General features: G+C 37.3%; 2 protein-coding genes, 1 long non-coding RNA gene and 1 pseudogene across 5 annotated transcripts in view; 2 read left to right on the top strand and 2 right to left on the bottom strand.

Annotated features, from left to right (window-relative positions):
• LOC128659361 (uncharacterized) overlaps window positions 1-105868 on the top strand; it is a 165011-nt gene extending 59143 nt beyond the window's left edge. For both annotated transcript variants that reach the window (XR_008402344.1, XR_008402346.1), the window contains exon 3: window positions 105206-105868. This is a non-coding gene — a long non-coding RNA (uncharacterized LOC128659361). The remainder of the gene's footprint in view (window positions 1-105205) is intronic.
• A 251419-nt stretch (window positions 105869-357287) lies between these two features.
• LOC128661811 (uncharacterized) lies at window positions 357288-357406 on the bottom strand (annotated as a pseudogene).
• A 45424-nt stretch (window positions 357407-402830) lies between these two features.
• GADL1 (glutamate decarboxylase like 1) lies at window positions 402831-982657 on the top strand. Its single transcript, XM_053714251.1, has 15 exons — window positions 402831-403026; window positions 519711-519883; window positions 545051-545177; window positions 621249-621339; window positions 621729-621835; window positions 633680-633795; window positions 685038-685117; window positions 698646-698700; window positions 707445-707561; window positions 716437-716501; window positions 716589-716670; window positions 800763-800962; window positions 842058-842109; window positions 854461-854550; window positions 982412-982657. The coding sequence occupies exons 1-15, from the start codon at window positions 403020-403022 to the stop codon at window positions 982583-982585; spliced, it is 1536 nt and encodes a 511-aa protein (XP_053570226.1). The 5' UTR covers window positions 402831-403019; the 3' UTR covers window positions 982586-982657.
• Window positions 982658-1029636: 46979 nt separating this feature from the next.
• The window catches only part of TGFBR2 (transforming growth factor beta receptor 2), a 179429-nt gene continuing 66565 nt past the window's right edge, over window positions 1029637-1142500 (bottom strand). For both annotated transcript variants that reach the window (XM_053714250.1, XM_053714249.1), the window contains exons 2-12: window positions 1075519-1075687; window positions 1072550-1072734; window positions 1070655-1070820; window positions 1058189-1058373; window positions 1054899-1054943; window positions 1052938-1053106; window positions 1050995-1051185; window positions 1045925-1046724; window positions 1044108-1044249; window positions 1034392-1034519; window positions 1029637-1030940 (exon numbers count right to left, since the gene is read on the bottom strand). In XM_053714250.1, coding sequence (XP_053570225.1) covers window positions 1030761-1030940; window positions 1034392-1034519; window positions 1044108-1044249; window positions 1045925-1046724; window positions 1050995-1051185; window positions 1052938-1053106; window positions 1054899-1054943; window positions 1058189-1058373; window positions 1070655-1070820; window positions 1072550-1072734; window positions 1075519-1075613 — 2286 coding nt within the window. In that variant the 5' untranslated portion in view covers window positions 1075614-1075687 and the 3' untranslated portion in view covers window positions 1029637-1030760. The remainder of the gene's footprint in view (window positions 1030941-1034391; window positions 1034520-1044107; window positions 1044250-1045924; window positions 1046725-1050994; window positions 1051186-1052937; window positions 1053107-1054898; window positions 1054944-1058188; window positions 1058374-1070654; window positions 1070821-1072549; window positions 1072735-1075518; window positions 1075688-1142500) is intronic.

The following is a 1142500-nucleotide window of genomic DNA, read 5'->3' as shown; positions in this document are numbered from 1 at the left end:
ACACTTGCACATGGGTATAGCCAGAGGAGGGCTGGTTATAGGGTCAGTGGTATCTGCATCAGAATAATAACACCAAGCTCGATACAAAGACAAATTAGTGACACTGGCACATGGGTATAGCCAGAGGAGGGCTGGTTATAGAATCAGTGGTATCTGCATCAGTATAATAACACCAAGCACTATATAATGACACAGTAGTGACACTGGCACATGGGTATAGCCAGAGGAGAGCTGGTTATAGAATCAGTGGTATCTGCATCAGTATAATAACATCAAGAACTATATAATGACACAGTAGTGACACTGGCACATGGGTATAGCCAGAGGAGGGCTGGTTATAGAATCAGTGGTATCTGCATCAGTATAATAACACCAAGTACTATACAAAGACACAGTAGTGACACTGGCACATGGGTATAGCCAGAGGAGGGCTGGTTATAGAATCAGTGGTATCTGCTTCAGTATAATAACATCCTGCACTATATAATGACACAGTAGTGACACTGGCACATGGGTATAGCCAGAGGAGGGCTGGTTATAGAATCAGTGGTATCTGCATCAGAAAAATAACACCAAGCACTATACAAAGACACAGTAGTGACACTGGCACATGGATATAGCCAGAGGAGGGCTGGTTATAGAATCAGTGGTATCTGCAATAGTATAATAACACCCTGCGCTATATAATGACACAGTAGTGACACTGGCACATGGGTATGGCCAGAGGAGGGCTGATTATAGAATCAGTGGTATCTGCTTCAGTATAATAACATCCTGCACTATATAATGACACTGTAGTGACACTGGCACGTGGGTATAGCCAGAGGAGGGCTTGTTATAGAATCAGTGGTATCTGCATCAGAATAATAACACCAAGCACTATACAAAGACACAGTAGTGACACTAAAACATGGGTATAGCCAGAGGAGGGCTGGCTATAGAATCAGTGGTATCTGCAATAGTATAATAACACCCAGCTCTATATAATGACACAGTAGTGACACTGGCACATGGGTATAGCCAGAGGAGGTCTGGTTATAGAATCAGTGGCATCTGCATCAGTATAATAACACCCAGCACTATATAATGACACAGTAGTGACACTGGCACATGGGTATAGCCAGAGGAGGGCTGGTTATAGGATCAGTGGTATCTGCATCAGTATAATAACAACCAGCGCCATATAATGACATATTAGTGACACTGGCACATGGGTATAGCCAGAGAAGGGCTGGTTATAGAATCAGTGGTATCTGCATCCGTATAATAACACCAAGCACTATACAAAGACACAGTAGTGACACTGGCACATGGATATAGCCAGAGGAGGGCTGGTTATAGAATCAGCGGTACCTGCATCAGTATAATAACATCCTGCACTATATAATGACACAGTAGTGACACTGGCACATGGGTATAGCCAGAGGAGGGCTGGTTATAGAATCAGTGGTATCTGCATCAGTATAATAACACCAAGCACTATACAAAGACACAGTAGTGACACTGGCACATGGGTATAGCCAGAGGAGGGCTGGTTATAGAATCAGTGGTATCTGCTTCAGTATAATAACATCCTGCACTATATAATGACACAGTAGTGACACTGGCACATGGGTATAGCCAGAGGAGGGCTGGTTATAGAATCAGTGGTATCTGCATCAGAAAAATAACACCAAGCACTATACAAAGACACAGTAGTGACTCTGGCACATGGATATAGCCAGAGGAGGGCTGGTTATAGAATCAGTGGTATCTGCAATAGTATAATAACACCCTGCGCTATATAATGACACAGTAGTGACACTGGAACATGGGTATAGCCAGAGGAGGGCTGGTTATAGAATCAGTGGTATCTGCTTCAGTATAATAACATCCTGCACTATATAATGACACTGTAGTGACACTGGCATGTGGGTATAGCCAGAGGAGGGCTTGTTATAGAATCAGTGGTATCTGCATCAGAATAATAACACCAAGCACTATACAAAGACACAGTAGTGACACTGGCACATGGGTATAGCCAGAGGAGGGCTGGTTATAGAATCAGTGGTATCTGCAATAGTATAATAACAGCCAGCGCTATATAATGACACAGTAGTGACACTGGCACATGGGTATAGCCAGAGGAGGGCTGGTTATAGAATCAGTGGTATCTGCATCAGTATAATAACAGCCAGCACTATATAATGACACAGTAGTGACACTGGCACATGGGTATAGCCAGAGGAGGGCTGGTTATAGGATCAGTGGTATCTGCAATAGTATAATAACACCCAGCGCTATATAATGACACAGTAGTGACACTGGCACATGGGTATAGCCAGAGGAGGGCTGGTTATAGAATCAGTGGTATCTGCATCAGTATAATAACATCCTGCACTATATAATGACACAGTAGTGACACTGGCACATGGGTATAGCCAGAGGAGGGCTGGTTATAGAATCAGTGGTATCTGCATCCGTATAATAACACCAAGCACTATACAAAGACACAGTAGTGACACTGGCACATGGATATAGCCAGAGGAGGGCTGGTTATAGAATCAGTGGTACCTGCATCAGTATAATAACATCCTGCACTATATAATGACACAGTAGTGACACTGGCACATGGGTATAGCCAGAGGAGGGCTGGTTATAGAATCAGTGGTATCTGCATCAGTATAATAACACCAAGCACTATACAAAAACACAGTAGTGACACTGGCACATGGGTATAGCCAGAGAAGGGCTGGTTATAGGGTCAGTGGTACCTGCATCAGTATAATAACACCAAGCACTATACAAAGACACAGTAATGACACTGGCACATGGGTATAGCCAGAGGAGGGCTGATTATAGAATCAGTGGTATCTGCAATAGTATAATAACACCCAGCACTATATAATGACACAGTAGTGACACTGGCACATGGGTATAGCCAGAGTAGGGCTGGTTATAGAATCAGTGGTATCTGCATCAGTATAATAACACCAAGCACTATAAAATAATGTTTTTAATTTCAAATGTACCTTGGTGTCCTTCACTAAGGTCTGTACTAGCCTTTGTCTGTGCCTATCCCTGACTCAGAGTGACATGAGACCCCATTTTAAAAATATGGGAGCCAGAGCCTTTTTTCCAATGCGTGGTCTTGAACTCCTGTTATTAGTAAGTGATTGCCATAAAAATGGCAATTACCTTCCCAATATGTTTACTGCATGGGGCAATGGCTCGAAAGGAACCCCTTTCCTTTGAAGACAGTATATGCTTTGCACACACAATACCCCTCATATGAAATATGGTATTGCCCTCTTTCAAAAGAGGTGTCTCGTTCCCACTTAGCTAGTGGGTGATTGACTTAGAAATCCCAATCACCTGCCATCTGTTGTCAAGATTACAAGTCATGCGGCAAATCTGTTGTGAATACCCTGCACGCGTTATGGCTTTCTCGCATTTGGGGTTTCACAGGTAATACAAGTTTCAAAATAACTTATTTTTCATGTATTCCCCCATAGAAGTCAATGGAGAAGTCATGACGTGTACATGAAAATGCAAATATTTCATATTGCGAGAATATTTCTGTAACAGAATATGTTCCATTTATTTCTTATTAAATATTTCTCTATATATGTGATGATTTTTGGACAGATATATCTATTTATAGCGAGATATGTATATATATAAATATGTCTAGATATCTCTAGATCTATATTTGAATATCTCTTTGAAAATCCCTCTGAGATATTTTTTAATATGCATAAGATTGTAATGTGAAATATTTTCATTTTCTCCATAGTTAAACATATCTCTATACATATAAATCCATGTTTCTCCAATCTTTTAGCCCTTATAACTTTTGTGTTCAATATTTTAATAAAATATTTTTTATTAGACAGTGTTAATATGAGTGTAACTGTACTTTGTAATGTATTTTTGAAGTGTTTTGTGATACTTTTATGTTGCGGAAAACTGTTAACTACAGTTCTTTGAGCGCAGAAAGGACTGTTACGGAAAAAGCGATAGCGTGCGCAATCAAGATTTTTCAAGATTTGTCATAACCTTACAATGGAAAATGATTGAGAAAAGACCATATTGCCAAGGAAACCCATACCACACAACTTGTAATCTTGCCCTGTGAGCCATTTAGGCATATGGAAGAAAATCAGGAGTGGGGTATCCCCAATGTGGCCTCACACAATATGTACAGGGACATGAGTCCCTTTATTTGATAGCAGCACCTTTACCCTTAAAGGGCCACTAAACCCAAAATCTTTCTTTCATGATTCAGATAGAACATACACATTTAAACAACATTACAATTTACTTCTATTATTTATTTTGCTTCATTTCTGAGATATCCTTATTTGAAGAAAAAGCAATGCACATGGGTGAGCCAATCACATGAGACTTCTATGTGCAGCAACCAATCAGCAGCTACTGAGCATATCTAGATATGCTTTTCAGCAAAGAATATCAAGAGCATAAAACAAATTAGATAATAGAAGTAAATTAGAAAGATGTTTAAAAATGCATTCTCTTTCTAAATCATGAAAGAAAAAATGTGGGTATCATGGCCCTTTAAATGATTGGTCTTCTGTTCAACAGCTGCCAGGTAGTCATCATAACAATGACAATCCCTTCCCAGAATTCATACTATTTTGGTGGATTCTTAATGAAACAATAAACACTAAGGCCAGATTACAAGTGGAGCGCTAAATATCGCTTTCAAGCACGCTAATGTGTGCTGGTATTACAAGTTGTCAGCAATGCGAACTCAACCTCGCGTTCACATTGTTGGGAAGCATTGTGATCACAAGAGTGTGATTCCATAGGCTCCTATGGGAGCCTCGTTTTGATGCCGTCAGAGATGACATCTAAACCTAAGCACAGAGAAGGGGTAAGCAGCGCAGCGATAGGAAGCGATGTTAAATATATATGTACAGTATATGCTTATATGCATATATATATATTTATGTGTTATTATGTCTATTTACACATATTAACACATAAATATACACTACTCTTTTAAGCCCTAAACTGGCACACCTCCACATCGCACCAAGATAAGAAGAATGCCGTCAGGATGAATATATGAAGACCACCGCCAAGATAAAAAGACCACCGTCGGGATGGTGATAGAAGACTTCCGCTGGGATAAAGATGGTCCACCACTGGAATGAAGATGGAGCGCCGCCACCCAGATTCAACTTTGGGATGTAGTATTTGGATTTTTTTGGGTGGGTTTTGTTTTTTACATAGCCTTTTTTTTGCGAGGGGTTACTTGTAGAATGGTGTTGTTGTTTTTTTTTTATTGAAAAAGAGCTAGTTAATTTAGGGTAATGCCCTAAAAGTCCATTTTAAGGGCTGTTGCTGTAGTTTAGTGTTAGTATAGGTTTTTTATTTTGGGGTGTTTTTTTAAGTGGGGTTTTAGAATTAAAGGTAAGGTGTTTTTTAAGGTAAGGGTTTTTTGCTATTTTCAGGAAAGGTAAGGTTTTTTAGGGTAACTTAGGGGAGGGTTAACTGGTTAGGAGCTTTAGTTGTTGATCAGTATTTTGAGGTGGGGTTGTGCTGGTTTAGAGGTTAATATAGTAGTGTGGTATTTTGCAATGTTGGGTGGTGGCGGTTTAGGGGTTAATAGAATAGTGCAAAATTTTGCGATGTGGAGGTGTGGTGGCTTAGGGGTTAATAGCGTAAAGGGGAATTTGTGGTGGGCTATGCAGTCAGTGAGGCGGTTAAAAGACTATAGAGGACTTTGCAGTGTGTTATGCGGTGGGTTAGGGGTTATTAGAGTAGGAACCTTATGGCGATTCAGGATAGCACATGAGTATGGGTGCTAGGTTTTTTGCACTTTTCTCTCTTCATTGTAGCCTATGGGAGAGTACGTTAACACAGTCATGATATTCTATCTTCAGCTCATTTGGTTAAACTGCGGGTTGATTTTGGTTCTCAATGCTAAATAAATACAACTTTGGCGTACTGAAATAAAGGTTCTAGTGCTTTATAGTACTATTCACAGAAGGTAATCAACATAGTTTTAGGGTGTTATTATCTTCAAAGCATGGTAGAGTGTGATAACCTTTACAGTGATCTTCCTCTTAATCCTGATTATGAGGAAAAACCTTAAAGGGACAGTCTAGGCCAAAATAAACTTTCATGATTCAGATAGAGCATGTAATTTTAAACAATTTTCCAATTTACTTTTATCACCAATTTTGCTTTGTTCTCTTGGTATTCTTAGTTGAAAGCTTAACCTAGAAGGTTCCTATGCTAATTTCTTAGACCTTGAAGCCCACCTCTTTCAGATTGCATTTTAACAGTTTTTCACCACTAGAGGGTGTTAGCTCACGTATTTCATATAGATAACACTGTGCTCGTGCACAAGAAGTTATCTGGGAGCAGGCACTGATTGGCTAGACTGCAAGTCTGTCAAAAGGCAGTTTGCAGAGGCTTAGATACAAGATAATCACAGAGGTTAAAAGTATATTATTATAAATGTGTTAGTTATGCAAAACTGGGAAATGGGTAACAAAGGGATTATCTATCTTTTAAAACAATAAAAATTATGGTGTGGACTGTCCCTTTAACAACTAAATTAGAAGAGGGGTACTGCTGTACTTCTGTGTTTTTGCTAGTTCTATAAGGGTCATTACCCATCGCAACAATTGTAAAACAATGTTGTACAGCTGTTGCTACCAGTAGTGGTAAAAGCCATTATATTTGATTTGTTACAATTATATGAGGCAGGTTATGAAGCAGCCTTGTAATGAAAGCTTATGACAACTAGTGCCCTCTATCCTTTCTATGGGAGCTGTTACTTCATAGTAGTGAAAGTTTCCTATGACTGTCTTATTGTACATACTCTATATGGCAGTCTACATCACTGTTTAAACTACACTTTCTGCAAACACATAAAAAAAAAATCTGTATCTGTATAACTACATTAGCTGTCATACTGTAGAGGATAATAAAGGAATAATACTCCCACCGCACAATACAACTTTTACTACTGCTATCTCCTAGCACAAATAACGACACAGATCTTAATGAGGATTTTAAATTAATGGTTATTATATTTATCAGAAAACACAGTTATATCATGTTAAATAAACAATTTTTTTTTTTCCAAAATCCCTTTACCAATGGTTGTCCAATCCACCAGACAACACCTTTATTTTCATGATTTGTGAATTTGCCTAATTCAATAGAATGATTCCTTGAAATTATATTTTGTCCAGTTTTTTTTTCTTCCAAATGTTAGGTTTTTATTCATGCTCAGGTTAAATATCAATAAACACAATCATTTCATGGTTTGCTTAAAAATATAAAAATGTTAAATCCACTAGAAAACACCTTTGTTTTTATGATTTGGGAATTTAACTAATTTAATAGCCTTGATTACTTGAAATTATATTTCTTTCATGTAATTGGCAAGAGTCCATGAGCTAGTGACATATGGGATATACAATCGTACCAGGAGGGGCAAAGTTTCCCAAACCTTAAAATGCCTATAAATACACCCCTCACCACACCCACAAGTTTACAAACTTTGCCTCCTATGGAGGTGGCGAAATAAGTTTGTGCTAAGATTTCTACGTTGATATGCGCTTCTCAGCATTTTGAAGCCCAATTCCTCTCAGAGTACAGTGAATGCCAGAGGGATGTGAAGGGAGTATCACCTATTGAATGCAATGGTTTTCCTCATGGGGGATCTATTTCATAGGTTCTCTGTTATCGGTCGTAGATATTAATCTCCTACCTCCCTTTTCAGATCGACGATATACTCTCATATTCCATTACCTCTACTGATAACCGTTTCAGTACTGGTTTGGCTATCTGCTATATGTGGATGGGTGTCTTTTGGTAAGTATGTTTTCATTACTTAAGACACTCTCATATATGGTTTGGCACTTTATGTATTTATATAAAGTTCTAAATATATGTATTGTACTTATATTTGCCATGATTCAGGTTTTCAGTATATTTCCTTTTGCAGACTGTCAGTTTCATATCTGGGAAATGCTTTTTTATTAAAATGTATTTCTTACCTGGGGTATAGTCTCTTTTTCAAATTGACTGTATTTTAAATTTGCAGGCAGATTTAGGCTTGCGAGGGCGCAAAATGCCAAAGTTTATTACGTCATTCTTAGCGCAAGATTTTTTTGGCGCAAAGTTACATTCGTCGATGCAAATTCGTTATTTCCGGCATCTTAGTTGACACCAATTCCTTCACAAGGTTGCGTCATCTATGATGCGAGTGTGTAGTTTCCAGACATTTTTTGGCGACAAAAAATATTTATCTGTTTGTTTTGGCGCCAAATATTTTCATTATTTAAGACCCCATTCCTATTTGCCTCTTGCCTTTTTTCTATGTCAGAGGGCTATGCTGTTTGCATTTTTTCCCATTCCTGAAACTGCCATATAAGGAAATTGATAAATTTGCTTTATATGTTGTTTTTTTCTCTTACATTTGCAAGATGTCTCAATCTGATCCTGTCTCAGAAATCACTGTTGGAACCCTGCTGCCTGATACCAGTTCTACAAAAGCTAAATGTATTTGTTGTAAACCTGTGGAGGTTATACCTCCAGCTGTGGTTTGTAATAGTTGTCATGATAAACTTTTAAATGCAGAGAATGTATCCATCAGTAGTAGTTCATTACCTGTTGCTGTTCCTTCCACATCTAATGCAGAAGATATACTTGTAAATTTAAAAGAATTTATTTCTGATTCTATTCAGAAGGCTTTTTCTGCCATTCCGCCTTCTAATAAACGTAAAAGGTCTTTTAAAACTTCTCATAAAGTTGATGAAATTTCAAATGACAGGCAACATACTGATTTATCTTTCTCTGATGAGGATCTATCTGGTTCAGAAGATCCGGCCTCAGATATTGACACTGACAAATCCTCTTATTTATTTAAAATGGAGTATATTCGTTCTTTGTTAAAAGAAGTGTTGATTACTTTAGATATGGAGGAAACTAGTCCTCTTGATAGTAAAACTAGCAAACGTTTAAATTCTGTTTATAAACCTCCTGTGGTTATTCCAGAGGTTTTTCCAGTTCCTGATGCTATTTCTGATATGATTTCTAAAGAATGGAACAGGCCTGGTACTTCTTTTATTCCTTCTTTAAGGTTTAAAAAATTGTATCCTTTGCCAGCAGTTAGATTTGAGTTTTGGGAAAAGATCCCCAAAGTTGATGGGGCTATCTCTACTCTTGCTAAACGTACTACTATTCCTATGGAAGATAGTACTTCTTTTAAAGATCCTTTAGATAGGAAACTTGAATCTTATCTAAGGAAAGCTTATTTTTATTTAGGTCATCTTCTTAGGCCTGCCATTTCTTTGGCTGATGTTGCAGCTGCTTCAACTTTTTGGTTGGAAACTATAGCGCAATAAGTATCGGATCATGATTTGTCTAGCATTGTTAAGTTGATTCAACATGCTAATAATTTCATTTGTGATGCCATTTTTTATATCATCAAAATTGATGTTGAATCTATGTCTTTAGCTATTTTAGCTATAAGAGCTTTGTGGCTCAAATCTTGGAATGCTGATATGACTTCTAAGTCCAGATTGCTATCTCTTTCTTTCCAAGGTAATAAATTATTTGGTTCTCAGTTGGATTTAATAATTTCAACTGTCACTGGGGGAAGGGAGTTTTTTGCCTAAGGATAAAAGACCTAAGGGTAAATGTAAAGCTTCTAACCGTTTTTGTTCCTTTTGACAAAATAAGGAACATAAACCTAATCCTTCCCCCAAGGGATCTGTTTCCAATTGGAAGCCTTCTTAAAATTGGAATAAATCCAAGCCATTTAAGAGATCAAAGCCAGCCCCCAAGTCCACATGAAGGTGCGACCCTCATTCCAGCTCAGCTGGAAGGGGGCAGATTAAAATTTTTCAAAGATGTTTGGATCAATTCGTAGTATTGTCTCTCAGGGGTACAGAACAGGATTCAGAGTAAGACCGCCTGTGAGAAGATTTTTTCTCTCACGCATTCCAGCAAGCCCAGTAAAGGCTAAGGCTTTCCTGAAGTGTGTTTCAGACCTGGAGTTATCAGGGGTAATCATGCCAGTTCCATTTCAGGAACAGGGTCTGGGGTTTTATTCAAATCTATTTATTGTCCCAAAGAAAGAAAATTAATTCAGACCAGTTCTGGATCTAAAGATTTTGAATTGATATGTACAGTGGGGTAAAAAAGTATTTAGTCAGCCACCAATTGTGGAAGTTCTCCCACTTAAGAAGATGAGAGAGGCCTGTAATTGTCATCATAGGTATATCTCAAGTATGAGAGACAAAATGTGGAAACAAATCCAGACAATCACATTGTCTGATTTGGAAAGAATTTATTTGCATATTATGGTGGAAAATAAGAATTTGGTCACCTACAAACAAGAAAGATTTCTGGCTCTCACAGACCTGTATCTTCTTCTTTAAGAGGCTCCTCTGTCCTCCACTCATTTCCTGTATTAATGGCACCTGTTTGAACTTGTTATCAGTATAAAAGACACCTGTCCACAACCTCAAACAGTCACACTCCAAACTCCACTATGGTGAAGACCAAAGAGCTGTCAAAGGACACCAGAAACAAAATTGTAGACCTGCACCAGGCTGGGAAGACTGAATCTGCAATAGGCAAGCAGCTTGGTGTGAAGAAATCAACTGTGGGAGCAATAATTAGAAAATGGAAGACATACAAGACCACTGATAATCTCCCTCGATCTGGGGCTCCACGCAAGATCTCACCCCGTGGGGTCAAATGATCACAAGAACGGTGAGCAAACATCCCAGAACCACATGGGGGGACCTAGTGAATGACCTGCAGAGAGCTGGGACCAATGTAACAAAGGCTACCATCAGTAACACACTACACCGCCAGGGACTCAGATCCTGCAGTGCCAGACGAGTCCCCCTGCTTAAGTCAGTACATGTCCGGGCCCATCTGAAGTATGCTAGAGAGCATTTGGATTATCCAGAAGTGGATTGGGAGAATGTCATATGGTCAGATGAAACCAAAGTAGAACTGTTTGGTAGAAACACAACTTGTCGTGTTTGGAGGAGAGAGAATGCTGAGTTGCAACCAAAGAACACCATACCTACTGTGAAGCATGGGGGTGGCAACATCATGCTTTGGGGCTGTTTCTCTGCAAAGGGAACAGGACGATTGATCCATGTACATGAAAGAATGAATGGGGCCATGTATCGTGAGATTTTGAGTGCAAACCTCCTTCCATCAGCAAGTGCACTGAAGATGAAACGTGGCTGGGTCTTTCAGTATGACAATGATCCCAAACACACCACCCGGGCAATGAAGGAGTGGCTTTGTAAGAAGCATTTCAAGGTCCTGGAGTGGCCTAGCCAGTCTCCAGATCTCAACCCCATGGAAAACCTTTGGACAGCCACAAAACATCACTGCTCTAGAGGAGATCTGCATGCAGGAATGGGCCAACATACCAGAAACAGTGTGTGAAAACCTTGTGAAGACTTACAGAAAACGTTTGACCTCTGTCATTGCCAACAAAGGATATATAACAAAGTATTGATATATTTATATATATCTTTAAATCACTAATTTATAATTTTCATACAATTTAAACACTTAGAGTAGAGGGAATCCACAACACTTTTTTCTTTTTTTTTCTTTTTTCTTTTTTTTTTTTTTTTTTTTTCCTTTTCTCTCTCTTTTTTTTTTTCTTTTTTTTCCTTCTCTTTCCCTGGTGCCTGCCCTCCTCTCTTGACTTTAATGTTGATAGTCTTATGTAAAGTAAAAATTATAAATATATCATCATGGAATGTGGGTGGGATTAATTCCCCCATAAAAAGGAAAGCTATCCTTAATCATTTTAAAAAAAATAGGCAAAGTAGATCTAGCCCTTTTACAAGAAACCCACTTATTAGACAAGGAGCATGAGAAATTGAAAAGAGACTGGTTGAAAGAAGTGTTTTTTTATCTTACAAGAAAGCAAGTAGAGGTTTGGCAATTTTATTCAGTAAATCATTGGAATATGAGATTAAAAAGATAACTTATGATCCTCTGTGTAGATACATAATAGTATCATTGGTCATTAATAATGTACAAAAAACGATATGTAAAATTTACGGTCCAAATGAGACTAACCATTCATTTTGGGAAAAATTGTTGAAAACTTTGCTTAAATACGTGGACACTTAGGCCTAGATTTAGAGTTGGGCGGTAGCCGTCAAAACCAGCAGTAGAGGCTCCTAACGCTGGTTTTTACCGCCCGCTGGTATTTGGAGTCAGTCAGGAAAGGGTCTAACGCTCACTTTCCAGCCGCGACTTTTCCATACCGCAGATCCCCTTACGCCATTTGCGTATCCTATCTTTTCAATGGGATCTTTCTAACGCCGGTATTTAGAGTCTTGGCTGAAGTGAGCGTTAGAAATCTAACGACAAAACTCCAGCCGCAGAAAAAAAACAGTAGTTAAGAGCTTTCTGGGCTAACGCCGGTTTATAAAGCTCGTAACTACTGTGCTCTAAAGTACACTGACACCCATAAACTACCTATGTACCCCTAAACCGAGGTCCCCCCACATCGCCGCCATTCTATTAAATCTTTTTAACCCCTAATCTGCCGACCGCCACCTACGTTATACTTATGTACCCCTAATCTGCTGCCCCTAACACCGCCGACCCCTATATTATATTTATTAACCCCTAACCTGCCCCCCACAACGTCGCCGCCAGCTACCTACAATAATTAACCCCTAATCTGCCGACCGCAAAGCGCCGCTACCTATGTTATCCTTATGTACCCCTAATCTGCTGCCCCTAACACCACCGACCCCTATATTATATTTATTAACCCCTAATCTGCCCTCCTCAACGTCACCTCCACCTGCCTACATTTATTAACCCCTAATCTGCCGAGTGGACCGCACCGCTACTATAATAAAATTATTAACCCCTAATCCGCCTCACTCCCGCCTCAATAACCCTATAATAAATAGTATTAACCCCTAATCTGCCCTCCCTAACATCGCCGACACCTAACTTCAATTATTAACCCCTAATCTGCCGACCGAATCTCGCCGCTACTGTAATAAATGGATTAACCCCTAAAGCTAAGTCTAACCCTAACCCTAACACCCCCCTAAGTTAAATATAATTTAAATCTAACGAAATAAATTAACTCTTATTAAATAAATTATTCCTATTTAAAGCTAAATACTTACCTGTAAAATAAACCCTAATATAGCTACAATATAAATTATAATTATATTATAGCTATTTTAGGATTTATATTTATTTTACAGGTAACTTTGTATTTATTTTAACCAGGTACAATAGCAATTAAATAGTTAAGAACTATTTAATAGCTAAAATAGTTAAAATAATTACAAAATTACCTGTAAAATAAATCCTAACCTAAGTTACAATTAAACCTAACACTACACTATCAATAAATAAATTAAATTAAATACCTACAATTACCTACAATTAAATAAACTAACTAAAGTACAAAAAATAAAAAAGAACTAAGTTACAAAAAATAAAAAAATATTTACAAACATTAGAAAAATATTACAACAATTTTAAACTAATTACACCTACTCTAAGCCCCCTAATGAAATTACAAAGCCCCCCAAAATAAAAAAAATGCCCTACCCTATTTTAAATTAAAAAAGTTCAAAGCTCTTTTACCTTACCAGCCCTAAACCGATCGGTGATTCTATTGGCTGATCGGAACAGCCAATAGAATGCGAGCTCAATCTGATTGGCTGATCGGATCAGCCAATCGGATTGAACTTGATTCTGATTGGCTGATTCCATCAGCCAATCAGAATTTTCCTACCTTAATTCCGATTGGCTGATAGAATCCTATCAGCCAATCGGAATTCGAGGGACGCCATCTTGGATGACGTCCCTTAAAGGAACCGTCATTCTTCAGTTGGACGTCGTCGGAAGAAGATTGATCCGTGCTGGAGGTCTTCACGATGGAGCCGTTCCTCATCGGATGAAGATAGAAGATGCCGCTTGGATCAAGATGGTTGCCGGTCTGGATCGCCTCTTCTTCCCGGATAGGATGAAGACTTTGGAGCCTCTTCTGGACCTCTTCAGCCGCAGGATTATGGATCACCAGCCCCCGCTTGGGTTGGATGAAGATTTTGGAGCCAGGACCGATCGGTGATACCCGGTGAGGTGAAGATAAGGTAGGAAGATCTTCAGGGGCTTAGTGTTAGGTTTATTTAAGGGGGGTTTGGGTTAGATTAGGGGTATGTGGGTGGTGGGTTGTAATGTTGGGGGGGTATTGTATGTGTTTTTTTACAGGCAAAAGAGCTGAATTTCTTGGGGCATGCCCCGCAAAGGGCCCTGTTCAGGGCTGGTAAGGTAAAAGAGCTTTGAACTTTTTTAATTTAGAATAGGGTAGGGCATTTTTTTATTTTGGGGGGCTTTGTAATTTCATTAGGGGGCTTAGAGTAGGTGTAATTAGTTTAAAATTGTTGTAATATTTTTCTAATGTTTGTAAATATTTTTTTTATTTTTTGTAACTTAGTTCTTTTTTATTTTTTGTACTTTAGTTAGTTTATTTAATTGTAGTTATTTGTAGGTATTGTATTTAATTAATGTATTGATATTGTAGTGTTAGGTTTAATTGTAGGTAATTGTAGGTATTTTATTTAATTTATTTATTGATAGTGTAGTGTTAGGTTTAATTGTAACTTAGGTTAGGATTTATTTTACAGGTAATTTTGTAATTATTTTAACTATTTTAGCTATTAAATAGTTCTTAACTATTTAATAGCTATTGTACCTGGTTAAAATAAATACAAAGTTACCTGTAAAATAAATATAAATCCTAAAATAGCTATAATATAATTATAATTTATATTGTAGCTATATTAGGGTTTATTTTACAGGTAAGTATTTAGCTTTAAATAGGAATAATTTATTTAATAAGAGTTAATTTCTTTCGTTAGATTTAAATTATATTTAATTTAGGGAGGTGTTAGGGTTAAAGTTAGACTTAGCTTTAGGGGTTAATACATTTATTAGAGTAGCGGTGAGCTCCTGTCGGCAGATTAGGGGTTAATACTTAAAGTTAGGTGTCGGCAATGTTAGGGAGGGCAGAATAGGGGTTAATACTATTTATTATAGGGTTATTGAGGCAGGAGTGAGGCGGATTAGGGGTTAATACATTTATTATAGTAGTGCTCAGGTCCGGTCGGCAGATTAGGGGTTAATAAGTGTAGTTAGGTGGAGGCGACGTTGGGGGCGGCAGACTAGGGGTTAATAAATATAATATAGGGGTCGGCGATGTTAGGGCAGCAGATTAGGGTTACATAGGGATAATGTAGGTGGCGGGGGTGTATGGAGCGGCAGATTAGGGGTTAAAAATAATATGCAGGGGTCAACGATAGCGGGGGCGGCAGATTAGGGGTTAATAAGTGTAAGGTTAGGGGTGTTTAGACTCGGGTACATGTTAGAGTGTTAGGTGCAGACGTAGGAAGTGTTTCCACATAGAAAACAATGGGGCTGCGTTAGGAGCTGAACGCGGCTTTTTTGCAGGTGTTAGGTTTTTTTTCAGCTCAAACAACCCCATTTTTTTCTATGGGGGAATCGTGCACGAGCACGTTTTTTAAACTGGCCGCGTCCGTAAGCACCGCTGGTATCGAGAGTTGAAGTTGCGGTAAATATGCTATACGCTCCTTTTTTGGAGCCTAACGCAGCCATTCTGTAAACTCTAAATACCAGCGGTATTTAAAAGGTGCGGCCAGAAAAAAGAACGCGTAGCTAACGCCACCTACATTATCCCTATGTAACCCTAATCTGCTGCCCTAACATCACCGACCCCTATATTATATTTATATCCCCTCTTTTATTCAATTTAATATTGGAACCTTTGGCAATTAAATTAAGAAATGCGTATACAGGCATAGAAATAGAGGATTAAAAATACCATCTCTCACTATACGCAGATGATATGTTGCTATTTATTCAAAATCCTGAGATACATTTAAATAAGATTCTTGCTGTTATTTCTGACTTTGGTCAATTTTCGGGCTTTAAAGTAAACCACACAAAATCAGTAGTACTATGGTTGAACAAGAGATATAGAGGCTTTAGGAGAGCTGCCATTTATGGAGGCGCTAAAATTTATAACTTATCTAGGGATTAATATATCTTCAAATCAAATCTGGATAAATGGTACAATTTAAATTACGAGAAAATATTTGTATCTATAGAAAAATCACTTAAAAGATGGAATTCATTACCCATTTCGTTGATGGGAAGAGTACACATAATCAAAATGATGATCTTACCTAAGTTGTTATATCCCTTAAATATGTTACCAATTCTAATACTTAGAAAGGATATTGAAAGATTAAACAAGATTTGTATTAGGTTTATTTGGAAAGGGAAAAAAACCACGTATTAGCTTAGACAAATTAAAGCAACCTATGTTACAAGGTGGAATGGGGGTACCGGATGTCTATCTATATAATCTTTCATCACTGACTAGGATAGCTATGGATTGGTTGATGGGCACTGAGCACTTTTCTGAAAATTCTTTGGAAAAAATAGCAGCAAGAGGGATAAATAAGGCATATGTATTACATACGGCCTTGAAAGATATTGACGCTTCAATCAGAAATAACATCATGTACAAAGATATTTTGAGAACATGGTACAACATCAGTAAGATCATGCATTTTCCAATCAGAGAATCAATAAATTTACCCATAAACGGTAACCCAAGTTTTAGACCAGGTATGAACTCTGCCATATTTAGGGAATGGGAGAAGAAGGGTATATATAAGATAGGAGATTTATTAGTTCCATCGAATAGATCAATATATACATTTAAGGATCTCCAATGTAAATTTGGTCTATCTGACTTACATCACTTTGCATATAACCAAATAGTACACTATACAAAGATATTATAAGTAAATTCCCCGAGACCATATGGGACCAACACCCTTTATATTTTATGATGGAGAATTATAAAAAAGGAATTTATTCCTATTCAAGACTATATAAGATATTAATAGATTCAAATTTATTTAGTATAAGGGAGAGGATTATTGAGGGTTGGCAAAGAGAGGCCTCTGTAACTTTAGAAGTGTTGCAAATGGAAAAAAGTTTGAAAACAATTATGACAACTACATGTAACTCATATCTTAGGGAATCTCAAATTAAAGTCCTACATAGATTTTATATAACACCTAAAATGGCCTCAAGATGGTTTAACTGTAAAAGAAACTGTGTTAAATGTAATATGTATGATCCCAACTTAAAACATCTGATCTGGGATTGTCCGAAAATTGGTCAATTCTGGGCAAAGATCAGTTTTTGGGCCTCTAGGATCTTAAAATATAAGATTAACCTGAATTTTCTGAATATTTTACTTATATGTAATGAGCAAGTTAAAAAAGAAAACATTAAATTGTTGTCTATGATAATTCTGCTAGGGAGAAAATGCATAATGAAAAAGTGGTTATTAAATAGAGGTCCTAGTATGAAGGAATTTCTCTGGTGTATGTTTGAACAACTGAATATAGAACTATTTGATGTATTGTACAATAAGAATATAAGAATAACCGAGTTTAATAAAAAATGGGGGGTCTATATTGATAGTTTAGGACCTCAGGGAAAAGACAGAATCTTGGCTCCACTTAGAATATAAGAGGCTTACACTTCGAGTTTGTGGTGTAATTAGAAGTTTTAGGGCTATATTTGTTCGAATTAGGTTCTGAAAGGAAAAGCTACGTGAAGTTCAGTTATACCTTAAGGAAGGGATAGTAAGCATTGTTTAGTAAAGTTAAATTAAATTTATATGATGTTAAGAGAAAGTTGTATTTAGTTTGATACTTATAAGATAATGGTCTTATTTGGCAATACGAAATTAATCTGAAATGAATACTAATATACTTCTCTCTAATCACGGTTTAAAACATGTATATAATATGTGATGTCGTAAAGTATAAGAGTTATTATATGAAATTGTTGAAATTGTATGCAGTGAAATTTTCATGTGATTTATTGATTACTTCATGTTTTTGTATTTTCTATGAAAAGTTCCTAATAAAAAAAATAAAAAAAAAATTAAAAAAACAAAACAAAGTATTGAGATGAACTTTTGATATTGACCAAATACTTATTTTCCACCATAATTTGCAAATAAATTCTTTCCAAATCAGACAATGTGATTGTCTGGATTTGTTTCCACATTTTGTCTCTCATAGTTGAGGTATACCTATGATGAAAATTACAGGCCTCTTTCATCTTCTTAAGTGGGAGAACTTGCACAATTGGTGGCTGACTAAATACTTTTTTGCCCCACTATAAGAGTACCAACTTTCAAAATGATGACTATAAGGACTATTCTGCCTTTTGTTCAGCAAGGGCATTATATGTCCACAATAGACTGACAGGATGCATATCTTCATATTTCGATTAATCCGGATCACTATCAGTTCCTGAGATTCTCTTTTCTAGACAAGCATTACCAATTTGTAGCTTTTCCTTTTGGCCTAGTGACAGCTCCAAGAATCTTTTCAAAGGTTCTTGGTGCCCTACTCTCTGTAATCAGAGAGCGGTGTATTGCAGTGTTTCCTTATTTAGACAATATTTTGGTACTCGCTCAGTCTTTACATTCTGCAGAATCTCACACAAATCAACTAGTGTTGTTTCTTCGAAGACATGGTTGGAGGATCAATTTACCAAAAAGTTCTTTGATTCCTCAGACAAAGGGAACCTTTTTAGGTTTCCAGATAGATTCAGTGTCCATGACTTTGTCTCAAACAGACAAGAGAAGTTTGAAATTGGTTGCAGCCTGTCGGAACCTTCAGTCTCAGTCATTCCCTTCAGTAGCTATGTGCATGGAAGTTTTAGGTCTCATTACTGCAGCATCGGACGCGATCCCCTTTGCTCGTTTTCATATGAGACCTCTCCAGCTTTGTATGCTGAACCAATGGTGCAGGAATTATACAAGGATATCACAATTAATATCCTTAAATCCCAATGTTCAACTTTCTCTGACTTGGTGGTTAGATCACCATCGTATAATTCTAGGGGCCTCTTTCGTTCGTCCAACCTGGACTGTGATCACAACAGATGCGAGTCTTTCAGGTTGGGAAGATGTTTGGGGATATCTGACAGCACAAGGAGTTTGGAAATCTCAAGAGGTGAGATTACCAATCAATATTTTGGAACTCCGTGCAATTCTCAGAGCTCTTCAGTTTTGGCCTCTGTTGAAGAGAGAACCATTCATTTGTTTTCAGACAGAAAATATCACAACTGTGGCATATGTCAATCATCAGGGTGGGACTCACAGTCCTTAAGTTATTAAAGAAGTATCTCGGATACTTGTTTGGGCGGAATCCAGCTCCTGTCTAATTTCTGTGGTTCATATCCCAGGTATAGACAATTGTGAAGCGAATTACCTCAGTCGTCAGACTTTACATCCAGGAGAATGGTCTCTCCACCCAGATGTGCTTTATCAAGTTGTTCAGATGTTGGGGCTTCCAGAAAAAGATCTGATGGCATCTCATCTAAACAAAAACTTCTCAGGTACCTGTCCAGGTCCAGGGATCCTCAGGCGGAAGCAGTGGATGCGTTGACACTTCCTTGGTGTTATCAACCTGCTTATATTTTTTCCCACCTCTATTTCTTCTTCCAAGAGTGATCTTGTGCTTCTGGTGGCTCCAGCATGGTCTCACAGGTTTTGGTATGAGGATCTTGTTCGGATATCCAGTTGACAACCTTGGCCACTTCCATTAAGGCCAGACCTTCTATCTCAAGGTTCGTTTTTCCATCAGGATCTCAAATCATTAAATTTGAAGGTATGGAAATTGAATGCTTAGTGCTTAGTCATAGAGGTTTCTCTGACTGAGTGATTAATACTATGTTGCAGGCTTGTAAATCTGTTTCTAGAAAGATTTATTATCGAGTTTGGAAGACACATTTCATGGTGTTCTTCTCATAAATTCTCTTGGCATTCTTTTAGAATTCCTAGAATTCTACAGTTTCTTCAGGATGGTTTGGATAAAGGTTTGTCTGCAAGTTCCTTGAAAGGACAAATCTCTGCTCTTTTTGTTTTATTTCACAGAAGGATTGCTAAGCTTCCCGATATTCATTGTTTTGTGCAGGCTTTGGTTCGTATCAATGGTAGTTGGTTGGGTTTATAAACTATGCGCTGTGAGGGTAAAGACTCAAGAGTCTAAAGAAGTCATCTCCAAAACTTCAAAGGGGTGTACAAATTTTAGGGGTGGATAAGACTCTTTAAGCGCTTGTGCTTAATTACCTGATAAGGAAAGATATATAATGTGACCATGTTGGTCAAATCAATAAAAGATGAATCAATTGTGTAATTTTAAATCAATAAAATACATTTATTTAAGAACAGTAAATACAATAAAAAGATTTTAAGATTGTATCTTCATAAATTATTTTTAATAGCTGAGTTTAAAACAATATTTTGCTAGTTACACTGGTTGGCCAACCACAATAAACCTGTATTATAGAACAAACAGTTCAGGTTTAAAAAACTCCAAAAATATTTTTTGTGGACAAAGTTTTCAAGGTTTTCTGAATAAAATATGATGGAATTATGGATTTGTCTATGCTTGATTAGTAGTATCCACAAAGAGTATTTATTCTGCAGTATTCAATACATCACAATTTAAAATACATTAATATATATGTTGCTAGATATGATAGTTTCACAATAGTAGCTGTTTCACAATAGTAACTGTTTGGTGTTTAGATCATAACAAATAAAAACAAAATAGTTACAAATTAGTCAAGCCTATGATGTGATATTACACTGTGATCAAAGTCTTTGTATAAGATATGAAAGTGCCTTAAGAGGTATAATTCTGGTTCACAAATAACCAAATCTGTTTACGGGCGTGGTATAGAAAAGTTTCTGCCCTTGATTGGAAATCTTAATACATTTTTGTGCCAATATTATCTTATAGAGTGAGGCTTGTATATGGATTTTCTCCGCTTGTTAAGAGCGGATCTTACCGGTTACTTAAAAGGTTCATTTTGTTGGTGAATCAATTGGAGTGGTTTGTGCGGGAAGGAGCTGTATTCCTGTATATGTTAGCAGTGTAGTGTGCTCCTTCAGAAGGTCATCGCTGATTGGTTCTTAAAAGCCGGTTGATATTTCTAAAAGCCCCTCTGTGTATTGCGAGCAGTCTTTTTGTAATCCTGTTCTTTTGTTGGTGTCTGTGCTTTTTTAAGTTTTGGTAAAGAATAGTTGATCCGTGGGTGTTCACAAAGCTAATTCCACCCCATCTTGAATAGATACTTCTTTTAAAATGTAACGTTCAGTTTACTTTGCATTAGTTGTTAGCAGTGTAGTGTGCTCCTTCAAAAGGTCACCGCTGATTGGTTCCTGAAAGCCGGTTGATAATTTTAAAAGCTCTTCTGTATATTGCGAGCAGTCTTTTTGTAATCCTTTCCTTTCGTTAGTGTCTGTGCTTTTTTAAGTTTTGGTGAAGAGTAGTTAATCCGTGGGTGTTCACAAAGCTAATTACGTCCAATCTTGAATAGATACTTCTTTTTAAAGTGTAACGTTCGCTTTACTTTGCGGTCCACTAGATTGTGAACTCGTGACAAACAAATAAATATATATTCTCCAATAGTTAACAATCATATCAGCTAATAGGTAAAAGAATAAAAAAGCTATAAAAACTCGGGATATATATCCATCACATTCATACTCTGTTTAATAAAAAATCCTATAAATCTTCTAAAAAAAATTTAAAGGAATTCTCTGTAGTCTATGGGACATATTATTGCACCTAACGGTTGAAGAGAACAACAACTTAGGATCAGACTTCAAGAGAAACAAACCCAATATGAACCCAACTATCCCTCTTATTTCTATTCAACATATATAACCACATGTTTGAATAGTAGAACTAAAGATAACACGAACTATCATTCTTTCACCAAACGATCACCATTGAACAAGTCTAAACATCTGAATCATCCAAAACAATAAATAAATGAAATTTCTCTTTGTTAAAATACTATGGCCTAGATTTGGAGTTCGGCGATAGCCGTCAAAACCAGCGTTAGAGGCTCCTAACGCTGGTTTTGGCCGCCCGCTGGTATTTGGAGTCAGTGATTAAAGGTTCTAACACTCACTTTTCAGCCGCGACTTTTCCATACCGCAGATCCCCCTACGCCAATTGCGTATCCTATCTTTTCAATGGGATCTTCCTAACGCCGGTATTTAGAGTCGTTTCTGAAGTGAGCGTTAGAGCTCTAACGACAAAACTCCAGCCGCCTGAAAATAGCAGGAGTTAAGAGCTTTCTGGCTAACGCCGGTTCATAAAGCTCTTAGCTACTGTACCCTAAAGTACACTAACACCCATAAACTACCTATGTACCCCTAAACCGAGCTCCCCCCACATCGCTGCCACTCGATTAAAATATTTTAACCCCTAATCTGCCGACCGCCACCTACGTTATACTTATGTACCCCTAATCTGCTGCCCCTAACCCCGCCGACCCCTGTATTACATTTATTAACCCCTAACCAAATTCTATTGGCTGTTCCGATCAGCCAATAGAATGCGAGCTCAATCTGATTGGCTGATTGGATCAGCCAATCGGATTGAACTTGATTCTGATTGGCTGATTCCATCAGCCAATCAGAAAATTCCTACCTTAATTCCGATTGGCTGATAGAATCCTATCAGCCAATCGGAATTCGAGGGACGCCATCTTGGATGACGTCCCTTAAAGGAACGGTCATTCGTCGGGAGACAACGGAAGAAGAGGATGGATCCGCGTCGCCTGCTTCAAGATGGACCCGCTCCGCACCGGATGGAAGAAGATCGAAGATGCCGCTTGGAGAAGATGTTTGCCGGTCCGGATGTCCTCTTCTTGCCGGATAGGAGGAAGACTTTGGAGCCTCTTCTGGACCTCTTCAGCCACCGGATGATGGATCGCCAACCCCCGCTTGGGTTGGATGAAGATGTTGGAGCCAGGACGGATCGGTGATACCTGGATGGTGAAGACAAGGTAGGAAGATCTTCAGGGGCTTAGTGTTAGGTTTCTTTAAGGGGGGTTTGGGTTAGATTAGGGGTATGTGGGTGGTGGGTTGTAATGTTGGGGGGGGTATTGTATGTTTTTTTTTACAGGCAAAAGAGCTGAAATTCTTGGGGCATGCCCCGCAAAGGGCCCTGTTCAGGGCTGGTAAGGTAAAAGAGCTTGTAACTTTTTTAATTTAGAATAGGGTAGGGAATTTTTTATTTTGGGGGGCTTTGTTATTTTATTAGGGGGCTTAGAGTAGGTGTAATTAGTTTAAAATTGTTGTAATATTTTTCTTATGTTTGTAAATATTTTTTTATTTTTTGTAACTTAGTTCTTTTTTATTTTTTGTACTTTAGCTAGTTTATTTAATTGTATTTATTTGTAGGAATTGTGTTTAATTAATTTATTGATAGTGTAGTGTTAGGTTAATTGTAGGTAATTGTAGGTAGTTTATTTAATTAATGTATTGATAGGGTAGTGTTAGGTTTAATTATATCTTAGGTTAGGATTTATTTTACAGGTAAATTTGTTATTATTTTAACTAGGTAACTATTAAATAGTTCTTAACTATTTAATAGCTATTGTACCTGGTTAAAATAAATACAAAGTTACCTGTCAAATAAATATTAATCCTAAAATAGCTATAATATAATTATAATTTATATTGTAGCTATATTAGGGTTTATTTTACAGGTAAGTATTTAGCTTTAAATAGGAATAAGTTATTTAATAAGAGTTAATTTATTTTGTTAGATTAAAATTATATTTAAGTTAGGGGGGTGTTAGTGTTAGGGTTAGACTTAGCTTTAGGGGTTAATACATTTATTAGAATAGCGGTGAGGTCCGTTCGGCAGATTAGGGGTTAATAATTGAAGCTAGGTGTCGGCGATGTTAGGGAGGGCAGATTAGGGGTTAATACTATTTATGATAGGGTTAGTGAGGCGGATTAGGGGTTAATAACTTTATTATAGTAGCGCTCAGGTCCGCTCGGCAGATTAGGGGTTAATAAGTGTAGGCAGGTGTCGGCGACGTTGAGGGGGGCAGATTAGGGGTTAATAAATATAATATAGGGGTCGGCGATGTTAGGGCAGCAGATTAGGGGTACATAGGGATAACGTAGGTTGCGGCGGTTTACGGAGCGGCAGATTAGGGGTTAAAAAAAATATGCAGGGGTCAGCGATAGCGGGGGCGGCAGAATAGGGGTTAATAAGTGTAAGGTTAGGGGTGTTTAGACTCGGGGTACATGTTAGAGTGTTAGGTGCAGACGTAGGAAGTGTTTCCCCATAGGAAACAATGGGGCTGCGTTAGGAGCTGAACGCTGCTTTTTTGCAGGTGTTAGGTTTTTTTTCAGCTCAAACAGTCCCATTGTTTCCTATGGGAGAACCGTGCACGAGCACGTTTTTGAGGCTGGCCGCGTCCGTAAGCAACTCTGGTATCGAGAGTTGCATTTGCGGTAAAAATGCTCTACGCTCCTTTTTTGGAGCCTAACGCAGCATTTGTTTGAACTCTCGATACCAGAGTTAATTTTATGGTGCGGCCAGAAAAAAACCAGCGGAGCGTTAACAGCCCTTCTACCGCCAAACTCCAAATCTAGGCCTATATTTTTCTGACTCACCCACCTCATAAGGACAGATTGTGTAATGCTAGATTCATTTCAATATAAACACATTGATTGATATAGTAGAGTTCAAGTTTTTAAAATGATTGATATAGTATTTATCGATATTCTAAAATGTAAACATCACTTATGCATTACAACCATTATCTGATTAGACAACTCTAGGTCTTTGTGTAAATAAAATATTTTTCCCAACAAGCGAGTCAATATACACATTTTTCTTTTTATTTTAAAAATGTTCTATTGTGAAATGTCAAATTTAGAAGTTGTACCTTCGGAACTGCCCACAACAAATATAAACAATCACTGTGAAATAAGGATCAGATGTCTGAACTTCCAATTGGCTGCTGAAAACAGATTAGCAACCACAACTACCAATAGGATTCACCATATGTGTAGATACAACAACCAATGAGATTCAAGAAAAGAGAACCAATAATATCAAAGTTGAAGACATAAAAACCCACTGATCACAACTACAAGGATATGCTTTAAAAAGGCTGCATGAACCAGCCAAAACGCGTTGCTTATCCTTCATCATAAAAACTATCATCATAAGTCCTAATCTATAACGGACCACCAAGATTACCAGCAACAAAGCTCTACATACCGATACGCTTAGACTATTGTGTTAAGCGTTATCAGAAGAGATCAACAAACTCACGAGTTCACAATCTAGTGGACCGCAAAGTAAAACGAACGTTACACTTTAAAAAGAAGTATCTATTCAAGATTGGATTTAATTAGCTTTGTGAACACCCACGGATTAACTACTCTTCACCAAAACTCAAAAAAGCACAGACACTAACGAAAGAACAGGATTACAAAAAGACTGCTCGCAATAAACAGAGGGGCTTTTAAAAATATCAACCGGCTTTCAAGAACCAATCAGCGGTGACCTTTTGAAGGAGAACACTACACTGCTAACAACTAACGCAAAGTAAAGCGAACGTTACATTTTAAAAGAAGTATCTATTCAAGATGGGGCGGAATTAGCTTTGTGAACACCCACGGATCAACTATTCTTCAGCAAAACTTAAAAAAGCAAGACACCAACAAAAGAACAGGATTACAAAAAGACCGTTCGCAATACACAGAGGGGCTTTTAGAAATATCAACCGGCTTTTAAGAACCAATCAGCGGTTACCTTCTGAAGGAGCACACTACACTGCTAACATATACAGGAATACAGCTCCTTCCCGCACAAACCACTCCGATTGATTCACCAACAAAACAAACCTTTTAAGTAACCGGTAAGATCCGCTCTTAACAAGCGGAGAAAATCCATATACAAGTCTCACTCTATAAGATAATATTGGCACAAAAATGTACTAAGATTTCCAATCAAGGGCAGAAACTTTTCTATACCACGCTCGTAAACAGATTTGGTTATTTGTGAACCAGAATTATACCTCTCAAGGCACTTTCATATCGTATACAAAGACTTTGATCACCGTGTAATATCACATCATAGGCTTGACTAATTTGTATCTATTTTGTTTTTATTTGTTACGATCTAAACGCCAAACAGTTACTATTGTGAAACAGCTACTATTGTGGAACTATCATATCTAGCAACATATATATTAATGTATTTTAAATTGTGATGTATTGAATACTGCAGAATAAATACTCTTTGTGGATACTACTAATCAAGCATAGACAAATCCATAATTCCATCATATTTTATTCAGAAAACCTTAAAAACTGTGTCCACAAAAAATATTTTTGGAGTTTTTTAAACCTGAACTGTTTGTTCTATAATACAGGTTTATTGTGGTTGGCCAACCAGTGTAACTAGCAAAATATTGTTTTAAAACTCAGCTATTAAAAATAATTTATGAAGATACAATCTTAAAATCTTTTTATTGTATTTACTGTTCTTAAATAAATGTATTTTATTGATTTAAAATTACACAATTGATTAATCTTTTATTGATTTGACCAACATAGTCACATTATATATCTTTCCTTATCGGGTAATTAAGCAAAAGCGCTTAAAGAGTCTTATCCGCCCCTAAAATTTGGTTCATATCAAGCCTGTCATTAAATCAATCTCTCCTCCTTGGAGTCTTAATTTGGTTTTGAAGGCTTTACAGACTCCTCCGTTTGAGCCTATGCATTCTTTGGGCATTAAAGTGCTTTCTTGGAAAGTGTTGTTTCTTTTGGCTATGTCTTCTGCTAGAAGAGTTTCTGAATTATCTGCTCTCTGTTGTGAATCTCCTTTTCTGATTTTTCAACAGGATAAGGCAGTTTTGCGGACTTCATTTTTATTCTTACCTAAGGTTGTGAATTTTAACAACATAAATAGAGAAATTATTGTTCCTTCCTTGTGTCCTAATCCTAAGAATTCTTTGGAGAGATCTTTACATTCTTTAGATTTGGTGAGAGCTCTGAAATATTATGTTGAAGTTTCAGGAAGACTTCTAGTCTATTTGTTATCTTTTCTGGTTCCAGGAAAGGTCAGAATGCTTCTGCCATTTCCTTGGCCTAGTGGTTAAAACTTTTGATTCATCAAGCCAATTTGGAGTCAGGTCAAGCCCCGCCTCAGAGAATTACAGCTCATTCTACTAGATCAGTTTCCACTTACTGGACTTTTAAGAATGAAGCTTCAGTTGATCAGATTTGCAAAGCTGCTACTTGGTCTTCTTTGCATACATTTACTAAATTCTACCATTTTGATGTATTTGCTTCTTCGGAAGTAGTTTTTGATAGAAAAGTTCTTCAGGCAGCTGTTTCAGTTTCATTTTTCTGCTTTTGATTTAAGTTTTTTCCTCACATTTATGAGAATTAACTTATATTTTGTGTTGTGGATTAATCTTTTTCAGCGGAAAATGACTGTTTTTATTTTTATCCCTCCCTCTCTAGTGACTCTTGCGTGGAGTTCCACATCTTGGGTATTGCTATCCCATACGTCACTATAGCTCATGGACTCTTGCCAATTACATGAAAGAAAAGATAATTTATGTAAGAACGTACCTGATAAATTCATTTCTTTCATATTGGCAAGAGTCCATGAGGCCCACCCCCTTTTTATGGTGGTTATGATTTTTTTGCATAAAGCACAATTATTTCCAAATTCCTTTGTTGATGCTTTTTACTCCTTTCTTTATCACCCCCCTTCTTGGCTATTCATTAAACTGAATTGTGGGTGTCGTGAGGGGTGTATTTATAGGCATTTTGAGGTTTGGGAAACTTTGCCCCTCCTGGTAGGATTGTATATCCCATATGTCACTAGCTCATGGACTCTTGCCAATATGAAAGAAATTAATTTATCAGGTAAGTTCATACATAAATTATGTTTTTGTCCTGTTTGCATCACATTTTTTCCCTTCAAATTTTAAGTTTTTATGCATGCTCAATAAACACAATCATTTCCTGGTTTGAAAGAAAATTTAAAAATGTTGCTCAAATCACCCTTTCACTACTTAATATGATCATCAAATGGTCATTTAATATTTCAAGTAAGTGTACTGCTTGATTTCTTATTGCTAGTTTAGTGAAAATGTATTCAAGTGAATTAGAAAGTCATCTTCAGTATTGACTCAATATCCACCATGTTACACTTTGGCCTCCATTTACTATCAGGCAGGTGGATGAGGTTTAATGACATGAACCTTGTCCGCTCAGCTCTTTGTCGAGCGGGCAGCGGTACGCATCCCACATTCAACATTGCACAAAACGCTGCTTGTGCAATGCCACCCCCTGCTCTCTCATTGCTAATCACACACAAGAGGGGGCTGTCAGTCATCTCTATTGGATCTGATTGGGATGATTGAAATCAACCACACTTTAGGTGGCAGAGAGTATAAGAAGTAGAGGCCTTAAGACAGCTGCTACTTAATTATCTTTCAGGCTCGTTCACACAAACTTATAACACTGGGGCTCCGAAGCTGCCATCTCAGCTTGTTAAATGGAGCCCTTTTACGTTAGTCACACAAATTTTGTGTCCAGGTAGCCATAAGGAATACCTTGTTAAAACACTTTTAAAAAATTATTTTGGGGGGTTTTGCATCGTTATCCATACTGCTCCACTTCATTAACTATGCTTCTATGCCATAATTGAAAAGATGATCCAGTGTTTCAGCAAGACAGTATCAGTTCCTAACTTAAAGAAAAATGTATTCTTTAATATATCAATTCTGCAATACCTAGGAAAATAGTAAGGGCCAGATTATGAGTGGAGCGCTAAGAGTTACGCGCGATCAATAAGGGGGTTTATTGCGGGTGTTTGCACTTGTCTGGTTTACCACTGGTATTACAAGTTGAAAGTAAATGCGATCACTTGACCCCAATCACGATTTATGCTAGAATGAGTACACATCCTTAGAGCTCTGGTAAACTGTTTCGCAAAACAAAAAAGTTGCATAAAACACATCAAAAATACATTACAAAGCACAGTTACACGCATAATAACACCATCTAATAAAAATGATTAAAAGAAAACATAAAGCACACAAAAGTTATAAGGGCGCAAAGATATGAGGTCTCAGGCAAAGGGCTTTAACAAAGACATATATACATATACATGTCTAATATGTATATGTATACATATATACATATACATATGTGTATGGCTAAGCAAAGTATGGCCATATTGTGTGACTAAGTTCCCAATATTATTTAAAAATAATAGTTGTCTCTTGATGTATATGCAGGCAATTTTTTGCAGCAGTAAAAAAATGTTGTGCTTTTGAAAATGGATGTGCGCTGATACCTCTTTGTTTGTGTAATTACTGGGTCATATTGGCAGCACTCCCAGATGTTGATTTAAACTTTTTGTAAGGTGTGCTAAAAAAACTAATTTTGTATTTGTGTTTAAAATTACCAGGGAGACTGACCATCTCCCATTGGTTTAAGCACCCCACCCAAGTTCAGGTGTGCTCATTACAGTGTTAACGAGTTGTGAATAAAAAGCCAGGGAGTCTCATTCTATTATGAAGAGTAAAAGCAGGAATGTTTCAGCCCTCTGTGGCAAAAGGACTTAGAGTAGGACCAGTCGAATTGGGGCACCTTGTAAGTGGTGACTGGCTAAGCAAAGTATGGCCATATTGTGTGACTAAGTTCCCAATATTATTTAAAAAAGAATAGTTGTCTCTTGATGTATATGCAGGCAATTTTTTGCAGCAGTAAAAAATATGTTGTGCTTTTGAAAATGGATGTGCGCTGATACCTCTTTGTTTGTGTGTATATATATATATATATATATATATATATGTGTACATATACATTTATGTAATTATATATGTATATATATATATATTAACAAACATATTTACACATATAAACACAGAAATACATATGTACACAAACACACACACACACATATATATATATATATATATATATATATATATATATATATATACAGGGAGTGCAGAATTATTAGGCAAATTAGTATTTTGACCACAACATCCTCTTTATGCATGTTGTCTTACTCCAAGCTGTATAGGCTCGAAAGCCTACTACCAATTAAGCATATTAGGTGATGTGCATCTCTGTAATGAGAAGGGGTGTGGCCTAATGACATCAACACCCTATATCAGGTGTGCATAATTATTAGGCAACTTCCTTTCCTTTGGCAAAATGGGTCAAAAGAAGGACTTGACAGGCTCAGAAAAGTCAAAAATAGTGAGATATCTTGCAGAGGGATGCAGCACTCTTAAAATTGCAAAGCTTCTGAAGCGTGATCATCGAACAATCAAGCGTTTCATTCAAAATAATCAACAGTGTCGCAAGAAGCGTGTGGAAAACCCAAGGCGCAAAATAACTGCCCATGAACTGAGAAAAGTCAAGCGTGCAGCTGCCAAGATGCCACTTGCCACCAGTTTGGCCATATTTCAGAGCTGCAACATCACTGGAGTGCCCAAAAGCACAAGGTGTGCAATACTCAGAGACATGGCCAAGGTGAGAAAGGCTGAAAGATGACCACCACTGAACAAGACACACTGAAACGTCAAGACTGGGCCAAGAAATATCTCAAGACTGATTTTTCTAAGGTTTTATGGACTGATGAAATGAGAGTGAGTCTTGATGGGCCAGATGGATGGGCCCGTGGCTGGATTGGTAAAGGGCAGAGAGCTCCAGTCCGACTCAGACACCAGCAAGGTGGAGGTGGAGTATTGGTTTGGGCTGGTATCATCAAAGATGAGCTTGTGGGGCCTTTTCGGGTTGAGGATGGAGTCAAGCTCAACTCCCAGTCCTACTGCCAGTTTCTGGAAGACACCTTCTTCAAGCAGTGGTACAGGAAGAAGTCTGCATCCTTCAAGAAAAACATGATTTTCATGCAGGACAATGCTCCATCACACGCGTCCAAGTACTCCACAGCGTGGCTGGCAAGAAAGGGTATAAAAGAAGAAAATCTAATGACATGGCCTCCTTGTTCACCTGATCTGAACCCCATTGAGAACCTGTGGTCCATCATCAAATGTGAGATTTACAAGGAGGGAAAACAGTACACCTCTCTGAACAGTGTCTGGGAGGCTATGGTTGCTGCTGCACGCAATGTTGATGGTGAACAGATCAAAACACTGACAGAATCCATGGATGGCAGGCTTTTGAGTGTCCTTGCAAAGAAAGGTGGCTATATTGGTCACTGATTTGTTTTTTTTTTTGTTTTTGAATGTCAGAAATGTATATTTGTGAATGTTGAGATGTTATATTGGTTTCACTGGTAAAAATAAATAATTGAAATGGGTATATATTTGTTTTTTGTTAATTTGCCTAATAATTATGCACAGTAATAGTCACCTGCACACACAGATATCCCCCTAAAATAGCTAAAACTAAAAACAAACTAAAAACAAACTAAAAACTACTTCCAAAAATATTCAGCTTTGATATTAATGAGTTTTTTGGGTTCATTGAGAACATGGTTGTTGTTCAATAATAAAATTAATCCTCAAAAATACAACTTGCCTAATAATTCTGCACTCCCTGTATATATATATATATACACAGTATCTCACAAAAGTGAGTACACCCCTCACATTTTTGTGAATATTTTATTATATCTTCTCATGTGACAACACTGTAGAAATGACATTTGATACAATGTAAAGTAGTGAGTGTACAGCCTGTATAACAGTGTAAATTTGCTGTCCCCTCAAAATAACGTAACACACAACCATTAATGTTTTAACCATTAGCAACAAAAGTTAGTACACCCCCTAAGTGGAAATGTCCAAATTGGGCCCAAATAGCCATTTTTCCTCCTCGGTGTCATGTGACTCGTTAGTGTTACAAGGTCTCAGGTGTGAATGGGGACCAGGTGTGTTAAATTTGGTGTTATCGCTCTCATGGACACTGGAAGTTCAACATGGAACCTCATGGCAAAGAAATCTCTGAGGATCTGAAAAAAAGAATTGTTGCTCTACGTAAAGATGACCTAGGCTATAAGAAGATTGCCAAGACCCTGAAACTGAGCTGCTGCACGGTGGGCAAGACCATACAGCGGTTTCACAGGACAGGTTACACTCAGAACAGGCCTCGCCATCTTTTTTATATATATATATATATATATATATATATATATATATATATATATATATGTGTATGTGTGTGTGTTTGTGCGCATTGGAGCCCTTTGCAGTTAAGTAGATGAAAGCATATTTATGTAATGTTCATATTTAATATTAAGTTTTAGTTTTAGTATTAGAGTTTATATTGTAAATAGTTCACATTCCAATGTTCTGTATATAGCAGGATATGTTTTTAAAAAAAAAATAATAATATATATATATATATATGTATATTTCTATACCTATATATATTTATATATATATATATATATATATATATATATATATATATATATATATATATATATATATATATATATTTATTCATGTTTATATATAGGTATAACTATATATTGTTCCAAAATAACATCAAATATGTAGATGTAGAAATATGTATTTATGAATAAATAGAACACCTGTTATAGGAAGAACATTGAAATGTAAAATATTCATATTTTCATGTCAGGTTAGCGCATTTGAGAATATGCGTTTGGGTTTGCATGCTAGTTGGTTGTTTTTTTCCCACTTTTTCTGCTCCATTGACTTCTATGTCGGAAAACAGATTACTTTCAACTTATAATACCAGTGTAACCCGATGAACACATAAAACTTACTTCTACAGCAGTTAGCGCTCGAGCAGGAGCGTTAAATAGTGCTCCACTTCTAATGTGGCCCCAGATGATTTAAACTTTATACAGTATATTTTCAATAAAAAAATACAAAATATTTTTGGCCACACACAAACAGTCATAATGCAGTGAGCGTTGTATTGGAGAAACAAGATTAAGCTGTCCTAATGTGCCTGTTTTTTTAATACTGCTATAAAAGCTTACACATCTAAAGCCAGACTAGAGAGCTAAGTATTTTTTAATAGAATAGTTTAACAAAGTCCTTTGAATTCAATGTATCTTTAGAAATGTAAAATGTGTCATTTCAGGAATTGCCTTGTTTGGCTTTGTGCTCTAAAATCATTTCATTATTCACATAAATAGTTTGTCTGCCACAATCAATTTAAAGATTGTGTTCTTTCTTTTCTTCTATCCATAATTATATCATTGTTCACAAACCATCAAAGATAGAAGCAAAATATACTATGTTATTAGATATATTACAAAAATAGCTAATAATAAATCAGAGAGCAGAACAGAACTAAACTAATACAGCATTGGCAATTACCTACACCATATGTTTTTTGCAGAGGTAACTACAGTAATTACAGGCTTTCTGGTACGATGAGATAGCAAGTGATGTGAGCACTATGTGAAGCTGAAGAAAATACAGGGAATGTATTGGATTGCTTATTTAATGTGCAGAAGCATTGCAACTTATTTTGTTCTTTAACAACTGGCAACTAACTCTCTCTCTTCTGTTCTTTTTGTATAGCTTTTGAGCCTGTTTTTTACAGTTAGAACGGCTATAGACTAGATTAAAAACTCTGTATGCCGTTACAATTCAGGTGTCCAAAACAGTTCTATTATAACTTTTGGGCTGATAACGTGGTTTTAGAACATGCTGGGACTTGCTTTTGTGTTGTTTGCTTATATATTGCAATTTATACAGCAAGTACAAAGTAATCCAACAGTAAGAGAGGAGGCAATATAAACACTATAAATAATTCATGAAGTACTGGTATAGTACTTTTTTAATGCTATACAAAAGAGAAACAATATGACATGAGCATCAATTGAAAACAAATCTTTTGCCAAAGTAAACTATAAACTTTATATTTTTGCCAAAATACCAAGATTATGTTGGGATGGATATGCTCACTCTAAAGAACAAATTCCAAACATAAATATGCAGATGACATCATACATAATGAATTTCACTTACCTCATATGTGATTGAGGTTAAATCAAGTATGTGTACATTTGATAGGGGGAGAGAGATTATATCCCAATCTTTGGCACAAAATATCAAGATTAAAGGACGTTATTTGCACCATACTTTTTTCTGATAACATTTTGTAATATTTATGCATTTATACATTTTATATTTTTAAAGAGTGTATCATTCTTGTATATCCTATATACTGTGAGGATCAAATTGTATGTCCGTTAAATATAGACTCTCAGGTTTATATATATATCAATTGGGACCTGTAGAGATTTTGACCTGTACAGTGTTTTAATATGAATTCTGTTCTGTTTAGGATTAAGATATAATACATAGGGACATTATTTTTATGTATACAACTTTTATGTTCAACATCTATATCAGGTTGTATATGTGATCTCTTTGATTAAGCACCATCTCCAACTCTTGCATTTGTATTTGTCACTTTGATAAGACCTTGGGGACTTATCTATTATCTGGCAATTGGCTGCATAGTCTTTCAGGTCTTATTTACACCCTGTTATATAAGATACTTCTCACCAGTAGCGCTTTTGGAGCTTATGTGTGGACCTCCTGTACCCAGGTATTCTAATATTTGTACTAATATATATATATATATATATATATATATATATATATATATATATATATATATATATATATATATATATATATATATATATATATATATATATATATATATATATATATGTGTGTGTATGTGTATAGATGTTTTTATCTATTTATATGACTATATATATATATATATATATATATTTACAGATATACAGTATATACACATATAAACACAAATACATTTGTTCACATATATATACATACCTATATATATACATGTATTGCAGTCATTTGCAGTTAAGTAGAAAACAAGTAAACGTATATTTATGAAATATTCGTATTTAATAAAGTTTTATACTGTGTATTTAATGTTGATATTTCACATTCCATTGTTCTTCCCATAGGGAAATCTGTTCTAAGTATTTTTAAATAGATATTCCTTTATATATCTGTATATATCTATATTTATATCTAATCATCTACAGTATATCAGATATATATAGAAATATTTATTTATGAATAAATATAACGTTCTTCTATGTGAAGAACATTGGAATGTGAAATATTAATGTTTCATGATGGGATAGCGCACTTGGTTAATTGCAATTGGGTTTGTGCATGAGTGTATTAGGGAATGTGTTAACATTGTTGTGATATTTGGAGTTCGGCTTTTTTCGCATGTTGGCTTAGCGTTTGTGCGAAATTTTTTAATTTTCAACTTTTAATACACATGCTACTTGACACATGCAAAACTCTTACCTATAGATATAGATTTTACCAAAAAACTTTACATATATAAAGAAATATTTATTTATGAATAAATAAAACAGCTTCTTCTATGTGAAGAATATTGGAATGTGAAATAATATTTCATGTCGGGTCAGCGGATTTGGTTAAACGCGACTGTGTTTGTGCTTGAGTAAGGGTGTTAGTTTTTTTTCCCACTTTTTGCGCTCCATTGAAGTCTATGGGGGAATGCGTTACCAAGGTTGTGATATTCAAAAAAAAAATTTCCGCATGTCGGGTAAGCTCTTGTTCACGGTATGGGCATTACGATTATTTAGTAATGCCTTTTGGCTTATTTAATACCCCAGCAACTTTTCAAAGATTTGTAAACAATATCCTAAGGGACATATTTTTTATTGTTTATCTGGATAATATCCTGATATACTCTGCTGCTTGAACATATTACACATGTAAAAACTGTATTATCTCTTTTCAGATTTGTATGCAAAACTAGAAAAAATGACTTTCCATGTTCAAAATGTAGAGTTTCTTGGCTATGTAATCTCTCCAGACACTTTAGAGATGGACTATAGCAAGTTAAAAGCTATTCTGTCCTCACAAATACCTATTAATAAGAAAGGGGTACAATGGGTTTTTCAACTTCTATAGAAAATTAACTTGAGGTATTTCTAAATCATAAAACCTATCACAGACCTAAATAAGAAAGATATTAAATTTAAGTGGAATCCTTAACCCCAGAAGGGATTTGAAGAGTTAAACAACTATTTACTACAGCTCTCATACTAGTTCTACCAAATCCCAATAACCCCTATTTCTTATAAGTTTATGCTTCTGAGACGGCAGTTGTGGCTATTCTCTCGCAACCATACAGACACAAGGAGATTATGCATCCAGTAGCTTACCTCACTTGCTCTTTATCTTCAGCTGAGCAGAATTATTGATGTTGAAGATAGGGAATTGTTAGCCATAAAATTTGCTTTTGAAGAATAGTGACATCAAATAGAAGGAAAAAACAATCCTGTCACTTTGTATACAGACCATTGCAACTTGGAGTATTTACAATCTGCACATAGATTAAGAAGAATACAAGCCAGATGGGCTCTTTTCTTTAGCAGATTTATTTAATCATTGCATATAGGTAATCATTGCATATAGGCCTGGTTCTTGTAATGGCAAAGATGATGCTCTTTCTCACATCACAGAAGAATTACCCATACTTAAGCAAGTACCCAAACCAATATTATCTCAAGAGTGTTTTCTCGCTATTATAGCTTCCATTTGGGATACGATTAAACAGAGCAGTGGACATGGTGAAATAAAAATAACCAAAGACCTTATTACCTGTAGTTTTTGGTGGCCATCTCTGACTAAAGATGTAACAACATATGTATTTGATTGTCCAGTATGTTTCAGATCCAAAGTTTCCCATAAAAACCTCAAGGGTTGCTAAAACCAATACCCATACCTGAAAGACCATGGTCGGACATTTCAATGAAATTTATAGTTGAATTACTTAAATCCCAAGGGTATGATATGTTGTTAGTGATAGTAGAACATTTCACTTAAATGGAACATTTTGTATCTACCAAAGACATTCCTTCAGCTAAGCAGACTGCTACCCTTATTACCTCAAGGTATTGGACTTCTTGAATATCTAGTTTACTTGCAAGGTTATGGACCAGAAGAGATATCTTTCTGAGAATGTCTATGCCCCTTTATGAGTATGAAGTTTTCACAGAAGTCATTCAAAGAAGCATGGTTCTGATCACCCCAGAGGGCACACCTAAATGGGGGCACAGTAATGTACTTACCTATGATAATGCTGCTGACAGTGCTCCTACTTGTCCTCAATTGATGCCCAAACTCAGCATTACACAGTGAGCTTTCCTTCCAAGTTCGCTGACTTCAGTTGTAGTAATGTGTACCTAGACACCAGCAGAGGTTTCCTTCAACTTGTAATACCCGCGCTACCCGACTCACCCAAAATGCTTACTTTTAGCGAAGTTAACGCACGAGTGGGAGCGATATATCTAGCCCATAATAAGTTCTACTAGATTCACAAAAACAGCTTCAGAACCTTACAGGACAAAGTAATTTAAATAAAAAGAACTCAATCTATAAAACAGTCTACATTAATAAATGCGAGAGAGGAAATTTGAAAACAGAGAAAAAACATTTTTAAAAATAAAAGATTACTTACAAAGGGCCAGAATACAAGTTGAGCACAAAATAATGCTTCCATGAAAGCAATATTTGCACTCAACTTAGTAATACCAGTGCACGCAAAGGTTGCCTTCGCATTGCACAGAAGCATTGCACTCATAAAAGCATGCTTCCATAAGCTCCAATGGTAGTCTTTTTATCATGCCGTGAGATACGGCATGAGCACTAGCGCAGTGAACGGGTAAGTTGTGCAGTGATGGCCATCAAATATAAATATATGTGTATATAAATATATACATATATATGTGTTAATATTTGTATATGCACATATTAACACATAAATATATATGTATATAAGCATATATATTTACTGGGAACACACAGTTCCCATAGACTGCAATGTAAAGACTCTTTTTAGTGCTGTTTTTTTCTAACACCCTACACCTGCCACTTTTAACCCCTAAAAACTGCTTAGTGCCGTTTATTTTTTTTCAATTAAAAATGCTCCTTTATTTTTATTATTAACTACACTACACTTTTTTTTTTGGGGGGGGGGAGACAATGGTGGCACATTTAAAAATAAACAGAGGTCTGTTATCTGGTTAATTTTGTGCTCTAATTACTACAGCGAGCTCATAGTAGCAATAACCAGCCCCTTGTAATGTCTGATTATTTATTATACGCCTGTAAACAGGCAAATTTGGTTATTTGCGGACGTTCGATAAATTAGCGTTCCACTTGTAATCTAGCCCAAAGTATTCAAAGAGGCCTATTTATCATATGTCTGTCGGACCTGATCCGACAGTGTGGATCAGGTCTGACAGACATTGTTAAATGCGGAGAGCAATGCGCTCTCCGTATTCAGCATTGCACCAGCAGCTCTTGTGAGCTGCTGGTGCAATGCCACCTCCAGCAGACTCAGGGGGTGTCAATCAACCCAATCATACTCAATCGAGTTGAATTCCGGCGTTGTCTATCCGCCTGCTCAGAGCAGCCGGACAGGGTTATGGAGCATTGGTCTTTAGACCGCTGCTTCATAACTGCTGTTTCCGGTGAGCCTGCAGGCTCGCCAGAAATACGGGGCATCAAGCTCCATTAAGAGCTTGATAGATAGGCCCCTAAGACTGTGCTCAAGGTAAATCAACAGCACTTCCATGTTAGACTTCTATGGAACATGCTACAAAAAGTCTTCTCTTTTTTTGTTTTCGCTCAAGTGCAAGGCCAATTGCGCTAAAGCCAAAGGTGCGTTAGAAATACTTCAAATACCTATGCTCTTTACTTAGAGGAAAATGTTATTTTTCATTTTAATTATACAGCTCCAATTTTCGAAAAAGTTGGTACAGTATGGTATGATACAGTCATCTAAAAATTCAATTCACCCTGTACTATATTGAAAACACATTATTAACACATTATACACCAGAATTGTAATTGTTTTAAAAGATAGATAACCCCTTTATTACCCATTCCCTAGTTTTGCATAACCAACAGTTATAATAATACACTTTTTACCTCTGTGATTATATTGTATCTAAGCCTCTGCAAACTGCCCCCTTATTTCAGTTCTTTTGATAGACATCCATTTTAGCCTATCAGAGCTGGCTCACCTGAACCTGTTATCTATATGACACACATGAACTAACACACTCTAGTGGAGAAAAACTGTCAAAATGCCCTGAGTAAAGAGGTGGCCTTCAAGGGCTTAGAAATTAGCATATGAACCTCCTAGGTTTAGCTTTCAACTAAGAATACCAAGAGAACAATGCAAAAATGGTGATAAAAGTAAATAGTAAAATTGTTTAAAATTACATGCCCTATCTGATTCATGAAAGTTTTTTTTGGACTAGACTGTCCCTTTAAGTGTTTGGGCACAAGATACCAGTTGGTTAAGTTTAGCAAATGTAATTATGCATGTCTTCAACTGTGCAACTGTACAGGGCCTTCGTTGACTTATTTTGCACTTCATAATATGCCATGCATTCTCAAATGGAGACAGGTCAGGACTGCATGCAAGCGATGCTAGCACCCGCAATCTCTGCTTACACAACCATGCGCTTGTAATCTGGGCAGAATGTGATTTGGCATTGTCCTCCTGCAAAATGTAGGGAAAAGATGACGTCTGGATGGCAGAATATGTTGCTCCAAAATGTATACATATCTCTCTGCATTAATGGTGCCCTCAAAGTTGGGCAAGTTACCCATGCCATGGGCACTGACTCCCCCCATACCATGACAGATGCTGGCTTTTGGACCTCACACTGATAACAGCTTGAAAGGTCCTTTTCCTTTTGGGCTGGAAAACATGACGGCTGTATTTTCCAAAAACTATTTGAAATGTTGACTTGTTGGACCACAAAACATAGTTCCACTGTGCTACTGTCCATCTCAGATGAGACCGAGCCCAGAGAAGTCAGCAGCGTTTCTGGACAGTGTTGATGTATGGCTTCTGCTTTGCATAGTAAAGCCTTAACTTGCATCTGTGGATGCAGCAGCAAATGGCGTTGTCTGACAAAGGTTTACCAAAGTATTCCCAAGCCCATGTCAGGATATCCATTACAGACTCATGACAGTTTTTTGAGACAGTGATGTCTGAGGGATCGGAGATCACGTGCATTCAGAAGTGGTTTTCGGCCATGCCCTTTACGCACTGAAATTTGAGCGGATTCCTTGAATCTTTTAATTATATTGTGCACTGTAAAAGGTGAAATGCCCAAAATCCTACCGATTTGTCTTTGGGGAATGTTGTTCCCAAAGTGTTGGATTATTTGCAGAAACATCTGTTGGCAGATTGGCGAGCCTTGACACATCCTTGCTCTTGGAGGACTAGGCCTTTTTATATATGCTATCATTACATGTTTCACATCACCTTCTTATTTCAACCTTTCACATCACTATTAGTCCTAAATTGACCCTGTCCCAACTTTTTTGGAACGTCTTGCAGTCATCAGATTTGAAATGAGTGTATTTTTTCAAAAATACATTAAATTCACAAAGTAAAACATCAAATAATGTGCTAATAATGTGTGTGTGTGTGAGAGAGAGAGAGAGAGAGAGAGAGAGAGACTTTCTCATTCATTGTGTAACCCATTGACAAGTCAGAAGACTTGCTTTTCCCACAGAAACTCTCTGAATACATTGTTTCCAATGCAGCAAAGGATTCTGGGTAAAATATGAAAATGAGGTTCACAATTACTCACTTTTTAACTTTTTGCCTGCTTTTTAAGGCAGACTTCCCTTTACGCCATAGAATTGCCGTATTACACAGCTTTTAAGCTTAGCAAGGGTTAGTACAGTGATTCAGACCAATCCCAGGACAGCTGTTTAGTGGTTTTTGCCACTCATCAGCAGGGAGTAGGTTGAATCACTGCTGGGTAAAGTTGATTTCTGGGCAAAATACAACAACAATTAAAATTATGGGAAGGCGAAAAGTGAGTTTAAAATCCTCCACTAAATACAAAGGGATAGATTTATGAAGCAGCAGATGCTGCTTCCGACCCACTCCGCTTCAGGTCCGCCTGAAGCAGAAGTTAAGAAGCAGCGCTCCTAAGACAACTGCTCAATAACTCATCCGCCACCTCTGAGGTGGTGGACAGCAATCAGTCCAATCGGATACAATCGGGTTGATTGACCCCCTGCTAACGGCTGATTGGCCGCAAATCTGCAGGGGATGGCATTGCACCAGCAGTTCACCAGAACTGCTGGTACAATGATAAATGCCGACAACGTATTCTGTCTGCATTAATCGATGCGTGGCGGACATGATGCGATAAAACGTATCATGTCCGCACCTTAATAAATTGACCTCAAAATGTACAGAAAATAACTCATTGCGTAACACACTTACAAATCTAGACAAGTCAGAAGACTTGCTTTTCCCACAGAAACTCTCTGAATACATTGTTATTATTATTATTTTTATTCTTTATTTATATAGCGCCGACAGATTCCGCAACAAAGGATTCTGGTTAAGATATGCAAATGCAGTTCACAATGACTCACTTTTTTACTTTTAGCCTGGTTTTTAAGGCAGACTTCTCTTTACTTTAGTTTATTGGGGAGCTTGTTTAAATAACAAACTTTGGATTGTTGCCCTTATATATTAAGGCACTAAAAACGGTCTCCCCGATTATATCTATTTTCTATGATTTGTAGTTTACCTTGAGTGGATTATCTGCTTAAGAATTAGTCAAGTTAGTGCATATTATTTAGATATATGTAATTAAATTCATATATTCCATTATTTATGAGAATATACATGTTGGTCAGATATTTCATATATGTTCTTTTGTTATATAAAGAGTTTATTTATATAAGTTATTCTCACAAGTGTTTTTACATTGTTTGGAATTGCTATATTGTTGTCCTACCATGACTAAGTATCCGATTTTCATTTAATTTGGAATGCTTTAGAATGACGCTATATATGTATATAGTTTTCTAAGTTGCAGTTTAGTTTTCAATATCCATTATGTTTTTTCACCAATATTGTGAACCAGCCTGTTTATCAGAAATATATATTGACCTATTGTGCTGCTTAGAATTTATGGGCGTGCTATTTCCCTTTGGTTTTAGCCAATTATATGGCACTAACTACTTTAAATAGGTACTGTGTGCCAAACCTGTCAGGCTATGATTATGGCTTCTGCCAAAATGCATAAGCAGGTTTGACACACAGCAACCCATTGGTGCTCCATGTTTGCTGCTGATTCTGGTTTTTTAAGGATGTCGAATAAAGATTAAGTTTTATCTCAGAAGAAACCATGGAATATTGTTGTTTCTTGTTGTATCTTTGCCTGCACATGATCGCTTCAACTTTGGGACAGCTGGCTAGAATCTAATTGGCAATACAGCTCCCACGTGATTATGTGACGTCAGATGCCAGACTTCTCTCTCTCCCTCATTGGCAGTGTCAGATGTGGCTACAGCGGTGAAGGACATTGTACTCGATATGGACGCCTGGGTTACCTGGAGCGGATCCGTGAGTAGACTTAGCACGGGGCTGGGTTTTCCTCCTCTATCAGGAACCAACGCTGAGACATAGGCAGAAGGTCTGCACACTGAACTGTTGGGAGGTGAGCTTTAAAGTGTTATTATTATTAAGAGTCATTCAAGTGAGCTGAGGTTGTTTGCAAACTTATGCCAAGTACACATTACCAACTGATATTCATATATAGCCAGTTGAACCGGGCTGCTATACCACATTATATTGTGGCAATATATCTCTACAATAGATGCTGAGTATTAAGGGATTTCTTTATTTTTAGACTTCCTTTTACGCCATAGCATCGTCATAATATACATACAGTGATTCAGACCAATCCCAGGACAGCAGTTTTGTGGTTTTTGCCATCAGCTGGGAGTAGGTTGAATTACTGCTGCGTAAAGTTGATATCTGTGCAAAATACAACAACAATTAAAATTATGGGGAGGCAAAAAGTGAGTTTAAAATCCTCCACTACATACAAAATGTAGAGGAAATAACTCATTGTCTTCTGTCTTGTCTAGATTTGTAAATGGGTTACACAATGAGTTATTTTATCTACATTTTGTATTTAGTAGAGGATTTTAAACTCACTTTTCGCCTCCCCATAATTTTAATTGTTGTTGTATTTTGCCTAGAAATCAACTTTACCCAGCAGTGATTCAACCTACTCCCAGGTGATGAGTGGCAAAAAAAACACTAAACAGCTGTCCTGGGATTGGTCTGAATCACTGTACTAACCATAGATAAGCTTAAAAGCTGTGTAATATGGTGATGCTATGGCGTAAAGGGAAGTCTGCCTTAAAAAGCAGGCTAAAAGTAAAAAAGTGAGTCATAACCCTCATTTTCATATCTTACCCATAAATCTTTGCTGCATTGGAAACAATGTATTCAGAGAATTTCTGTGGGAAAAGCAAGTCTTCTGACTTGTCTAAATTTGTATATGGGTTACACAATGAGTTATTTTCTCTACATTTTTTATTTAGTGGAGGATTTTAAACTCACTTTTCGCCTCCCCATAATTTTATTTGTTGTTGTTGTGTATATATATATATATATATATATATATATATATATATATATATATATATATATATATATATATATATATATATATATATGTATATGTATATATATATATATATATATATATATATATATATATATATATTATTTCTTTTTTAAACATAAAGCGAACATTTTATTCTAAGTGAAGAACACAGTAATTTCAAGTATTTCTATTAAAAACACACACACACATATATATATTATATATATTATTTTTATTTTATTTTTTTAAATGATTTGTACCATTAAGCCCTTGACAGTCAAAAACCTTGTCATTTAACATATCCCATTTTAACTCTTTTGCAACAGTTTTAAATGTAATTGATATTTTTTATTAAATATGTTTATATATATTAGTGTAATAGTGTTTTACCTGTGTTTAATTTACTTCTAGCGCAATATTGGCTTGCGTTCAAGCACAATCCATAACTCTCAGCTAGTCATATTAGTGATATTTAATGCAGTTGCAATCTCCATTGAAAGCATATGGCGCACAAAAAGAATGTCATCCATGCTAAATCTTCTCTGGTAATCTGCAATATCAATCTGTTTGTTAATTTTAGTGTAGTTCATCAATATAGATATCACACCCAGTGCTATCATTAGCACTCCACTTTTAATCAAGGCCATAAATGACAAACAAATCTAAAGATGGAATATATAAGTTCATTAAAGTGTGGTAGCATGATTAAGAATGACTGGGGGAAGGCTTAGTTGCTAAACCATTTTTTCTACAGTATACACAAGAGAGTAATCAATGATAGAAACAGAAACAAACTTGAACATACAATTATGGTTTTATGAGTAATAGTTCATGTCAAATAAATATAATTAGATTATATGAGGAGGCAAACAAAATAGAGATAAAGGGGAATGAGTTGACATGATTTACTTGGATTTTGCAAAAGGCTTTTGATACAGTGCCACATAAGAGATTATTGTACGAAACTAAGGGATTAGATATAGCTGAAAATGTTTCCTCAAGGATAAATAATTGAATAAAAGACAGGTAGCAATGTGTTATAGTAAATGGATCATTCTCAAATTGGACAAAAGTAATGTGTGGGGTCCCCAAAGGATTGGTACTGGCCCCTGTTTGTTTGTTTTTAATAATTTGAAAAAAAATAACCTGGAAGAAGGATAAATTAGCAACATCTTAATTTTTGCAGACGATATAAAGTTGTGTAAGGTGATTAGGTCAGTGCAGGATGTAATTTATTTACACAAATTAGAGGAATGGGCTGGTAAATTACAAATGAGATTTAGGGGCTGATTCTAAAAATGGGCCGGTTTAGATGTGTTTTTCCACTCCAACACCCCCAGGGGTAGCTCTCATGGAATTCTATTAAAAAGGGGCTGTCCCTGCAACATTTTTATTACATGGTGTTATTATGAGTGTAAATATACTTTGTAATGTATTTTTGATGAGTTTTGTGCAACTTTTTAGTTCAGTGAAACAGTTAACCAGAGCACTGATGTTGCGGTAATCATTCTAGCGTAAATCGCAATTGCGCTCAAGCGATTGTGTTTACTTTCCACTTGTAATACCAGCGGTAAACCTGATAAATGCAAATACCCGCAATAAACCCCTTATCACTTCTTGCGCTCCATTTATAATCTGGCCCACAATTCTTTCCTGCATATTTTTTGTGAATGTTTTTATTATTTGTTTGTATCATTTTTAAATTACAATTTTCATTGCGCACTTTTGTAATGTATGCATCTCCTTCCCATACAAAAATGCAGAATATGCCCCTTAGCGTTATAAAATTCCACCAGGGAAAAATAAGTACTAGCAAGCATTTTAAAATATTCTTGCCAGCCCGAGACCTTTACAGAATCTGTTTCTTAGTTTTGGCATATGTAAGATTCTACATTTTGGAAGTAAAAATATGCTGGCTACCAATTATTTAAATGGGACTAGACTTAGAAAAACAGAGGTGGAAAATGATTTAGGTGTACTTATAGATAACAAGCTAAGAATCAGTACTCAATGAAAGGCAGTAACTTTTAATATTAGTAACATACCCAGCCTCTATGTAAATCGCTGGTAGCCAAATTGAGCCTATTTACTCTTGAAAAAAGACACTTGAGAAGTGATATGAGAAGTTGTACTTTATATAAATATATTCAAGGCCCATAGACACAGTTGGATGGAAGCAATCAGCTAGATTATGAGTTTTGTGTTAGGAGCTGTGCGGTGCTAACGAGCAGTTTTCTCTCACCGCTCACTTACCTACAGCACTGGTATTACGGGTTTTTACAAACCCCGCGTTAAAAGACAAAAAGTGAGCTTAGAGCAAAATTTTGCTCCAAACTTCACTCCAATACCAGTGCTGCTTAAGTCAGCGGTGAGCTGGTTGTGCGTGCTCGTGCACGATTTCCCCATAGACATCAATGGGGAGAGCTGTCTGAGAAAAAGTCTAACACCTGCCAAAAAGCAGCATAAAGCTCAGTAACGCAGCCCCATTGATTACTATGGGGAAAGAAAACTTATGTTTACACCTAACACCCTAACATGAACCCCGAGTCTAAACACCCCTAATCTTACACTTAATAACCCCTAATCTGCCGCCCCCAACATCGCCGACACCTGCATTATACTTATTAACCCCTAATCTGCCGCACCAGACACCGCCACCACCTACATTATATTTATTAACCCCTAATCTGCTGCCCCCAACATTTCCGCCACATACATTATATTTATTACCCCTAATCTTCGCTCCCAAAGTCGCCGCAACCTACCTACACTTATTAACCCCTAATCTGCCGCCCCCAACCTTGCCACACCTACATTATATTTATAAACCCTTGATCTGCCGCCCCCAATGTCGCCGCCACCTACATTATATTTATTAACCCCTAATCTGCCACCCTCAATGTCGCTGCAACTACCTATACTTATTAACCCCTAATCTGCCCAACGTCGCCGCCACAATTCTAAATTTATTAACCCCTAAACCTGTCTAACCCTAAAACCCCCTAACTTAAATATAATTTTAAAAAATCAAAATAAAATTACTATAATTAACTAAATTATTGCTATTTAAAACTAAATACTTACCTATAAAATAAACCCTGAGCTAGCTACAATATAACTAATAGTTACATTGTAGCTAGCTTAGGGTTTATTTTTATTTTACAGGCAAGTTTGTATTTATTTTAACTAGGTAGAATAGTTATTAAATTGTTATTAACTATTTACTAACTACCTAGCTAAAATAAATAAAAATTGACCTGTAAAATAAAACCTAACCTAAGTTACACTAACACCTAATACTACACTACAATTAAATAAATTCCCTACATTAAATACAATTACATACATTAAATTAAATTAGCTAAATCACAAAAAAAACCCCACTAAATTACAGAAAATAATTACACCTAATCTAAGAGCCCTATCAAAATAAAAAAAGCCCACCCAAAATAATAAAAACCCGTAGCCTACAATAAACTACAAATAGCCCTCAAAAGGTTCTTTTGCGGGGCATTGCCCCAAAGTAATCAGCTCTTTTACCTGTAAAAAAAGTAAAAAAATGCAAACAACACCCCTAACAGTAAAACCCACAACCCACACAACCAACCCCCCCCCCCCAAATAAAATACTAACTAAAAAAACCTAAGCTCCCCATTGCCCTGAAAATGGCATTTGGATGGGCATTGCCCTTAAAAGGGCATTTAGCTCTATTGCAGCCCAAAACCCTAACCTAAATAATAAACACACCCAATACACCCTTAAAAAAACCTAACACTAACTCCCTGAAGATCGACTTACTATTCTGAAGGAAGCGGCAGAAGTCTTAATCTAACAGGGCCAAAGTCCTCAAAGAAGCCGGGAGAAGTCTTCATCCAAGCCGAGCGAAGTGGTCCTCCAGACGGCAGAAGTCTTCATCCAGACGGCATCTTCTATCTTCATCTATCCGACGCGGAGCGGGTCCATCTTCAAGACATCTGACGCGGAGCATCCTCTTCATCTGGAGTCTTCTTACTGAATGAAGGTCATATACCCACCAGAATTACATATTCTGTTAACCCCTATACCACCACAAACCAACAGCATGTACCTATCATGTTAATCCCTATACTGCCACTAGCCTAACACAAGTACCCATCTAAACTATTAACCCCTTTACTGCCACTAGATCACTGCAAATACCCATCTAAACTATTAGCCTCTATACTGCCACTACCCCATCACAAACACTCATCTAATCTATTAACCCCTATGCCACCACTAGCCCATCGCAAGTACCCTACAATATTAACCCCTAAACCACTGTATGTACACTACACTATTATCCCCTAAACTGCCACAATCCCCAATGCAAACCCTTACCCTCTTAACACCTAACCCCCGCCTCTAAACTATACCCCCTAAGTTACTGAAAAATAAAAAAGCCTAGGTTGCAGGAAAAAAAGTCTGTTACATAAAATAAAAAAATTAAGTATCCAAAAAGAAAAGCACCATTATACCTCACACTAACCTACATACCCCATAACAAATAAAACCCACCCAACACAAAAAATAAATAAAACCTAACACTAAATTTAAATTACAATATCCCATAAAAGGGCCTTTTCTAGGGCATTGCCCTAAAGTGAATTAAGCTGTTATGAATTTAAATAATCTATAAAACACCCTCTACAATACAAGTAACTCCCCACCACAAAAATAATTAAGGCTAACTACCTATCCTAAAAATTTAAAATCCTATTTTAAAATTAAAAACAAAAACCCAAAAAAGCCCTAACTAAACTCAAAGTTAAAACTCATTATGCAAAAATCCAGCTTCTCTTGATCCAACGTTGGGTCCTCTTTATCCAGGTTTCAGGCGCATATAAATGAAAACATATTAATGTTAGCTTGTTGTGTTTATTTGTGATAACACAAACACACATACAGGTGAAACTCAAATCCACAATCTCAGAAAATTAGAATATTGTGAAAAGGTGCAATATTCTAGGCTCAAAGTGTCCCACTCTAATCAGCTAATTAAGCCATAACACCTGCAAAGGTTTCCTGAGCCTTTAAATGGTCTCTCAGTCTCGTTCAGTAGGAATCACAATCATGGGAAAGATTGCTGACCTGACAGTTGTGCAGAAAACCATAGTTGACACCCTCCATAAGGAGGGAAAGCCTCAAAAGGTAATTTCAAAAGAAGTTGGATGTTCCCAAAGTGCTGTATCAAAGCACATTAATAGAAAGTTATGTGGAAGGGAAAAGTGTGGAATAAAAAGGTACACAAGCAGCAGCGATGACCGCAGCCTGGAGAGGATTGTCAAGAAAAGGCCATTCAAAGTGTTGAGGACTTTCACAAGGAGTGGACTGAGGCTGGAGTCAGTGCATCAAGAGTTACCACACACAGATGAATTCTGGACATGGGCTTCAAATGTTGTATTCCTCTTATCAAGCCACTCCTGAACATCAAACAACGTCAAAAGCCTCTTACCTGGGCTAAAGAAAAACAGACCTGGTCTGTTGCTCAGTGGTCCAAAGTCCTCTTTTCTGATGAGTGCAAATTTTGCGTCTCATTTGGAAACCAAGGACCTAAAGTATGGAGGAAGAATGCAGAGGCACACACTGCAAAATGCTTGAAGTCCAGTGTGAAGTTTCCACAGTCTGTGTTGATTTGGGAGCCATGTCATCTGCTGGTGTTGGTCCACTGTGCTTCATTAAGTCCAGGGTCAATGCAGCCATCTACCAGGAGATTTTGGAGCACTTCATGCTTCCTTCCACAGACGAGCTCTATGGGGATGCTGACTTCATTTTCCAGCAGGATTTTTGCACCTGCCCACACTGCCAAAAGCACCAAAACCTGGTTCAATAACCATGGGATTACTGTACTTGATTGGTCAGCAAACTCGCCTGACCTGAACCCCATAGAAAATCTATGGGACATTGCCAAGAGAAAGATTAGAGACATCAGACTGAACAATGCAGAAGAGCTGAAGGCCGCTATTGAAGCATCCTGGTCTTCCATAACATCTCAGCAGTGCCACAGGCTGATAGCTTCCATGCCACGCCGCATTGAGGCAGTAATTGCTGCAAAAGGGGCCCAAACCAAGTACTGAGTACATACAGTATGCATGCTTATACTTTTCAGAGGTTCGATATTGTTCTACCGTATGTACAATCCTTGTTTTATTGATTGCATGTAATATTCTAATTTTCTGAGATTGTGAATTTGGGGTTTTCATGAGCTATAAGCCATAATCATCACAATTATGACAAATCACGGCTTGAACTATCTTGCTTTGCATGTAATGACTCTATCTAATATATTAGTTTCACCTTTTAGGTTGCATTAGTGAAATAAAGTTTTGCACGATATTTTAATTTTTCGAGTTTCACCTGTATATATATATATATATATATATATATATATATATACAACCATACAAACTCATGCACACTGTGTAGTTTTAACCGTGGAAAAATATATTCCAATACCATTTGCTAATTATGATAAATAATGATACACAACACTATCAATCTCGAACAGTGTATAATTTATGGCAGGTATATTGACAGGACTAGAAACCCCAACAACGGGTTCTCCACTCTGGTTATTCACATATATTTTGCAAGTGCATTACAGGTAAAGTTCAACAAAGTTTGTTTCCATAATGGTAGGCTCGGTACTTACTGGGTAGATATAGATATAGAATCGTAGCCAAAACTCACGCTTCCAATTACAGGTGTAAAAACTTGTATCACTCTTAATATAAAGAAGTTGTGAGAATATTTGAAGTCAGCCTCCACAGAATAAACAAATTGACAAACCAGGTTACTCACTGTTATCCGGCCTCACTCATGCAAGATGGCGGAAAGACTGCTATGTTCCGCTTCACCGGACAGCGTTACCTGTGAAGAACCTGTGACTAGAATTTCCTTCGCAGCAACCTCCAATGCTGCAATTCTTTGCAAATATCCACCGTTAGTAGAAATAAGAGTCTTTATAAGACAGAGCATTAAATCATTGCTGTAGATTTATTCAAATACACAAACAGGTGAACACCACTCCACACACACCTCAGCCACATCCGACGTGTTTCCTGCCGCTAAACGGCACTTCGTCAGGGATATTGTCAGCTGTTGTAATCCTCCCTTAAAAAGGCTGAACCCTAGCGTATAAATTTAAAGGTACAGTACTTACTCTAAAGCCTTACATTCAAGGGGGTCATACAGATACACTGTTGCAAAATAAAATAACATAAAATATTCAATACAATGTTTCAATCTGAGCACACTGAAATTAACACAAAAAAGGAACATTAAAGGTGCTGTTAGCAAACTTCATATGATATAAATATAAATATATAAATATCTGTATATATAAATTATTCGGACATCTTGCAACTCATTACACACCAACAAAAAGATATACTGATTTAAGAATTGATTGCAATTAATAAATAAAGCATTCCAACAATTCATGGAAAATGACAATATAACAAATACTTATATAGTAAATTACAGATCAAAATTCATCCTGTTCCGATTTCAAAATATTATATTTAGATAGATCACACAGTGTGTTATAATCCTAAATCAAAAGTAATCTTTCTAAATACCAATAGTTTCAATAGCTGATAGATTTTAATACTGGATTTTAATGGAAAGAACCTATCCAAATTGCCTATATACAATTTCACATCTGAGTTCATGTTTATACCCAAAGGGCTTCCGGTTTTCAATGTATATATCCAATAAACTTCGCTCCTATTGAGAACCTGAACTCTATTGCCCCCAACATTTTGTTTAGGTATCAAATCAATGCCTTGGAAGGAGAAAAGTGTATTGATATATTCCAATTCTTGTTTATTATAATTATCATTTTTTCTATGTAGTGCAAAGTGCTTAGATACAGGGGTTTTTGGTATATCATTTTCCAAGGACAACAAGTGCTCCCTCACTCTATCCTTGAGCATTCTTGTAGTTCTACCTGTATATTGACTTTGACACAATTTACATGTAATCAAATATATTACAAATCTTGAATTACAATCTATATGATGATTAACCCTATATGTATTTCCAGTAACCGTCGAAGTAAAGGTATCACTTCTTTTCATATAACTACATGATTTACAGGGTACACCTCCACATTTAAAGCTGCCATTACTTTTTCTTAACCACATTTTAGTATGTTTTAAATTTATCTGCAAAATTCCGTTTCAAACTATTCTCTATAGTTTCTGATCTCCTAGAGACACATCTGACTCCTTTTTCTATAGTCGCTTTCAATTTTGGATCATTTTTTAACAGTGGAGTAAATCTCTGTATAATTCTACATATATCCTGATACTGTCTACTATACTTAGTAGAAAAGGTCAACCTGTCAATGTCTCCATTTACCTTCCTAGGTTTATCCTTTAATAAAGTCTGTCTATCCATCTCATTAACTTCTTTCATGGCTTTAATTAAATCCTTCTTACTATACCCCCTATCACTCAGTCTGTCCACTAAGTTGTTAGCTTGATCTAAATCACTCTCCTTGTCACTACAGTTGCGCCTAAGGCGCATAAATTGGCCCTTAGGAATTCCTTTCTTTACACAATAGGGGTGACCTGAGTCAGCCCTTAGTATAGTATTACCAGAAGTTTTTTTTCCTAAAAGTCCTAGTATTTAATAAAAAATGATCCAAAATTGAAAATGACTATAGAAAAATGAGTCAGATGTGTCTCTAGGAGATCAGAAACTATTGAGAATAGTTTGAAACGGAATTTTGCAAATAAATTTACAACTCAGACAAAAATGTGGTTAAGAAAAAGTAATGGCAGCTTAAATGTGGAGGTGTACCCTGTAAATTATGTAGTTATATGAAAAGAAGTGATACCTTCACTTCGACGGTTACTGGAAATACATATAGGGTTAATCATTATATAGATTGTAACTCAAGATTTGTAATATATTTGATTACATGTAAATTGTGTCAAAGTCAATATACAGGTAGAACTACAAGAATGCTCAAGGATAGAGTGAGGGAGCACTTGTTGTCCTTGGAAAATGATATACCAAAAACCCCTGTATCTAAGCACTTTGCACTACATAGAAGAAATGATAATTATAATAAACAAGAATTGGAATATATCAATACACTTTTCTCCTTCCAAGGCATTGATTTGATACCTAAACAAAATGTTGGTGGCAATAGAGTTCAGACTCTCAATAGGAGCAAAGTTTATTGGATATATACATTAAAAATCGGAAGCCCTTTGGGTATAAACATGAACTCAGATGTGAAATTGTATATAGGCAATTAGGATAGGTTCTTTCCATTAAAATCCAGTATTAAAATCTATCAGCTATTGAAACTATTGGTATTTAGAAAGATTACTTTTGATTTAGGATTATAACACACTGTGTGATCTATCTAAATATAATATTTTGAAATCGGAACAGGATGAATTTTGATCTGTAATTTACTATATAAGTATTTGTTATATTGTCATTTTCCAATTGTTGGAATGATTTATATATTCAATTCTTAAATCAGTATATCTTTTTGTTGGTGTGTAATGAGTTGCAAGATGTCCGAATAATTTATATATACAGAGATTTATATATTTATATTTATATCATATGAAGTTTGCTAACAGCACCTTTAATGTTACTTTTTTGTGTTAATTTCAGTGTGCTCAGATTGAAACATTGTATTGAATATTTTATGTTATTTTATTTTGCAACAGTGTATCTGTATGACCCCCTTGAATGTAAGGCTTTAGAGTAAGTACTGTACCTTTAAATTTATACACTAGGGTTCAGCCTTTTTAAGGGAGGATTACAACAGCTGACAATATCCCTGACGAAGTGCCGTTTAGCGGCAGGAAACGCGTCGGATGTGGCTGAGGTGTGTGTGGGGTGGTGTTCACCTGTTTGGGTATTTGAATAAATCTACAACAATGATTTAATGCTCTGTCTTATAAAGACTCTTATTTCTACTAACGGTGGATATTTATATATATATATATATATATATATATATATATATATATATATATATATATATATATATATATATATATATACAGTATTTCACAAAAGTGAGTACACCCCTCACATTTTTGTAAATATTTTATTATATCTTTTTATGTGACAACACTGAAGAAATTTTTTTGACCCCCAGAAAACAATAAAATCCAAACAGTTTTTTCAATAATGTTAAAAAAAATTTTTAATTTTTTTATTATTACACAGTACTAACTCCTAACCGCACGTGCAGTAGCTAAGCTATGGCAGTGTGTCTATGTGCATATTAAATTTGCCTGCTGCGCAGCTCCCAGCCTCCCCATCCCCATAGTCTGTTGATCGCACACTTCTGCCTGTGCGAGCTGTGGGAGGTGTTACCGACAGAGACAGGCAGCAGCCAGTGACAGAGAAGAGCGTCATCACTCACAGTCACGAGATGACGCTTGACAAGCTCCTCCCAGCTCAATGGCGCAAAATCTCATTGCGGAGATAGTCGTTGAGCTTAGAGGAGCTCAAATTCAGACTGTTATTGTTTTGGCGATTTTAAGAGATATACTCTCTAGAAGTTCTAACACTTGATCCCATCTCATCTTGTGAACTGTGAAGTTTGAGGCAGCAGGCAGGCAGTTAGTTACATGCTCAGCCAGTTGACCCAGCTAGTAGCAGAGGCTGCAGAGCAGAGAAAGACAGAGTAGAGAGGACTCAGGGAGAGCCCGGAGAGCATATTTAATTTAGAGATAGAGTAGAGACTGAGAGTGAGACTACTACTAGTATACAGACACCACTTGGTTTCTATTACTTATTACTGGGCAGCAATCATTCAGAAATAGTATAGTACTTAGAGTTAGTAGTTTAAAGTTTTAGAGCATACTAATTTTAGAGAGACTGTGTCACTGACACTGAGAGGAGAGGCCTGACTCCTGTTTAATTTACTTGCTGTAGGCTAGCCTGTTATTACCTGCAGCATAATAATTTTAGAGACACTGAGAGGCCTGACCAGAGAGACAGAGTAGGGAGTGGAGTGGACAGTTTAGATTTTTTTTTTTTTTAAACTAATTTAAATTTACTAGTTTAAAATAACACAGCCAGCATACTAATTTTAGAGATATTGAGTAGGGAGTGGACTGAAGATATATTTTGCAATTTGTTTAAAACTTTAAGTTAAAGTTACTATTACTAGTACAGTACTGTAGTACTGCATATTATTTTACACAGTCTGTCACAGAGAGACTGAGAGGCCTGAGCAGCAGACTAGTTTTAATTACATTTACTAGTTGACCGTTGACGGCTGTCGCGGCTGCTGCTTGCTGTAATTATAATACTATAAAAGTATTTTAGTTTTTAATTTTTTTCATAGTTTTTTAAAAAGCAGTTAACTGCTGCAGCCTGCAGATAGGCAGTAAACCTGCATATAGTTATATATTTTATAACAACAAAAATACTTACCTACAAGTTATATATTTTAGAACAACAAAACTACTTACCCACAAGTTGTATATTTTATAACAGCTGCAAAGCTAATTACCTACAAGTCATATATTTTATAACAGCTGCAAAACTACTTACCTACAAGTTGTATATTTTATAACAGCTGCAAAGCTAATTACCTAGAAGTCATATATTTTATAACAGCTGCAAAACTACTTACCTACAAGTTGTATCATTTACAACAGCTGCAAAGCTACTTACCTACAAGTTGCATGTTTTATAACATCAAAACTACTTGTATAAAAGTTATATATATTATAAAAGCAAAACTACTTGTCTAAAAGTTATATATATATATTATAACAACAAAACTACTTACATACAAGTTATATATTTTATAAGAGCCGCAAATCAACTTAATTTAAAGTTATATATTTTATAACAGCAAAGGACTGTTCTTTGTGTGTAAACTAAGAGTTAAGATGGCACTTAGTAAAATTAGTGTGTCTGAGCTAAAGCAATTACATTTTTCAACGTTGCCCAATGCCCATGGAAAGAAAAATTGAAATTAAAATGCTCAGGCCAACACCTAGGCTTAACCTTACCAACAAAATGTAAAACTAGAGATTTCAAAAGAGATTTCAAACCCGAGGTATATGATAAATATCCATGGATTTGTGGCTGTGAATTATCTAACAGGCTCTTTTGTTTTTATTGTTTCCTGTTTGCAAAACAAAGTGGTGAATCAAGCTGGGTGAGTTCTGGTGTCGCCGATTTATCACATTTAAGTCAAAAAATAAATAAACATAGTTGCTCCCAATCACATTTAAACTCCACATTAGAGTTTAATTTGTTAGGAAGGGTTGATATTCGACAACAACTTCACAGTGCATAGCGTTTAAATATTAAAAAACATACGGCTAGATTTAGAGTTCTGCGGCCAAAGGGGTGCATTAACTACACATGCTTTTTTTTCCCCGCACCTTTTAAATACTGCTGGTATTTAGAGTTCACAGAAGGGCTGCGTTAGGCTCCAAAAAAGGGAGCGTAGAGCATATTTACCGCCACTTCAACTCTCGATACCAGCGGTGCTTACGGACGCGGCCAGCTTCAAAAGCGTGCTCGTGCACGATTCCCCCATAGGAAACAATGGGACAGTTTGAGCTGAAAAAAAACCTTACACCTGCAAAAAAGCAGCGTTCAGCTCTTAACGCAGCCCCATTGTTTCCTATGGGGAAACACTTTCTAAGTCTGCACCTTACACCCTAACATGTACCCCGAGTCTAAACACCCCTAACTTTACACTTATTAACCCCTAATCTGCCGCCCCCGCTATCGCTGACCCCTGCATATTATCATTAACCCCTAATCTGCCGCTCCGTACACCGCCGCAACCTAGGTTATCCCTATGAACCCCTAATCTGCTGCCCCTAACACCGCCGACCCCTATATTATATTTATTAACCCCTAATCTGCCGCCCCCGCTATCGCTGACCCTGCATATTATTATTAACTCCTAATCTGCCTCTCTGTACACCGCCGCAACCTACATTATACCTATGTACCCCTAATCTGCTGCCCCTAACATAGCCGACCCCTCTTTTGTCAGTATATTTATGAAAATCTTAGTAGTGCTATCCAAATAAAATATCAGCTTATGGCAGGCTTAAAACGCAATACAGATAATAATTTTCCTTAAACATAGAAACCCTAATCAACCATGCATCTACTAGACCATACAATTAATATAAATATCTGAATTCTTTTATTTAGTTAATATCCATGAACATATTGAAATATATTTGCAATAAAAAGGAATATGAAATAAATTATATGCGCTTGAAAACTATTTAATTATGCTATGCAATAATATATCAGCTTATCTTAAACACCAGCCTTATTTACAAATCTTTTAACATCCAAGCAATACAATTTTAAACTGTGCTCTTAAGCAATAGGATAATATATATATTCTGTTATTTAACTGCAATTTATCCTAATACAAAATTAACTGACAATATCAGAATTTGCATAGATGAGTTATTTAGCCAATCAGACACAGATTTAAACAATACCTAGGCTTATGACTACCAATTTAAAATACAATATACTTCACCAATTTTTAACCAATTCGTAGCAGTCTTTAGGTCATCTCATTCGAAGGAAGGTTTTTGCACAAATCAAGGTTAAGTTTTGAGCTCCTTGCTGAAGTGAAAAAATTTTTTCCAGGTATATCGCAGCCAAAATCAGATCACTAGTTTTCAGCAAGTTACAGACAACTGTCCCTTGTGCATTCAACACTCCCATTATATAATCATTGATAACCTGTTTCGTTCACGCCCTTTTTGCTTGTCCCTTGTCATTGGATAATTGGTTTAGTATACATTGTTGTTATGGAAACGCCCACGGAGCCTTGTCCCTTTTCATTGGATAACCTGAATATCTCATTCCCAACAGCCAAAAGGCTTTCTGGCTGTAGTTCTCTCATGGCAACACCGGGTGGCAGCATTATGAACAGACATATCAATACCATTTCTAAATATTTTTAACACAACTTAATTACTTTTATAAAATGATTATTTAATCAGACCATAACTTTTTATAGCAATTATTCACAACATTTGTTTTGAATAAGTTATATCTTAATGAATTTTCTGATCATTTTGATATGAAACATCAAATACATCTAACATTATATTAAAATAATTTATATTTCATTTAGCCTAACAGAAAATTTATATTTCATAGTCATATCACATCAAAGTAACTTCCATATCTTCATCTCACTATATTTTAAAAGATGTATTTAAAACTTTATAAACATTTATTGCACATTCATATGATATGACTTATTTCATCTCACGCAGGCATTCCATCTGAAATATAGTAATAAGTGTCATTAATTATTTCTTTCCAGGTCCACAAGTATTTATTTATATTCTTAAAAACACAGAGGCTAAGTAAGATCTTTTATGTTTTCAAAACATATATATATATATATATATATATATATATATATATATATATATATATATATATATATATATATACATATACATATTCATTTCTATGTAGATCTGAGATGATATATCTGAAAAATATAAACACTACCGAGGTTATTAAACATTTTTGACTGACTAAAACAGTTACCTCCCAAGCTTAGCAAATACCCATGTAATAATAATAGAGAATTAGACAATTTCCCAAATTTCTATATTTAATACATTCCGGGGCATGCATTCAAACAGAGAGAAAAAAAATGTTTATTTGCTGTCTGTTTTAGTGCCTCGGAGTCACACCTCAGCATCTGTCTTTTGTTTCCCAAAGCCTTCACTGCCCCACATGGGGTCAATCCACGAGTAGTTGTAAAAGTCTTAATACAGCATATTTCCTGTTTAGCCAGCAGTGCAGATGTGTATTTGATGTTTAGGGATAACTAACACCTATGTGCATAAAAGCTGTTTCTCTATGATTTTGATCAGTTCCAAAAGGGTATTTCAGACATTTCGTCTCCATATATTTTGTGTGGTGTCACCTATCTGACAATCTATCCTCTTAATTTGCCTTTTATGACTCATCCTGTCTCAAACTGTAAGTTGATTATAGCAAATTTGGTATGGGCCTCATGTTCCATTGTCCCCCCCTGTGTGTTCAGCATAATTTTACATAATGAGTGTGGGAGATCTCTTAGAAATAAATCTTTTGTTCTACAAACAGTGTGCACATCCACAGACTTACCAAATAAAGACAAATATACTTCTATATATTATTTAATAATATTTCAAATACCTTGACATAAATCCCCCTTTCAAATTCAAAAATATGTAGGACACATGTATTTGAATTGGATCAAATTCAGTGGTACTCGGTGAGGATATTGGCCGTATACATCATAGGCAGTCCTTTAAGTAGAAAGTCCGTTATTTTGAGCCTTCATGTTTATCAGTTGGTCATCTTTAAACTACAGTATGTCTTTAGTGCATTTGGGGATATGACACTTCATTCTCCCTCTATGATTTGTAGTTGGGATCTGGGATGACATGCTCGCAATTGATTGATATGGACCCATTTATCTATGAAACTTTCATTTTTGGGGATCCGTATTTTATAGGCCACTGGAGATATTTTGTCAGTAATGACAAAAGGACCTTTCCATGAGGGAAGAAATTTCTTCTCCCTAACCTGATCTCTTCCAAAGTTATAAAGATAAACTTTATCATTTATTTCATATTCCTTTTTGGATGTTTTGAGATCATAATAGGTTTTAGTGGCAGTTGTGGCTCTTTCTAAATTCCTTTGAGCAAATGCAAAGGCATGTTTTCTTAAGTTCTCCACATATTGATGTTTATTGGCAGCGTTTATCAAGTTTTGGTCTGATGTACGGTACAGCAGATGCTGAGGTAGAACCATTCTTCTACCAGTCATCAGCTCAAAAGGTGACATTTTGGTAGCATTACTTGGAGTTGCTCTTAATGCCATTAAGACTAGAGATAGTTTTACATCCCAGTCTTTACCTGTTTCACTCACAAACTTTTTGAGGATTTTAACAATGGACTGGTTGTAATGCTCTACACCACCACTTGAGGCAGCTCTATAAGCAATATGGAGCTTTCTTTTGACCCCTAGTATTTTCCACATTTTGGTCATCACTTCGCTAGTGAAGTGGGTCCCCCGATCTGACTCGATTCTTTGGGGCAAACCAAATCTGGAAAATACATGGTTGATGAGCAATGCTGCACATGTTTCAGCACTATTGTTAGGTGCACTAATGCACTCTACCCATTTAGTGAACAGGCATGTCACAGTTAACATGTATTTGTTACCTCTTGATGATCTTGTTACTGGGCCAATAAAATCAATTTGTATATCTGACCATGGCATTACCATCCCCCTTTTCTGCAATGGCGCTCTATGCGTTGGTGCAGTGGGTTGAAACTGTGGGCAGATTAAACACCCTTGACAGTAGGTTTGAAAATATTTCAACATGTGTGGCCAAAAAGCGTAATCACGTAATATTTCATATGTGAGTTTGGCACCACGATGACCAGATGTGGGAGCATCATGGGCATGTTGAAGCATTAGACCTCTGAACTTGGTGGGTACTACCCACTGCTGGATGTCAGTTTTGGAGGTTCTAATTAACAAACCATCCTGTAACTTGAATTGTGATCTAGATTTCATTAAGATTCTAAGATCTTCTTTGCCAATGCAATCATCTTTTGAAATGGGGTTGCTTTCAGGATCTTCTATGTGTTTATAGAAGATGCCTACAATGGGGTCTTCTTTTTGACTTGTGATCAGGTCCTCACTGGGAGAATCCTGACTCCATTGTACCAAGTTAGGCTCACTCTGTTGTTTTGCCTGGTTTCTGGTAATGGCTTCTACCTGAATTGAACCCATTAAGTTGTCAATATTAAAGAGTTCTCCAGTTATGGCTCCTTGTTTGGCTAATGAATCCGCAAGGTCATTGCCTTCCTTATCCGGACCTAGAACTCTGGAATGACCCTTGGTCTTTTTCCAGTGTATGGTTAAATCATTGGATACCACCAGATTATCAATCTTGCAGAACAACTTGCCATGCTTGACTGGTTTGTTATTGCTTTTCTGCATGCCATTTCTTTTCCAAGTTGGCAGGTATTCAACAAAACTGTCACGCACATAATTTGAGTCAGTTATGATCACAAATTCATGAATACCATGTTCAATAGCCATTTCAATGGTTTTGAAAACAGAAGTTAGTTCTGCAACTTGACTGGATCTTGGTCCAATGTTGAAACCTATAGATATATTCGGGAATCCATTTGCCCCAGTTATACCAATGCCAGCGACTAATCTGCACTCATTATCAATAGTGGCATGGTAAGAACAACAATCAACATACACCCAAGGTAATGTTTGACAATAGTCCTCATTGTACATTTTATAAGGGGAAAGCAAATGTTCCTCCAGAAAATCATCTTCGGATAATTCTTCCCCAGGATCTCTAGCAGTACAGTCGTGGAGCTCAGCAAGCCCTTGTGCGACTGGATTCTTTTTATTCTGCTTGTAGCGAATTTTTAAGGGCCAGCCTTGTAAGGAAAGAGTCCATGCTGTTATGCCGCTATTAGACAAATTCCCATCTCTTATTCTCTCACTTTGCAAATATAGCAAAGGCTGGTGGGCCGTTTCTACAATAATTTTCTGGCCCTGTATATAGCTGCGGAAATTTTGTAGAGCCCATACAGTAGATAAGAAGACTTTTTCGCAATCGTTAAACTTTATTTCTGCTGGGGATAGATTTTTGCTTGCATAAGCAATGGCTTTGTTCAAGTTATCATGCTTTTGGTATAAAACAGCACTCATGCTTATATCTGTGTAACCTGTCTCTAAGAAGAAAGGTTTACCACTTTCAGGGTATGCTAAGCAAGGTGCTTGAATGAGTTTTCTCTTCAGCTCTCTGATGGCTGTCTCTTGAGACTCACTCCAGTGCCATCTCACATCTTTCTTTAGAAGAAGTAGTAGTGGTTTCGCTAATTCTGCATAATTATCAATGAATTTGCGAGAATAATTTGTCATACCCAGGAATGATCTCAATTCCTTTAAGTTAGTTGGGTTTTTAGAATTCACTATAGCTTCCACCTTTTCCTTCTGGGGGTTTAATCCTTCAGAAGTAACATCATGTCCCAAGAAGTTTACACAAGTGCGGCACCATTGAGCTTTTTGTAGGGATAATTTGACACCTGCCCTTTTAAGTTGGCTGAGGACGTGTTTAAGCTCTGCGATGTGTTTTTCAAAGTCTGTGCTTTTGATTAAAACATCATCAACATAAGATAAGGTCCCCCTTTCCAGTGCGTCAGGCATAGCCTTATGCATGAATACAGCAAATTCATGTCCAGAATTTATGTATCCAAAAGGAAGTCTTTGAAATGCATATTGGACCTTTTGGAAGGAGAATGCTAGCTTATATCTGTCCTCTTCATGTACCTTGATGGTCCAATATCCCTGTGCACAATCAATGGCAGTGAATATTTTGGATGCCTGCATTTGTGCTAGGCATTGGTCAATATATGGCACAGGCCAGCCAGACATGTATACTCGTTTGTTTAGCTGTCTTAAGTCAGCACACAAACGCCATTGTCCATTGGGCTTAAGGACACCTAGAATAGGATTATTATAAGAGCTGTGCACCTGTCTGATAATACCTCTTTCTTCCAAATTCCTTATGATCTCTGCAAGAGAATCATATGAGGCTAAGGGAAGTCTGTATTGTTTGACAAATACAGGTGGCGCATCAGGATCTGTTTGTATCCTTGTAATGTGCAAGTCTGTAGTACCACAGTCATAAGAATCCTTAGCAAAAATATCCTTGTACTCCATCAGGAGTTCTCGCAGCTGTTGGCCTTCATCATTGCTGGAACAGCCATTAGCTAAGGATAGATTTCAGGCTGTCCTATTTCATAGGCTTCTTCCAATCTAGAGGTGAGATCCCCTTGATTATAATTTACATTGCTCCCATGACTCTGGGTATTAGGGTAATCTTGCTGTTTGATTGGCTGATCAAACACTAGAGAGGCTTCTTCAATTTTACAGATGCCTTCCTCTGAGCTGAAGGGATAAATTGACTGAATATTAAATAGACCCTCTGGCATTGTTCTATTAATTGTTCTTCAGTTAAGTATCCTTCAGGTATTAGCCCAATTACATTATTCTGGAATCCAAAAGTGTAATAACTTGATTCCAGTGCATATCCTACGGTAGTTCCCTTGGATAATGTTATATCCTGAGGGGTCATGTTGTGCACAATAATATTTATTGGAACAGTTCCAATATTCACCATAGGAGTGTAGGTTACTGTGACACCCAGATTTTGTATTCTATGGGAGAGGCAAATCAGTGTTTCAGAAGTCTTTAATTTCTGACCTCTCTTTACCTGTAAGGGTAAAAGAAATTTATCAGCCCCAGCAGGAATTATAACATCGCTAGATACATGCATATTCACAGCATATGGCAATTGCTGATTTGACTTCAGGGCTGCATTTTCATCCTGAAATACTTCAGGGTCCCCCTTTAACCTGCTCCAGAGGCAAAAGTTAATCAAATCTATTTGTATGGCATATCTATGTAAGATATCATTGCCAATGTATATTTGATTATGGGGAGTATTTAAAACTAAAAACAGGTGCTTCACTGATTTATTACCAATGGAGATAGATAATAAGCACTTAGCTGTGATGTTATAGCTTTCAGACCTGTCATCCAGGCCGTTGACACAGTGGTCTTGGGGAGAAAGAGATTTAATCACTTTAGGTTCAGCTATTTGCGCTAATAAACCTTCGCTTATATAGCTAGCTTCCTTTTTTTAATTTTATTTTAGCATACTTGGTTTTACCAAGGTCATGTACTTGTATAGGGATAAATAGATCCTCTTTAACTCTCTCAATGCCTGTGAGGTATTGAGCGTGGCCTCCCCCTTAGGGATTTTATGATCCCCCTTGTGGAGTGATATGGTTAATACATCGCCATCTAGGGAAATATTCACTATCTTTCCAGGCGAAATTTTAAAAGTATTACCATCAGAGCCACTAAAAGGAGTCTGATCATCTATTTGTAGAATAGAGATTTCAGGTACAGAGTTATTCCTGAAATGAATCTCCACAGCATCTGGTTTCTCTTCCACCACGTGACAGCTATGTCGGGCTCGAGATATACCAGATTTTTCATAATTGATAGGTCTGTTAACTTGTGACCAAATTACATTATTTATGCAATCAATTATGGTGCTTAATCGCTTCAGGAGATCACTACCAATAATTAAACGATCAGTTGGCAGATCCACTATAATGACAGGGTGTCTTATGACCCTGTTCCCCAATTTGAATTTTAACCAGGCAGTACCGTAAACTTTTAGGGAGTCACCCCCCACACCTATTAGAGAACCGTCAAATTCTCTTATTTTAGGTTTGTGGGGTGTTAGCTCATTTAGCTGTGTGTAGTACCTGTGGGATAAGATAGTTGCCTAAGACCCAGTGTCAATTAATCCCCTGATAGAGTTGGAGACTGAATCTTGCAGCTCAACTAATACATAATATCTTCCTGCATTTTCTACCATTTCACACATAAAGTTGGCGTTATCATACATTTGTGGGCTTCGCCACGTGTTACCTGAGTTTGCCATGCTTTCTGATGCAGAAGAAGCTTCATACCTACCGATCTTCTCTGACAGGTTCGGCTGGATTCTTGTGTACTGCATCTGTGGAAATAAGGTTAAAGGCGTGCTGCAAAGGAAGAGGTTGCAAAGGAAGAGGTTTGTTAGTTTTTCCCGGATGAGGTTGCCTGTCATCACAGCTAAATTGTCCGTTTCCGGTCTGTGGGGAGAGAACATGATTAGCATCATTGATATTTATTACTACATTTTGTATATCTCTCCCCTCCCCTTTAGGTGATACTGCAGTATTTATGATTGTGCCTGTGGTCCACTGCTGACCACTGGCTGTACCCCTAAAAAAGTATTGTTCGGTTGCTGAGCCGTAGATTTTTGACTCATATTAGCGATTTGTTCGCTCAACCGATTTAACTGGGTAAACAGCATATCTACCTGATTGTACAAGTTACCTCTACCCCTGGGCCTATCTCCTGGTGCCCCATAATAATGATTCCTGGACCATTGGGTTCCCTCAGAATCAGGGCCGCTATTTCTTTTCTAGCGTGGTTGCCCCTGGGGTTCAGCTTGCTCACTATTAGTACCTTGGGGAGCATTATATACCTGGGGTGTCTGGTTACCCTGAGAATATCTTCGCCGTCTATTGTATCTACCCTTGCACGGATACCAATTATTTGGTGAGTATTCTCTTTGTGAGTAATTATTCACCTGATTATGTCCCCCACTTTGGTTATAGTCTCCCTGACTGGCCACCTCTGCATAGGTCTTCTTTTTAGACTCCAAATTGAGGGGTTTAGGTGACACCCTAGTTTCTGCTACAATTTTGGGTTTTGACTCCTTTTTCACCCCTGTTCACTGGATTGCTGAATAGAGTATAATTTTGTACTCTCTTTGATCAGCCATTCCAATGAGCAGTCCTCATCAAAATCTCTAGCTAAGTTAATTTTGATGGGTGTAGGCAGTGCTTCAAAAAATAAATTTACAAATTCTGAGCCATCAAATCTGGGATTATCTTCAGCCATACTGTACGCATTTTTCAATACAGAAAAGAATTCGATTGGACTCTGATTCGCACGACACTTATAACGCTATTTTCGCTGCAGTTTTAGTGCGATATTGCCCGAATTCTTTTCTGCATTGTCGTTTTACCCCATTCCAGGAATGAATATTCATATCCTTTAGTGAAGCAAAGAATTTGTGGTGCTTACTGTCAAATACCCAAGGCAGAAATTCAATTTTCAATTTCTCACTTGTAACATTCATTATAGCTAACACATTTTCAAAAGCCTGTAAATTATCAATTACAGATGTTGTTCCCTTATTGGAGAATATAGGTACTGCCCGTTGTACGAAGGTGATTATTTTATGGGAATCATAGACTTTATCAGATTTATTTTGGGCATCTCTGTTAGAGTTTCCCTCCCCCGCGCCAGCTGCGCTACAGCAGTCCTCTGGATTTATATCATGAGGTGACTGCCTATTTGGGAAGTGTATTTCTGACCCGTTAGGGGTAATTTGTCTATACTGTTCCATATATTTCTGTACCTCGTCCCTGACGCGTTCGCTAAAGGAGTTAGCATTATCTGTATTATTCTCACTGTTAATATAAGGGTTTTCATTATGGCGATATGACCTTTTTAAATCGCTTAATTCTCTCTGGCTTTGCGCAAGCTGTTTATTTAAATCTTTTATCTGCACGATTAAGTCTATATTGTGCTTATCTAAGGTGGTTAGGTTTTGGGCAAATTCATCCATTTTATTTTTGGCAATTTTTCTTCTTCGTGTCTGATTGAGGAACGAATACTATTCTCTAGCTCCTGTATTTGCAATTGTTTGTCTGTGACACAAAACGACATTTCGTCAATCATGCATATTAGGAGGGGCCAAGATTTTAGTATTAGTTCCTCTCGCTTTTTGGGAGTTTTGCATTGATTAATCATTAATAATTCCTGGAAGAATTCATTCTCTTCATTCCACATAATATTATTAACGGTAATATTTTTAGCTCTAGTTTCAAGCATTTCCACGAAATCATTTAATTTACCAGCAATATTTAACTTCCCTTTAATGTAACTTAAGATATCTTTCTTAAGGACCTGACCTTTAGTAATGGGTATTGTAATGGGACCAATTTCATCGCTATGTATAGATTTAAATGAGTCACTTCTGGCTACAGACATTATTATATTGGTTTAGTATTCAGTTAAACTAAAACGCTAATACAATTTTTTCCAATAAAAAGAGAGAAAAATTTTATATTCCAAAAAAAAAATATTATTAATTTTGAAATATGAAAAATTAATATTCCGAAATATGAAAAATTAATAATTTTGATTAATTTTGAAATATGAAAAAATAATATTTTTATTAATTTTTAAAAATTAATCTTTAATAATATTTCAAGATATTAATATCAATCTCGAAATATGAAAATCAATATTTCAACTTTTCAAAAATTATAGCTTCAAAATATTAATATCGAAATATGAATTATTATTTTTTTCTCTTTTATAATAATTTCTATTTACTACAAATATACTATATCAAATATGATGGAATATTAATAAATCTGAGAACAGTGCCTCCAATTAATATGTCAGTATATTTATGAAAATCTTAATAGTGCTATCCATATAATATATCAGCTTATGGCAGGCTTAAAATGCAATACAAATAATAATTTTCCTTAAAAATAGAAACCCTAATCAACCATGCATCTACTAGACCATACAATTAATATAAATATCTGAATTCTTTTATTTAGTTAATATCCATGAACATATTGAAATATATTTGCAATAAAAAGGAATATGAAATAAATTATATGCGCTTGAAAACTATTTAAATATGCTATGCAATAATATATCAGCTTATCTTAAACACCAGCCTTATTTACAAATCTTTTAACATCCAAGCAATACAATTTTAAACTGTGCTCTTAAGCAATAGGATAATATATATATTCTGTTATTTAACTGCAATTTATCCTAATACAAAATTAACTGACAATATCAGAATTTGCATAGATGAGTTATTTAGCCAATCAGACACAGATTTAAACAATACCTAGGCTTATGACTACCAATTTAAAATACAATATACTTCACCAATTTTGAACCAATTCGTAGCGGTCTTTAGGTCATCTCATTCGAAGGAAGGTTTTTGCACAAATCAAGGTTAAGTTTTGAGCTCCTTGCTGAAGTGAAATTTTTTTTCCAGGTATATCGCAGCCAAAATCAGATCACTAGTTTTCAGCAAGTTACAGACAACTGTCCCTTGTGCATTCAACACTCCCATTATATAATCATTGATTACCTGTTTTGTTCACGCCCTTTTTGCTTGTCCCTTGTCATTGGATAATTGGTTTAGTATACATTGTTGTTATGGAAACGCCCACGGAGCCTTGTCCCTTTTCATTGGATAACCTGAATATCTCATTCCCAACAGCCAAAAGGCTTTCTGGCTGTAGTTCTCTCATGGCAACACCGGGTGGCAGCATTATGAACAGACATATCAATACCATTTCTGAACATTTTTAACACAACTTAATTACTTTTATAAAATGATTATTTAATCAGACCATAACTTTTTATAGCAATTATTCACAACATTTCTTTTGAAAAAGTTATATCTTAATGAATTTTCTGATCATTTTGATATGAAACATCAAATACATCTAACATTATATTAAAATAATTTATATTTCATTTAGCCTAACAGAAAATTTATATTTCATAGTCATATCACATCAAAGTAACTTCCATATCTTCATCTCACTATATTTTAAAAGATGTATTTAAAACTTTATAAACATTTATTGCACATTCATATGATATGACTTAATTCATCTCACACAGGCATTCCATCTGAAATAAAGTAATAAGTGTAATTAATTATTTCTTTCCAGGTCCACAAGTATTTATTTATATTCTTAAAAACACAGAGGCTAAGTAAGATCTTTTATGTTTTCAAAATATATATATATGTGTGAGTCGAAAGAGAAATTCTCAGTAGTGAGTAGGCGCACTGCTGTGCAATTATGAATATTATAATAATGGTATACTGTGAGGTGTATACATAAAACAGTTCAAAACCAATGAGGTGGTACAAGTTAGTTCTTTTCCAGCAAATTTCTGGTATAGGGTAAGTTATAGCGCTTACCAGAGCCAACCTCAATCCTATGAGGTAAGTGATCAGCAATGGGGTATAGATGATCCCTTGGAAACTGTATGCTCCCTTGGTGATCTCCTAGTGTCTGTTGATCCTTGGGAATAGAGATCCTGGACTCTCTTACAAAGGCAAGAATGATCCTTTGGTTCTCTCTATGGTGTTTGTTGAAGTACTACAGATTTTGGAGGAGCTTATTGATGAAATGGCAATCCTGGACTCTCTGTAAATTTCTTCTTCTTTCAGAAGCTTGGATGTCCGATATCCTCATAGGTGTATAGAAACAAAGAGAGAAAACAAGAACATAGTGTAGTACTGCAAGGTGATATAAGCAGAAACTGAATGTTTATCCAGATGTATAGTAAGTATATTGTGCTTACCAGAGGAAACCTCAATCCTATGAGGTAAGTGATCAGCAAGGGGTTAAAGATGGTTTCTTGGATGTTGAGAGTAATTCCTGGTCTTTTGCCTGTTCGTGGGAATGGGAATCCTGGACTCTCTTATTCAAGCAAGGATGATCCTTAGGCTCCCTCTTTGGTGTGTTTAAAAAGTGGCACTGGAGTAAGCAACACTAATATAGTCTGTGTATTCCCAGAGAGGCAACCGGCAATGTAATTCCGTTTGTGCCGTGGTGAGCGACAATGTATAATCCACAACAGTTAAAGTGCAGGGATACAATGCAATTCTCAATACAGTACCGGTTGTTGGATGGAAGAATGTAGATGCCGATTCTAGCAGGACCTGTCAGCCCACTTAGTGGTGAAAACCTTACGCGTTTCGAAGTAATAACGATACTTCTTCTTCAGAGGTAAAAAAGTGTACTGACAGGCTTCGGCATTTTCCCGGTTTAAAAAGGCTGCTAAGGGGGCGTGAGTTTCAGGCCTGCTAGGATGTGCGGCAACTGACGTATGACGTCTACGTGATTCCGTGTACGTGTATCATTAGTCAAAAAGCTGGTTGCTATGGGAACTTTGAGACGCTACAGGTAATGTGTGTGCTGATACCTGTGATGCGCTGAAGGGCAAAGTATTACACCAAAGGACTACAGCGGTGTTATTTGTATTAAAAACAAATACTGGGCTAGCTATAAATATGTTGGGGTAATTGGTTAAAATATTGGACTTAGATCCTAGAGGTTTCGATAATAAAATTAACGCTTTGTTCGATCCCATAGTTAATATGCATGGAAACAAAAGGATTCCTAAACTGTATATAAAAAGACAAAATACTGCAATTTAAGGTGTAAAGTAAAAAACAATAAATAGATAGATGGTAGACTATATTTTATTGTATGTCTACAAATCTATGAGTGATGAAATGTGGGTCCGTGTAAGAAGGGCCCTAGAAGGTAGCTCCAGAGTTTTACTACAAAAGGCTAGTATACTCACTAGCACAGACTCTGTGGATTTTTGTCATATTAGAGAAAGGGGTAGAAATTATTTGTGGTCCCAACCAGTTTTGAATTCGGAGGCATAAAGTTATGCCTCATAAGTGTAATACTACTTATTGATTGTTCTGATTGGGTGTCTAGGGAATAGGAAAAATATATATATATATGTATTTATGTATATATATATATATATATATTCCATGTAAGGATGGTGTATGTAATTCTATGAGGACCCACATTTCATCACTCATAGATTTGTAGACATACAATAAAATATAGTCTACCATCTATCTATTTATTGTTTTTTACTTTACACCTTAAATTGCAGTATTTTGTCTTTTTATATACAGTTTAGGAATCCTTTTGTTTCCATGCATATTAACCATGGGATCGTTTTAACAAAGCGTTAATTTTATTATTGAAACCTCTAGGGACTAAGTCCAATATTTTAACCAATTACCCCAACATATTTATAGCTAGCCCAGTATTTGTTTTTAATACAAATAACACCGCTGTAGTCCTTTGGTGTAATACTTTGCCCTTCAGCGCATCACAGGTATCAGCACACACATTACCTGTAGTGTCTCAAAGTTCCCATAGCAACCAGCTTTTTGACTAATGATACACGTACACGGAATCACATAGACGTCATACGTCAGTTGCCGCACATCCTAGCAGGCCTGAAACTCACGCCCCCTTAGCAGCCTTTTTAAACCGGGAAAATGCCGAAGCCTGTCAGTACACTTTTTTACCTCTGAAGAAGAAGTATCGTTATTACTTCGAAACGCATAAGGTTTTCACCACTAAGTGGGTTGACAGGTCCTGCTAGAATCGGCATCTACATTCTTCCATCCAACAACCGGTACTGTATTGAGAATTGCATTGTATCCCTGCACTTTAACTGTTGTGGATTATACATTGACGCTCACCAAGGCACAAACGGAATTACATTGCCGGTTGCCACTCTGGGAATACACAGACTATATTAGTGTTGCTTACTCCAGTGCCACTTTTTAAACACCCTGTTACTGCAGCTCAGCAACCAGTGTCTGCACTTCTATCTCATCCATTTTCAGCACATACCTGAATATTGAGTGAAACTTAGGTTATTCCTCTGCCTTTTTAACCTCATACCACATTTGAAGGTTTTTTATGTAAGCACAATTTTTTATTATTTGTCTATAATAAATAGCTCATCATTTTTACAGTATCACACTATGCCTTTGTCTCTGCTTTTTGTATTTTATCGCTAATCTCTTGTGAGGACACGTGACATCCCACTATCAAAAAGAGAGAACAAATACTCAGAGAGCCCAGGATTTCATTGCTACAAAGGTCATTCAAGACATTTTTTAAGATACAAACAAAGAGGGAGCCTAAGGATCATCCTTGCTTGAATAAGAGAGTCCAGGATTCCCATTCCCACGGACAGGCAAAAGACCAGGAATTACTCTCAACATCCAAGAAACCATCTTTAACCCCTTGCTGATCACTTACCTCATAGGATTGAGGTTTGCTCTGGTAAGCACAATATACTTACTATACACCTGGATAAACATTCAGTTTCTGCTTATATCACCTTGCAGTACTACACTATGTTCTTGTTTTCTCTCTTTGTTTCTATACACCTATGAGAATATCGGACATCCAAGCTTCTGAAAGAAGAAGAAATTTACAGAGAGTCCAGGATTGCCATTTCATCAACAAGCTCCTCCAAAAACTGTAGTACTTCAACAAACACCATAGAGAGAACCAAAGGATCATTCTTGCCTTCGTAAGAGAGTCCAGGATCTCCATTCCCAAGGATCAACAGACACTAGGAGATCACCAAGGGAGCATACAGTTTCCAAGGGATCATCTATACCCCATAGCTGATCACTTACCTCATAGGATTGAGGTTGGCTCTGGTAAGCGCTATAACTTACCCTATACCAGAAATTTGCTGGAAAAGAACTAACTTGTACCACCTCATTGGTTTTGAACTGTTTTATGTATACACCTCACAGTATACCATTATTATAATATTCATAATTGCACAGCAGTGCGCCTACTCACTACTGAGAATTTCTCTTTCGACTCACACTTTACTCAGTGACACGGGTACACTGACTCACATTTTAGGCAGCACGCTCAGTTCTTATACTTATTTATACATATAAGTTTTGTTACACTCCCTATCGACATAGCGAGTGCAGACTTTTATTATAGATAAAAAGACCATTACATCTTTAACCATTGGCATTGTTTCTCTATACCATCTATTACACACAAGTTAACACTCCTATTGTAGTTTTAGCGCTGGTGACCCCCCTTTCTTCCCCTCATTTACATCACCCAACCGGGTTATATTTATCCTAACTAGCAGCTCAACTAACACAATTACTAAAAATACTTCATCCATAAAAGATATGGAACCAACCAGTTTCGAGTTTGGAAATTATTTTGATCCTCAAACAAAAGTAAAAAAACTTTCCATTAACTTAGATGAAGATAGTAAGACAGTGATAGAACAACATATGAATCCTAGGGATATTTTTGAAAAATTAGAAAAATTAAGTAAAAAACAACTGATACATTGGCACAACAGCGTAAATTTAGAAAGATACATTAAATATAAAGTGGTACCTAAAGGGCTCAAATTATACAAATCTTCCATTTTCGAACCCGAAGATGTTGAATATCTTACTGAATGGGACACAGTATTAGAAGAAGCCTCATTCACACTAATCAATATAGCGATCAGATACAGAAATGATAAAGTTGGCAAATTAACATCTGAAATTAAAGATCTCAAAAAGAATTTAGAATCATACAAAGGGGACACTACCATTAAGGAATTAGACGAAAAGAATAAAGAAAGAATTCAAAAATTTGAACAAAATATAGAACACAAGAAAAAGAAAAAAAATCTTCGTGACTATTTAGAAATGCAAGAAATTACTAATGAGAATAAAAATGACATTGATACAGATAAAGATATGAAAGTGTGGGAGACCATCAATACACCTGAACCCTCTACTTCAAATAGTAATTTCCCCTTTCCTAAAAATACTAGAGAAAGAGTCAACAGCAAAAACATTTCCCATCCCAAATTATCCTCAAAATCATCCAATACCAAAAACAAACCAACTAATGTACAGCGCAAAAATTCTTTCAGTACTCGCCAACAACGTACATTTTCACACACCTCTATCCCTTCCCCAAGAAGATTATCCAATAGAAATCATGCATATAACTCCAACGCATATGAATTTAACAATACATATCCATATGACAACAGACAACATTTTCCTCATAAGAAAGTTTCTTGGGAAACCAATGGATATGGCAATAGTCAATATAATACAACCTATAACTACAGAAAACATAACCGCCCATTTCCAACAAGACATAATCATAATGAGAATAATCATTACGAATACCACTATAATAGAGAGAATCACTCCCATCCAGATTATAATTATAATCTCGGGCATAGACAAAGACAAAACTCACTACACCACAGAAATGGAAATTATGAGCGAGACCAACATTATGCTAACAGCAGACCCTTAACTCATAAAGACAAAACACAACAAAACAAACAACAACATTTTTTAGAAAAGGAATGGGTAGGAAATCACCTTCCAAAAAATTCTCAAAATACTATAGAGATAGATTCACATACAAATTCACAAAGAAAAATACCAGATGTAAACTTAAGACCACAGTGGGCAATGGAGAACCCAAAAAAAAGAAAAGGTGTAGAAGAGGCAGAAGGGGAGGAAGACTGGTGGGAGATAGAAGAAATAGAAGAAGCAAGAACCCCAAAGAGGGGCAAACAAGAGAACCATTACTAAAAATCTTCAATCTATCTACACACAAGTTTTCTGATATAGAATTAAATATACTTTCCAAAGGCCTCAATTTTGCACCCGTGAAGGGACCCAACCCGTTCAATTTATTTATTGATTTTAATAAATTTATCAGGAAATTGACCCTATGTAGGCATTTTGAGAAACTTAAATCCAAGGATAACAATGATTTTTTGAAAAATATCTCTAATACTGATCTAGATTTACTGAATACCTTGGAAGAATTATACAATGATAATGACAATGAGTCACAACCAAACATTAATAATTGTAAATATTCAAATTTGAAACCATCCTCCATTTTCTTTCCCACACAATCCAAAGGGAATGCTATTCCTACTTTCAGTGAGCTTGTACAAAAAGACCTACAAGATCTCTGTCAAAACTATTCCATTAAAAAAGATAACTTAACAAAACAGGAAAAAAACGCCTTACTTTCCATTAAAGAAATGGATGATATTATCCTCAGAGAAGCAGGCAAGGGAGGTGGACTGGTAATACAGGACAGGACAGAATATCTCAATGAGGCCCATAGACTATTAAATGACCCTGAAACCTACAAAACATTACAAAGAGATCCTACTAAAATTTTCCAAAAACAATATAACTCACTAATTGACACTGCACAACATCTAAACCTATTAAACCAAAACGAACTTAAATACCTCACACATGTACATCCCAGAACTGCAATTTTTTACCACCTCCCAAAAATCCACAAGAGTTTAGTAAATCCCCCGGTCGCCCAATAGTTTCTGGCATCGACTCACTCACAGCTAGAATTTCAGAATATGTGGATTTTTTCCTTAAACCTTTTGTTCCTAATTTAAAATCATATCTCAGGGACTCTGTTGACACCATAAGCAAAATCACAAATATAAAATGGAGAGAAAATTACAAATGGATGACACTTGATGTCTCCTCCTTATACACCAGCATTCCCCACGAAAGCGGGATTGCAGCAATGAAACAAATTCTTAAAAAAACAGAATTACAGATTAATCACCAAGAATTTATAACTGAATGCATCAGATTTGTGTTAGAAAAAAAACTATTTTGAATTTAATGGCTCACATTTTTTACAAATAAGCGGAACAGCCATGGGTACAACCATGGCACCCAGCTACGCCAATCTATATATGGGTCTCTGGGAAGATTCGTACATATACTGCAACAATCCCTTCCACAAAAATATCATCTGGTGGGGCAGGTATATAGACGATATTATACTAATCTGGGAAGGGGACGAAACAACCATTACAAAATTCATCCAACACATAAATACCAATACTTTTAACCTTCAATTCACATCAAAAATTGAACAGGAGTCCATAGAGTTTCTTGATTTGACTCTATTTCACGAAAATACTGATATATGCACTAAACTATACCGAAAAAGCACTGATTGCAATGGGTATCTTCGTGCAGATAGCGGCCACTACAAGCCCTGGATTCAAAATATCCCATACGGACAATTCCAGCGGCTAAAAAGAAATTGTACAAAAGATAATGACTTCATTAAAGAAGCCAAATTACTTAAAGATAAACTAGTAGAAAAATGCTATCCTAAAAAACTGATAGATAATTCATTCAAAAAGGTTCAAAAATTAGATAGAAAACAACTTCTCATTACAAATAAAGAAAAAGGTCCTGAAATTAAGAAAATACTCAAAAAATATTGGCCTATACTCAAACAGGATAAGTTTTTAAAAAATAGTATAGGCAAAGCACCTAAAATCACGTTCAGAAAAAATAAATGTTTGAAACAAATCCTAGCGCCTAGTCAACTGAAAGTAACACAGTCCAAAACTAACTGGCTAACTTCTAATACAAAGGGATTCTTCAAGTGCAATAGGGCTAACTGCAAAGGCTGTGAGCATGCCTATGAAGGAAAAAAACCCACTAAAATAATAAATTCAAAAACATATCCTAACAAAACCTGTGAAATTAACACTCTAACCAACTGCAAAAGTACCTTCGTGGTTTACCTCCTTGAATGCCCATGTAAACTACAATATATAGGCAGCACGAAACGCCCATATAAGGTACGGCTACTAGAACATTTGAAAAATATAGAGGCAGGCTATAAAGGACATAGTGTCTCTCGACATTTCAAAAAAATTCATAACCAAGACCAAACATTGTTAAAAGGAACGATATTAGAACAAGTATCAGTTCCCAAAAGAGGAGGAGACAGGTTCCTAAAATTATGCCAACAGGAAACATACTGGATACATAATATGGGCACCATGACCCCTATGGGGCTCAATGAGGATATAGATCTTGCAGCCTTCCTCTAAAAATCTGTCCCTCCACTGAAAATCCATTCCTCATAGAATTACATACACCATCCTTACATGGAATATATATATGTACATAAATACATATATATATTTTTCCTATTCCCTAGACACCCAATCAGAACAATCAATAAGTAGTATTACACTTATGAAGCATAACTTTATGCCTCCCAATTAAAAACTGGTTGGGACCACAAATAATTTCTACCCCTTTCTCTAATATGACAAAAATCCACAGAGTCTGTGCTAGTGAGTATACTAGCCTTTCGTAGTAAAACTCTGGAGCAACCTTCTAGGGCCCTTCTTACACGGACCCACATTTCATCACTCATAGATTTGTAGACATACAATAAAATATAGTCTACCATCTATCTATTTATTGTTTTTTACTTTACACCTTAAATTGCAGTATTTTGTCTTTTTATATACAGTTTAGGAATCCTTTTGTTTCCATGCATATTAACCATGGGATCGTTTTAACAAAGCGTTAATTTTATTATTGAAACCTCTAGGATCTAAGTCCAATATTTTAACCAATTACCCCAACATATTTATAGCTAGCCCAGTATTTGTTTTTAATACAAATAACACAGCTGTAGTCCTTTGGTGTAATACTTTGCCCTTCAGCGCATCACAGGTATCAGCACACACATTACCTGTAGCGTCTCAAAGTTCCCATAGCAACCAGCTTTTTGACTAATGATACACGTACACGGAATCACGTAGACGTCATACGTCAGTTGCCGCACATCCTAGCAGGCCTGAAACTCACGCCCCCTTAGCAGCCTTTTTAAACCGGGAAAATGCCGAAGCCTGTCAGTACACTTTTTTACCTCTGAAGAAGAAGTATCGTTATTACTTCGAAACGCGTAAGGTTTTCACCACTAAGTGGGCTGACAGGTCCTGCTAGAATCTGCATCTACATTCTTCCATCCAACAACCGGTACTGTATTGAGAATTGCATTGTATCCCTGCACTTTAACTGTTGTGGATTATACATTGACGCTCACCACGGCACAAATGGAATTACATTGCCGGTTGCCTCTCTGGGAATACACAGACTATATTAGTGTTGCTTACTCCAGTGCCACTTTTTTTTTTTTTTTTTTTTTTTGAGTTTTCAAAAGAGCTTTATTAAACTTATCGAGTTTACAAGTATAAATATATGAATAATGAAAACCAAGAGAACAATACAGATGCAAATATAACAATGCGAGGACACAGTCCGTCCTCTAAACTGTCTATAGACATACATTGCGAAATAATTGATATACTGTTCAAGGAAGTACTTATAACACCATCATGAACAAATATAATTAAAGGTACTTTATAACGCAGTTAGGGGAGACCCAAAGGTCTCTTGGCCAAATAGAGGGGGGAAGGGAGAAAGGTCTAAGGGTGGGATGGGGGGGTAGGGAAAAGGGTTGAGTAATATGTCATTGGTCGTAGGTGGGTATTTCAAAGGAAATCCAGCTGGGCCTAGTAAGAACTATCCCTAGGTCAGATCTCTCATTCCCTCCGGGAATAGCTAGGAGGGAGTGAGGACATTAGGTCTCCAGGTTGTATCATAAGTGTCTTTCCAGTCGGTCCATGTAAGCTCAAATAGGTCAGAATTACCTAGGTTGTAAAATATGCTTTTTTCCATATTATATAAGTAGGCCATATAGTAGCAAACTCTCGTCCAACTAGGTGAGGGCTCTGATTTCCAGTCACAGGCAATCAGGTGTTTGATGGACATGAAGAGTTATATACTAATGTAAGCATGGTGTTTGGGGAGAGAGTGGGTACCTATGTGTAATAGGGCAACTGCAGGAGAGCTACGTAAGGAGATTCCCATTTTGGAGAGGGCTCCAAAACATTTTGTCCATAAAGGGCGTATTTTAGGGCACTCCCACCAAATGTGCAGAGCGTCCCCTCTCTGACCACAATCTCTCCAACAGTACGGAGATGCGCTAGGGAATATTTTAGCTAGCCTGATGGGCACATAGTACCAATGGGCCACCAACTTGTAATAAGTTTCATATAGGGTGGTGCAATGTACAGCTTTTTTGGTTCGTTCGAGCGCTTGTTCCCAATCATTTACTGTGAGCGGTTTGTCTAGCAGGGAGCTCCACTTGGCCAGGTGAGGGGCCGGAACTGGGTTTGGATCCGAGTCCAACAGGGTGTAATGTCTAGAGAGGGGTCTATATAGCCTCTTTCCTAGGTTCCAAGTGGACTCCCACGGGGTCAGAGGGCGATTTGACTGAGGCTTGAAGCCCCAGGCGGTCATAAAGCTTTTGATTCTGTAATATTCAAATTTCAGGATATGGGGTAGGGCCACATCAGCCCCCAATTGGGACTCAGTTTTAAATCCACACTCCGGTGCCGGTAGCCAGAGGTCCGAGACCACCTTTATTCCAATTTGGGTCCATCTCAGAGGATGGGCAACCTGTAGGCCTACTAACAGGCCGGATAATGAGGTTATGGGAGAGGGGTGAGGGGCAATTTGTCTAGAGTGGCGGATTTTGTCCCAAAATTTCAGGCATTCCTGGATGATGGGGTTTATCAAGGATAGTTCCCTACGGCAATGGGACGGCGTCCATATCAGGTCACGTAAACTTAGGTTATAAGGGAGTGAAGCCTGTTCGATGGAGTGCCATTTGCAGGAAGATTGCGTGACTCCCCATTGGGAGACATGGGTGAGCATTGCTCCCTCGTAGTATCTTACCACGGAGGGAGAGCCCAGACCGCCCTTAGATCTAGGTAGCTGTAGCACTCTCTGCGTCACCCTTGGGGGCTTGCCCTGCCATATATGTTTAGTTATTTCGCTCTGAAACTGTAATAGAATGTGCCTGGGCACTCTGATTGGCAGACAGCGGAATAAGTATGTGAGACGAGGCAAAAAAGACATCTTTAATGCTGCTATCCGCCCTAACCACGAAACTTGCGAGAGGTTCCAGCTCTTGCCGAGGGAGCGAAGCTCCGATAGCAAAGGGAGGTAGTTGTCCCTGATAATCCGGGGGAAGTCATTGGATAATTTGACTCCTAAGTGGGTCACTGAATTGTCCGACCATCTAAAAGGATATTTGATTTTTAGAGGGGCCATAGACGAGCTCTGGAAGCCTTGGGTGTAAATCTCAGTTTTGGGAATGTTTAGTTTGTAGTGAGAATGGGCACTAAATTCCTTGACTATAAGTAAGAGTCTAGGGAGGGTGGACGCAGGATCTGAAGAGAAAAGGGTGATATCGTCCGCAAATAAAGCTATATTGTGCTTGGTGCCACAAAGGGTAATCCCACTCATGTGTGGGTCACGTCTAACTTGTTCTGCCAACGGCTCTATGGCCAGCGCGAAAAGTAGGGGTGACAGGGGGCAACCCTGCCTAGTCCCATTGGAGATTTGAAAAGGGGGGGTTTGGAAACCTAGTCCCTTAACCGAAGCGGAAGGAGTAGAGTATAGGGCTTTAATTGCTCCCATGAGGGAATTCGGGAATTGAAAGGCATCAAGTACTTCCCACAGAAACCGCCATCTCACCCGATCAAAGGCCTTTTCTGCGTCTAGCGATATAATCGCCATAGGTTTATTAAGGCTAGACGACAGGGACATCACATTCAAGAGTCTTCTAGTATTATCTGGACCCTCTCTTTTGGGAATAAATCCAACTTGGTCTGGATTGATTAAATAGGGGAGGAGGTTGGCAATACGGTTAGCTAGAATTTTGGAGAAGAACTTAATATCAGTGTTTATTAGTGAGATTGGCCTATAGCTGGCACAAAAAGAGGGGTCTTTATTAGGTTTCAGTATAGTCACAATAGTGGCTTCAAGGAATTCACTCCTAAATTTGCCTTCATCTCTAGCTAAATTGAAAAGTCTAAGAAGCAGGGGGGAGAGCTCCTGGATGTAAGTTTTATAAAAATGCACTGGGAAGCCATCTGGACCAGGTGATTTAAATGATTTAGAGTTCTTGATAACCAGTTGTACCTCCCTAAGGGTGAATGGCGAATTTAAGGTGTCTTTTTGATCGGGTGAGAGGGACGGTAGGTTCAGTGCTTTTAGATACTCACGAATGGAGTCTTCTGAGGTTACTGGGGGGTTCTCAGTTTTTTCTATGTTATAGAGGCTGGAGTAAAACTCAGCAAAAGCCTCCCCAATTTGTGAGGGGATTTTAAGGAGGGAACCTCCTTTAACAATGCCATGAATATGTGCGATACTAGTTCTGCTTCTAAGTTTATTGGCTAAGAGAGTATCCGCCTTATTGCCCTTATAAAAGTATAGTTGCTTCAGTTTAGTTAAGTTGTCCTGGGTTCTCCGAAGCTCTAGCTGAGATATGTGGTTTTTAATGTTGGTGATTTGGGTCGTTACGGAGTTAGTAGGCTTTACTCTATTTAGGGCCTCTAATTCTCTAAGTTTAATGTGAGACTGAGACAGCGAGAGTCCCGCTTGCTTTCGTAGTTTAGCCTGTTCAGAGATCATTAAGCCTCTTATGGTCGCTTTAGTAGCTCCCCAGAGGGTGTCATCACCCACTTGTGCCCGGTCATTAATTTCTAGAAAGTGTCTGATTTCTGTGCGTAATTTTTCTCTAAGGGGGATATCTTGCAAAAGGTTGTGGGGCATGCGCCAGGAGGGTCTGGAGCGAGTGGTATTTGAAGATATAAGGTCGATGGTAACACAGCCGTGGTCCGACCAAGGGCAAATATGGATGGCCGTGTTAGTTACTAGGTCAAGGGAGTCTGCCGTAGAGAATATGTAGTCAAGTCTGGCGTATTGTCGGTGTGGCAGTGAGTAGTGGGTGTAGTCTCTGTCCTGAGTGTGGACAGCCCTCCAAATGTCGAAGAACCCTGAGCCTGTCATAAGTGTGCGGAATTTCGCAGCAAGTCTTTCCGTAGGGGGAGGAGTCCTAGCTAAGTCAGAGGATTTTCTATCTAGTTTCGGTTCCCAGGTCATGTTGAAGTCGCCCGAGATAATGACCCTACCTTGTTTGTGCTGAGAGATGACATGGAGAATGTGTTTGAAGCACTTAGGTTGATGAATGTTGGGTAGGTAGACTGAGACAAGTGTGTAGAGCACGTGGTTAATATTACAGATTAGAATAATATATCTGGCCTGTGGGTCTCTGATGGTCATGACTGGTTCAATAGCCAGTCTCTTATGTAAGAGGATTGCAGTGCCCCTGGCTTTTTTGGTAAAGGGAGCATGTTCAATGTGCGTGTAATCCCTAGAGGAAAGTCTGATCGGTTCATCATTTAACCAATGCGTCTCTTGGAGGAATACTATGTCAGGGTTGTGGTGCCTCAACGAGCGCAAAAGGAGACTTCTCTTAAAGGGAGTATTAAGTCCTCTAACGTTGTGGGTTAGAAACCTCAAAGGAGAGGAAGTCATGTCTAGTAGTGATTGAGAGTTGGGACCGTGAAGTCGTAGTACCTAGGTCTGGAAGACAGAATGGGGAAAATAGAGAGGAGGGGGAAAGGTAGGTAGGAAAGGATGGCACTTAGCAGTGCCTCTGGTGTGGTGGAAGTAGTCCACCTCAAGAGAGCCCTAGTGTGGGCTTCAATTGGGGGGCTGAATGAACAGCTCCGGAGCTAGCTCAGTGTAGCAGAAGCGTCAGCCCCGCTCCAGGGACGTATTTATCAAAACATAAAGTGCTTAAGTCGAAATAATTACAAAACAGCAGGTAACATAACTTATCATAACTTATAAAATATAACTAATTCCAAAAGTGAGCATTGTGACGGCTTATAGAATCTCACAGGGGTCCTGCCTGCCTCAGAATGCAGGCTAGTCAGTAGAAACCATCAGGGGAGACCTAATAGCCGACTTATTTATAAACTAGGTCAAGTAACTTCGGAAGGAGCCTATTCAGCATGCTCAGAATGTCCTTGAGAAACTTGCAGATGTTGTGTCTTGGGCCTTTTTATTCTCTGTTCTTTTGTTGACCATTCAGGGGCTGAAGCTTTCAAGGTAGATTGAGGTTGAGCCCGTACATTTTGGGGGTCGACTAATAAACCCCATGAGGTCAGCAGAGTCGCACCCTGCGAGGGTGTGGTAATGGTTATGGACTGGTTGTCTTTGGTAACTATGAGTCTGATTGGGAACCCCCATCGATAACGGTAGTTAGCCCTGCGCAGAGCAGTGGTCACCGACTGGAAGTGTCGGCGCTGTTGGAGGGTGTGTGCTGAAAGGTCAGGTAATATTTGTACCCCCTCGAACCTTCCACTTAAGTTTGGTTTACGATAAGCAGCTTGAAGGAGGCGATCTTTATATAGGTAGCTATGGAAGCACACCACAATGTCCCTCGGCTTGTCAGAACTCACCGACCTGGGGCGCAGAGCCCTATGCGCTCTCTCCATTGTGCCAGACAGTCCTTCCGGGGTGCCTATTAGCTCTTTGAAGAGGTCTTGGAGGTAACCTTGGATATCTGCTGGAGCTATCGTTTCTGGGACTCCTCTGAATCTGATATTACTACGCCTCGATCTGTCCTCCATGTCAGCCAGTTTAGATTCTAATTGTGAGATCTGCTCAGCCAGGTTTTCAGCATAGGCCAGGATATTGGATTGGTCCACAGCTTGATCATCTTGCTTGCGCTCCAGCGCATCAACCCTGTCACCAATTTCTGAAATTTCCTTTTTGAGTTCAGCTGAGCTGCGTTGGATTTCTTGGGTGATGGACTTAGTCTGGATGGCCAGGAGTTTCTTGAGCGATGATTCTGTAATGTAATGTTGGGAGGAAGATGCTGAGTGTTGGCTAGATTGAGATTCTTCATCTTGGGACTCTGGTTCACTCATTTCACCTCCTGGGTGGGATGGGGGTTCCTTAGAAACGTGGGCAAAGTGGTCAAAGACTGTCTTCCTGGGTTTGGGGTTAGACTTTGAATGCTTCTTTATCATGTGAGGCATCTTATAGGTTAATGGTTAGATCTCTGGAAGGCAAAGTAGTGAATCTCTGGAGGCTCAAGAGCAATATCCTGCTGCTTTGAAAGAAATTCAAGGGTTATACATACTAAAATCAAGCACGTAGTTTACATAATGCCTATCACATTGTTGGAGCGGGGCTGATTTACATATCAAGAGGAGAAATTGCATGAGTGTACAGTTTTGTTACCACCACGCTAGTCCCTCACCTCGGGGAGCAGGGGGATACGACCCGAAGGAAGGGAAAAGGGAGTTGGAGGTGACCCACCCGGACAAGCCGGGCGGGAGCGGGGAGGTGAGGGGTTAGTCAGTAGGGTATAGAAATCAGTCAATATACCACAGGTGACTTGTTAGTTCAGTGAGGGCAAGCCTGACTGTGTCAAAATATGAGGTGAGAGAGTGAGAGTATTACACAGACGGGCTTATAAACCTAGATCACCCGGAGCAGTGGCCCCTGTCAGCTAGTGCTCAGAGCAAGAAGCTAAGTTTGCTTCCTAAGATAGTAACTAATTCAGGTAAGTGCAATAAGCAGACAGGAGCAACTGGGGTTCAGGCAGAATGGAATCACAGAGTAATTATGGGCGATATTATACAGCAATCCCTGCAAAGGAAATGAAGCATACAGTTGCTTAATATACAGGCAGGACTATTATCATGAACTGGACCTGCAGGAGAAAAAAGTTGTTAGACCAGCAATGAAATAACACAACACTCCACCTTGAGCCTAAGCCCAAAGACATATAAGCTGACGCAGCAGCAATAAGGTAACAGCATAGTAATAAGGCCCGTTAGTATGGAATGTCAGGCTGTGCAGTGCAGGGCCAGAGACATATGAAATAGCACAGCTGCAATATTTGTTAACAGTCTAAGGCATATACACAGGCTAATATGAGCTGCAGAAGTGTGTTACACAGATGATGTGCCAGACTGCTGTACGTAGCTGGGAAAGTACTTGGTTCCTTGATTATCTAAGGAGAGTCTTGGGGTGTTCTGCTTGAGGCTGGCCCAACTTTGAAAAAGCAGTTTAAGTCTAAGTTCAGACAAGCAGCTCAGAGCCCCAGTAAAAGTAGCGTGAGCAGGCAGGGAATGTCTTGTCAGGGCCTGTTGAATGGGTCTTAATAAACAATGGGGATGCGCTTCTAAGAGACTGCTGTTAACTTGGTAGGATTACTCCTATCAAGAGCGTATCTAGGGCCTGGCAGTGTGACCTCCTCTAGTACAGGATTAGGCTGCACATCCACAATGTTCAAGGGGGGGGGCAACAGCGGCTCGAGCCCCCTCTAGAAAAGTCTCTCCCCAAGCTGGGCAATATAACTCTATGTGAGGAGGCCCCCCAACACCTGGCCAACAATATAGGGAATATATAAAGGAATAGTCTCACCAATTCTCTGAGTGCGGCTGGGCGGCAAATCCTCTGCTGATGGTGGAGGATCGAGGAGTCAAACAGGCGCTGGTATCTGTTTCAAATCTAGGCCCAAGATGGCCGCCGTTCGCGCCCTCCTGTGCTGCACGAACAAGAAGGTCTAACAGCCACTGCCTTGAGGGGCGAAACTGATCCTCCGGCACCTCTAATGCTTCGTCTCCCCCGGGCACCGCACCGGGACAGCTCTCGCCACTTGCCTCTGTAACCTCCACAGTCTCCAGATCAGGTCACCCGGGCTCCCACGTGCGCTGGCCCCCGAGGCTCCTCAAACAAACAGGTACAGAGCGTCCGGTGACTAGGAGACCCCACGCAGCTGACCAGTGCTCCGGAGCGGATCCCCGGCCCTCCGGAGCAAATCAGTAGGCAGGGCTGAGGGTAAGACAAGGGTATCCGGAGCAGGTTGCTTCTTGTGTCCTAGGAATCAGGCGATCAGGGTCTGTAATCAAACAGGCTCGATGTAGGGCAGTTGACCTTGGCTAATCCTCTGTATAAGGTGGTAATTGGCCCTCCGGAGCGGAGCCCCAACCCTCCGGAGAGCAGGTCTCTTCGCTGTCCCCCTCAGGAGCACCGTTAGTTAGAGAGGCAATAGTATGCCCGGACTGTAAATGAGTAGAATGACCCACCGAAACTTTCAGTCCTGTCCGGAGTACTTAGGGTGAGCAGGATAAGTACCAGGGGCAAACAAAAAGCAAAAATTTCGTACTTTAACCCACTAAATGTCAGGGTTTTATAAGTCTGCAGGAGAGAACTTCAGGCAGACACGTCTTCACTCTCCAGCGGCTAGCTCCGCCCCCCCCAGTGCCACTTTTTAAACACCCTGTTACTGCAGCTCAGCAACCAGTGTCTGCACTTCTATCTCATCCATTTTCAGCACATACCTGAATATTGAGTGAAACTTAGGTTATTCCTCTGCCTTTTTAACCTCATACCACATTTGAAGGTTTTTTATGTAAGCACAATTTTTTATTATTTGTCTATAATAAATAGCTCATCATTTTTACAGTATCACACTATGCCTTTGTCTCTGCTTTTTGTATTTTATCACTAATCTCTTGTGAGGACACGTGACATCCCACTATCAAAAGAGAGAACAAATACTCAGAGAGCCCAGGATTTCATTGCTACAAAGGTCATTCAAGACATTTTTCAAGATACCAACAAAGAGGGAGCCTAAGGATCATCCTTGCTTGTATAAGAGAGTCCAGGATTCCCATTCCCACGGACAGGCAAAAGACCAGGAAATACTTTCAACATCCAAGAAACCATCTTTAACCCCTTGCTGATCACTTACCTCATAGGATTGAGGTTTGCTCTGGTAAGCACAATATACTTACTATACACCTGGATAAACATTCAGTTTCTGCTTATATCACCTTGCAGTACTACACTATGTTCTTGTTTTCTCTCTTTGTTTCTATACACCTATGAGAATATCGGACATCCAAGCTTCTGAAAGAAGAAGAAATTTACAGAGAGTCCAGGATTGCCATTTCATCAACAAGCTCCTCCAAAAACTGTAGTACTTCAACAAACACCATAGAGAGAACCAAAGGATCATTCTTGCCTTCGTAAGAGAGTCCAGGATCTCCATTCCCAAGGATCAACAGACACTAGGAGATCACCAAGGGAGCATACAGTTTCCAAGGGATCATCTATACCCCATTGCTGATCACTTACCTCATAGGATTGAGGTTGGCTCTGGTAAGCGCTATAACTTACCCTATACCAGAAATTTGCTGGAAAAGAACTAACTTGTACCACCTCATTGGTTTTGAACTGTTTTATGTATACACCTCACAGTATACCATTATTATAATATTCATAATTGCACAGCAGTGCGCCTACTCACTACTGAGAATTTCTCTTTCGACTCACACTTTACTCTGTGACACGGGTACACTGACTCACATTTTAGGCAGCACGCTCAGTTCTTATACTTATTTATATATATAAGTTTTGTTACACTCCCTATCGACATAGCGAGTGCAGACTTTTATTATAGATAAAAAGACCATTACATCTTTAACCATTGGCATAGTTTCTCTATACCATCTATTACACACAAGTTAACACTCCTATTGTAGTTTTAGCGCTGGTGACCCCCCTTTCTTCCCCCCATATATATATATATATATATATATTCACATTCATTTCTATGTAGATCTGAGATGATATATCTGAAAAATATAAACACTATCAAGGTTATTAAACATTTTTGACTGACTAAAACAGTTACCTCCCAAGCTTAGCAAATACCCATGTAATAATAATAGAGAATTAGACAATTTCCCAAATTTCTATATTTAATACATTCTGGGGCTTGTATTCAAACAGAGAGAAAAAAAAATGTTTATTTGCTGTCTGTTTTAGTGCCTCAGAGTCACACCTCAGCATCTGTCTTTTGTTTCCCAAGGCCTTCACTGCCCCACATGGGGTCAATCCACGAGTAGTTGTAAAAGTCTTAATACAGCATATTTCCTGTTTAGCCAGCAGTGCAGATGTGTATTTGATGTTTAGGGATAACTAACACCTATGTGCATAAAAGCTGTTTCTCTATGATTTTGATCAGTTCCAAAAGGGTATTTCAGACATTTCTTCTCCATTTATTTTGTGTGGTGTCACCTATCTGACAATCTATCCTCTTAATTTGCCTTTTATGACTCATCCTGTCTCAAACTGTAAGTTGATTATAGCAAATTTGGTATGGACTTCATATTCCATTGCCCCCCCCTGTGTGTTCAGCATAATTTTACATAATGAGTGTGGGAGATCTCTTAGAAATAAATCTTTTGTTCTACAAACAGTGTGCACATCCACAGACTTACCAAATAAAGACAAATATACTTCTATATATTATTTAATAATATTTCAAATACCTTGACAATATTATATTTATTAACGCCTAATCTGCCACCCCCAACGTCGCCTCCACCTACCTACAATTATTAACCCCTAATCTGCCGACCGGACCACACCGCTACTATAATAAATGTATTAACCCCTAAAGCTAAGTCTAACCCTAACACCCCCCTAACTTAAATATAATTTAAATCTAACGAAATAAATTAACTATTATTAAATAAATTATTCCTATTTAAAGCTAAATACTTACCTGTAAAATAAATCCTAATATAGCTACAATATAAATTATAATTATATTGCAGCTATTTTAGGATTAATATTTATTTTACAGGCAACTTTGTAATTATTTTAAGCAGGTACAATAGCTATTAAATAGTTAATAACTATTTAATAGTTACCTAGTTAAAATAATTACAAAATTACCTGTAAAATAAATCCTAACCTAAGTTACAATTAAACCTAACACTACACTATCAATAAATAAATTAAATAAAATACCTACAATTATCTACAATTAAACCTAACACTACACTATCAATAAATTAATTAAATACAATACCTACAAATAAATACAATGAAATAAACTAACTAAAGTACAAAAAATAAAAAAGAACTAAGTTACAAAAAATAAAAAAATATTTACAAACATTAGAAAAATATTACAACAATTTTAAACTAATTACACCTACTCTAAGCCCCCTAATAAAATAACAAAGACCCCCAAAATAAAAAAATGCCCTACCCTATTCTAAAATTAAAATAGAAAAGCTCTTTTACCTTACCAGCCCTGAAAATGGCCCTTTGCGGGGCATGCCCCAAAGAATTCAGCTCTTTTGCCTGTAAAAAAAAACATACAATACCCCCCCAACATTACAACCCACCACCCACATACCCCTAATCTAACCCAAACCCCCCTTAAATAAACCTAACACTAAGCCCCTGAAGATCTTCCTACCTTGTCTTCACCATGCCAGGTATCACCGATCGCTCCAGGCTCCGAAGTCTTCATCCAAGCCCAAGCGGGGGCTGGCGATCCATCATCCGGCTGAAGTCTTCTATCAAGCGACGGCTGAAGAGGTCCAGAAGAGGCTCCAAAGTCAACTTCAGTGCATATTGTTTGAATGCTAAAAAACACAATGATCAAGTAACCACAAATCATTATGTTATTTCCAAAATTATGAATTGTATTCTATTTTCCGGCGCATTTGAGCTTTCACTTCGAGGACATGATGAACGCGATGATTCATTAAATATTGGGAGACTTAAAAGGATTGTAATTTAATACTTAGTTAGTATGATAATTAATAATCAACTATACTATTAACTATTTGAAATCAATTGATTAATCATTTCATATTCTGATATTACATTGCATTTAATTATAATTCTGTAGTGATTAATGTATTTATATAACAATATTTATATTTCCTTATTATCCCACTTTAATATAAATATATTCCATATTTGAAGTCATTCCTTAATAAAGTATAGGAGTATATAAAACTATATGAAAATTAGGTACAAGTCATTTCATATGAAATTTTGTCTTCTATAAGCTTGCATCGATTCTGAGCAAGAAAACCTTTCCAGACGTATATGTGGATTCAGACCTTCAAAAGTATTGTTAGTCCCATCATTTGTATATCACACAAGGGATAATTACTTACTTTCCTGAAGATTCTGAGCATATCTGAACTAAAGTACAGAATTGTTTCTCTGTCACCCTAGAGAGGTAACATGGTTATCTTGTTTGTAGAGATCTAATCTCATTAAGCAATGAAGTAAATAATCTTTTGAAGCTTAAACGTTAACAAATGTTCCCTTTGTATATATTTTAGATATCCTGCCTGTGAGCTGTATTGGAGCATAGTATTTGTATATAATTGATGTTACATTTCATAAAAATATATTTCATATCTGAGTACATTACTTTAATACAGTTTGAGTGCATGAAATCATATACAGTTGTATGCAAAAGTTTAGGCACCCCTGACAATTTCCATGATTTTCAGCTATAAATAATTGGCTGTTTGGATCAGTAATTTCATTTTGATCTATCAAATAAATTAAGAACACAGTAAAAATTCAGTAGTGAAATGAGGTTTATTGGATTAACAGAAAATGTGCAATATGCATCAAAACAAAATTAGTTAGGTGCATACATTTAGGCACCCTTGTTATTTTGTTGATTTGAATACCTGTTACTACCTAGCACTGATTAATTGGAAGACAAAATTGGTTTGTTAAGCCCATTAAGCCTTAAACTTCATAGACAGGTGTATCCAATCATGAGAAAAGGTTTTAAGGTGGCCAATTGCAAGTTGTTCTCTATGACTCTCCTCTGAAGAGTGGCAACATGGGGGCCACAAAACAACTCTCAAATGACCTAAAAACAAAGATTGTTCAACATCATGGTTTAGAGGAAGGCTACAGAAAGCTATTGCATAGATTTAAGATGTCAGTGTCCACTGTGAGGAACATAGTGAGCATGGTGAGGATATGGAAGACCACAGGCACAGTTCTTGTTAAGGCCAGAAGTGGCAGGCCAAGTAAAATATCAGAGAGGCAAAGGAAAAGGATGGTGAGAACGGTCAAAAACAGCCCACAGACCACCTCCAAAGACCTGTACTGGGAATCTTGTTGAGGGTCTCATGGATTCCACTCAATATCAGCAGATACTTGAGAATAATGTTGAGGAATCAGTCACAAACTTTAGTTGAAGTTACCCCAGGGGTTGGATATTTCAACAAGACGATGACTAAAAACACTGCTGGTTCAAATGGGTGGGGCAATGTGAGGGGCGTGACTTTCTCAAAGGGGTGTGGCTTTTAAAAGGGGCGTGGTTTTTCCAAAGAGGTGCAGCTTTTTCAAAGGGGCATGACTTTCTCATAGGGGCATGGTCTTGTGCACCACCATCCTAAAAATTCACCAGCCGCCCCTGCACAGGACAGGATCCACTCAGAACAGGCCTCACCATGGTCAACCAAAGTTGAGTGCACATGCTCAGTGTCATATCCAGAGGTTGTCTTTGGGAAATATATGTATGAGTGCTGCCAGCATTGTTGCAGAGGTTTAAGGGGTGGGGGGGTCAGCCTGTCAGTGCTCAGACCATATGCAGCACACTGCATCAAATTGGTCTGCATGGCTTTTGTCACAGAAGGAAGCCTCTTCTAAAGATGATGCACAAGAAAGCCAGCAAACAGTTTTCTGAAGACAAGCAGACTAAGGACATGAATTACTGAAACCATGTCCTGTGGTTCCATGAGACTAAGATAAACTTATTTGGTTCAGATTGTCAAGCTTTTGTGGTGGCAACCAGGGGAGGACTACAAAGACAAGTGTGTCTTGCCTACAGTCAAGCATGGTGGTGGGAGTGTCATGGTCTGGGCCTGCATGAGTGCTGCCGGCACTGGGGACACTGGGGAGCTACAGTCCATTGAGGGAACCATGAATGCCAACATGTACTGTGATATACTGAAGCAGAGCATGATCCCCTCCCCTCAGAGACTGGGCTGCAGGGCAGTATTCCAACATGATAACGACCCCAAAAACACCTCCAGGATGACCACTGCCTTGCTAAATAAGCTGAGGGTAAAGGTGATAGACTGGCCAAGTATGTCTCCTAAACCCTATTGAGCATCTGTGGGGCATCCTCAAACGGAAGGTGAGGGAGCGCAAGATCTAACATCCACCAGCTCCATGAAGAGGACTCCAGTGGAAACCTGTAAAGCTCTGATGAACTCCATACCCAAGAGGGTTAAGGCAGTGCTGGGAAATAATGGTGGCCACACAAAATATTGACACTTTGGGCCCAATTTGGACATTTCAATTTAAGGGTGTACTCACTTTTTTTGCCAACGGTTTAGACATTAATGGCTGTGTGTTAAGTTATTTTGAGGGGACAGCAAAGTTACACTGTTATACAGGCTATACACTCACTACTTTGAAGGAAAACAGGTAAAGGGTTAACTGCGCAAGAAAATCTCTATTATGCCTGTGATAGACAAGATGAAACTCTCAACCTCTAACAAATGTGTGAAAAAAAGAGAATAATATGGAGTCCAAAGGGAGACCATAGAATTCAAAACAACACAGGTGCTATACAGCTTAAAATAGAAAAAATGAATAAAAATACATATAAATGCAAATAACAGCCAATCAGATTCAAGTTCAATCTGATTGGCTGATTCAATCAGCCAATCAGATTTTTCTACCTTAATTCCGATTGGCTGATAGAATCCTATCAGCCAATCGGAATTCGACGGACGCCATCTTGGATGACGTCATTTAAAGGTACCTCATTCGTCGTTCAGTCGTCGGCCGGGATGGATGCTCCGCGTCGGAGGATGCTGCCAGATGGAAGAAGACTTTGCTGCCGCTTGGATAAAGACATCGCCGGGATGAATACTTCTTCTTTGCCGCTTGGATAAAGACATCGCCCGGATTGGATGAGGAGTTTGGCCCAGTGTGGTGAAGACAAGGTAAGGAGATCTTCAGGGGGGTAGTGTTAGGTTTATTTAAGGGGGGTTTGGGTGGGTTTAGAATAGGGGTATGTGGGTGGTGGGTTGTAATGTTGGGGGGTGGTATTGTGTTTTTTTTCAGGCAAAAGAGCAGTTTTCTTTGGGGCATGCCCCCACAAAAGGCCCTTTTAAGGGCTGGTAAGGTAAAAGAGCTTTGAACTTTTTTTAATTTAGAATAGAGTAGGGAATTTTTTTTATTTTGGGGGGCTTTATTATTTTATTAGGGGGCTTAGAATAGGTGTAATTAGCTTAAAAATCTTGTAATCTTTTTTTTATTTTTTGTAATTTAGTGTTTTTTTTTTTTTGTAATTTAGTTTAGTTTATTTAATTGTATTTTTAGATAGATATTTGTAGTTTATATAATTTATTGATAGTGTAGGTGTATTTGCAACTTAGGTTAGGATTTATTTTACAGGTAATTGGGTAATTATTTTAACTAGGTAGCTATTAAATAGTTGATAACTATTTAATAGCTATTATACCTAGTTAAAATAATTAACAATTTACCTGTAAAATAAATATAAACCCTAACATAGCTACAATGTAATTATTAATTTATTTTATTTTATAGGTAAGTATTAAGATTTAAATTGGAATATTTTAGTTTATAATATGAATTAGATTTATTTAATAAGAATTTAGTTAGGGGTGTTAGATAGAGTTAATATAGTTAATATATATAATGTAATAACTATATTAACTATAATATAATTAGGGTTAATATAGATAATATAGCTGGCGGCGGGGTAGGTCGATTAAATTAGGGGTTAATAATTTTAATATAGCTGGCGGCGGTGTAAGGGGTTGGATTAGGTGATAGATCAGGTAGATGGCGGCGGATTTAGGGGCTCACATTAGGGGATAGATCAGTTAGATGGTGGCGGTTTAAGGGGCTCACAGTAGGGGGTTAGTTTATGTAGATGGCAGCGGTTTAGGGGTTAAATACTTTATTAGGGATTGCGGCGGGGGATCGCGGTTGACAGGTAGATAGACATTGCGCATGCGTAAGGTGTTAGGTTTTATTTAGCAGATCGCGGTTAACAGGTAGACATTGCGCATGCGTTAGGTGTTAGGTTTATTTTGTAGCTAGTTTAGGGAGTTACGGGGCTCCAATAGTCAGCGTAAGGCTTCTTACGGCTGCTTTTTGTGGCGTGGTGAAAATGGAGTAAGATTTCTCCATTTTCGCCACGTAAGTCCTTACGCTGTATATTGGATACCAAACTGCACTGGTTTGGTATACCTGCCTATGGCCCAAAAAACTACGGGCGACGGCAGAAATATATGCACGTAACTTCTAGGTTACGCCGTATATGTGATACCAAACCAGCGCAAATATTGGCGTCACCAGCTTTTGCGGGCGACGATTTTTATCAGATCGAGCCCCTCGTGTCATTTCTTCAGTGTTGTCACATGAAAAGATATAATAAAATATTTACAAAAATGTGAGGGGTGTACTCACTTTTGTGAGATACTGTATGTAATATTAGTCAGTATCATTAAATTATATTTTTATATAACAGGATTGCAGTTATGTAAAACTATAATTTTAATAATATGATCTTTAAAAACAAATAATAAAACACAACAAGCAATATTAACTACATTTTAGTTTATTTGCAAAAATGGAAGTAATATGTATTCTAAATAACAATGCATCATTTTAAACATTAAATATTTATGTGTAGAGCCTTAGGGGCCTATCTATCAAGCTCCAAATGGAGCTTGATGCCCCATGTTTCTAGCGAGCCTGCAGGCTTGCCAGAAACAGCAGTTATGAAGCATCGGTCACAAAGACCGCTGCTCCATAACCTGTCCGCCTGCTCTGAGCAGGCGGACAGACATTGCGGGAAATCAACCCGATCAAGTACGATCGGGTTGATTGAAACCCCCCTGCTGGCAGCCCATTGGCCACGAGTCTGCAGGGGGGGGGCATTGCACCAGCAACTCTTGTGAGCTGCTGGTGCAATGCTGAATACGGCGAGTGTATTGCTCACTGTATATAGCGAGGTCTGGCGGACGGGGCCTTAGCTTCAACAGTTAGGGTGCGATTTACCATCGGTCTGTCCGACTCAGCAGATCATGTCTGACAGACATCAATGAATGCCGACAGCATAGGCTGTTCTTGTGAACTGCTTGTGTAATGGGTTAATGTTTTTTTAAGGGCACTGTATTTAGGATTGTGACATGTACATTCAGTTGCTCTTGTCAATCAAAACACCTTTGCTGCTAGCTAGACACTTATTATTATTAACTCCCTATAGACTGACTGCACATGAACAAGTTAAAATATTATTTTCTATATGGCAGCCAAAATTATAAAGTCTTTTAAGGTAGTTAACATAAATAGAGTTAGCCTTTCACTTATGGCATGCTTTAAGTTGATTGGTTTAAATTGTGTATATAAGCTTTGAATTTGTATTAAGCTATTGTTATCGGTTACCTTCATATCTCAAGGTATGTATTAATCTTGTTGTGATTAATAAATGATTTATGTCAACTAATATTTGATAGATATGAGTATTAATTTAATCTGTTTGATAAGACAGATTGAATATTTGTCTATATTTAGGGTTTTTTGTCTAAACAAGGCATATAATAGTCATATTAAAGAATAATTCTTACAGCATCTCTTTTTCTATCCTCTTGAGAGAATCATACATTTGTTGCTAAACACTCATTTAGTGACATCCCTTAGATTGAGGAATAAGACACTTTGAGGGCTCTGCTTTCTGGAGTTCAACCCTTGGATCACAGTGCATTCTTAAGCTAGACTTTGAACGCTGTGTGTCTGCTGCTGCTAAGTAAGTAATTTTTTCTTTTTTATCAAATAGAGTTAAATTATGGCTGTGCACACCATACATTTTGACTTAATTGACATAGATCAGAGATCCACCCCTGTTTTGTATAATCTCCCTCATGTGCTTCAGGATTGTGTAATTGCTAGCATAAACAAAAAACGGTGGTCCCTTTAAAAGGCAAAATGCTTCAGAGCCTGCTTTGCATGAATGGTTGCATTCTTTAAATGATATTGTAGATATCAAAGACAAAATAATTAAAAAAGGTAAAATGTTGCAGGGTCTGTTAGATACCTTGTTGAAATCCTTGTGTTTAAATGAGCAAATTACATATTAATTATAATCTGCAGGCATCTCTTTTAGATTCATTGAATATACAGTTAGAAGACAGTAAGAAAAAAAGTATGTTATCAGCACATACAGAAAATACTAATATTTTGCTTGAGGAAGTGGTTGAATCTTTGCAACATGAGGAAAAACCTCTGCAAATGTTAAATTCTCTAAAAGGAAAATATGTCAGTGGTATTTTTATATATTGTACTAAACCAAATGGTTTTATTTAAATTGGCACTTTAAATACTGACCTCCCCCATAGTTTACTACAAAATGAGAATGTGTTTTAAGACCATTTTGATGCATGTGTTACACCATCTGATCCTCCCCTGTATAAAAACACTTATCCAGACTTTCCAAGCTCTGAGAATATTTCAGTATTTCCTTTGACACGCCTACCTCCTTTGAGGTAATCTCAGCTGAAAAGTTAAAATCTCTTATGGCTCATTATGATACAATAGCTAAAGGATTTGATGATATGGAGATTTCTTTGCATAATGCAAAAGGAACTTTGGGTCAGGAAATTAATGTTAAATCAGACTTAGGCCTCTATTTATCAAGCTGTCAATCACAAATACGCTGGAATTCCACAGCGTATTTGTGGCGAGTCTGAGTCGCCTTAGTTATCAAAGGCTACAGACTGGCAAAAGTAGAATTTTGTGACGTAACATACGATCCGCCGGACTCAGTCCAACACAGATCGATGGTTACGTCACTCCAGATGTTCCGAACGCAAGTTCGGCACAATCTGACTACTTTTGGAAGTTATCAAGATCCTACCAGGTACGCTCGCCACTTTTCCGGCCCAGCGTACCTGGTTTTCAATCTGCCGCCCTGGAGGCGGGGGATGCCATAGGAATCAATGGGAGTCTGACAGCAGCAAAAGCTTTTGTTTGCTGCTGCCCGATATCTCATTGATTCCTAAGGTAAATGTCTACACCTAACACCCTAACATGTAAATGTCTACACCTAACCTAAACACCCCTAAGGTAAATGTCTACACCTAAACACCCCTAATCTGCCCCCCCTACACTGCCGCCACCTACTTTAAACTTATTAACCCCTAAACCGCCACTCCCGGAGCCCACCGCCACTCTAATAAACTTATTAACCCATAAACCGCCGCTCCCAGACCCCGCCGCCACCTACATTATATTTATTAACCCCTTATCTGCCCCCCCTACACCGCCATCACTATTTTAATTTTATTAACCCCTAAACCTAAGTCTAACCCTAACCCTAACACCCCCCTAACTTAAATATTATTTAAATTAATCTAAATAAATTTACTATTATTAACTAGATTATTCCTATTTAAAAATACTTACCTATAAAATAAACCCTAAGATAGCTACAATATAATTAATAATTACATTGTAGCTATTTTAGTTTTTTTTTTTAATTTTACAGGCAACTTTTTATTTATTTTAACTAGGTACAATAGTTAATAACTATTTATTAACTATTTAATAACTACCTAGTTAAAATAAATTCAAAAGTACCTGTAAAATAAATCCTAACCTAAGTTACAATTACACCTAACACTACAATTAAATAAATTAAATTAATTAACTACAATTACATACAATTAAATACAATTAAATAAAATTAACTAAAGTACAAAAAAACCCCACTAAATTACAGAAAATAAAAAAAATAATTACAAGAATTTTAAACTAATTACACCTAATCTATGCCCCCTAATAAAATAAAAAAGCCCCCCAAAATAATAAAATTCCCTACCCTATACTAAATTACAAATAGCCCTTAAAAGGGCCTTTTGTTGGGCATTGCCCCAAAGTAATCAGCTCTTTTACCTGTAAAAAAATAAATACAACCCCCAACATTAAAACCCACCACCCACACACCCAACCCTACTCTAAAACCCACCAAAAAACCCCTTTAAAAAACTAACACTAACCCCCTGAAGATCACCCTACCTTAAGCCATCTTCACCCAGCCGGGCACAAGTGGACTTCCAGAGGGGCAGAAGTCTTCATCCGATCCGGGCAGAAGAGGACCTCCAGATGGGCAAAAGGCTTCATCCAGGCGGCATCTTCTATCTTCATCCATCTGGAGCAGAGCGGGTCCATATTCAATCCATCCGACGTGGAGCATCCTCTTCCATCGACGTCCTAACGAAGAATGAAGGTTCCTTTAAATGACGTCATCCAAGATGGAGTCCCTTGAATTCCGATTGGCTGATAGGATTCTATCAGCCAATCGGAATTAAGGTAGGAAAAATCCTATTGGCTGATGCAATCAGCCAATATGATTGAGCTCAAATTCTATTGGCTGTTCCAATGAAAGAAAAATAGTTTTTTTTCAGGTACAGTATATAATGCTTGTGAATCCTCAGTCTGTTCAAGATTCTGCCTTCAACTGTGACAGGATTTGAACAACTATACTGTGAATGACACTGCTATAAAAGGATCAAAATAACCAGTCTTGGGCACAGTTTGTTATGATACCTGTTATATTTATCCTTATAGCTTTCATATAAATTGTTAATTTGTCTAAGAAAATACATATATATTTAATGTTAGTTGTTAATATATTTTCTTGGACCATAAGGTTGCCTGAAATATTTAAGACATATTATATTTTTTATTATATTATCCACTCATAGTTTATTCCAACAATTTAATGTTTTCTTTAAAAGCATGTGCATGTTGTTTTTTGACTGTAATGCTTATCTGTTTTTGCTATTCTAATATATTTGTTTCCCAAATAATTCATAATAATGTAAGGAGTATACCACAGGATGATAATTCTACAAAAATTTTTGATTATCAGCCTATGGCCTAGATTTAGAGTTTTGTCGGTAACGACCCGCGTAGCTAACGCCGGCTTTTTTCTGGCCGCACCATAAAAATAACTCTGGTATTGAGAGTCCACAGAAAGGCTGCGTTAGGCTCCAAAAAAGGAGCGTAGAGCATATTTAACGCAGCTTCAACTCTCGATACCAGAGTTGCTTACGCAAGCGGCCAGCCTCAAAAACGTGCTCGTGCATGATTCCCCCATAGGAAACAATGGGGCTGTTTGAGCTGAAAAAAAACCTAACACCTGCAAAAAAGCCGCGTTCAGCTCCTAACACAGCCCCATTGTTTGCTATGGGGAAACACTTCCTACATCTGCACCTAACACTCTAACATGAACCCCGAGTCTAAACACCCCTAACCTTACACTTATTAACCCCTAATCTGCCGCCCCCGCTATCGCTGACACCTGCATATTATTTTTAACCCCTAATCTGCCGCTCCGTAAACCGCCGCTACTTACATTATCCTTATGTACCCCTAATCTGCTGCCCCTAACACCGCCGACCCCTATATTATATTTATTAACCCCTAATCTGCTCCCCACAACGTCGCCTCCACCTACCTACACTTATTAACCCCTAATCTGCCGAGCGGACCGCACCGATATTATAATAAAGTTATTAACCCCTAATCCGCCTCACTAATCCTATAATAAATAGTATTAACCCCTAATCTGCCCTCCCTAACATCGCCAACACCTAACTTCAATTATTAACCCCTAATCTGCCGACCGGAGCTCACCGCTATTCTAATAAATGTATTAACCCCTAAAGCTAAGTCTAACCCTAACACTAACACCCCCCTAAATTAAATATAATTTAAATCTAACGAAATTAATTAACTCTTATTAAATAAATTATTCCTATTTAAAGCTAAATACTTACCTATAAAATAAACCCTAATATAGCTACAATATAAATTATAATTACATTGTAGCTATTTTAGGATTAATATTTATTTTACAGGCAACTTTGTAATTATTTTAACCAGGTACAATAGCTATTAAATAGTTAAGAACTATTTAATAGTTACCTAGTTAAAATAATAACAAAATTACCTGTAAAATAAATCCTAACCTAAGTTACAATTAAACCTAACACTATACTATCATTAAATTAATTAAATAAACTACCTACAATTACCTACAATTAAACCTAACACTACACTATCAATACATTAATTAAATACAATACCTGATCGGAACAGCCAATAGAATTGGCTGATCGGAACAGCCAATAGAATGCAAGGTCAATCTGATTGGCTGATCGAATCAGCCAATCGGATTGAACTTGATTCTGATTGGCTGATTCCATCAGCCAATCAGAATATTCCTACCTTAATTCCGATTGGCTGAAATAATCCTATCAGCCAATCGGAATTCGAGGGACGCCATCTTGGATGACGTCCCTTAAAGGAACCGTCATTCGGCTAGTAGGCGTCGGGAGAAGAGGATGTTCCGCGTCGGAGGTCTGCAAGATGGATCCGGAAGAAAGAAGATTGAAGATGCCGTTGATAGAAGACTTCATCCGGATCATGGACCTCTTCAGCTCCCGCTTGGATGAAGACTTCATCCGGATCATGGACCTCTTCAGCTCCCGCTTGGATGAAGATTTCAGCCGGATCATGGACCTCTTCAGCCCCCCGCTTGGGCTTGGATCAGGACATCGGAGGAACTCTTCAGGACGGATCGGTGAACCTGGTAGGGTGAAGACAAGGTAAGAAGATCTTCAGGGGCTTAGTGTTAGGTTTATTTAAGGGGGTTTGGGTTAGATTAGGGGTATGTGGGTGGTGGGTTGTAATGTTTGGGGGGGTATTGTATGTTTTTTTTACAGGCAAAAGAGCTGAACTTCTTGGGGCATGCCCCGCAAAGGGCCCTGTTCAGGGCTGGTAAGGTAAAAGAGCTTTGAAATGTAGTAATTTAGAATATGGTAGGGCATTTTGTTATTTTGGGGGTCTTTGTTATTTTATTAGGGGGCTTAGAGTAGGTGTAATTAGTTTAAAATTGTTGTAATATTTTTCTTATGTTTGTAAATATTTTTTTATTTTTTGTAACTTAGTTCTTTTTTATTTTTTGTACTTTAGTTAGTTTATTTCATTGTAGTTATTTGTAGGTATTGTATTTAATTTATTTATTGATAGTGTAGTGGTAGGTTTAATTGTAGATAATTATAGGTATTTTATTTAATTAATTTATTGATAGTGTAGTGTTAGGTTTAATTGTAACTTAGGTTAGGATTTATTTTACAGGTAAATTTGTAATTATTTTAACTATTTTAGCTATTAAATAGTTCTTAACTATTTAATAACTATTGTACCTGGTTAAAATAATTACAAAGTTGCCTGTAAAATAAATATTAATCCTAAAATAGCTACAATGTAATTATAATTTATATTGTAGCTATATTAGGATTTATTTTACAGGTAAGTATTTAGCTTTAAATAGGAATAATTTATTTAATAAGAGTTAATTAATTTTGTTAGATTAAAATTATATTTAAATTAGGGGCGTGTTAGTGTTAGGGTTAGACTTAGCTTTAGGGGTTAATACATTTATTAGAATAGCGGTGAGCTCCGGTCGGCAGATTAGGGGTTAATAATTGAAGTTAGGTGTTGGCGATGTTAGGGAGGGCAGATAAGGGGTTAATACTATTTATTATAGGGTTAGTGAGGCGGATTAGGGGTTAATAACTTTATTATAGTAGCAGTGCGGTCCGCTCGGCAGATTAGGGGTTAATAAGTGTAGGCAGGTGGAGGCGACGTTGTGGGGGGCAGATTAGGGGTTAATAAATATAATATAGGGGTGGGCGGTGTTAGGGGCAGCAGATTAGGGGTACATAGCTATAATGTAGGTGGCGGCGCTTTGCGGTCGGCAGATTAGGGGTTAATTATTGTAGGTAGCTGGCGGCGACGTTGTGGGGGGCAGATTAGGGGTTAATAAATATAATATAGGGGTCGGCGGTGTTAGGCGCAGCAGATTAGGGGTACATAAGAATAACATAGGTGGCGGTCGGCAGATTAGGGGTTAAAAAAATTTAATTGAGTGGCGGCGATGTGGGGGGGCCTCAGTTTAGGGGTACATAGGTAGTTTATGGGTGTTAGTGTACTTTAGAGTACAGTAGTTAAGAGCTTTATGAACCGGCGTTAGCCCAGAAAGCTCTTAACTACTGACTTTTTTCCTGCGGCTGGAGTTTTGTCGTTAGAGTTCTAACGCTCACTTCAGCCACGACTCTAAATACCGGCGTTAGAAAGATCCCATTGAAAAGATAGGATACGCAATTGACGTAAGGGGATCTGCGGTATGGAAAAGTCGCGGCTGAAAAGTGAGCGTTAGACCCTATTTTGAGTGACTCCAAATACCGGAGTTAGCCTAAAACCAGCGTTAGGAGCCTCTTTTCTGATTATTCCTATCCCAGCAAAAATTAGCTCTGCTTCTTAGCAAAGGGATCAAACTAAAAAAGGATCAAATACATAAGGATATTTGAGTTATTTCAGGAGTTATTCAGGGTTATTCAGGCTTATTCAGTAGTAAATAATACTTATATTTTTCTTATTGTTAAAGTGTTGCATAGTTTAAAATGTCTCAGATACAGTGCAATGGGTGTTTTGCACTTTTTAATCGTTCTACTTTTTGGAGATTTAGGGGCTGTCCTGTTTGTAAGCTGTTTTCCCTGTTAAGGGAGGAAATAGCTAAACTTCAAGCTAAGGTAAGTAACATACCTGTTACCTCTACAAAGCTGCCTCAGAAAGAAGCCCCTCTACCCCAGAGATCAGCAAGGAGAGGCAGATGGATCACTGTAGGCTCTGGAAGAATTAGAACAGTAGACCAGAAGCATTGCCCACAACCTCTGCCATTGCAAAACTCCTATGCTGCTCTTGCCGAATACACTTGTGATGAGGAGATTGCTGTTTCTGAGCCCTCTGAAGCTGTAACAGGTAATTTAAATCTATTGGCACCTGATTCTCCAGGTAACATAACGCAGGAAATAACTGCAGATGTGTTTTTGAGAAAAAGACTGTTAGTGGATGACTCTATTTTGAGGAATGTGTATTTAGGTGAAAGTGAAGGAGAAACAAGGGAGGTTAGATGTCTTCCAGGAGCTACTGCTCACAGGGATAAGAATCGTATTTTGAGAATTGTTAAGGCAGCAGGAAAGGGAAGTGAGTTAGATGTGATTGTTCATTTAGGAACAAATGATCTGGCTAGTAATCATGTTGCTGCTGTTCAGAAAGAGTTTTGTGACCTAGGTAATCATTTAGAGACTGTGGCATCAACTCTATCATTTTCTGCTATTTTACCTGTGTATGACCAGGAAGCAGGAAAGATGGAGCGGATAACAACATTTAATTCTTGGTTAGATAAGTGGTGCAGGGAACGAGGATTTGGTTTTATTGGCCATTATAGCTCTGTTTGGAAAGATACTAGGTTATTTAGGAGAGATGGCTTGCATTTGGATGCTAAAGGAACAGAGTATCTGGGAGAGGAGTTCAAATACTTTATTAGAAATCATTTAAACTAATAAAGGGGGGTAGCATTAATATATCCACCTGCCCCCCACAGCATGCCAAAACTGTTAGTCCAAGTAACAATTCTAGAAATTCTAGTAGAAAAATTCTTCGTGCCATGAGCACAAATGCTTGCAGCTTAGGAAATAAATTACCTGAACTCATTTCAATAATGACTAGGGACAACTTGGATTTAGTAGCTATAACAGAAACATGGTACAATGATTTGCATGACTGGGACATAGTCATACCTGGATACAGGTTATTTAAAAAGAACAGAGTAGGAAAGAAAGGTGGAGGAGTTGCTTTGTATGTAAATGAAAATATAAAGGTTACTGAAATTGTAAGAACAAATGGTGAGGTGGAAAGTATTTGGGTGACTTTGGAAATTGGAGATAAAAATGTTTTTAGAATAGGGGTTGTATATAGGCCTCCATTGCAGGATGAAAAACTGGACAATCTGTTATTAGATGAAATAACCAAAATGACCATGAAGGGTAAGGTTATAGTACTGGGGGACTTTAATTTGCCAGATATAGACTGGAAGATTCCTTCTGCTAGATCGGCTAGAAGCAGGTATATTCTTGAATCTTTGCTAGCGGAATCACTTGAACAATTAGTCAAGGAACCAACTCGTAAGGAAGCTATATTAGATCTAATACTTACAAACAGTGATACAGTTTCAGATGTGTCTGTAGATGAGAACTTAGGATCCAGTGATCATCAATCTGTTTGGTTTAGTATTCATGTTCAGGAACTGTTCACCCAGACTAAAACAAAAGTTTTAGACTTTAGGACGGCAGATTTTTCATTAATGGGAGAATACCTAAAAAACTATTTAAAGGGGAAAACTCTTATTACAGGGGTTCAAGAACAGTGGGAATTTGTGAAAGGTGCCATTTTAGATGCAACCGCACACTGTATTAGACATGTCTGTAAAAGTAAAAGAAAGCGGAAACCAATTTGGTTTTCCAAAGAAGTAGCACATGCTGTAAAGACAAAAAAGATAGCTTATAAAAATTACAGACACACACAAGCAGATGATGATATGAAAATATGGAGACTCCAACAAAAAAAGACTAAGCAGTTAATTAGGAAGGTTAAAACTCATGCAGAAGAGAAGATAGCACAGTCAGTAAAACATGGGGACAACACATTCTTTAGATATATCAGTGAAAGAAGAAAAAATAAGGTAGGAATAGTAAAATTGAAATCAGTTGATGGTAGAATAATAGAAGGAGATAAGCAGATTGCAGACTGTCTCAATGATTACTTCTGTTCTGTTTTTACTAAAGATTGTGAAGATACAATGTCTACATTAAGGGATGCTACGCAAAATAGAAACAAGCTTAACAGTAATCTTTTTACAGAGGATGAGGTTTTGTTAGCATTATCAAAAATAAATGTTACAAAGGCAGTAGGTCCTGATAATATTCATCCAAGGGTTTTAAAAGAACTTCGATCAGTGCTAACTGTCCCATTAACTGATCTGTTTAATCAGTCACTATTAACAGGAGCTGTCCCAGATGATTGGAAAATAGCAAATGTAATACCTCTTCATAAAAAGGGCAGTAGAGAAGAATCTGGCAACTACAGGCCAGTTAGTTTAACTTCAGTAGTAGGGAAATTAATGGAAAGCCTCTTAAAAGAAAGAATTATGACTTACATAAAGACAAACAATTTAGAGGACCAAAATCAGCATGGTTTTACTTCAGGGAGATCATGTCAGACTAATCTAATTGACTTCTTTGATTATGTAACAAAAGTATTAGACAAGGGAGGAGCAGTTGATGTAGCATATCTAGATTTCAGCAAAGCATTTGACACCGTCCCACACAATAAACTTATTCACAAACTATATCTCCTTGGTCTAGATTCAAAAATTGTGAGCTGGGTGGAATGCTGGCTTAAGGACAGAAAACAAAGTGTCTTAGTAAATGGAGTTCATTCAGCAGAGGGGGCTGTTACTAGTGGTGTTCCTCAGGGGTCAGTTCTGGGGCCTGTTTTGTTTAACATATTTATCTGCGATATCAGCAAAGGGCTACAGGGGAAAGTATGTCTCTTTGCAGATAATACAAAAATTTGCAACAGAGTGGATGTTCCAGGGGGGGTAGACAAAATGAGAAGTGATATACAACAATTGGAGGATTGGACAAACGACTGGGATCTAAAGTTTAACACAGCAAAGTGTAAAATAATGCATTTAGGGAAGAAAAATCCAAATGTTAATTACAGACTCAATGACACTTTACTGACTGTTACAGACGAGGAACAGGACTTGGTAATTATTATTTCAGATGATTTAAAACTTAGTAAACAATGTAGTAATGCAGCGAGTAAGGCTAGCAGAATGCCTGGATGTATTCGTAGAGGTATTTGCAGCAGAAATAGTAAGGTTCTTATGCCACTTTATAGATCATTAGTTAGGCCTCATCTTGAGTATTGTGTGCAGTTCTGGAGGCCATATCTTCAGAAGGATATTAACAAACTTGAATCTGTGCAAAGGAGGGCTACCAAAATGGTACATGGTCTAAAAAATAAAACTTACCAGGAAAGGCTCAATGACCTAAATATGTATAGCTTAGAGGAGAGAAGGGAAAGAGGTGATATGATAGCAAATTTCAAGTACATTAAAGGGTTTAGTAAAACTGAGGCTGTGGGTATTTTACATAAAATGGAAAATTCAAGAACAAGGGGTCATGAGCTCAAGCTAAAGGGTAGTAGATTCAGGAGTAATTTGAGGAAGCACTTCTTTAAAGAAAGAGTGATTGATTTATGGAATAAACTTCCTCAAGAGGTAGTAGCAACAAACACTGTGGGGGACTTTAAAAATGCATGGGACAAGCATAGGGCTATCCTACGAACTATATAAGTTTATACTGTTAGGTAAGGTCGGGCAGACTTGCTGGGCCTATGGCTCTTATCTGCCGTCAATATCTATGTTTCTATGTTTCTATGTTACATCTAATGTTTAACAGGATGCAAATATATCTTGGTGGGAATTTGTATTTGGATATATTTTTTAATATTATGTTAAACCCTGTTATTGTTTTAGCTATTTTTCAAATTCTTATGTGCATTTTAATATGTGGTTCTGTTTGTTATCAAAAGCATTTAAACAAAAAAATAGTTAGAATACTTACATCTCTGGAACATAATTCACAACAAAAACGTTATGTACCTTTGTATTCTGCTTATTCAGTTTCGCTTGATACAACTAGGCTTCCTAATCCAATTTGACTGACATATAAAATAATTTGATTTCAATATTGTATACTTATGCTTTCTTTAAATTTTTTAGGATACTCCTATCCCTCTATTCTTGGTGTCTGGATGGAATTCTTTTGATTTGCACTTGGGATCTTCTGAATTGGCCTGCCTGACTACTACTGGACATGCTAAGGCCTTGTGACAAGTTTACCTATGGTTGCTGCAATCGTTACCTGCAACTAACTGTGTCATCTACTTGTTTCACCCTATAGTTATTCCTTGGCCTTTTCAGTGGTTATATACACTATTGTTACTGTTTGTAAACACTGTGAAGAATACACATGTTGTATTTCTTGATGGAACTGCTCCTACAGACTTTATTGCTTTCATTTCTGCAACACATTTCTCTTACTACTAATGTAGTTGTGAACTGGACGTTCTCTGCAATGACGCTGCTATTAATTTGATTCCTTCAATCAAGACTTGGACATCTTTGCTTATGAACTATGTAATTGTTGGAATATTCTTTATTGTAGTGTATGACGTCAAATCCACTGTCTTTTGTTTGAAATATGTCTGGTATATGTCTGGTAGTTTCTTCTGTGTTGGCCCTTAGTGTTTTATCATTGGGATTGTGTCTTTTACAAAAAGAAAAGAAAGTGGGGGAATGTGGAGTTATAAAATATAGAATATGGAATGAAGAGTTAGAAATATAATTAACATACGGCTAGATTACGAGTTTGGTGTTATGATTGAAAAAGCAGCGTTATGGCCCATAATGCTGCTTTTTCCCTAATGCTGCTATTACAAGTCTTGTAGTATAGGTGTACCGCACAGCTTTTAGCCTGTCACGCAACGTCAGTACCGCACTTTAAAAAAGTCCTTTTTCAAAGGGACTCCCATAGCGCCGATATAACTAGTTTGCCTGGGAGGCCAAAAAGTGAGTGGTACCCCCTATACTAACAAGATTCGTACCGCCATCTAAAGTCAGTAGTTATGAGTTTTACGTTACAAATCTGTAGCATAAAACTCATAACTAAAGTGTTAAAAAGTACACTAACACCCATAAACTACCTATTAACCCCTAAACCGAGGCCCTACCACATTGCAAACACTATAATAAATTTATTAACCCCTAATCTGCCACTCCGGACATTGCTGCCACTATTAAAATGTATTAACCCCTATTCTGTTGCTCCCCGACATCCTCGCCACTATAATAAACCTATTAACCCTTAAACCGCCACCCTCCCACATCGAAAACACTATTTAAATATTATTAACCCCTAATCTGCCGTCTGCCCACACCGCTGCTATAATAAACCTATTAACCCCTAAACCGCAAGCCCCCCACAACAAAATATACTTAAATAAACTATTAACCCCTAAACCTAACGACCCCCTAACTTTATATTAAAATTACAATTTCCCTATCTTAAATTAAATTAAAACTTACCTGTCAAATTAAATAAATTAATTTTAAACTAACAATTAAACTAAGATAATTATTAAACTACAATTAAACTAACTACCAATTAAATTAAACTAAACTACACATTAAAAAAATCCTAACACTACTCTAAAAATTATAAAAAAGGATCTAATTACAAAAAATAACTAAATTACAAAAAGCAAACAAACACTAAATTACAAAAAAAAAAGAAACAAATTATCAAAAATAAAAAAGAATTACATCTAAACTAATAGCCCTATCAAAATAAAAAAGCCTTCCCAAATTAAAAAAACCCTTGTCTACAATAAGCTACCAATGGCCCTTACAAGGGCCTTTTGTGGGGCATTGCCCCAAAGAATTCAGCTCTTTTACCTGTAAAAAAATACAAACACCCCCCAATTTTTTTTAAATATAAATTGAAAATATATTTAGAAAATTTAAATTGAAAAAGACAAGGTTTACTGAAATGTGAAATTTGGTAATTTTGCAATACCTGTTTTAACTGGTTCTGGTACTATAACTGACTCCTATATTTGGAGTCTATGGTATGAATCCATCTAACGGTTTTTAAATTTAAAAATTCAATACTATTTAGAAATATGAGTCAGTTCATGTCTCTTTTAAATCCCTACTATAATTTGTTCTTACTACCTCTACAAACACATACTGGTATGTGGCAGATGCCCTCTGCAGGGCTTAGAAGCAGGAAATGGAGACTGGCACTTGGTAGATACTCTCTGTAGAGCTAGGATACAGTAACTGGATACATAAACTTAACAGACACCCTCTGCAGAGCTTGGGTGCAGGAGCTGGAGACTGACATTTGGCACAGGATAAAAGGTAGCAGTGACAGGCTGATGATGAAAGAATAGACAGGAGAAAAGCCAAAAGTCAGATACATGAGAGCATGTTGATCAGCATTGCTTCAAACCTGAGGAAGAGAAGAATTTCAAAAGCTTGTCTTGTACTATGTAATGTGTGTCCAATAAAAAACTATGCATAACTATTGTTATTTTAATTGTTTAACTACTGGACTAATATATATAAGTTGTGTGCATGTGTGTGTATGTATATGTGTATATATATATATCTATATATCTATCTATCTATCTATCTATCTATCTATCTATATATATATATATATATATATATATATATTATACTTGTGCATCATTGGCTAAGCACAACATCAGCTAAGCACTCAAGAAATGTCCTACATGAAATCTTACTGTGTGTCCCCCTAGAAGTCTATTATGTGAGGGAATTAGTGCACCTGTGCTATTTGACATGCAGATGTCAATGCACCCTAGACTTGGACTTGTAATATGAATGCAAAAACACAAGCACTATAGATTGAGCTTGAGCGATGATGATGCACAATAGTGATATTATTTTTTAGCTCCAGTTGTATTCTTGACTGAAATGTTTTGTAAGAGAAAATGTATACTCCTAGGGGCTGATGTATTAAATGGCGGGCGGACATGTTTCGCTGTACTAATCATGTCCTCCCGACATCGCCAATTGACGACAGCATTTAACATTGCACAAGCAATGCCGCCCCCTGCATATGCCGGTAGCAGGGAGTGTCAATCATCACGATCGAATCATATTGGGATGATTGAAGTCTGCCACCTCAGAGGTGGCTGACAAGTTAAGGAGCAGCGGTCTTATGACCGCTGTCTCTTAACTTAAGTCTCTGATGAGCCAGAAACTACGGGGGTAGATTGCTGCATCCACTGCTTGGTAAATCTACCCCATAGTATACTCTCCCCAAAAGTACGGTTTCAATTTTATGAGACATATAAAAAGTCAAACTAACATTATTCTTCCACAGATAGTCACCCTATGGATTTCTGGTTAGTTGTCTAGCTGAAAACATTTTTAGAACATTCCATTAACATAAAAAAATGAGAAAAAGTTCTGTCAGAATATGAAAAAAAATCTTCTCTAATACATCTTATTATTTATTTAAAGGGACATTCAAGTCCAAAAAAACCTTTCATGATTCAAATAGGGCATGTAATTTTTTTTTTTTTTAAATCTTTATTTATACACCAACAGTGTAAATACAATATACAAACAATAATATTGGCTTTTCCATCACATCATTATACAATAAATGTTCATATTAATGCATAAAAATAAATATAAAACCCACAAGTCTCTATTTAACTCCAATAGGACAACAGCAAAAACCAAGGTAAAGAGGAAAAAAAAAAAAAAAAAAAAAAAAAAGGAAGGAAGCCCCTCTATTGGTGTTATACCTTTACTCTGTTGGTTTTTTTTATTTTTAGTTCTCTCCGACTCATTCCAAAAAACAAACAACAACGTACAAAAAAAAAAAAAAAGAAGAAAAAAAAAAAAAAAAAAAAAAGGAAAGTAAAGAATAAGGGGGGAGGAACCCCCTCTCATCCATCCCCCTTCCTCCACTCCCTCCAGGTACCTACCAGTTACCTAGTAAAACTATTTCTGAATTTTGAAATGGAAAAATTATTTTATTTCCGTGGTGGAAAATATCTTTAGAAAAGCTGCCCACTTATCAAAGAATTTCCTGATATCCTGTTCACTATCTATGTTTGTATCCCTTTGCTCAAGTATGCATTGTTTTTTCATACAGTTCTTAACTTCAGTGATACTTGGAAGAGCTCTGCTTTTCCATTTTTTCCATATTAAATATCTAGCAGCAAGAATAGAGGAAATTACTATTTTTTCATTGCTATACTTACCAAGGGTTGTATTTACACAGAATATTATCTGAAAAAATGATAGGGGCACAAAGGCTATTTTTAATACATTTTTTAACCAGTATTCTAGTTTGAACCAAAAGTTCCTTATTTTTGGGCATGCCCAAAACATGTGCATTAAATCTGCTGCATAGAAAGAACATTTAGGACATTCATTAAAACCCAGATTGCCACATCTGAGGCCTCTCCTAGGGGTAAAATAAGCTCTATGTAGAATCTTAACCTGTGACTCACGCCAAGTGGAAGAGAGTGTGGTTTGGGCAACCTTATTTATTGATATTTGAAGCGTCTTAGGCTCGACATTACTTTGAGGTATTAGTACATTCCAATCTGCTACCATTTTGGCTAAGATTGGAAGACCTTTGTTGGTGCCCAAAAGGTGATAACAGAAAGCAATTGACAGGCACCCATTTCTGGCTAAAACAAGCCAGTTCTCTAATTTACCCAATCCCCAGTTCCAGCCTCTTTCTTTGGTTAATTCCAGGACAAAGTGTCTTGCCTGTAAATAGGCAAAAAAATCTATATTAGATAAACTAAATTCTGTTTTTAGTTCCTGGAACGTTTTGATGCACCCCCTATCTCTATCCAGCAGCTGACAAGCTTTACTCAGACCGGCATTATGCCAACCCTTAAAAACAGGAGAATTTAGGCCTGCTACAAATTTAGGATTTCCCAAAAAGGGTAGATAATAAGAAGTTCTAACGTTAATTGAGAGTAGAGTGGCGATTTTATGCCATGCCTTAAGTGGATTGAAAATTGTTTTCATTTTCTTAATTTCTGACGGCATTTCCTTGGGTAACAGGTGTATTAATGCTGATGGGAGATATGGGGCGCAAACATTGGTTTCAAGCTCATTATTCAAGATGTAATTATTGACTAGGATCCAATCAATTACTATTCGAGCAAGAAAGCAAAGATTATAATGCCTTAAATCTGGCAAAGCCAGTCCCCCATACTCCTTTGGCACTGAAAGTTTAGCCAGGGAAATTTTAGACCTTTTCTCCTGCCAGAGAAACCGTGTAAGTGAGCTATTAACAAAGCGGATATCCTTTTCATACAGAATTAATGAAGTATTTTGGAGAACATATAGCAACTTAGGAAGGAGAACCATTTTAAATAATGCAATGCGTCCAGAGATAGAAATAGGCAGGTTTTGCCATATTTTAAGTTTTTCTTTAATATGGTTGAGTACCGGTGGGATATTAAGATTGTAAAGATCTGGAAATTTGGCCGGAATATGAATCCCCAGATATTTAAAAGAGTCCGTGACTTCTCGAAAAGGTATAATTGAAAGGGAGGTAGGGTTCTTCCTAAGCCAGAAAATTTCAGACTTTGACTTATTAACTTTATATCCAGAGAAGGATCCAAAATGGTCCATTATCTGGATCAGCTTAGGAATGTTAACTTTTGTATTAGCCAAATATATAAGTAGATCATCTGCATATAATCCAACTTTTATCTCATGTTTATGTATTCTTATGCCCTCAAGGGATTGCCTTATCAAAATAGCCAAAGGTTCTATGGAAATATCAAAGAGGAGTGGAGAGAGGGGGCACCCCTGACGTGTTCCCCTACCTAGGCATATAGTAGGAGAGAGATTGCCATTCACTATTAATCTTGTAGAAGATTGGCTATATAAATTCTCTACAAAATTGGAGAAGTTACCACCAATACCAAAATGTGTCAGTGAGGTTATTATATGCTCATGGAGGATGGAATCGAAGGCTTTTTCAGCGTCAATAGATAGAATAACGGAATCAGGAGTGTCCCCCTCTCCATCCTCTGAGTCTGTCATATTCCAAAAATGCTCCATTACAACCAAGAGTTCTCTTATTTTTGCAGAGGAATTGCGTTTGTTAAGAAATCCTGCCTGATCAGTATGAATAATTTTTCCAAGTACCCCCTGCAATCTAGATGCTAAAACTGTTGTTAGAATTTTGTAATCAGAGTTAAGAAGAGCTATTGGCCTATATGATTCTTTGCATATAGGATCTTTGCCACTTTTGAGTATTAGAGTCGTGAATGATGAAGAAAAAGAGGGCGGAACAGGTTTAGCATTTATGAAAAAATTGTTAAAAAGAGTACATAAGTAGGGGGCGCTTTCTGAGGATAGTATTTTGTAAAACTCGCTTGGTAGGCCGTCAGGACCCGCTGCTTTATTAGAAGATAGATTAGAGATCGCTTTCTCAATATCCTCTATAGTAATAGGGGAGTTTAAGACATCAGCACTATCTGATGACAGAGTGGGAGGAGTAATTTTGCTCCAGAAGTCAATAGAGTTTTTTGCGTCATATGCCCTACATGCATATACTTCTTGAAAATATTCAGATAATGCCTGTGCGATGTCTTCAGATCTTAGCAATTGTTTCCCTTTATATTGAAGATGCTCTATAACAGATTGCTTTTTCTCATTTTTCACAAGCTTCGCCAACATTCTACCAGTTTTGTTTCCATACCTATACATTTTGGCTTGAATTCTCAGTTCCTTATGCGACTCCTGCTGTAGTATAAATGTATCCCTTTCATTCTTAGCTCGGACATATTTAGCCCAGCTTTCGGGGGTTTTATCCAGTAAAAATTGGTTATATGAATTTATCAAAAATGTGCCTACTTCCTTTTCTCTTAGTCTTATTTTTTTCAGAATTGTACTCCTATATGCTATTATTTCACCCCGCATTACTGCCTTCGCAGCCTCCCAGAATATTTCAGGTCGATCTAAATAATTTGTGTTAAAATGAACATATTCTTGAAATTTGCTTTTGAGCCATCCTTTAAATTTGAAATCAGAGGCAAAAAAATATGGGAATGAGAATCGAGATGGGGTAGGTTGAAAATGCGTCTTTTGAAATTCGAGAGAAATAGAGGCATGATCTGACAGTGTAATCTGTGAAATTTCGGATTTGACCTGGGATGTTGCTATATGTTCATCTATTAAAAACAGATCAATCCGTGATAGAGTTTTATGAGCTTTCGAAAGGCATGTGTAATTCTGAACATCTGGGTTCTGGGATCTCCAGATATCGCGCAAACCTAAATTCTGCTTGAGTTTTTTAAACAACTTAGCTTCCAGATTATCTTTTTTTTGTTTCAGTCGCTTGATATTGCTTCTAAGCCTATCTATTGGGCATTTTGGTGCCATGTTGAAATCTCCACCAATAATTAGATGCCCTGTAAGAAGAAGTAATTTGGCCTGGAGTGTATCCCAGAACTCGGGATCGAAAGTATTGGGACCGTAAACATTGCAAAGTGTATACACCCTTTGGGCAATTTTAATCTTAAGTAACACATATCTCCCCCCAGGATCAGCCTCAGAGTGGAGACACTGGTAATTAATTTTTTTCCCGATCAGTATAGCCACCCCCCCCCTTCCTCCTCATACTTGGTGCAAAAAAGATTTCCTTTACCCAAGAGGTTTTTAATTTTAAAGATTCTTCTGTACTCAGATGTGTTTCCTGTAAGAAACCTATATCCGTTTGTGCTTTTTGTAACTGGGTAAGAATAGCCTTTCTTTTGATAGGTGTTGAAATACCGCCCACATTCCAAGAGGTTATTTTACATTTGTCTAACATTGTTTCTTTTTATATGACCAGAGGGAGAGGAAGAAGAGGAGGGAGGAGGAGGGAGAGAAAGAAAAAAAGAAAAAAAAAAAAAAAAAGGGGGGAAAATAATAATAATAGTTTAAAAGAGTTATTCTGCAGTCAGAGAGACCCATCCCATTCCCACCCCCCACTGCCCTGCGTCCCGATTTACCGAGACTCACAGGGTTTTCCCAAATGAAAACCTTCATTTTACCAATTCCTTTAGCGTCCTGTGTCAGCTACTAGTGTCTAAGGTGGTAGACCTAAGGTTATTACAGATTCTATCCCCTACCTTCCTGTTGTTCTATCTCTATTGTAAATTTTTCCGCTTCTTCGGCGGATTCAAAGAAATGTGTTTCACCATTAATTGTGATCTTAAGTTTAGCCGGATAGATTATTGTAGCGCGGTGTCCCCCTTTAATAAGTTTTGTGCAAATGTGTGATAGTTCTTTCCTTTTCCCTGCTGTTTCTGCGGAGAAGTCTTGAAATAAGTAAACATTAGAAGATTCTAATAGAATAGGCTGATTTTTCCGATAGTATTGAAAAAGAGTAGTTTTATCCTGGAAATTCAATAGTTTTGCTATTATTGGTCTTGGTCTTATTCTCCCCCTCCCCTCCTCTATCTGTCGTCCCAATCTATGCGCCCTTTCTACAATTATTGGGGGGTGCGAGGAGGGCAAGCCTAGTAATTGAACTAAGGTGACAGATATAAATTTTCCAAGGTCCTCAAATTGTTTCCCCTCGGGAACCCCAATTATTCTTATGTTGTTCCTCCTGGAACGGTTCTCTAGGTCCTCTATTTTGGCTTGCATTTTGAGTAAGGTTGTATCTATCGTTTTTAGATTAGAGCTGTGAATTATACTATTATCTTCCAGGTCTGAGACTCTTTGTTCGGCCTCCTGAAGTCTGTTCGAAAATTGTCTAATTTCATTAGTTAGGGAGATAATATCTTGTTTAATCTCAAATTTCATAGAGTCAAATCTCGGTGCGAGCGCTTCTGTTATGCGAGCTACAAGTGATTGAGTGTCTGGTGCTTCTTTATCGTGCAAAGGGTTGGTATGACTAAAGTGAGTGTCCTGGGTTTCTATTGTGCTTTTGTTTTTCCTATCTCTGTGCTTAGCCATCATAGTGGGTGAAGGAGTTTTAGTGTGTGTGTGAAGAAATTTATCCATAAATTAATGGTATAAAGTCGAACAAAATTAGGAGGGGGAGAAATTTTTTCCCCCCCTTAATGTGCAAAAATATGTGACAGGGAAAGTTGTGAGGATGGGGGTGAAGGTGAGATACCTGTGAAGGGAGGAGAAAAAAAAAAAAAAAAAAAAAGGGGAGGGAGTGAAAGGGGACAAAAGTGTTCTATGTGCTTGCGCCAAGATTCGATCCCCTACAAAGTTTTTCCTCAATTAGATACCTTTATAACTTCAGGGAGAGGGTTTATATTTTGCTTAATGTATCTTCAAGTCTAACTAAAGTGCTAAATTTGAGTTTTGATCGTAGCTATGTTTTTTTTATGTATGGGGCAACCCAGTAACTAGCTCCACGGTAGAGACCACACGAAAATTTATTTTCCAGACTCCGTTTCTCTGCCCTATTCTTTTTCTTTTTTCTTTATTGGATTGTTTCAGATAGATTTCCCAGGGAGGGAGGGGGGGGGGTCAATTTAACAATAAACAGCCTCCTTTTAATTGTCTTTTGACAGGGTGGGGGAGCTATAGCAAATGAATTATAAGTTCTCAACTACCCCACTATATGTTACCAGCTACACCTTAGATTAGGGGGATATCCTAAACGTTGGTTGCTAGTCAAAAAAGTTACCAAAGATACAGTATGTAGTTTTATCTTTACAGATTAACTGTAGCTATTATTATGGTAAATTAAACCTCTCTCCTGCAATAAGATATAGTTCCCTATATATACCAGCTGTAGATTATTTGCTAGTTATATCTACCTATAGATTTGTCAGATAGTAACACAAAAAGAGAAAAATCAAAACCCTTTCCAATATTGCAGTGATCCGTTAATGCAAATATTAGTATAGATATATAGAGCAATTATTTATCTTTTAGTAAGGTTAGTAACATGCATAAGTTATAGCACTTTTAAAGCCATTTCCATTACTAGGTACTAGACAAACATTCACTATTTCTTGTAGCCTTCTATATTAGAATAGTCTATTTCTATATGTACTCATGAGTGGCTATCTTCCTATAGCAAGTGTTTCTTATGCCTTACGTATAGTCTTTGCATTAGAGACCAAAATACTCTGTTTGCTGATATTCCCCTATTACTTTCAGCTTATAGTAATAGCCAACGGTCGCTAAAGCTTTATTTTATATATAAAGCAGCTAGAATATCTGATTCCTGGGTGGATTTACTTATCAGACCTTATAATAAAAGGGTACCCCCAGCTTTAGCCAGTACTCAAAATTATTAGTAGTGTTGGAATATATTCTTGTGCCCGCCTACATTACCTGTAAGCAGTGTTCAGCTGAATATATCTCTATTTTCAAATATTTTGGAATTTTCTGTGTAGCCCAGTTATATGCTATTTGCTAGTTATGTCTAGATATCAACTGAAAAGTAACACAGAGCAAGATTTTTTCCCATATTACAATGCTTAGTGTATACCTTAGTAAGTTCAGGCAGTAAGATAGAGAAAGCAGAACAATTATTTAACTTTTAGCAAGGGTGATAACATATAAACGTTTATATACTACATATAACCTTTTCCAGTGCCCAACGCTAAAAAGTAGTACATTGTTTCTTATTTCCTAATGCATTATAATATAGTGTATCTGTTGTAACCAGCAATTCTTATACTTTAAATGTATCTTTTACATAAAAGACAAAAAGTAATCAGCGTGCTGACATTTCCTGATACTCTCAGCTTAGAAGGATTCAAGAGTCAATGCTTTATATATTTGTTCCTTTAGGGTCAGTGCAGTTTATTCTTTTATAGAAAAAAGAAAGAGAAGCAACCCTATAGTTGTTGATAAGCTTTCAAGGTTTTTCCCTTATTTTCAAGTATGAGGCCTCCTTTTTCCCTCCTTTCCTTTTTACTCCCCTCTCCTTCCCTTCTCTCTTCCCTCTTCTGCCCTCTTTTCAGAGGTTGTTTAGCCCATAGAAATGTTTCCAGATAGGCCGAAGGGGTTTAAAAGATTTACTCAGCAGAGGCAGATGTTATCATGCAGGAGGAAAAAGGAGATATTTGCAAGGGTTAGTTAGCACATGCAAGTAATGCAAAGCAGAAAGGTTCCTCTTTATACCAGTCCCTTGATCCTAGGTTTGTTTCCCCTGACCAAGGCTTAGCTCAGCCAGCATTATATATATCAGGGCCCCCTTTCTTTCACCACATAGGTTGCACTGACCTAAGGGTACCCTGTCAACCTCTAAGCCATAGGCAATAAATTTTGGCTATCCCCCAAAAAGTTCAGTGTAGCAGATTAGGGACCAGAGTTGACCCCCCCTCCTCCAACAGACAGGCAATCCCAAACACAGTACCTGCAGGGCTCAACCCTCGCCGACCGCCTACAATTCACCCCTCAGGGCAGTGTTCCATATGAGGCAACCTTCTTCCAACCAAGCTCCACGCCACCATGCAAACTCAGCATGACCTCCCCGGCCCCTCCTCCTCTCTCGCAGCACCGGTGGGAGAGGAGAGAGAGGCGCCAGCACCAGGGCTAAGAAAGAGGCAGGACCGCAAACCAGGCTGCAGAGGATCTTGCCGTAGGATGCCAGACGGGCGCTCACCCCCTCTCTCGCAGCACCGGTGGGAGAGGGGGGAGTCTGTTGCAGAGAGGTGGTTTCGGATCCTCAGCAGGGGTGAGGCGGAGTCACCAACAGATCAACCAAGCGGCAGCTCGTCGTCGACAAGTGCGGTCCCCCAGCAGGAAATAGATAGGTACAGATGTGGCCAGAAAACGGGGAGCCCTGCAGTCAAAGAGTAGCAAGTCCGCGGGGAATAGGGAGGGAGAGAGGGGGGGGAATCAGGACTAGCGTTAAGATATATGCAGTCTTTTGTTCCTATAAGTGAGGATTTGCCGGCATTTCTAAGAGAATTGGAAGACAGTTATGGCAAGGTTTTTCTTTGCAAAAAACAGAAATAATAATTTTCCTTTCAGGTAGGTAGCGAGATAATATCAGTGCCTCAGTCAGGAACACCAGGGTTCATGAAGGTAACAGTGCAATAGAAGGGCACTGTTAGGGTTCCAGACCGGTGAAACAATGTATCCCTGTAGTATCCCCTGCTGGGGTAAGGCGCAAAGAATTTACCGCCAGTGATCCTAGGGACTGGAGTAGAGAGCACAGTCACAGAAACTTGCTCCTCCTCCACCGGAACCTCCCAGAACATGTGATTTTTCAGGGCATGTAATTTTAAACAACTTTCCAATTTACTTTTATCACCAGTTTTGCTTTGTTCTCTTTGAATTCTTAGTTGAAAGCTAAAACTAGGAGGTTCCTATGCTAATTTCTTATACATTGAAGGCTGACTCTGCATTTGACAGTTTTTCACCACTAGAGAGCATTAGTTCATGTGTCTAATATAGATAACATTGATCTCATGCAAGTAAATTTTCTTAGGAGTGAACACTGGTTGGCTAAAATGCAAATCTATCAAAAGTACTGAAATAAGGAGGCAGTCTGCAGTGGTTTAGATACAAGGTAATCACAGAGGTAAAACTTGTATTATTATAACTGTGCTGGTTATGCAAAACTGGGGAATGGGTCATTAAGGGATTATCTATCTTTTAAAACAACAACAATTCTGGTGTTGACTGTCCCTTTAAATTTATATTATAGCCACATCATTGTGAATCTAGAAATTTCCTTTCACATTGCGACTTTACTTTTTTCAGGGCCATGACTGATATATTTAACTGTGATAAAAGGTTAAAAAGCACCTGTACTTTCATTTAAAACATGTCTGCATAGTTAAAGTTAGCCAAGTTGTTTGGCACATACAATATGGAAGGTGTGAAAAGGATGAACACAGTTTGCAAAATTTGATATATCCTATTTTAATTCTCTAAAAGTAAGTGTAACCATTTGCATAACTCATTCTAGAAACACTCTTGATAAACTTCACTGACATGGGACAAACAAAAAAAATATAAATCTATTCATTTTAATGTTAATGAAATAGATCACTTAAAGGGATATTCCAGCCCAAATTGGAAAACAAGTGGGTGCATTTCGGTATTGAACAGAAGCAATTTTGTAATATACATGAATTAGCAAAAATGCTTCTAATAAAAGCTATAGCTGTTTCAAAAGTGTATTTAAATATGCACAGTGCACTAGCATTTTAAACAAAACACTTGCTTAGAGAGCCTAAGGTGCTGGTACCATCTGGTAATTACTCAATTTGTTCATTGCTGACATGATTAGGGATTGGCGAATGTTTCTAAAAATTCGAAATTTAAAACGAATTTTGATACATTCATTCGTTCGAATCGAATTTCGAATGTTTATATAACATTCTAATATTCTATTTTCAAATTTTTGTTTTCGAATTTTTCAATAAAATTAAAAAATATTCGTTCGAATAATAGAATGTTTAGCTATATATTAATTCAATTTCGAAATGTAATATTCAAATTCGAAAGTGACATTCGAATTCGAATGTGACATTCAAATTTGAAATAGTATTTCTAGTCTACAACTGGGTTTAATAAATGTAATATTCGAATTTGAATGCTATATTCGAATTCGAATGTCACATTCGAATTTGAAATAGTATTTCTAGTCTAATACTGTGTTTTAAACGTGATATTCGATTCGAATGTGATATTTGATTTGAATGTGACATTAGAATTCAAAATAGTATTTCTAGTCTAATACTGTGTTTTATAAATGTAATATTCAAATTTGAATGTGACATTCGATTCGAATGTGATAATCGATTCGAATGTGACATTCGAAATAGTGTTTTTAGTCTACAATTTTGTTTTATAAATGTAATATTCGAATTTGAATGTGATATTCGAATGTAACTGTAAATAACATTAGAAAATCGAATTTTTAAGAATATTCATTCTTATCAACATTCGAATTTCTACACTAACATTCGTTCTAACATTAGAATTCGGATATAAACACATTCACAGATCCCTAGACATGATACAAGCCCCAGTGATAATCTGAGCAGCTGCATTATTTAAAATGTGGTTACAGTGACAATATCTAGCTATGCTTCACATGCACGTGCAGAGAAAAATGTTAACACTAAAACAGTGCTAACTTTTACTAGAAGCATTTTTGCTAATCCATGTATATTGCAAATATGTTTCTTTTCAAAGATGTAATTAATCTATGTGCATTTAGATATTGAGGCCAATTTATCAAATGTCTGTCGGACCTGATCTGACAGTGCGGATCAGGTCTGACAGACATTGCTAAATGCGGAGAGCATTACGCTCTCCGTATTCAAAATTGCACCAGCAGCTCACAAGAGCTGCTGGTGCAACGCCGCCCACTGCAGACTTGTGGCCAATCAGCCACCAGCAGGGGGGTCAATCAACCCGATCGTACTTGATAGAGTTGAATTCCAGCGATATCTGTCCGCCTGCTCAGAGCAGGCGGACAGCGTTGTGGAGCAGCGGTCTTTAGACCACTGCTTCATAACTGCTGTTTCTGGCGAGCGTGCAGGCCATCTGTTATCATCAGGAGCCTGCAGGCTTGCCAGAAACACGAGGCCTCAAGCTCCATTCAGAGCTTGATAGATAGCCCCCTTTGACTGTAATGTCCCTTTAACACCCTACACATGCAGCAACATTAAAATGAGTAACTATCTTTATATATGAGGGTTGCAATTAAGTATTACAGTTTTGAAAATTTTAGTAAAATGTTTTATACGGATGAAAGGGATTAGAGAAAAATAGGTGAATGGAGCTACCTTTGCTTCAAAAAGTATAAAAAGTTTTTTTCTTATAATTGTATCCTCACCTCCTTTATTAGCTATTATTTTTCTTTTTCCAAGGATTAACCAAATATTACAAAGATTATAATAACAAAGTATATTTAAGCTAATTAGAAACAGCAATACCAGAGATTTTATTTTATTTCACCCCTATTTTCTTCTACAGGGATCAGGAAGTATTATAATATACAATAAACGCAAAATCTGACCCTGACATACAAGGCCCTCAACTGCACTGCTCTCCCTATATCTCAGCCCTTGCCTACAGATACTCTCCCTCCTTTCCTCTTCACTCTACTCATGACCTCCTCCTCTCTTGTTACCTCCTCAGATTCCCATCTACGGGACTTCTCCAGACTGGCCCCTACCTTGTGGAACTCTCAGCCTTTCTCCACAGGACTCTCCCTTAGATTTGAAAGTTTCAAGTGCTCCCTACAAACTCTACTGTTCAGGGATGTATAACACCTACACTAGCCTTTCCTAACCTCAATATACCTCTCCTTCTTTGTTATCCCCTTGAACCCCTTTAGCCCAGCTGTTTGCAGATCAACTTCATAATAGCTGACAACAACAGTGCAACTCTTGGCAGGGCCCTCTACCCACTTTAACCATATAATTGTTACCTTCCATACCATGCCTATGTTTATAGCACTGAAGAATCTGTTGCCCCTCTACAAATAACTAATAATAATAATAATAATAATAATAATAATAATAATAATAATAATAATAATAATAATGTTTTGAGAGAGAGAAACAGAAAAAGCCTGACTGGAGATTGTCAAATGTTGGTAAGCCACAGTCTTTCTGGGAGAGTGCCTTTTGGAAAGAGGAAACAAATGTAGAGCATTTTGGCAAATCAAAACTCTATGTTTACTGAAGAAAAAAAAGAAGCTTCTTAGAAAAGAATAACCATTCCTACTCTGAAACATGGAGAAGGCTCAGTAATTTTTTGGGGGTAGCTTTGCTGCCTCTGGCACTAGGTGCCTAGAATCTGGGAAGAGCACAATGAAATCAGAAGATTCTTAAGACATTGGGGCATATGTATCAAGCTCCGAATGGAGCTTGATGCCCCGTGTTTCTGGTGAGTCATCAGACTCGCCAGAAACAGCAGTTATGAAGCAGCGGTCACAAAGACTGCTGCTCCATAACCTGTCCGCCTGCTCTGAGCAGGCGGACAGACATCGCCGGAAATCAACCCGATCGAGTATGATCGGGTTGATTGACACCCCCCTGCTGGCGGCCCATTGGCCGCGAGTCTGCAGGGAGCGGCGTTGCTCGCAGTATTCAGTGAGGTCTGGCGGACCTGATCCGCAGTGTCGGATCAGGTCCGCCAGACCTTGATAACTATAGGCCATTGACTGAAACACACTTTCCAGTGTCAAAAGCTGTATCTCAGTCTCAGGTCTCATGGGTCCTCCAGCAGGGTAATGCCCCAAAATATACCTCAAAAAGCACCCAAGAAAGGATGAGAAGAAAACATTAAATCTTTCTGAAAAGGCCTTCTATGAGTACAGCTCTAAATCCCATCAAACAAATGCACCCATCAGTCCTGAGAGAACTGGAGCAGTTTGCTCAAGAAGAGTGAACGTATGGAGCATCTACTGTATATGACCACCAGATGCACCTTCATTTTTTATTTTTTAAGTAAATTAAAATGCTCAGTGTTTTTTTACCTGAGCTTTTGGCTCTTCTCTGTGGTCTTTCTCTGCTGAAATAAATGTGGGCATGGGTGTATTATTTATAGGTGATGGATTTCAGATTGTTAGAATATAACACATTTTGAGTATAGGGGGCTGGTGATTAGGTTTTTTAATGTTTATACTCCAGTGCGGAGTGAGGGGAGGTTGAAGAAGGTGGAGATTTTTTTTAAGTTGGGTTTGTTTTTGGGTAGTAGGGATTTTATTGTGGTTTGTGGGGATTTCAGTTGTATTTTGAATGCTGGAGACCAGGCGGGTCCAGTAGAAAATGCTGTTGATATTTCTGGGAAGATTTGAATAGAATTAATTTTGTATGATATAAATGATGCTTTCAGAGTTAGTGAGTTGTCTGGTAAAGGTTTCACTTTTTGTAATGAAAGCAGAACCATAAAGTTAAGTGAGTGTTGTGGTGCCTTTCACAAATCAACAAATCATGTATGTATTTTAACTGAAGTTAGTTTAGAACTGAGTTTGGTGTATGGGAAAAATGTGTGGAAGTTGAATGTGAGTCTATTGGAAGATGAAGGTATGAAAGGTTAGTTTGTCCAAAAGTATAAATGTTGTGTTGCAGTGTAGGGAGTGGATGACGTGTGAATATAAAAAAATAATATTAAAAAGGGATGTGAGAAGGCAAGGCATGAAAGGATGGAGTATGATAGGTGTCAGTTGATCTTGGAGTGCTTGAGAAATTTGAAAGATTCAGGTATAAATGTGGTGGATGAGTTGGAAGAAGCAAAAGAGGTTGTCCATAAATGTTTGGTGGAGAAAGGGAGAAAGATTGTGGCGGTAAGTGAGAAGGATTAGAAGTGTATGAGATATTTCTTTAAGAATGTTTTTGCGGGTAAGTAAGGCATGGTTTGTAGTAAGTGTTGTCAAGAAGTAAAGGTTTTGATTGGGATTTTTACATTTTTTTATTGTGACTTATATGGTGAAAAATCTTTGGATGAGTTTCTCTTGAAAGAAATTTTGGGAGAAATGGTTGTGAAATTGTAAGGTGTTGATGCATGTAAATTAGTGAGTGAGGCATCTGTAGAGGAGTTGCATAGGACCCTAAATACTATGAAAATATTAAAAACTCCAGAAAGCAATGGCATGCTTGTTGAGCTCTATGTTTATTTCTAGCATATGATCTCTGAAGTTTTTTGGAAGTATGCAAGTATGTGTTAGATAATAATGTATTGTGTAAGTTAATGAAGGAAAGTGAGAATACTTTGTTGTATTAAAAAAAATGAAAGGAAAGACTTGAGAAAGTGGAGACTTAGGCCTAGATTTGGAGTTTGGCGGTAGATGGGCTGTTAACGCTACGCGGGCTTTTTTCTGGCCGCACCATAAAATTAACTCTGGTATCGAGAGTCCAAAAAAATGCTGCGTTAGGCTCCAAAAAAGCAGCGTAGAGCATTTTTACCGCAAATGCAACTCTCGATACCAGAGTTGCTTACGGACGCGGCCAGCCTCAAAAACGTGCTCGTGCACGATTCTCCCATAGGAAACAATGGGGCTGTTTGAGCTGAAAAAAAACCTAACACCTGCAAAAAAGCAGCGTTCAGCTCCTAACGCAGCCCCATTGTTTCCTATGGGGAAACACTTCCTACGTCTGCACCTAACAACCTAACATGTACCCCGAGTCTAAACACCCCTACCCTTACACTTATTAACCCCTAATCTTCCGCCCCCGCTATCGCTGACCCCTGCATATTATTATTAACCCCTAATCTGCCGCTCCGTACACCGCCGCAACCTACGTTATCCCTATGTACCCCTAATCTGCTGCCCCTAACACCGCCGACCCCTATATTATATTTATTAACCCCTAACCTGCCCCCCACAACGTCGCCGCCAGCTACTTACAATAATTAACCCCTAATCTGCCGACCGCAAAGCGCCGCCACCTACGTTATCCTTATGTACCCCTAATCTGCTGCCCCTAACACCGCCGACCCCTATATTATATTTATTAACCCCTAATCTGCCCCCCTCAACGTCGCCGACACCTGCCTACACTTATTAACCCCTAATCTGCCGAGCGGACCTGAGCGCTACTATAATAAAGTTATTAACCCCTAATCCGCCTCACTAACCCTATCATAAATAGTATTAACCCCTAATCTGCCCTCCCTAACATTGCCGACACCTAACTTCAATTATTAACCCCTAATCTGACGACCGAATCTCGCCGCTATTCTAATAAATGTATTAACCCCTAAAGCTAAGTCTCACCCTAATACTAACACCCCCCTAAGTTAAATATAATTTAAATCTAACGAAATTAATTAACTCTTATTAAATAAATTATTCCTATTTAAAGCTAAATACTTACCTGTAAAATAAATCCTACTATAGCTACAATATAAATTATAATTACATTGTAGCTATTTTAGGATTAATATTTATTTTACAGGCAACTTTGTAATTATTTTAACCAGGTACAATAGCTATTAAATAGTTAAGAACTATTTAATAGTTACCTAGTTAAAATAATAACAAAATTACCTGTAAAATAAGTCCTAACCTAAGTTATAATTAAACCTAACACTACCCTATCAATAAATTAATTAAATAAAATACCTACAATTACCTACAATAAAACCTAACACTACACTATCAATAAATAAATTAAATACAATTTCTACAAATAACTACAATTACATAAACTAACTAAAGTACAAAAAATAAAAAAGAACTAAGTTACAAAAAATAAAAAAATATTTACAAACATAAGAAAAATATTACAACAATTTTAAACTAATTACACCTACTCTAAGCCCCCTAATAAAATAACAAAGACCCCCAAAATAAAAAATTCCCTACCCTATTCTAAATTAATAAATTTAAAAGCTCTTTTACCTTACCAGCCCTGAACAGGGCCCTTTGCGGGGCATGCCCCAAGAAAATCAGCTCTTTTGCCTGTAAAAAAAAACATACAATACCCCCCCCCAACATTACAACCCACCACCCACATACCCCTAATCTAACCCAAACCCCCCTTAAATAAACCTAACACTAAGCCCCTGAAGATCTTCCTACCTTGTCTTCACCTCAACAGGTATCGTCGATCCGTCCTGGCATCCGGTGCTGAAGAGGTCCAGAAGAGGCTGCAAAGTCTTCCTCCTATCCTGCAAGAAGAGGACATCCGGACCGGCAAACATCTTCATCCAAGCGGCATCTTCGATCTTCTTCCATCCGGTGCGGAGCGGGTCCATGTTGAAGCATCCGACGCGGATCCATCCTCTTCTTCCGGCGTCTCCCGACGAATGACGGTTCCTTTAAGGGACGTCATCCAAGATGGCGTCCCTCGAATTCCGATTGGCTGATAGGATTCTATCAGCCAATCGGAATTAAGGTAGGAATATTCTGATTGGCTGATGGAATCAGCCAATCAGAATCAAGTTCAATCCGATTGGCTGATCCAATCAGCCAATCAGATTGAGCTTGCATTCTATTGGCTGTTCCGATCAGCCAATAGAATGCGAGCTCAATCTGATTGGCGTGCGGACTTGATCCACATTGTCGGATCAGGTCTGCAAGACCTTTGATACATAGGCCTCTATAAGTTGATTGCAAAACTTAGACTGAAGAGTTTGGTTGAAAGATTGCATGTGAAGTGCAAGTGTGTGCTGTGCCTGGAGAGTTTGAGGTGTTTTAGATATGTGGATGTTGGGGTGGATAAACTGTTTCTGAGTCATGGTTTAGTGAAAGGGTGTTTTTGTGTGATTAAGCCTTTGTTGCTGAAAGGATAAAGTAATTAGAGGTATATAGGTGCCTGGCAGTAGTGGAAGATGTGTGAAAGTCTTGGGCTGTATGTATGATGTGACTGTTGTGTGTTCATCTCAGGCTGTTCTGAGGAAGGCAACAGTTCAGGTTAATTGTTTTTGTTCTGCAAATGGTTTTAGAGTGAATTTGGATAAATGTGCAGTGAAAGCCTTTGGTTTGTGGAGCAAATTAGATTTGTTGAGTGGATGGCTTGTGGAGAGAGAGGCATTTGAAGTGTTGGGTGTAAGGTTTGGTGAAGATTTGAAAGGGTATAATAGTTGGAATAACGTGTGTGAGATAATGAAGAAAGAGATAGATTTTTTGTTGATGAGAAGCCTGATTTTGCTGTATGTGATTTGTATTTTTCCTGCCCCGTATGATAGTTTGAGGAAGATTATAAGAATTATTGAGATTTAAAGTTTTTATTAATAAAGTATGTTAGCTTGGACATGCCTAGGCCAACAATGCTAAGGAAACAACACATCTTTGTATTAGCCAGAGAAGGGATTTACACATAGACACATATTTTATATAATTGAATGTAAAAATACAGAAAGGTAGGAGCCGTAAGAACCATGGCTCCTAGTATTTGTCAATCCCTGTCTTACAATGTTAGAAATTATAAAAATATTGCATGTATGTAATATTTTATTCATATTTGGTGGGAGGGGCAGCAGAACTTTCAGTGCCTAGGGTATCACAAAACCTAAATATGCCACTGGTACATGTGCACAAGTAGGATGGATAATGTTGCTGGATTTATAGTTACCTTTACGGCTTTAGTGTCTTGCATTAGGTTAATTTGATTGTGTGGTATAATAGGCGTCCAATGTTTGAAGCCTCCTTAGTTTTATGGTTTGGTGGACACGTGTATTCAGAAGTATGGTCTGAGAGGCTTGTCCAGAGAATTATGGTGGTGGCTTTGTTGCATGAAAAAGAGAAAGTGCAGTTGATTGGGTCTTTGTCTGAACAGCAGAGAGTGTGTGTGTCTAAAAGAGAGTAATTGATAATGTCATAGTGAATTGACAGAAGGATGTGGTGTGGATAGCATTGCAGGAATGTCTGCAAACATGCTGTGCATGTGTTCTGGAGTTGTGAGTATGCAAGAGAAGTATGGAGAACACTTGGGAAAATGATTATGAGCATGACTGGGGTGCAGTTGGTGACATTTGATATGATGATGTATGTTTTGTGTGGATTGGATAAAGTTAAAGCAAGAGTGTTATGATTGCTGTCATGCTGTGTTAAGGAAAGCTTGTGGGATGTTAGGAATAATTTTGTATTCAGAAAGGATGTAATAGATGTGGCAGGGTGTGTAAGGTTGATCTGTGAAAGGATCTTTTTTATTTTTATCTTGCCATGAAGGCTAGGAACTGAAGACTCTGAGGACATCTGGAAGTCTAAAAAATGGAAGGACTGGTGTAAATAGCTTTGTTTTATTTGGCGTGCTGTTAATACTTTGGTTTTGTTTTATTGTTACATTATTTTTCCCCTATAGGGTCTGTATAGAGGGACTTAGGGATAGCTGAAGGGTCAAGTCCGGGTCAGATATCATTTAGTGTTAGGGATTACTGGGTATGGTGAAGATTAGTGCTAGTTTAGCTTTAGGTGCTGTGTTTAGGAACTTTTGGCTAGATTATGAGTTTTGCGGTGTGAGTGAAAAAGCAGCGTTAAGGCTCTTTTTCACTACCGCTGGTATTACGAGTCTTGCAAATTTAGGGGCACTGCACACTTTTTTGGCCGTAATGCAACGTAATTACCGCAGCTTTAAAAAGTCCTTTATTTAATTCCATAGCGCTGGTAAAAAGTACACTAACACCCATAAACTACCTATTAACCCCTAAACCGAGGACATCCCGCATTGCAAATAATAAAATAAAATTATTAACCCCTAATCTGCTGCTCCGGACATCGCCGCCACTATAATAAACATATTAACCCCTAAACCGTCGTACTCCCGCATCACAAACACTAGTTAAATATTATTAACCCCTAATCTACCACCCCAACATCGCCGCCACCTACCTACATTTATTAACCCCTAATCTGCTGCCCCCAACGTCGCCGCCACTATACTAAAGTTATTAACCCCTAAACCTAAGTCTAACCCTAACCCTAACACCCCCCTAACTTAAATATAATTAAAATAAATCAAAATAAAACCTACTATCATTACCAACATAATTCTTATTTAAAACTAAATACTTGTAAAATAAACCCTAAACTAGCTTCCAATCAGAAAATAGAATGCAAGATCAATCCTATTGGCTGATTGGATCAGCTAATAGGATTGAAGCTCAATCCTATTTGCTGATTGCAACAGCCAATAGGATTTTTTCAACCTTAATTCCAATTGGCTGATAGAAATCTATCAGCCAATCGGAATCTAAGGGACGCCATCTTGGATGACTTCATTTAAAGGGAAACCTCATTTGGAAGAAGACGTCGATTGAAGAGGATTCTCCGCGCCGGATGTCTTGAAGATGGACACGCTCCGCGTCGGATAGATGAAGATAGAAGATGCCGTCTGGATGAAGACTTCTGCCTGGTTGGAAGAAAACTTCTGCCCAGTTGGATGAAAACTTCTTCCACTTTGTTGAGGACTTCTGCTGGCTTCGTTGAGGATGGATGTCCGGTCTTCAAAAACTGTAAGTGGATCTTCAGGGGTTAGTGTTAGGCTTTTTTAAGGGTTTATTGGTGGGTTTTATTTTTATATTAGCAGTTTGGGCACTTGAAAAAGAGCTTAATTACCTTTTAAGGGAAATGCCCATCCAAATGCCCTTTTCAGGGCAAAAGGGAGCTTAGGTTTTTTTTGTTAGGATTTTATTTGGGGGGTTGGTTGTGTGGGTGGTGGGTTTTACTGTTGGGGGTTGTTTGTATTTTTTTTCAGATAATACACAGATTAAACAGCGCTAACTACTACTGGAGGATGATCAATAACACAATAATGTAAAAACAGAAATCAGTGGTAGTATAAAACACTAAGGAAATAAATATACAAAACTAAACTAAACTAAATAAAAAATGAAAGATAATAAATGCTGCAAGTTATATACTGATGCCGCCCAAAATGGAAAACAATAACATAAGAACCACAATAAATGAAATAAATATAATTAAATACGAGACCTGCTGCTGCTGCTTTACCGGTGGTGTCCTGCGTGCCTCCCGGAGTACAATAGAATCCCAAAAATCTGTAAAAAAACAAAGCGCAAACAGACTCAAGTGTAGATTGGTAAGGCTCAAGATACCACGCTATTGAATTACACTTACAGTGTTGAAAGTTTAATCAGGCATTTAATTTAAAACATCAAGGTTTCCGGATGTATCATACAAAGACCATAAAAACGATATTAGTCCATAAAACAAACTGCGAGTCCCTCAGGATAGTCGTCACAGAACTGGATAGTTAAACCCTTGCTGGCTTCCGTAGCTGCGGCTCTGGTAGCAATGGCCGTGTCAGAGTGTCAGATGCCAGTAACTTCTTCCACAGAGCGCTACGGGTCCTCGGGTAGTCCAAACTGAGCCTCAACGCGTTTCAACCGCCAGCGTGCGGTCTTTATCAAGAGGTAGGATGAATGGTGTATCCTACGATACAAGTTTATTTATAGCACGCAGTCTTATTTCATTGGTTCCATGGTGACTCGGTATTTCCATAGTCTCTTAGTATATTGTACTTGTATCCGTGTAAGACTAAAAAACGTAACTTGGAAATATATAAAGAACAGAATTTCATGCTAAATATATAAAAACAAATTACATACTAAAAATATTAAAAAACCTAAGCTGAAGATAAACACAAAATTAATATTTAATATTTGATATATTTGCAATCAATAATTAATATAAAAACAAAATAAAGACATTGTAAATAGGACTGTATACCAATGCTATAAAAAATATAAATAAATATATAGAGATGAAAAACATAAAAATTGTTTTTAGAAAACTGCATATATATATAAAATTCACTATAAAACAACAATATAGAAATATAAAAAAATATATATAAATTTTTTTTTTTTACAAGGAAAATAATTGCAAAGCTAATTCACTAAGCTAATTCACTAGGCTAACACATATAGGGGGGAACAGCCATTTTCTTACTCATTATGTGAAACTGATGTGTTAGGGATATTAATTATAAAATTAAAATATTGAAGAATTATAAAAATGATGTATCACACAACTTGCCCTGTCACCACTATTCACTCTATGGAGCTAAACGATATTACACAATATTACATAAAGGCAGCCAGATCTAAATCAACGTTGAGACCACCTGGACACAAACAATTTGATTTTTGTATCCAGTAAGTCTCACGTTTACGTAGAGTTAACAATCTATTTTGTGTGGATGGAGGTATCCAATCAATAACCTGTACTTTCAGAGATCTAGAATCTCCACCATGTACATCTCTATATTGTCGGGGGACACTGTGGTTCTCCATTTCATTTTTGATATTATTAAGGTGTTCAGATACTCTCCACCTAATTTTCCTTTTGGTGCGACCTACATACATGAGGTCACACCCACATGTTAATAAGTATATCACATATGTGGAATCACAGGTACAACGGCACTTGATTAGAAAATCACGTGATTGGCCACTGTTTGTGAAGTTGGGTTCTTTCTTCACATGTTTGCACATTCCAAAGTTATATTTGCCACATTTATAAGTGCCCTCTTTTAGACTTAACCAATTACTTTTGTGAGATATTGCTTTGTTTGTTTTAACCGGCTTTAGTTTACTAGGGGCTAATAGATTCCTCAGATTTTTCCCTTTCCTAAAGGTGATTGAGGGATGTTCAGGTAGTGAGGGTGCTAACAGACTGTCTGATTTTAAAATACCCCAATGTTTGTTGAACACCTCTTTAATAATATTATGTCCTTCATTGAAAGTCGTGATAAACCTGATGTGATCCTTATTGTATTTAACATTATAGTTGCTTCGACCTCTCACATCATTTTCTTCTCTTTTGAGAAGTTCTTCATTCTTGAGTTATCTATAATGGCTGGATCATAGCCTTTAACTAAAGATTTCTGGGTCAAAATGTCGGCCTCTTTATTAAAATCACTAATGGAACTACAATTTCTTCTCAACCTGAGAAATTGGCTGTATGGGATATTATCTTTCCAAAAAGTTAATGAATGATGATACGATTGTTTTAAGGACAGCGGATAAGGGAGGGGGACTTGTGATTCAATTAAGATCTGAGTACCTTAAAGAAGCACATAATCTCCTAGGGGATAGAGACACCTATTGTATCCTCAAAAATGATCCGACCAGATCTTATATGTCTAAACTAAATTCTATTCTAGTTAATGCAAAAACTGAGGGAATATTGAATAATGACGAATTTAATTATTTACAAGAATTGGATCCTAAAATCCCGTATTTTTACCACCTTCCAAAGGTTCACAAGAGTGTGGAGTGTCCTCCAGGTAGGCCCATTATTTCTGGAATTTGTTCTATAACTGACAAAGTTTCTAAGTATATTGATTATTTTTTGCAAGATTTGGTGAAGAACACTAGGGCTTACCTGAAGGACACTTCACATGTCATTGGGATCTTTGAGGGAATTGACAGGAACAGCAATTTTTGCTGGATTACCTGTGACGTATCGGCGTTATATACGTCAATACCACATGATAAGGGGATTAAAGCTGTAGAATCGGAACTAGTTAAATGGGGATTTAATATGGCCCATCAACAATTCATCTTACAATGCATACAATTTATCCTGGAACACAATTATTTCGTCTTCGAGGGTGTGCATTACAGACAGATCAGAGGCACAGCGATGGGCACTACTTTTGCACCATCATATGCAAATCTGTATATGCACACCTTCGAAGACGAATATATCTGGAAACCACATAAATTCAGTAATAATATAGTCAAATATTATAGATATATTGACGATGTGATAATTTTGTGGCAGGGGGATTTTACTTTGGTTGATGAATTCGTCAAATACATTAATCACAATGATTATAATCTCAAATTCACTGAAAACCATTCAAAAACTGAAATTTAATTTCTCGATCTGCGTTTATTTGTTAATAATGAAAATAAAATTGCAGTGTCTAATTTCAGGAAGCCCACTGAAAGAAACAGTTTTATAGATTATAAGAGTGCACATCAACGCAATTGGAAAGATAATATCCCATACAGCCAATTTCTCAGGTTGAGAAGAAATTGTAGTTCCATTAGTGATTTTAATAAAGAGGCCGACATTTTGACCCACAAATTTTTAGTTAAAGACTATGATTCAGCCATTATAGATAACTAAAGAATGAAGGCCTTAGGGCGAACAAGAGACTCCCTTCTCAAAAGAGAAGAAAATGATGTGAGAGGTCGAAGCAACTATAATGTTAAATACAATAAGGATCACATCAGGTTTATCACGACTTTCAATGAAGGACATAATATTATTAAAAAGGTGTTCAACAAACATTGGGGTATTTTAAAATCAGACAGTCTGTTAGCACCCTCACTACCTGAACATCCCTCAATCACCTTTAGGAAAGGGAAAACTTTGAGGAATCTATTAGCCCCTAGTAAACTAAAACCGGTTAAAACAAACAAAGCGATATCTCACAAAGTAATTGGTTAAGTCTAAAAGAGGGCACTTATAAATGTGGCAAATATAACTGTGGAATGTGCAAACATGTGAAGAAAGAACCCAACTTCACAAACAGTGACCAATCACTTGATTTTCTAATCAAGTGCCGTTGTACCTGTGATTCCACATATGTGATATACTTATTAACATGTGGGTGTGACCTCATGTATGTAGGTCGCACCAAAAGGAAAATTAGGCGGAGAGTATCTGAACACCTTAATAATATCAAAAATGAAATGGAGAACCACAGTGTCCCCCAACACTATAGAGATGTACATGGTGGAGATTCTAGATCTCTGAAAGTACAGGTTATTGATTGGATACCTCCATCCACACAAAATAGATTGTTAACTCTACGTAAACGTGAGACTTACTGGATACAAAAATTAAATTGTTTGTGTCCAGGTGGTCTCAACGTTGATTTAGATCTGGCTGCCTTTATGTAATTTTGTGTAATATCTTTTAGCTCCATAGAGTGAATAGTGGTGACAGGGCAAGTTGTGTGATACATCATTTTTATAATTCTTCAATATTTTAATTTTATAATTAATATCCCTAACACATCAGTTTCACATAATGAGTAAGAAAATGGCTGTTCCCCCCTATATGTGTTAGCCTAGTGAATTAGCTTAGTGAATTAGCTTTGCAATTATTTTCCTTGTAAAACATTTTTTTTATATATATGTTTTTTATATTTCTATATTGTTGTTTTATAGTGCATTATATATATATATATATATATATATATATATATATATATATATATATATATATATATATATATATATATATATATATATATATATATATGCAGTTTTCTAAAAACAATTTTTATGTTTTTCATCTCTATATATTTATTTATATTTTTTATAGCATTGGTATACAGTCCTATTTACAATGTTTTTATTTTGTTTTTATATTAATTATTGATTGCAAATATATCAAATATTAAATATTAATTTTGTGTTTATCTTCAGCTTAGGTTTTTTAATATTTTTAGTGTGTAATTTGTTTTTATATATCTAGCATTAAATTCTGTTCTTTATATATTTCCAAGTTACGTTTTTTAGTCTTACACGGATACAAGTACAATATACTAAGAGACTATGGAAATACCGAGTCACTATGCAACCAATGAAATAAGACTGCGTGCTATAAATAAACTTGTATCGTAGGATACACCATTCATCCTACCTCTTGAGAAAGACCGCACGCTGGCGGTTGAAACGTGTTGAGGCTCAGTTTGGACTACCCGAGGACCCGTAGCGCTCTGTGGAAGAAGTTACTGGCATCTGACACTCTGACACGGCCATTGCTACCAGAGCCGCAACTACGGAAGCCAGCAAGGGTTTAACTATCCAGTTCTGTGACGACTATCCTGAAGGACTTGCACAGTTTGTTTTATGGACTAATATCGTTTTTATGGTCTTTGTATGATACATCCGGAACCTTGATGTTTTAAATTAAATGCCTGATTAAACTTTCAACACTGTAAGTGTAATTCAATAGCATGGTATCTTGCGCCTTACCAATCTACACTTGAGTCTGTTTGCGCTTTGTTTTTTTACAGATTTTTGGGATTTTTTTTCAGGTAAAAGAGCTGATTTCTTTGGGGCAATGCCTTGCAAAAGGCCCTTTTAAGGGCTATTGGTAGTTTAGTTTAGGCTAGGGTTTTTTTTTATTTTGGGGGGGCTTTTTTATTTTGATAGCGCTATTATATTAGGTGTAATTAGTTTTAATATCTGATGATTTCTTTTTTTATTTTGTGTAATTTAGTGGGGTTTTTTTTGTAATTTAGGTAATTGTATTTAATTAATGTAATTGATTTAATTGTAGTGTAAGGTTAGGTGTTAGTGTAACTCAGGTTAGGTTTATTTTACCGGTAAATTTGTATTTATTTTAGCTAGGTAGCTAGTAAATAGTTAATAACTATTTACTAACTATTCTACCTAGTTAAAATAAATACAAACTTGCCTGTGAAATAAAAATAAAACCTAAGCTAGATACAATGTAACTATTAGTTATATTGTAGCTAGCTTAGGGTTTATTTTACAGGAAAGTATTTAGTTTTAAATAGGTATTATTTAGTTATTAAAAGTAGGTTTTATTTAGATTTATTTTAATTACATTAAAGTTAGTTGGTGTTAGGGTTAGACTTAGGGTTAGGGGTTAAAAACTTTAGAATAGTGGCGGCGAAGTTGGGGGCGTCAGATTAGTGGTTAATAAATGTAGGTAGGTGGCGGCGATGTTGGGGGCAGCAGATTAGGGGTTAATAAGTATAATGTAGGTGTCAGCGATGTCGGGGGCGGCAGATTAGGGGTTAATAAGTATAATGTAGGTGACGGCGATGCCGAGGCAGCAGATTAGGGGTTAATAAGTATAATGTAGGTGTTGGCGATGTCGGGGGCAGCAGATTAGGGGTGTTCATGTTAGGGTGTTAGGTGTAAACATAAATTTTCTTTCCCCAATAGGAATCAATGGGGCTGTGTTACGGAGCTTTACGCTCTTTTATTGCAGGTGTTAGGCTTTCTTTCAGTTGGCTCTCCCCATTGATGTCTATGGGGAAATCGTACACGAGCATGTAAAACCAGCTTACCACCACTCACCGCAGTGCTGGTATTGGAGTGCGGTATGGAGCTCAATTTTGCTCTACGCTCACTTCTTGCCTGCTAACGCTGGGTTTTTGTAAACCTGTAATACCAGCGCTGTAGGTAAGTAAGCGTTGACAATAACTTGCAAGTTAGTACCGCACCGCTCATAACGCAAAACTCGTAATCTAGCCGTTTGATAGGGATAGTCATTTTTCTTTTTTGTATAAATTATGAAAATAATGTTAATGAGCTGTATCTTGTTATTTTACTATATGGAGAAGGTATCTAGTTTTGTTTTTGTTATTTAATTATTTTGTATTTTTCATTTTATTCTATTGTATATACTATTTTTCATATATTATAATTAAAAAAAAATATCTGGGGTTTCCATGTTCCTCATTCAAAGGAAGATTGCCCGGTATTTTGTGACTGAACTGACTTCTATAGGTGGGATTTCTCCTCTGTGAGCTATTGAGCTATTGTTCATTCTGAGTTGAGCCCTTCTACTTGTTGTTAATATATACAGCTCTGGTAAAAAATTAAGAGACCAATCCATGTTTTTCTTAAATCAGCATCACTACATGAATGGCAGCCATTCCATTCCAGTGCAATGATTACGTGATCACTTGAACCAAATATTATTTTATGAGGAATTGTATAAAAACCACTGATGTGGTCATCACTATCCTCTTGCAATAGGACTAGTATGATGGCAAAAACAGTGTTACTAGTACCTTAAAAGAAATTGGAATAAAAAAAATGTCAAAAGAATTGAAACAAAAAGTTTTTATTGAGGTAAAGAAGGGTTTAATTATGTCTTTACTGGCAGAGGGATATAGTGAGAGTCAGGTTGCTTCCATACTAAACATTTTAAATACTGCAGCTCATAAGAACATGGTCAAGCAGCAGACATTGGGGACAACAAAGCTACAGACTGGCAGAGGGCGAAAACTAATCTCCACTGCATGGGATGACCACCAACTCATTTGAATGTCACTCCACAACCGTAGGTTGACATCAAGTGACCTACAAAAAAGAATTGCAAATGGCAGCTGGGGTTAAGTACAGGCTCCTAGGGGCTGGGTGAAGTTGTGCAATGCTAGAAAAAAAGTTCTTCATCAATGAGAAGCAAGAAGAGCCAGGCCGAGGTTTGCAAAGACCATAAGGATAGGACCTTAGAGAACTGAAGTAAGGTTATTTTCTCTGATTGAGTCCAATGTTTAGCTTTGCTAAACACCAGGTGGCATAATGGTTAGACGGTGTTGATCTGGGGGTACTACAACAAGGCTTAAATTGGGCAGATTTATCTTTGTGAAGGATGCATGAATCAAGCCATGTACAAGATTATCCTGGAAGAAAACTTGCTTCATTCTGCTCTGACAATGTTCCCTAACTCTGAGGATTGTTTTTTTTTAGCAGGGCAATAATGACACACAGTCATGCCAATCAAGTTATGGACAGAGGACCACCAGATCAAGACATTGTCATGACCAGCCCAATATCTAGACCTGAACCCTATTAAAAACCTCTGGAATGTGATCAAGAGGAAGAAGGATGGTCACAAGCCACCAATGTGGCTGAGCTACTTGAATTTTTGCACCAGGATAGGATTGGCATAAAGTCACCAAACAGCAATGAGAAAGACTGGTGGAGCTGTTATTTATTTTTAGGGTTAATCCACCAAATATAGATTTCTGAGGTCTGAAAACACTGTGGCCTCAAGTTATCAACGTGTCTACTTTACCTGCCTTCGCCGGCTCAATACGCCCGCCTAAGCTCGCCTACCATCGATGCCACGGACCTGAAAAATCTCACCAAAGTTATCAATAAATCTGTCAAAAAGCCACGCACCAAGTACGGGGCGATGAGCAGCAGACTGTGATAGTTATCACTCATCCAATCTCGCTGCTCTTCGGCTTTTTGACAGCTTTATTGACAAGCTGTCACTAAGTACCCACACTAAGCTACACTGTTCTACCCCCTATACCGGCGCCCCCGGAGCCCCCGCAACTAAATAAAGTTATTAACCCCTAAACCGCCGCTCCTAGACCCCGCCGCAACTATAATAAATGTATTAACCCCTAAACCGCCGCTCCCGGACACCGCCGCCACCTACATTATACCTAGTAACCCCTATCCTGCCCCCCCTATACCGCTGCCACCTATAATAAATTTATTAGCCCCTATCCTGCAGATCCTGGACCTCGCCGCAACTAAATAAATAGTTTAATTCCTAAACCGCCGCTCCCGGACCCCGCCGCAAGCTATATTAAACTTATTATCCCCTAATCTGCCCCCCTATACCGCTGCCACCTATAATAAATTTATTAGCCCCTATCCTGCAGATCCTGGACCTCGCCGCAACTAAATTAATAGTTTAATTCCTAAACCGCCGCTCCCGGACCCCGCCGCAAGCTATATTAAACTTATTAACCCCTATCCTGCCCCCCTACACCACCGCCACTGTAATAAAATTATTAACCCCTAAACCTAAGTCTAACACTAACCCTAACACCCCCCTAACTTAAATATTAATTAAATAAATCTAAATAATATTTCTCTTATTAACTAAATTAATCCTATTTAAAACTAAATACTTACCTGTAAAATAAACCCTAATATAGCTACAATATAAATAATAATTTTATTGTAGCTATCTTAGGATTTATTTTTATTTTACAGGCAACTTTCAATTTATTTTAACTAGGTACAATAGCTAGTAAATAGTTAATAACTATTTAATAACTACCTAGTAAAAAATAAAAAGAAATTTACCTGTAAAATAAAAACTAACCTAAGTTACAATTAAACCTAACACTACACTATACTTAAATAAATTATTCCTATTTAAAACTAAATACTTACCTGTAAAATAAACCCTAAGATAGCTACAATGTAATTAATAATTACATTGTAGCTATTTTAGGATTTATATTTATTTTACAGGTAACTTTGTATTTATTTTAGCTAGTTAGAATAGTTATTAAATAGTTATTAACTATTTAATAACTACCTAGCTAAAAGAAATACAAAATTACCTGTAAAATAAATCCTAACCTAAGTTACAATTAAACCTAAAACTACACTATCATTAAATTAATTAAATTAATTAGCTACAAATAACTACAATTAAATTCAATTAAATAAACTAACTAAAGTACAAAAAAAAGCTAAGTTACAAAAAATAAAAAAAATAAGTTACAAATATTTCAAAAAGATTACAACAATTTTAAGCTACTTACACCTAATCTAAGCCCCCTTATAAAATAACAAAGCCCCCCAAAATAAATAAATTCCCTACCATATTCTACATTAAAAAGTTACCAACTCTATTACTTTACCAGCCCTTAAAAGGGCCTTTTGCGGGGCATGCCCCCCAAAAAACAGCTCTTTTGCCTGTAAAATAAAAATACAACCACCCCCAACATTAAAACCCACCACCCACATACCCCTACTCTAACCCAAACCCAGCTTAAATAAACCTAACACTACCCCCTGAAGATCATCCTACCTTTTGCCGTCTTCAGCCAGCCGACCCACCGATGGAACTGAAGAAGAGATCCGGAGCGGCAGAAGTCATCATCCAAGGGGTGCTGAAGAAGTCTACCATCTGATTGAAGTCATCATCCAAGGGGCGCTGAAGAGGTCTTCCATCCGATTGAAGTCTTCATCCAAGCGGCGTCTTCAATCTTCATCCATCCGGAGCGGAGCCATGTTCAGACGAGCCGACGCAGAGCCATCCTCTTCTTCCCGACGACTAACGACAAATGACGGTACCTTTATGTGACGTCATCTAAGATGGCGTCCCTTCAATTCCGATTGGCTGATAGGATTCTACCAGCCAATCGGAATTAAGGTAGGAAAAATCTGATTGGCTGATTGAATCAGCCAATAAGATTGAAGTTCAATCCGATTTGCTGATCCAATCAGCCAATCAGATTGACCTTGCATTCTATTGGCTGTTCCGATCAGCCAAACAGCTCTTTTGGTGTTCAATACAATTGGCTGATCCAATCAGCCAATCAGATTGACCTTGCATTCTATTGGCTGTTCCGATCAGCCAAACAGCTCTTTTGGTGTTCAATACAATTGGCTGATCCAATCAGCCAATCAGATTGAGCTTGCATTCTATTGGCTGTTCCAATCAGCCAATAGAATGCGAGCTCAATCTGATTGGCTGATTCAATCAGCCAATCAGATTTTTCCAACCTTAATTCCAATTGGCTGATAGAATCCTATCAGCCAATCAGAATTGAAGGGATGCCATCTTGGATGACATCACTTAATGGTACCGTCATTCATCGTTAGTCGTCGGGAAGAAGAGGATGGCTCCGCGTCGGCTCGTCTGAAGATGGCTCCGCTCCAGATGGATGAAGATTGAAGACGCCGCTTGGATGAAGACTTCAATCGGATGGAAGACCTCTTCAGCGCCCTTTTGGATGATGACTTCAATCGGATGGAAGACTTCTTCAGCGCCTCTTGGATGATGACTTCTGCCGCTCCGGATCTCTTCTTCAGTTCCATCGGTGGGTCGGCTGGCTGAAGACGGCTAAAGGTAGGATGATCTTCAGGGGGGTAGTGTTAGGTTTATTTAAGGGGGGTTGGTTTAGAGTAGGGGTATGTGGGTGGTGGGTTTTAATGTTGGGGGGATTGCATTTTTATTTTACAGGCAAAAGAGCTGTTTTCTTTGGGGCATGCCCCGCAAAAGGCCCTTTTAAGAGCTGGTAAGGTAATAGAGCTGGTAACTTTTTGATGTAGAATAGGGTAGGGAATTTTTTATTTTGGGGGGCTTTGTTATTTTATTAGGGGGCTGAGATTAGGTGCAAGTAGCTTAAAATTGTTGTAATATTTTTGAAATGTTTGTAACTTATTTTTTTATTTTTTGTAACTTAGCTTTTTTTATTTTTTGTACTTGTAGTTAGTTTATATAATTGAATTTAATTGTAGTTATTTGTAGGTAATTTATTTAATTAATTTAATGATAGTGTAGTGTTAGGTCTAATTATAACTTAGGTTAGGATTTATTTTACAGGTAATTTTGTATTTCTTTTAGCTAGGTAGTTATTAAATAGTTAATAACTATTTAATAACTATTCTAACTAGCTAAAATAAATAAAAAGTTACCTGTAAAATAAATATAAATCCTAAAATAGCTACAATGTAATTATTAATTACATTGTAGCTATCTTAGGGTTTATTTTACAGGAAAGTATTTAGTTTTAAATAGGAATAATTTATTTAAGTATAGTGTAGTGTTAGGTTTAATTGTAACTTAGGTTAGTTTTTATTTTACAGGTAAATTTCTCTTTATTTTAACTAAGTAGCTATTAAATAGTTAATAACTATTTACTAGCTATTGTACCTAGTTAAAATAAATTGAAAGTTGCCTGTAAAAAAAATAAATCCTAAGATAGCTACAATATAATTATTATTTATATTGTAGCTATCTTAGGGTTTATTTTAAAGGTAAGTATTTAGCTTTAAATACGATTAATTTAGTTAATAAGAGAAATATTATTTAGATTTATATAATTAATATTTAAATTAGGGGGGTGTTAGGGTTAGTGTTAGACTTTGGTTTAGGGGTTAATAATTTTATTACAGTGGCGGCGTTGTAGGGGGGCAGATTAGGGGTTAATAAGTTTAATATAGGTTGCGGCGGGGTCCGGGAGCGGCGGTTTAGGGGTTAAACTATTTATTTAGTTGCGGCGAGGTCCGGGATCCGCAGGATAGGGGTTAATAAATTTATTATAGGTGGCGGCGGTATAGGGGGGGCAGGATAGGGGTTACTAGGTATAATGTAGGTGGTGACGGTGTCCGGGAGCAGCGGTTTAGGGGTTAATACATTTATAAGAGTTACGGCGGGGTCTAGGAGCAGCGGTTTAGGGGTTAATAACTTTATTTAATAGCGGGGGGCTCCGGGGGCGCCGGTATAGAGGGTAGAACAGTATAGTTAGTGTGGGTGCTTTGTGACAGCTTGTCAATAAAGCTGTCATAAGCCGAAGAGCAGCGAGATCGGATGAGTGATAACTATCACAGTCCGCTGCTCATTGCCCTGTACTTGGTGCGTGGCTTTTTGACAGCTTTATTGACAACTTTGGCGAAATTTTTCAGGTCTGCGGCGGCGATGGTAGGCGAGCTTAGGCGGGCGTATTGGGCTGGCGAAGGCAGGTAAAGTAGACACGTTGATAACTAGAGGCCATAGTGCGATTTCACAAATATTGGGCAGTTGTGTAGTACCTAAACAATTTTTTAATAAGTCACAAGCAGGATGTTATTTAATACTGGTCTGATGGTCCTTTAGATAACACTGTCAAATAAGATATGAGACAGCTTTTCTATATTGAAGTTGAAATTATTTATTTTTTCAATAACATCTTGCAATCAATTTACTATGTTATAAAAATTACTTAAATGTGCTGTAAAATATTTTACTACAACTCATCAATGCATTTTAAAAATATATATTTGGCTATACATAATATATCTTTGGAATAAGGGCACATATTCATCAAGTATCAGTAATATGTCCACTGTGTTCCAGATTACAAGTGGAATGCTAGCGTTTATGTGCAAGCGATAAGGGCTTATCACGGGTATTTGCACATGTCAGTACTATGCATATTACAAGTTGAATGTAAAGCTGTTTGCTAGAGTACAATTGAATTTAACACTTGAATAAAAAGTGTCACCCAACAGTACAGTTACACTCATAATAACACTGACTTACAAAAATTATTCAATAAAATACAATTGCAGTAAAAATGTGTAAGGGCTCAAAGATGTGAGGTCTCGGGTGTTAGAAAAAAAGGTTTCAAAGGGTTTTAACATAGAGATACTAGATAATAGAACCAAGATCGAAACATTTGTTACGGAATACATATGAACTTTCTATTTACATTTTAAGGTGGAACTATATAATTAAGTTAATCACGCATCAGTAAAGTGGTATATATACACCTTTTATACCAGATATTTACACTCGATAAATGTGCTATTTGTGCTGCTAACTCTTAATTGCTTTTTATACAGGGTTTTTTATTAAGTGTATTTTTTTATATATTTGAGTCATCTATATTTTATAGGGAGACGTCCCTTATTTTATGAATTGTTGTGTTTTATGAATAAGGTTAGAATAAATATTCCTTTATGTATTAAATTGTATTAGTATCCTTTTATCAATTGCACTAATATCTACATGTTGTTTTTCATACAGATTAAACTAATACCTTGAGGTTAAAAAACATTCATATATTATAGCAAGTTGTACAAGTATACATTTGGTGTGTCCCTTTACTCCTGAGCTTATAGCACTCCCTTACTTACACTTTTTCATTTTAGTAACTATATTTTTGTTAATCCTAGGGAAAGATTGACTAGTAAGGGAGCTAGGAGTAGTAACTGTGCGCCACACTTAGGCCTAGATTTGGAGTTCGGCGGTAAAAGGGCTGCTAACGCTCCGCGGGCTTTATTCTGGCCGCACCATAAATTTAACTCTGGTATCGAGAGTTTAATCAAATGCTGCGTTAGGCTCCAAAAAAGGAGCGTAGAGCATTTTTACCGCAAATGCAACTCTCGATACCAGAGTTGCTTACGGACGCGGCCGGCCTCAAAAACGTGCTCGTGCACGATTCCCCCATAGGAAACAATGGGGCTGTTTGAGCTGAAAAAAAACCTAACACCTGCAAAAAAGCAGCGTTCAGCTCCTAACGCAGCCCCATTGTTTCCTATGGGGAAACACTTCCTACGTCTGCACCTAACACTCTAACATGTACCCCGAGTCTAAACACCCCTAACCTTACACTTATTAACCCCTAATCTGCCGCCCCCGCTATCGCTGACCCCTGCATATTTTTTTAAACCCCTAATCTGCCGCTCCGTAAACCGCCGCCACCTACGTTATCCCTATGTACCCCTAATCTGCTACCCCTAACACCGCCGACCCCTATATTATATTTATTAACCCCTAACCTGCCCCCCACAACGTCGCCGACACCTGCCTACACTTATTAACCCCTAATCTGCCGAGCGGACCTGAGCGCTACTATAATAAATGTATTAACCCCTAATCCGCCTCACTAACCCTATCATAAATAGTATTAACCCCTAATCTGCCCTCCCTAACATCGCCGACACCTAACTTCAATTATTAACCCCTAATCTGCCGACCGGAGCTCACCGCTATTCTAATAAATGTATTAACCCCTAAAGCTAAGTCTAACCCTAACACTAACACCCCCCTAAGTTAAATATAATTTAAATCTAACGAAATAAATTAACTCGTATTAAATAAATTATTCCTATTTAAAGCTAAATACTTACCTGTAAAATAAATCCTAATATAGCTACAATATAAATTATAATTATATTATAGCTATTTTAGGATTAATATTTATTTTACAGGCAACTTTGTAATTATTTTAACCAGGTACAATAGCTATTAAATAGTTAAGAACTATTTAATAGTTACCTAGTTAAAATAATAACAAATTTACCTGTAAAATAAATCCTAACCTAAGTTATAATTAAAACTAACACTACCCTATCAATAAAATAATTAAATAAACTACCTACAATTACCTACAATTAACCTAACACTACACTATCAATAAATTAATTAAACACAATTCCTACAAATAAATACAATTAAATAAACTAGCTAAAGTACAAAAAATAAAAAAGAACTAAGTTACAGAAAATAAAAAAATATTTACAAACATAAGAAAAATATTACAACAATTTTAAACTAATTACACCTACTCTAAGCCCCCTAATAAAATAACAAAGCCCCCCAAAATAAAAAATTCCCTACCCTATTCTAAATTAAAAAAGTTACAAGCTCTTTTACCTTATCAGCCCTGAACAGGGCCCTTTGCGGGGCATGCCCCAAGAATTTCAGCTCTTTTGCCTGTAAAAAAAAACATACAATACCCCCCCCCAACATTACAACCCACCACCCACATACCCCTAATCTAACCCAAACCCCTTAAAGAAACCTAACACTAAGCCCCTGAAGATCTTCCTACCTTGTCTTCACCATACCAGGTTCACCGATCCGTCCTGGCTCCAAGATCTTCATCCAACCCAAGCGGGGGTTGGCGATCCATAATCCGGTCCAGAAGAGGCTCCAAAGTCTTCCTCCTATCCGGCAAGAAGAGGACATCCGGACCGGCAAACATCTTCTCCAAGCGGCATCTTCGATCTTCTTCCATCCGGAGCGAAGCGGCAGGATCCTGAAGACATCCAGCGCGGAACATCCACCCGGACCGACGACTGAACGACGAATGACTGTTCCTTTAAGGGACGTCATCCAAGATGGCGTCCCTCGAATTCCGATTGGCTGATAGGATTCTATCAGCCAATCGGAATTAAGGTAGGAATTTTCTGATTGGCTGATGGAATCAGCCAATCAGAATCTAGTTCAATCCGATTGGCCGATCCAATCAGCCAATCAGATTGAGCTCGCATTCTATTGGCTGATCGGAACAGCCAATAGAATGCGAGCTCAATCTGATTGGCTGATTGGATCAGCCAATCGGATTGAACTTGATTCTGATTGGCTGATTCCATCAGCCAATCAGAAAATTCCTACCTTAATTCCGATTGGCTGATAGAATCCTATCAGCCAATCGGAATTCGAGGGACGCCATCTTGGATGACGTCCCTTAAAGGAACAGTCATTCGTCGTTCAGTCGTCGGTCCAGATGGATGTTCCGCGCTGGATGTCTTCAGGATCCTGCCGCTTCGCTCCGGATGGAAGAAGATCGAAGATGCCGCTTGGAGAAGATGTTTGCCGGTCCGGATGTCCTCTTCTTGCCGGATAGGAGGAAGACTTTGGAGCCTCTTCTGGACCGGATTATGGATCGCCAACCCCCGCTTGGGTTGGATGAAGATCTTGGAGCCAGGACGGATCGGTGAACCTGGTATGGTGAAGACAAGGTAGGAAGATCTTCAGGGGCTTAGTGTTAGGTTTCTTTAAGGGGGTTTGGGTTAGATTAGGGGTATGTGGGTGGTGGGTTGTAATGTTGGGGGGGGGGTATTGTATGTTTTTTTTTACAGGCAAAAGAGCTGAAATTCTTGGGGCATGCCCCGCAAAGGGCCCTGTTCAGGGCTGGTAAGGTAAAAGAGCTTGTAACTTTTTTAATTTAAAATAGGGTAGGGAATTTTTTATTTTGGGGGGCTTTGTTATTTTATTAGGGGGCTTAGAGTAGGTGTAATTAGTTTAAAATTGTTGTAATATTTTTCTTATGTTTGTAAATATTTTTTTATTTTCTGTAACTTAGTTCTTTTTTATTTTTTGTACTTTAGCTAGTTTATTTAATTGTATTTATTTGTAGGAATTGTGTTTAATTAATTTATTGATAGTGTAGTGTTAGGTTAATTGTAGGTAATTGTAGGTAGTTTATTTAATTATTTTATTGATAGGGTAGTGTTAGTTTTAATTATAACTTAGGTTAGGATTTATTTTACAGGTAAATTTGTTATTATTTTAACTAGGTAACTATTAAATAGTTCTTAACTATTTAATAGCTATTGTACCTGGTTAAAATAATTACAAAGTTGCCTGTAAAATAAATATTAATCCTAAAATAGCTATAATATAATTATAATTTATATTGTAGCTATATTAGGATTTATTTTACAGGTAAGTATTTAGCTTTAAATAGGAATAATTTATTTAATACGAGTTAATTTATTTCGTTAGATTTAAATTATATTTAACTTAGGGGGGTGTTAGTGTTAGGGTTAGACTTAGCTTTAGGGGTTAATACATTTATTAGAATAGCGGTGAGCTCCGGTCGGCAGATTAGGGGTTAATAATTGAAGTTAGGTGTCGGCGATGTTAGGGAGGGCAGATTAGGGGTTAATACTATTTATGATAGGGTTAGTGAGGCGGGTTAGGGGTTAATAACTTTATTATAGTAGCGCTCAGGTCCGCTCGGCAGATTAGGGGTTAATAAGTGTAGGCAGGTGTCGGCGACGTTGAGGGGGGCAGATTAGGGGTTAATAAATATAATATAGGGGTCGGCGATCTTAGGGGTAGCAGATTAGGGGTACATAGGGATAACGTAGGTGGCGGCGATTTGCGGTCGGAAGATTAGGGGTTAATTATTTTAAGTAGCTTGCGGCGATGTTGTGGGGGGCAAGTTAGGGGTTAAGAAATATAATATAGGGGTCGGCGGGGTTAGGGGCAGCAGATTAGGGGTACATAAGTATAACGTAGGTGGCGGTCGGCAGATTAGGGGTTAAAAATTTTAATCGAGTGGCGGCGATGTGGGGGGACCTCGGTTTAGGGGTACATAGGTAGTTTATGGGTGTTAGTGTACTTTAGGGTACAGTAGTTAAGAGCTTTATAAACCGGCGTTAGCCAGAAAGCTCTTAACTCCTGCTATTTTCAGGCGGCTGGAATTTTGTCGTTAGAGCTCTAACGCTCACTTCAGAAACTACTCTAAATACCGGCGTTAGGAAGATCCCATTGAAAAGATAGTCTACGCAAATGGCGTAGGGGGATCTGCGGTATGGAAAAGTCGCGGCTGAAAAGTGAGCGTTAGACCCTTTAATCACTGACTCCAAATACCAGCGGGCGGCCAAAACCAGCGTTAGGAGCCTCTAACGCTGGTTTTGACGGCTACCGCCGAACTCCAAATCTAGGCCTTAGTTTTTCCTTTTTAGCATAGAGATACATACATGTCTAAATACAGTATGTATATGTATATGTATGTATGTGTATATACTGTATATGTACAGCTGAGTGCACATATGTATTTATGTATCATGAGAGAGAGAGAGAGAGAGAGAGAGAGAGAGAGAGAGAGAGAGAGAGAGAGAGACTGTGCGGTGACAGTGATTAAAAGTGATTGCTGGTTTAAGAAATACGATAATGTTACTGACAATGCAAGAGTAAAACCACATTGCGCTAATTGAACCAATGACAAATATGTGTGGTAACGAGATTGTGTGGACACAGTAAAATGGTTGGCGCAATAACATAGTGTTACTGACATTGCATGAGTAACACCACATTGCGTTTGGTATGGAAAATGAGTGTGTGTATGTTTGTATGTGACTGTGTACTCTGTTGTATTTTGTCTTTGTTTTAATCATTTGTAAACTAAATAGAAAATACCACAGCAACAACTAGAGTTCTCGGGTTGAACATTGCTAATCCTTCAGCAAATGCTATCAAGAGAATAAAGATAATGTAATACTAGAAGGACATCAGAGAAGCTGTTTAAATTTGTATGTTGTATCTAAAAAATCATAAAAGAATTTTTTTTTTATTTCACTAAGAAACACAAATATTTTCTTTCATGATTCAGATAGAGCATACATTTGTAAGCAACTTTTAATTTTATTTCTATTATCAATTTTGCTTCATTATCTTGGTATTCTTTGCTGAAGGTGCAGCAATGCACTACTTGGAGGGAGCTAGCTGAACACATTATTAATAAGCCAATGAAAAGGAACCAATCATCCACTTGCTCCCTTCCTGCTTCTGAGCCTCAGCCTACTTGTAGGTTTGCTTTTCAACAAAGGATACCAAGAAAAAGAAGCAAATTAGATAAAATAAGCCAATTAGAAAGTTGTTTAAAAGTACATAGCAATAGAATGAAGAAAATGTGATAATAAAAGTAAATTTAAGTTGTTTAAAATGGTATGTTTTATCCGAATCATGAATGACATTTTTGTGGTTTCCTGTCCCTTTAATAATTACATAGCATGATAAAATTAAATATAGCTGATTACAACTTCAGATAAAGAAAATGGCAAGAATCTGCACCGTAGCTCAAAACAAATATTTTACTTGCAAACAAAAAGTTTAAACAAATTTAGTTTGAAACGAATGTAGCCATGAACTAAAACATAAATTTAAATTTAATGAAAAAAAAAAAGAAATTTTTCAGACAAAACATTTTTTTTTTTACCAAAGGGGGTGACATCCAAAATACTTTAGGCCGTATGGAGATGAAGTGGATCCACATTATGGATAGTTTCATACCCAACGATCTTAATAAGGACTTTAAATTCCATCACTTTGTTATAGATTTGTTAGAACTTTCCCCATCAGGTCATATAGCATATGAGATATTTATATTTTCATATATATATATACTTACTGGTAAAGGTTTTATATTTTGTTTCAATATATTGTGTCTTCATTATATTATTAATTTTATTATGAGATATTTAACTTGTGATATATTAACCATTTGGTATTTTGCACTACCTAAATTCAGATTTGTTCACAATGTATTCAATACCATTTTGTCCTTAAGAAATGTTTCCATGTATCTCTATTTCCGTTTTGTCCTTAACATATGTTTCCATATATCAGATATTATGTATCAAATCCCTAATGTGTGGTTTAGATTGCCATTCTGGATCTATATATACCTGAAACAATCATGGTCGAAAATTCTTCACAAACTTCCAGTTTGTTTGTAAAAGGCAGTATAAAGGACACATTTGACATGCATACTACATTCCTTGACAAAGCTGCAAGTTGGTCAGTGAAACGTACGTTGGAACTCTTCCTACCATTACTTAAAAATGTGCCAGTGACTCCTATGATGGAGCATAACCTAGCCAGTCGAGGATAGCGGTTGGTTAGCGGTTCAGTTTCTGCTCTCTATCCGCATCCATCTGGCAATCTGATTTACTCTGGACAGTATAATCTGACTGTTTTCCTTTTGGATTCCTTTGCACTTCTGTTAACTGAGCATTTGTGATGTATTGTAGTATTTTAAAATATATTTTTTGCCAGATTACATTGTGGTATACTGTTTGCCTACCAGTATAAAGTAGGTGTGCGCATCATATAGAGCTTGTATTAGCTCCAACAAATGTGAGTACTCATTCGTCCTTTCATCATATCTTGCCCAGTGGGTTTACAGTGTTGCACTATTTTGTGTTTCCTTTTTTTTTATGTGAGGACCCATTGAAGATTCAAGTCATCAGAAAGTTCTTTTAGGAATGGGCATATCCTTCCATTATTATTGAACTTTGATTTATCTTTATTTCACATTTATTTAATCTAATAATTACAGACTTAACAGTGAATACTGCTGCCAGACAACATAAGTGCTGAAGGAAGTCCAAGTTTATTCAACCACAGTCTAAAAGGTATCACAGACTGGAACACCTCCCCTTTCTCTAATAATTAGCTCTCCACTCGCTTAAGCCGTAACAATGAAAACAGGAAAGGTTTGACAAATAGAAGAAAACATTTATTCACAATCCGCATCATGATAATAAGTAAATCATAGCAAATGGATTCATTTAAAAAAAGATAAATACCCTTACAAAAATGAAGAAAAAATAACAAAAGATCATATTGTAAAAAATATATATTTGTCTGTAAATTGTCTAATTAAAGTGATATTGTCAAACAAAAATGTATATATTTTTTTGTTCAGATGTGATCTTGTGTGTTTTTACATTTTGTGGAGCCATGTTACTTTCTAACATAAAATATTTCATACAAGATAAGTTTTATTTTTAATTATGGTGTTTCAAGAGAATGAATTATATTTTTTATCTTTGCCTTTTTAAGGCTTAGTATATCTAAGCTTGTAATATCTTTGTACAGATCAATGTCATTCAGAATTAAATAAGATTCAAATGGATAAGATAAAATACTGACATTAGAGTTCAAAACATAATCTAAAAGTCTCACACTCTAAAGACTATATTTGTCCCTAAGTCAATTCTAATTGAAGTGACAAGTAATTTTTATAAAGCCACAAGCCTGAGGATCTTTAATGTTGACCTGTTGATGGTAACTGAAACAGTTTAGTAGACCAAGCGCAAAAAATAAAAATATTAGACTGCTTAAAGGGACATGAAACCCAACATTTTCCCCATAATTCAGATAAAGTAAAAAAAAAAACTTTCCAAATATTTTCTATTATTGAAATTTACTTCATTCTCTTGGTATAATTTCCTGAAAAGCAGGTAGAAAGGTCTAGGAGCATGCACGTGTCAAGAGCACTAAATGGTAGCAGTGGTAGCAGTGTTTGCTGCCAGAGAGTGTGCCTGCCTAGACTAGGTATCCTCTTCAGTAGAGAATATCATGACAACAAATTTGATAATAGATGTAAATTGGAAAGTTTTTTTTTTAATTTTATGGTCTTTCTGAATCCTGAAAGAAACATTTTGATTTCATGTCCCTTTAATTCTCTATTTTAATATGCTGTCACTTCATGTAAATAATATATTTTTATGTTGTAAAATTATCTATAAGTCCTATAAATTATTTTATTCCCCTACTTAATCCATTTATTTATTTATTATCTGTTTCTTTAAGAATATATAAAGATTTTTCACCTTTACATTTGTGTGTATATATATATATATATATATATATATATATATATATATATATATATATATATATATATATATATATATATATATATATCCTATACTATAAAAGGCCAAGTGTGTTTGTCCGAAGCTGTCATGCGCAGTAGAGACAGACGGGGACAAACACACCTGGCCTTACAGTCCCTACCTGATCTGCGGTGTGAGCAGAAGTGGGCGTGGCCAGGTGTGGATGGGGGCGTGACCGAGCATGAATGGGGCGTGGTCGAGCTTGAAGGTCCGTGGAGGGGGCGTGGTCGACTGTGAAGGTCCCTGATAGGGGGCAGGGCCAGATGGGCACATGAAGGGGGCGGGGCCTGGCAGGCCTGTGAAAGGCCGTGCAGACTGAGAGCTCAAAGCAGCTCAAAAGAGGGGAGAGAGGGGGTAGGGAAAACATAAGAAAGGTGAGAGAGAGATCAAGAGGGGAGAGATAGATCAAGAGGGGAGATAAAGAGAGCAAAAGAGAGGGAGAGAGACAGCAAAAGAGAGGGGGAGGGAGAGCAAAAGAAAGGGGAGAGAGAGATCAAAAGAGGGGAGAAAGAGAGAGGGGGAAGAGAGAGAGAGGGGGAGAAAGAGAGAGGGGGGAGAGAGGGGGAGGATAGAGAGGGGGAGGGAGAGGGGGGAGGGAGACAGAGGGGGGGAGAGAGAGAGGGGGAGAGAGAGAGAAGGGGGAGAGAGAGAGAGAAGGGGATAGAGAGAGGGGGAGAGAGAGAGAGAGGGAGAGATAGAGAGAGGGGGAGAGAGAGAGGGGGAGAGAGAGAGGGGAGAGAGAGAGAGAGATAGAGAGAGGGGGAGAGAGAGAGGGGGGAGAGAGAGAGGGGAGAGAGAGAGAGAGAGAGAGAGAGAGAGAGAGAGGGGGAGAAAGAGAGGGGAGAGAGAGGGGAGAGAGAGAGAGAGAGGGGGGAGAGAGAGAAAAAGAGAGAGAGCAAAATAGAGGTGGGAGAGAGAGAGAGCAAAAGAGAGGGGAGAGAGAGAGCAAAAGATAAGGGGAGAGAGAGAGAGCAAAAGAGAGGGGAGCGCAAAAGAGAAGGGAGAGAGAGAGCGCAAAAGAGAGTGGGAGAGATAGTGCAAAAGAGATGGGGGAGAGAGAGAGCGCAAAAGAGAGGGGGAGGGAGAGCAAAAGAAAGGGGAGAGAGAGATCAAAAGAGGGGAGAAAGAGAGAGGGGGAAGAGAGAGAGAGGGGGAGAGAGGGGGAGAAAGAGAGAGGGGGGAGAGAGCGGGAGGATAGAGAGGGGGATGGAGAGGAGGGGAGGGAGAGAGAGAGAGAGAGAGAGAGGGGGGAGATAGAGAGGGAGAGAGAGAGAAGGGGAGAGAGAGAAGGGGATGGAGAGAGGGGGGAGAGAGAGAGAGAGGGAGAGATAGAGAGAGGGGAGAAAGAGAGGGGGGAGAGAGAGAGGGGAGAGAGAGAGAGAGAGGGGGGGAGAGAGAGGGGAGAGAGAGAGGGGAGAGAGAGGGGAGAGAGAGAGGGGAGAGAGGGAGAGAGAGAGAGGGAGAGAGAGAGAGATAGAGAGAGGGGAGAGAGAGAAAGAGAGAGAGCAAAATAGAGGGGGGAGAGAGAGAGAGCAAAAGAGAAGGGAGAGAGAGAGCAAAAGATAAGGGGAGAGAGAGAGCAAAAGAGAGGGGAGCGCAAAAAGAGAGGGGAGAGAGAGAGCGCAAAAGAGAGGGGGGAGAGATAGTGCAAAAGAGAGGAGGGAGAGAGAGAGCGCAAAAGAGAGGGGTGAGAGAGAGAGCACAAAAGAGAGGGGGAGAGAGAGCACAAAAGAGGGAGGGAGAGAGAGAGCGCAAAAGAGGGGGGAGAGAGAGCGCAAAAGAGAGGGGGAGCGAGAGCAAAAGAAATGGGAGAGAGAGATCAAAAGAGGGGAGAAAGAGAGAGGGGGGAAGAGAGAGAGAGGGGGAGAGAGAGAGGGGGAGAAAAAGAGAGGGGGGAGAGAGGGGGAGGAGAGAGAGGGGGAGGGAGAGGGGGGAGGGAGAGAGAGGGGGGAGAGAGAGAGAGAGGGGGAGAGAGAGAGAAGGGGGAGAGAGAGAGAGAAGGGGATAGAGAGAGGGGGGAGAGAGAGAGAGAGAGGGAGAGATAGAGAGAGGGGGGGAGAGAGAGAGGGGAGAGAGAGAGGGGGGAGAGAGAGAGGGGAGAGAGAGAGAGAGAGAGAGAGGGGAGAGAGAGAAAGAGAGAGAGCAAAATAGAGGGGGGAGAGAGAGAGGGGAAAGAGAGAGCAAAAGATAAGGGGAGAGAGAGAGCAAAAGAGAGGGGAGCGCAAAAGAGAGGGGAGAGAGAGAGCGCAAAAGAGAGGGGGGAGAGATAGTGCTAAAGAGAGGGGGGAGAGAGAGAGCGCAAAAGAGAGGGGTGAGAGAGAGAGCACAAAAGAGAGGGGGGAGAGAGAGAGCGCAAAAGAGGGGGGGAGAGAGAGAGCGCAAAAGAGGGGGGAGAGAGAGCGCAAAAGAGAGGGGGGAGAGACAGAGCTCAAAAGAGAGGGGGAGAGAGAGAGCTCAAAAGAGAGGGGGAGAGAAAGTGCAAAAGAGAGGGGGGAGAGAGAGAGAGAGAGCAAAAGAGAGGGAGAGAGCGCAAGGAGTGGGACCGCTGTACCCTGCAAAAAATGGACTGTGTGAATGGGCTTTAGGACTAGTATATATATATTAAAACCCTCTGAAATCACTCTAATATTAATTGAACTCACTGTAAAATAACAAGTCAAGCAGTGATTTGGCATGTTAGAGTTAAAGGGACAGGAAAACATTTTCTTTCATGATTTGGATAGAACATAAAATTTTAAACAACTTTTCCAATTTACTTCTATTATGAAATTTACTTTATTATCTTGTTATCATTTGCTGAAAGAACAACTTTGCACTACTAGCAGCTAGCCGAACACATCTAATTAGCCAAAAGTGTGCAGGGACCAATCAGCAGCTAGCTCCCTCTAGTGTAAGATATATGCGTATTCTTTTTCAACAAGAGATACCAAGAGAATAAAGCACATTTGAAATAGAAGTGAATTTAAGTGTTTTAAAATTACATTCTCTATCTGTATCATGCAAGTTTTGTTTTGACTTTCCTATCCCTTTAAATAAGAATAAATAATAAATGTAATTATTTCAAAATGTTGTGAAAATGTTAGTTCTTTTGACAGACATGCATTTTAGCCAATCTCTGCTGACTCTTAAATAACTACACAGAAGTGAGCACAATGTTATCTATATGACACAAATGAACTAACAGTGTCTAACTGTGAAAGAATGTCAAAAGGCATTGAGATTATAGGCAGTTCAACGGCTTAGAAATTAGCTTATTAGTTTACCTAGGTTCAGCTTTCCACAAAGAATACCAAGAGAGGAAAGCAAATTTGATGATTAAAGTAAATTGGAAATGTGTTTAAAATTGCATGAATCATGATAGTTTAAATTTGACTAGACTGTCCCTTTAACCAGCTATCCATAAAGTTTCAAACCACATTCTGGGCTAATTATTGTGCTCCACTTGTAATATAGCCCTATATGGTGTGTAACATTGTTACAAACATTAAAGCAAGCAATTTTGACATATAGTGTTCATGAAAGGTGCATGCTCCTGAGCCTACCTAGAAATGCTTAATGGACAGGAGCTAAAGATCCACACAGGATACTTAGAGAAATAATTTTGGTGATAAATGTTTGTACTGCATAGACTTTGCGAATAATTACATTTAAATTTTGACTTTCACAAACATTTACACTTCAAAACCAAATAGCTTTTTTAAATAAACCATTAATGTCTAAGGGGAGCCTTCCTTTCTATTGTTTTCTGTAGTGACTGTCTCCGGAAGATGTGTGCTTCTTGCATATAGGCCACCGATGCTAGAGTGCATCATTCAGGCTTCAGCATTCTGACACAGAAATGTGCTACACAGTGATTGCTTATTCAGAGCTTATTTATATATGTTTGTAACTGGCTTATATCACTTGGCTAAATAAAAGGTTAAAATATCTATTTTGCAATGCAGCACTTAAAAGGACAGAAAACGGTCATTACATTTCATGATTCAGATAAAGCATTATATTTTAAACAACTTTCTAATTTTCTTTGTTCTCTTGCTATCTTTTGTTGAAAATCATACCTAGTTAGGCTCAGGAGCAGAAATGGATTGCTAAGAGCTAGCTACTGATTGGTGGCTGCACATATCTGTCATTTGTTAGCTGCTCACTCAATATGTTCAGTTTGCTCCCAGTAGTGCATGGCTGCTTCTTCAACAAAAGGATACCAAGAAAATAATTCAAAATTGATGATAGAAGTAAATTGGAAAGTTGTTTAAAACAAAACAAAACTACCTTAAAGGGACATGATACCCAAATGTTGAAGCACTTGAAAGTGATGCAGCATAGCTATAAAAATCTGACTAGAAAATATCACCTGAACATCTCTATGTAAAAAGGAAGAAATTTACCTCAAAATTTCCTAAGTATTCACACCCCACTGTAAAGAGACTTTCAGCTGCCAGTCAAGATGCTTGTCCCAGGACAAGCTAGGGAGTGTGCATTTGGCATGTGCAGGCACAGTTATGTTATTTTCATATCAAGTTTAGTGTGAAAACTCATGAGTTTTAAGTGAAATCTCATTAGATCACTGCAAAGCAATGCAAGACCTCAGATGATTGGCTATTTTTTTTTCAACCTGCTGCTTTACAGCACCTCTAACTGTTCACAGATCACTTACTCTGGTGAGCTGAAGAAATGTTGAGATAAAATATCTTCCTTTTTTACATAGAGATGTTCAAGTGATATTTTCATGTCAGCTTTTTATAGTTATGCTGCGTCATTTTCAAGTGATTTAGCATATGATTATTATGTCCCTTTAATACTGAAAGGAAATGTTTGGATTTCATGTTCCTTAAATTACTGGTATATTATATGGATCTATCTATTTCTCTCTCTATATCTATCTATCTATCTATCTATCTATCTATCTATCTATCATCTATCTATCTATCTATCTATCTATCTATCTATCTATCTATCTAGATATATTAGATGGTGATGTTTCAAAGCAATGAAGTACTGCTGTATTTCTTCTTTATGCAAGCCAGATATGTCTGTAGAAGTACTTACTAAACAAGGATTTCTAAAGAACCCTGGCAGTTCTATTTCTTTTTAGATGTGAGTGAGAGTGTCGGTCTAGTTGGACTTTATACATATTATGACACTGGATTCAATAATAGACACAAAAAATTCAACTGTGAAAAAAAGATAATTGACAGATAAAGTAATCAAGAGTATATTGCAAAAGTAGAGAGTAGTGAAAAACTGTGATCATTCATTCTTTTTCTTTATTCAAAGAATTTGGGTACAAGTATATTGCTTCTGCTCAGGGCCGCCATCAGGGGGTGACATGAGGCAAGAACTAAAAAATAAATAAAAAATTGGCAGCCACCACTGGGTACTACAGCAGAGTGCTAATTGAGCATGGGAAATGTTATTACAAGGAGTAAAGTATTAGGATTTGAGTGGATTTCTGAGTGTGCACTAAACCACTATGCACAGTGTGAGACAGACTTGGCACTTTGTTTGTACAGTGTGTGCCTGAGTCAGACGGCAGATCGCTTTCATTTGCAGAGGAGGTAGGACTTACTTACCAAATGTTTTTTATTTTCTTGTGCAATTTTGGATTGTAACTTCAGTGTGGTAGTAGTTGTATGGTGGGGCCAGGGGTCCATAAAAACACATTTTTTTAGCAGCAGTGTATTTATGATTATTTGACAATGCTGTAGAAATTATATATGTTTCCTCCTCAATACACAAATTCCAGTTTACTGCCCCTTTATGCAAGGACTTTCCAGGTGCAAAGAGGCATTTTATCTAAGATTTTTACATCTGCATAACATGTTATACTGTCAGACTAAGATTGCTCAGTGTTTGAAATGATACAGGTTAACTTAAAACTGTTCAATTTACACTACAACTGACTTAATTTTGAAATACATACCAACAAGCCTAAATCATGCATTTAACCAGATCTAATGGTATGAGTACCACAGCTTATGGTTCCACCAAGACCATATAGAGTACAGCATTTTCAAAATCCATAAGTACAGCTGACAGATGGGTACATTTTTACACTATAATTGAAGTGGTGCTCTTGGTTGGGGAAAATGGGGAAAAATCAAACAAACATATGTCAACCTTTTAAAGTACTTTTCTTCATCTAGCCATCTACCCAGATCATTAATGTAGAATTTTGAATTCACAGAATTATTTTTGTTTGCACATTTACAAATGTGATTCTTTAAAAAAATGATCTTTTAATTTCTGCATTTTTTTTTATCATGCATGTCACACACTGTTGATTTAGGGGATGCAAGGTGCATAAATATTTCCTCCTGTGAGTGTTTCTGTGGGAGTCTGTGTTTATGTCTTTGTGCTTTGGTTTGTGTCTCTATGTGTATGAGTGTGTATGTATTTTTTTTTTCTGTGGGTCTCTCTGTGAGGGTGGGTGTGTATGTCTTTGTGCATTTTCTGTGGATGTCTGGGTGGGTGTGTGCATATGTCTTTGAGCTTTTTCTATGGGTGTCTCTGTGAGGGTGTGTGTATGTTTGTCTTTGTGTATTTTCTCTGGATGCCTCTGTGAGGGTGGGTGTGTATGTCTGTGTTTTCTGTGGATGTCTCTGCGAGGGTGTGTGTGTGTATATGTATGTATGTCTGTGTTTTCTGTGGATGTCTCTGTGAGGGTGTGTGTATTTCTTTGTGTGTTTTCTGTGGATGTCTCAGTGAGGGTGTGTGTATGTATGTCTTTCTGTGTTTTATGTGGTTGTCTCTCTGTGTGTGTATGTCTGTGTGTTTTCTGTGGGTGTCTGTGTGTGTGTTTATGTCTTTGTGTGTTTTCTGAGGCTGTCTCTGTCAGTGTTTCCTTGGGTGTATGTGCAAGTTTGAGTTTGTGTGTGTGTGTGTCCATTGTCTGTTCCTTTTTAGGACATTTTGACCTTACTACTGATTATTCACATCTTTCTACAGACTTTTAGACTAATGAGACCTTTCCGGAAGTCACCAATCCACCATTTAACCTTTAAATTATTGTTTAGGCAGTTCAGGACCCTTCCTTTCAGCCACTGCATGCTGTTGTCATCATTTAGTTGGCATCTTCCTTTACAAAAAGATAATCAGAACTCCATATTTTGTTTTCTAAATCTCCTTGTTTTTACAAAACTGTAGTTTACCTCATTACTTGTCAGGTCAATGTAAACAAATACTGAGTGTCTGTTTGGGTGTCTGTGTCTGAGTGTGTTTCTTTGCGTGTCTGCTAGAGTGTCTATATGTGAATCCTTATGTGTGAGTATGTGTGTTTCAGTGTATGAGTGTGTCTGTGTGTTTATATGTTACTACTTTTACAACATTTCCAAGTTTAAATAGACACTTAAAGGGACATTCTAGCCAAAAACTTTCTTTCATGCTTTAGAAAGAGCATACTATTTTAAACAGTTTTCTAATTTACTTCTGTTATCTCATTTGCTTTATTCTTGTGATATACTTGGTTGAAAAGCATGTCTAGATATGCTCAGTATCTGCTGATTGGTGGCTGCACATAGATGCCTCTTGTTATTGGCTCACCCATGTGCATTGTTATTTCTGCAACAAGGGATATCTAAAGAATAAAGCAAATTAGATAATAGAAGTAAATTGTAATGTTGCTTAAAATTGTATTCTCTATCTGAATCATGAAAGAAATAGTTTGGGTTTCATGTCCCTTTAAGAATAAAGTGCATATACGTTTTAGTCACTCGGTCAAAAATTGCACATGTCAAAGAAGGGGGGGGGGGGTTGCTGATCAATTTTTAAGTCAGGGGCCCCAAAATTTCTAGTGCTTCTGCTATCTCTTGACTAAGCTGTCTACTTATTTTTAAGTTTGCACACACACATTCACACACACACATATGCACAAGTATGCACATTCACACACACACATATGCACAAGTGTGCACATTCACAAACACGCACACATATGCACAAGTGTGCATTCACACACACACACACAGATGCACAAGTGTACACATTCACACACACACACACATATACACAAGTGTACTCACACACAGATGCACAAGTGTACACATTCACACACACACATATACACAAGTGTACTCACACACACATACACACACAGATGCACAAGTGTACACATTCACACACACACATATGCACAAGTGTGCACATTCACACACACACATATGCACAAGTGTGCACATTCACAAACACGCACACATATGCACAAGTGTGCATTCACACACACAGATGCACAAGTGTACACATTCACACACACACATATACACAAGTGTACTCACACACAGATGCACAACTGTACACATTCACACACACACATATACACAAGTGTACTCACACACACATACACACACAGATGCACAAGTGTACACATTCACACACACACATATACACAAGTGTACTCACACACACACATATGCACAAGCGTGCACATTCACAAACACACACACATATGCACAGTGTGCACATTCACACACACACACAGATGCACAAGTGTACACATTCACACACACACATATACACAAGTGTACTCACACACACATACACACACAGATGCACAAGTGTACACATTCACACACACACATATACACAAGTGTACTCACACACACACACACACACATATGCACAAGTGTGCACATTCACAAACACACACACATATGCACAAGTGTGCATTCACACACACACACAGATGCACAAGTGTACACATTCACACACACACATATACACAAGTGTACTCACACACACACACACACACATATGCACAAGCGTGCACATTCACAAACACACACACATATGCACCAGTGTGCACAATCACACACACACACAGATGCACGCTCACACCACAGGCAGCCAGCTATTCAGAAATTTAAGGAACAACTTTTTCACTATACTCTTGTTAATCTTGTTAATTATTTATTAATGAAATTCATATTTTATAAATCATTTCCTCTCTTTCATCTCTATTAAGAATTTATTTCAAAGAGTCATATTTATAAACAAGGCAGAATTTCTGTGTTGATCTACTAAGCTTATTCATCAAAAGATCTAACACATCGCCCTACTTCGTGAATAAGATCCCATGAAATATCAGTTACCTTGATTGAATAAAGTGGAACTTTCATGTCTTCATTGACACATAAAGGATAAAAGCTTTAGGCAATAAAAAAATCAAATCAAGCTTCACAAATGTTTAGTGTCTATATTTTTAGTCTGTTTATTTGAAGCTTTCAGTGGCTTCCTTAAATAAATATATGTTTTGGAGCCAGAAGGCTGAGCGAACATAACATGACATATCTAATAATATTAAAAATGATGTTATATTTATTGATACTCTTTTTATTTAGACAGCAGTTAAACAAACAAACATTTGTCTTGTAGATTATTATTATTATTATTATTCTGTATCTTGTAAAAATAGATTGTTATTCCAGGTTATGCTAATTGCACATGTGTTTGACTGCATTTATGCTTCAGGATCCCAAACCCAAAATCTTTCTTTCATGATTCAGATAGAACATACACATTTAAACAACATTACAATTTACTTCTATTATTTATTTTGCTTCATTTTTTTGATATCCTTATTTAAATAAAAAGCAATGCATATGGGTGAGCCAATCACATGAGGCTTCTATGTGCAGCAGCCAATCAGCAGCTACTGAGCATATCTAGATATGCTTTTCAGCAAAGAATATCAAGAGAATAAAACAAATTAGATAATAGAAGTAAATTAGAAAGATGTTTAAAATTGCATTCTCTTTCTAAATCATGAAAGAAAAAAATGTGGGTTTCATGTCCCTTTAAATGGTTAGCAGTTCCCTAAAAACCTATTCTCTAAGGTGCCCAGGAAACCAGAAGAAACAAACATTAACAGTATTGACAACATAAATCATTTACTGCCAGATATATCTATATAGATTGTTCTATATTTCTGTAATGACAGCGCAGTATTTTCTAATATATTTTCAACAATAAAACCTTGTGTTTGAAATAATATTTCACAGATTGTTTTTTATAGCCTAAATCTGGGTCTACAAAAGGCAGCAGTCTAGGCCCCTGATACGTTGTCTGGTCCGAGCTTATTATTTCCCCAAATTTATAGAAATGTGTATACAAGATTTCTCTTGTTAAAGAAAAGTCAAAACATTCAGGGTTTGTAGCAATCTTTTTTCATTTGAGGGACATCTGGATAAGAGGAAAAAGCTATTGCAATGCAAGACATAAGGAAAATTATATTATGGTGAGTGATATTAAGAAAATGTACCATTGATTTAAAAAAAAATAAAGAAAAGTAAGGTTGATGAGAGCAGATTTCCATATGCTCTATCTAGCCAGTGAAGACGTAAAAATGTAAAAATAGTTTTTTAAAAGCAGATGAGAACCGTAGGCTCAACAGGTCATCCCACGCTTTCTATTAAGTGTAAGCTTCATTAATTCCTAAACACGTATGCTTAACTCATGCATTCTTAAAGTCCCCCACAGGGTTTGTTCTTACCACTTTTAATTGAAGTATCACCCTTTGTGTAAAGAAATGCTTATGCACATTAATCAGGGGCAAGTGGAGTCTCACCTTGCAAATGTCTCTTCAATAGCTGAAAACAAAACTACCACTCAGGCCTTTTTTAACAGTGGCCAATAATGTGCACTGGCTTTGATAGCAGTTAGCTTTTTATGTGTTCCTTAGAGAATACAGAAAGTATATTAAATCCTATATTGATATTTTTCAGAAATTCATATCAGCATGAAAAATGCAATTATACCTTAAAGTTCCTTTATTTTTTATTAAATTCAATGACAATTTTAATATGTCTTTTAATATTTATAAAGTGAAAACACCTTTTTATAAATGTGTGATAACTTTACTTGGCTTACTAATGTTTTAGATAAAGTCGCTGTGTCCGATTTATGCAGCTTCGGGCCCAAGCGTTTCAGGCTTTCATGAGCGGGCCTAAAATGCTAGTTAAGTAGCTGCGGTATTAAAACAGCAGTTACCTAGCCTCTCAGCCACCTCAAGGCTGGCAGAGTTTAATCATCCCTATGCAATCTGGTCTAGTGCAATTGGGGGTACAGCTAAAAATAAAATAAACACAAACAAAATTATTTTTACATTGAATAGATATTTTAAACATTTCATGGAACATTTAATTTTGAGTTTAATGCCTTTTAACATAATGTCTATGCAATATGCACATTGATGTTTTAATTGTCTTTCTTTTTCTTCCAATGTGACATAGGGTATTGAGCAGGAATTAGTTCTTCACACCTATTACTCATTATCCAGGTCAAAAACATAACATTAGGTTAATTTTGAGTACACATTTAGTATATTCTAATCCTAATTGTGATTATTCATTATTTTAGCATATTTATATCATTTCACCTGTATTAAGAAAAAAAAACAACAATACCAATCTTACATGCAAGGAGATCCTGTGGGCAACTAAGTTTAGGACCAAATGATTTTATGCCAACTTTCAAGGTAATCTACAAAAAGTATTGAAAATAATGATATGAGATTTAAATATAATTGCTTGTTAGTTTATTTTATATATTTTTTATTTATTTTTATTGAGGGTTAAAAGCATTTCAATATTGAAAAAACACAAAATATATTGGTGTAAGCATCAAATATGGCAACAGAAATCATTAAAAGAAAACTGAAAAAGTATGTCAGAGTGAGAATTTTGTGTTTGATCCTAGAGGCAAGAGGAAGCGAGTGAAGGGATTGGCAGAGAGGTGCAGCAGATGAAGAGCGACGTGTAAGGAAGATGAGTCTGGCAGAGGCATTCATTATGGATTGTAAAGGAGCTAGGCGGCAGGTGGGGAGACCAGAGAGGACAGAGTTGCAGTAATCAAGGAGGGAAAGAATGAGAGAGTGGGTTAAAATCTTAGTTGTGTCTTGTGTAAGGAAGTGTCTAATTTTAGAGATGTTTTTAAGATGGAAGTGGCAGGCTTTAGACAAGGACTGCATGTGAGGAGTGAAAGAAATATCTGATTCAAATGTGACCCCGAGATATCGGGCATGCAGGGTAGGGGTAATGATGGAGTTGTCGACAGTTATATAGCAATTGGGGGTGGAGATTTTGGAAGAAGGGGGAAAATAAGGAGCTCAGTTTTGGATAGATTTAGCTTGAGGTAGTGAGAGGACATCCAGGAAGAGATGTGAGAAAGACAGTTAGTGACACGGGTTAGCAAGGAAGGATATAGGTCTGGTGCAGAGAAGTAGATTTGGGTGTAATAAAAAGTACAATATTTTTTTGAAGAACATAGGAATGTAAAATATGTGTAAAATGCATCAGTCCATAATTTATTACTAAAGTGGTTGGGTTAGAATTGCTAAATTCAATGCACGTTATTGAAATATTAATTATAAAATATTAAAAAAAATATTAATTAAAATTATTTAAGATTATTATACATACTGTAAAAAATATAAATATATTTCTATGGATTTTTTAGAATATTTTACAGTATGTGTAATATTTTTTTTTATTAATATTCTTTAATATTTTAAATGTAATATTTCAAAAAGTACATTGTTCTTTGTTTGCTGATTATCTAATAATTAGGGAGAAATTACAATTAAAACAAAGAGATTATGGTGATAACAAACTCTTGCATGAACAATTGAGCATATGCAGATCCCCAGGAGATTGAGAAGGTCAGAAAACTCTAGGACTATACAAAAAACATAATTTATGTAAGAATTTACCTGATAAATTCATTTCTTTCATATTGGCAAGAGTCCATGAGCTAGTGACATATGGGATATACAATCCTACCAGGAGGGGCAAAGTTTCCCAAACCTCAAAATGCCTATAAATACACCCCTCACCACACCCACAATTCAGTTTAACGAATAGCCAAGCAGTGGGGTGATAAAGAAAGGAGTAGAAAGCATTAACAAAGGAAATTTGGAAATAATTGTGCTTTATACAAAAAAATCATAACCACCATAAAAAGGGTGGGCCTCATGGACTCTTGCCAATATGAAAGAAATGAATTTATCAGGTAAATGCTTACATAAATTATGTTTTCTTTCATGTAATTGGCAAGAGTCCATGAGCTAGTGACATATGGGACATCAATACCCAAGATGTGGAGTCTTCCACTCAAGAGTCACTAGAGAGGGAGGGAATAAAACAAAAACAGCCATATTCCGCTGAGAAAATAATCCACAACCCAAAAATAAGTTTATTTTCACTTTTGAAAGAAAAAAACTTAAATCAAAAAGCAGAAGAATCAAACTGAAACAGCTGCCTGAAGAACTTTTCTACCAAAAACTGCTTCCGAAGAAGCAAATACATCAAAATGGTTGAATTTAGTAAATGTATGCAAAGAGGACCAAGTGGCTGCTTTGCAAATCTGATCAACTGAAGCTTCATTCTTAGAAGCCCATGAAGTGGAGACTGATCTAGTAGAATGAGCTGTAATTCTCTGAGGCGGGGTTTGACCCGACTCCAAATAAGCTTGATGAATCAAAAGTTTCAATCAAGAAGCCAAGGAAATAGCAAAAGCTTTCTGACCTTTCCTAGGACCAGAAAATAAAACAAATAGACTAGAAGTCTTCCTGAAATTTTTAGTAGCTTCCACATAATATTTCAAAGCTCTTACCACATCCAAAGAATGTAAGGATCTCTCCAAAGAATTCTTAGGATTAGGACATAAAGAAGGGACAACCTTAGGTAAAAATTGAAAAGAAGTCCGCAAGACTGCCTTATCCTGATGAAAAATCAGAAAAGGAGACTCACAAGAAAGAGCAGATAGCTCAGAAACTCTTCTAGCAGAAGAGATAGCCAAAAGGAACAACACTTTCCAAGAAAGTAGTTTAATGTCCAAAGAATGCATAGGTTCAAATGGAGGAGCCTGTAAAGCCCTCAGAACCAAATTAAGACTCCAAGGAGGAGAAATTGACTTAATGACAGGCTTAATACGAACTAAAGTCTGTACAAAACAGTGTATATCAGGAAGTATAGCAATCTTTCTGTGAAATAAAACAGAAAGAGTGGAGATTTGTCCTTTCAAGGAACTTGCAGACAGACCATCCTGAAGAAACTGCAAAATTCTAGGAATTCTAAAAGAATGCCAGGAGAATTTATGAGAAGAACACCATGAAATGTAAGTCTTCCAAACTCTATAATAAATCTTTCTAGAAACAGATTTACGACCTTGTAACATAGTATTAATCACTGAATCAGAGAAACCTCTATGACTTAGAACTAAGCGTTCAATTTCCATACATTCAAATTTAATGATTTGAGATCCTGATGGAAAAACGGACCTTGAGATAGTAGGTCCGGCCTTAACGGAAGTGGCCAAGGCGGGCAACTGGACATCCAAACCAGATCTGCATACCAAAACCTGTGTGGCCATGCTGGAGCCACCAGCAACACAAAAGACTGTTCCATGATGATTTTGGAAATCACTCTTGGAAGGAGAACTAGAGGCGGGAAGATGTAAGCAGGTTGATAACACCAAGGAAGTGTCAGCGCATCCACTGCTTCCGCCTGAACATCCCTGGACCTGGACAGGTATCTGGGAAGTTTCTTGTTTAGATGAGAGGCCATGAGATCTATCTCTGGAAGCCCCCACATCTGAACAATCTGAAAAAACACATCTGGATGGAGGGACCACTCCCCTGGATGTAAAGTCTGGCGGCTGAGATAATCCGCCTCCCAATTGTCTACACCTGGGATATGCACCGCAGAGATTAGACAGGAGCTGGATTCCGCCCAAGCAAGTATCCGAGATACTTCTTTCATAGCTTGGGGACTGTGAGTACCACCCTGATGATTGACATAAGCCACAGTTGTGATATTGTCTGTCTGAAAACAAATGAACGGTTCTCTCTTTAGTAGAGGCCAGAACTGAAGAGCCCTGAGAATTGCACGGAGTTCTAAAATATTTATTGGTAATCTCGCCTCTTGAGATTTCCAAACCCCTTGTGCTGTCAGAGACCCCCAAACAGCTCCCCAACCTGAAAGACTCGCATCTGTTGTGATCACAGTCCAGGTTGGGCGAACAAAAGAAGCCCCTTGAACCAAACGATGGTGATCTATCCACCATGTCAGAGAGTGTTGTACATTGGGATTCAAGGATATTAATTGTGATATCTTTGTATAATCCCTGCACCAATTATTCAGCATACAAAGCTGTAGAGGTCTCATGTGAAAACGAGCAAAGGGGATTGCGTCCGATGCTGCAGTCATGAGACCTAAAACTTTCATGCACATAGCCACTGAAGGGAATGACTGAGACTGAAGAAGCCGACATGCTGCAACCAATTTTAAACGTCTCTTGTCTGTTAGAGACAGAGTCATGGACACTGAATCTATCTGGAAGCCTAAAAAGGTGACCCTTGTCTGAGGAATCAAGAAACTTTTTAGTAAATTGATCCTCCAACCATGTTTCTGAAGAAACAACACTAGTTGATTCGTGTGATATTCTGCAGTATGTAAAGACTGAGCTAGTACCAAGATATCGTCCAAATAAGGAAACACTGCAATACCCTGTTCTCTTATTACAGATAGTAGGGCACCCAGAACCTTTGAAAAGATTCTTGGAGCTGTTGCTAGGCCAAATGGAAGAGCAACAAATTGGTAATGCTTGTCTAGAAAAGAGAATCTCAGAAACTGATAGTGTTCTGGATGAATCAGAATATGAAGGTATGCATCCTGCAAGTCTATTGTGGACATATAATGTCCTTTATGAACAAAAGGCAGAATAGTCCTTATAGTCACCATCTTGAAAGTTGGTACTCTTACATAGCGATTCAAAATTTTCAGATCCAGAACTGGTCTGAACAAATTTTCTTTCTTTGGTACAATGAATAGGTTTGAATAAAACCCCAAACCTTGTTCCTGAGGAGGAACTGGCATGATTACCCCTGAAGACTCCAGGTTTGAAACACACTTCAGAAAAGCCTGAGCTTTTACTGGATTTACAGGAATGCGTGAGAGAAAAATTTTTCTCACAGGAGGTCTTACTCTGAATCCTATTCAATACCCTTGAGAGACAATGCTCTGAATCCAATGATTTTGGAAAGATTTTATCCAAAAATCCTTGAAAAACCTTAATCTGCCCCCTACCAGCTGAGCTGGAATGAGGGCCGCACCTTCATGCCGGACTTAGGGGCAGACTTTGGTTTCCTAAATGACTTGGATTTATTCCAATTTGAGGGAGGCTTCCAACTGGAAGCAGATTCCTTGGGAGGAGGATTGAGTTTTTGTTCCTTATTCTGACGAAAGGAACGAAAACGGTTAGAAGCCTTAGATTTACCCTTAGGTTTTTTATCCTGAGGCAAAAAAACTCCTTTTCCTCCAGTGATAGTTGAAATAATAGAATCCAACTGAGAACCAAATAAATTATTACCTTGGAAAGAAAGAGATAGTAATCTAGATTTAGATGTCATATCAGCATTCCAAGATTTAAGCCACAAAGCTCTTCTAGCTAATACAGCTAAAGACATGGATCTAACATCAATTTTGATAATATCAAAAATGGCATCATAAATAAAATGATTAGCATGTTGCAGTAAGCGAACAATGCTAGATATGTCAGAATCCAATTCATGTTGCGCTAAATTTTCCAACCAGAAAGTTGATGCAGCCGCAACATCACCCAAAGAAATAGCAGGTCTGAGAAGATGACCTGAATATAAATAGGCCTTCCTTAGATAAGATTCAAGTTTCCTATCTAAAGGATCCTTAAAGGAAGTGCTATCTTCCATAGGAATAGTGGTAATTTTAGCAAGAGTAGAAATAGCCCCATCAACTTTGGGGATCTTTTCCCAAAACTCTATAGATTTTGCTGGTAAAGGATACAATCTCTTAAACCTTGAAGAAGGAATAAAGGAAGTACCTGGCTTATTCCATTCCTTAGAAATCGTATCAGAAATAGCCTCAGGAATGGGAAAAACACCTGGGGAAACCACAGGAGGTTTAAAAACAGCATTTAAACGTTTATTAGACTGAACGTCAATAGGACTGGTTACATATAATAAAGAACGCATATACTCTATTTTAAATAAATAAGTAGATTTGTCAGTGTCAAAATCTGAGGAAGGATCTTCTGTTTCAGATAGATCCTCATCAGAAGAGGATGGATTATTATGTTGTTGGTCATTTGAAATTTCATCAGCTAAATGAGAAGTTTTAAAAGACCTTTTATGTTTATTAGAAGGTGGAAATGCAGACAAAGCCTTCATAATAGATTCAGAAACAAATTCTTTAAAATTTGCAGGTATATCATGCACATTAGAAGTTGAAGGAACTGCAACTGGCAATGTACTATTACTGATAGAAACACTATCTGCATGTAAAAGTTTATCATGACAACTATTACAAATGACATTCGGTGGAATAATTTCTACAATTTTACAACAAATGCACTTAGCTTTTGTAGAACCCATGTCAGGCAGCAATGTTCCAGCAGAAACTTCAGAGGCAGGATCAGATTGGGACATCTTGCTCAATGTAAGAGAAAAAACAACATATAAAGCAAAATTATCTATTTCCTTAAATGTCAGTTTCAGGAATGGGAAAAAATGCAAAAGCGTAGGCCTCTTGAAAGAAAAGAAAGCAGGAGGCAAACAACAATGGGGTATTGAAATAATGAAGAAAAATTGGCGCCAAGTATGACGCACAACGTAACGTAAACTTTTTTGGCGCCAAAAATGACCGGAAATGACACACTTGCGTCACTAAGGACGCTGTCGTGTGAAAGGTCTCGACGTCACGTATGACACCGGAAATGACGAAGTTCGCGACAAAAATGACGTAATAAAGTCTAACATTTGACGCACCCGCGGGCCTAATACCCGCAAATGCAAAAAGTAGTCAAATTGAAAAAGACTAAACCCCAGGTAAGAAATAAATTTCTTAAAGTGTTTATATTCCCAAATATGAAACTGACAGTCTGCAGAAGGAAATACATGAACCTGACTCATGGCAAATATAAGTACAATACATATATTTAGAACTTTATATAATTTGCATAAAGTGCCAAACCATAGCTGAGAGTGTCTTAAGTAAATGAAAACATACTTACCAAAAGACACCCATCCACATATAGCAGATAGCCAAACCAGTACTAAAACAGTTCTTAGTAGAGGTAATGGTAAATTTGAGAGTATATTGTCGATCTGAAAAGGGAGGTAGGAGATGAATCTCTATGACCGATGACAGAGAACCCATGAAAAAGACCCCCGTTAGAGAAATCATCGTATTCAATAGGTGATACTCCCTTCACGTCCCTCTGACATTCGCTGTACTCTGAGAGGAATCAGGCTTCAACAATGCTGAGAAGCGCATATCAACGTAGAAATCTTAGCACAAACTTACTTTACCACCTCCATAGGAGGCAAAGTTTTTAAAACTGAATTGTGGGTGTGGTGAGGGGTGTATTTATAGGCATTTTGAGGTTTGGGAAACTTTGCCCCTCCTGGTAGGATTGTATATCCCATATGTCACTAGCTCATGGACTCTTGCCAATTACATGAAAGAAAGGGAGGTTAAGCCCAATATCTCAATAATTATTATTATTTTGTTTGCCCTTTAATCAATCCTTACATGTTCATTTAAAATATTTTAAGGATGTTATATTTATATAGTTAAACAATCTGAGTGGTCATATCACTTTGTTTTAAAGTAATATATCCTCAAAGTACACATACAAGACTTCACATATCACAAATTATGTGACCAAGTATAATTAAATATATATAAAGAATAGATGTTTAATTTCACATGTTATAATACCAAGATAATCATGTAAAAATGCTATGTCACAGACTGCAATAACAGTTTTGGGATCAATTCCAATCTTTCAGATATTGGCTCCTGATAATGAGGTTTTAGTTTCGGTTTATATGAGAAACAGGTCTCAAAATTATCACAATGCAAAATGAAATGAGTCATTAAAAGCCCAAATCTGTGAATGAGTTTTTACTCGAAAAGTTCCTAAAAACATATCAGTTGTTAAGTACTTATCTGAAAATCTAACCAAAACTGGTGTACTCTATGGCTGTTTCATCCCTGTTTCGGTTAAATTACATTTGTTTAGAATTAACCCTTTTGTACACTGTGTAATGGAAATAATAATTTTCATATTTGACATTAACCTATTGTAAACGAATCCATTTTCATAATTGGTAAATAATATGAATGACATTTGTATATAGGCATGATGGGTATACTGAGCATATTTACTCAACGATAATATTTTTAAAGTTTTTTTTCCATTCTTTACAATTATTTATTGAAACTGTTTTCTGGATTGGTGAGATATGCATTTGGAATCAAGAAGAATACTATAGCCTTTTATTAAAACTAAGTGGGACGCAACTTCTCTCATCATATAAAATGGAATATTAATTGTTTTTACACTGTAAATTGTGAAACCACTACATGATGAGGTTTCCTCTATTAAAATAATGTAGCCACAAAAATTTCTTTGCACAATTTCTAATACTGTAAGTAGATTGTGACACGAGGTTTTGGATATTCTAAATTAAGTTTTGCTTGTTTTTTAAAAATGCCAACAAACAAGACAGAGCAGCAAAAGCTGAAATCCCAGCCATGAAGACTTGGTTCCATTTGGAATCACAGTCACAAAGACTAGGTTCTATTTGATATCCCACTGCCAGATGTGGCTCTGTTTGAAATCATAGTCACAAAAACGCAATACTATTTGAAACCCTGTTTATGAAGATGACTTTACAGAAACTGATAATCATGACAATACGAGTGTGATTTAGAAACAAAAATATAAAAAACAATCCTGGGCTACATAACGAGTGGAGCATAAATTTGCACCCCTGCAAGTGCTTGATCTGAGCTCAACTTTTTTTACCATTGCACTCCCAGTTACACATGTAGTACAAGTCGCAAGTAAAACTTTTGCGCTCTTGCGGTTGCATCCTCGCACAGAATAAAAGACTTTGTGAAGTTGCAAACTCAGGATTGTATTCCCCCATAGACTTTAATGAAGCCTCAATTTGAACAAAAAAATAACAGGTGCCAGCTTTCACAAACACGTGTACAGGATTTTAATGAGATATATGTATGTATTTCTATATGTATAATTGTATTTATATGTGTATATATGTCTATAAATATGGCAAACACTATCATTAACTTATACACAAAGAAAGTGAGAGTACTGATAGGGTTAACTTCGAGCTGCAGGTGTATAGGAATTGCTGACCATTAGAAGGAGGGACTAGCATATTTATTTTTAACCATTAGAATTGTTTAAAGTGTTCTTAATGCCAAGGAGGACAGACACACACCAGGCTATGATTGCGGCAATCGGCCGAAACGCGTAAGCCTGTGTGCTACGCTCTCTCTCCATACAAGTGGCAGGCTGTCACAACATTTTGAATATTTTGAAATTGAATTTTAAAGAATTTTTTTTCAATAAAGATATATTTACTTTTACGGAGTGTGGTGCTACAATTTTTTTCTTCCTGAATTATAAATACATATATACACATATAAATACATATATACATATATGCAGAATATGTATAGCGTTATGGAATCTGTTGGCGCTTTTACAAATAACCGATAATAATAATAATAATAATAATAATAATAATAATAATGAGAGGACGCAAAATGTGGGATCTCTAGCCTGAGACTCTAACTTACTTACATCCCATGAATATTGGTTGGCACTTGATATAAAATATTATTCAGCCACCTGCATGAATATTTGCGGACTACAAAAAGACCAAATTCAGGAATATTAATCCCATCTATACCAGGATCCAGACTATAGTGGCCTTGTGGCGCAGATCCCTTACCGCCATCTCCTGTTACGTTGTATACAACAATTCATTCTGGGAGATCTTAGAACCAGACTGCAACGATGTCTTTTATGGAGGAGACTCACAAGCTTTTATATCTATTGCTAAAAGACCTAGGTCGACATATGGATAATTGTTTCTCTGACCTAGCAGCTACGATGCAAGCAGCGATGCGGGGAGCAGTCAGCGATACAAACGATAACACAGTCTTAAGGGTCAATCCAGAAGAACAAGCTACGGAATCCTTACGAGTGTTGTCACACCAGCTTCCACTTAACAGTTGTGACATAGAATCTGAGGCCGCATGTCATAACCTGCTTAAGCCGCCTATTACCGCTCGCATGACAAGAGGAGGCCCAGACACAGAACCAGCCGTGAGCAGGATAGCAGTGCCTGGCAAGACTCCTTTGAATATGAACACAATACAGCTGCCCGGCACTAACATTCACTTACCGGCATCTGAGGCGCATCTCATATGTCTAGCTCAGGAGCTGGGAGAGGGCACTGATTGTTGCTCGGAGCCACACGTGAATGCGCAGTGGGGTTGGAGGTCGGAAAAGAGCTCCCTTGTGTTGCAGCTGATCGAGAAGAGGCCCGACACAGTAGGCGATCCGACAAGGCCTGCTATTCCTCCACCAATCACCTCAGACCCCTCTCGCACCTGTCTCTCCACGATGGACTCTAGCTCTACCAGGTCAGCCTCCACTTCTACAGTGAACCCGCTCATTGGACACGTTGGGTATGAGACTATTGGTGTTTGCAGCAGGAGAGGAATCGGGTAGAAACTTTAGAGAAACGCTGCAACCTGGAATGTTTATTAATAATTAGTTTAGACATCCTTCTTAAGCGCATCCCCTATGTTTAGCATTTATGAACCTCGCTCTCCACTTTTGTATTTAGAGACATTATCGTCAGAGGGACATCCCGGGTGCATGATAAATATTGAACAAGGACTGTAACTAGATGATCACCCGGCTTGTCCTTTATACTGAAAACCCTCCTGACCGTTTCTAACTGTGTTGCATGCCTTTTCTTGAGTACTCATATTCCTATTATTAGTTAATTACAGTTTGTTTGAGTGTGATATAGAAGTTATACATATACTACTCTGACCTCTAGCTCTCCTAATAACATATGTCTGCAACATGTTTCTCATAGCCTTTAGAGGGAACTTCTAATTAGCAGGCTGAGTTCTCGGGATTAAGGGATATAAATTGCAGTAGAATGTTTTTCTTTCCTAACTGACAGTCCAGGTTATGACTATGTAGACTAAAGAACCTATTTAGCCCACTCCTCATGTTGGGTTGTAAACATGGGAGTAATAAGCATGGCAAAATGTTGATTTTTAAGGTTTTATATTTTAATATGTCATATATTGTTCCCTTTCTGTGTATGCTGGTAACGGAGACTATAGATTATCTTAATGTGCTGAAGAACTCTAATTTTCTACCGTGCTCTAGACATGACACCTTACACTACCTTTAGAACATTGATATTTAGGAGTTGCAACTGTCTCACACAGTTATAAATGCAGTTTAAAAAGTCATTAGGTCTTCCAGACCTTTTATTTAATCCTAGCTCTTTTATATATAATCTCACATTCTTGCAGGATTTGGGCTATAGCTCCTTCTGCTTTCTGAATTTCCCAGGGGTGTAGAATATCTCATACCCCCTACACAGTTAGCACTCCTGATAGGCCCACGTTGCATATTCCCTCAGATTTTTAAACCTCTTATGTAACCACACCTTGGGACTACTCTTTTTATAAAACACAGGAAGGAGCTATTAAGACTTATGCAACCTATTCAGGTACTCTCTAATGGGATACAAGAGTCTACATTTCTGTCTTAGTATTTTAGCCCCTCTCGCGCACAAAATATTCTAGTTTTTAAAGAGAATTCTGCCCTATATTTCACTACATGTCTTTAGTTTTATGAGCAAGGTTATAGCACTAAAAAATAGAAAGTTGTGACTTACATAAATTGGGAACTACTAGGTAGGAACTTTCCTTACTTATCTATATCTCCCAAAATTTGTTGAGGATTACATTCATCTTCTCCCACAACTCTTCTCCTACATATCCATTTAGCATTAGCAACCTAGTGACACTCAGCTTACTACTTTTACCATAAGCATCCATGGCAGGCACATAATTCTGAACTAATCTCACCAGCTATCCCACGCTCTTTTCCATATTCAATCTCCCCAGTGCGTAGATATTTAATCTCAGATTTATAAGCATATGGTTAATTGTTGTCTACCTAGATACTAAAGACTTTATTCTCTTATTCATCTCAAAGATATATACAGCTATGGGACACCTTCCAATTCTGTCTACATGTGTGTCCTATAGATTGAAATGCTTTGAGATTATGCATACTAAGCTATAACTCTATGTTTTTGATTCCTGGGTATGCAAAATTATAAAGTAAGTCTGATGCAGGTAACATCATTTTATGCCGTCTCTCAACATTATGGAAGGTTAGGGGATTTGACCAATTTATGCTATGAGGCATGATCCTCTCTAATGCATACCAACATAGCTTACATGGAAGTGACATCTGTCAGTTAAACTTAGTTTGTATTTTAGGCCCAGTTTTCCTTTATATATCTATTGTTGCATGAGGCATTTGACCTTGAGATATACATACAATCCATACCACCTTGAATTTATTTGTGAGCAGTTTCCCTTCTTATCTGCTAGATACCCTCAGTTTTATAAGTGAGGCAGTGATCCTTAGGGACCTCAGTTTACACTGTATATTCTATAGCTACTTGTTTACCCCCTCACCTCCCCTCTTTAGGTAAACATATATATGACTTCTGTCCAATACCTAAGGTTCAGAGCAGTGCTTGAAGATCTCTATTTTGGAATTAGTAGGACACGCCCCCCCGTTCCCCTTTTATTATATAAGTGGCTTTTGTCCACTGCATCCCTTTCCCTAATATCTTACACAACAATAGCCCGAAGTTACTGCCATTTGATACAGCAATTACGATACATGTGGCCCAAGAGTGACCACCATAGCAGGTACTTTGCATTTATATACTAAAAGAAAAACGAGGTTCCATTTATGTTTGTCCAGTTCTTTTGTTATTCTCACTTCTATTTCAGATATCTATTGGTTTTAAAGAATATCTGGTTTTTCACTTTTCTTGCACAGGCAATTATTTTTGCTTTACCGCTCTTTTTGTATTTGAGACCTATGGAACTTGTGAACTATATATGTGCAATTATATAGTAGTTATTTATTACTCAGCTTAGACCTCTTTAGAGCTCCTATCCTATGGTCTGTTATACTGTTATTAGCAAAATATACATCGGCCTGTGAACATTAATAATACTATCTGAGAAGCCAATGTACATTTCGTTATAATATGTCTGACAAACTCTGTATTTCCTGTAATGTTGTATCACATAACAACCTCAATAAAAAACTGTTTAAAAAAAAAAATTATAATAATAATAATAATAATAATTATAATGTATAGGAATACATGCATATATATTTATATACATACATATTTATATGTATTTATACATGTGTTCCTACATATACCTATGTAAAAGCACTTTTCATCTGTGTTTTTCTAACACCTAACATCTTATATGTTTGAGTCCTTATAACTTTTCATTGCAATTTAAAAAAAAAGATAAAAAATATTAGATTTTATAGAAACAATAGCGCTCCACTCATAATCTAGCCCACTGTTGGCTGTATGGGGTATCAAATATTACCATTACAGGTGGACTACAATAGCAATGAATAGAGGTTTAATGAAAATATATTTCTTTCATGTAATTAGCAAGAGTCCATGAGCTAGTGACGTATGGGATATACATTCCTACCAGGAGGGGCAAAGTTTCCCAAACCTTAAAATGCCTATAAATACACCCCTCACCACACCCACAATTCAGTTTTACAAACTTTGCCTCCGATGGAGGTGGTGAAGTAAGTTTGTTCTAGATTCTACGTTGATATGCGCTCCGCAGCAAGTTGGAGCCCGGTTTTCCTCTCAGCGTGCAGTGAATGTCAGAGGGATGTGAGGAGAGTATTGCCTATTTGAATGCAGTGATCTCCTTCTACGGGGTCTATTTCATAGGTTCTCTGTTATCGGTCGTAGAGATTCATCTCTTACCTCCCTTTTCAGATCGACGATATACTCTTATATATACCATTACCTCTGCTGATTCTCGTTTCAGTACTGGTTTGGCTTTCTACAAACATGTAGATGAGTGTCCTGGGGTAAGTAAATCTTATTTTCTGTGACACTCTAAGCTATGGTTGGGCACTTTGTTTATAAAGTTCTAAATATATGTATTCAAACATTTATTTGCCTTGACTCAGAATGTTCAACATTCCTTATTTTTCAGACAGTCAGTTTCATATTTGGGATAAATGCATTTGTTTCAATCATTTTTTCTTACCTTAAAAAATTTGACTTTTTCCCTGTGGGCTGTTAGGCTCGCGGGGGCAGAAAATGCTTCATTTTATTGCGTCATTCTTGGCGCGGACTTTTTTGGCGCAAAAATTTTTTTCTGTTTCCGGCGTCATACGTGTCGCCGGAAGTTGCGTCATTTTTTGACGTTTTTTGCGTCAAAAATGTCGGCGTTCCGGATGTGGCGTCATTTTTGGCGCCAAAAGCATTTAGGCGCCAAATAATGTGGGCGTCTTTTTTGGCGCTAAAAAATATGGGCGTCACTTTTGTCTCCACATTATTTAAGTCACATTATTTATTGCTTCTGGTTGCTAGAAGCTTGTTCACTGGCATTTTTTTCCCATTCCTGAAACTGTCATTTAAGGAATTTGATCAATTTTGCTTTATATGTTGTTTTTTTCTTTTACATATTGCAAGATGTTCCACGTTGCAACTGAGTCAGAAGATACTTCAGGAAAATCACTGCCCAGTGCTGGAGCTACCAAGCTAAGTGTATCTGCTATAAACTTTTGGTATCTGTTTCTCCAGCTGTTGTTTGTATTGCATGTCATGTCAAACTTATTAATGCAGATAAAATTTCCTTTAGTACTGTTACATTACCTGTTGCTGTTCCGTCAACATCTAATTTTCAGAGTGTTCCTGATAACATAAGAGATTTTATTTTTTAAATCCATTAAGAAGGCTATGTCTGTTATTTCTCCTTCTAGTATACATAAAAGTCTTTTAAAACTTCTCTTTTTTCAGATGAATTTTTAAATGAACATCATCATTCTGATACTGATAATGGTTCTTCTGGTTCAGAGGTTTCTGTCTCAGAGGTTGATGCTGATAAATCTTTGTATTTGTTCAAGATGGAATTTATTCGTTCTTTACTTAAAGAAGTATTATTTGCATTAGAAATAGAGGATTCTGGTCCTCTTGATACTAAATGTAAACGTTTAAATAAGGTTTTTAAATCTCCTGTAGTTATTCCAGAAGTGTTATCTCCCTGATGCTATTTCTGAAGTAATTTCCAGGGAATGGAATAATTTGGGTAATTTATTTACTCCTTCTAGACGTTTAAGCAATTATATCCTGTGCCATCTGACAGATTAGAGTTTTTTGGGACAAAAATCCCTAAGGTTATGGGGCTGTCTCTACTCCTGCTAATGTACTACTATTCCTACGGCAGATAGTACTTCATTTAAGGATCCTTTAGATAGGAAAATTGAATCCTTTCTAAGAAAAGCTTACTTATGTTCAGGTAATCTTCTTAGACCTGCTATATTTTTAGCGGATGTTGCTGCAACTTCAACTTTTTGGTTAGAAGCTTTAGCGCAACAAGTAACAGATCATAATTTTATAGCATTATTATTATTCTATAACATGCTAATAATTTTATTGGTGATACCATCTTTTGATATCATTAGAGTTGATGTCAGGTATATGTCTCTAGCTATTTTAGCTAGAAAAGCTTTATGGATTAAACTTGGAATGCTGATATGTCTTCTAAGTCAACTTTGCTTTCCCTTTCTTTCCAGGGTAAATAATCATTTTCTTTCCTTTCCTCACAACAAGGAACAAAAGCCTGATCCTTCATCCTCAGGAGCGGTATCAGTTTGGAAACTATTTCCAGTTTGGAATATATCCAAGCCTTATAGAAACCTATAGCCAGCTCCTAAGTACCTATGAAGGTGCGGCCCTTATTCCAGCTCAGCTGGTATGGGGCAGATTACGTTTTCTTCAAAGAAATTTGGATCAATTCCGTTCTCAATCTCTGGTTTCAGAACATTGTTTCAGAAAGGTACAGAATTGGCTTCAAGTTAAGGCCTCCTGCTAAGAGATTTTTTTCTTTCCCGTGTCCCAGTTAACACAGCAAAGGCTCAGCATTTCTGAAATGTGTTTCAGATCTAGAGTTGGCTGGAGTATTTATGCCAGTTCCAGTTCTGGAACAGGGGCTGGGGTTTTATTTTATCTCTTCATTGTACCAAAGAAGGTCAATTCCTTCAGACCAGTTCCGGATCTATCATTATTGAATCGTTATGTTAGGATACCAACATTCAAGATGGTTACTGTAGGACTATCCTGCCTTTTGTTTAGCAAGGGCATTATATGTCTACAATAGATTTACAGGATGTGTATCTGCATATTCCGATTCATCCAGATCACTTTTAGTGTCTGAGATTCTCTTTTTAGACAAGCATTACCAGTTTTTTGGCTCTACCGTTTGGCCTAGCCTCAGTTCCAAGAATTTTTTTCAAAGGTTCTCGGTGCCCTTCTTTCTGTCATCAGAGAACAGGGTTTTGGTATTTCCTTATTTGGACGATATCTTGGTACTTGCTCAGTCTTCTCATTTTCGAAGAATCTCATACGAATCGACTTGTGTTGTTTCTTCAAGTTCATGGTTGGAGGATCAATTTACCAATCAATTCATTGATTCCTAAGACAAGGGTAACCTTTTTAGGTTTCTAGATAGATTCAGTGTCTATGACTCTTTCCTTGTCAGACAAGAGAAGTTTAACATTGATATCAGCTTGTCAAAACCTTCAGTCACAATCATTCCCTTTGGTAGCCTTATGCATGGAAATGTTGGGTCTTAGGACTGCCGCATCAGATGCGATCTCCTTTGCTCGTTTTCACATGCGACCTCTTCAGCTCTGTATGCTGAACCAATGGTGCAGGGATTACTCAAAGATATCTCAATTAATATCTTTAAAACGATTTTACGACACTCTCTGACATGGTGGACAGATCACCATCGTTTAGTTCAGGGGGCTTCTTGTTCTTCTGACCTGGACTATAATCTCAACAGATGCAAGTCTTACAGGTTGGGGAGCTGTGTGGGGGTATCTGACGGCACAAGGGGTTTGGGAATCTCAGGAGGTGAGATTTCCGATCAATATTTTGGAACCCCGTGCAATTTTCAGAGCTCTTCAGTCTTGGCCTCTTCTGAAGAGAGAGTTGTTCATTTGTTTTCAGATAGACAATGTCACAACTGTGGCATACATCAATCATCAAGGAGGGACTCACAGTCCTCTGGCTATGAAAGAAGTATCTCGAATTTTGGTTTGGGCGGAATCCAGCTCCTGTCTAATCTCTGCGGTTCATATCCCAGGTATGGACAATTGGAAAGCGGATTATCTCAGTCGCCAAACGTTGCATCCGGGCGAATGGTCTCTTCACCCAGAGGTATTTCTTCAGATTATTCAAATGTGGGAACTTCCAGAAATAGATCTGATGGCTTCTCATCTAAACAAGAAACTTCCCAGGTATCTGTCCAGATCCCGGGATCCTCAGGCGGAGGCAGTGGATGCATTATCACTTCCTTGGAAGTATCATGCTGCCTATATCTTTCCGCCTCTAGTTCTTCTTCCAAGAGTAATCTCCTAGATTCTGAAGGAATGCTCGTTTGTTCTGCTGGTAGCTCCGGCATGGCCTCACAGGTTTTGGTATGCGGATCTTGTCCAGATGGCCTCTTGCCAACCGTGGACTCTTCCGTTAAGACCAGACCTTCTGTCTCAAGGTCCTTTTTTCCATCAGGATCTGAAATCCTTAAATTTAAAGGTATGGAGATTGAACGCTTGATTCTTGGTCAAAGAGGTTTCTCTGACTCTGTGATTAATACTATGTTTCAGGCTCGTAAATCTGTATCCAGAGAGATATGTTATAGAGTCTGGAAGACTTATATTTCTTGGTGTCTTTCTCATCATTTTTCTTGGCATTCTTTTAGAATACCGAGAATATTACAGTTTCTTCAGGATGGTTTAGATAAGGGTTTGTCCGCAAGTTCCTTGAAAGGACAAATCTCTGCTCTTTCTGTTCTTTTTCACAGAAAGATTGCTATTCTTCCTGATATTCATTGTTTTGTACAAGCTTTGGTTCGTATAAAGCCTGTCATTAAGTCAATTTCTCCTCCTTGGAGTTTGAATTTGGTTCTGGGGGCTCTTCAAGCTCCTCCATTTGAACCTATGCATTCATTGGACATTAAATTACTTTCTTGGAAAGTTTTGTTCCTTTTTTGCCATCTCTTCTGCCAGAAGAGTTTCTGAATTATCTGCTCTTTCTTGTGAGTCTCCTTTTCTGATTTTTCATCAGGATAAGGCGGTGTTGCGAACTTCTTTTGAATTTTTACCTAAGTTGTGAATTCCAACAACATTAGTAGAGACATTGTGGTTCCTTCATTATGTCCTAATCCTAAGAATTCTAAGGAGAAATCGTTGCATTCTTTGGATATTGTTAGAGCTTTGAAATATTATGTTGAAGCTACTAAGTCTTTCCGAAAGACTTCTAGTTTATTTGTTATCTTTTCCGGTTCTAGAAAGGCCAGAAAACTTCTGCCATTTCTTTGGCATCTTGGTTGAAATCTTTAATTCATCTTGCCTATGTTGAGTCGGGTAAAACTCCACCTCAGAGGATTACAGCTCATTCTAGTAGGTCAGTTTCTACTTCCTGGGCGTTTAGGAATGAAGCTTCGGTTGATCAGATTTGCAAAGCGGCAACTTGGTCCTCTTTGCATACTTTTACCAAATTCTACCATTTTGATGTATTTTCTTCTTCTGAAGCAGTTTTTGGTAGAAAAGTACTTCAGGCAGCGGTTTCAGTTTGAATCTTCTGCTTATGTTTTTCATTAAATTTTATTTTGGGTGTGGATTATTTTCAGCAGGAATTGGCTGTCTTTATTTTATCCCTCCCTCTCTAGTGACTCTTGTGTGGAAAGATCCACATCTTGGGTAGTCATTATCCCATACGTCACTAGCTCATGGACTCTTGCTAATTACATGAAAGAAAACATAATTTATGTAAGAACTTACCTGATAAATTCATTTCTTTCATATTAGCAAGAGTCCATGAGGCCCGCCCTTTTTTGTGGTGGTTATGATTTTTTTGTATAAAGCACAATTATTCCAATTCCTTATTTTATATGCTTTCGCACTTTTTTCTTATCACCCCACTTCTTGGCTATTCGTTAAACTGAATTGTGGGTGTGGTGAGGGGTGTATTTATAGGCATTTTAAGGTTTGGGAAACTTTGCCCCTCCTGGTAGGAATGTATATCCCATACGTCACTAGCTCATGGACTCTTGCTAATATGAAAGAAATGACTTTATCAGGTAAGTTCTTACATAAATTATGTTATAAAAAATACACCACTAAAATATCAACTATATTAATTTCAGGGTCACTTGTTTAACTATTCCAAAGTATATTGGAATACTTGCAAATTCAGGACTTTTTAAAAGTGTTGTTACTTCGATAGGTGTAGAATGGTATTTGAAAACCTGTTGAAAAGTATTGAGAAAATGAATTGTAATTCTAAATAGGTTTTCAGCTCCATGTTAACAATAGGGCTTTTTATCAAGCCAAAATGCTCTAAGAAACACAAGGAATCTCATTGAAACAAAAAGTGCCCATTTGTAACATTAAACTCGCCAAAACAAACTGTCCGATATTTTGGAATTGGCCCCTAAATTTGAATAAAGTGTCAATGTAAGTTTGCAAGTTTGCTCTGTTATAGATAAGACAAATATATATATTACACTTGTAAAACACAGAAATGTTTGTTTCAGACAAAATTTTTGTAACAAATATTTGGGGAAATTTGATTCCAAAAAATATTCGTTGGCTGCACTATTCGGTATTCGTTTAGCTTAAAACTGTACAGAAACTGATAATCATGAGTACTGAACTTTATTTAAACATTTACATTTGTTTTTGTTAAAATTAATTTAAATGTTCAAATCCACAGGTGAAAAGTTCACCTGTAAAATTTTATGGTACTTATCTGTTGCATGCTGGAGAATGTGCTAACCTGATCTTCTTCTTGTGCTAACAGCAAGGCTTAACACGCCAGGTCCCAGTGCACAGGTGGGTTAAGAAATACTGTGTACTACTACCAGTACCCGCTTCCCCCAAACTAATAAGACACATGGTTAATTTCAGATGGAGTTCCCGTACATGTTTTAGTAGTTTAATTTAGTATCTCCTTTTCAGTTTTGTAAAATAAATAATTAATAAAAAAATTATTTTAATATAGTAGGATGTTGCAAAAATCTAAAGGCTAGATTACGAGTCTTGCGTTACGCTTAAAAAGCAGTGTTGGCCGGTCCCAACGCTGCTTTTAAACGCCCGCTGGTATTACGAGTCTTGAAGGTACAGGCTCACCGCTCACTTTTTGGGCCAGACTCGGAAATACCGCAAATCCACTTACGTCAATTACGAGTCTGCCAAAAAGTGAGCGGTATACCCTCTCCTGTCAAGCCTGGTACCGCATTTTAAAGTCAGTAGTTATGAGTTTTACACTAAAACGTTGTAGCATAAAAATCTTAACAAAAGTGCTAAAAAGTACACTAACACCCATAAACTACCTATTGACCCCTAAAGGCCCCCCACATCGCAAACACTGAAAACATTTTTAACCCCTAATCTGCTGAACCGGACATTGCTGCCACTATAATAAATATATTAACCCCTAAACCGCCACACTCCTGCCTCGCAAACACTAGTTAAATTTTATTAACCTCTAATCTGCCGTCCCTAACATCGCCGACACCTACCTACATTTATTAACCCCTAATCTGCCGACCCCAATGTCGCCGCCACTATATTAAAGTTATTAACCCCTAAATCTAAGTCTAACCCTAACCCCCCTAACTTAACCCTTTAATGACACAGCTTTCAGTATGCTCAATTGTTTTATGACGGAAAAATTCCGTCATATGTCCTTAAGAGGTTAAATATAATTTAAATAAATATAAATAAAATAACTATCATTAACTAAATTATTCCTATTTAAAACTAAATACTTACCTATAAAATAAACCCTAAGGTAGCTACAATATAACTAATAGTTACATTGTAGCTAGCTTAGGGTTTATTTTTATGTTACAGGCAAGTTTGCATTTATTTTAACTAGGTAGAATAGTTATTAAATAGTTATTAACTATTTAATAACTACCTAGCTAAAATAAAGACAAAAGTACCTGTAAAATAAAACCTAACCTAAGTTACAATTACACCTAACACTACCACTATAATTAAATTAATTCCCTAAATTAAATATAATTATCTAAAGTACAAAACCCCCCACTAAATTACAGAAATATTGAAAAAAATTACAAGATTTTTAAACTAATTACACCTAATCTAATCCCCCTAACAAAATAAAAAAGCCCCCCCAAAATAATGCAATCAGCCAATAGGATTGAGCTCGCATTCTATTGGCTGATTGGAAAAGCCAATAGAATGCCAGCTCAATCCTATTGGCTGATTGCATCAGCCAATAGGATTTTTCTACCTTAATTCCGATTGGCTGATAGAATTTTATCAGCCAATCGGAATTGAAGGGACGCCATCTTGGATGACGTCACTTAAAGGTACCTTCATTCAGTCATAGCCGTTGGAAGAAGAGGATGATCTGCGTCGGATGTCTTGAAGATGGACCCACTCTGCGCCAGATGGATGAAGATAGAAGATGCCATCTGGATGAAGACTTCTGCCAGTCTGGAGGACCACTTCTGCTCGGCTTGGATGAAGACTTCTGCCCATCTGGAGGACCACTTCTGCGCGGCTTGGATGAAGACTTCTGCCCATCTGATGGACCACTTCTGCCCGGTTGGATGAAGACGTCTCCCGGTAGGTCGATCTTCAGGGGGTTAGTGTTAGGTTTTTTTAAGGGGGGATTGGGTAGCTTTTAGAGTAGGAGTGGTGGGTTTTAATGTTGGGGGGGATTTGTAATTTTTTTACAGGTAAAAAAGCAGATTACTTTGGGGCAATGCCCAGCAAAAGGCCCTTTTAAGGGCTATTTGTAATTTAGGGTAGGGTAGGGCTTTTTTTATTTTGGGGGGGCTTTTTATTTTGTTAGGGGGATTAGATTAGGTGTAATTAGTTTAAAAATCTTTTTTTTAATATTTTCTGCAGTGGGTTTTTTTGTACATTAGATAATTTTATTTAATTTAGGAAATTGCTTACATTGTGGTGCCTTTAGTTTGATCATTACCCCCCTTATGACAGCTTTTTCCCATATTAGTGAGGGCTTAGCTTGGTCTTTTTTATTTAGTCTGAAATATTTCTCTAATTCTTTTGAGATCTCTAGTTTAGTCAGAGGATTGTTTAGCAAATTTTCATCTAAGAGCTAAACATATATGGGAGAATTGGTTTCTCTGGTCACTCAAAGTCACAGATCACCTGTGCGTGGTCCGACCAGGTGATTGATAAAATGGCTGTATGGTACACTTGTGAGAGCAACGCTGGGTCCGTCATAATGTAGTCTATGCTCGAGCACGAGTGGTGAGGGTATGAGTAAAAAAGTGTAATTTGGTTCTTTAGGGTGTGTTACCCTCCATGTGTCCTGTAATAGAAGCTGCTGCAACTGTGAATTTGTTGATTTTAGCACTCTTTTGGGAACGCTGGAGGAGCCGCCAGATGTGTCTACATTTGGGTCTAAGGGTGCATTAAAGTCCCCTCCAAATATTACCTCCCCTTTGCCAACTTCTAGTATCTTTTGTGTGACCACTTTCAGAGTGATATGCTGCTGTTGATAAGGCAGGTACACATTACCATGGTTACGCATCTATTGTATAACAAACCCACCACCAATATGTATCTCCCCTCCTTGTCCCTGTACACGTGTGTTGGGTGAAATGGTGTGGAGTTGTTAATAAGGATTTCCACTCCTCCCTCCTTTGCCGGGCCAGAGGCCAGGAATACATTTTGATATCTTGAATTGAGTATTCTTGGTTCCCTGCCTTTTTTTAAATGGGTCTCCTGTATGAAAAGAACATCTCCCCCCTGTCTGTACATTTCTCTAAAGGCTATGGACCTCTTTTCAGGACTGTTAAAGCCCTTGGCGTTTATAGTTATAAGCTCTCCCCTGTACCCCCCGCGTTGCCATTATAAAAAGACGATGCAAGGTTTGGGGTAGGGAAGGGGTCTTTGATGGGGAAGTGGTTAGTATTCGGGAGGATGGGAAGGGCGTGGGTCGTGCTAAACGGGGAAGGAGTGACAGCGACCTCGGCTCCAACTACCTTATTGGTCTGTGAAATCGGTAGAGATTCCAAGTGAGTCAACCGTCACTGGTAATGTCTGAAATTTAGTGCGGTGGTGTAGGGTGTTATCCCCTACCCCAGAACGACATTCTGATAGTGTTTGTCTGTATTTTACATGTTTTTGCTGAAGTCTGTATGAGTGAGTGTTCTGTTAATTCTTGGAGGTTCTGTTGGTGTGGATATGGTTCCTATAGCCATATCCCGCTGGGGACGTGTAAGTGTATGGATTATTTCTGTGTTCCCTGTGCCACTACGTGTGATGCCCTCTATGTGGAACCCCTGCCGTTCCCATGTGTTTTGGTGTTTCTAACCCGTGCACAATGTCTGCTCTGAACATTGTGTTCTTATCTCAAGGGCATGGGCAAGCTAGTTATATGAGTGCATCCACAGACTGGAATTACGTTTGTGGCTTCTCAAGGCTTAATATACAGATAAAAAGAAAACATCAAACAACGGAACATTGGAAAAAAATAGCATTTATCAACATTATTACTTGCCACTTATTAAACTTTTATGTACTCATGCATGTGTGTCCTCATCAAAGTCTATTCATGGTCAGAGCGCCATTCATGCATTATTTGGGATTAACAACTAGGACAAATTTTGGCCCTGTGGCCCGAATAACTTTACCCTGCCCCCCTGGGCGCCAAATGCGTACAGCATTTCTCACTACAGCATGCAAAGCTCACGTGGCCCCTGACAGCCCCTGTCTAAATCCACAAACTAAGGGATGAACTATGCAACTTTAGGCATATATTGTATTTAACAATGGGACAATACTAGCATTATCCATCTGTTCCTATTCTATTCACATTCTCATTCCTAACTGTTAGATACATGAAGCATTGGTAGAAAGAATATTTGAATAACATAGCAGTTATCAGTATTATCATTTGCTACTTGTTCGAAAACCACAAACTGAAAGTTAAACATTAGAACACTAGGTATATATTAAATATTAACAATGGAACTGTGTCAACATTACCCATTTGCTACTGAACTGTCCGCAAATTTAGTCTCTTGCCGCCAGTACGCAGGATATTTGAGGTCCATTTACTTTTAATCTTGTAGATCATCTCTTTCTGTATTTCTCCTAATCTTGTGGAATTTTCTGGCAAGACACTTCTGTCTGGTAGAGACTGTTCCTTAGGGGGTGTAATCCGTATCTGTAGCGCCTCGCAGAATTGTTCAAAGTTGCCTGGGCTTTTGTATGTAGCCGACGTGTCACCTTTTGTGGCGGTTATGCTGACCAGGAACCCCCATCTGTATGGTATGCCCCATGCGCAGCTCTCTTCGCTTCTGGAGGGTAGTTGGACTAAGGTCTGCAAATACTTGAATTGGCACTCTGGCATGTGTGAATTGGGGTTTCTGTCGTGCATGTCACAGAATGTCCTCTTTTCCTTGGTGGTTCAGAAATTTTATTATTACATCCCTCGGCAGGTCCTTTGGTGATGGCTTGGCCCTGAGGGCTCTTCCCCCCTTTCCATGATCACATCTGGTGACGTGTTGGTGCCTTTGATTGTTCTGAAGAGATCTTGTAGATACCCCAGTAGGGCCGTTGGTAGGATGCTCTCTGGTATACCCCTGATTTGCAGATTATTTCTACGCCCTCTGTTATCGAGGTCTTCCACTTTCTCCAAAAGGTTTTGGATGGTCTCCTCCTGGTTGTACAGGAGTTGTGACAGGTGTTGGGTTGTGATGCTATGGCTTTCTTCCAAAGTAACTACCCTGTTGTCTATCCGCTTTATGTCCCTCTTCATTTCTTGAAACATATTGCGCATATCCGCCATGGCTGACTTGATGTCTTCCTTCGAGGCCAATAGCTTTAAGTCTTCTTTTGTGATTTCTGTAGGCCTTTTGGGTAGTGACGGGGCCTCAGGACTCACCTCTTGCATTTCCAATAGTGGTTATGTGTCTTGCAGGTTGTCTGGTGCTGTATGTGACGCACCCTCCGCCAACTTCATATAATGGTTTATCATCTTTGTTGTAGGTTGGGTGTCTGTTTTTAATGATTTCTTGGATGGCATTACCTCTCTGTCTATCTGTGCAGTGTTCTCTTTATAGTGTCCAGCTTTTGGGTATGGCTAGTTTTTTTGCTGCTCCAGATTCACTGCTATATTTCCCTGCTGCGATGGGGCCTGTTTATAATCTAAGCCTTTAGCTAACCCTCTGCCAGTTTGGCTGATACGTTAGGATGGTGCTCTACGCTTTTTATACTTTTGTGCACCCTTTTGTATGTATGGGGTATGGTGATTATTCGCCCCTTATAACAGGGTTGCCATTTTATGAACTGCAGTTATCTCCTGAGTCCCATCAACCATGTGGTATAATGGTCACCTCCGGCCTAATTTTCAAGTGCCGGCGCTTTACTGCATGGTTCCCTCTATCATCCCACTCCAGGTGCCAGGTGCTGTCAGTTAGTGCACTGCTGTCTGCTGGATCGCTCAACCTGGCTCCAGTGTTTGTCAGCGTGTGGTCTGCTGAGGCCCCAGCGTCAGCTGCTGTATCCGCGTATCAACGCAGGGCTACTGTTGGTTTCTGACGACTGCAATGACAGGTTGCTTGGCTGCTGTACGTCCAGCTCCAGTCTGTGTGACACCTCTCCAGGTCAGACACTGTTGCTGTGTGTTTCGGCTGTGGACTTCTCCGCTGCTGCTGCAGAGCGATGTGCCCTAGTCTGAGTTGGGCCTTCTGGCTGCCGGTACTACCGTTAGTGAGGGCAGGACTATTAGTATGTCTTTCCAAGATTTCTACAGTGGTTAGTTAGACTTTAAGTGATTTTTGGGGCATGTTAAATTTATTGTTTCTCAAGAATTTGTTGAACTGGGGGATCAGGGCCTAGGAGCTATTTTACACGCAGCCATCTCACTGCGTGGCCAAGCTCCGTCCCTTTATTTATTTTTTAGTTAAAGTATGTTTTCAGAGTCCTACACACACCTACATGATTTAAATATACACAAGTGGGTGGTGGCCACTGAAAACAAACTAATTATTTGGTTATGTTTTATTAAACTATTTTGAATTTCTGTTTTAATTTTTTTGCTTTACTGCACTTAATTGATTTAGAAACTTAGACGCAGTGTTGCGGTGGCTATGTTTCATAACCAATTAGTAATATTGATTATAGACAAATGAAAATGATCATATGTAACACCTGTCCGGATTTGCCACAATGTTGCTGTTAAGTGCTGTCTGTTTGTAACCCAATAACTCTGAGGAAGCGCATGTGTGCATGTGTGATATCCGTCAGATCAGAGGGTGTGTCCTTGTGTACTGTATGATTGTAAGACAATAAACGTCTGTTGTTAATTTGCACCAAGTTGGGTTTTGGCTTCTTTTTGTAAAACTTTGATAATTTAATATTTCAAAGTGTCAGTATTTACATATTTTTAACCAAAAAGGTAAAAAATAAATAAATGCATAATCAACAAATAAACAATAAAAACACAATGCAAATACAATTACTTTATGTTTATATTCCAAATGATTAGTACATTATTTTTTTCTGCCAAATTTCAGTTTCCAATCATTTCTCTGTTCCATGGACCATATGATAGCCATTAACCAATCACAAAGTAAAATATGTAAATACTGTGAAATCTTGCACATGCTCAATAGGAACTGGTGTTTTCCTATTGAAAAGTGTGCACATTAAAAGACTGCATAGTTTGATAATTAAAATAAATAAGGATTTTTTTTTATTTGCATGATGATTCATGATAATATAATTTTGACTTGTATTCCCTTCAAATGCTTATATTTTAGTTAATAAAAGGTTGACGCAATTAACATATGACTGACAAATAATTAGCAAATTAAGGAGTGCAACATAACTAGGAGCAGCAATAGTATTATTATTGTTTTTATATCAACTAAAGCTTTGTCATTATCATTGCTATATTTTATCTTGGAATTCAAAAAGAAAAATACATACTTTTCTTTTTTTTTGGTTTCTTTAACAATACAAATGTAAGTACTTAGTGTTCTGCCTTGCAGTGATCTCCTTAGCAGACTGTCTATAGCAACCAATTTAAAAATAAAAAAATTAAATATGCATATTCATGACTCATCACCATGACTAAATCACAAAAGCTCCGAATAAGACATACAGCGAAGAAATCAACTCTAGCAATTCCGCTTCTGCATAACATAAAATTATATCATTTAGACATTTTCCAAAATCACATAATTTCCTTCTGAGTTTGTAAAAACAAATTTTATATATGAACTTTATTAACTAACCATAACTGAAATGTTTGCTAATGTAAAGCAAAACTGCTTAATAAATGTAAAGTTTACCAGTTCTTAGAATGTATAATAAAATGAGCATTTCGTCAACCAAAAGCAGCCATTGAAATATAACAATTAGCTGACTGGAAATGAATAGTTTTAAATGATTCATGCCGATATTGTTGTGTATATGTTGGAACCATAGAAGTCATTGAAAACCAAATGTCTAGAATTGCCTGGCAGGATATCAAACTAAAAAAAATATATAAGTATTGTAAATGTTTCTAAATAAAATAAATATTAAAAAATAGATTAAATGATCAGATTTTTTTAAACATCTATGATCTAATTTACTTTGTTCTATTGATATCCTTTGTTGAAAACAACATCATAAGACTTCCACAGTACCCAATATTAGACGTGTACAGCAGCAAAAAAATGTTTTGGACAAATCTTTTGAAACAAACATATAAAAATTTATTTTCCTAATATTTGTTCAGTATTAGTTTCATTTAAAAAAAAAAAGAAGTACTGAATATTTGAGGAACATTTACATAATTTTTTGTTAAAATGTTGTAGCCTTATACTTACCTAGAGTGCAGGCTCTGAAATATGCCACTCTAAACCTCCTATTAGCACGGCTCGGGTTCAGTGAAGAAGTGTTGGGATTAGAGTGGCTGTCCAGCATGATACAGGTAAGTATTTAAAGGGACACTGAACCCAAATTTTTTCTTTTGTGATTCGGATAGAGCATGCAATTTTTTTTTTTTTGTTTTGAAAAGCTTTATTGAAAGTAACGAGAAATGACAATGACAGAAAGGCAATAGTATCACATAAGAATCATCAAGCAATACAATCCATTAAATCAGAATATAGATGGCAAAACCGACATATAATTATTACACATAAGCTTACAGGAAGATGTCAACTGTCTAGTGTCCGTGATTTAGGAGGAGAATAGCTTGTGACTCTGCTAAATCTTATCCTCTGCAACATAAGGAGGTAGTATAGTGATATATACCAAAATCTGCAAAATGCATCTCAAAACCATAATAACATTAATCAACTCAGGTGCTTTTGTGCGCACCTGTACGCTAAGGTCTGACATGCGACATATCGTTCACTGCATGTCAGCAATAATTGAAGAGAGAAGAAGAAAGATGAAAAAGAAGGGGAAGAGAGGAAAGAGGAGAGAAAAAAAATTGGATAGAGTGTCCACGGCACACGGGAGGGTGTGTTCCCCATTATCCTGTGGCTTTATCTGGTCGAAGGCTTCCAGATTTCCTTCATATACTCATGCAGTTCTATTTTGTCATCCCTCATGTACCTGTATCTCTCCAGTGTCAGGTACCTGTCAACCCTACTTTCCCAGTCTGAGTGTTGAGGTGTTCGAGTCGTTTTCCAGTATTTGGGAATTAGAGTTTTAGCACTGTTGAGCATTATATACAAGAGGTGCTTTTTAGGTTTTTCTACTAGCTTAGGGAGACCGTGAAATAGCAAGAGGTTCGGGTTTCTGCTCATTGTGAGATTTAGTTTGGAGTCTATCGTATCCAAAATAGATCTCCAAAAGGGTTGGATCAGATCGCATGTCCACCAGATGTGGATTAGTGTGTCAGACTCACCGCACCCTCTCCAACATTTGCCATCCGATTTCTTATAGAATTTTCTAATTCTCTCCGGTGTTAGGTACCAACGAGACAGATACTTATAGTTAGATTCAAGGATTCCGGCGGAGACAGATGCTTTATTGTGGTTATAAAATATTTTATCAAGAAAGCAAAGAATTGCACAAGCACCAAGGGTATAAATCAGTTTGTTTGCAGGTGTGCCAACTATTGGACCTGCACCAAGGTCCCAAGAAGTCAGTCCAAAAATAATGATATAGCTGCACCACCATCTGTATTAAAACATCATTATTTTATTGTGCCACTTAAAACAGACAACGTTTCGGACCCATATCCTTATTCATGTCTAACATACAACTCTAAAAACAAACCTTATAAAGGCTGCGGCTCCACCCACCACACCTGTTCTCACCTGTGTTCAATTAATACAAACTTTTTTGTTTTGCTTAATGCCATCTAGTGGTCATTATTTACATCTCTAATTACATTTATCATAGTTTTTCAACAAAGGACATAAAGAGAACAAAAAACTTTTTCCCATCATTGTTAATCATACATCAAGTTAATCTACTCAGTACAAAAAATAATTGAATATACACTTATTGTCATTAGTTATTGTATTGCAATGTATTATTTTCAAAAAATAACATACAAAACATAAAAAAGGGGATTTTTTCTTTTCTTAATTCTTTTTCAACATTGCTAATTCAAATATCTTTTGAAGAAAAGCCAATTTTAATTGTTGCATTTCCAATTAGATCTTATTAAATGGTCATCTTGAAAAAAGAATACTTTTTGGAGCTCTTAAACAATTACCAAGAACGTCCTTCAACAAAGGATAAAAAACAAAAAGGTCAACCTAAAAAAATTATTTTTTTATAAAATTGATGCCAGTTCTTAAATCTTTTTACATGTTCAGCATTAAATTTAAAAAGGTATTAGCTAAGTGAATTTAAATTCCAATCTATCCAAAAAAAGACTTTCAACAAAAGATATCAAAAGAACTGAGTAAATGTAACTATCCGTATCCCTGAAGTTTTAAACCCAAATTTTTTTTTAGAAAAACCTGCCAGTTAAACTACTATCAAGTACCTAATCATCCATATTTACTGACATACACTCCAATCCATTTCCCTATTCATCCCATTGGGTATCATAGTCCCCAGTTCATGAATCCAGTATAATTCTCTATATTTTAACAACCTAACCCTATTACCACCCCTCCTAGGAAGACTAATTTGTTCTAACACCTGGAATCTAAGATGATTAATCTGGTGTCCAGCAGTTATAAAATGGTGGGATACAGGAGCATCCAATTTTCCTGTCCTGATATTACTTTTGTGTTGGTTAATACGCTCCCGTACCATCTTGGTGGTCTCGCCCACATACCCTAAACCACATGGGCACTTAATTAGATACACCACGAACTTAGAGTTACAAGTATAGTAATCCTTAAGTTTATATTTCTTACCCGACGAGGGATGGGTAAAAATGGGGCCTTTAATGATACTATTGCAGATTTGACAATTAAGGCATGGAAAACATCCCAAGTTTTTATGCCCAATGTGTCCCTGGGTAATTTTACCCCTTGGGCCCACATCAGCTTTAACCAATGTATCTTTAAGGTTCTTGCCCCTTTTAAAGGCAGCCATGGGGGACTAGAGAATTCTTCAACATTTGGATTAGAAATTTGTAAAATGTGCCAATGTTTTTTTAGTACTTTTTGTATTTGGTTACTCCAAGGAGAATATTCATTAACAAAGATCATTCTTTTATCCTTCTTATTTCTCATTTTGTCCTTAAGTAATTCTGTCCTAGGGATCTGCAGTACATCTTTAATCCCCTGTTCAATTAAGTTACTTGGGTATCCCCTCTGTTTAAAGTGTTCACCCATTTCCAATAATCTTTCTTTTACCAAATTTTAATCTGAGACAATTCGTCTTACTCGCATAAATTGGCTTTTGGGTAAACTTTTTAACAGAGCAGGAGAATGTGCACTCTTATAGTGCAGTAGATTATTATAATCTGTCTGTTTTTTAAAAAGATCTACAGCTAACAGCCCATCTTGTTTGTACACTGAGGTATCCAGGAAATCAATCCTTTCCTCACTTATGGTGAGTTTGAACTTTATATGCTGTGTAGCACTGTTGAGATCATTAACAAACTGTTCCAGGGTTCCAATGTCCCCCAACCAAATGCCAAAAATATCATCTATATATCGCCACCAGGTGGCGCCATATAGATGAAACAATTGATGGTTATAAACAAAATACTCATCAAATGTGTTCATATAAATATTTGCATAGGTTGGGGCAACATTGGAACCCATGGCCGTACCCTGTAATTGCAGATAAAAGTTTTCTTGAAAAAGAAAGAAATTACATCTCAATACAATATTCAAAAGATCAAGAACAAAGTTTCGCTGGTCTTTATTGATAGTTATATCCTGATCCAAACACCTATTCACTGCCCCTACACCCGCCTCATGAGTGATTGAGGTGTAAAGGCTAGTAACATCAAGACTATAAAGTATACCTTTATTGTTCTCAAGGACTATATTGTGTAGTTTATTGATGAAATCTCCTGTGTCCCTGATATAAGAGGTGGAATGTGTATAGGGTCTAAGGACTCTGTCTAAATATATAGAGGCTTTAGATAGTGTGGAGCCTACCCCTGCCACTATGGGGCGGCCAGGGTTTTTTTCCAAATTTTTATGGACCTTTGGGAGCGTATATAGGACAGGTATAATGTCCTCTGTATCCAGAATAAATTTTGTTGTCTTGTTGTCAATCACTCCAATCTTCTGAGCCCTTAAGACACATGCTTCCAACTCTTTTTTTACTTTAAAGATTGGATTCATTGACAACAATTGATACACTTCACCATCCGCCAACTGGCCCAAAATTTCCTGTATATAGTAATCTCTCTCAAGGACCACTAAAGCACCACCCTTATCAGCCTCCTTAAAAATATAGCCTGTATTCTCTTTAAGACTCCTAATATTATTCCAATCCTCTCTATTAAAGTTAAGATTTGAATGTGCATATTTAGGGTAACTCCTTTCTACATTTCTACAGAGTTTCCCTATGTCATTCTAAACCAATTGTATGTTTGTACTCACACCTGGGTTCACTGTTTGTGGCGTGAAGTTGCTTTTATTATATAAACCTAGTGAGTTAAGCCCAAGTTTGTTACATACATTATCCTTATTGACAGAGAAATTTACATTACCAACATTCCCCTCTGAAAAATGACACTTTAATTTCAGGGATCTAAAAAAACGATGTAAGTCTTTTTGCAATGTAAAGGTATCAAGTCTCTGCTGTGTTGGACAAAATGAAAGTCCTTTAGACAATGTCTCTTGTTCCCCTTGTCTCAGAGGGTGGGTAATCAAATTGAGCACTACTGACCGTGTTTGCTGCATGTCATCACCCGGTGTGTGCTCCTGCCTCCACCCCTCTGGCCCCTCTGACCTCTCCGGTGGTTCCTGATTCCTCCACCGCCTCTGATATCTCCTGCCGCCCCGTCTGCATTGCCGCCTCTTTCCGGATCGGAGTCCCCCGACCCTGAATCAGAGGTTTGGCTCCATGAGCCTGCATACTCATTCCTAGCATCACGGACTGGGGACTATGATACCCAATGGGATGAATAGGGAAATGGATTGGAGTGTATGTCAGTAAATATGGATGATTAGGTACTTGATAGTAGTTTAACTGGCAGGTTTTTCTAAAAAAAAATGGATTTAAAACTTCAGGGATACGGATAGTTACATTTACTCAGTTCTTTTGATATCTTTTGTTGAAAGTCTTTTTTTGGATAGATTGGAATTTAAATCTAGGCCTAGATTTGGAGTTTGGCGGTAGCCGTGAAAACCAGCGTTAGAGGCTCCTAACGCTGGTTTTACGCTACCTCCGGTATTTGGAGTCAGTCAAAAAAGGGTCTAACGCTCACTTTTCAGCCGCAACTTTTCCATACCGCAGATCCCCTTACGTCAATTGCGTATCCTATCTTTTCAATGGGATTTTTCTAACTCCGGTATTTAGAGTCGTGTCTGAAGTGAGCGTTAGAATTCTAATGACAAAACTCCAGCCGCAGAAAAAAGTCAGTAGTTAAGAGCTTTCTGGGCTAACGCCGGTTCATAAAGCTCTTAACTACTGTGCTCTAAAGTACACTAACACCCATAAACTACCTATGTGCCCCTAAACCGAGGTCCCCCCACATCGCCGCCACTCGATTCAATTTTTTTAACCCCTAATCTGCCGACCGCCACCTACGTTATCCTTATGTACCCCTAATCTGCTGCCCCTAACACTGCCGACCCCTATATTATATTTATTAACCCCTAACCTGCCCCCCACAACGTCGCCGCCACCTACCTACAATAATTAACCCCTAATCTGCCGACCGCAAAGAGCCGCCACCTACATTATAGCTACCTGAGCGCTACTATAATAAAGTTATTAACCCCTAATCCGCCTCACTAACCCTATAATAAATAGTATGCTGCTGCTCCGCTCCGGATGGATGACGATAGAAGATGCCTCTTGGATGAAGACTTCAATTGGATGGAAGACCTCTTCTGCCCCGCTTGGATGAAGACTTCTACCGGATGGAGGACCTCTTCTTGCTCCGCTTGGATGAAGAATTTGGCTCGGCTGGGTGAAGACGACTCAAGGTAGGGAGATCTTCAGGGGCTTAGTGTTAGGTTTATTTAAGGGGGGTTTGGGTTAGATTAGGGGTATGTGGGTGGTGGGTTGTAATGTTGGGTGGGGGGGTATTGTATGTTTTATTTTACAGGCAAAAGAGCTGAACTTCTTGGGGCATGCCCCGCAAAGGGCCCTGTTCAGGGCTGGTAAGGTAAAAGAGCTTTGAACTTTAGTAATTTAGAATAGGGTAGGGCATTTTTTTATTTTGGGGGGCTTTGTTATTTTATTAGGGGGCTTAGAGTAGGTGTAATTAGTTTAAAATTGTTGTAATATATTTCTAATGTTTGTAAATATTTTTTTATTTTTTGTAACTTAGTTCTTTTTTATTTTTTGTACTTTAGTTAGTTTATTTCATTGTATTTATTTGTAGGAATTGTATTTAATTTATTTATTGATAGTGTAGTGTTAGGTTTAATTGTAGATAATTATAGGTATTTTATTTAATCAATTTATTGATAGTGTAGTGTTAGGTTTAATTGTAACTTAGGTTAGGATTTATTTTACAGGTATATTTGTAATTATTTTAACTATTTTAGCTATTAAATAGTTCTTAACTATTTAATAGCTATTGTACCTGGTTAAAATAATTACAAAGTTACCTGTAAAATAAATATTAATCCTAAAATAGCTATAATATAATTATAATTTATATTGTAGCTATATTAGGGTTTATTTTACAGGTAAGTATTTAGCTTTAAATAGGAGTAATTTATTTAATAAGAGTTAATTAATTTCGTTAGATAAAAATTATATTTAACTTAGGGGGGTGTTAGTGTTAGGGTTAGACTTAGCTTTAGGGGTTAATACATTTATTAGAATAGCGGTGAGCTAGAGTTGGCAGATTAGGGGTTAATAATTGAAGTTAGGTGTCGGCGATGTTAGGGAGGGCAGATTAGGGGTTAATACTATTTATTATAGGGTTAGTGAGGCGGATTAGGGGTTAATAACTTTATTATAGTAGCGCTCAGGTCCGGTCGGCAGATTAGGGGTTAATAAGTGTAGGCAGGTGGAGGCGACGTTGTGGGGGGCAGATTAGGGGTTAATAAATATAATATAGGGGTCGGCGGTGTTAGGGGCAGCAGATTAGGGGTACATAGGGATAATGTAAGTAGCGGTGGTTTACGGAGCGGCAGATTAGGGGTTAAAATAATATACAGGGGTCAGCGATAGCGGGGGCGGCAGAATAGGGGTTAATAAGTGTAAGGTTAGGGGTGTTTAGACTCGGGTACATGTTAGAGTGTTAGGTGCAGACATAGGAAGTGTTTCCCCATAGCAAACAATGGGGCTGCGTTAGGAGCTGAACGCGGCTTTTTTGCAGGTGTTAGGTTTTTTTTCAGCTCAAACAGCCCCATTGTTTCCTATGGGGGAATCGTGCACGAGCACGTTTTTGAGGCTGGCCGCGTCCGTAAGCAACTCTGGTATCGAGAGTTGCAGTTGCGTTAAATATGCTCTACGCTCCTTTTTTGGAGCCTAATGCTGACATTATATGGACTCTCAATACCAGAGTTATTTTAAAGGTGCGGCCAGAAAAAAGCCAGCGTTAGCTACGCGGGTCCTTACCGACAAAACTCTAAATCTAGCCGTTAGCTAATACCTTTTTAAATTTAATGCTGAACATGTAAAAAGATTTAAGAACTGGCATAAATTTTATAAAAAAAGAATTTTTTTAGGTTGACCTTTTTTGTTTTTTATCCTTTGTTGAAGGACGTTCTTGGTAATTGTTTAAGAGCTCCAAAAAGTATTCTTTTTTCAAGATGACCATTTAATAAGATCTAATTGGAAGGGCAACAATTAAAATTGGCTTTTCTTCAAAAGATATTTGAATTAGCAATGTTGAAAAAGAATTAAGAAAAGAAAAAATCCCCTTTTTTATGTTTTGTATGTTATTTTTTTGAAAATAATACATTGCAATACAATAACTAATGACAATAAGTGTATATTCAATTATTTTTTGTACTGAGTAGATTAACTTGATGTATGATTAACAATGATGGAAAAAAGTTTTTTGTTCTCTTTATGTCCTTTGTTGAAAAACTATGATAAATGTAATTAGAGATGTAAATAATGACCACTAGATGGCATTAACAAAACAAAAAAGTTTGTATTAATTGAACACAGGTGAGAACAGGTGTGGTGGGTGGAGCCGTAGCCTTTATAAGGTTTGTTTTTAGAGTTGTATGTTAGACATGAATAAGGACATGGGTCCGAAACGTTGTCTGTTTTAAGTGGCACAATAAAATAATGATGTTTTAATACAGATGGTGGTGCAGCTATAAAATATTTTATCCCAATCTGTGTCCGTCAGCTCCTTGCCCATCTCATTGTTCCATTTTCTGACAAACGAAGGCATGCCATCCTCCTTATGAGAAGACAGCTGGTTGTACATAGCTGAGATTAAATGTCTTGGAGTAGATGGGAGTAAGCATAGAGTCTCCCACCGTGTGAGTTGTCTTGTTATGTAATCTGTTCTTTTATGAGAGCTTAAGTAGTGTTGAAGTTGTCTGTGGAGGTACCAAGTGATAGGTAATCCCGAATGCTGTAGTTCCTCTAGGGGTTTTAGTTTCCCATCTAAGAGTAGTCTATGAAACATCGTTTGATCTAATTGTGCCCTATTTATATTTATGTGGTATGCGTTTGAAAATGGGATGTCGGGGTTGTGTGTAAATGGGGTTAGTGGCGAAGGGAGGGAAGAGATATGCGGGTGTTCGACAAGTGTTTTATCCCATTGTGAAAAGAATTCACTAAGGAATGGGTAATGGGTGATTATGTTTGGCCTATTTTTACTAGAGATCCAGCTCAGTGTTCCCGTGTTTTGTGCACCTAAGATCGTGCGTCCAATCTGGACCCATGTCTTTTCTATTGAGTTAGTGCACCATTCCACTTGTGTTTGAAGGTTAATTGCCTTTTTATATAAAAGGAGGCATGGTATACCCAAGCCGACTTTTTCCTTGGCCAAGTACAAGGTGCTTCTAGGAATAGCTGTCCCTGTAACTTTCGTAGGAAGTGGGTTGGGAATGGGGTCGGCAAGGTCTGCAAATAATATAATATCCGGGGGAGGATATTCATTTTCACTACACCTATTCTACCCAGCCATGAAATCCTCTTATTTTTCCAAGCGGATAAGTCGTCCATTATTGATTTTGACAGTTGGGGATAATTAGCTCCAAATAGGCCATTCGGTTCAGGGGTCAGGTTGATTCCTAGATATTTAAGCGTTTGAGTTTTAATTTTAAGTTATCATATGTTCGGGATTTGACACAACTCAGTTTGAGATAAATTTATATTTAAAATTTCGGATTTCGTATGATTCAGGTGGAAATTAGATACTTTGCCATAATCATCAAACTCTTTCAGAATCTCCGGGAGGGAAGTTAGAGGGTTGGAAATGGATAACAGAACATCGTCCGCATATAGCGAAACATTGTGGTCCTGATCGCCTACTTGTATCCCAGAGATATTGTGATTGGCGCGTATCTTTTGTGCTAAGATTTCAATAGATAGGGCAAATAGCAGTGGTGAAAGTGGGCAGCCCTGTCTTGTACCATTTGAAATGTCGAAGGGGTCAGATAATATGTTGCTAACTTTAACTTGGGCAGTGGGCTTCGAGTAGAGGGCCAATATTTTTTGTATGAAAGAGTGGCTGAAGTTCATCTTTGACAGGACAGCTGTGAGAAAGTCCCAGCTGACCCTGTCGAAAGCTTTCTCAGCATCAGTTGATATGAGCATAGAAGGGATATTATTATGTTGGGCGTAATTTACTAGGAGGGTGGCTTTTATTGTGTTGTACCTGGCCTCACGGCCGGGGACAAAACCTACCTGGTCAGGTGAAACCAAATGGGGCAAATAGACGTTTAGTCTTGTGGCAAGTATTTTTGCGTAGATCTTTAGATCTACGTTGAGTAAGGATATTGGCCTGAAGTTCTCTGGGCGGTTAGGTGGTTTCCCGGGTTTCGGGATGGTGGTAACATGTGCTAGTAGCATGGTTGAGGGAAACTTTTGGTTGTGTCCAATGTCATTAAATAGGATTGCCAAGTGTGGTGATAGAATGTCTTTAAATAATTTATAGTATTTGGCACTAAAGCCGTCAGGGCCGGGGCATTTGCCAGAGCTTAACTCCTCAATGGTTTTGGCTACCTCTTTTACCGTGATGGGGGTGTCCAGTGCCTCCCTGTCTTTATCCGACAGTGTCGGCAGCGTGAGAGAATTTAAATATCTCTCGATATGGGGTAGGGGGGTCTATCTCTGTCTCTAGGGTTGACACCTTCTCATCTTTTAGATTATACAACTTCTGGTAGTAGGATCTAAGTGTTGCCGCTATTGACGGGCTATCTGCCCAGAATTGATTATTCTGATTAAAGATGGAATGAACATGGGATTTTGATTGTCTTCTTTTTAATGCGCGTGCTTATCCCCGAATTCAAAGTATGTTTGTTGCATTTTTAGTGCCTTTATTTGGTGGTCAATAGAATGGATATCTTGAATCTCCTTTCTAGCTTGTTGTAATGCTTTGGTAGTTACTATATCAGAGGGCATCTTTTTATGTTTGATCTCTAGATCACGGATTTTAAGAAGAAGGGTGGAGTACCTAAGTCTAAGCTGTTTGGGGTTTAGAGCTTTTTGTTTGATCAGTTCCCCCCTCAGCACGCTTTTGTGTGCTTCCCATACTATCGGACCTGGGACCTCCCCTGTATTGTTGTGTTGTTCTAACAGTCTTGTCTCTATCTGCAGTTTAATTGGTTGATTGTTCAGCAGGAAGTCATCAAACCTCCATATGTGAGGTCTGTCTGGGATAGAGGGCCAATTTATTTTACACAAGGCAGGTGAGTGGTCAGACCACATCATGGGGAGTATTTGGGAGTCTATAACCCCCGCCAGTGTGGACTGATCAGTAAAAAAGTAGTCCAGTCGCGTATACAGATTATGTGGGTGGGAGAAAAAGGTGAAGTCGCGTCTGGTAGGGTAAAGAGTGCGCCATGTATCATGAACTTCTAGCTCTTCTAATCTGGAGTTACATTGCCTAACAACTTTTTTAGAGATAGAAGCCGTAGCTCTGGACGTGTCTAAGACTGGGTCTAAAGGGAGATTGAAATCACCCCCAAGAATCAAAGCCCCTTTATGCAGATCCAAGGCCTTGCTGGTCAGTATAGTCATGAAGCTGTTTTGTCCCTGGTTAGGGAAGTAAGCATTCACTAGGGTGACAAGTCTGTTGAATAGTAGGCCAACAATAATCAGGAACCTGCCCTTAGGGTCTCGTTCTATGTGTATAGGTGAAAAAGGGGTGGAGTGTTTAATCATAATTCCTACTCCATTTTTTTTTGTCTAGCCCGAAGCAAAGTGCGAAGTTGGAAATTTAGGGTTTGTCCAGGTCGGTTCTCTGCCCTTATGGAAATGGGTCTCCTGCATGAAAATGATGTCACTATGTGTTCTGATAGCGTCTCTAATCAGATGTGAACATTTTTCAGGTATGTTCAGTCCTTTGGTGTTTATGGTCAGCAGCGTGAGGGTTTGTACCCCATGAGGTGGCATGGTAAGGGGGAAGAGAGGGGAGGAGGTGAGGGGGAAAAAAAAAAAAGAAGGGGGAGGGGGTAGAGAGGGATTAGTGTAATAAGAAGAAAGGTGTGGTGAGGGGGAGTGGGGTGAATTGGGTAAGAAAAAGGGAAGTGTAAAGAGAGGATCAGGGAGATTGAAAGTAAGTTAGACACAGGCCCTAATTATAGGGGGTGTCCAGTGGGGTCAGGGAATAGGGTAAGTACTTTAGGGAGCCAACAATGTTGCCTCTCCATACAGGAAAAGTATAAGAGAAAGTAAAAGAGTGTCAAAGAGTGTGGGATAAGTATCCCTGTGCCTGATATGGTTAGAGAAAAAGAAAATAGTAAAGAATGAGAAGGAATACAACGTAGTCAGGAGTGGAGAGAATAGCATTTGGTCTGCACAGGAGATAATATTAGGAGGACAGTGTCCAAACAACATATTTTCATAAACAAAACTATCATTCCCCACAGATACAGACTTAACAACAGTATACATGTATCATCAGTACCTTCTATGAAGTCCTGGTTCATATTGCATCAACGTGAAATCATGAAGACCAGTTAAAAACAGTAAAAATCAGAAGTTTAATATAGGGTAGAGTTAGCATAATCTAGATGGGTCCACTATCTGGTGGCGAGCTGCAGGTGGTCCCCAAGGGGTTTGTTAATCTCATATGGGGAACCAAGGATGGTAGGCCGTTACTAACACGCTGAGATAGGAGACATGGGGACATAATTTCCCAATGTACAGTAAAACCTTGGGATCCCAGATATTTTCCCATCCTAGTGTTTGTTCAACATTAGCCTCAGAGGGGTTTCTGAAAGGAGGTTCAGGTAAGTAAGCAGCTCCTCTCTAAATGGGCTAATGATTCTAAGATCTAAGGCCTGAGGGCCTCCAGTGATATCTGTGAACTGACCTGGTATATTTAGGAATAATGTGCCTAAGTGAGATTACCATTGCGCAAATAATTAGTTACTGATGACTCTACTAAGTTGGTCCATTAGGTCAGTATATCCTGGTGGGAGAGAAAGCATGCCAACCAAATACAAGGGCAATACATAACATAGCAATAACAGGACTTATCTGATTTCCATATGAGACATATTAGAAATGTTCAGTTGGTCCCTAGCCCGACATATTAAGTTAGGAGGGCAAAGCATAGTACAGTGTCCTAACAGAACATCATCACAAACAAAGCTATTAATTTCTCCCAATTCGAACTTAACAACAGTATACATGTATCATCAATACCTTCTATGAAGCCCTGTTTCAAATGACATCGGGACAAAATTATGTAGATCAGTTAAGAACAATAAAGATCAAGAGTTTTATAAAGGGTGGAGTTAGCATATTCTAGATGGGATCTCAATCTGGAAATTGGCTTCAGATGGTATCCATGGAGTTTGTTATTCTCAAAGGGGGGGGGCTAGGAATGCTAGGGCATGACATACATGCAGAGATAGGAGACGGGAGGACCCAAGATCCAATTGTACAGTATTACCCTGGAATTCTAGACATTTTCTCATCTTAGTGTCTGTTGAATATTAGCCCCAGAGGGGTTTCTGAAAGGAGGCTCAGGGAAGGAAGCAACTCCTCTCAGAATGAATTAAAGATACTAAGGTCTAGGGTCAGGGGGCCTCTAGTTACAGCTATGGACTGACATGGCATAGTTAGAGATATTGTACTTAAATGAGATTACTGTTGTGCAAATAGTTAGTTACTAAAGACTCTAATAAATTGGTCTATAAAGACAGTGTAACCTGGGGGGAGAAAAAGCATATTAACCAGATACAAGAAAAATAATACAACATAACCATAACAAGACTTAACTGATTTTTGAGTAAGACATATTAGAAATGTTCGGTTGGTACCAAGTGAGTGTCCTGTGCAGCACCTGTTATTTGTCCCTACTTGTGGTTGGTAGGTCAAGAGCACTTTGGCGGGGATCCTCTTCTTCGGGTATTGGAATGTCTACATCCAGTATTTTGCAGAAATCAGAGAGATCCGTCTGGGACTTAAAAATGGCCTGTTTCCCATTGCGGGTGGCTATAAGGCACACAGGAAACCCCCACTTATATTGAATTTTATGGCGCTGAAGAACACTGGTAATAAACCTAAGGTCCCTTCTCTTTTGCAGAGTGATCTGGCTCAGGTCTGAGAAAACCTGAATAGGTGTACCAGCGTGAGTGAGGTCCTTGATGGTGCGGGCCCTCTGAGCAATGATGTCTTTGTCTTTATAACTTAAAAACTTGACGATAATGTCCCTCGGGGGAGCTTTGGGGGAGGGTTTTGGTCAAAGAGCCTGATGTGCCCTTTCTAGCAGGATATCAGGGGAGCTCGGCGTCCCTTTAATGGTGCGGAAAAAAATCTTGTAGGAAGCCTTCAATGGCTGCACTATTCACTGATTCCGGCACCCCCCTGATGCGCAGATTGTTCCTTCTCCCCCTATTATCTAGATCTTCAACTATAGACAGGAGAAATTGGATGTCACCTTCCTGCTCAAAGGCCCTTTGTGTATTGGAGTTGGCTTGGGCCTGCAAAGTGTTCTGTTTAGTTTCTAGGGTGTTAACTTGCTGGCTGATTTGTTGGAAATCCCTTTTTAAGTCCCGAATAAAGATCTCATCTCCGTCAGAACCACATTAATATCTGCTTTAGAAGAGATTACATTTAAGTCACCTCTTGTTAGAGGTTCCTGTGGTTGCATGTCAGGAATAACATTTGGAGTGAATGTTGGTGGGGGGGTCTGCACTGTGTTTTCAGCAGAAGGTTGATCCGGACAGGTATTAGACATTTTCAAAAAGTTATTCAAACTGGTGCTTTTGAGGTTCTTATCACCTTTGTTATGTTTCCTGCTAGACATGATCACAGAGCTGACATAAGCTGAGAGGGAAAATGCTACAGTGTCTGTCCACGTATATACTTTGCCCAGTATTATATATGTCTCACAACAAAAGCTTTTTCTGTGCTCCAGCAGTTATAAGAGCCTATTTGTGCAAGCCTTAATCAATTGTTCTAGGGTCTCCTCAGTAATTACCATGTGAAACGCTGTATTATGAAAAATAGGGGGTTCTTTAAAGCGTGAGGGAATTCCCCTGCGACCCAGCGTAATGGAGTATAGCTAATTTTCCACGTGTGTAAGAGTCTTATTAATAAAGTATGCCCCTTCAAATGCTTAGACGGGTCTCCCCTCTTACCGGTTTCTTGCTATCTGGATCCGCTAATCTCCACTTTTGGATTTCGGCCGTTGCTGCAGGCGTCAGGGCACTGTGGGAGGAAGGATCCGTTGTGGTCTGATCCTATGCCCGCCGTTAATGGCGTCCGGCGGGGGGCCGCTCAATGTCTCTCCTTCCTTTGTTCGCCTCCAAGAGATGTTGACCCGGGAATCGGGTGTAGAGAGGAAGGTACCTCCGCAGCGTGGGTGGTATGTTGCCAGTCAGCCCGGGAAGTAGTGAAGCGCAGTATGTGGTCCCGGTAGGCCGCAGTCCTCCGCAATATAAAAATTCCGCCAGATGCTCCAAAAGTTGTAAGGATCACATGCAGGGATGAATCGTACTCCTGTATTGTAGTTATTAAAGAATTTTAGACAGGTTCCTTCTCGTTATTTAATTATAATCAGGCACAGGGCTTAGGAGCCAGAGATTAAGCGGCCATGTCCCTGCATGGCCAGGCTCCGCCCCCAGAGCATGCAATTTTAAGCAACTTTCTAATTTACTCCTATTATCAAATTTTCTTCGTTCTCTTGCTATCTTTATTTGAAAAAGAACGCATCTAAGCTTTTTTATTAGTTCAGAACTCTGGACAGTTTTTTTTTATTGGTGGATGAATTTATCCACCAATCAGCAAGAACAACCCAGGTTGTTCACCAAAAATGGGCCGGCATCTGAACTTACATTCTTGCATTTCAAATAAAGATACCAAGAGAATGAAGAAAATTTGATAATAGGAGTAAATTAAAAAGTTGCTTAAAATGTCATGTTCTATCTGAATCACAAAAGAAAAAAATTGGGTTCAGTTTCCCTTTAAGCATTTAAAGCTAATGTAATATGCAAATGCATACTACTGAATTTTGTTAGTATTTGTTATTTTTATTTTGTTTATGAATTAGTGTATTCATCTGTCTATTTTTTTGTAAAAAGGAAACAAATATCTGTGTTTTCATTATGAATTTGCATTCACAAAACAAATGCACAAACCTACCCTATATTGTTCTACATAATAACTACCACCCCCTTCCCTTCACTTACAATCTGCTATAGCCACATCATTATTCCTACCTTTCAGCCCCCACTTAATATACCACAATCTTGCATGAAACCTCTCATGCTCCAATTAATTAAAGGAATAGTAAAGTCCAAATTAAACTTTCATGATTGAGATAGGGCATGTACTTTTAAACAACTTTCTAATTTACTTTTATCATCAAATTTGCTTTGCTCTCGTGTTATTCTTAGTTGAAAGCTAAACCTAGGTAGGCTCATATGCTAATTTCTAAGCCCTTGAAGGCCGCCTCTGCGGTTGACAGTTTTTTTTACAGCTAGAGGGCATTAGTGCATGTGTTTCATATAGATAATACTGTGCTCAATCATGTGAAGTTATTTAAGAGTTAGCGCTAACTTCCTGAAATGCAAGTCTGTCAAAAGTTCTGAGATAAGTAGGCAGTCAGCAGAAGGTAATTACAGAGGTAAAAATTATATTTCTATGCAAAACTCAGGTATGTTAAATAAAAGGATTATCTATCTTTTAAACAATGATATTGTTGGTGTTTACTATCCCTTTAACTCAATTAACACCTACTATCATCCAAATTAAATCTTCACCAAATCACTAAACATCTTTCTTTTGTCACACACTCAAACTATTAACACACAATAGTACATCAAATACATCTATGTGTTCCATAATTGTTACATCAAGTAATAACCCTTAGTTATGGTTTAACTCACCTTCAATATCATGGTTCTTCAGACTTATTGAAGACACAATTCCTCAACATGAAGACTTATCTGGATCTGTAAAAAAAACAAAAAAAAATGTGTCATATGGTCAAATATGGTCAAACTTAGAAAATCGGTCTATCAGCTAGTTTAAACCTTTTAATTTAATTTACTGTATTGACATCTTTAAAATTTTGTGTGCTCCAAAAATTATAGGAGTGCATAGTACCTCACTTAGAACCTGATTATCTAAAGGTCTCTGGGCTGGCGTGATTATTTAAGAATGCTCACCAGTACTTCTATTCCCTTGGTGGAATTATTGAAAAACACATTTTACCCTGAAAATCAGGGTATTTCGCTAAGGGGCATATTCTGCATTTTCGTATAGAAAGAAGATGTAAACAAAAGCACACAATGAAATTTGAAAATTAAAAGTCATAAAAAACAAATAATTGAACCATTCACAGATAAAAAGACAGGACAAATTTGTATTGTTAAGGTGCATCAAAAATCTTAACATAATTGTTCAAGAAAAATCGTATTGTATCAAAAAACTTAAACATTTGCAATTGCACAGGAATAAATCGTATTAAATATGCACAGCATAAATTGTAATTTAAGTACACAAAAACACATAAAAATGTATAAGTACAAAATTCAAAGCGTAATTGATGGGTTGGGCTAAACATGTGCGTTCCATGGGTGTGCTTGAAATTGTCTCTCAAATCCCTGCTTAATTATCTAACAATTACACCTTACAGATCTCACAGTTTTTTCTCGCAAACTAAACGGTGGTGAGGCTGTGACAAAATATGCAAAATATTTAACACCCTAATAGAAAAACCCATGCATATGAAAATAGAGGCAATTGTAACATGCTATACACAGAAAGCAGCGTGAAGTGATTTGTTTTTGATACAGGATTTAATTTTTAAAGTGCATCCCCTGCTCACTGCTAACTTCACTCCCCCCAGCAAAGTTTATCTTTCCAGCAAGCTCCATTACTTTCTATATAAGACATTTGGCCACTAGCAAGAACTGCCCCTTTTTAAGAAAATTCCACTAGGGCAGACCCTGCAAGGGTCGGTGTGAAACACAATGTCAGAACCAGCAAAGTTTAGATAATCAAGCCCTAAGATAGCCACCGCATTTTAATGGTGAGTTTGGAGTATGTTGCTGTAATAAATATGAGACAAAATGAAAGAGTGAATTACAATTTTGCTCATGTATTTGGTAAGTATGGGGTGAATTATAGCAATATTGCATAGATGAGTACTATCTGTGGAGCCATGAAGATTTCAGAGACAAGAGTGACAGAGGATTGTTAAAAGTTATGGTTGTTTTAACTTTCTTAAAGGGACAGTATACTGTAAAATAGTTTTTCCCTTAATGTGTATTCAATTACTTTTTTTTACCAACTGCAGAGTATAAAATGTATGAGGAATTTTGCTTTTTAAGGTTTATTTGTGTATATAAAAAAGCCACAACCTAATAAAATGGTTTGAGCTTGTAGGTATAATCAGATCTCATTACTTTATCACATTTTGCACAGATACCTGCTTCTTAATTTTATATCTGTCCGTAAACCAAAGACCAATACTTGGAGAGTACAATGGAAAATTAACATTGTATTACCTTATCTCTTTTATACCCCACTGGGAGTGTAATTTCTTCTGCTGGCTGTGTTTACACAGCTTATCTATTGCTTGAACCTAAGGCCAGGAACAGGAACTTTCAGAATAGGTGGGGATACCACAGGCTAAATCAACTATTTCAAATGCCAATATAAGGGCAAAGGAAATACTTATATACAATTTTATACACTCCAGTAAGTAAATTGGATAATTAGGAACAAATTAAAGGGGAGAACATTTTTGAGTAAACTGTCCCTTTAAACTTTTCTTAACAACAGCTCTGATCTTAAATACAAAACAGAAATAAAGAAATTAATGAAGTAATCTGCTACCACATTTATATACACACTTACTTTTTCATTACATATGGAAATAGTCAAGCATATATTTCAAACCATTAAAATCTGTATACATTTGTCTACTGAGTTTAGTAACTGAATTCCTATTGAAATTACCCTTTATTAGGTAGCTTGCAGAAGCACGTTGCCTAAACATTACAAAATTATGTTAAATAAATCAAATTGGATATAATATTAATTGTTATCTATATATTTTATATATACAGTATATAAATATATATATATATATATATATATATATGCAGTATATACAAAGTAATTAATTGCCAATTGCATATTAACAGACAAATATTATATTGTGTGAATAGCCATACAATTGATATGGATCATTGTTACTCCCTAGAGCCAAAGCTGTATAGAGAAAATAAAATAATAATAAAACTAATAAACAATTTTTTTCAGTTGATAAAAGCAAAAGAAAGATAATGGAAATGGAAACAGATTGTGAAAGAATATTCACAAAGGTTTCTTTGTGCTCCGTACTTGATGAGTTTGTCATTACAGTGATAAGGAAAAATCTTTTATTTCTAATGAGTGCTATCAGCTATCATATTTATTATAATATGCACACTTTATGGTGTAATATGTCTTCTACATTGCAGTTGTGGTAAATAGAATATGCAGGTTAGATGACTACAGGCTAGATTACAAATGGTGCGCTAATGTAGCGCGCAAGCAATATTGGGTTTTTGCACAAACAACGAAAAAAAGTGATCATATTACGTGCAGGTGCAATTGAATTTAACGCTCGTCGGGTTTGTGTCTGAAAAGATTGCATAAAGGGTAGTGCGTTAAATAGAAATATATTTAATAATAAACATTACATTTGTTTCTATGTAAAGAACATAGGAATGTAAAATATGCATAACGTGCTTCATGTTTGCCCTTTAGGTCTAACACAGTGACTATTAGCGCACATGAAGAATTAGCAATCTTTAAGTGTGTTCTTGAAATACTAAATATAAAATATTAAAAAATATGAATAATACTTAAAAATGATTATAGATACTGTAACATATATATATATAAATATATATATATATATCCATACACACACACACACATATATATATATATATATATACACATATATATATATATATATATATATATATATATATATATATATATATATATATATATACATTCTAAGAATTATTTAAAATATTTTACAGTATCAATAATATTTTTTTAATTTTTATTAACTAGGCGATAAGCCTGCCCAGAGGGCAGTCTATTTAAAAAAAAAAAAAAAAAACTACAACCCCAAAGCTAAAATTACAAAAAATAAAAAGTGTAAAATTACAAAAAAAATAAATAAACAAAGCTATCCAAAATAAAAAAATTAAGCCTAAACTAATACCCCTATAAAAATAAAAAATCCCCCTCCCAAAAAAACACCCCCTAATCTAATACTAAACTATCAATAGCCCTTAAAATGGCTTTGGTCCGCGGTGGCATGGAGGCTCCTCTTCATCTGATGTCCGTTGTACACTAAATATTAAATGCAAGGTACCGCAATCAATTTGGGGTACCTTGCATTCCTAGTGGCTGAAATTTTGAAAACAGCCAATAGGATTAAAGTACTGAAATCCTATTGGCTGTTCAAATCAGCCAATAAGATTTCAGTAGTTCTCGTCCTATTGGCTGATTTAAAAATTTCAGCCAATAGGAATGAAAGGTACCCCAATAAATAGAGGGTACCTTGCATTCAATCTTCAGAGTGCGATGGACAATCGCATGAAGAGGAGCCTTTAAGCCACTGAGGACCACCACTGCCGAGTACCACCTCCATTGAGGACCGCCACTGAGGATCCACGCATCGGGGAAGCCAGCTCCACACCTCTGCTCCAAGCTGCCTTCGCTTAGGATGAAGATAGAAGATGATGGAGCCGCCTGGAAGAAGGCCTTCTTCTCTGGACTTCAGGAATGGTGAGAACCTATTTGGGGCTTAGTGTTAGGATTTTTTGGGAGGGGGTTATTTTTAAGATTAGGGATTTAATGGGCTGGAAAAGAGCTGATTGCCCCTTTAAGGGCAGTAAAAGAGCTGAATACCCTTTTAAGGGCAATGTCCATACAAATGCCCTTTTAGGGGCAATGGGTACTTTAGGTTTTTCTAGTGTTTGTATTTTTATTTTGAGGGGTTTGGTGGGTTGGGGGTTTTTACTGTTAGGGGGGGTCTTAGTATTTTTTAAATGAAAAAAAACCTGTTTAACTTAGGGCAATGCCCTACAAAGGACCCTTTTAAGGGCTATTGGTAGTTTAGTTTAGGGTTTTTTTTTATTTTGGGGGGGAGCTTTTTTATTTTCATAGTGATCAGATTTAATTTTTTTTATTTTTGATAATTTTGTTTATTTTTCTCTGTAATTTTAGAGTTTTCTATTTATTTGTAATTTAATGTTAGGTTTTATTTAAGTGTAACTTAGTATTGGAGTTAATTTAGGGGGTGTTAAGTTAGGGGGCTTAGTAATTAAATTAGTTATTTGTGTTGTGGGGGGATGGCAGTTTAGGAGTTAATAGGTTAATTAGGTTTATTGTGATGTGGGAGTTTAGCGGTTTAGGGGTTAATAGGTTAATTAGGTTTATTGCGATTTTGGAGGTTGGCGGTTTAGGGGTTAATGGGTTAATTAAGTTTATTGCGATATGGAGGTTTGTCGGTTTAGGGGTTAATAGGTTAATTAGGTTTATTGTTATGTGAGGGGTTGGCGGTTAAGGGGTTAATATTTTAATTATGTTATTTGCAGATTAGGGGTTAATTACTTTATTATTTTGCGATGTGGGGGGTTGCGGTTTAGGTGTTTGTTAATACTTTGTGCAGGAGATTAGGTTTTTATTGTTATACTTTGTGCAGGCGGTTACGTGTTTTTTATTTATTTCTTGCGTGCGGTTATGTGTTTTTTTATATTTCATGCACGCGGTTGCATGGTTTATTTTTTTAAGGCTTCGGGTTTCCCTACACTCCATCAAGTTGGATTCCGAAAATGGCAGGGTGGTGAAAGAATTCACCTTGCACAGCCAACATTCCTTTCAGGATGCGTGCGTAACTGGCGACGGATGCATTACAAATGCGATTATAGTATAGATATTTTTAAATATTTTATATTATTTCAAGAATGCGCGTTATGGTTACTAATTATTCATGCGCACTACCCAGACACTGAAGACCTAAAGTGCGAAACATGAAGAATATTACACATTTTTTACATTCCTTCATTCTGTAAGAAATTACTCTTAAATAACCAAAGGATCTTATGTTAAAAACCATTCACGTCTAAAAATTAATATATAAATATATTAATAATCAGCCCTGTACAAATGAATTTCATATTCCGTACTGTATATCTTTGAAACCCTCCAGAAACAGACAACCATACTACCTTCAACTATTTAAACCATCACGCATTTATTAAAGAACAGATAAATAACAAAATTACATGTTATTGTTTACAAGGTTAAACACATAAAAACAATTTAACAGAGAAATAATACATAAATAAATATTACCCCGTTTGTTTCTTGTGGGAGTCCTGGTTACAGCTTGTATCATTGGTGTTTCCCTTCCAAAGATGAACTCTGTCTCATTCTCCTTTCTCCTAACTTTTATACCCTTTAAGAATGCTGACCATATACTTTTGGCTCTATTCCAAATAAGGTACTCTACACTATTGTAAGCTCTTGCTACCCACAGCAATCTTCTCTACCCATATATGATCTTAACTCTTGGTATACGTAAACTGTCTACCTCAGCATTGCTCCATGCCTGATGTTTAAAATAGTAAGAAGAACATATTAACCTCTTTATAACTGTAATAATACCCTCTCTCTATAACTACAGTAATACTACATTTATACACATTAAAATCTTACAGTCCACCCCTTTGCTAGGCCTTATAGTGTAACGGTAAGGTTTAGCACATTACTCTATAAACTATTCTCTTTATACAAAATTAACATAAACAAAATAATTATACATTTAACAATAATTAACATTTTTAAAGTAAAATCGTACAATCGGATGTTGTAACGTTCTTTTGTTCCCAAAATAATGTCATTGTCCTTGATTTTTATATTTTGCAAAAATAAACCTAAAAATAGATATTTCTTTGCCACATCTAACTCATTCTGTATAACATTGTAACATTAGACTGGCACCTTTGTCTAATGCCATGTTAATACATGGAGGATCTTAATGTTTATTTCGATGTTGTTGATTATCCTCATTATCTTCCAAAATATAGTTCAGTTACATACATTGACTTTGATACCACAATCACGATTTACATTTTAAAGTTGAAAATGTAAAAAGAATTTCGTCCAGCAAAACCCTTCATAACCCTCCATAATCAGCCATAATAACATTAGGACATGGATTTTCCCAACTTGAAGATGGGTTGTCATCTTTTAGGTATTTCTTCAGATTCTTTCTAAGAAAAATCAAATGCAGTATCTGTTAATTCATATATTTTTAAAATTGTTTAATAATACCATTTAAAATAGTGTTTTGTTTTCTTATTCATTATTTCAAAGAAATAAAACAATAAGATTATCTTTATCCAAAACACAAAAAGAATTCATTTTAGCAACAAATGAGCGACTTTTTTAGACATAAAATCTCATTATCATTACTAAAACTATTACATTATATTTCAAAAGGTCTAACATTTTGTCAAAATATGTTTTTATTTGAGCTTTACTCCTTACAATATTTTTTTACATTGTCAATATGCTGTGATACTCATTTTCTTCATAAAAAGAAAGAAAATTATCAGGTAAGCATAATTTATGTTTTTATCCAAATTTATATTATTGCCCCTTGTAAATTTGATGTAGCAATTGAAAGTAAAGTCCTTCCAAATGCTTTATTCAATCTACAAGTTATTACTTGATATGGTGTGACACATGTAGTAGAATGTAGGATAGATCTTATGGTCATTGAACATAAAGGTAATGTTTTGCCCATGTTGAAAATATAATACTACAAATTTTAGTTTATAATTGTTTATATTATTTATTACCCCTTTCTACCGCTCCTGATGATTGTAGTCTATAAGCAATATATAATTGATGCTTAATTCCCAATGATTAATTAATTTTCTTGAAATATTTTCCTACTAAATGCAGGCTCATTATTACTTTCTACTACAAATGGCATTCCCATCTAGAGAAAAGTTCAAATAAATAACCTATGCAACTATAAAAACTACTTGATTTGTTTTTGGAAAAACCTCAATCCATTTTGTGAATACATCTATTACCTCTAAACTATACATGTATTCTTCTAGTATTCTAGGTAAAAATCAACAAAACAAAATAATATCTATTTATATTTGTAACCAAGGTTTGTCATGGGGAAAAGTAAAGACCTTAATAATTATTGATTCCTATTGACTGAAGAATTAAACTGCAGATAATGCAAATTTCTAGAACATATTGGAAAAAAACAAAAAATATTATCTTTCATTGGTGGCCACCATTACAAATCCTTCTGTATTTTTGTCACATGTTCTATCTGCAGAATAATGTCCGCCTATAGGATGCAAATTACATTTTTGAAAATTAATCTACACATTCTTAAAGGGAAAATAAACTTTTCATGTTTAAAACAGGGTATGTAATCCATACAATTCACTTGTATCACCAATTTTGCTTTGTTCTCTTGGTATTCTTAGTTGAAAGCTAAACCTAGGAGGTTTATATGCACCTTAGACCTTGAAGACCACCTGTAGTCTAAATGCATTTTTATATTTTTTTTCACCACTAGAGGGCATTAGTTCACGTGTTCCATATAGATAATATTGAACTCATGCACATGAATTTACAATGGAAACAGCTCTGATTGGCTAAACTGCAAGTCTATCAAAAGAACTGAAATAAGGGGCAGTCTTCTGAGGCGTAGATACAAATTAATTACAGAGGTAAACTTGTATAATTAAAACTATGTTGGTTATGCAAAACTGGAAAATTGGTAAATAAGAGATTATCTATCTTTTAAAACAACAAAATTCTGGTGTTCACTGTCCCTTTAAGGAATACAACAACTGGAAATACAAACAACATATTTTACTTATTTAAACACATTAATGTTCCATTTTCTTCAGATTTTATACATTTGTAATTTGCCCATGATACTGGCATTGATAAAGGTTTCCCTGCTAAATGCCTTTATTTTAACACTACATAAGAAACATAAGAATTTAGCAATAACACCAAATTTGCTTTATTTTCATTTTATCTTTTTAATTTTATTATTATTATTTTTTTTTTTAATGTAATTGCAGAAATCTCAGGTTCCTCATTAAACTCCCATAATTTTACTTGTTTTGCAGCCTTTTTAGCACAAGCATCAACTAAGTTATTTTGTTCATTATGTTCATCACTTTTAGTGTGAGCTTTTTACTTTAATTATTGCATATGGCAATTTACATTTATTTAGCAAATATGAAATATACTTCAACAGATTTATATGTACCAATGGTCTTTCATCATATTACTTAAAACCATTATATACATACAAAGGAAGCATTGTCAGTGTATTAACCACATATGCACTATTATAAATGTCAATAGCCATATCTGCTTAGTGTTCCAATGTACAACAAACATTAGCCAATTTAGCATATTGAGAATAATGTATCTCACATAAATGCATATCTATTTTATCAGGTAAAATTATTGAAAAACCTGTATATGCTTTACCATCCTTATGATAAAAGGAACCATCACAGTAAACATCTGTACTTTGCACCAAAATATATAAACTTGCATTGAGAGGAAAAAGAGAACACAAAAAAGTGTGTGGTTCACCTTCATATAGCAAACATGCTGGCAACAAAGTTGTTTCCTTTATTATAATGTCTATATTTCTTTTCATTAGCATCAGCACCCACTTTTAAAATCTTGCAGATGAAATTATACTGTTTCCTAGTTTCACAATTAAGTTCAAAGGAAAATGTGAACTTTGCAATAACACTTTTTGAAATCATGTTATTTAAAATGTTCTTATATCCAGAATACTGACAACAACTGTTCCTCACACAGGAATACTTTTCTTCAGTTATTTTCAAAAGGTCGTGATGCATAGGTCACTGGTTTCAGTTTTCCAAACTTCTCTTTACATAGCACTGCAGATAAAGTCTTTTTTTTTTTTTTCAACTTTTAATTGAAACATTTTTCTGGGGTCTGTGTAAGCAACACCATCGTATTGATTACATCCTTTTTTAAGTTCTCAAACGTTTTCTTTCTTTAGCAAGTCATACAAGGGTCCAGCCAAATCTTTAAACTTTGGAATAAAGTCTCTTTGGTATTGGAACAATCCCAAAATGATCTTAAAAAGTTTTTGACACAGGTATGTTTAGTCTTTTTATGACATCCACTTTTGTTGATCTGGAATCTTTCTTTCAGATGATATTGTCACTCCTGTAAAGTTCACTGTTGTCTGTAAAAATTGGCATTTCTTTATATTCACTTTTAGTCCAGCATTTGCCAATAATTTCAACAATTCTGTAAACAATTTAAAATGTTCTTTTTCTGTTTCTGTAGTACATACCAAATCATCAACATATTGCATAAGTGCTAATAGTCTTGACAATCTTGATAGAATAGTAGCAATCTTTTTATGGAAAATTGTTGCTGAATTGTTCAGGACCACAGGAATTAAAATAAACATAACGTGATCTTTCCACTTGAAAACAAACTTATATTGTGACTTTGGGTGCAGAGATACAAACCAATAACTGTTTGCTATATCAAGGCTTAAATAAAACTTTGTATTTGGAGGGATAAAGGAAAAAGTAGGAACCTCTCTGACATTTTGATGCCTAGGCAGATGTCACTGGATGTAATTTAAGCCAATTTCCATCAGGTTTCTGTACAAACTAAATAGTAAAATTAGTAACAGATTTACATTTTCTCAATACTCCTTGTTCAAGTAAAATAATATATAATTTGCTGTACATATGGCTCACTTTCCTTAATAATAATATAATAATAATAATAATAATAATAATAATAATAATAATAATAATAATAATATGGATATTGCTTTCATAGCTAAATGTACATTTCCTGTGATAAACTCCTCCTCTTGCAATTTCCCAAATCATATTTATGTTTAGCAAATGCATGTGCAAACTGCTGCAAAATATTTGTAACCTTAGCATTTGTATGTACAAGTAAACTTAATTTGTCATGTTTCTTTAGACTATAAACATAATGTGAAACAGAAATAAAACAATGTTTATCATCTGTATTAAACTACATTTTACCATTAGCATAATAAAGTAAAACATTATATTTTGTGAGAAATTTATAACCCAAAATTGACATTTCATCAGACAAATTCACTAAATATTCTTCTAATTCAAAATACCACTATCAATTAAATTCATATCATTTTTAGCTTTATAACATCTTTATATGAACCTTGAAAAACTTGCAACACAATTTGTTTTCCCCCCTACGAACAATGGATTAGATTGAGGTTTTGTGAGGTATAAATAATGAATATAGGTACACCAGTATTTATTAAAAATACATTCCATCATGAGCCCCCATTCATGACTCCTTTAAAAACTGGTCAACTATATACATTACGTCTGAACCTCACTCCAGACATGATTTGGAGGCAATTATCCCTTTTTACCCATTTTCAGAACTGGTAATTTTATTTGTAATTTGAATCAATTTAACTCTTTCCAGTTCCTATTTTAGATTTTCCAATTTGTAACTAGTTTCAAATTGTTCAGCAGATGTTGCTACAACAGTATTGTATCTTTGTACAAATTTAGCATTAATATCTCTCCCTTTTTTACAAAGATAATACTTCAGTTTTACCAATATTTTCTTGTTAGAAATGATTTTAGTACATTCTCTGTTATCTGGGAATGGCTTTCCAACTGCAGACATTCTCTGTTTTATTCCCTTGTTAGTTTCATTACACAACAACTCTGCTTTTTTTAGACATTCAATTATTTTGTTAAAAGTGTTACTTGAAAACACAGTCAAACCAACCAATTTTCTAATTTCTGGATTAACGCGGTTTAGTAACCCACGTTTATACATTTCATTGTTATGATCTGCCTCAGTATTTTCAGGCAAAGTTAGTTTATAAATTTCAAACAGTCTATCAGCAAATCCTTGCACTGATTCATTCTTTCTCTGCTTGCAATTTCCATATGATGAATGAGCATCCATTTCATCAATTCCTAATGTTTTTAGTAACTCATGCACTAATTGTTTAATTCTTCTGCTAAGAATTACATCTGAAGACATGCTTGCTTTTAATGCATCATCCATATTTGTTACAATTATATCAAATATATCAGTATTTGTTTGCAATTCTTTGTGTATTCTTTCAAACTGTGATAACCTAATCATAACATCTAAGGGATCATCGCCTAATTTAAACTGTCCTAGTTCCTTACTTAATGTAGCAATTTCTGTGCTAGACAAAGGCTGGTTAATTTTAGTACGTGAAATGATCTCTCTCTCTTCATCCAACTGTTCCTTAACTAGAATTGGTGCCATCTTTACATTCTCCACATTCTTTTTGTCACTCACATCTTCAACACACTTTGACTCTACAAAATTAACCTGGTATTTTGCATGCAGCGATTAATGCATTGCTTTGACCCAGTTTTGTTTGTAAATCATTAATAATTTCATGACATTTAGAATGATCCTCAGGTACACACACTTGCCCTGACTGTTTTAAACCTTGTATTGCTCCATGAGCATCAAGTAACATTTGTTGTAAAGACACAATCTCTGCACTCAATTCTCTATTTGTCAACAAAGCTTCTCTAGTTTCTTGACTAAAAGAAACAGCTGAAGTATTTGCTAGAGTTAAAGATTCATTCCAACATTTCACCTCAGTTAACTGTCTTTGTAAATCCTGCAATGCTCCAGTTACTTTATTATAATTTTCTGCTATTTTGGATGCACCAAACATTAATGCTTTCTTTCCTTAAGACTTGGAAAATATCTTATTGTCAATAGATTTATTAACATACTCTTGTACATTAGACCATGGATTAAAAACTCCTTCAATACAGTTTAAAATTTCATTCTGCTTTTTTAACTGAAGCGATTTTTCCCAAAAACAGCTCCATAACCTTTTAACCTTGTGAATGTTATAAACAACTACTCATCTAAAGAATGCTAGCTAATTCTTCAGCACAAGTAATCTATCTCTCTTTAACAAAACCTAAAAATAAAGCTATCTGTTGTGAACACGAATCTTAACAAATCTCCTACCTGCTACCGCCAAAATGTAAGAAATTACTCTTAAATAACCAAAGGATCTTATGTTAAAAACCATTCACTTCTAAAAATTAATATATAAATATATTAATAATCGGCCCTGTACAAACGAATTTCATATACCGTACTGTATATCTTTGAAACCCTCCAGAAACAGACAACCATACTACGACACCTTCAACTATTTAAACCATCACACATTTATTAAAGAACAGATAAATAACAAAATTACATGTTATTGTTTACAAGGTTAAACACATAAAAACAATTTAACAGAGAAATAATACATAAATAAATATTACCCCGTTTGTTTTTTGTGGGAGTCCTGGTTACAGCTTGTATCGTTGGTGTTTCCCTTCCAAAGATGAACTCTGTCTCATTCTCCTTTCTCCTAACTTTTATACTCTTTAAGAATGCTGACCATATACTCTTGGCTCTATTCCAAATAAGGTGCTCTACACTATTGTAAGCTCTTGCTACCCACAGCAATCTTCTCTACCCATATATGATCTTAACTCTTGGTATACGTAAACTGTCTACCTCAGCATTGCTCCATGCCTGATGTTTAAAATAGTAAGAAGAACATATTAACCTCTTTATAACTGTAATAATACCCTCTCTCTATAACTACAGTAATACTACATTTATACACATTAAAATCTTACAATTCTTCTTATAGAAATTGTTTTAATTTTTATTATTAAACATTAATTTCTGTATATCTGATAATGTTCTATATATATTATATAGGAATATATATATATATATATATATATATATATATATATATATATATATATATATATATATATATATATATATATATATATATATATTTTACAATACAAATAAAAAATTCATGTAAGTAAAAAACATCAGAATGTTAAATATTAATAACTCCTGTCATGTTAGCGTTCAAGAGGTAAGTGTTTCTTTTCTTCAATGCTCTCCATTTAAGTCTATGGGGTGAATGTGTTCAGTCGTGATATCCAAGGTCCGGAAGTAAGCACGCGTTGTTAGCACACTCCTTTCAACTTGTAATATGTGCGCTATCCGACGCGGGCAAAAAACTTACTTCTAGCGAAGTTTACGCTCGAGCAGGAGCACTAACTAGTGTCCCACTTGTAATCTAGCCCTACATTTGTAAAATACAAATTTATCAACCTTTCTTCCCCACAGAAAATACCAAAATTGATAATCCATTCAGTCCTGTAAACAACATTTATTCTTCATAATTTGGAAGATTTTTCTTTCAGACTTCTGATCACCAAACAGTAAGCTTGCCTTCATTTATGTCTACCACATCTTCAGAATTCAATACCTCAAGATCATATGTAACTTTATTTTATGTCACAAATGAATTATTTAAAGGGTCATTATAGTCAAAAGATTACATGCTTTAATCCGTTAGAGCATGTCATTTTAAGGCTATCGATACTTGACTATTGTGTATAAAATCCTCGCAAAGGGGTAAAACACACAGTAGAAATACTGCTCGGGGCTAGCATAGCACTGCTTGTCCCTAGAGGAAAATGCTGCTGATCCAATCAGCAAAGCTTGTCCCATGACTCCGATGTGGAACTAGAGCTGCTAATTGCATAAGCTGCATTTTCTACTTGGAACCAGAATGCTCTGTGATTCTTTTAATGTGTGTTTAACTCTTTTGTTTTTCTATGTATTTTTTTTTAATGGTTACACAGAGGGCATTACACATTTGTAATAATATAACTCAATTTACACTTTTGATTCAGACAGATCTTGTTTGTGGTTTTTTTTTTTTTTAAACCTTTCAAATCTGCTTCTATCAAAAATTAGGGGGTCTAAGTAAACATGCACTCTCACTCTCATGTCTAGATATTCTGATAGGTTTGGAAAATGTTCCTATGCCTATTAAAGGAAAATAAAAAAACTTTTTTTTTAATCTCACATTATCCTCAAGTGTTGTCACGTGTGTGTGACTATACTCAAAATTATTTGGACTGATTTACAGTTTTGAGATATCAGTCATTGATTTATATTTTTTTGTCAAATACATGTCCTATCAAATTCTACAATTAATCTATAATTCTAACTTACATTTAATGTACATTGTTATAACGCCAGCACATACAGTGCTTTTCAACTCTAATATTCATCTAGACAATTTTAAAATGTCAAGAAATTATAACTGACATAAGTGGTATGACGTTATATTATACATACCCATAATAGATTTTGGAGTGTGCCAAGGGTGCTACCAAAAAATCTACCAAGTTCTCTTGTAATAAGAAAAATATTATTACTGTTCTATGCTTTTTAAAAAGTATGAAATATTTGTGAAGACAGCTTCATTATTCTCATGCAAAAAAATGTAAATTAAAGGAGAAACTATATCAAGCTTGATCATTTAGAAAAGAATGTGTAATATGATATATTCAAGTCTTTTATTCAATATGCAATACAGACTACTATAAAGAATATTTTTTACCAGTGCCTTGACCTTGAGAGGTTTCTGAAGTGGTGAAGCAAATGTCTGGCAATGTGTTAACAGAAGATAAACTCTGTGAACTTGTTGTTGAACTTGACTGGATGAATGCTCCATTGCAGATACTGTTGTTCTTGCTGGTGCTTGATGGGTGGATGCTGTAAGTTCTGTATGGGCAGCCATAAAGATGAATTGTTTCTACATTATTAAAAATAGTAATATTTGAAGCCAAAATAAATAACTTTTGATAAAAATATTAATAAAGATGATTGTGATTAAATTAATTGTTTTATAGTTTAAATAAAACTATTTTTTATGTAATACTATAAAGATACTGAATCCAAAAATATTAATAAATAATCAATCATTATAAAAAAAAAACTTTATGCATTTGAAGTGATATTAAAAAATGTTTCTTTAAAAATAGATTTAAAAAGATAAAATTATAAAAATTAAAAGGAAGTTAAACAATTTAATATGCAGAATAGAATTAATTAATCATAATTAAAGTATATACATCCCAGATGGTTTATAAAAACAAAATAAGAGATGACTAAAAATCAATAGAAAAGATTAATTTTACATTTTTCTTTAGGGCCTAACACCCATGGATTACAAGACATGTTCATGTGTGGTATAAATCAGACATGGTCCTAAATTGTATCTGTCACCATTGATAGAAAATACTGCCTAGAACACAGAAAGATAAATAGTCAGAGTACTACTTTTATGAAAAACAAAATAAAGAGGCCATAGTTTGCAATTTCAGCTCATAAGAAATACATTATGAGGAATAATTAAATTCAAAGTAAAAGATTGTTTTCCAAGATTACACTTGGTCATAATTCCAAGAGACATACTTGTATGTGGTGTGTCTGCCATGCTAGTCTATGCTAGACAACTTTGATAAGAAATATAGCCAAATTTACAATATCATTGCTTGAAAATAGTTAATTTTATTTTTTCATTAAAGGGATACTGAACCCAAATTTTTTCTTTCATGATTCAGATAATTTACTCCTATTATCAAATTTTCTTCATTCTCTTGGTATCTTTATTTGAAATGCAAGAATGTAAGTTTAGATGCCGGCCCATTTTTGGTGAACACACTGTGTTGTTCTTGCTGATTGGTGGATAAATTCACCCACCAATAAACAAGTGCTTTCCATGGTTCGGAAACAAAAAAAATAGCTTAGATGCCTTCTTTTTCAAATAAAGAAAGCTAGAGAACGAAGAAAAATTGATAATAGGAGTAAATTAGAAAGTTGTTTAAAATTGCATGCTCTGTCTGAATCACAAAAGAAAAAAATTAGGTTCAGTGTCCCTTTAAAGTTTAGCTGGTATGTGCTAAAGATTATGATCATCATACTAATCTTGTCAACCTCATATCTGTATAGCTCTGCATGTCATAATAGAAAACAATGGCAACATATATGGCTTTTGCCAGTAAAGTTCACAAACACTGAAAGAAAAATATTTAGGAGCTAGACTTGTATTGGAAATAACTTTATTATTAAAGTGTGTTAAACCATTTGTGTGTACCATGTCGACTACATTTGTTGACAGGAAATGTTTTACAGCTTAGTTTTCCTTAGGAAAGATTGCCATTGCCATTGCCATATTGGATTTCATTATTATACTTTACATTATGATTAAACCAAGAAATGCATACAGTTATATACTGATATTAATGGTTAAAATGGTTCAACAGAACATAATCCAATGCTATAGATCAGTGTATTACACAATAGAGAGGAATGTATCTTATAATAATTCTACCTACTGGTTATTTATTGACCAAATATAGTCAGCATAAATACACTATGGCCTAGATTACAAGTGGAGTGATACATTTTTATCACTTATGAGTGCTAAATGTGCTCAAGGTAAAAACAATTAGCACTCTTAGGCTTTGTGCTGGTGTTACAAGTTAAAAGTAAAAAAATAGTGTGCAAGAGAAAGACTCCGGTATTTGATTGGAAAGGGCTCAAAAGAATGTATATATGTATGTGTGCACATACATATTTACACATATAAACCCATACCTACACATATATACACACTTTTTTCAGGTCTCAGGTCCTGCTAATTCTATTTGGACTTTCTCTCAATCGCAACCCATAACATTTCAACTTGTAATATGAGTGCTATTTTGCATGGTCGTAATATCTATTGAAAGTAATTGGTATGCTACAGTAATGTCAGCCTTGCTAAACTTTGTCTGGTAAATCTGATTTACCATGGACTTGTATTATTAAGTTATGTGCTAATGTTAGCATGGTCCAGTAATACTGCTTAACGCATACCGAGTTAGTATTAGCATGCCACTTGTAATCTTGCTCTATAAAATTATGTAGAAATCTGACTGTCAGATCTCTATGGGCTTGTTGAATTCCAAAAACCATGAGCATTAATATGGAGTGTTTGCAGTTGGAGGTTGTGGCAGTTTAGGGGTTAATAGGTTAGGGAGAATTTGCGATTAGGGGATGTGGTGCTTTAGCGGTTAATTGTTTATGGGTTGTTTGTTGTCGGGGTATTGGTGGAATAGGGGTTAAAGGGATAGGAAAGTCTAAATTAAACTTGCATGATTCCGATAGAGCATGTAATTTTAAGACACTTTTAAATTCACTTTTAAATTCACTTCTAATTTCAAATACTGTATGCTTTGTTCTCTTGGTATTGCTTGTTGAAAAGGAATATTCACATATCCTACACTAATCGGAGCTGCTGCTAATTGGTGCCTACAGACATTTGTCTCTTGTGATTGGCTAACTAGATGTGTTCATCTTGCTGCCAGTAGTGCAATATGGTTCCTTCAGCAAAGGATAACAAGAGAACAAAGCAAATTGATAATGGAATTCAATTGGAAAGTTGTTTATAATGGTATGTTCTATCCAAATCATGAAATACAATTGTGGGGTTTCCTATCCCTTTTAGTAGTGCAGGGGTAGTTTTCTATGGAGATTATGGCGGTATAGGAGTTAAGTAGTGTAGGGGTTATTGCGGCGGGTAGTTATGGCGGTTTGGGGGTTATTAGTGTAGCATGTGGTGATTTTATTTTTTTGTGAAATATTTTTAAAAGGGATACTTTACTTTACATCTCCAATGTAGATGTTGAAGTTGCTTGGAATATTTCACCAGAATTGCCACCAATTGCGATGTATAGTAAATCCCCTCTCTGTGATGCTGCCTTTAAACAGTAATGTCAACAATTTTGAATATTTTGCCAGCTTTCTCGATACTGCATCAATTCCCTTTTGAATATATTGCCATATTGAAGCACTTTCGATCATCAGTGCCCCTATGGTGTAAGAATCCGGCTCAGGATGTTTCAGATTTCTATTATTATTTCATAGGCAATATCAAGTAAAATTCAATCCATTTTGGGTATACAATCTAACTTTGCTACTACTATGGTCTAAATTACAAGTGTCACTCTATTCTTAGCACAAATCTTGATAAGTATTATCACAACTGTACTAACTTGTGCATGTATTACAATTTGAAAGAAAACACGTTTTTTTAAGCGCAAACTAAATTAGCACACATTGGGTTTGCATAAGTGATGAACTAGGTACACCTGTTCAATTGCTTGGTAACACAAATTGCTTATCAGCCAATCGCATGGCAGCAACTCAATGCATTTAGGCATCTAGACGTAGTAAAGACGACTTGCAAAAGTTTAAACTGAGCATCAGAATGGGGAAGAAATGGGATTTAAGTGACTTTGAACATGGCATGGTTGTTGGTGCCAAAACTGCTGGTCTAATGGAATTTTCACACACAACCATCTCTAGGGTTTACAGAGAATGGTCCAAAAAAGATAAATATCCAGTGAGCGGCAGTTGTGTGGATGACAATGCCTTGTTGATGTCAGAGGAGAATGGACAGACTAGTTTGAGATGATAGAAAGACAACAGTATCTCAAAAAAACACTTGTTACAACCAAGGTATGCCGAACACCATCTCCGAATGCATAACATGTTGAACCTTGATGCATATGGGCTACAACAACAGTAGACCACAATGGGTGCCACTCCTGTCAGCTAAGAACAGGAAACTGAGGCTACAATTCACACAGGTTTACCAAAATTGGACAATAGAAGATTGGAAAAACGTTGCCTGATCTGATGAGTCTCGATTTCAGCTGCAACATTCAGATGGTAGGGTCAGAATTTGGCATAAACAACATGAAAGCATGGATCCATATTGCCTTTTATCAACGGTTCAGGCTGGTGGTGGTGTAATGGTGTGGGTGATATTTTCTTGGCACATTTTGGGCCCCTTAGTACCAATTGAGCATTATTTAAATGCCACGGCCTACCTGAGTATGGTTGCTGACCATATCTATACCTTAATGACTACAGTGTACCCATCTTCTGATGGCTACTTCCAGCAGGATAATGCACCATGTTACAAAGCTCAAATCATCTCAAACTGGTTTCTTGAACATGACAATAAGTTCACTGTACTCCAATGGCCTCCACAGTCACCAGATCTCAATCCAATTGAGCACCTTTGGGATGTAGTGGAACGGGAGATTCACATCATGGATAAGCAACCGACAAATCTGGAGCAACTGCTTGATGCTATCATGTCATTATGGACCAAAATGTCTGAGGAATGTTTCCAACACCTGTTGAATCTATACCATGAAGAATAAAGGCAGTTCTGAAGGCAAAAGGGGTTCCAACCCAGTACTAGCAAGGTGTACCTAATAAAGTTGCAGGTGAGTGTATATACATATATATTGATGCCCTTTCCACTCAAATATTTAAAAACATGAAAAATCATTTTAATTAATTTTAATATTTTTTTCTGTGTTTTACTGTAAATATTTTATATTCAAATGTTTTTAATATAATAGAAAATGTAAATATATAGATATATATTTTACAATTTATATATATATATATATATATATATATATATATATATATATATATATATATATATATATATATATATATATATATATATATATAAAAATAAAAAGGTAATTTTCTTCTATGCTGTAGGTCTAATGCGGTGGGCTAGCTTGCAAGCAATAAGTGTTATGGAGCGTGCTACAATGAAATCTATTAAGAGAAAAATGTAACAAGGTCACGATATCCAAAGTTCAGCTGTTGGTGCACATCAGGTTGCACAAACAATTTACTTTCAACTTAGTTTTAGCTCTGTTTACTTGTTTTTTTAGCACACCACTTATAATCCAGCCCTATATCGTTTATGTTGAGACACTGATAACTTCTTAATTTAGACATTTTAATCTATGACTCAGGTGCATCCTTGCTATATTTTACTGGCACAGAAAACTAGCATGAAACATATTTTCTAATCCCCCACTTTCTTATTTCTAAGATACATGTTGGACATATTTGACAAGCAAAGCACAGAATAGTAACTTATTCTTACAGCCCATGATGCTGGATGGCACATCGTATCCCTGAACCCTCATTTAAAATAGTGGATTTTGCTTTTTTAAATTAGTTAGTCAAGTTTTACCAAGTCACCATAAAGATGTTTATTACCATCAACACTAACAATTAGAAAGTTTTGTTTGGGGATTCTTTTTTTTCTTAGCAAAATAAAACTTATAGGTATTCAAATAATGAGGAAAGTATAATAAATGTCATCATGCCTTTGCCTTTTCTTATCAGCCTTCTACTGTGTAGAACTTTAACTGATCCTGGCCTCATGCACTGTCTCCTTCTTACTGATCCATAGTTAACTGACCAATCAGTCAAGCAATTATTGGGTGAATAATGCCTAGTTGGTAATAAACAAATATTCTGGTATTAATACTTTATTTAAAACATGCATCCTAATTTAAAGGGGTTTCCAGACTGGAAGCAAAATAAAATGGAGGAAAAGCTCATTGGAGCTGACCAAAAATAGCTAACAAAAATGGGCGTTTTAACAAGCTACCAATCCCATCTCTTAAATCAGCATTCTATCAGCTTGTGAGATTGGACCTTGAATATTAACAAAACCCACAACTAATGCTGACCTCTCAACCTTAGATCACTACTATTATAAAGACATCAAAGTAACAAAAGTAAATATACTCATTCCCACTACAGGTATTATGATAATTTGTACATACTGACATATAGTCGAGGTCTGTACAACCACATTGCGCATCTTTAGACATGTATATGTATGTATGTCTATGTTAAAGACTGTATAGCCACATATCTTTGAGCCCTTATAAGGTTTGTGTGCAATAAAAACAATTTTTTATAATTTTTATTAGATGGTGTTTCCAGACTGGAAGCAAAATAAAATGCAGGAAAAAAACATTTGGAGCTTTTCAAAAATAATTTTTATTAGATGGTATTATAAGGATTGTAAGTGAACTTTGTATTGTATTTTTTATGTGTTTTATGACACTTTTATGCTTCACGAAACAGTTAACCAGAGCTCTGAAGTCGCGGTAACCATTCTAGCGTAAATCGCGATTGAGCCTAAGCGATCGCGTTTAATTCCAACTCATAATACCAGCAGGAAAAAAAAAAAATTAATAAATAATAATAAAAATAGATTTCTCCATCAATCTTTAAGAGATTACATTTGGAATATAGATGCAGGAGAAAACTCACTACTGTCTATGCAGCGTGAAGCTATCTCCAACTGATAGGCATGCACTACCCAAAACCATGAGGAAGCTAACTATCACTAAAAGAAAAGATCCTCCACAACTGAAAGGTGCATCAACAGCACAGTTAAAATAGTAAAATTCATATTTATTATAACAGTTAAAAAACTGAAAACTTACAAGTCATTGGAGGAGTGTAGGTAAAAAAAAATCTCTAAAATTAGACATTACCCTACACAAGACACAAATAAGATTTTAATCCACTCTCTCATCCTTTCCCGCCTCAATTACTGCAACTCTGTCCTCTCTGGTCTCCCCAGCTGCTGCCTAGCTCCTTTACAATCCATAATGAATGCCCCTGCCAGGCTCATCTTCCTTACACGTAGTTCTTCATCTGCTGCACCTCTCTGCCAATCCCTTCACTGGCTACCTCTTGCCTCTAGGATTAAACACAAAATTCTCACTCTGACATACAAAGCCCTCAACTGCACTGCTCCCCCTATATCTCAGACCTTGTCTCCAGATATTCTCGCTCCCGTCCCATTTGCTCAGCTCATGACCTCCTACACTCCTCCTCTCTTGTTACCTCCTCACACTCCAATTTACAGGTCTTCTCCAGGCTGGCTCCCATCTTGTGGAACTCTCTGCCTCGCTCCACAAGACTCTCCCCTAGTTTTGAAAGCTTCAAACGCTCCCTAAAGACTCTTCTGTTCAGGGACGCATACAACCTACACTAACCTTTCTTTATACCAATGCCTCTCATCCATTGCTGTTTGTAGATCTCTTTCTTAAGAGCTGACTATAACAGTGCGACTCTTGACAGGGCCCTCTAACCCTATGGTCTCTATAAATGTGTTTTTTTTGTACTCCACATTTGTTTATAGCGCTGCAGAATCTGTTGACGCTCTACAAATAGCCAATAATAATAATTATAAAATGGAATCTACTGACGCATTTCATGCCATACTAGCACTTTCACAAAACCTCATAATATAATGTCATTAAAACCATTAAAAAAGTTTTAATATAATGTTCAACTGATAAGTGAGGGCTTCCAGGGCTGTAGTAGCATGACTATTGGGGCATGCAGAATTAGCACTGTCTAAACATTCATCCTGTCCACATAACTCTTTCCTAATGCACTACACTTCCTTCCAATATTGCACGTTCACCTATTTCTTTTTTCCAAATTTATATTTTTAATGCCCAATCAATCATTTTAGCATCCCTTTTTTTTTACACTTGAATTCTTCTATACTAAAATGTTTAATTTTTATGCAGCTTAAAAATGATTCATTTTTAAAATGGAGTGCCAAATGTTGTCTCTATTTAATGTTTATTAGCTTTTATCTTATATTGAGACAACATTTTTCAAACCTTTTTTTTTTGTCAAGTTTGGTGTATAAATTGTTTTTCACAGTTGTACAGAAAAATGTCTTGCACAGTAGGGGGTACAGTTTGTACAGGATTTTAATTTGGTCTTCCTCAAAGCACTTGTGCGGTCAATAAACTATGAGATGAAGGGTGAAATATTTTTTCATATTTGTTTTTGATTTGAAATGACTCAATGAAAACTAAAACAATATATTATCTCTGTTAAAGTATAATTGAATACAATGTAATTACTGCTTGCATTATGCTAATATGGTTCAATTAAATACATCTGAATATGATTTAAAAAATATTTTCAAGAAAATATTGTTTTCTCATTAATTATCATAAAAAAAATTAAAGCACCAATGTTAATTAGCTAGAAAACATGATACCTAAAGAACTTGAACCTTTAAAAAAAATATTACAGTGCAGTGTTCTAATACATTTTATCTTTGTTATGATGAAACACGCACTTCCAGAAGTTAATTAAATACTGCATCTTGTTTCTTTATCTTCAATGAACGAAAAATAATGTAAATTAGATAAAATTAACATAATGTAGAGTAGTAACCTAGGTTACTATAATTTAAAGATGTAACATCATTTTACATTTACATTTTATTTTATGCTACCCAGAAAAACAACAAGTAATATGTTTGTGTGTGTATATTATAGCCTGTGTCTGTGTTATACAGTTGTATAGAGTGGTCCTTATAAAAAATTTTTAACCAATATTAATGCCATTTGTATATGAGCATCATGGAGCAGGTTTGAGCAATTATGTTTTTTTAACTTTATGGACCCAATTATAAAAAGCTCTCTAGGCTGATGAGGTCTAAAAAGTCCTTCTATTCCCATGGGGGAATTATATAAAGCCACTTTATACCCTGAAAAGGGGTGTCTCATTGAGGGGTGTATACTGCATTATTGTATGGGCTGGAGATGCATACATTACAAAAATGCACAATGAAAATCAAAATTTAAAAATATTAAAGCTATTGTCTTTCTAATCACAGCATAATTCTGTAAACATTTCCGCTCTACAGTTCTCACTATTTCAGATAAAAGGTGGCAATATTTTATCAAAATAATAATAAAAAAACAAATTACTCTGAAAGGAAAACCTATGCATACAAAAATAACCACACATTTCTGGTACAGTGCACTGAAAACAACATAACTTGATTTGTATTAAACATAATATTAAAGTTTAAACATACACCAGCATCCCACTCTGTCTTATTTTGCAAACATTTACATAACAGAGAGCTCTCATTATTTTTTGGGAGATATCTTGCCACTCGCAGGGACAGCCTTTTTTTAATAGCATTCCAAGAGGTCTGCCCCAGTGAGTGTGGGTATGGAAAATCACATCTAGACAGGCAAATTTTATAAACCCCTTAGTATGTTTTTTTCTAAGTTTGTTTATTTAGCCAAAGTTTTGCATCATGAACATTCTACAGCACAACTACACGTGTGGTTACTCAACAGTTGGGGTTGTGTGTGATTGACTAGTATCTAATCTAAAAACATCTTCAGTGGGGTTCTAAAGCTTTGGTGATACTGGCTATATCATTCATAGTTCCCTAAAAAGACCAAGGGGACAAGACTTTACCTACACAAAACCTAAACATGAATTGAGCCTATTAATACTATGCACCACATAAACAGACAAAGTGAATAATTTTTAAGCACATGACACTCAAACAATATTTAATTCATATGACAGAGAGTTATTTAACATGGTATTTTTTCATAAAAAATGTTAGGCTACAGCTGATTAAATTGATATGGAAACCAACAAGAAGAGAATGTTTTTGCACAATGCATTCTTAGGGAGATATTGCCCTCTAGCACATCATGACTACTAATACAGCATAGCACACATATAAAAAATCAGCACTGAAGCATTTGTTATTTTTTTGTTTGTTTTTTTAAAAAACAACTTGATTTAGTTTTAAAATGCCCTTAAATGTGTGTTTCTTTATGTTTTCAATCAGAATGTTTTCAATTATGACCTAGGAGTCCATATGATTATCTGGTGCTCAATTTGCTAAATACGTAGAATGTGGAGATATGTCATAGTTTTATTTTAACACGTTCCCAAATGGATGTGTTCTTGTCTGGTACATAGAGGAAAATAATAAACTTTGTACAAGAGAAAAACTTACGTATTCGTATACCAATAGCAAACAGGTTTTTTTTGTATTATTGGACAGACTTTGTCTTATAAGTGGATATACAACTCGCCTTGCATTAAACCAATTAAACAAATTACCCATTTTCTAGCACCCCTGTGCTGCGTCCGGTCTTAAGGTGGTCAATGTTAGTGTGTAATAAATAATAGTTCCAAAGCCAGAAAACATATACCTGTGTATAAGAACTTCAGATAAGTCCTACCTTGAACCAAGTCACTGATAGGATGCCGAATCTCGGCGTTCCCTCAGGCAATCCATGGCACAGAGAAATGTCAACTTTTGGCGTTAGCCTATTGCTGCATACAATCAAAGATACACCCTCCTTTGGGCGTCAAAGCCATTTGCTGATAGACTGTTTCCATATCCCTCACATTGAATCTCAAGTGGGGAGAGGCACTTCTCTTTCGTGCCCTTATAGCTGTGCTCATGCCGGTCAAATCTTGTAAGAATCAAAAAACGTACAAAGGGAGCACTAGCTAGAGTTGACGTAGTGCATTTACTTAAATGCTAAAATCCCAGAATGTATTCATCTTGGCATAATTGTACACATGTAGATACAACAGACAGCATATCACAATACCAAGACAGCTTACACGTTTCGGCCCATGACTGTAATCTTAGCTGATATAAAATTTAAAACCACACACCCCTTTTAAAAGGCATGATATCCTCCAATTGGTAGCATAACGTGACTTGTCTCAACTCCATTATCATATTAATATTAGCCATATTTCTACTTTACCATATTTTACTTTACAGTCTTGATAAAGTTTGCAGAGGGCAAACAAAATGCGTAAACAAGATGGTCTAACTGTAACTACAAGACTGCACATTATAAGAGACTTTTAATTGGTTTAATACATTTTTGGAAAAACGTTGTTATAAGATTTTACAATTAGTACACAGAGACACAAGAGGAGCAGAGTTCGCTACCTGCTAATTTGTGTGGAGTAGAATTGAGAAGTATACCAGGACTTTTAACAAGGCATTTATTATTTTATTTCTTGTAAGTGCATTAGATTGTGTGCACTAATAAAGCTATAAACGATTTTAACTTGAATCTGGGATGCGCTTTGTGTTCTTATCGTTTCAGTACATTTAAAGCCTGAGCACTCCTTTGTGCTCAGTGAATGTGGAAGCTGCACAAAGGATTCGTCATCAAGGGAGAATTTAACCTACATAGAGGAACTTTAGTTTCATTATAATGTATCTACCAATACTCCCAGAGTCATGAATGTGAGTAAATCAAGTGGTTTTATTTATCTTATGTAACTATATTTTTTATCACTATTAGTACTGTCCATTTAGGCATTTTAAGATTTATGATTTATTTTTTACTCAGTAGGTATTCTATTTATTATCAGATTGGTAGTATCATCATTATTATTATCGTCGTATGAATTTATGTTACTAAAAATATAATTAAGATTGGAAGTAAATAGTGACATTCCTAATATAATCTATGATAATGACTTATGATTGTACAAATCTAGAACAGAACACAGTGTGAAAATTTGGAAAAGTATTTATATCCTGTAAAATTAAAATAGACTTGAGAGAGTAGTTAATATTGCTGAATAAAGTTATACTGGTGCCACCTTTAAGAATAAATATAAAATGATCTATATAGAGAGAATGTACTTCAGAGCATACAGGGGTGTTCTGAAACAGCAAGGGTAAAATATAGGCACACAGACAAATGAATAGTAAAATATAAATTCATTTATTTTCCCTCAATACATAGGTGAAACATTGTTTCAAGCTAAACCACACCATATAAAGTGTACAAAATATTTACACAAACACCACAGGATATATGGCAAAAAACAAAGGGATGAGACAAAATCTACCTAAGCATATGTTTGCTGTAGGAACCTAATGTTAACAAGCGATTCAATATAACAGTGTGAAAAAACTCAAATATACATCTGGGGGTCGATCCGATAAAAATCGTCGCCCGCAAAAGCTGGCGACGCCAATATTTGCGCGGGTTTGGTATCCTATATACGGCGTAACCTAGAAGTTACGCGCGTATATTTCTGCCGTCGCCTGTAGTTTTTTGGGCCATAGGCAGGTATACCAAACCCGCGCCGTTTGGTATCCAATATACAACGTAAGGACTTACGTGGCGAAAATGGAGAAATCTTACTCCATTTTCACCTCGCCACAAAAAGCAGCCGTAAGAAGCCTTACGCTGACTATTGGAGCCCCGTAACTCCCTAAACTGGCTGCTAAAATAAACCTAACACCTAACGCATGCGCAATGTCTATCTCCCTGTCAACCGCAATCTGCTAAATAAAACCTAACACCTAACACATGCGCAATGTCTATCTCCCTGTCAACCGCGATCCCCCGCCGCAATCCCTAATAAAGTATTTAACCCCTAAACCGCTGCCATCTACATAAACTAACCCCCTACTGTGAGCCCCTAAAACCGCCACCATCTAACTGATCTATCCCCTAATGTGAACCCCTAAAACCGCCACCATCTAACTGATCTATCCCCTAATGTGAACCCCTTACACCGCCGCCATCTATATTAAAATTATTAACCCCTAATTTAATCTACCTACCCCGCCGCCAGCTATATTATCTATATTAACCCTAAGTATATTATAGTTAATATAGTTATTACATTATATATATTAACTATATTAACCCTAATTATATTAGGGTTAATATAGTTACTATAGTATTTATATAAACTATATTAACTCTATCTAACCCTAACACCCCTAACTAAATTCTTATTAAATAAATCTAATTCATATTATAAACTAAAATATTCCTATTTAAATCTAAATACTTACCTATAAAATAAACTCTAAGATAGCTACAATGTAATTAATAATTACATTATAGCTATGTTAGGGTTTATATTTATTTTACAGGTAAATTGTTAATTATTTTAACTAGGTATAATAGCTATTAAATAGTTATTAACTATTTAATAGCTACCTAGTTAAAATAATTACCCAATTACCTGTAAAATAAATCCTAACCTAAGTTACAAATACACCTACACTATCAATAAATTAAAGAAACTACAAATATCTATCTAAAAATACAATTAAATAAACTAAACTAAATTACAAAAAAAAAAACTCAATTACAAAAAATAAAAAAAAAGATTACAAGATTTTTAAGCTAATTACACCTATTCTAAGCCCCCTAATAAAATAATAAAGCCCCCCAAAATAAAAAAATTCCCTACCCTATTCTAAATTAAAAAAAGTTCAAAGCTGTTTTACCTTACCAGCCCTTTAAAGGGCCTTTTATGGGGGCATGCCCCAAAGAAAACTGCTCTTTTGCCTGCAAAAAAAACCACAATACCACCCCCCAACATTACAACCCACCACCCACATACCCCTAATCTAACCCAAACCCCCCTTAAATAAACCTAACACTACCCCCCTGAAGATCTCCCTACCTTGTATTCACCCAGCCGGGCCGAACTCCTCATCCGATCCGGGCGATGTCTTCCAGCAAGTGGCAGTGAAGTCTTCTTCCATCCGGGCGATGTCTTGAAGCAAGCGGCAGAGAGTCTTCTTCCATCGGCGATGTCTTCAAGCAAATCGGCATCTTCAATCTTCTTTCTTCGCTCCTCCGCTGCGGAGCATCCATCCGGCATGACGACTTCCCGACGAATGAGGTTCCTTTAAATGACGTCATCCAAGATGGCGTCCGTCGAATTCCGATTGGCTGATAGGATTCTATCAGCCAATCGGAATTAAGGTAGAAAAATCTGATTGGCTGAAAAATCAGATTTTTCTACCTTAATTCCGATTGGCTGATAGAATCCTATCAGCCAATCGGAATTCGACGGACGCCATCTTGGATGACGTCATTTAAAGGAACCTCATTCGTCGGGAAGTCGTCATGCCGGATGGATGCTCCGCAGCGGAGGAGCGAAGAAAGAAGATTGAAGATGCCGATTTGCTTGAAGACATCGCCGATGGAAGAAGACTCTCTGCCGCTTGCTTCAAGACATCGCCCGGATGGAAGAAGACTTCACTGCCGCTTGCTGGAAGACATCGCCCGGATCGGATGAGGAGTTCGGCCCGGCTGGGTGAATACAAGGTAGGGAGATCTTCAGGGGGGTAGTGTTAGGTTTATTTAAGGGGGGTTTGGGTTAGATTAGGGGTATGTGGGTGGTGTGTTGTAATGTTGGGGGGTGGTATTGTGTGTTTTTTTTGCTGGCAAAAGAGCAGTTTTCTTTGGGGCATGCCCCCACAAAAGGCCCTTTTAAGGGCTGGTAAGGTAAAAGAGCTTTGAACTTTTTTTAGATTAGAATAGGGTAGGGAATTTTTTTATTTTGGGGGGCTTTATTATTTCATTAGGGGGCTTAGAATAGGTGTAATTAGCTTAAAAATCTTGTAATCTTTTTTTTATTTTTTGTAATTTAGTGGGGTTTTTTGTAATTTAGTTTAGTTTATTTAATTGTATTTTTAGATAGATATTTGTAGTTTCTTTAATTTATTGATAGTGTAGGTGTATTTGTAACTTAGGTTAGGATTTATTTTACAGGTAATTGGGTAATTATTTTAACTAGGTAGCTATTAAATAGTTAATAACTATTTAATAGCTATTATACCTAGTTAAAATAATTAACAATTTACCTGTAAAATAAATATAAACCCTAACATAGCTATAATGTAATTATTAATTATATTGTAGCTATCTTAGGATTTATTTTATAGGTAAGTATTTAGATTTAAATAGGAATATTTTAATTAATAATATTAATATTAGATTTATTTTAATAAGAGTTTAGTTAGGGATGTTAGAGTTAGATAGGGTTATTATACTTTTTATATATATATATATATATATATATATATATATATATATATATATATATATATATATAATATAATAACGATATTAACTATATTAACCCTAATATAATTAGGGTTAATATAGTTAATATATATAATATAATAACTATATTAACTATATTAACCCTAATATAATTAGGGTTAATATAGTTAATATAGCTGGCGGCGGTGTAGGGGGATTAGATTAGGGGTTAATACATTTATTATAGGTGGCCGCGGTGTAGGGGGATGTAGATTGTCGGCAAAAGAGCAGTTTACTTTGTGACAAAGCCCCGCCCAAAGCCCTTTTAAGGGCTGGCAAAAGAGCTGTTACTTTGGGGCATGCCCCGCAAAAAGCCCTTTTAAGGGCTGGCAAAAGAGCTGTTACTTTGGGGCAATGCCACGCAAAAAGCCCTTTTCAGGGCTATTTGTAGGGTTAGACTTAGGTTTAGTGGTAGGGATAGTTTAGTATTTCAGGGGTTAAATAATTTAATATAGCTGGTGGCGGTATAGGAGGATTAGATTAGGGGTTAATAATTTTACAATAGATAGCGGCGGGGTAGGGGCTCACTTTAGGGGAAAGGTAAGGTAGATGGCAGCGGTGTTAGGGGCTCACTTTAGGGGGTTATAGATTTAATATAGCTGGCGGCGGTTTAGGGGTTAATAATTTTACAATAGATAGCGGCGGAGTAGGGGCTCACTTTAGGGGGTAGGTAAGGTAGATGGCGGCGGTGTTAGGGGCTCACTTTAGGGGGTTATAGATTTAATATAGCTGGCGGCGGTTTAGGTGTTAATAATTGTATTAGGTTGCGGCGGGCTCCGGGAGCGGCGGTTTAGGGGTTAATACATATTTTATTGTTAGGATAGTGAGGGGGGATAGCGGATAGAGGGTTAGACGTGTCGGGCTATGTTAGGGAGGCATGTTAGACAGTGCGGGTGATTTAGACTTTAGTCAGGTTTTGTAGGCGCCGGCAGTTTCTAACGTGCCGTAAGTCACTGGCGACGCCAGAAATTTGTACTTGCGCAGATTTCTGGACATCGCTGGTTTATCAGACTTACCGCACTTTAGCATCTGACGGCGCAGTATATGGGATAGCTCGAGTTGCGAGCTGAAACTGCAGGCGACGCGGGTTCCCTCGCTTGCGCCGCAAACTACGATCTATATCGGATCGCGCCCCTGCCCTGCAGTAGCAAAGATACATGCAAACATCAAAACATGGTTAGTTGACATATCTCAGATATAAGGGCAACGGTATGGGTCATATCCAAATAATAGCCCAAAAAAATAATTGCTAAATGTTGTAGTTCATAGCAGACATAATACAAAAGGCAGCAATTCCTGCTGTCGGCTGGATCGCAAATGGTAAAGTATAAATCAACTGGCACTTATCTTTGGCGTGTTGTTTTCCTGGATTTCCAACAGGCAAACACTATCAGTGTAACGCTAACGTAGCGTGTGATGTCACAGGAGGAGAAACTGTGTGACCGCAAATGGTCTCCAATTGGTAGTAGGAGTGGGAGTTGCTTTCCAGAGGTATCCGCCGTATGTCCGCTCAGCCACCAATGAAAGAGCCAGGCTTCCACTGTTATAAGGGGCGGTACTTATAAGCGATGAAAGAACCAGGCTTAAACACTATAAGCAGGCAGATTATATTACCAAGATGTACATTAGCGTATTGTTCAGCCAACAAGATGCTGCCACAGAGGAATCAATCACAGATCTCACTGACATGAGCGATCCAGATGTCTTTTGTTCAAAGCTAGCTCTTCACAAAGTAAAAGAGCACTCACTTATCAGCGCTCTAAACATAGCAATACGTAATGAAAATGTCCAGGTATAGAAAGTTTCAATCACTTCTTCCTTTTCACCTTTGTTTTGCCACATATCATAAAGGTTTCAGGAGCTTAGTCAACTTCTCTCCTGAAGTTTTAAACACAGCACAGCCAACGACCGTTTCACCCCCACAGCAATTGTGTGTCACAGGGGTTCATCAGGGCATACTGAGTCCTCATTGGACTTCCTCTTTTAAAGGTACACCTGGCCAATCACCGGTGAACCTCCCATAAGTAGGTGAATCTTCCCTTAAAGCTATATTCACCATAATGGCCCTTAGATAGATATGTAGTGTTTTAAATGTCAAAGAGTGAAAATGTATACACTGCAAATGCTTTATTCCTCAAGATTCCAAAATTATTTCACTTCTAAGTTAAATTACACACTTTATGTTATAATATATACTCTGCCAGAAGTAAACATAGATAGGTACTTAATTATTTATTCACAGGAAACTAGAATATTCCAGTTTTTCATTCAAACCATCTGGGAACCTAGTGCCCGATCTGTATATCCATTTAGATTCTTTTTGTAGAAGCACCTTCTCATTTTTGCCACCCCTACCATTGGTAATGCCTTTATCTATAATGATACATTTTAAATTCTCTACATTTCCATTGTGGAAAGTGCAGAAATGTCTTGCTACATTTGTGTCCCTAGAATGTAGGATGTCATCTCGGTGCTCCTGTACCCGGTCCTTTACCAATCTTTTCGTTTTGCCAACGTAAAAGACCGGGCACGAGCATCGAAGGAGGTAGATTACTCCTTCTGATTTACAATTGAAGAAAAACCTGATGTTGTAAATTTTCTCATCATTGATAGAGAATTTTTTTGTGCTATCCATGTAAGCACAGTAAACACAGTGCCCACACGGGTAGCTCCCCTTAATGCCCCTGTTTTTTCTCAGCCAGTCTGAATTAGAGGGACCTCTCACAAATTGGCTTTTCACCAACATATCTTTCAAACTCTGTGATTTACGGGCTGTTAAAAGTCATCTTTCACCAATGACCTTTCTAACCCTGTCATCTAGATTCAGGATGTGCCAATTTTTAATTAAAGCTGATCTAATGTTTTGCCATTGGTTATTAAACTTAGAAATAAATCTAATGTTACCCTGATCAGTCTTTTGATTATTACCATAGAAAAGATCATCTCTAGTGATATTTTTGGCTTTCCATAATGCCTTTTTTAGGCATTTGTTCGAATAGCCCCTTTGTAGAAATCTTTCTTTCATCAGAGATGCATGAGTGTTAAACTTTGAAAGAGATGAGCAGTTCCTCCTCAGACGGAGGAACTGACCATATGGGATCCCTTTCATCAAATGCGATGGATGGCTACTATCTGCATGCAGAATGCTGTTAGTAGCATTCTTTTTCCTGTAGTTTTCTGTAACAATTTTTTGACCTTCCTTTTTAATTGTTATATCAAGGAAATTTAGTTCCCTAATATTTGTTTCTGATGTGAGGATGATGTTCCTGTCATTGTGGTTCAACAACCGAACAAACTCGTTGAATTCCTCTATAGATCCATCCCACAGAACAAGAACATCATCCACATATCTGACCCACATCAATACTTTCTCATTAAAAGTATCACTATGTATTTCAAAGATATCAGACTCCCATGCGCCCAGATGGAGGCAGGCATAGGTGGAGGCACACACCGCCCCCATTGCTGTCCCTCTTATCTGATGATAGATTTGTCCATCAAACGTAAAGACATTATTTTCCAGGACAAATTTGAGCAGAGAGATAATAAATTCTGTATGATCTAAACTAGAAGGGCCCCTTGTTTCAAGGAACTTCCTTATAGCTTGTAATCCTATATCATGAGGAATGGAGGAGTATAACCCCTCCACATCCAAAGATGCCAATAGTGTAGTTTCTTTGACCTGAACTCCATCCAATTTTCTTAGGAGGTCTGCTGTATCCTTGACATATGATGTCAAAGTAAGCAGAAAAGGTCGTAAAAATGCATCAACATATTCCCCATTTTTTCCGTCATGCTGCCTATCCCCGAGACTATAGGTCTCCCAGGGGGGCATTTTATATTCTTATGTAGTTTTGGCAGAATATAAAACACAGGCATGACAGGATACTCTGGAAACAAAAATTTGAACTCTTTTTGACTAATTATACCCCTGCTTCTTGCCTCATTAATGAGTTTAAAAAGAGAATTTTGAATCTGGTCCAGGGGGTTGTTGCTAAGTCTGGTGTATTGATTTCTGTCATTCAATTGACGTTTAGCTTCATTTGCATAGAGCTGTTAATCTAGTAATACTAGATTGCCGCCCTTGTCGGCGGGCTTAATCACCAAACCCCTGGCCATACTCAACTCTTTTAAAGCGTCTCTCTCTCTCGGTTTCAGGTTGTCATCTGTCTGTTTAGGTATTAGTAACTCAATGTCTTTTTCCATTTTTTTACAAACAGGTTGACAGCCGGAACTAGTGAAAGGGAAGGCATATATGAGGACTTAGGTTTAAAACTGGGTTTAGTGCAGGGGAGACTCAAAGATTCAGGGTTACTTATGTTCTCTTCCTGGGTATGTTCTGTGAGTAAAGCTTCTAGATCGCTCAAAGCAGATTGGTCATTAGCATCCAAAATTACAGGAGGCTCAGATTTCATAATGATTGATAAGACAATTTTTCTGGCAAACAGATGCAAATCTTTTAATACTTCAAATTTATCATTTGGGGCAGTGGGGCAAAAAGAGAGGCCCTTTTTGAGGAGATCAATATGGGCCAGATTCAATTGGAAAGAGGAGAGGTTTACAATTTGTAACACATCTTCATTTGGGCTTTCTAAAAGCAAGAAAAATTGTCTTATCAATCATTATGAAATCTGAGCCTCCTGTAGTTTTGGATGCTAATGACCAATCTGCTTCGAGCGATCTAGAAGCTTTACTCATACAACATACTCAGGAAGAGAACATAAGTAACCCTGAATCTTTGAGTCTCCCCTGCACTAAACCAAGCTTTAAACCTAAGTCCTCATATATGCCTTCCCTTTCACTAGTTCCGGCTGTCAACCTGTTTGTTAAAAAAATGGAAAAAGACATTGAGTTACTAATACCTAAACAGACAGATGACAACCTGAAACCGAGAGAGAGAAAAGCTTTAAAAGAGTTGAGTATGGCCAGGGGTTTGGTGATTAAGCCCGCCGACAAGGGCGGCAATCTAGTATTACTAGATGAACAGCTCTATGCAAATGAAGCTAAACGTCAATTGAATGACAGAAATCAATACACCAGACTTAGCAACAACCCCCTGGACCATACAGAATTTATTATCTCTCTGCTCAAATTTGTCCTGGAAAATAATGTCTTTACGTTTGATGGACAAATCTATCATCAGATAAGAGGGACAGCAATGGCGGCGGTGTGCGCCCCCACCTATGCCTGCCTCCATCTGGGCGCATGGGAGTCTGATATCTTTGAAATACATAGTGATACTTTTAATGAGAAAGTATTGATGTGGGTCAGATATGTGGATGATGTTCTTGTTCTGTGGGATGGATCTATAGAGGAATTCAACGAGTTTGTTCGGTTGTTGAACCACAATGACAGGAACATCATCCTCACATCAGAAACAAATATTAGGGAACTAAATTTCCTTAATATAACAATTAAAAAGGAAGGTCAAAAAATTGTTACAGAAAACTACAGGAAAAAGAATGCTACTAACAGCATTCTGCGTGCAGATAGTAGCCATCCATCGCATTTGATGAAAGGGATCCCATATGGTCAGTTCCTCCGTCTGAAGAGGAACTGCTCATCTCTTTCAAAGTTTAACACTCATGCATCTCTGATGAAAGAAAGATTTCTACAAAGGGGCTATTCGAACAAATGCCTAAAAAAGGCATTATGGAAAGCCAAAAATATCACTATAGATGATCTTTTCTATGGTAATAATCAAAAGACTGATCAGGGTAACATTAGATTTATTTCTAAGTTTAATAACCAATGGCAAAACATTAGATCAGTTTTAAGTAAAAATTGGCACATTCTGACTCTAGATGACAGGGTTAGAAAGGTCATTGGTGAAAGACCACTTTTAACAGCCCGTAAATCACAGAGTTTGAAAGATATGTTGGTGAAAAGCCAATTTGTGAGAGGTCCCTCTAATGCAGACTGGCTGAGAAAAAACAGGGGCATTAAGGGGAGCTACCCGTGTGGGCACTGTGTTTACTGTGCTTACATGGATAGCACAAAAAAATTCTCTATCAATGATGAGAAAATTTACAACATCAGCTTTTTCTTCAACTGTAAATCAGAAGGAGTAATCTACCTCCTTCGATGCTCGTGCCCGGTCTTTTACGTTGGCAAAACGAAAAGATTGGTAAAGGACCGGGTACAGGAGCACCGAAATGACATCCTACATTCTAGGGACACAAATGTAGCAAGACATTTCTGCACTTTCCACAATGGAAATGTAGAGAATTTAAAATGTATCATTATAGATAAAGGCATTACCAATGGTAGGGGTGGCAAAAATGAGAAGGTGCTTCTACAAAAAGAATCTAAATGGATATACAGATTGGGCACTAGGTTCCCAGATGGTTTGAATGAAAAACTGGAATATGCTAGTTTCCTGTGAATAAATAATTAAGTACCTATCTATGTTTACTTCTGGCAGAGTATATATCATAACATAAAGTGTGTAATTTAACTTAGAAGTGAAATAATTTTGGAATCTTGAGGAATAAAGCATTTGCAGTGTATACATTTTCACTCTTTGACATTTAAAACACTACATATCTATCTAAGGGCCATTATGGTGAATATAGCTTTAAGGGAAGATTCACCTACTTATGGGAGGTTCACCGGTGATTGGCCAGGTGTACCTTTAAAAGAGGAAGTCCAATGAGGACTCAGTATGCCCTGATGAACCCCTGTGACACACACTTGCTGTGGGGGTGAAACGGTCGTTGGCTGTGCTGTGTTTAAAACTTCAGGAGAGAAGTCGACTAAGGTCCTGAAACCTTTATGATATGTGGCAAAACAAAGGTGAAAAGGAAGAAGTGATTTCTATACCTGGGCATTTGCATTACGTATTGCTATGTTTAGAGTGCTGATAAGAGAGTGCTCTTTTACTTTGTGAAAAGCTAGCTTTGAACAAAAGACATCTGGATCACTCATGTCAGTGAGAACTGTGATTGATTCCTCTGTGGCAGCATCTTGTTGGCTGAACAATACACTAAGGTACATCTTGGTAATATAATCTGCCTGCTTATAGTGTTTAAGCCTGGTTCTTTCATCGCTTATAAGTATCGCCCCCTATAACAGTGGAAGCCTGGCTCTTTCATTGGTGGCTGAGCGGACATACGGCGGATACCTCTGGAAAGCAACTCCCACTCCTACTACCAATTGGAGACCGTCTGCGGTCACACAGTTCCTCCTCCTGTGACGTCACACGCTACGTTAGCGTTACACTGATAGTGTTTGCCTGTTGGAAAACCAGGAAAACAACACGCCAAAGATAAGTGCCAGTTGATTTATACTTTACCATTTGCGATCCAGCCAACAGCAGGAACTGCTGCCTTCTGTATTACGTCTGCTATGAACTACAACATTTAGCAATTATTTTTTTGGGCTATTATTTGGATATGACCCATACCGTTGCCCTTATATCTGAGATATGTCAACTAACCATGTTTTGATGTTTGCATGTATTTTTTCTACTGTAGGGCAGATCTATATTTGAGTTTTTTCACACTGTTATATTGAACCACTTGTTAACATTAGGTTCCTACAGCATACTTATGCTTAGGTAGATTTTGTCTCATCCCTTTGTTTTTTGCCATATATCCTGTGGTGTTTGTGTAAATATTTTGTACACTTTATATGGTGTGGTTTAGCTTGAAACAATGTTTCACCTATGTATTGAGGGAAAATAAATGAATTTATATTTTACTATTCATTTGTCTGTGTGCCTATATTTTACCCTTGCTGTTTCAGAACACCCCTGTATGCTCTGAAGTACATTCTCTCTATATAGATCATTTTATATTTATATCCTGTGTACGTGTCAGTGCGCAGTTTATTGATTTGTATTTTACTTTACAATTTATTTTCCAAGAATTTGAACCTAAAGTTTTATATTATTTACAGACCTGTTTTAGTGTAGACCATTTAACCCTACATAACATAATTTGATACATGTGTTTAGATCATGCATTTTTAAATACCCCTTTGAATTCTATGTGATATTAAACATCATAAGGGCGTGAGTTCCTTTTCATATGATCTACCCATCCATTATATACAAATATATCCATATACAATGTTTAAAGTACCAGTACAATATACTAAGTAGCAAAAAGTGAAAGGAAGAACCGAATATTTATGCCAATGCTAAACATAATGTGTTATAGTCAAATATATATCTCTATCAATTACCAAAAATGTATCAAATCATAGATAGAGGCCTATTTATCAAAAGTCTGTAGGACCTGATCCGACAGTGTGGATCAGGTCCGACAGACATTGCTGAATGCGGAGAGCAATACGCTCTCCATATTCAGCATTGCACCAGCAGCTCTTGTGAGCTGCTGGTGCAACGCCGCCCCCTGCAGACTCGCGGCCAATCAGCCACCAGCAAGGGGGTGTCAATCAACCTGATCATACTCGATAGGGTTGAATTGTGACAATCTCTATTCGCCTCATCAGAGCGGGTGGACAAGTTATGGAGCATCGGTCTTTAGACCGCTGCTCCATAACTTGCTTTTCTGGTGAGTCTAAAGACTCACCAGAAGCACGGGCCCTCAAGCTCCATTCGGAGCTTGATAAATGGGCCTCATAGTGTTTAAGTCATCAGGCATTCTTGTCTTTAACTTAAAGATCCAGTATACCTCCTGTTTACCTAATACATTTTCCCTGTCTCCTCCACGAGTAGGAGGGAGAACCCTTTCAATTGCTGTCCATTTAAAGTATTCTTGTCATGCATATTTACAAAATGTTGCACCAGGAAAGTACTACCAATTCTAATACTGGACAAGTGTTCCCTAATTCTGGAGTTCTTGTCTGGTCATCATTCTAATTTATTAGACTTTGTATTCAACTTGGATAATTTTTGCTTTCTTTTTCTGTGCCATTCAAATCCATTAGAAGATCCATAATTTAAAAGAAATCTAGCCACCTGAATAAAAGAGACATGACACCCAAACATTTTCTTTCATTGATTTACAAAGAGTATACAATTTGAGAAAAAAAAGCTTTCTAATTAACTTCTATTATCAAATGTATTTTATTCTCTTGCTGTCATTTGTTGAAAAGCAGGTAAGCTGCTGTTTACAGGGAAGGATCAAATATACCACGTTCACTGAGCTGTTCTTACAAAGCTACTTTTGAACTGGAGTTTAGACATTAGGACTTACTCCTAAATAGTGATGTCGCGAACCGCCATTGAATTCAATAGGCAGGCGAACTTTAAAACCTCCACAAACAATTGGGATCTAGAATCCCTGAAAGAGAAATGCTTGGATAGCACTTTGTGCCCAGACTATATGAGTAGAGGCAATACTGATTAAAATTTAACTTTTATTGGTTATATTAAAAAATGGGTAAACACAAAAACATCTAAAATTTCTTCTATCGTGTATAGGTATATACTATGTGAGATCAGTTATTCTTAATTTGGCCTGATACCAATTAATACATTATTGGGTCTCACTGTATCTTTAATACCATTCAGGAGGTAGTTTGTATCGGGGTTGTGGTGTGATTGAGGTACACTAGTAGTAACTTATTATTGATCACACTCTAGTCCTGGAGAGTGAGTTCTGGCTCCCAAGGTGGAGTCACTTCCCAGATGATAAAATTACCAAATGGATTGTGATATCATATATTGTTTCAAACTAACATGCATACGTTGTCCTGTGGTACATTAGCACTCCGTATTATTGGAAGGATGGAGCAGTTATGTTCTGACAGGATTTACTGGTAATCCAATTGTAATTGGACTACAATTCGTCTTATATTATGGTATATACTTTGTATGATTAGAATTGTGCCCAACTCAATGTTATTGTTGTTTTCCCAGTCTGTCTTTATGTATATTTTTTATTTTTATTGTCTTCCTGTGACTTGCATTCATTCATGGGGTGCACTGCTTGAGTTAAATTGTTATCATTATGCACATAGATTGCCTGTAATCTAGCTTGAATGTTTTGGGTTAGGTATCTAGTTATAGAACCTTGTATTGACAAACGTTATAGCTGTGTTATTTGCTTTGCTTTTGTAATTAATCCCAATGTAGCTATCTAGTTATAGAACCTTGATCCAATGGTTACTATAACTTGTTAGGTTTGTAACTTTTGTAAAGTGGTATGTTCTGTTGGTGCACACTGTGTTGATTGAATATTCAATTGAGGCTAAAAAATATATATATACAGGAAATTGTTCCAAATTAAATTTATAACTAGCCTCAATGTTTCAGCACAACATTATGCATTATCTAAGTATTGTATTTGCCTAGTACTGGTGTTCAGTGATTGTAGAACCTTATTCCAATGGTTGCTATAACTTGTGGGATTTTATAATTTATGTGGAGTCGTTTGTTCTATACATACTAATTTCACCCAATATGTAAACAGTCACAGTGGACAATAACAATCAGTACCGCAATAATATTTAACGGCTCAGCCGCAAAGGAGGTTGTGGGTGTTTGATCGCACAATAGTGGAGAGTAATCTGTGAGCACAGAGACACAGTATCTACACTCTTTTGATATAACTAAAGTTAATCTGAATAACAGTACGCAGCACTGTCTGTATGCATGGAGGTGAATGATTGAATCTATTTTAGAAAGATACATACTAATTTAACCCAATATGTAAACAGTCACAGTGGACAATAACAATCAGTACCGCAATAATATTTGACGGCTCAGCCGCAAAGGAGGTTGTGGGTGTTTGATCGCACAATAGTGGAGAGCAATCTGTGAGCACAGAGACACATTATCCACACTCTATTGATATAACTAAAGTTAATCTGAATAACTGTAAGCAGCACTGTCTGCATGCATGGGGGTGAATGATTGAATCTATTTTAGAAAGATACATACTAATTCAACCCAATATGCAAACAGTTACAGTGGACAATAACAATCAGTAATAACGAAACCAAAGTTGACGGCTTAGCCGCAAGGGAGGTTATGAGTGTATGATCGCAATATAGTGGAGAGCAATCTGTAAGCACCGAGATACAATACTAATCTACATTTTCTGATATAATTAGCATTAATCTTAACGATAGTACGCAGTACTGTCTACATGCATTGGGGTTAATGATTGAATCTATTTTAGAAATACATACACTAATTTAACCCAACGTGCAAACAGTTACAGAGTGGAAACAGAAAAACTGATTAGTTTGATTACACAACGGAGCGAATATAGCTCAAAGCACCTAACAATAACTAACTATAGGAATACACACTGGGGCAGATAAACATTCCTTATTACTGGAATAAAAACAGAGACAGATAGAAAACTTTATTTATAAGCTATAAGGACACTGAATGATGTGTGTATAATTTGGGTGCGCAACATATGTAGCAATCTATGTTACAAATGTACAAGAAATGAATAACTGATGACAGTATTTGATAGAGATAAACACAGTGTATACCAATAGAACAAACGACTCCACATAAATTATAAAATCCCACAAGTTATAGCAACCATTGGAATAAGGTTCTACAATCACTGAACACCAGTACTAGGCAAATATAATACTTAGATAATGCATAATGTTGTGCTGAAACATTGAGGCTAGTTATAAATTTAATTTGGAACAATTTCCTGTATATATATATATTTTTTAGCCTCAATTGAATATTCAATCAACACAGTGTGCACCAACAGAACATACCACTTTACAAAAGTTACAAACCTAACAAGTTATAGTAACCATTGGATCAAGGTTCTATAACTAGATAGCTACATTGGGATTAATTACAAAAGCAAAGCAAATAACACAGCTATAAAGTTTGTCAATACAAGGTTCTATAACTAGATACCTATACTGTAATCAAATAATACTGTCACAACAATGGTGGAATAAGGTGCCTACTGTGGGCAAAACATTCAAGCTAGATTACAGGCAATCTATGTGCATAATGATAACAATTTAACTCAAGCAGTGCACCCCATGAATGAATGCAAGTCACAGGAAGACAATAAAAATAACAAATATACATAAAGACAGACTGGGATAACAACAATATCATTGAGTTGGGCACAATTCTAATCATACAAAGTATATACCATAATATAAGATGAATTGTAGTCCAATTACAATTGGATTACCAGTAAATCCTGTCAGAACATAACTGCTCCATGCTTCCAATAATACGGAGTGCTAATGTACCACAGGACAACGTATGCATGTTAGTTTGAAACAATATATGATATCACAATCCATTTGGTAATTTTATCATCTGGGAAGTGACTCCACCTTGGGAGCCAGAACTCACTCTCCAGGACTAGAGTGTGATCAATAATAAGTTACTACTAGTGTACCTCAATCACACCACAACCCCGATACAAACTACCTCCTGAATGGTATTAAAGATACAGTGAGACCCAATAATGTATTAATTGGTATCAGGCCAAATTAAGAATAACTGATCTCACATAGTATATACCTATACACGATAGAAGAAATTTTAGATGTTTTTGTATTTACCCATTTTTTAATATAACCAATAAAAGTTAAATTTTAATCAGTATTGCCTCTACTCATATAGTCTTGGCACAGAGTGCTATCCAAGCATTTCTCTTTCAGGGATTCTAGATCCCAATTGTTTGTGGAATTCAAGTAATTAATGCAAGCACCACTTCTCACAATAGAAACAAGCAAAGATACAGACTCAACAAGTATCTATCAAGACTAAGATAAGTGAGAAGATTGCCTGAATAGTGCCCTTGTTATTTTGTGTGGGGAACTTTAAAACCTACAAGGACTCTTTCTGGCCACAATGGTGATGGAAAAGTTGTTTCAAGGGGACTAACACCTGGACTGTGGCATGCTGGAGGGGGATCCATGTCAAAACTCCCATGTAAAATTACATAGTTGATGCAGAGTCTGCTTTTAACCCATATCACCTAACATTCCTAAATTGTTTGCAATAACGTGCTTTAAAACATCAGTTATGATGTTGTATTTATCAGGTAGTATAAGGGTTACACCCGCTTCACAGTGGCAGACCAAACTCCAAGTGTACCATGAGATAGATAGATTTGATAGATAGATACATAGATTACATCGCTCAATCGATGCAATATACATCGGATCGATACAAATTACATAGATCAATAGATGCAATATACATTTGATAGATACGAATTACATCGATCAATAGATGCAATATCCATTTGATAGATATGAATGTTATCGATCCAAAGATGCAATATACATTTGATAGATACGAATTACATCAACCAAAAGATGTAATATACATTCTATAAATACGAATTACATCGATCAATAGATGCAATATACATTTGATAGATACGTTTGATAGTTAGATCGATTTTATAGATAAATAGATAGGGTTGAAATATATATAATTTCCCTGACAGAGTATAACAATAAGACATGCGGTCTGTGACCCGTGGTGTGTTAAGTAGTACTATTCTTAGCAGTTTACTACAACCTGTTATCGGGGGGAGGTCTATATGGCCTGCATTTTTGGAACCGGGAGATGGAAGAAGATGATTGGTCTGTCCTCCTACTTCAAATTTGTCAAAAACACAAGTGGCTGTCTCAAAACAGTCCGGACACGAGATAGATAGATAGGATAGATAGATATACATAGATTGATAGTTATATACAGGGAGTGCAGAATTATTAGGCAAGTTGTATTTTTGAGGATTAATTTTATTATTGAACAACAACCATGTTCTCAATGAACCCAAAAAACTCATTAATATCAAAGCTGAATATTTTTGGAAGTAGTTTTTAGTTTGTTTTTAGTTTTAGCTATTTTAGGGGGATATCTGTGTGTGCAGGTGACTATTACTGTGCATAATTATTAGGCAACTTAACAAAAAACAAATATATACCCATTTCAATTATTTACACATATACATTTCTGACATTCAAAAACAAAACAAAAACAAACCAGTGACCAATATAGCCACCTTTCTTTGCAAGGACACTCAAAAGCCTGCCATCCATGGATTCTGTCAGTGTTTTGATCTGTTCACCATCAACATTGCGTGCAGCAGCAACCACAGCCTCCCAGACACTGTTCAGAGAGGTGTACTGTTTTCCCTCCTTGTAAATCTCACATTTGATGATGGACCACAGGTTCTCAATGGGGTTCAGATCAGGTGAACAAGGAGGCCATGTCATTAGATTTTCTTCTTTTATACCCTTTCTTGCCAGTACTTGGACGCATGTGATGGAGCATTGTCCTGCATGAAAATCATGTTTTTCTTGAAGGATGCAGACTTCTTCCTGTACCACTGCTTGAAGAAGGTGTCTTCCAGAAACTGGCAGTAGGACTGGGAGTTGAGCTTGACTCCATCCTCAACCCGAAAAGGCCCCACAAGCTCATCTTTGATGATACCAGCCCAAACCAGTACTCCACCTCCACCTTGCTGGCGTCTGAGTCGGACTGGAGCTCTCTGCCCTTTACCAATCCAGCCACGGGCCCATCCATCTGGCCCATCAAGACTCACTCTCATTTCATCAGTCCATAAAACCTTAGAAAAATCAGTCTTGAGATATTTCTTGGCCCAGTCTTGACGTTTCAGCTTGTGTGTCTTGTTCAGTGGTGGTCGTCTTTCAGTCTTTCTTACCTTGGCCATGTCTCTGAGTATTGCACACCTTGTGCTTTTGGGCACTCCAGTGATGTTGCAGCTCTGAAATATGGCCAAACTGGTGGCAAGTGGCATCTTGGCAGCTGCACGCTTGACTTTTCTCAGTTCATGGGCAGTTATTTTGCGCCTTGGTTTTTCCACACGCTTCTTGCGACCCTGTTGACTATTTTGAATGAAACGCTTGATTGTTCGATGATCACGCTTCAGAAGCTTTGCAATTTTAAGAGTGCTGCATCCCTCTGCAAGATATCTCACTATTTTTGACTTTTCTGAGCCTGTCAAGTCCTTCTTTTGACCCATTTTGCCAAAGGAAAGGAAGTTGCCTAATAATTATGCACACCTGATATAGGGCGTTGATGTCATTAGACCACACCCCTTCTCATTACAGATATGCACATCACCTAATATGCTTAATTGGTAGTAGGCTTTCGAGCCTATACAGCTTGGAGTAAGACAACATACATAAAGAGGATGATGTGGTCAAAATACTCATTTGCCTAATAATTCTGCACTCCCTGTAGAATCGATAGAAGATAAATAGATAGATTTGTTAGATATATAATTACCCTGACAAAGTATAATAATTAAACATGTGGTCTGTGAGCCATGGTAACTAGGTTGTGTTAAGTAGTACTATTCTTAACACTTTCAGCCCTGTAACTCCTCTTATCGGTGGAGGTCTATATGGCCTGCATGATTACCATGACAAAGTATAACAACAAGACACGTGGTGTGGGACCCATGGTAACTAGGTTGTGTTAAGTAAAACTTTTCTTAGCAGTTTAATCCCTCTTACTCCCCCTTTCAGTGGAGTTCTATATGGCCTGCATGATTACCCTGACAAAGTATAACAAGAAAACATGCAGTGTGGGACCCATGCTAACTAGGTTGTGTTAAGTAGTACTATTCTTAGCATTTTCATCCCTGTAACTCCCCCTATAGGGGGAGGTCTATATGGCCTGCATGATTACCCTGACAAAGTATAACAACCAAACATGCGGGCTGGGACCCATGGTAATTAGGTTGTGTGAAGTAGTACTATTCTTAGCATTTTCATCCCTGTAACTCCTCCTATCGTGGGAGGTCTATATTGCCTGCATTATTACCCCGACAAAATATAACAACAAGACATGCTGTCTGGGACCCATGGTAACTAGGTTGTATTAAGTAAAACTTTTCTTAGCAGTTTAATCCCTCTGACTCCCCCTTTCGGTGGAGGTCTATATGGCCTTCATGATTACCTTGACAAAGTATAACAACAAAACATGCGGTGTGGAACCCATGGTAACTAGGTTGTGTTAAGTAGTACTATTCTTAGAACTGTAATCCCTGTTACTCCCCCTATCAAGGGAGGTCTATATGGCATGCATGATTACCCTTACAAAGTATAAAAACAAAACATGTGGTCATGGACCCATGGTAACTAGGTTGTGTTAAGTAGTACTATTCTTAGCACTTTAATCCCTGTTACTCCCCCTATCGGGGGAGGTCTATATGGCTTGCCTGATTATCCTGGCAAAATATAACAACAAGACATGCGGTCTGGGAACCACTGTTAACTAGGTTGTGTTAATTTTTACTATTCTTAGCACTTTAATCCCTGTTACTCCCCCTATCGGGGGCGGTCTATATGGCCTGGCTGATTATCCTGACAAAATCTAACAACAAGACATGCGGTCTGGGAACCACAGTTAATGTTAACTAGGTTGTGTTAAGTTGTACTATTCTTAGCACTTTAATCCCTGTTACTCCCCCTATCAAGGGAGGTCTATATGACCTGCATAATTAACCTGACAAAGTATAACAACAAAACAAGCGTTCTGGGACCCATGTTAACTAGGTTGTGTTAAGTTGTACTATTCTTAGCATTTTCATCCCTGTAACTCCCCCTATCGGGGGAGGTCTATATGACCTGCATGATTACCCTGACAAAGTATAACAACCAAACATGCGGTCTGGGACCCATGGTGGTACTGGTATAACTAGGTTTTCTTAAGTATTACTATTCTTCGCAGTTTAATCCCTGTGATTGGTCTGTCCTCCTACTTCAAATTTGTCCAAAACACAAGTGGCTGTCTCAAAACAGTCTGGACAGAAGATAGAGAGATAGATAGATAGGATAGATAGATAGATATACATAGATTGATAGTTAGATGGAATCGATAGAAGATTAATAGATATAGATTTGTTAGATATATAACTACCCTGACAAAGTATAATAATTAAACATGCGGTCTGGGACCCATGGTAACTAGGTGGTGTAAAGTAGTACTATTCTTAGCACTTTCATCCCTGTAACTCCTCCTATCGGGGGAGGTCTATATGGCCTGCATTATTACCATGACAAAGTATAACAACAAGACCCGCGGTCTGGGACCCATGGTAACTAGGTTGTGTTAAGTAGTACTTTTGTAAGCACTTTAATCCCTGTTACTTCCCCTATCGGGGGAGGTCTATATGGCCTGCATGATTACCTTACCAAAATATAACAATAAGACATGTGGTCTGGGAACTAGTGTTAACTAGGTTGTGTTAAGTTGTAAAATTCTTAGCACTTTAATCCCTGTTACTCCCCCTATCAAGGGAGGTCTATATGGCCTGCATGATTACCCTGACAAAGTATAACAACCAAACATGCGGTCTGGGACCCATGGTGGTTCTGGTATAACTAGGTTTTCTTAAGTATTACTATTCTTCGCAGTTTAATCCCTGTGATTGGTCTGTCCTCCTACTTCAAATTTGTCAAAAACACAAGTGGCTGTCTCAAAACAGTCCGGACAGAAGATAGATAGGATAGATAGATATACATAGATTGATAGTTAGATAGAATCGATAGAAGATAAATAGATAGATTTGTTAGATATATAATTACCCTGACAAAGTATAATAATTAAACATGCGGTCTGGGACCAATGGTAACTGGGTTGTGTTAAGTAGTACTATTCTTAGCACTTTCAGCCCTGTAACTCCCCATATCGGGGGAGGTCTATATGGCCTGCATGATTACCCTGACAAAGTATAACAACAAGACACGCGGTGTGGGACCCATGGTAATTAGCTTGTGTTAATTAGTACTTTTCTTAGCACTTTAATCCCTGTTACTCCCCCTATCGGGGGAGGTCTATATGGCCTGCATGATTACCGTTACAATATATAATAACAAGACATACGGTCTTGGACCCATTGTAAGGTTGTGTTAAGTAGTACTGTTCTTAGCATTTTAATACCTGTTACTCACCCTATCGGGGGAGGTCTATATGGCCTGCATGATTACCCTTACAAAATATAATAATAAGACATGCGGTCTGGGAACTATGGTAACTAGGTTTTGTTAAGTAGTACTGTTCTTATTAGTTTAATACCTGTTACAACACCTAATGGTGGGATGTCTATATGGCCTGCATGATTAGCCGCATCAAACAAAAAAACAAGACATGCGGTCTTGAACTAAGACCCATGGCTAACTCGGTTGTGTAAAGTAGTACTATTCTTAGCACTTTCATCCCTGTTACTTCCAGGCCTCTCGGGGGTGGTCTACATGGCCATCATGATTAGCCTAACAAAGTACAACAATAAAACCTTGGCTCTTGAAAGCCTGTTAATTGGCTTTATTTTGGTAGTACTGTTCTTATTAGTTTAATATCTGTTACAACACCTAATGGTGGGAGGTCTATATGGCCTGCATGATTAGCTGCACCAAACAAAACAACAAGACATGCGGTCTTGGACTGGGACCCATGGCTAACTCGGTTGTGTAAAGTAGTACTATTCTTAGCACTTTCATCCCTGTTACTTCCAGGCCTCTCGGGGGTGGTCTACATGGCCATCATGATTACCCTTACCAAAATATAACAACAAGACGTGCGGTCAGGGAACCATGGTAAGGTTATTTCCTTTTGCATAATCGAGTATACCAGTTGCAGGCAGAGGTTCTGACCCTGCATTATGGCTGCACCTCTCCCTAAAAGACGCATCCGTTATAGAGTCTGTGGGCATGTATGCAAAGAGCTGGCCTGCCTAAAAGGAGCAGCAAGGCAGTACAGGTCGTTCTCCTTCAGCCATTTTATACGATGGCCCACGACCCTCAACAGCCACAACAGCATGAAACATCACATATGCCATCCTTTTGAACAATAGAGTACAGGTATGGCATTGATTTTAGGAACACAGAGATAATTTTTAGGAACCGTGAAATTGAACAAAAAAACATGCTTGGACACCCAGTACAGTACAGGTTGTTCTCCTTCGCCTTTTTATAAGAGGGTCCAGGACCCTCAACAGAAACAAATGCAGGAAAGAGGACATATGGCATCCTTTAGAACAATAGAGTACAGGTACGGCATTGATTTTAGAAACCCAGAGATAATTTTTAGTAACCGGGAAACTGAACAAGAAAAATGATTGGACACCCAGTACACGTCGTTCTCCTTCTGCCTTTTTATAAGAGGGTCCAAGACCCTCAACAGAAACAACAGCAGGAAACACCACATATGCCATCCTTTAGAAAAATAGAGTACAGGTACGGCATTGATTTTAGAAACTCGGAGATAATTTTTAAGAACCAGGAAACTGAACAAGAAAAATGATTGGACACCAAGTACACATCGTTCTACTTCAGCCTTTTTATAAGAGGCTCCAGGACCCTCATATGAAACAACAGCAGGAAAGAGTACATATGGCATCCTTTTGAACAATAGAGTACAGGTACGGCATTGATTTTAGAAACCCGGAGATAATTGTTTGGAACCGGGAAATTGAACAAAAAAAATGATTGGACACCCAGTACACTTCTTTCTACTTCAGCCTTTTTATAAGAGGCTCCAGGACCCTCATATGAAACAACAGCAGGAAAGAGGACATATGGCATCCTTTTGAACAATAGAGTACAGGTAAGGCATTGATTTTAGAAACCCAGAGATAATTTTTAGGAACCGGGAAATTGAACAAACAAAGTGATTGGACACCCAGTACACTTCTTTCTCCTTTAGCCTTTTTATAAGAGGCTCCAGGATCCTCATATGAAACAACAGCAGGAAAGAGGACATATGGCATCCTTTTGAACAATAGAGTACAGGTATGGCATTGATTTTAGAAACCCAGAGATAATTTTTAGGAACCGGGAAATTGAACAAAAAAAATGATTGGACACCCAGTACACTTCTTTCTACTTCAGCCTTTTTATAAGAGGCTCCAGGACCCTCAGCAGAAACAACAGCAGGAAACACCACATATGCCATCCTTTAGAAAAATAGAGTACAGGTACGGCATTGATTTTAGAAACCCGGAGATAATTTTTAGGAACAGGGAAACTGAACAAGAAAAATGATTGGACACCCAGTACACTTCTTTCTACTTCAGCCTTTTTATAAGAGGCTCCAGGACCCTCATATGAAACAACAGCAGGAAAGAGGACATATGGCATCCTTTTGAACAATAGAGTACAGGTAAGGCATTGATTTTAGAAACCCAGAGATAATTTTTAGGAACCGGGAAATTGAACCAAAAAAATGATTGGACACCCAGTACACTTCTTTCTCCTTCAGCCTTTTTATAAGAGGCTCCAGGACCCTCATATGAAACAACAGCAGGAAAGAGGACATATGGCATCCTTTTGAACAATAGAGTACAGGTAAGGCATTGATTTTAGAAACCCGGAGATAATTTTTAGGAACCGGGAAATTGAACAAAAAAAATGATTGGACACCCAGTACACTTCTTTCTCCTTCAGCATTTTTATAAGAGGGTCCAGGACCCTCAACAGAAACAACAGCAGGAAAGAGGACATATGGCATCCTTTTGAACAATAGAGTACAGGTACGGCATTGATTTTAGAAACCCAGAGACAATTTTTAGGAACCGTGAAATTGAACCAAAAAAATGATTGGACACACAGTACACTTCTTTCTACTTCAGCCTTTTTATAAGAGGCTCCAGGAGCCTCAACAGAAACAACAGCAGGAAAGAGGACATATGGCATCCTTTTGAACAATAGAGTACAGGTAAGGCATTGATTTTAGAAACCCGGAGATAATTGTTAGGAACCGTGAAATTGAACCAAAAAAATTATTGGACACCCAGTACACTTCTTTCTACTTCAGAATTTTTATAAGAGGCACCAGGACCCTCAACAGAAACAACAGCAGGAAAGACGACATATGGCATCCTTTTGAACAATAGAGTACAGGTAAGGCATTGATTTTAGAAACCCGGAGATAATTGTTAGGAACCGTGAAATTGAACCAAAAAATGATTGGACACCCAGTACACTTCTTTCTCCTTCAGCCTTTTTATAAGAGGCTCCAGGACCCTTATATGAAACAACAGCAGGAAAGAGGACATTTTGCATCCTTTTGAACAATAGAGTACAGGTACGGCATTGATTTTAGAAACATGGAGATAATTTTTAGGAACCGGGAAATTGGCCAAAAAACCATGCTTGGACACCCAGTACAGTACAGGTCGTTCTCCTTCAGCTTTTTTATAAGAGGGTCCAGGACCCTCAACAGAAACAACTGTAGGAAACACCACGTATGCCACACTTTTGCACAATAGAGTACAGGTATGGCATCCATTTTAGAAACCTGGAGATAATTTTTAGGAACCGGAAGATGGAAAAAGATGCTTGGACAACCAGTACACTTTGTTCTCCTTCAGCCTTTTTAGACGAGGGTCCCAGACCCTCAACAGAAACAACAGCATGAAACACCACATATGCCACCCTTTTGCACAATCGAGTACTGGTATGGCATTGATTTGAGGAACCCGGAGATAATTTAGAGTAACCGGGAATATTGGACAAAAATTGTGCTTGGACACACAGTACAGGTCGTTCTCCTTCAGCCTTTTTATACGATTGCCCACGACCCGAAACAGGCACAACAGCATGAAACACCACATATGCCACACTTTTACACAATTGAGTACAGGTATGGCATTGATTTGAGGAACCCGGAGATCATTTAGAGGAACTGGGAATATTGAACAAAAAAAGTGCTTGGACACCCAGTACAGGTCGTTCTCCTTCAGCCTTTTTATAAGATGGCCCACAAACCTCAACAGGCACAACAGCATAAAACACCACATATGCCAACATTTTGCACAATCGAGTACAGGTATGGCATTGACTTGAGGAACCCGGAGATAATTTAGAGGAACCGGGAATATTGAACAAAAAATGTGCTTGGACACCCAGTACAGGACGTTCTCCTTCAGCCTTTTTATACGATGGGCCACGACCCTCAACAGGCACAACAGCATAAAACACCACATATGCTACCTTTTTGCACAATACACTACAGGTATGGGATAGATGGAACCCGGAGATAATTTAGAGGAACCAAGAGACGGATAAAGATGCTTGGTCGGTCCTCCTCCTTCAAATTTGGGGCACTGTGCATGCAATCTAATGGTCCACCAGATATGAGTTGTGTTTTAAGTTGTACTATTCTTAACAGTTTAATCACTGTTATGTGCGGGTTTTTTTGTTTTGAGTTTTGTAGCCACAGAGCAGCAGCAGAGGCCAGAAAAATTAGGCATGTACAAATGACTGAAAAATGTGGGATTGTTGCAGCCACTGCTGTAGCAGCGGCCAGAAAAATTGATGTTTGTAAAACATTTAGAAAGTGCCCTAAAAGCTTGCGGCTTGAACACTAGTTGTTGGCGGATAAGTCACGCAAGTCATCCTGCATTATAAGAATAAAAAAGCCAGAGTGTGTACCAGTTGTAGCCCAAGGCAGCTCATCTCATCATCAGGCCTTTTTTACTCAAATGTATCGCCCAATGTCAGTCCCTTCGGGATCCATCCCTCATTCATTTTAATAAAGGTGAGATAGTCAAGACTTTTTTGACCTAGGCGACTTCTCTTCTCAGTGACAAAACCTCCTGCTGCACTGAAGGTCCTTTCGGACAGGACACTTGAAGCGGGGCAGGCCAAAAGTTCAATTGCAAATTGGGATAGCTCAGGCCACAGGTCAAGCCTGCACACCCAGTAGTCAAGGGGTCCATCGCTCCTCAGAGTGTCGAGATCCACAGTTAATGCTAGGTAGTCTGCTACCTGTCGGTTGAGTCTCTAATGATGGATCCCGAAAGGCTCTGGCGATGCATAGGAGTTAAAAAGATCCACATGTCCTCCATCAACAAGACGTCATGAAAGCGTCCTGTCCTTGCCGCCGTGGTCGTGGGAGGAGGAGGATTACTTTCATCTCTTCCCCTGTTACATTCCCGTTGTGCTGTGACATCACCCTTATACGCTGTGTAAAGCATAGTTTTTAATTTATTTTTAAAATGCTCAATCCTTTCCGACTTGCGGGAATTTGGTAACATTTCAGGCACTTTATGCTTATACCGGGGGTCTAGTAGCATGGACACCCAGTACAGGTCGTTCTCCTTCAGCTTTTTTATACGAGGGTCCCTCAACAGGCACAACAGCATGAAAGACCCCATTTGCACAAGGTTGGAAGCCGAGCTAATCATGTCCCGTTCCTCTTCCTCACTGATCTCACTGAGGGTATCTTCTTCCCCCCAGCCACATACAATACCACGGGTACCAGAGAGGTGACAACAACGAGCACCCTGGGATGACTGTTGTGCTTGGTCTTCCTCCTCCTCCTCCTCAAAGCCACATTCCTCCTCTGACTCCTCTTCCTCACAATCCTCTTCCTGTGTTGCCACAGGTCCAGCAAGCGATGCTGATAAGTCTGTTTGTGGTGGTGATGGACACCACAACTCTTCCTCTTCACGCTCATCTACGGCCTGATCCAGCACTCTTCGCAGGGCACGCTCCAGGAAGAAAACAAATGGTATGATGTCGCTGATGGTGCCTTCGGTGCGACTGACAAGGTTTGTCACCTCCTCAAAAGGACGCATAAGACTACAGGCATTGCACATGAGCGTCCAGTAATTTGGCAAAAAAATCCCCAGCTCCCCAGAGGCTGTCCTAGCAGCCTGGTCATACAAATACTCATTAACAGCTTTTTCTTGTTGGAGCAGGCGGTCAAACATTAGGAGTGTTGAATTCCACCGTGTCGGGCTGTCGCAAATCAAGCGCCTCACTGGCAGGTTGTTTCGATGCTGGATATCGGAAAAGTGCGCCGTGTAGGAATGCCTGAAATGGCCACACACCTTCCTGGCCTGCTTCAGGACATCCTGTAAGCCTGGGTACTTATGCACAAATCGCTGTACAATCAGATTACACACATGTGCCATGCACGGCACATGTGTCAACTTGCCCAATTTCAATGCCGCCACCAAATTACTTCCATTGTCAGAAACAACCTTGCCAATCTCCAGTTGGTGTGGAGTCAACCACTGATCCACCTGTGCATTCAGGGCGGTCAAGAGTGCTGGTGCGGTGTGACTCTCCGCTTTCAGGCAAGTAAACCCCAAGACAGCGTGACACTGCCGTATCCGGGATGTGGAATAGTACCTGGGGAGCTGGGGGGTGCCATTGATGTGGAGCAAGACGCAGAAGAGGACTCAGCCGAGGAAGAGGTTATGGAAGAGGTTATGGAAGAGGATGGAGTAGGAGGAGTAGAGGAGGTAGCAGCAGGCTGCCTGCAAGTCGTGGCGGTGTCACCAACTCTTCTGCAGAGCCACGCATTCCATGCTTGTCAGACGTCAGCAGGTTGACCCAATGCGCAGTGTAGGTGATATACCTGCCCTAACCATGCTTTGCGGACCAGCTATCCATGCTCATATGGACCCTTGCCCCAACACTGTGTGCCAGATATGCCATTACTTCCTTTCGCACCACAGAGTACAGGTTTGGGATTGCCTTTTGTGAAAAGAAATTTCTGCCAGGTACCTTCCACTGCGGTGTCCCAATAGATACAAATTGTTTGAAAGCATAAGAATCCACCTGCTTGTATGGTAAAAGCTGGCGGGCTAAGAGTTCAGAGAAGCCAGCTGTCAGACGCCGGGCAAGGGGGTGACTTTGAGAAATTGGCTTCTTACGCTCAAACATGTCCTTGACAGACACCTGACTGTGGGCAGATGACCAGGAACTGGAATCAGTGGAGGATGGTTGAGAGGGGGCAAGGAGGACAGCAGTGGTTGATGTGGCTGAATATGCTGGAGCAGGAGGAGGAGGGCGGCTTTGAGTTTGTGTGCTGCTTCTACTCATGTGTTCTTCCCATCGGCGTTTGTGATGGGAGACCATGTGCCTTCGCAAAGTAGTTGTACCTAGGTGGGTGTTGGACTTCCCACGACTCAGTTTCTTTTGGCACAGGTTGCAAATGCCATCGCTGTTGTCAGAGGCAGACACACACAAAAAATGCCACGCTGCTGAGCTCTGCGATGATGGCATTCTGGTGGTGGCAACAGCATGCGTTGATGTGCGTCGGTGTGCTGTCTGGCTGACCCCGGGTGCCGATGCATGCTGTTTGTCTGTGCTACTAGCTCTTTGCGACGACCTCCCCCTGCTTCCAACTCGTCTCCTCCTCCTCCTCTCTGTCTCCCCATCTGAACTTCCCCCTCTTCTTCTTCTCTTCTAGCAGGCACCCGCATGACATCCACTGACACATCATCATCAACCGCTTCACTTGTATCTGACACATCAAGAAAGGAAGCAGCAGTGGGTACAACATCATCATCATCATTGCACCGTACATCCATGTCTGTAATGCTGCCTGACTAAGACATATCACTGTTATCTACATCCTCTGTCAATGATGGTTGCGCATCACTCATTTCTTCCAACTGATGTGTCAATAACTCCTGTGACAGATCACGTGAAGCGTCTGTGGTGCTAGTGTTGGTGGTGGCGACAGGCGGGCGAGTGGTACTGGTCACTTGAGATGTGCCCAAAGCACAGCTGGACGTAGATGGTGCGTCAAGGTTAGGAGGACTAGGAGCGGAAGCTGTAGAAGATTGGGTGTCCTGTGTTAGCCATTCAACTAGGTCCTCTTCAGAACTTTTTGAGTCCCCCCTGGCACCCGGCGTCTGAACAATGTGCATATTTGTAGGGTCTAAAGGAATCACAGCACCATGACCACGACGGAACCTGCGGGGTGGCCTGCCTCTGCCTGTCATTTTTTTTTTAAATGTACACTTACAATACTATTAAACAAATTATGAGTGGTGGCACTGGGCAAGTGGGAACAGTATACGCTGTGAGCCTGACAACAAAAAAAAGACTGATGTTTCTAAGTAAAAAAAAAATATTTTTTAAATATTAGAAGTACTGTGACAACAAATATGATTGTTGGCACTATTTGGCAAATGGGCCTGTCTGGCACACACGCTGGGAGGAAGGCAACTGCAATTAGATTACACTAGCTGAGTCATGCTTCTTAGTCCAAAAATTTTTTTGAAAAAAAAATTGACAAAACTGTTAGAACAATTATGATTGGTGGCACTAGTTGGAAACGGCAAATGGGCCTGACACACACGCTGGCAGGCAGGCAACTGCAATTCAATGGCACTAGGAGACTGAAGATTCACAGTCAAAAAAGTTATGATTTAAAATATTTTCAATACTGTTACAACAAATATGATTGGTGGCACTAGTTGGCTAGTGGGCCTGGCACACACGCTGGCAGGCAGGAGGAAACTGCAATTCAACAGCACTAGCAAACTGATGATTCACAGTCTAAGAATTTTTTTATTTTAAATATTTACAATACTGTCACAACAAATATGATTGGTGTAAATAGTTGGCAAGTGGGCCTGGCACACACACTGGCAGGCAGGCAACTGCAATTCAATGGCACTAGGAGACTGATAATTCACAGTCAAAAAAGTCATGATTTAAAATATTTTCAATACTGTTACAACAAATATGATTGGTGGCAGTTGTTGGCTAGTGGGCCTGGCACACACGCTGGCAGGCAGGAGGAAACTTTAATTCAATGGCACTAGTAGACTGATGATTCACAGTCTAAGAATTTTTGATTTTAAATATTTACAATACTGTTACAACAAATATGATTGGTGTAACCAGTTGGCAAGTGGGCCTGGCATACATGCTGGCAGGCAGGAAAACTGCAATTCAATGGCACTAGGAGACTGAAGATTCAAAGTAAAAAAAGTTATGATTTAAAAAAAATTCAATACTGTTACAACAAATATGATTGGTGGCACTAGTTGGCTAGTGGGCGTGGCACACACTCTGGCAGGCAGGAGGAAACTGAAATTCAATAGCACTAGCAAACTGATGATTCACAGTCTAAGAATATTTTATTTTAAATATTTACAATACTGTCACAACAAATATGATTGGTGTAACTAGTTGGCAAGTGGGCCTGGCATACACGCTGGCAGGCAGGCAACTGCAATTCAATGGCACTAGGAGACTGATGATTCACAGTCAAAAAAGTTATGTTTAAAATATTTTCAATACTGTTACAACAAATATGATTGGTGGCAGCAGTTGGCTAGTTGGCCTGGCACACACGCTGACAGGCAGGAGGAAACTGCAATTCAATGGCACTAGCAGACTGATGATTCACAATCTAAGAATTTTTGATTTGAAATATTTACAATACTGTTACAACAAATATGATTGGTGTAACTAGTTGGCAAGTGGGTCTGGCACACAGGCTGGCAGGCAGGCAAATGCAATTCAATGGCACTAGGAGACTGAAGATTCACAGTCAAAAAATTTATGATTTCAAATATTTGCAATACTGTTACAACAAATATGATTGGTGGCAGTAGTTGCCTAGTGGGCCTGGCACACACACTGGCAGGCAGGAGGAAACTGCAATTCAATGGCACTAGCAGACTGATGATTCACAGTCTAAGAATTTTTGATTTTAAATATTTACAATACTGTTACAACTAATATGATTGGTGTAACTAGTTGGCAAGTGGGCCTGGAACACAGGCTGGCAGGCTGGCAACTGCAATGCAATGGCACTAGGAGACTGAAGACTCACAGTCAAAAAAGTTATGATTTAAAATATTTTCAATACTGTTACAACAAATATGATTGGTGGCAGTAGTTGCCTAGTGGGCCTGGCACACACGCTGGCAGGCAGGAGGAAACTTAAATTCAATGGCACTAGCAGACTGATGATTCACAATCTAAGAATTTTTTATTTTAAATATTTACAATACTGTTACAACTAATATGATTGGTGTAACTAGTTGGCAAGTGGGCCTAGCACACACGCTGGCAGACAGGAAACTGCAATTAAATGGCACTAGGAGACTGATGATTCACAGTCAAAAAGTTATGATTTAAAATATTTTCAATACTGTTACAACAAATATGATTTGTGGCAGTAGTTGCCTAGTGGGCCTGGCACACACGCTGGAAGGCAGGAGGAAAATGCAATTCAATGGCACTAGCAGACTGATGATTCACAGTCTAAGAATTTTTTATTTTAAATATTTACAATACTGTTACAACAAATATGATTGGTGTAACTAGTTGGCAAGTGGGCCTGGCACACACGCTGGCAGATCGGAAAACTGCTATTCGATGGCACTAGGAGACTGAAGATTCACAGTCAAAAAAGTTATGATTTCAAAAATTTTCAATACTGTTACAACAAATATGATTGGTGGCACTAGTTGGCTAGTGGGCCTGGCACACACGCTGGCAGGCAGGAGGAAACTGCTATTCAATAGCACTAGCAAACTGATCATTCACAGTCTAAGAATTTTTTATTTTAAATATTTACAATACTGTCACAACAAATATGATTGGTGTATCTAGTTGGAAAGTGGGCCTGGCACACATGCTGTCAGGCAGGCAACTGCAATTCAATGGCACTAGGAGACTGATGATTCACAGTCAAAAAAGTTATGATTTAAAATATTTTCAATACTGTTACAACAAATATGATTGGTGGCAGTTGTTGGCTAGTGGGCCTGGCACACACGCTGGCAGGCAGGAGGAAACTTCAATTCAATGGCACTAGTAGACTGATGATTGACAGTCTAAGAATTTTTTATTTTAAATATTTACAATACTGTTACAACAAATATGATTGGTGGCAGTAGTTGCCTAGTGGGCCTGGCACACACGCTGGCAGGCAGGAGGAAATTGAAATTCAATGGCACTAGCAGACTGATGATTCACAATCTAAGAATTTTTTATTTTAAATATTTACAATACTGTTACAACTAATATGATTGGTGTAACTAGTTTGCAAGTGGGCCTGGCACACACGCTGACAGGCAGGCAACTGCAATTCAATGGCACTAAGAGACTGAAGATTCACAGTCAAAAAAGTTATGATTTAAAATATTTTCAATTCTGTTACAACAAATATGATTTGTGGCACTAGTTGGCTAGTGGGCCTGGCACACACGCTGGCAGGCAGGAAACTGCAATTCAATGGCACTAGCAGATTGATGATTCACAATCTAAGAATTTTTTATTTTAAATATTTATAATACTGTTAGAACAAATATGATTGGTGTAACTAATTGGCAAGTGGCCTGGCACACACGCTGGCAGGCAGGCAACTGCAATTCAAAGGCACTAGCAGACTGATGATTCACAGTCAAAAAAGTTATGATTTAAAATATTTTCAATACTGTTACAACAAATATGATTGGTGGCAGTAGTTGCCTAGTGGGCCTGGAACACACGCTGGCAGGCAGGAGGAAAATGCAATTCAATGGCACTAGCAGACTGATGATTCACAATCTAAGAATTTTTTATTTTAAATATTTACAATACTGTCACAACAAATATGATTGGTGTAACTAGTTGGCAAGTGGGTCTGGCACACATGCTGGCAGGCAGGCAACTGCAATTCAATGGCACTAGGAGACTGATGATTCACAGTCAAAAAAGTTATGATTTAAAATATTTTCAATACCGTTACAACAAATATGATTGGTGGCAGTAGTTGCCTAGTGGGCCTGGCACACACGCTGGCAGGCAGGAGGAAAATACAATTGAATGGCACTAGCAGACTGATGATTCACAATCTAAGAATTTTTTATTTTAAATATTTACAATACTGTCACAACAAATATGATTGGTGTAACTAGTTGGCAAGTGGGCCTGGCACACACGCTGGCAGGCAGGCAACTGCAATTCAATGGCACTAGGAGACTGAAGATTCACAGTCAAAAAAGTTAAGATTTAAAATATTTTCAATACTGTTACAACAAATATGATTTGTGGCACTAGTTGGCTAGTGGGCCTGGCACACACGCTGGCAGGCAGGAAACTGCAATTCAATGGCACTAGCAGATTGATGATTCACAATCTAAGAATTTTTTATTTTAAATATTTATAATACTGTTAGAACAAATATGATTGGTGTAACTAGTTGGCAAGTGGCCTGGCACACACGCTGGCAGGCAGGCAACTGCAATTCAAAGGCACTAGCAGACTGATGATTCACAGTCAAAAAAGTTATGATTTAAAATATTTTCAATACTGTAACAACAAATATGATTGGTGGCAGTAGTTGCCTAGTGGTTCTGGAACACACGCCGGCAGGCAGGACGAAAATGCAATTCAATGGCACTAGCAGACTGATGATTCAAAATCTAAGAATTTTTTATTTTAAATATTTACAATACTGTCAAAACAAATATGATTGGTGTAACTAGTTGGCAAGTGGGTCTGGCACACACGCTGGCAGGCAGGCAACTGCAATTCAATGGCACTAGGAGACTGATGATTCACAGTCAAAAAAGTTATGATTTAAAATATTTTCAATACTGTTACAACAAATATGATTGGTGGCAGTAGTTGGCTAGTGGGCCTGGAACACACGCTGGCAGGCAGGAGGAAACTGCAATTCAATGGCACTAGCAGACTGATGATTCACAATCTAAGAATTTTTGATTTTAAATATTTACAATACTGTCACAACAAATATGATTGGTGTAACTAGTTGACAAGTGGGTCTGGCACACACGCTGGCAGGCAGGCAACTGCAATTCAATGGCACTAGGAGACTGATGATTCCCAGTCAAAAAAGTTATGATTTAAAATATTTTCAATACTGTTTCAAAAAATATGATTGGTGGCAGTAATTGCCTAGTGGGCCTGGCACACACGCTGGCAGGCAGGAGGAAAATACAATTCAATGGCACTAGCAAACTGATGATTCACAATCTAAGAATTTTTTATTTTAAATATTTACAATACTGTCACAACAAATATGATTGGTGTAACTAGTTGGCAAGTGGGCCTGGCACACACGCTGGCAGGCCGGCAACTGCAATACAAAGGCACTAGGAGACTGAAGATTCACAGTCAAAAAGTTAAGATTTAAAATATTTTCAATACTGTTACAACAAATATGATTTGTGGCACTAGTTGGCTAGTGGGCCTGGCACACACGCTGGCAGGCAGGAAACTGCAATTCAATGGCACTAGCAGATTGATGATTCACAATCTAAGAATTTTTTATTTTAAATATTTATAATACTGTTAGAACAAATATGATTGGTGTAACTAGTTGGCAAGTGGCCTGGCACACACGCTGGCAGGCAGGCAACTGCAATTCAAAGGCACTAGCAGACTGATGATTCACAGTCAAAAAAGTTATGATTTAAAATATTTTCAATACTGTAACAACAAATATGATTGGTGGCAGTAGTTGCCTAGTGGGCCTGGAACACACGCTAGCAGGCAGGAGGAAAATGCAATTCAATGGCACTAGCAGACTGATGATTCACAATCTAAGAATTTTTGATTTTAAATATTTACAATACTGTCACAACAAATATGATTGGTGTAACTAGTTGGCAAGTGGGTCTGGCACACACGCTGGCAGGCAGGCAACTGCAATTCAATGGCACTAGGAGACTGATGATTCACAGTCAAAAAAGTTATGATTTAAAATATTTTCAATACTGTTTCAACAAATATGATTGGTGGCAGTAGTTGCCTAGTGGGCCTGGCACACACGCTGGCAGGCAGGAGGAAAATACAATTCAATGGCACTAGCAAACTGATGATTCACAATCTAAGAATTTTTTATTTGAAATATTTACAATACTGTCACAATAAATATGATTGGTGTAACTAGTTGGCAAGTGGGCCTGGCACACACGCTGGCAGGCAGGCAACTGCAATTCAATGGCACTAGGAGACTGAAGATTCACAGTCAAAAAAGTTAAGATTTAAAATATTTTCAATACTGTTACAACAAATATGATTTGTGGCACTAGTTGGCTAGTGGGCCTGGCACACATGCTGGTAGGCAGGAAACTGCAATTCAATGGCACTAGCAGATTGATGATTCACAATCTAAGAATTTTTTATTTTAAATATTTATAATACTGTTAGAACAAATATGATTGGTGTAACTAGTTGGCAAGTGGCTTGGCACACATGCTGGCAGGCAGGCAACTGCAATTCAAAGGCACTAGCAGACTGATGATTCACAGTCAAAAAAGTTATGATTTACAATATTTTCAATACTGTTACAACAAATATGATTGGTGGCAGTAGTTGCCTAGTGGGCCTGGAACACACGCTGGCAGGCAGGAGGAAAATGCAATTCAATGGCACTAGCAGACTGATGATTCACAATCTAAGAATTTTTATTTTAAATATTTACAGTACTGTCACAACAAATATGATTGGTGTAACTAGTTGGCAAGTGGGTCTGGCACACACGCTGGCAGGCAGGCAACTGCAATTCTATGGCACTAGGAGACTGATGATTCACAGTCAAAAAAGTTATGATTTAAAATATTTGCAATACTGTTACAACAAATATGATTGGTGGCAGTAGTTGGCTAGTGGGCCTGGCACACATGCTGGCAGGCAGGAAACTGCCATTCAATGGCACTAGCAGATTGATGATTCACAATCTAAGAATTTTTTATTTTAAATATTTATAATACTGTTAGAACAAATATGATTGGTGTAACTAGTTGACAAGTGGCCTGGCACACACGCTGGCAGGCAGGCAACTGCAATTCAAAGGCACTAGGAGACTGAAGATTCACAGTCAAAAAAGTTACTGTTACAACAAATATGATTTGTGGCACTAGTTGGCTAGTGGGCCTGGCACACACGCTGGCAGGCAGGAAACTGCAATTCAATGGCACTAGCAGATTGATGATTCACAATCTAAGAATTTTTTATTTTAAATATTTATAATACTGTTAGAACAAATATGATTGGTGTAACTAGTTGACAAGTGGCCTGGCACACACGCTGGCAGGCAGGCAACTGCAATTCAAAGGCACAAGCAGACTGATGATTCACAGGCAAAAAAATTATTTATTTTAAATATTTACTATACTGTTATAACAAATATGATTGGTGGGAATAGTTGGCAGCAAGTGGGCCTGGCACACACACTGACAGGCAGGCAGGCAACTGCAATTAAATAACAATAGCAGACTGATGTAACAGTTTGTTTTTAAAAAAGTTACAAAAATGTTACAACAGATAGGAGTAATGGCACTCAGGATAAAACTAGGCACAGTATGTGCTGGCAGCCTGACACAGATGCGGGCACTAGTGGTGGCACTAGAAGAGTTATGTAAAAGTTTTTTTTTTACAAAATTTAATATAATGTTACAACAGATAGGAGTCGTGGACTGGCACTGAGGATGGAGGTAGGCACAGTATATGCTGGCAGCCTGACACACAGGCTGGCACTAATGGCAGCCTGGCTGGCCTGGCAACTAAAATTAAATAACACTAGAAGAGGACTGATGTAAAAAAAAAATTACATAAAATTTACACTAATGTTGTTACACCAGATATAAGTGGTGGAAATAAGAGCTATTAATCTGTGTCACACTATATGATGTGGTCCAGAAACACACAGGCCTGATGGAAAAAATTAGATTACACTAGCAAAATGATTTAAAAATTTATTTTTAACTTTAAAATTATGTAAAGCAGATATGAGTCGTGGCTGGTAGGTAGGGCAGCAATTAACCACAGTATGCTGAGTAAGCCAGAAACACACACGCCTGATAGAAAATGAAATTAGATTACACTAGCAAAATGATTTAAACGTTTTTTAGGAAAAATTGAAAATAATGTTAAGCAGATATGAGTCGTGGCTGGTAGGTAGGGCAGCAATTAACCCCTTAATGACCGAGGACGTGCAGGGTACGTCCTAAAAAAAAAGGCAGTTAACGCCTGAGGACATACCCTGCACGTCCTCGGTGTGGAAAACAGCTGGAAGCGATCCTGCTCGCTTCCAGCTGCTTTCCGGTTATTGCAGTGATGCCTCGATATGGAGGCATCCTGCAATAACTTTACATGGCCATCCGATGCAGAGAGAGCCACTCTGTGGCCCTCCCTGCACCGGACATCGATGGCCGGTATCGTTGGTGGGTGGGAGCCGACTTGGGAGGCGGGTGGGCGGCCATCGGTGTATCTTCTGACATCAAGGGGGGCGGGATCGGAGGCGGGGCCGTTAGGGGGTGCGAACGGGGGCGCGCGGGAGCGCGCACGTGCACGGAGGTTGGCGGGTGGGCGCGTGCACGGGGCGGGAGCGGGTGGGAACCGCTACACTACGGTAAATATTGCTAGGAAAAAGGGCCAAATCTTGTTTGTGCAAAAGCACAAAAATAGATTGTGGAGGGGTGGGGGGTTGGTTTTGTGTGGGGGGAAGCTACACTACAGAAAATTTTAATAAAAATAAAAAAAAAACATATTTTCTTCTAAACTGGGTACTGGCAGACAGCTGCCAGTACCCAAGATGGCGCATATTAAGTTAGAGTGGGAGGGTTATAGAGCTGTTTGGGGGGGATCAGTGAGGTTGGGGGCTAAGGGGGGGATAGTACACAGCAGCATATGTAAATATGCTTTTTAAAAACACAAAAAAACAACAAATATAGCTTTTATTTTAGTACTGGTAGACTTTCTGCCAGTACTTAAGATGGCGGGGACAATTGTGGGGTGGGGGAGGGAAGAGAGCTGTTTGGGAGGGATCAGGGGGTCTGATGTTTCAGGTGGGAGGCTGAGCTCTATACTAAATGTGATATTAACCCTGCAAGCTCCCTACAAGCTACCTAATTAACCCCTTCACTGCTCGCAATAATACACGTGTGATGCGCAGCGGCATTTAGCGGCCTTCTAAATGCCAAAAAGCAACGCCAAAGCCATATATGTCTGCTATTTCTGAACAAAGGGGATCCCAGAGAAGCATTTACAACCATTTGTGCCATAATTGCACAAGCTGTTTGTAAATGATTTCAGTGAGAAACCTAAAATTGTGAAAAATTTAACGTTTTTTTTAATTTGATCGCATTTGGCGGTGAAATGGTGGCATGAAATATACCAAAATGGGCCTAGATCAATACTTGGGGTTGTCTACTACACTACACTAAAGCTAAAATTACCCCAAAAAGCTCCCTACATGCTCCCTAATTAACCCCTTCACTGCTGGGCATAATACACGTGTGGTGCGCAGTGGCATTTAGTGGCATTCTAATTACCAAAAAGCAACACCAAAGCCATATAAGTCTGCTATTTCTGAACAAAGGGGATCCCAGAGAAGAATTTACAACCATTTGTGCCATAATTGCATAAGCTGTTTGTAAATAATTTCAGTGAGAATCCTAAAGTTTGTGAAAAAATTTGTGAAAAAGTGAACAATTTTTTTTATTTGATCGCATTTGGCGGTGAAATGGTGGCATGAAATATACCAAAATTGGCCTAGATCAATACTTTGGGATGTCTACTAAAAAAAAAATATATACATGTCAATGGATATTCAGAGATTCCTGAAAGATATTAGTGTTCTAATGTAACTAGCGCTAATTTTGAAAAAAAAAATGGTTTGGAAATAGCAAAGTGCTATTTGTATTTATGGCCCTATAACTTGCAAAAAAAGCAAAGAACATGTAAACATTGGGTATTTCTAAACTCAGGACAAAATTTAGAAACTATTTAGCATGGGTGTTTTTTGGTGGTTGTAGATGTGTAACAGATTTTGGGGGTCAAAGTTAGAAAAAGTGTATTTTTTTCAATTTTTCCTCATATTTTATAATTTTTTTTATAGTAAATTATAAGATATGATGAAAATAATGGTATCTTTAGAAAGTCCATTTAATGGCGAGAAAAACGGTATATAATATGTGTGGGAACAGTAAATGAGTAAGAGGAAAATTACAGCTAAACACAAACACCGCAAAAATGTAAAAATAGCCTTGGTCCCAAACGGACAGAAAATGGAAAAGTGCTGCGGTCATTAAGGGGTTAACCACAGTATGCTGTGTAAGTCAGAAACACACAGGCCTGATAGAAAATGAAATTAGATTACACTAGCAAAATGATTTTAACGTTTTGTTCAAAAATAAAATAATGTTAACTAGATATGAGTCGTGGCTGGTAGGTAGGGCAGCAATTTAACCACAGTATGCTGTGTAAGTCAGAAACACACAGGCCTGATAGAAAATGAAATTAGATTACAGTAGCAAAATCATTTAAAAGTTTTTAATTTAAATTTAAAATAATGTTAAGCAGATATGAGGGGTGACACTGGCTGGCTTCTACGTAGGGCAGCAATTAACCACAATATGCTCTGTAAGTCTGAAACACACAGGCCTGATAGAAAATAAAATTAGATTACACTAGTAAAATGATTTAAAGTTTTTTTTTTAATTGAAAAAAAGGTTAAGCACATATGAGTCGTGGCTACTAGCCTAGGTAGGGCAGCAATTATCCACAGTATGCTCTGTAAGTCAGAAACACACAGGCCTGATAGAAAATAAAATTAGGTTAAACTAGCAAAATTATTTAATTTTTTTTTTAATTTAAAAAAAAAGGTTAAGCACATATAAGTCGTGGCTGCTAGCCTTGGTAGGGCAGCAATTAAACACAGTATGCTCTGTAAGTCAGAAAAACACAGGCCTGACAGAAAATGAAATTAGATTACACTAGCAAAATGATTTAAAGTTTTTTTTATTTTTATTAACCCCTTAATGACCGGACCATTTTTCAATTTTCTTACCCTTAATGACAATGGCTATTTTTACATTTCTGCGGTGTTTGTGTTTAGCTGTAATTTCCCTCTTACTCATTTACTGTACCCACACATATTATATACCGTTTTTCTCGCCATTAAAGGGACTTTCTAAGGATACCATTATTTTCATCATATCTTATAATTTCCTATAAAAAAAATATAAAATATGAGGAAAAAATTGAAAAAAACACACTTTTTCTAACTTTGACCCCCAAAATCTGTTACACATCTACAATCACCAAAAAACACCTATGCTAAATAGTTTCTAAATTTTGTCCTGAGTTTAGAAATACCCAATGTTTACATGTTCTTTACTTTTTTTGCAAGTTATAGGGCCATAAATACAAGTAGCACTTTGCTATTTCCAAACAACTTTTTTTCAAAATTAGCGCTAGTTACATTGGAACCCTGATATCTGTCAGGAATACCTGAATATCCCTTGGCATGTATATATTTTTTTTTAGAAGACAACCCAAAGTATTGATCTAGGCCCATTTTGGTATATTTCATGCCACCATTTCACCGCCAAATGTCATCAAATAAAAAAAAAAGTTCACTTTTTCACAAATTTTGTCACAAACTTTAGGTTTCCCACTGAAATTATTTACAAACAGCTTGTGTAATTAAGGCACAAATGGTTGTAAATGCTTCTTTGGGATCCCCTTTGTTCAGAAATAGCAGACTTATATGGCTTTGGCATTGCTTTTTGGTAATAAGAAGGCCACTAAATGCTGCTGCGCACCACACGTAAATTATGCCCAGCAGTGAAGGGGTTAATTAGGTAGGTTGTAGGGAGCTTGCAGGGTTAATTTTAGCTTTAGGGTAGAGATCAGCCTCCCACCTGACACATCCCACCCCCTGATCCCTCCCAAACAGTTCTCTTCCCTCCCCCACCCCACAATTGTCCCTGCCATCTTAAGTACTGGCAGAAAGTCTGCCAGTACTAAATAAAAGGAGTTTTTCTTTTTTTTAATAAAAAAAAATTAAAATGTTTTAGCTGTGATGGACCACTGCCTTAGCCCCAACCTCCATGATCCCCCCCCCCAGCTCTCTAACCCTCTCCCCTACCTAATTGCCGCCATCTTGGGTACTGGCAGCTGTCTGCCAGTACCCAATTTGCCCCCAAAACAAGTGTTTTTTTGCAATTTTTTGCCATTTTTAGTGTTTTCTGTAGTGTAGCAGCCCCCCACAATACCCCAACCCCCTCCCCCTCCCAGATCCTTACATATTTATTTATTTTTCATTAATTTTTCCCCCCTCTTCCTTTCTCATTGGTGTCAGTGGCCATCTAATCGGGCGCGCACGCGCGCCCCCGCACGCTCCCGGCACCCGGCGTGCACATAGCACTTACAGGAACCGGATGCCGGGTAGCGATGGGCCGCCCACCCGCCTCCCTGATATGCTCCCACCAACCAACGAACCGGCACCATCGCTATCGGAGTCTTCTGAAAAGGTATTGCAGGATGCCTCCATATGGAGGCATCACTGCAATACCCTGAGAGCTGCTGGAAGTGATTGCGATCGCTTCCAGCACTCTCTTAGACAACTGACGTACCAGGTACGTCTATTGTCATTAACTGTTAGTTAATGCATGACGTACCTGGTACGTCAGTTGTCATTAAGGGGTTAAAAAAAAAAGGTTAAGCACATATGAGTCGTGCCTGCTAGCCTTGGTAGGGCAGCAATTAAACACAGTATGCTCTGTAAGTCAGAAACACACAGGCCTGATAGAAAATAAAATTAGGTTACACTAGCAAAATGATTTAAAGTTTTTTTTTTTTATTTAAAAAAAAGGTTAAGCACATATGAGGGCAGCAATTAACCACAGTATGCTCTGTAAGTCAGAAACACACAGGCCTGATAGAAAATAAAATTAGATTACACTAGCAAAATGATTTAAAAGTTTTTTTTTTTTAATTTAAAATAATGTTATAAGCAGATATGAGTGGTGGCTGGCACAGAGCAATGAACTACAGTATATGCTGTGTGAGCCGGAGACACAGGCCTGATAGAAAATGAAAATAAATTACACTAGAAAAATAATTTCAAATTTTTGTTGGTTAAATTTAAACTAATGTTAAGCAGATATCAGTGGTGGCACTAATCACTGTATATGCTGTGAGCCTCACACACAGGCTAAAAGCCAGGCAAATGCAAATAAAATGACAAAGAAGAAGAAAAAAAAAACCGACTGGTTATAGCCCTGAAAAGGGCTTTTTGGGGTGCTGTCCTTGCAGCAGAGATGGGATGAGTCCTTCAGGACTGTAGTGAACACTAAATACACTAGCCTAACTATCTATTTCCCTATAATGTCAGCAGCAGCAACACAAAAGCTCCTCTCACTAAGAAAGCAAGATCGTAATGAATCTAAAATGGCTGCTGCCAAGAAGCTGGGAGGGTCTGTGAGGGAGTGTCTGCTGCTGATTGGTTCAAATGTGTCAGAAGGCTGTGACATACAGGGTCAAAGTTTCCTCAATGATGACACATAGGGGGCGGATCGAACATCGCATATGTTCGCCTGCAGCGGCGAACGCGAACAAGCTATGTTTGCGGGGAACCGTTCGCGGGCGAACAGTTCGGGACATCACTACTCCTAAATTGGAGACAGAGGTTACTACCAGTTATTATTTTTAAATAATGTAGAAGAGTTTGTTTTTTCCAGAGTTTTCCTTTGGGCTATGCCTTAAACCTATAGGGGCAGATTCATTAAAGATCGGGGTGACAGGAGCATACATATCCACCCCTATCAGCCTGGCAAAGTGTCTGGCCCACCAATCAAAGTTTGCAACCCCACCCTGTGCTTGAGCAGAACCATTTGTGCATGAGCAGGAGCTGTCAATCTCCATGGTCAGAAATCTCCAAGAGGATTGACATATATCAAATAACAGGTGGGTTATAAATCTACACACACAAAACTGGGGGTCGTTAGCACCTAAGTGGGAAACTTTGCGACGGCTCAGAGCCGTCGTTAGCACTCAATGGGTTAAGAAATTGGTGGCTGGAAGCAGTTTGTATTTAAGCAGAATATGGTCACATTGTGTGACTAAGATCACAAATTTAGTATAAATGTATATGTGATTATTGCACGCAACTTTTCAGCATTTTAAAATGTTTTGTTTATTTGCAAGTGTATGTGCACCAATACATCTTGTTTTGTGTAACTATTTAGTCTTATTGGCAACACTCCCAAAGATTAATTTAAAAGGACAGTCTAGGCCAAAATAAACTTTCATGATTCAGATAGAGCATGTAATTTAAAAACAATTTTCCAATTTACTTTTATCACCAATTTTGCTTTGTTCTCTTGGTATTCTTAGTTGAAAGCTTAACCTAGGAGGTTCATATGCTAATTTCTTAGACCTTGAAGGCCACCTCTTTTCAGAATGCATTTTAACAGTTTTTCACCACTAGAGGGTGTTAGTTCATGTGTTTCATATAGATAACATTGTGCTTGTGCACGTGAAGTTATCTGGGAGCAGACACTGATTGGCTAAACTGCAAGTCTGTTAAAAGAACTGAAATAAAAAGGCAGCTTGCAGAGGCTTAGATACAAGATAATCACAGAGGTTAAAAGTATATTAATATAACTGTGTTGGTTATGCAAAACTGGGGAATTGGTAATAAAGGGATTATCTATCTTTTAAAACAATAACAATTCTGGTGTAGACTGTCCCTTTAAACTATTTTTGTAAGGTGTGCTAAACCAAACTTGCCTGATAGGGCAATTTTTAATTCTCAGAACTTGATATGCAACCTGTTGACTTCTCAAGGCTAAATCTGCTATATAGCAGTCCCTAATGAATCGTGTATTAAGTTATACCTAGCAGGGAAATATTCTATCACCTTTTTATACCAAAAATTAAACTCTATAGTGGCTCAGGGGAAAATAGATGGTTTGTATACTAAATGGAATAATGATTTGGGAAATTTAACCTATGAAAGGTTTAAAGGAAGTTTTTCTCTTTTACTGGAGTATACACGAGTGATATCATTTAGAGAATCACATATAAAATTACTGAACAGAGCTTATTTGACCCCTTGGTGGATCTCTAGATGGAAAAGGCAAGAAACTGGCAGGTGTTTAAGATGTGATGCTGAGAAGGCAGATTTATTACATGTCTTCTATAAATTTCCCAAGATAAAACAATATTGGTGTAAAGTTGAGTTTTGGATCAATAGGTTTTTAACACCTAGCATCAAGTTCAAGATAAATGACATCTTTTTCCTGGTGTCTGATAAAGAAATGACTAACAAACATCTAATAAATACTGCTATTTTAGTTGCCAGACAGCTGATTTTATGCAACTGGAAAGGGAAAAACGCGCCAAGCTTCACCACTTTCACAGGAAATATGGTTATGCAACTAATAGTAGACAGTAAAGATCCTATAATACTTAAGGATAATCAAATTAGATTATTTCTGGCAAAATGGGAGATGATGATAGCGTATTTGTCTGAAGACATTAAAAAACAGGTCCTACTTCACCTACAGGATTCGACATTATTCCAGCAGTTACTCCTAACAGATAGGTATAGGCACTTGGGCAGTATGATTAACAGCGGAAACTTTGAATAATAAATGAGGGGGGATAGGGCGGGAGGAGAGGGAGAGTGGTATAGAATCTGCTTTTTTTTTTTTTTTTTTTTTTCTTCTTCTCTTGTTTGTCTTGTCTTGTAATGTAAGAATTGTATAAAATTCCTCCATTGAGTGCAAGTTGGATTCGCATATCAACAAAGGATATGTTTCACGTACTACTGTATCGTTTATTATGTGAAGAGATTTGTTTCTTATCTTTTGATATTAAGCCCTGCGTGGCGTGTTCTTCTGTATCTTTTGCACTCAATGTTGGTTAATAAAAACAAATTAAAAAAAAAAAAAAAAAAGCAACCTGTTGACTTCTCAAGGCTAAATCTGCTATATAGCAGTCCCTAATGGCTTTATCAAAGAACAACTGCAAAAACAATTCATTTTAAACTAACTTTATGACAGGGACTAGCCTTTATTGTCTGTGGACTAAAGTTCAGATTGGTTCCTCCAAATAAGGTAAATGGTGGGTGGAGTTTGGCAATTGAAAACAAATTGCACTTAAAATTGTTAATTTGTAGTCATGTGCATTTGGCAGTTTTGTTAACTGACGAAGGGGGAAGAAGGTGGCCGCTCGCTACATTCGATTCCTTTCAAAAGGTGGATTTCTTCTTGTGAAAGTACAATTTACTAAAATCTAAATTTGCACATTTGCTCTTTCATAAGAATAGATCAGGTTCCAAAAAGAGCCGAAAACCACAAGCAGCCACTTCTACCACATTCAGCAGCTAATAAAACTGCAGAGTGCATTTGTCCATTAATTTGTTTTAAAAATGTTAAGACTTGGATGATATGTAATTAAATAACAGCACAACAGAAATGTCTTGTAATTACAAGGTGTTTACTTCCCTTTAAATCATTGAGACATGAAGATTAGTGATGTCGCGAACATAAAAATTTGGGTTCGCGAACAGCGAACGCAAACTTCCGCAAGAGTTTGCGAATGGGCGAACCGGGCAAACCGCCATAGACTTCAATAGGCAGGCGAATTTTAAAACCCACAGGGACTCTTTCTGGCCACAATAGTGATGGAAAAGTTGTTTCAAGGGGACTAACACCTGGACTGTGGCATGCCGGAGGGGGATCCATGGCAAAACTCCCATGAAAAATTACATAGTTGATGCAGAGTCTGGTTTTGATCCATAAAGGGCATAAATCACCTAACATTACTAAATTGTTTGGAATAACGTGCTTTAAAACATCAGGTATGATGTTGTATCGATCAGGTAGTGTAAGGGTTATGCCCCCGTTCACAGTGCGCAGTGTAGGTGATATACCCACCCTGACCATGCTTTGCGGACCTGGTATCAGTGGTCAGATGGACCCTTGCCCCAATACTGTGTGCCAGACATGCCATTATAGCAGACTTATATGGCTTTGGCATTGCTTTTTGGTAATTAGAAGGCTGCTAAATGCCACTGCGCACCACACGTGTTTTATGCCCAGCAGTGAAGGGGTTAATTAGGGAGCATGTAGGGAGCTTGTAGGGTTAATTTTAGCTTAAGTGTAGTGTAGTTGACAACCCAAAGTATTGATCTAGGCCCATTTTGGTATATTTCATGCCACCATTTCACAGCCAAATGCGATCAAATAAAAAAAAAATTGTTCACTTTTTCACAAACTTTAGGTTTCTCACAGAAATTATTTACAAACAACTTATGCAATTATGGCATAAATGGTTGTAAATGCATCTCTGGGATCCCCTTTGTTCAGAAATAGCAGACTTATATGGCTTTGGCGTTGCTTTTTGGTAATTAGAAGGCTGCTAAATGCCACTGCGCACCACACGTGTTTTATGTTCAGCAGTGAAGGGGTTAATTAGGGAGCATGTAGGCAGCTTGTAGAGTTAATTTTAGCTTAAGTGTAGTGTAGTAGACAACCCAAAGTATTGATCTAGGCCCATTTTGGTATATTTCATGCCACCATTTCACCGCCAAATGTGATCAAATTAAAAAAAAACTTAAATTTTTTCGCAATTTTAGGTTTCTCACTGAAATTATTTACAAACAGCTTGTGCAATTATGGCACAAATGGTTGCAAATGCTTCTCTGGGATCCCCTTTGTTCAGAAATAGCAGACATATATGACTTTGGCGTTGCTTTCTGGTAATTAGAAGGCCGCTAAATGCTGCTGCGCATCACACGTCACGGCCGCCAGCAGGGAGGTGTCAATCAACCCGATCGTACTCAATTGGGTTGAATTGTGGTGATTCCTGTCCGCCTGCTCAGAGCTGGCGGACAGGGTTATGGAGCAGCAGTCTTTTTTTTTTTTAAACTTTTATTTATAGATAACCAACAGCGTATGTCAAACAAAAGCAAATCAAATTACAATTCTTTACACCACGCAGGGCGAAAATCAACAAGAATAACATAACGAAGCAGAGCTGAAAACAGGAAAAAAGAAAAAATAAACACATAAAAAAATACTTGCTTCATTATATAAATTAACCATCATTGCCTGATACCCTTATCAAGTTTTGTCTTTATTAACATACACTGCTGAACTTTTTTAAAGGGTTTTTACATCACCTTGTTTACAGATTCAACACATAACCAAATCATATAAATATACACATATATACATAAAAAAAGAAAGAAAAAAAAAAGGGGACAATCCTCTCCTCCTCTCCCCCACCTCCAACTATCCCTCCATATCAACCCTTCCAGGCTACTTGATCCAATTATGTGGAAAGACATTTAATAGAGTCAATTCTGCAAAACTTACTGATGCTAGAAAGGGGGAGAGAATCATTTTTTGAATAACACTTGGATAGGTTAAGACAGGGGTGTCCAAACTTTGCTCTCCAGAGGTTTTGGAACTACATTTCCCATGATGCTCAGCTAGATAAAATGCTGGCTGAGCATCATCGGAAATGTAGTTCCAAAACCACTGGAGAGCAAAGTTTGGACACCCCTGGGTTAAGATAACCGGTGACCATCTCCATAAGAACTTCTTAATTCTTTTCTCAGAGGCATCATGGAGATGGAAAGATTCAAAGACAATCTGCTCCTGAAATATTTTAAACACTTCAACTAATCCTAATAAACGCTTACTTTTCCAATTTTTAAGTATACAGAATCTAACTGCTAATATAACTGTATTTAGGCTTTCTATGGTGTTCCTATTAAAATCATCATTGAAAGGATATAGAAAGAAAATATCCTCTACTGCTAGCAATATTGTAACTTTGTATAATTTATTAAACCAATAAATTATCTTCAGCCATAATTGTCTGACCATAGGGCAAGACCAAAACATATGGAGTGTATCTACCTTATAATATGCGCAACGTGGGCAGATATTACCCGATAGAGGATAAAACTTTTTTATCTTCCATGGTGAAATATAAAAGTCGTTAATCAGCTTCATATGTGATTCTTTCCAGGCCATTGGTACTTTGCATTTCTGCAGCAAATTAAAGCTTTGAGAGATATTTTTAAAATCTATCACAGGAATTCTTGCACACCAAAATTTACATAAATTATCCCTAATGGGCAGACTCTGCTTATTCAACATAATATCATACAACAGGGAGATCGAGGCATCACCTGTAGTAAATTTTTGTATACAAAGTTTAATATCGGCCAAAGCTATTGTGGATGTAAGCCGCCACTTCTGATCTAAAATAAAATGACGGATTTGAAAGTAAATTGGATCTAGGTATACTGTACTTATTAAAAATATCTTCAGCAGGTACTATATGATAATTTTCGTCAAGAAATTGTTTCACATAGAGTAAACCTTTTTCTGCCCAGTCTCTAAATACTTTTTGATATATCCCTGGAAGAAAACTCGGGTTACTTATAATAGGTAAAAAATCAGAAAAAGAGTAGTCCAAATCTAAAATTGTGCAGGTCTTTTGCCATGCATATACTACATTCTTTATAGAGATAAGGCAGCTAATATTCTGTGGCAATTTCTGTACTTTGCAATGCAAGATCGCTTTTAATGAGAATGGTGCAATTACAAATGATTCTATCTCTTCGGAAGAAACGATATTAGAGCCGGCAATCCAATCTATTGCTATTTTAACCAACGTCGCCAAATTGTAAAGTTTAAGATTAGGTAACGCTAAACCAGCCCCTCCAGGGGTTTGCATAAGTCTCCCCAAGGCCAATCGTGATTTTTTATTATTCCAGATAAATTTAGAAAATAGGGAGTTAATTAGCTTTAGATCCTTATTTAAGATAAACAACAGTAAATTCTGAAGCGGGTATAACAAACATGGAAAGATGATAGATTTGATTAACCTAACGCGCGCTGTCAGAGACAATGGAAATGCAACCCATAGTTGTAAATCAGCAGCAATCTTTTGAAACAGTGGCTCAAAATTGGCTTTATACCAACAACTGGGATTCCTGTGTAAAACCAGCCCTAGATATTTAATAGCATCAACCTGTTTAAAGGGGATACTAGGTGTTACTATCAGTCTATTATTAAAGCACAATAATTCACTCTTCTCTAAGTTTATCTTATACCCAGAGAACGAACTGAAGAGTTTCAGAGTTTGTAAAACTAGTAAGATAGACTGCTGAACATTGGCTAGAAATAATAACACGTCATCCGCATATAACAAGATTTTCAGGGAATGTATACCAAACTGGCATCCCATTAACACTTCCCTGAACCGAATTGCTAGAGGTTCTAGTGCAATATTAAAAAGCAAGGGGGACAACGGACACCCCTGCCTAGTGCCCCTTTGTAAAGTTATTTTGGATGAAAGGGTCCTATTAATAAGTAAAAAAGATATTGGATTATGATATATTCTATAAATGAAGTGTAGAAATTCTCCCTTAAACCCAAATTGCTCTAATGTTCTGAATAAATATTCCCAAATAATTGAATCAAAAGCTTTAATAGCATCCAGGGAAAGAATAGCCGCATCTTGCCATACCGGTTTCTTCCTACCCTGATCTATATTCCACGCGTAATCCAAAAGATTAATTACTTTACGTATATTTTTTTGTTGGATTTCTGTCTATCATAAATCCAGTTTGATCTGGATGAATAATATTATGTAAACATTTAGAGATTCTTGCCGCAATAATTGCCATTAATATTTTATAGTCTATATTTAAGACAGAAATTGGTCTGTAGGAAGCCGGCTCTTCTGGGTTTTTACCTTTCTTTAGAATGAGAGAAATATTCGCCGCAGAGAAATATTTGGATATAGGATTCATTGTACAAAAATAAGAATTGAAAAGTTTTTCTAGTATCAATGATACCTCTTCACTCATACATTTATAGAATTCAGCGGGGAATCCATCAGGACCCGCTGCTTTGTTCATTTTTAAATTATCTATAGCTTTTCTGATTTCTTGTATTGAAATCGGGGCATTGATCACTAACAAATCCTCATTAGATATTTTAGGGGCCTTTATCATATCCCAAAAATTGTTGTGATTGACATTGTTTATTGCAGTTTCAGAGTAGAGCTGTTGATAATAAATATAGAAAATTTCTAAGATCTCCTTAGTTTCTGTAACTCTACCTTTATCCGTTTGGATTGCCAATATAAGATTTTTCTTTTTTCTACTTTTAGTAAGTTTGGCCAAAAATTTGGCCGAGTACCCATGTACACCTTTAAAGTGAAGACTTATTTTGGCTTCTTCCTCTACTAATTTTTGTTTAAAAAAAAGATCTCTTTCCTTTCTCTTATCTCTATATTTCCCCCAATTCCCCACTGTAGGATTTGCACAATATATTGTGAAAGCATTCCTAACCTGATTTAAAATTTGAGTTTCTTTTATTATGCTCTTCTTCTTACCTATACTTACATATACCTGAATTTCACCTCGTAATACAGCTTTAAAAGCTTCCCAACAGATTTCGATTTTGTGAGAATAACTTGAATTTTCAGCATAATAACGCTGCCAAGATGCTTTCATGTGATTAACAAATTTAGGGTTATTACATAGATAGCGAGGAAAGATAAATCGAAGTGTTTTAATCCTTTCTTTGTTACCTGCTATAAAAGATAAGGAGATGATGGCATGATCTGATATGCTAATTTCTGCTATCTCGGCCTCTATTTCTTGTATGGCTAATGTTTCTGAAATTTAAAAGAAGTCTATTCTTGAAAATGTTCCGTGTGCTATAGACTCACAAGAATATAGCAGCTTGTCAGGATTTTTTAGACGCCAAACATCTACTAATTTTAACCTTGAGCACCATTGTTTTAAAAATTTCGCATATCTATTATGAACTGCAATATTTTTTTTTGAGAATCTATCTAGGTTAGGACAAAGAGTTGCATTAAAATCTCCCCCTAGAATTAAGTTCGCAGAGACAAAAGGAAATAGTTTCAGCTTTATATTTTCCCAGAATTCTCTGGAAAAGTTATTTGGGGCATATACAGGGAGTGCAGAATTATTAGGCAAATGAGTATTTGACCACATCATCCTCTTTATGCATGTTGTCTTACTCCAAGCTGTATAGGCTCGAAAGCCTACTACCAATTAAGCATATTAGGTGATGTGCATCTCTGTAATGAGAAGGGGTGTGGTCTAATGACATCAACACCCTATATCAGGTGTGCATAATTATTAGGCAACTTCCTTTCCTTTGGCAAAATGGGACAAAAGAAGGACTTGACAGGCTCAGAAAAGTAAAAAATAGTGAGATATCTTGCAGAGGGATGCAGCACTCTTAAAATTGCAAAGCTTCTGAAGCGTGATCATCGAACAATCAAGCGTTTCATTCAAAATAGTCAACAGGGTCGCAAGAAGCGTGTGGAAAAACCAAGGCGCAAAATAACTGCCCATGAACTGAGAAAAGTCAAGCGTGCAGCTGCCAAGATGCCACTTGCCACCAGTTTGGCCATATTTCAGAGCTGCAACATCACTGGAGTGCCCAAAAGCACAAGGTGTGCAATACTCAGAGACATGGCCAAGGTAAGAAAGGCTGAAAGACGACCACCACTGAACAAGACACACAAGCTGAAATGTCAAGACTGGGCCAAGAAATATCTCAAGACTGATTTTTCTAAGGTTTTATGGACTGATGAAATGAGAGTGAGTCTTGATGGGCCAGATGGATGGGCCTGTGGCTGGATTGGTAAAGGGCAGAGAGCTCCAGTCCGACTCAGACGCCAGCAAGGTGGAGGTGGAGTACTGGTTTGGGCTGGTATCATCAAAGATGAGCTTGTGGGGCCTTTTCGGGTTGAGGATGGAGTCAAGCTCAACTCCCAGTCCTACTGCCAGTTTCTGGAAGGCACCTTCTTCAAGCAGTGGTACAGGAAGAAGTCTGCATCCTTCAAGAAAAACATGATTTTCATGCAGGACAATGCTCCATCACACGCGTCCAAGTACTCCACAGCGTGGCTGGCAAGAAAGGGTATAAAAGAAGAAAATCTAATGACATGGCCTCCTTGTTCACCTGATCTGAACCCCATTGAGAACCTGTGGTCCATCATCAAATGTGAGATTTACAAGGAGGGAAAACAGTACACCTCTCTGAACAGTGTCTGGGAGGCTGTGGTTGCTGCTGCACGCAATGTTGATGGTGAACAGATCAAAACACTGACAGAATCCATGGATGGCAGGCTTTTGAGTGTCCTTGCAAAGAAAGGTGGCTATATTGGTCACTGATTTGTTTTTGTTTTGTTTTTGAATGTCAGAAATGTATATTTGTGAATGTTGAGATGTTATATTGGTTTCACTGGTAAAAATAAATAATTGAAATGGGTATATATTTGTTTTTTTTTAAGTTGCCTAATAATTATGCACAGTAATAATCACCTGCACACACAGATATCCCCCTAAAATAGCTATAACTAAAAACAAACTAAAAACTACTTCCAAAAATATTCAGCTTTGATATTAATGAGTTTTTTGGGTTCATTGAGAACATGGTTGTTGTTCAATAATAAAATTAATCCTCAAAAATACAACTTGCCTAATAATTCTGCACTCCCTGTACATTAAAAATCACCAGTTTGACGTTTTTTAGATGGATTTGAAGAAGAATATACCTAGCCGCTTCATCCACTTCTACTTTAATTATCTTATAATCAAGATCCTTATGAAGAAGGATAGCTAACCCACATTTTCTAGCTCGACTAGCTGTTGAGATGACTTCCCCTACCCACTTTATTTTCAATTTTGCTGCTTCTTGTTGATTAAGATGTGTCTCCTGTAGGAGAACTATATCCGGTTTATGGGTAGCTAATTTTTTAATAACTAATTTACGCTTAATGGGGGAAGTTATTCCCCCTATATTCCAAGAGAGTACTTTGAGTCCCTCACCCATTCAGCATCAGTCTATCAAGAAAAAGAAAACTGCCCGGAGTGGCCATATAAAATACCTTAAAAGTAATACATAAAAACAAAGGGGAGGGCCAGGAGGAAGGGAGAGGAGAGAGAAAAAAAAAAGCAACGAAACACAAAGTACATATAACAAATAGCAAATGCGCTAATCATAACTAAAATTGACATTAAGTTTGGCTTAAACATTATCACACCTTCAAATTATTATTCATCTAACATCTTATTTGAGTACCAAACCACATCTAGCATCTGCTCACAGGGATTCTATATATTTTTTTACCTCTGAGACCTCGTCAAATGAGCGTCTAGCACCTCGATCTTCAACTATAATTCGAGCTGGATAGATCATCCGTGCTTTTATCCCTTTATTTATAAGTTGTGTACAATGCGGGGCCATAATTCTCCTCCTCGACGAAGTCTCAGAGGAAAAATCTTGAAACATTAGTATCCTGCTATTACCAAATAAAAGGGGTTCTGCCATTTTAAAAAGTCTCATAAGTTCAATCTTGTCTTGGTATTTTAGGAGTTTAAATAAGCATACTCTATTTTTTAAAGCTCCATCCGAGGGGTCTTTCTTAGGGCCCAGTCTATGCGCTCGTTCAATTATAAGTGGTACTGATTGGGGGGGCATCCCCAGAGCCAGAGGGAGTGTAGTAGAAGTGAATTTTAAAAGATCATCAAATTCTGAGGCCTCTGGTAGGCCAACTAATCTAATATTATTACGCCGGGAGCGATCCTCAAGATCCTCCAGGCGAAGCTGCATATTTCTGATTTTAGAATCTTGTTTTTTAATAATCTCTGCTGAAATGTGGCCCTGATCTTCTAAATCCGAGATTCTAGACTCAGCATCTATTAATCTGTTTGAAAAAAGTTTCACTTCAGATGATAATGTGACTATTTCAGTAGAGATAGACCCTAATTCCTTTTTAATTGCTTCATATTGGGGCGAGAACACTTCCAGGAGTTTAACGGTAAGCTCTTGCATATCAAACACACTCTTACTGGAATCCATAGGATTATCTAGACTGGTATCAGCTGTTTTATTACTTTTTTTATCTTTCGCTTTCGCAGGCATTATGGGTGAAATAGATTTCACCTGAGTGATATATCTTTCCATTCAAAATAGTGCATATATTGCACAACACACCATACAAAACCAGGTACTCACCTGGTACCCAATACGTGATTTTGTAAATCCTTAAGAATCTAAATACACAATTGTGAAGACCCCCCCTTCCCTTCCCTCCACCCTCTTAATAGCTAACTATTTATATACATCAAAAACACAAAAAACAACCAAAAAAAAAAAAAAAAGAAAAAAATATATGTGAAAAAAAAACAAAAGAGCCTGCTATGAACCAATCACTTGACAACAGACTAAACAGTATTCTACTGCCGCTATTATCGCACTTTAAATTGGGGCTAACCTAGGGGTTAACAGATAAGATAGAAATTTTACGCTATGCAACCTAAGCAGTGGAGTTAACATATATTACATAGCATCAGAAATAACTGCAAAGCACATCAGAAATCCAAATAAAGGGACATCAAACAATGAAGCATGAACAACTAATAGACAATTTTTATCCCCTTTCTTTTTTACTTTTCTGTCCCCCTTTCAGACACAATTTTCCCTTTTATACTGTGTTACATGTAAGACTGTAAGCAAGAGAAAGTCTTTGTATGGTTATAGAGTTTACAAAATTAGTCCAGACATTGCAGAGACACAGATACAAAGGGTGAGTCCCGAATCTTTTTACCCTTCCACAAGCTTGCACACCCAGACTAGATTGGCCTTATCGATTACCTGACACACCGTCCAGAGCAACCTGCTTATTCAGAAAATAGCAGTGCGGTAATATTACACGATGCTGGGCTGCAAACAAGGGTTTTCAATCCCTATTCGGTCTGGAGCTTTTTCGGCGTTTACTCTGACCCTGTAGGGCCTCCGTAGATCAGGTTAGCCAGATCATCTGACTCGTTCACAAGCCTTTGTCTCCTATTGGGCACACCGAGGGGCTCGGCAATTCTGGGACCTCCAATTGGGCAAACCCCCTCTGCCTGAGCCTATCCGATTTACGGCTCACCGAAGACCTGGGGACCACCACCTTTCCGATCCGGCACCGGGAATAAGCCCAAAACAGAGCTCTAGGAGGCCACAGAAGTGACCCCACAACGAGCACACCCACTCTTCAGGATCAGCTCCGCGGCTGTCCAACTCTCCTCAGATGCGACACTCCAACCCCTCCAGGGGGGTCCGGTTCGGGCACTGTAGACCAAACAAGCCAGACGCCATCTCCAACACCTTGAAATTGGGCTCAGCTCAGGCACAGGTGAGAAACTTGGATGCCGCTTTCCTTTTTATTGTTGTTGCTCTTTAGCGCAAATATGGCTCTGACCTGTGAGCCAAGAATAGGTCAGTTTTAAGAATTTCCTGCCGGGGCTTAGGTACTATAGCCCATCTCCCTAGGGTGTATGAGACACCAATAACGGGAGCAGCTGCACGGGGGGATGTTAGAATAGAGTATCAGAGTCCCACTCTCCTCACTGCACGCCAAACTCAGCGCGTGCTCTGCTCTGCACAACTCCTGCCACCGGAAATCCTCTTGTCTCCTAATCAGAGCAGCAGTCTTTAGACCGCTGCTTCATAACTGCTGTTTCTGCAAGTCTGAAGACTCACCAGAAACACGGGCCCTCAAGCTCCATTCGGAGCTTGATAAATGGGCCTCAATGAGTTATGAGAAAGCACCAGACACACCCAGGGAACTCCCCTGCCCTTCTCACTTGTGTTGATTCCTATCTGCATTGTGGCACAGTAGTGAAGTAGCTTAGGTCTGTCTGAAATGGCAGTTGTATTATATACAATCCTCCTAAAACCCTATGTCCATACTATATATATATATATATATATATATTAGTTCAAATATATTTATATAAGTAAATATATATTGCACACAGCAGAGCTGTACGAGATGCTGTATTTAAAGTAGGGGATTGCAGCACCCAGAGATAGCTTCTCAAAAATCTAATATGTAGAAAAAAGCTGAAACATAGTATCAAAACAGAGGCTCACACACAGGTGGTCCAATTAACGTGTAACGCATTTATTAATACATGTTTATCCTAAACCTAAATATGCCACTGCAGTGGAAACCTGATTAAATACCTATACTCATGGGTGCAAGGTACAAAATAATAATGACATTCTCAATGTTGCACAGAATGAATCAATAAAACAATACATAACATAAGGAATCAGATTGAAGCTGAAACAAAAATGTCCCAAAGAAGCAAAAAGTTCCACAAATCTTATGTTGGTTATAATGTAGATATCTTATTGACAAAAGTAGCAACATATGAGCTCATCCACAAACGGTAGTGTTATTAAAGAAACAGCTGACAGATTCGAGGTAAAGGCGTCCTCCTAAGTCAGCACATGTGAACCATGAGTGTTTGATAGTGACAACAGGCTATTTCCAAAAGACTGCAATAAAGGATAAAGGAAAACGTATACAACCTCTTCCAGGTGAGGATAGGTTCCAGGCAGTAAAGACCGGGTTTCGGTTTCTTTAGGCAGAAACTTGACGCATCCATATGAAGTGAGCCAGGACTTTGCCTCCGGCTTCTGTCTCACCCAGATTTCTCGTCCCGTTCCTTAGTGCCTTCGCTTGTGCAATCTGAACTTTGAGACTTTTACTGGGTAGATCCACTTTCATTCGCCTCTGCCAAACTTTCTTCCAGAAACATAGTGTTGTCAATCAACACCAATCCAGGTACTTGCTTACTGCCGCTTAATTTTCAAATGACTGTGTCGACGCGCGTTTCGCCCCACAATGCTTTGCGTCAGGGCCTCGTCAGGACTGTCAGTCACAGGTGATATCTCCATTCATTTAAATCTGTTGCCAATGTTACAGGAGTGGTTAAGGTGTATACACACCAGCCAATGGGATAAATCATAGAACATCGCCACTATTCAGATTCCGATACATGTATACACGGAAAAAAAACATTGCTATTTACCATATTTAAGCAAAGTTAACAGACTAAAAAGAATGGATTGAACAAATGAGTTTAAACACTATCAAAAGGACCAACTGGTGCTGAGCCTGCGTTAGATTTATTTTAATCACCTCTAGTTCAATAGCTTTACATAACTAGTTTTAAGGTATTTCAAAACAATTTTTTTTGTTTAATTAAAAATTTTTTGGATGAACATTTTTATCTTCATACATGTGTTTTGGCTTTTTAAGGAATGAAAGGAATGACTTTAAAAGGAATCATCTTTCAAAAAGAATTTGATGCTGATTAGGACTACCTAGGTTGATTAGTCACGTTGTTCATGTCTTTAACCCAGGAAAGACCTAAATTCAATTCTTTCATTTAAGCCAAATGGGGACACTGTTTTTAACACATAGGTCCATCTAGCTTCTTTTTTTAGAAGACATTTATTATTGTCCCCTCCTCTGCCACTTGTCAGTCCTTGATCAATACCAACAAATTTCAAAGATGCAGTGCTGCTATTGTGTGCATCTTTAAAATGTCTGGCAACACTCGTATCTCTTTCATATAGTATGTCATCTCTATGCTCCTGTACCCTGTCCTTGAACATACGTTTTGTTTTTCCAACATAGAACAGGGGACAGGAGCATTGTAAGAGATACACTACTCCTACTGTGTTGCAATTAGAAAAGCATCTTATTTCAAAGTTTTTGCTCGTATTTGCCGAAAAAGTTTTACACTTCAGCATGTACGGGCAGTACACACAGTGTCCACATGGGAAACTGCCTTTAATTTGTTGATATTTATTTAACCAGTTAGTTGTGGGTTCTGACCTCACGAATCTGCTTTTAACCAACTTCTCTTTTAAGTTAGGAGATTTCTTTGCGGTCAAAAGGGGTCTTTGACCCACTTTTCCAGCAATTTTTTCATCAAATGACAGCAAGTGCCAGTGTCGAGACAAAATGTCTCTCAAAGTCTGCCATTGGCAATTAAATGTAGTGATGAATCTTATGTTGCTATCTGCTGTAACTCTGACTTTATTTGAGTAAAGAAGATCATTTCTATTCAATTTCCGAACTTTGTTTAGGGTGAATTTAATTAATTTATTTGAATATCCTCTTTCAATAAATTTTTCACACATAATTTGAGCATGATGTTCAAATTTTGTTTTTGAAGAACAATTTCTCTTCAATCTGAGCAATTGTCCAAAGGGAATGCCTCTTTTGAGTGATTCAGGGTGGCTACTGGAAGCTTCTAATAGACTGTTTGTTGCTGTATTCTTTCGATGGTTTTCAGTAGTTATTTTATTCCCTTCTTTTTTGATACAAATATCCAAGAAAGGTAATTCTTTCTCACTGAATACATGTGTCAGCAGAATGTTCTGATCATTCTTATTTAATGAGTCAATAAATTCAAGCAGACAGGCCAGGGGGCCATCCCAAAACATAAGGATGTCGTCCACATATCTAAGCCAAAGGGACACATGGGAACTGAACACCTCACCAAACTTTTCAAAGATGTCCAGCTCCCATGCCCCCAAGTGTAGACAAGCATATGTGGGTGCACATACGGCTCCCATCGCCGTCCCCCTGACCTGTCTGTAAATTGAGCCATCAAATTCAAACACATTGTTCTCAAGGATAAACCTTAAAAGCTTAATGACAAAATCAGTATGATTATTGCTTTCTGAGCCTCTAGATCTCAAAAAGTGTTCACTTGCACAAATCCCAACCTCATGAGGTATAGAGGAATAGAGACTTTCAACGTCAAGTGATACAAGGATAGTGACGGTTGAGACAGTTATGTCATCTATTTTTCGAAGGAGATCTGGGGTGTCCTTGACATATGAGGGCAGAGAGATTAGGAACGGCCTTAAGAAAAAGTCTACATATTGTCCGATGTGTTCACTGATGCCCCCTATCCCCGATACTATTGGTCTCCCTGGTGGGTGAGACTTATTTTTGTGAATTTTCGGGATAGTATAGAAGGTAGGCATCACTGGACACATCGGATTAAGAAACTTAAACTCATCTGGGGAAATGAGACCTTCCATTTTAGCTCCCTGTAGAATATGATACAACTTTAGTTTCATATTTATTGCAGTCTTTTGGAAATAGCCTGTTGTCACTATCAAACACTCATGGTTCACATGTGCTGACTTAGGAGGACGCCTTTACCTCGAATCTGTCAGCTGTTTCTTTAATAACAGTACCGTTTGTGGATGAGCTCATATGTTGCTACTTTTGTCAATAAGATATCTACATTATAACCAACATAAGATTTGTGGAACTTTTTGCTTCTTTGGGACATTTTTGTTTCAGCTTCAATCTGATTCCTTATGTTATGTATTGTTTTATTGATTCATTCTGTGCAACATTGAGAATGTCATTATTATTTTGTACCTTGCACCCATGAGTATAGGTATTTAATCAGGTTTCCACTGCAGTGGCATATTTAGGTTTAGGATAAACATGTATTAATAAATGCGTTACACGTTAATTGGACCACCTGTGTGTGAGCCTCTGTTTTGATACTATGTTTCAGCTTTTTTCTACATATTAGATTTTTGAGAAGCTATCTCTGGGTGCTGCAATCCCCTACTTTAAATACAGCATCTCGTACAGCTCTGCTGTGTGCAATATATATTTACTTATATAAATATATTTGAACTAATATAAAAATTTTGGGGTCTGCACCAGGACCTGGTCTAGCTAGCGCTATCCAGGTTTATACTATTGCTTCAGGCAGTTTACCTAAAAGTGGAAACATAGGTGCCTGACTAACATATTTCTCTCCCTAACCTTCGATTAATTTATTTAGTAATAAGGAATAAAAGAGAGGATTCTCACATTTCCGTTCTTTGGGATTGAGTAAGTATTTCACTTCTCTCCTGTTAAGCTGACAACATAGTTGATAACAAAAGATTATGGCGAGCAGAAGCAAGGAGCTCCGTGCCTCAATACCCCCAAAACAGGTAGATTAACGCCTGGAACCTACAAAATACGCCTGGCACAAGAGCAGCAACTGAGCCTCATACCCAGCGATCTCTCCTTGGCAGAATTTGCTGCCCGGAGCGGGAGACTTGTCCTGTCAGCCCGCCATAGAGATCGGGGGAGCCCAACACCGCTCCACCACCGGAAGGCGGCTAAGAACAGACCCTACAGGAGAACGCGGCCACACTGCACAGAGAGGGTTTTTCTGGCCCTGCAGAGAGCAGATTGATACCCTGAAGCCGCAAACACCTAATATACCCGCAGCGGAGGGCAAAGTGCTACCGGCGGGAGGAGGAAGCCCAGGTGTCACTCGGGAGTCATCCACCACAAATCTTTAGGCTTCCCCCACAGATCTGCTGAACACGGTGCGGTGAGATGTCCTGGTGAAGTCCGTTAAGGGTGCAGCAGGCACCGCGGACTGTGCACCCGGCTAAAGAGCAAGGAACTTTTTTCTGGCGCGAAAACCGGCGCCATCTTGGATAACGGCCGACCAGGATCCCATGCAACAGAGGCGGAGGGTAAGAGCTGTTTACTATCAGCAGCACTGAGCACAGACTAGAGGGGTGAAGGGGGCTATAACACCATACTCAAAACTGGGCCTTACACGTTAGCTCCGGACCAAAGGGCCCCATTAGAGACACTCTCTCCTTCCTTTTTCATGCTCCCCCTGCATTGATACTAGCAGTAGATTACTGCACAGAGTTTAGGCCCTACCGGCTCTGGCTTTCATGTACTGTAACACCGGCCACTGTTACACAGGAAACTCTTAGTGGGGCTGTTAAAGGTATCTTTGTCCCCCTGGCGGGACCCTAAAGCTCACCTAAAAACAAAGCACTCCCAATTTTGTGGCACCTTCTGAGCTGGGACTGACACTGTTTACCTCTCCCTGAATCCTGGGACGGACTGCCTGTAAAAGTGTGAAAATTCACACACAGGAACATTTGACTCTGCAGCAAAGACTAAATCCTACATGGACTTACTGGAGTTACCCTAATTAGGCCCAATCTCACTCAAGCCTGGGGATAGGGAGCCTCTGCAGCAGTACCCTTTCCCAGGACAGTCTCAATTATATGATGCTGCAGCTTTGATTTACTCTATGCACTGAACCACTTGGGTATGAAGTGAGAACCCAGACCACGCTGAAGGAAAACCAACTGTGTGTGTGGAAGGTGCATGACTGTGGCAGGATTGTATAGTGTTATATGTATGGAGTGACTGTATGTGGTGATTGGAACCCAGGCTTCACCTTACAAGTAGAGACTGTGTGTAATCTAAGAGCTAAATCTAGTACCCTCTAAACTGAAATTATACTTACCAAGTTATAACAGGTGGGGTGACATTTGGGTTATAGAGTATTCTTTTATTGTCTTGGGTAGCACATTTCCCTGTAACAAAACTGTGGTATGTCATATTCCTACATGTATTAGGTTCATTGCACTCAGAGTCACTGGGTTATGCCATCTATATCTCTGTAATCTCAACCTTGTGGCTGGTTTGTTTGTTTTGATCTCTCCTTTCTTTTTTTATTGCTTTATGGGTACATGGAGAGATTCTTAACTAATCACACAATGTCAGGCCGCAACAAAAATAGTGAGCGAAAAAATAGGGCTGGTATTGAGCAAGCCTCTCAAAGTTCCACTGCAGACCCATTCCAAGAAACTAGTCAGATAGACTCACACCCTATAGTGAAACAGATTTCAAAGCTGTTTATGCCCAAAATTGATAATTTACAAAGAGGGGTTGACACACTCACTGATGACATCAAGCAATTCTCTACCAGGGTAGCGGAGGCAGAAGGTAGAATCTCTGACTTAGAGGATAACAATAGCACTAATACAAATAAAATTAGGAATCTTGAGAGGCAGGCACTCACTTTACAGCTAAAAGTGGATGATCTGGAAAACAGATCACGACGCAATAATATGCGTCTGCTAGGTCTCCCAGAAACGGTTAAACCTGGTGATTTACTTCAGTTTGTTGAAAAAACTCTGCCATCTTTACTAAATATCCCGCTTAGAGATCTAGAGGGGGGGGTTGAGAGGGCACATAGGGTGGGATCAGAAAAGTCAGGTACAGATAGACCACAGCCCCGCCCTATTATGATCAAATTTCTGCATTTTCAGACCAAAATAACTATCATGAGAGCATACAGAAAACTGGAACACTTGTCCTTTGAAGGAGCACGCTTGCTACTGTTTCAGGACTTCTCCGCAGACCTCACGCGCAGGCGCAGGGAATTCTCACCTATTTGCTCTAGGTTGCATAGGGAGGGTAGACAGGCCTTCCTCCTGTATCCTGCTAGGCTTAAGGTCATTACCCCTAGAGGCCCAAGATTCTTCGATACTCCCCTGGAAGCCCAGGAATTTGTTGACAAGGGGAACTCCCCTGCACGCAACCAAGATAGGGAACAAGATGAAAGGGATCTAGGCTGAAGAGAATAAATATACACTTGCCTTACGCACAACATCTTAGTTCTGCAACTAAATAAATATTGTAGGATGGCACAGATTGTGTTTACAGAGCAACAGCTCAAGCTATTCTATACAAGTTATGTTTTGAAGTTGGAAGCCCTTGCGGGGGAGTTTGTACTAAGGGGGAAAAAACAATGCCCCACATCTCATCTGGTTAAACCGGATGAGGTTTATGAGTTCCAGGGTTATGTGACAACTCTAAATGCCATTCAGGAATCAGATCCTCAGAGGTTTGATTTTTCTATGGGGAAATTTACAGGGCTATATTTGATCTGTTTACTGTGTGCCATTTCATTTTTTCTATGCAGACTGCCTCCCTTATATATGCATTTGTTTTTTACATGCTGTTTAAAATCTTTGATTGTGCAAAAACAGGTCTGCTTGCATTTTCAGATTGCTAAGCTAAAGATGGTGACTAATATTTTCTTCCTTATCATAGAACAGCTCAGGATCAAAGCCATTTACTTGGGCCTGGTGGTGGTTCATCGCAGGGGGAGGCTGAACCGGGAGCCTGTACAATGCGGTGAGGTTGTGTGGTGGTTTCTTCCTTTTTTTTTTTTTTCTCTCTTGGGGAAGAGACTGGAGTACGAAATAAAAGAGATACTCAAAGACCCAGAGGGTAGATACATACTAATTCAGATAATTATTGCAGGAAAAACCTATACACTATGCAACATTTATGCCCCTAACCGGAGGGATAGAGGTTTCTGGAATGCCCTTGTGGCAGTTATCGCTCCCTATTTAGACACTCATATTATTTTGGGCGGAGATTTTAACCTCACACCCAACTCCCAATGCGATAGGTTGAGAGGGCCACAGAGAGGGAAATCTGGCAAGGTGTCCAGACCCTCGGAAAAATTTGAAAAAGACACCTTTGCGCTGCTGGGTAGCTCCCTGGACGTGGTAGACATTTGGAGACAACTCAACCCTGATGGAAAAGATTATACCTGCGCCTCGCGTGCATCCCCCACCCTGTCTCGTATAGATCTCTTCCTGGTTTCGAACTCTCTGCTCCCACACATCATTGACACCAAAATTGGGGAAGTGATGGTCTCAGATCACGCCCCCATAGTGCTCTTTTTGGATGGGAAACCCCCGGTCTCTAACCGACGTACTCTCAAATTCCCAAAACACCTCATTCACTCACAAGAATTCCAAAGCTATTTGGTACACTCTTGGGATGAATACCGGGCAAATAATGCTCAACACGTGGATACCCCAGAACTGTTCTGGAGTGCTGCTAAGGCGGTCCTGGCGGGTAACATAGTTGCTTATCTAGCCCGCAGAAAAAAACAGTGCACAGAGAGGCTTGGGAGGCTGAGGGCGGCCCTCACTGAGGCCTATAGCACCTTTTGTACAACACCCTCTGGTGCGAATCACTGCACCTATATAACCTTGAAAAAGGAATATGAGGCGCTGCTGGCCAACCAGGCATCACAAACACTTCTCAGATCTAGAGGCACATACTATAGATTTGGGGATAAATCCGGGAGGCTTATGGCATCCCTGGTCAACATCCATACCTCTTCTAAACACATAGCCGCACTAAGGGCCAAAGGTAAAATTGTAAAGGATGCTGAGTCAATTGCGAAAGCTTTCGCAACATATTACTCAACTTTATATGCCAGTGAGCGCCCAGCTGGAACAGACCTGAGGGATAGATTCTGGGAAAGTGTCAACATCCCGCAGATCTCGGAATCCCAGCTGGAGAAATTAAATGCTCATATAGAAGAGGACGAGATTCAGAGGACAATAATGGCAATGTCGCTGGGCAAGGCCTCTGGCCCTGATGGGTTGCCGGTAGAATTTTACCGACTTCTCAAGGAACAAATATCTCCAATCTTAGCAGCTCTATATGCTTCTTATTTTGATGGGGAAAAAACCCCGGGCCCTGAGTTCTCCGCAGCCTATATCACCTTGATCCCGAAGGCGGGGAAAGACAGCCTATTACCGGAATCTTATCGTCCGATCTCGTTATTAAACTCGGACTACAAGATATTGACGAAATTGCTATCCGAGAGACTCAAATTCATCTTACCAGATATTATACATAGTGACCAAACGGGATTCATGCACGCGAGATCCTCGGTGGTCAATGTTCGTCGTGTCTTACAAGTCATACAACGTTACTGGTCCAATAAGCATAGGGACTCAGCGAAAGATGGTAAGGAGGCCTTCCTGTTGTCCTTGGACGCAGAGAAGGCCTTCGACCGTGTTGAATGGGACCACCTCTTCAATACCTTGATCAAAGCCAACTTTTCTGGCCCGTTCCTTGAGTTCGTTAAGAACCTGTACCACTCCCCGTATGCCAACATACTTGTTAACAACACTTTTTCACCGAATATTCACCTTCACAGAGGAACGCGACAGGGTTGCCCCCTGTCGCCTTTACTCTTCAATATTGCTCTTGAACCATTGGCGATCTCACTTCGACAGGCTTTTCCTGGCATAGATGTCTTGGGCCAGACGCAACACTTAGCACTATACGCGGACGACATGCTGTTGTTTGTCCAGGACCCCCAGGTGCATATCCCGACTGTTCTGGAGTCCCTTGCTAACTTTGGTCAGTTTTCCGGGTACAAGGTGAACACGCAGAAATCGGAGATCTTGTGGTTGCACCGGAAGTTCTCTGGGGACGGAGATTTCCCATTTACAGTAGCAAGGCAGGACATCACCTACTGGGTGTTAGGATCTCTGCCAACCCCAATAAATTGTATGCTAACAATCTGACGCCCATATGTGCGAAACTGCAGGCCCAGATGGATAGCTGGAGATCTTTACCTCTCTCACTGTCAGGCAGGATCAACTTGCTAAAAATGATTGTCCTACCCCGCCTTCTCTACCCGCTCCTGATGTTGCCTTTGCTCTTATACAAATCAGACATCAAGATGCTGAACTCAGCAGCGACCCGCTTCATATGGCGAGGGGGCAAACCGCGTATCTCAAGAGAGAAGTTAAGTATGAACTTCCTCAACGGGGGTCTGGCTTTACCAGACTTCAGGCTATACAATTGGGCCGCCCTAATTCGACTGGTAATGGATTGGCAGGTGGGCACACACCACTTCTGTCAACCCTCCCTGGAGCAGGCTGTTCTGGGAAATATCTCGCTGGCCTATTTGCCACACATCACAAACATGAAAACCGTAAAAACCCTAGGCCTTAACACGCTATTCACAGACCCCCTGAGAGCCTGGCATCAGGCTCACAAATTCCTGAAAAAATCGTGCCATGCCTCCAGCTATTTGCCGATGGTTAAAAACCCGGATTTTCCAGCGGGCTCAGATACTCAGCCTTTCCTGCTATGGGAGAGGAGAGGGCTGAAATCACTTAGACAGCTGCTGGACCCACTTTCAAAGGAGATCAAAACCTTTGGGACCCTACAAAGGGAATTTGACCTGCCGAGAACACACTTCTTCGCCTTTTTACAGGCAAGACATTATGTCACCACCTTAATTAAAGACACGCCAGAGTTCTGGGAGAGTTCTCCTTTCAAGATCACCCAAGCTCTTTACCAAATGGGGAGATTCTCCCTATCCGAAATCTACCAGGCGCTCATACATCAGCACTCGGAGAGTGTTCGTGGGAAGATACAGGAGGGCTGGACTAGGGAGGGGATCGGGGATGTTACTTGGGAAGATATACAGTTAGGGCTGGAAAGGACTAAGACGACCACTTTGTCTGCCATGTTCAGGGAAACCCAGGTGCGCTTTCTACATAAGGCTTATCTCACCCCTAGACACTTGGCCAAGTGGGTACCCTCACACTCTAACAAATGTGCAAAATGTTCCTCGGAAGCTCCTACTCTCCTACATTATCTGTGGGAATGTCCCTCAGTTAGACAATATTGGGGTAAAATCCAATATTGGATTAACCAAATCTTACAGATAAGACTAACAATCCAACCTGGTACAGTCATTTTTCTTCACTGGGCACACCAACACAGACAACAGGATGCGGTACTGACGTTGGTACTGCTCATAGCCAGAAAATGTATTCTTAAAAGCTGGACCGTGAGCAGAGGTCCTTCTTTCCAAGGCTTCAGAAATTTACTCGGAACGCAAATATTCATTGAACAAATGGATGTCAGAATGGATGTCCAGAATAGGTTGGGCCACTTCCTGCGCAAGTGGCGCAGGCTTATCTTAACTTTTGAACTAGAGATTCAGAGACTGATTCTAATACCATTTAAAGATTCAGCTGCCTTTATAGAGGGGGACTTGAGGGGTGAATGGGGACACTTGTTCACAGAAACGCTAGCCTTACAATGAGATTGCTTTCCTTCCCTCCCCCCCGGCAGCGCCCTTCCTCTCACACCCTGTTCCTTCTACTCTCCACCCTCCCCCTTTTTTTTTTTTTTTTTTTTTCCACCACCGGGCCACAAGCGGGTTCATTCTGGACTCCCATTTGGGAATCCGTTAAACTTTTAGTTTAATATAGAGGTTTAGATTAACTTAGTTAGGTTATAGGTGTCAGGTTGACATTTTACAGAATTTGAAAATAAGGAGATAGGTGGCGAGTGGACACATAGAAATGTCAGACATGTTACTTATTATATACGCATCATAGATTTCTACAGCTAGATAAAGGCTAATAAGCTCGATTGTACAACTTGTTTTTTTTATCTATTTGCTGTACCGATGATGGATGATCTGTGCATCTTTCACATCAATGATATGGGATTGTATACTTTATCCTTTCGCTGTAACTGCAATGCTTTTCTACTGACGATATGTGTTCTGCTCCATTCTATTTCAATAAAAATGATATTTGAAAAACAAAAGATTATGGCATTCACCCTCTCTGACGAGGTCTGGGAAGCAGAGCTGAAAGAATCTCTTACCAATACAAATTTAGAAAGCAGTGAATTAGAAACTAATGTGTTCAATGCTTTTAAAAAATATAAGAACTGTATTGTAAAACAGGTAAAGGTAAGAGCAGAGAATTCAAGCTTAGCTAACTATGTGGAGAAAAAAATAGTTCCTAGAGGGTTAAGACTCTTCTTAGACCCAGGTTTCAATGCTAGAGAGGAAGAAGGAGGCTTAGAATTTTTGGATGAATGGAATGAAAAACTATCTTCATGTGCGCTTGGAATGATAGAAATGCTAATTAAAAGGAATGATAAAAGATTGGAAAAAATAAAAGAAGACGTAGAGTCAGCATTACAAATTGTTAATAAGTTTGATCATGATCCAAACTTTGAAAAATTAAATGAAGAAACTAAAATACATATTTCTAGACTGCAAGCAGAAATCAAAGTAAGGAAATGCAGAAAATTGCATCGCGATCAGGAAGATTATCAAAACAAAAAAGTCTATGTATACAAATTTGATAGGGGTTCCTATGATTCAGGGACAGATATGTCTGATATAGAAAATGAAGATAGATCTTCAAAAAACGAAGGAGGCCCTGGGTCACACATTTTAGGCCAGGGCAACCTAGGAAGAGACGAGGGGGGAGGAAGAGGAGCAGAAAAAATAAAGAATACAACAACCGAAGAGAGGAGATATCCCCAGCGAGAACAGAGAGGGAGAGGGGGCAATATGAGACAAAGGCAAGGGAACAGAGGGAGGCCATGAAGGAGACCCTATCAGGGCTACTAATCCCGACTGTATCCAAAGATGAGCTACAGATTATCAATCTTTCCTCATTTAAATTAAAACTAAGACATATTGAAGTTCTAAGAAAAGGCTTATCCTTTAGTCCAACTAATAAATTAAATAAGTTCGACTTCATTAAAGATTTACATCTATTCGCGAGAAAACTAGTGTTACACCATATAATGCACCAATCATCTGAAAATAAGAAAGACGAAGAGGCAATACTTGCCTTAAAATCCCTTTTGGATGATAATGAGTCCACAATGGATTCTGAAAATACAGGAATATTTAGATCTAATTTAAAGACAAAGTCCACCTATATGCCCTCTATAGCACAGGTACCTGCTGTCTCTATGTTTGTAAAGGCTGTGGAAAAGGAGATTGAACAGCTACCTGAAGAGTGGATTTTGTCTGATAATTTAACATCTGGTCAAAGAATGGCGTTGAAAGAACTAACCCAAGCGAAAGGGATAGTGTTCAAGCCAGCGGATAAGGGCGGTAACCTAGTCTTGCTTGATGAATCTTTTTACCTAAATGAATCCAAAAGACAACTGTTGGACAGAACCCAGTATGAAAAACTTCCAAAAAATCCGTTGTCAAATATGAAACTAAAGTTGTATCATATTCTACAGGGAGCTAAAATGGAAGGTCTCATTTCCCCAGATGAGTTTAAGTTTCTAAATCCGATGTGTCCAGTGATGCCTACCTTCTATACTATCCCGAAAATTCACAAAAATAAGTCTCACCCACCAGGGAGACCAATAGTATCGGGGATAGGGGGCATCAGTGAACACATCGGACAATATGTAGACTTTTTCTTAAGGCCGTTCCTAATCTCTCTGCCCTCATATGTCAAGAACACCCCAGATCTCCTTCGAAAAATAGATGACATAACTGTCTCAACCGACACTATCCTTGTATCACTTGACGTTGAAAGTCTCTATTCCTCTATACCTCATGAGGTTGGGATTTGTGCAAGTGAACACTTTTTGAGATCTAGAGGCTCAGAAAGCAATAATCATACTGATTTTGTCATTAAGCTTTTAAGGTTTATCCTTGAGAACAATGTGTTTGAATTTGATGGCTCAATTTACAGACAGGTCAGGGGGACGGCGATGGGAGCCGTATGTGCACCCACATATGCTTGTCTACACTTGGGGGCATGGGAGCTGGACATCTTTGAAAAGTTTGGTGAGGTGTTCAGTTACCATGTGTCCCTTTGGCTTAGATATGTGGACGACATCCTTATGTTTTGGGATGGCCCCCTGGCCTGTCTGCTTGAATTTATTGACTCATTAAATAAGAATGATCAGAACATTCTGCTGACACATGTATTCAATGAGAAAGAATTACCTTTCTTGGATATTTGTATCAAAAAAGAAGGGAATAAAATAACTACTGAAAACCATCGAAAGAATACAGCAACAAACAGTCTATTAGAAGCTTCCAGTAGCCACCCTGAATCACTCAAAAGGACAATTGCTCAGATTGAAGAGAAATTGTTCTTCAAAAACAAAATTTGAACATCATGCTCAAATTATGTGTGAAAAATTTATTGAAAGAGGATATTCAAATAAATTAATTAAATTCACCCTAAACAAAGTTCGGAAATTGAATAGAAATGATCTTCTTTACTCAAATAAAGTCAGAGCTACAGCAGATAGCAACATAAGATTCATCACTACATTTAATTGCCAATGGCAGACTTTGAGAGACATTTTGTCTCGACGCTGGCACTTGCTGTCATTTGATGAAAAAATTGCTGGAAAAGTGGGTCAAAGACCCCTTTTGACCGCAAAGAAATCTCCTAACTTAAAAGAGAAGTTGGTTAAAAGCAGATTCGTGAGGTCAGAACCCACAACTAACTGGTTAAATAAATATCAACAAATTAAAGGCAGTTTCCCATGTGGACACTGTGTGTACTGCCCGTACATGCTGAAGTGTAAAACTTTTTCAGCAAATACGAGCAAAAACTTTGAAATAAGATGCTTTTCTAATTGCAACACAGTAGGAGTAGTGTATCTCTTACAATGCTCCTGTCCCCTGTTCTATGTTGGAAAAACAAAACGTATGTTCAAGGACAGGGTACAGGAGCATAGAGATGACATACTATATGAAAGAGATACGAGTGTTGCCAGACATTTTAAAGATGCACACAATAGCAGCACTGCATCTTTGAAATTTGTTGGTATTGATCAAGGACTGACAAGTGGCAGAGGAGGGGACAATAATAAATGTCTTCTAAAAAAAGAAGCTAGATGGACCTATGTGCTAAAAACAGTGTCCCCATTTGGCTTAAATGAAAGAATTGAATTTAGGTCTTTCCTGGGTTAAAGACATGAACAACGTGACTAATCAACCTAGGTAGTCCTAATCAGCATCAAATTCTTTTTGAAAGATGATTCCTTTTAAAGTCATTCCTTTCATTCCTTAAAAAGCCAAAACACATGTATGAAGATAAAAATGTTCATCCAAAAAATTTTTAATTAAACAAAAAAAATTGTTTTGAAATACCTTAAAACTAGTTATGTAAAGCTATTGAACTAGAGGTGATTAAAATAAATCTAACGCAGGCTCAGCACCAGTTGGTCCTTTTGATAGTGTTTAAACTCATTTGTTCAATCCATTCTTTTTAGTCTGTTAACTTTGATTAAATATGGTAAATAGCAATGTTTTTGTTCCGTGTATACATGTATCGGAATCTGAATAGTGGCGATGTTCTATGATTTATCCCATTGGCTGGTGTGTATACACCTTAACCACTCCTGTAACATTGGCAACAGATTTAAATGAATGGAGATATCACCTGTGACTGACAGTCCTGACGAGGCCCTGACGCAAAGCATTGTGGGGCGAAACGCGCGTCGACACAGTCATTTGAAAATTAAGCGGCAGTAAGCAAGTACCTGGATTGGTGTTGATTGACAACACTATGTTTCTGGAAGAAAGTTTGGCAGAGGCGAATGAAAGTGGATCTACCCAGTAAAAGTCTCAAAGTTCAGATTGCACAAGCGAAGGCACTAAGGAACGGGACGAGAAATCTGGGTGAGACAGAAGCCGGAGGCAAAGTCCTGGCTCACTTCATATGGATGCATCAAGTTTCTGCCTAAAGAAACCGAAACCCGGTCTTTACTGCCTGGAACCTATCCTCACCTGGAAGAGGTTGTATACGTTTTCCTTTATCCTTTATTGCAGTCTTTTGGAAATAGCCTGTTGTCACTATCAAACACTCATGGTTCACATGTGCTGACTTAGGAGGACGCCTTTACCTCGAATCTGTCAGCTGTTTCTTTAATAACAGTACCGTTTGTGGATGAGCTCATATGTTGCTACTTTTGTCAATAAGATATCTACATTATAACCAACATAAGATTTGTGGAACTTTTTGCTTCTTTGGGACATTTTTGTTTCAGCTTCAATCTGATTCCTTATGTTATGTATTGTTTTATTGATTCATTCTGTGCAACATTGAGAATGTCATTATTATTTTGTACCTTGCACCCATGAGTATAGGTATTTAATCAGGTTTCCACTGCAGTGGCATATTTAGGTTTAGGATAAACATGTATTAATAAATGCGTTACACGTTAATTGGACCACCTGTGTGTGAGCCTCTGTTTTGATACTATGTTTCAGCTTTTTTCTACATATTAGATTTTTGAGAAGCTATCTCTGGGTGCTGCAATCCCCTACTTTAAATACAGCATCTCGTACAGCTCTGCTGTGTGCAATATATATTTACTTATATAAATATATTTGAACTAATATAAAAATTTTGGGGTCTGCACCAGGACCTGGTCTAGCTAGCGCTATCCAGGTTTATACTATTGCTTCAGGCAGTTTACCTAAAAGTGGAAACATAGGTGCCTGACTAACATATTTCTCTCTCTAACCTTCGATTAATTTATATATATATATATATATATATATATATATATATATATATATATATATATATATAATATGATATAATATGCTGTATTAGTGCCCCTTATTGCAGAATAAAAATGTTTTTTAATTATTTAAATTTTAAAAGGAAATAACAAGTTTTTTCCCCCTAAAAACATATATGTAGATAAAGGGCTCGATTTATCAATCCCTTGTCCTCCCTTAGACTGCAGGTTCCCACAGGATTTATCAAGCAGCGGTCATTAGACCACTGCTTCCCTACCCTATTCTCCACCTCTTAGGTAGAGGATTTCAATCTCCCTAATTTCCGCCGACCGGGGAGATTGAAAGCTCCTGCCAGTGTGATTGGATGTGCGTGGGCAGGGGTCTGGGTTTCAAGCAAGCGCAAAATAGCGCTTGTGTGCAATGTTAAATTTGGGCAGCTGATTGCTACCCACCAGAGGAGAGCTACGGTGGAATATGTATGCCCCTGTCCAGCCTTGATTGATAAATCGAGCCCTATATGTGTCTTCCTAAGGGAACAACAAGGAAATTAATTTGAAAAAATCAAAGCCAGAATTTAAGGACTATAGTTTTACTACTTTTTACACTTCCATGTCACTTTAAGATAGAGGAATGACACCGCAATTTTGTTTCCATTGCATGTATGACTGTATGACTGCTTCTATAATAAACAAAACTGAATACTTAATATTTTAATCACCTTAAATGTATATTAATTAAACCAGTCTACTTAATGGATATAAAAGCCTATAATAAAGGGAACTGATGCACATCAGAATTCTGCAAGTCTTAAAACCGTTGTAATATCTATAGTCTTGATATTTTTTTGTTTTACTCAAACCTAATTATTTGCAGTTTGGTTCTCTATTTCTACTTTAATCCAGTAAATTTGGATTCATAGGATTATTGTAATAAATAAATTTGGATATGCAAATTTATATTTAGATAGAAACCTCCACTGAGAATAGCTGTCCTCATGTACCAGTTAATTTTCAAGTCTAATTGTATTGTACTATGACACTTTATAAATAAATTACATTAATGATAATAACAATACATTAAAATAACACATAATTGCAGAATGCTTCCTAGGGAATAGAGAATTTCACAAAGAGTTCTTTACATTATTTAGAAAAAGATTTGTCTCTAAACATTTCTAATTCACAGCTTAAATATGTTTACAAATGATGGTCACATTTTGGATATCAATTGTGACAAATTTTATATTAAGAACTTTCCTATGGTTGTCATTAACATATTCATTCAATTAAGAGATTTGTATTTTAATTAAATCAGTTGTGACATCTGCCTGCCGTTGCCGTTTACACATAAGTACAGTAAAACTTCTAAAGGGCTGTAAACTAAAAATCATATCATCAATAAAATTCTTAATGCATAGTAAAAAAGCTAGGCAATATACATTAATATATATATATATATATATATATATATATATATATATATATATATATATATATATATATATATATATATATATATATATATATATATATATCAGATCAGAACCCTGGCACTGCAGCCCCTCTGTCAGACATACTGTATTTCCATATCAGATTAACCCCCTGGCCTGCAGTCCAACTGTCAAACATATGACCAGATCAGATCCCTAGCACTGCAGACCCTCTGTTAAACATATGCCCATATCAGATCAAACCCCTGGCCTGCAGTCCCTTTGTCAGACATATGTCAATATCAGATCAGACAAATATCACTGCAGACCCTCTGTCAGACATTTGTCCATATCATTTCAGACCCCAGCCTGCAGTGCAGTCCCCCTGTCAGACATATGCCTACATCGAACTAGAATTCTAACCCTGCAACTATTCTATCAACCATATATCTACATCAGAATTTTGGTTTTGCAAACCCTATTGCCCTGTTGATCGAAAGTGCTGTGTTGTGGTGATATATTCAAAAGGGATCTGATGCAATGTAGAGCAATATTCGACGCCGCCAAGGATGAAGATGGATGAAGAACACTGCCATGGATGAAGAGGACCACCACTGGAGCTGATCATGTTGGAGCCAGATTCAAGTTGGGTGAGTAGAAACTTAGGGTTTTTTTGTGGGTTTTTTTGTAGTGGTTTTTTTTTTTTTAAGAATAGGGTTTCTTAATTATAATTTTTTTAGGATAGGGTTTTTTTAGAATAGGGATTTCTTATTTTTCATTCACAAAAGAATTGTAATCACTTTAGGGCAATGCCCTACCAAAGGCTATTTTTCTGGGCAATCTTATTTCAATAGGTTTTTTTTAGATTAGGTTTTCTTAAAATACCAATAAAATAAAGTAAATTTGATAATAGAAGTGAATTTAAGTGTCTTGAAATGTTTACCTGGTCCAGTTTGAGAGTATAGTCCATTTCCTTGTTTTCTATGTGTCTAGGGAAACTACATAAGACCTGTGCTGCCCTTGTTTGTATCTGTTTGTTTGAATGAAAGCATGCATTGTGTGGCTGTAGGTAGGGACCCAGGGAGGAAGAGATCTTGGCTTTGTCCTGACCTTAAACAATTTGGCCAAATATTCGCCTAGATTATGAGTTTTGCGTTAGAGGCTGTGCGGTGCTAGCAAGCAGTTTATGCTCACCGCTCACTTACAGACAGTGCTGGTATTACAGGTTTTGAGAAATCCGTCGTTAACCGCAAAAAAGTGAGCGAAGAACAAAATTTTGCTCCACATCTCACCTCAATACCAGCGCTGCTTACGTTAGCGGTGAGCTGGTAAAAAGTGCTCATGCACGATTTCCCCATAGGAATCAATGGGGAGAGCCGGCTGAAAAAAAAAACTAACACCTGCAAAAAAGCAGCGTTTAGCTCCTAACGCAGCCCCATTGATTCATATGGGGAAATACATTAATGTCTACACCTAACACCCTAACATGAACCCTGAGTCTAAACACCCCTAATCTTACACCTATTATACCCTAATCTGCCGCCCCCAACATCGCTGAAACATACATTATATTATTAACCCCTAATTTGCCACTCCGGACACTGCCGCCACCTACATTATATTTATGAACCCTTAATCTGCTGCCCCCAACATCGCCGACACCTACATTATATTTATTAACCCCTAATCTGCCGCCCCCAATGTCACAACAACCTAACTACACTTATTAACTATTTAATAACTACCTAGTTAAAATAAAGACAAATATACCTGTAAAATAAAACCTAACCTAAGTTACAATTACACCTAACACTACACTACAATTAAATTAATTACCTAAATTAAATACAATTAATTACAATTAAATAAAATTATCTAAAGTACAAAAAAACCCCACTAAATTACAGAAAATAATAAAGAAATTACAAGATTTTTAAACTAATTACACCTAATCTAATCCCCCTAACAAAATAAAAAAGCCCCCCCAAATAAAAAAAACCCTACCCCACACTAAATTACAAATAGCCCTTAAAGTAATCAGCTCTTTTACCTGAAAAAAATTACAATCCCCCCCCAACATTAAAACCCACCACCCACACAACCAAACCTACTCTAAAACCCACCCAATACCCCCTTAAAAAAACTAACAATAACCCCTTGAAGATTACCTTCGTCTTCACCCAACCGGGTAGAAGTGGTCCTCCAGATGGGCAGAAGTATTCATCCAACCGGGCAGAAGTGGTCCTCCAGATGGGCAGAAGTCTTCATCCTGACGGAATCTTCTATCTTCATCCATCCGGCACAGAGCGGTTCCATCTTCAAGACATCCGACGTGGAGCATCCTCTTCTTTCCACGGCCGACGACTGAATGAAGGTTCCTTTAAATGACGTCATCCAAGATGGCATCCCTTCAATTCTGATTGGCTGATTTAGGTAGAAAACATCCTATTGACTGACGGACTATATTTGTCTGAAAATGTTCACTTAATAAAAGTGCCTGGTTAAGGATCCCTTGGAGTGTGCTTTCTTCTACATGTTTATTTGCCTGCTTTGCTGCACCCAGGGCATTGGATCATTTGTTTGCTCCGAGTGCAATCCTCTACTGATTTATATATATATATATATATATATATATATATATATATATATATATATATATATATATATATATATATATATATATATACCACTAGCATTGACAGTCTGTTAAATCCAACTAGTGAGTCTTTTGTGATTGAGTGCTATATGCAGACAAGATTGTGATGTCATTAGTGTATGGAGCTTGGCAGACATTTCAAACTGGCCAGAAACAATATTCATTTTAAATTAACATCTTTACCGTTCCTGCTTCATGATATAGAAAAGGTGAAAGGAGGCTATTTGCCGCTTAATCTAAAGTAAGACTTTTCGATGGCTAAGGTATACACTGTCCGTTTAAGGAAAGTTTTTGTTTTACTATCATATATAAAGACAAAAAAAAATGTAAGGAGGATTTAGGACTAGAGGTTCCGGTAAGTATATCTTTGGATGCTGAAAAAGCGTTCGCCTCTATTTCATAATGATCACTTATTTACAACTCTGGGCAAATTTGGTTTGAAGGGTAGAGTCCTGATGTTAATTAAATCTTTATATAACTTTCTGATATCCTCTTTGATTACTAATTCCATCACTACAGATTCATTTGTTTTACAAGGCTGCCCTCTTTCTCTTTACCGTTTGAATTAGCTATTGAAACATTTGCAATTCTCTCAAGGTCTTCTTTAAAAAGGCTTAAAATCATAATCAAGAAGTATTGTTATTTATGTATGTGGATGATTTTTTGCTTTTTATAAAAAAAAGCAAAATAAAATATCCCTGATGGTTCTTAAGTTGATTAAGGTTTTTGGCTCTTTTTACAGGTTTAACATAAATTAGCTTAAATCAGAATTGCTCTGGCTTAATGGTAAACATTCTAAGATTACTCGTTCTTTCCGAAAAGTTAAAACCTTCTTTAAAATATCTTTGTATAAGGATTTCTCTGTCGCCGGATTAATAGTATAAACTTAATTATAAGCATAAATTGAGTTATATAATCACCTCTCTAGAAAAATGGTCTAAATTACAGTTATCTTTAATGGGTAAAGTTAATATTGTTAAAAGGATTTTATTCTCAAAAATGTATAACGTTATGCAAGCTATGCCACTCCCTCTAAGCAAGCGTGATATGCAGCTCTTAAATAAAAGCTAGTGAAATTCCTCTGGCAAGGTCAAAAGTCTAGACTGAGCATAAAATTGCTTCAGTCACCTAGAGAACAAGGAGAAATTTGCCAGATTTTGAGACAACATTATAAAAATTTGTGCTTGGTTGGATCTCTAAAAGTAATTATTTTGCAGACGTTGATATAGAGCAGCATACTATTTTTACTTTGTCTGCCTTAATTCATATACAAGTTAAAGATTTACCTTTAATAATTAAAAAGAAAATGTGTGTTCCAAAAGAACCCATTAAAGCATTGCAAGAGTTAGGCAAAATAAGTGCTGACAATTGTTGCTCTCAGAATCTTTTCCCATACAGAGAAAAGCTCCTGCCAGTGTGATTGGATGTGCGTGGGCAGGGGTCTGGGTTTCAAGCAAGCGCAAAATAGCGCTTGTGTGCAATGTTAAATTTGGGCAGCTGATTGCTACCCACCAGAGGAGAGCTACGGTGGAATATGTATGCCCCTGTCCAGCCTTGATTGATAAATCGAGCCCTATATGTGTCTTCCTAAGGGAACAACAAGGAAATTAATTTGAAAAAATCAAAGCCAGAATTTAAGGACTATAGTTTTACTACTTTTTACACTTCCATGTCACTTTAAGATAGAGGAATGACACCCTAACAAAATAAAAAAGCCCCCCCAAATAAAAAAAACCCTACCCCACACTAAATTACAAATAGCCCTTAAAGTAATCAGCTCTTTTACCTGAAAAAAATTACAATCCCCCCCCAACATTAAAACCCACCACCCACACAACCAAACCTACTCTAAAACCCACCCAATACCCCCTTAAAAAAACTAACAATAACCCCTTGAAGATTACCTTCGTCTTCACCCAACCGGGTAGAAGTGGTCCTCCAGATGGGCAGAAGTATTCATCCAACCGGGCAGAAGTGGTCCTCCAGATGGGCAGAAGTCTTCATCCTGACGGAATCTTCTATCTTCATCCATCCGGCACAGAGCGGTTCCATCTTCAAGACATCCGACGTGGAGCATCCTCTTCTTTCCACGGCCGACGACTGAATGAAGGTTCCTTTAAATGACGTCATCCAAGATGGCATCCCTTCAATTCTGATTGGCTGATTTAGGTAGAAAACATCCTATTGACTGACGGACTATATTTGTCTGAAAATGTTCACTTAATAAAAGTGCCTGGTTAAGGATCCCTTGGAGTGTGCTTTCTTCTACATGTTTATTTGCCTGCTTTGCTGCACCCAGGGCATTGGATCATTTGTTTGCTCCGAGTGCAATCCTCTACTGATTTATATATATATATATATATATATATATATATATATATATATATATATATATATATATATATATATATATATATATATATATATACCACTAGCATTGACAGTCTGTTAAATCCAACTAGTGAGTCTTTTGTGATTGAGTGCTATATGCAGACAAGATTGTGATGTCATTAGTGTATGGAGCTTGGCAGACATTTCAAACTGGCCAGAAACAATATTCATTTTAAATTAACATCTTTACCGTTCCTGCTTCATGATATAGAAAAGGTGAAAGGAGGCTATTTGCCGCTTAATCTAAAGTAAGACTTTTCGATGGCTAAGGTATACACTGTCCGTTTAAGGAAAGTTTTTGTTTTACTATCATATATAAAGACAAAAAAAAATGTAAGGAGGATTTAGGACTAGAGGTTCCGGTAAGTATATCTTTGGATGCTGAAAAAGCGTTCGCCTCTATTTCATAATGATCACTTATTTACAACTCTGGGCAAATTTGGTTTGAAGGGTAGAGTCCTGATGTTAATTAAATCTTTATATAACTTTCTGATATCCTCTTTGATTACTAATTCCATCACTACAGATTCATTTGTTTTACAAGGCTGCCCTCTTTCTCTTTACCGTTTGAATTAGCTATTGAAACATTTGCAATTCTCTCAAGGTCTTCTTTAAAAAGGCTTAAAATCATAATCAAGAAGTATTGTTATTTATGTATGTGGATGATTTTTTGCTTTTTATAAAAAAAAGCAAAATAAAATATCCCTGATGGTTCTTAAGTTGATTAAGGTTTTTGGCTCTTTTTACAGGTTTAACATAAATTAGCTTAAATCAGAATTGCTCTGGCTTAATGGTAAACATTCTAAGATTACTCGTTCTTTCCGAAAAGTTAAAACCTTCTTTAAAATATCTTTGTATAAGGATTTCTCTGTCGCCGGATTAATAGTATAAACTTAATTATAAGCATAAATTGAGTTATATAATCACCTCTCTAGAAAAATGGTCTAAATTACAGTTATCTTTAATGGGTAAAGTTAATATTGTTAAAAGGATTTTATTCTCAAAAATGTATAACGTTATGCAAGCTATGCCACTCCCTCTAAGCAAGCGTGATATGCAGCTCTTAAATAAAAGCTAGTGAAATTCCTCTGGCAAGGTCAAAAGTCTAGACTGAGCATAAAATTGCTTCAGTCACCTAGAGAACAAGGAGAAATTTGCCAGATTTTGAGACAACATTATAAAAATTTGTGCTTGGTTGGATCTCTAAAAGTAATTATTTTGCAGACGTTGATATAGAGCAGCATACTATTTTTACTTTGTCTGCCTTAATTCATATACAAGTTAAAGATTTACCTTTAATAATTAAAAAGAAAATGTGTGTTCCAAAAGAACCCATTAAAGCATTGCAAGAGTTAGGCAAAATAAGTGCTGACAATTGTTGCTCTCAGAATCTTTTCCCATACAGAGCAACCCTTAATTTATAGTGCGATTTATAACAAAACCTTTTCAATAATGGGTTAGATTGGGGCTGGAAAACATATCAACGTATAAACAGGGAAAATATCTTAAGTAATTTGAATAGATTAAAATATAAGGTACAGAATCTCCATTTATTTGCTTAATATCAAGTAAGAACTTATCTTTCAACTTTGAATAATTTGGCTTTAACTGGAATAATAAATTCATGGATAGAATTATATCTCCATCTAGGAATGGTATTTTCTCAATATCATGTCTATATAAATATATAATGAATGTGAAATGTATAAATAAACTTTTAAAAATTAAACAGAAATAGTAGAATCTATTGAATATTAATCTTACAGAAAACATTTTGAAAATGTATGTGCTGAAAATGTGTGTTAAGTAATGCAAATCTTATGCATTGCATGTGGTATTGTTAATAGATTAGAAGGTTCAGGTTTAAAATTAGTTCTTGGCTAGGCAGATTAGATCACATAAGGATAAATCTCAAAATGCTGGAAATTATTTTTCTAGCTGATGCATAAAATATAAGAAAAGAACAAAACCTGACTATATTGACTGCTCGGAAAATTATATTTAAATTATAGAAATCATGGAAAGGGCCTTCTCTGGGGAACTTCGTTTATCCTCTCCATAATCAAGTTATAATAGAACAGGTTAATGATCCTTTTCATGTGGATGGAAAGATATTGTTTCATTCAAAATAGGAGAAATGTATTCTATCCAAGAGAAGGGACTTAAAAAAACAATTATATATAATTTCTATAATATTAATGTAATGTTGGAATATAGCGCAAGAGGTCAATGGATTTTTACAGAGGAATATGTGGTAGGGAGGAGAGAAAGAACCATTTTTTTCTTCCCTTTCATCCTCCAAATATGTAGTCTAGAACTTATGGGGAATGAGGAACCATAATGTTTATTTTTGTTTTGGAATCTAATACATAGCTAAAGATGGGACTAGGACAGGTGAATTTATACTGATAGTGTTGTTTAAAACAGTGCTTCTCAACTCCAGTCCTCAGGACCCTTAAAAGGACAGATATTCATTATATCTTAAATAGAGAACAGGTGAAATAACCATCTGAAGGGTGAGAGCAGGTTAGTAACCATGGTTACTGATCAGCTGATTAGTTCACCTGTGCTCTAGTTAAGATGTAATGAATATCTGACCTGTTAAGGGTTCTGAGGACTGGAGCTGAGAAACACTGGTTTAAAACATATTCTGATGTGTATAATTTTATTTATATCATAACTTTAAAGATTGTTAAAACCTGGGTTTTTATCAAAATGATTATGTTTAATTTGTTTTTTCTTTTTAGGCTTGAGTTGATGTCTTGTAAGGGAAATCTTAAAACACTATATTTAATATATGCGATAAAGTGTGACCGCACCACCCTTACTAGTTAGTATGCTCAGGCACGGGATAAAGTCCGGTCATAGACTATATAATAATAAAACATCAAAGAATCCCAGCCACTGAGTCTTAGAATCAAGAAGTTTTTATTCTTCAACAAAAGATATGATCGAATTGATCTTTGACAAAATGTAATCATAATCATCAGGGTACCATCAGGTGTATGTTCACTCAGATCCACACATACCCCATCCACCAAACACATCCGTATCTAACCCTCATCCAAAAAGGAAAAAACATCAAAACAAACATCAGAAAAATAAATGAAAAAAGTGTATTATCACTCCCAGGGCGTCCCCAGGGAGTGAATCTTGACACCACCCACTAAGGACTAATTAGGATTGAGAACCGTGAAGAGTGTCCACTAGATCCGTAACTCTGTAATATTATATGGAACAAGAGTGTCTCGTACTATTGTGGAAACTCCTCAAACAAGAATGTCTCGTGTGTTACAAAACCTCCAACTGTAACAATGTATATCTGTTTGAAACCATCAGCAATTATCTTCTTGCCACTATGTGAAAGTGGTCACAGGAAACATAACATGTTACAGTATTTGTAATCCATCACAGTGAATGCTGGTAACGACTATCGTGACAAATCTTGTCATTATAAGAGTATTACGGTTCAAATGTCCCTTACACCTGGCGTGCTACTGACCATGAACTGTGTTGCGGGGAGCTGCAAACGTACTATCGGCCCAAACACACACCCTCTTCACACTTCACTCACGGTAACGTGCACTATGTCTTCCTTGTGATGCCTTTATTGCAGAGGATACAGTACATTCCACATTTTCCTTTTTACCAAAACTGCGAGTATCTCATACCCTCATGGCAGTTGATGGCCTTTAATGTGTTGTGAATCAAGCGATTGCTTAAACAGCCGTGTTACCTCCTTCAGCATATGTGTGCATCTATCGGTAGTGCCGTGAGGCTCTCTATCTTCAGTGTGGTTCTATGGGCCCCCCAGTGAAAGAATCTGATCTCACCTCGCAATTACTATGGCTCAGATAGCACGGTATCCAGGTGTCTGTGGTGGCGTCTCCTCGTTCCGACGCGCGTTTCGGGACCCCGCCCCTTTCTCAAGGAATTTACAGGTGATGGGGTGGAGGTGTGATTGAAATAGGATCAAATGTAATCTTATTGGCTAATAGCATACACACCCCCACTCTAACGTCACATTCTACACACGTATTAGTGGAAATATGGCTTGGTTAAAAAACGAATGAATCTAAGACTCACGAATGGCTAGTGTTCACATCCGAGCAAGCGCTGAACATTCTCCACATTATAGACATACCAATAATACGCCAGTACACAGTATCTACAAACGAAAACGCTGTACGCTACGCATTTAGGGAGTTATCAATATAAAAATATTCTCGACTGTTTCCATTACTATTCTGTACCTGCTGTATACAATCATAACTTAGACAGTACATTCTCTCACATTAGTATTTTCATATAAGATGGGATTATATAAGTGGTCCCTTTGCGGGATACCTTATTTACATGCTAAATTCTAAAGACTATATGCAGTCAATTTAGACAAAACATGTCCCAAGGGTCTCAGAAAGAACTATTCTAAACCTATTCAATACTGGTTCTCACAGTCATAATTTATATAACAAAAAGAGTCATACAGAAGGAACCCCCCTTATGTGATCAGTCCTACTTTAACATATATGCAGGATAGATAGTGAATTCTATACAAAGGGGACTGGATATCATGTATCATATTAAATTATCACCGGACTATCACGTCGTGTGTCAAAACCATATGCATTATTGAATCGTAATGTCCAGAAATCGCAATTATTTAAACCTTTTCCTACCTCTCTTCAGTTATTTATATCTTAGAGAAGGACACAGTCTTGAGAAAGCAATTCACCATTTGAGTACTGTGAAAAGCTCAGATGAAATTCCCCCAGGATATGTCTCTATTGAGACCTTTGGGGACCATGGTATCCAATTGTTTGATCCATAGTGCCTCCTTACGGAATAGTATTTTCTGTCGGTCACCTCCTCTCCGTAAGGGAGAGACCCCATCAATAACTTGAAACCTTAATTGGCTCTTGTTGTGTGCCAATCGTGTGAAATGATGGGCCACAGGTGCATCCTCGTCATCCTTACCTATGGCTGATTTGCGCTGACGTATCCTATCACGGACCGTCTGGGTGGTCTCCCCTACATATGCCAGGCCACATGGGCACTTAATGACATATATCACATATTTGGAGTTACAGGAGATCCTACCATTGATCGAAATCCTTTTGCCTGATAGGGGATGGGTAATGTGATCCCCTTGTAACATTGAATGACAAAGGGCACAATTCATGCAGGGGAAGGAACCTTTCTTATTGATTGTAATTGGTTTTCTCATGGTACCCCAATCAGCCCGTATCAGTTCATCTTTCAGGTTTTTATTTCTCCGGAAGGAGAATAGTGGAGTCTCATTGAAGATCTTACCCACATGTACATCCTCTCTTAGTAAGTGCCAGTGTTGAAAGATTATCCTTTTAAAGACCTTACTATGTGACCCAAAGTGACTCACAAAGGGCACCAAAAATTTTTTAGCTTCACGAGTAGTCTTACTCAATAGGCTAGCCCTGTCAATGTTCAGTACTTTATTCATGTTTTCTTCCAGAATTTGCACTGGATATCCTCTGTCTAAAATTTTTTTAGACATTTCCTCCAATCTCTGTAAGCAAATTACTGGATCATCCACAATCCTTTTAGTCCGCAGAAGTTCGCCTAATGGAAGATTTTTGATCAGAGAGGGGGGATGGAAACTTTCATACCGTAGGGTATTGTTCCGATCCGTTTCTTTCGAAAATAAGTCACTTCTGAGTTTCTGATCTACAATCGATATCATGGTATCTAAAAAGCTCACTCTGGACTTACTTGCTTCCATAGTAAACTTGAGAGAAACATGTGCCGAATTAAGTTTTGATACAAATTGTGTCAGACCATCATCGCTGCCCGTCCATACAAAGAAGACGTCATCTATGTAACGATACCAGCCTAAGATAAATTTCTTATAGCCTTCATCCTTATAGACCACATCCTCCTCAAACTTCCCTACAAATAAGTTCGCATAAGTAGGTGCTACATTTGAGCCCATGGCCGTTCCTTGTTTTTGGACATAGAACGTATCTTCAAATAGAAAAAATTTTTTATACAGAATAATCTTTAAGAGATCTTTAATAAATCTTCTTTCACTCGGGGAATATAAGTTGTCCTTATCCAGAAAATAGAATATTCCCTCTATTCCTAACTCATGAGGAATCGAAGTATAAAGACTAGCTATGTCCATTGTTACAAGTTGGCTGTCCTTTGGAACCACCAATGAAGATATCTTGCACAGAAAGTCAGTCGTTTGTTTTGATGTTTTTTCCTTTTTGGATGAGGGTTAGATACGGATGTGTTTGGTGGATGGGGTATGTGTGGATCTGAGTGAACATACACCTGATGGTACCCTGATGATTATGATTACATTTTGTGAAAGATCAATTCGATCATATCTTTTGTTGAAGAATAAAAACTTCTTGATTCTAAGACTCAGTGGCTGGGATTCTTTGATGTTTTATTATTATATAGTCTATGACCGGACTTTATCCCGTGCCTGAGCATACTAACTAGTAAGGGTGGTGCGGTCACACTTTATCGCATATATTAACCCCTTAAGGACCAGCGACGTACCCTGTATGTCACTGACCTTTTTTTGGGACTTGATTGTTTTAAAGCACGGCCTTGCCACCAGCGTTGAGACTGCTCTATTCCACAAAACCTGCTGGAGGGAGGGCATTAATAGTGTGTTCTTGCTAGACTTGTGCTATTATGTCCTGAAAAAACCCTTAATGACCAGTGACATACAGGGCACATTGTGGTCATTAAGGGGTTAATTTGGTCTGTGACGTGCACACTCACATTTGATGAGTACGATGGAAGGGACTAAGATGTTTGCTTACTCAGATTTGGATGCCTCACGAATAGCTACTTTATGTGTTGGCAACAGAGATTTTTTGAATAATGAGCCTGATGTTAAGGAACCGCCGAGTTTGGAACAGATGATTAAGCAGAAAATTGTATACGAATTACATTCAGTTACCCTGGCTGAGTATTTTAGACAGAAGCGTATTCCAAGGGGTCTCAGAAGTCATCTTCATCCCACATTATTTAGGGAAAACTCAGAATACTGTGACAAATTTGAGGGCATTTTAAATAAATGCTCCTATGATATCCTGATTTTGACAATAGAGTACATACAGAAGGAACTACCCAAAATGCAGCAGGAGATAGATAAGGTGGAACTATCTCTCAAGGAGTTAAAGTCTGAAACAGACTTCAGTAATTTTAAATCTAAGCTGGATAGTGACCTTTCTATCTTTAAAAAAAGCTTAGAGAGTAAGAAATATAAGAAATTTCAGAGAGACCTCACTGATTATCAAAATAATAAAGTCTACAGATGGCGTAACCCAGATTTTACACCTTTTAGAAGATTTAGAAGAGGGACACAAGTATATAATTTCCCAGGAGAGTCCTCATCTGATAGTGATTTCAGTGACTCCTCAATCCCTTTTCCCTTAAGAGGACGTGGAACAAGGAATCGAAGAAGAGGAAGAGGAGGGGGGGAGGAAACACCGGAGACACAACATACCAGATCTCAACCCGACAGAATCGGAGAGAGCAGAGAGTTTAGTAGTTAATATATCCGGGATTGAGATCAATGAGGCAGTTAGAGGGGTATTACAAAAGGGATTATCTTTTGTCCCTACTACTACCCCAGACTTTTTTGAACTAGAATGTGACCTTCATCGTTTCTTTAGGAATCTAAGATTAAAGAGCTTTTTTGCGAATAAGGAAGACGTCAACACAATTGAGCCTAACAGTCCATTTCAATTTCATGTACGAAACATTAGACCTAAGAGTACTTTCAATCCTCCTCACACAAATGCTTCAGTTGAAGCGTACATCACTTTAATTAAAAAGGATTTTGAAAAATTTAAAAAAAACTTCCATACAAAAATTAAGTCTAACATCTCTAAACAAGAGAAATTAGCACTGGCATCCATTCAGAAAAATGAGAACTTGATCCTGAAGCCAGCTGACAAGGGCGGTGCCCTGGTTATCATGCATAAGAACAAATACAAGGAGGAGGTCCTCCGCCAATTACAAGATACAGATAATTATGCTAAATTGACGGCCGACCCTACATTGAGGGTGAAAAACAAGATCAACAAGATAATTGAGGAATCCTTAGCCTCGGATATCATTACTAAGAAACAGGCGAAATTCCTGATTAAAGAACATCCAATTATACCGGTATTTTATGTATTACCCAAGATACATAAAAGACTCCTTGACCCTCCCGGTCGACCTATTGTCGCAGGCACGGATTCAATGTTTCAACCGTTAGCAGTATTCTTGGATCAACTCATTAGACCTTTATTAGGTTATTTGAGTTCGTACTTACAGGATACGACTGACTTTCTGTGCAAGATATCTTCATTGGTGGTTCCAAAGGACAGCCAACTTGTAACAATGGACATAGCTAGTCTTTATACTTCGATTCCTCATGAGTTAGGAATAGAGGGAATATTCTATTTTCTGGATAAGGACAACTTATATTCCCCGAGTGAAAGAAGATTTATTAAAGATCTCTTAAAGATTATTCTGTATGAAAAAATTTTTCTATTTGAAGATACGTTCTATGTCCAAAAACAAGGAACGGCCATGGGCTCAAATGTAGCACCTACTTATGCGAACTTATTTGTAGGGAAGTTTGAGGAGGATGTGGTCTATAAGGATGAAGGCTATAAGAAATTTATCTTAGGCTGGTATCGTTACATAGATGACGTCTTCTTTGTATGGACGGGCAGCGATGATGGTCTGACACAATTTGTATCAAAACTTAATTTGGCACATGTTTCTCTCAAGTTTACTATGGAAGCAAGTAAGTCCAGAGTGAGCTTTTTAGATACCATGATATCGATTGTAGATCAGAAACTCAGAAGTGACTTATTTTCGAAAGAAACGGATCGGAACAATACCCTACGGTATGAAAGTTTCCATCCCCCCTCTCTGATCAAAAATCTTCCATTAGGCGAACTTCTGCGGACTAAAAGGATTGTGGATGATCCAGTAATTTGCTTACAGAGATTGGAGGAAATGTCTAAAAAATTTTTAGACAGAGGATATCCAGTGCAAATTCTGGAAGAAAACATGAATAAAGTACTGAACATTGACAGGGCTAGCCTATTGAGTAAGACTACTCGTGAAGCTAAAAAAATTTCGGTGCCCTTTGTGAGTCACTTTGGGTCACATAGTAAGGTCTTTAAAAGGATAATCTTACAACACTGGCACTTACTAAGAGAGGATGTACATGTGGGTAAGATCTTCAATGAGACTCCACTATTCTCCTTCCAGAGAAATAAAAACCTGAAAGATGAACTGATACGGGCTGATTGGGGTACCATGAGAAAACCAATTACAATCAATAAGAAAGGTTCCTTCCCCTGCATGAATTGTGCCCTTTGTCATTCAATGTTACAAGGGGATCACATTACCCATCCCCTATCAGGCAAAAGGATTCCGATCAATGGTAGGTTCTCCTGTAACTCCAAATATGTGATATATGTCATTAAGTGCCCATGTGGCCTGGCATATGTAGGGGAGACCACCCAGACGGTCCGTGATAGGATACGTCAGCACAAATCAGCCATAGGTAAGGATGACGAGGATGCACCTGTGGCCCATCATTTCACACGATTGGCACACAACAAGAGCCAATTAAGGTTTCAAGTTATTGATGGGGTCTCTCCCTTACGGAGAGGAGGTGACCGACAGAAAATACTATTCCGTAAGGAGGCACTATGGATCAAACAATTGGATACCATGGTCCCCAAAGGTCTCAATAGAGACATATCCTGGGGGAATTTCATCTGAGCTTTTCACAGTACTCAAATGGTGAATTGCTTTCTCAAGACTGTGTCCTTCTCTAAGATATAAATAACTGAAGAGAGGTAGGAAAAGGTTTAAATATTTGCGATTTCTGGACATTACGATTCAATAATGCATATGGTTTTGACACACGACGTGATAGTCCGGTGATAATTTAATATGATACATGATATCCAGTCCCCTTTGTATAGAATTCACTATCTATCCTGCATATATGTTAAAGTAGGACTGATCACATAAGGGGGGTTCCTTCTGTATGACTCTTTTTGTTATATAAATTATGACTGTGAGAACCAGTATTGAATAGGTTTAGAATAGTTCTTTCTGAGACCCTTGGGACATGTTTTGTCTAAATTGACTGCATATAGTCTTTAGAATTTAGCATGTAAATAAGGTATCCCGCAAAGGGACCACTTATATAATCCCATCTTATATGAAAATACTAATGTGAGGGAATGTACTGTCTAAGTTATGATTGTAGACAGCAGGTACAGAATAGTAATGGAAACAGTCGAGAATATTTTTATATTGATAACTCCCTAAATGCGTAGCGTACAGCGTTTTCGTTTGTAGATACTGTGTACTGGCGTATTATTGGTATGTCTATAATGTGGAGAATGTTCAGCGCTTGCTCGGATGTGAACACTAGCCATTCGTGAGTCTTAGATTCATTCGTTTTTTAACCAAGCCATATTTCCACTAATACGTGTGTAGAATGTGACGTTAGAGTGGGGGTGTGTATGCTATTAGCCAATAAGATTACATTTGATCCTATTTCAATCACACCTCCACCCCATCACCTGTAAATTCCTTGAGAAAGGGGCGGAGTCCCGAAACGCGCGTCGGAACGAGGAGACGCCACCACAGACACCTGGATACCGTGCTATCTGAGCCATAGTAATTGCGAGGTGAGATCAGATTCTTTCACTGGGGGGCCCATAGAACCACACTGAAGATAGAGAGCCTCACGGCACTACCGATAGATGCACACATATGCTGAAGGAGGTAACACGGCTGTTTAAGCAATCGCTTGATTCACAACACATTAAAGGCCATCAACTGCCATGAGGGTATGAGATACTCGCAGTTTTGGTAAAAAGGAAAATGTGGAATGTACTGTATCCTCTGCAATAAAGGCATCACAAGGAAGACATAGTGCACGTTACCGTGAGTGAAGTGTGAAGAGGGTGTGTGTTTGGGCCGATAGTACGTTTGCAGCTCCCCGCAACACAGTTCATGGTCAGTAGCACGCCAGGTGTAAGGGACATTTGAACCGTAATACTCTTATAATGACAAGATTTGTCACGATAGTCGTTACCAGCATTCACTGTGATGGATTACAAATACTGTAACATGTTATGTTTCCTGTGACCACTTTCACATAGTGGCAAGAAGATAATTGCTGATGGTTTCAAACAGATATACATTGTTACAGTTGGAGGTTTTGTAACACACGAGACATTCTTGTTTGAGGAGTTTCCACAATAGTACGAGACACTCTTGTTCCATATAATATTACAGAGTTACGGATCTAGTGGACACTCTTCACGGTTCTCAATCCTAATTAGTCCTTAGTGGGTGGTGTCAAGATTCACTCCCTGGGGACGCCCTGGGAGTGATAATACACTTTTTTCATTTATTTTTCTGATGTTTGTTTTGATGTTTTTTCCTTTTTGGATGAGGGTTAGATACGGATGTGTTTGGTGGATGGGGTATGTGTGGATCTGAGTGAACATACACCTGATGGTACCCTGATGATTATGATTACATTTTGTGAAAGATCAATTCGATCATATCTTTTGTTGAAGAATAAAAACTTCTTGATTCTAAGACTCAGTGGCTGGGATTCTTTGATGTTTTACTATATTTAATATGTTATAATAATATATACAGGGAGTGCAGAATTATTAGGCAAATTAGTATTTTGACCACATCATCCTCTTTATGCATGTTGTCTTACTCCAAGCTGTATAGGCTCGAAAGCCTACTACCAATTAAGCATATTAGGTGATGTGCATCTCTGTAATGAGAAGGGGTGTGGTCTAATGACATCAACACCCTATATCAGGTGTGCATAATTATTAGGCAACTTCCTTTCCTTTGGCAAAATGGGTCAAAAGAAGGACTTGACAGGCTCAGAAAAGTCAAAATAGTGAGATATCTTGCAGAGGGATGCAGCACTCTTAAAATTGCAAAGCTTCTGAAGCGTGATCATCGAACAATCAAGCGTTTCATTCAAAATAGTCAACAGGGTCGCAAGAAGCGTGTGGAAAAACCAAGGCGCAAAATAACTGCCCATGAACTGAGAAAAGTCAAGCGTGCAGCTGCCAAGATGCCACTTGCCACCAGTTTGGCCATATTTCAGAGCTGCAACATTACTGGAGTGCCCAAAAGCACAAGGTGTGCAATACTCAGAGACATGGCCAAGGTAAGAAAGGCTGAAAGACGACCACCACTGAACAAGACACACAAGCTGAAACGTCAAGACTGGGCCAAGAAATATCTCAAGACTGATTTTTCTAAGGTTTTATGGACTGATGAAATGAGAGTGAGTCTTGATGGGCCAGATGGATGGGCCCGTGGCTGGATTGGTAAAGGGCAGAGAGCTCCAGTCCGACTCAGACGCCAGCAAGGTGGAGGTGGAGTACTGGTTTGGGCTGGTATCATCAAAGATGAGCTTGTGGGACCTTTTCGGGTTGAGGATGGAGTCAAGCTCAACTCCCAGTCCTACTGCCAGTTTCTGGAAGACACCTTCTTCAAGCAGTGGTACAGGAAGAAGTCTGCATCCTTCAAGAAAAACATGATTTTCATGCAGGACAATGCTCCATCACACGCGTCCAAGTACTCCACAGCGTGGCTGGCAAGAAAGGGTATAAAAGAAGAAAATCTAATGACATGGCCTCCTTGTTCACCTGATCTGAACCCCATTGAGAACCTGTGGTCCATCATCAAATGTGAGATTTACAAGGAGGGAAAACAGTACACCTCTCTGAACAGTGTCTGGGAGGCTGTGGTTGCTGCTGCACGCAATGTTGATGGTGAACAGATCAAAACACTGACATAATCCATGGATGGCAGGCTTTTGAGTGTCCTTGCAAAAAAAGGTGGCTATATTGTTCACTGATTTGTTTTTGTTTTGTTTTTGAATGTCAGAAATGTATATTTGTGAATGTTGAGATGTTATATTGGTTTCACTGGTAAAAATAAATAACTGAAATGGGTATATATTTGTTTTTTGTTAAGTTGCCTAATAATTATGCACAGTAATAGTCACCTGCACACACAGATATCCCCCTAAAATAGCTATAACTTAAAACAAACTAAAAACTACTTCCAAAACTATTCAGCTTTGATATTAATTAGTTTTTTGGGTTCATTGAGAACATGGTTGTTGTTCAATAATAAAATTAATCTTCAAAAATACAACTTGCCTAATAATTCTGCACTCCCTGTATAGATGTGTTTGCATTAAGGAAAACATATATCGATGTATGAGTAATGTTTTGTTGATCTTTTATTACTTAGTTTTATGCAAGATGTAATTTGCTTTCTTTAAAATCTCAATAAAAAGATAAAAAAACAAATGACATTATATTTTATCTTACATGTGATATTTATTTGTTCCTCATGCTAGTATTTGTGCATTTCCTTGATTCCTTTGTCTTTTTCATCTTCAATAAAGAAAAATAATCAAAAGTAAACACCTATTACCAGAGCCCATGTAACTGCAGGGTTCATGATGCTGTACTTCTAAGTATGTCATTTTCAATAAGTTTTTTTCTCTCTCTAGTACAACCTACTGCCTTACTTTTGAAAAATAAAGAAAAAAAATAAATGCATTTTCCATCAGCTTTAATAGAGTGCATAATACAGGTACACAGTTTGCAACATCAAAGGCATAGCAGTACTATAGTGTGTAATATGTGTTGCCTTGGGAAAAGCAAAGTATCCAATCTTTACTTCAGATTGTATTTTTCTTTATGATGACACAATGATTTTTGCATATACTGTACCCTTTTATAGTTTCCTTTGTGATTTCTAAATTTTAAATCAGAGAAAAGGGAGAGCTGCAAACTAGTAATTTATTTCTAAATGGGTTTTTTTTTTGTGCAAAATATTACTGCTTAAAATGTAGTTGTAGAATCATAATTTATCTGAATCTGCTGACAGTAAGAGTTACTGTTCACTGACATTTGCTGGTGCTTGCAATTTTATGGTCTCCTTTGAAGGGATCATGAATTACAGTAAATTAATGTTATTTATTGTATCATATTGTTGAATGCAATTTTATAACGATAAATGCTGTACTACCTTAAGAGCACGGAGCGGTGGACTATGTCTGCAACGATTTGTATTAGCATGAATCTTCTTCACAATGGTTATGATGTGTCACATATTTCTGGGCTTACAACCAAGTATGAATCATGGTTTAGAACAGTAACAAATTTGACAGTCTGTAATCAATACACATTTTGCAGAACAATGAGCTGCCTAAATCAGTGAAAATCTTCCTATAGTGTACGTGGTAAACAACAGCATGAGTCATCTCCTATATTTCAAACACACATTTTACAGTTCTAAATTTAGCATAGTCAACTTTCAGAAAAAAATAAAATTATAAACTAATTGAAAATGCAAATTAAAAAAATTGAAGATTGTATGCAATATGGTCAATAAAAATAGTGATTGGTAATTCAAAATCCTTTTTCTTTTTCTTACATTGCAACATTTTTGGGAGGTATGCACAAAAAAAATGAATAGAATATTGAACTATTATACTATTATGTACATTTTAAACTAACAAACAAAAATAACTTTACAGACTTTTGTAAAAACTCAATGAACATCGTAAATATTACATTCATAAAAATACTTACAACAGAATATCAATGTTAAAATGTAATGCATTTCACACTCGACCAGCTGTCCCATATGTTTTTATGCCTGCAATTTTTATAACTTCAGAGAAACATGGATATATAATCCCAGACACAAAAAAAGGTTAGGAAATCAATCAATACAGTGATGTTCACTTAAAAATTATAGGAACCACTTTTTAAAATAACAGAACTTGTTATTTCAAACTTGGAGCATTATGATATATTTCTATAGGGAGGTGACTGGTGATAATTGCTTGTAAATAGGACTAGTGCTGTGGAGTATTTATAACTATCACCTGGCAGTTGGGCAGGCACAGATCTCCAATTACATTTTAAAAGTCTCATGACCTTCTGTGTATGTTCAAGAGAAGCAGAGGTGCTTCCTCACTCCACAGTTAATTTGTTCAATATACATATGGTTTAATCCAGTGATGACAAACACCTGATTCATGGCACCCTAAACGTCACCTAGTTGATGGTTGTTAATCATCTAACAATCACCTGTTGCTTAGAAGGGCATGAGGCTCCTCCTTTATCCTATTAACTGCGGAGATATTTCCACTCCTTTGCTGAGCTGTTTTTGAGTTTTTACATGCTTACAAAATTTAATACCAATGGTTGGACATTTTTCACTGAAAAAAACAACACGTTATTTATTTTGTTCAACAGGCCCATTAGCTTCAAACTATAATGTTATTTTATAAATATATCTTGACATGTGAGAACTGTACAGCAGTTGCAAACAATAGTATGTGTGTGTGTGTGTGTGTTTTGTGTGTATGTGTTTTTCCCCCCTCTAAATGGGGTGTGGGCTATGATTAACCCTAAAAGCAGCCCGTATGATGACACATAGTTGTCACTTGCTCTTAAACCATTGCATGGATGACAATCACGTGTCATCACACATGTTAAAGTGGTAAAAGAATCATCTTTTTTATCATGTTGTAAAATTAATTAATTTTTTTATTCATTATTAGGCAACATATATACATTTCACAACTTTTCATAACCTTATCTCCTACTTTGATTTAAATGATAAAATAGCATTAAAAAAAACACTTTTTAAACTGGGAAAGTGTTTTGTTTATGAATGCAATCAAGTTTGGAATCACTCTAATGTGCATATGGAACCTGTTTAAACTGTTTTATTTTTTATTGTAGATGTATTTTGTTCTGATGGACATTTTTGAAGACTAAACTTGATACTAGAATCAACTTTTACCAATAATTTGGGGTAAAAAGTATAATGTTTTATGATTTCTCAGGGAACATTATTGACCACAAATATACAAAATATGTTTTATGTTTTCCAGGATTTACTGAGAGAATCCAGAACAGAGAAGCCTTTCTGCAGAATGGGGAATTAAGTAGGGGAGATTGTAAATGTTTCTGATTGGCAGCTTTATATCTTGTGGGCCACTCACAAAGGTAAGTGCTGTACCTCATGTAAAAGGTATTCTTTTATTATGGAAAGCTATAGCTAAGGGTAGATTGTGTACTATTGACTGATGATTGGAGTATATGGTAACCTGCTTGTTCAGGTATTGTCTGTTGACAGCAGTGTTGGAACATCATGCTTAAAGGGACACTGAACCCAATATTTTTCTTTCATGATTCAGATAGAGCATGCAATTTTAAGTAACTTTCTAATTTACTTCTATTATCACATTTTCTTTGTTCTCTTGCTATCTTTATTTTAAAAGCAGGAATGTAAATCTTAACAGCCAGCCCATTTTAGGTTCAGCACCATGGATAGTGCTTGCTTATTGGAGGCTTACATTTACCCACCAATAAGCAAGCTTAACCAGGTTTTCAACCAAAAATGGGCCGGCTCCTATGCATCACATTCCTGCTTTTTGAATAAAGATAGCAAGAGAACGAAGAAAAAAATGATAATGGGGTAAATTAGAAAGTTGCTTAAAATTGTGTGCTCTATCTGAATCATAAATGAAAAAAATTGAGTTTAGTGTCCCTTTAACCCCTTATGGACCAAGGACATACGCCGTACGTCCTCAAAAAAAGACACTTAACGACCGAGGACGTATGGCGTATGTCCTTGGTCTTGGAAAGCGGTGGAATTGACCCTGATCGCTTCCAGCCACTTTCCGGTTATTGCAGTGATGCCTCGATATCGAGGCATCCTGTAATAACCCTCCTTGGCCATCCGATGCAGAGAGAGCTACTCTGTGGCGTTCTCTGCACTGGACATCGATGACCGGTATCGTTGGTGGGTGGGAGCCCGTCTGGGAGGCGGGTGGGCGGCCATCGATGGGCTGTGTGATGTAGAGGGGGCGGGATCATGGGCGGGATTACCAGGGGCATGCACGGAGGCGAGCATGTGCACGGGGGGTGTGGGGGTGGGCACATGCATGGGTAGGGAGCGGATGGGAACCGCTATACTGCAGAAAAATATTGAACAAAAAGTGGCAGAGAGGGGAATATAAAAATAAAATACAAATGATCTAAGGGATCTGGGAGGTTGGTCTTTGGGGGGGGCAAGCTACACTACAGAAAAAATATATAAAAAAATATTTTATTGTAAACTGGGTACTGGCAGACATCTGCCAGTAACTAAGATGGCTACCAATACGTTAGAGGGGGAGGGTTAGAGAGCAGTTTGAGGGGGGATCAGGGAGGTTGGGGGCTAAGGGGGGATCCTACAGAGCAGCATATGTAAATATGCTTAATTTAAAAAACTCAAAGATAGCTTTTATTTTAGTACTGGCAGACTTTCTGCCAGTACTTAACATGGCGGGGACAATTGTGGGGTGGGGGAGGGAAAAGAGCTGTTTGGGAGGGATCAGGGGGTGTAATGTGTCAGGTATAGGAGGCTGATATCTACACTAAAGCTAAAATTAACCCTGCAAGCTCCCTACAAGCTACCTAATTAACCCCTTCACTACTAGCCATAATACATGGGTGATGCGCAGCGGCATTTAGCTGCCTTCTAATTACCAAAAAGCAACGCCAAAGCCATATATGTCTGCTATTTCTGAACAAAGGGGATCCAAGAGAAGCATTTACAACCATTTGTGCCATAATTGCACAAGCTGTTTGTAAATAATTTCAGTGAGAAACCTAAAGTTTGTGAAAAAGCAAACAATTTTTTTTTAATTTGATCGCATTTGGTGGTGAAATGGTGGCATGAAATATACCAAAATGGGCCTAGATCAATACTTTCGGTTGTCTACTACACTAAAATAAGGCTAAAATTAACCCTACAAGCTCCCTAAGTAACCCCTGCACTGCCGGGCATAATACAAGTGTGGTGCGCAGCGGCATTTAACAGCCTTCTAATTACAAAAAAGCAGCACCAAAGCCATATATGTCTGCTATTTCTGAACAAAGGGGATCCCAGAGAAGCATTTACAACCATTTATGCCATAATTGCACAAGTTGTTTGTAAATAATTTCAGTGAGAAATCTAAAGTATGTGAAAAAAATTGTGAAAAAGGGAACATTTTTTTTTTATTTGATCACATTTGGCGGTGAAATAATGGAAGGAAATATACCAAAATAGGCCTAAATCAATAGTTTGGGATGTCTACTAAAATAATATATATACATGTCAATGGATATTCAGGGATTCCTGACAGATATCAGTGTTCCAATGTAACTAGCGCTCATTTTGAAAAAAAGTGGTTTGGAAATAGCAAAGTGCTTCTTGTATTTATTTCCCTATAACTTGCAAAAAAAGCAAAGAAAATGTAAACATTGGGTATTTATAAACTCAGGACAAAATGTGGAAACTATTTAGCATGGGTGTTTTTGGTGGTTGTAGATGTGTAACAGATTTTGGGGGTCAAAGTTAGAAAAAGTGTGTTTTTTTACATTTTTTCCGCATATTTTATCATTTGTTTTATAGTAAATGATAAGATATGATGAAAATAATGGTATCTTTAGAAAGTCCATTTAATGGCGAGAAAAACGGTATATAATATGTGTGGGTACAGTAAATGAGTAAGAGAAAAATTACAGCTAAACACAAACACAGCAGAATTGTAAAAATAGCCTTGGTCCCAAACGGACAGAAAATGGAAAAGTGCTGTGGTCATTAAGGGGTTAAAGCAATTTGCAGTGTTGGAGGTCTCTGTTAGAGTTGATAGCTGTGAAACTATGGTTATGGTTAATTACAGTGAGGTATATTGAAATACTTCATTTAGGATTAACGTAGGTGGTGGATCAAGTAAGCGGCACTTAAAGGGATATGAAACCCAACATTTTTCCTTTATGATTCAGATATAGCATGCAATTGTAAACAACTTTCTATTTTTCTCCTATGATCAATATTTCTTTGTTTTCTTGATATCTTTTGTTGAAAAGCAGGAAAGTATGCTTAGGAGCCAGCCTTTTGCGGGAGCACTATATGGCAACAGTTTCTCCAGAATGTTATCCATTTGCAAGATCACTAGATGGCAGCACTATTTCTTGCCATATAGTGCTTCAGATGCCTACCTAGTTATATATTCAACACCCAATATCATGTGACCAAAGCAAATTTTAAGTCAATTAAAAACTTTTTTTTTTTTTAATGCATGCGCTGTCTGCATCACAAAATATTTTTTTGGGTTTCATATCCCTTTAAGTGCTGCTTACCTGATCCACCACCTACATTAATCCTACATGAGGTATATCAATAAAACATATATATATATACAAAGGCCATTGTTACATTGGCGAGACCACCCAAGCCGCCAGGGATAGGTTTAGTCAACACAAAGCATCCATTAAATCAAAAGATATGTCACTTCCAGTATCCGCACATTTTACAAATATGGGTCATACAGTAAGTCAGCTTCACTTTCAAGTAATTGACCATATCCCCCATCATAGAAGAGGGGGTAATAGGGAACTAAGACTAAAACAGAAAGAAGTATGGTGGATTAAACGTCTGAACACACTGCATCCATATGGTCTGAATAGAGATTATGATTTGTATTTGTTTTTATAATGGTTTTAAATGATGGAATATATTCTGGTACCACTAGAGGTCAATGTGTTGTTGAAATTAACAAACCTGGACAGGTATGGGTTAAACCAATTAATATTGAGAATTGAAGCCTGATTGGTCCAGATACCCTTTTTAAAGTCTGTCTGTTTGTTTTTAACTTATGCATGATTAAGGACTATGTAGGTCCGAAATGTCGCTTTTTATTGGTTGTTATACCTCAAATAAAGATTTTTCACCTTTAAAAGAAGATTTTGTACTGTGGTGCTGTTACCTTGCTCTCTACATGGACTGTATATACTGGAGTTTGGCTGATACTCCTTGGTAACGTGCACACAGGTGGGAAAGAAATCTTATCAAAACCTATGGTGCTGGATTCAACTCACTTACATATATATATATATATATATATATATATATATATATATATATATATATATATATATATATATATATATATATATAATACATAATAGGCTATAACACTGATCCTTGTTGTATTAATACCATCAGTGTTTTGGATTCAAAAACAACTCTTTGACTGATTATAATGAACACTTATTAGGACCTGCAGTTATTTAGTAAACCATACATTGTTTTCTTTGATAAAAAATAGTTGTGTATGATCAGGATTCAAAAACATAATTTATGTAAGAATTTACCTGATAAATTAATTTCTTTCATATTGGCAAGAGTCCATGAGCTAGTGACGTATGGGATATACAATCCTACGAGGGGGAAAGTTTCCCAAACCTCAAAATGCCTATAAATACACCGCTCACCACACCCACAATTCAGTTTAACAAATAGCCAAGCAGTGGGGTGATAAAGAAAGGAGTAAAAAGCATCAACAAAGGAATTTGGAAATAATTGTGCTTTACACAAAAATTCATAACTACCATAAAAAGGGTGGGCCTCATGGACTCTTGCCAATATGAAAGAAATTAATTTATCAGGTAAATTCTTACATAAATTATGTTTTCTTTCATGTAATTGGCAAGAGTCCATGAGCTAGTGACATATGGGATATCAATACCCAAGATGTGGAACTCCACTCAAGAGTCACTAGAGAGGGAGGGATAAAAATAAAAAACAGCCATTTTCCGCGGAAAAAATAATCCACAACCCAAATTATAAGTTTATTCTTAATGACAAGAAAAAATTAAAACATCAGCAGAAGAATCAAACTGAAACAGCTGCCTGAAGAACTTTTCTACCAAAACTGCTTCTGAAGAAAGCAAATACATCAAAACGGTAGAATTTAGTAAATGTAGGCAAAGAGGACCAAGTTGCCGCTTTGCAAATCTGATCAACTGAAGCTTCATTCTTAAAAGCCCATGAAGTGGAGACTGATCTGGTAGAATGAGCTGTAATTCTCTGAGGCGGGGCCTGACCCGACTCCAAATAAGCTTGATGAATCAAAAGCTTTAACCAAGAAGCCAAGGAAATAGCAGAAGCCTTCTAACCTTTCCTAGAACCAGAAAATTTAACAAATAGACTAAAAGTCTTCCTGAAATCTTTAGTAGCTTCAACATAATATTTCAAAGCTCACACCACATCCAAAGAATGTAAGGATTTTTCCCAAGAATTCTTAGGATTAGGACACAAGGAAGGGACAACAATTTCTCTACTAATGTTGTTAGAATTCACAACCTTAGATAAAAATTTAAATGAAGTCCACAAAACCGCCTTATCCTGATGAAAAATCAGAAAAGGAGATTCACAAGAAAGAACAGATAGCTCAGAAACTCTTCTAGTAGAAGAGATGGCCAAAAGGAACAACACTTTCCAAGAAAGTAGTTTATTGCCCAAATAATGCATAGGCTCAAATGGAGGAGCCTGTAAAGCCCTCAAAACCAAATTAAGACTCCAAGGAGGAGAGATTGATTTAATTACAGGTTTGATATGAACCATAGCCTGTACAAAACAGTGAATATCAGGAAGTTTAGCAATCTTTCTGTGAAATAAAACAGAAAGAGCAGAGATTTGTCCCTTCAAGGAACTTGCAGAAAAACCCTTATCCAAACCATCCTGAAGAAACTGTAAAATTCTAAGAATTCTAACGGCTAGATTTGGAGTTTGGCGGTAAAAGGGCTGTTAACGCTCCGCGGGTTTTTTTCTGGCCGCACCATAAATTTAACTCTGGTATCGAGAGTTCAAACAAATGCTGCGTTAGGCTCCAAAAAAGGAGCGTAGAGCATATTTAGCGCAAATGCAACTCTCGATACCAGAGTTGCTTACGGACGCGGCCGGCCTCAAAAACGTGCTCGTGCACGATTCTCCCATAGGAAACAATGGGGCTGTTTGAGCTGAAAAAAAACCTAACACCTGCAAAAAAGCAGCGTTCAGCTCCTAACGCAGCCCCATTGTTTCCTATGGGGAAACACTTCCTACGTCTGCACCTAACACTCTAACATGTACCCCGAGTCTAAACACCCCTAGCCTTACACTTATTAACCCCTAATCTGCCGCCCCCGCTATCGCTGACCCCTGCATTACACTTTTAACCCCTAATCTGCCGCTCCGTAAACCGCCGCCACCTACGTTATCCCTATGTACCCCTAATCTGCTGCCCTAACATCGCCGACCCCTATGTTATATTTATTAACCCCTAATCTGCCCCCCACAACGTCGCCGACACCTACCTACACTTATTAACCCCTAATCTGCCGAGCGGACCTGAGCGCTACTATAATAAAGTTATTAACCCCTAATCCGCCTCACTAACCCTATCATAAATAGTATTAACCCCTAATCTGCCCTCCCTAACATCGCCGACACCTACCTTCAATTATTAACCCCTAGTCTGCCGACCGGAGCTCACCGCTATTCTAATAAATGTATTAACCCCTAAAGCTAAGTCTAACCCTAACACTAACACCCCCCTAAGTTAAATATAATTTTTATCTAACGAAATAAATTAACTCTTATTAAATAAATGATTCCTATTTAAAGCTAAATACTTACCTGTAAAATAAATCCTAATATAGCTACAATATAAATTACATTTATATTATAGCTATTTTAGGATTAATATTTATTTTACAGGTAACTTTGTATTTATTTTAACCAGGTACAATAGCTATTAAATAGTTAAGAACTATTTAATAGTTACCTAGTTAAAATAATTACAAATTTACCTGTAAAATAAATCCTAACCTAAGATATAATTAAACCTAACACTAGACTATCAATAAATTAATTAAATAAACTACCTACAATTACCTACAATTAACCTAACACTACACTATCAATAAATTAATTAAACACAATTGCTACAAATAAATACAATTAAATAAACTATCTAAAGTACAAAAAATAAAAAAGAACTAAGTTACAGAAAATAAAAAAATATTTACAAACATAAGAAAAATATTACAACAATTTTAAACTAATTACACCTACTCTAAGCCCCCTAATAAAATAACAAAGACCCCCAAAATAAAAAATTCCCTACCCTATTCTAAAATACAAAAATTACAAGCTCTTTTACCTTACCAGCCCTGAACAGGGCCCTTTGCGGGGCATGCCCCAAGAATTTCAGCTCTTTTGCCTGTAAAAAAAAACATACAATACCCCCCCCCCAACATTACAACCCACCACCCACATACCCCTAATCTAACCCAAACCCCCTTAAATAAACCTAACACTAATCCCCTGAAGATCTTCCTACCTTGTCTTCACCATCCAGGTATCACCGATCCGTCCTGGCTCCAAGATCTTCATCCAACCCAAGCGGGGGTTGGCGATCCATAATCCGGTGCTCCAAAGTCTTCCTCCTATCCGGCAAGAAGAGGACATCCGGACCGGCAAACATCTTCTCCAAGCGGCATCTTCTATGTTCTTCCATCCGATGACGACCGGCTCCATCTTGAAGACCTCCAGCGCGGATCCATCCTCTTCTTCCGACGACTAGACGACGAATGACGGTTCCTTTAAGGGACGTCATCCAAGATGGCGTCCCTCGAATTCCGATTGGCTGATAGGATTCTATCAGCCAATCGGAATTAAGGTAGGAATATTCTGATTGGCTGATGGAATCAGCCAATCAGAATCAAGTTCAATCCGATTGGCTGATCCAATCAGCCAATCAGATTGAGCTCGCATTCTATTGGCTGATCGGAACAGCCAATAGAATGCGAGCTCAATCTGATTGGCTGATTGGATCAGCCAATCGGATTGAACTTGATTCTGATTGGCTGATTCCATCAGCCAATCAGAAAATTCCTACCTTAATTCCGATTGGCTGATAGAATCCTATCAGCCAATCGGAATTCGAGGGACGCCATCTTGGATGACGTCCCTTAAAGGAACCGTCATTCGTCGTCTAGTCGTCGGAAGAAGAGGATGGATCCGCGCTGGAGGTCTTCAAGATGGAGCCGGTCGTCATCGGATGGAAGAACATAGAAGATGCCGCTTGGAGAAGATGTTTGCCGGTCCGGAAGTCCTCTTCTTGCCGGATAGGAGGAAGACTTTGGAGCACCGGATTATGGATCGCCAACCCCCGCTTGGGTTGGATGAAGATCTTGGAGCCAGGACGGATCGGTGATACCTGGATGGTGAAGACAAGGTAGGAAGATCTTCAGGGGATTAGTGTTAGGTTTATTTAAGGGGGTTTGGGTTAGATTAGGGGTATGTGGGTGGTGGGTTGTAATGTTGGGGGGGGGGGTATTGTATGTTTTTTTTTACAGGCAAAAGAGCTGAAATTCTTGGGGCATGCCCCGCAAAGGGCCCTGTTCAGGGCTGGTAAGGTAAAAGAGCTTGTAATTTTTGTATTTTAGAATAGGGTAGGGAATTTTTTATTTTGGGGGTCTTTGTTATTTTATTAGGGGGCTTAGAGTAGGTGTAATTAGTTTAAAATTGTTGTAATATTTTTCTTATGTTTGTAAATATTTTTTTATTTTCTGTAACTTAGTTCTTTTTTATTTTTTGTACTTTAGATAGTTTATTTAATTGTATTTATTTGTAGCAATTGTGTTTAATTAATTTATTGATAGTGTAGTGTTAGGTTAATTGTAGGTAATTGTAGGTAGTTTATTTAATTATTTTATTGATAGGGTAGTGTTAGGTGTAATTGTAACTTAGGTTAGGATTTATTTTACAGGTAAATTTGTAATTATTTTAACTAGGTAACTATTAAATAGTTCTTAACTATTTAATAGCTATTGTACCTGGTTAAAATAAATACAAAGTTACCTGTAAAATAAATATTAATCCTAAAATAGCTATAATATAAATGTAATTTATATTGTAGCTATATTAGGATTTATTTTACAGGTAAGTATTTAGCTTTAAATAGGAATCATTTATTTAATAAGAGTTAATTTATTTCGTTAGATAAAAATTATATTTAACTTAGGGGGGTGTTAGTGTTAGGGTTAGACTTAGCTTTAGGGGTTAATACATTTATTAGAATAGCGGTGAGCTCCGGTCGGCAGATTAGGGGTTAATAATTGAAGGTAGGTGTCGGCGATGTTAGGGAGGGCAGATTAGGGGTTAATACTATTTATGATAGGGTTAGTGAGGCGGATTAGGGGTTAATAACTTTATTATAGTAGCGCTCAGGTCCGCTCGGCAGATTAGGGGTTAATAAGTGTAGGTAGGTGTCGGCGACGTTGTGGGGGGCAGATTAGGGGTTAATAAATATAACATAGGGGTCGGCGATGTTAGGGGCAGCAGATTAGGGGTACATAGGGATAACGTAGGTGGCGGCGATTTGCGGTCGGAAGATTAGGGGTTAATTATTTTAAGTAGCTTGCGGCGACGTTGTGGGGGGCAAGTTAGGGGTTAATAAATATAATATAGGGGTCGGCGGGGTTAGGGGCAGCAGATTAGGGGTACATAAGTATAACGTAGGTGGCGGTCGGCAGATTAGGGGTTAAAAATTTTAATCGAGTGGCGGCGATGTGGGGGGACCTCGGTTTAGGGGTACATAGGTAGTTTATGGGTGTTAGTGTACTTTAGGGTACAGTAGTTAAGAGCTTTATAAACCGGCGTTAGCCAGAAAGCTCTTAACTCCTGCTTTTTTCAGGCGGCTGGAATCTTGTCGTTAGAGCTCTAACGCTCACTGCAGAAACGACTCTAAATACCAGCGTTAGAAAGATCCCATTGAAAAGATAGGCTACGCAAATGGCGTAGGGGGATCTGCGGTATGGAAAAGTCGCGGCTGTAAAGTGAGCGTTAGACCCTTTAATCACTGACTCCAAATACCAGCGGGCGGCCAAAACCAGCGTTAGGAGCCTCTAACGCTGGTTTTGACGGCTACCGCCGAACTCTAAATCTAGGCCTAAAAGACTGCCAAGAAAATTTATGAGAAGAACACCATAAAATGTAAGTCTTCCAAACTCGATAATAAATCTTCCTAGAGACAGATTTACGAGCTTGTAACATAGTATTAATCACTGAGTCAGAGAAACCTCTATGACTTAGCACTATGCATTCAATTTCCACACCTTCAAATTTAATGATTTGAGATCCTGATGGAAAAATGGACCTTGAGACAATAGGGCCAGCCTTAACGGAAGTGGCCAAGGTTGGCAACTGGACATCTGAACAAGATCCGCATAGCAAAACCTGTGAGGCCATGCTGGAGCCACCAGCAACACAAACGATTGCTCCATGATGATTTTAGAAGAACTAGAGGTGGGAAAATATAAGCAGGTTGATAACACCAAGGAAGTGTCAACGCATCCACTGCTTCCGCCTGAAAATCCCTGGACCTGGACAGGTATCTGGGAAGTTTCTTGTTTAGATGAGAGGCCATCAGATCTATCTCTGGAAGACCTCACATCTGAATAATTTGAGAAAACACATCTGGATGGAGGGACTACTCCCCCGGATGTAGAGTCTGACAGCTGAGATAATCCGCCTCCCAATTGTCTACAACTGGGATATGTAACGCAGAAATTAGACAGGAGCTGGATTCCACCCAAACAATTATCCGAGATACTTCTTTCATAGCTTGGGGACTGTGAGTCCCACCCTGATGATTGACATATGCCACTGTTGTGATATTGTCTGTCTGAAAACAAATGAACGGTTCTCTCTTCAACAGAGGCCAAAACTGAAGAGCTCTGAGAATTGCACAGAGTTCTAAAATATTGATTGGTAATCTCGCCTCTTGAGATTTCCAAACCCCTTGTGCTGTCAGAGATCCCCAAACAGCTCCTCAACCTGAAAGACTTGCATCTGTTGTGATCCCAGTCCAGGTTGGCCGAACAAAAGAAGCCCTTTGAACTAAACGCTGGTGATTTAACCACCATGTCAGAGAGTGTCGAACATTGGGATTTAAGGATATTATTTGTGATATCTTTGTATAATCCCTGCACCAATGATTCAGCAAACAAAGCTGGAGAGGTCTCATGTGAAAACGAGCAAAGGGAATCGCGTCCGATGCTGCAGTCATGAGACCTAAAACTTCCATGCACATAGCCACTGAAGGGAATGACTGAGACTGAAGGTGCCGACACACTGCAACCAATTTTAAACATCTCTTGTCTGTTAGAGACAGAGTCATGGACACTGAATCTATTTGGAAGCCTAAAAAGGTGACCCTTGTCTGAGGAATCAAGAAATTTTTGGTAAATTGATCCTCCAACCATGTTTTTGAAGAAACAACTCTAGTTGATTTGTGTGAGATTCTGCAGAATGTAAAGACTGAGCTAGTACCAAGATATATCGTCCAAATAAGGAAACACCGCAATACCCTGCTCTCTGTTACCAGAGAGCAGGGCACCGAAAACCTTTGAAAAGATTCTTGGAGCTGTTGCTAGGCCAAATGGAAGAGCAACAAATTGGTAATGCTTGTCTAGAAAAGAGAATCTCAGGAACTGATAATGTCTGGATGAATCGGAATATGAAGGTATGCATCCTGCAAGTCTATTGTAGATATATAATGTCCTTGCTGAACAAAAGGCAGAATAGTCCTTATAGTCACCATCTTAAAAGTTGGTACTCTTACATAATGATTCAAAATTTTCAGATCCAGAACTGGTCTGAATGAATTTTCCTTCTTTGGGACAATGAATAGATTTGAATAAAACCCCAGACCCTGTTCCTGAAAAGGAACTGGCATGATTACCCCTGAAAACTCCAGGTCTGAAACACACTTCAGGAAAGCCTGAGCTTTTACTGGATTTGCTGGGATGCATGAGAGAAAAAAATCTTCTCACATGAGGTCTTACTATGAATCCTATTCAATACCCCTGAGAGACAATGCTCTGAACCCATTGATTTTGGACAGAATTTAACCAAACATCCTTGAAAAACCTTAATCTGCCCCCTACCAGCTGAGCTGGAATGAAGACCCCACCTTCATGCGGACTTAGGGGCTGACTTTGGTTTCTTAAATGGCTTGGATTTATTCCAATTTGAGGAAGGCTTCCAATTGGAAGCAGATTCCTTGGGGGAAGGATTAGGTTTTTGTTCCTTATTTTGATGAAAGGGACGAAAACGGTTAGAAGTCTTAGATTTACCCTTAGGTCTTTTATCCTGAGGCAAAATAACTCCCTTCCCCCCAGTAACAGTTGAAATAATAGAATCCAACTGAGAACCAAATAAATTATTACCTTGGAAAGAAAGAGATAGCAATCTAGACTTAGATGTCATATCAGCATTCCAAGATTTAAGCCACAAAGCTCTTCTAGCTAAAATAGCTAAAGACATGGATCTAACATCAATTTTGATAATATCAAAAATAGCATAAAAAATAAAATGATTAGCATGTTGCAGTAAGTGAACAATGCTAGATAAGTCAGAATCCAATTCTTGTTGCGCTAAATTTTCCAACCAAAAAGTTGATGCAGCTGCAACATCAGCTAAAGAAATTGCAGGCCTGAAAAGATGACCTGAATATAAATAAGCTTTCTTTAGATAAGATTCAAGTTTCCTATCTAAAGGAACCTTAAAAGAAGTACTATCTTCCAAAGGAATAGTGGTATGTTTAGCAAGAGTAGAAATAGCCCCATCAGCTTTGGGGATCTTTTCCCAAAACTCTATTGAAATTGCTGGTAAAGGATACAAATGTTTAAACCTTGAAGAAAGAATAAAATAAGTATCCGGCTTATTCCATTCCTTACAAATCATATCAGAAATAGCCTCTGGAGTAACCACAGTAGGTTTAAAAACAGAATTTAAATGTTTACTAGTTTTAATGTCAAGAGGACTAGTTTCCTCAATATCCAAAGTAATTAACACTTCTTTTAACAAAGAATTAATATACTCCATTTTAAATAAATAAGTAGATTTGTCAGTGTCAATATCTGAGGAAGGATCTTCTGAATCAGATAGATCCTCATCAGAGGAGAATAATTCATTATGTTGTAGGTCATTTGAAATTTCATCAATCTTATGAGAAGTTTTAAAAGACCTTTTACGTTTATTAGAAGGCGGAAAAGCATGAAGGAGCCTTCTGAATAGAATCTGTAATAAATTCTTTAAAATTCATGTACATTAGAAGTTGGAGGAACTGCAACCGGCAATGTACTATTACTGATGGACACATTAGCTGCATGTAAAAGTTTATCATGACAACTATTACAAATGACATTCGGAGATATAATCTCCACAAGTTTACAACAAATGCACTTAGCTCTGGTAGAACCGATATCAGGCAGCAAAGTTCCAACAGATACTTCTGAGACAGGATCAGATTGAGACATCTTGCAAAATGTAAAAGAAAAAACATCCTATAAAGCAAAATTATCAATTTCCTTATATGACAGTTTCAGGAATGGGAAAAAATTCAAATAGCATAGCCCTCTGACATAGAAAAAGGCAAGAGGCAAATAGCAATGGGGTGTGACGCAACCTTGTGTAAGGAACTCGGCGTCAACTATGACGCTGGAAATGATGAACTTGCGTCAACGGACGTACTTTCGTGCCAAAAAAATCTTGCGCCAAGAATGACGCAATAAAGTCTAGCATTTGGCGCACCCGCGGGCCTAATCCTGCCTGCAATTTGCAAAGAAAAATGTAGTCAATTTAAAACCCCAGGTAAGAAAAATATTTCTTAATATGTTTATTTTCCCAAATATGAAACTGACAGTCTGCAAAAAGGAAATACATGAACCTGACTCATGGCAAATATAATACATAATAATACATATATTTAGAACTTTATATTAATGCATAAAGTGCCAAACCATAGCTGAGGTGTCTTAAGTAATAAAAACATACTTACCGAAAGACACCCATCCACATATAGCAGATAGCCAAACCTGTACTGAAACAGTTATCAGTAGAGGTAATGGAATATGAGAGTATATTGTCGATCTGAAAAGGGAGGTAGGAGATGAATCTCTGCAACCTATAACAGAGAACCTATGAAATAGATCTCCCATGAGGAAAACCATTGCATTCAATATGTGATACTCCCTTCACATCCCTCTGACATTCGCTGTACTCTGAGAGGAATCGGGCTTCAAAATGCTGAGAAGCGCATGTCAACATAGAAATCTTATCACAAACTTACTTCACCACCTCCATAGGAGGCAAAGTTTATAAAACTGAATTGTGGGTGCGGTGAGGGGTGTATTTATAGGCATTTTGAGGTTTGGGAAACTTTTCTCCTCCTGGTAGGATTGTATATCCCATACATCACTAGCTCATGCCAATTACATGAAAGAAATGGAGCTGATATTACAAACCTGGTGCTGCTAGATATTGTTTTTTATTACTGCATCACTATATTGGTTTCCATGGGTTCTAGGCCTAGGTTGGTGAAAGCTTACACTATTAGGGTATAATAAAGTATGAATTAACAAAGATGTTTTAAATAGACATGTGCGGTTCATTTCGTTCAGAGTCGAAATTCAGTCGAATTTGCCAAATTCAGAGATTCAAATTGATTAAAATTTCTGAATTACCCTAGCAATGAAACTAAACTAATCTGAATGCATTTGTAATGAATAAATCCGAATTAGTTCGGATTTATTTGTTACATTCGAATGGCCATGGACTAATCACAATTCAGTATAAAACTTAATTTATAATCACAATTCATTATAAAAATTAAATTTAGTGAGATTTAGTGAGATAGAACAGTGAAATAATTCCGTTTGTGTAACTTGGAACCATTTGAATCAACATAACACATACCAATCTTCCGAATTTACAAATCGAATCTGTAACAAATACATCCAAATACATCCGAATTTATTCGAATCCGAATGAAGCCGAAACAAATACATTCAAATGTATCCGACATCGAATCGATCTGAAACGAAATTAAAAAAAAATCTGAAAAAAAGATCCAAAACAAACCGAAACAAATTTTTCTGCTGCACACATGTCTAGTTTTAAAGACTGAGAGTCCCTTGTGAGGAAGTTTGTTAACTCAAAAAAACAAAAAACATACAAGAAATATATCAAGTTTACGGTGTTGGCTGTTGAAGCTTGGGGAGGATAATTTGAGCTAGCTAGAAAAAGTAGGAAGGTACTTCTCGGAGACAACATCCTTTTCTCACCTCTCTTTTAAAAAAAATATTTTCTAAAAATATTTTTTGTTAAAAATAAAAAAAAATATCACAGCACTAATGCTAAAAATACCATTTATCAGAAATAAGAAATTTGGAAATGCCCAACATTATTCTTTCTAGATCTCAAAATAAAAATAGAAGCATTTCTCCAATATACAATTACTACTAAGTGCTAGGTCACATGCATATGCTGACCTCACATATCAGTAATAACATTCAAAGTATGCATCGGAGGTAAATAATCCAGCCTTTCAACATATCGGTAGCTAATGGCAGATGAGAAAAAAGTTTCAACTCAAGAGTGTCAAAACAAGAATATTGTAAAAATGTTCCTACAGTATTTGTGCTGTTGCCCACTTAACAATAACATTTTAAATTTAAATAAAGTAAAGAACTTGTTAATATAGTTAAAAAAAATGTGCACTCTGGATCAGGTTTTAAGCAAGACTAAATTTATGGTTTATGCCTATTTTTTTCTCTATTAATTTATTTAACAATGTCTTCACATGCAAATAATATTACAAATGCCATTTTCCTTAAATGTTTGCTAAATAGGGAGGGGAGGGAGAGCAATTAAAATAAAGTTACATTTATATAGCCCATTCAGGGATTCTTTTTTTTTTTTGGCAGAAAAGTGTCATTGAGGGAGCAGAGCACATTTAGTTCATTGACATAAATCAATAGCAGTAGTGGTTAAATGCCATAGATCACCGCAGTAGTAATAATCATTGTGGAACAAAGTCCCTTATTCCTGTCTTGATAAAATGCCTTATTTTTAGGGAAAAATGCCTATGTTGATTTGGAAGAACTTTTGGAACCTGTACTTGTTGCAGGTGATATATACCAAGTTATAATATAATTTCCCCCTACTGTTCAAAAATAAACCCTATTTTAAGGTTCTGGTAACTTTGGAATGCATGAACACATTTATTTGAAACTTGTAACACTATCAGTGACTTTTTCTGTCCAGCTGTTGTCTTCCCCAGAACCCTAGTTGATGTTGCTAACTGCTATGCACTTATTTTTTGTTAATTTATTACTAAATGTAACATTATTTAACTTACAGTATAAAACAAAAACAATATTAAAAAATTACTGCTCAATAAGGTGAGGGGTGGTGGTGGGTGTAACTGTACTTTTAAGTGTATTTAAGTTGTGTTTCTCAACTGACGAGTGTAAATCTTAAATGCGCTCAAACACATTAACTTTTCTTCTGCTTGCAACACTTAGTGCACTACTCATATTCTGGCCCTTTGTATGCAGCATTGTAATGCATACAATGAATACCAGAGTGATGGCACACACTACTTCTGCACTAATGAGCTGGGTATGCAAAGAAATCACTCTTTTTCAATACAGACAGTAAATAAAAAGAGTGATGTAACAAGCCAAATGTGTTTCTCAAGCCCAGCTCTGTTTTGTTTGTATTGCTTTTATTAATAAAACTAGTTTAGGAGGACAGAGGGGACAAACTACATGTAGTGAGGTCAATAAAAATAAAGTAAAATAAATTCTTCATGGGGCTGTTACAAAAAATATGTTTTGTAAACTAAAACATAATACATTTAAAGGTTGCTGCTTTGGTGTGGGCTGCCCTTAATATGTACAGATTATTCATTTATCTAAAATATATTCATTTAAATTTAGTTGCCAGTTCTACAAATGATGGGTCCTCACATAACATTTCAGTGACACTTTCATCAATATAAACAAACTATCTCCTTCTATACAATCTTATGCTTAGCAGAAACTATAGAAGCTAAGTAAATCTGTGTTTATGTATTACTTCCTCTTCATCTTTAATATCACAGATTTTATGTGGGAGGTGGTGAGAAAAGTTACAAAGATTCTCATAGAACCAGCATGAAGATACCACTCATGTGAGCCATCCCACTAAAATAGAAAAGTTATAGGCCAGCAAGTTTATGGTTAATTTTGAGCCAAATTCTAATTAAAAAAATGGCATAGTGGCAAAACTCTAAACATATACACATATGCATAATGAGTTGATTGGTTTACATTTGAACTGAACGTATCTAATAATGTTATCACATTGGCTGAAAGGGACAACACCTGCAGCTCTATTGGCTAGCTGTTGAAATCCCTATAACCCTGACAAGAACATTGGAATACACTTTAAAACATAAATATAGATCTGCTGCAGTAATCCCCATTTCTTCTTAGTTTTCCAATACCTAATAAATAGGACAGCAGTGGATTCAATTATCAAGCACCATGGTAGAAAAATATTAAAGGCTCCATTTATAAAGCTGTGGAAGCAGCCTGGAGCTCCTTGGTTGCATACTCATTTATGCAATTTAAAGGGAAATTAAAACAAACATTTTTACTTTCATAATTCAGACAGCATGTGATTTTAAGCACCTTTCTCATTTACTTCTATTATCAAACTTTCTTTGTTCTCTTGGTATCTTTTGTTGAAAATCAGAGACATAAGCTCTGGCGTGTGCACGTGTCTGGTCTCCAGACACTAAACTCGGTTGACAACAGAAGTAAACTGCACAAGCAATGTTTGAAATGTGATTATATTAACAGAATTTATGCTTACCTGATAAATTACTTTCTCCAACGGTGTGTCCGGTCCACGGCGTCATCCTTACTTGTGGGAATATCTCTTCCCCAACAGGAAATGGCAAAGAGTCCCAGCAAAGCTGGCCATATAGTCCCTCCTAGGCTCCGCCCACCCCAGTCATTCGACCGACGGACAGGAGGAAAAATATAGGAGAAACCATATGGTACCGTGGTGACTGTAGTTAGAGAAAATGATTCATCAGACCTGATTAAAAAACCAGGGCGGGCCGTGGACCGGACACACCGTTGGAAAAAGTAATTTATCAGGTAAGCATAAATTCTGTTTTCTCCAACATTGGTGTGTCCGGTCCACGGCGTCATCCTTACTTGTGGGAACCAATACCAAAGCTTTAGGACACGGATGAAGGGAGGGAGCAAATCAGGTTACCTAAACGGAAGGCACCACGGCTTGCAAAACCTTTCTCCCAAAAATAGCCTCCGAAGAAGCAAAAGTATCAAATTTGTAAAATTTGGCAAAAGTGTGCAGTGAAGACCAAGTCGCTGCCTTACATATCTGATCAACAGAAGCCTCGTTCTTGAAGGCCCATGTGGAAGCCACAGCCCTAGTGGAGTGAGCTGTGATTCTTTCAGGAGGCTGCCGTCCGGCAGTCTCGTAAGCCAATCGGATGATGCTTTTAAGCCAAAAGGAAAGAGAGGTAGAAGTTGCTTTTTGACCTCTCCTTTTACCAGAATAGACGACAAACAGAGCAGATGTTTGTCTGAAATCTTTTGTAGCTTCTAAATAGAATTTTAGAGCACGGACTATGTCCAAATTGTGTAACAAACGTTCCTTCTTTGAAACTGGATTCGGACACAAAGAAGGTACAACTATCTCCTGCTTAATATTTTTGTTAGAAACAACCTTTGGAAGAAAACCAGGCTTAGTACGCAAAACCACCTTATCTGCATGGAACACCAGATAGGGCGGAGAACACTGCAGAGCAGATAACTCTGAAACTCTTCTAGTAGAAGAAATAGCAACCAAAAACAAAACTTTCCAAGATAACAACTTAATATCTATGGAATGTAGAGGTTCAAACGTAACCCCTTGAAGAACTGAAAGAACTAGATTTAAACTCCAGGGAGGAGTCAAAGGTCTGTAAACAGGCTTGATCCTAACCAGAGCCTGAACAAATGCTTGAACATCTGGCATAGCTGCCAGTCATTTGTGTAGTAAGACAGATAAAGCAGAAATCTGTCCCTTTAGAGAACTCGCAGATAATCCTTTATCCAAACCTTCTTGCAGAAAGGAAAGAATCTTAGGAATTTTTACCTTATTCCAAGGGAATCCCTTGGATTCACACCAGCAGATATATCTTTTCCATATTTTATGGTAAATCTTTCTTGTTACCGGTTTTCTGGCCTGAACCAGAGTATCAATCACAGAATCTGAAAACCCACGCTTTGATAGAATCAAGCGTTCAATCTCCAAGCTGTCAGCTGGAGGGAGACCAGATTTGGATGCTCGAATGGACCCTGAACAAGAAGGTCCTGTCTCAAAGGTAGCTTCCATGGTGGAACTGATGACATATTCACCAGGTCTGCATACCAAGTCCTGCGTGGCCACGCAGGAGCTATCAAGATCACCGAGACCCTCTCCTGTTTGATCCTGGCTACCAGCCTGGGAATGAGAGGAAACAGTGGGAACACATAAGCTAGGTTGAAGGTCCAAGGCGCTACTAGTGCATCCACTAGAGTCGCCTTGGGATCCCTGGATCTGGACCCGTAGCTAGGAACCTTGAAGTTCTGACGAGACGCCATCAGATCCATGTCTGGAATGCCCCATAATTGAGTCAACTGGGCAAAAATCTCCGGGTGGAGTTCCCACTCCCCCGGATGGAATGTCTGACGACTCAGATAATCCGCTTCCCAGTTTTCCACACCTGGGATGTGGATCGCAGATAGATGGCAGGAGTGATTCTCCGCCCATTGTATTATTTTGGTTACTTCTTTCATCGCCAGGGAACTCCTTGTTCCCCCCTGATGATTGATATACGCAACAGTCGTCATGTTGTCTGATTGGAATCTTATGAATCTGGCCTTTGCAAGCTGAGGCCAAGCCCTGAGAGCATTGAATATCGCTCTTAGTTCCAGAATGTTTATCGGGAGAAGAGACTCTTCCCGAGACCATAGTCCCTGAGCTTTCAGGGATTCCCAGACCGCACCCCAGCCCACTAGACTGGCGTCGGTCGTGACAATGACCCACTCTGGTCTGCGGAAGCTCATTCCCTGGGATAGGTGGTCCAGGGATATCCACCAACGGAGTGAATCTCTGGTCTTCTGATCTACTTGAATCACTGGAGACAAGTCTGTATAGTCCCCATTGAATAAAGGTGGTGTATATCCTGCGCAAAGAACAGGTGGGGAAGGGGGGTGGGGGATGCCTCTAGCTCTCCTCGATGGGTACCCTAGCGTGCCCAATGTGTAAAAGATATATGCAAGGTAGAGGTGAGCGCCAATAGAAGGCTGAGGGTAGGGTGGGGAACGCTAAAATAGGCTAAAATTAGCTGATAGAATGTAAAATTAAAAATTACAAATTTTTTTATTCCATACAATAATTATAATAATAAAAAAGAACAATATACACTGATAGTTGTTCATGGATCCATGTTACAAATGGTAGCAAATTACAGTGTTAGGTAAAATACAATACGATATAATAATAAAAACAATTGTAAATACTGATAAATTCAGTGGCTGATGATATAGCCTTTTATGCTGAGTATCTGTTAAATGATTAACACCTTGGTTGAGTCCAGTAAGTGTAAGATGCTCCTGGTAGATAGTGTAGGGTTAATTGTAATCCAATATTGTGCAGGAGAAAAAAGTAGCAAGATTTGGGTGTGATCAGTGTCCAATACAACAATTTAGAAAAAAGTGGTAGAAAAAATGTGTGTTCACTCTATGTGATGAAAAAATGATGATAAAAAATGATGAAATCCCTCCAAAAAAATGTTATAAAAAAATGAAAAAAGGTGAAAAAGGATAAAATAGGATAAAAAAATAGTGTCAATTTCGAAATCCGAAGTGATGTTGGTGATGTCAGTGCAAATCAATCAATCAGTGGTTCAGTATTGATGCAATGTTTTGAAAAAATAAGATTATGCAAAAAGAAAAAATCCTGAAAAAAAGAAAACAAACAATACTCTAATATATGCAATCTTTACAATAGATATATCAGTATTATGCTTACTCAGATCTGTCGACGCGTTTCGGCCATATACCTCTGGCCTTTATCAAGACTGATAAACTGAGTAAGCTCACAGTATTTATAAGAGTTATGGCTGATGTTTTGGCGCCAAACACTAATAGGCCACGCCCCCTTCCTGTTTGGTAGCATTATGGGTATGGGCGAAAGCATTGTGGGTATGGGCGAAGGCATTTATTTTGCTTGTGTTATTGAGGTCATTACTAAGTTTTTAAAGACATGTGTAGTTATAAATTGTCTTTCCATTGTATATGGCTAGTTTGTGTGTGTCCTAATATGGATTTGTTGTTCATACATATACTTCCGGTTTCGCTGGTGGATCTAGCCCTTACTTCCTGTTTAGCCCTTACTTCCTGTTTAGCTACCCTATGGGACGTTTTAGTCCTGGTTGTTCATATCAATTCTTATGCTAATGTGTGTGAGTAATTTTATTGCGACTTATCTTAGCGATCTGTTTATATGGGCTCTATTCTTTCTCTCTAATTTCTAAATCATGCATGTGTTGCTTTTGTTTACCATTTATTGTTTACGGTTACCATTTCCGGTTCCGGTTTGTATCAATGCATGTGTTGTTTTTGTTTACCATTTTCTTGCTTCCGGTTACCATTTCCGGTTCCGGTTTTTATTGCTCCTTAGTACTTAACATTTCTGACAGTAAAAGCCAACATTATATGATGACTATGCAAATGAGTTTATTTCAAACATGTGTGTTGAAGAGAAAAAAAATCAAATGCAGTAGGAATCGAATGTGCGACTGTGCTATATAATAAGTCAAATCGTAATTCTGGATTGAATCTTCAAACAAAAAGATGAATTTGTGAGCAAATGTGATGGTGTACAGACACAATGAAAAGCTATGATCTAAATGCGTTAGACTATATAAAATCCATTTTGAGATATAATATGGAAAATACGTTGATTTTACAAGGATGATAAAATTAGTGTACTCTCTCTGTGACACCATAGGTCATCTCCTTATGTCATCTCCTCACCATAGGTGACACCCTACTTTTAGTGTACTCTCTCTGTGTTGCCCCCCTCTTATACACATTTTATACACTTTTTATATATATTTTATATTTTTTATCAAAATTGTATTTACACCTTTTAAAGCTTTAAGCCTTTCATAAGCATTAGCATTTTATATGGGATTTTATATATGTAGATTTTATTAATAAGTATTTATCCTCTAGTGTATATCCACTAGTTTTATCATCCTTGTAAAATCAACGTATTTTCCATATTATATCTCAAAATGGATTTTATATAGTCTAACGCATTTAGATCATAGCTTTTCATTGTGTCTGTACACCATCACATTTGCTCACAAATTCATCTTTTTGTTTGAAGATTCAATCCAGAATTACGATTTGACTTATTATATAGCACAGTCGCACATTCGATTCCTACTGCATTTGATTTTTTTTCTCTTCAACACACATGTTTGAAATAAACTCATTTGCATAGTCATCATATAATGTTGGCTTTTACTGTCAGAAATGTTAAGTACTAAGGAGCAATAAAAACCGGAACCGGAAATGGTAACCGGAAGCAAGAAAATGGTAAACAAAAACAACACATGCATTGATACAAACCGGAACCGGAAATGGTAACCGTAAACAATAAATGGTAAACAAAAGCAACACATGCATGATTTAGAAATTAGAGAGAAAGAATAGAGCCCATATAAACAGATCGCTAAGATAAGTCGCAATAAAATTACTCACACACATTAGCATAAGAATTGATATGAACAACCAGGACTAAAACGTCCCATAGGGTAGCTAAACAGGAAGTAAGGGCTAAACAGGAAGTAAGGGCTAGATCCACCAGCGAAACCGGAAGTATATGTATGAACAACAAATCCATATTAGGACACACACAAACTAGCCATATACAATGGAAAGACAATTTATAACTACACATGTCTTTAAAAACTTAGTAATGACCTCAATAACACAAGCAAAATAAATGCCTTCGCCCATACCCACAATGCTTTCGCCCATACCCATAATGCTACCAAACAGGAAGGGGGCGTGGCCTATTAGTGTTTGGCGCCAAAACATCAGCCATAACTCTTATAAATACTGTGAGCTTACTCAGTTTATCAGTCTTGATAAAGGCCAGAGGTATATGGCCGAAACGCGTCGACAGATCTGAGTAAGCATAATACTGATATATCTATTGTACAGATTGCATATATTAGAGTATTGTTTGTTTTCTTTTTTTCAGGATTTTTTCTTTTTGCATAATCTTATTTTTTCAAAACATTGCATCAATACTGAACCACTGATTGATTGATTTGCACTGACATCACCAACATCACTTCGGATTTCGAAATTGACACTATTTTTTTATCCTATTTTATCCTTTTTCACCTTTTTTCATTTTTTTATAACATTTTTTTGGAGGGATTTCATCATTTTTTATCATCATTTTTTCATCACATAGAGTGAACACACATTTTTTCTACCACTTTTTTCTAAATTGTTGTATTGGACACTGATCACACCCAAATCTTGCTACTTTTTTCTCCTGCACAATATTGGATTACAATTAACCCTACACTATCTACCAGGAGCATCTTACACTTACTGGACTCAACCAAGGTGTTAATCATTTAACAGATACTCAGCATAAAAGTCTATATCATCAGCCACTGAATTTATCAGTATTTACAATTGTTTTTATTATTATATCGTATTGTATTTTACCTAACACTGTAATTTGCTACCATTTGTAACATGGATCCATGAACAACTATCAGTGTATATTGTTCTTTTTTATTATTATAATTATTGTATGGAATAAAAAAATTTGTAATTTTTAATTTTACATTCTATCAGCTAATTTTAGCCTATTTTAGCGTTCCCCACCCTACCCTCAGCCTTCTATTGGCGCTCACCTCTACCTTGCATATGTATAGTCCCCATTCCACTGTTTCAGCATGCACAGTTGTAATGGTCTTAGATGAATTTGCGCAAAAGGAACTATGTCCATTGCTACAACCATCAACCCTACTACTTCCATGCACTGAGCTATGGAAGGACGTAGAACAGAATGAAGAACTTGACAAGCGCTTAGAAGTTTTGACTTTCTGACATCTGTCAGAAAGATCCTCATTTCTAAGGAATCTATTATTGTTCCCAGGAAGGGAACTCTTGTTGACGGAGACAGAGAACTTTTTTCTATGTTCACCTTCCATCCATGAGATCTGAGAAAGGCCAGAACGATGTCTGTATGAGCCTTTGCTTTTGAAAGGGACGACGCTTGTATTAAAAACTTTTTTCAGCAGCTAAGGCCGGGTTTGAACTCACAACCTTTGGGTTAAGAGGCATTAGACTTAAGCGCTATGCCACAGCAACCCCATTCATCTTTTTCTGTTTCAGAGTAAATAGTAAATACCAGCACTATTTTAAAATAACAAACTCCTGATAGTAGAATAAAAAAACTACAACTAAACACCACATACTCTTAACCATCTCCGTGGAGATGTTGCCTGTGCAACGGCAAAGAGAATGACTGGGGTGGGCGGAGCCTAGGAGGGACTATATGGCCAGCTTTGCTGGGACTCTTTGCCATTTCCTGTTGGGGAAGAGATATTCCCACAAGTAAGGATGACGCCGTGGACCGGACACACCAATGTTGGAGAAATATATATTTTTTAAATAAGTGAAAGTTATAAAGCAATGAGTACTGCCATGTTGTAACCTAAATTTCCTTTTCTGCCGGAATCAATTAGGAGCAGTAATAAATGGGTCACTAGAGTGTGTAACCAATGACTGTGAGGAACGTAGCTATTTTAAGTCTGAAGACTACACTTCAATTTTTAACATGAATTTGAAAGCCCAACATTTTTATAATAAAATTACAGGAGAGTGGGGACAAAATCATATGGCCACAATGATTGAAAGTGCTGCAAAGTGGCGGAATATTCTAAGGGACCTGTTGCAATGTTGAGCAAGCCTGTCAGAATATTCAAAACTCCCGACAAAGCGGCATTGCCGAGAGGCGTTTACTATACACGCTGGTTTAGGAATCACCCAGCATCGCCGACCAGATTGTTGTATAGTAAAAGGATCTCTATAATAAAACTGCCGTCTGCTTAACCGCTTTCCCTAATACTCTTAAACCGATGTACCCCACGGTCGCAAACTAACACTACATTAATAAACATTTAAACCATCACATACTAACGTAAGTCTCTAACTATTAACCTCTAAACTGCCACATACTTCCCCACAAGTATCAATCTGATTAACCACTATGTCTCCACATACCCACCGCAATTATCTATCTTTTAACCCCTATGCCTCAACATACCCAACCACAAGTCGCTAACTATTAACCTGTAAACTGCCACATAACCACTTCGAGTATTTATCTATTAACATCTAAACCGCCACATACCTATTGCAATCAACTAGCTATTAACCCCATGTTGGTAACTATAAACCCCTATGCACCATATACCAAACACAATCAACTAAATGTTAATCTCTCTGCCGCTACATACCCACCACAAGTATCTATATATTAACCGCTAAACCATCAAATACCCACTGCAATCAACAAGAACTTTTTTAAATTTAAATTCTAATCATCCAATAGAAAATTATAATTTAAATTTAAAAAGTTGTTGCTATTTGCATATTGAAATCAACCAATAGGGATTGACTGATTTGAAATCAGCCAATCAGAATAAAGTGGTACCCCTATAAATTCCATGCTTCTGAGATTTCAGTGTGCGGCTGCAAAGAGACTGCAGAGCAGAGGTGGCTGAAGATGCCGCCAGAGTCTACCTCCGATATGATGGGCTCCCTACACCTGGAGCCTGGATGAAGTGGGTCCCGCATTGAAGAAGATTGTGGAGTGGAGGCAGTGGAAAAGGCCACCAAAGTCCGCCTCCACTGCAACGAAGATGTTATTTTGGGGGGGGGGGGTTTACGTTAATGTAGGTGAGGATTTTGTAACTTTTTTAATGCAAAAGTGCAAAGATCACTTTTTTTATTTTTTTAACAGATTTTTTTTGTAACTTAGTGGGGTTAGTTTAGAGGGGTGTTTAAGTTTAGAGGGGAGTTAGTTTAGAGGAGGGGGGCAGGTGTAGTTCTAGTTTGCATTGGTCGATGGTGGTTAAGGCCTGTATGGGGGTCTTCCTCCCAAAATTGCAGTGTTAATAAAGTCGGCATTGCCAACATTATCTCTTGTGTCCAGTAAAAAGACAATATACTATAATTGAAAAACTATATGTGAAGTAAGCACTCTATTCAACCAAAATTGCATACGTTGCCAGAATTGTTGTATTTTCGGACAACTCCAAAACATGTAAACCAGATCGGCATCAGGAAAACTACATCGGGGGCAAAGATTTAGGGAGTTACGAAACCATCTATTTAAACTAGCAGGGGATATGTATACACGATTTAAGATTTTGAAGTGCGATTCCCGCCACATTGCAGATAAAGTAGCATTTTCGACAGCTATTATACTCTGCTTCACTTTATACATGTCGAGCATTGGAATGACTTCGGACTATTTTATACAGATATCCAGCATATTGAGTTCACCAGATTCTGATAGAACCATCTTATACCAGTAACTAATAGAATGTTTGCCTAATTTATAAAGGGCTAAACCCATTTTTATGCCTGGATGTATCCATTCTATAATAGAATCTTTGGTAATTTCACTGTACCAATGCCGTACTTGTTGGTATGCATAAAAGTCTGTGTTTTTAAGCTTAAAACGATTTCTAAGATATTCAAATGTGTGTACGGATAAGTTTTCAGGTTCCTTGAATTGGAATAGGTAAGAAAGATCCAGGGAAGCCCATCTATTAAATAGTTTATTGTCAATATCGGGAATAAAACATGGGTTCCCTGCGATAGGTAATAGATCAGAGATCAAAGGATTACCTTTTAGACTGGTCCAAATGAACTGCCAGGCTTTGACAATATGGACTATTGTATGTTTTCTCTTAAGCTTACTTGGTATGGCTTTAATAGGACAATGTAATAGAGCAATTAAGGAAAAAGGGTAAACTAGTTTTTGCTCCGCTTCTAAAAAGGCCACATGGTTCCCACCCGTAAGCCAGTCCATAGCTACCTTTGCAAGGCAGATTCTGTTATAAGTAGAAAATATGGGGAGTGCTAAACCCCCAAATTGTCTTAGTTGTGCTAATTTATGTAAAGCTATACGCTTTCTACCCGCACCCCAGATAAATGTCCTAATGCAATTATCCAAAAACTTAAGATCTGTTTTTGTTAAAAGAATAGGGATGTTTTGCATTGCATACAACAATTTAGGTAATATAGTCATCTTAATTCAATTAATTTTTGCCGTAATTGATAGGGGTAGATTAGCCCAGTTTCTCAGATCTGCTTTAATTTTCATTAGGAGCGGGGGATAATTCAAATTATACCATTCTATGGGATTTGTGCTAATTTTGAATCCTAAATATGTTATAAAATGCTCTGCGATTTTAAAAGGAGGTACAAAGTCTGACTGTAGCAGCGGGCTTAGCCATAGTAATTCTGACTTAGTAACATTAATTTTATATTCCGAGAATGACCCGAATTTGGAAATTATATCTAAGATATTGGGTATCTCGGTTTGTGAGTTATTGAGAAAAAGTAATAAATCGTCCGCATATAATAGTAATTTGAGATACTTATCTCCTAAAAGGATCCCTTTAAATTGTGTTTTCAACATTGTTGCCAAAGGTTTGATTGCAAGGTTAAAGAGTAGAGGCGAGATTGGACAACCTTGCTGTGTTCCAGTCATTATAGGGAAGGGCTTTGTAGGTGAGCCATTGACCAATAATGACGAGGATGCATTTACGTATATGGCCCGAATGCAGTTAAGAAAATGCCCTCTGAAGCCGAATGATTATTGATGGTTACCCTTTATTAGGCCTTAATCTCCTAACCACCCCTCATACCTGTATGGGGGTTTATTAGGTGATTAGATTAGGGCATTTCAGGGGTTAATAGTGCATTTAGATACTTCAAAATAAAAAACAGATCTCACAATATTACTCAAGTGTTAAACCATTTTTAATCACCAGAGGAGGATTATCCTCTATATCAGTGAACACAAAACACTATCATGTGACAATAATAATTTACAATAAAGTAAGAAAAATATATTCTGTACAAAAAGAAAAAAAAATGAATATACAACAGAGACAAACGCTGCTGAATAACAGGATGAGAAACACAGCATATCCCTGTGATTTAAACTAAACAATAAGCTATTTAGTTCAACCTGTTTCAGCACAAACACGGAAGGCAAAAAGGCTTCTTCAAAGTAGAAAGTCATATCATAGTCCCTTTATATGTGCTTGATGGTCAATCCTCATGGGTTATTGCAGTAAAGTTCCCCCAGATCTCTTATGAAATCCTCACTGATAATGTATCCAGGATCAGTAGACAAATGACTTTACTAGACAGCCCTAGCGGAGTGAACTGTAACTCTTCCACGGTAGGTAGCTGAATCATCACAGACAATCCTAGTGTCGGAATCCTTAGCCGACGCCTTCACCTACAATGGGCTAACTAGTAATGACAATGGTCAATTAGGCAAACAAGGTGAGAACCACTAGCTGTGATAATAACGGAAGTGTGCTAAATCTCAAAAGTAGTTTTTGCAACAGAGTCACCCCTGCCAAACTAAGCTACGGAGATGTCAGTAACGTAGCCCAAAGCCTTCTCCCTTATCAGGCTAATTGTGGTTATTTACCTCACTAACACCTAGATTACGAGTTTTGCGGTATGGCTATACTGCTTAAAAATTGGCCATTGCATGTGGAATGGCCGGTAACGCATATTACGAGTTGCGGCGGTAAAGCTATACCATAAGCATTTTAGCCTGTAACGCAATGTCCATTCCGAACTCAAAAAATTATGCTTGAGTGAGGGATTTTCCATAGTGCCGTATTACAGGTTGTGTGGTCCGGCTAAAATGCTTGCGTTACAGCCTATACCAACACAAGCCATTCCGCGATCTGAGACCAGTAGTTATGGATTTTGCAAAACCAAAATGTTTCACAAAACTCACAACTAAAATGTTACAAAGTACACTAACACCCATAAACTACCTATTAACCCCTAAACCACCAGCCTCCCGCATTGCAAATATTATATTTAACTTATTAACCCTAAATCTACTGCCCACCCACATTGCCGACACTAAAATAATGCTATAAACCCCAAAGCCCTGGCCCCCTACATCTCCAACACTATATAAACATATTAACCCCTAAACTGCAGCTAATAAATAAACCAATTAACCCCTAAACCGCCAGCCCCCACATCATAACTAATAAATTAAACCTATTAACCCCTAAACTGCCGGACCCCCACATTTCAAAACACTAAATTAAACTATTAAGCCCTAAAACTAACACCACCTAACTTTAAATTAAAAGTTACAATATAAATATCTTTAAATAAATAAAAACTTACCTGTGAAATAAAAAAACTAACATTAAACTATAAATTAACCTAAGATTACTATTCTAATACAATTAAAAAGAACTACCAATTAAAAAACCTAAATTACAAATTTAAATAAAAAAAATTTTACATTACAAAAAATAATAAACACAAAAAATACAAAAAATAACGAACTCTAAGATTGCAAAAAATAATAATCGAAAGGATCAAAAATAAAAACAATTACACCTAATCTGATAGCCCTATAACAATAAAAAGCCCCCCAAAAATAAAAACACCCCCTAACCTAACAATAAACTACCAACAGCCCTTAAAAGGGCATTTTGTAGGGCATTTTCCTAAGATAAAGAACTCTTTTACATTAAAATATTACAAAGTCCCCCCTAAAAGTAAAAAAACCCCACACAACCCCCCAAAATAAAAATCTAAGTCTAAACTACCCATTTCCCCTAAAGGGGCATTTGTATGGGCATTGCCCTTAAAAGAGCATTTTGCTTTTTTACTGCTTTTAAAAGGGCATTCAGCTCTTTTACACTGCCCAAAGCCTAAATCTAAAAAAAACAAAACACCCCAAAAAATGGAAAAAAAACCCCAAACACTAACCCAAGAATATCCACTCACAGTTCCTGAAGTCCGGACATCCATCTTCATCCAGGCGGCGAGTAGTCTCAATCCAGGCGGCAACATCTTCCTCCATCACATGACCATCTTCTATCTTCATTCCGGTGGCCTGGAGCTGTGGAGGCACGGAGCAGAGCTGTCCAGGATCGGCGATGACATCCAGCGCGGAGCGTCATCTTCATACGATCACTGCTGTACACTGAAGCTTGAATGCAAGGTACCCGTTTAAAAATGGGGTACTTTGCATTCCTATTGGCTGAATTTTTTAAATCAGACAATAGGATGAGAGCTACTGAAATCTTATTGGCTGTTCAAATTTTTTATTTTGGGGTGTTGGTTGTGTGGGAGGTTTTACTTTTAGGGGGATTTTGAAATATATTTTAATGTAAAAGAGCTGTTTAACTTAGGGCAATGCCCTAAAAAAGGCCCTTTTAAGGGCTATTGGTAGTTTATTGTTAGGTTAGGGGGTGTTTTTTTGGGGGGGGGGGCTTTTTCATTTTTATAGGGCTATTAGATTAGGTGTAATTGTTTTTATTTTTGATAAATTTGTTTATTATTTTTTTGTAATCTTACCGTTTTTTTATTTTTTGTATTATAAGTGTTTAATATTTTTTGTAATGTTAGAGTTTTTTATTTTTCATATTTTTAGTGTTTATTATTTTTTGTAATGTTAGATTTTTTTTTTTTTTCGTAGTATTAGGTTTATTTAAATTTGTAATTTAGGTTTTTTAATTGGTATTTTTTTTTAATTCTATTAGAATAGTAATGTTAGGTTAATTTAAAGTCTAATTTTAGTTTTTTTTATTTCACAGGTAAGTTTTTATTTATTTAAAGATAGTTACATTGTAACTTTTATTTTGAAGTTAGGGGTGTTAGGTTTAGGGGTTAATATTTTAATTTAGTGTTTTGCGATGTGGGGGGCTGGCGGTTTAGGGGTTAAAAGGTTTATTATTAGTTGCGATGTGGGGGGTCAGCGGTTTAGGGGTTAATAGGTTTATTTAGCGTCAGCGATGTTGGGGAACGGCGGATTAGGGGTTAATAACTTTATTTAAGTGTTGGCAATGTTAGGGGTTGCGGTTTAGGGATTAATAGATTTATTATAGTAGTAGCGATGCAGGGGGTCGGTGGTATAGTGGTTTATAGGTTTATTTAGATGATAGCAATGTGGGGGGTGACAGTTTAGGGGTTAATCACTTTTTAGTGTCTGCAATCTCAGGGGTGGTGGACTAGGCATTTTTTAGACGAGGGGTTTATGTTAGGGTTTTAGGTTTAAACGTAACTTTCTTTTCCCGATAGACATCAATGGTGTTGCGTACGGCAATTTGTCATTCCGCGATCGCAGGTTTTTTCTAACATTCTCTCCCTATTGATGTCTATGGGGGAAAGCATGCACGAGCACGTAAACTCAGCTCTTGGCTTTTGTGCGGTATGGAGCTTAACGCACCATACCGCACAGCACAAGGACTTTTTTACTAACTTGTAATGGCAGCGCTATGGAAAGTGTGGTACTGCTCATTTTATTGCATTACTTACGCATCCCGTATAGCGCAAAACTCTTAATCTAGCTGTAAGTTTTTAAAAGAGAAAAATAATGCCAACCAATTGCAGTATATCCAAGGTGTAGTGAGCTTTCACCTACTGCAACTGGTGTTCCCAGGTGGTCTCCCATCAAGGTACTGACCAGGCCTGGCTCTGCTTAACTTCCAAGATCAAAGGGGATTGGGTGCATTCAAGGCAGTGTGGAGGTTTAATAGTGCATTTATCTATATTTTTTAAATATTATGCGTTCTTATGTATTATGCATATTCTTTTTACTATTGTATATAAATTAATATGTATGTATTTTTTCTTGTTGTGTTTTTTATTTTAAATATAAATATATATTATTGTGTTACAACTGTTTTATTGTATAAGAGGCATGCAGTTATGTGACTATAATTATAATGCAACTGTCTTTTATAACATAACTATCTATTTTAAAAATATGTTTTTATTTACATTAATAAATGCATTAAGCAAGAATATCTACATTTAAATGTATACATCCAATACTTAAAACTAATATTCATTATACATTTGAAGATTGTAGATATAATTTAGTAAGGCCTTGCATTGATATTCAATATTTAAACAGTTATGCATTATATTGCATAATCGTTTAAGTATTGCATATAATTTAAAATGTATTTATGTTCACTTGTTGTGTTTATTAATTATAACATAGACATTTATGTTAATACATATTTAGGTTTTAGTAGTCAGTATCTTTAAATTATATATGTTTTGCATAACAGGCATGCAGTTATGTAAATCTATCATATTAATTATACTGTCTTAAATTAGAAATAATAAACTCAACAAGCAACATTAATTACATTTTAGTAAACATCTGAGGACAGGCAAAACCTCTTTAGCCTATCCAGGCTCCTGGCACTCAGCAACGGAACAGGATAGAGCACCAGTCTGCAGCTACTTAAAAGGTGAGATCGAGTATGGTGCAAGGAATCAAGTTGGTCTTTTAGTATGTTGTCGGCAATTTGATGAGGCACCTAGGGATGCCACTTGTGGGGGGTTGGATTTGAAAAGTCTCCCATTCTCCCAGAAGGTAGCACCCCCAAACAAGTGGTTGCACATCTCTGTGACACACTATTTAAACATTGATGATAACTTTAGTGACATAGCGTCATAGTTATAATGGGGAGTTTTTGAATCTATAAGTTAGTTTATTACAGTGATTTATTTTTTGACCGTAGGCAGCTAGCTGGGGTGTTCCAGGGGAATGTTGTTTATACATGATGTCAGTGTAGACGGTATTAGGGGCTTAGCTGGGCGTTCCGGGGCTGTGTAGGTTAGGTGTGACATAGGTATAGGAGGTCAGGGGGAGTTAGCTGGTTGGTGTAGGGGGAGTGTAGGTTAGCTGTGACAGGTGTAGGCTAACCTGGCATTTACACTCCCACTAGCACTCCTCCCTAACTCCCCGTTAGGGAGGAGTGCTAGTGGGAGTGTAAATGCCAAGACTACATTGCCTGAGCTAGTTAGTGTAGGTGCAATTAAACTTAGGTCCCCACGGCAATATTTGAAGTGTGCCTACACGGAAACTAATTTTGATTTCAATGAGTGCACTATTTGAGCCGTGTAGGCACACTTCGAATAGACCACCATCTATGACATTACTCTACTATTGACTTCTATGGGAGTGACATTGCTGCTCAAAAACACCCCCTTTTTAGAATATTCCTAATATTCAATGTTTTGAATATCAGCGCCTTTGTGAAACCAGAAGTGTGCATGTTTCTTCAGTCATCTGGCAGTAGTGTTTGCAACAATGGTTATAGCAATGTTATACATTCACTGCTGCCATAGAATGATAAAGACAAGTGAACACTTTTAAGCTACTATCAGCCTACATAGATTTACTCTTCAACAAGGGATAACAAAAGAACAAAGCAAATTTGATAATAGAAATACATTGGAAAGTTGTTTGAAATTCCATTCTGTATATGAATCATTTTAATTTTGACTTTACTGCCCCATTAATACACATAATTAAACATATATATTATAATCTCAAAGCATTTAAAGCATAAAGAGAAAAGTGGTTTATTCATGACAGGAACATGAGTTTTCAAAAAAAAAAAAAACACAAACTGTTCTTTTTTATGAAACCCCTTGACTTCCCAGTTTCATTGTATAATATTTTATTCTACCAAATATTTCTATCAAATGTATTCTTAAATACACAAAAAATACTAAAAATGCTGCATTATAACATTTGTTTTACTGTAAAGTTATAAATATAAAACAAACAATGAAATCATTTGTAAATTAGCAATTTAATCAACATTCCTTAGTATAAATTCAGTCGTTTCATTGGGTTGGCAAATAATTAACTGCAGATTCTCAGCATAATATCTATTTTAAGGTTTTCTAGATAATTTTCATTTTGTTATCTTCGTGCTGTCTTTTTATCTGCATAAACATATTTGACTCATACCAAAATTTTCCATAAAAAATAAAACTTGCTGCTGCAGCAGGTTTTCAAAGGATTTAATTATAAATATTCATTATGCAAAATAAGTAGCATCAAATACTTAGAGCACAGTAAGATAGTGTAAATAAATATTTGTAAGAATCCTGATTCTCAGCTGGGCATACGTCAGCAATATGTTGAATTAATTATGTAATATAGTTTTATATTTTGTTTCTTAAAAATATATAAGAAAATGTTTATAATAATGATTTTTTCTCCCCCATAGGAAAACAATATTGATTCCATTAATTCTGTACAGATAGCAACTAGGAAATAGTAAACAAATAACATTTTTTTTGCAAATAATCAATACATTTTGTAAACCAGTACGCAAAACAGGGGCCCGATTCGATATGCAGCGTCGCCCACAAAAGCCGGCGACGCCAAATTTTGTGCTGGTTTGGTATCCTATATACGGCGTAATATAGAAGTTACGCTCGTATATTTCACCCTTCGGCCGTAGTTTTTTGGCCCATAGAGTGATATACCAAACCCGCGCAGTTTGCTATCCAATATACAGCGTAAGGACTTACGTGGAGAAAATGGAGAAATCTTACTCCATTTTCACCTCGCCACAGAATGCAGGCGTAGTAAGTTACGTACTAACGCTGAGTATTGGAGCCCCGTAACTCCCTAAACTGCCTGCAAAATAAAACCTAACAGCTAACGCATGCGCAATGTCTATCTACCTGTCAACCGCAATCCCTAATAAAGTGTTTAACCCCTAAACTGCCACTCCCGGACCCCGCCGCCACCTATATTATATGTATTACCCCCTAATCTGACCCCCCTACACCGCCGCCACCTATATTAAATATATTAACCACTAATATGATCCCCCTACACCGCCACCACCTATATTAAATAAATTAACCCCTAATCTGACCCCCCTACACCGCCGCCACCTATTTTAAATATATTAACCACTAATATGATCCCCCTACACCGCCGCCAGGTACATTAAATATATTAACCCCTAATCTAATCCCCCTACACCACCGCCACCTATATTAACTATATTAACCCCTAATCTGAGCCCCATACACTGCCACCACATATTTTAAATATATTAACCCCTAATATGATCCCCCTACACCGCCGCCGACTATTTTAAATATATTAACCCCTAAACCTAAGTCTAACCCTAACACCCCCTAACTTAATTATTATTGAAATAAATCTAAATAATATTAATATTATTTACTAAATTATTCCTATTTAAAACTAAATACTTACCTATAAAATAAACCCTAAGATAGCTACAATATAATTAATAATTACTTTGTAGCTAGCCTAGGGTTTATTTTTATTTTACAGGTATCTTTGTATTTATTTTAACTTGGTACAATAGCTATTAAATAGTTAATAACTACTTAATAGCTACCTAGTTAAAATAATTACCAAATTACCTGTAAAATAAATCCTAACCTAAGTTACCATTACACCAAACACTACACTATCAATAAATTAATTAAATAAACTACAATTATCTCAACTAAAATACAATTAAATACACTAAACTATATTACAAAATAAACAAACACTAAATTACAAAAAAATAAAAAAAGATTACTAGAATTTTAAGCTAATTACACCTAATCTAAGCCCCCTAATAAAATAAAAAAGCCCCCAAAAATAATAAAATTTCCCAACCCTAAACTAAATTACAAAAGTAATCTGCTCTATTACCAGCCCTTAAAAGGGCCTTTTGCGGGGCATTGCCCCAAAGTAATCAGCTCTTTTACCTGTAAAAAAAATAACACCCCCCCCACATTACAACCCACCACCCACACACCCCTACTCTAAAACCCACCCGATCCCCCCTTAAAAAAACCTAAGTCTAAAGCCCAAGTGGTCCTTACCTGTCCTGAAGACTGGCAGAGAAGGTCCTGTTCCAGGCGGAGAAGTCTTCCCAGCAGCGACCTCTTCTTCTTCCAGGAACCAGCCGGCGCGGACGGAGGAGTTGAAGACCGATGACCGCGGAGCTGAAGACCGTCCACTCTGGAACTGAAGACCGGCGATGCTGGAACTGAAGATTGGCGATGCTGGAACTGAAGACCGCGGAGCCATGGAGCATGGAGGATCCTCTTCATACGATCTCCGCCGTACACTGAATAAGAATTCAAGGTACGCGATTAAAAATGGCGTCCCTTGAATTCCTATTAGCTGATTTGAGCCTTCAAATTCAAATCAGCCAATCGGATGAAAGCTACTGTAATTCTATTGGCTGATTTGAATAGCCAATATAATAAGAGCTACTGACATTCTATTGGCTATTGTGCAAGGTCAAACTACGGGCGGCGCAGGTTTCCACGCTTGCGCTGAAACCTGCGTCGTATATCGGATCGCGCCCCAGAAGTGCAATATTTTAAAATTGTCTTTGTGGAAAATGTGTCCCTTAAAAGAAACATGTCTGCTAATTAGCCCTTAAAGGGAAACTAAACCTTATAATTGTAAGACATTTCTGTTGTTTTGATATAGAATTACATATCTAAAAAAGTCTAAAGATTTTGAAAACAAAATAACATCTTGTTTGCTGCAATTATTTTTTTTCAATAAGCAAACTCCACTCACCTCCTGCCTTATTTGGAGGAGCCAATCCTGCCGTTGGTCTGCAGACAACAAAGCTAGCCATGGTCATTATGTTAGTATAAAATGTATTATTTTGTAGTTGTTATCTGTTTTTTAGGGCCAGATATGTAGCAGAGTTTGTATTGAGAAATCTGCAAAGTGCATTTTAAGCTCTGAGAAAAAGAAAATAATTTTCAGAACTAATTTAAATGTAAATGGGACAAAATAATTATTAAAGTATATTGCAAAGCTGTTTTACTATACACTAAACATTTTATAGAACAATTCCAAGGTGTTTACTGTCCCTTTAATCATTCTAGTAATTGCATGTTGTTGAAGAAGGCCTGTTACCCGCAGAAATAATTAGCTGTTTCCGACAGTGTTACTCTGTGTTCTTTTGTTCCCCTTAGCATGTTATATCATAGAATCAAATGAGCCGGTTGTCCCTGAGGACATATCAGGGTAGATATTTCAGAGATGGGCAATATAGCATAGTGCTATAATAACTGGAATACTATTTTACAGTATCAACCCACATTCTAAAAACAAGCAATAAACAAAACAAGTTAAAAGGCTAATTTGTATTGCTAATTATCAATAGCAATATAATATCTCAACATAGTTTTGATGCTTGGATAGTTACATTTGGAGCATGATGTTCAAATACCCTTCCTTGGTTATTACACATGTCTACTATAAGATCCCTCATTTGAAATACAAGAATCTTCAAATGAGTAGTTATCTAACCTAGTATTTAGCATACTATTGAAGAGAAAGTGAACATTTCCTAACTAATTAGAAACCCATTTTTGAATAATGTATTTAGTTGAGTTCTGAAGCTATGCCTATACAGGGAGTGCAGAATTATTAGGCAAGTTGTATTTTTGAGGATTAATTTTATTATTGAACAACAACCATGTTCTCAATGAACCCAAAAAACTCATTAATATCAAAGCTGAATAGTTTTGGAAGTAGTTTTTAGTTTGTTTTTAGTTATAGCTATTTTAGGGGGATATCTGTGTGTGCAGGTGACTATTACTGTGCATAATTATTAGGCAACTTAACAAAAAACAAATATATACCCATTTCAATTATTTATTTTTACCAGTGAAACCAATATAACATCTCAACATTCACAAATATACATTTCTGACATTCAAAAACAAAACAAAAACAAATCAGTGACCAATATAGCCACCTTTCTTTGCAAGGACACTCAAAAGCCTGCCATCCATGGATTCTGTCAGTGTTTTGATCTGTTCACCATCAACATTGCGTGCAGCAGCAACCACAGCCTCCCAGACACTGTTCAGAGAGGTGTACTGTTTTCCCTCCTTGTAAATCTCACATTTGATGATGGACCACAGGTTCTCAATGGGGTTCAGATCAGGTGAACAAGGAGGCCATGTCATTAGATTTTCTTCTTTTATACCCTTTCTTGCCAGCCATGCTGTGGAGTACTTAGACGCGTGTGATGGAGCATTGTCCTGCATGAAAATCATGTTTTTCTTGAAGGATGCAGACTTCTTCCTGTACCACTGCTTGAAGAAGGTTTCTTCCAGAAACTGGCAGTAGGACTGGGAGTTGAGCTTGACTCCATACCTCAACCCGAAAAGGCCCCACAAGCTCATCTTTGATGATACCAGCCCAAACCAGTACTCCACCTCCACCTTGCTGGCGTCTGAGTCGGACTGGAGCTCTCTGCCCTTTACCAATCCAGCCACGGGCCCATCCATCTGGCCCATCAAGACTCACTCTCATTTCATCAGTCCATAAAACCTTAGAAAAATCAGTCTTGAGATATTTCTTGGCCCAGTCTTGACATTTCAGCTTGTGTGTCTTGTTCAGTGGTGGTCGTCTTTCAGCCTTTCTTACCTTGGCCATGTCTCTGAGTATTGCACACCTTGTGCTTTTGGGCACTCCAGTGATGTTGCAGCTCTGAAATATGGCCAAACTGGTGGCAAGTGGCATCTTGGCAGCTGCACGCTTGACTTTTCTCAGTTCATGGGCAGTTATTTTGCGCCTTGGTTTTTCCACACGCTTCTTGCGACCCTGTTGACTATTTTGAATGAAACGATTGATTGTTCGATGATCACGCTTCAGAAGCTTTGCAATTTTAAGAGTGCTGCATCCCTCTGCAAGATATCTCACTATTTTTGACTTTTCTGAGCCTGTCAAGTCCTTCTTTTGAGCCATTTTGCCAAAGGAAAGGAAGTTGCCTAATAATTATGCACACCTGATATAGGGTGTTGATGTCATTAGACCACACCCCTTCTCATTAAAGAGATGCACATCACCTAATATGCTTAATTGGTAGTAGGCTTTTGAGCCTATACAGCTTGGAGTAAGACAACATGCATAAAGAGGATGATGTGGTCAAAATACTCATTTGCCTAATAATTCTGCACTCCCTGTATCTTAATGAAAAATAATTCAATATATCATTTTAAACACCCAATAAATGCAGGACAATCTCATTTAAATAATCTTTTAAATGAGGGGGTCCGTTATTGTAAAAATCGTATGGTTGATGTGAAATACACCAGGTTTAGTGTGATAAAAGGCCGGGGGAGGGTGCTGAAATCATGTCTTTTTCTAAGCCAAAAATGAATCCATATAATGCTATATTCCCTTATTTGAAAACTACAAAAATAAGGGTTCTGCTTTAAACTGCAGAATAAAGTGGCCCACTAGATTTCATATGAATAATGATAAAAATGTGATTTAATTATGGAAAAAAATGTAAACTCAAAAATAATTGTGCCACACTTTCTACCAAAATAAACGAAGACACACTTTTGACATCTCATTGTAATGATTATAGTCTTTTTAAAATGTTTATCAGGACTTTTTATCAATTGATGAATTAATAATTAAAATTTAAATCAAAGAAAAAACCCTATTAAGAGAATAGGGAAAAGTATGCTCTTTTTAGACATAAAGTATATATTTTTCCACTTAAAATTGAACTTTTACAAGTTATAGTTAAAGAAGGCAGCATAAATAGAAATTGTATTTAGTGTGCCAGAAAAATGGTTAAAAACACAACTCTGTAACTGTGACTCTCTGAGGAAGCGTATAAGTGAAACACGACCTTCTCAGGGGCTTCGTGTTTATTTTAACTGCACTCTGTTACTTTCAGACGATCTACTAAATTGATATTTTTATTTGTTGTTGTAACATTTGTTGTAACATTTGGGACATATTGTGGGAAGGATGGGGAAGGGATATATAGTATATTTAGTGTAAAAAAAGTGGCTTATCTACCCTAATATAGGGCAATACAGGACACGGCTCCTAAATAGAGGCTCTTACATTTACCTAATATCGTTGATTTTTTCCCCTCCTCCTCATATGTGATAAACAACCTAAAATCAGCAACATTGAAGTACTTTATACAAGTCACAGTTTCAGAGTTGTGTTTTTAACTATTTTTCTGGCACGCTAGATACAATTTCTATTTCTGCTGCCTTTTTTAACTACAACTAGTAAAATTTCAATTTTAAGTGGAAAAATATAAACATATTTATGTGTAAAAAGAGCATACTTTGCCCTATACTCTTAATAGGGTTTATTCTTTGATTTAAGATTTGTAATATGCTCTAAGCACACTCCCAGCCAGTTACCTCCTTCTATAATATAGAAAACTAGGTCAGCTGGGAGCCAATAGCATTTTTGCCTTTTTCCAGCAAATCTGGGATCACCTCCCTTTGTTTTGTGAAAAATTACAATTATTTAACTATTTAGATATGTAAGTTATGTTTCATATTGTAGTTTTTTACCTAAATTTTTGGGACATTTTTTTTTATGCACCTCCAGAAAAATTCCTATGGATTTCCAAGATGCCAAGAAATTACATATGTTTTGCATATAATTTTAAATAATTCATTTAAATGCCTTTTAAAAATACAAATAATTTTAACAGATTTTTTTTTTTTTTTAAATACACAAAATAAAAAAGCAGACTCTAAGATAGGCAACAAGTATCTCCAAGTTTAACATCAGCATCCAAACTTTAATTGAATTTTATTTCTAATTAGAAGTTCTTCAAGGCTTTTAAAAAATATTTTAACATATTTTCTACCCATATTCCCAATATTTAGGTTAAAATATATTTTGCTAAATCTTTCTAATCTTACTAGAAACGAAAAAATTAGTGAACCTTTATTTTAAAAAAACAACTTAAAAAGCTCAAAAATTTATTTTGAATAATTTTCATTATTAAATATGTATAAAGCTCAAAAATGAATTCCAGTTAATGTTTAATTTTAATTAGGAAACAACAAATTGTGTAATATTATTTAGTTATTTATTTTGTCTACTGTAAATTAGCTCTTAAAATGTGTGGTTTTACAACCCCCCCCCCCCCAGAAAGACTGGAGGGCATTCTCCAGTTCTCTGAATATTGACATTACAATATTCTTTACAGCGATTGCTTCATCAGTAGCTTGTTTATAAATATATGTTTGTCAGTTGTCCACAAGCAAAGAGAAATAGAAAGGAAAGTCAAGGGACATTCCAAAGTGTATGACCCTAGACTGTTAAAAGATAAAAATATGGTTACAAGATAGTGGTTTTAACATAGTAACATAGTAACATAGTAACATAGTAACATAGTAGATAAGGTTGAAAAAAGACTGAAGTCCATCGAGTTCAACCTATACAAATCTAAAATACTTACAAAAAGCTCCAGTTAAGCTTAAATAACCCCATTAAAATGTGACCCATTTAATAATAGCAATAATATCCATGAATTTTGTTTATATACAGAAATGTATCCAGACTATTTTTAAATGTATCTATGGTATTGGCATTCACTACCTCCTTTGGTAATGAGTTCCACAATTTTATTGCTCTTACAGTGAAAAAACGTTTCCGTTGCAGGAGATTAAATCTCCTTTCCTCCAACCTTAAATTATGACCTCTTGTCAGAAACAATTTTCTTGGAATAAAAAGAGCTTCTGCCATCTCTGTATATGGGCCTTGAATATATTTATATAAAGTAATCATGTCACCTCTCAAGCGCCTTTTTTCTAAAGAGAACAGACCCAGTTTGGCTAGCCTCTCCTCATAGGTTAATTTCTCCAATCCCCTTATTAGCTTTGTGGCCCTTGAACTTTTTCTAGTTCTGCAATATCTTTTTTAGCAATCGGTCCCCAGAACTGCACTCCAAACTCAAGGTGAGGTCTTACCAGGGCTTTATATAATGACAGAATTATGCTTTCCTCCCTTGAATCAATGCCTCTTTTAATACATGCTAGTATCTTATTAGCCTTTGAAGCCGCTGCCCTGCATTGTGCACTCATCATTAGCTTGTTATCTATTACTACTCCCGAATTCCTTTCCTCCTGTGTTTGGCTAAGTCTTGTCCCATTTAAAAAATACGTAGCCTGCTTATTTTTACTTCAAAAATGTAGAACCTTACATTTTTCCGTATTAAATCTCATTTTCCATTCACTTGCCCATAGTTCTAATTTTAGCAAATCCCTTTGTAAAGAGAGTTCGTCCTGCTCTGAACTAATGACCTTACTTAACTTAGTATCATCTGCAAAAATAGAGATGTCGCTATTTAATCCTTGCTCCAAGTCATTTATAAAATTTTTAAAAAGAACAGGGCCCAGTACTGATCCCTGGGGGATGCCACTGATTACCTTTGTCCAATCTGAGTATGATCCATTTACTACTACTCGTTGCTCCCTATCTTTTATCCAGTTATTTATCCATGAGCTAACATTTTCAGCTATTCCCAGTCCCTGAATTTTGTGCATTAATCTCTCATGTGGCACTGTATCAAATGCCTTTGCAAAATCTAAGTATATCACATCAACTGATTCCCCTTTATCTATATTTTTACTTACTTCCTCGTAGAATCTAATTAGATTAGTTTGACATGATCTATTTCTCCTAAAGCCATGCTGATTAGAACTCATAATCTTGTTTACACGAATATGCTCATCAATATAATCCCTTATAATCCCTTCAAATATCTTCCCCACTATTGATGTCAGACTAACTGGTCTATAGCTTCCTGGATCATCCCTGCTTCCCTTTTTGAAGAGTGGCACCACATCAGCTTTATGCCAATCCTGGGGTACCATGTCTGAGGATAATGAGTCTTGAAAAATTAAGAGTAAAGGTTTGTGTATAACAGTGCTAAGTTCACTTAACACCCTTGGGTGTATTCCATCTGGGCCTGGAGTTTTATTTACCTTAATATTTTTTAGTTTTTTCCTGATATCCTCTAAACAAAACCCAGTTAGTGGTATGGTCTGGCATGTTCTATTCTGTTCCAAAGTATCATTCAATGGTTCCTCTCTTGTGTATACTGAAGAAAAAAACTGATTTAGTACCTCAGCCTTCTCCCTGTCATTATTTATCATGCTACCCTCCACACATTTTAATGTACCTATATTATCCTTCTTAGATTTTTTGCTATTTATGTACTTAAAGAACCTTTTAGGGTTAGACTTAGAATCCTTGGCAATTAATTTTTCATTTTCAATTTTGGCTAATTTAATTGCTTTTTTGCATGCTTTGTTACATTCCTTATAAATATTGTATGCTGAGTCTGTACTATTTTCTTTCAATAATTTAAATGCCCTACGTTTTTTCCTAATTTCTCTTAACACATTTTTATTTAGCCATAACGGCTTAGTTTTTTTATTTTTATTTTTATAACCATATGGTATGTATATATATGTATATTTATTTAACAAATTTTTTAAATATTATCCATTTATCCTCTGTATTTAAATGTTAACATGTTGGTATCTAGGTTTATTATAAAAAAAATCAGTTTTATATCCCTTTAAAGCATTACATTTTGTTGTTAACTATATAAGATATACATCACTCTGACATTGCATCATTAAACATTAGACTACACTTGCTATTAAAAAACTATCAGCCTTGATTGTTAACAGAACGTTTGCTGGAAATACACATTTGGACCCCATATCTGTTTGACAAACTCCACTTTCACCTTTTATGCTATCTTCACCTTACACCCATATTTACAGAGCTATTAACTATGTAAGTTGCACTGTAGAGTTATCTTTCTTCCGCCCTTTATGTATTTATACACACCTATTGATCTATGTAGCTTACATTGAATCATTACATTTACACAGTGGATAAATACAGATCTACAGACATTTTCCTGTTTCTGTTCTGTCTACTTTTTGTTATTGCATGTTAACTATTATGGGCTATATTACAAGTGAAGCACTAATTTATCACACGCCCGTAAATGGCAAATTTGCCGTTTACAGGTACATAATAATAAATAGCCAGCCATTTCAAGTGGCTGGTTATTGCTACCAAGACAAAAAGGAACAAAAGAAGGGCGCCTCCTAGTGTAGCCAGTACAAAAATGTGGACCAAACAAAACAAAAAATATGGTGGGTACTCACAATATATGAAGGCAAAGATAATGCCTAGGAGAGCGGTCTGAGAACTTTCAGTGTCTCAATGAACTCTGCACCAACGTGGGCTGCTCCTTCTGGAACCAGCAGGGAACTCAATAATATAGATAATAGGAAATAAGAAAGGGTGACTCATGGTGCAGATCAATGGTGCTTTCAAGAACCCGTTTTTAACCCAAGTGTAACAGGGTACTCAGATTTATCAACACACCGAATGGTGCATATAACACCTACTGGACTATTTTAGTGGCCCAGTGCACATTAACAGCAGTATCCTTGATATATTGTTCCAAAGTGCCTCCAGTGATCATAGGCGGTAGGTAAAGCAAAAAGACTCGTAGAAAGTGCTTAATTAAAAAATGTAGTTTATGTTAAAAAGATATAAAAGTATACAGTATGTAATAAAAACAGATACTATATTGCTACGCGTTTCTCAGCATCCACTGTACCATTTCCTCAGGCATATAGTACTTACAGCATTTTGAGTCTCAGATATACCATGATTCTACCAATCGTATACAAGTACCCCCCCCATCAACAGGTGTCTAATTAGCAAACAGTGTTCACAACATAGATCAAAACAGAATATATAATGTGGCATTGTCTACACAGTTCAATAAATATAAACAAAGATATTGCGCATATTGTGATCATAGTGAGCGAAAACCACTTATGATCTATTCGTAATGCGATCACCTGCTTGATTACCGCAGTGCCTAATGTAAAATTTAAAGTTGAAACGCTACAAAAAGTATATTTGTATATACACATATCGATAGTTGCGACCTGTTATGCATAATAACACCTCGAACCCTTATTGATCAAGGGCAATAACATATTAGATAGAAACAATGTAAGTACAAACTTTCAATTCCAATAAAGTTAGCGTTATACAATGCAATGTGATAATATGCACCAATAATATATTAGTAGTAGATGACATGTGTGTGAGACCCTCCCACCCAGGTGGATTACATTGTCTCCATACGAAACAGTAGGGGTGGAACTAATAGACAACCAATGGCATCTCTCCCTCACGATGTGCAACAACCAGGATGACTGGGCAACACACAGCTATTATAATGGAATAAGACAGCGTTTTTGGAACGGTGAACTCTTACTATAATACCAAATGGAGTTCCAATGTACACATACAACAACCCGGACCGGGTACACATGCCATATATTTTATAAATTAGACTGCACTTTGCATGTCTTTTATTTAAATTAAAACTGAAAAACTGTCATCTTAAGTTTTCCAGAGAGCATTATTATTTTCTATGGGCCAGATAATCAAATATTCTCTCATTTGGAGAGAGAAGATAGTGCTGACTTCACAGGGGCAGAACTCACTGAATTTTCTAAGAAAAGAGGAAGGAACCTGGAAATCCTAGAGAGATGAGCGATGCCGACCATAGAAAGCAATGAACCTCTCCGAGATACAAAATTTCAAATGGGAAAGGAAGGGTAACTGGAGAACCCCTGGGGCTGACATAAAGGGGCCGAATTATGCGCCTGTTTCCGGGTTCAGGTTCACTGAAAACAGCAGTTATGAAGCAGCCATCTTAAGACCGCTGCTCCATAACTGGTTCGCTGCCTCTGAGGCTGCTGTCTGCAATCCGCCCAATCCTATATGATCGGGCTGATTGACACCCCCTGCTAGCAGCCAATTGGCCTCAAATCTGCAGGGGGCGGCATTGCATAAGCAGTTCTGGTGAACTGCTTGTGATATGTTACATCCCGACAGTTTATGCTGTCGGCATTTAGCGATGTCTGTCGGTACATGATATGCTATAGCGTATCATGTCGGACAGACATTGATAAATTGGCCCCAAAGGCTCAGTTTGCATCAGTTCCAAATTAAACTGAAAATGTTTACTACAATTCAACTTGCTTTTGTCTATTGTTTAGTATATATTACTTTTCTGTTAGTTAAAATAAGTGTAATGTGAATTTTGAGCAAACTTCACCTGCATACAGCTGATGAGAAAAATCAGCGAGACCAGCTTGTTTAAAATGCTTAGAAAATTGTACAAGATTTGTGAGAGAGCTTCAGACTCGGAACTCCCCTGTTCCTCCCACTTTCTGAAACTGTCAGTTTACAATCGAGAAAATACAAAGTGCAATGTAATTTTATACAAATTATGATCCTAAGTTATTAAAGTAACAGAAACTTTCACAGCATAATCAGAATTTATAAAATTTCAAATGAGAAAGTGCAAAGCTTAAATGCAATAATACTGAAAGGACCCAATCTGAAATGTATAATAATGTAAAATGCAATGCACAAAGTGTAAGTGTAACAAAACTCTCATATCATGTGGTGCTTTATTGCACTGGGCTTGTATTTGCTTCACATACATAAATGAGAGCGATCTCTCCATGCTGGAGAGTTCTGCCCTTTTTCTTTTGAAAATTCAGGGAGTTTAGCCTTTGTGAAATCTGAACTGCAATTTCTACCCAAGATGAAGAATCTTTTAATATCAAGGACTTAGTGAGAGCGATTTTGGTGTTTATGGTTTAAAACTGATTGGAGGAGATCAAGTAAAGGCTTAGTTAATTATAGACACCAATAATTTGGAGGCAAAGTGAGTAAGGGCACTGAATGATAAAATGGGTGGCTGACAAGCAAGGGATTTTTTCTAGGACTTGATTAATGCATGCTTTATTGTATCAGAAAATATACCAGAAACAAGAGACTGGTTAAGAAGAGGCATTAGGACATGGATTAAAGAAGCAGAGAATGGGAAGAAGTTGTGGCGGAATAGGATTGATAGGACAGTTTGTGAGATGAGAAGAAGAAAGTAGTTTGAAGACATCTTCCTCTGTTATAGGAGAGAAATAATAGATCATTTCATTAAAAGGATAGTAAAATCAAAATCAAACTTTCATGATTCAGATAGAGCATTCAATTCGAAAACAATTCTCAATTTACTTTTGTTATTTAATTTCTTTTTCTCTTTGTATAATTTTTTTTTTTTAAAGCATACTTAAGTATACTCAGCAGCAATGCACTACTGGGAGCTAGCTGCTAATTAGTGGATGCACCAATCTATATGCCTCTTGTCATTGGTTTACCTAATGTGCTTAGCTAGCTACCGGTAGTGCATTGCTGCTATTTCAACAAAGGATATCAAGAGAATGAGGCACATTTGGTATTAGAAATAAAATTGAAAACTGTTTAAAAGTGTATGATCAGAATCATGAAAGAAAATTGTGTTTTTTTGTGTCCATTTACTAGAAATGGTGGGTAGAAGAGTTGGCTTTCAGGGATAGAAGAAAAATTTCAATTATATATTTAAAGTGATTAGTGATAATCTAAACAATGAGTTTGGTAGTGGGTGGAGGTGCAGATGGGTATAGGAGGGAATTATAGTATGGAAACAGCCTTCTGGGGTGGGTTAATGAGTTGACATAAGGGTTGAGAAATAAAGTTGTTGGTCCTAATTGAGGGCAGAGTTGAATTTATAATAGAGGAAATCAGCATGGGTGCATGCTCTTCTCCACTGTTCAGCATTCTTTGAACATCTTTGAAGATAGCTGGGTTTTCATCTGCCATTGTTTTTGGTGAGTGCATAATGGATAGCAACCTGTGCAGGGTGTGTTTCTGTCGCATGCTGATTTTAGTGTAAGGTGAGAAAGTCTGGGCAACAGAGCAATGAAATGTTGGAGAGTAGAGGTTACACTTTAGAAAAGTCTGGAAGATACAAGTGATTTAAATAAGATAGCAGTTTTGTGGGAGATGATGGGGATGCTACAGTTAATGTAAGAGAGAAGATTAGTTGATTGTGGCCAGAGAGAGGAAGTTAGAAAACTGTTAAATTGTACTAACAATTGAGTTGGCTTCACAGTGTATTGGACATCTGGTTCATTGAGAAGGCCAAAAGAGGTAGCATGAGAAAAGAGTTTAGAAGCAGCAGGCATATTAGGATTGTTAATGAGGGAAGGGACATTACAAGACTGGAAATGTGTGAGTTAGGCTTCAAAGTGGCCTAAAACTTGTCATGCTGGACCAGGAGGGCAATAGATAACAGCAGCACGAAAAGCTGCAGAGGAAAGAGGCAGACAGCATGTACTTCAAACTATGAAAAAGAAAGAGATGGGGTGAAGAGGTGAAGAAAGGCAGTGGAAGATACAGTTGGGGACAGAAGACTGCTTACTCCATCTCCTTGTCTGTCTCCTGGCCTGTAACTTAAGTGCAGGGTACCATAGGACAGGGTAGCTTTAGCAATTGTGCTAGATGAGGAAAAACAAGTTTCTGTGAGGGCTAACAGGTTAGGTGATCATGTAGTGAATAGGTCATGACTGGAAGTGAGCTTTTAGCATATAGAATGTGCAATTCAATGGGCAAAAAAAAATTGTGAGGTTTTAAGCGGAAGTGCATTTAAGGAGATAGGGGGGGTTACAAAAGTTAGTATTTGTAGATTAGTATTTATAGGTGTTTGTTGTGGTTGTGAGCAGAAAGAGAGAGATTGTGGACCTGGGTTAGGTGAGCTATCCACAGCTGCAAGTAGAAGGAAGATTGTAAGTGAAGGAGAAGAGATATCTTATGTGAGTGTTCTATCTTAGGGGCCGAATTATCAAGGGCCCTGAATACCTCTGTTTCCACGCGAGCCTTCAGGCTCGCTGGAAACAGGAGTTAAGAAGCAACGGTCCGCCAGACATTGATAAATCGGCCCCTTAGTGTTAGTGGAATATAGTTTGCTGAGGGAAGATAGAAAGGAATGGAGTTCATATACATTGTAGAGGTGCAGGAACAGTAGAAAAAATATGAATAGTCTGAGTGTTTGTGAAAGACGGATATGTGACTTTGAGAAGGTGGGTTTTTGGGCAAACAGTAGAATTTCTAACACAACTAACACACAACTGATTGGGGGAAAGTAGGAAGCTTGTAAATATGAAAGTACCTGATTAGATGTAATAAACTCTTTATCTAACTCAAGCACACTTTGAAAATCTCAGGATACCTTTACACATACTGCAACTACAACTGCTCTGACAAGCTAAGTTCTAAAAAGTGTAGAGTGTACAATTTACGGTCAATAGCAGTCACATGGCCACAATTAATAGAGATCTTGAATTAAAGTGAATGTCAAGTTTGATGAATCAGTGGCGTTTTTTAAAAATCCTATTAAAAACAGGGGCACTTTCATTCATCAAACTTTACATTTCACTTGTTTTGTTAAAATACTTACCTTTTAATCTTGAAATTCGCTCCAGCGATTCCCCCTCCTGCCGCTCGTCACTTCATACATCAGCAATGACAAATACGGCATCCTCCAATCACGGCTTTCCCCTCGGGGGAATCATTGCCTGAGAGGAAGCCAGAATTAGTCATTTTTTACATATGAAGAGGCTTGCGATGGGCGGGTGAAGCGCTGGAGCGGCTTTCAAGGTTAAAAGGTAAGTATTTTAACAAAACAAGTGAAATGTAAAGTTTGATAAATGAAAGTGCCCCTGTTTTTAATAGGGTTTTTAAAAACCGGGCACTGATTCATCAAATTTGACATTCACTTTAATGCTAACAAAACACAAAGCCTAAGCAAACAATGGGAAAGGCAAATTCTTATCACAAGTGGAAAACAGACACAGGAATGCAAAAAGCAGTTACACTTGAGGAAGGAAAAAGACAAAGGAGCATATGTATCAAGCTTGTTGCCCCATGTTTCTGGCGAGCCTGCAGGCTCGCCAGTAACAGCAGTTATGAAGCAGCGGTCACAAGACCGCTGCTCCATAACCTGTCAGTCTGCTCTGAGCAGGCGGACAGACATCGCCGAAAATCAACCCGATTGAGTACGATCGGGTTGATTGACACCCCCCTGCTGGCGGCCCATTGGCCGCGAGTTTGCAGGGGGCACCGTTGCACCAGCAGCTCTTGTGAGCTGCTGATGCAATGCTGAATACGGCGAGCGTATTGCTCGCCGTATTAGCTAGGTCTGGTGGACCTGATGCGCACTGTTGGATCAGGTCCGCCAGACCTTGATAAATATGGGCCAGAGAATGAAGACAACAAAGTCTTGCAGTTATAGCAACATACCACAGAAATTAAGATTTAGTGGAGTTAAGCAGTTACACTGGTTGTGCCAAAGGAAATGAGGCAGATGATGAAGGCAATGGAGTCTTGCAGGACAGTAACATACTTTGGGAGAAAGACAGAGCAGTTTAAGTGAAATTCTGAGTGCAGCTCCGTGGTAAAATGCAAGTCCTAAGTAGAGTGTCTATGTCTAATAAATATATTCTATATAACTGTATACATTACTATCTATATTTTACCATCTCCTTGTCTTGTGCTTTAAAATGTTGCTATCAGTGGCAGCTGCTCCCTGTCACATTCTCTCTCCCCTGTGCGATTCTGAGGTGTCACCAGCTGAGACTCAATGGGATATTTTGCTCTATGTGAGAGAATTTTTGATAATTAGGCTATTAGTATTTCTTAGATTCTATATAGATAAACCACATAGAAAGCTTTTATTTATTTTTCTCTCTAAAGTAATTACAAGCAGCAGAAGACACTAGACCCTCTTCAAGACTTCAGATACTTTATCTATTGCCCTCAGCCAAGCCTATGGAGTCAATGAAATATGTATTCCAGTTTTTTAACCCAATGGAAAATCCGCACTCATTTGCAACAGTTCCAGAGCCTTAGAGGATGAATTACAATACAAGAAGCTTCACATTTCTAAGCATCAGCTACTTTATTATCTTTCTCTAGCAGCAAGGAACAACAATATTTCATAATAAAAAATGAATGAAGAAATCAAACAGATTCAGCTAAGACCAGAAGTCCTTCGTTTCTGCTTTCCTTTGTGGCAGGTCATGCATAACATTTCTCTTGACATATTATAAATTGCCTTGTTGTTCTCACATTTGTTATCTTTGAAAGGTTTTCTGTTAAAAAATACCCTCTTTTCTTTTGCTTCTACTTAAATCTATTTTGGTTTGCTTTTCATTTTACATCTTTCTGTTGGCTTTTTTCATGCTTATTTAATTCATATATATTCAATGATTAATCTTCCAAGTGGCCATCTTTTTAAAGGGAAGTTTCTTGGACTGCCCTTATTGTATCACTGTGTCTTAATCCTAGCATTGTAAATAGTTTTACCCATCCTATTTACAACTCCACATATAGGCCTCAATTAAAGGTGGAAAGCAAAATATTAGAGCAGTTGAGCGTTAACACCACTTAATTTAAAGCAATAGTGCTCCTATCCTTGTGCTCATATTATTAATTAAAAGATAAAAAGGTTTTGCTCTAGCAAAAGCTTCAAGTGCTCTAACATCTGGAGGTTGGATAGCGTAGCTGCTATAAATCTCTCTTCCTATAGACTTCTATGGGGTGCACTACAAAACCATGTTCTGTCTTTTGCTTGTGTTCTAAGGTGAAGGGGCACTAAGTTGAGTGTGCTAAAGCTGAAAGTGAGCTAATAAATTATTTAAAGAGCATTGTTCTTCACTAAGATTTGAAAAAAATAAGAAAATATATATATACAGTATGTACCTACCGCTGCTTCATAACTGTGGTTTCTAGCGAGCGTGAAGGTTCTCCAGAAACACAGGCCCTCAAGCTCTATACGGAGCTTGATAAATAGTCTAAAATAGCAGGATTTTTAAATGTAAAGACATAAAAGGTAATTGTCAGACTTTGTCCATTTTTAATGTGATCTTCCAACAAACAAAAACTCAGAGAATTTTTTTTTTTTAAATAATAAAAAACCTACAACTCCTTGATTGCAAAAGTCTGCACACCCAAATTAATGTCAGCTGTTGCTGTAGGATTTGCTTGAAAGTTGAATGTTTGGGGTTGCTTCCTACTGAGAGAGCCATGGGGGCCTAGTTATCAAGCCGTCAACCTCAAATACGCTGGAATTCCGCAGCGTATTTGTGGCGAGGCTGATTCGCCTTAGTTATCAAAGGCTAGAGACCGGAAAAAGTAGAATTTTGTGACGTAAGCTTCGATCCGCCGGACTCAGACCGACACAGATCGATTCTTACATCACTCCAGATGTTCCGCACACAAGTGCGGCACAATCTGACTACTTTTGCTAGTTATCAAAAAACTAGAAGGTACGCTCTGCACTTTTCCGGCCCAGCGTACCTGGTTTTCTATCCGCCGCCCTGGAGGCGGCGGATCCCATAGGAATCAATGGGAGTCTGACCATAGCGAAAGTACAAGTTCGCTGCTGCCAGACATCCCATTGATTTCTATGGGAGCTGTCTACACCTAACACCCTAACATGTACCCCGAGTCTAAACACCCCTAAGCTGTCCCCCCCTACACCGCCGCAACTAAATAAATGTATTACCCCCTAAACCGCCACTCTCGGAGCCCACCGCAAGCTGATCTATACATATTAACCCCTAAACCGCCGCTCCCTGACCCCGCCGCAACTATAATATATGTATTAACCTCTAAACCGCCGCTCCCGGACACCGCCGCAACCTACATTATACCTAGTAACCCCTATCCTGCCCCCCCTATACCGCCGCCCTCTATAATAAAGTTATTAATCCCTATCCTGCCGATCCTGCACCTTGCCGCAACTAAATAAATAGTTTAACCCCTAAACCGCCACTCCCGGACCCTGCCGCAACCTATATTAAATGTATTAACCCCTAATCTGCCCCCCCTACACCGTTGCCACCTATAATACATTTATTAACCTCTATCCTGCCCCCCACTACACCACCGCCACTGTAATAAATTTATTAACCCCTAAACCTAAGTCTAACACTAACCCTAACACCCGCCTAACTTAAATATTAATTAAATAAATCTAAATAATATTTCTATTATGAACTAAATGAATCCTATTTAAAACTAATTACTTACCTTTAAAATAAACCCTAATATAGCTACAATATAAATAATAATTATATTGTAGCTATGTTAGGATTTATTTTTATTTTACAGGTAACTTTCAATTTATTTTAACTAGGTACAATAGCTATTAAATAGTTATTAACTATTTAATAACTACCTAGCTAAAAGAAATACAAAATTACCTGTAAAATAAATCCTAACCTAAGTTACAATTAAACCTAACACTACACTATCATTAAATTAATTAAATAAATTAACTACAAATAACTACAATTAAATACAATTACATAAACTAACTAAAGTACAAAAAAGCTAAGTTGCAAAAAATTAAAAAAATAAGTTACAAACATTTTAAAAATATTACAACAATTTTAAGCTACTTACACCTAATCTAAGCCCCCTAATAAAATAACAAAGCCCCACAAAATAAAAAAATGCCCTACCCTATTCTAAATTAAAAAAGTTCAAAGCTCTTTTACCTTACCAGCCCTTAAAAGGGCATTTCGTGGGGCATGCCCCAAAGAATTCAGCTCTTTTGCCTGTAAAAGAAAAATACAACCACCCCAACATTAAAACCCACCACCCACATACCCCTAATCTAACCCAAACCCCCCACACTAATCCCCTGAAGATCATCCTACCTTGAGTCGTCTTCACTCAGCCGAGCAGCGATGGAACCGAAGAGGAGATCCGGAGCAGCAGAAGTTATCCTCCAAGGGACGCTGAAGAAATCTTCCATCCGATGAAGTGATCCTCCAGTCGGCGCTGAAGAAGTCTTCCATCCGGGCGATGTCATCTTCCAAGTGGCGATGAAGAAGTCTTCTATCCGGGCGATGTCATCTTCCAAGCGGGGTCTTCAATCTTCAATCTTCATCCCGCCGACGTGGAACATCCTTCTTTCCCGACGAACTACCGACGAATGAAGGCTCCTTTAAGGGACGTCATCCAAGATGGCGTCCCTTCAATTCCAATTGGCTGATAGGATTCTATTAGCCAATCGGAATTAAGGTAGGAAAAATCTGATTGGCTGATTGAATCAGCCAATCAGATTCAAGTTCAATCCGATTGAGCTCGCATTCTATTGGCTGATCGGAACAGCCAATAGAATGCAAGCTCAATCTGATTGGTTGATTGGATCAGCCAATTGGATTGAACTTAAATCTGATTGGCTGATTCAATCAGCCAATCAGATTTTTCCTACCTTAATTCCGATTGGCTGATAGAATCCTATCAGCCAATCGGAACTATAGGGACGCCATCTTGGATGACATCCCTTAAAGGAGCCTTCATTTGTCGGTAGTCCGTCGGGAAAGAAGGATGTTCCGTGTCAGCGGGATGAAGATTGAAGATTGAAGACCCCGCTTGGAAGATGACATCGCCCGGATAGAAGACTTCTTCAGCGCCGCTTGGAAGATGACATCGCCCAGATGGAAGACTTCTTCAGTGCCGACTGGAGGATCACTTCATCGGATGGAAGATTTCTTCAGCGCCCCTTGGAGGATAACTTCTGGCACTCCGGATCTCCTCTTCGGTTCCATCGCTGCTCGGCTGAGTGAAGACGACTCAAGGTAGGATGATCTTCAGGGGATTAGTGTTAGGTTATTTTAAGGGGGGTTTGGGTTAGATTAGGGGTATGTGGGTGGTGGGTTTTAATGTTGGGGGGGTTGTATTTTTCTTTTACAGGCAAAAGAGCTGAATTCTTTGGGGCATGCCCCACGAAAGGCCCTTTTAAGGGCTGGTAAGGTAAAAGAGCTTTGAACATTTTTAATTTAGAATAGGGTAGGGCATTTTTTTTATTTTGGGAGGCTTTGTTATTTTATTAGGGGGCTTAGATTAGGTGTAAGTAGCTTAAAATTGTTGTAATATTTTTAAAATGTTTGTAACTTATTTATTTTATTTTTTGTAACTTAGCTTTTTTTATTTTTTGTACTTTAGTTAGTTTATGTATTTGTATTTAATTGTAGTTATTTGTAGTTAATTTATTTAATTTATTTAATGATAGTGTAGTGTTAGGTTTAATTGTAACTTAGGTTAGGATTTATTTTACAGGTAATTTTGTATTTCTTTTAGCTAGGTAGTTATTAAATAGTTAATAACTATTTAATAACTATTCTAACTAGCTAAAATAAATACAAAGTTACCTGTAAAATAAATATAAATCCTAAGATAGCTACAATGTAATTATTAATTATATTGTAGCTATCTTAGGGTTTATTTTACAGGTACGTATTTAGTTTTAAATATGAATAATTTATTAAAGTATAGTGTAGTGTTAGGTCTAATTGTAACTTAGGTTAGTTTTTATTTTACAGGTAAATTTCTCTTTATTTTAGCTAGGTAAGCTATTAAATAGTTAATAACTATTTAATAGCTATTGTACCTAGTTAAAATAAATTGAAAGTTACCTGTAAAATAAAAATAAATCCTAACATAGCTACAATATAATTATTATTTATATTGTAGCTATATTAGGGTTTATTTTAAAGGTAAGTATTTAGTTTTAAATAGGATTCATTTAGTTCATAATAGAAATATTATTTAGATTTATTTAATTAATATTTAAGTTAGGGGGTGTTAGGGTTAGTGTTAGACTTAGGTTTAGGGGTTAATAATTTATTACAGTGGCGGTGGTGTAGTGGGTGGCAGGATAGGGGTTAATAAATGTATTATAGGTGGCGACGGTGTAGGGGGGGCATATTAGGGGTTAATAAGTTTAATATAGGTTGCGGCAGGGTCAGGGAGCGGCGGTTTAGGGGTTAAACTATTTATTTAGTTGCGGTGAGGTGCGGGATCAGCAGGATAGGGGTTAATAACTTTATTATAGAGGGCGACGGTATAGAGGGGGCAGGATAGGGGTTACTAGGTATAATGTAGGTTGTGGCGGTGTCCGGGAGCGGCGGTTTAGGGGTTAATACATTTATAAGAGTTGCGGCGGGGTCTAGGAGCGGCGGTTTAGGGGTTACTAACTTTATTTAGTTGCGGGGGGCTCCGGGGGCGCCGGTATAAGGGGTAGAACAGTGTAGTTTAGTGTGGGTGCTTAGTGACAGGCTAGCAAGAAAGCTGTAAAAAAGCCGAAGAGCAGTGAGATCGGATGAGTGATAACTTTCACAGTCCGCTGCTCATCGACCCGTACTTGGTGCGCAGCTTTTTGACAGCTTTTTTGATAATTTAGGCGAATTTTTGCAGGTCCACGGCGGCGATGTGAGGCGAGCTTAGGCGGGCGTATTGGGCCAGCGAAGGCAGGTAAAGTAGACGCGTTGATAACTACCCCCCATGGTCTTTAATATCAAATTGTATGTACATTGGGGAAGTTTCTTGATGTTTTATTTGTTAAAGGTTATTTTCTTCCATCTGTTTCTGTTTTCAGTTTATACTGTACTAGCTACTCATTGCTATTCATACATTTTTGTAAACAAAAAATTGTTGTCAAATTGAAAATTAATAAAACTATTATTTAATGAGCGTACACAATCCTACTTTCTATAAAGGAATGTCTTGTGGTCTAGTACAATATATCTGAATGGTTGAGTAAGCATGTGCATTTGTGTACTTTCTCAGCAAAAAATGCTGATTTAGTTTGGTTGATTTTAGTTTTATTAAAAAAAAAAAACTTGTTTTTGTTCTTTGCTACAGAGGAAAGTTAATAGGAAGATGATGAATAAAATATTTGCTTCCCGTCTTACATAAAATCATGATTGCTTACTAGATAGAATGATTTTCATTTTGAAATTTCCAATCACAAAATAACAGATATATCAATAGATATTTTCCAAAAAAAATAACACAAAAAAACCCACAAAAAAAACAAGGTTACATTTACTATTTCCAGACATGTATACTGGTAACAAATGTAATTTAAGAACTTTATAATGCTGATTATATACTACCTTATTCACTGGTGCATAGCATAAACTGCTACAACATTTTAAATATTTTATACACCGGCAAATATATTTTTATAATGGGTATTTGCAACAAATTAGGTAACGTTAGGTAATGTGAGAAAAAAAACACAATAGTAATAAAGTACAATCACCAAAAATTGGAATCTTGAGGTTTACAAATTGATTACTCAGAAACTACAGGTTAACTCAAGCCCAGGGGGCCGATCTATCATGGCCCGAATGGAGCCAAATACCCCTGTGCCCGAGCGAGCCTTCTTAAGAACGCTGCTCCTTAACTTATCAGTCCGCCTGATCGCATACGATCGGGTTGATCGACACCCTCTGCTACTGGCCGATTGGCCGCAAATCTGCAGGGGGCGGCATTGCACAAGCATTTCACCAGAACTGCTTCTGGTGGACATGAAAGCTACAGTGTATCTTGTCCGCCAGACATTGATAAATCGTCCCCCAGGTGTTAGCTATTATCCCCTCTCAGTAAAATCACCATCTTAAAGGGACACTCAAGTCAAAATTAAACCTTCATGAATCAGAAAGAGAACACAATTTTAAGAGTTTTTCTATTTTACTTACATTATCAAATTATCTTTTTATATTTACACTTCCTGGGGAACAAGATCCTACTGAGCCTGTGCACAAGCTCACATACTAGTCTGTGATTGGCTGATTTCTGTCACATGATACAATGGGTCGGAAAATGGGAGAAAAAATAAATTTGCCAGAGAAAAATCTACTGCTGTTGTGAAACTCAGAGTAAGTGTTATTGCATTGTCTTTTTATTATGCACTTGTTAATTATGCAATTCTACCAGATTTAGTGGTCCTTTAACTCAGGCTTACAAAACAGTCACTCTGGGCTACCAAGAACACATATTGCTCAAAATGTATGCCCTGACAGAAGAGGATGTTACAACCAGAGGTATATTGCAGAAGTTACATGCTTTTTAACACCTTATTGAGAGTTTAAATGATAGCATTAACTTAAGAATTTTTCATTGAATTTCCAATTTTGTTAATATAAGTGATGTGTGTTTGTAGTGACAGTGAGGGTGCTATTTAAGTACTGTCAGTAAGGGTGATGTGTTAGTAGTACATGTTGTATGTGCAGTCAGGATGTTTTCTGTTCAGTGAAACTCATGGGGAAGCTTGTGCAGTAGCAATTAGAGTGCTATTTGTTTAGTGACAATAATGGTGATGTGTGCAATAAGTGTTGTTTGCAGTGAATATGCTGTGTGTGTAGTGAGTGTGCAGAGTGTATAGTGACAGTATAAACTTGTTACTGTGTAATTACAATATGTAAAAAGAGATACAAGGATACATTCACTGTAAAACAACAGTACAGAAGTACTGAGCATCTGTGAACTAAGGCAAAATTAAAATGTCGTATCCCACTAACAACTGCTATTTTTTCCATCAAAGAAAATCACTGTATAATAAATTCTACCAGTGGTCCCATTTCATAAATATCGGTGCAGCATTTTTTTTGCTGTAGACTAGGCTATACATTTTTTTGCCCCTTAACACTCCAAAGTTATTCAAGCAATCTACTTCACATTTTCAATAAAGGCACAAACATAATTAAATTTTTCAATGAAAGGAATCTCCACCAGGAGAAGGTGTTTCCCATAAAAAATATGTGTTATATATTGGCTTAGATTCAATAAAACCTATTAGTGAAACTAATATCTTGTGGTCGAAGCTTACCATTTTACAGCTCGAAAATTTTAAAAAGCATCTCCCTATAAAACAGTCCACTTTAACATATAGAATATAAAAATTGAAAAAAACTAAATAAATGTTTTTTTTTTTATAAAAATGGCACAACCCCATCAGCTTTGAAATAGCAAGACACAAAACCAAGATGAAACACTTCACAAGTGCAATAGAATGTTTGAGAATTCTTTATTGGACCAAGGTTTAGGGAAAATGCTCAACCACACCTCTAGAATGCCCTGTTACACTTATGCCAGCCCCAGGAGACATCTTTCTTTTTAATGCAGAATGTATTTATGTTCAGCTGTAACGGTCAGTTTACTACTGTCTATATGTTCATATAATTAGTAGTCTGTGTATATGTCCAATGTGCTTTTATTAATAAATATTTTTTACACTTATCCAAAGTTCCTGCTTCTGTTATTATTATTATTATCATTATTATCGGTTGTAGAGTGCGAACAGATTATGCAGCACTATAAACATAGGCGGTATACAAGGTAGCAATTATTGGGATCAAATGGGTAGAGAGCCCTGCCTAGAGTTGCACTGTTGTAGTCAGCTCTTATGAAGGTGATCTGCAGTTGGGCTCTTAGGCTTACATTCTAAGCAAGTTCATGGTGGATGGCAATGGAAGAGAGGAACTGGTATAGGAAAGGTTAGTGTAGGTTGTATGCATCCTTGAATCAAAGAGTCTTTATGGAGTACTTGAAGCTTTCAAAACTAGGGTTTTGTGGAGGGAGGCAGAGGGTTCCACAAGAAGGGTGCCAGTCTGGAGAAGTAATGTAAACATAAATGTGAGGAGGTAACAAGAGAGGAGGAGAGTAGAGAGCTTGTGAACGGATCGAAGGGAGCAGGTGAGAGAGTATCTGGAGACAAGGTCAGAGATATAGAGGGGAGCAGTGCAGTTGAGGGCTTTGTATGTCAGAGTCAGACTTTTGTGTTTAATCCTGGAGGCAAGAGGAAGCCAGTGAAGGGATTGGCAGAGAGGTGCAGGATGATGAAGAGCGACGTGTAAGGAAGATGAACCTAGCAGAGGCATTGTAAAGGAGCTAGACGGCATCTAGGGAGACCAGAGAGGACAGAGTTGCAATAGTCAAGGCGGGAAAGAATGAGAGAGTGGATTAGTAAGGAAATGTCTAATTTTAGAGATGTTTTTAAGGTGAAAGCGGTAGGATTTAATCAAGGTCTAAATGTGAGGAGTGAAAGAAAGATCTGACTTAAGTATGACCACCAAGACATTGGGCATGCGTGGTAGGGGTAATGATGGAGAGATGGGGGTGGAGATTTTAGAAGAAGGGGGGAAAATAAGGAGCTCAGTTTTGGAGAGATTTAGCTTAAGGTACTGAGAGGACATCCAGGGAGAGATGTGAGAAGGACAGTTAGTTACACGGGTTAGCAAGGAAGGAGTTAGGTCTGGAGCAGAGATGTACAGGGAGTGCAGAATTATTAGGCAAGTGAGTATTTTGACCACATCATCCTCTTTATGCATGTTGTCTTACTCCAAGCTGTATAGGCTCGAAAGCCTACTACCAATTAAGCATATTAGGTGATGTGCATCTCTGTAATGAGAAGGGGTGTGGTCTAATGACATCAACACCCTATATCAGGTGTGCATAATTATTAGGCAACTTCCTTTCCTTTGGCAAAATGGGTCAAAAGAAGGACTTGACAGGCTCAGAAAAGTCAAAAATAGTGAGATATCTTGCAGAGGGATGCAGCACTCTTAAAATTGCAAAGCTTCTGAAGCGTGATCATCGAACAATCAAGCGTTTCATTCAAAATAGTCAACAGGGTCGCAAGAAGCGTGTGGAAAAACCAAGGCACAAAATAACTGCCCATGAACTGAGAAAAGTCAAGCGTGCAGCTGCCAATATGCCACTTGCCACCAGTTTGGCCATATTTCAGAGCTGCAACATCACTGGAGTGCCCAAAAGCACAAGGTGTGCAATACTCAGAGACATGGCCAAGATAAGAAAGGCTGAAAGACGACCACCACTGAACAAGACACACAAGCTGAAACGTCAAGACTGGGCCAAGAAATATCTCAAGACTGATTTTTCTAAGGTTTTATGGACTGATGAAATGAGAGTGAGTCTTGATGGGCCAGATGGATGGGCCCGTGGCTGGATTGGTAAAGGGCAGAGAGCTCCAGTCCGACTCAGACGCCAGCAAGGTGGAGGTGGAGTACTGGTTTGGGCTGGTATCATCAAAGATGAGCTTGTGGGGCCTTTTCGGGTTGAGGATGGAGTCAAACTCAACTCCCAGTCCTACTGCCAGTTTCTGGAAGAAACCTTCTTCAAGCAGTGGTACAGGAAGAAGTCTGCATCCTTCAAGAAAAACATGATTTTCATGCAGGACAATGCTCCATCACACGCGCCCAAGTACTCCACAGCGTGGCTGGCAAGAAAAGGTATAAAAGAAGAAAATCTAATGACATGGCCTCCTTGTTCACCTGATCTGAACCCCATTGAGAACCTGTGGTCCATCATCAAATGTGAGATTTACAAGGAGGGAAAACAGTACACCTCTCTGAACAGTGTCTGGGAGGCTGTGGTTGCTGCTGCACGCAATGTTGATGGTGAACAGATCAAAACACTGACAGAATCCATGGATGACAGGCTTTTGTCCTTGCAAAGAAAGGTGGCTATATTGGTCACTGATTTGTTTTTGTTTTGTTTTTGAATGTCAGAAATGTATGATTGTGAATGTTGAGATGTTATATTGGTTTCACTGGTAAAAATAAATAATTGAAATGGGTATATATTTGTTTTTTGCTAAGTTGCCTAATAATTATGCACAGTAATAGTCACCTGCACACACAGATATCCCCCTAAAATAGCTATAACTAAAATCAAACTAAAAACTACTTCCAAAACTATTCAGCTTTGATATTAATGAGTTTTTTGGGTTCATTGAGAACATGGTTGTTGTTCAATAATAAAATTAATCCTCAAAAATACAACTTGCCTAATAATTCTGCACTCCCTGTAGATTTGAGTGTCGTCTGCATACAAATGATATTGAAACCCGTGGGACTTTATTAGGGAACCTAATGATGACATGTTGATTGAGAAGAGAAGGGGACTGAGGACAGAGCCTTGCGGTACCCCAACAGAAAGTGGTAACGGGGCAGGGAAAGCCACAGAGAAGCCTACATTAAAGGTATGGTTAGACAGGTAGGAAGAGAACCGCGAGAGGGCTGTGTCACAAATGCCAAAGGATTGGAGGGTTTGGAGGATAATAGGGTAGTCAACAGTATCAAAGACTGCAGACAGATCAGGGAGGATAAGCAGAGAGAAGTGACGTTTGGATTTTGCTGTAAGTAGGTCATTGGTAACCTTAACGATTGCTGTCTCTGTGGAGTGATGGGGGCAAAATCAAGAATGCAGTGGGTCAAGGAGGGAGTGTAATGTAAGGAAATGGGATAGACATGCACGTACTAGCTTTTCAAGAAGCTTTGAGGCAAGAGGGAGTAGAAAAATATGGCAGAATTTGGATGTGGAGGTTGCATCGAGAGAAGGTTTTTTGATGATAGGTGTGACCAGTGCATGTTTTAGAGATGAGGGAAATATACCAGTGCTGAGGGAGAGGTTGAAAATGTGTGTGACTATAGGGGTAAGGGTAGAAGAGAGAGAGGGGGGTAGCTGTGAGGGGATGGGGTCGAGGAGACAAGTAGTGATGTTAGCTCAGTATAAGCGCAGAAACTTCTTCCTCAGAAACACGTGTGAATCAGCTAAATATATGGCTATGCAGGTTTTGGTTAATTGCAAGCTTTTGAAGTTGTGAGAGGCTGGAAGCATGTACAGCTGATTTTGTTTCTGATAGAATCAATACTGTTATTGAAGTGCCTGGCAAAATCTTGAGCTGACAGAGAAGTTGTATTAGTAAATGGTGGTGGGCGGAGAAGAGTGTTGAAAGTGGAGAACAGACATTTTGGGTTCGAAGAAAGAGTGGAGATAAGAGTTGAGAAGTAGTGTTAGTGTTTATAAAGATTAAGGGCAGAGTATTAGGAGTTCAAGATGAACTTGTAGTGAAGAAAGTCAGCTGAACTCCGAAATTTTCTCCAATGCCGCTCAGCAGTATTGGAACATCTGCGTAGGTACCATGTCAGAGGAGTATGCAAGGGCTGAGAGTGAGTATGTGATTTCCAAGCTATAGTAGGAGGGGTCATAATGTCAAAGACCAATGTAAGGGTGGAAATATAGTGGCAGATAGATTAGACAGGGCAGAAAGGAGGAGATGGATGAGAGGAGAGGTTAGAGAGAAATAGCGAGCTGTTGCTGATCTAATGATATAATGCTTCTGTGAAGTTTAGTGTGAGGGGTGGAAGGAGGGAGAGTTGTAGGGAGGGATAAGATGTTGTGAGTGAGTAGATGATGGTCAGAAAGAGGAAAAGGGGAGTTTGTGAAGTTTGAAATAGTGCATCGATAACTAAAGATTACATCAAGGAAGTGACCATCTTTGTGAGTGGTAGAGTCAGCCCATTGTGACAGGCCGAAAGAGGAAGTGAGTTTCAGAAGTTGTTTTGCATAAGAGGCAGTGGGATTGTCAAGAGGAATGTTGAAGTCACCAAAAATGAGGGCAGGAGTGTCAGAGGAAAGGAAATAAGGTAGCCAGGCAGCAAAGTGATCTAGAAATTGATTTGAGCAGCCAGGGATGGTATATTACTGCAACACATATAGAGAGGGGAGAGAATAAACAAATCATGTGGGTTTCGAATGAGGAAAATGTGAAGGAAGAGATGGGGTGTATTTGTTGAAAGGTGCAACGAGAGGAAAGTAAAATACCTATACCACCTCCTTCTCTGTTACCAGACCTAGGAGTATGTCTGAAATTGAAACCCCCCATGTGACAATGCAGCAATGGAGTATCTGTGTGGAGTATCTGGGGGACTTTACAACCAGACTGCCTTTTAACTAAGAGCTTAGTTATAGATCAGAGATGTATGAGTACCCCTGTAATTGGAGTACCATTTCTGTACCATACAGTCTTTACTATTTTGCTTTCTATTCTTTTGGAGGTTTATCACAAGAATCAGACCGTCAATTGGACTATAACCTTATTGATTGTTTGCACTAACACAATTCTGTTTATTTTTACCATTAAACATATGTACATCAATTGTTTATTTCAAAAGCATGTTTCCTAAGTTATGCTGCTGTAATTATTGTTTTCCATGTTGTTTTCCATCTCATTCAACGTCCAAAAGATTATGTACTAGACTGTTAATACGACTATAGAAACTTCCAAAGCATCCATAAACCTAAGTCTTTGTTTTGTATAAACAAAAAATAAACTAATTCATTCAAACTAACATTAACCCTTTCGTGCCGGGGTTAACGTGTCTACATCAGAACAACTGTTCCGATGTAAACAAATTGAAATCTTGCGAGCGTGCACATGATCACAAGATTTCAATGATGGGATCGCGCCAGGGGGGCGACCCTATAATGCTAGGCACGCCCTCCAGACTGTGATTCCATCAAGGAAGCGCCAGTGGCTTCAAGAAAGCCAAGCGTTTAGGACGTTGTATTCTGTCCTTCGGCACTAAAGCCCAGAAAAATTCAGATGGAATACTACACACTAACGGCGTTAAAAGGTTAAAAAAAAAATCTATGTTAATATATTTAATAAAAAAATATTTATTTTCTGCTTTTTATGTTATCAATATTTTCTTTAAAATGAGGATTCCCAACTAGAGCTGGAAATACAAGAAGAAGACTGTAGGTATATAAGGACTGTTCAAAAGATGCTCATTAACAAAAGAAAATGAGTAAGCAAATATATAAACAGAGAAGGGAAAATAATGTAACTAATTTAAATAAATTTACTCTGATGTATACATAAATAACACCAACTAGAAAAAAATATTACATTTACCTCTAACCATAATACTTAAAGGCAACTCAATAAATAGCCGCACTACCAATCTGCAGAAATAATCAGGAGTTTATTGAGCCAGACTGCACAAATCAACAACGTTTCGGACAGGTGTCCTTAGTCATGTATAGTTAAACAGGAACTGACCACATCCTTAAATACCTATACAAACCCCACCCTTAAACCTAAGCCACCTGTACACTGTAGACCTATACAATATACCTCAATCTACTGGTCATTACAAAATGTATACAATCAATGCATCAAGTTTACACATAGCCAATACATATAAAATACATTCACCTATTTACATAGTACATCATTTTTATTCCATTTTTAATCCCAAGATTAAATTTCTAACATAATATCCATTTGTGTGTTCATGTAAAGTGAGGATGGTCTCCCCTACATACCCTAGCCCACATGGGTATTTTATTAAGTAAACCGCAAAATCAGTGTTACAGGTATGATGACCTCTAATATTATATTTTTTACCTGAACTTGGATAATTAAATGTTGGCCCCTTAATTAAACAATTACAATTAGACAGTCAAGACAGTGGTAGCAATCTTGATTTTCTTACCAATGTACATTTGAGAGGACTGTTTAGAAGGACCAATATCTGCCCTCACTAAAACATCTTTTAAATTCCTCACTCTTTTATAAGCAGGCATGGGGGGGATTTTTAAATTCTTGAACACCAGGGTTACACAGACTCAAAATATGCCAATGTCTAAGTAGGATTTTAAGAACTTGTTGATTCCAGGGTGAAAACTGGCTCACAAATACTAATTTAGGGGATTGTTGCTCTAGATGATACAAGTTCAGGTAAAAAATATAATATTAGAGGTTATCATACCTGTAACACTGATTTTGCGGTTTACTTAATAAAATGCCCATGTGGACTAGGGTATGTAGGGGAGACCACCCGCACTGTACATAAATGTATTACCCAGCATAAAAGTAACATCAGGACCAAAAAAATTGATGCCCCAGTAGCTTATCATTTTTTGTCAGTTTGTCATAACTTGAGCTAACTTTGGTTTAAAATCATAGAACAGGTTAAACATCCAAGGAGGGGGGGGGTGACAGTATCAAATTACTTAAAAAACGAGAGGCATTTTGGATTTTTGAACTTGATACGTTGAGTCCAGGGACAGGGGCAAAACTACAGGGGGTGCAGAGGTCGCAGCTGTGACTGGGTCCCTGAGGGTGGGGGGCCCAGCTTAAAAAAAATATTTTCAATAAAAAACGTTGACCTGCCACTGTCTGCACTGATATCATGTGAGTGTGACATGATGCTTCACTAGTGTCTCTGACTACAGGGTTAGTGTTTCTGTTTTACCCATTGGTTTTTATGTGTGTGTATGTATGCATGTATGTGTGTGTGTGTGTGTGTATGTTTGTGGAACCAGAAAATTACAGTCCTTGTTACTACAGCATGGGGGGTAGGGGGTAAACTGTGTCACTATACAGTACCACTTTATACATTACAGGGGGGCTGGACCATGTCACTGAATACTGTGGTCACTTTATAAAGTACTGGGGTGGGTAGGGCCAGGCCAGCCATCTCACCCTATATACATTAATAGGGGTCAGACCATCTCACAGACTGTGGGCACAGGGTACCTCCTTTTGCAGACATGTAATCTGATTCCCTTTTTTGTCTGTGTTAAATGTAAAAAAATAAAGATATGTATCAAATTCAACTTTTTTTGGGGGGGGGGGCGGGGGCTTCTTAGATTCTTGCACCTGGGCCCTGTGGTTTCTAGTTACGCCTCTGTCCAAGGGGAATGAATAAAGAACTTGACTGGTCAATTTGTCTGTAACACACAAATGAATATTATGTTAGAAATGTAATCTTGGGATTAAAAATGGAATAAAAATGATGTACTATGTAAATAGGTGAATGTATTTTATATGTATTGGCTATGTGCAAACTTGATGCATGACTTTACATTCTATCTTTTAATTCCCTATTTTATCTATTATTTTATCTAGTTTATTTTATTTTATATATTCCTTTTATGTATAGAATATATCTGTATAGGTCTGATATTTGGAAATTAGAATGAATATAATAATTGAATAGAATATTTAAGTAATACTTCTATTGATATGAGTTAATGAATGATAAATTTCCACCTTAAAATCGAAACTAAGCATATCTCTTTCCATTCCACCTTAAATTAATTGAACTGTATATCCAATCAGGAGAGCTAGAAGTGTTTAAATAGCTCACAAGGTGACTAAGACAAATATGTCTTGATAAAGCCGAAGGGCGAAACATGCTTTAAAGTTCCACCCAGGCATTACATGTAACTATCTAGTTGCTACTAGCGACCGCCAAGCGATAAAAGCTACTAGAGGTAACCATGCAGTGCCTCTCACCAGTACAAGCTACTGCCAAGTTCATTGAGTCATCACAAGTGACCAAAGATTGTTGAGTCACTGCAAGTGACCATCAAGCTAATTTTCATCGACCCCCAGGACTTCCTTCGGTTGTTAGGAATAGGGGAAATGGACTGTTGATACGTATCTGAAAGTATCCTAACATCTAATTATATTGGGATCCCTTGCGACACATAGTCTTTACATTTCCTGTAATTGATCTTATTGTCACAATTGCAACAGGTGTTGCACTTTTATCGCTACATTAATAACTTCAAGTTCCCTAACAGTGACGTCAGAAGGATCACGTGAGTCTTTCATAAAAAGCCGCCTTCAGTTAACGGTCGGTAAAGCCGAAGTGAACACAAGCTGTTAGATCGGCCCGCATTGGTAATATTACCAAAACCTTTTTTTTTCTCTTCCAAGCACATAGGATTTTACTGGAATCTACTACAGACATTTTAAGGTACCTTTATCTTATTTTTACAGCCACAGGCCTTGGCTACATTGTATTATATTTTTTCATGCGCAAGTGACTTTCTGCTCCATACCGCTATGCTATTATTTTAGGAGCCAATTTATGTACCTAGGGAGACGTCCCTTTTATGTTTCACTATTTTATGATATTTTATTAAATTGTTACTGTTTTAAAGCTTTTCCCTGTTAGTTGTTCCTTATACATAGAACCTTTATAATATCGATTGATTATATTCTGGAATTGGATACTATTTATATGTATCTCTATAGGTTTCTATTTTTATATATACCACCTGTTTGAATTTATACGTAATATTACCTATTGATATATATGCCATTTCTCTGTATTTATACTAAATATTACCTGTTTGGATTTATACATTACTTACACTCTACCATTTGGATATTATTCCCCCACATAGGTTTCTTATATACACATATATATCACCATCATATTATTTTAATATATTTTGTTTTTATATAAATAGATCCGTGCTTTTAGCGCTTGCTCTCTCTTTTATACATATTTGCATTTTTGTTTTCTTTGAGGGGAACACACGAGTTTAGCAGGATCTAATTTTCTCCTTCAGTGCTTCTACTTTTTCTTTTTTAGAGCAGGTTTACACAACATCTACTGTGTGTTTGTCAGGGTTTAACCCTGGTTTAATTTGTTTATTTGCTGCTTTTTATCTTAGCTGCCATTTTGACTCACCTGTCTCTCTCTTTTCGCCTGCTGCAGAGTGTTTAACGCTGGTCACTACACCCAGGCTCCCTCTTATGGCCAGACTAACGGCTAGATTTAGAGTTTTGTCGGTAAAGACCCTCGTAGCTAACGCAGCTTTTTTTCCCAACGCACCCTTCCAACAACGCTGGTATTGAGAGTTGTCTGAGGGGCTGTGCTAGGCTCCAAAAAGGGTGCGTTGAGACAAATTTACCGCCACTTCAACCCTCAATACTAGCATTGCTTATGGTAGCGGTAAGCTGCCAAAACGTGCTCGTGCACGATTCCCCCATAGGAAACGATGGGGCAGTTTGGGATGAAAAAAAAACCTAACACCTGCAAAAAAGCAGCGTTAAGCTCCCAACGCAGCCCCATTGTTTCCTATGGGGAAACACTTTCTAAGTCTGCACCTAACACCCTAACATGAACCCCTAGTCTAAACACCCCTAACCTTACACTTATTAACCCCTAATCTGCCGCCCCCGCTATCACTGACACCTGCATTATATTATTAACCCCTAATCTGCAGCTCCGGACACCGCCGCAACCTACATTATACCTATGTACCCTTAATCTGCTGCCCCAACATCGCCGCCACCTATATTATAATTATTAACCCCTAATCTGCCCCCCCCCAAGTCGCTGCTACCTTACCTACACTTATTAACCCCTAATCTGCCGACTGGACCTCGCCGCTACTCTAATAAAGTTATTAACCCCTAAACCGCCGAACTCCAGCCTCGACAACCCTATAATAAATAGTATCAACCCCTAATCTCCCCCCCCCAACGTCGCCACCACCTAACTTCAAGTATTAACCCCTAATCTGCTGACCTCGCCGCTACTCTAATAAATGTATTAACCCCTAAAGCTAAGTCTAACCCTAACACCCCCCTAAATTAAATATAATTTTAATCTAACAAAATAAATTAAATCTTATTAACTAAAGTATTCCTATTTAAAACTAAATACTTACCTGTAAAATAAACCCTAATATAGCTACAATATAACAAATAATTTTATTGTAGCTATTTTAGGATTTATATTTATTTTACAGGCAACTTAGTATTTATTTTAACTAGGTACAATAGCTATTAAATAGTTATTAACTAATTAATAGCTACCTAGTTAAAATAATTACAAAATTACCTGTAAAATAAATCCTAACCTAAGTTAAAATTAAACCTAACACTACACTATCAATAAATGAATTAAATAAATTACCTACAATTACATACAATTAAATAAACTAAACTAAATTACAAAAAAACCCCCCACTAAATTACAAAAAATAAAAAAAGATTACAAGAATATTAGGCTAATTACACCTACTCTAAGCCCCCTAATAAAATAATAAAGCCCCCCAAAATAATAAAGGTCCCTACCCTATTCTAAATTAAAAAGCAACCAGCTCTTTTACCAGCCCTTAAAAGGGCTTTTTGCAGGGCATGCCCCAAAGTAATCAGCTCTTTTGCCTGTAAACCCCCCCCAACATTAAAACCCACCACCCACATACCCCTACTCTAACCCAAACCACCCTTAAATAAACCTAACACTACCCCCCTGAAGATCTCCCTACCTTGAGTCGTCTTCACCCAGCCGGGCCGAAGTCTTCATCCGATGGGGCAGAAGAGGACATCCAGACTGGCAGAAGTCTTCATCCTATCCGGGCAGAAGAGGACATCGGGACCGTCAGACATCTTCATCCAAGCGGCATCTTCTATCTTCATCCATCCGGAGCGGAGCGGAGCCATCTTCTTCCAGCCGACGAGGATCCATCCTCTTCAACCGATGCCTACTTGCCGAATGAAGGTTCCTTTAAATGACGTCATCCAAGATGGCATCCCTCAAATTCCAATTGGCTGATAGGATTCTATCAGCCAATCGGAATTAAGGTAGGAAAAATCTGATTGGCTGATTAAATCAGATTCAAGTTCAATCCGATTGGCTGATCCAATCAGCCAATCAGATTGGGCTCGCATTCTATTGGCTGTTCCGATCAGCCAATTGAATGTAAGCTCAATCTGATTGGCTGATTGTACCTTAATTCCGATTGGCTGATAGAATCCTATCAGCCAATCAGAATTCGAGGGACGCCATCTTGGATGACGTCATTTAAAGGAACCTTCATTCAGCGAGTAGGCGTCGGTTGAAGAGTTTGGATCAGTGACCCCTTAACGCTGCTTTTGCCGGCTAACGCCAAACTCTAAATCTAGGCGTATGTGAGAGACAGGTTGCAGTCCCAGAATTATGATGTAATCACTTACTATTTAAAGTGCCTCAGTTCAGTCTGCCCTTGCCCTTACTTTGTCTCTGACTTCTCTCCAAGTTCCTGATTCTGTGTATGATCTGGCTTGTTTGACGTCCTTTCTGGTACCTGATCCCTGTCTTGTTCCTGACTCTTCTGATCTTTGTGTTTCTGACCCAGGCTCATCTGACTTCTTGCTTTGACTCTTAATCTGGCTCGTCTGACTACCATCACTTGCTTTGACTCCTGGCTTGTCATTTGGCTTTTGAACACTTTATTCTTTTTGGTTATTTATTAACAAAGGTGTAATTGATTTAGCAATTCAAGTCTCTGTATGGTTCCTGGTTCCCTGACAGTGTTCAGTAAATATAAAATGGGATTTATTTAGTAACAGTTTAAATAATGTATATGTAAACTAAGTTTTACTGTAACTGCAATTACTCCTATGGAATGCCCATAAAACTTTCATAGAATGCCTATATATTCTCTAGGTATGCCATCAGAAATTTTGTTACTATTATTATCAGTTATTTGTAGAGCGCTAACAGATATCGCAGAGCTACATGTGTAGATAGTTATATACATATAGTATATTGTAAAATACTAACGCCTAGATTACAAGTTTCACACTATAGAGGATGCAAAACGAACGCAACAAAAGTTGCATTATTTCACCCTCCATAGCTCTGCCATTACAAGTTTCTGAAAAGCTGCCTTGTGCATGCGATATGGTGGCAATAAGCTCCATACCGAGCAAAAGCCAAGGGTTGCTTTGACATGCTTATGTACGCTTTCCCCCATAGACATCAATGGGTAGAGAGTGTTAGAAAAAAAAATAACACCTGAAGTGCGGAATGGCAATCGCCATAACGCAACCCCATTGATATCTATGGGGTAAAAAAAGTTACGTTTAAACCTAACACCCTAACATAAACCCCAAGTCTAAGCACCCCTAATCTGCTACCCTGACATTGCCGACACCTAAATAAAATTATTAACCCCTAATCTGCCTCTCCCAACATCACTACCACTAATAAAAGTTATTAATCCATATTCCTCCGCTCCCCGATATCACCGTCACTATAATAAAGTTATTAACCTCTAAACCTCTGGCCTCCCACATCACCGCCACCAAATAAACCTATTAACCCCTAAACCGCCAGCCCCCCACATCGGAAAAAAATTAATTAATCTATTAACCCCTAAACCTAACAACCACCTAACTTTATTTTAAAATTACAATATCCTTCTTAAAATAAATAAAAACTTTAAATTAACCTAACATAACTATTATACTAAACTACTATACTAAAATGAAAATAACTACCAATTAAGAAACCTAAATTACACTTTTTAAAAAACCTAACACTACTTAAGAAAAGTAAAATAAAAAACCCTAGCCTACAATAAACTAACAATAGCCCTTAAAAAGGCCTTTTGTATGGCATTGCCCTAAAGATATCAGCACTTTTACATGGAAAAAATGCAAAGACCACCCAACAGTAAAATCCACCACCCAAACAACCCCCCCCAAAATAAAAAAACTAACTCTAACAAAAACCAAAGCTACCCATTGCCCTGAAAAGGGCATTTGTATGAGCATTGCCCTTAAAAGGGCATTCAGTTTTTTACATTGCCCTGTCTCTGATGAAGTGACCAATCGAGTCATGAAGGCACTGCTTGCCAAGTACCCAGATCCACTGGGAATTTTCTAACCAGCCAGAGTGGAATATCGAATACGAGTGAGTTTTCTACAACCACCGTTTATATGTACACACATTGTATATGAACTGGCATAAGCGGTTTTTTATGAGTGATCTTTTTATGGAAGTTTTATATGTTTCATTCATGACTTGTGTATCTAAATAAAAACACCCTTTTAAGAACTTTTTGGTGTTTGATACATACATCCATTCATCCCCCAAATTAATAACGTTTGTGAGAAAGGATTTCCTCCAAGATATATTTCACAGCCCCCCTTTCTAGAAGTGGTTAAGTTTCTGCCGGAGAGGTGAGGACTGTCTATGAGGAGTGAAAAACAGGTCGCAGACACAAAGGGATTTGATTGCCTTCCTTAGTGGATATTCACCACTCAGAGTCTTATCTATACCTCATAAGATTGAGGTGGAATCACGTGAGTTCGCATTTGTCACTGCATTGTAATTGTTTAAACAAGTGTCTAGACATACTACACCAGGATTTTTTCTCTGCTGTGCGCCCTTCCCTCTTCTGTTTCAGAATTTCTTGTCCCAAGGAGCTTCCCTGTCTACAGGGGAACTTCTCTCATCTTTGGGAATAGGCTGCAGGTGGAATCAAACAACTCTAACTCCTTCCAGACATTGCCATTGGTGTCACTGGAAGAAAATAAATCGAGACCTATACATATAGGACTATACTGGTATATTTGATTACAAATTGGGACTGTCCAGGTTCATAGTGCTGTATCACACTGTCTCTGTATTCTTATATATATATAGTATTTAACAAAAGTGAGTAGACCCCTCACATTTGTGTAAATATTTTATTATATCTTTTCATGTGACAACACTGAATAAATGACACTTTGCTACAATGTAAAATAGCGACGAGAGAGAGAGAAGTAGACATTAAGTAAAAAGGTGTGTTATTGTGAACCTAATTTACATATCTTACCCAGAATCCTTTGCTGCATTGGAAACAGTGTATTGCAGAGGTTTTCTGTGGGAAAAACAGGCCTACTGGCCTGTCTAGAATTGTTAATGAACTACACAATGAGTTATTTTCTCTATATTTTGTGCGTAGTGGAGGATTTTAAACTCACGTTTTACCTCCCCCTAATTTAAAATGTTGTTGTATTTTTTATATATATATATATATATATATATATATATATATATATATATATATATATATATATATATATATGTGTGTGTGTGTGTGTGTGTGTGTGTGTGCTTAACCAGTTATAAATAAAGCAAATAATGGTAACCTGAAGTATTGTATGCATAATTTAGGTGATTTTACTCATTTAAACAACAGCTTTTATAATAGATAGAGATGGAAAAGAAAATTCACCCAAAATAAGAAAATTTGAAAATAAGATTGAAAATGAGATGAAATAAAAAAATAATGCATTTTAACCTGTTATTTTCAATAACTATACCTTAAAGTGAAAGTAAATCCTAGTATTTTACAAACACTAGTATGGGCTATTGAAACAAATAAAGGGGCCTTTCATTCATGAAGTATAAGATACTTCATGTAAAAAGCTTCTTTATTTGTTTTAATCGATCACCGTTCTTAGCTGCTACAGCAGCCCACGGCAAAAAAAAAAATTGCAAAGAGGTGACGTTTTCACCTCTTAGCCAATAGCTGTGCAGTAAATCTGGCTCCCATGGGCGCCAAAACGGATTTACCGCACGGCTATTGGCTAAGATGTGAAAACGCCACCTCTTAACAAAACATTTTTTTAGCCGTGGACTGCCGAAGCACCTTATACTTCATGAATGAAAGCCCCCTTTATTTGTTTCAATATTATTTTAAATTATTAATTAATATTTTTTTTAAATAGTCAATCCTAGCATTTGTAAAACTTTAAGAGCATCATTAAATAATTGATTCTAAATATATAAATCAATATATATAAATATATAAATCACAAATATCCGAATGAATGCACCCGCAAAATGTAAGAAATTTGCTTCCTTTAAATTACTTTTAAAGGGTTAATATGTACCTTAACGTACGCTAACTCAAGGCTTATTGTGCTCCACACCCAAAAAATGCACTAGCTTTAGCTTTAAGGGTAAGTAATGTATTTACAGGTGAACTTTTCACCTGTAGCTTTGAAACATTTACATTTGTTTTAATGAAAACAAATGTAAATGTTTAACGGAAATTCAGTATTTGTTTTATTAAAAAAAAAAAAAAAATACAGAAAAGTGAATAAATTCCTTGAATATTCGGAATTAAAATTTTGTCTGAGACCAGATTTTATTGGCTGCACATGTATAATATGCTTTAGTATACAGCATCAAATTAACTTTCGGCTAGATTACGAGTTTTGCGTTATGAGTAAAAATGCAGCATTTAGTCTCATAACGCTGCTTTTTTACTACCGCTGCTATTACGAGTCTTGTAGGTACAGATATCCCGCACACTATTTTGGCCATACCGCAAATTAACTTACACAATTTTCGTAATGTCTTTTTTCAATGGGACTTCCATAGCGCCGGTATTACAAGCTTTTTTTGGAGGCCAAAAAGTGAGCAGTACAGCCTATCCCGCAAGATTCGTAACGCATTCTAAAGTCAGTAGTTATGAGTTTTACGCTACAAAGCTGTAACATAAAACTCATAACTAAAGTGCTAAAAAGTACACTAACACTCATAAACTTCCTATTAACCCCTAAACCGAGGCCCTCCTGCATCGCAAAAGCCAATAGAATGCATCAGCCAATAGGATTTTTTCAACCTTAATTCCGATTGGCTGATAGATTTCTATCAGCCAATAGGAATCTAAGGGACGCCATATTGGATGACATCACTTAAAGGAACCTTCATTCATCGGGAGTCGTTGTAAGAAGAGGATGCTCCACGCTGGATGTCTTGAAGATGGACCCACTCCGTGCTGGATGGATGAAGATAGAAGATGCCATCTGGATGAAGACTTCTGCCCGTCTGGAGAACTACATCTCTCGGCTTGGATAAAGACTTCTCCCGGCTTCGTTGTGGACTTCTTGCCACTTCGTTGAGGACTTCTCCCGGCTTCGTTGACGATGGATGTCCGGTCTTCAAAACTGTAAGTGGATCTTCGGGGGTTAGTGTTTTTTTTAAGGGTTTATTGAGTGGGTTTTAGTTTTAGATTAGGGTTTGGGCAGCAAGAGAGGTAAACGCCCTTTAAAGGGCAATGCCCATACAAATGCCCTTTTCAGGGTAATGGGGCGCTTAGGTTTTTTTAGTTAGGGTTTTATTTGGGGGTTGGTTGTGTTGGTGGTTGGTTTTACTTTTGGGGGGGTTGTTTGCATTTTTTTACAGGTAAAAGAGCTGATTTCCTTGGGGCAATGCCCCGCAAAAGACCCTTTTAAGGGCTATTGGTAGTTTAGTTTAGGCTAGGGTTTTTTTTATTTTGGGGGGCTTTATTATTTTGATAGGGCTATTAGATTATGTGTAATTAATTTAAATATCTTGTAATTTGTTTTTTATTTTGTGTAATTTTAGTGTTTGTTTTTTTGTAATTTAGGTATTTGTATTTAATTTAGTTAATTGTATTTAATTTAGGTAATTTATTTAATTGTAGTGTAAGGTTAGGTGTTAGTGTAACTCAGGTTAGGTTTTATTTTACCGGTAAATTTGTATTTATTTTAGCTAGGTAGTTAGTAAATAGTTAATAACTTTTTACTAACTATTCTACCTAGTTAAAATAAATACAAACTTGCCTGTAAAATAAAAATAAACCCTAAGCTAGCTACAATGTAACTATTAGTTATATTGTAGCTAGCCTAGGGTTTATTTTACAGGTAAGTATTTCGTTTTAAATAGGAATTATTTATTTATTAATAGTAGGTTTTCTTTAGATTTATTTTAATTATATTAAAGTTAGTGGGTGTTAGGGTTAGACAGGTTTAGGGGTTAATAACTTTAGTATAGTGGCGGCGACATTGGGGGTGGCAGATTAGGGGTTAATAATAAATATGTTAGGGGCAGCAGATTATGGGTTAATAATATTTAACTAATGTTTATGATGCGGGAGTGCAGCAGTTTAGGGGTTAATATGTTTATTATAGTGGCGGCAGATTAGGGGTTAATAAGTATAATGTAGGTGTCGGTGATGTCGGTGGAAGATTAGGGGTTAATAAGTGTTAGATTAGGGGTGTTTAGACTCGGGTTTATGTTAGGGTGTAAAGGTGTTAGGTGTAAACATCAAATTTGTTTCCCCATAGGAATCAATGGGGCTGCGTTACGGAGCTTTACAATGCTTTTTTGCAGTGTTAGACTTTTTTTCAGCTGGCTCTCCCCATTGATGTCTATGGGGAAATTGTGCACGAGCATGTAAAACCAGCTCACCGCTGACTTAAGCAGCGCTGGTATTGGAGTGCGGTATGGAGCACAAGTTTGCTCTATGTTCACTTCTTGTCTTTTAACGCCGGGTTTATAAAAACCTTTAATACCAGCGCTGTATGTAAGTGAGCAGTGACAATAACGTGCAAGTTATCAATGCACCCCTCTTACCGCAAAACTCGTAATCTATCTGTTTGTTTTTTGTATTTTGTATAGTGTATTATTCCCTTATTTGGGCATTTCTGCAAACTAAACTTATTTCTAAAATGTCTTGCCTTGCTGACAAATAGAATTTCTGTGAGCAACTTTTAGAAAAAGCACTGAAATTTATGTTTAAATTGAATGTGTTTCAAAAACTAGAATTGGCTTCTGCATGGGTGTGAGAAATGGGCCAGCAATGAAATGGTCAAAATGCCCTAGTTTATGCTAGCAAGACCCTCTAATCTTTATAGTATATCAGTTAATTTTCTTATTGCCATGTTATAACCTATGTATTTATCCATCCCAGGGATCGCATTGATATATTGATAAATAGTAAGACATTGAATATAAAGTATTTTGATTGTGGTGAACATACTATTTTTAATGCAGTGTTACACTGATTTCAGATATGTTTTATATACACATTCATACATACAATGTTATTCAGTAATACATATGTTCCTAAATGTCACATCTCATTGCAATTTAAGAAAAGTGGATAATTAATTAATTCCATAACATAACAAGCACTGAAATCCCAAATACCCACAATGTGGCGAGCAAGGGTTAGTGCTGTATCTATTACAGCTTTAAGTGTTGTACTGTACGTCCTCCTAGCCATCTGGTCTAGGCTGCGACTTCTGTCCTCTCTTTCTGTACAGGCTGGCCAAGGGCCAGCTGGTATTTGTATTAATAGATGGCCTGATTTGCTATTGGAGCGAACACTGAGCCAGCAGCTGCAGCCGTGGGACACACTAAGCCAGGGTGGAGACACTGACACCAGACACCTGTAATATATTCACTAATTCAGTGGCCACCGACACAGCACTGACTTCCCCACAGGACTGGATCTTATTTGGGGAGCCCTAAGGCAAAGCAAGCAGCAGCTACCTTCTGCAACCAGAGGCATCAGTGAGCAGCCAGAGCACAAAATCTGCCGGGCAGATGGAGGGTAACAGACTGTTCATCTCTCTTTCTCCCTCCAGCACCAGCTCATTAGGAATAGGCAGCATAATGCAGCACACTACCATGTTACAAGTGTTCTCTTTTTAATAGATTCAGAAGCACATTAAATTAGGCATTGTTACTCTCTGTGGGCTAAGAAGTGCATTAGTCTCTTATGTTATGCACAGCTTCACATATTCTTTTAGCACTTCTGAATTGGATGCCCTTCCTCCTATTATTTAAAGCTAGGTGTATATGATAACATTGCACTATGTCTGTGTTTATGCAGTTAGATTCTATCCAGTGATTAAGAATAAGGATACAGATGCATTTATTTCTAACTAAGAAACAATGTTCATCTACTCTAATTACTTGTGAAGTCAGATTCATGCATTAAATAAAATCACAGCTTGTTAAACTTATTAAATATAGATGAGAGATGATTGTCAAACGTGCATTGAATGCCTGCTGTCAGATTGCGGATCATAGCTAAATGAGGAGATGATATTATGATGAAGATTATAGTTATTATGACAGATTGACAGTATTATTACTTTGACTTGAAACTGAAAGTTTTTTTTCATATTTCACATACATTTTACTTTTGTTATGAGGCTATGGGCAGGAAGAGAGAAAGTGATTTAAGGTCTGAGCATTCAAATCTTGTCATAAGTGTTATTTAATTTATGTATCGACAAAGAAAAGAGTAGTTAACAAATCATTAACTACTAAAGAGTGACCAAGACCGCACTAGAGTACAGAAAAATAGGTTTAATGCATCTGTCTGCTAAGCATACTTAAATACACCACAATGATAAAATACATAAAACATATACTTAAGTATATGAACAAATGTCCTTGCAAAAGACTCTTCAGTGGCACCCACAACTGCCTGGAGAATAGAAGCACATAAGTGCAAAAGCAGACTCCCAAACTTGTGATCATCTTTTCAGCTTGTGGGCAGATATTAGCAGTGAAGTATTCAGAGAAATGGATACATTTCGGTTATTTGAAACATTAAATGCAGGATATTCAGGGATGCTTGCAAAGGGGTAAAATGGGCAAAACCACAAACCTCTTCAGTGCTATAACAAGCCATAGGGGCATATTTATCAAGCTCCGAATGGAGCTTGATGCCCCTTGTTTCTGACGAGCCTGCAGGCTCGCCAGAAACAGCAGTTATGAAGCAGCGTTCATAAAGATCGCTGCTCCATAACCTGACAGACATCTCCGGAAATCAACCCGATCAATTGACACCCCCTGCTGGTCGCCTATTAGCCGCGAGTCTGCAGGGGGCGGCGTTGTACCAGCAGCTCTTGTGTATTGCTCGCCGTATTCAGCGAGGTCTGTCGGACCTGATCCGCACTGTCGGATCAGGTCCGACAGACCTTGATAAATAGAAGCCCTAGTCTTAGAAGCAGGTAAGGTTTGCCTTCCCTCTCATAGCAACTACTGCCTGCTTAACAGCTGATCCTCATGACGTTTGCTCACCAACAGATGCTTCATCTCTGAGTGTTTATCCGGTTCTCAGTTCACATAATGCGGCCACTGATCTTGAACAACAGCAAGGTAGTTTTGTCACATACCATCGCTCCACCACATGTGCCAAACAATTGCCAGGATGATGCGTTTCTCCCCTTCCACTTTAGGGCCGGCCGGGTCTGGTATTAATTTGATGTATTTTATCATTGTTGTGTATTTAAGTATGCTTAGCAGACAGATGCATTAAAGCTTATTTTTCTGTACTCTAGTGCGGTCTTGGTCACTCTTTAGTAGTTAATGATTTGATAACTACTCTTTTCTTTTTTGATACATAATTATTAGTGGCTATCAGCACATTGTTACATAAATACTTGCAGCCTAAGTAATAGCCTGAGTAATAGTATGAGTTAACTCTTTTTCTGTATACTGTTATTTAATTGAAATATATTAATATTCTTACTTGTTTCTTTGCATAATGTAGTATCTTCGCACTTTAACCTATACTACTGTGTGGTTTGTATACTGTTACAACAGTTATTTGCATTTGTGTTAACAAAAAATGTATTCAAGTTATTTCTTTACATTATATTGCAATCTATATAAATTAAAACGTCATGTGATGAAAATTAACTTTGGGATTTAAAATGAATCTTTAATATACTTTGCTTAATGAGAAGTGGATTAAGTGCATTTTTAAGATTACAAAATAATCATAATACCCTGTAGCTGTGCCATGCTTATTTAGTTTGTCATAATCTACAAATTTAGCCATTTGCTTAGTCAAACTTGGCCTGTGAAACTGTTATCCAGTCAAAACCAGTATTATGGCAAAGATTCACTATACTAACCTTCAAATTAGACTGCTAGATGCCAATTCTTATCAAATGCTAAGCAAGAATGCTGCTTGCCATTTTGCTTCTATTTTATATTAAAAATGACTATGTGTGACTGAGTGTGTATGCGTAAATGTGTATGTTTGTTAAACTTTGTGTGTATGTGTGTATGTGTAGTGGTTAATGACAATAAGATTTAAACAGGCAGATGGTTACAGTAATCTACAAAATGTATTATTATATGTGCTCTTTATAAATATACTGAGCCTTAAAAAAGTGTATTTGAAGGAAGAATTTGTGAAGAAATTGATATGTGTTTTATAAGGATAAAATTGAAGGGGTGTAGAAAAGTAACAGGAATCGCAGGCAATATGAAAAAAGCATAAATGCTACACAGAGGAAGTACAATTGAATGGGGTTTCCTCCATATAGGGAGGAGGAAAGAGGGAGTTTCATAGGAGAGAGCATGGCATTTTAGAGGGTGGAAAAGGGAGTTTTACAGGAGGGAGGAGAACGGAGGGGGTTTTACAGGAAGGAGCATGGAGTGTTAAAGGATGGAGGAGGGAGTTTTATAGGAAGGAGCAAGGAGTGCTAAAGGATGGAGGAGGGAGTTTTATAGGAGGGAGGAGAAAGGAGGGAGATTTGCAGGATGGAGCATGGAGTGTTTTATGGTTAGAGGAGGGAGTTTTATAGGAAGGAGCATGGAGTGTTAAAGGTTGGAGGAGGGAGTTTTATAGGAAGGAGCATGGAGTGTTAAAGGATGGAGGAAGGAGTTTTATAGGAAGGAGCATGGAGTGTTAAAGGATGGAGGAGGGAGTTTTACAGGAGGGAGGAGAAATGAAGGAGTTTTACAGAAAGGAGAATGGAGTGTTAAAGGATGGAGGAGAGAGTTTTACAGGAGGGAGGAGAAAGGAAGGAGTTTTACAGAAAGGAGCATGGAGTGCTAAAGGATGGAGGAGGGAATTTTAACGGAATGAGCATGGAGTGTTGAATAATGGAGGAGGGAGTTTTACAGGAGGGAGGAGAAAGGAAGGAGTATTACAGAAAGGAGCATGGAGTGTTAAAGGATGGAGGATGGAGTTTTATAGTAAGGAGCATGTAGTGTTAAAGGATGGAGGAGGGAGTTTTATAGGAAGTTGCACATAGTGTTAAAGGATGGAGGAGGGAGTTTTACAGGAGGGAGGAGAAAGGAGGGAGTTTTACAGGAAGGAACATGGAGTGTTAAAGGATGGAGGAGGGAGTTTTATAGGAAGTAGCATGTAGTATTAAATGATGGAGGAGGGAGTTTTATAGAATGGAGGAGGAAGGAAGGAGTTTGACAGGAGGGAGCATGGAGTTTTAAATGATGGATGATGGAGTTTTTGGAGGAAGGAGCAAGTGTCCTAAAATGGACACTGTAGTATTCAATTAATTCCTCAGTCTCTGTTTTTCTGTATCAATTTTTTTCTGCATCTCAATGTGAAACAGTGGTAATATATTTATTTAATGTGTTGTCTTTTTACTTGTAAGAAGGGTTGTCATTATATTTTCACGTGTATGGTTTAAGAAAAGATAACTTAATATGATAATTTGCAAATGAAGATGAAAAAAACTGTACCTTAGTTTCCCTTCATATAAGGTAATACAAATATTATTAGTATCATTATTAATATTTTCCATAAAAAATCTTAATGTAAAGCTGCTCATTTTGACTTTAAAACTAACAAGGGGTATAAAACTGGCACATGAGAGAAAAAATCAGTGGCTGCTGGGAGGGTTGCCAGGTATCTATTATCAAATTAGTGAATCCAGTATTTAAACTATTTTTGTGCAGTAAAATATGTACTTGATTGATTTTTCACAATCACTGCTTTGTATCACTAGCAACCAGTGTCAGCAAAAAGTTGTCAAAAAGCCTTAATGCCCTTGTTGTTTCTCAGCATATAACACTGGACATGTAAGAAAAATTATTCACTCTTGCATATTCAGGGCAACATTTGTAATATCAGCAGAAATTAGCGGCCGCACTAACCCTTCTTTGGTTAATGCTCTTTACCATGGACTTGTAATATCAAAGTCACAAGCTAATGGTAGCATGGTCAATCGATATTGGTTATCTTGCCCATGCAATCAATAGCATACCACTTGTACCAGACTCAGTAAATATTATTATATCAGTATATTATATTGTGTAAATGTATAACTTTTTGGAATTTTGGACCATTGTTTTGCAAGACCAATTGTCAAGGAATACACTTGGGTTAGTGTTTATGTATGTTTTCTCTATTTAAGAAATAATTTAGCTAAAGCTTGGAGATTGTGAAAATGTTTGTGGATGACTAGAGCTAAATAGTTTGACCTAGAAGTTTAGGAAACATTCCAGGTCTGGTTTACTACAGTAAGGTAAAAAAAAAAAAAAAAAAAATCAGTCAAACTAATTATTTCTTGTATAAAGATATGTTTAAATCCTAGTCTTTTCACACCCCAAGTTAACTGAATTTGGACATCCATGATTTAGAACTTTTTTGATAATAATAGTATACAGATATACAAACAAGCAAGGAGATCCACTATGATAAAGTGCAATAAAAAGCGATCCTTTATTCCACAAAGGTTTAAAAAGTCCAACACAAACAACACATCTTGTTTACCATACTGATAGCTGCTTATTTTGCTCTGACACTGCTCCCATTTTTAAAATACTTAAAGGGACATTATACACTCATTTTTTTTTGCATAAATGTTTTGTAGTTGATCTATTTATATAGCCCATAAAGATTTTTTTTTTTTTAAATGTATAGTTTTGCTTATTTTTAAATAACATTGCTCTGATTTTCAGACTCCTAATCAAGCCCCAAAGTTTTATGAGAATACCTTCAGCTACCTTCTCCAGCTTGCTGCTGTTTGTGTAAAGGGTCTTTTCATATGCAAAAGAAGGGGAGGGGGGAGTGTCTTATTTCCCACTTGCAGTGGGCTTTCCAACTACCTTTTCAACAGAGCTAAACTGAGAGCTTCTAAGTAAGTTTTTAAATAGTTTTATACTGGATTTTTATATCAGTATCTGTGCATCTTTTTCTTTATAGTAGTGTCTATTACATGCAGTTACAGGAAAATGAGTGTATACTGTCTCTTTAACAAACATTGATTCGCTAAGATCAAATGACCTCACAATGTTGGTTATAATAATTCTCTTAAGGAGGATTGAGGTTATTGGTTTATTTCATTTTTTTATCTTATTTTTTTCTCCTTTATTAATTGGTTATATTTAATACTAATACAGTTTATGATCTTATAATATATTATTTAACTAAATATTTAAATATCCACGTATATATACAGTACTTCTTTGCAGCAACTCATTTTAAACTATACAAAATATACTGTTATAGTTAATAGCAAATTCATGTCTTTCCCATATTTAACTCTTTTTTAACTCTTGAAATTGTCTTAAAGTGTCCACCAATTAGGTATATTAATTACTGTAAAAATATTTTTAAATAATTTAATTACATCCAGTTTCCTTCACATGCTTCATTCCCAAAAATGTATAATGTCAAATTCTGAATTTGATCATTTTGGTATTCTGGTTTTTAACTTGAAAATCCTGAAAACCTCTCACTTGACCGGCACCTTCTCAGGATTCCCTACACCCCCCTTAGCTGTTCTGTTATAATCCATCTTAGGCTATCAACTTTTTAAACGTTTGTGGAATAAAGGATCACTTTTTATGGCACTTCATCATAGTGGATCTCCTTTCTTGTGTGTGTGTAACTGTATACTTGGGGGCATATCTATCAAGCTCTGTATGAAGCTTGAAGCCCCGTGTTTCTGCCCAGCCTTCAGTCTCGCTGGAAACACCAGTTATGAAGCAGCGGTCTAAAGACCGCTGCTCCATAACCTGTCCGCTGCTCTGAGGTGGCGGACAGATATTGACGCAATTCAACCCGATTGAATACGATCAGGTTGATTGGCACCCCCTGCTAACGTCCGATTGGCCGCGAATCTGCAGGGGGCAGCTTTGCACTAGCAGTTCACAAGAGCTGCTGGTGCAATGCTGAATGCGGAGAGTGTATTGGTCTACGCATTCAGCGAGGTCTGTCGGACATGATACGCAATGTCGGATCATGTCCGACAGGCCTTTCATAAATAGGTCCCTTGGACCATTTTGGAGAATTCACTCTACTGGTGGTTTTACTACAAACAAGTGAAAACTTGCTACAACTGCTATTGGCTACGAGCCCGACAGAGAGCCGAGAGATATGTGAACATTGGTGTACAGCGGCTTGAGGGAAGAGCGGTCCGGACAGGTTCAGTGGGTACCTACCTGAAAGAGGGGAGTGTGACAGAGCGAGGACGCTGAAGCTTGACAACAGTGATGATGGCGTGCTGAACTTAAAAGTCCCTCCTCAAAGAACGGTAAGCCACATATTTGGAAAGAATTGTTCTCAGCCTGAAACATATTAGTATCCGATAAGTCTGCCTCAAGTCTAATAGAACTGCACTGACAAACGTAGTTCATGAAGTCCTGCATGCACCCTTCCTGCACTAGGTTCTTTGCTTATTTGGTTGGGACATTTGATATGATAATAATAGTATTCTACAATAGTGTATGGTTCACAAAAAAGAAAAATATAGACTAAATTTAACAAAATTTTGATTCACTGAGGCCTAGATTTAGAGTTTGGCGGTAGCCATGAAAACCAGCGTTAGAGGCTCCTAACGCTGGTTTTAGGATACCGCCGGTATTTGGAGTCAGTCAGGAAAGGGTCTAACGCTCACTTTTCAGCCACGACTTTTCCATACCGCAGATCCCCTTACGTCAATTGCGTATCCTATCTTTTCAATGGGATCTTTCTAACTCCGGTATTTAGAGTCGTGTCTGAAGTGAGCGTTAGAATTCTAACGACAAAACTCCAGCCGCATAAAAAAGTCAGTAGTTAAGAGCTTTCTGGGCTAACGCCGGTTTATAAAGCTCTTAACTACTGTGCTCTAAAGTACACTAACAACCATAAACTACCTATGTACCCCTAAACCGAGGTCCCCCCACATCGCCGCCACTCGATTAATTTTTTTTAACCCCTAATCTGCCGACCGCCACCTACGTTATACTTATGAACCCCTAATCTGCTGCCCCTAACACCGCCGACCCCTATATTATATTTATTAACCCCTAACCTGCCCCCCACAATGTCGCCGCCAGTTACCTACAATAATTAACCCCTAATCTGCCGACCGCAAAGAGCCGCCACCAACATTATAGCTATGTACCCCTAATCTGCTGCCCTTAACACCGCCGACCCCTATATTATATTTATTAACCCCTAATCTGCCCCCCTCAACGTCGCCTCCACCTGCCTACACTTATTAACCCCTAATCTGCCGAGCGGATCTCACCGCTACTATAATACCGCCTCACTCCCGCCTCAATAACCCTATAATAAATAGTATAATAAACATCAGTAAAATATTACAACAATTTTAAACTAATTACACCTACTCTAAGCCCCCTAATAAAATAACAAAGACCCCCAAAATAAAAAAATGCCCTACCCTATTCTAAATTACTAAAGTTCAAAGCTCTTTTACCTTACCAGCCCTGAACAGGGCCCTTTGCGGGGCATGCCCCAAAGAATTCAGCTCTTTTGCCTGTAAAAAAAAACATACAATACCCCCCCCCAACATTACAACCTACCACCCACATACCCCTAATCTAACCCAAACCCCCCTTAAATAAACCTAACACTAAGCCCCTGAAGATTTTCCTACCTTGTCTTCACCATACCAGGTATCACCGATCGTTCCAGGCTCCGAAATCTTCATCTAAGCCCAAGCGGGGGCTAGACATCCATCATCCGATGGCTGAAGAAGTCCAGAAGAGGCTCCAAAGTCTTCATCCTATCCGGGAAGAAGAGTAGATCCGGACCGGCAACCATCTTCTTCCAAGCGGCATCTTCTATCTTCATCCGATGAGGACCGGCTCCATCTTGAAGACCTCCACCGCGGACCCATCTTCTTCCGGAATTAAGGTAGGAAAATTCTGATTGGCTGATGGAATCAGCCAATCAGAATCAAGTTCAATCCGATTGGCTGATCCGATCAGCCAATCAGATTGAGCTCGCATTCTATTGGCTGATCGGAACAGCCAATAGAATGCAAGCTCAATCTGATTGGCTGATTGAATCAGCCAATCTGATTGAACTTGATTCTGATTGGCTGATTCCATCAGCCAATCAGAATTTTCCTACCTTAATTCCGATTGGCTGATAGAATCCTATCAGCCAATCAGAATTTGAGGGACGCCATCTTGGATGACGTCCCTTAAAGGAACCGTCATTTGTCGGGAAGTCATCGGAAGAAGAAGATGGGTCCGCGGTGGAGGTCTTCAAGATGGAGCCGGTCCTCATCGGATTAAGATAGAAGATGCCGCTTGGAAGAAGATGGTTGCCGGTCCGGATCTACTCTTCTTCCCGAATAGGATGAAGACTTTGGAGCCTCTTCTGGACTTCTTCAGCCGTCGGATGATGGATGTCTAGCCCCCGCTTGGGCTTAGATGAAGATTTCGGAGCCTGGAACGATCGGTGATACCTGGCATGGTGAAGACAAGGTAGGAAGATTTTCAGGGGCTTAGTGTTAGGTTTATTTAAGGGGGGTTTGGATTAGATTAGGGGTATGTGGGTGGTGGGTTGTAATGTTGGTGGGGGGTATTGTATGTTTTTTTTTACAGGCAAAAGAGCTGAATTCTTTGGGGCATGCCCCGCAAAGGGCCCTGTTCAGGGCTGATAAGGTAAAAGAGCTTTGAACTTTAGTAATTTAGAATAGGGTAGGGCATTTTTTTATTTTGGGGGTCGTTGTTATTTTATTAGGGGGCTTAGAGTAGGTGTAATTAGTTTAAAATTGTTGTAATATTTTTCTGATGTTTGTAAATATTTTTTTATTCTTTGTAACTTAGTTCTTTTTTATTTTTTGTACTTTAGTTAGTTTATTTCATTGTATTTATTTGTAGATATTGTATTTAATTAATTTATTGATAGTGTAGTGTTAGGTTTAATTGTAGGTAATTGTAGGTATTTTATTTAATTAATTTATTGATAGTGTAGTGTTAGGTTTAATTGTAACTTAGGTTAGGATTTATTTTGCAGGTAATTTTGTAATTATTTTAACTATTTTAGCTATTAAATAGTTCTTAACTATTTAATAGCTATTGTACCTGGTTAAAATAAATACAAAGTTACCTGTAAAATAAATATAAATCCTAAAATAGCTATAATATAATTATAATTTATATTGTAGCTATATTAGGATTTATTTTACAGGTAAGTATTTAGCTTTAAATAGGAATAATTTATTTAATAAGAGTTAATTAATTTCGTTAGATTTAAATTATATTTAAGTTAGGGGGGTGTTAGTGTTAGGGTTAGACTTAGCTTTAGGGGTTAATACATTTATTAGAATAGCGGTGAGCTCCAGTCGGCAGATTAGGGGTTAATGTTTGAAGTTAGGTGTCGGCGATGTTAGGGAGGGCAGATTAGGGGTTAATACTATTTATTATAGGGTTAGTGAGGCGGATTAAGGGTTAATAACTTTATTATAATAGTGGTGCGGTCCGGTCGGCAGATTAGGGGTTAATAAGTGTAGGCAGGTGGAGGCGACGTTGTGGGGGGCAGATTAGGGGTTAATAAATATAATATAGGGGTCGGCGGTGTTAGGGACAGCAGATTAGGGGTACATAGGGATAATGTAAGTAGCGGCGGTTTACGGAGCGGCAGATTAGGGGTTAATAATAATATGCAGGGGTCAGCGATAGCGGGGGCGGCAGAATAAGGGTTAATAAGTGTAAGGTTAGGGGTCTTTAGACTCGGGGTACATGTTAGAGTGTTAGGTGCAGACGTAGGAAGTGTTTCCCCATAGCAAACAATGGGGCTGCGTTAGGAGCGGAACGCGGCTTTTTTGCAGGTGTTAGGTTTTTTTTCAGCTCAAACAGCCCCATTGTTTCCTATGGGGGAATCGGGCATGAGCACGTTTTTGAAGCTGGCCGCGTCCGTAAGCAACTCTGGTATCGAGAGTTGAAGTTGCGTTAAATATGCTCTACGCTCCTTTTTTGGAGCCTAACGCAGCCATTCTGTGGACTCTCAATACCAGAGTTATTTAAAAGGTGCGGCCAGAAAAAAGCCAGCGTTAGCTACGCGGGTCGTTACCGACAAAACTCTAAATCTAGCCATGAGATTCTTAGCCTCCCTGTGTAACGCGTAGAGATAAATATAATTTAAGAAATTTATGTTAAAAAAATAAAATAGGGGGATTAAAAAACAATGAACAAAAAAAAAATCAGAAAATCTTAAAAATATTGTGCAAAGCATGTGCAGCTTTGGACTAACTTGGGGGCAGCGGTTAATAACTGCTGCATCCTAACCTGTATGCCAGCTCTTAGCTGTCAGCAGAATTTACATGCTAAAAGACAATATTGGCTCACTGGGTTTCAGCAGGAGCAACATCGATAGTGAACCATTCAAAACGGTGACCGACTTGTATATACCTGGACAGACAGAGGTCTTCCCACCGAGACCCTTGCCATGCTCCCCGAGATACAATATATATGCGCCTGGTAGTGAAGTGATACTTGTGATCGGTGCATTGAGAGACAAATTTGTCTATAACCGCTGTTACATTTATCAGGAAGCAGTTAATGGTCATTGAACGCTGCTCAGTGGATAGACCTGCTTGGGGTGATACACCATTGATTGACAGGGATTTAGCTTAAAGGGACAGTCAAGTCCAAAAAAAAACTTTTATTTTTCAAATAGGGCATGTAATTTTAAACAACTTTCCAATTTACTTTTATCAACAATTTTGCTTTGTTCTCTTGGTATTCTAATTGAGAGCAAACCTTGGAAGGCTCATATGATAATTTCTAAGCCCTTGAAGGCCGCCTCTAATCACATGCTTTTGTATTTGCTTTTCACAACAGGGGAAAGTAGTTCAGGTAAACCATATAGATAACATTGTGATCATGCCCATGGCTAGTGGCTAGATAATAACTAAAAGTCATGTGATTAGGGGCGGTCAGAAGATGCTTAGATACAAGATAGTCACAGCAGTAAAAAGTGTATTAATATAACTGTGTTGGTTATGCAAAACTGGGGAATGGGTAATAAAGGGATTATCTATCTTTTTAAACAACAAAAATTCTGGTGTTGACTGTCCCTTTAAAGCAACCTGGACACTAAAGCAGTAACATACCACCTACGTCTTGGATACAGAGCACATTAGCATTGAGGTACTGTTAACTGCTTCTGCAAGGAAGCCCTGCTAGGATTTATACGTAGCTGCCACCTCAAGACATTGGCTGGTTATAAGCTGATATAAGTAGCAACGGAGCTGGTTGAAACAAACTACAAAGGATAAGAACCTATTCTGAAGTGGATACCATGATAACCATATATACAATATAAGACGTAGCAGTTTGATAGCTTTCTCCTCTCTTGCACCAAAAAGATGATGGTATATAATCTGGACTGGCATTTTGGGCGTAAGTGGAATCTGGGGTGACTACCTTGAGAACTGTGATTTGCAGTATTTTTGCTCCTGACTTGGGGAAGGGAGAAGTAAACTCAAGTAAGGAGCATACAAGGTGCCACATTTGAGGAGGTGGCAGTGAGTCCAACTTGTACCAACAGGCTGGGAAGCGATACTATTATAAGACTGGAGCAAGAGAAACAGAAGCCCTCTGGCAAAAAAACTTCTGTCTTCTTGCTTGGCTCACACTAAATTCTACCCCTTAATTGTGGAATTTTTCTGCTATACTCCCCCCCCCCCCCCCCTCGTGCTAGCAATAACAAGGAGAGAAAAGAGAAGAAAAGTCTAAGGGGAAGGAGAATATAAAGAAAGAGTGAAAAAATGAGGAGGGAGGAAAAGAAAGATAAAGGGGAAAATACATAGAAAAGGGGAACTGCCTCCCCGAAGAAGGGACCTTAGAGTCACTATGGACTCCCAAGCCTTTGATAATATGTGTAATATACATATATTGTATCCAAGTTAAGGTTGAGTTTAGGATTCAGATATCACTGCAAGTAGGGGAAAACTGTATATTCTGTTTGAATGAGAAATACCAGATCTGGTGTTAGATAGAAACATAGAAAGGATTGTTACTTAAAATAATATCTGTATGTTGTAAAAGAGGTCTCAATTTCTCTTAAGATACGGCTAAGGAAATAGATTTTTTTTGTTTTGCTGTTACTTCTTCTTTTGATCTCTTTGAATTACTGGAGCCAGAGCTTTATATCTGGACAAGCAAAAAAGTGTAGCGGAGCATCAGTCCAATAGTATATCATAAAAGTAATCTTTATTAATCTTCAAGATAAAACAGAACAACAACAGGGTGCCATTCTCCTAATAAGAGTCAGCTCCTACAGCTGCTGATATGTTTCGGCTGTTGCCATTATCAAAGCTGCTTTGATAACGGCAACAGCCGAAACATGTCAGCAGCTGTAGGAGCTGACTCCTATTAGGAGAATGGCACCCTGTTGTTGTTCTGTTTTATCTTGAAGATTAATAAAGATTACTTTTATGATATACTATTGGACTGGTGCTCCTCTACACTTTTTTGCTTGTCCAGTTACACTGACCTACAAGCATGTCAGCACATCCAGAGGGGACTACTCCTCACACTCCCTGTTCAACCGCTGCACCATGGACTCCCCGCAGCTACAATCAAGTTACTTCTTTCCTGTCCACGGAGGACGTGTATGTGGACCACGCCCCCCTTACCCCGGATGACGTCTGAGGAGGGTTTGTCAGGGTACAGTAGCCTTACGCCAGGACCGGAAGAAAGTTTTCTACTGTTCCAAGTTGGTTTCCACTTACCTGGATAATAAGTTGCGAGGCTCCAGGATCCCACACCCCAGGACCGGACGAAAATGGCAGTGAGTGAGGGGAGGCAGCAGACTCCACTCGGTGGAGCATCTGACAGAGCCGAGGAGCGGGTGAGTCCGGTAGCACAGAGTACTGGCTTATATATCACAACATTTCCTACCGACCAGGAACACTGTGGGTTCTATAAGAGAGAGTATCTTTTGCTACAATCAGAGCTTTATATCCCCTGAGCAGGGGCATATCGGCACCTCATGGATTGCACTCTCACGACTTGTTTTCCTGTGTAGGATAACAAGATATAGATATCCTAATTCATGTTTTCTTTTTTTTTTTGTGTCATTCTGTTGGTAGTTGTTCATTGTGTGGATCTCGTATAGAGGCTAATTTCACTGTACATAAAAGTATTGATGTCCTCAATGGACAAATTTATTTCACAGAATAAATTAAAATCACCAGCAAAGTAAAGATGAGAAATCAAGCATCACAAAAAATACAGACAAAAGTTTAATAGTAAGTGAAGATATGCATCCACAGACATCTGATAACCAGTCCCTCTTGCAGCTAATTGCTGATTTAATGACCCCGCACCAACATGGAATTAAAAAGGAAATTTCTAGTTTGATGACTGAAATAAGGATCTTTTCCTCAAGATTAGCTGAAGCCGAGACTAGGATTTCCACGTTAGAAGACCAAGTAAATATCTTGGATTCAAATACCACTAAACAGGAAAAAGAGACAGCTGCACTACACACAAGGACTGAAGATCTCGAGGATAGATCAAGACGGAACGTCAAAGTGATCGATCTCCCAGAAAACACAGAATACCGGGATCTTCTTGCCTTTGCGTCATTGCAGCTGCCTCAATTTTTAGGCTTGACTGAGTATATTCCGCGAGCAGTAGAAAGAGCACATCGAATAGGCCCAATTAGAAAAGACATGTAAGGTAGGGCGTCCTATAACGATTCAGTACCTGAATTTCCAGGACAAAGTTGCTGTCCTTAGAAACTATTGCAAATTGACCGAGTGCAAGATTAAGCAATGTTACTCTTTCAAGACTATTCGGAGTAAACAGCCACTAAAAAGAAAGAAATGACTCCGTTCTGCACGCGCTTAATTAAAGCAAAATTTAATGCTAGACTACTTTATCCAGCAAATATTTTGCTGGATATTAATGGCACGACACATGTGGTAAGTAATGTCAGTGAAGCACACACAATGTTCAAAGAACTCAAATTAGAGTAAAAAAAAACAAAACTTTATTTTATCAGGCGTGGGTACTGTCTCTAACCAGTATTACTTTGATTTAATGACGCATAGGAGTAAATTTGGTGGTTTTAAAAAAAAATAATAGAATTTCTGTGGATCTTATTTCTTTTTCTTTTTCTCTTTTTTTCCCTTCCCCCTCCCCCCCCCCCTCTCGCTGTTGCCACATACCGATTTCCTTAAACTGGTACCCCCGGGATGATGGGAAATGAAAAATTTAATATACTTTCCTAGAACGTCGGGGGGATTACATCTCCAATTAAATGTAAGAGAATTTTAAAACAAAAATAAATTTTACCCGCAGATAGCACTAATTCAAGAAACACATCTGAAACCTGCTGAAATGGTAAAACTTAAAACTTCCTGGGTGGGAGAAGTATTGTACACACCATATTGTTATATGTTATATATTGTTATATTATAGTGGTCGTAAAAAAGGTGTCAGTATTCTTTTTCATAAAAGACTAAAATATAATATTATATCACAAGATATAGATCTACTCACCAGATTTGTAATCGTTGAGCTTAATATTCAAAACAATAATTTTGTATTATGTAACGTATACGGGCCAAATAAAGCAGATATTTAATTTTGGGAATACCTGAGAACCAAGCTCATGAAATTTAATGGGAAAGAGATTATTCTAGCAGGCAATTTCAATATGGTGCCTAGTCCCTGGGTAGATAGGTTTACATCTCAGCAGAGCAATTTGGGAGCCAGAAACAATAAAAACTTTAAGTTATTGATGCATGATCTAAAATACAAAACATTTGGTGGCTACAAAACCATGATAAAAGAATCTATACCTGTGAATCTAAAACTTATTGAGCGATTTCGCGAATAGACCTAATTCATGAAGATCAGGCAGGGTTCATGAATGGTAGAAACGTTACGAAGACAAACCGTAGGGTACTTGCGATAATAGAACATTTTTGGAATAAAGGAACGGAGAGTAGGAGATCAACTAGACCTGATCTAGCAATATTATCGGTTGATGCAGAGAAGGTATTTAATCTAATTAGTTGGGACCATCTTTTTACGGCCTTAGAACAATTTGGATTTTAGGGGAACTTTCTAAAGATAAACCAATTATTCTACCAGAAACCTATCTCCAATCTGAAAATTAACAATTCTTTGACCGACTGTTTGACACTGGAGAGAGGGACTCGACAGGGGTGTCCCCTCTCGCCCCTTCTCTTCAATATTTCACTAGAACCACTAACAATTCTTCTTTATCAGGATATGCCAGGTATTCGTATCGGGGATCAGAAATTTGTGCTGACCCTTTATGCAGATGACCTTCTTTTATTCTTAAGTGATACAAAGACCTCTATAAAGCAATTTTTAAAATTCACAGACCTATTTGGATAATTTTCGGGATATAAAATTAACCCGGATAAATAAAAAATTCTATGGATCTCACCACCAAGGCTAAAAGTTCTTCAATGTCCTTTTAAAGTAGTCAACAATATGGATTACCTTGGAATAAAGATATCCAGAGATCCAGACAAATGGTACAACTTGACCTCTGTCAAACTAGACGAGAACTTAAAAAGATGGACCCAGTTACCAATATCCCTATCAGCTAGAATAGTCCTGATTAAAACCATCCTTTTCCCAATATATCTGATACATAATTTGCCTTTTATTATTTACGTGAAATATATTTTAAGATACAATAGAATGACAGCTAAATTTATATGGCAACACAAAAAAATGTGTATCTCGTTGATAAATTTAAGTCACCACCAGTCAGCGGGCAGCTTAGCGTTACCTAACCTGAAGTTTTATAACTTGGCAGCGTTGGTAAAGGGGGTATTGGATTGGATTATGGAAAAACAGTACAAGATCACAGCCCCTCTTTCACTAAAGGCCCTAATTCATTGCAGCAATTCTTCAATACCAGCTTCTCTTTTTAAAATGCAAATATTTAAAGGCCCAATCTGAGCGTGGAAAAAAGGCTCTCGAAATTTTTACTAGTAAATGGGAACCCAGAATTTCTTCCTGGTCTAGTCTCGGCTGGGTTTAGAGATTGGTCGATTAAAGGGATTTATAATTTTATTCAGGTAAAGGAAGAGGAACGAGAGTTCATGAAATTTTTTGAAACTCTTAAAAGAGAATTTTAAATTCATAAGCATAGTTTCTTTGCATATCTTCAATTAAGACATTTCTTTGGTCAAGTTGTAAAAAATGCAGGGAACTGGGTAACATTGGGCCGACAATCAACCTGTATAAGCAGGGTAAGTACATATAAGATGGTTTTCTGTCTTTTTTTTTTAGTTTTGTGTTGTATGCATTCTTTTTTTTCAGCCAGAGAGAGTATGGCTGTAAAAGTAGCTAGAGCTCTAGATGTAATATTGAAATATATTAGCACTAGCACAAGGTGAATCCTAGTATTTTAGGTAAGAATCCTATACCTAAGCAAGGTTGTGCTTGGCTGATATTGTTTTCTTTGCATTTCTTAGTTTGAGATAAAATATAAAATTTCAACAATGGGACTGCTGGAAGGTAGATTCTATATGGACTATGAAAGCTGATTATAAATATGACAAACGTGTTTCTTTTTTCTTTGACATGACCACCAAATGTGGAGGGGAGTTCCCAGTTCTCCACACCCTCTCCAGCATGAGAATGCTCAGGGAAGATTTTCTGCAATGTTGTGGGTATTAGGTGCCACCTGGTTAGGAGCTTAAAGTACAATTCATATAGTGTAACACAATGGAGTGCAGCTTTAGTCTGGCTAATAGCTTTGGACCAGTCTTTTGGTGTTTATGTCTGTTGCAGTTCCTTCTCCCAGGCCTCCATATGTTTCGTTTTAATTGAATTAGGTTTTCCAGTAGACATCTGTAGTGTGTTGAGAGTGGTTTATGTAAATGAATGTCCGATAACCATCTTGTCTCTCAAGGAGTAGGTTTACGCAGACTGTCGCCTAGGAAGCCCCATGATTCCATCAAAGATCTCAATCTAAGTAGGTCAAACTTGAATTTTGGAGTGAGCGTTGGGAGACTGAGCATAACAGATTAAGACAGTAGCCTATTTTCTGAGTAAAAGTCATTTTGGCAGGGTATTCCAGTCTGTGTCCAGCTATTAGTGATTGTGTTGGGAAGTCCATGTAGTAGCCCATTTATAGAATGTACAGGGGAGGGGTGTGGAGCAATAAGGGTGTTGTGTCATAATTTGAACCAGATTAGTTGGCAGCCCTTAACTAGGTCATTTGCTATAGGTATTATATTCTTTTGATGAGGGGGAAGCCAGAGAAGATCAGCTAGGTCAACACAGGCAGGTAGAGAAGCCTGTTCCAGTTCCCTCCATCTAGTTAGTGGGAGATTAGGTCTCTAGACAGTAGCATGGGATATCATTGCAGCTCCATGATACAGTTTCACACTTGGGAGTCCTATACTACCTTTCCCTATTGGGGATTGGAGTATGTGTGCCACTACTCAAGTTCTTTTACTGTTGCAAGTGTAAGTATTGAACACTGCTTGAAATTTATGGAGGAGGGATGCTGGGACAGGGATTTGTATGCTTCTGAACAGATAGGTGAATTTAGGGAGGATCATCATTTTGAGGGCAGCTACTCTTCCCATCCAAGAAATCTCATCATACTGTTTGGTGCTAACTGCTAAGTAATGATCTAATCTCTTTTAGGAGAGTGTTATAGTTATCATTTATAGTTATACATTTTATATGGAGTTGTAGACTCCCAAGTGTCACACCCCTCTCAGGGACCATTTAAAGGAATATGATTTTTGGATATCTGTCTGATCATCTGGGATGATATTAATGGGATACGCTTCTGTTTTCTCCACGTTGACCTTGTAATAGGAGATTTTTACAAAAAACTTTAAAAGAGATGTTAATGGAGGGAATGATGTTAAGGGTTCAGTAAGAAAGATGGTGAGATTATCAGCAAACAATGCCAACTTCTGTTCTCTGCCATGTAGTTGGAGTCCCTGAATATCCTTATTTTGTCTGGTAGCCACTGCCAGTGGTTCAATTGTTAGGGTGAATAGAAGTGGGGAGAAGGGAGAGCCTTGACTCGTACAATTTTTAATTGGCATTCTAGAGGAGCAAAATCCTACTCCTCTGATCTTTGCTAGTAGTATTTGCAAGAATATATAAACATTGTTGCAAACACTGCTGCCAGATGGCAAAAGACACGTGTTCCTAAGCTCACTTAGGATTGTTCTTTAACAAAGTATATGAAGAGAACTAACCAAAATAGATCACATGGTTTAATTAGAAAGTTGTTTAAAATGTCATGCTCTATACAATCCATTTTTTTTTAACTTTACTGTCCCTTTAAATAAATTAACTCTGGAATCAACATCCATTTTCTGCCATTTGGGATTAAAATCAAACCATTTTGTTGTATCTAAAAGATTGTGTTTTTAAATGTTGTGTATATATTTGTATAAAACAATGTTGCAGTCCTGAATAAAACTGGATTCTATTTTCACATTGGTTTTATTTATCAGCCATTGAGGAATTTGTTCCTGCGCTGTTCACTTAACTGGCACTTGCAATTAGTTTTCATGTCCTTTTGATCAGCTTTAGTTTAGCATGTATGAAACTAGATTAAAAATAAATAAGCTCAATATTCGCCAAAAACAGCATTAGTAAAGCATTTAAAGGGACAGTAAAGTCAAAATTGTACTTTCATGATTCAGATAAAGCATGCAATTCTTTAGTACTCTATGGCAGCAGTGTTTTGCAACATTGTTTAACAAAGCTACAAATAATGTTGCAAAACACTGCTGCCTTAGAGTAGCAAAGACACGTGCACACTCCTGAGCTCTTGTGTGCCTACCTAGATTTACACTTCAATAAAAAAATGCCAACAAAACAAAGCAATTTTGATAATACAAGTAAATTGGAAAGTTGTTTAAAATTGCATGCTCTATCATAATTATGAAAGTTTCATTTTGACTTTACTGTCCCTTTAAGCAATATAGGATAAGACAGGGGTGGATGTTAGCTATATACTGGATGTATGTAATATTGTATGAGGGGAAGGATGTTTCACTAACAGAAGTGATATGATAATTTAAAAGAAATAACTCACCCCCAATAATCTGAAAGAAATTAAGCAATGAATTGCAAAAGATTTGTTTAACAAAATGAAAAGCATCTTGAATATTGAGCTCACTGTGTAGCATATACCAAGATCAGTTAAAGAGCAGGATAATTAGAGGGACCTTAAAGGGACATTATACACTCATTTTTTCTTTGCATAAATGTTTTGTAGATGATCTATTTATATAGCCCATAAAGGTTTTTTTTTTAAAATAAATGTATAGTTTTGCTTATTTTTAAATAACATTGCTCTGATTTTCAGACTCCTAACCAAGCCCCAAGGTTTTATGTGAATACTGTCAGCTACCTTCTCCAGCTTGCTCCTGTTTGTGTAAAAGGTCTTTTCATATGTAAAAGAAGGGGGAGGGGGGAGTGTCTTATTTGCCACTTGCAGTGGGCTTTCCAACTACCTTTTCAACAGAGCCAAACTGACAGCTTCTAAGTAAGTTTTTAAACAGTTTTATACTGGATTTTTATATCAGTATCTGTGCATCTTATTCTTTATAGTAGTGTCTATTACATGCAGTTATATGAAAATGAGTGTATACTGTCCCTTTAAAGTATTTCTATGTATTCATTTTATATATTAGCAATCGGCTGCTGCATTGCAGAATATCTGCACGCAGAAATTTAAAAGCTTAGAAAAGGCTGATTATTATGTATCTTACCTCCTCTTCTGTGTACATTATAGACAGATATTAATGACGTGCTGGACTGCTGAAGCAATCACTGTATAGAATTTGTCAGATTCTGGGTGTTCAAACTGACAGGTCATACTCCAGTTTCTCTGGATCAGTAGAGTTAAATGACAGGAAAACAAAATAAATAATGAAAGTACATTGCAAATATGTTTAATTAAACATTTTGACCTAGATTACAAGTGGAGCACAAAAATATTATTGCTATTGAGCGTTATTACCGATCAAGTTAAATCAATAGAATTCTTATTCTTGTGCTCATATTACAAGTTGAAAGTAAAAAGATTGCTTATAGATCATATGCTTAAACATCTGGAGGTTGGATAGTGCGGCTGTGCTTTCTTCCTTTCCCCATATACTTTTATGGAGTGCTCTACAAAACCATCTTCTGTCTTTTGCTTGTACACTAATCCGAAGGTGTGTTAAGTCAGCTGTGCTAAAGCTGAAAGTGTGTTAAGCCAGCTGTGCTAAAGCTGAAAGTGTGTTAAGCCAGCTGTGCTAAAGCTGAAAGTGTGTTAAGCCAGCTGTGCTAAAGCTGAAAGTGTTTTTGACCAACTATGCTAAAGCCAAAGGGGTAGATTTATTAAAAGTTGAGCAGACATGATTCACTGTAGTGAATCATGTCCGCTCGACCTCGCTAAATGCCACCAGCATACGCTGTTGGCATTTAACACTGCACAAGCATTTCTGGTGAAGTACTACATTTCTTTAAACACTTTTTAGTAAAAGATTTCATATTTTAATTCATGAGTGTAATACTTTACTTTAATATGTTTACATGTGTTATGTTATTATTTTCTTGTAGCTCTAATACTTTACTTTAGGTCTTAAGTTGCATTAACTTTTTAATGCTGTTATCTACTGATGATTTATTTTGACTGCTTTTGCTCTAAAATACCTAGTGAGGTTGTAATACTTCCTATGTATTAAAAAATGTATATGAACTAGCTATATCTATTGTTATGTTTGTTGCTTTCACTCCCACCAACATAGCTTTGGAGGTTGTCCTTATCAGCCAGGGAGCAATCTATATATGAATGGACATTTACAACTATTGTGTTTATTTGTGTGTGATATATGTATGTATGTATGTATGTATATATATATATATATATATATATATATATATATATATATCTATATATATCTATATCTATCTATCTATATATATATATATATATATATATATATATATATATATATATATATATATATATATATATAGAACAGTTCTCAGAGATCCGCACTCACTCTAACAAATGTGCAGCAGCTGCCCAGGGTGCATCTAGAGAAAACATGTATAGCTAAAAGGAGACGCACTCGCCGGGTCTTAGTAAATAGTGTTTTTAATACACCAAGTTGAACAGTGACGTTTCGGGGTAGTTAGCCCCGTCCTCAGACCATAACAAATATGTACATAAGTAACAAGTATTTAAAGCCTTACCCTCCACCAAGATTCTATACCGGAAGTGTCCATAGCGTTCCCCCTGTGCCACTGCGCAGGACCGGGGGTGGTCATGGCAACCGGTAAACAATACTCACAGACTGACACTGAACTCTGGAACGTACGGACACGCCCATCTGCACTGACAGTGCCAAAGGTAGCCGTAAGAGCCGGATAATGGTTACAATTCAGATAAATTATCTGCAAAACAAGGAGCAACATATATAATAAGGTATTTAAGCACATCAATATCTGGTCCGATTAAAAGACAATATACATCGTATCTAATATGATGGGATCATCACCTAAATATATGCTATGATGGGCTTCAATGTTAAAGAGGGGAGGTATGTACTGAATATATATTCTTAGATTGGAAAATCATTACCTAAATTAAATCACTAAGTGAGGGGCAAGTATCATAAGAAACAGTGCCAATCCAAATTTACATTTAGCCCGTTTGGCGTTAAAGTGTTAAGGGTATGAATCCATCTGGATTCCTTTTGTAGAAGTAGTTTGGCCCTGTCCCCCCCTCTACTAGGTCTAGGGACATGATCTATTATGACATATCGTAAATTAGACACCGCATGGCCAGCCAACGCAAAGTGTCTAGCAACAGGTTGATCGGACTGTCTTTTTTCAATTGCCGATCTGATCGCAGTGCGATGGTTGGCCATGTATGTCCGTAAGTCATCAATGGTTTTGCCTACGTAATATAAACTACAAGGGCAATGGATTAAGTAGACAACATATTCAGTGGTACATGTAACACGGTGTCTGATAAAGAATTTTTTGTTTGTGTGAGGGTGTACAAAAAACTTTGTGGCACTAAGGCCATTACACGTGGTACATCCCAGACATTTGAAACAGCCCGGTTTTGGTTGATTTAACCATGTTTGTTTCTTGTAACAGTCAATGGGATCCACTTTGACTAGTGTATCACGAATGGATCTGGATCTTCTATAGCTGACTCTCGGTGGTCCCATGTTGGTAAAGGGTAAGGTATGGTCAGACTGCACAATGTCCCAGTCTTTCCTTAATACAGCTGGAAGATTCTGTTTGTCCACTGTATACGTTGTCACATATGTCATCCTTTCAGTTTCAGATTTTCTAGTGTTTGCCCGTAGTGCTTCCTCTTGCGGAAGATCCCAGAATTTTTCCAGGCATTTATTTAGGTGCTGTTCACTGTACCCCCGTTGTAGAAATCTTATCTTCATTTCTAACAGTTGTTGTTTTATATGTACAGGGTCGCTGTTGTTTCTAACGACTCTTTTGAATTGAGAAATCGGCAATGCCTTCTTTAGTGCCGGGGGGTGGCAGCTAGTAGCCTGGAGTAGGGAATTTCTGTCTGTAGCTTTGCGAAAGAGTGTGGTTAAGAGCTGATTCTGATTCTTATATATACGCAGATCCAAGAAATCTACAGTTGTATCGCTGTATTCCATCTTGAACTGTAGATTCGGGCGTAACTCATTCAGTTTGTTAAACCATTGTTGAAGATCATGTACCGAACCATCCCAGATCAAAAATAGGTTGTCTATATAGCGACGAAACAAAGATCAGTCTGGTACTGTTCAAACTCTGCCATGTATAAATTGGCAAATGATGGGGCCACACTCGACCCCATCGCCGTACCCAAAAGCTGTAAGTAGAACAGGTTCTCGAAGCGGAAATAATTCATAGTGAGGCAATGTTGCAGCATTTCCATAATCCACTCAGTACTGGGTCCTATAAAAGGATATCTTCTCAGATGGTTGCGAATTGCCTCCATCCCCTGGCTGTGTGGGATGTTGGTATAGAGACTCACCACGTCAAGGGTGACCAGAAGTTCCATCCCTTTTAGATGATGGAATTGTTTGAGTTCTTTAATCAGGGCCATGGAGTCCAGCAAGAAAGAGGGCATATTGCAGACCATTGGTTGGAAAAGGGAATCCAAATATGTAGCAATGGGCTGGAGCAACGAACCAATAGCGGAAACTATTGGTCTCCCATGTGGTTGTGTAAGATGTTTATGCACTTTGGGTAGCGTATAGAATACAGGTACCCGTGGAAACTGTACTGTTAGGTATCTGAACAGCTGTTCATCTATAAGCTTGTTCACTAGTGCACTGTGCAAAGAAGTATCAATTTGTTTCTTAAAAGACCACACTGGATCTCCTGGAAGTTGTCTATACGTATTACCATCATTAAGCTGTGTAATTGCTTCACTGCGATAGTATGAGTAATCAAGGATTACCACCGCACCGCCTTTGTCGGCTTCACGGAATATTAAATCTGTGTTGTCCTTTAGTTTTTTCAGTGCTTCCCTCTCTTTCCGTGAGAGGTTATTGCGATGTTTCCCAATGTTTTCCTGGAGATCTTTTGTTGTTCCATCTGCCAGCAGTCTGCTGTAGGTCTTAATGCTTGCATTTGTGCTGCTGGGATCATAATTCCCTTTGGCTCGAAATCTGGGTATCTCTGTTGGGTTATCCCCAAAATGTTCTTGTAGTCGCAAATTTCTTTCAAACTTTTGTTTGTCCAAAAAAGAAGTGAAAGGATCGTCATATTCAGTGGGTATGAAGGAAAGTCCTTTATTGAGTACCCCTAATTCAATAGGAGAACTGAGATTGATCACAATGTTTTCTGTCAGAATCTCCGAGGTCTGGGTGGTCTTCCTCTTGTGCCCCCCCTCCGACTATGCGGCCTGTGCCCCTGTAGTTTTTTGATCGGGTAGTTACACCCTGGGAGCTTGTTCCAGGTTCTACATGTATGGTAGGGGCCCCGTCTGATTCCGAACTGTTCCCTGAGGAATCCACTGTAGTGAGGTTTCTTGGTTTACGATATCGAGGCTTGTGTATATTAGAGGTAGTTAGAATTCTTGGTCAAAAAACTACAGGGGCACAGGCCGCATAGTCGGAGGGGGGGGCACAAGAGGAAGACCACCCAGACCTCGGAGATTCTGACAGAAAACATTGTGATCAATCTCAGTTCATACAGTCTGACTCCTATTGAATTAGGGGTACTCAATAAAGGACTTTCCTTCATACCCACTGAATATGATGATCCTTTCACTTCTTTTTTGGACAAACAAAAGTTCTAAAGAAATTTGCGACTACGAGAACATTTTGGGGATAACCCAACAGAGATACCCAGATTTCGAGCCAAAGGGAAATATGATCCCAGCAGCACAAATGCAAGCATTAAGACCTACAGCAGACTGCTGGCAGATGGAACAACAAAAGATCTCCAGGAAAACTTTGGGAAACATCGCAATAACCTCTCACGGAAAGAGAGGGAAGCACTGAAAAAACTAAAGGACAACACAGATTTAATATTCCGTGAAGCCGACAAAGGTTGTGCGGTGGTAATCCTTGATTACTCATACTATCGCAGTGAAGCAATTACACAGCTTAATGATGGTAATACGTATAGACAACTTCCAGGAGATCCAGTGTGGTCTTTTAAGAAACAAATTGATACTTCTTTGCACAGTGCACTAGTGAACAAGCTTATAGATGAACAGCTGTTCAGATACCTAACAATACAGTTTCCACGGGTACCTGTATTCTATACGCTACCCAAAGTGCATAAACATCTTACACAACCACCTGGGAGACCAATAGTTTCCGCTATTGGTTCGTTGCTCCAGCCCATTGCTACATATTTGGATTCCCTTTTCCAACCAATGGTCTGCAATATGCCCTCTTTCTTGCTGGACTCCATGGCCCTGATTAAAGAACTCAAACAATTCCATCATCTAAAAGGGACGGAACTTCTGGTCACCCTTGACGTGGTGAGTCTCTATACCAACATCCCACACAGCCAGGGGATGGAGGCAATTCACAACCATCTGAGAAGATATCCTTTTATAGGACCCAGTACTGAGTGGATTATGGAAATGCTGCAACATTGCCTCACTATGAATTATTTCGGCTTCGAGAACCTGTTCTACTTACAGCTTTTGGGTACGGCGATGGGGTCGAGTGTGGCCCCATCATTTGCCAATTTATGCATGGCAGAGTTTGAACAGTACCAGACTGATCTATTTTTCCATCCCAGTATTAGGGTGTTTCGTCGCTATATAGACGACCTATTTTTGATCTGGGATGGTTCGGTACATGATCTTCAACAATGGTTTAACAAACTGAATGAGTTACGCCCGAATCTACAGTTCAAGATGGAATACAGCGATACAATTGTAGATTTCTTGGATCTGCGTATATATAAGAATCAGAATCAGCTCTTAACCACACTCTTTCGCAAAGCTACAGACAGAAATTCCCTACTCCAGGCTACTAGCTGCCACCCCCCGGCACTAAAGAAGGCATTGCCAATTTCTCAATTCAAAAGAGTCGTTAGAAACAACAGCGACCCTGTACATACAAAACAACAACTGTTAGAAATGAAGATAAGATTTCTACAACGGGGGTACAGTGAACAGCACCTAAATAAATGCCTGGAAAAATTCTGGGATCTGCCGCAAGAGGAAGCACTACGGGCAAACACTAGAAAATCTGACACTGAAAGGATGACATATGTGACAACGTATACAGTGGACAAACAGAATCTTCCAGCTGTATTAAGGAAAGACTGGGACATTGTGCAGTCTGACCATACCTTACCCTTTACCAACATGGGACCACCGAGAGTCAGCTATAGAAGATCCAGATCCATTCGTGATACACTAGTCAAAGAGGATCCCATTGACTGTTACAAGAAACAAACATGGTTAAATCAACCAAAACCGGGCTGTTTCAAATGTCTGGGATGTACCACGTGTAATGGCCTTAGTGCCACAAAGTTTTTTGTACACCCTCACACAAACAAAAAATTCTTTATCAGACACCGTGTTACATGTACCACTGAATATGTTGTCTACTTAATCCATTGCCCTTGTGGTTTATATTACGTAGGCAAAACCATTGATGACTTACGGACACGCATGGCCAACCATCGCACTGCGATCAGATCGGCAATTGAAAAAAGACAGTCCGATCAGCCTGTTGCTAGACACTTTGCGTTGGCTGGCCATGCGGTGTCTAATTTACGATATGTCATAATAGATCATGTCCCTAGACCTAGTAGAGGGGGGGACAGGGCCAAACTACTTCTACAAAAGGAATCCAGATGGATTCATACCCTTAACACTTTAACGCCAAACGGGCTAAATGTAAATTTGGATTGGCACTGTTTCTTATGATACTTGCCCCTTACTTAGTGATTTAATTTAGGTAATGATTTTCCAATCTAAGAATATATATTCAGTACATACCTCCCCTCTTTAACATTGAAGCCCATCATAGCATATATTTAGGTGATGATCCCATCATATTAGATACAATGTATATTGTCTTTTAATCGGACCAGCTATTGATGTGCTTAAATACCTTATTATATATGTTGCTCCTTGTTTTGCAGATAATTTATCTGAATTCTAACCATTATCCGGCTCTTACGGCTACCTTTGGCACTGTCAGTGCAGATGGGCGGGTCCGTATGTTCCGGAGTTCAGTGTCAGTCTGTGAGTATTGTTTACCGGTTGCCATGACCACCCCCGGTCCTGCGCAGTGGCGCAGGGGGAACGCTATGGACACTTCCGGTATAGAATCTTGGTGGAGGGTAAGGCTTTAAATACTTGTTACTTATGTACATATTTGTTATGGTCTGAGGACGGGGCTAACTACCCCGAAACGTCACTGTTCAACTTGGTGTATTAAAAACACTATTTACTAAGACCCGGCGAGTGCGTCTCCTTTTAGCTATATATATATATATATACTCACCGATCACTTTATTAGGTACACCTGTTTTTTACAACTATTGTGTTTATTTGTGTGCGATAAAAGGTATATATATATATATATATATATATATATATATATATATATACTCAACGAAACCCTTTATTAGGTACACCTGTTTTTTACAACTATTGTGTTTATTTGTGTGCGATAAAAGGTATATATATCACAGAACACTTTATTAGGTATACCTGTTCAATTGCTTGGTGACATAAATTGCTAATCAGCCAATCAAACAACAGCAACTCAATGTGTTTGGCATCTAGACGTGGTGAAGACGACTTGATGAAGTTCAAACCGAGCATCAGAATGGGAAAGAAAGGGTATTTAAATGACTTTGAACGTGCCATGGTTGTTGGTGCCAGACGGGCTGGTCTGAGTATATAAAAAACTGCTGATTTACAGGGATTTTAATGCACAGACATCTCTAGGGTTTGAATGGTCCGAAAAAAGAGAAAATATCCAGTGATTGGCAGTTGTGTGGACGACAATGTCTTGTTGATGTCAATGGTCAGAGGTGAATGGGCAGACTGGTTTGAGATGATAGAAAGGCAACAGTAACTCAAATAACTTGTTACAACCAAGGTATGCATAATACCATCTCTGAATGCACAACACATCGAACCTTAAAGCTGATGGGCTACAGCAGCAGAAGACCACACAAAGTGCCACTCCTGTCAGCCAAGAACTTGAAACTGAGGCTGCAATTCCCCCAGCTTCACCAAAATTGGACAATAGAAGATTGGAAAAACGTTGCCTGGTCTGATGAGTCTCAATTTTACCTGCAACATTCAGATGTTAGGGTCAGAATTTGGAGTAAACAACATAAAAACATGGATCCATCCTGCCTTGTATCAACGGTTCAGGCTGGTGGTGGTGGTGTAATGGTGTGGGGGATATTTTCTTGGCACACTTTGGGCCCCTTAGTACCAATTGAGCATCGTTTAAATGCCATGGCCTACCTGAGTATTGTTGCTGACCATGTCCATCCCTTTATGACTACAGTATACACATCTTCTGATGACTACTTCCAGCAGTATAATGCACCATGTCACAAAGCTCAAATCATCTCAAACTGGGTTCTTGAACATGACAATGAGTTCACTGTACTTCATTGGCCTCAACAGTCACAAGATCTCAATCCAATTGAGCATCTTTGGGATGTGGTGGAATGGGAGATTCGCATCATGGATGTGCAGCTGACAAATCTGCAGCAACTGCATGATGCTATCATGTCAATATGGACCAAAATCTCTAAGAAATGTTTCCAACACCTTGTTGAATCTATGCCATGAAGAATTAAGGCAGTTCTGAAGGCAAAAGGGGGTCCAATCCAGTACTTTTACGCCGCTCTAGCTGTTGCTAGGGACCTGGTGCCTCCTGTTCTGCTCATTGCCAAGGGTAGAGTCGGCTCCTGTGTGCGGCAGTGACATAATCGCCACACGTTCCTTTCATTCTGAAGCCAGTCAGGATCTCCTGTGGTGTGAATCCTGCACCTATGTAAGTTACACACTTTCTACCGCTATTACTGCCCAAGTATAGGTGTTACTTAGTGTGCTCCTGGGCATGATTGTTTCTGTATACTGGATTGCCATAATGTTATTGAACTCTGCCGGTCTGACTACTCTGCTTGCCTAACCCCTAAAGTACTGGATTGCCATAACATTATTGAACACTGCCTGTCTGACTACTTTTCTTGCTTAACCCTTAAAGTACTGGATTTCCATAACGTTATTGAACTCTGCCTGTCTGACTACTCTGCTTGCTTTACCCTGAAAGTACTGGATTGCCATACTGTTACTGAACTCTGTCTGTCTGACCACTCTGCCTGTTTAACCCTTGAACCATTGGATTGCTATACTGTTACCGAACTCTGCCTGCCTGACCATTCTATTGGTTTATTCCTGAAATATAATTATTGGATTCCCTTGTTGCTGATTCCTGCCTGTTTCTGGCCCTTCTATTGGTTTACCCTTGAACTGCCATACTGATGGATTCCGTACCTGTTGGCGCCAAAGACTAGCCTGCCTATTGTGAGTACTGCTTACCTCATTTTGCGAACTATCTCTGCTATGGGATATTCCCTATCATTTCAGCTTGATGCCGGGATAAGAAGACTACAGACTAGTTTGGTCTGATAGTGGAATATCCCACGAGCATTACAAATACTAGCAAGATGTACCTAATAAAGAGGCTGGTGAGTGTATATATACTTCACATAATTTTATTAATGCATGTGTGTGTGGTTGCGTGTGTGTGTATGTGTGTAGATATATGTGTGTATGTGTATGTATGCGTGTAGATATATGTGTGTGTGTATGTGTGTAGATATATGTATGTGTGTATATGCGTATGTATGTGTATGTATGTGTGTGTGTATGTGAGATATGTGTGTGTAGATATATGTGTATATGTTTATGCATGTGTGTAGATATGTGGTTGTATCTGTACGAAAGGCTAAAGATAATGCAGACGAGAAAATAGCACAATCTGTAAAAACTGTGATAAAACCATATTTAGATATATCAGTGAAAAGAAAAAACTAACATAGGGATAGTAAGACTCAATAATGACGATAGAGTAGTGAAAGGAAATAGCAAACTGTCTAAATTATTACTTTTGTTCAGTCTTTTCAACAGATGGTAAAGATACTAAGATTCTAATAAGGGATGTTACTTTATATTAAAATGTGAGTAGCACTATTATTTTAACAAAGCAAGGGCTTTATAAAAAATAATGGCTTTATCACATGTTTGTGTTTAGACATGGGGGGGGTGTGGCATTATCTGTAACAAAGTTTATATGTGACATCTGTGTCCATATGCATGTGACAATTCATTTACAGATGACATAGAATGTTCATGTGTCTCATAAAGTGTGTGTGTGAGACTTAAAGGGCCATGATACCCAAATGTTGAAACACTTGAAAGTTATGCAGCATAGCTGTAAAAAGCTGACTAGAAAATATCACCTGAACATCTCTATTTAAAAAAGAAAGATATTTTAACTCAAAAGTTCCTCAGAAGCCACATCCCATTGCAAAGGACGTCTAAGCAGCAAATCAGTATGTCTGTCCCGAGACAGCTAAGGGATTGAGCCTTGTGCACTCTCATGCTATTTCCCTATTCAATTTAAGGAAGTTTACTATGAAATCTTATGAGAGTTAAGTGAAATCTCGTGAGATCACAGTAAAAGAGTCCATGACCTCAGAACAGCTGATGCTGATTGGCTGCTGTTTATTTCTTCATTATGATTTTTTTTACCTGCAACTGGGCAGCAGCTGAATTATAACTTTTTACACAGAACTTACTCTGCTGATCTGAGGAGATTGTGAGGTAAAATATCAAACTTGTTTACATAGAAATGCTCAGGTGATCTTTTCTTGTCAGCTTTTTACAGTTAGAATGTATCAGTTTCAAGTGATTTAGCATATGAGTCCCTTTAATGTGTATATGCCTAAAACAAACATGATTACTTTAGAGACTATCCTGGAATCATTTGATGATCATCAAACTGCTTTAGAAGTAATTTGCACATCATAAGACGTCATCAGGCTTGTAAAGTCATCAACTAAGTTAATACATTCTGGGTGATGACTTCAGAAAGATTAGCAGATTACCTTACTGATTACTTCACAAGCATGAACAGTCAGTGAATGATCTAGAGTTTAAATATTTTGGCCTGTGGGCACACTTCAGGATGGCTTCTGATGACTAGTCTGGATTCATTGATTACTTCACAATGATTCCAGGAAGATCTTTTTTTTTTTTTTACTAGGGTGTGTGTGTATGACATAGAGTGTGTGTTTATGACATAGAGTGTGCATGTGTGACTGTGATATATAGAAACTGTTTGTGTGTATGTATGTTTTTATAGATGTCTGGTATTTGTGTATATATATATATATATATATGTGTGTGTATGTTTCTATGTGTATGTATCCCTATTGGTATGTGTAGTGTCTGCCTATATCTGTAGGTGTTTTTTAAGCCTGTATTTGTGGGTATGTTTAACATTTTATTCTTGAAGGTAAACTAAATTAATAGATATTCAAACAGTTAAATTAACAGTTATATAAACAACACATTTGTTTACTACAGGCCGTGTTGGAACAAGATAATCTGCCACAGTGCCCCTCATTGGGCTCTGGATCCGCACCTGTGTAATCCCCATAGAAGTTTATTAAGTGAGGAAATGTACACACTAGACTATCACACTAGTCTATCACTTATGTGATAACAAATACATTTGGACTTGTAATATAAACCCAAAAAAGCAAGAAGTAAGGATAACTTTCTGCATTTGTAATCTAGGCATTTATGAAAATCACATTTTAATTTAAAATTTTATAAAATGCTGATAGCTTCATGATAGTACATTTTGGAAACAAGAAACATCAGTAGTTCAAACAAAATCTTAAATAATCTTTGAGGAAATAGCATCAGTGACCTTTGATGAACAAATCCACCCAGTACCTTTGACTTTCTTTTTCATTTTTTTAATTTCTGATATATTTGATTCTTTTCTACATCCCATTTAAAACACAATTAGTCATCCTTAGTTAGCATTTTCAAGCTATCACCAATCTAAACTCATTGGGAGACTATGGGTTAATGCCCTCTTGACCAGGTACTGAGTTTGCAGCTCTTTATTTTAAGCTTCTTTGACAAGTCTTCTTTTGTTAGCCAATTATTAATTAATGCCAAGGTCAGAACTTCTGTTCTGTTCAGTTGCTAGATTGAAAACTCTTTAATGAATCATAAAAAAAAAATGTTTTATTCACATTAATTGCATTTTATGTTTCAATTTCTCTGTAAAATAAGTATAGTAGTTCCATGTCTTTTTTTATTCTAAGACTTTTTATATATTTCTATATTATAAAATGCCTCAGGTTTTCTTTGAATTTGAATAGCATGAGATAATTCTTTAGCAAGATACAATTATCTCAATGCCCTATTATGAACTTTGTTAACATTTTTGTGATGCTGAATTAATGGTTTTTACTGTATTTTTATGTTTTATGAATATCTCTATACTTCACATAATTTTATTGAAGCAACAACTTGACTCTGTTAGCTTTGTTTTCTATAGTGTCAATGAGAGCAATGCCTATTTGTGTAGAAATGTGGTCATAGGGGTAGATTTATCATAGTGCGAGCGGACATGATACAATGTAGCGTATCATGTCCGCTGCACATCGATAAATGCAGACAGCTTACGCTGTTGGCATATATCATTGCACCAGCAGTTCTTGTGAACTGCTTGTACAATGCCGCCCCCTGCAGATTTGCGGCCAATCGGCAGCTAGCAGGAGGTGTCAATCAACCCAATCGCATAGGATCGGGTTGATTTCTACCTGCAGCCTCAGAGCAGGCGGACAAGTTATGGAGCAGCGGTCTTTAGACCGCTTCTTCATACCTTCTGTTTCCGGTGAGTCTGAAGGGTTGCACGGAAACAGGGACATCAAGCTCCATACAGAGTTTGATAAATCGGCCCCATAGTAGGCTCAAAAATGCATTTAGAAGCATCTATATTAAATAGAAACAAAAAACTTCCCAAAACATTAATGCCAGGGTTTGTTTTCACAAAAAGCCAAACAAATCCTGATTGTAATGATTGTTTAAAGGTTCATAAAAATCCTATATATTACTAGAAAAATGACAAACCAGGGACACATTGTTTTAAGAAAAAATGCCTCAAAATCTGTTGGATGGATACAGAATTTCAATTTTTTTTAAACAAATACTGAAATCACATTTGTTTGTTACACTTCTGCATTACTTTAACAAATTAGGATCATACTTTGTAAATTTATGTTTATATATACAAATTACATTGCACCTTGAATTTGCTGTATTCCAAACTAAAACTGACACTTTTAAAACGTGGGAGGGAGATGGCAGTTCCATGGGCTGACCATATATATAATGGGTATTTTATATATATATATATATATATATATATATATATATATATATATATATATATATATATATATTATTTTTTTATTTATTTTTTTAAATTGCCTATTTTGCAGCAAACTAGGTACTGGCAGACAGCATCCAGTACTTAAGATGGCTGCAAATAGGTAGAGTTGGAGGGTTAGAGAACTGTTTGGGGGGGGATCAGGGAGGTTGAGAGGTAAGGAAGGATACTACCCTGCAAAAAATATATAATTAAAAAAAAAATGTAAAAAAAAATATATATTTTTTTTTTATACTGGCAGACTTTCTTTCAGTACTTAAGATGGGGGTGAGCTTTGGGGGGTGGGGGAGGGAAGAGAGCTGTTTGAGAGGGGTCAGGGAGGGATCAGGGGGTGGGATGTGTCAGGTGGGAGGCTGATCTCTAAACTAAAGCTAGAATGAACACTACAAGCTACCTAATTAACACCTTTACTGCTGGGCATAATACAAGTCTGTTGCGCAGCAGCATTTAGCTGCCTTCTAATTACCTAAAAGCAATGCCAAAGCAATGTATGTCTGCTATTTCTAAACAAAGAGGATCCCAGAGACCCTTTTGTGCCATGACTGCACACGCTGTTTGTAAATTATTTCAGTGAGAAACCTAAAATTGTGAAAAAGTTAACAATTTTTTTTATTTGATCACATTTGGCGGTGAAATTGTGGCATAAAATATACCAAAATGGGTTGCCTGCTAAAAAAAATATATATAGTTTTGATAGGTAAAAAAAAGGCTCTATTTCTGTTTAAATGTAGTGATGGCAAAAATGCTAAAAATGCTCTGGTCTTTTGGGAAGTTTTTGTCTGAAGTGCCCGGTCCTTAAGGGGTTAAATTATACTGAAAACCTTTCAGTTTAATTTGGAATGGATGCAAATGGAGCCTTAATATCAGCCCCAGGGAGTCTCCAGTTACCTTCTCTCTCCCATGTGAAATTTTCTATCCCAGAGAGCTTCATTACTTTCTATGGAAGGCATCTCTCATTTCTCTGGGCAAGATTACAAGTTGTGTGGCAAATCAGTTGCAAAAACACAGTGCGCGTTATGGCTTTTGGGGTTGCGCAGGTATTACAAGTTGCAAAATAACTTATTTTGTGCGCACGTTAAGTCACGTAATCCAAACAGCCAAATTGCGTGCGCATTCACGTATTCCCCATAGAAGTGAATGGAGAAAACAAATAGAAAAAGCCCATGACGTATTCTCTTTAAAAAGTGTACATGAAAATGCTAATATTTCATATTGTGAAAATGTTTTTTTAGCAAAATATGTTCTATTTATTTATAAATACATATTTATCTATATATGTGATTATTTTTGGACTGATATATCTATGTATAGCAAGATATGTTTATAGATATCTCAAAATCTATATGCAAATATCTGTTTGAAAATCCTCTGAGATATTGTTTAATGTGCATACGATTTTAATGTAAAATCTTTTCATTACCTCTATAGTAAAACATATCTGTATACATATAAATCCATGGTTCTCGATGTATGTGTATGTATGTCAATATAAAATCCCTGCGTCTGCTTGTATTTTCGAACACCCCAGATCTTTGAGCCCTTATAACTTTTGTGTACAATATTTTTTGTTTTTTTTTGTTTTAGAGAGTGTTAATATGAGTGTACTTTGTAATGCATTTTTTAAGTGTTTTGTGAAACTTTTATGTTACAGAAAACTGTTAACTACAGCGTTCTTTTATTTCCATGCTGACAACTAAACTTGAAGTACTAATAAGTGATTTAAACACTTAGGGCCAGATTACAAGTGGAGTGCTAAATATCGCTTTTGTGAAATCGATATTTGCGCTCCACTGAGCTAGTGTTCGCATTGCTGGGAAACATTGCGCTCACAAATCATGCTTCCATATTCTCCAATGGGGGCCTCGTTTTGATGCCGTTATACACGGATTAAGGGGCATATTTATCAAGTTCCGTATGGAGCTTGATGTACCTTGTTTCTGGTGAGCCTTCAGGCTTACCGGAAATAGACGATATGAAGCAGCGATCTAAAGACCACTGCTCCATAACTTGTCCGCCTGCTCTCGAATACGATCGGGTTGATTGACACCCCCTGCTAGATTGGCCGTGAATCTGCAGGGGGCGGCATTGCACCAGCAGTTAACAAGAACTGCTGGTGCAATGATAAATGCCGACAGCGTATGCTGTCTGCATTTATTGATGTGTAGTGATGTGCAGCGGACATGATACACTACTTTGTATCATGTCCGCTCGCACATTGATACGTATGCCCCTAAGTGCCGGACTGAACAGGATATTTTATTGTCACTTAATATTTTCTGCTCTTTATTTATAGTAGCCACACTCATTTAGTGATGGGAAAAGCCTGGGTAATCAAAGTTAGGGGCACATGTGCAGGGGAACCATTATGCTGGTGGGGCTAGTGCTCCCCTTCCCCCATCCCCTCCAACAATACCACTAGAAGTTATTTACATCATTCTCTAAGCTTGAATTTGATACTCATTATTTAAAATGTAAACTGTAAATTTAGCTTCCCTTTATTAGTTTCCAAAGACTTATAAAGCAACACACACACACACACACACATATATAGGGAGTGCAGAATTATTAGGCAAGTTGTATTTTTGAGGATTAATTTTATTATTGAACAACAACCATGTTCTCAATGAACCCAAAAAACTCATTAATATCAAAGCTGAATAGTTTTGGAAGTAGTTTTTAGTTTGTTTTTAGTTATAGCTATTTTAGGGGGATATCTATGTGTGCAGGTGACTATTACTGTGCATAATTATTAGGCAACTTAACAAAAAACAAATATATACCCATGTCAATTATTTATTTTTACCAGTGAAACCAATATAACATCTCAACATTCACAAATATACATTTCTGACATTCAAAAACAAAACAAAAACAAATCAGTGACCAATATAGCCACCTTTCTTTGCAAGGACACTCAAAAGCCTGCCATCCATGGATTCTGTCAGTGTTTTGATCTGTTCACCATCAACATTGCGTGCAGCAGCAACCACAGCCTCCCAGACACTGTTCAGAGAGGTGTACTCTTTTCCCTCCTTGTAAATCTCACATTTGATGATGGACCACAGGTTCTCAATGGGGTTCAGATCAGGTGAACAAGGAGGCCATGTCATTAGATTTTTTTCTTTTATACCCTTTCTTGCCAGCCACGCTGTGGAGTACTTGGACGCGTGTGATGGAGCATTGTCCTGCATGAAAATCATGTTTTTCTTGAAGGATGCAGACTTCTTCCTGTACCACTGCTTGAAGAAGGTGTCTTCCAGAAACTGGCAGTAGGACTGGGAGTTGAGCTTGACTCCATCCTCAACCCGAAAAGGCCCCACAAGCTCATCTTTGATGATACCAGCCCAAACCAGTACTCCACCTCCACCTTGCTGGTGTCTGAGTCGGACTGGAGCTCTCTGCCCTTTACCAATCCAGCCACGGGCCCATCCATCTGGCCCATCAAGACTCACTCTCATTTCATCAGTCCATAAAACCTTAGAAAAATCAGTCTTGAGATATATCTTGGCCCAGTCTTGACGTTTCAGCTTGTGTGTCTTGTTCAGTGGTGGTCGTCTTTCAGCCTTTCTTACCTTGGCCATGTCTCTGAGTATTGCACACCTTGTGCTTTTGGGCACTCCAGTGATGTTGCAGCTCTGAAATATGGCCAAACTGGTGGCAAGTGGCATCTTGGCAGCTGCACGCTTGACTTTTCTCAGTTCATGGGCAGTTATTTTGCGCCTTGGTTTTTCCACACGCTTCTTGCGACCCTGTTGACTATTTTGAATGAAACGCTTGATTGTTCGATGATCACGCTTCAGAAGCTTTGCAATTTTAAGAGTGCTGCATCCCTCTGCAAGATATCTCACTATTTTTTACTTTTCTGAGCCTGTCAAGTCCTTCTTTTGACCCATTTTGCCAAAGGAAAGGAAGTTGCCTAATAATTATGCACACCTGATATAGGGTGTTGATGTCATTAGACCACACCCCTTCTCATTACAGAGATGCACATAACCTAATATGCTTAATTGGTAGTAGGCTTTCAAGCCTATACAGCTTGGAGTAAGACAACATGCATAAAGAGGATGATGTGGTCAAAATACTCATTTGCCTAATAATTCTGCACTCCCTGTATATATATATATATATATATATATATATATATATATATATATATATATATATATATATATATATATATATATATATATATATATATATATATATATATATATGTGTGTGTGTGTGTGTGTGTGTGTGTGTGTGTGTGTATGTGTTAAAATCCATATCAAGTGCACTCACTTGCAAAAAGTATTCAGCATTCAGAATAAAAAAATCAATGCAGCACATTTGCCAACTTGCGTGCATATTACAAGTTGAAAGTTAATGTATAAAGCTAATACATATATACATAAACATACATATATAAACACACACACTCATATATATATATATATATATATATATATATATATATATATATATATATATATATATATATACAGTATTTATACAGTAGATAGATAGATAGATAGATAGATAGATAGATAGATAGATAGATAGATAGCATTCAGAATAAAAAAAATCAATGGAGTACTCACTGCTTTTTCCTTTGTTGAAAAATATCCCTAGGTAGATTCAGGAGCTGCTGATTTGTGGCTGCACATGTATGCCTCGTGTTATTGGCTAACCTATATGCATTGCTGCTTTTTCAACAAAGGATACACAGAAAATTAAGCAATTGAGATAATATAAGTAAATTGGAAAGTTCATGAATTATGAAATAAAAATTTTGGGTTTCATGTGCCTTTAAGGAGGTTATGAAAGTAAAGAGATCTAAAAAATGAGTAAAGCAAAGAAATATGTATAGAAGATATACAATAGACATGGCAAAACATATAGAGAGTGATGATTTATTGCGCACCAGCAAAAGGGCTATTTTTTCATAAAAAACGACTGCACTAGGCAGTTTTTAGGGGTTAAAAGTGGCGGGTGTGGGGATTTAAAGAAAAAACGGCAGGGAAAAGTGCCTTTACCTTGTGGTCTATGTGGACTGTGTTATCACTGTTAATATATATTTATATGATTATATAGATATACTGTATATTTACATTTTATTATGTGTATATTCACATATTAACACATAAATATATGTATATATTCATATATATATATATTTTAATTTACTGCCCATCGCTGCGCAACTTACCCCCTTCACTGTGCTTATGTTCTGTGACGTGTATGACGGCATCAGAACGAGGCTCCCATTGGATGGAAGCACGCTCAAATGAGCACAATGATTCAATGCAATGCAAACATGAGGTCATGTTCGCATTGCACCAAACTCATAATACCAGCGCACGTTTGCGTGCCCTGGTATTACTCAGTTGAGCACAAATATCATTTTTGCAGAAGCGATATTTTGCGCTCAGTTTGTAATATGGTCCATAACTAGATAGAGTGTGACATTCAGTTATGTAAATAAGGATTAGGGTTTTAATTAGTATTCTTGAAGCTATGTTGAGTGAGCACTTGGACTGGAAAATAAGTGAAGAATTTGAATAGATTAATGAATCAGTATTATAATTTTCTAATCAGAATCTTCAATAATTATGTTGAGACATTTAAATAGGCATGATTATAAAACTTAACAGACACCATTGAAACAAATAAAAAGATCAACAAATAAAAAGATGAATAAAAAATACATACACAGAGATTGTTTTTACATCGCTGTTTTGTTAAATGATAGTGAAAAGTGCTCATGCTCAAGATTCTGCCAAAGAAACAAATGTGTCCAACCCCCTAACCCTTTACACATGACTTAATGGATTTTACTTATTATGTTTATGTTTGTAATATGTTAATTTCCTGTAGCTGGTCTTGTGCATACATAATTCAGCACACACAGTTTCAATTAACAAAAATGATATATACTACTCAACACAAGGCCCTGGTAAAAAATGTGTGTGTCCCCCCCAAGCTAACTCAGAAGTAAGCAATAGTAATAATATACATTCTGCTCTGTATAATGATTTTGAGGATAGATAGATGTATATATAGATATATGAACCTGCAACCTGCACACTTCTATATATAGACTGGCTGCTATGGGTCCCCTCCAACACTTGGGCCCTGGGGCCACCGCACCTGATGCACCAATGGTAGTTACACCCCTGCAGGATTGTATCTAGTTTTATTCACTTGCTTCAAGTTTTGCTAGTTATGCAAAAAGCTTAGAAAAAGAAATGTGTCCATGCATGGGTTCCTGATATAAGTGTCCAGGCAGGCAGTAATAATAAAAAGCAGATTGTAAGCATGCATATCAGATGGTTAAAGCCAGATTCCAAAGCGCATGCATAGCAGATGGTTAATGCCAGATTCCAAAGCGCTTGCAGTTTTATGGCAAGCAAAAGCAAAATAGTTCATATTGCAGCAGTTCATCAGAAGCAAGCAATCAGTATCCAACAAGCAGTAATATATATGACGTTCTTTGGCAACAAATTACGGTTGTCTTAAATCAGTACTCCTAGAATGGTACTGAGCAAGTTTAATTCACTGTACATCAACGCACTTATTTTAACGTTAGTGCTGTAAATACTCACAATGCTGCAGGAGTGACATCTCACTCTGATGTCTTTCACAGCCTCTCCAGAAGTTACTTCATTTCAGCCACTCACTGGACCTCTAATTTAGACATCAAATTCAGGACAAAGATACTTCCAAACAAACCGCCATGCTCACAAAGCTCCAGTGGGCGTGGCAAACAACGTTACACGTTTTTCAACATCCAAAAATAGGTGGTGCAACAACATTGCTATATCTGAGTCTCTTCTAACAATATAAAAAATATATATTCCCAAATGCTGAAAACTAAAATAGTACTCCAAAATGCTGATGGATATATTAAAAATCTTAACAGTGGTGGTGTCCTGGAGAGCTACACGTGTTTCACCCAAACTCCAGTGTAATTGGGCTTCCTCAGGCATATGATCAGGATAGCATACTTTTTTGAAATTCCTCTGTTCTCCACCTAATATTAATCCCCTGAATAGCTGGTATAATTATATATATATGTGTGTGTGTGTGTGTGTGTGATTGAGAAATATCACAGTTTATAGTTCATGCCAATTTTAAGAAAGTTTTAAACAAGTCTAGGTCCATTGTCTTTTTGACATTACCACTGTGGATGTTCCTTTTACTGCAGTATTAATTCTACTAATCCAGGCAATGTCAATGTCCTTAAAACATTTCCTATAAATGAAACTTGGCTGTCTTTTTTTCCTTTGCATAAGCAGTTTGGTCTTATTAATTACTTGTGTTACAATTTCAATCAGTTTTCTGTAGCATCAACATTTCATCTGTTGCATCCTTACAAAATTAGCTTATATATATAAACATGAATAAAGCCATAGTTTACAAACATTTTTGCTCAAATATGAGAGAGAACATTTGTAGATAATTTGCTGTATGTATGTCTCTAATTTTCTAAATACTAAATAAAAGATAGCACAGGCCACCTGGCGTTTCTGTTAGATTAAGAATTAAGAAATAACATATTCTCTCTCTCTCTCTCTCTCTCTCTCTCTCTCTCTCTCTCTCTCTCTCTCTCTTTCACATTCTCTCTATATACAGTATATATATATATATATATATCCTATATAATAAAAGGCCAAGTGTGTTTGTCCGAAGCTGTCATGCGCAGTAGACAGCACAGCACGAGGACAAACACACATGGCCTTTGAGAGTCTCTAAGTCTCTGCTCTGCAGCGCGAGCAGAAGTGGGCATGACCGAGCGTTGCCGGGGGCGTGGCCGACCGTGAAGGGGACGTGTCCGAGCGTGAGGGACGTGATGGGGGTGGGGCCGAGCGTGAAGGGGCGGGGCCAGACGGGCCATGAAAGGCTGTGCAGTCTGAGAGCTCAAAACAGCTCAAAAGAGGGGAGAGAGGGGGTAGGGAAAATATAAGAAAGGTGAGAGATCAAGAGGGGAGAGAGAGATCAAGAGGGGAGATAAAGAGAGCACAAGAGAGGGATCAAAAGGGAGGGGGAGAGACAGCAAAAGAGAGGGGGAGGGAGAGCAAAAGAAAGGGGACAGAGAGATCAAAAGAGAGGGGGGATGAGAAAGAGAGGGGGAGGGGGGAGAGAGAGAGGGGGAGGAGAGAGAGAGGGGAGGACAGAGAGAGGGGAGGAGAGAGAGAGAGGGGGGAGGAGGAGAGAGAGAGAGAGAGAGAGAGGGGAGGGGGAGAGAGAGGGGGAGTGGGGAGTGAGAGAGGGGAGGGGAAGAGGGGAGGGGGAGGGAGAGAGAGAGGGGAGGGGGAGAGAGAGGGGAGGGAGAGAGGGAGGGGGAGGGAGAGAAAGAGGGGAGGGGGAGTGAGAGAGAGGAGGGAGAGAGAGAGAGAGAGAGAGAGAGAGAGAGGGGAGGGAGAGGGGAGGGAGGGGGAGGGAGGGAGGGAGAGAGAGGGGAGGGAGGGAGAGAGAGGGGAGGGAGAGAGAGAGGGGAGGGGGAGGGAGAGAGAGAGGGGGAGAGAGAGAGGGGGAGAGAGAGAGGGAGAGAGAGAGAGGGGAGAGAGAGAGAGGGGGGAGAGGGGGAGAGAGAGAGGGGAGAGAGAGAGAGGGGGGGGAGAGAGAGAGGGGGGGAGAGAGAGAGAGGGGGGGGAGAGAGAGAGGGGAGAGAGAGAGAGAGGGGGGGAGAGAGAGAGAGGGGATAGAGAGAGATAGAGGGGAGAGAGAGAGATAGAGGGGAGAGAGAGAGATAGAGGGGAGAGAGATAGAAATAGAGGGGAGAGAGATAGAGATAGAGGGAAGAGAGAGGGGGAGAGAGAGAGAGGGGAGAGAGAGGGGAGAGAGAGAGGGGGAGAGAGACAGGGGAGAGAGAGAGCACAAAAGAGAGGAGGGAGAGAGAGCACAAAAGAGAGGGGTGAGAGAGAGCGCAAAAAAGAGGGGTGAGAGAGCACAAAAGAGAGGGGGAGAGAGAGCGCAAAAGAGAGGGGGATAGAGAGAGCACAAAAGAGGGGGGGAGAGAGCGCAAAAGAGGGGGGGAGAGAGAGAGCGCAAAAGAGGGGGGATAGAGAGAGCGCAAAAGAGGGGGGATAGAGAGAGCACAAAAGAGGGGGGAGAGAGAGAGCGCAAAAGAGAGGGGGAGAGAGAGCGCAAAAGAGAGGGGGGAGAGAGAGAGCTCAAAAGAGAGGGGAGAGAGAGAGTGCAAAAGAGGGGGGGAGAGAGAGCGCAAAAGAGGGGGGAGAGAGAGCGCAAAAGAGAGGGAGGGAGAGAGAGATCTCAAAAGAGAGGGGGAGAGAAAGCGCAAAAGAGAGGGAGAGAGAGAGCAAAAGACAGGGGCAGGGAGAGAGCGCAGGGGTGGGACCGCTGTATCCTGCAAAAAATGGCCCGTGTGAACGGGCTTTAGGACTAGTACATATATAATATACAAAAAGTTATTGGCGCACATCCATTTTCAAAAGCACAACATATTTTTTGAACTGCTGCAAAAAATTGCCTGCAAACAACATCAAGAGACAACTATTCTTTTTAAATAAAATTGGGATATTAGTCACACAATATGGCCATATTTTGCTTAGCCAGTTACCACTTACAAGGTGCCCAAATATAGACTGGTCCTAAAACTACAGTCCTTTGCCACAGAGGGCTCAATCATTCCTGCTTTTACTCTTCATAATAGAATGATACTCCCTGGGTTAATATTCACACTCTATTACACTGTCATGAGCACACCTGAGCTTGGGTGGGGTGCTTTAACCAATAGGAGATGGTCAGTCTCCCTGATTATGTTTTAATACAAATACAAAATTTGGTTTAGCACACCTTACAAAAAGTATATATATATATATATATATATATATATATATATATATATATATATATATATATGAAACACGGAAGGGACTGCACTCTCAGGACTGCACTCTCAGATTGGACCGGATACACATCCATGACCCTGCAACATGCTCAGCCCTGGGTGCTCAATGGCACTCACAGGAAGCTGTGCTGTCCCCAGAGTCACAGGCAGTTAACCCCATACAGGTCTGGGTGCAAGGCCCATAGGAAAAAATACAAAACAAATTAATACAACACATAGAGAAAGTCCAGCACTCACTTACAAGCTCTCAGCTAAGATTAAAAGCAAAAATGGAAGGGTTAGTTACTGCATTTGGCCAAATGGGACAAGCCCAGGTACCATGTCAAGGTCCCTTCCAAAACGTAGGTCCCTAAACCAGTCAAACAATACATGCTCTCAACCAAACTTGGAACAAGTGAAGGGTGCACAGGCTTATGTAATCAACCTAGACATATATTCAAAACACGGAAGGGGACTGCACTCTCAGACTGGACCGGGTACACATCCTATGACCCTGCAACATGCTCAGCCCTAGGTGCTCATATAAATATATATATATATATATATATATATATATATATATTAATAAAAAAATAAATATATACATGCATATACATATTTTAGACATGTATATGTATGTACGTATCTATATATATATATATATATATATATATATATATATATATATATATATATATATATATATATATATATATATGTATGTTAAAGGCCTTTGCTGCTTATTTTTTTCTAACACCTGAAACCTGAGAAATGTTCTTGTTTCGCAAAACAGTTAACCAGAGCTTTTGCGCCCAAACACAGAAATACACATGTATACACATAAATACTTATACATAAATGCATTGTAGCCCTTTGCAGTCAAGTAGATGAAAACATGGAAAAGCATATTTATGCATTATTCTTATTTATGAAGTGTTATACTGTGTATTTACTTTAAATGTTTCACATTCCAATGTTCTTCACATAGGGGAAGTATTTAAAAATAGATATTCATATAAATATAAATATATATATATATATATATATATATATATATATATATATATATATATAAACAGAAAGAAGCAGGTGCACTCTCACAAATAGTTCATCAGGTGCCAGGGTGCTAGAGTAGGAGTAGTTATAGAAAATAGAAAACAGCACTCTCTGGACTTAAATACAAATAGTGAATTTATTTGGGTAACGTTTCTGGAATGCTCTGATGAAGGGGAGCATTCCCTGAAACGTTACCAAGTAAATTCACTATTTGTATTTAAGTCCAGAGAGTGCCCAAATAAATTCACTATTTGTATTTAAGTCCAGAGAGTGCTGTTTTCTATTTGCTATATATATATAATATTATATAAGTGCAATAAGAAAGGAAACGTCCAGGCGGGGTTAGCAGCATAAAAGGCAAGACTTTAATCAAAAGTCGATAAAAGCAAAGGCATCCAAGCCAAAGTGTGCAAAGTTAGACAGTAATGCCCCAGTTTAACGCGTTTCAGCCCCTTAGGGCCGTACACATAGACTGATGGGGTGCTCCGTAAGTACAACAAATATGTACAGGTGCATATTAAAGGGGCAGTCTAGTCAAAATTAAACTTTCATGATTCAGATAGGGCATGCAATTTTAAACAACTTTCCAATTTACTTCTATTATCTAATTTGCTCAATTCTTTAGATATCCTTTTTTGAAGAAATAGCAATGTACATGTGTGAGCCAATCACACAAGGCCTCTATGTGCAGCAACCAATCAGCAGCTACTGAGCATATCTAGATATGCTTTTCAGCAAGTGATATCAAGAGAATGAATCAAATTAGATAATAGAAGTAAATTAGAAAGTTGTTTAAAATGACATGCTCTTTCTAAATCACGAAAGAAAAAAATTGGGTTTCATGCCCCTTTAATTAATTAAATACAATTTAAACAGACAGCTTAAAATCAATTACCTCTAACAAGCACTTACATTTTTTTAACCCTTATTTCTTTCCTGGGTAAAATATAATGTAACTTAACTTGGAGTTTTTATATTAACAATCATTATTATAATGTTAATTTAACCTTATTCCTTAAAGTATTTTCGAACATTGTTTATAGAAAAACTATATTTGCCCTTTATTTAAAAAAACTTTCATTCCTAACCTGGTACTTGTATTGTTGTTATGTACCTATCAGTGTATTTTTAATGGTGGCATATTCGCTATTACTTTTTTGTCAATATATGTATTTGTTTTGAATTATTATTTCCAACACCACATTGTATGATCAATATATATGTAATTCTGGGTATTAGACTGCTTTCTCTCATATTGGGTGCAATAAAAATATATAATAAAAACAAAAATAATAGAACTGATATAAATAACTATAACAACATTATTATATGTCCAGAATTGCATTATTCTATCTGTCAGGAAATACCCCATTACATGTCCATGTCTAGGTGCGAGACTTAGGGGTATGATGTAGCATCTACCTTATGTGCTATAAAATATTTGTCCCCTAGAATGTTAAGAGTCTTTATTTGACAATCTAAAAAACCCTACAGTCTCATAGCTTATATGTTTCTTCATTAATATACCTAAATAAGTGATAATGTACCTGTCTTATTTGACATTCATTTGTGTATTAAGATAGAGATCTACTTTATTGCCAGAAGTTAACAAGATCAAATCTGGAGTTGAATCCTTGTGGTGTTCTAGTTTTTAAAAACTGTATCCAATACACTTCACGTTTGCTTAAAACTTTATCAAGATCGCCTAACAGAGAGGAAGACTTTTTCTACAACTGTCCATTTTAAAGAATCTGTGTTTCGTGTATGTTTTTCATTGAAATGTCTAGTTAGTAGTAGCATCTTATCCTCTCTTTTTCTACTTGATTCGGTATCAACGGTAATACTAGAAATGTGTTCTCTTATACGTGACCTTACCTCTCTTAGGGTTTTTTCAATATACTGTAAATGACATAATGTGCACCCAATACGGTATACCACCCCTTTTGTCCTGCAATTTACACAGCTATTGATGTCATAACTTATTCCTGTGGTAACAGACTTGAATGTGCTACTCAAACTGGCATGTTTGCACGCCTTGCAATACTTAAAGCCACATTTATGTAATCCCTTCACCTCTAACCAGGAAGATGGCTTACTTTCTTTATTGGGTACAGAGGGGGAAACAATGTTTCCCAAAGTTTTTTCTCTTCTATAAGTAAATCTCACATGTTTTTGTGGATCTGTTCCAAAGCAAATAGAATAGAACATTTTCTGTTATGTGAAGAAAATTGGAATGTGAATTATTCATATTTTCATGTTGGGTTAGCGCACCTGAGAATATATGTAAATAGGGTGTTACTTTTTTTTTTCCACTTCTTTGCTCCATTGATTTCTATAGGTTTATACGTTATTGTGAGTTATATTCTAAGAGCAACTTATTACGTGCATCAAGTTATAGTGCGAGTGAAAACTGTTTACTTTTAACTTGTAATACGAATCGCGCACAAAAGGCTTACTTTGGTGGGAACCTTAAATACCGCTTCACTTGTAATCTGACCCTTAATGGGCACAAATTCCCACAGACACACTCCAACATCTTGTGGAAAGCCCTCATAAAAAAATGACGGCTGTTAGAGCAGCAAAGGAGGGAGGGGAAACTCCACATTAAAGGGATACTAACCCCAAATTTTTTCTTTCGTGATTCAGATAGAGCATGCAATTTTAAGCAACTTTCTAATTTACTCCTATTATCAATATTTATTTGTTCTCATGTTATCTTGATTTGAAAAAGCAGTAATAAAAGGTTAGGAGCCGGCCCATTTTTAGTTCGGCACCTCAGAAGCGCTTGCTGATTGGTTTGCTACATTTAGCCACAAATCAGCAAGTTCTACCCAGGTGCTGAATAAAAAATGGTCTGGCTCTAAAGCTTACAGTACTGCTTTTTCAAATCAAGATAACATGAGAACAAAGAAAAAATTGATAATAGGAGTAAATCAGAAAGGTGCTTAAAATATCATGCTCTATCTTAATCATGAAAGAAAAAATTTGGATTTAGTATCCCTTTAATGCACATGTATTTGGTGTGTGTGTGTATACAGTACTGTGCAAAAGTTTTAGGCAAGCTTTCAAAAATAAAAGTGTTAATAGTTTATTTGTATCAATTAACAAAATGCAAAGTGAGTGCAACAACAGAAGAAAAATCCAAGTCATATCAATATTTGGAGTGCAGTTCTAGAAACGTCTTGCAGATGAGAGATTGTGAGGAAGTAATGAGAGATGTGGAGAGAAGTAGGCCTTGGGCAGAGTGGAGGGGGAGGGTTGGGAGTATTTGCTGACAAGTGCAGAGATACTGGAGGGTGCAGTTTTGGTGAGAGCTTTGTATGTTAAGGTCAACATTTTGAATTGTATTGCTAAAGCTAGGGGAAGCCAGTGGAGGTGTTGGCAAAGAGGTGCAGCAGATGTGGAGCGATGCTTAAAGTGAAGGTAAAGTTAACCTCATCTCTATCTATAATATCATTAAATGTTTAAAAATAATATGACTTTCATTCATCATATTTGATATAAATTTTTATATTTAAATATATTACCTTTATAATTTGATTTATATTCGTTCCCAAATACAACCTGTAAAAAATATTTTTTTTTTCCTTTCAATCACGTGTTATTTTTAACCAACTGATTTTTCGGCCGTTAGGCGGCCATCAACCGACGTCATCCACCCCTTTACTCGTCACCGCATATGCTAATGACTTTTTAATAGGTTTCTCAACCCTGCACGCACCCGTTTCGCGCATGCGTGCTTCCTACTACCAGGTGGATATCCCCACAGACTACGTCATCACTCTTTACACACGCCTTCTATAACCTGTTTACACACGCTTCTATAACCTGCTCAAGTTGTCGATGTGCCTTGTTACCTGTCTGTACGATCAGAGACAGGAGCTGCATTTATTGATATCGTTGAAACGTTTCTTAAAAACATCGACCTGTCAACTCGGTTTGCCCAATTGTAATATAGATTCTATAGTACATTGGGCAAACAAAGTTAATAGATCGATGTTTTTAAGAAACGTTTCAATACATTGCAATAAATGCAGCTCCTGTCTCTGATCATACAGACAGGTAACAAGGCATATCGACAACTTGAGCAGGTTATAGAAGGCGTGTGTAAACAGGTTATAGAAGGCGTGTGTAAAGAGAGATGACGTAGTCTGTGGGGATATCCACCTGGTATGCGCATTGTCAAGTAATAGGATGGGACCATCGGCGATTAGCGCATGCGCAATTGAATTTGGGGTTGTGCATGCGCATTTGGGAGCGGGTGGGACCGCTGAATGCCTAAGGAGGAAGTCGGGCTTGGGAGGAGTCGGGAGATAAACGGTAGGGAATTGGAAATTACTTTTTTTAACACAAATATTTGAAAAATAAAAATAAATTCCTTGGCGACTATTATAAGGTGATAGGGAGAAATGGTATATTTGATTCAGTAAACGATAACTTTACCTTCACTTTAAGGAAAATTAGTCTAGCAGAGGCATTCATGAGGGATGGCAGTGGGGACAGGTGGTAGAGAAGACAGAGATGCAGTAGTCAAGGAAATGATAAGGGAGTGAATAATAATAAATGCCTTGAGTGAGGTATTGATTTTAAAGACATTTTTAAGGTGGAAGCCGCAGGAGTTAGCTAAGGACTTCATGCGAGGAGCAAAATAAAGTTCTGAGTCAAGTATGACCCCCAGGCAGTGGGCTTAAATGGACATAAAACAGGTTGAGATCTGTGCATATTCTAAAAGGGTTGATTAATTAAAAATAGTTTGCATAAAAAATGTTTAAAAATTGCTGGCAAGTATTTTAAAATAATTTTCAAAAATAAGCAAAATGAATTACATAGCTAAGCTGCCTGGAGAAGCCAACTCCCGCCCCCCCTTTTCAGTGTTTAGACACAGGCATTGTATTTCAACTGAGTTCACAGCTTTTAGACATGCTCCAGCAGTAGAATTTTTTAATTCTACTAAAACAAAAAATAGATATAGATACAGCCATAGAAGGAAATGTGTGGGGGGAGTTAGAGCTTTAAAAATCAGAAACTAAAGAGAAAGGGTTAATGGCGAGGAACTGCAGTATGAATTTGCAGGTAAAGTAATTAAAGTACATATTATTATATTTTGTCTCTATCCCAACTTATTTTATGTCCCTTTAAGGGGTATAGGCGATGACAGAGTTGTCCATAGTAGAAATATTCAGCCAAGAAAATGTAATTTCAAATTAAATTTTCATTCCAAATATTCAGGGAAATTCATTTCCTCGAGTATTCGGTGGCTGCACTATTCAGTATTTGTTTAGTTTAAAATGAAATGAAATGAATACAGAATTTTCGTTAAACATTTATATTAATTTCCGTTAAAACAAATGTAAATATTTCAAAGCAGCAGGTGATAAGTTCAGCTCCTCTCGTAATCTGACCCTAAATATTATATATTTTTTATTTCCCTTTTAGATATAGGGGCAGAGGAACATATATTATCTATATATGAATTACAAATATTGTATGAATTAAATTACAAATCAAAGAAAGAAGCTGATTTGTATACAATGTCACACATATACAGAGAGAGACCATGGCATGATATGATATCTATGAACATGTTTTTTTTAATCTAATGTATCCGATCATCAAATATTGAGCTTTGATTGTTTACAGCTCAAGGAAATGCTGGGACCGGATTATCTAACATTTTCCAAGGGGCTGTCCTCAGGAAATTCTATAAAAAAAGTCTCCCTTAGAAAGTAATGAAGTTTAGAGACCTTGCATAGAACTTTCAGGTACACCAATGGAATGACAACTTGCAGAGGCAGGAAATTCATATATTTTTTTTCCTGCATAATTGCAACACATTATTTATTTTTTTCCATTAAATACAACTTCTGCAAAACAATGTTATTATGATTTTTAACATTATTTTAAAATACAATTTTTTACTGCATCTTTTTTTTTTAATTTTTAATTTATATTTTTCATACAATTTTTAAATTACAATTTTTTTATAAGCCCTATTGTAATCTAGACATATACTTCACGTACTTAAAGAGACAACCAAGTCATAATTAAACTTTTATAATTCAGATAGGACATACAATTTTAGATAGGACAACAAATTTCCAATTTAGTGCCAGATTACAAGTGGATCGCTAAATATAGCTTTCGTGAAAGCTATATTTGCACTCCATTCAGTAATACCCATGCACGCTAATGTGCGCTAGTATTTAAAGCTGACAGTAATGCGAACACGAGCTAGAATTCACATTGCTGGGAAGCATTGTGCTCACGAGAGCGTGCTTCTTCCATAGGCTTCAATGGGAGTACTAGTGCAGAGAAGAGGGTAAGTCGTGCAGTGATGGCAGCAATTTATAAATGTATAGGTATATGCTTATATACCTATATATGTATGTGTCAATATGTGAATATGCACATATTAACAGATAATTATATATGTACATTAGCATATACATATATATTTACTGGGAACACATAGTTCCCATAGACCGCAATGTAAAGAGACTTTCCATTGCAGGTTTTATTTTCCTAATACACCACACTCGCCAATTTTAACTCCAAAAAACTGCCTGGTGCAGTTATTTTATTAAAAAAATTAAATGCTACAATTTTTTTTTTTTTATATAAAATACTCACCACTGTATTTTGAGGGCATTTGTGGCACATTTATAAAATTAACCAAAGATCTGATTTCTGGTTAATTGTATAAGCACTTAATGTTTCCGCAAGGTCACGGTAGCAATAACCAGCCACTTTTAATGGCTGGTTATTTATCGCGCATGCAAACAAGCAAATTTGCCCATTTGCAGGAGTGTGATAAATTAGCGCTCCACTTGTAATCTAGTCCTTATTATTTTCATCAAATTTGCTTTGTTTTCTTGGTATTCTTTTTTGAAAGCTAAGCCTAGGTAGGCTCATATGCTTATTTCTAAGCCCTTGAAGGCCAACTATTATCTCAATGAATTTTACATTTTTCACAGTTAGACAGTGCTGGTTCATGTATGCCATATATTTAACATTGAGCTCACTCCCATGGATGTATTTATGAGTCAGCACTGATTGGCTAAAATGCAAGTCTGTCAAAAGAACTGAAAAAAGGGGTCAGTCTGCCGAGGGTTAGATACACGGTAATCACAGAGGTGTAAAGTATAATAATATAACAGTGTTGGTTATGCAAAACTAGGGAATTGGTACAATAAAACAAATTAAAGGGACACTGAACCCAATTTTGTTTCTTTCATGATTCAGATAAAGCATGCAATTTTAAGCAACTTTCTAATTAACACCTATTATCAAATTTTCTTCATTCTCTTGGTATGTTTATTTGAAAAGCAAGAATGTAAGTTCAGATGCCGGCCCATTTTTGGTGAACAACCAGGGTTGTCCTTGCTGATTGGACAGCACCAATAAACAAAGAAAAAATTTGGGTTCAGTATCCCTTTAAGTAAACCATCCCTTTAAAGACAGGGAACCCCCTTTTGCAAAACACAATGTTCTCAAGGTAAAAACAGATATTAGAGAATTAGTGACTTCATAGAACTGGTGAGATTTCTTATACAATCTCACAACCCCATAGAACTTTAGATATTCAAACCCTAGATTTTAGATATTTTATCATTGTGCTGCAGCATGGTACACAGTTAAGAGATATGCAAAGTTTCCATTTTCTTGAAATATGTAAAATCATTTTCCCATGGTCATTACAGTTTAGAAATCGTGACCTGGCAAAATCTTTAAGACACCAGTATATACATGATTAAAAATGACTAAAAGTTTCCACAAATCATGGAAAAAAAAACAACAGAAATAGTTGTTTTCTCCTTATCTAATTTCTCATGAGAATTAACTATTTCCATCTAGAATTTTTAGCTGAGGATGTATGGAGAGAAGCGTTTACCAAGTCTTTGTGAAATACCCCATAAATATATCTTTTTTTTTGCCCTAATTATTATATTGTAAAAATATAGATTCTATTTTATAAATAATAGCTCTGCTTTATAAATATTGGCCTTTCTTGTGATACTCTATATGGGTACATAGAATAGCAATAAATAGAAAGTTAATACTGAAAATATGTGCTTTCTACAAAATTAGTGTAGCTAAAGAAAGATACCTCCAAATAATTTCATTACATTGTGCTGATTTTAGGAATACCCCCATAGTCTATGTTTTAAAGTAACTTGTAGCAAATATAGGATAAATATTACTAAGATCAAATTATTGGTTTAGTGATAACATTTACTGTAACTGGAACTGTAAGCTAAATAACAGTCACTAAATTCAAAACTGCGAAACAAAAGTATATATTTGTAGAATTTAGACACCCCAAATTATTCATCTAGAGGTATTTTGACACTTTGGGCTCCATTAACCAAGCTGTTTATGCCATGGTCATCAGACCGTTGCTTCCAAACCTTTACGCCAGCTGTTGGCTGGCAGATTTAGATCACACCAGACATGTTTGGGATGATTGACAGCCCCTACTCATGCATCATTGGGCTAGTGTGAGCAGGGGCAGCATGCACAATATGCTGTCCACTTTCTGCTTGGAGAGGTTCACGGAAGCATACCCTGTCCAGCTGGGCTTTAATAAAGGGGGCCCTTTATGTTTAACCCATTTATCACAAACAGCAGAAAATAAAATTTTAGGAGTACAAAATTCAAGGAAAGACTATATTAAAATAAAATGATAAAAAATGCTTTATTAAGATAAAATGTATTTAAAAAATATAAATATACTTTATTAAAATTATTATTATTATTATTTTTTAACGTATGTCTTCAATGGGACAGAAATAGAGGGGCCAAGGCATGCCATTGTTAACAAACAATGGCTTGTCATTTTAACAAGTGATAACTGTGACTGGCTCTCACAGTGATTGCATGACCATGGGCCAACGTTTTGGACATCACTGGACTGCATCACTCCTGAGGTATCCAGTGATTGCCCACTGAGCCTGTACCAGCGTGCATTGCAGCATGAAGATATCTAGGCTGCATTTAAAGTATACAATCACTGTAACTGGCTGGCACAGTAATTGTAATTGTATACACAGTAACTATCATTTTTGAGAGTTAATGCTCTGTTAAAGACCTCAGCATGCCTTTCATGTTATGGAGGCACCCCTGATCTTTGTACTAACAGGCATGTGGTCACAGAAACACCCTGTCCCTGTATAAAAATAGTGCAGTCTTGCTGCTGTCAGCACAGGACATCAGCATCATACTGGGTATAGAACCTGTTATTAAGTACTAAACAGTGCATGTCATTAAGGGGTGAAAGGGATAGGAAAGTCAAAATTAAGCTTGCAAGAGTCACTACTATTAGCAAATTTAATTAGCTCTCTTGGTATCCTTTGTTGAAAAGAATATGCACATTTCCCCAGCAGCAGCAATGCTAGCTGATGATTGGTGGCTACACACATTTGTCTCTTTTCATTGGCTTACCAGATGTGTTCAGCTAGCTCACAGTAGTGCATTGATGCTATAGAGCTGACTTTAAGAGACAGTCTAGTCAAAATTAAACTTTCATTATTCAGATAAAGCATATAATTTTAAACAACTTTCCAATTTACTTTTATCATCAAATTTGCTTTGTTCTCTTGGTATACTTAGTTGAAAGCTAAACCTAGGTAGGCTCATATGTTAATTTCTAAGCCCTTGAAGGACGCCTCTTATCTGAATGCATTTGACAGTTTTTCACAGCTAGAGGGTGTTAGTTAATTTGTGCCATATAAATATCATTGTGCTCATGGCCGTGGAGTTACTTATGAGAGGGCACTGATTGGCTAAAATGCAAGTCTGTCAAAAGAACTGAAATAAGGGGGCGGTCTGCAGAGGCTTAGATACAAGGTAATCACAGAGATAAAAAGTATATTAATATAACCAAGTTGGTTATGCAAAACTGTGATGTGGGTAATAAAGGGATTGTCTATCTTTTTAAACAATAAATATTCTGGAGTAGAATGTCCCTTTAAACTATGTATTTAAGCAATTTACATGCAATTACACAATAATATAATATAATAGTATACTTGAATATTTTCTTTTAACACTTTCATATCACTTACTAATAGAGGCATTTCCTAATGGCACTGTTGCAGAATAAACAAACAATCACATGTACTAAGAGTGAGACTACAGATGCATTTTAATACATATAATGGATTAAACAAAAATGTGCATTAATGCATTTTAATTTCAGGTAGAAGTATTTCTGAAGTATACTTTTATACTTCTAATGCCATGCCCGCTTTAAATTTCAGTGGTGACTTGCATGAGGCATTTTAAGTAATTGCCGACATGATACACAGCACTGATTACTCTACGAGCGGGCACGTTATTTGAGATAGGGGGCAAATACATGGGCATCCACACAAATTTGTCCAGGAGGGAGCTAGCAATAAAATTCTTTAAACACAATTAAGTAAATGGCAACATGTGCAGCAGGAGAGAGTTGCTTAATGTACAAATGAGCTGCACATTATTTTACAGAATAATTAAACGTATCCTGCATCACTTTCATTTGATTTAACATATGTAATGTGTAATGTCCCTTTAAGTGGCTGTGTGAACTTTTTAAAGACAAATTTGCTGCCTATTATTACTGCACACACAACTTCTCAGAAAGTGGAGAACTGGAATTATCTCAATAAAAATCATTAATGAAGTTGAAAAACACACAATAACTAGTCTTGTAATGTAGATTGGAATAAACTCAGATTTTCACAAGACAATTCACACAGCTCCCAATCAGCTAAATAACAAGTTTTGCGCTATGGTGCGGTACGGCTATACCACAGAAAAATTTGCAACTGCGCGTGGAATGGCAGGTCTCCCATATTACAAGTCGCGATGGTATAGCTATACGCAAGCATTTTGCCTGTAACACAACGTCCATTCTGCACTCGAAAAATGCTAGCGTTATAGCTTATACTGCCACAATCCATTCCACAATCTGAGACCAGTAGCTATGGATTTTGCGAAACAAAAATGTTTCACAAAACTCATAACTAAAATGTTACAAAATACACTAACACCCATAAACTACTTATTAACCCCTTAAGAGGTCGCCACCTGAATGAAGATTTCTCGCCGCCTGGATGAAGATGGATATCCGAACTTCAGGAACCGTGAGTAGATTTTCTGGGGTTAGTATTAGTTTTTTGTTTTTTTTGGGGGTGTTTTTTTTTTTTAAGATTAGGGATGGGCAGTAACAGAGATGAATGCCCTTTTAAGGGCAATGCCCATACAAATACCCAATTTAGGGGCAATAAGTAGCTTAGGGTTTTTTTAGATTTAGGTTTTTTATTTTGGGGGGCTGGTTGGGTGGCGGGGTTTACTGTTAGGGGGACTTTGTAATTTTTAGGTAAAAGAGCTGTTTAACTTAGGGCAATGCCATACAAAAGGCCCTTGGTAGTTTATTGTTAGGTTAGGGGGTGTTTTCATTTTGGGGGCTTTTTTTTATAGGACTATTAGATTAGATTAAATTATTTTTGATAATTTTGTTTATTATTTTTTGTAATCTTATTTTTTTAATTTTCTGTAATGTTAGTGTCTATTATTTTTTTGTAATGTTAGTTTTTTTATTATTTTCGTAGTGTTAGGATTATTTAATATTGTAATGTTAGTTTTTTTAATTTTCGTTTAATTTATTTATTTAAAATAGTAATGTTAGTTTAATTTATAGTTTAAACAGCTTTTTTTTAAAATTTATTTAAAGATAGTTATATTGTAAGTTTAATTTAAAATTAGGGGACTGTTAGGTTTAAAAGTTAATAGTTTAATTTAGTGTGTTGTGATGTTGGGGGCTGGCTGTTTTGGGGTTAATAGTTTTAATTTATTAGTACCAATGTGGGTGGCTGGTGTTTTAGGGGTTAATAATTTGATTTAGTGTCGGCGGTGTCCGGGGGCGGCGGATTAGGGGTGTTTAGACTAGGGGGTTATGTTAGAGTGTTAGGTTTTAACATAACGTTCTTTTCCCCATAGACATCAATGAGGTTGCATTATGGCAATCGCTATTTCCCGATCGCAGGTGTTAGTTTTTTTCTAACACTCTCTCTCCATTGATGTCTATGTGGGAAAGTGTGCACGAGCACGTAAACTCAGCCCTTGACTTTTGTGCGGTATGGATCTTATCACACCATAATGCACAGCAAAATAAGTTTTTTCAGTAACTTGTTATTGCAGCGCTATGGAAACTGCAATAATGCTAATTTGTTTGCGTTCTTTAAGCACCCGGCTTAGCGCACAACTTGTAATCTAGGTGAATATTTGTTAGCAATGTTTAACTCTAAGTAAACCATAAAAGGGGCATTGCACACTCTGTGCTCCTTTTATCAAGCAGATTAGGAGCCCTTTGCAGTTTAGCTAACCGTTAAGACACAGCATTCTTAAAACTACTGTTTCTTAAAGGGGCAGTAAACACTTTGTAAAAACATTTACATTGCTATAGAATAACATATCAGCCAAGTCTTAACATTTTTAAAACAAATTAGCATCCTTTTTATTGCAATTATTTATTGATTGCCAATCCTCACCCACCATTTGCTTTATTTGGAGGAGCCAATCTGGGCTTTTGCCTTCAAACAACAAGGCTAGCCCTGACTATACATTTATATGAAGTGTAGAGTTCATTGTTTTGAAGTTGTTATCAGTTAAATTCTATTAGGGACAGATATATATTAGGGTTAGCCTTGAGAAGTCAACATGGTGCAGTTTATGTTCTGGGAATTTTCAGACCTAAATTACATAAATAGGGTGAAAAATAAATATTGAAAGTAAATTGCAAAGTTGTCTTTTTATTATGCATGATTAAACATACATATAGAATACATATATCTCAAATTCTTTACTGTACCTTTAACCTTAGGTGGTGAATTAAAATCACCTTGAACTGATCAGATGAGGGTGATTGATAGCCTCTGCTCTTGCTTGATGGGTTTTGCATGTTCTGGGGTCTCTGTTGCTCGGATCTGAGGTGGGCAGGTTTCCCAGTTGGGAACCATTACATTCTGAGAAACAGTAACATGTAGCCCTTTGAGATTATAAGATAAAAAGTTTATATTTTGCAATTCTTTCTGTAATTTAATTCTTAAAATTAAAGGGACATGAAACCCAAAAATTTTCTTTCATGATTCAGATAGAGAATACAATTTTAAACAACTGTCCAATTTACTTCTATTATTTAATTTGCTTCCTTCTCTTGTTATAATTTGCTGAAAGGTTTATCTAGGCAAGTTCATGAGCAGCAGAGAAACTAGGTTCTAGCTGTTGATTGGTGGCTGCATATATATATATTGAATGTGATTGGCTCACCCATGTGTTCAGTATGAAACCAGTAGTGTATTGCTGCTCCTTCAACAAATTATACCAAGAGAATGAAACAGATTTGATAATACAAGTGAAGGGGGTATATATTTTGTATATGAAAATATACAAAGTATAGATAAGGTGCGCCAAAGATATGACGAATGAGAATTTATGTACTAAAAAGTGCTGATATATGTGTGCCTGAAAGGAGGTTAAGGCAAGAGAGTGGCACCTATATTGCAAAATTGTTAGTGTAAATCACTGAGCGTGTCCCAAACTTCATGTGAAAGACTTGTGAAAATGTAATAGTATTTGTAAACAGGGAATAATATATCATTTACTATATGTTGAAAGGCAAAAAATATATACGATATTAAAAATAATAAATATTATAAGATAGTGCGGGACAAACTTTCAAAAAAAAAAAATATATGTACACAGTAATCATGAACCTGTGAAGGTAACCAATAAAAGTGTAACGTGTAACGATGACTGTTAATAAAAGGTGAAATATTAGAGGAAGAAAAGTCCAAACATAAATTGCAAATGCAAACCAAAAGTCCGTTGTTAAACAGGAGTCTTCAAAGAGTCCGGAGATCTAGTGTTGTGAGGCTGCTTCTCTTGGTGCTGTTGGTGAATCAGGTATCTAAACAATGAGAGAAGAAAGAGAGCACCTCATAGTGCAGATATCTCTGTGCAGTGGAAAAATATAGTGTTATCCAAAAAAAAGGTACTCACAAGTGGAGTGGCACTTTTCGTTAAAAAAGTGCAAACAGGCAGGCTGACATTTCCAGCAGTCAGTACGCTGGCAAGGGCAGTATAATGCAGGTCCGTGAGCATCTCACCGTCGAAATAGCCACCGGTAGAACCCTGGTGATGATAGGAGCCGTGCTCAGCAGGATGCCTCTTTGTCCCAACTGGGATCGGATCCTTTTATGAGATGACCAGGTTGGGCTGTTAAAAAACATTTCTATAATGTCTCTGTGTATGTGGTCTAGAATTATAAAACTGGTACAAATTGGAACACAGTCCAGACTAGGTGGTTAAAAGATATGTTTAATGGAGCTGATAACGCGTTTCTCGGCCGTTAGCTCCTGGCCGTTTCATCAGATCAATTACATACATTGTTACAAGGTACATTTAAAAAGGTGTACGTATCACCTAATTGGATAAAAAAGAACCAATAGACACGTTAGTAACATTGTTGCAAAGAGACGATTTTGTTAAACATTTTTCTAAGTGGTTAAAAACAAGTAACTGATACCAAAGGAAGTAAGTAAGTTTTTAAAAATTATAATTTAAATGTTGTATTGTAAACCAAAGAAACTCCTTTGGTATCAGTTACTTGTTTTTAACCACTTAGAAAAATGTTTAACAAAATCGTCTCTTTGCAACAATGTTACTAACGTGTCTATTGGTTCTTTTTTATCCAATCAGGTGATACGTACACCTTTCTAAATGTGCCTTGTAACAATGTATGCAATTGATCTGATGAAACGGCCAGGAGCTAACGGCCGAGAAACGCATTATCAGCTCCATTAACCATATCTTTTAACCACCTAGTCTGGACTGTGTTCCAATTTATACCAGTTTTATCATTCTAGACCACATACATAGAGACGTTATAGAAACGTTTTTTAACAGCCCACACTGGTCATCTCATAAAAGGATCCGATCCCAGTTGGGACAAAGAGGCATCCTGCTGAGCACGGCTCCTATCATCACCAGTGTTCTACCGGTAGCTATTTCAACGGTGAGACGCTCACGGACCTGCATTATACTGCCCTTGCCAGCGTACTGACTGCTGGAAATGTCAGCCTGCCTGTTTGCACTTTTTTAACGAAAAGTGCCACGCCACTTGTGAGTACCTTTTTTTCAGATAACACTATATTATTCCACTGCACAGAGATATCTGCACTATGAGGCGTTCTCTTTCTTCTCTCATTGTTTAGATAATAGAAGTAAATTAGAAAGTTGTTTAAAATTGTATTCTCTATCTGAATCATGAAATAAAAATGTTGGGTTTCATGACCCTTTAAGAGATGTTTTTAGTAAGTGCAGAAGGCAAACTTTACAAGCAACATATATGTCTATAGTTGGCCTATACTGAGAGTATCACATTTAAATACAAAATTTACTTTTGATACAACAAAACAACTGGGGATTGCTATGTCTACTGCATTCCTGATTGGCTCGTCAAGTTGAGAGTGAAGTTTGGCAACTAAAAAACAATTACACAATTACAGCAAAGCATTAATGCATTCAATATTTTTCACATTCACCTAGTGCAGGGGTTATCAATTGTGGCCCTCCAGAGGTTTTGGAGCTACATTTCCCATGATGGTCAACCAGACGAAATTTTTAAATGCTTGCTGGTCATTATGGGAATTGTATTTCCAAAACATTGACCTAGTGTGTTAATTTATTGTAGGACTGCAGATACATATTGTAATTACAAAGTGTATGAATATATTGTTAGTTTTAAATATAAATCTCTGATATTTTGTAAGCAGTTATGACTGGGTTTAAATATATTAGGCTCACTCATCCCATAAGTTTCAATACACAGAAGCAGCTGCTATACACTTCACTATGATAGGAATAAATGTCCCTCTACCTTACTAGACGATGGATAGGGAATTTGTACTGAGGAACATGAAAGGAAGCAAGAAACTGTATAGTAGTTAGTGTAACTCAGAAACACTCTCATACTTTTCAAAACAGTAGAGATGTGCTTTTTTATTTTTCTGAATATTCATTTTAGTTTAAAAAAAAAAGGGAGAGGAAATGGGTGAAATGCTTATGTAAGATAACCATTGAGTGTACCCACAAGACATCTAGAAGCTTCTAAATAAAATTAAATTGATGCATCCTCCAATATTCTTAACATTTAGTTTCCAGTTTTAAGAAATATTTTCATTGTGGTTGGAATTCCTCCTAGAGTTGTAAATAGTGTTCCACGGTTAGATTAATTCATTGTAAAAAACACTTTTAATTTCCTATGTGAATAATATTACTCACTCACTAGCACATAGAATGGCTATAAACTGCTACTCTTCAGCTACAAAGATCTTGTAAATCTTCTGATGTTCTTTGAAGTTGAGAGATGGAAACAAGATACTTTGAGGAATCCCAATCCGCAGAGTGTCATCAGCATCTCTAAAGCCACACAGACTGGTTGTTCTTTAGCTACTATTAAATCTCCAAACAGCAGGAACAGGCAACCTCATCAGCTTGTTGAAAGCCTTATATAGTAAGTCTGGGTGCTGTGTAACATCCACTCAGTAGTTTAATACATGGTAATATATTCATCAAAGGTTCTTATTCATCAGAAACAAGATAAAAAGATCATGCAGTGCTATAGTCTTTAGGATTCTAATTCCCAAGTGTGACATTTGATGGAAAATATGTATAGATACATTTATGCAAGTTTGTCATTTCTTTAAAAGCTGTTGATAAATGTATCCTATTTACATTTACCCTTATACTGAGAATAATAAAGGGTAAAAGAAAAATGATTTAATCACATGGGATGCAAAATATGAACATTTTGGATGCAAGATAGAAAGCTGGAAAACAGGTTTTATTGCATATGTCCCTGGACTGCAAAGCAATACAAATATTGTTAAAAAATAATAATAAGGACTAAATAAAAGGTTCTCAAAACATTGATCTTTTATGCAGTGTTTTATTGCTGATATTTACTATCGCCTAGATTTAGAGTTCTGCGTTAGTCGTCAAAACCAGCGTTAAGGGCTCCTAATGCTGCTTTTTACCGCCCGCTGGTATTTAGAGTCAGTCAGGAAAGGGTCTAATGCTCACTTTCCAGCCACAACTTTTCCATACCGCAGATCCTCTTACGCCAATTGCGTATCCTATCTTTTCAATGGGATCTTCCTAACGCTGGTATTTAGAGTCTTGGCTGAAGTGAGAGGTAGACCCTCTACCGACAAGACTCCAGCCGCAGAAAAAAGTCAGGAGTTAAGCTAACGCCGGTTTATAAAGCTCTTAACTACTGTGCTCTAACACCCATAAACTACCTATGTACACCTAAACCGAGGTTCCCCCACATCGCCGCCACTCTAATAATTTTTTTTAACCCCTAATCTGCCGACCGGACACCGCCGCCACCTACATTATCCCTATAAACCCCTAATCTGCTGCCCCTAACATCGCCTACCCCTACATAATATTTATTAACCCCTAATCTGCCCCCCCAACATCGCCGCTACCTACCTACACTTATTAACCCCTAATCTGCCAACCGGACCTCGCCGCTACTCTAATAAATGTATTAACCCCTAAACCGCCTCACTCCTGCCTCGCAAACCCTATAATAAATTTTATTAACCCTTAATCTGCCCTCCCTAACATCGCCGACACCTAACTTCAAGTATTAACCCCTAATCTGCCGACCGGACCTCGCCGCTACTATAATAAATGTATTAACCCCTAAAGCTAAGTCTAACCCTAACCCTAACTTCCCCCTATGTTAAATATAATTTTTATCTAACGAAATAAATTTCCCGCAAAAGGCCCTTTTAAGGGCTGTTAAGGTAATAGAGCTACTATTATTATTTTAGAATAGGGTAGGGCATTTTTTTTATTTTGGGGGGCTTTGTTATTTTTTAGGGGGCTTAGAGTAGGTGTAATTAGTTTAAAATTCTTGTAATCTTTTTTTTTTGTAATTTAGAGTTGTTTTTTTTTGTAATTTAGTTTAGTTGATTGAATTGTAGGTAATTGTAGTTAATTTATTTATTACTAGTGTAGTGTTAGGTTTAATTGTAACTTAGGTTAGGATTTATTTTACAGGTAATTTTGTATTTATTTTAACTAGGTAGCTATTAAATAGTTAATAACTATTTAATAGCTATTGTACCAAGTTAAAATAAATACAAAGTTGCCTGTAAAATAAATATAAATCCTAAAATAGCTACAATATAATTATTATTTATATTGTAGCTATATTAGGGTTTATTTTACAGGTAAGTGTTTAGCTTTAAATAGGATTAATTTATTTAATAAGAAATAATTTATTTCCTTAGATTAAAATTATATTTAATTTAGGGGGTGTTAGGGTTAGACTTAGCTTTAGGGGTTAATACATTTATTAGAGTAGTGGCGAGGTCCGGCAGATTAGGGGTTAATACTTGAAGTTAGGTGTCGGCGATGTTAGCGAGGGCAGATTAGGGGTTAATACTATTTATTATAGGGTTTGCGAGGCGGGAGTGAGGCGGTTTAGGGGTTAATACATTTATTATAGTGGCAGCAAGGTCCGGTCGGCAGATTAGGGGTTAATAAGTGTAGGTAAGGTAGCGGCGACATTGGGGGGGGCAGATTAGGGGTTAATAAATATAATATAGGGGTCGGCGGTGTTAGGGGCAGCAGATTAGGGGTACATAAGTATAATGTAGGTGGCAGTGGTGTACAGAGCGGCAGATTAGGGGTAAATAATAATATGCAGGGGTCAGCGATAGTGGGGGCGGCAGATTAGGGGTTAATAAGTGTAAGGTTAGGGGTGTTTAGACTTGGGGTTCATGTTAGGGTGTTAGGTGCAGACTTTGGAAGTGCTTCCCCATAGGAAACAATGGGGCTGCGTTAGGAGCTGAACGCTGCTTTTTTGCAGGTGTTAGGTTTTTTTTTTCAGCCCAAACTGCCCCATTGTTTCCTATGGGGGAATCGTGCACGGGCACGTTTTTCAAGCTGGCCGCTACTGTAAGCAATGCTGGTATTTAGAGTTGAAGTGGCGGTAAATTATGCTCTACGCTCCCTTTTTGGAGCCTAACGCAGCCCTTCAGAGAACTCTAAATACCAGTGTTATTTAAAAGGTGCGGGGGAAAAAAACACGCGTAGCTAACGCACCCCTTTGGCCGCAAAACTCTAAATCTAACCGTTCGTATCTATAAAAAATAATAATTTGAGGTTCCTTTAATGTGTAAACAATATGAGTGCAATTTGTATATAGGCATGATGGGTATACTAAGTACAATTGCTTAATGATTATATTGACTCTTAGGGTCAGATTACTAGTGGAGCACTATTTAGCGTATGCCGGATTACGCTAGTATTACAGGTTGAAAGTAAAAAGTTATCCCTTGCTCAATAACCCGATGCAAGCAAAAAGCAGAAGTTAGAAAATGGCGCATGTGATATCCTATTCAAAGTCAAAGGAGAAAAAAAGTGGGAAAAAAATGAACAACCCACTCTGATGATAACCTGAACGCGTATTCTCAGCTGCAGTAACCCGACATAAAAATATGAATATTTCACATTCCAATGTTCTTTATATAGCAGAATATGTTCTCTTTATTCATAAATACATATTTCTACATATATCTGATGGTATTTTTGCACCATATATATCTATATGATTATATATAGGTTTAGGTATATACAGATATACATAGGAATATCTATTAAGAAATACTTATAACATATACCCCTATGTGCAGAACATTGGAATGTATAATATTTAAAGTAAATGCATAGTTAAAACATTTATTAAAAATGAATATTGCATAAATATGCTTTCATGTATTTGACTGCAAAGGGCTCCAATGTACATATATGTATATATATATATATAACACAGAAAAAGTCCAGCACTCACCCACAAGCTCTCAACTAAGATAAAAAGCAGCAATGGAAGAGTTAGTTACCGCATCTGGCCAAATGGGAAAAGCCCAGGTACCTCGTCAAGGTCTCTTCCAAAAAATCCTGGGTTCCTAAACAGCCACACAATGCAGGCTCACAATCAAACAACTGTGAAAAAATGGAGGGTGCACAGGCTTATGTAATCTCCCCAAACATATACAAAACATGGGTGGGGTCAGCACTCTAAGGCCGGACCGGGTACACATCCTATGACCCTGCAACATGCACAGCCCTGGGTGCAAACCAGCACTCTCAGGAAGCTGCACTGTCACTAGAGTCGCAGGCAGTTAACACCAGACAGGACTGGGTGCAAGGCCCAAACAGGGAAAATTACAAAAACATACATTAATATAACACACAGAAAAAGTCCAGCACTCACTCACAAGCTCTCAACTAAGATAAAAGCAGCAATGGAAGAATTAGTTACCGCATCTGGCCAAATGGGAAAAGCCCAGGTACCCTCGTCAAGGTCTCTTCCAAAAAAACCTGGGTCCCTAAGCAGCCACACAATGCAGGCTCACAATTAAACAACTGTGAAAAAAAGCAACTGTGAAAAAATGGAGGGTGCACAGGCTTATGTAATTTCCCCAAACATATACAAAACACGGGTGGGGTCAGTATATATATATATATATATATATATATATATATATATATATATATATATATATATTTATGTGTTTTTTAATGTGTATTTGTGTGTGAATACATATATACACACATAAATACATATGTATACATGTACATCTTTAGACAAGAATATGGATGTATCTCTTTGTTAAAGCCCTTTGCAGCCCATCTGAGATCTCATATCTTTGAGCCTTTTTAACTTCTGTGCAAATAATAATATTTAGTATATGGTATTAATATGAGTGTAACTGTACTCTGTAATTAATTTTTAATGTGTTTTGTGACCGTTTTAATTTTGCAAAACAGTTAACCTGAGCTCTGAGGTTGGTGTAATCATTCTAGTATAAATAGCGATTGCACTCATGAATTTGCATTTAGTTTCAATTTGTAATACAAACTCAATTTAACTTGCGCGCAAATGAATGTGAAAACCTGACATTGCTCGCACGCAAATGATAGCGCTCCGCTTGTAATCTGGCCCTTAATATTTAAAAATGTTTTTTTTTTTTCATAATTTAAATTATTGATTGAAAAAGCACTGTTTTCCAGTTTGGAGAGATTTACTGTACATCTGGAATCAATAAATATGCTGAGGGTTCTTATGAGAAGGAAATGGATGCAACTTTCTTCTAATAAAAGGATTTTATTAGTTCTCACACAGTAAATCATGAAACCACTAAAGGGCATATTTATCAAGATCCGTATGGAGCTAGTTGCCCCTTGTTTCCGGCGAGCCTTCTACAGACCGCTGCTCCATAGCTTGTCCGCCTGCTCTGAGGTGGCGGAAAGAAATCAACCTGATCTAATACGATCGGGTTGATTGACAGCCCCTGCTAGTGGTCGATTGGCCGCAAATCTGCAGGGGGCGGCATTGCACCAGCAGTTCCCAAGAACTGCTGGTGCAATGATAAATGCTGACAGCGTATGCTGTTGGCATTTATCGATGTTTAGCGATGTGCAGCAATCATGATACACTACTTCATATCATGTCTGCTCACACATTGATACATATGCCCTTAAGTGATGACGTTTCCTCCATTGCAATAACATAGCCTCAAGAATTTTACCAAAACTGGAAAACTGCACGAGATTTATATGTGTACTCTTTCAATTACTATAAGCAGATTGTGACACAAGGTTCTAGATAATGTAAATTGTGTTTTTATAAAGAATTATTTTTGCTTCTTCTAATAAAATTAAAAAAAAATGTTATCTAGGTCACCAACAAACAAGACAGAGTGGCAAACAGTGAAATCTGGGTCCTAAAGACGCCATTTGTTTAAAATCCTGTTTATAAAGTTAAAGGACCAGTCAACACAGTAAATTTGCATACTCAACAAATGCAAGGTAAAAAGACAATGCAATAGCACTTAGTCTGAACTTTAAATGAGTAGTAGATTTTTTTTCTGACAATTTTAAAAGTTATGTCTTTTTCCACTCCCCCTGTACCATGTGACAGCCATCAGCCATTCACAAATGCATACACGTACCATGTGACAGCCATCAGCCATTCACAAACGCATACACACTTATTCTTGCACATGCTCAGTAGGAGCTGGTGACTCAAAAAGTTTAAATATAAAAAGACTGTGTGCATTTTGTTAATGGAAGTAAATTGGAAAGTTGTTTAAAATGGCATGCTCTATCTGAATAATGAAAGTTTAATTTTGATTGAGTGTCCCTTTAATATCTACAATACACATGTGAATTAGAACAAAAGTCTTACAGAATGTGACTGCTACGTGCCATATCTAGATGATGAGGTCAGGATTTCCATTTTCTCACTATTCCTGCAGAACCCATTAGCTGTACAGGATATAATGTACATGTCATTTTGTGTTATCTGTTTGTAAGAGCACTAGATGGCAGCACTCTTTCCGGCCATATAGTGCTCCAGATGCCTACATAGTTATCTTGGCAAGCCGAAAATGCGTTCTCGATTCAGAAAAAAAGCTAAAACACAAAATTCTGATTATGTGAAAAAAAAAGTGCCTTTTTCACCAAAAACAAATTGACTGATAGATTGGAATCAACCCCTATGTGTTTAATCCCTACAATGTTGTTAAACACATAAGCCACATTTACATTGTTGCTGATTATCCACAGTTGTGAAATGGTACTAATAGGGCTACAGATCATCTAACATCAGCTTTGCCCAGTGTATTGTGTTGATGTAGTACCTACGTCCAACACTGGGGTGTATGATGCTGTCCCCACTATAAGCTAAGACAGCATAAACTGCAGCTGGGGGCAGAAGGCATCTTCCTTAATATAGTAAGGGAGCGCTGATCATGCTCCCTTACTATATGAAGGCAGATTGCTGATTGTTACACAGAATGTAACTATCTGTGTCACTATAATGATCATACTTGGTGTCATGTGGGAGCAGTGGGAGGGAAGGGGGAGGCTAGTGGGTCATCCCAGTGATGGAAGGGGGGGCCCTATACTATGGAACTGTAATGGCTGGAGGAGGAGGAACCTACACTATAGAAAACACTGATCTTAGAGGGAGGAGAGGGAGGGGGGCACTACACTACAGAAACATATAAAATAATAAACAATAAAGTGAAAAGAAAAATCAAATTGGAGGGACTCCTAAACTACATATATATATATATGTATGTATATATATATATATATATATATATATATATATATATATATATATATATATATATATATATATATATATATATATATATATATATATATATATAAAGCCATAAACTGCATGTTGGCAGACTATCTGCCAGTACCTATGAATGATGGCCAGTGCTGTTTGGGAGGGATGAGGTAGAGATCTGGAGGGGGGAGGGTCAGGTGGATGTGTAATCTCTACACTGCATCAAAAATTAACCTTACAAGTTTAAGAAATTTCAAGTGTGGTGCACAGCTGCAATTATTGGCCTTCTAATTGCCAAACAAACTAATAGCAAAGCCATGCATGTCTCCTATTTCTGAACAAAAAGGATTCCAGTGAAGCTTTTACAACCATTTGTCTTATGACTGCAGTAGTTGTGTGTAAAACACTTTAGTGAGAACCTAAACTTTTGTGAAAAAGTTAACAATTATTTATTTATGTTTATGTTTGTATTTGGTGGCCAAATATTGGCATAAAATATACCAAAATGGGACTAGATCAATACCTTGGGTTGTCTTCCTTTAAAATATATAAAGTTTTCATAGGTAAATTTAAAAAAAAACTAAAAAAATAAAGCAAATGCTCTATTTCTAAGTGATAGCAAAAATGCTAAAAAAAATTCCCTGTTACTTTAGGCAAGTTTTTCTCTGAAATTTCCAGTAGTGAAGGGGCTAAATATGGTTTCTCTTGGCAATTGTATTGTTGTGAATGGTATTTATCTATTTGCAATTCTGTCTTATTTGTTTTCAACTTTGATCAGTGGCACAGGTTTTTATAGGAAACAGGAGCCCCACAAATAGGCCCATATTTATCAAGCTCCATACGGAGCTTGAAGGGCCGTGTTTCTGGCGAGTCTTCAGACTCGCCTGAAACAGCAATTATGAAGCAGCGGTCACAAAAGACTGCTGCTCCATAACCTGTCCGCCTGCTCTGAGCAGGCAGACAGACATCGCCGGAAATCAACCCGATCAAGTACGATCGGGTTGATTGAAACCCCCCTGCTGGCGGCCAATTGACCGCGAGTCTGCTGGGGGCGGCTTTGCACCAGCAGCTCTTGTGAGCTGCTGGTGCAATAAATAAAAGAATACAGAAACAGGAGCGCTACAGCTAAAGGTGGATATGGAAGTTACTAAATCCAATAAAAGTAATATAAAGTGACCAGTGTATTAATGAATATAAATAAATAAGTATTAAGTGAGAGGTGTATACCTTCAATAGAAAAGTGCAATACTATTAAAACAATGAACAAGAACAGTACCAAATCAATTAATAATAAGTAATAGAGGCGAGACTAATCAATGTCCAATCATACATGGAAAAATAGTGGCTTGTGCCAAGATTTAATAAACACAAATAAAAACATAAATACAAAACACCAAATTAATAACTGTTAAAAAATAATATATTAAAAACGGACATCTCCGTTAACTATAAGAACTAGGTTGCCACCACATAAAAAGATCTGTAAAATAGAGCCAGTGATTACTTGACTTAGTCTGTTTAATGTCCCAATGGTAATACAAGGAGAAAGTTCCAAAAGTATACTTGTTTGCAAGCAAACGCAGACTTACCCCCAGGCTTTGCACACTCTGTGTCCTCTGTGAGTGAAATTACAGCCGTAGCGGGATGACATCACCTTTATGGGCGCTGTCCTGGATAAGCCGTCTGATTGGTCCTAATTGCGGATCAGCTTGAGATAGTAGCTATTGGTTTCCACAACGTAGAGTATCTGCTCTTAAGTGCCTGACAGCACGCAAGATACTTGTAGAAGATAATGTGTGGAAAAAACAATCTGTTAGGAGTTCTCCAAAATTCCCAATTGCAAAGGATCAATATCTTTACTGAAAATCGAATTAGTGAATTCTAAAGTATGCCAACAAGAGAAAGTGCTTGCTTGTTAGAACAGGCTAACCTTGTTAGCGGTTGTCTCAGTCCTTACAGCCAGAGTCTGCAGTTGGCAAATCACGATCACAGATATTTCAGAGGTGGTAGATATGTAAGTTGTAGCTCCAGCTACAGATAAATGAAAAGTCACTTCAGGTTGATCTTGAAAAAGCCCTGTATAGGGAGAAACGCGTTGATGTAGTTGCAACCTGAAGTGACTTTTCATTTATCTGTTGGGTTATATATTTATCTAACTCGGACCTAGCTTAACACATCTGGTGACCCAACATGTATATGTGCATAGCCAACAATCACCAGCTAGGTCCTAGTAGTACATTCATGCTTCTCAGCATATCTAGGTATGCTTTTTAAACAAATTATAGCAAGATAACAAAGTACATTTCTGATTAAAAGTTAACTATAAAAATCTCTTAAAATTGCTTGCTATATCTAAACCTTGAATTTTATTTTTTTTATAATTTCAACTTACCACTGCCATCATTATTAAGCGTATATACGTAAATACGTGTTTTTAGTGGCAGTATTGGATAGAAACTTGGCTGAAGGTGAAATGATCAGTTTTGTTACTGGTAGAGAAGCAGCTGGCAATGCTCAGTATGTTTATTCTAATTAATAATTCATTTTAATTAGAGACTTTTTTGTAATGCCAGTCAAAAGCTTGTTTTTCAGATATATGCTTTAGTGTATTAATTAAGTTTAATTACATACCTTTTTGTCATAATTCTTGTAATGACTTTGTTTTCAAAAATTGAAATTTGTTCCTGACAATCTTTTCATAAAACCAATTAACTTGGCTTGCAAAGCTAGAATTTTCCTGAATTTATTAGTTTACAACATATACAGGTAGATTACGAGTTGTGCGTTTGTGTTTTAACACTGAAAAAAATGGTAATTTCAGCGTTAAAACAGCAATGCAGCCATTACGAGTCTTGTCGGTATAGCTGTACTGCAAACCTTTTAGCCTGTAATGCAACGTCAGTCCCGCACTCAAAAAAATGAAGTTTTTTCATGGGACTTCCATAGCGCTGCCATTACGAGTTTTGGGGTGAGGCTAAAAAGCTTGCGTTACACCCTATAACGACAAGATCCGTACCGCCATCTGAGAGCAGTAGTTATGAGTTTTATGCAACAAAACTGTTACATAAAACTCATACCTAAAGTGTTACAAAGTACACTAACACCCATAAACTACCGATTAACCCCTAAACTGAGGCCCTCCCGCATCGCAAAAAACTATTTTAAAGTTATTAACCCCTAATCTGCTTCTCCCGAGATCGCCGCCACTAATAAAATTTATTAACCACTATTCCACCGCTCCCCAACATCGTCACCACTATACTAAAGTTATTAGCCCTTATTCCCCCGCACCCCAACATCGCCCACACTATAATAAAGATATTAACCCCTATTCCGCCGCTCCCCGACATCGCTGCTTCTAAATAAAGTTAATAACCCCTAAACCTGTTCCAATCAGCCAATATAATGTGAGCTCAATCATATTGGCTGATTGGATCAGCCAAAAGGATTGAAGTTCAATCCTATTGGCTGATTGCATCAGTCAATAGGATTTTTTCAACCTTGATTCCGATTGTCTGATAGAATTCTATCGGAATCTAAGGGACGCCATCTTGGATGACATCACTTAAAGAAACCTTCATTCGTCGGGTAGTCGTTGGCAGAAGAGGAAGCTCCGCGCCGGATGGTTTAAGATAGAAGATGCCGTCTGGATGAAGACTTCTGCCCATCTGGAGGACTACTTCTCCCGGCTGGGATGAAGACTTCTCCTGGCTTTGTTGAGGACTTCTTTCCGCTTCAATGAGGACTTCTCCCGGCTTCGTTGAGGATGGATGTCGGCTCTTCAAAACTGTAAGTGGATCTTCAGGGGTTAGTGTTCAGGTTTTTTTTAAGGGTTTATTGGGTGGGTTTTAATTTTAGGTAAGGGCTTTGGGCTGCAATAGAGCTAAATGCCCTTTTAAGGGCAATGCCCATCCAAATGCCCTTTTCAGGGCAATGGGGAGCTTAGGTTTTTTTAGTTAGGGTTTTATTTGGGGGGTTGGTTGTGTGGGTTGTGGGTTTTACTATTGGGGGGTTGTTTGTATTTTTTTTACAGGTAAAAGAGCTGATTTCTTTGGGACAATGCCCCACAAAAGGCCCTTTTACGGGCTATTGGTAGTTTAGTTTAGGCTAGGGTTTTTTTATTTTGGGGGGGCTTTTTTTATTTTGATAAGGCTATTAGATTAGGTGTAATTAGTTTAAATACCTTGTAATTTGTTTTTTATTTTCTGTAATTTAGTGTTTTTTTTTTGTAATTTAGGTATTTGTATTTAATTTAGTTAATTATATTTAATTTAGGTAATTTATTTAATTGTAGTGTAGTGTTAGGTGTTAGTGTAACTTAGGTTAGGTTTTATTTTACAGGTAAATTTGTATTTATTTTAGCTAGGTAGTTATTAAATAGTTAATATCTATTTAGTAACTATTCTACCTAGTTAAAATAAATACAAACTTGCCTGTAAAATAAAAATAAATAAAAAACTATTAGTTATATTGTAGCTAGCTTAGGGTTTATTTTACAGGTAAGTATTTAGTTTTAAATAGGAATTATTTAGGTAATGACAGTAGGTTTTATTTAGATTTATTTTAATTATATTTAAGTTAGGGGGTGTTAGGGTTAGACTTAGGTTTAGGGGTTAATAGATTTAGTATAGTGGCGGCGACGTTGGGGGCGACATATTAGGGGTTAATAAATGTAGGTAGGTGGAGGTGATGTTACGGGTGGCAGATTAGGGGTTAATAATATTTAACTAATGTTTGTGATGCAGGAGTGCGGTGGTTTCGGGGTTAATATGTTTATTATAGTGGCGGCGATGTCCGGAGCGGCAGATTAGGGGTTAATAAGTATAATGTAGGTGTCGGCAATGTCGGGGGCGGCAGATTAGGGGTTAATAAGTGTAAGATTAGGGGTGTTTAGACTCGGGGTTCATGTTAGGGTGTTAGGTGTAAACATAAATTTAGTTTCCCCATAGGAATCAATAGGGCTGCGTTACCGAGCTTTACGCTGCTTTTTTGCAGGTGTTAGACTTTTTCTCAGCCGGCTCTCCCCATTGATGTCTATGGGGAAATCGTACACGCCACGTACAACAAGCTCACTGCTGACTTAAGCAGTGCTGGTATTGGAGTGCGGTATGGTTTTGCTCTACGCTCACTTCTTGCCTTTTAACGCCGGGTTTATAAAAACCTGTAATACCAGTGCTGTAGGTAAGTGAGTGGTGACAATAACATGCAAGTTAGCACCGCACCCCTCATAACACAAAACTCATAATCTGGCCGTAAAATTACAAAAAATAAAAAAACACTAAAATTACAAAAAGTAAAAAAACCTACCATTACAAAAAATAACAAACAAAATTATCCAAAATAATAAAAAATATTCCTATTCTAATAAATAAAAAACCCTAATCTATAATAAACTACCAAGGGCCCTTAAAAGGGCCTTTTTTTTTGGGGGGGGGGGCGGGTGGAGCCAGCAGCCGAAAGAAACAAGACATGCACCTCTTGAGCTCCCGGTTTTGTAGCCAATTAACCCTATATTACCGACAAGAAATTATCTGACTTGGTGCCAATATTTAGTGTATTTAGACCTAAACTAAAGGACATCCTAACCCAGACAAATTTTGTTGCTGATACAGCTTACCAAGACATCAAATGGAGAAAATCCCGGCCTCTTCCTGAAGGGTGGAACATGGGCCCGCTCTCACTAAAGCTAGCCTACTCTAACACAAGACATATCCTGAATTAGTGAGTTGGAGCAACGCTACAGGCAAAAGATCAACAAGCAGGATATTATTGATCGCATAGCTAGCTGAAACGGTGCTAGGAAACATTGTGGATTATAACGGCTCTTTATCTCAGCTCATTCTGAGTAAGTCTTCGACTGCTCAAATATTTAATTTTTTCAAGCTTTACAGCTCCTAGCTCCTAGCTTATACCATCCCCCCCCCCGGTTTGCCGGGGTAATAAGTGGGTATCACACATTGCTCTCTTTAGCTCACAGGCATTTATTCTACAAGGTTTAAAGTCACCATTCAATATGGAGATACATAATGCTAGTGTGTTGCACAGTTTAATACCTGCACTAGATCGTCATCAGAATACCCTCATTCAAGAAAAAAGGTCTAACTTTACTTCAACTCTGTTCCCAAAGACAATGCTCGGGATTGTGATGACAGCATAAGTACCCTAAACCAGCAATGTGTAACTGAACAAACTACAGAAGATTTTGTCATTAAAGAGCGCTATGAGGCAAAAGACCAATCTGCTAGATTTATTTATAAGGCTCTTGGCAAGATTGCAAAGCCTCATCAGCAATATATTCTCAACCCAGACCCAATCTCTCCTCTACAGCTAGAAAAGAAATTGGACTTCTATGTGTATTTGAGGACTTTGACTTTAACTCTTATACAGAATATAAGTGCAAGAAGGCAAGGCTGAGTTGGCACTTCAGAGAAACTGGTCTTAACAAGTACTTTATACATTTGCTGGAGACATATTGTGTGAGGGCAGGAGTGGGATAGTTAATTTGACATTGGCTGAGACCTTCTGTTAGAGTCCCGAATAACTACCCAAATTATAGTAGTTACCTGTTTTACTTGATTTATATTTAATAGTATCTGTTAAGTGATACTTGTTTTTGTTTGTTTATTATCTTCTTGTTTTTTAATGTTTAGGTTGAAATTCGCAAAAAAATTAAAATGCCAATTCCTAATAACCAGAAGAAGCATAGTTCACACATCGATATATTTAGTAGGTAGCTAGACCTGTTACATATTATAAGATCATTGCTTTCATTGGGAGTGCTAGGGGTTTTTCTGTGCAATAATACCCATAGGTAGGATTTATATAGTGGAACAAGCCTTGAGCTGTTGCTCAACAGTTTCAGTAAGAAGAGATCAGAGGAGGTTTTCATATGTCTCAAGCTTGCGGACAACTGTTTAGCGATAGTTAACTTATGTCTTCCTCTTTGTAACCTAGGGTCTATACATTGCATTGTTAACGTCTATTCTGAAATGATTCATCTCTAACAGATAACCTCTTTATTTTGTCCCCTTGTGAAGGGTTCTATTATGTTTTTGTTACATGAAATGCCAAGGCATGCCACATAGACTGACTGCTTATTGAAAATCTGTTGTACGTATTCCTAAAGGAACTTAAGAAGGTTTTCTAGGAGTGTCTTATGTCAACTAATACTAGGTCCATTTCTTTACCAGGGGGTTTATGCCACCTCTTTCCCCCTCTGCCGGGCGGGGGTTAGAAGGAGAACTGATTTGTGGTGGGAAGAAACAACACTTTTTGTCCTCATTCCTCACTTACTAAACAGCATACAATTAATAATACAGGAATGTTGCCAAACACATCTTAAGTATTCTAACTGTCACACTAACGAGATATCCCACACCTGTATAATAACACTGCCACACCTCTTCCTAACAGAGGTCCTTCTGGTGTTTTGCAAGACACACTCCTAGTATTATTATGACCTAGTTGATCAGGCATTACATTTAGCCTTAACCTACTAGAGATCAATAGCCTTACATAAAGGATCATCTACTAAGGAAGTGATAGTTCATACTGGTAAAACTAATTTGATATGTCATGTCAGAATCTGCTTTACAAGATAAGTTAGGACACCATTAACCCTAGTTAATCAGGGAAACATCTGAGTAGCTCTTTCCCGATGATTAATCACATCATGTCAAAGCGTAACATCTTGATCAAAACTAATCTAAAGCTTTTATAAATGAGGTTTTAATCTAATTCGGTCAGAATCATTGCTGTAATTTATGGTAGTTTTTCTGTAAATTTTTATCTGCATGTGAAAATAACATGTCTGTTTGTTTAGCTATTATGTCATGATACTGGGGAATTTGACCCTAGATTTCCCTACTGCTAAAGAGTTAGCTTGTTCCCCTGTTTACTCCTAACATTCATATGTCTGATAACATTCCCACTTCTATGGTCCTAAAGTGACAATTTAACTTTAAGCGTTGTTTATCCGCTGAATATTATTTTGTGTAATACTTTATATACCATTTATATACTGCAGCCTTAAAAAGCAGCCCCAATCATAACAATATAATCTCTTACACATGTCTATATCATTGATATCTTTTATCTCAACTCTCCTTTCTGTGTTTATAAATTTGTGTAAGGTCCAATAGAGGCCTCTATGGACCACGGAGAGTATACAATATAAAATGGAGATTTCATGCCTATATGTCCATTTCATAAGTTCTGGTATCTGCATGTTATTACATTTATAATTTCATGTTTTGACTTCATGCTAATTCCTTATAAGGGTTTAGTTGAATAACTTGTATATCTGTGCCATATTTTTACTATAAATGGACATATCCATTTTGCTGTTATTGCTAAAAATCTCAATTAAAGATTATTTTAAAAAAGGGCCTTTTGTAGGGCATTGCCCTAAAGAAATCAGCTCTTTTCCTACAAAAGAAAAACAAACACCCACTAACAGTATACAAACCCCCCACCCCCCAAACCCACAAAATAAAAATAAAGTAAAACCTAATCTACCCATTGCCCTGAAAAGGGCATTTGTATGGGCATTGCCCTTAAAAGGGCGGCATTTAGCTCTTTTGCTGCCCATAAAAAATAAAAAAATGGCTATTATAAAAACAAAAAACATTACACAAAATAACAAACAAATTATCAAAAATAATAATAATTCTTATTCTAATACCCATTTTAAAAAACCCCACCCCAAAATAAAAGAAACCAAATCTATAATCAACTACCAATAGCCCTTAAATGGGCCTTTTGTAGGGAATTGCCCTAAAGAAATTAGCTCTTTTTATAAAGAAAAATACAAAGACGCACTAACATTACAAACCCTCACCCCCCAAAATAAAAAACTATCTAAAGAACCTAATCTACCCATTGCCCTGAAAAGGGCATTTTATGGGCATTGCCCTTAAATGGGCATTCAGCTCTTTTTCCTGCCCATAAAGGGGCATTCAGCTCTTTTAAGAAATGAGCAACCCCAGTCTAAAAAAAAACAACCAAAAAACCTTAAAAACTCCCACTAACCCCTCTTTAGGTACTCACAGTTGCTGACATCCTGCTTAAACGATCTTCATCCCGGCAGCTCCATCTTCATCCAGACGGCTTCATCTTCATCCATCGCAGGACCAGCATCTTCTTCATCCCTGCGGAGGTGGAGTGGTCGATGCACAGAGGCAGAGGTCCAGGCGAAGGTCCATGGCAGAGGTCCAGGTGGAGGTCCATCGATCCGACGTGGAGGTCCTCTTAATGTGATCGTCTGCCGCACACTGTGGATTGAAATGCAAGGTACTCCTTTTATACTAAGGGTACCATTGCATTCCTATTGACTGAAAAATTTGAATCAGCCAATAGGAATTTGGGCTGCTAAAATCCTATTGGCTGTTCAAATCAGCCAATAGGATTTAAGCAGCTATCGTTCTATTAAGCAGCTCTCATTCTATTGGCTGATTTATTATAGACTAGGTTTCTTTTATTTTGGGGTGTTTTTTTTTTTAAATGGGTATTAGAATAGGAATAATTGTTATTATTTTTGATAACAACGTGTTTTTGGGGTGGGTTAATTGTTTTTAGAAAAGCCATTTTTTATTTTTAATGGGCAGCAAAAGAGCTGAATGATCTTTTCAGGGCAATGGGTAGATTAGGTTTTACTTTATTTTTATTTTGTGTGTTTGGGGTGGGGGTTTCTATACTGTTAGGGGGTGTTTTAATTTTTTTGTAGGAAAAGAGCTGATTTCTTTATGGCAATGCCCTACAAAAGGCCCTTTTAAGGGCCCTTGGTAGTTTATTATAGGTTAGGGTTTTTTTATTTTGGGGGGTTTTGTTTGTTTTTTAAACAGAGTATTAGAATAGGAATGTTTTTATTGTTTTGGATAATTTTGTTTGTTATTTTTTGTAATGATAGTTTTTTTTTTGTTTTTTTAATTTTACTGTTTTTTATTTTTTGTAATGTTAGGTTTAAGTGTAAGGCAGCTTAGGATTTATTTCACATGTAAGTTTGTATTAATTTTAACTAGGTAGTTAGTAAATAGTTAATAACTATTTACTCACTAGTCTACCTAGTTAAAATAAATACAAACTTACCTGTGAATTAAAAATAAAACCTAAGCTAGCTACAATATAATTATTAGTTATATTGTAGCTAGCTTAGGTTTTATTTCACAGGTAGGTATGTATTTAGTTTTAAATAGGTATTTTAGTTAATAATTGTAACTTTAATTTAGCTCTATTTTAATTATGTTAAAGTTAGAGGGTGTTAGGGTTAGGTTTAGGTTTTAGGTTTAGGGGTTAATAGTTTAATTTAGGTTGTTGCGATGTGGAAGGCTGGCGGTTTAGGGGTTAATAGGTTTATTTATTGTTAGTGATGTGGGAAGCTAGAGGTTTAGGGGTTATTAACTTTATTTAATGGCGGCGATGTTGGGGAGCGGTGAAATTGGGGTTAATATCTTTATTATAGTGTGGGCGATTGCAATGTCTAAATAGCATAATGCTATTGACTTGCCTAGAACTATAATATAGTTGTTTAGCTTGGTATAATACAACAATGAAATAAAGTTCAGAGTTGAAGTAAAAGTTAGCAGTTGCTGTAGCTTTAAATTTGTAACAAACTTGCTGCAAACTTAAAGCAATTGAATAAGGCTACTAATATAATTTCTTATAGGAAATTAAGTTGCCATCAATATGTATCTCCAAGAAATATATATTAGCAATGCTATATAGTAAAATATAATCAGCTGATGAATTGTAAAAAATAAAACGTTGCAACATATAAGATTAGAATGCAATTGAGCAAAAAACAAGATAATGAGAAATACAGAAGGAAAAATAATATTATCTAAATAGTAGCAACTTGATCACAGGCAAATGTATTAACCTGAGCTTACCGGTACCGGATAAGCAGCCGTTGCTGAGAGGCCAGCAGAAGTGTTCCTCTGGTGTCTGCTGTGGATCCTGGTGTCCTGATAAATGAATACTTTGTTCAGGTAAGAGCATGAAACAGTCCCTTGTTAGAAGGAGGATTGAATGAACACTAACACAGGTTGATGGTGGCTGAAGGTAATTAGCTGGCAAAAGTGGTTACTAGAACAGCTTAGGAGTAATTAGTTGAATTCAGGTACAACTAAACAAAGGATACTGACAATGTCAGAAAATAAACTCTAAGGATAAATAAGCTTTGAGATAACAGAGCTTGGCTTAGATTCACTTATGAACAGAGGGAATAAATCCCTAGGCAACTGAGCAAATAATCAAGCAATGACTGTAGTGAAGTGCTGGTTTAGATAAGCAAGATAGGAGGAGTTTTCCTGAAGGAAGAGAAACGGTATTGCAATTAAAGCAACAGTAAGGAATCATAACAGAATCCCCTCCCGAACGAATACTCTCCGAGTATTCAACTCCTTGGTTTAAGAGGGTAACGTCTATGGAAGGCCTGGATGAGCTGAGGTGCATGTAGATCTCTAGAAGGGCCCAAGAATGCTCCTCAGGTCCATACCCCTTCCAACATAATAAGTATTGGAGTCTACAGTATTTTATCCTAGAATCGAGAATGTTTTCCACCTCATATTCTTTGTGATCTTCCACAGGTATGGGAGGTACCCGTGGTTGTATTCTACGTGGATCTTGATCTTTGATGTATTTTTTGAGAAGGGAAACATAAAAAGTTGGATGAATGGAATATCTGTAAGAGTGATCTGGAGAGTGACCGTAGTAGGGTTGATTATCTTGACAATAGGGAATGGTCCAATGTGTTAAAGGTTTCACCAAAGATGAATAATTGAAAATAAATCTCCTATAAAAATTTTGTGAAGCCTAAGAAGCGTTGGAGAGCTTTTTGTGAAGTGGGTCTTGGCCAATTTGTGATGGAAGTGATTTTCTCTGGCTCCATCATAACACCCTCTGGAGAAAGAATATATCCAAAAAACGTTATTGTGGTTTTGTGGAATTGGCACTTTTCTAGCTTTGCATAAAGTCTGTGATCTTTGAGTCTGGATAAAACCCACCTTACATGTTTTACATGTGTTTCGGGATCAGTGGAATAGATTAGGATATCATCTAAATAAACTATTACACATATATCCATTAGATCTCTAAAAACATCATTAATGAACGCCTGGAATGTTGCTGGCGCATTACGAAGCTCAAAGGGATTAACTAAATATTCATATAAACCATAACTGGTCCTGAAAGCTGTTTTCCACTCATCTCCTTCACAGACTCTGATGAGGTTATATGCACCTTTTAAGTCAAGTTTTGTAAAAATTTTAGCATTGGATAGGCGTTCTAATAATTCTGTTATTAGCGGCAAAAGGATATCGGTTTTTAACAGTTATGGTATTTAAGGCCCTATAATCTATTATAGGCCTTAGAGTCTTATCCTTATTCCTCAAGAAAAACATACCTGTGGCAGCTGGTGAAGTTGAGGGTCTTATAAACCCCTTTTTGAGGTTCTCATCCAAATATTTCCGCAGATGCTGTAATTCCGTCTGGGATAACGGATACATTTTCCCATATGGTATAGGGGGCCCTGGTATTATTTCTATCTGGCAATCGTATATTCTGTGGGGCGGAAGGTTCTCAGCCTCCTTCAGATTGAATACTTCTGAGAAATCCCTATAGTGTGGAGGAGCAAGTAGTTTTACAAAAATCAGATGAGAAGGTAATTTTATTTGATGACCAATCTATATCTGGGTTGTGTTTTATAAGCCAAGGATACCCCAGTATGAGTGAATGTATGCAAGATGGTATAATGTCACAAGATAGGTATTCTTTATGACCTGTAGGAAAAGATATCAATAGCGGAATCATGTTATGTGTGATTGGTCCATTCAAGATATAAAAACCGTCAATAACTCTAATGGGTAATGGAGTTTGCTTTTTCACACATGGGCCTATATTTATCAAAGTCTGACGGACCTGATCCGACAGTGCGGATCAGGTCCGCCAGACCTCGCTGAATGCGGAGAGCAATACATTCTCCTTATTCAGCATTGTACCATTCGGGCCATGATAAATCGACCCCATAATGTTTAAAACATGCTGTTAAATGTAATACAAGCTTTGCTTTCCGTTGACTCACTTGTGTTCTACTGAATATGTTTGCAAGAGTTTCATATTTACAGTTGATTGTGGTATGATTTATAAGAGATAATACATTATTTTCCTCATGTTTAAGGGACGTAAGTAAGCAGGTGCATTTATTTCAGTACAAATGTGAAGCTGTAACAAAAACATGGATATTCTTTTGTTTTTGTGAAATGGATATCCAAATTAATGCACCAACTAAATTGAAAGAAAATTAAGAAATACTGATGAAATTTGTCAGTATTCATTTGTTTCCTTTAAACTACCTTTAGAGGTTAAACACTTACCGCTATGCCGGACACTTTTGCACAAAGTCAAAGGCAGAGCTAATAGGAGACTTAAGGCAGCACATCCTAGAGCCTGTGCTAAAGAAGGAGGTTCTTTAGTGCAGGCTTTGGGATCTGCCGCGCTAAGCCTCTTATTCGCACGAACCGGGGCTCTGTGAAGAAGGATTGGGAACAGCGCGGCTCTCTGGCACACTAGAGGTAAGTATAACAATACATTGGAATGCAAATGTTCCATGAATAGTCAATATTTTAAACAAAACAAATACTGAATAGTGCAGCAGATAAATATCTGTGAAAAACTAATTTTCCTGAATATTCATTTTGAAAGAATCGGAGAAACTACATTTTTAATTGCTGCAAAACTCTAGACATAAGAGTAACTTTTGAAATGTTTAGCAGCGTATTTAAATTTCTTTTAAAAGCATTTTACCAGTGTACGTATGTTTAATGAGTAGATTGCTAATTACTCAAATTCACAAAAGCTCTGGTAAGCATGAGTGTCGTGTCTTTTTGCTTAAAAGCACAACAGCTGTGGTAAGAACACTTTTTTGTACTCACTGAAATGCAGAAAATGTAGTAAGCATAGGCTTATGTACTCTCTCAAATGAATACAAATTGAAGTAAGCATAGTTGAATATACTCGCTCAAATGCTTAAAAGCAAGTAAGTATAGGCTTATGGTGCTTACTCAAATGCATAAAAGTTGTAGTAAGTATAGGCTCAGATGCATGAAAACTGTGGTTAACAAAGGCTTATGTGTTTCTCAGATACACAAAAGCTATGGTAATCATAGGCTTATGTGTTTTCTCAAATACACAGAAGGGGTAAGAAGATTTTGCACTTATTCTAATGCTTAAAAACTGAGGTTAGCATAGGTTTATTTGTTTGCTTAAATGCACAAAAGTATAGTCATATGTGCTCACTAAAATGCATAAACACCATGTAGAACTAGATCTCAATAGAGCCGTACAAATGGAGTTGCCATTAATACACATAGTAATGCCAATTTTTTGTAGATCTTTATTCTTATGAGCATATTGCAATCAGATATTTATTATTTAGTGACAGCAAACATATACCACAAATACCAACATGGGCCTGCCAGAGAAATTAACCCTAACCAAAGTCCAGCCCCCACCACAATAAACCTCACAAGTAGGCTATTTTATATTTAACAAGCAGTTTTTATTTAATGCTAATCTTTTCTTCCCTGGATTGTGCTTTAAAATGTGTGTGTGTGAATGTTCCTGTGCTAAATAAATATTATTTTATAGTTTTGGGGTCTTGTACTTGTGCTCCAAAAGAACTATGGATCAAAATAATTTTTAGTTATTTGTCTGACAGTAAACCTACCTAGGTAGGCAGCATGTATTTTTTAAAAGTTTCAGTTTTGTTTTCAGCAGATTTTGATTAACTTTCTTTAATATAAAACACTATGGGCTTGTTTCCGTTGAGTTGGGAAAAATGGAGTCATAAGCTACCAAAGTTACCGACAGCTAAAAGTAGTTTACTGCTCAATTTTTAGTATGAAGTTTTCAATTAAGTATTTTGATTAATGCGTGCAGTCACTCTTTCAGGTTAATGTATAAGTGAACATTGTGCCAACACTTCAATCTGATTTCTCCCTTAAAGGGACAAGATACCCAAATGTTGAAGCACTTATAAGTGATGCAGTATTACTGTAAAAAAAATGACTAGACAATATCACCTGACAATCTCTGTAAAAAAGTAAGATATTTTACCTCAACATTTTCCAAGTATTCACACTCCACTGTAAAGAGACTTTAAGCTGCCTATCAAGATGCTAGTCCCAGGACTTGCAAGGAAGTGTGCATCTGGCATGTTCAGGCACAGTCATGTTATTTTCCTATTCAGTTTAAGGATGTTTATTATTTAATCTCATGAGTTTCCAGTGAAATAGTAAAATTAAATTAAAATTAAATTAAGGTCATCTATTTGTTTAGGTTTTAATGTATTTATCAATGTATTTTTATATGTAAAATTTAGTGCTTCCCCAGGCAATATTTCCTAAAAGAATAAACTTACCTAGTTTGTAAGATAGCCTTATGCTTCTCCCAGGCATTCTTGAAGTCTACCATAGTGCTTGTAAGTGGGGCCTAATTATCAAGTTCCAAATGAAGCTTAATGCCCCTCTTTCCATGCAAGTCTTCAGGAAACAGCAGTTATGAAGCAGCGGTCTAAAGACCACTGTTCCATAACTTGTCCACCTGCTCTGAGGCTGCGGACATCAATCTGTCCGATCCTATATGATCGGGCTGATTGACACCCCCTGCTAACGGCCGATTGGCCGCAAATATGCAGGGGGCGGCATTGCACAAGCAGTTCACAAGAACTGCTTGTGCAATGATAAATGCTAACATCATTTTCTGTCAGCATTTATCGATGTGCGGCAGACATGATACGCTATACTGTATCATGTCCGTCTGCACTTTAATAAATCAGCCCCCATAAATCAGTCACCCTTTCTGTAAAGAAGTGCTTCCTTGTATTACACCTGAACTCCTGAGAAATCAAATGGTGTTGATTTAACTATGTTTTTCCTTAAACAGAAAAGTATATTTTTATTAACCTTTTAATACTATGAGACGTATATAGCGTTCTATATTATAAAGTTTATTAAAATTTGTGACTAAGTAGTTACAGTGCTGACTTTTTTGTTTGTAATTAATATTAACTTGAACTGTAGTGACACATGTCTGTGGATCAAATGCACATGCTGGGAATATACTAAAGGTCAGAGGGTTCCTTCATTTAAAAATCATAAATTAGATATCTGCAGCCTTCATTTGATATTGATATCTATAATTAGAGCCACATTATTTTCTGTTGACAGTCTTTTTACTTGATATTTTTGTGTAATTCAATCCATCCTAAATCTAAAAATGCACCGCGCTAGGCATGCATGACCATGCAAGCTGGTGGTGGGACTGACAGGTTTCTAACTACAATATTGTTACTTACTATATGAATGATCATTTGATTACCATTACAACTTCAAGTTAATAAAGATGAAAGTATTTTTCTTGTTGGACTTTTGACAGTACCTTAGGCTATGAGAATGACAGGAATACAAAAAAATGTCAGCTAAGATGTACAATTACATTTTAATATGAGTAAAATCTTCAAAATTATAGAATAAAAAACTACTATGTATTCTACAAAATAAAACAATCATATGTATTTTAAATGGTTAATGATAATGGATAATAGTAAATATAAAACATACACAATGATTATATAGTCCCCAGTTTTGTATAACCATCATGGTTATATTAATATACTTTGTACCGCTGTTATTATCTTTATCAAAGCCTCTGCAGACTGCCCCTATATTTCAGTTCTTTTGACAGACTTGCAATTTAGCCAATCAGTGCTTACTCATAAATAACTCAACAGGAGTGAGGACAATGGTATCTATATGGCACACATTAACTAGCACTATCTAGCTGTGACAAATGCACTGAGACAAAAGGCAGCCTTCAAGGGCTTAGAAATTAGCATATGAGCCTAACTAGGTTTATCTTTCAACAAAGACTACCAAGTAAACAAAGTAAATTTGATGATAAAAGTAAATTGGAAAGTTGTTTACAATTGCATGCCCTATACGATTCATGAATAAAAACATTTAGAAAATACTTAAATGTTTTTTTATTTTTTTAAACATACTTTTTATCCTAAAATGTATATGTAGATTATAATTTACTAGGGAAAAGCTTTGCATAACCAATGGCTATGTGCAAGTAACAGGGGGACTGTAAGTGGGAGCAAAGGCTGGAAAGTGGGGAAAGATAGGTGCTGTTGCCCTATGTTGTGTGCCACCTGTGTGTTCTATTTGCTGCTTATGTTAGGACCCTGGAAAGGGAGGTCCTCCAGGTGTGCACCTCGATTTACCCGTTGCAATTTATATGGGACATTTTCCAAAGGTGTGTGCTGGTCCTGCTATCCTTTTACAAGTAAGGGAAAGATAAGCAGGGCTGTGTGTAAAGAAGAAGGAATGAGGGGATAAGGAGGAGGCTGAGTGTAACAGCTTTGATTGCCAGCTGTCATCCAAAGAAAACTGGGCAATCTGTAGGTGTTATATCCTGGTGCAAGGGCAATCACAAACTAGGTCTCACAATAGTACTGAAAAAGGGAATGAAGTAGAATAATAATAGTTTTGTATGAACTTGCAATAACATAAATCAGTAATCAGCTTATAAAGCAAGGCAGTCATTAAACTATAAACGTATTATATATCTAGCAAGAAAAAGATTCTCACACTAATGCCTCTCATTGGAATGCATCACCCCATTTTTCTAGATAAGAAGACTGATTGAGAACATAACAGAAGTATATATATATATATATACAGAAAATGAAGGGAGAGGTTAAATAAGTCTTGAACAAAACTTCAAAGTAAAGTCAAATATTAAATATATGTATATATGCCTTGCTGAATATTAGCCAGCAAAAAAGGCACTGGTGCAGACCCTCTGAAGTTAAATAAATTGAAAGAAGTAAATAGTAAAGAAATTCAGACTACTAAATGTGTGTCTGAAAAATGAGAAGGGATACAGCACTCTTTTTCTGGGGTAATTAATAAGCTAGGCAACTTCTAAGGCAAACACAAACTTATAGACTGGTTCAGCAAAAACATATAAGTTTATTTACAGTGAACAAACTAGCACCTGTAAAGTGTAATATATCAACAATTTCCTTATATCAACTAATCTCTATACCGCTGCAGCAGGTAACACAAGGATACTCATAGAGATGGTTTAAAGCTTTAAAGCTTATACAATGTGTCACATAGGCATATATATATATATATAAAACAAATGCTGAATAGACATGGATTATGGAAAAGCAAAAGTTGTCACTCAACTCTAGAAATGGCAGCAAATTGCTGTTGGTAAGCAGCCAAAAAGTTCTGTGATATATGCATAAGTAGAGATGAAATTGAAATGATACAACCTGTCTCTGCAAGGATGTTTAGTACCTCCGCTGTATTTGCACACGGCACCAAGTGTTCTATGCTCTTTTTCAGAGCAGTTTGTAAGCAAACAACTGGAAAACGAGGTAAAGGTGTCCTCAAGTATCCAGGAGAAAAAAGTGAGCTTTTTCACAATGAAAATTAGTTACCTTTCAGTTAGTTCAGTTCACAAAAAGAGTGTGTGTTTAACTGCATCAGCAGCATATGTGTAATGTTCATCAGTGAACTAAAAAATCAGAGTTCCCAATTGGTACATTTCTGACAGTTTTGTTTTTCGTTGAACATATAACAGTCTCTCTTTAGGCCAAACAAAATTTAGTAGGCCCTGTAGAAGTGCCAATTACATTCAGGTCCAGTGTAGCTTTCATAGCTGGACAACATTCAAGATTTCATGTTGGTATAGAGCCATGCAGCTTGCTGCATCTGAAAATTATGATACAGCAATTAGACTATGTTGTAATATTGGTTTGGTTATACATTCTCCTAAAAATAACATTTTAGGAGTTCATCCCAACATTTCTGCAATTAGAGTCACTTGTTTTCTGGAACCACCTGTAGGCTGTATAGCACAAACACAGCTTTTCATGACTTGTCTCTAAACCCTTACACTGTTTGTCAGTCTGTCAGACAGTGTTTTATTAGGAGAGCTCTCTCTTCTCAACATTTTCTCAGTTGCTGTTTGTGTTGGTGTTAGAGGCCTAGAATTCAGCAGTAACAATTCCTGAATCTTATCCTCCCCCTACAGTATGACTTGGGGTCAGTTTGCAGATCTGATTTTTCAGCAACACATTGCACTTTTCAACCAATCCAGCTTTCTGGGGGTGGTGTGGTATGTGCAAAATCCAAGTCACTTTGCAATTCTTGACAGTGATCTTCAGAGTAAATTCTTGATTTGCAGATTTTGATGGATACACTTGCACACAACTGTTAGTGTAAATGTACAATTCTTCTCCTTGAGTCTCCTCCAGAACGAAAATGATGGCTTTCAGTTCTGTATATTGGCTGGAAACTTTTTTCTATCTCCTGGACGACAAGGTCTTTAATTGGATTGTAAGCCGCAGCTCTCCAATATCTGCCATCATGAACAGCTGATCTATCTGTGAGCCAGGCCCTTTCCTGCTGTCCTTTATTCAGGTCCTCAAAATTTAGGGCCTTCCTTCACAGGAGAAGTTCAAGAGTCACTGCAGATTTTGTTTGGCTTTCTTGTGCTAGACTTTCAAAGGTGACTAGCCAAGCCATCTTTTGAAATGCTTGCTTTAGATTTTCGGCTGTCACTTCTCCTGCAAGTACCATTTCAATTTTAGGAGGGTTAATTGCTGGACCATTACTGTATGGGTTACTGTATGGGTTGTCAGTCCATTGTCTCTTACCCTGCCTCCAATATGTAGTTCAGTTCTCAGAGTGACATTGCTTGTGCCAGTTAATCCTTCAGTACACTGTAAACAAGTACATGCAGCTAACAGGTGCTTTTCCAGCTGTGTATATATTTGATGAAACACTGCTAACTGCTTGGTCCAGAATGCAATGGGCATCATCCTTTTCCCAGCGGAATGCCTCTGCCCCTGGTACAGGCCCTATGACATAACATTATGGGCACAAGTGACATCAAACTGGAAAGGCTGATCTTTTTACTTGGGGACCTGATCTCTGTGCTGGCAAATAACTTCCTTAGCAGCTTGGAGAGCTGTCTCTTGCTCTGCCTCCCTCGTGAATGTTGCCATAACTATTAACTGTACCTCTGTACCTCTGAGCCAGGACCTAGAATTTTCTATGGGTTGATGACCTCTTTCCTGCAGGTAGGCAATCAGTAGAGGCAGTTCTCTCACAACATATTCTGTTTTGTAGAGGTCATGATGTCATCTATGTAATGAAGCATAGCAAATGTAACTGGGGCATTGTCCAGAACAAGAGCTATCAATCCATGGCAAATAATGGGACTATATACGTAGCCATGTGGGACCACCAGTAACATAAATTGCTAACCACTCCAGGAGAATGCAAACTGGTTTTGACGATCTTTGGCAATGGGTATTCTGAAAAATGTATTAGTTAAATCAATAACTGCAGTGCAGGATGCTGCCCAGCTTCCTTAGAGTCCCATTCTACCAAGAATACCATATCAGACACAGTAGATGCTAGGGGAGGGACTTATTTGTTCAATCCCCAGTAGTCCACCATCATATGCCAAGAAACATATGTTTTTTTCACCAGACAGGTGTATTGAATGGACTGGCATCTGGACGGACAATACCTGACTCCAATAAAGCTTAGAAGTGCTCCTCTATTTCCTTGTGCCCCCATACTGTTTCAGACACCCCAGGGTAGCAGGAGGTGGCATAACCACTGGTGTCCATTTTACCTGACCCTGATCAACTGAATTAAATGCTCTGATCTGTTGTGTGCTGTGGGGGAACACAAATGTGATCACTCCCTACTTTGTCTTGATTGTCTGCACTAGCAAGATATCAATGCCTAGAATAGCCTCCTTGAGGCTGGTCACCACCACCTGTAGAATACACTGTTTAATCCAAATGCTTAACCATTTCTCCTAATGACTGTCCTACTTCTGGATTCATTTGTGCTCTATGTCTGCTCAACTCCCTCCCAATGTTATGCCAGAGCCAGGGACTAGCAACTAGCCAACTTTGAAATACAGACTTTTTTTCCTGCGCCAACTGCTTTTTGCCAAACAAACCAAAAACAAAGGCAAGGCATTGCAAACCAACAAACAACCAATCAGAATTGTAAGCTTCCAGTTTTTCAGTAATAATCAACCCACTCAGCCATGTGTCCTGGCACTGGGGCAATCACAAGCTGGGTCTCCCAATAGTACTGAAAAGGGAAACAAAAAAAACAAAAAATGCAGTAGAATTTTAACATTGTTTAATATTAACTTATTAAAATAACATAAATCAGTAATTAGCTTATAAAGCAAGGCAGGGATTAAACTATAAACACATTACTTATCTTTGGGTTTCGAACCACCGGATGACATTTATTTGTCCAGTCCATGTCTAATGTTCATAACCTCTTCCAGTTCCGCCATTAAAATTTTAAAAGAAAATAAACCGGTTTTATTTTATTTTTTGTTTTCTTTTGTTTTCGTTCATTTAAGTTTTCAGAAATGCAAAAAAAATGCTCTTTTCATTATTTTCTTTGATTCTTCCAAAAAGAATGCACATGTCTAAAAGTTTATATGTATATTTATATATAAAACACACAGAGGAAGTCTAGAACTTCCTTGAAAGCACTCAACTAAGATTAAAAGCAAAACTGGAAGAGTTAGTTACCGCATCTGGCCAAATGGGTCAAGCCCAAAAACCATGTCATGGTCTTTCCCCATCCTGGGTCCCTAATACAGCCAAACAATGCAAAATACAGAAGTAGATTGCACTCCCAGATTGGACTGGGTACACATTCTATAACCCTGAGTTTTGTATATATCATACTTGCGTTGTTTAGCTGCATTAGGGACCCATTATGGGGAGAGACTATGATGTGGTTCCTGGGCTTGACCCATTTGGCTAGATGCAGTAACTAACTCTTCCTAGCTTTGCTTTTGATCTTAGCTGAGTACTTGCAAGTGAGTGCCAGACTTCCTGTGTGTTATGTTTTTGTTTTGTAATTTTCCCTATTGGCTTTGCACTCATACTTGTCTGAGGTTAAGAGGTTAACTTCCTGGGGCTCTAGGGACTATACAGCTAACTGGGAGTGCTATTCGGGGTCATAGGATGTGTACCCAGTCCAGTCTGAGAGTGCAGTCCACTTCTGTGTTTTGTATCTATCTATCTATCTATCTATCTATACTATATATATATATATATATATATATATATATATATATATATATATACACATACACATTGTATTTATATATATATATATATATATATATATATATATATATATATATATATATGTATGTATGTATATATATACTGTATTCCCACCTAGATTGTAAATTCCCACATGAATAGGGCCCTCAATTCCCCCTGTATTTGTCTGTAAAATGTTGTCTTTTATTGTATTGTTTCTCCATTGTACTGAAATATTTATATCCAAAAAGCATATTTGATTTTCATTTTGCTCTCCTATGAACTTGATGCCACATTGGTTCATATTTAGGTAGTCACAACATTTTTCCACCTTTTGTTCATCACTATCAATAATGAAAATCAAATCATCTATGAACCTAGCATAAAGTATAATGTTGTTTTTTAGGGGGTTCCCATCTCCATCATAGATGATTTGATTTTCATTATTGATAGTGATGAACAAAAGGTGGAAAAATTTAGTGACTACCTAAATATGAACCAATGTGGCATCAAGTTCATAGGAGAGCAAAATGAAAATCAAATATACTTTTTGGATATAAATATTTCAGTGAGTGATACATCTGACTCAGTTGAAACAAATCTGTATAGGAAGCCGACATCAGGAAACACCATTCTTGAATTTAATTCAAGTCATCCACGACATACAATACGCGGTATACCGAAGGGACAATATATTCGAGCCAAACGAAATTGTTCAAAGACTGAAGATTACAACAAACAGGCTGATATCATAACAGAAAGACTAATGAATAGGGGTTGTGATATCAATATCCTCAAAAAGGCCGTAGTGAGGTAGATGCCATGCCGAGAGAAACACTATTGATATATAATGATAAACACAAGAGATACCATAATACTGACATAAAGCACAAGCCGAAATTTATTACAACATATAGTATGGAGTATACGGAAATTTGTAATATCATAAAACGGAACATTCCCATATTACATACAGATCCAGGATTAAAGGATATTGTAAAAGAGGGCTGTGATTATATTTCCAGAAAAGGGAAAACGATTGGAAACCATGTGTCACCATCAGATTGTTCAAAAAGGTCTAGTAACACTTGTTGGTTAAGACAACGAAAAGGTTTTTTTAAATGCACGAAAAAAATCTGCAAGATCTGTGATCATGTAATAGAGGGTGACACATTTGTTTCCACTACTACAAATAAAACACATAAAATAAACTTTTATATTAACTGCAACACAACCCATGTAGTTTACTTGTTAACCTGCAGGGGGTTCTAAAAGCAATATATTGGAAAAACTAAAAGATCCCTCAAGGATAGGTTTCTAGCACATGTAAGATCCATTGAGGATCCTGACTCTGATACCCCAATTGCACGGCATTTCAGAAATAACCATAACTCTGATGCTAACCTATTGTCTGTCCAAGCTATAGATCATGCCCCTCAATGGAGGAGAGGAGGAGATAGAGAGGAGAAATTAGACCTTAGAGAGGTTTTTTGGATTTTTACAGCAAACACCTCTATCCCCCATGGTTTAAACTTCAGGAGAGATATTGATCTATGTGTCTGAATACACATCTACTTTATTATATTTCTTTATATTCCCTTTAATAATCTATTAAATATACATATAACTATAAGAAATTAATTGAAATAAAAGGGGAGTACCTTGAAATATAATTTAAGTTATGATTAACAATTGAGACTGTATAGCAATAACATTGAGGGCTATTGTTTATATATATACAGCCATATAGTATATACAGAAATAAATGTAACAATATGCAACAATATAAGATGGATATGAGAATAATAAAGTAAGCGGATACATCTACTATATATAATGCCACATTGGTAGCCATGTACCTTTTGAATTGCATATTTGAGTGTTCTAGCAATAAGGACATATTTAATAGGGTATATGTACCTTTAAGAAAATCCCTATTTAAGGTGAGAGGAGTCTGGGTATGCTGTAAGCAGTGAACAAGTGCTATCCTAGCACGAAACATGTCTGCCACAGGATTCCAGCAGTCCTTATTCACTGTGTGATAGTATATATAGCTGTGTCAGCGTGGATACACTGAACTATGCTATTGCCTGTTTTTACCATTGAAAAATAAAGCTCTTTGACCTTTTACCCGGAATGTGCCTGAGTCTTCTATGTTTTCTACTTACACATTGGCACTGAAAGACAAGCAGTACCTTCTCAGCAGCATATCCGGGACATTAGGGTGACGTCATCCCCCCTTGTAGCTCCAGAGTGCCGTGACAGCGTGTGTGGAGGGTAGGGCAGAGCGCGACGCTGCAAACACTGTGGAGTATATATAGCAGATGTAGGAACAAACTTTCACCTATTCAAATGTGTAAAAAATGTGGGAATTGAGGGGTCAACAGCGCATAAATGTTCTATACTAAAACATAAAACATATGGGAACACATAAAATGAATCAAAGTCTGTAATGATAAAAATGTTTCTAAAAGAACACAAAGTTCAATCAGATAAATGGATAAAATGGTATTCCCCTTACCAGAAGATACCTCAATCTGATGAGGTAAGTTGCCGCAACTAGTAGGGGGGTAGTAGAAATCCACTGTGTGTAGGTAGAAATCAGTGGCGGGTCATATGCCTCTTGGAGTAAGAATTCCTCTGTGTTTTCTTCCTCTCAAAGGTGTTAGCTTAGAAGCTCCTAATTTAGCTCTCTCTATATATATATTGTCTAAAAAGCAAAGTTTTAATATAAACTGTTACTACATTAAGATCTACATTACAAGTAAAGCACTAAATTATTGCGTGTCCGCATATTGGGAAACTTGCCTGTTTGTGGGCCCACAATAATTAGTCATCCATTAAAAGTGTCTGGTTATTGCTACTGCGAGCTCGCGGTAGCCAATTAGTGCTTATAATATTATCCAGAGATCTGATCTCTGGTTAATTTTATAAATCTGCCCCCAAAATACTGTCTAGTGTATGTTATTAAAAAAATAAAGATATCAGCATCTTTATTTTTTAATAAAGTTACTGTACTAGACAGTAATTTGAAATTAAGGTTGGTGGGAGTGGGACTGAAATGTGTCTTTACATTGCAGCCTATGGGAACTGTGTGTTCCCAGTAAATATATATGTATATGCTTATATACTTATATGTATGTGTTAATATGTATACATACACATATTAACACATAAATATATATCAGCACATACATATATATTTACTCACTGCGCTACTTACCCACTTTTGTGCACATGGTTTTGATGCCATCTATGATGGCGTCAGAACAACGCTCCCATAAGAGCCTATGGAACCGTGCTCTTGTGAGAGCAATTCTTCCCAGCAATGTCAACGTGAGGTCGCGTTCACATTTCTGTTAACTTGTAAAACCAGTGCACATTAGTGGAGCACAAGTTTCACTTTCTTGTGGTCCACTTATAATCTGTTAAACATTTTTGTGTAGGGAATCATGAAAAGTTTCTAAACCCTTTGCGGTAGGTGACTGGTCAATGGTCTGTGGTGTCAAACTGTGCTCCCCAACCACCAAAGTTCTAACTTAGATGTCACTCTTGATCCTACCATATATATTTTTTTACAGTTAAGCAGTCATTATACCCCTTGGTTACCAGTAACATACAAATCAATAAGTGTACCTCTTTGGTTGCCAGTAAAACAGGTTAACAGAAGAGATTATATCCCCGTTGACTGTCCCTCACTTTCTGATTTTTTTTCTCTTTCTGATCTATATTTATAATACTTTGAGGCATAGGAGGCATTTTACATTTAACACTCAGGGACTTTTATAAAATTGGATATTTAAGTGTCCAATATCTTTGTGAAGATTTTACTGGGCAGACTGCTAAAATACTAGACTGTAAGGATAAATACTGGACACATATCAACCCTAATAACAGAAGGATGCTGTGTGTAAAGAAATGAGGAATAAGAGGGTGTGAAGCAGATTGTGAAGAGATGGGTAAAGAGGACCCTGTACATTGCTTGTCATTGAGGTAGGACCATGCTATAATGACCTCCCTTCTGGTGGTGAGACCGCTCTTTTAAAATTGTAATCCCCATTCAAAGACCAGCAACAAACAGCTAGTCATTAAGGGGTTAAACTCTGTCTTTAAAGTACTTTTTTTTAACCATTTTATCTCAGAAATAAAAATGATGATTAAAACTGAATTAATATTTCATTTTTGGAAGAGTGAATTTACTAATTTGAAAAAAAAAAAAAAGAATACATTACATGTGAAAGGCAGAGTTAAAATAATAACTTTTCATATTTTCAATATTTTCCTAAGGTGCAAATATAGGCAGCCAACAGCATGGTTAGCTAAAGGCAAATTCTGTTGCTGGCAGACAACAGCATGAGATAAATATAATTTGTAATAAATAAAAGATTTTCTATCTAGAGTGATAACGGAAAGTAAAAATCCTTGAGCCTAAGGACGTTGGGACAATTACTACGAAGTACCTGATGGTTCAGATTTCTATTTTGTGATCTATATTCTTTGACAGTATAAAGAGTGTGAGAAGTGAATGGATATTTATACTTTTGCCTTTTCTAATTGTAAATAATTCAACAAGAAACAAGCTGGATGGATCTATGGAAAATGACTTACTAAACATATTAACAATACTGTTGTCACGACTAGTTGTGTAAAAGCTGTTTACATTTAAAAAGAAACTAGAAGGTTATAGGGTCAAGTTGCATAGCTATTTTTGAGGAGAGTATCCACAAGCCTTTATAAATGGAGGTTTATCCATGCAATTATAATCCATATATTAAAAATAAAAAACTAAAATACATTTTGAAACACCTCCTGTCAAATGGAATAAATAAAAACATATCTAAAATACGTATGTATGCTCTTTAAAACTGTTCAACAAAGAATACTAAGGGATCAAGCAGTTGATTCCAACCTTTCTAATTTTGGTTCCTTATTACAAGTTTTCTGTTTAGACCGATATGGGAACCATACTTATTGAGTGATCACAATCCAAAATGGACTTAGCCACTAAAAACTCACAGTAGGGAACTAGTTTCAGAAAACAATCTGAATCGAATTTGTAATCATTCGGCTAGATTAAGAGTGGAGCACAAAATTGTGCTTCACTCAGTCATACCGGCTCACGCAAATTTCCTTGAAGCTTTGTGCTCACAAGAGCTTGCTTCCATAGGCTCCAATAGGAGCCTTGTTCTGATGCCGTGAGACACAGCAAAGAACCTAGCATAGGCCAGGGGTTAAGCGGCACAGCGTTCGGCAGCAAATTAAAAATATAATTGTATATGAATATATAGATATATATTTAAGTGTTTATAGGTGTATATATACACCTATTAACACATAAATATATATGTATATTAGTGAAAAGGGCTCGTGCAAGCGCACGGGAGCATTAAACAGCCACTTGTAATGGTTTATTATTTAACGAGCGCAAATTTGCCCATTTACGGGCACACGTTAAAATAGCGCACATTAAAATAGCGCTCTATTTTTACCCTATTACATTATGCGTATATTGGGTATGTTTGCCCTATGAATATATTGACAGTTTAAATATTTTAAAAGTATTTTTATTTTCCATATTCGCAATCATTGATTAAGTACGTACCATTTTCTAGTTTGGCTAGATTTACATCTATAATCAAGAAGCTTTGGGAAATTAGCTTCTATTAGAAGGAAGTGGCTGCAAATTATTTTGTCTTCTAAAACAGGATTTTAATAGTTCTCATACTGCAAATCATGAAACCTCTAAGTGAAAAAGTTTCCTAAATTGCAATAAAATTGCCCTAAAAATGTCCCCAAAACTGGAAAACCGCACTGTTAAAGGGACACTGAACCCATTTTTTTCTTTTGTGATTCAGATAGAGCATGCAATTTTAAGCAACTTTCTAATTTACTCCTATTATAATTTTTTTGTTCTCTTGCTATCTTTATTTGAAAAATAAGTCATCTAAGCTATTTTTTGGTTCAGGCCCTGGACAGCACTTGTTTATTGGTGGGTGATTTTATCCACGAATCAGCAAGAACAACCCAGGTTGTTCACCAAAAATGGGCCAGAATCTAAACTTACATTCTTGATTTTTAAATAAAGATACCAAGAGAAAGAAATTTGCTTAAAATTGCATCCTCTCTCTGAATCACAAAAGCAAAAATGTTGGTTCAGTATACATATGTATTTGTGTTTATATGTGTATATATGTCTGTAAATGCATATATTGTATACACATATAAATACATATGTACACACATATAAACATATATATTCAGACTCCACCGCCAACTGAATCACAAGCTGATGCTGCACCTTACACGCTGCCAATGCTACCTAAGCCTTCTCTGCTGATAGCCTATCCACTGCCATGTGCCTCTGGAATTCCTCTGCATTTAGTGTGGGAATCCAGGAGGCCATGAAGAAAATAAGTAGGAAGACATTGAACATTTTGGCTTAAAGGGACAGTATACACTCATTTTCATATAACTGCATGTAATAGACACTACTATAAAGAATAATATGCACAGATACTGATATAAAAATCCAGTATAAAACTGTTTAAAAACTTACTTAGAAGCTGTCAGTTTGGCTCTGTTGAAAAGGTAGCTGGAAAGCCCACTGCAAGTGGCAAATAAGACCCCCCCCTCCCCCCCTTCTTTTGCATATGAAAAGACCCTTTACACAAACAGGAGCAAGCTGGAGTAGGTAGTCGAGCGTATTCACGTAAAACTTTGGGGCTTGGTTAGGAGTCTGAAAATCAGAGCAATGTTATTTAAAAATAAGCAAAACTATACATTAATTTAAAAAAAAACCTTTATGGGCTATATAAATAGATTATCTACAAAACATTTATGCAAAGAAAAAATGAGTGTATAATGTTCCTTTAATTATGAGAGAACCTGGGCAATATGGGTGGGTTGGCAACCCGCGTTAATGTGGGTCCTGCCCACTGCAGAGAGTCTATGCAATAGCATTAAAGGGACACTAAACCCAATTTTTTTTATTTTATGATTCAGATAGAGCATGAAATTTTAAGCAACTTTCTAATTTACTCCTATTATCAATTTTTCTTTGTTCTCTTGCTATCTTTATTTTAAAAGCAGGAATGTAAATCTTAGCAGCCAGCCCACTGTAGGTTCAGCACCATGGATAGCACTTGCTTATTGGAGGCTTACATTTACCCACCAATAAGCAAGCATAACCCAGGTTCTCAAGCAAAAATGGGCCGGCTCTTATGCATCACATTCCTGCTTTTTACATAAAGATATCAAGAGAATGAAGAAAAATTGATAATAGGAGTAGATTAAAAGTTGCTTAAAATTACATGTTCTATCTGAATCAAGAAAGAAAAAAAATGGGGTTCAGTGTCCCTTTAATACCATGCATACAAATATGCCTTTAAATGCTATCTGTTGCTATTTTAGAGTGCCTTGCATATGCTCAACATATTAAATTCATCTTGGAATACTTGAAAAGATGTCAAAAAGGGCTTTATCAAGTGCTTTTAAGTGTCAAGTTCAACTGTAAAATATTTTCAAAAACCTGATAAAAGTTTTGTGAAAATAGATTGTAGTTACCGAGAAAATTTTGGCTGCATGTTAAAAATAGGTCTTTTAGCAGGCTGAAAACATACTTTCGGTTCTGAGAAACAGCCAAAAAAGGCAATTGTGATTATATCAAAACAAAAAGTGTAATTTTTTGCTGAAAACCTGCCAAAAACAAAGTGGCTTATAGTTTGAAATAAACCTTTCTTTGGTAGATTTATTTTATTATTTTAAATTGCATACTCCATCTGAATCATGACAGCTTAAAGGGACACTGAACCCATTTTTTTCTTTCTTTTGTTATTCAGATAAAGCATGCAATTTTAAGCAACTTTCTAATCTACTCCTATTATCAAATGTTCTTTATTCTCTTGGTATTTTTATTTGAAAAGCAAGAATGTAAGTTTAGATGCCGGCCCATTTTTTATGAACAACCTGGGTTGTTCTTGCTGATTGGTGGATAAATTAATCCACCAATAAACAAGTGCTGTCCAGGGTCCTAGACTTTCTTTTTCAAATAAAGATAGCAAGAGAACAAAGAAAAATTGATAATAGGTGTAAATAAGAAAGTTGCTTAAAATTGCATGCTCTGTCTGAATCAAAAAATGGGTTTAGTATCCCTTTAATTTTGACATTCATTTAGTATTAAGTTAATAATTATAAACTATCAAAGACAGAGACATTTATGGATATTTATATTTTCTGAGCACTATCTGTTATTTTGCAATCTTACTTTGGTTGCAACAATATAATAACAATCTTGAAAGGGAACAATGTTGCTCTTTAAAATCTTGTGTTTGAACATTACACAAAACCTTCTGAAACATTTGTTTAAATAGAGTAATAATCTTTTTTTTCTATGATATTTAATGACACTAGTTTGGAATTCCATGTATATTCTACAGAATTCTTAACATCAACCCTCACTTCTAATTCGCAGTGCAGCCTCAAGGTCGGATGAAAGCTGCAACCTTTTGCATTGACCTATGAACATCCCTTTAGAATACATACCGGAGATATATATCTGGAAAACTCATTTTCTGACTCAAAAATGGCAAGTTCCAGTTTTTAAGTCCTCAAGCAAGACAAGATTTAATCATATTTATTTTTAGGAGACATCAGATAGCTGTGTTTTTTTATTATTATTTTTTATTATATTTTTTTTAGGCTGTATAGCAACCAACCATTCCTCAAAAATGACTCTTTTTTTAAAAGTTTAAGATAAAACATTTTGCACTCCTCACTTCTATCACTTTCGGCGTCACTTTTTAAAAATAAATATATTAATTCATTATTTGCCTTGTGATCTATAAATCACTACTGACTCTATTGTAGGAGAAGGGGATACTGTCAGGAACAAGAGTTATATGTGCCTTTTTAATGTTCTCTGAAAAATTGTAATATATACAGTAGATAATTCCTTTTAATGCATTTTCAGATACCAAAATGAATTAAAATATTGCATCAGTAGTTTTTTTATGACTAAATCCCTATAATAAAATACATCTTTAAATATATCTTTCTATTATAATTGCATAACAAAATTAATATTTTAGATGAGATAATTATAGTTTGTCTTTAAATTTGTAGCAAACAGTATTTGTGTCTTTCCTGGATCAAAATCTCATGAAATCTTAATTGCAGAATGACGTTTTCATTTAAATCATATCTTGGCTTCACTTCATTAAGTAATGGAAGCTGATATCTTTATATAACCTCACCTAAGGCAAACCAGCAGTGACTACATACAATTTGATATTTGCAGTTCTTGCCAATTTGATGACTCATAAAATGAACCCAAGGAGTTTGTAAGCTAAAGTTGTACTGTTTGAATATTGTACTGTACATTTGGTTAAGGTTCAGGCAGAGAGCAAAAAGTGCAGTTCTTGTTTATCTCTATTTATTAAAATAGAAAACTGACAAGATGCCTTAAATGCCCATTAAGGTTATTTTTGTGCAAATGGAGGTTTTTTTACATGCTTAATGGTAACTTTCTTCTGCTGACTTTTGAAATTAGATACATTTCCATGCCTGGTTAGTCTGAGTCACTTTTCAGATAAAACGTAAAGGACCACTCAATCCTGTAGAATTACATAATTAACAAGTGAATAAAAAAAGACAATGATTTAATACCTACTCTGAATTTCAAATAAGCATTAGATTTTTTTCTGACAAATTCATTTTTTCTCCCATTTTCTGGCCCCCTGTGTAATGTGACAGACATTAGCCAATCACAGACTAGCATACGTATACCCCGTGGGCTTGTGCACATGCTCAGTAGGATCTTATTACCCAAAAAGTTTGAATATAAAAAGACTGTGCAAAATTTTATACTGGCAGTAAATTTGAAAACGTGTCTTAAAACTGCATGTTCTATCTTAATTAATAAAAGTTTATTTTGACTTGAGTGTCCCTTTAACAAATGTATTTTTGCAAATAGGGATTCTGTCTCTCAGAAGTACCCAAAATTAACTTTAACACTTAAAGGGATACTGCATTCAAATATATTTTACTTCTATATTAAAGAGAAGCATCTAACTAAAGCTGTTTACATTTAAAGGGACATTCTGGTCAAAATTTCATTGCACATAGGTGAATGACATTCAAATAGGAACCCATTTGCAATATACACATATAGGCAAAAATGCTTCTAGTAAAAATGATCACTGTTTTAATGTTAACATTTTTCTGTGCATGTGAAACATAGCTAGGTAATCTCAGTGTGCCAGCATTTTAAATACTGCAGCTGTTAAGAGCGCCAGTGAGGCTTGTACCATGTCAGTAATATACAAATTGAGTCATTACCAGACAGTGCAAGCACCTTAGGCTCTTTAAACAAGTGCTGTGTCTAAAATGCTGGTGCACAGTTCATACTTAAATACACGTTCGTAACAGATATAGCTTTTATTAGAAGCATTTTTGCTAATATATGTATATTACACAAATGCTTCTATTAAAAACTGAACTGCATCCATGTGGCTGGAATGTCCCTTTAAAGTAATATTCTAGTATCAGTTGTACACTTCCTTACTACAAATGATCATTGACTTAAAAGAATTCCTGTAATGCTCAATGAATATTAGCATTTAGTTAGTATTTTTCAAGCAAGGAGGATTAACAAGTGTGTGTCAGCTAATTAGCATTAGTAGAAAGTACCCAACTACAACTGTATTAGTTTCAGTTTAAATTTAACAACTAACTTAATTATTTTTTTATGGAAAAAAATAAATAGGACAGATTTGTTTTGCTTAAGACATCGGGGGATATTTATCAAAGGTATGTCGGACATGATCCTACAGTGCGGATCAGGTCCGACAGACCTCGCTGAATGCAACGCCGCCCCCTGCAGACTCGCGGCCAATTGGCCACCAGCAGGGGGGTGTCAATCAACCCGATCGTACTCGATCGGGTTGAATTCCGTCGATGTCTGTCCGCCTGCTCAGAACAGGCGGACAGGGTTATGGAGCAGCGGTCTTTGGACCGCTGCTTCATAACTGCTGTTTCTGGCGAGCCTGCAGGTTCACCAGAAACACAGGCCCTCAAGCTCCATTCGGATGCTTGATAGATAGGCCCCATCATTTCTTTGTGTAAGTCACATTGATTATCCACACTAGTAGTAACTGCATTTAATTTAAAGCTTCATCTTTTCTTGTTCCAGTGTCATATAGACATGGTTGTAATTTTTCAAATATGTATATCTTTATTTAAAATGTAACCTATTGGATGAATACAATTATAGCAATCTTCATTGGAGGACAGCAGGAAAAAGCATCCTGTCAATAAAACCTACAAGTATATTGCCAAGACACATTCATTTATGACCAATGAATTTTATTTAAGATGAAAATAAAACAACTTATGAAAAAAAAATCTTAAATAATTATTAGCTTACTAAGAATATCAATTTGTCAACCATCAGGGCAACCTCCCCAGCTGGAGAACCTTCCCACCTAGTTTCAATGTACTCAAGTAACATCTGTTGCTTACATTTAACATTGCACAAGCATAGGCTCCCACTGCTGTAGCACAACCAATCAATCAAATAAATCAGTTCTGGATGATTTAACCCTTTAATGACCACAGATTCTTAACTTGTGACCTGCAATTTGTTATGAAAGCAAGGTAGGGATGGGCGAATGTTTTGCAATATTCAAAAAATGAAACAAATTTTTAAACATTTGTTTGTTTGTTTTAAATTTCAAATGTTTGTAAACATTTGTTTAATGTAATAGTATTTCTAATGCTTTTTTTAAATGTAATATTTGATTACAATTTTTCCAATAATTCCATTTGAATTATGCAATATTCAAATAAAAAAATTTGAATCAATATATTTGTTATAGTATTTCTAATGCTCGCTTTAAATGTAATATTCAAATTATGCAATATTCAAAATAGAAACATTGTGATTGATATATTTGTATCTATTATGTATCAATTTACTAAATTCCCTACCAAATTAACTACTGAACTTCTGAATAGTATTTTTTAAATCGAATGTTACATTCTAAATTTCAAATGTGGATATTGAATCTAATTATGAACATAAAAAAAAAAAAGTAACAAAAAATGGAAATAACATCACCGAATTTTAATGGACTATTCGTTCTACCAAACCAATTACACTTTAAGCATATTCGCCCATCCCTACCGCAAGGGCACCAAGCTGGCTGCTTACCCAACTTGATAAACAGAGCCCAACAACAGATAAACAGAGCCTAACATTATAAATATAAAGGTCTTGATTACAAGTGGTGTGCACTAGTGTGAAACTGCTACCACGAGGAAATTGAGAGCATATGTGCTCACGTATTACAAGTTTAAAGTAAAGTTTTCCCACTTAAGTGTTTGTATTGCTTAAGTGCAACTTACCAGAGCTGATAGTCAACTGAGATTCCCATTGTTAACAGAAATCTACCAGTTACACCTTATACAAATAAAACACTTATACAATAGGCATTCAGCATGAATATGCCTTACAATTCAAGTGTTTACATTGATGTTGTTATACAATGTGAAAGGAATGAATAGCAAAACTTGAAAATGAATTAGTCATACATTTGAGCTATACAGATTTTCCTAAATGCAATCTGTACAATGCGAAGGAAGCAGCTCAGAAATGTTATACAAAACACAGTTTATAGTGTAAGCAATATCACACTATAGTGACTGTGAAAAGCTGAGGCCATGTTTTTATTTTATTAATATCATGTTCTATTAATTTTCTTTCTGAACAAAAAAACACACCAAAATACAAAACAAATTTTATACCATTTTTTTTAAACTGCATAAGGAACATTTTTTACGGTATAATGCATATTTATGACACCTTATACACACATGTGCTGTATGCCCATAATGCCCCAGCTCAAATAGACTGAACAGTAATATTTATTTTTCTTTAAAAAAAACAAAAACAAATACCATTGATTAAACACTCTCTAAATATATATATATATATATATATATATATATATATATATATATATATGTTATTGTCACCACATCACAAAAGGAAATAATGTACTTTTGAAAATAGCCTTCTGTATCTTGACCATTGTATATTAATGGGAGAGTGTACCATTGTTTCTTTTAAAGTCAGTTTTGTGTGCAATCCAGCAGTGAAACAGTTAATTAGATCAATTAGAAAATACAAAATGCAGACTGCAAGGTGTGGTTCACTAATTAACTGTTTCACTGCTGAATTGCTCACAAAACTGGCCTTAGAGGGAACACTGCAGTACTATCATTTTTTTTCTCTCATTTTGAGTGTTTGAGCTTCTCACTGTAACAAATGCTCTCCCTTTCTAATCTAGGCTAAAATAAATGTAATTAAGGCTGTGCAGGAGCTTATTTACAAGGGCTTATTTATTAATGTCTGGCGGACATGATCCGCTATAGCAGATTATGTCCGCCAGACATCGCTGAATGCCGACAGCATACGCTGTCAGCATTTAACATTGCACAAGAAGTTCTGGTGAACTGCTTGTGCAATTTCGCCCCCTGCAGATTCGCGGCCAATCAGCCGCTAGCAGGGGGTGTCAATCAATCCAATCATATCTGATCGGGCTGATTGCTCTCCGCTGCCTCAGAGGTGGCGTATGAGTTAAGGAGCAGCGGAAACAGATGCATTGGGGTCAATTAACTGTTTCATAAAGCAGCCCCATAGTCTCTTAACCTCTTAAGGACATATGACGGAATTTTTCCGTCATAAAACAATTGAGCAAACTGAAAGCTGTGTCCTTAAAGGGTTAAAGTCACATCAAAGATAAGATAAACAAATAAAAAATAGTTTTCGCAGGGTATATCAATGGAATGCAAAACAATGCAAAGTATGCTAACCAAATGATAGTTTTAGAGGCTTTTAAAACTAGAAGTCAAAATTAAACTTTCAGGATTCAAATACAGCATGCTATTTTATTTTTAACCCCTTAATGACCACAATGTACCCTGTATGTCACTGGTCGTTAAGGGGTTTTTCAGGACATAATAGCACAAGTCTAGCAAGAACACGCTATCAATGCCCTCCCTCCAGCAGGCTTTGTAGAATAGAGCAGTCTCAATGCTGCTGGCAAGACCGCGCTATAAAACAATCAAGTCCCAAAAAAAGGCCAGTGACATACAGGGTACGTCGCTGGTCCTTAAGGGGTTAAAGACTTTCCAATTTACTTACATTATCGAATTTTGCATAGTCTTTTTATATGCACACTTACTGACGCACTAGCTCCCACTGAGCATGTGCGCAAGTTTATACTGTATACATATGCAGCAAAAACAATTGTCAGAAAAAAATGACTGCTCATTTAAAATTCAGAGTAAGGGGTTAGGATTTAACATGGTGCGGACAGACATGATCTGCTATAGCGAATCATGTCCACCACACATCAATAAATGCCAACAACATACGCTGTCTGCATTTATCATTGCACCAGCAGTTCTTGTGAACCGCTGGCGCAATACCGCCTCCTGCAGATTCACGGCCAATTGGCCGCCAGCAGGGGGTGTCAATTAACCCGATCGTATTAGATCGGGCTGATTGCTGTCCGCTACCTCAGAGGTGGCGGACGAGTTAAGGAGCAGCGGTCTTAGGACTGCTGCTTCTTAACTTCCGCTTCAGGGGGAACTGAAGCGGAGTGGGTCGGAAGCAACATCCGCTGCTTCATAAATTGACCCCTAAGAGTTATTGCATTGTCTTTTTATTTTGCACTTGCTAATTATGAAATTCAACTGTATTTAATGGTCCTTTAATTGCTCTGCAGTGATTGAGGTATGTCTCATAGAACTTGCTGTAATTAATATACAGCTGAACTAATATTAATACACTCTTTTTATACCTGCACAATTATCTAATATATTTACATTAGTTCTCTGATGCTAGTGGCTGTCTGAGAACTGCTTTATTGTCCGTGCTAATAGACTTTCTCACTTTCGCTGCTGAAGCTTTTGTCAAAACATTTGGTGAAAGTGTTTCAAGCATCAGGGTAGAAGAGTGAAAGCTGTGTTGGAATTTACTTATATCTGATATAAGTTTAAACACTCTTGTCTTTTTTTTCAGCCATATCTTTTATATATTATTGCATTACTATCTAAGCAATTCAGTTGATTTACACGAATATATATAAAAAAATATATATATGATGCTCAGAAAACAAAGTATTGCAGTATGCAGTGATACCATTTTTATTGGACTAACATAATATTTCAAAGACAAGCTTTCAAGAGTTTTCCTCTCTTCTTCAGGTCTGAAGCAATACTGATCAATCTGATATAGATACACATCACATACAACAAATGGAAGGGAGTACACTGTCAGAGTCATTTAGGCAAAAGGGCTACAAGGAAAGGACAATATCTAAAAAATCAAATCTGCCCTAAAAACACCACGGGAAAGCTCCTACAATACAAAGAAAAGGAAAACAAAACAAGAACCCCTCTAGTAGTCACTTACAACCCTACTCTGGAAGGTGTGCACAAAATTATTAAAGAGCTACAACCACTAATTTCAGAGGAGCCCACACTCAAAAAATATTTCCTGAACCCCACATACTAGCATTCAAACAACCGCCTAACCTGAGACAGAGATTGGTCCACAGCAAATTAACCACAGAACAGAAGCTTACACAGAATGGCACTGCACGATGCAACAAATCACTCTGCAAACTGTGTCAACATATATGTGACAACAACACAGCCAGACACAATAATACGTCATATAATATTAAAGGATCCTATTCGTGCTCATCTGCTAATGTGGTGTACATGATACAGTGTACAGCGTGTGACAGAGGTTGCTACATTGGAGAAACTGACCTAAAGCTGCATCTCAGAATGAATCTACACAGACACTCGATCAAAAACCACAAGGAAAACAAATATTGTACCCCTGTTGGTCATCACTTCACCCAGACTGGTCACTCCATCCTTAACCTCAGGATTAAAAGGGAATTTCAAAGACTCTCATGAACGAAAGACGTTTGAGATGAAAATCATCACACATTTCAATACCAGAAATGAATGACTTAATGTAGACTGTGGCTTTCTCACACACTACCATAACTTTCTATAATCTCTCATCTTATTGTCCTATATTGGTTTCTTTTTCCTTTTGTTTTTCCTCTCATCTGGCCTATTTACTCTCCTCTTTTTATTTATTTATTCTTTCTGGCTATTCTCAGCTATTTTCTCCTTCAGACACATTCTCTGCTTTTTATGTCACCCCTCTCACCCCCTCCCTCCTTTCCATTTGTTATATGTGATGTGTATCTATATCAGATTGATCAGTATTGCTTCAGACCTGAGGAAGAGAGGAAAACTCTTGAAAGCTTGTCTTTTAAATATTATGTTAGTCCAATAAAAAAGGTATCACTGCATACTGCAATACTTTGTTTTCTGAGCATCTTATCTACTGGACTAACACGGCTACTCCAATTATATATATATATATATATATATATATATATATATATATATATATATATATATATATATATATATATATATATATATATACTCCTTGCAGAACAAATGCACTCACAGGACTTTTTAAAGGTGAAAAACAAGGCTTTCTTTAATGTAACGTTTTCAGGGATTTCTTCCGGTCTATTTAAGTCATATTTTATATATATATTTTTTCAAATTATATATGCTTTATCATAGGGTTTTTCCGTTTTTCATATGTATGATTACTCTTTAAAAGCATTGCCTTTTTAAACTTATAAGCTAGTGCTCATATCAAATGTGTTTGCTATTCCGTGTATAAGTGCATATGTTTAACCTGATCGTATCACCTAATCAGTTATTGTGTACAATCTATTTATAATGTATACAATTTAGCGTCAAGATGGATAATATACAGGATTGATTTTTGTATGATTTTATATTGTGTGTGAGTTAATTTGGGACTATATTATATTTGCAGTCCTTGTGCATATATCTAAGCGTTACTATACTAATCCATATAGGGGACTGCACTGGTATAAATTATTCACACATAACAGGCTATTTACATTAGCATGCATGGATATACAAGTAGATCCCTACTCTAAGTAGTTCCGGCATGTCATGGTTACTAAGCCAACCGAGAAAACAAACACACGAGCCGGGACCGGTACCGAAACACAGACCTAGGATCTAGCGAACATTCACTTGGATGGTGATCTAATATGGTCACATTATAAATAGATTGTACGCAATAACTGATTAGGTGATACGATCAGGTTAAACATATGCACTTACACACGGAATAGTAAACACATTTGATATGAGCACTAGCTTATAAGTTTAAAAAGGCAATGCTTTTAAAGAGTAATCATACATATGAAATACGGAAAACCCTATGTTTGAGCACATATAATTTGAAAAAATATATATATTAAATATGACTTAAATAGACCGGAAGTATCACAGGTTAATACTTCCGGTTTCACACAGATTGGAACGCAAACTATGCGTTCCAAACAGAAGTTTGGCGCGATTTTCACTGAGTGGACACAGGTACTTGTTATTTGGTTATTACATACATATGTATATAAGTTTGAATGTTTAACACCTTTTGTTATGCTGATGAAGGGGAAGAAATCCCTGAAAACGTTACATTAAAGAAAGCTTTGTTTTTCACCTTTAAAAAGCCCTGTGAGTGCATTTGTTCTGCAAGGAGTATTTATTTCATCTCTGCACCCAGGCAGATGTCCCTAGGAGGGTGACACAGTACATTGGATGGTATATATATATATATATATTTATTTATCAAGCAGAGATCAGAGGGGAAGCAAATGCTAGTAGATAGAAGCTATATACAAAGTGACTGATGTAATTCATGCAGCAGTCCTTATAAAATTGCCTGATAGGCCAGTGGTGCAGACCTTTAATCAAATGTATTATGGAACAATAAAAGAGAGATAAACTAAATTTAAATTTTGTTAATAAAAGGGAATTCAGCACTCTTTTAGAAATAAGGGCTCCTCAATCGTATCCAAAATGTAAAAAAATATATTTTATTGAAAGTCAGTAGCATATCACCCCGTGGGCATACCACAAGTCCCACGCAACATAGAAAGTCTAAAAATGTTGGCAAAGCAATTATGTACTAAAGTGCATACATATAATGACAGGTTTGAATATTTTTGTAGACACTAGAAATCTACATAGAAAAGAACCTGACCGGTCAGGATGAGCACTAGGTGCCATACATACCATAAAGATACAGTAAGAATATATAGGAGAGTTAACTAACCAACTACACCCTACTGCTCACAGAACCCCCAAAATACAATGTGGAGGTATATCCTGGGCAGGTAAGAATTGGGATCTAAGTTGTTAGAGAACTACTCCTATTATATTAACGGGACAGTCAACACCAAAATGGTTGTTGTTTAAAAAGATAGATAATCCCTTTATTACCCATTCACCAGTTTTGCAAAACCAACACTGTTATATTAATACACTTTTTACTTCTGTGACTAACTTGTATCTAAGAATCTTCTGACTGCCCCTAATCACATGACTTTTAGTTATTATCTGTTGACTTGCATTTTAGCCAATTAGTGCAGTGTCTGCCACTAGCCACAAGCGTGATCACAATGCTATCTATATGGCCTACATGAGCTTGCTTTCCCCTGCTGTGAAAAGTAAATAAAATAGAGGCGACCTTCAAGGGCTTAGAAATTATCATATGTGCCTTCCTAGGTTTGCTTTCAACTAGAATACCAAGAGAACAAAGCAAAATTGTTGATAAAAGTAAATTGGAAAGTTGTTTAAAATAGCATGCCCTATTTGAAAAAGAAAGTTTTTTTTGGACTTGACTGTCCCTTTAAGTAAATTGTTTATCAAATTAGTTGTACCATGGTCCTCCATTGTCAAACTAGGAGCGTAGTGAAGCATAAGAAATCAAGAAAATCAAGAAATCAATTTCTATTTGCAACCTCATACATATGATGCCTTTAAGAAGGGGGTGGCACTGTGATAGAAATAACCAATGCTTCACAATTATGTAATCATACTTTAAAGCAATTTAACAGATGAATGCAAGTTCATGTTTAAAGGGAAGATGCTTCTGATGTAGTGCCAGAATTGCAGAAGAGGAGGGACGTTACTTATCTTGTGGGTGGGTTCTGAGATATCCTGAAGCATGACTTATGCTGCCTGTTTTTTTAAGAACATGAAGTAGGTGAGATATATTTGTACCTGCTATTAACAACACTTTGGTGCTACTAGTTAAGCCACTTGGAGGTTATAATCATGGGTTGAATGCCACAAGCTTTCTTTCTGTAATGTATATATAGAGGGTAGACAGCAGGGGGAAAATGTCCCTTAGTTGAATTGTGCCCTTAATATAAAAGTATGGGGATCAACTTTTTAAAATGACTGATCCACATTTTTTAAACATGATGTTCAGCATGTGTGTACAAGTAATACTCTCCTCCTGCAAATATTCCTACTGAAATTATTTAGTTTGAGGCATTTTCGTTGTTTGCCTCTCAAATTTTTTTTTGTTAATGACCATGATTTCAGCTGTCTTTATTAAAGGCAGGGCATGCTAGGAGAAAAGATTGTGGAACACAGTTTGGAACTATCTTCAAAATGTTGGACTACTAACCATTTGATTTTTAAGAGACTAAGGAAGAGTTTACATTGCTGTAATTTTCAGCTGGATGAAAACAATTGCAGTTGCCGAAAATGTTAGAACCACTCAGAAGTCTAAAAAGCTGAAATGAGGGGTCTGGCTTCAGAGAGTTCATACTCTCATTTTTTAACCACTTACTCCCAATCATAATTGGTGATTGCCAATAGCTTGTAAATGTGTGTTATTATCTGAGATCAGACGTTATGCTATAATAGTAAAACAAGTCAGTTAAATGTTAATCTTGCCCCTGCTATAGAAGGGGCTTAAGCAGACAGAATCTATTACACTGAACAGCTGTGCTAAAGTTAACTGTGCAAGCAAGGACTTTATAATTACAGAAAGAGTATTAGCTAGATAGCTTTAATTTCGCAATCTCACATTCCACATATTAACAAGTCCTCTTGTTACATCATTATTTCTGATTTTTTTTTAATAGCTGGCTAAAAAATATTCGGCTAGATTATGAGTTTTGCGTTATGAGGGGTGCGGTACTAACTTGCACATTATTGTCACCGCTCACTTACCTACAGTGCTGGTATTACAAGTTTTTATAAACCCGGCGTTATCAGGCAAGAAGTGAGCATAGAGCTGCTTAAAGGGACATTAAACACTTTGAGATGGTAATATAAAATTATAAATTGTATATATAAAACAAATCTGCAATATACTTTCATTATTTATTTTGTCCTCTTTGCCTGTAATTCCATTCTGAAATTGTGTGCTTTTCAGTTCCTGTTAGAAATGGAAGTGCAAAACACTGTTAAATCCAGCACAACCATTGGCTGCACACTCTAGTGACTTATTTATAACTGACCCTAATTGGCCACAGCAGAGAAGGTAACACAAGTTACAACATGGCAGCTCCCATTGCTTTATAGACAATAAAGCTTTACACTTATTTTGTCACTTTTTAAACAACTAATGAAACTTTAAAAAAATACATCTACATGTTAGTTATGGACTAATCTTTTCTTTGAATGCATTATTCTATCTAGCATGTATTTAGTGTTTAATGTCCCTTTAAGTCAGGCGTGAGCTGGTTGTACATGCTCGTGCACAATTCAGCCATGGACATCAATGGGGAGATCCGGCTAAAAAAAAGTCTAACACCTGCAAAAAAGCAGCGTAAAGCTCCGTAACACAGTCCCATTGATTCCTATGGGGAAACAAAAGTTATGTTTACACCTAACACCCTAACATGAACCCCGAGTCTAAACACCCCTAATCATACACTTATTAACCCCTAATCTGCCGCCCCGACATCGCCGACACTTACATTATATTTATTAACCCCTAATATGCCGCTCTGGACATCGCAGGCACCTACATTATACTTATTAACCCCTAATCTGATGCCCCCAACATCGCCACCACTATAATAAACATATTAACTCCTAAACCGCCGCATTGCCGCATCACAAACACTAGTTAAATATTATTAACCCCTAATCTGCCAGCCCCAATGTTGCTGCCACTATATTAAATGTATTAACCCCTAAACCTAAGTCCAACCCTAACACCCCCTAACTTAAATATAATTAAAATAAATCTAAATAAAACCTACAATTAATAACTAAATAATTCCTATGTAAAACTAAATACTTACCTGTAAAATAAACCCTAGTCTAGCTACAATATAACTAATAGTTACATTGTAGCTATCTTAGGGTTTATTTTTATTTTACAAGCAAGTTTGTATTTATTTTAACTAGGTAGAATAAATATTAAATAGTTATTAACTATTTAATAACTACCTAGCTAAAAAAATACAAATTTACCTGTAAAATAAAACCTAACCTAAGTTACACTAACACCTAAAACTACACTACAATTAAATAAATTACCTAAATTAAATGCAATTAACTAAATTAAATACAATTACCTAAATTACAAAAAAACCCCACTAAATTACACAAAACAAAAAACAAATTACAAGATATTTAAACTAATTAAACCTAATCTAATAGCCCTATCAAAATAACCCACCCCCAAAATAAAAAAAAAAGCCCTGCCTAGCCTAAACTAAACTACCAATAGCCAGGAGAAGTCCTCAACAAAGCGGCAAGAAGTGCTCAATGATGCCGGGAGAGGTCTTCATCCAAGCCGGGAGAAGTGGTCCTCCAGACGGGCAGAAGTCTTCATCCAGACGGCATCTTCTATCTTCATCCATCCGGCGCTGAGCAAGTCCATCTTCAAGACATCCGACACAGGGCATCCTCTTCTTTCCGGCTACTAACGATGAATGAAGGTTCCTTTAAATGAAATCATCCAAGATGGCATCCCTTAGATTCCGATTGGCTGATAGATTGATCAGGCAATCGGAATTAAGGTTGAAAAAATCCTATTGGCTGATGCAATCAGCCAATAGGATTGAGCCTGCATTGAACCTGCATTCTATTGGCTGGTTGAAACAATCAGCCAATAGAATGCAGTAATAAGTAATAACTACTAAGTAATAACTACTGAATTTAGAATGCGTTACGAATCTTGCAGAATAGGCTGTACCGCTCACTTTTTGGTCTCCAAAAAAAGCTTGTAATACCGGCGCTATGGAAGTCCCATTGAAAATAGACTATACGCAAATTGCGTACGTTGATTTGCAGTAAGGCCAAAAAAGTATGCGGGACAGCTGTACCTACAAGACTCATAATAGCAGCGGTAGTAAAAAAGCAGCATTATGAGGCTTAACACTGCATTTTTACTCATAATGCAAGACTTGCAATCTAGCCGAATGTTTGTATCTAACTACTTGATATTGTACAAACAAAGTACAATGTTTTACATCTAGATTCATGATTCTCAGAGGTATTATTTACACACCTATGCTATATATAGATATCTAGAGAGTTTAAGCAGACATAATCTATTAGACTTAGCAGCTGTGCTAAAGTTAACTGTGCAAGCAAGGACCTTATAATTATTAGCTAGATATCTTTAATCTCATAATCTGACATCCCATATAATAACAGGTCCTCTTGTTACAGCATTATTTTTGAATGTATTAATAGCCAGCTACAAAAGATATTGTTTGTATCTGACTGCTTGATATTATACAAATCAAGTACAATGTTTCACATATAGATACATGATTCTCAGAGGTATCATTCACACACCTATGCTATATATTGATATCTAGAGAGTTTAAGTGTTTTTAAATGTGTATGATGGAATAGTTAAACCAATAAAGATAAAGTATGAATGGTTAAACAATGTTCCTGTATTATTTAGTGAGGATTTTTCCTATGTAATTGTAGGGGTAAAGCACTCTTTTTTTTGTTACAGACTTTGTAAATCATTTTTCTATGAGTCTCTTTATTGCTATATTGCCCCCCTAACAGGTGCTAGTTGATTAAAAAAATATTTGGCACCTAAAAGTACTTACCATTAGTACTACTTTACTTACTATCTTGTTACTATAGTCTAAAAAGCTGTCAGATTTCTTTTTTGCTCTTACCATATTATGGCAGTGAAAGGTTTTTTTTCTGCTCCCACTTAAGTTAATGGGATCAAAAAAGTAATAATTTGAGCACAGTTAAAATTGAACCCATTAACAACTCATTGCTTGTCATATGCACATGTCAATGGAGTATAAGCTTTTAAGGTCCTCTCTTAGACTTAAAAGGTCAAAATGCCTATTACCAAAGGTGAAACATTTAAAAGAAATGTAAAACACTTACATAGGCAATAACATCATATTTTAACTTATCTATTTATATTTATATATATATATATATATATATATATATATATATATATATATATATATATATATAAGGTAGGTACCTATAAATAAGAAAATAAAATATTTTAAATATTAAAATAGATATTAAACAAATACATTTGTAATTAAACAAAAAATATATTGTTTTTAATAACATGTTGAGAAATATGTTAACTAAACATTGGAATTGGACATACTAAATTAAATACTAAAGTAAATTGAATAGCTTATTAAACATTCTTTTATATACTGTATTTGTTATGTCTGATGTTGAGTCAATCACAGGTGAAGGTGGCAATTGAAAAATAATTATTTTATACCATCGGATTAAAGTAACATACTATAAAATGCTATGTTTTTCTTTCCTAAAACTACCAAGCTACAGAATGTTAACTGAATATGGGGATAGGATTATGCTTATCACCTGAAAACATTTTTGGAAGTATGTAAAACTAGTTAAAATTGAATCTGAAATCAATTTACACCATTCAAATTACTCTGGAGAACTATAATGATGGATTCAATGTATTTTTATTTGTTATTCCCTTAGTCAAATTACTTGCATATCATATTTATTTGGAATTTTAAATTAAAAGCAAGTTTTTACATTTTAAATTAGATTGCCAATTTTTTTTTATAAAAAAATTGTACAATATTCTCTGTTAAAATATTTTAAGATAAACTATGCAATAAGGTTTCGAACTAAAATATAATATCTTATTAATTATATTAAGTATAATGTAACAGTAAGGTCCCCCCCCCCCCCCATCCAACCCTACATTACATTAATAGCTCCAATACTGCAGTTTATAGGCGTTAAGAATAACTAAGGACAATATAAGGGGCAGAGTGAAATCAGCTTGATTGACAGGATAAATAACAAAGTTGTAATGAAGGCAACCAGGGTGCAGAGTGGGAACAGCTGACAGAATCTTAATGTTGTGGTAGTGACTAAACATAGAGAGACAGCAAATTAGCACAGAAGACAGGCAAATAATTATAGCTTATTGATAAGAGCAGAACTTTACATTGTTCTTATAAAAAAAGCACTAAGCATTGGTTAATTCTTAAAATAAAACATTGCAATATGAGTTATTTATTATTTTAAAATTAATTTAGCTTTTATGCATTTTTTTACTTAAAGGGACACTGTACCCAAAAATTTTGTTTTGTGATTCAGTTTGAGCATGAAATTTTAAGCAACTTTCTAATTTACTCCTATTATCAAATTTTCTTCATTCTCTTGGTATCTTTATTTGAAATGCAAGAATGTAAGTTTAGATGCCGGCCCATTTTTGGTGAACAACCTGGGTTGTCCTTGCTGATTGGTGGATAAATTCATCCACCAATAAAAAAAGTGCTGTCCAGAGTACTGAAACCAAAAAAAAAAAGCTTAGATGCCTTCTTTTTCAAATAATGATAGCAAGAGAACGAAGAAAAATCGATAATAGGAGTAAATTCGAAAGTTGCTTTAAATTGCATGCTCTTTCTGAATTACAAAAGAAAAAAATTGGGTTCAGTGTCCCTTTAATTTGTTCAGTTTTCCATTGCTTCATGTCACAGCCTTACAGGAGGCTGTGGTATATACAGGTAGGCAAATGAAGAACTTTCCTTTTCTAAATGTTTACTACAAAATCGAGTGAGAGAAAGAACAAAATAAAACTTCAATGTACAAATACCATTTCTTATCTCCTCCTCTGACTGATATGTCATTTCTGATGGCAGCTCAGGAATGGGGCAATTGCCACCCTGCCCCAAGCCTAGTTCATCACTGTATGGGGTTTTTTCCCCTGTTACTTTTTTGCTTTTCTTAAAAAGAGAAATGCTAGTATAAGTAATTGTTTGAGTGGAAAGAGATTAAAATAAATCTGCAGAAGGATTGTCTTACAGAAAAGGTGATGTGACGAATATCCTTACAATAGTTGTATTAGGTATAGATATACCACTGAAGTTCAAAAATACCTGGATACCAGTCATTTATTTAAATCTAACTAATTAAAGGGCTATCAGAGTCAAAATTAAACTTTCATGAGTATGCAATTTTAAACAACTTTCCAAATTATTTTTTTTTTTTTCAAAATTGCTTGATTCCCTTGGTATCCATTTTGAAAGAGCAGCAATATTATACTAGAAGGTAGCTTAACAAATCAGGTGAGCTAATGGCAAGAGGCATATATGTGGAGCCAGCAATCACCTGAAAGCTTCCAGTAGTGTACTGCTACTCGTGCACCTACCTAGGTATGCTCTTCAACAAAGAATACCAATAGAAGAAAGCAAATATGATAATAGAAGTGAATTGTCTTCTCTATCTGAAACATGAAAGTTTAATTTTGACATTGCTGTCCCTTTAAGCCTAAACTTCAGCTACTGTTTTTTGCTGCCATTAAAATTTGTATTTTTATGTTTTTGTTTCTATGTTTTGTAAGACGTTTATGTCAAATTATCACTGTTTTCATAAACAAAAACATAACCAGACATGAGAAAAATGAATTAGATTTACATTTACTATATTATGACATTTTTGTGACTACAGAATAGCTGTACAAAATAACACTTCAATTTTAAATGGTCTTAAAAAGGAAAGTCAACTCTAAAATTGCCGTGGCCGGACTTTTAGCCGACGGACATTTGGCCAAAACACAAGTGGCTGTCAGATAACAGTCCGGCCACGAGATAGATAGATTTGATAGATACATAGATTAGATAGATATATCAATAGATGCAATAGATACATTTGATAGATACAATAGATTTGATAGATAAATATATAGATTTGATAAATAGATAGATAGATAGATAGATAGATAGATAGATAGATAGATAGATAATTTCCCAGACAGAGAATTACAAGACGTGCGGGCTGGGACCCATGGTAAGGTTCCCAGAGGCAGTTGCAGCGCTCGAGGCTCTGATTAGAACAGAGCACTCTGGAACGTATCTGCCCTCTGCCGAAATCGGAACATTCTTCGGCATTCTGTCCGTCGGCCAAATGTCCATCTGACAGAAATCTGTCTGCCAAAAGTCTGTCTGCCAAATGTCCTTCTGCATTTTGTCAGAGCACCAAAAATGCATTGTTTAAAAAGATAGTTAATCCCTTTATTACCCATTCCCCAGTTTTGCACAGCCAACATGTTTATATTAATATGCTTTTAACCTCTGTGATTAACTTGTATCTAAGCCTCTTCTGACAGCCTCCTTACCACATGGTTATTTATTATCTATTGACTTGCATTTTAGCCAATTAGTGCAGTGTCCTGCACAACTCCACAGGAGAGAGCACAATGTTATCTTTATGGCCCACATGAATTAGCAGTCTCTTGTTGTGTAAAGCTAATAAAAAAAAACATGAGATAAGAGGCTATCTGTAGTGTCTCAAGCAGAAATGTAAAGGTTTCAATGTTATAAAGTATATTAATATAAAAATGTTGGTTGTGAAATCTGGGGAATGGGTAGTAAAGGCATTATCTATCATTTTTAAACAATAACAATTTGTGTGTCAGCTGTCCCTTTAAATAATACATATAGTATTCCACTGTGATAATAACAATCCAAGGTTACCTCTAACAGGAAGAAAATATTTGATGCAGGTTCCCCAGAAGTATTATATTAATAATTAAAACAATTTTATTTTTCAGCTGAATCAATCACACAGGAAACAAGAACCATGAAAAAGAATGCAGTGCTTGTGAATGGTGTTGTGTTGAATGGACCAATCATAGATAACAGCTCCGGAGAAAAATTTGTTGAAGACATTTATAGGATGCTAATGAATGAAGTGGTGCACAAAGCAACTAATGTTATGGAAAAGGTAAATACTTAGTTTTTTCTTTGCTCAATAGACTGAAACATTTAAATCCAGAAGGTTAAATTAATTAGCGTTGTTACTTTGTATCTCTATGTAACCTTGGTTACAGTATCAAAATCTGTGCTTCAATGAGACAGCAACATCATTTTCTAGGAAACACATTTTTTGTTTATATAAAAAAGTAGCATTACTGTATGAACTCTATAATGTTTTTAACATGTCAACCAATTTATCAATGACGAACATAGTACGTATTAAAAGGAACAGTTTCTGTTAAGAATTTGACAGTTCAAATGTTATTATCGACCACAGATTTTCTATGCCACAGGCAATGTTTTTCATCTTGTACATAATTGAAAAGTCATAGTGGAAACCTTTTTCTGTTTTTCCTCCCCATGTGTCCAAAGCTTAGCTCTAGGCAAACACTGCTTATAGTTGAGTAGAGCTAGGTGTTTTTATGTACAACTCAAATTTGTTACATAGCTGTCATTAAGATTTAAAGGAATTCGTTTTAAATGTACCAAGGCTGTCCAGTCTAAATCCCAGGGGCCACAATGAGGTCCTTTTTTGTTTGGCCCTCTATTACTCTCTCCAACCTCTTTGTGTATGATTTGCAACACACAAACTAATTATATTATAGGTCTCATCCCTGTTTTTCCTGTATGGGCATAATGTACATAATTCTGGATATTCTGTGTTTATGCAGGACATTAAAGTTTATAGGGACATGCCAGCCACATTTTTTCTTTTATGATTTAGAAAGAGAATGCAATGTTAAACATCTTTCTAATTTACTTATATTATCTAATTTGTTTTATTCTCTTGATATTCTTTGATGAAAAGCATATCTAGATATGCTTACTAGCTGCTGATTGGTTGCTGCACATAGAGGCATCATGTGATTGGCTCACCATATGCATTGCTTTTTCTTCAAATAAGGATATTTAAAAAATTAAGCAAAATAAATTATAGAAGTAAATTGTAATGTTGTTTAAATTTCTATTCTCTATCTGAATCATGAAAGAAATATTTTGGGTTTAGTGGCCCTTTAAGTCACTGTCCGTATGACATGAAAGCTCAGCTAAATCACTAAACTGAATATTTAGATATTTACATTATATATACATAACTATCTCCCATGGGACCCAGTAAGGTCTTGTAGATGTCCCTGGTCACATCCAACAACATCAGTGTCCTTAAAGGGACACTCCAGGCAAAATTGAAATACACATAGATGAATTACATTATTGAATAAAAATATATTTGCAATATACATTTATTAGCAAAAATACTTCTAGTAAAAGTCATCACTGTTTTAGCGTTAACATTTTCCTCTGCACGTGCATGTGAAGCATAGCTAGATATTTTTAGTGCACTAGCATTTTAAATATTGCAGCTGCTCAGAGCACCAGTGGGGCTTGTATCAAGGAGGCAATTAACAAATTGAGTCATTGCCAGATGGTACGAGCACCTTAGGCTCTCTGAGCAAGTGCTGTGTTTAAAATGCTGGTGCACGGTGCATACTTAAATACACTTTTGAAACGGCTATAACTTGTATAAGGAGCATTTTTGCTAATTCATGTATAATACAAAAAAGCTTCTGTTCAATACCGAAATGCACCCATGTGGTTTCCAATTTTGGCTGGAATGTCCCTTTAATACTATTACATCTGTGAGTATAAGGAGTTCAGAATATTCCGCTTGCCTTTAACTGATAACAACAGTACAACATTGCACTTTATGACTAGTTATCTGCAGACTTAAGCCCACATTCTCTCCTCCTAATAAGGTAAATTGTGGGTGGAGTTTGACTGTTGAAAAGAGATTGAAAAATGTTATTTTGTTTTAAAAATGTTAAGACTAAGGGGATATGTTTTCTTAAGAAAAACAACAGAAATGTCTTTTAATTACAAGGTATTTATTCTCCCTGTAAGAATGCCTGAGCGACAAAAAATACTGTTTTCCAGATAAGTCCTAGTGAAGGTAATTCCCCAAGTTTAATATTTTGATTAAACATAATTTTGTGATTACAAACTTCAACATATTTAGAAGAAAACGGATACATCTTTCCAGTTTATCTCAATGCATTGGTTCTCGTGTAGTGAAAAGGACATTTGTACAAAAAGTTTAACCCCTAGGGGCCGATTTCTGAAAGTGCGAACGGACATGATCCGCTGTAGCGATCATGTCCACTGCTCATCGATAAATGCCGACAGCATACGGTGTTGGCATTTATCATTGCACAAGCATTTCAATAGAAATGCTTGTGCAATGCCGCACCCTGCACATTCGCGGCCAATCGGCCGCTAGCTGGAGGTGTCAATCAACCCAATCATATGCAATCAGGCAGATTGCTGTCCGCTGTCTCAGAGCAGGTGGACGAGTTAAGGAGCAGCGTTCTTAAGACCGCTGTTTCTTAACTCCTGTTTTCGGCCATTCAGGCCGCTATAAATCAGCCCTCTAATTTTAAAATTCTCAGAAAACATTTTTTTTTATGCCACTGGCTTAAGAGAGGAAAATGAATTTACCTTAGATAAAAGTAGAGTAGAGGCTTCAATAGCAGAAGAACAATTTAAAATGCAAATTACATTTTCTTCTACATGAAGAACATTGGAATGTAAAGTTGGTCTACTCAAAACACATGAAAACATATAAAAAAATATTAAAAGTGATATTGCATGTTTTAAGGTAGTTAACTGGAATAAGCTCAAAAGTGTATATATATAATCAGCCAGATAACAGAATTGCCAAAAGATACTATACTTGTGACAATGGATGTGAAATCCCTGTACAGCAATATTCCACATAAAGATTAATGCCTGCTTAAACTTTCTTTCCTCAGACAGCTCTAACCAGATATATAGTGCTTCTACAGGAGGCAGTAAACTTACAGAACTTATACTCACCCACAATTATTTCATCTTCAATAACTCCATCTATTTACAAACCATGGGAACAGCCATAGGCACCAAAATGGCACCACAGTATGCAGACCTCTTCATGACTGATTTAGAACAGAGATTCCTAGCTACTCACCCTCACAAACCCTTCAAATACTTTCGCTACATAGATGATATTTTCATCATATGGACAGAATTAGAAAAAAAACCTAAAGCATTTTCATAAATCATTTAATCTATTTCTTGCATCAATCAAGCTTAAAATTGACTTTTCTAGAGATTGTGTCAGCTTCCTGGATACAACAATATTCATCACAAATGGCAAATTACACTCATCTGTATACAGGAAACCAACAGATAGATGCAGCTACCTCCACAGCCCCAGCTCCCACCCCAATCACATAAAAAAAATCCATAATCTACAGTCAGGCCACCAGATATCACAGAATTTGCTCAGACACCAAGGAACGTGACAAAAACCTCATCACACTGTCCCAATCATTAAGAGAAAAAGGTTACAAAACTAGGGTTATAAACAAACAAAATAACTCTGCTCTTAATACCCCACGTGAACACCTGCTACAATACAGGGAGAAGAAAAACATATCGCGTATCCCACTAGTAGTCAAATATAAACCTGCTGTAGAAGGAATATGAAAAATCATAAAAGACTTACAGCCACTACTCTTAGAGGATCCCACACTCAAAAAATCCTTCCAAAACCCCCTATCCTGGCACTCAGACAACCACCCAACCTAAAACAGAAACTGGTCCACAGAAAGCTACTCCTTGATTAAAAGAACACCCAGAATGGAACCAAACACTGCAACAAAGCTCTCTGCAAACTATGGCCTAGATTTGGAGTTCGGTGGTAGCCGTCAAAACCAGCGTTAGAGGCTCCTAACGCTGGTTTTGGCCGCCCGCTGGTATTTGGAGTCAGTGATTAAAGGGTCTAACGCTCACTTTTCAGCCGCGACTTTTCCATACCGCAGATCCCCCTACGCCATTTGCGTATCCTATCTTTTCAATGGGATCTTTCTAACGCCGGTATTTAGAGTCGTTTCTGAAGTGAGCGTTAGAGCTCTAACGACAAAACTTCAGCCGCCTGAAAATAGCAGGAGTTAAGAGCTTTCTGGCTAACGCCGGTTCATAAAGCTCTTAACTACTGTACCCTAAAGTACACTAACACCCATAAACTACCTATGTACCCCTAAACCGAGCTCCCCCCACATCGCCGCCACTCGATTAAAATTTTTAACCCCTAATCTGCCGACCGCCACCTACGTTATACTTATGTACCCCTAATCTGCTACCCCTAACCCCGCCGACCCCTATATTACATTTATTAACCCCTAACCTGCCCCCCACAACGTCGCCGCCAGCTACTTAAAATAATTAACCCCTAATCTTCCGACCGCAAAGCGCCGCCACCTACGTTATCCCTATGTACCCCTAATCTGCTACCCCTAACACCGCCGACCCCTATATTATATTTATTAACCCCTAATCTGCCCCCCTCAACGTCGCCGACACCTGCCTACACTTATTAACCCCTAATCTGCCGAGCGGACCTGAGCGCTACTATAATAAAGTTATTAACCCCTAACCCGCCTCACTAACCCTATCATAAATAGTATTAACCCCCTAATCTGCCCTCCCTAACATCGCCGACACCTAACTTCAATTATTAACCCCTAATGTGACGACCGGAGCTCACCGCTATTCTAATAAATTGATTAACCCCTAAAGTCTAACCCTAACACTAACACCCCCCTAACTTAAATATAATTTACATCTAACGAAATAAATTAACTCTTATTAAATAAATGATTCCTATTTAAAGCTAAAAACTTACCTGTAAAATAAATCCTAATATAGCTACAATATAAATTATAATTACATTGTAGCTATTTTAGGATTAATATTTATTTTACAGGCAACTTGGTATTTATTTTAACTAGGTACAATAGCTATTAAATAGTTAAGAACTATTTAATAGCTAAAATAGTTAAAATAATAACAAATTTACCTGTAAAATAAATCCTAACCTAAGATATAATTAAACCTAACACTACCCTATCAATAAAATAATTAAATAAACTACCTACAATTACCTACAATTAACCTAACACTACACTATCAATAAATTAATTAAACACAATTCCTACAAATAAATACAATTAAATAAACTAGCTAAAGTACAAAAAATAAAAAAGAACTAAGTTACAAAAAATAAAAAAATATTTACAAACATAAGAAAAATATTACAACAATTTTAAACTAATTACACCTACTCTAAGCCCCCTAATAAAATAACAAAGCCCCCCAAAATAAAAAATTCCCTACCCTATTCTAAATTAAAAAAGTTACAAGCTCTTTTACCTTACCAGCCCTGAACAGGGCCCTTTGCGGGGCATGCCCCAAGAATTTCAGCTCTTTTGCCTGTAAAAGAATAAATACAATACCCCCCCCCCAACATTACAACCCACCACCCACATACCCCTAATCTAACCCAAACCCCCCTTAAATAAACCTAACACTAAGCCCCTGAAGATCTTCCTACCTTGTCTTCACCATCCAGGTATCACCGATCCGTCCTGGCTCCAACATCTTCATCCAACCCAAGCGGGGGTTGGCCATCAGCCAATCAGAAAATTCCTACCTTAATTCCGATTGGCTGATAGAATCCTATCAGCCAATCGGAATTCGAGGGACGCCATCTTGGATGACGTCCCTTAAAGGAACAGTCATTCGTCGTTCAGTCGTCGGTCCGGATGGATGTTCCGCGCTGGAGGTCTTCAGGATCCTGCCGCTTCGCTCCGGATGGAAGACCATAGAAGATGCCGCCTGGATGATGACTTCAATCGGATGGAAGATCCTCTTCTGCCCCGCTTGGATGAAGACTTTGACCGGATCATGGACCTCTTCAGCCCCCCGCTTGGGCTTGGATCAGGACATCGGAGGAGCTCTTCAGGACGGATCGGTGAACCTGGATGGTGAAGACAAGGTAGGAAGATCTTCAGGGGCTTAGTGTTAGGTTTATTTAAGGGGGGTTTGGGTTAGATTAGGGGTATGTGGGTGGTGGGTTGTAATGTTGGGGGGGGGTATTGTATTTATTCTTTTACAGGCAAAAGAGCTGAACTTCTTGGGGCATGCCCCGCAAAGGGCCCTGTTCAGGGCTGGTAAGGTAAAAGAGCTTGTAACTTTTTTTATTTAGAATAGGGTAGGGAATTTTTTATTTTGGGGGTCTTTGTTATTTTATTAGGGGGCTTAGAGTAGGTGTAAATAGTTTAAAATTGTTGTAATATTTTTCTTATGTTTGTAAATATTTTTTTATTTTTTGTAACTTAGTTCTTTTTTATTTTTTGTACTTTAGCTAGTTTATTTAATTGTATTTATTTGTAGGAATTGTGTTTAATTAATTTATTGATAGTGTAGTGTTAGGTTAATTGTAGGTAATTGTAGGTAGTTTATTTAATTATTTTATTGATAGGGTAGTGTTAGGTTTAATTATATCTTAGGTTAGGATTTATTTTACAGGTAAATTTGTTATTATTTTAACTAGGTAACTATTAAATAGTTCTTAACTATTTAATAGCTATTGTACCTGGTTAAAATAATTACAAAGTTGCCTGTAAAATAAATATTAATCCTAAAATAGCTATAATATAATTATAATTTATATTGTAGCTATATTAGGATTTATTTTACAGGTAAGTATTTATCTTTAAATAGGAATCATTTATTTAATAAGAGTTAATTTATTTCGTTAGATGTAAATTATATTTAAGTTAGGGGGGTGTTAGTGTTAGGGTTAGACTTAGCTTTAGGGGTTAATACATTTATTAGAATAGCGGTGAGCTCCGGTCGTCAGATTAGGGGTTAATAATTGAAGTTAGGTGTCGGCGATGTTAGGGAGGGCAGATTAGGGGTTAATACTATTTATGATAGGGTTAGTGAGGCGGATTAGGGGTTAATAACTTTATTATAGTAGCGCTCAGGTCCGCTCGGCAGATTAGGGGTTAATAAGTGTAGGCAGGTGTCGGCGACGTTGTGGGGGGCAGATTAGGGGTTAATAAATATAACATAGGGGTCGGCGGTGTTAGGGGCAGCAGATTAGGGGTACATAGGGATAACGTAGGTTGCGGCGGTTTACGGAGCGGCAGATTAGGGTTTAAAAAAAAAATGCAGGGGTCAGCGATAGCGGGGGCGGCAGATTAGGGGTTAATAAGTGTAAGGTTAGGGGTGTTTAGACTCGGGGTACATGTTAGAGTGTTAGGTGCAGACGTAGGAAGTGTTTCCCCATAGGAAACAATGGGGCTGCGTTAGGAGCTGAACGCTGCTTTTTTGCAGGTGTTAGGTTTTTTTTCAGCTCAAACAGCCCCATTGTTTCCTATGGGAGAATCGTGCACGAGCACGTTTTTGAGGCCGGCCGCGTCCGTAAGCAACTCTGGTATCGAGAGTTGCATTTGCGGTACAAATGCTCTACGCTCCTTTTTTGGAGCCTAACGCAGCATTTGTTTGAACTCTCGATACCAGAGTTAAATTTATGGTGCGGCCAGAAAAAAGCCCGCGGAGCGTTAACAGCCCTTTTACCGCCAAACTCCAAATCTAGGCCTATGTTAACACATTTGTGAAAGCAGAACAGCTAATCACAAGAGTAAATACAGAGTATTTTTGTGTATTTTTTGAACAAAAGATCATATTTACCAAGAGTGCCAATATTAGTGGAGGGCACCATATGTGTATATGTGTTTATATGTATGTATATTCATATTATTTACACATATAAACACAAGCAAACACACACATATATATATATATATATATATATATATATATATATATATATATATGTGTGTGTGTGTGTATATATATCTATATCTATATATATACACACACACATACACATATGTTTAGACATATATATGTATACATTAGAGCCCTTTCCATTTAAACACCTCTCAAGGTGACTGTGGTGCATGTTGTGATCCCCGCTGTCAGCTTAGACAGCAGAGAATTCAGCTGGTGGCAAAAAGTATCTACCCTTGGGAGTACTGATCATGCTCCCTTACTATATGAAGGCAGATCACTGATCGTTAGAAAGAGTGACACATATTTGGCGCCAAGTGGGAGTGGTAGGAGAGAAGAAGGGAGGTGGGTGGATTGGTCCAGCGAGAAGGACAGAGGGAGGGGTGGGATTTTCTACACTACAAAAACTTTGGATGTCAGGGGAGAGGATGGGATTGGGCCCTATGCTACAGAATAAGAATAGATAAATGGGTGCCCTATACTGTGAAAATAAAAGTGATCTTGGAGTGTTAGGGGAGGGGGAGCCAGTACACTATGGAAAAAAATAAGAAATATAAAATTAAAAATTAACGTTATTTGTTACTGGCAGGCAGAGCTGTTTGGGAAGGATCAGGAAGGTGGGTGTTTTGGAGGGTTCCCTACACTTCATTCAAAAAATAAAAATTTAAAAAATACTAAAATCCTTAATTTTCATACTGGAAGATTAGAATAATAGTGGTGATTAGTACAGAGGTGGGGGGAGAGAGCTGTTTTTAAGAGGGATTTGTTAGGGACCAAGGAGGTATCAGGTGGAAGGGTAATCTTTAGACTACAAGCAAAAAAATAATCTTACAAGCTAACTGATTTTCTGCTTCAATGCCACACATTTCATAAGTGTGGTGAACAGCTGAAATTAGCAACCTTCTAATTGCCAAAAAAATTCAAAGCTATGCATGTCTGCTGTTTCTAAACAAAGGGGACCAAAGAGATGCTTTTACAACCATTTTTCTTATGACTGCAGTAGTGTGTAAATAATTCCAGTGAGAAACCCAAAGTTTGCAAGAAAGTTAACATGTTTTTTGTATATGATCGTGTGTAGTGGCAAAAAAAGGTAAAAATTGTTTTGGCAAGTCTTTCCCTTAAATTCCCAGTAGTGAAGGGGATAAACAACTAGCATAATCCAGAAACTTTGCCAATGTCATGGGCCAAGTAACAGGTCAGTAATAAGAACATTTTGTTCTTCATGGAACAATAATCAAGCATTGAATAGGAGCTGAATGAGCCTTTTAACACATCACATTTAGTCTTGGTGTCAAAGACAAGGCCAGATGTCAAGTTCACAGAAAATAAGAAAATGGAACTCAGACCCCTCTGTCAACCATGCTGTGGGACTTTACATATACCCCCTCATCAAGAGCAACCTCAGGGAGCAAACAGGACCAGGACAAGAAGAATGTGACATATGAAATCGTCTAACAAGTTTTGAAACATGAATATTGGTCACCAGTGTTCCCTCTAAGACCCCATTTTGTGAATGGCACAGAAGTTAAACAGCTATATTTTGTAGTGTTTGCTAACTGCAGAGTGTGGTTCCCTAATTAACTGTTTCCCTGCTGGACCACTTAGAGGGAACACTGTTGGTCACTGGTTCCCATAAATTCTCCTCCTGACTGTATCCATTTTACTAAGAGGGACAGTCAAGTCAAAATTAAACTTTCATGATTCCGACAGGGTATGCAATTTTATACAACTTTCCAGCTTACTTTTATCATCTCAGGTAGCCGTTGAAGGTCTACTCTTATCTCAGTGCATTATCTCAATGCATCGTTCTTGTGTTTCATATAAATAACATTGTGCTCACTCCTGTGGAGTTATTTATGAGGCAGCACTGATAGGCTAAAATGCAAGTCTGTCATAAGCACTGAGATAAGGCGGAAGTCTGCAGAAGCTTAGACACACGCTTTTCACAGAGGTAAAAAGTGTATTAATATAACAGCGTTAGTTATGCAAAACTGGGGGATGGGTAATAAAGGGATTATTATCTATCTTTTTAAACATCTACATTTTCAAGTAGACTAATCCTTTAATTAAATATTGCAAAAGGCTATGATGGTTGTAGAAGTCCAGAATCTCATCAGTCTCAAAGTCATCCACATCATCCACAGAGACAGGAGGAGGAGAAGAAACACGTTGAAGAAGTTCATTATCACAACCTCTCTGGAGCTGAGACACATGAAAAACTAGTTGATTGCTATATGTTGCAAGAAGATCAAGTTCCACAGCCACAGGATTAACAATCTCGGAAATGCAAAAAAAAAACGTGGCCCCAACTTCCTGGAAGAACAAAACTTCAAGTTCAATGTCGACCACCCACACCAAATACCCACAAACATAATCATAGGAGAATCTGATTTATCTGGCATAATGGATTATGTAGGGTAGTGTCAGGGTGCCAGGAATCAGACTGAGACGAGAAGTGCAAAAATAATCACACCTTTATTAATAGCAAAAAATAATAAAAAGTCCACAAGACAAATAACAAGCCAGGAATCAAAACCAGAGCTGGTAGTCAGACGTGCCGAGTCAGGAGCCAAAGCGAATAGTCAGACAAGCCGGAATCAGGAACAAGGAAAACAGCAGAGTCAGGAACAAGCCAAGGATCAGGAACCAGGAAAGACGTCAGGCAGCCAGGTAATACACAGGAACTCTCACAAACAGGTCTGAGACAATGCAAAGGCAAAGCATACTGAACAGAGGCCCTTTAAATAATAAGTGATGACATCACAATTCTGAGACTGCATCCTGTCTCACATGGATGATGCACACCAGTCTGGCCATAAAAGGAAGTGCAGGAATTGAGCAGCATCCCCCACAATGCACCATAGTCAAGAAGAGAGGTGAGAAAAATGGCTGCCAGCAGCACATGGCAAACACAACAGGGAAAAAACTCTGACAGTACCCTCCCCTCAACGACCCCTCCCCCACGGGAGGACAAAAGGCTTATTGGGGAAACGGGCATGGAAGGCACGGAGGAGGGCGGAAGCATGAACATCAGAGGAGGGAACCCAAGAACGCTCCTCCGGACTGTAGCCTCTCCAGTGAACCAAATACTGTACACGGCCCCTGGACATACGAGAGTCAATAATGCTGCTGACCTCATACTCCTCATGGTTGTCAACAAAGATAGGACAGGGACGAGGCAACAAAGTGGTAAACCAATTACAAACCAATGGTTTCAAGAGGGAGACATGAAAAACATTGGAGATGCGCATAGCAGGAGGAAGGTCAAGAGTGTAGGCCACAGGATTAACCCGTCGGAGTATTCGAAAAGGACCAACATAACGGGGAGCCAATTTATTGGAAGGCACACGAAGGTTCAAGTTGCGGGAGGACAGCCAAACTGGTAGGAAGGAGGAAGGTGCAGGCAGATGCCTACGATCAGCCTGGAACTTTTGGCGCTGCATAGAACGATGAAGGCAATCCTGAATCTGCACCCACGTGGAACGGAGTTGCCAGAGATGCTCCTCCAAAGCCGGAATACCCTGAGACATGAATGAATCGGGCAACAAGGATGGTTGAAACCCATAATTTGCCATGAATGGGATATCTTGGAGGAAGCATTAATAGCACTATTACGAGCAAACTCTGCCCAAGGTAACAGTTCAGACCAATTATTGTGTTGATCTGAGACATAGCAATGGAGGAACTGTTCCAGAGCTTGATTAGACCGTTCCGCAGCCCCATTGGATTGAGGGTGATATGCAGAGGAGAAGGAAAGCTGGATCCCCATTTGAGCACAAAAGGAACCCCAAAATCTGGAGACAAACTGGCTACCCCGGTCTGACACTATCTCCTTGGGTAACCCATGTAAACAGAAGTCCTCCCGGGCAAAAATTGAAGCAAGCTCCTGAGCGGTAGGCAGCTTCATCAAGGGAATGCAATATGACATTTTAGAAAAACGGTCAACCACCATAAGGATAACAGTATTGCCATTGGAAACAGGGAGCTCGACAATGAAGTCCATGGAAAGATGTGTCCAAGGATGCTCACCATTAGCAATAGGTTGAAGAAGACCCACAGGAAGACGACGATGAGTCTTATTCTGTGCACAAACTGAGCAGGAGGCAACATACGCAGCAACATCAGAACAAAGACCTGGCCACCAGAATTGTCGAGTGACAGACCAAATCATTTGGTTCTTGCCTGGGTGACCTGTGACTTAAGGATAGTGGTAAGTGTGCAAAAGTTTAGTTTGAAGATTCTCAGGAAAAAAACACTTACTACTAGGTTTCTCAGGAGGTGCATTGGTTTGTGCAGCCAGGATCTCCTCCCCCAAGGGAGAAGTCAAATTAGTACGTATGGTAGCCAAAATATGGTCAGGAGGTATAACAGGAGTAGGTACAGACTCCTCCTTGGACAGAGGCAAAAATTGTCGAGAGAGGGCATCAGCCCTAACATTCTTTCTACCAGGCAGGTAGGAGACCACATAATTAAACTGAGACAAAAATAGCGCCCATCTAGCCTGTCGGGGCAACACACGTTTTGCTTCAGATAGATTAAATTCTTGTGGTCAGTAAGAACTAGCACTGGCACACTAGTACTCTCGAGAAGATGCCTCCATTCCTTAAGTGCCAAAATTATGGCCAGTAATTCCCTGTTACCAATTTCATAATTGCGCTCCGATGGAGACAATTTCTTAGAGAAGAAACCACACGGATGCAATGAACCGTCAGGAGTAGGACATTGAGACAAGAGGGCACCTACTCCAGTCTCAGACGCATCGACCTCAAGAACGAAAGGCAGGACAGGGTTAGGATGAGCCAGAACTGGAGTGGCAGCAAAGGCAGTCTTAAGGCCTTAATGGCAGTAGGTGACCAATGGAGTGGATCATTCTCTTTACGGGTCATGTCTGTGATAGGTTTGAACAAGGAAGAAAAGTTTTTAATAAACTTTCTATAGTAATTGGCGAACCCCAAAAAACGTTGAATAGACCGAAGACCAACTGGGCGAGGCCACTGCAGAACTGCAGATAACTTGTCAGGATCCATGGAGAACCCTGCAACGGAGATAACATAACCTAGGAAGGTTACTTGAGTCTGATGGAACTCACATTTCTTGAGTTTACAAAACATGCCGTTCTCACGTAGTCTCTGAAGAACCCGTGTAACATCAGAACAATGAGCCTCAAGTGTGGGTGAGTGTATGAGGATGTCGTCTAAGTACACCACAACACACTGTTGCAACATATCTCATAGGACATCATTAATAAATTCCTGAAAATCAGCAGGAGCATTACATAGGCCAAAGGGCATTACAAGATACTCATAATGCCCACTCCTGGTGTTAAATGCTGTTTTCCATTTGTGGCCCTCCTTAATCCTAGCGAGATTGTACGCTCCTCTCAAATCAAGTTTAGTAATGACCGTAGCTCCCTTGAGGCGGTCAAAGAGTTCCTTAATGAGCGGAATAGGGTAAGCATTCTTAATGGTAAGACGATTAAGACCCCTGTAATCGATACAGGGTCTTAACTCGCCACCCTTTTTCTTCACAAAGAAGAAGCCAGCCCCTGCAGGAGAGCAGGATTTGCGGATGATCCCCCGCGACAGAGCATCGGCAACATACTCCTCCATAGCACAATTCTCTGCAACAGACAGAGGGTACACCCGGCACCGAGGAGGAATGGCTCCAGGTTGCAGGTCTATGGCACAATCATAAGACCGGTGAGGAGGCAACGTACCGGCACGCACCTTGTCAAACACGTCTAGAAACTCTCGGTACTCCTCTGGCAATTGAGAAACCGAAGAAGTGCACAAGACTTTAAGTGAATTCTGAAGACAAGTGGAAATACATTGCGGGGACCACTACAAAATTTTGGACCTGTGCCAGTCGAGACTGGGATTGTGCTTTTGGAGCCAGGAATAATGCAGAACAACCGGAAAATGTGGAGAGTTAATCACCTGGAACTAGAGGGTTTCAAAAGGGAGAGCCTCAACAGCCATGGACAATGGAGCAGTTTCGTGAGTAACGAGTGTGGGCTGAAGGGGCCTGCCATCAATGGCCTCAATAGCAAGCGGAACGGACCGAGGCAAAACAGGAATGGAGTGCTTTGATACAAAAGCACTGTCAATGAAATAGCCCGCAGCACCGGAGTCAACAACTATGAAGGAGTCCACCCAGGAAAGGACAACCTTGACCAAAGGTTTCTTCTTAAGTGGTTCTGGGGACGAGGATAAACCACCCAAGGTCTGCCCCCAACAGGACCTTAGGTGTGAGCGTTTCTCGGCCGTGTAGGACAAGACTTCAAAAGGTGGCCCTGTAACCCACTATAGAGGCAGAGCCCCTCCCTCCTCCTCAAGGCCCTCTCCGCCACAGAGAGATGCGTGAATCCCAGCTGCATCGGCTCAGCAGTACCTGGTGACTCGGGACCAGGAGGCATGGGAGGAGAGGGAGGCATGGGTGGGAACCAACACGTAGGAGACAACGGAACAGGAGGCTTCCGCAAGCGCTCTTTGAAAGAGGGCCTCTCTCTGAGTCTGATGTCAATTAGGATCAAAAAAGACACCAATGCCTCGAGATCCTCTGGTAAATCTCTGGCAGCAACTTCGTCTTTAATCGCATCAGAGAGCCCATGAAAGAAGGCGGCAACAAGGGCTTCATTGTTCCAACCTACCTCTGTGGCAAGCGTACGGAACTCAATAGCATACTGAGCAACAGATCTTGTACCTTGCTGAATGGACATGAGTCATTTAGCAGCAGAGGAGGAGCGACCCGGAACATCAAATACCCTTCGAAAGGAGGCCACAAATTCAGGGTAATTTGAAATCACAGGTTTATTAGTCTCTCACAAGGTATTAGCCCAGGCAAGAGCTGTGTCAGAGAGTAACAAGATGAGAAATCTCACCTTAGCTCTGTCAGAGGGAAACGCCTGAGTTAACATCTCAAAGTGAATGCCCACCTGGTTCAAAAACCCTCTGCACTGAATAGGATCGCCTCGATATCTCTGAGGTAGAGGTGCAGAAACGGACATCCTCCTGGTAGGCATAGGTGCAGCAGCGGAAACAGGAGCAGCCATAACTTGCGGGACACTTTGGTCCAAATTTGCAGTGAGAGTCAGCAGGGTTTGCAGGGCTAGTGCAAATTGATCCAAGCAGTGATCCTGTACATCCATCCTGGAAATGATGGCAGGTAAAGGTGGATTATTAGCACCATCAGGATTCATGGCCTTTGAGTAATGTCAGGGTGCCAGGAATCAGACTGAGACGAGAAGTGCAAAAATAATCACACCTTTATTAATAGCAAAAAATAATAAAAAGTCCACAAGTCAAATAACAAGCCAGGAATCAAAACCAGAGCTGGTAGTCAGACGAGCCGAGTCAGGAGCCGAAGTGAATAGTCAGATGAGCCGGAATCAGGAACAAGGAAAACAGCAGAGTCAGGAACAAGCCAGGGATCAGGAACCAGGAAAGACATCAGGCAGCCAGGTAATACATAGGAACTCTCACACACAGGTCTGAGACAACGCAAAGGCAAAGCATACTGAACAGAGGCCCTTTAAATAATAAGTGATGACATCACAATTCTGAGACTGCATCCTGTCTCACATGGATGATGCACACCAGTCTGGCCATAAAAGGAAGTGCAGGAATTGAGCAGCATCCCCCACAATGCACCATAGTCAGGAAGAGAGGTGAGTAAAATGGCTGCCAGCAGCACATGGCAAACACAACAGGGAAAAAACCCTGACAGGTAGTCTTAAAATTAAATAGAACAGGGGCAAATCAACAAGATCAAATTGCAAAGTTTTATTATGACCAGTACACAGGCATACAGATACCGGTAATGTCTCTTCCACAACATGACCCTCATCCATAAGATTACCATCAGCAACAAAAACTTGGGGGGGATTTTTATCTAAGGTCTGGCGGACCTGATCAGACAGTGTGGATCAGGTCCGCCAGACCTCTTGTGAGCTGCTGGTGCAACGCTGCTACCTGCAGATTTGTAGCCAATCGGCCGCCAGCATGGAGGTATACATCGGGTTGATTTTCGGCGATGTCTGTCCGCCTGCTCAGAGCAGGTGGACAGGGTTATGGAGCAGCGGTCTTTAGACCGCTGCTTCATAACTGGTGTTTCTGGTGAGCCTGCAGGCTTGCCAGAAACAAGGGTCCTCAAGCTCCATCTGGAGCTTGATAAATGGGCCACTTGAACTGTAGTAGACCTTGCTTGGAAAGGCAGCTTAATATTTTTAGCCAGAGTAGGGTTAATAAAGCAGGTGCTGGAACCAGAGTCAATAATAGCCTCCACTCCAATTTTCTTTGTTGACCATTGCAACAAGAGAGGGAATGATACGTAAGAGGCCACAGGAAAATATGAAGTATTAAGGAAAACAGCTGTAGACTCTTGATTACCTTCTTTAGAAGTTCTCTTAGTCGTCACCGGAAAATGACAAATGTAGTGTCCACCTTTACAACAATAAAAGCATAAATCTATGTCTCTCCATTTGGAATATTCAGAAAAAGAGATGGGACCCTTGATTGATTCCTGCAGCAGAGGATTCTCCTTCAAGGGACATTATACACTAGAGTTTTCTTTGCATAAATGTTTTGTAGATGATCCATTTATATAGCCTTTACAGCTTTTTTTTTTTTTTTAATTATATTAAATTAAGTTTTGCTTATTTTTAAATAATATTGTGTGGATTTTCAGACTCCTAACCGAGCCCCAAAGTTTTAGGAGAATACTGATGTACACCTTCTCCAGATTGCTCCTGTTAGTGTGAGTCTTTTTTTTTTTTTTTTTTTTTAAATTTTAACGGTTTTTATTGGTAATCAAAAAAAAAGTACAGAATCATAGAAGGAGGACATACAAGACCACCTATACACATTGAAAAGATATCAATTTTACAATACATCTTATACATTGAATAACGCCTTTTAATATATTCATTACTTAACTCCAATCTTTAAACATGAAGGTTAAAGTATGAAATTTTGCAGGATATTCATAGGAGTGTGTGAAAACCTTATCAAACCACAAAGCGTTTTTACTATTTTTAATCCGGTTTAGTCCTCCCTCTACTGGTTGTTAAAGAGAGGGGAAGAGTAAAAAGAGTTAGGGTAGGGGTCGTATAGGTATCTAAGGTGTTTTTTGATAGGAGATGACAGGGAGAGGGGGGAGGGGGGGAGGCTAAGGCAGAAAGAGAGGGGGGAGAGGGGGGAGCGCTATTTACGGTCTCAAGAAATTTATTGATAACAGCCCATCAGTGTCTAGCATTGCGATGCACACCCTGTTTAGAGTTTAAAGTTTAAAGTTTAAGCTTATGCCACAGGTCCATCATCTCTTGATGGTTTGTCAACCTGTCAGTTTTTAGGTAATGGAAACGTTCTAGACTAAGCAATTCTGAAGTTTGATTGTGCCAGTCCTGTAGTGAAGGTGTTGTTTTGGATTTCCAGTATTTGGGGATTAATTTTTTGGCGCTATTTATCATTATGAGGATTAGTGAAGTTTGGATATCATTTTGCAGTTTGGGTAATTTTAGGAACATTAGAGCACTAAAGTCTGGAGTGATAGCTATGTTTAATATTTTGGACATGGAGCTAAATACTGTTTTCCAGTAATTTGTAAGAACCGGGCACGTCCACCAGATGTGGTGCATCGTGCCCTGTTGTCCACATCCCCTCCAACATCTATCCGATATATGTGAGGCAGTTTTGTGTAACCTTGCAGGGGTTAAATACCATCTACTAATGAATTTAAAATGAACCTCCTGCATAACGGCAGATGAGGAGGCCCTTTTTGCGTATCTGTATGACCTATTCCAATCTCCTAGTTCCAATGTGGAACCAGTCTCAGCATGCCACACCCACACATATGTTGGCAGGGTTTGTGTGTTTGGGAGTAACAGAATTTTGTATATGAGGGAGACCAAATGTCTAGGCAATGTTTGTTGTATGCATAGTTTCTCATAGGGGGTGAGTTTGAGCTGTAGTTTGTCTTTATGTTTGTGTGTTTGAATGAAATGAATAAGTTGGGACCGGGAGAGCCATGTGGGAAAGATTGTTTTGTTACAAAGTTGTAATTTTTCTAGTGTCATGATATTACACTCTTCTGTAATAGAGTGTAATATGCCGTCCCTTAGGCTATATTGCTGTTTGCCGGAGGTGTTTATATTACAAATAGGTAAATCTGGGTTTTCCCTAATAGGTAGCATGGGCGAATCTATGGATGTGATGCGTAAGTTCGTGGTTATGGTCCTATCCCATTCCCTAAAGGTTTCTGAGATAGTTGGGTAGTGTACTATTGTGTCTGGTCTTTTCTTGGGGTTTATCCATGCCAGAGACGCCACATTGCCTCTGTTCAAAATGTAGTTATCAATCTGCACCCAGGCCTTCTGACCAGAATTGTGGCTCCAATCTATTATGTGTTGCAAGGCGATGGCTTTCTTATAGATAGCCAGGTCAGGGACGCCTAGTCCGCCCCTTTCCCTAGGTTGACACATAGTCTGCCTCCGCACTCTGTTCCTTTTGCCTCTTCCTATAAAGTTATCTATAAGTGATTGTAATTGTGGAATAAACCTTAGAGGTGTGGGGATAGGCAGAGCCTGGAACAGGTATAGTAAATGGGGAAGGATGTTCATTTTTATGATACCTATCCTGCCTAGCCATGATAAAGGTTTGTTATTCCAGGAGTTAAGGTCTTTAACTATTTCACTTTTCAGGTGTTCGTAGTTGTATTTAAATAAGTTTTTTGGGTTGTCTGTGAGGTATATTCCCAAGTATTTGAGCTTGGTTTTGGCTATCGTTATCTGAAATTTTTTGACCAAGTGGTCAACTGCTTGTGGGGGTGATGAAATATTAAGTAGCTCCGATTTTGAAAGGTTAAGGTGGAAATTAGAGACTAGGCCATAATTTTGAAGTTCTAATAGTAATTCTGGAATTGAGTTCTCAATGTTGGACAACGTAAACAATATATCATCTGCATACATGATGAGTTTATTATCCACGTTACCTGTCTGTATGCCAGTAATTTTTTCATTAACTCGTATTTTTTGGGCTAGGGCTTCAAATGAGAGGACAAACAGTAGGGGGGATAATGGACATCCCTGACGGGTTCCATTTGTTATATCGAATGTGTCTGATAAGACACCATTAGCTCTCACCCTAGCGTTTGGATTGGAGTATAACGAGAAAACCATGTGTAGGAAAGGTTCTCCAAAGTTCAACTTTGTCATTACTTGTCTGAGATAAAGCCAATCGACCCTATCAAAGACCTTTTCGGCATCCGTTGAAAAGAGTGAAAGTGGCATTGATTGTTGTTTGGCAAAGTTAATAATGTGCTGTATTCTAATGGTGTTGTCTTTGGCTTCGCGGCCGGGAACAAATCCCACCTGATCAGTGGAGATCAATTTGGGAAGAATTTTATTTAGTCTATTGGCAAGGATCTTTGCTAAAATTTTTATATCTGTATTCAGTAAAGATATTGGGCGAAAATTGCTTGGAGTGTTGGGTGGTCTGCCCGGTTTGGGTAATACAGAGATGTGGGCCTCAAGCATTCGGTGGGGTAGCGTCTCAGTGGTGGACAACTCATTAAAGATAGTTAGGAGTTGTGGGACCAGAAGGGATTTGTAAGTTTTGTAATATTTTGGGGTGAATCCATCGGGACCAGGGCACTTCCCAGATGGGAGTTCTCCTATAGCCTTTAAAATTTCCGTGTCCGTGATTGGCACATCTAGGGCAGAAGACTCCTCTTTGGATAAGGAGTTGAGAGGTAAATTCCTCAGGTAGTCGGTGATTAATGTTTGCTTATTGTTGTTATGTTGGTCAGTAATGACATCAGGGGTTCTGTTCAAGTTATACAAAGATTGATAATAGTGTCGGAATGTGTTAGCTATACTTCTACTATCTCTAATGTCTACAGAATCGTCTGTCTTAAGGGAATTGATAAATGATTTATATTTTTTCCTTTGAGTAGTCCTGGCCAGGATTTTACCGGGTTTGTTACCCTCGTCATAGTAGTGTTGACGGAGATACAAAGCCTGCCTCTGTGAGTCCGATGTAATCAATTCTCCTAGTTCTTTTCTAGTTTGGTTGAGGGATGACAAGAGGGACTGGTTTAGAGGGTCTATCTTGTGTTTACGTTCTAGGTGGTGTATCGTGGAGTGTAGTCTTTCGTAGTGTGCTCTTTTATCCCTCAGTTTATTCGCTCTTATTTTAATTAGTTCTCCTCTCACTACGCACTTATGCGCTTCCCAATTATTTGTGTTGGATGTGTCTGTATGGGTATTGTGAGTAAAAAATTCATTAATAGTTTTGCTTATAGTTTCGTTTATGGTTGGGTCTAGTAGTAGATGGTCGTCTAATTTCCAGATGAAATCAGTTAGGGGAGTCTCAGGCCACACCAATGTGCATGAAACTGGGGCGTGATCTGTCCAAGTTATAGAGCCTATGTCACTTTTAATTATAGAGGAGAGTCCTATTGAGTCTGTGTACAGGTAGTCTATTCGTGAGTACTTTTTATGTACATGTGAATAGTATGTATAGTCCCTAGTCGTAGGGTGTAAGGTGCGCCATATGTCATGGAGATTAAGATCTGAAATAGTGGTTTTGATTGTCTTTAAAACGTTTCTAGGAGCGCTGGTAGTGAGATTTGAAGTATCGAGTAGCGGATTAATTGAAAAATTAAAGTCGCCGCCTATCAATACCATACCCTTGTGGTGATCCAGTAATAGGCATGTAATTTTTTTGAGAAAACGGTGCTGATCCGTGTTAGGGGCGTAGATGTTAAGCAGAGTTATGGGTCTCCCAAATAGTAGGCCCACTACTAGAATGTAACGTCCTTCTGTGTCTTTAAGTATCATGAGCGGTTGAAATGAGACTGACCTATGGAGCAGTATGCCTACTCCATTTCGTTTATGTGTGTTAGATGCGAAATAGCTAGTAGGGTATTTATGATTTAACCATTTAGGTTCCTTTCCCTTCTGGAAATGTGTTTCCTGTAGGAAAATGATTGAGTGGTTGATTCTATTGATTTCTTTTGTGGCTATGGATCGTTTCCCTGGGCTGTTTAGCCCTTTGACATTTATTGTAGTGATTGTAAGGGTGTGATCGGTTTTGCCAGGTGTTGAGTATTGTGGCATGACTGCGTATCAATTAAGTTATGCGTGCAGCGCTCAAGGGAAAAGTGGGAAGATACTAGGTGTGAGATTAGGGTTAGTATACAGCTAATATCTGAAGTGTTATTCTGAGGGGAAGTGAGGGTTGGGGATAGTGGGTCTTAGAGGTAGTTGAGTGAGAATCTCAGTGGTATACTGAGAGAAGAAGAAAAGAAAGTATCAACAAAGTGGTTCAATGGGGATGTGTCCCCATGGCACTAGTGTAGAGAACATATGGACCTTGAAATGTTTGGGAGGCTGGAGAAGGCTCCACCCTCCACGAGTAGTGTATAGGAGAGTGAAATAATCACTTGTAGAGTTCCGCGTCTTTTAAATCTTATAGGGTCAGTAGCTAGTATGTATAAAACTTATAAAGGAGTAAATGAGGGGGGGGGGCAAAGGCAGGGCAAGTACAATTCTCAAAGACTATAGCATATTACATTACACCAACAATATCTGTAATTTGTCATACAATTGCATATAATATTAATAGTATGTCATTGGTGTTATCCCTTCTCTAGTCGCGCCCCAAACCACCTCTGATGTCCGTTTTATTATAAGGACTTATCAGTAAGTGATCTAAGGCGCAACCCCATGGGCTGAGAAGAAGTTCTATGTTCAAGTGTCTCCACTTGAATAATTGTCAATGTATACAGTTTATAAAACTCAGAGGGTGCAAAAAACATTGGGTTATAATTAACAACTTTAACTTTAACATTAACTTTAACTGGGTGCTATTTATTAGAGAGCACCGTGCTATTCTTCTAGTTCTGTGACTTCACCTAAGCATTTTTTTTTCCCCTTTTTTTTTTTTTTTTTTTTTATGTCATGTTCCATCAAATAGGTAATTCTCGTCCCATCTCTGTTGATTTCACAAGAGGGTTAGAGCCATGTTACCATTGTCCAAATGTTCATTTGTATGTGAGTCTCATGGGCTACCACTTCTCCTCTCTAAAGACAAACTTAGCCTAGGCTCCAGTATACTCGTAACCTCCAACAGAGCAGCTTATAATTATATAACATTTTTCAACTGAAAACACTGATAAACTTAACATAATATTTTTCTAGAGATACTGTAAAGGCAAGAGAAAAGACATAGATTGAGCCTAAGCTCTAAGTGATATCACCTGATGGGCTTTATGTCATTGGTAATGTTCTTATGGACAGGAGATTTCCAAATCTTCTCATCCTGCCCTCTGCAACAGGGTCACAGTGTCTCGATATTGTCTTTATGGGTGCTTATGTACCCAATGAGATGGGCTCATGCACCCTCCGAGTGAGGCAGGATGTAATCTTATATAGGTCTATCCGGGTCTTCCGGTGCGGATCTCGGGAGCGTGTTGCTGTTTGAGGAAAATGAAGGTTGCTGTATGTCTATCGATAGCTCTCTGCAGAACATTGGCAAATCTTCTTCTGTGCGATAGATCACATTTTTATTATCTTTGGAGGCTATGATTGCTACTGGAAATCCCCATCTATATGGGATCTTGTGTGTTTGGAGAACAGTAGTGATATGTGATAGCGCTCTGCGCTTTTGCAGAGTTACTGGGCTTAAGTCACTGAAAATTTGCATAGGCATACCTGCATGCTGCAGCGGCTGTTTTGCCCTGGCATTGCGGAGTATTTCCTCCTTGTCTTGGAAATTGAGCAGTCGGAGGATGATATCTCGTGATGGGGCCTTGGGAGGCGGCCTAGGCCGAAGAGCCCTGTGCGCTCTTTCTATAATGATATCCGTAGAGTTAGGAGTTCCTTTGATGGTTCTAAATAAGCTTTGTAGATACCCCTCTATTGCTGTTGCTGAGATTGATTCAGGTACTCCTCGCACCCGCAAATTATTGCGGCGACTGCGGTTGTCTAAGTCCTCTATTTTGTCGTTAGGGACTGTATGATGCTGTCTTGTGAGGTCACTTTATTTGTGAGTTGTGTTATATTAATGTTTGTGGATGTTTGATCCTCTTCAACCTCTGTTATCCTGTCTTTTAGCGAGGAGATATCTTTGTGTAGCTCTTTGTATAAAGTGCGCACTTCGTGCATCACTACCTTTATGTCATCCTTAGAAGATAGATGGCTAAGGTCCTCCTTGGTTACATAGTTTGGGGGTAGAGTTTCAGTAGTGTTGGTGTCTGCCATTGCTGTCTGTTGCTCAGTTGTAGCATGTTTTGTGTTTGTGGGCTCCTGAGTGTTCTTTGGTTTTAAGTAATGACCCAGTGTTCTGCTGGTTTTTGCCTTCTCTCCCTTATTTTGTTTCTTGTTGGGCATCCCAAATTTCAGCAGTGCTTAGGAGTAACCAACTCAATTCCCCCTGGATTTATATATGTTAAGGAGGGGGTTAATAGATAAAGTCCTTTGCTTTGTGTATATGATAATGCAGATATGCTAACAGTAACGCTGGGTACTGCACTGTAGAGATAAATAGAAAAAAAAAGAAAAGAAAAAGCCCAGTAGGGAAAGCTGCTTATTGTGGAATAAGGGTTTTATCTGCTTTCAAAATGAGTATATACTGTCCCCTTTTTCCTTTTTGTTTTTGTTTGTGTTGTATATATTTTTATTTTCTATTTAATTCTCTGTTTTTATTGATATTATTATCTCCCTTTGGCAGAGTCTGTGTTGTAGCAAGTGAGTAGCGATAATATTAATATTAATACACTCCACGTGGCTAATGGCCGCCTCGCCTGCACCGCACAGTGTCTGTACCTTGGCCTGATCTATCGCAGCCAAGAGTATTGCTATGCGGGGGTCTTTATTTATGCTGCCTTGAGATCTGTCACTTCTAAGGTCGGGTCAATTAATTAGAAGTAAGCGCGTGGTCCGCGCTGTCCTCTATCTACCATAGGCCATCCAGCCCTCTGACACTCTGTCTGTATCGGACTGCTCCGTTATATAGTACCTGCTGTTTTCCGTAGGCCATGCGTGCCTTAGGTGCAGTCCGATGACGATCAATCCAACCGGCAACTCCGCTACAGACAGGGGAGGAAAGTCTGTGTTATTTGTGCAGTGGTGCCTCTGCTTGGTCGCAGACCACCCGGCGGCTACACAGTTCGTTCTCACAGTGCGGTCCTGGCACTAGGCCAAACCCGGCCGTCTTCTTTTTTCTGTAAGCACTTGCTCTTGAAGTGTTCTACTGACTCCGGTTAGATTAATAGGTAAATCTGAGTCGGGTAGGGGGTGTCCATTTGCAGTGTAATACAGCGGTGATCTTACCAGGCTGCAGGTAGCCCGGTTACATTACGATCACTTCTGTTAGTTTGATCCTGTGGAAAGTCACTGACCATGATCCTCACCCATCTCAAGTAATGCGGATGTTATTTTGAAATAAAATTTATAGTCCTATATTGTTGTTTCTACACATTTTGTGCCACAGGGCTCAGGAGCTCTTTCAGTTTGTTGCCATCGGCCTGCGTGGCTAGGCTCCGCCCCAGTGTGAGTCTTTTTATATGCAGAGGAAGTTGAAGGGGGGGAGTGACTGCTTTTTTTTTTGCTATAGAACAACTTTCAGTGGGTGTTTGAGCTAACCTTTTCAATAGTGCTAAATTGGGAGCTTTTAATTAAGTTTTGAAACAGTTTTATACTGGATTTTTAGATAATTATCTGTGCATATTATTCTTTATAGTAGTATTGATTACATGCAGTTAAATGAAAATATGTGTATACTGTCCCTTTCAGTAGTACCACAATCCTTCCTGAACTTCTGAACAATGTAGCCTTTATCACACCAAGGCATCGGGAAGTTCCCTCACAGTGCAGGACTTTGCAATGTGAGAAAGGTCTTTTATTATCACCTAAACCTCATGGGAGTTGATAAACCCTTTAATTATTGTATAATTAATAATTATATCATGTACAGTATCTTTCTATATGTCTAGAAAATCACACATTTTCTTTAAACAGCTGTGAGGAGCTACAATCTACAGTAGCTTTGTGATACATTTCTCATATATATAGCTCATCAGTTGGATGTGAAGAGTAAAGCAACATGCAATATAAATCAAGAATAAGATCCATGAAATAGCTAGTTGCCTTGAAGTTTGACTGACAGCTCAAATTTGAAGTTAAAAACCTTAGATAACACAGGAGATGGATAAACAGCATGAAATGTTTTTTTATGCAGTTTATCCTTGAATTAGTATTTTCAAACAAGGTTGTTATGAATTTGCATTTCAAATTTGACTAGAAGCATTAAGAATACACTTTCATTTGCAAAAAAAAGGTTCTGACAAAAGATATAAGAAGTTTGTTGATACATTTTCTCATGCAAATAGCTTCCCTAGCATACTTGATTTTAATGTATGTTTGCAGAGATAAATCATCTACTTTCAATTTACTTTTTAGGTTTGTGAATGGCAAGACCCTGAACAACTTAAGAAATTATTGGATCTACAAATAAGAGACAATGGGGAACCCCATCAGAAGTTATTGCAACTATGCCAAAATGCTATAAAATACAGTGTCAAAACAAGTAAGATCTTACATTTTATATTGGTTTAAAGTCCCTTTTTATAGTTTATCTGTTTCATTTTATTTTGCCTAGTTTTGTTTTGTTTCTTTTTTAATCACTTAATCAATTGTTAGAAAAACAGCTAGCTAGTGTATAATCATGTAGTGAGAGTGCCCCTAAGACAAAGAAAAGGGCCAGGTAGATGTAAGTTTTAAGAACCAGAAATGGCAGGTCTATATAATGATCTATCACTGTGGTTTTATTATCACCAATCTTCAATATTCCCTGATTTTTTTTTATCCAGAAAAGTACCAAAAATATAATAAACTGTTTATACGCCACATGAGCATGTATTGCGTGGAGTGCATTTCAATTTCAAGTTTAATGAACATTTAATTGTAATTGTTCATTAAAAACTCTTTTGAAACAATTATAACAATTAATAGTACATTTAAATTGGGAAAATTAACCTTTGGCTTTTTCATCAAAACGTACCTTGATTTAGCTTTGTTTTCGGTAATGGCTGTTGATAAAAATAAAAATACAAATGTCAGAAGTTCTCCATTAGAAAATATGCTATTTTAGCTAATTCAACAACAGACTTATTAAAATCACTAATGAAAAGGTATCTGATGTGGTAAAGGTTGACAACATATAGAAAGAAATACTTTGGGCTTAATAAAATGAGAATGATCAGTTAAAAATATATTTTTGGGCTTATTAAACCAGATACATACAATACATAAAAAAGACAAAAACAAAACAAAAAAATTCTTTCAGATTTTTTTTAACACAAAAAAGACCCTATTTTATGTGCCTAGAAACATACTGTACATGACTTAGTATGGGCTAGGTTACAGGTGATGTGTTAAAGTTAACTAGTGCGCACATTACACCTTGTCAAACAGATAACAGCAGCTACACATTACACCTTGTCAAACAGATAACAGCAGCTACATATTACACCTTGTCAAACAGATAACAGCAGCTACATATTTCACCTTGTCAAACAGATAACAGCAGCTACATATTACAAGTTTAAAGTAAGTGGTTGTGCTCTAGCACAAACAAAATTTGTGCTCAAAGGATTACCATGCCTAGCAAAAAGAGTAAGGGTTAAAAAAACATTTTCAACAAACACAACATTCGTACTTTTAGACTTATATATAAACTTTCTGATAAAAAAAATAATAATATAAATACTATAAAACATGTTTTATAAGGGTTAAAAGGTATTTGGTGTATGACAAGGTATTTGACTTGAAAGGATTTTAATGTGTATGCGTGTGCATCTATCTATCTATCTATCTATCTATCTATCTATCTATCTATCTATCTATCTATCTATCTATCTATTACATATGTACACATATTAACACTTATATAAACAAACTGGGAACAAGTGAAGGGTGCACAGGCTTATGTAATCACCCAAGACATATACAAAACATGGAAGCGGACTACACTCTCAGACTGGACTGGGTACACATCCCATGACCTTGCAACATGCTCAGCCCTGGGTGCTCAATGGCACTCACAGGAAGCTGTGCTGTCCCCAAAGTAACAGGCAGTTAACCCCAGACAGGTCCATAGGGAAAATTACAAAACAAATTAATACAACACACAGAGAAAGCCCAGCACTCACAAGCTGTCAGCTAATATTAAAAGCAAAAATGGAATTGTTAGTTAACGCATCTGGCCAAATGGGACAAGCCCAGGTACCCCGTCAAGGTTACTTCCAAAACCTGGGTCCCTAAACCAGCCAAACAATGCACGCTCTCAACCAAACAAACTGGGAACAAGTGAAGGGTGCACAGGCTTATGTAATCACCCTAGACTTATATAAAAAACAGAAGGGGACTGCACTCTCAGACTGGGCTGGGTACACATTGCATGACCCTGAAACATGCTCGGCCCTGGGTGCTCAATGGCACTCACAGGAAGCTGTGCTCTCCCCAGAGTCACAGGCAGTTAACCCCAGACAGGTCTGGGTGCAAGGTCCATAGGGAAAATTACAAAACAAATTAATACAACACACACAGAAAGTCCAGCACTCACAAGCTGTCAGCTAAGATTAAAAACAAAAATGGAAGGGTTAGTTACCGCATCTGGCCAAATAGGACAAGCCCAGGTACCCCATTAAGGTCGCTTCCAAAACCTGGGTCAATAAACCAGCCAAACAATGCACACTCTCAACCAAACAAACTGGGAACAAGGGACCCTGCAACATGCTCAGCCCTGGGTACTCAATGGCACTCACAGAAAGCTGTGCTGTCCCCAGACAAGGCCCATAGGGAAAATTACAAAACAAATTAATACAACACACAGAGAAAGATTGCATGCTCTATCTGAATCATTAAAGAAAAAAATTGGGTTTAGTGTCCCTTTAATTTCTAAAGAAGCAGCAAGGGTGTACTTTTTTCACACATGGCTTCTCCATTTTGGATTTATTTTTGTTAAATAAATCATTTGAGGTTGTATTTACCTAATTTCAAGTCCTGCTAAGAACCAGCTTGATAATTCGCCCCTATGTGTTTATTAAGTTTTATATTGTTTTACCTGTAGGTAAAATCTTTTGTTATGATTTCTCTTATTATGGTTTGATTTTTATAAATCATATTTATTTTCTACAAGTAAAATATACTCTATGATTTATGTTTGTTTTGATGCAGGCAGAGTCTGTTTACTAAGATGCCAATTTATGTCCTGCTGGTAGGATGTGTTTATTATAATTTCATTTATTTCCTTGTTGATGAGTGCTCATCATTACAGTTTACTATTGGCTTATTATTAGTTTTGCATTATGAGTAAAAAAGCAGCATTAAGCCTCATAACGCTGCTTTTTTACTACCGCTGCTATTACGAGTCTTGTAGGTACAGCTGTCCCGCACACTTTTTTGGCCGTACCGCAAATTAACTTACACAATTTGTGTATAGTCTTTTTTCAATGGGACTTCCATTGCGCCGGTATTACAAGATTTTCTTTTTAGGCCAAAAAGTGAACGGTACAGCCTATCCCGCAAGATTCGTAACGCATTCTAAAGTCAGTAGTTATGAGTTTTACAATACAGAGCTATAGCATAAAACTCATAACTAAAAAGAACACTAACACCCATAAACTACTTATTAACCCCTAAACCGAGGCCCTCCCGCATCGCAAACACTAAAATAAAATTATTAACCCCTAATCTACCGCTCCGGACATCGCCGCCACTATAATAAACATATTAACCCCTAAACTGCCGCACTCCCGCATCGCAAACACTAGTTAAATATTATTAACCCCTAGGATCGCTGCCACTATACTAAAGTTATTAACCCCTAAATCTAAATCTAACCCTAACACCCCCTAACTTAAATATAATTAAAATAAATCTAAAAAACCTAATATTATTACCTAAATAATTCTTATTTAAAACTAAATACTTACCTGTAAAATAAACCCTAAGCTAGCTACAATATAACTAATAGTTACATTGTATCTAGCTTAGGGTTTATTTTTATTTTACAGGCAAGTTTGTATTTATTTTAACTAGGTAGAATAGTTACTAAATAGTTATTAACTATTTACTAACTACCAAGCTAAAATAAATACAAAAGTACCTGTAAAATAAAACCTAACCTGTCTTACACTAACACCTAACCTTACACTACAATTAAATACATTACCTAAATTAAATACAATTAACTAAATTAAATACAAATACCTAAATTACAAAAAAAAACCCCACTAAATTACACAAAATAAAAAACAAATTACAAGATATTTAAACTAATTACACCTAATCTAATAGCCCTATCAAAATAAATTACACTTATTGGCTGTTCCAATCAGCCAATAGAATGCAAGCTCAATCCTATTGGCTGATTGGATCAGCCAATAGGATTGAAGTTCAATCCTATTGGCTGATTACATCAGTCAATAGGATTTTTCAACCTTAATTCCGATTGGCTGATAGAATTCTATCAGCAAATCAGAATCTAAGGGACGCCATCTTGGATGACGTCACTTAAAGGAACCTTCATTCGTCGTTAGTCGTTAGATTCCTTGACAAAGCATACCTGCGAAACGTACGTCGGACCTGAACTGTTCTGTATTGAGTTTTATCACGTCTCTACACTAGCCAGGACACCTGGGGGCTTAGCGCTACTGTCTTGCTACTAAAGAGGTTTTGGTTTCGGCGGTCACACTCCTGCTGATCCATTTACCTCTTTGCAAGTTTGGCGATTTGAAGCATTTATTACAGCATATCTGCTTTTGTACCCTTACATTGTGGTGTTATCAAGGCTTATGTGACGCTTTTATATATTTTAAAATAAATTTGTATCCAAGTTTTGCCTAGTGTACTGTTTTCCCATCAGTATAAAGTGGGAGTGCGCATATCCTTGAGCTTAGTGGAAAGCTCCAACAAATGTGAGTAGTCATTTGTTACAAAACAACTACTTCCTCAAAGTGCCATTACAGATTCACACTATGTTGCAATTTTCTGTTTCCTTTTTTATGGGATCTCACTGAGGAATGCTAACAAGCTGAAAAACTCATCCAGAGGACACAGACATATCCTTTATTCAGAACTTTATTTGGTTTTCCTTTTATGATTTTTGTTATCACATTTATTTCACAGATGGCACCAGGAGTTGAACACGACCCTGGAACCTAAACAATGGTTACAAATATTTCAAAATACACGCACCTCCTCCACTTCCCCCAGAATTATAGAGCTTAACTATAAGGTCCTCCTGCGCTGGTACCTAACACCAATCAGACTAAGAAATATCTATCCTGCCTCTTCATCTTTCTGTTGGAGAGGGTGTAACAGGCAGGGCACCATGTTACATATGTGGTGGTCTTGCCCAAAACTGGGCCCCTTCTGGCGTAGCATCAAGTCCACTTTGAAAAAGCTAGCTGAGGCAGATTTTTCTCTAAATCCGCAATTAGTCCTCTTGAATGAGACTCCTCCATTACAATGTAAAATCAGAAGGACACTAATACGTATAGGTCTAAATTGTGCAAAAGCCCTCATTGCCTTGCATTGGAAATCCTCCTTCACCCCGTCTTTAGAGAATTGGTTAAAAAAGACAGATGAGATGCTATCTTGTGAAGAGTATGGCTACTATAAAACAAACAAATCTGCATTTTATGCAGACCTGAGATTCTACTGGGACACTATCTTGCATATACAGTAAATCCACGGACATATGTGGAAGCAAACAAATAGGTACTGAATGTGATATAATAGTTACATTTACCTGAGGTCATAAAACGTCTCTCCCTCACCTCCTCCCTCCCTATTCCCTTCCTCTCTATTCTTTTCTTCTCATTTATATATACTGTGTTTGGGTTTAATATCATTTATTAGAAAGACCTAGGACTGCTTCAAGCTCGTGGCTACCCTGGGTGGTATGAACTCATGTATTACCGCATATTAGTTTAAAATTTGATACCAGAAGCATTATTTATGTTTTGTGTGCCTCGTATACACCTTCGCAAGCTTGTATATACTTGTTCCAATGTCGTGGATGATTTGTCATACACTTCTCTGCTGTATGGAACTTATTATATTTAAACCAATAAAAATTTATTGTAAAAAAATAAATAAAAAATAATATGATGTTGGGTGTTGGTTCTAGTATTACGCTCAAACAATAGATACTATTTTCATTGGAATTTGTGTGGCCTCGTCATTCTTTAATATAAGAAGATAATAAATATCAAATGTTCTTTTCTTTTTATATAAATTTACACTTAATTACTAATGGCTGCCTGCACATTGCTTAAAAATATATTTAAAAACATTTTCTAATTATATCAATTTAGAGTGCAACTATATATATATATATTTCTTTAATTTATTGTCATTTCTATACTTTTTATGTAGATATGGTTTTATTATTATAATTTGCGTTCATTTTCTATATGCACACTCTGTCTACTGTGAGTTATGTTATTTATTGCTTTGCCATTTACCAGTGGTATAGATCAGAGAAGCGTTAAGCGTAATGACAGGGGGGGCGTGATTCATCCTTGTCACTCTTCTTTGGCTTTCCATTGGACAAACGGCACACACCCTCTGCTCTACCCAATCGCTGAATTTTGAATGCGATTGGGTGAAACAAACTGTCAATCACGGTAACTGTTATGGATTGGCTAATGTGCCTTTTTACGGAAGCTGTCACGGTGGATCGGGTTAGCCTTTGATAAAGCTTATGCAAAACGCGCGTTAGGCGTTCGCACTGGTGCTCTCATTTGTTTGTTTAATAATAGAAACTTTAGACATAGCTGAAAAAACAAAAAAAGACAGAAGCGCCCACCGCATCTAAGTGCAGATTAAATGTGTGACTTTAATGATTGCATGTAGCAAGAATAACACTCACAATATCAAAGAAAAATACAAGTCGTGTTTAAAAACTTGAAACTGTCCCAGGTTCCGAGTTTACAGCTCCGATCACACTGTTTCCAAGATGGAGTGTCCGTGACTCGGCTGGAGAGGGGTGTGTACACAGATGGACCAATCCGATGCGTCTTTGACTTGGGACTGGATCGCTATAGGTAGTGTAGCGATATTATGTGAAGCTGTCCCAGTTAGTGTTGGTTCCACCTCCACAATAGAATTACTACTTAGCCATAGTAAACCAGATCCCCCTTAAAGGCAGTGCAATGCCAGTAAAGCACTTTAGATTTTGGATAAGACACAGTAATCCTGAACAAAGAAGCTGGAGGGAGTTGAAGAGAAACACCACACCCCTCTCCAGCCGAGTCATGGACACTCCATCTAATCAGATACTGAGCCACTGTATGATCAGTGAAACGTTTTTCTTTAATCACACCTCTCCCTGTGAAACTTAATATAATCTTAATGAATGGTTATAACTGCCAGCATTATACTCAGTCTCTAATGTGAAATATGTAAATATAGCATAAGGAGTTTTTTACTCCATTTTTGAGAGCACATAGACCTCTAGTTATCAACGTATCTACCTCAAATATGCTGGAATTCCGCAGCGTATTTGTGGCGAGGCTGATTCGCCTTAGTTATCAAGCCCTAGATACCGGCAAAAGTAGAATTTAGTGACGTAAGCTTCGATCCGCCGGACTCAGTCTGACACAGATTGATTCTTACGTCACTCCAGATGTTCCGCACACAAGTGCGGCACAATCTGACTACTTTTGCTAGTTATCAAAAAACTAGCAGGTAAGCTCGGCACTTTTCCGGCCCAGTGTACCTGGTTTTCAAACTGCCGCCCTGGAGGCGGCGGATCCCATAGGAATCAATGGGAGTCTGACCATAGCAAAAGTTCATGTTCGCTGCTGCCCGACATCCCATTCATTCCTATGGGAGCTGTCTACACCTAACACCCTAACATGTACCCCGAGTCTAAACACCCCTAATCTGTCCCCCCTACACCGCCGCAACTAAATAAAGTTATTACCCCCTGTACCGCCGCTCCTGGACCCCGCCACAACTATAATAAACTGATTAACCCCTAAACCGCCGCTCCCGGTCCCAGCCGCAACTATAATAAATATGTTAACCCCTAAACCGCCGCTCCCGGTCCCCGCCGCAACTATAATATATGTATTAACCCCTAAACCGCCGCAACCTACATTATACCTATTAACCCCTATCCTGCCCCCCCTACACTGCCGCCACTATAATAAATTTATTAACCCCTATCCTGCCCCCCTATACCGTCGCCACCTATAATAAAGTTATTAACCCCTTCCTGCGGATCCCGGACCGCGCCGCAACTAAATAAATAGTTTAACCCGTAAACCGCCGCTCCCTTACCCCGCCGCAACCTATCTTAAACTTATTAACCCCTAATCTGCCCCCCCTACACCGTCGCCACCTATAATAAATTTATTAACCCCTATCCTGCCCCCCCTACACCGCCGCCACTGTAATAAAATTATTAACCCCTATCCTGCCCCCCCTACACCGCCGCAACTCTAATAAAATTATTAACCACTAATCCTAAATCTAACACTAACCCTAACACCCCCCTAACTTAAATATTAATTAAATAAATCTAAATAATATTTCTCTTATTAACTTAATTAATCCTATTTAAAACTAAATACTTACCTTTAAAATAAACCCTAAAATAGCTACAATATAAATAATAATTATATTGTAGCTATCTTAGGATTTATTTTTATTTTACAGGCAACTTTCAATTTATTTTAACTAGGTACAATAGCTATTAAATAGTTATTAACTATTTAATAGCTACCTAGAAAAAATAAAGAGAAATTTACCTGTAAAATAAAAACTAACCTAAGTTACAATTACACCTAACACTACACTATACTTTAATAAATTATTCCTATTTAAAACTAAATACTTACCTGTAAAATAAACCCTAAGATAGCTACAATATAATTAATAATTACATTGTAGCTATTTTAGGATTTATATTTATTTTACAGGCAACTTTGTATTTATTTTAGCTAGTTAGAATAGTTATTAAATAGTTATTAACTATTTAATAACTACCTAGCTAAAAGAAATACAAAATTACCTGTAAAATAAATCCTAACCTAAGTTACAATTAAACCTAACACTACACTATCATTAAAATAATTAAATAAATTACCTACAAATAACTACAATTAAATACAATTAAATAAACTAACTAAAGTACAAAAAATAAAAGCTAAGTTACAAAAAATAAAAAAATAGGTTACAAACATTTAAAAAATATTACAAAAATGTTAAGCTACTTACACCTAATCTAAGCCCCCTAATAAAATAACAAAGCCCCCCAAAATAAAAAAATGCCCTACCCTATTCTAAATTAAAAAAGTTCAAAGCTCTTTTACCTTACCAGCCCTTAAAAGGGCGTTTTGCAGGGCATGCCCCAAAGAATTCAGCTCTTTTGCCTGTAAAATAAAAATACAACCCCCCCAACATTAAAACCCACCACCCACATACCCCTAATCTAACCCAAACCCCCCTTAAATAAACCTAACACTACCCCCTGAAGATCATCCTACCTTGAGTCGTCTTCAGCCAGCCGACCACCGATGGAACCGAAGAGGAGATCTGGAGCGGCAGAAGTCATCATTCAGGCAGCGCTGAAGAAGTCTTCCATCCGATAGAAGTCTTCATCCATGCGGCGTCTTCAATCTTCATCCATCCGGAGCGGAGTGGAGCCATCTTCAGACGAGCCGACGCAGAGCCATCCTCTTCTTCCCGACAACTAACGACGAATGGATATTTCTTTAAGGGACGTCATCCAAGATGGCGTCCCTTCAATTCCGATTGGCTGATAGGATTCTATCAGCCAATCGGAATTAAGGTAGGAAAAATCTGATTGGCTGATCCAATCAGCCAATCAGATTGAGCTTGCATTCTATTGGCTGTTCTGATCAGCCAATAGAATGCAAGCTCAATCTGATTGGCTGATTGGATCAGCCAATCCAATTGAACTTCAATCTGATTGGCTGATTCAATCAGCCAATCAGATTTTTCCTACCTTAATTCCGATTGGCTGATAGAATCCTATCAGCCAATCAGAATTGAAGGGACGCCATCTTGGATGACGTCCCTTAAAGGAATATCCATTCGTCGTTAGTCGTCGGGAAGAAGAGGATGGCTCCGCTCCGCTCCGGATGGATGAAGATTGAAGACGCCGCATGCATAAAGACTTCTATCGGATGGAAGACTTCTTCAGCGCCACCTGGATGATGACTTCTTCCGCTCCGGATCTCCTCTTCAGTTCCATCGGTGGGTCGGCTGGCTGAAGACGACTCAAGGTAGGATGATCTTCAGGGGGGTAGTGTTAGGTTTATTTAAGGGGGGTTTGGGTTAGATTAGGGGTATGTGGGTGGTGGGTTTTAATGTTGGGGGGGGGGGTGTATTTTTCTTTTACAGGCAAACGAGCAGAATTCTTTGGGGCATGCCCCGCAAAAGGCGCTTTTAAGGGCTGGTAAGGTAAAAGAGCTTTGAACTTTTTTAATTTAGAATAGGGTAGGGCATTTTTTTATTTTGGGGGGCTTTGTTATTTTATTAGGGGGCTTAGATTAGGTGTAAGTAGCTTAAAATTATTGTAATATTTTTTAAATGTTTGTAACTTATTTTTTTTATTTTTTGTAACTTAGCTTTTTTTATTTTTTGTACTTTAGTTAGTTTATTTAATTGTATTTAATTGTATTTATTTGTAGGTAATTTATTTAATTAATTTAATGATAGTGTAGTGAGGTTTAATTGTAACTTAGGTTAGGATTTATTTTACAGGTAATTTTGTATTTCTTTTAGCTAGGTAGTTATTAAATAGTTAATAACTATTTAATAACTATTCTAACTAGCTAAAATAAATACAAAGTTACCTGTAAAATAAATATAAATCCTAAAATAGCTACAATGTAATTATTAATTATATTGTAGCTATCTTAGGGTTTATTTTACAGGTAAGTATTTAGTTTTAAATAGGATTAATTTATTTAAGTATAGTGTAGTGTTAGGTGTAATTGTAACTTAGGTTAGTTTTTATTTTACAGGTAAATTTCTCTTTATTTTAGCTAGGTAGCTATTAAATAGTTAACAACTATTTAATAGCTATTGTACCTAGTTAAAATAAATTGAAAGATGCCTTTAAAATAAAAATAAATCCTAAGATAGCTACAATATAATTATTATTTATATTGTAGCGATATTAGGGTTTATTTTAAAGTTAAGTATTAGTTTTAAATAGGATTAATTTATTTAATAAGAGAAATATTATTTCGATTTATTTAATTAATATTTAAGTTAGGGGGGTGTTAGGGTTAGTGTTAGACTTAGGTTTAGGGGTTAATAATTTATTACAGTGGCGGCGGTGTAGGGGGGGCAGGATAGGGGTTAATAAATTTATTATAGGTTGCGGCGGTATAGGGGGGGCAGGATAGGGGTTAATAAACTTATTATAGGTGGCGACAGTGTAGGGGGGCAGATTAGGGGTTAATAAGTTTAAGATAGGTTGCGGCGGGATCCGGGAGCGGCGGTTTAGGGTTTAAACTATTTATTTAGTTGGGGAGAGGTCCGGGATCGTCAGGATAGGGGTTAATAACTTTATTATAGGTGGCGACCGTATAGGGGGGGCAGGATAGGTGTTACTAGGTATAATGTAGGTGGCGGCGGTGTCCGGGAGCGGTAGTTTAGGGGTTAATACATTTATAAGAGTTGCGGAGGGGTCTAGGAGCGGTGGTTTAGGGGTTAATAACTTTATTGAGTTGCGGGGGGCTCCGGGGGCGCCGGTATAGGGGGTAGAACAGTGTAGTTAGTGTGGGTGCTTAGTGACAGGCTAGCAATAAAGCTGTCAAAAAGCCGAAGAGCAGCGAGATTGGATGAGTGATAACTCTCACAATCCGCTGCTCATCGCCCCGTACTTGGTGCACGGCTTTTTGACAGCTTTTTTGATAACTTAGTCCGCGGCGGCGATGGTAGGCGAGCTTAGGCGGGCGTATTGAACCGGCGAAGGCAGGTAAAGTCGACATGTTGATAACTACCCCCCATAGTGTGTTAATAATATATTTATAACATTTTTTGATTCTGTATTATTTAAATTTTCTTCTTTTGTAACAAATTTTAGCTTAAATGGTGGCATGGTCCACAACACTAACTACATTTTAAACTGACCATAATAAACGTTATGTTTTAAGGAACTTCACATTACATATGGAATTAACCCCACCTTATATTGTTTGAGTATTAATCCTCCTAAGTGTGCCCCACTATGCCTCTGTTCTTTCTTTTGTATTAATCTTACTTTTACCTGGCATAAGGCACTACCTCCTCCTATACATAGGTTTATTTGGAGGAAGGTTACTGGATTATTACCTCCATCTTTCCCACCTCCCCTTGAGGTTAAAGGGAATCTCAGCATTTATTGTAATTTGCATCTTTTTAATAAGATTTCTATTATGTTGTATAGGTAATTGCATTAGACATTTGACTTACTATTAGCAGTAATATAATTACTAATAATAATTAGACATGTGCATTTGGATCCTTCGCTCTTGGTATTCAGCTCTTTTCAAAACTGGATTTTTTATTTATTTGTTTTTGTGAAAGTGCAACACACTGAGATCTGGATTTGCGCAGCTCTTAGTTTGTTGCATTATCACATAGGACCCGAATGCACATGTCTAGCAATCATTATCATTACAATTATCATCTTAAAAGGGCATTAAAACCAAAAAAATTATTTTGTGATTTAGGTAGAACATACAATTTTAAACAACTTTACAATTTACTTCTGTTATCAAATTTTCTTCATTCTCTTGGTATCATTTGTTGAAGGAGCAGCAATGAACTACTGGTTTCTAACTGAACACATGGGGCGAGTTTACATATGAGGCGCAAGCTTCAGCGTAACTGCTGAAACCCGTGCCACCCATAATTTCAACTCACACATCGGGGTATCACATATATGGCACTGACAGTTCATAAAGTGCCATAAGTCGGATAAACTAGCAATGTCCAGAAATGTGCATAAATACACATTTCTGGAGTCGCCAGTGATGTACGGCACTTTAGAAACTGCCGGCGCCTAAGAAAATAAAAAAAATATATAAAATCTCCCGTAAAAGTCTAACCAGCCTCCCAAAAATAAACCCGACATGTAAAAACCCCTATATCTGCCATCACCTCCGTATCGGAACTAATAATACATTTATTAACCCCTAAACTGACAACCCCCACAACACAATATGCCTAATTAAACTATTAACCCCTAATCCACCATTCACCCGCATCGCAATCTACCTAGTAAAAGTATTAACCCCTAAATCCGCCAACCCCAACATTCCAAACTACCTAATAAATGTATTAATCCCTAATTCACCATTAACCCAAATCGCAAAGTACCTATTAAAACAATTAACCCCTAATCCGCCATTAACCCACATCACAACAAACCTTATAAATCTATTAACCCCTAAACCGCCAAACCCACACAACAATCCTAATAAAACTATTAACCCCTAAACCGCCAAACCCAGGCAACGCAATAATCCTAAAAAAACTATTAACCCCTAATTTTCCAAAACCCTAACAACGCAAGTACCCTAATTAAACTATTAAACCCTAATCTGCCAACCCCCCACATTGCAAATAACTAATTTAATTACTAAGCCCCCTAACTTAACACCCACTAAATTAACCCCAAATTACATAAAATAATAAAATACTAAATTATAATTAAAATAAAAAATCCTAACAGTACTTAGAAAAATAAACCTAATATTAATTGAAAATAAATTAATCTAAAATTACCAAAAATAAAAGTCTAACATTACAGAAAATATTAAACAAAACTATCCAAAATAAAAAAATGAAACATAATCCCTATGAAAATAAAAGGCCCCCCAAAATAAAAAACACCCCCCTAATCCAATGTTAAACCACCAATAGCCCCAAAAAGGCTTTTTGTAGGGAATTGCCCTAAGTTAAGCAGATCTTTTGCATTTAAAAAACAATTCTAAGTCCCCCTATAACAGTAAAACCCACCACCCACCAAACCCCCCAAAATAAATAGACCTAACACTAAAAAAACCTAAACTACCCATTGCCCATAAAGGGGCATTTGTATGGGCATTGACCTTAAAAGGGCATTCAGCTCTTTTACTGCCCTAAAAATCTAACCCCCAAATAGGTACTCACCATTCTTGAAGTCTGGCGGAGAAGGTCCTGTTCCAGGCGGTGAAGCCTTCTTCCAAGCGGCCGACATCTTCTTCCAAGCGAGGACCACTTCCTTCTTTCTCCATGACCAAGCCGGCACAGAGCAGAGATGAGCATGGAGCAGGACCGGCCATACACTGAATAGTGAATTCAAGGTACGCGTTTAAATATGGCGTCCCTTGTATTCCTATTGGCTGATATGATTCTTAAAATTCAAATCAGCCAATAAAGTGAGAGCTACTTAAATCATATTGGCTGATTTATTTTCATGGCGATTAGCTTTAATTTTTTAATTTTTGATAATTTGGTTTATTATTTTATGTAATTTTAAACTTTTATTTTTGTAATCTTAGATTATTTTTTTATTTTAATTGTAACAGTATTTTTTAATTTAGGTAATTGGGGTTAATTTAGGGGGTGTTAGGTTAGGGGGCTTAGTAATTTAATTAGTTATTTGCATTGTGGGGGTTTGGTGGATTAGGGGTTAATAGATTTATTAGGATTGTTGTGTGGGTTTGGCGGATTAGGGGTTAATAGTTTTATTAGGTTTATTGCGATGTGGGTTAATGGCGGATTAGGGGTTAATACATTTATTAGGTTTATTGCGATGTAGGTTAATGGCAGATTAGGGGTTAATAGTTTTATTAGGTTTATTGCGATGTGGTTTAATGGTGGATTAGGGGTTAATACGTTTATTAGGTTTATTGTGATGTGGGTTAATGGTGGATTAGGGGTTAATAGTTTAATTAGGTTTATTGCGATGTGGATTAATGGCGGATTAGGGGTTAATACATGTATTAGGTTTATTACGATGTGGGTTAATGGCGGATTAGGGGTTAATATATAGAAAAAGGAAAGTCCATAGAGCCTTATAATAAAAACAACAACCTTTATTGCACAAAATATCTAAAAGAGGCCAAACAAAAAACGCCTGACCGGTTTCGGTCCTACAGCACCGTAATCATAGACATAAATATAATGCAGCTGTCAAAGACGTAAATAGTATACAGCTCATTCTAATTGGTTAAAAACATAAAGGAAATAGTTGGCCTCAAGATAACCCTTTATATACCTGGAAAATTATATAGTGAAAATGATGATTTAATATATACACACACAACAGTTAGCATCCTAATCTCATTATCAGTTTAGAAATAATATTGAGGAATACTATTTGAATATACAAATCTGTTATTTAGGAAACATTATCCTAGACCTATAAAAAAACGCTGCTAACAAATTGTTTACTTTTATTAATATTATTGATATAAATCATTTGATCGCTCATTAGTGTGGGATGAAAAAACCTTTTTAAAAGAATGGAATTACATTTAAACCCTTAATTCTTAAAACTACACACTTCCTAGAGCGATAATTTAAATATAATTCATGTGTTACAGCAGTCTTTGAATAAATATAGAAACAGGGAAGGAGAGGGAGAAAAAGGGAAAATAGCACACTAGTGTCACTATGGATAATAGATAAGTACTCCTGCCAAACACAATGCTTGCCATATATACTAACAGAATATGAAGTACCATAATGCACTGTATATGTACAAGTGCTAAATAGATTTTCCTAATATTATTTATTAGAAAAAGCACAAAATTAGCAACTTTTTGTCAATAGATACCACACTAACGGCTAGATTTAGAGTTTTGTCGGTAACGACCCGAAAAGCTAACGCCGGCTTTTTTCTGGCCGCACCATAAAAATAACTCTGGTATTGAGAGTCCACATAAAGGCTGCGTTAGGCTCCAAAAAAGGAGCGTAGAGCATATTTAACGCAGCTTCAACTCTCGATACCAGAGTTGCTTACGGACGCGGCCAGCCCCAAAAACGTGCTTGTGCACGATTCCCCCATAGGAAACAATGGTGCTGTTTGAGCTGAAAAAAAGCCTAACACCTGCAAAAAAGCCGCGTTCAGCTTCTAACGCAGCCCCATTGTTTGCTATGCGGAAACACTTTCTACGTCTGCACCTAACACTCTAACATGTACCCCGAGTCTAAACACCCCTAACCTTACACTTATTAACCCCTAATCTGCCGCCCCCGCTATCGCTGACCCCTGCATATTATTATTAACCCCTAATCTGCCGCTCCGTAAACCGCCGCTACTTACATTATCCCTATGTACCCCTAATCTGCTGCCCTAACATCGCCGACCCCTATATTTATTAACCCCTAATCTGCCCCCCACAACGTCGCCTCCACCTGCCTACACTTATTAACCCCTAATATGCCGACCGGACCTGAGCGCTACTATAATAAAGTTATTAACCCCTAATCCGCCTCACTAACCCTATAATAAATAGTATTAACCCCTAATCTGCCCTCCCTAACATCGCCGACACCTAACTTCAAACATTAACCCCTAATCTGCCGACTGGAGCTCACCGCTATTCTAATAAATGTATTAACCCCTAAAGCTAAGTCTAACCCTAATACTAACACCCCCCTAAGTTAAATATAATTTTAATCTAACGAAATTAATTAACTCTTATTAAATAAATACTTACCTGTAAAATAAATCCTAATATAGCTACAATATAAATTATAATTATATTATAGCTATTTTAGGATTAATATTTATTTTACAGGTAACTTTGTATTTATTTTAACCAGGTACAATAGCTATTAAATGGTTAAGAACTATTTAATAGCTAAAATAGTTAAAATAATTACAAAATTACCTGTAAAATAATCCTAACCTAAGTTACAATTTAACCTAACACTACACTATCAATAAATTAATTAAATAAAATACCTATAATTATCTACAATTAAACCTAACACTACACTATCAATAAATAAATTAAATACAATACCTACAAATAACTACAATGAAATAAACTATCTAAAGTACAAAAAAATAAAAAAGAACTAAGTTACAAAAAATAAAAAAATATTTACAAACATAAGAAAAATATTACAACAATTTTAAACTAATTACACCTACTCTAAGCCCCCTAATAAAATAACAAAGCCCCCCAAAATAAAAAAATGCCCTACCCTATTCTAAATTACTAAAGTTCAAAGCTCTTTTACCTTACCAGCCCTGAACAGGGCCCTTTGCGGGGCATGCCCCAAGAAGTTCAGCTCTTTTGCCTGTAAAAAAAAACATACAATACCCCCCCCCCCCAACATTACAACCCACCCCCCAAAAGAGCTGAACTTCTTGGGGCATGCCCCGCAAAGGGCCCTGTTCAGGTCTGGTAAGGTAAAAGAGCTTTGAACTTTAGTAATTTAGAATAGGGTAGGGCATTTTTTTATTTTGGGGGGCTTTGTTATTTTATTAGGGGGCTTAGAGTAGGTGTAATTAGTTTAAAATTGTTGTAATATTTTTCTTATGTTTGTAAATATTTTTTTATTTTTTGTAACTTAGTTCTTTTTTATTTTTTGTACTTTTTTAGTTTATTTCATTGTAGTTATTTGTAGGTATTGTATTTAATTTATTTATTGATAGTGTAGTGTTAGGTTTAATTGTAGATAATTATAGGTATTTTATTTAATTAATTTATTGATAGTGTAGTGTTAGGTTTAATTGTAACTTAGGTTAGGATTTATTTTACAGGTAATTTTGTAATTATTTTAACTATTTTAGCTATTAAATAGTTCTTAACTATTTAATAGCTATTGTACCTGGTTAAAATAAATACAAAGTTACCTGTAAAATAAATATTAATCCTAAAATAGCTATAATATAATTATAATTTATATTGTAGCTATATTAGGATTTATTTTACAGGTAAGTATTTAGCTTTAAATAGGAATAATTTATTTAATAAGAGTTAATTAATTTCGTTAGATTAAAATTATATTTAATTTAGGGGGGTGTTAGTGTTAGGGTTAGACTTAGCTTTAGGGGTTAATACATTTATTAGAATAGCGGTGAGCTCCAGTCGGCAGATTAGGGGTTAATAATTGAAGTTAGGTGTCGGTGATGTTAGGGAGGGCAGATTAGGGGTTAATACTATTTATTATAGGGTTAGTGAGGCGGATTAGGGGTTAATAACTTTATAATAATAGCGGTGCGGTCCGCTCGGCAGATTAGGGGTTAATAAGTGTAGGCAGGTGGAGGCGACGTTGAGGGGGGCAGATAAGGGGTTAATAAATATAATATAGGGGTCGGCGGTGTTAGGGGCAGCAGATTAGGCGTACATAAGTATAACGTAGGTGGCGGCGCTTTGGGGTCGGCAGATTAGGGGTTAATTATTGTAGGTAGCTGGCTGCGACGTTGTGGGGGGCAGGTTAGGGGTTAATAAATATAATATAGGGGTCGGCGGTGTTAGGGGCAGCAGATTAGGGGTACATAAGTATAACGTAGGTGGCGGTCGGCAGATTAGGGGTTAAAAAAATTTAATCGAGTGGCGGCGATGTGGGGGGACCTCGGTTTAGGGGTACATAGGTAGTTTATGATTGTTAGTGTACTTTAGAGTACAGTAGTTAAGAGGTTTATGAACCGGCGTTAGCCCAGAAAGCTCTTAACTACTGAATTTTTTCCTGCGGCTGGAGTTTTGTCGTTAGATGTCTAACGCTCACTTCAGACACGACTCTAAATACCGGAGTTAGAAAAATCCCATTGAAAAGATAGGATACGCAATTTACGTAAGGGGATCTGCGGTATGGAAAAGTCGCGGCTGAAAAGTGAGCGTTAGACCCTTTTTTTAATGACTCCAAATACCGGAGGTAGCCTAAAACCAGCGTTAGGAGCCTCTAACACTGGTTTTCACTGCTACCGCCCAACTCTAAATCTAGGCCTAAGAAAGTCAAGCAGAAGCTAATATAAATATAAATTAAGACATTAGCACCAAAATGTGTTATTGACATCAAAAGATATGAACTGAAATGTATTACTGTTAAATGCAAAGGACCTCTAAAAAAGAGGACCTACCTTTGCCAAAAAATTAATAATGTCATGTTCGGAAATTGAAGCCTAATGTTAAAGGCATAAGACCTCTAAAAAGGATGACCTACCTTGGCCAATAATTAATAATGTCATGTTCTGAATTGAAGCCTAATGGCACCAGGCTATTTAGCCTAAAAATCCAGTAGGCTTCTTGCCGACATAAAATTGGAAATTTATCTCCACCTCTAGGTGGTCTCTGTATCTGTTCTATAGCTTTCCATTTGAATGTGTCAACATTCTTATGGTGAAATTCAAAAAAATGTCTAGAGAGAGCTGAGCATGGTCTTTCCCCTGAAATATAAGAGATGTTCCCGGATCCTGGTACCCACTTCTTTAGTAGTTCTCCCTATATATACTTGTTTGCACTGAATGCATTCAATCAGATAAATTACATATACACTTTTACAGTTAACACACCCCTTAATAGGGAATTCCTCCCCTGTCTGATGTGACATGTGACCATTAAGTTTCGCTGAAAAAGAGCATCCCTTTTCCACTTGTTTCCTCAACTTTTTGTCTCCCATTAAAATTGGTAAATTCTTATTAATAACCTTACAGACCTGTTCGTACTGTTCTGAAAAGTTAGTGACAAATCTAGGTTTAGAATGCTCAGGATAAACTTTCTTGTTCAGACTTTTTGACATATTCATTATCATAGTATCATGGCTCATATGCTTAACTTCCTTATAGGCTCTGTCCACCACTTTTCTCGGATAGCCTCATTCTCTTAGTCTTTGACTGAGGTTTCCACTCTCTTGTTGGAAGGATTCCTCCAGACTGCAATTTCTTTTTAGCCGCATAAATTGGCCTTTGGCTATGCCTCTAAGTATATGGCCAGGACGGCTACTTCGGGCATGTAGCAGGCTATTTCCTGCAAGCAATCGGTTTCCTGAAGAGAGTGGAAACCACTTTGCCTAGTATAGCTGACCCTCTTAGGGACACATCCAAATAGTAGATATTTTTCTTCTGCCACTCATAGGTAAATTGTTTACCCACATTGTTCAGATTTAAGCTCTCAACAAAGCTTCTTGCTTGATCTTGGTCAGATGACCAAACAATTAAAAGGTCATCTATGTACCTGATGCATTTAATTATATGTCCACATGGACGCCAGTACCTTCATAGACGTGGCATCTTTCCCACCAACCCATAAACAGATTGGCGTATGATGGGGCAAATTTTGCTCCCATTGCTGTGCCACGCCTCTGGAGGTAGTAGCGTCCCTGGAACATAAAGAAGTTATGTTCCAGCAAAAACCTGATCACTGTGTTAAGAAGTATTTTCATCTCATATGATAAATCAGTGTATAAATCCAAAAAATAAAAACAGCTGTTAAACCATGTTGATGAGGTATAGATGAGTACAGGGAAACAATGTCAATGGTAAGACAACTGTACTCATCTTTATAATTGATATTCTCCATTATCTGTAGGGTGTGTGTGGTGTCCCTAACATAACTGGGTACTTTTTGTACAAGCGGTTGTAGTAAATAATCAACCCATTTTGACAAAGACTACAGAAGGGAACCAATGCCAGCCACTATTAGTTTAATATACTTTATTAGTTATTGAGGTGGGGGTTGGCGGCTGACAGGTAGATAGATATTGCGCATGCGTTAGGTGTTAGTTAATATTTTCAGGTAGTTACGTTAGTTACGGTGCTCACATTTTCAGCATAAGGCTTGCTGTGTCTGCCTAAGTGAGGCGAGGTGAAAATGGAGTAAAATTTCTAAATTTTTGCCACGTAAGTCCTTGTGCTGAATATGTGATACCGATTTGCGAAGTGGTTCTATGTTAGCTTAGGGGAGTAAAAATTGTGGGTGACGGGTGAAATATATGCGCCGCATTTATATGCGGCGCCATATATATGATACTAAATTTGTGTAAAAGCCGGTGTCGCTGGCTTTTGCGGGCAACGCCGCGTATGTAATCTTGCCCATGGGTGAGCCAATGACAATCTGTATAAATATGCAGCCAACAATCAGCAGCTAGAACCTAGGTTCTTTGCTGTTCCTGAGTTTACATAGATAAACATTTCAGCAAAGGATAACAAAAGGAAGGAAGCAAATTAAATAATAGAAGTAACTTGGAAAGTTGTTTAAAATTGTATGCTCTGTCTGAATCATGAAAGAAAAAAAATTGTGTTTCATCTCCCTTTAAGCCCTTGAGTGCTAATGACGGCTCTGAGCCGTCACAGAGTTTCCCACTCTGGTGCTAATGACGGCTCAGAGCCGTCACTAGCACTTTCCCAACTTGAGGGAGATCTGGGGGCTCCCACCCGCTCCTACCCCAGCGATCGGTGCTGCAAAATGAAAGGCATCACCGGGGCTTCCGTTTTGCGTGGTGACGTCACGCGCAATAAACGTGATGACATCACCGCGCAACTTTATTTAACATTAACAATGTTAAATATAGGAGCAGGGGGCATGCTGCTTAGAAGCCTGTATCTCAGGCATCTAAGCAGCTACAGACCCCCAAGACCCACCGTTGGAAAGGGAATCGCCTAACCTTTCCAACGTGTAAGTCTTGGGGATCTGAAATTAAAAAAAAGTAAAAAAAAAATATTTTTAAAAATATTAAATAAAAAACCATTTAAGAAAACCTTAGCACCCAGGTTGGAACGTGCTTAGCACTCAAAGGGTTAATATTAGTTTTCAATAATCATGGTGTGGCTATTAGAGCTTAAGATGTATGTATGTTTTTATTTGGAGTAGGTATTTATATTATTAGAGCAAAGGGAGACACTGTAAAGTGATTCATACAGACAGCTGCTGCACCTTTACAGTATAACTGCATGCATTTGAACCATGATTTTAGCAGTCATGATTTCAGCTGTTCATATAATCTTTAATAAGTTCTTTAAACTATATACAATATTATTATTATAATAATTATTATATCATTATTATGTCATACCTTGTAAAGCAGTGGTTCCCAGCTCCTAAACTCTAAGGCAACTCCAATCTTTTACACATCAAAAGAGGCAACAGGAAGGTTTAAATATAATAAAACAAAGTCAAAAGCATGTGTGTGTGTATATATATATATATATATATATATATATATATATATATATATATATATATAGGTATAGATATATATTGTACCAAAATACCATCAGATATATGTAGAAATATTTATTTATGAATAAATAGAATATATTTTGCTATGAAAAGAAGATTGGAATGTGAAATATTCATATTTTCATGTTGGGTTAGCGCACTTGAGAATATGCAATCGGTTTGCATGCGAGTGGGGGGGTTTCACTTTTTTTTGCTTTATTGACTAAGTGAGAATACGTTATTGCGTGTGATATTATAAGTTCGGCTTTTTGCGTGCATCAGGTTAGCATGCAAGCAAAAGCAGTTTACTTTCATCTTGTAAAACGAGTGAAACTTGAAGCGCATAAAGCTTACTAGAAGTTAGTGCGAGTAAAAAGCACTAAATATCACTCCACTCGTAATCTAGCCCAATATATCTTAACATTCTAAATATAACTCTTGTTACGTCAACTACATTTTAAAATGTCATTATTAATCAAATTCCATTGCCCTATTAAGATGTTGATGATTAAAATATGGAATGAGATTTATACTATGCATTATTTAATCTATTTTGACTTGATAGCCACAAATTGAATTGCTACTGCGAATTTTACTGATTAAAGTTATCAGCTATTTTCTATTATAAATGTCTGGATTGAACTAAACAGCTGTTTTTTCAGCATAAAAAAATTCTATCTAATAATGGATTTTCCAGCTTGCAGGTGCAGCAGTTTGTAAATCAGCACCGTCTAACAGTCGATACATTTTTGCAGCCCATGAGTTTTTAACAAGACTGGAAAATACCCTGATTCATGACAGATGTTTCTTTCATCTCTATCTAAAAATGTTCTTAAGGATTATCCTTTTGTGTTAGCCTGTTCATCACAACAAAGGAAAAGAATCTTTGCAATAAATTAGTCAGTCATGCTGTGAATTTCACTGCTAAGGACTGATGGCAGATTCTGTGCAAATTAAGAAGTCAATTCCTGTCATGTCAACTTAATCCAATTGAATTTATTATTCATAATTTATTATCTATAGTTAATTTTGCTGCTTTCAGGACTCACATTTTGTTTTAAAATCAAAATGGCATCTCATACCATGAAGTTACTATTTTTCCTGTTAAGTACAAATTTGAAGGTTCCGTAATTTGACTCAGTTGTAGCAAACATTTTGCAGGACATGGAAAAAGCATGATTCCTGAAAGCTGCTTCTCTCATTCCTTTTTAAAAATCCTTTTAGCATGATTTGTTAATACAAAAGGTTCAGGGCCGGACTGGGAATAAAAAGCAGCCCTGGAAAAATATAAAGACCAGCCCTATTTTCCGTTGAGTTGGTAGAATGCACACGTCCCATTTTTCTCAAAGGTGATTACTGAGACAATCCTTCCCCAATATTTTTTTCAGAATTAAATTATATTACTTTAGATTAAATACAAATGTCAGATTGATGTTATATAGGCACCCTACAACCCAATTGTATCCATTAATCACCCTTTAAATTGTAGCTTTCCAGCCCCAGCTGCTGCAGCCCACCGGGAAATCTCCTGGTATCCTGGTAGGCCAATCCGGCCCTGAAAAGGTTTCACCCTAGTAAAAATTTACAGGTAGGGTGGTTAGGACACTCATTACCTCTTAAAAGAACATGTTCCATAGTTTTAACAATTTTATTTTAGGAGATAGGGCTCCATTTACAAAGCAGCATAAGCAAAGAGAAATCACAGAGAGCTCGCTCGCGATGATTGACAGTCCCTTCTCTTGCGTGAATGAAGGGACGGGCATTACACACCGAGAGGAGTGTCTAATGCTACATATGGGCCAAGCCAGCACAGGAACAGATCCGCTGCCATATGCAGTGAAGGCGTGCAGACAGCTTCTCAAGTTGAGAAGCAATTTACTACATGGGGCCCTTAATGTGATTGTGTAAAAAATCCAGTTATTATTCGGCATGTGCAATTGTACATTCAGAAGATTCGGAATGAAACAAATCAGGGTGATATTACTAGACTTTTTTAACATTTGCAATTAATAAACCACATAACAAGAATGATCATGTATATATGTATGTATTAGGAAATATATTAATATATGAATTGTAGCCTCTCTTTTTTATGCAGACCTATATGCCTTTCTTAAAGACTTAGATCTACATTACACGTGGAGCTCAAAAATATTAGTGCTATTGTGTGTTAACATGGCTCAAGTTCCAAAATTTATGGGAACAAGTATCTCCACTATGCTAAATTGAGCACAGTATTAAATAAACAGTATATAAATTGTGGAGTTAATGAAGGGAAGACATATTAAAAAGTGAAACTTTATTGTAACCATATTAAAAAATTCCTTTAGACAAAGGAACTAATACACACATGAAATTCCTTCCTATATTCTGAATAAAGGGTTAATTATCAGTATCGCCCTTTCGCAACATCGCTAGTCAAAATGACATGAAGGGTACAAACAAAAACATATTAAAAATGGGCCACGGGCTTAGGGCAATTGCATGCATTAATTCATAGTTTGACTGCCATCAATATATAGGAGTATATATGTATACTATCAATGTGTAAAGAGTTACCTATCAATTCCTCATATAGTGAGTGTCTATATATTTAAGACATTCACTGGATGGTAACTTATAACTCATTCCATTGTCCACCTTATTGAGATAGTGGTGATATTATCAACTCCAAAGATATATACAGTATATATGAGCGTATTGTTTATTTGTGGGCAGCTAGGATTCAAAGAAACATCTCATCTAATATATATCATGCTACTCTCTGTGCATATAGCAATGTTTTAATGTATCACAGGATCATTTAGTTGTTGATCTATATGTCAATCATACAAACACACTGATTCCTTTCATACTAGTATCAACTGTCTAAGGTACCGATATTTTCCAAGCAACCATGAGTTATAAGTTATAAGGTCACTTTGTGTATTTAATGGCAAACAATCTCTATCCGGTTGTGCGTATTGTACATATTATGCTCTTATACTATAGAACCATTCAAATGGGTGCTGAAATCTTTTAGGCATCCACTCTATAGTAAACACGGATTTAGAGTTTACGATCCTACATTTGTAGTTATAAGTTACCATCCAGTAAATGTCCTAAAGATATAGACACCCACTATATGAGGGATTGATAGGTAACTCTTTACACATTGATAGTATACATATATACTCCTATATATTGATGGCAGTCAAACTATGAATGAATGTATGCAATTACCCTAAGCCTGTGGCCCATTTTTGTTTGTACCCTTCATGTCATTCTGACTAGCAATGTTGCGAAAAGGCGATACTGATAATTAACCCTTTATTCAGAAGACAGGAAGGAATTTCATGTGTGTATTAGTTCCTTTGTCTAAAGGAATTTTTTAATATGGTTACAATAAAGTTTCACTTTTTAATGTGTCTTCCCTTCATTAACTCCACAATTTATATACTGTTTATTTAACATGGCTCAAGTCCAAAGTTATATTTTATCATTTGAATACTAGTCTAGCAAGTGCTAGTGTCTGCATGCCGGACAGCACAGTTGTGCTAAGTCTCTCACATAATTACAGTAAAATTCAAGTTGGATATCGCTCAAACGCTAAGCCAGTAGAGTGCAAGAAGTGGAGTTTTTCATTTAGTACAGTGCTATACTATTATACATGCATACATGTACAACACGTGTGCGACACTTAACTCAGCCCTTATTATGCAAACAGAGCACAATGAGCATACTAATAACACTCCCTGTGCTATCCATTAAAAGCACAGGGCACAAAAAAGTTTCGGCTGTGCTAAAATACTTTGGTTAGAGATAGTTTACTGTAAAATTGGTTTCTACTTAATGTGTTTCCAGTTACTTGTTATACTTGTGGCAGAGTTTAAAATGTGTGGGAAATTCTACCTTTATGTTTATTTTTATACATGAAATAATTGTTTCTGTTTCTGCTAACTAAAACCCGAACTCAACGCAATGGGCTGATCTTGAGAATACCTCATATATATATAAATTGTAGAACAAATACTACTATTAAAACAGGGACTTTTTATATGAATTTGTTATTTATACCCTGCAAACTTGCACTTCCCAATAAGAAGATATTCTGGTGATTTAATGGCTAATAAAAAACAGATTGTACAACCTTAACAAAAGTCAATCATTAAACCTATCTATACCTATTGCAGATTACAAAATGTTATTAAATGTTATGAAATGTTATTAAATGTTAAATATGTATTTATATGACTGTAGAGCAATTAATAAGATCAAACCAGGGTGACAAGAGCATAGAACAGGATATTATCTTAATGTGTTTGTTTGTTTGTTGTTTTCGGCTCATTAATCAAGTCTTACTATGCAAGTTGCTTTGAGATTTTTTCCATAATTACCATTTAATGTACTAATTTGCATGTTTGGACATTTTATCTACATTTTTTAGAGATAATAATAGTTGCTAGGTTGTAGCAATTCCAGTATAAACTCTGAGATCTTCAATGTAATTTGTTAGGTGCATGTTTGATGTCAAGGCTGCAGTACTTACTGTGACCTTACACTTACACTATGAAAACAAAGTGAAAACACTGGAAGATCATGTGATGTCTATCTTTCTGTTCTGAGCCATTTCAAACCATTAGAAGAGATGTAATGTGAACTAGTCAACTTGACCAATATACATTTATATTAAATATTTTTATAAACGTTCATGGAAGTAAAAAATTTGAGGCCGAAGCAAGAGTTTGTTCTGTAAGGTTTCTAAATCATTTTTATGATGCCGGTTACCTTCACAGTGGGACTCTGTGACCAGAGAGGCAAAAGTTTACAAGATAGATGCTGCTCCATATATTATATGAAGAATGACTTACATTAAGGGCAATTACAACTCTTAAAGGGACATGAAACCCCAAAAAAATATTTCATGATTTAGGTGGTTGAACATACAATTTTAAACAACTTTCCAGTTTACTTCTATTATCAAATTTGCTTCATTCTTTTGGTATCATTTGTTAAAGGAGCAGCAATACACTACTGGTTTCTAACTGAACACATGGGTGAGCCAATGACAATCGGTATATATATGCATCCACCAATCAGCAGCTAGAACCTAGGTTATTTGCTGTTCCTGAGCTTACCTAGATAAAACTTTCAGCAAAGGATAACAAGAGAAGGAAACAAATTAAATAATAGAAGTACATTGGAAAGTTGTTTAAATTTGCATGCTCTTTCTGAATCATGAAAGAAGAAATAGAAATAGAAACTGTATTTTTTTTAAAGTTGCACACTAATTTATTTATTTTTTCGTTCACGTGCTAACTCTGCTCAATGTAAAAATATCTAACAGCGCTATGCAAACAGCGTGTCCGCATCACCAGAGTGCCTAAAGCTACACTGCCCTCTAGCCCTGAACAACAATAGCGGGCTACATCCACAGCGCACTCACAGCATCTAACAAAGCAACAGTTCACTTGCACTATCCTACAGTGCGCTCTCGCTGAAAGCTGAATGCCATACATTCTTTATAGTTTTTTATTAATTTGTTAGCAATACATTAATGTTTTATTTTATCCACATCACAAAAAAAATGTGAATTCACAGCATGTTTTTTAAAATCAATCTTTATTTTTGTTTCAGTAGGATGTCTAAGATATTTATTTTGTGCATTTAAGGGTTGTTGTAAGGTTGGTTCCTCCCAGCCTATTATAAGAGGCATATCAGAGTAGTTTAATCATTTTTGTTGAAATAGTCCCCAATTACTATTTGCCACCCATCCAGACTAACCTTCAATACAAAATATCTACCTTATACGTCTATTTATTTCTCAGTGATTGAGTTATCCAATCCTTTCCTAAAAAGTATGACAACCCCTCAAGCTCTCTGCGACTTATAGATAGTGGCCATTACTTTTGCTACCCACCCTTGTGGCAATATTTGATGCTCTATCTGACTAAGATGAGTGCCTTCCAGTATCGTCACATCTGCTCCCTTAGTTTTAAGATGTTTGAGAGTGGCTTTTCATTAACAAGTAAAGTAATACCACCTATATTTCATATTATGGTTTTGAATTTTCTTTCCTCGTTGTTTGTATTATTTACTATTTAATTAAGTAAAAACCCAAATTAGAGAAAGCCAGAACTGTGTGTATGACTGTGAAGTGTTTGTGGTACCTGTAGTAGTGTCTCTAGAAATGAAAGTTTAACTAACTGTCTTGGTAGTCTATCATTTAGGTCTGGAGCATTCCCCTTGGGGAGTAGCATGAGAGAGAAGCACTGGATCCAGTAGCAGAACATATAACGCTGAAACAACTGAAAACAAAACATAGGGGTCCATTTAAAAAGGGCAGAATGAACAGGAACAAATATCTCTGCCCCTGTCTTCCTGGCAATGAGGCTAGTAGGCAGTAATATGCTGTCCTCATTTATCATTACACAAACCACTGCTTGTGCAATGCCACCTCCTGCTCACTTGCGGCAAATTGCAAGGGGGCTGTAAACCACACCATTTGGAGGGATTGACAAATGCCACTTTAAAGTTGGTGTAGCAGGTTAAGAAGCAGCAGTCATCAGACCGCTGCTATTTAACTCTTGGCTGCAGGCTAGTTCATGCAATAAACTGGAAAAAAATAAACTTTTATAAAGTACTAGTCCTAAAGCCCGTGCACAGGGGCCATTTCTTGTAGTACAGCGGTCCCACCCCTTGCTCTCTCTCTTCCCCCTCTCTTTTGCTCTCTCTCCTCCTCTCTTTTGCTCGCTCTCTCTCTCCCCCCTCTCTTTTGCGCTCTCTCTCCCCTCTCTTTTGTGCTCTCTCACTCTCTTTTGCACTCTCTCCCTCTTTTTTTGCTCTTTCTCCTCCTCTTTTTTGCTCTCGTTCTCTCTCCCCCTCCCTTTTGCTCTCTCTCTCTCTCTCCCCTCTCTTTTGCTCTCTCCCCCCTCTCTTTTGCTCTCTCCCCCTCTCTTTTGCTCTCTCCCCCTCTCTTTTGCTCTCTCTCCCCACTCTTTTGCTTTTTCTCTCCCACCTATTTTGCTCTCTCTCCCCTCTTTTTTTTGCTCTCTCTCCCCCTCTCTTTTGCTCTCTCCCCCTCTATTTTGCTCTCTCTCCCCTCTTTTGCTCTCTCTCCCCTCTTTTGCTCTCTCTCCCCTCTTTTGCTCTCTCTCCCCTCTCTTTTGCTCGCTCCCCCTCTTTTGCTCTCTCCCCTCTTTTGCTCTCTCTCCCTCTTTCTTTTGCTCTCGCTCCTCCTCTCTTTGGCTCTCGCTCCTCCTCTCTTTGCTCTCTTTGCTCTCTCTTGCTCTCCCCCCTCTATTTTGCACTCTTTCTCTCCCCTCTCTTTTGTGCTCTTTCACTCTCATTTGCTCTCTCTCCCTCTTTCCCCTCTATTTTGCACTCTTTCTCTCCCCTCTCTTTTGTGCTCTTTCACTCTCATTTGCTCTCTCTCCCTCTTTCTTTTGCTCTCTTTCACTCTTTCTCTCTCCCCCTCTCTTTTGCTCTCAATCCCCCCTCTCTTTTGCTCTCAATCTCCCCCTCTCTTTTGCTCTTTCCCCCCTCTTTTGCTTTCTCTCTCCCACCTATTTTGCTCTCAATCCCCCCTCTTTTGCTCTCTCTCCCCTCTCTTTTTTGCTCTCTCTCCCCCTCTCTTTGCTCTCTCTCCCCCCGTTTTTGCTATCTCACCCCCTCTCTTTTGCTCTCTCTCCCTCCTCATTTTGCTCTCCCCTCTCTCCTTTGCTGTCTCTCCCCCCTCTTGCCTCTCCTTTGCTCTCTCTCCCCCTCTCCTTTGCTCTCTCCCCCCTCTCTTTTGCTCTCACTCCCTCTCTTTTGCTCTCACTCCCCTCTCTTTTGCTCTTTCTCTCCCCTCTCTTTTGCTCTCTACTCTATTTTGCTCTCTCTCCCCTTTTTTCTTGCTTTCTCTCCCTTGTCTTTATCTCTCTCCCCCCTTTCTTTTGCTCTCTTTCTCTCTCCCACCTCTCTTTAGCTCTCTCTCCCTGCTCCCTTGCTCTCCCCCCCCTTTTGCTCTCTCTCCTCTCTTTTTTTGCTCTCTCCCCCTCTTTTGCTCTCTCTCTCTCCCCTCTCTTTTGCTCTCTCTCCCCTCTCTTTTGCTCTCTCTCCCCTCTCTTTTGCTCTCTCCCCCTCTTTCTTTTGCTCTTGCTCCTCCTCTCTTTGCTCTCTCTCGCTCTCCCCCCTCTCTTTTGCACTCTTTCTCTCCCCTCTCTTTTGTGCTCTTTTGCTCTCATTTGCTCTCTCTCCCACTTTCTTTTGCTCTCTTTCCCCATCTCTTTTGCTCTCTTTCCCCATCTCTTTTGCTCTCTTTCCCCATCTCTTTTGCTCTCTTTCTCTCTCCCCCTCTCTTTTGCTCTCAATCTCCCCCACTCTTTTGCTCTCTCCTCCTCTCTTTTGCTCTCTCCCCCTCTCTTTTGCTCTCTCTCCCCCCTCTTTTGCTTTCTCTCTCCCATCAATTTTGAACTCTCCCCCCTCTTTTGCTCTCTCTCCTCTCTTTTTTGCTCTCTCTCCCCTCTATTTTGCTCTGTCTCTCCCCTCTTTTGCTCTCTCCCCTCTCTTTTGCTCTCTTTCCCCCTCATTTTGCTCTCCCCTCTCTCCTTTGCTCTCTCTCCTCCCTCTCCTTTGCTCTCTCTCCCCCACTCCTTTGCTCTCTCTCCCCCTCCCTTTTGTTCTCTCTCCTCCTCTCTTTTGCTCTCTCTCCTCCTCTCTTTTGCTCTCTCCCCTCTCTTTTGCTCTCTCTCCCCTTTTTTTTTAGCTTTCTCTCTTTAACTTCCCCCCTTTCTTTTGCTCTCTTTCTCTCTCCCAACTCTCTTTAGCTCTCTCTCCCCGCTCTCTTTCTCTCACCCCCCTCTATTTTGCTCTCTCTCCCCCCCTCTATTTTGCTCTCTCTTCCCCCTCTCTTTTGCTCTCTCTATCTCTTACCCCTCATGTTTGCTTTCAGGCCATGCCCACTCCCGATCGACCATGCCCACTCCCGGGCCGACCATGCCCCCATCACAGCACTCCAGCCGGTCATGCCACCTCGTCACGCTGGCTCCACCCAATCACTCTCCTGCAACGGACGATCTGATGTTGATGTCTGAAGTTGATTCTAAAGGCCAGGTATGTTTGTCAGATGCAGTCATGCACAGTAGAGACTGCGTGAGGGCAAACATACCTGGACTTTTATTATATAGGATGGACTATCTACAGTACAAGTGTTAATAAAGACAGGCTTTATTTTGTATTCTCTTTACTAGCCAGGATCTCCCCAGTTTTGCATAAAAACCTTCTTTCTAAGCCTCTGCAGACTGACCCTTAAATCAGTTGTTTTGACAGACATGCATTTTAGCCAATCAGTGAAGACTCTTAAATAACTCCACGGGAGTTATCTATATAACACACCTGAACTAACAGTCACTAACTGTCAAAAACTGTCAAAATGCACTGAAATAAGAGGCAGTTCAAAGATTTAGAAATTAGCATGTGAGCCTTCCTAGGTTTAGCTTTCCACAAAGGATTCCAAGGGAACAAAGCAAATTTGATGATAAAGTAAGTTGGAAAGTTGTTTAAAATTGCATGTCCTATCTGAATCATGAAAGTTTAATTTTGACTGGACTGTCCCTTTAAATAAATGTCCCGGCTGCAACTTGCATGCATATTCTTTCAAAACCAAGGCCTAGATTACGAGTTGTGCATTAGGGTTAAAAAGCAGCGTTAAGAGGTCCTAATGCTGCTTTTTAATGCCTGCAGGTATTACGAGTCTTGCAGGTACAGGTGTACCGCTCACTTTTTTGGCCAGACTTGGAAATACAGCTAATCCACTTACGTCAATTGCGTATCCTATTTTTCAATGGGACTTGCATAGCACCGGTATTACGAGTCTGACCAAAAGTGAGCAGTAGACGCTCTCCTGTCAAGACTGGTACCGCATTTTATAGTCAGTAGTTATAGTCAGTAGTTAAGAGAACTTCAATCCTATTGGCTGATCCAATCAGCCAATAGGATTGAGCTGGCATTCTATTGGCTGTTCCAATCAGCAAATACAATGCCAGTTCAAACCTATTGGCTGATTGCATCAGCCAATAGGATTTTTTCTATCTTTATTCCGATTGGCTGATAGAATTCTATCAGCCAATCGGAATTGAAGGGACACCATCTTGGATGATGTCATTTAAAGGAACCTTCATTCAGTCGTCGGCCATGGACAGAAGAGGATGCTCCGCGTCAGATGTCTTGAAGATGGACTCGCTCCGCGCCGGATGGATGGATGAAGATAGAAGATGCTGTCTGGATCAAGACTTCTGCCCATCTGGAGGACCACTTCTGTCCGGTTGGATGAAGACTTCTGCCCATCTGGAGGACCACTTCTGCCCGGTTGGGTGAAGACGTCTCCCGGTAAGGTGATCTTCAAGTGGTTAGTGTTAGTTTTTTTTTAAAGGGGGGATTGGGTGGGTTTTAGAGTAGGTATGTGATAGTAGGTGTTGCTACTGAAAATGTACGCCGGGTAAGTGGAAACAATTAGAAGCGGACCCACTCAGATGTAGGGGGAAAGTATGGAGCCTGCCCAAAAAAACGGAGGACAGCCGCAAGCCAAAAGAAAGAAAGAGAGGCGGCTACTGAGCTACTGAGAAAAGGTGAATTTATTCCATATAAAAAAATAATATACAGATAGACAAAAAGCAGAAAAAATAAGACACTACATACCAAGGAGGGAACAGCAGACTTACATGTTTCGCGCACAGTTGCGCTTAATCATAGTAGCTACTATTAAGGTGTAATTGTAACTTAGGTTAGGTTTTATTTTACAGGTAAATTTGTCTTTATTTGTCGGGGCGGCAGATTAGGGGTTAATAAGTGTTATATTAGGGGTGTTTAGACTCAGGGTTCATGTTAGGGTGCTAGGTGTAGACATAAAATGTGTTTCCCCATAGTAATCAATGTGGCTGCGTTAGGAGCTTTACGCTGCTTTTTTGCAGGTGTTAGGTTTTTTTTCATCCGGCTCTCCCCCATTGATTCCTATGTGGAAATCGTGCATGAGCACGTTTTACCAGCTCACCGCTAACGTAATCAGCGCTGTTATTGAGGTGAGATGTGGAGCTAAATTTTGCTCTATGCTCACTTTTTTGCGGCTAATGCCGGGTTTCTAGAAGCCCGTAATACCAGCGCTGTCTGCAAGTGAGCGGTGAGCATAAACTGCTCGTTAGCACCGCACAGCCTCTAACGCAAAACTCGTAATTTAGGCGCAAGTTATTTGCCTCTTTATCTTGACAATGTTTTAGTAAAAGACAAGCACGAAAACAAGTGTGGTGTCTGTGTCTGGATTCACCAGATTCCTGTGCAGCCAGTGTTGTTTTTTAGTTAAGAGGGAGCTGACTGTTAGCATGCAGGCACTTACTTAATAATGTGTTATATATTGCAACTTTTATGTGAGCATTTCATTTATTTACTGACCAAATACATTTCTAAAATATACATTTTTTTTATTTATTTAAAATTTAAAGAGGTTGATATCAAAATTCATCTTTAATCCTTCAGGTTTCCTAGTATTTAATTTAAAAATCAAATACACTTCCCTTTTTGACAGTAACAATAATTTATTTTCTCTTCTTTTGCACCTATTAGTTAGCTCTATCACCTGAAATGAAAAATATCTTAGTGAGTCTTGATGTAGCTGAAAATGCTTTCCCATAGGGATTCTGGTATATTGATCTTATAAGGATATATGGCTCTTTGGTGGAAATGCTTGTTATACCTACATACTGTGATTAAAGGGCACACTACATATTTACTGTTACTAGTGACTCCCATGTATTGGATGATAGGAATTTATTACTTTACAGAAAAATAATTAATATATGGATTGTTTCCATAGGAGTAAAATCTCAATTCATATTAAAAAAAAAAAAAAAAAAGTTGTAGGCCTATCAGGTTTCTGAATAAATTACTTATATACAGTATATTATATACATTTATCTTTTAATAAACCACAAATCTTGGGGTACTGTCCACTATATTTTATAATTAAATTACATGTATCTGATTGTAAAAAATTTGTGTGCGAGCGAAAAACCCAATGCTTGCAAAAAGATAGAGTTCGCAAAGTCACGATCGTGTTAACGTTTTCCCCCATACACTTCAATGGAGTACGCAAACTGAAAAATAACCTACCACCCATACTCACATGCTAATCCGATCTCTTTTTTTTATGTACTTTTTATTGTAAATATATATTTCTGTATATGCTGTACATTCTTAATCTGTATATGCCTATACCTGTATATATATTCCTATAGATATATAGGTATAGATACATATTTTACATTAGCAGTATCAGATATACTTAGAAATATATATTTTAATAATAAAAAGTACATTAACATAGGAATGTAAAATATGTGTAACGCCCATCAGGGTTTACAACTCAGGACTAACACGGTCAGAATAGCACACATGAAGAATTGCTATCTTCAGTGCACAATATTGAAAAATGTTATATAAACTGTCAAAATATATTAATACAAAATATTTAAAATTATTATGTTTACTATCTATCACCTAGATTACAAGTTTGGCGCTATAAAGGGTGCGAAACAAACGCAACAAAAGTTGCTTTATTTCACCTTCCATAGCGCTGCCATTACAAGTTTTGAAACAGCCGGCTTGTGCGTGCGACACGGTGCTTTTAAGCTCCATAAAGCACAAAAAACAAGTGCTGTTTTGACATGCTCGTGCACGCTTTCCCCATAGACATCAATGGGTAGAGCGGGTCAGAAAAAAGTCTAACACCTGCAATCGCGGAAAGAAAAGCTCTGTAACGCAGCCCCAGTGATGTCTATGGGGAAAAAAAAGAACTAATGTTTAAACCTAACACCCTAACATAAACCTCCCGTCTAAATGCCCCTAATCTGCTGCCCCCGACATCGCCGACACCTACATAATGTTATTGACCCCTAATCTGCCGCTCCCGATATCGCCGCCACCTAAATAATGCTATTAACCCTAATCTGCTACTCCCAATATCGTAGCCACTATATTAAAGTTATTAACCTCTATTCCGCCACACCCCAACATCACCGCACTATATTAAAGTTATTAACCCCTATTCTGCCGCACCCAACATCGCTGCCACTATATTAAAGTTATTAACCCCTATTCCGCAGCACCCCAACATCACCGCCACTATATTAAAGTTATCAACCCCTATTCCGCCACACCCCAACATCGCCCCTAAACCCCTAAACATCTGGCCTCCCACATCACTACCACTAAATAAACCTATTAATCCCTAAACCAACAGCCCCCCACATCGCAACAACCTAAATTAAACTATATTAACCCCTAAACCTAACCCTAATGTAACCCTAAACCTAACCCTACAACCCCTAACTTTAAAGTGTCAGTAAACTTTAAAAATAATGTTATATAATTCTGCACATAGTGCAGAATTATATAACATTATAATAGCCAAACTTTATAAAACCTAATGTGCCCTATTAATTTTTTAAAAAAAAACGCTGTTTTACAGACCCGCTCTCTGTACTCTGCTGAGAAGGTCTGTTATATTTACTCAGCGCATCGGGCCAGCTGACAACAGGAGCGAGCTGCACTTAGTCTTATGGCGCGGTCGGGCCGGGCTGTGACTATACGACTGGCCCGATGCGCTGAGTAAATATAACAGACCTGCTCAGCAGAGTACAGAGAGCGGGTCTGTAAAACAGCGTTTTTTTTAAAAAAATTAATAGGGTACATTATGTTTTATAATGTTTGGCTATTATAATGTTATATAAATCTGCACTATTTTTAAGGTTTACTGTCCCTTTAACATAATTAAAATAGAGCTAAATTAAACTTACAGTTTTTAACTAAATAATACCTATTTAAAACTAAATACATACTTACCTGTGAAATAAAACCTAAGCTAGCTACAATATAACTAATAGTTATATTGTAGCTAGCTTAGGTTTTATTTTTATTTGACAGGTTAGTTTTTATTTATTTTAACTAGGTAGACTAGTTAGTAAATAGTTAAAATAAATACAAACTTACCTATGAAATAAAACCTAACCTGCCTTACACTAAAACCTAACATTACAAAATATAAAAAAGCTACCATTACAAAAATAAAAAAAAACCTACCTTTACAAAAAACTAAATTATCCCAAAAAATAAAAATTATTCCTATTCTAATACCCTTTAAAAAAATAAAAAAAAAGCCCAAAATAGAAAAGCCTAATCTAGAATAAACTACCAAGGGCCCTTAAAAGGGTCTTTTGGGGGCCCTTAAAAGGAGAGCATTGCCCTAAAGTTAACAGCTCTTTTTCTACAAAAGAAAACAAACACCCCCTAACAGTATACAAACCCTCACCTCCCAAACCCACAAAATAAAAATAAAGTAAAACCTAATCTACCCATTGCCCTGAAAAGGGCAATTGTATGGGGATTTCCCTTAAAAGGGAATTTAGCTCTTTTGCTGCCCAAGCCCTAATCTAAAAATAAAACCCACTCCTATTCTAATACTCATTTAAAAAAAAAACACCACAAAATAAAACACCTAATCTAGAATAAACTGCCAATAGCCCTTAAAAGGACCTTTTGTAGGACATTGCCCTAAGTTAAACAGCTCTTTTACCTAAAAAAAGACCCACTAATATTACAAACCCCCCCAAACCCACAAAATAAAAAAAAAAATATCTAAAAAACCTAAGCTACCCATTGCCCTGAAAAGGGCGTTTAGCTATTTTGCTGCCCAAACTAACCCCCGATGATCCACTCACAGTTTTTGAAGTCCCGCTTCAACGATCTTCATCCAGGTGGCGAGAAGTCTTTATCCAGGCGGCCTCTTCTATCTTCATCCAGGCGGCCTCTTCTATCTTCATGCAGGCGGCGAAGTTCTCATCCAGGCGGTGAGAAGTCTTCAGCCAGGCAGCCTCTTCTATCTTCATCCAGGCGGCATCTTCTATCTTGATCCCGGTGGCACAGAGCGAGTCCATTCTGAAAACATCCGGCGTGGAGCATCCTCTTCATACGGTCGCCGCCGTACACTGAATCTTCAATGCAAGGTACGAGATTCAAGATGGCGCCTCTTGCATTCCTATTGGCTGAAAAATTTGAATCAGCTAATAAGAATTAGAGCTGCTAAAATCCTATTGGCTGTTCAAATCAGCCAACAGAATTTAAGCAGCTCTCATTCTATTGGACGATTTGTTTACCTTGCATGTGGTGATGTGGGGGCTTTTGGTTTAGGGGTTAATAGTTTATTTTAGTGTATTTCGTTGTGGGGGGCTTGCGGTTTATGGGTAAATAGGTTTATTATAGTGGCGGCAGTGTAGGGCTTAGTAACTTAAGTGTAGTGGGGGCAATGTGGGTGGACCGCAGATTAAGGGGTTAATTATATTTAAATAGTGTTTGCAATGTGGGAGGGAGGTGGTTTAGGGGTTAATAGGTGGTTTATGGGTGTTTAGTGCACTTTGTTTAGTTATGAGTTTTATGTAGAGTAAAACTCATAACTACTGCTTTTAGATGGCATTACGGATCTTGTCGTTTTAGACTATAACACAGGTTTTTTAGCCTCACGGCAAAACTCGTAATGGCAGCACTATGGGAATCCCATGAAAAAATGTAAATTTTACGAGTGCTGGACTGACGTTGCGTTACAGGCTAAAAGGCTTGCGGTACAGCTATACAGACAAGACTTGTAATGGCTGCGGTGCTGTTTTAACGCTGAAATTACAATTTTTCAGCGATAAAACACGAACGCACAACTCGTAATCTAGCTGTGTATTTTTTGCAGTATGTAACATTTTAATTATTTTTATTAATAGTTTTTAATAGTTTATATTTAATATTTCATCTGATACTGTTAATGTATAATACATGCCTATACCTTTATATCTATAGGTATACATATAAAGGTATAAGTATATATTGAAATATGTATTTACAAAAAAAAGTACATTATAATATAAGTGAAGAACATTGGAATGTTAAATAAATACAGTATATATAGTAAAAATCACAAATACTTAAAGGAATAGTCCAGTCAAAATTAATCCTTTTGGTTATTTTTTTAAACGTGCCCCAACTGCACCCCCCCCAAAAAAAAAGTATAGCGTGGCCGTTCAAAAATAAAAAATGGTTGCATATTTTATTTTGTTTTTAAATTACTGCAATAGGCAGTTTTTGGGGCAAAAGTTGGTGGCTATGGGGTGTTAGAATAAATAACGGCACTGAAAAGTACCCTTGCATTGAGGTCTATGGGAACTGTGTTTTCCCTATAAATATATATATATATATATATATATATATATATATATATATATATATATATATATGTTAGAATAAATAACGGCACTGAAAAGTACCCTTGCATTGAGGTCTATGGGAACTGTGTTTTCCCTATAAATATATATATATATATATATATATATATATATATATGTGTGCTAATATGCGTATATAACTGCAAGAATAAATAGATTTGTGAACTGAAAATTAGTTTAATTATGCCAAGGAAGTTGGACTTTCTTATATTATAATTATATAAAGTGAACGTTTATTATTGCAGATGTTTCTGTATTGCTGTTCTGTAAAAGTATTGTTTAATTTTTTCCATATTTAATTTTCTTATTTTCATAACTTCAGACCTGGGGAATATTTATTTTGATGTGAAGAGAATCATTAATATATAGATTGGTACGCAGAGAAGAAATGTAATCTATAATGTTTAGGTACATTTCTGGCCGATAAGTAGACTGTGTCTGTACCTGGCATCCGAAGGCAAGATTGTTTAGCATAAATTGTGTAAATCAACAATATGACTGAACTTCCTCAGATACTAAAAACTACATAAATAAAAAAACAGAAACTTCTTAAATTGAAAAATCACTTTTTTTTTGACCCACCAGATATTAATATATGGAAATAAATATATTATAATATTTAATAAAATACTACTTGAATAAACCATTTACATCTTTTATTTCATTCTATATACCTGAATCATACTTGCAGGTAACTGGGGAAACTTATCAACCTTGGGGGAAACAAAGTTCCCAGGTTGCAAATATATCAGTCGAGGTTTCGGATGTGTGGGGAGCATCCACTGCTCGTATTTCTCATTACACAAGTAAATGACCACGCAGCTCTGCCCCCCTTCTCTAACACAACCAATTGCTACAGAGAAGGGCTTGTGAATCATCCCAGACAAACTAGTCTGGAAAGATTTCACTCTGCCTTTAGAAAGTCATGGTCTTACAAACACACGGCTAGATTACAAGTTTTGGGGTAAGAGCAACTCGGTGCTAACTTGCAAGTTATTTCCACCGCTCACCTCCCTATAGCGCTGCTATTACAGGTTTTCATAAACCCAGTGTTAGCAGGCAATATTGCAGTGTTGAGCAAAATTGTGCTCCATACCGCACCCAAATACCAGCGCTGTTTTGAGCTGGTTTTACGTGCTCGTGCACGATTTCCCCATAGACATCATTGGGGAGAGCCGGCTAAAAAAAAAGCCTAACACCTGCAATAAAGGAGCGTAAAGCTCCGTAACGCAGACCCATTGATTCCTATGGGGAAACAAAAATTATGTTTACACCTAACACCCTAACATAAACCCCGGGTCTAAACACCCCTAATCTGCCACACCCGACATCGCTGCCACCTACCTACACTTATTAACCCCTATACTCCCACCCCCAATGTCGCCACCACCTTCCTACACATATTAACCCCTAATCTGCTGCCCCTAACATCACCGCCACCTACATTACACTTATTAACCTCTAATTTGCCGCCTCAAACATCGCCGCCACCTACGTTACACTTATTAACCCCTAATCTGCCTCCCCTAACATTGCCGCCAACTACATTACACTTATTAACCCCTAATCTGCCGCCCCAACGTCGCTGCCACTATAATAAAGTTATTAACCCCTAAACCTAACCCTAAGTCTAACCCTAACACCTACTAACTTTAATATAATTAAAATAAATCTAAATAAAAATTACTATCATTAACATTAACTAAATAATTCCTATTTAAAACTAAATACTTACCTGTAAAATAAACCCTAAGCTAGCTACAATATAACTAATAGTTACATTGTAGCTAGCTTAGGTTTTATTTTTACTTCACAGGCAAGTTTGTATTTATTTTAACTAGGTGGACTAGTTAGTAAATAGTTATTAACTATTTACTAGCTATCTAGCTAAAATAAATACAAATTTACCTGTAAAAAAAACCTAACCTGAGTAACACTAACACCTAACCTTACACTACAATTAAATAAATTACATTAATTAAATACAATTAACTAAATTACATATAATAAAAAAACACTAAATTACACAAAATAAAAAAGAAATGATCAAATATTTAAACTAATTACACCTAATCTAATAGCCCTATCAAAATAAAAAAGCCCCCCCAAAATAAAAAAAACCTAGCCTACAATAAACTACCAATGGCCCTTAACAGGGCCTTTTGCAGGGCATTGCCCCAAAGAAATCAGCTCTTTTTTTTCCATAAGAGCTTTATTGAATGAACAGATGTAATGTTACAGCATCAATCACATCGATAATTAACAATACAATCAGTATATCAAGTGCAGTATATCGTCAACGTGAAAAAACTTTCTTAACAATTACAGAGGTATTATTTGACAACAGAACACCTGTCCATTTTTATCATACAGAATAAGTGCATCATGTACATGTCAATGATAACTTTTCTGGCTAAATGTGCCTAAACAGAGCCACTGCACACAGTAGAGCCTTACAAAATGGTGGTATTTAAATTGACATGTCATATAGCAGCTAGCTATGTATCCGAAACATTCCGCATGGTATGGACTTTGAGGGCGTGAAAGGAGAAAAGGGTGAGGGGGAATAAGGGGGGTGAGTAGGTGGGGCGGGTAGAAAAGGGATGAAGGAGAAAAAAAAAAAACACACACACAACAAGCACCAGACCAACACTACCACCCAATGCAATACTAACATCGATTATTCAATGGGGGTCTCAACTAGTTATAGGTCCCTACCCTCCCAGATCAAGGTCATGTACTCGTGTGTTTCAGTCTTCCCAGTCTTAAGGTAATGGTACCTTTCCAAATTTAGTAAGTCCCGAACCTCCACCCTCCATTCCTCCAAATTTGGTGTCTCGGTATGAGTCCCTTGGCCCTATTTAACATTAGGAGAAACAGGTGGCGTTTAGCCTCCATGGCTATTTTTGGGAATTCATGGTAGATCAAGTATTTAGGGTTAGGTGGGAGAATAATCTGGAGAAGTCTGCCAGCTTCGCGAAATATGCTCACCCAAAAGGGCTGTATAAGGGGGCATTGCCACCATATATGTAGTATGGATCCCTCCTCTCCGCATCCCCTCCAGCACTCCCCACCTGCATGAGGGTACATTTTTTTCAATCTCTGTGGGAAGAGATACCACCTGCTCAAAAATTTAAAGTGCATTTCCTGGAGTCTTGCCGACACCGAGACACGTTTTGCTTTGTTAAAGATAGGTTGCCAAATTTTCGCGCCAGGCTCGATGCCCAAGTCTGTCTGCCAAGCAGTCACGTATGAAGGCACCACCTCTCCACCTCCTTCCATAAGTAGTCTATATAAGATGGAAATCAAGTGTTGCAACAGGGTCTCTGACGTGCATAGAGTTTCAAAGTGCGTTCTCTGTCTGTCTAAGGAGTCTCTTTCCCCAAGGGTATTGACATAGAGGTTCAGCTGAGCCACTCTGAACCATGAGGAGAATAGGTCACCATCCCACTCGGCCAAATCCATCTGTGTTTTGACTCTACCGCGTGTTAACGCGTTAGATATGGTGACTTCCGATAATGGGTAAGAAGAGCCAGAGGAGTATGCTTTGTTCGCAATTCCATTGTCTGGGTTTTCGCAGACTGGTATAACTGGAGAGACCGCTATGGAAACATGACTGTCCACTTTGAGTAGTTCATCTCAGCTCTGTAATACGTCCCCAATCAGGGGGTATTGAGCAACCCAACTAGGGCGGAGACTAGGTCTAATCCATGCAAGTGCACTGACGTTTCCCCTCTGGAGAATCTCCCTGTCCAAGCCTATCCATGCTTTGTTCTCTGAGCCGTGACACCACTCCACCAATCGCTGGAGTAATATTGCTTTAAAGTAATCACTTAGATGCGGGACACCTGCCCCTCCTCTGGACCTGGGAAGATACATTGGTTTTTTTTGTATCCTCGGCTTCTGACCCCTCCAAATATATGCCTCTATTTCCGACTGTATTTGATGGATTATATGGCCTGCTGAGGCCAGAGGGATTGCTTGCATTATGTACAAGACTCTAGGCAAGATATTCATTTTTGTGACGTGTATACGTCCCATCCAAGAGATGGTTTTGTTCTTCCACGTCTCGAAGTCCCGCAGGGTGTCGTCTCTAATGCTTTTATAGTTCACATTAACTATTTCTTTAACTGAAGAGGAGAGAGTGATGCCCAGGTATTTCAGGTGTCTTGTTGCTATTTTCAGGAACAGCAGAAGCCATGTGTCACAAAGCTGTCTTGAGGCATGGAGATATTCAGAATTTCGGATTTTGAGAGATTAAGTGAAAAATCCGATACATGGCCAAATGCCTCAAATTCTTCTAATGAGGTCTGTAGAGACCATGCATTATCGGCCAGGGTTAGTAGAACGTCGTCGGCGTACATTGCCAACTTATGTTCCACTCCTCCCGTCCGGATTCCGCTGATGTCGGGGTTAGCTCGGATGTGGCTCGCTAAGACCTCCATAACTAGAGCAAAGAGCAGGGGTGACAGGGGACACCCCTGCCTTGTACCGTTGGAGATGAGGAAGGACTCCAAAAGCAAGCCATTCACTCGGACCCTAGCATTTGGGTTGGAGTACAGTGAAAAGACAAAATTTATGAAGCGCGCCCCAAAGCCCATTTTTCCCAGTGTGTGTCTCATGAAGTTCCAGTTTACCCGGTCAAAGGTTTTCTCCGCATCCGTTGACACAAGTATCAACGGGGCGGAGTTGGCCTGTGCGTAAGATATCAGCTGGACAACCCGAAGGGTATTATCCCGGGCCTCTCAGGCCGGGACAAATCCTGCCTGGTCTGTATTGACCAATTGGGGTAGGAATTTTTTGAGGCGGTTCGCTATGACTTTGGCCAAGATCTTAACGTCACAGTTAAGCAAAGAGATAGGTCTACAGCTGCTAGGTTGGTTTTCCGGTTTGCCAGGCTTCGAAATAACCGAAATAAAAGCTTCCAACATGGAGCGCGGCAGTACAGGGTTCTCGGATAGTTGGTTAAACATATGGAGCAGGTGGGACACCAGAACGCCAGCAAATTTTTTATAATAGCGTGTCCCAAACCCGTCCGGGCCAGGACTTTTGCCCATCGGGATGCCTTTAATGGCAAACAGGATCTCCTCGGAGGTGAAAGGTGCATCAAGTTGCTCCGCCTCTTCTGTGGACAGACATGGTAGATCAGCTCTTGAGATATAATCTAAGATCTCTTGCTCAGAAGCCTGTCGATCCCCAGGATCCCCCTGTCTTCCTGTAGAAGTATGTAAATTATATAAGGATTTTTAGATGTTCCCGAACGTGTTAGCGATAGACTGGCCGTCTCTATGTTTCCTGCCCATCTTATCAACTATCTCATAAACGTATGAGCACAGCAGTTTTCGAGAAAGAGCATGAGCCAACCACCTGCCCGCCTTATTGCTATGCTCGAAGAACTGTTGGTGCAGAATAAGCACTTTTTTGTGTTGTTCTTCCTGTAGATGACACAGCAAGGCCAATCTGGCAGCCGCCAGACTCTCCTGTTTCTCTTGATTATTAGGCTGTTCTTTGTGTGCTGATTCTGTTAGAGCGACTTGAGCCAGCAAATTATTATAAGCATTTCTTTTGGATCTACGTAACGTCACGCTATGTCTCATCAGCAAGGCTCTGGTCACGCACTTGTGAGCCTCCCAGACAACAGAGTTGTCCATAGTCTCATCAGTGTTTAGACGAAAGTATTCCTCAATACCCCCATGTAGTTTTTTGAGTTAAAAGTTTGTTGTCTAGTAAGTATTCATCCAATCTCCAAATATAAGGTGTTATCGGGGTATTGGGCCAGTCAATTGTACATCTAACTGGAGCATGATCAGACCATGTGATCGGATTAATGGAACAACTCGTCGTGACCACGAGACCCACCGAATCAGTGAGGAGATAGTCAATCTTCGTGTATTTTTTGTGAGGGTACGAGTAAAAGGTATAATTTTTATCTGTTGGATGGAAAGTCCGCCAGATATCGTGGAGGACCAGATCTTTGAGGGATCAGACCAAGTGTTTTAGCACCCTGTGGGGAGCGCTGGAGAGGCCATCAGAGGTGTCTAGGACAGGATTCAGAGAGACATTAAAATCTCCCCCTACATAGAGTGTTCCCTTCTGTATCTCTAAAAGTTTAAGTTCTATATTTTTAAAAAAATAAGTCATGTGCTCTGTTTGGGAAATAGAGATTGGCCAGGGTCATGGGTCTCCCATAAAGTTTGCCTGTCAATATTATGTACCTACTGTTGGGGTCTTTTAGTGTCTGCTCGAGTTGGAATGGTACAGTATGACAAAACACTATCCCAACTCCATTCTTTTTGGAAGGTCCGGAGGCGAAATGAGCTACTGGGTATTGTCTGTTGAACCACTTGGGTTCTCTCAGCTTCGAGAAGTGCGTTTCCTGGATGAATATAATATTGCCTCCCAGTCTATGCAAATCTCGGGTGACAATTGAACATTTTCCCGGGCTGTTGAGACCCTTGACATTTACTGTAAAAAGATCAAGGGTGTGAGTCTTGATCCGAGGACCCATGCTTAAAAAAAAAAAGGGGGGGGGGAGAGGGGGGGGGGGTGAGGGGAGGGTAAGACTTGTGTAGAGGGAGATGAGGGTTATGTAATAGTGAGGGGGTTTCAGAGGGAGAGCAAAGAAATAGAGGGGTAGAGATAGGGGAATATGGAAAGGGATCCTTAAGTAGCCTAGAAAGCTGGAGTCAGAGCTCTTCCCTGCTATCTCAGTTGGGTCTAGGGGTTAGAGGTGGTAAGAAGAGGAAAGACAATCTGTAATAACAAATATGAATAGACAATATGAGGTAGTAACCTCAGCACTCTTATGCAGAATGATAATGAAAATATTAAACTGTGTAATAAAGTAACCCGAAAACATTGCATACATTCATTGTCAGAACTTGCATGTGAACTAATAGTGGACAACTTTAGAGGCAAACAACAAAACATGGCCCACATTGAAATATATTGAGCAACACAGGATTCCCAAACCACCTGTCTGCAATACACACAAACTAAAGATGTGTGTTTGGTCATATTTTCCCTCCCACCTTCATTTATTTGTTTGTTTATTTATTTATTACCCTTGCATATATAAGCATTGTTTTTTTGTTTTTATTGTTATGTTAGTTTTGGTTGGGGATACCCTGTCCCATTAGTCTGTTATAGTCAATCTGCTCACTGGCCTACTTAAATGAGACCAAGATGGCTGTAAGATGGGATTATGTCAAAAATCTGCCACATTGACACGTATAAAATGACAGCCATTTGTTCCACTATTGAGGGCAAGTTCCGCTAGTCACAGGGTCAATCTGTCCTATCGGCTACTGCCTCAAAATAATATAGTGTGTTGGTTTTGAACCCTAGTGTTCAGTTAGATAAGTCTCTGACTAGTCTATATGTGGAGTAAACATCAAAGCAACAATTATAGTTAAGGTGGGTAGGTAATTTTAAACTTATCTGTCCAGAAGAACAACTGGGCTGCTGAAGTAGAGCACAAAGGCATCCTTCTTCTGAGGTCTTCCAGACAGGGTGAGATGTGTCAGTGAGTCCGGACCCCGCATGCTCTTTACTGAGATCAGTGATCATTTTCCATTCGAGCTTCCTCAGGTCCAGGCTGTAGTGGTGCCGCTGCGGCTCCCAGTAGTCTTATCTGCAGGCCAAGGCCTGGTTAAAAGTAGGGAGATCAGCCGGTGATCTGAAGATTGCTGAAGTACCATCTTTAGAGGCAATGATGCAGATGGGGAACCCCCATCTGTATTGGATTTGTTGCTCCTTGAGTGTAGAGGTGATATAGCGTAAATCCCTCCGCTTCTGGAGGGTAGCTAGACAGAGATCTGTGTAAACTTGGATTTCAGAGCCCTCAAAAGTAAGGGGTTGTTTGTTTCTAGAGTGTCATAGAATGTCCTCCTTGTCTTTGTAGGATAATAGCTTAATGATAATGTCCCTGGGTGGGGCTCTGGCTGGTGGCTTGGGCCTAAGGGCACGATGTGCTCTTTCCACTGAGATTTCAGATACGTTAGGGGCATTTTTGAGGAACTTGAATAGCTCCTGTACATATTGGCCTATGTCAGGCGGGTTCACTGTCTTGGGCACCCCAAGGAGCCTCAGGTTGTTGCGCCTGCTCCTATTTTCAAGATCTTCAATTCTATCGGTGAGGTTTTGTACTGTTGCATCCTGCGATTGTATGCAACTTGCCTGATGTTGAAGGTCTGATCGCATAACCTCCTGTACTTCCTCCATTTGAGAAACTCTGTGGTCAACAGCAGCAATGTCCTTCTTTAACTTGCCAAACAGTAGTTTCACATCTAACATGGCCTCTTTAATGTCATTCTTGGACGAGAGGTGGCTAATATCCTCCTTGGTGACATAGTTGGTTAGTAAGGGGTCTAAATTAGCTGTCTGTACCACTGCGGTCTGTCTGCTGGGTTCAGTGGTGTCCCTGCTAGCACTTGGAGCTGCGTCCGCTGCGATAAGATAATTTTCAATGTTGGAGGTCTGGGACCCTTTGAGGGGCTTAGATATGCGTCTATTGGCCATATTAAGGGCTTATGAAGCAGCAGAAGTCCGCTCCTCACCTCTCTCAGTTTTTATCTGCAGGGAGAGTGGCTCCAGTGACTAGATACTGATAAGTGCTAGTGTTCTGCTTATTTCCCAGGCTAGTGGCCCCTGCGAGGGTGTTTGCACAAATGCCCTCCCTTATATCAAATGAATATGGCTGTTTCAATTTAGTGGGGCTGTTTTAACTTTAATATTGCAGGGGCACCTGTATTTGTAGCTGGTCGTCTAGCGTGCCTGCTATGTCTTAGCTCAATTGTCTCCGGTTAGGCCCCAAAGTTCACCCCATGTGCTCACCCGCTCCTTGACTGTAGGCCTCCAAGTTGGTTCTAAATTCGACTGTGTCTCCGGAGTCATCCGATATCCTACTGCCACTATGGAGCCCAGAATCTCCTCATCCGGACCTTGACCTGTGTGTTGGTGAGTCTCCCGGCCTGATAGCAGACGGCCTTTCCGGGGCTGGTTCAGAGGTCTGCCAAACAACTACTGTGTCCCGGGGGAGGTGCGGCCTAAAATGGCATACCGCTGCAGGATGGCCGCTTGATCCGTGTCCCTAAGTGAGACTCGCAGCCTCTGTAAATCAGCGACCAAGCATGGGGTCCAGAGCAGTGTGCTTACTGTGTTAGGGCTGGTCGGCAGTTCAGTTGCGGCAGACTCCGCTCCAGGCCTCACTGCGCACCCCTTCACAATGGAGCCTCCGGCTCACCAGACAGGTCCCAGGAGCAAAGATCTGTGTCCACTCGGTTCTTAGGAGCAGTGTTTAATTTTATATAAGTTCCGACAGGCTGTGGGTTACTTTATCTTATCATAAGATTACTGAGGTTTCAGAGCTAACTCAAAATGCGGCCATCAGCTAGCGCGGCCAAGCTCCACCCCCAGAAATCACTAACCCCCGAAGATCCACTTACAGTTTTTGAAGACCGGACATCCATCCTCAATGAAGTCTTCATCCAAGCGGCAAGAAATCCTCAACAAAGTCGGGAGAAGTCTTCATCCAAGCGGCAAGAAGTGATCCTCTAGACGGGCAGAAGTCTTCATCCAGACGGCATCTTCTATCTTCATCCTTCCGACACGGAGCGGCTCCATCTTCAAGACATCCGGCGCGGAGCATCCTCTTCTGACGACGGCTCTTCAAGAATGAATTCTCCTTTAAATAACGTCATCCAAGATGGCGTCCCTTGAATTCCGATTGGCTGATAGAATTCTATCAGCCAATCGGAATTAAAGGTGAAAAAATGCCATTGGTAGTTTATTGTAGGCTGTTTTTTTTTATTTTGGGGGTGCTTTTTTATTTTGATAGGGCTATTAGATTAGGTGTAATTAGTTTAAATATTTTATCATTTCTTTTTTATTTTGTGTAATTTAGTGTTTTTTTATTTTTTGTAATTTAGTTAATTGTATTTAATTAATGTAATTTATTTAATTGTAGTGTAAGGCTAAGTGTTAGTATTACTCAGGTTAGGTTTTTTTACAGGTAAATTTGCATTTATTTTAGCTAGGTAGCTAGTAAATAGTTAATAACTATTTACTAACTAGTCTACCTAGTTAAAATAAATACAAACTTGACTGTGAAGTAAAAATAAAACCTAAGCTAACTACAATGTAACTATTAGTTATATTGTAGCTAGCTTATGGTTTATTTTATAGGTAAATATTTAGTTTTAACCTCTTAAGGACCAGCGACGTACCCTGTATGTCGCTGGCCTTTTTTTGGGACTTGATTGTTTTATAGCGCGGTCTTGCCACCAGCTTTAAGACTGCTCTATTCCACAAAGCCTGCTGGAGGGAGGGCATTAATAGTGTGTTCCTGCTAGACTTGTGCTATTATGTCCTGAAAAAAACCTTAACGACCAGTGACATACAGGGTACATTGTGGTCATTAAGGGGTTAAATAGGAATTATTTAGTTAATGATAGTAATTTTTATTTAGATTTATTTTAATTATATTAAAGTTAGGGGTGTTAGGGTTAGACTTAGGGTTAGGTTTAGGGGTTAATAACTTTAGTATAGTGGAGGCGAGGGGTTAATAACAGTGTAGGTTGCAGCGATGTTAGGGACAGCAGATTAGGGGTTAATAATATTTAACTAGTGTTTACGATGCTGGAGTGTGGCAGTTTAGGGGTTAAAATGTTTATTATAGTGGCGGTGATGTCCGGAGCAGCAGATTAGGGGTTAATAATTTTATTTTAATGTTTGCTATGCGGGAGGGCTTCGGTTTAGGGGTTAATAGGTAGTTTATGGGTGTTAGTGTACTTTTTAGCACTTTAGTTATGAGTTTTATGTTACTGCTTTGTGACATAAAAGCCATAACTACTGACTTGCAGTTTACTGTATGGATCCTCACTTTTTGTCCTCCCAGGCAATCTCGTAATGCCGGCGCTGTGGAAGTCCCGTTGAAAAAGGACTTTTTGAAAGCTGCGGTAGTTATGTTGTGTTACGGCCAAAAAAGTGAGCGGGACAGATATACCTGCAAGACTCGTAATACCAGTGGTAGTGAAAAAGAGCCATAACGATGCTTTTTCACTCATACCACAAAACTCGTAATCTAGCCAACATTATCTTAACTAGTGGTGTGAAGGCTTGCAAGGGGTAGCAGCTGCTTCCATAGCTTGGTTAGCATTAAAGGGACAGTATACAATAAAATAGTTTTTCCCTTAATGTGTTTCCAATTACTTTTTTTTACCAGCTGCAGACTATAAAATGTATGAGATTTGCTTTTTTAAGATTTATCTGTGTATATGAATGAGCTGATTTTGTGTTTTGAAGTCACAACCTAATAAATAGAGTTGAGCTTGTAGGTATAATCAGATCTCATTACTTTATCACATTGTGTACATATATATGCTTCTTTATCTTATATCTGTCCATAAAGCAATCACCAATACTTGGAGAGAACAAAGGAAAATTAACATATTATTACCTTATCTCTTCTATAACCCACTGGGAGTGTAATTTCTTCTACTGGCTGTGTTAACACAGCTTGGCCTTGAGGCCAAAAACTTTCAGGATGGGTGGGGATACCACAGGCTAAATAAATAACTAATTAAAAATGCCAATAGGAGGTTAATGGAAATACTTGTTAACAATTTAATACACTCCAGCAGGTAAAGTGGATCATTTAGAACAAATTAAAGGGGAGAACATTTTTGAGTAAACTGTCCCTTTAATATTAGTAAATGAGCACTGAAATAAAGGGTTTGTATGTATATATATAAAATTATCGTACATTTTCTGATCACTCTGGGCATAATATACTCTGAAAAGCGTATTAAGAATATTTATCAAATTTTCTATGCTTTGGATTGTTACAACCATATGTAAATGAGCCTTTGGGGGATATTTATCAAAGCGTCAATTGAAAATATGCTGGAATTCTGCTTTGTAATTGTCGCAAGATTGATCCTCAGTAGTTATAAAAGCGTCAATATCGGCAAATGAAATTTGCAACGTAACATACAATCCCGCAATCTCAATCCGACGAAGATCGATGCGAGTTGAAAACCTGTGGAAATCGAGCGGAATAGTGTTCATTTGCCCTCCTATTCGACACTATTTGAAGCTCTCACAAAGTTATCAAAAGTTCTACAGTTACGCTCGAGTCTTTTACCCTTCAGGTAGCGGATGCTATAGAACTCAATGGGAGTCGGAAAACACAGAAAGCTTATGTTAGATGCTGCAAGAGAATGAAGCATATGACATAATAAAAGTAAATTAGAAACTTTATTAAATATGCATACACTTCAAAAATCAAACTAAATTATTGCTACACATTTGGTGCACTAGTAGATATAGAGATAAAAATGAAAAATACATTACTACTGATATATAATGCTACAAGTTTGTCTCTCATTACAAAGCAACCGGACAATATCCAAATTTATTTAAAATTTTTGCACCAAATATGTCGCTACTTGCTATATTCACAATTAGTCCTGCTCAGAAAAAGCATACATTTACACTATATACAATAATGGGCTAAAGAGAAATGTGCTTGTTCGTGGACAGTAATGAAATAGTATAAATAAAGTTTGGAAAAACCTGAATAGACGTGAGATCGATGACTGCTAGTTAACAACAGTCCAATGCGCTTTGCACCGTACTTGACGCACATGTTTTTTATGGCTTTTTTTATATAAATAAAGAAATGGTATTCAGATCCGCAGCTGCAATGTTTGGCGAGCGTATTGATACCCGCAAATGCAACATACTTGACGCTTTGATAAATATCCCCCTTTGTACGGATCTTAGAGGACAGGAAACGCATTGTAATTACAAGATTATTTTGCAGTCTTGCAATAAATTAACAGTGGATGAGTTAAAAATATTTTGAATGCATAAAAACCTTGTTCGCTGCAATTAATTTTTTTTTTTTTCAGTAACCTAAATAAGCTCACCACTATCCTGTTTTTGAAAGAACTAATCAGGACATGGTACTGGAGTCGACTTTTCAAAGAGTCAATCTGGGGCAGATATTTGACATGGATAGGCTTTAAAAACCTGACATGTGCCCTTCTGTTTTCTCAGAACTGCAAATCTGTTACTTTTAAGACTTAGATTACAGGGAAATATGTAGTTTTACTACTCATAATTAAATACTGTATATTAAAATCTTGTAGTGTTTACTCTACCTTTAAATTAACATGAATTGCATTTGTTTTACAATTCTTAAAAAGGTTATAATTTTTTTAATTTTGAATTTAATGTCCTTTTTAAAAAAAAAGAAAGAAATATTTCAAAAGAAACTCTTGTTGAAAGCCTAATGCATAAAGCAGGGTTGCTCCATTATTGAAGCGGAATGTAGATCATTATTCTAGATGCACCGAAGAATACCAAATTGAGTCCATTATAATAAAACATTACATTAACGTTGATAAATTGAGAGGTGATAAGATGACAAATTACACTTAAGCCATCATAGATCTAGGTTAGGGCGTAATGATAGTGCTACTTCCATTTATTCAAATGTGTGAATGTCTCTTATCTGTGAAGCACTGCTTGAATATTTGCACGTAATAGTGCTCATACTATGACAGAGTTAGGTTATTTCATACCACTGATTCCAGGATTCATTCAAAGTTTAATAACTGCATCCAGTATGAAGACAAATTCTTAAGCTATATATTGCTATGGATGAATATATATATACATATAGTCATTTGAAGACGATAGCACTCACTGGATTCGTAGTATAAAACATAGCTTTTATTGCGGCATCAGATAAAAAAGTCCCATGACGTTTTGGTGCCTGACTGGCACCTTTTTCAAATGGATTCAGCCACAAATCAGGCAGATGATATGTCCTGACTAGGGATGGGCGAAAGTGTAAATTTTCGAATTTCGAATGTAGAACGAATGTTATTACCAAAATTCGAATTCTAAATCCGAATGTCGATAAGAACGAATATTCTTAAAAATTCGAAAATCAAATGTTATTTACAGTTTTCGAATGTCACTTTCGAATTTGAATGTTTATAATTATATCTAATGTCCACATTCGAAATTTCGAATTTAACATTCTATTTCAAAAATACTATTCAGAAGTTCAATAGTTCATGTGGTATGGGGAAGAATCTAGTAAATTGTTACATAATAGATACAAATATATCATTTCGAATGTTTCCATAGAGAATATTGCATAATTCGAATATTACATTTAAAGAAAGCATTAGAAATACTATTACAAACATATAAATTAGAATTTTTTGAATTCGAATATAAATTCGAATTTTTTGAATTCGAATATATATTCGAATTTTTCGAATTCGAATATTGCATAATTCGAATATTACATTTAAAGAAAAAGCATTAGAAATACTATTACAATCTAAATTCGAATTTTTCGAAAAGAATATTTTCGAATGTAATCGTAAAATTCGAAACCGAACATTCGAAAATCGAATGTTAGAATGTTATGTAAACATTTGAAATTCGATTCAAATGAACGAATGTGTTAAAATTTGTGCCGTTTTTCGAATGTTGCGAAACATTCACCCATCCCTAGTCCTGACATCAGGGAGTCTGTTTAAAAACCAGGAGCTGCAGCCTTAAATACCCTGTATATCCATAGAAGTACACGGAACGGAACAGAAGGGGCGTGGCTTCACGGGCACGTGCGTTTGTGATTCAGGATTGGAGCTTACATAATATACAGGGTATTTAAGGCTGCAGCTCCTGGTTTTTAAACAGACTCCCCGATGTCAGTACTTATCATCTGCCTGATTTGTGACTGAATCCATTTGAAAAAGGTGCCAGTCAGGCACCGAAACATCTTGCAACTTTTTATCTGATGCCTCAATAAAAGCTACGTTTTATACTACAAATCCAGTGAGTGCTATTGTTCTTCAAATTACTGTGTTTACCCCTGATTGAGCACCCTGCTGAATGTTTTCTCATACTTGAGGATTGGTGTGCAGGTCCTTATTTTTTGTTTTGTACATATATATATACAGTATATAGTAAAAGATGGGAGAGATATACCAGTGCAAATATCCCATAGGGGGCGCTTCCTAAACAATTCTACCACAATACAGAGAATACAATATACAAAATACGAATGAAAAACACAAAAAATTATAATATTGAAAATAAAAAACAAAAAATATATAAAAATCCAAAATCCAAAAATATGCAATATAAAAGCAGCACTCTGTCAAAGGATGACCGGATCCTGGAGAGATGACCTGTAAAAGAAAGTATACAGAGGTGCCACAATGGCCTAGTACCACCAACACAAGTGAAAATGGTAACAAAACAAATGGTTACGCACAAATGTGATGCACCCAATGGTGCTAATGGGACAGGCTGGAGCGTCACAGTAGTCCAGCTCACTGTATGGAAACAGGCTGTAGTCCAGAGCAGGAAAGTTCTAATGGGGTCATCACCAACACCTATTAGGAAATATAAAACGGACCGCCATAGCCTAGTACAGTATGGTAAGGCAGAGTTGTAAGATATAGATACACTTACAAAATGGAAAGCACCTCCAGGTGCAATACAGGCAGACTTGGACTTCTCAGCCGCCCAGCAGACTGAAATCCACAGCCTAACAGGTTACAATCCCAGATCCAAGGTATAAGATGATAGAATCCAAAAAACAGCAGCAAGTGTATGTAATAAAAACAGTGTCTTTATTAAAAGCAATACATATCTCTGCTTCTATAGGGCTGTTTCTTCAGGCTATTGTATAAAAAAAATTGCTGCTGTTTTTTTTGGATTCTATTACCTTGGATCTGGGATTGTAACCTGTTGGGTAGTGGAGTTCAGTCTGCTGGGCGGCTGAGAAGTCACAGTCTGCCTGTATTGGGCCTGCAGGTGCTTTCCATTTTGTAAGTGTATCTATATCTTACAACTCTGCCTTACCATACTGTACTAGGCTATGGTGGATCATTTTATATTTCCTAATAGGTGTTGGTGGTGACTCCCTTGAAACTTTCCAACCAGTTACCATACAGTGAGCTGGACTACTGTGAAGCTCCAGCCTGTCCCATTAGCACCACTGGGTGCATCATGTTTGTGAGTAACCATTTATTTTGTTACCATTTTCACTTGTGTTGGTGGTACTAGGCCATTGTGGTGCCTCTGTGTCCTTTCTTATATATACAGGGAGTGCAGAATTATTAGGCAAGTTGTATTTTTGAGGATTAATTTTATTATTGAACAACAACCATGTTCTCAATGAACCCAAAAAACTCATTAATATCAAAGCTGAATAGTTTTGGAAGTAATTTTTAGTTTGTTTTTAGTTATAGCTATTTTAGGGGGATATCTGTGTGTGCAGGTGACTATTACTGTGCATAATTATTAGGCAACTTAACAAAAAACAAGTATATACCCATTTCAATTATTTATTTTTACCAGTGAAACCAATATAACATCTCAACATTCACAAATATACATTTCTGACATTCAAAAACAAAACAAAAACAAATCAGTGACCAATATAGCCACCTTTCTTTGCAAGGACACTCAAAAGCCTGCCATCCATGGATTCTGTCAGTGTTTTGATCTGTTCACCATCAACATTGCGTGCAGCAGCAACTACAGCCTCCCAGACACTGTTCAGAGAGGTGTACTGTTTTCCCTCCTTGTAAATCTCACATTTGATGATGGACCACAGGTTCTCAATGGGGTTCAGATCAGGTGAACAAGGAGGCCATGTCATTAGATTTTCTTCTTTTATACCCTTTCTTGCCAGCCACGCTGTGGAGTACTTGGACGCGTGTGATGGGGCATTGTCCTGCATGAAAATCATGTTTTTCTTGAAGGATGCAGACTTCTTCCTGTACCACTGCTTGAAGAAGGTGTCTTCCAGAAACTGGCAGTAGGACTGGGAGTTGAGCTTGACTCCATCCTCAACCCGAAAAGGCCCCACAAGCTCATCTTTGATGATACCAGCCCAAACCAGTACTCCACCTCCACCTTGCTGGCGTCTGAGTCGGACTGGAGCTCTCTGCCCTTTACCAATCCAGCCACGGGCCCATCCATCTGGCCCATCAAGACTCACTCTCATTTCATCAGTCCATAAAACCTTAGAAAAATCAGTCTTGAGATATTTCTTGGCCCAGTCTTGACGTTTCAGCTTGTGTGTCTTGTTCAGTGGTGGTCGTCTTTCAGCCTTTCTTACCTTGGCCATGTCTCTGAGTATTGCACACCTTGTGCTTTTGGGCACTCCAGTGATGTTGCAGCTCTGAAATATGGCCAAACTGGTGGCAAGTGGCATCTTGGCAGCTGCACGCTTGACTTTTCTCAGTTCATGGGCAGTTATTTTGCGCCTTGGTTTTTCCACACGCTTCTTGCGACCCTGTTGACTATTTTGAATGAAACGCTTGATTGTTCGATGATCACGCTTCAGAAGCTTTGCAATTTTAAGAGTGCTGCATCCCTCTGCAAGATATCTCACTATTTTTGACTTTTCTGAGCCTGTCAAGTCCTTCTTTTGACCCATTTTGCCAAAGGAAAGGAAGTTGCCTAATAATTATGCACACCTGATATAGGGTGTTGATGTCATTAGATGACACCCCTTCTCATTACAGAGATGCACATCACCTAATATGCTTAATTGGTAGTAAGCTTTCGAGCCTATACAGCTTGGAGTAAGACAACATGCATAAAGAGGATGATGTGGTCAAAATTATATATATATATATATATATATATATATATATATATATATATATATATATATATATATATGTGTGTGTGTGTGTGTGTGTAAACAACAGTTTGAGCCAATGATTGCTGATGGACTCTGAAAGAGTAAACAGTTACGGAAGAATGATTAGTGAACAGCCAAGTAGTTTATAATAGATATAATACAGCATTTCAAGTATTAATATATTTTGTTCTCTGATTGCAGTGGTAACTTTAGTTATGGCAGACTGGCGTAATGTGATTATTTCAGTCCTTAATCAAACAAGTATTAAACTTTGATATAGAGATGATTATGCATCGGTTTGTGTGCATTTTTCTGTTTTATGGCAATATATTAAAGAACAGCAGTCTCCCAAGCTTGTTTTAATAACGGTGGTTAAACGGTTTTATTAATCTCTCATAAAGCTAAATGACCCACTGAGAAGCTCTTTGTGGATTGTAGCTATTTTATGCTTGTTGTATACTGTACTGTGAAAGTGAAAACTGGTCTATTTATTGAGGCTGAAGTGAGTATTTTATACTTTAAACTTTGTTTTTGTTGAAATTATAATTATATTAATATAATTTTAGATTAATTGCACCTGTAACAAATTACAACCCCTTCTATTATTGATGAATATATCAAACAATTAAAAAATGTTATATGCCAATGATGTTTTAGAACATGGGAGTAAAAATGAACTTAGTGAGAAATTATAATCAACCAAAAACGTGAAGTGTAATCACTGTTACGTTTTTAACACACAAACATTAAACACAATTCCTGGAATGTCCCTTGTCATTCTCCTTTGCCTGAGCTTGCATATGTTGAAGCGCACACATGTGCTCAAATTTATCAAAAAAAAGGGGGGGGGGGTTGCACCTTTCCAGGGGCAATCTCAGTAGGAGCAAAGATAAATGTATCCAATCTAATTAATGATATAAAAATGCGCCCTTTTTAATTTCATAAGTGGACTGGAGACTGCCTGAAATGAGCCGGTTGCAAGGAAGTGAGCCAGAAGCAAGAAACTTTGATTTAAAGGGACAGTTCACCCAAAAATGTTCTCCCCTTTATATTGTTCCCAATGATTCATTTTACCTGTTAGGTTGTTTTAAAGTGTTTACAAGTAGCTCCTTTACCCCTATTTTGGCATTTGAAATAGCTGATTTAGCCTGTGGTATCCCAACCTATCCTAACCTATACTGAAAGTTTCTATACTGGAGTATATTCTATTGAATGGCCTAAGTAAACACAGCCAGCAGAAGAGATTACACTCTCAGTGGGGGGCAGGATAGTTAAGTAATACAATTATAATTTTCCTTTGTTCTCTCTAAGTATTGAGCTTTGGTTTTCTAGACAAATATAAGATAAGGAAGCAAGTCTGTGTACATAAAGTGATAACATAATGAGATCTGATATTACCTGAAGCTCAACCCATTATAATAGGCTGTGGTTTAAAAGCACAAAACCAGCTACTTCATATACACAAATAAACCCGAAAATGCAATTTCTCATAAATGTTATACTCTGCAGCTGGTATAACAAGTCATTGAAAATACATTCATATAAAAACAATTTTACAGTGTACTGTCCCTTTAATCACTTGATTATAGCAGAGTTAGATTGCAGAGGGTAAGCATGGATAAAATTATTTATTAACTTATTAAAAATAGAGTGATTTTCCCTGACATGAACAATCTGCTACAGATGGATAATATAGATTACGCATACTGTAGGTCATATAAGTTATTCATGCCAATAGTATAACAATCCTTATGTGATAAAATTCTCTTCTATCTCAGGCCTTTCTACTCAATGAGAAAAATAAATACTAGAAAATATTAGAAATTATTCCATGATGTGCTCACAACACATGCTCATAGATAAATGATTTATTAACTACTGTTCTCCACAGTATCTATGGAGAACTTTCTTGTAGGTAGATGAAGGAGAATGCAAAGGATGCTCTTGGAGCAAAAAAATAATATATATGTTACAAATAAAATACCAGTTGAAAATGTGACTAAAGATTTCTAATTTAACCCCTTTTTGGGTGCACAGGTGAGCCTAGTTGAACGCAATGCACCAGGTATGAATTAACTGTAGATTTCCAACATTTTAAGGTGCATTTAAAGGGACATAAAACAAGTTGGGATAGAGACAAAATAATATAATATGTACTTTAATTACTTTACCTGCAAATTTATACTGCAGTGCCTCACCATTAACCCTTTCTTTTTATCTCTAACTCCCCCCACACAATTCCTTTTATGGCTGTATCTATGTTTGTTGTTCTTTAGGTAGAATGCAAAAGTGAATAGGGATTATCTGCTGGAGCATGCCTAGAAGCTGTGAACTCAGTTGAAATACAATGCCTGTGCCTAAACACTGATAAGAGGGGTGGCATTAGCTGCTCCAGGCAGCTTAGCTATGTAATTAATTTTGCTTATTTTTGAAAATTATTTTAAATACTTGCCAGCAAGTTAATTAGCCCTTTTAGGATATGCACAGATCTCAACCTGTTTTATGGCACTATAAGGTTAATAAATATGAGGACAAGTTTGTCTGCACATTTTAGGCGCAAATATAAGAGAATTTGCTTAATAAATCTTGCTCTAAGAGATGAGGTTAAAATTCATTGGTCAAGTTTTGTTCTCTCCGTAATTACTAAGCTAGGGCGTGAATGTTAATGAATACTATATGTTCTGATGGATTTAAAGGTGCTGATTACACAGATGTTTGTCTACAAACTGTTAACATCTGAAAAGCAGCTGGTGGGCTTCACATACAATTAAATACTTCAGATATATGTTAATATGTTTATATCTTGATCTTCATTTTATCTTCTTTATATTATTATTATTATTATTATTATTATTATTATTATTAATATTATTAAGACTAAAGTAGCCTAAACTCAATTTTTGATGGCTAATTAGGTAAATTATTATGGAATGTCACATCCAGAGATAATCAATGGTTACTAATTTGTACAAAATCTACTAGGATTTTATTTTTTTAAAACTCTGATGACAATTGTGCTTATTATGAGGGGCTAACTGTGTGTTTGATGATTTACACTTGTTTCAACCTCTTTTTAGTCCATCTTTAATAAAGAAAATAAAGTTGTATAACTTTATCTCATTTCAACTCAGGCAAATGTAATGTTAAATGGACAATCTAGTCTATTTTGAAATGCATCAAAGGCTCATCTGAAGCAGCATCTATCAGAGACTCCAAAAAAGACACACACCTTGATTACGAGTTGTGCGTTCGTGTTTTAACACTGAAAAAATTGTAATTTCAGCGTTAAAACAGCACCGCAGCCATTACAAGTCTTATTGGTATAGCTGTACCGCAAGCCTTTTAGTCTGTAATGCAATGTCAGTCCCGCACTCGTAAAAAATGATTTTTTTTTCATGGGACTTCCATAGCGCAGCCATTACGAGTTTTGCGGTGAGGCTAAAAAGCTTGCGTTCCAGCCTATACCGACAAGATCCGTTCCGCAATCTAAAAGCAGTAGTTATCAGTTTTACGCTACAAAACTGTTACATAAAACTCATAACTAAAGTGTTACAAAGTACACTAGACACCCATAAACTATCTATCAACCCCTAAACCGAGGCGCTCCCGCATCGCAAACACTATATTAAAGTTATTAACCCCTAATCTGCCGCTCCCGACATCGCCGCCACTAATAAAATGTATTAAGCCCTATTCTGCTGCTCCCCAACATCGTATAACTACTATACTAAAGTTATTAACCCCTGAACTGCCGCCCTCTCGCATCGCAAACACTATTTAAATATCATTAACCCCTAATCTGCCGTCCGCCCACAATAATAAACCTATTAACCCCTAAACCGAAAGCCCCCGACATCGCAATATACTAAATTAAACTAGTAACCCCTAAACCTAATGCCCCCTAACTTTATATTAAAATTACAATTTCCCTATCTTAAATTAAATTAAAATTTATCTGTCAAATTAAAAAAAATAAGTTTAAACTAATTAAAGTAATATAACTATTAAACTAAAATTAAACTAACTACCAATTAAATAAACTATATTACACATTAAAAAAAATCCTAACACTACTGTAAAAACAAACACTAAATTACAAAAAAAATAATAATCTTCATCCAGACGGCATCTTCTATCTTTATCGGGTCCAGAGCGGGTCCATCCTGAAGACATCCGGTGCGGAGCACCCTCTTCATAAGGTCGCCGCCATATACTGAATCTTCAATGCAAGGTACGCGATTCAAAATGGCGTTCCTTGCATTTCTATTGGCTGATTTGATTTTGGAAATTCAAATCAGTCAATAGGATGAGAGCTACTGAAATCCTATTGGCTGTTCATATTAGCCAATAGGATAAGAGCTACTGAAATCCTACTGGCTGTTAAAACAGCCAATAGGATGAGAGCTTCTGAAATTCTATTGGCTGTTCAAATCAGCCAATAGAATTTCAGAAGCTCTCATCCTATTGGCTGTTTTAACAGCCAGTAGGATTTCAGTAGCTCTCATCCTATTGGCTGATTTGAATTTCCAAAATCAAATCAGCCAATAGGAGTGCAAGGGACGCCATTTTGAATCGCGTACCTTGCATTGAAGACGCCGCATGGATGAAGACTTCTCGCCTCCTGGATGAGGAGCTCACCGCCTGGATGAAGATAGAAGAGGCCACCTGGATGAAGACTTCTCATCGCCTGGATGAGGACTTTGCTGCCTGGATGAAGATCGTTCAAGCGGGACTTCAAAAACTGTAAGTGGATCTTTGGGGGTAGGTGATAGGTTTTTTTAAGGGTTTTTGGGTGTTTGTTTTTTTTTAGTTTAGGGTTTGGGCTATTCCTAAACAAGCTAAATGCCATTTTAAGAGGGATGACCATACAAATGCCCTTTTCAGGGCAATAGGTAGCTTAGGTTTTTTAGATAGTTTTTTTTTTTTTATTTTGTGGGTTTGGGGAAGTGGGGCTTTGTAATGTTATTGGGTCTTTGTATTTTTTTTCTTCAGGTAAAAGAGCTGTTTAACTTAGGGCAATGCCCTACAAAAGGCCATTTTAAGGGCTATTGGTAGTTTATTCTAGATTAGGTTTTTTATTTTGGGGTGTTTTTTTTTAAATGGTTATTAGAATAGGAATAATTTTTATTATTTTTGATAATTTGTTTGTTATTTTGTGTAATGTATTTTTTTTGTTTTGTGGTGGGTTTTTATTTTTAGATTAGGGTTTGGGCATTTTGTAAACAAGCTAAATGCCCTTAAAGGACAATGCCCATACAAATGCTCTTTTCAGGGCAATGGGTAGATTAGGTTTTACTTTATTTTTATTTTGTTGGTTTGGGGGGGGGTGGGGGTTGTATAATGTTAGAGGGTGTTTGTTTTGTAGCAAAATAGCTGTTGACTTTGGGGCAATGCCCTACAAAAGGCCCTTTTAAGGGCCTTTGGTAGTTTATTCTAGATTAGGCTTTTTTATTTTGGGGTGTTTTTTTTTTAAAGGGTATTAGAATAGGAATCATTTTTAATGTTTTAGATAATTTTGTTTATTTTTTGTAATGGTAAGTTTTTTAATTTTTGTAATTTTTTATTTTTTTATTTTTTGTAATGGTAGGTGTTAGTGTAAGGCAGCTTAGGTTTTATTTCACAGGTAAGTTTGTATTTATTTTAACTAGGTAGTTAGTAAATAAGTTAATAACTATTTACTAACTAGTCTATCTAGTTAAAATAAATAAAAACTTACCTGTGAAATAAAATTAAAACCTAAGCTAGTTACAATATAACTATTAGTTATATTGTAGCTAGCTTAGGTTTTATTTCACAGGTAAGTATGTATTTAGTTTTAAATAGGTATTATTTAGTTAATAATTGTAACTTTAATTTAGCTCTATTTTAATTATGTTAAAGTAAGGGGATGTTAGGGTTAGGGTTACGTTAGGGTTATGTGTTAGGGTTACGCTAGGGTTATGTTAGGTTTAGGGGTCAATTGTTTAATTTTGGATGTTTGCGATGTGGGGGGCTGGCAGCTTAGGGGTTAATAGGTTTATTTAGTGGTAGTGATGCGGGAGGCCAGAGGTTTAGTGGTTCACAACTTTATTTAGTGGAAGTTGGGGAGCGGTGGAATAGGGGTTAATATATTTATTATAGTGTGGGCGATATTGGGGTAGAGGGGAATAGGGGTTAATAACTGTAGTATAGTGGCGGTGATATCGGGAGTGACAGATTAGGGGTTAATAGCTTTATTTAGGTGGCGGCGATGTCAGGGGCAGCAGATTAGAGGTGTTTAGATTTAGGGTTTATGTTAGGCTGTTAGGTTTAAACATAACTTTTTTTTCCCCATAGACATCAATGGGGCTGCGTTACGGAGCTTTTCATTCCGCGCTTCAGGTGTTAGGTTTTTTTCTGACACATTCTCCCCATTGATGTCCGTGGGGAAAGCGTGCACGAGAACATCAAAACAGCACTTGAATTGTGTGCGGTATGGAGCTTAAAACCACCATATTGTACACACAAGCCGGCTGTTTGAAAACTTCTAAAAGAGGGTTAAATAAAGAGGGTTAAATAACGCAACTTTTGTTGTGTTTGTTAATTTCCCTATAGCCTGCATAACTTGTAATCTAGCTGACATACTTTACAGTAACTGCAAATGTTATATCAAATTAGAGATAACTTTTACTTGAAGCATTTTTTTGCTGATAGTACTGGATTAAATCTTAGCTAGTTGATCAGATAGTCCAAATTCTCAGGAGTAGTTTTGAATCTGTTTTTGCAAAAACTTAATCCCAAGCAAATCCAGCTTTAGAGAGAATAGGATAAATTATATATTGCTGTAGGTGTTCTTTATAATAACTTTATATTCACATTCTGTTAGTTAAGACGAAATGTAGCACCTGCTCTGAATTTGCTAACTTTTCCAGTCGTGGAACTCAAAATGGAAGCGGAAACCTTGATTTTCATGTCTGGGGTCAAGTAGTATGAGAGCCCCAGGCCTTCTCATATGTGTCATGTGACATGTATACAGCCTAATACCTACCACTGTATTAGTAGCTGTTCCTTTAAGACGTTATAACACTTAGAAGAATTTTGCAGAGAGCAAAACGTTTCAAAAGGTACAAGAAATTTCAATTAAATAAACTATTTAATTACAACTTTAAATGAACAAATATCCTCTTTTTCATAACCTTGCCAGCACTAATTTGGCTGCAATGTGATATATTGTAGCATCTTGTAGGTGTTTGAATATAGTAAGGAAAACATGTAAGAAATTTCTTTCTTTTGAAATTAAGCACATTTTTTTATGATATAATCAGTTACTTTATTAACATTTATACATTTTTGGACCACATTTGAAAACTAGAAAAAAGTCAGTAGTTAAGAGCTTTCTGGGCTAACGCTGGTTCATAAAGCTCTTAACTACTGTGCTCTAAAGTACACTAACACCCATAAACTACCTATGTACCCCTAAACCGAGGCCCCCCACATCGCCGACACTCGATTAATTTTTTTTAACCCCTAATCTGCCGACCGCCACCTACGTTATACTTATGTACCCCTAATCTGCTGCCCCTAACACCGCCGACCCCTATATTATATTTATTAACCCCTAACCTGCCCCCCACAACGTCGCCGCCAGCTACCTACAATAATTAACCCCTAATCTGCCGACCGCCACCTACGTTATACTTATGTACCCCTAATCTGCTGCCCCTAACACCACCGACCCCTATATTATATTTATTAACCCCTAATCTGCCCCCCTCAACGTCGCCTCTACCTGCCTACACTTATCAACCCCTAATCTGCCGAGCGGACCGCACCGCTACTATAATAAAGTTATTAACCCCTAATCCGCCTCACTAACCCTATAATAAATAGTATTAACCCCTAATCTGCCCTCCCTAACATCGCCGACACCTAACTTCAATTATTAACCCCTAATCTGCCGACTGGAGCTCACCGCTATTCTAATAAATGTATTAACCCCTAAAGCTAAGTCTAACCCTAACACTAACACCCCCTAAATTAAATATAATTTTAATCTAACGAAATTAATTAACTCTTCTTAAATAAATTATTCCTATTTAAAGCTAAATACTTACCTGTAAAATAAATCCTAATATAGCTACAATATAAATTATATTTATATTATAGCTATTTTAGGATTAATATTTATTTTACAGGTAACTTTGTATTTATTTTAACCAGGTACAATAGCTATTAAATAGTTAAGAACTATTTAATAGCTAAAATAGTTAAAATAATTACAAAATTACCTGTAAAAGAAATCCTAACCTAAGTTACAATTAAACCTAACACTACACTATCAATAAATTAATTAAATAAACTACCTACAATTACTTACAATTAAACCTAACACTACACTATCAATAAATTAATTAAATACAATATCTACAAATAAATACAATGAAATAAACTAACTAAAGTACAAAAAATAAAAAAGAACTAAGTTACAAAAAAAAATAAAAAAATATTTACAAACAGAAAAATATTACAACAATTTTAAACTAATTACACCTACTCTAAGCCCCCTAATAAAATAACAAAGACCCCCAAAATAAAAAAATGCCCTACCCTATTCTAAATTACTAAAGTTCAAAGCTCTTTTACCTTACCAGCCCTGAACAGGGCCCTTTGCGGGGCATGCCCCAAGAAATTCAGCTCTTTTGCCTGTAAAAAAAAACATACAATACCCCCCCCCCCCAACATTACAACCCACCACCCACATACCCCTAATCTAACACAAACCCCCCTTAAATAAACTAAGCCCCTGAAGATCTCCCTACCTTGAGTCGTCTTCACCCAGCCGAGCCAAATTCTTCATCCAAGCGGAGCAAGAAGAGGTCCTCCATCCGGTAGAAGTCTTCATCCAAGCGGGGCAAGAAGAGGTCTTCCATCTGATTGAAGTCTTCATCCAAGCGGCATCTTCTATCATCATCCATCCGGAGCAGAGCGGCAGCATCCTGAAGACCACCGACGCGGAACATCCATCCTGGCAGACGACTGAACGACGAATGACGGTTCCTTTAAATGACGTCATCCAAGATGGTGTCCCTTGAATTCCGATTGGCTGATAGGATTCTATCAGCCAATCGGAATTAAGGTAGGAATATTCTGATTGGCTGATGGAATCAGCCAATCAGAATCAAGTTCAATCCGATTGGCTGATCCAATCAGCCAATCGGATTGAACTTGATTCTGATTGGCATCTTCTATCTTCATCCATCCGGCACGGAGCGGGTCCATCTTCTTCCCGACGACTAACGACGAATGAAGGTTCCTTTAAATGACGTCATCCAAGATGGCGTCCCTCGAATTCCGATTGGCTGATAGGATTCTATCATCCAATCGGAATTAAGGTAGGAAAAATGCGATTGGTTGATTTAATCAGCCAATCGAATTGAAGTTCAATCCGATTGGCTGATTGGATCAGCCAATAGAATGCGAGGTCAATTCTATTGGCTGATCCAATCAGCCAATCGGATTGAACTTCAATCCGATTGGCTGATTAAATCAACCAATTGGATTTTTACTACCTTAATTCCAATTGGCTGATAGAATCCTATCAGCCAATCGGAATTCAAGGGACGCCATCTTGGATGACGTCATTTAAAGGAACATTCATTCATCGCTAGTCGTCGGGAAGAAGAGGATGCACCGTGTCGGATGTCTTGAAGATGGATGAAGATAGAAGATGCCGCTTGGATGAAGACTTCTGCTGGATGGAGGACCTCTTCTGCCCCGATCGGATGAAGACTTCTGCCGGTCCGGATGTCCTCTTCTGCCCCATCGGATGAACACTTCTGGACGGATCGGATGACCAGTGGTGCCCGGCTGGGTGAACACGGCTCAAGGTAGGGTGATCTTCAATGGGGTAGTGTTAGGTTGTTTTAAGGGGGGATTGGGTGGGTTTTAGAGTAGAGGTGTGTGGGTTGTAATGTTGGGGGGGTCTAGTATTTTTTTACAGGTAAAAGAGCTGATTACTTTGGGGCAATGCCCCGCAAAAAGCCCTTTTAAGCTGATTACTTTTGTAATTTAGTATAGGGTAGGGAATTTTATTATTTTGGGGGGCTTTTTTATCTTATTAGGGGGCATAGATTAGGTGTAATTAGATTAAAATTCTTGTAATTTTTTTTTATTTTTTGTAATTTAGTGTTTGTTTTTTTTTGTACTATAGTTCAGTTTATTTAATTGTATTTTAGTTTAGATATTTGTAGGTAATTTATTTAATTAATTTATTGATAGTGTAGTGTTAGGTGTAATTGTAATTTAGGATTTATTTTACAGGTAATTTTGTAATTATTTTAACTAGGTAGCTATTAAATAGTTATTAACTATTTAATAGCTCTTCTACCTAGTTAAAGTAAATACAAAGTTGCCTGTAAAATAAATATAAATCCTAAAATAGCTACAATGTAATTATTAGTTATATTGTAGCTATATTAGGGTTTATTTTATAGATAAATATTTAGTTTTAAATAGGATTAATTTATTTAATTATTTTAATTTTATTTCATTTTATTTAAATTATATTTAAGTTAGGGGGGTGTTAGGGTTAGGGTTAGACTTAAGTTTAGGGGTTAATAAATTATAGTAGCGGCGACGTTGGGGGCAGGAGATTAGGGGTTAATAATTTTAGTTAAGTGGCGGCGATATTAGGGAGGGCAGATTAGGGGTTAATAAAATGTATTATAGTGTTTGCGAGGCGGGAGTGCGGCGGTTTAGGGGTTAATACATTTATTATGGTGGCGGCGATGTCCGGTCGGCAGATTAGGGGTTAATAAGTGTAGGTAGGTGTCGGCAACGATGGGGGCAGCAGATTAGGGGTTAATAAATTTAATGTAGGTGTCGGCGATGTTAGGGGCAGCAGATTAGGGGTTCATAGGTATAATGTAGGTGGCGGCGATGTCCGGTCGGCAGAGTAGGGGTTAAATAATTTTATTATAGTGTTTGCGATGTGGGGGGGGCCTCAGTTTAGGGGTTCATAGTTAGTTTATGGGTGTTAGTGTACTTTGTAGCACTGTAGTTAAGAGCTTTATGTTCCGGCGTTAGCCCATAAAACTCTTAACTACTGACTTTTAAATGCGTTAGGAGACTTGGAGGTAGTGGGTGTACCGCTCACTTTCTCCAAGACTTGTAATACCAGCGTTAGGCAAATCCCATTAAAAAGATAGGATACGCAATTGACGTTAAGGGATTTGCGGTATGGAAAAGTTGCGGAAAAAAAGTGAGCGGTACACCTGTACCTACCTGACTCGTAATACCAGCGGGCATTAAAAAGCAGCGTTAGGACCCCTTAATGCTGATTTTTAAAGCTAACGCCAAACTCGTAATCTAGCAGTATGTAACCGAGGTTTCAAACTGCTGCAAATTGCCAAAATAAGATTCGATTTGCAGCTTTTTTTTTTTTTTTAAGAGAAAAGCAAGTTATGTTTCATTTAATGGGTTCCACTTACTACCAATCGTGACAATTGACAACCCCTCTCTTGCATGCAATTGGCCATTCTCTACAAAGCTGGTCAGACAAGAATCATGATTCATGAACCTCGTCCGCCTGTCTGATAATAAATGAGCCCATTTTCACTTTGCGTTTTATGATTGTTTCCATTCTAGAACTGATTTATTTTTCCCCTTTTAGTTCCTTGTAAAAAGAAGACAAGTCGGGTTTCACCTTCCATTTTTTTGAGCACATTTACATTTATCCAGCATGTTCTGTCTATAATACCCAAGAGAAAAGTCTCTAAGAAGTAAGACATTTTAACCTAATACTGGGGTATTGTCAGGGTGCCAGGAATCAGACTGAGACGAGAAGTGCAAAAATAATCACACCTTTATTAATAGCAAAAAATAATAAAAAGTCCACAAGTCAAATAAGAAGCCAGGAGTCAAAACCAGAGCTGGTAGTCAGACGAGCCAAGTCTGGAGCCAAAGTGAATAGTCAGACGAGCCGTGGAAAAAAGGCTTATTGGGGAAACGGGCATGGAAGGCACGGAGGAGGGCGGGAGCATGAACATCAGAGGAGGGAACCCATGAACGCTCCTCTGGACCGTAGCCCCTTCAATGAACCAAATACTGTACGCGACCCCTGGACATACGAGAGTCAATAATGCTGCTGACCTCATACTCCTCATGGTTGTCAACAAAGATAGGATGGGGACGAGGCAACACAGTGGTAAACCGATTACAAACCAATGGTTTCAAGAGGGAGACATGAAAAACATTGGAGATGCGCATTGCGGGAGGAAGGTCAAGAGCGTAGACCACAGGATTGACCCGTCGGAGTATTCGAAAAGGACCAACATAACGGGGAGCCAGTTTATTGGAAGGCACACGAAGGTTGCGGGAGGACAGCCAAACTCTCTCACCAACCTGGTAGGAAGGTGCAGGCAGATGCCTACAATCAGCCTGGAACTTTTGGCGCTGCATAGAACGATGAAGGCAATCCTGAATCTACACCCACGGGGAACGGAGTTGCCGGAGATGCTCCTCCAAAGCCGGAATACCCTGAGACATGAATGAATCGGGCAACAAGGATGGTTGAAACCCATATTTCGCCATGAACGGGGATAACTTGGAGGAAGCATTAATAGCACTATTACGAGCAAACTCTGCCCAAGTTAACAGTTCAGACCAATTATTGTGGTGATCTGAGACATAGCAACGGAGGAACTGTTCCAGAGCTTGATTAGACTGTTCCGCAGCCCTATTGGATTGAGGGTGATATGCCGAGGAGAAGGAGAGCTGGATCCCCATTTGAGCACAAAAGGAACGCCAAAATCTGGAGACAAACTGGCTACCATCTCCTTGGGTAACCCATGTAAACGGAAGACCTCACGGGCAAAAATTGAAGCAAGCTCCTGAGCGGTAGGCAACTTCTTCAAGGGAATGCAATGTGACATTTTAGAAAAACGGTCAACCACCATAAGGATAACAGTATTGCCATTGGAAACAGGGAGCTCGACAATGAAGTCCATGGAAAGATGTGTCCAAGGACGCTCACCATTAGCAATAGGTTGAAGAAGACCCACAGGAAGACGTCGAGGAGTCTTATTCTGTGCACAAACTGAGCAGGAGGCAACATACGCAGCAACATCAGAACGAAGACCTGGCCACCAGAATTATCGAGTGACAGACCAAATCATTTGGTTCTTGCCTGGGTGATCTGCAGCTTTAGGATAGTGGTAAGTGTGCAAAAGTTTAGTTCGAAGATTCTCAGGAACAAAACACTTACCACTAGGTTTCTCAGGAGGTGCATTGGTTTGTGCAGCCATGATCTCCTCCCCCAAGGGAGAAGTCAAATTAGTACGTATGGTAGCCAAAATATGGTCAGGAGGTATAACTGGAGTAGGTACAGACTCCTCCTTGGACAGAGGTGAAAATTGTCGAGAGAGGGCATCAGCCCTAACATTCTTACTACCAGGCAGGTAGGAGACCACATAATTAAACCGAGACAAAAATAGCGCCCATCTGGCCTGTCGGGCGACAAACGTTTTGCTTCAGATAGATAAGTTAAATTCTTGTGGTCAGTAAGAATGAGCACTGGAACGCTAGTACCCTCGAGAAGATGCCTCAATTCCTTGAGTGCCAAAATTATGGTCAGTAATTCCCTGTTGCCAATTTCATAATTGCACTCCGCTGGAGACAATTTCTTAGAGAAGAAACCACATGGATGCAAGAAACCGTCAGGTGTAGGACGTTGAGACAAGAGAGCACCGACTCCAGTCTCAGACGCATCAACCTCAAGAAAAAAAGGCAGGACAGGGTTAGGATGAGCCAGAACTGGAGCAGCAGCAAAGGCAGTCTTAAGACTATCAAAGGCCTTAATGGCAGTAGGTGACCAATGGAGTGGATCATTCTCTTTACGGTCATGTCTGTGATAGGTTTGACCAAGGAAGAAAAGTTTTTAATAAACTTTCTATAGTAATTGGCAAACTCCCAAAAAACGTTGAATAGACCAACTGAGCGAGGCCACTGCAGAACTGCAGATAACTTGTCAGGATCCATGGAGAACCCTGCAATGGAGATAACATAACCTAGGAAGGTTATTTGAGTCTGATGGAACTCACATTTCTCAAGTTTACAAAACAGGCTGTTCTCACGTAGTCTCTGAAGAACCCGTGTAACATCAGAACGATGAGCCTCAAGTGTGGGTGAGTGTATGAGGATGTCGTCTAAGTAAACCACAACACACTGTTGCAACATATCTCGTAGGACATCATTAATAAATTCCTGGAAAACAGCAGGAGCATTACATAGGCCAAAGCGCATTACAAGATACTCATAATGCCCGCTCCTGGTGTTAAATGCTGTTTTCAATTTGTGGCCCTCCTTGATCATAACGAGATTGTACGCTCCTCTCAAATCAAGCTTAGTAAAGACCGTAGCTCCCTTGAGGTGGTCAAAGAGTTCCGTAATGAGCCGAATAGGTAAAGCATTCTTAATGGTAAGACGATTAAGACCCCTATAATCAATGCATGGTCTTAACTCGCCACCCTTTTTCTTCACAAAGAAGAAGCCAGCCCCTGCAGGAGAGCATAATTTGTGGATGATCCCCCGCGACAGAGCATCAGCAAAATACTCTTCCATAGCACAATTCTCTGCAACAGACAGAGGGTAAACCCGGCCCCGAGGAGGAATGGCTCCGGTTGCAGGTCTATGGCACAATCGTAAGACTGGTGAGGAGGCAACGTACTGGCACGCAGCTTGTCAAAAATGTCTAGGAACTCTTGGTACTCCTCTGGCAATTGAGATACTGAAGAAGTGCACAAGACTTTAACTGGTTTCTGAAGACAAGTGGAAATACATTGCGGAGACCACGACAAAATTTCGGACCTGCGCCAGTCAAGACTGGGATTGTGCTTTTGGAGCCAGGGATAACCCAGGACAACCGGAAAATGCGGAGAGTTTATCACCTGGAACTGGAGGGTTTCAAAATGGAGAGCCCCAACAGCCATGGTCAACGGAGCGGTTTAGTGAGTAACGAGTGTGGGCTGAAGGGGCCTGCCATCAATGGCCTCAATAGCAAGCAGAACGGACCAAGGCAAAACAGGAATGGAGTGCTTTGATACAAAAGCACTGTCAATGAAATAGCCCGCAGCACCGGAGTCAACAAGAGCCTGGGTGACTATGGAGGAGTCCACCCAGGAAAGGACAACCGTGACCAAAGGTTTCTCCTTTAGTGGTTCCGGGGACAAGGATAAACCACCTAAGGTCTGCCCCCAACAGGACCTTAGGTGTAAGCGTTTCCCGGCCGTGTAGGACAAGACTTCAAAAGGTGGCCCTGTAACCCACAATAGAGGCAGTGCCCCTCCCTCCTCCTAAAGGCCCTCTCTGCCATGGAGAGATGTGTGAATCCCAACTGCATTGGCTCAGCAGTACCTGGTGACTCGGGACCAGGAGGCATGGGAGGAGAAGGAGGCATGGGTGGGAACGAACACGTAGGAGACAACGGTACAGGAGGCTTCCGCAAGCGCTCCTTGAAAGAAGGCCTCTCACTTAGTCTGATGTCAGTTAGGATCAAAAAAGACACCAATGCCTCGAGATCTTCTGGTAAATCTCTGGCAGCAACTTTGTCTTTAATCGCATCAGAGAGCCCATGAAAGAAGGCGGCAACAAGGGCTTCATTGTTCCAGCCTACCTCTGCTGCAAGCGTACGGAACTCAATGGCATACTGAGCAACAGATCTTGTACCTTGCTGAATGGACATGAGTCATTCAGCAGCAGAGGAGGAGCGAGCTGGAACATCAAATACCCTTCAAAAGGAGGCCACAAATTCAGGGTAATTTGAAATCACAGGTTTATTAGTCTCCCAAAAGGGATTAGCCCAGGCAAGAGCTGTGTCAGAGTAACAAGATGAGAAATCCCACCTTAGCTCTGTCAGAGAGAAACGCCTGACCCTCTGCTCTGATTGGGATCGCTGAGGTAGAGGTGCAGAACCGGACAAGCTCCTGGTAGGACTAGGTGCATCAGTGGAAACAGGAGCAACCATAACTTGCGGGACACTTTGGTCCAAATGTGCAGTGCGAGTCAGCAGGGTTTTCAGGGCTAGTGCAAATTGATCCAAGCGGTGATCCTGTTCATCCATCCTGGAAATTATGGCAGGTAAAGGTGGATTATTAGCACCATCAGGATTCATGGCCCTTGCGTAATGTCAGGGTGCCAGGAATCAGACTGAGACGAGAAGTGCAAAAATAATCACACCTTTATTAATAGCAAAAAAATAATAAAAAGTCCACAAGTCAAATAAGAAGCCAGCAGTCAAAACCAGAGCTGGTAGTCAGACAAGCCAAGTCAGGAGCCAAAGCGAATAGTCAGACGAGCTGGAATCAGAAACAAGGAAAACAGCAGAGTCAGGAACCAGGAAGGACTTCAGATAGCCAGGTAATGCACAGGAGCTCTCACAAACAGGTCTGAGACAACCCAAGGACAAAGCATACTGAACAAAGGCCCTTTAAATAATAAGTGATGACATCACAATTCTGAGACTGCATCCTGTCTCACATGGATGATGTAAACCAGTCTGGCCATAAAAGGAAGTGCAGGAAGTGAGCAGCATCTCCCAGAATGCACCAAAGTCAGCAAGAGAGGTGAGTAAAATGGCTGCCAGCAGCACATGGCAAACAAGTCAGGAAAAAACCCTGACAGTTATAGTATATCTTGCTGATTAAATTTTTTGCACAGGTTAAGGATATCTGATAAATTCTTTCCACATTCCAATCAGTCTGATGTTTTGCAAAATATTTAGTACCTAAAAGGACACTGTAGAAAATAGCATGTTTGCATTTATCACATTTTGATTTTATAAATATTTCCAAATATCATTGTTGTCAAGATTTCTATTTTGCTCTGTAGCTCTCAATAGTATTGCATTGAATTCCCCTTGTTCTCCTGCACCACCTAAACATCAATAACCATCATTGCCCTGCCCATGAAGCCTGTCACTCTGAAAATCAAAATAACAGCTAGTCCCTCAGCAATCTGATAGCTACTACTGTGACACTCAGCTCTCCGCTAGACAGCACTTTGACCAACACTGCTCTAACAGTTGGCATTTTATAATCTGTGACATTTCATGTGTTCTATTTATGGGTTGTCTGTAAGGTAAACAGTTGATACAGGTGCTGCTATTATTATGAAATATGGCACTTCCATGGTTTAATAAACATTTGAAGTAACCTTGTCAAAGGTTCTCAGTAAAAATTGAGCTTTGAAAAGTAACTGACAATCATCCAATTTATAGGAAAGATATGTCAACATTAATTTTTCCTAATCTTTCAGGAGCATCCCCTACAGTACCACTGTCAAATTAATTCCCCATCAACAATACACCAAAAATAATTAGCCCTGTGTCCATGTATACCCCTATTACATTAATCCCATTGTCATAATAAAGTAATCCATGCCACCCTTGAAGGCAGCTGCATCCATCTCTGATTACCCTGTGCAACTTTCAAATGCAAATCTTCAAAACACCTTCCCTTTCTTACACTCTTTATGGTCTATAATACAACCCCCTTACCATAAAGAACTCTGGCACTCACTAAAATGTTATTCCTACCATAAACTTTATTCTAGCAATGTCTCAGTAAAAATAACATGGAAAGTGGTTAAACACACAATAGAAGTACTGCTCAGGATACTGCTGGTCCCAAATGGAAACCACAGCTGATCCAATCAGCAGCGCTAGTTACATATCTGAGTCATGTGACTAGTGCTGCTGATTAAAACAGCTGTAATTTCCGTTCGAGATGTTTGAAGATCGCAAATAGAACTTCTACTGTGTAATTAACCCATTTTCTGGGGTTAAACACACAGCAGTGCAGGGTTGATAGTCTTAAAATGACATGACATTCTACCAACTTAAAAAGTGTAATTATTCAATTATTATGGCCCTTTAAAAGAGAATTTTGTATTTACATTTTGCACAAGTTAAACTACAACTGCTTTAAATTGCTTGCGATATATGTATAGGGTGTGTTAAAGAAAGTTTGGGTATAAAATGATACCTGCAGCTTGTAAAACTCCATCATACATTATTGATTGCCTGACGGCAAGCACACAGTAATACACTGTGTGTATTTAATTGTGCTCCACTTGTAATCTAGACATTATGGGCCAGATTACAAGTGGAGCACTAATTAATGGTCCAGTTCAAGCGTTAATTGCGCTAGAAGAAAGCTTTTTGCTCTTGTTGGTTTGCGCTTGTATTACGAGTCAAAAGTAAACTTTTTCATTTAAATGCTAACCCAATGAGCGCAAAAAGCTGAAGTAAGTATATTGCCTACATGTTCACATATTCCCCTACAGCAGTCAAATGGAAAAAAAGTGGAAAAAAACGTGTAAACCCAATCGCAAATTCTCATGTGCGCTAACCCGACATGAAAATATTGGTATTTCACATTCCAATGTTCTTCACATAGCAGAATTGAAAGACCTTGAAAGAAAGATATGGACAAAACTGATCATCTTCTTTATATCCAAAAGTAAAGGAATTCAGCATTCTTTTTATTTGAAAAAATAGGGCTTTTAATTTTGTGATTTAAATTTCAAACATCCACCTGTTTGCAAGATATCCTTCTAAAAGAGGTTGCTACAAACCCATCACAACATAGAAGTCAGAATATTAAAAATTTGATACATAATCATCATAACATCCTGAAATAATCTAAACTGCTAAGAAGACTAGTGCCCTTAAGACCTTAAAGGGACATGAAACCCAACATTTTTCTTTCATGATTCAGATAGAGAATACAATTTGAAACAAATTTACAATTTACTTCTATTATTTAATTTGCTTCCTTCTCTTGTTATCCTTTGCTGAAATGTTTATCTAGGCAATCTCAGGAGCAGCAGAGAACCTAGGTTTTAGCTGTTGATTGGTGGCTGCATATATATATTGATTGTGATTGGCTCACCCATGTGTTCACTCAGTTAGAACCCATTAGTGCATAGCTGCTCCTTCAACAAATGATACCAAGAGAATGAAACATATTAGATAATAGAAGTAAATTAGAAAGTTGTTTACAATTGTATTCTCTATCTGATTCATGAAAGAAAATGTTTGGGTTTCATGTCCCTTTAAGTGCGGTGGAAACCGCGGTCAGCAGGCTAAATGTCTCTAAACGTACCCCAGCTTAAAAATTCCTTAAGAGTTTCAAACATAAAATGAGGTGCACCTCTTTATTTTCATGGGACTGCCTTTGATGAAAAGAGAACATTTCCTTTATAATGTGCATCAAAGTTTTTTGCTTTCTTTAAAGTGATAGTATGCTAATATTGCTTGCAACAAAGTAAGATTGTTTAGTATCAATATGCATACACTTTTTAAGGGATGTTATGGTATGAGGATTATGTATCAAATGTTGAATATTCTGACTTCTATGTTGTGATGGGTTTGTGGCAACCTCTTTTAGAAGGATATCTTGCAAACAGGTGGATGTTTGAAATTTTAATCACAAAATAATAAGCCCTATTTTTTCAAATAAAGAGTGCTGAATTCCCTTACTTTGGGATATAAAGAAGATGATCAGTTGTATCCATATCTTTCTTTCAAGGTCTTATTCATAATTATTCTAAGGTTCTGCACCAGTATTCTCCTTTACTGGGAATTTACCTTAGGGGCTTTTTCAATATAATATAGAAAGATTATAGGTCTCTTCCCAAAATTCAATATTGTCTATATATATATCTATATCTATATCTATCTATCTATCTATCTATCTATCTATATATATATAATTATTTAAAGGTATAGATATATACAGATATGCATAGGAATATCTACTTATAAATGCTTAGAACATATTCTGCTATGCGCAGAACATTGGAATGTGAAATATTTACAGTAAATACACAGTTAAAACCTTTATTAAAAATCAATATTGCAGAAATATTTTTTTTCATGTTTTCATCTACTTAACTGCAAAGGTATCCTATATATATATATATATATATATATATATATATATATATATATATATATATATATATATATATATATCAATTTATGTGCTTATATGGTTATATATGTCTGTAAATACATCTATGCATATCAATAAATGAAATGTTCAAAGGAATGAGCGAGTCTCTCTATTATTATGATATATATAGTCTGTTGTTATCTATGTAGTAACATTACATGCACTTAAACTACCAACAATTGCTGTATAATATGCTTAGTATTATATTATTTTAAGAATTTAAAACATTTAACAATAAATCATATGCAGCATATGGTGTAGACTCTCTCTAGAAATAGACATTTTTTAAAGTATTTTTTTATTGAAATTCTTTGCATGAACCACCAAAACAAAACAAAAAAAAGTTGTAACCTTTTTGCATTTGTTTTTCTTTTGAGAATCTTGATAATTGCTATTTACCAATCAATCCTTAATACAATTCAATAAGAATAATGTAATTATAGGTTGCTTTGAAAAAAAAAAAATGTTTACCCCAAAAGCTAATACTGGCATCTCCAGCTAAGGTATTTGTTTTCTTTATAGGCCATCCAAGATTCTTCAATCAGTTATATGCCGGCATGGATCATTATTCCTTAGCTGCTCGCTTCATTACAGAAGCACTGAACCCAAGTGTGTAAGTAACATTGAACAAAATAAACTGTCAACTTCATCATTTAATACTTTTTTTCCTAAATAATTTTTGAATATTATATTTTTAATTATTATATTCATTCTGAATCAGTTATGTATTATTGTGTAATCTAATAAAAATGCACCTAAAATATGTTGAGCACCCAAGGTAAGAACTTAATTACATTTTTATTAAATTTCCCCAAGATATGTTAGATATAAACCTATCACCAAGATTGGTTTAATAAGTTGCCATTTTTGATAGTATTAGTGTTGACGTGTTTACTTTTATGGTGACTTACAAAGCAAAGATAGTAGATTAAAGTACTTAAAATGTTTTAAGTGTGTGCTGTTCTTAAGCACATCTAAATGAAGTTGTGTATATTTTTATAGATATACTTATGAAGTATCTCCTGTTTTTATACTAATTGAGGAAGCCGTTCTGACGAAAATGATTGAATTTCTAGGCTGGAAGGAAGGTGATGGGATATTTAGTCCTGGTAAGTAAACCACATCTATTAATAAGTAAAATAAATAATAATTTTAACTTCACATCTTCCACTTATTGTTTCAGTCTGTTTTAAAAATATAGGAATGGCTATGCATTTAATAACTATAATATAGAAAGTATGATGCATGTAATAAAACTAATAATATTTGCAGGTATGTTAGCCATATTTAACTACCAATTTGCAGACTTTGGGGTCAATTTATTAAACCCCGAGCGTACATTATTTGCTATAGTGAATCATGTTCGCCCTGCATATGCTGTCGGCATTTAATATTGCACAAGCATTTCATAAGAAATGCTTGTGCAATGCCGGCCTCTTCACACTCACAGCCAATCAGCCGCTAGCAGGGGTGTCAATCATCCTGATTGTATCTGATCTGGATGATTGCAGTCCGCCACCAAAAAGTTGGCGGACAAGTTAAGGAGCAGCAGTCTTATGACTGCTGCTTCTTAATTTAGGTTTCCAGCGAGCCGGAAACATCGGGCAGAAAAAGCATCATCCGCTTCTTATTAAATCTCCCCCTTTTTGTTCAAAGCAGATTATTTTCATTCAGCCTCACAAACACCTTTATACAAAATGATATTTAGTGATGAAAAAAAACATAAATTAGCTTTTATTTTTTTGTTTTTAATTTTTTTTCTGATTATTATATTTTTTATATGAGATACCTTACTCAAAGCACCAGTTGCTTTGAAAACACAACACAAGTTGTGAAAGTGGGGAAAGTCATAGGGGAATTGTGCTTCCTAGCAGATAGTATTGATCTCAAGCACACGGAACAAGCAGATTGCTTTATACTCTGAAGTTCTAAGCTAATATCTATCTACTTCTGTAACCAAATGCTCATACTCTATTACAAAAGCTCTCCTACGTAGACAAAAATAAAATAACACTTCTTATGTTGAACCCCCTATTAAGGGCATTTTCTTTTTTTAAACTTTTTACTTTCATTCTCCTTTAGGGCTAGATTACAAGTGTAGCACTAAATTATTGCACACCCACGAATGTGCACGTTTGCGGGCGTGCAATAATTTACCAGCCATAACAAGCTTGCGGTAGCAATTAGCGCTCAGAAAATTAATTAGCGCTCAGAAAATTAACCAGAGATCCGATCAATCGTTAATTTTCTAAAAGTGCCCCAAATGTCCTCAAAATAGAGGGCATTTTAGATTAATATTTTTAAAAAAATGTAGCATTTTTTAAAAAATAAAAAACAACTGCACTAGGCAGTTTTTGGGGATAAAGTTGGCGGGTGTGAGTTGTTAAGAAGCAATTAAAAAAAACAGCACTAAAAAGTGCCTTTACTTTGTGGTCTATGGAAACTTTATATATATATATATATATATATATATATATATATATATATATATATATATATATATATATACGTACTTGTTAATATGTGTATACATAAATATATATGTATATCAGCATATAAATATATATTTAAACATGCTGCCATCACTGCACTTTTTACCCCTTCGCTGCTGGTGGTGAAAAACTGTCAACATGCTTTCAGATTAGAGGTGGCCTTCAAGGTCTAAGAAATTAGCATATATACCTCCTAGATTTAGCTTGCAACTAAGAATACCAAGAGAACAAAGCAAATTTGGTAAAAAAAAATAAATAGGAAAGTTGTTTAAAATGACATGCCCTATTTAAATCATGAAAGTTTTTTTTTTACTTGACTGTCCCTTTAACCTCATATTGTTTTACAATTGTGTTCAAATTATGTTATTGACAACAGTATTTAAAGGTGTGCAAGGTTAGATATTAGTTATAACATTATACTATGGGTTGATTTACTATATGTCAAGCGGGCATGATTCGCAATAGCTCAAAGGGTATATATATACTAGTCTGTGATTGGCTGATATCTGGCACATGATACAGGTTGGCAAATGGGAGAAAAAAATAATTTGTCAGAAAAAAATCCAATTCTTTTGTGAACTTGTTAATTATGCAATTTTACTGTATTTAATGGTCTGGCAAAGGGCAAATGTCAAGTAATTCCTCACTTTTATATCTTCAAATTACTTTCTTCAACCTTACAATGCATCTATTTTTAAACTGTTATAACCCAAACTATTTCTTTTCATCAAATCTTTTACGTTTATAGAAAAATGTGTAACTTACTTGTTGCTTTAACCTATTTTCTGTCATTGAATGTTGCAGCACTTTGCATAGCAATGTATTGCAGTTTTCTCTGATATCTAAAAGGTTAAGATGCATTTAGATAAACAAGCTATAATACTAAAAGGATCTAGTTATATTTCATTTGCTGTAATAATTATGCATTTTAAAGATGCAAAATTCCATTTAGGATTGCAAAAATATGAAAATAAAATTGAAATGCCTAAATAAAAATTACTCAGTATTCCCAACCATACAGATGGGGAGAAACTAAGGCCTAGATTTAGAGTTCGGCGGTAGCCGTCAAAACCAGCGTTAGAGGCTCCTAACGCTGGTTTTGGCCGCCCGCTGGTATTTGGAGTCAGTGATTAAAGGGTCTAACGCTCACTTTTCAGCAGCGACTTTTCCATACCGCAGATCCCCCTACGCCATTTGCGTAGCCTATCTTTTCAATGGGATCTTTCTAACGCCGGTATTTAGAGTCGTTTCTGCAGTGAGCGTTAGAGCTCTAACGACAAGATTCCAGCCGCCTGAAAAAAGCAGGAGTTAAGAGCTTTCTGGATAACGCCGGTTTATAAAGCTCTTAACTACTGTACCCTAAAGTACACTAACACCCATAAACTACCTATGTACCCCTAAACCGAGGTCCCCCCACATCGCCGCCACTCGATTAAAATTTTTAACCCCTAATCTGCCGACCGCCACCTACGTTATACTTATGTACCCCTAATCTGCTGCCCCTAACCCCGCCGACCCCTATATTATATTTATTAACCCCTAACTTGCCCCCCACAACGTCGCCGCAAGCTACTTAAAATAATTAACCCCTAATCTTCCGACCGCAAATCGCCGCCACCTACGTTATCCCTATGTACCCCTAATCTGCTGCCCCTAACATCGCCGACCCCTATGTTATATTTATTAACCCCTAATCTGCCCCCCACAACGTCGCCGACACCTACCTACACTTATTAACCCCTAAGCTTCCGAGCGGACCTGAGCGCTACTATAATAAAGTTATTAACCCCTAATCCGCCTCACTAACCCTATCATAAATAGTATTAACCCCTAATCTGCCCTCCCTAACATCGCCGACACCTACCTTCAATTATTAACCCCTAATCTGCCGACCGGAGCTCACCGCTACTCTAATAAATGTATTAACCCCTAAAGCTAAGTCTAACCCTAACACTAACACCCCCCTAAGTTAAATATAATTTTTATCTAACGAAATAAATTAACTCTTATTAAATAAATGATTCCTATTTAAAGCTAAATACTTACCTGTAAAATAAATCCTAATATAGCTACAATATAAATTACATTTATATTATAGCTATTTTAGGATTAATATTTATTTTACAGGCAACTTTGTAATTATTTTAACCAGGTACAATAGCTATTAAATAGTTAAGAACTATTTAATAGTTACCTAGTTAAAATAATTACAAATTTACCTGTAAAATAAATCCTAACCTAAGATATAATTAAACCTAACACTACCCTATCAATAAAATAATTAAATAAACTACCTACAATTACCTACAATTAACCTAACACTACACTATCAATAAATTAATTAAACACAATTGCTACAAATAAATACAATTAAATAAACTATCTAAAGTACAAAAAATAAAAAAGAACTAAGTTACAGAAAATAAAAAAATATTTACAAACATAATAAAAATATTACAACAATTTTAAACTAATTACACCTACTCTAAGCCCCCTAATAAAATAACAAAGACCCCCAAAATAAAAAATTCCCTACCCTATTCTAAAATACAAAAATTACAAGCTCTTTTACCTTACCAGCCCTGAACAGGGCCCTTTGCGGGGCATGCCCCAAGAATTTCAGCTCTTTTGCCTGTAAAAAAAAACATACAATACCCCCCCCCAACATTACAACCCACCACCCACATACCCCTAATCTAACCCAAACCCCCTTAAATAAACCTAACACTAAGCCCCTGAAGATCTTCCTACCTTGTCTTCACCATCCAGGTATCACCGATCCGTCCTGGCTCCAAGATCTTCATCCAACCCAAGCGGGGGTTGGCGATCCATAATCCGGTGCTCCAAAGTCTTCCTCCTATCCGGCAAGAAGAGGACATCCGGACCGGCAAACATCTTCTCCAAGCGGCATCTTCTATGTTCTTCCATCCGATGACGACCGGCTCCATCTTGAAGACCTCCAGCGCGGATCCATCCTCTTCTTCCGACGACTAGACGACGAATGACGGTTCCTTTAAGGGACGTCATCCAAGATGGCGTCCCTCGAATTCCGATTGGCTGATAGGATTCTATCAGCCAATCGGAATTAAGGTAGGAATTTTCTGATTGGCTGATGGAATCAGCCAATCAGAATCAAGTTCAATCCGATTGGCTGATCCAATCAGCCAATCAGATTGAGCTCGCATTCTATTGGCTGTTCCGATCAGCCAATAGAATGCGAGCTCAATCTGATTGGCTGATTGGATCAGCCAATCGGATTGAACTTGATTCTGATTGGCTGATTCCATCAGCCAATCAGAATATTCCTACCTTAATTCCGATTGGCTGATAGAATCCTATCAGCCAATCGGAATTCGAGGGACGCCATCTTGGATGACGTCCCTTAAAGGAACCGTCATTCGTCGTCTAGTCGTCGGAAGAAGAGGATGGATCCGCGCTGGAGGTCTTCAAGATGGAGCCGGTCGTCATCGGATGGAAGAACATAGAAGATGCCGCTTGGAGAAGATGTTTGCCGGTCCGGATGTCCTCTTCTTGCCGGATAGGAGGAAGACTTTGGAGCACCGGATTATGGATCGCCAACCCCCGCTTGGGTTGGATGAAGATCTTGGAGCCAGGACGGATCGGTGATACCTGGATGGTGAAGACAAGGTAGGAAGATCTTCAGGGGATTAGTGTTAGGTTTATTTAAGGGGGTTTGGGTTAGATTAGGGGTATGTGGGTGGTGGGTTGTAATGTTGGGGGGGGGGTATTGTATGTTTTTTTTTACAGGCAAAAGAGCTGAAATTCTTGGGGCATGCCCCGCAAAGGGCCCTGTTCAGGGCTGGTAAGGTAAAAGAGCTTGTAATTTTTGTATTTTAGAATAGGGTAGGGAATTTTTTATTTTGGGGGTCTTTGTTATTTTATTAGGGGGCTTAGAGTAGGTGTAATTAGTTTAAAATTGTTGTAATATTTTTATTATGTTTGTAAATATTTTTTTATTTTCTGTAACTTAGTTCTTTTTTATTTTTTGTACTTTAGATAGTTTATTTAATTGTATTTATTTGTAGCAATTGTGTTTAATTAATTTATTGATAGTGTAGTGTTAGGTTAATTGTAGGTAATTGTAGGTAGTTTATTTAATTATTTTATTGATAGGGTAGTGTTAGGTTTAATTATATCTTAGGTTAGGATTTATTTTACAGGTAAATTTGTAATTATTTTAACTAGGTAACTATTAAATAGTTCTTAACTATTTAATAGCTATTGTACCTGGTTAAAATAATTACAAAGTTGCCTGTAAAATAAATATTAATCCTAAAATAGCTATAATATAAATGTAATTTATATTGTAGCTATATTAGGATTTATTTTACAGGTAAGTATTTAGCTTTAAATAGGAATCATTTATTTAATAAGAGTTAATTTATTTCGTTAGATAAAAATTATATTTAACTTAGGGGGGTGTTAGTGTTAGGGTTAGACTTAGCTTTAGGGGTTAATACATTTATTAGAATAGCGGTGAGCTCCGGTCGTCAGATTAGGGGTTAATAATTGAAGGTAGGTGTCGGCGATGTTAGGGAGGGCAGATTAGGGGTTAATACTATTTATGATAGGGTTAGTGAGGCGGATTAGGGGTTAATACATTTATTATAGTAGCGCTCAGGTCCGCTCGGCAGATTAGGGGTTAATAAGTGTAGGTAGGTGTCGGCGACGTTGTGGGGGGCAGATTAGGGGTTAATAAATATAACATAGGGGTCGGCGATGTTAGGGCAGCAGATTAGGGGTACATAGGGATAACGTAGGTGGCGGCGGTTTACGGAGCGGCAGATTAGGGGTTAAAAGTGTAATGCAGGGGTCAGCGATAGCGGGGGCGGCAGATTAGGGGTTAATAAGTGTAAGGTTAGGGGTGTTTAGACTCGGGGTACATGTTAGAGTGTTAGGTGCAGACATAGGAAGTGTTTCCCCATAGGAAACAATGGGGCTGCGTTAGGAGCTGAACGCTGCTTTTTTGCAGGTGTTAGGTTTTTTTTCAGCTCAAACAGCCCCATTGTTTCCTATGGGAGAATCGTGCACGAGCACGTTTTTGAGGCCGGCCGCGTCCGTAAGCAACTCTGGTATCGAGAGTTGCATTTGCGGTAAATATGCTCTACGCTCCTTTTTTGGAGCCTAACGCAGCATTTGTTTGAACTCTCGATACCAGAGTTAAATTTATGGTGCGGCCAGAAAAAAACCCGCGGAGCGTTAACAGCCCTTTTACCGCCAAACTCCAAATCTAGCCGTAAGTATCTGAATTTGATAAAGCATAAATCTTTTTCAAGATGTCTTTGCAAAGAAAGGAGCTGATACTCCCTCTCCTCAAAGAGAATGTAACTGCACAATTGATCTACTCCCTGGGGTTCAAATTCCCTTCTGCTGCATCTATCCACTATCAGAACAAGAGTTAAAAATGTTAAAAGAATATTTTGAAGGCAATCTACAAGAAGGGTTTATCAAACCATCCAAGCCACTTGTTGGGGCTGGTATATTCTGTGTCAGCAAAAAAGATGGAGGACTTTGTCCATGCATAGACTACAGGGACCTTAATGCCATCACTGTGAACTCCAGGCAGTACAATAGCCATTCAATGCTCTGTTTCTTTTTATAGAAAGTTTATAAGGGACTTTTTTGTGTTATTCAGCCTATTACAGCCCTCACTAAGAAGACCATCAAATTTCACTGGGCTAATAGAGCAAACAAATGTTTGATAACTAAAGTAATTGTTCACCTCCTCACCCATTCCGATTTTCCCTGAACCAAGACAGCCCTTCTAAGTCAAAGTTGATGCCTGTGAGATTGCCATTGGAGCAGTATTGTTTTAAAGAGCTGGTGACAATGATTATCTCCACCCTGTGGCCTTTCTGTCTTGAGTTCTCTTCCCAGCAGGAAGAAACTATGACGTAGGGGATAGAGAACTACTCACCATAAAAACAGCTTTCGAGGAGTGGAGACATGTACTGGAGGGGGCTGATCATCACATTACTGTTTTCATGGACCACATAAATCTGGAATACTTACGTTCAGCTCGTAGACTCAAAGTCAGACAGGCCCGGTAGGCATTCTTCTTCAGGCACTTTCATTTCTTCATTACATATTGTCCAAGAGCCAAAAATGGTATAGTGGCTGCCTAAACCCTTATTGGGGAAACTGAGCCAACTACTATTCTCCAACCTGGACATTTTCTATCTAAAAAAGCTTCCTCATGGGCACTATTAGTCTAAAAAATATGCCCCCAGTTCCCCAGAAACTATTCAGCATCCAGAGTTCCAGATTCAGATAACAAAATGGTAGTGCAATCCTCTGTAGTTCCTGTGGTACTACATTATTTTCATGACACCCCTCTGGGAGAACATGGGGGAATCCATAAGATTCAAGAGTTAATAAGCCAACAATTCTGGTGGCCTGGCATGCAAAAATATATAAAGCCTATGTAGTCTTGTCCTGTGTGCATAGTTGACAAAGACTCATGACAACCCCCTTCAGGTCTGTTACAACCACTTTCTGTGCAAAGCAGACCATGGGCTGAAATAGCCAAGGACTTTATTGTTGATTTACCCCTGTTCAAGGCTATATTTCAGTTTAGTGGTAGTAGATAATTTTTCTAAAATGGCTCATTTAGTTGCCACTAAGGGTGTACCCAATGCAGATCACACAGCAGAGCTGTCATCTTCCTGCAAGACATTTTCTGGATGCATGGATTACCAGTGATCATAGTGTCTGATAGAGGTCCCCAATTTATGTCCAAATTTTGGTCAGCCTTTTACAAAGTACTGCACATTCAGCTGGCCTTATCTACTGCTTTTCATCCCCAAACAGGTGGCCAAACTGAACGCACAAATCAATCTTTGGAGCAGTACCTCAGATGTTATACTAGCACTTTGCAAGATGACTGGACTCAATATCTTGCTTTGGCTGAATTTGCCTATAATAATTTAGTTCATAGAACTACATCAATATCTACTTTCCTGTGTACCTATGGGTATCATACAACTGTTACCTTGGTCAGCCCTCCAAAACTCAGTCCCTGGTGCTCATCAACGTTTACATGAGGTTCACAATATGTTATCTGTATAAAAGAAGTTATTGTTTTAGGGTCAACAAGAATATAAACATTATGCTGTCCTTCTCCTACTTATCATGCTGGAGACAAAATATATTTATCCACTGCTCATCTCTGACTTTCTCTTCCTTTCAAAAACTAGGTCCCTATTTCATTGGACCTTATTTCTCCAGTTATAATTCATCTTCAGTTGTCATTTTCCTATTGCATCCATCCAGTTTTTCATTTCTCCCTTCTCAAACCTGCAGTGCCAGACCCCTTCCCTTCTTAAAAGTCACCTATCATGGTGGATGGGTCAGAAGAATATGAGGTTAAAGAAATTCTAAATGCCAGGTTTTGCAGAGGGAAATTGGAATACCTCATCCATTGGAATGGATATGGTCCTTATGTGAGAAGTTGGGTACCTACATCTGAAGTGAATGCTCCTGCACGTATCATAGACTTTAAGAAGAAGTATCCCAACCATCCTGTTTTCAGTTATCCCCAGAGGTTACTCTAAGGAGGGGGCACCCTTAGAGACCTACCAGGAGCTCTGGCTCTGCTTCTCAGTCTTGGCAAATGCTGAGAGTGACTGCTTCAGCCTTGGCATTGCACTTGGAAGGACACTGAGACCCAACTCCTCCTGCTACTGCCTGCAGCTCCCCTATGTGCATGCGGCCGCATGCTGCCAGAATTTATAGGAGCCATGTCCAAATTACTGGATCTCTCACCTGGAGGACTCATGTGTGGGACTTCTTATAACAGCTCCCTTTGCCCTTCACTCTAGGCTACCTGTGTATGCTCACCTTGTTCCAGAGACTCATGCTTACTTACCTTGTACCTGTATATGCTCACTTTGTTCCAGAGATTCATGCATACTTTCCTGATACCTGTTTATGCTCACTTTGTTTCAGAGATCAATCATACTTACCTTGTACCTGTGTATGCTCACCTTATTCCAGAGACCAAGAATACTTAACTGATACCTGTATATGCTCACCTTGTTCCAGAAACCAAGCATACTGACCTTGCACCTGCATATGCTCACCTGGTTCCTGAAAGCCAAGCAGACTTGCCTAAAACCTGTGTATGCTCACCTTGTTCCTGAAGCTGTACCTATCTTGTATCCTGTGAAAGTCTCATCAAATGTACTTGCTGGGTATCCTGTGCCTGCTAAGAAACCTGTTTTGACCATACCAGTGGCAGCCTTCCTCAAACCAGCTGTGCCTGCTGTACCTATCTAGTATCCTGTGACACTCTCACCAACAGTACCTGCTGGGTATCCTGTGCCTTTTTCAAACCAGCTGTGCCTGCTGTACCTATCTGGTATCCTGTGACAGTCTCACCAACAGTTCCCGCTGAGTATTCTGTGCCTGCTGAGAAACCTGTGTCTGCTTTCCTCTCACCAGATGTGTCTGCCATACCTACCAGGTATTCAGTGACAACCTTTATTGTTCAATTCAAGCAGCAGTGTCCATTGGACTTTGTTACTGCCAACTACTTAACGACCAAGGATGTGCAGGGTACGTCCTACAAAAAACGGTGCATGTACTCAGGGTTTTCAAGCCCTAGAAGCAATCGTGATCGCTTCCAGCCAATTTCAGGGTATTGCAGTGATGCCTCGATATTAAATCATCCTGCAATATCCTTTTTAGCATCCGACACAGAGGGAGGGAGGGGTTTAGGGGGCGAGATGTGTCAGGTAAGAGGCTGATCTCTACACTGCCCTCACTGCCCCAATGGATTAGCCTCTACTAGTGATTTCTCTCCTTGCTGGCAAGACTTTGAGTATCAGGGTACCACTCTTAACTTTCTATCATACTTCTTATTTTATTTCACAATATGTACAGACGTACCTCGGAAATATTGTGGGTTCGACCACCACAGTAAAATTAATATAGCACGTGTTTTGTTTCCATGTGCATATAAAAGTTATATTTACACTTTACTGTAGTCTATTAAGTTTGCAATAGCATTATGTCTAAAAAAATGTTTAATTCAAAAATACTTTATTGCTAAAAAATGCTAACAATCATCTGAGCCTTCAATGAGTCAATCGTTTTGCTGGTGATGTGTATATATAGGTGTGTAAGTATGTGTAGAAAAATGGCGAGAAAAAAATTTGCTCGACACAGGATTTCCACAAACCTTTAATTAGTAAAAAGAGCAATATCCGCAATAAAATGAGGTATGCCTATACATAGTTTTCTGTAGATTAAGGTGTTGTCATGAAATATTTTGTGCATTTATAGCGATGTTCATCACATTTACTCAAGGTGTGTTTCCAGGCCATGGGCTATGTACCCAGCCTGGACAGTAAGTGCAATATCTTTAGATGTGTATATATTATGTGTGGAAACTACATACCGTCTAAAGTAGAGTTAACCTCCAAAGAAGACTACCCACTCCTGATAATTAGGTTTTTGATTGAAATTTCATGAAACGCTTTGCAACAAATAATTTAGTTTTTGTATCCGAATGGATAATCAAAATTGTGGTTATTTTAAATCTTATACAAAAAAGGAAAACAGAAGGTTCAGTTACAAAAAATGTTAATGCCACAGATCAAGTTTTCACATAAATGCATACAAATATGTAAATTCCTTTAAGGATACAGCTCTAGTTTGCTCAATTGTTCCATGATGGAATAATTATATCATCGCTCATTAAAGGGTTAAAGATCTTATGTAATGGAGTTATCAAGTAAAAAGGAAGTTAAAATATGTAACTTTTATGATTAAAGCAATAAATAGTGATCAAGACTCATATGCACTGCTTATCTGATCTCTGCATGCAGTCATGGAAAGGATCTAAGCTTTAACAAAGGAAACCATGTGAAAGAGATACATTTACAAAATAATATCCATAAATATAATTATTTTAGTATCTGCATTCATAAAGATTTAGGAGGAAAATATTAAGCGGGGATAAAAACAATATAATTTTGTTCACACAGAATAGGAGTCTAGTACAAATTAAAAAAATAAATAATATTATATATATATATATATATATATATATATATATATATATATATATATATATATATATATATATATATATATACAGTATATATATAGATAGTTATAGATCTTTTCATCTATGGAGAATAAATGTCCTAATTTCCAGGTTACTAGTCTTTCCATTAAGAGAGTAACCCAATAAAGGTATCAACAGTTTTAATATTAATAATTCAAAAGCACTGTCAGAAACAGTATAGAAACCTATAGAGTTTTGGTAAATATTTTATTTTATCGACCTGTTGTCTTTTATGTGAAATAATTCCTAAGAACCATTAAAAACAGTTGAGTTGTAGCTTTCTTTATAGCAGTATAAATACTTAAATTCTAAACAGTGTATTCTTTTTTAAGAAAACAACATTTTTTTGTCTTTTTTTAAATAAACAGGTGGCTCAGTATCCAATATGTATGCTGTAAATCTTGCCAGGTACAACTATTGTCCAGACATAAAAGAGAATGGACTCTCAAGGGCTCCACGGCTCATCATGTTTACTTCAGAAGAGGTATGAGACTCAGATTATTATTAAAAAAAATGGTGATTTAGATCAATAAATGCACTTTTTTCCTTCTGTTGTTTTATTGACTGTCATACTTTAAAATGAATTACTATGAGGCTTTACAGTAAACTTCATGTCACTTCAAAGAAAGTCTCTCAGGTATTTGCTATGGTAACGTCCATTTTTGTGACTTGATTAGACAAGTGAAAACTCTTGAGAGTGCACTGTTTTTTTTAATAGTTGTTCATGTTAGAATATGTGAGGAACAAGTCTGTTTTGTAATTGACCATCTATTGTTTGCACAAGGGATCAAACAAAGAAAATTCAACTAAGTGCTAAATGGAAGTTATCTTTTTTAGAAGAGTTGTTTGACATGATGCATTTTAAAGTATATTTTTTCATCGTTTAAGGAGCATGCTATTTATCTTGCTTACAGAAATTTCCTGAGATAAAAAAAGGGATTGGTAAAATATTTGGACTTCATATTTTTCTTTCAATTCTTTAGTTTCATTTCAGAAACTGTAACCCTCAATGCAGACGTATCCAACATACTTTAAGTGAATGAAAAAATTATGGATAGATGCCATGTAGCCCACTATTTTGAGGCAATAATAGATCCAAATAGTCAGTTAATTTTAGTTTTTTTTTAACTTAAAATTGCTTTTCACCCAACCTTAGCATACTATATTCTTCTCTAAGGCAAAAAAGTCTTTTTTATTTAAGCATAATATGTATCAGCAAATAAGCACCTTATTGCAACATATCTACATACAAAATAAAAAATTTAAAAGCACATTTAAAACCATAATTGTATTAGCATATTTTGCAGTCCAGTTAAATACCACCTGAAAAACACTTCACTATCTTTATCATGTGTCCTTGGATGTTGCTGGTTAGGGACAGATATAAATGATCAAGCAGAATTGGGTGTGGTTGAGATGGATGATAGGCCTAGAATTGATGGATCCTCTTACCAAATATTGGGGTGAACACAAAGTTCTGGGAGGTTGTTTAAGTGATGGGGCCAATTTATTTAGGTCTTATCCCGATAATGAGGATACAAGTACATTTTTACTGGAAGGCTTGTTTCTCAGAAGTAAATGTCCATCCAGGTAAGGACCAAAGACCTGCGAGATGAAGAAGTAACAGTGCCTTTACACACTATGACACAGGATGTTTTTACCAGACTCAGATTAAATGTAAAACAGAGTAGTCCCTGAAGGCAGCAGGAGTGAAGAGTGGACTTCAGGAGAACCAGGAGACATTGGGAAGGTCAGGCAGGGCAGAGGTCAAAACCACATGAGAAAAGTCAGAACCAAATCAGTAGTCAGAGTAGCCAAAGGCTATCACATAACAGGCAGGAACAAACTCCAAAAGACGATCCAGTAGAATAGTAAGAGAACAAGCTGATGTTGACAACAAGATGTCAAGTTTAGCAACAAGTATCAGGCTAAAAAGCAATCCAGTAGACAATTATCAAGGTGAAGCCAAATGGCATACACAGTTTAGAAACAATTTCTATAGCACACCTAGAACACAGTTTAAAATACTGTATGAGCCAAAAAGGCTACTGAACATTACAATAAATAGATACCATTGTAGGAACAAAATACACAGATGATGCCAAAAAGGACACAATGCAGCAGCAAAAAATAACACAGTTGGCAAAAGGAAACAACGCAACAATGCTATTGTGATGAACAAGCAAACACATTGTGGCAAGACAGGGCCCCCTTTTTAAAGGACCCCTCAAGGGGAAATTCAACAGGGGTTCTATGTATTGGCATGGTTAAAGTTTGACACAGGGTTAGGGTCATGAAAATTTCAGGTTGTAATCCCAGAGAGCTCTATTATTGGGTAACCTTTCTAGTCTATAAGGCAGAATTAGCCTCTACCTCTTCTCTTAGCAACCTAATATTTAGGTTGGCCATCTACCTCTACAGGAGCCAGGTTGTGAAGAGTAGGAGAAATGTATTTAGTTTAAAGAGCTTTAGTAATGAAACATGAGACATATGTTGAATTTAGAAGCAGAAGGGTAATAAAAGCTGGTAGGTTACTGTAATAATCCATAGTGTTTTTGGAGGGGATCAACATCCCGTGGTCCAAGTTTAGCTGATGGCTTTTTCAATCTCAAATATTTAGCTGAAAACCAAACTCTATTGCCCAGATGAAAGTCAGCTGTTTTTCCTCTTACAAAAAGCCACACGCTTATATCAATGTCAACCCCCAAGGAGAAAATGAAAAATGTCACTAATTTATTTGAAAAAAAATTACATGATGATTAGATTTCTGCATTCCTGAAGTAGGAATATCAAATGCAAAAGTATAGGTTGATAGTCAAAAGCAATAAAAATAAGGACATACCATGAGAAGAGTGATTATGGCTAATTTGGCTAAGGGAAGAAGAACAGATGAGTTAATTTGAAAGGCTGAAGAGTCAATTCAGAGATAAGACTCTAATAATTGATTTGTTAGTTTGTTTGAGAATAATAGGCTGAAAAGAGTGACACAGAAAGTACCAATGATACATGCACAGCTATCCAAAATTAAAGGGGCACTAAAGTGACATAGTAACATTGTAGATTAGGTTGAAAAAAAGACAGGAGCCCATCGAGTTCAACTTACACAAATCTTAATTGATCTGCAATTAAAACTCCAGTTGATCTTAAATTAATCCCATTAAAAAGGGGGACCAATTTCACACCAGCAATCATAACCCGTTATTCTGTTTCTACCCAGAAATGTATAAAAAACATTTTAAATGTATCTACGGAATTGGCAGTTACTACCTCCTTAGGTAATGAGCTCCACAATTAATTTGCTCTTACAGTGAAAAACATTTACGTTGCTGGAGATTAAATCTCTTTTCCTCCAGCCTTAAATTGTGACCTCTTGTCACAAAAATTTTCTTGGAATAAACAGAGCTTCTGCCATTATATAAAGTATTCATGTAACCTCTCAAGCACCTTGAGAGGAAACAGACCCAGTTTAGCTTACCCCTCCTCATAGCTTAAAGTCTCTATTCCCCTTATTAGTTTTGTGGCCCTTCTATTAACTTTTTCTAACTCTGCAATGTCTTCTTTGGAGATTGGTCCCCAGAACAGCACTCCATACTCATAGTGAGGTTTTACCAGGGATTTATAAAGTGACAGAATTATGCTTTCCTCCCTTGCATCAATGCCTCTTTTAATACATGCTAGTATCTTATTAGCCTTAGAAGTCACTGCCCGGTAGTGTGCACCCATCTTTAGCTTGTTTTCTATAAGTACTCCCAAATCCCTTTCCTCATATGTTTTGCAAAGTCTAGTCCCATATAAACAATCGGTTGACTGTTTTTTTTTACTTTCAAAATCTAGAACCTTAAATTTTTCCAGTTTTAAATCTAATTTTACATTAACTTCAACATTCTTCTAATTTTTTTAATCCCCTTGTAAAGCAATTTCATACTTCATTGACCTAATGACCTTACGCAACTTTGTATTGTCTACGAAATTCTATTTAACCCTAGCTCCAAGTCATTAATAAAAAAAATATTAGAAAGATTAGGGCCAAGTACTGATCCCTGGGGACTCCACTGATTACTTTTGTCCAATACGAGTTTGATTTGTTTACTAATACACATTTCTCCCTTTTTTATCCAGCTATTTATACATGAGCTAACATTTTCATCTATTCCCTTTCTCTTAATTTTGTACATTAATCTCTCATGTGAAACTGTATCAAATGCCTTTGCAAAATCCAAGTATATCACATCAACTGATCCCCTTTATCTACATTTTTACTTGCTTCCTCATAGAATCTAATTAGATTAGTTTGACATGATCTATGTCTCATAAAACCATGCTGATTTGAACTCATAATTTTGTTTATACATTACATTCATTAATATAATCCCTTATTATCCCTTCAAGTATCTTCCCCACTATTAATGTAAGACTAACTGGCCTATAGCTTCCTGGATAGAACCTGTTATCCTTTTAAAAAGTGGCACCACATTAGCTTTATGCCAGTCCTGGGGTACTATGCCTGAGGATAATGAGTCTTGAAAAATTAAGAGTAGAGGTTTGGCTATAACATTTCTAAATTCCCGTAAAATCTCTGGGTATATTCCACCTGGGCCTGGAGCTTTATTTACCTTAATATTATCCATGTTTTTTTCTAATATAATCTAAAGATAACCCAGTTAATGGTATGGGCTTGTATGTTCTAGTTTGTTTCAACATATCTCCCATTGGTTCCTCTCTTGTGTATACTGAAGAAAAGAACTGGTTTAGTACCTCAGCCTTCTCCCTGTCACTGTTAATCATGCTACCCTTCACACATTTTAATGTATCTATATATTCCTTCTTAGATTTTTTTTTGCCATTTATGTACAGTACTTATAAAACTTTATAGGGTTTAACTTAGAATCCTTTGCAGTTATTTATTTATTTTTTGGCTGATTTGATTGCTTTTTTGCTGGCTTGTTACAGTCTTTACTATTTCCTTTGAATAATCTTAATGCCCTACATTTTTTTTCTAATTTCTCTTAACACATTTTTATTTAGGCACATTGGATCGATGTGTATATTTATTTTACAAAGTTTTAAATGTTATCCATTTATCCTATGGCCTCTATTTATCAAGCCGTCGACTTTCTTGCATTTGACGGCTCCAATACGCTTGCCTAACATCGCCGCCACGGACCTGAATACAGTCTCTAAAATTATCAAGAAAGCTGTCAAAAAGCCGCGAACCAAGTACAGAGCGATTACCAGCGGACTGTTAACTAACAGTCATCGATCTCGCTGCTCTTCGGCTTTCTAACAACTTTCTTGCTATACTGTCACTAAGCACCCACACTATACTATACTGTTTACCCCCTAAACCACCGCTCCCGGAGCCCCCCGCAACTGAATAAAGTTATTACACCCTAAACCGCCGCTCCCGGACCCCGCTGCACCTACATAAAGTTATTAACCCCTAAACCGCCGCTCCCGGAGCCCACCGCCACCTACATTATACATATTAATCCCTAATCTGCCGCCCCCTATGCCGCCGCCACCTACATAAAGTTATTAACCCCTATCTTGCCGCTCCCGGACCCGCCGCAACTAAATAAAATGTTTAACCCCTAAACCGCCGCTCCCGGAGCCCACCACCACCTACATTACATTTATTAACCCCTAATCTGCCCCCCCCTACACCGCCACCACTATATTAAATGAATTAACCCCTAAACCTAAGTCTAACCCTAACACCCCCTAACAAATATTATTTAAATAAATATAAATAAATTTACTATTATTAACTAAATTATTCCTATTTAAAACGAAATACTTACTTGTAAAATAAACCATAAGCAAGCTACAATATAACTAATAGTTACATTGTAGCTATCTCAGGGTTTATTTTTATTTTACAGGCAACTTTGTATTTATTTTAACTATTTAATAGCTACCTAGCTAAAATAAAGACAAAATTACCTGTAAAATAAATCCTAACCTAAGTTACAATTACACCTAACACTACACTACAATTAAATAAATTTAATTAACTACAATTACCTACAATTAAATACAATTAAATAAAATTAACTAACGTACAAAAAAAACAAACACTAAATTACAGAAAATAAAAAAATAATTACAAGAATTTTAAACTAATTACACCTAATCTAAGCCCCCTAATAAAATAAAAAGCCCCCCAAAATAATTAAAATCCCTACACTATACTAAATTACAAATAGCCCTTATAATGGCTTTTGTGGGGCATTGCCCCAAAGCAAAGTAATCAGCTCTTTTACCTGTAAAAAAAGAAATACAACCCCCCCAACATTAAAACCCACCACAAACACACCCAACCTTACTCTAAAACCCACCCAAACCCCACTTAAAAAACCTAACACTAAGCCCCTGAAGATCACCCTACCTTGAGCCGCCTTCACCCAACTGGACCTAAGTCCTCAACAAAGCCGGGTGAAGTGGTCCTCCAGATGGGCAGAAGTCTTCATTGAATCAGGACAGAAGAGGTCCTCCAGATGAGCAGAAGTCTTCATCCAGACGGCATCTTCTATCTTCTTCCATCCGACGAGGAGCGGTTCCATCTTGAAGACATCCGACGCAGAGCATCCATCCAGACCGAAGACGAATGACGGTTCCTTTAAATTATGTCATCCAAGATGGCGTTCCTTCAATTAAGGTATGAAAAATCCTATTGGCTGATGCAATCAGCCAATTGGATTGAATTTCAATCCGATTGGCTGATCCAATCAGCCAATAGAATGCAAGGTCAATCCTATTGGCTGATTGCATCAGCCAATAGGATTTTTCCTACCTTAATTCCGATTGGCTGTTAGAATTCTATCAGCCAATCGGAATTCAAGGGACACCATCTTGGATGATGTCATTTTAAGGAACCGTCATTCATCGTTAGTCGTCGGTCTGGATGGATGCTCCGCGTCGGATGTCTTCAAGATGGAGCCGCTCCTTGTCGGATGGAAGAAGATAGACGATGCCGCCTGGATGAAGACTTCTGCCCGTCTGGAGGACCTTTTCTGACTGGATTCGATGAACACTTCTTCCCGTCTGGAGGACCACTTCGCCCGGCTTCGTTGAGGACTTAGGCCCGGTTGGGTGAAGACGGCTCAAGGTAGGGTGATCTTCAGGGGGTTAGTGTTAGGGTTTTTTAAGGGGGGTTTGGGTGGGTTTTAGAGTAGGGTTGGGTGTGTGGGTGGTGGGTTTTAATGTTAGGGGGGTTGTATTTCTTTTTTTACAGGTAAAAGAGCTGATTACTTTGGGGCAATGCCCCGCAAAAAGCCCTTTTAAGGGCTATTAGTAATTTAGTGTAGGGTAGGGGTTTTTATTATTTTGGGGGGCTTTTTTATTTTATTAGTGGGCTTAGATTAGGTGTAATTAGTTTAAAATTCTTGTAATTATTTTTTATTTTCTGTAATTTAGTTGGGGTTATTTTTTGTACTTTAGTTAATTTTATTTAATTGTAGGTAATTGTAGTTAATTAATTTAATTTATTTAATTGTAGTGTAGTGTTAGGTGTAATTGTAACTTAGGTTAGGATTTATTTTACAGGTAATTTTGTTTTTATTTTAGCTAGCTAGTTATTAAATAGTTAATAACTATTTAATAAAAATTGTACCTAGTTAAAATAAATACAAAGTTGCCTGTAAAATAAAAATAAATCCTAAAATAGCTACAATGTAATTATTAATTTTATTGTAGCTATCTTAGGGTTTATTTTACAGGTAAGTATTTAGTTTTAAAAAAGAATAATTTATTTAATTATAGGAATATTTATTTAGATTAATTTAAATAATATTTAAGTTAGGGGGGTGTTACGGTTAGAGTTAGACTTAGGTTTAGGGGTTAATAAAATTAATATAGTGGCAGCAGTGTAGGGGGGCAGATTAGGGGTTAATAAATATAATGTAGGTGGTGGCGGGGTCCGGGAGCGGCGGTTTAGAGGTTAACTTTATTTACTTGTGGCGGGGTCTGGGAGCAGTGGTTTAGGGGTTAATAACTTTATTTAGTTGCTGCAGGGTCCGGGAGCGGTGGTTTAATAAGTATAATGTAGGTGGCGGCGGTGTCAGGGCGGCATGTTAGGGGTTAATAAGTATAATGTAGGTGGTGACAGTGTAGGGGGGGCAGATATGGGGTGTTTAGACTCGGGGTACATGTTAGGGTGTTAGGTGTAGATATTTCCCATAGGAATCAATGGGATATTGGGCAGCAGCGATCATGAGCATTTGCTTCTGTCAGACTTCCATTGATTTCTATGGCATCCACCGCCTCCAGGGCGGCGGATTGAAAACCAGGTACGCTGGGCCGGAAAAGTTGATAACTAGCAAAAGTAGTCAGATTGTGTCGAACTTGCGTTTGGAACATCTGTAGTGACGTAAGCATCGATCTGTGTCGGACTGAGTCCGGCGGATCGTATGTTACGTCACTAAATTATACTTTGCCGGTCTCTAGCCTTTGATAACTAAGGCGAATCAGGCTCGCCACAAATACGCTGCGGAATTCCAGCGTAATTGCGGTTGACAGCTTGATAAATAGAGGCCTTTGTATTTTTATTAAAGAATAAGTTGTCCCAATATATGTAATTTAACAATTTCCTTAAATAATTGAATTTTGCTTTATTAAAATTAAAATTCTTAGTTGAACCCTTATAACATGGCCTATAGAAACTGATTTCAAACATTACCATGTTATGATCACTGTTACCCAAATGTTCTTTGACTTCTATGTTTAATATTATTTCTGTATTGTTTGACAGCACCAAATACAATATAGTTTTATTCCTAGTTGGCTCCTCTATTAACTGTGACATGAAATTATCTTTGAGAACCTTTAAACATCTATCTCCCTTAGCTGTATTACTAGTTTCATTGGCCCAGTTTTTGTCGGGGTTGTTAAAGTCTCCCATAATTGCAGCATTGGTATTATTAGCAGCCTTTCATATTTCCATTAGTCGTTGAGTTTTCTCCATGTCACTAATGTTGGGAGACTTGTAACATGTTCCTAGTAATATTTGTTTAGGAATTTTTTCCACACTCTTAATTTCAACCCTCAGTGTTGCTACATTATCATCTGTATCATCATAAATATCTTCCCTTACTGTTGGTTTTATGTCTAATATACATGCAGATTCCCCCACCCCTTTTATTAATCTTGTCCTTCCTAAATAAAGTATAACCCTCTAAGTTAACTGCCCAGTCATGTGAACCATCCCACCAGATTTCAGTTCTACTGATAATATCATAGTCCTCTCCTGCAACTAAGAGCTCCAGCTCCCCTATTTTACCTCTCATGCATCTTGCAATTGCTGTCATACATTTAAAGGAACATAAAACCTAAATATTTTCTTTCATGATTCAGATAGATCATACAATTTTAAATCATTTTCCAATGTACTTCTATTATCAAATTGTCTTTGTTTTCTTGTTATACAGAAACAGGAAGGTAAGTTCAGGAGTGTGCACGCCTGCAGCACAATATGGCAGCGGTTTTACAACAATGTTTTACATTACTAAGAGCACTAGATTGCAGCACTATTTCCTGTCATGTAGAGTTCCAGAAATGTTTATACTACCTATCCAGATGTCTCTTCAGCAAAGAATAATATGAGAACAAAGCTAGTTTGCTAATAGAAGTAAATTGGAAACTTTTTTTAAAATTGTATTCTCTATCTGAAAAATAAAAGAAAGATTTTGGGTCCATTTAATCTTTGTGTGCTTTCTGCTGCTACTAGGTGCGCTTACCTCCCAACTTTCTAATGTTTTATTTCCTATGTGTACCATCCTGTCATCCATTTCTTGTGATATTCTAGGTCTATCATATTCACAAACTGATCTGTCTATTCTATTATGTTTGGACTGACCCTCCTCCCTTTGCCCAGTTTAAAAGATTCTCTAAGCATGCTACCATCATCTTCCCCACACACACCTGCACCCAAAATGTACCCACCACATGATTAAGGGGCATTGCTCCCCGAAACGTCGTGGCTGTATGACTCTGCACTTATTCCAATAAAGCATTAAATAATTGGGCATTTTGGAGAGCTTCATCCTCATTTTCCCATTTGAAAAGTCTGCCAGTGCTCTAAAAAGTCAAACTCCTCATTTTTACACTATGTTTTTAATCAGGACTTAACTGCCTATAGCTCTTTCTGCCTTACTGGGTGTCACGCCACGCCATTGCTAGCCTGGACTCTTGCTTTCAGGAGAGACAAGCCGAGAGAGATAGAACAAGGAGGGTCCTTCGAACCCCTAACCAAACTGCCTTCTACTCAGGAATTATTGTCCCTTTTTCTCTTGCATGTGGTGCGACTTCATGGAATTCCTGTGAATATTGTTTCCGACAGGGGTCCACAGTTTATCTCTGCCTTCTGGAGAGCCTTTTGTAAGTTGATTGGAACCACTGTTTCCTTGTGGTCTGTCTACCATCCTCAGACCAATGGACTAACTGAGAGAGCAAACCAGTATCTTGAAGCCTATCTTAGAGCCTTTGTCAACACTTGTCACACCAACTGGTCTGAATTGCTACCCCTAGCTGAACTGGCAAGAAACACTCATTGGCACTCTTCTCTTCGATACTCTACGTTTCAAGCTGCAGCAGGGTATTAACCTCATATCTTCCCTCTTTCAGCTCAGTCCACAGGGGTTCCTGCCGCAGACCGACATGTCACTGAACTCACCACTTATTGGCAATGTATTCGCTCTCAGCTGCGTTCAGCTGTCTGTAGATATAAGAAGTTTGCTGATCATCATAGGGCTTCTGTACGTGCCATTCCAGTGGGTGAACATGTTTGGATCTCCACTCGACATATACATCTACATCAACCCTGTCACAAATTGGGGCCTAGATTTATCTGTCCTTACAAGGTCCTGAAAAGACTGTCTCCTGTTGCCTACAAAGTGGCCTTGCCAAGAATACTACGCATACATCCTGTCTTCCACATCTCACTACTCAAACCATATATCAAGAATAGATATACCTGGCTCCTCCTCCTCCGCTCTTGATCCGTGGTGACCCCGAATATGAAGTGGCTAAGATTCCGGACTTCAGGTACAGGCGCAGACAGCTGCAGTATCTGATACATTGGAAGGATTTCTCTGTAGCTGACCATTCCTGGGTCCCTGCCCGTGATGTGCATGCTCCACCTCTAGTCTCCAAATACCATGCTGCTCACCCTTTGAAGCCGACTCTGGTTCCCGGAGGGAACCCTTGAGGAGGGGGCTATATCACGCCGTGCCGTTGCTAGGGGCACGGCGTCTACCTCTTGCTAGTTTCCTAGGGCTGTGTTGGCTCTGGGTGCGTGCGGCGCTGACGTCATCGCCGCACACTCCTGATGCCGGTCGGTCATGTGACGTCAATCCTCTGCTTATTTAAATGGGCAGCGAGCGATCTGTCACTGCCTAAGTATAGGTGCTACTTCTTATACTCCTGGAAGTGATAGATCGTTTGCTGGAGCATTATATATTGTTACTGAACCCTGCCTGTCTCACTATGCTACCTGGTTAACCCCTGCATTACTGTCTGATACATTGTTGCTGAACCCTGCCTGTCTGACTACGCTACCTGGTTAACCCCTGCATTACTGACTGATATATTGTTACTGAACCCTGCCTGTCTCACTACGCTACCTGGTTAACCCCTGCATTACTGTCTGATATATTGTTGCTGAACCCTGCCTGTCTCACTACGCTACCTGGCTAACCCCTGCATTTCTGACAGATATATTGTTGCTGAACCCTGCCTGTCTCACTTTGCTACCTGGTTAACCCCTGAATTGCTGGACTGATTTATTGTTGCCAACCCTGCCTGCCTGACCCTTCTAGTGGTTTGTCCTTGGACTGTTTTACTGTTGCCAAATCCCGCCTGCCTGACCATTATCGTAATTTGTGCTGTCCTGCCTGTGGTGAGTGCCGCTCTCCTCATTTGTCTAATATTTTCTGCTCTGGGATATTCCGTATCTTTCCGGCTCAACGCCGGGATAACAAGACTACTGGCTGAGTTCGGTCTGATAGAGGAGTATTCCATGAGCATTACAGAGTGTAATTTATTTCCTCAAATATCCAGAAATATAAAAATTGCTTTTAAGTGGATTTCCCACATAGAATTCAATGGAGAGCACAGAAGAAAAAAAATCCCAGCACTTATCGCTCGCTACCCAACAGGAGTTATTGATATTTCACATTCAAAATTCTTCACATACAGGACAATGTTATTTTTAAATTTAAATATATGTATATATATATATATATATATATATATATATATATATACAGGGAGTGCAGAATTATTAGGCAAATTAGTATTTTGACCACATCATCCTCTTTATGCATGCTGTCTTACTCCAAGCTGTATAGGCTCGAAAGCCTACTACCAATTAAGCATATTAGGTGATGTGCATCTCTGTAATGAGAAGGGGTGTGGTCTAATGACATCAACACCCTATATCAGGTGTGCATAATTATTAGGCAACTTCCTTTCCTTTGGGAAAATGGGTCAAAAGAAGGACTTGACAGGCTCAGAAAAGTCAAAAATAGTGAGATATCTTGCAGAGGGATGCAGCACTCTTAAAATTGCAAAGCTTCTGAAGCGTGATCATCGAACAATCAATCGTTTCATTCAAAATAGTCAACAGGGTCGCAAGAAGCGTGTGGAAAAACCAAGGCGCAAAATAACTGCCCATGAATTGAGAAAAGTCAATCGTGCAGCTGCCAAGATGCCACTTGCCACCAGTTTGGCCATATTTCAGAGCTGCAACATAACTGGAGTGCCCAAAAGCACAAGGTGTGCAATACTCAGAGACATGGCCAAGGTAAGAAAGGCTGAAAGACGACCACCACTGAACAAGACACACAAGCTGAAACGTCAAGACTGGGCCAAGAAATATCTCAAGACTGATTTTTCTAAGGTTTTATGGACTGATGAAATGGGAGTGAGTCTTGATGGGCCAGATGGATGGGCCCGTGGCTGGATTGGTAAAGGGCAGAGAGCTCCAGTCAGACTCAGACGCCAGCAAGGTGGAGGTGGAGTACTGGTTTGGGCTGGTATCATCAAAGATGAGCTTGTGGGGCCTTTTCGGGTTGAGGATGGAGTCAAGCTCAACTCCCAGTCCTACTGCCAGTTTCTGGAAGACACCTTCTTCAAGCAGTGGTACAGGAAGAAGTCTGCATCCTTCAAGAAAAACATGATTTTCATGCAGGACAATGCTCCATCACACGCGTCCAAGTACTCCACAGCGTGGCTGCCAAGAAAGGGTATAAAAGAAGAAAATCTAATGACATGGCCTCCTTGTTCACCTGATCTGAACCCCATTGAGAACCTGTGGTCCATCATCAAATGTGAGATTTACAAGGAGGGAAAACAGTACACCTCTCTGAACAGTGTCTGGGAGGCTGTGGTTGCTGCTGCACGCAATGTTGATGGTGAATAGATCAAAACACTGACAGAATCCATGGATGGCAGGCTTTTGAGTGTCCTTGCAAAGAAAGGTGGCTATATTGGTCACTGATTTGTTTTTGTTTTGTTTTTGAATGTCAGAAATGTATATTTGTGAATGTTGAGATGTTATATTGGTTTTACTGGTAAAAATAAATAATTGAAATGGGTATATATTTGTTTTTTGTTAAGTTGCCTAATAATTATGCACAGTAATAGTCACCTGCACACACAGATATCCCCCTAAAATAGCTATAACTAAAAACAAACTAAAAACTACTTCCAAAACTATTCAGCTTTGATATTAATGAGTTTTTTGGGTTCATTGAGAACATGGTTGTTGTTCAATAATAAAATTAATCCTCAAAAATACAACTTGCCTAATAATTCTGCACTCTATACACGGTATATATAGACAATATATATTTCTGATAATGTTAAAGTAAAATATATATCTATACCTATATATCTATAGGAATAGCTATAGAGGTATATAGAGGTATATTCAGATATATATATATAGAAATATTTATTTAAATGTATAGTAAAAGTCAAAAATTTTACATTAGTCTGGACTATGTGCAGAATGATGTAACATTATCTTAGCCAAACCTTGGAGAAAAAATAAGATTTCCCAGATTTTAGCACCTAAAGTTATAGTTTCCTTGCCAGCCTCTTACCAGAGTGAGAGCGAGCTACATTTAGTTCAATAGCTTAATCATGCATGCTCGTGACACGCTTTTGAAAAGAATACCAAATCAGAAGAGGCTGGTGAGGAAAGCAAGGTAAATATAACTTTGGTGGCTTTAATTTTGCAAACATTTTTTTTTCCAAGTGCAAAATTTGAAACATATTTTTTTACGTTTACTGTCCCTTTAAAATAAAAAATAAAACTTTGTCCTGTATGTGAAGAACTTTGGAATGTGAAATAGTCACAGTAAATACACAGTAAAACACATTATTAAATATTTTTATGGAATTTTTACTTAGACACACACACATATATATAAATTTATAATATATGTATATATATATATATATATATATATATATATTTATATATATATATATATTTATATATATATATATATATATATTTATATATATATATATATAATTTATATATATATATATATATATATATATATATATATATACACACACACACACACACACAGTATATACAGGTGAAACTCGAAAAATTTGAATATCGTGCAAAAGTTCATTTATTTCACTAATGCAACTTATAAGGGGAAACTAATATATGAGATAGACTCATTACATGCAAAGCAAGATAGTTCAAGTCGTGATTTGTCATAATTGTGATGATTATGGCTTACAGCTCATGAAAACCCCAAATCCACAATCTCATAAAATTAGAATATTGTGAAAAGGTGCAATATTCTAGGCTCAAAGTGTCCCACTCTAATCAGCTAATTAAGCCATAACACCTGCAAAGGGTTCCTGAACCTTTAAATGATCTCTTAGTCTGGTTCAGTAGGAATCACAATCATGGAAAAGACTGCTGACCTGACAGTTGAGCAGAAAACCATCATTGACACCCTCCATAAGGAGGGAAAGCCTCAAAAGGTAATTGCAAAAGAAGTTGGATGTTCCCAAAGTGCTGTATCAAAGCACATTGATAGAAAGTTATGTGGAAGGGAAAAGTGTGGAATAAAAAGGTGCACAAGCAGCAGGGATGACTGCAGCCTGGAGAGGATTGTCAGGAAAAGGCCATTCAAAGTGTTGGGGTCTTTCACAAGGAGTGAAAGTTACTGCTTGAACTATCTTGCTTTGCATGTAATGAGTCTTTCTCATATATTAGTTTCACCTTTTAAGTTGCATTAGTGAAATTAATGAACTTTTGCACGATATTCTAATTTTTCAAGTTTCACCTGTATGTATATATATATATATATATATATATATATATACAATTTAAAAAAAAAAAAATATGAATATTTATATGACTAATTTTTATCACATAGGGGTCGAATGCTGCTTCCGCCCCACTCTGCTTCAGTTCCGCCTGAAGCCAAAGTTAAGAAGCAGCGGCCCTAAGACCGCTGCTCCTTAACTCGTCCGCCAAGTCTGAGGTAGTGGACAGCCATCAGCCCGATCGAATACGATCGGGGTTGATTGACACCCCCTACTAGTGGCCGCAAATCTGCAGGGGGCGGTATTGCACCAGAAGTTCACAAGAACTGCTGGTGCAATAAATGCCGACAGTATATGCTGTCGGCATTTATCGGTGTGCGGCAGACATGATTCGCTATAACGGATCATGTCTGTCCGCACCATGATAAATTTACCCATAGAGTTTATATGAGTGTAACTGTTTATGTTTTGTTTGTTCCAGCTTTTTTTAGCCCTAACATGTTACGTGCGGTTTTCAGTCACACTAACCAGATGCCCATTAAATTTGATTGCGCTCGAGTGAACGCGTTTACTTTTTATGTCCACAACATAATTATATAGCACGCGATAACACTAGTTAGTTGTAATCCAACCAATCATAAATCAGCTCAGGCTTGGAGATTTGTTTTGGAAAAAATAGTAACTGGTACTCGGGTCTCTTGCAATAAGACACAATTATTATTATCGGTTGTTTGTAGAGCGCCAACAGATTCTGCAGCGCTAGAGATTCTGCAGACATACAACATTGGAGGCATCTACCCCTGGAATAAACTGAAGATCTGGGTTATGTGAAGTCCTGCATTCAACCCCTGCCAAAATCCTTGTTTTCTGTTTGAAATGTACTCTTAAGTCTCTCTTTTGGTATGTGTATGTAGTATGTGAAATGTTATTTATTTACTCTGCCGGTATCTTGTCTTTATCTATTTGTTGTTCAAACCTTGTCAATACTTGTGATACTTCCTAAATTTATAATTTAACTAATTGTATAACCCCAGCCTCCTCCAAATTATATTGTCTGTTTTTAAAACTTATCTCACCCTGAATCAAATTTTCCCAATTGGCCTTTTGACTATCTTTGATCATGTCATTATCTAATTTATTGCAATCAGCTGAATGCTCTGGACTATACATTTAACACTGCTATGGGGAAAGCATTGGTGGGGTGAGCATTGCAGTATTGTAACATTATCAGTTCACATCTCTTAAGTGAACATTTATAAGGGAGACACTAAAAATTGGGCAAAATAATTATACAAGAATTGAACAAGGATTGTACAAGGGACAAGACAAGTTCTGTTGTAATTCTGTGTTTTATCCACTGTTTTGACTATCTTGTAAAAATGCTCAATATCTTTATATTCCTTTTTGTCACCTTTTGTCTCTACAACAAACTACTTTACTCAATTACTTCTTCCCCCTCACCACCTGCACTGCTCATTAGCCCATCTCTCTTAACCTCACCTTACTTTTGTATTCATGAACATCACACAATCCTAAAGACCTTCTCTCCCCCTTGCACCTCATCCCCAAAACAGTATCATTACTGCAAATCTGCATCTCACGTCACTCTCCCTCTTGCTCATACTATCCTCCACTCCCTTCACTTGTGCACTCTGGAACTCTCGCTCTGTTTGCAACAAGCTAATTTCTATCCATGGCCTCTTTAGCTCCCACTCTCTCAATCTTCTGGCTCTCACAGAAACCTGGCTCTCTCCTTCAGACACAGTTTCCACTGCTGCACTGTCACATGAGGGTCTTCACTTCAGCCACACTCCTAGGTCTGACAATAGACAAGGAAGTGGTGTTGGTATTTTACTTTCCTCTCATTGCACCTTTCAACAAATACAGCCCTTCTCTTCACTCACATTTTCTTTATTCGAAACACACACAATTCACTTATTCTCTCCCCTCTCTATTAGTGTTGCAGTCATATACCCCCTGTTGACAATCCCACTGCCTCCTCTGCAAAAAAGCTTATGCAACTCACTTCCTCTTTTGGCCTGTCTTAATGGACTGACTCTCCCACTCACAAAGATGGTCACTTCCTTGATCTGATTTTCAGCTATCTAAGCACTATCTCAAACTTCACAAACTCCCCTTTTGTTCTTTCAGACTATCAACTCCTCACTTGTAACATCACATCCCTTCCTACAACTCTCCCTCCTTCTACCCCTCATACCAAACTTCACAGAAGCATCAAGTCATTATATCAGATACAGCATGCTAGCTCTCTCAAACCTCTTCTCTCTTCTACCCCTTCCTTTTCCTGCCCTGATGAATTTATTTGCCACTATAACTCCACCCTTACATCAGTCCTTGACAATCTGGCCCTACGTGCTATAGCTCGGAAATCATACACTCATCCTCAGTCCTGGCTTACTCCTCTGACAGGATGCCTACATAGATGTTCCCATACTGCTGAGCAACACTGGAGCAAATCTCGAAGTTCAGCTGACTTTCTTCACTACATGTTCATCTGGAACTCTTACTATTCTGCCCTTAATCTATATAAGTAACATTAATTTGCTACTCTTATCTCTACTCTTTCTTCAAACCCAAACTGTCTGTTCTTCACATTCAATACACTTATCTGCCCACTCCCACCTCCTACTACAACTTCTCTCTCAGCTCAAGATTTTGGAGGCTACTTCAATAACAAAATAGACTCCATCAGAAATGAAATAAGCTCTCAACATGCTACTGGTCTCAGACCCCCTCAAAACCTCACTATCATCCAAAACCCACGTAGCCATACAGGTATCTCTTTTGCCCCTGTTACAGAGGATGAAGTTTCTGCCCTTATACTATCCTTTCACCTCACTACCTGTCCCCTCGACCCCATTCCCTCACAGCTACTCCTCACCCTCTCTTCTACCCTTATCCCTATACTCACACACATCTTCAACCTCTCCCTCAGCACTGCTATATTTCCCTCATCTCTTAAACATGCACTGGTCACACCTATCCTCAAAAAACCTTTGGTCGACCCAACCTCCCCATCCAACTTCTGCCCTATTTCCCTACTCCCTCTTACCTCAAAGCTTCTCAAAAAGCAAGTATATGTACGTCTATCCCATTTCCTTACACTAAACTCCCTCCTTGACCCACTGCAATCTGGATTTCGCTCCCACCACTCCACTGAGACAGCAACTGTTAAGGTTACCAATTACCTACTTACTGCAAAATCCAAAGGCCACTTCTCTCTGCATATCCTCCTTGATCTGTCTGCAGCCTTTGATACTGTCAACCACCCTCTTTTGCTCCAAACCCTCCAATCTTTCGGCATTAGCGACACAGCTCTCTCATGGTTCTCTTCCTATCTGTCTAACTGTACCTTTCGTGTAGCCTTCTCTGGGGCATCCTCTCCCCCGTTACCACTTTTTGTTGGGGTACCGCAAGGTTCTGTCCTTAGTCCCCTTCTCTTCTCAATTTACACATCACCTTTAGGTTCCTTAATAAAGTCCCATAGGTTTCAATATCATGTTTATGCCGATGACACCCAAATCTACCTCTCTGCACCAGACCAATCTTCTTCCTTGCAAACCCGTGTCACTAACTGTCTTTCTCATATCTCATCTTGGATGTCCCCTCACTACCTTAAGCTAAATCTCTCCAAAACTGAGCTTCTTTATTTTCCCCCCTTCTTCATAAATCTCCACCCCCAACTTCTCTAACTGTCGATAACTTGGGCTTCCTCTTGCCTCCAGGCGTAAACACAAAATTCTTACTCTGACATACAAAGATGTGAGGATTCCACTCCATGTTTTATCTTTCTCTCTCCTCATCACATGGTTTCCCTACCTTTCCTGTACTTAAGTGATCACCTGACAACAAACAGGTGCTTAGTTATGGCACCTAGTAGCTGAACCTTGCTGGTTGTTTTCCCTGCTACTTGGATTTCTTAAGCCTATTTGGTTTACAAAGATCTTCTCCCACATCCTGACTTACAGAAAATCTCTCAAGACCAGCTGTTCCTGATAATCTGAGCGGAAGCTACAATACTTGCTTTTCTGAACTGCAATTGTTTTCCTTGCTCATCGCACAAGACTGACAGGCTGCTGCATAATAAGACTGCTGTGAGTTCCCTGCATTCGTCACCACTAAGAGCGCGCAGCTCACTCCTACTGCACAGTCTTCAAACAAAGCTTCATTGCGGATAGGAATCTGCTCTCACCAAGTACCTGTGTGTTGTATCGGTATACTTAGGGGTTTTTCCAGGATTGTGACTTTCTCTCATGGCTCCAGATCTAAGCAACAGCTTCTAACAGGCTTCACCCTCTGCCTCCAGCTCACTGCAAGCCGAAACCGCTTACGCTCATTCTGTTCAAGACTGTGGTGGTGATATAAGCCTTAAGACTTGCTACCGGTAAAGACTCTGTACCTACCTGACAAGCTACTTTATAGAAAATAAACACTGCTCCTTCAACATCTGAGTTGTGCAGTACCTCTTGCCTGCTGGAAGAGCTTGCAGCTACGGGCAAGAAGATAAATAAGCCCTTACTACTTATACTTGCATAGTAATTCTTAAAGTGTTGGCAGAAGCTATTCTTTTACACTAGATAACTCTGTTTACCCCACACTGTGCCACATAAACATTTTTGGGAGTTCAGTGTTAAGTCTAAATTATTTCTGTTTTCTTGTAGCAGCATCCTAACTACACTTATTATTTTTCACTAAAGGCTACCTGGTCTATGCTTATACAATAGCCCTTCTGCCCTGGTGATACAAAGTTTTGATTCCTTCATCTGCAGTTGCGATCCATCCTTCAATGTAATCACTGACTCTTACAGAATAACTAAGCCTCTTAGTAAATGGATCCAGCAGACCTTCCTAGCATTGTGTACAATCTCTCTCAAAGTGTGGATGAACTCAGCCAGGGTCTTAGGTACTTAAAAGTCGAAAATGAGACCCTAAGGAAGGTAATAAAAGATACGGTCTCTAGCAAACCTATTGCTGGGCAATCGACAGAGCCAAAAACAGCATCTGCGGATCTATTTAATGGCGATATACATTTATATCGCCAATACAGGAATGCATGTCTCCTCATCTTCACCCTGCAGCCTATTACGTATCCGAATGATAGGACCAAGGTCCTTACTATGATCTCTTACTTGCGTGGTGAACCCCGCATCTGGGCCGGCACACTATTTGAATCTAACAGCCTATACTCTCCTCACTACAGTCCTTTCTAGCTGTTATGGACGAATTATATTCTGATTCCAACTTACAACTTACTGCTTAAAATAGAATGAGAAAGTTAAAACAAGGTAATCATCCTGTTGAAACCTACATTACAGAGTTCAAGCAACATGCAATAGATTCCCAATGGAACGCTATTGCCTTGAAGAATCAATTCCGATTAGGTCTCTCGGATCCGGTGAAAGACGAGCTTGCCTGTACAGATCTCCCAGAGGCCCTAGAAGCTCTTATGAGACTAGTCATGCACATCGATCGGAGATTAAGAGAACGAAAGTCTGAACGCCAGTATAGTGATTCTTCAAATAAAAAACCTGCCCATCCAATACAGGTTTCACCTCCTTCACACCCATCCACTAACAGTCCTGAGACCATGGATATCGGCTTTATTCGAGGCCCATTGTCTTCCGAAGAACATTTCAGAAGAAAATCCAAAGGCTTCTGTATGTATTGCGGATCCGCAACCCACTCTGTTCGTGAGTGTCCATCTCTACGCAAGAACAAAAACAGTAAGTCATTCTCAAATTTGACTTCTTTGATTGTGCTTGATAAACCTGTTCACTGCATTATTCCCCTCTCTTTACAGTGGGACTGAAAACACCTGAAGAGAGAGGCCATAATTGATACAGGCGCACAAGGAAACTATATTGATGCATCTATTGTCTTCACTAATAAAATACCACTCATTAAGAAATTGTCTCCTGTCTCTATTCGTGTTGTGGATGGCTCTGAAATCTCTTCGGGACCTATCATGCATCACACCATACCCATTCTTGTAACTACCCACAGTTCTCATCAGGAATACATCACTTTTGACGTTATCACTTCACCACTATTCCCCATAGTTCTAGGGTTACAGTGGCTTCGTCTACATGAACCGGTTATTACTTGGAGTTCTTTGGACATCACTTTTGATTCAACTTATTGTCGACAAACTTGTTTACGTCATTCTGCTCTGCTACATTTGACCGAACAGCCCTCTATTCCAGATGTGTACACAAGGTTTGCAGAAGTCTTTAGTAAAAAGGAGGCGGACACCTTACCACCACACCGTTCCTTTTGACTGCCCTATAGACCTGAAACCCGGCACAACCCCTCCTTACGGCCATCTATATCCTCTCTGTCAACCAGAGCTAGACCATCTAAAGTCATACCTGGATGAAAACTTAAAGAAAGGTTTTATCCGCCCTTCAGTCTCACCAGCCGCTGCTGGATTCTTCTTTGTTAGAAACAAAGACAACTCACTACGTCCTATCATTGATTTCAGAAAATTGAACAAAATAACCATAAAAAATAGGTATCCTTTACCTCTCATCCCAGAACTCATCGAACATCTACAGCATGCAAAAATATTCACTAAAACTTGATCTAAGAGGGGCATACAATCTTGTTCGTATCAGAGAAGGTGACGAGTGGCTCACCGCTTTTCGGACCCAATACGGCCTCTTTGAATATCTCGTTATGCCTTTCGGACTGACCAACGCTCCCGCCACTTTCCAATATTTCATTAATGATGTGTTCCATGACCTCTTGGATACTTGTGTTGTGGTGTACCTTGATGCCATCCTGATCTATTCTAACACACTAGAGGAACATGTGAAGAAGTGTGTGTTCCATACCACTGAGATAGACTTCCTTGGATATATGATCGGTCCCAAAGGCATACAAATGCAGGAAAACAAGGTTGAATCTGTAAGAAATTGGCCACAACCCAGGAACAGGAAAGAGTTACAATGATTCCTTAGTTTTAGTAACTACTATCAAAAGTTTATCAGAAACTTCTCCCACAAAACCAAACCTCTTACCAGACTTACCAGTACCTGCATACCTTTCCGTTGGGATACATCCGCTAATGATGCTTTCAACTCCCTTAAAAGCTCTTTCACATCAGCACCCATTTTACAATTTCCAGATCCTACCCTCCAATACATCCTCAAAGTGGACTCCCTTGGGGCTATCCTCTCTCAGAGAAAGAGCTTAACACAACCCCTTCATCCAGTGGCTTTCTTCTCCAAACTCCTATCTCCAGCTGAGATTAATTACTCCATCGGAGAAAAAGAGCTACTTGCTATTAAACATGCATTTGACACATGGAGACATCTATTGGAAGGCACTATTTTGCCTATCATCATATACACTGACCATCGCAATCTCGAATTCTTCCAAAGGAATAAAACACTCTCCAGTAGACAAGTGAGATCGAGCCTATATTTCAGTAGATTCAATTACCTAATTATATACAGACCTGGCTCAAAAAACGGGAAAGCCAACGCTTTTTCTAGGAAATATCCCAGACCCCCAAACACCCAAGAAACCAGTCTGATCATACCTGCTGACAAATTTCTGGGACTGATGCCCTCTTTCAGGATACAACGCTAAGCAGCGCTGCAATCGGATAACCAGATTCCCCACCAAAGTCTTACACTTAAGGATAATCTCTATTATCATGACTCCAAGTAATATGTTCCTGAAAAACTCAGAAACGATTTGATCAAAAAACATCACGATCCTCCACTACTGGGTCACCCAGGTATCAAGAGGACATTAGATTTACTAACTACAAACTATTGGTGGCTGAACATGGGTGACACCATCGGTAAATAAATACATCCAAGCTTGTACGATCTGTATTACTTCCAAAAAAGACAGGAATAAGCCATACGGTTAACTCATACCTTTGGATATTCCCAAAAGACCATGGGTTCATATCGGCATGGACTTCATCGTCTAACTCCCTTTGAGTTCTGGTTTCAACACCATCCTGGTTGTTACAGACATCCTCACGAAAATGGCTCTGTTCATTCCGTTCCATAAAGTACCCACTTCCAGCGAAACTGCTCTGTTTTTTCTGAATACGGTTGTACGCTTTCATGGACTCCCTGATATCATAACAATGGACAGGGGCACACAATTTACCTCAAAGTTTTGGAAATGTCTGTCCCAACATCTACAAATTGTTCACTGTTTAAGTATAGCCTTCCATCCGCAAACTAACGGTCAGACCGAAAGGTTAAACCAATGGCTTGAGCAGTATCTCCACTGTTACTGCTCCTACCATCAATCAGATTGGGCTCAGTTTTTATATATGGCAGAATTTGCATATAATAATTCTAAAAACAGTTCAACCAACCTTTCTCCATTCTTCGCTAATGATGCTTATCACCCTAGTTTCTCTATACGAGACCTGGAAACTCCATACGCTCCTTCAGTTGATGACCTTCTTCGATCGATAGCAGAGAACTTCCAGTTCTTATGAACGAGTATCCAAAATGCACAAGCCATACAGAAAAAATATTATGATCTATGTAGAAGACCTTCTCCAATTTACCCTGTGGGTGATAAAGTATGGCTTTCGACGAAAAACATTAAAATACCTGTTCCTAGTAAGAAATTTGCAGGTTTGTTTATTGGTCCATTCACCATCACTCGTGTCATCAACCTTAACACAGTCACACTTGAACTTCCTCCATCACTACCCATTCATCCTACCTTCCACGTCTCACTCCTTAAACCAGCTACAGCTTCTTCGACCATGAAGACCATCCTCCCTCCTGACCCTGTACCCCTTGACACCGACTCCTTTGAGGTACAAGATCTTCTGGACTCTAGATTTTGCAATGGCGAGTTGCAATATCTGGTCAGATGGAAAGACTACTCACCGGATGATGACAGTTGGGAACCTTACACCCACATCAATGCCCCTAGACTGCTTTCTCATTTTCATAGGCGCTACCCTCATAGGCCTAAACATCAAGCCGAGGATCGGCTACCTTGAAGGGGGACATATGTGAGGATTCCACTCCATGTTTTACCTTTCTCTCTCCTCATCACATGGTTTCCCTACCTTTCCTGTACTTAAGTGATCACCTGACAACAAACAGGTGCTTAGTTTTTGCACCTAGTAGCTGAACCTTGTTGGTGGTTTTCCCTGCTACTTGGATTTCTTAAGCCTATTTGGTTTACAAAGATCTTCTCCCACATCCTGACTTACAGGAAATCTCTCAAGACCAGCTGTTCCTGATAATCTGAGCTGAAGCTACAATACTTGCTTTTCTGAACTGCAATTGTTTTCCTTGCTCATCGCACAAGACTGACAGGCTGCTGCATAATAAGACTGCTGTGAGTTCCCTGCATTCATCACCACTAAGAGCGCGCAGCTCACTCCTACTGCACAGCCTTCAAACAAAGCTTCATTGCGGATAGGAATCCGCTCTCACCAGGTACCTGTGTGTTGTATCGGTATACTAAGGGGTTTTTCCAGGATTGTGACTTTCTCTCATGGCTCCGGATCTAAGCCGTTTACTAACAACAGCCTCTAACAGGCTCCTCCCCCTGCCTCCAGCTCACTGCAAGCTGAAAGCGTTTACGCTCATTCTGTTCAAGACTGCGGTGGTGATACAAGCATTAAGACTTGATACAGGTAAAGACTCTGTACCTACCTGACAAGCTACTTTATAGAAAATAAACACTGCTCCTTCAACATCTGAGTTGTGCAGTACCTCTTGCCTGCTGGAAGAGCTTGCAGCTACGGGCAAGAAGATAAATAAGCCCTTACTACTTATACTTGCATAGTAATTCTTAAAGTGTTGGCAGAATCTATTATTTTACACTAGATAACTCTGTTTACCCCACACTGTGCCACATAAACAGTTTTGGGAGTTCAGTGTTAAGTCTAAATTATTGCTGTTTTCCTGTAGCAGCATCCTAACTACACTTATTATTTTTCACTAAAGGCTACATGGTTTATGCTTATACAATAGCCCTTCTGCCCTGGTGATACAAAGTTTTGTTTCCTTCATCTGCAGTTGCGATCCATCCTTCAAAATAATCACTGACTCTTACAAAAGACCTCAACTGCACTGCTCCCCCTTACATCTTAGAACTTGTCTCCAGATACTCTCCCTCATGACCCCTTTCGCTCTGCCCACGATCTCCTCCTCTCCTCCTCTCTTGTTAACTCCTCACATTCCCGATTACAAGACTTCTCCAGACTGGCTCCCATCTTGTGGAACTCTCTGCCTCACTCCACAAGACTCTACCCTAGTTTGAAAGCTCCAAGCGCTCCCTAAAGACTGTACTATTCAGGGATGCATACAACATACACTAACCTTCCCTTACTCCACTGCTATCCCCTCAAACCCCTAAGCATGTAAGCCTATGAGCCCAACTCATAGGCTTACAACAGTGCAACTCTCGGCAGGGACCTCTACCCATTTGACCCCCTATAAATATTACCTTGTATACCGCCTATGTTTATAGCATTGCGGAATCTGTTGGTGCTCTACACATACCTGATAATAATAATAATAATAATAATAATAAGATGTCACAAAATGGAAGTAGAAAGGAAATGTTCCATCAAAAAATGAAAAACAAATATTGCTTCCTTAGGTCATGATTTTAGCTTGTTTCCTTTAGTCGTTAAAGTAGTTAAGGTCTCAGAGATAGTGGTGAATCCTTATATAAACTGTCTGTAATAATTTTGAGAAGTCTAAAAATCTGAGGACCTTTAAGAATGGTTGGTTGTGGCCATTGAAGACCCTTTGAAGGACTATTTGTAATTTAGTTTTCGAATAGTTTTTTTTGGGGGGGGTATTTGAATAGGTTTTAAATGTATGTTTTTTTTTGGTAGTCTCTGTTATTTCTTGGAATGTTAGTTTTCTTGGGTTTTTATTTTTAAAGCAATGTAATTTTTTTGGTAATGTTACAATCTTATTAGTAATGTTTTTTTCTATTTTAATATTAATGTGTTTTGTTTTCTTTAATAGTATTGTTAGTTTTTTTTTATTTTAATAGTAATGTTTAAGGGTTTAAAAGGTAAGATAATTTTGTTTTTATTTCACTGGTAAGTTTTTTTGTTTTTTTTTTAAAGGTGTATATTTTTTTTGTTAAAAGTAGGGTTAGTTTATTTTGGGTTAACTTAGGGGTTGTTAGGTAAATGGGTTAATTGTTAGTGGGTTATCCTGAGGTGGGGGCTGGCAGATTAGGGATTAATAGTGTATCGTTTTACCTTGTGGTGGGAGGCTGAACGTTTAGGAGTTAAGTTTTACTTTGTGGTGTGGGTGTGGTGGTTTAGGGGTTAATAGTGTAAAGAGGTAGTTTGAAATGTGAGCGGGTGACAGTATAGGGGTTTGTAGTGTAGTTTAGTGCAACTGTTTTATCCAGACAAACTCTTTATGCGACCTGAAAGTTTTTAGCGTTAAATGCAATTGCGTTAACGCAATCTCATTTACTTTCAACTTGTAATATGAGTTCATATTAATGCCTTACACTCCCAATAAAAATATGGGGAGCATAAATTATTGCAAGATCACGCAAACTAGTTTGCGGTCATTTAAACAGCACGCCACTTGTAATATGGATTTGAGCGTAAAGGACACCATAATCTTGTGATTGCATTTACGCTCCTAGCACTAATGATAGTACTCCACATGTAATCTGGACCAATGTGGGTAAAGAAGATGGCCTGATAAACCCTCTAGCCAAGATTTATTTAAAGGGACAGTCTACCATAGAATTGTTATTTTTTTTTATTGTTTTAAAAGATAGATAATCCCTTTATTACCCATTCCCCAGTTTTGCATAACCAACACAGTTATATTAATATACTTTTTACCTCTGTGATTACCTTATATCTAGGAACCTTATTCCAGCCCCCTGATCACATGACTGTGACTGTTTATTATCTATTGTCTTAAATTTAGCATTGTTTTGTGCTAAATCTTAAATAACCCCCTGTGCCTGAACACAGTGTTATCTATATGGCCCACGTGTACTTTTTGGGGGGTAGTTATCAAGCCGTCAACCTCAAATACGCTGCGTATTCCGCAGCGTATTTGTGGCGAGGCTGATACGCCTTAGTTATCAAAGGCTCGAGACCGGCAAAAGTAGAATTTTGTGACGTCAGCTTCGATCCGCCGGACTCAGTCCGACACAGATCGATTCTTACGTCACTCCAGATGTTCCGCACACAAGTGCGGCACATTCTCACTACTTTTGCTAGCTATCAAAAAACTAGCAGGTACGCTCGGCACTTTTACGGCCCAGCGTACCTGGTTTTCAAAGCGCCAGCCTGGAGGTGGCGGATCCCATAGGAATCAATGGGAGTCTGACCATAGCGAAAGTACAAGTTCGCTGCTGACAGACATCCCATTGATTTCTATGGGAGCTGTCTACACCTAACACCCTAACATGTACCCCGAGTCTAAACACCGCTAATCTGACCCCCCCTACACCGCCGCAACTACATAAAGTTATTACCCCCTAAACCGCCGCTCCCGGAGCCCACCGCAAGCTACTCTATACATATTAACCCCTAACCCGCCGCTCCCTGAACCCGCCGCAACCTATATTAAATGTATTAACCCCTATCCTGCCCCCCCTACACCGTCGCCACCTATAATAAATTTATTAACCCCTATCCTGCCCCCCACTACGCCGCCGCCACTGTAATAAAATGATTAACCCCTAAACCTAACCCTAACGCCCCCTAACTTAAATATTAATTCAATAAATCTAAATAAATTAACTCTTATTAACTAAATGAATCCTATTTAAAACTAAATACTTACCTTTAAAATAAACCCTAATATAGCTACAATATAAATAATAATTATATTCTAGCTATCTTAGGATTTATTTTTATTTTACAGGTACCTTTCAATTTATTTTAACCATGTACAATAACTATTAAATAGTTATTAACTATTTAATAGCTTACCTAGCTAAAATAAAGAGAAATGTACCTGTGAAATAAATCCTAACCTAAGTTACAATTACACCTAACACTACACTATACTTTAATAAATTATTCCTATTTAAAAATAAATACTTACCTGTAAAATAAACCCTAAGATAGCTACAATATAATTAATAATTATATTATAGCTATCTTAGGATTTATATTTATTTTACAGGTAACTTTGTATTTATTTTAGCTAGTTAGAATAGTTATTAAATAGTTATTAACTATTTAATAACTACCTAGCTAAAAGAAATATAAAATTACCTGTGAAATAAATCCTAACCTAAGTTACAATTAAACCTAATACTACACTATCATTAAATTAACTAAATAAACTACCTACAAAGAACTACAATGAAATACAATTACATAAACTAACTAAAGTACAAAAAATAAAAAAAGCTAAGTTACAAAAAATAAAAAATTAAGTTACAAACATGTTAAAAATATTACAACAATTTTAAGCTACTTACACCTAATCTAAGCCCCCTAATAAAATAACAAACCCCCCCAAAATAAAAAAAATCCCTACCCTATTCTAAATTACATAAATTTCAAAGCTCTTTTACCTTACCAGCCCTTAAAAGGGCCATTTGTGGGGGCATGCCCCAAAAAGTTCAGCTCTTTTGCCTGTAAAAGAAAAATACAACCCCCCCCCAACATTAAAACCCACCACCCACATACCCCTAATCTAACCCAAACCCCCCTTACAAAAACCTAACACTAATCCCCTGAAGATCATCCTACCTTGAGTCGTCTTCACTCAGCCGAGCCACCGATGGAACTGAAGAGGACATCCGGAGCGGAAGAAGTTAATCCTCCAAGCGGCGCTGAAGAAATCTTCCATCCGATGAAGTCATCATCCAGGCGGCGCTGAAGAAGTCTTCGATCCGGCCGATGTCATCTTCAAAGAGGCGCTGAAGAGGTCTTCTATCCGGGCGAAGTCATCTTCCAAGCCGGGTCTTGAATCTTCCTTCCGCCGACGCGGAACCACCTTCTTCACCGACGGACTACGACGAATGACGGCTCCTTTAAGGGACGTCATCCAAGATGGCGTCCCCTCAATTCCGATTGGCTGATAGGATTCTATCAGCCAATCGGAATTAAGGTAGGAAAATCTGATTGGCTGATGGAATCAGCCAATCAGATTGAGCTCGCATTCTATTGGCTGTTCCGATCAGCCAATAGAATGCGAGCTCAATCTGATTGGCTGATTGGATCAGCCAATCGGATTGAACTTGATTCTGATTGGCTGATTCCATCAGCCAATCAGAATATTCCTACCTTAATTCCGATTGGCTGATAGAATCCTATCAGCCAATCGGAATTGAGGGGACGCCATCTTGGATGACGTCCCTTAAAGGAGCCGTCATTCGTCGTAGTCCGTCGGTGAAGAAGGTGGTTCCGCGTCGGCGGAAGGAAGATTCAAGACCCGGCTTGGAAGATGACTTCGCCCGGATAGAAGACCTCTTCAGCGCCTCTTTGAAGATGACATCGGCCGGATCGAAGACTTCTTCAGCGCCGCCTGGATGATGACTTCATCGGATGGAAGATTTCTTCAGCGCCGCTTGGAGGATTAACTTCTTCCGCTCCGGATGTCCTCTTCAGTTCCATCGGTGGCTCGGCTGAGTGAAGACGACTCAAGGTAGGATGATCTTCAGGGGATCAGTGTTAGGTTTTTGTAAGGGGGGTTTGGGTTAGATTAGGGGTATGTGGGTGGTGGGTTTTAATGTTGGGGGGGGGGTTGTATTTTTATTTTACAGGCAAAAGAGCTGAACTTTTTGGGGCATGCCCCCACAAATGGCCCTTTTAAGGGCTGGTAAGGTAAAAGAGCTTTGAAATTTATGTAATTTAGAATAGGGTAGGGATTTTATTTATTTTGGGGGGGTTTGTTATTTTATTAGGGGGCTTAGATTAGGTGTAAGTAGCTTAAAATTGTTGTAATATTTTTAACATGTTTGTAACTTAATTTTTTATTTTTTGTAACTTAGCTTTTTTTATTTTTTGTACTTTAGTTAGTTTATGTAATTGTATTTAATTGTAGTTATTTGTAGTTAATTTATTTAGTTAATTTAATGATAGTGTAGTATTAGGTTTAATTGTAACTTAAGTTAGGATTTATTTTACAGGTAATTTTGTATTTCTTTTAGCTAGGTAGTTATTAAATAGTTAATAACTATTTAATAACTATTCTAACTAGCTAAAATAAATACAAAGTAACCTGTAAAATAAATATAAATCCTAAGATAGCTATAATATAATTATTAATTATATTGTAGCTATCTTAGGGTTTATTTTACAGGTAAGTATTTATTTTTAAATAGGAATAATTTATTAAAGTATAGTGTAGTGTTAGGTGTAATTGTAACTTAGGTTAGGATTTATTTCACAGGTACATTTCTCTTTATTTTAGCTAGGTAAGCTATTAAATAGTTAATAACTATTTAATAGTTATTGTACATGGTTAAAATAAATTGAAAGGTACCTGTAAAATAAAAATAAATCCTAAGATAGCTAGAATATAATTATTATTTATATTGTAGCTATATTAGGGTTTATTTTAAAGGTAAGTATTTAGTTTTAAATAGGATTCATTTAGTTAATAAGAGTTAATTTATTTAGATTTATTGAATTAATATTTAAGTTAGGGGGGCGTTATGGTTAGGGTTAGACTTAGGTTTAGGGGTTAATCATTTTATTACAGTGGCGGCGGCGTAGTGGGGGGCCGGATAGGGGTTAATAAATTTATTATAGGTTGCGGCGGGTTCATGGAGCGGCGGTTTAGGGGTTAAACTATTTATTTAGTTGCGGAGAGGTGCGGGATCAGCAGGATAGGGGTTAATAATTTTATAATAGAGGGCGACGGTATAGGGGGGGCAGGATAGGGGTTACTAGGTATAATGTAGGTGGCAGCGGTGTCCGGGAGCGGCGGTTTAGGGGTTAATACATTTATAAGAGTTGCGGCGGGGTCTAGGAGCGGCGGTTTAGGGGTTAATACATTTATAAGAGTTGCGGCGGGGTCTAGGAGCGGCGGTTTAGGGGTTAGTAACTTTATTTAGTTGCGGGGGGCTCCGGGGGCGCCGGTATAGGGGGCAGAAAAGTGCAGTTTAGTGTGAGTGCTTAGTGACAGGCTAGCAATAAAGCTGGGAAAAAGCCGAAGGGCAGCGAGATCGGATGAGTGATAACTGTCACAGTCCGCTGCTCATCGCCCCGCGGCTTTTTGACAGCTTTATTTGATAACTTAGGCGAACGTATTCAAGGTCCGCGGCGGCGAAGGTAGGCGAGCTTAGGCGGACGTATTGGGCCGGCGAAGCCAGAAAAGTAGACGGCTTGATAACTAGCCCCCTCAGTCTCTTTGTGATAAGAGGCAGCCCTCAAGTGCTTAGACATTAACATATGGGTCTGTCTAGGTTTAGTTTCAACTAAGAATAACAAGAGAAAAAAGCAAATTTGATGATAAAAGTAAATTGGAAAGTTGATTAAAATTAAAAGTCCTATCTGAATAATGAAAGTTTAATTTATACTAGACTGTCCCTTTAATTTATTCTTCAAGGGCCCCAGTCTCTTGTCTAAACAATGGATATATTCTGCTTTTAGGAATGGGTGCTCTAGGTAAGAGTTTGATTTGACAGTCATAAGGCCTATGGGGATTCAGCACTTCAGAATTCTGTTTAGAAAAGACATAAAATAAACTTTGGTATTCAGAGGGTAATTCAGATGTCTTGTCAATGGAGGCAAGATAGAAAGGGTTTCTAATCACTGGGGTATTAGTGCAGTTGCTTTCAAGGCTTTACTATTCCAGTCAGTTTCTGCTGCTAAGAAGTGAAATTCAATGGCATAATGATCCTCAGAAATGGATCCCTGGTGTGGGTCCGTGAATAAGGCTACTGCTGCTGCTTCTCTGACAGGTTTATCAAATACAGCTTGTTGTGTCATAACAGACACTTGACTAAGAGAGTGATGTCTGTCCCTGCTGCAGTAAGTTGGGGTGTACCTTTAAGGAGGCCTTAATTATACTAGTCTTTATTAGCTCTCTGTTTGCAGCATGATACTGCTTGCGTACTGAATGTGCTAACTGCCTCTACTCTGGCAAATGCTGATTTTTATTTTCTAATTTTGACTTGGCTTCCCCTAACACTGCTTTTGTTTAATTACTTTAGTTGGACTGACTTGGTTTTTACAACTTGTTTTTGGACATTGCATTTGTATTCTGATTTTGTACTGTTTTTTTCCCCTGTGTGATTTAAACCTGGATTGTCTGACTTTGTATTTTCTAAGTTCCTATCAAAGCATAATGACTTTGTAGTTTGCCTTTGTATATGGTCATTTGCTTACACTATCTTTGTGTTTCTTGCATCTCCAGTGTTCTATGGAAGTTAGTTTTTGTTTGGATAGTGAGACCAAACTTTTACCATTGTATAGTTCCCTTTGGTATTTAGAATGATTAATTTACAGTTACTTTCTAGTACTTATTTGTTCTTTTGCTTTGTAGGTGCTGAATAACGTATTAGAGTTCTGCTACTAAGTTTAGTCTCAGTGTTCTCTTACCTAAGCCCCTTCTTAGTTACTGTGTTTAACTTGCAGTGTCCCAGTAAGGGTTTGTGTGTAAATTGGTCATCTCAGCCATTGATTCCAGCTTGTTTTATCTAGATATGTGCATGATCGAAAAATTTGTTTCGGTTCGGATCAATTCGGAGGTTTTTGAATTTCGTTTCGGATCGATTCGAATTCGGAAAACTTTGAATTAATTAGTTTTGGATTTGTTTCGGATTCATTCGAATTCGAAATTTTTTTGCTGGATTCGGTTCGATTCGGTTCAGAAATTCGGAATTTCGGTATGTGTGCTGTGTATTAGACTAGTATTATGTACTGTATATATATAGGTGTAACCCATAGCAGAGTGATATAACCTAATATATATATATATAACCTAATATACTGTACAATACTAGTGTAATCCATGTCCATCCGAATTTACCAAATAAATCCGAACTAATTCGGATTTATTCGATAAATTCGGCAGTATTTTAATTAGGAAATTCGGTTCGATCCGAATCTCCAAATTTTCCGAATTTTCCGAATTTCCGAATCGAACCGAACCGAATTGCACATGTCTAGTTTTATCCTGTACAACAGTATTCCTGATTATACAAATTGATTATAGATTTAGGGAAAGGAAAAAAGAGAAATGAATCATGCAGATTTTATTTAAGGAAACATCTTTATATTTTTTAGTTTCAAGTAAATCTATGCTTAAAGTTGTGTTTTCCTTAAAGTCTGACTCAGAGGGGCCGCTTTATGAAAATGTGAGTGGACATGATACGATGTAGCATATCATGTCCGCCGCACATTGATAAATGCTGTATTTATCATTGCACAAGCAGTTTTTGTGAACTGCTTGTGCAATGCCACCCCCTGAAGATTCACAGCCAATCGGCCGCTAGCAGGGGGTGTCTATCTACCTGATCCTATAGGATCGGGCGGATTGATGTCCGCGGCCTCAGAGCAGGTGGACAAGTTATTGAGCAGCGGTCTTTAGACCGCTGCTTCATAATTACTGTTTCCGGCGAGCCTGAAGGCTTGGGCGGAAACAGGGGCATCAAAGCTCCATTTGGCGCTTGATAATTCGGCCCCAGAGTGTGAACCCCTGCAGATAGGTTTAATAAAGATATCCTTTCCCCAAAAAGATTGTTTTTGTTTAAAACTTTGTTTAAATTGTGGTACTGGAGGACATATGGTTACAAATTGTCATGTTTTTTTGCAAAGGTAACCCCAGGGGAAAAAACAAAAAACAAAAAACATTCAAGTATTTTTCTTAGTACCTCTTCTTTTGTATATTCAGACTTTTTCTATTCCTATTGTTTTTCACTGGCTTTAAAAACAGGTTGAACTCAAGGGTATCATTGATTCTGGGGCTAGCGGCTGTTTTTTTACTCTTTCCTTGTTCAGCTATTTTGTTTTAAAACTTGTACCTGAAATGTGTATTGGATATTTTATGTGTAAAGAATAAAATGTAAGGCAGGTATTTTCTTTGATGCAAAAAAGAAGGGGTTTAATCCTGTGTGGATTATAGGGCTCTGAATAAAATTACAGTTAAAAAATAATCATTTTCATTAATGAGTTCTTTAATAGGGGGACATTGGCTAGTTTTTCTTTCTAAAATTGACCTCAGAGGAGCTTATAACCTGGTTTGTATTTGTAAGGCCTATGAGGGGAAGATATATTTTTAAACCAGATATGTGCACTTTGAATATTTGGTAATGCCTTTTGATCTTTGTAATGCTCTAGCAACATTTTAAAGATCTTTAAATGCATTTTCAGAGATATATTATACACTATTTTGATTATATATTTTGAAAATGTTTACATTTTTTTCTCAGTTCATTGACGAACATGAGTTTCATGGAAAAGAGGTTCTGTCTCTTTATGTTAAAATCAGCTTTATGCCAAAGTTGAGAACTGTCTTTGATTTTCTGGGTTTTACAAAATCGCCAGGGCATATTGAGATGGATCCTTAAAAGGTTCAAGCTATTACTAACTGTCCGGCTCCTACAAATATGAAATCTGGGCAACGATTTTGGGCTAGATTACAAGTGAGGCGCAAACGATTTTGCGCTAGTGCAATCACAATTTCACAAGCCATTTTCATTCAGCGAAATCACAATTGCACTAGCGCAATCACCTTTAACTCTTCAATTCTTTCTGCGATCTAAGAGCTGTGGTAAACTGGTTTCTGAAAATAAACAGTTGCACAAAACACAACAAAAATATATTACAAAGTACACTTACATTCATAATAAACTATTAACCCCTTAACGGCCCTCCCCCAACATCACAAAGTACCTAAATAAAATATTAACTCCTAAATCACCACCCCCACATTGCAAACACTAATATAAACTATTAACCCCTAAACCACCATCCCCTACAACGCAAAGTTATAAACTAACATCTAAACCCCCAAACTTAACCCAAATTAAAATACCCCTAAATTTACTAAAAAAAATACTAACTATCTTAAAAAAACACACCTGTGATATTAAATAAAAACTTAATCTTAACTTAAAAAGTAAAACCCTAACATTACAAAAATAAAAACCCTAACATTACAAAAAATAAAAAAATAAAAAGCTAACATAACCAAAAATAAAATATCTTACATTACCAAAAGTAAAAAACCCTAACATTAGTTCTGAACAGTACTATTGTACTGATCAGAGTGATCACAGCAATAGCACTTTGTTCAGCACATTAAGGGACACTATGTAGCATTGATCTGTCTACCTCTCTTGTCTCAGATCCCAAAAAGCCAAAAGAGAAAGCCGAAAAAGTGCTGACAGCCAATGATTGCACATGACTGTCACACTGCATCAATGACTTACTGTCACTGTATCTAAGAGCTGATTGGATCCAGGAGGACTCCCTGAGTTATCAGGCAAGTCCCCAGTCAGATCCAGTTCTCATTTTGTCTTGGAGGGGGAGCAGGGAACCACACAAGTTAGGATGCTCCATGCCGTCCTAACCGCCATAAAGCCCTGCGTTTTTAGGACAACATGGAACATCCTAATGGGTCTAGGGGTTAAATTAGTCTCTGATTATGTCTTTTCTTGCATAGTTTGTTAAAAAGCTCCTCCTCAACATATGTCAATGTTTTCTATCCTGATTCTAATTTTATAAATATCCTGTTCTTTGGTGTCTATATATTTTAATGCAAACTTACCATCCTCTTTTTACCTTAATCCTAGTTGTAGCTGACAGATTAGTACAATGGATTACTTTATCCCAGTCAAGCACTGTCTAAAGGGCATGGTTAACCATAATATTATTGATCAAGGAGTTCTACCGTCATCCAAATTTTGGAAGGATTTCTGGATGTACTGCACTTTATATCTCCATCGTGATTAGCCGGATTACTTTATGCGTGCAAATTTGTACATAACATTCCCTGTTATTTTGTATTAACTGTAGTCTCTGTCCTTAGCTGCACTTAGAGATGTTACTGCCTTGAATATATTAAAAGGTGATAAAATAAAAATAAAATATAAAGTGAACTTTGTGAAAATATTTATGTGTAAATGGATACACTGTCCCAGATTTATCCTTGAGTTCTTTTGTTTCCAACAAAACACTTCAAAAAGAAGAAACACAGGGAGACAATAAAGTAATTATATTAGGAAAACCAACTGCAAAATTCAGTGTTTCATTACTCACGTGGTTCTGAGCTTTTGCCAAGCTTTATCGTATTGATGTATCTTGAAATATATTTATTTTGTTAAAATAGCATCAATTCCCTTATTGGCACATCAGGTAACAAATATTTTGAGGACAAAACAATATGGGGTATACAAAAAATGATGTTGCGTATGCAGCTGTTTCCACGCAAGCCTTCAGGCTCACCGGAAACAAAAGTTAAAAAGCAGCGGTCGGATTCGATCAGGATGATTGACACCCCCTGCTAGCGGCCAATGTACAGGGGGCAGCATTGCACAAGCATTTCACCAGAAATGCTTGCACAATGATGAATGCCGACAGCGTATGACAGCATATGCCACAGCGAATCATGTCCATCCGACATTTCATAAATCTACCCCTATGTCTTAATACCCAAATTTCCTTTCACTTAGCCCAGGATTGATAATTGTTCTGACACGTGTTTTGCCTTTCCTAGCTTTTTTCAAGGATACATTTCTCTTACAATTACGAAATATTTAACTTCCCATTCGATCTCCTATTGTTTCCCTGTTATATGCTGTTCCTGTGTAATACCCTCAATAGTGATTTTGAACTCTGCAATTTCCTCTAACCTATTCAAAATTTCCCCTGTTTAAGATATAGTTCAGTTTTCTTTATTAATCCTTTTCTATTATTAATCCTTTTTAGATGATCTTATAAACAGATCCCTCTTTTTGTATACACTAAAAGTAAAAGTAAATAAATATCTAGATTTTGTATATATGGTCTTGGCTAAATATTTTTCCAAGAACCATTTTTTATAGTGCAAATAGTGCACTGTATTTTTCTATGCATAAATGTGTTTTAGGTGATCCATTTATGTAGCCCATCTAGGGGTGCTTTTGTAAAAATATATAGTTTTGCTTATTTTTAAATAACATTGTGCTGATTTTCAGACTCCTAACCAAAGCCTCAAAGTTTTAGATGCATACTGATGTATACAGACCTCACATTGCTTCTATTTGTATAATGGGTCTATTAATATGCAGGTGAGGGGGAGGGTATGCTCTCAGCCACTTTTAGTGGGTGCTCCAGACTAACCTGGGAGCTTCTTAGTAGGTTTTTTTTAAAGGTTTTATACTAGATTTTTATATCAGTATATCTGCATATTATACTTTAAAGTAGTGTGTCTATTACATGCAGTAAAAAATGGTGTATACTGTCTCTTTAATATTAACATATTAAATTGTTAACATTTGTACAAATGGACTACAAATATGGCCGCTGGATGACAAAGAATTACAAATATGACTGACAAACGGGAAGTGACATATAATACCGGAAGTGACAAAAACGGAAGTGACTGGAGCAGCCGATATGGTGAAAAAGACGCCAATTTCAAATTGAATCCGATATTACACAGGAACAACATATATCAGGGAACCAATAGTAGATTGAATGAGAAGTTAAATATTTGTCAATACTGAGAGCAATGTATCCTTGAAAAATCCAGGAAAGATGAAATGTGTGGTGGAACATTTATCAATCCTGGGCCAAGTCAAGACACATTTGGGTATTAAGACATATTGTTTTGTCCTCAAAATATTTTTGGGGATTGTGATACAGTATAGATACTATTTGTTACCTGATGTGCCTGTTAGGGAATTGGTGTTATTTTAACTAAATAAATATATTTGTGGCTGGTTGTGTGCTTAACATAACATTGCCCCAATATGATAGAGCTTGGTAAAAGCTCAGAACCACGTGAGCAGTGAAAAACTGAATTTTGCAGTTGGTTTTCCAAATATGATTACACTATTGTCTCCTCCTGTTTCTTCTTTCTGAGGTGTTTTGTTTGAAAAATAAGAAGAACTTGAGGAGAAATCTGGGACAGTGTATCCATTTACACATAAATATTTTAACTAAATTCACAAAGTTCACTTTTTATTCTATTTTTATTTTTATCCCGTTTTAATGTTTTGTATTGAATTGTGATTTATCAATATTTCATTTATTACACTGAAATCACTGCCTTGAATATAGTTCATTTTGTGTCAAGCCACATGCAAACTATTTCTTTTATATTTTAAGTCCTATGACAGATTATTCTGTTTTTATATATCTATCTCTTTCTATAAATTCAATTACAATGTCTGCTCATCTACCCAATACCTACAGGCTTATCCTTCTAAGAAGTTGGCTGATCTGTTCATTAAATCTTATTATGGAGGCACAAATGGGTATATTTACCAAGCAGTGGATGCTGCTTATTCTGCAGAAGCCTTCCTTAAGACCACTGCTCCTTAACTCATCCACCATCTTTAAGGTGGTGGACTGCAATCATCCTGATCAGATATGATCAGGATGATTGACACCCCCTGCTAACAGCCGATTGGCCGTGAATGTGCAGGGGGCTGCATTGCAAAACATTTCACCAGAAATGCTTGTGCAATGTTAAATGCTGACAGTGTATGCTAAAGGGAATCATGTACCCCCGCCATTTGATAATTCGACCCCAAAGGTGGAGGCATAGTTGTGGATGTTCCATGAACAGGGACAGGGCAGGAGGAGGTGGATTTGTATGTGTTCTGAGGGTAGAGCCAAGTGTTCCAGGGGTGTTGTTAAGCAGTTGTGACATGTGACCTATCAAAAAGAACAGGGGCAGGGAGTAGTTATTTTTACCTATATACCAACCTCTCAGCCCAATGAGGGTTCTCCCCCCTAGAACTGCCACTGTTTGTTTCCCATAGTTGGACAAATTATTGTTATGGACTACAAACTTTCATTTTGAATCCTATTGGATCTATCCAGATTTTCATGTTTCCTTTCGGAAACCTTATGTGTCCATTGCTTTTTATTATTTATTTATGCCTCCTGTTACTACCTTTATGAATGATGAGGTTAACTATGGCTATGTTTTTTTCCTTGACTCCTATAGATGTGCAATCATCTTGAGTATTTAGTTAAATGGGGACAATTTCCAACATTCCTCCCCTACATGGGTATTTTTTGTCTCATAGTCAAGGCTTTCTAATCTTTTGATTTAGTCTAATAACTTTTGCTAAACATCTTATAAATCTATTTAACCATTACTATAGAAATGTTAACAATATTATGCTGATGAATCATGAATTAAAAAACTGTGTTTCATATCCTCTTAAGACAATAGGGCCGATTTATCAGTGTCTGGCAGAAATGATATGCTGTAGCATATCATGTCCGCCAGACATTGCTAAATGCCGACAGCATATGCTGTTGGCATTTAACATTGCACAAGCAGTTCTAGTGAACTACTTGTGCAATGCCACCCCCTGCACATTTGCAGCCAATCGGCCGCTAGCTGAGGGTGACCATCAACCCGATTGTATGCAATTGGGCGGATTGATGTCCGCAGCCTCAGAGGCAGTAGACAAGTTAAGGAGCCATGATAAATTGGCTCCAATGGTTCAACAGCTGTATGTGTGATGGGTATGAACAATGTTTGTGTATTTTTTATTTGATTAACTCAAGCATCAATGTTTTTTTTAAATAAAATATTCTATTAATACAGATATATATTTTTTTAATTCTGACTACAGTACCCCGTTAATCTAAATTATAAACCGTATTCCTTAGAAATTCATATCAGAGGCATACAATCTGAGAATTAAAAATATATCCAAATGCCAAGACTAGGAATAAAAAATGAATACAGTGAATGCCAGAAAATCATTAGACTATAAATAAAATGTGGTGAAGGAAAACAATAAACTGATAGGATCACAGTCATATTAGCATATGTTAAAAGTTTTCAATCACAAATGTCAGTGTAACTGAAGATATCATTACTTTAAATACAGAAGACAGCAGGATTGTAGAAAATAAGTATCACTATATACTAGAACAATCGGTCTTGTGCTTGCTTTCAGACAAAAATAATGTACTTTTGAAATTCCTGTGACAGACCTGATTCATTTTTAAATGCCTGTGATACACAAAGGGCCCATTAACATGAAGTAATGAGAGAAAGAAGAAAAAAGTGTTGGCATTTTTTGACCATAGAGGATTATTTTAAAGTCCTATTACACTTTATCTACAATTAACAGCAAAAAAAGAGAGAAAAGTATCAAAGATTATATTGTAAAAAGTAATTTTCAGCTGATTAAAGCCAAAAAGTTGCTAACTAGAGAATTTACAAAGTATGGACATCAACTGTCAGCCCTGGAAAAGTTCAAAGTATGTGTATTAAAAAAATAAGATTTTAGTGAGCAAATTATTAACCATAATGCTCAAGTACCATACTATACGGCTACATAAGAAAAAAGTTCCCAAGAAGATCCAGATGAGTACAAAAAAAATATTTATTGTAAATCCATTAAAAACAATAGAATCCAAATTAGCAGAGCATAATATGATCTGCAAGAAGTCTGACTGGTTTTGGTCCACAGACCGTACTCATAGGGGCATATTTATCATTGTGCAAGCGGACATACGCTGTCTGCATTTCTCATTGCACCAGCAGTTCTTGTGAACTGCTGGTGCAATGCCGTCCCCTGCAGGGGGTGTCAATCAACCCAATCATATTTGATTGGGTTGATTTCTGTCCGATGCCTCAGAGCAGGCAGACACCTTATGGAGCAGCACTCTTTAGACTGCTGCTTCATAACTTCTGTTTCCGGCGAGCCTTCAGGGCATCAAGCTCCATTCAGAGATTGATAAATATGCTCCATAGACTTAAAGCTCTCACAGTGAGAGGCTTAAGTTGAACTTATGTTATGTTCTAGCAGTACTGTGTGAGCAACTCTCTGTAGTAGGTGAACACTTTAGCGTGCGGTTTTGCCTGCTACCCTTATCCATCTATCACTGGGGCATAAGAAAACTAGTTTTCCCTGTATATAGGGGAAGGAGAGGCGGCAAGTCTCGGTCCCCCATGGGTGCACATTGGAATTCTTTACAGTCTCCCCTAAACTCCAAAATCCAGCAATTGTGGTCGTGATTGACTGACGTTACCTTTTTTCCAGGCACTGTACACCACCACAGACAATTTAGTTTTTTTTCTCTTATACGGTTATATGACTGTATTTGCTTTGATATTGTGGGATTTCCCCATGATATTGTGGGATTTTACCATGATCTTGTGAGATCTCACAGTAAACTTCAATGATCTGAGGAGTAAAATAAAATTCAAAGCAAAATATAGAGAGGCAGTGGATGTAAAAAGTTAAAATGTAACTTTTATTAGCATCAGTAAAAATCCAACATTACAGGATCAAGAGGCCAGTGCAGCACCGATCTTACGCGTTTCAGCTGGCACATTCCTCATAGACCGTGCTGGACTAACCTCACAGCCTCATTATAATCATGTGTGATCCCATGTTGTCACTCTATACTAAAAATTTAACTCTTAGGCCTCTATTTATCAAGCAGTCATACGCAAATATGCTGGAATTCCACAGCGTATTTGTGGCAAGGCTGATTTGCCATAGTTATCAAGCCCTACAGACCGGCAAAAGTAGAATCTAGTGACGTAACATACGATCCGGCGGACTCAGTCTGACACAGATCGATGGTTACATCACTCCAGATGTTCCGAATGCAAGTTTGGCACAATCTGACTACTGTTGGAAGATATCAAAGAACAACCAGGTACGCTCAGCACTTTTCCGGCCCAGCGTACTTGGTTTTCAATCCGCCGCCCTGGAGGCAGTGAATCCCATAGGAATAAATGGGAGTCTGACAGCAGCGAGAGCTCATGTTCGCTGCTGCCCGATATCCCATTGATTCCTATGGGAAGTGTCTGCACCTAACACCCTAACATGTACCCCGAGTCTAAACACCCCTAATCTGCCCCCCCTACACCGCCGCCACCTACTTTATACTTATTAACCCCTAAACCACCGCTCCCAGATTCAGCCGCAACTAAATAAAATGTTTAACCCCTAAACCGACTCTCCCGGACCCCGCCGCAACTAAATAAAATGTTTAACCCCTAAACCGCAGCTCCCGGACCCCGCAGCAAATAAACAAAATGTTTAACCCCTAAACCACCACTCCCGGACCCCGCCGCAACTAAATAAAATGTTTAACCCCTAAACCGCAGCTCCGGGACCCCGCCGCAACTAAACAAAATGTTTAACCCCTAAACCACCACTCCCGGACCCCGCCGCCACTAAATACAATGTTTAACCCCTAAACCACCGCTCCCGGACCCCACCGCAACTATAATACATTTATTAACCCCTAAACCGCCGCTCCCGGACCCCGCCGCCACCTACATTATACCTATTAACCCCTAATCTGCTGCCCCTATACCGCCACCACCTGCAAGTTATTAACTCCTATCCTGCCGATCCCGGACCCCGCCGCAAATAAATTAATTGTTTAATTGTTTAACCCCGGAGCCCACCGCCACCTACATAAAATTTATTAACCCCTAATCTGCCCCCCCCCTACACAGCCGCCACCTACATTATATCTATTAATCCCTAAACCTAAGTCTAACCCTAACACCCCCCTAACTTAAATATTATTTAAATAAATCTAAATAAATATTCCTATAATTAAATAAATAATTCCTATTGAAAACCAAATACTTACCTACAAAATAAACCCTAAGCTAACTACAATATAACTAATAGTTACATTGTAGCTATTTTAGGGTTTATTTTTACTTTACAGGCAAGTTTGTATTTATTTTAATTAGGTACAATAGTTATTAAATAGTTATTAACTATTTAATAACTACCTAACTAAAATAAAGACACATTTACCTGTAAAATAAAACCTAACCTAAGTTAGATGTACAATTAGATGTAGATGTACAATTACACCTAACACTATACTACCATTAAATAAATTAAATTAATTAAATACAATTACCTACAATTATATAATAATAAATAAAAATAACTAAAATTAACTAAAGTACAAGAAAAACAAAACTCTAAATTACAGAAAATAAAAAAGAATTGCAAGAAGTTTAAACTAATTACACCTAATCTAAGCCCCCTAATAAAATAAAAAATCCCCCCAAAATAATAAAATTCCCTACCCTATACTAAATTACAAATAGCCCTTAAAAGGGCTTTTTGCAGGGAATTGCCCCAAAGTAATCAGCTCTTTTACCTGTAAAAAAAGAAATACAACCCCCCCAACATTAAAACCCACCACCCACACACCCAACCTCTAAAACCCACCCAACCCCCCCTTAAAAAACCTAACACTAACCCCCTGAAGATCACCCTACCTTGAGCCGTCTTCATCCAGTCCTCAACGAATCCGGGCGAAGTGGTCCTCCAGATGGGCAGAAGTCATCATCCAATACGGCCAGAAGAGGTCCTCCAGATGGGCAGAAGTCTTCATCCAAGCGACGACGAATGACGATTCCTTTAAATTACGTCATCCAAGATGGCGTCCCTTGAATTCCGATTGGCTGATAGGATTCTATCAGCCAATCGGAATTAAGGTAGGAAAAATCCGATTGGCTGATGAAATCAGCCAATCGGATTGAAGTTCAATCCAATTGGCTGATCCAATCAGCCAATAGGATTAACCTTGCATTCTATTGGCTGTTCCAATCAGTCAAAAGAATGTGAGGTCAATCCGATTGGCTGATTTCATCAGCCAATCAGATTTTTCCTACCTTAATTCAAGGAACACCATCTTGGATGACATCATTTAAAGGAACCGTCATTCGTCGTTTAGTCGTCGGGATGGATGCTCCATGTTGGATGTCTTCAAGATGGTGCCGCTCCTCGTCGGATGGAAGAAGATAGAAGATGCCGCTTGGATGAAGACTTCTGCCCATCTAGAGGACCTCTTCTAGCCGGATTGGATGAAGACTTCTGCCCATCTGGAGGACCACTTCGCCCAGATTGGTTGAAGACTTAGGCCCGGCTGGGTTGGGACGGCTCAAGGTAGGGTGATCTTCAGGGGGTTAGTGTTAGGTTTTTTTAAGGGGGGTTTGGGTGGGTTTTAGAGTAGGGGTGTGTGGGTGGTGGGTTTTAATGTTGGGGGGTTGTATTTCTTTTTTTACAGGTAAAAGTGCTGATTACTTTGGGGCAATGCCCCGCATATAATTTAGTATAGGGTAGGGAATTTTATTATTTTGGGGGGATTTTTTATTTTATTAGGGAGATTAGATTAGGTGTAATTAGTTTAAACTTCTTGTAATTCTTTTTTATTTTCTATAATTTAGAGGGGTTTTTTTTGTACTTTAGTTAATTTTAGTTATTTTTATTTAATTTTAGGTAATTGTATTTAATTTATTTAATTTATTTAATGGTAGTATAGTGTTAGGTGTAATTGTAACTTAGGTTAGGTTTAATTTTACAGGTACTTTTGTATTTATTTTAGCTAGCTAGTTATTAAATAGTTAATAACTATTTTATAACTATTGTACCTAGTTAAAATAAATACAAAGTTGCCTGTAAAATAAACATAAATCCTAAGCTAGCTACAATGCAACTATTAGTTATATTGTATCTATCTTAGGGTTTATTTTATAGGTAAGTATTTAGTTTTAAATAGGAATAATTTATTTAATTACAGGAATATTTATTTAGATTAATTTAAATAATATTTAAGTTAGGGGGTGTTAGGGTTAGACTTAGGTTTAGGGGTTAATAAATATAATTTAGGTGGCAGCGGTGTAAGGGGGGCAGATTAGGGGTTAATAAATGTAATGTAGGTGGCGGTGGGCTCCGGGAGCGGTGGTTTAGGGGTTAAACATTTTATTTAGTTGGGGCACGATCCAGGATCGGCAGAATAGGGGTTAATAACTTTTTGTAGGTGGCGGCGGTATAGGGGTCGGCAGATTAGGGGTTAATAGGTATAATGTAGGTGGCAGCGGGGACTGGGAGCGGCGGTTTAGGGGTTAATATATTTATTACAGTTGTGGCGGGGTCCGGGAGCAGCGGTTTAGGGGTTAATATATGTATTATAGTTGCGGCGGGGTCCGGGAGCGGCGGTATAGGGGGTAAAACATTATAGTATAGATTGGGTGCTTAGTGACAGGCTAGCAAGAAAGCTGCTAATAAGCCGATGAGCAGCGAGATCGATGACTGTCAGTTAACAACAGTCCGCTGCTCATCACACCGTACTTGGTGCGCAGCTTTTTGACAGCTTTCTTGATAAATTTGGCAAACATATTCAGGTCTGCGGCGGCGATGTTAGGCGAGCTAAGGCGAGCGTATTGCGGCCGGCGAATGCAGGTAAGTAGACAGCTTAATAACTAGAGGCCTTAATGTTAATCACATTCTATTCCTATAACTATCTACAATAGCCTGCATTTAAATAACTTTTACATAACTTGTATAAAGTATTAAAGATATATAGTGTCAATAGTGCATTTATACTAACTAATAATAACACATATTAGTAAAATCTATGGTTAATAAAATCTATATATATTGAAACTCAGAAATAAAGAAAATACATATCTTTAAATTTACATAGACACATATTTCCTTCATCTTTAGCATTATTTATCGGTTAAAATCTCATAAAGGTAAAAAATATTCTACCTAAAACTATAGGGTATATATACATAACTCATTTTGTCATCAATATTACACCATTTACAAGATATTTATTTATATTAAGCGTAAATTTGCTTTAGGTAAATGTAACCTTTATAATCTGATTATGTTAAGTTTTATAGACTTATAGACTATAGATTCTAGTATGAAGACTTATATATTACCTACAATTTATAATCTAGGCTAGCATATCTTCTTATGGAGAGAGAACAGTTTAAATATACACTCTTATTCCCCAAAGTTAATCAAATCAGTTTGCACATTGAGACCTTGAGGCAATCTGTTTTTTAACTTGAAAATGCAGAATGCCTCTCGTTTCTGTAAGAACTTATCTCTATTCCCTCCTCTCCAAGGTGTTTTCACATGCTCTATGATTTGCCATCTTAGATTATCCAGTTGCTCATTGTGCATATATTTAAAATGATAAGCTACTTGTGAATTAGGAGAAACTGATTTCACATCATAAATGTGTTCCTTAATCCTGTCTCTAGCCTCTCTAGAGGTGAGACCAACATATTGTAAATTACAGTGTGTGCACGTTACCAAATATACTACATAAGTACTGTGACAATTGGTACAAGAGCTAATGTCAAAAACCCTTTGTGTGGCAGTCGACTGGAAATGCTTGCCTACCTCTACAGCTACTTACACCACATCTATAGTGACCTTTACAGTGTAACCACTTCCCTTTGTCTCCCTCATTTTTATTTCACTAGGAGATAAAATGTTACCTAATGTTTTTTTCTTCTGGATACACATTTACAGCCGTCCTTAATCCAAGGATAAAGGTATTCATCTCCCTGCAAAATAGGTAGACATTTCTTCATAATGTTCGCAATTTCTTCAAACTGATTACTGTAATTTGTGACAAAACAGGTAAATTCTCCTTCACATTTTACTTTCTGTTTTTATCTTCATATATCATAGATCCTCTATCTAGATTTTCCACTTCTTCAGCGGCTTTCTCTAAGAGATATTTTGGGTATCCCCTTTGTATAAAATGTGTTTTGAAAGTTTCAGCTTCTTTAGCATAGGTATCATAAGATGAACAATTTCTTTTAAGCCTTATGAATTCCCATTTCAATATCCCATATTTAGTATGTCTGGGATGCATACTTTTTGAATGTGACAAGCAATTGTCTGCTATTTCCTTTCTATGTAAACCTGTCTCAATAATATCCCGTGATATGTTTCCCTTTAATGTAAGATCTAGATAATCAATTCTTAAGGGATTCATTTCATAAGTGAAGCTTAATCCCTTATCATTATTATTCAGATTTATCAAAAAAAAATCATATTCTTTTGTGGTTCCCTCCCATATAAATAGGAGGTCATCAATATACCTCTTATAAAGTTTAATTTTCCCCGTCAGAGGGCAGTTTTCCCTGCAAATATATGATAGCTCCCACCAACCCATGTAAATGTCTGCAAAAGCAGGTGCAAAAATTGTGTTTTTTATATATATATATACATATATAAAACAATATTAATTTTGAGGGGGTGAAAGTAGAGTTGCCACTTCAGCCATGTTTTCCTGGACACTTATGAGTTACACATGCTACAGGGTTGCAGGAAGCAATATGTTTTGTGTTTCTGGACAGCACTATTCATATTCCTCCCTGCACACCCTGCAGAATGTGTAACTCATAAGTGTCCAGAAAAAAATGCCTGAGGTGGCAACCATAAGTAGAAGTCTTGGTGAGTTCCCACACTTTTGTAGGACTTGACCCCAGCTCAAGGTGTTAGTGCCCAAATAGTTAAAGGGACAGTAAGGTCAAAATTAAAAGTGTCAATTAGGGCATGCAATTTAGGAAGTAAACAGAAACTTTCCAAAAAATGTAAACATCTAATTTACATATTTCTATTTATATCCTTTGTTGGAAAACATACCTAGAACATCAATGCACTACTGGGAGCTCATCCAATATGTTTAATGAGCTCCCAGTAGTGCATCACTGCTCCATCAACTTGTATACCAAGAGGATGAGGCAAATTTGATAACAAATGTAAATTGCAGTGTTGTTTAAAATAGTATGCTGTATCTGAATCATGAGAAAATGTTGGGTTTCATATCCCTTTAAAGGACATGAAAGTCAAAAGTACATTTTATGATTCAGAGAGAGCGTACAAAGTTTATAACAATCCAGTTTACTTCTGTCAATACATTTACCTCTTTCTCTTGATATATTTTCTCTTTATCTTTTGTTGACGCTCGTGAACCTAGATATCTAACATGCATAGATGAGCATCCAGACAGGAAGGATTGGGGGGTAAATACCTCTCCCCTGAAATATTCCTCTTTATATCCATCCAAGCTCCTACTTGATTCACTGTTGTGATACCAATAAACCACCAAATTTATACTAATATGCTGCTCGTTTGTACATTAAGCAGCTGCTGCCTTCTGCACATGTCATCACTAGCATAACTGTGTTTGGGGCAATTTATTTTTTTGCCTCCCTACTGTAAAAATGAACTTGTAAGCACTTACTTGGTTTGATTTTTTAATTCCAATTAAAAATGATATTTAATATTTTTTTAAGTTCCATGCTCTATATATAAATTAGGATAGCTTATTTTGTTCTTTCATGCTCTTTTAATTACAATCTTAAATATAACTTTATCATATTTTATTTTTGTACATAGGAGCCAAGAAGGAAGGGTTGGTGGGAGGCTTTTGGTAATTTATGTTTTTGCCCCACTCCCTGGAAAGGTTTGTGCAGATATCCATGACTCATCTGGTTTCAGCACTAGGACAGCAGAACTTGACCACTGACTAATAAACTCCTAGTTGTAACATTCTTGCTTGTAATGCCTCCTTTTTGCCTCTGGTACCCTGTATGGTTTTACTTTTACTATTACTTCTGGCTCTGTAACTATACCATGGACTATGCCAATGGTCCTATCTGTCATATTACAATAATTATCTGCATTTCATTTTAATTTCTTTTTGCTGCCCTGGTGTATGGTCAGAAGACAATTTCACCTCAGGAATTAGAGTGGGTGTTCTCTTTAATACCTGAAGTCCTACCAATATACATGCCTCTAGCCTTCCATGGTTTTAAAATATTTATATGGCACTCTTGCTCTATCTTTCTCTTGTCATGATGTTTCCCTTGTAATTTACAGACCCTTTTTGGATAATAACCTCATATGGCTCTTGCAACTGAGCTTGCTTTTAGCAGTGGGGATAAGAACCATAAACCAACCATACTTGCTGTCTCTGTTTGGCGTTTTCCAAATACTGAATTAATGCATTTGATCCATTAAAGGAATAGTCTAGTCAAAATTAAACTTTCATGATTCAGATAGAGCATGCAATTTTTTTTTAATTGTTTATTTATATCCATCAATGTGTACAATCAAATAATTTCAACCTTTTTATGCCACGCAGGGCCAGGTACAACAAAATACAATACAAGTCAAAAAAATTCCAAAACATCAGGTTTTACTTTCTCTTAATGATTCAATAATGCCATTTTATGTGATATATGTACATATAGTTGGATTTTTTATATTTTTCTTTTTTTTTTTTGATATACGTGACACACTTTAAACTTTCGTTAACTAAACAGAACCAAAGCAGGGTAAGAAAAATAAAAGAAAGGAAGAGAGGGAGAAAAGAAAAAGAAAAAAAAAAGGGGGGGGAGGGAAAAAAAAAAAAGGGGACAAGAAACTCAACTTTTGGCTGTGGAGGATCACCACATTCCTAGGAGGACCAATTCCGAGTCTCTAAATGGGTAGATTAAGTATTCAACCTCACTAGGGGGGAGGCTTTTGATAAAATTCGACCACTTGGAGAAGAAAGTCTTCACTTCTTGATTATTTTGAAGATTGGTGTCAAGTTGTTCGATAATGCACTGCTTTTTAATGCATGCAATTTTAAGCAACTTTCTAATTTACTCCTATTGTCAATTTTTCTTCGTTCTCTTGGTATCTTTATTTGGATGTAAGCTTAGAAGCCAGCCCATTTTTGGTTCAGAACCTGGGTAGCACTTGCTGTTTGGTGGCTACATTTACACACCATATTTACCTATGCTTACATTGTTGCTTTCTCAAATAAACATACCAGTGACATTTTTGAAAATACAAGCAGCATAAAGAGTAGATTTGCACTTGTTAGCTCCATATCTCTTGAATTTTAAGTAACAAGCCCAAAGGGATCTGCAAAATTAGAAGTATGGGCAGGTAAATGGAAAATTAGATTTAATACGGGAAAATGCAAGGTTCTACATTTTGGAAGTAAAAATAAGCAGACAATGTATTATTTAAATGAAACAAGACTTGGCCAAACAGAGGAGGAAAGGGATTTAGGAGTAGTTATAGATAACAAGATAAAGATGGGTGCACAATGCAGGGCAGCGGCTTCAAAGGCTAATAAGATACTAGAAGCGTCATTCATTCAAGGGAGGAAAGCATAATTCTGTCACTATATAAATCCCTGGTAAGACCTCACCTTGAGTATGGAGTGCAGCTCTGGGGACCGATCGTAAAAAAAGATATTGCAGATTTAGAAAAAGTTCAGAGAAGTTCTACAAAGCTAATAAGGAGAATGGAGAATTGAAGCTATGAGGATAGGCTAGCCAAACTGGGTCAGTTTTCTCTTTAAAAAAGGCACTTGAGAGGTGACATGATTACTTTATATAAATATATTAAAGGCCCATATACAGAGATGCAGAAGCTCTGTTTATTCCAAGAAAATTGTTTGTGACAAGAGGTCACAATTTAAGGTTGGAGGAAAAGAGTTTTAATCTCCTGCAATGGAAAAGTTTTTTCATCGTAAGAGCAATAAAATTGTAGAACTCAGTCATTACCAAAGGAGGTAGTGAATGCCAATACCCTAGATGTATATATATAAATGGTTTAGATACATTTCTGGCTAGAAACAAAATTAATGGATATGATTGCTTGTATTAAATGGGTCACAGTTTAGTGGAATTAATTTAAGCTCAACTGGAGCTTTTCGTAAGTATATTAGATTTGTATAGGTTGAACTCGATGGACTTCGGTCTTTTTTCAACCTCATCTACTATGTCACTATGTTAGAATGAAGGAAAATTGACAATAGGAGTAAATTTGAAAGTGGCTTAAAAATTGCCTGCTATATCTGAATCATGAAAGTTTAATTTTGAATAGACTATTCTTTTTATGACATTTGTTTTTGGATCTCTCTTGGATGTCTCTCAGAAAGAACTTTAAAGGGAGAAAACCCTATTAAAACTTGGGGCACTTTACATATCACAGATTAATACTAATTCATTAGAGCATGTCATTTTATCACTAACAATGCTGCAAAGTTAGGAGTTTAACTCCCATAAAGAGGGTTTCATGTCCCTTTATGTTTTGGTTTCATATCTTTTTTAAGTTGTTTTAAAATATGATAAAATTACATCAAAGTTTAATATTTGAGTTTTTTGTATTAAAATCAATAGATTGTTGCTTTAGATGTCTTTTGAAGAATGTACAACTCAAAACCTTCACCTGAGGAAAAGATGTCTCACTAAAAATGTTTTATACAAGTTGATTGTAAAATACATTGCAAACTGTTTATTTAATATTACCTCATATTGTGATTATGTTTTTACTTCAGTTATTAGTCAGTTTAAATCATTTTAAGAACCAGTTACATTATTTTCCTGGTGTTGTAAATAGGTTATTTTGTATTGCATATTTATCGATTTAAATGTTTTTTAATTTTTTTTGTGCATTTTCTCATTTTTATTCTCTATATAATTATTTTTGCTTTCTTTTTATTAGTGCCACTATTCCCTGAAGAAGGCAGCTGCTTTCCTTGGCATCGGCACACACAATGTGTATTTTGTTAAAGCTGACAGTCGGTAAGTGGATGTGCATTTTTTAAACCTTCTTTAGTTAATTATACAAAGTGGCTGCAATTAACTGAAGTATCATTCACATGTTAAATGTTGTGAATGGCGCAGTGACAGACAATTACTATTGAGTAGGAGTTTCCTTTTAGAATTTTCATTCACACTAAGCCATTGTAGTACATCTTGATCTACTAGCCAAAAATTCTGTGCAGTGTGCGTGACTATTTTTGCTTATTGCTCACTGTGTAATAAATATGGGATCTAATAAATGCAGTACTCTATTGAAACATATTATAAAAGTTCACATTATATAATTATACTTTGAATACATTCTAATTAAAGGGACATTAAACTCAAAACTGAATTACCATAAAGGGCTAGAATATAAATCTAGGAGGAAAATATCATCGCTATTTTGTATTAACATCAATCAAGTTAAATCCAAATTGCTCATATTTTTCCACTCATTTTACAAATCAAAAGTTATTTTTCATTGTTTGAGCAATAGTCTAGGGAGCGCTAACATCTGTATGTCAGATATCATGTGAATACTGAATCCCTTACATAATAGACTTCTATAGGGGTGTGCACAAAATCTCATGTCGGCTATTGCCCGAGGGCTGATCTGATGGTGTACTAAACCTCTGCTCAAGTAGTGAAGTTCTTCACTCAGCTTTATACTGTGGTATTTCATTTAAATATACGTATAAAACACTGCCCCCCCACACACATTTATATATATATATATATATATATATATATATATATATATATGTATATGTGTGTATATACTGTATATACTGTATATATATATATAATGAAAGGGACAGCCACCTCAATATTAAACATTCGTGATTCAGATAGAACATGCAATTTTAAACTTTCCAAATTAATTTTCTCACCAATTTTGTTTTGTTTTTCTTGGTATTCTTTGCTGAAAGCTAAACCAAATCAGGATCTTATTCTGATTTCTAAGCCATTGAAGGCCACCTCTTATATCACTGCATTTTGCACTTTTTCACAGCTATGCAGTGCTAGTCTGTGTGTGCCATATAGATAACACTGTGCTCATTCTAGTGGAGTTATTTATGAGTCAGCACTGATTGGCTAAAACTCATGTCTGTCAAAAGAACTGATATAAGGGGGCAGTCTATATAAGCTTAGATACAATGTAATCAGAGAGGGAATAAGTGTATTAATATAACCGTGTTGGTTATGGAAAACTGGGGAATGGGTAATAAAGGGATTATCTATATTTTTAAACAATAAAGATATTTAAGTAGACTGTCCCTTTAATTTCTTTCCAGTCCTGCACCTATGCATATACAATATCACTTTAAATACATTTAAAAAAAAATTTTCATCCATAAACCTTAGTTTTTTATGTAATAATTATAATTAGAACTGAAATACTTTATTTCCATATAGTTTATGTGTATTTTGTTATGTAAGCTATCAAGACATGTTCATAATGGTTTACTTCAGCATTCTTCAGCCACTCACTACTTGTAATATGGACACTATTAGCACTCCCTGTGATCCCCATTCAAAGCATTGGGCCCACTAAAAGAATGTCAGCCATCCTAAGATTCTCTGCTTTAACCTTTTTTACCATGTACTGTAATACCAGATTGTGCATTATTCTTAGTGCTGGAACAAGCTCAAAATAACGCATTCTGCACTATCGGTTGCATTACACTTGTAATCTAGACTAAAATGTTTATTTATGTATAATTTAAACAATTTGCAATGCACTTTCATTATTTATTTTGCCTAATTTTCTTGTTATTTACTGTGAATAACAGACAGGTACATTACAAGTTTTGCGTTACGACTTTTAACGCTGAAAAAATGTAAATGTCAGCGTAATGGCAGTAACGCACTATTACGAGTCATGCCGGTATACCTATACCGCAAGCATTTTAGCCTGTAACGCAACATCCATTCCGCACTCAAAAAAATGATGTTTTTGTGTGGGATTTTCATAGCGCCGGTGCGTTCATGCTAAAATGCTTGCATTACATCCTATACTGAGATGATCAACACCACCATCTGAGAGCAGTAGTTATGTGTTTTGTGTAAGAAAAATGTTTCACAAAACTCAAAACTAAAATGTTACAAAGTACACTAACACCCATCAACTACCTATGAATCCTTAAACCCCCACCCTCCCACATCGCAAACACTATATTAAACTTATTAACCGCTAATCCACTGCCCACCCACGTGACTTTTTAAAATGTTTATTAACCTCTAATCTGCCACCCCCGACATCGCCAAACACTATAATAAAGCTATTAACCCCTAATCTGCTGCTCCCCGACATTGCCAACACTATAATAAAGTTATTAAACCCTAAACCCCCAGCCTCCTACATCTCTGCTACTAAATAAACCTATTAACCCCTAAACTGCCGGCCCCCCACATCGCAAAACACTAAATTAAACTATTAACCCCTAAACCTAACACCCCCCTAACTTTAAATTAAAATTACAATATAACTATATTTAAATAAATAAAAACTTACTTGTGAAATAAAATAAACCTACCATTAAACTATAAATTAACCTACAGAAAAGAAGTTGGCAGGCACTACGAAACAGACCCACGTGAAAAAGGTAAAAAATAATAATCCTTTATTGAAGACGTATTGTACAGAGTAAAAAGGCTGACTGACAGGCAGGGTGGACAGTGGTCTTACGCATTTCGCGCCCCCTAGTGGCGCTTACTCATAGACTGTCGTCTATGTTACAACCTAGACAATTTATAGGCTGGAGAAAAGAATTTTGACCTGATAACTAGGAAAAAATTCTTTGACAAGATTTTTTCTGAGGATTTGGAAAAAGATAATTTGGACATTAAAAAATCATTTAAATCTTTGCAACATTGTCTAACAACAGACTTAAGGCTCATGTGGGACATTATAGCTTTTCAGAAATACCTTGATTACCAAAGAATCCCGAGAGGATTGAGAATAAAAAAATACCCCTCATTTGACTTTGAGGATAGTGAGGACATGGAGGAATGGAATGCTGCCTTATCAGAGTGTTCATTCAAATTGATAAAAATTCTTGTCAGAGTGAAAACAAAAAAGCGTGAGCAGTTGCAGACAGAAATAAAACTCAAAAAACAAGAATTAAAGAATTTTTAACACTGCACTAATTTTGTTGAAAATAAAAAGAAAATGGATGAAATAATCAACAAATATGATGCAGAACAAGCATCAAGAAAAGGCAACAAATTCAATCGTGACAAAGAGGATTATGAGCAAAACAAAGTTTATAATTGGGCAGCTGTACGAAAACAAAGAAGAGAACAGAATTGGAGGAATAAGCAGGCCAATTCAAATAAAAACAGCAACAGTGGGAAAAGCCACCAAATTTCTAAAACTAATGAAGACCATAAAGAACATCCTAAATCTATATTAAAAAATAAACACAAGAGGAGAGTAGTCTTCAGTAATGATGGAGAGTCCACTGATTCAGATGCTAATTCTAGAGGCACTGGAATTTCTTCAAATTCCTCTATTCCCTCTTCTCTCTCTTCTTCTTCTCCCTCCCCCCCTTCTTCTATTTTTTTACAGGAACCACAGGTCGCAGACCCAGAGGAGATCCAAGGGACAGGACGACCAAAGACAAGAAAAATTACACAAAGAGAGATAGAAGGAGGAGAATATGGAGAAACAAAAGGTCAAGAAAAGAACAAAAAGAAGAAGAAATAATAACATCAGATTCTACAGTTCAGCAGACCTCCAATCCACTTCAAGATGATTTAAGTGTTGTCAATATTTCGGACTATCCACTTACTAAAGATGAAACAAAAGTATTGTCTAAAGGACTGGGGTTTGCACCCACTAATAAATTCTCTAGCTTTAATACCTTGCTAGATGTAAACAAGTTTGTCCGTAAGCTGTCACTTAAGAGGTACTTTGCACAGAATAAAGTTAGTGATACACCGGCCACTAGGAATATAGCAAGTATAAAAAGTGACTCTAATGTTTCACATTTAGCATTTAAAGATGTGTGTACTCTCACTACTTTAGAAGAATTATACTCAGAAAATCCTTGTCAAAACATCTCTAATCCTAGTCCACTCCCTAATCCTTTGAAACATCATTCTGAATTTTATCCCAAAAACTTCAGGGGTCCTTTGGTAAATGCCTTCCAAAAAGCAGTGCAGGCAGATATTTTACTTTTGGAAAATCAAATTGGGAACAATGCTGCCTCCCCTAATCTTACATATAAAGAAAGACAAGCTATTAAGTCTTTACTTGATAATGATAACATAGTTATACGTAATTCTGATAAGGGAGGCAGCATTGTTGTCATGAATAAAACTTGCTATTTCAATGAAGCATATAGACAATTGTCAGATAACAGTACTTATCGAGTGTTGAACAGTAATCCCACTAATGTATTTAAAAGCATTCTTAAACAATTGGTAGCTGATGGTATAGCCTTGGGGGTCTTTAAAGAACAGGATATGAATATCTTGGTACCTGAAAATCCTATATGCCCAGTGTTCCATCATGTACCTAAAATACATAAGGATGCAGATTTTCCCCCGGGGAGACCTATAGTGGCAGGGATAGGCTCTATTTTTGAACCATTAGGAGAATGGCTGGATTCCATACTGCAGCCTATTGCCACTTCACAACACAGCTATCTTAAGGATAGCTCTCACCTCCTGAATACATTAGAAAAGATCAATTGGCAGCCTAACTACTCTTGGCTTGTAATTGATATTACTTATTTGTATACTTCTATTCCTCAAAACTTAGGAATTCAGGCAGTGGAGTATTTTTTGAATAGGGACACCCATCTAGAACCCGCCAAAATTGAATATGTATGTGAAGTGCTCAGGTTTCTTTTATCGCATAATTATTTTTTATTTGATAATCAATATTATTTGCAAACCTGCGGCACAGCAATGGGGGTCAAATATGCGCCCTCTTTTGCGAACATTTTTGTTGCTTGGTGGGAGCTTCTCTATGTCTACACACCTACTAATCCATGGTGTGAGGACATAGAATTGCTGGTTCGCTATATAGATGATCTCCTTTTTATCATTAAAAAACCTTTTAATGACACTCTTTTTTCCCAATTCATCACTTTTTGTAATAATAATGAAATGGGTTTGAAATTTACAGGAGAATACAGTGGAACTAGTGTCAATTATTTAGATTTGACTTTGCAGATAGTGGATAACAACATTGTCACCAAAACTTTTAGAAAAAAGACAGCTGGAAATACTATACTTCACGCCACCTCCCAACATCCACGCCATCTCATAGAATCCATACCAAAATCCCAATTTATCAGACTGAGGCGAAATACTAAGTCTGATATTATCTATGAACAACAGTCCATTGAATTGAGAAATAGATTAACTAAAAGAGGCTATAAGTTTCATCAATTAGAGAAATGTAGAAAGATAGTTAATACTATTGATTGTGACACCAAGCATAATAGACCTAGAGATGATAGTTTTGAAGATTCCATTGTCTTCACTACAGAGTACAGCCAATAATACCAAGAAATAGTAAATATATTGAAAAAACATTTACCAATATTGGCTACAGATAATGTACTAAGTGACTACATCCATAAATGTAAATTTGTCCCTAAGAAATCTAAAACACTAGGTCAAATATTATCACCAAGTTTGGTAAAAAATACATCTCAAACACCAGCAACAAATTGGTTGTTTAAAAAAGGCACCTTTAAATGTGGTGCAAGAATTTGTTATGCTTGCCCTAACATACTCCAAGGCAGATCTATTAGTTGCACAGCTGACAACAAAGTCTACAATATAGATTTTTATGCCAATTGTTCCACACAATATGCAGTATATCTGCTTACTTGTAAACTATGCTCCAGTCAATATGTAGGTATGACCTCTTGTAATGTCAGAACCAGATTTAATGAGCATATAAGAGATACTAATAATTATGAGACAGATTCTGCGGTTGCTAATCATTTTAATTATGTTCATTTTTCTAACAAAGCAGAATTGTTTCTACAGATTATTGATGTAGCTATAGTTCCTCCTAGGGGAGGTAATAAGTCCAAAATCTTAGAGAAGAAAGAACTATATTGGATTTTAAAACATGTCATCCCACTGGTATGAATAGGGAGTGTGATGTAAGTTACTTTATAGATAATTAGTTTTTTCTAACATTCTAAATTTTTGGTATTTCTTTATTGTCTTCTTTATTCAAGTCATTTATCTATCTATATATTTACGCTTTGTATTGGACTTTTAAAATTCATTGTGACTTTATCTCAGAATATTTAGATAAGAACTTCCTTCATACATATGTATAATCCTTGTGTTTAAAGTGTTTAGCAATATAATCTAGTTTACATAGTATGTATATTGTTGTTCATGAAATATGAAGTGTCATTTATATTGTTCTCATATTAGTCATCAGCTGTATACTTAGTTCTCTTTTTTTACACATCTCTTCTTGTTACCCTGTGTCCACTAGGGACTTTCTATGTTTTTAACCAGGTTTACAGGCAGTTAAGGGGTTAAGATATTCTTTTCTCCAGCCTATAAATTGTCTAGGTTGTAACATAGACGACAGTCTATGAGTAAGCGCCACTAGGGGGCGCGAAACGCGTAAGACCACTGTCCACCCTGCCTGTCAGTCAGCCTTTTTACTCTGTACAATACGTCATCAATAAAGGATTATTATTTTTTACCTTTTTCACGTGGGTCTGTTCCGTAGTGCCTGCCAACTTGTTTTCTGTGCTGCTATTTCTCCCGGTTTCATCCACCGGTTTCGGCTACGGCACTCGTGAGTCACCTGGGGTCCTTCAGTGTCCTCTCTCCTCTGAGGAATCCATTTCCGGTTAACGCCGAGGACGCCTTAGCTGCGGTTACACTCTCTCTATAAATTAACCTAACCTTACTATTCTAATAAAATAAAAAAATACTACAAATTAAAAAATATAAATTACAAAATTAAAAATTACAAAATTAAAAAAACCTAGCACTACGAAAAAAATTAACAAAACTAAAATAAGAAAAAAATAATAAACGCTAAATTACGAAAATCAAAAACACTAAGCTTACAAAAAATAATAAACAAACTTATCAAAAATAAAAACAATTACACCTTATCTAATAGCCCTATAAAAATAAAAAATCCCCCCAAAATAAAAACACCCCCTAGCCTACAATAAACTACCAATAGCCCTTGTATGGCATTGCCCTAAGTTAAACAGCTCTTTTACCTGTAAAAAATACAAAGTCCCCCAACAGTAAAACCCACCACCCAACCAACCCTCCCCCCCCAAAAAAAAGGTACACTGAAGCTTCAATGCAAGGTAGCCGTTTCAAAAATGGCATACCTTGCATTCCTATTGGCTGATTTGATTCTTCAAATTCAAATCTTTCAATAGGATAAGAGCTACTGAAATCCTATTGGCTGTTCAAAACAGCCAATAGGATGAGCTCTCTCTCTCCCATTTAACTGGCATTAATAAATGTTTCATCTAACTTAAGACTAAAAATATGTAATTTGCAAAATAAAGTTAACAACTGGTATTTTTATAGTTTTGGGGAATATACATAACTAAAAGTTTATTAGAAAAATAGCCCTACTGTCAATATTTGTGGCAATAATACCATAAGATTGTCACTTGTGAGCATATATTCTGACTGTCATAGTGCATACAAATCAAATAAAAATCATGAATGAATCTATCTAGAGCATGTTCTTTTTCTTATAAATGTTTTTTATTGTTTTTAAGTCAGTAATGACAGAAAGGCAAATAACATAGCATCAAATAATGAAAATAATATATAAAAAACAAAAGAAAAAATATTAAAATTATCATAAAACAGTATATCCACCTTTTATAATAATATTTCCAAAACAAAAACAAGAACTGTCTTTGACCTCCTCAAAGAAATAAAAGAATCATTATTGAGCTCTAAACTATATTATCTTCAGTTCTTTCTTATTGGTCCCATTGGGACTCATATATTATCCTAAGTATAATAACCGTATATTACATATACTAAACCTGTAATTATATACATAAAACTATCCAAGTTATGATAACCAAATATGAAAAATGGATCCAATGCCCATCCCAGCCGGTAGATCACCGAGGGAGAAAAGAGAAAAAAAAAAACAGAGGGGCTAGGGGGCTGAAGTCCACCCAGACCCACAATAATTCTCCCCTAGAAAGGAGGAAATTAGACCCACAAAAATGATCCCCTTAGCATCGCATTTTGCACATATGTTGTACTGGCAAATGGGTATACATATTGCTTTTGCAAGTTCAGAGGTAGGGTCTTAATAAAAAGTCCCCACTTCCAGAAAAAAATCTTAATATATAATTATGTATTTAATGCATAATCCAGTTGTTCTATAACAAGTTTTGCTTTTACAGTATTTAATAGTTATGTAAAGCTAGATTTTTCTTAGATTTCCAAGATGAAAAAATTGTATTCCTCCCACAAGATTATGAAATTGATACATCTAACACTGACATTTTTCCAATATAACATTCAATACAACATTCAAACCCTTATCTGTCTTAACCAAACATGATAACAATGTTCCCTTTTATCCTCCAAATCTATAAAATCGAGAATTTAATATGTGCATCTCTGAAGCTGTTTTTTGTAGTTGAGGTGTAAATTCCCCAATTCTTATTTGATTCTCTTAAATAAACATTGTAAGAGATAACCACCTGATTCTCTAGTTGTAAATTCCTTTGATTATTTCTCCTTTTAAGTTTAATGACATAGGCCTTAATCTCCTTTAGAGGCTTCCCAATAAAGTCCAGGATTTTCAACCAAATTTTTATTACATTTCTAAAAGTCTGTCTATTTTGACTTCAACCAGTTTTTAAATCTACAGTTAGAATATAAGGATTTAGGGAAAGTAAAGCGTGCCGAATCATTATAGACTCATACAAATTCATAAGATATTCATAGGATAACTTATTTTAATAGGTGCATGATCAGAGATAAAAACTGAAAATATATCAGCTATAACCCCTTTGCTCCTTGGCCCAATAATTTCTCATTTAATAAAGAAAATCTATTCTAGACAAAGTTTGATGGGTTTTGGATTCATATATTATCCCTTGCTTATCTGGGTCCTGAACCCGTCATACATCCTTAATATTTAAGGCGTTTCTAAACTTTTTACACCCAATTAATTCTCTTCTGGGCACTTTAGTATGAATTTTACCTTGCCTTAAACAAACTATCGGAAATTGGAAAATTATATTAAAGTCTCCTGCTAGTATTAATCTTTTTAACTTCTCTTTAAGAGCCCTTTTCCCTATTGCTCCACATGGGCATTTTTTTCTCATTAGATTTATTAAACTGTGAGGTTCATATGCATAGAAAAGCATGAACATGACACATGCATGGCTTCTCTACAGAACTAAACCTGCAAGAACAGAGACAAATTGTCAAACAGTCCAAAAAGATAGTGGATAAAGAGTTAACCACTGAAAGAATGCACATGAGCACTCATAGACTAGTGAATCTATGATGTTACTACCCACAATTTAATTAAACAGCAATATATACATCTGATATTCAGGACACCTCTCCCACATCCCTTAGGAGGGAGATAGTGACCGTCATATAACCAAGTAATTATTATATCTACTAATTACTACAGTACTATAGTGCACATAGTAGTATATAACTTTTATGCTGCCCCTACTATTTAGATTGTAACACAAATTACTCATACCAACTACCTAGTACTCAACTCTGATAATTTGTGACCTAATTGGTGACATTTACCCTTAATCAGGCCATGTGATACAATAGATATAGTCACCTTCATAGTCTATCTGTAATCTGAGCATAACAGAGTGTGCATTTTAACTTATTTTTGTTAGCTTTGTGTTTTATTTGTATTAAATTAAAAGTTATGTTTTAACGATATATGTTTTAAACCGCCTTAAGTCTGAGCAAAGAGTGCTCATGTGCATTCTTTCAGTGGATAACTCTTTATCCACTATCTTTTTGGACTAATTAACCAATGCACAGCACCAACCCACAACAGTATAAATATTAAGTAATAGCGCAAGCATTTAAAGGATGCTATAAAAATACTAAATATTTGTGGGGCCTGCCACATAGTTAGTGCCATTGTTAACTCTATTTTTGTGGAACAAAAAAGTCAAACACTTTGTATGTATGGACAGAGAGTGAGGAATGACTAAAAGGGAAAAAAACTCACAGAACCAAATGAGATTTGTATCCTCTCTGTTCAGCAGAACATCAGTTGCTAGGATGCTATATACAAAAGTTGAATTCTTGTGTTCTCTGTTAATACAGAGCTCCAGGAAAGGGTTAGTCCCTGTTCTAAATGTTTAGCAGGAAGGAGCTAATCATTGCTCTCTGGGTACTGAAGATGGACTGTACTAGAGGAATAATGTATCGCTATAAAGCTGGCAAGAAGGGACTAAACAATGTTTTTATGTGTTGTTGTATAGGACATCACTTGTGACAAATATATTTGAAGCAAATATCATATAAAATTGTTGAATTTAGGAGCAATGAGGCTGAGAATTGCAGGTAGAATGCAAACCAAAATATTCCATTGTATAGGATTTTATTTAGCAAACTGTCATTAAAGGGAACTGCTGGATACAACTGCAGTAGCATGGTTACTACTCACATACTGTAGCATTTCCTCCTGTGCCTGCAGCTCTCTTTAGCACCATTCTCTTATTTTGTCTCATTACAGAATCCAGCTGCTAAAGCTCTGCATGTTATACTGGGTGCCGCCATATTGTAACTCGCGTATTGTTGCATCCTGTGTTAGGAGCAGTGCACTTTCACAGATCTGCTTTTTGACAGCTGTACCTTGCACTTCAGTTTGTCTCATATAATATAGAGCTGAATCATTACATATTTGCATTTTTTTCACACAGATTAAAAGTTTCATAACAAATATAAGCTCCAAGATGGTGGTGACCATTTTGAAGATGCAGAGCTTCACTAACTAATACTTGTAAGGGGTTAGAATAATAAAATGATTTTGGAGACAGCTGTAAGCACAGGAGGAAAACAATAGTATGGTGAGTGGTAACCATTGTATTGTACTTGTACTCAGCAATTCAACCCTTTCACGTTGGGGCTTATTTGTCTACATTGGAACAAAGATCCATGCGAACGTGTGATTTCAATGATGGGATTGGATCTGGGTGTAGGGCCTTCAGTACAGCCAAATGGCTAGGACGTTAAATGCTGTCCAAATGGCGCTAAAGCCCAGCACAGTTAGGATGGCATGGAATGTCCTAACGGTGGGAAGGGGTTAATGTCCCTTTAATGTAAAATAGAGCAACACATGCTAATGTAAAAGACTGTTTATTTAACTTTTTTGAAAGGATGCATAAATATGTTAGCACATTTGTGCTGAGGTGTGCTTAATGACTGCTGGACATATTTGTTTGAAATATGTCTAATTTTTAGCAAACATTCAGTTTTTGCAAGTAACTAATAACTTTCCCTTTACTTAATGTATCATTACATTATGGAATGTAACATTTCAATACCAAGGGTAATGTTTGTCTATTTTAATATTAACATTTAAATGTTGAATCTTATACCCTTTGTCTTTTGGAATTAATATTCAGATGTAAATTTTGAATGTTACATTCAGTAATAGAATGTTAACATTTCTTTTAATAGAAACATTTCAATTACAAAATACAGGCTTTCAACCTAACCCTAAAATTGAAAAGAGGTTTGATGATTGTTGCCTTAATTTGTGTTGATCTTAATTTTTTTAAATGCAAGTAACTTAATTGCAGTAATAAACCGGTACATTGAATTAGTCAGCACTTTACTATAAATGTTGACATTTTAATGAAACTTGGCTCTGTAGTTAGTTATATTTGAATGTTAAAGAGAGGATTTAAAAAAAAAAAAAATGTTCAATAAGAATGAAGGGCAAATGTTTAGATATTTTTAGAGACTAGGATCTTAGGTTATCATTATAGGTTATATGTCTAAGCCATTTTCCCTTTGATCTGTTTTCTTAGTATTTAAAATATAAATACTTATTTTTGAAAATGTCTTTTTTTTTTTACTATATTTTACTATATTTGCATTCATCAGCAGTAAATGTTTGTATTGTAAATAACTGTATTTGAATACAGCAATTTTGAAAAACCTACTTTATACATTTGTTATAAAATATTTTATAGACATGTGTATTAAACATTTTGTTTTAATTTAGTTTGAACAGAACAGGGATTTAACCATTTAGTTTTTGTAAGATCTGACTGAGTGACTGCACAGCTTAGTTAGCATAAAATATATGGCACTTTGGTTCTGCATTAAGAACATTGTCAAAAAAAGGCATTTTACACATTTGATTTAGCTAACCTGTTTAAAATATCAATTATCTTTTGCAAATTGGCTGAAATTCAATAGCTAATGACAAAGTTTAAATTCTCAATTAGGGACCAGTCCTCAGAAATCTCCAGCTTGGTAAGAAATCATCATGCAGACTTCACAGAGGCAGAACTCACTGAATTATATAATATGAGGAGCATAACCTTAATGTCACATAGACATAAGAGCTAAAGCTGCCACTCATGTACTAAAGCTCTCTGGGATAATCTCAATTGTAGAGTGAGGATGAAAGGGGGAGGGGGGGTATGGCACTGATATAAATAAAGGAAAAATGAAATTAAACTGCAATGTGTTCAGTACTGTTTAACTTGTATTTGCTTCTAGTTAAGTATACATTACTTTTCTGTCAGTTAAGTAAATTCTGAGTAAACAACACCTGCAGAGAAATGGCAATATAAATCAGTGAGAACTGAAGCTTTTAAATGTGTGGAGAATATGAGGGCATTTAAAAGCATTAAAGCACAAAATAGAAAGTGCAAAGCTTAAATGAAATACAACTTTAAGGACAAAATTTGAATTCTGAATTAAATTAAAATAAAAAATGTAAAGTGCAAATTGAACAAATCAATTATACTATTCAGTGGTATATTGTAATGATCTTGCAATCTCTCCTTGGAAAGATAGACCAAAAATGGCCTTTTTTTATAACCTTGTTCAGAATCTTTTTGAGAATCGATTTAGATAATTTAGTTTGAGCTCTAGAGAATTAATGACAAAAAATCCTGGTGTCTACTGCTTAGTCAAAAGAAATTCTCAAATAACTCACCAGGCCATCACTGTGAAAAATGTAATCATATGTTTGAAACTGTTATTGTTAAATTAACAGATGCTGGGAAAGGAAGTGCAGCCATTAGCCACTGAATGGTGGTATATAGATGGAACTTACTATTGTGTAAATTTGTAAAACTTAAACCCTGGACTCTTAGGGTTCCTTGTTGACAGATTTTGAAGACATTTCCTTGATCCATTATACTGTGTAATGCAACATAATAATTAGTGAGAGATCTCATTGAAACCAAAATACATAAAAGACAAGTTGAAATAATACCAGAACTTAAATTTTAATTGCTGATTTCTTTCACAAGAAAAATCTTGCTAAATTTGTGATACATTTGTGATCTAGAGGAAAGATGATTCCAGAGGATCTGGAGAAGCAGGTGCAGCGGGCAATAGAAGAGGTGAGTGAGTGTGTTGTAAGCAATGAAAAAAATGAATAGAAACTAAAATCCAGCACTGGAAGAATAGACATATGAGCCCAAAACTGCAATTTCTTCAAAGATTTTGTAGCTTCACGATTTCTTGTATACTGTAATAATTTGAATAATGTGCGCAAAGTTACAGAATCACAAAATATACAATTTTAAAGAGTTAATAGAAATTATAACAGGTGAGGAAACCTGCCCAAGATATTAAGTGCTACTCTTTTAGCCCAACACCAGCAACAGAAGGCTGAATCCTATAAAATCACCATGAAGGTCAACGAGGATAGCATCCAACAGAAATATTTACATATTCAGATCTGCTATTTCCATTTTAAACTGAAAACAATGAATAATAAATACGCAAACACAGTAGAATACTTAACATTGTAGATGTATTTTACTACCTGTAATAGTTTAAGCTAATCAGTAGGTCAATTAGGGTATCTGCCAATACACATAGTCTACATATTCAGATCAGCTATTCTCTTTTAAACTGAAAAAAAGAATAGATTCTATAATATTTTGCATTGTAGATATTAAACCATTATTACCTGTAATATTTAAATCTAATCAGAAGGTCAACCAGGGTAGTGTCCAATACACATGGCCTACATATTCAGATCACCTATTTAACTTTTAAACAAAAACAAAAAACAAATTATATGTAAAAGTAGGAGAAACTCATATATTTCATACTCTATGGGCTTAATATATTAAGCAGTGATAGCTGCTCTGGATCCCTTGTGGGGAAGATTTGCATATGCAAGCCTGCTTGCCGCAATGTAAGAAGCAGTGTTCATAAGACCGCTGCTTCTTACACTCTACGCCACCTCTGAAGTGGCGAGGGAAAATCACTGAGAGTAAGTTCACTGTCAGTAATTGACAATCCCTTCTCTCACGCAATTGAGCGTGTAATGATACATATGGGAAGCAGATCCTGTTTGTCTGCTGACGATATGTAGCGAAGGTGAGTGGACAACTTCTCCAGTTGAGAAGCTTGTACACTTGCTCCTTCGTAGATGTGGCCACAAGTGTTGAATTTTTAATTATTATTAGTCCATTACCTATTAAAGTAGTATCTATTGATTTAAAGGCCGGGTTCAGGTTATGGGGGACTGCCTACACCCCCCCAGGCTGATCCTTGCCTTCATCAAAGGGGGAAGCTGCAGGATGCCATATATGGTAGGACATTTCATGCCGTCCTAATGGCGTTAAAGCCCAGCACTGTTAGGATGGCATGGAATGTCCTAACAGCGTGAAGGAGTTAAAGAAAGAAAACAAAATTAAACATTTATTTTAACTTTACAATGTATTTATTGATATATAGAAGCTGTAGAACATTTTTAAATCTACCATTAACAATAATATTATTATTGGAGACGTTAATTGAGGTTGTAGCATTGTTAAATATAATGTCTGTTTTTTCAGCTTAATTATAATTTCAATTATCTAAAGCAGTTATGTTTTTATTACAAATCCTAGACAAATTTTCCAAGACTCATGCTCAGTGAAATGTATTTTTTTTTTATTAATTAGAGACCTATAATAACATAATATATTTAAGCTGACAAAATGTGCTATGCATGTAAAAATGCTTTTAAATAATAAAACATTATAACTATTGAACTATTGTATAGTCAAAAAATGAGACCTTATAAATCACAAGGTAGAAGCCTAGTGCAAGCATAAAAATGGTGGGGTAGTATCTAAAAAAAAAAAAAATTCTCTAAAAACTGAAAATACTTAAAAAAGGGCTATTGTATGCTAGTTGACATGTTTGTGTATTTTGTTTTTTAAAGATTATTGTTCCCAATACTTCAAGTAAAGCTAAATATTTTTTTTTCATTAGAAACATGTTTTTTGGCAACACTACTTAAGAAATATGGAGGTTTCCTATAGAAAAGCTTGTCAAATAATTAATCTACAAAATAATCTGTGGACTTTAATGAAGAATTTTTTTAAAAATATATATATATAAAAAAAAAACACAGCCTTTTTTTAATAGATTATAATCAAGCCCAATATCTTTCAAATGAAATCATATGTAAAAAAAATGTTACTTACATTTTTTAAACATTTATATATGTTAAAAAGATGCTGAAGGTTTGAAAACCTAGCATAGCTCATAGTGCCAGTAAGGTTTAGATTGCATTCTTAGGTACAAATACATATTTAAAATGTTGTTCATACAGAACAACACAACAGGGGTTAGCACTCTGAAAAGTAAATAAAATAAAGGAAACAAATAAGATTTTCCTTTATTGGTGCTACCAATCAGAATATGAATTGCAAAAATACCAGAAGAGAAAAAATGGATTTGTGCACAATCTACTCACTTTAAAAATATTAAAGGGACAGTAAAATTAAAATGAAACATCCATGAATCAGAAAGAGCGTGTAATTTTGAACAACTTTTCAATTAATTTTTATTAGGAATTGTACTTTGTTCTCTTGGTTTCCTTAGTTAAAGATGAATCCTAGGCAATCTCAGGAGCATGATCGTGCCTTTAGCCATTTGGCAGCAGTGTTTGCAACAATGTTTACATCAATGTCATACATAGTTGCAAACTTCACTGCCACAGATTGTCTGTAGCATTCTGTAGCAGCAGTGTATGTAACCATGTATATAACATTGATATAAACATTGTTGCAAACACTGCTGCTAGATGGCTAATAACATGCACACTCCTAATCTCACATAGTATTAGTTTAAATTGTTTAAAATTCTATGTTTTATCCGATCCATTTAAGTTTAATTTTGACTTTACTGCCCCTTTAAATATTAAAGGGACAGTCAACACCAGAATTTTTGTTGTTTAAAAAGATAGATAATCCCATTATTACCCATTCCCCAGTTTTGCATAATCAACACTGTTATAGAAATACACTTTTTACCTCTGTGATTACCTTGTATCTAAGCCTCTGCAGACTGCCCCTTTATTTCAGTTCTTTTGACTGACTTGCATTTTAGCCAATCAGTGCTGGCTCCAGGATAACTTCACGTGCATGGGCTCAATGTTATCTATATAAAACGCATGAACTAATGCCCTCTAGCAGTCAAAATGCATTCAGATTAGAGGCAGTCTTCAATGTCTAAGAAATTAGCATATGAACCTCCTAGAATTAGCTTTCTACTAAGAATACGAAGAGAACAAAGAAAAATTGGTGATAAAAGTAAATTGGAAAGTTGTTTAAAATTACATTCCCTATTTAAATCATGAACGTTTTTTTTTTGGACTTGACTGTCCCTTTAAGTAGACTGCACCTCAAATCCATTTTTTTGCCTCAGCTTCATTGCCAAAGTGATTTCATTTTCTAGTGGTTGTCTTTTCTTTTCCGGCTGACTATAACTATTCCCATCCATAATAAAACCTGTTTTCTGTATTGTTTTAGAAATGAAAGGATCATGCATTTTTAAAATTCATTCTTTTAGAGGAAAACAAAGAAAAATATTTACCAATGCTGTTTAAAAAAAAGAAAGATTGAGTAGTAGATCACAAGACTGTTGTTTGAGGTCCTATTTTCCTCTTAGCCGATAGTAATAGTATGAACACAAGAATGTAAAAGTATTTTGCACAAGAACAATCTGCCTCAGTTCAGCCACCTCTTTAAAAAATGTTCTGATTGTTATACTTTATTACATGCATTAGAAGATCACACTGACACGCATCACAAAGACATAAGGGTAAATGTACCATCTCTGCCAGCAATTGCCACTAGCCTTGTTTCACCACAGGGTGAAATTTATCATTGCACAAGAGGAGTCTTGTGCAATGCTACCCAATCACGCTAGAGCAGGGTATGTCAATCCCCCTCAATGAGCAAGTGTTGGGCAGATTGATCTTGCCACTTCTGAGGTGGAGGAGAAGAAAAAGAAGCAGTTTCTGCTTCTTAAAGGGACACTCAATCAAAATTAAACTTTCATTATTCAGATAGAGCATGCTATTTTAAACAACTTTCCAATTTACTCCCATTAACAAAATGTGCACAGTCTTTTTATATTTAAACTTTTTGAGTCACCAGATCCTACTGAGCATGTGCAAGAATAAGTGTGTATTCATTTGTGAATGGCTGATGGATGTCAGATGGTACGTGTATGCATTTGTGATTGGCTGATGGCTGTCACATGGTACAGGGGGAGTGGAAAAAGACATCACTTTTAAAATTGTCAGAAAAAAAAATCTACTACTCATTTGAAGTTCAGACTAAGTGCTATTGCATTGTCTTGTTATCTTGCATTTGTTGAAATGCAAATCTTCTGTGTTGACTGGTCCTTTAAATATGTGGCGCATGCTCGCTTATGTGAACCTGCTCAACAAAGCTGAAAAATACATTTTACCCCATAGACCCATTAAAAAAGTATGAGTTTACTATAATGTCCTAACTCCTAAGGAAAATAAATAAATAAAAAAAACATTAATTTACACAGATACGGCATCATCAAAAATTAAATGACAAATCAGCATGTTTTCCTTCACAGTCCTGTCTATAATTATATTTTACATAGGTACAGTAAGTAAAAAGATATCAAAGATCCCATCTTTATAGTTTTTAATATTTTTTTCAGTTTGGATACAGGAAAACAAAATGTTTACAACTTAGCAACAAAATATCTTATGATGCTTAATGCATAGAAATACTGGAGCTGAGATCAAAGCTTTTAAAAGATAATGGATTGGGATAAGGGCCATTTTAATAGCCTAGAACACTTTGGGCTGGATTACGAGTGGCGCTCTAACACATAATTATCTAAATATGTACATATGCAGACAAATATAAGTGCATTGGAGCCCTTTTCATTCAAGTAGCTGAAAACATGAAAAATCATATTTATGCAATATTCATATTTAATAATGTGTTTAACTGTGTATTTACTGTAAATAGTTAACATTCCAATGTTCTTCACATAAGAGAGAATATGTTCTAAGTATTCATAAATAGACATTCCTTTATATACCTGTATATGTATATACCTATATTGAATTATATATATATATATATATATATATATATATATATATATATATATATATATATATATATATATATATATATATATATAGGTATATCTTGTTTTATCGGGCGTAACTTTATTGCATTTTGCAGATATTGCTCTTTGAAGGTTTGTAGCAACTGTGTGTCCAGTATATCTGGACATAAACACGTGAATACACACACACACGTGAATACACACACACACACATATATATATACTGCATATGCACCTATATATACACACCACCAGCAAAAAGATTATTACTCACTGAAGGCTCATATAATGGTTAGCATTTTTTTTTCAATAAAGTATTTTTTTAAATAAGGTATGCACATTGTTTTTTTAAACCAAATGCTATTGCACACTTAATAGGCTACCGTATAGTATAAATATAACTTTTAAATGCACTAGGAAATAAAAAAAAAAAAGTTTGACTCACTTTATTGCTATATTTGCTTTATTGCGGTGGTCTGGAACTGAACGCGCAATATCTCTGAGGTATGTATATATATATATATATATATATATACATTTTTATTTATGAGCATATAGAACATATTATATATATATATATATATATATATATATATATATATATATATATATATATATATATGTATTTATGAGCATATAGAACATATGCTGGTAGGTGAAAAACATTGCAATGCGAAATATTACTTTTCGCGCTCCATTTTAACTTCGTTTTTTTGCTCACATTGGGCTAGCATGTGAGTGAAAACTTTTTACTTTCAACTTGTAATACCTGCACAACCCAGTGCGTACAAAAAGCGTACTTCTCACTGAGTTAACCAGCAAGTGGGAGCTATAAATAGCGCTCCACTCATGATCTAGCCCTTTATAGGCTTTTCAAACACCTCTTGCTTTTTGTACCAGAAAATTGTGTTTTGCCTCATGCTTCTTAGAGAGGCCAAAAAACAAAAATGTTACCCTAGGTTTTTAAAATGCTGCAAATTGCATAAACCAGCTTTTTCATTTTCGGCATTTGAATTTAGAGAGCAAGGGATAACACAATTTTACAAAAAAGCAAAAGATGTTTAATGTTTTAAGTTACTTTTGATGACAGCTTTAGTATAATGCACATTTCTTTATTAAAAGCATAATTATTTTCTATCAAGAGCTGTTAGTGTTTTGAAGTTTTCAATTATCTTTACACTCCTGGATCTGATTGTGATGGACACAGTACCAAACAAACAAAAAATAATGGCATTTACAAAGTCTAACTTGCTTAATGAATGGCAAGGGATACAAGTACTGAATGACTTTAAGAAAGACCATTGTAAGACTGGTAATAAAGCAGATATTGTTTTATGTTAATACAAATAATAATAAAAAATTAAAGCAAAACAAAACAAGTAGTAAAGTTCACATTTGAAGCAGTTTTTTTTTTCTGTCACAGCTTACTTAGTGGATAATGAATTGTTTAAGAAGCCACTTTTATGTAAACAAACTATTATTCTACCAAAAACCTTCATTGGGTATTGTTTTTATTCCTATTGTATAAAAAGACTATGGTTGAGAAACATATAATTATATACTTATTCCCATCATGTGTATGTAAATGACCTTGGCATGGGAATTGTCATTTATTAACAGTACTACCAAGAAAAAATGATGTAATGTTCAGTAGCTAAGATAATCAACATAATTATACTTTTTTAGATAAAGAGAAACATTTCAAATGCTCAACTTTATTTTATATTTTTTATAGTGTGAGGGCACTTTACATTGGTGAACTTATAGGCACTGTGTTATTTCAGATGTTCAATTCTATTTTGCGTATTTAGGGCTAGATTGCAAGTGTCGCGCTAACTGTTGCGTGTGAGTGATAGGGGGTTTAGTGCGCTCTTTGTGAATGTTGGAAACTGCATGCGTATTACAAGTTTAATGTAAACACTTTCGCTTAAGCGCACTTTAGTTTAACACACGCCTTTATAGTGCAACTTCAGAACCCTGGTTAACTGTTACCAAAAAATTTGCAAAAAACACATCAAAATTATATTTAATTATATATATGTGTGTGTGTATGTGCGTGTTTATATGTGGGTACATATTTATTTATGTATTTATATGTATATATGTATTTACAGACATATATACACAATAAACACATAAATGCATATGTATACATATGTATACATATATATAAGTGTAGTGGAGCCCTTTGCAGTCAAGTAGCTGAAAACATGTACTGTACAATCATATTTATGCAATATTATTCATATTTAATAAAGAGTTTAACTATGTATGTACTGTAAATATTTCACATTCCAATGTTCTTTACATAGAGGAATATTTTCTTAGTATTTTTAAATAGATATTCCTATATATATATATATATATATATATATATATATATATATATATATATATATATATCTAACACCTATATATAATGAGAGAGAGAAAGAGAATTCTTCTATGTGAAGAGCACTGGAAAGTGAAATATTAATATTTCTCATTCCAGTGCTCTTCACATAGAAGAATATGTTCTATTTAATCAATTTATGTGAAGAACACTTTAATGTGAAATATTAATATTTCATATCAGGTTAGCACACTTGAGTAAACACAATTACTTTTGGGCTTGAGTATGGGTTTTTTTCCCCCCACTTTTCACATTACGTTGAAGTCTATGGGAGAATATGTTAACACAGCGTGATATTTGAAGTTTGCTTTTTGCGCAAATCGGGTTAGCCCTTGTGTGAAAACCTTTTATTTTCAACTTGTAATATGCACACTACCCGACGTGTGCAAAAAGTTTATTTCTAGTGACTTTAATTTTCAAACGGGAGCAATAAAAAGAGCACCATTGTAATATAGCCCTTAATCAGCTATCTTTTACTTGGTTAGCCCCCAACCTCTTGTACACATCTATTTTGTTGTACCCTGCTATTTACCTTCCCTACCCTTTTTCTCCTTATTTAAATGTTTTAATTTATTATCCATTGTCCTCTACCCTTTCTTGCCCACAGTTATGCATTTTGTTTATCCTAAACCTCCCAATTATCCCAGATATTGCAGGAGTAATCTGGTTTGGGAGGTTTTTGTGTTTTCCCTACTGCACCTTCCCTGTCAGTGCAAAGGCCTCTGTTCTAGGGACTACTCCAGCCCCGTCCACATCACATCCTGACTCTAATTAACTCCGCCCAAGTCACACCCTCTCCATTAAACACACATGGCTCTTTCCCTCCCAGTAAGCTCCTCCCACTAAACACCAGATGGTCACTGACCACAAATCCCTCTCACCTTCCTGATTCAGAAAGCATCCAGAAAATGTTAGGAGATATGTTATCCCCCTTCACTTTTTCATTTACTGATCCATCAAATCCCTCTGTTCACTTATTCTGTCCACATGTCATTTCTTTATAGAAAGTGATGTATAAAATAAATTGCCAACAGTGGTGGTAGGGATAAAGACTATAAATTATTTCACAACAGCCTGGAGGCTATGCTGAGGCTATCTTTAGAATGAAGCTTATACTTCAGAAAGTTTTTATCTGTAGTCAAAATCTATGGGCAAAAAGAGTTATGTAGTCTGTTTGTCTCCTAAGCCACATGATTCTCCCCCTGATTGTGAGCAAAAAAAGAGCAGGAATACAATAGCATTTCAAAATAGTTTAATGTTGTTATGAATAAATAACAGTTTTGTAAAAACTTGTGTACTATGGTATTGATTCTTTATCTCTGTTCATTTGATTTTCAGGGAGGCGTGCCTTTTTTTGTCAGTGCAACAGCCGGCACCACTGTATTAGGAGCATTTGATCCACTGGATGATATTGCTGACATATGTGAAAAGCATAAACTGTGGTTTCATGTGGATGTAAGTTCTTTTTTAGATTACCGTTTGCTTGGAAAATAAAAAAGCACACTGCTGGGCAGATATCACAATCAATTTCCCCTTTGACCTTGCTCAGCCTTATGGAACTAGAAACTGAAGTTTGCTAAGCACACGCAGAGCAAGAATAAGTGAAAGTCTACATGGAAATCAACAAAGAGGGTTAAAGTAGCATACTCTGCCATAGTGTCATTTCCTTTGTGACTATGATTGTAATGATTGAAATGACCTGAGGGCTATTTTTTATTCACACTAAAGATCTGCAGGATTGCTTTTGCGTTTGGTGAGATTTCACTAATTATTTTATTGCATGTTCACCTTTGTTACAACCCAGACCACTCTCACTCTGTTTGTGACTGAATTGCAAACTGTTAAAACAGTTTATATTTCCCAGACTTTCAAAAATAGAGAATACAATTACAGTATTAAAAAAAAAAATCACATTTACATGTATAGAAATTCCTATGATGTAAAGGGACATTAAAATAATAATTTAATTCCTCATAAAGGACAAAATTACAAGTCAAGGGCAATAATGCAAGCATTATCATTACTGGGGTGGAATCCATGCCTGTTGCATTTTTTTTCCTCAGATTACAAGTTAATGGTTAATATTTATAGCATGCACACTTTCAAAGGGCTCCATTTATCATCTGCCAGGCACGCATTTAACATTGCACAAGTTGCTGCTTGTGCAATGCTGCCCCCTGCCTGCCTACGGCTAATCGCATGCCAAAAGGGGGACGATTGAAATCCGCCAAACTTTAGGTGTCGGAGAGGTTAATCAGCAGCAGTCTTAGAACCACAGCAGCTTAAAGGGACATTATACACTCATTTTTTCTTTGCATAAATGTTTTGTATTGATCTATTTATATAGCCCATAAAGTTGTTTTTTTAAAATAAATGTATAGTTTTGCTTATTTTTAAATAACATTGCTCTGATTTTCAGACTCCTAACCAAGCCCCAAGGTTTTATGTGAATACCGTCAGCTACCTTCTCCAGCTTGCTCCTGTTTGTGTAAAGGGTCTTTTCATATGCAAAAGAAGGGGGAGGGGGGAGTGTCTTATTTCCCACTTGCAGTGGGCTTTCCAGCTACCTTTTCAACAAAGCCAAACTGATAGCTTCTAAGTAAGTTTTTAAACAGTTTTATACTGGATTTTTATTTCAGTATCTGTGCATCTTATTCTTTATAGTAGTGTCTATTACATGCAGTTATATGAAAATGAGTGTATACTGTCCCTTTAATAAATGAAGTCCATAATGTGCTCTAAAGTACAATGTCAGATTTCACAGAACCGTTCTTTCTTTATTAACCCTTTATTTTATATTTATTAAGTCTTAATTTAACCTGATTTATTTCAATAGCATTGTAAGGTTTATTTGTAGACACAATAGTAAGGGTTAATGTGTTAAAAGCACTAAATTATTAAGCATTATTTTAAAGTGCACAGGAGCAGAAAAATGAACCGACAACTTATAATGGGCTAGATTACAAGTGGAGCTCTAGATTGTGCACTGTAAACGGGCAAATTTGCCCATTTACGGGCACGCGAGAAATAACCAGCCATTACAAGTGGCTGGTTATTGCTACCACATGTTCGCGGTAGCAATTAATGCCCCCCAAAAATTGTGTAGTGCCTTTTGGCAAATAAAAACCTATGAAATGTTGTTATTTTTTTTAAACTGCACTAAGCATTTTTTAGTGGTTAAAAATGATGGGTGTGAGAAAAAAACAGCACTGAAAAGAGCGTTTACATTGTGGTCTATGGGGACTGTGTGTTCACTATAAAAATGTATGTATATGCTTACATACATATATATTTATGTGTTAATATGTGTATATACATATATCTTTACATCATGCTGCCCATCACTGCGTGACTTGGCCGCATTGCAGCACTAGTTATCTAGTGTCTCACGGCATGAGAATAAGTCTCCCATTGGAGCCTATGGAAGCGCACTCTCATGAGCGTTTACATTGCACCTAACTTATAATACCAGTACACAATAGCGTGCGCGGGTATTACTAAGTGAAGCACAAATAACATTTTTGTGGAAGCGATAATTTGTGCTCCACTTATAATCTAGCCCAATAGAAGTGTCATTAGCCTACTATTACTGCTTGCCATTTTAAGTATTGGGCATGCTACATACAGTAGGTGTCATGTGCATAAAACATGTACTAGTAATTCCTGATCAAGCTTTATTTGTTTGCATTAGGAAAAGCACAAATTTACGTCACTATCATTATCAGTTCTGCTCGACTTTTGATCTTGGCCAAAGTGTAATTACTATTTGTTATGTCATTTATTTTTCCAACATTTCCTGTTATTGAACTCTGACAAAAATATTTTTTACATTGACCATGCAGCATTTTATACAGTAATTGTGTAATCAGTGTATAAGCTTATTTATTACTGTCCCTATGTTTCCACGAGCCAAGGAGAACATGTCATTTTAATCACCGAGTTTTTAAATTGACCTATTTTTTTATACCCTTTATGGAAACTTAAGTCTTTTCCATCAGAACATACAGATGTCAGCTCAGCAGTGTTCACCGATCTTGAGCACTATTTGGCATCAATGTTTACAACAATATAGACACGTGAAAGCTCCTAAACATCTGTATATTAATGTTCAAACAAACGTTACCAAGAGAATGTAAACTGGATTTTTTTTACAAATTGTACTCTGTATCAGAATCATAAAAAATGTAGGTATGACTTCCTTTCCCCTTTAAGAGGGTATAAAGGGTTAAAATCTTGGACTTTTAAACCCTTGTACATTTTGCTAACAGTTTTAAATGCTTTTAGAACTGTGCAGATATTTTCCATTGCTTAAAGGGACATAAAAAAACCAACATTTTCCAATTTACTTCTATTATTAAATTTGTTTCAGTCTTGTGTTATACTTAGTTTAAGAGATACCAAGGTAGGTAGCGTGCACATGCCTGAGGCACTACATGACAGGAAAATCTAGTGCTCTTGCTGCCATAGAGTGCTGCAGATGTGAACACTCCTGAGCTTACATGCATGCTTTTTAACAAAGGATAAATAGAAAATGAAGAAATAGAAGTAAACTGGATAGATGTTTAAAATTGTTTGATCTGTGTGAATCATTAATGAAAAAAAAATGCATTTTATCTCCCTTTAACTGATTTCACATACCATACATATGAAAATGACTTGACTGTCCCTTTAATCTGAGATTTAAAAAAATTAAATAAATAATGTAATAGTTATGGAGTGAGAAACCATGAGCAAGAATAACATTTAAATGGTCAGTATGGTGAAAAAAATTGTGTATATTAATTAGAATACCTGGCAAATCATACAGTTTATTGTTTAAAACAACAGGGTAACAACAGCAACGTTTTGGGACTTCTGTCCCTTTCTCAAGCTGATATACTCACTGAATGATATCACCTTATATAGTTACATACCACTAGGTGGCGCTAAAAACAATTACAAAAATTAACTCTTAAATGAACATTCATTATTCAGATAGAAGCATCAAATCTAATATATTTATAAATTGATATTTATACAGTACATCAAAATGTCATAATACTGATAACGTATATACATTAAAAGAACCTAATTTAATTTATTTACATGATTTTAAATAGAGAAAAAAATTACAACCAACAAAGTTTTAATAAATAAGTTGCAACCATCTAGACTTCACTAAAGGAATTTTTTTCTCTCTCCTATTTCATCCTATACCTTTATTAAACACCTGATTATTAAAGGCCTAGTTTTTAATGACCTGATTTTTGGAGAACTAATTTTTTTTTTTTTTTATTGAGGTATAAGATAGAACAATACAAGGTAACCACAAACATATTCCCCCAACCTGTGGGGGCAATTCACAGAAATATACATTACTATTCATATACTGAGTATCGCATCAGAAATAAAAAGTATAGATAATAGCTTACATTTCAAGAACCATAAGAAGTGGAGGACTAATAGCCAAAAGTAGTTGCCAGTAATGTATTGTTATCTAAGTGGTCAATGTACCTATAAATTGGTCTCAGGTTTTTAAGTAAGTAGTATATAGGCCCTCTTTTTGGGTCCTCACAGCTATAGCTTTCCATATTCGGTAGAAAAAGAGAATTTAACATTTGTGACCATGGTTAAGCACAGAAAAATGGACTAAAAAGTATGTAGCAGGGGTCTATAAATGTCCACATGTATGGAGAACTTTCAGGACTATAACATATAGGGCCTTATTTAAGCCCTCGTATATAACACACTCCTTAAACTAAAGAGACCACACTCAGGTCTCTAACCACTAAAAAAAAGAAGCATACCAAAAAAGGAGGAGAATAAAACTAGCATTATATATTATAGGGGAAGGAATAACACTAGCCGCTAGATTGTGTCAGCCATATGTAGAGTAACAGGGAAATTAAATGGAATCTATGTTCCTAAGTTTAATTGTTAAACAAATACTAAGGGAAAACCCTTAGTGGGAGAATCGAAGCCAGCCAGCTGATAGTATAAGACTAGATAAGTAAACCTGTGGGGGGGAGGAAGGTCACCACACATCCATGTGACGTAGCTAAAATACTATTACAAACTTTTCTCAGTGGACCGTTCTTATTTCCTATTGGTGTAACTTAACATATAAAATATTATATCAGAGTCGAACAAGACAGCTTAACATGGTTACCTAACCACATGGTTCTGACTTAATGTCGTCGTTTAAGCTAATATATTAGTTGGGGTAAATATTCTCGACTATAAAATGAAATAAGCTGCTTAGTTGAAATACGCTAGGGGATGCAGTCTCTGCCAAGATACAGAGTACTAACTCAACTTGCTATGGCGGTCAGACCTAAAGCCAACAACTAAGACCTACAGAGCCATACCATGCACAAATTGTGGGATAACACTTCCAAGAATATATATAATATAGAGAGTATCTGTAGTTATGAACAACTCTAGGAGAACTCAAATGGTCGTACACAACCGGAGCACATTAGAAAAAAAGCTAAAGAACATAATCACCAACAAGTTACTACATAATAGCATCTTATAGTATTAACTTAAACCATTTAAATAGCTGCGGGTAGATATATCAGTTGTTAATAAAAGAACAGTAGGATCTGTATATGTATGTTCAGCAACAGAGCCCAGGGCTCGGAGCAGAATATGCCACCTCCTAGTCCAAAATAGAGTATATAAGGATTAAGGTGCTGAAGAATACAGATATGGACTAGAACAAACATCTTATGTCTATAGATTACTTTAGTAGTGAGCAATAAACTGGGAGTGAACCTTAGTAGGAGAGTACTAGGGGTTAAAATATTTTCCAGTAGACTTTCCTAAATGAACATGGTACAAGATTAGAGTGTTTACCTTATAGATTAGCTATTAACAAACAGAGATATATTATGGATTGTCCCCATTTGGTAGCATATCAAAGATTAGCACAAACAAGTATTTTCCTAGTGTAAATCTGACATGGAGAGGGAATTCCAGAGGGATGTACTAGAAGTCTGTGCAAATCTCTCTATTCAGGGGTATACAGTATCTGTTTAAGCTTCCGCAGTTTCATGGAGAGTGTTTATAACTGGGTATAAATATCTAATTCTGTTCAAAAATTGTATAATTTTATATGAAAGGCACAGGCTTAATCTCAAACATGTATAAGTACCCAAGTTACTAATGTGGGGGATAGACTCCTTTTGAACTGTAGAAAACAAACTATAAGCTTCAACAGTAGTAGGGAAGAACTATGATATTATTTGCCTGAATTTAAACATAATAATGGTTAGTTACCTCCTCTCCTAGCATATATATGATTAAAATACAAGGTTGGCACTACTTCACACATACACACTCCAATCCAATACCAGAAGAAAAAAATTAGTTGGTTGGGCTGCATACTTATAATAAGCCTGCTATATGGAATTCGCATCCTGTTAATAAAATGTACACTATAAATGAGAGCAAATTCTAAACTAGGCATCCAGACATATAAGCATTAGTGAAGCAAAAATTTTGGTCTCAAAGTCTGTAAAGAAAGTTCCAGCTATTAAAGTAAATGTCTTAAAGTTCAGAGTATTGCCACATTAACAGAATGAAGCACTCTCTCCAATGTAAGGCACAGTAGAATAGCCTACCCTATACCGGTGTCCAGAAACCCCTTCTGACGGGGGGTCTTATAAAGGAACCATAAGACCGACAAGAAGATCATCTCAAGCTCGGTGCTCCATACTCTCTGCCGCAGGGAAGTTACATCGGTTAATGGGCACTCAATGTTCCTATGCCGTTGCGATAGGTAGTCTCCAACTCTGTTGAGCCCCTCTCCTCCACGAACAGCCGACCATGCACTATCCCCTAAGAGCATATACTTTGCTGTGCTGGGGGGCATCATTAAACACAAGTCTCGGCTTGTCATTACCCCGCACCCATGAGCAGCAGGGTTCATCAACAGTTGTAGAGGGGAGTCTTTCCGGAAGGGCCCTCGTCGCCATTGCAGAGCCGTTATGGAGGCCAGTTCGGCTATTGTAGGTAATGGCATAGAAGATGAGCTATTTGTAGTGTCCGGAGCAAGAGCCCAATTCTCTTTTGGTGCATAACCAGAGGCAGCCGGTAGTTTGGGGCTTTGGCATAGGGGAGCTAATATTGTCTCAATATCGCTTCTGAAGGCTCCAAAGCAAGTAGACAGCCGTTCCTGGAAACTACGCTCCCACCTCTCCATTGTCGGCACCGTAGCCGAATCAACGCTGCTGGTAACCGGAGTAAACATAGTATAGGATGAGAGATGTTCTATATACAGGACTCTGGATCGGGTCACGGAATCTCTGTACTGGCGCTCGCCGTATTTGGCATGCAGCTAGGCAAAATGGCGCCTGTCAGAGTATCACATTTACTTCAATCTATTATTTCACTCCTTACAGTTCTTCCCACACGCCATCAGCGTCATATTCAATAGTAGCAAGTCCACAGATCTAAGTCTCCCCTTTTAACACAGATTTAGGCAATTTCTTGATCATATTACTTGATTTTGATCATTTTGCGCAGAGAGCTACTGATCCACACGTCTGCTTCTGTTGCTGGCTAGCTCCGCCCCCTGGAGAACTAATTTTTAATTTTTAAAGACCTGATTTTTAAAGACCTGGTTTTTAAAGAACTGATTTTTAAAGAAAAACTGATAAGTCCCAGTCTATATTCATGCCTTTAGGCTGCATAGTGCCCAATTCATGAATCCAAAATGCCTCTCTTTGTTTAAGCATTAACTCTCTATCACCCCCTCTGCGTAATCTTGGGACATGATCAATAATTTGAAATCGGAGCTGATTAATTGCATGTTTGTTTTCCAAAAAATGATGTGCAACAGGGGCTGTTAGTTTTTTGGTTCTTAAGATTACGCAGAGGGGGTGATAGAGAGTTAATGCTTAAACAAAGAGAGGCATTTTGGATTCATGAATTGGGCACTATGCAGCCTAAAGGCATGAATATAGACTGGGACTTATCAGTTTTTCTTTAAAAATCAGGTCTTTAAAAATTTAAAATTAGTTCTCCAAAAATCAGGTCATTAAAAACTAGGCCTTTAATAATCAGGTGTTTAATAAAGGTATAGGATGAAATAGGAGGAGAGAGAAAAAAATCCTTTATTGAAGTCTAGATGGTTGCAACTTATTTATTAAAACTTTGTTGGTTGTAATTTTTTTCAATAATTAAAATCATGTAAATAAATTAAATTAGGTTCTTTTAATGTATATACGTTATCAGTATTATGAAATTTTGATGTATTGTATAAATATCAATTTAGAAATATATTAGATTTGATGCTTCTAACTGAATGTTCATTTAAGAGTTAATTTTTGTAATTGTTTTTAGCGCCACCTAGTGGTATGTAACTATATAAGGTGATATCATTCAGTGAGTATATTAGCTTGAGAAAGGGACAGAAGTCCCGAAACGTCGCTGTTGTTACCCTGTTGTTTTAAACAATACATTTGTTATGCTGTCACTCTCTGTCGTTTTTGGATTACTGCTGTGACTATTGGAGTTGGTCACTGTGACTTGCATAACATACCTGTGTGCTGGACTGTATCCCTGTGTTTGAAATCATACAGTTTTCCTATTACAGTAATTAGTTATCTTTTATGTTGGCTTTCATTATATCTCGTGTTTTCTTTAGAAAATGTGTTTGTTCATTATTTGTATATATGCTGGAGCTGCAAACACAATATTGAATGGTCTGACATGTTTGCTAAGAGGGCAGATAATATATTGCTAATTGCTAAGTAGGGTATCTTGAGCACTGTTCTAGTTCGTTACAAAAAAAACATTTTAATGGTTTCTTTTACTGTGTATATAAACTATCAGGAATTAAACCACAAACTAGTCACAAAAGATGAGCCAAGAAAATCAAAAAGACTTTAAACAATTAGAGAAAATGTAAATATTTTTTGTAAGTCCATGATTATATCATTTAAATAAACTCATAGTGCAGATAGTACTAAATTATAATAAAGAAATAACAAAGGGATGTCATGTCTGTCATAAAGAACTTAACAACTATAGCTTATAGATTCTGTTGCATACAATTACCCACTGCCCATTCACATATTTGCGTCTGATAAGTTAGCTAAACAAATGAATATAATATTAACAGACAGCAAATAGTACTAAATTATAATAGAGACATAGCAAAAGCATGTAACGTCTGTCCTACATAACTTAAACACTAAAGCTTATAGATTCTGTTGCATAAAATGAACCACAGTCCATTCACATATTTGCATATGGTAAGTTAGCTAAACAAATGAATATAATATTAAATTTAACACAAAAACACATACAATGATAAATTCTATGGTCTTCTTTGTGTTTCTAGGCATCTTGGGGAGGTTCGGCTTTAATGTCTCGAAAGCATGGTAAACTTTTGCACGGTATCCATAGGTAAGTGTGAAACTGGGAATTATGGCACGTTACTGTATGTATTTGTACTGTAACAAACCACCCGTGTTGACGCTGCTCTTTGTCTAGAGCGGATTCCGTGGCATGGAACCCACATAAAATGTTGATGGCTGGGATCCAGTGTTGTGCCCTGCTGGTGAAAGACAATTCAGTGAGTCTATTTGTATTTGTCATATTTTTTTTTAACCTTTTGTTTTTTTAACCATTTTTTCTATATTAAAGGGACACTAAACCCCAAAAAATAATTTCATGATTCAAGTAGAGAATTCAATTTTAAACAACATTACAATTAACTTCTATTATCTCATTTGCTTCATTCTTTAGATATTCTTTGTTGAAGAAATAGCAATGCACATAGGTGAGCCAATCACATGAGGCATCTGTGTGCAGCAACCAATCATCAGCTACTGAGCCTATCTAGATATGCTTTTCAGCAAAGGATATCAAAAGAATGAAGCAAACTAAATAATAGAAGTAAATTAGAAAGTTGTTTAAAATTGCATGCTCTTTCTAAATCAAGAAAGAAAAAATGTGGGTTTCATGTCCCTTTAACCTTTTGTTTAATATTTAATAAGCCTTAAATAACTTTACTCATTTATATCTGTATTAAAATATGTCTATTTGATATTTTGTTTTTTCAATATATCCACCAAAATAAATTAAAACAAAAAATAAGCTTTAATGCAGTAACCATAATTAGCAGAAGCCTTGGGTTTTAATCTATCTATCTGTCTATCTATCTATCTATCTATCTATCTATCTATCTACTGTACAGTATATATGTGTGCTATTTAAAGGCATGAAAAACAATAAGCAGTTGTTCAAATTTAATAGACACCATTGCAATATGTATTATTCATCATTTTAAAATAATTTTATTTTTGATTTCCTTTTTTAACTTCATTTGTGCAGTGTCCATTACTTCTGGTCACAGCCCTACCAGGGCCTCCATTACATATGCAGCGTCGCCCACAAAAGCCGGCGACACCGTTTTTTTGCGCGGGTTTGGTATCCTATATACAGCGCAGCATATAAATGCGGCACGTATATTTCACCTGTTGCCCGCAATTTTTACTCCCATAAGCTAACATGGGACTGTGTCGTAAATCGGTATCCAATATCCAGCGCAAGGACTTACGTGGTGAAAATGGAGAAATCTTACTCCATTTTTACCTCGCCATAAAAGGCAGCCGTAGCAAGCCTTGCGCTGAGTATGGGAGCACAGTAACTCCCGAAAATGCCTGCAAAAAATCAACTAACACCTAACGCATGCGCAATGTCTATCTACCTGTCAACCGCAATCCCCCACAGCAATAACTAATAAAGTCTATTAACCCCTATATCCGCCATCAAAACCACACCGCAAGTAATAACTAAATTATTAACCCCTAAACCGCCATAGCCCACAACATCATTAACCTATTCAAGTATTAACCCCTAAACCGCCATAGCCCACAATGCAATTAACCTATTCAAGTATTAACCCCTAAACTGCCATAGCCCACATAGCCTATTAAATGTATTAACCCCTAATCTGCCACCGCCAACGTCGCTGCCACTATAATAAAGTTATTAACCCCTAAACCAGGGGTCAGCAACCTTCGGCTCCCAGATGTTTTGTAACTACATTTCCCATGATGCTCAGATAGCCTAAAGAGTGTCTCAGCATTGTGGGAAATGTAGTTCCAAACATCTGGGAGCCGAAGGTTGCTGACCCCTGCCCTAAACCTAAGTCTAACCCTAACCCTAACACCCCCTAGCTTAAATATTATTCAAATAAATCTAAATAAATTTACTATTATAAACTAAATTATTCCTATTTAAAACTAAATACTTACCTATAAAATAAACCCTAAGATAGTTACAATATAATTAATAATTACATTGTAGCTATTTTAGGATTTATTTTTATTTTACAGGCAAGTTTGTATTTATTTTAACTAGGTAGAATAGTTATTAAATAGTTATTAACTATTTAATAGCTACCTAGTTAAAATAAATACAAATTGACCTGTAAAATAAATCCTAACCTAAGTTACAATTACACCTAACACTACACTATCATTAAATAAATTAAATTAATTAATTCTATCAGCCAATCGGAATTAAGGTAGGAAAAATCCTATTGGCTGATGCAATCAGCCAATAGAATTGAGCTTGTATTCTATTGGCTGATTGGAACAGCCAATAGAATGTGAGCTCAATCCTATTGGCTGATTGGATCAGCCAATAGGATTGAACTTCAATTCTATTGACTGATTGCATCAGCCAATAGGATTTTTTCGACCTTAATTTCCGATTGTAGGTCACTTTTTGGAACATTAGGTGAGAGGAAAGAAGGAATCAGTAGTGTGTGCATAAGAAACATAAAAATGAGAGAAAATTTGCTTGCAGGTGTGAGGACAGGAGAGGTTTGAGATTTGAAGAACATTTCATCGCTATAAGTGACTATCGGCTAGATTACGAGTTTTGCGGTATGAGTGAAAAAGCAGCGTTAAGGCTCATAACGCTGCTTTTTCACTAATGCTGGTATTACGAGTCTTGCAGGAATAGGAGTACCGCACACTTTTTTGGCCTTAACGCAAATTAACTTATGCAATTTGCGTTAAGTCTTTTTTCAATGGGACTTCCATGGCACGGATATTACAAGCTTTTTCTGTTGGGGGGGTGTTTGTATTTTTTTTACAGGTAAAAGAGCTGATTTCTTTGGGGCAATGTCCTGCAAAAGGGGGGGGGGTTGATAGGGCTATTAGATTAGGTGTAATTAGTTTAAATATCTGATAAAATGTCTTTTTTTTATTTTGTGTAATTCAGTGGGGGGTTTTTTGTACTTTATGTAATTTATTTAATTGTAGTGTAAGACTAGGTGTTAGTGTACGACAGGTTAGGTTTTATTTTACAGGTAAATTTGTATTTATTTTAGCTAGGTAGTTAGTAAATAGTTAATAACTTTTTAGTAACTATTCTACCTAGTTTAAACAAAATCCAAACTTGCCTGTAAAATAAAAATAAACCCTAAGCTAGATACAATGTAACTATTAGTTATATTGTAGCTAGCTTAGGGTTTATTTTACAGGTAAGTATTTAGTTTTAAATAGAAATTATTTAGGTAATGATAGCAATTTTTATTTAGATTTATTTTAATTATATTTAAATTAGGGGGTGTTAGGGTTAGGGTTAGACTTAGGTTTAGGGGTTAATAAATTTAGTATAGTGGCGGCGACGTTGGGGGCGGCAGATTAGGGGTTAATAATATTTAACTAGTGTTTGCTAGGCAGGAGTGTGGCAGTTTAGGGGTTAATATGTTTATTATATTGGCGGCGATGTCTGGAGCGGCAGATTAGGGTTTAATAAGTGTAAGATTAGGGGTCTTTAGACTCAGGGTTCATGTTAGGGTGTTAGGTGTAAACATAAGTTTTGTTTCCCCATAGGACTCAATGGGGCTGCGTTATGCAGCTTTACGCTGCTTTTTTGCAGGTGTTAGGCGTTTTTTCAGCTGGCTCTCCCCATTGATGTCTATGGGGAAATTGTGCATGAGCAGGTAAAACCAGCTCACCGCAGCTTTCAGCAGCGCTGGTATTGGAGTGCGGTATGGAGCACAATTTTGCTCTACGCTCACTTCTTGCCTGTTAACGCCAGGTTTATGAAAACCTGTAATACCAGCGCTGTAGGGAAGTGAGCAGTGACAATAACTTGCAAGTTAGTACCGCACCACTCTTACCGCAAAACTCGTAATCTAGCCGCATGTGATTGAGAAAAAGTGTCAGAGAGAACCCTAGTATTACTCCTAAAAAGGGTGATTATTATACTAGATAACTTATGCCAGGGAGCCTATCTGCCTGAGTTCAGGTATTGAAAGGCAGCCACCCTCTTACCACCCACTTTTAATATTGCACAACCACTTACTTGTGCAACCACTCCCCTTGCTCTCCTGCAACCAATTGCATAACATCACTAATTGTCAATCATCCAAGACAAATTAGTGCAGAATTATTTAACAACTTAATACCACCAACGTACCATGTACGTCGCTGGTATTTCACAAAGCCCCAATACATGCGCTGTAAATAGCGCAGGTCTTGCCAATGTCAGCAAGACCACGCTATATCTGTGCTAGTAAAACCCATAATGAACATGGACAAACAGGGTACACCGGTCATTAAGGGGTTATGGCTACACCTCTGAGGTTAAGCAGCAAGGATCATAAGACCACCACTACTTACAGTTTCAGAGTTGCATGAGGAAGCCAGCACCACAAGGGCTCTTCAGCTGCTTGTAAGCTAAGAGAAGAAAATGTCAAAAAGCAAAGTTGGCAAGGAAACTGTACCACTCTATCTGCCAAAAAATAAACCTACACTTAAAGCCTCTCATTATACATTATTAGTAGTCATATGGTTGGTTAAAAAATGGCAGTTATTTAATTTGCTGTATACTGTATGTGTTTGTGTGTGTTTGTGTATTTATCTGTGTGTGTGTGTGTGTGTATGTGGCTGTGTGTATTTGTGTGTGTGTGTGAGTATATGTGTGTGTTTATGGGTGTGTGTGTGTGAGTATGTGTGTGTTTGTGTATGTCTGTGTGTGTGTTTGTGTGTATGTGGCTGTGTGTATGTGTGTGTGTGAGTATGTGTGTGTGTGTTTGTATATTATTTGAGTGTGTTTGTGAGTATGTGTGTTTCTGTATGTGTGTGTGATTGTGTATGTATGTGTGTTTGTATATTGTTTGAGTGTGTGTGTGTGTGTGTGAGTGTGTATGTGTGTGTGTGTGTTTGTGTATGTGTTTATCTGTTAGTATGTGTATTTGTGTGTGTGTTTGTGTGTGATTGTGTTCGAGTTTGTGTATGCTATAGGACTTATGGATTTGTTTTTACATAATAGTTTTATCCAATATCAGGGACATTGTAGCCTTTGAGGGATGCTGCTTTTCAATTCCCTTGGTATAGTGTCTTTCATTTCTTGTTTATGCACATTAGAATAACACAACTCTCTCAGTATTACATAATGAAATTAGAAAATTATTTTAAAAACCATGAGCATGGTGATCTTTTGTACTTCAGTGCTTTATCTTAGCTACAAGTCTAATTAGGCTTTGATCACATACTAAAGTTTAATGAACTAATAGGTTTTATCTAGGTCAGTCTATGCTCAGTCAAGTTTAAAATGAAAGCAGACAAGAGTGTCTCACGTCCCCATCAGAAACATAAAATTGTGCCCTATAGTTTTGATACTGTGAAAAAGAAGTATGCTTAAAAATTTAACTGGCTGTTTTCAGAAGGAAATGTAGCAAAACCAGAATGTTATCTGTTTCTTTACATCATTTAATTTACTCTGACATCCCAGAAGAATAGACAACTCTAATATGTTTTAATCAGCTTCTATAGCATCCTAGTTATCAGCCATGATGTAAATGTATTTGTAAATCTTTAAAATATGTCAATATTTTTGTAAAACTTTAAGTTTGTCTCTTTTAAAGTTGATTAGCATAGTACTCGATGTGAACTGTGAATAAAATGATTCCAAACCAATCATTTTCTAAAGGATAATCCTGAATTCAGCAGTATTCCTTATTTTAATTTACATAGTTAAAGGGACAGTCAACAACAGAATTTTTGTTGTTTAAAAAGAAAGATAATCCCTTTATTACCCATTCCCCAGTTTTGCATATCCAACACAGTTATACTAATACACGTTTTACCTCTGTAATTTTCTTGTATCTAAGCCTCTGCTTACTGCCCCCTTATTTCAGTTCTTTTGACAGACATGCAGTTTTGCCAATCAGTGCTCACTCCTAGGTCACTTTATGTGCATGAGCTCAATGTTATCTATATGAAACATGTGAACTAATGCCCTCTAGTGGTCAAAATGTATCCAGATTAGAGGCAATCTTCAAGGTCTAAGAAATTAGCATATGAACCTCCTAGGTTTAGCTTTCAACTAAGAATACCAAGAGAACAAAGCAAAATTGGTGATAAAAGTAAATTGGGAAGTTGTTTAAAATTGCATGCTCTATCTGAATCATGAAAGTTTTTTTTGGACTCGACTGTCCCTTTAAAATACTTACCTGAGCCCACTGGAGAGCCCCCGGGACCCACTCCTCTTCTTTACAGAGCCCCAGCCACACTAACAGCATGCTTAGAGCGGCAGCTCCCAGGGCCTGCACTAAAGAAGAAGGTTTTAGCTGTGTTAGCACCATATCACACAATAAGTATTAGTCTTTTAGCATTTTGAGACTTAAATGAGGGTATCATTTTAAATTGGGATTAGCGTTCACCACTAATTTGAATTGGAAAGTTGTTTAAAATGGTGTGCAAATCATGAAAGAAAAAAACAATTGGGTTTCATGTCCCTTTAATTTGTTTTTGTAGAATAGCCTTATGTAGGATACAGGTTAATATCCCCTATTTATAATTTAAATGCAAAAAATGATATGTTTGATATGTTCATCAGAGACACAATAGGCCTGTGATTTGTCTCCCTATATGTATATGAAGTACAGCCCTCAATGGAATTAAAGCCCTTGATTGAGGAGGATTCTAAATTAGGGGAAGCAAAGACAAAGACGGCTCCATGTATTAAGCAGCAAATGCTTCGATTAAGCCTTTTTAGAGCAGGCTCTCATTCACCTCTAAGCTGGAAGATAGAAATCACTATAAACACATTTGTTCGGGGTGATTGACAGCTTCTTCTCTCACATGAGAGAAGGGGCAGCATTCACACTCAAGTACAGGGTCTGCAGCCATTTAATTGCAAAACGGGGTGGACAGTTTCTCAATTTAAGAACCAGATTTGTACATGAGGCCCTAACATTTGTTTTGTACTTATGCTTCATAGAGTTCCTACACACATGACTATGGGATCTGCCATTTCTCTGATCAATAAATATGGGCAGAATTTTCTGTAATTTTACAGAAGTGATGTCAATAGAGAATTACCCCAAACAGATATCATGTAGGAGCCTGACTGGTGTAGAAATATAAAAGCCATGATTTTAATTTTTTTGTCTCCTCTGAAATTAGAGCAGCAGTTCAAGCAAACGCTCATCCCTCTTTAAAAGCCTTACAGACTGTACAAAAAAAACAAACAAAACAACACACTTGTAGATTATATAACCAATAATGTATGATTGGCAGACATACAATGATCCTCAAACTCAATAGACACACTGGGACATATTTAAAAGCAAATAATTTCTGGCCAAACAAAAGAGAAAATAACAAAGGCTAAAGGGCTCTTATCTTTTGCTGGAATAGGAGACATGGCTGGCAAGAACAACCAGTTTTGTTGCAGTCATCAGCAAACACACTATGGTAAATGACATCATGTTTATGCTACCACAATGTATACACTCCAATTTCTCCATGCAGGTTTTGGGAGCTTTTAACCAAAAATAACAGATTTACAGTATGGCCACTATAAAAACACTGCACATGAAATTTTATACTTACAAAACTATTTAAACTGCATTAAAATGACATGCACCAAATATTTAAAGGGGGAGAAGCATAAACGTATGGAACTTGCTATCCAAAAAAAAAAAAAAAAAATCTACAACTGGATTCCCAAAACATACTTAGGAGCAGAACTTACACCAGTAGTGTTCAAATAAACAGAAAGGTGTAGAACCCCCAACACTAGCTTACCTGTTCCTGTAGGAACACACTGTATATGTGAGGTAACCCAAATACGGCTAGATTACAAGTAGAGCGCTAATTTATTGCGTGCCCGCAAATGGACAAATTCACCCATTTGTGGGCGAGTAATAAATAACCAGCCATTACAAGTGGCTGGTTATTGCTATCACCAGCTCGTGGTAGCAATTAGCGCTCCAAAAATTAACCAGAGGTCAGATCTCTGGTTAATTTTAAAAATCTGCCCCAAATGCCCCTAAACTTAAAGGGACAGTAAAGTCAAAATTAAACTTTCATGATTCAGATAAAGCATGCAATTTTAAACAACTTTCCAATTTACTTCTGTTATCAAATTTGCTTTGTTCTCTTAGTATCGTTTATTGAAAAGTAAACTTATAAGAGCTTAGGAGTGTGCACATGTCTTTAGTACTCTATGGCAGCAGTGTTTTGCAACATTGTATAACAAAGCTACAAATAAAGTTGCAAAACACTGCTGCCATAGAGTGCTAAAGACACGTGCACACTCCTAAGCTCTTATAAGTTTACTTTTCAATAAACGATACACAGAGAACAAATGAAATTTGATAACAGAAGTAAATTGGAAAGTTGTTTAAAATTGCATGTTCTATCTGAATCATGAAAGTTTAATTTTAACTTTACTGTCCTTTAAAGTGTGAGGTTGTATAATAATAATAATAATAATAAAAAATAGCATCTTTAATTTAATTTAAAAAAAAAGAAAACCTGCAAAAAGCAGTATTTATGGGTTAAAGTGAGCAGATCAGGGGTGTTTGAAAAGTCTAAGTTCTCTCAATAATTATATATGTATATACATTTATATAGTCTATGATTAAGGCTCCATAAGAGCTGAAACGCGTCAGATGCCAAGCCCAGCCTTCCTAAAAGGCCCCACATCATAGTAATTTTTTTCCCATATTTTGCTATACTATTGACTTTTAAAACCAAATAAAGGATACCTTGCTTTGAGCTTTTTTGTCTGGATCCTTCTCTTCATTTATGTACATTTATATGTATATGCTTACATACATATATATTTATGTGTTAATATGTGTATATACATATATTCATATACATACAGTATATATTACAAATTAGTGCCCTTCACTGCGATAGTTCTGAAGGCATAAGAACGAGTCTCACATTGGAGCCTATGGAAGCCTGCTCTCGTGAGCACAATGCTTCTGTGCACATTTGCTTCTTAAAGGGATATGAAGCCCTACATTTTTCTTTCATAAATCAGATAAAGCATTTTAAACCATTTTAAACAATTTTCCAATTTTCTTATTATCAAAATAGCTTAATTTTTTGGGCATCCTTTGTTGAGAGGCAGCAATACACTACTGGGAGCTGGCTGAACATCAGATGAGCCAATGACAAGAGGCATATATGTGCAGTCACCAATCAGTAGCTAGTTTCTGTGCCTATCAGCATATGCTTTTCAACAAAGGATACCAAGAGAATACAACAAATTGAATAACAAAAGTAAATTGGAAAGTTGTTTAAAAATTGCATGCTGTATCTGAACCATGAACGTTTACATTTGACTTTACTGTTCTTTTAAGTATATGGTTCTGCCTTTGTGTTTGAAACATTTTTAAGATCACAGACAGAAACCCTATCTACTGGCAGAGGGTGACTGATAACTTGCAGTAGAAACCTTCTTTTTTTATATTTGGAGTATGATAACCATTGCAGCTGTTTTGGTAACCGTACTCTAAACAGGTAGAAACTGGTGACTCAGGCATGAATGAGACGGGTACATATAGAAGTGGTACCCACCTTATTCTAGTAGTCAGGGTCACACCTCACCGGTAGTGATATACTTTGAGAAGTAAATCAAATTAAGTAGTTTTATTAAGAATTAAAATAAAAATAAATAACATAAAACATAAAAAATATGTTCTTTAACAGAGTGAACATATGTGCTCATAAACTGAGATGCTGTGTTGAAGAACTCGGCTGCTGTAGCCAGGGGTGTATTTAGACTTTATAATTCCCTTACAGTGATCTATTCTTTACACCTCTATACCTTCCTCCCTTTCCTAATTTTCTTTCTGCTCCAATGTATCCTAGATCCTCATAAACACAAAAGAGACACTAGGAAAGGCAAACATATGCTCATACATAGGGTAATAACATTTAGTCCCAGAACAAAATTACGTTTTTTTTTTTTCAAATTTCTCCTTGTTAGATTACACGTAACTGCGCCCTATCTCCAGCTAGGAAGTAATTCCAATACAAATTAAAGTACAAGAGTGAATAAAATAAAAAGTGAATAGACATTGGAGCAGTACATACATTTCGGGATGGTTTTCCTGTTAAACAAGAATGAAACACAAAATAAATCTTCATGTAATATCATATTGAAAACATCCTCTTGTGCGATAAACAATCTTAGAATTCCAGGTCCCTTTCAATTTTAGCAATAGGATATTAAGTATTCATATTATTTTTCAGCTAGATACTTTAAATGTTAGTATATTTTTTCTTACTGTTATTTTTTTATTTTGTAATTTAAATAGAGATGACAACCAAGCCTTTTATGCAATGTAATCATATATGTGTCCATTCCTAGCAACATACAAATGATTATTATTGACTATGAATACACTGCTCTGTCTTTCATATGCTGATGTGATTGCTAAATATGACATGGTGAAATTAAATGTTTTATGTATGAGAAGGGATGACTGAAGAGAATTAAGATACATGGGGGTCGATTTAACAAGGGCCGGATGGCCCTGAAAGTAACTGTTTCCTCGCAAGCCTTCAGTCTCACCGGAAACAAGAGTTAAGAAGCAACAGTCTTAAGACCACTGCTCATTAACTTGTACAAATCCTCTGAAGTGGCAGACATCAATCCTCCCGATCGCATACAATCGGGTTGATTGACACCCCCTGCCAGTGTTCGATTGGCAGCGAATCTGCAGGGGCAGCATTGCACAAGCAGTTCACCAGAACTGCTTGTGCAATGATACATGCCAACAGCGTATGCTTTTGGCATTTATCGATGAGCGACGGACATTGTTAAATCAGCCTCATAGTCACTGAAAGGGAACAAGTATTGGGGAAAAATATGCAATTGATTTTTCTTGTTGCTCCATTTCTATATTAGGATCACAATCAAATTGCTATTATTTAGTGATAGCTCACTACATGTATGTATCCATTTACAACTGGTTTCTATTAAATGGTCATAATGATCAGCCTGGTAAGGACCTTTTGATTTCATACACTGTAATACAGCTTCTTAAATTAATAGAGCCACTGCCTTGTAAAGGTAAACACACGTTAAACACTAAGGGATCGATTTATCAAGCTACGGCGGACAGGGGCATAAATATGTGCTCCTGTCCGCCGCAGCTCTCCTCTGCCGGAATTCATCATTGCATAAGTATGCAATTTTGTGCTCATAAGCTGTCAATCTCCCCAGGCGGACGAGATCGGGGTGATTGAAATTTGCCACCTAAGAGGTGGGAAAGAATTAGGGAAGCAGCGGTCTTATGACCGCTGCTTCATAAATACGCACTGCAAGTTTTCATGTGAGAACCTGCAGTCATAGGGGTGTGAAGCCTTTAATAAATCGACCCCTTACTAAAACCATCTGCCAAAGTTAACCCTAACCAACCTGGATGCACATTGCTTTTAACTAATTACAATAAACCCAGCCCACTGCAGAATCACAGCCCTACTTACTTTCTTACCCTGTCCAGACTGACAACTCTAGTTCCAAAGGCCTACCCTGGCCCTTAACAGAAAGCCTTCAATGCAATACCCAAATATACAAAGAGCACTTCTACATGACTCCCCTATGCCCTAAAATAACTCCATCTACTGATTAATTAATCAAAAGAATTTGAGGTTTCAAGTTTTAGAATAAGCCCTCTTACAGAAAAAAAAATCATAAAAAAGATAGAACACTAAAGGATGAAACCAATGTTAAAAATTATAAATGGGGAATCCCAAAGACTGATGAACAACCACAGTAAAATGAGGATAAAGGAAGGATATCTACTTTGAAAGTAGTATTTTTAAGGTTATATGGGCACAGTGTGGCAGTAGATCAGTAAGTTTACTAAGTGTTAAGGGATAAGTGGGTCTCTTTGGTGTTTGGATTGCCTTTAGGGTTTACATACTGAGGAACATGTGGAGAGCCTAAATTGGCTAGTAGCACTGTGATTTTGCATGAGAACATAGTAGTTTAGTGGGGCTGGGGTTGTGGAGTGAAGTTAGAGCCGTGGGATTAAAGGGACACTGAACCCAAATTGTTTATTTCGTGATTCAGATAGAGCATGCAATTTTAAGCAACTTTCTAATTTACTCCTATTATCAAATTTTCTTCATTCTCTTTATCTTTCTTTGAAATGCAAGAATGTAAGTTTAGATGCCGGCCCATTTTTTGTGAAAACACTGTGTTGTTCTTGCTGATTGGTGGGTAAATTCACCCACCAATAAACAAGTGCTTTCCATGGTTCTGAACCAAAAAAATAGCTTATATGCCTTCTTTTTCAAATAAAGAAAGCAAGAGAACGAAGAAAAATTGATAATAGGAGTAAATTAGAAAGTTACTTAAATTTGCATGTTCTATCTGAATCATGAAAGAAAAAAATGGGGTTCAGTGTCCCTTTAAGATTACTTGAAGTGTGTGGCCAAGGTCAGTGTTTATTATGTTGGAGGTTTTGGAACAATTGAGAATTATGCATTCTTATATTAAAATTCAGAGGTTGTACAAAGTCTACTCTAATTAGCAGTCTCCCTTATGCCTTATACAATTCAGTGCTATATGTCTTTTTTTTTTTAATCTAGTAGGGACACTTCTGCCAAGTCTAGCAGTTATGTGTTTGTATAATGATATGATATGTCACGGTACACTGTGATCTCACATAATGAATTTAACTAACCTATACTATTTTTCCAACATTGAGGAGCTCTTTCTTAAACATTTTCTTTCATAAGATTGTGAGAGTCCACGAGTCATCCCATGTGAGATTTAAGAAGGAGGAAGCGAAACACCCCACACAACAGAGCCTTAATCCCTCCCACTTTCCCATTATTCCTTGTCAATGTTTTGCCTCTCGCAAGGAGTGATGGTGAAACTTTAACTGCTGATCTAAATATCAATTGATAGGGGTTCTCAGACCAATGTGAGACCCATTATACCCCTCAGAGAGCTGGTAACAGGATGGAGGGGTGTACATGAGTACAATTTGCAATAAGAGTAAATCTCTTTGAAGCTTTGTAACCTATCTGCTAAGTCTGTGTCTATTGCCAGACAGGGGTCAAAGAAGCATTGCATTTGCAGCAAAGAACTCTTGGATTTCTTACCCACCAGGGTTATCCCCAGGACAGTCTACAGACCTGCCTCCTAAATTAAACATTCACTTGGCAATTTCACAGCTGATAGCATTCATGCCTCCCCCAGGTAAATGCAAATGCATGGAAAGGGCACAAGAGAACCCTTTGCATCTGGGACATCCATAACGAGTGACTTGTCTAGGTACCCTGTAACCTCCAGGAGTACAACTGAATTAGAATCTTCCTCCTCAACTGAGTATGATTATTCAGAAACCTAGGACCCCCTTATGGTGATAAGTTCTTTAAGTCAGTCCCAAATAAACTATTTTCAATATGTCTAGGCAGACTACAATTCATTTATTGGACAGTACCACTTGTAAGGATTCAATGGACAGAAAACTTTAAGGTTTACATGGATGCTGAGTTGGGGCATAGCGTCGGGTTCCTGTAAAGTGCAGGGAATTTGGTCTACTAAGGAGGAGATGTTACCGATCAATACATTGGAACTTTGTGCATTCTTTAGCTAGCACTAAGTAGTGCATTGTTCCTACTTCATCAAAGGATACCAAGAACATGAAGCAAAATTGATTATAGAAGTAAATTGGAAATTTGTTTAAAAATGTATCTGAATCAAGAAAGAACAAATTGGGGTTCTATGCCCCTTTAACATTTAAAAATGTACAAACACTTTGTTTTAATTATGCACAAACATGCAGATCATTATAATTCAGCTGTGATTTATTTGGGGTCTGAACTATATTTTTCAACTTTTTATTAAACATGGGTAGAATTGTGTTCATGACCTAATACACAACCTCACATTTATAATACTAACTGATCACTTAATAGGCACGGATATCTCAACATGAAATTATTATTATTATTAGAAATAATAATTAATAATCGGCTAAATTACGAGTTTTGAGGTATGAGTGAAAATGTAGTGTTATGGGTTATAACGCTGCTTTTTCACTACCGCTGCTATTACGAGTCTTGTCAAAAAAGCTGTACCACACACTTTTTTGGCAGCAATTTGCGTAAAGTCTTTTTTCAATGGGACTTCCATAGCGCCAATATTACAATCTTTTTCTGGGAGGACAAAAAGTGAGCGGTACAGTCTATACTGCAAGATTCGTAACACAATCTAAAGTCAGTAGTTATGAGTTTTACGCTACAAAGCTGTAGCATAAAACTCATAACTAAAGTGCTAAAAAGTACACTAACACCAATAAGCTACCTATTAACCCCTAAACCGAGGCCCTCCCGCATCGCAAACACTAAAATAAAATTATTAACCCCTAATCTGCCTCTCCCGACTTCGCCGCCACTATAATAAACATATTAACCCCTAAACCGCCTCACTCCCGCATCGCAAACACTAGTTACATATTATTAACCCCTAATCTGCCACCCCTAACATCGCCTCCACCTACCTACATTTATTAACCCCTAATCTGCTGCTCCGGACATCGCCGCCACTATAATAAACATATTAAAACCTAAACCTAACCCTAACACCCCCTAACTTTAATATAATTAAAATAAATCTAAATAAAACATACTATTAATAACTAAATAATTCCTATTTAAAACTAAATACTTACCTGTAAAATAAACCCTAAGCTAGCTACAATATAACTAATAGTTACATTGCAGCTAGCTTAGGGTTTATTTTTATTTTACAGGCAAGTTTGTATTTATTTTAACTAAATAGATTAGTTAGTAAATAGTTAAAAACCTAGCTAAAATAAATACAAATTTACCTGTAAAATAAACCTAACCTGAGTTACACTATCACTTAACCTTACTCTACAATTAAATAAATTATTTATAATTACCGAAATTACAAAAACAAACACTAAATTACACAAAATAAAAAATAAATTATCAGATATTTAAACTAATTACACCTAATCTAATAGCCCTATCAAAATAAAAAAGCCCCCCAAAATAAAAAAAAAACCCTAGCCTAAACTAAACTACCAATAGCCCTTAAAAGGGCCTTTTGTGGGGCATTGCCCTGAAGAAATCAGCTCTTTTACCTGTAAAAAAAAAATACAAACAACCCCCAACAGTAAAACCCACCACCCACACAACCAACCCCCCAAATAAAATCCTAGCTAAGCTCCCTATTGCCCTGAAAAGGGCATTTGGATGGGCATTGTCCTTAAAAGGGCATTTAGCTCTTTTTCTGTGCCCAAAACCCCTAATATAAAAATAAAACCCATCCAATAAACCCTTAAAAAACCTGATTGGAACAGCCAATAGAATGTGAGCTCAATCCTATTGGCTGATTGGATCAGCCAATAGGATTGAAGCTCAATCCTATTGGCTGATTGCATCAGCCAATAGGAATTGTTCACCTTTAATTCTGATTGGCTGATAGAATTCTATCAGCCAATCGGAATTCAAGGGACGGCATCTTGCATGACATCACTTAAAGGAACCTTCATTCGTCGTTAGCCATGGAAAGAAGAGGATGCTCCATGCCGGATGTCTTGAAGATGGAGCCGCTTCATGCTGGATGGATGAAGATAGAAGATGCCATCTGGATGAAAACTTCTGCCCATCTGGAGGATCACTTCTGCCGGCTTGGATGAAGACTTCTCCCAGCTTCATTGAGGATGGATGTCCGGTCTTCAAAACTGTAAGTGGATCTTTGGGGGTTAGTGTTAGGTTTTTTTAAGGGTTTATTGGGTGGGTTTTATTTTTAGATTAGGGCTTTTGGGCTGAAAAAGAGCTAAATGCCCTTTTAAGGGCAATGCCCATCCAAATGTCCTTTTCAGGGCAATGGGGAGATAAGTTTTTTTTACTTAGGATTTTATTTGGGGGGTTGGTTGTGTGGGTGGTGGGTTTTACTGTTGGGGGGTTGTTTGCTTTTTTTTTTTACAGGTAAAAGAGCTGTTTTGGGCAATGCCCCACAAAAGGCCCTTTTAAGGGCTATTGGTAGTTTAGTTTAGTTTAGGCTAGGGTTTTTTTTTTTATTTTGATAGGACTATTAGATTAGGTGTAATTAGTTTAAATATCTAATAATTTCTTTTTTTTATTTTGTGTAATTTAGTGTTTTTTTTGTTGTAATTTAGGTAATTGTATTTAACTAATTTAATTGTAGTGTAAGGTTAGGTGGTAGTGTAAGACAGGTTAGGTTTTATTTTACAAGTAAATTTGCATTTATTTTAGCTAGGTAGTTAGTAATATTTACTAACTATTCTACCTAGTTAAAATAAATACAAACTTGCCTGTAAAATAAAAATAAAACCTAAGATAGCTACAATGTAACTATTAGTTATATTGTAGCTATCTTAGGGTTTATTTTACAGGTTAAGTATTTAGTTTTAAATAGGAATTATTTAGGTAATGATTGTAAGTTTTTTTTAGATTTATTTTAATTATATTTAAGTTAGAGGGTGTTAGGGTTAGGGTTAGACTTAGGTTTAGGGGTTAATACATTTAGTATAGTGGCGGCGACGTTGGGGGCGGCAGATTAGGGGTTAATAAATGTAGGTAGGTGGCGGCGATGTTAGGGGCGGCAGATTAGGGGTTAATAATATTTAACTAGTGTTTGTGATGTGGGAGTGCGGCGGTTTAGGGGTTAATATGTTTATTATAGTGGCGGCGATATTGGGGGCGGCAGATTAGGGGTTAATAAGTGTAGGTAGGTTGCGGCAACATTGGGGGCAGCAGATTAGGGATTAATAAGTATAATGTAGGGGTTGGCGATGTTGGAGGCAGCAGATTAGGGGTTAATAAGTATAATGTAGGTGGCGGCGATGTCGGGGGCGGCAGATTAGGGGTTAATAAGTGTATGATTAGGGGTGTTTAGACTTGGGGTTCATGTTAGGGTGTTAGGTGTAAACATAAATTTAGTTTCCCCATAGGAATCAATGGGGCTGCATTACGGAGCTTTACGCTGCTTTTTTGCAGGTGTTAGGCTATTTTTCAGCCGGCTCTCCCCATTGATGTCTATGGGGAAATTACTTTTTGCCTAATAATGCCGGGTTAATGAAAACCTGTAATACCAGCGCTGTAGGAAAATGAGCGGTGCCAATTACGTGCAAGTTAGCACTGCACCCCTCATAACGCAAAACTCGTAACCTAGCCAAATAATAATAATAATAATTAACAGAAATAATACACTGTACAGTTTAGGTCTTTATCACACACATCTTTATATTAAGCAATTTAAAGAGAACTTAAGAAATCTAAGCACATACTTCAGTCTATTGACCTTGTCAATACATTTTCTGACCTTTTAAAAAAGTTAGTCAAGCTTGTTTCACACATTATATCTGACCTAAAACTGTGATGTGCTTCAGTAATCTCTTCAATTTCCTCTAGATAAATTGCCAGCTTCAGCATGGTAAAAGCATCTTTAGTTTTCTTAGGTATCAACACAAAATGAGTAGCTGAAAATGTTTGCTTAATGGACCACCATATTTATGAAGCAAGATGGTATTGGGTCATTGCCAACATGCAAGACAGCTGTACATCATGCTGAGTAATTCATTTTGCAGCTATGGGATTATATTGCAAATAGTTCACATACTTTTAAGAATAGCTATTCATCTAGCAGCGCAGCACATCCAGACAGCATTATAGATTCATTTGTCATATTTTAACAACTCAGACCAAACAGAAGCATTATCAGATGGCAATTGGCAATATATGATTGACAAAAAACAACATTGCATAAATATTCATTGTATAGTGTTCCATCTAGCACTGGTGAAGCAAGGGAGGAATAGATATAAAAAGTCAGCTAGTGTTTATTAACCATTCTGATTTTATGTACTTATAATAGACTTGTTAAAAGGAAAGCACCGTAAAATAGTTTAGACTTAAGATGCATGGTTGTATTTATCATTAGGCAAACCAAGCAACCACAGTCGCTCTTTACTCATTGATGGTTCAATAGTCATATGATACAGCTTTGCCAATTACTATTCTGTTTTTTTTAAACCATGTTAGATATTTTAGAAAATGGTATCCATTGTTGAAAAGCATATCTTGTTTTACTCAGGAGTAGCAAAGCACTGCTATCTGGTGATTGGTGGCTGCACATATATGCCTCTTGTCATTGGATCACCTAATGTGTTTAGCTAGCTCCCAGTAGTGTGTTGCTGCTCTTGAGCTTATCATTAAAGGGACATAAAACCCAAACATTTTCTTTCATGGTTCAAACAGAGCATATAATTTTAAACAATTTTCCAATTTACTATTATCAAATTTTATTCATTTTCATTTTCTTATTTGTTGAAAAGCAGGGATGTAAGTTCAGGAGTGACTGTGCACGTGTCTGCAGTACTATATAGCAACAGTGGCACTAGATAGCTAACTAACTAAGATAACTTCCGCAACTGTTCGCAAACGGGCAAACCGGGCGAACCGCCATTGACTTCAATAGGCAGGCGAACTTTAAAACCAACATGGACTCTTTCTGGCCACAATAGTGATGGAAAAGTTGTTTCAAGGGGACTAACACCTGGACTGTGGCATGCCGGAGGGGGATCCATGGCAAAACTCCCATGGAAAATTACATAGTTGATGCAGAGTCTGGTTTTAAGCCATAAAGGGCATAAATCACCTAACATTCCTAAATAGTTTGGAATAACGTGTTTTAAAACATCAGGTATTATGTTGTATCAATCAGGTAGTGTAAGGGTTACGCCTGCTTCACAGTGACAGACCAAACTCCCCGTTTAAAGGGACAGTCTACACCAGAATTTTTATTGTTTTAAAAGATAGATAATCCGTTTATTACCGATTTCCCAGTTTTGCATAACTAACACATTTATAATTCACTATGAAGGGTTAACCCTTGATGTTATGTGACTGCACAGGCATTGGCTGTTTTGTAAGCCAATTATCCTCTAGGTTTACTTTTAAATAGGCACCACAGGTATACTGAATTAGCTATGATTACGGCTGTATAGCCGAAACATGTCAGCCTTCAGTTTGCCTGTGCTGCTTCACTAATTTGATCACGGACCCTCCTGGAACCTTTTAACAATTTTTGAATAAAGGAACTGTTTTTAAATGTGTCTTGGATTGCTCATCTTTTCTTCAGAACACATTTATAATAATATACTTTTAACCTCTGTGATTATCTTGTATCTAAGCCTCTGCAAACTGCCACTTTTTTCAGTTCTTTTGACAGACTTGCAGTCTAGCCAATCAGTGCCTGCTCCCAGATAACTTCTCGTGCACGAGCACAGTGTTATCTATATGAAACTGCAATTAGATTACACTAGCAGACTGATTTTTCACAGTCAAAAAAGTTTTTTTTTTAAAAATTTACGCTACTGTTACAACAGATATGAGTGGTGGCACTTAGCAAGTGGGCCTGGCACACACGATGGCAGGCAGGCAACTGCAATTAGATTACACTAGCAGACTGATGTTTCACAGTCAAAAAAGTTTTTTTTTTTTAAATTTACACTACTGTTACAACAGATATGAGTGGTGGCACTAGTTGACAAGTGGGCCTGGCACACACGCTGGCAGGCAGGCAACTGCAATTAGATTACACTAGCAGACTGATTTATCACAGTCAAAAAAGTTTTTTTTTTTAAATTTACACTACTGTTACAACAGATATGATTGGTGGCACTTAGCAAGTGGGCCTGGCACACACGCTGGCAGGCAGGCAACTGCAATTAGATTACACTAGCAGACTGATGTTTCACAGTCAAAAAAGTTTTTTTTTAAAAAAATTACACTACTGTTACAACAGATATGAGTGGTGGCACTGCATGCAGGCAACTGCAATTAGATTACACTAGCAGACTGATGTTTCACAGTCAAAATTACACAGGCAAAAAAAAAGAGTGATGTTCTAGCCCTAAAAAGAGCTTTTTGGGGTGCTGTCCTTACAGCAGAGATCAGATGAGTCCTTCAGGACTGTAGTGGACACTGAATACACTAGCCTAGCTATCAATTTCCCTATAAAATCAGCAGCAGCTACACTATCCCTCCTCTCACTAAGAATGCAGGATCAGAATTAATCTAAAATGGCTGCTGTCCAGGAGCTGGGAGGGTCTGGGAGGGAGTGTCTGCTGCTGATTGGCTGAAATGTGTCTGCAGACTGTGAGATACAGGGTCAAAGTTTACTCAATGATGACGAATAGGGGGCAGATCGAACATCACATATGTTTGCCCGCCGCGGCGAACGCGAACAAGCTATGTTCGCTGGCAACTATTCGCCGGCGAACTATTCACGACATCACTAGTGCACTCTACCTATGTAGATATCTTTTTAACAAAGAATAATGAGAACAAAGCAAATTTGATGACAGCAGTAAATTTTGAAAAAAAATAATTGTATTTTCTATCTGAATTATAAAAGAAAAAATTGATAATAGAACATTCAAAAGTAGTTTAAAATTGAATGCTCTGTTTCAAATAATTTTGACTTAACTGTTTCCTTAGGAAATGTGCCTCATGATCGTGTGTTTAATAATGTAGGCTCAGGCATTGGGAAAAGCACTCTCCTGAATAAGTTTGGACTTAGAGCATGTAGCCACGTTCCCTATAAAAGTCCGATCCCAAAGATGCAATCTCATTTTAGGGTCTCCTAGGCAATATAGCAAGGCAGTGTGTTTAAGATGTACAGTTTAAAAAAAATTAAAAACCAGGAAAAGATGATATAATAATTCCTTTGCATAAAACCCTGTTGTCGCTATCGTGTTTGCAGTTCACGGCAAAATAGATATGGTGCTTTATCAAACAATATAGTGATAGAAAAATGGTGCACAATCTGACCATCCTGACAACCTAAAAGATGCAGTCAGATGGTTTAGCAGTAGTGCAGATGGAAATGTATTACATTATAAAGTCGGGATGAAGTAATCCCCTTTTAAAACACGATTTTAAAAACAACAGTATTGTTAGTGATAATCATAACAGTGTTAGTGTGACTTTTAATCAAATATTTAATTTTTTTTATAAATCTCCATTTGTAGATGTTGGAGTCCTGAAGTGACTATAGAAGTATGCCATTCATGCCAAGATGTTAATCAGTGTTGAAGATGGATTTTGATGGCAATAGGTTAATGGCATACATGTAAATTAGTATTTTCGTTGTAGAGTGGACAAGGGAGTCACTTGAATAGACCTTTCCTCTAACCTTAAAGGGCCACTAAACCCAAAATCTTTCTTTCACGATTCAGATAGAGAATACAAATTTAAACAACATTACAATTTACTTCTATTATTTATTTTGCTTCATTTTTTAGATATCCTTAGTTGAAGAAAAAGCAATGCACATGGGCAGGGATAGGCACAGACAAAGGCTGTGGCGGACATTTTCCAAAGTACAGACCTTAGTGAAGGACATCAAGTACATTTGAAATTAAAAACATTATTTTATAGTGCTTGGTGTTATTATACTGATGCAGATACCACTGATCCTATAACCAGCCCTCTTCTGGCTATACCCATGAGCCAGTGTCACTACTGTGTCATTATATAGTGCTAGGTGTTATTATACTGATGCAGATACCACTGATCCTATAACCAGCCCTTGTCTGGCTATACCCATGAGCCAGTGTCACTACTGTGTCATTATATAGTGCTGGGTGTTATTATACTCCTGTAGATACCACTAATTATATAATCAGCCCTCCTCTGGCTATACCCATGTGCCAGTGTCACTACTGTGTCATTATATAGTGCTGGGTGATATTATTCTGATGCAGATACCACTGACCCTATAACCAGCCCTTGTCTTGCTATACGCATGTGCCAGTGTCACTACTGTGTCACTATATAGTGCTGGGTGTTATTATACTGATGCAGTACCACTGACCCTATAACCAGTCCTTGTCTGGCTATACACATGTGCCAGTGTCACTACTGTGTGTTTGTATAGAGCTGGGTGTTATTATACAGATGCACATACACATCCAGTATTTCCCTCAGGCTTTATTTATTCCATAACTTATCACCCAATATCGCTAGCAGTCTCTTGAAAAGCCACTAACTTTATTCACACTACATATATTTTTTTATTCCTATTATTTAATCAGAAAGAAAAAAGATATACTAAGGTTGTGGCGGACACTGAAAGGGCTAGTCACGGACACCGGTGTCCGTATACGGACACCTTGCCTATCCCTGCACATGGGTGAGCCAATCACACAAGGCTTCTATGTGCAGCAACCAATCAGCAGCTACTGAGCATATCTAGATATGCTTTTCAGCCAATAATACCGAGAGAATCAAACAAATTAGATAATAGAAGTAAATTAGAAAGATGTTTAAAATTGCTTTCCCTTTCTAAATCATGAAAGAAAAAATGTGGGTTTCATGTCCCTTTAAGTGTGTGAATGTGCTATTGTATCAGTCACTTTCGCAGACCTCCCAGTTTTTGTTTTGAGAAGAGGTACCTAAAGGATCACTAAACACAGTAGAATTGTATAATCAATAAACACATTATAAAAGCCAATACTAAAGAACTTAGTTTGAATTTCAAATGAGTAGTAGTTACATTTTATTTCCTAATGTATCACTTGACAGCCACAAAATGCATATATCAATACCCTCTGAATCTTGCACATGCTCAGTAGGAGCAGGTGCCTCAGAAAGTGTGCATATAAAAAGATTGTGCACGTTTAAACACAAAAAGTTATTTTTGGGACCTTTTCGTTTAAAAACTCGATTTTAAAAAATGAAATGAAATAGCATTGTGCTCACTCAAGAAACTCGCCGACAAATTAAATCAGAAAGCAAAAGGCTTTTTTTGTGAACAAATCTCTAATGCTATAGTTAAAGTCAGCTCTAGAACAACAGTGCTCTACTGGGAGTTAGCTGAACACATCTGGTGGCCCGATCTCAAGAGACATATGTGTGTAGCCACCAATCACCAGCTACCTCGAAGTAGTGCAATTCTGCTCCTGAACCTCTCTAGGTTTGCTTTTCAACAAAGGATATCTAAGAGACCTTTTTATAGTAGATGTAAATTGAAAATTCTGTTAAAATTGTATGTTCCACATGGCCCTTGAAATTCTATTTGAAAACTAAACTTCAAATTAAAGGGACACTAAACACCTTGACACTTGTTTATAAAATGTTTATTTTATGCACTATAAAACAACTTTGCATTATACTTTCATTATTTATTTTGTCCCCTTTTATGTCATTTAGCTCTAAAAAAGTGAGCAATTTCTAATTTCCAAAATGAAACTGCACCTTGTTGAGGCAAGACTTTTCTATATATCTGTCCCTAATTGGCTTTAACTGATAACAACTGCAAAACAATGCACATTATACCAACATTATAGTCAGTACTAGCCTTAAGAAAATATCACCTGAACATCTCTGTATAAAAAAGGATGATATTTTACCTTAAAAAGTAAGTGCTCTGGTAACAGTTATACTTCAGCTTCTGTCCAGCTGCAGGTTGAAAGAAAAACCAGCCAATCAGCATCAGCAATGCTGAGGTTATGCTATGCTTTGCTGGGAACTTGCGAAATTTGATAGTAAACTTCCTTAAACTGAATAGAGAAATAACATGACTGTGCCTGCATATGCAAGATGCACAATTGCTTGCATTTCCTGGGACTAGCATCCTGATTGGCTGCATAAAGTCCCTTTATAATGGGGGTGTGTATACTAAGGACATTTTGAGGTAAATGTCCTTTTTACATAGAGATGTTCAGGTAATATTTTCTAGTCAGCTTTGTACAGCTATGTTTTATCATTTTTAAGTGATTCAGCATTTGGGTATCATGCACCTTTAAGGAAAAACTTATGTTAATTGGTACATAGTCATTTTACTTAAATTTATGAGCTCAGTTTGTTGTTCATTGTTGCCATCAATATTTAAGAAAATCCCTTTAAAATTGTGTATTTACATGATACATTATGGGTGCGATCACATATACGGCGCAGGTTTCGGCGCAAGCGTCGGAACCCGCGCCGCCCGTAATTTCACCTTGCACATCGGGGTATTACATATACTGCGCCATTAGATGCTGAACTGGCGTAAGTAGGACAAACTGGCGATCTTCTGAAATGTGCGCAAATACACATTTTAGTCGTCGCAAGTAACTTACGCCAGTATTTTATCCACAGAAAGTGTCAATAAAGAGTAGTTTTATGCAAATTAGGCTAACATTCGTAAAAATGAACCGCGATTTCATATAAAAATGCGACACGTAATTATGCTATTCAAAATTCATATATAAACCCATATATAAAGAGATGAAGGTAATACAATTATGATTTCCCATTGTTCTCTCCTCCAAGTATTGTTGATTGTTTTGCGAAGAAATTTAAAGTAAATAAGCAAGTATATGTCCACAATGTGATAAAGTACCTACAAGCTCAATCCATTTAATTATGTTGTGGCTTCAAGCTATTTCAAATACACAAATAAACCTTAAAAAAACAATATCATAGTATATTGTCCCTTTAACCTTGAGATGCTGCTTAAATGTATGTGTTTGTTAAGGCTTCCAGGGAGTTACGTTGTTCTTTTAGTCAGTGCAAGGGTTGCTGCGCCTGCAATATGTGGCGAGATGAGAATGGAGTAGATTTTATGAATTCTGTGCGCGTAAGTCCTTATGCTGTATATTGGATACCAAATTGCGCTGCTGTTCTATGTTAGTCTCTGGGTAAAAAAAATAAGTCCGAAGGATGAACTATACACGTGTAACTTGTATGCTACGTCGTATATGTAATACCAAAATTGCGTAAAATCTGGCGGCGGAGGATTTTGCGGGCGACGCTGCATATGCAATGGAGGCCTATGCTCTTACTTCCATTTTTATTGGAGGCTTAGTTCAAATTTCAAAGGTCAGTATAAAATATGCATTTAATGCTAAGATTTTTTTATTTATTTTTAAGCATTATGGTGATAAGTCTTGCCCTATACAGGGAGTGAAGAATTATTAGGCAAGTTGTATTTTTGAGGATTAATTTTATTATTGAACAACAACCATGTTCTCAATGAACCCAAAAAAATCATTAATATCAAAGCTGAATAGTTTTGGAAGTAGTTTTTAGTTTGTTTTTAGTTATAGCTATTTTAGGGGGATATCTGTGTGTGCAGGTGACTATTACTGTGCATAATTATTAGGCAACTTAACAAAAACAAATATATACCCATTTCAATTATTTATTTTTACCAGTGAAACCAATATAACATCTCAACATTCACAAATATACATTTCTGACATTCAAAAATAAAACAAAAACAAATCCGTGACCAATATAGCCACCTTTCTTTGCAAGGACACTCAAAAGCCTGCCATCCATGGATTCTGTCAGTGTTTTGATCTGTTCACCATCAACATTGCGTGCAGCAGCAACCACAGCCTCCCAGACACTGTTCAGAGAGGTGTACTGTTTTCCCTCCTTGTAAATCTCACATTTGATGATGGACCACAGGTTCTCAATGGGGTTCAGATCAGGTGAACAAGGAGGCCATGTCATTAGATTTTCTTCTTTTATACCCTTTCTTGCCAGCCACGCTGTGGAGTACTTGGACGCGTGTGATGGAGCATTGTCCTGCATGAAAATCATGTTTTTCTTGAAGGATGCAGACTTCTTCCTGAACCACTGCTTGAAGAAGGTGTCTTCCAGAAACTGGCAGTAGGACTGGGAGTTGAGCTTGACTCCATCCTCAACCCGAAAAGGCCCCACAAGCTCATCTTTGATGATACCAGCCCAAACCAGTACTCCACCTCCACCTTGCTGGCGTCTGAGTTGGACTGGAGCTCTCTGCCCTTTACCAATCCAGCCACGGGCCCATCCATCTGGCCCATCAAGACTCACTCTCATTTCATCAGTCCATAAAACCTTAGAAAAATCAGTCTTGAGATATTTCTTGGCCCAGTCTTGACGTTTCAGCTTGTGTGTCTTGTTCAGTGGTGGTCGTCTTTCAGCCTTTCTTACCTTGGCCATGTCTCTGAGTATTGCACACCTTGTGCTTTTGGGCACTCCAGTGATGTTGCGGCTCTGAAATATGGCCAAACTGGTGGCAAGTGGCATCTTGGCAGCTGCACGCTTGACTTTTCTCAGTTCATGGGCAGTTATTTTGCGCCTTGGTTTTTCCACACACTTCTTGTGACCCTGTTGACTATTTTGAATGAAACGCTTGATTGTTCGATGATCACGCTTCAGAAGCTTTGCAATTTTAAGAGTGCTGCATCCCTCTGCAAGATATCTCACTATTTTTGACTTTTCTGAGCCTGTCAAGTCCTTCTTTTGACCCATTTTGCCAAAGGAAAGGAAGTTGCCTAATAATTATGCACACCTGATATAGGGTGTTGATGTCATTAGACCACACCCCTTCTCATTACAGAGATGCACATCACCTAATATGCTTAATTGGTAGTAGGCTTTCGAGCCTATACAGCTTGGAGTAAGACAACATGCATAAAGAGGATGATGTGGTCAAAATACTCATTTGCCTAATAATTCTGCACTCCCTGTATTTATTTTTCTCTGAATGCTTTTTACATTTACAAACAAACTGCTGTTACAGTTTTTATTGCCATGTTAAATAATAAAAGCTGTGACAGTGATATATTTTTTAGATCCATTATATTTAATAGCCCCCTGCATCCGACTTCAGAGACAGCAGAGATGGTGTATTTGACTACAATGCAATTTCAGAGTCATTAAAGCTTACATAGTAGACTTGTGCAGCCATGAACAGTTTGGTTTGTCCAAATCTTTTATAACAAATATTCAGAATATTTGCTGACGGCACTATTCAGTACTGATTTTGTTTTAAAAAATATTTAACAAATACTGAGTATTTTTAGAACATTTACATTAATTTTCATTAAAATTTCACCTGTAGCTTATACATACTTTTAGGAGAGCTGCGCTAGCCTGGTCCTCTTCTTCCCAGTGCTGCACTAATAGGATGCTTAGCGGGGCAACTACCAGGGCCTGCATTAAAGGACCTAAGCCTCCTATTTGTGCGGCCGGGCTCTGTGAAGAAGAGGACTGACTGGATTAGTGTGGCTCTCCAGCACTCTAAAGGTATGTATTTACCTTAAAGGGTCACTGAACCGAAATTCTTTCTTTCGTGATTCAGATAGTGCATGTCATTTTAAGCAACTTTCTTTTCATGATTCTTTAAAACAAAATGATTTTTTTTTTTGTTACGAATTTGCATTTGTAACGAAACAAATGAACATCTCTATTATAAAGTAAGCTTCGTTAATTAGATAAATATATACGCACACAATATTTTTCCACTAAAATAATCTTAACCAAGTACACTTTTATAGATTGAATAATTTCATATCCTATGTCAAATTTACTTTATTATATTATTTTATCTAAACTGTAAGTTAGTGTATAAAATAAATACTACAAATATTTGTTTCCCATTCTTTATAATCAAATTGATGTCTAAGGAAACTTTTTTACTTATAAGGCCTGTGATAAATAATTGATTAATAGATTATCCTTCAGCTTCCTGAGCATCTTGCAGCTGGTAGCAGCTATATAACATCAACAGATTTGATTATTATTGTTATGTTCAAGTGCTCTTTGCACTCAGCATTAAACAAGATAAGAACCTGAGGCCTCTTGCTATGCTTGAAGAAAATGCACGGTAGAGAAAAGTAGTGACTACAATAGATCATAAATAAATCTGCACAGACTAAGCCTTGCAAACAAACTTGATAAAAGCTAGTGGGATGGTAATACTTTTCGAAAGTATAACAAATCATTTATATTAGCAAAAGAAAAAAGGTTGTTATTTAACAAAAATGTAGTGTTGATATGGCCCCAGCAATTTTAAATATTGCATTTAGTAAAATTTATCTATATTATGTTTCAGAAACCAAAACAGGCCTTGAGAATGAAAATAATGTTTAAATATTAAGATCTTTTTAATGGATCAGATGTAAATGATGATATATAGTATCAAGTAGTAACGTTCCTCTGCATGTACTACTATGTACCATAACAAAACTTTGTTCTGCAGTTAATATTAGTAAGTGTACAAATAAGAAGTGCCATGTATTACTCAGTTTAATTAGGCTTAGATGGATAAACAACCTACTTTAATTTCAGCATTTCAGAAAACTTTGACAAAATAATGGTTTGCCTTAAGGACATTTATTTCTGCAAATTTATACAGATTACTACAATACACATTATTCAAGTACTCCAGAATAAAAGTATCTATAGATTTCACAAGGTGTTTTGCTTTTTCCATTTTTAAATATTCACTAAGATGTTCCTGGGATTGAGGACCAGTGATTATGTAGGAAAAGCCATGGAAATGAGCTCAGATTGCTCTTTCTTGGACTTCAGATACCCCTGGCAGAGCTTTGTTGTGTGTTTATGACCATCACTGGAAAATTTGTCCTTTATTAGAAAATATTAAACCAGAAAGTATGAAATTGCCCAGCAGAATAGAGTGGTACTTCTCTTTGTTCAAAATGTTGTTGGTCTTGTGCAAGACTCCAATCCCCATGCCTAAATATTTGTAACACCATATTTAAGTGTAGGTTTTACACACTGTGAAGTTAGCCCCTCATGGTGCAGTCTTCACACATGAACTCTGCAATTGCCATGGCCCTTACCCCCTTTACTACTTGGAATTTCAGAGAAAAACTTGGCTCAAAATACTCAATTTAAACAGACATAGAGCTAATTTTATTTACCTATTAAAACTATATATTTCTTTTAATTAGACAACCTAAGGTGTTGATCTAGGCCCATTTTGGAATATTTCATGCCACTATTTCAATGCCAAATGCAATTGTATTAAAAAATTGTTAACATTTTCACAAACTTTAGGTTTCACAATGAAACGCCCTCCCTCAGATTCCCACCCAACTCCACCACTGTGCCACCCACCTGCCTGCCTCCATCCCTCCCAAACCTCCCAATGGCACAAACGGAGATCGTGGTATACAGTGACACAGACTATGTCATTGTCTGCAACGATCATGTAGTCTGCTCTCATTTTTCTGCATCTCCAGACTGCTGGAGCTTCCTGAAAGGCCGACGTATATATACATTATGCGGTACTATGGGCTATGTACTGCATGATGAATATATACATCAGATTGGGTCAAGGGGTTAATAAATATTAATACAAGTTATTTTGAAGAAGTGGTTTAGAGACCACTGCTCTGCAATGAAGAAAACCATTACTGGATCGGCTGGGATTAAATTGCGGATGCAGACGTTGTTCTGTTGTCTTCTCATGGCATGGTAACCTTAGGTATGGCCTGGTCTTGCATTGGCTATTATTATAGAGTAAAAATGCAAATGCATGGTTGTGAGTTTTATTGTTTATGCCTCCCCTGAATCCCCTTCCTTTTGTTACAGTTATATTTTATTATTATATTGTTTTCTATATTTATTTTTTCTTTGTTTATGTTTTATGTTTAGTGTCTCACCATAAGTTAAATGGTGAATAAAGTACAAATTTGTTTTCAACTGTCAAAGGGTCCATGTCTGTATCATTTTATCCCCATACAAAGGTATAAGCACTTGTATGACCAAAATATTTAGGGGGATGAGTTCTTCAAGGCTACCAAACACTGCAAGTGAATATAATTTGTGCACCTGAGCATTATTATTTCCCAAGATGGTAAATGTTTATTTTATACATACATAGAGGTTCCCACAGTGATCTCAATTATTCAATGAACAGATACTTGGCAATCACCCAAAACAAATGTAACATACATGTTGTACAGCTAAGTAGTTCAATGATTGTTGGTTATATGCAAGAGGTGATTACCATAGGAGCACATACACACTGATATGAGAGTCAGGTATACCAAGTGATAAATTAGTCTGTCAGACCAAAGTTCAATTCAGTCAGAGTAGTAAAATGCCAGTCAGAAAATGGTTACCAAGGCAGCAAGGAAGGTAACAATGATGACATCAGCGGCTCATGCGGAACTTGGCTGGTCTGATTTGCAAACTGAAGACCCAGTGACAGGGTAACAATTTCAAACCTTGAGTTGTGCTGCACTTGTTGGTCCAGATACACACTTGCAGAAAGGATAGGAGCACCAACTCGGAAATTGCAATAGGTATAAAAGTCCTTTATTCAAAAAAATAACAATACAATTTGTACATAATCCAGCACAAAATGGTAGTTAAGTAAGAATGGAGGAGTCCATAAAACACAGCTGACGCGTTCTGGCTGATATCCATACACAAAAGCTGCTATCTGTCAGTTAAAAGCACATACTATTTCAAGAGAAGAGCCCTCCTCATATTGGTTGTCCAATAATTGAATAATTGTTTTCACAATAGTACAAGCGCACAGCTTGGATATTAACTCTCAAGATCCATTTCCCCTCTCACATAAGTCAAGCAAATATAACACTGTTACTTAACTTAACATTAAACCAACATGTTTTTAATGTATGACCTAGGTACTCTGTGGTATAAACTCAGCCTCATAATGACTTGGCAAGGAGCCATAATTTATTAACTTGATTATATCCAAGTACCAAATAAGGGGGGGGGGGGAGAGGGAGAGGCTATATTCACTATCTGGGTTGTAATATTGCTCTATTGGGGACCCAGAGAGGTCCTGGCTATCTTATTAGAAAACTCCTGATGTGCTATGGTTTTAGGAGATGTTCAATTATCCCGGGCTCCCACGTATCCCCAAGTGGCTCAACAAGGAACAATATATCAACTAGGAAACATATAGTTATGCATAGAGTTATAGAAACAATTGGGAGAACATTCACAGATTACAAGCTTAGCTATGCCATATTCCTGTGTGCCTGACTCTCGTAAACAGCCACTCTTATATACAGTGCAGAGTGAGGGTCTAAATTCAAAGAGCTAAACCAAAAGAAATACGACTTCACAACAAATTATTTACAAATGCTTACTAGTAATATGTCACTGATGTTATAGAGGACCTGGTTATGTATATAGTGTATATATACACCTATGGATATCAAACCAAAATCCTATACATGCTAGTCATACATATAGTACAGTAAAAGAAAGGAAGAGGGCGACTCCTAGTGCAGATCAGTAAGTCCAAAAAGCACCCACAGCTAGTTACCAATTGAATGGATACTCACAAAACATTCAGCACACTGTAGTGCTAATGAAGCAAGCTGGGTATATTGTAGTGGCCCAGCGCACATGAATATTAAGGCTGTAGTCTGTTCCAAAATCTGGTATACCATGAATGAAGGACAAGAGACTCCAGTATAAAAATAATTGCTTTATGATCCAAAGTATTAAAAACAATTCATAAATGAAATATACAATGAAATATACTCAGTAATACACGCTACGCGTTTCTCAGCGCTAACCACGCTGTTTCCTCATGCAGGTAGTACTGGTATCTAACTGAAGTCTCCTATTTATGCAACCACTATGCCCTAAGTCCGCCCTATTCAACAGGTGTTAAAACAATTAATTGTGTTATACAGTTTCTAAACAGCAATGAATCCATAATATTTATAAGATACAACAATGAAAAGAAAAACAGCAGCAAATTACTATATTATAAATAAACAACAAATATATATTATAAACAGATTTTAGCATAAACTTATAACTAACATAAACACATAAAAATAAATACATTTATTGAATCGTGCAGGATGACACTTATATTGTTGTTACCTTGCAGATTATAACACCTATTTCTTCAATGTATTATACTGAAGTTACTATTTTCATTAGATCGCTGTTGGAGGCTTTAACTCTTATCTATTGACACAATATTTAAACGGCATTTCAATGTGAAAGTTTGTGCCGTGAATAAACCAATCCCAATATCCCTACTGCAAGATAGATACAAGTTAAAGCCTCTAACAGTGATCTAAAGAAAATAGTAACTTCAGTATAATACATTGAAGAAACAGGTGTTATAATCTGCAAGGTAACAACAATATAAGTGTCATCCTGCACGATTCAATAAATGTATTTATTTTTATGTTAGTTATAAGTCTATGCTAAAATCTGACATTTGTCATTGGGCTCACACTGCAACAGCATGTTCCAATAAACATATAGCTATTGGTTATAAACAAACACACCCCCAGTAGGAATATTTTCATTGGCAGATCAACTGCACGAACTTCAAAGACACATACATTTGCAGTAGGGATATTGGGATTGGTTAAATCCTCTAGGCATTATCTCTGCCTTCTCAAATTGTGAGTACCCATTTTTTTTTTTTTTTGCTTGTGCTATCATTCTTTTGAGTATTGGCTACACTAGGAGGCACCCTTTCTCTTTTTTCATACATATAGTACAGTTACTTAGCCCTTAACTAGACATTTTTTACCAGAAGTTAATTAAATCATTGTCAGAATTAAAACCATTGGGTCGAACTTGTCTGGAGCTTAAAAAGCAAAAAAAAAAACATAGTCTTGCTATAAGTCTCCTCCTTTATTTTTTCTATGGCTGTCCATCTCAAGGAACCAGTTCCTTTGTTGTGAGTGTTGGCAAAGTGTTACACTAGGGGTGTGCTGGCAGTACCTGTTTTAATGCTAGAAAGGTGTTCCCTGATTCTAGACCTGACTTCACGTGTCATGAGCCCCACATATTCTTTATCACATTCTACACAGGTGATCAAGTAGATGACAAATGTTAATCTGCAGTTCATGTAAGTTCTTTTTTTAAACACCTGTCCATATCTACTTTCTCACATGCTACACAGAGAAGTAACATTTACACATGCCATTAGTAGGTAGCCATGATGATTTGGGAGACTCCTTGCTTGGCAGTTTAGTTGGGTAGACCAGATTTCTGATGGTCTTATTACGTTTGTAAGCAAACTTACATCCCTTTACTGTAAGGTCTGCCAGATCATCATCCGCTCTCAGAATTGGAAGATGTTTTCTGATAATATTACATATCTGGTTGTATTACGGATCAGGAGATCTAGACTATTCAGTTTATCAACAGTTTGTATGGCTGCATCTATAGTATTTTTGGAATATCCTCTTAATTTCAGTCTTTCTGTGAGTTGGTTTGCTTGCTTATTAAAACCCTTATTATCCGAACAATTTCTTTTTAGGCAAATGATTTGGCCTTTGGCTATCCCCCTAAATACACTTTTTTGGATGACAACTAGATGTGTGTAAGAGGGTGTTACCCAAAATGGGTTTCCTATAGACTGATGTGGAAATCTTTCCTCCAATTTCACCAGTTAGGGTTAGATCTAAGTAATTTATGCTATGGCTATTGCTTTCTGAAGTGAAGCTGATTCCAGCATCATTGTCATTAATTGTCTGCAGAAAGGAAATCAAAGTATGTTGGTCTCCCTTCCAGATGGACAGAAGATCATCTATGAATCAACTGTAGAAAGCTATATCAGCTTTATGGGGGTTTCTATCTCCAAATATGTGGACCTGCTCCCACCACCCCATAAAAAGGTTGGTGTAGGAGGGGGCAAATTTTGTCCACATAGCAGTTCCACAAAGTTGGAGGCAGAACACCCCCTCAAATTCAAAATAGTTATGTTTTAGTAAGAATTTGGTGACATTCACAGCAAATTCACAAAAGTTGTGATCCCTGCCATAGTATTTTTTCATGAATTATGAAATGGCCACCAGAACCTTATAACGTGGTATGGATGAATATAATGCTCTAATATCTACTGTGAGCCATGTATAATTACTTCTCTATTCCAAATCAGACACCAATTGTAGAATATGTTTTGTGTCTTTGACATGGCTTCAGAGATATAAAACCATAGGCTGCAAAATTTCATCCAACCATTCTGATAAGTGTTTAAGTAGGGAACCTATGCCGCTGACTATGGGTCTCCCTACCACATTTTCCAGAGATGTATGAACCTTTGGAAGTTGATTAAACAAAGGTATTGTGGGGTGCGTAACCCATAGCTATTCATTTGTGTCTTTATCAATGTAACCAGGGCTGGATTGGCCTACCAGGATACCAGGAGATTTCCCGGTGGGCTGCAGCAGCTGGGGCTGGAAAGCTACAATTTTAAGGGGTGATTAATGGGTGCATTTTGGTTCTAGGGTGTCTATATAACATCAATCTGGCATTTTATTTAATGCAAAGTAATATAATTTAATTCTGAAAAAAATATTGGGGCAGGAGTATGCCAGTAATCCCCCTTTGAGAAAAATAGGGCATGTGCATTCTAGCGAATCAACATAAAATAGGGCTGGTTTTCATATTTTTCCAGGGCTGCTTTTTATTCCCAGTCCGGCCCTGGATGTAACCCTGGTCAACCCCATTGTCTACCAGGTCTCTCAGTTTCCTGCTAAAGATCCTGGTGGGGTCTGTGGTAAGGACCCTGTAGTCTTGTGTATTAGAGAGTTGTCATTCATCCATTCCACATGATAAGGGTCTGGTGGCCATGCATACTTCATGAAAAATTCAATGGCAGGGATTCCAACTTTTGTGATTTTTTTGTGAATGTTACTGAATTCTTACTAAAACATAACTCCTATGCCAACCTCTTTATGGGGTGGTGGGAGCAGGTCCACATATTTGGAGATAGAAACCCCCATAAAGCTGATATAGCTTTCTACAGATGATTCATAGATGATCTTCTGTTCATCTGGAAGGGAGACCAACAGACTTTGATTTCCTTTCTGCAGGCAATTAATGACAAAGATGCTGGAATCTGCTTCACTTTGGAAAGCAATAGCTATAGCATAAATTATTTAGATCTAGCCCTAACTGGTGAAATTGGAGGAAAGATTTCCACATCAGTCTATAGGAAACCCATTTCGGGTAACACCCTCTTACACGCATCGTTGTCACCCAAAAAGTGTATTTAGGGGGATAGCCAAAGGCCAATTCATTCACCTAAAAAGAAATTGCTCTGATAATAAGGGTTTTGATAAGCAAGCAAACCAACTCACAGAAAGACTGAAATTAGGAGGATATTCCAAAAATACTATAGATTCAGCCAAACAAACAGTTGATAAACTGAATAGACAAGTTCTCCTGATCCGTAAACCTGCATTAAGTAATATAACATCTAAAGATAGCAAATCTAATGACATTTTATTCATAACTACATACAATAAACAAGACAACCAGATATGTAATATTGTCAGAAAACATCTCCCAATTCTGAGAGCGGATGATGATCTGGCAGACCTTACAGTAAAGGGATGTAAGTTTGCTTACAAATGTTATAAGACCATCGGTAATCTGGTCTCCCCAAATAAACTGTCAAGCAAGGGGTCTCCCAAATCATCATGGCTATGTACTAGTGGCATGTTTAAATGTCACTTCTCTAACTGTGTAGCTTGTGAGAAAGTAGATATGGGAGATAGCTTTAGAGCCACAGCCACTGGACAGGTGTTTAAAAAAGGAACCAGCATGAACTGCAGATCAACATTTGTCATCCACTTGATCACCTGTGTAGAATATGATAAACAGTACATAGGACTCATGCCACGCAGATCAAGAATCAGGGAACAACTTTCTAGTATTAAAATAGGTACTGACAGCACACCTCTAGTGCAACACTTTGCTAAAACTCCAAACAAAGGAACTGGTTCCTTTAGCTGGACAGCCATAGAAAAAATATTTCCTTTTCCTAGAGGAGGAGATAGAGAGAGACTGTTAGCAAGACAAGAGGGTTATTGGATTTTTAAGATCCAGACGAGGTTGTCCAATGGTTTTATTTCTGACTATGATTTAATTAACTGTACTATATGTATGACTAACATTTATAGGATTTGGGTTTGATATCCATTTGGGTTTGATAACCAGGTCCTCTATAACATCAGTGACATATTACTAGGAAGGATTTGTAAATAATTTGCTGTGAAGTCTTATTTCTTTTGATTTTGCTGTTTGCCTTTAGACCCTCACTCTGCACTGTATATAAGAGTGTCTGTTTACGAGTGTCAAGCACACAGGAATATGGCTTAGCCAAGCATGTAATCTGTGAATGTTCTCCCAATTGTATCTATAACTCTATGCATAACTCTGTGTTTCCTAGTTGATATATTGTTCCTTGTTGAGCCACTTGGGGATACATGGGAGCCCAGGATCATTGAACATCCCCTAAAACCATAGCGCATCAGGGGCTTTCTAATAAGATATCCAGGACCTCTCAGGGTCCCAAATAGAGTGATATTACTACCCAGATAGTGAATATATCCCCTCCCTCTCTCCCCGCCTTCTTTGGTACTCAGATCTAATCATGTTAATAAATTATGGCTCATTGCCAAGTCATTATGAGGCTGAGTTTATACCACCGAGTACCTAGGTCATACATTAAAAACATGTTGGTTTAATGTTAGTAACAGCATTATATTTGCTTGATTATGTGAGAGAGGAAATGGATCTTAAGGGTTAATTTCCAAGCTGTGTGCTTGTACTATAGTGAAAACAATTATACAATTATTGGACAACCAATATGAGGAGGGCTCTTCTCTTGAAATAGTATGTGCTTTTAACTGACAGATAGCAGCTTTTGAGTCCTTACTTACCTACCATTTTGTGCTGGATTATGTACAAATGTTATTGTTATTTTTTTTAATAAAGGACTTTATACCTATAGCAATTTCCGTGTTGGTGCTCCTATCCTTTCTGCAAGTGTATATGCAAGAGGTGGACAAAACAACAAAAATACTTAAAGGGCCATTATACACTCATTTTTTCTTTGCATAAATGTTTTGTAGATGATCTATTTATATAGCCCATAAAGGTTTTTTTTAAAATAAATGTATAGTTTTGCTTATTTTTAAATAACATTGCTCTGATTTTCAGACTCCTAACCAAGCCCCAAAGTTTTATGTGAATACTGTCAGCTACCTTCTCCAGCTTGCTCCTGTTTGTGTAAAAGGTCTTTTCATATGCAAAAGAAGGGGGAGGGGGAGTGTCTTATTTCCCACTTGCTGTGGGCTTTCCAGCTACCTTTTCAACAGAGCCAAACTGACAGCTTCTAAGTAAGTTTTTAAACAGTTTTATACTGGATTTTTATATCAGTATCTGTGCATCATATTCTTTATAGTAGTGTCTATTACATGCAGTTATATGAAAATGAGTGTATACTGTCCCTTTAAGAACCTATATCTTATATATAGGTAAATGAGTCTTTTTCCCTAGAACACATTTTTGTAAAGAACCTTCTAACCAATAGATGGCCCTGTGTTACACAATGTACATGCACTTTAAACCAATAGATGGTGCTGTGTTAAACAATGTACAGGAACTTTCAAATCTCAGATGTCGCTGTATTATACAATATCAAGGAACTCTTTACCAACAGATGGTGTTATACACAATATCCATATATGTGGCAGGGGAACCATTTGACAGTTGAAAACATATGTGTACCTTATTTACCCCTCAATGGTACATATTAACTATAACCCTTTGAGGGTACAACCACAGCAGTTGTACCCTAAGTGTTTACTTATGGACCCCAACCATACCTTTTTTCTGACAGTGTATTGGTTTAGTTATAACTATCCGCTCTCTTGTTAAGGGCATTCATACATATTATATTATATTTATTAACAGAAAAAAGGCCTTTCTTGTAATACCCTCTATGGGTACATAAAATAATAATAGCAAAGGAATTTAATACTGAAAATAAGAAGAATATATATACAGGGAGTGCAGAATTATTAGGCAAGTTGTATTTTTGAGGATTAATTTTATTATTGAACAACAACCATGTTCTCAATGAACCCAAAAAACTCATTAATATCAAAGCTGAATAGTTTTGGAAGTAGTTTTTAGTTTGTTTTTAGTTATAGCTATTTTAGGGGGATATCTGTGTGTGCAGGTGACTATTACTGTGCATAATTATTAGGAAACTTAACAAAAAACAAATATATACCCATTTCAATTATTTATTTTTACCAGTGAAACCAATATAACATCTCAACATTCACAAATATACATTTCTGACATTCAAAAACAAAACAAAAACAAATCAGTGACCAATATAGCCACCTTTCTTTGCAAGGACACTCAAAAGCCTGCCATCCATGGATTCTGTCAGTGTTTTGATCTGTTCACCATCAACATTGCGTGCAGCAGCAACCACAGCCTCCCAGACACTGTTCAGAGAGGTGTACTGTTTTCCCTCCTTGTAAATCTCACATTTGATGATGGACCACAGGTTCTCAATGGGGTTCAGATCAGGTGAACAAGGAGGCCATGTCATTAGATTTTCTTCTTTTATACCCTTTCTTGGCAGCCACGCTGTGGAGTACTTGGACGCGTGTGATGGAGCATTGTCCTGCATGAAAATCATGTTTTTCTTGAAGGATGCAGACTTCTTCCTGTACCACTGCTTGAAGAAGGTGTCTTCCAGAAACTGGCAGTAGGACTGGGAGTTGAGCTTGACTCCATCCTCAACCCGAAAAGGCCCCACAAGCTCATCTTTGATGATACCAGCCCAAACCAGTACTCCACCTCCACCTTGCTGGCGTCTGAGTCGGACTGGAGCTCTCTGCCCTTTACCAATCCAGCCACAGGCCCATCCATCTGGCCCATCAAGACTCACTCTCATTTCATCAGTCCATAAAACCTTAGAAAAATCAGTCTTGAGATATTTCTTGGCCCAGTCTTGACGTTTCAGCTTGTGTGTCTTGTTCAGTGGTGGTCGTCTTTCAGCCTTTCTTACCTTGGCCATGTCTCTGAGTATTGCACACCTTGTGCTTTTGGGCACTCCAGTGATGTTGCAGCTCTGAAATATGGCCAAACTGGTGGCAAGTGGCATCTTGGCAGCTGCACGCTTGACTTTTCTCAGTTCATGGGCAGTTATTTTGCGCCTTGGTTTTTCCACACGCTTCTTGCGACCCTGTTGACTATTTTGAATGAAACGCTTGATTGTTCAATGATCACGCTTCAGAAGCTTTGCAATTTTAAGAGTGCTGCATCCCTCTGCAAGATATCTCACTATTTTTGACTTTTCTGAGCCTGTCAAGTCCTTCTTTTGACCCATTTTGCCAAAGGAAAGGAAGTTGCCTAATAATTATGCACACCTGATATAGGGTGTTGATGTCATTAGACCACACTCCTCATTATAGAGATGCACATCACCTAATATGCTTAATTGGTAGTAGGCTTTTGATCCTATACAGCTTGGAGTAAGACAACATGCATAAAGAGGATGATGTGGTCAAAATACTCATTTGCCTAATAATTCTGCACTACCTGTATATATATATATATATATATATATATATATATATATATATATATATATATATATATATATATAAATAAAAAAAATCCAATATTAAACCACAAAAGCGCTCAGAGCACACGGTGAAAAGATAAAAAAGAGTCTTTATTGGGACAGTTTAAAAACAAAAAGCGTCCTGTCTAGGACTGACTGTAATCCAGGTTGTATTTGCAGGCACACAGAGAGCATACATGTTTCGTGCTCAGGTAGCACTTGTTCACTGCTTACCTGTGCACCTGCAAAGGCCTGCCTTTTAATCACAAAAATTTAAAGTGATACATCACACAATTTTAAACAACTTGAACCTCAACTTCTATGTGCCTGACTACATAGCAAAACACACAGTATAAGTAAGAGCATTATAATCTCAAGGAATAGAATTTATACACACATATTAAATTTGATTAAAACAAAAAGAGATATTATATTAAAAAATAAACTTTCTTAATATTGTAGTAGAAAAATTCTAATAAATGCTAATATTGTAATAGGATTCTGATTAGTGCTTAATGACAGCATATTGAAGTGATATACAAATATATCCAGATCTCTACTGTTGTTCTTCTATAAAGGATTTCAAGCTTCCCATTACCAACATAGCATAATAGAATTTATACAAATAAATCTAAATCTCTCCTTTTGTTTATCCCTAAAGGATAGCTAGTTTGCAAGGTTAGGATCCAGAAAATCTCCCTCTTATCTAGGATCATTTCCCTATTTCCTCCTCTACTCCATACTGGTACAAAATCTATGCCCTGCACCATCAAGGCATTAACGTCTGCGTTATGTTTTTCCTTAAAATGTCTCGCTACTGGTGTATCTGAGCTTTCATCCTCAATGCTACGTAGGTGTTCAAGAAATCTCTCTTTGAGCGGCCTAGTGGTTTTTCCTGTATACTGCTTGAGACAAAATTTGCATGTTAGTAAGTATATTACGTGTGTAGTAGAACAATTTATTGCATAATTGATTTTGTGTTGTTTTTGGGTTACTGTTGATAATATCTCATCTCCCTCTCTTACAAAATTGCATGTCCTACATATAGGCCTCCTGCATTTAAAGAACCCTTTCCTTCTTTGTAGCCAATTTTTATTAGAAATAGGTTTTAGTTCTGAAGGTGATAAATAATTAGAGTTTTGCCTCTTTTGGATATATAATTACATCCTTCCTGCATAATTTCCTTGAGGATAGGATTTGAGTATAATATTGGTATGGAATTTTGTACTATATTGCAGATCTTGTTATATTCCAAACTATAGTTGGTAATAAATTTAAGTTTATTGTGATGTTTATCAATATTCTTTTGTTTCTTTCTGTGTAGAAGTTGCTCTCTAGGTATATGATCGACATTATTTTTGGCTTTAGTTAATACCTCATCTTTATAGCCTCTATCTCTCAATCTTTCTAGGGCAATCTTAGCATGTTTTTGATACTCCTCTTCCGTTGTACAATTTCTTTTAAGTCTAATTAGCTCCCCTTTAGGGATGGCTTCAATGACATGTCTAGGATGACAGGAGTCATATTTTAAAGTAGTATTTCCTGCTGTCGGTTTTCTAAATAATGTGGTATTTATATGTTCAGTGTCCTCATCAATGTAAATAGTTAGATCAAGAAAGTTAACATTAGTTGTGCTATGTTCACTAGTACATTTAATACCACACTCGTTGGTGTTCAGGTATTGACAACATTTCTCAGCCTCTGAATCATCTCCATCAAATACTAATAATAGGTCATCTATATACCTAAAAAATTATACAATTTGTTGTTTGTATGGATTTATATCTCCAAAAACGTGGGACAGCTCCCACCAACCCATAAAAAGGTTGGCATACGAGGGGGCAAACTTGGCCCCCATGGCTGTCCCACATTTCTGGAGATAGAAATTACTGCCAAATTTAAAGAAATTATGGGTAAGCAAATATTCTATGGCATTTATAAGGAAAACTTTAGTTGCTGCTTCATAGCCACTATAATTATCCAAAAAGAATTGTATTGCTGTTAGGCCTTTATCATGTAATATTGATGTATACAAGGATTATACATCAGCAGTAATTAATCTGTAAGATGATTTCCATTGTGTATTACTTAATTTCCTTAGCAAAGCTGTGGTGTCCTGAATATAACTAGGCAAATTACTCACTAGTGGTTGCAAAAAGGAATCGACTAGCTCTGAAAGTGATTCATTCAATGAGTTAATACCAGCGATAATAGGCCTTCCTGGAGGTGATATAGGGTCTTTGTGAATTTTTGGAAAGTAGTGAAAAATGGGAGTGACTGGAAATTCTGTAACTAGTGCTTCCTGTATTGATTGATTAATTATGTTATTTTGTCTGGCATAATACACTAAATCCATTAATTGCTCCCTAAACTTCTTATTTGGATTTTCCTTTAATTTTTCATATACTTTCCTATCATTAAATTGTCTAGCAGCTTCAGCTATATAGTCTTTTCTATCTAGCACGACCACATTGCCGCCTTTGTCTGACTGCCTAATGATTAGTTCTTCATTACTTGTTAATGACCTCAGAGCTTCTTTCTCTGCATATGTAAGATTAGATTTTTGTCTATATTTCAGTTTGGTTTTATCTCTGTTGCTTTTATCTAGAGTTCTCAATTTATCTTCTATGGTTTTTTGGAAGATATCTAGGACTTTTGGTCTCATTTGTGTGGGATAAAACGAGCTTTTATTTTTAATGTGTTTAAGATATATATATATATATATATATATATATAAAAAAAGATAAGAGGAAAAAATGCGCAAAATACACCTTCAGACCGGTATAAAGTAAAAAATTCCAAAAATTTATTGATACAAGTTTAAAAACAGAAAAACCGTAGCACGGTAGATAGACATTTAAAATCACATCAGTGTGGACAGGAACGTTGCATACATGTTTCGTGCCTGCGCACTTGATCACTGCATAGGTAATTACCTGTGCACACCTCCTTTTTAAAGGGGCAAACTCCCTTGATATATTAAAGAAACAGAATCTGCATATATATTGGTGTACTATATTTGTTACAATAAACTTGTGGCCTAAAAACATTTTATTAAATTCATTTTAGTCATGTGATATTATTTCTTATATATCTCTCAAATAATAAATTTATTAATTTAGACCTCCTAAGAAAAAGATAATTGAGTAGAGAAAAACAAACAGAAAATGTAAAACGTATTTCTGTAAAAATTCCTATGTTACATGGACACCTAACTGTAATGGATAGCTAAATCTAATATAATAAATATAATATTTGGAGAAGGACACATGTTAACTCATGTAAATGTGTCTAGATCTCTCCTAATATTTAGGCCATGTGGAATGGTAGTTTTAAGAACAAACATCCAGTAAATTTCTCTTTTATTTAGTTTGTTCTCTCTGCTACCTCCTCTTTTCCAAACAGGAACATGATCTATACCTTGTATGGTCAGTTTAGAAATGTCTGAGTTATGACATTCCCTACAATGTCTTGCTACTGGGGTATCAGAATCTACATCTTCCAATGACCTAAGATGTTGTAAAAATCTATCCTTCAAAGAACGTTTAGTTTTTCCTGTGTACTGTTTGCCACATTGTTGGCAAGTTAATAGATACACAATATGAGTACTGGAGCAATTTATATAATATTTGATATTATGCTCTTGGTCTGTAGTATTGGATTTAAATTTTGGTCCTTCCAAGACATGACTACACGTCTTGCAAACTGGGCGTCTACATTTATAGAACCCTATCTTTTTAGGTAACCATGTCTGTTTAGAACCTTGTAGAAGATCAGAAGGAGACAATGTATTCCCCAAAGTTTTTCCTCTTCTGGTAACGTAATCACACCCTTGATGTAATATTTGTTTTATTATTGGGTCTGTATCCAATATATGTAAAGAATCTTTGATAATATTACATATCTTGTGATAATCATTGCTATATGTTGTTATGAACTTCGGTTTGTTCATTTGTTTAGACTTTCTATTTGGATGTTTATATTTGAGTAAATTATCTCTAGGTGTTAAATCAACCTCATGTTTTATCTTCTTTAGAAGATCTGTCTTATAGCCTCGTTCAGTCAATCGTGTAGTAATTATTTGTGCCTGTTCTTGATACGTTTCTTCAGTGGAGCAGTTCCTTTTAGCTCTAATATATTCCCCTTTTGGGATTCCTTTGATTACGTGTCTAGGATGACATGAGTTGTATTCTAATGTCGTGTTTCCTGATGTAATTTTCCTATATAATGTAGTATTTATCACTCCAGTAACATTATCACTTATGATCTCTAAATCTAGAAATTTAATACTATGAGGATTGACTTCTCCTGTGAATGAGATACCACATTCATTGTGATTGAGAAATTTTAGAAACTGTTCAGCCTCTTCATCACTGCCATCAAAGATAAAAAACAAATCGTCTATATAACGATAATACTGAATGATCTTGTCCTTGAAGGGATTTCCATCAACAAAGACATGGGACAGCTCCCACCATGCCATAAAAAGATTGGCATAGGAAGGGGCAAATTTTGCCCCCATGGCTGTCCCACGTCTTTGCAGATAGAAATCCCTCCCAAATATAAAAAAATTATGCGTTAAAAGATATTCAATACCCATAAGTAGAAAATGCTTCACTATAGGCTCAAATTTCCCAAAAAGGTCAAACATGTTATCCATAGCCACCATGCCTTTTGTATGCGTAATAGAGGTGTACAAAGAAGACACATCCACTACACAAAATTTGTATGTTTCTTTCCACTTCGTTTGTTTTAACTTGTTTAATAAATCGGTAGTGTCTTGGATGTAGCTTGGTATCTGTTTGACCAAAGGCTGCAAAAATGTATCTATTAGTTCTGAAAGCGGTTCATTGAGGGAATCTATTCCCGCAATGATAGGACGCCCTGGAGGACAGTCCACGTTTTTATGTATTTTTGGAAACATATGAAATATTGGTGTAACTGGATGTTGTGGAATCAAGTTTTCACTTATTTCTATGTCAACAATGTTGTTGTGCTTCAATACTTGTATTATTTTAACCAATTCCTTCCTGTAGGATGGAGTTGGATTTTCCTTTAGTTTGATATATACTTCATTATCAGACAGTTGTCTTACTGCCTCTGCTACATAATCAGTGGTATTAAGCACAACAACATTGCATCCCTTGTCAGATGGCCTTATTGTGATGTTGGCATTATTTTCCAATTGTTTGAGTGCTAGTCTTTCTTTGTTAGTTAAGTTAAATGATATGTAATGTCGCTTTTTAATTACTTTTTCATGTAATGCCCTCAATTTATCCTCTACAGTTTTTTGAAATACCTCTATCGCTTTTGTTCTGGTATGTACTGGATAAAAGTAACTCTTCTTTTTACATTTTTCAAAATTAGGTTTGCTCAAATCCTGACTGATAGAGGGATCTATACTGTTATCACATGACATTTGCTGTAAATCCACAACAGTACACCAATCCTGGAAATACATAGTGTTAGAGGCAACATCATCAGGATTATCCTGAACATTAGTGTCTAAGTCTTGTGCCGACAAGTCTCTGGTGCCAAAGAAATGTTTTTGCAATGTGATCTTGCGAACAAATTGGTTAACGTCAAGATTGGTTTCAAATAGATTAAAATGACTTGTCGGCACAAAACTGAGACCTTTAGACAGCAACCTTAATTCAGATTCATTAAGTAAATATTTTGACAAATTGATGACACTATTATTGTCATTCCTGCATATTTCAGATCTTTCTGTCCTTGTGATCTCATTAGGTATGTTGTCTGTGCCTTTTGCTTCTTCTTGGTACGGTCCTGGTACTGTTTGTAACCTCCTTCCTTTGTTGCCTCTGCCCCTTGTCCCTCTGTGGTTTTTTTTCTTGCTGGTTTTCTTGAGGACACTTCGTTTTTTGACTGTGTAGTTATAACTTCTGTTACTTCCTCTGGCTCTAGATCTTGTAGAACTGCCGGAATATCTGTTTCGTTGTCTGATGAATCCACTTCATATTCTGTGTCAGAGAAAGTCACTGTTTTGCCAGATTTTGGGTTAAATTTCTGTTTCTTGATTCTATTGTAACTCCTGATTTTATAAGTAGAATTATCATGTGTCCATTTGTATACCTGATTGGCCTCATAATCTCTTCTGTCTCGTACCATTTTACGAGACTTAAATAGCCACAATTCCTTTTTGAATGTGTTCATATTTGTTTTAAACTGCATGTCATAACTATTAAATTTGTCATCCCCTTGAACTGCTTTTAATTTGCCTTGTATGTCCTTCATTTCTTTAATTAGGTCTGTTCTTTGTCTTTCCTTATATTCTATAAGCAAGTTCATGAGCGCAAATGAACACATATCCAACATTCTGTTCCATTTGTTAATAAAGTCCATGTCATTGGCTCCATCTTGAAGACCTCCAGTGCGGATCCATCTTCTTCTTCCGACGTCCAACTGAAGAATGAAGGTTTCTTTAAGGGACATCATCCAAGATGGCGTCCCTCGAATTCCGATTGGCTGATAGGATTCTATCAGCCAATCGGATTGAACTTGAATCTGATTGGCTGATTCCATCAGCCAATCAGAATTTTCCTACCTTAATTCCGATTGGCTAATACGAAGATCTTCAGGGGCTTAGTGTTAGGTTTATTTAAGGGGGGTTTGGGTTAGATTAGGGGTATGTGGGGGGTGGGTTGTAATGTTGGGGGGGGTATTGTATGTTTTTTTTTACAGGCAAAAGAGCTGAATTATTTGGGGCATGCCCCGCAAATGGCCCTTTTCAGGGCTGGTAAGGTAAAAGAGCTTTGAACTTTTTTAATTTAGAATAGGGTAGGGCATTTTTTTATTTTGGGGGTCTTTGTTATTTTATTAGGGGGCTTAGAGTAGGTGTAATTAGTTTAAAATTGTTGTAATATTTTTCTAATGTTTGTAAATATTTTTTTATTTTTTGTAACTTAGTTCTTTTTTATTTTTTGTACTTTAGTTAGTTTATTTCATTGTAGTTATTTGTAGGTATTGTATTTAATTAATTTATTGATAGTGTAGTGTTAGGTTTAATTGTAGATAATTGTAGGTAGTTTATTTAATGTATTTATTGATAGTGTAGTGTTAGGTTTAATTGTAACTTAGGTTAGGATTTATTTTACAGGTAATTTTGTAATTATTTTAACTATTTTAGCTATTAAATAGTTAATAACTATTTAATAGCTATTGTACCTGGTTAAAATAAATACAAAATTGATGGTAAAATAAATATAAATCCTAAAATAGCTACAATATAATTATTTGTTATATTGTAGCTATATTAGGGTTTATTTTAGAGGTAAGTATTTAGCTTTAAATAGGAATAATTTATTTAATAAGAGTTAATTTATTTCGTTAGATTTAAATTATATTTAACTTAGGGGGGTGTTAGTGTTAGGGTTAGACTTAGCTTTAGGGGTTAATCCATTTATTAGAGTAGCGGCGAGATACGGTCGGCAGATTAGGGGTTAATTATTGTAGGTAGCTGGCGGCGGCGTTGTGGGGGGCAGATTAGGGGTTAATAAATATAATATAGGGGTCGGCGGTGTTAGGGGCAGCAGATTAGGGGTACATAGGGATAACGTAGGTTGCGGCGGTGTACGGAGCGGCAGATTAGGGGTTAATAATAAAATGCAGGGGTCAGCGATAGCGGGGGCGGCAGATTAGGGGTTAATAAGTGTAAGGTTAGGGGTGTTTAGACTCAGGGTACATGTTAGGGTGTAAGGTGCAGACTTAGGAAGTGTTTCCCCATAGGAAACAATGGGGCTGCGTTAGGAGCTGAACGCTGCTTTTTTGCAGGTGTTAGGTTTTTTTTCAGCTCAAACTGTCCCATTGTTTCCTATGGGGGAATCGTGCACGAGCACGTTTTTGAAGCTGGCCGCGTCCGTAAGCACCGCTGGTATTGAGAGTTGCAGTTGCGGTAAATATGCTATACGCTCCTTTTTTGGAGCCTAACGCAACCCTTCTGTGAACTCTAAATACCAGCGGTATTTAAAAGGTGCGGGAAAAAAAAAGCATGCGTAGCTAACGCACCCCTTTGGCCGCAGAACTCTAAATCTAGCCGCAAGTGATTAATATCAAATATAGGTCAACTACTACAAGGATGAAATTATTGGTTTAAGTTTTAATGCTAGCATTTGCTGTGCATGGACTATAAGCTCAACAGAACATTATACTGAAAATCTCTCTCCCTATTAATTGTTTCCAATAGTCCATTTAGCCTGCGTAAATGTATTCAATTTTTTGCAATCATCTACTTAACATTTATTTGTTACTTTTGCCTGATGTATCTCCACCTACACTTATGAGTACCAAACATATTTTTGTAAAAACGCTATGTTAATAGGTGACAATAGCAATGTTTAATCCCTCAATGGGGGATGTGATTGAGAGAGAGATTTTGTATGTGTAATAGCTGCATATGTTTTTTTCAACCCCCCACCGCCATAATGAGCATTTCAGTATTTAACATAAATACTTGCAGGCACATCCCATTGTTATAGGCACATCCTAGGTAATGGTTTGAATGAGAAAAATAGCTGTTTCGAATGCAGAAATAAACATGAAGGAACAGTTCTCCATACATTTAATACTCTGAAGTATATATAACAGGTCAGTTGGAAAACATTAAGGGGAAACAAATTGTAAAGTACAGTTTCCCTTTAATAGCGGTTAGCCAATCCAAAAATCCTACACAAAAGTATATATTTTGGAGAAGCTTGAAACTCTACCTAGAGATATTTTGACATTTTTATAGATCTTGGGTGCCTGCAGTGGGTCTTTTGGAATATGGAGGTGGCACTTCCTTGGAAAGACTCTTATTGTGTTTATGTGTATAGATAGATAGATAGATAGATAGATAGATAGATAGATAGATAGAAAAAAGAAAGAAAGATAGAGATAGATAGATATATCTACTATACATATATCTATCTTTCGTCTATGTATTTATTCTTTATTAAAATAAATGATCACACTTTGTTTGACATAGATGCTTACAGGGAGAGAAGGGGAGGGGTCAAGACAAGCCCTGTCCCTGCAATCGCTTGCTTGGGGTGACCTTCATAGTGCCATTTCTGCACTGCTTCACTGCTGAGGTATGCATTAATGGCATGGCCATGCTACTATTGGTGAAACATGTGCTACCCCAGCTCAGAAAGCAAGCACTATAAAGTATAGTCCATAAGGGCTTAAAGTGATAGTAAATTTCAGACTTTAAGAATGTTGCAATGGAAAATATATGTGTACAAGTAAAACTGCATTTTTTTTAAGTGTTTATATATTTTATAATAAAAGATTTATTATCCTACTTGGTATCTTCGGTTCCTTTGCTTCCCTTTCCTTCCCATTTCCTCTTTTGGCTGAGCTGTGACATAGAGAGTAATATCTCCCACTCTCTACAAAGGCTCCCTAAGGGCTTTCAAAGGGCTGAACTTCAAGAGTGTCATATGACATACACACTGATTGGATGTTCATTGGAATTGTCATTAAAAAAAAGTTAATCCCAATGGCCTGGAATAACATTATAATAGAAGCATTAAAATAGGCACAGATTTAACCATTTTATTGGGTAGATTAAAAAGAAGTACACATATATTTTTTTTAATGGCTAAAATTGCATATATGGCATTTGATTAGCTAAAGTTAACCATCACTTTAACAACATTTGAAATAAATTAAAGAGTTCATAAATAAACAAATTAAACCAATTGGTAATGAATTCCACTATATATAATATAAAACATGATATGACATGACATATTATATTATATATTATATTGTTTTCATTTCCTTAAAGGATATTTGGGAAACAAAAAAACAGTCTAGAATAAAGCCCATATGGTATAGGATAATAATGTGTACAACCAGTTGGCAGCTATATAATACATTTGACTTAAAAAAGAATAGAAAAGCATGCTTTTATTTTGGATTTATAACAGACACATAATAACTGCTATATGAAATATCCCATATTTGTAAAATAAAAAGAAACATGCATTAAATCAGGTTACAAAATCTAAGAATAAAATTAGTACAAATGATGTATTGTCATTCCCTAAGGTTGTGAGGCCCTACTGCTGTATTATCTATATTTTCTGGTGCTAAGCAGTTTGTTCATTGTGCGGAACAGAGTTAAAGTTGGCATAGTCTGTTATTGTTGCAGTACACCACCAGGATTTTGGCAGCAACTCTGCAACAACCCACATAGATCTTTATTTGTAGAAAAACAGTATGCTCTTTGCACTCAGCATTATAGAAGAGTTCTTTTTTCTCTTGTCATTGTTCTCTCAAAAGCATTTTATACAGAAATTGTATGTTCAATCAAGGGAAGGTCATGAGAAAATTCTAAAGATTCTGTAAAAACTCTCGGCTAGATTACGAGTTTTGCGTTATGAGGGGTGCGGTACTAACTTGCACGTTATTGTCACCGCTCACTTTCCTACAGCGCTGGTATTACAGGTTTTTACAAACCCGGCGTTAAAAGGCAAGAAGTGAGCGTAGAGCAAAATTGTGCTCCATACCGCACTCCAATACCAGCGTGCTTAAATCAGCGGTGAGCTGGTTGTACGTGCTCGTGCACGATTTCTCCATAGACATCAACGGGGAGAGCCGGCTGAGAAAAAGTTTAACACCTGCAAAAAAGCAGCGTAAAGCTCAGTAATGCAGCCCAATTGATTCCTATGGGGAAACGAAATTTATGTTTACACCTAACACCCTAACATAAACCGCGAGTCTAAACACTCCTAATCTTACACTTATTAACCCCTAATCTGCCGCCCCGACATCGCCGACACCTACATTATACTTATTAACCCCTAATCTGCCACTCCAGACATCGCCGCCACTATAATAAATATATTAACCCCTAAACCGCCGCACTCCCGCATCACAAACACAAGTTAAATATTATTAACCCCTAATCTGCCACCCCTAACATCGCCGCCACCTTGTATCTAGCTTAGGTTTTATTTTTATTTCACAGGCAAGTTTGTATTTATTTTAACTAGGTAGATGTATTTTTCTTTTTCAGGTAAAAGAGCTGATTACTTTGGAGCAATGCCTCGCAAAAGGCCCTTTTATTATTTTATTATTATTATTATTATACTTTATTTATTAAGCGCCAACATATTCCGCAGCGCTGTCCATGGATACAATTAATTTAAATAAAACAATACAAGACTTGTAAGATACAGGACAAAATTTACAAACACATACAGGAGGGATTGAGGGCCCTATTCCCGTGGGAACTTACAATCTAGAAGGGTAGGAGGTTGAGAAACAGTAGGTGAGGACTGCAAGATTGAGAAAGATGTTAATACAGTGTTAGATGAGGAAAATGTTAGGTAAGTGAAATTAATTTATTATTGAGTTGGGTGGTAGGCTTCACTGAACAGAAAAGTCTTCAGAGAACATTTAAAGGAAGAAAGATTAGGGAAAAGCCTGACAGCATGAGGGAGAGTGTTCTAGAGGGTAGGTGCTGCACAACAGAAGTCCTGCAGTCTAGCATGAGAGGTGGTGATAGTTGCGGATACAAGGAGCAGGTCATTGTTGGATCTTAGTGGACGGGCTGGAGTATACTTGTGTATTAGGGAGGATAGGTAGAGGGGAGCGGCGTTGGTGAGAGTTTTGTATGTAAGGGTGAGAATTTTGAATTTGATTCTGCTGTGAATGGGGAGCCAATGAAGGGACTCACAGAGAGGTGCAGCAGATACAGATCGACAGGAAAGGTGGATCAGCCTGGCAGAGGCATTTAGGATGGATTGAAGGGGGAGAGGCGGGAATGAGAAAGGCCAGCGAGTAGGTTATTGCAGTAGTCAAGTCGGGAGATAACAAGGGAGTGGATTATTTGCTTTGTGGTGTCAGCGCTCAGAAAAGGGCGAATTTTAGAAATATTGTGTAGATGATAGTGGCAGGATGTAGATTGGATTGGATATGGGGGATGAAGAATAGGTTTGAGTCAAGCGTGACTCCGAGGCAGCGGACTTAAGGCGATGGGGAAATGGTGATACCGTCAACAGGGATAGCGAAGTCAGAAGTCGGTGTAGAGCTTGAGGGGGGATAAGAAGGAGCTCAGTCTTGGAAATGTTAATCTTTAGGTGGTGAGAGGCCATCCAGGAAGAAATACCAGATAAGCAGTTGCTGACATGAGAGAGGACAGAGGGAGAGAGAGCAGGGGTGGAGAGGTAGATCTGGGTGTCATCAGCATAGAGGTGATATTTGAAGCCATAACTGTTGATAAGTTTACCCAGCGAAGAAGTATAGATGGAGAACAGTAGAGGACCCAGAACAGATCCTTGAGGTACTCCAACAGACAGAGGCATAGGAGAGGAGGAGTCGCCGGCAAATGACACATAAAAAGAAGGGCTATTCGTAATTTGTAATTTTGTAATTTGTAATTTAAGGGCTATTTGTAATTTAGTATGGGGTAGGGAATTTTTTATTATTTTGGGGGCTTTTGTATTTTATTAGGGGGATTAGATTAGGTGTAATTAGTTTAAAATTCTTGTAATTCTTTTTTATTTTCTGTAATTTTTTATTTTTTCCGTAATTTAGTTTATTGGATTTAATTGTAATTAATTGTAGGTAGTTTAGGTAATTTATTTAATGATAGGTAGAGGGGAGCGGCGTTGGTGAGAGTTTTGTATGTAAGGGTGAGAATTTTGAATTTGATTCTGCTGTGAATGGGGAGCCAATGAAGGGACTCACAGAGAGGTGCAGCAGATACAGATCGACAGGAAAGGTGGATCAGCCTGGCAGAGGCATTTAGGATGGATTGAAGGGGGAGAGGCGGGAATGAGAAAGGCCAGCGAGTAGGTTATTGCAGTAGTCAAGTCGGGAGATAACAAGGGAGTGGATTATTTGCTTTGTGGTGTCAGCGCTCAGAAAAGGGCGAATTTTAGAAATATTGTGTAGATGATAGTGGCAGGATGTAGATTGGATTGGATATGGGGGATGAAGAATAGGTTTGAGTCAAGCGTGACTCCGAGGCAGCGGACTTAAGGCGATGGGGAAATGGTGATACCGTCAACAGGGATAGCGAAGTCAGAAGTCGGTGTAGAGCTTGAGGGGGGATAAGAAGGAGCTCAGTCTTGGAAATGTTAATCTTTAGGTGGTGAGAGGCCATCCAGGAAGAAATACCAGATAAGCAGTTGCTGACATGAGAGAGGACAGAGGGAGAGAGAGCAGGGGTGGAGAGGTAGATCTGGGTGTCATCAGCATAGAGGTGATATTTGAAGCCATAACTGTTGATAAGTTTACCCAGCGAAGAAGTATAGATGGAGAACAGTAGAGGACCCAGAACAGATCCTTGAGGTACTCCAACAGACAGAGGCATAGGAGAGGAGGAGTCGCCGGCAAATGACACATAAAAAGAAGGGCTATTCGTAATTTGTAATTTTGTAATTTGTAATTTAAGGGCTATTTGTAATTTAGTATGGGGTAGGGAATTTTTTATTATTTTGGGGGCTTTTGTATTTTATTAGGGGGATTAGATTAGGTGTAATTAGTTTAAAATTCTTGTAATTCTTTTTTATTTTCTGTAATTTTTTATTTTTTCCGTAATTTAGTTTATTGGATTTAATTGTAATTAATTGTAGGTAGTTTAGGTAATTTATTTAATGATAGTGTAGTGTTAGGTGTAATTGTAACTTAGGTTAGGATTTATTTTACAGGTAATTTTGTACTTATTTTAGCTAGGTAGTTATTAAATAGTTGTCATGCTAAACTTTTACATGCAGAGACTGTATCCATCAGTAGTAGTTCATTACCTGTTGCTGTTCCCTCAACATCTAATGCACAAGATATACCTGTAAATTTAAAATAATTTATTTCTGATTCTATTCAGAAGGCTTTGTCTGCCATTCCACCTTCTAATAAACGTAAAAGGTCTTTTAAAACTTCTCATGAAGTTGATGAAATTTCAAATGACCGGCAACATACTGAATTATCGTTCTCTGATGAGGATCTATCTGATTCAGAAGATCCTGCCTCAGATATTGACACTGACAAATCCTCTTATTTATTTAAAATGGAGTATATAGTTCTTTGTTAAAAGAAGTGTTGATAACATTAGATATGGAGGAAACTAGTCCTCTTGATATTAAAACTAGTAAATGTTTAAATTCTGTTTATAAACCTCCTGTGGTTATTCCAGAGTTTTTTCCAGTTCCTGATGCTTTTTCTGATATGATTTCTAAAGAATGGAATAGGCCTGGTACTTTTATTCCTTCTTCAAGGTTTAAACAATTGTATCCTTTGCCAGCAGTTAGATTGGAGTTTTGGGAAAAGATCCCCAAAGTTGATGGGGCTATCTCTACTCTTGCTAAACGTACTACTATTCCTACGGAAGATAGTACTTATTTTAAAGATCCTTTAGATAGGAAACTTGAATCTTATCTAAGGAAAGCTTATTTATATTCAGGTCATCTTCTTAGGCCTGCAATTTCTTTGGCTGATGTTGCAGCTGCTTCAACTTTTTGGTTGGAAACTTTAGCGCAGCAAGTATCGGATCATGATTTGTCTAGCATTGTTAAGTTGATTCAACATGCTAATAATTTCATTTGTGATGCCATTTTTTATATCATCAAAATTGATGTTAAATCTATGTCTTTAGCTATTTTAGCTAGAAGAGCTTTGTGGCTTAAATCTTGGAATGCTGATATGACTTCTAAGTCCAGATTGCTATCTCTTTCTTTCCAAGGTAATAAATTATTTGGCTCTCAGTTGGATTCAATAATTTCAACTGTCACTGGGGGGAAGGGAGTTTTTTGCCTCAGGATAAAAGACCTAATAAATCTAAAGCTTCTAACCGTTTTCTATCCTTTCGACAAAATAAGGAACAGAAACCTAATCCTTCCCCCAAGGAATCTGTTTCCAATTGGAAGCCTTCTTCAAATTGGAATAAATACAAGCCATTTAAGAGATCAAAGCCAGCACCCAAGTCCGCATGAAGGTGCAGCCCTCATTCCAGCTCAGCTGGTAGGGGTCAGATTAAGATTTTTCAAAGATGTTTGGATCAATTCGGTCCAAAATCATTGGATTCAGAGTATTGTCTCTCAGGGGTACAGAATAGAATTCAGAGTAAGACCGCCTGTGAGAAGATTTTTTCTCTCACGCATTCCAGCAAACCCAGTAAAGGCTCAGGCTTTCCTGAAGTGTGTTTCAGACCTGGAGTTATCAGGGGTAATCATGCCAGTTCCGTTTCAGGAACAGGGTCTGGGGTTTTATTCAAATCTATTCATTGTCCCAAAGAAAGAAAATTCATTCAGACCAGTTCTGGATTTAAAGATTTTGAATCGATATCTAAGAGTACCAACTTTCAAAATGGTGACTATAAGGACTATTCTGCCTTTTGTTCAGCAAGGGCATTATATGTCCACAATAGATTTACAGGATGCATATTTTCATATTCCGATTCATCCGGATCACTATAAGTTCCTGAGATTCTCTTTTCTAGACAAGCATTACCAATGTGTTGCTCTTCCTTTTGGCCTAGCGTATTGCGGTGTTTCCTTATTTGGACGATATCTTGGTACTTGCTCAGTCTTTACGTTCTGCAAAATCTCACTCAAATTAACTAGACATGTTTGGAGGATCAATTTACCAAAAAGTTATTTAATTCCTCAGACAACGGTAACCTTTTTAGGTTTCCAGATAGATTCAGCGTCCATGACTTTGTCTCTAACAGACAAGAGACATTTGAAATTGGTTGCAGCCTGTTGGAACCTTCAGTCGCAGTCATTCCCTTCAGTAGCTATGTGTATGGAAGTTTTAGGTCTCATGACTGCAGCATCGGATGTGATCTCCTTTGCTCGTTTTCATATGAGACCTCTCCAGCTTTGTATGCTGAACCAATGGTGCAGAGATTATACAAGGATATCACAATTAATATCCTTAAATCCCAATGTTCGACTTTCTCTGACTTGGTGGTTAGATCACCATCGTATAATTCTAGGGGCCTCTTTCGTTCATCCAACCTGGACTGTGATCACAACAGATGCAAGTCTTTCAGGTTGGGGAGCTGTTTGGGGATCTCTGACAGCACAAGGGGTTTAGAAATCTCAAGAGGCGAGATTACCAATCAATATTTTGGAACTCCGTGCGATTCTCAGGGCTCTTCAGTTTTGGCCTCTGTTGAAGAGAGAAACGTTCATTTGTTTTCAGACAGACAATATCACAACTGTGGCATATTTCAATCATCAGGGTGGGACTCACAGTCCTCAAGCTATGAAAGAAGTATCGGATACTTGTTTGGGCGGAATCCAGCTCCTGTCTAATTTCTGTGGTTCATATCCCAGGTATAGACAATTGGGAAGTGGATTACCTCAGTCGTCAGACTACACATCCGGGAGAAAGGTCTCTCCACCCAGATGTGTTTTCTCAAGTTGTTTAGAAGTGGGGGCTTCCAGAAATAGATCTGATGGCATCTCATCTAAACAAAAAACTTCCCAGGTACCTGTCCAGGTCCAGGGATCCTCAGGCGGAAGCAGTGGATGCATTGACACTTCCTTGGTGTTATCAACCTGCTTATATTTTCCCACCTCTAGTTCTTCTTCCAAGAGTAATCTCCCAAATCATCATGGAGCAATCGTTTGTGCTGCTGGTGGCTCCAGCATTTGGTATGCGGATCTTGTTCGGATGTCCAGTTGCCAACCTTAGCCACTTCCATTAAGGCCAGACCTTCTATCTCAAGGTTTGTTTTTCCATCAGGATCTCAAATCATTAAATTTGAAGGTATGGAAATTAAATAAATACTTAGTCATAGAGGTTTCTCTGCCTCAGTGATTAATACTATGTTGCAGGCTCGTAAATCTGTTTCTAGAAAGATTTATTATCGAGTTTGGAAGACTTACATTTCATGGTGTTCTTCTCATAAATTCTCTTGGGATTCTTTTAGAATTCCTAGAATTTTACAGTTTCTTCAGGATGGTTTGGATAAAGGTTTGTCTGCAAGTTCCTTGAAAGGACAAATCTCTGCTCTTTCTGATTTATTTCACAGAAAGATTGCTAAACTTCCTGATATTTATTGTTTTGTGCAGGCTTTGGTTCATATCAAGCCTGTCATTACATCAATCTCTCCTCCTTGGAGTTTTAATTTGGTTTTGAAGGATTTACAGGCTCCTCCATTTGAGCCTATGCATTCTTTGGACATTAAACTACTTTCTTGGAAAGTGTTGTTTCTTTTGGCCATCTCTTCTGCTAGAAGAGTTTCTGAATTATCCGCTCTCTGTTGTGAATCTCCTTTTCTGATTTTTCATCAGGATAAGGCAGTTTTGCGGACTTCATTTAAATTCTTACCTAAGGTTGTGAATTCTAACAACATTAATAGAGAAATTGTTGTTCCTTCCTTGTGTCCTAATCCTGAAGAATTCTTTGGAGAGATCTTTACATTCTTTGAATGTGGTGAGAGCTCTGAAATATTATGTTGAAGCTACTAAAGATTTCAGGAAGACTTCTAGTGTATTTGTTATCTTTTTTGGTTCCAGGAAAGGTCAGAAGGCTTCTGCCGTTTCCTTGGCCTCATAGTTAAAACTTTTGATTCATCAAGCCTATTTGGAGTCGGGTCAAGCCCCGCCTCAGAGAATTACAGCTCATTCTACTAGATCAGTTTCCACTTCCTGGGCTTTTAAGAATGAAGCTTCAGTTGATCAGATTTGCAAAGCTGCTACTTGGTCTTCTTTGCATACATTTACTAAATGCTACCATTTTGATGTATTTGCTTCTTCGGAAACAGTTTTTAGTAGAAAAGTTTTTCAGGCAGCTGTTTCAGTTTGATTTAAGTTTTTTTCCTCACATATATGAGAATTAATTTATATTTTGGGTTGTGTATTAATTTTTTCAGTGGAAAATGACTGTTTTTATTTTTATCCCTCCCTTATCTAGTGACTCTTGCGTGGAGTTCCACATCTTGGGTATTGCTATCCCATACGTCATTAGCTCATGCACTCTTTCCAATTACATGAAAGAAAACATAATTTATGTAAGAACTTACCTGATAAATTAATTTCTTTCATATTGGCTAGAGTCCATGAGGCCCACCCCCTTTTTTATGGTGGTTATGATTTTTTTTGTATAAAGCACAATTATTTCCAAATTCCTTTGTTGATGCTTTTTACTTCTTTCTTCATGACCCCACTTCTTGGCTATGAATTAAACTGAATTGTGGGTGTGGTGAGGGGTGTATTTATAGGCATTTTGAGGTTTGGAAAACTTTGCCCCTCCTGGTAGGATTGTATATCCCATACATCACTAGCTCATGGACCCTTGCCAATATGAAAGAAATTAATTTATCAGGTAAGTTCTTACATAAATGATGTTTTTAAGATCCTATGGGTAGAACTATAAAAGTTCCTTGCGAAATGTAAAAATCATACTTTTATTTTGAGTATATCTGGTTTTGACTGTATATTTTGCGTTATGTATAGTGCAGAACAAAAAGGATTATTTGTTAAAAAAATGCACTATGATTCTGTATTGAATACCATTTAGATTTGGCCAAGAGTGAAGCAAGTGAGATGAACCATGTATTTGTATTTGCATATATTTTCCACTGATTTGAACAGAATGTGAAAAAGCTCTCCCAAAGAACACGCCAAAATAAACCTTGTGAATTAACAGGGAGCAGTTAGTAAATATTGAAAGTAAAAGGACTGTTCATTTTTTGGGACACAACTTCACAACCACTACTTTTTTAACCTCAGAGCTATTGGACATTGAAGACCTTGATGATCGAGCAAACTTTATTCAAACATTGGTGTCAGCCATAACTGTTATGACTAAAAAATACTAGGGAGTGCTCAAACGGGAGCTAAAGAGTATAACCAAACAGGACCAGTATAATTTAAATTCAAAATATCAAATGTTAAGAGTAAACCTATATCTCACAAGCGCAGAAGATTAACCACAAAAGTGGACACAGGATTAAACAAAACAATAGTTACCACTATGAAGATGCCGGTTACAAAGACAGATTTATTCAAAACAGTAATAAAAAAATGTATTGATACTAAAACATAAAATGTAAAAGTTTTAATTACACAAACAATTATGTTATATATGGGTCGACCTATTTACAGTTTAAATACACAATACAAATTAGGGATAGTCCTAATGGACAAAGAGAAATATTTGGAGATGTGTAACCAACTCTTAAATGATAAGGACACATACAGAATTCTAACGAAAAACCCAACCAATGATTTTTTATTTGAGTTAACTACACTTTTAAAAGAAGCAAGGGATCTTGGCATCTTAAATGATAAAGAAATGGGCTATTTGCTTCCCAAAGAGCCTAAAATTCCACTTATGTATTGTTTACCTAAAATTCATAAGGATAATTTTAACCCCCTTGGAAGACCAATCATTTCCGGAATCAACTCAATTACTGCCAATCTGTTGGTGTATATAGACCTATATCTCCAAGACCATGTAAAAGCCCTGCCTAGTTATCTGAAGGACTCCACTGATGTCCTTTGGATCCTAGAAAATATAGAATGGGAGGAGGATTTTCTCCTCGCCACTTGTGATGTATCAGCATTATACACATGTATTAAACATGATTTGGGTATAGCAGCGACTGATTTTTTTCTGGACAAAGATCCAAGTTTACTAAAGGAACACAAGAACTGTATTATTAATAGTATTAGATTTATTTTATCGCATAATTATTTTAAATTTAATGGAAAATATTATTTGCAAGAATGTGGTACGGCTATGGGTACCAGTCCTAGTTATGCAAATCTTTTTATGGGTCTAGGGAAGCTAATTTTTCTTAACTCCACCGATTTAGGTGCAAATCTGGTCTCCTTTAAGAGGTATATTGATGATATTTTAATTATATGGCGAGGCACTAAGGAAGAATTAGAATGGTTCATTTCCAGAATGAATCTGAATGATAGAAATCTAAAGTTTACTTACGAGATTAGTAATACCAGTTTTAATTTTTTAGATCTTAAAATATATGTGGAGGTTGGCAAAATAGTAACAAAAACCGGTCGATGCGAATGGCTACATCCACGCTGAAAGCTGCCATCTAGAGAGATGGAAAGTGAATATTCCGAAAAGCCAATTTATGCGCATCAGAAAGAATTGTACAAAAGATACAGATTTTGTTGACCAATCAGATATTTAAGTTAATAAATTCTTACAAAAGGGTTATGACCCAGACCTAATAGAATCTTCCAGAGGCATTAAGTATAAATAGGGCTAATCTATTGATTAAAAAAGAAGAGATTAATAAGAATATAATTATGAATACTTTAGGTGATGTGGAGGCCCTTAATATTCCATTTATTACTCAATATAATGATGACAGTAAAACATTGGAAAGAATTTTAAAAAGACATTGGCATGTTCTTAGGTCAGATGAGACTTTAGGGCCATTATTGTCAAGTGTTCCCAAAGTTGTATATAGAAAATATAGGAATCTAAAAACCCGATTAGCCCCATCTGATTTGAAAAATATGGGACAGTGTATAAGTAGGGACAAAGATCTAAGAGGAAATAAAATTACAGGTTTCTTCTCTTGTTTGAGCTGTAAAGCTTGCAGAAATTCAAAAAAATTTAAAACTTTTAAATCAAATGTTTCTAGTAAAGAATATAAGATTAATGACATCTATAGGTTACAGACTCTAATGTTGTCTATTTATTAGAATGTTTATGTGGAGCCCAGTATATTGGAGAATCCACAAGGGCCGTAAAGGATAGAATATGGGAACACATAAACTCTATTGAGTATATGGATTCAGAAAGAAACAAGGAATTGCCTGTCCCTAAACATTTGAAAAAATGTAACAATGGGAACATAAAGCATCTGTCCTATACCGTAATATACAAAGTTAAACCTAATTGAAGGGGCTGCAATATACAAAAAGAGATTCTTAAACTAGAGGCAAAATTGATTTTCGAATTAAGAACACTTACACCATATGGTTTGAATTTAGACTTTGATTTAGGGTGCTTTTTATAAGGGTATGTTAGGAATTACTTCTGAGAGTCCATTTAGACTTAAATCTCTACCAGAATTTTAGATATCAGTTTTAATTTTATATCTCTTTTTAATGTTTCGAATTATCTTAGGGAACAGAACATTTATAATTTTATATGGAATATAGATTTTCCTAGTAAGGCTGTCTACATGATTGGGAGAGGTAGATGAGTGGTTAGCATTACTGCTTCAGGCATTTAGGGTCGTGAGTTTGATCCTGAAAACTCCACACATATCTTTGTTATCCTAATTATTTTATAGAAATATTTATTCTAAATCTATTTTTGTGTTTTTTAAAACTCGTTTTTAGAAACTTGTTTAGTACATAAATTCCTGAGGTAGATGAGCTTTAAAACCTCGAGTAGGATTCGAAATATATGGAAAATATTTTTTTATTCTTAAGGATCCTAATAGCTCAGATTAGTTTATTTAAGAGAAGATGGTGTAGTGGTTAGGTCTATCGTTCTTGGTACTGAAGGTCTTGGGTTTGATCCCTGCTATGTCCTCTGGAATTCTTTAATTTTTTTTAGGTATTTCTTAAATATTTTCTAATAGTATATTTGCCAATTTGAAGGTGCCGGATTTTATATTAACTATGTAATATATTTATTGTTTTTTCTTTTTCTTTTCTTTTTAAGGATGAATTCGATTATAATTTAAAAAATTTGTAAAATTATTTAAGTGTATCTAGAATTTTATGGATATTTTTTGGAATGTACGATACTACATGAATTTGTGTAGACATTACATCTGTTTCCTTTTATTTTATTTTATAATACAACTTTGTTTGCATCATTTATAAAGACTACTTATATGATTTTTTTCTTTACTGTTTTGAATAAATCTGTCTTTGTAACCGGCATCTTCATAGTGGTAACTATTGTTTTGTTTAATCCTGTGTCCACTTTTGTGGTTAATCTTCTGCACTTGTGAGATATAGGTTTACTCTTAACATTTGATATTTTGAATTTAAATTTAAAATTATACTGGTCCTGTTTGGTTATACTCTTTAGCTCCCGTTTGAGCGCTCCCTAGTATTTTTTAGTCATATGTTGGATTCTTTTATAGGCTTTTAGAGGGTGTCCTATTTTCTAGTTGGAGTTTGTAGTATCTTAATTTTGGCGCTGATCACTATAACCTTTGTTCTATTGTCAGCCATAACTTAGTTTGCATCATGAATGCTGTTTAGAATCATGCCACTGCCAGCTCTCTGGATTTATGCACAGTAAACGCAATCACTAAAAAGTGATAACATTTACTAAAAGTTTTTTTACTAATACAATTGTTTTGAAGAAAAAAAAGATTATTTTTTAAAATGAAATACATTCATATGCATTTTAGTTTTAAGTTGTATGTGCCTTTAAAGTTTTTATTTCATTTTAGATAGAAAATACAACAATTGTAATGAACTTTCCAGTTTATTTATATTATCAATGTTGCTTCATTATCTTGGTATCCTTTATTGATGGAGCAGCAATGCACTACTGGGAGCTAGCTGACCACATCTGAGTGTTAATTATATATTTGTGTAGCCACCAATCAGCAGCTAGCTCACAGCTCCTTAGCCTACCTGGGTATGCTTTGCAACAAAAAAATACCAAGATCAAATTAGGTAATAGAAGTAAATTGTTTTAAACTGGTAATGGAATGCAAGAAATATGTGCACCCTATAACTTGGAATTATTTGACTAGTGGGAATGCCTAAATTAACTTGTTAAGTCATTTTGAACACATTTAACTCATTCAAATAATCTATAAATGTATTTTTTTTAATCATTTTATGTTTATAACATAATTTGTATTAAAGGGACAGTATACTTGACACATTTGATTCTTTAAACAGATAGATAATCCCATTATTACCCATTCACCAGTTTTGCAACACTGTTATATTAATACACTTTTTACCTCTGTGATTACCTTGTACCTTATCCCCAGTTCTTTTGACAGACTTGCATTTTAGCCAACCTGTGCTGACTCATATATAGCTTCATGAGAGTGAGCACAATGTTATTTATGACACACATGAACTAGCATTGTCTACCTGTGAATGCACTGAGATAAGAGGCAACCTTTAAGGGCTTAGAAATTAACATATGAGCCTACCTAGGTTTAGCTTTCAACAAAGAATACCAAGAGAACAAAGCAAAAAAAATAAACGTAAGCTGGAAAGTTATTTAAAATTGCATGTTCTATCTGAATAATGAAAGCTTAATTTTGACAAGACTTTGCAGTAGTCTGGAAATTAATTTTTAATGGTATGAGCCTTTGAGGTTCCTATAGTTAAAGAGCTCTAATACATTACTTTTTAGCTTATGTGTCACACTGCATTTGTCCTCTTAATGATTATTGCCAGCTCCAAGAAATATAACAAATGCCATGTCATTTCTCACAAAGATTGTTCACTGTGTATTTTTATATTACCTTGAGGCATTCATTTGGGACATATAATTAGTAGACCATATGATGATTCATTTTTAAGACTACCTACTTATGTTGAACTATGTTCAAACAAGCAGCTTCTTTAATCCTTTTCTCTCAATTTGTATATCTATGACTTGTCTTAATTTATTTTACCCTTTATCATCTGTATTTAGTGCTGCAGAATTTGATTATGATACAAATAAATTATAAGAATTATAACATAATCAACCTATTTACTGAACAGTTGACTAGTCAGAAACTATTGGCAGATTTAATAAGAATTTAATCAGAATAAAATGTGCATTCTGTAAACAAAAGTATGTTTTCTTTCATGTTTTTGTAGTACAAAAGAGAAACATAACAATGTTTAGGCATTACAAGCACAAACACTTTCCTGTGTTTCATTTTTTTATAACATCTTAAATTTAGAATCTTTTAAAGTTCTGACATTATCCATCAGAATATCTCATATAGCACTGTTGGAAGCTGAATAATAAATTAACAAGGTTAGTGTTGAAGTCAGAAACTACAAAGCCGTGATTTAAAAATGCTGGTAAAATGATCCTTCAAAGACAGTTTTCAATGACAAAATAATAGAAACTCATTAACGACACATCCTAAATCATGTGTGCGGTATAAAGTGAGCAAACTATTGTACTATGTCAGAAAGCTTACATTTGTAAAAGTGAATATTTGTGACTATATCATTTAAACAATTGTTCACTCAATGTTGCTAGTTATTGATAAGGGGATACCATCATGAAAATTTTCAAGGTGGAGAGAAATAAATTTAAGGATAATCATTTGACTACTAACACTAGTGACAAAACTTTGAACATATTGGATACGTTGTCTATACAACTATATGAGCAGGAACTGATTGATTATAAAAAGTGTAAACTACAAACAGTACTCAATGGTTAAAAACCGAAATCAGTGTATAGGAGGATGTTAAGTACTGAGAACAACATAGAAGAAAATCTAGGAAAGCTAGGAGATAAAACTATTGCACCCACTTGAGGAGGACACAGGTCATTAAGTCCATCATTACCTCCCAGGTAGAAGACATAATGAAGAATCTTAGTAAGAAAGTATGTTCAGGCTGTGATGTGAAATTACTCAATAAGGATCTTTTATTTGTTCCAACAACAGATATGGATTATTTTAGTACTTATATTGATATCCATACATTTAAAAAGGAATCTTAACCTTTAACTTTTTTTTGGAAATGAGAGATCTTATAAATGTGTTACTTTTAGATCCAAGAGTAATTTCAATCCAACAGCAAGCTAGCCATCTATCAAAACATATACTAGGTTGATTCTTACACCATCATACAAACCCTAGGTTAGACTCTTACACCATCATACAAACCTAGACCAATTTATCCAAATCTCTCAAAAGATGATCTGAAAATTTAAGACAGGATGACACCATTGTGATTAGACCAGCACTATTGTCATTCTTGATTATGATTATTATGCTAATTAAATTCAGATGCAATTGTCAGATGAGTCTTCTTATAGGATTCTGGATAGTAACTCTACACAAAACTTTAAAATAAAAATTGATGCAACATTACAATTATGACACAAACAAGATTTAATTGATAGACATGTACTTGATTTTCTTATAATATCACTTTTGATTTGCCCAGTTCCAAAAGTTCCAAAGGACCCATTAAAACCACCTGGAGACCTATAGTTTCTTCTAGGATGTCTCAGTTAAAACTGCTTTCTCAGTTAATTGGTTATTATGTTCAATCTTTAGTGCAAACTATAGCTACTTTCCTGCTATGCTCTTCAACTTTGAATAAACAATTGAGATATATGTATGACATCAAGGACACAGATTATTTGGCATTGCTAGATGTAAATGGTCTGTGATACCACCTGAGGATGGAATAAAAGTTGTTAAAAGACTACCAAATAGATACCCATACATTGGACCACCGCCAAATGTGATACTTGATTTACTGGTCTTTACTTTGAATGCTTAATTATTTCCATTTGAAAACATGTTATATTCATAAATTGCAAATACAGCCATGGGATCAACTATGTTCCCCATATTCTCTAATCTTTTTACGTCTGAATCAGAAACAAATTTGATGCAAGTATATGTGACACCACCCATATGCTTTTACTGATACATTGATTACTTGTTGTTTTTTTTGTTTTTTTACTAATGTTTGGAGGGATTAAGTGGGTACATAGGCTTAACAGTTTACCACTCTCACTTAAATTGAAATTGCAAGTGTAATAACGAATCATACAGATCCAGTAAAAAAAAAAAATGTTTAATTACAGTATATTACTGAATGTTTCTTGGCTATGGGATACAGACATAACACCATTAAACAGTTGTAATAAGCGGTTTATCTAGTAAAGGTTATGGATGGACAAAGGGATCTTAAGACATTTACCTTTACAACTCAATGTTGTCCACATCAGGATAAGGGGACAGTGACACAAGCCCTGAATAATTATTGGGAGATTATTTCATCCTTACCTTTTAATGATTATGAACCCTCACAAATTAGCTTTAGAAGAGGTAGAAGCCTGAGGGAAATTTGGTAAAAACTAACTTTAGTATATGATTAACATTAAACACATGGCTTAGGACTTGTAAGAAGGGATGTTTTAGATGTATTAGCTGTATAACATGCCCCAGCATGATTTAAGGACTAATATTTTAATTTCCATACATAATGAAGAAATATACAATTAAGAACTATCCCACTTTTACTGCTAAATATGGGATTTATTTATTGATTTTTCCTTAAGACTTTTTATTTAGGTAAAACTATGGATGATGCTCGATTAATATGGTCAGCTGCCAGTCATCCATTATAACTGCATTATCAACAGGAAAATCTGGCCAACTTAGGGTCAAACACATTTTGGAGGCCAAAGATAATGTTAATGATTTGAGATACATCTTCACTGACAATGGCCTCCCACATAGGCATTGGGGTGACAGAGGCAAGCTTGGTAGAGCTTCTTATAACATGATTGGGTTCATATATTTAGGTCATATTTACCTAATGATCTGGGTGAATAACATTGCATATTTCTACATACAGTTCAGCCATTATAGGTGCCATATATGTACCACTAAAGAAATTGTAGGTTGTATTATTCCTTGGCATGGAGATGGGAAGCTGTGGCATGATAACTAGCAAGTGAACTGTCTACATTTGATCTACAAGATTAAACCCATTTAGATCTTATATCCCTGGAAACTTGAGTATTAGTTACAGATCTTATGTATTTATTATACATCTGTCTTTAGGATAAAAATGGTATATAGTGGACAGCGCCAAAGATATAATAAAGTATACAAACTCGCAAATGTAGCAATAGTGTAGTGGATAGAAGTGGCAAGATATGGACAGCAAATATCTTATACACTGTAGGAAGCTGTTTAATGTATAGGCAAGGATATTGCATAGAGGTGTGAAATAAAAGGTATTAAGTAAAAAATATTTAATAAATAGTTTGATAGGTATTATTAAAATCGATAAGATTGAACATAGATAATAAACTAATTGGAACAGGCACTGCTAAATTCATATAATATAAACTGAGAAAAATTAAGATTGGTCAATCTTATAGAATAAAAATAAAAATTAATAAACAGTAGAGTGCACAAAGGATATATATATATCATGAAAAATAAATAAATAAATTGATGAGGAATAATCAATGAAGAAAAAATAGATGAATAAAAATAAGTGTCCCAAACAATTGATGAAGTTTCTATAAGGAGTCCCAAAAAATGTGTCCCAGGGAAGAAGCCCAAAAAAGGGTTACATGTATATTGTCTCAATAATATACATGTAACCCTTTTTTGGGCTTCTTGAGCACATTTTTCAAAATGTCTATATGGTCTTGACTATATTAGCTGGCTACGATTAGGGATTTATAAATGTGATTTGCACCATATACTGTTTGTTGTCAATATTATTTAACAATCCTATAGTTTTTCACAATGGCAGTTACCATATAATTTGTTTTGTCAAAGTGGTAGAGTGCAATATATAGCTCTTAGCTGTTGATTTACTAAACATATTTGTATATATGTTTTCTGGACAACCTCTATATGAAGCCCTTAGCTGTTTAGTTAGTGTATGTTTCCATGACAATCACTACTATTATTAAGTGATTAATCATGTCTGTTGTAATGGGACTTTCAGTAATTGACAGCTAACTACTTCTTAGGGTGGAAGTGCTGTGATTAGTGTGGAGATGTCTAGCATGTAGGGTGATGCTAGCAAAAAAGAACTTTGACCAGAATATATTGCTTTAATTGTGATTAGTATACACTTCAATTATTCTTGATTTTAAACTGATTGATTGAATATTGGTTTTAGGGTGAGTATATATATATATATATATATATATATATATATATATATATATATATATATATATATATATATATAATCATCGCTATAATTGGAAGTATACCGCATCACAGTGTATTGTTGTGTGTTAACCTATGGTTTCTCTGACATACTCCAATAGGCACGAACATATTATTGGCATATTGGCCATTAAATACCTGAAAACCATTGCATTAACTACCACTATATTTTGCATTTCTTATTTTTTATATTTATTATTTTTTACATTTTATTATGTCCAAGTTTTTTGTTATTTTTGTTTATTTTTATTTATTTTTTTTGTTTATTTTTATTTATTTGCTTTCTTTTTTGCTTTCTTTTTTATTTTTCATACATATTTATTGCTTTCTATTTTTCTTTTCTTTAGTATATGGTTTTTTTTTTCCCCCTTTTTGGTTGTAACTTTATTTCAGTTGCTAACAATACTTATTATTTTGTTTTTACCTTGTCTATCAAATTGTTTGAAAACTGAATACCTATATAACTCAATGGTTGATATATGATTATGCCTGCTGATGGGATAATAATGTAAGTATATAATTTGGGTAACCCAGGATAAGTGTTATTAGGGAGCTTATTGGGTGTTGTCTAACACTTTTAGAATAAAAAATCTTAGATATTTGGATTATTAAATAATCCGATTTTTTAACTTTAGTTTCTTTTTAAATACGAGCTTCTGGCGTGATCTGGAAGGGCTGCCACACGACATGCGCATGTCTAGAGAATGTACGTGATTGACATGAAGGTATGCGTCACTAAGCAGGCTGAGCTATGCAAATTAGCCATGCGTTTGAAGACTTGCCTTGTTATGTTTGCGTGGAGCCTGTTCCGGATACACCGGAAGTGACATCAGCACTTAGGGGTATAAACAGGTGAGAGGTGTGTGGGTTAGATTAGGAGCCGTTTTGGGACACCCAGTGAACAAGATACTAACCAGTATCGAAACGTTTGGGATGTATTACTGATATATGAAGATGAAATAAAGCCTTTTTTTGAACAGACCGGAGAGTGAAACGTTCCTTCTTCCTACCTATGGGGTTGATTGTTATCACTATATATATATATATATATATAGTTATTAGAGTCTTTGTATAGGTCTGAGAAAAGGGTTAAATTGATGGGAAACGTTTCATGTTTTAAAATCAGTTCTGAAATCTTAGCAATATGTTGCAGGGCCTTTAATTGATAACTTCTAATGAAAATGTTCTGTAACTTACATTTTAATATAGCTGCGCAATTCTAATACCCCACACTCCGGCCCCCCATTTCAAAACTCATAGTTTTTTTCGGAGCTAATGATTTGAACTGTCCTCCAATTGACAGTGAAGGCTTTAATGAGATAACTGTTATGGGTACTATTTGCTGTAGTGTAGGGATTACCCTCTCACCTGACACCTCCTTCTCCTGATCCCTACCTGATTCTTCCCAAAAGGCTCTGACCCACACACACTTCATCACCATCTTAGGTATAGCCAGATAGTATGCCAGTATGTAGTTTTGGCCTTTTTTTAAAAAATATTAACATTTGTATTTCTATTTTCTGTAATGTAAGCATACCACCTCCCTGATCCCCCTTAAACAGTTCTCTAACCCTCTCCCACTGTTTGTTGCTGGCAGCCAGTATTTTGTTTAATTTATTTTTAGTGGTTTATTTGCTATAAATATATCTTCTGTAGTGTAGGTATCCACCTTACTTCCCTCCCTCTAAGCAATATATTTTTTAGTAGTGTAGGGTATCACCTCCCCCTCTAACGGATTTTACCATAATATAGGGACTGATCCCTCCTTCTCCCATGACAAATCTTTTTTGCTGTAGTGCAGGGACCTGCCTACCCTCCTCCGTCCTTCTGCCCACACCTCCCACTGACCTCTATGCAAAGATGGTTATAGATAGTGTCACTGTCTGTAACTATCAGCAATCCAGCTTCAATTGGTAACAGAGCATGATCAGTGCTCCTTTACCATATGAAGGAAATTGCCTTTTGCCCCAGGTTGTGGCTCCTGCTGTCAAAGCAAGACCGCAACCTGCACCTATGCTGGATGTAGATCAACATAGCAAGCTAGGCAAAATACTATGTACCTATGTCCATAAAGCGCAAGGGGTTAATACTAAAAAGTTAAAAAATATGCATTTAGGTTGAGAAAAACAAAAAATAATTAATCATTTTAGACCCTTTGGAAATCACAGTAAGAAAAGAGGGAACAAACTAAGGAATTATTCTTTCAGAAGATTTGAAGTTTGGTACAGAGGAAAGACAACAATGAGGTTCTTATGCTACTTTATACATCAGTAGTTTTACATATTGGGGCCCATTTATCAAGCTCCGTAAGGAGCTTGTGGGCCCGTGTTTCTGGCGAGCCTTCAGTCACAAAGACCGCTACTCTATAACCCTGTCCGCCTGCTCTAATGAGGCGGACAGGAATCACCAGAATTCAACACGATTGAGTACGATCGGGTTGAATGAAACCCCCCTGCTGGCTGCCGATTGGCCGCGAGTCTGCTGGGGGTGGCGTTGCACCAGCAGCTCCTGTGAGCTGCTGGTGCAATGCTGAATACGGAGAGCATTTTGCTCTCCGCATTCAGCGATGTATGTCGGACCTGATCCGCACTGTTGGATCAGGTCCGACAGACATTTGGTAAATAGGCCCCATTGTGTACAGTTCTGCTAAAATGATGCCAAATCAATAAAAAAAATGTTTTCAAATAAGAGCTGCTAAAAATAAAGCTATAAGGAAATGATCTTATTATGTAACATAACATATAGAAACATTCATTTTGACAGCAGATAGGTACCATAGACTTAGCAAATCTACCTCAACTTTCCTAAAAAGTTTAAGCTTGTTTAGTTTGTAGAATATCCTTATTCTTATCCAAGGGATTCTTGAAGTCTACCACAGTATTTGTCCTTATCACGTAAAAAGTGTATTCCATGAATCAATCACCCTTTCTGTGAATAAATGGTTCTTCAAATTACTCTTGAACCTGCAACCCTTCAGCTAGTAATTTTGACCGCTTAATCTAGGTTTGCTCTTTTTGGAAAACATACTTACAGCATTAGATTTATTAAGCTTCTTAATATAGTTGATAGTTTCTATGAAATCATGGATAGCTTACAAGGTGATGTGACAGAACCCTACAAATATATTAAGGGATTTAATAAAGCTAAGGTTGAAAGCATTTTTTATTTAAAAAAAAAAAAGAGCTAAGTCATTCTATCAAGTTGTAGGGTAGCAGGTTCAATAGCACATTGCTATAGAAATGCTGTTTGGTTTATGGAATAGGCTTCCAATAGAGGTGATAAAGATAAATACTTTAAGAGAATTCAAAAATGCTAGGTATATTTAGAAGTCTAGCCTAGAAAGTAATTAAGCTTACATTTCAAAGGGTAATACAGGTAGTCATTATGGCCCTTCTAGTTTACATTTGCTTTCAAAATCTATTTTCATATGTTTTATGTTCTTATATAGCAATAGTGCTACAGAAGTCAATCTTAATTTTGTGTATGCTTCTGAGGTGTGTCACTGTTCACCAATAGAACTGTTCAAATTATTCCTATTTACCAGTAAACTTTTAGTGCATTTTTAGGGACTGATTTATCAAGGGCTGAACAGCCCTTGATGCCCATGTTTCTGTACGAGCCTTCAGACTCGCCGGAAAAAGCCGTTATGAAGCAGCGGTCTTAAGCCTCTGAGGCTGCAGACATCAATCCACAATATCCTATACGATCAGGCTGATTGATACCCCCTGCTAGCGGCCGATTGGCCGTGAATCTGCAGGGGCGGCATTGCACAAACAGTTCACCAGAACTGTTTGTGCAATGATAAATGCCGACAGCCACAGAGTATCATGTCGGACAGACATTTATAATTCAGCCCCTTAGTGTCTATAAAAGTAAAACAACAACAATAAAAATCATTTATTGCATGTAATTGGCAAGAGTCCACGAGCTAGTGACGTTTGGGATATACAATCCTACCAGGAGGGGCAAAGTTTCCCAAACCTCAAAATGCCTATAAATACACCCCTCACCACACCCACAATTCAGTTTTACAAACTTTGCCTCCTATGGAGGTGGTGAAGTAAGTTTGTGCTTGATTTTCTGCGTTGATATCCGCTTCTCAGCATTTTGAAGCCTTCCGGATGTGAAGGGAGTTTCACCTACTGAATGCAATGGTTTTCCTCGCAGGAAATCTATTTCATAGGGTCTCTGTTATCGGTCATAGAGATTCATCTCCTACCTCCCTTATGCAGATCGACGATATACTCTCATATTCCATTGCTTCTACACTACTGGTTTGGCTATCTGCTATATGTGGATGGGTGTCTTTCGGTAAGTATGTTTTCATTACTTAAGACACTCTCAGCTATGGTTTGGCACTTTATGTATTAATATAAAGTTCTAAATATATGTATTGTACTATATTTGCCATGAGTCAGGTTATGTATATTTCCTTTTGCAGACTAATTAGTTTCATATTTGGGAAAATATTTTTCTTACCTGGGGTATAGTCTTTTTTTCAAATGACTGCTTTTTTCATTAAATTTTCTAGGACAAAATTAGGCTTGCGAGGCGCAAAATGCTGATGTTTATTCCGTCATTCTTGGCGCAAGATTTTTTGGGGTGAAGGTACGTCCAGTGATGCAAGTTCATCATTTCCGGCGTCTTAGTTGACGCTGAGTTCCTTGCAAAAGGTTGCATCTGCAATGACATGAGTGTGTCACTTCAGGATGTTGTTAGCGGCAAAAAATTTCATTTTACGCTGTGCGTCATACTTGGCGCCAAATAATTTCATTATTTAAAACCCCATTCCGTGCCTCTTGCATTTTTCTATGTCAGAGAGCTATGATGTTTGCATTTTTTTCCCATTCCTGAAACTGCCATATTAGGAAATTGATAATTTTGCTTTATATGTTGTTTTTTTCTCTTACATTTGCAAGATGTCTCAATCTGATCCTGTCTCAGAAACCACTGTTGGAACCCTGCTGCATGATAACATGATAACAGTTGTACCAAAGCTAAGTGTATCTGTTGTAAATTTGTGGAGATTATATCTCCAGCTGTGGTAGGTAATAGTTGTCATGATAAGCTTTTACATGCAGAGAATGGGGCATATGTATCAAGCTCCATATGGAGCTTGATGCCCCATGTTTCTGGCGAGCACAAAGACCGCTGCTCCATAACCCGTCCGCCTGCTCTGAGCAGGCGGACACACATCGCCGGAAATCAACCCGATCGAGTATGATCGGGTTGACTGACACCCCCCTGCTGGCAGCCCATTGGCCGCGAGTCAGCAGGGGGCGGCATTGCACCAGCAGCTCTTGTGAGCTGCTGGTGCAATGCTGAATACGGCGAGCGTATTGCATGAGGATTCAATTATTTCAACTGTCACTGGGGGGAAGTTTTTTTGCCTAAGGATAAAAGCTAAATAAATCTAAAGCTTCTAACCGTTTCTGTTCCTTTTGACAAAATAAGGAACAGAAACCTAATCCTTCCCCCAAAGAATCTGGTTCTAATTGGAAACCTTTTTCAAGTCGGAATAAATCTAAGCCATTTAAGAAACCAAAGCCAGCCCCCAAGTCTGCATGAAGGTGCGGCCCTCATTCCAGCTCAGCTGCTAGGGGGCAGATTAAGATTTTTCCAAAGTATTTGGGCAGATTCTGTCCAAAATCAATGGATTCAGAGTATTGTCTCTCAAGGGTACCAAATAGGATTCAGAGTAAAAACTCCTGTGAGAAGATTTTTTATCTCACGCATCCCAGCAAATCCAGTAAAGGCTCAGGCTTTTTTGAAATGTGTTTCCGACCTGAAGCTTTCAGGGGTAATCATGCCAGTTCCGTTTCAGGAACAGGGTCTGGGGTTTTATTCAAATCTATTCATTGTCCCAAAGAAAGAAAATTCATTTAGGATAGTTCTGGATCTGAAAATTTTGAATTGTTTTGTAAGAGTGCAAACTTTCACAATTGTGACTATAAGGACTATTCTGGCTTTTGTTCAGCAAGGTCATTATATGTCCACGATAGACTTACAGGATGCATATCTTCATATTCCGATTCATCCAGACCACTATCAGTTTCTGAGATGCTCTTTTCTAGACAAGCATTACCAATTTGTCGCTTTTCCATTTGGCCTAGCGACAGCTCCAAGAATCTTTTCAAAGGTTCTCGGTGCCCTACTTTTTGTAATCAGAGAACAGGGTATTGCGGTGTTTCCTTATTTCTTCAGTTTTGGCCTCTGTTGAAGAGAGAACCATTTGTTTTCAGACAGACAATATTACAACTGTGGCATATGTCAATCATCAGGGTGGGATTCACAGTCCTCAAGCTATGTAAGAAGTATCTCGGATACTTGTTTGGGCAGAATCCAGCTCCTGTCTAATTTCTGCAGTTCATATCCCAGGTGTAGACAATTGGGAAGCGGATTATCTCAGCCGTCAGACTTTACATCCGGGGGAGTGGTCGCTCCATCCAAATGTGTTTTTTCAGATTGTTCAGATGTGGGGTCTTCCAGAAATAGATCTGATGGCTTCCCATCTAAACAAGAAACTTCCCAGGTACCTGTCCAGGGATCCTCAGGTGGAGACAGTGGATGCGTTAGCAGTTCCTTGGTGTTACCAACCTGCTTATATCTTCCCGCCTCTAGTTCTTCTTCCAAAAGTAATTTCCAAGATCATTATGGAATGATCGTTTGTGTTGCTGGTAGCTCCAGCATGGCCTCACAGTTTTTGGTATGTGGATCTTGTTCGAATGTCCAGTTGCCAACCTTGGCCACTTCCTTTAAGACCAGACCTTCTGTCTCAAGGTCCGTTTTTCCATCAGGATCTCAAATCATTAAATTTGAAGGTATGGAAATTGAACACCTAGTGCTTAGTCATAGAGGTTTCTCTGATTCAGTGATTAGTACTAAGTTACAGGCTCGCAAATCTTTTTATAGAAAGATTTATTATTGAGTTTTGAAGACTTATATTTCATGTTGTTATTCTCATAAATTCTCCTGGCATTCTTTTAGAATTCCTAGAATTTTACAGCTTCTTCAGGATGGTTTGGATAAAGGTTTGTCTGCAAGTTCCTTGAAGGGACAAATCTCTGCTCTTTCTGTTTTACTTCACAGAAAGATTGCGTGTTGTTATATTATATTAGAATACCACAATATGGACAACTTCTTAAATAAAATTGCTTTATTCAATGACGCGTTTCTCGACCCCAACTGGGTCATTTCATCAGATAAAAAGCGCTTTAAATTTTGCTTTTTATCTGATGAAACGACCCAGTTGGGGTTGAGAAACGCGTCATTGAATAAAGCAATTTTATTTAAGAAGTTGTCCATATTGTGGTATTCTAATATAATATAACAACACGCAGAGTTGTTCTGTTCAACTTAAACCAAGACATCAGGAGGTGTTCACGAAGTGAGAACCAGGAGAAGATCCTAAGGAACACATTTCCTGCAGTGTACTAGCCACTGTTTTAAGTGCTAGCAAGCTTTCATGCACTGGTCACAGCACAGTGCCACACGCTCTAGTAAGCATATTACCTGTCTACACACAAATCTGTATGACCAGACGATATCACGCTATTGTGGAGCCCTCTTTCCATCTCTTGTTTTCTAACAGCTTTCCCTCACTCTCCGGGATCAAGAGGAGCTGCCTGTCTTCACATATACACCATATCCAATAAGAATATTATCAACATCTTTCTGCACAGATACCGATTTTTACGGACACATCCAGAAGCCGGCTACGGTAGATCCGTTTCTTGACTTATAAAGTCAGACATTTGACATTTAACTGTTTATATCTCAGCACACTTTTATATCCCCTTCTGGGATATTGTTTGTTTGGTTCGTATCAAGCCTGTTATTAAATCAAACTCTCCTCCTTGGAGTCTTAATTTGGTTTTGAAGGCTTTACAGGCTCCTCCGTTTGAACCTATGTATTCTTTGGACATTAAACTACTTTCTTGGAAAGTGTTGTTCCTTTTGGCAATCTCTTCTGCTATAAGAATTTCCGAATTATCTGCTCTTTCTTGTGAATCTCCTTTTCTGATTTTTGATCAGGATAAGGCAGTTTTGCGGACTTCATTTAAAATTCTAACAACATTAATAGAGAAATTGTTGTTCCTTCTTGGTGTCCTAATCCTAAGAATTATTTGGAGAGATCCTTACATTCTTTGGATGTTGTAAGAGCTTTGAAATATTATGTTGAAGCTACTAAAGACTTCAGGAAGACTTCTAGTCTATTTGTTTTTTTCTGGTTCTAGGAAAGGTCAGAAGGCTTCTGCCATTTCCTTGGCATCTTAGTTAAAGCTTTTGATTCATCAGGCTTATTTAGAGTTGGGTCAGGCCAGGCCCGCCTCAGAGAATTACAGCTCATTCTACTAGATCAGTCTCCTCTTTGTGGGATTTTAAGAATGAAGCTTCAGTTGATCAGATTTGCAAAGCTGCAACTTGGTCTTCTTTGCATACATTTACTAAATTCTACCGTTTTGATGTATTTGCTTCCTCTGAAGCAGTTTTTGGTAGAAAAGTTCTTCAGGCAGCTGTTTCAGTTTGATTCCTCTGCTTATGTTTAAGTTTTTTCTTTTCATTTATGAGAATAAACTTATATTTTTGGTTGTGGATTAATGCTGTTATTATTTTTATCCCTCCCTTTCTAGTGACTCTTTTGTGGAGCTCCACAAAAGTTCCTTTTTTTATGCTTTTTACTCCTTTCTTTAACACCCCACTACTTGGCTATTCGCTAAACTGAATTGTGGGTGTAGTGAGGGGTGTATTTATAGGCATTTTGAGGTTTGGGAAACTTTGCCCCTCCTGGTAGGATTGTATATCCCATACGTCACTAGCTCATGGACTCTTGCCAATATGAAAGAAATGAATTTATCAGGTATGTCTTACATAAATTATGTTTTTTTGTTAATATAAATCTTTTTATGCAAAATAATAATAATAATAATAATAATAATTTAATGTTTTAATATGCATGACCGTTTTGTTTTAGTTTAATGTCCCTTTAATCTGCTATTTTGATATGACCCTTAAAAGTTACCTTAATTCTTTGTTACAGTATAGCATTATTGAATTCTCAGCTTTTGTTATACTGCTATAACTGGTTGGTTTTATAGATCTTAATAGTGAGCAGACATGTTTTTGCTTTATGTTTTACAACCTAAATTGCTATAGTAAAAAACGCTACTGCAATCAGATTTCTTTAGGACTGGGTGCATTTATTTCAAGAAAATGGTTCAACACTTTTGATTAAATTCAGACAATTTTTGTTTGCAATGCAAAATGTACTCAATAAAAATGCCAAAATATGAGAGAAATGTTTGTGCATTGTGCTGTGACTGAGATACTGACATCAATTTTTATCTCAGCAGGCTATGACCAAGCCTAGAACTAATTTCACATTAGTTTCATCTGTAATGACTAGTATACTGTTAGATAAGTAACACACAGTGGTAGATTTCCCTTATCTCCCGCACTCCAGAAAGAGGTCTGCAATCTTAACAGTATGAGATAATGTGTGATACCTTGTATTAGACCTACAATTTGTCATTGCTGCTTGGTAAATGAGCTTTCCAAGACATAAAGCGCTTTTGTGACCTAAGACAGCCTGAAATAAATTCTCTACAGGTGCCTTGGAAGGGATGATAGGATTTGAATTAAAACATAAAGAGAGCATTACTAAATTTAGCTATGGCAGAGTCTTTAAGGATAAGCAACTGTTTAGAGTTCAACTGCCTGCAAGAGAATTTGTACTTTAATAAGACTTACTAATGAAGATAAAGCACTGAAACAGCGTGATGCTGAAACTGCAGTTTCATACTTAAGTGCTACATAATGTGAAGATTATAGAAAAAGTCTCTATTGTATGAAAATTAATACATAGCAGAGATGACCTTAAATGGTGTCTATCATTAGGATAATTGAGGAGCTCGCAAAACGAGGGATAAATTCAAATGTATGCAAAGATATTCTTTCCAGTTTTGTAGGATACATGGCATATTTTACTATATGCATACACTCTATTCTACTTTATTCCTAGTAATGCATATAATACACTAGAAGGAGCTGAGCAAAGTGATATTGGTTAGATGTCTGGCTATCCTTAAAAATCTGAGTGTGAGGCATGGCAAAAAATATTGGTGTTGATGGCATTCTTGCTCTTATTTTCGGCAGATAACCATTTCTTAACATCACCTAGTTTTTTCAGTGTTTTTACAGTAATCACAAACCAAATTGCTTCTGCTTTCAATACCCTTCAAGCTTGGAATTGTTACCTTCTGAAACCGACACAAAATCCTTATCTGCAATTATTAAGGGATAGAAAAGTCAACATTCAACTTTATGGTTCAGATAAAGTATGGACATTTTCTATTTACTTCTATAATACAATTTACTTTGGTCTCTTGGTATCCTTTGTTGAAAAACAAAGCTCAAGAACAGCGATGTACTACTGGTGATTTTTGGCTATGCACATATGACTCTTGTCATGACTCACGTGATGTGTTCAGCTAACTCCTATAAGTGCAATAATAAAACACACAAACATGTTATGTCCTTTTACACTCCCGGATGTGCACACTGCACTCCATATGTAAATCTTCAGATCCCTTAAAGACACAAGCTATAGTTTTGAAGAGCTACAGGTTAATTGCACACGTCAGCTATTAGCATCAGTACACAGTATTAAAAGGTATCAGTCGACACACAGATCCTTCCACCTGTGATAACCCCCCTAATATCTCCATTTTGTTTAGTTTTCAATCATGTTCATAATTTTTCAATATCAAAAGATTAATGAGGCAAATAGTGTTTTTTTTTTGTTTGTTTGTTTGTTTTGGGGGGGGGTAGGAATTTGGAGCTTTAAGGTATTATTGGCAGAAGCATTTTGTGATCACTAGAAAAAACATTTAACAATTGCTGGTCCATCAATCAGAAATCGTTATCTGCTGAAAGAAATCATAATATTGTGAGCAACCCCTGAAGATTTAAGATGCTCTAATGGATAATATATTGTGAGGGATTTAGCCAGGTTGAAGGCAGCAGGCCCTCTGACTAAGCCCTCTAGTAATAACGACCTGACTTTAGGGTTATAGGGCTTAGGTTTCTTTTAGATTATTATATAAAAAGGTTATATATATAAAAAAAGGTTCATTTAGACTACATATGGGGGCCTATCTATCAAGCTTCGTATAGAGCTTGAGGGCCTGTGTTTTTGGTGAGCCTTCAGACTCGCCAGAAACACCAGTTATGAAGCAGTATGTATGCATGTTATCTAAATTACCTTATTCTTTTGGCACCTTTTTTTGAAACAGCTATTTTCCAGTGGAGCATACTAAGATAGGCTCATGATCATGACCTTGTCTTGAGCACTATATGCGGCAGCAATGTTATACAAGTAGCCTGCAGAAGGAGCATTAGAGTGCAATAGCTTTATTTACTCTATGGTAATGCTCAATGGTGAACTAAGCTCTACAACTAGAAGTTCTGTGTAATAAAGAATACTGTTTGAACCCATAGAGAGCTCATCTCTTGTGTGGATAGTAGAGATCTATACTGTGTGTGCAGTAGCAGTAAGTGAAGACAGAGCTGTGGGTGCTCACTGATGTCATCCAGTGCTGCTTGCTATAGCTAAACCTCCATCCACAGCTTGCTTTTATAAGACTGCTAGAGACACTGTTGCCATGTAGTTCTGAAGATTTGTGCACGCTCCTGAGCTTACCTCAGTATACTCTTATAGAAAGTGCTAAGCTTCGACCAAGGAGAACAAGACAGAAATACATTTGAAAATATAAAACCAGTTGCAAGGATTTTTTACTGTATTATTAAATAATTATTTGCTAACCTAAAACACAGCTTTTGTCTTGGATCAGTTAACAATTAAAATACTGTGTCTGGTGTATATATTTTTCTTATGAGCTAGTTTTTCTGTAATTTAGGTTCTCAATTCCATTTCCACTCTTTGCAAGATTCATTAAAGGGACAAAAAAATACATAGGATTGGTAATTGTGGATAGTTTCACTATTAATCAATGAAAATGATAACATTTAAATATGCAATTACGTAGTTGAAAATAAAATGTATTTATTCGTTAGTTTTCTTACCTTCCTCGCTGTGCTTTGGCATTGCACAATGCTCCTCCCACGCAAGGTGGGAATCTTTTTTTCCTCTCAAAAGCTCAATGTGGTCACGTGCACATCAGTAGAAGACCTATTCAACAAAGGACACTGGTTAAAAAATGTTTTTGCCCTCCCAAAGATAACTCAGTAGTAAGCAATAGTAGAAATATACAAGTGCTCTGTATAATAATTTTGAATAGACAGACAAGCAGCCAGACAGACAAGCAGACAGATAGATAGATGATAGATAGATAGATAGATAGATCTGCAACCTGCACTAATAGAAGTCTTCACTGAATTAACTTTGTAAACATTCTGCACATGCCTATGTATATACTGGTTACTATGCCCCTCCCGAGCACTTGGACCCTGGTGCCACTGTGCCTGTTGCATCAATGGTAGTTCTGCCCCTTGTGCCCATACTTTGTTCCTTTAGAGCTGTGTATGCTGGATCCATACTCAAAGACCCATCTTTATGTGAGGATAACTCCTTCTTCTTTTGACTATAGCATTTAGGGAAACATACACACATACAATTGTTTACAATTTTGTTTATTAAAAGTTTAATACAAAACATACATTTGTTTTCCCTATACATTTTATTGTACAGTTCTCACATGTCATCATGTCATGATATAAACATAAAATAATTATATTATCTTCTGAGTCTGCTAAAAAAAAAACCAATATATAATATGTGTGGGTTTCTCACTGACACATGAGCTGCAGTAGGGCTTAAATGTGTGCAGCATCTAAAAACTCCAAAACAGCTCAGCACGGGGTGGACATCTAAAATGCTTCAACATTTGATAAATTAAAAGTCATTTTCATAATACCTCAAGATCTCCTGTTAAATGTGTTCACTATGTCCTGTATTCACATACAATATCATATTTACACAGATTTCATTTTTATTGATTACATGTAATTCAACGGACATGTTTTTCCACAGGATTATTCTAATTATTCTAAAATATAAGATATCGGGCTAATAGTTTTTATAAAGATGTATGTCACTTATCACTGTTGAGTAAACTGATCAATTTACCTGACTTCTAAGAACTTCAAAGCTGTGGTCAGAAAGTAATTTTCTTCCTGAACCTACCTATGACTAGCTCAGTAAGAAAAATCCTCACTTGTATGAATTCATTATCTTTAGAGAATCTATTCTTCCATATAATCGGTACAGGCTTTCTCATTTTCTGGTTGTTAGTCAAAGTGCCACTCAGCTGTCTTTTTCTATACATATCTCGCTGTCTCACTAAGCGTACAATTTCTAAAAAAAGTGCTTATTTTTCTAATTTAATGTTATTGATTTAAATTCTGGTAGTGAAGGTACCTATACCTATTAGGATATCAAGAAATTCAGAACTAAACACCTTGGGTATAGACATAAGATCAGGAGTTGTGTAGCAACTTCAGTACCTGAATAATAGGTTTTAGAAATAAAACATTTCAGATCTATCCCAGTTTTGTCTGACCTTTGCTTTTTTTTACTTTTAGACACAAAAACTGCCATTTCAGGAGTCTGTTATCAAGTAAATTAAACTCTGTCTTTTGCTGAAACACAGCAAAATGTAATTTGTCTAACATTCAGAATAGATTGAATTGTTTTGTTGAGACTATTTAATGTACTGTTGAAAAGCGGTCAACTTTTATGACAGTAATGTACAGTCAGAAAACTGTAGCATAAAATAAAGTGATATAAACATGGCATTCCTTTAGGGAATTTTAAGTTTAAAACTTTGTTCAAAATATGCACTTTGAAGTTTTGAGAATTTTCTTTCACCTTAAATTTATATATTTAAATGATTAATATTGCAATAACCATTTATATTCATATAATTTCAAATGTTTAAACCATATTCCACTATTTTTTCATACCTGAATGTATAAACCTTTAGTTTAAGTATTCATGCATGCAATGCACAATCTTTATGAACTGAGGATGGGTGAATGTTTTGCAACATTCGAAAAAAGAAACCAATTTTAACACGTTTGTTCGTTTTGAATTTATTTCGTGAAATAGTATTTCTAATGCTTTTTTTAAATATAATATTCAATTAAAATGTTTCTAATAATTCAATTTGAATTATGCAATATTCAAATTCTAATAATTTGAATTAATATATTTGTAATAGTAATTCTAATGTTTGCTTTAAATTTAATATTCAAATTCTGCAATATTTGAAATAGAAAAATCAAATCCATAGGGCCTATTTATCAAGCTCCAAACGGAGCTTGACGGCCCGTGTTTCTGGCGAGTCTGAAGACTCGCCAGAAACAAAAGTTATGGAGCAGCGGTTACAAAGACCACTGCTGCATAACCCTGTCCGCCTGCTCTGAGCAGGCACAGGAATCGCCGGAATTCAACCCGATCGAGTACGATAGGGTTGATTGACACTCCCTGCTGGCGGCCCATTGGCCGCGAGTCTGCAGGGGGCGGCATTGCACCAGCAGCTCTTGTGAGCTGCTGGTACAATGCTAAATTCATAGAGCGTATTGCTCTCCGCATTCAGCGATGTCTTGCGGACCTGATCCGCACTGTCGGATCAGGTCCGCAAGACATTTGATAAATAGGCCCCCATGTATTTGTATTTATTATGTATAAATTTAATAAATTCCCTACTACATAAACTATTGAACTTTTGAAAATTATTTGTTAATTCGAATACTACATTCTAATTATGACAATTTGAAAACAAAATTAACATTTAAAAACCGGAAATAACATTTGATTAAATAATTTTAATGGATATTCCTTCTTATCAACATTTGAATGTCCAAAACAAATGTCCACAGGACTATTCGTTCTAGCAAACAAAGTGCACTTTCAGCACATTCACCCATCTCTAATTTGAACTTAAAGAATACGGCCTAGATGCTATGCAAGATACAAAAGTTGAGTCTAATTATGTACTGGAAGCAGATTAGCCAGTCAGAAGAATGGATGAGCTCAGTTATAACAGTAAGACCTCTAACCTGCAATGCTGATTGGTTAGCCTAATTATCAAATAGAATATTATTATTTTTTTAAATACGTAGTAGGAAACCACTGCAGGAAAACAGCATAGATAAAAACAAAACAAAAGGAGAGACGTTGTTGTCTTGTAGAAAAGGTTTGCATACTTTTCTCATTTAGCTCCTTTATGACCAGTTTAAAGTTTTATCAACAGCCTGATAGCTAGGCAAAGATATTTATAGTTATATACTGGTTCCAACAAATACCCTCTTACTTTGAAAACTGGATCTTAAAGGTACATGAAACCCAATTTTTTTATTTCATGATTCAGATAGAGAATACAATTTTAAACAACTTTCTAATTTACTTCTATTATCTAATCTGTTTCATTCTTTTGGTATAATTTGTTGAAGGAGCAGCAATGCACTACTAGTTTCTAACTGAACACATGGGTGAGCCAATCATATATATATATATATGCAGCCACCAATCAACAGCTAGAACCTAGTTTCTCTGCTGCTCATGAACTTGCCTAGATAAACCTTTCAGCAAATGATAACAAGAGAAGGAAGCAAATTAAATAATAGAAGTAAATTGGAAAGTTGTTTAAAATTGTATTCTCTATCTGAATCATGAACAAACATTTTTGGGTTTCATGTCACTTTAACTGTGTTTTTGGGTCTTCTCTGGAACACCATATTTTCTGTTTATTTTGATATGTTTGCATAACCTATGGGTAGGTGTATTTTTCTACTACATCCAGGCTTTGTTGATGCATTTCTCATTTGGTGATAGCAGGAACTGATCATCAACATTTTGTAGAAACTTTATCTCCAAGTTTGGAAGAGCTATTTCTGTCTGTTCTCCTTTTCTGGTAGGCTTTATCTCTCTCTCTCTCTCTCTCTCTCTCTCTCTCTCTCTCTCACACTCTCTCTCTGAGGACAGGATTCTAAAAACTTTGTTTTTTCCACACTAACACTCTCAGGTGCTGCCCTCAGGGAATTCTATAAAAAGTGAATTTCCCTGTGAGCTGCGAGTTCCATAGAGAGTAATGGAGCTCTCTGTAAAGGGAAACTTTTCTGAGGAGAGAGCAGTTAGCAGGGAGCAGGGCGCACACTTTAACAACTTAATGACAGTCGACGTACAGGGTATGTCAGCAGTCGTTAACAAGCCCTCTTTATCGGGCATGTTTATAGTGCAGGTCTTGACGATGGTGGCTTCACTGCTGCACTAGGGATCCCCTTAACGACCATGCAATGTACACCGTACATTGTCGTTAGGGGTTAAACATTAGATTCTGCAGTCAATACAAATCAGATTATTGTTTAAGAATATAGTATCTTACAATCTCCTCTATTTTCCTATAATATAGCACAATCTTGCCACCTTTTAGTTTGTGAGGAAAAAAATGCAAGATTTGTAAGGGGAAAGAAAGTGTTTACAGAATATGCTAAAACTGAAGGAGAAATGTCAGCTATACACATGGAATGCTCCTGTTCAGCCAACTAACAGACAGTGGCAGTTCTACTGGGGTGCTGTGGGTGCTCTGCACCTCCAAGTGCACGTGTAATACCCCACCATTTCAACTCTTTAACCACCTTTGTTAGCCCCCCAATTAGTACACCCCAAATATTAAGTTCTAGAACTCCCACTGCTAGCACAGGTACGGAAACTCAAGGAAAATAATATACTTTGAATTTTGTATGATAAATACTAATTTCACAATGTTTTTTGCATGTGCCGTGCATTTTTATTGTTTTTTTAGTGTGTAGCTTAAATCATTTCTTTGCTGCACAATTTCTCTACAAGTTTAAATTTTTTCATTAAATATGTTATTGCAGAACTACTTCGTTTTTTTTTAATGTTTGATGAGCTTAAACAATAAAAACATTTACTGTGTATTTTTATTTCAATATTTGTTTAATACAAACCATTAAAGTATAATTTAATTTACAATCCCTACTGTAAAGTATGTATAACCTTCAACTAATTAAAAGTAGGGAACACGAATTTGCGAAACAGTGTTCCCTCGGTAAAAACTGCTTTTATAGAATTAGGACAGGGACTTCTATAAAATATCTCTTATTGAATCTTTTAAGACCAGAGAGCTTTATAGATTTCAATATTTCTCTCTCATTCTTTCCCTTTATCATTTTGTCTGTTTCTAAGAATTTCATTCCTACACACTTCTCTGCCATTTGGTTTCCCATTTTATTTTCTCCTGTACAAAACATTCTCATCTTTAACATACCATGATTCTTTCAATTACTAATATACATTTTTATATTTTTAACAGGGTCTTCTTAAAAGGTGTCATTCAGCAGAGGCTTCCTATCTATTCCAGCAGGATAAATTCTATGATGTGCGTTATGATACTGGAGACAAATCTATTCAGTGCAGTAGACGAGCAGATGCCTTCAAATTCTGGGTGATGTGGAAGGCTTTGGGGACCACAGGTCTTGAAGAAAGGGTAAATCGTGCCCTTGCGTTGTCAAGGTAAAGTGTTTACCATTCAGAGAGAAAGGTTACACTAACCATGATTACATCTATTGTTACACAATCCTTATTTTGATTAAGAAGTTAATTTGCATATATAGTATCATCTGCTTTTATTCCAATTTTCTTAATGCACCACTATTGTAATTACCAGTCATGTATTTAGTGTTTGTGCTACTCTAGGCACTGTAATATCTGTTGCCCCCTGAACCTTTACCAATTTAAGATCATATATGCCTGATATTTCTGTCACAGCCTGAAGCTAGGAATACATGCAGTAGTAAAGAATCCATTATATACCCAGGGATCATAGCTTTGTAATAAAATAAAAGATATGTGTAGAGCAGATAAGACAACTGGTGGCCCCTAAGAAAAAGCTAAACTAACAATGTGTGCCATAGTTTTTGTTGCCCCAGGAAAAAGCAAACATAACAATGTGTGCTTTGGGGATTTCTGGTGGGTAACCAAGGAAAGAACAATCCAAAACAGGCCTTTAGAGGAGAGAAAAGCAGACAAGGGGTACCCTGCAACCCTGATTAAATTGGACCATATGTCAACAGACAATCATTTTAGGACATATACGGCTAGATTACGAGTTCTGCGTTAGCTTTAAAAAGCAGCGTTAAGGGGTCCTAACGCTGCTTTTTAACGCCCGCTGGTATTACGAGTCTGGCAGGTACAGGTGTGCCGCTCACTTTTTTTCCGCGATTTTTCCATACCTCAAATCCCCTTACGTCAATTGCGTATCCTATCTTTTTAATGGGATTTGGCTAATGCTGGTATTACAAGTCTTGGAAAAAGTGAGCGGTACAGCCACTACCTCCAAGACTCCTACCGCATATAAAAGTCAGTAGTTAAGAGTTTTATGCGCTAACGCCGGAACATAAAGCTCTTAACTGCAGTGCTAAAAAGTACACTAACACCCATAAACTACCTATTAACCCCTAAACCGAGGCCCCACCACATCGCAAACACTAAAATAAAAAAATGTAACCCCTAATTTGCCGACCGGACATCGCCGCCACCTACATTATACCTATGAACCCCTAATCTGCTGCCCCTAACATCGCCGACGCCTACAATATATTTACATTGTAGCTAGCTTAGGATTTATATTTATTTTACAGGCAACTTCGTATTTATTTTAACTAGGTACAATAGCTATTAAATAGTTAATAACTATTTAATAGCTACCTAGTTAAAATAATTACAAAATTACCTGTAAAATAAATCCTAACCTAAGAAAAAGAAATACAATACCCCCCCAACATTACAACTCACCACCCACACACCCCTACTCTAAAACCCACCCGATCCCCCCTTAAAAAAACCTAACACTACCCCATTGAAGATCACCCTACCTTGAGCCGTGTTCACCCAGCCAGTCACCGATGGGGCAGAAGAGGACATCCGGACCGGCAGACATCTTCATCCAGGCGGCATCTTCTATCTTCATCCTTCCGGAGCGGAGCCATCTTCTATCAAGCCGATGCAGAGCCATCCTCTTCAATCAAAGTCCTAACGAAGATTGAAGGTTCCTTTAAATGAAGTTATCCAAGATGGCGTCCCTCGAATTCCGTTTGGCTGTTAGGATTCTATCAGCTAATCGGAATTAAGGTAGGAAAAATCCGATTGGTTGATTTAATCAGCCAATCGGATTGAAGTTCAATCTGATTGGCTGATTGGATCAGCCAATAGATTTGACCTCGCATTCTATTGGCTGATCCAATCAGCCAATCAGATTGAACTTCAATCCGATTGGCTGATTAAATCAATCAATCGGATTTTTCCTACCTTAATTCAGATTGGCCAATTATTCCTATTTAAAACTAAATACTTACCTATAAAATAAACCCTAATATAGCTACAATATAACTAATAGTTACATTGTATCTATTTTAGGATTTATATTTATTTTACAGGCATAAAAAAAACAGAAAATTCTCCTCTGAACAAGGAACATGACAACCCTAGACAATTGTTTCAGCCTACTGTTGGCCTCAGCAGGGAGGTGCACCCATATTTCTCTAAGCAAGCTGGGCAAAATGTCCACATCTGGTTTCTCCCAGCACCCTTAGGGAGACCTCCCCAGGGTCATAATACAAATGCATACAAAGAGAGAAGCGCTCTACCAGGAAAGAACAACAGCTCAGTAGCTTTTTCTATGGTGAGTCACCACATAGGAGCAGCCTCTTTTAGCCCATGGGTCAGGGATAGTTGTGGGCCAGGCCTGGTTGCCTCAGCCCCACCCAGTCACCAGCATTATTATTTGTGCATAATGCAGGACCAGCCCTGCCTCCTATTGCCTTGCTGTTTCTGTGAGCCAGTTACAAAGAAGCAACTCCTCTTGATGATGCCTTTTGATGCCTGTGGGTGCCTATTTTTGTGTGACTGTGCATGTTTGGGGTGCTTTCTCTGTGCATGTGGGTACTGACAATCTGTGGATGTCTTTGTGTGCTTTATCCCTCTGAAAGTGCAACTTTAGTGTGATGAAAAGTTCTCAGGTGGCTTTATTTAAATGTGAACTTTTTTTTTAAATTACATTTTACTTTTTACTATTTAATGACAACCAGTTTACAAAATACAGTGACTGAATGGTGTTACAAACTTTTCTTTTTTTTATTTAATCTTTATTGGATCAATATTCAGTACAAAAAGATAGAATAAAAATGTTCCCCCTCAAAATTAATCACAGATTCAGGTAACTCCATCAATACAATAATACATAGCATACGTTTTTCTTCACCAAATTAAGTCAACTTCTCTAAAATGTTCCTCCTTTATACCCTTTTCACTTCTTACATTTTATAAATTCTCCTTGGGGTCAAATAATCTTTATGTATTATTCTAGTTTGCTCCTCTAGAATGTAGCGTCAAGTTATGAATAGTCCTCAGGCTATTCAGACATAGAGGCCGAATTATCAAGTGTCTGTCGGACCTGATCCGACAGTGCGGATCAGGTCTGACAGACATCGCTGAATGTGGAGAGCAATACGCTCTCCGTATTCAGCATTGCACCAGCAGCTCACAAGAGCTGCTGGTGCAATGCTGCCCACTGCAGACTCGCAGGGGGGTGTCAATCAACCCGATCATACTTGATCGGGTTGAATTGCGGTGATTCCTGTCCACCTCATCAGAGCAGGCGGACAGGGTTATAACTTGTGTTATCACTTGTGTTTCTGGCGAGTCTGAAGACTCGCCAGAAACACGGGCCCTCAAACTCCATACAGAGCTTGATAAATGGGCCTCATAAAGTTTTAGTATATTCTGAATTTATCATCAAAGACCATTTTCCAGGCAAACATTAAAAAATTACATCCTCAGCCCATGACAAAAAGTTTTCTATAAATTAATAATAATGGCCACCTTTTTGGATTCTGCTTGTCTAAAAGTTGCAACAAATAGTGGTGCAACATAACCTTGGGTTACATCTCAAAATCCTAACCACATAACTTATAAATTGCATAAAATAGAATTTTTGTGATTCTGGAATATATTTTTTTTGAAAATTTTTAAATGTATATTTATTTTTTAATGTTCAAACCATTATGTGCTCAATTATTATTATTTTTTAAGTTCCCATTCTTTAAATATTTTGTGAAAATTATCTGCTATAAAATACATATTACCCAATATCGCACGATATCTAGAAACTTTTAAATCCCTATCCCACCTTTTATTCACCTTTCAAGTCAAAAATAATATCTTTATACAGAGGGTGTAGACAAATTGTGTTGTCTAACTCTCTATTTGTAGCGTGCAGGATAAAGTTAAGAGAATGGGGAGCACATACATACTCCTCCATTTTTTTACATCATAAAGAGAAGACACTAGATAACTAATCCAGCAGGTATCTAAGAATTTCTGCGTAATTATACAGTTTTGGTTGGGTAGCGCTCTCCCTCCCTCTTTTTTCCTGCCACAAAACATTTCTCAAGGCTTGATTATATTTAGAATATCTTGGTCTTAAAAACTTTTAATGTTTTTCTAAATCAAACTAATACCTTATTCTTGTCAGTTTTAAGGTATGGTTAAAATGGGAAGAGAGTAGGCTGCTCTGCCTTAAAATGCCCAGGCCTATTTTTTGTCACAGTCTGTCCCTGTAGTTGATATAGTCACCCCATGCTGAAACTGTATTTAGACACTATTATGCTTAGCTTTTACACAGCTGTTTTGGAGCTTCTATGAGTTAGCTATAGAAATAATATGTTGTTTTTTTCAGCACAACATATACTTTCAGAGTGGATGTTCCAGGGGGGGTAGACAAAATGAGAAGTGATATACAACAATTGGAGGATTGGACAAATGACTGGGATCTAAAGTTTAACACAGCAAAGTGTAAAATAATGCATTTAGGGAAGAAAAATCCAAATGTTAATTACAGACTCAATGACACTTTACTGACTGTTACAGATGAGGAACAGGACTTGGGAATTATTATTTCAGATGATTTAAAACTTAGTAAACAACGTAGTAATGCAGCGAGTAAGGCTAGCAGAATGCTTGGATGTATTGGTAGAGGTATTTGCAGTAGAAATAGTAAGGTTCTTATGCCACTTTATAGATCATTAGTTAGGCCTCATCTTGAGTATTGTGTGCAGTTCTGGAGGCCATATCTTCAGAAGGATATTAACAAACTTGAATCTGTGCAAAGGAGGGCTACCAAAATGGTACATGGTCTAAAAAATAAAACTTACCAGGATAGGCTCAATGACCTAAATATGTATAGCTTAGAGGAGAGAAGGGAAAGAGGTGATATGATAGCAACTTTCAAGTACATTAAAGGGTTTAGTAAAACTGAGGCTGTGGGTATTTTACATAAAATGGAAAATTCAAGAACAAGGGGTCATGAGCTCAAGCTAAAGGGTAGTAGATTCAGGAGTAATTTGAGGAAGCACTTCTTTACAGAAAGAGTGATTGATTTATGGAATAAAATTCCTCAAGAGGTAGTAGCAACAAACACTGTGGGGGACTTTAAAAATGCATGGGACAAGCATAAGGCTTTCCTATGAACTAGATAAGTTTATACTGTTAGGTAAGGTCGGGCAGACTTGCTGGGCCTATGGCTCTTATCTGCCGTCAATATCTATGTTTCTATGTTTCTATGTTTCAGAAGACACCTGCATATATTTTTTTAGAAGACATCTGAAGAAATATCAAATAATATTAAAAAACTAAAACCCAAAAAAACAAAAATTACACTTGTAGCTAGCTATTCTTCCTGAGTAATCTTCATTACCATAATGATCACATGAAAGCTATAAGGTTGCGATACAAAAACCTTATTTTGAAAGTGAGATCAATTAGGGGTCTCTCTATAAGTGCACAGCAACACTGCTATTGATTTCACCATCTTTAGCCTTACATATAACGGTTTTGTGTTCTATGATTATCTTTTAACATCCTTTTTGTTTTAACAGTATAAAAAATAGGGCACAAACCATATAGTAAGTAAATTACATTTTCAGTTTTGCAATTTATAAATTGCTTCATTTGAAACACTTCCTTACCAGTCGAAAATTGCTTAGTTCCTACAATGTGTTTACATATAACGCAATGGCCACACTAAAAACAACCTTAAATTTTGTGTTGTTTCTCAAGCCAATATTTTTCTGTTTTTAGCATAATTACTCTTTACTAACTTCTATTTTAAATTACTACAAAGGATGGTACATTACCTACCACTTTTTTCAGATTTTCATCTGCTATCAAGAATTGCCATTTATCCCTTAAAATTTATAAGGCTAGATTACAAGTAGAGTGCAAAATGATCGCTATTCTGCAATGGGCCCGTTTGCAGGTGTGCAAAAATTAAACAGCCATTACAAGTGGCTGGTTATTGCTACCGCAAGCTCTCTGTAGCAATTAACGCTCAGAAAATTAACCAGAGATCCAATCTCTGGTTCATTTTCTAAAAGTACCCAAAAATAGATGGCAGATTTTGGTGCTTAAAGTTGGTGGGAGTGGTGCTTTTACATAGCAGTATATGGGAACTGTGTGTTCCTAATAAATATATATGTATATGCTTATACACATATATATTTATATGTGTATATACACATATTAACACACATATATATATATACAGGGAGTGCAGAATTATTAGGCAAGTTGTATTTTTGAGGATTAATTTTATTATTGAACAACAACCATGTTCTCAATGAACCCAAAAAACTCATTAATATCAAATCTGAATAGTTTTGGAAGTAGTTTATAGTTTGTTTTTAGTTATAGCTATTTTAGGGGGATATCTGTGTGTGCAGGTGACTATTACTGTGCATAATTATTAGGCAACTTAACAAAAAACAAATATATACCCATTTCAATTATTTATTTTTACCAGTGAAACCAATATAACATCTCAACATTCACAAATATACATTTCTGACATTCAAAAACAAAACAAAAACAAATCAGTGACCAATATAGCCACCTTTCTTTGCAAGGACACTCAAAAGCCTGCCATCCATGGATTCTGTCAGTGTTTTGATCTGTTCACCATCAACATTGCGTGCAGCAGCAACCACAGCCTCCCAGACACTGTTCAGAGAGGTGTACTGTTTTCCCTCCTTGTAAATCTCACATTTGATGATGGACCACAGGTTCTCAATGGGGTTCAGATCAGGTGAACAAGGAGGCCATGTCATTAGATTTTCTTCTTTTATACCCTTTCTTGCCAGCCACGCTGTGGAGTACTTGGACGCGTGTGATGGAGCATTGTCCTGCATGAAAAGCATGTTTTTCTTGAAGGATGCAGACTTCTTCCTGTACCACTGCTTGAAGAAGGTGTCTTCCAGAAACTGGCAGTAGGACTGGGAGTTGAGCTTGACTCCATCCTCAACCCGAAAAGGCCCCACAAGCTCATCTTTGATGATACCAGCCCAAACCAGTACTCCACCTCCACCTTTCTGGCTTCTGAGTCGGACTGGAGCTCTCTGCCCTTTACCAATCCAGCCACGGGCCCATCCATCTGGCCCATCAAGACTCACTCTCATTTCATCAGTCCATAAAACCTTAGAAAAATCAGTCTTGAGATATTTCTTGGCCCAGTCTTGACGTTTCAGCTTGTGTGTCTTGTTCAGTGGTGGTTGTCTTTCAGCCTTTCTTACCTTGGCCATGTCTCTGAGTATTGCACACCTTGTGCTTTTGGGCACTCCAGTGATGTTGCAGCTCTGAAATATGGCCAAACTGGTGGCAAGTGGCATCTTGGCAGCTGCACGCTTGACTTTTCTCAGTTCATGGGCAGTTATTTTGCGCCTTGGTTTTTCCACACGCTTCTTGCGACCCTGTTGACTATTTTGAATGAAACGCTTGATTGTTCGATGATCACGCTTCAGAAGCTTTGCAATTTTAAGAGTGCTGCATCCCTCTGCAAGATATCTCACTATTTTTGACTTTTCTGAGCCTGTCAAGTCCTTCTTTTGACCCATTTTGCCAAAGGAAAGGAAGTTGCCTAATAATTATGCACACCTGATATAGGGTGTTGATGTCATTAGACCACACCCCTTCTCATTACAGAGATGCACATCACCTAATATGCTTAATTGGTAGTAGGCTTTCGAGCCTATACAGCTTGGAGTAAGACAACATGCATAAAGAGGATGATGTGGTCAAAATACTCATTTTCCTAATAAGTCTGCACTCCCTGTATATGTATATCAGCATATACATATATATTTATATTTGCTGCCACTGCACAACTCACTCCCTTTGCTGCATTAGGTTCTGATGCCGTTTCTGACAGCATCAGAACAAGGCTCTTATTGGAGCATATGGAAGAGTGTACTCGTGAGCACAATGCTACCCAGCATTTGCTGTTAACTTGTAATACCAGCGTACATTAGCGTGTGCTGGTAGTACAAAGTGGAGCGCTAATATATCTTTTTTGAAAGTGATATTTAGCGCTCCAGTTGTAAACTGGCCCATAGTAAGTGATCGATTTGTTCATGATCCATCACCACATTAAGGCTTCAGATTTTCATAATCAAAAACATGAATCACTTTACTCATTCTGGTACTAAAATGGGGTGCTATTGTATCCTTTAGAGCCCAGCATACACTAGTCTTCTAGTGGACAGATGATTACCATTTCTATTCCAATCATCTGCTACCTAGAGGTTCTTGTGATCCCACAAGGAGTTCTATCCTCTCTTTCACATGAAGAGTGTTTTGCGCATTATGTTTTTAGGGGACCTAAACCTTCATCTTATCTCCATAGAGCCCAGTTGTGCAGGTGGTTGTGGGAAATACTATAGATAAAATATCTCCCTCTAAATTAAGGGGTCTCATTCCCTTTTGTGTGATGTTGGTAGAGCCCCAGTCCCTCCTCATCGTGGTTCTTTCTGGTGTCTAGTGGTTTTGTTTTCAGCAATTAACCTACCAATGGAAGGGCAGGTCACTTACTTGAAAGAGTTTATATTTCTCCTAAAGGGTGTGTGGGTTTGATAGAGAAAAGAGAAAGAGAATTTATCTCCATGCATTATCCTGTGTCCATTGTCATTATTCCCACTTTTTTTCTCAAGTCTATCCTTAGCCATATTATTATATGATGTTGTTGCACTAAATCAGCATTTAACATCCAAAGACCATACAATCATAAACTAAACGCATTATGAAACGGACCTCTGATTAAAGGTTAGACACATTTTTGTCTGTTCCTCCTTATTTGGGTATTTTCTCCAAATCTTCTGTAGGCAGTCATTCTCTGCACCTCCTTACTGTAGTTGTTAGTTCTAATTTTCTTTCTCTCAACAATATTGATTACTAAGGTTAAAAGATTAGATTAAAGGGACAGGAAAGTCAGAATTCAGCTTTCACAGTTCGTATAGAACATGCAATTTTAAGAGACTTTTCAATGTGTTTCTATAATCTAATTTAGTTGGTTCTCTTGGTATCATTTCTTAAAATATATACCTAGGCAGGCTTAGAAGCAACATTTTCTTTTTAACTCTTTTATCTCCCTTTAAGTGAGCATTGTAGTTATACATTTATATTGTCATTTTTTATATTGCTGTTTTTAATGATAAAGCTACATATTTTCTGATAAATCTCATCTTTAATCCCTTAACGACCAACAACGTACCCAGCGGCAACCGTGCTATAAAGGGAGGGAGGTTGTAATAGCGCGGTCCTGTCGTTGACTGCGAGACCTGTGCTATTAGGGGTCATGGTCATTAAGTGGTTAAAAGGTTTATTAGAAGAATAAGCTTAAAGGGATAAAGTGTTCTTTTGTGATTCTAACAGATCATACAAAGTTAATAAAGTTTCCAATTTACTTCTATTATCAAATTTGCTTCATTCCCATGATATTCTGTGTTGAAGAGGTAGGTAGGCATCTGGAGCACTACATGGCAGGAAATAGTGCTGCCATCTAGTGCTCATGGAAATAATAACATACAGTGTTCCAGACAGTGGCATCACTAGGGTTGGTGTCACCCGGTGCGGTAAGTTATGGTGTCACCCCCCCTCCACCCCCAGTAATGTTTGTTTTTGTTTTTACTGCAAGAAGAGGATTTCATGGAAAAGGCAAACTTTTCGAATGGACAGAAAGCAGACAGGCACACACACATACAAACACTCAGACATGCACACAATCAGACACACACAAAAACACACTCAGATGCACACACAAACACTTGGAAACACACTTAAACACACACACAAAAACACTCAGACACACACACAAAACACTCAGACACACACACAAAAACACTCAGACACACACAAACACTTAGATACACACACACACACAAACACTCAGACATGCACATAATCAGACACACACAAAAACACACTCAGATGCACACACAAATACTCGGAAACACACTTAAACACACACATAAAAACACTCAGACACACACACAAAACACTCAGACACACACACAAAAACACTCAGACACACACAAACACTTAGACACACACACACACAAACACTCAGGCACACACACAAACACTTAGATACACACACACACACACACAAACACTCAGGCACACACATAAACACTTAGACACACACACACAAAAACACTCAGGCACACACACAAAAACACTCAGACACACACACATACAAAATATGTAAACTGTACTGCATTAATTATAAAGCTCATGCCTGGAGCTGCTCTCTGGCTCAGCAGAGCATCAAATGAAAGATAAACAGTGCACTCTAAAAATAAATCACTAAAGAACACGTTTAGGAGCAAACTTTGAAAATTCTGCTCTCTGACTCTGTTCCAAGGCTGTCAGTGCACAGCCCCAGGTTGCAAGCCTACCGCTTTTATGGCCAATCACCTCTACACTCTGCCCACCCCCAGACCCCCACGCACAATCCCCTCCTACCTCTTTTGTGTGCACTTAGTGTACCGTAACCGTACTGGTCCGGTGGGCATTATACGTGGCTCCTTCACTTTAGAGACAGTGTCACACAGTCATGCGGTCAGGTGCCAGGCATCCCCCTCACAATTTCCCGGTTCCCGTTTAGAGAGACAACACAGCAGTGAATGACTTCACTTCTCCACACGTCACTGAGCAGTGAGCACAGATAGGCAGGCAGGTTTAGGCTAGCAGCGCAACTTCGCAAGCCCCACAACATTCATAGTGAAATTGGGCAGAGGAGGAGCAAAGTACAAACAAGCAAAAGCAGTGGGGAAAACTGTTTATGCAAACCGCGACGCAAGCTCAAGGGGCAAAAACATTAACGGCTAGATTTAGAGTTTTGTCGGTAACGACCCGCGTAGCTAACGCTGGCTTTTTTCTGGCCGCACCTTTAAAATAACTCTGGTTTTGAGAGTCCACTGAATGGCTGCGTTAGGCTCCAAAAAAGGAGCGTACAGCATATTTAACGCCACTGCAACTTTCGATAACAGAGTTGCTTACGGAAGCGGCCAGCTTCAAAAACGTGCTTGTGCACGATTCCCCCATAGGAAACAATGGGGCTGTTTGAGCTGAAAAAAACCCTAACACCTGCAAAAAAGCCGTGTTCAGCTCCTAACACAGCCCCATTGTTTGCTATGGGGAAACACTTCCTACGTCTGCACCTAACACTCTAATATGTACCCCGAGTCTAAACACCCCTAACCTTACACTTATTAACCCCTATTCTGCCGCCCCGGCTATCGCTGACCCCTGTATATTATTTTTAACCCCTAATCTGCCGCTCCGTAAACCGCCGCTACTTACATTATCCCTATGTACCCCTAATCTGCTGCTTCTAACATCGCCGACCCATATATTATAATTATTACCCCTTAATCTGCCCCCCACAACGTCGCCTCCACCTGCCTACACTTATTAACCCCTAATCTGCTGAGCGGACCGCACCGCTATTATTATAAAGTTATTAACCACTAATCCGCCTCACTAACCCTATAATAAATAGTATTAACCCCTAATCTGCCCTCCCTAACATCGCCGACACCTAACTTCAATTATTAACCCCTAATCTGCCGACTGGAGCTCACCGCTATTCTAATAAATGTATTAACCCCTAAAGCTAAGTCTAACCCTAACACTAACACCCCCCTAAATTAAATATAATTTTAATCTAACGAAATTAATTAACTCTTCTTAAATAAATTATTCCTATTTAAAGCTAAATACTTACCTGTAAAATAAATCCTAATATAGCTACAATATAAATTATGATTATATTATAGCTTTTTTAGGATTAATATTTATTTTACAGGTAACTTTGTATTTATTTTAACCAGGTACAATAGCTATTAAATAGTTAAGAACTATTTAATAGCTAAAATAGTTAAAATAATTACAAATTTACCTGTAAAATAAATCCTAACCTAAGTTACAATTAAACCTAACACTACACTATCAATAAATAAATTAAATTAAATACCTATAATTATCTACCTAACACTACACTATCAATAAATAAATTAAATACAATTCCTACAAATAAATACAATGAAATAAACTAACTAAAGTACAAAAAATAAAAAAGAACTAAGTTACAAAAAATAAAAAAATAGTTACAAACATTAGAAAAATATTACAACAATTTTAAACTAATTACACCTACTCTAAGCCCCCTAATAAAATAACAAAGCCCCCCAAAATAAAAAAATGCCCTACCCTATTCTAAATTACTAAAGTTCAAAGCTCTTTTACCTTACCAGCCCTGAAAAGGGCCCTTTGCGGGGCATGCCCCAAGAAGTTCAGCTCTTTTGCCTGTAAAAAAAAACATACAATCCCCCCCAACATTACAACCCACCACCCACATACCCCTAATCTAACCCAAACCCCCCTTAAATAAACCTAACACTAAGCCCCTGAAGATCTTCCTACCTTATCTTCACCATACCAGGTTCACCGATCGATCCAGAAAAGCTCCTCCGATGTCCTGATCCAAGCCCATGCGGGGGGCTGAAGAGGTCCATGATCCGGCTGAAGTCATCATCCAAGCGGGAGCTGAAGAGGTCCATGATCCGGCTGAAGTCATCATCCAAGCGGGAGCTGAAGAGGTCCATGATCCGGATGAAGTCTTCTATCAACGGCATCTTCAATCTTCTTTCTTCGGGAGCCATCATCTTCCATCCGACGCAGAACATCCTCTTCTCCCGACGTCTACTCGCCGAATGACGGTTCCTTTAAATGACGTCATCCAAGATGGCGTCCCTCAAATTCCGATTGGCTGATAGGATTCTATCAGCCAATCGGAATTAAGGTAGGAATATTCTGATTGGCTGATGGAATCAGCCAATCAGAATCAAGTTCAATCCGATTGGCTGATTGGATCAGCCAATTGGATTGAACTTGATTCTGATTGGCTGATTCCATCAGCCAATCAGAATATTCCTACCTTAATTCCGATTGGCTGATAGAATCCTAACAGCCAATCAGAATTCGAGGGACGCCATCTTGGATGACGTCATTTAAAGGAACCGTCATTCGGCGAGTAGACGTCGGGAGAAGAGGATGTTCCCCGTCGGATGGAAGATGATGGCTCCCGAAGAAAGAAGATTGAAGATGCCGTTGATAGAAGACTTCTTCCGGATCATGGACCTCTTCAGCTCCCGCTTGGATGAAGACTTCAGCCGGATCATGGACCTCTTCAGCTCCCGCTTGGATGATGACTTCAGCCGGATCATGGACCTCTTCAGCCCCCCGCTTAGGCTTGGATCAGGACATCGGAGGAGCTCTTCTGGATAGATCGGTGAACCTGGTATGGTGAAGATAAGGTAGGAAGATCTTCAGGGGCTTAGTGTTAGGTTTATTTAAGGGGGGTTTGGGTTAGATTAGGGGTATGTGGGTGGTGGGTTGTAATGTTGGGGGGGGGGTATTGTATGTTTTTTTTATAGGCAAAAGAGCTGAACTTCTTGGGGCATGCCCCGCAAAGGGCCCTGTTCAGGGCTGGTAAGGTAAAAGAGCTTTGAACTTTAGTCATTTAGAATAGGGTAGGGCATTTTTTTATTTTGGGGGGCTTTGTTATTTTATTAGGGGGCTTAGAGTAGGTGTAATTAGTTTAAAATTGTTGTAATATTTTTCTAATGTTTGTAAATATTTTTTTATTTTTTGTAACTTAGTTCTTTTTTATTTTTTGTACTTTAGTTAGTTTATTTCATTGTATTTATTTGTAGGAATTGTATTTAATTTATTTATTGATAGTGTAGTGTTAGGTTTAATTGTAGATAATTATAGGTATTTTATTTAATTTATTTATTGATAGTGTCGTGTTAGGTTTAATTGTAACTTAGGTTAGGATTTATTTTACAGGTAAATTTGTAATTATTTTAACTATTTTAGCTATTAAATAGTTCTTAACTATTTAATAGCTATTGTACCTGGTTAAAATAAATACAAAGTTACCTGTAAAATAAATATTAATCCTAAAATAGCTATAATATAATTATAATTTATATTGTAGCTATATTAGGATTTATTTTACAGGTAAGTATTTAGCTTTAAATAGGAATAATTTATTTAAGAAGAGTTAATTAATTTCGTTAGATTAAAATTATATTTAATTTAGGGGGGTGTTAGTGTTAGGATTAGACTTAGCTTTAGGGGTTAATACATTTATTAGAATAGCGGTGAGCTCCAGTCAGCAGATTAGGGGTTAATAATTGAAGTTAGGTGTCGGCGATGTTAGGGAGGGCAGATTAGGGGTTAATACTATTTATTATAGGGTTATTGAGGCGGATTAGGGGTTAATAACTTTATTATAGTAGCAGTGCAGTCCGCTCGGCAGATTAGGGGTTAATAAGTGTAGGCAGGTGGAGGCGACGTTGAGGGGGGCAGATTAGGGGTTAATAAATATAATATAGGGGTCGGCGGTGTTAGGGGCAGCAGATTAGGGGTACATAAGTATAACGTAGGTGGCGGTCGGCAGATTAGGGGTTAATTATTGTAGGTAGCTGGCGGCGACGTTGTGGGGGGCAGGTTAGGGGTTAATAAATATAATATAGGGGTCAGCAGTGTTAGGGGCAGCAGATTAGGGGTACATAAGTATAACGTAGGTGGCGGTCGGCAGATTAGGGTTTAAAAAAATTTAATCGAGTGGCGGAGATGTGGGGGAGGCTTGGTTTAGGGGTACATAGGTAGTTTATGGGTGTTAGTGTACTTTAGAGTACAGTAGTTAAGAGCTTTATGAACCGGCGTTAGCCCAGAAAGCTCTTAACTACTGACTTTTTTCTGCGGCTGGAGTTTTGTCGTTAGAATTCTAACGCTCACTTCAGCCATGACTCTAAATACCGGAGTTAGAAAGATCCAATTGAAAAGATAGGATACGCAATTGACGTAATGGGATCTGCGGTATGGAAAAGTCGCGGCTGAAAAGTGAGCGTTAGACCCTTTTTTGAATGACTCCAAATATCGGCGGTAGCCTAAAACCAGCGTTAGGAGCCTCTAACGCTGGTTTTCACAGCTAACGCCAAACTCCAAATCTAGGCCTTAGTGTGTCTACAACTTCCCCAGTCCCACTAATGTTCACAACTGCTGGCCCCTCTAATAAAAAAAAAATCTATGCATCTCAACATTGTATTTCTTTGAATTTCAATAAAATTATAACAACAAAAAAAAAATTAAATAAAAAAATTTGGGCTGGTGGTTTCACCTCCTTGAGGGTGTCACCCGGGTGCGAGTTGCCTGCAACATGATTTCCGCCACCCATGGTGAAATTCACTGCACCCAGCTCACAAGTTCAAGTGTAACAGCCCTTAAAAAAGTTGCACTGAAGGGGCAGTAAGACATGAGGTTTATAAAGGGACATAAAAGTCAAAATTAAAGGGACATGAAACCCAAGTTTTAAGTTTCAGATATATCTTTTGATTTTAAACTACTTTCCAATTTTCTTCTATTATCATTTTTTCTTCATTCTTTTGGTATCCTTTGTTCAAGGAGCAGCATTGCACTACTGGGAGCTAGATCAATACACCAGGTAAACCAATAAAGAGGCATATATATGCAGCCACAAAACAGCTGTTATCTCCCGATAGTTCATTACTGCACCTGAGCCTACCTAGGTATACTTTTCAACAAAGGATATCAAGAGATCAAAGCAAACAAAGCAAATTAGATCATAGAAGTAAATTGTAATGTTTAAAATTGTATGCTCTATCTGGATCATGAAAGTGATTGTGACTTTACTGTCCCTTTTAATTTTTCATGACTCAGATAGAGAATATAATTTTTCTAAATGCACCTCTTTCTTATGAACACAATTTGTATAAATTTGTTAAACATTATTATTTAAAATACTCCTCCATATAGTGCCCTAGACAAGTGCCCAATCCTGAGTCTCTCTCTATGCTGTCATGAGGCCTGATGATCAAAAATCCTCAACTCACTGAATGCTCAAAAAAAAAAATGGCCAAACTTTCCAGCACTGCGAGATCTCTCTTGTTTCTTTATCTTAAGCCCGGTGCAATATAGCACTGCATGACATGAGAATTTTGTAACACTTACATTTCGTGCTTTGAATTTCATATTACTTTACATTTCAGATTGGGTCCTTTCTCACAGCTGCCATTATGTCAGATCTATTTCCAGTAGTTGTCTCTGGATTCATTGCGGAGAATATAGATATGGTGGTTAGTGTTGTAGAAAAAAAAAAAAGTTGAGCTCAAGAAATTTTCAACAGCACCATCTGAAGCAACTCCTCCTTCAGTGATATCTAGCACTTATGTAAGATGCCGCTTTTAAAATGAGATAATTGGTGGATTATCCAGACTTTAAACAGAGCTTCTAATATTGTCACCTGACATTGCCGCTACCCGGACACGCCTCCAGCTTTCTCTTTTTATAAATGCCGTTTTAAAAAAAAAAATATTTCAAACTTTTGAGAGAGAGGTATAAATTGCAGTTGATCCGTGGATATAATGTTACCATGCTGATGGTGCACAAACAAGTTGATCAGAGAGGACTATGTAGTTAGGGAAATACAATAAAAATAAAACATTTCTCTCTAATCTCATTAGAGTATTAACTAAAGCCCAGACCATCATATCGCTGCCTGCCCGGCACTCACTGCCTCTCATTCTCTGTAACACACAGCGCACAGCATGTATGAGAGGCAGTGAGTGCCGGGTATGAACAGCTGTTAGCTGAAATTGCAGGAGCGTGCAGGGACGAGACTAGAGAAAAGGATCCTGTACTAGTGCAAGCTTTTGGAAGACGTCAGAGAAGGAGGGGTCAGGCGGCTATTTCAAAACTGCAAGATGAGATCTAGTAAGTTTATTTTCTGCCAAAGTTTAATTAGATGGAAATTTGCCTACAGTTTACTGTAAAGATTGTTATTTAACTCATCTAAATAAGTTACAGTAATTTTTGGGTTGACTGTCCCTATCTTTATTTTTTTTTTTGGGGGGGGTATCATTTTTTAAACTTTGGTAATTTGTTTTTTTATGTTCTGTAATGTTAGCCTTTTTAATTTTTTGTAATCTTAACTTTTTTTCTTTATTTTTTTAACTTAGCTTTATTAAAACTTAGGTTTATTTTTTTTTAATTTTGGGGGGTTAGACTTAGGTTTTTATTTTTTTTATTTTTTTAGATTAGGGATTAGGCAGCAAAAGAGCTGAATGCCCTTTTAAGGACAATGCCCATACAAATGCCCTTTTCATGGCAATGGATACTTTAGGTTTTTTAGTGTTAGTTTTATTTATTTAGTGGGTGGTGGGTTTTACTGTCAGGGGGGACTTAGAATTTTTGTTAACTGCAAAATAGCTGTTTAATTTAGTGCAATGCCTTACAAAAAGCCCTTTTAAAGACTATTGGCAGTTTAGCACTAGATTAGAGGGTGTTTTTATTTTGGGGGGAGCTAGGGATTAGGTTTGATTTTTTTATTTTTGATCATTTGTTTTTTTCTGTAGTTCAATTTTTTTTTATTTTTTTTTATTTTTTTATTAACACATAGACTGCCCTCTGGGCAGGCTTACCAACTAGTTTTATAAATACAACATTTCTTGGTTATTTATTTGGAGCAAAAATATTATTCATAGAGAAATTTTTATTTTATAACCAAAATGTTTAATAGTAGGATTCCTTAGACACTAAATTTAAACATGTGTTTCTCAGTTTATTTCACACTGCATGCTGTCCAATATCATAGCTTGCATTTGGAACTTATATGGACATTCCAGTGATAATTATTTTGTGAGGCTTTATTTTTCATGAATATTTGATTTTGTAGCCTTGATATATAACGGGTCAGATTACGAGTGGAGCGTAAATGCGTGAGCAATAAGGGGTATATTGTGGGGGTTTGTGCTCATCAGGCTTACCACTCGAACTACAAGTTGAAAGTAAATGCGATTGCTTGAGCACAATTGCGATTTAGGCTAGAATGATTAATTTACCACATCCTCAGAGCTGCTTGTATAGACTGCACTAAATGTGATTTACTGACTTTACATTATTGTTACGGGTATACATTTGTCTGTCTCTATTCTGTTTTGTGCTGTTTGCATAACCCCCATTAAAAGGGAGTATTGATAGAGGTTCTCTGCCATGTTAATAAATATCTAACAACAGATATAATGGCCTCTAGTTATCAATGTCTGTCGGACCTGATCTGACAGTGCGGATCAGGTCCGACAGACATTGCTGAATACGGCGAGAAATACGCTCGCCATATTCAGCATTGCACCAGTAGCTCACAAGAGCTGCTGGTGCAACGCCGCCCCCTGCAGACTCGCGGCCAATGGGCCGCCAGCAGGGGGGTGTCAATCAAACCGATCATACTCGATCGGGTTGTATTGCTGCGATGTCTGTCCGCCTGCTCAGAGCAGGCAGACAGGTTATGGAGTAGCGGTCTTTGTGACTGCTGCTTCATAACTGCTGTTTCTGGCGTGCCTGCAGGCTCGCCAGAAACACGGGGCATCAAGCTCCATACGGAGCTTGATACATATGCCCCAATGGATTATGTCAGACTGACTGTTATTGTAACTAATTTGTAACACATATTGAAATTAATATAAACAATACACAGTGTATTTATTAATTAACATTTATGTATGTGTCCTTAAAAGGACACTGTACCCAATTTTTTTCTTTTGTAATTCAGAAAGAGCATGCAATTTTAAGCAACTTTCTAATTTACTCCTATTATCAATTTTTCTTCGTTCTCTTGCTATCATTATTTGAAAAAGAAGGCATCTAAGCTTTTTTTTTTGTTTCAGTACTCTGGACAGCACTTTTTTTATTGGTGGATAAATTTATCCACCAATCAGCAAGGACAACCCAGGTTGTTCACCAAAAATGGGCCGGCATCTAAACTTACATTCTTGCATTTCAAATAAAGATACCAAGAGAATGAAGAAAATTTGATAATAGGAGTAAATTAGAAAGTTGCTTAAAATTTCATGCTCAATGTGAATCACGAAAGAAAATTTTTGGGTACAGTGTCCCTTTAAATTTGATTATGTGTTGCTGATAAAGATGTATATATCATGCTTGTTATACTTTATATTTTATACTGTATACTTTATATTTCATTTCTATACTTATCTGATATAAGAAAGTCATATTGGATATCTATTAATGGATCTCTAATGGGACTCTTAGGGCAAACTATGAGGTCAATATTAACAACCAATGTAAATGCTTTTAGATCTTTTTAAATCTTGAAACACCTGTGTAAGCTTTAAGTCTATGATAATGGTCTAAGGACTGAAACCGGTCAGACTTTTTTGCTATGGTTCTCCCATGTACTCAGGAGTCTTTTGGCTTTACTGCTTTTGAATAAAGGAATACTTTTACTTCAATTCTCTTCTCATCTAGATTACTTTTTGTTATATATTTTCCATAGTATATGTCTATACCTATAGATATATAGTTTTATATATATATATATATATATATATATATATATACATACATATAGATATATATTGTGCCAAAAAAACATCAGATATATGTAGAAATATTTATTTATGAATAAATAGAAGATATTCTTCTATATGATGAATATTGGGTTATCGCACATGAGAATGAGAATATGTGATCGGGTTTGCACGAGAATGGGGTATAGTTTTTTTCCCCACTTTTTTTCTCTATTGACTTCTATGGGGGAATACGTGAATGTGCATGCTATATTCTAAGTTCAGCTTTTTGCGCTCTCCAGGTTAGTGCACGAGCGAAAAGAGTTTACTTTCAACTCATAATTTGAGCTCAACCTGACAAGGGCAAAAAGCTTACTTCTAGCACAATTAACGCTTGAGCGGGAGCGTTAATTTAGCGTGCCACTAATCTGGCCCAATGTGTATTTAAAAAGTCTACATAGCCCTTTTTTAACTCTGAGATCAGCATAGGAGCATGCAGAAGCTACCAATTATGAGGCATGATCCCTGGTTCACTTGTAATCTAAGCCTTGGTTTTTAAAATTGGTATTACATTAATATGACATATAAAAGTGTATGAACATAAAAAGCAGTTAATACTCAAAAGAATTTGGAAAATAAACAATACTAACACTAGTATTAGCATAATCAACAAATCCTATTATATAAAAGGCCAAGTGTGTTTGTCTGAAGCTGTCATGGGCAGTAGAGACAGCACAAGGACAAACACACCTGGCCTTACCTGACATGCTGTTGCTTGGAAAGTGGGTGTGGTCGGGGGAAGAGAGAGAAAAAGAGAGGGGGAAGAGAGAGAAAAAGAGAGGGGGGAAGAGAGAGAAAAAGAGAGGGGGAAGAGAGAGAAAAAGAGAGGGGGGAGAGAGAGAAAAAGAGAGGGGGGAGAGAGAGCATTAGAGAGGGGAGAGAGAGAGCAAAAGAGAGGGGGGATAGAGAGAGCAAAAGAGGGGGGGAGAGCAAAAGAGAGGGAGAGAGAGCAAAAGAGAGGGGGAGAGAGGGAGCAAAAGAGAGGCGGAGCGAGAGAGAGCGCAAAAGAGAGGGGAGAGAGCGCAAAAGAGAGGGGGAGAGAGCACAAAAGAGGAGGGGGAGAGAGCAAAAGAGAGGGGGAGAGAGAGAGCAAAAGAGAGGTGGAGCAAGAGAGAGTGCAAAAGAGAGGGGGAGAGAGAGCAAAAAAGAAGGGTTGAGAGCACAAAAGAGAGGGGAAGAGAGAGAGCAAGGGGTGGGACCACTGTACTGCAAAAAAAGGCCCGTGTGAACGGGCTTTAGGACTAGTGCATTATAAAAAGACAATAGCACTTAGTCCACCATGTATCAAAAGGTGTGCGGACAGCTCCTAAACTTGAGAAGTTGTCTTCATGCATTTGCCGCATATGGGCAGCAGATCTGTTTGTCTGCTCACCCGTATGCAGAATTAAACACTTTGCTGAGTGTGTAATGCCCACCCCTTTACTCGCGTGACTGTCCATCACAGGGATCGAGCAACTCTCAGTGATTTCTCTTCACCACCTCAGAGTTGGTGAAGAGTGTAAGAAGCAGTGGTCTAATGACCGCTGCTTCTTACATTGAGGAAAGCAGTCTCGCATGTGCGAACCAGTCCGCAAAGGCTCCAGAGCAGCTTCCTCTGCTTCAAATGAATAGTAGACATAACTTTGACATTTTTCAGAAACAAATATATTTCCACTCCTCCTGTATCATGTGACAGCAGCCACCAGCCAATCACAAATGCAAATATGTATAATCTGTAAATTCTTGCACATGCTCAGTAGGAGCTGGGGACTCAAAAAGTGTAAATATAAAAGGTTTGTGCACATTTTGTTAATGGAAGTAAATTGGAATCATAAAAGTTTAATTTTTACTTAAGTGCTCTTTAATACAGGTATAAGACCCTTTATTCAAACTGTTTTGGACTTGAAAAAGTTTGGATTCCTGAATAGTTTGGATTTTGGAATATTTGTATATTTGTATCTGTAAAATTAGGCAGCTTGGAGAAGGGGTGTGACCAAAGGTAAACAAAAAATGTAATTTAGACAATATTTTCATGTTATAATACAGCTTATACATGCAGTTCTATATAACCTTTAATATTTTTCTATATGTAGGAACATCAGAAAGATAATACAGTTCCTTAATCAGAGAGGTAATAGCTGTTGTTTTACATATTTATAGACTACTATTTTAGAACCCAAAAAACAAACCAAAGACACAGAGTTATTAAAGTGGAAAACTGGACATTTTTAATAATTTTATTTTTTTTAAAAATATTATTGAAAAAGTCTGGATTTTGGAATTCTGGATTTGGAGATTTGCACCTGTAATAAGAATAAAAACAAAATATGTTGCCTACCAAGTAGTTGGGTCCTAACCACTGGATTTTTTTAAAAGACCTTTTTAAACATGGGTTCTTAGACTGCTTTTAAATGAGATCATATCATGTCACTAATTAAAATATAAAAAATGCAAAATAATTTGTCTCAGCAAATATTTTTTTTAATTATTATTTCTTAGCTTCACTTTCTCAAATTTTTGAATTGATTATTTTTCTGAACTGCAGTTATCTGAATTCCCAAAAGCTAAACTATCTTACAAGTGAGACTAAATACATCCCATCACGCTAACACTACAGTGATATAAAAAAATACTGACAGCATCTAATAATTAAACTTTCAATAATGCTTTTGAAATGCCTATACCAATTTTGCTTGAACCTTTTAAACATATTACAACTGCTGAATCAATGCCGTCTAACTGAAGATTTTTGCTTTAATGGGATTATTGCATCAATGTGTTTTTAACAGTGATACTTCAACTGTAGGACACAATTACTAAATAGCACTTTGATTTCCTTTGAAGACCTTAGGGAGATTATAGGATGCAATAGGCTGACACTGCAGCTATCAGACTAAAAAAAAATCCAGGATTTTAGCTTTTTTTGGCTAGTTGAACTGTGTATGTCCTCCTGATATATTACAGAGGGGATTACTTCAAGGCTACAAAGTTTATATGTCTACGAACTTGAAAATAGATTTGGCTTCCAGAGCGAGACTCCTGACCTTTAAACTTAAGGAGAGTATTTTTCCATTGCCAGAACCCATCACAGAGGTGTTAAAATTGTCACAGGTTTCATTTTTTTCACTGACTCATTTATTCATTTTATCCTGATGACGCTATATTTATATCTATTACATTTTATTGGTTCAGGAGATTTAAGTAAATGAAACCATTAGGGAAATATTCTCAACGTCTGTCATAGTTAGAAAAGAATCTTTTTCATTTCTGCTGAAAACCTGGTTTCAAAAACACTTATTTTCCCTAGGTCCTTTACAGCTTAGTAAATTGTATGTATTTCACACATGTATGCTTGCACCCAGCAGAGCTCAGATGTGCTGCTGAATAGATTTTGTAAAGAATATCTTGAATTCTGACATTTGTTTTCTCTGTTAGTACCATCGTCAAATATCAAATTGTTATTATCATTTTATATATATATATATATATATATATATATATGATGTTGATGACAATTTGATATATATGTGTGCGTATATATAAATAAATATATATATATATATATATATATATATATATAGAGAGAGAGAGAGAGAGAGAGAGAGAGAGAGATTAAAAATACTAAGAACGCTTTCTTCTAACTGAAGAACACTGGAATGCAAAATATTTACAGATAAAACAAACAAATATAATATTATATATATATATATATATATATATATATATATATATATATATATATATAGTGTGTGTGTGTATATATCTTTGCAATATATTTTCATAATTTATTTTGCCACCTTCTCCTCTTATTTAAGTTTTATTTATTTTTTCCAATTTTGAGAACAGATAGTGCACATAGCAGGCTTCACAAGCATAACCCTACTTAATTTCTGTCCCTAATTGACTTCAGTAGAATTGATAACATAACTGCAAAACAATAAAGAGTTTGCTAACATAATGACACTGGCTAGTCTTGTCTGGATTGGCTCCTCCAAGTTAGGCAAGTGGTGGGTGGATTTTGGCTGTTTGAAAACGGTTGCAGCAAACAAGGTGATAACACATTCCAAACATTTTCAAACTCACCCAGTTTGATAGTCTATTGCAAGACTGCAAACAATCTTGTAATTACAATTTTATTTTACAGTTATGTTGCGTTTAATGGCCATTAATCGCCATATTTCAATATTGCACTTTTTTTAAAGTATGAAAGGGACTAAACCCATATAAAGTAAACAATATTAGCATGACAAATGCTTCAATGTTTAAACTTTGCTGGATAGAACTGACACTCGCAGGCACTGCCATTAGGAAATTATTTAAAAAAAAGGGGATGTCCCTGCGAGTTGGTAATCTCTCATAGAAAGTAATAAAGCTCGCTGGACAGGGAAATTTCTCTGAGCAGAGTGAAGTGAGCAGGGGGGGCACTAAAAAATGCAATACTGCAACCAATACAAATTAGATTAATGTGCTTTCCACATATAGTACCTTAAAATCTCCTTTATTTTTGTAGCAGTTTTTTTATTAGAATAATACGTTTTTTGCATATTTTGACACATTCACGCCAGCAGATTACAAGATAAAACAGGAATAAAAATATGCCAAATCTTGCAGAGAACTTTCAGCTACTCCCATGGAACTAGGGCTGATACCTCAGCCATGTTTTCCTGGACACTTATGAGTTACACATGCTGCAGGGTGTGCTGGGACTAGGGTTACCACATATCTAAACTGCCATTCAGGGATGCCCCGCCCCCACAACGCCCCCCCACAAAAAAAACCCATTCTATTAAACAAGCAACTGTAATACATGCAATTTATCCCCATTCCCCATGTGTACTGAACATACTGAATGGCGACCATCTTCCTGCTTCTTTCCCATTGCCCGCCCTTATCTCTTTGCCTATCTGACTGACACACTCTCTCTGACTCCTCGTCCTCGGCTCCAGTTGAACTAGGGCAGGCGCTCCACCACCCACGTACACAGCGCAGTACACACACACTAGTACTGTAGGCACTACTGGCACTGTAGGCAGGCACCAGAGGGGGCGGGGATATACAAAAAAATAACATACATATCCCCGCTTCCCTCCCTCATAACTGGCGGCGCCTCTTGTCTGGAGTTTGGTCCTGAGCCAGCCCCTGCCCCCTGGGACGATGTCTTCTGGACTCTATGAGACTCACAATCTGCGCTGCGGGAAGCCAACAACAAGCCGCTCTAGAGTCCTAAGACTTTCAATCCGTCTGACGTCAGTGCTGGCTTTCAGTTTTTAATTTCATTCCGGGACACTGAAAGAAGGTACCCGGGACCCGGGACAGACCTTTAAAACGCGGGACTGTCCAGGGCAATACGGGACACGTGGTCACCCTAGCTGGGAGGAACATGAATAGTGCTGTATAGAGTCACTATTCGTGTGCTGTCCAGGTACGCAGTGCACGTTGCCCTCTGCACACCCGGCAACATGTGTAGCTCATAAGCATCCAGGAAAACATGCCTTAGGTGGCAATGCTACATGAAACAACCCTATCCAGTCCACTAGCAATGCCAGGGAAACTCATTTTACTTTTATAAAGAAAGCAATTTGCTTTAAATGTTGTCATAGGTATGAATAGTTGTATGCAGTTTTATTACCATTGCTCTATTGTGCATGAAACAGTTGTTTTCTTGTGTAATTTTGATTACAATTTTTACTTTTCAAATAAAATATAATTTTAGCAGAATTATTTTGCTACAATTTAAATGCAATTTATCAATACAGTTTTTTTAATGCATTTTTTTTTACAATACTTAAATGATTCATTTTTAAATTACAATTTTTCTGAAGATTACTGTAATCTATGCATCTCTCTCACATACATAAATGCAGGGTACATCCCTTTGTGATACACAATGTTTTCAAGCTCAAAATTACCTTTAGAAAATTCCAGCAGGGGCTTCATAGTATTCGAGAGATTTATTACAGAATGCAGGTGAAGCAGCAGGCTAATTAGAGGTTCAGCCTATCATAAGAGATCAGGTAACAAGAGGGCATGCTAAGCAGTACACAGGGGTACATTCCAGAATAAAAGCTGGGTAATATACTAGAATTCAGGAACATTTGCAGTTTACCAAGGGCACTGTCCACTAGGGATGGGCGAATGTGTAAATTTTCGAATTTTGAATGTTAGAACGATTGTTATTACTGAAATTCGAATTATAAATCCGAATGTCGATAAGAATGAATGTTCTTAAAAATTCTATAATCGAACGCTATTTACAGTTTTCGAATGTCACTTTCAAATTCAAATGTTTATAATTATATTGAATGTCCACATTCGAAATTTCGAATTTAACATTCTATTTAACAATAATATTCAGAAGTTCAATAGTTCATGTGGTAGGGAGGGGATCTAGTAAACTGATACATAATAGATACAAATATATCATTTTGAATGTTTCTATATAGAATATTGCATAATTCGAATAGTACATTTAAAGAAAGCATTAGAAATACTATTACAAATCTAAATTTGAATTTTTCGAAAAGAATATTTTTGAATGGATTCATAAAATTCGAAACCGAACATTCGAAAATAGAATAAATGTATAAAATGGACATTCCGGTCAAAATTGAAACGCACATGGATGAATTACATCTTTGAATAGAAACATATTTGCAATATACATGTATTAGCAAAAATGCTTCTAGTAAAAGTTATCTGTTTTAGTGTTAATATATTTCTCTGCACATGCATGTAAAGTATAGCTAGATAGTGTCAGTGCACCAGCATTTTAAATACTGCAGCTGCTCAGAGCACCAGTGAGGCTTGCATCATGTCAGCAATTAACAAATTGAGTCATTACAAGCACCTTAGGTTCTCTGTGCAAGTGCTGTGCTTAAAAAGCTGGTGCACAGTGCATACTTAAATTCAGATATAAATGATAAGAAAGAAGGCGCCACCATAGTGCACAATGAAATGTGTAAAACACGCCAATAGAACAAGTAAGACCGTACTTACAAGATAGAAGACACTTGAGAAGTGTCACAACCGCCTTCTGGACTATTAAAGAGTCGTCCAGCTAACTCCCACTGATGGAATCCTGACTGTCGTCTTTGTGTGAGAGCAGCAAAGAAACTGTTTCCAGCGTCTGGCACATACAGCAGGCTCGTCCTGTAGTAGCACAAACTTCTCGGGATACAAAGTGTCAAAGGACATAATAATAAAAGATAGTTTGCGGCAAAGTCTTATAAAAGTAAAAAAGACTTTATTGTAAAGCACATAAGCACAACGTTTCTCGGTCTCTCCTGACCGTTTCCTCAGGTGCAATCTACATATTCATCTAAACCACAAACTTTTATTGCCGAATTCTGGGCATCTACTGAAATGGACAGCGCATGCGTGAAGGTGTAACAACTATGCAGAGCTTCCATTGGTGACAACATAGCCAATAGTGAGAGCGTAAATGCTCCATCCTCTAAGTATATTCAAATTGTATGCGCTATCGCAAATAATTAAAAAGTATGCGCTATCGCAAATAATTAAAAAGTATATAAGTGAATACTTAAATTCACTTTTTAAACAGATATAGCTTTTATTGGAAGCATTTTTGCTAATACATGTATATTACAAACAATTCTATTCAAAATGCATCCATATGGATTTCAATTTTTGCTGGAATGTCCATTTAAGGCAAAAAGACAGGTAGGTGAAAAGAGGGTCATATGGAGAGCAAAAAGGTACAAGCAAAGTGAGTCATTTGAAGGTTTGTCATGCACAGAAGTAAACAAAAAATAAAAAAATCACATTGAAAGTGACAACTAACTGACCGAATACATAGGTGCAGCATAGTGGATGGGAGCAATATGGCCAAACTTAAAAGCAACTGTGGTCTCTGCAAAATAACTTGCACAAAGATAATACTGGTCTTGAGCTGCACATTGAGAGAAAATTACATAGTCTAAAAAACACAGTGTGGCAGTAATAAACCATATATTGTTTTTTAAATAAAATGTTACAAATATAGCTAAACTCACAGTTTAACTATGGGACTAAAATTAAAGAGACACTGAACCCAAAGTTTTTCTTTCGTGATTCAGGTAGAGCATGCAATTTTAAGCAACTTTCTAATGTACTCCTATTATCAAATTTTCTTCATTCTCTTGGTATGTTTATTTGAAAAGCAAGAATGTAAGTTTAGATGCCGGCCCATTTTTGGTGAACAACCTGGGTTGTCCTTGCTGATTAGACAGCACCAATAAACAAGTGCTGTCCATGGATCTGAACCCCAAATGTGCTGGCCCCTTAGCTTAGATGCTTTATTTTTCAAATAAAGATAGCAAGAGAACGAAGACAATTTGATAATAGGAGTAAATTAGAAAGTTGCTTAAAATTGCATGCTCTATCTGAATCATAAAAGAAAAAAATTGGGTTCAGTTTCCCTTTAAGTAAATCAATCTAAAATTATTAATTGAACACATAGGGCAAGATTACGAGTTTAGCGCAAAATATTGCTTATGTTAAAGCAATATTTGCGCTCAACTGAGTAATACCAGCACACAGAGGCATTTCTCTCATGAGAGAATGCTTCCATAGGCTCCAATGGGAGAATGTTCTGATGCCGTGAGACATGGCACAGAACCGAAGCACAGTGAAGGGGGCAGAGGCGTAACTAGAAACCACAGGGCCCAGGTGCAAGAATCTAAGAAGGGCCCCCCACCCCCTCCCCTCCAAAAATAGTGAATTTGATACATATCTTTTTTTTTAACATTTAACACAGAAAAAAATGTGAATCAGATTACATGTCTGCAAAAGGAGGTACCCTGTGCCCATAGTCTTTGAGATGGTCTGACCCCCTATTACTATATATAGTGACACTGCTTAACCCACCAGTACTGTATATAGTGAATCAGTGACACAGTCTGTAATCGGCCGGTGAGATAGCTGGCCTGACCCTACCCACCCCAGTACTTTATAAAGTCTGTGACATAGTCCAGCCCCCCCATACTGTATATAATGGTACTGTATAGTGACACTGTTTACCCCCTCCCCCCCAGCTGTAGTAACAAGGTCTGTAATTTGCTGGTTCCACAAACATAAACACACACATACATACATGCATAAATACACACACAGACACATACACACACACACACACACACACACACATACATGCATAAATACACACACAGACACATACACACACACACATACATGCATAAATACACACACACAGTCACATGCATACACACACACACATAAACACCAATAGGTAAAACAGAAAGACTAAGCCCTGTAGTCAGAGACACTAGTGAAGCCTCATGTCACACTCACATGATATCAGAGCAGACAGTGGCAGGTCAACGTTTTTCATTAAAAACATTTTTTTTTTTTTTTAAGCCGGGCCCCCACTCTTGGGTGCCCAGTGGCAATTGCGACCTTTGCACCCCCCTGTAGTTTTGCCCCTGGAAGGGGGTAAGTAGCATAGTGATGGGAAGCAATTTTAAATATTAACACATAAATATATATGTTATAAGGGGTCTATAGCAAAAGACCGAAGTACACAAGACAGATGCTGCAATCCCGAAGTTCTAAAAACCCGAAATTTAAGTATACCGACACAACATAATCCCGAATTTTAAAATGCCCAAAAAATAAAATCACTAACTTGTAAAATCCCGAAATGCCAAAAGCAGTCCATATCTTCTCTATCTTTTTCCCTCTGCCTTGGACCCCCCAGGCGGAGGCAAAATAATAGTGACGATGGGGAAATGACAGAACATCATGTCTATAGGTTTTTTAAGTTTAGGGATTTTGAATTTTCGTGATTTTGATTTTCTGGATTTTGTTCTTTCTGCATTTTGATTTTCTGTATTTTTAGACATTCAGGATTATGTTCTTTCTGGATTTCAACATTCTGTCTTATGGTTTTAGGGATTTTGAGTTTCGGTATTTTGATTGCCTCTCGTGTATAAGAATATACGTATATATATTTTTTTATTTATGTGTTAATATGTGTATATACACATATTAACACATAACTATATATTTATATAAGAATATACATTTACAGGGAACACATAGTTCTAATAGACCGCAATGTAAAGGCACTTTTCACCCCACACCCGCCAATCTTTAACCCTTTACTGTAGTATTTTTTGTGACCTATAAAAAAGCATTCATCACACCTATCCTATATAAACACTTTCTTAGTTAAAGGGACAGTAAACACCTTGTAATTACAAGACATTTCTGTTGTGCTGCTACAGAATAACATATCAGCCAAGTCTTAATGTTTTTTATAAACAAATTAACATCCTTTTTACTGGAATTATTTTTCAATAGCCAAACTCTACCCTTATTTGAAGGAGCCAATCTAGGCTTTAGTTCATGGACAAAAAGGCTAGCCACAGTCATAAAGTTAGTATAAAAGCCATCGTTTTGCAGCTGTTATTTGATAAAGCCTGCTATGGACAGATATCTAGCAGTATGTGCCTTGAAAAGTCAGCAGAGTTTATTTAAAATTATGAAAATAAGAAATTGATTACATTTTAGAGCTAAATTACATGAAAAGGGGCAAAGTAAATAATAAATATTCCAAAGTTGTTTTATTATGCATAATTAAAAATGTTATAAACAAATATCAATGTGTATATTGTTCATTTAAAACAATGTAGACACACAAAAAAAGCAAACAACTTACTTGTTTTCTTGCAAAATGAGCAATTAGAAATTTCCTCCAGCTAGATATGGGAGCAGAAATGCTGAGAATTTAAGTTGCATTCTACCTCTTTTGAGCATGGGCAAAAGATTGACTTCCTCTAGCATTCACTGAATAGTAAACTAGCTCATATTATTCTAAAAGATTTATGACATCAAGCTAGATGTGCCTTCCTGTGGAGACCCCAGCCCCCTTAGGTTAGCAGGTTTACATGGCTCTTTAGTGCGCTTACGTAAGTATTTTTAACTATTTAAAGGGAAACAAATAAATAATGCTGAATTCGGCATTATTCTTTCTTTTTCTTTAACTTTCATGCTGGATTCATTCGGAGATTCGTCTTGGTAAAACAAGACAAATATCTGTGTTTCATTAAGAAATGTGCATTCATAATAAAACAAATGCACAAGTCTAATTACAATAATGAAACAGACTGTTTTATATCCCTTTAACATTATCAGAACAATTGAATCTCTACTGTAGTATTCACTTTTTAAACATTCCGCAATAAAGCTTCCACCGAGTTAATAACAACCTACTTGTTATACATTTTGAACTTGCTCTCCTTGTGGAACTACAAGCATGACACAGCTCTTCCATAGATTATTCCTACCTTTCTAATCACCTATTTAAAGGGACAGTTTACTCAAAAATGTTCTCCCCTTTAATTTGTTCCCAATGATCCACTTTACCTGCTGGAGTGTATTAAATTGTTTACAAGTAGCTCCTTTACCCTTATATTGGCATTTGAAATTGTTGATTTAGCATGTGGTATCCCCACCTATTCTGAAAGTTTGTGGCCGCGCGTACCAGCTATAGATAAGCTTTGTAAACACAGCCAGCAGAAGAAATTACACTTCCACTGGGATATAGCAGAGATAAGGTAATAAAATGCTGATTTTCCATTGTTCTCTCAAAGTACTGGTGATTGTTTTAAGGACAGATATAAGATAAAGAAGCAGGTATATGTGCACAATGTGATACAGTAATGAGATCTGATTATACCTACAAGCTCAACCCATTTTATTAGGTTGTGGCTTCAAAACACAAAATCAGAGCTTTAATATACACAAATAAGCCTTAAAAGCTAATTTTCATAAATTTTTTACTCTGCAGTTGGTAAAAGAAGCAATTGTAAACACATTAAGGGAAAAACTATTTTACGGTACACTGTCAGAAAAAATGTGCAAAAATTGTACCTTAAGGGTACAACAGCTTGTCACTGGGGCAGTACCCTCAAAGGTACACCTGCTGTACCCTTTAAAATGGGTACAAATTGGTACACTTGCAGATTGTACCTTTCATAGGCAAATATGTACCTTTGGTGACTAGATTGGACCTCAGTCCTATGGTACCATATTGTACCCATAAAAAATGGTGCAAATCTGGCCTTTTAAGGGTACTGCCCCAGCGACAAGCCCTTTGTACCTCATGATGGCAAATTTGTACTCAACACAGCATAATACAAACACTGTTTCATTAAATTTAGCATATAACATTCAAATATGCATACTTTTTCAGGAAGTATTACAATAGCTACACTGCAGCTTTAATGAAAAGTTTGTATACTTAACTGTAGCAATTCCAAAGACTGCTACAGAACCAACTGAAATAGCAAGGCTAAACAACCAGTACCAAAAAGAACTTCTTAATGTGTTTTCTAGCACTCTTTACTAGACTCTAAAAACACCCCATTTAATTTAGGGTGACATGCCACATAAAACATAAATATATAGAAAACATATAGAAAACAACGTAATAATAAAATATAACTCTAATGAAAAGAAAGGGGATTCGGGGGAGGGATAAATGATAAAACTCACCACCATACATTGAATTGTCACTCTATGCAAAATATATGCAAATGAGTCTATTTTCCTAGTACACACTTTGGTGATTAACATTCTACCAATAGATGGAGCTGTGTTACACATGTCAAGGAACTTTCAACCAACAGATGGCGCTATGGCATGTCACACAATGTCCAAGTATGTGACTGTGGAACGGTTACAATTTTATTTTTATTTTTTTAAAACTGATTCTTAAACAGCTCTTGTTTATTTTATAGAGTTTAAAACATTTTTTTTTCTTTGTACTTTTAGTTAATACATTTGCTTTATGTTTAAGAGTTAACATATTGATGCTCTAAATATAAACATTAAAATGTTAAGTGCTTGTTTGCTATTTAGAACCAGCAGCACAGTATCATTGAATATATGGGTTATTAAAGGGACAGTCTAGTCAAAATTAAACTTTCATGATTCAGATAGGGCATGACAATTTAAACACTTTCCAATTGACTTTTATCACTAATTATGCTTTGTTCCATTGGTGGTATTTTTGAAAATCTAAACCTAGGAAGGCTCAAACTGATTTCTAAACCATTGAAAACCACCTCTTAGCTCAGAGCATTTTGAAAGTTTTTCACAGTTAGACAGTACTAGTTCATGTGTGTCATATAGACAACAATATGCTCACTCCCATGTAGTTATTTAGGAGTCTGCACTGATTGGCTAAACTGCATGCCTGTCAAAAGCACTGAGATAAGGGGGCAGTCTGCAGAGGATTAGATACAAGGTAATCACAGAGATATAAAGTATATTAATAGAACTGTGTTTATTATGCAAAACTGGGGAATGGGTAATAAAGGGATTATCCATCTTTTTAAACAATAACAATTCTGGTGTAGACTGTCCCTTTAAGTATTTTTTTTGCTTTGCCCACTTCTTGCATATCACCAACAACAATTGAACATAATTATTTTGCTGTACAACATGTATGTTACATTCATTTTGGGTGACTGACAGTTATGTGAATATGAATAATAGAGCTGTACAAATGATATGGACTTGCAGGGTTTAGCACCCATCCCCCTCAACCTTTTAGTCACACAAGTGATTGTACCTTTTTGGGGGGATTAAATGGTACAGACGTGGACCCTTTGACAGTTGGAAACATATTTGTACCTTATTTACCGCTAAATGGTACATATTAGTTCCTTAAGGTGTAATTATGATCCATTGAGGGTACAACCACAGCAGTTGTACCCTAAGTGTTCACAAACGGACCCCAACCGTACCCTTTTTTCTGACAGTGTATACTGTCCCTTTAATGCCTCTCTGTTGTGCCTTTGACAAAGCTTTTCTAAGGTCTTTGTTTTTAGTGCTGTTGCCTCAGAGTATTTGCATCAGAGGAATTGTTTTTTCTTTAATCTAGACATTCTGCTGCTGTAACAGCAACTAGTTAATAGATGGGCTTTTTAAAAATCCAATGCTACAAACATTTTATTTTTAATAATGGATTTAGGGTAAGGGAAAAATTATCAGTAAGTGACAGAAGATGAATTTGGTTACCTTGGTTTTACTGCATATGCTGAAAGAGATGTGAAACCCACATTTCTTTCATGATTCAGATAGGACATGTCATTTTAAACAACTTTCCAATTTACTTCTATTATCCAATTTGCTTTGTTATCTTGCTATGCTTGGTTGAAAAGAATACCTAGGTGGGCTCAAGATCAGCAAAACACTACTAGTAGCTAGCTTCGGATTGGTGGCTGCAGATGTATGCCTCTTGTCATTGGCTCACCTGATGTGTTCAGCAAGTTTCCAGTAGTGTATTATTGCTCCTTCAACAAAGGATACCAAGCGAACAAAGCAAATTTGTTAATACAAGTTAATTGGAAATTTTCTTTACAATTATATGCTCTATATGAACCATGAAAGAAAATTTACATCTCCCTTAAAAGTAGTATTGTGCCCCAATATTTATGTGTTTCAGCTAAAAGAGTGAATTTTAGAATATATTATAATCTTTTATTTTTGCAAAATGCAAGTCCCTATATCATGTCAGGCTTGCACAGGCTTATCACTTAAAGGGACAGTCTATACCAGAATTGTTATTGTTTTAAAAGATAGATAATCCCTTTATTACCCATTCCCCAGTTATGCATAACCAACATAGTTATAGTTATATACTTTTTACCTCTGTGATTATCTTGTACCTAAGCCTCTGCAAACTGCCCCTTTATTTCAGTAAATTTGACAGACTTGCAGTTTAGCCAATCAGTGCTGGCTCACAGGTAACTTCACGTGCATGAGCACAGTGTTATCTATATGAAACACATGAACTAACACCCTCTAGTGGTGAAAAACTGTTAAAATGCATTCTGAAAAGAGGTGGCCTTCAAGGTCTAAGAAATTAGCATATGGACCTCCTAGGTTAAGCTTTCAACTAAGAATACCAAGAGAACAAAGCAAAATTGGTGATAAAAGTAAATGGGAAAATTGTTTAAAATTAAATGCCCTATCTGAATCATGAAAGTTTATTTTGGACTAGACTGTCCCTTTAACGAACAAAGCTACAGGAGTAGCCCTTATTAACTAGTGAGTATTAATGCAGCTCAATTGATTATGCCCAAATATATGCTGCTTTAAAAAAATAATTTAAAGGAACGTTAAATAAAAAATATTGCCATATATATGTATATATATATATATATATATACATATATATATACAGTATATATGTGTGTGTATATATATGTATATGTAGTCAGGAAAGGAATGTCCAGACAAAGGCTCAAAGCAGGGTGAGTTTATTAAAAATTGAAAGCTTAGTGTAACTAGGCAGTAGAAAAAATGGCTATGAACAAGGCCGTGAGGGAGGGGGGCTGGGGGGGCGTCTGACGCGTTTCAGCTCCTATGGAGCCTTAATCATAGACAGTTCATATATATATATATATATATATATATATATATAAAGAACAGTGATAAAACAAATTAAAAATATGTTTTCATAGCAAGTTGAGTTAATGTTATTACTTATTTTTAAAGAGCCACAAAGTGCATGTTTGTACAGAATGCATTTCTAGGGTCAGATTGTTTAATGGATGATACAATTAGCTTCTGTTGGTAGCCTGCGACAAGCCTCAAGCAGCATGAAAACAAATAACGGGCTTCATTAAACAAGTTTTTGATGCATCAAACTGCTGTTTTTTAACCTATCCATCATCTCTGATCTGGCAGATTAAAATCACCCCAGACTAGTGTGATTGACAGACCCTGCTCCCAAGCAATTGGCCACTCAAGAGCAATGCTTATCATTGCACAAGCAGCCTGCTGTGCAAAGAGAAATGTGATGCTGCTCTCTACCCACAACACAGGCGCAAATATTTTCTTATTGGAAACCTGATCATCTGCACATAAATAAATGGAGCCCAAAGTAGTTATATATTGCTGAAATTATAAGATACCTCATATGTGTATGCAATAATAAAATGCTCTAAAGCATTAGAGCATGTTTTTTTTTCATGTACTTTAAAAATTCCTTTATCCTTGTCTTCATGCAAAAGGATTTAACATGTATAATTGCTGCTATCAAACATACATAATGTAATAACAAAAATAAATTGCATTTTGTTTTGAGAAGTCAAATCAAAATATGAGCCTACCTAGGTTTAGCCTTCAATAAAGAATATCAAGAGAACAAAGCAAATTTGATGATAAAATTAATTTGGAAATCTGTTTAAAATTGCATGCCCTATCTCAATCATGAAAGTTTAATTTTGACTTCAGTATCCCTTTAATGAGAAATATAAGCTACAACAGTAGTGTGACTTTGCACAGTAATAATGAGAAAGTTTAGCTATTACAAGTAAAGCAGTCTGTCTATCATTCATTTAGAGACTATTGGGCTTCTAAGCTCAGACTATTATGATAATGGTTCACACTAGGAAGCTCATGCCAAGTTTATACTGTAACAGTTCCAAGTTAACTTGGAAATAAATCAGGGATTGTGGGCAAGTTAAATAAAATATACCATTTACTGAAAATGTAATGCAGTACTTAAACATTTTCTGTTTCAGTCTTATACCATCAGGCAGAAAAACTGAAATACTATTTGTGTTTATGGAAAAGAGATATTGCCTTGTAAACTGATGTGCTATTTTAATATTTACTTTATGTTTGATAACATATTCAGCAAAAGCTTAAGGTATATACATGTGTTAAAAAAATAATAGATTATAAAATAAGCAATATTTCCATATGTTCACTAACCGTAGACAAACACAAAATTATTTTCTTTTTTTTGGCATTCTCTCTAAGAGAGGGCATTTTCATATTTTACATTTTTGTTTTTGTAAAAACCATATTCCGGCACTAAGATTTTTAAAAAAAAATCTTGTTAGGATTGTCACTCTACCGCAATAAAACAGTGGGAGATTTGATTATTATCAGCCAGTAACTGATCAGTCCCTAAGGCCCAAAATCAAATTAAATAGCTACAACATAATTGTTTTCAAATTAAAAAAGAACATTTTTTTAGCATGTTTAAATAGTGCTCTTATAAATATGTAAAATAAATTATGGTATTTTACAGTAATGATTAAAACACTGCTATGCATATGCATACATATTTAATATTTACTATATTAATGATATTAAATGATTACCAAATGTTTATAGGAATGGGTGAATGTTTTGTTATAATAACCCCATTTATTTGTTTAAACAAAAATTCATGCTTTTTGAACATTTAACATTACATTTTGAAAATAATAATATTTTTGCCCTTATAGATGGAGATATTGCAAAAGGTAGCTCTCAAACAAAACTAGAGACTGTATCACAATCTCATGTCTTATGAAAGAGCTACTAATGCTGATAAAAGCATAGTATTTTTTATCAATACAATTAACTATTTTTTTACTATCTCTTTATTGGTATATTCCAAATAATTAACTGGCGTCAGCAACTAAAACATTCTAATCTGAACCAAAAGATAAGCACATGGGTAAAGGTATTGGACCACAAAATCTACACTTTATATCTCTCATGTAAATTCAATTGAATTGCGGGGAAATTTAGTAGTTCCCCGAAGATAACCCTCTAGCTTTCTCTATACTTATTGCTTATTTTTTATTTTATTTATTATTTTCAATAATGAATAAAAAAGTACATTGCAAAGTAGTTGTCATGCTATAAATATCTCAAAATAACTTTAAGATAGTACAGTATTTACAGTGTAATTTTTAGGGATATGCATTCATTTTTGGATGAATGTACATTTATACCGAAATTCAGATATTCGTTTTTGTTTACAAATGAATGCACCAATGAAATTTAAAGAAAACAAAAAAATACTGACAAAATTTGTCTGTATTTATTCATTTCCTTTAAATTACTTCCTCTTCTTGACAGGTCATGACCGCACTAACAGTAGGCTTAGGCTAAGCTTAATGCAGGTCCTGGGAGTCGAACGTGCTAAGTCTCCTGTTAGCGCACCCATGACTCTGGCAAGAAAAGGTATGGGTTAGTGCGCTCTTCACAATGCATTAAGGTAAGTATTTTGCACTTTAAAAGTAAGTATGTAGCTACAGGTGAACTTTTCCCCTGGAGTTTTGAAACATTTACATAAATTCAATGAAAAACTAATAGTGCAGGGAACGACTATTAAAGGGACACTCAGGTCAAATTAAATGTTCATGATTCAGATACAGCATGTAATTTTAAACAACTTTCCAATTTACTTCCATTAAAAAATATATGCACAGACTTTTATATTTACACTTTTTGAGTCACCAGTTCCTACTGAGAATGTGCAAGAATTAGCAGACTATACGTATATGCATTTGTGATTGGCTGAGTGGAAATATACATAACTTTGAAATTTGTTGGAATAAAATCTACTACTCATTTGAAATTCAGAGTAAATGATATTGCATTGTCTTGTTATCTTGCATTTGTTGATTATGTAAATCTACTGTGTTTACTGGTCCTTTAAGGGAAAAGACTGTCCTTGAATATTCGTTACGAAATATTCACCTGTAACAAAAATTTCTTCCCAGCACATCCCTTGTAATTAAATAAATCAAAATGTGCTTATCTCGTTAACTCACAGTGCGCTGAAGCAATCACAAGTGAAAGATCAGGCATAATAGAAATTATATTTCACCACATTCCAACAAAAAGTCTTTAGTGTAAATGTAAAGAACTAAAAGAATAAATGGCTTTGTTTGACTCACAGAATAATTATTCAATGATTAAATAAAAAAGATGGAAGGGTTAAAGCAAAAGATATCCTTGGCAGTGATATTCATAAACACTGAAAGGTTTAGAACTCTTAGCAGATGGCAATAATGAATTAAGTTAAGGTAGGCCTGACCAAGGTATCTGCAGCCGTGATTCCCATAAAAACAACATGTTTATTTATGGACATGTAAAACTATTTTTCTAAAGAAAGATTCAAGGTTATTTGGGGTATCCAGTTTTGCATAGTGGGGATTACATCTTGTTCCCAGAGCCTAGGGATTAATTGTTTAGCGTTGTTAAGGCCTAAATGAAGCAATTTAGTGTATGTTTTAGATTGAGATTTAGGAATAACATGAAATTAAAAAACAATCGGGTCTGGTGTTATTGTACATCCCCAAAAAGTAGTTGATATGAGACCTGATATGTTGCCAGAATGTGTTGATTTTAGAATAGTCCCACCAAATATGATAAAGTTTGCCTTTGTGACCACATTTCCTCCAACATTTATCAGATGCAATTGGATATAGATATTTTAGTTGATGGGGAGACAAATACTATCTAGTAAGGAGCTTATAATTAGTTTCTAATATTGTAGCAGAGTGAGATGTATAAGTGAAAACATTATGCCATTCTTTAATTAAAAACTGGCAAGGTAGGCACCTTTGCCATGCATAAATATATGATATTATGAATAAATAATATAAATAACTATAAATAACTATTTGGTGGGTTTATTAGTATTGCATAGATAATTGGTATTGTATGTCTTGTTGGTTCTACTGAGCTGCACAATATTTCAAAGGGTGTACATAGACGTAATATGTCTAATTTATGTATATGTGTAGTTATATAGTGTAATAGTTGATATGGTAGCCAAGATAATTCCTTCCCTAAGCCTTAAATTTGTCCCATAGGAAGTAATTTTTCAGAGTCTGTCAGCAGATAAATAGGACACTTATGTCAGGTGGCATGTAATATTTTGTAATATCCCAAGTGAAAAATGTTTCTTTTATATTGAGAAATGATTTAGTTGACAAAGCCTATAAACAGGTTATAGCCAACACATGCTTCCTAGCTGAGTAGAGTTGATAAGATCATGCTCAATTGAAACCCAATCTTTATCACTGGAGTTCCCCTGTTGACACCAGTCAACAATTTGATTCAAAATGGTGGCATGTCTATAAACTTGGAGGTGTGTTACCCCTAATCTGCCTCAGTTTCAGGGTGAATATAAAGTAGATTTTGCCACCCTTGATGGTGACATCTCCAAATGTATGAATTTAAGATATTTTAAATTCAAGGAAGAACTTTTTGGGGTGAGTACACAGTCCCTTTAATTTATTGGATTTTTCTATTCACGCCTTCTTATCTTTTCATTCTCATTAAATTAAAATGTTATGCATAGTGAAAAAAATCCTTGTAATGTGATTTCATTATTTATGTTCTCTATTTCCCCCCTGTAATTTAAATCTGATAATTGTAGTTTTCCCACATTCCCCATGGTATCCTATGGAATTACAGAACCTGATTTATATATGTCCATACCAGGCTACAGAAAAGGAGATATGATACAAAAAAAACTCAAGGGACATTACATGGGGTGTGTCCTGGGACTGCAAACAAGCTGAAAGTTTTAAATTATTTTTCAATATTTATTTTATATGGATATGCATGGAGCAATTAATGTGTGATGTATGCTGTAATATTATCTGTGCATTATTATTTGTTTAATGTAATGTATTAGTTGTGTTAAAAGAATCTATACTTCCATATGCCTTTAATAACAGAGCTCTCAGCTCTCCCACAATTTGCAAGATTGTCCCAGGTTGGAAGCTCTGTCTCCCTGTTCATTCTTACTCTATGTATCTTCATATTACTCTCAGAGATACAAGGGGCCACCTAATCCCTACCCAAGAATACAAAATCTCCACCTACTATATCAAGACTCCACCCAGGATCACTCAGTACTGCTATGAGATTACTCCAGACTATTTGCTATGATCACTTGTCCACGATCTAGACACCGCAAGACTCTTTCTCCAGATAAGAAAAGCAATGCAGCTTCACAGCACTTATTCAAAAACAGCAATATTTATTGCAGAATTCAGACCAAACAGCAACATTTCAAGCTATCAACCCTTAATCATGCTATAGATAAAAATTGCTGTTTTTGAATAAGTGCTGTGAAGCTGCATTGCTTTTCTGTTATTTTTGAGGCTAGCAGTGAGCCTCTGCTTTTATGTGCACTTTGTGTGGGACATTGCTGATGTCTGATATCTCCTAGATTCTGTTTCCAGATCTCCCAGTTCCGAGTTAAAAACATTGAAACATTGGAAAAGCATGTCAACCCCTGTTCATGGCTTGCAAGGCCTCATTTAAAGGGACATTAAACAGTAAATACATTTCATGCATCTCCTCCTAGTTATGGGAGATGCAATTTTGAAACCTAGATTATAAAGCAACGGTCATCCAATGACCTTGATAGTTATATCAGTTCTATCATTTTAACATGTCAATATAAAGTTTAATGAACCAAACTGAATGTTAAAGGGACAATAAAGTCATGATTCAGATTGAGCATGTCATTTTATAAAGACTCTCAGATTTACTTCCCTTATCAATTTGTGCACATTATTTTTATATGCACAAATTCTGGGGCATCAGCTCCTACTGAGCATGTGCAAGATTTCACAGTTTATATGTGTATGACTCTGCAATTGGCTGATGGCTGTCACATGATACAGTATACTTGGAAATAGAAAAAATCTAAAATGTCTTAGAAATAAAAAAATCTACAGATAATATAAAATTCAGAGGAAGTGCTATTGATTTGTCTTATGATTCTGCAATTCTATGAATGAATTTAATGGCCCTTTAAGGATCAATGTGTTTGATCTTCTACTGAGTATCTACCTAAACTAATAAATAATGTCATGTATATGTTATCCAATGGGACTATCCACGTTTCCTAAAAATTGATATGACCACCTCATACATGGTCATGTTTCTATAAAAAGTGAGTGTTTTTTTTGTGCCTAACTTAATTTTCTTTTATTCTGCAGATATCTAGCAAATGAAATTAAAAAGAGAGACGGGTTTGAACTTCTTTGGGAGGTAAGTCTTTATAATGACCAATGCTTTAAACACGGTGCTTTATTTTTTTATATCAAATAATTAATAAGCATACAATTATTTTACCATATAAATTATTCAATTCATTTTTTGCTATCTTCAACCTGCAGTAGAGGACACAATTATAACCCTTTATAGGATAATGGATGTTAAAATTAAACTTTTAAGATTTCGGTGGATCATACAATGTTTAATAAAAACATTTCAATTCATTTTCATTATCAAATGCATTTTTTTTCATTTCTTTTCTTGGTATCATTGGTTTAAACTTTGCCCCTTTCCATGAAGCTCAGATGTGTGCACTATGGGCTCCGTTTATTAAGTAGTTGAAGCAGCTTTTGAGCCCTTGCAGCAAGTTAAAGGGACAGTATACACCAATTTTCATTTAACTGCATGTAATAGACATTACTATAAAGAATAATTTGCACAGATACTGATACAAAAATCCAGTAAAAACCGTTTAAAAACGTACTTAGAAGCTCCCAATTTAGCCCTGTTTAAAAGGTAGCTGGAACACCCACTGCAAGTGGGAAATAGCAGACCCCCCTTCCTTTGCATATGAAAAGACCCTTTACATAAACAGGAGGAAGCTGGAGTAGGTATACGTCGGTATTCTACTAAAACTTTGGGGCTTGGTTAGGAGTCTGAAAATCAGAGCAATGTTATTTAAAAATAAGCAAAACTATACATTTAAAAAAAAAACCTGTATGGGCTATATAAATAGATAATCTACAAAACATTTATGCAAAGAAAAATCTAGTGTATAATGTCCCTTTAAGAAGCGGTGATCATCCAACTGTGACTTCTTAACCTGTCTGTCACCTGAGAGGGTATGGAGTTCAAACTCCCTGGACTCAATCATTCAGGTGATTGAAAGTCCCTGCTTGCACACGATTGGTCACCAGTAACCAGGGGTGGCACTACACAAGGGAACACTTGTGCAATGTTAAATGGGGGCAGTGGACTACAGAGTATATTGAACACTCGCAACAATCATAGGTTCCCAAGCATTGAAGTCTGTACATCCATGATTGGATAAATGGGACCCTATATGTCAAAGTGTTTGCAACAATCTTTGTAGCAATGTTATTCATATACTTTATGCCCCTGAGGCTACCTGGTTATTCTATCATGGAAACAAATTGCATTTCAACAAATAATACAAAGAGAAAAAAGTAAATTTGACACAGAAGTAAATAAAAAAATAATTACAAATTTAAGTTTTCTTTCATGTAATTAGCAAGAGTCCATGAGCTAGTGACGTATGGGATATACATTCCTACCAGGAGGGGCAAAGTTTCCCAAACCTTAAAATGCCTATAAATACACCCCTCACCACACCCACAATTCAGTTTTACAAACTTTGCCTCCTATGGAGGTGGTGAAGTAAGTTTGTGCTAGATTCTACGTTGATATGCGCTCCGCAGCAAGTTGGGGCCCGGTTTTCCTCTCAGCGTACAGTGAATGTCAGAGGGATGTGAGGAGAGTATTGCCTATTTGAATGCAATGATCTCCTTCTACGGGGTCTATTTCATAGGTTCTCTGTTATCGGTCGTAGAGATTCATCTCTTACCTCCCTTTTCAGATCGACGATATACTCTTATATATACCATTACCTCTGCTGATTTTCGTTTCAGTACTGGTTTGGCTTTCTACTACATGTAGATGAGTGTCCTGGGGTAAGTAAGTAAGCTTATTTTCTGTGACACTCTAAGCTATGGTTAGGCACTTTTTTATAAAGTTCTAAATATATGTATTCAAACATTTATTTGCCTTGACTCAGGATGTTCAACATTCCTTATTTTCAGACAGTCAGTTTCATATTTGGGATAATGTATTTGAATCAATCATTTTTTCTTACCTTAAAAAATTTGACTTTTTCCCTGTGGGCTGTTAGGCTCGCGGGGGCTGAAAATGCTTCATTTTATTGCGTCATTCATGGCGCTGACTTTTTTGGCGCAAATTTTTTTTTCTGTTTCCGGCGTCATACGTGTCGCCGGAAGTTGCGTCATTTTTTGACGTTTTTTTGCGTCAAAAGTGTCGGCGTTCCGGATGTGGGCGTCTTATTTGGCGCTAAAAAATATGGGCGTCATTTTTGTCTCGACATTATTTAAGTCTCATTATTTATTGCTTCTGGTTGCTAGAAGCTTGTTCACTGGCATTTTTTTCCCATTCCTGAAACTGTCATTTAAGGAATTTTATCAATTTTGCTTTATATGTTGTTTTTTCTATTACATATTGCAAGATGTTCCACGTTGCAACTGAGTCAGAAGATACTTCAGGAAAATCGCTGCCCGGTGCTGGAGTTACCAAGCTAAGTGTATCTGCTATAAACTTTTGGTATCTGTTTCTCCAGCTGTTGTTTGTATTGAATGTCATGACAAACTTGTTAATGCAGATAAAATTTCCTTTAGTACTGTTACATTACCTGTTGCTGTTCCGTCAACATCTAATTCTCAGAGTGTTCCTGATAACATAAGAGATTTTATTTTTAAATCCATTAAGAAGGCTATGTCTGTTATTTCTCCTTCTAGTATACATAAAAGTCTTTTAAAACTTCTCTTTTTTCAGATGAATTTTTAAATGAACATCATCATTTTGATACTGATAATGGTTCTTCTGGTTCAGAGGTTTCTGTCTCAGAGGTTGATGCTGATAAATCTTCGTATTTGTTCAAGATGGAATTTATTCATTCTTTACTTAAAGAAGTATTAATTGCATTAGAAATAGAGGATTCTGGTCCTCTTGATACTAAATCTAAACGTTTAAATAAGGTTTTTAAATCTCCTGTAGTTATTCCAGAAGTGTTTTCTCTCCCTCATGCTATTTCTGAAGTAATTTCCAGGGAATGGAATAATTTGGGTAATTCATTTACTCCTTCTAAAACGTTTTAAGCAATTATATCCTGTGCCATCTGACAGATTAGAGTTTTGGGACAAAATCCCTAAGGTTAATGGGGCTGTCTCTACTCCTGCTATATTTTTAGCGGATGTTGCTGCAGCTTCAACTTTTTGGTTAGAAGCTTTAGCGCAACAAGTAACAGATCATAATTCTTATAGCATTATTATTATTCTATAACATGCTAATAATTTTATTTGTGATACCATCTTTGATATCATTAGAGTTGATGTCAGGTATATGTCTCTAGCTATTTTAGCTAGAAGAGCTTTATGGCTTAAAACTTGGAATGCTGATATGTCTTCTAAGTCAACTTTGCTATCCCTTTCTTTCCAGGGTAATAAATTATTCGGTTCTCAGTTGGATTCTATTATCTCAACTGTTACTGGAGGGAAGGGAACTTTTTTACCAAAGGATAAAAAATCTAAAGGTAAATTTAGGTCTAATAATCGTTTTCGTTCCTTTCCTCACAACGAGGAACAAAAGCCTGATCCTTCATCCTCAGGAGCGGTATCAGTTTGGAAACCATTTCCAGTTTGGAATATATCCAAGCCTTATAGAAACCCAAAGCCAGCTCCTAAGTGCCCATGAAGGTGCGGCCCTCATTCCAGCTCAGCTGGTATGGGGCAGATTACGTTTTCTTCAAAGAAATTTGGATCAATTCCGTTTACAATCTCTGGTTTCAGAACATTGTTTCAGAAAGGTACAGAATTGGCTTCAAGTTAAGGCCTCCTGCAAAGAGATTTTTTTCTTTCCCATGTCCCAGTAAACCCAGCAAAGGCTCAGCATTTCTGAAATGTGTTTCAGATCTAGAGTTGGCTGGAGTAATTATGCCAGTTCCAGTTCTGGAACAGGGGCTGGGGTTTTATTCTATCTCTTCATTGTACCAAAGAAGGTCAATTCCTTCAGACCAGTTCCGGATCTATCAATATTGAATCATTATGTAAGGATACCAACATTCAAGATGGTAACTGTAGGACTATCCTGCCTTTTGTTTAGCAAGGGCATTATATGTCTACAATAGATTTTCAGGATGCATATCTGCATATTCCGATTCATCCAGATCACTTTTAGTTTCTGAGGTTCTCTTTTTAGACAAGCATTACCAGTTTTGTGGCTCTACCGTTTGGCCTAGCATCAGCTCCAAGAATTTTTTCAAAGGTTCTCGGTGCCCTTCTGTCTGTAATCAGAGAACAGGGTATTGGTATTTCCTTATTTTGGACGATATCTTGGTGCTTGCTCAGTCTTCACATTTCGCAGAATCTCATACGAATCGACTTGTGTTGTTTCTTCAAGATCATGGTTGGAGGATCAATTTACCAAAAAGTTCATTGATTCCTCAGACAAGGGTAACCTTTTTAGGTTTCCAGATAGATTCAGTGTCTATGACTCTGTCTTTGTCAGACAAGAGAAGTCTAACATTGATATCAGCTTGTCAAAACCTTCAGTCACAATCATTCCCTTTGGTAGCCTTATGCATGGAAATTTTAGGTCTTATGACTGCTGCATCGGACGCGATCTCCTTTGCTCGTTTTCACATGCGACCTCTTCAGCTCTGTATGCTGAACCAATGGTGCAGGGATTACACAAAGATATCTCAATTAATATCTTTAAACCGATTATATGACACTCTCTGACGTGGTGGACAGATCACCATCGTTTAGTTCAGGGGGCTTCTTTGTTCTTCCGACCTGGACTATAATCTCAACAGATGCAAGTCTTACAGGTTGGGGAGCTGTGTGGGGGTCTCTGACGGCACAAGGGGTTTGGGAATCTCAGGAGGTGAGATTACCGATCAATATTTTGGAACTCCGTGCAATTTTCAGAGCTCTTCAGTCTTGGCCTCTTCTGAAGAGAGAGTTGTTCATTTGTTTTCAGATAGACAATGTCACAACTGTGGCATACATCAATCATCAAGGAGGGACTCACAGTCCTCTGGCTATGAAAGAAGTATCTCGAATTTTGGTTTGGGCGGAATCCAGCTCCTGTCTAATCTCTGCGGTTCATATCCCAGGTATAGACAATTGGGAAGCGGATTATCTCGGTCGCCAAACGTTGCATCCGGGCGAATGGTCTCTTCACCCAGAGGTATTTCTTCAGATTGTTCAAATGTGGGAACTCCCAGAAATAGATCTCATTGCCTTCTCATCTAAACAAGAAACTTCCCAGGTATCTGTCCAGATCCCGGGATCCTCAGGCGGAGGCAGTGGATGCATTATCACTTCCTTGGAAGTATCATCCTGCCTATATCTTTCCGCCTCTAGTTCTTCTTCCAAGAGTATTCTCCAAGATTCTGAAGGAATGCTCGTTTATTCTGCTGGTAGCTCCAGCATGGCCTCACAGGTTTTGGTATGCGGATCTTGTCCGGATGGCCTCTTGCCAGCTGTGGACTCTTCCGTTAAGACCAGACCTTCTGTCGCAAGGTCCTTTCTTCCATCAGGATCTCAAATCCTTAAATTTTAAGGTATGGAGTTTGAACGCTTGATTCTTGGTCAAAGAGGTTTCTCTGACTCTGTGATTAATACTATGTGACAGGCTCGTAAATCTGTATCTAGAGAGATATATTATAGAGTCTGGAAGACTTATATTTCTTGGTGTCTTTCTCATCATTTTTCTTGGCATTCTTTTAGAATACCGAGAATTTTACAGTTTCTTCAGGATGGTTTGGATAAAGGTTTGTCCGCAAGTTCCTTGAAAGGACAAATCTCTGCTCTTTCTGTTCTTTTTCACAGAAAGATTGCTCATCTTCCTGATATTCATTGTTTTGTACAAGCTTTGGTTCGTATAAAACCTGTCATTAAGTCAATTTCTCCTCCTTGGAGTTTGAATTTGGTTCTGGGGGCTCTTCAAGCTCCTCCTTTTGAACCCATGCATTCTTTGGTTATTAAATTACTTTCTTGGAAAGTTTTGTTTCTTTTGGCCATCTCTTCTGCCAGAAGAGTCTCTGAATTATCTGCTCTTTCTTGTGAGTCTCCTTTTCTGATTTTTCATCCGGATAAGGCGGTGCTGCAAACTTCTTTTGAATTTTTTATCTAAGGTTTTGAATTCTAACAACATTAGTAGAGAAATTGTGGTTCCTTCATTATGTCCTAATCCTATTAATTCTAAGGAGAAATCATTGCATTCTTTGGATGCTGTTAGAGCTTTGTAATATTATGTTGAAGCTACTAAGTCTTTCCGAAAGACTTCTAGTCTATTTGTCATCTTTTCCGGTTCTAGAAAAGGCCAGAAAGCTTCTGCCATTTCTTTGGCATCTTGGTTGAAATCTTTATTTCATCATGCCTATGTCGAGTCGGGTAAAACTCCGCCTCGAAGGATTACAGCTCATTCTACTAGGTCAGTTTCTACTTCCTGGGCGTTTAGGAATGAAGCTTCGGTTGATCAGATTTGCAAAGCAGCAACTTGGTCCTCTTTGCATACTTTTACTAAATTCTACCATTTTGATGTGTTTTCTTCTTCTGAAGCAGTTTTTGGTAGAAAAGTACTTCAGGCAGTGGTTTCAGTTTGAATCTTCTGCTTATGTTTTCATTAAACTTTATTTTGGGTGTGGATTATTTTCAGCAGGAATTGGCTGTCTTTATTTTATCCCTCCCTCTCTAGTGACTCTTGCATGGAAAGATCCACATCTTGGGTAGTCATTATCCCATACGTCACTAGCTCATGGACTCTTGCTAATTACATGAAAGAAAACATAATTTATGTAAGAACTTACCTGATAAATTCATTTCTTTCATATTAGCAAGAGTCCATGAGGCCCACCCTTTTTTTGTGGTGGTTATGATTTTTTTGTATAAAGCACAATTATTCCAATTCCTTATTTTTTTATGCTTTCGCACTTTTTTCTTATCACCCCACTTCTTGGCTATTCGTTAAACTGATTTGTGGGTGTGGTGAGGGGTGTATTTATAGGCATTTTAAGGTTTGGGAAACTTTGCCCCTCCTGGTAGGAATGTATATCCCATACGTCACTAGCTCATGGACTCTTGCTAATATGAAAGAAATTAATTTATCAGGTAAGTTCTTACATAAATTATGTTTTTAATAAAAAATTGCCTGCTCTTTAAATTGTGACACTTTATTTTTTACTCTCATGTCCCTTTAAGTACAGGCTTATAACTAGGTTGTATATTTAGCAACCACTTACAAGCTCTGGATTATAGGCTCTGCTGGGAGAAATCCTTAGGATATGGAACACGATTTCTGATGCTTTTTGAAATCTCTTGGCTTGGTTTTCTATGTAAGACCTTTGCCATTTTATAGACTTTATTTATACAGTGATTATATATTATGATATAAACAACTGAAAATACTTCACTACCTGAAAATATCTTCCTTCCACTTCTTCCTGCATGTTCCATTGCCCGCTAAATGCAAACTGTTGTGATTTACCTGTGAATTTGCTCTTGCCTGGGGGAACATTGTGTTCAGCATAAGATTTTAGACTCCTTTTTACTGTAAGTAGGGGCTTCTATGCTCCTTTAATATTTTGTAATAAATAGAGATATAAAATAAATACTAAGATACTGTATCAGCTCTTGGAGTCCGACTCTGTAAAGCTCTTTGGGCTTGTGAGATTCTATAAAAAATGTTTTATCAGGTATGACGCCCCTTTTCTTATTCTATAAAGAGTGTGCCTCACAAAATAGTGTTCCCTGCTTTTAAGTATGGGAAGTTGATACATACATTACAATGGGACTCAGAAAAATTCATCATTTTAAAAATGTTATAAAATGAACTGATGATTTAATTCAATAAAATTATGAAGTAAAAAATGGTATTGCTTTAATCACATTAAAAAAAAATTTTTATGGAAAATTTAAAAGATTCATATTGAAGTTATGCAGGAAAAAACTATTTAAGCTGCACAGTAGAAATCATAATAAAACTGCTTTTCACATGCAAAAAATGAATGGAAGATTCTAGTTGTGACAGATGCCAGGAAAATGCTACCTATCGGAATGCATAGTGCCTACTGTAAACTTTGTTAAAGGGAGGATAATGGTTTGGGGCTGTTTTTCAGGGTTTGGGCTAGGCCCCGTAGTTCCTGTGAATGGGTCATCTTAATGCTGCAGGATACAAATACATTTTAGACAATTGGGTACTTCAAATTGTTTGGCAACAGTTTAAGGAAGACCCTTTCCTGTTCCAGCATGACTGTGCTGCTGTTCACAAAGTGAAGTCCAAGAACACATGGTTTGATGACTTTGGTGTGGAGGAACTTAAGTGGCCTGCACGGAGCCATGATTAAGAGCTAGACCTTTTCATCCAACACCAGTGCCGGACTTCACAAATGCTCTTTTGGCTGAATGGGCACAAATTCCAACAGACACACTACAAAATCTTGTGGAGAACCTTCCTAGCATAGTTGCTGCCACAAAGGGGTGGACGGCAACTTCATTTTAATGCCTATCGGTTTGGAATGGGGTGTCCAACAAGCTCATGTATGTGTCGACATCAGGTGTCCACATACGTTTGGCCATATAGTGGTTTCTTTTACTGCAGTTTACCTCTGCAAATTGTGGTTAGTCCGTTGCCCTCAGAGATGCTGTAGTGCATCCTGCTGAATTCAGATACCTTACCCCAAAACATTCTACAAAAACATTGTTGATTTGTGCAGAGCTTTTTTATTTGTATCTGTAATTGAACAGAGCAAAGGAGATAACATAAAACAACTAGAAGTAGTTTATTATTGGACTGCAACAAAATATAATTTCTGGTAACAAAATAGCAGTTTAACTACTTTTGAAAACATTTATTTTATATGTACTGTGGCTCTTTTACAATGCCTTACGTAATTGCTGACTTATTCCATGCATATAAAAAAATAATTTTATATTTCTCTATTCTTACAAATCTCTTCTAACTCAAGCTATCATACAATATAAAGAAACATGCATTTCTATGTTTTAAATGGATAACAAAGTGATACAATATTAGTTTCCATGTCAATGATTTAGCAATATGAATATATTCCCATATACACATCTCAGACAATATAAAAGTTCATTAGCAGGTGCTGTTGTACAGAAGCAGGTTTGCATCTCATGGCTCAACGTAGATCCAGAAAGATATATAATGTATGCGTCCCTGTGGGATAAACAGCTGTGGCCATGAGGCATTTATCCTTCTGAATATGCCTGTCACTTACCAGAATCCTTTGCTGCACTGGAAGTACTATATTCTACAGCTAGTTGTTCTATAAACAATAAGACTTTTAATCTGTCTGAGCCATATGGATGTGCTCAAGAAGCCGTTTTAATTTCCTGCTGCTTGATTATAAGACTGGATATTTCTTAATACTCGTGAGCTCCCAAGTCATTGATGTTCACGTTTACAGTCAAACAACAACAGAATGTTTATAATATATGCATAAAGACTATGCAAATGACAGACATCATAAAAAGGAAACATTACATGAAACACTTCTTAGAAGATTGTATGGGTAAAACAGGTTATATGTAGTTATATTTAGATGAGGGCATTGGACTGTAGTGCTCTATGAAATAATGCCACAAAAGAATTGTTGCTATTGAAATATTACTACACCCTTACTTTTGCCATAGTAAAATAAAATGTAATATAAGTAGGGTTATAACATATATTCTGAAAAATACCAATCTTGCTTATTGGCAGATGTTTGCATAGATTATTATACAGCATGACTCACAAACTCAAAAAGATAAATCTGTAAATGAAGATCACATACAGAGGGCGCCTCCTAGTGTGATACTGTGATTGTAAATGGATATGTGCAAATCTTATGTTGTGATTTTACTCACAAGAATGACAGCACCCAATGTGCTAAGTAGTGCATGCTGGGAACTCTCAGTGTCCCAGCAAACTGATCCTAGGTAGGGGGACAATGGCCCAGGTATTCAGGTATCCGTACCGGAAAGATCACACCAAGCTCAGGCTTCCATAAAGTTCAATATGTTTTATTTAAAAACTGGATAAAAACTGGGGATGCATACATTTACCCAAAGCATATAAAAACAATACAAATAACAGATTGCAATGCGTTTCTCAGCTGTGTTAGCTGTTTCATCAGGGATGTATTTACAAACACCGAAACCGCCAACATTGCAAAATAATAACGTAATTAACCCCTAATCCGCAAATAACATAATTAAAATATTAACCCCTGAATTGCCAAACCCTTACATTGCAATAAACCTAATTAGCTCATTAACCCCTAAACCGACAAACCCCCGCATCGCAATTAACCTAATTAGCCTATTAACCCCTAAACCGAAATACCCCAAATCACAATAAACATAATTAACCTATTAACCCCTAAACCGCCAAACCCCCACATCGCAATAGACCTAATTAACCTATTAACGCATAAACCGTCAACCCCCCACAACGCAAATAACTAATTTAATTACTAAGCCTCCTAACCTAACACCCCTAAAATAACCCCAATACTAAGTTATAATAAAACCTAACATTAAATTACAAAAAAAAATAATCTAAAATTACAAAAAATTAAAAACTTTAAAATTACAGAAAAAAATAAACAAAATTATCAAAAATAAAAAAAATTAAACCTAATCCCTGCGAAAATAAAAAAGCCCCCCAAAATAAAAACACCCCCTAATCTAAACTAAACTACCAATAGCCCTTAAAAGGGCCTTTTCTAGGGCATTGCCCTAAGTTAAACAACTCTTTAACATTTAAAAAATACTAAGTCCCCCCTAACAGTAAAAACCCACCACTACCAGACCCCCCAAAATAAAAAAAAACTAACAGTAAAAAAAACCTAAGCTACCCATTGCCCCTAAAGGGGCATTTGTATGGGCATTGCCCTTCAAAGGGCATTCAGCTCTTTTACTGCCCTTAAAAGGGCAATCGGCTCTTTTACAGCCCATTAAATCCCTAATCTTAAAAATAAAAATACCCCCTAAAATAAAAAATGAATCCTAAGACTAAGTCCCAAATAGGTACTCACAGTTCTTGAAGATCAGCAGAGAAGGTCTTCTTCTAGGCGGCTCCATTATCTTCTATCTTCATCTGGAGCGAAGGCAGCGCAGAGATGAGGTGCGGAGCTGGCTTCCCTGATGCACGAATCCTCAGTGCCAGTCCTCAGAGTTGGCAATCCTCAGCGGCATGGAGGCTCCTCTTCATGCGATCGTCTGTCGCACACTGAAGATTGAATGCAAGGTACCCCATATTTTTTGGGGTACCGTGCATTCCTATTGGCTGAAATTTTGATATCAGCCAATAGGATGAGAGCTACTGAAATCTTATTTGGTGATTTGAACAGTATTTCAGTAGCTCTAATTCTATTGGCTGATTTCAAAATTTCAGCCATTAGGAATGCAAGTTACCCCAAATTGAATGCAGTACCTTGCTTTGTTTATTTTTTTCTGTAATTTAACTTTTATTATTTTGTGTAACTTTAGCTTGGAGGTTTGTATTTTTTAATCATAGACTGCCCTCTGGGCAGGCTTTTTGCTTGGTTTGAATATAAACATATGCTCCTAGTCAAAGTTATTATTGCTTTAGTGCTAACATTTTTCTCTGCACGTGCATGTGAAACATAGCTAGATATTCAAAGTGTGCCAGCATTTTAAATATTGCAGCTGCTCAATGCACAAGTGAGACTTGTATCATGTCAGCAATTAACAAATTGAGTCATTACCAAATGGTACAAGCACCTTATGCTCTCTGAGCAAGTGCTGTGTTTAAAATGCTGGTGCACGGTGCATATTTAAATACACTTTTGAGACAGCTATAGCTTTTATTAGAAGCATTTTTGCTAATTAATTTATATTACATAACTGCTTCTATTCAAGACTGAATTTAATCCATGTGAATTCCAATTGAGGCTGGAATGTCCCTTTAATTAGGGAAAGAAATGTAGCAGGGTAAGTTTTCAGAAGTCTGCAGTGTGCTTTTTCAGTCCTGAGAATGAGAAAATCCACCATTCTCAGATCAAATCACATTTAAAGAGGGCAAAATATATTATGAAAGTTATTTAACTATACATAACTGTGTTCTATTTTAAATCCCAATGTGTTTACTGTCCCATTAAGTGTTAAGAGTAAAAAAAAAAAAAAACTTTGACATATACTTTCCTGTAATTGATTTCTAAAACTTATGTGCTTTCCTATTGTAGGTGCAGACTCCAGAACATTGCTACAGTACACACAGTAATTGGTTGCACAATCATATAACTCAGCAGAGAAGAAAACATAGGTTACAATATAGTGGCACCCAATGCCTATATTTGTAATGTTTAAACAACTAATATCATTTTGTAAACTGAATCAGCATATTATTCACAGGCTATTTATTGCTTTGTACGCATCATTATTTCTTGCATTTATTAAGTGCTTATGTTCCTTTAATGACATAGTGAAATGTAAATCTAAAATGTAACAACACATAAAGATTTATAGTATTAACATAACATTTATATTTGTTAAACAGCCAGAGTATGCAAATATCTGCTTTTGGTACATTCCAGCGAGCTTAAGGAACATGGAAAAAGGACCAGAATACTGGCAAAAACTCAGCCAGGTAAGCCTGCTTCTGTTTTTCTCTTTTTCAATAAAATATTGGTTGCTTAAATTCTTGAAAATAGAGTATTTGTGAGTTTCGGAGCATGTTAAGTTTTAAGGCTCCCTCATGTGGTAATATGAAGAAATGCACCCAAAAAGACCTGTTTTTTTTTTTTTTTCTTGTCATTTTTGCATTTATCTGTTATAAACAAAGATACAATAAAATAAAATTGAAACACCTGTTTCTAGCTGTTTCAGTGCCAAATGATCCAGAAAATATTGGAATATATTTTCTAAATCTCAGCAAGTAAACCATTTTCTGTTAAAGATAAAAAATATAACAAAGTGAAATAATGTAGGTATTTAATCTTAGAAATATGGTGTCAACATTTTGCATTGCTTTTATTCACAGATCTGGTAATTTATCATGAAAAAAAAATTTGTGTGCCTGTGTACAGAGGTTGTTTGCTGATTCACACCCTAAATATATGCAAACTTGTAAATTAAAGGGACATTAAACCCCCAAAAAATCTTTCATTATTCAGACAGAGAATACAATTTTAAACAACATTCCAATTTACTTCTATTATCTAATTTGCTTCATTCTTTAGATATCCTTTGTTAAAGAAATAGCAATGCACATGGGTGAGTCAATCACATGAGGCATCTATGTGCAGGCACCAATCATCAGCTACTGAGCCTATCTAGATATGCTTTTCAGGAAAGAATAGCAAGAGAATGAAGCAAATTAGATAATAGAAGTAAATTAGAAAGTTGTTTAAAATGGTATTCTCTATCTGAATCTTTAGAGAAAAAATGTGGGTTTAATGTCCCTTTAACCCCTTAACGACCAACGACGTATGGGGTACATCCTGTTAAAAAATGCAGTTAACGACCCTGGACGTACCCCGTATGTCGTTTGTCTTTGTAAGCGGTGGAAGCGATCCTGATCACTTCCAGCCGCTTTTATGTTATTGCAGTGATGCCTCGATATTGAGGCATCCTGCAATAACAGTTTTGAGCAGTCCGATGCAGAGAGAGCCACTCTGTGGCCCTCTCTCATTGACCATTGATGGCCGTGTTCGTTGGTGGGTGGGAGCTGATCCAGGGAGGCGGGTGGGTGGCCATCAGTGGAGGAGGGGGGCGGGATCGCGTGTGGGTGCGTGCGAGGATGCTCGCGTGAACGAGGGTGGATGCGCGTGCGGGCGAGAACCCTACACTATGGAACAAGTCTAAGGTGGGACCGTGGGACTCAGTGGGAGAGACGGTGGGAATAAAAAAAAATAGCAATCTGGGAGAGGGTTGGGAGTTGGGTGTTGAGGGGGGGGGCAGCTACACTACAGAAAATAGTTTTTTTTTTAATAAGAAATTAAAGAAAAACATATTTGATTTCAAACTGGGTACTGGCAGACAGCTGCCAGTACCCAATATGGCGCACAATAAGGCAGGGGGGGGGGTTAGAGAGCTGTTTGGGGGGATCAGGGAGGTTGGGGGCTAAGGGGGATCCTACACAGCAGCATATGTAAATATGCTAAAAAATAAATAAATAAAAGCAACCTTTTATTTTAGTACTGGCAGACTTTTGTCAGTACTTAAAGGGACAGTCAACCCAAAAATTACTGTTACTTATTTAGATTAGTTAATTAACAATCTTTACATCAAACTCTAGCCCAATTTTCATCTAAATAAACTTTGGCAGAAAACTAGATCTCATCTGGTTGTTTTGAAATGGCCACCTGACTCCTCCTTCTCTGACGTCTCCCAAAAGCTTGAGCTGCAGCACTAGTACAGGAACTTCTCGTCCCTGCTCGCTCCTTTCATTCAGCTCCTTTCATCAATCTCATGGCTGACTGATATGACAAAGATCCCACAATCTAATACTTTATAGAGGAGAGGGAGAAAGAGAGCTATATCTACAAGATGCTTCTTAATAAATTAAAAACTAATAAGTAATAATAATTGTAGACACTGTTGTATCACAAAACTAAGTGTATAGAGTTGCACACACTGCAGAGCTTTATAAAAACAATCTGACAGTTAATTTCACTTTGTTCCGATTGCTGCAGGCTTATGGATAGATCTATGGATACTCTACCACTGTGGGCTGCATATTTGTTACCGACTTGTTTGGAAGATATTTACTATAGTAATACGTATCATTATACAATAGGCTCACTTGATGGTATGCTGTATTGTATTATAATTATAAAGAGAAAATAAGTATTTTTATTAGTGCTGTTATGGTTAAAATACCCCAGCGTTTATTCATATTGTGTAGTCTGGTATACAAACGGCAAGTGGTCATTGTTAACCGTATTAACCCGTTTTTTTGTTAATTAGCAATCATTTAATGTATACACAAATTAACATTGTGCATTATTTGGCAATTAACAAGAATGAGAAATACATATTTATCTTATGCCCCCTGCTCAAGCATTGGAACAAATTTGTTACGGGGTTAGGGTATAGGGAGGGGGTAGAGGAGCTCTGTCATCTTTATACCCGGGCATCAGTCAGAACAGAGTGACTGTCAGACCGGGTCACTGGGAGCCATGATGGTGCCAGTGCACAGCCCGGAGTCAACAAGCAGCGAACACCCCCCCCAGAAAAAGACAGCGGCTCACACATCTCAGCCCAGAGGAGAAAGCGCGCTCAGGAGGTGCGGTTACAGTCTGAATATAATGTCACTTGGGAATTTGACTAAGGGGGGGTAGTGTGTGTGTATATATATATATATATATATATCCAGCTTTCTACAATATACTGACGAGATGTCATTCCCTTTGACGTTATTCTGTAATATTCTGTAATAGTAACACACGGCCCATTAGATCACACAGAATAACGTCAAAGGGAATGACATCTCGTCAGTATATTGTAGAAAGCTGGATATATATATATATACACACACACTACCCCCCTTAGTTTGATTTTTCATGTTTTTGAACATTTGATATGAAATGTAAACAATGTATTAATGTACGTTTGTTACCATTTACTTTATTTACAAGGGTTTTTATTGTCAGAAAAATATATATGTTTGTGTGTGTATGATGTGCATGTGCAGCATTTATGTGGAGTCCGCATAATGTTTATTGACCCCTTCACTAGACACACAGTAGATAACAAAACACAGAAATGAGGAGTAAAGACTACAAACAACTTTATTAAAGGGACACTCAAGTCAAAATTAATTTTTCATGATTCAATTAGAGCATGCATTTGTAAACAACTTTCCAATTTACTTCCTTTAACAAAATATGCACAGTCTATTTATAATGACACTTTTTGAGTCACCAGCTCCTACTGAGCATGTGCAAGAATAAGTGTGTATGCATTTTTGATTGGCTGATGGCTGTCATGTGATACAGGGGGGTGCTATTGCATTGTCTTTTTATCCTGCATTTGTTGATTATGAAAATCTACTGTATTTACTGATCCTTTAACATAACATATATACATTTACAGCTTTATTAATAATCAAGATCAAGATTTATAAAGCAAAGGATGGTTGCCCTCAAATAACGATCACATGCTTTAAATCAGTCAAGGCATGTCAGACTATGGGGTCAATTTACTAAAGTGCGTACGGACATGATACAATGTAGCGTATCATGTCCGCCGCACATTAATAAATGCCGACACCATACGCTGTCGGCATTTATCATTGCACAAGCAGTTCTGGTGAACTGCTTGTGCAATGCCGCCCCCCTGCAGATAAGCGGCCAATCTGCCGCTAGCAGGGGGTGTCAATCAGCCCGATCATATAGGATCGGGCGGATTGAAGACCGCAGCCTCAAAGGCAGCGGACAAGTTATGGAGCAGTGGTCTTTAGACCACTGCTTCATAACTACTGTTTCCGGCGAGCCTAAAGGCTTGCACGCAAACGGGCATCAAGCTCAATTCGGAGCTTGATAATTTGGCCTCAAAGAGATTTCCACTATCAGGGAGGCATGATCTCTATCCTCACTCTTCAGTATCAAAAGCAAGCACCCATCACCAGGTTGTGACAAACCAACATTGAGGATGGAAAGGAGCTTGAACTAGCTTCCAAAGTTGAACTGCAGGCAATTTCTGCATATTTTAGAAATACAAGAAATCTTTTTATGTGACAAACAATATTTAAAAATATTTTGTTCTTATAGAATTTTACAAATGTTGATATTCCAGCTGCAAATCATCATACAATGTTTATCATATTATTCTGCATCTGGAAATAAAAAATATACAAAATTGTTATTTGTTCAGGTAATTCTAGGGAATTTAGTTGCAGCTAAATATCCCTTTTTTTTCTTGAGGCATTAATGCACTAGCTCTTATGGTCGTTTGCTTTAACATACCAAGTAGTTATATTTATTCACTTTTCATACAGCCCATTAACCATAAATTGATTGCCAACTAAAGCAAAAAACAGAAAAAAAAGATAAAAACTAAATGAACAGGATTGCAAACTCTGCAATGACTCCAATACAATCTATGTAACTATAGAAACAGTCACCATAAAATCTTCATTATGATACTGAGACACAAAATATTAAATATGCGTGGGTTTATTAGTGGTTTTGGAAAGTAAAGGGCTTAGCCACTGCACAATACAGTTTCAGAAATTGTTTATTTATTTTCTGACATTGTGCACTGACCAAATTCTCATTTACCATGACATAACTTTCACAATTTTACAAAACAAATTAAGAGATCACATTTAATAAAGGAAAATACTAGAGGTACTGCATTGCTTTTGCAATGATAAATGCAGACAGCGTATTATAGATGTGCAGCGGACATGATACGCTACATCCCATATCATGTCCGTCCGCACTTTAATAAATCAGCCCCTACATGTTTTATGGTTCTTTTCGCAATTTTTTTTTTTAATCTAGTAAATGTGTTTTTATTTGTTTGTGAATACTTGTAATAAATCACTTGGTCTGTGTTCCCTTTAATTTATATGCATTAGACATTTAGAAGAGCATTAATTTGCAACAGTGTTTGCACAAAATACTGCAATATATTTTTCCAGACACATGTACTCTACATACTTAGGTAAGCACTTTAGCACAAATATACGGCGTGATCCCATATACGGCGCAGGTTTCGGTGCAAGCGTGGGAACCTGCGCTGCCTGTAATTTCACCTTGCACATCGGGGTATTACATATACCCCGCCAGCAGTTCCTAAAGTGCCGTAAGTCTGATGAACTAGCGATGTCCAGAAATGAGTGTAACTACAAATTTCTGGAGTCGCTAGTGACTTACGGCACTTTAGAAACTGCCGGCGCCTAAGAAAAGTAAAGATAATTTTAAATCTCCCTTAACAGTCTAACATGCCTCCCAAAAATAGGCCGACACATAAAACCCCTATATCCGCAATCCCCCTCTCAATACTAATAATAAATGTATTAACCCCTAGACCAACAACCCCCACAACGCAATAAGCCTAATTATTAACCCCTAAACCGCCATAGCTCACAATGCAATTAACCTATTTAAGTATTAACCCCTAAACCGCCATAGCCCACATAGGCTATTAAATGTATTAACCGCTAATCTGCCACTGCCAACGTCGCCGCCACTATAATAAAGTTATTAACTCCTAAACCTAAGTCTAACCCTAACACCCCCTAACTTAAATATTATTTAAATAAATCTAAATAAAATTAATATTATTAACTAAATTATTCCTATTTAAAACTAAATACTTACCTATAAAATAAACCATAAGATAGCTTCAATATAATTAATAATTACATTGTAGCTATTTTAGGATTTATTTGTATTTTACAGGTAACTTTGTATTTATTTTAACTAGGTACAAAATTCTATTAAATAGTTATTAACTATTTAATAGCTACCTAGTTAAAATAATTACAAATTTACCTGTAAAATAAAACCTAACCTAAATTACAATTACACCTAACACTACACTATCATTAAATAAATTAAATAAATTAACTACAATTACCTAAAATTAAATACAATTAAAAAAAATAAACTATAGTACAAAAAACAAACACTAAATTACAGAAAATAAAAATAAATTACAAGAAGTTTAAACTAATTACATCTAATCTAAGCCCTCTAAAAAATTAAAAAGCCCCCCAAAATAATACATTTCCCTACCCTATACTAAATTACAAATAGCCCTTAAAAGGGATTTTTGCGGGGCATTGCCCCAAAGTAATCAGCTCTTTTACCTGTAAAAAAAGAAATACAACCCTCCCCCCAACATTAAAACTCACCACCCACACCCAACCTTACTGTAAAACCCACTCTATCCCCCCTTAAAAAAAAACTAACTCTACCCCATTGAAGATCACCCTACCTTGAGCCGTCTTCACCCAGCCGGGCAGAAGTCTTCATCCGATCCGGGCACAAGTGGTCCTCCAGCCAGGTGGAAGTCTTCATCCGTTCCGGGCAGAAGAGGTCCTCCATCCGGGCAGAAGTCTTCATCCAAGCGGAATCTTCTATCTTCTTCCATCCGACGAGGAGCGGCTCCATCTTGAAGACATCCGACGCAGAGCATCCTTCCTGGCCGATGGTCTAATGACGACTGAAGGTTCCTTTAAATGACGTCATCCAAGATGGCGTCCCTTGAATTCCGATTGGCTGATAGGGTTCTATCAGCAAATGGGAATTAAGGTAGGAAAAATCCTATTGGCTGATGCAATCAGCCAATTGGATTGACCTTGCATTCTATTGGCTGTTCCAATCAGCCAATAGAATGCCAGGCCAAATCCTATTGGCTGATTGGATCAGCCAATCGGATTGAACTTCAATACGATTGGCTGATTGCATCAGCCAATAGGATTTTTCCTACCTTAATTCCGATTAGCTGATAGAATCCTATCAGCCAATCGGAATTTAAGGGATGCCATCTTGGATGACGTCATTTAAAGGAACCTTCATTCGTCGTTAGTCCGTCGGCCAGGAAGGATGCTCAGCGTCGGATGTCTTCAAGATGGAGCCGCTCCTCGTCGGTTGGAAGAAGATAGAAGATGCCGCTTGGATGAAGACTTCTGCCCGGATGGAGGACCTATTCTGCCCGGAACGGATGAAGACTTCTGCCCAGCTGGAGGACCACTTGTGCCCGGATCGGATGAAGACTTATGCCCGGCTGGGTGAAGACGGCTCAAGGTAGGGTGATTTTCAATGGGGTAGTGTTAGGTTTTTTAAGGGGGATTGGGTGGGTTTTAGAGTAAGGTTGGGTGTGGGTGGTGGGTTTTAATGTTGGGTGGGGTTGTATTTCTTTTTTTACAGGTAAAAGAGCTGATTACTTTGGGGCAATGCCCCGCAAAAAGCCCTTTTAAGGGCTATTTGTAATTTAGTATAGGGTAGGGAATTTTATTATTTTGGGTGGCTTTTTTATTTTATTAGGGGGCTTAGATTAAGTGTAATTAGTTTAAACTTCTTGTAATTTTTTTATTTTCTGTAATTTAGTGTTTGTTTTTTGTACTATAGTTTATTTTATTTAATTGTATTTCATTTTAGGTAATTGTAGTTAATTTATTTAATTAATTTAATGATAGTGTAGTGTTAGGTGTAATTGTAACTTAGGTTAGGTTTTATTTTACAGGTACATTTGTAAATATTTTAACTAGATAGCTATTAAATAGTTATTAACTATTTACTAGCTATTGTACCTAGTTAAAATAAATACAAAGTTCCCTGTAAAATAAAAATAAATCCTAAAATAGCTACAATGTAATTATTAATTATATTGTAGCTATCTTAGGGTTTATTTTATAGGTAAGTATTTAGTTTTAAATAGGAATAATTTAGTTAATAATAGTAATATTATTTAGATTTATTTAAATAATATTTAAGTTAGGAGGGTTTTAGGGTTAGGATTAGATTTAGGTTTAGCGGTAATAACTTTATTATAGTGGCGGCAACATTGGCAGCGGCAGATTAGGGGTTAATACATTTAATAGGCTATGTGGGCTATGGCGGTTTAGGGGTTAATACTAGAATAGGTTAATTGCTGTGTGGGCTATGGCGGTTTAGGGGTTAATACAGTTTATTAGTTATTGCGGTGGGGGATTGCGGTTGACAGGTAGATAGACATTGCGCATGCTTTAGGTGTTAGTTTATTTTTCAAGGCATTTTCGGGAGTTACGGTGCTCCCATTCTCAGCGCAAGGCCTACTACGTCTGCCTTTTATAGCGAGGTAAAAATGGAGTAAGATTTCTCCATTTTCGCCACGTAAGGCCTTGCGCTGGATATTGGATACCGATTTACGACGCGGTCCCATGTTAGCTTATGGGACTAAAAATTGCGGGCGACAGGTGAAATATATGTGCCGCATTTATATGCGGCGCTGTATATAGGATACCAAAAACCATAATGAGAACAAAGCAAATATGGTAACAGAAGTAAATTGGAAACTTTTTTTAAATTTGTATGTTTTTTCTGTATCACTATTTTTTTTCCTGGTATCTTTTCCTCTGAATGGTAAACTATGGTAATATTATCCAGCTCTTATAGAACCTATAATATCTATAGTATACATTTTTAATGTGATCTACTGAAGCCTCTGTTGGTAGATGATTATTGTATATATAATAATGACCCTTCAGTCATGTCCATGAAATATGAATATTTGTTTTCATTAGATTATAATGTTTTAGTTTAGAACTACATAAAATCATTTATAACTGTATTGTATTCAAAGACTAGACCTTTTTTTTAAATAACAATTAACAATAATTATGTACGTCTATCTTTTCTATTTATGGAAAGCAGGTTTGCAGTGTACTTTTCAATGGTTCCTATAACATTTTTCAAGTTAAGGTTTCTACACTGAAACTAAATGCTATACATAAGCTCTGTTTCATAATTTAGGAAGGAGAAAGTGTTCCAGATGTCAACACTTTATACATTTACTGAAAAGAGCCAATTTAGTGATATAGATAGCAATCTTTTAATACCATGTCCTAATTTTCTTGTGACAAGGTAATCTTGCAGCATCTGTTCAAAGAGACTTACTTCAATCTTGTACATATTGTAGTATTTAAGGGAAACATTATAGAATAAATATTATACAGTATGTATAATCATTTTTTTTTTTTATATATATTTTATATGGAATATTTGATTAACGCAATGTAAAATTAGCAATGGTGAGAATACATTAGCGAAGTAATCTGGCCCTAGTAGGGCTATTGTAATTTGCATTCTATTTTACATGGGTGCACATATTCTTCATATACACTGTCAGAAAAAATGTGCAAAAATTGTACCTTTAGGGGTACAACAGCTTGTCACTGGGGCAGTAGCCTCAAAAGTACACCTGCTGTACCCTTTAAAATGGGTACAAATTGTTACCCTTGCAGATTGTACCTTTCAAAGACAAATATGTACCTTTGGTGACTAGATTGGACCTCAGTCCTATGGTACCATATTGTACCCTTAAAAATGGTGCAAATTTGGCCTTTTAAGGGTACTGCCCCAGTGACAAGCCCTTTGACCTCATGATGGCAAATTTGTATTTAACACAGCATATTACAAATGTTGTTCCATTAAATTTTTTATATAACATTCAATATGCATTCATTTAATGGCTCCTATTTAACAAAGGTCTTGCAGACCTGATCCGACAGTGCGGATCAGGTCCGCAAGACCTCGCTGAATGCGGAGAGCAAGAGCTGCTGGTGCAACGCCGCCCCCTGCAGACTCGCGGCCAATCGGCCACCAGCAGGGGACAGGGTTATGGCGGACAGGGTTATGGAGCAGCGGTCTTTGAAGACTCACCAGAAACACGGGCCGTCAAGCTCCTTTCGGTGCTTAATAGATAGGCCCCAATGTGTATTTTTTCAGGCAGTATTACAATAGCCACACTGCAGCTTTAAAAAAAAAAGTTTGTATACTTAACTGTAGCCATTCCAAAGACTGCTACAGAACCACCTGATTGAGCCAAGCTAAAAAAAAAAAAAAAAAACAGTTCCAAAAAGAGCTACTCAATGTGTTTTATATAACTCTGTACTAGACTCTAAAAATACACCATTTAATTTAGGGTGACATGTCACATAAAACATAAATACAGGGAGTGCAGAATTATTAGGCAAATGAGTATTTTGACCACATCATCCTCTTTATGCATGTTGTCTTACTTCAAGCTGTATAGGCTCGAAAGCCTACTACCAATTAAGCATATTAGGTGATGTGCATCTCTGTAATGAGAAGGGGTGTGGTCTAATGACATCAACACCCTATATCAGGTGTGCATAATTATTAGGCAACTTCCTTTCCTTTGGCAAAATGGGTCAAAAGAAGGACTTGACAGGCTCAGAAAAGTCAAAAATAGTGAGATATCTTGCAGAGGGATGCAGCAAATTAAAATTGCAAAGCTTCTGAAGCGTGATCATCGAACAATCAAGCGTTTCATCCAAAATAGTCAACAGGGTCGCAAGAAGCGTGTGGAAAAAAGCAAGGCACAAAATAACTGCCCATGAACTGAGAAAAGTCAAGCGTGCAGCTGCCAAGATGCCACTTGCCACCAGTTTGGCCATATTTCAGAGCTGCAACATCACTGGAGTGCCCAAAAGCAGACCTGATCCGAGCAGTGGTACAGGAAGAAGTCTGCATCCTTCAAGAAAAACATGATTTTCATGCAGGACAATGCTCCATCACACGCGTCCAAGTACTCCACAGCTTGGCTGGCAAGAAAGGGTATAAAAGAAGAAACAGAATTTATGTTTACCTGATAAATTTCTTTCTCCAACGGTGTGTCCGGTCCACGGCGTCATCCTTACTTGTGGGATATTCTCTTCCCCAACAGGAAATGGCAAAGAGCCCAGCAAAGCTGGTCACATGATCCCTCCTAGGCTCCGCCTACCCCAGTCATTCGACCGACGTTAAGGAGGAATATTTGCATAGGAGAAACCATATGGTACCGTGGTGACTGTAGTTAAGGAAAATAAAATATCAGACCTGATTAAAAAACCAGGGCGGGCCGTGGACCGGACACACCGTTGGAGAAAGAATTTATCAGGTAAACATAAATTCTGTTTTCTCCAACATAGGTGGTCCGGTCCACGGCGTCATCCTTACTTGTGGGAACCAATACCAAAGCTTTAGGACACGGATGAAGGGAGGGAGCAAATCAGGTCACCTAAATGGAAGGCACCACGGCTTGCAAAACCTTTCTCCCAAAAATAGCCTCAGAAGAAGCAAAAGTATCAAACTTGTAAAATTTGGTAAAAGTGTGCAGTGAAGACCAAGTCGCTGCCCTACATATCTGATCAACAGAAGCCTCGTTCTTGAAGGCCCATGTGGAAGCCACAGCCCTAGTGGAATGAGCTGTGATTCTTTCGGGAGGCTGCCGTCCGGCAGTCTCGTAAGCCAATCTGATGATGCTTTTAATCCAAAAAGAGAGAGAGGTAGAAGTTGCTTTTTGACCTCTCCTTTTACCTGAATAAACAACAAACAAGGAAGATGTTTGTCTAAAATCCTTTGTAGCATCTAAATAGAATTTTAGAGCGCGAACAACATCCAAATTGTGCAACAAACGTTCCTTCTTTGAAACTGGTTTTGGACACAGAGAAGGTACGATAATCTCCTGGTTAATGTTTTTGTTAGAAACAACTTTTGGAAGAAAACCAGGTTTAGTACGTAAAACCACCTTATCTGCATGGAACACCAGATAAGGAGGAGAAACACTGCAGAGCAGATAATTCTGAGACTCTTCTAGCAGAAGAAATCGCAACTAAAAACAAAACTTTCCAAGATAATAACTTAATATCAACGGAATGTAAGGGTTCAAATGGAACCCCCTGAAGAACTGAAAGAACTAAATTGAGACTCAAGGAGGAGTCAAAGGTTTGTAAACAGCTTGATTCTAACCAGAGCCTGAACAAAGGCTTGAACATCTGGCACAGCTGCCAGCTTTTTGTGAAGTAAAACCGACAAGGCAGAAATCTGTCCCTTCAGGGAACTTGCAGATAATCCTTTTTCCAATCCTTCTTGAAGGAAGGATAGAATCCTAGGAATCTTAACCTTGTCCCAAGGGAATCCTTTAGATTCACACCAACAGATATATTTTTTCCAAATTTTGTGGTAAATCTTTCTAGTCACAGGCTTTCTGGCCTGAACAAGAGTATCGATAACAGAATCTGAGAATCCTCGCTTCGATAAAATCAAGCGTTCAATCTCCAAGCAGTCAGCTGGAGTGAAACCAGATTCGGATGTTCGAACGGACCCTGAACAAGAAGGTCTCGTCTCAAAGGTAGCTTCCAAGGTGGAGCCGATGACATATTCACCAGATCTGCATACCAAGTCCTGCGTGGCCACGCAGGAGCTATCAAGATCACCGACGCCCTCTCCTGCTTGATCCTGGCTATCAGCCTGGGGATGAGAGGAAATGGCGGGAACACATAAGCTAGTTTGAAGGTCCAAGGTGCTACTAGTGCATCCACTAGAGCCGCCTTGGGATCCCTGGATCTGGCCCCGTAGCAAGGAACTTTGAAGTTCTGACGATGAGGCCATCAGATCCATGTCTGGAATGCCCCACAGGTGAGTGACTTGGGCAAAGATTTCCGGATGGAGTTCCCACTCCCCCGGATGGCAATGTCTGCCGACTCAGAAAATCCGCTTCCCAATTTTCCACTCCTGGGATGTGGATAGCAGACAGGTGGCAGGAGTGAGACTCCGCCCAAAGAATAATTTTGGTTACTTCTTCCATCGCTAGGGAAACTCCTTGTTCCCCCCTGATGGTTGATGTACGCAACAGTCGTCATGTTGTCTGATTGAAACCGTATGAACCTGGTCCTCGCAAGCTGGGGCCAGGCCTGGAGAGCATTGAATATCGCTCTCAGTTCCAGAATATTTATCGGTAGAAGAGATTCTTCCCGAGACCAAAGACCCTGAGCTTTCAGGGATCCCCAGACCGCGCCCCAGCCTATCAGACTGGCGTCGGGTCGTGACAATGACCCACTCTGGTCTGTGGAACATCATCCCTTGAGACAGATTGTCCAGGGACAGCCACCAACGGAGTGAGTCTCTGGTCTTCTGATTTACTTGTATCTTCGGAGACAAGTCTGTATAGTCCCCATTCCACTGACTGAGCATGCACAGTTGTAATGGTCTTAGATGAATGCGCGCAAAAGGAACTATGTCCATCGCCGCCACCATCAACCCGATCACTTCCATGCACTGAGCTATGGACGGAAGAGGAACGGAATGAAGTATCCGACAAGAGTCCAGAAGCTTTGTTTTTCTGGCCTCTGTTAGAAAGATCCCCATTTCTAAGGAGTCTATAATTGTTCCCAAGAAGGGAACCCTTGTTGAACGGGGATAGAGAACTCTTTTCCACGTTCACTTTCCAGCCGTGAGATCTGAGAAAGGCCAGGACAATGTCCGTGTGAGCCTTTGCTTGAGGAAGGGACGACGCTTGAATCAGAATGTCGTCCAGGTAAGGTACTACTGCAATGCCCCTTGGTCTTAGCACCGCTAGAAGGGACCCTAGTACCTTTGTGAAAATCCTTGGAGCAGTGGCTAATCCGAAAGGAAGCGCCACGAACTGGTAATGTTTGTCCAGGAATGCAAACCTTAGGAACCGATGATGTTCCTTGTGGATAGGAATATGTAGATACGCATCCTTTAAATCCACCGTGGTCATGAATTGACCTTCCTGGATGGAAGGAAGGATAGTTCGAATGGTTTCCATCTTGAACGATGGGACCTTGAGAAATTTGTTTAAGATCTTGAGATCTAGGATTGGTCTGAACGTTCCCTCTTTTTTGGGAACTATGAACAGATTGGAGTAGAACCCCATCCCCTGTTCTCTTAATGGAACAGGATGAATCACTCCCATTTTTAACAGGTCTTCTACACAATGTAAGAACGCCTGTCTTTTTATGTGGTCTGAAGACAACTGCGACCTGTGGAACCTCCCCCTTGGGGGAAGTCCCTTGAATTCCAGAAGATAACCCTGGGAGATTATTTCTAGCGCCCAAGGATCCAGAACATCTCTTGCCCAAGCCTGAGCGAAGAGAGAGAGTCTGCCCCCACCAGATCCGGTCCCGGATCGGGGGCCAATATTTCATGCTGTCTTGGTAGCAGTGGCAGGTTTCTTGGCCTGCTTTCCCTTGTTCCAGCCTTGCATTGGTCTCCAAGCTGGCTTGGCCTGAGAAGTATTACCCTCTTGCTTAGAGGACGTAGCACCTTGGGCTGGTCCGTTTTTACGAAAGGGACGAAAATTAGGTCTATTTTTTGCCTTGAAAGGCCGATCCTGAGGAAGGGCGTGGCCCTTACCCCCAGTGATATCAGAGATAATCTCTTTCAAGTCAGGACCAAACAACGTTTTCCCCTTGAAAGGAATGTTTAGTAGCTTGTTCTTGGAAGACGCATCAGCCGACCAAGATTTCAACCAAAGCGCTCTGCGCGCCACAATAGCAAACCCAGGTTCTTAGCCGCTAACTTAGCCAATTGCAAAGAGGCGTCTAGAGTGAAAGAATTAGCCAATTTGAGAGCATTGATTCTGTCCATAATCTCCTCATAAGGAGGAGAGTCACTATCGAGCACCTTAAGCAGTTCATCAAACCAGAAATATGCGGCAGTAGTGACAGGGACAATGCATGAAATGGGTTGTAGAAGGTAACCCTGCTGAACAAACATCTTTTTAAGCAAACCTTCTAATTTTTTATCCATAGGATCTTTGAAAGCACAACTATCCTCTATGGGAATAGTGGTGCGTTTGTTTAAAGTAGAAACCGCTCCCTCGACCTTGGGGACTGACTGCCATAAGTCCTTTCTGGGGTCAACCATAGGAAACAATTTTTTAAATATGGGGGGAGGGACGAAAGGAATACCGGGCCTTTCCCATTCTTTATTAACAATGTCCGCCACCCGCTTGGGTATAGGAAAAGCTTCTGGGAGCCCCGGCACCTCTAGGAACTTGTCCATTTTACATAGTTTCTCTGGGATGACTAAATTTTCACAATCATCCAGAGTGGATAATACCTCCTTAAGCAAAATGCGGAGATGTTCCAATTTAAATTAAATGTAATCACATCAGATTCAGCCTGCTGAGAAATGTTCCCTAAATCAGTAATTTCTCCCTCAGACAAAACCTCCCTGGCCCCCTCAGATTGGGTTAGGGGCCCTTCAGAGATATTAATATCAGCGTCGTCATGCTCTTCAGTAACTAAAACAGAGCAGCCACGCTTACGCTGACAAGGGTTCATTTTGGCTAAAATGTTTTTGACAGAATTATCCATTACAGCCGTTAATTGTTGCATAGTAAGGAGTATTGGCGCGCTAGATGTACTAGGGGCCTCCTGAGTGGGCAAGACTCGTGTAGACGAAGGAGGGAATGATGCAGTACCATGCCCTACTCCCCTCACTTGAGGAATCATCTTGGGCATCATTGTCATTATCACATAAATCACATTTATTTAAATGAATAGGAATTCTGGCTTCCCCACATTCAGAACACAGTCTATCTGGTAGTTCAGACATGTTAAACAGGCATAAACTTGAACAGAAAGTACAAAAAAAACGTTTTAAAATAAAACCGTTACTGTCACTTTAAATTTTAAACTGAACACACTTTATTACTGCAATTGCGAAAAAACATGAAGGATTTGTTCAAAATTCACCAAATTTTCACCACAGCGTCGTAAAGCTTTGAAAATATTGCACACCAATTTTGGAAGCTTTAACCCTTAAAATAACGGAACCGGAGCCGTTTTAAGCTTTAAACCCCTTTACAGTCCCTGGTATCTGCTTTGCTGAGACCCAACCAAACCCAAAGGGGAATACGATACCAAATGACGCCTTCAGAAGTCTTTTATAAGTATCAGAGCTCCTCTCACATGCGACTGCATGCCATGCCTCTCAAAAACAAGTGCGCAACACCGGCGCGAAAATGAGACTCTGCCTATGCTTTGGGAAAGCCCCTAAAGAATAAGGTGTCTAAAACAGTGCCTGCCGATATTATTATATCAAAATACCCATATAAAATGATTCCTCAAGGCTAAATATGTGTTAATAATCAATCGATTTAGCCCAGAAAAAGTCTACAGTTTAAATAAGCCCTTGTGAAGCCCTTATTTACAATCGTAATAAACATGGCTTACCGGATCCCATAGGGAAAATGACAGCTTCCAGCATTACATCGTCTTGTTAGAATGTGTCATACCTCAAGCAGTAAGAGACTGCACACTGTTCCCCCAACTGAAGTTAATTGCTCTCAACAGTCCTGTGTGGAACAGCCATGGATTTTAGTTACGGTTGCTAAAATCATTTTCCTCATACAAACAGAATTCTTCATCTCTTTTCTGTTTCTGAGTAAATAGTACGTACCAGCACTATTTGAAAATAACAAACTCTTGATTGAATAATGAAAAACTACAGTTAAACACTAAAAAACTCTAAGCCATCTCCGTGGAGATGTTGCCTGTACAACGGCAAAGAGAATGACTGGGGTAGGCGGAGCCTAGGAGGGATCATGTGACCAGCTTTGCTGGGCTCTTTGCCATTTCCTGTTGGGGAAGAGAATATCCCACAAGTAAGGATGACGCCGTGGACCGGACACACCTATGTTGGAGAAATCTAATGACATGGCCTCCTTGTTCACCTGATCTGAACCCCATTGAGAACCTGTGGTCTATCATCAAATGTGAGATTTTCAAGGAGGGAAAACAGTACACCTCTCTGAACAGTGTCTGGGAGGCTGTGGTTGCTGCACGTAATGTTGATGGTGAACAGATCAAAACACTGACAGAATCCATGGGTGGCAGGCTTTTGAGTGTCCTTGCAAAGAAAGGTGGCTATATTGGTCACTGATTTGTTTTTGTTTTGTTTTTGAATGTCAGAAATGTATATTTGTGAATGTTGAGATGTTATATTGGTTTCACTGGTAAAAATAAATAATTGAAATGGGTATATATTTGTTTTTTGTTAAGTTGCCTAATAATTATGCACAGTAATAGTCACCTGCACACACAGATATCCCCCTAAAATAGCTAAAATTAAAAACAAACTAAAAACTACTTCCAAAAATATTCAGCTTTGATATTAATGAATTTTTTGGGTTCATTGAGAACATGGTTGTTGTTCAATAATAAAATTAATCCTCAAAAATACAACTTGCCTAATAATTCTGCACTCCCTGTATATAGAAAACATATAGAAAACAACATAATAATAAAATATAACTCTAACAAAATGAAGGTGGATTCGGGGGAGGGAAAAACGATAAAACTCATAACCATACATTGAATTGTCACTCTATGCAAAATATATGCAAATGAGTATATTTCCCCAGTACACATTTTGGCGATGAACCTTCTAACAATTGATGGAGCTGTGTTACACATGTCAAGGAACTTTCAACCAACAGATGGCATTATGGCGTGTTACGCAATGTCCATGTATGTGACTGGGGAATGGTTACAATTTTATTTTTTATTTTTTAAAAACAGGTTCTTAAACAGCTCTTGTTTATTTTATAGAGTTAAAAACATTTTTTTTTCTTTGTAATTTTAGTTAATACATTTGCTTTATGTTTAAGAGTTAACATCTTGATGCTCTAAATATAAACATTAAAATGTTAAGTGCTTGTTTGCTATTTAGAACCAGCAACACAGTATCATTAAATATATGGGTTATTAAAGGGACAGTCTAGTCAAAATTAAACTTTCATGATTCAGATAGGGCATGAAAATTTAAACAACTTTCCAATTGACTTTTATCACTAAATTTGCTTTGTTCCCTTGGTGGTATTTTTCAAATGCTAAACCTAGGTAGGCTCAAACTGATTTCTAAACCGTTGAAAACTGCCTCTTAGCTCAGAGCATTTTGAAAGTTTTTCACAGTTAGACAGTAATAGTTCATGTGTGTCATATAGATAACAATATGCTCACTCCCATGTAGTTATTTAGGAGTCTGCACTGATTGGCTAAACTGCATGCCCGGCAAAAGCACTGAGATAAGGGGGCAGTCTGCAGAGGCTTAGATACAAGGTAATCACAGAGGTAAAAGTATATTAATATAACTGTGTTGGTTGTGCAAAACTGGGGAATGGATAATAAAGGGATTATCCATCTTTATAAACAATAACAATTCTGGTGTAGACTGTCCCTTTAACTATTTTTTGTTTTTGTTTTGCCCACTTCTTGCATATTACCAATAACAATTGAACATAATTATTTTTCTGAACAACATGTATGTTGCATTCATTTTGGGTGACTGACAGTTATGTGAATATGAATAATTGAGCTGTACAAATGATATGGACTTGCAGGGTTTGGCCGCCTTGAACCACCCATCCCCCTCAACCTTTTAGTCACACGAGGGATTGTACCTTTTTGGGGGGATTAAATGGTACAGACATGGACCCTTTGACAGTTGGAAACATATTTGTACCGTATTTGCCGCTAAATGGTACATATTAGTTCCTTAAGGTGTAATTATGATCCATCGAGGGTACAACCACAACAGTTGTACCCTAAGTGTTCACAAACTAACCCCAACCTTTTTTTCTGACAGTGTACATATTTAACATGACACCATAAGAAAGTATGTCTATAAAAATGGGGCACAGCCATAACTGCCAGCCAGATATATGCTTAGTGGTGGGTTTTTACTTGCTGCTGTTTTATTGGATTGTTGTACCTATAACGACTGCCGCTTTTACTAGCTAATGAGTGCATTCAAGTCTCAGCAAGTCCCCATACAAATCTTAGCCTCTCTATTAGTTTATTAGATCCAGTTAAAAAAAAATCTTGAAATGTTTTTTGAATTTCGTGCAAACCAAACTTTGGTTTCTATTTAGAACTTGGGACTGTGGGCCTAAAGCTCTCCACTCTTGTCAGTAGTGTGAGGACCCTAAAGGAAATTTAGAAAAGCACATCTTGCAGGGTTCTGGGTGTGAAGGAAAGACATATTCAATACAGCATAATGCTAAAAAATGCCCCCAAAGATTTTGTGTGATTTTTCTTCATGCTGGATAGTTTTACAGATATGAATCAATTAATTATCTGCCAGAGAGAGTTTCTGGCAGTTTGGAGAATAATGGGATATAGATAGGTAAAGTATTTCTACATGCTTTACAAAGCCCGAAAAATAATCTGTATTTAATTTATTTTTTTAAATAGTTTTTGAGATAGAAACAGCTGCTTTTAAGATAAATTTGTGTGGATAATAAAAATGCATCCCACATAAATGTTTAGTTATTATATAGAAGTAGCAAGTGCAGCTACAAATAAATACAGTATATAATATAATTCTGTTTTAGGGGAGGAGCTACCATACCTAAAGTAGATAGTTCAGGTTGTTTTTATATTGGAATCAGTTTTTTCTATGACTAGTTACATCAAGTACTTTCATTTGCTTGGAAAGGAAGCAGAGTTTGAGGGTGATAGTAAAGGGAACAAAACTAAAGCTTTTATATCATTTTAAATGATCTTGTGTGGTTATAGTTCAGGTGATGGGAATAAAGAATCTAGGCAACAAGTTTTCTATCCCAGTATGTCTTGCCCTAACACATAATTCATTTATTGTGTCATTTCACAGTTCTGTGAAATCTTATACTACATTACAAATACTGATGATGATAATAATAATAATAATAATAATAATAATAATAATAATATTAATGATAATAACATTCAGAGAGTGATGGTACTTTAGGCATTTATTGTGCTATATGGTAATGTAGTCTGGTTGGGTATACAACAAAAGGATTCTTGTAACGGAAATCATCTACCTACATACAGGAATTGAGAGAGCTCTTTATTAAAGGGACATGACACCCAAAAAAAATATTTCATGAAGTCTAATAAAATAATAGTAATGGAAGTTAGAGACAGAAAAAATAATAATTAATCAGTATTGTTTATTAAACCATTGCATAGTAAAATGCAGAAAGTTGGAATCCTAGTATAGAACCACATCATGTTTAATCCACCCCATAATATATATGTGAATATAATGTAATGTATATAATGTGAAGTCAAATCACTCAATAAAGATGTGGCAAATCAATAATACTACTTATTAATTAATCTATATAAGAGCACTTCAAGTTCATCTTGAGTGAATAAAACACCAAAATATTAGGCCCATGTATAGTATAAAATGGGAAATCCAGTCCTTAATAAAAACTTCCATAGTGATAAAAAAATAAACTATCTTGTTAAATCCATATGTGATGTAAAATATAGATATTTACATTCAATGTGTGTTGTGAAAAGATTTTTTTTTTAAAGAAATTGAGCATCTTTCAATGCTTCTTTTATTTATTACAAAATGAAGTTGATTTCTCATATAAAAAACTATCATAGTTAATCTACCCTAACATAACTTGAGTAAAAAAACAATATGCATTTTTTATATAAAAAATATTATCAAAGATAATTTATCTTTTATTATTCTAACTATTGTTCCTTCTATTATAGCAACCAAATCTTGCTATATTCATTTGATTTAATACATTATCTTTAAGAGGAATCCATATTGATTTTCTGTAATTTCTATTTAAATATTTCTACATTTTTCATCAAGCATTTATCATTTCTCTAAAGACTAAATTATACTAAAACTATTTACTTAACTCTAAATCACTTGCATGTGGTTGATACTGCAATGATACAGGTGAACCTATTCTATGCTATTAACACTTTTTGTTTTTAAAAAGCCAATCCAATACTGGATTCAACTCAATAATGCTTTTTGAGGCTTTAGGTCGGTTGTATATGGTTTGCATAATTTGATCTTGAATTCCAAACTTCTCCAAAGAGGTTAATAGATGATTCCTCTGTATTTGATCAAATGCCAATTCCACATTTAATGCCAGTAAAAGCATCTGGTCTCTTCCCTGAAAATCCTTTTGATTTTGCTGATAGTCTTCCTGATATTTTAATTGGGGCCCTAGATTAAATATTATTTGGTCATTATGTATAATCAATGGAATTATAACCTTTAACATATCTGTTAAAGTGCCATAAAACAGGTTGAGATTTGTGCATATCCTAAAAGGGCTAATTAATTTAAAATGTATTTAAAATAGTTTGCATAAAAAAATTGTTTAAGAAACGCTGGCAAGTATTTTAAAATAATTTTCAAACATAAGCAAAATTAATTACATAGCTAAGCTGCCTGGAGCAGCTAACTTCACCCCTATTAGCAGTATTTAGGCACAGGCATTGTATTTGAACTGAGTTCACAGCTTCTAGGCATGCTCCAGCAGATAATCCCTATTCACTTCTGCATTCTACCAAAAGAACAACAAACATAGATACAGCCATAAAAGGAATTGTGTGGGGGAAGTTAGAGCTTTACAATTTAGAAACTAAAAGGAAAGGGTTAATGGTGAGGCACTGCAGTATAAATTTGCAGGTAAAGTAATTAAAGTACATATTTTTATATTTTGTCTCTATCCCAACTTTTTTTATGTACCTTTAATATTTTAAATAAGATTTATCAAATGGCGGGCGGACATGACTCGCTGTAGCAAATCATATCCACCCGACATTGCTAATTGCCAACAGCATATGCTGGTGAAATGCTTGTGCAATGCCCCCCCCCCCCCCTGCATATTCACGGCCAATAAGGTTCAGCGCAATAAGCAGCATCTGCTGCTTAGTAAATATATAGTAATATATATAGTCTTTATTTAATAGTTATATTACCCTACATGCTTCTAGTATCAAAGGATCCTCCTCTGTTTTTGAAATAATAATCCTTAACTTTGATATCAGAAATAGGTTTAGTAAGTCAATTTTATATGATCTTCATCCACCTCTTGGTACTTTTATCCCATGCCAAAATTCCTTTTGCACAAGGTCACTAATATTAGAGGAGGAATATATATATATATATATATATATATATATATATATATATATATATATATATATATATATATATGTGTGTGTGTGTGGAAAGAGGACAAACAATATAATGGTAGAGGCGCTCAGCTAACAATTGTTTCATTAAATATAAGTCTTTTGTTGGTGAATAATGTCACAGAGGTGGTGTCAAATGAAGAATTACTGCTTACCAGATGTTACCCCAATCTTATGAGGTAAGGTATGGGCTCTGGGATAAAGATGATCCACTATAGGAGACTTCTGTATCCTGCTGTTGTCCTTGGAGTGCTGTGGGGCTAGGATGGCCCTTTCAGTCTGGGAATGAAGATCCTGGACTCTCTTTGGATATTAGACTGTAATCTGTCTTTCTGTATCTTTCTTGGATGGTGGTAGGAATACTTGATTCTTGTTAATGATATCTTTAGGTGGTGAGAATCCCCTTTTCCTCAGTGTGTAGTCAGGACGTTGCTCATAAAAAGAAAGAAACACAAGCACATAGCATAATATTGTTTTTACACAAAATGAAAATTTATTGAATGTTAATATGCACTTACATTAAAATCCCTCAATCAGTATGAGGTAAGTTATAAACGTAAATACTCCTCGCAAAGAGCTGTATCCTTAGGTGTGATAAAGATGGTGATGATCACAGGATTCTGGTACTTGATAATTATAAGCCAGTCCTAGATCTGGATAAGTATACTGTGTATTGTCACAGCCAATGATTTATATAAAATCTATAACAGTGTGTGGCTGAAAGAACTTCCCACAAGTGCAGTTGTAAAGCAGGCGATAATGCTCTTTACCGCTATCTTCTTTTAACTGGCAGCGATACAGGGCTGTGTGTTAGACCCCACTACCAATGTTTATAGGTCTAGGATAAGGTGAAAGGGCAGAGGGGCGTGAAGTGCCCTGGCTGTACACTGCTGGTATCGAGTATGCAATGTAATAATAAAAAATATATAATTCCCTGGGGTGTGTGCTGTACAGATTAAAGAGTCCTGTACGCTCGGTAGTCCCAAGTGTTTGCTAGACCTGACAAGAGATAAATGCCTCTTGAATAAGTAAAATAATATCAACTGTTAAAAGCAATATTGTGAAATAAAATCTTGATAAAAGTCGTCAGGCCCTGTCCGCCAACTGTGTGTAACCAGGTTACACACAGTTGGCGGACAGGGCCTGACGACTTTTATCAAGATTTTATTTCACAATATTGCTTTTAACAGTTGATATTATTTTACTTATTCAAGAGGCATTTATCTCTTGTCAGGTCTAGCAAACACTTGGGACTACCGAGCGTACAGGACTCTTTAATCTGTACAGCACACACCCCAGGGAATTATATATTTTTTATTATTACATTGCATACTCGATACCAGCAGTGTACAGCCAGGGCACTTCACGCCCCTCTGCCCTTTCACCTTATCCTAGACCTATAAACATTGGTAGTGGGGTCTAACACACAGCCCTGTATCGCTGCCAGTTAAAAGAAGATAGCGGTAAAGAGCATTATCGCCTGCTTTACAACTGCACTTGTGGGAAGTTCTTTCAGCCACACACTGTTATAGATTTTATATAAATCATTGGCTGTGACAATACACAGTATACTTATCCAGATCTAGGACTGGCTTATAATTATCAAGTACCAGAATCCTGTGATCATCACCATCTTTATCACACCTAAGGATACAGCTCTTTGCGAGGAGTATTTACGTTTATAACTTACCTCATACTGATTGAGGGATTTTAATGTAAGCGCATATTAACATTCAATAAATTTTCATTTTGTGTAAAAACAATATTATGCTATGTGCTTGTGTTTCTTTCTTTTTATGAGCAACGTCCTGACTACACACTGAGGAAAAGGGGATTCTCACCACCTAAAGATATCATTAACAAGAATCAAGTATTCCTACCACCATCCAAGAAAGATACAGAAAGACAGATTACAGTCTAATATCCAAAGAGAGTCCAGGATCTTCATTCCCAGACTGAAAGGGCCATCCTAGCCCCACAGCACTCCAAGGACAACAGCAGGATACAGAAGTCTCCTATAGTGGATCATCTTTATCCCAGAGCCCATACCTTACCTCATAAGATTGGGGTAACATCTGGTAAGCAGTAATTCTTCATTTGACACCACCTCTGTGACATTATTCACCAACAAAAGACTTATATTTAATGAAACAATTGTTAGCTGAGCGCCTCTACCATTATATTGTTTGTCCTCTTTCCACACATTTTTCACAGAGTTAGGGGTACTCTGTTCCAATATAGAGGCAGCACGCTAGATACACACTGGGCGGTTCTAATCTACCTTACACCCAGAGACACACATCCTAGATTTTAGCGCAGGTGACCTCTTTCACATTCACTTTCTATATATATATATATATATATATATAAAAAATATATATTAAGACAATGTTGTATTAAAAGATCTAATTATAGAGTTAACAGTTGCAGACAAGCCCTTATTAATGCATGTCCAATCAGCCATTTTCAAAGTCTATCATCAGGGGCGCGATCCGATATACGATGTAGTTTGCGGCGCAAGCGAGGGAACCCGCGTCGCCCGCAGTTTCAGCTCGCATCTCGAGCTATCCCGAGGGAACCCGCGTCGCCCGCAGTTTCAGCTTGCATCTCGAGCTATCCAATATACGGCGCCGTCAGTTGCTAACGTGCCGTAAGTCGGATAAACCAGCGATGTCCAGAAATCTGCGCAAGTACAAATTTCTGGCGTCGCCAGTGACTTACGCCATGTTAGAAACTGCCGGCGCCTACAAAACCTGACTAAAGTATGAAATCACCCGCACTGTCTAACACGCCTCCCTACCATAGCCCGACACGTCTAACACGCCTCCCTAACATAGCCCGACACGTCTAACACGCCTCCCTAACATAGCCCCTAAAACCGCCACTCCCGGACCCCGCCACCAGCTATATTAAATCTATAACCCCCTAAAATGAGCCCCTACCCCGCCGCCATCTATATTAAATTATTTAACCCCTAAAATACTAAACTATCCCTACCACTAAACCTAAGTCTAACCCTACAAATAGCCCTGAAAAGGGCTTTTGGCAGGGCTTTGTCACAAAGTAATCAGCTCTTTTGCCTACAATCTAAATCCCCCTACACCGCTGCCACCTATAATAAATGTATTAACCCCTAATCTAATCCCCCTACACCGCCGCCAGCTATATTAACTATATTAACCCTAATTATATTAGGGTTAATATAGTTAATATAATTATTATATTATATATATTAACTATATTAACCATAATTATATTAGGGTTAATATCGTTATTATAATATATATATATATATATTAAGTATAATAACCCTATCTAACTCCAACATCCCTAACTAAACTCTTATTAAAATAAATCTAATATTAATATTATTAATTCAAATATTCCTATTTAAATCTAAATACTTACCTATAAAATAAACCCTAAGATAGCTACAATATAATTAATAATTACATTGTAGCTATGTTAGGGTTTATATTTATTTTACAGGTAAATTGTTAATTATTTTAACTAGATATAATAGCTATTAAATAGTTATTAACTATTTAATAGCTACCTAGTTAAAATAATTACCCAATTACCTGTAAAATAAATCCTAACCTAAGTTACAAATACACCTACACTATCAATAAATTAAATAAACTACAAATATCTATCTAAAAATACAATTAAATAAACTAAACTAAATTGCAAAAAAAAACAAACACTAAATTACAAAAAATAAAAAAAAGATTACAAGATTTTTAAGCTAATTACACCTATTATAAGCCCCCTAATAAAATAATAAAGCCCCCCAAAATAAAAAAAATTCCCTACCCTATTCTAAATTAAAAAAAGTTCAAAGCTCTTTTACCTTACCAGCCCTTAAAAGGGCCTTTTATGGGGCATGCCCCAAAGAAAACTGCTCTTTTGCCTGAAAAAAAAACACAATACCACCGCCCAACATTACCACCCACATACCCCTAATCTAACCCAAACCCCCCTTAAATAAACCTTACACTACCCCCCTGAAGATCTCCCTACCTTGTCTTCACCACACCGGGCCGAACTCCTCATCCGATCCGGGCGATGTCTTTATCCAAGCGGCAAAGAAGAATTCTTCATCCCGGCGATGTCTTTATCCAAGTGGCAGCAAAGTCTTCTTCCTGATCGGAACAGCCAATAGAATGCGAGCTCAATCTGATTGGCTGATTGGTTCAGCCAATCGGATTGAACTTGAATCTGATTGGCTGATTCAATCAGCCAATCAGATTTTTCTACCTTAATTCCGATTGGCTGATAGAATCCTATCAGCCAATCGGAATTCGACAGACGCCATCTTGGATGACGTCATTTAAAGGTACCTCATTCGTCGTTCAGACGTCGGCCGGGATGGATGCTCCGTGTCAGAGGAGCGAAGAATGAAGATTGAAGATGCCGCTTGATGGAAGATGCTGCCGGATGGAAGAAGACTTTGCTGCCGCTTGGATAAAGACATCGCGGGATTAAGAATTCTTCTTTGCCGCTTGGATAAAGACATCGCCCGGATCGGATGAGGAGTTCGGCCCGGTGTGGTGAAGACAAGGTAGGGAGATCTTCAGGGGGGTAGTGTTAGGTTTATTTAAGGGTGGTTTGGGTTAGATTAGGGGTATGTGGGTGGTAATGTTGGGGGGTGGTATTGTGGTTTTTTTTCAGGCAAAAGAGCAGTTTTATTTGGGGCATGCCCCATAAAAGGCCCTTTTAAGGGCTGGTAAGGTAAAAGAGCTTTGAACTTTTTTTAATTTAGAATAGGGTAGGGAATTTTTTTTTATTTTGGGGGCTTTACTATTTTATTAGGAGGCTTAGAATAGGTGTAATTAGCTTAAAAATCTTGTAATCTTTTTTTTATTTTTTGTAATTTAGTGTTTGTTTTTTTTGTAATTTAGTTTAGTTTATTTAATTGTATTTTTAGATAGATATTTGTAGTTTATTTAATTTATTGATAGTGTAGGTGTATTTGTAACTTAGGTTAGGATTTATTTTACAGGTAATTGGGTAAATATTTTAACTAGGTAGCTATTAAATAGTTAATAACTATTTAATAGCTATTATACCTAGTTAAAATAATTAACAATTTACCTGTAAAATAAATATAAACCCTAACATAGCTACAATGTAATTATTAATTATATTGTAGCTATCTTAGGGTTTTTTTTATAGGTAAGTATTTAGATTTAAATAGGAATATTTTAGTTTATAATATGAATTAGATTTATTTAATAAGAATTTAGTTAGGGGTGTTAGGGTTAGATAGAGTTAATATAGTTAATATAAATACTATAGTAACTATATTAACTATGTTAACCCTAATATAATTAGGGTTAATATAGTTAATATATATAATGTAATAACTATATTAAAGGGACAGTCTAGTCAAAATTAAACTTTCATGATTCAGATAGGGCATGCAATTTTAAACAACTTTCCAATTTACTTCTATTATTTAATTTGCTCAATTCTTTAGATATCCTTTGTTGAAGAAATAGAAATGCACATGTGTGAGCCAATCACACAAGGCCTCTAGGTGCAGCAACCAATCAGCAGCTACTGAGCATATCAAGATATGCTTTTCAGCAAGTGATATCAAGAGAATGAAGCAAATTAGATAATAGAAGTAAATTAGAAAGTTGTTTAAAATGACATGTTCTTTCTAAATCATGAAAGAAAAAAATTGGCTTTCATGTCCCTTTAACTATAATATACTTAGGGTTAATATAGATAATATAGCTGGCGGCGGGGTAGGTAGATTAAATTAGGGGTTAATAATTTTAATATAGATGGCGGCGGTGTAAGGGGCTTACATTAGGGGTTAATACTATTAATATAGGTGGCGGCGGTGTAGGGAGGGCAGGTTATAGGGCAAAAGAGCTGTTTACTTTGGGGCAAAGCCCCGCGAAAGACCCTTTTAAGGGCTGGTAATAGAGATAATTATTTTAGGGGGATTAGATTAGGGGTTAATAATATTTATATAGCTGGCGGCGGTATAGGGGGATTAGATTAGGGGTTAATAATTTTTATATAGGTGGCGGCGGTGTAAGGGGTCAGATTAGGGGATAGATAAGGTAGATGGCGGCGGTGTAAGGGGTTCACATTAGGGGATAGATCAGGTAGATGGCGGCGGTTTTATGGGTTCACATTAGGGGATAGATCAGTTAGATGGTGGCGGTTTTAGGGGCTCACAGTAGGGGGTTAGTTTATGTAGATGGCGGCGGTTTAGGGGTTAAATACTTTATTAGGGATTGCGGCGGGGGATCGCGGTTGACAGGTAGATAGACATTGCGCATGCGTTAGGTGTTAGGTTTTATTTAGCAGATCGCGGTTGACAGGTAGATAGACATTGCGCATGCGTTAGGTGTTAGGTTTATTTAGCAGCTAGTTTAGAGAGTTACGGGGCTCCAATAGTCAGCGTAAGGCTTCTTACGGCTGCTTTTTGTGGCGAGGTGAAAATGGAGTAAGATTTCTCCATTTTCGCCACGTAAGTCCTTACGCTGTATATTGGATACCAAACTGCGCTGGTTTGGTATACCTGCCTATGGCCCCAAAAACTACGGGCGACGGCAGAAATATACAAGCGTAACTTCTAGGTTACGCCGTATATGTGATACCAAACCAGCGCAAATATTGGCGTTGCCAGCTTTTGCGGACAACGATTTTTATCGGATCGAGCCCCAGCACTTTTTTATTACAATGTTGGTGAAAAATGGTCCTATACTTAAAATGTGCCAGACCAGTTTTACTAATCACAATATAATTTTTTAATGCTTAAGGGACATGAAACATTTTTTTTTCTTTCCGGATTCTCAGACATAGCATACAATTTTAATAAACTTTTCAATTTACTTCTATTATCAACTTTGCTTCATTTTCTTGGTACCCTTTATTGAAGGAGCAGCAATGCACTACTGGGAGCTAGCTTAACTCATATGTAAGTCAATGACAACAGGCATATATGAGCAGCCACCAATCAGCAGCTAGCTCCCAGCTCCTGAGCCTACCTGGGTATTCTTTTCAACAAAAGATACCAAAAGAACAAAGCAAATTAGATAATATAAGTACATTAAAAGTTGTTTAAAATTGCAGGGACCCTATTGATGATTGCTTGGAGGAGGGGGAAGAGTGAGGAGGGATCACTACACTACAGAACATTTTTTTTTTAAATTCATAAATAAACTTGAAAAAATAATGAAATTTCTATAAACTGGGTACTGGCAGACAGCTGCCAGTACCTAATATGGCTGCTACTAGTGAGAGGTGGGAGGCTGTAAACATATATACACACATAAATACATGTGTACACATATAGACATATATATGCATACATATCCATCTTTAGACATGTGTATGTATGTAGCTCTATGGTAAAGCCCTTTGCCTGCACATTTTTCTCTAACAACTAAGACCTCATCTCTTTGAGCCTTTATATCATTTTTTTGCAATATATATATTTTTTAATAATGTTTTTTAGATGGTGTTATTATTAGGGATGGGCGAATGTGTTTATATTTGAATTCAAATGTTAGAAAGAATGTTAAAGTAGAAATTCAATTTACATAATCGAATGTTGAACGAATATTCTCAAAATTTCTATAATCGAATGCTATTTACAATTTTCGAATGTCACTTTCGAATTTGAATGTTCATAATTAGATCGGATGTCCACATTCAAAATTTCGAATGTAACATTTGATTTAACAAATACTATTCAGAAGTTCAATAGTTCATGTGGTAGGGAATTTAATAAATTGATACATAATAGATACAAATATACCAATTCAAATGTTTCTATTTCGAATATTGCATAAATCAAATATTACATTTAAAGAAAGCATTAGAAATACTATTACAAATATATAAACTCAATTTTTTCTAATTTGAATATTGCATAATTTGAATACATGGAACGAATGTTAGAATGATCTACAAACATTCTAAATTTGAAAGGAACGAATGAATGTGTTAAAAAACATTCGCCCATCCATATTTATTATGTGTGTAATAATACTTTGTGCAACGTTTTAGTTTTGCAAAACAATTAACCAGAGCTCTGAAGTCGCAGTAATTATTCTAGCATAAATAGCAAATGCGCTCAAGTGATCAAGTTTACTTTTAACTTGTGATACCAGCAGTAAGCCAGACGAGTGCAAACACCCACGATAAACCCATTATCACTAACAAACAATTGCGCTCCACTTGTAATCTAGCCCATTGTGTTTTGTTTTTAATTTGAGAAAATATAAATGAAAACTACTGCTAGATATAAAACAATAAATTGGATAATAGAATGTATTCCAAATTCAAAAAGGCAACTACAGTGACTGGATATGTGCCATACACTGTATATATAAAAATGCAATTAGAGCTAGCTATAAAATCCGTGCCAAAATCACCATAGAAAGGAGCAACTTCAAACATATAGCAGTACAATACCAGTATAAACATTCCTGACAGTGTATGTCAATGCAGCAACACAGAGCAAAATCATTTATTGCACTTTCTTTGTTGTGGACAAATGTTTAGCCAAGTACTCAGTGTGAACTGTAATCAGCTGTTTCATAGTAGAAATCACCATATGTGGCTAGACAAACACGGATTGTTAATATAACATTTAGCATAAAGTAGCAATATCAGCAGCATACTATTTAAATTATTATCCTTCTATGTGTTAATTGTTTATTTACATGTTCATGTATATGTTTATGATTTATTTATTAGAACAACATTGCAAATCACTATTTGAAAAATTACTAATTCCCAGGGAGCGTCATCTAATGCATTTAGATGATGCTCCCTGGGTCATCAGTTGTTTTGCTAATAGTGAGTTGCACTGTTTATGTTGTTTTAAAAATGAATAATACAGTGTACATTTTAACAGATACGCTTTATTATTATTAGTTATTTGTAGAACGCCAAAAAATTATGCAGCACTGTAAACATAGGTCTAAAATGCAAGGTAGCATTTATGGGAGACCAATGGGTAAAGGAACCTGCCAAGAGTTGCACTGTTTTAAATCATCTCTTATGAAGGTGATCTACAAAACAGCTGGGCCAATATGTTTACATGCTAAGGGGGTTCAGGGGATGAGAAACTGAGGAAAGAAAATTTTAGTGTATATTGTATGCATCCCTGTCCTGGACAGTAGAGTCTTTAAGGAGTGCTTGAAACTTTGAAAACTAGGGGAGAATCTTCTGGAGAGAGGAAGCGAGTTCCAGAAGATAAAGGCCACTCTGCAGAATTCCTGTAGATGGGAATGTGAAGAGGTAACAAGAGAGGAGGAGAGAAGGAGGTCATAAGCAGAGTGAAGGAGATGAGAGGTAGAGAAGCTGGAGATGTAGTCTGAGATATAGGGGGAGCAGTGTTATTGAGGGCGTTGAATGTCAGAGTCAGGATTTTGTATTTAAATCTGGAGGTTAGAGCAAGCCAGTGAAAGTATTGGCAGAGAGGTGCAGCAGATGAGGAGCGACATGTAAGGAAGATCTACCTGGCAGAAAAGCATGGATTATGGATTGCAAAGAAGATAGTGTATTAAAATCTTAATTGTGTCTTATATAAGGAAGTGGCAAATTGTGGAAATGTTTTTGAGGTGGAAATGGCAGAAATTGGCCAAGACTGGATGTGTGGAGTGAAAGAAAGGTCTGAGTAGAGGGTGACCCCAAGACATCAGCATGCAAAGTTTGGGTAATGTTGTTATCAACAGTTATAGAAAGTCGGGATAGTGATTTTGGAAGAAGGGGGGAAATAAGGAGTTCAGTTTTGCAGAGATTTAGCTTAAGATAGTGAGAGGACATCCAGGTTGAAATATTAGAAAGACAGTAAGTGACACAAGTGATCAAGGAACGGATAGGTCTATTGCAGAGATTTAGATTTGGATATCAGCATACAAATGATATTGAAATCCATGGGACTTTCTTAAGGAACCTAAAGATAACATATATATTGAAAACAGAATGGTACCAAGGACATTGCCTTGAAGTACCCCAACAGAAAGTGGTAAAGGAGCAGAGGATGCACCAGAATGCCACACTAAAGGTACAGTAAGAAAGGAAGGAGAAGAACCACAATAGGGCTGTGTTACAGATGTCGAAGGATTGGAGGGTTTGGAGCAAGAGAGTGTGGTCAACAGTATCAAAATCTGCAGACAGATCAAGAAGGATTAACAGAGAGCAGTGGCCTTTTGATTTTGCTGAAATTAGGTCATTAGTAACCTTAATGATTAGTGTCTCTGTGTTGTGTTGGGGGCAAAATCCAGATTGCAATGGAACAAGGATGGAGTTTAATGTGAGGAAATATGATAAACGTGTATATACAAGCCTTACCAGAAGTTCTGAGGCAAGGAGGAGTAGGGTAATAGGGTAGTAGTTGGATGAGGATGTTGGATCGAGAGAATGTTTTTTGAGGATAGGTGTTACTAGTGAATGTTTAGGGGATGAGGGAAATATACCAGTGCTGAGGCAGAGACTGAAAATTTGTGTGAGGATTAGAGTTAGAGTAGGAGAGAGGGAGGGCAGTAGTTGTGAGGGGATGGGATCAAGGGGATAGGTAGTGAGGTGACAGGAAGATAGAAGGGCAGAAACTTCCTCCTAAGTAAAAGGGATAAAAAAAGCTGAATTTGTGACTTTGTGGGTTTTTTGATGTTTGCGAACAGTTGAGAGGGTATGAGACTGGTATTATGTTGAGAGATGATTTTATTTGTTACTAAGGGAATCAATTCTGTTGTTGAAGTGGCTGGTAATATTTTGAGAAGTGGTAATATGAGGTGAGTGTAGAAGTGTATTAAAAGTGGAAAACAGACGTTTTGGGTTTGAAGACTAAATAAATTATCCTGCTTAAAGGGACGTTATACACTAGATTTTTCTTTTCATGTTTTGTAAATGATCCATTTATATAGCCTATACAGGTTTTTTTTGGGGTTTTTTTAATAGATAGTTTTGCTTATTTTTAAATAACATTGCTATGATTTTCAGACTCCTAACCAAGCCCCAAAGTTTTAGGAGAATATCGCCGTATATCTACTCCAGCTTGTGTCTGTTTGTGTAAAGGATCTTTTCATATGCAAAGGAAGGGGGAGGGGGGAGTGTCTGATATTTCCCACTTGCAGTGGGTGTTCCAGTATCTTTTTAAACAGAGTTAAACTGGAATCTTCTAAGTAAGTTTTTAAAACGGTTTTATACTGGATTTTTATATCAGTATCTGTGCATATTATACTTTTTTTAGTAGTGTCTATTAAATGCATTTATATGAAAACTGGTAAATGAGGGGGTGACGCTGATCAGTGACATCATTGCGCAATGTGCAGCGTGAAGCTAGGTGGAGATGGAGACATTGGAGCGGTGGAGAAGCCTCGTTATCCACCCTGCCTGGCGACTCTTCACTAACCAGTTGGGGCTCCGATCTTCAGAAGGACACCACTATGGATAGTGGAGAAGTGAGACCCTGCTGGGTGGTTAAGAGGAGAGGGCGAACCGCCTTGCTCCCTGCATGGTCAGCAAAGAAGGGCCTAGGGTCTTTTTGTCCTAAAGTCCCGGCCAAACAAACGGCAACAAGGAGAGGGGGAGGCGAACCCGTGGTACTGCCTCCCAACAAGTGGTCCCTTCAACTCCTAAAGAAAGTTATAGACAGCTAAGGAGGGAGGACTGCTGCAAGTTACAAGGCATAATTCATTCCTCTATTTTTGGGATAAGAGGTAAGCCTCCCTATTAGCTGTTTAGCTGTTACTAATTATCTTCAATGTATAAGAGACCCTCTGATGATAATTATGTCAATATTTCACAACATTTGAACACTTGAAGAAACACTTAAAGAAATCTTTTGGTGGACTTTTTTGTTTGTTTGGTCTAATTGTATTCTAAAACTTTGTTACACAGTAGAAACACTGCTATACTTAAATTGAGACGGATTCTAAGGTGTCTATTTATCAAACTCTGAATGGAGCTTGATGCCTGGTGTTTCTGGTGTGCCTTCAGGCTCGCCAGAAACGCAAGTTATGAAGCAGCAGTCTAAAGACCGCTGTTCCATAACCTGTCCGCCTGCTCTGAAGTGGCGGACAGAAATCAACCCGATCAAATACGATCGGGTTGATTGACACCCCCTGCTAGTGGCTGATTGGCTGGGAATCTGCAGAGGCAGTATTGCAGTTCTTGTGAACTGCTGGTGCAACGCTCAATGATAAATGCCAACAGCGTATGCTGTAAAAAATGTATCGATGTGTGGCGGACATGATTCGCTATAGCGGATCATGTCGGTCCGCACAATGATAAATGTACCCCTAAGACTACTATTATTCAAACACATATTATTTGGAGGATTTTTATTCAAGAGTTAAATTGTGTCTCCTCTGTAAAGGAACTGTGAGCTGTCAGATAGGAAGATTGGGTTGGCTTTTTTCTTTGGCATACTAAAGTTTATCTGTATGGAATATCCATTAACTTTATCCTGGAAAAATTAATATTTGGTCTCTCTCACATAATTCTCTATATAGTTACTCTTAAACCTTGTCTGAGAGAAGGAAGAAGAAAGGGAGAAAGAGAGGAAGGGGAAGGGAAAAGGGGAACGAAAAGAAAAGAGTGAAAAAAGCTAACCTCCCATACTAGATTTTAGCTGATTGAGAGGCTTATGGATAAATATCTCCAACAAACTAAAATGTCACCTAAGCTTAAAAATCTCGAGAAAAATGTAGGCAAAGGTACCTACTTTCCTAGCAAATTGTATGTGGAAGATAAAATATCTGATCCCCTTGAGGCCAGTGGTATAGCCTCACAAGTATCTGCCTTAATTATACCCAAGATAGAGGAGATCCATGGAAGATTGGATACCATCATTGGAGAAATTAAAGCTCAAGCAGAAAGAATTAAAGAACTGGAACAAAGAGTCTCTATCTGTGATGACATGCAGAATAATATGGAGGCAAAAATAGAATTCCTATTAAAACAAAATGTGATTTTATCTAATTAAACTGAAGCGAGTGAAAACAGAGCAAGGAGGAGTAATTTGCACCTAATTGGCCTGCCTGAAAATCTCAAGTTTCAAGATTTAAAGAGTTTTGTGGAGAATATTCTACTTGACCTTTTGGATCTTAACCATGAAAAAAATAATTTCATTGTAGAAAGAATTCACAGGCTGGGAAGAGGAAATTAATCCCTGCCACAAGCTTCTAGAAAACCACGCCCGGTAATAGCAAAATTTCTGAATATCCAAGGGAAATCAGAATTGCTGAGAGCATATAGAAAACATCAGAATTTATATTACAGAGGCAAAAATCCTATTATTCCAAGACTTCTCGGTGGAGACATCACAAAAAAGAAGGCAATTTTCAACTCTGTGCTCTTGCTTGGTTTCAGAAAAAAGATTTTTCTCACTTCTATATCCAGCTAAGTTAAGTATCAAATCAGGCTCTAAATTTTCATCTTTGAATCCCCGGAGGCAGCGCAAGTCTTTTTGGACAATGAAGCTAAAAATCAATATCCAAAAATTTGATCGGTATCTTCGATCCATGTGGCACTAAATGAATTGGTGTTCTCGATCCATTAAAATTTTTAAGATCAATAAACACTATATCACTGTTTGTTTAGTCCTTTTTTGTTTTTTGTTTTTCTATTGTGTAGGCTATATTTCTTCTTTAAAATGATTGTAAATTCAGGATTAAGTGATATATATGAATTGAATCACCCAAGGACATGTGCAGCAATGTGTTACTCATCAAAATGGTTGAGAAGTTTTTTTTACCTTTTGAAAACTATACTATATCATCAATGGGTGAATCACTGTAACACTAAGGGATATTGTTTAACTGATTTTTTTCTTTTTTGCTACAAGTTTAATGAACATTACATTATCATGGACACTGATTAAGAGGAATATGCTTATTTATGGACACTTTTTTTCCGTATAAAATTATTGTAAACTTATGTGACATATATGAATTGTATCACTCAGTGATATGGCTAGCAATGTGCTGCTTATCAAAATGGTTAATAAGCTTTCTCCCTTTGAAAATTATATTATAGCATCAATGGGATAATCACTGTAACACTAAGGGATATTGGTTAATTGAAAATGTATTATATCATTTTTATTTTTTTTTCCTCTTCTTCCTCCTTCACCTCTTGGAAATCTTTTTATACAAAGAGTTAGATGGTTAAGATAATGACGTGGAACGTGAGAGGGATTCACTCCCTGATTAAGAGGAAAGCCATTATTAACTTTTTAGGATTTTTTTTAACATAATATGCTTACAAGAAACTCATCTCTCAGATGTGGAACATAGGAAAGTCAAAGCCAGATGGCTCAGGGAAGCATTCTTTTCCTCATATCAAAAGGCGGCAAGAGGAGTAATGATATTACTCCATACTAAACTTCACTATAAAATTGTAAGTGTAAAAAAAGATAAAGAAGGTAGATACCTATTCTTTAAAATATTAATTCAGAATGAACAATATTTAATAGATAATGTAAATGGACCAAATGGCCCTTATGAAAAGTTTTGGAACATTCTAACTATTCTAATTCTATACTTAAAATTTAAAAGGATAAAGTCATATTAACAGGTGATTTAAGCATCACTACTAACTCCTTCTTGAACAGGAGGAAATTAGGACGGAATACAAAAAAAACTAGCTTTCCTAAATCTCAATTGAACTATGAAAGAAAAATGTTCACATCATTTAATCATGCTATGAGCTTAGCAGATATATGGAGATTGTTGAATCCCAATAATATGGAATAAACATGCTGCTCAAAATCCCACAATACCCTTTCAAGACTGGATTTATTTCTTATTTCTGAATGCTTGACAACTAAAATAACAAACTGAATAATTGTTTCCTGTGGTGTTGGCACTAAATGTTGATAAGATATTTACATTCAATGTATTTTTCTTCCCCTCATATTTACAGAAATCACTTAGTTTTAAATCTTTTCTTTTTAAAAGCTGGCAAGAATTTACTTTATTTAATAGCCAACAAACACCTAGATTACGAGTTTTGAGCGTTATAGGAAAAGTAAAGAACACAACAAAAGTTGTGTTATTTAACCCCCTATAGCGCTGCCGTTACAAGTTTAAAAAAACCTGGCTTGTGCGAGCGATATGGCTGTGTTGAGCTCCATACCCACACAAAAGCAGCAGTGTTTTGCACTACTAGCTGGAGAATTCTTTCACATAAAGATCGTTCAAGTGGGACTTAAAAAACTGTAAGTGGATCGTCTTGGGGTTAGTCTTAGGCTTTTTTAAGGGTAATGCCCATACAAATGACCTTTTTAGGGCAATGGGTAGCTTAGGTTTTTTTAGAATTAGGTTTTTTATTTTGGGGGTTTGTTGGGTGGTGGTTTTTACTTTTGGGGAGGTCTTTGTGAGGGGGTTTTACAGGCAAAAGAGCTGTTTAACTTAGGGCAATGCCCCACAAAAGGCCCTTTTAAGGGCCATTGGTAGTTTATTGTAGGCTAGGGTTTTTTTTTATTTTGGGTGGTTTTTTTTTATTTTGATAGGGCTATTAGATTAGGTGTAATTCTTTTTTAATTTTGGATAATTTTGTTTGATATTTTCTGTAATTTAGTGTTTGTTATTTTTTGTAACTTAGTATTTTTTTGTTTTTGTATTTAGATACTTTGTAATTTTTAGAGTAGTGTTAGGATTTTTTTAACGTGTAGTTTAGTTTAATTTAATTGGTAGTTAGTGTAATTTTAATTTAATAGTTATATTAGTTTAATTGGTAGTTTAAACTTATAATTTTTAATTTGATCGGTAAGTTTTAATTTAATTTCAGCTAGGGAAATTGTAATTTTAATATAAAGTTAGGGGGTTGTTAGGTTTAGGTGAATAGTTTAATTTAGTTTATTTCAATGTGGGGGGCTTTCAGTTTAGGGGTTAATAGTTTAGTTTATTATATTTTCATTGTGGGGGGCTTGCGGTTTAGGGGTTAATAAGTTTAGTACAGTGGCGGTGGTATAGAGCTTAATAACTTTAGTATAGTGGGGGCAATGTGGGCGAACGGCAGATTAGCGGTTAATAATCTTTAAATAGTGTTTGCGATGCGGGAGGGCGGCGGTTTAGGTGTTAATACGTTTATTATAGTGGTGAAGATGTCAAGGAGCGGCGGAATAGGGGTTAATATTTTTTTAAAGTGGCGGCGATATCGGGATCAGCAGATTAGTGGATTAATGAATTTATTATAGTGTTTGCGATGCGGGAGGGCCTTGATTTAAGGTTTAATAGGTAGTTTATGGGTGTTAGTGTACTTTTTAAAACTTTAGTTATGAGTTTTATGTTACAGCTTTGTAGCGTAACACTCATAACTACTGACTTTAGATGGCAGTACAGATCTTGTCATTTTAGGTTGTAACGATCGCTTTTTAGCCTCGCCGCAAAACACGGAATACCGGTGCTATGTGAATCCTATGAAAAAACGTCATTTTCAGGAGTGTGGTACTGATGTTGCAGTACAGGTTAAAAGGCTTGCGGTACACCTATAACGGCTGCTTTAGGGAAAATGATGCGTTATGGGCCACAATGCTGCTGTTTGACTCATAACGCAAAACTCGTAATCTAGGTGATAGAGAAAAGGTCCCTATTTTTTGGGGAAACTGCAAAAGCCTACATGAAAGCAGAAATCAACACTTATGTGGCTAGGCTTAAAAAAATACCAGAAAAAAAGCATGATGACCTTTCAAACAGAGTAGCAGTAACATACGCCTTATTTAAACAACATCCAAGTAAAATAAACAAAGAAAGTTTTTTTTTTCATGTAAAAAAAAGAGATTTATATTTATTAGACGAAGCACAGGATACTTTGTAAAAATGCAGCTAGATTGGCAAGATTCTGTAATAAGCCTGGCAAGTTTTTAGCAATGATGGTCAAAAGGCAGAATAAAATGAAAACTATGGCCGCTCTTAGAAATACAGGGAAAATGTATATATATCAAGAAAATATATCTCTATTATTTCAAAAGTATTATTCTAATCTTTATCTATCGCAAAATACTACTAAGCATAATATTGATAAATTCTTGGAGGGTATCAAGCTTCCTAAGATCCTAAAGGCAGATGTTGAAATATTAAAGCAACAAAATAGAAGAACAGGAAATCTATAAAATAATATACTCAATGGCCAGAGGAAAAACTCTGGGGACAGGTAATTTGCCCCTGGAGTTCTACCTGACTCTATCATCTGAAGTTGTCCCGATTTTGAAAGACCTTTATAAATATTATTTTGATGATAATTTTAAAATATCGGAGGACTTTAAAAGAGCTAATATTATCTTAATCCCTAAACAAAATAAGGATCCTTTAGAAGTAACATCATATAGACTTATTTCTTTGTTAAATCTGGACTATAAAATTTTAACAAAAATCATGGCAGAAAGATTGAAAAATATATTACCTAAAATCATACATTCTAATCAGGCGGGCTTTTTGAGCAGTAGAACTCCAGAGGTAAATGTAAGGAACATTTTATATACAATTTGTCATTATAACGGATCTTGTTCCTCCCTGTCTGAGGCCTTCCTGCTATCTTTGGATGCAGAGAAGGCCTTCAACAGGGTGGAATGGCCATTTATGTTTAAAGTTTTGGGGGAATTTGGGCTTGAGGGAAGTTTTTTTAACTTAGTTGGAAATATTTACTCTGACATAAAGGCATCTTTAATGATTAATAACGGTATTTCAAACTCTTTCTCATTAACAAGGGGCACCCAACAGGGTTGCCCCCTTTCATCTGTTTTATTTGATCTTGTCTTGGAACCTTTCGCAATTAAATTGAGGAATATTCTCCCAGGAATACTGGTGGGTAATGTTCCAATCAAAATTTCACTATTTGCCAATGATCTTCTTATATTTATATCTGACCCTGCACTATATATTGATATTATTTTTTAATTGTTAGAAGATTACAGCCACATGTCTGGCATTAAAACAAACCTGGCAAAATCTAAAATATTGTGTTTAAAAAAACTGAAAACTTATCAATTCGTAGAAATAGATCAGTTGAAGTATCTAGGTTTAAAAATCTCTTCTGACCCCGCAAAATGGTATGGGGATAATTTTTCACCAATCTTACAGGAAAATAATGACAAGATGAAAACTTGGGGAGGCTTGCCACTTTCAATTTCTGGTAAAGTCAATCTGTTCAATATATTTATAATTCCCAAAATGTTATATGTATTAAGAATACTTCCATTATTAATTAGGAAAACAGATCTGAGGCGCTTTAATCAAAAATTGGGATATTATTTATGGAGTGGGACCAACCTTATTCCAAAGGAGGCTTGGTGTTGGAATGGTTCAATTCGGCTACTATTTTACGCCTCCCTACTGATTGGTTGTCACAAACCTATAGATATTCAACCAAAGAATTGGAGGAACATGTTTGCTCCCCATATTCCCTAAATTTCATTATTCATGCCTCAAATAGAGATTTAGGCACAATTATTTCCACCCATCCTTTATTTAGGGACATTCTGAAGGTTTGGAGGGAAGCTATGAAATGGCTGGGGAATAAATCAAATGTTTCTAAATTGCTTCCAATACAGGGCAATAGCTATTTTCCGTTGGGAATCACATCTAATATATTTACCAAATGTTCCCCAGACAAACTTTTGGTAATTAAGGATTTTTACGATATAAACTCTAACGGCTAGATTTAGAGTTTTGTCGGTAACGACCCGCGTAGCTAATAATGGCTTTTTTCTGGCCGCACCTTTTAAATAACTCTGGTATTGAGAGTTCACAGAATGGCTGCGTTAGGCTCCAAAAAGGGAGCGTACAGGCATATTTAACACCACTGCAACTCTCGATACCAGAGTTGCTTACGGACGCGGCCAGCTTAAAAAACGTGCTCGTGCACGATATCCCCATAGGAAACAATGGGGCTGTTTGAGCTGAAATAAAACCTAACACCTGCAAAAAAGCCGCGTTCAGCTCCTAACGCAGCCCCATTGTTTCCTATGGGGAAACACTTCCTACGTCTGCACCTAACACTCTAACATGTACCCCGAGTCTAAACACCCCTAAACTTACACTTATTAACCCCTAATCTGTCGCCTCCGCTATCGTTGACCCCTGCATATTATTTTTAACCCCTAATCTGCCGCTCCGTACACCCCGCCACCTACATTATCCCTATGTACCCCTAATCTGCTGCCCTAACATCGCCGACCCCTATATTATATTTATTAACCCCTAATCTGCCGCCCACAACGTCGCCTCCACCTAACTACACTTACTAACCCCTAATCTACCGACCGGACCTGAGCGCTACTATAATAAATGTATTAACCCCTAATCCGCCTCACTCCCACCTCAATAACCCTATAATAAATAGTATTAACCCCTAATCTGCCCTCCCTAACATCGCCGACACCTAACTTCAAACATTAACCCCTAATCTGCCGACTGGAGCTCACCGCTATTCTAATAAATGTATTAACCACTAAAGCTAAGTCTAACCCTAACACTAACACCCCCCTAAGTTAAATATAATTTAAATCTAACAAAATAAATTAACTCTTATTAAATAAATTAATCCAATTTAAAGCTAAATACTTACCTGTAAAATAAACCCTAATATAGCTACAATATAAATTATAATTATATTATAGCTATTTTAGGATTTATATTTATTTTACAGGCAACTTTGTATTTATTTTAACCAGGTACAATAGCTATTAAATAGTTAAGAACTATTTAATAGCTAAAATAGTTAAAATAATTACAAAATTACCTGTAAAATAAATCCTAACTTAAGTTACAATTAAACCTAACACTACACTATCAATAAATTAATTAAATAAAATACCTACAATTATCTACAATTAAACCTAACACTACACTATCAATAAATAAATTAAATACAATTCCTACAAATAAATACAATTAAATAAACTAACTAAAGTACAAAAAATAAAAAAGAACTAAGTTACAAAAAATAAAAAATATTTACAAACATTAGACAAAAATTACAACAATTTTAAACTAATTACACCTACTCTAAGCCCCCTAATAAAATAACAAAGAACCCAAAAATAAAAAAATGCCCTACCCTATTCTAAATTACAAAAGTTCAAAGCTCTTTTACCTTACCAGCCCTGAACAGGGCCCTTTGCGGGGCATGCCCCAAAGAACTCAGCTCTTTTGCCTGTAAAAAAAAAAACATACAATACCCCCCCCAACATTACAACCCACCACCCACATACCTCTAATGTAACCCAAACCCCCCTTAAATAAACCTAACACTAAGCCCCTGAAGATCTTCCTACCTTGTATTCACCATGCCAGGTATCACCGATCGTTCCAGGCTCCGAAATCTTCATCCAAGCCCAAGCGGGGGCTAGACATCCATCATCCGACGGCTGAAGAAGTCCAGAAGAGGGTCCAAAGTCTTCATCCTGTCTGGGCAGAAGAGTAGATCCGAACCGGCAACCATCTTCTTCCAAACGGCATCTTCTATCTTCATCCGATGAGGACCGGCTCCATCTTGAAGACCTCCATCGCGGATCCATCCTTCTTCCCGACGAATGACGGTTCCTTTAAGGGACTTCATCCAAGATGGCGTCCCTCGAATTCCGATTGGCTGATAGGATTCTATCAGCCAATCGGAATTAAGGTAGGAAAATTCTGATTGGCTGATGGAATCAGCCAATCAGAATGAAGTTCAATCCGATTGGCTGATCCGATCAGCCAATCAGATTGAGCTCGCATTCTATTGGCTGTTCCGATCAGCCAATAGAATGCAAGCTCAATCTGATTGGCTGATTGAATCAGCCAATCGGATTGAACTTGATTCTGATTGGCTGATTCCATCAGCCAATCAGAATTTTGCTACCTTAATTCCGATTGGCTGATAGAATCCTATCAGCCAATCGGAATTCGAGGGACGCCATCTTGGATGACGTCCCTTAAAGGAACCGTCATTCGTCGGGAAGTCGTCGGAGAAGAAGGATGGATCCGCGATGGAGGTCTTCAAGATGGAGCCGGTCCTCATCGGATGAAGATAGAAGATGCCGCTTGGAAGAAGATGGTTGCCGGTCCGGATCTACTCTTCTTCCTGGATAGGATGAAGACTTTGGACCCTCTTCTGGACTTCTTCAGCCGTCGGATGATGGATGTCTAGCCCCCGCTTGGGCTTGGATGAAGATTTCGAAGCCTGGATCGATCGGTGATACCTGGCATGGTGAAGACAAGGTAGGAAGATCTTCAGGGGCTTAGTGTTAGGTTTATTTAAGGGGGGTTTGGGTTAGATTAGGGGTATGTGGGTGGTGGGTTGTAATGTTGGGGGGGGGTATTGTATGTTTTTTTACAGGCAAAAGAGCTGAATTCTTTGGGGCATGCCCCGCAAAGGGCCCTGTTCAGGGCTGGTAAGGTAAAAGAGCTTTGAACTTTTGTAATTTAGAATAGGGTAGGGCATTTTTTATTTTGGGGGTCTTTGTTATTTTATTAGGGAGCTTAGAGTAGGTGTAATTAGTTTAAAATTGTTGTAATTTTTTTCTAATGTTTGTAAATATTTTTTTATTTTTTGTAACTTAGTTCTTTTTTATTTTTTGTACTTTAGTTAGTTTATTTAATTGTATTTATTTGTAGGAATTGTATTTAATTTATTTATTGATAGTGTAGTGTTAGGTTTAATTGTAGGTAATTGTAGGTATTTTATTTAATTTATTTATTGATAGTGTAGTGTTAGGTTTAATTGTAACTCAGGCTAGGATTTATTTTACAGGTAATTTTGTAATTATTTTAACTATTATAGCTATTAAATAGTTCTTAACTATTTAATAGCTATTGTACCTGGTTAAATAAATACAAAGTTGCCTGTAAAATAAATAGAAATCCTAAAATAGCTATAATATAATTATAATTTATATTGTAGCTATATTAGGGTTTATTTTACAGGTAAGTATTTAGCTTTAAATAGGAATAATTTATTTAATAAGAGTTAATTTATTTCGTTAGATTTAAATTATATTTAACTTAGGGGGGTGTTAGTGTTAGGGCTAGACTTAGCTTTAGGGGTTAATCCATTTATTAAAAGTAGCGGCGAGATTAGGTCGGCAGATTAGGGGTTAATTATTGTAGGTGGCTGGCGGCAACGTTGAGGGGGGCAGATTAGGGGTTAATAAATATAATATACGGGTCGGCGGTGTTAGGGGCAGCAGATTAGGGGTACATAAGTATAACGTAGGTGGCGTTTGGCAGATTAGGGGTTAAAAAAATGTAATCGAGTGGCGGCGATGTGGGGGGACCTCGGTTTAGGGGTACATAGGTAGTTTATGGGTGTTAGTGTACTTTAGAGTACAGTAGTTAAGAGCTTTATGAACCGGCGTTAGCCCAGAAAGCTCTTAACTACTGACTTTTTTCTGCAGCTGGAGTTTTGTCGTTAGATTTCTAACGCTCACTTCAGCCACGACTCTAAATACCGGAGTTAGAAAGATCCCATTGAAAAGATAGGATACGCAATGGACGTAAGGGGGTCTGCGGTATGGAAAAGTCGCGGCTGAAAAGTGAGCGTTAGACCCTTTCCTGACTGACTCCAAATACCAGCGGTAGCCTAAAACCAGCATTAGGAGCCTCTAACGCTGGTTTTCACGGCTACCGCCAAACTCTAAATCTAGGCCTAAGATATTATACTCTTTTATTGAATTTCAGAAAATCTTTCCTAAAATACTACCTAAACATAAATTTTACTTTCTCCAAGCCAAGAATTATATTGCAAGACCGACTAGAAATGTCCTGCAGATTTGACATAAAAATCCATTAATAGAAACTATTAATATTGAGAGGTGGTCATTATCATCAATATATAAAATCTTAAGAACAGTAAATGGAGAAAGACTATTAAAAGATTTAACGAACAATTGGGAAAAATTATTAAACATCCCTGACTTAGGTAGATCTCTTTTTCAAAGTCTTAACAAAACTCAAACATTATGCACTTCTACATACTTAAGAGAAACCCAGTTTAGACTACTTCACAGACACTATTTTACATCACAAAGGGTTGCAAAATTGAAAAAGGAGGTCAATAATGTATGTCCCAAATGTTCTCAGGCAAATCCAGACCTAGGACATTTAATATGGGATTTTACAAAGTTAAAACAATTTTGGTATAAAATAAGCTATCTTCATCTTTAATAACAAAGAGGAGAAGAGGAGAATTCTTCTGACTAAAGAAGCTGTCATTCTCTTGATTAGTAATGATTCTTGGGCAAAGAATGGTAAATTTTTGCAAATAGTGATCTTAATCCTTAGGAAATTAATTTTTGTAAATTGGATCAATAAAAAGATCCCCTCAATATTGGAAGTAGAAAACACCCTAACAAACTTTGCAATTCTCGCCCCCTACGATTACAAATTAGGAGGTAAAAAGGGTGACTCCCTGAGCAAGATCTGGAGAGACTTTATCCGCTACCAAGGAGATGAATTCAAAGTTCAAATAGAACAAATTACGTATATATATATGTATTAATTTTTGTTGTTTTGTTTGGACAAGAAGAAACAACTAATTAATTAATAGATAACTCATTTAACCCCTTAACGACGACGACATACGGCATACATCATGAGAAAAAATTACACTTAACGGCCGAGGACGTATGGCATACGTCGTCGGCCTGGAAAGCAGCTGGAAGCGATCCTGATCACTTCTAGCTGCTTTCCGGTTATTGCAGGATGCCTTGATATTGAGGCATCCTTCAATAACTATTTTTACCCCTCCGGTGCAGAGAGAGCCACTCTGTGGCCCTCTCTGCACCGGACATCGATGGCCACATTCATTGGTGGGTGGGAACTGAAGTTGGAGGCGGGTGGGCGGCCATCGATGGGTTCCAAGGCAGAGAGGGGGGCGGGATCGGGGACAAAGTCATCGGGGGCGCGCATAGACACGCGTGCACGGGGCGGAGGGCGGGCGCTTGCACGGGGAGGGAGCGGGTGGGAACCGTTACACTGCATAAAATAAAAAGTTTTGTAAGTGGAAGAAAGGGGTAAGGGAATGCCCCTTGAAATAAAAAAAAGGGATCTTGGAGAGTGGTCTTGGTGGGGGGATGCAACACTACAGAATTAAAAAAAAAAAAAAATCTATTATATGGTTAACTGGCTACTGGCAGACAGCTGCCAGTACCCAATATGGCTCCCAAGAAGGTAGAGGGGGAGGTTAGAGAGCTGTTTGGGGGGGGTGGGATCAGGGAGGTTGGGGGCTAAGGGGGGGCCCTACAGAGCAGCATATGTAAATATGCTAAACAAAAACAATTGAAATGCAAAGATTCCTTTTATTTTAGTACTGGCAGACTTTCTGTCAGTACTTAAGATGGCGGGGACAATAGTGGGGTGGTTGAGGGAAGGGAGCTGTTTAGGAGGGATCAGGGGGTGTGATGTGTCCGGTGGGGACTGATCTCTACACTAAAGCTAAAATTAACCCTACAAGCTCCCTAATTAACCCCTTCACTGCTAGCCATAATAAACGTGTGATGCACAGCGGCATTTAGCAGCCTTCTAATTACCAAAAAGCAACGCCAAAGCCATACATGTCTGCTATTTCTGAACAAAGGGGATCCCAGAGAAGCATTTTTCAACCATTTGTGCCATAATCGCACAAACTGTTTGTAAATAATTTCAGTGAGAAACCTAAAGTTAGTGAAAAAGTTGAATATATTTTTTTTATTTGATCGCATTTGGCGGTAAAATGGTGGCATGAAATATACCAAAATGGGTCTAGATCAATACTTGGGGATGTCTACTACATTACACTAAAGCTAAAATTAACCCTACAAGCTCCCTAATTAACCCCTGCACTGCTGGGCATAATACACATGTGGTGCGCAGCGTCATTTAGCGGCCTTCTAATTACCAAAAGGCAACGTCAAAGCCATAAATGTCTGCTATTTTTTAACAAAGGGGATCCCAGAAAAGCATTTACAACCATGTTTGCCGTAATTGCACAAGATGTTTGTAAATGATTTCAGTGAGAAACCTAAAATTTTGAAAAATTTAACGTTTTTTTTTTATTTAATCGCATTTGGCGGTGAAATGGTGGCATGAAATATATCAAAATGGGCCTAGATCCATACTTTGGGTTGTCTACTACACTAAAGCTAAAATTACCCCAAAAAGCTCCCTACATGCTCCCTGATTAACTGCTTCACTGCTGGGCATAATACACGTGTGGTGCGCAGTGGCATTTAGCAGCCTTCTAATTACCAAAAAGCAACGCCAAAGCCATATATGTCTGCTATTTCTGAACAAAGGGGATCCCAGAGAAAAATTTCAACCATTTATGCCATAATTGCATAAGCTGTTTGTAAATAATTTCAGTGAGAAACCTTAAGTTTGTGAAAATATTTGTGAAAAAGTGAACAATTTATTTTATTTGATCACATTTGGTGGTGAAATGGTGGCATGAAATATACCAAAATGGGCCTAGATCAATACTTTGGGATGTCTTCTAAAAAAAAAAAAAAATATATATATATATATATATATATATATATATATATATATATATATATGTAAGTGGTTATTCAGGGATTCCTGACAGATGTCAGTATTCCAATGTATCTAGTGCTAATTTTGATAAAAAGTGGTTTGGAAATAGCAAAGTGCTACTTGTATTTATGGCCCTATAACTTGCAAAAAAAGCAAAAAACATGTAAGTATTTCTAAATTCAGGACAAAATTTGGAAACTATTTAGCATAGATGTTTTTTGGTGGTTGTAGATGTGCAACAGATTTGGGGGTCAAAGTAAGAAAAAGTGTGTTTTTTTCATTTTTTTCTCATATTTTATAAAATTTTTATAGTAAATTATAAGATATGATGAAAATAATGGTATCTTGAGAAATTGCGAGAAAAACGGTATATAATATGTGTGGGTACAGTAAATGAGTTAGCGCTGCGGAATCTGTTGGCGCTCTACAAATAACCGATAATAATGAGTAAGAGGAAAATTACAGCTAAACACAAACACCGGAACAATGTAAAAATAGCCTTGGTCCCAAACGGACAGAAAATGGAAAAGTGTTGTGGTCATTAAGGGGTTAAAGTAGTTGATTGAGATTTCCTGAGAGACAGGAAAGGTATGTGTAATATCTAGTCTAGATTATGTTACTGTTCTGCTATCAGCTTTGTAACAATATAGAGAAACTAAATAACAACGTTTTGTTTATTGATGTTTTGTAAATTATAAGTATTTGCTGAAGACATTCTAGTGATTGTTTTATTGTTGATAGTAGTTTTGTAACAAGATATTTTGAAGATACACTGTAATTATGATGAATTAATAAATAAAGAAATTACAAGAAAAGAAAAAAGAAAACTGGTGTATACTGTCCCTTTAAGGGCAGATTAATAGAAGTTCAAGATGAACTTGTAGTAAATAAAGTCAGCTGGACATCGAGATGCCGCTTAGCGGTGCAGGAACATCTGCATAGGTAGTGCGTCAGAGGAGTATGCCAGTGCTGAGGATGAGTGCATGATTTTTAAGCTATAGTAGGAGGTGCCAAGTTGTCAAGAACCAATGTAAGAGTGGAGTTGTAGTTACAGATAGATTGATCAGGGCAGGAAACGGAGCAGATTGAAGAGAGAAGAGGTTTGAAAGATGTTCCTGATCTAGTGACACAATGATTCTGTGGAGCTTGGTGTTAGGATTAGAAGAAGGTAGAGTTTTGGGAAATGCTGTAATGTTGTATGTGAGGAGATGACTTTGAATGAATATAGGAGCTTTCATCAGATTTGTTTAGCACTAATATACAAGGCTGCTTGCTTCAGGTTTTTACTCCTATATTTAAGTAAAATATTTGTGACCAAACAAATAAGAAAATGGCTATTTGACTCATTTAGTTTGTTTAATTAAAATATAATTTCAACTATCTTAAGCAATTAACTGTTTATTTGTATTTAGTTTTGTAAAGAAGTTCAAAATAAGTAAAGATAGCTCTAAATCATATGACAGACATTTATAGCTTTAAACATTTCTCAAGATCAGACGTCCTCCTTCATATATAGTAGCGGAACATAAAGTAAATTATTGATAATGTAGCAGAACAGGCCTAGTTGAGGACAAAAAGAGCACATTTCACTAATAGCATATATATAAAACATAAAGGGCGAGATTACAAGTAGTGTGCTAGCTGTTGCCCAAGCAATATCGTCTTCTTGCGTGCAAAGGAAAGAGCTCTCATATTACAAGTTGAAAATAAAAGTGATCGTAACAGAGCAATCACATTTTACGCTCATCGGATTAGTGCAATTTAAAGCCTTGTGTAAGGAGAAGTGCATTAAAAAAGTTGCACTTAGCACAAGATAAAGACATTGAAAATTATAGTTCCCTTCATATAAACACTATCTGATAAAAATTATTTATTTAAATATTAAAAAAATGTTATAAGAGCTCAAAGGTATATGGTATATAACAAGATGTTTGACTGCAAAGGGCTATATTGTATATATATACATACATACATACATATACTTGTCTAAAAATTTGTTTGCATGCATATATATATAAATTTATATAAATATTGTATATGTATATTTGTGTGCATATGTATGTAAGGGGTTTACTGTAGATCTACTGTACATATTTAACATTCTAATGCTCTGCACATATAGGGCAATGTTATTTTTATTTTAAATAAATATTTATATATATATATATATATATCTGTATATACCTATACCTATTTATATTCCTATACCTATATAGCTATATAAATATCTATTTTACAGGAACATTATCAGATATATATAGAAAGATATATTTAATAATAACATTTAAAAAAACATTCTATGTGAAGACCATAGGAATGTAAAATATGCATTATGTGCTTTGAGATTCGCGCTAAAGGTCTAACGCGGTGTCGGGTCAGCATTAAAACGAAACAAATACTGAATAGCACAGCAAAGAATATTCAGGAATCTAATTTCCATGAATATTCATACAATTAATGTGTTTGTAACAAATGTTTCACTCAGTGCACACTTCTAATTTAGACAGATCATGCAATTTAAAACAACTTTCTAATTTACTTCTATTATCACATTTCCCTTGTTCTATTAGTTTCTTTTGTTGAAAAGCAGGAATGAAAGCTCAGGAGCATGAATGTGTCTGGAGCACTATATGGCAGCAGTTGTGCTAGAATGTTATCCATAAGCAAGAGCACTATATGGCGGCACTATTCCCTCTCATGCAATGAGAATTAAACACATTTGTATGCTCTGTCTGAATCACAATATATTTTTTTGTTAACAGTTATACTTACAGAATAATACACTATAACTAGTAATACTATTAAACAGCATGATAATACACTAGTACTAGTAATACTAGTAAACAGCATGATGATACACTAGAACTAGTAATACTAGTAAACAGCATGATAATACACTAGAACTAGTAATACTAGTAAACAGCATGATAATACACTAGAACTAGTAATACAAGTAAACAGCATGATAATACACTATAACTAGTAATACTAGTAAACTGCATGATAATACACTAGAACTAGTAATACTAGTAAACAGCATGATAATACACTAGAACTAGTAATACAAGTAAACAGCATGATAATACACTATAACTAGTAATACTAGTAAACAGCATGATAATACACTAGTACTAGTAATCTTAGTGAACAGCATGATAATACACTAGAACTAGTAATACTAGTAAACAGCATGATAATACACTAGAACTAGTAATACTAGTAAACAGCATGATAATACACTATAACTAGTAATACTAGTAAACAGCATGATAATACACTATAACTAGTAATACTAGTAAACAGCATGATAATACACTAGTACTAGTAATACTAGTAAACAGCATGATAATACACTATAACTAGTAATACTAGTAAACAGCATGATAATACACTAGAACTAGTAATACTAGTAAACAGCATGATAATACACTAGAACTAGTAATACTAGTAAACAGCGTGATAATACACTAGAACTAGAAATACTAGTAAACAGCATGATAATACACTAGAACTAGAAATACTAGTAAACAGCATGATAATACACTAGAACTAGAAATACTAGTAAACAGCATGATAATACACTAGAACTAGAAATACTAGTAAACAGCATGATAATACACTAGAACTAGTAATACTAGTAAACAGCATGATAATAAACTATAACTAGTAATACTAGTAAACAGCATGATAATACACCAGAACTAGTAATACTAGTAAACAGCATGATAATACACTAGAACTAGTAATACTAGTAAACAGCATGATAATACACTAGTACTAGTAATCTTAGTAAACAGCATGATAATACACTAGAACTAGTAATACTAGTAAACAGCATGATAATACACTAGAACTAGTAATACTAGTAAACAGCATGATAATACACTATAACTAGAAATACTAGTAAACAGCATGATAATACACTATAACTAGTAATACTAGTAAACAGCATGATAATACACTAGTACTAGTAATACTAGTAAACAGCATGATAATACACTAGAACTAGAAATACTAGTAAACAGCATGATAATACACTAGAACTAGAAATACTAGTAAACAGCATGATAATACACTAGAACTAGTAATACTAGTAAACAGCATGATAATACACTAGAACTAGTAATACTAGTAAACAGCATGATAATACACTAGAACTAGAAATACTAGTAAACAGCATGATAATACACTAGAACTAGTAATACTAGTAAACAGCATGATAATACACTAGAACTAGTAATACTAGTAAACAGCATGATAATAAACTATAACTAGTAATACTAGTAAACAGCATGATAATACACTAGAACTAGTAATACTAGTAAACAGCATGATAATACACTAGAACTAGTAATACTAGTAAACAGCATGATAATAAACTATAACTAGTAATACTAGTAAACAGCATGATAATACACTAGAACTAGTAATACTAGTAAACAGCATGATAATACACTAGAACTAGTAATACTAGTAAACAGCATGATAATAAACTATAACTAGTAAACAGCATGATAATACACTAGAACTAGGAATACTAGTAAACAGCATGATAATACACTAGAACTAGTAATACTAGTAAACAGCATGATAATACACCAGAACTAGTAATACTAGTAAACAGCATGATAATACACTATAACTAGTAATACTAGTAAACAGCATGATAATACACTAGAACTAGTAATACAAGTAAACAGCATGATAATACACTAGAACTAGTAATACTAGTAAACAGCATGATAATACACTAGAACTAGTAATACAAGTAAACAGCATGCTGAAAAGTGTCTCATAAATACACACAAATCTTATAAAAAGGATGAAATCATAAACAAAGTGACTTCTAATAAAATATATATGTGGGTCCTTTTATATAATTATGCTAAGCCAACTGGTTACTAATATGTGCAAGAGATGTCCTGATATCTTTAAGACTTTAGTTAGGTTGCTATTAAAGCACTGAAAAACATACAACGTAACATCAATCCTGGACTATTACATCATCATTAAAGGGACATGAAACCCAAAATGTTTCTTTCATTATTCAGATAGAGAATACAATTTAAAAAAAGTTTCCAATTTACTTATGTTATAAAATGTTCTTTGTTCTCATGTTATTGTTTGTTTAAGAGATACCTAGGTAGGTAGCGTGCACATGCCTGAAGCACTACATGATAGGAAATAGTACTTCCATCTAGTGCTCTAACTAATGTATAACATTGTTGCAAAACTGCTACCATATAGTGCTGCAGTCACGTGCACATGTCTTTGCTTTCATCTTGCTTTTCTACAAAGGATAACGAAAACTTAAAAAATATATAATAGAAGTAAATTGGAAAATTGTTTAACATTGTATGCTCTATCTGAATCATGAAAGAAAATTTGGGGTTTTAAGTCCCTTTAAATATCACATTCCCCTCCAAAAGAAGGCAGTGTGTTATAGAGCAGTCTGTCTAGAAGGTAGTGTGTTATAGAGCAGTCTAGATAGAAGGTAGTGTGTTATAGAGCAGTCTGCCTAGAAGGTAGTGTGTTATAGAGCAGTCTGCCTAGAAGATAGTGTGTTATAGAGCAATCTGCCTAGAAGGTAGTCTGTTATAGAGCAGTCTGCCTAGAAGATAGTGTGTTATAGAGCAGTCTGCCTAGAAGGTAGTGTGTTATAGAGCAGTCTGCCTAGAAGGTAGTGTGTTATAGAGCAGTCTGTCTAGAAGGTAGTGTGTTATAGAGCAGTCTGCCTAGAAGGTAGTGTGTTATAGAGCAGTCTGCCTAGAAGGTAGTGTGTTATAGAGCAGTCTGTCTAGAAGGTAGTGTGTTATAGAGCAATCTGCCTAGAAGGTAGTGTGTTATAGAGCAGTCTAGTAGTGTGTTATAGAGCAGTCTGTCTAGAAAGTAGTGTGTTATAGAGCAGTCTGCCTAGAAGGTAGTGTGTAATAGAGCAGTCTGCCTAGAAGGTAGTGTGTAATAGAGCAGTCTGTCTAGAAGGTAGTGTGTTATAGAGCAGTCTGCCTAGAAGGTAGTGTGTTATAGAGCAGTCTGCCTAGAAGGTAGTGTGTTATAGAGCAGCCTGCCTAGAAGGTAGTGTGTTATAGAGCAGTCTGCCTAGAAGGTAGTGTGTTATAGAGCAGTCTGCCTAGAAGGTAGTGTGTTATAGAGCAGTCTGCCTAGAAGATAGTGTGTTATAGAGCAGTCTGCCTAGAAGATAGTGTGTTATAGAGCAGTCTGCCTAGAAGGTAGTGTGTTATAGAGCAGTCTGCCTAGAAGGTAGTGTGTTATAGAGCAGTCTGCCTAGAAGATAGTGTGTTATAGAGCAGTCTGCCTAGAAGGTAATGTGTTATAGAGCAGTCTGCCTAGAATGTAGTGTGTTATAGAGCAGTCTGCCTAGAAGGTAGTGTGTTGTAGAGCAGTCTGTCTAGAAGGTAGTGTGTTATAGAGCAGTCTGCCTAGAAGGTAGTGTGTTATAGAGCAGTCTGCCTAGAAGGTAGTGTGTTATAGAGCAGTCTGTCTAGAAGGTAGTCTGTTATAGAGCAGTCTGTCTAGAAGGTAGTCTGTTATAGAGCAGTCTGTCTAGAAGGTAGTGTGTTATAGGGCAGTCTGCCTAGAAGGTAGTGTGTTATAGAGTAGTCTTCCTAGAAGGTAGTGTGTTATAGAGCAGTCTGTCTAAAAGGTAGTGTGTTATAAAGCAGTCTGTCTAGAAGGTAGTGTGTTATAGAGCAATCTGCCTAGAAGGTAGTGTGTTATAGAGTAAGTCTGTCTAGAAGGTAGTGTGTTATAGAGCAGTCTGCCTAGAAGGTAGTGTGTTATAGAGTAAGTCTGTCTAGAAGGTAGTGTGTTATAGAGCAAGTACTGCTGGGAGCTTGCTGCTGATTGGTGTTTGCAGCTATATCATTTTTTTGGCTCACTTGATGTATTCACTCACTTGATGTATTCAGCTAGCTCCCAGTAGTGCATTGCTGCTACTTTAGCAAAGGACACCAAGAGAATAAAGCAAATTTGATAGCAGAAGTAAATTGCTGAAGACACGTGCATGCACCTAAGCTTACGCCCCTGCTTTTTCAACAAAATATACCAAGAGAATGAATACAATTTGATATAAAAAGTAAATTAGATCTATCTGAACCATAAAATGGATAGGAAAGTCAAAATTAAACTTGTATGATTCAGATACAACATGCAAGTTTAAAACTTTTAAATTATCTTCTATTTTGAAATGTGTTTTGTTCTCTTAGTATCACTTGTTAAAAAAGAATATGCACATATCCTATTTAGCTGTTGATTGGTGCCTGCACACATTTGTCTCTTGTGATTGGCTAACTAGATATGTTCAGGCTTTCATCCTTGCTTTTCTACAAAGGATAACGAAAACTTAAAAAATATATAATAGAAGTAAATTGGAAAATTGTTTAACATTGTATGCTCTATCTGAATCATGAAAGAAAATTTGGGGTTTTAAGTCCCTTTAAATATCACATTCCCCTCCAAAAGAAGGTAGTGTGTTATAGAGCAGTCTGCCTAGAAGGTAGTGTGTTATAGAGCAGTCTGCCTAGAAGGTAGTGTGTTATAGAGCAGTCTGCCTAGAAGATAGTGTGTTATAGAGCAGTCTGCCTAGAAGGTAGTGTGTTATAGAGCAGTCTGCCTAGAAGGTAGTGTGTTATAGAGCAGTCTGCCTAGAAGGTAGTGTGTTGTAGAGCAGTCTGTCTAGAAGGTAGTGTGTTGTAGAGCAGTCTGTCTAGAAGGTAGTGTGTTGTAGAGCAGTCTGCCTAGAAGGTAGTGTGTTATAGAGCAGTCTGCCTAGAAGGTAGTGTGTTATAGAGCAGTCTGCCTAGAAGGTAGTGTGTTATAGAGTAGTCTTCCTAGAAGGTAGTGTGTTATAGAGCAGTCTGCCTAGAAGGTAGTGTGTTATAAAGCAGTCTGTCTAGAAGGTAGTCTGTTATAGAACAGTCTGTCTAGAAGGTAGTCTGTTATAGAGCAGTCTGTCTAGAAGGTAGTGTGTTATAGGGCGGTCTGTCTAGAAGGTAGTGTGTTATAGAGCAAGTACTGCTGGGAGCTTGCTGCTGATTGGTGGCTGCAGCTATATCATTTTTTGGCTCACTTGATGTATTCAGCTAGCTCCCAGTAGTGCATTGCTGCTACTTTAGCAAAGGACACCAAGAGAATAAAGCAAATTTGATAGCAGAAGTAAATTGCTGAAGACACGTGCATGCACCTAAGCTTATGCCCCTGCTTTTTCAACAAAATATACCAAGAGAATGAATACAATTTGATATAAAAAGTAAATTAGAAAGATGTTTAAAATTCTATTCTCTATCTGAACCATAAAATGGATTAAAACTTGTATGATTCAGATAGAACATGCAAGTTTAAAACTTTTAAATTATCTTCTATTTTGAAATGTGTTTTGTTCTCTTAGTATCACTTGTTAAAAAAGAATATGCACATATCCTATTTAGCTGTTGATTGGTGCCTGCACACATTTGTCTCTTGTGATTGGCTAACTAGATATGTTCAGGTGGCTGCCAGTGTTTCTTCAGCAAAGATAACAAGAATATAAAGCAAATTTGATAATAGAAATACAATGGAAATTTGATTTAAATTTTATGTTCTATCCAAATCATGAAAGAAAATGTTAGGGTTTCCTGTCATTTTAAAGAAAAATGTGGGGTTTCACATCCTTTTAACATTAGTTACCCCTTTCTGCCAGTCATTAGATTGGCTCCCCATATATACTTAAAAATCCAATTCAGCATATCAACCCTAACATAAAAAGCCCTTAATAGGATATTAAACACTCTGAGATGGTAATATAAAATGAAAAATGGTATATATAAAAAAACCTCTACAATATAGTTTAATTATTTATTTTGTCCCCTTTTCCTATAAATCAATTGTGAAACTGTGAGAATTTCAGTTCCTGTTAGAAATGGAAGTGCAGAACACTGTTATATTCAACATAGCCATTGCCTGTACACTTTAGTGACCTATTTATAACTGTCCCTAATTGGCCACAGCAGAGAAAGTAACCTAAGTTACCACATGGCAGTGCCCTTTGTTTTATAGACACTAAAACTTTATACTTATTTTGTCACTATTTAAACAACTAATGCAACTTTAAAAAAATAAATCTGCCTGTTATTCTCAGACTAATAACAGAATTTATGCTTACCTGATAAATTACTTTCTCCAACGGTGTGTCCGGTCCACAGCGTCATCCATTACTTGTGGGAAATGTTCTCCCCCACAGGGAAAGGCAAGGAGAGCACACAGCAAGAGCTGTCCATATAGCTCCCCCTCTGGCTCCGCCCCCCAGTCATTCGACCGACGGTTAGGAGAAAAAGGAGAAACTATAGGGTGCCGTCGTGACTGTAGTGTATAAAGAAATTTTTTTCAACCTGATTAAAAAAAAAAAAATCAGGGCGGGCCGTGGACCTGACACACCGTTGGAGAAAGTAATTTATCAGGTAAGCATAAATTCTGTTTTCTCCAACATTGGTGTGTCTGGTCCACGGCGTCATCCATTACTTGTGGGAACCAATACCAAAGCTTTAGGACACGGATGAAGGGAGGGAGCAAATCAGGTTACCTAAACAGAAGGCACCACGGCTTGCAAAACCTTTCTCCCAAAAACAGCCTCCGAAGAAGCAAAAATATCAAATTTGTAGAATTTGGCAAAAGTGTGCAGAGAAGACCAAGTCGCTGCCTTACATATCTGGTCAACAGAAGTCTCGTTCTTATAGGCCCATGTGGAAGCCACAGCCCTAGTAGAGTGAGCTGTGATACGGTCAGGAGGCTGCCGTCCGGCAGTCTCATAAGCCAAGCGGATAATGCTTTTCAGCCAGAAAGAGAGAGAGGTAGCAGTAGCTTTTTGACCTCTCCTCTTACCAGAGTAAACGACAAACAAGGATGAGGTTTGTCTAAAATCTTTTGTTGCTTCTAAATAGAACTTTAAAGCATGAACAACATCTAAATTGTGTAATAAACGTTCCTTCTTTGAAACTGGATTCGGACACAAAGAAGGAACAACTATTTCCTGGTTGATGTTCTTGTTGGAAACAACTTTTGGAAGAAAACCAGGCTTAGTACGCAAAACTGAATGGAACACGAGATAGGGTGGATCACACTGCAAAGCAGATAATTCAGAAACACTTCTAGCAGAAGAAATAGCAACCAAAAACAGAACTTTCCAAGATAGTAACTTAATATCTATGGAATGTAAAGGTTCAAACAGAACCCCTTGAAGAACTGAAAGAACTAAATTTAGACTCCAAGGAGGAGTCATGGGTCTGTAAACAGGCTTGATTCTAACCAAAGCCTGAACAAAAGCTTGTACATCTGGCAAAGCTGCCAGTCGTTTGTGCAACAAGACGGATAATGCAGAAATCTGTCCTTTTAGAGAACTAGCTGACAATCCTTTATCCAAACCTTCTTGGAGAAAGGAGAGAATCTTTGGAATTTTAATCTTACTCCAGGAGATTCCTTTGGATTCACACCAACAGATATATTTTTTCCATATTTTATGGTAAATCTTTCTAGTCACAGGTTTTCTGGCTTGGACCAGAGTATCAATCACAGAATTTGAAAACCCACGCTTGGATAAAATCAAGCGTTCAATTTCCAAGCAGTCAGCTGCAGAGAAACTAGATTGGGATGTTCGAATGGACCTTGTACTAGAAGGTCCTGTCTCAAAGGTAGCTTCCATGGTGGAGCCGATGACATATTCACCAGGTCTGCATACCAAGTCCTGCATGGCCACGCAGGAGCTATCAGAATCACCGAGGCCTTCTCCTGTTTGATCCTGGCTATGAGCCTGGGGAGGAGAGGAAAAGGTGGAAACACATATGCTAGGTTGAACGACCAAGGCGCCACTAATGCATCCACTAGAGTCGCCTTGGGATCCCTGGATCTGGACCCGTAGCAAGGAATCTTGAAGTTCTGACGGGACGCCATTAGATCCATGTCTGGAATGCCCCATAATTGGGTTAACTGAGCAAAGACCTCCGGATGGAGTTCCCACTCCCCCGGATGGAAAGCCTGACAACTCAAATAGTCCGCCTCCCAGTTGTCTACTCCTGGGATGTGAATAGCAGATAGATGGCAGGAGTGATTCTCTGCCCATTGGATTATCTTGGTTACTTCCTTCATCGCTAGGGAACTCTTTGTTCCCCCCTGATGATTGATGTACGCAATAGTCGTTATGTTGTCCGACTGAAATCTTATGAACCTGGCTTCTGCTAGCTGAGGCCAAGCCAGGAGCGCATTGAATATAGCTCTTAGTTCCAAAATGTTTATCGGGAGAAGCGACTCTTCCCGCGACCATAGGCCCTGAGCTTTCAGAGAGTCCCAGACCGCGCCCCACCCCAAGAGGCTGGCATCGGTCGTGACGATGACCCACTCCGGTCTGCGGAAACTCATTCCCTGAGACAGGTGATCCTGGGTCAACCACCAGAGAAGTGAGTCCCTGGTTACCTGGTCTACTTGAATTTGGGGAGACAAGTCTGTATAGTCCCCATTCCACTGATTGAGCATGCACAGCTGTAATGGTCTTAGATGAATTCGAGCAAAAGGAACCACATCCATTGCTGCGACCATTAGTCCTATTACTTCCATGCATTGAGCTATGGAGGGTTGAGGAATAGAGTGAAGAACTCGACAAGCTTTTAGAAGCTTTGTCTTTCTGACGTCTGTGAGAAAGATCTTCATTTCCACAGAATTTATTATTGTTCCCAGAAAAGGAACCCTTGTGGACGGTGACAGTGAACTTTTTTCTATGTTCACTTTCCACCCGTGAGATCTGAGAAAAGCCAACACAATGTCTGTATGAGCCCTCGCTTTGGAAATAGACGACGCTTGGATTAGGATGTCGTCTAGATAAGGTGCTACAGCGATGCCCCTCAGTCTTAGGACCGCTAGAAGGGACCCTAGCACCTTTGTGAAAATTCTGGGAGCGGTGGCTAAACCAAATGGAAGAGCCACAAACTGGTAATGTTTGTCCAGAAAGGCGAACCTCAGGAACTGATGATGAGATTTGTGGATTGGGATATGCAGATACGCATCCTTTAGATCCACGGTAGTCAAAAATTGACCCTGCTTGATTGTTGGTAAGATTGCCCGAATGGTTTCCATTTTGAAGGATGGAACTCTGAGGAACTTGTTTAATATCTTTAAATCCAGAATTGGCCTGAAAGTTCCCTCTTTTTTGGGAACCACAAACAGGTTTGAGTAAAACCCTAGACCTTGTTCCCCGGAGGGGACTGGGTTTATCACTCCCATCTTTGATAGGTCTCTTACACAATGTAAGAATGCCTGTTTCTTTATCTGGTCTGAAAATAAGCGAGACAGGTGGAACCTTCCCTTTTGAGGAAGTCCCTTGAATTCTAACAGGTATCCCTTGGAAACTATCTCTAGTGCCCAGGGATCCAGAACATCTCTTGCCCAAGTCTGAGCGAAGAGAGATAGTCTGCCCCCTACCAGATCCGGTCCCGGATCGGGGGCTACCCCTTCATGCTGTCTTGGTAGCAGCAGCAGGTTTCTTGGTTTGTTTACCCTTGTTCCAGTCTTGCATGGGCTTCCAAGCGATTTTGGGCTGGGCCGCGTTACCTTCTTGTCTAGCGGCAGTGGAGTTATTAGCCGGTCCGTTCCTGAAATTGCGAAAATTAGACTTGTTCTTAGCCTTAAAAGGCCTATCCTGTGGGAGGGCATGGCCCTTACCCCCAGTGATGTCTGAAATAATTTCCTTCAATTCCGGCCCAAAAAGGGTCTTACCCTTGAAAGGAATATTTAGTAACTTAGTCTTGGACGACACATCTGCCGACCAGGATTTTAGCCAAAGCGCCCTCCGCGCTACTATAGCAAAACCTGAGTTTTTCACCGCCAATTTAGTTATTTGAAAGGCGGCATCCAATATAAAGGAATTAGCTAACTTTAATGCGTGAATTCTGTCCATGACTTCTTCATAGGAAGTCTCTTTCTGGAGCGACCTTTCTAGTTCTTCGAACCAAAAGGACACCGCTGAAGTGACAGTAATAACACACGTAGCTGGTTGAAGGATGAACCCTTGCTGAACAAAAATCTTTTTAAGCAATCCTTCCAATTTTTTATCCATAGGATCTTTGAAAGCGCAGCTGTCCTTTATAGGAATAGTTGTGCGCTTCGCTAGTGTTGAAACAGCTCCCTCAACCTTCAGGACCGTTTGCCATGCTCCCTTCTAGGGTCTACTATGGGAAACATTTTCTTAAATATAGGAGGTGGGGCAAAGGGTACACCTGGCTTCTCCCACTCCTTTTCCACTATGTTCGCTACCCTCTTAGGTATTGGAAAAGCGTTGTCGTGCACTGGGACCTCTCAAAATTTGTCCAATTTGCACAACTTCTCTGGTACTACCATGGAATCACAGTCATCCAGAGTAGCTAATACCTCCTTAAGCAAAGCGTGGAGATGTTCTAGCTTAAATTTTTCCTGAGTCTGAAATTTCACCCTCAGACAGCCCTTCCCTCACAGCCAATTCCGATTGATGTGAGGGTAAAATAGATAAGGCATCGTCAGCGTCTGATTGTTTATCCTTTGTATCTGTATTTAAAACTGAACAATCACGCTTTCTCTGAAAAACTGGCAGTTTGGATAAAAGATTTGCTATAGAATTATCCACTACTGCTGATAATTGTTGCATAGAAATAAGCACTGGCGCGCTAGGTGTCGCCTGCGCGGGCAAAGCTGGTGTAGACACAGAAGGAGAGGATGTAGAGCTATCCCCACTACCTTCATTAGATAAATCATCTTGGGTAACATTATGAAAAATAACAGAGCTGTCCTGATTTTGTTTGGACGCTATGGCGCAATTATCACAAACACTCAAAGGGGGAACCACATTTGTCTCTATACACACAGAACATAGGTTATCTGATGGAACAGACATGTTAAACAGATTTAGGCAGGCAAACAATGCAAGAAAAACGATTTTAAACAAAAACGTTACTGTCTCTTTAAATAATAAAATGACACATTTATTTCTGAATGTTCAAAAAACTATGAAGGCAATATCCGATTTTTCTGAAATTTGGACCCCAGTGTCTTAATGCTTAGAAAGTATTGCACAGCAAATATGGAGACTCCGGTTTTGCAAGCAAACCGGAGTTAATTGTTGGATTTAACCCTTTTTACACACCACAATCCCAGCTACAGCCTTGCTGCAGCTTTTTACCTTCCTTAGGGGTCCCCATTCACAGAAAAAAAGCCTTTTGGAGTCACTTTCTGAACCACAGGACCCTCTCACATGAATCTGCATGCACTGCCTTGAAATTCAACTGCACAGCTGAAGTGCCAAAATGAGGCTTCCTCCCTCAGCACACTAGAGTGAAGGGGCCTTCCTGACTAGATTTAGGTGTCTAAAACAAGCCAGATCAATAAAAAACGTTCCCAAGTGTATGTGAGCTTATAAAATATTTCAAATGGTATAATATTGTAATAAAAACCAATCGATTTAGCCCCTAACAGAGTCTACCAGCATAAAAAACAAAAAGGGGAAGCCTGTTATCTTTTTTGCTGAGGTGAAAGAAAAATGGCTTACCGTTTCCCCTGAGGGGAAAAATGACTGTCATCTAGCATTAGCCTGTGTTGTTAGAAGGAGACTAGTCATACCTGAAGCAGATGAGTCTGCAAACTGTTACCCCCAACTGAAGTTCTCTTGTTTCAACAGTCCTGCGTGGTAACAGTAATGGATTTTAGTTACTTGTGCTAAAATCATAGCCCTCTTAAACAGAAATCTTCATCACTTTTCTGTTATAGAGTAAATAGTACAAGCCAGCACTATTTTAAAATAACAAACTCTTGATAGAAGAATAAAAAACTACAACTAACACCACAAACTCCTCGCCATCCCCGTGGTAGATGCTACTTGTTCAGAGCGGCAAGGAGAATGACTGGGGGGCGGAGCCAGAGGGGGAGCTATATGGACAGCTCTTGCTGTGTGCTCTCCTTGCCTTTCCCTGTGGGGGAGAACATTTCCCACAAGTAATGGATGACGCCGTGGACCGGACACACCAATGTTGGAGAAATTTTATTTGAATGCATTATTCTATCTAGCATTTATTTAGTGTTTAATGTCCCTTTATTTCATCATTTATCTATAGATACTGCCCAAACCACCCTCTTTGGTCTTACTCTGACCTTCTTTGCTCTCCCACAAGCAAGAGTAAGACATTTTGTTTGTATTACCTGTAGTCTCAAAGTTGAAAGTGACTCAATTACTCTTGAATGTTTTTGCTCTATAGGATATTGCCATGAAAAGTTGCAGAAAATATTAAGCTCTATAACATTTTAAGAACAAATTATATAGTAGGTGGGTTTTTTTTGTTTTGTTTTGTTTTTTACTCTTTGGCACTACATTCCAGTGCTTCAGGTTCAAAACTTTAATATCAAGTTTTGTTTTCTGTAGCTTTTGGGAAATAAATGTAATATAACTCTATCCATAGTGCTGAATGCAAAGAGAATTTCCAATTGTATTACCTCTTACACTAAGGGGTCGATTTATCAAAGCCATTCTTCTTTAATTCCGTCCAGAATAGCGCATACGACCTGATCGTCATATTCATCACAGCACTCTGCGCCTATAATTGCGCAAATCTGAAAGAAAATTCTTCACACTCCGCTTGCATTCGCCTAGGCGCACGGGCGCGCTCCAGACAGCGCTAATACACATTGGATACAGACGTAATTTTAGATGCAGACATAGAAATATGACTTGTTTGGAATTCATCATTGCTTTGCGCCGATAGGGAACTGAAATTTAGGCTTCAATTGCGTGTTGTATATTTCGCCATACAGACTGAGTCGAACACCATTATAATACATGCTTTTATATCTTGTGATGCAGTACTTTCTTCTTTTAACTAATTTTTCAAAGGCTCAGCAACAAAAAGAGACTGTTATTGCAAGAAATTTGCGCTTCCACGGGCGCATATGGGTACCAACAGTTTTATATATATATATCAATATATTGATATATTTATTTTTGTGATCTTCAATTATCAACATATGGCAAAAACAGCACAGAAACATTATATAATATATATATATAAGCTAAATAGTTACATAAAAAACGCTCTTTTAATAATCAAAACATTGCGGCGTAAATATTTATAGGGATGTACTGTGATAAATAGGGAGTAAATAGGGAGTAAATGCTTTTGCTGACAGGCAAAATTTATCATTATTATGCCCGAGCTCACCTGCGCAAAGTTACGTCTATTTTTGTGATAAATTCAGGCGCACATGTGCGCTTCTCCGGAGGCGAGCTGGGGCGCGGTTACAGGCGAAGCACATACAGAGTTCACCTAGCCTTTGATAAATCTAGCCCTAAGGTGCATTAAATCCTATACAAGAGAGTAATAATTGAAATAACATAGTATTATATAACCTATGCAAACACATTTTATTTTTTGTGTGCGTGTTTGAAGTTTCAATTTTTATTTATTTTTTAATAACAATACTGAAGCAATCCCTCAATATTTGATTCACTGAAAGCTACAACTGACTTTTTTGCTTCTTCTTACAACTTTGTAGTGCATTTCCCCTGGAAAATAATGTGGTGTTTGAAGTTAAATAGTTTAGCCTGGAGTGCTCTGAAGAAATAAACCAAGTAGGCTAGATTGAATTTTTGATTTTCAGAAATACTGTATTTTATTTTCTTGTAGATAACAAACTGGGTATATTTGTTATTTACTTTCTTCTGACTAAAGGATCTCAAAAGTACATGATATTGCTGGTGGAAAAGTAAAAGCTTTTAAGTGGTATAACTTTTTAGTAAATAGTTCTAGTCTTACAAAGTAAATTGATTTTCCATAATTATAATAAAATACATTTTAAAGGGCCATTAAACTAAACATTTCAACAAAGGATAAAGGGCCAGGTTACAAGTGGAGTGGTATTTAGTGCTCCCGCTCGAGTGTTAACTCAGCTAGACGTAAGCTTTTTGCGCACATCGGGTAACACTCATATTACAAGTTGAAAGTAAACAGTTTTTGCTTGCGCTCTAACCTGATGCACGTAAAAGCCAAACTTAGAATATGGTGCACACAATAACTTATTACCCCATAGAAGTCAATAGAGCAAAAAAAGTGGAAAAAATATAACTTACACCTTACTCGCGCATAAACCCGATGGCATAATCTCAAGTGCGCTAACCCGACATGAAAATATGAAAATTTCATATTCAAATGATCTTTACATAGCAGAATATGCTGTATTAATTTTATATATATATATATATATATATATATATATATATATATTTAAAATTAGCTATTAGATACAGTTTCAAAAGGATTATATGTCTGTTTATTTAAAGGCACAGTCTACACCCGTATTAACCGTCGCTTATACTTTCTATTTAGTGCTGATAGTTGTAACTCACCCGCTCTACCCTTCATATTTTGAATCACACACCGACATCTCCGAAAATCAAAGTTTATTTGCACTCGTTATAAATGGCCGCCAAACTTTGCACTCGTTATAAATGGCCGCCAAACTCCGCCCATTCACTTCTCCTTCTACCTTTTTCTCCCCTTCTCTATCAAATTCATACTCGTGCACAGTCAGTCACCTACGTCACATGTGTGTAAATACGCATGCTCCAATATACACAAGTGACGTGAATGCAGTCCGTCTGTGCTGCTCGTTTCAAATTCCCCACATTGGGCGCGATCCGATATGCAGCGTTTGCGGCGCAAGCAGCGAGGGAAGCCCTGCCGCCCGCAGTTTCAGCTCACAACTCGAGCTATCCTATATACGGCGCCGTCAGATGCTAAAGTGCCGTAAGTCTGATAAAGCAGCGATGTCCAGAAATCTGCATAAGTACAAATTTCTGGAGTCGCCAGTGACTTACGGCACTTTAGAAACTGCCGGCGCCTACAAAACCTGACTAAAGTATGAAATCACCCGCACTGTCTAACACGCCTCCCAAACATAGCTCGACACATCTAACCCTCTATCCGCTATCCCCCGCGGCGGAGGAGCGAAGAAAGAAGATTGAAGATGCCCCTTTGCTGGAAGACATCACTGGCTGGAAGAAGACTCTCTGCCACTTGCTTGAAGATATCGCCGGATGGAAGAAGACTCTCTGCAGCTTGATTGAAGACATCGCCCGGATCGGATGAAGAGTTCTGCCCGGCTGGGTGAATACAAGGTAGGGAGATCTTCAGGGGGGTAGTGTTAGGTTTATTTAAGGGGGGTTTGTGTTACATTAGGGCAGGGGTGTCCAAACATTGCTCTGTTTGGACACCCCTGGATTAGGGGTATGTGGGTGGTGGGTTGTAATGTTGGGGGGTGGTATTGTGTTTTTTTTTTCAGGCAAAAGAGCAGTTTTCTTTGGGGCATGCCCCGCAAAAGGCCCTTTTAAGGGCTGGTAAGGTAAAAGCGCTTTGAACTTTTTTAATTTAGAATAGGGCAGGAATTTTTTTTTATTTTGGGGGCTTTATTATTTTATTAGGGGGCTTAGAATAGGTGTAATTAGCTTAACAATCTTGTAATCTTTTTTTAATTTATTGTAATTTAGTGTTTGTTTGTTTTTGTAATTTAGTTTATTTAATTGTATTTTAGTTTAGATATTTGTAGTTTATTTAATTTATTGATAGTGTAGGTGTATTTGTAACTTAGGTTAGGATTTATTTTACAGGTAAATTGGTAATTATTTTAACTAGGTAGCTATTAAATAGTTATTAACTATTTAATAGCTATTGTACCTAGTTAAAATAAATACCAAGTTACCAGTAAAATAAATATAAACCCTAAAATAGCTACAATGTAATTATTAATTACATTGTAGCTATCTTAGGGTTTATTTTATAGTTAAGTATTTAGATTTAAATAGGAATATTTCAATTAATAATATTAATATTAGATTTATTTTAATAAGAGTTTAGTTAGGGATGTTAGAGTTAGATAGGGTTATTATACTTAATATATATATAATATAATAACGATATTAACTATATTAACACTAATATAATTAGGGTTAATATAGTTAATATATATAATATAATAACTATATTAACTATATTAACCCTAATATAATTAGGGTTAATTTAGTTAATATAGCTGGCGGCGGTGTAGGGGGATTAGATTAGGGGTTAATGTGTTTAATATAGGTGGCGGCGGTGTAGGGGGATTAGATTAGGGGTTAATACATTTATTATAGGTTGCCGCGGTGTCGGGGGATCACATTAGGGGGTAGTTAATGTAGGTGGCGGCGGGGTCCGGGAGCGGCGGTTTAGGGGTTAAATATTTTATTAGGGATTGCGGCGGGGGATCGCGGTTGACAGGTAGATAGACATTGCGCATGCGTTAGGTGTTAGGTTTATTTTGTAGCTAGTTTAGGGAGTGACGGGGCTCCAATACTCAGCGTAAGGCTTACTATGGCTGCTTTTTGTGGCGAGGTGAAAATGGAGTAAGATTTCTCCATTTTCGCCACGTAAGTCCTTACGCTGTATATTGGATACCAAACATGCGCTGGTTTGGTATACCTGCCTATGGCCCAAAAAACTACGGGCGACGGCAGAAATATACGAGTGTAACTTCTATGTTACGCCGTATATAGGATACCAAACCAGAGCAAAATTCAGCGTCGCCGGCATTTGCGGGCGACGCTGCATTTCGGATCGGGCTCCAGAGCGTTAAAAAAATAAAGCTAAACTTTGGTTCTGGATACTTGGTTCCCACTGACATTGCGCACGCGCGAAACAATGAATGCGCGCTACAGGGTTTTGATCGGTGAGCAATTTTCTTTTGGACTATTGAAAATAAGAGAATGGGTGACGTATTGGGTGGGCGGATTGGATCGGCCATTTCTAACGGTCATATTATAACTTTTCATTGAGCATAACTCGGGATGTGTACAAGACTCGATACAGTTGCAGGGGTGAGCAAAATACATTGTGACATTATCTAACAGATGGATTGTGGTTGTTCTAAGTGTAGACTGTCCCTTTAACTAATTGTTAAATCATTTGTTTTTTTACTAATAAAGCTGAATCAGTTCTAAACCACCTTAAGAAAATAGAAGAGGTCAGGCTACCCCAGTCTCTTATTTTAACTGCACATGTGCAGAGTTCATGCTATATTTGTGTATTAGTTTGTGATTGGTTAGCAAGGTTTCTTTTGTTCTGGGGGACAGGGAAATCAGTGAAAAGAAAAACAAAATAATATGCTCATTTGAAAAAATAAAGCTGCATTATTCATTGCAAAATGTTGCTCAGATATGAAAGTACATTGCTTTGTAGCTTACAATTTAATGTCTCTTAAAAATCTAATGTTCTGTACTTTTAAAATGTTAAATATCTCTACTTTATGTGTTTTGTATATTTGTAATTGCTATTACACCAAAAGATTTGCTCATTTGCAAATATTCAGAAAACTGATGTTTTGAAAATGAAAGCAAATGTATATGCAAGAAATTAATATAAATTCTACATAAAATATTCACAGGGGATATATATATATATATATATATATATATATATATATATATAATACAGAAGAATCAATGAATACAGTTTTTTCTTTATTTTTTTAGATATAATGCAAAATATAGTTACAATAGTGTCTTTTAGAAGACATAAAAAATAAATATAATAAAACAACAATATGATAAAGAGAAAATTATTTGGATTTGAAAGGTATCTTGATGGAAAAAGGAAGTAGCCTGGCAATATTCCCTTGTTAGAGGCAGTATGTCTTATAAAAACAAGGAAAGTTTAAAGAAACAAACTATATAATCCTAGCAATACCGCATATTAAAAACCTAAATATAATTGAGTACAAAAAATTAAACTGTAGCTTAAATTGCATGTAGTTCTCAAGTGTCTTCACTAGATGGTGTACAAATCTAGTGCATTGATTCCTAGAAAAGATGGGTAAATATATCAATGAAATTACATGCTAAAAAGAACTGACTTTTATTTTGGGGGCAAAATAGGCATAATACATTTTGAATATTGTATTTTTTTAAGGTTTATATTATTATATGATTTACAAAGGTAAATTCTATTACTTTTCAGCATATTATATTAATAAATTATAGTGCAGTAATTATACTACCTGTATTCTATTATGTGCAGAATTTTAGTCTTATTTAAAAGGACATAAAAGTAAAAATTAAAGTTACATGCTTCCAATATCATGTACAATGTTCTTTTTGTATCCTTTGTTAAAAAGCATAATTTGGTAGGTTCAGAATGCAAAGGCTAGAAGGCAGTTTTATAACTGTGTAAGGCTACAGAACTCCAGCAGTGTAGAATTAAGGGACAGTCAAGTCCAAAATAAACTTTCATGATAGGGGATGTAATTTTAGCTTGATTGTTTTTATTTTATTATTTTTTTTTTTTTTATTTATTCAACATAATAACTTCCAACATTTTGTTTACGCCATGCAAGACGCGATTTAAACATTTAACAAAAAATAATCTACAATCAATCTTGACTGTCTTAATGATATAAATTAGATTCAATGTCTTAAAAAAAAAAGAAATAATATTAGCTTAGATTGAGCCCTAGTTCTTCTAGTTAATTTCTTTCAAGTTCTTAAGTTGATTTTAATTCTAACTATAAACCCCACCCAACCCCCACAAAACAACCCAAAAAAAAACCCAGAAGAGAAAGAAATTCCCATTCTCACCAAATTCACTCCCCTCGTCCACCCAGGGGACTATATTTAACAAGGCCTCATGGAGTATATACTTGAGCAGCCTAATAGGTCAGTGCTCTCTACAAAGTTATTACCAGACTCCTAGAAGTATCAATTCAGAATTTCTGAACGGGAAAATTAGATCATTTATCTCCATATCCGGCAGAGATTTGATGAGTACTGACCATTTATTAAAAAATTGTCTGATATCCTCTTCGTTGTCTAAATTAGTGTCTCTTTGTTCTAACAAACATTGTTTCTTTAAACAGTTTTTAATCTCTGGGATAGATGGTGGTGTCATTAGTTTCCAGTTTTTAAAAATAAGGTATCTAGATGCCAGTATGGACAGAAGAATTAACTTGTCATTTATTTGATGTGGATTATGTTTCGGTAGCCCAAATATAATTTGTGACTGTGTTATAGGTGGTGAAGAGATTTTAAGTGTTTTAGTGAGCCAGAACTCTAGCTTCCGCCAAAAATATCTTATTTTAGGGCATTCCCAGACCATGTGCATTAAATCTGCTGCCGGCAATGAACATTTTGGGCAGTGATTGAAGCCATGATTTTACTGCCTTTTTTGGGGGTAAAATAAGAGTTGTGTATTAATCTGATATGTGACTCTCGCCAGGTAGCTGACAAGGTGGCCTGAGCCACTTTCTGGATTGATAATTGGACAGATTCATCGTCAATATTAGAGTGAGGGATCATCTGGTTCCATAGTAGAGTGATCTTCTCTAGCTCCAAGTTCCCTTTACTGGAATTAATTAGTTGGTAGCATAGTGAGATCGACCTCTGACCATTTTCAAAGAGTTTTAACCAGCTTTCCAGTTTGTCCAAGGACCAAGTCCAACCTGTTTCTTTCATGAGCCCTGTGACAAAATGTCTGCTTTGAAGATATCCAAAAAAATCCTTGTTATTGATTTTAAATTCTTTTTTTTAATTCTTCAAGAGATTTAACACATTTTCTCTCTTTATCAATCAGGTGTATGACCCTGTCCAGCCCCTGATTATGCCAGATCTTAAAGAGTGGCGAGCTTAGCCCTGCCGTGAATTGCGGATTACCCAGGAGTGGTAAAAATTGCGAGACTTTGCAGTTTAAAGATAAGAGTTCCCCCACTTTCCACCAGGCCTTCAGTGGACTCATGAAAGTTTTAAACAATTTAATTTCTCTTGGTAATTCTTTAGGTTGACAGTGAATTAATGCTGAAGGAATGTATGGATAAGATATAGTTTCCTCTAGTAGACTATTTGTTACATAGTTACTGCAGAAAATCCAATCAGCGACTATTCGCACTAGGAAGGCATAATTATAGAAGCGAATATTGGGCAAGGCAAGGCCTCCATACTCTTTCGAGAGAGATAGTTTCTTTAAAGAAATCCTAGGTCTCTTCTCTTGCCAGATGTAATTTTAAACAACTTTCCAATTTACTTTTATTACCAATTTTGCTTTGTTCTCTTGGTATTCTTAGTTGAAAGCTAGACCTAGGAGGTTCATATGCTAATTTCTTAGACCTTGAAGGCCACCTCTAATCTGAATGCATTTTGACAGTTTTTCACCACTAGAGGGTGTTAGTTCATGTGTTTCATATAGATAACATTGAGCTTACACACATAAAGTTACCTAAGAGTGAGCACTGATTGGCTAAAATGGAAGTCTGTCAAAAGAACTGAAATAAGAGAGCAGTTTGCAGAGGCTTAGATTCAAGGTAATCACAGAGGTAAAACGTGTATTATTATAACTGTGTTGGTTGTGCAAAACTGGGGAATGGGTAAAAAAAAGGATTATCTATCTTTTTAAACAACAAAAATTCTGGTGTTGACTGTCCCTTTAGAGGTAGGAGTCTACATGGAGACACTGGTATCGGTCTGCAGAAGACTCTAGAAGACATTGTTTCAGGATAGCCAGGAATTAAGTATTAGCCATGCCGGGTTATCCATGATGTAGGTAGGCACAGAAGACATGGGGAGAGATGATTGGTGGCTATACACATATGCCTTTTGTCATTGGCTCACTAGCTGTATTTAGCCAGTTCCCAGTAGTGCTGTTCCAGAGTGACTTTATCATTTGCATGGGTTAAACACACAGTTATATGCATGCAATAGAGCAATAATAAAATACTGTAATAATACATGAGTGCATTTTCTTTTTGCACTATTAAGTCCTTTTAACACTGATGTTTTAAGACAGGGGTGTCCAAACTTTGCTCTCCAGAGGTTTTGGAACTACATTTCCCATGATGCTCAGCTAGATAAAATGCTGGCTGAGCATCATCGGAAATGTAGTTCCAAAACCTCTGGAGAGCAAAGTTTGGACACCCCTGTTTTAAGAGAAAGACATTATTTCTGGAACATGTCAGGGTATTGATGAGTGATATTTAAATGAGATATATATATATATATATATATATATATATATATATATCAACATATAATATAGGTAATACTTCAATATTATATAAAATGCTTAGACCATTGCTAAATGCAAACCCATTTTGTCAAGATTCTGAAGCTAGACTCAGAAATCAAACCCCTTCTTTCTGACAAAATACAGATCCCAAAACTACATATAGAACATTTGTTCCCCAACTAGAAAGTAGAAGCTTCAACAGATTCTTTACCTCATCACTTAATGAGATTAAATCTTTTCAAACAAGATAAACCTGTTACCTAGATCACAGGAACCCCTGTGGACAGGTCTGGACTCATGTTTGAAGCTCAGGATCTTCAGGAAAGCAGTTAATTTACAATATGTATGTATAAACAAGACAATGTAATTCCTACAACTCTTGAATGCACAATCCTTGTCTGGAAAGGTGATAGCTCAGATGCCAGCATATGAGAGGCTATGTCTTATATGACATGGCTTGTGCATAAGTTTCATATAGTTAAAATACTCAGGTTGTATTAAAAATATCTATATACACAGTATATATATATATATATATATATATATATATATATATATATATATATATATTGGTCAGGGATATATACCTTATACCTGATATACTATATTAGATAAGTGTCTGCTGTATTGAGTGGGTACCTGTACTGGTGAATTTAAAATGTTTGACTGTGTCAGAATAAAACTACATTTATTTTTCTTTTTTTCAGAAATCTGGTGTGGAAATGAGGTTCCAAATATGATTAGTAGATACTGGTATACAAATTCCTATGTAATGTGTGCCATGAATTGTATCATATAGACAATAATATAGTTTTATGCACTCAATATTAAGGGGATATCCACAGATAGGCAATGTATTCCTATTAGATGGAGTAAAATCAAATATATATACAGTATATCTATAATGATATTAATTACTACAGAAGTACATCAGACTGCTACTCACAGGGTATGTATATGATATAAGATGATAGCTGGAAAAGGTAGCGATATTATATCAGATAATATCAGTGGGAAATATATATATATATATATATATATATATCAGCCAAAAAGAAGTGCACTCTCAGGTCTTTCACAGCAAACACGGTTACTTTATTTGTGTAATTTTTTCGGAGGTCTTGCCTCCTTCATCAGCATAATTCAAACAAGACAATAAACTCATATATATAGCGGAATACTCACACACACCACTTCAAACCATACTCCCCTGTTTGGCGCCACGCTCTTGATGTTGGAACGCATACTGCGTTCCACTGGTATTACGAGCCGGAAGCAGTGGGCCACGTCACTTCCGGTTTATTAGGTCTATACCTTATTGCTAAAAAAAGATTATAATGTGGCAAAAACGGAGGAATACCCCTACGTGTCTTTACATTGTGTCAAAAAAGAAACAATAAGTGTATTATAGGTGAAAAACACAAGTTATTTCTTGCTAGTGCAAATTACATATCAGCTGCTCACTCGCTGCCATGGCAACCTGTGTACACTTACTTCCCTGTAACAAGCTTTGGGAAAACTAGACAAGTTAACTTTAAGTGATCCTCAATCTTGTATGACATTATCTAACATGTATTTTCACCATACTGGATAACATGTATTTACGCCATACTGGATAACAAACCTTATGTGCCTCACGTGAAAAAAACAAACATATATTGACTATATTACTAAATGGCTAAAATGGATTTATGTTGTTTATCAGGCGGGCGGGGACCAAAACACAGACCTCCAAGAAGGGGGAGACGCAGAATGCAGTAATTAATTTAAGCTCCCGCGTCCTGTCAGCATGTGAAATACAACTGCTCAATAAGGGACTTTCATTCGTCCCCAGTATGGTGACTACTGAATATGAGCAAAGGTTGGACGTTCACAAACTGAACAGAACTTTGAAACTCAAGGAGTTTTTTCAAAACTCAATGCCTGATAGTTCAAAAACTCCTATAGAACGTAATTGCCATGTACAAAGCATATTTGAACCTGTCAACTGCAGTGCCAGCACAAAAACCTTCATACGTATGGTCTCCCAAGACCTAGATTGGGAAAGGGAACATACAACATGGAAACACAATCTTACGCCAGCAGAAAGGAGGGCTATTACAACACTCCAGAATGACACTTCCCTCATAATAAGGCCGGCGGACAAGGAAGGGGCTATTGTCCTCCTTGACTACAATTATTATAGGGATGACATCATGACTCAACTTTCTGACACATCCACCTATATGGCATTGAAGTCTGACCTGACAATTAGATGATCTGATATGTATGGGCTGTGAACAGGGTTTCATTTCAGAACACATAAAGAAATTTTGCACTACACCTTTTCCCAGGATACCAATCCTCTACACGATCCCGAAGGTCCATAAGAACGCAGAGAGACCCCCGGGATGCCCCATAGTTTCTGCAGTGAATTCCTTGTGTCAACCGGTGGCGCAGTATATTGATCTGCTATTACAGCCGATTGTCAAGGAAACATGATCTTTTTTGCTTGATACTAGCGAATTCATTCGATTGCTGGGGGCTGTCCACGTCCAGCCTGGTGACATTTTGGTCACTATGGACGTGAACAGCCTCTACACAATAATTCCTCATATGGAAGGGTTAGAAGCAGTTAAGGAACACCTTATTAATAACCCCCTTTATGAGGGACCCCCGGTTGAGTATCTACTGACATTGGTTGACTTCTGTCTACGCAAGAATTATTTCAGATTCAAAGAAAAATTTTTCTTGCAGGTAGCAGGTACAGCCATGGGATCATCCATGGCCCCCTCTTACGCAAACATCTTCATGTCACACTTTGAAAATCTATACCTATGGGGTAAATGTGATACATCTATCACATTTTACCGTAGGTACATAGATGATATCTTTTTGATCTGGAGAGGGGGCCTGGATGATCTCCATGTGTGGTTTGAAACATTCGATAACACACAAACTACGGTTCAGATTAAAATTACTGCCGATTTGCAATCTATCAACTTTCTTGACCTTAAAGTATACAAGACACCACAGGGTTTGGGTTGCACATTATTTAGCAAACCCACAGACAGGAACTCTCTTTTGAGATCTGATAGTTGTCATCCCCCAGCTTTACTAAAAGGCATACTTAAGTCACAACTAATCAGAACAGTGCGTAATAATTCTGACCACAATATGGGAGCCTCCCAGTTGTTGGAGATAGGAGAAAAGTTTGCAGAGAGGGGGTATAAGACAAAACATATCAAAGAAATGATGATGAAGTGTCACAATATACACAGGCACAATTGCTGGCAAAAAAACAAAGACACACTACAGATGAAAAGCTCATTATGGCCACCACTTTCTCTCCTACTACCAGAAATGCTGGTCTTTCTTTAAGGACACATTGGCCGATTATAACTACAGATCCAAAGCTACACTTCAGTAACCATCTCACACCTATGGTGGGATACAGGAGGGGCACAAGTTTACGTGACTTACTGGTCAAGACTGACCCGAGAGCGAATTATAGACCCAAGACACATATCAACATCAGGGGGTCTTATCGATGCTTAGGGTGCACTACCTGTAACGGACTCATCAGTAGGAAAATATTTCATCATCCGCACACTAACAGGCAATTTGGTATCCGTCATTCTATAACATGCACAACCACATTTGTCATATATCTATTGGTGTGTCCCTGTTCTCGTTTTTACGTTGGGAAAATGACAGGCACATTAAGGGAAAGAATGGCAAATCCCTGACATGCCATTCGGTCGGCACTTAAATCAGGGGACTCGGACCAACTTGTAGCGAGGCACTGTGCACAGCACAAACACTCCGTAGCGTCAATAAGATACACGCTCATCGACCATGTCCCCCCTCTGGATAGGGGAGGTGATAGAAGTAAGATACTCCTTCAACGGGAGGCACAGTGGATGTATCGATTAGGTACATTGCACCCAGGGGGGCTCAATACAGCACCTGATTTTAAAGCCTTAATATAGTGCGGTTGTAAGGTGTGGTACAATCCAGGGGTACGGAGCCTACACTACCATGACTCTGTGATTACAGTGGTATGTGATCTCCTTAATGGGGGATTCCCCAACCATGTTGGTACACAGCACCAGGCAGGGGGGTCTGTGTTATTCCCATTGCCTGTGTGGAAGTCAGATAGTGGTGCTTTGGGTTACCATCTCTAAACACACATAACCGATGAATCACTATAAGGTATACCAAGCCTGTAGGGCACCTATCGTTTGGACTACAACATATGAGCACATTGATAGTGATTGAATACACGTGAAGGCATGAGCAAGAAGGAGCAGCTATGTCTCCCGAAAATCTATGAAGGGACGGTATTCATAAGGCCTAAACAACTCGGAAGATACACTTTATGAAGCGTATAGGGGTCACAGGATATCCCAGCAAGAGAAGGATCTCATTGTGTTCTGATAGGACATCAACAAAGAAAGGGCCTGGAGTAAAAAATCCAATGAAGAAAGTAGATAACTTGGAGTGAGAGCAGCCACTTGGGTGTTTACATCACTAGAAAAATGAAGTTGGCTGTTGCTTCTTATGCAAACCTGAAACCTATACAGTTGAGACATTACCCTGCGGGGTACCATATTATTGAACATATGGACCCTGATGAATATTTGCTTTTAACTTTATTTTGTTCTTTTTCTTGTTTTCTATTTTTTTACTTTAAGTATTTATTTTAGTGATATGTGATCCTTGTAGCAAGTGTGGATGTGATATGGGTGTGATTGTCTGATGTGAGTGCCATAGGTTATTGATATAGTATTTAATTCCCATGAGTAATCATTGTTCAAGATAGAGGGGCCGTATAATCACTTGTTCCTGAAGATGGAGGGTGGCTCCATAAATGGGCTTCTAGATCAACATTCAGATCAGTGAACGATGAGAATTTGTTTTTATAAGTTTCTCTTGATACATATTACAAGGTTTAAAAGTATCTTAGAGTACATTGGAACACAAGAGGAGAGTCTATCAGTCTCTATAATGTACAACAACTCATTGTTAGACAGCTTATGAAAACAGCAACTAGAAACCAATTTTCTATCTAGTGGGATTTAATACACATCGGGCACCTTGAGAAACAAATATCTTTGAATCAGCTAGGATCTTAAATTAATTTGATCCGCTACATTTGATAAGTGTTAAAATATATATATAAAGAATCCCTCTACTATACACTACAGAGATATAAGGTTGTCACACCATAGCACACAACATAAATCCATTTTAGCCATTTAGTAATATAGTCAATATATGTTTGTTTTTTTCACGTGAGGCACATAAGGTTTGTTATCCAGTATGGCGTAAATACATGTTATCCAGTATGGTGAAAATACATGTTAGATAATGTCATACAAGATTGAGGATCACTTAAAGTTAACTTGTCTAGTTTTCCCAAAGCTTGTTACAGGGAAGTAAGTGTACACAGGTTGCCATGGCAGCGAGTGAGCAGCTGATATGTAATTGGCACTAGCAAGAAATAACTTGTGTTTTTCACCTATAATACACTTATTGTTTCTTTTTTGACACAATGTAAAGACACCTAGGGGTATACCTCCGTTTTTGCCACATTATAATCTTTTTTTAGCAATAAGGTATAGACCTAATAAACCGGAAGTGACGTGGCACACTGCTTCCGGCTCGTAATACCGGTGGAACGCAGTATGCGTTCCAACATCGAGAGCGTGGCGCCAAACAGGGGGGTATGGTTTGAAGTGGTGTGTGTGAGTATTCCGCTATATATATGAGTTTATTGTCTTGTTTGAATTATGCTGATGAAGGAGGCAAGACCTCCGAAAACGTTACACAAATAAAGTAACCTTGTTTGCTGTGAAAGACCTGAGAGTGCACTTCTTTTTGGCTGATATATTACTGCAAAGCTGCACCCAGGCGGTTTCCTCACTGAGGGCAAGATCTGGTATTTGGATATCTATCTATATATATATATATATATATATATATATATATATATATATATATATATTGCAAGTCTGTCAAAAGAACTGAAATAAGGGGGAAGTTTGCAGAGGCTTAGATACAAGATAATCACAGAAGTAAAAAGTATATTTATATAACTGCGTTGGTTATGCAAATCTAGGGAATGGGCAATAAAGGGATTATCTATCTTTTAAAACAATAAAAATTCTGATGTAGACTGTCCCTTTAAGTTAGTAGTCCATATTTTGGCATTGGACTAAGTGTTGTTGTTTAACCCCTTCACGACTGGTGACGTGTCAGGCACGTACTACAAAAAAATACCCTTAAGGACCAAGGACGTGTCTGACACGTTCTCAGGGGTTTCAAGCATTGGAAGTGATGGTGATATTGAGGCATCACTGCAATACCCTTTTTAACCCACCAATGCAGAGAAGACCACTCTGTAGCCCTCTCTGCATCGGCCGTAGATGGTGCCGATCGTTGGTGGGTGGGAGCAGCAGCAGGGAGGCGGGTGGGCAGCCCATCTACACTCAGTTCTGGTTCCTGTCACACTGATGTGTGCACGCCGAGTCGGGACTGCGGCAGGGGGGACATGGTGGCGTGCATGCGTGCACATGCGTGCCCTACTTTTACATCAATATTTTGTTAAAATATGGTAAGGAGAGAGAGGGAGGGGGAATAATACATGTTGGGCAAGGGATCTGGGAGGGGGAGGGGGGTTGGGCTGCATAGAAAATCAGACAGTGGCATTGCTGAATAGAAAATCAAACAGTGGTTGTGCTGCATAGCAAATCAGACAGTGGTTGTGCACATAGCAAATCAGACAGTGGTTGTACTGCATAGCAAATCAGACAGTGGTTGTGCTGCATAGCAAATCAAACAGTGGCTGTGCTGCATAGAAAATCAGACAGTGCTTGTGCTGTATAGGAAATCAGACAGTGGTTGTGCTGTATAGGAAATCAGACAGTGGTTGTGTGCATAGAAAATTAGACAGTGGTTGGGCTGCATAGCAAATCAGACAGTGGTTGTGCTGCATAAAAAAATCAGGCAGTGGTTGTGCTGCATAGAAAATCAGACAATGGTTGGGCTGCATAGAAAATCAGACAGTGGTTGGGCTGCATAACAAATTAGACAGTGGTTGTACTGCATAGAAAATCAGACAGTGGTTGTACTGCATAGCAAATCAGACAGTGCTTGTGCTGTATAGCAAATCAGACAGTGGTTGTGCTGCATAGCAAATCAGACAGCGGCTACACTGAATAACAAATCAGTCAGTGCTTGTGCTGCATAACAAATCAGACAGTGGTTGTGCTGCATAGCAAATCAGACAGGTGTAGTGCTGCATAGCGAATCAGACAGGTGTAGTGCTGCATAACAAATCAGACAGTGGTTGTGCTGCATAACAAATCAGACAGTGGTTGTGCTGCATAACAAATCAGACAGTGGTAGTGCTGCATAGCAAATTAGACAGGTGTAGTGCTGCATAGCAAATCAGACAGGTGTAGTGCTGCATAACAAATCAGACAGTGTTTGTGCTGACTAGAAAATCAGACAGTAGTTGGGCTGCATAGCAAATAAGACAGTGGCAGTGCTGCATAGCAAATCAAACAGTGGTTGTGTTGCATAGCAAATCAAACAGTGGTTGTGCTGCATAGCAAATCAGACAGTGGTTGTGCTGTATAGCAAATCAGACAGTGGTTGTGCTGTATAGCAAGTCAAACAGTGGTTGTGTTGCATAGCAAATCAGACAGTGGTTGTGCTGCATAGCAAATCAGACAGTGGTTGTGCTGTATAGCAAATCAGACAGTGGTTGTGCTGTATAGCCAATCAAACAGTGGTTGTGTTGCATAGCAAATCAAACAGTGGTTGTGCTGCATAGCAAATCAAACAGTGGTTGTGTTGCATAGCATATCAGACAGTGGTTGCACTGAATAACAAATCAGACAGTGGTTGCGCTGCATAACAAATTAGACAGTGGTTGTGCTATCACAGCCAGAGCCCCTGAAACTGCTCTGACATGCCCCCACAACTCTCTCCACACTAGCAAATTTTTGATCATCAGGCCCTTAGAGAAAACAATAGAAAAATAACATTTTCGTGCTTATCTGTCACACCCCCACTGGGTTAATCTAAGCATTCTTGTTTAAATAGTTTTTTTTCCATAACCAGTACTGTTGTACTGATATTTTCAGTATATATGGGGATACAACAGGCAAAATCAGCAATATCAAATGACAAAATAAAAACTAAAGAGCTATTTATAAATAGTTTAATACTAAATTGTCCTAATGCTAATACTGGGAGAATATGAACTCCAGATCATGTTTTGTGAATATCATTTGTTAGTATGATCTCATATAAATCCACTTTAAGTTTAAACCTGAATATTATGGGGTAGATTTATCATGCTGGGAATGCAGATGTTTCCACGCTAGCCTTCAGGCTTGCCGGAAAACAAAAGTTAAGAAGCAGCAGTCTTAAGGTGGCGAACAGCAATCATCCTGATCAGATACGATCGGGATGATTGACACCCCCGACTAGGGGCCGATTGGCCGCGAATGTGCAGGGGGCAGCATTGCACAAGTATTTCACCAGAAATGCTTGTGCCATGTTAAATGCCGACAGCATATGCTGACGGCATTTAGCAATGTCGGGCATACATGATCTACCACTATATGTCTGTTGAGTGTCTGTGTTTACCAATTAGTTTTTTTACCTTTTAATATTTACTTGTTGCACTTGGGGTAGTTAGGGCAAACATGTATGTCTGTAGGGGTACTTGCTGCAAAAAGGTTGAAAAACACAGCTCTGCAGTAAATTTGCGTACATTTCATAATAGACTTGTGCAGCGATAAAAAAATTGGTTTGTACAAATTTTTAATAATGAATATTCAGGGAAATTAATGTCCCTTAATATTCATTGGCTGCACTGTTTGTTATTCGTTTAATTTTAAACTAAACAATATTTGTATAACATTTACATCATTTGAAGTGTTTTCATTAAATTAATATCAATGTTCCAAGCTACAGGTTAAAAAGTTTACCTGTAGCTTTATACTTACTTTTCGCCCACTGAAGAGGTACGCAATCCCGCTCCTCTTCTTCACAGTGCCCCGGCCTATTATCGCAATGGATCCCATGGCCTACAATAAAGGACCTTAGCACAGGCCTTGGAAGCCATCAGGCAAAGCTTCCTATTAGTGCGACCAGGGCTTTGTGAAGAAGATGACTGGGTTATTCCAGCTCTCCATCATGATAGAGGTAAGTATTTAACCCCTTAAAGGTAATTTAAAGAAAACAAATTAATACAGCCAAATTTCATCAGTGTTTTTCCATTTTCTAACTATTTTTTGTGTGCATTCATTCATGAGATGAACATCTTTTTTGTTACAAATTTGCATCCTTAATGAAACAAATGCACATCTCTATTTAATTCCTACGTATTAAATTAATAGAAAGGCAAACTCTTCTCTCCCTTAAAAACAAACAAACAAACCACTTTTAAGATATTTGTTTTTCAAGAACTATGATTTCTAATTCTAATATTAATAAGAGTGCATTTAAAATATCCTTAACTATTTCAGTCTGCAATTACCCAAATAGTATTCTCTCTATTGACGTTTTCTTCTTTTTTAAGTTTGTAGGTAAAAATTGTGGCATAAAAATGGATGGAATTCTACATTTGTTTTGTATAGTTTGAAAGCTTAATTGAACGTTTCACAGCTTAAACAAAAGTAATTATTTTTCTGGCCCAACATACATCTAATAAAAGATATCTTGAATCAGCCAAATCTCCTCTTGAAAGTTATGATCCAAAGTGGAAATGCATTTCCTACAAAAGAAACATTATTTGGACAGCAGTAACGGCATTATGTTGGCAGGAAAAAACCTTTACTTCCCGACATTGGGGGGGGGTAATTCTGCCAAAAATAATAATGCTATCTGGAGAATAGTGCACATTTCTTTTAAATTCATTTAAGCTGAGGCACTAATGTCCCTCTTGAGCAGTAAGCTACAAGAACACATATTATAACCTTAAATATTTTTGGATTCCAGCATGGAAATAGAAAAGCATTAATCATAAACTGCATTTTCTGTTGGAAAACTTGTAAATGGGATTTAAAGATATATAATATAAATTCAGCTGCATAATCAACCAATTAATGCCAGCCAAGTTAATAATGTATTTAGTCATCTGACATGCTGTTGGTAAATGGTAATAGTTGGATTGGATATTGTGTTATAATATTTTATTAGAAATTATGGCTATAGGCAGACTCACTTGGCTTTCCAGTTCTTCATTTGCTGTGAAAAACTATGGATCAATGTTTCTAATTATGTTTATTTCTTGTTATGTGTATTTTGCTATTATTTTCTTATAGATACTGGAAAGTTAAGATAGGCTTCTTACCAGTCAGTGTTTCATTAAAGTGATTTCTATATACACATTGCACTGCATCTGCATATAAAATAAATTATTTAAAAAGCATTTGAACGTGCCATATTCATAGCAAAGTTTTGTAGGTATTGTCAAATCCAGAATAGTTGAGAGATATGCTGATTGACACCCTCTTGCATATGTAACTAATTGAGCTTGGCTTTCCCCACTAAGGTACCTCATGTTAATGAGGATATGCACTGCTATGCATAACTGCTGTGTAAGGAGAAACAAACTTACTGATAGGTTCACAGCTAAATTGCTCCACAATTTCCCAGTACTTTTCAGCCACAGGACTTCTATCAAGTTGAGACTGTAAGGAAAAAGTGTATTCATACACAGCACTAAAACCTGCCCTAACAAAATCATAGGGAGCTGTTTATCAACACCACTTTTTCATTATTAGTTTAATAAAAAAAAAAATGGCCCATATACTTAAAGGGACAGTCAACACTAAAAATCAACAATAAACAACAGATTTTGATCAAGCCTTAAATGTTTATTGTAGACAGATAAGACCCAGTAGGTAGACACCAGCTTAAAAACACATCCGAAATGAATTATGCCTATTTGTTTGACAGGATGCTTATTTCTATATTTCTATAATGTAGTATATTCCTTAAAGGGACAGAAAAGTCTAAATTATTCTATAGAGCATTGAATTTTAAAAAGCTTTCTAATTTACGTCAATCATCAATTTTTCTTAGATCTTTTGATATCTTTTGTCAAACAGTAACCATAAATGAACTTAGGAGCATGCACATGTACTTAGCCATCTTGCAGCAGTTACAGCTGCTTAGAGGATCTAGCACTGGAATTTAGACGAGCAGTTTCAGGATAAAATGATTCCCTTTCCTAGAACAAATGTTAATTTCAAAAGAACCAAAACTGCACCAAAATGCTAAAGTATAAGGGAGACAACCTAATTATTGCTAAAAAGTATTGGTGTTCATTAGTGCACATGAAGAATTTCTAATTTCAAAGCTCATTTTTTAATTATTAAATATAAATATAATCCATAGAATATATCTATATGTTTACAGTATGTACAATAATGTTTAATAATTATACTAATATTTTTTTAATATTTAGGTGGCCATGCAACGAAGTTGCAGGACAACCTATTGTTAATGTCAGGATTATTATTAGGTGGCCATGCCAAGAAGTTGCAGGACAACCTATTATTGTCAGGATTATTATTATTTTTTTATTATTATTATTCCGCCTATTGCTTATAATAACAACAGAATAACTAAAAAAACTCATGAAACTTTGCACAATGCTAGAGATCTATACTGGGCATAATCCTATGCAACATAAATCTCATAGGTCACATGATCTTACAGCCATATTGCTTTTTGCAACAAATTTCGACAAACGCTTGAAAATCTTCTTCTTTGAAACCACTTATGTTACAGTTGTGAAACTTGCTGCGTGTACTGCTGTAGTGACCTAGAATAAAATTTGTTCAAGAGAAGGGATTTAGTCACATGATCTAGCTGCCATTTTGAAATGTGTGAAAATCTTTAAACATCTTCTTCTCTGAAACCGTTAAGTGCAATGAAGTGCAATTTTGCACATGTGCTCTTTGCAAGGTCATGTACCAAGATTGTTCAAACTGCAAATTTTCCATAATCAACATGGCTGCTATGAGCCATTCGCCTTTTTATAGTTGTTTAATTGCGTAAATTTGCACTTTATGCATTATGTTTACACTATTTAACTATATTACAGTGTAGTAGACACATGATTACACATAGTCATGACCCCTAAAGGCAACATTGCAGTCAAAATTTGCACTGTGCAGTTGCCTTTGTGAAATAAAACATTTGCAAATTTTCATGAAACTTCTGCAAATTGTAGAGGTCTGTTGTGAGCATTAGTATGTGCAATTTGAAAGCCATACTTTGCATAGCTTGGTAGCCATTTTGTTTTGTATGCACTGTTTTTAAAAGCTACAAAAATCTTCTCCAAAACCACTTATGGGACAGACTTTAGATTTTGTTTATAGAGTTATCTTGTGACTAACATTCAGATTTGTTCAAGAGAAGTTGGTAGGTCATATGATTTGGCATGTGATCTTGCAAAGTCCAATCCTGCCAGAAGAAGAGCAGACTCCGGAACTTTTAAAACACGACTTCATTGTTTCTTTATTATAATTTTTATTTTTTATTCTTATTTATTTTTATTTTTTATTTTTATTTTTCACAATTATTGATGTATTAACAATTGTATTGTATATACATGGTTGCACATAACTGCACACTTTCCCATTATTTTTAGCTTTTTGATTCACACATAGAAATACCCAAATTATTTAAAGAAGAACACACAAATTGACACCTAAGTTTCATACACATATATTTAATTTTCAGTACCTTTTTTTTATAACACAACCATTTATATTTGCGCCCTCTGCAAACCTCCTTCTATAGGAATTTGCATTAGATACTTTATACCATTCTGATTGGGATTGAGAGGAGCAGCATTTACGCAATCTAGAGAGTCTGATAATATCAGTAAAACCAGTGAGACACATATGTCTATGAAAAACTTGTTTCATAAAGTAGAAGAAGAAATTACTAAAGAACACAGACATTGGTGGGATTATACTACATTAGAGAAATATATAGAAAATGAACAAGTCCCCAGAGGTCTGAGAATTCTTAAACACTGTCCCTTCAAGGACAATCCAGGGCTTTTTTCTAAATGAGAAGATTGCCTCAACAAATGTGCAATAGAACTAATTAGACAATTGCAGCAAAAAATATTGAAAATCTACAAATAGAATTAAAACAATTTGAAAAAGATCCAGAATACACCTCTATGAATAAAGCAATTCTAGAAAGAACTGATACATTTCAAACCAACTTAGCAGCCACTAAAGAAAATAAATTAGAGAGAGATGCCCTAGACTATGAAAAAGCCAAAATATACACCTTTAATTGAAAAAAAATGAAACCTCCAGAGACCAGACAAGTAATACTACACAGAGAGAAAATAGAACTGCTACAAACAACCAACACCATAACAACAATCAAATATTTGCCCAGACTAAATAAACTTCTTATCAATCATATAACAGATACCAAAACAGAACCCACTCATACAACACATACCAAAATAGACATCAACACCATAACAAAAAATATTCACAGACATTAATGTGGAATAAACCATCATATTCACATTCACACTCAAATCAGGGTAACCCATTTCACACAGTTAACCAAAGCAATTATAAAATAGATAACTATAAGAACCAAACAACCATGATTATAATACTAACATAACAACTACCAATGGGTATAATTCCCCACAAAACGATCAACACAGAGTTCTTGTCAGGGTGCCAGGAATCAGACTGAGACGAGAAGTGCAAAAATAATCACACAACTTTATTAATAACAAAAAAATTATAAAAAGTCCACAAGTCAGATAACAAGCCAGGAGTAAAAATCAGAGCTGGTAGTCAGACAAGTTGAGTCAGGAGCCAAAACGAATAGTCAGACGAGCCGGAATTAGGAACAAGGAAAACAGCAGAGTCAGGAACAAGCCAGGGATCAGGAACCACGAAGGACGTCAGACAGCCAGATAATACACAGGAACTCTCACAAACAGGTCTGAGACAACGCAAAGGCAAAGCATACTGAACAGAGGCCCTTTAAATAATAAGTGATGACATCACAATTCTGAGACTGCATCCTGTCTCACACAGATGATTCACACCAGTCTGGCCATAAAAGGAAGTTCAGGAAATGAGCAGCATCCCCCACAATGCACCATAGTCAGCAAGAGAGGTGAGTAAAATGGCTGCCAGCAGCACATGGCAAACAAAACAGGGAAAAAACCCTGACAGTGCCCTCCCCTCAATGACCCCTTCCCCGTGGGAGGACAAAAGACTTAATGGGGAAAACGGGCATGGAGGGCACAGAGGAGGGCAGGAGCATGAACATCAGAGGAGGGAACCCAAGAATGCTCCTCTGGACCGTAGCCCCTCCAGTGAACCAAATACTGTACACGGTCCCTGGACATACGAGAGTCAATAATGCTGCTGACCTCATACTCCTCATGGTTGTCAACAAAGATAGGACAGGGACGAGCAACACAGTGATAAACCGATTACAAACCAATGGTTTCAAGAGGGAGACATGGAAAACATTGGAGATGCGCATTGCAGGAGGAAGATCAAGAGCGTAGACCACAGGATTGACCCGTCGGAGTATTCGAAAAGGACCAACATAATGGGGAGCCAGTTTATTGGAAGGCACACAAAGGTTCAAGTTGCGGGAGGACAGCCAAACTCTCTCACCAACCTGGTAGGAAGGTGCGGGCAGACGCCTACGATCAGCCTGGAACTTTTGGCGCTGCGTAGAACGATGAAGGCAATCCTGAATCTGCACCCACGTGGAACGGAGTGGCCGGAGATGCTCCTCCAAAGCCAGAATACCCTGAGACATGAATGAATCGGGCAACAAGGATGGTTGAAACCCATAATTCGCCATGAACGGGGATAACTTGGAGGAAGCATTAATAGCACTATTATGAGCAAACTCTGCCCAAGGTAACAGTTCAGACCAATTATTGTGGTGATCTGAGACATAGCAATGGAAGAACTGTTCCAGAGCTTGATTAGACCGTTTCGCAGCCCCATTGGATTGAGGGTGATATGCCGAAGAGAAGGAAAGCTGGATCCCCAATTGAGCACAAAAGGAACCCCAAAATCTGGAGACAAACTGGCTACCCCACTCCGACACTATCTCCTTTGGTAACCCATGTAAGCGGAAGACCTCCCGGGCAAAAATTGAAGCAAGCTCCTGAGCGGTAGGCAACTACATCAAGGGAACGCAATGTGACATTTTAGAAAAATGGTCAACCACCATAAGGATAACAGTATTGCCATTGGAAACAGGGAGCTCGACAATGAAGTCCATGGAAAGATGTGTCCAAGGACACTCACCATTAGCAATAGGTTGAAGAAGACCCACAGGAAGATGTCGAGGAGTCTTATTCTGTGCACAAACTGAGCAGGAGGCAACATACGCAGCAATATCAGAATGAAGACCTTGCCACCAGAATTGTCGAGTGACAGACCAAATCATTTGGTTCTTGCCTGGGTAACCTGTGGCTTTAGAATAGTGGTAAGTGTGCAAAAGTTTAGTTCAAAGATTCTCAGGACAAAACACTTACCACTAGGTTTCTCAGGAGGTGCATTGGTTTGTGCAGCCAGGATCTCCTCCCCCAAGGGAGAAGTCAAATTAGTATGTATGGTAGCTAAAATATGGTCAGGAGGTATAACAGGAGTAGGTACAGACTCCTCCTTGGACAGAGGAGAAAATTGTTGAGAGAGGGCATCAGCCCTAACATTCTTACTACCAGGCAGGTAGGAGACCACATAATTAAACCGAGATAAAAATAGCGCCCATATGGCCTGTCGGGACGACAAACGTTTTGCTTCAGATAGATAAGTTAAATTCTTGTGGTCAGTAAGAATGAGCACTGGCATGCTAGTACCCTCGAGAAGATGCCTCCATTCCTTGGGTGCCAAAATTATGGCCAGTAATTCCCTGTCGCCAATTTCATAATTGCACTCCGCTGGAGACAATTTCTTAGAGAAGAAACCACACGTTTGCAAGGAACCGTCAGGCATAGGACGTTGAGACAAGAGGGCACCTACTCCAGTCTCAGATGCATCAACCTCAAGAATGAAAGGCAGGACAGGGTTAGCATGAGCCAGAACTGGAGCAGCAGCAAAGGCAGTCTTAAGACTATCAAAGTCCTTAATGGCAGTAGGTGACCAATGGAGTGGATCATTCTCTTTACGGGTCATGTCTGTGATAGGTTTGACCAAGGAAGAAAAGTTTTTAATAAACTTTCTATAGTAATTGGCGAACCCCAAAAAACGTTGAATAGACTAAAGACCAACTGGGCGAGGCCACTGCAGAACTGCAGATAACTTGTCAGGATCCATGGAGAACCCTGCAACAGAGATAACATAACCTAGAAAGGTTACTTGAGTCTGATGGAACTCACATTTCTAGAGTTTACAAAACAGGCCGTTCTCACGTAGTCTCTGAAGAACCTGTGTAACATCAGAACGATGAGCCTCAAGTGTGGGAGAGTGTATGAGGATGTCGTCTAAGTACACCACAACACGCTGTTGCAACATATCTCATAGGACATCATTAATAAATTCCTGGAAAACAGCAGGAGAATTACATAGGCCAAAGTGCATTACAAGATAGTCATAATGCCCGCTCCTGGTGTTAAACGCTGTTTTCCATTTGTGGCCCTCCTTGATCCTAACGAGATTGTATGCTCCTCTCAAATCAAGTTTAGTAAAGACCGTAGCTCCCTTGAGGCGGTCAAAGAGTTCCGTAATGAGCGCAATAGGGTAAGCATTCATTCTTAATTGTAAGACAATTAAGACCCCTATAATCGATGCATGGTCTTAACTCGCCACCCTTTTTATTCACAAAGAAGATGCTAGCCCCTGCAGGAGAGCAGGATTTGAGAATGATCCCCCGTGACAGAGCATCGGCAACATACTCCTCCATAGCACAATTCTCTGCAACAGACAGAGGATAAACCTGGCCCCAAGGAGGAATGGCTCCGGGTTGCAGGTCTATGGCACAATCATAAGAACGGTAAGGAGGGAACGTACCGGCACGCACCTTGTCAAAAATGTCTAGGAACTCTCTGTACTCCTCTGGCAATTGAGATACCGAAGAAGTGCACAAGACTTTAACTGGTTTCCGAAGACAAGTGGAAATACATTGCAGGGACCACAACAAAATTTCGGACCTGTGCTAGTCGAGACTGGGATTGTGCTTTTTGAGCCAGAGATAACCCAGAACAACCGGAAAAGAGTTTATCACCTGGAACTGGAGGGTTTTAAAATGGAGAGCCCCAACAGCCATGGACAACGGAGCAGTTTCGTGAGTAACGAGTGCGGGCTGAAGGGGCCTGCCATCAATGGACTTAATAGCAAGAGGAACGGACTGAGGCAAAACAGGAATGGAGAGCTTTGATACAAAAGCACTGTCAATGAAATAGCCCGCAGCACCGGAGTCAACAAGAGTCTGGGTGACTATGGAGGAGTCCACCCAGGAAAGGACAACCGTGAACAAAGGTTTCTCCTTAAGCGGTTCTGGGGACGAGTATAAACCACCCAAGGTCTGCCCCCGACAGGACCTTAGGTGTGAGCGTTTCCCGGCCTTGTAGGACAGGACTTCAAAAGGTGGCCCTGTAACCCACAATAGAGGCAGAGCCCCTCCCTTCTCCTAAAGGCCCTCTCTGCCGCGAAGAGACGTGTGAATCCCAACTGCATCAGCTCAGCAGTACCTGGTGACTCGGGACCAGGAGGCATGGGAGGAGATGGAGGCATGGGTGGGAACGAATACGTAGGAGACAATGGAACAGGAGGCTTCCGCAAGCGCTCCTTGAAAGAGGGCCTCTCTCTGAGTCTGATGTCAATTAGGATCAAAAAAGACACCAATGCCTCGAGATCCTCTGGTAAATCTCTGGCAGCAACTTCGTCTTTAATCGCATCAGAGAGCCCATGAAAGAAGGTGGCAACAAGGGCTTTATTGTTCCAACCAACCTCTGCGGTTAGCATACGGAACTCAATAGCATACTGAGCAACAGATCTTGTACCTTGCTGAATGGACATGAGTCATTTAGCAGCAGAGGAGGAGCGAGCTGGAACATCAAATACCCTTTTGAAAGGAGGCCACAAATTTAGGGTTATTTGAAATCACAGGTTTATTAGTCTCCCACAAGGGATTAGCCCAGGCAAGAGCTGTGTCAGAGAGTAACAAGATGAGAAATCCCACCTTAGCTCTGTCAGTGGGAAACATCTGAGGTAACATCTCAAAGTAAATGCCCACATGGTTCAAAAACCCTCTGCACTAAATAGGTTCACCTCCATATCGCTGAGGTAGAGGTGCAGAACCAGACATGTTCCTGGTAGAACTAGGTGCAGCAGCGGAAACAGGAGCAGCCATAACTTGTGGGACACTTTGGTCTAAATGTGCAGTGCGAGTCAGCAGGGTTTTCAGGGCTAGTGCAAATTGATCCAAGCGGTGATCCTGTTCATCCATCCTGGAAATGATGGTAGGTAAAGGTGGATTATTTGCACCATCAGGATTCATGGCCTTTGTGTAATGTCAAGGTTGCCAGGAATCAGACTGAAACGAGAAGTGCAAAAATAATCACACCTTTATTAATAACAAAAAAATAATAAAAAGTCCACAAGTCAAATAACAAGCCAGGAGTCAAAACCAGAGCTGTTAGTCTGACAAGCCGAGTCAGGATCCAAAGCGAATAGTCAGACGAGCCGGAATCAGGAACAAGGAAAACAGCAGAGTCAGGAACAAGCCAGGAATCAGTCACCAGGAAGGACGTCAGGCAGCCAGGTAATACACAGGAACTCTCACAAACAGGTCTGAGACAACGCAAAGGCAAAGCATACTGAATAGAGGCCTTTTAAATAATAAGTGATGACATCAGAATTCTGAGACTACATCCTGTCTCACACAGATGATGCACACCAGTCTGGCTATAAAAGGAAGTGCAGGAAATTAGCAGCATCCCCCACAATGCACCATAGTCAGCAAGAGAGGTGAGTAAAATGGCTGCCAGCAGCACATGGCAAACAAGACAGGGAAAAAACCCTGACAGTTCACCAATCCACTTTACCAATACACCAATTAGGGAAACACAATGATAATTATCATACACCCAATACTCCGCCATTATACTATGATGAGGAAAGACCCTCTACATCCACAGGTACCTATAGAAACAAACAACCACATTTTTAGGGTGAGGTCAGACACTAGGACTACGAAACAGAAAACCCCAATACAAAATACAAAAGACCACTACTCATAGAAAACAAGGTCACAGAGGTAGAGGTTTGGTCTCCAAACAAAAGAAACTGGAAACACTACAAAAAGGGAATTTTCAACTTATCATCCCATACATTAACGGTTGATGAAATCAGAGTTTTAGGCAAGGGATTATCATACTGCCTACCAAATCCTCATAAAGAATTTGAATTATTTGTAGATTTTAACAGAATTACTAGAAAATTTGCCTTGCAAAAAGAATATTAAAAAGTTAAAATACCACCCATCTAGCTTCATTCCTATTTGTATAGATAATAACCCTGATGTCAGAATCCCTAATGAGACTGCCTTATTTTTAGATCCTGAAGATCTCACTCACCATTTATGTAATGATCCTATTTCTACTGTTTTAAAAAAAAACATCTAATTTCCACCCCTCCCCCCAGGGAAAATAACAACGTTATAGACATCTTCCCAAAATTAGTTTATCCCCAAATGAAACATGTGCAATTGAAAATTTGAAACAAAACCAAAATATAGTAATACGCGATGCGAACAAGGGAGGTGGTATAGTACTACAAATTTTGATAACTATATCTTAGAAGCACAAATAATTCTTAATGATAAAGAATATTACACTATTTTAGATAAAGATCCAACTATATGCTATCTAACACTGCTTAAAAACCTACTAAAGCAAGGTTACAACAAAAATAGTATGTCCAAATCAGAAAAGAATTTTAAGTATATAGATCATCCAGATATAGCTTACTACTACCACCTCCCGAAGATCCACAAGGATCTAGCTTGCCCACCTGGTAGACCTTTAATTGCCGGAGTCAACTGTTTAACTAGTGGCATATCTCGCTATGTAGACCTCCATCTACAAAAAATTGTATCCAATTTAGAGCTAGTTTTAAAACCACAATCATTATAATACAACCATTTACATTTGTGCCCTCTGCAAACCTCCTACTATAGGAATTTGCATTAGATACTTATCAAAAATTATAGCACCATATTCAGAAATTTCAACTTAGACATTTGTACTTTAAACTAGCAATAGTTTTATTTTCTGACTTTATTACCATCTTTCAGATTCGCACATAGAAATACCCAAATTGATGGGTTTAAAGCTAGTTTGAAAACAACAATTATTTAAAGGGACAGTCTAGGTCAAAATAAACTTTCATGATTCAGATAGAGCATGTAATTTTAAGCAATTTTCTAATTTACTTTTATCACCAATTTTGCTTTGTTCTCTTGGTATTCTTAGTTGAAAGCTTAACCTAGGAGGTTCATATGCTAATTTCTTAGACCTTGAAGGCCACCTTTTTTCAGAATGCATTTTAACAGTTTTTCACCACTAGAGGGTGTTAGTTCACGTATTTCATATAGATAACATTGTGCTCGTGCACGTGCAGTTATCTGGAAGCAGGCACTGATTGGCTAAACTGCAAGTCTGTCAAAAGAACTGAAATAAAGGGGCAGTTTGCAGATACAAGATAATCACAGAGGTTAAAAGAGTATTATTATAACTGTGTTGGTTATGCAAAACTGGGGAATGGGTAATAAAGGGATTATCTATCTTTTAAAACAATATAAATTCTGGTGTAGACTGTCCATTTAAAAGAGAACAAACCTAAGTTTCATACACATCTATTTAATTTTTAGCATCTCTTTTTATAATACAACCATTTATATTTGCACCCTCTGCAAACCTCCTACTATAGGAATTTGCATTAGATACTTATTATCAAAAACTATAGCACAATATTGAGAAATTTTAACTTAGACAACATTTGTACTTTAAACTAGCAATAGCTTTATTTTCTGGCTAAATTCCCAAGCTGAAAAAGTTTCACGTTAGTGCTGCACTAAGACCAAACTGTACTTTGGCAATTCTCCCAAAAATCTATATCACAACTCAGTGCTGATTTTAGCACAAACATCCCTGAATGAGGAAACAGTCATCATTGATTAGAATATCAGATCTCAGGGTACATATTATCAATATATATTAACAAAATTAACCAAATGACAATAGGACTTGTTTGGATGTCTTAGCAAACAATAAACATGTGATCCATTATGAGCCAATATAATTCTATTAAAAATGGCAAACAGCTGCCAAGATAAAAACTTGCATTAGATATAAATTTTGGATTGTATGTATTGTATTTTAATTTTTCATACTTTTTAACACTGTTTATATTCATGTTATAATTGGTTTTATAAGTTTTTTCTATATACTTAGATTCTCTTGAAATTGCATATTGGAAATATATTTGTAAACACTCCAACTTTAGTCCTATTGGCCCCATGGTAACTAATTGGAACATATGTGTGTGTATATATTGTGCTCCTTATTTACACTTGCTACATGCCTGATGAAACAGCTAGTTAGCCGAGAAACGCGTTTCATGTTTTAAAATAAAACTGTGATTTAAAGTAGTCTGCCTTTTAACTACTTTTTCACTATGGAGCACTTTACACCACTTATTCAAACCATTGAAAGAACAATCCAGGGAGACCTGATTCTGACAGCTGGTGTCTGTAACATCCAGCCTGCCTTGTTTTCACTATTTCATTGTGCAAACTGGAATGTGAGTACCAATTTTGTATATTTTCTTGTAATCATTCTGTTAAAAGTTTAAAGGGACAGTAAACCAGAATTTTTGTTGTTTAAAAAGGTAGATAATCCCTTTATTACCCATTCCCCAATTTTGCATAACCAACACTGTTATAATAATATATGTTTTACCTCTGTGATTACCTTGTATCTATGCCTCTGCAAACTGCCCCCTTATTTCAGTTCTTTTGACAGACTTGCATTTTTAGCCAATCAGTGCTGGCTCCTAGGAGCTTCACGTGCCTGAGCTCAATGTTATCTATATGAAACACATGAACTAACGCCCTCTAGTGGTGAAAAACTGTCAAAATGCTTTCAAATTAGAGGCAGTCTTCAAGGTTTAAGAAATTAGCACATGAACCTCCTAGATTTAGCTTTCAACTAAGAATACCAAGAGAACAAAGCAAAATTGGTAATACAAGTAAATTGGAAAGTTGTTTAAAATTGCATGCCCTATTTAAATCATGAAATATTTTTTTACTTTACTGTCCCTTTAACCTGCACTAGGAGAAGATCTGTGTCCTTTATATTTTAAAGGCTACAATATCCAGTATCCAGTCTACTGAAATCTGAGGGAGACCTTGCCCCAAACAGTCAGCTGGAGACTACAAAGCCGAGCCTGCGCATATTGCACTTTATTAGTGCACACACCCTTGTGTGTAGTCACTTGTTATCAACTTTGTATTCACTGAAAAATTATTTTGAATAAACTGCACTATGAGGCGCTCTTTAATTTTTTTTAGATTCTTCTTGCAAGTCCAATCCTGCCAGAAGAAGAGCAGACTCGGGAACTTTTAAAACACGACTTCATTATTTCTTTATTATAATTTTTATATTTTATTATCATTTTTTTTCACAATTATTGATGTATTAACAATTGTATTGTATATACATGATTGCACATAACTGCACATTTTCCCATTATTATTATTATCTTTTTGATTCACACATAGAAATACCCAAATTATTTAAAGGAGAATACACAAATTGAAACCTAAGTTTCATACACGTCTAATTTTCAGCACCTTTATTTTTTATAACACAACAATTTACATTTGCGCCCTCCTACTATAGGAATTTGCACTAGATACATGTGGTTTGGAAGCCATTTTGAATTGTTCAAAAATGCTTAACAATATTTTTAAATTAATAATAAAACAAAAACCACTTTACAAAAATGGTTTATTTTTGCCATGTTTATTGACCTCTAAGGTGAGGACTATTGAGCATAATATGGAGGCAGTATATTATATAATCTGGCAGCCATCTTTTTTACGCAAATATTTCGAAAATCTATTTTCTCTTCAAACGCATATGCTAGAACTGTGAAACTTGCTGTATAACTTTATATTGTGACTTAGAGTCACAGTTGTTCATGTTTAAGGAATTGGTCACAAGCTATGGCAGCCATATTGGTTTACATGAAAATATTGAAAACGTGTTTTCTTTGCAACTGCTTATGTTAAAGCTGTGAAATTTGCTGTATAACGCTATATAGTGATCTAGAGTTAGATCTGTTCGTGTTGAAAGTATTGGTCATATGGTGTTGAAGCCATCTTGAAAAACACCAAAATTTGAAAATGTGTTTTCTTTGCAACCGCTTATGTTAAAGCTGTGAAATTTGTTGTATAACCAATAGTGTGACCTAAAGTTACATCTGTTCGTGTTGAAAGTATTAGTCATACGGTGTGGCAGCCATCTTGAAGAATGCAAAAATTTGGAAAATATGTTTTCTTTCCAACTGCTTATATAAACTTGCTTTATATTGTGACTTAGCTGCTTGTATACCATTGCAAAGGCGATGCATTTGGCCACCTCTATTGCTGCTTGCAGCTATATTTATTATCATTTTATTATTATGCCGCCAATTTTATTCTATTGCCCATAACTCTTAAACTGCTAATGCAAAGCTCTTGAAATCAGGTATGCTGTTACAGCCTATTGCTCTGTTACATATCATGCAATATTGAACTCATAGGTCACATGCTCTGGCAGCCATTTTGCTTTCTGTGATTAATTTTGATAAATGCTTAAAAATCTATTGCTCTGCTACTGCTTATGTTACAACTTTGAAACTTGATGTGCTTACTGCTGCTGTTACCTAGAATTGTTATTGCTCAAGAGAAGTGCCTTGGTCACATGATGGGGCAGCCATATTGCATTTTGCGCAAATCTTTAAACATCTTCTTCTCTTAAACTGCACATATGCTCCTTTCAAAGTCTTCTACCAAGTTTGCTCAAAGTAAGTTTTTTTCCATAATCAACATGGCTGCTGTGAGACATTAACCATTTTATTGACATTTAATTGCCTAAATTTGCGCTTCATGCATTAGTTTTACAATATTTAACAATATTACAGTGTCATAGACACATGATTACACATAGTCATGACCTGTAAAGGCAATATTGCAGTAAAACTTTGCACTGCGCAGTCGCCTTTGTGAAATAAAACATTTGCAAATTTTCATGAAACTTCAGCAAATTGTAGAGGTCTATAGTGAGCATTAGTATGTGCAATTTTAAAAGCCATAAATTGCATAGCTTGGCAGCCATTTTGTTTAGTATACACCATTTTTAAAAACTACAAAAATCTTCTCTGAAACCGCTTATGGGACAGACTTAACATTTTGTGTATAGAGTTCTTATGACTAACATTCAGATTTGTTCAAGAGAAGTTGATAGGTCATGTGGTTTGGCAGACATTTTGAATTGTTCAAAAATGCTAACCAATATTTTTAATCAATAATAAAACAAAAACCGTTTAACAAAAATGAATTATTTTTGCCATGTTTATTGACATCTTATGTTGAGAACTATTGTGCATAATATGGAGGCTGTATATTATATGATCTGGCAGCCATTTTGTTTAACGCGAAAATGTCAAAAATCTATTTTCTCTGCAACCGCTTATGTTAGAACTGTGAAATTTGCTGTATAACTATATATTATGAGCTAGTGTCACATCTGGTCATGTTAAAAGTTTTTAATTAGAATGTCTTCCAGCGCACAACCTACTTCCTTAAAGCTCCTGGATAATAGGGTACCTAGCTTACCCTAATTAGAAATACAAATACAACAATAGTCCAAGAGCGCCAAAGAGAAGGCAAAAGGAATAGTCTGATAAATTAAGTGAAAATAAGTTAAAATTGGTCAAACATTTATTAACAAATCATAATTATTAACATGGATCCATGTGTACTATACATACATACATATACAAACTAAAAATATTGAATTTTTCGAATATAAAAACGATATAAATGTAAAAGAAATATCTTATGAGGTCTCTCCAAAATAGGGAGATCAACAGATACGGAGATCAACAATGGGAGTTAAAAAACTTGCAGTGATGTAATATTGCATCTACTAAATGTGTCCAATAATTGTATTATATCCAATGGACGTATCCAATAGATGTGTTCTGGTAGTAAGACTTTCAATAAGGTAAATCCATAAGAAAAAATCCAGTAGTGAAAACTAGTGAAGTCCAAACGAAAATTATGTGAATTCCATGATAAACAATATATATATATATATATATATATATATATATATATATATATATATATGGTGAAAAAATTAAAAATGTAAAAATTATAAAAAAAAACTGTAAAAAACAAAAATAAAAATGTAAAAAATATATATAAAAGATATATAGATATATAAAAATATAAAAAATATAAAAAATTGAAGAAGTGAAAAATGTGGAAAAAAACAATGTGTTATAAATTAGTGAATAAGTACAATGAAATAAGGAATTGGTGTAATCCAAATTGATATTGAATGTTAATAAGTGATCCTCCTTATAAGTGTTTCCTTATAGGTGAATGTCTTGTATGTATCCGTGTGAGTAGTGGAAGTTTTTCCTTCTGGTATCCTTTCAATAATTTCCTAGTAGTTCCTGTGAATAACAAAATATAACATAGTGCAATAACGTTTCCAAATATAAATGATATTAAAATAATGCTCACCAAATTGTCAACGCGTTTCGGCCTCTATATCAGGCCTTTCTCAAGACTATCTTATGGTGAGTACTGGTGGCTCTATTTGTATGTATTGATAACCAATAGATTGTCGTGGTTTTGGCGCTAAACACTCATTGACATTAACCCGGAAGTATCCTTTGTATTTCACTTCCGGTATAAACCTTAGTATTCTCATCAATATTATTATTGCGTCTACAATTAACTATATTTCTATTCCAACATATATTAGCCCATTGGGTTATTGTGTTATATGGAAGCTGTATTTATCATGTGGTAATTGTTATTTCAAGAGATCTCTCCATGAGCGTCAAACCGGAAGTGACATGCTATTTGTTTACTTCCGGTTTCGGTACTAGATAACAGTGAACATCCTATGTGGGTCAATTTAGTAAAATCCGCATGTGAGCGTCTAACCGGAAGTGACATACTATTTGTTTACTTCCGGTTTTGGTTTCGATACTAGATAACGGTAAACATCCTATGTGGGTCAATTTTGTAGAAACTGTATTAGCAATGAGGAGAGCAATAATATCCGGTGAGATATTCAAATAGACAGATAAAAATACATTAATCCAAAAAACATTAATATAAAAAACTGATATATAAGAGACTAATATATAAAAATATTTAAAAATATTTAGAAATATTTAATTGAATGAAAAATACATAAAATTACATAAAATTCCATAAATGAATCGTGTATGTTAAGTTAGAGATCTGCATAAGTGCAAGAATTAGAACCTGATAGGAAGTCTTATATCCTTGCAAATAGATTCCATAAAATTACATAAAACTCCCCTAATATAGAGAAAGATAAATAATCTAAAAGTATCAATAAGATCAGTGTACTTCTGTGGAACACTTTAAACAGGGACAAAAAATCTATAAAAAGGATAATCAATAAATATTATAATTAAAATTATATTAAAATTATTTTAAAATGGGATATGTATACATGCACTGCATACAGGGAACTATCATTGAATATAAATGGGATCAGACAATGTATGGACAAGACTCAGTGGGAATTAACATTTGGCCATAGAGAGCTAGTATGATAATACATGAAAACTAACTAAATGTCGCTTCTTTCTGAGTGTCAAGAATTCTTAATACTCAATAAGTGTGAGAGATCCTCTCTATTATTCAAGCCCCTGGGGTATATACAGTCAATATTAAAAATCCATTTGGATTCAGTAGTAAGTAGGCGTCGTTCATAATCCCCTCCCCTCCAATTAGGTGTCACTATTTGTATGCCTATATAATTAAAATCTTTGTGACTTGCTCGATGGTGATTGGTAAAATGTCTGTAAAGTGCTGTCTCAGTGCTTTCATGCTCAATCTTTAATAAGTGTTCTCTGATACGATCTTTAAGAGTTCTGGACGTTTGTCCTATGTATTGGAGTCCACAGCTGCACCATATCAAATAGACAACTCCTCTATCACTACATCTTATAAGATCATTGATCTTATATCTCACCTTCGAGTTGAAAGAAGTGAATTCTTTAGTTTTCACACCTCTTTTACAGGCTTTACAATTTGGACACAGGGAAAAACCTTTGATTTCCCTGCCAAATACATCCCTTGTTCGGTTGGATACTTTCTTAGGTATACTGGGGGACAATTTACTTTTGAGGTTATCAGTCTTTCTGTATATAAAGACAGGTTGTGTCGTCAATTTGTCCCCTATTATTTCATCGTTTTTTAAAAGTGACCAATGCTTCTCTATGATTCTCTCCACGATATGTCTATTTTCATTATATTCTGTTATAAATGGAATAGTGAGTGGATTATCTTCAGAGTAGTTAATCATTTTCTTAGGTTTATATACCAGGAGCTCTTTTCGATTTTTCTTCCTAACCTCTTCCATAGTCTGAATTAGGGATTCTTCATCATAACCCCTTTCCAGAAATTTATTTTTAAGGCTAACAGCTTGTTCTTCCCACTTGATGGGATTGTATGTATGTATAGTACACATGGATCCATGATAATAATTATGATTTGTTAATAAATGTTTGACCAATTTTAACTTATTTTCACTTAATTTATCAGACTATTCCTTTTGCCTTCTCTTTGGCGCACTTGGACTATTGTTGTATTTGCATGTTAAAAGTTTTTGTCATATGGTGTGGCAGCCATCTTGAAAAATGTAAACATTTTGAAAGTGTATTTTCTTTCTAACTGCTTATGTTAGAACTATAAAAACTTGGTGTATAGCTTTACTTTGTGAATTAGCTGCTTTTATGCCATTGCAAAGGCAATGCACTTGGCCACCTCTATTGCTGCTTGCAGCTATATTTGTTAGGTGGCCAAGCACGTACTGCTGGACAACCTATTGTTATTATCAGGATTATTATTATTAGGTGGCCATGCAACAAAGTTGCAGGACAACCTATTGTTTTCAGGATTATTATTAGGTGGCCAAACACGTAGTGCTGGACAACCTATTGTTAATGTCAGGATTATTATTATTATTATTAGGTGGCCAAGCATACAGTGCTGGACAACCTGTTGTTGTTGTTGTTATTATTATTATTATTATTATTATTATTATTATTATTATTATTATATATGTTTTATTATTATTCCACCAAACATTCTATTGCCCATAACTCTTGAACTGCTTATGCAAAGCTCTTGAAATTAAGTATGCTGGTACAGACTATTGCTCTGCAAAAATACAATATTGCAGTCAAAATTTGCACTGCACATTCACCTTCATGAAATAAAACATTTGCAAATATTCATGAAACTTCTGCAAATTGTAGAGGTTTATAGACCAATAGAGGTGAGCATTAGTATGTGCAATTTGAAAGCCATACATTGCATACCTTGGTGACCATTTTGTTTCGTATGCGCTGTTTTTAAAAACTACAAAAATCTTCTTCTCCGAAACCGCTTATGGGACAGACTTGAAATTTTGTTTATAGAGTTATCTTATGACTAACATTCGGATTTTTTCAAGAGAAGTTGATATGTCAGGTGGTTTGGCAGCCATTTTGAATTGTTAAAAAATAATTAACAATATTTTTTAATTAATAATAAAACAAAAACCGCTTTACAAAAATGCTTTATTTTTGCCGTTTATTGGCATCTATGGTGAGAACTATTGTGCATAATATGGAGGCTGTGGCCTCTATTTATCAAGCTGTCTACTTACCTGCATTCAACGGCCCCAATACGCTCGCCTAAGATCGCCACCGCAGACCTGAATACGTTTGCCAAATTTATCAAGAAAGCTGTCAAAATGCTGTGCACCAAGTATGGTGCGATGAGCAGCGGACTGTTGTTAACTAACAGTAATCGATCTCGCTGCTCTTAGGCTTCTTCACAGCTTTCTTGCTATACTGTCACTAAGCACCCACACTATACTATACTGTTAACCCCCTAAACCGCCGCTCCCGGAGCCCCCCGCAACTAAATAAACTTATTAACCCCTAAACCGCCGCTCCCGGACCCCGCCGCAACTATAATAAATATATTAACCACTAAACCGCAACTCCCGGACCCCGCCGCCACCTACATTATACCTATTAACCCCTAATCTGCTGCCCCCTATACCGCCGCCACCTACATAAAGTTATTAACCCCTGTCCTGCCGATCCTGGACCCCGCCGCAACTAAATAAATTGTTTAACCCCTAAACCGCTGCTCCCGGAGCCCACCGCCACCTACATTATATTTATTAACCCCAATACTGCCCCCCTACACCGCCGCCACTATAATACATTTATTAAACCCTAAACCTTAGTCTAACCCTAACACCCCCCTAACTTCAATATAATTTAAATAAATATTACTATTATTAACTAAATAATTCCTATTTAAAACTAAATACTTACCCATAAAATAAACCCTATGATAGCTACAATATAATATATAATTACATTGTAGCTATCTTAGGGTTTATTGTATAGGTAAGTATTTAGTTTTAAATAGGAGCTATTTAGTTAATAATAGTAATATTTATTTATATTTATTTAAATTTTATTGAAGTTAGGGGGGTGTTAGGGTTAGGGTTAAACTTAAGTTTAGGGGTTAATAAAATTAATATAGTGGCGGCGGTGTAGGGGGGCAGATTAGGGGTTAATAAATATAATGTAGGTGGCGGCGGGGTCCGGGAGCGGTGGTTTAGGGGTTAAACATTTTATTTAGTTGCGGTGGGGTCCGGGAGCGGCGGTTTAGGGGTTAATAAGTATAAAGTAGGTGGCAGCGGTGTAGGGGGGACAGATTAGGGGTGTTTAGACTCGGGGTACATGTTAGGGTGTTAAGTGTAGACATTTCCCTTAGGAATCAATGGGATATCGGGCAGCAGCAAACATGAACTTTCGCTGCTGTCAGACTCCCATTGATTCCTATGGCATCTGCCGCCTCCAGGGCGGCGGATTTAAAACCAGGTACGCTGTGCCGGAATAGTGGCAAGTGCACCTGGTAGGATCTTGATAACTAGCAAAAGTAGTCAGATTGTGCCGAACTTGCATTCGGAACATCTGGAGTGACGTAAGCATCGATCTGTGTCAGACTGAGTCCGGCGGATTGTATGTTACATAACTATATTCTACTTTTGCCAGTCTCTAGCCTTTGATAACTAAGGCTAATCAGGCTCGCCACAAATACACTGCTGAATTCCAGCGTATTTGCGGTTGACAGCTTGATAAATAGAGGCCTGTATATCATATGATCTGGCAGCCATTATGTTTTACGTGAAAATGTTATTTTCTCTGCAACCGCTTATGTTAGAATTGTGAAACTTGCTGTATTACCTTATATTGTGACCTAGAGTCACAGTTGTTCATGTTGAAGGAATTGGTCACAAGCTGTGGCACCCATATTGGTTTATGTTAAAATTTCGAAAATGTGTTTTCTTTGCAACGGCTTATGTTAAAGCTGTGAAATTTGCTGTATAACCATATATTGCTATCTAGAGTTATATCTGTTTGTGTTAAAAATATTGGTCATATAGTGTGTGTGGCAGCCATCTTGAAAAATGCAAACATTTCAAAAGCTTTATATTGTGACTTAGCTGCTTGTTTGCCATTGCAAAGGCGATGCACTTGGCCACCTCTATTGCTGCTTGCAGCTATATTTTATATTTATTTTTTATAAATGCTCTTTGAGAAGAGCAATTTTTAATGTGCGCTAACCCAACATTTTGTTAAACCTAAAGCGCAAAACATGAAGCGTGATACACATATTTTACATTCCTATGTTCTTCATATAGAATTTTTTTTAATTTTTATTATTAAAGATATATATTTCTATATATATGTGATAATGTTAATGTGAAATAGATATCTATACCCCTATATATATATATATATATATATATATATATATACACACAGATATATAGAAATATGTATTTACAATAAAAAGAATATTGTTCTGTATGTGAAGAATATTGGAATGTGAAATACAAATAACTCCTGTTGGTTAGCGTGCTGTTCTGTGCTCTCCATTAAAGTCTATGAGGAGAACATGTTAACATGATCACCAAGTCCGGAAGTTAACTTTTTACTTTCAACTTGTAATATGAGCGCAACATGACGCTTACAAAAAAATTACTTCTAACAAATTGTAAGTTCAAACGGGAGCTTTAAATATCACTTGACTGGCCCCAAATCAATTATTATATCAGTATACGTTTCTATAATTCTCTCTACGGATGAATCTCAGTCCACACAGGCACCTGTTCACTCCTCCACACGTAAGCTCTGGATTCAAGCTACAATTACAAAGTATTTTTATAAGACAAAAGTTAGAAAGCCGGGATATTTAGTAGCACACCAGATGCACTTTCCTGTAGTTTACCTAAATTTTGCTTCCTACATCAAGCAAATGGTGTCTATAGGCACACTGTAACCTCAGTCATCCAGTTAACCCCCCCCCCCCAGACCAAAGGCAATCACCACTTGTCCTTATTGTGTTACTTTTTCCAAAGACCTAGATGCTATTGCAATAAGTAATTTTACTTGTTGGTAGAAACAACAAAAATCTTCAGTTAAAGGGACATTATACACTCATTTTTTCTTTGCATAAATGTTTTGTATATGATCTATTTATATAGCCCATAAAGTTTTTTTTAAAAAAAAATGTATAGTTTTGCTTATTTTTAAATAACATTGCTCTGATTTTCAGACTCTTAACCAAGCCCCAAAGTATTATGTGAATACCGTCAGCTACCTTCTCCAGCTTGCTCCTGTTTGTGTAAAGGGTCTTTTCATATGCAAAAGAAGGGGGAGGGGGGAGTGTCTTATTTCCCACTTGCAGTGGGCTTTCCAACTACCTTTTCAACAGAGCTAAACTAAGAGGTTCTAAGTAAGTTTTTAAACATTTTTATACTGGATTTTTATATCAGTATTTGTGCATCTTATTCTTTATAGTAGTGTCTATTACGTACAGTTATAGGAAAATGAGTGTATACTGTCCCTTTAATCCTAAGTAGGAGTCTGTTGTAAAATCCATGAAAACATGTAAACTGCAGTGGCATATTGGCCAGAGTCACTTTTTAATAGCTTTTGTAATGTTTTTCTTTATGACTGAAGTTTGAGGCTTAAATTTATCATGTTGTGATCAAGTTATCATATGCAGCCAATCAGGGGATGCATCAGGGCAACTAATATCTTTTCTTAACCTCTTAAGGACATATGACGGAATTTTTCCGTCATAAAACAATTGAGCAAACTGAAAGCTGTGTCCTTAAAGGGTTAAGAGTTATGTTTGTAAACAAATTCAAAGTCTAATGATAGACTGTACCTAGGGGCACCATTAAAGGGACAGTTTACCCATAAATTGTCTCCCCTTTAAATTGTTCCCAATGTCCCATTTTACCTCCTTAAGTGTATTAAATTGTTTACAAGTAGCTTCTTTACCCCTATTTCGGCATTTGAAATCGCTGATTTAGCCTGTGATATCCCCACCTATACTGAAAGTTTGTATACTGGAGTCTAGGCTATTGATAAGCCTATGTAAACACAGCCAGCAGAAGAATTTATACTCTTTATGGGGTGCAGGATAGTTAAGTAATACAATGTAAATGTTCCATTGTTCTCTCTAAGTACTGAGTTAAGATTTACAGACAAATATAAGAAAAGCAAGTGTGTGTACACAAAGTGATAACATAATGAGATCCCATTTTACCTGCAAGCTGTAATAAGCTATGTTTTTAAAGCACAAAACCAGCTACTTCGTATACACAAATGAACCTGAAAATGCAACTTCTCATACATTTTATACTCTGCCGCTGGTATAACAAGTCATCAAAAATACATTAATGGAAATTTGCTTTAAAGTATACTGTCCCTTTAATGTATATCCAGTCTTGAAGATATCCATTCATCACTTCCTATAAACTTACAGCGAACCACTTCTCAAGCGTTTTTGATTTATAGTACCTATTTATTTTATCCGGGTAACACCTCTGGTTCATTTCTTTAAAACATCTATTAGAACCCAAAGCCACAAATATAATACTTTGAGATATAATCTAAAGCAAATACTGTAGGGATACAACTGTAGCCTAAAGGTGAACTAAAGAGTAAACATGAGTCATATTTATAAGATTGTATAATTTTCAAGGTACAAAAATGTAACTTAAAACTGAACTGTGAACTAAACAAAAGAATAAACATTAAGAGTATTTATGAGATTGTATAATAAAAAGACCATGCAATAAAACTTACGTTGATTTTTTTTTCTGAAAATTGTTCATGTTTCCCTGAATTTCCCTGTCCCCTGTATCATATAACTACCATCAGCCAATCACAGAATCATATACTCAGTAGTCTGGTGATTTAAAAAGTAAACACGTAAGACTGTGCATACTGCTTCATACTATCAGACTCCAACAGCTAAGCAAACAACTTCTGCAAGTGTAATTAAAGGGACAGTCAACACCCAAAATAAACTTGATTTAATCATTTACTTGCCACACGATTATGCCCCACATCCTTCTTCCTATTCTGTAGTCCACAGTGAATCGCAATTTTTAAAAAAAACAAACAACTGCCGTTCATGTAAAAAAATGGAAGCCAAACTCCTCCTAAGTTTACGTCATTTTGAAGCTGATTGTAACAGCAAATCACATGAGTGTCGGCCAGGACGCTCACGCCCAATTGTGCATGTGCAGTTATTTTGTATCATTGCTAGCGGCCTCTTTATTCAAGGAACTGTAAGAAGTTTCCTATTTCAGTGACGGACCGCTGGTTCTTTGCGCATGCGTTTAGCTAAAGGCTCATCATCAAGTTTGGCGGGCACAAGAATATTTCAATCAAGCTCCAGGGAAGAAGACAATGGGAGGAGGAGTTTTGGTTCCATTTTTTTTTTTTTTTTTTTTTTTAAACGGATCGAATTCAAATTAAATAAAATAGCGATTCACTGTGGACTGCAGAATAGGAAGAAGGATGTATGGCATAATCGTGTGGCAAGTAAATGATTAAATCAAGTTTATTTTGGGTGTCGACTGTCCCTTTAAGTGTGTCAAAACTATGAAGTGTTATATAATACTCTGGTTGAATAGTGCTAAAGACATGTGTAAATGAGTTTGTGCCCTGCTCTAAGAGATCACTGTGTAGTATTTATTTGAGTCAGACACTTTGCAGCGCTTCCAAGCATAGATTCTGATATCTATCTTCTTTAGGAAGCATTGGACGCACAATTATTAAAGGTATTCTACTGCAAAGGCAAGCAAAAGAGATAATGGGGCCTATCTATCAACCTCCGAATGGAACCTGCAGACTCGCCAGAAACACAAGTTATGAAGCAGCGGTCACAAAGACAGCTGCTCCATAACCCTGTCCGCCTGCTCTGAGCAGGCGGACAGACATCGCCGGAAATCAACCCGATCGAGTACGATCGGATTTATTGACACCCCCTTGCTGGCGGCCGCGAGTCTGCAGGGGGCGGCATTGCACCAGCAGCTCTTGTGAGCTGCTGATGCAATGCTGAATACGGAGAGCGTATTGCTCTCTGTATTCAGCAAGGTCTGGCCGACCTGATCCGCACTGGCGGATCAGGTCCGCCAGACTTTGATAAATATAGGCCAATGAATTTACATTGCAATGTTGTTGTATTTGTGTTTTTTTATATTTAATTATTGTAGAGATTAGGTATTAGATTTAACAATCCCTTTAATGACCTCATCCATTTTTTTAAACTTTTTTAACAAAACTTTAATGCTAAAGCTCTTTTATGTAAATAATTTTTTTGGACATGTCCCTTTAAAATGTAGTCAAAATCCTTTTTCAAAATATGAGAGATGCTAAAGTGACATTGACATTCATACCATTTTCTAAATGTAACATTTGTTTTAATATACCTTGTGTTTTCTGAGAACATTTGCTAGTTGTAAATATGAACAGTTAAAAAAAATAAAATAATAAATTGCAAGAAGTATTATATTTACACAATGTGACTTGGGGCTGCAGGCAAGACATAGTTCATTCCTTGACCTTCACATCATTAAAACTGTTACTTTTCTCCTTGGAGACTATTAAAATATTCTATTCACTGGCAAAATCCACATTAGCATATACAAGTTAAACTTCTTTGCAATACCAAGTTTTCATAATGTAAATCTGTATTCTGTTAAGAATGTATTCAACCTTAATCAACATATCAATTCATAATATCAACAATATTATTTATTACTTCTATTATGTAATAGCATTTAGACATAGAGGCCCACATTTGTCCAGTACAGACAAGCAATGTTCCAGACAGGGAACCTGTCCACATACATTCAGCATCTGCTGCAGGAATTTAACACACCACCCCATTGCTCACGTAATAATTGCATGAGAGCAGAGCTTATCAATGATCCCAGATAAATGGATAACAAAAACAGCTAGTGGAGCATGTGATCAAGCTAATGTAGGTGAACACTCGTACTTGCCCCGTTTTTTTGCAATTAAAGTCCTAAAAGACCTTATGGCAGGTTGCATAAGACTAACCTTGCTAAACATCAATAGTTAATTTGCTATTTGTTATCTTATCTATTCTGCTGAAGCCAAACAATGTAAATACAGTTAACACAATGACAGTGGCTAGCCCTGCCTTCTGCAGATTCAAGTCCATATTGGTTCTTCCAAATTAGGAAAGTGGTCGGTGGAGTTTGACTTTTGAAAAACAACTGCAGCAAACAAGGTGTTACTCTCTTCTAATAACATTAAGACTGCTCATATGGTAATTTGCTGTAAGACTGAAAAAACGTGGGGATAGAAAAAAAAAAGAAGGCAAAGGGCTTTACCATAGAGATACATACATATACATATCTAAATATGTGTACGTGTGTGTGTGTATATATATATATATGTTTGTGTGTGTGTATCTATACCTATAAATTAATAAATATATATATATATATATATATATATATATATATATATATAATAAGAAAAAAACGTGAGTGTCAAATGTGAGTGTTACATTTATAATAAATAATTAAAGAGCAAAAGCTCTAAAAACCACCCCTCAAGGGTAATGGTGCAGACCCTAAAAAGACTTTATCAAAAACAGAAATAGAAAGAGAGAAGGTATATGAGCTTTTTTACCTCCACAGTTAGGGAATTCAGCACTCTTTAAAACAATTAAGCAAATAATCATGTGACACAGATAACTCAGGTGCAAGATTTAAACAAACTTGTTTATTACCCAATGTATAGGGAGAGCTACCACGCAATCGGCTAGATTACGAGTTTTGTCGGTAAGGCTTGCGGTGTTAATGAGCAGTTTATGATCACCGCTCCCCTACAAACAACGCTGGTATTACAGGTTTTTACAAACCCGGCGTTAGCCACAGAAAAGTGAGTGGAGAGCAAAGTTTAGCTCTACATCTCACCTCAATACCAGCGTTGCTTACGGTAGCAGTGAGCTGGCTGAACGTGCTCGTGCACGATTTCCCCATAGGAATCAATGGGGCAGATTTGGCTGAAATAAAACCTAACACCTGCAAAAAAGCAGCGTTCAGCTCCTAACGCAGCCCGTTCAGCTCCTAACGCAGCCCCATTGATTCCTATGGGGAAAGTAAATTTATGTCTACACCTAACACCCTAACATGAACCTGAGCATAAACACCCCTAATATTACACTTATTAACCCCTAATCTGCTGCCCCCGACACCTGAATTATATTATTAACCCCTAATCTGCTGCTCCGGACACCACCGCCACCTACATTATACCTATGAACCCCTAATCTGCTGCCCCTAACATCGCTGACACCTATATTATATTTATTAACCCCTAACCTAACACTAATCCTTAAAAATCACCCTACCTTGAGACGTCTTCACCCAACCGGGCCAAAGTCCTCAATGAATCCGGGCAGTGGTCCTCCAGACGGCATCTTCTATCTTCATCCTTCGGGCGTGGAGAGGGTCCATCTTCAAGACATCCGACGTAGAGCATCCTCTTCGTAGTTCTTGATCCGACGACTGAATGACTGGTCCTTTAAATTATGTCATCCAAGATGGCATCCCTTGAATTCCGATTGGCTGATAGAATTCTGCCAATAGGATTGAGCTCGCGTTCTATTGGCTGATTGGATTTCTACTTTAATTCCGATTGGCTGATAGAATTCTATCAGCCAATTGGAATTCAAGGGACTCCATCTTGGATGATGTAATTTAAAGGACCAGTCATTCAGTCGTCGGATCAAGAATGAAGAGGATGCTCCGCGTTGGATGTCTTTAAGATGGACCCGCTCCGTGCCGGAAGGATAATAATAGAAGATGCCGTCTGGATGAAGACTTCTGCCCGTCTGGAGGACCACTTCACCCGGCTTCGTTGAGGACTTCGCCCTGGTTGGGTGAAGACGTCTCAAGGTAGGGTGATCTTCAAGGGGTTAGTGAAAGGTTTTATTAAGGGGGGATTGGGTGGGTTTTAGAGTAGGGTTGGGTGTGTGGGTGGAGGGTTTTAATGTTGGGGGGTATTGTACTTTTTTTTTACAGGTAAAAGAGCTGATTACTTTGGGGCAATACCCCACAAAAAGCCCTTTTAAGGGCTATTTGTAATTTAGTATAGGGTAGGGATTTTTATTATTTTGGGGGGCTTTTTTATTTTATTAGGGGGATTAGATTAGGTGTAATTAGTTTAAAAATGTGTAATTATTTTATTATTTTCTGTAATTAAGTGTTTATTTTTTTGTACTTTAGTTTGTTTTTTTTAAAATTGTAATTAATTTAATTTAATTGTAGTTAATGTATTTAATTATATTGTAGTGTTAGGTGTAATTGTAACTTAGGTTAGGTTTTATTTTACAGGTATATTTGTATTTATTTTAACTAGGAAGCTATTAAATAGTGAATAACTATTTAATAACTGTTCTACCTAGTTAAAATAAATACAAAGTTGCCTGTAAAATAAAAATAAACCCTAAGCTAGCTACAATGTAACTATTAGTTATATTGTAGCAAGCTTAGGGTTTATCTTATTGGTAAGTATTTAGTTTTAAATAGGAATAATTTATTTAATTGTAGTTATTTTATTTAGATTTATTTAAATAATATTTAAGTTAGGGGGGTGTTAGGGTTAGACTTAGATTTAGGGGTTAATAACTTTAATATAGTGGTGGCGACATTGGGACAGCAGATTAGGGGTTAATAATATTTAACTAGTGTTTGTAAGGCGGGAGTGCGGCGGTTTAGGGGTTCATACATTTATTGAAGTGGCGACGATGTCCGTTTAGGCAGATTAGGGGTTACATTTTTTAATATAGTGTTTGCGATGTGGGGGTTTAGGGGTTAATAGGTAGTTTATGGGTGTTAGTGTACTTTTTAGCACTTTAGTTAAGAGTTTTATGTTACGGTGTTAGCCCATAAAACTCTTAACTACTGACTTTTAAATGCGGTACGAGTCTTGACAGGAGAGGCTGTACCGCTCACTTTTTCCAAGACTCGTAATACCAATGTTAGGAAAATCCCATCAAAAAGATAGGATACGCAATTGACGTAAGGGGATTTGTGGTATGCTCGAGTCGCTGAAAAAAAGTGAGCAGTACACCTGTACCTGCCAGACTCGTAATACCAGCGGGCGTTAAAAAAGTAGCATTGGGACCTCTCAACGCTGCTTTTTAAAGGGACAGTCTAGGCTAAAATAAACTTTCATGATTCAGATAGAGCATGCAATTTTAAACAATTTTCCAATTTACTTTTATCACCAATTTTGCTTTGTTCTCTTGGTATTCTTAGTTGAAAGCTTAACCTAGGAGGTTCATATGCTAATTTCTTAGACCTTGAAGCCCACCTCTTTCAGATTGCATTTTAACAGTTTTTCACCACTTGAGGGTGTTAGTTCACGTATTTCATATAGATAACACTGGGCTCGTGCACGGGAAGTTATCTGGGAGCAGGCACTGATTGGCTAGACTGCAAGTCTGTCAAAAGAACTGAAAAAAGGGGCAGTTTGCAGAGGCTTAGATACAAGATAATCACAGAGGTTGAAAGTATATTATTTTAACTGTGTTGGTTATGCAAAACTGGGAAATGGGTAATAAAGGGATTATCTATCTTTTAAAACAATAAAAATTCTGGTGTAGACTGTCCCTTTAAGGCTAGCGCAAAACTCGTAATCTAGCAGAATAAAAGTAAACATGCCTAAAGTAGAAACAGTCCAAATATAAAAACATGAGCATATCTTCGTGCACAAAAAAACATACCTGGCCAGGAAAAAGAAAATATAAGTGTACACTTAAAATCATTTGTTTGTTATTCAGCATAAAATATGGTTTCCCTTGCAACTTGCAAAGTGTTTACCCTTTAACAAAGGTATGTCATGCAAAAAAAACATTGTCAAGGCTTTTGAATAAGAAGAGCCTCATAGGGAAAAAAAAAAACACTGCAATAATTTAACTGGCTTTTCTGATAGACTGGAATTCACTTGAATATATCAACTGCTTTATTACCAGTTTGGAATAGTCCTCATTATTTGCTATTGACTAGATATATTCTTTATGATCTGTCTTGAAAGTAGAGCAGATAATGTTAGAAATTACTTGGTAATTGTAGCCTCATGGTGCCCTAATTTCCACATGGCCTATTATTAAACCTACAGAAAAGCGTCATGCAAAATGAACAGGAATTTATCTGGAAATAATTTAACCACCATGGGACCAACAACAATTGCCTTACCAGGCAGAAAATAACAGGAATGGAATAAACTGGATAATTATATTGTTATCTATTGACATGGGACTTATGCTGAAAGAGCAAGAAAGATTGTCAGATACATTCAAGATAGTATTGTCTTCAAAGCAAATTTATATTTAAACATGATGGTTGAATGAACTCAATGGAAAACTAGGACATAAAGTAATATTGGTTATGGGAATCTTTTAAATTCTAAGAACACTGTACAGATATAAATAACTAGGATTGTTGTTTTATACAGTTTGAACTAATTTACAAAATGTAGGAAGTGCTGGAGATTTAAGTGCACAAACCTCATAGAATAACATTGAAACTAATTTCAAATTAGTGTAATTTGACTTACTGGATAATTATTTTAAATTGTTATTACATTTATGTCATAAACATAAATAGTAAACCAATATAAATAAATAAAGGAAATTCAGAGATAAAAAGAAAAATAGATATATTCTATTATAGTTTCCCAAATAATTACACTAAGAAGATTCCCTTAAGGTTTTAACCCTTTGAGTGCTAAGCTGGATTTAATATTTTTCTGATTTTTACTATTTTTAACAAAAAACATTTTTTGACTTCCCCAACCCCCCAGATCCCCAAGAATCATATAATTAGAAGGGTTAGGCGATTACCTTTCCAATGGTGTGTCTTGGGGGTCTGTAGCTTTCCCTATACTTTGTATTGTTAATTTTAAATAAAGTTGTGCGGTGACATCATCACGTCATTACGCATGACGTCACCTCACGTAACGGGAAGCCCCGGCGATGCCTGTCACTATGCAGGCCTGATCGCCGGGGTAGGAGCGGGTGGGAGCCCCCAGATTACCAAAAAGGTAGTTGAGTGCTAGCGACGGCTCTGAGCCGTCGTTAGCACTCAGGGGGTTAATAGAAAATTTAGCAGACAAAATGTTAAACTTTTTAGTTTATTTAATTGTAGTTATTGAACTCTGAGGCCGAGCTTACGTCACTGGTGTTAAAAGGACATAAAATGCATCAAGAAAATGTTCTAAAGTGTTAGAGAATATTATTTCACTATTGCTAACACTAACATTATCACTGGAAAGGGAGTTAAAGGGACAGTCTGCAATAGAATTTTTATTGTTTTAAAAGATAGATAATTCCTTTATTACCCATTCCCCAGATTGCATAACCAACACAGTTATATTAATATGTTTTACCTCTGTGATTACCTTGTATCTAAGCATCTTCTGACAGCCCCCTGATCACATGACTTTTTATTTATTATCTATTGACTTGCATTTTAGCCGAGTAGTGCAGTGTTGTGCTGACTCTTTGATAACTCCCCGGACCTGAACACAATGTTATCTATATGTCCCACATGAACTAGCAGTCTCCTGTTGTGAAAAGCTAATCAAAAAAGGATGTAAAAGAGGCTGTCTATAGTGGCTTAGAAAGAGGCAGAAATTTAGAGGTTTAAATATTATAAAGTATATTAATATAATAATGTTGGTTGTGCAAAGCTGGGGAATGGGTCTATCTTTTTAAACAATAACAATTTTAGTGTAGACTGTCCCTTTAAGCACATAGGGTTAGATTATAATCTATTGAAAATCTGCTCCCGATAAATATTTTTTGTTTTTGCCCGGAATGATCAGTGTGTCTTTCAAGTGATCACAATCAAAAATGGTGTCTGACATTAATATCTAACAGACACAAATGTGTACTTGTTATTGGGATAACAACTGGGAATCCAACTGAAACTGCCCATATACCATGGCCTTTTCACACGTTTTAAGGTTACAGTACAGTTCTTTTGAATTAATCCCCTTAATTTAAATATGAGGAATAGCAATAGACAATGTGTACTGTAAGGCAGTTTATCCAAAGAATAAGACATGTTTGACTTGCAAATGTGATATTTACATTCTTTATGATGACAGCAAACAAATGATGACATTTGTTTCCAATTACAAAAAAAAAAAAAATGCGACTAAGTTAAATCTGTGACTAATTTTTTTAGCAAAACATTAGTCTTTTTTTTCAAATAAATTACATTTTAACACATGTTGCAAAACAGTCGGGCCAAATATTTATTGCTTACAGATTTGCCCAGAGAGGGAAAGTAGTTGCGTTTTGTGTTACACACATTTCAGTATTGGTTTAATAATTTACAATCAGGCAGATTACGAGCTTTGCGTTACGGCTTTTAACACTGAAAAAATGGCAATTCTAGCGTAATGGCCAGTAACGCACATTACGAGTCGTGTCGGTATTGCTATACCGCAAGCATTTTAGCCTGTAACGCAACGTCCATTCCGCACTAAAAAAAAATGAAATTTTTGCGTGGGATTTTCATAGTGACGGTAATACAGGTTGTGCGTTGAGGCTAAAATGCTTGCGTTACAGCCAAGACCGGCACAATCCATACGGCCATCTGAGAGCAGTAGTTATGAGTTTTGCGCAACAAAAATATTTCACGAAACTCATAACTAAACTGTTACAAAGTACACTAAAACCCATAAACTACCTATTAACCCCTAAACTGCCACCTCCTGCATCGCAAACACTATTTGAAATTTATTAACCCCTAATATGCCGCCAACCCACATCACAACTATTAAATAAACCTAATAACCACTAATCTGCTGCCCACTGACATCGCAGACACTATAATAAAGCTATTAACCCCTAATCCGCGACTTCCCGAGATCTCCAACACTATAATAAAGCTATTAACCCCTAAACCTCCGGCCCCCCACATCGCCGCTACTAAATAAACCTATTAAACCCTAAACCTAGTTTAAACTTAGTTGTTTTTTTTTTATTTCACAGGTAAGTTTCTATTTATTTTAAGATAGTTATAATTTAATTTAAAGTTGGGGGTGTTAGGTTTAGGGGATAATAGTTTAATTTAGTGTTTTGCGATGTGGGGGAGGCTGGCGGTTTAGGAGTTAATAGGTTTATTTAGTAGGGGCGATGTGGCGGGCCAGAGGTTTAGGGGTTAATAGGTTTATTTAGTGGTGGCGATGTGGGAGGCCGGAGGTTTAGGGGTTAATAACTTTATTATAGTGTTGGTGATGTTGGGAGTGGCTGATTAGGGGTTTATAGCTTAATTATAGTGTTGGCAATGTTGGGGAGTGGCGGAATAGGGGATAATAATTTTATTATAGTGGCGGTGATTTCAGGGAGCGGCGGAATAGGGGTTAATAACTTTTATTAGTGCCAGCAATTTCAGGGCTGCAGATTAGGGGTTAATAACTTTATTTAGGTGAAGGTGATGTGGGGGGTGGCTGATTATGGGTGTTTAGACTTAGGGTTTATGTTAGGGTGTTAGGTTTAAACTTAACTTGTTCTCCATTGACATCAATGGGGTTGCGTTACGGAAATTTTTCATTCCGCACTTCAGGTGTTAGTTTTTTCTAACACTCTTTCCCCGTTGATGCCTATGGGGGAAATCGTGCACAAGCACGTCAAATCAGCCCTTGGATTTGTGTGCGGTATAGAGCTTAATGCCACCATATCACACGCACATGGAGGCTTTTCAGTAACTCGTAATGGCAGCACTATGGAGAGTGAAATAACGCAACTTTTTAGCGTTAGTTTCGCACCCTGTTTAGCACAAAACTCGTAATTTACCCAAATGCGTTTTGTGTTGGCAGGTTCAAGTAGCATAAGATCCATTACAATAACCTCAAAAGCAAAAATGATGGAGCTATAGTCACCAAAAAATATAGCTTAAATCATGAATGATAATATAACATATTTATCTATTGCTCAAATGCTCCAAACTATTCAGTACAGAGGTCGAATGTGTGACATCCAGAAAAAACTGCATTTTCCAAGTCAGTCAAAATATTGTTCACTAGCACTAAAGAAGTGACTTTTACTGAGCTTGTGGAGTATGAAGCCCCTTTTTGCATTAAGTCTATAATCACGCATGATGACACATGGATCTTCATCCACACAATGAGCCAATTTATCAAGGCCCCTGTTTCCATGCAAGCCTTCAGGCACGCTGGAAACAGGAGTTATGAAGCCGCACTCCTTAACTGGTCCGCATGCTCTGAGGCTGTGGACATCAATCCGCCCGATCATGTACGATCTGCAGGGGGCGGCATTGCACAAGCAGTTTACCAGAACTGCTTCAGCGATGTCTGGCAGACATGATACAAAACAGCGTATCATATCCCCCAGACATTAATAAATCAGCCCCAATGTGTTAAGTGTGTCTTCATCCTGGGGGGGGGGGGTAGATTTTGGAGCTTATTGTGCCCCCTCTGGACTTACCTGCATTAACCCCAAATGACTGGTCTATTGGAGACATCACCATGCCCATGCGTGGTGAAGTCACCAGGCCCAGAAACCAGGAAGTGAAAGAAAGCTTCATAGGACTTAAGGGCTGTATTTAAACTCCTTCATCTTAGCTCCCAAGACCAACCATTTGAAAGTGTGTCTTCATCCTGGGGGGGGGGTAGATTTTGGAGCTTATTGTGCCCCCACTGGACTTACCTGTATTAACCCAAATGACTGGTCTAGTGGAGACATCACCATGCCCATGCGTGGTGAAGTCACCAGGCCTAGAAACCAGGAAGTGAAAGAAAGCTCCATAGGACTTAAGGGCTGTATTTAAACTCCTTCATCTTAGCTCCCAAGAACAACCATTTGAAAGACAATCCTGGTGGTTAAATATCAAAGCACACACACATATATATATATATATATATACATACATATATATATATATATATATATACATACAGAGAGTAGAGAAGTGCACTCACAGGAACGAACAACTGGCTCAATACCATTGTTAGCCTGTTCTATGGAGATTTACCACCTGGGTGCAGCTTTTTAGCCCAGTAATGTTTTTCACAGAGTAGAACTTTCCTGTAGTATATCAGTCTGATCCCGCCTATTACGGTCAGTCCAGCGCCGAAATACCAGGCAATTCTTCTTTATTAACTATTTAATAGCTATTGTACCTAGTTAAAATAAATACAAAGTTGCCTGTAAAATAAATATAAATCCTAAAATAGCTACAATGTAATTATTATTTATATTGTAGCTATATAAGGTTTTATTTTACAGGTAAGTATTTAGCTTTAAATAGGAATAATTTATTTAATAAGATTTATTTTATTTTGTTAGATTTAAATTATATTTAACTTAGGGGGGTGTTAGGGTTAGGCTTAGCTTTAGGGGTTAATACATTTATTATTGTAGCGGCGAGGTCCAGTCGGCAGATTAGGGGTTAATACTTGAAGTTAGGTGTCGGCGATGTTAGGGAGGGCAGATTAGGGGTTAAAACAATTTATTATAGGGTTTTTTAGGCGGGAGTGAGGCGGTTTAGGGGTTAATACATTTATTATAGTGGCGGTGAGGTTCGGTCGGCAGATTAGGGGTTAATAAGTGTAGGTAGGTAGCGGCGATGTTGGGGGGGGGCAGATTAGGGGGTAATAAATATAATATAGGGGTTGGCGATGTTAGGGGCAGCAGTTTAGGGGTACATAGGGATAATGTAGGTTGCGGCGGTGTGCGGTCGGCAGATTAGGGGTTAAAAAATGTATTAGAGTGGTGGCGATGTGGGGGGACCTCGGTTTAGGGGTACATAGGTAGTTTATGGGTGTTAGTGTACTTTAGAGCACAGTAGTTAAGAGCTTTATGAACCGGCGTTAGCCCAGAAATCTCTTAACTCCTGGCTTTTTTCTGCGGCTGCAGTCTTGTCGTTAGAGTTCTAACGCTCACTTCAGCCAAGACTCTAAATACCGGCGTTAGAAAGATCCCATTGAAAAGATAGGATACGCAATTGACGTAAGGGGATCTGCGGTATGGAAAAGTCGCGGCTGGAAACTGAGCGTTAGACCCTTTCCTGACTGACTCTAAATACCAGCGGGTGTCCAAAACCAGCTTTAGGACCCCCTAACGCTGGTTTGGACGGCTAACGCAGAACTCTAAATCTAGGTGAAAGAAATTTATTTTAATTGGACATCAAAAATGAAGCTAGGAGTTGTGTTGTGTGGTCCTCAGTGGTGTCATGCTGATAAGTGTCTATGTAGATATGTGTGTGTATGTAAAAATGTGTTGGAGCTGCCAACAAATAGAGGGTACAACTAGGGTGGCAGTAAAGTTACTCAAAAGCCCAGTAAAGACTGCAGTCTCTGGAATTTCAGCCACTTTTTAAGAGTGTGCTGTCTTTATTGTGCTTATATATACAGTATATCCTGTGAGTGTGTGAGTTTGTATATGAGTGAATAACTGTTTCCTGTATTTTGAAATGTTGTACATCTTCAAATTTGTGGGTGTTGCTCATTGCCACACGGAGGAGAAGCCTACAAGCCATATTGCCCCTTCCAATACTGGGCTCTGGATCTGCCCCTTGCATTAAAGGATAATTATAGTAATACAATTACATCTCATTTGGTTATGAAAAAATTTGTAATGCATTTTTATTATTTACTTTCTTTTCCCTCAATTTGAATCTGAAAATTGCAGTTTTCCAAGAGAGTCTGGAGTGCATTTTATGCTATTTAGCACCTAACCCTGCTATGTTGTAAAATGATTACTGGACATGTGCAGAAACTCATTTATAGCTGCTGTTTATTGGATGACATATATTCAAGCGATTATTCAAAGGTATGTTACTTGACTGCAAAACAATGTAACTTGTGCCAACAAAGTAGCAGTTTTGAATGCTTTAAAATGCAGGCATTTATTTCTGATGAATGTATAAAATGAATGTGCTTTTAAGTCAGTTTTGAGATACACATGCACATACAGGTGTGTGTGTGTGTGTATGTATGTATGTATATATATATATATATATATATATATATATATGTGTGTGTGTGTGTGTGTATGTATGTGTGTGCATATATATATATATATACACACTAGTTTTTATTGTTTTAGGTGCTAAGAGTGTTGCTACTGCATTAAATAAGTAATACATTTTTAATACATATTTAAAAAGCTCCGTATGGAGCTTGATGCCCCGTGTTTCTGGCGAGCCTGCAGGCTCGCCAGAAACAGCAGTTATGAAGCAGCGGTCACAAAGACCACTGCTCCATAACCTGTCCGCCTGCTCTGAGCAGGCGGACAGACATCGCTGGAAATAAACCTGATCGAGTACGATCGGGTTGATTGACACCCCCCTGCTGGCGGCCTATTGGCCGTGAGTCTGCAGGGGGCGGCGTTGCACCAGCAGCTCTTGTGAGCTGCTGGTGCAATGCTGAATACGGCGAGCGTATTGCTCGCCGTATTCAGCAAGTATGTCGGACCTGATCCGCACTGTCGGATCAGGTCCGACAGACCTTGATAAATAGAGACCAATGTGTTTGATCCAACTGCATGTAAATCAAGGATTTTGCAAAACTGTCAGAGTTGCTATGTTTTTAATTCCTTTGCGGGTTTTAAACACAAATTTATATCCAAGCAACATCGCAATAATAAAATGCTACAACAGAACATTTTCTTGTTGCCCTTTTATCTCCCTTTAAACATAAATACTGCAGATGTGTTGCTCTTTGTCAATACTAACCCAAAAGACACATGCATGGACAATATAACTGATTTTAGTGCTTGTTTTTCCAAGGAACTATTGCAATAAACTGACTTTCTCATGACTCAGAGGAGTAATCCTGGAAACTTACACAGGAGGGGAACTTGCACTCATATTTCTGTTAGGTGTGGTTTCAGACAATATAAATTAGAAACTTTATATTCCATATTTCCATACATTTTTAAGATATTTCTTCTGGTGCGTTTCTATATTTGTGATGGGGCTGTTAAGAAAACAAAGTCAGATAATCAAAATACATTTTCCTGGAAAAAATAAGTTCATGTAAAATTGAGTAAATATATTTTTGAACTAGTCAGATGTATATGGCTCATTCTACTTGTACTACAATATTAAAAGGACATAACACTCAAAATTAAACTGTAATTGTTAGAGACTGTTCAATTTCCTTCTATTTTCAAATTTATTCTGTTTATTTGTAAAAAGTATGTCTAAGGGAGCAGCAAAACATTACTGGGTGGTATCTGTTGATTGGTGGATTCACACCTTTTGCCATTGGCTCACTAGATGAGTTCAGCTAGCTCCCAGTAGCACATTGCTGCTCTGGAGCTGCCTTTATCTATGTTTTTAAGCTCTTTAAATGAGGTTAAATACAGTTATATATAGTAAAATGTTCTAAAACGTTGAGCTTTTTCTTTATTGTTCTTTTGTGTCCCTTCATTGGCTGATAGTGACAACTCCCTCAATTACAAATAAAAAAAGAAAATATTGATTCATTCATCCCAGGGATATATTTTTTTTTTTCCCAAAATAGAGAGCGATACATTTTAAAACAGAAAATAAATGCAGAAAATTAAAAAAGAAGCTTTTCATATTCCTTTAAAAGTACTTTTTGAGCTTATAAATTCTTTCCCACTTGTTTGACAACTGCCCAGCCTTTGATAAATCCACTTACTTAGAGCTCTACATGCTTTTAAAATGCTCATACTAATGAAAACATTTTATTGAACTGTAGTCATGTAAATGTAAAGCAGATCTTATAGAATTCAGCAGGAAGGATAAAATATTCATGTTACAACATGATAATGACCTATGTCAGTATGACTTTCCTACGCCATGGGCTTTTCTCGGATGAGATCATTTACTTGCTTACACATGTTTTGTAACCTGGGGGTGCGTTTAGTTTCTACTCCATAATGACAAGACATAAGTAGAATTTGGTGCATGAGAAGTAATGAAAACCATAAAAAAACATATTTATTCCAAAATGTTTTCTAATATGAAAGACATGGATGAAGTCGCTACCCAACCTTAAAATGTTAGAATAAAAATGTATAAAGGGTTTCTAAATAATCTTGAGGTAATTTTAATAGATTAGAAATGCAAGATCCTATGGCGCATATGTATCAAGCTCCGAATGGAGCTTGATGCCCCGTGTTTCTGGCGAGCCAGCAGGCTCGCCAGAAACAGCAGTTATGAAGCAGCGGTCACAAAGACCGCTGCTCCATAACCTGTCTGCCTGCTCCGAGCAGGTGGACACACATTGCCGGAAATCAACCCGATCGAGTACGATCGGGTTGATTGACACCCCCCTGCTGGCGACCGATTGGCCGTGAGTCTGCAGGGGGCGGCGTTGCACCAGCAGCTCTTGTGAGCTGCTGGTGCAATGTTGAATATGGCGAGTGTATTCCTCTTCGTATTCAGCGAGGTCTGTCGGACCTGATCCACACTGTCGAATCAGGTCCGACAAACTTTGATAACTAGAGGCCTATAAGTCTGATATTTTTTTGCATATCTTCTATCACAAAGACATAGATAGGGTAAAATGTTTAAGTAAGGTGACCAGATATCTCTCTTTTTTAGGGACAGTCCTGAATTTGATCAGGCTGTGCCTATTTTTTTAAGGACTTATCTTTTATGTCCCAGATTTTCCTAAATTTGCGCAAATTGTTTTCCTGTCCCTTGTCCTAATGATTAAATGATCAAATCCAACACTTTTCTTTCAAGAATATAAATAATGCAATCTATTTTAGAAAGATTTTACTACATAAATGTAATTCATACTTATGTGTGCCTGTGATTTTCACAGGTGCTTATTTAAATCATTGTGATACAAAGGGGTAGGAGATATGATAAAAAATTATGACAGTTGTGGTTGAGTAAGGGGCAGCAATGGTGAGGATATATTTTTGCGGAGGTTATTGATGATCACATAAATTTCTGGCTCAAGGAATTTAGCTGATAAGGTGCAGCCTTTCCTGGGTCTGAGAATAAAATGACACCCCCCCCCCCCAACTCTTCCCACTACAGCTTGAACCCAACCATTGCACTCTAATGGTAAGTACTTCATATAGTAGCTAGTGGACAAGAGTGAATTCTCAACAACTCTACATTAAATAGCTAGTATGGTGTGTTGCTGATATTGAATAGAGTGAATCAATTTACCTACTCCCTGTTGTGGGGTTTTTATATAACTAAATAAAAACAGTGAAGCATAACCTGGTATGAACAATAGCTTGTTCTATGGCTAGTTACCACCCAACAAGCAGCCTCTTTTTGCTTAACATGTGCCTTTCACAGGGACAGCCTTTTTTTCTTTGATAATTGCCCCAAGACTGTACCTGTGAGGCTAAACCTGTTTTGTTTTTTTTTAACATTTTTGATGGTGACCTTTTGATCATCGTTCCCTTGATCATTGTCTCTTTATCGGGGTCATAATTTGCATTGAGTAGTCTGCATGACTGCAGTGTCTTGTAAGGTGAAGTTCAGACACCAAATAACTGCAAGGTAAATTTTAAAACACTAGTGCTTTGTTAATGATTCCTATATATCAGAGACAAAGGGGCATATGTATCAAGCTTCGTATGGAGCTTGATGCCCCGGGTTTCTGGCGAGCCTGCAGGCTCACCAGAAACAGCAGTTATGAAGCAGCGGTCACAAAGACCGCTGCTCCATAACCTGTCCACCTGCTCTGAGCAGGCGAACAGACATCGCCGCAAATCAACCCGATCTAGTACTATCGGGTTGATTGACACCCTCCTGCTGGTCACTCTTGTGAGCTGCTGGTGCAATGCTGAATATGGTGAGCGTATTGCTCGCCGTATTCAGCGAAGTCTGGTGGACCTGATCCGCACTGTCGGATCAGGTCCACCAGACTTTCATAACTAGAGGCCAAAATGTGGAGGTGTTGAAGAGTCTCTGTTAACCACTAGCTACTATGTGAAATAATTGAATTAATATTTTCAAGCTTTAGAATATCTGTGCCCTGCTTGGTTTGTTAAGTCACATGACTGCCAATAATAGCACTTTAATGATACATTGTACATTTTATTGATTGTCTTAATGTATTGTTTTAAGATAGCGTATTTGCTTTTTATGTACAAAAAAAAAAGCCTCCTGTGACCATTTTATTAGCTTCGAGGCAGGGGAGGGGTGCTGCAGGAATCATTAGATACCCTGTTACAGAGTGGGTAACTTAATGTTTTGGTGCTACATTCTACAACAAGAAGTTAATTAAATTAGCTTTTTGAACTATACCAGCCTGTTGCCATTGGGAGCTTTAATCAATATTGGCACAGGGAAGCATAGATGTTCTACATGACTGGAAATCTTAAAGGACACTAAAATCAAAATTAAACTTTCATGATTCAGATTGAGCATACAATTCTAAAGCCCTTTCAAATTTACTACGATTATCAAAATATGCACAATCTTATTACATGCACACTTTCTGAAGCATCAGCTTCTACTGTGCATGCACCTACTGTGCATCTGCAAGAGTTCACAATATAGTTGTATATGTGATAAATAGTATTGTTAAAGTGCATTGAAAATCATAACAAAATTGATCACCTAAAATCGTATTTTATCACAAACAATACATTTGTATGTAAATTAAAAAAATAATAATTTTCATAAAATATGCACAGAATGAATCATAACTTAAGTAAACTGGATGTGCAAAAACACAAAATACAAAGCATCATTTTTTTTTTTATCGGAAAAAGGGTGTTCCACGGGAGTGTATGAAATTGTCAAATCCAAGCATAAATATCTAAACATTTCTGCCCTACAGGTCTCACTGTTTTTTCACAAATTAAAAGATGGCAAGCTTTTATTGAAATACTAATTACTGTGAAAGTAAAACCTATGCATATGAAAATAACAGCAAATGTAAGGCACAGTGCACTGAAAACAGCATATTTTGATTTGTATTAGGTGTAATATTAAGTTTAAACATACACCAGGCTCTCCTTTTGTACTTTGTCCACCATTGCAAACTTATACATAGCAGAGAGCTCTCATTATTTATATGGGAGACAGCTCGCCACTCGCAGGGACAGCCTTTTTTTCTTTGATAATTGCCCCCAAGACTGTACCTGTGAGGCTAAACCTGTTGGGTTTTTTTAACATTTTTGATGGTGAACTTTTAATCATCGGTCCCTTGATCATTGTCTCTTTATTTTCTTTTTGTTGATTATGCAATTATACTATTTTTAATGGTCTTTTAAGTAGCTTACCAATTATATTTTTCCAGAGCCTGATTAATTTTATTCACCCTGGTTTAACAGAATAAACTGACCTTGCATAACTGTTTGATAAGTGTTAACTGATCATAAAATATTCATTTAATATGCCATATTACATTGCTTATAATACAGTATTCTTTAGTGTTTTGCATTACTATGCAACTCGGAACACTGTTCTGTAAATCAAAGCATGAGGCATTGTTCAAGCAAGAACAAGTTATTCTGACTGCACTAAAGGCTCCCAAAATCCTACTAAACATTTTAGAAGTAATATAAAATTTACTGAGTATTATGAGATTATGAGAGGTTTGAAAGGCAGCAAGATGACAGATTACATATAGCTTAGTTTATCATATGTGAGCCAATATTACTTGGATCTTACTTTTTGCTTGTCTGTTACATTTATATGCATTGCATTCGCACCATTGTTGCAGCTTTAAGAGCAGAAGTCAGAAATATCCTAGACCCTGGTTTCTCAACAGCCGGGCCGTGGCCCAGTACCGGGCCGTGATAGCCCTGCTGGTGGGCCCCGACCTGTCATGCCCGAACTGCACACTCTTACCCCACTGCACACCAGGGGCAGACTGATACCAATCAAGGCCCCAGGAAAACTGTCTCACACTGACCAAAATATATTCAATTTTATGCAAATAAACATGGTAGCCTCCCTGCCCTGCCCCCAACAGGCCCCTCAACCTCCAGAGCCAGGACCCCCAACATTACGGTCCAGAGAAAGGGCACCCAACCTCCAGGGCCAGATCCCACACTCCATGGCCCTCACAGCGACAGACCCCTGCCAGGGCCCCCACTAAACCCACATTTTTTTTGCTTAGTTACTGATAGGGCAACTGAAAACTCCAGCTTAAGCAATGCACCAGGATCCGTGGAGATGCCATTTGTGGGCCCCCCTACTTGATGGTCCCTCGGCCCAGGTCCTATTTGCCTGGCTGATCAGCCTGCCCCTGCTGCTCACTCATATATATATATATATATATATATATATATATATATATATATATATATATATATATATAAATATTTAAAAAAAATACCGGGCCCTGGACATGTCTAGCTAAAATTTACTGGGCCTTGAGGTCACTTTGGTTGAGAACCACTGTCCTAGACAGTATTTTTAAAGGAACATAAAAGTGCAAAAAAAAAATGCTTTAATATGTTATAGTAGTTTATTACTGCACTATTGCTTGCATATAACTATGTGGTTAATTCCTAAAAAAGAGTTACAAATATAGTTGAAATCATCTCAAGAGCAACAATGCATTATTGGGACCTGCAGTGACTTGCTGGTCCCTAGCAGAAACAACCGGTTAGCTAATCAGCAGCAGTACCTGCACAAGCCAACTAAGTGACAATGGGGTAGATTTATCAACTTGCAGGCAGACATGATTCGCTTTAGCGAATCATGTCCGCCTGACATCAATAAATGCAGACAGCATACGCTTTCGGCATTTATCATTGCACCAGGGTTTCTAGTGAAATGCTTTTGCAATACTGCCCCCTGATAGCGGCTGATTGGGGGGCGGTATCTGATCCGGATGATTGCTGATTAGTTAAGGAGCAGCAGTTTTACGACCGCTACCTCTTAACTTAAGTTTCCGGCATGCCGGCAACTTCTGGGGTAGATTGCAGCATCCGCTGCTTAATAAATGTACACCTATAACTGCTTACTAGCTCACTAGCAGTTTCCACCCAGGACTTTCAGTTCTCTGCTGCTCCTGAGTGGTAATATAACTATGTGTTTAACCCCATTGCAGGGTCTATAATGATAAAATGCACTTGCTTTAATGAATGAATTACAGTAAGTAATTTCCCCACTATAATGACCTTTTAACTCAAATTAGCTGCATTCTAGAGCTGTGTATATCTTAGTTTAAGCACTGAAACAAAAATATCTGGTAAGTAAAACTATCTAGAAAACTTATATTTGAAGTATGATTATTTAATACATGGAGAACTGTTAGCTGTAATCCATTGTTTTGTTTATAGGACTTCTGGTAATATATCTTTTCATGACCTTGTAAAATGTGCAGTTCTTTGATTCTGTAAAATTCTGAACACAAAGTGAGTCATTTGCTAAATAACACATAAAGGTAGCTATCAATCAACAAAGTAGTCATTTATACAGCACACCTTAAATAACGCAATAGGCAATTTGCTTTGTGGCTAGAACATTTCCAGATGTGGTGTAAAGCTTAATTTGCTTCTTTCATGCTACTGATTTGTATCTGAGATGCATGTTAAAAAAATGACATGATTTGTGTATTAATATAAAGATTTTTAAACAGGTATGAATAATAATGTAAAATGATCATCTTTCATTTGTTCCAGAATTAAACTTACATTTTCCAGGTCATGAAATAAAAATAGCCAAAAATATTATTTACTGCCTATGCTAATGAGTGTGTATTGTGTGAGAGAAAAATTAGTGTGTGTGTTGTGTGTGCATTTGTGTGTAGTATATGTGTGTGTGTGTGTGTATTTGTGTGTAGTATATGTGCGTGTGTATAGTACATGTGTGTTTGGTGTGTGTGCATTTGTGTGTAGTATATGTGTGTGTAGTATATATATGTGTGTGTGTGTGTGTGTGTATTGTGTGTAGTATATGTGTGTGTGTGGTGTGTGTGTGTGTGTATTTGTGTGTAGTATATATGTGTGTGTGTATAGTACATGTGTGTTTGGTGTGTGTGCATTTGTGTGTAGTATATGTGTGTGTAGTATATATGTGTGTGTGTGTGTGTATTTGTGTGTAGTATATGTGTGTGTGTGTGGTGTGTTTGTGCATTTGTGTGTAGTATATGTGTGTGTAGTGTGTGTGCATTTGTGTGTAGTATATTTATGTCTGTGTGTGGTGTGTGTGCATTTGTGTGTAGTATATGTGTGTCAGAGTGTGGTGTGTGTGTGAGAGTGTGGTGTGTGAGAGAGAAAAAGAGTGTGGTGCTGTGTGTGTGTGTTGCATATGCATTTGTGTGTAGTATATGTGTGTGTGCGTGTGCATTTGTGTGTAGTATATATGTGTGTGTGCATTTGTGTGTATTATGTGTGTGTGAGAGTGTGGTGTGTGTGAGAGAGAGTGTGGTGCTGTGTGTGTGTGTTGTGTGTGCATTTGTGTGAAAGTATGGTGTGTGTGTGTGTGTGAGAGTATGGTGTGTGAGAGTGTGGTGTGTGTTGTGTGTGCATTTGTGTGTAGCATATGTGTGTGTGTTAAAAAAAAAAAAAGATTATTATCTATCACAAATTAAAAATAAAGATATTTCGTAAAACAGATGACTTTAAAATGTGAAGAAATTTCCAAAGGTTTATTCCATTTGCAATTACTAGTAGTATTGCATCATAACGTTCTGTATAAAATGCTGAACAATGCCCAGACTGTCAATTCAATCAAAATATAATCATATAATCAAGCCAAAGTCTTGCCTCCTTAAAGCTGTTTGATATTAATATTAGGAAATAAGATAATATAATGAAGTTCACTCAGATGAGTCACCTCGGTGTACTGTCTCAGACTACCAATATTCACTTTCTGAAGAAAAAATTCTTTAGAGAACAAAAAATCCTTTCAATCTGAGTTTGCAATTGCTGTGCAATTTGTATTAATCTTGGGTGTTTTTTTGCCTTCATTTTCAAAGATGTTACAAACCATCAGAATTATAAACACAATACACCTAAAAATGTTGGTTCTATCATGTAAGGAATGGGTGAACCAAGAAAAACTATACAAAAAACATGTTTTCTCAGGTCATTAGAAAACCTTGACTTACTAATAATGATGAATGTCTGATTTGTTTGAGTAAAATGTTTTTTTTTTTGGCTGGGGTTCACTTAAGGGGGCATAAGACCTAAAAACACTTACTTTGTTCTCTTGGTATCCTTTGATGAAAAGGAGGTAGGCTCAGAAACATTCAGATGTCTAGAGCACAATATGGCAGCAGTTTTGCAGTGTTTTATATTTGCAAGAGCACTAAATGGTAGTGGTGTTGTTGACATATATCACTTCATACATGTGCACGATACCTACCTAGGTATGCTGTTCAACAAAGAATACCATGAGAAGAAAACAATTGTCATAACAGAAGTAAATTTGATATTTTTTTTAAATTATATGCTCTATCTGAATAATGAAAAAAGTAAGTTTCATGTCCCTTAAAATGGACATAAAACACTTTGAATTATACATTACACAAGGATACAAAATACTAGGAAATGTTTTTATTTTCCACCCCATTCTACTATACAAAAAAATGGAACAGGTGTTCTATAATTTATATTTTTAAGCATTTTAAGCATATACTTTTCTCATATTCCATAAAAGGTTCAACAGTGGAAGTCAATTCATCAATTGTTTTACAACTGATAACAAGAGATGTTATTGGGCTGGGGTTTGTATTTTTTAAAATGTACACCAAAATATAAAAAATAATAATAAAATGAATACAGTTATATGTGAAATATGATTTTGTGTGATTTTTACAGGTTGCACCTGCAATCAAGGAACGGATGATGAAAAAGGGCAGTATGATGTTAGGATATCAACCTCATCGTGATAAAGTTAACTTTTTCCGTCAGATCGTCATCAGCCCTCAAGTGAGCCGTGAAGATATGGACTTTGTTTTGGATGAGATTGAGTTACTTGGAAGTGACTTATAGCTGTGGCTCAGCAGCAGAATTTGCTGCTAGAGCACATCTTCTGGAATAAAATGTTGCAGTTTTAGCATTAAAGATGCGCCTTTTTCATCCGTTAGCTTGTTATACCAGCTTTTCATAGTTAAAATAATGCTTTCTAAATCACATTTTAGCCTTAAAATGAGGTCAGACTGTTCCTATTCCCACTTTCTACTTGTTAACAGAAACTAAAGGGATAAAGGGAGTGCATGATTAGTCATCACTTTTCTAGTACTGTTCCTTTTTACATTACATTAGCACTCAGATATTCAAACAGCCAGAGGCATTTTGAGTTCCTTTGAGAAAGGTCCATATTTAAAATAATAATAATAATAATAATGTAGATATGGTAACAAATGAATACAAAATGTTTAATTATTATAAAAATATGCAATGGCACTGCAAGATATGATATTTTCTAAATGTGGAACTATGATATAATATATAAAATATATTTTTGACACTTCTCTGAAAACAACTTAAATTGCACAGTGCAACCGAGGTATAAAACATGTTATACAGTTCTTTTACTTAAAAAAAAAAAAAAAGTTAGAGACAGCCTACTACAGAATTTGTATTGTTTAAAAAGATAGATAATTCATTTTTTACCCTTTTCCCAGTTATGCATACCCAACACTGTTATATTAATATACTTTTTACCTCTGTGATTACCTTGTATCTAAGACTCTGCAGACAGCCCCCTTATCTCAGTGCTTTTGACAAACTTACACTTTAACCAATCATTGCTGACTCATAAATAACTTAACAGGAGAGAGCACAGTGTTATCTATATAGCACATATAAACTAGCACTGTCTAGCTGTAAAAAATGTTAGCATGCCTTCAAGGGCTTAGAAATTAGCATATGAGCTTACCTAGGTTTAGCTTTCAACAAAGAATACCAAGACAACAAATCAAATTTGATTATAAAAGTAAATTGGAAAGTTTAAAATTGCATGCCCTATCTGAATCATGAAAGTTTTATTTTGACCAGACTGTCCCTTTAGTTTCATATATATATGATGGCTTGCCAGATTTCATCACTCCATAAGTTAGAGTCTACTTGCATAATTTCAAGAAAATATAAACATTTAAACCAGGGGATTTGATACTTGCTTGAAGTTCACATTAAAGGGACACTTTGTAATAACAATACATTTATGTTTTGTTGTGATGGAATAGCATAATTTAAATGGACATGAAACCCAATTTGTTTTTTTCATGATTCAGTTAGAGCATTCAATTTTAAGCACCTTTCTTTCCAATGGCATGGAGAGTCCAAGAATGCTTTCAATTACTAGTGGGAATTCAGCTCCTTGCCACCAGGTGTAGGCAAAGAACACCTGAGCAAAGCTTCAAGTATCCACCCACTACCCACAATCCCCAGTCATTCTTTGCCTGTATAACATTGTAGGTGATATGCGAAGAAGGTGTCTGAATAAATCAAGTTGTTAATCCTTTAATGGGTACTTTTCCCTGCAAGCAAGGATTGGGGTTATGCTGTGTCCATGTAATTCTCTTTAGTTAGAGTAATGGTGGCTTTTAGCAGTTGGAAGACAGCGAGGTGGTATTTGCTTACCTTCCAACAGTTTTGCTATCCCTATATAGAAAACCAGGGTTGGTTACTCTGTTTTTTCTTTATCTACATGTCTGTCAGTGAGGATTCTTTCACACCTGTTTGCTGTACCTGCCCTACAACGGATCCACGGGTAAGTGCTTTTACCTTCTAGGTGAGAAGGATGCAGCACTTAGGAGTTCCTTGTTTTTGAAGAAAAAAAAAGGATACTTATAGAACAAGGTGGATCCTTATGGGACTGAATATCCCTTTTAAAACTTGGGGAATTATTGGGCAGCAGTTCAGGGCACTGTTCTGTCATGTGAAGGCTTTTTTTATTTTGGCTATGGGGATTTGTTTGCCCAAGTTTACCTTTTATTTAGTTTGGGTAATATCTCTTTAAGAAAGTTGTTGGACCGCACCTTACTTTTGAATTTGCGATCATGTGACAGTTCTGTTATTTCCTGAGTGCTGAACAGTTTGTTTCTAGCTGGCTGTTTGGAAGCCGGATTTTCTGGCATTAGATAGTTTTTCCTGCCTGTCGCTTCTCTCTGATGTTTGCAGTTTTCTAGGATCTGCAGTTTGAACAGGATTTATCTGGTGTTGTGGATTGGATTCCTGGTTACCAGTTGGGTGAGTCTATCCAGCATGGCTATAAGTATAGGGGGGATAAAGCGCTATTTTGTTTACTATGGAAGCCGATCCCAAACTTTCTGTCATTTGATAAATGTCTTTATTGTGCAGATGCCCTGGTTATACCTCTTGTGCAATTTTGTTCCCTTTGCCTTAATCAGGTTATATTATCTAAGGATAAGGATTCCTTATCTGAGCCTTCTTTTACTCAGGATAATGCTGTTCAGGGGTTGTCTCAGCCTCCTGCTAACATGTCCCAGCCTCTGACAGATTCACATGCAGTGCCCTGTGGTTCCTCTAAATCAGTCTTTGGGAAAGTTTGCCTAAAGATTTTGCTGTGAAGTTGACTTCTGCAGTTTCTGCAGCCCTAAGTGCTTTACCTAGTTCTGATTGGCGTAAATTTGTTTTCCTTGTTTGGTGGGTTAGAAGGGAAAAAAGTGTCAAAAACTTGACAAATAACTTTAGTAATCACAATGACACCCCAAAGTCCTTTGCATTTGATGCATTTCACCTGTTTATAGGGCTTAGAGGCATCTTGATAAAGCTCTATAAACGGGCGAAACGCACCAAAGGTGAAGGACTGTGGGGACTCAGTGCGATTACCAAAGCTTTTCGTCAAGTTTGTGACATTTTTTCCATTTCAAACCCACCAAACAAGGAAAACGAATTTGCACCAATCAGAAGAAACGTACAGGTCACATGACCGGCCCTACTACCAATCATACACATCATTGCACAGGAACAGAGGAGCAGGTAACCTCTACTCTAAGTTTGAGTCAAGTTGAGAGGAACTCCCTTTTTCTGTTTGGCAAGCTGATAGAACAGCGTGATGCAGCAAAGGTAAAATGTTTTTTTGTCCCCAAAGGTTGAAAAGGGCCGATACGGCATTCACTTGTGGAAACTGTACAAGTGTGATTCTCCAGGATTGAGAATGTGTATACACTTTCGCTAAGCAGCAATTCTCAACTCTAAGTTGCTGGGATAATAAGTTTCTGGCGATATAATTTGGGCCAAAGAGTAAAAGTGAAAAAGGTGGTTTTGAAAAAAGGTGGTTGTGGAACCAAATTTTGTGACTTAATGTTTTATTCATTTTAAAAAGGACTTTTTATATTCTGTTTTATTTGTGCTGTTGAGTCCAATATATATTTTGGATAACTGATTTTGGAAAATAGCTAGCTGCTTCAAGGGAAACGTCCCTATTTGTGATTTTATATTCTATGCTGATGAAATGAATATTGTTTACATTTAGATAAATCCTTAATTATACACCCTTATGTCATTATTGTAGAAACTACACACAATAGGAGAGCTTTTTAAGTTTTTGAGACATATATATATATATATATATATATATATATATATATGCATAAAACTTGTTTGGAGACGTATATAGATATTCTTGTATAAACAGTGTCAGCTGCAGAAGCGTCCTTTTCTTTTTATATTGATTTCAACTATTTGTTCTATTCTCCCTCTAGTTCAGGAGGGTCAGTTTATAACCACTATAGACCTAAAGGATGCGTATCTTCATGTGTGTATCCACAGGGAAGATTTCAAGTTCCTGAGGTTCGCTTTTTTGGATCATCATTTCCAATTTGTAGCCCTGTCTTTTGGCCTTGCCACTGCTCCTCGAATCTTTACGAAGGTTCTAAGGGCTCTTTTGGTTGTGGCCAGATCTCTAGGGATTGCAGTGGCTCCTTACCTGGATGATATCTTGAACCAGGCGCCATCTTTTCAGTTAGCAAATCCCATACAGATTCTCTGTTAGTTATTCTCTGCTCTCACGGGTAGAAGGTGAATCTAGGGAAAAGTTCCTTGGTGCCAAGTATGTTTCCTGGGGACAATCATAGACTCAGCAGCTATGAAGATTTTTTTGATGGAGGACAGAAAATTCAAGCTTCTGGAGGCCTGTTGTTCTCTTCAGTTCTCTGTTTGTCAATCGGTGGCTGTATGCATGGAAGTTTTTGGTCTCATCGTGGCATCCATGGACATTATTCAGTTTGCCTGCTTTCATCTGAGACCTCTACAGTTATGTATGCTCAATCAATGGAATGGAGACCACTTGGATCTCTCTCTAAGGATAGTTTTAGACTCTCAGACAAGGATGTCTCCCTCTTGGTGGATCTCCCAGGACCATTTGTCTCAGGACACTTGCTTCCTGAGACCTTCTTGGGAGATTGTGACCACAGATGCCAGCTTGTTAGGCTAGGGAGCAGCTCAGGGACTTTGGACTCAGGAGGAGTCTGACCTCCATATAAATATCCTAGTATTGAGAGCAATTCTCAATCCTCTATCAGCTAGGTCTCAACTGAGTTTAGTCCGGTTTATCAGATTTCAATCAAACAACATCACTGCGGTGGCATATATCAACCACCAAGGAGGAACTCTGAGCTTGTTAGCTATGAAGGAGGTGACGCACATTCTTTAGTGGGCAGAGTCTCACAATTGTCATCTCTCTGCCATTCATATCCCAGGGCTGGACAACTGGGAAGCGGATAATCTGAGCAGGCAGATGTTACATCCAGGGGAATGGGCTCTCCATCTGGAATTTTTTTTTTAATGTTAACCCTCAAGTGGGGAGTTCCGGAGCTGGATCTGATGGCATCTCATCTAAATGTCAAGCTTTCAAAATATGGAGCAAGATCAAGAGATCCTCAAGCAGCTCTGGTAGATGCCCTGGCAGTACCATGGGATTTTGGTCTCATTTTTCTGTTTCCTCCGGTTGCCCTCCATCCTCGGGTGATAGCTTGTATCAAACAGGAGCAGGCTTCAGTGATTCTAATAGCTCCAGCGGGGCCTTGAAGAACTTGGTTTGCGGACCTAGTGAGGATGTCGTCATTTCCCTCGTGGAAATTGCCTCTGAGGAAGGATCTTCTACTTCAGGGTGCCTTCCTTCATCTGAACTTAGTCTCTCTGAGGCTGACTGCTTGGAGATTGAATGCCTTGTCTTGTCCAGGCAAGGTTTTTCTATGAAGATTATTGAGACTATGATTCAGGCTTGTAAGCCTGTAAATTGTAAGATTTATTATAAGGTATGATGTAAATACCTTCATTGGTGCAGATCTAGGGGTCTTTGTTGGAGTCAGGTGAGAATTCCCCGCATTCTATCCTTTTTTCAGGAGGCCCCAGAGAAGGGTTTATCAGTCAGTACCCTAAAGGGTCAGATTTCGTCTCTGTTGAGTCTTCTGCAGAAGCATCTGTCAATTTTGGCAGATGTTCAATATTTTGTCCAGGCTTTGGTTAGAATCAGGCTTGTGTTTAAGTCAATTGCTCCTCCTTGAAGTCTTAATCTGGTTGTTAAAGTTCTGCAGCAGGCTCCATTTGAGCCTATGCATACTATTGATATCAAGTTATTGTCCTGGAAGGTTTTGTTTCTGATGGCAATTTCCTCTGCCCATAGAGTTTTGGAGCTTTTGGCTCTACACTGTGATTCTCCTTATCTAATTCTGCATACGGAGAAGGCGGTTCTCTGTACTAAGTTAGGATTTCTTCCTAAGGTGGTCTCGAAATGCAATATTAACCAAGAAATTGTTGTTCCTTTATTTTGTCCTAATCCTTCCTCTAAGAATGAGTGGTTATTGCACAATCTGGATGTTTTGTGTGCTTTATGGTTCTATTTACAGGCTACAAAAGATTTTTGTCAATCTTCTGCTCTTTTTGTTTTCTTTTCAGGTAAACTGAGTGCTCAGAAGGCCACTTATTCTACTCTCTCCTTTCTTCTACTCTCTCCTTCTGGGGTTTTTTTTTTTTTTTTTTTAATATAATGTTTTTTATTGTTATTAAAGGTCAAAAAAAGAATATACAGAAATAAGAAAGAAAAGGGAAAAACAAAAAGTTACATAATCAATGGTACACTTATGTCATTTGGAACCAGAAAACATGAAGCAGACATACAGATAAAATATACATGAAAACAAAATCATAACCTTTTCAAATATTAGATATTTAACTTTTCTTCCTTTATCACAATAGTCATTAACACGAGATTTACCCTAACTCATTGTTGTAAGCCTAAAAAAAAGACAAATCTTTACAGTAATAAATGATAAATTCGAGTAGTCCAGTGTAAATTTTAAGTAATTTCAACCTTTAAATTATTGAGAAAGGTGGAGCCACCTACAAATTAATTGTCAAATTCCTGACCGGCTTCAAGGAAAGGTTTTTTAGCTTTTAAATTTTTCTAGGGGGGGCAAAGGAGGGAGGAAGAGAGAAAAAGAGAAAAAAAAAAAAAAAAAAAAAAAAAAGGAAAAAAAAAAAAAAAAGTGTTATTCGATTGGCTTATGAGGCAGTTGAACAGCAGCCTCCAGAGAAAATTACAGCTCACTCCACTAGGGCTGTCGCTTCCTTTTGGGCCTTTAAAAATTATGCTTCGATGGAAAAGATTTGCAAGGTGGTGACTTGTTCATTATTCCATACTTTTTCCAAATTTTCCAAATTTGATGTTTTTGCCTCAGCTGAGGCTTCTTTTGGGAGGAAAATACTTCACGTGGTGGTGCTTTCTGTTTAGGTTCGCCTGTCTTGTGTATTCCTCCCTTCCATTCTGTGGACTCTAGCTTTGGTATTGGTTCCCACTAGTAATTAAATGTATTTGTGGACTCTCCATGCCATTGGAATGAAAACATAGTTTATATTTACCTGATAAATTATTTTATTTCATGGCATGGAGAGTCCACGACCCGCCCTTATTTTAAGACAGGTTTTTGTCATTTTTCTAAACCTCAGGCACCTCTATACCCTTTGTGTCTTCTTCTATTTCCATAATTCCTCAACTGAATGACTGGGGACTGTGGGTAGTGGGAAGATACTTGAAGTTTTGCTGGGGTGTTCTTTGCCTCCACCTGGTGGCCAGGAGTTAAACTCCCACTAGTAATTGAATGTATTCATGGACTCTCCATGCCAGGAAAGAAAATAATTTATCAGGTAAGTATAAATTATGTTTTCTAATTTACTCCTATTGTTATTTTTTTTATTCTCTGGGTATCTTTTTTTGAAAAAACAGGAATGTAAGCTAAGGAGCCAGCCATTTTTGGTTCAGCACTTTCATATCAATTTAAGTCAAAATATTAATATAAAATTACCTTTTTTTTTTTTACTGCAATTGTTTTTTAATAGCCAAACACAACCCATCATTCACCTTATTTGGAGAAGCAAATAAGGGCTTGAGTCTGTAGAAAACAAGGCTAGCTAATGTTAGTAAAAAGTATATAGTTTTTCAGTGGTTATTGTTTAATTCAAATTATGGACACATATGCTGCAGGTAAGTCAGCAAGTTGCATGTCAAGTCCTGATAGGAAAAGGGAGCAAACTAATTAATGAAACTACACTGCAAAGTTGTTATATTACACATAATTAAACTTTGAAGCAACATGTTAAATAATATAATATCAGATATATTAGCTTAGAGGAAAAGGCATTCCCAGTTAGGTTTTTATACTATGTATGAATGTATGGACTTTTAAAGTTTAAAACAATGCAATTGAAACACAGATAATTTACACTGAAACACAAAAAAAATATCACAATTTAAGCTATATTTTAAGACATACAATAATGTGTATAATTTAAAGTATTGGTGATAACTTTTCACCATATGAAAATATGAAATATTCATAGAAAAGTTAAACTCAGTAAAAGCTTTACACACACACATTATAAAGAGAGAGAGAGAGAGAGAGAGAGAGAGAGAGAGAGACATATTAAGCAATTTTGTGTGATTTTTTTATAGATAAAGCTATTTTTTCTATAAGTAAATGGCTATTAATAACAGTGTTCATTTTTATAGGTATTAAGAATATGCTTCATTTTCATATTTCAACTTACCAAAATATTAAAAAAAATACATTTTCAGTATTAAAATAACATAAATTTAGCAGCTATATCTGATAAGAATTGGTCATCTTTAAATTAACTGAAATATGAATTAAATATTTATATCCATGATTGCAAATATGGGGGCAGGCAAATGTAGCTCAGTTCCATATGTCCCTTAACACGTTTTGACCATGTTCATCAACAGATTCTCACATCTCACATTTTCCAACTAACATCAACAAATGTGTGATGGTACAAAAAATAGATAATGAAAATGTGTAAGGAAAGATAAAATATGAAGTAATAAAATGATACATTATGAAGATAAGAAAAGGAAGTAAGGAGAAGGGAGATCAAAATGTACATGTAAATAATTTTGAAAGCAAAAAATATACATTAATTGGAAATCAGTTGATGAGAAGAAAAATGAGCTTGATTCGGAAAGAAAGTAGAAAGTACCATACTAATTTTATTTGCATACTGTATAATGGTAAATTATCAATTTAATTTAAATATTATTTTATTTTAATTATTGCTCTGCTCCTCAAAAAGATATCCAGGATCCAAAGATTATGTGTAATTTCCACATACTTAATATTATTATTATTTCAGAATCCAATTTTTTATAAATATTCTAATTATATTTGATCTTTACAAATATATTTATATTTTCATAATAAAATATTTAAACAAAGTTAAATTGAATATTTAATTAAGTAATTAGTAGATAAGGCAGACAAGCTGAGCTATTTCTGTAACAAAGTTCAGAAATAATAATAATAGTAATAATAATCACCTGACCCAAAACAATGCAATTTTCACCATAGTCACACACATATATATAGATATAATAGAGGAATAAAGGAAATACAGAGATGACCCTTAAAGGACCATTGCACACAGTAGAATTACATAATTAACAAGGGTATGATAAAAAGACAATGCAAAAACACTTAATCTGAATTTTTAAAAAATCTGCAAATTTTTTTTTCTTAAAAATTTATTTTTCCCCCATCAGCCAATCACAGACTAGTATACATATACCCTGTGAACTTGTGTATATGCTCCACAGGAGCTGGTGCCACAGAAAGTGAGTATAAAAAAAGACTGCAAAATTTGTCAAATTGGAAAGTCTCTTAAAACTGCATGCTCTATCTGAATTATGAAAATGTATTTTGTCTTTAGTGTCCCTTTAAAGGGACAGTATACACTCATTTTCATATAACTGCATGTAATAGACACTACTATGAAGAATAAGCAAAATTATACATTTTTAAAAAAAAAAAAAACTTTATGGGCTTTATAAATAGATCTACAAAACATTTATGCAAAGAAAAAATGAGTGTATAATGGCCCTTTAAGGAGATGAAACAATAAAACTGATAAACTATAAATGAACGTTGACTCAAATTAGTGACATAGACACACATTAATAGTTTTAAAACAGTGAATTAAAATACATGTATATATATTTAAATAAAAATGACACTTCTTTACCACTAGTGTTTAAAAATACTATATTATTTGGTTGTTGGGCTACTTTTTATAAAGTATTTAAAAGTTATTTAAATATCCACCAACATAGCTTGGTCCTACTAGCACTATTAATGTTATCATTTAATGTTCTATGCATGAACATTATCACAGTTCATAAAACAATTTTAAATGGTAAATTCAGGACCCTTTTATAAATAAATAATAAAAAATAATAATATTAATGGCCTAGTACTATTACATATTCATAAATATAGGAAAGTTTATATCAACAAATGACATTGATGATTATTTATTTTATATGTACAATTGTTGTCAATTTATGTTGTATGTATGCATTTTTGTAGTAAAATTAAGAAATTTTGAAATTAATATGTTATGAATAAATATTTTGTGAATGCATTTTCTTTTATTTGTGAAATGTTAAGAGAAAATTATATTGTGTCATCTGCAATAATTACTTCTAAAATTTTGCTAAATAACAAAGTTTTAAAATGTAACAACTTTTTAAAACAATTTTTTTTTCTAATTAATGTTTTTCTAACAAATGCTTATAATTACAGGGTCAAACTATTTTTTTTTATATCATTATACATGTAATATAATTGTATGTGAATTGTGTCCCCTATATTATTGACACATTGATTACATATCTTAATGGGACATTCATTTAATGTACTTTTTCCAATCTAGATAAAACCTGAATGACAGTTGTTCAGAGTTTAAAAAAAAATCCTGAAATAAGTTGCTTTTTATTATCTGATTTGATCAAACCCACTGTTCTATTTAGTAATTTAATATTGTTTTTTTTTATTAGAATGTTAGGACATTTTAGCTTACCATAATGCGCACAAGCATTTATAGTGAAATGTTTGGGCAATGCCGCCCCCTGCAGATTCATGGCAAATCGGCCGCTAGCAGGGGGTGTCAATCAACCCGATCATATGCGATCGGGCTAATTGCTGTCCTCCACCTCAGAGGTGGTGGACGAGTTAAGGAGCAGCGCTATTAAGACCGCTGCTTCTTAACTCTTGTTTCCGGCGAGCCTGAAGGTGTATTTGGCCCTATTCGGGCCGTGATAAATTTGCCCCTTTGTTTTTTAACTTAAGATATTCTAATATGCAATAAATTAAATTTTGCTTTACCTATCTATGGAAGTTCTTCAAAAAATATTTTGTTTTGTAATTTAAGCATATTTGTCCATGCTTAAATGGAGTCTTGATTTATATTATTTGAAATATCTGTAACAAGTTACTATTCAACAATTGTGGCTGTTCATGATATTAAACCTTAATCCTGGGTTTTCTAATTTAAGAACCATTCATATTGTAATTAATGATATCCGAAGGATGGATATTGGCATTTGGCACGCTGCTTGTTCTCTGTGGACATTTAAAAGATGTGTCAACATTAACAGCGATAAATGCAAACAGCACAAAGAAAGAAAAATAAAAGAAAAACTGAAATACCACCATATACAGCTGTTTCTAAACACATTTATTGCAAACTTTTTTGTATGTGCAGCTTCCTTTTTTTATCCTAGTAACTATAGGGGAACAGTTCAGACCTCAACTAAACAAAGCAACATATATTAACATAAACACATTTAAGTTTACTGTTTTAATAAAAGCTCTTTAATTTGAGTCTGTGTTTGTTCTTTTTGTTTAGCATTTTAAGATAAATAGCATATTATACTCTCTGGCCTTGTTTCATATGACTACAATTGGATCTCTTGGATTCTAAATGATTTTTCATAGTCTAAAGCTGAACACCTGATATCTGATAAAAAAACTAGACCCTCCCCTTTAATTTAAATGAAATTCAGGATAAAAATGCAAAACTGGGTTTTCCTTAAGAAGATGAATAAGACACATTTCTACCCAGCCCCTCAACTGTCTCCCCATGCTTTTTTATGAGCTATATATGTGAAAAAAGTATACCACATCCAAGGTTTAAAGGGACAGTCTAGTCAAAATTATACTTTCATGATTCAGATAGGGCATGTGATTTTAAACAACTTTTGAAAGCTAAACCTAGGTAGATTGATATGCTAGTTTCTAAGCCCTTAAAGGTCGCCATTGAACAGTTTTTCACAGCTAGAGGGCTTTAGTTCATGTGTGCCATATAGATAACATTGTGCGTCCGCCTCTGGAATTACTTAGGAGAGGGTGCTTATTGGCTAAAATGCAAGTCTGTCAAAATAACTGAACTAAGGGGGGCAGTCTGCAGAGGCTTAGATACAAGGTAATCACAGAGGTAAAAAGTATATTAATATAACCACGGTGGTTATGTAAAACTTGGAAATGGGTAATAAAGGTATTATCTATCTTTTTAAACAATAAAAATTCTGGAGCAGACTATCCCTTTAAGTCATTTCACTTTCACCTTTCGTTTTAGCAAAATATAAGGAAGACTGATGTCTTCTACATCAGATTAAAGATGGATGCTTTATATTATGATACTAAGAGAGATATCATCAAGTCTTGCAGGGCCAGACTTGTTCCTGGGCAAAATACAATCCAGTGCTTAAAAGCATGACATTACCTTCACTAACAATCTTGACTAACTAACTAGCTATTCTAACTAACTGACTAATAATCTTGAATGAATCATTCATGTAGGGTTTCTCCTTGTCCTAGAGGGAAGAATCTGTAGTCAAGCATACACACTGGAAATCCAACAGGAGTTTAACTTTCTCCATATGTGAAAAAATAATCATCCACCACGGCCAAAAAGAAAATAGCTTTGAAATGATAACATGCCCCCAGGCCCTAGTAGTGCTTATCATTAAACCTGTCAAGCTTAGAATATGACTCTACTGCTGGCTTCAGAATTGACATTTTAATAATAATAGTTGCACAAACAGATATGTGCAGATATATCAACAGCTATTACAATTTCTCTATTAAAGTATAATACAGTGTAAGACATAGAGCACTAAAAAATAATAATAATAAATCAACCAATCAATAAAGCCAAAATTAACTCAATAAGAAATGAGTATACATAAATAATAACAAAATAAAATAAAAAACACTATAACTATCCAATGCATGGCCAACATTACAAAAAAAAATTAAAAATAAAATGAATTGAAAAAAATAGATATTACCTACACCTATTTTTAAAGTATGACACAAATTTTTCATGATCACCAACAACGTGTGTAATATTCTATTTATAAATGACAGCAAATATATATATATATATATATATATATATATATATATCTCAAAAGTACAATAAAGACAGAGAAGAAAAGTAAACCTTAGCCCGAACTATTCCATTGCATTTTAAAACATGAGTATTCAATAGACAGAAAGTCAAACTTAAATCAACTGAAAATCCTGCATAATATACCCTAAAACATAGTATAAAAATATTTCTATGAATCAACAAAATCATGTATAAAGTCACAACACATCATCTAAAAACCATTTACAGAGCAGGAAAACACCTAATAGAAACAATGGCCTAGATTTAGAGTTTGGCGTTAGCCGTCAAAAGCAGCATTAAGGGGTCCTAACGCTGCTTTTTAACGCCCGCTGGTTTTTAGAGTCAACCAGGAAAGGGTCTACCGCTCACTTTCTTTCCGCGACTCAAGGCTACCGCATATCCCCTTACGTCAATTGCGTATCCTATCTTTTCAATGGGATTTGCCTAACGCTGGTATTTGGAATCTTGGAACAAGTGAGCGGTAGAGCCTCTACCGACAAGACTCCTACCGCCAAAAAAAGTCAGTAGTTAAGAGCTTTATGGGCTAACGCCAGAACATAAAGCTCCTAACTACTGTGCTACAAAGTACACTAACACCCATAAACTACCTATGTACCCCTAAACCGAGCCCCCCCACATCGCAAACCCTATAATAAAAAAATGTAACCCCTAATCTGCCGACCGGACACCGCCGCCACCTACATTATAGCTATGAACCCCTAATCTGCTGCCCCTAACATCGCCGACACCTAAATTATATTCATTACCCCCTAATCTGCCCTCCCCAATGTTGCTGCCACCTACCTACACTTATTAACCCCTAATCTGCTGACCGGGGTATTGAGCTGGCATTCTAATGGCTGATGGGAACAGCCAATAGAATGCGAGCTCAATACGATTGGCTGATTGGATCAGCCAATCGGATTGAACTTCAATCTGATTGGCTGATTGAATCAGCCAATCAGATTTTTCCTACCTTAATTCCAATTGGCTGATAGAATCCTATCAGCCAATCGGAATTGAAGGGACGCCATCTTGGATGACGTCACTTAAAGGTACCGTCATTGTGTTAGAAGACTCCGGATGAAGAGGATGGCTCCGCGTCGGCTCCTTGGAAGATGGCTCCGCTCCGCTCCGGATGGATGAAGATTGAAGACGCCGCCTGGATGAAGACTTCTACCGGATGAAGGACCTCCTCTGTGCACCTTGGATGAAGATTTTGGCCCGGTTGGGTGAAGACGACTCAAGGTAGGGAGATCTTCAGGGGGTTAGCGTTAGGTTTTTTAAGGGGGGTTTGGGTGGGTTAGAGTAGGGGTATGTGGGTGGTGGGTTTTAATGTTGGGGGGGTTGTATTTTTTTTTTACAGGTAAAAGAGCTGATTACTTTGGGGCAATGCCCCGCAAAAAGCCCTTTTAAGGGCTGGTAAAAGAGCTGATTACTTTTGTAATTTAGAATAGGGTAGGGCATTTTATTATTTTGGGGGTCTTTTTTATTTTATTAGGGGGCTTAGATTAGGTGTAATTAGTTTAAACTTCTTGTAATATTTTTTTATTTTCTGTAATTTAGTGGGGGGGGGTTGTATTATAGATTAGTTTAATTGTATTTTAGTTTAGCTAATTGTAGTTAATTTATTTAATTAATTTATTGATAGTGTAGTGTTAGGTGTATTTGTAACTTAGGTTAGGATTTATTTTACAGGTAATTTTGTACTTATTTTAACTAGGTAGCTATTAAATAGTTATTAACTATTTAATAGCTATTGTACCTAGTTAAAATAAATACAAAGTTGCCTGTAAAATAAATATAAATCCTAAAATAGCTACAATGTAACTATTAGTTATATTGTAGCTATATTAGGGTTTATTTGCTAGGTAAGTATTTAGTTTTAAATAGGAATAATTTATTTAATAATAGTAAATGCTGGTATTGAGGGTTGAAGTGGAGCTAAATTATGCTCTACGCTCCCTTTTCTGAGGCTAACGCAGCCACTCAGACAACTCTAAATTCCAGCTTTGTCTTAAGGGTGCGCTGGAAAAAAAAGCAGCATTAGCACCGCGGGTCTTTACTGACAAAACTCTAAATCTAGGCGAATATCTCTATAGAAGGCCTTAGATAAAGTGCACTTAGAAGATGGTAGTCAAAATTGCCTGTCACTCTCATTGAGGGGGTTTCTCCACTCTCGTAGTGAATGCAACACACTATTACTGGCATATTCATATACAAGTTGATTGTTATATTTGAATTTTGATGTTCAAATGGGGCCTAACCCAGTGAATTTGTACTACAAGTGAATATGTACTACATTCATCCACGTATAAATGTTCTTTCCTGCATGACGTGCGTTTTGCAACAGACTGTTAGTCATACAGACTTTTACCGGTGCTTATGTTACATACCTGAAGTGTACTGACAGCTTTATAAAACATACAACACACCAATGTCTTAAATGTGCAATTTGAAATAGCTAATTTAAAAATATTAAACGTGCACTGCTTTACTGTCATACAAGAAAACTTCTAACTGGACAAGGAAAACGGCTGTGGTCGGTGCTTGGTAAAAACAAACGACTATTTAAAAGTTTTGTGTACTTTTTACAAGCTTATAGATGTGGAGCCTGTTGCAAGATGCTTGTCTGGTATGTAACAATATGTAACAATAAGTTACAAATTATTGGGTCTAGACTGTCCCTTTACTATAACTTGAGAGATGAGATAAAGCATATCTTTTTTGTAGCAAATCTTTCCTGTTTATTTTCAAAACCACATAATGAATTGTGCCTTGTTTGTTTATGTGCTCTCTTTTAGCTATTTTAACATATTCTGCTGACTAGCCTTGCTCCTTGCATCACCATTTTTACATGTTTTTACTGTATTCTAAATACCTGTTTCTTCTATATCTTATGAACTCTCTATAAGGTATAGCATTGCCATATTGCGGTAGAGTGCCCAGTCCTTTGTTATCTTGTTCTTTGTTCCTGAGAAAGAGAGAACTTTATGTACTATTTTGGATCTCCAAACTTCAGGTTTCTCGGAGTTCCTGCTTTTAAGATCAACTCTTTTTAGTCAATTTTACCCTAGTTCATCATGGTTCATGACAGACTGAGGAATGCTTTCCTTCATATGCCAATCCTCAAGGTCCACCACCAGTTCCTAAATCTTGTCATTCTAGACAAACACTTTCTGTTTGTGGATCTTTATTGGAACTTTCTATAGATCTGCCAACATTTTCGTTAATTCTTTAATTATTTGTTCTTTGTATGGAAGTTTTGGGTGAATGGTTTTACCATCAGATATTTTTTTTCCTTTGCATGTTGAATATCAGCCTTAAAAATGTAGCTTGCTAATTTCATATTGCAGCAATTACTTTATGTTTTCCTAGTAATCCTTTTGGATTTCAATGTAAAACAGTCTCTGCTCTAGTGGTTTATTCACCACTTCAGTATTCTGGGGGATTTCTTTATTTGTCCCCCTTGGATTATAATTTCTACTGATGCCAGTCTCTTGAGTTAGAGTTCAGTCTGGGAGTTGAGGATAGAGCAAGGAGTTGGTTACCTCAGTAGGTGAAGGTATCAATAAATAGCTTTGAATTTCCTGAAATCTTTATTCACCAATATAGGAAGTCACTTGAATTTGACTTGAACTTAGAACTATATTTTTTCTGCATTTCATATTCTAGAAGCAAAGTCTTGTGAGGCAGATTGCTTAAATTTCCAATTTCTTCAGCTGGAGAAGGGATTATCTTTCAAGGTGTTTTTCTACAAATTGGTAAATCTATGACACATTCCATATCTTCAAATTTCCTGCAATCTTCTTAGTTCTCAGACTTGGCCCTTTGTCAAATGGTAATCTTGTGTCTGTTTTTTCAGGTTAGACAATGCCACTGCTGTGGCATATTTCTTCAGCTGGAGAAGGAGATCTCATTCAAGGTGTTTGACACATTTCATATCTTCAAATGTCCTGCAATCTTCTTAGTTCTCAGACTTGGCCCTTTGTCAAATGAGAATCTTGTGTCTGTTTGTTCAGGTTAGACAATGCCACTGCTGTGGCATATTTCTTCAGCTGGAGAAGTAGATCTCATTCAAGGTGTTTGACACATTTCATATCTTCAAATGTCCTGCAATCTTCTTAGTTCTAAGACTAGGCCCTTTGTCAAATGAGAATCTTGTGTCTGTTTTTTTCAGGTTAGACAATGCCACTACTGTGGCATATTTCTTAAGCTGGAGAAGGGGATCTCATTCAAGGTGTTTTTCTACCAGTTGATAAATCTATGACACATTTCCCATTTAGAACTTTAGGTCCATTGTTTAAGTCTCTATTTTCCAGATACTGTGCCAGAGCCAGGGATTCTTATTGACAGTTTATAAAGGATCCTGTAGCTATTTGGTATTTCAACTTGCTTACCTTTTATTCCTTCGTTTTACCACTCGGTCATAGTTAAAATTAAGCTGTATCACTAATCTGTAATTCTGTTAGCTCCAACTTGATCTTACAGAATTGGTTATGAAGACCTAAATTGGATGTCCAGTCTACCTATTTAGCCTTTACCACTGGCTCAATATAAATTTTCTTTATCTCAGGCCTTTAAATTTAACAGTCCATAGATTGCATTATCAACAGGATAGTGGAGACCTTTATTCAGGCAACACAACATGTAATAAGATATTTTTTTTTCTCTAGTTTTTCTTTTTATCTTTTAAAGTTTAGGGTTTATTTCTCCATGTATAAGTCAGAAGACTACAGTCGCTACTTTAGCTTCCTGATTAAAGTAGTTGTTGAGCATAGCTTCTGTAAGCAGGAAAATTCCTTCCAGAATTTTTACAGCCCATTCTACTAGATTAGTTTCTACTTTTTTTTTTTTTTTTAAAGGAGACTTCTGTTGTGCAGATTGCACAGAAGCAGCTTGGTCTTTTTAACTCTCTTCTTTTTTTGGATAGCTTTTGACAAGAAAGTCCTACAGTTTTAGTAGTTGGTAATTAGGTGCCTGCCTTAACTTTTTTTCCCAAATATTTTCTCGTGGACTCTACAGCTTGGGTATTAGATCCCAGGTGTAATGACTCATGGACTCTCCCCACCTTATAAAAGAAAACAAAATGTATCCTTAGCTGATAAATTAATCTTTTCCACGAGACCCGTCCTCTTTTATTTTTCTAATTGACGGCAGTTAAAAATGCACCTCATTTACACCACTTTGTCCTTTCCTACCTCTCTATTATTCACCTTTTTGTGGCTATACGCTAGATTGGGATATCAGAGAAGTGAGAGGGACTAAAAGCTTTTGGAATGTTAGGTATGTTAGGAATGTTTTCCTGCTAATAGTGTCCAGGAGTTGAATACCAAGTGTAATGGCTCCTGGACTCTCACAACATGAAAGAAATACATTTTTCAGTTAAGCTTAATTTTTGTTCTTTTTTTTTTTAATCTAAAAAATCCTGATTATGACAACATATACATTTTTAATTCTGTCCTATATATTATTCCTTTCCCATATTCCTAAGTAAAGGTATGCATTTGTGAGGGTAGAGAACACCCCCATGGCTGTACCTATAATTTATCTATAGTATGTTTTATAAGAAAATTAAGTAATTCCTAAAGAGTAAAAACAGTAACAAATCAATTTCAAAACCCATATTTATGATAGATCAGGGCCCCACTTCTCCAAAAATTATTTACATGCTTGTGTTCCTAGTTAAAGGGACACTGAACCCATTTTTTTTATTTCATGATTCAGATAGAGTATGCCATTTTAAGCAACTTTCTAATTTACTCCTATTATCAAATTTCTTCATTCTCTTGGTATCTTTATTTTAAAAGCAAGAATGTAAGTTTAGATGCTGGCCCATTTTTGGTGAACAACCTAGGTTGTTTTTGCTGAGTGGTGGATAAATTCACCCAGCAATAAACAAGTGCTGTCTAGGGTCTGAACCAAACAAATAGCTTAGATGCTTTCTTTTTCAAATAAAAATAGCAAGAGAACGAAGAAAAATTGATAATAGGAGTAAATTAGAAAGTTGCTTAAAATCGCATGCTCTATCTGAATCACGAAATAAAAAAAAATTGTGTCCCTTTAATGTGGTATAGAAGAATAGAGGGCTTCCACATTAATGGTGACTAGGAGCATCCGTTCTTCAACCATGAGACCCTCAGTTTTCCTTAAAACATATCTGGGTTATTTTACATAATAAGGTAATGATTCAAATAAAAAATAACGTATCAGCCAAGTCTTACATTTTAAAACAAATTAAAATCTTTTATTTTTCTATAGCCAAACTCCACCCACCATTTGCCTTATTTGAAGGAGCCAATCTGGGCTTTAGTCAGCAGACTACAAGGCTAGCCACAGTCATAAAGTTAGCATGAAATGCATTTATTTGCAGTTGTTCTCAGTTAAAGCCAATTAGGTACAGATATATAGCAGCGTTGGCTTTGAAAATTCAGCAGGAAGCATTTTAAGTTCTGAGAATTAGAAATTGCTCTATTTTCAAAGCTAAATTGCATAAAAAGATAGGCAAAGCAATTTATAAAAATATATTGCAATGTAGTTTACATTTTAAATAAAAATCTCAAAGTATTTACTGTCCCTTTAAATAAGCCAAAGCTTGTCTTTCACTTTAAGCTGAGTTATCATGAATACCAACTGTAGAATCCAAATGACACAGGTCCTAAAGTCCTTCTCAACCAGTTTCACATAACTAGAAACACGAGGGCAAATACACATGGCAGGCATACGTTTAGATTTGATTATTAGTAGTGTAAATCCTATATGTGTCAAGGCAGGGGTTAATCCTCATTTTCAGTTGTTAATGATTCATGTTTATTTAATGTTATTCTATCGTTTTGAGAGATGGATTTTTCTTTCCCCAAGAGCATTTTTGCAAATCACTTTGTATGCACACAAATGAAGATCTTTTACAACTGTAAATATATCTATCCTATTAGTTTGTGAGATTAAGCCCTTGTAAAGAATTCCCAGCTCTCTTTCTGTTAAGCATTTTTTAAATAAGAATTACCTTCTGGTACTTTACATTGTTTATTATTTTTATTTGTTTTTTTTCCTGATCCTGGCCCCTCAATGCCAAAATATACCTTCTCGTATCTCCCTCTTATGTGTTTCATACCTCCAATTCTCCTGCCTTTGGTTTGTTTTTTTGTTTCCTAAAAAGAATGCTTCTTCTCCTTTGGTTCCTCATCAATTCATTAACTGATGCTGCTAAATCTGAGCCTTAAGAGCTGGAGCCATAATATAACTGGATGTATACAATTTAGATAATAATAAAGAACATATGTACATCAATATATCCAAATATGTGAAAAACAAAGGAAAAGCCAAATGGGTGCTCACACTTGGCCCAAGTACACTTAAGTACTAGTAGGAGCTGGCTAGTATCTTCAGGTGTACCAGCTAAACCTCTCCAGGTGCAGAGTAGATGGTGCAAAGGGATCTTTGTCACAATATATGCTGATGGATAGTCAGAAGCAGTGTGGAAAACGGCTATAGAAGGTAATAAACCAAATCTTGCATAAAGTTCAGTTTATTAAAACAAATATTGATAAGTTTAAAACAATTGCAAGCAAAATTTAAAATCATGCAATGCATTTCTCAACCTAACATGGGTTGTTGCCTAATGAAACAACCCATGTTAGGTTGCGAAACGCGTTGTATGATTTTACATTTTGCTTGCTATTGTTTTAAACTTATCAATATTTGTTTTAATAAACTGAACTTGTTTTATACAAGCTTTGGTTTATTACCTTCTATAGCAGTTTTCCCCACTGCTTCTGACTATCCATCAGCACATATTGTGACAAAGATCCCTTTGCACCATCTACTCTGCACCTGGAGAGGTTTAGCTGGTACACCTGAAGATACTAGCCAGCTCCTACTAGTACATAAGTGTACTTGGGCCAAGTGTGAGTTTCCATTTGGCTTTTTCTTTGTTTTTCACATATTTGGATATATTGATGTACACATGAGGCGCCCCTCTTGTTCTTTATTATTATCTATACAGTTCTGGCTTTGTCTATGAGGAGGAGAGCGGCCTCACTAATTGCTTCATTGTGAGATCACCTGGTTCTACTGAAAGGGTTATCTGGTACACCAAGAGACTCCAGCCTGCACCTACCAGTACATAAGTGTACTATATCCGCATGTGAGTACCCACTTGGCTTACTTGATTTACATCACCATATAGCACATTGATATACACATGAGGCGCCCCTCTTGTTCTCTTTATGATGTATACAATTTAGCTGGTGTCCACAATCTTCATGAATCTTCAGACCGGGAAATTTGGAGAAAAACTTGCCAAAAAGACCAGAGAATTTCTGACATTTTTGGTGTCACTCCATTTAAACAGAAATAGAGCTTTGTTTTTGTTTTTTATTTTCCTATCAAAACTGTATATTTTTTAGGAGACAACACAAGGTGTTGATCCATGCTCATTTTGGGAAATTTCATGTCATCGTTTCACCGCCAAATGTGATCATATTAAAAAAAAAAGTTAACTTTTTCACAAACTTTGGGCTTCTAACAAAAATTATTTGCATACTGTGGCCTAGATTTAGAGTTTGGCGTTAGCCGTAAAAACCAGCGTTAGAGGCTCCTAATGCTAGTTTTTACTGCCCGCTGGTATTTAGAGTCAGTCAGGAAAGGGTCTAACGCTCACTTTCCAGCCGCAACTTTTCCATACCTCAGATCCCCTTACGTCATTTGCGTATCCTATCTTTTCAATGGGATCTTTCTAACGCCGGTATTTAGAGTCGTGGCTGAAGTAAGCGTTAGAACTCTAACGACAAAACTCCAGCCGCAGAAAAAAAACAGGAGTTAAGAGCTTTCTGGACTAACGCCGGTTCATAAAGCTCTTAACTACTGTGCTCTAAAGTACACTAACACCCATAAACTACCTATGTACCCCTAAACCAAGGCCCCCCCACATCGCCGCCACTCTATTAAAAAATGTTATTCCCTAGTCTGCCGACCGCACACCGCCGCCACCTACGTTATCCCTATGTACCCCTAATCTGCTGCCCCTAATACCGCCGACACCTACATAATATTTATTAACCCCTAATCTGCCACCCCCAACGTCGCCTCCACCTACCTACACTTATTAACCCCTAATCTGCAGACCGGACCACACCGCTACTATAATAAATGTATTAACCTCTAAAGCTAAGTCTAACCCTAACACTAACACCCCCCTAACTTAAATATAATTTAAATCTAACGAAATAAATTAACTCTTATTAAATAAATTATTCCTATTTAAAGCTAAATACTTACCTGTAAAATAAACCCTAATATAGCTACAATATAAATTATAATTATATTGTAGCTATTTTAGGATTAATATTTATTTTACAGGCAACTTGTAATTATTTTAACCAGGTAAAATAGCTATTAAAAAGTTAATAACTATTTAATAGTTACCTATTTAAAATAATTACAAAATTACCTGTAAAATAAATCCTAACCTAAGTTACAATTAAACCTAACACTACACTATCAATAAATTAATTAAATAAAATACCTACAATTATCTACAATTAAACCTAACACTACACTATCAATAAATTAATTAAATACAATACCTACAAATAAATACAATGAAATAAACTAACTAAAGTACAAAAAATAAAAAAGAACTAAGTTACAAAAAATAAAAAAATATTTACAAACATTAGAAAAATATTACAACAATTTTAACCTAATTACACCTACTCTAAGCCCCCTAATAAAATAACAAAGACCCCCAAAATAAAAAAATGCCCTACCCTATTCTAAAATTAAAATAGAAAAGCTCTTTTACCTTACCAGCCTTGAAAAGGGCCCTTTGCGGGGCATGCCCCAAAGAATTCAGTTCTTTTGCCTGTAAAAAGAAAACATACAATACCCCCCCAACATTACAACCCACCACCCACATACCCCTAATCTAACCCAAACCCCCCTTAAATAAACCTAACACTAAGCCCCTGAAGATCTCCCTACCTTGTCTTCACCACGCCGGGTTCACCGATCGATCCAGAAGAGCCTCCGATGTCTTGATCCAAGCCCAAGCGGGGGGCTGAAGATGTCCATGATCCGACTGAAGTCTTCATCCAAGCAGGAGCTGAAGAGGTCCATGATCGGGCTGAAGTCTTCTATCAAGCGGCATCTTCAATCTTCTTTCTTCCGGATCCATGGTCATTCTGCCGACGCGGAACATCCATCTTCACCAACGACTTCCCGACAAATGACGGTTCCTTTAAGGGACATCATCCAAGATGGCTTCCCTCAGCCAATCAGAATTAAGGTAGGAAATCAGATTCAGCCAATCAGATTCAAGTTCAATCCGATTGGTTGATCCGATCAGCCAATCAGATTGAGCTCGCATTCTATTGGCTGATCGGAACAGCCAATCGGATTGAACTTGAATCTGATTGGCTGATTCCATCAGCCAATCAGAATTTTCCTACCTTAATTCCGATTCCAATCGGGATTCGAGGGACGCCATCTTGGATGACGTCCCTTAAAGGAACCGTCAATCATCAGGAAGTCGTCGGTGAAGATGGATGTTCCATGTCGGCGGGATGACCATGGATCCGGAAGAAAGAAGATTGAAGATGCCGCTTGATAGAAGACTTCAGCCCGATCATGGACCTCTTCAGCTCCCGCTTGGATGAAGACTTCAGTCGGATCATGGACAACTTCAGCCCCCCGCTTGGGCTTGGATCAAGACATCGGAGGCTCTTCTGGATCGATCAGTGAACCCGGCATGGTGAAGACAAGGTAGGGAGATCTAGGGTAGGGCATTTTTTTATTTTGGGGGTCTTTGTTATTTTATTAGGGGCCTTAGAGTAGGTGTAATTAGTTTAAAATTGTTGTAATATTTTTCTAATGTTTGTAAATATTTTTTTATTTTTTGTAACTTAGTTCTTTTTTATTTTTGTAGGTATTGTATTTAATTAATTTATTGATAGTGTAGTGTTAGGTTTAATTGTAGGTAATTGTAGGTATTTTATTTAATTAATTTATTGATAGTGTAGTGTTAGGTTTAATTGTAACTTAGGTTAGGATTTATTTTACAGGTAATTTTGTAATTATTTTAACTAGGTAACTATTAAATAGTTATTAACTATTTAATAGCTATTGTACCTGGTTAAAATAATTACAAAGTTGCCTGTAAAATAAATATTAATCCTAAAATAGCTACAATATAATTATAATTTATATTGTAGCTATATTAGGGTTTATTTTACAGGTAAGTATTTAGCTTTAAATAGGAATAATTTATTTAATAAGAGTTAATTTATTTCGTTAGATTTAAATTATATTTAAGTTAGGGGGGTATTAGTGTTAGGGTTAGACTTAGCTTTAGGGGTTAATACATTTATTATAGTAGCGGTGTGGTCCGGTCGGCAGATTAGGGGTTAATAATTGTAGGTAGGTGGAGGTGACGTTGGGGGCGGCAGATTAGGGGTTAATAAATATAATATAGGGGTCGGCGGTGTTAGGGGCAGCAGATTAGGGGTACATAGGTATAATGTAGGTTGCGGCGGTGTACGGAGCGGCAGATTAGGGGTTAAAAAAATATGCAGGTGTCAGCAATAGCGGGGGCGGCAGATTAGGGGTTAATAAGTGTAAGGTTAGGGGTGTTTAGACTCGGGGTACATGTTAGGGTGTTAGGTGCAGACTTAGGAAGTGTTTCCCCATAGGAAACAATGGGGCTGCGTTAGGAGATGAACGCTGCTTTTTTGCAGGTGTTAGGTTTTTTTTCAGCTCAAACTGCCCCATTGTTTCCTATGGGGATATCGTGCACGAGCACGTTTTTGAAGCTGGCCACGTCCTTAAGCTCCGCTGGTATCGAGAGTTGCAGTGGCGGTAAATTATGCTCTACGTTCCCTTTTTGGAGCCTAACGCACTGAAAACCCAGCCATTCAGCTTTTTTATATGTTTTGTAAAAATTACCCTCCCACCTGACACCTCCCACCCTCTGATCTCTACCTGATCTTTCCCAAACAGCTCTCTTCCTCCCTCACCCCCCCCCCCCACACACACACACACACTGGTCACCACCATCTTAGGTACTTGCAGACAGTCTGCCAGTATGCACATTTAGGGATTTCTTTATTTTATTTTTTATTTTATTTTTATTGTTTTTGTCTGCAGTGTAGCGATCCCTCCTCAACCCTCCCAAACAGCCCCCCCTTTAACAAGTGTCTGCCATCTTAGGTAACCAGTAAATTTATTTGTAATTTAAATTTATTTAGTTTTATTTTTTTAATAAAAAAAAGTTTTTGTAGTGTAGTGGACCCACCTCCCCCCTCCAAGCGATCATGATACAGGGCTCCCCTCTCATGGCTTCCTTGCAATGAATCCCTCCCTGCCTCTCTCCCTCCCAAATCTTTTGTGCAGCAAAGTTGTCCTGCGACCCTCTGAGGATGGGCCCTTCCACACCAATAACGGCACCACTGCAGCAAATACATACAGTGACACAGAGAAATGAAGGCTATTCCATGTGAGAAATTGCCAAGAATCTGAAGATCTCCTACAATGCTGTGTACTACTCTCTTCACAGAACAGCACAAACTGACTCTAATCAGAATAGAAAGAGGAGTGAGAGGCCCTGGTGCACAACTGAGCAAAAGGACAAATACATTAGTGTTTAGTTTGAGAAACAGACACCTCACAGGTCCTCAATTGGCAGCTTCATTAAATTATACCCAAAAAACACCAGTCTCAACATCAACAGTGAAGAGGTGACTGTGGTGCTGGCTTTCTAGTCAGAGTTGCAAAGAAAAAGCCATATCTCAGACCGGCCAATAAAAAGAAAAGATAAAGATGGGCAAACAAACACAGACACTAGACAGAGGAAGATTGGAAAAAGTGTTATGGAAAGAAAAATCTAAGTTTAAGGTGTTTGGGTCATAAAGCATGCTTTGGTGGTGGTAAAATGGGACAATTATACAGGGTAAAAGAGATCTTGAAGAAGGAAGGTTATTACTCTATTTTGCAAAATTTTGCCATACCCTGTGAACAGTGCTTGATTGGAGCCAATTTGCTCCTACAACAGGACAAATCTCCAAACTCTGCAAGAACTATTTAGGGAAAAAGCAGTCAGCTGGTATTCTTTCTTTAAAGGGACAGTCTACACCAGAATTGTTATTGTTTTAAAAGATAGATAATCCCTTGTTTTCCCATTCCCCAGTTTTGCATAACCAACACAGTTATATTTATATATGTTTTACCTCTGTGATTATCTTGTATCTAAGCCTCTGCAGACTGCCCCTATATTTCAGTTCTTTTGACAGACTTGCAGTTTAGCCAATCAGTGATGGCTCCCAGGTAACTTCACGTGCACAAGCACAGTGTTATCTATATGAAAAACATGAACTAACACCCTCTAGTGGTGAAAAACCTGTTAAAATGCATTCTTAAGAGGCGGCCTTCAAAGTCTAAGAAATTAGCATATGAACCTCCTAGGCTAAGCTTTCAACTAAGAATACAAAGAGGACAAAGAAAAATTAAAGATAAAAGTAAATTGGAAAATTGTTTAAAATTACATGCTCTATCTGAATCATGAAAGTTTTTTTGGACTAGACTGTCCCTTTAATGGTGTGGCCAGCACAGTCACTAGATCTCAACTCTATTGAGCTCTTGTGGGTGCCGCTTGACTGTATGGTACATAATACAGTGTTGGAGGTGTTTTAGAAAGCATGGGTGAAATCTCTTCAGATTACCTCAACAAATTGACATCTAGAATGACATAGGTTTGCAAGGCTCTAATTGCTGCACATGGAGGATTATTTGACTAAAGCAAAGTTTGAAGGACAAAATTAATATTTCACTTAAAATTCATTATTTCTAACCATGTCAGTGAATTTATTTCATATTTATAGTAAACTCATTGGGGCATATTTATCAAGCTCCAAATGGAGCTTGATGCCCTGTGTTTCTGGTGAGCCTGCAGGCTCACCAGAAACAGCAGTTATGAAGCAGCGGTCACAAAGACAGCTGCTCTATAACCTGTCTGTTTGCTCTGAGCAGGTGGACAGACATCGCCGGACATCAACCCGATCGAGTACGATCGGGTTGATTGACACCCCCTGCTGGCGGCCCATTGGCCGCGAGTCTGCAGGGGGCGTCATTGCACCAGCATCTCTTGTGAGCTGCTGGTGCAATGCTGAATACGGCAAACGTATTACTCGCCGTATTCAGCGAGGTCTGGTGGACCTGATCCGCAGTGTCAGATCAGGTCCGCCAGACCTTGATAAATATGGGCCATTGAATGTAAGTTTTCACGGAAAATAAGGAAATGTCTAAGTGACCCAAAATTTTGAATGCCAGTGTGTGTGTCTATGTATCATTAATTGTGTATCATGGGCTGGTAATCCACTCCACAGTTTGGGTGTGGCAGAGAACTGCAGGTGAGGAATCCAGTTAAGGTTTTCCCTACTAGCTAAAGTTTTCTCACCTGCAGCTAATCAAGGTAAATTAACTTCTGTTAAATAGTGTATGCTGAGTTTGTTAGTGAGAACCTGTATGAGAAAGACAAAGGAAATGGAGTTGTGCTGCTGTCTAGAGGTTGTTGGCCTGTGAAGTTAGAAATCTGTTTTTGCAGTTGTGTGGAAAAGTCACGCAAACTTTAGTCAGAGATATTTATTCTATTAAGTAAGCACCATTGTGCAAGGATTTTATTTTGTTTATGTTAAAACTGTATTCCTGCAAATTGTCTGTGAATAAACAGGCCAAGGCTTTTACATCTAATCCAGTGTGCTTGGAGTGTTTCTCTGCTGTAAAGACTGTGTTTCAAAACTGTTTCCAGGACAAATTACCCAAGGAGAGGGAACTTTTTGTTACAATATAATTTGCCTCACACACATATCTCAAACCTTCATCTATATTCTTCCCTATACAATCAAAGGGAAACCATATCCCAGTGTTTTAAAATTTGGTCTACGATGAAATAGTAACCTTTTTGCAGACATAAAAAAATCAAAAGAACTGAGTGAAGATCCCTCTGAAGGAGGAGCCGCAACCTCCATTTTTAGATGGCGTACTCCGCTCATACTGTTACCTCTGAAGAAGGACACATTTTCTTATTCTTTAAAACACGTCAGGTGACCTAAATATATTAGTTATACTTTTTAAAACTGTTTTAAACTTATATTGAAGTGGTAAATTGATGTTTCTATATACTGGATGGACGTTTAACTGTCTTGCTTACTGTGATTGAAACCACACAAACCCAAACAAGTATCTGAGAAGATTCAGGGGCACATACCATCACAACATTTAACTTCTGCATGCTTTCTTTATACCTCATTGTTTACTGAGGTTGTGAAATGTGAGCATAACAGATCGGGGTTACTCGTTTTTGAGACATTGCGAATAAAATACAGTATTGCACTATTAGAGTGTTTTTTCTTTTGTCTCTTTGCACATACACTTGAATAGAAGTCACTTCTAACTTATTTGAGGAAGCACTGAAAATGAACCAGCCCTGCAGTGAATAGAGAGGACTTTGAACTTTGCATCAATTTGGAGACATACCATATTAGGCCCTCCAATTACACACTCTCCTTACCTTATTGTAATCGAGGTTGGTTCCTGTAAGTACGCACCCCCTGCGGGAGAATCTTTTGCTGGTATTACCAAACTACAGCAATTAGTTGGAATATACTATATAAACAACCAGGACTGAGCATAAATAGCTTATATACAGTATATTGGGGAAGATCAAAACATATATAGAAACTGAAGCACCTATCCATAATTTGTATAAATAAAAAGAGAGAAGCGCTCAACCTGGGAACGAACAATAGCATAATAGCTTGTTCTGTGGCTAGTTCTTCTCTGTGAAAGGCACATATTGAGCAAAAAGAGGCTGCTTCTTGGGTGGCAACTAGCCATAGAACAAGCTATTTTGCTATTGTTCGTTCCCAGGTTGAGCACTTCTCTCTTTTTATTTATGCAAATTATGACACTTGGGGAAGTCTCCCTAAGCGTGGGGCAGGAATCCAGACGTAGACCCGTTGCTCAGTGTGCCTAGAGGGATATGGCTGCACCTCACAGACGAGGCCCACAATAGGCCGAAAAGTAAGTCTGGGATTTTGCTGTTTCTCTCGTTCAGAGAGGGATTGCCTGGTATTTCGGGACTGGACTGCACTGATAAGTCAGGATCAGACTGATATGCTACAGGAAAGTTCTTCTCTGTGAAAGGCACATATTGAGCAAAAAGAGGCTGCTTCTAGGGTGGTAACTAGCCATAGAACAAGCTATTATGCTATTGTTCGTTCCCAGGTTGAGTGCTTCTCTCTTTTTATTTATGCAAATTATGACACTTGAGGAAGTCTCCCTAAGTGTGATGCAGGAATACTGACGTGGACCCTTTGCTCAGTGTGCCTAGAGGGATGTGGCTGCACCTCACTGACGAGGCCCACAGAAGGCCGAAACGATCATCTGGGGTCCCTTTTTGGGTCTTTGGCTGGGATCAAGTGCAGTTTTCTGTGCTTGGTCTTGGTTGAAAGATTTGCTGCTTGGAGACCTGCTCCTTTGGCCTGGGGTCCTTTCCCTTTGGGGTTTGGGCTCCTGCTGCTATTGGGGGGGGGGTGGCTACTCCTTAGGTGTAGAGCAACTGGGTAGTAGGGCCATCCCCTTGGCCTTGTGGCATTGTCTCTGGACTTCAGCCACATGCTGCTTTTGGGGGGGGCGCTCTGAAATCCAGCCTAAAGAGGCAATAGGACAATTATGGCTACCAATGTGCCAAACATTCCCCATACACTTTGGGTGTTGATTTCTGAGGACTTCTGAGAGAAGATTGGTTTGGCTCATGTCCAGCAGGTTGTTTTGGAGGGTGTTTTAAAGATGCAAGAGCAAGTTTGCATTGTGTTCAGTCTTTCCCTTCAAGAGGGATTTTTGATGTGGCTTTCACCAATGAGCATCATTTACAGACCTGCTATCAACGGACTATTGATATGGCTGCTGCTCCAGAGTTGGTGGGCATGAAATTTGTTGCCTGTGTGCAGAGGGAGAGAAGAATCCCGGTGACAGTACATATGTACAACCCTTGGGTCACTGATGTGGAAATTTGTCTATTTCTTTGTCGCTACTTTGATGATGTTCAAGGAGGTAGCAAGCTGAAGAATCAATTTGGGACTTTCAATGGAAAGTGCAGGTTCTGGGTGCAGTTTGTGCCAGATGAATTAGGTATTGGTGGAAAGAAACACCCTCCACAGACTTTCGCAATTGGTGGAAATAGAGGTTTCCTATACTATGATGACATGCCTCTGTTTTGCTGTAGTTGCAACCTGTTTGGTCACATTTCTGAAAATTGCCCAGGTGCCAGATGTCAAAATTGCGGTGAGGAGGATCATCTTGTTGCCCACTGTAGTAAACGCCTGACCTGTGACCTGTGTGGTTCTTCAAGTCATCTGTGTAGGATGTTTCCTTTGATGATGTTGCAGGGGCTTGATAGAGTGAAGCCCTCCTACGCTGATGTTGTAAAAAAAACATCTTCAGTTGCGGTTGAGCCATCTGTGAATGAGGAGGAGGTCTCTGATGAGGCATTGATCTCTATATTATCTCTTTTGTGTAAGAAAACTGCAGTTGGGGTCCCTGTCAGAGAGGTGTCTGATGCTCCTGTGGTGGTTCCTGTGGCTGAGAAGGTGGAGGAAGCCCAATCTAATCTTCAGGAGGTGGATCTTGCTACATCTAATTTGATAGCTGCTTCCGATGTTCTTGAAGTCCTGTTGCCCAATTCTGTGGATGATACTGTTGCTGTTCCTGGGACAGAGAATTTTTCCTTCACTGAGTCATCTTGTGATCCTGCTCCTGATGCTGTTCTTGGTGAAGGGGAGAACATATATTGGTCTGCTGTTGTGTCCTCTGGTTCTGAGGAGGATATGAACACTGGAGGGGAAAAATCTGCCTCCAAGCGGAAAAAAGGTGCTTATTCTGATGGATGGGAGAGTCCTGATTTGGATCTACCAGTAGTTAAGAGTGCAGATCCAGATACTGCAAGTGATGCTGACTCTTTAATTTCAGAGTTTCCTTCTGTCTCTACTAAAGACGTTCCCTCTGACTCAAGCCAGTGTATAGGTGACTTTTCTGATACCTCTTCTGTTGGTTATCTAGATAAAAGAGATGTGAACCAACTTGCTGAAGTTACTGGTTATGAGGCTGGCAAGGGGGAGCCTAGGAGATCGGCACTTCACAGAGGCAGATTTAAAGGATCTCCTTTGAGTCCTAAGAAAAAGAAAGAAAAGAAGAAGTCCTGATGTTAATTTTTTTTTGTTTGTTTGTTTTTCTTTAAAAAAAAAATTGTGATGTTTCTAACCATTTATTCCCTTAATGTCAGGTGTATGAAAACTATAGCAAGGAGAGCTGCAATTTTTAAGTTATTATCTGTATGTTCTGCTAATATTTTTTGTTTGCAGGAATGTGGTCTTTCTGGACATCCTAAATGTGCTGACTGGGAATATGGTCCTAAAGTATGGTCTTGTTCTTCTGATAGGAATGGGGGGGTGGGAATTTTGTTTAAGGGGTTTTGTTTTTCTATCTTTAATGTAGTTCATATTGTCCCAGGTAGGGTTCTTTTGGTTAGTTTTAGTTTTTGTGGGACTGTTTTTCATTTGTTTAATGTATATGCTTCTCCAAATAGGGTAGAACGTTTGCTTAATTTTGAAACATTAAAGTTTTTTCTGCCAGGTCGAGAGCCAACTTTTTTGGTTGGGGATTTTAATTGTATTATTAAGAATGGGGACAGAGAGGGTGGGAGTGATTGTAAGGTGGATAGCTCAGGGAAGTTTTTAGTTGATCTACTTAAATCTTTCGGTTTGAAGGATGCCTTTGTGTCCGTTTCATTTTCAGGGGAGGGTTTTACTTTTTTTTAGTGATAGTGGTGGGATAAAATCTCAAATTGATTTTTGTTTTTATCTAAATTTCTATGTGTTGATGATTTTTCTTTAAAGCGGATGCCCTTTATGGATCATGCCCTTTTGATGTGTAAGGGGAATTATGATTTGAAGATCAAGTACGGTAAGGGTGTTTGGAAACTGAATGTGGATTTGTTAGAAGATATGAAGATTAAGGGTCAGTTTGTTTGGATGTATGAAAGGTGGCGTGAAAGAAAGTGTGATTTTAGTAATGTGCTTATGTGGTGGGAATGGTTGAAGGTGGAAATAAAGAGTTTTTTTTATTAAGAAAGGCGGTAAGAAAGCTAGAATGGAAAGGCAGTTGTATGATAAATGGTATCTGAGATTGTTGTATTTGTATGAATTGAGAAATTGTGGTATTGATGTGCATGAGGAAATTGCTGAAGCAAGAAAGATAATTAAAAAGTGTATGCATGAAAAAAGAAAAGAAAATTGTTTTTATGGCAAGATTGGAGAAAATGGAATAGGATGAGTCTTGAAGTAAATATTTTTTTAAGAAAGCTTTTGAAGGAAAGACTGGTTTTGTTAGTGTTTTTGATAAGGTTGAGTGTGAAATTAATGGTACGGATGGAGTTTTACAGTGAGCTGTATAAAGAAAAAACAAGAGATGTTTTATTGGAAAAGGAGTTGTTGGAAGACATTGAGGTTAAGTTGGAAAAATATGATAATGATTTGTTAGAAAGGGATCTAAGTTTGGATGAGATTGCAGAGGTTGTTAGGAGTTTTAAGAATGGGAAGGTACCTGGTTGTGATGGTTTGCCTGTTGAATTTTATACTTGTTTTTGGAATTTGATTGGGGTGGATATGTTGGATTTTTGTAAGTTTGTTTTTAGAATGAATGTTTTGCCTATTTCAATGAGGAAAGGTTTGATTGTTTTGTTATTTAAAAAGGGTGATAAGAGAGATTTGAGGAATTGGAGGCCGATTACGTTGTTGAATGTTGACCATAAGGTTATTGCAAAGGTGTTGGCAAATAGAATATGTGGATTGATTGGTAAGGTTGTGGGTGAAGAGCAAGTGTGTGCTGTTCCTGGGCATCAGATTTCTGAAAGTTTGTTGTTACTATGTGATGTACTGTGGTATGTGAGGGAGAGGATGAGGTCTGTTGCTGTTGCTATTGTGGATTTTGAAAAAGCGTATGATAGGGTAGTGCATGATTTTATGTTTCATGTTTTAGAATGTTTAGGTTTTTCTGGTAAGATTATTGGATGGTTTAAATGTTTGTATTGTGATATTGTCAGTCAAGTTCAGGTTAATGGTTTTTTGACTGAGGAATTTTGTGTTAAATCTGGAGTGCGTCAAGGATGTCCTTTGTCTCTGTATTATTTGTATGTGTTATTGAGCCATTGTTAACTAGTTTGAGAAAGGATACATTAGTTAGAGGTGTGAGTGTTCCTGGTAGTAATGGAAGGTGTTTAAAAGTGATTGGGTATATGGATGATGTGAGTGTGGTATGTGAGACTCAGGCTGGTTTGAGGAGGGTGAAAACTTTAGTTGAATGTTTTTGTATGGCAAGTGGTTTCAGAGTTAATTGGAATAAGTGTAAAGTTAAAGTTTTTGGTAATGATAGGGAGATTGATTCCTGTGGATGGCCTGTGACTGACGGTGCAATTGAGGTGTTGGGTGTGAAATTTTATGTGGATTTGAAAAGCTTGGAAAGTTGAGAGAATGTTTTTGATAAAGTGAGTAGAAAACTTCAGTTTTGGTCTTTAAGGACTTTATCTTTGGAAGGAAAAATGTTAGTTATTAAATCGGTTTTGATCCCTATTATGTTATATTTGGCGTTAGTTTTTCCGCCTCCTGAGAGGATTTTTCAGAGAATTTTGATAGTGTTGTTTTCTTTTTTCTGGAGTTCTGGTATGGAGCGTTTGAAAAGAGATGTTGTTGTTAACAGTAAGAATGTTGGTGGTAAGGGTTTTCCAAATGTGGAGAGATTTTTGGCTGTGAAATATGTTATTAGGTGTGTGGTTCTGAGTGGTAAGGATAGCATGGCTGGTTGTATGGTAAAGTATGCTTGTGGAAATGTTTTAAGATGATATGGTTTGTTTGAGATTGATAGAAAGAAACCGGTATGTTTTGCTGTTCCATGGTTTTATGTAAGGGTGGAATGTTGGATTAAAAAATATGGTCTGGAGGGGCGTGTCCGAACAGCGTACCTAACCAGTCGCACTTACTGTTAGCTCTGTAAGATTTCTCTTTAATCCGCCGATTTCTGAGTCTTTAACAGCAAATCCTGATACACAACTTGACAAAATATTGCTGCCTAGCATACGGTGACAATATTCAACATTTTATTTGTTGTTTTCATGAAAACGGGGCCACAGTTTGGAAGCTTAATACCTAAGGCGGTGGCCTATTTATAGGTAGCAACTCCCCGGCTCCTCCGGGTTACCAGTGCTGGCAGCGGGCGACTGCCTTACTGATCCTACAAGCAACATTGCATAGCTCAGCATATCGCCACAAAACTAGCAACATAACTAATCTGTACTCCATAAATTACCGGATGGCAGATTTTTCTAAAATGGTGACCGCCTGGGAGATGGAACTGGAAAAAGAACTTGATCTGCGTTTCGCTAGATTGGACACTATACTTAACAGGATATACCAAAGATCTCCCTCTCGGGTCTACACAGAGAATTCTGGCCACAGACATTCACACGCCGACTCGCCAGCTCAGTGTTTTACTTCACCTGGATATAAAGATGGCGAACAGAGTGGAACACCAATAGAGGAGAAACTTTCCCTTATACCGGTCCTGCTGCAGCAACGGGGTGATCAAGCTTTAACCAAAACCCCCGAGAAACCGACTATCATCTCAACGACAGAAAGAAGACTCTGGTTGGTCCTACCTTACAGGCTGCACTGAAGGGCCCCGACATAGCTGAAAGACAAGCACATATCTCATGACTGATAGATATGACCACACAGATCTTCTTTGTTCCTGATGAGTCAGTGGAGATCATTCCTAGAGAGACGGAAGACCTTGACCAGGAGATAAGTACAACAGACACTGAACTGTGTTTCCACAATGCCCGATCAACAACAACACCTTTCGAGACTGGGATAATTACATGGACGGAAAGTTATAACGGCATGGCAGCCGCAACTTTATGGTACTTTCCGCACAGCGGGCCTGGGGAGGGGAGAGAAATTGCCCCGGAGATAACCAACATTGCTTCAGAAATATATTATTCCAACGCCCGATTACCATCAATCCCATGTGAGTTTGAGATAGCAACCTCACTGAACTGTTCACACTTTCCAATAAATCTCAGGCCAACTATAAGACTTGAAACAGTTTGAAAAGAACCTCGGACTTAACATCATTAGTTAGAAACCCTTTTAAAATATAGCATTAGCACATGTAAGTTTTGTTCAATACGTGTTTTACTCAGTTATCATCTACTGTACTGTACTACAAGATTAAGTTTATACTGCATAATGTATTTTAAATGCTTCCCTATTACTGATATCCCTGTCAGACTCTGGAAAATGCATGAATAAGGTTTGTGATTAGTAGCAGCTCTCCTTTAACAATTATATATATTTCTCCATCTTTACAAGTTTATATTTAATACCTTACAGTCAACCCATATATAACAGGGCAGAAAGGATTGCCACCTTTTATCTAGAAATATAAGACATATTTTAACTGTTCTTTTTTATTAAACATAATATATTGTGGTGAATGCTATAATGTAGTTATCCCTACTCAGCAAAAGTTGGAATAATATAACACCCTGTTCCAAATATATCTAGGTAATTTCCAGATCACTGGGTGGTACTATCAATTAGCCAGGAAAAGTAAAATTACCCTTTCAATGATATATAGCTGACAGAATTCATCTAAGCGAGCATGACAATCTAAGGGGTTGTAAGCCTATTTTCTTTGTTATCTCTTCCACCATTTAATATTACTCTAAACTTAAGCGGGTACGCATAAAAGATGTGCCTAGTTCCAGTCCAGGGGTCTCCACAACAGTTACCGGTAGTTATGTAATTAAAATGTATTTTCCTCTGGATGCAGTTTTTCTGTGTCACAGTATGTTTAGCTTATGGACTCAAAAACAAAGAGGATTACTGTTTCTTATGGACATAGATAGATATGCTGTAAATATCTGACATTTTGTTATTTTTCTGCAATGTGTATGTTATTTTCTCTCAATTTTTTATAGATGCAGTTTTTCTTTATATGTTTATTTTCTTTGTTATTTCAATTCAACCCCCGGATGTACATAAGAATAATCCATTTGGACCGAGAGTGACCTGCAACAGCAATATAAGGGGGGAAAAAAATGAGGACTATAACCATTTAAGTGCATTTTATCTCTAATACGATGTGTATATCTGACATCTTGTTTACATATGTATTATGTCTGTTTTCAATCCTCAATAAAAGATTTAAAATAAAAAAAAAATAAAACAAAAAAATAACAGTATATTCATTATAATTTACTTTGTATTATTTTATTCATTGGAAGATCCAAAGCCCCGAATAGTGGTCGGCTGCTGTTGTCTAGGCCGCCCATGAAATCTCCTTGCCCAGCGCACAGTAATGTAAAGAGGGGATCGTGATGATCATCTTATTGCCATCCATTCTTTAATAAGTGACGGCAACGGCACTAACCAACGGATTTGTATGCATTGTGCAAGTTATATATATAAGCATGTAATCATATAATAAATATGTGGCTATATAAATAAAAAAAATTAAAAAAAATATGGTCTGGAGAATGTTAGTAGGGAGATGTGGTGTGCAAACAGAATGGTGTTGAAAATGTTGGAGAAGAAGGAAGGTCTTGAGTTGATTGGGGGTTTGAATGAAAATGAATGTGTGTTGGTATGGAAAAATATGTGTAATTAGTATTTGATGAATAGGCAGAAAGATATTAGTTGGATGAGTGTGCATAAGTGTTTGCCGACAAGGGATTTTCAGAGAATGCGTCGTTTAGTGGCTTCAGAAGTGTACCCTAGAGATGGTTGTTGTCAAAGCGAGAGTTTTATTCATTTGTTTTGGAATTGTGAGTATGCTAGGGATGTTTGGAGAAGTTTGAAAAGGATGATTAAGGGTCTGACTGGAGTGCAGTTTTTCACTTTTAATATGATGATGTATGGAAGTGGTGTGGAAAAGGAGAAAGCAAGATTGATATGGTTGTTGGCATGTTGTGTGAAGGAGGTGTTGTGGGATATGCGTAATATTTTGATTTTTAAGAAAGAGGTAGTTACTGTAGATAATTGGGTGGGTATGATCCGTGGGAAGTTGTTTTTGTATTTTTCTTTTGATAGGAGGTGATATGGGGAAATAGATTCTGAAGGCATCTGGAATACAAAGAAGTAGAACGATTGGATTATTTAGTTTTTAGGTTGTTTTTTTTTCTCCAGTTTGTTTTTGCCTGTATTTGAAATATGTTTAATTTTATTTTGTGTGATTATTTAAGTTTTATGTTTGCATTTTGATTTTTTTCTGATGACAAAAATGTGGGTCAATATTTCAGTTGTTTTGTAACAAGAGATATTTTGTTTGCATTTGTTATTATGATTTTATTTTGTATATATGCATATATGATTATTTTTATAATAAAAGAATTACGAAACGTACGTCTGGGGTTTTGCTGTTTCTCTCGTTCAGAGAGGGATAGCCTGGTATTTTGGGGCTGGACTGCACTAAGTCAGGATCAGACTGATATGCTACAGGAAGGTTATTCTCTGTGAAAAGCACATATTGAGCAAAAAGAGGCTGCTTCTAGGGTGGTAACTAGCCATAGAACAAGCTATTATGCTATTGTTGGTTCCCAGGTTGAGCGCTTCTCTCTTTTTATTTATACAAATTATGACACTTGGGGAAGTCTCCCTAAGTGTGATGCAGGAATCCAGAAGTGGACCCGTTGCTCAGTGTGCCTAGAGGGATATGGCTGCACCTCACTGACGAGGCCCACAATAGGTCAAAACGTACGTCTGGGGGTTTTGCCGTTTCTCTCATTCAGAGAGGGATTGCCTGGTATTTTGGGGCTGGACTGCACTGTTAAGTCAGGATCAGACTGATATGCTACAGGAAAGTTCTTCTCTGTGAAAGGCACATATTGAGCAAAAAAAGGCTGCTTCTAGAGTGATAACTAGCCATAGAACAAGCTATTATGCTATTGTTCGTTCCCAGGTTAAGCTCTTCTCTCTTTTTATTTATGCAAATTATGAGAGCTAGGGAAATCTCCCTAACTGTGATGCGGAAATCCAGACATGGACCCATTGCTCAGTGTGCCTAGAGGGATATAGCTGCACCTCACTGATGAGGCCCACAATAAGCCGAAACGTACGTCTGGGGTTTTGCCGTTTCTTTCGTTCAGAGAGGGATTGCCTGGTATTTCGGGGCTGGACTGCACTGTTAAGTCAGGATCAGACTGCTATGCTACAGGAAAGTTCTTCTTTGTGAAAAGCACATATTGAGCGAAAAGAGGCTGCTTCTTGGGTGGTAACTAGCAATAGAACAAGCTATTATGCTATTGTTCATTCCCAGGTTGAGCGCTTCTCTCTTTTTATTTATACAAATTATGACACTTGGGGAAGTCTCCCTAAGTGTGATTCAGGAATCCAGAAGTGGACCCATTGCTCAGTGTGCCTAGAGGGATATGGCTGCACCTCTGACAAGGCCCACAATAGGCCGAAACCTACGTCTGGCGTTTTGCCGTTTCACTTGTTCAGAGAGGGATTGCCTGGTATTTCGGGGCTGGACTGCACTGTTAAGTCAGGATCAGACTGATATGCTACAGGAAAGTTATTTTTTGTGAAAGGCACATATTGAGCAAAAAGAGGCTGCTTCTTGTGTGGTAACTAGCCATAGAGCAAGCTATTATGCTATTGTTCGTTCCCAGGTTGAGCACTTCTCTCTTTTTATTTATGCAAATTATGACACTTGGGGAAGTCTCCCTAAGTGTGATGGGGGAATCCAGACGTGGACCCGTTGCTCAGTGTGCCTAGAGGGATATGGCTGTACCTCACTGACAAGGCCCACAATAGGCCAAAACGTACGTCTGGGGTTTTGCCGTTTCTCTCGTTTAGAGAGGAATTGCCTGGTATTTCGGGGCTGGACTGCACTGTTAAGTCAGGATCAGATTGATATGCTACAGGAAAGTTCTTCTCTGTGAAAGCCACATATTGAGCAAAAGAGGCTGCTTCTAGGGTGGTAACTAGCCATAGAACAAGCTATTATGCTATTGTTTGTTCCCAGGTTAAGCGCTTCTCTCTTTTTATTTATATCCATAACTTGTATTTGCATATCCAAACTCAGTAAAGCTGGCTTTGGGAACCTACCCCACTAAGATTAGGCTTTGGGCTGCTATCCATCTTAACTCCTGGTTTAAATTCAAATTCAGTAATACTTATATATGAGGAGATGGACAAATAATAACATATTTTACATACTGATCTATTCTACATAGCTATTGATTAGCTGAGTGAAGGTACAAACAGCGCCTAAACACCCAATCTTTTTAACCTTTTTTCGAATATATATATATATATATATATATATATATATATATATATCATTTTGGCGACCACAATCCAATTTCTCAATATTTTTAACAGGTTTACAGGATAATTTTAGAGGTGTTTTTACGTACATGGTCTAGATTCATTAATGCTCTATTCATCAGTATTGTATAATCCATCTACAGTGTGCAGGGCACACGGATATGTATATAAATTTACATGTGTATATAGTGAGCTGGTGATATCCTGCATTACAATTCAACAGGTCTCAAAAGAATAAAAAACTTAAATGCATACATATTACTGAATTTATACATAGATAGCCAGTGCTAATAAACATCTCTATAATATATTGTAGATAAATATAAAACTCTCAGCAAGCTGCTACTATATATTGTAACTTGTATTCACCTTTATCCGTCAGTCTTGTGTCATGCCCCTCTCAAGGTCCCACCATTGCAGGTACATGTCTCTCTCTAGTGAAGACAAACTGTCCAAAACTATAAACAGGATTCTTCGGGGCTGTAAAACATTACAAGCTCACTTCTGAACCCAACCTCCAATAGGGTGAAAACTGTATGCAGAGGGAAAGTTTGCACTGGAAGGTAACTGAAAAGGCTGATCCACTGAAATCAAAACAATACTGGCTTTGCAATCAATAACAGTCCTGCAAGCTGATAACATAAAAAAGTCCAACCTTTATTGTAGCATATTAAAATCCAATGGTTGACCACTCCAACACACCACTTGTAACATCCAATGCTTTTCCTTCCCCACATGGAACTTCTAATAGAAACCTGTGGTGTTTCTCTTGATTTCAGATGTAAATCTTCTAAAGTGGAAAATTAAAAAATACAAATGGTACTCAGATTACTTAGAAGTGATCGGACTGGATTTGGATTGCAATAGGTTAATCTTACACATGTAAATAAGCATTTCCCTTACACACTGAAAAAAATGGTTAATTCAAAAGAACTGTACTGTAACTAAGAGGTGTGAAAGAGCCATAGTATATGTCAGTTTTGGTTGGATTCCCAGTTTCTCTCCTAATAACAAGTAATTAGCAAACAAAAATAGGGAACTTTTCTATTGAAAACTTCATAAATTTTGGATTGTGATGACTCAAAAAACACGCTTGCCATATTGGTAAAAACTGAGTTATCGGGATCCAATATCTGAAAGATTGTGATTGACCCCTTAAAGACAACCAAATCTGCTGCTTTGCATCCAACCTACAACCTTCTATAAACTTATGTCACAAGCTATCTAATATTTCTTCCTGGATCTCTAATTTATATCTAAAGCACATCTCTAAAACTGAATCCTTACTCTTTCCTCTGAATATTAGCGACATTAGCATCATTTTTAAAACTGTGTTCTGTTTAACTCAGTTTTGAAATAAACCCTGCTGTCTTAACCTTGGTATCTACTGCACACACTTATAACCCAGCAGGCTTTTATAAGCCGATACTTTCCTACGAACTATACTTTTCTGTTTCAGTTCACCAGTGTGGTAAATCCTATTCATGAATATAATACAAACCCCTTTTAAATAAACACTGCTCCACCTTATAAATAAATCTTACACAAAACTCTACAAATCTTCAGCCACCCATTTCTTTACCTTGCCATCTTCTTCTTCTGTCTTCTTGATAGCTTTTCCAAAAGCAATCTACAATTTTTTATTGTAGTGTAAATACTTCTTATTTCGGCTGTCAGAGGATGAAGAATTCCCAATACTTGTCTGTTCAGAGATGCATCTAACCTACACATCTAACATTTTATCAGGCTTCCCACCTCTCTTCTTTTTTTTGTTTTAAAATCACCATTACCTTCTTTCATTTGTAAGCTCACAAGCCATTATATTTCACAGGGCACCTCTTAGACTGGTGTTATACACTCTTGATGCTAGTACAAAGTAGAGGCCTTAAAGCCTATCATATCAGGGAGCATACACTTTTAAACCACATTTCAATTTACTTCTATTATCAAAATTGCTTAATTCTCTTGACATCCTTTATTGAATGAGCAGCAATGCACTACTGGGAGCTAGCTGAGCACATTGGTAAGCCTATGACAAGAAGCATATATGTGCAGCTACCAATCAGCAGCTAGCTCCAAACCCTTAGCCTCTGTAAGTTTGCTTTTCAACAAAGGATACCAAGAGAACAAAATAAATAAGATAATAGCAGTAAATTGGATTACTTTTTAAAACTGTATGCTCTATCTGAATCATTAAAGAAAATGTTTGGGTTTCATGTTCCTTTAAACTGTTTACATTATTATTACATTATAAATGACATTAGCATAATGATTCTATTTTTCTGGGCATGTTACACAAAGTGTTCTGAGCACTATTCTAATTCCTGTTTCTGCAAAAATGATTGACTAAAGCAGAGTGTCCTGATATGTAATTCCCAATAGATACTGTAAGATAATTCTATTGGCTAAAATGCAATGATATTTTCCTGTTATTAGTTGTACATAATCCAAAATAATTAAAATTGGTTTGTTAGATTGTCAAATAGTCTAATGAACAATCTCTATGTACAATCCTTTAGAACATAGTTTTAACCCTTTACATAGATCAAATATGGGCTTACTTTTCTCTGTTACCTAATATATAAGAATCAAAAACAAGAATATATATTTAAAATAATACTCAACATACAAAAAACAGACAAACTGATTGTAAGTTATTATTTTATTTACATATATATATACATCCATAGGCACTGGTAAACTGACAAGTGCTAAAAATATATTTTATATAGTTCACATTCCTATTGTTTACATAGTATATATTTTGACACTTCCTTTTTGGATTTCCTGTTTTAACATATAAAAAAGTGTGCATTGCTTTTAGGCAAACTAACGGTAAATAATATGTTATTAATGGGTATTCTCTTTGGCAAATATGTCTGTCAGTGCAACATAAGAGAAAGATTGTCTTTTCCACAGTAAAAACTTTAAAATAAAAAATACGTACAAAGTTAAACATCAGAATTATAACAACGGGAAATTAATAATGGATATAATTCTACATTATCTGTGTGATGACCAGACATTTACAATAGAATGGAAACTTTAGAAGTAAATATCAGTGAAAATGATGGTCAAGGCTAGGTGGCGTGGCACTAATAAATAATTTAAGTGTGCTATTTAACTATTAAACATGTAAAGACGCAGTGCATTCATCATACTTATGTATAGAGAAATGCATCAACATTCTGCACAGTGATTGTTGAGCGCAGTGGGTTTTCATCTGTCTTTATCTGGCCATGACAAAGAAGAAACATGAATTAAACTATGCTTTTCAAGTTGTGTATACCTGAACTGCTTTTGATTTACAAAATATGTTATATTTTGCTAACAAACTGACAGTGTTAAAGGAACACTAAGGTCAAAATTAAACTTTCATGATTCAGCTAGAGCACACAATTTTTAATTATTTTCCAATTCACTTCGATTATCTAAATGTGCATAATCTTTTTATATACTCATTTTCTGAGGTACCAGATCCTACTGAGCATGTGCAATAAGCCACAGAGGGGTAAAATTACCAGCCCTGCAGGCAGTCAGGTTTGCAAGTGGTGCAAAATATATAATTAGACAAGAAGAGGATTCTAATGCAATGCCGCCCCCTGCTCCGGCACAGCCAATTTCGCTAGAGCATGGAAAGTCAATCACCCTGAATGAGCGAGTGTCGGGGTGATTGAGTTACCACTTCTGAGGTAGCAGTTTTTACTTCTTTAATATGTGGTAGCAGGCTAGCTAAACCTGCTCCATATACCTGGAAAAGGTGCAAACACAGCTTAATAAATTTACCCCAGAATCTACATATATGCATTTTGTGATTGGCTGATGGCTGTCACATGATGCAGAGGAGAAATAAAATGGAACTAAATTTGAAATTTGCAAGAAACAATCTGCAAGTCATTTGAAATTCAAAGTGCTTTTGCATTGTATTTTTATTATGCATTTGTTGAGCATGCAGTTCTACTGTATTTTATAGTCCTTTAAAGCATTTCATCTCTATTCTGGTAATTTGCAGTGCATTGCTTAATTACTGATATATGCCATGCATAAATAAAAAATATTTTAGATTTCCCTTTAAAACTCCTCAACCATAATCTCAAAACATCAGCTACTATCTTATAACGTGGATAACTGAATATTACACTTTAAAAGACCCACTGCAACCTAAGTGCATATTGCTCGACACTTAAAGGGACACTGAGCACAATTTTTTTCTTTCATGAGTCAGATAGAGCATTCAATTTTAAGCAACATTCTAATTTACTCCTATTTTCAAATTGTATTCATTCTCTTGGTATCTTTATTTGAAAAGCAAGAATATACGTTTAGAAGTCGGCCCATTTTGTGAACAACCTGGGTTGTTCTTGCTGATTGTTGGATAAATTAACCCACCAATAAACAAGAGCTGTCCAGAGTCTGAACCAAAAATTGGCTAGCTCCTTAGCTTAGATGCCTTCTTTTTCAAATAAAGATAGCAAGAGAACACATAAAAATTGATAATAGGAGTAAATTAGAAAGTTGCTTAAAATTGCATGCTCAATCTGAATCATGAAAGAAAAAAATGGGTTCAGTGTCCCTTTAAAGCTCGGGAACTGTCATATATTGCATGTAAAAAAATTGAACATCTATTAATACAAAAAAGAAACAAACATTTTTTTCCCATTAATGCATAATATAAATAAACACCTTTAAATGAATTTACTGTTGACATTAAATATTTGAAAGGTCAGCGCAATACTATACCTTATGGCTTTTCGTTATATATTTTGTTTTATATTCTAGTCACTTGTCCCTATCAACTTTTTTTATTGCCAAAGTTCTTTGGTACGCTGCAAACAAGACATTATGGCATTGCCTGACAATAAAATATTCTGATAGCACGCTAAATCCTGAGGAAAAGGCATTATTTCTTAATAACAATTAAATATATTTGATAATACTATAATGTATATCACTATAACGAATACTTTGTTAGTCAATCTGTATGAGTATAAAGTGTTTATTAATGAACAAAATAATTTGATTAGCATATTAATTATGACTCTGAACACATACAAATAGTATAAAAATATATTTATGAAAGCTTTGATTTGTTTTTAAGGCAAGAACTAAATTAGCTTTTCTTTACCGTCATGTAACATACTTTACTGATTTGATTTCCTATTGTGATAATGAACTAATATGGAACACTTAGTGGCTTTAGAAAAATTTGAATTGATCCCTTGTCTGACAAAGAGTTGAAAGCCTTCTCTGGCAGGCCGGAGGTTAAATAATATTTGCCTAAATGATACAAGGGTAGATAAGGAAAACATGTTTTGGAAAGCAGGATTACATTGTTACAGTAGATAGTAATTTGCTAATGAAACATACACATTAAATAGTGTTTTTTAACAAACTGATAGGAATGGAATTATGTATACTAGTACATTGAAGCTACATAACATTTTATTTTAAAGGGACACTGAACCCATTTTTTTTTTTCTTTAGTGATTCAGATAGAGCATTGAATTTTATGCAACTTTCGAATTTACTCCTATTATCAAATTTTCTTTATTCTCTTGGTATCTTTATTTGTAATGCAAGAATGTAAGTTTAGATGCCGGCCCATTTTTGTTGAAAAACCTGGGTTTTCCTTGCTGATTGGTGGATAAATTCATCCACCAATAAAAAAGTTCTGTCCAGAGAACTGAACCAAAAAAAGATTAGATGCCTTCTTTTTCATATAAAGATAACAAGAGAACGAAGAAAAATTGATAATAGGAGTAAATTAGAAAGTTGCTTAAAATTGCATGCTCTATCTGAATCACGAAAGAAAAAATTTGGGTTCAGTGTCCCTTTAACCTTATTAATTACCCCCCCCCCCCCCGCTTAAGGTAAATAATCCCTAATTGGCGTATGCTTGTTTACCATATTAACCTGTGTTTATATTTTAGTTAGCAGAAAAATTTGATAAATCCTGGGTCTATTTTTGCCTCCAATAATCCTATGTACAGACTTCTTAGGTAGCAAGAAAGTGCTTGTCTACATCTGTGAGTAGTGTCTTAACTATTCATTATCACATAGCTGGAGAAAATGAACAGTGGAGAGCAGAAATGGTTCCTTCAATCAGTCATGCAGGATCCTACTTGTCTAATGACAAATTCTGGTTGAAATAACACAGGCTGTACGTTTCAGTTTGTAACTATTTTTTTTTCATGTAAAATTGTTGTTTTTTTTTGAATGGAGGATCACACAATAATTCCTATATGTGCTTCTTGATTTTTCAGTGCAAATTTTTCAATACTATCACATTGGTGTCAGCTTTAAAAAAATAAATAATTATAGTGTGTGTACATGTAAAAATATGTGCATGTGAATGTGTATGTGTAAACACTAATGTGTGCATGTACGTATGTATATGCGTGTGTCCATATGTGTGTATGTGAATGTGCACGTGCATGCTTATGTGTGTGTACAAACTAATGTGTGCATGTATGTATGTATATGCGTGTGTCCATATGTGTGTGTGCATTGTATATAAGTGTTGTGTGCATGTATGTGAACGTGCATGCTTATATGTGTTTAAAAAATAATTATACTGTGTTCATTTAAAAAATGAATATGGGCATTATGTATGTGTGTCTGCTGGAGTTACCATCTTTTCTGAGGGGGTATAACGGCCAAGCTCATTAGCATAAGATACTATGCAGCACAAATCAGGAATTAAAGCTGCTATTGCTGATTTTAAATGATATATATTTAATCTTTATTTTCAATTTTGACCTGAACTGTAAAAATACTGGCCATGTTAGTAAAATAATTACTGGCTGGCAACCCCAGCGTCTGTGCATGTGTATGAGTGTTTGTGTGTGTGTCAACATGCATGTGCATGAGTGTTTGTGTGTCAATATGTATGTGTATGAGTGTTTGTGTGTCAATATGTATGTGCATGAGTGTTTGTGTGTCAATATGTATGTGTATGAGTGTTTGTCAACATGCATGTGTATGAGTGTTTGTTTGGGTGTCAATATGCATGTGTATGAGTGTTTGTGTTTGTCAATATGCATGTGTATGAGTGTTTGTGTGGGTGTCAATATGCATGTGTATGAGTGTTTGTGTTTGTCAATATGCATGTGTATGAGTGTTTGTGTGGGTGTCAATATGCATGTGTATGAGTGTTTGTGTTTGTCAATATGCATGTGTATGAGTGTTTGTGTGGGTGTCAATATGCATGTGTATGAGTGTTTGTGTTTGTCAATATGCATGTGTATGAGTGTTTGTGTTTGTCAATATGCATGTGTATGAGTGTTTGTGTGGGAGTCAATATGCATGTGTATGAGTGTTTGTGTGGGAGTCAATATGCATGTGTATGATTGTTTGTGTGGGAGTCAATATGCATGTGTATGAGTGTTTGTGTTTGTCAATATGCATGTGTATGAGTGTTTGTGTGGGTGTCAATATGCATGTGTATGAGTGTTTGTTTTTGTCAATATGCATGTGTATGAGTGTTTGTGTGGGAGTCAATATGCATGTGTATGAGTGTTTGTGTGGGAGTCAATATGCATGTGTATGAGTGTTTGTGTGGGTGTCAATATGCATGTGTATGAATGTTTGTGTTTGTCAATATGCATGTGTATGAGTGTTTGTGTGTGCTTGTCAACATGCATGTTTATGAGTGTTTGTGTGGGTGTCAATATGCATGTGTATGAGTGTTTGTGTTTGTCAAATATCGCATGTGTATGAGTGTTTGTGTGGGAGTCAATATGCATGTGTATGATTGTTTTGTGTTTGTCAATATGCATGTGTATGAGTGTTTGTGTGGGTGTCAATATGCAGTGTATGAATGTTTGTGGTTTGTCAATATGCATGTGTATGAGTGTTTGTGTGTGCTTGTCACATGCATGTTTATGAGTGTTTGTGTGGGTGTCAATATGCATGTGTATGAGTGTTTGTGTTTGTCAATATGCATGTGTATGAGTGTTTGTGTGGGAGTCAATATGCATGTGTATGATTGTTTGTGTTTGTCAATATGCATGTGTATGAGTGTTTGTGTGGGTGTCAATATGCATGTGTATGATTGTTTGTGTGTGCTTGTCAACATGCATGTGTATTAATGTTTGTGTGTGTCAATATTCATGTGTATGAGTGTTTGTGTGTGTGTCTCAATATGTATGTTAATGAGTGTTTGTGTGTTTGCCAATATGTATGTGTATGATTGTTTGTGTGTGTTTGTCAACATGCATGTGTATGAGTGTTTGTCAGCATGCATGTATATGAGTGTTTGTGTGTCAATATGAATGTGTATGAGTGTTTGTAGACATGCATGTGTATGAGTGTTTCTGTGTGTTTGTCAACATGCATGTGTATGTGTGTTTGTGTGTGTGTCAATATTCATGTGTATGAGTGTTTGTGTGTGTAAGTATGAATGCCAACATGCATGTGTATGAATGTTTGTGAGTGTTAGTGTCAACTTGCATTTGTTTTGGCCTGATAATCTAAAACTCTCTGTGATTGTGAGATTTTGTTAGAAATCTCACCAGTACTATGAGGTCCCTGTCCTGATTCTTTAAAGGCAGTTTTTATCTTGTTTTGCAAAGGGGTGTTCCCTGCTTTTAAGTATGTGAAAGTGATGCATACATATTTATGTTTGGATGTATCTGAGTGTGAATGTGTATGCATGTGAGCATGTGTTTCCAGAGCAACATATTTTTTTCCTTATATTTAAACATTCTTATGAAAGTTATATTTTCCAGATAGAACTATATACATTAAAGTTAAAAAATATTTGTATACAATTATTTATAAAGTGCAAAATTGTGTGACAACTGTAAAAACAAGTCAGAAACATCCTGAGTAGGTGCTCAATGTTCTTACGGCAAAGCATGTTGTGTCACATGCAGATAAACATTTTTAATCCTGTTTTGCTTTTGAAGTCAAATGTAGCAAAAGTAGTTTATGCTAGAGATTTCTTTGGATTTAGCAAATACTTTTCCATTAGCACACAGGATGTCCACTGAGTAGACAACGTAGGTTAATTCCTATTTGGTGGTATTCTCAGAGCAATCTTCAGGAATTTTCTCTTCTGAGCAGCTTCTTTCAGATAGTCCATCAAGAATCTCCATTTCTTTAAATCGCTCTACTACACACTGTGCTGTAAGCCTGGCCTCTGGATCATGGTCCCAGCATTCTGTTATGGTCTCACATACAAGCTGGATGCCCTGAGACAAGACAAAGAAAATCATTCAGAAAAAAATAATGAAAATTCTGTACATGCAATCCCTAAAAGACTAATGGTTAATGAGAAATTAAATAATTTAACACACTACTGACATAATCAAATAATCTGACCATAACTAATTGCTGACACTGTATTATCTAGAACTTAAAGGGACAAGCTACACCAGAATTTTTATTGTTTTAAAAGATAGATAATCCCTTTATTACCCATTCCCCAGTTTTGCATAACCAACACAGTTATATTAATATACTTTTAACCTCTGTGATTATCTTGTATCTAAGCCTCTGCAAACTGCCCCTTTATTTCAGTTCTTTTGACAGACTTGCAGTTTAGCCAATCAGTGCCTGCTCCCAGATAACTTCACGTGCACGAGCACAGTGTTATCTATATGAACTACATGAACTAACACCCTCTAGTGGTGAATAACTGTTAAAATGCATTCTGAAAAGAGGTGGCCTTCACTGTCTAAGAAATTAGCATATGAACCTCCTAGGTTAAGTTTTCAACTAAGAATACCAATTAGAACAAAGCAAAATTTGTGACAAAAGTAATTGGAAAATTGTTTAAAATTGCATGCTCTATCTGAATCATGAAAGTTTATTTTGGTCTAGACTGTCCCTTTAAATTAGTTTATTTTTATTTTTGTATTAAGTCTCATATAATGATGATAGAGCCACAGGTGCAGAGTTGAAATGGTTAATTGCATTTTGTGAGCTAATTTAACTTTCACTTGATGTAATCTGTTTAGATTGATTGGAGGATGTGTTGACCAATCAGTCTTAGATTACACAGCTTAAAAACTAAAAAGTATACTCTTATTTTCTTATTGCACTGTTGCTTGCATATAACAATTTGTTTTAACACAAAGGGATTAAACACATAGTTTAAGTCAGCTCCAGAGCAGCAATGCACTACTAGCCAATGAGCCAATAATAAAAAGGCATATGTACATAGCCACCAATCATCTGCCATGTTCAGCTCTGGAGAAGAGGTCTGTTGATTTGCAGCTGACTTTACCACATGTTGAATTCCTTAGCAGGGTTTAAACACAGTTATATGTAAGCAACGGTTTTCTTATTGTGCTTTTTTGTCCCTTTAATATAATTGTTTAAAGGGAAAACACGTTGAGATTAGTATTTAAATTATTTAGCTATTCAAAATGGAACAACTCTTTTGTAATATATTTGAATTATTTATTTATTCCCCTTTCATGTAATGTAGTTTTGAGCATGAAAGCAATTTCTAATTTCTCAGACCTTGAAATACACCCTGCTGACTTCTAAAGGCTAACTTTGCTACATATCGCCTAGATTACGAGTTTTGCGTTAGGAGGGGTGCGGTGCTAACGAGCAGTTTATGCTCACCGCTCACTTACAGACAGCGCTGGTATTACGGGTTTTTACAAACCCGGCGTTAACCGCAAAAAAGTGAGCGTAGAGCAAAATTTTGCTCCACATCTCACCTCAATACCAGCGCTGCTTACGTTAGCGGTGAGTTGGCTAAACGTGCTTGTGCACGATTTCCCCATAGGAATCAATGGGTAGAGCCGGCTTAAAAAAACCTAACACCTGCAAAAAAGCAGCGTAAAGCTCCTAATGCAGCCCCATTGATTCCTATGGGTAATGTATGTATGTGGCAGTGATGTTAGGGCTGGCAGATTAGGGGTTAATAATATTTAAATAGTGTTTGCGATGCGGGAGTGTGCGGCGGTTTAGGGGTTAATATATTTATTATAGTGGCGGTGATGTCCGGTTCGGCAGATTAGGGGTTAAAATATTTATTTTAGTGTTTGCGATGTGGGAGGGCCTCGGTTTAGGGGTTAATATGTAGTTTATGGGTGTTAGTGCACTTTAGTTAAGAGTTTTATGCTACGGCGTTGTAGTGTAAAACTCTTAACTACTGACTTTTAAATGCGGTACCAGTCTTGACAGGAGAGGGTCTACCGCTCACTTTTTGTCAGACTCGTACTACCGGCGCTATGCAAGTCCCATTGAAAATATAGGATACGCAATTGACGTAAGTGGATTTGCGGTATTTCCGAATCTGGCCAAAAAAGTGAGCGGTACACCTGTACCTGCAAGACTCGTAATACCAGCGGACGTTAAAAGCAGCATTAGGACCGGCCAACGCTGCTTTTTAAGGCTAACGCAAAACTCGTAATCTAGGCCTATGTATCCCAAATTTGATTTTTCAGATAACAACTGCAAAACAATGCATTTTAAACTAACATTGCGACTGTAGCTAGCCTAGTTGCTGTGAACTAAAGACCAGATTGTCTCCTCCAAATAAAGCAAATGTTGGTTGGAGTTTGGCTATTAAAAAATGATTGCAATAAAAAGAATGTTGATTTATTTAGTTTAAACTTTAAAACTTTACTGGGATGTTATTCTATAGGGACACAACAGAAATGTCTTGACATTGCAAGGGTTTTACTTTCCCTTTAACCAATATATTTTACTTGTAAGATATTAATAAATAATAAGTTTAATATGCAGCTGTGTGAAGCTTTTCTGTTTATTATATTAAGATACACAGTCTGAAATTAAACAATTCCTATGGTCATCAAAACTGAATAACCATCTGTCTTTTGCCTTTTACAAGATTCAAGCAAGGGGCTTTGAACATGTTGTTGACTAAAATAAATGCTGGAATTCACTATCTAGCCACTGGAATGTAACTAACACTGTGTTCAGTCTCTAACTGCTTTTTCAGTTATTTACTGAGGTCTTACATAGTGGTTAGAAGAAATGGGTAGCTCAGACCTCACATACATTATAATCAGACATTTCTACAGTAAAACACTATTCTGGACTTGACAAAAAAAAACTGCATTTTGTGTAAAAAATAAAATAGGAGTGAGCACAAATACAATTTATGGAATTAAAATATTTGAGCCAATTGCTTCAGTCTTAAAGGGACATTGAACCCAAATGTTTTCTTTCGTGATTCAGATAGAGCATGAAATTTTAAGCAACTTTCTAATTTACTCCTATTATCAAATTTTCTTCATTCTCTTGATATCTTTATTTTTAACGCAAGAATGTAAATTTAGATGCCGGCCCATTTTTGGTAAACAACCAAAAAAAAAAAAAACAATAAAAAAGTGCTGTCCAGAGTTCTAAACCCAAAAAAAGCTTAGATGCCTTCTAAGAGAAGAGAACAAATTAAAATTGATTAAAGGAGTAAATTGGAAAGTTGCTTAAAATTGCATGCTCTATCTGAATCATGAAAGGAAAAAATTGGGTTCAGTGTCCCTTTAAGTTGTATATGAGTTATATATAAAGTTTTCTAAGTCAGTCCTGGTTATATTTGTGTACAAAATATAAATGTAGGATAAAGCCCATAATGGACATTCAAAATAAGAAACAGCACATCTTTATTGTATTTAGAATTTATAAAGCATCTAGTATGTTTAAAATATTGTTTTGTACCTGATGATTCAGCCAATTATTGGAGATTTCTGGCCTACCCCGGTCCCTCAATACGTTATCTTTCATACTTTCAATACACGGGTGTTCACGAACTTTTGTGCCAAACGGCGGTTCATAATCTTTTACTTCTGTAAAGAGAAAATAGCGACAATGATTCATTTCTGTGCATAAACCTATAAGCATTTATCGCTACCACATACTTCATTCTTTTAACAGCTTAAACATATGTTTTGCAATATATTAAAGCTTCTATTAAGATTCCCAGCATACCAAGATTCATGAAAACATTCTTCACATTGTACAGAATAGAGAAAACAGAGCTGATGCCAGAATGAACGAGTTCTAATAAATAGCATTAAATCCTCCATTAGAATTACCGCAAAGTAGCTACTAAGACACAAATTTGTATGTCGTGCTATATAGCATTTTGATTCAATTGTTCATTATTGTATATTTGACAAATAAATTCAATCTCAAAAGAACTGAATAGAAGGTTGTTTTATTTTACAATATGGGGTAAATGAAACAAAAAAAAGCACAGAGAACTTAGTTTTTATTGTCTAAAATATTATTTAATAAATTGGCTAATTAATATTGCATTACAGAACATGTTTTCATGTATGGGATTGAATTTAATTGTCTTAAATAGATACTATACTGTGACATTTTCTTGCCTTTAGTGTGTTCACAATGATCCATTTAATCTCATGCCATCACTCTAGAAATGCTATGTAAACAAGATACCTTTTGTAATCATCCTAATGAGGGTGGGAGAGAGAGGTATTAAATGTTAATTTTCAAACACTCTCTCAAAGTATTGGCCTTATTTTATACAGACTAAAATAAAATAGAAGCTTTGGAATATAAAAAGAAAGATAAGAAAAGGGGGCTGCTCTCCTTGCAAGCTCAGACCAGGCGGTGGGCAAAACCATCTATTTTCATATTAAAACATAAACCTAAAGGAGCAATTTTCCATACTCTACAGCTGCTATAACAAGTAGGGATGGGCGAATGTGGTGAAAGTGCAATTCGCTTGGTAGAACGAATAGTCCAGCGATCATCAGTTTTGGACAATCAAATGTTGATAAGAATGAAAATCCATTAAAATTTGGTAATCAAATGTAATTTTTGGTTTTCCAATGTTACTTTTGTTTTCAAATGTTCATAATTAGATTGAATATCCACAATCAAAATTTTTAATGTAACATTCGATTTAAGAAATACTATTCAGAAGTTCAATAGTTCATGTGGTAGGGAATTTAGTAAATCGATACATATTAGATGCAAATATATCTATTCAATTTTTTCTATTTTGAATATTGCTTAATTTGAATATTACATTTAAAGACAGTATTAAAATACTATTACAAATAAGAAAAAAAAATAGAATATTAAATTTAAAGACAGCATTAGAAATACCATTACATTAAACACATGCTAGAATGTTGTACAAATATTTGAAATTAAAATGAACAAAATAATTATTTTCAATTGTTGCAAAACAGTACAGTGTCTCATTACATTTAAAACATAGACATTACAATGTTTTATTTGCTTATCTTTGCATACATTTTTAAGTAACTGTGCCATTCTTGTTTTATGAACAAAACCTTTTGCAAATACATTTACAGTTTAAATACTTAAAAAAACATTTTTCTACCTTCTCTTTTCTGCAAAATTTCCCCCAGATATCCTAGTTTCTCATAACTTGTGAGCATATTACAAATTGAAAATAAAGTGCACTCAAGCCCAAACAAAATTTGCACTAGTCAATACAGCGTGATTAAAGACCTTGCGTAAAGTATAAGGGTTAAATAAAGTACACCAAACACAAGACTACATTAAAATAATACGTGTTTATGTATGTATGTATGTGTATATATAAATATACACACATTTAAACACAAATATAGACATGTATATACATACATACACACATGTATATATACAGTATATACATATATATATATATATATATATATATATATATATATATACATACACATAAACACTTTGGAGCCTTTTCAACTCAAATACCTTAAAACTTTAAAAAAATATTTTTTAATTAATTTTAAGATTTAATAATGTGTTTCAATATGTATTTAATGTAAACATTTTACATTCAGATGTTATTCACGTAGAATAAACTGTTTATAGTATTTTTAAATATCAATATGTCAATAGTGCTCTCATATCCATTATAACAATCTGTAGAGTTTTCTGTCTCTTTAAGCAGGAAATTTAAACACACAAAAAAAATGTCTTTATATTTAAACATTGCTTAAAAATCATGTGCACATAAATGTCATTATAATCTAAAGGTTTTTTGTTTTTTTGTTTTTGTAATGAAAATTGTGTTCACTGCTGACAAAACCAAAGTAGACATTAGATTTATCTTCCACTGAACGACTGATATGAATACTGAATTTACTTACTTGTCTATAAGCAATGATAAAGGGTTCATTTGCTGATGTAATGTGGCATAAAATATATATTTGGTGGTTGAAATCCAAACACCTTTTTAGATAACTGGCTAAGATAATTATGTCATTTGAAAAATCTATGCAGTTTTGAATTTTATTGTCTATACTTTCATAACCTTGAGCTAATAAGTAATGACAAGATATTTATCCCAGCAGATTTACATCAAGAAAATGTGGTTACTGGAAATCTGCAGCTGATCTATTGCATTACAAAAGCCTAATGGAATATCTAAAAAAAAGTCTAATATGAATCCTCTAATAATAAGTTGTGCAAATGTCCAAGGACTAAAATCTTCTGGATGAAGTTATATATATATATCAGAATTGGATGATCCAAGCACTCGCTGTTTGTTTAAATGCCTGGGTGCTCTCATGTAGGTGAAGAGATAGGTGCAGTGAAATAAAAAAATGAAATTATTGTATCAACGTAAAGTTCTGAGAGTACCTCTTCTTCACTGCACTGTATGTACATATATTGCACTGATATGGACCAATTTTAAATGATGATGATTTGGTTTTTTAACTAATATAATGTGAACAAAACACAACTATAGACAGCATGAACTAAATATAAGGGTTATATATAGGGTTAGATTACGAGTGGCGTGCTACATAGCGCTCCCGCTTGCACGTTAACGTCACTAGACAGAGGCTTTTTGCATACGTCGGGTTATGCTCATATTACCAGTTACAAATAAAAAGTTTATGCTTGAGCAGAAAACATAACATGTGCAAAAAAGTTTTTACCTTGTTAACTTCTTCTTCCAAAGAAGTCAAAGGAGCGCAAAAATTTAAAAAATAAAAATAACACCAATACTCATGCGCTTACCCAAACGCGTATATACAAGAGCTCTAAACCCAACATGAAATATTAATATTTTACATTTCAATGTTCTTCACAAAAATATGTACTATTTATTCTGAAATACACACATATATATATATATATATATATATATATATGTATATCTATATATCTATTAATATAACAGTATCAGATATATATATAGAAATATATATTTAATAATAAAAAGTACATTATTTTCTATCACCTAGATTACGAGTTTTGCGGTATAGCTATACCTCTGAAAAATTGGCCATTGCGCATGAAATGGCTAGGAACGCATATAACGAGTCGCGGCGGTATACCTATACCGCAAGCATTCTAGCCTTTAACTCAACGTCCATTCCGCACTCAAAAAAAATGACGTTTGAATGCAGGATTTTTATAGCGCCGGTATTGCAGGTTGTGCAGTCCGGCAAAAATGTTTCACACAACTCATAACTAAAATGTTACAAAGTACACTAACACTCATAAACTACCTATTAACCCCTAAACCACCGCCCTCCCGTATAGCAAACAGTATTTAAAATGTATTAACCCCTAAACAGCCGCCCCCTGACATCGCTGCCACTATAATAAAGTTATTAACCCCTAAATCGCCGCTCTCTGACATCGCCACCACTAAATGAACCTATTTACCCCTAAACCTCTGGCCTTTCACATCACCGCCACTGAATAAACCTATTAACCCCTAAACCACCAGCCTCCCATATTGCCGTCACTAAATAAACCTATAAACCCCTAAATCTCCAGCCCCCCACATCGCAAAACACTAAATTAAACTATTAACCCCTAAACCTAACACCCCCCCCAACTTTAAATTAAAATTACAATATAACTATATTTAAATAAATAAAAACTTACCTGTGAAATAAAAATAAACCTAACATTAAACTATAAATTAACCTAACCTTACTATTTTAATAAAATTAAAAAACCACTAATTAAAAATCCTAAATTACAAATGTAAAAAAACTAATCCTACGAAAAAAATTAAAAAAATCTAACATTACAAAAAAAATAAACACTTAAATTACAAAAAATAAAAAACACTAAGATTACAAAAAACAATAAACGAAATTATCAAAAATAAAAACAATTACGCCTAATCTAATAGTCCTAAAAAAAATAAAAAGCCCCCCAAATAAAAACACCACCTAGCCTACAATAAACTACCGAAAGCCCTTAAAAGGGCCTTTTGTAGGGCATTGCCCTAAGATAAACAACTCTTTAACCTGGAAAAATACAAAGTCCCCCCAGCAGTAAAACCCACCACCCAACCAACCCGCAAAATAAAAAAACCTAACTCTAAAAAAAACCTAAGCTACCCATTGCCCCTAAAGGGTCATTTTTATGGGCATTGCCCTTAAAAGGGCATTCAGCTCTTTTATAATTTGCCCAAAGCCCTAAACTGAAAAAAAACACCCCAAAAATTAATTTAAAAAAACCTAACACTAACCCCACAATATCTACTCAAGGTCTCTGAAGTCCGGACAACCATCTCCATTCAGGCAGCAAGAAGTCTTCATTCAGGCAGCGATATCTTCTTCCATCCCGGGGGCGTCTTCTATCTTCATCCCGGCGGTGCAGAGCGGAGCTAACGTGGAAGCCGATGCCATCCTGCATGGAGCGTCCTCTTCATACGGTCACCTCCGTACACTGAAGATTCAATGCAAGGTACCCGTTTCAAAATGGTGTAACTTGCATTCCTATTGGCTGATTTGATTCCTCAAATTCAAATGAACCAATAGGATGAGAGCTACTGAAATCTTATTGGCTGTTCAAAATAGGATGATTTTAATTTAAAGTTACAGGGCTGTTAGATTTTGGGGTTAATAGTTTAATTTAGTGTTTTGCAATGTGGGAGGCCAGAGGTTTAGGGGTTAATAAGTTTATTTAGTAGCAGTGATGTGGGAGGCTGGTGGTTTAGGGGTTATTAGGTTTATTTAGTTGGGGCAATGTTGGAGGCCAGAGGTTTACGGGTTAATATGTTTATTTAGTGGGGGTGATGTGGGAGGCCGGAGGTTTAGGGGTTAATCATTTTATTTAGTGGAGGCGATGTCGGGGAGCGGTGGTGTTAATAACTTTATTTAGGTGGCGGCGATGTTGGGGGTGGCAGATTAGGGGTTAATAACTTTTATTAGTGTTGCCGATGTCAGGGAGTGGCGGATTAGGGGTTATTAACTTGTATTAGTGTCTGCGATGTCGGGGAGCGGCATATTAGGGGTTAATAACTTTTATTAGTGTCTGCAATGTCGGGGGTGGCGGATTTGGGTTGTTTAGATTAGGGGTCTATGTTAGGGTGTTAGGTTTATATATAACTTTCTATCCCCAATAGACATCAATGGGGTTGCATTATAGCAATAACCATTCCGCACTTCAGGTGTCTACGGGAGAAAGCATGTCAAATCAGATCTCTGCTTTTGTGCGGTATGGAGATTAACGCACCATAACGCACAGCAGAAGGAGGCTTTTCAGTAACTCGTAATGGTAGTGCTATGGCGAGTGAGATAATGCAACTTTTTTGGCGCTATTTTCACATCCTGTTTAGCGCAAAACTCGTAATCTAGGTGTTTGTCAGGAACATAGGAATGTAAAATGTGTTTTTCACAATTTAAATTTTAATGCAGTTGGGTCAGCGTACATGAAAACTTTGTTTTCTTAAGGCATGTTATTAAAATATTGGATATAAAATATAAAAAAATATTAAAATTATTAAACATACTGTAAAATATTCTAAATAAATACTACGTTTTCATGTGCGTTAACCAGAACACATTAAAATATAAATCATGGGGGGCGTGTCTGAAGAGCGATCTGGAGCGGTCACATTTCCCCAGAGCTCCTGTTGAATTCTCAACAATCTGCCGGTTATCTGAGGAATCTTACAGCGATAAACATCACTTGTTATACACACTGCTACACTGCTCAAAGGAGCTTTATATTTCAAAAGACTGCTGTATCTATAAAACTAGAGCTCGGCATCAGACAGTAGAGGCCTAAAGTGGCAGCTTGTAAATAGTTGGCGCCACCCGCCTCGGTCTACCGAGGGTTTTTACCTACATTGGTCCTAACAATACCACCCTTCAAATGCTCTCCCTACCTTCGCACTACATGAAGCAAAGCTACTGCACCAAAATAGGAAAAGAACGGAACCCTGAATAATCTGAAACCAAGTAGCTTTGAAAGAAAATGGCGATCATAGGAGATGTGGATATATCAGCCCATTTGAATACGCAGTTTGCGAAACTTGAGAGGCTCATGGAGTCTTTATACAAGAGAGCCCCATTTGATGCCCTGATGCATAATCTATGCACAAACAGAATAATATCTACAACTGCGGAGGAAGCATTAAAATCTGTTACTCAAATTGGCGCCAATATACCCGAGTACATAGTATCTAAGTTTAATCCGCAGCAGAGGCCTACAGCACCTACACCTGCTGCTTTACTGATCAGGGAACTGTATTGCACTAAAGAAAGCATATTCAGCCCAACCATCTTAACTGGTAACAAAATTAGCCATTTCATCCTGTAAGTGAAGAACATTGGAATGTAAAATATGTACAGTACATATACAGTAAAACACATAAATACATTTGTACACACATATAAACACACACACATATATATATATATATATATATATATATATATACATACACATATTTAGACATGTGTATGTATGTATCTCTATGTTAAAGCCGTTATTAAGAGTGTAACTGCACTTTTAAAGGTAGTTTTGATGTTTTAACCAGAGCTCTAAAGTTGTGCTAACCCAACACATATTAAATTCAATTCAACTCGTAATACGAATGCTACTACCAACGCACGCAAAGAGATGCAAAATACCCCTTATCACTCGAGCGCAACAGTTAGAGCACCCCTCGTAATCTAACCCTTTATATCTAGAGTCATTTAGTAGCTGTTTTATCATTAGGAACAACTTGACAACTTTGATCTGAATTTACTAAACAGTTATGTGACTATAATTATATTTCATTTTAATATAGCATATTACTGCAAAACCTGCAAATGTTATTTTAAAAAAAACTGCATGTATTTTTACTATCTATAAGCCTATTTATAAGGCAAGTAATAAAATGAAGGCTAGTTCAACATATGTTTATTGTATATATACCATATATATAAATGTAAAAGATAAACTTCAACTAAGCAATTATTTGTACAACCACCAACATTTGCCTGGTAAAATGGGGCAGTGTGAATGTAATTATACAGACCCAGACATGCTTGAAAAGGAATATCAAGTAAGATCAAAGTACTGAAACATTCCAACCAGTTAACAGATGTACAGTATTCCAGAAAAAAAAGGCTACGATATGAAGGGCTGTACTGTGACCCATGTGCATTGTATGTATGGGGTACTTGTAAAGCGCGGCTAATCACCTGTAAGGGTCTCAAGGCGATGCTTATTTTAACAACCTCGGAAGGGTGAAAGGCAGAGTGGACCTCGCCGGGGATCGAACCTGCAACCCTTGGGTTGCTACAGAGCTCAGCCACAGTGCCTTAGCATGCTGAGCTATCTGTCTGGCTTGTGCATTAGGGTGGGTAAATCAGTCTATCTTAATATTATCTATCTTTTTATCTATCTATCTATCTATCTATCTATTTATCCATCGATTCATTTATTCACCTGATGCACAAAAGAAAAATAGACAGTCTACAATAGAATTTGTATTGTTTTAAACGATAATCCCTTTATTACCCATTCCCCAGTTTTGCATAACCAACACAGTTATATTAATATACTTTTTACCTCTGTGATTACCTTCTGTCATCTCCCTGATCATATTACTTTTTATTTATTATCTATTGACTCCCAACTCCACGGGTGGTTACACAATGTTATCAATATGGCCCACATGAACTTCCAGACGCTTTTTCAGGGTATTGCTGTGTCGCCTCGATTTTGAGGTATCCTGCAATACCCTTTTTTTTAGACACCAATGCAGAAAGAGCCACTCCATGGCTCTCTCTGCATCGGCCAGTGATGGTGCCATTCGTTGGTGGGTGGGAGCTGTAGCAGGGAGGTGGGTGAGCGGCCCATCACTGGTTTACTTCCTTCCAGCAGGGGCCAGTAGCGGGGGATGGGAGCGCACACAGGTGGTCGGGAGTGCACGGGAGCAGGTGAGACTGGGACCGCTACACTACAGAAAAGTGTAAGGGATGGAGGGAGAGGGGGCAAATAAATGTTTGGAAAGGGATTTGGGAGGGGGAGGGGGTAGAGATATGAGGGGGGCAGCTACACTATAGAATTTTTTTTTTTTATTATTTATTTATTTATAAATAAGGCTTTTTTTTTTAACAAACTGGGTATTGGCAGACAGCTGCCAGTACCCAAGATGGCAGCAACTAGGTAGATGAGGGAGGGTTAGAGAGCTGTTTGGGGGGTCAGGGAGGTTGGGGGCTAAGGGGATCCAACACTGCAGAATATCTAGAAAATTAAATGCCTTTTATTTTAGTACTGGTCAGACTTTCTGCCAGGTACTTAAGATGGCGGTGACAACTTTGACTTGGGGATGTGTCAGGTGGGAGGCTGTTTCTCTTACACTAAAGCTAAAAATTAACCCTACAAGCTAAACCCCTTAACTGATGGGCATAATACAAGTGTGGTGCGCAGCGGCATTTAGCGGCCTTCTAATTACCATAACACCATACCAAAGTCATATATGTCTGCTATTTGTGAACAATGGGGATCCCAGAGAAGCATTTACAACCATTTGTGCCATAATTGCAGAAGTTGTTTGTAAATAAATTTAGTGAAAAACCTAAAGTTTGTGATAAAGTTTGTGAAAAAGTGAACAATTTGTTTTATTTGATCGCATTTGGCGGGGAAATGGTGGCATGAAATATACCAAAATGGGCCTAGATCAATACTTTGTGTTGTCTACTAAAAAATGTTTTATACTTGTGAAGGGTTATTCAGGGATTCCTGACAGATATCAGTGTTACAATGTACCTATCACTAATTTTGAAAAAAAAAATGGTTTGGAAATAGCAAAGTGCTACTTGTGCTTATTGCCCTATAACTTGCAAAAAAAAAAGCAAAGAACATGTAAACATTTGGTATTTCTAAACTCAGGACAAAATTTAGAAACTATTTGGCATGGGTGTTTTTTGGTGGTTGTAGATGTGTAACAGATTTTAGGGTCAAATTTAGAAAAAGTGTGTTTTTTTTCCAATTTTTCATCATATTTTATAAAAATAAAATTAAGTAAATTATAAGATATGATAAAAAAATGGTATCTATTTGGTATGTATTTGGTATGTTTAATAATCAAGTGTAATCAACATATATAAAATGTTGAGGTTAGTGCAAATTATCTTTGAATATACCAATAGTACTTCTTTTCCCCCTATAATTACCTCCAATAGCAGTGCAGCGGGAAGTTATTTCCCAAAGTACAAGTGCTAATGAATATACGTCTGTTTGCTTAAAAGATTCCATGTTCTCCAAGTTGATTCTTGATTCCAGCACCTCAGGAGCCATATACCTGGCGGTACCGACCTAAAATAAAACAATAATGGTAAAAAGCTGCCCAATCAGCACATGATCTTCTAGGGCAGTGTTTCCCAACCGCAGTCCTCAAGTACCCCCAACAGTCCTGGTTTTCATTTTAGCTGAACCAGTGCACAGGTGAAGTAATCAGCTGATTAGTAATGAACCTGCTCTCGTCCATCAGTTGGTTATTTCACCTGTGTTCTAGTTCCGCTATAATGAAAACCAGGACTGTTGGGGGTACTTAAGGACCGCGATTGGGAAACACTGTTCTAGGGAACAGTGTGCCCATCAATATCACCAAATATTTAATTACAATGAATTCCTAAAATAAATCAATTACTTATTTATTACCATTCAGCAGATATCAAAACTAACAAACATAACCGTCATTCCATAAGAAAAAAACTGTAGGCAGTTTGGGTTATTTCCCAAGTATTCCAATCCATTTGAATAGCTACAGTCTGAACTAGTACAACTGCTTGAGTTGTATATGTGATCATTCAAAATCACTGCCCCCCCCTTTGAATAGGTAAACATTTGAGTTAATGGTATAAATCTATGCTGTACATTGTCCTTTTCATGTATCTGGGTTGTTTGCAGACCTTTATAGAAAACTGTTATGACTAGCCAATGGCAAATGGATGTATCATCAAAAATGCAATACGGAATATAAAGCTATGTTATAAATACAATTAATTCTAGCTTCTCCATTAAAGTTCAACAAGTTGTGAAGAATAAATAGATCTATATTGGAATTGACTAACCTGCCAATAAAGTAGTGTGTTTTATAATGTCAGATTTGGTCACAGAGGTGCAATTTAACCGTTTCAAAATCATAACATGATATTCATGCAGAACATACGGCCATGTATTATGTTACAAGTTTTTTTTCTTTTTTAGAATTTATCTATCAACTTATTTGTGTTTGCTTTATATATATATATATATATATACTGTGTATATATATATATATATATATATATATATATGTATATCTACACATACTGTAGATGCCTCCTTTTTTGTTGTAGAAGGACTCCAGAAAATGAGAGTAATTATATTTAGCAAACTTGTGGACAGTAAATGCAAAAAAAAAAAGTCTTTTAATTTTGAAATATGTAAATTGTACTAGATATATGCTGTGCATATATAATGCCTTACATATATTAACGTTTAATAAATACGTTAAAAACATAAACTCACTGTAGTGAAGTGTCCTCAGTTCTGGTTCTTTTTAATTTTTTAGAGTAGTTTAGGTTCACCCAATCAAATTATTCCCGATCTCGCTTAACCATAAACTGATGGCGTGTGCATTAGTTTTAATCTATCTGTCTAACTTTTACGTAAATGGTTGTTTCTGTGCTGTATAAATCATCCTTTATTATCATGCTTGTTAAGGTATGTTTATCTTTGCCAATAGATTTATGGGTGTTGCTTGTGTAAAAATATGTAATTCCTGCTTGTTTCAATTTAAATTTATACTAACTTTTTAAAGCCTTAGCCTTTTGTCATTGAAAATATTTTAACATTTTTTTTTAATTGTGGCTTTATTAAATTCATGGAAAACGTTTTTGAGTACAATATCCCTTTAAATTTTAGTGCCACCATAAAATCTTACCAAGATATACAAAAGCTAAGGTTGCAGGTTTTTTTTAGAAAAAAAGTGTTTGTTTTTTCTTACCTGTCCACTATTAGCTAGTTCATCCACAGAAAGAGACAGATCTAATCTCAAGGACAGTCCAAAATCACAAAGGCAACAAGCAAGATCATTTTTAACCAGAATGTTTGAGCTCTTCAAGTCTCGGTGGACAATTGGTGTTTTAGGTCTTCCGCAGGGTGTGTGGTCACTGTGCAAGTGAGCAACTCCACTGGACACTGAGCCTGCAAGTCTCAGTAGGTCCTCCCAGGTTATAATATGCTTCATAAGGTATTCTTGTAAATTACCTTTTGTGTGAAAGGCAGTGATAAGCCAAAACTGTTTCCCCATATCTGTTTTACGTTCTTCTGCTGTCAAAAACTGTAGAACATTTTCATGTTTTAGATTGATGTCTGAAAAAATATCTTTTTCCCTCTTCCAGGATATATATTCATCAAATCTGAAAATTTTGACAGCCACAGTTTCATACTGTTCAGAAGTATTTTGCTTTAGCTTAGCCTTGTACACTTCGGCAAATCGACCTTTTCCAACCAAAGTATCAAGTTCAATAGGCAGAAGCTCTGTATTGTGGTTTAGATTGTTGGCACATGTAGAACTGATGTCAGACCGGTCGTCATCAATCATAATGGCACACACATCACTGCAATCCATATGTGGATGTCTCTGACACTTTGCATTCTTTTCCCATTTCTTTTTGAGTTTCTTTTTCCTATTGACACGGTAGCAGTAGAAGATAATAATAACTGCAATTGTGATACCAATTGGAGGTAGGAGGCTGATCAGTGTAACCTTAAAGTTCATATCCTTCCATACAGAACTCTCTTCTAAAAAAATAAAAAAGATACAGACATAGATTAGTCTAGAGCACACTCAGATACTTGGCTTTTAAAACACTTTTTCATAAAAGACAGCCTTATTGGGGAAAAAAGAAAACGGCATTAGAAAAAAATAAAAAAATGCATAGGTTGGGAAATATATTTTACTTATATAGTAGATTTGAAACACATGCTCTATCTGAATCATGAAAATGTCCGTATAAGATGCCTTGAACGGCTGTACTGTGACCCATGGACATTATGGTGGGTAAATCTATCTATCTATCATATATCTATTTATCTATCTATCTGTCCGTCTGTCTGTCTATCTATCTATAATCTATCTTTCTGTCTATATATTTATCCACCCATCTATTTATGTCTTTGCCTGTTTAAAGCACAAAAGAAAAGCACTAGACTAGACACTAGAAACCATACAAAGGTGGGATACTAAAATGGTACATGGTCTAGGAAATAAAACTTAAAAGGAAATACATATAGTTCAGAGGAAAAAAAAAACAAGAGAGGTGATACAGCTACATCTCCTTACCAGCAGCAAAAAAAGTATAGGTGTGGTATTAATCAGTTTATGGTTATGCACTTTCAAAATTTTCATTATGTTTTGCTATTATAATCTGATTATTTTCCAGACACATACAAGCATTTCTCTTCCTAATTTTCTGATATTAGTATACCACTAGTGATTATATTCAAATAAATATATATATATTTGATTATCATTAAGTCTCAATAATATGGACATTTGTGACATTTAGCACATTTTCCTAGAATATAATATTTAAAGGATAAACTTTGTTTTTTCATGGCAATAGAACTATGTAGTGTAGAAAACTGTCCGAAACAAATATACTCTACAGTCTGCAGGTAATAATAGGAGATAGGTTCATGATCAGAACTCATATTAAACCCATGACCTTAGAGTCTTCCAGCCATATGTCCACTTATGAACTCACAGGCAGGTAGTTGCATCATATCTTAGACTTGACCACATGTTCCTGTAGCCACTTTTAGAAACATCCAAACCAGAAGACCCTGTGCTGTCTTTTTATTTTTGTCTTATCTCCTAAAGTAAAGTTTGGCAACTCATTATATTTCAGATGTTCAGAAACTGTTTCTACCTTTGCCAGACACTATGTGTTTGATTTATTAGAACATAACCTTCTTACATGTTATCTGATGAAAATATTGAAACTACAGAGGGCACTTTAGTAATCATAATATGCAACAGACTTGCATGAATAGCACAGAGAAAGCTTATGTGTTCAATTAGTGACTTTTCTTATATACATTTATCGTAAATATTTATCAATCACAATATTAATTCTCTATTTAAATTACAAAACGAAAAGTTGTTTCCCCCCCACACACTGCTTTTTCACAGATTTCCATATATTTTATATAAATAATATACTGTAAATAAATCTAAAAAGAAGTTCAACCCAGTTTTAAAACAAAAGTTTAGCAGCAATAGGGTTATATATTAAAGTCACAATGTATGGTTTGAGCAGACTGTGATTTTGATACAAGAGATGGACTATCAACGTGCAGACTAAGCCATTTAAATGTAAATAAAAATACAGCAGTACTAAATAGTGTCACTTTAACAGTAATAATTTCTAAATTATTATCTAAATTATAATCAGTGACTAATCTTATCTAAACCAACAGATAGCATTTATATCCATGGGATTAGTATATTATAGCCAAAGAATGTTAAAGATACAGTTGCTACTTCCATGGAATTCACAGCTGTTAAAGATAGAAACCACAATTTAAAGTTGCATCTACTGCTACTGTTGCTGTAATAATAATACTAATAATAATAGTAATAATAATAATAATATTAATAATAATAATAAACTATATGGTATAATATTGTGTTTGATGTTGCTAAAAAAGGCAGGTGTGTCTGTACAATTAATGAGGCAAGGAAATGTAGGAAAAATATGAGCAACGTGTATTTAAAAGTGGCATAGTTGTACAATATTTACAGTATATGGCAACTAACTCCTCAAACACATAATTAGTATTAGGGAATTCGGTAATGATTTCCCCTAAATGTAATGATTCCCTCTTAAAAACTGATCCTGCCAAAATGATGATAATTATTATTATTTATAAACCACCAACAATTTACACTATGCTATACAGGGCTATAGGACTCAATTATCATCCCCAGAGAGATATTTTGTACAAATTGTATTTTAACTCTTTTAACTCTTTCTGACACTGTCTCAAGCAGTACTGACATGGAATACAAATCGGTTCTGCATTGGCTTACTTCATGCTATATTACATGCATGGAAACAATGGTGACAATTTCTGTAGCTGTGGTAAGATGTGATCAAGAATGTTCCATTCTTAGAGCTCCCAAATGTAAGTGAAGTCTGTGAGTTCTATTTTGCTTTCAGTTTTGATGTCATCCATTCCCTCTAAATATCCTCATTTCCATAGATTGCCCAGCTACTCATCCAGACTGATCTCACTCAGAAGTTCCTAGCTCTGCTCCAGCCCATTCTGACTCCGCCCCCGAGCTGCCTGACCTATGCACAATCCACCTTGAGTCCCAGTCCCAGATACTAAAAGTAAATGTAGTAATGTATAAATTCTGAATCTAAGGAAACATTATTGATTTCAAGAATTTGCTTTAATCTGAGGAAATGCCTTGAAGATTTTTAGGCTATATTTTACTGAGAATAGGTGGTTAATCAATAGCTCAGTTTATATGCTAATATTCAGGTAAATATACTCTAAAACCATGGCCTTTTATGGGGAAGATTAATTCATGTTTACGTATTGTACTGTCAGATAGCTTTGCAATGCTGTTTTGTTTATCAGAAGTTGTTCAAACTACCTTAAAAATGAAAAGATACTAAAAATATTTGTTATGTTAAAGGGAAATTAAATCCAAAAATGTTCTTTCATGATTCAGATACAAAAAAAGTTTCTAACTTATCTTTATTACCAAATGTACTCAATATTATTCTTTGTTAAAGAGAATACATAGGTAGCTAGTTTCATGTGTCTGGAGAACAAAATGGCAGCAGTTTTGCAAGAATGTACATTGGATTTTTGTTTTTTTAATTATGTCATTTTAATCTATCTGCAGTCTGAAATAATCAATAATGCAGTTTACTATAACCACTGGCAATTTTCAAGATAAAGACAGATATCTCTATTGTTAACATAGCGTTTTTTGTTTAGAAATTGCCCTTCTGACCCAAGACATTTTGACAGAGCCAATTTAATATGGTATGTTAATCCTTTTCTATGATACGTAAGATTAAGAAAACATAAAACATTTAATCACACAAGAATAAAGCAGACCGGTGCTTACAATAGACTGCAACATCTTATCCGAGACTTGACTCTCAAGCTCTACTTTTGTGCAATTTCTGAACTTTTATCTTTAGCTGTGCAAGATATATTTTCATTATGCCCCAGGGGACAGACTGACAACACGCTACAGTTGTCTGAGTTTGCAGGTTTGACAACAAGTTGTTTCTTGTTGATTTATGTATAGTTCTGTTACTGTAGAACTCTGAGATATGAGCCAAAAATGGCACATAGGCACGCATTGCGATCTGCAGAATATGTGCAAAAACAGACAAACACTATTAATAATTATATTAGGTTGTAGGAGAAACCAAGGTCACCATTATCACTGACTAGGGTTAACAACATAGTCCAGTATTTAAAGGGGCAGTTAACTCCTTGCAATTTTTAATATACAAAAGATATGTGTAGTAACAACTTTGCAATATACTTTTATTTTATTTTACCCTATGTACATGTAATTTAGCTCTCAATCCATTTAGCTCCTGAAACGTGCTAAGCATAATTTAAATTTAAAGGGACATGAAAACCAAACTTTTTCTTTTATGATTCCGACAAAGCCTGCAATTTTAAACAACTTTCTAATTTACTTCTATTATCAAATTTGCTTTGATCTCTTAGCATTTTTTGTTAAAAAGCAGGGATGTAAGCTCAGGAGTGTGCATGTAACTGGAGCACTAATGTTATCCATTTTCAAGAGTACTACATGGCACCAATATTTCCTGCCATCTAGTGCTCTACCCAGGTCTTTTACAAAGAATACTATGCAGACGAAGCACATTTGATAATAGAAGTAAATTGGAAACGATTTTTAAATTGTATGTCTGAATTACAAAAGAACATTTTTGGGTTTCATATCCTTTTAAACTACAAAACCATTCATGTAATGTAACAATGAAATCCCAAAGGGAAAACCATTTACCTAATGTAAAAATAAGATGATCGTTACACTCCTCCCCTTTACATGAGCACATGAACATTGTTCCCCCCGCCATCTTCTTTTCTTTCATTATACATGTCGTGGAATTGTAATCATCCAACTTATATCCATAGAGCTCCACTTGCGGATCATGGCATAATGTTTCCAAAGTTACACTGGTGTCATTTTTTCTCCTTATAAGAAAAACAAAAAATATAATAATCTATGAAATGTAAACAAAGATGTATCTATAAGATATCAAAAGTACAAGTTCAATCAAATTCCTTAACACTTAAATGACTATTAAATATAGTAGAATTGCATAATCAACAAGTACATAATAAAAAATAAAAAAACAGTGTAATAGCACTTTCAAATGTATTTCAATTTGCCAGGCCCCTGTTTCATGTGACAGCCACCAGCCAATCACAGACTCATATTTGTATACACTGTGAACTCTTGCACATGCTTAGTAGTAACTGGTGCCTCAGAAAGTGTACATATAAAAAGACAGTTTAATCATTTAAATAAATTGGAAAATCTCTTAAAACTGAATGCTATATCTGAAACATAACATTTTAATTTTGACTTTAGGGTACCTTTAAAATGACATTCCACTCAATAATTTTCTATAATTTTTCTATCATATGCTACAACAACATTTAAATGTGTTGAATATTTGTAAATCTGTCTAAATTTAATCTGAAAGTAATATAGCATTATCAGGTGTATACTTCCTACGCAACAAAACTGAGAATCACACTGTCATATTCCTGTTTATATTCCGCAATTTAATTGTGTGGTACTTGATTGATCCTCTACACTCTGTTTCATACAGGTATAACTCAGTGTGTTAGAAGGACAAATACACTGTTACATAAATAAAATAAAAATAATCACTTTGCTGCCAGAGATGTTTACAAAATAATACAGTTTCCTCTGTCAGCTCAAGGGTTATTTTTTTTAAACGGGCATGGAAGCCAAGATTATACTTTCATGACTTAGAGCATGCCATTTTTAAAGAAGCACATATACATACAATACATAGAAAGTCTGGCAATCTCTCACAAGCACACAGCTAGATTAAAAGCAAAATGGAATAGTTATTTACAGCATTTGGCCAAATATTGATAGGTCCAGGACCACGTCAAGGTCTCTTTCTCCATGGGTCTCTAACCTAGAGCCACACAATACATACCTTCAGCGGCCAAACACACTGAGATATAACAAAGGTGACACAGGGCATTTGTAATTTCCCTAGACACAAATAAAACATGGAAATGGACTGCACTCTCAAACTAGACTTGGTACACATTCCATGACCCTGCAAAACTCACAGCCCTGGTTGCTCAACAGCTCTCACAGACAGCTGCACAACTTTCAGGGCCTTGATGTGGTCCTGGGCCTATCATCATTTGGCCAAATGCTGTAACTAACTCTTCCAATTTGCTTGTAATCTAGCTGTGTGCTTGCAAGACATTGTCAGACTTTCTATGTGTTGTGTTAATGATTTTGTTTTGTAATATTGTAAAATATAAATATATATATATATATATATATATATATATATATATATATATAGAGAGAGAGAGAGAGAGAGAGAGAGAGATGGATTAGTTAGATAGATAGATAGATAGATAGATAGATAGATGATAGATAGATAGATAGATAGATAGATAGATAGATAGATAGATAGATAGATAGATGGGTATACTACTTGTACTTGTATTGATTTATCTTAAGTGGTGTTAGCGCTCAACAGCACTAACATTTTAGCACTCCATTTGTAATCTAGAAAAATAATGTTTTTATAAATACAGTACATGTTTATACGTTATTGTTAATCAACAAAATAGCTATAGTATATTGCATTATTATTATTAGAAAAAGAATTAAATTACTAGGATTATGAAGCACATAATTAATAATGTTATATTGTTACATACCATATAGCCACACACACTTCCTCTGATTTTTGACAAGTTGATGTAATATCACAGTAACTGATGCAATGAGTTGCGTTTGTACACGCTGTTTCTTGCACATCACAAAATTTGCACAATTTATTAAATATAATTTGTCCATTATCTGTAGTCTTCCAAGCTGATTTTACACCTAGAAAAAATAGCAAGATGATGTTTAATTTTCTACAACTAAAGTTCTTGAATATTTCTACTATTCTCTATTCAAATCAAATTGTATTTATCAATTTTAATGCCATAAACTTATAATTGATATTATGCGTTTATGTAGAAACAAAGTGCTCAGAATATATTGTTTACATAAGGTATCTTCTTTTTTATTTAGGATTAACAAATTGTTAAAGTTGTGATTTGACACTTAGGGCTCGGTGATCTAATGCTCCATGATCAAGCAATTTGATCTTTGTCAGTTAGGTGAGGTCCATCTAAAAATCAAATTTTTAGATGTTTATCTCACTATGTAGGGTTCTGTATGTGAAAGAGAGAATCCTGCATTACAATTTAAGATCTAAAAAAACAGCATTTATTCTTTTTGGGGAAAGCTTTAATACCAATTGCTGAGAAGGGACATACCATTTAGAACAAAACTTTCCAACCCTTTAGAAACAAAGAAAGACATATTGCAAAGGCAGATAAGAGAAAAAGGCTTGTCAAACCCACCTATATCTACATCTGGGGGCCGAATTATCAAGCTCCGAATGGAGCTTGATGTCCCTGTTTCCGTGCGAGCCTTCAGGCTCGCCGGAAACAGCAGTTATGAAGCAGCGGTCTTAAGACCTCTGCTCCATAACTGGTCCGCTGCTTCTGAGGCTGCGGTCTGCAATCGGCACAATCCTATATGATCAAGCTGATTGACACCCCCTGCTAGTGGCTGATTGGCCGCAAAGCTGCAAGGGGTGGCATTGCACAAGCAGTCCTGGTGAACTGCTTGTGCAATGTTAAATGTCGTCAGTGCATGCTGTCGGCATTCAGCGATGTCTGTCGGACATGATAAACTACAGCGTATCATGTCGGACAGACATTGATAAATTGTCCCCCTGAAGTGTAAGTATACAGGGATAGTAAAATTAATAAATAACTGCAATGCATTAAAAGCATTGCTGCACATAGATCCAAAACTATATAGTATATGTCTACAGTGGATAGAGCACTACATTAAAAACCATTTGGAAATCTTGGTGCTGCATCTAAATGGCTGCATTACCTGCACACTTGCAAACAAGAGCTTGAAGAGAAGGGCGGCTGGCATTAAAGGGACATTAAACACTTAACAAATGCAAGATAGAATAATGCATTCATAGAAAATATTAGTATGAGAATAACATGTAGATTGATTTTTAAAAGTTTCATAAACTGTTTAAATAGTGACAAAATAAGTGTAAAGTTTTAGTGTCTATAAAACAATGGGAGCTGCCATGTTGTAACTTAGGTTACCTTCTTTGCTGTGGCCAATTAGGGACAGTTATAAATAGGTACTAGAGTGTGCAACCAATGTCTGTGTGGTATATAACAGTGTTCTGCACTTTCATTTCTAACAGGAACTGAAAAGCTCACAATTTCAGAGTGTTATTACAGGCAAAGGGGACAAAATAAATAATTAAAATATATTGTAGAGATGTTTTAATATATATGTTTTCATTTTATATTGCCATCTCAAAGTGTTTAATGTCCCTTTAAGGGGAGGTAGGCAGCTAATGAGGTACTAAACTATACTTTACTTTCTATAGGAGCTGCAATGCTTTGAATACATTTTTAGTACTACATTTACTCGTCTTAGTAAAGTTTTCTGCATATAGGCAAATTTGAATTCAGTTATAGTCTTTGTCTTTACCACCTCTGTTGGAAGTCTATTCTGTGAACCTACCACTCTTTCTGCATACATTTTTACATTCTAAAAATAAATCAGCACGTAAAACAGAATTTACCTTCCGATGCGCTTGTTCTTTTGTGATGTTCTATATGAATTGTATCTGAAAATGAGAGAAAGAAAGATTAGTATATTGTCCTTAGGTATTAATAGATAACTATGTGGGGACAATTTAAAATTCTGATACCAGACTCACTATGACTCATTTCTCTGTTTATGCCCCAGCTTCTCTTAGATATGGTTGTGATCTTCCAAACCGTGCCTAGACCACCAAAACCTTGGCTAGATTAACTCAACCCAACACTCACTGGCCTATCACAGACTAGATCATCCAGGCTCCACCTCTGGAAGACAAAAGCTCCTCCCAATAAACCCAGTGATGGGATTTGTATTTAAAATATATCAATATTTTTGGAAATTGTTTTTTTTTATCAAAGCATGCTCACTAACGCAAGTAGCATAGCTGGAGGTGGTAGATGTCATAACTTGTCTTATCCTTCTGTTCACCCACTCCCATTTCAACCCAAAATTAAAATAATTATGTTACACTTATTTTGGCTCTTGGCTAATATGTGCATAGTTTGCGGAATCTGTTGGCGCTCTACAAATAACTGATAATAATAGTTTGAGTTGATGTACTTTTTGACATGATTGCAAGAGTTATACATATGTAACTTTGTGTACATTGCAAACCACTGCTATACATTTAATTCAGATTATTTTACAGTCAATAAGAAATTTGTAATCAAATAACAGTGCAGACATCTACAGTTTTATATTTAAAAAAATAACATTACATGACCGAGCTTATCCCCCTAAATAATTATGATAAATTACTTTTTTTTTTCTATAATACAAATGATTGATTTTCACTAAATATGTAAATGTGGTTACTGCTGTGTGATTACTGGCAACCAATCAAAAACATGTAAATTATTTCAGTGTCTCAATTATTTATAAAGACTGCATATTCCTGTATATTACATATCTATAACAGTAAAAATAAGTGCACCATAATGAAGACACATGAGCATGTGTGCAAAGGTCACATGCTTCCTCTGTTAAAGGGACATTATAATACAAATATTACACATGTAATCTTCTCACTACTGACCCTGCAAGATATTATTATTATTATTAATAATATTAATAATAATACATAAATTCAATAATGCTTTGGTATAAACGATACAAAGAATGGTATGACCTAAAGATATTACATTTCATGCTATGATATTTTTTTTTTATTGGGAACAATATTGTTTTATTTATTTTTTTAACACATGATTTTTATTTATAGAAAATTAAGAGGTGTATGTCTCCAGTTTTAGTAACAGTGAAGAACTAACTGATACGTGTATTGGAAAAAAAAAAACAAGTTCAAATGTAGATTTTTTTTTTGTGGATTTTGCCAAATGATCTTTTCCTCCAGTTAAAGTATAGTGAAAAAGATATAACTGTACATTATAACTAGAATTATTAGATTATTTTTTATAGAACCAGATATTTAAATCCAATGCACAGGTTGCAGCATTCTGTTTTTGCTGAATGAACAATCATTGTGCTGCTATATTAAAAAAAAAATTAAGGATGTAAGATTTAAAAAAAAAAGAAAAAAGTTTTCCCCACCTTTTTTAACAGCTTATGAATGTATCAAAAAATAAAAAAACAATAAGAAGAAACTCTATAGCCCTCAATATTTAATCAATTTAGCCTCATAATTCAATATTGTGTTAATTTGTGTTAAACCTGAGTAGAGGGGGCATTTGCAACTTACACAGTCCGGCTATTAGGGTTTTGGCACTGTTAAACACAATCTAGCAAATATGAAGAAACGCTTTATAATAGATCTTCAATTATTCATTTAATATAGCTACAAGGGCAATCTAATGCAAATTGTTTATGTAGCAGAACCTTTATGAAATCTTCAAATGACGTGGAAAACTGGTACCACCTGGTACCACCTAACTAAGACCTCAATTCTAATATTTGTGAGTACTTTGAAAACTTTTTAGTGCATTGAAAAGGGATATCCCATGTCCGTCTATCCAGGGGAGCCTCCAACTGGTTTACACTGCTACAAGTTGGTAAAATAAGGCAGTTTAAAATATCAAAGAAAGTCAGTTCCATTTTGAAAGCGTTTTTTTTTTGTTTTTGTTTTTTTAATATGTTGACTTCAAGCAGCAATTTGTGAGATTCCAGCCAACTTGTTTACAAAATGTCAGCTGGACAGTAAGATTCTACTGGATAAATCCCATAGCTAACAAAGAAGAGGAGGATAAACAAATATATCAAGATCTAACTGATGAAAGCATTTTATTTTTTATTAGAATGCCTCTTTAGCATCTTCTTAACTTGTGCTAAATGTTCTATTTCTTTACTAACTCAACATATTTCTCTGCTCCTTTATCTGTACTCTTTATCTTCCATATGACTGTTCGTTTTCACTTAAAATTGACAGAAAACAAATGTCCTCACCAGTACATTGCACAACTACACACATTTTAGTTTGACCTCAAAAGTGGGAAAGCATTGATGCCCTTTATATTGAAAAAATAGGAACATTTTAAGCTTGAGTGCTAACGACGGCTCAGAGCCGTCGTTAGTACTCACCTACCTTAAAGGGCCATGATACCCAAATGTTGAAACACTTGAAAGTGATGCAGCATAGCTGTAAAAAGCTGATTCAAAAATATCACCTGAACATCTCTATGTAAAAAAGAAAGATATTTTACCTCAAAAATTCCTTAGTAGCCACATCCCATTGTAAAAGACTTCTAAGCAGCAAATCAGTATGTCTGTCCTGGGACAGCTAAGGGAGTGAGCTTACGTGCACACTCATCTTATTTCCCCCTATTCAGTTTAAGGAAGTTTACTATGAAATCTCATGAGATCACAGTAAAAGAGTGCATGACTGTTCATTTCTTCATTTCTTTTTTTACCTGCAGCTGAGCAACAGCTGAATTATAACTTTTTACACAGAACTTACTCTGCTGAGCTGAGGAAATTGTGAGGTAAAATATCTTATTTTTTTACATAGAGATGCTATGGTGATAATTTTCTGTCAGCTTTTACAGTTATACTGCATCAGTTTCAAGTGATTTAGCATTTATTTAAAAATTACAATGGACAAGATAGGGAAAGGGGGCATGCTGCTTAGAAGCCTGTATCTCCAGTCCCCCAAGACCCACCGTTGGAAAGGTAATCGCCTAACCTTTTCAATGGTATAAGTCTTGGGGATCTGGGGAAAAGAAAAGTAAAAAAACATAGTAAAAAACAACCAAAAAAAAAACTTATATCCAGCTTAGCACTCAAAGAGTTAAAGAGAAACAACATTCTTTTACATACCTTTAAAGGAAAACTGCTCATTGCATTCATCCTCTGAACATGTGCACATGTAAACAGTTCCATGAGATGACTCCTTCTTTTCCATTACACACTTATTTGATTTAACACTTTTCAATTTGTGCCCATATATCTCTACATTTGGGTCAAGACAAGTTGTTTCAATGGATATTTCATTATTAGAATTCCTGAAAACAGAGAATATTTACTTGAAAATTGAGTTTTGCAACATTTAACATTTATTTGAAAACAATAACTTAGGGCTCATTTCCACTATGTCGTTAAAAATGGAGCTGCAAGCTTCCAAAGTTGCCGACAGCTCAAAGTAGTTTACGGCTCAATTTTAGTACCAGATTTCCATTGAAACATTTTGCACAGTGCGTGCAGTCAGTCTTTACATGCAAGTTAACGTTTCCATCTGATGTCGGATTTCTAGAAAATCACGTCATAAAAAGTTTGTTGCTATGATAACCTAGCCAAATACTATAAAATTTAGGTTATACTCTTATGCTCCTTACCTGTAATTGCCTCTAGAGAGAAAGACACAGAACTTATGTAGGTCACAAAACAAGGATACAAGATATGAAAAAATGTTTTACTTACTTTATTTTTTTGTTTTATTAAATGTTTAATATCTAATGCTGCCCTAGGCATAGACCTAGATGGAATTATGGAGATATGTGCTTAATTATATTTTTATATGTAAATACATAATGATATTTAAATAGGAACATAACTCCAACTAGTCCTATACCAGGTTCAGCAATAAATATTACATATAACAATACATTTAGAAAGTTAAACACTTGCATTATTTGCAAACTTTAACATCTCAATGGGAACTAAGCCTCAAAAATCTTATTTTTTCTCTTTTACACCTAGATGAGCATGCTGTAATGATTGAGATTTTATCGACAGCAACCAACAGTGTTTTTACCTGTTTGCACGTTCAAAGAAAACTAGGTGTAATTTTGCGCTTTTTTGGCTTCTATTATTTTCTATTGGATGTGCTGCCGATAATGATGGAAAAGGCGAAAATGGGAAATGTTGATAAGCGTAATGGATTCAGAAAGCAGTATTCTTGAGACCTTGTGAAAAACTATTTACGGCTTAATGGAAACAAATCCTTAGTTTGGAAATAAAAGGATATTGACACTCCTAAATACGTTTTAGTTCTTACAATAACATTACAACCAACTCTTTATTACATTAGTCATTCTTACACTAAACAATTACAAGTAGATTACAAGTTATGGGCGCAACAGGCTGCGAAACAAATGCAACAAAAGTTGTGTTATTTCACCCTCCATAGCACTGCCATTACAAGTTTTGAAACAGTCGGCTTGTGCGTGTGATATGGTTGAGTTGAGCTCCATACCGCACAAAATACAAGCGCTGTTTTGACATACTCATGCAAGCTTTCCCCATAGACATCAATGGGGAGAGCGGGTTAGAAAAAACCTAACACCTGCGATCATGGAATGAAAAGCTTCATACGTAACCCAGCCCCATTGATGTCTATAGGGGAAAAAAAGTTACGTTTAAACCTAACACCTTAACATAAACCCCACGCCTAAGCACCCCTAATCTGCTGCCCCCGACATTGCCGACACCTACATAATGTTATTAACCCCTAATCTGCTGCTCCCGATATCGCTGCCACCAAAATTAATCTATTAACCCCTAATCTGCCGCTCCCGATATTGCTGCCACTATACTAAAGTTATTAACTCCTATTCCCCCCGCACCCCAACATCGCCCACACTATAATAAAGATATTTACCCCTATTGCGCCGCTCCCCGACATCGCTGCCACTAAATAAAGTTATTAACCCCTAAACCTCTGGCCTCCCACATCACTACCACTAAATAAACATATTAACCCCTAAACCAACAGCCCCCCCACATCGCAACAACCTAAATTAAACTATTAACCCCTAAACCTAACCGTAACCCTAAGACCCCCTAACTTTAACATAATTAAAATAGAGCTAAATTAAAGTTACAATTATTAACTAAATAATACCTATTTAAAACTAAATACATACTAACGGCTGTGAAATAAAACCTAAGCTAGCTACAGTATAATTAATAGTTATATTGCAGCTAGCTTAGGTTTTATTTTTATTTCACAGGTAAGTTTGTATTTATTTTAACTAGGTAGACTAGTTAGTGTTTAAATCAGCCAATAGAGTTTCAGTAGCTCTCATCCTATTGGCTGATTTGAACAGCAAATAGGATTTCAGAAGCTCTCATCCTATTGGCTGATTTGAATTTCCAAAATCAAATCAGCCAATAGGAATGAAAGGGACACCATTTTAAAAGGCTCCCTTGCATTGAAGATTCAGTATACAGCGACGACCGTATGAAGAGGATGCTCTGCGCCGGATGTCTTCAGGATGGATCCGCTCCACGCCGATGGGATAAAGATAGAAAATGCCGTCTGGATGAAGATAGAAGACGCTGCATGGATGGATGAAGACCTCACTGCCTGGATGAAGACTTCTCGCTGCCTGGATGTCCGGACTTCAGAAAATGTAAGTGGATCTTCTGGGGTTCGATTTTTTAAACTTTTTTCAGGGCAATGCAAAATAACTAAATCTCCTTTTAAGGGCAATGCCCATACAAATGCCCTTTTCAGGGCAATGAGTAGCTTAGGTTTTTGTTAGAGTTAGGATTTTTTATTTTGGGGGTTGGTTGGGTGGTGGGTTTTACTGTTGAGGGAGTCTTTGCATTTTTTTACAGGTAAAAGAGCTGTTTAACTTAGGGCAATGCCCCACAAAAGGCCCTTTTTAAGGATATTGGTAGTTTATTGTATGCTAGGGTTTTTTTATTTTTGGTGGGCTTTTTTATTTTTATAGGGCTATTAGATTAGGTGTAATTCTTTTTTATTTTTGATAATTTCGTTTGTTATTTTTCGTAATTAATGTTTGTTATTTTTTATAATTTAGTATTTTTTATTTTTTGTAATTAGATACTTTGCAATTTTTATTGCAGTGTTGGGATGTTTTTAATGTGTATTTTAGTTTTCCTTAATTGGTAGTTAGTTTAATTTTAGTTTAATAGTTATATTAATTTAATTGTTAGTTTAAACTTATTTTTTTTTAATTTGACAGGTAAGTTTTATTTTAATTTAAGATAGGGAAATTGTAATTTTAATATAAAGTTGGGGGGCGTTATGTTTAGGGGTTACTAGTTTAAATTAGTTTATTGCGATGTGGGGGGCTTTCGGTTTAGGGGTTAATAGTTTAATTTAGTATATTTCATTGTGGGGGGTTGCGGTTTAGGGGTTAAAAGGTTTATTGTAGTGGCGGCAGTGTCAGGGAGCGGCGGAATAGGGGTTAATAACTTTAGTATAGTGGGGGCGATGTGGGCGGACAGCAGATAAGGGGTTAATAATATTTAAATAGTGTTTTCAATGTGGGAGGGCGGCGGTTTAGGGGTTAATAACTTTATTATAGCGTTTGCGATGCGGGAGGGCCTCGGTTTAGGGTTAATAGGTAGTTTATGAGTGTTAGTGTAATGTGTGTAACATTTTAGTTATGAATTTTATGTAAACTAATAACTACTGCTCTCAGATGGCAGTATAGATCTTGTTGTTATAGGGTGTAACGCAAGCTTTTTAGCCTCACCAAAAAACTCATAATGGCAGCGCTATGGAAGTCCCATGAAAAAACTTAATTTTTCTGAGTGCGGGACTGACGTTGCGTTACAGGCTAAAAGGCTTGTGTTACAGCTATACCGACAAGACTTGTAATGGCTGCATTGCTGTTTTAATGCTGAAATGGCCATTTATTCAGCGTTAAAAGACTAACGCATAACTCGTAATCTACCTGTTAGATATTTACCTTGATTCTGCATTTATGAAACTGCATGCTACTAATACATGATTGGCTAGATTGCCAAACACAACAATTAATTATAACACAATACAACAAATTATCCAGAGAACATGACAATAATTACTTGGTTCTGGAAAAAAAGGACATAGAAACCCCTAAATAAGTTTTTTTTTAAATAAAATAATAAATTACTTTACACTTAGATATTTAGACCAGAGCTTGATATAACTCGTTTTTGGGTTATTCTCCATTTATCTATATACATATACCACAGTCTGACTCCTAAATGTATATACAGGGAGTGCAGAATTATTAGGCAAGTTGTATTTTTGAGGATTAATTTTATTATTGAACAACAACCATGTTCTCAATGAACCCAAAAAACTCATTAATATCAAAGCTGAATAGTTTTGGAAGTAGTTTTTAGTTTGTTTTTAGTTATAGCTATTTTAGGGGGATATCTGTGTGTGCAGGTGACTATTACTGTGCATAATTATTAGGCAACTTAACAAAAAACAAATATATACCCATTTCAATTATTTATTTTTACCAGTGAAACCAATATAACATCTCAACATTCACAAATATACATTTCTGACATTCAAAAACAAAACAAAAACAAATCAGTGACCAATATAGCCACCTTTCTTTGCAAGGACACTCAAAAGCCTGCCATCCATGGATTCTGTCAGTGTTTTGATCTGTTCACCATCAACATTGCGTGCAGCAGCAACCACAGCCTCCCAGACACTGTTCAGAGAGGTGTACTGTTTTCCCTCCTTGTAAATCTCACATTTGATGATGGACCACAGGTTCTCAATGGGGTTCAGATCAGGTGAACAAGGAGGCCATGTCATTAGATTTTCTTCTTTTATACCCTTTCTTGCCAGCCACGCTGTGGAGTACTTGGACGCGTGTGATGGAGCATTGTCCTGCATGAAAATCATGTTTTTCTTGAAGGATGCAGACTTCTTCCTGTACCACTGCTTGAAGAAGGTGTCTTCCAGAAACTGGCAGTAGGACTGGGAGTTGAGCTTGACTCCATCCTCAACCCGAAAAGGCCCCACAAGCTCATCTTTGATGATACCAGCCCAAACCAGTACTCCACCTCCACCTTGCTGGCGTCTGAGTCGGACTGGAGCTCTCTGCCCTTTACCAATCCAGCCACGGGCCCATCCATCTGGCCCATCAAGACTCACTCTCATTTCATCAGTCCATAAAACCTTAGAAAAATCAGTCTTGAGATATTTCTTGGCCCAGTCTTGACGTTTCAGCTTGTGTGTCTTGTTCAGTGGTGGTCGTCTTTCAGCCTTTCTTACCTTGGCCATGTCTCTGAGTATTGCACACCTTGTGCTTTTGGGCACTCCAGTGATGTTGCAGCTCTGAAATATGGCCAAACTGGTGGCAAGTGGCATCTTGGCAGCTGCACGCTTGACTTTTCTCAGTTCATGGGCAGTTATTTTGCGCCTTGGTTTTTCCACACGCTTCTTGCGACCCTGTTGACTATTTTGAATGAAACGCTTGATTGTTCGATGATCACGCTTCAGAAGCTTTGCAATTTTAAGAGTGCTGCATCCCTCTGCAAGATATCTCACTATTTTTGACTTTTCTGAGCCTGTCAAGTCCTTCTTTTGACCCATTTTGCCAAAGGAAAGGAAGTTGCCTAATAATTATGCACACCTGATATAGGGTGTTGATGTCATTAGACCACACCCCTTCTCATTACAGAGATGCACATCACCTAATATGCTTAATTGGTAGTAGGCTTTCAAGCCTATACAGCTTGGAGTAAGACAACATGCATAAAGAGGATGGTGTGGTCAAAATACTCATTTGCCTAATAATTCTGCACTCCCTGTATGGCTTCTAAATATTCTTGGTGGCTCCTAAAATTTTAAACAGATTTGTCGACCCCTGTTTTAGATATTAGATAATTAACCTTGATTCTGCATGCATGGTTAGAATAATTAAGCTTATGAAATTGCAGGAATATTGAGTGGTTGTATAAAGCAACACAGCAGTTAAAGGGACACTCAAGTCAAAATAAACTTTTATGATTCAGAAAGAGCATGCAGTTTTAAAACACTTTTTACTTCCATTATCAAAATTTGCAGTCTTTTATATTCACACTTTCTGGGGAACAAGATCCTATTGAGCATGTGCAAAAGCTCAAAGGGTATACGTATACTAGTGTGTAATTGGCTGATGTCTGTCACATGATACAAGGGGACGGGAAAATGGGAGAATAAATAATTCTGTCAGAAAAAAAAAATACTGCCTATTTGAGTAGGTGTTAAAACATACAATTTTAAGCAACTTTCTTTGAGGGCAGAAGAGGAGTGCTGGGGCCCGGAGCATGTCGCCCCCGCTGGTAGTGGAGACCATCAGAGGCGAGTTACCGGAAGCAGTGACGTCACTGGTGAGGTGGTGGCTGTAGGAGGCAACAGGGAACAGGAGGCCACATCGGATAGGATGGGGTGTGAGGAGGTGGTGGTAGCCAGTAATGTGCAGATGGGTGACTGGGGGAGGGGGGAGGGCTGTGGAGGCAAATGTGTGCGCAATTGGGAAAGGGCAAGGTTGTATGTGCATAAGGGTCAAGGGGAGACCCGGGGACAAGGAGGTGTCACAAAGGCACAGAGGGGGGGGAAAGGACAGAGGGGCAGACAACCAGGGGCACTGAGGAAGAGTGTAGGTGCAAGGGATGTGATGCAAAGAGGGAATGTTGAACATAGGAGCAGGGATAGGGCAGTGGAAGTGCTGGTGCAGGATATAAGGGGTTTGGGTAGGGGAGGTGGGGTAGGAATGAGAGAGGTGGGGGTGCAAGGAGGGGGGCAGTGGCCAGGCACGGGGGCTGACAGGGAGGTGGGGAACAGGGAAAGTGTTGGGGAAGTGACAGGGGTGGGGGTCAGGCAAGAAAGTGATTTGTTTGATGTTTCTATTGCAGATCTGGAGGAGCTAGACAGCATCCCTATGGAGAAGCAGGGTTGCCTTTGGTGCAGTTTTCATCCCAGGAGCTAGAGGAGGACGTCCTGTGGATGAACGAGTCCTACAGTGACTTTGCAGGGGAGGAGAACACAATGGTGCAATGGACAGAACCAGAGAGCTCGGCACAGGTAGGAGATATGGCTGCGTTGATGCAGCTACTTCATTCCCTGGTGCCTGGGGGGTGGACAAGGGTAGAAGGTTAGGGAGCAGGTAGGGGGCGGGAGTGTTGGGCAAGGTAGGGGTAGGGGGGACCTTAGGGAACAGATGTATAATCCCCCTCATTCTTCACAGAGGGCGGTTGGTGGTATAGAGAGACAAGTGAGGGCAGACAAGAGCAGGTGTGAACAGTGGAGGGAGAGATTCTGGACACCGAGGAGGGACTACAGGGAGCAGGAAGAGTACACGTCCCCCACATGGGGCAGGCTGGAAGGTGGCATGGAGCATACACGAAGGAGGGAAGGTTCCAGATCTCAAAGCAGTGGTGGAAGGGGGATGAGGGTTTTAGGAAGCATGGAGGAGAGGAACAGAAGTACGGACATGGTGGAGAGGAATAAGGAGTGTGTGGACAAGGAACCAGGAGTGAGGCCACCAGGTGAGTCGGCGGGTCCCTTGCAGGGGGTGGGGGACAGTACGGAAAAGGGGGGAGTGCATGATGTGGTTCTAAAAGGGTTGAAAGTTGGAAGGAAATGGGAAGGAGGGTGTAGCTGGCAATAGCGGTACAGAGAGAGTGGCAGGAGCCTGAGTCCCACCTGGTTGTGGGGGTGCGGTAGTTAGTGGTACATCGATCGGGGGTCCCCTGCGATAGGGGGGACAAAGGCGGTCCGGCCACAGCAATGGCAGGGGAGATGTTAAAGGTGGCGGACCAGGCATTGCGGAGGCCTTGCCTTTGCTCGGTGGGGCCGCTGGGGATACATTTAGGGAAAGAGATTAAGGAGAAGATATGGAAACAGGAGTTTGTGGAGTTGTTCTTGTTGCTCCCTTTGGATCACTTTATTGAGATAAAGGAGGATCCTAAGGTAGAGCAAGGGAAAAAGGAAGAGGAGGAGAGAAAGAAAAAATAGAGGGAATTGACAAAAACTTTTTCTAATTGGTCTAAGGCCTTTTGTTCACAGGCCAGTGTGATTAGGGAGAAGTTCCCTGAGCAGTGTTTGGCCGTGTTCTGCTATTTCGATGAAATTGCGGGTGCTCAGTGGATGTATGGGGGCCTTGCTTGGTGGCGGTATGATGAGCAGTTCCGACAAAGGTTGGCTGTACGGCCGGAAATGCGGTGGGATGACCGTGAGATGGACGTGTGGTTGGAGCTGATGACTCTGTTGAGGGGGCAGTCCTTTCGGATGGGCAGAATTGGGGGAAGCGGGACGGCGGGGGTGCCACAGCGTTGACAATTAAAAAAGGCTTGTGCTTCCAATTCAATGAAGGGTCGTGCAAGTTTGGGGCGGAGTGCAAGTACAAGCACGAGTGCTCGGGGTGTGGGGGAGCCCACTCAGGAGCAAAATGTTTCCGTAAGGGGAAGGGAAGCGGAAAAGGGGGAGAGAGTGCTGCTACGGGCTCAGACCCCGAGGAAGTCGGAAGGGCCAGTGACTAAGTTGAGTTTTCTGGGGATACAGATTGATTCGATGTTGGTGGAATGCTCCCTGCCTATGGATAAGGTGGAGGATCTGAGAATGGTCATTGCTGGGATGTTGAGTAAGGGGAAGGTTACGCTGAGGGAGTTACAGTCGCTCTTTGGCAAACTGAATTTTGCCTGCCAAGTGATCCCGGTTGGAAGGGTGTTCGTGAGGCGGTTGGCATTGGCAACAGCGGGGGTAAAGGCGCCGCACCATAGGATCCGCTTTTCAAAGGAGTTGAAAGAGGATTTGAAGGTGTGGTTGGTTTTTCTGGAGGACTTCAATGGGCGGTCCTCCATACAGGAGAGAGTAGTGTCGGATGACGTGCTCCACCTGTTTACGGATGCATCCGGGGCCCATGGCTTTGGGGCCTATTTGGATGGGAAGTGGTGTGTTGATACCTGGCCTGAAGTTTGGAAGGAGAAGGGATTGACCAAAAATTTGGTGTTTTTGGAATTGTTTCTGCTGGTGGTGGCGGTGATGGTGTGGAGGCAGTGGCTAGGAAACAGGAGAGTAATTTTCCACTCTGACAACTTGGGGGTTGTATTCGCCATCAACAAGATGACAGCGAAGTTGAGGCCGGTGATTCGGCTTCTCCGGGTGTTTGTGCTGGAATGCTTGAGGAATGTGTTTTTTCGGGCTGCGCATGTGCCGGGGAAGCAGAATTTAATTTGCTGACTCTCTTTCCCATTTGCAGTGGCAGAGATTTCTGGAAGCAGCTCCAGAGGTGGAGGGGGCGAGATGCCCTCGGGTGTTGTGGCAGATGGACTTCTTAGAGGATTGAAGTTGGTGAAGGGGGCATTAGCCCAGAGTACTTTGAGAGCTTATGTTCCGGTATGGGTAAGGTGGTTTCAGTAGAATGGGAAGGTATGGGGATAGGATGTCCAAAGAGGGGTGAGTGTTTTGCTTAGTGAATTGCGTGGAGGAATGGATGTAGGCGAGGATGTCTAAAGTCATGGTGAGGCGTCAGGTTGAGGCATTAGCCTTTCTGTTTAAATTAATGGGGTGGGGGGACTTGACAAAGGAATTTTTGGTTAAATTAGCCAAGAAAGGAGTTTGTAGGGGTAGGGTGAGGGGTGACAAAAGGCGTCCCTTGATGTTTTCGTTATTGGTAAAGGTGGTTGGGGTTTTGGAGAGGGTGTGCAATTCAAGGTTTGAATATTATTTGTTCAGGGTGGCTTTTGTGTTAGCTTTTTTTCAGAGATTTCAGGGTGTTGGAGATGGTAGGGGCAAATAGAAGACACAGTGGGGGTATCTGGGTTAATGAGGTGGTGGTGTCCGGCCAGGAGGTGTTGAGGGAATGAGAAGGTTGAAAGTTTTGTTTCCAAAGTGGTTATTATTTGGTCAGAGATTGAGACCAGGCTCATGTGGAGATCAGCTTGGGATGTCAGGAGGCTGGACACTTCCAGAAGAAAAGCTAACCGGACTATTTCAAGTTCTGTAGCACAGTTGGGGGGTTTTGGCATTCGCCATGTTGAGTTTGAGGGGGAGTCAGTTAGGTGTTTTTTCCTTAAGGATGGGGTGCATCTCTACGAAGTGGGGTTGCACCTGTTTAATTTCAGTCTGAAGGAGGGGGAACAAAAAGCCTTAGCACGAGTAGGTGGTGCCCGACGGTATGTCGGTCTGTGTCGGGTGCTGGCCTTATGAGGCGAGTGGAAGCAGAAATGGTACCTCATCGGACGATGGGGGAGAGTTAAAAGAAGGGGGTGTGCCTGGCAGTAGCCAGTGGAATGCACATGTGGCTGTTGATAGGCAGCACCTTAAGTTATAAACGCAATGGTTAAGTGGATGTTATATTTGTTAACTACCTGTTTTGAGTTAATAAATGCGGGCTGCGGCCTTTTTACCCCACTCTTGTAGTAGTGTATTATTGGGTTGCATGAAGAGTGCCAAGTGTGTGAGTCAATGAAGCCCCAGAAGGAGAATAATTGAGGGCAGGGGCTTATGACCACACTGCAGGCCATGGTTGTTAGGCAGAGTTGGTAAGGGGAGGAGCTCGGGGGAGAGTGATTAAAGTGGTTGGGAAGCGGAAGCTTTCAACAAATTTTTAGTGGAGGGGGAAAAAGCTCCCTCCCTATTTTAATTGTGGATGAGGTTGTCGCAGCTGTGGAGGGTGCTGGCCTTATGAGGCGAGTGGAAGCAGAAATGGTACCTCATTGGACGATGGTAGAGAGTTTAAAGAAGGGGGCGTGCCTGGCAGTAGCCAGTGGAAGGCACGTGTGGCTGTTGATAGGTGGCACCCTAGGTTATAACCGCAATGGTTAAGTGGATGTTATATTTGTTAACCACCTGTTTTGAGTTATTAAATGCGGGCTGCTGCCTTTTTACCCCACTTTTCTAGTAGTGTATTATTGCATGAAGAGTGCCGAGTGTGTGAGTCATACCACTGCTAGCAAATGGATAGTCTTCAACCTGCTTTTTTAGCTCTCCACAAAAGATTTCTGTTTTCCTGATTCTCACACAATAAGGCTGATTGTAGGCACATACGATTTCAGAAGAGCTATACTGGCATGTTAACAAGAATTTAAGGTCATATTCTGTTATGTGAGAACATTGGAATGTGAAATATTTACAGTAAATACATAGTATAACACTTTATTAAATATGAATATTGCATAAATATGATTTTTCATGTTTGAATCTACTTAACTTCAAAGAGCTCTAATGCACGTATATACTGTGTGTGTATATATATATATATATATATATATATTTGTTTATATATGTATACATATGTATTTATGTGTTTATATGTGTATATATGTATGTAAATGTACATATACACATATAAATACATAAGTACATCTGCACACACATACACATACACACATACACACATACACACACACACACACACACATATATATATATACATATATATATTTAGACATGTATATGTATGTATCTCAATGTTAAAGCCCTTTGTCTGCCTTTTTTTTTCGGAGACCTCATATTAAGCCCTTGGGGCCTATCACAAAGACCGCTGCTCCATAACCTGTCCACCTGCTCTGAGCAGGCGGACAGACATCGCCGGAAATCAACCCGATCGAGTACGATCTGGTTGATTGACACCCCCCTGCTGGCGGCCCATTGGCCGCGAGTCTGCAGGGGGCGGCGTTGCACCAGCAGCACTTGTGAGCTGCTGGTGCAATGCTAAATACGGCGAGCATATTGCTCGCCGTATTGAGCGAGGTCTGGTGGACCTGATCTGCACTGTCGGATCAGGTCCGCCAGACCTTGCTAAATAGAGGACCTTATATCTTTTCTGTGCAGTTATCAGATAGTGTTTTATGAGTGTAACTGTACTTTTAAATGCATTTTTTATTTATTTTGTGAAACATTTTTGTTGTACGAAACAGTTAACCAGAGTTTGAGGGCGCTCTATCCCAGTGTTAACTTCAATTGTGCTCAAGCGACTGAGTTTCCCTTCAACTTTTAATACAAGCGATAAACCCAAAGTGCGCAAACACCCGTGATAAACCCCCTTTCGCTTGCATGTAACTCATAATCTGGCTCTAAATGTCTGAAGAAGGGGCTCATCACCCTGAAATGTAACATTAAAGTATTGTATAGTAAAGACCAGTGAGTGCCGCTCCCTCTTATGCACTATGTTTATTGGGGTTTGGAGGAATATTGGATGTCTCTTTATTCAGGATGGACACCCTAGCAAGATGTTTCATATACTATAAGTGCTGTGCTTACCCATGGTGATTTGTTTAGATAGATAGATAGATAGATAGATAGATAGATAGATAGATAGATAAATAGATAGATAGATGGATATATATATATATATATATATAGTATATATATATATATATTATTTTTTTTGTTTTCATTTCAAAAATAAACTGAAAGGAGCAATTCCCAATGCAGTTAATCATCTGCAGTTGGTGTCATTAAGAACATGACACAAATGAGTCTCCAGAATAACTTGTGCAAGAAATGCAGCCTTGTAATTTTGAACTGAAATGTCTCCTAAATCCATTTATTGTATTTATTTCATGAACATTATATAAATAAATAAAAAATTACCAGATCACGGCACAAATTTGATTTGGATTTTCACAGTAATTTGAGATTTCGCAGTTGCTTCTGCAGTCGGTTTGGCCATTACAACTTGGTGACTTTTCTTTGCAGAGTTTACAGAGTTTATGCCTTGATGGCCCAAAGAATGGTGGCAACTGTATTGGTCCATCATCTGTAAAACACAAAATAAACACCAGTTAAAATAGCATGACATTTTTATCACAATTAAAGAGACAGCAAAACAAAATTAAAGTTTCATGATTCAGATTTAATTAAAATGTAATCAACCTTCCAATTTACTTCTATTATCAAATTTCCTTCATTCTCTTGGTATCATTTGTTGAACAGTAGGCTGAGGAGTAGCAATGCACTACTGGGAGTTATCTGAACAAATCTGGCGACTCAATGACAAGAGGCATATATGTGCAACCACCAATCAGCAACTAGCTACCAGCAGTGCATTGCTCCTCCTGCACCTGCCTAGGTATGATTTTCAACAAAAGATTCCAAGAGAATGTCCCTTTTAAAAAACAATGGTGATCTACTCATAGCAGATTTTCTTTTGCACATTATTAATTATTAAAGAGCATTATATTATTGTATGTTTGTGGGTAATGGTTAATACTTTGATTGTAACAAATGAAAGCATGTAATCATTCCACTATACAGTAATGGCCCTTGATCTAGCCAAACATAATATGGCCTAGATTACACAGGGGAGGAACTACCATTGGTGCAGCAGGTGCAGCGGCACAAGGGCCGAAGTACTGGGAGAGGGGGGGAGGCTAAAACAGCCAGTCTATACATTTGTGTGTTCCTGTGCCCTTATCAGTGTATAGATACTCATCATCATTATACAGGGCAGCATTTTCACTACTAGTGTATTACTCATTATCATATCTATACAGAGCAGTGAAGCCATCAGAGTAAAGTGTATACAAATCACAGCATTACACAGCACAGTGTGCTCACTGAACTCATTATCAGTATAAAGTGCAGACATCAGTGTATCTATATAAACACACACACACACACACACACATATATATATATATATATATATACTATATATACTATATATATATATATACATACTCAAAATCATTATACAGAGAAGAATGTATATCATTGCTTATTACTGAGTTACTTTTAAGGGGGACGGGCAAACACATTCTGTTCAGTAGGTCCACTACTGAGATTACAGGTGGGACGCTCTTGATAGTGCAGGGTGCTCTATCCATATCTTGACACTGTGCTAATAATAGCACATAATCTGATATCACAAGTTAATAGTTAAAGATATTAAATAGAGAATGTTAGTGTTCATATTGGTGGTAATTAATGTGTAGTGCACAAGCTCAACACATAATACCGGTAAAAAATGACTTGAAGCAAAGTGTTAGTGCTAGAATTACAAACACATGTAATATATAATAAAATAAAGTATTTTGCACACATATATACACATTAAATATAATATAAATGTTTATTATTAATAAAAAAAAATAACAGTGATATAAAAGGAGATGGTATTTGACAAAGTGTTGGATTGGGAAGGGCTCGAAGCTGTATAAATATCTGTGTAGATTTTTATGTACAGACACAGAAATACAAAAAAAGCACTGTGTATATATATTTATATATACACACACACACACAAATGTTGCTCTATATTAAATCCAGAGAGTGTGGTCATATTACTTTACCGGACACCGGAACCCTTGTAGCTGACTTGATTGTTTATGAGAGTTCAGATCCCCCATATTTATATTAAATAAATAAATATATATATACTTTTCATCTAGGCCAAAATATATAATAAACCTATCTTCAAATATGCTGCATAATTAAAAACAGAACAGAAAGTGCAGACATATTTCTGCAACAAATTACATACATACCTTTGACATCTGTGAAGAAAACTTGCTCGTTGCATTCACTCTCTGAACATGCACACATGTAAAGAGTGTCACTAGATGACATCATACACTTATTAGTGCCAATATTCTTTATTTTGTGTCCATAAAGTTCTAGTTTTGGGTTATGGCACATTGTTTCAATAGTAAAGTGTTTCCTTTTTGGTCGCCTGAAGAAAGAAGAGCAAGGTTTTTGCATGACAAATTATCTCAGTTTTAGAATTGTTCAATGTATTTGGCAACATAGTCCAATTAATATTTTTGACAAATTAGGTGATTTTTATTCATACATTCAGAAATAATACATAAGACTTATAAGCTATTGAGCATTTTTTTTTCATTCAACTCAAGTTATGTGAATCAGTTGATTCACAGGAAAATTATCATCACATTATTTTAGATAACTAATTTTTTTCACATAAAATTGGTGTTAACAATGCCTATAAAACCAAGGTATATACTTTTAATAATAAAAAAAAAACAAAAAAAAAACAGGGTGTTTATTTACAGGCCCAAATTATTCTTATAAAATTTTTTGTAGAGTCAAGACTAAGGGCCAGATTACGAGTGAAGCGCAAAATTGCGGTTTTGCGAGCTTGATATTTGTGTTCCACTCATAATACCAGCGCACACAATTGGTATTTGAAGTGGCCCACAATGTGAGTGCGACCTCACATTCGCATTGCACAGAAGTTTTGCGCTCATGAGCCTCCATAGGCTCCAATTGGAGCCTCGTTCTGATGCCTTCATACACGGCACAGGACCTAAGCGCAGCAAAGGGGGTAAGTCGCGCAGTAATGATTATATATATATATATTTATGACTTTATGTGTTAAAATGTGTATATACACATATTAACAAATAAATATATATGTATATAAGCATATACAGATATATTTACTGGGAACACACAGTTCACATAGACCGCAAGGTAAAGGCACTTTTCAGTGCTGTTTGTTTTCTAACACCCCACAGCCGCCAACTTTAGCCCCCCAAAAATGCCTAGTGCAGTAATTTAAAAAAAAAAAAAAAAGATGCTACAATTTTTTTTTTTATAGACACTACACATTTTATTTTTTTGGGGGGAATAGTTGCAGCACTTTTAAAAATTAACCAGAGGTCTGACCTCTGGTTAATTTTTAGAGCACTAATTGCTACCACAAGCTCACAGTAACAATATCCAGCCACTTGCAATGGCTGGGTATTTATTGTGCACACCAAAACGGGTAAATTTGCCCATTTGCAGGTGCAAGATAAATTAGTGCTCCACTTGTAATCTGGCCATAAAGGTTTTGAACAGTGATTAAAGAGACGTAAAAAAATTGCAAAAACAAAAATAGAGCATTTTATTATTGGAATTTTGCGTACACATATTTAAAGACAGCTCCAGAGCAGCAATCTTGCTATGTGTGTAGCCACAATTCACCAGCAAGACCTTAGTAGTTCATTGCTGCTGCTAAGGATATATACATATACTTTTCAACAAAACATACTAAAAGAACAAAGTCAATTTGATACTAAACGTTTATTAAAACTATCTTAAAGTTGTGATTTTCTCTTTTTGTATATACAAACTATGACCCTGAGAGAAGTGTCCCTAAGAGTGATGTGGGAAACCAGTCGTGGACCCGTTGCTCAATGTGCATAGAGGGATATGGCTGCAACTCACTGACAAGGACCCCACTATTCCAAAATGTATGTCTGGGGTTATACCATTTTTCTCGTTCAGAGAGGGATTGCCTGATATTTGGAACTGGATTGTACTGTTTAGTCAGGACCAGACCGATATACTAAAGGAAAGTTCTTCTCTAAGACAGGCACATGTTGAGCAAAAAGAGAGACTGCTCCTAGGTGGTAACTAGCCATAGAACAAGCTATAATGCTATTGTTCGTACCCAGGTTGAGCACTTCTCTCTTTTTGTATATCTTGAAATTGCATACCTAATGTTTTTATTTTGTAATTCAGAGAGAGCATTGAATTTTAAACAACTTTCTAATTTATTTTTATTATCTAATTTGTTTTTATCTCTGGTTATCCTTTGTTGAAAAGCATATCTAGATAGACTCAGGAGCTGCTGATTGGTGGCTGCACATACAAGCCTCATATTATTGGCTCACCCATGTGCATTGATGTGCCTTTAACAAAGAATACCAAGAGAATAAAGAAAATTAGATAGTAGAAGTAAATTAGAAAGTTGTTTAACCCTTTGAGTGCTAATGACGGCTCTGAGCCATCACAGAGTTTCTCACTCTGACGGCTCAGAGCTGTTATGAGCACTATCCCACCTTGAGGGAGATCTGGGGGTTCCTAACCGCTCCTACCCCGGCGTTCATGCCTGTAGAGTGACAGGCATCGCCGGGGCTTCATGTGATGCGCAGTGACGTCACGCGCAATGACGTGATGACGTCACCGTGCAACTTTATTTATACTTAAAATTGTTAAGTATAGGAGGAGGGGGCATGCTGCTTAGAAGCCTGTAATCGCCTAACCTTTCCAACAGTGTAAGTCTTGGGGGTCTGTAAAAAAATTTTTAAAAGTTAAAAAAAAAAAAAAAAAAATTAAAAAAGCCATAGAAAATATTAGCACCCAGGTGGGAAAGTGCTTAGCACTCAAAGGGTTAAAATTGCACTCAAAGGGTTAAAATTGTATTCTCTATCTGAACGACAAAAGAAAAATGTGGGTTTCTTGTCCCTTTAAAGTTCAATTTTGAATATTATGTCCATTTGACTTTATATTGCAAAAGAAAATTTAAAAGGGCAAAAATGACTTTTTCAGAGTAGCACGATTAACAAATCTTGCTTATTCTAAACATGTACTAATATTTATTCAATGGATTTTACTGTTATTCATCTGTAAGCATCTTTTCTCTAGTGATCTGATGTTACGCTTCTGACAACCACATATGCATCATTAGAATTATAATTTATCAAGATAGGAAAAAATGAAGCTCTACCATATGGCTGTGCAAATTTCTTCTGGTTTTTCACAGATGGCTGTTAAGCTGCAGTTGCTATCACAGTTATTTTCACCATTACAAGCTGTTGGCATTTCATCACAAGTTTTGCAGAGGACATGGTTGTTTGTTTGCAAACTGAACAGGGGCAGGTGCTGTAATAGTTCATCTGAAAAATAAAAAGAGAAGAACAATAGTAGTTACTTAGTTTTGTGTTTCATTTTCTCTTGATGCTTCTCTTTATTACAGCTTCTAATCATAAACAAAATTAAAGCCATGTATGATAGTGCAAAATATAATATGCTGGAGGATTTAATCATTGCACTATTGCATTTATCTATGTGTTTAACACCTGTAGCCGTGCATTACTGGTGAACCAATAACAAAAGGCATATGTGTGTAGCCATCAATTACAAGCTAGTTCCCATTAGTGCATTTCTGCTGCTGAGGATATGTGCATATGCTTTTCGACAAAGGATACCAAGAAAACAAACATAATTTGATATAATAAGTGAATGTAAAAGTGTATTAAAACTGCATGCTCTGCCTGAATCATGAATGATTCATTTTGACTTTTAAAGGGCCACTAAAGTCAAGATTAATGTTTCATGATTCAGATAGAGCATGCAATTTAAAACTTTTGAATATAATTCCATTAACAAAGCATGCACATTTTTATATGCACACTTTCTGAAGCTCCGGCTCCTACTGAGCATTGTATATACATATATAAATTGCTTACATTGTAAAATATGGCGTGTGTGTGCGGGGGGTTGTTATAACTATTTTACGCAATTTTCAAGGTATGGGTCAATGATCTTAGATTCTGGTAGGATGGCAAATATTGTTTACGTTTAGTATGTGTATTTTAAACCTTTAAAAACATAAATTATCCTTCCCAGATAATTTAATTTCCTTCTGTACAAGGAGAGTCCACGGCTTCATTCCTTACTGTTGGGAAATACTGAACCTGGCAACGAGGAGGAGACAAAGACACCCCAGCCAAAGGCTTAAATACCTCTCCCACTTCCCCTATCCCCCAGTCATTCTGCCGAGGGAACAAGGAACAGTAGGAGAAATATCAGGGTATAAAAGGTGCCAAAAGAAAATATAAATTTAGAGGGCTGCCCATCGGAGAACACGGGCGGGGGCCGTGGACTCTCCTTGTACAGAAGGAAATTAAATTATCTGGTAAGCATAATTTATGTTTTCCTTCTTAGTACAAGGAGAGTCCACAGTTTCATTCCTTACTGTTGGGAAACATATACCCAGGCTCTAGAGGACACTGAATGAAAACTGGAGGGACAAAAAGAAAGGTGGACCCTAATCTTAAGGGCACCACAGCCTGCAAAACCTTTCTCCCGAAGACTGCTTTAGCTGAAGCAAAACATCAAACTTTTAAAATTTAGAAAAAGTATGTAAGGAGGACCAGGTAGCCGCCTTACAAATCTGATCCATAGATGCCTTGTTCTTAAAGGCCCAAGAGGAAGCCACTGCTCTAGTAGAATGAGCAGTAATTATCTGAGGAGATCTATGTCTTGCTGTCTCATAAGCTAAGCGGATAAGACTCCTTAACCAAAAAGATAAGGAAGTCATAGAGACCTTCTGGCCATTACGCTTCCCAGACTATGCCACAAGTCTAAAATCCTTAGTAGCTTGAAGATAAAACTTCAAGGCACGAACCAAGTCCAAATTATGAAGTAAATGTTCCTTCGAAGAAGAAGGATTAGGACACAAAGAAAGGACCACAATTTCTTGATTGATATTGCGGTCTGACACAAGTTTAGGGAGAAACCATAACTTAGTACATAGGACAGCCTTATCCGAAAGGAACACCAGATAAGGACACTCACATTGCAAGGCGGCAATTTCAGATACTCTGTGCACTGAAGCATAAGCCAGTAGAAAGAGAACTTTCCAGGACAACTTAATATCAATTTCATGCATAGGCTCAAACCGAGCCCATTGCAAAACTTTTAGAACCAGATAAGGACTCAAAGGGGGAGCTGAAGATCTGATCACAGGTCTGATCCTAATCAGAGCCTTAACAAAGGACTAAACATCTGGAAGCTCAGAGAGCCTCTTGTGCAGTAAAACAGACAAGGCCGAAATCTGTCCCCTCAGGGAACTGGCCGAAAGACCCTTCTCCAGACCATCCTGGAGAAACAACAGAATCCTGAAAAGCTTAACCTTATGTCAAGGAAACCCACGCTCTTCACACCAGAATAAGTAGGTTCTCCACGCCTTATGATAGATGCGACGAGTAACCGTCTTACAAGCTTGAATGAGAGTATCAATAACTCTCTCAGAAAAACCTCTCTTGGCTAGGACTAACTGTTCAATCTCCATGCAGTCAGCCTCAGAGAATCTAGATTTTGATGAACAAAAGGACCTTGTTCCAGCAGATCCCTGCCACAAGGTAACTTCCATGGAGGAGAAGATGACGTCCTCACTAGGTCCGCGAACCATGTCCTTCGAGGCCACAATGGAGCAATCAGTATTACTGACCCCTGCTCCTGCTTGATGCGTGGCACTACCTGAGGAAGGAGTGGTAATGGCGGAAAAAGGTAGATGAGACCATTCCCCCTGGATGAAAGGATTGTCTGCTGAGAATGTGGATCACTGACAGCGAACAGCTGTGGGCCTCTGCCCACTCCAGAATCCGAGATGCTTCCCTCATCGCTAGGGAGATTCTCATTCCCCCCTTGATGGTTGATGTAAGCCATCGAGGTTATATTGTCTGATTGGAATCTGATAAACCGGAACAAACCTAGAAGAGGCCAAGCCTTCAGAGCATTGTAGATTGCTTGAAGTTCCAAAATGTTGATCGTGAGGGAGCATTCCCCTGAGAACACAGGCCCTGTGCCTTCTTGGCATCCCAAACAGCTCCCCATCCTAAGAGTCTCGTGTCCATAGTCACAATCTCCCAGGATGGTTTGAGAAAGGATGTCCTTCGGGACAGATGATCTGGACAGAGCCACCAAGAGAGCGATTCTCTCGACCGGTTGCCTAGGGAAATTGGTTGAGACAGATCAGAATGATTGCCATTCCACTGCCTCAGCATGCACAGCTGTAGCGGTCTGAGACGGAACCTGGCAAAAGGAATTACGTCCATGCTGGACACCATGAGACCAATTACCTCCATACACTGAGCCACAGATGGCCTTAAGGAGGTCCATAAGGCAAGACATGCCGAAGCTAGCTTGCACCATCTCTGGTCAGTTAGAAATATTCTCATAGATACTGAATCTATTATAGTACCCAGGAATTCTACCTTGGTGGATGGAATGAGAGAACTCTTCTCTAAGTTTATCTTCCATCCATGTGATTGAAGAAGAGAGAGAAGAGATACCGAATGGTCCTGATCCAGGAATGCAAACCTTAGGAACTGGAAGTGATCCCTGTGGATTGGAATGTGAAGGTAGGCCTCCTTCTGATCTTTAGTGGTCATGAACTTTCCTTCCTGAACTAGAGGAAGAATGGACCTTATTGTCTCCATCTTGAACAAGGGGACATTTAGAAACTTGTTTAAGCACTTTAGGTCCAGAATTGGGTGGAAAGTTCCCTCCTTCTTTGGGACCACAAACAGGTTTGAGTAGTATCCCAAGCCTCTTTCTGTGTTGGGAACTGGGACAATGACCCTAAGGAGGACAGATCCCGCACAAAGGCTTCCCTCTTTTCTGGTTTTAAAGAGAGGCTTGAGAGGAGAAATCTGCCCTTGGGTGGATGAGATTTGATACCTATCTTGTATCCCTGAGCTTTGACCTCCAGGACCCATGGATCCTGTAAGTCCCTGTTCTTTTTATCCTGCGGTAGGAAGGCACCCTTGCCCCATGTAACTGTGGTAATAATGGAGTCCAGGCCTGGACCATTTGATTAATCCCCACTGTTCAATAACCTCCCTCAGGAGATATTGACCCATGATTCTATAAAGATAAAAGGAGTCACACTGTGACCCTGTCTTCAGCAATTTCAACATAACTAAAAAATGTAATGATCTTACCAGAATCCGTGCTGTGGAACAGAAATACAGCCTCACAAGTGTGAAAGGTTTGTAGCATCGCTCCTGACATGGACTTGAGTGAGGAAAGCAGACAGTGAAACTCGTCAACACTGGTTGCTTAAGGAGCTGTTAGCAGACAGTCTGGTTAGGTTCACAGAAAGACTCTCCCTGCATCTCCAGACTCGAACTTTCCTCAATGCTCTCACTGAGAGGCTGACAAAACTACTTAAAACTCCAGTTCCATAATGAAAGGCATATATCCCTCCTGAGGAACAACTCTGAAATCTTCTGACACTTCTCTGCCATCCTCCTGTGACGAAAGGCAAAGAATGACTGGGGGATAGGGGAAGTGGGAGAGGTATTTAAGCCTTTGACTGGGGTGTCTTTGCCTCCTCCTGGTGGCCAGGTTCAGTATTTCCCAACAGTAAGGAATGAAGCCGTGGACTCTCCTTGTATTAAGAAGGAAAAGTATATAGCTATATAAATAGAAATATTTTTATTTGCAGAATACCAAGTGCATAATGTGATTGTAGCTTGCATTTTGTGAGCTAACAGTAGTTGTCTGCACTAAAAAATAGGTAATCTCCCCTAAGAACAACTAGTTGAAAACAGAAAAATAATGTTCCCAATGATGTATGTGAAAGGGAGGAGTAAAAAGCATTTTCATCAGCTGCTCCCAAAAGGTAGATCTTTCATGCTGACCAACAGATCAATCAAATGTCTTTGCAGTGATTAGCAAATCTATGTCCTTAAGTTTAAACAAAGTGAATATAAACATTTCTTGAATATAATCTGAACCACAGATGTTTTGCATGAGTAAATCATTTGGCAAAGTATTTGGCACTTCAACATGAAAACATATAATCATGTGTGGCATTTGTACAAGGGGATAACATAATCAGCAAGAAAGTACAAACATTAATGTCCCTTCTCTGATTTACAGGCTGATTCTCCTTATAGATACACTGTATCCGCTTGCTCTCTTACATTCCACATTCTCATACATCTTTTGTGTTTTCAGAGGAATGCCTCATGGTCTATCATTTATACATGAGTAGAAGAGTAAGATGAAGCCTCATTTAACATAACAAGGGTGTTCCGGTATAACTAGGTAAATGGGTCTCTGAATCTTATTTCAGAGTTAAGGGTGTAGAACACACTACCACAAACCACAACAGTAAACCTATGTATTAAAAGTGGGGCGGTGCCTAATGCAAGAAATAAAGTTACATATAAAAGAGAAAAAGGTGCATTATTTGGGCACACTAAAGCTAATAAATCTAGTAGTGTATTCAATACTATATTACACCGAAAAAAATGTGGGAAGCCTAAGAAATTAAAACATAACTTTTAATATACTCTGAAAAAAAAATCTAAACCATAAAAATCTGCCGCCCCCCTGTGTTAGGTTTCCAATAAGGCCAGCAGATTGAATAAAATGACAATTACAGCAATCTTATATTAGCACAAAATGGGTTACTACCCCCATTACCCAGTGTACTGTGAGTACAAAAGTTCCCTGTAGGTAAGTTTGCCACATAGCCTATCTAAACTTTTGTAGTACCCCAGGGTTTTTATTTAATAAAGCTGAGTATCCCTGTGCTATATCTTCTAACAAAATAGGCAAAATACCATTATTAGTAACATATGAGTGAAAATAATCCAAGCTTATTTTAAGAAAAGGGCAATATATTCAACAGAGGAGCAGTGGTGCTTTCCCCCACTGCTTTAACCTATATGGATCTTTTGTACTCACAGTAGACTGGGTAATGGAGATAGTTGCCCCTTTTTTGTGCTAATCCCAGATTGCTGTCATTGTCATTTTATCCAATCTACTAACCTTATTGGTAACCTTACACAGGGGGGCAGGCATATCTATGTGTTATTATGGTGTTTTATAAAGTCTTTTTTTAAAATTAAATAAAATTAAAATTTAAGATTTAAAGTTTTAATTTCTTAGGCTTGACGTTTTCTTTTCAGTCTTATATAGTAATAAATACACTTCTAGGTTTATTAGCTTTAGTGTGCCAAAATAATGGACCTTTTTTCTCTTGTAAATGTTCCAGTATGACCACAGTTGTAGAGCAGTAGCCTGACATGAATGGTGAGGTTGTAACTAAACTTTCTTTCTTTATCCAAGCACCAGTACAACCCCCCACCCCCCATATGTGAAGCAACAGGAATTACAAAAACAGACCATAGGAGTCAATATTAAAGTATAAAGGGACAAGTAACAAATAAATCATTAAGCACATAAAGAATATGAGGGATAGGATGCTATACACTAGTTTACATCACATATATATGTAAAAATAACATAGAATATTTGGATTATTACTGTTGTGGATCGTGTTAACTTGGAAGGACCCAAGCATTTTAAGGTTCAAGAGCTGAGGGCTATAGAAATACTTTATTCAATCAGGATTGAAACCCACCACGGTCTATGATGGAATAAAGTCTAAATAAAATGGGCTAGGTTATCATATGGGTGGGAAACTTCAATAGGTTTAGTGGCTTTTTGAGTGTGGAAAGGTCCCTTGAACTGGTATAGCTCTTGCAGGGGTGGTAAATACTCCAATTCAGCTTTTGGAGTTGTTCTAATCAGTGATTATGTATACTGCAATATCAAACATGCATGTTTGTTCTGCTTAGTTTTCTATCCTTTCAAATACGTAACAGACTTCATTTTTTTATTCTTTTTTTATTATTAGCTGTCCCTTTATTTAATACTCTGCACATGAAGATACAAAATCATTATTAACCTTGCTTCAACTTAGACAGGAAGCAGTTGCACAATGAAAAGGTTTTCGGGAAATAATATTTGTGTTCTAAATTACAGTTTGACGCATTTTGATACATTTAAAAATCTACCCACACAATATATTTTAGTGATTGATCTGTTGCATAAATCTGATCATTTTCATGTTGAACACTGTTTATAATTAAATTTTCCACATTTCAAAGTTGGAATCAGACTGCATATATGAAAGCTTAATAATAACCATGTTATCTCACAGTGAATATTATCTTTAATTTCTTTGCCAAAAGTGTTTTTCTTCTGCCAAAAGCAGCAATTCACTGATATGCCAAAATGGTGAAATACCATCTTTTTAGCAATAATACTGTACACTTATTACTTGTGTGCTGTGATTCACTTTTAAATGCACTACTATGTGTAGGAGGAATACAGGAAATAAATGGAATTTACTTTATTGGCATACAAACAAAAGGTTTTAAAAGAATTGAAAATAGCTTATTAGTTTTGAAAATGGCCTTGTTAAAGGCCGAAACGCGTAGACGTATTGTGACAAATTAATGGCTCAGGTTCTCAACATTACAATTTTTTTCATTTTACATCCAGTAAGCATAATATATTTTTGCATTCAAATATTATATATTTGCAATATTGCACTATGTAGTTTTGTTTTTTTATAGGCTAAACAGCTCACAGCACTATTTGTAATTTTGACTTTAGAGTCCCTTTAAGAGCACTGGGATTTGGCATATTTATCTCCCTGTACAGTCCTAGCCAAAAGTTTTCAGAAGGACACAAATATTAATTTTCACAAAGTCTGCTGCTTCAGTGTTTTTAGATTTTTTTGTCAAATGTTACTATGGTTTACTGAAGTATAATTACAAGCATTTCATATGTGTCAAAGGCTTTAATTGACAATTACATTAAGTTTAAGGGAAGTAGTCAATATTTGCAGTGTTGACCCTTCTTTTTCAAGACCTCTGCAATTTGCCCTGGCATGCTGTCAATCAACTTCTGGGCCACATCCTGATGTATGGCAGCCCATTCTTGCATAATGAATGCTTGGAGTTTGTCAGAATATGTGGGGGGAGGGGGTTTGTTCACTCGCCCTTTGAGGATTGACCACTGGCCATGGACCCAAAATGTTGATGTTTTGTTCCCCAAGCCACTTAGTTATCACTTTTGACTTATGGCAAGGTGCTTCATCATTCTGGAAAAGGCATTGTTTGTCATCAAACTGTTATTGGATGGTTGGGATAAGTTGCTCTTGGAGGATGTATTTGTACCATTCTTTATTCATGCCCCAAACAATCAGAAAGGGGATGCATAATAAAAATGACTTTACCCCAGTCCTCAGCAGTTCAATTCCTGTACCTTTTGTAGATTATCAGTCTGTCCCTGATGTTTTCCTGGAGAAAAGTGGCTTCTTTGCTGCCCTTCTTGACACCAGGCCATCCTCCAAAAGTCTTCGCCATTCCTGAGCAAGCTCTGCACTGGTGGTGTCCCGATCCCACAGCTGAATCAACTTTAGGAGATGGTCCTGGGCTGCACTTGCTGGACTTTCTTGGGCATCCTGAAGTCTTCTTCACAACAATTGAACCTCTCTCATTGAAGTTCTTGATGATCCGATAAATGGTTGATTTATGTGTAATCTTAGTAGCAGCAATATTCTTGCCTGTGAATCCCTTTTTGTGCAAAGCAATGATGACTGCACGTGTTTCCATGCAGGAAACCATGGTCAACAGAGGAAGAACAATGATTTTCAAGCACCACCCTCCTTTTAAAGCTTCCAGTCTGTTATTCTAACTCAATCAGCATGACAGAGTGGTCTCCAGCCTTGTCCTTGTCAATACTGACACATGTGTAACGAGAGAATCACTGACACTATGTAACTGGTCCTTTTGTGGCAGGGCTGAAATGCAATGGAAATGTTTTTTGGGGGATTAAGTTCATTTTCATGGCAAAGAGGGACTTTGCAATTAATTGCAATTGATCTAATCTTTCTTCATAACATTCTGGAGTATATGCAAATTGCCATCATAAAAACTGAGGCAGCTTTTATACTCAAGCCTGTTATAAATGATGGTGACCAGGCAATTCACAAACACATGAAAAATGTATATGAACAGGTATCAACTTGAGTGAATCAAATGGTATCAGAATAAATAGAACAGAACTTCACTTTTTTCCACCTGCATAAGCATTTTATATAAAAAAAAAAGTGTATCCACCTTCTGTGTGTGTTTCAGCCACTTGTTTGCTACAGATGTTGGCATCATGCCAGACACAACAAAATTATTAACAGAGAAAAGGGGATCAGTCAACCCCATAAGTTGTTTAGTCTCACTACTGTACACTGAGGTATGCATGAAGAAACAACAAACTGTTTCCGATCTGAATACTGAACACTGAGTCTCTTTAATTAAATAGGTTAAAGTAAATACTGTGTATCATTCCAGTCAATGTATTACTGTTTTGGAATATTCTAGCAAAAACATTATGCAATTTTATTTGTAAAAATTATCTTTCTGGGACTTTTAACCACTCTTGCTTGTTTTACAAATCAGTTACATATAATTTTAAAATTGGTGGCTAAAAGGCATCGAAATAGTTGGTGATTATGCTTATAAGAGGCAAAGTTCTAGGGGGAATTTGCTCCCAAATGTCCCCCTGTTTGAACACTTACAGTGATAGAGTTTTTAAAAGAGCCCACCTCCCCTCATTAAACCCCAACCTGTTGAAGCAGGTGATCTGTATTATCTATCACTATTATGTAATTGCCTGCAAATTAAATCGTGATCATCATTACCATAGTGATCATCTGTGATTTAGAAGGTCATGTGGTACCCTCATTAAACAAAAAGATTAAAATATAAATCAGAGTGGGAGACATTGGCTCTATAATAGCTCCCTCCCCCTTCATAGAAAACTCCCTCATAACTAGTGTGACAGGTGATGGTTTTCATGGTTAACATCTGTATCTGTGGCGGCTGAGTAATGTATTTATTTTTTAAAGAGGGGTTTCTTCACTTGCAAATGAGGGGCCACTTGTCACTCTTGGTCAAACATGGAATATAGGTTCTTTGTTAGAGCACAAATTCTCATCAGCTGAAATAGATGTTTTGTTGCTGCTGCATGTGATTGTCATTTTCAGGGTAATCACCTGATTTTAGCGGGACATGAGACTGCTCAATTGAAAAAAACAATGAGGATGCACCTCAGTCCCTGAACATTACCTCGCTGTAAGTTAAGGCATTACACACAATGCTAGAAGCTCTTTCATTGCAGTTAACTGAAGTTGCACTAGGAATGAGAAGGCGCTTCTCCTTCCCTAAGTTCCAGTTTTCAGATATGCTCTGTGTGGGTGCCCAACTTGATGCCATCCTTCACAAAGAGTAAGAAATGAGACAAATGAAACTTTTCAAGAGGCAAATAAATGACTAATGTATATCCAGGCCTGGACTGATTATAGGGCATATAGGGCATTTGCCCAGTGGCCTGGGGCCAGTTGCCTTTGCCCCATCCAAATTTGCATTCAGTATAGAATTGTTCTGTGGCAGCTTCAGACAACCCCACACCTGGGTAGATAAGGAATATGCATGGATTATTGCTTCTCATACTTAGGTAGTCAAGAAGTATAAATGGATAAGTTGTTCTTGGCTTCACCTAGTATCTACCTGTTGCCTGTCCTCTAGTATATACTTTCAATATGCCACCTATCTAGAATTTTGAGTTTACCTGTATCTTGGCCTTGGATGGGGGTGTAACTACAGGTGTCTTAGAAATCTTACTGAGCCCATCCATCTAGGGGCCTTTTATGTTTTTTCACTTAGTGACATTCGTACAGGGGGTCATGGGTGCCTGCACTTTGCTTAAAAATACTTTGCTTTGGTCCAAGCCTGGCCATGTGTATATCATTTCCATTGACAGTATAAACCTGAAGACATTTGTCCTGTGTCTATGATAGACTTTCTATCCCACTTGTGTGGTGCTATTGCAATATGTAAAACTACTAAAGGAGTTATCAGTTGTTTAGTCCAGTATCTCTCATCTGCACTTCACTACAAAAAAAGCTTAATTAAATGAAGATCTCCCGGTGTAGTCACATTTCTAGCTGTAACTGGATGCAGATTATTGCTGAGAGCACAGAGGTTATGTTTCAGATTCCAGGTCTTTAAACAGACTTGAAACTAGGATTTTTCCTACTAATCAGATCTTGCTTAGAACTTTAACTCTTGCATTTAAATAAAAAAAATTGCATTGACTGATATATAAGACACTATATCATGTACAGTTGTTAAGTAGCGGTTTGAAATATGAGACACTAAACAAAACTTTTTAAGTTACTTCAAAAGTGAGCCTGCTCAACTCCCTTTAAAAGTTTAAATAAAATATTGGTAACACTTTTGTTTAGAGGAGACAAACACAAAGAGTCAGATTACAAGTGGAGCGCTAAATATATACAGTATCTCACAAAAGTGAGTACACCCCTCACATTTTTGTAAATATTTTATTATATATTTTCATGTGGCAACACTGAAGAAATGACACTTTGCTACAATGAAAAGTAGTGAGTGTACAGCCTGTATAACAGTGTAATTTTGCTGTCCCCTCAAAATAACCCAACACACAGCCATTAATATCTAAACCGTTGGCAACAAAAGTGAGTACACACTTAGGTCGAAATGTCCAAATTGGGCCCATTGGAAGGTTGCCACTGGAGTACTCTTCCACTCCTCCATGATGACATCACGGAGCTGGTGGATGTTAGAGACCTTGCGCTCCCCCACCTTCCGTTTGAGGATGTCCCACAGATGCTCAATAGGGTTTAGGTCTGGAGACATGCTTGGCTAGCCCATCACCTTTACCCTCAGCTTTTTTAGCAAGGCAGTGGTCGTCTTGGAGGTGTGTTTGGGGTCGTTATCATGTTGGAATACTGCCCTGCAGCCCAATCTCCGAAGGGAGTGGATCATGCTCTGCTTCAGTAGGTCACAGTACATGTTGGCATTCATGGTTCCCTCAATGAACTGTAGCTCCCCAGTGCCGTCAGCACTAATGCAGGACTGTCCACAAACAAATGAATTTCTCCAGCTGTGATAAAAAGACCTTTATTGATCATACACCATAGACAAAGCAACATTTCGGGTAAACACTTAGCCCTTTTTCAAGCTTGAAAAATGGCTAAGTGTTAGCCCGAAACGTTGCTTTTTCTATGGACCCTGTATGAACAATAAAGGACTTTTTATCACAGCTGGAGAAATTCCTTTGCTTGTGGACATTCTTGCAGGCTTGGTAAGCCATCTACATGTTCCTGTGACTAGTGAGTGCTGTTTTCTATTTTTCTATTCAAGCACTCATGCATGCCCAGACCATGACACTCCCATGACCATGCTTGACTGTAGGCAAGACACACTTGTCTTTGTACTCCTCACCTGGTTCCCGCCACACACACTTGACACCATCTGAACCAAATAAGTTTATCTTGGTCTCATCATACCACAGGACATGGTTCCAGTAATCCATGTCCTTAGTCTGCTTGTCCTTAGCAAACTGTTTGTGGGCTTTCTTGTGCATTATCTTTAGAAGAGGTTTCCTTCTGGGACGACAGCCATGCAGACCAATTTGATGCAGTGTACGGCATATGGTCTGAGTACTGACGGGCTGACCCCCCACCCCTTCAACCTCTGCAGCAAAGCTGGCAGAACTCATATGTCTATCTTTATGTAGAGCAACAATTCTTTTTTTCAGATCCTCAGAAAGTTCTTTGCCATGATGTGCCATGTTGTACTTCCAGTGACCAGTATGAGAGAGTGTGAGAGCGATAAAACCAAATTTAACACACCTGCTCCCCATTCACATCTGAGACCTTGTAACACTAACGAGTCACATGACACCAGGGAGGGAAAATTGTTAATTGGGCCCAATTTCACATTTCCACTTATGGGTAGGGTGACCATATTGCCGCTTTAAAAAGGGAAGAATATGAAAAATGCATATGCCAGGGCTGTGTTTAGGGCTGTTTAAAGAAATGTTTTGTATAAGAACCCTGTCATATGTATATTTCATATATGTCCCTTTTTAAAGTGGCAATATGGTCACCCTATTTAGGGGTGTACTCACTTTTGTTGCCAACAGTTTAGACATTAAAGGCTGTGCACTCACTACTTTACATTGTAGCAAAGTGTTGTTTCTTCAGTGCTGTCACATAAAAAGATGTAATAAAATATTTACAGAAATGTGAGGGATGTACTATATATATATATATATATATATAGTTGCGTTCCACTGTGTAATACCAGCGCACGCTAATGTATGCTCGTATTACAAGTTCACAGCAATGCGAACGCAAGACACAAGAGCGTGCTTCCATAGGCTCCATTGGGAGAAGGCACAGAACCGAAGTGCAGTGAAGGAGGTAAGTCGCACAGCAATGGCAGCTATGAATGGCGCCTAAATATTCTTACTGGCTCCTAAATTTTAAACAAATTTGTCGACCCCTGCTTATATACATATATATTTACCGTATGTGTTAACATGTGTATATACTGTACATATATATTTACTGGGAACACACAGTTCCCATAGACTGCAATGTAAAGGCATATTTCAGTGCCTTTTTTTTTCTAACACCCGCCAACCTTAGCCCCCCAAAACTGCCTTGTGCAGTTATTTTATCAAAAAAATAAAATTGTGACGATTTTTTATTTTCTAATAAAATACACAATACTGCATTTTGGGGGCATTTGGGGTACATTTTTAAAATTAACCAGAGATCTGATCTTTGGTTTATTTTATATGTGCTAATTGCAACTGTGAGCTTGGGGTAGCAATAACCAGCCACTTGTAATGGATGATTATTTATTGCATGCCCGTTTGCGGGCACACAATAAATTAGCGCTCCACTAGATTAAAATAGGCAAAATATGTGTAGAAAATAAAAAAAGGACTGATATACATTATTTAAAGGAACAGTAAAGATAGAGCATACCATTTTAAATAACTTTCCAATTCACTTTCATTATCTACATGTGCACAATCTTTTTTATATGCACACTTTCTGAGGCACCAGCTTCTACTGAGCATGTGCAATAATTCACAGTGTATACATATTTACATTTTTTGATTGGCTGATGGCTTTCACATGATGAAGAAAAAAAGGTATCTAACTTTGAAATTCATCAGAAAAAAAATCTACTACTCATTTGAAATTCAAAATAAGTAATTTTGCTTTGTCATTTTATAATGCATTTGTTGTTTATGCAATTCTGCTGTGTTTAATGGTCCATTAAAAACTCTTCCTAAAGGTAAATTGCTATAATATAGATATTGGTCTCAAGTGTTGTTAATTTTGTCTTGTAACTGGGAATCATTAAGTGTATTTTCTTTTCCATTCTTTTACAGGAAACAGGAAGCCATAGAAAACTAACCTCAATCCCTTTTACTGTCCCTTTTACTGTCAAAATGTGCTTTCACAGAGCATTAAAAGTCTAGTGGAACAGCAAATAATCTTGTGTATTCAGCCCCCACTGACAGTGAAAGGCCAACCCTAACTAATCATTATCAAAGCACCCTCGATACTCACATTTCCAATGACCATAAATTTGCTAGATTTATTCTTTCACAGATTCATTACACTTTCAGGACAGAGAGAAAGATAGAATTGTGGCAAAAATAAGAAGCAAGAATAAGTAGTACAAATGATGATATGTAGGACATAGATTAAACCAGACATCCTCAAACTTGGCCCTCCAGAGGTTTTAGAACTCATGGGAAATGTAGTTCCAAAACCTCTGGAGGGCCAGGTTTGAGGATGTCTGATTTAAACTGAAAATGCCTGAATGTATTTCAGTTTTGAATAGAGGTGTAACAGCAAATTCACATTCCAACACCACTCATGTGCAGGCAAACAGTGGTAGCAAGTATGGTGTTAGTAATGTCTTTATCTGCATCATACAAACCACCACCTGCTCTCTGAGCAGGCAATATGCTTGAATGTAGGTGCTCTGGGCATGCTCAGCATATGCATATACTCCCCTGAATCAGTACTAACATTCAGTAGAATAGGTTTTACTAATACAAAATAGTGTGTTACTAACTTTCACAAAATTTCTATTCAAAACTTAAAGGGACATTAAACACTAAACAAATGCTAGATAGGAGGATGCATTCAAAGAAAAGATTACTCTTAGAATAACATGTAGATGTATTTTTTAAAGTTTCATTAGCTGTTTAAATATTGACAAAATAAGTGTCACATTTTAGTGTCTATAAATCAATGGGAGCTGCCATGTTGTATCTTAGGTTACCTTCTCTGCTGTGGCCAATTAGGGACAGTTATAAATAGGTTACTAGAGTGTGCATCCAATAGTATCCAATAGTATCATAGTATCATTTTATATTGCCATCTCAAAGTGTTTAATGTCCCTTTAAATCCACTAAAGCACTTTTCAATTTTGACTATAGCAATGCACTGAACACATCAGGTGACCCAGTGGCATGAGTCTTATGTGTGTAGGTTCCATTCACCAGCTCCCAGTACTGCTCCTGGGCCTACTTTTCAACAAAGGATAACAAGAAAACAAAGAAATGTGATACTAGAATTAAACTGAAAAGCTTTATTTAAATCATGAAAGTGTTGTCTCTTCAGAATGTGCGCTCTCCATGATAATAAATGCAGACCAAAATATAAAATATATTACTTATCAGTTTCATAATGAGTAGATCAATAAAAATCTAGACTATTACATTTAAACATTGTTGTTTAAATGCTTACTTTCAAAGTTAACAATAATAATAATTGCTTGAATAAAGCTTTCCTTGTTTGATGTGTCATGATAAAATTCTTCATTTTTGCATTTAGGATGTAAAATATATTTACAAATGCATAAATACTTGAATTATGTTTTACAAAGACTTAGAAAGCAAGTAGGTCTCTGAGAATTTAAAAAAAAATCTTCAAAGAGCCTGTTAACTTTATATTGCAGCTTGTTTTAATGTTGTGTAAAATAATATCGCTGAAAAGGCAAAGTGTTTATGTGGTTTACAAACGGCCTTTTTAATGGTGTTTTATTTTTACGTGCCATGTAAAATGGCACTAATGTATCATATAAAGTAGTGTTTATTTCTAAAAGAACAGTGTGTTTAATACAGAGAACAAATTCTGTACATTGCAGTTATATGGTGCCACTTACACCTTCTTAGTAAAGCGTGCTGCTAATAAAAATATATGTCAAACATTACTTGTGGCAGATTGTTAATGAAATAGAAGCTTAGAAAATAATGTGCATCGGAAACATAGAACTGAATAAATATTTCATAAAAGCATTTCTATACTCACATAAAAGGTTGTTACAACATCTCATTTATACATATTTAAAGGGACAGGAATCTCAAAATGAAACTTTCATGATTCAGATAAAACATGCAACTTCAAAAATAAAATTGGTTACACTGTTTATGTGTGTACACGTTATGAGCCAACGGCGTTATTGAAATATTACATATAAAGCATTTAAACAATTAATACAAATTATTACAAATGTTTAAACATACTGTAAAATATTCTAAATAATCCATAGAATAGATCTATATATTTTACGGTATGTTTAATCATTTTTAAATAATTTTCATTAATATTTAATATGTAATATTTCAATAATGCTCCTTAAGAATACTAAGTTATCATGTGCACTAACCCGAGCGCATTAAGATCTAAATTGAGAAACATGATGTACAAAAAAACATATTTTACATAGTTTACATTCATATGTTCTTTACATTGAAAATATTGTAATGTTTATTATTAAATATATATTTCTCCAACATAGGTGTGTCCGGTCCACGGCGTCATCCTTACTTGTGGGATATTCTCTTCCCCAACAGGAAATGGCAAAGAGCCCAGCAAAGCTGGTCACATGATCCCTCCTAGGCTCCGCCTACCCCAGTCATTCTCTTTGCCGTTGTACAGGCAACATCTCCACGGAGATGGCTTAGAGTTTTTTAGTGTTTAACTGTAGTTTTTATTATTCAATCAAGAGTTTGTTATTTTGAAATAGTGCTGGTATGTACTATTTACTCAGAAACAGAAAAGAGATGAAGATTTCTGTTTGTATGAGGAAAATGATTTTAGCAACCGTCACTAAAATCCATGGCTGTTCCACACAGGACTGTTGAGAGCAATTAACTTCAGTTGGGGGAACAGTGAGCAGTCTCTTGCTGCTTGAGGTATGACACATTCTAACAAGACGATGTAATGCTGGAAGCTGTCATTTTCCCTCTGGGATCCGGTAAGCCATGTTTATTACGATTGTAAATAAGGGCTTCAAAAAGGGCTTATTAAGACTGTAGACTTTTTTTGGGCTAAATCGATTGATTATTAACACATATTTAGCCTTGAGGAATCATTTTATCTGGGTATTTTGATATAATAATATCGGCAGGCACTGTTTTAGACACCTTATTCTTTAGGGGCTTTCCCAAAGCATAGGCAGAGCCTCATTTTCGCGCCGGTGTTGCGCACTTGTTTTTGAGAGGCATGGCATGCAGTCGCATGTGAGAGGAGCTCTGATACTTAGAAAAGACTTTCTGAAGGCGTCATTTGGTATCGTATTCCCCTTGGGGCTTGGTTGGGTCTCAGCAAAGCAGATACCAGGGACTGTAAAGGGGTTAAAGTTAAAAACGGCTCCGGTTCCGTTATTTTAAGGGTTAAAGCTTCCAAATTTGGTGTGCAATACTTTTAAGGCTTTAAGACACTGTGGTGAAAATTTGGTGAATTTTGAACAATTCCTTCATGTTTTTTCGCATTTGCAGTAAAAAAGTGTGTTCAGTTTAAAATTTAAAGTGACAGTAACGGTTTTATTTTAAAACGTTTTTTGTACTTTGTTATCAAGTTTATGCCTGTTTAACATGTCTGAACTACCAGATAGACTGTGTTCTGAATGTGGGGAAGCCAGAATTCCTATTCATTTAAATAAATGTGATTTATGTGACAATGACAATGATGCCCAAGATGATTCCTCAAGTGAGGGGAGTAAGCATCGTACTGCATCATTCCCTCCTTCGTCTACACGAGTCTTGCCCACTCAGGAGGCCCCTAGTACATCTAGCGCGCCAATACTCCTTACTATGCAACAATTAACGGCTGTAATGGATAATTCTGTCAAAAACATTTTAGCCAAAATGAACACTTATCAGCGTAAGTGCGACTGCTCTGTTTTAGATACTGAAGAGCATGACGACGCTGATATTAATATTTCTGAAGGGCCTCTAACTCAGTCTGATGGGGCCAGGGAGGTTTTGTCTGAGGGAGAAATTACTGATTCAGGGAACATTTCTCAACAAGCTGAACCTGATGTGATTGCATTTAAATTTAAGTTGGAACATCTCCGCATTCTGCTTAAGGAGGTATTATCCACTCTGGATGATTGTGACAAGTTGGTCATCCCAGAGAAACTATGTAAAATGGACAAGTTCCTAGAGGTGCCGGGGCTCCCAGAAGCTTTTCCTATACCCAAGCAGGTGGCGGACATTGTTAATACTCAAGCCAAGCCAGCTTGGAGACCAATGCAAGGCTGGAACAAGGGAAAGCAGGCCAAGAAACCTGCCACTGCTACCAAGACAGCATGAAATGTTGGCCCCCGATCCGGGACCGGATCTGGTGGGGGGCAGACTCTCTCTCTTCGCTCAGGCTTGGGCAAGAGATGTTCTGGATCCTTGGGCGCTAGAGATAGTCTCCCAAGGTTATCTTCTGGAATTCAAGGGACTTCCCCCAAGGGGGAGGTTCCACAGGTCTCAGTTGTCTTCAGACCACATAAAAAGACAGGCATTCTTACATTGTGTAGAAGACCTGTTAAAAATGGGAGTGATTCATCCCGTTCCATTAAGAGAACAAGGGATGGGGTTCTACTCCAATCTGTTTATAGTTCCCAAAAAAGAGGGAACGTTCAGACCAATCTTAGATCTCAAGATCTTAAACAAGTTTCTCAAGGTTCCATCGTTCAAGATGGAAACCATTCGAACTATTCTTCCTTCCATCCAGGAAGGTCAATTCATGACCACGGTGGATTTAAAGGATGCGTATCTACATATTCCTATCCACAAGGAACATCATCGGTTCCTGAGGTTCGCATTCCTGGACAAACATTACCAGTTCGTGGCGCTTCCTTTCGGATTAGCCACTGCTCCAAGGATTTTCACAAAGGTACTAGGGTCCCTTCTAGCTGTGCTAAGACCAAGGGGCATTGCTGTAGTACCTTACTTGGACGACATTCTGATTCAAGCGTCGTCCCTTCCTCAAGCAAAGGCCCACACGGACATTGTCCTGGCCTTTCTCAGATCTCACGGATGGAAAGTGAACGTGGAAAAGAGTTCTCTATCTCCGTCAACAAGGGTTCCCTTCTTGGGAACAATAATAGACTCCTTAGAAATGAGGATTTTTCTGACAGAGGCCAGAAAAACAAAACTTCTAGACTCTTGTCGGATACTTCATTCCGTTCCTCTTCCTTCCATAGCTCAGTGCATGGAAGTGATCGGGTTGATGGTAGCGGCAATGGACATAGTTCCTTTTGCACGCATTCATCTAAGACCATTACAACTGTGCATGCTCAGTCAGTGGAATGGGGACTATACAGACTTGTCTCCGAAGATACAAGTAAATCAGAAGACCAGAGACTCACTCCGTTGGTGGCTGTCCCTGGACAACCTGTCACGAGGGATGACATTCCGCAGACCAGAGTGGGTCATTGTCACGACCGACGCCAGTCTGATGGGCTGGGGCGCGGTCTGGGGATCCCTGAAAGCTCAGGGTCTTTGGTCTCGGGAAGAATCTCTTCTACCGATAAATATTCTGGAACTGAGAGCGATATTCAATGCTCTCAAGGCTTGGCCTCAGCTAGCGAGGGCCAAGTTCATACGGTTTCAATCAGACAACATGACAACTGTTGCGTACATCAACCATCAGGGGGGAACAAGGAGTTCCCTGGCAATGGAAGAAGTGACCAAAATCATTCTATGGGCGGAGTCTCACTCCTGCCACCTCTCTGCTATCCACATCCCAGGAGTGGAAAATTGGGAAGCGGATTTTCTGAGTCGTCAGACATTGCATCCGGGGGAGTGGGAACTCCATCCGGAAATCTTTGCCCAAGTCACTCAGCTGTGGGGCATTCCAGACATGGATCTGATGGCCTCTCGTCAGAACTGCAAAGTTCCTTGCTACGGGTCCAGATCCAGGGATCCCAAGGCGGCTCTAGTGGATGCACTAGTAGCACCTTGGACCTTCAAACTAGCTTATGTGTTCCCGCCGTTTCCTCTCATCCCCAGGCTGGTAGCCAGGATCAATCAGGAGAGGGCGTCGGTGATCTTGATAGCTCCTGCGTGGCCACGCAGGACCTGGTATGCAGATCTGGTGAATATGTCATCGGCTCCTCCTTGGAAGCTACCTTTGAGACGAGACCTTCTTGTTCAGGGTCCGTTCGAACATCCGAATCTGGTTTCACTCCAGCTGACTGCTTGGAGATTGAACGCTTGATCTTATCGAAGCGAGGGTTCTCAGATTCTGTTATCGATACTCTTGTTCAGGCCAGAAAGCCTGTAACTAGAAAGATTTACCACAAAATTTGGAAAAAATATATCTGTTGGTGTGAATCTAAAGGATTCCCTTGGGACAAGGTTAAGATTCCTAGGATTCTATCCTTCCTTCAAGAAGGATTGGAAAAAGGATTATCTGCAAGTTCCCTGAAGGGACAGATTTCTGCCTTGTCTGTGTTACTTCACGAAAAGCTGGCCGCTGTGCCAGATGTTCAAGCCTTTGTTCAGGCTCTGGTTAGAATTAAGCCTGTTTACAAACCTTTGACTCCTCCTTGGAGTCTCAATTTAGTTCTTTCAGTTCTTCAGGGGGTTCCGTTTGAACCCTTGCATTCCGTTGATATTAAGTTATTATCTTGGAAAGTTTTGTTTTTAGTTGCAATTTCTTCTGCTAGAAGAGTTTCAGAATTATCTGCTCTGCAGTGTTCTCCTCCTTATCTGGTGTTCCATGCAGATAAGGTGGTTTTACGTACTAAACCTGGTTTTCTTCCAAAAGTTGTTTCTAACAAAAACATTAACCAGGAGATTATCGTACCTTCTCTATGTCCGAAACCAGTTTCAAAGAAGGAACGTTTGTTGCACAATTTGGATGTTGTTCGCGCTCTAAAATTCTATTTAGATGCTACAAAGGATTTTAGACAAACATCTTCCTTGTTTGTTGTTTATTCCGGTAAACGGAGAGGTCAAAAAGCAACTTCTACCTCTCTCTCTTTTTGGATTAAAAGCATCATCAGATTGGCTTACGAGACTGCCGGACGGCAGCCTCCCGAAAGAATCACAGCTCATTCCACTAGGGCTGTGGCTTCCACATGGGCCTTCAAGAACGAGGCTTCTGTTGATCAGATATGTAGGGCAGCGACTTGGTCTTCACTGCACACGTTTACCAAATTTTACAAGTTTGATACTTTTGCTTCTTCTGAGGCTATTTTTGGGAGAAAGGTTTTGCAAGCCGTGGTGCCTTCCATTTAGGTGACCTGATTTGCTCCCTCCCTTCATCCGGGTCCTAAAGCTTTGGTATTGGTTCCCACAAGTAAGGATGACGCCGTGGACCGGACACACCTATGTTGGAGAAAACAGAATTTATGTTTACCTGATAAATTACTTTCTCCAACGGTGTGTCCGGTCCACGGCCCGCCCTGGTTTTTTTAATCAGGTCTGATATTTTATTTTCTTTAACTACAGTCACCACGGTACCATATGGTTTCTCCTATGCAAATATTCCTCCTTAACGTCGGTCGAATGACTGGGGTAGGCGGAGCCTAGGAGGGATCATGTGACCAGCTTTGCTGGGCTCTTTGCCATTTCCTGTTGGGGAAGAGAATATCCCACAAGTAAGGATGACGCCGTGGACCGGACACACCGTTGGAGAAAGTAATTTATCAGGTAAACATAAATTCTGTTTTCTATACATATCTGATACTGTTCATGTAAAATACATATCTATACATATCTATCTATAGGAATAGATAGGCAGGTAAAGGTATATAGTATACAGTGTATATATATATATATATATATATATATATATATATATATATAAAAGCTCTTTATCCTGTAAAATGAAATGTGTAATATGTACAGTAAACACATAAATACATATGTACACACATGTAAATATATACATATATATATATATATATATATATATATATATATAGTAGCACTTGAGACCTTATAACTTTTTATTCTTAAATGTAACTTATGTTTGTTGTGACACTTTTTATTTGAGCATAACGTGTTTACTTACAATTTGTTATACCACCGCTACTTCTGGTGCACACAAACACCCATGATAAATCCGATATCTTGTCCACTTGTAATCTGGCCCAAAATTGGAATGCAGTGTGGAATGCACACCGGTATCAGCAAAAAAATGCTTCTAATAAAAGTATCACACATCAGCATGCTATTAGTGAAAGTTAGAGCTGTTTTGAAAGTGTAAGAGTGCACCAGCATTTTAAACACAGCACTTTCTCAGAGACCCTAAGGTGCTGTAACATCTGGTTATGATTCAATTTGCATTTTTGCTGCATGATACAAGCCCTACTGGTTCTGTGAAAAATGCTGGTGCAATGAGATTACCTAGCGCTGCTTCACATGCACATGCAGATAAAAATATAAACACTAAAACTGTGATAAAGTTTACTAGAAGCATTTTGCCAATTTATGTTAATTGTAAATATGTTTTTATTCAAATAAGTAATTCAACTATGTGCATTTTCATTTTTACAGGAACGTCCCTTTAATCCTTTAGCTACCAAACAGGAATCAGTTTCAGCTGCCTCTGATAGCAAAAAGGCTATTATCTATTTTCTATCGAAATGGCAGCAAGCATATTGTTTTCTACACTGCTCTAAAAGCACTGCAGTTTTGACAACTTAAAGGGACGATTAAGACAAAATGTAATTTACAGAGAAAGATTTAATGGTGCATAGTGACAACACTTTCCAAAGCACTTGCATCATTATTTTGCCTGCCTTTCTTCTAAGTTATCTCTGATTATTGTATTGTTTACACCACTCTAAAGACACTGGTGTGCATCCCATGGACTTGATTTCCTGAGCTACACTCTGCACAGTGATTGCTAGATATGTACAGGTGTTTCTTTACATTTGACCCCAAATGGCCAAAGCAATGGAGATAACACTGGCAAGGCTTTTCAAGTGGTGTGTCCCTTTGCTATAAAAAAAAAAAATATTTTTCTAATAAAATGACAATTTTTTAAAACTGTAAAACATTGGTTTTATGTGTAGATCTTTTGCAGTGCTGCTATCAGTTTCCTATGCATAAATAAAAAATGAATTCTACAACCTTTACTTACAGGTAGTTTTCCACTCTATGGCACACAACCAGCCTTTAAAGGAACAGTATACTGTAAAATTGTTTTTCAATGACTTGTTATACCAGCTGCAGTGTATAAAATGTATGAGAAATCGCATTTTCATGTTTATTTGTGCATATGAAATTGCTGGTTTTGTGCTTTGAAGCCACAGCCTATTACCATGGGTTGAGCTTGCAGGTAAAATCAGATGTCATTGTGTTATCACTTTGTGTACACACACTTGCTTCCTTATCTTATATCTGTTTGTAAACCAAAGCCCAATACTTATAGAGAAGGATGGAAAATTATTATTTTATTAGTTATTTCTTCTACACCCCACCAGGAGTGCTATTTCTTCTGCTGCCTGTGTCAACAGCCTATACTTAAGTATAGAAACGTTCAGTATATGTAGGGATAAAAAAGGCTAAATCAGCTATTTCAAATGCCAAAATAAGGGTAAACACGCTACTTGTAAAAAATGTAAAACACTCCAGCAGGTAAAATGTACAAAGTAGGGGCCTTAATCATTTTGCTACAGCTTAAAGGGACAGTCAACACCAGAATTAATGTTGTTTTAAAAGCTAGATAATCCCTTTATTAGCCATTCCCCAGTTTTGCATAACCAACACAGTTATAATAATATACTTTTTACCTCTGTGATTAACTTGTATCTAATCATCTTCTGACAGCCCCCTGATCACATGACATTTTATTTATTATCTATTGACTTTCATTTTAGCCAATTAGTGCAGTGTCTGCCACAATTCACGGGCGTGCTCACAATGTTATGTATAGGGTTTACCTGAACTAGCTCTCCCCTGCTGGGAAAAGCAAATACAAAAGCATGTGATTAGAGGCGGCCTTCAAGGGCTTAGAAATTATCATATGAGCCTTCCTAGGTCTAGCTTTCAACTAAGAATACCAAAAGAACAAAGCAAAAATGGTGATAAAAGTAAATTGGAAAGTTGTTTAAAATTACATGCCCTATTTGAAACATGAAAGTTTTTTTTGGACTTGACTGTCCCTTTAAATATCCCAAACAGGGAAAACAACCCAAACTGGCAGACATAATATAGTGGGTCCCCCTACTTTTAGCTGTAACAATATCTGATTAATTAAGTTTATCTTTTTAACAGATGAGCCGGCACATGTAAAAGCTGGCATAAAGGAAAACAAGGGATTTGAGGGTTACATTCCCTAAGGATGTACGAGTACCTCCATAGAATTTTTATAATGCTATCACTCTGTTTATTGTGTTCAAAGACAAAAAGTATTATATTTATATTTTCCGTTTGCCGACTATCACCCCAGCAACACAGGGTTTCCAATGTCTCCTCTCTAGATACTTTATCAATATTAGACTGAATCAAGTCTTCAGGGTATACTCATTCCCTAAAATAATTACCCATCTCATTTAATCTAAGCTGTACTTTTTTCATTGTCAGACACAAGATGTGCACTTTCAAATCTAAGAAGATTATTAGATAATACATTTTAGAATGTAATCCCATTTCATCCTTATAGATCGTAGTATCTAAAAATTCAATACTTCGCCAAGTAAGTTTAAATTTAATATGCCGAGTGCAAGTATCAAACTCCACCACAAACGTGGATAGAGTTTCACACCGAATGCCAAAGATATCATAAATATAGCGCCACCAAGTGGCACCATATTGTAAGAACAAAGAATTCTCATATACAAAGTGTTCCTCAAACACAATCAGAAAAATATTTTCATAATCTGGGGCAACATTGGAAATTATGGCAGTACCTTGAATTTGTAAATAAAATTGGTCTTGGGACAGAAACAAATTGCATCTCAGTTTTATCTCAAGCAATTCCATCAAAAAAGTACACTCAAGATCAGATTTTTTTTCTACTAGATCTCAATACACCTTTAATGACCCCCAGACCACTAGTATGTGTGATTGGAGTATAGAGGCTTACTACATCAAGACAAAATAAAATACATTTCTGCTCTAATGGTTTCTTCAGGAAATACCCTGTGTCTTTGGTGCTAATAAAGGGCTAGATTACAAGTGGAGTGCAAAATATCGCTTTTGCGAAAGCGATATTTGCGCTCCACTTAGTAATACCAGCGCACGCAGATGTGTGCTGGTATTACAAGTTAGCCACAATGAAAAGGCACTTTTCATTGTCGTTTCTTTTCTAACAGCCCACACCCGCCACTTTTAACCCCTAAAAACTGCTTTGTGCAGTTAATGTTTATTAAAAAAAAATGCTAGGTTTTTTTGTTTTTTTTTTAATAAAAAAAACTACAAGACTCTTAAATTTGGGGCCAATTAGGGAACTTTTGTAAAATTAACCAGAGATCTGATCTCACACTTTAGCAATAACCAGTCACTTGTTTTTTATCACATGCCCGTTAACAGGCGAATTTGCCGGTTTACGGGTGCGGGATAAATTAGTGCTCCACTTGTAATCTAGCCCAAAATAAGATATTTTTAAAGTGCTGCTGCTTTTTGGACATTTTTTTTTTTTTTTTGAGGGCTGTGTCCCTGACCTGCAAAACAATAGATATCTGTCTAAGCAAAATGACAGGTTTTAAATGTTTTTTAAACATTTATTGCATATGCAAACTTTTGAAATGTTGTGAATAATTGCTAAAGCATCAATGAAAAGCTGACTTTAAAGTGTGTTTAAATTATGGTTTCTCATTATGAAAATAAACCTTCACATAAAGAGCCCACTTCTAAAAATGTCCCTAGGTCAGACATGATTTTCCATGCCAACGCTTTTTTTTGCATACTGCAAAAAAAATTTCTACTATTTCAATTTCAATACAATTTTTATTTTTTTCTTGAAATATGATTTTTTCAGAACAATTCAATTATGATTTTTAAAGTGATTAAAGTAAAGGACCATTAAATACAGTATAATTGCATAACTAACAAGTGCTTAATAAAAATACAATGCAATAACACTTTTCATAAAAGATTTTTTTTTCCTGGCAAATTTATTTTATTCTCCCATTTACCACCCCGCCCCCCCAGTATCATGTGACAGACAACAGCCAATCACAGACTATTTTACCTACACTCTGAGCTTTTGCACATGCTCAGTTGGGGCTGGTGCCTCAAAAAATATGCATAGAAAAAGATTGTGCAACATGTGATAGCAGAAGTAAATTGAAAAGACTTTTTAAAATTGTGTGCTCTTTCTAAATCATGAAAGTAAAATGCAAGGAACTCCCCTTTACAATACACACTGATATCAAGGTAAAAACTGCCTTTATAAAATTAGGACACAGGCTTCATTCTGCTAGGGAGATTTCTTATAGAATCTCACAAGCCGAGAGAGCTTTATAGAATCGGCCCTAACACATTAGATGATCATCTGTAAATAGTTTAATCAAGAAAACTTTCTTGCGGTTAATTACTGTGCTTTATACATTATCATAGTTGCCCAGTGACTGCAAATGTAAATTGAAAGTGACTGGAATTTTGGCACATGCTGATCACATCAAAACCAGTGAGTAATTTAATCTGACTGCATAAAAAAACACGAAAACGCAATTGATGCTAATATACTCCACCCACACATGCACATAATTACAGTAACCTTCCTGTGATGAAGAACTGCGCTTTGCTTTGTTGCTCCTCCATGTGGGCTACATGCCGGAAGCTTTTAATGAATCTAGTATCAGCATTCTTTTCATTCATATGTTGTCAGTTATTTTTATCACATTTGTTATCAGTTATATTAAATTGCCTGCCACTGTTGCTGATAATTACCAGCGAGAAGAGCTATTGCACTAAGCAAAGTACTAAATCCAGTGAGAGATCAGCAGATGTGCATATTTTTACCAGTCTTATCAACCCTCCTCTCTGCCTTAAAGGACGGCTTAATATGGTAGAATTGCATAATTAACAATTGTATTATAAAAAGACAATGCAATGACATCACTTTGAATTTCAAATACGCAGTATATATATATATATATATAGATAGATAGATAGATAGATAGATAGAGATAGATAGATAGATAGATAGATAGATATACACACATTTACAAATGTATATCTTACCCTATTTTTTGGCCCCCTGTGTCTTGTGATAGCCATCAGCCAATCACAAACTAGTATACGTATATACTGAGAACTAGTGCACATGCTCAGTGGTAGCTGATGCCTCAGAAAGTCTGCATATAAAAATGATTAGCAAAATTTGATAATATATATTGGAAAGTCTCTTAAAGGGTCATTATACACCAAATTTTTCTTTGCATTAAAGTTTTGTAGATGATCCATTTATATAGCCCCACTGGGAGTGTTTTTGTAACAATGTTTAGTTTTGGTTATTTTTTAATAACGTTGTGCAGAGTTTCAGACTCCCAACCAAGCCCCTCAGTGTCAGAAGTAGACGCGCTTTTCCAGTCTACTGCTGGCTTCTGTTTGTATAATCTGTCTTTTCATATACAGGGAAGGGGGGGGGGGGGGGGAGTGTCAACTACCATACACTTTCCTGGATGTTCCTGCTATCCTAATCAACAGTGCTAAACTTGGAGATTCTAAGTATGTTTTTAAAGGTTTTATACTGGATTTTTAGATCTGTATCTTTGCATATTCCGCTTTATAGTAGTGTCTATTACATGAAGATATATGAGAATTGGTGTATACTGTCCCCTTAAAGGACCCTAAATACAGTAAATTAGTATAATCAACAGATGTATGTTAAAATGTAGTTGCATCATTGGGGTCAATTTATTAAAGTGTGGCAGACATATGCTGTAGCGTATCATGTCCGCCAGACATCTCTGAATGCGAACAGCATACGCTGTCCGTATTCAGCATTGCACAAGCAGTTCTAGTGAAGTGCTTGTGCAATACCTCCCCCTGCAGATTTGCAGCCAATCGGCCGCTAGCAGGGGATGTCAATCAGCCCAATCGTATAGGATCAGGCGGATTGCTGTACGCAGCCTCAGAGGTAGCGTATGAGTTAAGGAGCAGCGGTATATAGGCCTAAAGGCTTGCGCGGAAACAGGGTGAATTGACCCAATTCGGCTGAAAATAAGTTCACCCCTTAGTCTGAACTTCAAATAAGAAGAAGATTTTTTTTTTCTGGCAAATTTTAAACATTTCTATTTCTACTCCTCTTGTATAATGTGACAGCCTTCAGCCAATCACAAATGCATATACACACTGTATATTCTGTGAATTCTTGCACATGCTCAGTAGGAGATGGTGACTCAAAAAGTGGAAATATAAAAATACTGTATACATTTTGTTAATGGAAGTAATTTTTTTTTTTTTTTAAACTGCATGCTTTATCCGAATCATCAAAGTTTTAATTTGACTTGAGTGTCCCTTTAATTTTCATATTTAAATGACAAGAAACAGGGGCAACATAATTAAAATGTATTGCAAAGAAAGATGTTTTTCTACACATATGAAAACATTGTATATCAAATGTTCAAAGTGTTTACTGAGCCCTTTAAAGGGTCTTTGTAGTATAATAGTAAATATGTAACAATTAGAAATGACACACATAGAAGGGGCCACTCCTGTAAGTTTACTGTTGTAAAGGGACATGTAAATCAACATTAATTGCAATGTATCCTTGATGCAACTATGGGGGTAAAAACATGGTATGATGTATTCCTGTGTTTTGGGGTTTTTTAAGGATCAGTGCACCAGAACAAGTTATCTGTGAACAGTTACGCTTCAGCTACTCTTTTTCCTGTTATCTGCATGGCAGAAAAAAATGACCAGCCAATCAGCATCACCAGTGCTGAGTTTACACTTGTGCCATGAAGACTTCGTGATTTTAGGTCTTGAGGGGTTACTTTTTCTTTGGGTGCTTGATTAAGTTGCTTTTCAGATGAGTATTTCCTCTGTTTGTCCTTAAGAAACAAACCTCCTGTGATAAATAGTTTCTAAGTTTAACTTGGGCAAATCTTATTACAGACAACCAGAGGCCTGGGGGTCGATCCGATATAAATCGTCGCCCGCAAAATCCGGCGACGCCAATATTTGCGCTGGTTTGGTATCACATATACGGCGTAACCTAGAAGTTACGCCCGTATATTTCTGCCGTCGCCCGTAGTTTTTTGGGCCATAGGCAGGTATACCAAACCCGAGCAGTTTGGTATCCAATATGCAGCGTAAGGACTTACGTGGCGAAAATGGAGAAAACTTACTCCATTTTCACCTCGCCACAAAAAGCAGCCGTAAGAAGCCTTACGCTGACTATTGGAGCCCCGTAACTACCTAAACTACCTGCTAAAATAAACCTAACACCTAACGCATGCGCAATGTCTATCTCCCTGTCAACCGCGATCTTCTAAAATAAACCTAACACCTAACGCATGCGCAATGTCTATCTCCCTGTCAACCGCGATCTTCTAAAATAAACCTAACACCTAACGCATGCGCAATGTCTATCTACCTGTCAACCGCGATCCCCCCCCCCCTGAAATCCCTAATAAAGTTATTAACCCCTAAACCGCCGCTCCCGGACCCCGCCGCCATCTACATAAACTAACCCCCTACTGTGAGCCCCTAAAACCGCCGCCATCTACCTTATCTATCCCCTAATCTGACCCCTTACACCGCCGCCACCTATATAAAAATTATTAACCCCTAATCTAATCCCCCTATACCGCCGCCAGCTATATTAATATTATTAACCCCTAATGTAAGCCACTTACACCGCCGCCATCTCTATTAAAATGATTAATCCCTTATTTAATCTACCTACCCCCTAGCTATATTATCTATATTAACCCTAAGTATATTATAGTTAATATAGGTATTACATTATATATATTAACTATATTAACCCTAATTATATTAGGGTTAATATAGTTAATATAGTTACTATAGTATTTATATTAACTATATTAACTCTATCTAACCCTAACACCCCTAACTAAATTTATATTAAATTAATCTAATTCATTTATAAACTAAAATATTCCTATTTAAATCTAAATACTTACCTATAAAATAAACCCTAAGATAGCTACAATATAATTAATAATTACATTGTAGCTATGTTAGGGTTAATATTTATTTTACAGGTAAATTGTTAATTATTTTAACTAGGTATAATAGATATTAAATAGTTATTAACTATTTAATATCTACCTAGTTAAAATAATTACCCAATTACCTGTAAAATAAATCCTAACCTAAGTTACAAATACACCTACACTATCAATAAATTTAATAAACTACAAACATCTATCTAAAAATACAATTAAATTAACTCAACTAAATTACAAAAAAAACAAACACTAAATTACAAAAAATAAAAAAAAGATTACAAGATTTTTAAGCTAATTACACCTATTCTAAGCCCCCTAATAAAATAATAAACCCCCAAAATAAAAATAATTCCCTGCCCTATTCTAAATTAAACAAATTTCAAAGCTCTTTACCTTACCAGCCCTTAAAAGGGCCTTTTGTGGGGCATGCCCCAAAGAATTCAGCTCTTTTGCATACAACAAATACAATCCCCCCCCCCCCATTACAACCCACCACCCACATACCCCTATTCTAAAACCACCCAAACCCCCCTTAAAAAAGCCTAACACTACCCCCCTGAAGATCTCCCTACCTTGTCTTCACCACACCGGGCCGAACTCCTGATCCGATCCGGGCGATGTCTTCCTCCAAGCGGCAAAGAAGAATTCTTCCTCCGGCGATGTCTTCCTCCAAGCGGCAAAGAAGAATTCTTACTCCGGCGACGTCTTCCTCCAAGCGGCAGCAAAGTCTTCATTCTTCCGGCGGCATCTTCAATCTTCTTTCTTCGCTCCGCCGCCGCGGAGCATCCATCCCGGCCGACTGCTGTACTACGAATGAGGTACCTTTAAATGACATCATCCAAGATGGCGTCCGCCGAATTCCGATTGGCTGATAGGATTCTATCAGCCAATCGGAATTAAGTTAGAAAAATCTGATTGGCTGATTGAATCAGCCAATCAGATTCAAGTTCAATCCGATTGGCTGATCCGAACAGCCAATCAGATTGAGCTCGCATTCTATTGGCTGATCGGAACAGCCAATAGAATGCGAGCTCAATCTGATTGGCTGTTCGGATCAGCCAATCGGATTGAACTTGAATCTGATTGGCTGATTCAATCAGCCAATCAGATTTTTCTAACTTAATTCCGATTGGCTGATAGAATCCTATCAGCCAATCGGAATTCAGCGGACGCCATCTTGGATGACGTCATTTAAAGGTACCTCATTCGTAGTACAGCAGTCGGCCGGGATGGATGCTCCGCGGCGGCGGAGCGAAGAAAGAAGATTGAAGATGCCGCCGGAAGAATGAAGACTTTGCTGCCGCTTGGAGGAAGACGTCGCCGGAGGAAGAATTCTTCTTTGCCGCTTGGAGGAAGACATCGCCGGAGGAAGAATTCTTCTTTGCCGCTTGGAGGAAGACATCGCCCGGATCGGATCAGGAGTTCGGCCCGGTGTGGTGAAGACAAGGTAGGGAGATCTTCAGGGGGGTAGTGTTAGGCTTTTTTAAGGGGGGTTTGGGTGGTTTTAGAATAGGGGTATGTGGGTGGTGGGTTGTAATGGGGGGGGGGGATTGTATTTGTTGTATGCAAAAGAGCTGAATTCTTTGGGGCATGCCCCACAAAAGGCCCTTTTAAGGGCTGGTAAGGTAAAGAGCTTTGAAATTTGTTTAATTTAGAATAGGGCAGGGAATTTTTTTTATTTTGGGGGTTTATTATTTTATTAGGGGGCTTAGAATAGGTGTAATTAGCTTAAAAATCTTGTAATCTTTTTTTTATTTTTTGTAATTTAGTGTTTGTTTTTTTTTGTAATTTAGTTTAGTTAATTTAATTGTATTTTTAGATAGATGTTTGTAGTTTATTAAATTTATTGATAGTGTAGGTGTATTTGTAACTTAGGTTAGGATTTATTTTACAGGTAATTGGGTAATTATTTTAACTAGGTAGATATTAAATAGTTAATAACTATTTAATATCTATTATACCTAGTTAAAATAATTAACAATTTACCTGTAAAATAAATATTAACCCTAACATAGCTACAATGTAATTATTAATTATATTGTAGCTATCTTAGGGTTTATTTTATAGGTAAGTATTTAGATTTAAATAGGAATATTTTAGTTTATAAATGAATTAGATTAATTTAATATAAATTTAGTTAGGGGTGTTAGGGTTAGATAGAGTTAATATAGTTAATATAAATACTATAGTAACTATATTAACCCTAATATAATTAGGGTTAATATAGTTAATATATATAATGTAATACCTATATTAACTATAATATACTTAGGGTTAATATAGATAATATAGCTGGCGGCGGGGTAGGTAGATTAAATTAGGGGTTAATCATTTTAATAGAGATGGCGGCGGTGTAAGGGGCTTACATTAGGGGTTAATAATTTTAATATAGATGGCGGCGGTGTTAGGGGCTCACTTTAGGGGGTTATAGATATAATATAGCTGGCGGCGGGGTACGGGAGCGGCGGTTTAGGGGTTAATAACTTTATTAGGTTGCGGCGGGGTACGGGAGCGGCGGTTTAGTGGTTAATAGCTTTTTTATGGTTAGGCTAGTGAGGGGGGATAGCGGATAGAGGGTTAGACGTGTCGGGCTATGTTAGGGAGGCGTGTTAGACAGTGCGGGCTATGTTAGGGAGGCGTGTTAGACAGTGCGGGCTATGTTAGGGAGGCGTGTTAGACAGTGCGGGCTATGTTAGGGAGGCGTGTTAGACAGTGCAGGTGTTTTAGACTTTAGTCAGGTTTTATAGGCGCCGGCAGTTTCTAACGTGGCGCAAGTCACTGGCGACGCCAGAAATTTGTACTTGCGCAGATTTCTGGACATCGCTGGTTTGTGAGACTTGCGCCACGTTAGCATCTGACGGCGACTTATATGGGATAGCTCGAGTTGCGAGCTGAAACTGCGGGCGACGCCGGTTCCCTCGCTTGCGCCGCAAACTGCGATCTATATCGGATCGCGCCCCTGGTGCCTAAGTTCAGTTTATGACTTTGTATGGCCTGCCATAAAAGAGGGGTGGATACCTTCCTTGCCCACTCTGGAAGTGGCCTGGTCAGAAATCTGACCTTAGGAAAAAATGTATTTAACTGTGATTTAATAAACAATAATATTGCCATTCTACTGGAAAGGCTGCATAGGTCAGTGTAAGTAACCTTCTTTCCTTGCCAACTCCCATGGCACAGATATATCTAAGATAGTACAGTATTAGGTTCTGTTTTTACTTCTTTTAGTTTTTGTTTTAAAAACTGTTGCTTTGTATAATTGTTTGTTAACTCTCTTTTTTTCATTAAGTTTTTGCCTTTGTATAATATTTGAACCATGTTATTGAAGAGACTGGTAATAATAGTACAGTGGTTTTTTAGACTGATTTTAGCTCAATTTTGTTGTGAGAATTTTTTTTTTTTTATAATCAAAGTTTTTTATTGAGGTAATATCAAATATACAAAACATCAAACAGTATACATTCAGCGTCTTGCTATAATACATAGTACATATGTTATTAATAAAACATTGGCTGTAAATACGAAATACAACTTTTACATTCTGAGTTTACCTCTTTTCTATTTCGTTTCCTATGTCATAACACAAAAAAGAGTCTTTCAGTAATTCAAGCATCCTGAATAACTTATACATCCGATAGAGTGATAGACTAAACATAATATAAAAGTGTATTTGTTATCTAAAACTATACACAATATAGGAAAACATAATATGTTGCTCCTATTTGATAGATACGGTAGGTAAACAGGTTATGAAATATGTAATAAACCGTCATCAGATTCTAGAAATATAAGGAAAAGGAATAGGAGCAACTTATGACAATATAATAACGACAGCGGATAAATACCGCTGATTTGTTCACAAAGAATAGGGGTGAACAATAGCCAAGTAGCTGAACTTTATATAGTAATACAACATTATATAAATAAAAAAGGTATATAAGAAGAACTTATAGCGATATATTAACATAGATGTGATCTAATATAGAGTCACCCCCTCTCCATAGTAAATATATAGGTAAGAAAACATAAAAGGCTTTACACCTTGGAATACAGTATTTGACAACAGATCAACGCCTCTAGAAGCTGAAGTAAGGTGAGGGGGGAGATGTGAAGATGAGAACAGAGCCCTTTAAACTAGGAAACACAACCCAGGGGTAGCCGTAAGCTGCTTAACAGTGACCAACTCTGACCTAGGTTAGAGGCTATGTGTCAACAGTCATACCTTTAGTATATATACATATAATATTATAGCATAGACACACCATACACATGGGATATTTACAAAATTGATGTTACCCTCCAGGTACGGGCCCTATACCCAGAGCTGGCTGTTTTATATTAAGGAAAAAGTAATGCCTAGTGATAACTATGAGAATAAGGGAAATGACATATAAGGATGCTGCAAAACCATTAGTGCTAGTGTCATTGAATATGCACTAAATTACATGACTATATGTATAGTTGCAAAAGATATACAGCTACGGTATCTTTACTGTATCTATAATTAGAACTCTCCTGAAGAGTAAGTATAACAATAGGGACAGTTCCCTAAAATTCAGTGGTTTATGTAGGGCTACTGTTCTATTACTCATAGCTATATGTGCCACCAAGAGAGCATGTTGTAATACAGAACTGGACTTTACAGAATATGCAAAGAAGACCACATAGAAATACATACAGTGTCTGGCTGGCAGGCAATATTATATAATAATACATAAGCTGAGGAAAACTGAGCTATAAGCTAGAAAATACGTAGCATTTACGATGCACAGTTTTATAACCCTACAGTAACAGTGTGCTTAAGTAAACAATATATAATAGCATGTAGCATAACATTCAGCACAAAGCTGGACTTGTTTAGATCAGGTCTGGTAGCCATAGCTTATTGCGTATTGATCTATCACATAAGCATCAAATATTCCTGAACACACAAATAAGTGTCCATATTAAAATATGGTAAGATAATGATTACTGTCTGGCAAGACTGTAGGTTAATGCAGCTGACCTGAATATTACTTATAACACGCTAAGAGGGAAAGTAACTCAAATGTATGCCAATCTTACATACAGCTCAGTTGCAAATCCCACCTAAACAGTGGCATTAATAGACAAGTAATATAAAGTGGTGTAGTGACAAGCATGTAGTGTGGATTTATACATAATTAGCTAACCAAAAATTTAGTAGGATCTGGTCTGATTGTTATAGATCTATATCTGAGCAGTATAGTTAAAGTTCAGACTAACATCCTTCCTAGTAAAATGAGATGGAGTTAGAGCCAAAGGATTTTGAGGAAGCAATATTGGCAATATTGGCATATCAATATATATATAGGACGGCTAAACCTATTACACATGGCGTCCAAATAGATCTTGAAGAGAAACATCAAAAGCTGCATTGCTGGCAAACACATAGTCCAAAAGTACAGCCGAATGTCACAAAGAAGCCCCTCATAGACAGATATCACAAGTCCCGTGAGTTTCCAATCTGTAAATACAGGCAAGGAAGGTTGGGTGTCTAAGATATCGGGGCTGTGAGCATAAGTTTAAGTTTACCCCACTCCAGCTCTTGCTATCATCGGGAGACCGGCTCTGCATATTACCGCTGCATCACATTGAACTATATGGCCACAGATGTTATGCTGGGGGGATCTACCAATTCTCAGTTCAGCTAGTGGCTGCGTCGTAGCCCATAAAACCCCAGTTAATCCCCCCTCCCCTGCCGGGAGGTTAATTCCTCTGCCCAGAATCATAGACATGGGGAGCTTCAAAGGATTAGGCAGCTCTAACTGCCACGCAGGCAAGCGAGTATGCGACTCCCTGTCACTTACACTGATCTGCATTGCAAGGTCTCCAATCGGCTGCATGGTACTCCATGTATTCCGTGTTTCCATAGAGCAGGGTTGCGGAGGTGTCTGTCTCTCATGTTGTTCTGTTGAGATCGGCAAATAAGGCTTGGAGATCTGCGCGGTTAGAACCCGGACCGCTCTTGGGTCTTGATATCTCTCTGCTTCCCATAGTAGTATAGTTGAAGCACAACGCTCCATCGCTCTCTTAGACAGGCTGACCGCGGGCGTATTCTGTTTAGGGTCCATGGCGGCCCTCAGCTCCTCACTAAGGGCGTGGTGGTGGGCATCCAAAGAAAGTGATAAGCCCCGCAATGCAAATATTATCTGTTTTTCCATAGCAATGCTTAGGGTAAAGATAAAGTAAATAAAAAAAAAAAAATCCTCCAATAGCAGCTACAGAGTTGTCTCCAAAATGGCGGCCAGCTCCATACAGCATCAGCAGTCAAGCAAGAGATCTTTGCGTCGCTGTGGCATCCAGGACTTAGTCCACTAAACTAAAGTTGTTGCTCAGTATTCTAGAACTTCGTGAATGAGAGATGTCATTTATAAAAGTTCCATAACTTGCTTATAATGATATATTATTTGTTTACATAGCAGGAGCTCTACATAAAGACGTCCTGTTGCTTTGATGGCTGGCTCCGCCCTTGTTGTGAGAATTTTAATCTGTAGTCTGGGGTTTTCCTTAAGATTTCCCTTATGATAATTTTTAACTGGTGGCAGCAGAGATAGTTTAGTGTGGGTGGCATCAAATGAAAGTTTGGGCATTTTTCTAGGTCTAGTACAGACTAGAGGGTGTTTATTAAAGGGACAGTCTACTCCACAATTGTTGTTATTTAAAAAGATAGATAATCCCTTTATTACCCATTTCCAAGTTTTGCATAACCATCACAGTTATATTAATACACTTTTTACCTCGGTGATAACCTTGTATCTAAACCTCTGCCCTTATTTCAGTTCTTTTGACAGACTTGCATTTTAGCCAATTCGTGCTGACTCCAAGGTAACTCCATTGCCACAATGTTATCTGTATTGCACACATGGAATAGCAATGTCTAGCTGTAAACAAACTGTCAAATGCTCTGAGATAAGAGGTGGCCTTCAAAGGCATAGAAATTAGCATATGAGCCTACCTAGGTTTAACTTTAACAAAGAATACCAAGAGAACAAACCAAATTTGATGATAAAGTTAAATTGGAAATTTGTTTAAAATTGTATGCCCTGCATCATGAAATTTTAATTTTGACCCTTGCACCCACTAAACTAACTCACAGGCTTGAATGTAGGGGCTAGACTGTGACAAACTGGTTAAGGTGAAAAGGGGTGGTTAACCCTTTCTGTGCCAAACTGGTGATTGTGGCTGGGTTGGTTAACCCTGTACATCACAGCTTGCTTTACTGTGATCGTGTGAATGTTGCAAGAGTTCATGGAAAACTTCCTTGAACTGAGGCAAAAAAGAGATTGACAGTGCCTGCACAAACCAGATGAATACTCCCTTACTAGTCCTGAGACAAGCACCCTGCTTGGGTGTTAAAAATTCCTCTAGCGTGGGATTTGGCTTCTGAGGAAATGTTAAGGTAAATCTGGAATAGGATTTGGCTACTATGGAATTTTTTTTAGATAAAACATCTTTCTTTATTACATATTCAAGTGATATTTTCTAGGCAGCTTTTTTCCATATATGCTGCATTACTTTTCAAGTGATTTGACATTTAAGTATATGTTGGTAAATAATACAAGATTCAGTGTAGAATGTATTAATCTAAAAACACTTTAGAGTTTCTTTTTTCCCCAACACAAACAGCCTAAGCATTATTTCTGTATTTTATTATTATTATTATCATTTGTATAGCGCCACAATATTCCATATTGTTGTACATATGTGGGTCAACTTTTGATGCATTTATACACAGATAGAAAAAACAAGCAAAAAAAGACCACAAAAAAACTCTAGATATGACCTTAAATCAATGTTTTTTAGCATAGCGACAACAGCTATGAGATGGAAACATAAACATATTTTTCAGTTAACAAATATTAAAGGGATATGAAACACAAACATTTTGTCTTGTAATTCAGACAGAATGGCCCATTTATCAATATCTGGCGGACATGTTCTGCTGTAGCGGATCATGTCCGCCTGACACCGCTGAATGCAGACAGCATATGCTGTCGGTATTTAACATTGCACAAGCAGTTCTGTTGAACTGCTTGTATAATGCCGCTCCCTGCAGATTCGCGACCAATCAGCCACTAGCAGGGGGCATCAATCAACCCGATCGTATACGATCGGGCGGATTGGAGACCGCAGCCTTAGAGGTGGTGTATGAGTTAAGGAGCAGATGTCTTAAGACCGCTGCTTCTTAACTCCTGTTGCCGGCGAGCCTGAAGGGTCATGCAGAAACAGCTGCATAGCAGCGAATATGGGGCTTAATAAATCGGTGTACAATTTTAAAAAAGTTTCCAATTTTTAAAAAGTTTCCAATTAAATTCTGTTATCGAATTTTCTTTGTTCCCTTGGTATTCTTTGTTGAAGAGATAGTTAGGTATGTGTTTGGAGCACTATATAGCATAAAATAGTGCTGCCATCTAGTGCTCTTACAAATAAATAAAAATGTTGCAAAAAAGATGCCACATAGTTCTCCGGACATATGCACACGCCTGAGCTTATGTCAATGCTTTTTAACAAAAGATAAAAAAAGAATGAAGCAATTTGATAATATAAGTAAATTAGAAAGTTGTTTAAAATTACTTGCTCTTTCTGAATCACTAAATAAAAAAAAAAATGGATTTCATATCCCTTTAACTTGTAGCATTTACAAATGTAGCACAAAAAGAATGGTTTATTCTCCAAACTATATATTAATTCCCCATCAGATTACTCTTCCAAATATAAACTCTCACAACACCAAATCTTTATCTGCCAAGTTTAATTCCATGTTTACCAAGCCTGTTAATAAGGTACCTGCACATGGGTTTACAGTTAGGAACTAAATATACTTGTGAGATTATGGGTAATGTAAAATGACCATTATTTATGCCTATTTAAAGGGACAGAAAATGTAAATTATTTCTCCTCCTAGGAGCCTCTTAGGACTCAAATTAAAAGGTCTATTTCAAAGAAATGTAAATTTAGATTTTTGATTTATAATACAATTTAAAGAGCCAGTAATTACTTTGTATGCAAATTAATATGACCCTGGGGAAGTCTCCCTATGGGTGATGGGGGAAACAAAACATGGACTACTTGCCCAGTCTGCTTAGAGTGATGTGGCTGCACCTCACTGATGAGGCACAAGGAGGCTGAAACAATCGTCTGGGGTTGTCAAGTTCCTTGTTCAGGGGAGAATTGTCTGGTATTTCGGGGCTGGACTGACCTTACTTGGCGGGATCAGACTGATATACTTTAGGAAAGTTTTCCTCTGTGAAAAGCACACTGGTCTAAAAGAGGCTGCTTCCGGGTGGTAAATTGCCATGGAACTAGCTGATGAGCTGTTGTTCATTCCTGGTAGAGCGTTTCTCTCTTCGTATGCAGTAATTACTTATAGGCAAACCTTACAAATATATGTGGAGAAATAGTTTACATTTGCTGTCCCTTTAACAGAGTTCACAACTCTCCAGCATATTGCAGGATTGTCACAGGTTGGGAGCTTACTGTCTTTCCCACAGTTTCTCCTTCTGGGTAAATGTCTTATTTTCCAGAACAAAACCAGGTAAATTCCCATCTATGATCTGCTCCATGATACAACCAGTACATCCACCCCTCTGACCAAGTCTCTTCCCCACAACCCCCCTACTGCCCCACCCACAAATCTCCTTTACCCACCCCCCAGTTCAAGAATAGATATATAGAATATTTATATAACCCTCAAATCGCTTTGTAAAAGAGTGAATATACAGATGGCCTTACATTACAGCTGAAGATAGTTACATAATAGGTTAAAGGGATAGTAAAGTCAAAATTAAACTTGCATGATTCATATAGAGCATGTAATTTTAAGACACTTTTACGTTCACTTCTATTTTCAAATGTGCTTCGTTCTCTTAGTATCCCTTGTTAAAAAATGAATGCGCACATATCATACACTAGTGGGAGCCGCTGCTAATTGGTGCCTGCACACATTTGTCTCGTGTGATTGGATAACTAGATGTGTTCAGCTTGCTGCCAGTAGTGCAATGATGTCCCTACATTAATGGATAACATGAGAATGAAGCAATTTGATAATAGAAGTAATTTTCAAATTTGTTTAAAATTGTATGTTCTATCTGAATCATAATAGAAAATATTGTGGTTTACTATCCCTTTAATATCACAGATATAATGTTTTATGCAGGTTTTACTCATAACCCACAAGTGCACTTCAGAAACCCTAACAAAATTGTTCTAACAAAACAATGATCTGTAGGAGCTGTTTTTGTTAAATATTTTTAAACCCTATAATGTGTTTTGGGAATAAAGGAATCCAGCCCACAAGTACCACAGATTCCACAGTCACTGGGTGCAAATAACAGCTGACTTCTCTGTACATAGGCATTAGCTGCTATCTGTTTACTCCTTGTCACAGTTAGGCGGCATGCAACCCTTTCTACAAACTCTGTAGTGCAGATTTATTAACCCCTCTATCCCTGGAAATAACAAATATATACAGTAGGCTCTGGAAATTCCCTGAGATAGAAGGAAGCTATAGCTATTAATATATAGTGATGTCGCGAACTTAAAATTTTCCATTCGCGAACGGCGAACGCGAATTTCCTCAAATGTTCGCAAACGGGCGAACCGGGCGAACCACCATTGACTTCAATAGGCATGCAAATTTTAAAACCCACAGGGACTCTTTCTGGCCACAATAGTGATGGAAAAGTTGTTTCAAGGGGACTAACACCTGGACTGTGGCATGCCGGAGGGGAATCCATGGCAAAACTCCCACGGAAAATTACATAGTTGATGCAGAGTCTGGTTTTAATCCATAAAGGGCATAAATCACCTAACATTCCTAAATTGTTTGGAATAACGTGCTTAAAAACATCAGGTATGATGTTGTATCGATCAGGTAGTGTAAGGGTTACGCCCGCTTCACAGTGACAGACCAAACTCCCTGTTTAACGCACCGCAAACAGTCCATTTGCACAACCGCAAACTCTCCATTTGCACAAGGTTGGATACGAAGCTAGCCATGTCCCGTTCCTTGTCCTCACTGATGTCATTGAAGGTCTCTTCCTCCACCCAGCCACGTTCAACACCAAGGGCCCCCGAAAGGTGACAAAAAGCACCCTGGGACGCCTGCTGTGTTTGGTCTTCCACCTCCTCAAAGCCATCTTCCTCCTCTGACTCCTCTTCTTCAGACTCCTCTCTCTGCATTGCCTCTCTCTGCGTTATTATAAGGTATGTTAAGTAGTACTATTCCTATCAGTTTAATCCCTGTGGTGTTCCCTTATCAGGGGACGTGTATATGGCATGGATTTTAGGAACCGGGAGATGGAAAAAGATGCTTGGTCGGTCCTCCTACTTCAAATTTGGGGCACTGCGCTTGCAATCTACTGTGCCACCAAATATGCGTGGTGTGTTAAGTAGTACTATTCTTATCAGTTTAATCCCTGTTACGTCCCCTATCAGGGGACGTGTATATGGCATGGATTTTAGGAACCGGGAGATGGAAAAAGATGCTTGGTCGGTCCGGCCATGAGATAGATAGATTTGATAGATAGATGGATACATAGATTAGATAGATAGATCAATAGATGCAATAGATACATTTGATAGATACGAGATACGATAGATAGATTTGATAGATAAATAGATAGATTTGATAGATAGATAATTTCCCAGACAGAGAATTACAAGACGTGCGGTCTGGGACCCATGGTAAGGTTCCCCGAGGTAGTTGCGGCGCCAGGGGACGTGTATATGGCATGGATTTTAGGAACCGGGAGATGGAAAAAGATGCTTGGTCGGTCCTCCTACTTCAAATTTGGGGCACTGCGCGTGCAATCTAATGTGCCACCAGATAGGAGTGGTGTGTTAAGTAGTACTATTCCTATCAGTTTAATCCCTGTTAAGTGCCATTTTTTTGGTTTGGTTTTTGAAGCCACAGTGCAGTACCAGAGGCCAGAAAAATTTGGCATGTACACATGCCTGAAAAATTAGGTATTGTTGCAGCCGCTGCTGTAGCAGCGGCCAAAAAAATTGATGTTTATTTCCCAGGCAGAAAGTGCCCTAAAACATTGCGGCTTGAACCCTAGTTGGTGGCGGATAAGTCACGCAAGTCATCCAGCATTCGAAGATAAAATACAGCAGCGTGTGGCCTTTTTTACTCAAATGTAACGCCCAATGTCAGTCGCTTCGGGATCCATCCCTCATTCATCTTAATAAAGGTGAGGTAATCTAGACTTTTTTGACCTAGGCGACATCTCTTCTCAGTGACAATACCTCCTGCTGCACTGAAGGTCCTTTCTGACAGGACACTTGAAGCCGGGCAGGCCAGAAGTTCAATTGCAAATTGGGATAGCTCAGGCCACAGGTCAAGCCTGCACACCCAGTAGTCAAGGGGTTCATCGCTCCTCAGAGTGTCGAGATCTGCAGTTAAGGCGAGGTAGTTTGCTACCTGTCGGTCGAGTCGTTCTCTGAGGGTGGACCCCGAAGGGATGTGGCGATGCATAGGAGTTAAAAAGCTTTGCATGTCCTCCATCAACAACACGTCTATAAAGCGTCCTGTCCTTGCCGACGTGGTCGTGGGAGTCAGAGGATTACTTTCAACTCTTCCCCTATTAGATTCCCGTTGTGCTGTGACATCACCCTTATACGCTGTGTAATGCATACTTTTTAATTTATTTTGGAACTGCTGCATCCTTTCCGACTTGTGGTAATTCGGTAACATTTCAGGCACTTTATGCTTATATCGGGGGTCTAGTAGCGTGGACACCCAGTACAGGTCGTTCTCCTTCAGCTTTTTTATACGAGGGTCACTCAACAGGCACGACAGCATGAAAGACCCCATTTGCACAAGGTTGGATGCCAAGCTACTCATGTCCCGTTCCTCGTCCTCAGTGATCTCACTGAAGGTATCTTCTCCCCCCCAGCCACGTACAACACCACGGGTAACAGATAGGTGACAACAACGAGCACCCTGGGATGCCTGTTGTGGTTGGTCTTCCTCCTCCTCCTCCTCAAAGCCACATTCCTTCTCTGACTCCTCTTCCTCACAATCCTCTTCCAGCATTGCTGCTGGTCCAGCAAGCAATGCTGATAAGGCTGTTTCTGGTGGTGATGGTGACCACAACTCTTCCTCTTCACGCTCATCTACGGCCTGATCCAGCACTCTTTGCAGGGCACGCTCCAGGAAGAAAAAAAATGGTATGATGTCGCTGATGGTGCCTTCGGTGCGACTGACTAGGTTTGTCACCTCCTCAAAAGGACGCATGAGCCTACAGGCATTGCGCATGAGCACCCAGTAACGTGGCAAAAAATCCCAGCTCCGAGGAGGCTGTCCTAGCACCCCGGTCATACAAATACTCGTTAATGGCTTTTTCTTGTTGGAGTAGGCGGTCGAACATTAGGAGTGTTGAATTCCAACGTGTCGGGCTGTTGCAAATCAAGCGCCTCACTGGCATGTTGTTTCGCCGTTGGATATCGGAAAAGTGCGCCATGGCCGTGAGGGAACGCCTCAAATGGCCAAACACCTTCCTGGCCTGCTTCAGGACGTCCTGTAAGCCTGGGTACTTATGCAGAAAGCGTTGTATGATCAGATTACACACATGTGCCATGCAAGGCACATGTGTCAACTTGCCCAATTTCAATGCCGCCACCAAATTACTTCCGTTGTCAGAAAACACTTTGCCGTTCTCCAGTTGGTGCGGAGTCAGCCACTGATCCACCTGTGCGTTCAGGGCGGACAGGAGTGCTGGTCTGGTGAGACTCTCTGCTTTCAGGCAAGTCAACCCCAAGACGGCATGACACTGCTGTATCCGGGATGTGGAATAGTACCTGCGGAGCTGGGGGGGGTGCCGTTGATGTGGCGCAAGACGCAGCAGCAGAAGAGGACTCAGCCGAGGAGGTTATGGAAGAGGATAGAGTAGGAGGAGTAGAGGAGGTGGCAGCAGGCCTGCCTGCAAGTCGTTTCGGTGTCACCAACTCCTCCTCTGCAGAGCCACGCATTCCATGCTTGGCAACCGTCAGCAGGTTTACCCAATGCGCAGTGTAGGTGATATACCTGCCCTGACCATGCTTTGCAGACCAGCTATCAGTGGTCATATGGACCCTTGCCCCAACACTGTGTGCCAGACATGCCATTACTTCCTTTCGCACAATCGAGTACAGGTTGGGGATTGCCTTTTGTGCAAGGAAATTTCGGCCGGGCAAGGGGGTGACTTTATGACATTGGCTTCTTACGCTCAAACATGTCCTTGACAGACACCTGACTGTGGGCAGATGAGCAGGAACTGCTCCGGAAGAGAGACGGAGTGGCGGATGGTTGAGAGGGGGCAAGGAGGACAGCAGTGGTTGATGTGGCTGAAGATGCTGGACCAGGAGGAGGATGGCGGCTTTGAGTTTGTGTGCTGCTTCTACTCATGTGTTGATCCCATAGGCGTTTGTGATGTGCGATCATGTGCCTTCGCAAAGCAGTTGTACCTAGGTGGGTGTTGAACTTCCCACGACTCAGTTTCTTTTGGCACAGGTTGCAAATGGCATCGCTGTTGTCAGAGGCAGACACACAAAAAATGCCACACTGCTGAGCTCTGCGATGACGGCATTCTGGTGGTGGCAACAGCATGCGTTGATTGGCGTGCTGTCTGGCTGACCACGGATGCCGATGCATGATGTCTGACTGTGCCACTAGCTTCTTGTGACGACCTCACCCTGCTTCCAACTTGTCTCCTCCTCCTCCTCTCTGTTTCCCCATCTGAACTTTCCCCCTGTTTTTCTTCTCTTCTAGCGGGCACCCACGTGACATCCACGGATGCATCGTCATCATCAACCGCTTCACTTGTATCTAACAAATCAACAAAGGAAGCAGCAGCGGGTACAACATCATCATCATCATCACACCGTACGTCCATGTCTGTAATGCTGCCTGACTGAGACATATCACTGTTATCTACATCCTCTGTCAATGATGGTTGTGCATCACTCATTTCTTCCAACTGATGTGTAAAAAACTGCTCTGACAGATCAAGTGAAGCGGCTGTGGTGCTAGTGGTGGCGGCAGGCGGGCGAGTGTTAACTTGAGAGGTGCCCGAAGATAAGCTGGAGGAGGATGGTGCGTCAAGGTTCGGTGTGGAAGCTATGGAAGATTGGGTGTCCTGTGTTAAAAAGTCAACTATTTCCTCAGAATTTTTCGAGTTCATGGGATGTGGCCTCTGAACAATGGGCATTATTCTAGGGCCAAAGGGAATCACAGCACCACGACCACGACGGCACCTGCGGGGTGGCCTGTCTCTGCCTGTCATTTTTTTTTAAATGTACACTTACACTACTATTAAACAAGATATGAGTGGTGGCACTGGGCAAGTGGGCACAGTATACGCTGTGAGCCTGACACAAAAAAGCAGACTGATGTTTCACAGTCCAAAAAGTTTTATTTGTTTTTAAATGTACACTTACACTACTATTAAACAAGATATGAGTGGTGGCACAGGGCAAGTGGGCACAGTATATGCTGTGAGCCTGACACAAAAAAGCAGACTGATGTTTCACAGTCCAAATTTTTTTTATTTTTTTAAATGTACACTTACACTACTACTATTAAACAAGATATGAGTGGTGGCACATGGCAAGTGGGCACAGTATACGCTGTGAGCCTGACACAAAAAAGCAGACTGATGTTTCACAGTCCAAAAAGTTTTTATTTTTGTAAATGTACACTTACACTACTATTAAACAAGATATGAGTGGTGGCACTGGGCAAGTGGGCCCAGTATAAGCTGTGAGCCTGAAACAAAAAAGCAGACTGATGTTTCACAGTCCAAAAAAAATTTTTTTTGTTTTTAAATGTACACTTACACTACTATTAAACAAGATATGGGTGGTGGCACTGGGCAAGTGGGCACAGTATACGCTTTGAGCCTGACACAAAAAAGCAGACTGATGTTTCACAGTCCAAAAGTTTTTTTGTTTTTAAATTTACACTACAATTACACCAGATATGAGTGGTGGCACTGAGCAAGTGGGCACAGTATATGCTGTGAGCCTGGCACACACGCTGGCAGGCAGGCAAATGCAATTAGATTACACAAGCAGACTGATGTTTCACAGTCAAAAAAGTTTTTTTTTTTTTAAATTTACACTACTGTTACACCAGATATGAGTGGGGGCACTGGGCAAGTGGGCACAGTATACGCTGTGAGCCTGGCACACATGCTGGAAGGCAGGCAGGCAACTGCAATTAGATTACACTAGCAGACTGATGTTTCACAGTCGAAAAAGTTTTTTGTTTTTTTAAATTTACACTACTGTTACACCAGATATGAGTGGTGGCACTGGGCAAGTGGGCCTGGCACACACACTGGCAGGCAGGCAACTGCAATTAGATTACACTAGCAGACTGATGTTTCACAGTCAAAAAAGTTTTTTGTTTTTTTAAATTTACACTACTATTACACCAGATATGAGTGGTGGCACTGGGCAAGTGGGCCTGGCACACACACTGGCAGGCAGGCAACTGCAATTAGATTACACAAGCAGACTGATGTTTCACAGTCAAAAAAGTTTTTTTTTTTTAATTTACACTTCTGTTACACCAGATATGAGTGGTGGCACTGGGCAAGTGGGCCTGGCAGACACACTGGCAGGCAGGCAACTGCAATTAGATTACACAAGCAGACTGATGTTTCACAGTCAAATAAGTTTTTTTTAAAAAAAAATTACACTACTGTTACACTAGATATGAGTGGTGGCACTGGGCAAGTGGGCCTGGCACACACACTGGCAGGCAGGCAACTGCAATTAGATTACACTAGCAGACTGATGTTTCACAGTCAAAAAAGTTTTTTTTTTTAAATTTACACTACTGTTACACCAGATATGAGTGGTGGCACTGGGCAAGTGGGCCTGGCACACACACTGGCAGGCAGGCAACTGCAATTAGATTACACTAGCAGACTGATGTTTCACAGTCAAAAAAGTTTTTTTTTTAAAATTTACACTACTGTTACACCAGATATGAGTGGTGTGGCACTGGGCAAGTGGGCCTGGCACACACACTGGCAGGCAGGCAACTGCAATTAGATTACACTAGCAGACTGATGTTTCACAGTCAAAAAAGTTTTTTTTTTTTAATTTACACTACTGTTACACTAGATATGAGTGGTGGCACTGGGCAAGTGGGCCTGGCACACACACTGGCAGGCAGGCAACTGCAATTAGATTACACTAGCAGACTGATGTTTCACAGTCAAAAAAGTTTTTTTTTTTTAATTTACACTACTGTTACACCAGATATGAGTGGTGTGGCACTGGGCAAGTGGGCCTGGCACACACGCTGGCAGGCAGGCCGGCAACTGCAATTAGATTACACTAGCAGACTGATGTTTCACAGTCAAAAAAGTTTTTTTTTTTAAATTTACACTACTGTTACACCAGATATGAGTGGTGGCACTGGGCAAGTGGGCCTGGCACACACGCTGGCAGGCAGGCAACTGCAATTAGATTACACTAGCAGACTGATGTTTCACAGTCAAAAAAATTTTTTTTTTTTAAATTTACACTACTGTTACACCAGATATGAGTGGTAGCACTGGGCAAGTGGGCCTGGCACACACGCTGGCAGGCAGGCAACTGCAATTAGATTACACTAGCAGACTGATGTTTCACAGTCAAAAAAGTTTTTTTTTTTTAAATTTACACTACTGTTACACCAGATATGAGTGGTGGCACTGGGCAAGTGGGCCTGACACACACGCTGGCAGTCAGGCAACTGCAATTAGATTACACTAGCAGACTGATGTTTCACAGTCAAAATTTTTATTTTTTTTAAATTTACACTACTGTTACACCAGATATGAGTGGTGGCACTGGGTAAGTGGCTTGGCAGGCAGGCAACTGCAATTAGATTACACAGGGGAAAAAAAAATGATGTTCTAGCCCTAAAAAGGGCTTTTTGGGGTGCTGTCCTTACAGCAGAGATCAGATGAGTCCTTCCGGACTGTAGTGGACACTGAATACACTAGCCTAGCTATCAATTTCCCTATTAAATCACCAGCAGCTACACTGTCCCTCCTCTCACTAACAATGCAGCTTCCAAATGAATCTAAAATGGCTGCTGTCCAGGAGCTGGGAGGGTCTGGGAGGGAGGGAGGGTCTGCTGCTGATTGGCTGGAATGTGTCTGCAGACTGTGAGATACAGGGTCAAAGTTTACTCAATGATGACGAATAGGGGACAGATCAAACATCGTATATGTTAGCCCGCCGCGGTGAACAAGAACATGCTAAGTACATCTGTGTTTTATTCGCAGACCAATCATTATAACTATCACACTGTATTTCATTTGTAAATGTCCTCTTCTAAATTAAATAAAAACAAAATCGCAATGTTCATTTTTAAATGCAATGTTCATTTTTAAATATTGTTACAGAGTTATAAGCACTTTTCCTGTAAAAAAACAAAACAGTTTCTATAAACAGTGTCACAAGCATTACACAGAGGACATGTAATAATATCTTTGTCATTTTAAAATTGTCAACACTTTATATTCTCAATGACACGTACCACTTACTCTTTCATAAGAGCAGTAAAACTGTTTTTCACTGGAAATTTGAAGCTGCAAGGAGATATCCTCACTAGTTCCAGACAGACAAATGCACACACAAGTGTCTGTGTTATTGACTAAGGTCTTTGTACAGTTGAGAGATTCTCTAAGGAAAAATGTTCACCATAAATTTTGCAAATTTCTGTCAGCCAACATCTATATGTGCTAATTACACTACTGATCACATATGCATATATTCAACATGTATCTAATTAAAGGGACATAAAAATGCCCTAATTTTCTAGTACGTTTTATTTTTGTACTGTTGCTTGCATATAAGTGTGTGCTTAAAGAGACACTGAAACCCAAATTATTTCTTTCATGATTCAGATAGAGCATGAAATTTTAAGCAACTTTCTAATTATCATTTTTTCTTTGTTCTTTTGCTATCTTTATTTGAAAAAGAAGGCATCTAAGCTTTTTATTGGTTTAGAACTGTGGACAGCACTTTTTTATTGGTGGATGAATTTATCCACCAATCAGCAAGAACAACCCAGGTTGTTCACCAAAAATGGGCCGGCATCTAAACTTACAAACGTGCATTTCAAATAAAGTTACCAAGAGAATGAAGACAATTTGATAATAGGAGTAAATTAGAAAGTTGCTTAAAATTTCATGCTCTATCTGAATCGCAAAAGAAAAAATGTGGGTTCAGTGTCCCTTTAAACCCTGCAATTGGGGTTAAACACATAGTTACCTTCAGCTCTGGAGCAGAAATGCACTACTTAGAGTAACACATATGATAAGCCAATAGTAAAAAGGCATAAGTGTATATCCACCGATCACCATTTAGCACTCAGTAATGCATTGCTGATCCTGAGCCTATATAGGTATGCTTTTCAACAAAGGATAACAATAGAACAAATTAAATTTGATTATAAAAGTAAACTAAAACATCTATTAAAATTGCATCTGAACTATAGAAGTTTATTCTTTATTTCCATATCAATTTAAATGCAATATATAGTAAGTTTGTAATGTTATATATGTAGTATGATAAATTACAAATATAAAGTTCTCTTCAATTTCATGTTTTTTTCCCAAACTGTACCTCATGCTATTAGTTTGTTCTAATAACATTCCCTGGGTTAGGGAGGGCAGGAAGAGTTTGCAGCCGCATACTACTATTCTGGAATGTGGGTTTTGACGTAAATACTTACATTCCAGTTTTATACAGTCTGCACTACAGTGTTAATGGGAAATGTGGTTTAGCTTCAAGTTTCCTCTTGGTTTTAAACTGTGACCCATCTGTTTACTGGTACGTTTACCAAAACTGTGGTACCCTTTCAATTTAGTTAATAAGACATTTGTTTGAATTTGGAACATTGGTTAAAGGGACAGTATACACCAATTTTCAAATAATCACATTTAATAGATACTACTATAAGGAAGAATATGCACAGATACTGATTTAAAAATCCAGTAATAAACCTTTTAAAAACTAACTTAGAAGCTCCCAGTTTAGCACTGTTGATGAGGTTGGGCTGGGACACCCAGTGAAAGGGACTGAAAAAGAAGGAAGAGCAGAGACTCCACCCTCCCCTGCATATGAAAAGATAGGTTACACAAACAGGAGCAAGCCGGACTCTGTAGACCTAAGCCTACATCTGATACTTTGAGGCTTGGTTGGGAGTCTGAAAATTAGCATAATGTTATTAAAAATAATCAGAACTATACATTGTTACAAAAACACTCTTGGATAGGCTAAATAAATGGATCATCTAGAAAACATTTATGCAAAAAAACAATCTACTGTACAATGTCCCTTTAAAGGGATAGAAAGGTTGAAATTTAAATGTGCATGGGTTCATTTTAGTTTTAAATAGAAGCATTTTTACTATATATTTCCATGAGCAAAAAATACTTCTATTAAATGTTATTACTGTTTTCAGCAGCATATGCACATATGCTGTGAGGGTCTGAGCACCCAAAACATCACACCTTCTCATAGAGTCAGTGGTGGCTTGTATGACACAAATTAAATCTTTAAAGGGATAGTCTAAAATATAATTTTTATTGTTTTAAAAGATAAGATAATCCCTTTATTACCCATTCTCCAGTTTTGCACAGCCAACACAGTTATATTAATATACTTTTTACCTTGTATCTAAGCATCTTCTGACAATCCCCTGATCACATGACTGACTATTTGTTATCTATTGATTTGCATTTAGTACTGTGTTGTGCTAACTCTTAAATAAACACATTGTTATCTATATGGCTCACGTGAACTATCAGTCTCCTGTTGTGAAAAGCAAATACAAAAGCATGTGATTAAGAGGCTGTCTATAGAGTCTTTGAAACAGGCAGAAATTTAGAGGTTTAAATGTTATAAAGTTTATTAATATAAAAATGTTGGTTGTGCAAATCTGGGGAATAGGTAGTAAAGGCATTATCTATATTTTTAAACAATAACAATTTTTGTATAGACTGTCCCTTTAAAGATGCACTACACACCACCACCAGATCTCTAAAAATGTGCTTAACCCATGAGTTCATTTGCTTTTTTTTTTAACTTTTATATCCCTTTAATTATAATAAGGAGGTTTTGTTTGACTGTGGACAATCAGGGGTTAATTGTTGCATCTACAGGGCACATCCTCTGTTTTTGTGTAAAACTGTGCTTTGACCCACACTTCATAGAGAAGCCAAATCAGTAACCTAGGTTTTCAACATGCTGAAAATGAACTAAATCAGCAATTGGATTTGTAGCAGACCTAACAACTGTCTCTATTTGAGAGGGACAGCCCCTAATTCTGAACTCTGTTCCCTCTGAGACAGCCATAGGTCCTTATTTGCAGGATTCCCCTTAGCTATGCCCATAGACTTCCCACAAACTGCTCAGACACGCTCACTATCCACATGTGACCCTGCCCCCTTCTGTCACAGCCATGCCCGCAAAATGGTGATCACCCCCTTCCCTTATACCTAGAATTTCCTTTTAACAATCCAGCAGCATGCTGATATAACATGTTTTTGACATTATATCGCCTCAGCCCTTTTATTTTGGTATGTTGGTTTGTTTCTAATGCTACAGTTGCTAATTACATGTCTTTTAATGTGGGATGTACTGACATCATGACCTATAGCAGGCAGCTTCATATAAATTAAGATTTAGTCTGAATTGTTTTTCTTCTCTTATTTAGCATTCAAACATATAGAGAAATAAATGACATGTGGCTAACCCACAAATTACACATTATCTTAAAGGGACATTAAACATTTGTAATTAAAAGACTTTTCTTGTGGCCTTGGAATATATTAACATATCAGCATAATCTGCATATTTTCAGAACAGATTAACACCTTGTTTTCTGCAATATATTTTCAAAAGCCAACCAATGTCTGTTTTATTGGGAGATACCAATCTCAACTAGAGAAAAGTCTTGCAATTGTAATTTTGTTAACAAAATCTATATTGTTTTGTAGTTCCTTATCAAATAAACCCTGCTAAGGCCAATTATGAACATATATGTGGTACGGTAGGATAAGGTTTGTGAAGTCTGTGATGCATATATAGTTTTCAGAAATGAAAAAAACAACAACATAATTTTTAGTTAAAGGGACATGAAATCCAATTTTTTTTAACACATTTGAACAGGTCTCTAGTGCTTATTTAGCCAGGTATAAATGTGCTCCAGTATTTATCTAAACAAGAATAACACACTGTTGGCCGAGGGCCACATTAATTATATTTACTAAAGCTTTCTGGAGGGTAGAACAGAAGTTAGAGGGTGTACTGCAACTTTACTTAAATCTGGACAGTTTTAAGACATATATTGTTTTTAATAGGAATACATTTGTATGCAGTTCTTAGAGGGACAGCAAAGTCAAACTTAAATGTTCATGATTCAGATAGAGAATACAATTTTAAACACCTTTCCAATTTACTTCTATTGTCTAATTTGCTAAATTCTCTTGATATCTTTTGTTGAAAAGCATGCCTTAGAAGCAGCAATGCACCACTGGTAGCAAGCTGCTGATTGGAGCCATTGCATATAAGCCTCGTGCCATTGGCTCACCAAATGTGTTCAGCTACCTTCCAATAGTGTATTGCTGCTCCTTCAACAAAGGATACAAAAAAATGAAGCAACTTTGATCATACAAGTAATATGGAAAAGTTGTTTCAAATTGTATGCTGTATCTGAATCTTGAAAGCAAAACATTTGTGTCATGTCCCTTTAATGCTTCTAAAATATTGATCTACAAATCAATAAGGAAAAAAACTTAGAAAGGTTTGCTCATGATACAAAAACAGAATAGCAAAAAACAAAAAACAAAATGCATCCAAATCCGACGATAGGCAGCACTCCCAAATGAAGAAGTAGAAAAGCAAATCCTGAAAATGGAAAAAGAGGAGCCTCATAGGGTAATGACGTCAAGCAGTGGAGGTGATGTAATTACCTCCACTGCTTGACGTCATTACCCTATGAGGCTCCTCTTTTTCCGTTTTTCAGGATTAACAGTAAATGTTAATTAATTCCACTCTTAAACAAACTTGTTAATCGAGTGGCCGAGAAACGCATTGCTGTTTTTATCCAATTGTTTTAATAAACTAATTTTAGTGGACAATCTACAGGACGTATCCTTTGACGTGACCAAAGGGTCCTCTCGCTATTGGTGGATGCCTATCACGTGACTGCCAGCTGGATATCGTGAGTGAGTCTGCCAGGCGACTCTTTGAGGTCTTCTGATTATAGCACTGTGTGTGTGCTGATTATAGCACTGTGTGTGTACTGATTATAGCACTGTGTGTGTGCTGATTATAGCACTGTGTGTGTGCTGATTATAGCACTGTGTGTGTACTGATTATAGCACTGTGTGTGTGCTGATTATAGCACTGTGTGTGTACTGATTATAGCACTGTGTGTGTGCTGATTATAGCACTGTGTGTGTGCTGATTATAGCACTGTGTGTGTACTGATTATAGCACTGTGTGTGTACTGATTATAGCACTGTGTGTGTGCTGATTATAGCACTGTGTGTGCTACTACTTATGTGAGTGGGCTTTTTTCTGTCAATATAATCACCTCTACTGCTTGATGTTATTACCCTATAAGGCGCCTCTTTTTCTGATTTCAGGATTTGCTAAAATATTGATCTGCCACCCCCATTTGTTAGGACATTGGCCACCATTAACCTAAACAATTTTTGTGTAGCATTAAAATGAGTTCAAACAGTATCATTAAAACAGTGCAATTCTAAAATGCTTAAATACATTTGTGTATTTTACAAATACACAATTTGTTTCTCTTAGCTAGTTATGTTTAACCTCTGCAAAATGGATTCTGCACACATCTATCCAAATTTTACTGGAATCACAGTTGAACTGTGGTTCAACAATTTTTTTTATTTGAGAAATCAGAGCTGCGAAATCTGTTGGCGCTCTACAAATACCTAATAATAATAATAATAATAAAGTCAGATACAGTAAATGTTAATTAATTCCACTCTTAAACAAACTTGTTAATCGAGTGGTTTGGCAAGAAAATACCCTAAGGTCACATTTCTTGCAATGCGGCTTAAACAGCAACAAACTCCTTACAACGTAAAACAAAATATTTTGTTATGACATGTTTTTTCGTATATCTGCAATAAAGTAACAACCACAACAACACCAGCAAATAAACATATACAAATAAATAAGCAAGTTTCTAGTTTCATAAGAAACCCATAAGATAAATGCACCTGAGCATGATAACCATATAAAAGCATTTTATTTTGCACAGCTTGGTTGTGCGACGGATTGTGTTACAGCATTCTTTAGTGTTAAAATGACATGCTCTAGCAGATTAGACCAGTGTTTTTCAACCAGTGTGCCGTGGCACACTAGTGTGCCATGAGAGATCCTCAGGTGTGCCACGGCAGACTGACAACAGTGTGACATATTTTTTAAACTTTGCTTGTTTTTTACTCCCAGTGCAGGGGTAGTTTGTAGGAGGCATGGCATAACAGCACAATACATACAGTATGTGTGTGTTTGTGTGTATGTGTATATATATATGCTGTATTAGGCTACAATGTGTGATTTTTTTAAAATTTTGGGATGGTGGTGTGCCACAGGATTCTTTAATGTAAAAAAGTGTGCCACGGCAAAAAAAAAGGTTAAAAATCACTGGATTAGACAATGTCATTTTAACACTATAATAGCCTTTTAAGGGATACATTTATTTGCAAAAATGCTGTCAATACAAATTATACTGCACCACTGAGGTTGCATTTTAATACCTTGCTCTGATATAGACCTAAATATAGATAGACATACATGTATATACACAGTTTAGCACTATTTTGCAGAAGATCTACATACAAAGTAAATCTCTCTCTCTCACTCTCTCTATACATATATACACACACTCACCGGTCATTTTATTAGGTACACCTGACAATTGTTTGGTAACACAAATTGCTAATCATCCAATCACATGGCAGCAACTCAGTGCATTTAGGCATCTAGACGTGGTGAAGACAACTTGCTGAAGTTTAAAATTGAGCATCAAAATGGGGAAGAAAGAGGATTTAAGTGACTTTGAACATGACATGGTGGTTGTTGGTGCCAGATGGGCTGGTCTGCGTATTACAAAAACTGCTGATCTACTAGGATTTCCGCACACAACCATCTCTAGAGTTTACAGAGAATGGTCCGAAAAAGAGAAAATATCCAGTGAGTGGCAATTGTGTGGACGAAAATGCCTTGTTGATGTCAGAGGTAAGAAGAGAATAGGCAGACTGGTTCGAGATGATTGAAAGGCAACAGTAACTCAAATAACCACTCATTATAACCAAGGTATGCAGAATACCATCTCTGAACGCACAAGACGTCGAACCTTGAAGCAGATGAGCTACAGCAGCAGAAGACCACACCGGGTGCCACTCCTGTCAGCTAAGAACAAGAAACTGAGACTACATTTCACACAGGCTCACCAAAATTGGACAATAGAAGATTGGAAAAACGTTGCATGTTCTGATGAGTCTCAATATCAGCTGCAATATTTAGATGTCAGTGTCAGAATTTGTTGTAAACAACATGAAAGCATTGATCCTCCCTGCCTTGTATCAACAGTTAAGGCTGGTGGTGGTGATGTAATGGTGTGGGGGATATTTTCTTGACACCAGATCTCAATCCAATAGAGCACCTTTGGGATGTGGTGGAACGGGAGATTCACATCATGGATATGCAGATGACAAATCTGCAGCAACTGCGTTATACTATCATATCTGAGGAATGTTTCCAACACACCTTATTGAATCTATGACATGAAGAATTAAGGCAGTTCTGAAGGCAAAAGGGGGTCCAACCCGGTACTAGCAAGGTGGAGAGATATGAGAGAGAGATGAGAGAAAGAGTGAGAGTGTGAAAGGGAAGCAGAGATACATAGGGCATTCAAACAATACAGTACTTTGCAAAATCTCTACATACAAAATAAATATAAACATACAGGTACATCTATCTAACTATCTATCTATCTATCTAAACAGAGAATCCTGGGTAACGAGATGATATCATATGCAAAGCCTTTTATAGGTGCTTCAGTCTTTTTTTGTTCTCCTGGTCTTCATGTAACTAATTACCAGCAGCCCATACCTCTCTCAGGTAATACACTACCTCTGTCCCTTCCTGTAATTATGAGCAATATGCATTTTGCAGTGATCCCAGCCGCCCATGCCTATGATTTGAGGAATGTGTGTAGGCAGCTTGCTTTTGGAAGTTTGGTCAATCAGTAAGTTTCCACACATTTTGTTATGTCAGTATGCAATGTCAGTATGTTTTATTTAACTTGCAATAAACTAAAGCATTTACAAGTACCCCTCCAGATATTAAACAAAATATAGTTGGGATTTGTCTCCCTTCAGTGACCTCCCTGTTTCCTAGGCCCGGTGTGATTAGGATTACGTATAGAGAGCTGCTTTTATACTATTGGCACGTAAAACATGGTAACTCGTGGTCAATTTTTCCATATTTCTCTTCCATGTACTTGTTGTTTAACTGTTCAAATAGAGCTGATCTGTGTAATTTCATTAAAGATACATCATAGTGAAATCTTTTCATGTATATATGTGAAAAAATGTGTATTTAAATATTGAATTAAAGGTCACATTTTGTGCATGAAAAAAATGTTAGGTAGAAAGCTGTTTAAATCTAAACTGATACGGCAGTATCAATAGTCTATAATGAAACACACTAAAAAATACATTTGGGGTATGTGCATTCTACAAAAAATAGGGGGATCTTCAAATTTTTCCAGGGCTGTTTCATTTTCCCCCAGTTCAGCCCTGCATGTAAGTTATTATTTCCTAAATATTTTAAATACACACTTTATGGATCCACATATTGGTGGCGAATCCTCAAGCTCTGAATGGAGCTTGATGCCCCTGTTTCCGCGCTAGCATTCACGCTCCCCGGAAACAGTAGTTATGAAGCAGCGGTCTAAAGACCCCTGCTCCATAACTTGTCCGCTGCCTCTGAGGCTGCAGTCTTCAATCCGCCCGATCCTATACGATTGGGCTGATTGACACCCCCTGCTAGCAGCCAATTGGCCGCGAATCTGAAGGGGGCAACATTGCACAAGCAGTTCAACAGAACAGCTTGTGCAATGATAAATGCTGACAGCGTATGCTGTCGGCATTTATCGATGTGCGGCGGACATGATACGCTACATTGTATTATGTCTGTCCGCACTTTAGTAAATTGACCCCTAAGAATTAGTTAAAGGGACAGTCTACTTCAGAATTGTTATTGTTTAAAAAGACTGATATTCCATGCAATAGCCATGTCATTTTCCACCAATGGAATTGCTGGAGTTATTCTTATCAGCCAATGGCTATTAGCAGGAAGTACACAACTTCTACTGCTGTAATAGTTTGAATTTAAACAAATTTTTTTTAGTACAATGTGGGGGGAGTTTATAATGGAGAATCACAATGAAGACTTTCATAAATATTACTCTTTCTCAGTTAAACTTGCACATCCAAATGTTACATGATGGGAATAAAAAAAGGCACAATATTTTGATTATCCATTCAATTTGCTTTAGAATCACAGAGTATTTTTGTGTTGTGAAACATGTAGTGTGATTCCAGTTTTTTTAATTTTTTTTCTCCTATGGAAAAATGAATTATAAACTTTTTAGAGGTAACCTAATAGTAAGAGTCAAGGAAAGTAAATCTGTGTCTATGAATGCTTGTACTACAATGACATGCTACTCAGAACAAGAAACAGATGTGTATGTGAAAACCTGTCAGATTTTACACATTCAAGATAAAGCTAATGCTCCCAGTTATTTTATCAACAATTCAAAATAAATTTATAACAGGGATCTGTGTATTTTTGCTTGATAAAATAACCTTGTAATATTATTTATAGAGATAATGCTTTTTTTAAAGGGTTTGTTTATAACATTTGGGAAAAACACTTAAATCCAGTCTCAAGGGGTCAAAAACATTTTTCCCATAGAATCACTCAGTATACCCTTTTGCAAAGGATTATGGGTAGGGAAATGTTAATTATATTAGAAAAAATTAATTTTAGAGTATGGATGGCATCCTGTATTTTCTCTAATGTAAATAATATGTGTGGACATGTCTGTGGAAGAATATGAAAACAGAGTATGAATCTATAACAACAGCACACTTAAAGGAACATGAAACCTAAAATTTGTATTTCATGATTCAGATAGAACACACAATTTTAAACAACTTTCTAATTTCTTCTATTGTCACATTTACTTCATTCTCTTGGTATCCTTTGTTGAGAATCCAGGACATCAGCTCAGGAGCATGTATGTGTCCGGAGCACTATATGGCAAGAATGTTATCTATATGCAAGAACACTAGATGGCAGCAGTGTTTCCTGTCAAGGAATGCTCCAGCCAGGGCCTGCTCAAGATATTGTGCTGCCTGGGTACAAGAATAAAATCACGCCCCCCCCCCCAAGTATTAACTTTACTGACTAGCATATCAACCTACTAACCTGACCACTGACCTTATAAAGCCTTCCTGCATGTAGCTATTGCTTATACACAATTGCATAATAATTAGGAAGGAAGCAAGGGATGAGATACACTTGTCCCATATTAATGGATCATCTACAAACATTTATGCAAAGAAAAATCTAGTGTACAATGACCCTTTAAACATTCTGCACTGCAAAATATCACTGATAGACAAGAACAAGTGGATAATTTTACATATCAATTACATGTAATATCTTACAAGCATGCAAACCCCCTTCTTGCTAGGACATATATCTGAAGTCTTTAGGTCATATTTTTTTATTATATAGTAGGGTAAAACATTTTTGCAAATTATATACAAATGACTACAATTTCACAGAAGAAAGCTTTCCTTGAGTATATCAGTCTGATCCCACTTAAAAATGGTGGACAACCCAAAAATACCTAGCAATCCTTCTCTGGACAAGGAACATAGCAACCAGAGATGAAAATGTCAGCCTTGTTTGGGCTTCGTCAGTGAGCCATATCCATCTAGGCACATTGGGCCATGCCTGGTTTTCCCCTTCACACTTAGGGAGACTTTCCCTAGGGTTATATTAAAAATCTAAAAATAAACAGAAGTGCTCAACCAGGAACCATCAACAGCTCAGTAGCGTAGTCTATGATGGGTCACTGTTATACTTCAGGAAGGTTCTCCTCTGTGAAAGGCACAAATGGGCTAAAAGAGAATGCTCCCAGGGAGTGACTTGCTAAAGAACAAGCTAATATCCCTTAAAAGAGGGGCTGCTGGTCCAAAACCGGAACAGATGGCAGGTTTGGTTTGTCAGAGTTATATTGCTAAATGCAGAATGCAAGGAAAGATTGGAAATATTTAAAATAAAATAAATAAACAAACAAAGTCAGGACAACTGTGGGGATAGATTGAAAATGTCCATGACTGTTGAGAGATATGATCTATCTATCTATCTATCTATCTATCTATCATCTATCTATCATCTATCTATCTATCTATCTATCTATCTATCATCTATCTTGTTTTAAAGGACCTACGCTCAATGCAGTAGAATTACATAATTAACATGTACATAATAAAAAGACAATGATTTAACACCTTCTCTGAATTTCAAATAAGCAGTAGATTTTTTTCCTGACAAATTAATTTGTTCTCCCATTTTCCGGCCCCTTGTTTCATATGACAGACATCAGCCAATCACAGACTAGTATACAAATACCCTGTGAGCTTGTGCACTTGCTCAGTAGGATCTTGTTCCCCAGAAAGTGTGAATATAAAAAGATTGTGCAAAATTTGATAATGGAAGTAAATTGGAAAGTTTCTTAAAAATGCAGGCTCTTTCTAAATCATAAATGTTTATTTTGACATGAGCATCCCTTTAAGCACATGTATATGCTCTATCTAGCAGTAATTACCCCCAATATTTGTCCCATGTGTTTATAGGACCAGGAAGGTATTCGCTGAGTCTGGGAAGCTTTAGATAAAATTTAGGTTGCCCATGGTGATCATACTGGCAGGATGTGGACAGCCATATATAAAGCTCTCTATGCTTGGGATGGGGTTTGTGCATGAAGGTATGAACTGTGAATACTCCTTGGTGTTTTTAGCAGTCACTTGCTTCTTTTATAGAAACCAGCTAACATTGAGGGAGGAACCATGCAAAGGGTGGGGTGATTGGAAGCTCTGGTACACACGGATCATTTTCAGCAACAATAGGTATCCCTTAAACTGTTTGATGGCCACTAGAGTATCCCTTTTATATCTGTTTGCTAAAAGTTACTGTGCTGAACTTTTGATATGTATTCCGAAAAAAATATAATATGGTAAAATGCATATCCATACAGCAAAGAATTATTAACAGAAAGACAACATTTTGAAATGTTATCACATATCACCATGTGTCATTATTTGTACGGGCGTTAAAAAAGATTCCATATTTTATACACTGCAATTAATTTGTGGAAGAATATTTGCAAATAAGCAACGAGTCATAACATAGAGTGCTATTTTTTTTTCCAAAACAGAGAACTGATATCATAAAAATTATATTTTTAAAACCAAGTAGCAAAAGCATAAATTATTTACATGAAATCTGCAGATTCAGGGAAATGTAGAAAATAAAAGTATTGGTAATGGAAAAAAGGACCTATAATCTGGAACAGGAACATTTCAGGCCCCTCACTTCCTTGGGAGCGAATATAAATAAGCAATCTCAGCATTGTAAACGTACTACACTTCTGCTTTGCTTCCCGTTAGGGTTGTTGCACTGGTAATGGGTTAATGCTTCTAGCTATAAGCATGAAAACAGTTCTGCTCACTTTATGGTCAAAACAACTAGAGATGCATAAAGCCAAACACCTTTATTTTTATCTTGTGTGCATCACCTGCAGAAGTGAAGTGGTTGAGAGGTAATTCTTCAACCATGGTAATTGCTTAACAAACAGGAATACAAATGTCAGGTGCTAGTATCTTTACAGACACAATACAAAATAAATGTATATGGAAATTGAAAGCCATTCAAAATAGAGCCATAGAACAGTATTTATATACATTTAGAAAAATCCAAAAGGCTTGAAGCCAAAATAAACTTTTTAGAAGCTGGGATTCTATTGCTAAAGGAAACCGTGATGCCCTGGCATACATTTGAACTTGACAAATTCCATGTGACATGGCTACTAGAATTTAAAGATGACACCCTTGTCCAGCTCCTCAAAATGTGATTGTCTGGATCTTTTGTATACTTGCTGAATCTTAAAGGGATATGAAACATTTCATTGTTCTAATAAACAGAAAGCAATAAGCAGTGAGTTACACCTTGCATTATATATTATTCACTATTTTAAAAGGATTTATTTCTTCTTTAAAAATTAATCTGTGCAGGTTCCATTACTTTTTATCACAGCCCCACAACAGGGCTGTGGTCTTTACTTTACATTAATGCTGGTCTAGCTTGATGTCATACATTTTAGTAACTTGAGCTGGCTTAGAGTTAAAGGGACACGGAACCCAAATATTTTCTTTCGTGATTCAGATAGAGCATGACATTTTAAGCAACTTTCTAATTCACTCCTATTATCAAATTTTCATAATTCTCTTGGTATCTTTATTTGAAATGCAAGAATGTAAGTTTAAATGTCGGCCCATTTTTGGTGAACAACCTAGGTTGTCCTTGCTGATTGGTGTATAAATTCATCCACCAATCAAAAACTGCTGTCCAGAGTACTGAACCAAGAAAAAAAGCTTAGATGCCTTTTTTTTCAAATAAAGATATCAAGAGAATGAAGAAACATTGATAATAGGAGTAAATTAGAAAGTTGTTTAAAATTGCATGCTCTATCTGAATCACAAAAGAAAATATTTGGGTTCAGTGTCCCTTTAAGTGAATGCAAGAGAAACAGGAAGTCTGTTTTGCCATCCTCAGAAGAGGAAGAATCTGAATGAAAACAAAAAACATGACTGCTTTCTCAACTCCCTGAGGGCAGTGGCTACACAGAGAATTTCAAAGTGCTAATTTTGCAAGAAAACAATTAAGCTGTTTGCTTTTTATTAACAAAATCTCAATCATATTTACTTTGATTTATCATATTTGTTTATACTAAAGGAGCACTGTTTTATATCTCTTTAACTTTGAAATACATTTGTGAACCCCTGGAATAAATTATCCAAAAATGTCAACTAGCCAATATTTTCTAATTAGTAAACACTGTAGTCAACATTGTTTTTTGTTTCATCTAAAAGATGGATTTTCAACAAAGCATGTTTGTCCTGAATACACCAACATTTTCTTGTCACACTTGCAGGGGTGTATCCCTCTGCACCTTTAAATTAGAGGTAATTGTTCTTATCACTTAGTAAGGTTTAATTTGAAGTAGAAAAACAATACTACAGTATTAGTTTTCAGTTTTATTTAAAAGAACAGTGTAGTGTAAAATTGTTTCCCCTAAAGTCTGCCCAATTACTTGTTATACCAGCTGCAGAGTATAAAATATATGAGAAATCGTTCCTTTATGTTTATCTTTAAATGAAACCACAACCCAATACAATGGGATGTGCTTGTAGGAAGAGCAGACCTAACAAATAATCAAACATTTTCATTTGGCGCCTAAATATTTTCTTGCTTAGTCCCACAATACCACTTAGTGTATTTATGTACATGGAGACATGAGCCACTCTTGGACTGCCAAAAACCTGGACCAATCAGTTCTGTACCTGGAACGTAAAGCCCCACCTCTAATTTGCAAAGGTTCTGGCCTTGCCAAAGATAGCTTAGGTTTTGCATGGGCTCTGCTCACTTATGTCTGACCCAGAGATAATATTTTAAGCCAGCTGAAGACATTTACACCCCAAACTCTTCATCCACTATAGTGAAACCCAACCACAGTCAGGTGTCTCAAATGTTTATGTTGAGCAGATTGAAAGTGTAGACAAGAATATGCAGATAACCAGCTGATAGATCCCATATGAGAGTTATTTCTATAAAAAGCGTCAGTAGCTGGAATATGTTCTCTCTATATTGCACCCCATTCCATTCTAATCCGGCCCTGTTAGGCAGTATGTATATCCATAAATATGTTTTTTTTATTTCATTTAACAACAATACTGACTTTAATACTTTCATGTATTTACTATTACTGCTTCCTTTCCCAACATTCATCTTTTTGTTGTGCTTAAATTTAATAGGAAACCACCCTAGAGGATATCAAAAGGCAGCATCAGGATGTTTATAGCTGGATAGGTGCATAATATACTATATTTATATTATTTTTGTTCTTTACTTTTCACTTTAGTGGTTCTATTTTACAATTATGAAGAAAGGCTTGAATACGTTTTCACTGTTTATATAAAGCACATTTCCTATCAAGCAGATCACCATCAGTCATTACCATAGCAGGACAAATCATTATTTATTAATACATTATTAACTAAAATGAATATAATCTTTTAGCCTACTTAAAGAGATTTGAATCCCAAAATGTTTATTTCATGATTCAAACAAAACAAACAATTTTAAACAACTTTCCAATGTACTTCTTTTATCTAATTTGCTTTGTTCTCTTGGTATCCTTTGATGAAAAGAATAACTAGGTAGGATTGGGAGCTAGGAGCTAGCTGCTGATTGGTGACTGCATATATATATATATATATATATATACACCTCTTGCCTTTGGCTTACAGATGAGTTTAGCTAGTTCCCAGCAGTGCATTGCTGTTCCTTCAATAAAGGATACCAAGAGAGACTGAAGCAAAATTGATACTAGAAGTAAATTAGAAAGTTGTTTAAAGTCAGATGCTCTACCTGAATCATGAAAGAAAAATGTTGGATTTAATGTCCCTTTAAAGAGACATGAAACACTTTAAGACTGTAATATAAAATGTTTAATTATGCCTGCTAAAACAAAGCTTTGCAGTGCACCCTTTTCTCCCCTTTTCTTGTAATTTAGCTTTGGAAATTGTGGGTTTTCTAAATCTGAGAATTATAAGTGTACCCTTCACAAGCCTAGCTCTTCTACATATATGTCCTTAAAGGGACACTGAATCCAAATTTTTTTATTTTGTGATTCAGATAGAGCATGCAATTTTAAGCAACTTTCTCATTTACTCTTATTATCAATTTTTCTTCGTTCTCTTGCTATCTTTATTTGAAAAAGAAGGAATCTAAGCTATTTGTTTGGTTCAGAACCCTGGAAAGCACTTGTTCATTGGTGGATGAATATATTCACGAATCAGCAAGAACAACCCAGGTTGTTCACCAAAAATGGGCCAGCATCTAAACTTACATTCTTGCATTTCAAATAAAGATACCAAAAGAACATTCGCTAATAGGAGTAAATTATAAGGTTGTTTAAATATGCATGCTCTATCTGAATCACAAAAGAACAAAATTGGGTTCAGTGTCCCTTTAACTGGCCTCAGCAGAGATGACATAACAAGATACTGCAAAACAAGTTTTACTAACAAAATGGAAGAGGCTAACCTTGTCTACTCCAGCTGCAAATCTATATTGGCCATGTGGTGAGGGAGTTTGGCCACTGAAAAATTGCAGCAAAAAGACATGTAGAGTTCCACACTTGACTTGTATGTTAATTCATAGCATGACTACAGAAAAGTCTTGTACTTAAGATGTTTCATATACCTTTAAGTCATGAAACCCCACATTATTCTTTCATGACTAAAACAGAGCCAACTTTTTTTTTTTAAAAAGATTCCAATTTACTTCCATGATCAAATTTGCTTTGTTCTTGTGGTATTTTTTGTTGAAGAGATACCACCTAGGTAAGTAATGTGCAGGTCAGAAGCACTACATGGCAAAAAATAAGTGCTGCCATCTAGTGCTCTTGCAAATGTATAAGATTCTTGCAAAATGTCTGCTATTTAGTGCTGCAGACACATGCATGCTCCTGAGATTACCTTCCTGGGGCGCGATCCGATATAGATCGTAGTTTGCGGGGCAAGCAAGGGAACCCCCGCCACCCGTAGTTTCAGCTCGCAACTCGAGCTATCCAATATACCCCGCCGTCAGATGCTAAAGTGCCGTAAGTCGGATAAACCAGCGATGTCCAGAAATCTGCGTAAGTACAAATTTCTGGAGTCGCCAGTGACTTACGGCACTTTAGAAACTGCCGGCGCCTACAAAACCTGACTAAGTTATTAAATCTCCCATACTGTCTAACACGCCTCCCAAACATAGCCCGACACGTATACCCCTCTATCCGCTACCCCCTCACTCTCCTAATAATAAAAAATGTATTAACCCCTAAACTGCCGCTCCCGGACCCCGCCGCCACCTAATAAAGTTATTAACCCCTAAACCGCCGCTCCCGGACCCCGCCGCCACCTACATTAAACTACCCCCTAATGTGAGCTCCTACCCCGCAGCCAGCTATATTAAAATTATTAACCCCTAATCTAATGCCCCTACCCCGCCGCCAGCTATATTAAAATTATTAACCCCTAATTTAATCCCCCTACCCCGCCGCAAGCTTTATTAAAATTATTAATCCCTAATCTAATCCCCCTACACCGCCGCCAGCTATATTAAATTAATTAACCCCTAATTTAATCCCCCTACACCGCCGCCAGCTATATTAAATGTATTAACCCCTAATCTAATACCCCTACACCGCCGCCAGCTATATTAAATACATTAACCCCTAATCTAATCCCCCTAAAGTAATCACCTCTATTACTAGCCCTTAAAAGGGCCTTTTGCGTGACATTACCCCAAAGTAACAGCTCTATTGCCAGCCCTTAAAAGGGCTTTTTGCGGGGCATTGTCACAAAGTAATCAGCTCTTTTGCATCTAATCTAAATCCCCCTACACCGCTGCCACCTATAATAAATGTATTACCCCCTAATCTAATCCCCCTACACCGCCGCCACCTATATTAAATAGATTAACCCCTAATCTAATCCCCCTACACCACCGTTAATATAGTTAATATCGTTATTATATTATATATATATTAAGTATAATAACCCTATCTAACTAACATCCCTAACTAAATTCTTATTAAAATAAATCTAATTAATATTAATATTATTAATTAAAATATTCCTATTTAAATCTAAATACTTACCTATAAAATAAACCCTAAGATAGCTGCAATGTAATTAATAATTACATTGTAGCTATTTTAGGGTTTATATTTATTTTACAGGTAGCTTGGTATTTATTTTAACTAGGTACAATAGCTATTAAATAGTTAATAACTATTTAATAGCTACCTAGTTAAAATAATTACCAATTTACCTGTAAAATAAATCCTAACCTAAGTTACAAATACACCTACACTATCAATAAATTAAATAAACTACAAATATCTAAACTAAAATACAATTAAATAAACTAAACTAAATTACAAATAAAACCAAACACTAAATTACAAAAAATAAAAAAAGATTACAAGAATTTTAAGCTAATTATACCTATTCTAAGCCCCCTAATAAAATAACAAAGCCCCCCAAAATAAAATAATTTCCCTACCCTAATCTAAATTAAAAAAGTTAACAGCTCTATTACCTTACCAGCCCTTAAAAGGGCTTTTTGCGGGGCATGCCCCAAAGAAATCAGCTCTTTTGCCTGTAAAAAAAAACACAATACCACCCCCCAACATTACAACCCACCACCCACATACCCCTACTCTAACCCAAACCCCCCTTAAATAAACCTTACACTACCCCCTGAAGATCTCCCTACCTTGTCTTCACCCAGCTGGGCCGAACTCTTCATCCGATCCGGGCAATGTCTTCAATCAAGCGGCAGAGA

This window comes from Bombina bombina, chromosome 5 (genome assembly GCF_027579735.1).
Source record: "Bombina bombina isolate aBomBom1 chromosome 5, aBomBom1.pri, whole genome shotgun sequence".
In the NCBI taxonomy this organism is placed as follows: domain Eukaryota; kingdom Metazoa; phylum Chordata; class Amphibia; order Anura; family Bombinatoridae; genus Bombina; species Bombina bombina.
This window is presented reverse-complemented; position numbering and strand designations above follow the sequence as displayed.

Excerpts from the sequence above, each read along its gene's own strand:
- GADL1 (XM_053714251.1), top strand. Across the intron at positions 685,118-698,645 it reads TTTGTTAAAGCTGACAGTCG|AGGAAAGATGATTCCAGAGG; the intron begins GTAAGTGGATGT and ends TTTGTGATCTAG. Across the intron at positions 707,562-716,436 it reads AACTGTGGTTTCATGTGGAT|GCATCTTGGGGAGGTTCGGC; the intron begins GTAAGTTCTTTT and ends TTGTGTTTCTAG.